At 34.7% G+C, this 1,153,433-nt stretch overlaps 7 protein-coding genes and 1 pseudogene across 11 annotated transcripts; 5 read left to right on the top strand and 3 right to left on the bottom strand.

The window, feature by feature from the left end:
• Nucleotides 1–67,094: 67,094 nt before the first annotated feature.
• Nucleotides 67,095–67,660, bottom strand: LOC127561547 (40S ribosomal protein S10-like; annotated as a pseudogene).
• A 93,179-nt stretch (nt 67,661–160,839) lies between these two features.
• IFNGR1 (interferon gamma receptor 1) lies at nt 160,840–192,588 on the top strand. 2 transcript variants are annotated; one of them, XM_051997836.1, is made up of 7 exons: nt 160,840–161,041; nt 173,722–173,836; nt 174,566–174,732; nt 185,835–186,034; nt 188,900–189,086; nt 190,417–190,547; nt 191,535–192,588. In XM_051997836.1, the coding sequence occupies exons 1-7, from the start codon at nt 160,930–160,932 to the stop codon at nt 192,099–192,101; spliced, it is 1,479 nt and encodes a 492-aa protein (XP_051853796.1). In that variant the 5' UTR covers nt 160,840–160,929; the 3' UTR covers nt 192,102–192,588. The 2 variants fall into 2 exon arrangements, with proteins under 2 accessions (XP_051853796.1, XP_051853795.1); XM_051997835.1 differs by having other exon boundaries at nt 173,704–173,836.
• A 17,254-nt stretch (nt 192,589–209,842) lies between these two features.
• IL22RA2 (interleukin 22 receptor subunit alpha 2) lies at nt 209,843–224,772 on the top strand. Its single transcript, XM_051993535.1, has 6 exons — nt 209,843–209,946; nt 212,652–212,787; nt 218,816–218,994; nt 222,726–222,895; nt 223,523–223,673; nt 224,318–224,772. The coding sequence occupies exons 1-6, from the start codon at nt 209,844–209,846 to the stop codon at nt 224,356–224,358; spliced, it is 780 nt and encodes a 259-aa protein (XP_051849495.1). The 5' UTR covers nt 209,843; the 3' UTR covers nt 224,359–224,772.
• Nucleotides 224,773–341,456: 116,684 nt separating this feature from the next.
• On the top strand, nt 341,457–356,950 carry IL20RA (interleukin 20 receptor subunit alpha). The gene is made up of 6 exons (XM_051997834.1): nt 341,457–341,593; nt 346,706–346,884; nt 349,525–349,700; nt 350,555–350,699; nt 353,916–354,055; nt 354,860–356,950. Exons 1-6 carry the CDS (start codon nt 341,517–341,519, stop codon nt 355,646–355,648), a joined length of 1,506 nt encoding a protein of 501 aa, XP_051853794.1. The 5' UTR covers nt 341,457–341,516; the 3' UTR covers nt 355,649–356,950.
• A 94,931-nt stretch (nt 356,951–451,881) lies between these two features.
• Nucleotides 451,882–457,118, bottom strand: SLC35D3 (solute carrier family 35 member D3). Its single transcript, XM_051993528.1, has 2 exons — nt 455,856–457,118; nt 451,882–453,962 (listed from the first exon to the last, which is right to left on the bottom strand). The coding sequence occupies exons 1-2, from the start codon at nt 456,289–456,291 to the stop codon at nt 453,142–453,144; spliced, it is 1,257 nt and encodes a 418-aa protein (XP_051849488.1). The 5' UTR covers nt 456,292–457,118; the 3' UTR covers nt 451,882–453,141.
• An 11,011-nt stretch (nt 457,119–468,129) lies between these two features.
• On the bottom strand, nt 468,130–552,609 carry PEX7 (peroxisomal biogenesis factor 7). Its single transcript, XM_051997833.1, has 10 exons — nt 552,435–552,609; nt 548,946–549,003; nt 548,135–548,285; nt 540,683–540,760; nt 539,511–539,619; nt 505,916–506,022; nt 502,424–502,537; nt 500,155–500,210; nt 474,214–474,313; nt 468,130–468,498 (listed from the first exon to the last, which is right to left on the bottom strand). The coding sequence occupies exons 1-10, from the start codon at nt 552,562–552,564 to the stop codon at nt 468,430–468,432; spliced, it is 972 nt and encodes a 323-aa protein (XP_051853793.1). The 5' UTR covers nt 552,565–552,609; the 3' UTR covers nt 468,130–468,429.
• A 29,020-nt stretch (nt 552,610–581,629) lies between these two features.
• Nucleotides 581,630–846,527, top strand: MAP3K5 (mitogen-activated protein kinase kinase kinase 5). Its single transcript, XM_051997832.1, has 30 exons — nt 581,630–582,376; nt 662,547–662,686; nt 677,103–677,126; nt 700,905–701,098; nt 703,542–703,710; nt 705,518–705,624; nt 708,929–709,099; nt 734,730–734,842; nt 738,549–738,708; nt 741,115–741,268; nt 752,907–753,014; nt 763,204–763,253; nt 766,672–766,767; nt 770,106–770,187; nt 782,233–782,366; nt 788,900–789,027; nt 793,166–793,302; nt 794,700–794,805; nt 799,434–799,591; nt 803,075–803,252; nt 807,979–807,999; nt 809,398–809,575; nt 809,983–810,151; nt 815,297–815,482; nt 820,110–820,215; nt 837,947–838,190; nt 842,077–842,189; nt 842,661–842,773; nt 844,460–844,536; nt 845,766–846,527. The coding sequence occupies exons 1-30, from the start codon at nt 581,896–581,898 to the stop codon at nt 845,824–845,826; spliced, it is 4,158 nt and encodes a 1,385-aa protein (XP_051853792.1). The 5' UTR covers nt 581,630–581,895; the 3' UTR covers nt 845,827–846,527.
• Nucleotides 846,528–854,342: 7,815 nt separating this feature from the next.
• MAP7 (microtubule associated protein 7) lies at nt 854,343–1,084,143 on the top strand. Of its 4 annotated transcripts, none has more exons than XM_051997827.1 (18): nt 854,343–854,465; nt 1,003,947–1,004,048; nt 1,016,577–1,016,654; nt 1,024,784–1,024,947; nt 1,025,530–1,025,653; nt 1,030,265–1,030,375; nt 1,037,574–1,037,687; nt 1,042,819–1,042,970; nt 1,049,316–1,049,431; nt 1,050,323–1,050,606; nt 1,059,711–1,059,900; nt 1,063,378–1,063,561; nt 1,064,498–1,064,599; nt 1,065,247–1,065,297; nt 1,065,406–1,065,463; nt 1,069,422–1,069,509; nt 1,079,383–1,079,609; nt 1,083,335–1,084,143. In XM_051997827.1, the coding sequence occupies exons 1-18, from the start codon at nt 854,393–854,395 to the stop codon at nt 1,083,343–1,083,345; spliced, it is 2,229 nt and encodes a 742-aa protein (XP_051853787.1). In that variant the 5' UTR covers nt 854,343–854,392; the 3' UTR covers nt 1,083,346–1,084,143. The 4 variants fall into 4 exon arrangements, with proteins under 4 accessions (XP_051853787.1, XP_051853789.1, XP_051853788.1 ...); XM_051997829.1 differs by having other exon boundaries at nt 854,345–854,465; nt 1,042,843–1,042,970; XM_051997828.1 differs by lacking the exon at nt 854,343–854,465 and adding an exon at nt 854,718–854,800.
• The last annotated feature ends 69,290 nt before the right edge of the window (nt 1,084,144–1,153,433 follow it).

Here is a 1,153,433-nt window from a genome sequence, read left to right as displayed (position 1 = left end):
TTTTTTAAATCTGGAACCAAGAGTAAGTGATGCTCAAAACAAATAGTCTCCTGACTGAAATTTCTGGCCTCTCCCCATGCTTAAAATACTCTCTCTTCTTTACTTTCACAAGAAGTCTTTCCTGATCACCCTTAATGCTAATGCTTTCCTTCTATAGATCATTTCTAACTTATTCTGCATATTTTTTTGTTAGTACATCATTGTTTGCCTCCCCTAGTAGACTGTGAGTTTCTTAAGGGTAGATCCTGTCTTTGGCCTTTTAGTTATATCCCTAATGTGTAGCATAGAGTAAATGCTTAATAAATGTTTATTGATTGACCAAACCTACATTTATTAAACTTGCATGTAATGAATAATAAATATGATCAAAATATACTAATTGAGTAGGAGTTTTCATATTTAATTTCTGGGGACATTCTGGAAATTTGAACTCAAACATTGATACATCATTCATTCAGAGATAAGGATTAGTTAAAATCTACCAATCATAATCTGGAATCAACTAGAAGGAACACTCTGGAAGCCTATGGCAGTTTGCTTTATTAAGCCCTCTGTCCTTTGTGATAGATGCATAGGATTTCCTTACTCTTATTTTTTTCTTTTTTTTTTTAATAACTTTTTATTGATAGAACGCATACCAGGGTAATTTTTTACAGCATTATCCCTTGCATTCATTTCTGTTCCGATTTTTCCCCCTCCCTCCCTCCACCCCTTCCCCCAGATGGCAAGCAGTCCTTTACATGTTGAATGGGTTGCAGTATATCCTAGATACAATATATGTGTGCAGAACTGAACAGTTTTCTTGTTGCACAGGGAGAATTGAATTCAGAAGGTATAAATAACCCAGGAAGAAAAACAAAAATGCAAACAGTTTATATTCATTTCCCAGTGTTCTTTCTCTGGGTGTAGCTGCTTCTGTCCATCTTTGATCAATTAAGGCTCTCTTTATCAAAGAGGTCTATTTCCATCAGAATACATCCTCAAACAGTATCGTTGTTGAGGTATATAATGATCTCCTGGTTCTGCTCATTTCACTCAGCATCAGTTCATGTAAGTCTCGCCAGTCCTCTCTGTATTCATCCTGCTGGTCATTCCTTACAGAACTATAATATTCCATAACATTCATATACCACAATTTACTCAACCATTCTCCAATTGATGGACATCCTTTCATTTTCCAGCTTCTAGCCACTACAAACAGGGCTGCCACAAACATTTTGGCACATACAGGTCCCTTTCCTTTCTTTAGTATCTCTTTGGGGTATAAGCCCAGTAGAAACACTGCTGGATCAAAGGGTATGCACAGTTTGATAACTTTTTGAGCATAGTTCCAAATTGCTCTCCAGAATGGCTGGATGTGTTCACAATTCTACCAACAATGTATCAGTGTCCCTGTTTTCCCACATCCCCTCCAACATTCCCCTTTATCTTTCCCTGTCATTCTAGCCAATCTGACAGGTGTGTAGTGGTATCTCAGCTTACTCTTATTTTGAAATAAAATTGGGGTTATATGCTTTAAAGCGTCTTATGTCCCCTCTCTTGAATATTTTAGCTTTCTTATCTCCCCTGTGGTATGTTATTTCCCTCTTTCCTTGTCCTTTCATTTAATTTTAATTTCTACCAATCTACTTTCTTAAAGGTCTAAATTCAGAAGAGGTTCTGGGAGTTCATTAGCACTTGATTAGTAAATGTATACTTGGCTATAAATTAATATTTATGGGCAGCTAGGTGGTGCAGTGGATAAAGCACAAGCCTGAAGTCAGGAGCATCTGAGTTCAAATCTGGCCTCAGACACTTAATACTTCTTAGCTGGGTGACCCTGGGCAAGTCACTTAACTCCAATTGTCTAAGTAAAAAAAAAAATAATAATAATAATATTTGGAAATTGAAGCTTTACTACAGACATGTCTATTCATTTCATTTGAATTTAGAATTTCTTAGGGAAATAAAGACTTCAGATGATTCAATGGATAGTTTTAAATAAAGAAATCTTACATCTTGTACTTAGTTCTAGATTTTTTCTAAGAATGGAAATAACAGTTCAATTATTACTTACATTTCAGGGTTATTATAAGATATAGATGAGATAAAATGGATATGAGGTGGAGATCATTGTGGCAGTCAATCAATTACTCTACCCCCACTTAAAGTAAGTCATAAGAAGGTATGCTCTGATATCTTATTCAGATGGTCTCATTTAATCAAAACTTTTGACTAAGTACAAAAAGTCCTTGAAAGCCATTGGGTAAATTGGAATAAAGTTAACAGGAAGTTTGATCATATTAATCTAGGGGAGCTGTAAAACCAGAAACTAGTTCAGAACCAAGAGATTTGTGTCCAGAGGAGAGTATTTCAGTCAAATCCCTGAGAAGGAATCCCTTAGAGGGCAGCAGAAAAAATGACTTGGTTTTGGCCTATATTCCCCTTCATGAGCAGAAGATTTAGAATTTTTCATTGGTGCTTTATAGCAGCATCAGTGGAACAACATCATCTTACAGCGATGTCTACTTTGGGAGCCAAGAACAAACTGGATATAATAAGGAAAAGAATATTCAAAGCTCCAAAAGAAGACCCACAGAAAGACTCTACCATACTTAAAGAGAACATCTAGCAGAGTCTCACAAAAGGATTTCCAACAGCTTTGAGTTACCCTTTTGTTACATATACTCTTTAAACTTGACCCTACTTTCCCATGGACAGATTGTATCCTCAGTTTTCAGACATGTTTTGTGCCAACTGTTCTTACCATAATATCTCAGAGAATATTTTTCCCCCGAAAGCTAATTAATTCTAGCTAATTGGCATAAACTGACAATTCATGGGAAAAAAAAAAACGTGCTAGTGGGGGTTTGTAAGCTTAATCATACAAGAAAAACCTTCTAACCTCTCAGGCATCCTTTTAGAACTGAGTAACTTTCCTCTGGTGACTTGCCGTGAGAATGAAGAAATGAAGTTTAAATTGTTAAGTAAAGCACTGCACAAATACCATTTACTACAGTTGTTATCATATTGCTGCCCTTCCTGTTTAACTGCCTTTCAAAGAAAGGTATGTTTCACTAGGTTCCTTCATTTTAACCCTTATCAGGAATTATAAGAATGGTGGTTAGAGGAATGTTGCATTTCACTAATCTTGCATGTTATGTGTATATGTTCTCATAGAAGGGAGCCTAGCAAACTGCTAAAATGGAAGAAACCCCTAGGTCCAAAAAGGGGAACCTGGAAGGAGACAAAGTCTGATCACAGTTTACAAAGATTATAACAACATTTACTGTCTGTGAAGTTTGCAAACTGGAACAGAAAGACAAAGTTCTCAGCTGCTCAGAGAGAAGTGGGAAATGGGTGAAGTATCTATACATATTTGGGGTATTTATGACTATTTGAGGTATTCATGGCTAAGTGGAGGTTAAGAGAGAAACACAATAGATTGGGAAATTGGGAACTTGAGGTCTAGGGAGAAGATATCTGTAAATGCAATAAATCAGGAAGCAGGATATTTGCTGCTCTTCACATAAGCCAAAAACCAAAATAAATGTTGCTCTTTCTGAATGGGTCAAGATTGATTTTAGCAGTTGCAGGCATTTCCAAATTCAGCTAGAGTTTATTCACAACAGATGACTGATATGTCAGCCTGGGCATCAGGAGTCTACCTGATTGGCTAGTTTGGTGCTACAACCTAGGGTATGGGTTGCTTATTTAGTAATAAAAAAGACAGCCAAGTATTCACTAAACTATTTAGGTTTTATCCATTTCTGTTCACAAAATAAAAGGCATATTAGTGTTAGAAAGGGCTACTATGATACTCACAGTCAGTTAAAATGAAAATGCAATATATCTGAAACTTGAAAAAAAAAAGAATTTAAAGGTTATAAAGGATCTTATTCACAATAACTCATCAGTCAAATCCATTGTTACCAAATATTTCTGAAGAGTTTATTATGTGCCAGGTATTATGTTGGGGATACCAAAAAAAGTTTACATCTTAGTGTGAGACATGGCATATAAACAACTATTAGTATAAATACAATGGAAATGGCCTGCCTAAGGTCACATAAAAGGGGGGTGGGGAGAATGGAAAGAAAGGAATTAACATTTACTAAATATCTATTATGTGATAAACACTTTATGTAATATTTTATATGGTTCTCAGAATAATTCTATAAAAATGGCCTCCCCTGCCATTTTGGAGTTAAAGAAACTGAGGCAGACAGAGAATAAGTGACTTGGTCAGAGTCACAAATGTCTGAGGTCAGGTCTGAATTCTAATCTTCCTGACTCCAGGTCCATTGCTCTGTTAATTGTATCACCTGGTTGTCTCAGACATAGTACCCGATACAGTCAACATTGAAACCCAGGTTTCCTGACTCTAAAACCAGTACTTGTATTGCTTTCTCTCCTCAAACTTAGAATGACCAACTCCAAAAGAAATAAAAACTCATTGTGTAAAACTCCTTGTTGTATAGTCAAGAACATGAGCATTGGCCTCCAAACCTAAAAATATCTGCTTTTTATATCAATTTAATCAGATCAGTTTTGCTTTTTTACCCCAAAAGAAATGATCCATTCCCAAGTGACATCAAAAATCAAATTAGTATGAAAAAAAATCTGAGAAAATCAAAATACAGTTAATGTCCTCATCTTTTCTATTACTTTTTTGTTTAATTTCCAAAAGAATTTGTTGCTGAGGGAACTCTAAAGCTATTCAGCTATACGAATCATATAATTTCAACTTTTGAAAATATTTGAGGTCCCAATAGTTTATATGTAACATGAGGCTATTTGTATTGTATTGTATAGTTGTATTTGTAGTCTCTTAGAGGGATTGGAAGAATCTTTGAAGAACAGAACACTGAAGTTGGAAAATGTGTTTAGAATTAATAGAAATATTATAAAGTTGATATAATTGGAAGAGGCAAATGGTTCCATAAATTATTCACAGGGATAATTATGTTTGAGAGAAAGAAACAAGAATACAGAAATTGAAAAGTTTATGCTTTAAGTGGAATCTGATGTATCCCATACATCCCATACATATATGTTATACATACATTCATACATTAAACATAATTTGGCAAATGGCAAAATAAGTAAGTAATTATGTTTTCCTTTTTTAATACAGTTTATAAACCTTGAAACAGAACTTTGTGTATTGTTGTTGCTGTTTTTTTTTTCCCACATATTTCCTTCTTCAAAAAATCCTTAATTGTTCTTATTAATTATAGAGGGAAAAATTACAAATGATTTATCCTGATATTCAAAGTCTTTCATAACTTTTCTAAACCTATTTTCTCAGTCTTATTTCATAATACTCCCTATTGTACACTCTGTTTCAATCAAACAGGATAGTTAGGGATTCTGCAATGTTGATAGGCCATTTCTTATTTTGTCTATGATGGCTGCCAATCTCAAATGTCCTCCTTCCTCTTCTCCTCCTGTTATAATTCTTAACTTTCTTCAAGACTTTCCTTTAAGTTCTCTGTCCTTTATGAAGACTTCCTTGATCATGCCCCAGTGATAACACTTTCTCCCTCTTTAGATATTACTAGAACAATTTGTCTGATCTATTTTTTGCCCCTAGCATTCTTGCCTGGAGATAAAATGGTGGAGAGGATCAAGGATTCAAAATCAAGAAGATATGTGTTCAAATGTTGCTTCAAATACTTAACAGTTATGTCATCCATACAAATTATCTAACCTATTAAAATATTTTTAAATTTTACACTAGTAGAGGCAGCTAGATGGCGCAGGATAGAGCATCAGCCCTGAAGTCAGGAGGACCTGAGTTCAAATGTGATTTTAGACACTTAACACTTCCTAGCTATGTGACCCTGGGCAAGTCACTTAACCCCAATTGCCTCAGCAAAAAATAAAGTAAAATAAAATAAAAATTAAACTACTAGTTTTGTTGTTATGTTTCATTTTTATATTATAAACATTTATAGATTAGCTCCACTTTGTAGGAGGTCTCTTTTGACAAAATGAAACAGTTAAATAAAAGTAATAGTGATTTTTCTGAAAGTGCACACAACATTTCACAAATACTCTCCTTCCCACTTAGCTATTAAAAAAAATTAAAAGAAATTTATTTCTTCTCCCTTCCACTCCCAACCCCACTGGGTAAAAAAGGCAAAGAAAATAAAAGCAAAGTTTGGATAATGGTTATGCCTGTTTATAAAGTTTTACAAAGGTGAATGTCGAAAACTGTCTTTGCATGTGTTCGGAAAAATAAAATGCTATTATTATAAATAATGGGGGGGCAGAAGTAAGATGTCAGAGTAGAAGAACTCTCCTTTGAAGATTTATATTCTGTTTTGTTGGATAGATTATTCTTGGTTGTAATCCTAGTTCGTTTGCCTTCTGAAATATGACTACTAGGTCTATATCCTAAAGAGATCAAGAAAAAGAAAAAAGATCCTATTTATACAAATTAAAAAAAAAACAAGTATTCTTGTTAAAACAAAACAAATTTCCCTACTGGTTATGTACAAATACATAATACATGTATGTAGGTTATTAATATTAATAATTATATGTTATGTATATGAATTTCACACCTTCCTATAATGGATATCATGTTTCATTATTGATCCTCTGGAAACATGTAATCATTCTATCGACCTTGGTTCTTACAACTTTCAAACTTGTTTGATTTTGTGGTGTTATTGTCATGTAAATTGTTCTTTTGCTTTTGTACATTTCATTCTTCCTTAGTTTTTTTTGGATTTCTTTTGTGTGTATGTGAGGCAATTGGGGTTAAGTGACTTGCCCAGGGTCATACAGCTAGTCAGTGTTAAGTGCCCAAGGCCAAATTTAAACACAGGTATTCCTCACTATAGGGCTGGTGCTTTTTCATTAATATTTTTAAGTTTTTGAAATTGTTCATTTTTGTAATATTAATATTATAGTAGAAATTTTTCTAATACAGCTCATTTGATTTTGTATCATTCAATCTCCTTTCTATCAAATAAGAATTATAATAGCACTTAGTTCTTAGGTAATTGTGAAGATCAGATGAGATAATGTATACAAAGTGCTTTACAAACCTTAAATGTCAGATAATATCAGTGATTATTATTATTCCTTATATTATATATACTTTTATGTATATATGCATACTATAGCTCTCCTACCCTCAAGTAAACTACAACCTCTTTGAAGGCAGGAGTTACATCATGTATGTTTCCATTTCTATATTCCCAGATATTGTGTACCTAGCACAATGCTTTTTCCAGTAGCTGGAAACTGATATATGTTTGTTGGATAGCTTTGAATGATTCAGAATTGAGTTGAATTTGCTGTCATTATTGTGGAAAGCCAATTGGTTGGGGTGAGTTTTTTGTTATTGTTGTTTGGAGTTTGCTTGTTTTTATTTATTTTTTTTTCTTTTCTCTAAGTTGATTAAGTACAAATAAATTCATTCCTTAACTTCAATACTTGTACAATAATGGAGAATATTTCCATGGACTGTATTTGGACTTCTAATTCCATGTAACACTTGCTACATTGTTGGCAAAAATAAATATCATTGTTGTCATTAAAAATTACAACTATAATTGTATCCATGAGGAACTTTTAAACTGTTCTTCCTTTTTAAAAGGTTAATCAATGATCCTTTCAGTTAATGAAGGAATCCTGAAAAAAGTCATTTACCAAATCATAGCTTTATGGTTTGTCAGTTAATGTGGGATGAAAGAGCAAGTAGCTAGTAGTAATATGAGGCCTCTTTTATTTTTCCAGTTTGATTTTCAGCAAACTATACTTCACTAGATATTTTTTATTTATGATGGGAGATTGTCAACAAATTCCAAGATTTGGTATTTCATTTCCCTAAGAATAAAGGCATTCTGCTCTGATTTGAGTATCTAGTTGGATGAGTAAATATTCCTTTTGGACAGAAGAATCCAAGCACAATATTCCTGCTATCTCATTCACATTTTCCATCCGTGTTCTCTGGGCAAACCCAGTATCAGTCTGAATTGTAGCTATCAATTCTTTTGTTGGCCCCACCCATTCCACTAGCATTTCACACAACTTTTCATCAAAGTCACTTCAAAGACCCAAAACAGATTGATTCACATGTGAACACAACCCAAACTGCTTTCCAAAGGCAGGGAAGGGGCTCCCAGTCTTATGTTCCTTTGAACCCACTGTTGATCGTTTACCAGTATTTACTTTGCATGGCCTATGGCTGAACCATGGAAATTAGAAAACAAACTCCCATTCAGTGAAACATGTCAAAGGTGACTGCCATGCTAGAGAGTTGACTATGGGACCAACACTCCCCTTGGTCAGGAAGCTTCTTCTGCAGCACTGCTGTCTCCACAGTTACATACCTGTCTGCAGAAGCCTTCAGTTTATCTTGTCTATGTGGGAAGTCCAGGACCATGCCATCAATCTGATAGATGAGAGAGATGCTCCTTTGACACTTAGACAATGGTTGGGGTGCCGAAGAAAGAAAATTAACTGCACTACAAACAAAGTTCTTTTCAATGGCACTATATTCACAAAGAGCATCCGAACAGGCATCATGTTCAGAAACAGGCTTTGTCCCATGTTGACATGATGCTCAGCAAGCATCCCTCTTAGAGATATGGAGAGGGCACCCACCAGGGACATGGCAAAAGCAAGGAAGAAATCAAACCTTTGAGTCATCTTATTGGAGAACTCCAAACCTGCTTTGGTTGTAGCAATGCAAAGGGCCACACTGGCTGCACTCTTTGGGATTATGTTTGGTGTTCCTGGCTTTTACATATTTCCTGTTTATTTAATTTGTATTGTTTCTACAGCAGCAATGATGGGACAGAGATCAAAGTAGTTCTGTAATTAAGCAACTCTTTGGATTTGTACCTTCCAACATAAAGATGTTGGCTAGCATCAATAAGCAATCAACCAATAAATAGTTATTAAGTGTATCAGGCACTGTCCTAATCCCAGTAGACACAAAAACAACAGTTAAAAAAAGTCTGCCCTCAAGAAGCTTAGGTTCTCTCGGGGAAAACTATGTATGTAAAGGGGACTCCCAAAAGATATATACAAAGTCGATACAAAGTAATTTGGAGAAAAAGAGATATTAGGAAATGGAAGGAATCAGGAAAGGCCTTGTAGGAGGTACAGTTTGTTGAATTTTGAAGTGTCTTAATAATTTATACTTTTAAAAAGAGTTTTTGTTGTTGCTTGGTCACATCTGATTCTTTATGAGCCAATTTGGGATTTTCTTGTCAAAGATATTAGAATGCTTTACCATTTTCTTCTCCAATTCATTTTCTAGATGAGGAAACTTAGGCAGAGTCAAGTGCACAGGGTCACTAGTTAGTAGTTAGTATCTGAGATTAGATTTGAATTAGGGTCACATAGCTAGTAAGTGTCTGAGACCAGATTTGAACTCAGATCTTCCCAACTCCAAGCCCAGAGCTCTATCCATTGTGTCAGTGATGTATGTGTAATGAGAGGGAGCTGTAGTCTGATTCAAACCTGAGATTTCATCCAAGAAAGGGAATCTCAGTATAGAAATTCCTTTCACCAAAGCAAATAATCCTCTGTAGTTTATAGTCTTAAAAGCCTGCGTGAGATCTTCATAGCCTTAGTTATTTGCCTATATTCACAAAGACAAGACTCCTAATTCCAAGGCCAGCCTCTATCCAATATGTTGCAGTCTCTTAGTAAAGTAAAAAGCAAAAGTTTAAAAAGAAGCCACTTAAAACATTATGGAAAGTCTTTCTGGGAAAGGACTCTGCCTGGGTCAGGATGGGCTCCATTTAGTTATGCAAGATGCTTGTTTCTCTGCCTTTGTTAGACTGTGTTTTTGTGAAGACTAAATGATAGAACTTATGTGATGATGTTATGAAAAGTAAATGTATATTCATATTTCTATGACAAATGAAACCCTTAAAAATATAGACTAGTGAAATAATAGCTCTCACATGAGCTGTATTCTTCCCATGTCACTCCATCCAGAGCCTCTACAGAGGATGTTGTAATATTCTTCAGGGAGGGCTCTTGACTCTGGAGCTCTCTGTCAATCTGACAGAACTCAGGCCAGTTGACCTTTAGGGCAAGGTGCAAAGTCCATCTGTTTACACAGACTTCTGCTCCAGGGGGGTTAATTTGAGGAAGAATTTCTCAGGCATGTCATCGAGGAGATCTGCAAGTAAATACTTAGTTAATATTGAGTTTTCAGAGAACTTTTATAGTATTAATCTTTTCTAAAAATATTCCCTTATGTCTTAAAAAGAATAAATTACATTTGTATAACACTTTCAAATTTTGCAAAATTAATAATTTTCACAGAATCTCTCATTTGATCCTTACAGCAATCATTTAAACAGATATGACAGACACTATTGTGCCCATTTTATAAATGAATAAGTGAAGCCTTAGAGAGGATAAGGGACTCATGGTCATAGAAATAGAAAATGCCAGAAACATGATTTGAACTTAGGTTTTCCTGATTTCAAATCTAGCACATTTTCCTATATACTATGCCCTTTTAAAAATATACTAAAATTCACTCAAATTCTAGTACTAATAAAATGATTATTTAGTGATATGGGGGAGCTAGGTGGCAAGTATATAAGAACTGGGCCTGGAGCCAAGAAGAGCAAAGCCAAAAATTCAAATAAGTGTGATTCAGGGTGAGTCAATTAACTCTGTTTGCCTCAGTTTCCTCTTCTGTAAATTGAGCAGAAGGCAATGATAAATCACTCCCAGATCTTTGTCAAGAAAATGTTAAATAAGACCATGAAGAATCAGACAAAAACAAATGAAAATGAAGGAGGAACAGAGGAAGGAAGAGAGGGAGGCAGAAAAAAAGGAAGGGAAGGAGAAAAAGAAAGGAAAAATGCAGGAAAGAAAGAAAGAAACCCTAAATTCCTCATCCTCCCCCCTCATCACCACACACCACTAAGTGATAGAAACAGGCAAAGATAGTTGTTTCCCATTCCCTCAAAAGTAAAGCAAAATTACCCTTTACAGTAAGCATAGAACAAATGAGTAGTTCTTATCTAATCCTGGCTTTCTTTCCTCTTCCTCTTTTTCATTCAGCCAATCATGGAACCAACAATGATTGCTGAAATACCAGTAATATGGGGGGGGGGGGGGAAAGATAAGGGTTTAATGGATTGTGGAGCAATTGTATGTCAGGCTTCCTCAAGTCTCTGACATAGGTAGGGTCACCTCAATCAGACAAAATGTGGCATCCAATCTGAAATAGTGGAAAATATGAATTATAAAACATGGTTTGGGGAATGTAGCACTGAGTATATAGTAACAATATAACAACTTAAACTTGTATAGCATATTAAGATTTAAAAAGCACTTGCTTCACAACAGCTGTCTGAGATATGTGGCAGGAATATTATTATTCCTATTTTATAGGATTTTACTGGAAGGAAATATAATTCCATGAGCATAAAGAAGTCTCTCCCACATAACCACTTCCCCTATTACATTCTATGACTTGGGAAATAAATCATATTTCCCAAAATATGACACACAGCACACAGACAAATCTATGAAGCCCAGGATCCCACAGTTAGCAAGTGTCAGAGGAAAATTTTAACCCATTTCTTTCTGATTCTGATCCACAATTCCACTCATTACACTATGTTGCTCCTAAAAGTTCCATTTGACAGATGTAGAAAGCCAGGATGAGCAAAGATCAGTGCCTGGCCCAAGTTCACCAAGTCAGTAAGTGGTAGAGCCAAGAGCCAGCCACCCAAGTGCTTTAATTCCATAGTTTTTCTACCACATCATAGCTTCTGTGATATGATAAAATGAGAGAGAGAGATTTGGGCCTACTTTAACTTGCATTAACTGTTAGTATGAAAACAATAGTAATTAAATGTTGAAAATTGGCTTTCCAAAGCCACCTAAACATTTCCTCTGAAATTTAGTTTAGATTTCAAATTTATTAAAAACCCTTTGCAAATAGATAGAGAAGAGACAAACTTTTGTCCAACCTGAAAGCATCTAGGTGGTGCAGTGTATAGAGTGCCATGCTTGGAATCAGGAAGACTCCTCTGATTATTTTTCCTTTTGTTCCTTATATATTGCACTTGATAGGCAGTTGATAATTAAATATATTTTCAAGGCAGCCTACTATGGTAGAAAAAAATCCTGGATCGAGAATCAGAAAAGCTGGTCTTGAATCCTAGCCCTGCCTTTTATGAACTACATCATTCTGCATATCTTCAACCACAAAGTAAGGGAATTGGATCAATCTCAAAGGTCCTTCTCAGTTTGATTTAATTCTGCAAATATTTATAAAGTGTTTATTATGTTCAAGGCACTGAGGGATATAAAGGTGTGAGGATTCAAAGTCTCAACCTTCAAATGATTTAAAGATGTAATAGAAAAAAACAAGTGGTCTGAATAAATACGAAACAAGGTAGAAGATAATAGGGGGAAAGAAGAAATCCAGGTACACTTGGAACATTGAAGGAAAATTCTATGATCTATGCAAAGCACTATTACACAGACAGTAGGCATGATACATGTACTTAACACTTTCTGCAACTTTTTGTATCAGACCAGCTGAGTATATTTTTCACATTTTTATATCCTGCTTGTTTTCTTTAGAAGCCAGAGTATATTTGCCCTGTCCTCATTTTTCTCACAGCTCCACATATGCTTTTGTTTTCAGGATCTGGCTCTCTGCATCTCTGAGTGATGCTGAAAAGGGACATGTCAAAAAAAAAATGAAATGTGTAATTGTTATTCATGGATAAGTGTCCTTAATAGAGTATAGGTAAACAGTAACTATTTCTCACAGGGATCAGAATAACCATTCAAATTATGAATCAAATATGTGATGATTTCAGGCAGGCTATTATGGGGATGGAGAAGTTTTCTTTGGAAAGAATAGTGTTGTAGTTTTGAAGTAGTTTGGACTCAGGAGTATATTTACTTTTCCCGAAATGCATAATTTATTTCTAGAACATTTGTCGTTCAGTCATTTCAGTCATGTCCAACTCTTTGTGACCCTATTTGGAGTTTTCTTGGCAAAAATACTGGAATGATTTGCTATTTTTTTCACTAGCTTATTTTACAGATGAGGAACCCAGGGTCACACAGCTAGGAAGTATCTAAGGCCATATTTGAACTTCAATGACGATAAGCCCAGTACTTCATCCACTATACCTACCTCCTTGTTTTCCCTTTTTAAAAAGTAACACAGATTTATTTCCAAAAGTGGAGAGAAAGAGACAGCAGGAAAAACAGAAAAAGAAGAGACAAACAGAAACAGTGACAAAAAGACAGAAACAGGAACGAGAGAAAGAAACAGAGACAAAGAGGAGGTAGAATTGGAAAGAGAGATAGAGACAAAGAGAAAAAGAGACAGTGAGAAGTAGATAAGTGTGTAGTGGGTGAATAAGCAGACAGAGAGATAGACAGAAGCAGCATGACAGAGTAGATAGCATTATGGTACCTTAAAAAAAACCTCTAGGACTCAATTACTGTTCAACAGATTTTTTAAAAATTACATTTGAAGGGATATGAACAGAGAAAAATATCTAGATTTTTCCCATAATCTTTATCCAAAAAAAAAAAAATGAAAGAATATGGTCTATTCTGATTGGTTAGACTAAAAAAGTAGAGTAATAGATGAGAATAAAAACATTATCATCTTTAAGAAACTTCTACTGTAAAACCATGTGAGATATGATATAGGTGATTTATTGTATAGGCAATTAAATATGGTTAAGAGATATATTCAAACAGAATCTAAAGTATTACACACTTGTGTTTCCCCAAAATACTAAAACAGTCCTATGAATTCCTAAAACTAAGATGAAAGGAGGGAGACAGCATTTATTAAGCTTCTCTGGTACCTTAATAAGAATTTTACAATATTATTTCATTTAATACTCACAGAAACCTTATGACATAGGTGCTATTATTAACCCTATTTTACAAGTGAGGAAACAAGCCAGACAAAGGTTGACTTGCCCAGGGTCATACAATTAGGAAGTGTCTGAAACCAGTATTGAACTCAGATTTTCTTGCCTCTAAGCCCAGTACTAACTATTGGATGACCTAATAGCTTCTGATAGAGCTACCTAGATTTACATTTAAACTTCCATTTCAATAGAGAGCCTGTTTTAAAGGTGACAAGATCTGGGTTTCAGTTTTCCCTTTAACACATACAGCTGAGGGAACATCACTTAATTTTTTTTTTTTTTTTTTTTTTTTTTTGCTCTAGACAATTCTCTAAGATTAAAGATTCTAATATATGGTGGTACAGTTTTCTCAGATGTTCTCCATATAAATGAAATCAAAGATATAGAACATTCGGTCCATAGCTATCTATGCACGCTCTGTGAGAGGGGAGGGAAGAGTATTAGAGGGGTATAAGTGGCAGAGAGTGCAAGGCTGTATATGGACCTGTGATTTCTTTCCTTGAGAAAACTTACTTTACCCATGCAAATAAGAGACTGTTCTGCCTTGGAGCACTTAGAGGTGACTAGGCTAGAATCAGTTGGTCAGATACTCTTGAGAAATAAATTAGATATTTTAGCAGGAAAATGATATAGACTGAGCTACACACATGATCAAAAACATTTTTCAGTGGGTTTTTAAACAATCAAATAAGATTTATTCTGCATGTGAATTGTTGTAGAGTTACAGAATCTGGGCAAGATGGAAGGGCCACAAAGATTTTTAGGACCTGCTAACATCTGAATAAGAATCCCTTCTTCTTACTTACTTACTTACTTACTTACTTACTTACTTCTACTTAACAAATGATTATTTGAATAGCTTTGCTTGAAGATAGCTTGAAAGATCTTACAGGTCTTTTGAGAGGAAACTATTATGTAAGTATTTACACCTCAGAAATAGGTAAATGCAATAAATCAGGACTTGATTTATTACTTTGTAGGCTTAAAAAGTGACAGAGAAATTGATGATATTCATGCAGATTAAATTTCTAAATCCTGTCCCTTAGGAAGCCGGTTGTTAAATATTTACCAGCACACCAGTGTGAAAGAAAAGTTACTACTTCTTGAGAAAATTTTCACTTTTGGCCAGCTTTGATTCTTAGAAAGCTTTTTTTCTCTTTAACCAAGAGGAAATCTGTTTCTGTGAAACTCCCTTCACCACCACTACTATTGTTGCTAGTTTTGCCCTCTGGGGTCAAGCTGAACAAGCCTAATCCCTTTTCTACATGACAGCCTTTCAAATACTTGAAGACAGCTATCATGTCTTCTCTAAATCTTTTCTTCTCCAGGCTAAACATTCTCAGTTCCTTTAACAGATTCTCTTGTGGCAGAGTTCAATGCTACAAGGTCAAATAGCACATCAAATCTGATCCTTCAAGCAAAGGAAGAGATATTTGGCATAAGACATCCAACCAGGTAAGTGAAAAAAACTTTTAATTTCAATTATGCTTAAAATTATGATTTTTATTTAGTCATTTTTAATGGTATCTGATTCTTCCTGACTTGATCTGATTCTATATTTGCAAGCATGAGGTTTTCCTGGTGGAGATACTAGAGTGGTTTGCCATTTCCTTCTCCAGATTATTTGACAGATGAGGAAACTGAGGCAAACAGGGTTAAGTGACTTATCCAGGGTCATACAGCTCATAAGCATCTAAGGTAAGATTTAAATTCAGGTCTTCCTGACTCCAGGATCAGTGTTCTAACTAGGCTAGATAAATATTAAAAAAAAAAAAAAAAACAACTAGAGAGTACAAAAATGAAGATAAAGTGTAATCCATTACCTTCTTTCTCTATCATTTTGATCAAGGTTTCCTAAACATTTTCCATTCACAACCTGTTTTCACCCAAGATATTTTAATATGACCTCAGGAGTATAGGTATATAAAGTATACAAATCAAACATTTACTGATAATAAATCATAATTTTGTGATTATATGTTGTGATTATTATGTAACATTCAGTTACAAGATCCCACACAGGGTCAAGGACAAAAGTTTAACAAGTTGGGACATTAGATGAGTCATTTGGACTCTGGACTTCAGTTATCTCATCTGTAAAGTGCAAATGAGAATGCCTCACCTGTCTGAAGGCAAGGGACTAGATCATATAATGTCTGGAAGTTCCTTCCAATTTTGAGATCTGGAATTCCATGATTGAAGAATCCTTTTGATACATGATGCAGGGATAAATTATTTTAAAGTCTTTGTGGATAAAATGGATAATTTTCATTATTTTAAATTAAAATTTTCTTGTATAAATAAAACTTTTGCAACCAAGAATAGAAGGAATGAAAAAAAATGTGGGGGGGAACCTTTCATGACAATCTCTCAGGCCGTATGTGATTGGATTAGAATGTTGATGTGATGTAGAAAATGATTAGTTGATTGATTTAGAAAAATATGAAAGATCTTGGGTTAATGAAAGAAGAGGCTATCCACCTTCAGAGAAATAGATGACAATAGAAGACAAGTAGAAATAAGCACGTCTTACATATGTGTGTATGAATATGTTTATATATATAGTATATATGAACAAAAGTATATAGATATCTATATAAATTTATATAAGTATGTGTGTATATACATATATGTGTATGCTTTTGTAGCCTTTGGTGAGGGAGGGAACAGGAAAAAATAAAGCAAAAAGTGTACAGCAGAAAAAAAAAAACAAAAACAAAAAGGAAGCAAAGAATAGCTGAACAGTTTTGAAAAATAATGTATTGTAATTATTATATAGATTTTCTTGAAATGAAAATTTATTTCTTCATATTGCATTCTACTATGTACATGGCAATACTTTTTCTTAAAACTTAAAAAATAAAAGTTTTTGAGGAAAAATTATATTAACAAGGTGTCAATTTAGAACCTCCTGGACATGGAGAAGAATGTCTGATTACCAATACTATGCAGATTCTTTGAGAAAAATGTAAATGCATTTTCTTTGACCAATAGATATGCTGGAAGGACTTTAATGAAAGACAAAACCAATTCAGTGTTACATGAAATTGAGAGAGAACATATGGGAGCAATAAAAATAATTTAATTGCTAAATGAAACTATCATATAGAAACATATATATTATAGTTATTTCATGCATGGCTTTTGTCTGGTCATTCAGATGGTAACATGCTAATATCTCCATTGCAAGAATTTCCAGCAAGACATTGTTTTCTATATTTGCAAGCATCAATATAGTTTTTGCTATCAGAAATGACAAATCTGTGATATCAGAGAGCCAAACACAAAATCAGTTCTCAAATATTCACATGTCAGAATACCAGCAAAGGAAGATCAAACATCTATGCCAACAGAGAAAAGGAGATATAATATTGCTTTAAGTATTATGTCATGCCTTGTGGTCATATAGAAAGAGCTATAAGACTTTGTTGATCAGGAATGGGGCCTGGACCTATGATTTTATTGGTATTGGGAACTCCCGATGAGGAAAACCCCTCTATTAATGCATAATCAGCACCCTTTCTGCAACCAAAAGTCTTTTTAAAAATTTTATTTCATTTTTAATTCATGGAATGGAACATAAATGCCTTACTTCTTTGTTGTATAATGTTTTTTATTGTTATTCAGTCATTTCAGTTGCATTTGACTCTTCATGATCCCATTTGGGGTTTTCTTGGCAAAGATGCCAGAATGATTTGCTACTTCCTTCTCCAACTCATTTTACAATGAGGAAACTAAGGCAAACAGGGTTAATTCACTTGCCAAGACTCACATAGGTATGAAGTATCTGAAGGCAGATTTGAACTCCAAGAGATAAGGCTTTTTGATTCCAGGCCCTGTACTCTATCCACTGTACCACCTAGCTACCCCATGTGTATAGTTTACCCTGAAATTTATTAAAAATCCAAACAGACTCAAAGAGAAGCAACATTTTAAATTACCATTTGTGTTGAACAGGACTGTCTACCATAAGTCCACTATGACTTGTGCTATGAAAAAAGCAACAGAGAGTTCTTCAGGTGTTGTTTCAAGCCCCAAAAGAATCAGATTAGGTAGAAATATCCATTCATATTCTTCTCTGACTACCATACATAGTATACAACCAGTTTCACTTTCCTCCTTGACACAGTGGGTATAGAGTCCAGGACCTGCAATCAGGAAGATCTGACTCAGACACTTACTAGCTATACGATCCTGAACAAGTCATTCAGCCTGAATTAGTTTTCTTAACTTTAAAATGGGTCAATTATAACACTGAACTCTTAGGGTTGTTACTAGAATCAAATAAAATAATATTTTCAAAGTATTTAAATTAGTTCCTGATCACAGTAGGTACTAATATTTCCCTTCATCTTCACATAAAATACTATTACTAAGAACAAGATAGGCTAATAGAGCCCATTTTATTTTAACATTGGATTTTAAAAATTAGTGCTCTCTATACAAACCACCTCAAGATCTAAGTATAATAAACTGAAATATTCTGCAACTTCTTCTGAAATTTTCTGTTGTCCCTTTGAACACCAAGCAGTCAACTGTTACTTATATTGCCATCATTGGTTGTTCTGCTGTTGTGATTGTGTGTATGACACTTAGCACAGTACTTGGCACTTAACTAAATGCCTAATAAATATTCCTTCCTTCCTTCCTTCCTTCCTTCCTTCCTTCCTTCCTTCCTTCCTTCCTTCCTTCCTTCCTTCCTTCCTTCCTTCCTTTCTTCTTTCATTTCAGGCTTCAAATGATCTCTCCACTTTTCTCATTGCTGATTTACTATTTCTCATTGGCTCTTATCTTCAACATCAGACAACTAAAGTTATTAAATTAATGTTATTTTTTTAAAATCATGAGTTAAATTAGGACCAATGAGGTTGTTATGAAGAATCTAAGAAATAAAGTGAGAAAAATCATGAACTTTCATAGCTTTCTGATAGCTATTTCAATAGGAGCTTAGATATTTTTTTCACTTCTAAATACAAAGATTTGCTCCAAAAGAATAAGGATGGACTTTGGACAAATGAAATGCTCTCTCAATGGAGTTTACTATCAAAACCAAAAGACCCTAAATAAGATATTTTGAAAAATAAAATCAGGTTATACATATTATTTTTCTCTATATGTGTGTCTGTGCATGTATATTTATGTGTGTGTGTATATATATATGTATGTGTGTATGTATGTAAATGTATACATATGCAGACACCATATACAGCACAAAAGACTGTTGAAACTATATTGAGGAGTGCCTTTACAGAAGACAACATGGTTTTACCTCTAATACCTCTACTATGATTTCATAATTCTCATTAAGGCCGTGCTGAAAGAAAGCAATGGACTCTTCAAATGATTTGACACTGCCTTTCCCCAAATCATTTTTTTCATGCTTCATAGTTTAGGCCCACAAAGCAAATTACAAAACAGGGCTGGGAACTCTTAGGACCGAATAATGCAACAGTGCTCTAGGATACACCAGAGGTATCCCAGAATAAGACTGCAGGCGTCCTAAGGATGTTGACCTGACCCTGGGAACTCTGGAGGTTGACATAGGGGTTGAGAATCTATGTCCCTAGGATGCCTGCAGTGCTGTTATGTGACCCTGTCCAACTGAGAAGCTGTCAACACCACAGTAGAGAAACATTTTGGCTAGAAACCTCCTCTCACTGTGATAGAATTCATTGGTTTGAATGAAACATTTTCATAAAAAGATTCATTGGCCTAGAGGTTGGGAAGATAGGGGGTGGGAATGGGAGTTGGAAGAGAATAGTAGTGTAAAAAGGGATTTTCTTTAAACATAACAATATTGTTGTCTGTACAGGCATATATACGCACCTGATTATTTCTTTCCCCCTCCTCCAAAATTTTTCTTACCATTTTTTTGTAGATATGGTTTCAATGACAATTTTTCCACCAAAAAAGGAACCCTGTAACAGGTGAGTTTCCAAATTCATCCACCATTCCACCATTAGCCATCAATCCCATCTCAAGTCTCCATATAGAAGCCACTTTCATCTTTATTATAAGATATTTACCATTCTTTTTCACTTCATAGAAAGAGAAAGAGGAAGGAAGGGAGGAAGGGAGGGGGAGAGATAGACAGACAGAGACAGAGAGGGAGGGAGACAGAGAGAGAAAGAGAGGGAAAGAGAGAGAGAAAAAGAGAGAAAGAGAAAGAGAGAAAGAGAGAGAGAGAGGAAAGAAGGAAGGAAGGAAAGAAAGAAGGAAGGTAGGAAGGAAGGAAGGAAGGAAGGAAGGAAGGAAGGAAGGAAGGAAGGAAGGAAGGAAGGAAGGAAGGAAGGAAAGAAAGAAAGAAAGAAAGAAAAAAGAAAGAAAGAAGAAAGAAAGAAAGAAGAAAGAAAGAAAGAAAGAAAGAAAGTAGGAAGGAAGGAAGAGAGAGAAAAAGAGTGAACAAGAGAGGAAAGAAGGAAGGAAAAGAAGAAAGAAAAAAGAAAAAGAAGAAACAGTGTTTTCTTGATTGCCTCATGGCAGGAATATCAAGCCCAGGATCTGTATACCTACACGGAATTCAAAGCTCAGGAAAAAGAAAGAAAATCTTTTGGCTTCTCAGATATCGCTAAAGAGAATGATGTCTTTTACTGGCTTTCTTCTTCATCCTTGCAATGCATTATTCTATTTTCCTTTTTATCTGAGCCAGAGTAAGGGTTGTAGAAAGGGGCCAACATTTCATAAATATGTATTAAATGTTTACTAAATAGAGGAATAAATTCTGGGAATAAAAATGATTAAGATACTATACTGTTCCTGCCTTCAGGAAACTTACCTACCAAGATCCTCCTCCCAGTAAGGCAGAAGATGAAGGTACATGTTCAATGAAGATATTATAACTGAGGATCATTCATAGGATTTAGAGGTGAAAGAAATTTCAGTAATCCTTTATCCCAGCCTCTTCAAAAAATAGTGGGGTCAGGTCTAGGTATGGAAGGGATAAGAAACCAACTCCTCCCCCCTTCAATTTAATTCAGTAAACATTGATTAAGTGCCTGCTGTATGTTGGACATTATGCTAAACTCTGGGAATGTTTAAAAAAAAAAGAGTCAAAAGATAATCATTTTGAAATACAATTCTGAGAACCAAGTGGATGAAATGACTTGTCAAAATTCACACAGGTTATTGTCAGAGCTGGGATTTGAATCCAAGTCTTCTGACTCCAAGTCCATTATCTTGGAACATTCAGGGAGATTTTTCTCACAAGCTAAAGACTAAACCTGCCAGAGCTCATTGTGAAAAGTGGGCTGCTGACTAGTAGCTCTGCTCCCTAATTCCTATAACCAAAACCTCTAACTTTAATCAATCAGTTTATTAAAAGTATTTATTAAGCACCTGTTTTGTGCCAGAATGTTGTGAATACAAATTGACTTTTCTATATCTTTTAGATTATTCTGTAATTTCTTTCCTCTTTGTTGCTCTCCTAGCTATTCAGTTTCCAAAGTCCCATCAGGTTCAGCTCCTCCAAATATTTCTAAAATTTATCTCTTTCTCTCTGCTCCCACTGCCAGCATTCTCTACTTGATCCAATCCACCTTTCACATAGCTTCTAATCTACATCTCTTTGCACACATCTGGTCTTATTCCTTTCCTGCTCAAAATTTTTAGCTTAACCTCTTCACTTCCTATATAATAAAGTTCAAATTTCTTAATGTTTAGCTCAAATGCCACCCTTTCCAAAGATACTTTCCCTGATGTCCCTAATCAATAACTTCTTCCCCCCAAGTCTTACACAATAGTTTATTTATACTTTTATTGCTTGTTGTTTATTTGTTTCAGTCATAACCAACCCTTCATAATCCCATTTGGGGTTTTCTTGGCAAAGATACAGGAATGGTTTGTCATTTTCTTCTCCAGCTCATTTTTTAATGAGGAAACTGAGGAAAACAGTTTGAGTAACTTGCCTGCACTCCCTATGTGCTCTTTTTGTTTAGACATGTCAGAACATTTAAATCTACCCCATGACTAAGCACATATAGTGAGAAATGATTAAGTGATGCAGAAGATAAAACTCTGGACTCAGAAACAAACAGATCTGAATTCAAATATGACCTTAGTCATTTCCCAGGTGTGTGACTCCAGAAAAGTCAGATAATTTCTGTCTCAGCTACCTTATCTTAAAATGGGGATAATTTTCGTCCTACTTCCCAAAGTAGTCATAAGAATAAAAAGAGATACAATTAGTAAAGTGCTTAGCAAACTTTGTTACTTTGTAAATGCTAGTTGTTGTTACTATTATTATTATTATTATTAAAGGAATCATCGTGGCTATGTTTGCTAATCAATGTACATCTTACTAAAGTGAACCTCTCAGCTAGTATGACTTGGTTTATTCAGGGAAATAAACTCAGATTTTTTAGGTCTTATTCTCTGCTTATGTATTATTTAGTGAAAATCTGGTTTCAATATTGACTCTTTGTTCTTGTACTTGTTACAGTTTTAAGCTCTTCCAACAAAGTCTTAACAATACATCTTGCAGAAAAAAAAAACAATAAGAATTTGGATTTTGTTTTCATATTAACTTAAGGTTAAATATCTTATTATTCAATTCAATAGGTAGCTACTATTGATAAAAAAATAATTGAGGGAAAGAGTATGAGACCAGATACACAATTTAATTCCCTCTATCAGCATAGATCAACACCTAGATAGTGCTAGGGGAGAAAGTGAGGCTGCTGATTTAGTATAGCCCATCCTCACTTAGATTTGCATGTCATAACATTAACTCCCTGATGTCTTAAAGAATAAAGGACAAACAACAAGAAGGAATTTATACTCTTAGAAAGTTACTTAGAGCACTAAAAAGCTAAGATACTTGTCCAGAGTCACATATCTGGTATTATTTGGAGGTTGAACTTGAACTAAGGTCCTACCAATTCTAAATTCAATTATTATTTCCTATGGCAACAAAGAGAGCTAAGGAAATTGTTCTAGGAATACTTGGGACCAACTCACTATTATCCCACACTGCCACTTTTAAATTTTTTTCTTCTTTTTTAGTAAAAATTTTAATACAAACACAAACAATTCCATATTGGAAATAGAACAAAATTATCTTGTATATGAAACTATAAGTCAATATTATAGTTTGTTTTAAAATATATAGTAAATTTAACAATAAATTTTACTAGTGACCTACTTACTTGTGCTCCTTTCTAAACTTCTGCTCTCTTCTATGTATTTTTTAATGTTACATTGATTTTTTTTTCTTTCCTTTATTTTCATCATTATCACTCTACCTGCCCTCACTGCTTCCTACAAATTCCTAAATCCTTCCTTCCCCACTTTATAGATAAAAAAGTATTTCTTTTTATAAAAAATAAATATAGCCAAGCAAAAGAGAGTCACAAATTGATCATGTCTGAAAATGTATTTCTCATTCTCCATACAGAGTTTTATCTCTCTGCCAAAAGGTGGAATGTATATTTCATCAACAAATTTCAAGAGTTATAATTGATCAATGAATCACTCAGACATCTAAAGTTTTTCAAAGTTGTTTTCCTTTACAATATTGTAATCATTGTGTGAATTATTCTTCTAGTTTGGCTCATTTCATTCTATGAGTTCAAATGAATCTTCCTAGATTGACTTGAACCTACCCTTTCATAATTTCTTATTTATAACATAATATAATAATAAAATCAAAGCTAGCAATAATAGATAGCATTTATATTTTGCTTTACAGCTTGCAACAACAACAAAAATTATTTATGTTAACTCATTTGATTTCTACAACAATGAAAATAGATGTTACTATAATCTCCATTTTATAAATGAGGAAACTGAGGCACAGAAGCGAAATGACTTACCTAGTAGTCACAAAGCAAGTAAGTACCTATTACATTCATATAATATAATCTGTGAACAATTCTCTGATTGATGAGAAGCTACTATTTTTTCTGTTCTGTGCTATGATAAAAAAAGTGATATGATAAAAAATCCATATGTACATATGAATTTATGAATGTGTAAGAATATACCCACACATTTGTACACACATATTTATACACACATATCCCCTAATATATAGATCCTTTCCTTCCATCTTTGATCTAAAAGTATTATTTTCGGGTCAAAGAATTTATATGTACATATATAAATATACATACACATGTATTCTACTTAAAAGACTTAAAAATGATACTCAAGATATTTTTTGCCTTAAATTTCCTTTTTATAGCAATAGATTCTCTGCTTAAATTATTTCTTTTTTACTCCAGCCCAAATACATGTTATTACCAGATCAAACAATATATGAAATTCTAAATCTTTTTTTAAAAATATTGCTTTGTGTCCAGTTAAACAATGATAGTTAAGTTCACATTAAGAAAATCTTTCTGAACAATTTAAATATCTAATGTATTCATTTAATATATATGCTTCTTAGCCAGGACTTCTACAATGGGAAAAGGTAAGAACAAATGTATTTTATATTTTGCAAAAATTAAATTTTGTAAAAAAAATTTGGGGCAAATATCTAGAAGTTTCAAAGGTTTATTAGATTGAACAAATTAAGACCAGGACCAAATATGTGATGAAAATCTCATACACTATTCATAATTCTGATATTAAAAATAACATCCAGATAATGTGAATAAAAGAAAATCCCTCATCCTAAATTCTTTCAATTGTTGCTTTAAATTCTCTTCATTTGCCTAATGAAGAACCGAATTGAAATCCAGAAGAGAAAAATTATCTTCCAGGATTAGGAGGAATACCGAAAATGTCGGTTTAAAGTAAGGAAATAAAAAGACTTCTCTAGCCAGTATGTGTTTATTTACCACTCCTCAGAGGTAAGCAGTTATAACCCTGAAACTAGAATAAATGATGATAATGATATTTTAACACGAAGCGCATTGCATTTATATTTAGAATGTTTACTGTCAGAATCTCAGGCATAATTCTTTGTAAAATAAATTGCATTTTAAAAATAGTTCCAAAGGCTGTTTGGTTGGTGCATGGAGCATCCTTCCCCCTACAGGTAAAATAATATGTGGCATAAATAGGTTTCTTAGCTTAAAACCTAGTACCACATTCTCCATCAAGTCTTTTGGCTTAAATGCTGTTGGGATATATAGACTATTGAAGGAGGTGACCCTGTAATCATGCCATTGTCTACATACCCTTCATGTTTATGGAGAAATGAAAACAAGGGTGGAGAGGAAGGAGTTAAATAAAATAGTAAAATATGAGGGGAGCTTTCAAAAATAGTAGATCTTTTTCATTCTCTTTCTTTTTCCCCCTCCTCTTGAATAGTTTCAAGTCACAATGACTCTGCAGGCTTCCTAAAGTAGAAGCACAGTTAGGAATCACCCCTGCTCTGGGGGCTTTTACGGCCGGGAGTGCTCCAACCTCCCTCCCTTCCCCCTTCCCTGCCTCCCTCCCTCAGGAGGCTCCATCCCCTAAGGCACTTTACTCTGAAGCCTGACCCCTTGTCCAGGTCCCCCTCTGCATGCTAGGCTACGAAAGCTATGGGGCCTTCATACACTGTCAAGCTTGTTAAGCTGTCTATGTTAGGGGGAAAGTCTGTAAATTCTCAGCCAGAAACAGGTTTTGGTCTGTTTTTTTTTTTTTTAATACATACACACAGATGAAGAGAGAAAAAATGATATAGATACATATGAAATATAGACATGCATGTAAATATATATACATCATAAAAAGAAGATATATTTTGCAACAACATGATATATATGATACATATTACATCCATGTATAGTTTAAAGTTATATACATATTCAAGATATCAAAACATAGTACTTAGAAATAAGCACTTTATATCTGTACACACATGCGCATAAGTATATATTGTATATATAAAGTATACCTATGTATACATACACATGCCTCTATGACTATGCATATATTTATATATTCAAATATCACATATTTATACATCATAATATATGATGTATAAATATCTATTTATATAAGACATCTAAATTTACATATTGTATCTGAGATACATCATATCACATGCATATATGGTCTATAAATTACAGGTTACATATAAACACATAAATAAAATAAATATATTTGTATATAAATATATCATTTTATATGACAACATATTTAAATGTATGTGTATTTGTGTATTCCTATGTGATGCAGAAAGTTTTACAATAGTTAAGGTGAAAGTTATTCTCTTCAATGGAAAGATAATTTAAAAAAAAAAAGAAATGTAAGAAATGTCTGGAATGATTATTATAATTGTTCTCTTTCTCACCTCATTTTCTCAAAATCAGTGCAAAAATGAAAAGGACTTCTTTGGACCCTGGTTGCCCCTGCATCACAAAATACAGAGGTAACCCTTTAGTCTATGAAGAACAGGAATTTTTTTTTTAATTAAAGTTCTAATTCCCAACTAGTAACCCAGAACTTTCAACTGTATGACACTCCAGGCTCTGAATGAAGGAAGCTTATCACAACGCTAGTCATTTAAAAAGCTCCCATTTTATAATAGCAATAATTTACAAGGCAGTAGGCTCCAGTGACAGTATTGTGCTCTATTATTAATTCATGGCCAGTTCTGTTGGAGGCACTTGGCCTCCGGCCTCTTGCTTGACAGCACAATAGACATGAGTTAATGCAACCCAATTCACCCCTTCTCATCTCTCATTGTTTATGAATCCTAAGGAAAACAACTTGATTGTGGCTCAGGAAGCAGGGATGTCTCCCCTTTTCCTCTTTTTCTGGTTAGTTGCCTTGATTGGTGTTCCAAGGTGGGACTGAGAGATTACCAGACTTTTTTCTAGGTTGGCGGCACCAATGATGCCATCTTGTGGGCACTGATCCCCTTCTGAAAATAATATTTCTTTTGTAACAAAAGTTCCACCTTCCACTCTCCTCAGTCTGATCCATGTGTTTTCCAGTGCATCGCAAGGGCCAGACATAATTTAGCTTCTTTACCTCTCTCTATCCCACAATTCTTTTTTTCCAGCTCCCAGCACCTCTGCACTCCTGATTCAGGATTTGGAGTTTAGCATTGTAGAGATGCATCCTTCTCTGCCTCTGCTTTTAGCATTAGGAGCTGCAAATAACTTCCAGGAGGCCTATCATATGGTTAACACGAGCCAATGAGAAGGCTTCACTAGGGCAGTGGTTGCCAAAAGAGCAGATGTGTCTGAAGTCTGCACCAGTTCATTTGGTGACCTCCTGAAATCTCTGAAAGATTTATACTGCTAATTATAGACCTTTATCCCCCCTGATTTTTACTATCCTTTTCTTTGCCTAAAAAAAACAAAAAACAAACTAGGAAACATTTCCATTTTTAAATCCTGTGTTATTTTACAAAGGACATAATTTTAGAATATTACACTGAAATACACTAGGGTGATAAATGTTTTCACAAGTCACAATATAGACTTTGTTTTTAGATTTTTTTAAGTTGACAAAATAAAAGGGGAGAGGGATGCCACAGCTATTTATACAGTTATCCTGAATTAAGAAAGCTCAAAGTAATTAAAAAATGACAACAACAACAAACGTGCTTCAGTTGGAATTTGATGTTCATTATGGATTAGAAGTTGTGAAAATAAACCAGACTTGACTGGAAATTTATGTGTTCATCAGATAATTACTGGTGAGAAGAGACTACAAGAAAAATTGGATGGCTTAGCAGGCCATACTGCAGTCGTTAATTGAGGAAATGAGCTGCATGTTATAGTCCAATTTTATTTTGACCATGGAGATTTTCTTCGTCAGCATTTAAAGCAAACAAACAAATAAGGAACTCTAGATGTATTACCCCCATTTAAATAGGATGTGAAAAGATAAAAAGAAAAAAACTGGCATCTTCCAAATAGGTGCCAATCCTACTAGGATCAAAGTTTTCAATTTTCTAATTTCTCTAGTAGCTATTCCTCTGCTAATTTTGCTTTAAAAATTAGCAACATGGGTTTTCAGACAATGAGTACCAAACCCACTGACAGCCAATGAAGAAGCTGTGGAACTAAGAAATATGAGACTAGACATTGAGCACATTCCTAACAAAAGTGTCAGGAGCACAAAATTCAGAAAGAAGAAAAAACCAAAAAAGAAAAATTAAAGACAGAGAACAATCCATATTTATGGATCAGGTCATTTTAAGCTATGCAGGCATAATAAATTCCTTAAAAAATCAAGCAATTGGTCTGTTATATGGATTATGAGTTGGCTTAGTGGACGAAGCACAGGTCAAGAAGCATGCACAGACCTCCTAACTGCCATTTAACAGCTGTATGATCATGATAAGTCATTTTTTTTGTATCTATGGACCTCAGCTCTCTCATTTGTAGAAAGGCCAGTACATATACCAAAGGTTGTATATAAATTTGGTCATTATTAGTAAAATGCGAATGGGTACTTGAGTGAATCTTATTTTGGACAAGCAAAAAGCAAATTGGTCACTTGTGATTCTGCGGTATGTAGTTATTATTGATGCCCACGTTAAATGCCAAAGTCCAAAAGGCAATGACCTGAAAAATGACATGAACCTGATTCTGTGATAGGGATTTAGACTACAACAGGTAAAAGAAGGAACAATCTCAAATAAATTTTACCCTTCATTGGAATCCTCCCATTAACAACCCTAGAGGAGGCAATATGTACCCAGAGTCCTCCACGCACACACAACCAGGACAAAAATGTCCACACCAAGACAATTCTAAACCCATTGTCACTTATCCAGGAAAATTTGTTGTCAGGGACTTGATTGTGTATGAAAGGAATGTTGTTTTGTTTCAGAACCAAAGATTTCCGACAAGATAGAGCATGAGCTTTCTGAAAGGGGAGAGCTTTTTGTTTTTTTCTCACAAACATGCTCAGACATAGCTTTCCTTTCAGCTAATTAAGCTGTTTTAAAGCAAACTGGTCAAACAGTGACATCTCAGTGGGGAACCTTGGAGTCAATTGCATGATATAGAAGGCAGGACACTTAAAGGGTGACTTCTACTATTGTTTCCCTGAGCTGAATATTTTCTCCTTGGTCAATGCTGCCAAAGTGACCCATACAATTGGGAGAATTCAAAGCCACTGACCTCAAGAGATGCCATTAAGAAGGCAACCACAGAATAAGATTTCATGGTCAGGAGCCAAACTTACTCTCTCCTACCAAGTCCTGATGCTTACAATATTTTATATGTATGTTTTCTTCCTGTCATTAGCATATGGTTAAAACAGCTAGCTAAAAAGAGAACACAGCCATCAGGAATTGCTATAAATAATTATGCCCGTGCGAATGTGAGAGTCACAAGCTTTTTAAATAAGCAATGTGATGAAGAAGAAAATAGTCTTGTGGAAATATGGTGGGTCCTTGAGTAGAAAGACAGTGAATAATTAGCAAGAATAAGTTTCACTTTGCTAAGTCACACACATGGTGTGGATGATGGACTCTCTTTCCTTGTCATATATTTTGTTGAACAGAGTATGACACCCATTGTCTTTCCAAGCTGTTGAACAGAAAGTTGGTCTTTCAACATCTGCCAAATGACCATCCACTTTCCCATATGGAGGTGGGGGATGGACATAAAATATTTTAAAGATTCCATTACATGTACTAAGTGTCAGGGAAATATTTGCACTTCCACATTTTATTTGCAAATCTCAATACACTATCACAGCTTTGATTTTTGAGCATGTGTGAAATAGATGCTTGTAATAGATATTAAAGAAAGTTAACTCTAATATATACACTCAGAGAAACATATATACTCACACATCCATTGGTGAAGAGTTTTGAGGGGGAAAATCGCTGAGCACAGACTTGCACCTAGTAGGCACTAAATAAACATTTATTGCTCTGTTTATTGATTTCACCAGTAAGGGGGACTTTCAGTGAGAAAATTCTCTTCATCAATGCAAATCAACATAGTCTAAAGTAAGTTGCCCATGGTCAGTCAATATCAGAGACAGAATTGAAACACAGGTCTTCCTGACTTAAAGATCCATTCTCTTACATTGTAGCCCTAAACAGCATAATTTTAAAAATGCCTGTGTGCTAGCAAAACCATTCCAAGGTTCATAAGACTATCAACCAAGTTATATGGCTTTGGGGAAACATACCATAATATTTTGGATAGTGAGTTAAAAGTCAAGAAGAACTTGGTTCAAAGCACATCTCTTGTATACACTAAGTCTGTGACTTTGGAGAAGTAGCCTAATCTCTCAGTTACTCAAGCTCAGTCACAAATAGTACTGAGCTACATTGATGGAAGGAAATTTCTTATTGATCACTGCCTTTATCAGTGAAATCAGTTCTAAGTTAAGGGGGGGAAAGGATTTAGAGACAACCACTCTTTGCTTGATATCAAGATTAATCTTACAGAGATTTTACAAAAGTACAAATGTAGTAGTCTTCACAATGTAGTAGAATGTTTCACTTAGCTTAGTCTGCAGGTTCACCACTAACCAGCTGGATCACACTGGGGTCATTTTTGGCTCTTGTAATCTATGATTCTATGAAAGGGAAAATAAAGAGAAACAAGACAGACAGACAGAAAGACAGAAACAGACACACACAGAGAGACAGAGAAGAGAGAAGAAAGGAGAGAAAAAAATTAGAGACATTCTGAGAGACAAGACAATGAGAAAGAGAAATACAAAGAGACAATGAGAGAGAAATAGAAACAGAGAGAGAGAGAGAGAAAGAGAGAGAGAGAGAGAGAGAGAGAGAGAGAGAGAGAGAGAGAAAGAAAGAGAGAGAGAAAGAGATAGTAGAATGATAGATTGTTTAGAACTTCTCCTTTCAACAACTTTGTTGTTTAGTTATTTTTCACTTATGTCTGATTACCTGTTTGGGGGATTTTCTTGGCAGAGATACTGGAGTGATTTGCCATTTCTTTCTCCAGTTCATTTGGTAAATGAGGAAACTGAGGCAAACAAGGTTAAGTAATTTGCCCAAAATTACACAATTTATAAGTATTTGGAGGTAAATTTGAACATAAGAAGATGAATCTTCCTGATTCTAGGCTTGGCATCCTGGGCACCACCTGGGTGCACTTATAGCATCTATACTTAAGTCTGTGTTTATTCATAGCAGGTACTGTATTTGTCTAAGATTCAGAGGTCCTCAAACTATGTCCCGTAGGCCAGATGCAGCAGCTGAGGACGTTTGTCCCCCTCATCCAGGGCTATGAAGTTTCTTTATGTAAAGGCCGACAAAACAAAGTTTTTGTTTTTACTATAGTCCGGCCCACCAACATTCTGAGGGACAGTGAACTGGCCCCCTATTTAAAAACTTTGAGGAAGTAATTCAATAACTCAATATACGAATGACACAGTTAATGACCCCCCCCCAAAAAAAAGCAAATCCATTTGCTAATAAGGAATCAACTTCAAAATGGAAATATTCTTAGTGTAAAATAATAGTCCTGCCCTATCTATGCAGCCAGAGTATGATGGGCATATCATGGTGTGGTTAATGAGATGCCATTCTCATATGGCACATTAGGGACAATGTGGTTTAGAAAACTAAAGGCTTCTCAGCCTGACTTAACTATTTCTATTCCCAGGGGTTTTCATTAAAGTGTTTGCTAATGGTTTAAGATCATTGAACTTTGAGTCAGAAGACTGCCATTTTCTAGTATGTGACATTGGGCAAATCTATTCTCTTTGTGTCTGTTTCCTTATCTATCAAAGGAAAAAGAAGTACTAGAAGATGTCTAGAGCCTCCTTTTGTTCTAATATCCTGTGATTTTGTAGGATGTACAAGCACTACAGCATTCTTCTCTCTTCCTCCCTCCCCTTCATCTACTGCAACTGACAATGCATGGTCCCCATGCTATCACTAGAGAATCAAAATGAGTGGAATTTGACAGTTGCTTTGCAATAGATAGGCTTGCTCAATCTACATTAACATGTTGTAGATCAATAATTGATGGATGATAACTAGGTAGTTCAATGGATAAAAAGTTGGATCTGGAGTCACAAAGAACAGTTCAAATGTAACCTCAGATATTTACTAATTGATCATTGCAGAAGGCATTTAACCTTGATTTGTCTCAGTTTCCTCATGTATAAAATAGGGATAATATAGTAGCACCTTCCTCCGGGGGTTGTTGTAAGGATCAAATGAGATAATATTTTTAAAGCTATTAGCACAGTGCCTGTTACATGATAGGTTCTATATAAGTGTTTATTATTATTATTATTATTATTATTATTATTATTATTATTCAGATCCATTGCTTAGAAGACCATCAGGAAGAAGACTGAGTGAAGTGTTTGGCCCCTAAGAATACAAAATTCCTATTGTAATATCTGCTACATGTACTGCCCAAACTGCTTAGAATGCTCCTGTACAATTATTCTCCTTAAGACAGAATAACAAAGGAATCATGAAACAAAATAAAAATATAAAATAAATGAAAATATAAACTAAAGCAAAATACAAAGCCTTAAATTAATGATGCATCAGAATTGTAATAATGGTTTTAGAAAATTAACTAAGGGTATAACAAAAACTTTGCAAATATTCCGTGGATTTTGACCACATTAAAATAGCATGTAAACATTATCATTTTTATTATTACTGTAATTATAATTTTCATATTAGTTCATCTTATTAACATAGGGAAATAAAGAGCAGATAAAGGCATTGGAAAGGACTGAAAGTTCATGATAAATTCTAACCCCAGGTCTGTCACTATTTCTGTGGCTCTAATTTCATCTCTTTTGGTCTCCTCTAAAGCTTAAACTAGTCCAGGAGATCTTAAGGTTGCTTGGTTGCTTGCTTGGTTTCTGTTATAAAGCTAGGTATCTGGTAAAACCCATAGAACTCTTCTCAGCACAATGTTCAAATTACATAAAATAAACAAGATGATGAGGAAAGCAATTGAATTTAAATATAGTTATGAAACTCATGTATTTTAAGACAGATTCGTGGGCTTTATATTTTTTATTAAAGCTTTTTATTCTTCAAAACATGCATGAACAATTCTTCAACATTAGCTCTTGCAAAACCTTGTATTCCAATTTCTCCATCCCTTTCCCCATGCCCTCTCCTAGATGGCAAATAGTTCAATATATGTTGAACATAGTAGAAATATATTTTAAATCCAATATATGCATACATATTTATATAATTATCATACAGCACAAGAAGAATCAAATCAAACCAGTAAAAAGGAGAAGCAAAATACAATGCAAGCAAATAACAACAAAAAGAGTGAAAATGCTATGTTGTGAACCACACTCAGTTCCTATAGTCCTCTCTCTGGGTATATATGGCTCTCTTCATCACAGAACAAGTGGAACTGGTTTCAATCATCTTTGATGAAGAGAGCCATGGCCATCAGAATTGATCAACATATAGTCTTGTTGTTGCCGTGTATAATGATCTCCTGGTTTTGCTCATTTCACTTAGCACCAGTTCATATAGATCTCTCCAGACCTCTCTGAAATCATCCTGCTGCTGGTTTCATACAGAACAATAATATCATGGACTTTATATTAAAAATCCCTCTTTCACCTCTAACATTCATTCTATTCTTCTTCTGTTAAATAATTTGATAGCACTGCTGTCAATCACAAATATAGTCATTGTACTCAGAATATACTTTGAAGTCTTCTCTTGGTTTAAAAAATGCTTATTGTGGGGAGGGAAGGTCGAAGGTCTTTATGAATGCTTATTTTCCTCATATATACAGTAAAATCTACAACTTTATACATGACATTTGCCATTTATCACGTTTCAAAGTGAAATGTAATTCTTCTTGGACTATGAGGGTCTAAAAGGTTGTAACATAGGATAATTAAATTTGAAATCAGGAACTGTTTCATTTTTGTCTTTGTACCTCCATTGGCTACCATAGTATCTGGAACATAGCAGGCTCTTGTTGATTGACTAAAAACATTATTCTACACACACACACACACACACACACACACACACACTCTTTCTCTTTCTCTCTCTCTCTCTCTCTCTCTCTCTCTCTCTCTCTCTCTCTCTCTCATATTACCTAGCCCCAATTTTGTCCCTAGTTTGGCATACATAATAACAATTTAATAGGACTGCAAGATTTGTAAAGTAGTTGGTTATCATTATTGTAGGGTGTCTTAGTAGATCTAAACCTTTAAGGACAATACATTTGTTTGCTAACTTTTTAGCTAAATTTAATTAGCTAAACTTTGCTAATACACTTACTGTATATATTTAGAGAAAAAACAAATAAAACTTAGTAACAGTTGAATATTTAAATAGTTGCGGGGTTTTGTTTTTTGTTTTTACATTTTAAGTTTGGTAAAAACTAATTCCTGAATTTTATTAATAATTTTTTGGGGGAGGTGATTTTTCGTGGTGTAGAAAACTCCCAGTAAGGAAACTCCCTCTACCAATGTAGAGTGAGTACATGTTCTGCAATTTAATCTTAGTGGGATGCCTGGAGAAATGAGAAGTAAAATGACATCCAAAATCATACAACAATATGTTTTAGTAGTGGGATTTGAATCCTAGTTTCCTGACTATGAGACCATCTTTTTAATCCAATTATATCAGGCTGCTCTTTTATCAGTAATATCTAGTTTAGTTTATATAATAACTAAATAATCTACCATAATGAATAATGTATAGCAATAACCCCCCAAAATTTAAAACTATGAGAAAGGTGACCTGGGTTTAAGTATGAACTTTGTGTGACTTAATAGGTGAGTGAAATCAGCAAAGTCAATTATTCTGTCTGGATCTCAGTTTCATCTGGAAAATAGGTATAAAATACCTGTCTTTTCAATCTCACAGGGTCATTATGACAATCACATATGATGATATCTAGGTAAAAATGTACTTTGTAAGTAGCAAAATGCTATCTAAGTGAAAGTTATTAGTAGAAGGAATGTTGTCCATATACAAATTTTTGTATCCTGATTACTACTATTTGGAGATTCAAGTATAAAATTTTCTATTTATTATTATTAAATTACTTCTCATTAAATTCAGTTCTAAGTTCTCAGCTTTTAAGATCTTTTTTTACCTTGATTCTATCATACAATATGCTATCCCTTCAAGTTTTGAACTTTCTGCATATTTGATGTGTATACCATCAATGCCTTTGTCTAAGTCAATGTTAAATAGTTCAGTGTCAAGTACAGATCCCTAAGCTGCTCTGCTGTAGACTTTCTTCCAGTTCAACAGCAAGGAATTGTTGACTACTTTGGGAGCTTGGTCATTTGAAAAACTGGATTGCAACTACTTGTGCTATCCTCCAGCTTCCATTTATCCATCTTTTCTACAGGAATAGTATGAACAGCTTTATCAAATGTTGTCATATTTCACTACTTTTCTCTTGCCACTTGTCCTTTTTTTTTGACCATCTCTTTTGCTGGCTCTTCATTCTTCTGTGTCTTAATTGTTGTAACTGTCCCTCAAGATTCTGTTCTTGATCCTCTTTGCCCAGCTAGATACAATTTTGTTTTGATGATTGTTTCCACCTCTGCTGCTTCACATTGATCACTTTTATGTAGATGGCTCCCAGATACATATATATATATATATATATATATATATATACACACATACACATATATATACACATACACATATATATGTATATATATATATGTGTGTGTATTTTTATATGTATATACATATTCACATACATATAAGTATCCTCATCCATATTTTTAATGTGCAACTCCAATTACATATTTTCTCTACTCAAAAACATACAATAATTTCATATTGCTGACCAACACTTTTGATTTTTACCTATAAGAATTTCTGACTCCAACATTACTTTATGTGAAGATGTAGTTTGCAGTAGAAAACTATAAATATCTATATCTCTGGCCTGTTAGTTTAGTGAGTGATTTTGTCTAAGTTCAGAGTACTTGATTAGCACAAAATAAGAAATGCATCAGTAAAAATAAAAGTATGACAAAAGAAAGGAAAGAAAGTAAATCCTTACAAAGGAAACCTCTCAGAAAACACACACACACACACACACACACACACACACACACACACACACAACATAAGAACTGAAAAATTTACTAAAAAGAAAGAGTTCCTGAAATACTTCTAAAAATCAGATCTATGATTACATTTGTGTGAGAAAATGTTGGTATGGAAACTCCTTTCACCAATGTAAATAATCAGCTCATTTGTAACTTGTATTTTTAGAGTTGCCAGAAGCTTCGATGGATAAATTCGATGGATTGCCCAGGATCATGCAGCTAGTATAACATGTTTCAAATGAAAGATTTGAATCTCTGGTTTTCCTGACTCCAAAACCAAACCTTGATTCACTCTCAATGAAGAAATACGATAGCATAAAAGAAAGCAAAGAGCTATTTCTAGAAAAGGGAGTAATGATGTTCTGAACAACAACTAAACTCCTGAAAACAAAAATGAAATAACTAGAAAAAACATATCATGAATGAGAAACTTAAAATAAAATTTTAAAATATGGAAAGATAATTACAGATCTTTATAAAGAATTCAAAAAAGATCATCAAAACCCTACAATGTACAATAAGAGAAAGAAAATCTTAATAAAGCAATAGATATACCAAAAAAAAAAGGCAAGAAACAAACTGTATAATAATTCAGGTATACACAAGAAATATTAGAACAAAGTCAAAAAATAGCAAAATTGAAAGAAAACCTATTGTCTCTACAAACTAAATCAGCCGATTATAAAGAAAAGAGTTTGGCAGATAATCTAACAGTGGTTGGACTTTTATAATAACAACAAAAAAGTGAATCAGAGAATCTAAATATCATATTTCATGAAATTACACAACAAAATTCTTCGAGTGTGTCAGAATTAGAGGAGTAAGGTGCAAACCCATAGAATCAAAGGCTATCATCAGAGAAAAATCTCAACTTTAACTCATTCAGGAATGCAGTCACTAAATTTTGATCCTAAACTTTTTAGGATCAAAAGGAAAGTATTCCACATTGCCAAGAGGAAGCACTTTGTATGTCAAGCAATCTCAGTTCAAACTGATCAGGATTAATCATCTAGGAAAATAAATTAAAGGAAAAAAATCTGGAATTTCATCTTCATCTTCTAGAAAGCAAAAGTAAAACAATTTAAAAACAAAAATAACATTTTACAAAGCTGGGAAAAGTAAAATTTTAAGTAAAAGTGATGTGGATTTAAACTTCAAATTTTTAAATTTAATTTTTTAAAAAATTAATTTTAAAAAATTAATATAAATTCTAAAAATTTAAATAGGTTGGAGATTTTAAGAAACTCTTTCTAGGAATAAAACTGAAGAACTATGTAGGGAGGTAACATGATATAAGCTAAACAGCTGTTAAAATTAAAATGGATAATTAAATCTAGTAGAGAAGGGATAAGACAGGTAAAGAGATAACAATAATACACAGTATAACATGGCAAGTGCCAACAGATTAGTATGAAAGATTGAAACAATGAAAGATCACATAGCTTACAAGTTTTATGGAAGTTGTATGTTAAGGACTATGCCTAAGTAAAGAGGCAGGTCAATTCTTTGAGAACTTCCACAGCTGTGGATCATAACATCTGAAAGAGTTACAAAGCAGTCTTTACTGACACGGATGTTGTTTGTGGACTGGGAATGAGATAAACTGGAGGCAGAGGGAAGAGGAGAGAGGTCAGACAATGTAATTGCCTCTCAGTGGAGAGGTCAGAGAACAGCAACAGCCTCTCAACCTCCTTGTATCATCATCTTCTCATATGAAGAGATCCATTCTACAGATCTGAGTTAGACCTCCAGCTGCCACTGGCAAGTGGCTCCCATATCACAAGAATTGTACACTTGAGCTCAGTCTTTAAGAAACAAAAGGTGTTCAACAGACATTCAAGCAATCAGTCAACAAACACTTATTAAATGCCTATGGACATTGCATTAAGCACATGAAGCATGACTACAAAAGTGAGTGTCTTTGCTTTAAAGGAGTTTATATTTACTTGAAGAATATATGTATATTAATCAAAATATAGATGTGTGTGTGTGAGAGAGAGACAGAGACAGAAAGAGAAGAGAAGGGAGGAAAGAGATAGAGAGATAGAGACCGACAGAGACAGACAGACACAAACACAGACACAGACACAGAAAGAGAAGAGAAGGAGGGGAGAGAGAGAGAGAGAGAGAGAGAGAGAGAGAGAGAGAGAAGAGAGAGAGAGAGAGAGAGAAGAGAGAGAGAGAGAGAGAGAGAGAGAGAGAAACAGAGAGACACAGACACAGAAAGAGAAGAGAAGGGAGGGATGAGAGAGAGAGAAAGAGCGAGACAGAGACAGAGACAGAGAGAGACAGAAAGAGAAACAGAGAGATTCAGAGACAGAGAGACACAGAAAGAGAAGAGAAGGGAGGGAGGAAAGAGAGAGAGAAAAGAGACAGACAGAGAGACAGACAGACAAACAGAGACACACAGAGAGAGAAACAGAGAAAGAGAGAGAGCGAGAGATAGAGACAGAGACAAAGAGACAGAGAGACAGAGACAGACAGAGACAGAGACAGAAAGAGAAGAGGAGAGAGAGAGACAAAGAGACAGAGACAGAGGATAAGGAAACATTTCATGTAGAAGATGGGTCTTTGTTTTTAATATATGTCTGAAATCATACATATATGATGGTATATTACAAACATAATTAATAGCATACCCAAAAGAGAAAAGGGGTGGAATATGTGAGAAATCTGGTGTTAATGGTACCTAGAGAAGGAAAGAGAGTAGTATGCCATGAAAGTAGAAATTACTTTGGAAAACAAATTGTAAAAGATCTGGAATATCAGAATTAAAAAAAAATCTGCATTTTATTTGATGATCAATGGCACAAATGTGGAATCAGGGGAAAAAAAGAATTCTTTCAGCATTATTTTGATTTAAATCTTTTCATCCATTCTATTCTTGGGGTCCTTCCATATAGGTTTATATCTCAAAAGGAAAATAAACCCAGAGTATAAGCAAGTGAGGAAAAAAAAATAGCTCTTTGAAGTCTATCTTGGGCCCCTTGGCTTGGGGGTTTTCAGAGATGTTCTCCTTAGAGTGTTACTGATGAGGTCTCAAGCACCAAGTCACCTCAGTATAATTCCCATTCCTGCTGGCAACTTCCCTGCTGAAGTCCTCTCCACTCCATGTTGGAGACTGAGTGTAATGAGTAGGTTTAGGGAGAAGTGGTACTCTTTGGATACAGTCTTGTCAACTCTGGCTCATCTCAAATTGCAGTTGTCTGAGTCTTTCCTCATTCGCCATGAGAAGACCTTCCTACTGCCATTCCCTGGTCCTCTTTCCTGGCCCCTTGCTCTTTTTCCTGTGTAGTTGCATGTTAAACATGATGACTGGCTCTATAGAAGCCATGTGTTGTCATAATGTAACATCATTAAACAAAGTGTTTAGAGCAGTTTTTGCAGGGCCAGAACATGATCAACAAAGCCTGCCAATTACAGTGTCATTTTGGGTAGTTGTTAAGGTTTCAAATGTCTCCAACTTTCTCTGGTAGGCCATATTGAGCATGTCACAGTGAACATCTGAGATAACGATTTGCTCGGCAATGTGCAATTCTCGCTCTTTTTTTTTTTTTTTTTTAAATATCAGAGAAGAAAGAGTTCTTTATCCTAATTTGGCTCCAATGTCCACACACATTGCTCCAGCGTCTGTAGCAGCATGTGTTTCTAGGATTGTTCTGGAAGCGAAAATGCAGAAACAGCAGGGAGCAGAAGATAAACAGGCAATCCGTGACTCATTAAAACAAGCATTGGTAGCCAACATTGTGGAGTGTGTGAAGACCCCAGATCCAACTCGCCTATAAACTTTTTTTACCAGCTGGACTTAGCATCTGTCAGAGTTTGGAAAGAGAGATAATCTGGTACAAATGATTTCAGTGTGTCGCATTTATTAACCTGCCACCTTACATAACACTGCTGATTGGGAACTCGGGGAACCGTTTGTGCAACGACCCAGCCGATTGTTGGAATGTTACAGCTTCACTAATAAAGATGTGGGTGATTTTGTAAAAAAAAGAAAAAAATAAGCAACAAACAAAGACCACAGAACAACTGGAAAATGATAATGAAACAAAGGGTGGGGGAGTGAGGGGAGAAGCATCATAGTCTTGAGAAATGTACGTGCCCAAAGAATCATTTAAGCTCATTTCCGATTTTGGTCATTTCCACTTCTTCACATCAATTAAGCAAACTTTTATTTTAAATAGTTGTCACATTTGCTTTTGCTAGCAGCCCTCCACAAATGCCATATGGGGAGCACTATCAACTCATTCCCCAGGCTTCTGTATGAAGCAAGGGAAATGCTTCCGTAGATGAATTTTTGACAAATTTCAGGAAGGCATTGTCCCTCTTTCTGTGGAGTTTTCACAGAAGTAAAGAAGAAACTGTCACAATAAAAGTAATGTCCTTTTAGGTCTTAGACTATTTTTGAACTATATCCTGGTTAGGAGATATAAATTCATGTTCATTACAAAAAATACTATCCTCCAGAAAATAATAATAATAATAATCTACTTCTCAATTATGCAACAACAATAATAGTAATAGATATTATTTATGTAATGTTTTGTGGTTTGTAAAACACTTTACATATATTATCATATTTGATCAAGTACAGGAACATAGATCTATTTCCAGGGCCTTGATTTCCTTTCTTTTGCCTTCAAAATTTGCTTGGGTTATTCAATAAAGCAAGAGGAGAGAAAACCACAAAGCAGGGTTTTGTTCCTTATCCAACTAGCATACTAGTAATTTCAAATTAATGGGGATGTTTACTTTCTGGTACAAAATTTGCACATATTAGCTTATAAAATATGGATAAGCTGGTTTCCTATAGCAAAATAAAGTGTTGCCATTTCAAAAATAAAAATTGGAGAGACTTGGGGGGGAAAACTCAGCCTTAGGAATTGTGTCACATTTTTGCAATGGTTAGCCTATTATTTGTAGTTTTGAAACTTTATTGGTCCCCAATCTAATCTTTTCTGAGTATAAAAACATTAACATATGGTTTAACACAGCACAGGGCTGGAAAGTCCATATCCCAAATGCGCATTGTATGCAGGGTGACATTCACACTAAATATCATCCCACAGGGTCTGTACTCCATTTTACCTGGGATTGGAGAGCCATGAAATCTCTGGAAAAGTTGTTCATGAGTCTGAACCAAATGGTGCACAGTGTACTGAGATACTAACAGTGTCTGCTTCTGCCAAAGGTTGTGGCTCAAATGTCTCTCTAAGTAACATTAAAAATCTGCTGCTTCATGCCTATGAATTTCAATATTTATAGTGTTCAATAAAATGGTCCACTGTCAGAGGGAGATGTGCCACTGTGCACTCTCTGAGCAGATGGGCCACAATATGGCACATTTACATGGACCAGCTGTGGAGAGCAGAAATGAATGCTGGTCATAGGCAGGATACAGGCGCCACATCTGGAATTTGAACAGACTGGCCTCTGTACCCATTGTCAACTTTCCTAGAGCAGGATGAGCTCTGATTTAAAGCTGCTCACCAGTGTACCTTAAACTGTATCAAGAGTGCTCATTAACACAAGAGACTATAGTGAGGTTTAGGGCCTGGAACTTCTCTGTTGGGCAGCTGTTAGAATCTGTGGGTGATGCTGTGGAGTCTATCATAGAAACACCCAGGGGAGAGATTCACTCTTGCATGTTTCAGTGTTCTATATTTAACATTAAAAAAATTCCCATGTACCGTGCTACTTTTTATGCTGAATTTTTTTTTTGATCAGAAAAGAAAATATATTCAGGAAAATGGACCATCCTTGGGATTTTATTTTAATGATTTAGTAAAGACGTTCATTTTTTTCAGATTCTCAAAAGATAGTGCTCAAGTGATCTTCAGAACTTTGCATAAGTTCTTAAAGTACACAATTAAAAGTTTAAAAAATTGAGAAATATCTAAATCTATATGCTTATTTTATAATATTGGTATTTGGGTCAGCTAATCTAATCTATAATTCTTTCAAAGAACATTGTCATTAAATAATTCTGCTGACTCAATCATGAATTCCAAAGCTCCTTTTCCAAAAGATATAACAATTACATAAAATGTGGGTAAAAAATTCATTTCTCAAGCAATTATCTTTTTTTAAATCTACTTTAGTCTTTTATCAACAAAATGTTTACCAGGCATTAGCTTGAAAAATAAATGCATGTGGTCTTTAATCTATTTTTCTTTGATTTAAAAAAAAAACTTACTCCTTTCCTTATACTTATTCAGAGTTTATTTGTAATTATCATTAAGTCTTTTCAGTTTCATCCAACTGGAATTTTTCTTGACAAAGATACTGGGGTGGTTTGCCACTTCCTTCTCCAACTCATTCTTACAGATGAGGAAATTGAGGCAATCAGGGTTAAGTACATAATTCACAGCTGTTGACTGACTACATATTTGAACTCAGGAAAATGAGTCTTGCTGATTCCAAGCTCAGTGCTTTACCACATTGCCCCTCAGCTGCCCCATTGTTTCTAGTATCATATTCCAATATCGAATTAAACTCCCTTACCTTCTATATACATTATACTGAATGAACATATATTTACATATATATACATATATAAGGATACATACATATGTACAGACATAATATGTAAAAATATTCAGTGAAACAACTCATAATAATAGTTAGCATCTAGTGCTTTACAATTTTCTCATTTTTATTCTCACAACCCTGGGAAGCAAGTGCTATTATTGTTCCCATTTTACCAATAAGGAAACTAAGGCAAACAGAAGTTAAATGATTTGCCTGGGGTCACAGAGGCAAGATTTTCACTCAAGTCTTCCCAATTTCACATATAGCATTTTATTCATTGTGCTATAAACAAATAAACTTTTAATTTTTAAAATTTCTGTATTAATTAGGGTTGTGTATTTTAAAATCAATGTCTCTTTTTTTCTCATCTCAACCAAAGAGTTTATAGATGTAGTGAATTCCCTTTGTGAAAAGCCCTTTTACAAATGCAGCCATGCAATTTCTCTGTAATTTATCTTCATTTCTTCCACCAAGAAATCAAGTAACTTCCACTAAGCTAGTATATGTCACAGACAAATCTTTAATCAATGTCTTTTCGACTAAAAAGTTGGCTCTCTATTTAACTTATTTAAAAAATAAATCAGGCCCAAATGTACTACTCACTGATTAAGTGAGAGAGGGAGTGATGGTATACTATGATACTAATTAACACACAACTGAATACCAAATAACTGGGACATGGTGGTCTAAGGAGAGCAATGATTCTTTACAGTCCCGGCAGCAACTCTTTTCCATGAGGTGTGTTTTCTTTCTTTCTACACATTCAGTATTACGAAGACATAATATTAATGGCAACCCCCATGAGCACACCTTAGTGACACACACCATAAGGACCCCATCAATGCACACAGTGAGGGAGGAGGTGCTGTGCTAACTGTGTTTGAATCATAGGTTTTTACAGTGAATGATATAAAGTGTGAACCGCAGGCTGGGATGACAGATCAACTGAACAAAATGCATCAAAACTGGTGATGACATAAAAGATTTGTTATTATAATTCATCCTACATAATGTCTGAATCATAGCATATGCATAACTCCTGCCCCACCTGGCAACAATTAAATTGTTCATCAAGCAATTCAATAATTTTGTTTTTACTGAGATCACTTTATTTTTTTCTTTTAAAAAAGTGTTGTTCTGTATTTCACCAACATCGGACATGAACTTTCCATGTTGATGCATTGAAGAACAAAATAAAATTATCCATGAAATCACAACTCTATTGTATTAATTTATACTTTTAAAGAACATAATAAATTCAATGAGTTATTTTCAAAACTATCTTGTTTATCTGTGTCTCCTTCTGAAGTCACTTCTGTTTCCTTCTTTGCTTTTAAAAATACTTCAACGACTATTCTTTATTTTCTTATTTGGGGAATGTTTATTGCTAATCCCCTCTTCCAAATGCATCCCTAAATTAAAATAATGCACTTCACAATAAATAAGCATAGCCAAACAAAACAAATCCACACATTGGCCACATCTGAAAATGTATATTTCAATCTGCCTCAAAAATACCCCATTACTTTTGGAATCCCTTGCCCCCTTATCTTATTACCACTCTTGTCCTGCCAAGTGTCAACCTTTGATTACTCCCACCATCTGCTGCCTTCACTTCTATTCATGTGCCACTGACTGTCAGCATGCTTTATTACCAGTCCTCTGATGCAGAGATTGGATATTATATTGATCAGAGTTTTTGAGTATTACAAAGTTATTTTTCTTTATGATCTTATAGTTATTATCTATATTATTCTCCTGGTTTTGCTCATTTCACTCTGCATCCATTCAAATGTCTTCCCAAGTTTCTCTGAAACCATTCCTTTTCATCTTTTCATAAAGCACAATTGTATTCCATCATATTTATATACCATAATTTGCTCAGCTATTCATCAATTAATGGGAATTGCTTTAGTTTCTAATTCTTTGCTTAAAAAAATTAGCTAGTACTTATGGAGTTTTTATACCTTTTGTAAAGGGTATAACATTATTTTATATATTGCTTTTATAAAACATGTTATAGATATAATTTAGCCTTGCAACAACTCCATGAGGCAGGGAAAGCCTGTGCTTTTATCTCTATTTTATAGATGAGGAAACTGAGTTAAATGACTTATAAATCATACAAATAATTAGACATCTGAGATAAACAATAAAATCAGGATCTCAGTACTCTATCCACTATGTCTTTCCCTGTTTCTTTGCTTTTTTTATGATGTATGCCTACTGGTAGTATCAATGGGTTTTCAAAGTACACACAGCTTTGCAACTTTGGGAGTTCACTTCCAAATTATTTTCTAAAACAGCTGTGTCAATTCATAGTTTCATTAGTTATAGCATAGGGCTTGACTTCCCATGGACCCTAAACAACTGACATTTTTCTTTTTTGTCATCTTTGTGAATCTAATGAGTGGGAATTCTTTTAGATTTCATTTTTTCTTATTGAATGATTTAGAGCACCTTTTTCATATGGTTATTAACAGCTTGGCTTTCTTCCTTTGAGAATTAGCTATTCATATCCTTTGGCCATTTATCTATTGGAGAATGAGTCTTGTTCTTATGTATTTGAATCAAATGCTTATTTATCTTGGATATCAGATATTCATCAGAGAAACATTATTTTTTCCCCAAATTCACTGCTTCCCCTCTGATTTTAATTGCATTGATTTTTATTTGTACTAAACCTTTCCAATTTTAAATAATCCAACTTGTCCATTTATCTATTAGATTCCTCTCTATCTCTTCTTTACTGATGAATTCTTCTTTTCTTTGCTCCTCTGATTTATTTTTGTTTTTTCGAGGTTGTGTCTCCCTAGTTTTCTAGTTCTCCACAATGGTAGTGCAGTGATCACTCATACCATTTCTAATTAATACAGAAGTTTGATTTTTTTTATGGCTACCTTCTTAGTTTCTTTCTTTTTTAATAATATTTTATTTCCTAGTTACATGTAAAATACTTTTTTACATTTGCTTTTCAAAACTTTTAAGTTTCAGGTTCTCTCCCTTCTTCTCTCCCCTGCATTAAAAAAGTACATGTAAAATTCTGTAAAACATTTCTATAAAAGTCACGTTGTGAAAGAAAACATAGATCCCCCCAAAATACTCAAGAAAAATAAAATTTTAAAAAGTATGCTTCTATAAATTCTTTCTCTGGATATACATGGCATTTTCCCTCATAATACTTTCAGATCTTGGATTTGAAGTCTCAGATCACTGTATTGCTGAGAATAGGAAATATTCACAACTGATCATCCCACAACATTGCTATTACTTTGTACAGAGTACATACCACTTTGCATGAACTCCTGGAGGACTTTCTAGGTTTTCTTAAGAACATCCTGTTCATCATTTCTTATAGAACAATAATATCTCATCATAACTATATAGCCTAATTTATTCAGCCTTTCCCCAATTGTTGGGCTTTTCCTCAATTTCCAATTCTTTGTCCTGAGAAAAGAGTTACTATAAATATTTTCGTACATACAGGTCCTTTTCCTTTTTAAAATATTTCTTTTAAAATACATGCTTAGGAGTAGTATTGTTAGGTCATAGAGTATGCATCATTTTACAGCCTTTGGGGCAAAAAATCATATCTTGTTATCATTTATCAATTGAGGAATGGCTCTTAACTGTTTTTTATAAACTTGACTTAGTTCTCTATACATTTGAGAAATGAGGCCTTCAACAGAGAAACTTGTTTTCCTTCTAACCATGCCCTCCCTAATATGCCCTCTCTTCTTTTATCCTTCCCCCATTCTTATATGCCCTTTCCTTGATACTTTTCCTGCAGGATAAGATAGATTTTTTTTATACCCATATTAAGTATGTATGTTATTTCCTCTTTGAGAAAATTCTGATGAGAGTAAGGTTCATTCCCTCTCTCTCATCTCCCTTCCCTCTTTGCCCTTCATTGTAAAAACTTTTTCTTGACTCTTTTATGAAAGATGATTTATATCATTCCATTTTTCCCTCTCCCATTCTCCCAGCTCATTCCTCTCACTCCTGAATTTTATTCTTAAATATTATCTCTTTATATTTCACCCACAACTGTGTCCTCCATCAAAAATATTCCTTCTAACTGCCCTAATAATAAGTTCTTAGAAGTTACAAGTACATTCCTCCAAAGTAGTAATATAAACAGATTAATCTATACTAAGTCTCTTATGATTTCCCTTTCCTGATGGCCCTTTTCACTCTCCTGAGTCATGTATTTTAAAGTCATATTTTCTATGCAGCTTTGGTCTTCTCATCAAGAATGTTTGAAAGTCCTTCACTTCATTGGGCCACTATTTAAAGTTATTTGGAGGGGTTTGAGACTTTATATTTTACTGAAGGGGAAAAACACGTCTAAATTATAAAAAGCATAAATAAAATGATTCAGAATGATCTCAAGATGAACAAAAAGCAAATAACTAAAATGAAAGAATAGAGGAGAAAGTCAGGGAATGTTTTGTCCAGGAGAATAACATCAAAACTACATTTCTAAGGAAGCAAAGGATTCTATAAGTTAGAGGTAAAGAGGGAGTGCATTCCAGACATGGGAAACCATATGCAATACATGGAAATGAGAGAAAGAAAGAATTATGTGATGGAGACAAAGCTGAAATGAAACATTTTTAATGTGCTTGTTTATCATTCTGGACTGAGAAAAGTTATATTTTAATTCAATGAAAGTCTTCTTATCCCATTATGAATCCAAAATCCACTTTGAATAAAAGGATAAGATTTCTCTGAGTGTAAAAAGCAGTCTTCTGATCAGAGAATATGGTAAATAGAGTTCATGTCAAGTCACTTGTGCTAATATGGAATAAATATTTCCCAATGGACTCCCAGATCCATTCTAGTTACCTCCTATCAAGTGTGACAGATGCAGGCATCACCATCACAAATAGTTCCATCTCTGAGTGTCCATCAGGCAAGCAGTGTTCCAGGGCAGAGTTGTTTGGCTCAACATGTGCTGGTCATGGACTGATGAACGCACAAGTTTTCCCATCTTGTGGGGGGTATACTGACAAGGAACAAATCTATTTATTCTTTTTTTTCCCAATTTTTGAACGTTCAGAAAAACTATCTTTCTTCTCAAATTAAAGATAGTTTTTTTTAATTTATTCTTATATGTCTAAAGTATGCGTGCTTTCTGTTTTTACTTTCCATTTCTTTCATGATAAAGGTTTTGTCATTGTGTAACTGGCATTTGGAGAGAAAGGGAGTTAAGCTTTCAGATTAAACCTTTTCAGGTTTAGAGCACTCATTCCCTGTTAAGGGTTAATGATGAGAACCTAAAAATTATTTTCCCTTGACCAGGGATAGACAAACTATTGCATTTAGGCCAAATCCAACCCATAACTTATTTTTGTGGAGCTCATTGTACCAGGAATGCTCTTTTACATTTTTCAATGAAGTTTTAATGTATTTAAAAATATTTCTAAAATCTATACAAAATGTGTAACTGTCCAATTTGGTCCTTAAGCTGATCCCTGCCCGAGACAGACATATTTAATGAGGCAGCTAGATAAATTTCTAGCCTGGTAATCCCTCTCTGAGGAGAGCAGAGTGACCAGCTTTATGAACCCAGTATACTGTTCTCTTCCTGGCTGTTGGAAAGAGGGAGAGAAAGAGAGACTTCAGAGATAATATTCATCCCTCACTGTGAGCCAATTTAGACAGATTTTTGTGGACATACTATAACCTACATGAACTTGCAGGACAACGACCACCAGATCAGCTTCTTCTCTGTAGTTTAAAGTATTAGAAAGTGATATGGGACTTTAAGAGGTTAACTTGCCCAGAATTAGGCATCCAGTTATATATTTCAGAAATGTGTCTTGAACCCAAGATTTCCTGACTTTGAGGCCATGATGCTCTGATGCTTCTCATGTTTTTCAAAATCCTAGTTATGTTTTTCTGATTACATTTAGGCAGTTGGGTGGCTCAGTAAATAGAGTTCTGGACTTGTGTCAGTGAGACTTAAGTTAGAATCCTATCTTGGGCTCTTGACTTGCTTGTGATGGTTGTAAGAATCAAATGGGATAATACCAGGAAAGCACTTATCACAGCACCTAGCACTTAATAAGTGCTATATAAATGTTAGTTATTATTTTTGTATGACCATTCAGGGCAAAGTCACTTAACCTTGCTCACCTTCAGCTTTTACATCTAAAAATAAATTATAATACTGAACTCACAGGATTGTTGTGAGAATCAAATGACATAACACATATAAAGTGCTTTGAAAACCATAAATCAGTATGCAAATGCTACCTATTGCTTTTATTATTATTATACTTCTGCGGTTGAGGAATTTTTAAAAAATTTTAAAAATACAAATGTAAGATGTTAAACTTCAACTTCTTTTTATATCCTGCAACTTTCCTAAAGTTGTTAATTGTTTCTAGTAGTTCTAGTAGTTAAGTATAGTGTCATATCATCTGCAAAGAATGATAATTTTGTTTTCTCTTTACCTACTCTAATTTCTTCAATTTCTTTTAAGCTAACTTTCCTAGTACAATATTGAATAGTATTGGTGATAATGAACAATCTTGTTTCACCAGTAAACTTCAACTTCATAGATTTAGTCTATGATTCTAGCTTGATAAGATTTTTTTGAATCCTCATTTGATCACCTATGATGACCACATATTTAAAATCAGCCGGAGTCAGGAATTCAGTTAGGGGAAAATCATCGATCTTTATTCTTTTTAAGGTAAAGGGGGATTGCGATAGCAATATGGACAGCTGTGTCAAGAAGCCAGCCAACAGTGTCTCTTTCCCCTTCCTTTTCCACTCCCTTGCCTCCACACACCAAAACCGTCATTTCCTATACAACACATCAGGACTTGCACAAAGAGTGGGCGGGGCCATTCTTTCTCCAAGCATATATATTAATAGAGTATGGTCCAATTACTATTTAGCCTCACGTGCTTGGGACCTCAGTGCATCAACTCGAGCCTCAGCCCATTACAATCACCCACAATGTTAATTGTACTCCCCCATTCCATTCCATCCAGACATTTGACAAGTGTGTCATCTATACTTTAATTCAAATCATTCATCATTAATAAATATGTCAAAAGTAACAAAACCAAATAGATCAATTGGGAATTTCCATTTAAATTTACACAAATCCATTATAATTCTTTTAGTTCCATCCCTCAACCAGTTTCTAAGTCATTGCCTATATCCTTCCCCATCATCCATAAAGAAATTGTGATTGATTTTGTCAAATGGCTGGGTAAAATTTAGAAATCCAAGCACTCAAATGATCTACCAGTAATGTTTTCCAATATGTCTCTGAACAACTAGAGTGCTACACAGAGGCAGAAAGAGCCTCCCCCAAAAAAAACCACACCTCAGAATATTTTTCAATTATTTGTGAATCCTGAAGTTTGATATTGAATTGTCCATAGCATTAATCTGTCTAAATAAAAAAGAAAAAAAAAGACAAGAGATATCACATTCAGAGACCATATTAACTCCTAGTACCAAAATTCCAAGAATTTTGGATTTTGTACTATCCCTGAAAGGAAGAAAAAAAAAACAATATTCCTAGAAAGAGAAAATGAATGAAGAGAAATGGAAACAGATTGCAAACCTGATATAAAAGCATACAGTTTTTTTACTTTTGCTTGTTAGCAGGAATAGTTGTGATAGAAATAGTAGCTCTTTTACACTGGCCCACCCCAATCAAATCCCAGAAATGGCCAGCCCAGCCCCCATAAAATAGATAGATACCTGCCACTAATACTTGCTGAAGTCACCAAGTAAAAATGCACTAAGTCACTTCATTAGTCTGGATCTCAGTTTCTTCATTTGTAAAACAGGGGTAAAAGTACCTAGAAAACCTCAAGATTTAATAAATTAAAATTTACTTACATAAATGGTAACCTTAAAGACTTGTATTATTAGCTTGAATCCAGAGAGTCTATTTCCTTTCATTCTTTTGAGATTTTCAAGTTATCAAATTTCAAAAATTTTTATGATTTATGTTTTTTAGGCTTATTGCCTTGCGAGATTTCTGATTTTTCATTCATGATTGTGTCTACTACATAGGCCAGAAAATAGAAGCTCCTTGGTATGAATAGGGGAGAGGGAAGGAATACCTTGGTAAGATTTTCAAAAGACAGAAAAAAAAAATATGTACTAGTGTTTGTCTTCACCAATTACATTTAAATATTTATTTTGTTACTATGTACATATTTAATTTATTGAGTTGTAATGAAGGGGATGGTATACTGAATTGGATTAAAATAATATTACAATTTTAATATTTTTCTATACATTCTAGCTTGACTTTACACTGGTATTGGTTGCTTTTGTCATTTTTAGTGACTTGATAGAAACAAAATTTTTGTAGTCAAGTCAACAAATTCAAAATATATAAATAGGACAGAGAAGAAGGTCCAGGACAAAAGTCTTGGAATACACCTTTCCTTGTGAAGTAGGAGATAGATTATGGTCTAGTAAATGAGTTTGAGGAAAAAGTCAAATAGAGAAGAGAGTAGTATTGGGTAGGTCAAAAAGAACTGAGAAAAAGCTATTAGCCCTAGTAGTCAAGAGATATTTGAGACCCACTGAAAGAGCAGTTTCAGTAGAAAGGTAGCATTAGAAGCAGTTTTATAAAAGATTGAGAAGTAAATGAAAGTGAAGGAATATAGGCGCAGGATTTTGACAATAAAAGACAGGCTAAATATAGCTAATAGCTTTAGGGATTTGCACAATTACCTAAAGGTTTCTGTAAAGATAGGCAAGACCTGAGTATATTTGCATGCAGGAGGAAAGGAGACAGTAAGTAGAAAAAAGCTGTATATGAAGAGAGACAGAAACAGAGAGTGAGAGTGAGGCAAAGGGTAACCATGATAATGGTTAAGTAAAGCTCCATTGAGACAGAAAGGGAGGAGATCAAGGTTACAAGCTGAATTCTCAGCCTTGGCAAGGAGAAGAGCCACTTTTTCCTTAACAACTGATACAACAGAAGAGAGGACTAGTGAAAAGGAATAGGAATTATGCAGTACAATGAAGGAGAATGAGGGAGTTTGTAAGTAGTAACCTTTATTTTCTCAAGAAAGTAGATGAGTGCACTTGCTATCAGAGAAAGAGTTAAGGATGGTATAACAGATTGTGGAGAAAGGACAATTGGAACAGCTGATTTTGATAACATGAAAAATAAAAGGATTTTTTGTAGCAATAAGGATTGTTAGTTGACATTTATTTGTTGTAGATTCTACCTCCAGATCCCCAATTGGGAAAGTCCCAGGCATTGTATCCATTCCTCCGATAGGACTCCAACAAGTAAAGGGGAAGACCTTGCTTTTTATGCAGTTCTATTTTTACTCAAATAAAGTGTGTGATCACCTGACAAATATATCCTGCTTATTCAGAGTGTTTTGTTCACTGGAAATGAGCCAGATCTTCAGAGACATCTACCAGGGTCATGTTGCCCAACTATGGATTCACAGATATTATTTTTTCATAACAAGGGGGTTAGGCATTGGGTATATTCCCACAATATTGAGCCTATAATGAGATCTATTACAGATTGAGATGAAAGAGATTTTTGTTGAGTTTTCCTTTCAACAATATAGCCTCCTATCTTTCCCATTTCCTTCTTTAAAACCACCAAAACATGAACAAAACTACTCTTAAACCTTCTGTCTTAACTTTCTCTATGAAAGACTAGAAAACTTTGGGACTTGGAGGGGACACTTGTTTTTTATCCCCTCCCCCATCAGCAAATAAATAATTTATCTTCTCAAATTCTCTTCTAATTGATTAAATGGGAATAGCCTTTTATGTTTCTTTTTTCTCCTGTGTTTCCATTTCAGAGTGTTTCCTTGTTTTGACCTTGTCATCAATTGTATTTACAAACCATCTATTTCAGGGACTGTCTATTTAACTATTTATTTAAAGGGAAAAATTCCCCTATAGTTTTTTAATAATAGTTTTTTTTATTTTCAAAATATATGCAAAGATGGTTTTCAACATTCACTCTTGCAAAATCTCGTGTTCCAAATTTATCTTCCTCTGTAGTTTTGCTGGACATCTAGATTCTTGATTGTAAGCTTTTATTTTCTTCTTTTTTTTAAATTTTCTCCAGATTTTGACTCCAACATTCCTGGGAGTTTTCATCTGAGATATCTTATGGGAAGTTACTAGTGTATTCTATTTTTACTTTGCCTGATGGTCCTAAGAAATCTTGACAGTTTTCTTTTAGAATTCTTGAAATGTAGCATCCAAGTTTTTTTGTGGTTATTGTTTTTAGGTAATCTGTTAATTCTTAAATTATTTTGCTTTGCCATGTTTTCCAGTTCAGATGTTTTTTCATGTCTTACATTACCTTCTATTTTTTATTCTTATGATTTTATTTTCAAGCTTCTTGTTGTCTTATGAATTTGTGTTTGGACTCATTCTAATTTTCAAGGAGTTCAATACTTGAGTAAAGCTTGTCACCATCTCTTCTAGTGTATCAATTCTCTTTGCCATTCCATTTTGTATCTCTTTTCATTTTTTTTCAGGTATTCTTATTGTTCTCAAGACTGATTTCTCTGAGGTTCTACTTAAATATGTTGTAGAATTATTCTCTTTTCTGATTTATTCCTTAGTTTTCTTTCTCATTTTACTTGACATTTTCTTCTGTTTGCCTATATTTGCAGGCTCAATTTCCGAGTGGTGGCTTACACTTAAATCAAATTCTCCTTTCATATTCTTGGATGGTATGAATAAACCCTTGATCCTGAATTCAGTGATTAATAATAGGTTTATAATAAGGCCAATCTTCTGTAAGAATTATCTGTTCTTATGACTTTGGGCAAGTTAGTTAACCTGTTTTCCCATAATTTCCTCATCTATAAAATGAAGATAATAACAACATCTTCCTCACAGGATTGTTGTGAAGAACAAATGGAATAATGCTTGTAAAGTGCTTAGCACAGTGTCTGACATATAGAAGTTGCTTGATAAAATTTATCTAATCATCATCATCATCTCTTGCTGTGGTCTAGGACCAGGTTGTCTGGATATTGGCTTGGTCCTCTCCTTTGCTTTAGATGCAGTGCTATAATTACTTTACATGAAATTTTACCCTGTCCCTGTTATCCTACTTCTACTATAGATGAGGACCCAGGCTCTCCCTGCTCTGGTTAAAGGTACTATTGCAGCTATATCTCCCAATTCAGCCTTGATGGGCATGGAGCTAGTCTCATTCAATCTTGTGCCATTGTCTAAGGTGAAATGCAAAGCCAGGCATTCCTGAGTCCAAATTCAGGGCTTTGTCCACTCTTCATAGCTTCATTATAGTAAGAAACTGTGTCAAATGCCTTAACAATCAGCATACCAAGCATGGAGGGGGAAGAAAGATATTCCTGAAAAAATGAGAAATATGACCAAAATCATAGAGGAGGAAGATATCATGATCATATTTGTGAGATGTATGATCATAGGTCATAGGGATTTCCGGGAGCAGCTACTCATAACTCTCATTTTATAAATGAAGAAACTGAGACACTAAATATAGCCCACTTTAGCTGAAGCACAAATTATATGGAGGGGAGTAAAATGAGATATTAGGAATTCTGTGTTAGTGTAATTAATCTTGAAATGGTGTTTAAGATTAATTAGATAAAGGACATACCAGAGGGAAGAAGGCTGGTAGTTAAGGGTGTTACCAATAGACCAAATGGACAAGCAATAAGAATGAGCAGAAAGAGACAACAGGAAATAAATGCAAGTAATACTGGACATCATTATGTGAAACCTTCCCAAACCTTTCACTAGTTTTGATTTCAAAATAGCAATCTCTATATCATCATGTAGCAAAGATTTAGAGTTGGAAAGAATTTTAAAGAAATCTATTCCAGCTCCCTAATTATACATGAAGAAGATGATTTTAAGGGAGTGATTTGTTCAAAGATCCACAAATAAAACTGAAGAGATCTAAATCAGATTTAAACCAGAGTCTCTGAAATCTTGTCCCAAGCCTGACTAAAAGACTGCTCTGGTGATTCTTTTAAAGAAAAAGCGCAATCAAACTTTTCTTCCATACCTCGAATGATTTAATACAATAACTATTGATATCTTGTGAGTTAGATGTACCAATTAGAATATGGAAGGATAATGAATTATGGGTAAAAGAATAGTGGGTTACAAGCGTTATCTGTGCAAAGCATTTTACAAATATTATCTCATTTGATGCAAGCTAGTAGTGTCAGCCTTTTTAATATGTAAATTATTCCTATTACCCAAGCAGAAGTTGTAACCTTTTGGGAACTGTAGGTACCTGATTTAGGAGAAGAGATTCTGTAATTCTTTATACAAAGCACTCATTCCTATAATAAATAATTTCTTCTATTTGCTTTTCTTTTAAAAGCCACTGTCTGATTTCACATAAATAATATCCATCGCATGTAAATCTGTGACTAACTGGCTCCTCTGTAGCTCACAGGATTATAGATTTAGAGCTGGAAGAGAAATTAGAGGTCATCAAATCAAACTACTTTATTTTACAGATGAGAAAATTGAGGCCTGAGAGGTTAAGTGACTTGCCCAGATGGAAATTCAGAATTCATGCAATCTGATCTACATTACCCAAAAATTACTTTTGAAGAGGAGGTGAAATAGTAAATGCTTAGTAATGAGATTGAATGAAATCCAAAACATAGAGGAAAAGACAATAGTTCTCTTCCACCCAATCCCTAAACTGTTCAAGTGGCATCAGACTATGGTTTTTGTGTTTATTCACCAGTTTTTTTTCAAACTGTAAGCTCTCATAGCCTAAAAAAAGACCTTCAGGGAAACAATACCCAATTGCATATTTTCTACTATAACAGCAAAACAGAACAAAACATTAAACCTCATCATTTAAAAATGGCACTACTTTTGATACAGTGTGGGGTGTGTTGGTAAATGTTTAACAATCAGGTCTCTCAGAAAAAAAAATTAGCAACACTTTTAAGTTTAATTAGCATTAACATTTTTCTATCACTTTAGTAAGTCTAGACAATCAACAAAACAATAAAAAAACTGATTTGTATAGACTCTTTCAGTCTCATTTCTATTAAATGTCCATGCTGAAAATTTAACTATCAATTCTCATTCAGTGTGACTGAGTGGTGCTCTGAAGCCAACATGACACTGAATGATATTCCTGAGTAAATTATATCAGAAACAAATAAGTAGATAATGTTGCACAGACTCTGAAAATCACTCTTATATAAGTAAATATGTGCATTAGCAGGATAAAAAGAGATCCCTCTTTCAGTGGATTCTCCCTCTATCTTTCCTGAATGATTTCAGCAAACACTCAAATTATCTTTGATGACAGAAGGAAACAATGAACCAGTTAATACAAAAATATATTCATATTATATTTTGTAATTTTATATTGACATATGAATGTTTTTGATGCCATAGGAACTCACAATATAATATTTTAAATGCAATAATGATGTTACACTGGAAAAATCCAGTTGAGAGATGTCAGAAATTTGTCCAGCTTCCCATTTCATCTTTCTTCTCTATCTCTGATTGAGCACTAATAGATAGATAGCACTAACTAAACTGACTTTTTGTTGATTCTTTGCACCCCTTCCTTCCTTAATACCTTACAATTAGATCTTTATTCCCACCACTCTGTTGAAATACCTCTTAAGTATTAGTTAGAAATGACTCCTTATAGCCAAAGAAAAAGATCTTTTTTTCGTTTGTTTGTTTTCATGCTCCTTGAACTTCATATAGCATCCCAAAACTGTTAACTAGTCTCCTTCTTGATACCCTTTCCTCTCAGATCACTATTTGGTGTCCTTTGCTAACTCCTCAGACTCCTCATATCCTTAAATAAATATTCTATATTTGGACATTTTCACTCTCTACACTCTCCCACTTGATAATATTATCTACTCTCATAATTATATCTCTGCAGATGATTCCCAAGTCTTTATTTCTACTCCCAAGGACTCCTTGCCATTTAAAAATAGTGCTGTTTCTGATAGGGTTGCAACAGAAGTTGGTGCTAAAGAACTGATGGCCACTTCTGACAACGATGTTGAAGTACCAAAAAAAAAAAAATCCTAAAGTATGAAGCAATCATAATGGGCCTTCTCTTGCCTAAAATAGAACATGGACTTTTCTACTTTCCATGCCCATCATCCTCATGTCATTATCCCCAAGCAGAGTTTCAAGACCCTCAATCACTGCATCCACTCCCTCAAACAATCTTTCTGTTCTCTCCTTTCTCTTGTCCCTCCTGCTCCCTTTCCAAAGGAAAATAACTTCCACTGGAAGCTTCAAGGCAATTGGAGAAGTGAAGAGAGACAGATTTGGGAAAAGAAAACTCAAATCTAGGCTCTACTCTATTCCCTTTGGTGAGTCATTTCTCCTTTATGTTTAAGGTTCTACACCTGTAAAATGAAAGGTGTGGGCTGGATAGCCACTGAGATTCCTTCAAACTCCTCATCTATGATCCTATCATACTGCTATTTTCCCTCAATCTAACAAATTTTTGATAATGTTTCATGCACAACTTCTTGAACATGAGACACTGTTATTGATTTCCAAATGCCACATATTGCCCTTTAGGAAATCTATTATTCTGATTTATCTGAATTATGGTTCTAAACAATCTTCCATTATTTTGATCCATAGAACATTGCTAAGAGAATATGAATGCTAAAAATCTGCTCATTGAGTTAATCCATTCATAGATATGTCTTAAATATTGCAATGTGATAAGGTAAATCCAAAATTCTCAAAGAATGGACTAACATTAATACAATATTCATGAAGATATGACATGGGCCAGCCATTTTTAAATTAATTTGGAACTACTTGAATTATTTTTGTCCCTTGATCCAGTGGTCTGAATAATGAGTGCATTCCCCAAGGAGATTCTAAGACTCTGCAGATAATTCAGTATCATTTGAACCAACCTTTAGCTGTATAAGAGCCTCCTCCACAACACAAGTGACATTTGTTATCTAGATTTTGCTTGAAGACCATCAGAAATGGAGAAGCCACCATCTCTGAAGGCAGCACATTCACTTATGTATATTTCTAACTTTTACGAAGTTTTTGTCTTTTGAGGCATTTTAGATTGGACAATGAGGTCCTATAGGGTTCTGAGGTTGAATTCAATCAGTATTAACAATCAGAAGTATTTAGAGAATTTCTCCAACTATAGTAAATGCCTCTTTCATTTAGACTTTACATATGTCACATAGATTGACAGAGGAAAATACATTGGGTGACTCTCTCTGCTTCAAGTCTTGTCTGAAAAAGAGGGTTATTGAGCAAAGTAACATTTCTAATTGTATCTTCCAAGGAATTCTATATTATATTATGGAAAGTGGAAAATACATTGTGGAATGAAAGCTTTTAAACTTGAGTTTTTCTGTATCAAGACAAAAGTATTTGTTTGGAGATAATTGACAAATAATAAAAATAAGATTGTCTATTCTCTAGATCAATAGCTCTCAAACCTTCTGGTCTCATCACTCCTTTACACTCTTAAAAATTATGTAAAGACTCTCCCATTGAGCTTCTTTTTTAAAAATATAGGTTATTTCTATTGATTACTGGTCTAGAAATTAAAATATCTTAGTATTATTATGAAAATATACTTTACTTCAGAGATCCCCTAAAAGGATCTTGACTAATCCCAAGGTTTCCAGGATCACCCTTTGAAAATCATTACTATAGACCTTTCTGTTAGTTCATAAGATCCTGGATTTAGATTTTTAATATGGATGTCAGAGGCCCTCTATTTCAACCCTCTCAGTTTACAGATGAGCAAATTTCCAGGTATATTATTTCCCCCATTAGAATGTGAATTCTTAAGAAAAGGGATTGTCTTACTTTTATGTTTTGAGCCCCAGGATTCAACAATTTGCATATAGTATATGCTTAATAAATGCTCTACTCATTCATTCAGTTAATTAATCAGTCAAACCAAGACTCACGGAGATTGTGTGATTTACCCAGGATCATAGAGGTAATGTCAGATCCTGGATATGAACTCTAGAGACAAAGCTTTTTTTCCCCCACTGTTGTCTATAGTTGAATGAATATAGTCTGCTGTAGAAAATCATCTACAAAAATTTGACAGCTCCTTTTTCATGTTTTTTTTCCCAGGATATTCTTGATATGTTCATTAATGATGAAGTATAATTGAAAATACTGGATTTGGAGGCAAGAGACTGAAGTTTGAATACAAGCTCGTTTATCTACTGTCATTGTAACTTTGGCAGGTCATTTGATTTCTCTATGATAGTGTTGGACTAAATAAACTTTTAAGTTCTCTCTTCATTGTGAAATCTATGATGTAGACAATTCTCAATGAGATACTGTAGAGATAAAAAGGTAAGCATGTCTATCAGTAATACCTGAAAAGTATTAAGTGGAAAAGGCACTAAGAAACTTGGGGAGAGTCCTTCATTCTGACACAAAGAATTTAAAATAAATAATATGAATTATAGCTGTTATTTACTGAACACATAAACTTTTGTAAAATGCATTGCTTTATTTTATTCGATTTTCCCAATAGCTTTATGAGATAGGTTGCTGTTATTATCTTCATTATTTCCATTATTATTCCCACGAATTTTGAATCCAGTAGAACATTTTACCCATGATAGTATGCAATTTTTCAAAAGAAAGCTGTGCTGAAGGCAACAAAGCTTTAAAGGCACTGAGTGGTTGATTTTCTTTAAACTTCAAAAAAAATTCTAAAAAGGAAAATGTTACCAGTTTTTTTTTTTTTTAAGGAATTTCACTTGTATTTAATTGATCACAAAGATTTGGAAAGGAAAAGGAAATTTCTTTCCTGTGATTTCACAGGTGTAGAGATTCCCTCATGAAAAATTTCCTCTACCATATCAGCAACTGATCAGTTTATATCCAATCTCAGAAAATAATAGGAAGCCACAAGAATTTAAATGATTCACTCAGGATCATGCAACCAGTGTCAAAAGTGAGACCTGAACCCAGATCTTCCTGACATCATAGCCAGTTCTCTGTCTACCAGCTCAACTGTTTTTCTATGCTAATGATGATTTCTTTTCAATAAGAGAATAGGTATTCTAATTTCATAAGCATGTGTACTTTCTATTAGAAGCAACCCTTCTTTAATTAGTAACACTCCTCTTTCACGATAAAACTACACAACCCAGTTAACTGTAACAGAGAATAAACTGAGAGAAAAAGCCTGAAAACTCAGTCATGTTGAAGGATCATAAGTGATAGGACCAGTTAAAGTAATGGTTCATTAAGGTCTGTTGGTGGAAATAAATAACATATGCATAAATATAGCACACAATGTATATTTGATGAATTGAAACCACAAGCAGGATTTTAAGCAGGATTCAAATAGTGATTTTGTCTAACTTTGAAGGCACCAATTAAAATCCAAAAAAAAAATTCAGCAAATATAAATTTTTACTTCATAAATTCAATTAGTATTACAAATGTAAGGAGGATGTCAGTAGCACAGATGAATTTTCAAAAAAAAATAAGAAAGTGAATGCCCAGAAATTCACAAAAGGGAGAGATTGGAGACTCTATATTCTAGGAAATTTCAAGAAAGTGGGAGGAAAACAAGGAGACAAATGAAAAGATTAATGAGTGAAAATTAGTCTAAAGCAGATTTTAAATAGAAAATCTACCAATCAATGAAATAAGTAAAAGAGAAATTAATTCATAGGTAAACAGTCAAAAAAATTCCCATTTTTAAAAAAATGACATTTGTTTGCATCACTTAATTTTCCTTTAGAAGCCTTCATTGGTATTGCTCCAGTCTAAACAATTGCCTTACAATTAAGAAGGAATTCAAGTAAAGCCCTCTGAATAATTACCACACCCATTATATTCTTCCCTGCAGATCAAATTATATTTGTGGGATAGGAAAGTAATAGAAGACAGTTCATCAATTTTAGGTTTTCCCTAGTTAACTGGAACTGATCCTTGGCACTTATAAATCTGTATCTGTGTCTGGTTTTATCTGAGAGAGAGAAATAAATAATATGCACAAAACACACACTAGGGAAAACCCAAGAATGCTGCCATTAATGTGATAACTTATTTCTAATATCTATGACCTTCCTACTCAGAGACTGGCAGTGGTTCACAAAGCAGTAAAGCTGTCTCCAATCCCTGAAATGAGGCAGAAGGAGGAACATTTGCATTTAACTTCAGCCCACGAAAAACGAAACATGAATATGCTATCTGGCAACCAAGTCAAACCCCAAACAGTAAAGCTTTATTCTTTTTTTTAGAGGTAGCTCTTTTAAGAGACTCCTTAAGAGCTCTCAGTAGGGTGTGTCAATATTGCTCCCCATGGTAATCATATGGTTTGCCTACGCAGACGCTGGATTGTTTTGTGGATGTGAAATATTGTATGTTACCCCTGAGCAGTGGAGCCAGAGAATCCAAGAGCGGTTGTTGAGACTGACAGTTACATTGTGCTTCTGAATAGTGAAACGGCAGAATCAAAAACGCAAGTGGACCCAGACAGAATGTCCTGACCTTTAAGAAAAAGGCTGATTGGATATGGTATAGACATCCCTTCATCTTCCACCATAATCCATTACACCTTTCTAAAACAACTTTCTCATAACTTATGTAGGCACAGAGATTCCCTTAGATTCATTATGTGAAGTTTTATTTATGGGGGAAAAAATAAGGGCATGATAGTAATTAACACCAATGTTATTATTTATTTTTAGTTCTTAGTTCTGAGTTCATCTCAACTAACTTGAAAGGCCATAGTAGTATCAAATAATATCATTTGAATGAATCTAAGCAAAATAAAATAAGCACACACGTTTGTGAATATCTGCAAATGAGTAGATATGAGATTTATATATGCATGTGTGCAATTATGAAAACAAACACGAAACTCAATTTATATTGATATTCAATTGACAATAATCTAATGAATTTCTGATGTGAATATTGGCCACTTTTCCAATTTGCCAATTCCTTAAATAGAAAATGAGCAAAAGGGAAGAAATTTTGTTTGATTGTTTTTTAGTTTTCTGTTAATGATTTATTTTCTTTTATTGATGAGATTCTTGAAAGTATTACTTTCTATACACTAGAATTCTAGATAAATTCTATTGATCACAGAACAATAAGATAAATGTCTTTCATTTTAATATAGTATGTAACTTTTAGAAATTAGAATGTGTTTTGAGAACTTATATGCCATAGAAAGAAAATATTATTAATGGCTGAATTTCAAGAAGAAAAGCTACAATGTATTTGAAAATATATACATTTAATTCATTCTACTCCATTCTCAGTCATTAACACTTTCTTTTTATGGTGTAAAAGGACTATTGAAAAAGTAAATATGAACTTTTAGATCACATAAAATTATATGAGGAATCATATATTTGCTACCATATAATCACAGACATGTAATATTAGCCAATTTTTTTTAATCTTCAGGAGAAGTTTTAATGCTTTGCTCTAAATGTGTAATTGAAGAACAAATCTATGGTCAATTGTCAGACTTACTTGTTACTAAGACATGAGTTTGTTTTCTTGTTTTGATTTTCAAATGAGTTGTTTTCTTCCTAAGGAAGACTTTTGATTTGTGGCCAGAACGTATTTTTCAGTATTTTTCAGTATTCTCTCTCTTTTTTCTTTCCCTCTTCCTCTCTCTCTACCTACCTACCTCCTCCTTTTCTTTCTTTCTTTCTTCTGTTCGTCCTTCCTTCCTTCCTTCCTTCCTTCCTTCCTTTCTTTCTTATTTCTTTTTCCTTTCTTTTCTTTATTTCCTTATTATTTTTCTTTTTCTTTTTTCTTTCATTTCTTTCTTCTTCCTTCTTTCCTTCCTTTTCTTTTTTCTTCCTTTTCTTCTTTTTTCTTTCTTCCTTTCTTCTTTCTTTTTCTTTTCTTTTTTCTTTCTTCTCTTTCTTCCTTTCTTTCATCTGAGCTGCCCTTCTGTCCAACAAAATCCTTCGCATAAGTTAATGACCTTGATCTTTATGGTTTCTGATCATAAAAGCTTTCACATTCACCATCTGGTGGGCTTGTTGTACAGTATTTTTTTGTAATATTTATACTAGTGATTTTCTATTCATTAATCCGTTGGATTTTCATGCCAGATGCATGAATTTACCTAGTTTTCTACCCTCTAAACCTGAATCTCTGTTTCTTATGTCTGATTATGGTACTGGTACTTTTTGCATCTCTCTTCTGCTCAAGGAAACAATCTTCTAACTCAATTAGCATTCTAAAGAATGAATTCAGTTTTGTGCTCCATTAAAGTCAGCTAAATTGATGCACTGCATGTCTTTATTTAAAAAATAAAGCTGAACAATTAAAGCCCATGTCTCTTTGCTCAGCTTTTGATTCCACACAAAGCTTTCCCACTTGCTTCCTTTGGATGTAATGTTAACAAAGTCAGTTAACATCAAGAGCTCCAGTAACAGGCATGGCAGAATTCCTTGTTTTTGCTCAATCAGTCTGTGTTCAAACTATCAGTTTGATTTATTTGTCCACATTGACCCTTATTCACCACTTAATTATCCTCGTATAATGTTTCAAGAGCCTCCTGACACAAGGAGAAAGACAATTGCCGATGTTCTGTGAAACAACTGTTGACCTGATGGGCCAAAATTAAGACTGTGGGTCGAAGGTTGTTTGCTTTGGAAGAACCCACTCACCAGTGCTGAAAGCCAGGGCTTTAGCCACTCACTCTAGGCGCTGTTTCCTGGCCAAGCTGGAAGTCTGGCTCCTGGTCATCCTAAAAGGCTTTTAAGGCATATAAATTTATTCCTACTTTATATAATGAGAGAGAGGGGTAGGAGGGAGGATATTAAAATATGATAATCCTGAAAACAAAAAAGAAAGGTAATGACCTCTGGTTCTTGCAATTTGGCTATTACTATGCTTTTTCTATTTTTAATTGTGCAAAAGATTTCCCCATTTTGAAAAGCATAACAGAGAGGGATTTCCACACGCAGAATCTACATACAATATGACATAGTAATAACTAAACTCTATTTTTTTCACTTAAGACCACTGAGCTTCAACTTTGTAAATGTACCAAAAAAAAAAAAAAGCACACACATGCAATAGCACATTATCCACTTTGGAAAGAAGTTATTTCAGGACAACTGAATTCAGGACAACTCTTCATTCCTAGTCATTAAAATACAAAAGTAAATAAATAATAATTCCAAACACTGACAGTGAATGTCAATAGTGACAGAAAAAAAAAACTACTTATAGATATTGTGGCACAAGTTGATATTTATAAAGTGCTGGTTTTCTGTAAATTTTTGAAATTCTTTCATCTATATTTCATTTGGCTATCTCACAGCATACATAAACTATCACAACCAGACATTGTCAATTCTAGCTTCTCATTTTAATTTTTCACATATTTCCTTCCTTGTATTTGATATGTATTCTCCATCTCAGAAAATTCTGGTCTTCCCAGACATTCATGGGGTTTTGGGATTAGGTCCTATATATGGAAAATGCTGAGAATGAATATAATCAGAATCTACTACAGAAAAGGAAGTTTGATATAATGAAAAAAGCATTTAATCTTGCTACCTAATACAAATTAAGTTCAAATCTTGGCTCTGACACTTACTGTCTATGTTTGATCTTTGACTAATCACTTGATGTGTTTGTGCCTTCATTTCCTTATCCACAAAATAAATGGGTTGGACTAGATGGCTCCTAAGTTCCTTCTAGTTTCAGAACTCTTATCCTGTGTCTCCCATCAAAAACATTCATTGGAGAGAGTTATATTTTCTTACCTTAATTTCTTAAACTGTGAAATGAATATATTTTCTGACTTTATTCCAATATGCATTAGGTATAGGCTAGATTTCAGGTAATTTGTTAGAATATTTGTGAGATGAAGACTGACCTATACTTCTAGAAATAATTCTATATAAACAGAGTTCTTACTCTCTAATTCATCTATATTATTTAATTAATTCAATTCAATAAATATTTATTAAATACCTATATATACCAGATACTGTGCTAAGTACTGGGGATACTGTCTTTTGCCTCTTTTTGTCCATGTCTTCTATTTTTCTAGTACAATGCTTCTTCCTCAAAGTCTAGAACCTATAGGAATGAATAAAAATTCAACCTTGTCAATATTCAACTACTCAATGGGTCTGTTCTTTCTTTCAGATGACTGTTACTTCCGACAATGCAAAGTGTAACTCCTCTAATCCAAGAATTTACACTAGTAGCTGAGAGAGCAGACAGGTGTACAGTAGATAGCTAAGTCTAAAGTCAGGAAGACTCATTTTTCTGTGTTCAAATCTGGCCTCAGACTCTACCTGTATGAACCTGAGCAAATCACTTGAGCATTTTTGCTTCAGTTTCCTCATCTTTTAAGTGAGCTGGAGAAGGAAATGACACACCACTTTAGTATTTTTGTCAAGAAAATCCCAAATGTGGTCACAAAGAGTTGGACACAACTGAAACAACTAAACAATAAAAAAGTTTCTGTGACCTAAAATTGTTTTATCTTACACCTACATATATATATGTGTGTGGTGTGTGTGTGTGTGTATTAATGCACACTTGAATGTATATATTCACATATATCAGCTAGCATTTATATAGTGTTTTAAGGTATTCTAAGCCATATGTGTGTATGTGTCTGTGTCTATCCATGTCTAAGCCTTTTGCAGATATTTTAATTCATCCATTTCATCAAGCATTCCCACTATTATAAGTACAAGCAGAACTTCAAATGGAAAATCTACCTCTGTCTTGCCCTTTCTGTTTCTGTAGTCAGTTTTTACATTTGTTGTTGGAAAAATGAACCAATTGTTTTGATGGAGATTCCTCTGACACATAGTATAGTAGGCATTTAATAAATGTTGACTGACTGGTTGGCAGTAAATACCTAGAGAGAAAGTCTTTAAAATTTCCTATACAATAGCAATACAGTTCAGAAATGTGGTCAAATAGTTCATTCCATCAGGTTAGCATGTTGAAAGGAGTTTACAAGTCCCCAAAGCATGCTTGCTCAGTTCTGCTAATAAAGAAATTAGCCAAAATGAATTTAATTCCTCAAAAGAACATGGCACCCATCCTAGGAGTGAGTTTCCAGATCACCCTTGTCCTGACAAACTTTACTTTCCTTCAACAACATCAATCTGAACTGGAAGGGAATATTTTGCCTTCAATTTTTTCTTTTCTTATTGATTTTTATAATTATTTCCAAGAGTGTTCTGTTCATCAACAAATTATAAAACATAATTCAGAGTGGGAAAATGGGAAGTTTCTAACAACCTGAAAAATCTAGCATTACTTTCATAATCCCAGAAAATCAGAGTTGAAAAGAATCTTAGAGACCCTCTCATTTTAAGAGAATTTGAGTAGAAATTCTTTCTACAATACTCTTAACCAGTGAACATCCAGCTTTGACATAAGACCACAGCAACACTTTTTCCTCTCATTCACACATAGCATCTGGGGCTGACAAATAAAAATCAGCACAGAAAGCATAAAGTTTAGAAAGAAGTTGTAGGACCCATAGGACTCAGCATTTGTTTCAACAAATCCATTTATCTCATTCTTTTCCATCTAAATTCTCTTATTTACAGACCACAAGCCTGGGGGATTGAGAGTTGAAAGGGCTTAAAGAGTCATTTCCTTTCTTCTCCTTATTTTATAGATTAAGAAACTAAAATGAAGTGACTTGCAGAGGGTCTCTAGGTAAGTAAGCAGAGGATTCTGAATTTGAACCAAGGTTAATCGAATTCTAATCCTGAGTGCCTTTCTCTGTACAATGAGCTTCAAAAGTTCTCCAGCCTTTTTTGGCACATCACATTTTGGAGCACCAAAATAATTCTGATACAATTCATTAAACAGTGATGTTGTTTGATAAATCCTTACCTCATCCTACTATATTCTATTTCCATGTTTGATAAGACCATTTCCTCATCCTACCATTCTATTCTATTTCCTTTATTGAAACGATAGCCCAGCTAAGTTTAGATAGACTTATCAGAAGGTTGGTCACCATGGGATAGATATTTTTGGCCTTGGTAACTCGTGTAGATTGTAAAGTGTGCAGGGATGCTTTAATGGAGAGAATTTTTATTGTGTTCAACTCTTTGTGATTTCATTTTGGGGTTTTCTTGGTAAAGATAATGGAGAAGTTTTCTAGTTCTTTCTCTTATTCATTTGACAGATGAAGAAATTGACATGAACAGGATCACACAGCTAATAAGGATCTTAGGCCAAATTTGAACTGATGAAGATGATTTCTGTTGAGTTTTGTTTCAGCACTCTATCTACTGATTTAATAAAGAAAATGTTGTACAAAATTAAGTCTTCTCTGATACACACACACACACACACACACATATGTAAAAGTGACTGGAAATGAAAGAGGGCAATATGCAAAAAAAATCAGAAAGAGAATCGGGAATATATATATACACACATACAGAAAGAGAGAGAGAGAGAGAGAGAGAGAGAGAGAGAGAGAGAGAGAGAGAGAACAGGCTCATAGAGTTGGACCTGCAAAAGTTCCCAGAGGCCATCTAGTTTCCCACCTCTGTTTTAGAAATGAGAAAATTTTAATGTAACCATCATCTCCTAAGTGCATCAGAGGTACAATATGAGCCAGGTCTTCTGAGTCAATACTTTTCCCACTATATCATAAATATAACTGGAATATTATATTCATTGAGTGATACTATAGGGTAATTTTTCCCCAAATTTTATTCAATATGAAACATATCTTTACAATTTTTATTGAAGCTGATCATATCCACCACCAAATCCAGATCTACATTAGAATTCTGTTGCTAACCAGCTCCAGGCTTGGCCTTCTCATCAGCACTAGGGGGAGCAGAACCTCATCTTTTTGTGTCTCCCTCAGCTTTACTCCAAGTAAGGGAGTAAATGGACAAGTCGCTCAGCCCGTAGGCCTTTAGGCTTTGGTCTTCCTATCTCAGGACAACTCCTATGGAAAGTGGCAGGCACAATCTCAGGGGACAGGTGAAGATGATCCCAGAGATACTGAATACCCTCATTGGTGAGGTACCACTAGAAATGCTTCAGTGCACCCAGCTTGGCTTTCATGGCAGAGAGACTGGGCACATTCCCTTCTGCCAGCTCAGGGTGCTTTAGCATATGGACATCTTTTTTGACTATCATAAAAGCCTTAAAAAAAAGAGTTCATAGAAAAATTGGTTCTTTTTGAATATCCATTTCTATGGCAGTGACAGAAGCTGCTCCAGACAGAGCCTGGGATAGAAAGCCAGGATAATTTCAGACATCGTATAAATTGTTACATTTTTTTTTCCCACTAACATCCTCATTGTAGAGAAGGGCCTTGAATTCTCAAGACAATTCTACATTTGGCAAAGTTCCTATACACAAGCATGCTTACCCTAAATAACTCTTCTTTGTATCAGAGTGAAAACAGTTAACCAAGCATTGATTTCCTCATCCCCAGGAAATAACATTGGTCCTTCTTCCCTAAAAAACAAGAAAAAAATTTTTCATTATGAGGCATTGGCAAGTCTTGATTGGGAATGTATGAAGAGATATGACAGTCAACAGAAAAGAATAAAAAAATAGAGATTACACCCAAACACTTGAAACTAATCCTGGAGAGTTTATAATCAGAGAACTGAATGGTAAAAGAAAAAGAGAGAAAAGGAAGGAAAGAGGAGAAAACAACAATGTTTAGACTTTTTCATTTACTAGTTCTGCTGCTGCAACTCCAAGAAATATTCCTCACATAAATGATGCTTAACTTAAATGACTGAGTAGATAGTGATGCAATAGATCAGTGGTTCTCAAACTTTTGTTCTCAGTATCTTCATCTTGTTAAAAAACTATTGAGGATCTGTTCAAAGAGTTTTTGTTCACATGGGTTATATTTATAGTTATTTACTATATTAGAAAAAAAAATAATTTTGAATTTGTAGACCCTCTGAAAAGGTTTCAGAGACCCCAACAATTCTTTGGATTACACTTTGAGGACCACTGCATAGATAGATCATTGGGCCTAAAGTTATGAAGAATTGAGTTGACAAACTTAAACATTCACCAGCTATGTGACTCTAAGCAAGTTATTTAACTTCTGTCTGCCTCAGTATTTGTAGAACACTTAGCACAGTGCTTGGCCAACAGTGGGAACTGAATAAATGTAAATTATCATTACTAACATGAAAGATACATTGGCCTTAGGAAAAGGAAGGACTTCTTAAGCCAGATTGATTAATCGATCGATAGCATGGTAGAATAGTTGACATGAACAGGTTAAGTGACTTGCCCAGGTAATAAGACTCTGTGGTCAGATTTGAACTGACAAACTTGAGGCTTCTTGACTTCAGGCCTAGTGCTCTATTTATTGCTGTTATCTAGTCCCCAATAAAGAGAATATGTTGTAACAAAATTAAATCTTCTTTGACATATCTAAATATAAAAAGTGACTAGAAATGAAGAAGGGCAACAAGTTGGGAAAAAAATCAGGAAGAACCAGACATATATATAAAGAGAGAGAAAAACAGGCTCATAGAGATGGACCTGAAATCACTAACTCTGGAATCAGAGGAGCTCAGTTCAAATCTGATGTTTATTACCTGTGTGACATCAGGCAAATCAATTTCTCTTCTTGGGCCTCAGTTTTTCATCTATAAAATGTGGAGATTGGATTAGATAGCCTCTAAGATCTTTTGAAGCTCTAAAACAGATTAATGCTTATTTTTGTTTCTTCTTCCTCTGAAAGTTATATGAATTACTGCAATAGTCCTGAATTGTGGGAGCATAAGATTGTATTCAACAACAGAGACTATCACATTGGAGAAATGAATTCAAGTTCCAACTTAGACACAAATTTGTGATTCTGGGCAGGCTACTTAGTCTTTCTGTAATCCCATGGCAGCAACTCACTAAAACTATTTAATACAGCTCAAATGCCATTCTGTATTACTGGAATGAGTTTCCCTTTTTAGAAAGTTCCTATGCCAATTAAATCATAGACAGGTGCAATCACCAATAGCAGAAATAAGAGAGCCTCACAGTGACCTGAATTCAAGATTCTTTTTCAGTTTGGGGTCTCAGTCCTCCTAACTGCAGGAATTTTAGGATAGCAGCAATAAATTTACTAATGTTTTCTGAGTTTCAATTTCTGTCCCAGAAGTTAGATAGGACTTCTTTCAATATTTGGATCCAAAAGATTTGGGACATACTGAGAAATCAAAAATAGACAAGCCATCCCAAAAGTAATTCTAAGAAATATTTTTAAAGGGGGTAGGAAGAAGTTCAGTTTCAATTTGGTTTTAAAACAGTGGATACTTCTTTGATATAAGCTATTCCCTTCTCCCCCCTTGAAAAACAATAGGGACTAGACAAAGCAAATAAAGAGAAATTTATGAAAATCAAAAGTAGACTTGATTTACCAATTAATCCATGGTCAAATGTCAAAAAAAATTAAGTTGTTTTTTTAATGCCTTCTTAATTGCTATAATGGATTGCTCAACTAAAGAAATCTTGATTTGAGGAAGGAAGTAAGGGACTTTATTTTCTTATCATGAGGAACCTTCCTGAAGTAAAAAAACATTGAAAATGTGAGTAATCAGATCTATTATGTTGGTCTGAAAGTTAAGAATTGGACTTTGTTGTATGGTAACAGACTGTTAATAAAAGTAATGCTGTGTCCTAGAACCTGAGAAGAAAGGAGACATTTTTCTCGCATGCAAAATATTTTAAATAAATTTCTATTTTTTTTAAAAAATGAGCATCTAATCCTTTATGGTTCAAATGGCTAGATGCAGAAGGTTTAAATCTTGTTTGAAATATGGAAAATTTATGCCAGCAAATGTAGCATATATCAAAGAGTTTGGCTGAGAAACACCAATAAAGCAATTCACCTACTGGGGAATGTTAGGACAGAGCAAGATGAAAGTAGTTAGATCATTTCTTCCCATCACAACAAAAAGACTGATAAAGAATATACTTGATATCAAACAGAGCTTCCTGCTGGCTCGAGTTACCTGGGAGTTTCAGGCCTGCAGTTTGAATAATGTTTCCCGTACAATAGAGATGACAGCAGAAGTGTGGAGAGACTGATGGGGCTTCCTGCAGACTCAGCTTTTCGAATCTGAACTCATTCTTTATTCTTCAAGCAGAGGCAATAACAAATGTGTAAATAAATAGTTACCTATCTTCTGATGTTAGAAATAACAAGTTGCTTTTCGGGTGCTGTGAATTCCTTCATGGAATCTAAGAAGGAAAGACAGGCTGACTGCAGTCAAGCTGAATTTGGCAATTTTAATGAGTTTGAGTAAACATCCACAAAGATTGTTTGTCATCTTGGAACATATAAAATGAATGACTTCACATGTGGTAGCAGAAGAAATTGGATCTAGGCAGCTGATATGCTTTAGAGAAGGTAAAACTCAAGACTCCTGATATAATTTTGTCTAACATAAGATTTAATTTACATGATCAGATCTTTTATATGATTTATAATGCTTATCAGAAAAGTCATCAGATAAAAATCGGATTGAATTTTTCTTTTTAATAATGAGTATTCTTATTTTCTTAATGATTTGTGGTAATATTGATTTTTAAAAACAAAAAGAAAGTGAACCAAGGTAAAAGACAATCATACTTAGGTTTCTCCAGTGATCTAGATTAACAATGTGATCAACTCTTTTTTCATTCACATCAATTAATAAACAAAAAAACACTCAAACAATGGTTTCTGAATCAAGGATCCTGTTAATATTGTTCTAACAGTTTCAAGTGTTCCACGGCTGGTTTATCCTATTTTGTCATCTGCATTATAAAAATAATTTCCTATATGAATTTCTGAGAGTCAAGGGCTATGCATAAAGTGCAAAAGTATATTGGGGAGGGAACCAAAACACAAAACAACTATTTAGTTGTTCTTAAAAGTTAACTTGATGTGTTCTTCAAGGAGACAAAGAGAAATGTGGCAAGAGGCAAAAAAAAATTCTTCCCAGGTCCCCCACGTCCCTTCACCTTCCACATCGACCATGAAGGACTAACCAGATTGCACATGTCCAAGTGGACACAAGAGGGCAGCAGATTCTTCAGTGCTGGTCCTGTGGAGGCGTCAGTGAGTGGGGAAGAGACCAAGGACCACAGCAAGAGGATTTTGGAAGTTAGTCTTGGGAGAATGGTTTTGGACATGATGTGTGTGGAGGTCAGGGGGTCTCATGGGAGGTTGTGGTTAACTACATCCTCAAATTTTCTTCTGTTATCATACTGATCTAAACTAAACACAGAACTGAGAATAGTGAAGAACCAGAAGTTTAGGCAAATTAAATACCTAAAGTGGAAGTGATGGCCAAGTAGGGAGGAGGCATAATTGAGAGCTTACTTAGCTTTGTTGTTTTTCCTTTTTAAAGAGACTAAAACTCATCTACTCCAAAAAACTTCTTCTAATTGACCAGAAATAAAGCAGTCATTATCGTCTCCCAAGGCCAGAATTTCTGAACATGCAGCTCAAGGATTTCCCTCTCCATTCTCCACAACTAAAATAGTATCTTTGTACTACACACATTTTGATTTGTCGAAAACATGCACACATACATGCATGTGTGATTCTGTTGTGGTTTTTCAATCCATAATATTAATATTAAATGATAGTTTTTTTAGAAGTCAAAAAACAAGTTCTTACTACTCCAAAAAAGAAAGGAAATACCATTGCCCTCTGGGAGCTGATCATTCAGTTCACACAACAATATACAAGGGCTAAGAATAAACACAAGGTAAGATATCAAAAAATGCAAATCAACGTGATATTAGAAAAGATGACAGCAGATACGGAGGGATAATCCTAAGCTAAGGTGTGAAAAAAGTCAGGAGTGGCTAATCAGGAATGTCTAACCAACCTAATATCTGCTTATAATAGAGAGTGGCAGGCTTTAGTGAAGATAGAAGTGGTAAATGGATTAAATGCTAAATCCGGCTTTTGAGATTTTAAAAAATAGATTAAAAGCTAAATCTAACTTAGGATTCCCTGCCTAGAAGGCTCAGGGAACCCTAAATTAAGTAAAGAAAATGACTCAAATCATTAATGATAAGTTAAACTTCATCTATGGTCATACTGAAAGTTAATTTGCAGGTGATCAGTCTTGGATCTGTTATTATCTTTTAATCACTGATAAAAGCTCAGAGGTAGTCTCTTACAGTGGGTAGATTGCTGGAATAGCAATCAAGATCAATTGGTTCCATGTAATTTCTGATATTTTTGAACTGTATTATTCTAGACCAGGCACTTAACTTCTAGGTTCCTCATGTAACTCCCTGAGATTTACTTATTGAGTCATAAACCATGTTCCTAGATCAGAGTTGCTCATGCTGCTGAAATCACAGATCCTTTAATATGTTCAAATAATAATAACCCTCACATATATATTAATTACTTGTATTGCACGATAGCAAAAACATCAATAGCTCATGTGATTTGTAATTGATCTTACTCAGTAAAAACTTTTGCAGTTAAATGTATAACATAGCTATCTCCATTTTAAAGATAACAGTTTAAGTGATATGTACCCACACACAAGGTGATTGCCAGAGCTAGGACTTAAATCCAGATGTCTCAATGCCAAGCCCAATATCCTTTCCATTCTCATGATCTCTCTCCATTAAATAAATATCATGAAATAGTTTTTTAACCAATTTGGGTAGTAAATTAAATAATGTCTTTATTTAATAATAGTTCAATGAATCTGTGGTCTCATTTATGTGGAAACTCCTTTCAGTTATAGAGATTGCAACTACCTAAGCAGCTCTTCTTAACCTTTTCTGAGTTGTTATTATGCTTCCATAAATCCTTCACACAGGCATCATTCAATACCAATATCCATCTCTATAGTAAATGATTGATTTTAGTCTTGCAGGAGGCCACCTTATTATTTCTCTGTATTATTTCTTAGCCTATTGTCATAGGCTAAGAAACCATCATGATTCTGTAGAATCTCTTTAACAGTATAAGCTATTGAGGAGGGAAAAGGCAAAGGAGAAATAAAAAGAGGAAAAAGAGGAGAGGGAAGAGGAGGAGAAGAAGAAGAAGAGAAAGAAGAAGAAGAAAAAGAAAGAAAGAAAGAAAAAAGGAAAGAAAGAAGAGAAGAAGAAAGAAGTGGTATAATAGTGTGTTTATATTTTTTTAAATACTTCAACTTCTCCAAAAGTTTCTTGAGAGATGATTGACTATGCAAGTCATAAAAAATAATTGTCAGGGTAGCATTCTGGTATTATGGAAAGAATCAGTGAGCTGAGAATGATTATGAGACCTGAGTTCTATTCTCATCGGTATGAATAATTAATTTACTATATGACCTAAATTAATAACTTTCAACTCAATTTCCTCTTTTCTAATAAGAGAATGACTGGACCTCCCATTTTCATGCTTTAAGGTTTGCAAATCATCTTCTTTTAAATGGTTTTGTGATAGAGGTAATATTTGCATTTTATGGATGGGAAACATAGGCCTGAAAGTAAGAAGAAAAACACCAAGTGCAGAATCACACAGATAGTTATTGCCAAAGCTAGGTTTTGTATTCCCAGAACTTGTGCTTTGTCCACTCTAGAATGTTGTGTTAACAATGCTTTACATACCTCATAGATTTGTTATAAAGATGAAATGAGAAAACATAAACAAAATACTTCCACATTTACAGTATGGGGATGGAGGGGGCAAACAGGGAAACATCAGAAAGTTATACTAATAGACACAGTGGAGCATCACTGAACGTAAGTTTGCTATGAGGATATTTGGCTTATTAATAACAATACAAAGTTCAGTAACTTAATGTCATATCTCTCACCATTTGAAAGTCTCACTATAAAGCATTATAGTCAGAGTTGGATTGTAGATGCTTAAAGGATGTGGAGACACTAAAGAGAATCCAAAGGAAGGCAGACATTATTAAACTAGAAAATGAGGACTTATATAAAATTTAAATTGGTTGATAAAAAAAGCAAGAAGGACAAAGCAAGTCTGAATTTTGAGAACTACCCTAAATATAAGTCCTCCGCTTTCTGATTGTTTTCAAGACATAGAAAAACATTTGCTTGAAGAGAGATTTAGTTTGTCATTAAAAGCCAACCTTTGCCTGAAAAGACTGATAACTATTTATCAAACAGGTGGAGAAATCTCTTTTGACAAGTTTCTAGTGTTAATATTTCTTTTTAAATTCACTGTGGAACAAAATATTTCAATATGAAAAAATAGTAAGAGAATTAAATTTTCTATGACTTGTTTTTTCTTTTTTTCCTAAATAAAAATAAAATTACAAATTATGCATCTCTACCTGCACTTTGGAAAGAACAATAACTTAAAAGATAGAGGACCTAGTTTCAAATACCAGCTCATCTGCTTCCTGCTTATGTCATTTTTTAGGAATTCACTTAACCATTTTGGGCCTGAGTGTCTCCATCTACAAACTGAGAGGGTTGGAACAGATATTCTCTAAGACACAACTTCCAGATTGAAGGAAGAGGGATGGAAAGGAGGTATGGAGAAAGAAGAATGTTCATTTTAACAGCTAACTCCATGACAAATAAAAAGAATGAGCACTTTTTTCACTTAGATTTTGGATACTCACTACTTCTGTATCTTTGGTTAGTTCCTGGATGAAAAAGGATGTTGAATATATAAGTGAAAATGTCAGCATTCTAATGAAATGATAGTTGGAGTATCTCCATGGAGATAAGTAAAATGATTACAGAAAAATAGAAATTATAATTATGAATTAACAGTTATTGAGTTCCTACATTTATATGCATAAATGTTAGCTATAATCACTACATATTATTTGCAGTTTTAAATGTCCAAAGACCTTATAAAGCAGAAGTATGACAAAGTTTTAAAAAAAAATAGCTACTATAAGGAAGCTAGGGTTACACAATATGAAGAGAAAGGAGGCCTCTAGGTGCTGGGTTCCTTAAATGCCCAAAATAAATAAGAATTTGCTGACTACATCCTCCAAATAAAGAACTTCATGAAAACTGGCCAAAGTTCAGCAAAAAATGACTTGCTTCCATAAAACAACACTAAATTTATCAAAAACCCAAAGGCATTCAAGTCCCTATGGCTACCAAGCTAAAGAATTCTATACAAATGGAATTTCTCATGGAGACAGAGACCAGAAGATGGCAGATTTGAGGATGATAGAAAGTGATTCCCAAGATCCTATAATAGTGACTTGCACATACTGTTGTCTTCAATAAATAAATGTCTATTTGATTAATTAATAGGTACTGGAGAAGGACTAGAAGAGTATATTTACTTGGTCTAGTATATCACATACTAGGTAGTTAGTTTGCTTCAAACCTACAAATTCATAGCAGACAAATAAAAGTATGAATCACAGGGGAGTAGAGTATACACCTTTTATACTAATGCACAAATTAATGTATGCTGTGAAATCATCCCAGAGTGGCAAATTTTATTGGCCACTGTTCCAAATCTTACACATGGGTCTCCATTAAAGATAACCAGACTATTGCATAATTGGTGATGGATTCTTGAAGAAAAGGTTTCTAAAGTTCCTCTTAAAGGACCAACAGATACATCCAAACATAATATTTGTGCTGTATATACTCCTGTCTTAGCTATAAAAAGAGTAGTCAGAACTCCTTTTCAGTCTACTCAGCAGAATGAATTGTATGCAATCATTCTAGCTCTTGCTAACTATCCAGGAGAAGGAAGGAAGGAAAGAAGAAAGGAAGGAAGGAAGGAAGGAAGGAAGGAAGGAAGGAAGAAAGGAAGGAAGGAAGGAAGGAAGGAAGGAAGGAAGGAAGAAGGAAGGAAGGAAGGAAGAAAGGAAGGAAGGAAGGAAGGAAGGAAGGAAGATATAAATATATATCTGATTCAGCCTATTCAGTAGGTGTGGTATAAAGAAGTGCCGCAGCCTAAATAAAATTTGTAGCTTCATATCAGCTCTTTAAGGAACTTCAAGAGCAAGTGAGAAAGCATCCAGGTATGATTTATATCTTGCATGTTCACTCTCATAGTGGACTTCCAGGTCCTAACTCTGATGGTAATTCAAAGGCAGATAGCCTTCTAACTATGTTATTTTTTATCTTTTATTTCAGGAAGCCCAAGAATCTCATTCTAAATATCATCAGGTTGCTCGAGCTTTATGTTTACAATTTGGAATAACAAGAGAAAAAGCTAGGAGCAGAGTAAAAGCCTGTACAGCTTGCCTTCCTTTCCACATTCCTACACTGCCTCCAGGGAAGAACCCTCGTGGTTTGAGAGCCAATCAAATGAGCAAAACCAGGAGATCATTATACACAGCAACAAGAAGACTATAAGACAATCGATTCTAATGGACACCGCTCTCTTCAACAATGATATGATTCAAATCAGTTCCACTTGTTCAGTAATAAAGAGACCCATCTATACCCAGAGAGAGAACTGTGGGAACAGAATGTGGAACACAACATAGTATCCTCACTCTCTCTGTTGTTATTTGCTTGCATTTTGCTTTCTTTCTCAGTTTTCCTTTTTCTTCCTTCTTGATCTGATTTTTCTTGTGCAGCAAGATAACTGTATACATATGTATACATTATTGCATTTAATGTGTATTTCAACATATTTAACATGTAATGGACTACCTACCATCTAGAGGAGGGAGTTGGGAGAAAGAGGGGAAAATTTGGAACAAAAGGTTTTGCTAGGGTCAATGTTGGAAAAATTACCCATGCATATGCTTTGTAAATAAAAAAGCTTTAATTTAAAAAAAAAATTGTGCTATATGTACTTTTATATCTTTTTGGAGAGCCAGTTATTAAACATTTACTAATATGCTACTGGATATATACATATATATATATTATCTTTCTACATATATGCATATATGACCTATTTATATAAACAGGTCATATATACATATATATAGATAGATAACATAAATATCACATATAGATAAATCATATATACATTTATATATATGTGTGTGTCTATGTGTGTATATCATCAATAATCCTCTCATTTTATTGGTTTAAAAAAAAAATGAGACCTAAAGAAATTAAATGTCTCACAAGTAGAGAATGTCAAGGTTTCTGTGTCTTTATCAGTAAAATGAAAGGTTTGAACTAAGTGAACTTTAAGGTTCCTTCAACCTTTAAATCCATGATTCAGAACAGAACTTATATAATTTAATTTGCTCATTTTCTTCTCCAAAGGATAAAGCAGGGATTCTTCATAATCCAGATAGTATGCCTGGTACTTCCCCAAAAGCTGACTCTAATGCCTCTTTGTGGTGCGGAAGTGACCCCAGACTACACAACTCTGGTTATAAACACAACGACTCTAGAAAACAGCTGGGAATAAGCTGGTGTTATACTGTTACGTCTATTTTGCAAGGACCAGCCTAACTATGTGCAAAAGCCAGAAAGCTGGCTTTTGGGTAGCAATTTTTTTTTTTTATTCAGCATAATCCATAAAGAATATTTACTAAATTATGGAGGAATTGTTGTTGAAATCTATGGAAGGAATAATGAAATCACAAATGCTGGAAATATTGACGTATAAGCATTATTAAAATTTGTTAGGGTTTTTCTGAATTTCTGTTTATATAAAGTGCTCTACTTGAAATCAGTGGGGCAGGACTTTAGTTCCCCTGTAGAATTTGTTTGCCAGATGAATATGGGTAAATGACTTAATTTTTCTGAATGTCTACTTCCTCATCTGTGAAAGAAGAATCAGTGATGTCCTACTGAACTCACAGGGATATTGTAAGGAATCAGTCAATAATTATTGAGCCTTGTGCCAAATACTGTATTAGGTGCTAAGGATACAAAAAAGAGGTGCAAGACAGTCCCTGTTGTAAGGAGCTTACAACAAACAAACACGTGTACAAAGAAACTGTCTACAAGATAAAAAAGGACATTCTTAAGAAAGGGAAGATGTTATAATTAAGAAAAATTAGGAAAGACTTCTTTTAGAAGATGGGATTTTAGCTGGGACTTGAAGGAAGTCAAGGCAGTCAGTAGACAGGTATGAGGACAGAAAGTATTGGCAGTGTGGTAAACAGCCAGAGAAAATACTCAGAATCAGAGATGGAATATCTTGCTTGTATGTCATTGTCACTGGATCCAAGAGTATATGTCAAGAACTAAGGTTTAAGAAGACTGGAAAGGTAGGAGGGGGCTACATTAGAAGGTATTTGAAGGTCAAATAAAGGATTTTATATGACTCTGGAGATAATAGGAAACATCTGGAATTTATTGAATATACAGAAGAGGTGTGAGATGATCAGACTTTCACTTTAGAAAATCACTTTAGAAGTTGGACAGAGATGTTGTGGAGTGAGGAAAACAAACAGTAAACCTCAAAACTTTATGATATAAATATGAGATATCATTGTTGTCCCTTTTGTCATAATCAGATGGTTTAAAAAAAAAAACTTTGTGCCATTAAATTTTCTTTCAGGTTACAAATTTACTTAATAGCATGCCAATGAAACAACCACAAAAAAGTTAAGTAATCAGGCAGTTTCATGATATCATAAAAGTACTAAATTTAAACCTCTAGATTCAAAACCTAGATCTGATAATCAGTAATCATGTGATAATGGACATAATAACCTCATCTGTAAAATGGTTATGTTTGTATTTACCTCAGAGAATTTGGGGGCAGCATGATAAAAAGAACACCGAAGATAGAGCCACTAGTCCTTTGTTTCACTCCCAGCTTTGCCACTTAATACCTATTTGACCTTGGACTAATTTTTTAATCTCTCTAGGTCTCATTTTCTTCATCTGCATAATAAAAAATGTGAAATATACAATCTTTGAGTTCTCTTCTAGCTCTATCCTTAAACTATTCTTACAGTATCTTTTTATTTTTTAAATGAAATACAAATTACAAAGCATTATAAAAATGTGAGCAATGAGGGTGATGGGAACAGAAAATGAAATTTCTTTGTTTAGCTTCTCCCTCCACATCTCCAAGAAAATCCCCTGTATTTATTCATGTAAAACATCTAATAAAAAATATTTCAAATTGTATATATTATGTATAAAGTATTTCAAATTATATATGTATATGTTCATGTATCTGTGAACATATATAAATATATATGTAATCACGGTTAACATATATATCAGATAACAAGATTATGTGTGTGTGTGCATAAACACAAACATAAAATATGTAATCTTGTTATCTAGTAACCCAAATTCTCAGTGGAGGTTTTTTTTTAATATGTGTAGTGAAAGAGGAATTGCAAAAAGACATATAAAAATTAAATGTTCACAAAAAATTTTTTTTTTTTTTTAGTTCAAAACAGTACTAACAAAGTTTCAATTCCCTTGTGAAAGTTTTTCTGCTGAGGTTGGATTTCTAATAGAGAGGAATGAGAAAAATCTGTCGGAGGAAGCCTGCTTTTTCCAAAACTGGTTTATTGTCAACACATGTCAGTGTATTTCCACTCACTGGGGCCAATGTTGACGGCATTCCACTGGGCTCATGCCTACACACCAGATTTGCAGATCAGATGATGCTACAATTGAAAGACTGGCGCAGGCCAGGAGAACTACCCTGGTCCCACTGCAGAATGTGTATCTTTCAAAGCTGTCTTATTGACTTTACAGCTACAGACATGTGATTGCAACTGTTTTTCATGAAGTGATGTTGAAATGTTGTAAACAATCTGATTCTTCAAGTCACTTTTCAGAGACTCTAAAACTATCCATCTATTGTGTAACAACCAAACTTCCCAAACTTCCAAAGCTACAAAAGGTTGCAGATGCTGGCTCAATACTAAGCATGATTAACCTATCAGAAACATTAAACAAAATAACATTGTGATGGCCACTTGTGCGGGTTATCTAAGGAAGGAATAGGGGTAATCTTAATCTTAATCTTAACTATAAATAAAACAGGAAAACAAAAGAGGCAGAACCTTAAAGAAATTGCTAAAGTGAATTTTGCCTTGGACTCCTTTTCATAAGCCTACTCATCACCTCCTTTCCTTTGTCCTTGTCCAAATCACCCACTTCTACTTCTCCTTGCCTCCATTTCCAAAGGGGCAGGGCCTTTTCAGTCAACTACTCAAGTACTCTTCACTTTTACAGACTCCAGAAAGCAAAGGAGTACATTATTAATGGTGACACTGTTTGGGATCTTGGGAAGTAAAGATATACCCAATAGAAAGCAAAAACCATTACCTGAATATTAAGGAAAAAGAAAATCTAGTAGTGGTACATGACAAGATTACATCATCATATTTTCCTGTATCATCTTTAAAAATAAAGCAAATTTTTGGCAATGCAAATGCATATAAGTGAACATAATGATTGAAGAAAAATTGGCTCCTGTTAAGTGCTAACCATATTTATTCATCCAATATAGCATATTTTAACCCAAGAAATATTTAATCAATAAGCACATTGCAAAATAATCATCTGAAATGGTTTTTTTGCCACAACAAGCAGTCAGAAAAAAATTATTTTCAAACTGTAGAATTTTAGAATGAACACTCTATTAACAAAAATTATGAGGGAAGAGGCTTTCTTTGTAGCCATTGACTTAGTAAACACACCAGAAAAAGGAAGAATACAAAAGAATACTCTTTTGGTAAATAGGCATGAATGCTAAGCCAGAATAACTGTATCATGCCAAGGGAATTTATTAATTCATTTTTCCATCTACCTACCTACTTAGCTATCCATTCATCCGCCCATCCATCCATCCATCTATCTATCTACCTATCTATCTATCTATCTATCTTTCTGTCTGTGTAAATGTCTACCTATTTATCTTTCTGTCTGACTGATCTTAGCTTTTTTGTTTTTTCTGTCAGGTTTATCTCTTGCCTGTCTGTTTATCTGTCCATCTATTCTGTCTATCCATTCCTATTTGTTCTATCACTTTGCCTGTTTGTCTTTCTAACTATCTTGTCTATCTGTCCATACTATCTATTTTTGTCTCTATTTGTTCATCTGCCCATATTTCCTATCTGTCTGTCTAGTCTGCCTATCCTATCTATCCTATTCTCTCCATCTGCTTAATTATCCACCTTGTCTGTCTTTCCTATCTATATCTATCTTGTCTTTATATTCTCTCTCCCCCTCTCTTCTTACCTCTCTCTCTCTCTCTCTCTCTCTCTCTCTCTCTCTCTCTCTCTCTCTCTCTCTCTCTCTTTCTCTCTCTTTCTCCCCTCCCTTCTCTTTCCTCCTCCCCTTTCTACCTGTCTCTTCCTCTCTCTTCTTTTCTCTCTTCCTCTCTCTGTCTCTGTCTCTGTGTGTGTTTCTCTGTCTCTGTCTCTCTCTGTGTTTCTCTATATCTCTGTCTGTCCATCTCTCTTTTTCCCTCATCTATGAATCTATAAGTTCTCTATCCATGCTTTTTTTTTAAATCTATAAAATGCATTCAAAAAGTGGTAAATAAATAAATAAGATGAACAATTTGACAGGTTCTCTAGCAGAAAAAAAAAGAAAAAATATTGTTTCTCCATGAAAATGTAGAGAGTTGGAAATATTGCTCATGTTTTCCTACAAAACCAGAGCTTCTGAAGCCAGTGTTCAGCACTCTCTCTTGCCTGGCCAGTAGGTTTGGAAAGGAACATGTGGAATCAGTCAGCATTGGTGTCTAACAGAAGAATAGGTGAAGTCTTGAATGTTCATGTTGGATATTGTCTGAAAAGTTGCCCATCATGTTCCTGCTTGGAAGCTCTGGCAGTCAGGGATGACACGCTCCGGCTTCACTATTAGGCCTCCTATGGACTGAGGACAAAGGGCACTGCAGGCTGTGGGCCAAGCACATACATTTGCAAACGGCCGTCAGTCAGTTCCCAAGGCCAGAGGCTGGATGCCATTGACAAAGGAGATGTGAACTGTGGGCTTAGCCCATTTTGGTGTTCCTGCAGAGAAAGTAGTGCTTCTCATGGAGCTCTCTGGGGCCCCCACCCTCCTGCTCACCATCAGGAAGGGCTGACAGGGTTCTGCTTCATATTTCAATAAGTAATATTTTAATCTAAAGCTGTCACCTGTGTTCTCTGGAACAACAGCTGCTGGAGCATACATGACATATGCTCCCTTCTACTTCTAGGGGTCTGTAATACTTTGGTTTTCATAAACTTCCCCCAGGAACCAGATTTTTACATTTTCTGTTTCTCAGACACTGGGAGAAAGGGAGGACAATCAGGGAAGCCTGGGGAAGGAAACAGGGAATAGATCTTTGAAAATAAATGTGTTTATTCCTTTGGCCTGTTCAGGAAAAATACTTCTACAAGTGATGACAAGTGAAATACTTTCTCAGTGAGAAATGTCTCCATTACATTCAGGGTTTGGAAGCAATGGGAAAGAGAAGGAAAGGAAATAAACATTTAGAAAGTGCCTAGAATAGGAGAAGGGTTACTATGCTGTGGCCACTCTCTAATAGATGTGCTAGGCACTGTGCTAAGTGCTTTACAAATATTCTCTTGCCAAGCCTGACAGGGACAAATATCATCCTCCTTTTTCAAACTGAGGCAAAGTGATTTGTCATGGAGCTAGTGAGTGTCTGTGGTCAGATTTGAATTCTGGTTTTCTTCTCTCCAGACCTAGTGCCCTATCTACCACACTACATAGCTGCTCTTATGGACATAAGACATGAAGTCCCACCACAATAAAAGACTTTTACCCTGATTTGAGATGATTTTATAAAATGTATGCCTGGGATACACTATCAAAACAAAAGTTCTATGCATCTTTGTCCTTAGGCACAGGTTTGTCTTTTTTCTATATTTATTTATTTAAAATTTAAATACAAAATGGTAGTGGGGGGAGACAGAAACAAAAACAAACAAAAAAATTGTAGGGGAAGATTCAAAATATGTAACAATAAATTTCCACTTCAAGAAAGCATATATAATAGAAGACATTGTATTCATAACTTCATATTTTCTTTGCTTCCTTATAGATTTTTTTTTGTTCTCTGCTTTTGTTTTATTCTTTTTTCCCCTTTCCTATCTCACTCCACTATCCCCAAACAGGCTGAAGGTAAGCATGGATACATTTATGCATATACACATACACACATACATATGCCTACCTACATACAAACACATATATGTAGATTCATGTATATATAATACACATATACACCTATATCTAAAACAATATAACTATGGCTGACAAATAGATATTTCTCTTGACTGAATCTTTTTAAAATTTGACCTTGTCTGAGATTAATAATCACTACCCCAATTTTTTCTAATAAATTCTATTCCTGATCATTGTTATTATGTTTGTGTATATCTCTTATTTCCTATCCCTGCTAACTCTTCTACTTTACTTATACCTATTAACTTGTCTTGCTATTATTTACCTTATGCACAGATTTTTCAATTGCCATCCATAGTTAATGACAAAAATTGAATGCTCATTTTCTTTTCTTTTTGAGTCTGATTGCCCTCTTCTACTTCTCAGTCTCACCCAGAATCGATTTAAAGCTCTCATTCTAAGGTTCTAGGATGTGATGGAATCATCATTTCCCTGAAGCAGTCTTTCTCCTAGCTGAGCTCACCTTCTATTTCATCTACTATTTCTTCTCTAAATAGACGTCAATGCATGATCTCAGAGAAACTAGCTTATGGATGATACTATTTTGTCTTCATCATTATTTTCAGATGAATTCAAATCCGAATATTAATCAATTAATTTAACCAACATTGGATAAATGTTTATGATGTGCCAGGGATTGCACCAAGTGTTGGGGAAACAGAGAAAATAGTCATGAGAAGATTCCTCTATATAGATAGATAGTAAATTTTAGAGAATTATCTGAAGATATAAGAAGTTAAGTGATTTGCTAAGGGTCAAAGAGTCTCATAGAAATGAGTCTTGAACCTAAGGTATCCCTATCTCTAAGCTAGCTCTCTATTTACTGCACCAAAGATGTCAAACATGTGGCTGACAACAATCCTAAGGAAGCCAAACCAACCAAATAATCACTCAATAAACATTTTATCAACTTATTACATGCTATGCACTGTGCAGAACCAGACTAAATTACAAGGAAGAAATGTGTAATAAGTTAAATAAAATATATAATAGAACACAGGGGCAGTAAGGTGATACAAGACGCTAGAGCTGGAGTGGAGAGGACCTGCATTCAAATTCTTACCATGTGATCCTGAACAGATTACTAAACCCTGGTTACCTTAGTTTCCTCATCTATAAAACAAAATGGAAAGGTAAATGGTGAATCATTCTAGTATCTTTGCCAAGAAAACCATAAATGGGGTCACAAAAAGTTGGATATGACTGAAGAATATAATAAAATATAGAATATGTTAAAATGTAGGTTTTAAGTCAATGTGCAATCCACAGGGTTTCTTATACATAGTTTAGTGGTTTCCATTTTTATCTAAGTTTGATACCACTGTTGTATACCATGCTACCTCTTAGTATAATCCTGATAAATTAGGAAGGTGTCATAATGTGAACACAGTGTATTTAGATTTCAGCCAAGCCTCTTACTACATCTTTGTGGACAAATAAAGCAATGTATAGTTAGGTGGAACCATAACTGGTTGAAGAACAATACTGAAAGAGTATTGATTGGCATGTTCCATTCAATGTTTTTATCAGTAAGTTGGATGAAGACATAGCTGACATAATCATCAAATCAGTGATTGAAATAAATCTGGATGATATAATCAATTTATGTGCTGACAGAATCAGGATACAAAAATCATCTCTACAAACTGGAAAGAAGAAATAGACATAATAATAGATATAGTTAGTTGACTAAGATTAACTATAAAGTCCTATAATTATACTTTAAAAAACCAACTGCACAAGACACATGGCTAAATTGCTGTGTAAATAAAAAAGGATTAGGAGTTGACTATAAGCTCATGGGTCAACACTGTAATGTTGTTGGAAAAAAAACTAAATCAAGATTAGTTGCATTGATGAAAACATAGTATCCAGATTAAATGAGGCAATAGAACACTAAATCTGTACTGGTCAAATCAAACATATCGTTGTGTTTTTTAATTAAATTAAATGTATTTAATTGTTACATTTCAAATTCTACATTGTCATTATATTTTAAGTCCCAAACTGTCTCTCTCTTACCCTCCCCATTCTCTTTCTCATTCTCTCTTTGTGTATATATATATATATATATATATATATATATATACACACACACACACATACACACGTATATGCATGTATGCATATATATGCATATACATGTGTGTATATGTGTGTGCAAATTTGTGTATATATGTAAAACCATACTATGCATATTTCTATTTATCTATTAGTTCTTTTTCTGGAAGTGGATAGCATCTTCCTTCATAGATCTATTATAGTTGATTTGAGTATTTATAATACTAAAAATTGCTGTTACTGTATCAAATGTTCTCTCATTTCAATCTTCATTATTTCCATGTAAATATTTCCATGTTTTTCTAAAAGTAACCTGCTCATCATTTCTTACAACACCATATTATTCCATCAAAATCATATACCACAATTTATTTAGCTATTTCCCAATTGGTGGGTATTCCTTCAATTTCCAGTTCTTTGCCCCTTCAAAGAGAGCTGTTATTAATATTTTGGAACACATAGGTCATTTTCCTTTTCCCCTAATCCTTGAAACAGATGTAATGGTGATATTTCTATGTCAAAGGGTAGAGCTGGCTTTATAATACTTTAGATAAAATTCCAGATTGTTCTCCAAAATGACTGAATTAGTTCACAGTCCCAACAGGGTATTAGTGTCCCAATTTTTATATATCTCCTTCAACATTTATCATTTTCCCCTCCTACCTTTTTAGTAAATCTGATAGATGTTAGATGATATCTTAAAGTTGTTGTAACTTATATTTCTTAAATAAATACTAATTTAGAGCATTTTTTTTCATTTTTTCAACCAAAAACTTCCTGTTTTACATCCTTTGAGCATTTATTAAGTGGGGAATGACTTATCTTCTTATAAATTGGACAAAGTTGTCTTTGTATTTGAGATATAAGGACTTTTTCTGAGAAACTATAAAATTCTTTCCTCAATTTTCTGCTTTCCTTCTAATGTTGGTTATATTAATTTTATTTGCACAAAAATTTTAAATTAGATGTAATGTCTTTGCATTGTATGGGGGAACTTGAATATAATCAGGATGATGAGGGCATTTGAAACCATATTTTAGGAGTAGCAATTAAAAACATTAGGTCTTTACTATGAAGAAAACAGTGCAGATATGATCACTGGAAGAGAGGCAGAATTTATTTGTAGGTTTAAGAACAAGGAATGCTATTTATTCTCAACATAATGAAGAACTTTCTAGAAGTTAGAACTGTACAAAAATGAAAGATTTTTCCATTACTTGAGGATATCAAACAGAGACTAGCTGACTGTCTCCCAGAAGTGTTGTATAAGAGATTCAGTCATTATGTATGCGGATTGGATTAGATGACCTCTGATGTCCCTTATTTCATGATTCTATTACTCTCTATACCAGCTTCCATCCTTTGCTGGGTCATGAGTAGGTGGATACATGGTTGGCTAGGCAGCTAAATTTCCACTGTTTATTTACCAGGCAAGATTAATCTATTTTACCATATTTTTATGTTATTTGGTATTTTGCCAATGTCAATTCCATCTGCAATATCTCTTTCCCATGGAACAGACAATCTGTGGGTTTTATCCCTTCCTATTCTCAGCAGACATTCTATGGCTTTTAATAAAGCAACATATGGGTAGGATTTGGAGTACCAATTCTCATTCATATTAGTTTATATTTTGAGAGTTGAAGAATTATACAACTATAATTAGGGGTGGCATGAAAGGTTGGAAGGTAAATGAAAATATAGGAATAAGCATTTGAAATAAAAGAAAATTTGATTCTACAATTGTCACCAAATTTTCAATATTAACAAGAAGATATTCAGGACGCATTTATTAACCACTAACTAGCTGCCACTCACCATGATAAACTCTGGAGAAACAAAGAAAAGCAGAAAAAAAAGAGTATGGCTACTGTTCTCAAGAAGTTCCTATTCTAATATGGAAGATATGAAACTTTTGTTGTTATTTTTCATTTAGGTCTGCCTCTTTGCAAATCCATTTGGAGTTTTCTTTGCAAAGATACTGAAGAGGTTCGCAATTTCTTATTTAGTCTCATTTGACAGATAAAGAACTGGAAGCAAACAAGGTGAAGTGAATTGCATAGTGTCATAAGCTATTAAGTGCCAAAGGCTAGTCTCAGGGAGAAATATTACTGACTCCAGGCTCAAGAACTCTTATCAAGTGCACCACCTAGCTGCTTACATACAAGGTAAATTGAAGACTATCCAGAGGAAACACACTGCAAGAGTCCAGATAATTAGGCTTCTATTACTTTTGAAGCATTCTTTCAATAAGTTGTCTCTGTTTAATGACTTAGCATATCCCAACATATTAACATTTGCCAGAAGCAACATGGTCCTGTGGAAAGAGTGAGCTAAATCTGGAGTCAGAGCCTAATTTTTGCTTTACTGCTTTCCAGTTTTCTCAGCAATTTTTTATCAAATGTTGAATTCTTACATGAAAGTCTTGGATCTTTGAATTTATCAAACCCTAGATTACTATGGCCATTGATCTACCACTCTATTTCTTAGCCAGAATCAGATTGTTTTCATGATTGCCACTTTGTAACAGAATTTGAAATCTGGAACTGAAAGGTTACCTTCCTTAACATTGGCTCCTTTGGTCTTTTGTTCTTCCAAACGGATTTTGTTACTATATTTTCTAGCTCTACAAAATAATTGTTTGATTGTTTGATTGGTATGACAATGAATAAGCAAATTAACTTAGGTAGAATTATAATTTTTATCATATTGGCTCAGCTGATCCTTGAGCAATTAATATTTTTCTAATTGTTTAGCTCTGACTATATTTATAGGAAAAGTATTTTGTAATTGTGTTCAAAGAATCCCTGGGTTTGCTTTTTGACAGATGGAGAAACAAGTATTTTATTATTTTCTACAGATATCTTAAATGGAATTTCTCTTTCTATCTCTTGCTATTGAGTTTTGTTGGTAGTACAGGAAACGTTGGAGAGAATAATTTAGCTCACTGATTAGGCCAGAAGGCAAACTGTAGAGTTAAGAAGACAATGGGAGGAGAGTAAGTAGGGGCATCTATTGTAAACCATCTTTTTGAGGAATTTAACCACAAAAAAGATATGTGGAATGACAGCTTCTGGGGATAGATGAAAAAGACACTGGCATATTTGTATGCAATAAGGAAGCAGACAATAATTAGGAAGAGATTGGAGATAAAGGAGAGGCAGAATAATATGGGGAGCAATTTGTTAGGGGGAATAGGATGGAATAGAATAACCTGTGCAGGCCTTGGCAAAAAAGATACCCCCTTTGAGTGAAATAAGCGTGAAGGAAAAGATGATTGTAGAAGGCATCTGACTGATGTGAGATAAAGAGGAAGGAAGAAAAGCTCTTTTTCAGAAAAATATGAGGAAAAGTTCTTAGTTGAAAAACTAAGGGTTTTTAGTTGGGGGTTGGAGTGGGGGGAAACGGCATAGAAAATTTGAGAAGGGATGAAAAAGTTTAAAAGAGCTGCTGTGATGAATGGGATACTGAATTAATTAGGGAGGTATGGAAAGTTTGCCTAGCAGCAGTAAAGGTTTTTAAGAATCTCTTTTTTTGGTCCAAACTAATGATTTCATCAGTTTTGGGAATTCTCAGGATAAAAGTTCCTTCTACTACAGACTTAAGAGTTTCCTTGGGCAACTGAGGTCAAATGATTTTCCCAAGCTTATACTCATATATGTTAAAAAGTCATATTTGAAATAAGGTGTTCTGTTTCCCAAGGACTTCTATTCATTACCTCAAGCTGCCTCTCCTTATGAATAACAATAGATCACTGATTAGTCTGAAAACTAGTATCATAATCATAATCATAATCTAATACATGTTCTACTTGTACAACATATTCTTTAGGAAGATTTCTTCCTTGGTAATGGTTTTCCCCTTTTACTTTTCACAATGCTGTAGGAATAGTTTTACTTGAAAACAGAGTTGCTTTTAGATTTTGTATTCTTATGATTAGTCACACAAAACTTGCCCTTATTCTCTCAGTGCAACAGAACTATATTTTTATTTTCTGATTGGTTAAAATTTCTGTGCAAGATAGACAGAAAAACAGAAGTTTCACAAAGATGGATTCAAGCTTGACCTAGGTTTCTAATCTTTAAAAAGTCCATCTATGAGATTCATGATGTCTATGTTTATTAAATCTGAAGACAATAGATTGGGTGGAGTCCTTCAAATTGATTACCATTTTGAAGAAAGGTGGAAATTGCTTCAGGTTGGACATGAGGATAGATCTCAATAGAATAAAGGAAGATATTTAGAGTGCTCTCACCTAATGCATTCATCTAATGTACTTAAAGAAGACTAACATAAAAAAGAGCAAGGATGGCTTTATTTAAGTATGTCACAGTCTTCCAAATGATCTTCAATCAATGAACACAACTTTACAAAACAAGTATTTTAGGATCATAGTATTTAAGTCTAAAACTAGAGATCTTCTAGTTGCTAAATTTTTCGTGATATGGAAGGGGGAACTAAGGACTAGAGACTAGCTGGCATGCCTAAAACAAGTTACAAGATGCTGATGTAGGATTCAAATTCAGATCCTCTCATTCCCAATCCATCACAAAAGTGCATAAATAGGAGCATAGCAGAAATGAAATTATCTGCCAATTTGGTCATCTTTCTTTTCATCAAACTTTGCATTCTATCATGATGCCTTAACATAAGAGTGCTCCCTAAGCTGGCAATGGACTCTGTCTTTACCTTTATCTCTCAAAATCCCCAGTTTACTTTAAGGCTTACTTAGCTCTCTTCTAAATTCCTTAGTCATTAGTGTTCTCACCCTTCTTCAAATTGCATTTACTCAGATTCTTTTACCTTTTAGAATGTAAACTCTGGAAGCAGGAAATGTTTTTTCTACTTCTTCCTAACTATATCACCTGGTACAGTGCCTGGTATTTTGGGGGAAGGGAATAGCGATCAGACCTATCATTTAATAAGTGCATGGAACTTCAAGAAAAGAACTCTATCAATGTAAATAAATACTTTATACAATGTATAGTCTTAGAGATTTCTTAGGACAATGAAAGGTTAAATGACTTGTCCCAGGAGCACAAGTTTAGCCTGTTAGAAGCCAGACTTGAACCTAGGTCTTCCAAATTCCAAGAACTGCTATGATTATCATAACAGTTTTTCATTCAACATATGTGTGTGTTGAATCAGTGCTTGTAGGATTGGGCTTATTTGAATTGATATAATTCTTCCATTAGTTGCATTCCTACCTGAAGAATCTAGAGAAGTGCAGAAGTAGACAACCAAATGCTGAGAAATTTGTGAAACTATCCCAATGAATAAATACAGTAGAGTATAAACTATAAAGCTTTAAAAAATCAGATAATTACAGATTGTTGTAATTAGAAGAAGCCTCAGAAATCACCTAGTGTAACCTTCTAATTTTACAAAGAATGAAAAGGACGTGAAAGCCTCTAGTGACTTGAACAAAGTTATACAGTTTATTATGGGCCAAAATTGGGCAAGAACCATTGCAGTCTAATGTGCTTTGCACTATGCTTGTTGTTAATTGTTCATTTGTTATCAATTATGTCTCACTCTTCCTGACCACTTTTTGAGATTTTCTTGGCAAAGATACTTGAGTGTTTTGCCATTTCTTTCTCCAGTTTACTTGATAGATGAGAGGCAAACAGGGTTAAATGACTTGCCTAAAGGCACACTAGTGATTGTCAAAGACTAGATTTAAACTCAGGTTATGACTCCAAGCCCTCTATCCACTGTAATACCCAGCTGCCCTTTTACTACAATATTGCCTTCTTAAATTTTCTTAAGGTCATTGAGGAATAATCAAGAAAGGTTGTGAATTCTTTGTTGCATATTTAAAGAAAAGAGTTGATCTGTTATCTTTTTGTGGTTTTAACTTATTTGGATGTGGTACTGTAGGATAACAGGAAGTGTTGGACTTGAAATCAAAAAGATGGAATCCCACCTTTGATACTTAGTTGCCAGTCATTTACCCTCTTTGAGTCTCAGTATCCTCTCTATAAAATAAAAATAAGGATATATTTAGTACTTAATTCTGTCACATTAAAAAGAGGAAAAAGTTGTATAAATAATGGCATCAAAAATATATAATTAAAAAATAATGTTTTGGATATGTGGCAAGAGTGAAGAAAAATAAATGGACAGTCTTTGCCCAACTAATGTCTTTTCAACATCAAGAGAATTCAAAAAAGATCTTTCTTATTCAACTCCATCATGATAGGTAGTCCTCTATGATGAGTTTATGGGAATACATAGTCAAGAGTTGTACAGGTAGAGTGGGCACAATAGTAATGTGATCTGATTCACTGCAGAGAGCACCCATATCAGGGAGACCACACATCAGTTGAAGGTAAGAGTTGGAGCTAGAACATTTTTCTCCCAAAGTTGGTGCAAGAGTCAGATGAGATAATGTATGTAAAGTACAGTGCACACTTTAAAGCACTCTATAAATCTCAGCTGTTATGATAGAAGGTGATTTGAAAAGAAAAATAGACAAGCAGATAATAAGATAATTAGCTTCCACTTACATAGAACATTTCATTTGTATAGTACTTTACCTACATTATTTCATTTCACCTTCAAACAACCCTATGAGGAAAGTAGTATAAATAGTATTGTCCCTTTTTTAGATATGAGGAAACAAAGTCAAAGGGGTTAAATGACTTCTCTAAAGTAACATAGCTAGTCAAATATGAGAGCCAAAATTCACACTGAGGTCCTACAGGTCTCCAAGTTCAGCTGTGTACTAAGTTATGCTGCCTTTCTTTAAAGATAAAATTAAATCATAGTTATCATTATTGCTGGGAGTATCTGTTGATTTTTCACACCTCCATTTCCTAAAATTTCTTTCTTTCCTCTCACCAAGAAAGCAATTCCTTTTTAACAAAGAAAAAAAAAAAAAAGAAAGGGGAAAAAAGCAAAACCAGTAACACTAATCAAGAGGTGGAGCCAAAATGGCAGAGATGACATACGTTTCTCTCTGACCTTCTCTGCAACCCTCACACTAATTAAGAAATCCAGCCTCTGAATTAATTCTGGACTGGAAGAACCCACAAATATTGGGAGTACAACAAATTATCAGCAGAAGATAATTTCAAATATTGCCAGAAAAGATTTGTATCAATTGGAAATGGGGGGAAGACAGCCAACGTAAGCAGCTGAGTACAAACACCAGCACAGACAGCACAGAGTCCCGGAGCAGTGCAGACTCTGCTGGATGGGGCAGACATGGCCTGATAGAGAATATACAGGGAGGAATCTATAGGAATCTACAGCCATGTTGGCCACTCTACTGTGGTTGCAAGCCAGTAGATCAGCAGAGAAGTTATAAAACATCCAACACAAACAAAAAAGATCAATAGGGAATCCTAAAATGCCAATAGGAAAATCCTGAAATCTCACAGGACCTAGCCATCTCCACCCAGCACTGGCAGTGAATTAGCACTGACCCAGCGCAGCTCTTGTTGCTTGGAAGACTTCCCCCACCCTAAAGACAGACCTTAACTTTTTTTTTTTTTAATGAGTAAAAAAGTAAAGAGGATTCTGATGATAGACAGCTTTTGTGGTGAAAGAGAACAGATTTCAAACCCTGAGAAGACTAAAGACAGATTGTCTCCAGATAAATACCTAAAAGGTAATATTACCTGATCTCCATCACACAAGGCTCTGTTAAAAGAAATTTAAAAGGCTCTTAAAAGAGAATTAGAAGAAAAATGGGGAAAGGAATTGAAATAATTGCAAAAGGGTTTGGAAAAAGCAACAGAAACTATCTGGAGAAAATTCACTACAAAATTGCCTTAGTGAAATGGAAAAAGCATATAACTCATTAAAAGATAGATTTGATAAAATGAAAAAAGAAAGCAACTCCCAGAAAAAGAGAATTTGTGAAACAGAAAATAACTCCTTAAAAAACAGAATTTATGAAATGGAAAAAATTCCATAGAACAAAACAACTCATTTAAAAATTCACTCGGACAAATACAACCTGGAAAATAGATCTAGGAGAAACAATCTAAGGATTATTGGAACCCCTGAAATACATGATTAAAAAAGAGGCTAGAAACTATCGTTCAGGAAATCATCAAAGAGAACTGCCCGGATGTCATAGAATCAGAAAGTAAAATGACCATTGAAAGAATTTACCAAATGCTCCTGAAAGAGACCCCAAAATTAAAACCCCAAGGAATATTGTGGCTAAATTTGAGAAGTATTGGACCATGGGAAAAAATATTACAAGCAGTCAGAAAGAAAAAATTCAAATACCAGGGAGCCAAAATAAGGATTACTCAGGACTTAGCAGCTTCCACTTTAAAGGATCAAAGGGCCTGGAATCTGATATTCTAAAAGGGAAGGATCTTAGAGTGTGAGCCAAGAATAAATTACCCTACTAAACTGAATATTTTCTTTCAGGGAAGAAGGTGGAGATTCAATGAAACTGGCGAATTCCATTTATTTTTGATGAAAAGAGCAGAGCTAAACAAAAAAATTTGACCTCCAAATATAGAACTCAAGAGAAGCATAAAAAGGTAAAGAGAAAAAAAAAAACCTCTTGAGAACTGTATTTCTGTTATGGGTATACATTGAGAGTACATGTTGTATAATCTGATTTTACTCTTATAATATAAAAAAGAAACTAGAGATGAAAAGAAGATTATAACAGAAAAAAAGGTGAAAGTAGAGGTAAAATGAGAAAAATTACATCTCAGGAAGAGGCAAAGAAAACATATTATAATTGAGAGAAAGAAGAGAGGGTGAAGAATATTGTGTGACTCTTACTCTCATCAGATTTAGCCCAAAGAAAGAATAGTAGATATATTTGGTTTTACCAAGAAACATCTGTCATCTTATAGAGAAGTGTGAGGGGAAAGGGGAAAAGAGAAAGGGTAGGCTAAAAAGAAGGGAAAAGAGAAATTGTATGGGGAAAGGTATAAGAGAGGGGAAAGATCTCTAAAGGGGGAAGACTGCTTGAGGCAAGGAGTGCTTATAAGTAAAATACTGGGGAGGAGGGAAAGGGGAAAAGGAAAGAGAAAAGTATAATTTGGGGTTAGTAAAATAGAAATAAATATAGTTAATAAATAATAAATATAGTTAATAAAATAGAAATAAAATAGAAAATAAAGAATTAGTAGTTTTAACTGTAAATATGAATGGGGTAAACTCTCCCATAAAACATAAGCAGTGAGCAGACTGGATTAAAAGCCAGAATCCTATAATATGTTGAATTAGGAAGGAAACTATATTTTGCTAAAGGGTGCCATAGAATGACAATGAAGCAATATCAATATTAAACATATATGCACCAAGTAGTGTAGCATCTAAATTCCTAAAGGAGAAGTTAAGAGAGTTGCAAGAAGAAATAGATAGCAAAACTATAATACTGGGAGATCTCAACCTTGTTCTCTCAAAACTAGATAAATCAAACCACAAAATAAATAAGAAAAAAGTGGATATGTTAGATCTTTGAAGAAAATTGAATGGAGACAGAAAAGAGTACACTGTCTTCTCAGCAGTTCATGGAGCCTATTACAAAAATTGACTATATATTAGGACATAAAGACCTCAAAATCAAATGCAGAAAGGCAGAAATAGTAAATACATTTTTTCCAGATCATGATGCAATAAAAATTACATTCAATAAAGGGCCAGGGGAAAATAGATCAAAAAGAAATTGGAAACTAAATAATCTCATCCTTAAGAATGAATGGGTGAAACAGCAAATCATAGGCATAATCAATAATTTCATCCAAGAGAATGACTAATGAGACAGCATACCAAAATTTATGGGATACAGCTAAAGAGGTAATAAGGGGAATTTTTATATCTCTAGATGCTTACCTGCATATAATAGAGAAAGAGAAGATCAGTAAACTGGGCTTGCAGCTTAAAAAGCTAGGGAAAAAAAAAACAAATTAAAAACCTCCAATCAAATGCCAAACTTGAAATTCTATAATTTTGAGAAATCAATAAAATTGAAACTACAAAAATTATTGAATTAATAAATAAAACTAAGAGTTGGTTTTGTGAAAAAACCAACAAAATAGATAAACTTTTAGTTACAAAAAGGAAAGAGGAAAATCAAATTGTTAGTCTCAAAAATGAAAAGAGAAAACTATCCATGAATGAAGAGGAAACTAGAGCAATGTTATCAGGAGTTACTTTGCCCAACTTTATGCCAATAGATTTGATAACCTAAGTGAAATGGAGGAATACCTACAAGAATATAGATTGCCCAGATTAACAGAAGAGAAAATAAATGACTTAAATAGTCCTATTTTAGAAAAAGAAATAGAACAAGCTACTAATCAGCGCCTTTAATAAAAATCCCCAGGACCAGCATGTGAATTCTACCAAACATTTAAAGAAAAATGAACTCCAACACTGTATAAACTATTTGAAAAAATAGGGAACAAAGGACTCCTACCAAATTTCTTTTATGACACAGACATGGTACTGATACCTAAACCAGGTAGGATGAAACAGAGAAAGAAAATTATAGACCAATATCCCTAATAAATATTGATGCAAAAATCTTAAATAAAATGTTAGCAAAGAGATTACAGAAAATCATCCCCAGGATAATATACCACGACCAAGTAGGATTTATATCAGGAATGCAGGACTGGTTCAATATTAGGAAAATTATTAACATAATTGAGTATATCAATAACCATATTAACAAAAAACATATGGTTATCTCAATAAATGCAGAAAAAGCATTTGATAAAATCCTACACTCATTCCTAATAAAAACAGTAGATATTATAGGAATAAATGGACTTTTCGTTAAAATAGTCAGTAGCATCTATTTAAAATCATCAGTAAACATTATATGTAATGGTGATTAAACTGGAACCATTTCCAATAAGGTCAGGGATGAAACAAGGTTGCCTACTATCACCATTGCTATTCAATATTGAATAATAAATGCTAGCCTTGGCAATAAGAGAAGAAAAAGAGATTAAAGGAATTAGAGTAGTTAATGAGGAAATCAAATTATTACTCTTTGCATATGATATGATGATATACTTAGATTACCCCAGTTCTCTATTAGAACTATTTCTAAGAATAGTTCTATTTTTTTTTATTAAAGCTTTTAGAAATACTCTAGGAAATTTGCAGGATACAAAATAAACACATAAATCATCAGCATTCATATACATCACTAACAAATCCTATAGCAAGAGATACAAAGAGAAATTCCTTTAAATTAACTGTTAATAATATTTATCTGCCAAGGGAAAGTCAGGAACTATATAAGCAAAACTACAAAACACTTTCCACACAAATAAAGTCAGATTTAAGCATCTGTAAAAATATCAAGTGCTCATGTATAGGTTGAGGGAATATAATAAAGATGACAATATTCCCTAAACTAATCTATTTATTTAGTGCTATACCAATCAAACTTCTAAAAAACTATTTTACTGAACTAGAAAAAACAACAAAATTCATCTGGAAGAACAAAAGGTCAAGAATTTCAAAGGAATTAATGAAGAGAAAAGCAAATGAAGGTGGCCCAGCTGTACTGCATCTAAAACTATATTATAAAGCAGCAATTATCAAAACCATTTGGTACTGGCTAAGAAATAGAGAAGTTGATCAGTGGAATTGGTTAGATTCACAGACCAAAATAGCCAATAACTGTAACAGTATAGTATTTGACAAACCCAAAGACCCCACCTTTTGGTATAAGAATTCATTATTTGACAAAAACTGTTGGGAAAATTAGAAACTAATATGGCAGAAAGTAGGCATAGACTCACATCTAACAGCATATACCAAGGTAAGGTCGAAATGGGTTCATGATCTAGACATAAAGAATGATACTTAAACAAATTAGAAGAACAGGATAGTTTACCTCTCAGATTTGTGGAGAAGGAAGGAATTTGTGACCAAAGAAGAACTAGAGATCATTATTGATCATAAAATAGATAATTTTGATTATATTAAGTTAAAAAGATGCAGAGAAGATTAGAAGGGAAGCAATAAACTGGGAAAACATTTTTTTTACATCCCAAAGGATCTGGTAAAGGCCTCATTTCTAAAATATATAGGGAATTGACTCAAATTTATAATAGTTCAAGCCATTCTCCAATTGACAAATGGTCAAAGGATATGAACAGACAATTTTCAAATGAAGAAATTGAAACTATTTGTAGCCACATGAAACGGTGCTTCAAATCACTATTGATCAGAGAATGCAAACTAAGACAACCCTGAGATACCACTACATACCTGTCAGATTTGTTAAGATGACAGGAAAAGATAATGGCAAATGTTGAAGGAGATATGGGAAAACTGGGACACTGATCCATTGTTGGTGTAACTGTGAATGGATCCAACCATTCTGGAGAGCAGATTGGAACTGTGCTCAAAAAGTTATCAAATTGTGCATGGCCTTTGATCCAGCAGTGTTTCTACTGGGATTATATCTCAAAGAGATCTTAAAGAAGAGAAAGGGACTTGTATGTGCAAGAATGTTTGTGGCAGGTCTCTTTGTTGTGGCAAGAAACTGGAAACTGAGTGGATGCCCATTAATTGGAGAATGGCTGAATAAATTGTGGTATATGAATGTTATGGAATATTATTGTTCCATAAGAAATGACCAGCAGGATGATTTAAGAGAGGTTTGGAGAGACCTACATGAACTGATGCTAAGTGAAATGAGCAGAATCAAGAGATCATTATACACATGGCAACAATAAGACTATACAACGATAAATTCTGATGGACGTGACTCTCTTCAACATTGAGATGGTTCAAACCAATTCCACTTGTGCAGTGATGAAGAGAGCCATCTACACCCAGAGAGAGAACTGTGGAACAGAATGTGAAACACAACATAGCATTCTCACTCTGCTATTTTGCTTGCATTTTGTTTTCTTTCTCGCTTTTTTCTTTTTCTTCCTTCTTGATCTGATTTTTCTTGTGCAGCAAGATAACTGTATAAATATGTATACATATATTGGATTTAACATGTATTTTTAACATTTGACATGTATTGGACTATCTGCCATCTAGGGGAAGGGGAAAAGGAAGGAGGGAAAATTTGGACAAAAGATTATGCAAGGGTCAATGTTGGAAAAATTACCCATGCATATGCTTTGTAAATAAAAAGCTTTAATAAAAAAAAAAAAAACCCAACCAATTGAATCTGAAAGTTCATGTAGTACTTCTATGTCCCATCTCTGCAAAGAAAGGAAAATAGTATATTTTTTCATCTCTTCGCCAAGGTCAAACTTAGTTACTATAATTTCATAGACCACGCTCCTTTTCAAGAAGAACTTATAATAAAAAATATGAAATACATCTTGGCAATGGAGTTATAGAATTTAGAACTACATAATGATTTATATACCATTATTGCTATTTTAAAAATAAAAACCTGTAGTCAGACTGAAAAATCATAATACGGACCATATTGAATCATCATTGCTTCTCAATCTGAACAATATATAAATAATAATAATCTTTTAAATGGTGCACTAAGGGTCCTGTCCCCTGGGGATATGTAAGTATCTAACAAATATCCTCCAGAATCAAGTCAACCAAGATTACTTGCAATTCAGTTGCCTATCTCCTTTTTAGATGGCATAATATAAAGTGTAACTTAATCATTCATCTTCCACTTCTCTTTATAAATCCTTATGCATGCACATTACCCAGCCACCCCTACTATTACAAAGCCATCAGGTTTTAGTTTTAGTCACCATTCTTACATGTTCTATACCCTTTCTTTGGCCTCCTAGTTTGTCGTAAAAAATTCAAATTAGTCTCTCCCAATTTATAGTAGTGACAGCCTATCAAAACTTTCACTGCCTAGAGTTTTGCGCATTTCAGAATCCTAAAGATTTAATACACTTCTAGTGAGTCTAGTGAGTAGAGAAAAATCCAAACGACAAATGTATGTATGTGTGTGCAGAAGCACACACACATACACACACACACACAGATTTTATGAGCAGAAGCATTCAGCAAGGAAAATATTTATGGTTCTAGGTAATTTATAGCTTTTAAATGTAATGTTATAATGCAGACAACTTTTTTTTTTTTTTTTTTTTGCTTCTTCTCTCAGTGATGGGCTCATGAATAAACCTGAAAAGGATACGAGGCTGGAGACAGAGATTGGAAGGAAGGGGAGACAGAGAATGAATCAGTGTGCCCCTGCTTTCTCGTAGCCCCTTGTTTTCCCCAGAAAATGTCACTGGCTGACCATGGGATCAGTTCACAGCTCAGCATGAGGACTCAGTGCACAGCTATGTGGGACATGGCAGGGAACAATTCCCATCCGAGGCAACAAGACAGGAACGCTGCTCAGCCTACCGTGCAACAAAAATGTATGAAATCGCATTAGTGGAAAAACAAGATTTCTGGGTCTTATTACAGAAAGGCTTTTTTCCCCTCCTAGATGAATGTTCACCTCTAATTGAACAACTGCTACCCTCTTTATTTCTACCTGAAAGTGGCTTTTACAATTCATAATTAAGTGCGAGATCTTTATAAACTCATCATGAAGGAACCTCTTTTCAGTCTCTGAATACAGTTCATTAACAAGATATTTAGGGCTGTTTATTCAGGGCTTAATTGGACTACAATTCATTTGCATGACCTAAACATGCATCTTAAGTTTGTACCAGAAAAGCCCCACATAGTAGGCCCCTTGAACATGCTCCCTGGTTCAGAGACCACTACTCATACAAACTACTGCTTTATTCTATTTATTAAAGGTATAAAATGATTTAAAATAGCACGTAAAAGAATGACCTAGCTAAACCCCAGTCAGAAACAAATTCCTTTCCTCACATCAAATGACTCTAATATGTTCACAGATACCATAAAACTATAAATAGGAATAAGAAGAATTTTATGTTTTTAAAAAGCCATTGTCCAATATGAATAAAAAAGAATTAGATGACTATTAAACTTTAGAAAGATTACTGAATATAAAGTTCCCTATGAGGTTGTTGTGGGGAAAGAATTTTTAGAAACCATATACTATATAAAAATGTGAGATTATTATTATAATTACTAATATTATCAGAAGAGGGTCAAATGTATAATTTCCTCTGAATTCTTCATTTCATAGAACCAAAATGAAACATGTATCATTTATGTATTTGGTAGCAGTAAGTTTACAGTGTTAATTTCTTTAATGCGTCCTCTGAATGTGCATGCAAAGTAGGTAAATTCTATCACTAAGACTGTTAAATAATTTTTGAAGTATGAGGAAGAGAGTGTAATGGAGAGTCTTAGATGGGAAAATTAAATATTTGAATATAAATTCTAAATCTTACATGTATTAAAAAACATATCTACTGAAAGAGGCCTTCTTAAGAGATGTGCAATTATGATACAAAGATATTCCAAATGTCTTAGTGCAGTTTTAAATTTTAAATTTAAATTAATTTATGTGATATAGTGGATAGAGCACTGAACTTGGAATCAGAAAGGACGTCATCTTCATGAGTTCAAATCTGACCTCAGATGCTTACAAGCTGTGTGACCCTGGACAGATCTGGTTAACCATGGTTGCCTCAGTTCCTTATCTATAGAATGAGTTGGAGAAGGAAATGGCAAATCACTCCAGTATCTATGTCAAGAAAATCTCAAATGGGGTCAGAAAGAATCAGACACAATTTAATAAAATATCCTTTTAATCAGACCTTCAAAATATTATTGAGACTATTGGTTCATTGGTCCCTTATTAAGTATTTTATTCAATGAAAAGAATAATTAATAAAAATGAGAATGGATATAGCCTATAAAATGTGATTGGGCAATTGGGTAGATGTTCTAAAATATTTAAAACTGCACTGTTGTTTGGGACACCCTTATATGAAGCACTGTAAATTAAATGGAAAGTCAAACATCTAGGAGATTTTGGTTTTGGGATCAGTTACTATCTTGTCTCCCTCTCTTTCCATACCAAGTAGTCATCCATGGATTAGTGTTGCAGATTAGACTAAATGTTATTATTCCACAGTGATATTTACAGATTTACAGTGGTCTTGAGTCTAAGAATTAAACTCCAAAGGACTAAAAAAAAAAAAAAAACTATGGAAATATCATTTCTCCCATATAAATTCCTGACCCCAAATTCCTATACCAACTTAAAGTATCTAACCAATTTTAGTGTTCCTAGCATCCTTCAAAATGCATGGTCTGGGTTTGGGTTAATCTACTGCTTCAGCACCTTGGAATGAATCTGAAGTCTCAGAGCTCATGTCACAAATTTTACTGGGAAGACTTTCATAACTGTATTCAATGTTACACAATGGAATTTTTGCTTTCTATTTATCACTTTGATCTGTTGTCATAATCTTATTTTCAATTGTAAAAAGAAAAGCATGCACTAAAAATTAAAATTCTCAAATTGATGCTCCAATAAAAATGCTACCTGAGATAGCTTTTTAAAAAATTATTTACTGTTTCATCAATGGTAAACATAAATACTTCCAAAACATGTTAAATGTGATTTAGATGCAGGTACTCATCATTCCATATTGGAGTACAAAGCAAACAATAAATGATTATAACAAGAAATGTGCATCTCTCCATTCTAAAACTCCTACAAAGGAAGATAAAGTAACATAGTAATTTGACAGTACACTTCTTCATGGAACAAAAGGCAATATTTTTTTTAAATTTATAGATACAATAGAGGTTAGAGTCTAACTGGTTCTTAAATAAACTAATCCAGTCCTTTAATTTTATAGACCAATTTAAGCATAATGTATTTAAATTGATTTGCCTAAGTGTCTATAACTGACTAATGGTAGAGTCAACAACTGAAGCATGCCTTTTGATATCTAGTTCAACAGTCTTTTCTTTAAAAATAAAGCTTGCTATAAACAATTATATCAGATTTGCTGAAAGAGACAAACTTTTCAACAATTCCTTAGCTACTACAACCACTCAAAAAAAAGAGAGATTGGTATTAATTCAATGGAAAATTAGATAATGAAGATTATTTATAATAAAATTGCTCTCTTTGTGGAATAGGAAATTTTAAATGAGCACAGACCCTATCAAATTTATAACATTTCAAGTACACAATGTGACACCTTCCTTCGAACTTTAAAAATACATGAAATTTCTGATTTTTTCCCCTTCATTGTTCACCCTTTTCAATATAAATAGCTACTCAAGCATTATAGCTAACTTATGAATCTCAAAAATGAGAACTCTCTTGTAGTGGCATGAATTTGCACTTTAAGGATCATTGATAGTTCCTGTATGTTTCAATGAAAAGACGAATTAATAAAGAATAAGAGTGAGCTTAGCTTATAAAATATAATTGGCCAAATTAACAAATGTTTAAATATTCAAAAGGTATCTAATCTAATAAAAATGGGTCTCATACATCTATATACCTCTAACATAGCTATTATCCAAAATGAAAATAATCTTAAATTAATACCTACTAAAAAGCTTCATTTTAATTGTGCATCTAATTTACTATTAGAACCGATCAACTAAAAATGTATTCCCAATCTTCCTCTTCTGTATTCTCAGTACAGACATGTGTGCCTGTGAATTATCAGTTTAACCCTCCAACTTGAATTCAAATAGTGGGTTAGGTATATTAGAAGCCAAATTGTGACTTTTTATTCAAGTAAACGCACGAATGGCCCAGGTTTGTCTACAGACAGCAAAAATCAAAGCTGTTATCTGGATCCTGCTAGGCCAGCAATTATATACTAAAATATCAATCTGAATAATATATAATGATCTAAAAGGCAAAAAATTCCTACATATACTTTATTGGAAAAGTAGAAACGTATTCTCTGTGTATCACATACAAGTACAGAAATTTTTCCATTTACCACAGTAATTGTAAATTGAGTGAAAAACCTTTATGGAGATTAGCATCCAAATTAGCTTATCTAAAAAGTTTAAAAGTTGGAAAAACACTACCATCTCCAAAAACTATAAAAGAATTAGCTATTTGTATTTTAAATGGTGCAGGGACCCTTAATTCTTGAACAGTGTCACATATTAGCTTATAATTTATGAGAATAGGAATCTAAAATATTTAAATCTTGTTATTTTATTAGTTAATTATGTATCATGCAATATTCCTTACAAAGTTATAAACACATATTACAAACATATGCAATGTTCTATAGGGCTTTAGGAAAAAATATCAATAAGTATATTGGAGAAGGTCATTAGTAAGCAATAATCTTTAACTATCTGAGGAATTACTAGAAAATAAGCATCAGTATCCAGTATTCAAGATATTATAGCACTCAGTACTGTACCATTTTTTGTAAAGAAAATTGTTCTTTGCACAATAACACAAATTTCATCCACTCTAGAAATATGCTCTTAAAGAAAAAGCAAATAGACCTTGGGAATGGATTATATACATGCCATTATGTTAAAATTTTTAAATCTTAATTTATGATAGTAATTTACCATATTATATAATGATTTTAACCTCAAATTTATCAGCAAGAATTTTTTTTACTACATACTACTAACATCTATTTCACTGATTAGTTATATTAAACTATTTTTATTAAAATACTTATAGCTCACAGTGCATTAATAATGACTACCCTGCAAGCAAACTCAAATTTATTTCCATACTATTCATAGCCCTAGCATACTTAGACAATTTATGGATACTCTGCAAGGGTTTATTTTTTAAAATGATTCAAGAAAGATATTCTAAGGCTTTGCCAATATAAGACTGAGCCAATGAGGAAAAGCAACAGTATGGTTTGCAATTTGTCATTTTAGTGGCATTCTGTCAGAAACTGCTCATGCCTAATTTCCAGTGTTTTTGATGCAATAATATTAGGAAACTTGATTTTCTGCTTCCAGAATTCCAGGTTTCTTATATTATAAACTCTAGTAAAATGGTGTTGGTGGAAAAGAAGAAGACTAGAAAAGGAATATATACATACTTTAATGGCTCTTGAATATAAATTTATATCTGTTGATGAAAACAAGTAAAATTGTATCTCAAAATATACATACTAATGTGTCATCAAACCCATCCTAACAAGCAGTTCATGATCATTTTTATTATCAGAGAGTCAAATATGCATCAACATTCTTCAACAAAAAGTATGATCTAAGAAAGTATTCTCTTTTTCAAAAAATGTGGTAAACCATGACATTCAAATGCATTCAAAAAGCAATCACTGAGCTGAACTTACAATAATGTTTTGTTAACAATTTGGCAACTGTCAAATGAATGGTCATTGTTTTTTCACTCGCATTAAATGAATTTTCATAAAACCTAACACTGATGTAATGTTACATTCTCTATGGACTAACTCCTCTGTTCACATTACTGTCAATTTTACATAGAATTTGTTCCTTTCCTTCTACCTACCCACAACCATCACCTCCCCCCCTTAAAAAAAGTGGCTAATCCTATTTCTGGACTTAGTTGTGATTTGAATTTTAAAAGAATATGAGGATAATTCATCAACATGAGTATATGTGTGGACTAAGCTGTCGATCGACAGTTTTCATAGATGGCTCTTTCAATAAGAGAACAATTCACTCCTTGAGTTCACTACTACCACCCTTCAATTCAATCATTGGCCCAGGATCTGTTTTATATTGTTTCTTCTTACTACACTCTCTAACCATATTAGTAAATACAAGTATTCAAGAGGATTTAAAGCTGTTTCTAAGTTATTCCCAAGACAAGAAATATTTTGTAGAAATCACTCGAACATGGAGACTCCTCCATTTTCCTAATTGAAAACAGTTATCTATAGACTAACTGAAGGGCTCATAGAAAAGTGCCTTTGAACTAAAAAATAAATGATGCAAAGAAAATATATTAGAGAATACATACTTACAACAAAACATAGACTGCAAAAAAAAAAAGCCTATGCATTCACAAAAATTATGGGAAACTCCCGGGAGAGGAGTATCATGTACACACTAAATATAGCATGTGTGCCACAGCATTTTCTGATCATATAGTCATTTTTAGATAGCTGTTTTTTTGAAAGTTGACATTTAAACAGCATACAAAATTCTTCTACAGAATAATTCTATGCTCTACATTTCTTCTCATGATTTCTTGGCAAACTGGTTTCCTAAGGATCAATTTAGGTCACAATTTTTAAAAGAATTTTTCAAATATTCATTTTGGAGGAAGGAAATTACTTTTCTGAGAATGAATTAGTATTATTATGCCTGCTTTTGCTGCCTGAAAAAAATAGATTGGCCACAAGACCCAGCTTGCAATGAACAGTCTTACTAGGAATATCACTATTAAACTATTAAGTTCCTCCCAACCTATATAGCTCCACTCATAAATGGAAGTCAGCTGAATTAAGACTTTTAACTATAAGATTCAAGGTAGAATGAAAAAAACCACTGAAGTAATTAGCTGGATAATTTAAGCCTCTAAACACATTAGTATTAAGACATCAGATAATTAAGGCAATGTGAATCTTTTGATTGAAAGAGCTATGATAACCAGAATTCTGCGTTTCACCCAGGAACTGTAGACCTTGCCTATTAGCAATGTAATTTCAAGTCAATTCTTAAATTCCCTGGCTGGGGTGGGGGGAAGGGAAGAGTGTGTGTTGGGAGGGGGACTTGTTTAACTTTTTTTTTCATTTTGTATCACCTAGTACCTATCTTAATTAATCTAACTGTATTAGAAAAAAAAAGTCACCGACTAAAGAATGTGCATGTTTGCAACCCAAATTCATTTTGAACACATTATTGATAAAGGAAAAGTTTCCTGAATTTGTGAAAAATAAAATAGATTTTTAACTCCATCTCTTCATACTGGAAATCTAAATGTTAAAATAAGCTATTCATTTCTTCATCACACCATTACTATATGTATGTGTCCAAAGTTTTCTAAGTTATGAAATTTAATTATTTTGTTACTTTCAGGATATAAGTTATAAGAACATGGTCATTTTTATCTAATAACTCATTACTTCTATCCCATGTTAAATGTTTATTGGCTTTCTGCTGAAATTACCAAAAACATTAGAATTTCACATCTAAAGTATAATCTAACTCTCAAACTCAATGTCTGTGTTTTAAAAACAAAGAAAGAAACTGCCCTAGCCCTCAATTATTTAGTGACTTTGGTGGCTACAAAACATTTTCTCTAGTTGTACAAAATATATTTCATGTATACCTCTTGAATTTCTGGAAAGTCAAAATATCAAATGGGAAAGGAGAAAACAACCATTTTAGATATTTATGGTTTGTTCCATTTAGCATCAAATATGAAACAATTGGATGATTGCAAATGTCAATTTTATAAGATAACTAAAAATGTAAAGAATGAATATCTCTTTATCTCTATTTCTGTCTTTCATCATACTTATTCTTTGAACCTTAACAGAAGTTTATTTCTGAAAATATTTATTTCTAATGAATTAATGAATTTAACCAAACTAGAGGGGAAATAACCAAATTAACAGCATACTTTTAAAGAATGATCACAGAATTTTGTAAGTACAAGAGTCCAGCGTAAAAGGGGGTTGCTATGTTGCACTGACACCTAGTGTATCAAAGTAGTTAATACAAGGGGTGTTTCTTAAAAGAAATGGTCAGAAATTATGGACCAAAAAACATGTGTCTCTTATGAAACATTAACAGATAATTACCCAATACAATATAATAAAAATATTGAAATTAATTGTTGTTGTCATTGTAAAGAGTAGCACTAAGAAGCTTATCTAAAAACGGAAGAGAAGACAGAAAACCAGTATCCTTTCTCCAAGATCAGTATCAATTTTTATTGCCAGAAAGTAGTGCACATTGTAATGGGAATACAAACATGTGTCTTATGATGTTGTTGTTTTTTTAAGCAACTTCATGAGAGTTTACATGTGAGGAAATTGCCTTGAACTAAAGGGATGATTTTAGCCCACCATTTGCTTTGTCAAAATAGAGTTAAAGAAAATATTGGGCTCATGAGTTAGCCCAATCCATGCATTGAATTGAATTCCAAATCCCAAAGTGCTGCCTTCTGCTGATCTGATTTCCTGGAAAACCCACTTGTGGATGAGCTGTAACATCTAGCCTGAATTCCTAGAATCCCTGAATTCCTATCTGACTACATTTACTAATTGTTGGTCGTAAGCAAGTCACTTAATCTCAATCTGCCTCAGTAGCCTTCAGTATAATATGGAGATAATATTAGAATTCACCTCCTAGAGTTGCTGTAAGAATTAGTACCGTGCCTGGCACATAGTAGGTGCTTAAAAATATTTCCATCCTTTTGACTGTCTCTGCCTCTCTCTGTGTTCTATTCTTCTCTCTGTGCATCTCTCAATTTAACTGACTACACAATTACTGATATTTTTTTTAAGATTTTTCCTTTTGTTTTTCATTTCCACTATATAAAAATGTTACCTTTTTGTGTCATTTTAAAGTTTCTTACTTTTAACTATATTTATCTTTTGAATTTCCTAACTCTAAGATTTTTTTTAATTGCTTACTGAGTTCATTAATTCTTTCTTTTTCATTTTTTTTAAATGTAAGTTTTTAAAGATATATTTTTTTTCTCCAAGGAAGCATTTTATAGATCCCCCAAATATTGCTATATCATCAGTCTGTAAATAAACTTTTATTAAGCCTGAAATAAGTGCCAGTGATATAAAGAAAAGCCAAGACACTTCCAGATCTTAGGGAGCTCATAATTTAAATTGGGGGAATGGAAGGGGATAACATGCAAAAAAAGTGTACAAAAAAAGGCAATACATAAGATAAATTTGAAATACTCCACAGAGGGAAGACTTTAGAATTAAAGAAGATAGGGAAAGACTTCCTGAAGAAAAGAATATTCAAGTTGACCATTGAAGTAAGCCAGAAAGTGAAGATAAGAACATTCCAGACATAGGATGCAACCAAGGAAAATATGTTAAGCATAATGATAAGAAACAATCCAAGCCTCAGATGGTCCTTATTTGGATTTTGTAGTCTCAGAAAGAACTGTTTCTGTTCTGGCCAGAAACCTTGAGCGTTTTCCCCTCCCAGTTAGACTGGAGAAGGAATTGTGAGAGGGGGAGTAGGTTAAAAGAGTCCATTTTTTTGCCTCATTTCTTACCTAACTTTAATCACTGGATGAGTGTTACCTTAGATTAAAGTGAGACCAGAGAAAGACATTACCTTAAAAAACTCAAGCTCTCCCACTGCACTGGAAGCCACCTTCTTTTACATTGATCTAAATCTTGCCACTGGACTTAGATGACTCTGGAGAAGAGTGTGGGGCTAATGACTTTGCCTTGCTCTGCCTCAATTAAATCCACTTCACTTGCAAATCAAGATATCACCTTCCTGATATCACTGGTTCTCTTTGAGAATGAAGGATAAGATATTATTTAGATAAGAATATTTATTTCAAGAAACAGTATTTCAGTGGATCATGGAATACATCGTGGAATGGGAGCTGCAGATTACTAAAGGCTTTGAATGCCAAACAGAATTTGAGATTGTTTAAAAAACAAAAACAAAAACAAAAAAAAAACACTAGTTTACTGAGGGGGAAAGCAATAGGGGCAGAAGTGCACTTTGGAAAAATAACTTTGAAAGTTAATTAGGAGATGGACTGGAATGGGGAAATATGTGGCAAGAGACCATGATAAAATAGGCTGTTGATATAGTCCAGATGTGAGGGATAAGAGCCAGCAACAGGAGGATGGCAATATCAGGGGACAGAAAGGGAAGGATACTGGACTGGAGGTCAGAAGAGAAATTAGGGCTAGATAAGAAGATTTGAGAATCATAACTACAGAGATGATTATTAAAGCCAGGGGAAAAAAGGGGAAGGAGCAAAGAGGACTCAGAACAAAAGAACATCCATAGTTCAAAGTTATAATCTGGGTGAAATTGCAACAAAAAAGACTATAGAGTGATTAAGTGGATGGAGAGGAGAGAATAATGTCATGAAAACTCAGAGAGAAAAAAGTATCAAAGAGAAGAGGGTGGTTGTCAGTGTTAAAGATTACAGAAATGTTTTTAAGAAAAGGTCATTAGTTTGGGCAATTAAAAGAGTAATTTTGGAGAGAACAGTTCTGGTTCAATGATGATATCAGAAATTAAATTGTAAAACATTAGGAAGAGAGGGAGAGGAAAGGAATTTGAAGAACCAATTATAAATAACCTAAGCCATAAAAGGGAAGAAAGATAGGGGAAGCAAAGGAATGTTTATAGGCAATAGAGAAGCAACCAAAATGTAAAAAAAAAAAAAAAAAAAAAAAAATTGTGGGTCAATGAGGGAGTAGGGATGATAAGTCAATCCCCTGGAAAAGACAGAATATAAGGGAATTACTTGTACATGTTTGCCTTAGCAAGCGGGCTACCTTGTGAAACAAGAGATAAGGAGAAGCTTGTGGTAGAAGGAATCTGAGTGATGAGGGCAGAAAAAATACTGTCAGGTATGTACTAAAAGTGCAGGAGAAAGGAATAATGTCCCAAAGATCAGTAAACAAAAGCTGCCAGGAATTTGATTTGTGGGTAAATATGAATTCAGTGAACATCAAAGGAGGAGAAGTTACTAAGTAATGGTGGTAGAGAGAGAACCTGGACATGGCAATAGAGAGGCAAGGAGCATTCCAATTCTCTGATCTCAACTGGTTAGTGAATTAGGGGAAATGAGAGAAAGTTTCTTCCCAGCAGTTGGTGCAAGAAAGAAAGATCAGAGAAACTGTGAGGAAGGACAGAGCCAGGTCTTGATGAAAGCCAAAAATGGAAAGAGTGAAAAAGGAAAAGATTTAAAATGAATGGAGGTAGCATTTTAAAAAGCATAGTGGAAGGAATGGCCTTTCTCTTCTCCCTGGAAGGGAGTTGTCTGGCAACCAATGAAATACTATTTTTCCTCTTTTCAATGGAAACAAGAGACCAGAGAGAAGACTTGGATTGATGGAATCTTCCTTCACCTCAAAGATAGGAGAAGTATATAATGAAATGGCATTTTTCCTTCTCTTTAGAAAGATTGGAAACCAGGCAGGAGACATGGAGCTATAAAATGAGATTTCTCATCTTAATTATTCTTTCCTTTCACACAATTTCCATAATTGGTTCTTTGACTAACTCATTATTCTAAAGATATTTAGTCCCCTTTGAACTCTATTTTTTCCATTTTTCCTGAATTAAATGCAAATTAACATTAAATGTTAAATAAAAATGAGTTTGATTTGCATCAGTTATAGAGTTGACACCATCTCACTAAACCTCCTCTCCTCTCTGATTGAATGATTAAAATGTGAAGTATCAAGTCCCTTCCAATGTCTTTACAGAAGGAATAAATTGGACTCTCAGTTCATTCCACTTTGCATCTCATGCCCACTTTTAACTCCACAGAACAAGATGCCCATATGTTGAGTGTTCTCTGGTGTTTCCCTCAACTCCATTCCACTTTCCTCTTTTTTGTGTGTTTTATCTCCCTCTATTAAATTGCAAGCTCCTTAAAGGCAAGAAAGTCATCTTTTATTAATTATATCTCTTATATCCACAGAGTCTGGCACATAATAGGTACTCAATAAATGTTTATTGGACATTATGTTTGCATTGCATTAATTTGTTAAGTATGTGTTTTCTATTACTGACTTTTCTACACTTACGTAAGCAAACATGTGTGTGTGTGTGTGTGTGTGTGTGTGTGTGTGTTCCTCATTGCTTCCATTCAGAAGATTGCATAAGATTTTAAGATCTATTTTTTTCAAAATGTTTTTTCAATTCTCCATTTTTGTTTCTGTTTCATTTATCCAGTTCTGAGAGAGAAACGTTGAAGTTCCTATAATTTCACATTACTATATTTTTTCATGATTTTTATCTTGTTTCCATTATGAATTTCCATGTTTTGTATTGGAATTGTTTTATTGTTGATGGCACCTTTAAGCACAATGAAATTTCCCTCTTTATCTCCTTTTTAATCTCTTTTGAATCTTTCTTTTTATGTTTTACTTATCTGATACCATGATTGAAACTGCTTTTTAACATTCACTTCATGCACATTAAATTTTGTTTATCTCTCATTTCATGTTGTACATGCCTTTATTTCTGAAATATATTTCTTATATGTAATAATTTGTTGGGCTTTATTTTTCTTATCAAATCTGTCATTTTCTTCATTTTATTGGGTTGGGTTTTTTCAATTCAATTTAAAGATTTGATTTCATTTATTTCTTTTTTATTGACTTTTTAATGTAACTTTTATTTTACTTATATTTTACTTTTTATATTAACCAGAACTTGTGGGGCAGCTGGGTGTAGTACTGTGGAATAGAGCACTGGGTTTAAAACCAGGAAGACTCAGGTTTATGAATTCAAATCCATCTTTGACAATTACTAGCTATGTGACCCTGGGTAAGTCACTTAATCTTGATTATCTCAGTTTTCCATTTATAAAAAAAAAAAAAGCTAGAAAAAAAAGGCAAACCATACAAGTATCTTTGCCAAGAAAACCTCAAATTGGATCACCAAGAGTCAAAAATTACCCCAACAACAAAAAACATTTCTCCCTCCCACATACCTTCAAATGATAAAAAAAAGAAAGAAAAACAAACCCCCATAATCAATATGGATAAATAAGTAAGACCAATTCTTATATGTATGAACATTTATATCTTATGATTATGCCTTTTTCCTGGCTATTTGCAAAATTCACTGTTTGGTATTGAAATTGTGATTCATACCTTAGAGTTTCAAGCAACTGGGTCTTTCTTTGTTAACAATCTATGTATTCCAACAAAATAACTGTTTGGACATGTATACTTATTTTGTATTTAATTTATACTTTAACATATTTAACGTGTATTGGTCAATCTGCCATTTGGGGGAGGGAATGGGGAAAGAAGGGAAAAAATTGGAACAAAAGGTTTGGCAACTGTCAATGCAGTAAAATTACCCATGCACATAACTTGTAAATAAAAAGCTATAATAATTTTAAAAAGAATAAATGATTTTTTCCTTAAAAAAAAATCTATGTATTTGATCAATCAATACCTTGTCCACAGTCAAAAGTTCTCTGTAATTTCTTGCATTATTTCTTGCATCATAGTAGTTGGGATTTTAAAATATATATATATATATTGTGTTTCTGGGTAGGGAGCTATGATTTTTAAATTAAATCTATTTATCTTTTCTTAAATAGCAATTACATTGGTTTGTATGTTAGTCATGTATTCTTTTAATGTTGTTTCTTGCTCTTCTGTTAAAAATTCTTCTATTTTAATTTTTCTGAATTCCAAAGTTGTCTCTTTCATAATCTCTACCTATTTGAGGAGATTTATTATTGTTTCAAATTTTTTAGATATTTATTTTTACTTCCGTTTTTACAAGTATCACTATTGAACTGTTTGGGAATTAGGTGATAGCCAGCTCTTCTCCCGTGAACTTTTTTCTTTCGATTTTATTTTTCTGTTTCCAGTAGTATATACATGAGTTCCCTCAACACATCTTGGCCCTTCAACTTCCCTTTGTTATTATATATTTGTTATATATATTCCCAAGGCTGGGCATCTTCATCCTCCTTGAGTTAGGGGATATGGATGTACAGCTTATCCAGAGTAAATTGAATGTGGACAGGATTGACCTGAGCCAAGATTCTAGCCCACTTTCACTTGGGCACAAAAGTCTTTTCTCTAAAAATAAATAAAAAAGAGAGAGAAAGGCAGAAGAGGAAGGGCAAAGGAAGTCCCATAACTGGGTTTTGGAAACACAAGTATTATAAGATTTAATCTGATGGTCTTTGGACACCATGATAGTTTTCATTAAGAGAGGCTATAGTTTATGGAATCTTTGCAAGGAAACCATTGTTGTAAGATTAGGCCTGATGGTTTTGAGGTCATTATGACTGTTTCCCCTTAAGGGAGACCATAAGCTTATAGAATATACTTATGGGAAGAAACTGATAATAACATTTTTCAAAAATTGGTACAGTTAGTTGTGTCTTCCAAATAATATTTTGTCTACCACCAGTTTGGTTTTTCTTCCTGAGAACAAACTCTCCACAATAATATTTTGCCCTGACCCCAGATGTGCAATTGAGCCAGCTCCAGGGAGGTTTATCCAAAATCAAAGAATAAGATCTCCAATTTCAGAAGAGTATTCTGGAGCACATCTTCCTCCCCAGAATGAGTACCCTTTCCTTCTGGAACATACAGCATGAGCATCCCTGCTCACTGAAACACCCACTTTATGCTAAAGAAACCTCTACTTCTTTGCTCCTCATTGCTTTTGCATGAGATTTACTCTGTATTAGTGTGTTTATCTGACTTATGTGCTGGGACTCCTTTTTATCTCTCCTCTTCCTCCTCTTCTCCATTGCTTGTAATTAAGCTTTGTATGGAACTGATTTCCATTGTTTTATATGAGGTGATTTTCTCCAATCATCTCTGGATGTGCCACAAGTCTTTACTTGCAGGGGGTCCAGCCTCTGCAGGGGATCCAGGGAGCTGAGCAGGAGGAATAGGGTCTGTGTCAAAGGAAGACAGGAGTAGTGGGGCAGTTTGAGTGAGAAACTGATGGAAGTGATGCTCCCACTTCTCTCACGCTCCTTCAGGCTTTATTTTTATACTATATCATGATCATATACATTTTTTAGGTCAACATAGTCCTCTGATATGTGTCTGACTTATTGAGCTTTATATGTTACTATATTTGACATTTAGTATTTGAGTAACTTTTTTATGATAAAATGTTAATTATTGATTACATTACATGAAGCTAATAATGAAAGGTAAATATACAAGGTTAAATGTCAGTGAATTTTGTTAGTTTACTTATGTCTTCTTTGTCGATCCTATGAATTGTTTGATTCCTCTATTTCCCTGACTTGGAACCGTGTACATAGGCATTTAGGGCAATTTCAGCTATGTTTTAACCATCTACTGACTCCTAGGCAAACTGATCTTTTCTGAGCCCAAGTTGATAAACATCACTGTGGCTTAGACCCTTGGATTCTCTCCTATAGAGAAAATGGTATTCAATAAATTCTTGTATATGGTAGTGGAGCCCTTGTTGTACTTTAACTAGGTAATCCTCTACCAAGATTTGGAACACTTCATGCTTTTGGAATGCATTCATCATTTGTCTCAGTGAGAGATTAGTTTGATCAGGACAGAATATGCATGTGGAATCATTTCTAGTTAACAAATTCCCCTTGTTACCAGATTTTTTTAAGATAATGTTTAGTAGTGTTAATCAAGCCAATTATAAATAATATAGGAAATAGTAGTCACTAATGAGAATCATAGAAGGAAATGTTGTTCCTGCATGAGTGCTGTGCACATTTTATCTCAGTGCTGTGGCTTTGCCAATTAGCTTAGAGATTGTGGCTCCCAACATTTACTGACACACTGTGTATCCAGACAAGGATTTAAGCTGACAGTTGCACTTCTACTTGAAAATTAGGGCACTATGAAGCCATTTCTAGAAGGCAAGGATCAATAAGGCAAACTTATATCATCCCAGAAGCTTTATGCCTTATGCCAGAGAGCTATTTCAAAACAACTGGGGCAGCAACTAGCAGGGTCTCATAACAACAACCTTATAAGGTTTCTAGTTCTTGGCTGAAATCTATATCATATACTAGGGGAGGTGGGGAATGAGAAGAAAATTTAAATATTTTAGTTTTCTGGTACTACTTTGGAACATTTTTACCTTCCATGTATCCTTTTATAGTTCAGTCAATCAATAAACATTTATGAAATGCTTACTATGTGCTAAATGCTGTGCTAAATACTAGAGATAGAAAGGCAGAAACAGTCTCTACCGTCAGGAAACTTGTATTCTAAGGGGGGATGAGGGGTTAAAGAAAAGAACCATCTGTGAACATTTATGCATATATGAACATACAAGGTAAATACAAGATAAATTTGAATTAACCTTAAGGAAGTTAGTAGGGACAGGATGCAGAATTAATCTAGGTTCAGAATTCACATTTCAATAAACATAGTCTTAAAGAGGAAGGGTACAAGTTTATTACTGCTGTAATTATTAATTACTGAATTAAATAAGCCATAAGGGAAGAGGAAAATCATAGCACACAAGTAATACACAGTGGCTATTATAACAAACAAACAAACAACATACAACATACATCATCACCACTCCAAGGAAGCACCATATCTGAATTCCTTAGCTATGAATTTAAGATTCATGGTCACAGCTATTCAGAGTGGGTCATTACTACGCAAGTTTTGTATAAGATGTCTTAGCTCAAATCCTCAAAGTTCCTTTCCACAAAGGGGTTTTTATAGGCTGAGAAAAAAGAAGGCACTATGCAAGGTATTCTAATTTAATATATGACTCTTGAAACATAGCATCCTCCCAGGTACAGGATGCTCCATCATAAGAGGCCCACCAAGGAGAATATTTGTTCATTCATTTAAGAGAACTGTGTTTACTTAAGAAACTGTCCAGGTTTCCAGAGTATACACAGTCCTGCAATAAAGAATACTCATTAATGAATTAATGTACCAGAAGAGTGCCTTTTAAACTTCTTTATGCTTTCCTGGAATTCTAGCAGAGAGCTGGAAGTATGTTCTCATGTTTGTTCACATGTTCTTAGCAAAAAGGTACACAAAAGACTTACTTAAGTCTGAGACTTACTTAAGATTTCTTATTCACTAGGATTCCTTACACAGGGAAAGGATTCTTGAATAAGGTGGGATTTTAACTAGATTTGTAGGAAGCCAGGAGATAAAGTGGGAAAGATTCTAGGCATGGGTCACAATCAGACAAAATGTATGGAGAAGGGAGATGTAGTGTCTCGTTTAAAGAAGAGCACTAAGGCCAAAGTCCCTGGAATAAAAAAGGAGGGCTATTAAGTAAAATATGACTAGAAAGAGAAGAAAGGGCAAGTTTGTGATGGGCTTTAAAAGACAAACAAAAGGTTTTGTATTTGATCCTAGAGATAATAGTGACTTACTGCAGTATATTGAGTAAAAGAGGTAATATACTCAGACCTGGACTTTAGGAAAATTACTTTAGGTAATATTAAATCAATTTGGGCCAGTTTACAAAGGACATGTGCTGTTGTTCTTTGTTCTCAATGAAGACCAATGACAACTGGTACAATTTACTTTTTTGTCCTTGAAGGTGCTGTATTTTCTCCTAGAAGCAGTAGGAAGCCACTTAATTAACCAAACAAGGGACCAGAAACAGGTAGAGGATCGTTGGAGTCACATCCCACCAAACCAAGATCAGAAAGGCTTGCTTTCAGTAGCTGATGAAGTATATTTGTACTGGGGCTGTAAAGTTACCTCTTCATTTTATTTCCTTTTTTAATGTGTGTTTTAGCTATATCCCAAATTTATCAGTAATTAACAAAAAAAATAGGGGATACATAAACTTTAAAGTTTGCTTAGTGCCCCAGAAAGGCCTCCACCCAGAAAAGGCCCTGACTCTTTGTGCTTTAGCAGATCTGAATTCAGTTCTGGGGAAGCCTGATCTCCCACTTGACAATATTAAACCAAATAAAATATATTAAACATCTAGTAGTACTTAATATAATACACTCAACTGTATACTTTTATCCCTCCACTGTAAAAAAAATAAAATCATGCTTTGATTAGGTATAGAATGAGACTAGAGAAAGTTATTTGAAGAAGCTAACTTTTTACAAATGATGTGTCTAATTCTTAAAACTTTCCAGAAGACAGTTTGCCATATAATATTTTTGAAGCAAAAAGTAATTTTCCACCTTCTTTATTTAGAACTTGAAGAAGTCACATTAGGGTACAATAGCAACTGCAAAATACAAAGAGTAATGAAATCATGGTTCAACTCTTACCCAAGAAGATTTTTACATCACTATCCACTTTGGCTGATCCTAGACCATATAGGGCCAGTTTAAAATACAAAGACATTTCATTCCTCCCAACACAGGACAAATCTACTCCAGGGCAGGATTGAGGATTGTAGTTGACCCTTAGAACCATCCTTAAAAGTATAAAAATCAAAGGGAAACTGACTCAGTATAGAAAAGCTATATAGGGATTTATTTTATTTTATTTTTGGTTACCATATAGTCTTTCTAGTAAGGCAATATGGTTTGGGAGACAGAATGCTGATATGTACATCAAAAAGACCTGGACTTCTGTCCTGCCATTCATATATACTGATATTGGACAAGACATTTAACCATTTGGAGCCCCTCAAAACTCTCTGAGATTGAACACTGAAGTTCAGGATCTGTGTAAATACAAGGAGTTCTCTCATTAGCCATTTGTACCAGGAAATCTTTTGTACAATTCAAAACAACAGCAACAACTTCTGGTATTCCTAAGTTCCACATTCTATTATCTGGTACAACATAAAGACACAATTAAATATTCCAGGATAAAATATGAAATTTTCTAATTGTCATTCAAAGCCCTTTATAACCGGATCCTTTTCTACCTTTCCAGTCTTCTTACACCTTGTTCTTTATGCTCCAGTGAAATTGGCTTCCTTCCTATTCCATAGACAAGATTCACTATTTCCCAAATTTACATATTTTCACTGACTGTCCCAAATCTAGAATTCTCTCCTTCGTCTTTACCTGCCAGCTTCTCTCCAGTCCCAACTAAAATATCATTTTTAAACAAATATTTAAATTAGTTTTTATTGATATGTTCTGTTTCTTACATTACCATTGTATCCCATGTAAATCTCTACTCACTCTACTCCCTAAGAACCATACCATATGACAGATAATCTTTTTTTTAGAGAGGGGGAAAATAAGTCAGCACCACTGATCAATAAATTGAAAAATTCTGATTACACGTGCAATCTGTAACACCTACAGATGTCCCTCTTCCAGAAAAGAGTAAGTAAAAGTCATATCTTTTCATCCCATTCCATTTGACCTTTATAATATTTTTATATTTGCTTTTGATTTTTTTTGGCTTGTCATTAAATCTCATCTTGTAAAAGAAGGATTTTTTTGATTCCCCTTAATTCTAGGGTCTTCCCTCTTTTCATTATCTCCAATGTATCCTGTATATAGCTTGCATGTACATAATTATTTGTATGTTATATGCTTCACTAGACTAGTCTTGAAATCAGGCTTTTATTTTTGCATCCTCAGTCCTAAAGGCACAGTGTCTGGAACATAAGTATTTGGTAAATATTTTGATAAATGCTTGTTGACATTGACTTAAACAGGCAGAAAAAGAGAGATTTCATACTATCCATATCCAGAGAAAGAACTGATGATCTCTGAATGGAACTAGAAGAATACCTTTTTTTTACTTTATTTTTCTGTTTTTTTGGGGGGAGGAAGATTGTCTTCTTTTACAACATGACTAATATGGAAATGTGTTTTGCATAACTGCAAATGAACAATCTACATCAAATTGCTTACCAGCTAACAGAAAAAGGAGAAAGAGGGGGAAGAAGAGAATTTGGAACTCATTTTTAAAAAATATTAAATATTGCTAAATACTAATATTAATTGTTAAATATTTTTAAAATTAGGTATAATTGTGAAAAGTAATATAAGGGAGATTTCATTCATTCTTAATTTGGGTGACTAGGCTTTATAGAACTTCTTAGTATAGGTACACTCTAGGGAGAAAATGTGAGAATGAGAAATATTTTGCACTCTACTGCAAGTCTGATTTATTATATTTTAACTCAGGGGCAAACATAAAATCTTAGGAGAAATGGAACCTTCAGGCTTATTTAGCCCATTTCTCTATTTTTTTAAAATTGAGATGATGACACTGAGATCAAGAAAAGGAGAAGTGACTTTTAGAAGATCTCATGCAACAAATACTTTGTGGCAATCAATTCTGGGCAATGGCCCAGTCTCCTGACTCCTGCCCAGTCTCTTTCTACTGAGCCGTGTTTCCTACATCAGGTCAAAGACTGAGAAATAGCTTACCTTCAACTAGAATCAATCCATAGACTGTGCTCCTCTCACTAGCCACCAGGAACCACAGCTTTCTGCCAAGCCCAAAGTTTACCTTTTTGTCTTAATATTTTACACTCAGATAGAAAAAAAAAGTGTTGCTAAACAAATCAGAAATAGCTTGATTATAGAATTCCCTAACAAGAAAATTATTTTTAATTGATTAAAGACCTTAGTTGTGATCAAATGCCAGTGATTTCCAGTCCCACCTTAACACCTAGGATATATGTCTCAAATTATCTCAATTATTATAAATTAAACTCTCAAACCAACCTGGACTTGGTTAATATAAAAAAACTTTCTGTCATGCTTTGTATAGGACTCAAGGGAGAGAACTGAAAAATAAGTAATGTAAATTGCTCCCTAACGTTAGGAAATTACTACCATGAATCCTGTTCTATAGAATATCTTTTACACAAGGAAAGAAATGTTACTCAGTAATAATGAATGAAGGTTTGTGTATTTTTCTCCTATACTTCCTTTTTTAAAAAAATTATTAATTTTTAATATTTTTAATATGAGTTCTGTTCTTCCTTCCTGCTCCTCCCTCATACAATGAGAAAACAAGCAATGTGATATCAATTTCTTAGCATATAAAAATAACTTTTTTCTTCTAATACTACTTTGTAAAGTAGGTCAAAATCTGTTTTGGTGTGGGAGAAATCATCATATATTGGAAATATAAAAATGTCTTAATATGTAAAGAGTTTTGATTAGAGTAAAACTCTGCTTGATATGAGACAGCCCTGTAAAGTTATATAAAATCACCAACAAAATGTATATATACAAACCCAAATGGTTTTGCATCCTCTGCAGACATGTGAAATCATACAAAATATATTTTCATATTAGTCATGTTACCAAAAAGAAAAAAGAAAAATATATTTCTTCTATTTCCCAATAGAGCAATAATCAGTACATCATAACAGAACATTTGGGGAATTTTTAACTGCAAAAATGCTCACATTAATCCTTCATTTCTGGACTTTTGTTTGTTTTGTTTCCAAAAGTGAAGAAGAAGAAACTCCCTCTACTAATGTAGACTTCTATCTGCTCTGCAACTTAACATTTTGAGAGAATTTTCTGGTGATAGAGTTGAAGTAATTTGAAACCACTGGTGTGAAAGGCCTGACAATTCAAACTCCTAAATCACCTCTCTTCATATTATGGTAATCTGAAAAAATAATTTAATAACTAACTCATTTTTAATGAATTTAATAATTTAATTCATCTATTTATTCATCAATTTAATAATTAATTCATCTAAACAATAAAAATCATAAGGCTTTTTTTTTTTAAGAATATGCTCTTTTGTTTGGACTTCCTTTTTTTTTTTTTAAAGAAAAAAAATTTTTTTGGCAAAGTACAAGCAGTTCATTCAAAACCACAGTTTGTTTAGTCATTTCTTCTGCTTTAGTTTATCCCTAGAGAAATCATCTCAAAAAATTTTGAGGAAGTGATAATGACTTTACATATTTCTTAGCATATAAAAATAACTTTTTTCTTCTAATACTACTTTGTAAAGTAGGTCAAACTCTGTTTTGGTGTGGGAGAAATCATCATATATTGGAAATATAAAAGTGTCTTAATATGTAAAGAGTTTTGATGAGAATAAAACTCTGCTTGATATGAGACAGCCCTGTAAAGTTATGTAAAATCACCAACAAAATGTATATACAAACCCAAATGGTCTTGCATCCTCTGCAGACAGGATTCTCTTAGACTCATGCATAAAATTGATCTTCAGAAAATGTCTCCTTTGATATACAAATCCAAATGGTCTTGCATAAACTTGGAGGAAGTTTGACAAGATGTCAATTCTTGGACCCATGCATAAAATGGGTCTTCAGAAAATGTCTCTTTGCAGATCACTTCTCTCTTGAGAATGACATGCCCGCCAAAAAAAGTCTCTCTTGGTGTTTCTTTAACAATAAAAGCTTTTTACCATAGCCTTTGAGTTTAGTAAAATTCCTTCACTGTGAACCTGTGCCTTGGAGAACACAGAACCTCACCCATTTCTGCCTAACTTCTTCTTTTATATTTATTTATATAATTTATAATAATTTATAAGTTTTTTTTTTAAACCACTAACTCTCCCCTAGCCCTTGCCCTCATCATTTGGTGGCCCTTCCACAAGGCTTTCATCTGCGAGGATTTTTCCGACTGAGTTAAGTCCACCACACCATCCTCCTATAGTCAAAGTGGGACGGGGTGGGGACAGCTTGATTTCCCCGGGGCACACACATGGAACTGTCCGGAGCCTTGCACTAGTGTAGATTTGTCTCTTGGAGGACGTTTGGACAGACAAACTTCTGCGGGGTGACAAATAGCCCTCTTACTGAGGAGAGCTTTTGTCACATCTTTCTGTCTCTTTGGGGATGCCTAGAGTAGACAAGAGCTATAGAATTGGGAAAGCCTGGGGCTTGTGGCAGGATGGGTCAGCTTCCTTCCTCCATTCTTAGAGATTCTCCCTTAAGCTCTCTCTTAAAAAATAGGGACAAATTCGGCTTGAGAGATTTAAAATTGAAAAAGCTCATCTATTTTTGCAATACTGTCTAGCCACAATATAAGTTAGATAACCGGGAGACATAGCCAAGTAATGGCTCAATCAATTTCACTACTATTAGAGAATTGGACTTATTTTGCAGGAGACAGGGTAGATGCACCGAGCTTCCCTATGTTCAAGCCTTCATGAGTCTGTCTCAGGATCCTAAATTAAGGTTAAATTACAGAATGTTGCTAATTATGTTTACTGCCGGGGAACTAGAGATAGACACTGATTCCCTGAATGACCCCCTCTTTTCCACTCCTTTGGGGATGCAAGGAGCATCTGCCCCCCTGCAGCCCTCAGCAGGATGCTCCCAAATTGCCTCCAGAGCCACCCCCTTATCAGAAAGGGGACCTTGGATCCCACGCTATCCAACTCTCCTCTCCCCCAGAGCCAGACTCTGGGACTACCCACTGCGTAGTCCTTCTAGGATGAGAAGTGGCACTTCTGTCTCCTCATCCTGCTCCCTCCTGCCTCCTTCTGAGACCGCTTGCGCCCACGCCTCTATCCTTCTCTTACTCCTCCCCCACAAGCTTGATTCCACCACAGCTGCTACTCAGGACCTTGATTTGGCTACCTCCTCTAAACTCTGTCCCTTGAGGGAAGTGGCTGACCCTGGGGACTGGGGCAGGGGTGGGGGGAGTGGGGAGGTAGGGGTGAAGGTCTCTTAGAGTGTAGATGCTCTTCTCCATGTTGCATCTTTCCCAAATTAAGGAGAAACTGGGCAGATACTCTGAGAACCCACCAAGTATATTGAGGGGTTTAAAGCCATTACCTTCCAGTACTATCTGTCCTGGGGAAATAGTAATAGCATTATCTCCTCTTGTTGGATAGAGGAGAAAAGGAGGATCTGGGATCTGCCTCAGAAGATTGGAGATGACATGGCTGCTTCTTCCCCTGGTAGATATCAAAGCAGGGGCCATAGCGGTGCCTGTCTCAGACCGTAGGTGGAACTATCAGGATGAGAGTGGGGATAGAGAGAAGAGGGATCATCTCCTAACCTGCCTCATTGAGGGCATTAAAAAGGGGATTAAAAAGCAGGTAAATTATGATAAGCTTAGAGAGCTCACCCAAGCAGCTAAGGAAAACCCTGCTCTCTTCCAGAGTCGCCTCGTAGAAGCTATTAGGAAAAACACTAATCTGGAACCCACTTCTCCAGAGAGGACCACTGTCCTTGGCATGCATTTTATCAATCAATCTTCCTCAGATATAAGATGGAAGCTACAGAAATTGGCTCTAGGGCCTCAGACTCCCATGACTCAGTTATTGGAAGTCACCTTTGGGTTATTTCCAAACCTTTTTATGATTCTATTCAAGGTCCCAATAACCTTCCTCTTGAATGGGGACCTGATCAGGTTAAGGCTTTTAAGACCCTGAAAGCCAAACTGACCTCTGGCCCCATCCTTGCCCTCCTTGATTTACAGAAACCTTTCACCCTGTATGTGGATGAGGGGCTGAGGCCGGCCTTGAGAGTCCTCACTCAGCCTCTAGGACCTGATCCCAGGCCTGAGGCTTATTTCTCAAAGAAGTTGGACTCGGTTTCCCTAGGATGGCCTTCCTGTATCAAAGCAATGGCTGCCCCAGCCCTGTTAATTGAGGAAACCTCCAAACTGACTCTGGGTCAGCCATTAGCAGGGGTCCTCAAACTTTTTAAATAGGGGGCCAATTCACTGTCCCTCAGACTGTTGGAGGGCAGACTATAGTAAAAACAACAACTTTGTTTTGTGGACCTTTAAATAAAACAACTTCATAGCCCTGGGTGAGGGGGATAATTGTCCTCAGCTGCCGCATCTGGCCCTCGGGCCCTAGTTTGAGGACCCCTGCTTAGAGGTTCTTAACCCCCCTCCCCAACAGAGTCAAGCATTCTAGAAGCAAAAGAGCATCAGTGGCTCTCGAGTGGGAAGGTTCACTAGGTACCTAGCGCCCCGGCTAGATACCCCTGACTTATCTCTCCAAGTCTGTCACACTTTAAATCCTGCCACTCTTCTCCCTGACATCTCTCAACCAGGAGAGATTGTCCATAATTGTGAGGAAGTAATAGATTCTGTCTCCTCCAGCAGATCTGACTTAAGGGAAATCCCCCTAGAGAACCCAGATGGGGAGTGATTCTAGTTTTCTTGAGAATGGGGAAAGAAAAGCAATCTATTCAGTGGTGTCTCTTCATAGTACTCTGGAGGCTAAGCCATTACTTCCTGGGGATTTCTGCTCAGAAGGCTGAGCTCATAGCCCTAACCAGGGCTTTAGAATTGGGGAAGGGGATGAGAGTCAACATCTACACCGACTCCGAATATGCTTTCCATATTTTACATGCTCATGGAGCTATTTGAAAAGAAAGAGGCTTGTTGACAGCAAAGAACTCTCCCACTAAACATGCAGGAGAAATTCTGCATCTATTGCAAGCTGCCCATGAACTCAGAGAGGTCTCGGTCATGTTCTGTAAAGGTTACCAGAAGGGAGATTTGTTTCAGGCTAAGGGAAACAGGCTGGCAGATTCAGCTGCTAAAGCTGGGGCCCTTTCACCACTGATGGCATCTTTAATTCCCCAGCTGCCTGAGTCTTTTGTTCCTTCCTATAGTTTGCAGGAAAATGCTCTTGCAGAGGAATGGGGGTACAGCTTTTCTCCCTCTGGTTGGTTTCAAAAGCCCTCAGACTACCTCTTAGTCCTGAGGTAAGTCAGTGCAAACTGATTTCTGGTCTGCACCAGGCCACATCCCTGGGGAGAAATGCTCTCGATTCCCTGGTGACACCTGTTTTCACTGGCCCAAGCTAGGAGAAATGATCAGGCAGGTCGGTCAGGCTTGCCAGTCTGTGCCCAGGGGAATCCTGAGGGAGCCGGTAACCCCCTCCCCTCCTGAAGCCAGTCCAGAGGAGAGACCTGTACCCTGTTGAGGATTGGCAACTAGACTTCAGGCATATGCCCCCTTGTAGAGGTTTTAAGCCGCTTCTGGTGTTTATTGACACATTCACTAACTGGGTAGAAGCCTTTCCTTCCAGGACTGAGACGGCTCAGGAAGTGACCAAGGGCCTGCTGAAAGAGATCATACAGCATTTTGGTTTGCCTAGCTCTTTACAGAGTCATTTCTCAGGTAGCCCTAGGGGTAGCCAAGGCACTTAACATTCCAATCTGTAGACTACCTTGAGACTATACTAATGCATAGGGCTGAGCAACCAGGATCCTGCCTCAGAACCTGACCTCAGGTACTATCTGTGCACTGAAGGGATATGCTTTCCTTTGCAAAGTAAGTTCCCCATCCCCCTCCAGTACCTCTTGGGGCTTACTAAGAGGAATGCCTCTGAGTGGGACCCTCTCCCAGTGTGATTCTCTCCACCTGGTGCCTGACTCCTTTCAAACACTAAGGGCCTTGCACCCTAGGCTACTTGATTACCCCTTTCAGGATACACAATGTCAGTGCCCCAGACAGAGCCCCCCTCTCTCCCACCCTCTCTGAGGAGACAAAGGCAGGGATTTGGGGGAAATGTTCTGTGGTACGTGAAGAAAGGAGCTGGGAATGGCATAGCCTTAGATTATCTCTTTGCCTCTAGTGGAGACCTGCTCTCTGGTCAACACCCCTTGTACATTAACAACTCCAGGAAAGTTGAGCTGCGCACTGAGAGAATCTTACAAAAAGCTGCCTGGATGCAAGACATCTATGAGCAGTTTCTCCCCAGTCCTCTTCTGGGTGGAATTCCTGGATCTGGTCCCTACTGACCCCCATACTAACTCCTCTTCCGATTATTATCCTTTTGCTCATATTTGGCCCCTATATTTTCAGATTGCTTGTGAGATGTGTTTCCTCTAGGCTTCGAGCTGCAAACTTCCAACTTCTCCTGTGACTTGGGGATCATGAGACAACTGATGGGCAAACTCCACATCCACTGGATGCTGCAGCTGCTGTTTTCAGATCTCATTTCTCTCCTCCAAGTACAACCCCCGATTGGGGTCAGCTCTATGGCCTTTTTCAGCAGGAAGTAGTTACAGAAGACCTGAGACCTTTGACCCTTTCCTAAAAGAATTTGTGCTTATTGCTTCAAGGGGAAGATTATGAGAGTAAAACTCTGCTTGACCTAAGACAGCCTTGTAAAGTTATGTAAAATCACCAACAAAAAGTTATGCAAACCCAAATGGTCTTGCATCCTCTGCAGACAGGATTCTCTTAAGACTCATGCATAAAACTCTGAGATATCACTACACACCTGTCAGATTGGCTAAGATGACAGGAAAAAATAATGATGAATGTTGGAGGGGATGTGGGAAAACGGGGACACTGATGCATTGTTGGTGGAGTTGTGAACGAATCCAACCATTCTGGAGAGCAATCTGGAATTATGCCCAAAAAGTTATCAAACTGTGCATACCCTTTGATCCAGCAGTGTTTCTATTGGGCTTATACCCCAAAGAGATACTAAAAAAGGGAAAAGGACCTGTATGTGCCAAAATGTTTGTAGCAGCCCTGTTTGTAGTGGCTAGAAACTAGAAAATGAATGGATGCCCATCAATTGGAGAATGGCTGGGTAAATTGTGGTATATGAATGTTATGGAATATTATTGCTCTGTAAGGAATGACCAGCAGGATGAATACAGAGAGGCTTGGAGAGACCTACATGGACTGATGTTAAGTGAGATGAGCAGAACCAGGAGATCATTATACACTTCGACAACGATATTGTATGAGGATGTATTCTGATGGAAGTGGATTTCTATGACAAAGAGACCTAACTGAGTTTCAATGGATAAATGATGGACAGAAACAGCTACACCCAAAGAAGGAACACTGGGAAACGAATGTGAACTATTTGCATTTTTGATTTTCTTCCCGAGTTATTTTTTACCTTCTGAATCCAATTCTCCCTGTGCAACAGGAGAACTGTTCGGTTCTGCAAATATATATTATATCTAGGATATACTGCAACATATTTAACATATATAGCACTGCTTGCCATCTTGGGGGGGGTGGAGGGAGGGAGGGGAAAAAACGAAACATAAGCGAGTGCAAGGGATAATGTTGTAAAAAATTACCCTGGCATGGATTCTGTCAATACAAAGTTATTATTAAATAAAATAAAATAAAAAAAAAAGACTCATACATAAAATGGGTCTTCAGAAAATGTCTCATTTGATATACAAACCCAAGTGGTCCTGCATAAGTGCTTGGAGGATGTCAATTCTTGGACTCATGCAAAAAATGGGTCTTCAGGAAATGTCTTTTTGCAAATCACTTCTCTCTTGAGAATAATATGCCCGCCAAGAAAGTCTCTCTTGGTGTTTCTTTAACATTAAAAGCTTTTCAATCTGGAATTATGCCCAAAAAGTTATCAAACTGTTCATATCCTTTGATCCAGCAGTGTTACTTTTGGGCTTATATCCCAAAGAAATATTAAAGAAGGGAAAGGGACCTATATGTGCCAAAATATTTGTGGCAGCCCCGTTTGTAGTGGCTAGAAACTGGAAATTGAATGGATGCCCATCAACTGGAGAATGGTTGCGTAAATTGTGGTATATGAATGTTATGGAATATTATTGTTCTGTAAAAAATGACCAGCAAGATGAATACAGAGAGGCTTGGAGAGACTTAGATGAACTGATGCTAAGTGTAATGAGCAGAATCAGGAGATCATTATATACTTCAACAACGATACTGTATGAAGATGTATTCTGATGGAAGTGGATTTCTTTGACAAAGAGACCTAACTCAGTTTCAATTGATCAATGATGGACAGAAGCAGCTACACCCAAAGAAAGAACACTGGGAAATGAATGTAAACTGCTTGCATTTTCGTTTTTCTTCCCGGGTTATTTTTACCTTCTGAATCTGATTCTCCCTGTGCAACAAGAGAACTGTTCGGTTCTGCACACATATATTGTATCTAGGATATACTGCAACATATTTAACATGTAAAGGACTGCTTGCCATCTAGGGGAGGAGGTGGAGGGAGAGAGGGGAAAAATTGGAACAGAAGTGAGCGCAAGAGATAATGTTGTAAAAAATTACCCCGGCATGGGTTCTGACGATAAAAAAAAAGTTATTATAAAAAACAAACTAACAAAAAAACATGAAAAGCTTTTTACCATAGCCTTTGGGTTTAGCGTAATTGCTTTGCTGCAAATCCCGCACCTTGGAGAACACAGAACCTCACCCATTCCTGCCTAACCTCTTCTTCAGTACTCTTGCCCTCATCAGTTTCACTTGCTGGAATAATGTTTGAAAGAATATTTGAATACTTACTCTCAACATTGTTCCAATTTTACTGTTTTTTTTTTTTTTTTACTAAAATTTAGGAGTTTTCTTATCCTTAATCCTTTCAACTTCTTGGAGCAGAACATTAGTTGAGTTAGAATGTTATGAGAAAAAAAATAATAAGAAGTGATTTCTGATGAAGTTTGTAAACAAATACACACCCCCTCTCCCAAAATGATATAAATGACAAAACTCTGGGTCTCTGTCTACAGGGGCAAGAAAAAGAACAAAGCCTTGAATTAGAGATTTCTTCTTCTCAATGATTTTCTGAACAACTTATATCAGCTAAAGTATATGATATATTTTATATTAATAATACTTTGTAAGTCAGAAGTATTATTGTTTGTATTTAAAATTCTAACTATATATGTGTATCATTTCCTAGTTTCTGTTGATTTAATTTCAGACATGTTTCAATGATTGAAAAAAATCTGCCCTAACCCATAATAAAAATCAAATTATAAAATCATAACATCTACATAAATTTTGCACTGTCCTTACAAGGAGTTAAACCTATAGAAAATTAATTTATAAAGACAGCTACATAATTACTAAAATATATGCCACAAATATTTTCTTTTCAGATTATCTTTCTTTTCTTTTTTTTCCCAGACTTTTTCAAAGTAGATTTAAATCTTTTCTTCAGTTAGCTTCAGAGAATTTATATGATCTGGGAAATTTAAAAGGTGTGTTTGTATTCAGTCTCTCTCATCTGCTCTTTGGGACTTTGATGTTTAAGTCATTCCAATGAAAATGTCAATAATTCAAGTATAGGGATCTTTGACTTCAGATATGTAATTTTGACTCCCATTGATGGAGAACAGAAAAACCTCCTTGCCTTAGCAGAGCTTGTGACTATTGTGACTAGATATATAGGTAGATATATACATTTCTGGATGTTTGTATATGTATGTATAAAAATCCTTCTGTGGACAATTTTCCAGTGATAATGATGAAGGATGAGGGTATGGATGAAGAGGTTAGGCAGGAATGGATGGGGTTCCTTCTCTCCAAAGCTCAAGTTCTGAGCGAAGGAAAGAATTGCCTTTAAACCCAGAGGCTATAGTAAAAAAGCTTTATTGTTAAAAGAAATACCAAGAAGGATTCTCTTGGTGGATATATCATTCTTAAGGGAGAAGTGATCTGCAAAAAGTCATTTTTTGAAGACCCATTTTATGTTTGAATCTAAAGGAAATCTCAGGTAAATGTGAAATCTTGCCTGGGGTTGACTTCCCCCAAGAAAGCTTATCTTGCTCTGAGAGGATGCGAGACTATTTGGGTTTGCAAATCAAAGGAGACATGGGTTTTTGTGATTTTACAGGGCTCACTCAGGTCATACAGTGTTCACTCTGGTCAATAACCCCCTTAAGGTTTAGCTAGACTGGCCTCAGGAATTACTAATCTATAAATGAGTCCATTGTTTAATTCATAAATTAAGACTTCCCCCTTTGACAGAAATTATCAGATTTTTCTTTTTGCTCTAGCAATCTAAACTTTGGTCACTTCTATGCCTTGCTGAATATTAGAATAAGTGGAAAGATAATGATTCCATATTACGAATTTACTGGACTCCCTTGCATATTTTTTAAAATAGTTCAAACTTAAGATTTTCCTGATTTATATTCTTTTTTTAATTTAATAATAACTTTATATTGACAGAATCCATGCCAGGGTAGTTTTTTTTTTTTTACAACATTATCCCTTGCACTCATTTCTGTTCCGATTTTTCCCCTCCCTCCCTCCACCCCCTCCCCTAGATGGCAAGCAGTCCTATATATGTTAGATATGTTACAGTATATCCTAGATACAATATATGTTTGCAGAACTGAACAGTATATTCTTTTTTAAAAAATCAATTTTTAATTCAAATTTTAAATTAGGGCAGCTAGGTGGCAAAGTGAATAAAGTGCTAGAGAAACATTTAAATTCAACTTTAGGCACTCCCTAGCTAGTTGATCCTAACCATTTGCCTCAATTGCTACCTAGTCTTAATCATTGAATGGGTTCAGCTTCAGTCAAACTGAGATCTGTTGAAGTCCTTAGCTTTAAAAGGTCAAGGTCTCCTACTGCATCCAGGGCCATCTCCAGTAGCCCTGAGCTATATCTGACCACTGAACCCAGATAGCTCTGGGAGGAAAATGAGGGAGGTGACCTGCTCAGCGTCTCTCACTTAAATCCAATTCACTTGCATGTCAGGGCATCATCTGCCTGATGTCATGGTCCTCTTTGAGAACGAAGGACACTAAACAAGTCACTTTCTAGGCAAGTCACTTAATCTCTATTTGCCACAGGCACATTTAAGTGTTACAAAGGGTCTAATTACTCTACACTAGACTCTAGCTTCTTAAACTGTGCCTCCCAACTTAAACTTGTATCTCCCAACTCCATATATTTATGTAACTGAATGTGGGCATCATGAAATTATGATTTGGTATCAGTAAATGTTTGATTTGTAGTCCTATTTTATATACCTCCATACTTGGAGTCAAGTAAGAATTTCTTGGACAAAAATCGGTTGCAAGTGGAAAAAGAATAAGGAGGAATAAGTGGAAAATGAATAAGAAGCCCTACTCTAGAAATTGTGAGAGAATTCTTTTGACTGAGAAAAATGGAATCCTTGGGAGAGAAGCATACCCATGAATAGGGGTCTGGTGACTACTAGTTAAAAATAATAAACCAAATTGAAAGCAAAGAAATATATTTGTGAGCTAAGAGATTGTCCACTGATAGTGACTGAAGCTCCCTAGGATATAGATTTGGTTTTTATAAAGTTTCAGACCTGACTTGATAATACAGCAGTATTCTGTGGCAAATTAGGATTGAAAAGTAAGGCATTTCACAGAAGAGGGAGGAGAAGAGAAAGGGGAAATCATTCAACAGAGATAAAGAGAGTTTTGGGAACATAACTGGAAGGATTTATTACTGGAATAAGAAAATATTCCCCTCTCAAGAACACAATGGGAGGTCACCAAATATTTTACAATTATTAAAGAAGTTCATTTAGAAAAAAATATAGGTGTCTCTTATTCAATAACAAATAGCTGTTGTAACAGTCAATGAGACCATCTGTTTCGCTGTGTTTTTACAACTTGCTATATATTACTTCTCCTTCAACATTAATAATAATAATAGCTGGCATTTATTAAATATATACCATGTGCCAACCTCTGTTTCAAGTGCTTTACAAATATTAACTACATTTCATAATAACCTTGTGAGATAGATACTATTATTATTCCTCCTTTATAGTTGCAGAATCAAAGATAGATTGAGGTTATGTGCCTTGCCTAGAGTCACACAGATAGTTAAGTATCTAAAGCCATATTTGAACTCAAGTTTTCATCACCCTAGCATTCTACACACTACATTACCTAGTTACAGGATAGAGCAGTTGAAGAGTTTCCATTATTAGACCACCAAGTGGTTGGGGGATCTCCTTATCATTAACCTATCAATATGTTATGAAATTATTGTGATTCTTCTATTCCCCCCCACCAAAAAAAAAATCAAGTGATCAAAATCAAACACAAGGGGAATAGCATGTAAAGTATACAACTAACAAATGGAGCAGGACAAAGAACTACAATAAAAGCTACAACTCCCATAAGTCTGAATAGCTATGACATAACCAGATCAACTAGTCACAAGATCACAGTGGAGCCAATCAAAGATGGTCTAAAGAGAAAAGCAAGTAGGAAAAGAAAGCTGGCCACAAGAGCCAGAAAGCCTTGAAGGATTTCTCATCTCTAAAATACTTGCAATATCCTTCTAATCAATACCTTGCTTAAATAACCAGATTCACAACTCCTATTCTACTAGGTGGTGTGATGTGATGGAAAAATGGCCTGGACTCAGCAAGACCTAAATTCAAATCCAGCCTCAGACACAGGTATGTGATCCTGAACAAGTCAAATAACTTCAGTCTGCCTCAGCTCCCTTATCTATAAAGTGAGGAAAATAGCACCTATCTCTCAAGATTGATGTGAGGATAAAATGAGAATATTTATAAGGTACCAAGGAAACATTCAAGCAAGTTATAAATACCAGCTTTAAACAAGACCTCCTAATTCACTGCAAAACACCTTGCAACAGAGTCTTCAGATAATTGCCCCAATTTATGGAATTCAGCTTCAGGAAGCAAACCAGTATTTATCTCCCTTGCTAAAAATGAACTAACCAAGCTTCTAAAGCCTTTCCCCCACCATCTTCTGGAAATGTTTAGCCTATGAGCAGTTTATTTCTTTCCAGAATATCCCTTAAATTCCCACACTTCACCATACCCTATCAGAACAGATCTTGAAAGTAATTCTTGTTATATTATCTCATTTCTACTCTGGAATGGGCTAAGGCTAGGACCAATATAAATGAAAGAACCAGCAAAGGAGGAGTCTTGATTATTTCAATCTCCATCCTTTTCCTAAATTTCATCTCTAACAGCTTTAAATTCCTGGAACAACAAAGTTAAACTAGATTCTATTTCTTCCCACCAGTATCTGATGCTCATCAGCAATCTGATGCATCTTGGGGGAATGGAGTCCCTTCCACTTTCAATTTGCCATGATATGGTTCATCAACTAGTTCTCTGCTTTATGTGTAAGGCATCTAACATGACTTCATTTAGTTTCACTTCTGTTAATTTTTTTAGCTAGCTTTTCAACAGCAATTAGCAATAGATCATATTTCTATCCCCTCATTTCTTCTTGTCCAGGACCCAGTTAGTCAACCCCTCTAGATCTATGGGAGTTCTCAACCTATCCCATCTACTGAATTGATCCTACACAACCCATAATTCCTGTGCAACCCCTACAATAGTGTAACACTTTCTTTGGATTACTTCCCAACTTGCATTTACATTGTAATAATGAGTACACTGGGGTAATTATTACTATCAGTATCCTAAGAATGTTGTGCCACAGTTCCCTTTTATTGTCCTGCCTCAGTTTCCCTGAATTGTTCTGTCTCAGTTTCTCTGAATTGTTCTGCCTCAGTTTCCATGGTTGCAATCTCCCTTTTCTGCTCATTAGAATTGAGATAATTAAGGCTGTTAGAGATATGGCATTCCAAAAGATAAAGCTTCAGATGTCCTATCTCAGATACCTAATTGGTAGCCTCTAACTCCAGACTTTCTGGCTCTAGTTGGACACCTCCTTAACTCCAAGTTTGTAAGAATTTGTAGTCCTACCCCACAATCTGTCAGAACCAGATTGATGGTCCCTGCCTGGAGATTCCCTCTCACCAGAGTTTGGACTTTTCTCCCTCTCTCCTCCCCCCCACCTTTGTTTAGCTACCTGAGTATATGTATATATATATATATATATATATATATATATATATATATATATATATATATATATGTCACTGAAAACTCACATTTGCTGCTGGATGCTTTGGACATCAGCCCTGGGGGCAATATTCCCCCAGCACAATCTCTCCCTCTCAGAAATCCAAATAAAATGTTAAAACTCTCTAATCTCTATCTTGCCTCAGTTTTTCTGGCATTACAAGAGTAACCAAAAGGAACTATATTTCTAATATTTTAGCTTATGATTCCCAAACAATGTGCTTCCCAATAATCAGTCAGGAAATCATTTATCTTTTAGGAAAGGCATTTTCTCAGTTGGCACAAAAAGAACTAAAATTGAAAATATTTCTCCCAAAAACCTGAGAAGCACTCTTCAAAAACAGTATGTAGAGCTTAAAAGGGAGTAGATAGTGAACACAAATTTAAGGTACAATGGTAATGACGACTCCATGCTCTTTCTCTGTAAAGTACCCACTAAGTTCAATTTGAGGCATAATTGCCAGAGATGGATGTCTATCCAGTGCTAGGCTGGGATCCTTCCTCAGAGAGATAGGACTTAGAATCTCTTGTTGAATAAATCAATCCCCTGATTCCCTAAGCTTATTCTTCAATAAGTCACTGCCATTTCCATTATCTCCAAGTTCAGGGTCAGTTCAGTAATGTTTTTATGCTCTTCCAATTGGGATTTTAATTGGAGTTTACCGTGATTTTTTTTTTTTTTTTTTAATGGCACAGACTCTGGAGGATTAGTAGAATCCTCTCCAGTTTTCTTCTGAGGACTGTCACCTCCCAGGCAGGATGAGGGAGAAATATATCCTCCCATGTTCATGTTCATCAAGTGTTCCTGATTCAAGGTTCAATTCACTTACTGAAGGACCTCACATTAATTTATGATGACTACCCTATAACATTCTCCAGATTTCTATTAGATTTTATGCAAATAAATGACTGAGAAAAGGGAATTGTCAGCTTAGCTTTTTCCCATTAAAAAACAAGGACTAGGAAGATTTGGGGAAGATGGAGTAGGTTGGTAAATTTCAAACTCTTCCAATTTTCCTCACAAATAGCATAAATTTGCCCCTCGGGGTGAACTTAGACTGGTGAAAAATCAAGAAAACTTGGGGCAGAACAGGGGTCCTTCTAATACAACCCTAGAAAATCTGAATTAACCTCTCTAAAGTGCAAACACTTCCAGGCTAGCTCCTAAACATCAAGTAGGGACCCATCGGGCTAGTTAGGCTGGGTATAGAGCTTCAGTAGGAGCCCCAGAGACTTTCACTTTCCAGACTATTTGATAAGTAGGGTCTGAATGTGGGAGGACTGAGTGAACCTTGGTTGATTGGGAAGTGCAGGCCCAGCTGTGCTGCAGAGCCATAGCCCTGGGTGAAAAGGAACTATCATTGTATGAATACAGAAGCAGTGGAGCAGGCACATTGCTGGCTGTGGGCATTTACAGGAGAGTGGAGCTCTTAGTTTGAGGTTTATGGTCAGAGGGGAGACATAAAAGAAACTCGAGGCATCATCCCCCCCATCCCACGATTAGAGATGCTTACATTAATCTTATTAAAAAAAGGAAAATGAACCGGCACAGAAGAAAGAACCCCACCTTTGAAACATATTATGGGAACAGGGAAGACTAGGGTTCATCTCCAGAGGAAGGAACTTTAATAAAAATTTTTAAAAAGCTCCTATCCCAAAGAGTAATGTGAAATGGCTCCCTCAGAATCACTTCATGTAAATCTTTTGAAGCCTTTCTATAATCAGCTTGTTCATCATTTTTAAAGAACAATAATATTCCATTACCTTCATATATGAACAGCTTATTCAGCCATTTCCCAATTGATGGCATCTACTCCTTTTCCAATTTTTTTTTTTCCTACCACAAAAAGAGCTGCTACAAACATTTTTTGCACATGTGGGTCCTTTTCCTTTTTTCATGATTTTCTTGGGATATAGACCCAGTATTGGCACTATACCCTTTGGGTATAGTTCCAGTTTGCTCTCCAGAATGGTTGGATCATTTTACAACTCCACCAATAATGCACCAGTGTACCAGTTTTCCCACATCCCCTCCAACATTTATCATTATTTTGTCCTGTCATTTTAGCCAATCTGAAAAGTGTGAGATGGTACTTCAGAGCTGTTTTAATTTACATTTCTCTAATCAATAGTGATTTAGAGCATTTTTTCATATAATTATAAATGGCTTTAATTTCATCATCTGAAAATTGTCTGTTCATATCTTTTGACTATCAATTGGGGAATAATTTGTATTCTTATAAATTTGACATGGTTCTTTATATATTTTAGAAATGAGACCTTTTTCAGAAATACTGGCTGTAAAACTTTTCCCCATCTTTGTTCTTCCCTTTTAATCTTGTTTCTATTGATTTTGTTTGTGCAAAATCTTTTAAAATTAATATAAAGTTGTCCATTTTGCCTTTCATAATGTTCTCTAGCTCTTCTTTAGTCATAAATTCCTCCCTTCTCCAAAGATCTGATAGGTAAATTATCCATTGTTATCCTAATTTGTTTATAGTTTCATCCTTTATGCCCAAATCATGTATCCATTTTGACCTTGTTTTGCTATGGAGTGTGAAATGTAGGTTTTTGCCAATTTTCTCTCCCATTATTTTCCAGTTTTCCCAGCATTTTTGTCAAATAGTGAGTTCTTATTCCAGAAGCTGGAGTTTGGGAATTTATCAAATACAAAATTACTATAAGCCTTGATTACTGTGTCATGTGTATCTAATCTATTCCACTGATCCACCATTTTATTTCTTAGCCAATACCATAGCCAAATAAGATTACTACTGTTTTATAATATAGTCTTAGGGTTATTGCTAAGCCGCTATCATTTGTATTTTTTTTATTAATTCCCTTGATTTTCTTGACCTTTTGTTCTTTCAAATTAATTTTGTTATTTTTTCTAGTTCTATAAAAGAATGTTTTGGCAGGTTGATTGGCATGGCACTGAGCAAGTAGACTAATTTAGGCAGAATTTTCATTTTTATTATATTAGTTTGGTCTAGTCATGAACGATTGATATTTTTCTAATTGTTTAAATCTGATTTTATTTGTGTGAGAAGTGTTTTGAAATTGCCTTCATATAGTTCTTGGATATGTCTTGGCAAACCCCTAACTATTTTATTTTGTCTACAGTAATTTTAAATGGAATTTCTCTTTCTATATCTTGCTGATGGGCTTTGTCAGTATTATAAAGAACTGCTGATTATTTGTATGGGTTTATTTTATATCTTGCAACTTTGCTAAAGCTGGGGATTGTTTCAAGTAGCTTTTTGGATGATTTTCTAAAATTTTTAAAGTATATTATCATATTTGCAAAAATGATAGTTTTATTTTGTCATTGCCTATTCTAATTCTTTTAATTTATTTTTCTTTTCTTATTATTAAAGCCAACATTTCTAGTACAATGCTGAATAATAGTGGTGATAAGAGAGAATTTATAGAAGAACTCAAAAAAAGAATTTAAAAATTAAATGGGAGATATTAAGGAAAAACTAAAAAAAAAAAAAGAAGAAGAAGAAGAAAAACCATCCAAGGAAAACAAGATTATGGGAGGTGCGGGGAAGCTAGCCAACTAGAAATGGAGATACAGAGTGAAATGAAAATAACTCTTTGAAAATTAGATTTGGACAAAGGGAAGCCAGTGAAGTTATGAGAGATCAAAAAATAACAGATTATAAAGAATGAGAAAATAGAACAGAATATGAAATATCATATAAGAAAAACAACAGATCTGAAGAACAGATCAAGAGGAGAAAACATAAGAATAGTTGAATTGGAAGAAAGTTGTGACCAAAAAGAGAATCTTGACACAATAATACAGGAAATAATGCAAGAAAATTGTTCTGGAATGATAGAACATGAGGGGAACGTAGAAATAGAAAAATCAGCCAATCACCACTTCAGAGAGAGCCTTTGTGGAAAACACACAGGAATATTATTGCCAAATTTTGAAAACCCCAGATCAAAGAAAAAGTTTTGCAAGAAAGAAGAAAAAATAATTTAAATACACTGGAGTTATAATTAGAATTGTACAAGACTTAGCCTCAGCTACAATAAAAGACCCCAGGTCTTGGAATCATATCTACTGATAATCAAAAGAACTAGGCTTGAGGCCAAAAATCTCATATCCAGCAAAATGGAATGGGTTCAATAGGCAACACTATATATATATATATATCATGAAGGGTGGAGTACCCTCCAAAATTTATAAAGAAAAAAAGGGAGGAAGGATGGGTAGATGGGGAAGCAAAAGGTGAGAGATTCTTGAGTCAGGAGAGGTTAAGTAATTGCAAGGCAAGTTATGGAGCAAAATTTAATTAAAGAGTCAGCAGGAAGAGCAAATTATTAATGGGATATGTATGTGTGTGTGTGTGTGTGTGTGTGTATCTACATATGTATAATTAAATGATATTTTTCTTAACTGTAGCTTTGCTTGGAGGTGGGGAGAATAAAAAAGGGCAGGGGGGAAGAAAAAGTAAATAAGATATGCAGTGGAGAACCAAAGAACAATAACAAGGAAGTAAAGAAAAAGGGACATTAATGAATATAATTTCTTCCACTAATACATACATACATATATATACGTACTTTCTTGATCTGGTAATTTGTTGTTATACATTTTGAATCCTCTCTAATGTTCTGCTAGGCACATGACAAAAAATTGTTTTGCTTTATTTTGTTTCCAATTCTTTTTCTAATCTAAACAAGGCACACTATTATAACAGGGACTAATGTCAGGTCATCCTTCAAAGTGGACTTAGTCCTGTTCTACATCTCCATAACTAAAGTTTATGTATTTTCCTTGAATCATTAATGCCATGAAATCTAACCAGCCACTTAGGTCCAAAGTCCATAGAAAATAAACAAATTATAAAAAGTAGCAATCAGATATATCTGTGAACCCTTCTCTCTAGCAACTTAGAGCAAGAAATAGGAAACAAAAAGTGAATTGCTGTCTATGAAAGACAAAATGGGATACTTAATTAATAATCTTTTCTTATCCCATTATTTTAAAAAATTGATTACTCCCTGGATTCTTATTTTACTGCATTGCACTTCCTACATTTTTTTTTTTTAAGAGAAAGCTTTAAGAAGGAAGACAGGTACTTTCTGGTTAAAAACATTTTTAAAGTCACATCACATTGTTTGCCTTCTCAATGGATGGGAGGGTAACAGAAGGGAGAGATTTGGAATAACATTTTTAAAAAGATAAATGTTTTAAAGTATTACATGTAATTGGAAAATATTTAATGAAATAAAATATATTTAAAATAAAAATTATAAATTATAAACAAACAGAAGAAATCAGAAAATTAAGAATTGGCATAAGTAAGCATATTTTCATGAAATCATAGATCACAGATTCTGATCTGAAAAAAGATCTTGAAGACCATCTAGTCCAACCTCTCATTAGACAGATAATGAAACTGTCATACAGTTAGTAAGCATCAGAGGCAAGTTTCTACTAGATCCCTCCCTCTCTTGAACTTTCTTTGAGCACACTCCCAGCTAGATATCATAGTGGCCAGAATACTGAGCCTGAAGTCAATAAAACTTAGTTCGGATTTACTAACAAGCTATCTAACCTCTTGTAATGTCTGTTCCCTCATCTGTAGAATGGACATAATAACCATACCTACCTCATATGATTTCAAGAATCAAATATGATGATATATCAGTGCATTACAACCCTAAAGTGCTAAGGAAATGTTAGTTTTCTTTTTTTTTTCTTTTTTCTTTTTTTATAACTTTTTATTGATAGAACTCATGCCATGGTAATTTTTTACAGCATTATCCCTTGCATTCACTTCTGTTTTGATTTTTCCCCTCCCTCCCTCCACCCCCTTCCCCAGATGGCAAGCAATCCTTTACATGTTGAATAGGTTACATACAGTATATCCTGGATACAATATATGTGTGCAGAACCGAACAGTTTTCTTGTTACACAGGGAGAATTGAATTCAGAAGGTATAAATAATCCGGGAGGAAAAACAAAAATGCAAGCAGTTTATATTCATCTCCCAGTGTTCTTTCTTTGGGTATAGCTGCTTCTGCCCATCTTTGATCAACTGAAACTGAATTAACTCTCTTTATCGAAGAGATCCACTTCCATCAGAATAAATCCTCAAACAGTATCATTGTTGAGGTATATAATGATCTCCTGGTTCTGCTCATTTCACTTAGCATCAGTTCATGTAAGTCTCACCAGTCCTCTCTGTATTCATCCTGCTGGTCATTCCTTACAGAACAATAATAATCCATAACGTTCATATACCACAATTTACTCAAGCCATTCTCCAATTGATGGGCATCCATTCATTTTCCAGTTTCTAGCTACTACAAACAGGGCTGCCACAAACATTTTGGCACATACAGGTCCCTTTCCCTTCTTTAGTATCTCTTTGGGGCATAAGCCCAGTAGAAATACTGCTGGATCAAAGGGTATGCACAGTTTGATAACTTTTTGAGCATAATTCCAGATTGCTCTCCAGAATGGCTGGGTGTGTTCACAATTCCACCAACAATGTATCAGTGTCCCTGTTTTCCCACATCCCCTTCAACATTTCACATTATCTTTCCCTGTCACTCTAGCCAATCTGACAGTTGTATAGTGATATCTCAGAGTTGTCTTAATTTGCAGGAAATGTTAGTTTTCATAATCATCATCATCATTATCATTATATATTTTTTTATTATTACCTTCCCTCATTTCTTTTCCATAGGAGGGCAGTGAGTTCTACAAAATTGGTATAGCATTATTTAGGAAGTAACTTGACAAATAATTTATGTAAAGAACTAAAAACCAATTTGCAAAATCTTCCCTAAAACAAGCAAATCCTGAATACTTGTTGAGTCCTAGAAAAAATACCCTAGAATAAATTGCTCCTCCACAGCCCTGCCCCAGAAAAGATGACTTTTATTCTTGCTTCTTAAAAACCAGACAAGAAAGCGCTAGGAAAGTTTTCATTTTTTCTTTTAATGAGGCAAGGAACTACCTCCTATAAAATCTCTAGAACTTCCTTTTGCATTGTGCTAAACCTAGAGTTAAAAAAAAAAAAAAAGTCCCATAGTACTTTAAACCAAATAGAGAAGTAAGTGATTTTGAAACATTGAAACAAGGACCAAAACAGATACATTGCAGCAATGGTTTGTATGAATTTGTTTCTAAAATAGATGAAATTTAGTGAAGTATTGTAGAGTAGGGCAGTAATGTCAACCTCAAATAGAAATTAATCCCTGCAGCTTGCATTGATTTAGGAAGCTACAAATTAACATCTATGTTGAATTATATTTTTATTTATTTTGTTAAACATTTCTCAGCGACATTCTTACCTGATCGAGAACTCAGGAGTTTTGCCAGCTGCTTGGACCCATTGATGTTAGAGATAGAATCAGCCTCAATACCAGGGGAAAAAATGGGTTCAAATCCTGAAATGGTACATGGGACAAGTCATTTATCATTCTTGTACTTTAGACAGTTCTTGGGACAATAAATTGCAGAAATGATGCCAATGTGAATGGTATAAAGAATTTCTTTACCAGAGAATTGCCTGTCTTGATAAAATAACAAGTCCAGTCCCTATCTCTGTGAAGTTTCATGATTTCAGATCCTTTTCCTTTCCTAAAATCACAGCTAAAATTTCTAGGGCATGCAAGGACCATGAGTAGTACTCCATTTTACAGAAAACAAAGCTGAGGCATTACAGGTGATGTGACCTACATTTAAAACCAAATCTTCCTTGATCTAGGTCTAACACTTTAATCTGTGATTCTGCAATGGCCCTTTGAGAACCTCCAAATCTCTTTACTGAATTTCTCCTTTGCTTCTGTCTTAGAATAGTTAACTTTCCTTTTCAAAACTAAGCACTTGCTACCCTGATATATTACCTCCCATCACAAATTATCTCCTCTCTTATAATCTTAAAACTCTCTCTCTTTTTATTTCTCTTTCTTTTTATCAATGTCCACCCTGAGATATAATGGAATTTTTGTGTGAAAGAATATGAACATTTTAGTCACTTTATTTGCATAATTCCAAATTGCTGCCAAAATTGCTTATTTATTAACATCTCTACCAACAATATACTAGTATCCCTATCTTCCCAGGACTCCTCCAATATCAATTATTCCAGTCTTTCAGCATTTACTCATTGTGAGGAAAGACTTCAGGATTGCTTTAATTAACATTTCTTTTATAAGTGATTCTGAGCATACTTTCATATGACTGTAAATAATTTGAAATTATTCTTTTAAGAAGTTATTCATATCCTTCAACAGCTTATGTATGGCAATGACTTTTGGTTATATATTTCTGTTACTGGTCTATATATCTTAGATATTAGACCTTTATCTAAGAAGTCTGATTCAAAGATTTTTCTCCCTTTCAACAACTTTACTTCTTATCCTAGATGCATTAATTTTGTTTGTTCAGAAGATATTCAAATTCATGTAATCAAAATTATTTTACACTGAGTAATATTCTAGAAGTATCTTGTTAACCCCTTTTTAGAGAGATCTTAGGCATAAGACAGATATAATTCTGTTGTAAGATATTTTAACTAGAGCTCTGCTCTGGAATGGAGGGATAATGGACAAGGTAAGTAGAAGAAAAACCTGTATATAAATTTTTGGGTTTTTTATAATATTTTATAAAGAAAGTATAGCATATAAAGATAAATTATTTACTCACTGACGGTCTAAGAAGGCAACAAATGATGCATATGGGCTCATACTCTAAATCCAGTGCTTGTTTCTTTATATTCATGCTGCCTTTAATAAAACATGATACACTGATATTAAGAGAAGAGTTTGGCTCACTTCTGGTTGAAGCTAGTTGAGTTCTTCAAGACCTTACCAAAGGGTGTAAAATTTCCCTCCCAGTTTATTGCTTCCTTTCTAATCTTGTCTGTATTGGTTTTGTTTGTACAAAAATTATTAACTTAATATAATCAAAATTATCCATTTTGCATTCCATAATGTACTCTAGTTTTATTTTGGCCACAAATTCCTTCCTTCTCCACATGTCTGAGAGGTAGACTATTTTTTGTTCTTCCAATTTGCTTATAGTATCATTCTTTATGTCTAAATCATGAACCCATTTCCGTCCTATCTTGGCATAGGGTGTTAGGTATAGGTCAATGCCTAATTTCTAGGCATACTAATCCAATTATCCCAGCAATTTTGTTGAATAGTGAATTCTTATCCCAGAAGCTGGGGGTCTTTGGGTTTATCAAACACTAGATTACTATAGTCATTGACTATTGTGTCTTGTCAACCTAACCTATTCCACTGATCTACCACTCTTTTTCATAGGTAATACCAAATGGTTTTGACCACTTGCTTTATAATATAGTTTTAGGTCTGATACAGCTAGATTACCTTTATTTGCATTTTTTCCTTCAAGTTCTTGACTTTTTGGTCTTCCAGATGAACTTTGTTATTATTTTTTCTAGCTCTGTAAAATAATATCTTTTCCAATTGATTAGATCTTCCTTTATTTGTTTGGAAAGAGTTTTATAATTGTGTTAATGACTTTAGGTAATTATTTCTTAAATAATGATATATTCACATAATTTTGGTATTGAAAAGGAGTTCAGAGGTGATAGTTGTTGCTATAACCCCCACCTCCCCTAAGTGATTAAAATATCATTTGTAGTTTGTCAAAGAAAAAGAAAACAAGAATGTGGCCTTTCATCAAATTCTCTTAATGAAAGCACAGAGAAGGAAATGATCGTATTGTGCAAGGGGCATTAAGAACACCAGCCAAATGAAGATGGACATTTGGGTTGGGTAGCAAAGGTAGGGAAAGTAGAAGAAAGAAGGATGGGAAGCCTTGAATGATAAAATAAGCAGTTTGTATTGTATAAGGCATTAATGACTGTAGATGTTAAAACAAGAGAATGACAAAATCACTGAATTTTAGAGGTAGGCATGAAGTTGAACTTGCCAGTCAGACTTAATTAGAATTAGAGAAAGCTATTTCATGTAGTAGTAATGTTAATATAATATAACACATTACTCTGAAATATCTAAGACACACTCTCCTACAGTCCATTTTCAAAGGAAAATGGACTCAAACTTAGAGGGACAAATCACAACTCTTGAAGTCCTTGTGCTGGAGTGGCTTTCCTGAGAGACTCAGAAATGTAATGTAAAATACTGAATAAGTCTATCATCCAACTCCTGATGGAGTCACTATCTTTAGTTATTATCTTCATGATACAGCTGGGTAATGATGAAAAAGTCTAAATCCTCCCAAATTCATGAGGTCCTCCTTTAGTTTCAATGATCTTCTAGTAAAAGCTTCCATGAAAAAGAATATCTGAATGAAACAAAATATTACTGCACTGAAAGAAATTATGCATCAACCAACTGATAAGTGTTTGTCAGCTTGGTAATGTGCCAAACACTGTGATGAAGATAGAAAAACAACAAATAAAAAAAGCCACATTTTCTTAGAGTTCACATACCATTGTAGGATACATATATACACAATTTAAATATATATTTTAAAAAACATGGAAGACATGGGAATGAAAAGGCATTTAGGCATTTATTATATTGCAAGCATTATACTATGTGCTAGGTATACAAATACAAAAATAAGACAGTCTCTATCTTCAAAGAGTTTACTGGATAGAAAATATATTGGGGGTGGGGGAAAGAGGAGAATGTAGCCAGAAAAAAAAAAAAAAGTATTATTCAAGGAAGTCACAGGGATGGTAAATTGAGTAACTTAAATGACAATTGAGTGACATGATTTTTACAAAGGCAATGATAGTGTTGATTGGATTATAGTTGTAAAATTAAGAAGTGGATTGCTGTAGAGTGAAAATGAAAGTGGTTGGGGGGGGAGGGGGGGAGGTGAGGGAGGAATACATACACCTAGTCATAGAGCAGAAAATGCCTGAGATCAATCAGCTTGGTCCCTCAGAATTTGGAGCTTAGAAGATAAGTTCCTCTCAGATATAGTCCCTAAAAAAACCAGATTGAAGGATGGCACAATAATAGTTCCTTCTGCTAGAAGATTTCATAGATCTTAATTTTATTTCTATATCTCATGTATAGAGGGGGTTCTTTAGATTATCTATAGATTTAAATACAAGTCATTTCTATTTCCTGTAATTTATAAAATCCTGTGAATACCAAATACTGGTGTTCCCAGATGTCAACTGGATGGAAGCAATAACCTAGAACCATAAGAAATTAATGAAATCTACCTAGGTTCTGAAACAATATTATACTCCCCTTTCCCCTTCAACCTCTTCCATTATATAATGTCAATGTAATTTAGTCCTACTCCTCCTCCTCAGTCTCTTCCTCTTTCTTTCACTGTGTTCTCAGGACCTTCTCTTCTACAAAATCTCCTTTGTCCTAATGTTTTTTCATCTCACACTCATTTTCTGATGTTCACAGAAACACTTTCCCCCTCCCCCTAAATAATACTTCATTATTGGTTACTATATTCATTGTGTTTTAGTTTCATGCTCCCCATCTAATCAGCAAGCCAAAACAGAAATCAACACATTCCTTTCTTTCTTCTTATTCCCCTTCCAAATCCCCCTCTCCACCTCTTGCTCTATAGTCCCACCTCTTTTGAGGTTTATTCTTCTCCTCTGTCCAGATCCTAATCTATTTATATTAACTACTGATGCCAAAATAAGAAATAGATAAAGGAAAGGATATAGATATAGACTACTGCTATTTTTTTTTTACAAATGTTTAGCTAATTTAAAGAGGAATTCCTTATAATTAACGAGCCTCTTCACATGATCAATTTGCAGATGATACTGTGTTGATTAGCACAAACAAATGGAGGACCTACTCAAGGAAATGCAAGAATACTCAAAAGAGATAGACCTAATAATCAACAGAAGAGAAAAATGGATAAAGAATATCCATTGTACAAGTGACAATTAAATTAGCAGTGCATGGAGTTAATCAATCTGTGTATATATCTTGGATGATAAATATACAAATATACAAAGAACTGGGCCTAGAATTGAAAGAGAGGAAGGGAATAAAATTAAATGCATTTGGAAAATTATACAGCATGTCTAACAAATCTTTAGCTGTTCCAAAATCAAATATATATATATATATATAATGTGTATATACATATATATGTATATTCTAAAACACCAGTATTCTCCCTTTAATATTTTATGGTTATGAATCAAAGAATACTATAATCTCTGAAGCACCAAAACTGATGATATGCCAAAGGATAATAAAGAGATGTATAGTAGCCCAAATTATTATTTCCATTATTATAATGGAAATTATTCCCATTTCATATTATTTCTATTAATAACTGAAGAACAAGAAATGGCATAAAAATAATATCCAGAAAATTCATGATTAGAAAATATATCCAAATAATGGGATAACAAAAAGCAATATGGCACAGTAATAATAACAACAATAATAAAGATGGAATTTGAAACTCCTTTGAGCTAATGTGTCATTTTAAATAGTATAAATGACCAAGTTAACTACAAAGGTTATATGAAGGAAGACACTCTGTATCTGGAGAAAAAGCTAATAAGTTAAAGTATATATAGCATATATCCATACATAGACATAAACATATATATACTTATGCATATACACATATACATACACACATAGACATACATAGAGATAAGGACAGAGATGGAGATAGAGATAGAGAGAGAAAGATGTATCTAAGGTAGCCATCTCTAGGGCAGGGGTAGGGAAAAGGAAGAAAAAAATTCACATGATAATTCTCTTATACAATTAAAAGGAATAGGAAATTGTATATAATTTGCACTTTCGTGTGCAATAATCTTTTTATTATACTATATTGTGGAAATGCTTGTTTTATTTCATAAATTAAAAAATCTAATAATGGAAAATTTTTAAAAGAAAAAAGAAATTGGGGGGGAGAATGGGTTCAAATTCTAGCTGTCACTCTTAACTGAGATCTGGGCAAATCATTTAATTTTCCTTATCCTAGTTTCCTCATCTGGGACAAAATAGGGATAATCCTTGTACTATCTATCTCACTGAGGTGCGATGATAAAAACTCCTTAAGAAACCTGAAAGTATGGTACACATATGAGATAAGATTCCAATTCCTCCAGATGCTTATTCTTTCTCTTTTCTAACATTTCTTTGTATTTACTTATTTATGCATATGTTGCATATTCCCATTAGAATATAAGTTCTTTGGGGCATGGACTTGTATTTGTATATGCATTCAAAATATATTGCCTTGAACATACTTCTTACTTAATATGTTTGCTAAATTGAATTGAAACAAATAGCCTGAGTATTACAATAGTTTTCTTGACATGTTAATAATCCTAGAAAATAAACTCCTTTTATGAGGATTTATCAAAAGACAAATGTGTGTATTGGTCTTCTATTTCGTTGTTCTTCAGTCATCCAAGGATGTCTGATTTTTATGTGACTCAATATACAATAACACACCAAGCCTTTCTTCCTTCACTGTCTCTCAAAGTCCATCCAAGTCCATGTTTCCAAGATACTAACTACCCATCTCATTCTGATGTTTCTTTTTCTTTTGTCTTCAATCTTTCCTAACACCAGGATCTTTTCCAAGAAGTCCCCTCTTCTCACAATGTAACCAAAGTATTTAAGCTTTAGTTTCAATATTTGACCTTCTAGTGAATAATCTGAATTAATTTCTTTTAAATACTGACTGGTTTGATATCTTTCTGTCCAAGGAATTCTCAAAAGTATTTTTCAGCACCATAATTTCAAAGTAGATTCTATAGCACTTGGTTTTCCTTATAGTCCAATTCTCACAGCCATACAATGTTACTAGAAAATCTTTGTTAGCAGTCTCTGGTTTTTAATATGATGTCCAGATTTGTCATGGCTTTCCTTCCAAGGAGCAAGAATCTTTTAATTTCATGGCTACAGTAGTCATCTGCAGTGATCTTTGAGTCTAAGAATATAAAAGCTAATACTGCTTTTATTTCTTCCTCCCTATATTTGCCAGGAATATAGTGTATAGTCTAATATATTGTATGTATATATGTATATACATATACACATATATACAGACAGTAAATATCTATGCACATATATATGTGGGTGTGTATATGGTATATGTCTATATGTATATGTGTATGGACATATAATATATATATGTATACATATATATGATATGTGAATATATGTATATACCGACATCATTATGTCAGGGTCAAGATATATTGGGTTCAATTATGGCTGATCAAATCAATATGCATATTTGGATGTCTCTAAATCTATGCATCTCACATTTCTTTTGAGATTATATATGTATGCATATATACACATATATTCATAAATATATTTATACAAAGTGAGACGGTATAGAAAGATTGTTATTTGTAATTCTACAGGGAATAACCACATTGATGACAATACACTGATGATTAAGTGCAAAGTTCTACACTTGGATTTTTAAAAATCAGTTTTATAAGTACAAGATAGGAAAATATGAAGAGAAATTTTTTTTCTGAAAAAACATCTATGTGTTTTGTTGGATTTATGTAAATTCAATTCAAGTAAATGGTGCACAAATTTTTAAAAGAGGCAAATGCAATCTTAAATTGCATTGAATACTATTGTGTTTACATGGGGAGGTTCTACTTTGACCTAATCAGATCACACCTAAAATGCTATGTTCAATTATGGATGACACATTTTAAGGAAGGATGCTACCAAGATGAGGAATAGCCAGAGGAAGAAGATCAGAATGGTGAAGTCTTTGAACAATGATATACAATAACAGCTAATATGGCATTTTTATCTTTACAAAGCATTTTATCTCATTCAGTCCTCAATAAATATCAATGAGGGATAAGTAACTTATGACTTTTTCTCTCAATTTTAGAAAAATTATAAATAAGGATTAGAGAAATATAAGTAACTTTTCCAGGGTCACACAATTAGTAAGATTCAAATATACATCTCTCCTGATTCTAAATCTAGTACTCTATTGTCATCCATAAAAAAGTTGATTAAAGGAACTGAGGTTATTTAGCATGGGGGTGGGCAGGAAAATTATTAAGATAAAATAGCTTATAGTTAATCAGCCACTTTTTAAGACTAAGATATAGAGAATGTGTTCACCTGCATTTAGGGAGTTTCCTTCTAAGGGAGGGCCCTAAAACAATGAGTCACAAGTATAATTATATGGAAACTATAGGAAAATCAAATGTAAGATGTTTCCTAATAACCATAGCTGTCCTGGAGTGGAATGAAGTGCTGAAAATGCTACTTTAAGAGGTAGCAGATCCCAATACCTGCAATTCTTCACGCAAAGGCTGGATAAATACTTGCAATAGATGTGATAATGAAGATTACTAAACCAGTACAAGTTTGCTTAGAGGATCTTCATGGTCTCCTCCAATTATAAGATATTTTAATTTGTGATGGGAATTCTTTGGTTACAGTTTGGCCATAATATGTGAAAAGAAATGGGGGTTTAGGGTGAAAAAAGAAACCTATTAAGGGAAAATAGCTATTAGATTTTTTAAAATAGAAAATCAAGTGATATGTGCCGGTAATAAGCTGGTGGTAATGAAAATGGAGGGGAAGGAGCCCAAAAATATTTTGAGGGAAGATTTGGACAGAGATTATTTATAGAGAATACCAAAGGAAACATCATCTTTGACCTTGAAATTTCTAGCTTGATAGGCTAGAAAATTTCTGAAAAGAAATGAGAAAACTGGTCAGCAGAGCCAGTATATTGCATCTTTTAAATGCCAAGTACAACTTTTTAAAAAGTCAAAAATTCATATTCATATTATTCATATTTTCATTACATATTATTTTATATTCATTAATATATTTAATTTACATTAATTAATATTTTATTATTTCATATTATTTATTTAGGGATTTATATTACCATACCATGATTTATGGTATTACCTTTCTGTTGTTGCTATTGTTTAATCATTCAGTTGTGTATGACTTTTCATGATCCCATGTATAGTATAGCAGTATTATTGTCCATGGAATTTTCTTGGCAAAGATACTGAAGTGGTTTGTTATTTTCTTTCCCTATAGATTAAGGCAAACGGAGATCATGTGACTTTCCCAGAGTCTTCCCACAGCTAGTGAGTGTCTGAGTTTAGATTTAAACTCAGGTCTTCCTGATTCCAGGACAAGCTCTCTCTATCCATTGAGTACTCAGCTGCCACCTAACTTGGAATTACCAGTCTTACATATCTTTATTTACCTTTCCCCAAGTCTACAAATAAGAAGTGGTCTATTGGTGATTAACTCTGAACTACACCCTTTTATAAAAGTTGTTTGGTTATCCTTTCCTTGTTGAAACATTCTCATGCTTTAAAACATTTAGTTACATAGAGAATTTTGCAGCTAAACCACTATCCCCATAAATTCAGAGCTCACCACACTTATCTTCCTCTCCACTGCTGATACAGTCACACATATAAGTCTCAAACCACATAAGTTGAAAACAAGCTTTAGAAGTGATAATTAAGCATTGAAGTGAACTTAACACTTTCTAAAAAGGAAATTCATCACTACTGGGTTTTGGTTTTTTGTTTTGTTTTGTTTTTTTTCAGACTCGAGATTCTGACCTAATTTACCCTTTCTAATTCCACTTTGTTAAAATGGCAATTCTTTCTACTCTTTATCATTCCTAAAATCTCTTTTCCTTTTCTTAGAAAGAATAAGAATATAAGCTAATTCATGAAATTAAACATTATGAAACCATTAAATAGCTGACATTATAATGTGCTAAGAGATAACAAGTAGCTTACGTTTCAAATGGAGGTTCAATTTTCAGCAAAACAGGCTCAAGTTTGTGATGAACATGGAAAGGAACACTTTATTAGCTATGTAAGATCACTTTTTGTTTTCTCATCTCTAAAATGGAAATTACATTTTTCTGCTTATCACCACAGAGTTTATATGAAGATATTTTGCAAACCTTAAGGCATATATAAGTGAATTATTATACTCTAGATCAGCTGGAGTATATCATCAGTATAGATGATTATAGATAAAATAAACATATTAACAGGACATAATTGAAATGGGGTATTCAAATATGTGGCTAGCTAAAAGCAGGGAGATTGTTATCTTTTACCTTTCTAAAGATTTCAGTTATAAAAAGTGAAGGAAATTGTAAAAGAAAATGGCTTATATCTGATTTATAGAAATAAGGAACTCAAAGTGAAAAAAAATTACCTAGGATAAAACTACTGTTTTATCATTTTATGATATAGAAGAGAAGTGATATTATAAAACAGACTTTAAAATTTCAGTAAGAGGAAAGGTAGGACCTCTTAGTCTAAGATTCTAAAAACAAAAATTGATTGGGGCAGGGGGAAGACAGGAGAAAAGAATTAAAATTTTTATAAGAATTAAATTCATTTGATAAAGTCAAAATTTATTCCAGTGAGGAAAAAAAAGAACTGTCCAAAATAACAACAAAATTAGATTTTAAAGGACATATACATGAGATGGAATAAAGGATAATTGAATATAACTTACATTTTTTAATTTTTTAAAGTTTAAAAAGTGCTTTTTTCACAACTGTGAGATAGAACATATATTATTTTATTTTCCCATTTTACAAATGAGGAAATATGTTCAGAGAAATTCTCCAGGTTCAAATAAAAAATCCTTAAAGTACAGTGATCTTTCAGTGACATCATGCTTCTTCTACTACTTCATTTTAAAAGAATAAGTACAAGAAGATTAATATCCCTTAAAAGCTGGAAATTTTAATAATGAAAAACATAAATAAAGCTAACAAGATGAAATTTAGTAGAGATAAATATAAAATCCTATAATTATAATTTAAAAATAAAATACTTATCTCTGATTGCTCATCTGGGACAGAGAGGAAGAGGACAGCTTTATTTAAAACTATAGAGACCCAGACATGAGGATTACATTCTGTGATCGTCACAAGAAATTCCAAGTAGAAATAAAATAAGCCAAAAAGTTGCACTGAGAGGCAGTTGCCTAAAACTTGGCCTCTTTCATGTAATCCCAGAGTGTAAGAATCTAGACCATAGGTTGTTTTTGAAAGCTAGTCATGAAAAATCAGATTAGATTTGTTTTGAATAATTCTATAGAGCAGAATCGGGAGCAATCAGCAGATGTGACAAGACAGTTAGTAAATTTCAGCTCAATATAAGAATATATTTCCTAACAAATATATTTTTAATCCAAAATGGAATGAATTGTCTCATAAAGCATGCATTCCATTGTTGTTCTGTAAGAAATGATCAGCAGGATGAATACAAGTCTCTCCAGGCTTGGAGAGACTTACATGAACTGATGCTAAGTGAAATGAGCAGAACCAGGAGATCATTATATACTTCAGTAACGATAGTGTATGAGGATGTATTCTGATGGAAGTTGATTTCTTTGACAAAGAGATCTAATTCAGTTTCAATCGATCAATGATGGGCAGAAGCAGCTACACCCAAAGAAGGAACACTGGGAAATAAATGTAAACTGTTTGCATTTTTGTTTTTCTTTCCGGGTTATTTCTACCTTCTGAATCCAATTCTCCTTGTTCAACAAAAGAACTGTCCAGTTCTGCACATATATATTGTATCTAGGATATGCTGTGACCTTTAACATGTATAGGACTGCTTGCCATTTGGGGGAGGGGGTGGGGTGGGGGAGGAGGTGGAAGGAGGGAGGGGAAAAATCGGAACAGAAATGAGTGTAAGGGATGATGTTGTAAAAAATTACCCTGGCATGGGTTCTGTCAATAAAAAGTTATTTAAAAAAAAAAAAAAAAAGCATCGATTCCTGCATCATTGGAGGTATTTTAAGCAAGGAATGGATGAGTACTTCTCAGGATATTAATGATAAGAATCATAATTTAAGACTTATAACTTGGATCTCCTTACTATATTAAGATTTTATGATTCTGTTCAAAAGGAACAAGATACAGCAATATAATGATACAAGACAATTTTGAAGAACTTACTATGAAAAATGATATTTTCCTTCAGAGAAAAAACTTTTAAAAAAAACTTTACTTTTTTTTGTTATTTTGTTTTGTATTTTTTTATTTTGTTTTCTTTTCTGACATGTCTAATATCTAAATATGTTTTGTTTATACCTGTGTATACATGTATAACCTATAGTAAATTGCTTGTCTTCTCAATGAGGGGGCATAAAGATGAGGAGGAAAATAATTTGAAATTCAAAATTTTAAAAAATGAATGTTAAAAGTTGTTTTTACATGTAATTGGAAAAATATATCAAAAGGGAGCTCATTATTTTTTTATAGCACAATAGTGTTTCATAGAAATCATACACCACAAATTTATAATCATTTCCCATTGATCAATGTTGTACTTAGAAATCAGAAAAGGCTTGGGTCAAAGTTCACCTCTAACACTATGGGGTAATTCATTCCACCTCAGTTTCCTTATCCATCAAATAAGAGCACTGAATTAAATTGCCTCTAAATCCATTGAAAGAGGCAGCTAAGTAATTCAGTGCATTAGAGAATACTTGAGTTCAAAACTGATCTCAGATATTTACTAGCTATATGACCTGAGCAAGTCATTTAATCGTTGTTAGCCTTAATCTACTGGAAATGGAAAGGACACACCACTAAAGTATTTTTGACAAGAAAACTCTAAGCACAGAATTGGAATGCTATGGTCCATGGGGTCTCAAAGAGTCAGACACTACAGAAGGATGGAACAACAAGGTACTTTCTTTTTTTTTTTTTAATTAATTTATTTTTTAATAACTTTTTATTGACAGTACATATGCAAGGGTAAGTTTTTACAGCATTATCCCTTGTACTCACTTCTGTTCCAACTTTTCCCCTCCCTTCCTCCACCCCCTCCCCCAGATGGCAAGCAGTCTGAGACATGTTAAATATGCCTAGATACAATATATGTGTGCAGAACCTAAGAATTTTCTTGTTGCAGAGGGAAAATTGGATTCAGAAGGTAAAAACAACCTGGGAAGAAAAACAAAAATGCAAACATTTTACATTCATTTCCCAGTGTACCTTCTCTGGGTGTAGCTGATTCTGTCCATCATTGATTAATTGGAACTGAGTTAGATCTTCTCTTTGTCGAAGATATCCATTTCCATCAGAATACATCCTCATACAGTATAGTTGTTGAAGTGTATAATGATCTCCTGGTTCTGCTCATTTCACTCAGCATCAGTTCATGTAAGTCTTTCCAAGTCTCGCTGTATTCATCCTGCTGGTCATTTCTTACATAACAATAATATTCCATAACATTTATATACTACAATTTACCCAACCATTCTCCAATTGATGGGCATCCATTCATTTTCCAGTTTCTAGGCACCACAAAAAGAGCTGCCACAAACATTTTGGCACATACAGGTCCCTTTCCCTTCTTTAGTATCTCTTTGGGATATAAGCCCAGTAGTAACACTGCTGGATCAAAGGGTATGCACAGTTTGATAATTTTTGGGGCATAATTCCAGATTGCTCTCCAGAATGGTTGGATTCATTCACAACTCCACCAACAATGCATCAGTGTCCCAGTTTTCCCCGCATCTCCTCCAACATTCATCATTATTTTTTCCTGTCAATTTAGCCAATCTGACAAGTGTGTACTGGTATCTCAGAGTTGTCTTAATTTGCATTTCTCTGATCAATAGTGATTTGGAACACTCTCATATGAGTGAAATAGTTTCAATTTCATCATCTGAAAATTGTCTGTTCATATCCTTTGATCATTTATCAATTGGACAATGGCTTGATTTTTTATAAATTAAAGTCAATTCTCTATATATTTTGGAAATGAGGCCTTCATCAGAACCTTTAACTGTAAAAAATGTTTTCCCAGTTTGTTGCTTCCCTTCTAATCGTGTTTGCATTAGTTTCAACAAGGTACTTTCAAGCTCCAAATACAGGGTTTTAAAAATTATTTTTATTTATTTTATTAAATATTTCCCAATTACATGTAAAAATATTTTTAACAGTCATTTTTCAAAATTTTGAGTTCCAATTTCTCTGCCTCCCTCCTGATTTTTCCTTCTCTCCGGAAAAGCAAGCAATTTGATTTTGATTATATATGTTAGCAGATCAGGTGAAACATATTACCATGTTAACCAAGCTTCTAAAGAAAATGCAAAGTAAAATAAAAATGAAGTAACAAGAAGTATACTTTATCTGCATATAGAGTTCATCAATTCTCTCTCAGAAGGTGGAGAGCATTTTTTCATCATGGATCCTTTGGGAATGTCGTAGATCATTGTCCTGATCAGAGTGGCTAAGTCTTTCACAGTTGATCATTCTTACAATATTATTATTACTGTATATGATGTTCTCCTATTTCCATTTAATTTACTTTGTATAAGTTCATATAAACCTTCCCATATTTTTGTGAAACCATCCCTGGTCATTATTTCTTATAGCACAATAGTGTTTCATAGAAATCATACACCACAAATTTATAGTCATACCCATTGATGATCCTCCCTTAGATTTGTAATTTTTTGCCATTGCAAAGAGAGTTGCTAAAATATTATTGTACAAATAGGTTTTTTCCCTTTTCTTTGACCTCTTTTGAGATACAGACCTAGTAGTGCATTACTGGGTCAAAGAGTATGTGCAGTTTTGCAGCCTTCTTGATGTAGTTCCAGATTGTTTTCCAGAATGATTGGACTAGTTCATATCTCCACCAACAGTGTATTAGTGTGCCAATTTTTTCACATTAACTCCAGTATTTGACATTTCGTGTAATATTTACTGTATAATGGACTGAGAAAAGTGCATTTAATGTTTCTTTTCTTTCTTTTTTATATTTGATTATGAGGTTTTTTTTTGCCCTATTACATGGTCAATTTTTATGAAGGTATCATATATAGCTGAGGAAAAAAAAGATTATCTTCCTTTCTATTCCCATCCAGTTTTCTCCAGAAGTATATCTCATATCTAATTGTTCTAAGAATCTATTCATCTCCTTGACTTCTTTCTTATTTGTTCTATGATTAGCTTTATCTAATATGGATAGGAGAAAGTTGAAATCTACCACTAATAGTTTTTCTAATTACTTCATTTAACTATTTGATGCATATTATGTTTAACTTTGAAATGTAGTTCTTTTTAGCAAAATAAAATTTCTTTGCTTATCTCTTTTAATTTGGCCTATTTGGGGTGTTGCTTTATCTGAGATCATGATTGCTATCCCTGCCTTTTTTACTTCCCCTGAAGCATAATAGATTTCCTTAAGCTCATATTTTAACCCTGTAGTGTCTCTCTGTTTCAATTCATATTGTTGGATTCTGGTTTGTAACTCATTCTGCATTTTATGTGAGTTCATCCCATTCACATTCATAGTTATGATTATTCATTGTACATTTTCTTCCATCCTATTTTCTTCTTTTTTATTCTTCCTTTTCTTTTTTTCTCCTGTCCATCCTCTAAATTCTATTTTACTTCTGACTTTTTATTTGTCCTCTCTTTTATTACTCCCAGGTCTTTCTCTTATCTCCTTCCCTTCTTTCTTGTCAGGTAAGATGGATTTCTAATATTAATTGAGATAATGTATGTGTGTGTTTCCTTTTTGAATCAATTTATATGTGAGATTCAGTCATTCCCTCCCTACTCACCATTTTCCCCTCCACTGTAAAAGCTCTTTTTTTTGTGCTTCTTTTATATAAAGGTAATTTCTCCCTTTTTTTTCTCTTCCTTCCCCTTTTCCCCAGATCTTCCCTCTTTCTTATATATCCATTTTTTAATGATCTCAACATAATTGACTCATCCCCCATATCTTTTCAATGTACAATTCTTCTAACTACCCTAACAATAATAAAATTCTTAGAAGATACATGTATCATCTTCCCATATAGATATACATTTGACCTTATGCTTTCTCTTTCCTACTTATCTTTTTATGCTTTTCTTGAGTCTTGTATTTGAAAATCAGGTTTTCTACTCAGCTTTGGCCTTTAAATCAGGAATCCTTGAAAATCCTTTATTTCATTAATTATTCATCCCTTGAAAGCTTATACTTACTTTAACTGGGAAGATTATTCTTGGTTGTAACCCCAGCTCATATTCCAAAGCCAACTTTTTTATTGTAGTAACTATTAAATTTTGTGGCTCCATGGTATTTAGATCGTTTCTTTCTGGCTGCTTGGTTTTTTTTTTTTTTTCCTTTTTTTCTTCAGAGTTTTGGAATTTAGCTATAATATTCTTGAGAGTTCTTATTTTGGGATCTCTTTCAGAAGGTGATCAGTGCATTCATTTACTTTCTATTTTACCCCCTGGTTCTAAGATATGGAGGCAGTTTTACTTTATAATTTTTTGAAATATGATGTCTAGTGTTTAACATATATTGGATTGCTTGCTTTCTAGGGGAGCGAGTGAGGGGGAAGGAGGGAGAAAAATTGGAACATAAGGTTTTGCAAGGGTGAATGCTGAAAATTAGCTTTGCATATATTTTGATAATAAAAAACTATTATTTAAAACAAAAGAAATATGATGTCCAGGATCTTTATTTTTTTAAGTAATCCAATAATTCTTTAATTATACCTCATTAATTTATTTTCCAGGACAATTCTTTTTTCTAATTCAATATTTCATATCTTCTATTTTTCTCATTCTTTGGATTTTGATTATTTCTAGATGTCTCACAGACTTAATAATTTTCACTCATCCAACTCTGATTTTTGAGTAAAGTGAGCTTTCATACTTATTTTTAAGGAAAACAGTAGTGAACTTTTGTATGTCTTTTTCCATTTAGCCAACTCTGTTTTTTAAGGTGTTACTTTCTTCAGTATTTCTTTGCCTCTTTTACCAAGCTGTTAATTGCCTTTTCATAATTTTCATCTTTTGCTTTACCAAGTCTTTCTTTTATCATTCTTATTTGATTTAGAAAAAAAATTAGCTCTTCCAGGAATTTTTGTTGGGCTTATATTTGATTCACATTTTTCTTTGAGGATTTGATTATAATTACATTGACTTCTTTGTCTTCTAAGTTTGTGTCTTGAACTTTCCTGTAACCATAGTAATTTTTTATGGTGAAGTTCTTTTTCTGTTGTTTACTCATTTTCCCACCCTATTTCTTGATTTGGAATTTTATGTTAATGTTATGCTTTGTTCCCTCCACTGGGGTTTGGGAAGGGGCTCTAAATCAAACTTCAAGTTCTTTCATGCTATTGTTTTCAGAGATAATTCTGGGGGTTTGGAACTTGTGGTGCTTCTAAGATGGTGTGACATGAGGAAAAATTTGGTTACTACTCAATCTACATTCTAGTTCTCACTCAAGAATGGCACTAATCCCTTCAGATTGCAACTAGTACCATTCCTCAAGGACGTTCCTCCCTTGAATTTCTTGGACTCTCCAGAAATGATGCTGCTCTTCAGGGCTTCCACTCTCTCTTGAATGAAAGTGTTTCCCTCTATCTTTGAACTGTGACCCAGAATTGAATATAAGCAATGGAGTTGTCAAATAGCATTTGGTTCTATGTTCGGTGCTAATATAGAGGAACTCTGACTAGTTTCAGATTTTCTTACCATATCTAGCTGCTGCTGCTTTGATCACTACCATTTTTTGTCCCACCACTGGTGTTTTATCTATGGAGGCTCCAGGCCAAGCTTCTTCTCTATGTCATAGATTTCTCCTTCTGACCTCTTGTGTTGTCTTGGGCTAGAAGAATGCCTCAGTTTGACAGTTTGTTGATTCTGTCATTTCAGAATTCTATTTGAGATATTATTTTAAAATAGAGGCAAGAGACCAGAAGAGTGAAGTGTACCCAGTCCCTTCATGTTTCATGTTTCTTTACTAAAATATCTTCCAGTTTCTAGCTAGTAGTAGTCCTGAGAGTTGCTTAACATTTCTGCAATTTCCATTACAATCTGACCAGTACAGGCTTCCTTTTTCACTGCTGCTCCAGGCTACCCTTAGCTTACTAGAGTCAAGAGTTAAAATCTTCCCTTCTATGATTACTAGCTGTGTGATCCTGGACAAGTCACTTAACATCTTTGAATTTCAGTTTCCTCAATTATCAAATGCGGATAATCACAGCATCTACTTCAGACATCTGTTTCGAAGATCAAGTAAGATAATGTGTAGAGTGTTCTGCAAAGTTTGAAACAATACTATTTATAAATACTAACTGGTTTATTATTTATTTATCTTTACATAGTCTGCTTTTAATATATTTGTTAAATATGTTGATTCCTCTATTAGAATATAAGGTCTTTCAAGATGGGAATTGTCTTTTGCCTCTTTTTGTATCTCCAGAGCTTAGCACTAGGCCTGATACATAGGCGGCATATAATTTGTGATGACTATTACTCTATTATAAATGCTTTTCAACCTTTAATATGCTATATAAAAATGCTAGCTATTATTATTAATCTGTGTAGATTGCTTTGTAAGCCTTAAATCCTATAGAAGTGCTATTAATTTTATCATATGTAAATTGCTTTTCAAACTTTTTAAGACTATATAAATGCCAGCCTATTAGTGTTCTATATAAATACTAGCTAATACTGTTTATAACAGCATGTGCAACAGGGCAGGCTTTAATAGAGGTTTACCAATTATCATATATATCAATCACTTTGCAAACTTTAACACATATGAATGCTATTATGTAAATCACTTTGCAAACCTTATAGAACCAGCTAGATATTATTATCCTACCTAGATCACTTGGTAAACCTTAAAGCTTAAATGCTAGTATTATTATTCTATGCAGATAGTTTTATAAAGCTTAAAACCTATTTAAATACTATTATCATATGTTATTTCTTTTCAAAGAGGATCAACTACTTCTGGAGGGTAAGGTTTTAACTTGTTACCTAGGTTTTGAGGCCTGTGGGTTAGTTTCAACCTAGTTTAGCTTATCTGCAGAGATGGTTTTACCTTGATGTGGCCAGGGTGCTATTCCTAAAAGAATACCCCATACAACCCTATGCAATAAGAATAGCTAGGATTTATATAATACTTGAAAGTTTGTATGGCTCCAAGAAACTATTGAACATGGTTTTCAGGACAGGCCACAAATCACACAATGAATTAGGTGAATGACTACTCTAAGCCTATGAAGACTTTTCTTGCTGGAATGGGCAGATGAGAATAATTTGTTCCGAAGCCCTTACAGCTGAGGCAAGTGCTGCAGAGCACTTAAAGCTTGGTCAGAGATTGGAGATATCAAGGTCATCCACTTCAACCACAGCCATGAACTCCACCTAAATCCTTGCCTTGCCACTGAATTTTAGTGACCAAGAAGAGAGAGTTGGGTTGATGACTCTGTGAAACTCTGCCTCCCTTAAATCCTATTCATGAGCAAGTCACCCTTCATCATACACTGGTCCTCTTGAAAAACAAAGGAGTAACAATTATTCTTATCCTTTGTAGATCACTTTGCAAATCTTCATGGGGTACGCGTATGTATGTATGTATATGCCCATGTGTATCTGTGTATATATTATTCTTATGTCAATCACTGCAAACCTTAGAGGAGTTTGTATGTGTATATATGCATATAAATATAAATAGATAGGTATATCTTTGTGTGTCTATATATACAATATGGCTCTGCATTGTGTCAATCACTGCAAACCTTAAAGGGATAAATGGATATATCTTTGTGTGTAGATTGACACACATGTGTATGTATATATTATGTAGATTACCCCAAACCTTAATGTATGGAGATGTGCATGTGTTTACATATACATGTAGCTAAATTTGTATGTGTATTATACATGTATACATATATATGTGTGTTATTCTTTTATCGATTATTTTGCAAACCTTATAAAGCCTGCAGACACAGCCCGGCAAACCTTCCAAGTATACGTGCACACCAGCTCCGATTGTTCTCCATTTTCCGCCTGCCGTCTCACACATTCGGCTTGCGGTTAATCACGCACTGTAGGAGACGGAGGCTGAGACGACGATACTAGTCCTCAAGAGCAAGGTAGTTCCGGAACAAGCGGTCGTGCCTGGGGAGTCTGTCCAGGAATCGGCTGATTCCGGATGGCAGAAAATCCAGAAACACGCCTTCAGAGCCAGTGGTTTGGGTGTGATCGGACCTTCTCACCAGAAATCTGGGGCAAGGCGAGAAGTGAGGGAGAAGACGGAAGGGGGTGGAGCCAAGCAAAGACCAAGGTCTTTCTCACGTGGTTAACCGCTAAAGGCGGAGGACCAAGTTCGGAGGCAGAGCGACGCGGTCACAATCATAGTCGCGCCAGCGGCTGCCTCGCCCTCTGGAGAAAGAAATCCAACAGACCTTTCACCCGTCTCCTAGATCGTACCGAGGCTAGCGAAGATTTAGGATTTGATCGCTCGCTGTGTATTTCGCCCACCCCCGCCTCCTCAAGAACGCCAATCCGCGAGCGACAGGAAGTGACGCATGCGAAGCTCCGCGGGCTGGGGTTGGTGGTTTGGGCTGTAGGCTTCTGTCGGGGAAACCCATTCTTGCAGCTACCGCGGTTAGCGCCCCTGGCTGATGTCCTGTAGGAGACTGGAGCACTCACCACCTGAGATTACGGCTGGGCTCCGCAGGGAGGCAGAAAAGGAATGAGGCCCGGGCTCTCCCGGGCCTCGGGGGTGGACCCCAGCCTCCTCCTCTTTGTCTTTCTGTGCGGGAGCTGCGCTGAGACCCTAACCCGGGATTCCGCAGCGTCTTTAGGTAGGGGTCCTAAACGTGGCCGTTGGGTGTGGTCCCGAGGGGAGGGATGATGTCCGGCTGATTGCTAGGGAAAGCGGGGGCCCGGGGACCTCCTCTTGTCCAGTCCCCACTTACCGTTGGCTTTTAGATATCCTTTTTCGGAGGCTGGAATTTTCTAGCCCTTTGGCCTCGAGTCATTTCCTCTATCTTTGTAGCTTTTGTTTCCCTGTAGGAAAAAAAATTAGAGGCGGAACAGGAGGGGGGAAGGGCAAAAAAGGAGGGTGGTCCTAGAGTGCACCCTTTCTGATGGAGCGAAAATGGAGCTCCCGTCTCCTTGGAGGAAGTCATTTTTCTCCCAGAATTAGGGGTTCCCCCATTTTTGTTTGTGTGCCACCCTATCCCCTGCCCCCCGAAAATAAAAAATTAAAAAAAAGAGATTTGTCCGGTATCTTTGTGGAGCGATATGAAAGTTGTCCTCCGTTATTTTCTTGGGAATGAAGGTGCTCTGTACAAGCTGCACTATTACTTTTAAAGTGGAAGAAGTTTCTTTGGTTTGCCCAGAAATGGACAAGAGGAAGTTACGACTGTTTTTGCTTGTCAGCAAGTAGTTACACTTAATTATGATGGACTGACGGTGTGGAGGGATAGGAGACTATTACTTATGGAAGTTATCGGTGCACTTGACCTTTCTTAGAAACAAGTGTTGTATGTATGTGTATGTGTGCAGTAGAATCTTTGGAATCATTTTTTTTTTTTTAAATTTTTCGATGGTTTGCAATAAACTGGAAGATTTGAGAACTGGCAGGAAAAAAAAAAAAGATTTTTTTCTTAATTTTCCGAAGTATACGTTTATAGTTTTCCAAAGTCATGGATCCTGACTTGTTTTTTAATTGCAGCATTTTTAAAGCTTACTGGTATTTTCTAGGAGAGGAGATGTCTTTGATACACTTTTCTCCCCCAGCCAATTGAGGTTAAATGACGTGCTGAGAGTCACACAATTAGTGAGTATTAAATGTCTGAGGCTGGATTTGAATTCAGGTCCTCCTAAGTTTAGGGCCGGTACTCTATCCACTCTGCCACATAAAAGCCATCTCAGATGGACTTCTTAATAAATTCTCTACAGTGTTGATTATAAGAAGTTAGGAAGGGGGACTGACTCCTTAAAACATCTTCCTCCTTTGACAGGTCAGAAGTTTTTCTCTTGTCTTTCCCTTTTCTTTTCTTTTCAGTTCTGTGATTTCCATCATCAGATTTGGGTTTCCCAAATGTGAGATATAGGTATTATAAATTAAGTTGGTATAATAATTTTTAAAAATGATTAGCTTACCATTAAAGTTTAACGTCTTCAAATGGAGGAGGAATAGGAAATACTGGAGTTTTAAGTAAAAAGTGTTGAGCCAAGAATTTTTGTGATTCTTCTTGATGGGTTTGTGGATGCTTGTAGATGGACTTTTATTGATTTGTTCTCTCATTCTAACAAGGAGTAGGAAAATGGAAAAAGCTTTGAGGAATATCTAACTAGTAGGTAACTTTATAATCCTATGTGTGAAGAGGGGGGAATGTGTGGCAAGTACAAAGAGTACTGAACTTGAACTCAGAGCATTCAAGTACAAATTCTGCTCCTGTCAATTACTACATGTGAAACTTTAAGCCATTTATTTACTTTATCTGGCCTCCTGTTTTGATCGGTAAAATAAGGGGACTGAATTAGATCATGGAAGTGATCTAATATCATTTCCAGCTGGAAATCTGTGACCTTGGGCAGTTTTGAGAGGAAGGAAACTTCCAGGTTGAAAACTTGTTGAACTGTTGGTAGAGATGAACTATTGGATTAGCTTAGTGGAAAGAATTGATTTTATATTTGGTTAAGGGGACAGCACATTCCTGTAAAATTAGTTATTTAATGTTTATTGGATAATCAAATAAGAAAAATCTTTTATATGTTATTTGATGTGCAAAACTAAGACACCAATTTAGAGGAATTAGTAATAAGGGGGCTACTTAGTATGCACTTAATCAGAGTGCTAGGGATGGAAAAAAATCTTTTTTTTTTAAATTCCAACAGTACCTGAACTCAAGAAGTTTGCAATCTAATAGGGAAGACAAGCAATGCATATATTTTATGTATTTATATAAAATATATCTTTTGGTGATAAGAAAAACAATAAATATCTATATATATACATACATACATACACATATCTTTGCCAAGGGATCACAGTGTTGAATAGGACATTAACAATTAAACAACAAGATATAGAGATAAGACTCAAATTAGGGTAGAGGATGTGAGTGGATTGGAGGAGGACGTATGCAAAATACTGTAGAGTTAGAAAATGCAATCAAGTATTCATTAAGCTCCTTCTAGGTATTTATCACTGAAATGAGCACTTTTCATTTTTAAATGGAATAGTCTGCTCTAAAGGAATTTGCAGTCTAATGGAAAGAGATAACAAGACTTTGAGTAAAAGGTGGACCTAGCGATGGTTTGGATGAAAAGGGGAGCAGCATATAGCCTGTCCTTAGAACATTACACTCAAAAGTACTCAGAAGGTAGTGGAAGGGAATGCTAGAAAAGACGAAAAGAAAATGATTTGGAAGAGCAGGTGGGTGAGAGATAGCAAATCAAAGAGGAATAGGATTGCTTTGATATATTGAGAGCCCCTTTGAAATTAGAAAAACAAATTTATAGTGGAACAATCAACACAGTTTCTTTGCAAAAGTTAGCACAACCACTTTTGTGGAACATATCACATAACATCAGATCTTTTAGACATATTAACATGTTGATTTTTTTTAAAAATCTCTAATTTTTTTCAATGCTTTCTCTTAGGGAAGAGTAAAGATATAGGGGAAAAATCTAGATAATATAAAAACTAAAGATCAGTAAAAATCTATTTTTTGAAAAGAATTTGAGTTTTTAATAAGGAAGTGGCATTTTTATGAAACATGACTAGATCAAGATTATGAACATTCCTATCTGTGGCTGATATGAAGTAGAGATGGGGTTGTGTCTTGTGTACTAGTGGCACCTAGTGGTTATATTCCAAGTTTATAACTTTATTGTAAGTTTCCAAAGAATCTATAACTCATTTATTATATTAGTCTTATCCTCCCTTCCTCTTTCTTCCTCAGCTCTGTCACCTTATCCCCTTTTGTCTACAGCACATTCTTATGCCCTGGAAGATATCTTAAATTTACTTTCAAAAATTTTTCCTTAATTTTTATTTTTGTTCATATTACTACTCAATTTTAACCCAGTTATTTGACAGTGTGTTTTGCTGGATTTTGTTTTGATTTCACTTTTTTCATGCAAAGATCTTTTGTATTAACTTGCGACGTCATATATTCCTTACCCTCTTTTTTTTTTTTTTTTTTTTTGGAAGTAAAACAGGTATAGAAGATTAGGCATGAAACCAGTGACATCTTAGAATAATGCAGTTGTTAAATAATAAAAAACATTGCTTGGTATATACTCTTTCTACCTTAGAGACAAAGGTTTCTGTCACATTTTGCATTTTTAATAATTTTTTTCATATAATTTCAGGTTAATTTTTTTAACAATAGCAGAAAATGGAATGAATTTATTAACTTAAAAGCTCTTTGAACCCCATCATGAAGAAACTGAAGAATGAACCAGCTCAAATGCAAAAAGTAGCTATTGGAATGACTTTTGCTACATTATATTAAAATAATAACCATCCCCTTCAAAAAACCCCAAATAAACCAACCACCTTATATATTTAATTATTTTTCAACTACCAAGGTGAGGTCAGATATTGTTAGACCTCCTTCCTTTCTTTTAGTTTGGTTGATCAATGGTTAAAGCACTAGGTCTAGAGTCAGAAAAACTGAAATTCAAACATGATCTTACTGATCTTACAGCTGAATGACTCTGGGCAATTTACTAAAATCTTGTTTGCCTCAGTTTCCTCATCTGTAGATGGAAATAAAAATAGCACCTACCTCCCAAGGTTTTGATAAGGACTAAATGAGGTATTTGTAAACCACTTAACACTGTGCCTGGTACATAGCAGACAATATATAAATGTTAACTATTATTATTTTTTCATTAATTCCCTTGATAGTCTCTTTGATAACAAAATTCTAATTCTGTAGAGTAACATTTTAGACCTTTGACATGACACTACATCTGCAAACTAATTATATGTTGATTATAATTTTACCTTATTGTTGTAACTGGACTAACTTTTCCTTTAAGTATTTAAATGAAATGGCAAGCATGCGAACAAAGAATTGATATTTCATTATGTCTTTATGCATAATGTAGTTTTCATGTGTATCACTGTTTAACTACTTTGACAATGATTACTACTCATCTAATTTTTTGGATTCACTTAAAGTATAATTAATTCTACTTACTATAGCCACTTATTTTAACCCTCTGTGATTGTTTGAAGTATATTTCTGATAAACAATCAATCTATTATTGGAATTCTGCTTTCTAATACATTCTGCTAAACTCCTCCATTTTATGGTTGTTAGTTGATTTATTCATATTCATTGTTATAATTGTTAATTATTTTTTCTTCCATCATAAATTTATATCTTTTCCATCCTCCTCTCTTCTTCAAAGAAAGGAATAGGAAAAGAAGGTATCATCAAAAGTTCTGTAATCAAAGTGGTTTGTCCCTACTCTTCTCCTATACCTTTTTGCATCAAGCTCAGACCACAATCTATTTTAAACTTTTTTCTTTTAATCACATCTGAAAAAAACTTTCAAAATTGAAGTTTGTTTTGCTTGTTTTTTCCCTGCTTTTCTCTTTCCTGAGAAATAGTCTTGTTCAGTTTGATATATTTTTGCAACAAATTGTATTTTTGTTCACATTCCTTTTTTAAACTTTTAGTTTTATTGATAGTTTTTGTTACATACATTTTACAGATTACCCCCATTTCACAAAATATATCCCTTGTAACAAAGTTAAATATTTGAGTAAAGCTAAACAATACAATGACCTCAACTGAAAATTCATGCAACATTACACATGTAGAACTCTTTTTTAAGAAATGAACAGAAATCTATTTTGTATACATTCCAAACCCTATTTATTTAAAAAAAAAAAAAAAAAAAACATTTGTTACAAACACGCATATTCAAGCAAAACAGAGTTCTTTAATGGCTATACCCCAAAACAGATTTTTCATCTCACCCTAAAATCTTATCTTTCTGTAATGAAAGAATATTTATTTCATCATCAGTTTCTAGAATCATGAATGGACACTGTATTGGTCATAATTCTGAAAGATTTCAAAATTGTTTTTTTTTTTTATTTTGTGATTGTATAAATTATTCTCCTGCTTTTGCTTATTTTTTTCTTCATTAATTTGTAAAATCATCTAGTTCCTAATTTCTTACAGTAAAGTACTACTACATATTCATGTCCCACAATATTTTTAACCATTCTTCAGTTGTTGAACATCCCTCTTTTTTTTTGCCACCACAAAAACTAATTAAAAATATTTTTGTACACAGAGGTTCTTTTCTTCTTTTTGATATTTTTAGATATAGCCTCAGCATTGATATAACTGGCTCAAAGGTTATAGTTTAGTAATTTTTTTGTGTATAATACCAAAATGCTTTTCAGAATGGTTGTATCCATTCACAAGTCTACCAACAATCCACCAGTGTGTCTTTTTTCCTCTAGTCCTTCCAGCAGTTATGCCATCCAGTCTGAGGAGAGTGAGATAAATCAGAATTGCTTTAATTTAGATTTTTCTAATTAGTAGTGCTTTGGAACATTTTATTCATAAAATCTCTAGATAGCCAGAGGATATTCTCTTAGGAAGTACCTGCTCACATTCTTGGTTGTGGTTCAACTTTTCATGATTGGGTAAACTACAGCAGGTCAGTGTTGTCCACCAGATTTTCCTGGCAAAAATATTGGAGGAGTTTGTTACTTCCTTCTCTTGTGGATTAAGGCGTATCAGTTGAGGGTCACATTGCTAGTAAGTGTCTGTTTATCTGCCCTGATCTTAGACCATATATCAATTTGAGAATGACTTTTTATTATGTAAATTTGAATCAATTCCTTATCTTTGAATTGATATCATCATCAGAGAAAATTAAATGTCAAAGATTTTTTCTCCCAGTTAATATTAATTATCCTTAGTTTAGTTTAAATAAGATTAAGGTCTGAGAGATATCTGCTTGTTTACTCTCACTATTCCATCCATGTTTAGATAATTGTCTTCCATATCTCATTAAAGTATAGGTACTTAATTATTATTTAGCCCTTTGTATTTGTTCACGTGCATTTGTGCACTTTTCTGGGTTTTTCTTTCCTCTTTGCATTTCAGAATTTTTCTTACCTTTGGTCTTTTGTCTTGGAATCCTTGAAGTTTATTTTTTTTCTTCTGTAGCATTAATACTCAGTTTTGCAGAGCAAGTTATTTGAAGTTATAAGCCTTTTCATTTTACTCTTTGGGAGATTATACCCAAGATCTCTCATTTGAAAACTGATCCTAAGTTTTATATGAACTTGAGTGTGGTTCTTTGGTACTTGGACTCTCCTTTCCCCTAACCCCCATTGTTTGCAGTATTATTTATTTACTTATTATATATTTTTTACTTATTATTTATTGCAATATTATTATTTACTTACTCTGGATTTGGGTTGTGACATTCCTGGTCATTAACTGAATGAAAACCAAATGCTTTTGTTGTAGTCAACAAGCAAGTATAGTGAAATATCATTTCTTTACAGTTATAAATACAGATTATAAATATGTCATCTATGGAAAGTAATTTTTAAATCCTGCCTATTTGCTATCTTTATTGAAAGATGCCTTCAACATGACTTGATTATTCTCAGATTCTTTTGGAAATGGAAAAGTAGGAATTTGGTTTGATAGCTGATCTTTTCTCAGTTGCCTTATTTGTAATATAGTGGTAAGTGAATTTTTTCCTCAAGCCTTTCTTATTCTTTTATCTTTTTTTTTTAATTTTTTAAATTTTTATTTAATAATTACTTTATATTGACAGAATCCATGCCAGGGTAATTTTTTTTACAACATTGTCCCTTGCACTCATTTCTGTTCCAATTTTTCTCCTCCCCTAGATGGCAAGCAGTTTTATATATGTTAGATGTGTTGCAGTATATCCTAGATACAATATATGTTTGCAGAACCGAACAGTTCTCTTGTTGCACAGGGAGAATTGGATTCAGAAGGTAAAAATAACCCGGGAAGAAAAACAAAAATGCAGATAGTTCACATTCATTTCCCAGTGTTCTTTCTTTGGGTGTAGCTGCTTCTGTCCGTCATTTATCAATTGAAACTCAGTTAGGTCTCTTTGTCAAAGAAATCCACTTCCATCAAAATATGTCCTCATACAATATCGTTGTCGAAGTGTATAATGATCTCCTGGTTCTGCTCATTTCACTTAGCATCAGTTCATGTAAGTCTCGCCAGTCCTCTCTGTAGTCATCCTGCTGGTCATTTCTTACAGAACAATAATATTCTATAACATTCATATACCACAATTTACCCAGCCATTCTCCAATTGATGGGCATCCATTCATTTTCCAGTTTCTAGCCACTACAAACAGGGCTGCTACAAACATTTTGGCACATACAGGTCCCTTTCCCTTCTTTAGTATTTCTTTGGGATATAAGCCCAATAGAAACACTGCTGGATCAAAGGGTATGCACAATTTGATAACTTTTTGGGCATAATTCCAGATTGCTCTCCAGAATGGTTGGATTCGTTCACAACTCCACCAACAATGCATCAGTGTCCCAGTTTTCCCGCATCCCCTCCAACATTCATCATTATTTTTTCCTGTCATCTTAGCCAATCTGACAGGTGTGTAGTGGTATCTCAGAGTTGTCTTAATTTGCATTTCTCTGATCAATAATGATTTGGAACACTCTTTCATATGAGTGGTAATAGTTTCAATTTCATCCTCTGAAAATTGTCTGTTCATATCCTTTGACCATTTATCAATTGGAGAATGGCTTGATTTCTTATAAATTTGAGTCAGTTCTCTATATATTTTGGAAATAAGGCCTTTATCAGAACCTTTAACTGTGAAGCTGTTTTCCCAGTTTGTTGCTTCCCTTCTAATCTTGTTTGCAATTAGTTTTATTTGTACAAAGGCTTTTTAATTTGATGTAATCAAAATTTTCTATTTTGTGATCAGTAATGGTCTCTAGTTCATCTTTGGTCACAAATTTCCTTCTCCTCCACAAGTCTGAGAGATAAACTATTCTATGTTCCTCTAATTTATTTATAATCTCGTTCTTTATGCCTAGGTCATGGACCCATTTTGATCTTATCTTGGTATATGGTAAGTGTGGGTCCATGCCTAATTTCTGCCATACTAATTTCCAATTATCCCAGCAGTTTTTATCAAATAATGAATTCTTATCCCAGAAGTTAGGATCTTTGGGTTTGTCAAACACTAGAATGCTATAGTTGACTATTCTGTCTTGTGAACCTAACCTTTTCCACTGATCCACTAATCTATTTCTTAGCCAATGCCAAATGGTTTTGGTGACTGCTGCTTTATAATATAATTTTAGATCAGGTACAGCTAGGCCACCTTCATTTGATTTTTTTTTCATTAATTCCCTTGAGATTCTCAACTTTTTATTGTTCCATATGAATTTTGTTGTTATTTTTTCTAGATCATTAAAATATTTTCTTGGAAGTCTGATTGCTATAGCACTAAATAGATTAGTTTAGGGAGTATTGTCATCTTTATTATGTTCACTCGGCCGATCCAAGAGCACTTAATATTTTTCCAATTATTTAAGTCTGACTTTATTTGTGTGGAGACTTTTTTTATAATTTTGCTCATATAATTCCTGACTTTCCTTTGGTAGATAGATTCCCAAATGCTTTTATCTTTTTAAATATCTTTAGAATTGATCCCTTAATGTCCTCATAGTTGCCTTGGCCAGTAAAGATAGCTAGATATTTGTGATTACTTCAGCTACTTTTCCAACTTTTTTGGGGGTAGGAGGAACATCTTATTGTAATAAAATATAATATATCAGATTCTCAATAGAATCTGGAAGTTTGTGACTAAGCTAGGATAGGAATGTTAGAGTGTTACAAGGGTTGGAAGAAGTCCCAGTGGCCAAGTGCTTCTTCCTTTCTGGAAGAAGTGCAAAGTACAGCATTTAAATACAGAATGATATAATTTAGGGTTGGAAAAAACACTTATGTATTTTCACCTTTTTCATTGTTGTTTACTTGGTTTTTTGTGTAGGTTTTTTTTTCCCCTTTTGACCTGATTTTTCTTGTGCAACATGACAAATGTGGAAATATATTTAGAAGAATTGCACATATTTAACCTAGATTGGATTACAGATTCTCTAGGAGAGGAGAGGAAGGAGGGAGAAAAATTTTGAACACAAACTTCTATAAGGGTGAATGTTGAAAACTATATTTGCATATATTTTGAAAAATTAAAAGCTTTTTATTAAAAAAAAATAAATTGTGGAATCAGAAAAGCTTACCTGTAATTATAGTTATGATAATTGCCCACCTTTATATGCCCTTTTCATAGAAATCTGTGATTGATATTCTCATATCTTTTAGAGAAGTTCTATTAGTCCTACTTCATAGAGAAAAGAACTATCAGAGAGATTAAGTGACTTGCCTATGGTTACACAGCTAGTGAGTGTCAGAGGTTGGATTAGTCCATCTTGAGTCCAAGTCCAATGTTTTATTCATTCTGTCAACAAGAGAGAGAACCTTATTTGAGATGTGAAGGAAGTTAAGGTTTCTAAGAAACTGCTGTGCTTTAAAAGCAAAAAAAAAAAAAAAAAAAAAATTAAAGAAGGATACACATTTCAATGTTCAAAAAAATAAATTATAGGTAGTAACAATTCTGATTCAAGTCAGTCATAACTTAATATACATTTTCTGACATATTTTCTCTTCACACTTTATGATCTGGTTAAAATGATATGCCTATTCCCTGAAATCAGCATTGCATTTCCATTTTCATAATTTTAAACAGTCTGTCTCATTTACTTACAGTACCCTCCCTTGTTAATTTTTTTAAAACTCTCATTTAATTTCTGTCTTGTATTTAGCATTTATGTACTTATATTCACTGACTTAAAATGCACTTTTGAATGAGGTTTACATCAGGCCAGCGCTAGCACTTTCCTCCTTATTCAGTTTCCCAGGCTTCAGTGCCATTTTCATGCCATGCTGAACTAAATGATTACAGCTGCAGCCTCCCATATATTGTCTTAGAGCAGGGGTCCTCAAACTTTTTAAATAAGGGGCCAGTTCATTGTCCCTCAGACTGTTGGAAGGCCAGACTATAGTAAAAACAAAAACTTTGTTTTGTGGGCCTTTAAATTAAACTTCATAGCCCTGGGTGAGGGGGGATAAACGTCCTCAGCTGCTGCATCTGGCCCGCGGGCCAGAGTTTTGAGGACCCCTGCCTTAGAGTACTGCACATTGGTCAGAGTTCTTACTATTGCTTTTGGAAAAAAACATGTCAATCAGTTACCTTTTTTACTCAATTTACCATCCTACCTGGCCATAGTTCCCCCATATATGTTGTTTTTCTCTTATTTGAATTAGGTTTGTGGAGATTGAGATAGTCTAAGCAGTGTACCTGCCACATAGTAAACATTTCATGTATTAATTCATTAAGCTTCTTTCACTAATCCAAAAACCCACATAAATATAAATTAATCTCAGAAAAAGAAATGATTCATATCTCTGCCTCATTCAGTAAAAACACAGATCATGAACAAAATTATAAAAATCTGAGTAACAAAGGTCATATTAGAAAGAATAACAGGGCCAAAAGACCTGGATGGGCCAGAACTAAAACTAGTGATATTATTTACTTTCTAATTTGTCTGTAAGGAGTCTTCTTTAAGAACCAAACATCATTAATATCATAGTAAGTGACTTATGTAAGGTCACAATTATTAGGTTACATACTAGTGTGATTAGAACTAGAAGTCAAGACTCAGAATTCCCAGTTTATTTTTTCCTCATCCCTAGATGGAAGGCACCAATAATTAATAAAGGATGTAATAAAATTTAGGTGATAGAAAGACTTACCATGAATTGATGCTGTGCAGAGAGAGAAGAACCAAGGTAACATGGTATGTACATAGCAACAATAACACTATGATGATCAAGTATGACTTAGGTCTTCTCAGCAAATAAAATGAACCAAGACAATTCCAAAAGATTCATAATGGAAAATCTGTGGCTAGTGAGAAAACTACAGTGTCTGCATGCATATTGAGGCAGTTTTTTTTTGGTGGAATTTCCTTTTTCTGTTTTTTCTTTAACAACCTAATTATGGAAATAGGTTTCCACGTTGTATAACATTGTATAGCATGGTGTGAAATTTATATCAGGTGTATAATCAGATGGCAGATTACTTGCCATCTTGGGGAAGAGGGAGGAAATAAGGGAGGGAGAAAAATTTGGAACTCAGAATCTCATAAAATTGAATGTTGAAAACTACCTTTATATGTAGTTGGAAAAAATAAAATGTAATTTATACACACACACACACACACACACACACACACACACGTTTAGGTAGAAGGTATAGACTTACAGATAGAAATATGCAGAAAATATTTAGACCTTATCCATCTTCAGATCATGCAGATTTTGTTGGTTAACTCAAGTAGAAAATCAGGGGACTTAAGAAAATTTACTTGAAATAAATGAGATTTCATCCTTCCATACAAACTAATATGTATGACAAAATTAAAACACAAAATAGAATCTTAAAGTGTAAAAAGCAGAAAGAACCTTAGAAATTATTTAGAATCCCATAATTTTACAAATGAAAAATAAAAATGCCAATCCTCCTGAATAATAATCCTTCAAATATTTGAAGCAAAAAACTATATTCTGCTTAAATCTTCTAGAGATGTTTACTCTGGAATTTCTAGAATCAGTTTTCCTGTGAAGCATCTTGAGTTCTCTCATCATCCCAGTTAATCTTAATAGAACATCCTAGTCCTTTTTATGTAGATGGACAAATTCCATTTTATCACTGTCCCTTATAAAATGGAGAGTCCTAGACCAATTTGCCTCAGTATAGATGTGATCTGTCTAGCCAGGGCAGGTAAAGTGGCCTCAGTATAGATGTGATCTGTCTAGCCAGGGCAGGTAAAGTGGTACCATCAGCCTTCTCATTCTTAGTCTCTCTATTACTATTAATTATTTTGACTTATGGCTACTATGAAACAATGTTGACCCCTTTTGGAGCTTTAGTCCTAGTCATTTTCATATGAACTACTCTCTACCCACATACTAAAGATTGTAAATATTCAGGAACAGAATGATTTAGAAATAGAATTTGGTGAATTCTTAGTGTCTTTGTTTCCTCTTCTGTAGAAGGAGTGTTACATGATCTTTAAAATTCCTTCCAGCTCTAAATATATGATCTCATGATTCTTTTGGGACTTCATATGCTAAAATTATCTTATTGATGTATGACTGCTAAATTTTATTAGTTCACATTGACACCAGACTAATAATTATAAATCATCATATGGAATTGAGTTATAATTCCATGATGACCTGAGGTTTAAGATAAATGGGAATTATTTTATACAGATTATTTAAGTAAAAATATAAATTTTTAAAATATTACAATCTGTTATGTTTATTTTGCTAAATTGTTAGCATTAATTTCTTAATTTTTCAGTTAAAGTATCTGAATCTCTTACAGTGTCTCCACCAACTAATGTTGAAATAAAATCTTATAATCTGAATCCTGAAGTGTTTTGGGATTACCAGATAACATCTCCAACTCCTACTTTCACAGTGCAGTTGAGAAAGTATCCGTAAGTATCATTGTTTTAACCAGTTTGTTTGTTTTTTTAATTCTTTGATCTCAAAAGAATCTCTGATTGGCCTCATAGTGACATAGAAAATTACAAATTAACATTATCTCTGTTGTGTTTTTTTATTTATTTTGTTTAAAAATTTCCCAATTATATTTGAATCTGGCTCTTTGCCTGGACCAAGAATTTGATACTTTTGTTCTCAGCTCTTAAATTGTAAAGCAGATGCCAGTATGTATTAATAGTGGTAGTTCCTTAGCAGAAGTGCCTCTACCATTCCATTCCCTCGGTTCGTCTCAGTTTTATGTAGATCTCCAGACTCTCCTCTTAATATAGCCCCCCTAAAATTTGCGGCCCCTCAATCAGTATATAGTCCCATGCTCTTTTCTGACTCTTTGCTTTCTTTCTTCACTCCTCAGAAACCCTCCTCAGGAGCATGTTCACTATAACATTGTTCCTATGGTTCTCATTGTCTCCCACTAGTCTTGTTTCATCTAAAGGTTTTTTCATGGAACCAATTAATGATCTTGGAGAACATATTCCTGTACTCTATGTGGATATTAGAAACACTTATAATTATGTCTTTAGTTAGATTCTATCTTAAAACTTTCATTAGTTTAATGAAATAAAATTTTTGAAGTTTTTTTTCTTTTTGAAGAGCTCCTTTCTTTTTGAGGTTGAATCTTTTAATATGCTGAGTGTAACATGTTTTTTTCTTTTCCTTTCCAGAAATGAAGTGTGGAATGAAGTCTGCACCAATATTTCTCATAAGATTTGTAACATATTTGACCATGTCAAAAACTCACAAGTTGCTTACTGGGCCAGAGTTAAAGCTATTGTTGGACAAAATGAATCTTCCTTTGTAGAATCTGAAGCATTTCATATGTATGAAAAAGGTGAGAAATATGTGTAAACACAAGTTTTTGACATTCAAGATTATGTAAGATTAATCTAGGTTCAGAATTCACATTTTAGCAGGCATAGTCTTAAAGAGGATGGGTACCGTCTATTACTGCTGAGAACTTTGATTTAATAAGACATAAGGGAAGAGGAAACTCAAAGCATAAAAATAATACATAATTAACAAACACAGTGATTGCCATAACAATAACAAACAAACAGCATACAATATATATCATCAGTATTTCAAGGAAGCACTGACATCTGAATTCCTTGGCTGGGAGGACTCATGGTCACAGCTATTCAGAGGCTAGAGTGGGAGCCAACTGCTAGGTAAGCTGTACAATTCTTCTTAGGCCAAATCCTCAAAATCTCTTTCTACTAAGGGGACTTTATAGGCTGAAAACAAAGAAGGTATCATGCTCAGTTTTCTCATTTGATACATGACTCTTGAGGTGTAGCAGTCTCCCAGGTACAGGACACTCCATCACAAGAGGCCCACCAAGGAGAATATCTGTTCATTCCTTTAAGAGGACTGTGTTTACTCAAGGAACTGGCCGGGTTTCCGGGATAAACACGAGCCTGCAATAAAGGATGCTTGTAGGACTCCAACTCCAATGACTAGGATGAATGTGGACATAAAGCGCAAGAACCAGGAAGGATTTTGTCGAGCAATCTGTTTATTGATATCAAAGGCAGAGTTTATATACTTTTATATACTCTTTAAACTAGTGTTATATTAATACCAGAATTAAGCTAGTGTTGCATTAATACCAGAATTAAGCTAGTGTTGCATTAATACCAGAATTAAGCTAGTGTTGCATTAATACCAGATGTCTCCAGGTGGCACTATGTACATTCAAGGGTTAATGTATATACCATACTTCAACATTTGTTTGACATTAATTTTTAACAGTAACTAGCTGTAACAAGGTACTTATCGTAACAAAGTTATAAATTGTATAGTTTGTGATGCCTTGTTCCTATTACATTCATTCTTCACCAAGATTATCCTAAATTTATCTTCAGAATGTCTTTCATTCATTGTTAAGGGAGATGATGAGCCAATGTTTTGAACTGTGTGCCCATACAGAGAGCAGGTCTCAAGTAATACCTGGACCAGAATCTTCCTGTATATGGACTTATTCAATACTGGCCCTGTACAGATGCTCATTAATTAATTAATGCACCTGAAGAGTGGCCTTTAAATTCTTTGTGCTTTTCTGGAATTCTTTCAGATAACTGCAAGAACATTCCCATGTTCTCAGTAAAAAGTTATCCAAAAGACATGGCCGAGACTCACTTAAGATTCCTTACTCAGGGACTTCAGGGGCGGAGCCAAGATGACAGAGACAACTCACATTTCTCTCTGACCTTCTCTACAACCTTCACAGTAATTACAAAATCCAGCCTCTGAATTAGCTCTGGATCAGCAGAACCCACAAATATTGGGAGTGCAACAAATTATCAGCAGAAGATAATTTCAAAGAGCTCCAGAAAAGGTCTGTTTCAATTGGAAACGGGAGGGAGGCAGCCAGCGTAAACGTGTGCAGACAGTGCAGAGTGAGACTGTCTGCATGGGGCCGCGTAGTCTCTGTGTGGCAGAGAATTTATAGGAGGAAATACACCAGAAAAAGTCTGTTTCATTCTGAAACAGGAGGGAGGCAGCAAAGCACAAACTGCTGAGTACAAAACACAAGTGCAGACAGCACAAAGCCCCAGGGCATTGCAGACTCCACATGGCAGAGAATCTCCACGGGGAGGAATCCATAGGAATCTACAGCAGTGTTGGCCACTCTGCCCTGGTTGCAAGCCAGTAGATCAGCAGAGAAGTTATAAAACATTCAACATAAACACAAAAGATCAGTAGTGAACCCCAAAATGCCAGAATTTCAGGGGACCTGGCCCCACCCATCCAATACCGGAAGTGAATCAGCACTGACCCAGTGCAACTGCAGCTGTTTGGAAAACCTCCCCTACTTTAAAGGCAGATCTGAATTTAAAATATATATATAGTAAAAAAAGTAAAAAGGACTCTAACAATTGACAGCTTTTATGGTGAAAGAGAAGAACAGATTTCAAAGCCTGAGGACGTCTAAAGGCAGATTGTCTCCAGATGAAGCCCCAAAAGGTGATGTAATCTGGTCCTCATCACACAAGGCTCTCCTAAAAGAAATTAAAAAGGATCTTAAAAGAGAGCTAGTGAAAAATGGGGAAAGGAAATGAAAGCTCTGCAAGAGAGTTTGGAAAAGGCAACACATAATAGACTTAATGAAATGGAAAAAGCATGTAACTCATTAAAAGACAGATTTGATAAAATGGAAAAAGAAAACAACTCCCAGAAAAACAGAATTTGTGAAATATAAAAAGAAAATTGTCTCCTTAAAAAACAGAATTTGTGAAATAGAAAAAAGAAAATAACATCTTAAAAAACAAAATTTGTGAAATGGAAAAAGAAAATAACTCCTTAAAAAACAGAATTTGTGAAATGGAAAAAAATTCCATAGAACAAGACAACTCATTTAAAAATTCAATTGGACAAATAGAAAAAGAAGTAAAAAAAGTAAATGAAGAAAATAACACACTAAAATTCATAATTGGACAAATGAATGACTTAGTAAGACAACAAGAATCAGTTAAGCAAAATAAAAAAAAAAAAATGAAAAAGTTGAAAAAAAAAATGTAAAAAACCTAATTGGGAAAGCAACCAACCTAGAAACTAGATCTCAGAGAGAAACTCTAAGGATTATTGGACTCCCTGAAATACATGATGAAAAAAGAGTCTAGACACTATCTTTCAGGAAATCATCAAAGAGTACTGCCTGGATACCATAAAAACAGAAGGTAAAATGACCATTGAAAGAATTCACCAAACGCCTCCTGAAAAAGGAAATGAAAACCCCAAGGAATATTGTGGCTAATTTGAGAACTATCAGACCAAGGAAAAAATATTACAAGCAGCCAAAAAGAAATGATTCAAATACTGAAGAGCTACAATATGGATTACTCAGGACCTAGCAGCTTCCACTTTAAAGGATCAAAGGGCCTGGAATCTGATATGCTGAAAGGTGAAGGATGTTGGAATGCAGCCAAGAATAAATTAACTGCTAAACTGAGCATTTTCTTTCAGGGAGGAAGATGGACATTCAATGAAACTAGTAAATTCCATGCATTTTTGATGAAAAGGACAGAGTTAAACAAAAAAAAAAAAAATGACCGCCAAATATAGAACTCATGAGAAGCATAAAAAGGTAAAAAAATAGAAAAAAGAAAAAAAAACTCTTGAGAACTGTATTTCTGTTATGAGTATACATAGAGAATACATGTATAATCTGATTTTACTGTTATAAAAAAGAAATGAGATGGAAAGGGGATTGTAACAGAAAAAAAGGGGGGGAGGGGACGTAAAATGAGGAAAATTACATGTCAGGAAGAGGCAAAGAAAGCATTATAATTGAGGGGGAAAAGGGAGGGTGATGAATATTGTGTGACTCTTACTCTCATCAGATTTGGCCCAAAGAAAGAATATCAGATATATTTGGTTTCACCAAGAAACAACTCTCATCTTAACAACAAGTTGGAAGTTGGGGGGAAAGGGGAAAAGAGAAGAGGAGGCTAAATAGAAAGAAAAAGAGAAATAGTAGGGGAAAGGTATAAAATAGCGGGAGGGTCTCTAAAGGGGAAGACTGTTTGAGGCAAGTAGTGCTCATAAGTAAAATACTAGGGAGGAGAGAAAGGAGAAAAGGAAAAAAAAAAGTATAATTTGGAATTAATAAGATGGCAGGAAATACAAAATTAGTATCTTTAATTGTAAATGTGAATGGGTTGAACTCTCCCATAAAACATAAGTTGATAGCAGGCTGAATTAAAAGCCAGAATCCTACAATGTGTTGTTTACAAGAAATGCATTTAAAGCAGGGTGATACAGAGTAAAAGTAAAAGACTGGAGTAGAATCTATTATGCTTCAAGTGAAGTAAAAAAAGCAGGGGTAGCCATATTCATCTCAGATCAAGCAAAAGCAAAAATTGATTTGATTAAAAGAGATAATGAAGGAAACTATATCTTGCTAAAGGGTACCATAGATATTGAAGCAGTATCAGTATTAAACATATATGCACCAAGTGGTGTAGCATCTAAATTCCTAAAGGAGAAGTTAAAAGAGTTGCAAAAAGAAATAGACAGTAAAACTATAATAGTGGAAGAGCTCTACCTTGCTCTCTCAGAACTAAATAAATCAAATCACAAATAAATAAGAAAGAAGTTAAAGAGATAAAGAGAATACTAGAAAAACTAGATATGATAGATCTTTGGAGAAAACTGAATGGAGACAGAAAGGAGTACACTTTCTTCTTAGCAGTTCATGGAACCTATACAAAAATTAAGCATATATCAGGACATAAAGACCTCAAAATCAAATGCAGAAAGGCAGAAGTAGTAATGCATTTTTTTCAGATCGTGATGCAGTAAAAATTAAATTCAATAAAAGGCCAGGGAAAAATAGATCAAAAAGAAATTGGAAACTAAATAATCTCATCTTAAAGAATGAATGGGTGAAACAGCAAATCATAGACACAATATTTCATCCAAGAGAATGAAATAATGAGACAACGTACTAAAATTTGTGGGATGCAGCCAAAGAGGTAATAAGGGGAAATTTTATGTCCCTAGAGGCTTACTTGCACAAAATAAGAGAGAAAAAAAAAATCAATTTTTTAAATTGGGCTTGCAACTAGAAAAGCTAGAAAAAGAACAAAACCCCCAATCAAATACCAAACTTGAAATTCTAAAAATTTGAGAGATCAATTAAAATTGAAACTACAAAAACTATTGAATTAATAAATGAAACCAAGAGTTGGTTTTATGAAAAAAACAAAATGGATAAGCCTTTCTTTAATTTGATTAGAAAAAGGAAAGAGGAAAATCAAATTGTTAGTCTCAAAAATGAAAAGGGAGAAGTATCCACCAATGAAGAGAAAACTAGAGCAATTATCAGAAGTTACTTTGCCCAGCTTTATGCCAATAAATTTGACAACCTAAGTGAAATAGAGGAATACCTACAAAAATATAAATTGCCCAGATTAACAGAAAAGGAAGTAAATTACTTAAATAGTCCTATTTTAGAAAAATAAATAGAACAAGCTATTAATCAACTCCCTAAGAAATCCCCAAGACTGGATGGATTTACATGTGAATTCTACCAAACATTTAAAGAAAAATTAACTCCAATACTATATAAACTATTTGAAAAAATAGGGAACAAAGGACTCCTACCAAATTCTTTTTATGACACAGATATGGTACTGATACCTAAACCAGGTAGGATGAAAACAGAGAAAGAAAATTATAGATCAATCTCCCTAACCAATATTGATGCAAAAATCTTAAACAAAATATTAGCAAAGAGTTTACAGATAATCATCCCCAGGATAACATACCACGACCAAATAGGATTTATACCAAGAATGCAGGGCTGATTCAATATGAGGAAAACTATTAGTATAATTAACTGTATCAATAACCAAATTAACAAAAACCATATGATCATCTCAATATATGCAGAAAAAGCATTTGATAAAATCCAATACCCATTCCTATTAAAAACACTTGAGAGTATAGGAATAAATGGACTTTTCCTTAAAATAATTAGCAGCATCTATTTAAAATCATCAGTAAACATCATATGTAATGGGGATAAACTGGAACCATTCCCAATAAGATCAGGAGTGAAACAAGGTTGCCCACTATCAGTTGCTATTCAGTGTTGTATTAGAAATGCTAGCTTTGGCAATAAGAAAAGAAAAAGAGATTAAAGGAATTAGAGTAGGTAATGAGGAAACCAAATTATCACTCTTTGCAGATTCTTAGAGAATCCCAGAGAATCAACTAAAAAGCTATTGGAAATAATCCACAACTTTAGCAAAGTTGCAGGATACAAAATAAATCCACATAAATCATCAGCCTTATTATACATCACTAACAAAATTCTACAGGAAGAGATACAAGAAATTCCATTTCAAGTGACTGTTGATAATAATATAAAATATTTGGGAATGTATATGCCAAGGGAAAGTCAAGAACTATATAAGCAAAACTACAAAACACTTTCCACACAACTAAAGTCCGATCTAAGCAATTGGAAAAATATCAAGTGCTTGTGGATAGGTCGAGCAAATATAATAAAAATGACAATACTCCCTAAACTAATCTATTTAGTACTATATCAGTTAAACTCCCAAGAAACCATTTTACTGAACTAGAAAAAATAACACAAAATTCATCTGGAAGAACAAAAGGTCAGGAATTTCAAATAAATTAATGAAGAGAAAAGCAAATGAAGGTGTTTTACCTGTACTAAAATTCTATTATAAAGTAGCGATCATCAGAACCATTTGGTACTGGCTAAGAAACAGCATAGTTGCTCAGTGGAATAGGTTAGACTCACATAATAAAATAGCCAATGTCTATAACAATCTAATATTAGACAAACACAAAGGCCCCATCTTTTGAAATAAAAATTCATTATTTGACAAAAACTGCTGGGAAAATTGGAAACTAGTATGGCAGAAAGTAGGCATAGACCCATACCTAACACTGTATACCAAGATAAGGTTGAAATGGGTTCATGATCTAGACATAAAGAATAATACTATAAACAAATTAGAAAAACATAGGGTAGTTTACCTCTCAGATTTGTGGAGGAGGAAAGAAGAACTAGAGATTATTATTGATCATAAAATAGATAATTTTTATTAAGTTTAAGTTTTGTACAAACAAAACTATTGCAGAAAAGATTAGAAGGGAATTAATGAACTGGGAAAACATTTTTACATCCAAAGAATCTGATAAAGGCCTCATTTCTAAACTATATAGAGAATTGACTCAAATTTCTAATAGTTCAAGCCATTCACCAATTGATAAATGGTCAAAGGATATAAACAGACAATTTTCAGTTGAAGAAATTAAAACTGTTTGTAGCCACATCAAATTGCTCCAAATCACTATTGATAAGAAAAATGCAAATTAAGACAACTCTGAGATATCACTACACACCTGTAGGATTGGCTAAGATGATAGGAAAAACTAATGACAGATGTTGGAGAGGATGTGGGAAAACTGGGACACTGATCCATTGTTGGTGTAACTGTGAATGGATCCAACCATTCTAGAGAGCAGTTTGGAACTATGCTCAAAAAGTTAACAAACTATGCATACCCTTTGATCCAGCAGTGTTTCTACTGGGATTATATCCCAAAGAGATCTTAAAAGAGAGAAGGGACCCACATGTGCAAAAATATTTGTGGCAGCCCTCTTTGTAGTGGTAAGAAACTGGAAACTGAGTGGATGCTCATCAGTTAGAGAATGACTGAATAAATTGTGGTATATGAGTGCTATGGAAAACTATTGTTCTGTAAGAAACAACCAGCAGGATGATTTCAGAGAGGCTAAGAGAGACCTATATGAATGTTTGCAAAATGAAATGAGCAGAAACAGGAGATCATTATACAAGGCAACAATAAGTCTATAAGAGGATCAGTTCTGATAGACATGGGTCTCTTCAACAATGAGATGATTCAAACTAGTTCCAATTGTGCAGTTATGAAGAAAACCATCCAAGCCCAGAGAGAGAATCATGGGAACAGAGGGTCCAACAGAACATAGTATTCTCATTCTCTCTCTCTCTCTTTGTTATTTACTTGCATTTTAGGTTTTTTTCCTCAGTTTTTCTTATTTTTCTTGTGCAACTAGATAATGGTATACTATGTATACACATATTGGATCTAACATGTGTTTCAACATATTTAATATGTATTGGACTACCTGCCAGATAGAGGAGGGGATGAAGGGAAGAAGGGGAAATTTTGCAACAAAAGGTTATGCAAGGGTCAATGTTGGAAAAATTATCCATGCATATGCTTTGTAAATAAAAAGCTCTTATTTAAAAAAAAAAAAATGATTCTTTATTCACTAGCATTCCTCACAGATTCTTAAATGTCTTTATGTTTGTTTATGAATGAATAAAAAAATTTATTAAGCTTTTACCATGTGTCAATGATGAAAAAATAAATACTCTCTTCTTCACTCTAAAAGAACTTTCATCATAGTAAGAGATGTCAACATAATGACAACTAACGGTCAAGGAGGGCATTTTGAACAAGGATAATGAGTAGAGCTATAGGACGTCTGATAGACATGTCTTTTCAAGAAAAGATAAGGTACATTTTTTGATTGCTATTCAGAATGGCATTTGGAAAGCAGTAATGAGAAGGTACATACAAGATGGAATAGAATATCAGTGACAGGAAAATATCAGTCAGGAGTATGGATCCCCATGGTGGAGGCTAAAGACTGGATCACAAGTGTGGAAGCATGGCATAAAGATTGCTAGAGAGAAGTGTTCACAGATAGTGCTTCTCTTATTACCAGCAAGTTTAAAAACATTTCAAAGAATGCTTAAATATTTAAAATATGCAACTTTAGGTTTATCCATTTATGGTTTCTAATTTCTTACACTCATTATAACCATATGTATATGTATGTAATAGAAAGAAACCTTGGTTAAGTCTATTCATCAGGAAGTGTCACATTTGTTTTCCTTCTTGCCCAGGACAGCTGTATCAGCAGCACAGCTAGGATCTGGCATTCCTTATCATCAGAGCTTCCTTCCCTCTTCCCCAATTTAGATCCCATTCTCCATGCTGCCTAGGAGATGAAAATTTGGTCATTGGGGCTGAAGCTTCCTTCCTCTGACCCCAATTAACCTTTAGCACTGTTACCCCAGAGTTAGTTTAGTACTATTTATATTTAACTCAGATTAAACCTCAGTCCTGGGGTTGTATCTGGAGGATCATTTTTCTGCCCCAAGTCTTTATTTGTTTTCCACAGATCTCTATTTGACCTGAGGCACAATTTTGTTTTGTTTGTGGGGAAAATCTGGAACTTGAATCTTCTACTACCTTCCCACAATCCTCCTACTCCTTCAGTGAGTAAATGTAAGTCAGATTTGAGGCAAAGAATGGCCTTTTACCTACTCAAAAAAATTTTTGTCTAGAAAGGGAAGACCCTCAGGGATTTTGGCCAAAATAGAAAACAATTACTATTTACATTCACTCTTGAATCCATCATCCTACTGTGATCCATTAGGGCTTGGCCTCGGGATCTGTGAGAGCTAGAATGATTTGGATTAGGACTATGTCTTAGATATATGTAGCATGCAAAGCCCAAGACATTTTAGGAGATTTCAGCCATAACAAAAAATTATATTCCTTTGGGTAGAGTACCTAGGTAAGGATATGATACTCTAGATTGACAGAAGTAAGGGAAAAGAAGGAAGAAAGGAAAAGAAAAGAGCAAGTGTGCTGTTTTGTCGAACTGACCAGTTCCAGTTGCACTCCGAGTGGGGTAGCTCTGTTCATAGTCTGATGTTTGTCCTTTATTTTTGAAGAATACATCACGGAGGTGATGCCATGACATTCAAGTGAATTGTTTTTTTAACAAGTCTGGGGAAACAAAGTTACTGATAGGTCAAACAACCTTTTGCAAAAATAAAAAATGGGATCATGAATCAATCCTGTAAATTACACTGGTAAATTCTATATTAGAAGGCATCTAGTTGAAATATTTGAGTTAATTAAGTGTTAGGCCTCGAATCAAGAAAACCTAAGTTTAGATACAGCCCCAGACATTTACTGGCTTGATCATAAGGCAAGATTTTGCCCTTAATCTCTATTTGCTTCAGTTTCTTCAGCTTAAATGAAAATAATAACAATATTTATCTCCTAGAATTGTTGTGAGAATTAAATGGTATACTTTTGATAAAGCACATAGCTCAGTGCCTAGTACATAGCATTCTGTAAATGCTATTTATTGTTGCTGGTAAAGTGCTTAGCCCAGTGCCTAGTATATCATAGGTTATAGGTAAATGTTTGTTGTTGTGCTATTAAATATATAAGTATTATAGTAATAATGTTAATTGTTTTAAACATGACTATTATAATAGCTGGTGTTTGCATAACACCTACTGTGTGTCAAGCACTGAGCTATGAGCTTAACAAATATTATCTGGTTATTTTTGTTTTTAAATTAACATAGCTCTAAAATTAAAATGGTTTGTAAAGATTTGGAGTGTTCCCGTGAGGATCAGTAAGCATTTATTATATGCTAGGCACTGGGCTAAGTGATGGCAATATAAAGAAAGGCAAAACATTTCTAATCTGGAAAAGAAGTTATTCTTTCTCTGGCTTCAGAGAATAGACAAAGGAGCAAAAGACAGAATTTGTAGACAAGTATAAACACAGCTCACTATGATGAAAAACAATTAGAATTATCCAATATGGGATGAACTGTTTTGGATAGTTCTGGAGGCTTACTTATCTTTCCTTGGAGATCATCAAGCCAAGATTATGTAACTACTAATTTTCAGGGGTATTTCAGAGGGAATTTTTGCACAGCTGTCAGTTGTGGATGACTTCTAAGTTTTTTTTAATGTTAGGATTATGTTTTTGGAAGAAGTCCAGAAATAACTAGTGTGATAACCTCAAAAGACTAGATTTGTATGAATTTACATGGAAACTGAAGATCAATTTACTAACTAATAATTTTAGTGATATAAAGGGTCATGATCAACTTTCCTATACTGAGGATAAAAAGGAATTAAATTAAATTTAAAAAATTGAATTTTGTTAAATGTTTGATTACAAAAAAAATTATAAAGTCTTTTGAATATCTAATAGTATGACTTTAAAATCTTTCCAATATTATCTAATTATTGGCCTACCTAGATAAGGGATAGATTCTATCCCTTCCAAAACTTTCCTTTGTAGTGGACTGAGGATTGGACTTTGTAGGTAACTTTCCACTTTCCTAGATCTGTTTGATCTCAAGTCCAAGAAATGTGATTCTCCCTCCCCATCCCCATTGAGACCCCTTCCTTCCTGCTTTCTTTAACATATTGTCTTATTCTATTAAATTGTAAGGTCAGGAAGTTTTTCTTATTTGTATCCCCAGTATTTAGCACAGCATCTGATATATATTATGAGCTTAATAAATGTTTATTGTATTAAGCTTATATGCATAAAATAATATTGCTGCTTATTTCAGGAAAAATAGGACCACCTACACTGAAGATTCAAGAGAAAAATGACAAACTTATTATTGATATTGACCATCCTCTAATAATTGTTGAAGGAGAAAAGAAAGGAACTGTGTGTGATTATTATTATGAAGAAGATGATGATGATGATGATGATTATTGTAGCACATTAACATATAAGGTGTATTTGAAGATAGATGGAAAGAAGGTATGTTCTGCCTTTTTCAAGTTATGTTCTGAATATAGTATACAGTAGTTATTGGTAAAATATTCTGCATATCTTCACATAAAGGCAGGGAAAGGTAAAAACAGTATGAATTTTGAGGAGGGGAAATTATATTTGAATTAATCAACATCTTAAACTGTGGAAGTTCAGTGAAATATTTCCCATTAGCTACATATTATCCACAAATAATATTTTGACTTTGATTGTTACCATTTCTTTTTTTTTTTTTTTCTTTTTGCTGAGGCAGTTGGGGTTAAGTGACTTTCCCAAGATCACACAGCTAAAACGTATTAAGTGTCTGAGACCAGATTTGAACTCAGGTCCTCCTGACTTCAAGGCTGGGGCTCTAGCCACTGTCCCACCTAGCTGCCTCGATTGTTACCATTGCTTAATAAAAATTTAACTGACAGGATAAATTCTCACAAGGAGAAAAATCAAAAAGGCCTAGAAACTGTTTTAGTCAACAAGCATTTGAGCACTTTGCCAAACAGAAAGAAGTGGCAGCACAAGATGATACTACCTTAAAAACATAAAATCATCTTTCTGAGTTTTCTTTTCCTTTTTCATAAAAATGAAAGAGTTAACCCAGATAACTCTAAAATCACTTCCAGCTTTTAAAACTGTGATCCTATCACCCTGTAATAGTAAAAGATTTACTACTACTTCTTTAGAAAACAGTGGAAAACATTAGAGGTGAAAGAAAGTTGTAAAGTTTAGCATAAAACCCACATCACAGAATTTGAGAACTAGAAGATCTCAGGATAGCTAATGTTACCCATACCTCAAAAGAATCCCAATATTCATAGAGGTGCTTGGAAGGAGAATAGTAGGTACATACAAAGAACAAACTTGTTAAAATAGAACAAAATTCCCAAAATTTTTCATTTATTTTCATCATTACTGACAAAAGAATCATTATATTTGAGGTACATGAGATGATAACTGACCATAAAGAGAAGGCAGAAATGCTTAATTCTATTTCACTGCCAAATACAATGACCTTTGCATTCAAAATAACTGAAAATAATGGCTACAGAATTGCTGTCCAGCTCCCATTTTCTTCATCTCAAAAATCACATGATAAATCTCTGGGAAAGTGGTAGTCTTTTTTTCTTGCTAAGATTCACACTGTACAGAATGACTAAAATAATAAGAGAGTGCATTGTTGCCCTTGATAAATTTAAGAAATTTGGTTCAGTTAGATTACATCTTCCAGTACTAAAGAATTGACAGATGAGATAGTTGGCACTGTTGGTAATAACTGAAAGATCATGAAAATATTCCAGCACTAAAATAAATAAATATCTCCCCTCCCTTTTTTAAAGGAAGCATCTTTAGATTATGTACAGACCAATAAATTTGAATTTAATTCCTAGGAAAATTATAAAATTGATTGTTAAATAAATGGTTATCCCAAAAAGGAAGTGTTGAATACAAAGAACCAAGGCAAGATTGTCTTTTTTATTATTCTCAACCTTCTCATGCTTTCCCTATGTCCCCTTTCTCAGCTAAAGACTTTGCTCTTCATTGAGCAATTTAAATTATTAGTATTGGCTCCTCCCATTTTCTTCATCTCAAAAATCACATGATTTTCCTCAAATCTCTGGGAAAGTGGTAGTCTTTTTTTCTTGCTAAGATTCACCACTGTACATGTACACACAATTCCAAAAAGAAAAACCACTTTACTTTAAGTTTACTGTTAACTTTATACTCTCCTCTCTTACACCTGTGTGGCCTCCTATCCTCTAACCCCCAACTTCCTACCTTTCCCCCCAAAAAAATTAATCTCCAAGTGAAAGCAGAACAGACTCACAGGCTGCCACCTCTGCCAGATTGGGCGCTTGAGTTGAGACCTCTGGCACAAAGAGAGTAGAACTTTGCCCATCTCCATTCAGCCACCCTTCTGTCTGGTTTCTGCATTTTGGTCTTTGGTTTGTCTGTATTTGGGTACTGCCTGTCTGGCTCTGATCCCCACATGTCACTTGTCCTCTCCTGTCCATATCTGCTATTCTTCCTCTTGGTTCTAGCAAGCCCCCCCCCCCCATGTGGCTGGCCCCAGTCCCTGCATGGTCCTCCTCCCTTTTTCACTTCTCTGTCCTATGTCCTTGAACTATGTATTGGCTCTCCAAAGACATGAGATCCCATCTCTGTTTCTCTCTCCCTTTCCCACCTTGGTAAGCAAACTTACACCATATAGAAATTGCTTTACATTGAGGTGTTTGGAACTGTCTTCAAGTAAATTGAGAACCGTCTGTATTTATAGTCTGTCCCATTAAATCATTCTTTGAACTTGTATCCCATTACCTGGCACATATTGATTGATGGCTAGTGCCATCGTTTCTTTTTTGAGGTAATCAGACTGGGAATTCTGTAGATAGAGTGTACAAAGATTTTAATTAAACATTTCAAAATATGATTTATACTGAACATATCAATATGCTCACTAAGTGATAAAACAGTTAGATGGATTTAGGGCTGATTGAATAACTAGATTCATAATAGATATTAATGGTTCCGTGTCATCTTCACTGGATGTTTCCAAGGATTCTAAAGTTTTGTTGTATTGGAAAATATAAAAGCTATTCTTAGCCTAAGGGGTTGTACAAAACAATCTTTCTCTTTACTGAACATTCAGTTAATAGCACAGCATTCCTACTTTTCTACATTAAATCATATTATACACTTAGTTGTCACTCCTCTCCTATTTTGTCATCTACAGTCTTAATTATTAAATTATTCAGATTTAGTAAATATTATACATATGTTCTTTATGGAGTGTTTCTAGATTGAAATAATGACTGTTTAAAATGCTTAATGTTTTATTCATTTTTAATAACTTTTATGCAGATCACTGAGAAAGAAACCAATCCTCAATCTTGCAATGGCACGCAATGCCAATTAATTGAACGAGCAACTTCATTTAATTCTGAGTACTGTGTTTCTGCCAAAGGATTTTCTCAGAAAACTTCTTTCACAATTAAATCTGAGGAAGCAGAAGAACAGTGTATTACAGTTTCACCTAATACAAAAGAAGGTAATGTTTTGTTGTTCTTTGTTAATGTTACTAGTAATCCTAAGTGTTAAAACTAACAATTATAGAAGAGTTTTAAACATGTGATCTAATTTAGGTAAACTGTATTTTGAGAGGTTTAACTATTGAATAATTTTATCTCATGGAAAAATTCAGAAAAAAAATTCAGAAAATGTCCCTCAAACCATAAAAAATAGTAAAACAAAGTTTCACTGGAATACTTAAGAAAAAAGTACTGTTTTAGGGAATTTATTCAGACCAAAGGGCCAAAATGAAAAGTTAAATTTCTCTACTGATAACACTTTTTTTCTTCTTCCTGAAAGTTTCATAAAGTATCTTTTCAGATTACTTAGACTTTATATATCAGACAAGTATATCAGAAATTTATCCCTTTAATTGGTAACAGGATATATCTAAACTCCCTGTGAAACATAGAACTTTTAATTTCATTTAAACACAGACACACATATACATACACAGTGATTAAATAAAAATGAAAAAATTTTATGAATAACCTCTGAAGTTTATTCTAATTTTTTTTTAATGGAAAAATATAAATACTGCCAGAACTTTACATACTGTACCTGATAAAAATTCACTGAATGCCTTCATATGAATCTTTAATTTTGTTGGAATGGATACTTCTTCACTAATTCAGATTACAATCCTTCTACCTTCTTATACTGTGTCATTCTTCTCTATTTTCTTACTTAAATTCACCATGTAGAATAAAATTCTGTCTTAGAATTATAACTTCAGGCATTTAAAATCCTCTTTTTTACAGATGTCAGGAATTAAATATAGACCAACAAATATATATATATATATATATATATATAAAAGATTAAAATGATCACATGGTTTAAGTATAAAAGGTGATACCATAAGTAGATTTAGAGATCAAGAAGTAATACCTGTCACATATATGGAAAAAGAAGAATTTATGACCATATAAGAGATAGAGAGCATTACTGGATATAAAATGTATAATTTTTTATTACATTTTATTAAAAAGGGGTTGCAAAACAAAAATCAATACAACCACGATTTTAAGAAGATCAAGAGTAGGGAACTAAGTTGCCCAAGAGCACAGGGTTCATGACAAGAACTAGAACCCAGGAATCTAAATTCCCAGTTCTGGGTTTTTCTTCACCATTCCAAAGAATTTTCACTTACCTGCTCCCACCATGTTCTGAATGTTATTGTAATTACTGAAATTTTACTATATTAAGAAATAATCTTAAATAATTCTTATAAATTACTTAAATAAAATAGGTATAAGTAACTATGTACTATCTTCATATTAATGTTGCTTCTTTTCTCTTTTTTTTAGATTCTTCTCTGCCCATCCTAATTACTGTTGTATGCTTCGCCCTTGTTATATTTGTATTACTCATTATAAGTTACTGGGTTTGCAAGACAAAGGTGTTTCAGAAAAGCAATCTCATTTTGCCCAAGTCATTGGTAACTCATTTAGATTTAAATATTTTTCCATTAACTTTAATTATGTTAAGCTTGAAGTTTATAATAATTTTATTCATTACTTTTCCTCATGTGTTTGATTGGAAGAGATGGAGTCATTTTGTTAGACACAGAGTTTATGACTAGGTGTGTCATCCATCATATGGCTAAAGAGCCCAATTAATAATGAAGCTGCATAAGACCACCTTAAGAATATGTAATTTATAAAGCAAGGACTGAGCCAGGCCTGTCATACTAAGGCCTGATAACAGCACATCTAGATCTTAAGGTTCCCTTCCATGTCTGCTCTGTGAGTAGCATAAGTAAGCATATGGCTAGATTATAGGAATAATATAATTCCTGGATGGAATTTCTAAGTGGCTTGTATAATGGTTTGAGTAGTCAGTGGTAGTGAGTATGATTCTGAATAACAAAATTAAACTGTTTACCTTTATTCCACTCTGTAATGGGCTGAGGCTTGAGTTGATGCACTGAGATCCCAAGCACATGAAGCTAAATAGTAATTGGACCATACTCTATTAATATATAAGCTTGGAGAAAGAATGGCCCCTGCCCACTCTTTGTGCAAGTCCTGATGTGTTGTATAGGAAATGACGATTTTGGTGGGTGGAGGCAGGGAAGTGGAAAAGGAAGAGAAAGGAGAGACTTTTTGCATTGCCATTGCGACGGTTTGCTCAGCTCAGATTTCTCTCTGTTAGCTGGCTTCCTGTCGCAGCTGCCCATATTGCTATTGCAATCCTTATTCATCTCTTCACTTCAATAAAGATTGAAGATTTTTCCCTTAACCTGAATTCCTGACTCTGGCTGATTTTAAATACGTGGTCATTCCACCACTTATAGTTCATCTTAAAGTAACAAATTGGCTAGGATTTGAGTTGATCTTATTTCATTAGCCTTAAATTGCTCTGAATTGTGAATAGAAGGCTTGAATTTGTTTTTATCTAACAAACTTATTTTTTCCTCCTTTAGGTCTCTGTAATAAGAAATTTTCCACACAACATTTTAGAGGTGAATTCGGAATCAAGATATATTTCTGTTCTTGAAACATCGCATTTACCAGTTACAGAAAATGAGGAAAATACTATTAATCATTTGACTCCAAGTAATATTAATTCTGAAGACAATAGAGAAAAATCAGAACACTTCCAAGAAATATCAAGCATTACAGAAGAAATGACTGTTGAAGAAAATATTACTGAAAAGACTTCTGATAGAAATCAGAGTCCAACAGTGAAGAATTATTTTCATTCCAACAGTAACCAAGTTGAATCTGGCAGTCTCATTTCAAACTTTTGCCTTCCCACAGATGATTCTGAGAATAGGCATGTAGAATCATGCAACTTCAAATCTGATCCAGAACTTCCACAAAGTGACCCTGAAATAAAAGCTGACATTCAAGACAGCATCATTCTAAAGGTTAACACATCTTTTGGCTATGATAAACCTCATGTTTTAGTAGATATGCTTACAGATTCCAATGATAAAGAATCTTTGATTGGCTATCGACCCTCAGAACCATTCATGGAAATTTCATAGCATTGAGCTAAAACAAACTAAAAAAAGTTGACTTTTCAGATTTTGCTGAGAAGATAGCCTATTCAACATGAGTGATACTGTGTCTGGATTTTGAATCAGAATTCCTGATTTCAGATCCTTGCTCTGTGTGATATTGCGCAAATTACTTCATGTCTCTGGACTAATATTTCCTCCTGTGTAGAATAGATTTGGGCTTGATTTCTCAGGCCCCTTTGTACAATAGTTTAAATCTGTATCATGTTGAAGATATGGAAGTGAGAACTAAAATTCATACAGCTTATGTGAATTTAACTATTTGGCATCTTAAATGTGAACTCAGTTCATGGATGAATATGTATCTCTGCTTGTATATAGTTAACTACTGTTGGAACACAAAGATGTGGCTTTGAGTATTGGGTACTTATTATGGGTAATCATTAAAGCTAATAAGCCAAGTTTTTTTGTTTGTTTTTTTTTTTTAACTGAATAAAATAATTCATTTAACTAACTTGGATCTTTTACCTTTTTCTTTACCATATACTCCTCAAAAAAAAAAAAAAAAAAAAAGGATGTAGGTCCATTATGAGTGCTATGTGAGAGTAAGGACAATCAAAAGTAACCAAGATGGCAGAAGTCAACTCAGGGGATTTTGAATGATTTAAAAAAAAAAAAAACAAGTGGTGTGTAAAATTATGTGGGTAATCAATTGTAGCTTATTAACAAGAATGTTGTTTATCATTTTAAGATTTGTAAATCATAGTATGTGCTTGGAAACCAAAATTTTAATTACAATTTTAGAGATTTGAGAAGGATTCAATCTTCCCATCTCACTTATGCTAGAAGTGGAATACCAGCTTAGATCTGATCCCATTGCTAATGAGCACAGAAACTTTTTTTTTTTTCTGACTTAGATCAGTTAGTTGGCCCTTCTTTCAGCCTGGTGGCCCACAATCTCAGAGATTTACTACATTAGTGTGAACAGTCAACTGGATTCTGCCTCCCTGCAGTTTAGAACTCATGAACTTAGGTGATCAATTAGCAATAGCGAGAATTAGAAGCTCTCTACCACAGCTTATAAGACATCACTTTTGGCCTTGAAAACTAGAGAACTTTTGTTCTCTTAAACTACCCTATAGTTTTTTTTTTTTTTACTGATTACTTTTTCTTAAAAGTAGAAACAGATATAAGAAGTTTAGTTTAAACTGTATTGATTTATTTTCAGTGTTCATTCAACTAAATTATGCACCTGGGAGATTAATGACAAAACTCAGTCATGTGAGCTGTTGTAACAGGATTGTCTAGTTCACACAGCCATCATTTCTCTACCCTCTACCCTCACTGACCTTTTATCAAGTGACTTCTGACTCTCCCAAGATTGTGTGAATTCAGCTCTTCCAGGACTAACACAGTTCACGCAGTCATCCATATCAGTGCACTTGTGTGATTTTGTCATATAACTATATATTTCATTCACCAATTATGTCATTTAATTTATTTTTCCTCTTTTATTTATTTCATCTATTGTGTCAGGATTCTGTTATATAAAGTAAATAAAAAGTGAGAAGTTCTTAGGTCTCCTGATGCTTGGTGCTAAGATAGGACGACTTTGGATTTCAGAAGTAAAAAGAGACCAAAGAAGTATTAAGTCCAAGCATTTGATTTTATGGATGAAAAAAATTGAGGGTTCAGGTAAATCAATTGACTTGTTTGAACAGTTTGTGATAGAGCCAGAACCAATATCTCAGGCTTCTGCTCTTTTTGCTTTACTTCAAGTACTATTGAATTTACTTTTGTAAGATTTTGATTTCTATTTTTTTCTCCCTCTTTCTCTCCCTCTTTTCCCCTCTTCCCAAGACAGCAAGCAATTGAATAAAAATTATACCTCTGCAATCATATTAGACATATTTCCATATTTCTTATGAAATAAGAATCAGAAAAAGTGACTAGCCACAAGAAAGCAAAAACAAAAAAAAGTGAAAATAGGTTGCTTTGGTCTGCATTCAAACTCCATAGTTTTTTTCTCTTGGATGTGGATAGCATAAAATCCCATCTTTTTTCAGGAAACCTTTCCCAACTACTATTAATTCTAGAGCTTTCCCTATTATTTACTGTTTATCATATATGTACCTTGCTGTGTATATATTTGTCATCTCCCCTTTTACATTATGAGCTTCTCTTTGTGTCCCCCACACTTAACCACAGGGCCTGGAACATAGTAAGGGCTTATTAAGTGTTTTATTGATTGATTTATTATTCCCCTCTGAAAGGCAAAGCCATGAACTTTAAAAATCTTCTATTTATCAAGGGAACTCAGTTTACACATTTCTTATCTGCACTTCTCTGGGACTTCACTTTCTTTTTCACCATGCTTCTTCCCCTTTTAAATTATAAGATTATTCTATGTTGTTATTTAAGATTTCATTGTTTAGTTTGCACTTGGGAGCATAGCTGTTATTTGTGGTCCCTGAACCTATTACTATTTTATTGCATTTTAAAACTTTTTTTATTGTCTATAAAGAATGTATTAACTATTTGTGCTTTTTTATTAGTTTGCAATATCTCTGCTATAATGTACAGTTTTGTATGACCAAATGGGATTTATACCAGGAATGCAGGACTGGTTCAGTATAAAGAAAACTATTGACACAATTGGCCATATCAATAACAAAACTAACTAAAACCATATGATAATCTCAAAAGATGCAGAGAAAGCTTTTGACAAAATATAGCACCCATTTCTATTAAAAACATTAAAGAACATAGAAATAAATGGAGTTTTCCTTAAAGTGATAAGTAGCGTGCTCAAAGGGCGTGTGTGTACCCTTTGATCAGAAGTGTGTCTACTGAGTCTGTGTCCCAAAGAAATCATAAACAAGGGAAAAGGACCTGCATATGAAAAAATGTTTGTAGCAGCCCTTTTTGTAATGACAAGGAATTGGAAATTGTGTGGATGCCCATCAATTGGGGAAACTATAAGTTATAGTATATGAATGTGATGGATGTAAAAAATGATCAGTAGGATGATTTCAGAAAGGCCTGGAGAGACTTACATGAACTGATGCTAAGTGAAGTGAGTAGAACCAAGAGAACATTGTACACAGCAGCAGCAAGATTTTGTGATGATCAATTATGATGGACTTGAATTTTTTAAATAATGAGGTGATTCAGATCATTTCCAATAGACTTGGAGTTATGGTAGCCTTTCAGAATCAGTATTCAGTCGCCTATGCTTAATTCCATAATATATGCCTGTATACCTCTATATTTTACATAAAATATGTGTCCCTGTGATATATGAATCTATATTGTATATATCTGTATATGTGTGTATATTTTTAAAATCGTAGTTGATTGATGAATTTCCTGCCTAACCACAAAGTTCTCTTTAACAATATCCCTTTTCTTTATCAGAATCCTGAAATGTTCTCTCTCCTCACTTACAAACCCAGGTTCCCTTTAAAACTCATCCTCTGGTACTTCCTTCAAAAATTCTTTTCCTGATCTCCCACTGTTAAGTGCCTTACCCTCTAAGGCTACTTTAATAATCAACTTTTTTTTTTTTTGTTTGGCACATACCTGTGAATGGAAACATTGTCTTCCCCTGTTAGTCCTTGAGGATAGGAACAGTTTTGCTTTTGTATACACAAAATATGCAGTTATCCCTAGTGTCTTGTATAATGTCTAGAAAATGATAGGCACTTGCTAAATAACATGACTGAAATATCCATTCTCTCTGACCCAGAGATTTTATAAGACTTATATATCCCAAGGTGGTAATCGATTAAAAGCAAGTCCCTATGATTCATATCAAAATATTTCTAGCAGCACTTTTTGTGATGGCAAAGATTTGGGAACAAAGTAAATGATCACTGAGGAAAGATTAAACAAATTGTGATACAAGACTCTGATGGAATATTACTTTGTTGTAAGAAATTACAAATATATAAAATACAGACAAACATGGAAAGACTTAAATGAACAGATGACATTCTGAAGCAGAGGGAACAAAACAACATTCACAATGATTACAACAATGAAAATGGAAAGAACAACAAAAGAATCAAAAGTAGATGTTGCAAAAATAACAATGAGTAAGTATGGTCTCAAAGAAGAGATATGAGAAGACAACTCTTCCCTCCATCTTTTGCAATGAGTGAAAGGGTTAGATCCTGCTGATTGTTTTTTCTTCCTCTTTAAAAATATTCTTTATTATATGAAGTAGTTCATTGAGAAGAGTTGGGGGAAGAATACAGGGAGAAATTTCAGTGATTTAAAAGATCAGTAAGATTAATTTAAATATAAATGTTTAATTGATTGGAACATTTTTGTTTGTCTTCAGAATTGTATTTTTAATATTCCTATCCTTTTGGGTTGACTTCCTTTGCAGTATTTTAGAGCATTGGATCTTATCTATCCTTACTTTAAGCTCTTTGATATCCATTCTTCCCAAATCTAAAGCATACCCAGCAGACTCTGTCCAGGTTTTTCTCTACTTCTCTATTATGAATTCTAAGATGAAATGATTACTTCTTGAGGATTCCATTCCCCATGTCTCTTTCTCTAGCTTTTTAAGGATAAAATTAGCATTAAGGGACATCAAGGATTTGTCGACTATCTTTTGACAAAGGGAGAGTTCTAGCAGATGTCTAGAAAACCAGAGTCCCCTTACACTTCTATAGCATATAACTGTCTGCCAGATTTATGATCTCATTCTTGCAATCTTCATCAATTTCCTAATAATGTACATGTGGTTCATGACTTCCATCATTATGGAGAATTCCCTAGTATTAAAGCTCCATTTATCAATACAAATTAGCAACTGTAGTTTATAGTCTTTAAAGTGTTGCTTAGTCCATTGAGAAGCTGAGTGGTTCACCCATGATCACACAACAAACACAAAGAAAAGATTTGATGAACTCAGCACTTCTTGGCTTCAAATCTAGGAAGAAAACTCCTAAGCCAAATTTGAGGCTAATATCACTTTTGTTTCTCTCTCTATTGATTCTCATCTAAAAACTCTCTTCTATGCTTCCCCATTTGAGATCCTATATTGCCTCACAATATCCTCTTAATATCAATGCTCTTTTACTACTCTTCATACTTGTTCAATAATGACAGCATTTATGTAGTGCTTTAAGGTTTGCAAATTACTTTGAATATTAATTCATCTAATCGTCACAACAATAATAATGCTATTAACTACATTATACATACGAGACTTCTATCTACCATGTCACTTAGTTGCCTCTGTTCTGTCCTTCTGAATAAAGTTTACTTTTTTTGAGACATGTCCCAGTCTGAGCCCATTCTCACTAAGTTTCAATGATGGCTCTGATGTGAATTTTACCTCTGTTTGGCAGAATTTATCATCCTTATTGCTTATTGCCTATAATTTTTATATTTAAAAATAGGTATCTGATATTTAAAAATAGGTATGGCGACCTCTGGAAAGTAAACAGGAAAATTGACTAGACAGATGGATCGTTTATTATATTACTTTTTCTAAGATCCATCTTGGAAACAAGATTAAAAAAAACTTTTATTAAACCTCTACCTCCAGTCTCACTATTCCAATTTTGTCACTGCTACTGTGTCACTTTAGTCATGTCCAACTCTTTGTAACTCCATTTCTTAACAAAGATACTAGAATGGTTTGTTATTTTCTTTTTTCCAGCTCATTTTACCAATAAAGAAAATGAGGTAAATAGGCTTAAGTAACTTGACTGGGGTCACACCTAGTAGATATCTGAGACTAAATTTGATTGCAAGTCATCCTGAGTCCAAACCCAAAACTCTTTCCATTGTGCCATCTAGCTGCCCTAATATTTTTACCTCCTTCTTATTTTAACTAGATATGAAAAATATAAAAGTCTACTATTTTAGTATTGTGATATTTCAAGGCTCATCACCATTGGTTCATCAGATTCAAGACTGGAAGAGATCTAATGCTCATCTGGTTTAACTCTTTAAAGAAGCAGAGAGGCTTGCCCAAAATTACATGGGGCCTAAATAGCAAAGTTATTAGGGATTCAAGTATTATCTTTTGATGCTATAGCCAACACTGGTCTTCACTACACAAGAAGATTGTCCATAAGATGATAAGTTTGGGGTCCATAGCAATTTAGGAAAATAATCTGCTAAGCCAGAGATAGATTGTGATGTGGATTGTAAGAAGGAATGCTCACACTAGAGGAATCCTAGATCATTCTAGCATTGTAATAAATCATTATGAATATCTCATGTCCCTTCTCTTTAATACTTATTGGTGACAAAAATATATCAATTTTTCTTGAATGTTGATATATGCATATATGTATATGTGTGTATACATGTGTGTGTACATGTGTGTATGTATGTATTGAATTTGATATTGGTAGAGATCTCCCCATATCTATATCTTAGACTGTCCAGCTTTTCTCTCCTCTAACATGAATTCTAAGATGAAGTAGTCCTCTGCCTCTAAAGTTCCACTTCTGCAACCAATATCATAATCTTCTTTGCACATAGTAACAAACAGTGTGGTAAAGAGAAAGTCTGGAGATAAAGGTTAAATCCTACTTCCCTGTAATATATAATAACTATATCACATAATTATCTTGGATGCTTGGCAGATCTCTTTGCAAAACAATTGTGGATCTATATTGGTAGAAAGAGGAAGGCTCTTTTTTCTGAGGAAGGCTCCCAACATAATTGAAATCACAGGTCTGACTCAAATTATACATATATAAGTAAGAATTTATTCAAGATTTGATTTTTTTTTTCAATTAAGGTTCCTCGATGGTTTGAGAACCTTTAGGTTAATTCATTCATTTAGAAAGCATTTATTAAGTGCTTGCTATGTGTGAGATAGTTGTAACTGGACAGAGGGAGTACAAAAACAAAGGTCATCAAGCTAGATCCATGAGCTAGTTAATAAGCATTGATAATTATTTCTTCAAAGGACTTACCATGTCATTCTAATTTAATGCTTTGCTCCATTAGGCCTTTTTGGATCTAGGAAATTATCTAAATTCCTTAAACTATATCTCTCTCTAGTTTTTAACAAATATTATGTAAGATAGGGCTAGTGATCTGCTCCAGAGAAAATAAAACTCTTATTTCTGTCATCTGACCTCATTTGTAATCCTTTTATCAAATTCTCTCTTAACTATAAAATGTTTTAAACTGATGATTATCTACTTTTTTAAAAGAAAAAAACAAAATCCTTGTAACAAATATATTTAAGCAAATTTGATTAATTTCCTCAAGCAAAATGAATTCCCTCATTGACTATTTCTAAAAAATATGTAACTCAAGCTGTACTCTGAGTCCATCAACTTTCTAATAGGACAGAAAGACTGTTGGGAAGAATCAAAACATGCAAGGAGCTTAGCATATACATGACTTTCTAAGGAGAAAAAAGCACCATTATCATCTGGGAAAACCCATTTAGGAAGAACCATAAATACTATAATAAGTTTCCCACATGTGAGAGATGAGAGATGGACAAATTCCTTCAATGGATTCAAAGGAAGATAGTGCAGTAATAATAAAGATAATATCTGACCCTTCTATTAAAGAACTGGACTAACTCATCGACTTGTCCGGGTTTTATTGCCAATTACCCTTGAATGTATATGATCCTATTAAATACTGAATATTTACAGTGAAACCTGCACTACCAATATCCAGTAGTGGCATTGAGCAAAACTGGAAAATACCTTTATATATATAAAATGAGGAAATTGTGGCAGACTTCTCATAAAGTTATAAAATAGTTCAGGAAAGACTTGAATAGTCCATAGAAGGCCAAAAAAGGTGCTTTCCTTACCTCAAAATTATTTATTTTCCTGAGGATCCCAGTATATTTTTTATAAGTGTTACAACAGACATTTAACAATATTTTTACATTTAAAAAATAAGTTAAATGTGCCATATGATAGTAACACTCCTCGTCAACAGAAATTATTTAACTCTTCTTTGAAAGTTAAAAGAAGCTGAACAAGTATGGAAAATGAGTCTCAGACCTTCCAATTTAATTAAGTTTTGTTCTGTTTTATAAACTAAGCTTGTATAAGAAGAATTCTTAAGAAAACAAGATTTCCCATCCATTCAATAGAGCTATTGATTGTGAACTCTGAAACCAAATTCAATTTCTGAAACAAGTTTCCAACAATTTATTTCCTCCCATAATTTCTATGATTTACAGAGGAAATTCCAATGGGAAAGAAGATTTAAATCTATATAAATAATTGTGCCTTAAATGATAGGTTTGATGCCCATTTCTCAATCTTCATCTTTCTTGAACTCCCTGCAATATTTTCTACTGTTGACTACCATACCCTGTCTTATTGGATAGTCCTTTCTCTCAGGGTTTTTATATTATTCTCTTGGTTCTCTTACCCTATGTAACTGCTTTTCTTCAGTCTTCTTTGCTAATTCCTCACCCATGTTGCATTAACTGACTGTTCTGGGTCTTCTTTTTTTCTCCCTCTACATTCTCATTTGATAATTTCATTAGATCCTCTCTGCCAATGCATTGCTATGAGCCAGCATAGCTTCTATGAAGCTCCAGACCCACATCACAAACTGAAAATGAGATATTTAAAACTGGATGTCTCCCATAGGCATTACAAACTCAACATCCCCCAAACAGAACTACTCTCCCTCTTTCCCCAATCCTCTTCCAAATACCTCAACTACTATGAAGAATCCCTCTGTCTTTCTAGACACTCAGATTTGCAACCTCACTCTCATTCAGTCCAAATATTGAATCAGTTACTAAATTTTACATTTCTATCTCCAAAGCATCTCAATATTTTCTCTCTTCACCATTCATATATTAATGATTTTATTTCAGAAGCTCTTGCCTGAACTATCATAATAGTTTATTTTATCTCCCTACACTAAATCTTTCCCCATTTCAATCCATCTTTCACATAGCCACCAAAGTGATTTTTCTAAAGCATAAACTATCATCATCACCCTCTTCCCTCCCCAGCCCCCCAGTAAGATCCAGTAGCTCTTCAATAACTCCAGTATCAAAGCATTTATATCTCTTCACAGACTGGAAACTGCCTGACTGTTTTTTTTTTTTTTTTTTTACTGTCCTCCATACATGGAATATACTCATTACTTACCTCCAATTTTTAGAATTTCTAATTTCTTCAAAACTCAAATCAGTATCACTATTTCTCTATGTGTAGGTCCTGGATTCCCTCAGCATCTAGTGCCTTAACTTCCAAAATAGTTAGCATTTAGTTCTTTTATCTATTCAATTTACAAAATAAATTCATTTTCATTTGCACGTATTATGCATATAATTATATGTATTGGCTCCTCTATTAGTATGTAAACTTCTAGAGACTTCAACTGGTTTTATGTCTCTCTTCTGTCCCCAGTGCCTACTCCAGGGTCTGATAATGTAAGCAGACTTTTTAATAAATACTTATTGCTCAGTTGGGTGACTGATTCCTCATACACACGTCTAATTTTGTCTTTCCTTTCCTCAGAATATTTCCTTGGTTCTCTGTTGTCTTCAGACTGTTTTCTTCACTCTGTTTATTTTCACTCTGCATCAGTTCATGTAAATTTTTCCATGATTCTCTGTATTTGTCAAATACATAAAATTCCTACAGCACAGTTATATTCCTTTATGTTCCTGTACCACAATTCATTTAGCCAACTCATAGTCATTTAGTTTGTTTTTCAATTCTTAACTATTACCCAAAAAGTTATTGCCATAAATATTTTGTACATGAGGATTTTCTTTTCTTCTTATCAATGGTTTCCTTTGAGAATAATGATATGTTTCTTTATATGCTGAAAAAGGCTAATTTAAATGGAAGCATTTAATAAGCAAATATGGTTATTGGGATTGATGTCTAATGTCATTTCTAATAAAACATTCAGCTAAAAATTATTGGTGAAGAAATGCTAATAGTGATCTGAATGGGTATATCTGCCACATAAAAGAATTATCTTAGTTTTTGATGAAAGCTGTAAATAATAGGCTGCTTTGCATGCAGTACGTAAAAACTTGTGGTGAGACTAATGATTAAAATAATTATTTGTGAATAATTCTAAAGAAGTTCCTCTTTCCCAACTTAGTCCCATAAACTCTTTTGAAATTGTTGCCAATTATTTCCAGGAAGAGGAACTGCTTAAAGGTCATCATTCTATAGCAGATTTGCCCAAAGTCAAGGGAAAAAAGGCACCTCAATAATGGATTTTGTGGATTTATTCTTTGTGATCTTACAAACACCAAAATTCCAACTATTGCATGTAAAAAAATTGGGAAAAATGATTATATTGGTGAATTATGCAGATATTTTGAAAAGAAGTTAACCAATTGTTCTACTTTCTTAAGATAGGATAATATCCAGTCAACTTCATATATTTAAACATTTAAACTTCATTTTTAAAATGTACATTATTTTAACTTTTTAATACAATTCTAATATAACCTTCCTTTGTAACAAGCAAAATGAACAAACATGATCATGTCTAACAATATATAATCCTATTTCATATCCATAGTTCATTACCTTTCTTCCAAGAGGAAGAAGATATGTTTTGTCATCAGTCATCCATAACCAAGATTAACAAGACTTTAAATTTTTTGTCTTATTTTTATTGATGTATTTTCTTTTTACATTAAATTCATTTAAAATATATCTTCTCCTCACATCCCCCTCATCCAGTGAGTCATCTCTTGTAACAAAGATTAAAAAAAGAAAGAAGGAAAAAAAGTATTTCACCAAAACTAACCATCTCAAAAATATCACCAATATATGCAATATTCTCCACCAGAGTCACTCACTTCCTAACAGAGGTGGAGGAGGTATATTTTCTTATCACTTCTTCAATGGCCTGCCCTTTTGTGAAAGGATAGAAGTTCAAATATTAATCCTCTGCTTTCTAGCTGAGAAACTCTAAATAAGTCCATCTCTAAGAACTTTGGTTATTCCATCTATAAAAATAGGAAAACAGAGATAATAATATTTGTGTTACTTTATAGAGTTGTTGTAAAGATTAAAAGAGATAATGTCTGTGAAATGCTTTTCCACTAAAAACTTCTATATAATCATCATTATCACCCCCAGTGAAATAGGATTTTCATCAAGCATTTACTCACTTATAGTACTAGGCACTGGCCCTACCTGTGAAGGAGTATACAATCCACTTGGGAAAGAAACATATGAAAGGAAGATAAAAAATAAGAGTGGTACAGCAATGTGTGAAGACCTGTGGGAGGTGGTCTCGAGACTTTGGTCCAGGCCCACCAATTAAGGCAAAAACTCACCTATCAGAGCCAAAGAGACTCAGGTATCTGAGTCATAAGTTATAATAGAGGGAAGGTAGGAATGATATTTCCAGTAGAGAAAGACTGAAATAAAGGTGGACAGGAAGAACAATGGAAGCCTTGGCCCTAACAACAAAATCCCGAAAAGATTAATAAATTTATGGTCACACAATCTGTAAAAACCAGAGTAAAAAACCCACTAACTTCAGCTCGTGTCTAATACACTCACATCCACTAAGTCTGAGTCATTGCAAGACTCTATTTGATTTAAACCATGGTTTCAACCTTATTTTTAAAACCACAGCATTCATTATGATTTGTAGTCAATTAGGTCTCTGTCTCTGAGTTGAAGAATGTAATTAACAGTTAAAAACCGTGGTAAAGTGCAATCAAATTTATTGTAAAATACAAACTTTTCACTTTAGTGATAGGAAAACTGAAGTTCAGAAAACTTAAGAAATCTGATTTGTTCAGGGTTAGCAGCTAGAAGGTGGACAATTGGGATTAGAACTAACTTTGTAAAATTTGTAAAGTTCCAAGCCACTGGAGAAAATTTGAGGAACTATAGTTAGTACCTATACCTTCTTCCTTTCTTGGAAGGACTATGGATGTATAATATTACATCTATTATCAGGCATAGTCGGTATGTAGGTTCTTTCATCAAAATCTGGAGAGTAACTAAAGAGGAGGTAAAGGGCTAGGTGCTGACAAGAAACTTCTAAAACAAAGCAGGGGGACTGAGGAAGAAGGAAATGAAAGAGAAGACATTTGCATGTTGCTTCCTGAAATTGTGAGAGACTGTGGATTGTAAAACCCCCTGAGAAACAGGAAGAAAGGTAAATGCTAGAATTGGACTGGTGGAATCTCTAAAGATTGACAGTAGCATGAATTAGTCCCAGGTGGAATTTAGATTTATTCACTTAAATTGTTTTAAATAATAAATATTGCTGAGTACCTCCTTTGTAATTATCAAGTCAACAAATATTTATCAAGAACTATTAAGGGCAAGGCACTTAGAAATGACTTTATTAAAAAATATTAATAAAACACCTCCCAGCTCTCAATTAGTTTACAATGAAAGAATTCTATCAAGGAACTGTGGAGGACATAAAAAAAAAAATAACCAACACAGGGTTTAAAGTTATTATATACATTATTCTCACAAATAAAATGAAGAACAACACCATTATATTAAGTGATACAGAATGTAAATTTCTTTACAAACCTTTAAGCATCATAGAAATGTAAACTATTTCACATATAATAACAAATATAATAATAATAATAAAAGTGTTTAAAACAAAAATCCCTACCATAGATCCATACACTTGAACTTTAAAACTTTAGAATTGAAAGGGAATTTAGTTTGTAATACTAGAGAAACTGAGACAAGTCAAGGTTGGTTTTTAATCTTTAAAGTGGAGAATTTAAGCTAGCTGACCTCATGGGACTTTTGTCCAAAACATTGAGTGCAGATAAACCAAGGCAGAGAACTTATATAGGTTTTAGTTAATTAAGGTTTGCAAACAGAATAATAACCTGAGTATACAATCTTATAAGGGAAACAAAAGCAGAAAAGGGGGATGAGTACACTGAGAGAACAGACAAGCCTTAATTCCAGGAAAGGATCATAACTTAATCCTAACAGCATAGGTAGGGGTCAGGATAAGAAGGTTGAGGACAGGAGACAGCAAGGCGTGGGGCAATACTCAAAAGGAGGGGGAATTGTCCTAGCAAGGATGAAGATAATGCATCTGGAGTTTGTGACACAATGGTGTGTAAAAGTGGTGGGAGCGTCAAAGTTTTTCCTGGGCTTTAAAAAAAAAAAAACTCCATTCTCCCAGTCCTAATGGCAAGGAAGGGGATAGAGGGGGCTATGGTTTATTATACGAGACTCAATAAGTTCAGCCTCTTTTATCTTTCTGGCGATTTCTGGTATCCTCAAGGAGATGAACCAGATGAAGAGTTCATTGAGGAAGCAAAGCATCCCAGGCTCAGGAAAACATGAATGGGAAGAATACAAAGTGATCTTTGCAACCTCTGGCTTTAGAACCTCTATCTTCAAGACTCAGATAAAATGTCACCTTTGTCGAAGGGTGTTTCCTGTTTTTTTTTTCCCAGTTGCTAAAACCAGCCCCAAACATTATGTATGTGTATATGTATGTTGTATGTATATTTGTATGCATGTATGGATATAATTATACACATATGTACATGCATATAAGTATGTACTTGTATATGCATGTGTATGCATGTATTTATATGAATATGTTTGTGCTTTTGCTTATATGTATATGTATGTGTTTATATGAAAGTATAAAAGCAATTTTTTTGCTATATGTGTATGTTAATATATAAGTATCTATCAATGTTTGCATTTAATTTTTGCATATTTGCTACATTCATTTATTTATGAACATATAAGTTCTTTGAGGACCTGTACTGCTTCACTTTTGAATATGTTTTCCCAAGAAGAATTAGGAATGGAGTTTTTGCAGAACTGGTTTAACTTCTTCAATAACAGTTCCATCTTCACCAAAAAGCATTCCCTTTTCCATATTATTCCCCTACAGCCAAGGTGGGGGGGGGGGGGGAGAGGGAGTGGTTAGAGAGGAGAGTTGGGATAGAGAGGGAAAGAGAGGAAAGTTGGGATGGAGAGAGACAGAAACAGAGAGATAGAGATAGAGCCAGAGAGATGAATATACAACGTCCTGTAGTCACCATGCTTTATAGCTTAATTTTTCTTCAAAAATTATTTTCAAATTACTTTGGAATCCTGAAAGTAAGATTTCGCTGAAGTTGAAAGAGAGGAGAACATCCAGTAGTACGGGTAGTTGAATGTATATGAACCAGTAAAGAAATCAAGAAAAATCAGGATTGAAACAAAGCCATTAATTATAGTGACTAGGAGGTCTCTGGTGACTGTACAGAACACAGTTATAACAGAGTGATAGGGTTTAATATGTTGCCTTTGCCAATGACTGTTTTTAAGATATAAAGAGAAGCAAAACCTCAATTCAAAGAAATGAATCTCTAATGGCAAAATTTCATGTGTAAATGGCAGGACACCTGCTATGTTACTTTTAAGGCCAGCCCAGACATGGAGTTCAAGTTAGCCTGTTAAGGTTTAAAAAGAGTTTTCCCAAACTGCACCAATTTAATTTATCAAATATACTAATAGCTTTAAGTGATGATACTCACTACCCCATGATGTTTAATTAGGAACAGGTGATAAAGATAAGCTCAATTTTTGAGAGAAAGGATGGTTTATTACAAAGAGCAATGGAGTTAGAATCAGATCTTGTTTCTATGTTGTCTTTGTTATTCTCTACCTATCCAGGTCTGAGTCTCTGTTTGCTCATCTATAAAATAAAGGAGTGGGACTAGAAGACATATTCTGTCATTCTGTGATTTCTCCCCACTGTTGCTTTGAAGCTACTATTGGGCTATTAGGAACCAAACTGATTTCTACCTTTTGTAATAGGAAATTTGGAAAATGAGAAGAATTGATCAATGGATGAGAATATGAGGAAGGAAATCTACAAATAAGAATATGTATCAGTCGGATTCAACTGGAAGACATCTTATACCTTATTCTAAAGGATACACAGTAAAATCCTGAAGTCCCATTAGACAGTGTTTAAACAACACCTATATGTCTGTGATGGTCAGCTAATTATTTTTATTAGCAAGCTGTGTTTTTTCAATCCAATTTTATAACACCCCAATGTAATTTTTTTTTCCTTCCCTACTCAATAAATTCCAATGTCCCCACTTTACATTCCTTAAAAATCCAACTTTGTAATCTTGTTTAGCATTCCTAAAGTCTAACTTTTCTTCTAACCACATTGCTTTCTTACTGTTTCTAAACTACATCCCTCCATTTCCCTTGTATGTCTTTGCATTGCCTCATCCCCATGCTTCCCTCTTTAACCTCCACCTCTTAGGATCTTTTGTTTCATTCAAAATTCAGCTCAAGTGCCACCTTCTACTTGAAACCTTCCTATTTCTCTCAGTTGCTAATATTTTCGCTCTCCAGATTACTTTCACAAATGTATGTTCTATATGTTGATCATTCAAGATATTTATGTCTATATGGATCAATTAAATCTATCTTTTGATTTTGATAGTGATATGATTTGAACTATAGACTACCCCTGAAGAGAGAAGCTAGCACAATAACTGGGAGGAAAGGGAACAAAAGCTGGTAAGCCCTTGAGTGCTACCAGGCTAGATGCTGTTTACTCCATTTTCCAAGTGAGTACTATCTATATTATATTATATCTATCTGTCCTCCAACCTCCCAGTAAAGATGATCTTGGTGTGGATAGATTCAGAACAAAACCAAACTCTGCAAATTATTCTTTATAGAGGAGAAGATTATCCCAAGCCTATACTCACTGACTTGGCTCTTTCCCACCAAAAGATCTTTCCAAATAACAAATCATAAATAAATACATTTATCCTAGTATATAGCAAATAGAAATCAGATTAAAAATATATCAGAAAATATATAGAGAGAAGGCCTCATTTTATCCAATGAGAAATTCCTTAACATCTCTAGAGAGATAAATTGAAAATCAAAGACCTGTTGAGGATCCGGCTTCCATTACAAAACTACAGATTCCAAAGTCTGTCTCTGTTTCCACCTGTCAATAGTTGGGTTCTAAAAAATAGTTTGACATAGCGTGTGTCTTCTCACAAAGAAGGAATATCTTTCTTCTTCAAAGCTCTTACATCAATTCTACTCCTCATGTAGACATAAGACATTCAAAATTTTCTCCACCGTTTAGAAGTTCCCTTTTGCCTACACCATGCCATAAAAATTTCCCACTATTAGCTAGAACCCTAAATTATGTAGATATTTTTATATACTTATAGACATAAAGTAGACTACTCCAAATAAAATAAGTTTCTTAAAGTCAAGCACTTTCATTTTTGTCTATATACCTCCACTTATTGATTGATTAATTCTATTTGATTCCAAATTCACTGTTGACAAATAAAGAATAAAAGGGCAGGTTTTTAAATTTCTTATTATTCTCAAATCTGAGACAGTTCAATAAAAAAGTGATATGCTTATAACTTCAGTTCTTACCATTATTCCCTTTTTGTTCTGCAAACACTAAGACTGATAAAAGTTTATGAACTCTCAGATTAACCATATGTAATTTTTGAAAAAAATTTAACTATTTTTTGTTGCAATTTTTCTCAATGGTGATATTCTTTTGTGTGTTATCTACTCACTGGCTTGGTCCTTTGTATGACTTATGAAAGGAAACTTTCTACCATTGAAACAAGGATTTTCCTGTGTTTGTCAATTATTCTTCCAGGCACTCAATTATTTTTTGTTTTCATTATCTTTAACTTGAAAAGGAACATGGAATAGTGGTTAGAGAACACTCCTTGCTTACTTTCAAGTTCTGTATCTGACACATGTTACTGAGCAAATAACTTTTTTTTTTTTGAGTCTCAGACAACTCTCTAAGACTACAAATCATAGATGCAGATCTTCATTGGTAGAGGAAATTTCCTCGCCAGAAGTTCCTTTCACCAATGAAATCACAATTCTAAATACACAGCCCCATAGTTCTTCCTTTATAATATTTTATATATTTAGCTAACTAGAGTTTTATTTATCCTCCACGTTATAACTAAATTTACTGTCCTGAAACATCCCCCTACTGGGAAACTGTCCTTTTCTATATATATTTGCTTTAGGAGACAAATGGGTAGGCCTTTGAGACTAAACTCTGACTGATCTTTGCGGCAGTGGCAGGACTGGAGTGATCTACATAGATGGGTGGGACAGCTAAGTATCTTCCTGAATCCAAATCTGACCTCAAAAACTTACTAATTGTGTGAGTCTGGGCAAGTCACTTCATCCACTTTGCCTCAATTCCTCATCAGTAAAAATGAGCTGGAAAAGGAAATGTCAAACAACTCCAGTATCTTTGCCAAGAATATTACAAATGGGGTCCAGAGGAGTCAGACACGACTAAACACATATACAAACATATATATTGCTATGGTGAAGATGATGAATGAGAGTTTGTTTATAACGTGGGTAGGGTGAAGATATAAGATTAATAGATATAGAGCCACCAGAGAGCAATAAATGAACAAAAGAATCAGTTATTTGATTGAAGCGGAATAGTAAAATAGCAGCTATTTTCTAGAAAAGTTTAGACTAATTCAGGTGTGCACCCCAGGTGGGTTTTTTTCAGATCAACAAAAAGATGATATTTCCAGCATAGATCACGAGATTTCAAGCTAGAAAGAATTCAATGACAGTTCCTCTGCCTCCACCTTTCCAATTCTCCCTTTTCATTTTAAAGACCAGGAAAATGAAGCTTTAAAGGGGCAGAACTTACAGAAGGAAGAGTCTAAAACAAAATTCCTTTTAGTATCACTTCCTTTTTTAACCTATTTAGATACAAGGAACTGGAATTGGAGTGAGTGGGTTGGAGGTGATTTTTATGGAAGGGACTATTTGTTTCTCTTATAGTCATAGTCTGACCATGATGATTAAACATTGCTTTCTAAGCTTCCTTATCAAATTCCTTTGGATTTATGGAGGAGGTAAGTGTTCTAACTTTTTAAAAAATTATTATAAGTAATCGTTTTTTTCTCTTCATAAACTGAGCATTAAAGATATTCTGGAAACAGTACAAGCTCTTTTCTTTGTGCCTCTATATGGTCTATTCCTAATCTTAATCCTATCTTAATCAAGATATTCAGCAAATTAAGATGAATCAAAATAGGAAGTTACATCTAAATGTCTATTTAATAAATTAACTAGCAAATTATATCTAGATATCTTGTAATTTTGTATTTTAAAATGAACTTTACTTCTCTCAAAGCATTTTCACTTAACTAATTTCATAAGTGTTTCTGTAAGTATAGTGTAGAACTATAATGTTAGTAACTTATAGGGAAGCTTTAAGTTATGTCTTTTTGCTGGAATTGTAGAACTGTCTATAGAGTGTCTTATTTGTATGTGCTAGCGTGTAGTGAGGAGAGGGTCAAGTTGTGAGAGAGAAATAAATTATTTAGATTATGTTAAAAGACCAAGGCACCTTTTGCCTCTAGGTAACCCAGTTCTTCAAGGTTCCAAATTTGGCTTATTAATTGTTATAAATAGTTCTCATCCTTTGATGAACCAAGGGGAGAAAATAATCTTTGTTTTGGTCACAGATTCTTTCCCAAGAGCTATGTTACCTTTTAATATGAAGGAAGAAGCAATAAAAAACAAAAAGGATCATTTTTATCAAACACCACAGGCAAAAAGAGTAAGACATGACTGAAATAACTAAACAACAACAGTAACAACAACATCTTAGGCATTGTAGAAAAAAATGAAGGCCAAAGAATAATGTAGCCTAAAAATTTGTAATTCTCAAAGGGTTTATATATAAGAGGATTTGCCTTCAACATTTCTTCTGTCTCCTCACCAAAGAGTTGAAATCATAGAGACATATTTTATTGACAGATGTCAGGATTTAATTAATTTGTTTTTAAAAAAACACACATTTATTAAGCACCTATTGTGTGCCAGGAACTATGTTAAACAGTAGATATGCAAAGTAAATCATGACAGAGTCCATTCTTCAAGAAGTTTGCATCCTAATGGGAGGAGTAAGGTGAATAGGAGGAGAGTGGGACACTAAGTATTCTTTTTCCAGATGGGAATATCATCAGCTCAAAGGTCCATCATGAAAGATCTGCTTTGAGCAGTTTTGGTGGAAAAACCAAAGACAATGAGCAAGTATAAGATTACTTTCAACTTCTTACCAATTATATTCATTCACCATTTAGAAACAGCTCATTATGTTTCCCCACCCTCCAAACCTCCCTTCTTAATTCTCCTATATTCTGTCTAGGTCACCATAACTATAATACCAATCACTCTAGGTCACCATAACTATGCTACCAGTCACTCAGGTTCATAACCTAAGCATCACCCTGGATTTCTTATTCTCCATTTTGCTGGGAATAGAAAAACAAACTGGGCTTAGAATAATAAATGATTTGCCAAAACTAGGAAGGATTTGAAGTAACATTTGAACCTAGTTTTTTTTTTTTTTTTTTTTCCCAGTGCTACATATAATACCCTATCCATTGTGCCTTCAAGCCAGATACAATGTCTGATGTTTATATTGTAGCTTTTCATTTGCCAGAGCTAAGTTTTAAGTAGTCACATTGATGCTGGGCAAAACGATGGTGCTAGCATTTATATACATCCTTAAATTTTGCAAAATACTTTACATATTATAACTCATTTGAGCACCCCAAGAGGTAGGTGCTATTATTATTCCTGAATTATGGATGAGGAAACTGAGGCACAGAAAAGTTAAATGACTTGCCAAGGTCACATAGTTACACAGTGTCTGCTAATAGAACCAAGACAATATTGTATATGGCAAAGACAAGATTATGTGATAATCAACTCTGAACAACTTGGCTCTTTTTAACAATGAGGTGATTCAGGCCAAATCCAATAGATTTGTTGTGATGGCTAGCATTATCTGCATCCAGAAAGAAGACTGTTGAGACTGAATGTGGATCACAACATAATTTTTTGCACCTTTTTTGTTGTTATTTGCTTGCTTTTTGATTTTTTCTCATTTTTCCCCTTCTTGATCTGATTTTTCTTGTGCAACAGGTGGAAGTATTTACAGAAGAATTGTACATGTTCAACAAATATTGGATTACTTGCTGAATAGGAGAAGGGGTGGGAGGAGAGAGAGGAAAAAAATATGAAACACAAGATTTTGCAAGGATGAATGTTGAAAACTATCTTTGCATGCATTTTATAAATAATAATAGTATACATTATGTTACCTGGAAAGGGACTGAAAACAAAGTTCTTTGAGAAGGGCAATTTGTCTTGGATCATATGTAGAGAACAGATACTCAGCTCTGGTCCTTAAGAAAATACTGATAAAAATATAAGCTAAATATAATATGATGTAACATATATATGCATATGTATATAAGCATTAACCTACTACTTACTGCTAGTGACTTCCCTATGCTTATTATCTCATGTATAAAATGGCACAAAAATGAGTGCTGCATCTAGAGTCAGCTAGAGTTCAAACATGATCTCAGATACTTACTAGTTGTGTGACACTGGGCAAATTACTTAACTCCATTTGCCTCCGTTTATATATATAATATATAAACAAATATGAAAATATAAAATAAAAAATATACTGAAAAAAAGATAAGCCATTTCTGGCTTACCTCTTATTGCTGCTTTTTCCCTTTCCTTCTTGTTCCAGGAAGCCGTCCAGTACAGGAATCTCTGAGGCCCTTGAGGGTTGAGTTTCAGTCATTTAATCTCCAGAATATTTTACAATGGCATCCTGGAAGCGCTTTCACCCCCAATAACACAGTCTATTTCGTGCAGTATAAAATGTAAGTACTCTAACTTTTGCCTGGCTAAGAAAATCCTTTTCTATAGTGCCAAGGAATTAATGATAGGTATGGAGTGAGAGAGTGTGGATATAAATCTCAGCTTTATCATTTATTACCTGTATGACTGTAGGCAAAATCTTTAATATCTCGGGGTCCTGGTTTTCTTATCTGCAAAAAAAGGAGGCCAGACTTGATGAATTCTGGACTCTTTCCAGCTCTGAATCCATGATTCAAAGGTCCTGAAGACAATTCTTCCTCAGTCTAAGTAAAATGAAACTGAAGTCAGAAAAAGTTAGCGGCTATAGTCTTAACCATAAGTCAGTTAGCAAACTCTATGAGTCACAATTGAAGACCATTGAACATAGAAGACTAGAGTTCAAATTTCAACTTTTCATTTCCTAGTCATGTGACCTTGGATAAAATACTCTAAGAGCCTTACTTTTCCCCTCTGTAAAACAGAAGTAATAATATTCACACTACCTGTTTCACAGAATTATTGTGAGGACCAAATAAGGAAGAGAAGAAAAACACTTCATAAAACCCCAAAGCCCTAAACAAATGTCAGCGTTTATTGCTATTATTTCCTGACATCACAGGATTGTTGTCAAGGAGATCAAACTTTGTGAACGTCACAGTCACTGGAAATCTCACACAAATACACGTAGTTATTGATACCTCACAGGATAATGGACTTGGCTTAATTACCTGTACCAGAAATGCATGAGAACTTCAAACTGATGCACAAGATCTGATTGTTAAATTTTCATTGTGAGCACTTATAACTTAGAAATCAGCAAATATTACAAATCAAGGCTTGGTTGAGTGTCTCATTGATTTCTAGATGTAAGGAAGTGATTGAAGGAAAATGATAAGGACACAGGCTAAACTTAAAAGGTATGTCCAGTGTGCTTTTCTTTTTCTGAGATCCTGTTGTTAAACATTTACTAGAATAACCCCTAGTAAACTTTCACCTTTTTCACTGGCAGTAAAGGAATTAAACAGCAGGAGTAGCAGTGACTTGGAAATTCCCTTAGGGATTAGGAAGTAATGGACATCTTCCAGGCTGCCTTGTAGAGGTGATTCAAATTTAGAAACTCCTTTAACCCTATCTCTCACCCTCAGACCCATAAATGCAAAACAATCTGGTTTCAGAGAAAACAAAAATCTATTTTAAAAAAACTTCATTGTTTATCATCATTTCCTGTAACTTAGGAAATCAAAAACTTTTCTGTGTGCCATAAATATTTTTGGCTGTTTAGTAAAGCCTATGGATCCTTACTCAGAATAATGCTTTTAAATGTTTAAAATAAAATACATAGGATCATTAAAATATGTTGAAATATGGTTATCAAAATGTTAATAAAACAATGTCATAAATCCCAGGTTAAGAACTGTTGAATAGCCCAGTAAGACTTTGCATTCAACTATATTCAAATTTCATTTGTTGGGATACAAAAGCCTTTTATAGTTTCCCAGATTCAGTTTTCTAAATACACTGTTAGTGCTTTGGGGTCCTTGCTAAAGAAGTTCAATCCAACCTGGGGGCAATAGTTTAAGATGGCTGTTTTTTATTCACTGGAGAAGGAGGTCATTAAGGTTAAAGGAGTCTACAGGTGACTGTACAAACTGGTTCACGGTGTGTGGGACAGATACAAGACCCGCTTTTCCAAATTTACTAATCAGAGACATCTTCAGGTAAAAAGAGAAAGCTTTTAATTAGTCCCTGCAGGGAGAGGCCCAAACACACACCTGTGTGTTGTCGTCCCAACTCCTGCCATGTGCTTATGGAACCTGATCAGTTTCTGGCTTGTCCGGGCTTAAATAGCAAATTTATGTTTATCTGCTGTGTTAAATAAAAATTTATCAACTAAAAAAGTCTGTAAAGAATAAAAATCGAGTCACAGAGAGGACAGACAAAGGAACATGCAGTGGGGGTGAGAACGCTAACATGTTAAATGAAAATTTGCACAGAAAGCAGTCAGATATATAAGCAGGAAAGAAAAAAGACACGAAACAGTTACATGATGAGAAAGAGAAAACTGGTAGACAGTTCATATAATTCATTCATATCCATGTGATTTCAAGTTCATAGAGGAAGGTTCTAACCTTTATTGGGTGGATCCCATGTGGAGAATCCATGAGAGGGCATGGCCAATGGAGGCAGAGTATGAATAGATATGATAGGTTTACCATCTGTCTCATTGTATGGAGTAAACACATCAGTGAAACCCCTTGAAGGATCAAAATACTTTGCAATCACATATGTCCATGTTTATTTCTTGGGATATCTTACTCATACCATTCCCACTGTGTTCATACTTTCTCACTACTTCACTCATGAGCTATTTATTGCAACTGTCTTAGAACTGGCTTCCCCACCTAGAATTTCTCCTTCCAATTCATCTTACTACCATTATCAGAGATAGCTCTTCCTTAATAGCAGTTAACACATATTAAAAAAGATTTCAGCATCTCCTTACTGTTCACTGAATAAAAATCACTCTGTTATCTGGTTTCTCCCATACACACTCCCTGCCCCTAAGCAATCTGATTATTTGCCATATTCTATGCCAGTATTTCCCAAAATTTTTCATCTCAAGACTTGTTTGTATTCTTTACAAATAAATCACTGAAGTCGTCTTCCCACTAAAGAGCTTTTGTTTATGTGGGCTATATCTATTGATATTTACCATATTAGAAATTAAGATATCTTAGCATTATTATGAAATTGCTGTTAAGGCTTCGTTTTCTAAAACAATCATTGATATCACAAAGTGGGTATAAATAGCAGGTAATGGGTATGCCTTGATTTGTTGGTGAGTTGAATTTAAATAAGGGGCTGTTGTAATTTTGACCTCATGGACTAACTAAAAGAGTATCAGGATCCCTCATTTTGAGAAACTTGTTACCTTTTTCTCTGTGCTCTTACCACAGTTAAATTTTGATAGCTAATAGTAATGTTAAGATGAGACTGGGTTTTGCACCAGCAAAAAAAAAAAAAAAAAGCTCTTTGAGATAGTTATTGTTACTGAGCTGTTTGAGTTGTGTCCAACTCTTTATGAGAACATTTGGAGTTTTCTTGGCAAAGATCCTGGAGTGGTTTTGCCATTTCCTTCTCCAGCTCATTTTACTGATGAGCAAACTGAAGCAAGCAAGATTAAGTGACTTGCTCAGGGTACACATGTAAGTGTATATGGACCCTAAAATTAATTTTAATATTGTTAATATCAAATGTAATAATATTCTCATCACTGTGAAAAGGTCATAGTTTATGAGTAGCCTCTCCTTCAAAAGAATCCTAGGAATGTCATTCCACTCCTGCTTTTAAGTCATTTAAGGTGCATTTAAGTTTGGAGTGAGCTCCACCCGTTAGTTATGACCAGAAATAACTTATGCTAGCCACAGTTACTTGAAGGTGACTCCAAGTATCCTTGTCCCCTCATTAAGATTTGGGGCAAATTGGATTGTCCTGGGTAAAGACCATCAAAATGAAGTAGGTTTTCTTGCTCAGATTGCCAAAGGTGGTTAGAAGCTCCTGATCAGTCTTTCCTCCTCACATGATCCATTCCTTTCCTCCCTTCTCCCCCAGAAAGTATAAAACATTTTCTTGGTGAATATTCATATACTCAGATGCATAGCAGTGTCCCAGTCTGGAGATCCTCTTTATCTTATTTAAAGAAGCCTTTTCCTCCAATTATAAGATTGATTTATTTTAGTACTCAACATTTATGATGACAGAAATATTCATTTTTTTCATCAGCCTTCGAAGAGAGTCTATTTGCTATCCAAGGACCAATCTAGATAACTTTGGAGAAAAGGATAATTTCTAAGCTAGCTAAAAAGACAATATTTGATTATAGCTGTCAAAAAGACTGGAACATGCCTCTAATTCTAATGGAATCCAAGCAGTGCAAAGTAGTGACAGAAAAGTCAGGGATTAAGCAAAAGTTTATTTAATTAATTTCAGAGAGGAAAATGCTTACAGATGGAAGCCTTAGTCTCTTGAGAAGAAAGGCTTTGCATGGTGGGGGAAAAGCAGGGTTTATATATCTTAAAAAAAAATCACAAGTGGGCTGGACCATGACACAATCATGCTTAGGTCTTGAGTACCACCCACACAGATTTGTGCATGGACAATGCAAGTGTTACTGGGTCCTGTGGGAACAGAACAATCTCCAAGAGTTAGCATGCTGGGAATAGGTGTGCAGTATGGTCCATGTGGCAGTTACAGTAAAGAGATTGTGATTGTGTCATAATACCTCAGGAAACACATGGTTGCTGATCAAAGCAATACACTCTGCCAAAGGTGAGATAGTCCAGAATCCAAATTTCTGTTGATATGCCAATCTCAGGACACAGCTTGCTTGCAGGGACTTAGCTCTGGAAAACAAGGGATCTCCTAATATCTTGACACAGCTTTTCTTGAAGCCCAACTAATAAGAGATCCAGAGGGATTATTATCTACATCAAAAGACAGGTTGTGAATAGAAACAAAACAGTGTGTCTCTGAAGTATTCGTGAATTGGAAAAAAGTCATTTACTCTTTTCATTCTCTCCACCTGTTATTTTCATAGCTGAATAAGGCAGCTAAATGGCACAGGGAGTCATATAGTGTAGCGTACTGGGCTTGAAGTCAGAAAGTGTCATCTTTCTCAGTTCAAATCTGACCTCAGACACTGGCTGTGCAATTCTGGGAAAGTCACTTAATCCTGTTTGCCTCTGTTTCCTCTTCTGTAAAATGAATTGGAGAAGAAAATGGCAAATCAGCCCACTATCTTTGCCATGGAAACCACTGAACAAAAATAAAAGGTGACACAGTGGATAGAAAATTGGGACTGGCATCTGGAAGATCTGAGTTTAAATTGTTCTCAGATATGTGACCCTCAGTATATAACTTAACTTCACCTATAAAATGGGGATAACTGTGCTTACCTCCCAGGATTGTTGTGAGGATTCAATAATATAATATTTGTAAGATATTTAGCACAGCGCTTGGCACATAATAGGCAATATAAATGTTCATTCTTGTTCCTTCCTTTCCCTTCCCTTCTCCTTGCCCTAGACAAAGAGCTGGTAAATTATTTCTCATAGTTTAGGAAAGAAAACAATATTGTACATTTTTGAACTAGCAGGGAACTCAAAGTTTATTCGTTTAAGACACTCATTTTATAGAAGAGAAAACAAGGCTGAGAAAGATTAAAGAGCTTGCTGAAGATCCAAAATCATAAATAACAGTGCCAAACTTTTGAATCCAGATCCAATCACTCCTATAGAGGGCTGAAACTCTTGAGTGGTTGCATTGAGGTCAGTTCAAGCACTTAGGGCTAATTACCGATTTGAAATACTCTATGAGCATGTGCTTGGGGAATAGCCCTTCCCACTATCCTGTACTGGCTCAATGATTGGTGTATACAGGGGATTGTAGGAGGGACTAGAAGGTGGAGTAAGACTAGCCAGGGTCACTTTGGCGGTAGAAGAGGAAGAAGGAGGTTGCGGAGATTCTGCTTCCATCCTGTTCACTTCTATCCCTAAAGACCAAGAATAAAGACTAAGGACTTTTGCTTATCCTGACTCTGGCTGATTCTAAGGTATCCTGGGTGCTAATGCCGTCATCCCACACTCCAAATCCAGAATATATTCTATTGTATCTCAAGAGCCGAAACCTTTAAAACACAGAAGTCCAAGTAACCTTTTAGTGGGCCTGAGTCAATTCAGCATACCAACAAGACTGAATATTAGGAGGAATCCTTTAAGAATCATCTCAGGAGGACATGAGTTCAAGTCAGATCTCAGACACTTAACATTTCCCAGCTGTGTGACTCTGGGCAAGTCACTTAACCCTAATTACCTCAGCAAAAAAAAAAAAAAAAATCATCTCAGGCTGTTGCTACAGAGGTGATATTTGCAAAATGGCTTCAATTAGCCTTGGAAAAACAACAATCATCTAGGAAAAAAAACAAGCATAAAAACAAAACAATCCAGGTCTTTGCAATGGTAGTTGTTGTTGTTTTCCCTTTTTCTTCTATAGATATGGAGAGAAACAGTGGAATATCAAAGAAGAATGCTGGGGCATTCATGAACTCTTTTGTGACCTGACAAATGAAATGTCAGATGTACAAGAACCTTATTATGGAAGAGTGAAAGCGGTCTCTGCTGGCATCCATACAAATTGGAGCAAGACAGAGAGATTTAACCCATGGTGGGAAAGTAAGTATGTTCTTGTTGCTATTCCTGCAGAATGCTGACAGTGGGAACACGGGACTAACAATCTGGTTTTGACAGGGTGAGGGGGGTCATGAGGGATATCTGATAATTGGGATTACAGAATGGGGAGAGGCACCCAATATTCTGATGATGTCTAAGATAAAAGATCTTTCTCCTTATCTGGGTCATCATGATCAGGAGGGAGGGGTAATGTTACAGGATTGACCAGAACAATTAGGAACTGAGGCAGAACAATTCAGGGAAACCAAGGTAGGACAATTTAGAGAAACTGAGTCAGGATAATTAAGGAAACTGAGTCAGGACAATTAGGGAAACTGAGTCAAGACAATTAGGGAAACTGAGTCAGGACAATAAAAGAGAACTGTGGCACAACATTAATATCTCCATTTTACAAGTGAGGAAACTGGAGAAGACAGAGGTTAAAACATGCAGGCTCAGGATCACATAGATAATAAGTGTCTGAGGCTGAATTTGAACTTAGGTTTTTTTGATTCTAAGCCCTATCCATTGTGCCACCTAGCCACAAAAGCACTAAAAGAAAAATGGGCTCAAAAAATAAAAGCAGAAGCACCTAAAAACAAACCCAACAAACCAACACTAGAATCTTTAAAACACTAAACATGGATAATAAATCCACTAAACTGGATAAAATCCTCTAAAATGAATAATCAACATATTGAAAGAATTAAAGAAATAAAATTTGCAAAATTATCAACATATGAAATAAAAAGAATCTAAATGTGGCTAAAACATTTTAGAATAAAATGATGAAACTCAACAGTTTGTAAAGATGAGAAGAAATATAACCAAAATTATAGTCACTAGAAAAAGAATAATTTCTTTGGAGGGTATAAATAAAATAGAGTTCCTAATCTGGGGTATATGTTTCTTTTTGAGGTAGAAGAAGCCTGTCAATGTGAATAGGGAATATTATGTTTTACTGGAAGCATATAGCATGAATATTGATAAGTGTTTGTTAAGAATTTTCTATATTTTCAAGAATTTGGGCTCAGAATCAGGAAGACTCATCTTCATGAGCTCAAATGTGTCTTCAAATACTTTTTAGCTGCATGACTCTGATTGTAGTTTTCACGTTGTAAAAATGAGCAAGAGAAGGAAATGGCAAAACCATTCCAAAATCTTTGCCAAGAAAACTTCAAATAGGGTCATGAAAAGTTGGACTCAACTGAAAAATGATTGAATAAAAATGACAACAAAATGAGAAGATTGAGCTAAATAGCTTCTCTGGTCCCTTTTAGCTCTAAATTTATAATCCCATGCTTGCATCTTCGCTCTGGAACACAGGGTGTCTGCTAATAACTTGACACAGCTTTTCTTGAAGCCCAACTGATAGATCTGGAGGGATTATTATCTACATCAAAAGACACATTATGGATAGCAACAAAACAGTGTATTCTTGAAGAATTAATGAATATCAAGAAAAGCTATTTACCCTTCTCTCAAGATCAATTTGCTGGGATCAAGAACTCAGTCTTTTGGATGGCTGAAATATCAACCATACAGAATCCCTTTTAATTTTATGATTATTATGTACTTTAACATTGTAATGACTTGAGTAGATAAGTCAGGTATGAAACCAAAAACTCATCACCAACTCCCTCACTTTCTCTCAGCTCATATATATCACCTGTTACCAAGTCTTATCAATTCCCCCCACACACACACACCCCTAGCTCTGGAATATATCTCTTATCTCACTGGTCACCAATCTAGTTAGGTTCTGACCTTACCTCTCATTCAGAGTTTTTCAATAACCTCCAAATCAGTTTCCCTCTTTCAAGTCTCTCCAATTCATCCTCCATAGAGTAATTGTTTTTGATTGATTGCTGTCCATTCTCAAAGTGGAACAAAATGACATTGCTATGTCAGAGTCAAGTTACTGTGTGTCCCATTGTGGCTGATCAGAACAATGTGATCTCAGAATGCTCTATCACAAGTCAGGTACAAATAGCCCATGTGATTCTTTAAATCTGTGCTTTCTTTTGAGCTACTTTAATTTTGCTTTGCTCATAGAGTACAACACCTTGGGGAGCATTCCATGCTGGACAGTCCTGTGCCAGTATCTCCTATGTCACACAATCATTTCCAGAGCTCATAAGGAAGACTTTGAGAGTATCCGAGTATCCTTGTATCATGTTTTCTAACCTCCATGGGAGTACACGCCTTGTGTGAACTCTCCACAAAATAGTATTTTGGCAAGCATACATTTGACAGTCTAACAATATGGCCAGCCCATCAGAGTTGTGCTCTCTGAAGTGTGAAACTGTTTGGCAGTTTAGATCAAGAAAGGACCTCAGCATCTGGCATCTTATCCTGCCAGGTGATTTTCAGAATCTTCATAAGACAATTCAAATGGAAGCAATTCAGTTTCTGGGAATGGAACTGGCATACTGTCCAGGTTTCAGAGGCATATAACAATGACAGCTATTAAAGTAATATTTCCAAACACAGTTCTGACCAAATCACATTGGAACTTAGCAAACTCCAAAACTATTATTTCTGGGATAAAATATAAACTATATTGTCTGGTATTTAAAGCCTTTCAAAATCTAGATCTGATCATCCTTTTCAGGCTAATATGATACATTACTTCTTTCCATGAACTTTATTCTTGTTTTGTTCTTGTTCAGCCATTTCAGTCATGTTTGACTCTCCATGACTCTATTTGAGATTTTTGTAGCAAAGATACTAAAATGGTTTGCCATTCCTTCTTCAGCTCCTTTTACAGATAAGGAAACTGAGGCAAACAAAGTCACACAGGTAACAAATGTCTGAGACAAGATCTGAACTGAGGTCTTCCTAATTTCAAGTCCATCACGCTTTCGATTACTCCATCCAGCTACTCATGAACTTTATAATACAGCCTAACTATCCCTTTTTTATTTCCTGATACATAATACTTCATCTTTCATTTATAGTCTTTTGCACAGTAAGTTATCCCATGCCAAAAGTACACTTCTGACTCTTGACTTCCACACCTTGGAGTCAAAGTTCAACTCATATATGCATACATATATGCATATACATTTTTTTTCTTTGCAGACTATAACCTCCTTGAGAGCAGGGCATTTTTCATCACTGCCTTTATTTACTAGTGTATAAAATAGTGCCTGGCATATAGTAACCAGCCCTCCCTTAATTGTAAAACATTTTAAATGCTAAAGCTAAAGATCTTTAACTTTCGCTTTCTTTCCATAGTCTTGTGAAAAAACACAGAATTGTACCTTTGAAAGACAATTTAAAAAGTACTCTGGAGCCTTTAGGCTTCTCCCTTTAGGGGAGAAGAAGGAGAATAGAGGAATTGGCTTTGCAATTTTGGAATTTTAAGACCCCATCCAGATTTCTCTTGACTTTTAAAAAATTGTTTACACTGAAATTTTATTAATTTTGTTTTGTTTTGAACTTCGCATTTCCAAACAAAACAAAACAAAACAAAACAAAACAAGTCTCTGATCAGCTGAAAATCCTTCTGGAGTAATTTTGAAATGAGAACTATCAGAACCTTCTTCCCAGCAAGACCATTAGGCATCCCTATTACTGTTAAAGTGATACCAATAATTGCTACCTGTGAATTCCTTTCTCAAGAATTTTATAATAATTGGCCATTGCTTTTAATTTGACCAAGTGAAGTAATTAGGTACAGTGAAAACATTGTTTTCCCTAATATCCTAATTTTCCTTTTCTTTCTTCAGCAAAAATAGGACCTCCATCTATCAATGTGATACAAAGCAATAAATCAATGCAGTTGACACTCTATGCTCCAAGTTCACCATATAAAAGTAAAAAAGGAAGAAACATATCAATACAAAATTATTATGAGCTGGTATACCGAGTGTTTGTAGCTAATAATTCCCAAGACAAGGTAAGTTGAATGTATGTGTAAGCTTTGATCTTTCTCCTCAGGTAAAGAAACATAAAGCATTCAAATGGCTTCCTTCTTTTTTCCCAATTTAACATTATCAAGATTACCAAGAAAAAGGTCTAATCTAGTACATAACACAGCAACAAATATTTCTTTGTGAATTTCTTCATTTTTTTCATATATATATATATATATATGATTTGGGGAAGGGAGTAGATTTTGATTTGAATTAATTTCTAAATTCCTCTTAGCTCTAAATCTTATCATCCTAAATTAACCAAATTCCAAAGACTGATAAATTTCAGAGTAAATTTCCTAGATATTTTCTCTGAGCTTGATAGAGATATAATTGTATTTACTTTTGTAATAATTTCCCCTCCCCAGGCCATTTATACATAAAATCCAAAGATAATTTCCTCATCTTAACATTGAGAGTTTGGCAGGGAAAGACATTTTGCCTAGGATTTTTCCATGACTTTATCTAATTATTTCCTTTTTTTCCTGTGTTTTTTAAAAATTCTTATATGATTGTGAATTTCATGTGTCTGTTCTGTTTGTTAGAATCATAGTAAAAACATGTCTTTATGAAATCCATTTTACTGTCTACTTTATCATTCTTGCATGAAGAAGCAAAAAGTTTATGAAGGCACCAATCACAAAGTTGAAATGGATATGATATCTGGTTCCAACAACTGTTTAGTTGCAGAAATATATTTGCCTGAACTAGACCGAAGCAGTGAGAGCACTGAAATCTGTATCTTCATGACTCAGAGAAATGGTATGCACATTTGAGACGATTGTGAGGATTTGGGTTCTAAGTACAAGGTTTCATATTTCTTGAAAATTAAATATTTAAGTTTTTAAAAAATTTTACATATTGTTCATGAGCAAAGCTTTATTTGGGGTACTAATACCAGGGGGAAAGTTTTGGAATTGAAAAGGGAGATGAAAAACAAGTACTCTTGTGAACCATTCTTAATAACTTAAATCTTGTATCTAAAATTATATATATAATTGTAGATTTTGTTACTGCTAAGAAGAACCTTTCAGGAAGTTAAAATTAGTGTTAAAGACCAAAAAATAATAGGAATTTAATAAATAATGAGTAAATTATGAGTAATTATGATTAGTGGATGGAAGAATGAATAAACAAAACACTGGAGATTACTCTGAGGCCATCCACTTAGAATTTTTATTATTGGAAAAGAAAGATATGGTAATAGAGTTACTTATATACTAGGGACTATACTTGAAAATACTCTCTTCCTATTACATGATGTTTCTTTTAAATAATAGAAATTTGGCCTCTGAACTAGCATCTCAAAGAGCAAAAAATAGGAACAATTTTCTTGAATCTTCTGTGTAAGGCACCAAAAATATGGATTTAGAGAACTAATAAATATTTCCTTTCTTTTTTCAAAGATACAGAAGATGGTCCTCTCAGAAAGGCCAACAGCACATAAATTGATGGAATGTGGTATTCCTAAAAATTGTTCAGATTTAAAGATGGTGGTTACAAAAGCCTGGAAGAAATAATCAAGCAAAATGCAAAAATATAACTTGTCTGTCCTTATAAATGTTTCTCTTAATTGCTAAAAAATATAGGAATGAAAATATGAAAGAAACAGTTGTTTGTCATTATCCTGAAAAATCTTTTTAATAGCTCTTGTCTTCAAAATGTTGTCATGTTTTCAAAAAAAAGGGGTGAAAGGAGCTCTTTGTGCAAAAAATTATAGCAGTCTTTTTGTGGTAGTTAAGAACTGGAACTGAAACTATAATATATAATTGATGGGATATTATTGTGTTATAAGAAATGACAAGCAGACTTCAGAAAAACCTGGAAAGAATTACATGAATTGATGCAAAATGAACTTTGCATAACTAGCACTATGTTGGTGATGATAATATGACAATGATGATGATGATGATGATGATGTCCTAGTATATATAACTGAAATGCTTTGAGGAATATATAACTGAAATGCTTTGAGGAACATCAGTCCTATTACCAGTTCTAGATACCTTCCTGATGATTTAGGATTACTCTGGAAGTTGTCCTTTAGTCACAGTTCTTAATGGTTTTTCCCAGTTACATGCACTGAATTTCAATAATGTCCTTGGAACTCTTGTATACTTCCCAAGTTACAGCCTTTCTAATGCTTGTACTCACATCCAAATACATAATAATACAGACTTAACATACAAACAAAATATTGCAAAGTTCCTATAAATTCTACCAGCTTTTGTGCTTATTAAGGTCTACCTAAATTCAAAGAAAATTTATAAAGACATAAAAAATAAAGTAATAAAATAATAATTAAAAATAAACTGGAACCAAAAGATTTTTCTGATGAGTATATAAGACCATCCAACTGTAAGTCTGGACTCATTCTATATGCTTCTGCTTGTTGCTTTGCTGCTGTTTTGTCCTTTGTTCTCAAAGAGGACCATGACATCAGGGAGGTGATGCCCCATGACGTGCAAGTGAACTGGATTTAAGTGAGGGAGGGCTGTGCAAGGTCATCTCCCTCATTTTCTCCTCCAGAGACAGACAGAGGGAGACACACACAGAGAGAGACAGAGACAGAGATAGAGAGTGAGAGAGACAGACACAGAGAGACAGACAGACAGAGAGACAGAGAAAGAGATCAGGATGATTGGAGATGGCCTTGGAGGCAGTGGAAGACTGTGGCATTCTAAGCTAAGGTCTTCAATGGCTTTTAGTTTGACTGAGGTTGCAACCATTCAGTGATTGAATTGCAATTGAGGCAAAGAATCACCTCTTTCATATAGTCAAAAAATATGCTTAAAAAATCAAAGAAGCTTAAATGATCCCCCAAAATGCGAGATTCCTAAAAGAGAATAAGCATAGGAGTTTGATTTTAAAAATCAACTCCTGACACTTTCATCAGTTGTTGCCTTTACTCAGAAAGAGCAGAGTTAAAATTATATAAAGCAAAACTGGGTTGGAGCCAAATGAATTTACTTATGATTCAATAAAATGCTTCCCAACAATTTTGGAAGAATATTACAAGTTGGTGACTGTGTACAGAGTGAGGAAATCTGTTCCTATAATGTCTGCTGCATTAGTCATGCGATTATGATTTAGAGTGTGAAGAAACCTGAGACACTTAACCCTTCCCATCTATTTTGCAGAAATTGAAAGATTAAGAGGTTTGTCCAAGCTGATACAAATAAAAACAGGATTTGACCACAAAACAGTTTTAAAATACAGTTCCTTGTCCACTGTTTTACATGGTCTCATTTACTCAAGAAGGTTTTAAAAGTATTGTGCACAGTGGATAAAACAATGGCCTAAAGTCAGGACCTGAGTCCAAATCCAGCCTCAGACACTTAATACTTCCTAGCTGTATTGCCCAGGGTCATTTAATCCCAATTGCCTCAGGGAAAAAAAAAAAAAGTATCCACTATATGCCATGACTTGTATTAATGTGGAGTGCCATGAGGGATCTTACATTCTATAGAAGGGAAAGAACATGTAAACAGATAAGGAAATATAAAATCTATATGAAGTGAATACAAAGTCATTTCTGGAGGCAGAAGAGAGGTGTAAGGGGATAGCAGAATGGCACTTGCATGGAAAATGTCATTGAAGCTGACCCTGTAGGGGAATTAAGCAGAGGTAAGGAGTACATAGTAGTCACAGGAAACAATTTATGCAAATAAATGGAAATGTGAGAGATAGAATGTAGTATACAGGGAAAAACAATTTGGAAAGTTTGACTGAAATCTAGAGAGGTAGGGAGGCTAAAACAAGATTATAAAAGGCTCTATATACCTAAAGAATATCAATCCAGGAGAAAATACAGTCATAAAGCCTTTAGGCGTAAGGAAGTGACATGATCAGATATGTACTTTAGGAATATCTATTCAGATGAACAGATTGGAAAGAGGTAGATGCAAGATGATCAAATAGGAGGGTATTTTATTAGACTAGTGATGAAGGCTTGAATTAGAGTGGGTAGCTGGGTGCAAGGAAAAGGGTCCTGATGCCAAAAATGAGGTGGAGATAGAATCAATAAGACATATTGACTAATGAAGCCTTTTTTAGAATCCTAGTTTCCCCAGGAGTATACTCAGGTTGCATTACATTTGCACCATTAAAATGTCATTGATTCATTGGGAAGATTAAAATACTCGTCATCATCATCATGATTCAATAAACAACTAGGAAGACATTTCTTTCCCTGCTGTGTATTTCACAGAAACTTCATACTTACACACATTTTACACAGTTTATAATTTTAAAATTTTTATAATTATAATATTCTAAAATTATATTTTCTTTGAAAAAATGGAAAAGATCTACAATTTTTAAACAAACATCTATCTTGACTTCTAGATTTAATGCAATCATCAATTCTAATATCACAGTTCATATGTGCTTATAAAGAACATAGAAATGGTGCCAAAGAGAACAAAAAACAAGGAAGAAAAAAGGATTATACCAGATAATCCAGTGTAAATAAAAGAGAGTCATGATAGAAATGACAAAATTTGGATGGCTTGAAGAATTGATGTATAAGTTATCAGAAAGAAGGTAAGATATAAAAAGGCTGAAAAAAAATCTCTTCTCTATTGCTAAATCAGGAACAGTAAAGTGTGATTCTATGTTCTTACATTCCACGGGATCCTTTCACTCATAAGGCTGGATTATTTTTCATTATTTTACAGTAATTATTTATAAATCCCTAAATTTATTTGCTAAATCTAAAAGTCACTTTTTCCCCTGTAAATGTTTTTCCTATTGATTTATCTGCTTACATTTAAGGTTTTTGAGTTTTCCTCTTCCTGAAATCTTTGGTAATTTCAGTCCTTTCTTCCCTGATTTTCCTCTTATTCCCTTTCTGACTTTGTCCCCTATAATTTTCTTCTTGGAGGCTGGATCTCAAAGCATTTGAGTCTCCTCCCATGTTGGGCAATTCATGATTCACCACCATGTCTTTGTTCCAAGTGATTTTGGAGTAGTTAGAATTGGCTCCAGCTGGATGTGTGCTCATTTTTCACACACACACACACAGTGTCCTGATCTTGCTATCCTGTCCTGCTCCCTCTGAGTTCAGGTCATAAAGTAATAGGCTCCCAAACCTGAAGTTTATAGCTTTGCAACACTGGTGCTATGGAATTGTCTGTTCCAGCATGCAGCAACAGAACTGCTTCCTCAGTACTGTGGAGTTGTGACTCTCAGCACATTTTTATTGCTAAAGGGCTGCTGCCTCTTATATTGACTGTCTATCATTGCCTATGCAAGCTAATCTGGAATTGTGCAATCTGTGGTACTGGAAAGAGATATGGGATACCAAATTGTGAGATTAGATTTTGTTGCAAATCCCAACTTGTATGTGTCTGTTTGGTTCTGCTAGTACAGCTGCACTGTTTGTAGCATGTGAAAATAAAGGGTTTTGAGCAAGCTTAATATCAATGAGAGTCAGTTCATGAATGTTTGGTTTTTTTAACTGTATCTTGGATTCTAAGTGTTCTAGCCTACAAAGACAATTCACAATCTTTGGTACATAATTTCTGTTTTGGAGAGGTTCAAGAGACCATGGGCATAATTGAATACATGTAATTCTTCATTTTGTTGTTCATGTTGTGCCTCAGTTTTTCTAATTGGTCCTGCCTCAGTTTCCTTAATTGTTCTCCCTCAATCCCCTTAGTTGCAACCCCCCCCCCCATTCTGGTTTATTAAGACTGATATAACTCAGAGGTTATAAATTGTCATTGTGTAAACTCAAGATAAGGGGGATTCCAGACTTCCTGGCTCTAAAATGGATACATCCTTAATTCCCAGTTTGTTAGACTTTATGGTCTTAACCCCCAATCTGTCAGAACCAGATTGATGGTTCTTGCCTGGAGATTCCTGCTCACCATAGTTTGGACTCCAAACCCCTGCCTTTGTTTAGCTACTGTGTATACTGTGTATAAATATGTCATTGAGAACTCACATTCTCTGATGGCTCTTTGGGCATCAGCCCTGGGGACAATATGCCCCCGGCACAATCTCTCTCTCTCAGAAATCCAAATAAAATATTACATACTCTCTAATCTCTATCTTGCCTCAGTTTCTCCGGCATTACAATGTGACCCAAAATTCAGCTAACAATGTATTGTTTTGGTCTCAAAAAAGAGGGGCAGCTAGTTGGATACAGAAACAGCCCTCAAGTCAGGACGACCTGAGTTCAAATTTGACCTCAGACACTTAACACTTCCTGAATGTGTGACCCTGGGCAAGTCACTTAACCCCAATTGCCTCAGCAAAAAAACAAACAAACAAAAAAACCTCTCTCTTGAGAATTTGATTTTTTTTTTGTACATACCAGGTTTTGTTTATTTGTGTATGTATATATCTGTTACAACTTGTGATTAGGCAGCTAAAAGTCCTTCTGCTTCAGAATCTCCTCCTATATCTGATAAAGGATGTGATTGCCTCTTATAATTTCTAGTGACTCCAAAAGAACTATCCACCAAGAATCAGACCACTTTTGTTAATTTTAGAATAAAGTTTAGAATAAAATAAACATCTGTGTGTTTGTATATGGAATCGTGACATCATATATAAAATAAGTTCTGAATTTCTGAATTAATGAATTGCATCTGTGGGATACATCTTAGTCATTTCCTCAAAATATTTTATGTGGCATAATACTTCCTTTGCACCTGCAAAGAAACCACAAAGTACAGCATCTTTTTGCAGTTTACTTTCTCTGAAATAAAGCCACTGACATTACCACTACCCGGGGAGACACACACACACACACACACACACACACACACACACAGTCTTGATAGAACCAACTTCATTTTTGGAGTTAGTAATATTTTAAGAATACTTATAACTATCAAGAGTAATGAGAACAATTTGTATTGCTAATTAAAGTGCAATCAGGTAATGTGTATGTCTTTAATTAAAAAAAAAAGATGAAGAAAACAACAATTTGGGGCTTCCCAGGACTTATGTACTTGACAAAAACAAAAGAATGAAAATAAAATCCAGGGCAATTCCAGTGTTCAAAAGCACTTTTCAAACTTTTAAAGGTACATACCATAACATCCTTCAAAGATAAGAAGCTGGTTTTTACTTCATCATAACAGGAAGTCAGAGTTTATTGAGGGAAACAGTATGTTCTTGCTAACATTTCTCAGCCAGTTAACTATGAAATACTAGTGTGTACAACATAAGAAATAAGAGTTGTGAATGCAAATAATAATATCGAACATAGGTTATGAGGTAGCATGAGGGAGGGAGGGAAAGGAAGAAATTCTAAATCTTCAATTTCCTTACAGGAAGATGCCAGGGGCTTGGACAAGGTATTGCAACTAGGGTTAGCACTGGAAGTGGGCTGGGAGTGCTGAGTGAGCAAAAGGTCAATGAGAGTCATTCATGGATCTGTTTGGGTTGTTGTTGTTTTTTTTTTTTTTCACTTTCCTTTGGATTCTGGATATACTAGACTATTGTAATACTGGAGAAACTGAGGCAAGATAGCAATTAAAGAGTATTTAATAATTTATTAAATGGAAGAGATTTACTGGGAGCAAATGGATCCATGTTTGTTTCCAGGGCTGAATGAGACTGTAATCTCCAACAAGCCAACAAACAATGAGAGTTCTCAATGACCTATATACTCAGATGCAAGGGGTAGCCTGAGGCAGGGGCAGAGTCCAGGTGCTGAGATCGGAAACGGGACTCTGACAGGGTGGGGTGAGCCACCGGAGATGGGGGGTGGAACCCCGGAGATGGGAAGAGTCATCTTGATAAGACGGTATCTGACATTCCGGTAGCTTGGGATGGGGAGAGGCATTCTGATATTCTAAAACATAAGATCTTTTATCATTATCAAATATTCTGACAAAGAGGGAGGAGAAGCTTTGCAGAACTGAGAAGCAGAGAAATTGAGTCAGGTCAGGATAATTAGAGAAACTTGAGAACTGTGTCATAGCACTATGGAGACAGACTATATTGGAGAAAAACTAATGTTCTAATGCTTTTTCCTATGATTGGTGCTGAAACCCAATATGATTAATTAACAATTATTATTTAATTGTTCTTGCAAATCATGAGAGTCAGTATTTCAAAGAAATAGAAGAAATTAAGAAATTAAATTTTTATTGCCTTACTAATGTCAAAGACAAAAAGAGTCTATACTATATATCTATTATACATTGCTGATGTCAGACCACATCCAAAATACTGCATTGAAGTCCAGATGCCATATTTTAGAAAAGACATTGATTAAAAAAAAAAAAAAAAAAAAGCATATCAAAGAGGCTGGTGAGAAAATCAAAGAGAAATAGAAAATATGCTAGAAGAAGGAATGTTTGACTTGAAGAAGAGGACAAAATTGTTATTAAGGCTGCCTGGAAAATTTTCCTGAGCTGAAAGGGTACATCCGAGAACAATGTATGGAAGTTTCCAAAAGTCAGATTTTGGATTAATACAAGGAAGAGTTTCCTAACAGGAGCCCTGCCTCCTACGCCCTTCCCACCTCCCCCTATCTTTCTATTGTTTTGCTCCCTTGGGATGAAAATTCCTGTTGGTAGGGATTGTCTTTTTTTTTTTTTACTTTGTATTCCCAGTATTTAGCACAATGCCTAGTTAGCCAGCAAGCTAGCATTATGTAGCACTTTCAAATGATAATTAATTTGATCCTCACAACAATCCTAGGAAGTAAGTACTATTATTTTCCACATTTTCCACTTGAGGAAACTGAGGCAAATAGAGTTTGTTATTTCCAGGATCACATAGCTGCTAACTGTCAGAGGCTGGATTTGAACTCAGATCTTCCTCACTCCAAATCCAATACTCTCACTTCTGTGTCACCTAGGTGGCTTCTAAATTCACAAACCCAAAGAGTTTTAAATAGCAAAAATGAAAGTTTATTGTTGGATGAGAAGTCAGATTTGCTAGAAAAACTGACTTCTTCAGTGGCAAAGTCCTATTAGGAAAATTAAAAAAAAAAAAAAAAAAAAAGGTTTTTCACTGAGAAGAGAATGTCTTCACAGCAGGCAGGGTCCTGGCAGCAATTATTCCAAAGAGAAAAAGCATGCTACTTTAGACATTCTGCAAAGAAGTGAGTTTAGAAATATCCTTTATAGAAAATCTGAGGCTCAGATTTCAGGTTGAAAAGAAAGCCCAAAGTCCCTAGGCCTAGATCTCCAATTGAATGGAAATCACTTTTTGAAGGCTTCTAGAATTTGGAATTTCCTGAAAAGGGTCTGCATCAATGGGGTGATTTGCCTTACAAAAAGCCAAGTCATAATGCCACTTAACTTGTCTGGGGAGATATGCTTCCCAGGAGAGCCTGAGACTGGAATCTCCCTTCTTTATAGATCAAAGGGTACACAATTTTAGAATGTTAATTTTACAGATCAAAAAGGAACACAGTTTCACACATCCACCAAGTTCATATAAGTCTTTCCAGGCTTTTCTGAAATTAGCCTGCTCATCATTTCTTATAGAACAATACTATCCCATTACATTCCTATACCACAACTTATTCAGCCATTTCCCAATTGATGGGCATCCACTAAATTTCCAATTCCTTACCACCACACACACACACACACAAAAAAAAAACCTGAATCATTTTTTAAAATTATCATTTATTTTAACATTAATATTTAAAATGTTTTGAGTTCCAAATTCTACCCCTTCCTTCCACTCCTCAAAAGGCAAGAAATGTGATATCAATTATGCATGGGAAATAATATAAAACATATTTCCATAGTAATCATGTCACAAAAAAAGACAAAGTTTAAAAAAATGCTTCAATCTGTATTCAGATTACATCAGTTATTTCTTTGGAAATGAAGAACATTTTTTCATCCCAAGTTCTTTGGAATTGTCTTGAATCATTGTATTGATCAGAATAGCTAAGTCATTCACAGATGATCATCACATGATATTGTTGTTACTATATATAATGTTCTCCTGATTCTCTTCATTTCATTTTGCATCTGTTCATATAAGTCTTCCTAGGTTTTTCTAAAACTATCTTGCTCATCATTTCTCATAGTACAACAATATTCCATCATTATTATATAGTACAATTTCTTCAGTCAATTCTCAAAAGATGGGCATTCTTTAGATTTCAAATTTTTTGTCATCATAAAAAGAGCTGGGATAAATATTTTTGTATATATTGGTCCTTTTCCTTTTCCTTTGATTGATCTGAGATACAGACATATAATAATAGTAATCCTTGGTCAAAGAGTACTCTTATTTATCCCTTTGGATAAATTGCTCTCTGGAATGGTTGTATTAGTTCACAACTTCACCAATATTGCATTAATGTACCTTTTTTCTATATCCCCTTTGATTCTATATTCCCTATATGCCACTTATTATTTTCCATTTCTGTCATATTAGCCAATCTGATAGGTGTAAGATAATAGCTCAGAATTGTTTTAATTTGCATTTTGCTGATCAATAATGACAGAGAATTTTTTCATGTGATAATACATAATTTTGATTTCTTTTTCTGAAAACTGTCTATTTATATCTTTTAATCCTTTATCAGTTGAGGAATGACTCATGTTCTTTTAAATTTGATTCAGTTCTCTACACATTTGAGAAATGAAGCCTTTAGGAGAAACTTGCCATCAAATTTTTTCCCAATTTTTTGTTTTACTTTTAAGCTTGGCTCCATTAGTTTTGTTTGTGCAAAATCTTTTTAATTTAATGTACACACTTTATGTCTAAGTCAGGTTATTTTGGTCAATATGAGGTATATGAGATGTTGACCTACACCTAGTTTCTGCCAAATTGCTTTCCAGTTTTCTCAGCAATTTTTGTCAAATAAAGAGTTCTTACCTGCAAAGCTTGCATGTTTGTGTTTATCAAATACTAGATTATTATGGTCATTTACTAATGTGTATTATTTAATGAGCACACTGATCCACCACTCTGTTTCTTAGTCAATGCCAGATTGTTTTCATGATTACCACTTAGTAATACAGTTTGAGATCTAGTACTGCTAGGCCACTTTCCTTTACATTTTTTTTTCAACTATTCCCTTGATATTCTTGATCTTATATTTCTTCTTTTAGACATTGGTATGGCACTGAATAAGTAAATTAATTTGTTGAAATTGTCATTTTAATCATATTACCTCACCCTATCTATGAACAATTAATATTTATCCAATTGTTTAGATCTGACTTTATTCATGTGAAAAGTGTTTTGTAATTATGCTTATATAGTTCTTGAGTTTGCCTTGGCAGGTAGACTTCCTTTTTCTGCAGGTTTTTTTTTTTTTTTTGCAGTTATTTGAAATACAATTCTCTTTCTGTCTCTTCCTATTGGACTTTGTTGGTAATATGTAAAAATGCAGATACTTTTTGTGTGTCTTTTTTTAATACTCTGTATATTTGCTAAAGTTGTTCATTGTTTCAACTAATTTTTAGTTAATTCTCTAGGATTCTTTAAATATACCATCATATTATCTGCAAAAGTGATAGTTTTGTTTCCTTGCTATCTATTCTAATTCTTTCAATTTCTTTTTCTTCTCTTATTATAAGAGAATATATATATTCTATATATATTGTAGAATTATACTATTCTATAATTAGCATTTCTAGACAACATTAAGTAATAGTGGTGATAATGAACAACCTTGCTTCACCCCTGATATTACTGTCTCCTTGCTGACATTTTATTTAAATACTTTGCATCAATATTCATTAGTGAAATCAATCTATAGTTTTCTTAATCTATTTTGACTTTTTTGTAATTTAGAAATCAGCATCATATTTGTGTCATAAAAGGAATTTGGTAGAACACCTGCTTTGTCTATTTTTCCAAATAGTTTACATAAAATTGTAATTAATTATTCTTTAAACATTTGGTAGAATTCATTTGTGAGTCCATGTGGCTGTGGGGATTTTTTTCTTAGGGAGTTCATTTATGGCTTGTTGAATTTCTTTTTCTAATAAAAGATGATTTACAGATTCTTAGTCAATGGTTTGTCTAATTTTTTAATGATTTTTTTTCATAAAACCACATTCTAGTTTTATTTATTAAGTCTTTTTTTGTTGTTTATTTGTTTGTTTTGATGGTGGATTTATAAAAAAGCAGCAACAACCTAGTTTTACATTGTTTAGTCCTGTCCAAGTCCGAGTTTGCTAATTCCTTCTTCAGAACATTTAACAGATGAGGAAATTGAGGAAAACAAGGTTAAACAACTTGCCATCACACAGATTGTGTCTGAGGCTGGATTTGAACTCAGTGAAGTGTATCTTCCTGATTCCAATTACACTACTTACCCTACATGAACTCAAAGAGGAGATATTTTTCTCACAAGATTTTTGTTTATTTGGTTGGTTAGTTTTTTGTTTGGGGTTTTTTGGTTTTTTTTTTTTTTAATCCCAGTGCCTAGTTCAGTGCCAGATATGTAGTATGCTTATAAATTACTTGTCTAGCAGAATTGAATTGAGTACTCACAAGTCCTGCAGTGTATGAAATACAGCTGTTACTCTTAATTTTATAAATGACAAAATTGAATCCCAGAGAAGTTAAGGAAATTGCCAAGGATCTCACAGAAGGTTAACATCAGAACTAAGAACACAAGCTCCCTGACTCATAGTCTAATGTTCTTTCCTCTTTATCATTCCCAGAAGGAAGTATTGGCAGTCTTGACAAAAATATTTTTCTTGTCTCTTCCGGATCATTAAAAAAAAAAAAAAAAAAAGCTATCTATCCATCTGGATCTTGAATCCATAAATCTGTGTTTGAATATAGATTTCAATTTTTACTTGCTTTGTAATTCTAGTCAAATCACTAATAGTATTTGAGTTACCCACTTCATAAGGATACTGGAAAGAAATATCTTTGTAGACCTTAAAACATCATCTAAAAGGAAACAATAAAGGGAAAGAAGATAGAATCTGTTCTCACAATGCATCTAGTTAGTAAGATAAAATCATAATACAAAATAAGAAAAAAAGGCAAAAAGATTCAGAGGACCTGGATTCAAATGAGCTCTGTGACCTTGGGTTTGTCACTTAAACAACTTCCTGGGAATCCTTAAATTGAAAGATTGGACTAGATAGCCTCTAACGTCCCTTCCAGGATAATGGTCTAATGATCCAAAATGCCATGAGAAAGTCTCATACTACATGCCACAGGGAGATTTATTCATGCCATCTTTTGAATCCATAATTCATTAGTTATAGACTAAAATAATGTCTTGGGTCATCAGTATGCATGTAATGATTTTATTTCCTAACTAAGGGGAATGAAACTGTTTTTAACTTGAAGAGAAAATTTTTATTTCCATGAGTACTTTTTTTTCAATTAGAGGGCACAATGAGATGGATTTTCAGAAACAAATAAAAATGAGCAACTCAGGAAGTCATTAGTGTTTAGAATACTTTATCCAGCTGCATTGGCCTTCTTTCAATACACAGCCAGCAGTAACAGAAGTATCACACAGCACTTTAATTCTAAGAATGTACATCAGTATTCAGAACTGTATCGGAGAGTATATTACCAATGGACTAAAGGAAACATCATCTCCATAAGGGGAATTCTATTAATTAATCTATTAGCTCTCTCTGTGGGCTGTGGATGATAAAGAACCAGTGCCTATGTTTGATCCACACTTTCAGATCGTTTCAGATATGGATCCCAAGCAGGATGGGTGGTTCTATTTCCTTGTGAACAGGAACCTGGCTTAGCTAGAAGGAACAAAAAAACCAAGCTACACAAACACTCTCCCCAGAAAGATGGGAGAGAGTGAAATTTTCTTAGAATTTATGTGAAATGAGCTTTATTTAAAATCTTTATGAATAATAACAGAGAAACTATTTGAAAAAAAAAAACTATTTTTACCTCAGGTAAAAACTCAGTTTTTCTTTCCCTGCTCTGGATGGGATAATACAGTGGGATGAAAAGGGGACTGGATCTGGAGTCTAGGTGTTAACAGTTAAATTAAGATAAACTGAGAGAAAAAGTTTCTAGGATGTTAATTTCTTTTTTTTATTATAGCTTTTAATTTACAAGATATATGCATAGGTAATTTTTCAGCATTGACTCTTGCAAAATCTTCTCTTCCAACTTTTCCCCTCCTTCTCCCCACCCCCTCCCTTAGATGGCAGGTAGACCAATACATGTTAAATATGTTAAAGTATATGTTAAATATAATATATGTATACATGTAGGATGTTAATTTCTTAATAAAGTGAGAATTTACCAACAAACAGGACCTTGGCTTCCTTAGCAAATCAAAGACCCTGAATGAAGGAGACAGTCCTTTTGGGGAATTACACACAGACCAAAGAATGAGATTTCATAGACTTGGTTACAAGAGCTCAATATCATGAGTGGCAAACAATATGATTGGTTACAAAGCTGAGACATAGGTAACAATATGATTGGTTAGAAATTGGGAAATTGGAAATAGCAACAATTACCTCCTTTCCTCCTGTGACTAAGAAATAGTCATTATTTGAGTTTGCCTGCAATGTCAGAAATAGTGGCTCAAACATCCTTAATATCCACCTGTATCCATTAAAGATAGTTGATATCCTTGAGGCAAGAATGGAATGGCGATTAGCAAGAGAATTGGATTTCTAAATTTGCAGTTCTACTGATTTTTTTTTTACTAAATTCAAAGACAAAGAACCATGACTTAAGCAGTAATAGAAAAAAATCAATTATACATAGGATGAATTAAATGATACAGAATCAATCTTGATTTCATAGATACCTGTTTTCAAATTCCAAGCTGTGTGATCTTGGACAATTCAAATTAAACATTTGGATGCTCAGTTTATTAATCAGTGAAATGGAGTTAATCAGTTAGCAAATGAGCATTTATCAAGCATTTACTTCTTATAGATACATGTGCTATATTATGCATTGGCGATACAAAGACAAAAACTTGAAATAATTTCTGCTTTCAAGGAATTTGCATTCTATTGGGTAAAACAAGTTCACTTGTATTCTTGCCACTTCCATTTTACCTGTTAGCTCTAAGATATCAGGGAAGTTTTCCTCTGCCTAGATACTTTATTTGATCATGGCTTTCAAGTAGTCAAATAGTTCTTAAATTATCTCACCTTAATCTGTTTTCCAGGTAAGCTTTTTTTTTTTTTTTCTGATGAGATATTTCAATTTTCTTCCTTTTTTTTCATTTTTGATTTTTTTTTTAGTTTCTTGATATCTCATGGAGTCATTAGATTGCACTTGCCCAATTCTAAATTTAATTTTTTTTCCTGAACTAAATATAAAATGAGACAGAACAGAATTTTTAAAAAGAAAAAAAGGTAAATAAAAAAATATATTGACATGTACCCAGAAGAATATCATGGAGGATTAAAATATATAACAATAAATTTCCATTTCAAGAAAGCATATATAATACTAGAAGACATTATATTTATGATCCAATTCTAAATTTTAAGGAATAATTTTCTTTGGTCACATTAGTACCTCTTTTTTTCCATTTAGCTCATTCTGCTTTTTAAGGTTTTCTTTTCAGTGCATTTTTGTGCCTCTTTTACTATTTGACCAATTCTGTTTTTAAGGTGTTATTTTCTTCAGTATTTTAAAAGTCTCTTTTTACCAAGCTTTTTATCTTTTTTTCATAATTTTCTTACATCATTGTCATTTTTTCCCATACTTTTCTTCTTATCATTCATCACTTTCTTTAACTCTCCCAAGAATTCTTTTTGAGTTTAGGTCCAGTTGGCATTTTTCTTTGACACTTTTATGTTGCAGTTGTCACAGTTTTGTCATCTTCTGAGTTTATATCTTGGTTTTTGCTGCTGCTAATTTTTTTGTGATTAAATTCTTTTATTGTTGTTTGCTCATTTTTGTAGCTTATTTCTTGACTGAGTTTTGTGTTAAAATTGGGCTCCTAAGTTGGGTTTTTCATTCTGTTTTCAGAGACAGTCCTGAGAATCTGCAAGTTTTTTGTGCTTTGGTATAAATCCGGGAGACATGTGATTTCTCTGGTCTCTGTTCTAATATTTACTCAAGAAGGGTCCTTGGTCACTTGCAGCCATAAATTCTCCTCTTTACTTTGAAACTGTGATCAGGTTTCCTCTTCCTTTGTGATGGGTCTCCAGTGCTTCACGCCATCCTGGAAGCAACCAACGATGATTACAAAAAAGGATGGATGATAAAAAAAAAAAAAAATGCTACCCAGTGCCTAACAGAGAGATATCAGACTCAATATACAAAAAGAGATATTCATTTTGAACATGGTCAATTTGGAAATTTGTTTTGCTTGACTATGCATATTTGCTACGAAGATTATATATATATATATATATATATATATATATATATATATATTCCTTTTACAATGAATAGTGAAAGAAAAAATAAATGCTTGTTAATTAAAAGAAGAAAAAATGTAATAAGTGTTCATTAACAAAAATTTATCTTTCTGGCTATCTTTTTTCCTTCTGTCTGTTTCTGTCTCTCTATTTCTGTCTCTGTCTGGGATTCTGCCATTCCATAAGCTCATCCACAACACTTAGCATAGTATCCCATATATAATAAGTAATTTTAAAATGTTGTTAAACTGAACTGAAAATCTTTTTCCTCGTAGAGGAAGAAGGCAGTGAGAACAAGGGGTGGGGAAGGGAATTATAGTAACAGATGGAAATGGTGAATAGACTCTATGAAAGTATAAGCTATGGTTCTGTCAACAATAACAAATTATGTTTTGAAGACCAAATTCTATTTTACTCTAGTCCATATGTTACTTGTAAATGCTCTTATTTCATGTTGGCTTATTTAGGTTTTTCAAATAGACTTAAATTGCTCAGGGACAGGGCCTTTTATTTCTTTGGTGTATTGTCTAGTAACAGTGCTATCTAGGCAAGACCAAGCTGTACCAATCAGTAGATTAGACATTAGAAAACAAAGTAGGGTTGATCTTGGAATTCCCACTCTGTTCCCTTCTCACCCTGCCTCTCTACCTGTTGAAATTCTACTCATTCATTAGGATCCAAATCAAGTGTAATTTTCATCATGAAGCTGTCTTGATTCTTTCCCACCTCTATATCCTCTGTCAAAAGTAATCATTCCCTTCTATAAAGGAAGAAAGGAAGGAAATGGGCATTTTATTAGTGCCAAGCACTATGCTAAACATTACAAATATAAGCAACAATGTAAGCAAAAAGATAATCCTGACCCTCAAGGAACTACAAAAGGGGAAAGAGGAGGAGGATGATACCCAATATAGGGACATGGTTTTAAAATCCAGAAAGTCAGGAAATAGGACAGGGAAAAGAATAAAGGCAAGCCACTTGAGCCTTTCCACAAAATGGAGATTCAAGGGAACTCACCGATGAGAAAAGGGGAAGGAGGGACAGGTATTGAAGAGGTATACTTGAAATGAGCAAGTCATAAAAATATGATATTCTGGGGAAAAAAGGAGACCTCAGATACTGAGGGAAGTGCAAGATGAGTCAGGTGTAGAAAAGGCATAGTTTTAAAGCATAGAAAAACAGAGGAGAAAGGAGGTAGGTTGACCACATCCCTTCCATAAAATGAATTCCTAGTTCTTCTCCTATACACCTTTCTTATGTACTATCATATTCTGCTTTGGATAGTTGAATAAGCCTTTGAATGGGGTGAATATAAAAATGTGCAGGGATTTGTTGATAACTACTCTACCAATCATATTTATTAATACACAGAGATAATTTAATGAATGTTTATTATATACTCTAAGCACAGTCCCCATTACACACAAAAATCAATGGGCCTCAAGTAGCATTTCACAAAATCTTATCTTCAGTTACATTAGCAAAGGGGATATTTACATCTCACAGAAATAAAAAGCAGAAAGGGAAGATCTATATCAAGTAAAAAATTACTTTGATCAGCAAATACAAGGAGATTTTAACTAGAATTTGCAAACAGACAGAGCAGGAACTAACCAAAGAGCTTCAGTCCTAAATTGAATAGGGAGTAATAAAGCAGAGCTAAAATTTTTTCTATCATTAATCAAAGCTAAACTTTTGAGTCTCAGCTAAATTCAAAAGGCTTGAGCTAATTAAATGATGACATTGAAGCCAATACAGAAAAATTAAAAATTCTTTTATGATATTGCATAACAGGGCCTGGCCAATGAGAGCTCCATCTGGTCTGCTCACCACGTGGTAAAGAGACATAACCAGTTATGGAATGTCTTCATACGCTCCAAATAGGGAGTCCTGTTAAAATAATACATTTGATTTCGTGACCAAATTTCAACTTGTTAATCTGATAGCAAAATATACAGGAAGGGGCTCCAAGGATTGGGACATGATGGAGATTTAATAAGAATAAAAGAAAAAGATCTTTGTAAAGTTAAAAGCCCTTATAAAGTAGATGTTTCAATGTATATATTTACATGTACATATGTAAACATATATATGCATACATATATGTGTATGTATATTTTAAAGCATATATTTGACAACCAATCCTTCAGTGAACAACCCTCTGGTGAAATGGAAATGGAACCAAAGCTGGAGAAAACATTTTGCTTTTCTCATGTTCTTTTAGCCACTGTCTATCGCACCAGTAGTGACCCTCCCTTGTCTCCTTGGCACAGTGGGGCTGCATAATTAAGCAGGAGATTCAAGGATGAGGCTGTTGGAAAATTGGAAAGAATGACAACAGCAGACCAGATGCTTCAGCCTTATAAATTAGGAGAAGATTATGCATAGCCAGCTGTACCATATAAATGCCCAGTTTTTATACCATACCATGATCCTCTGTGTTCATCATATGGTCCAGCATCTGGTCTGGTCCTGTCCCCAACTCCCACATATATATTTTAATCAAACATAGACTGGGGGCTATTTATGTGGGTGTGCTTCAGTCTCAAGCAGAAATTCCTCCTGCGGTCTTATCTTACCATTGGCAGGGAATAGCTAAAAGAGCCCTTTATATCATTGCTATCCGTTTTTGACTAGTCAAGAGATTATTGAGTTTAAATAAAGATTGGGTGAGAGTAAGTGGTAATCAGGGTGGGGGGGGGGGAATCTTGTCATTGTTATGACTCTTTCGTTGGGTTATAGTTGGATGGCAATGTCAATAGAACTGGTATTATTAGAATGATGAAGAACTGTAAGTTAGGAGGAGGGAGGGAGGAAACTTGCATTTTTTTATAAGGCTCATTATATGCCAAGCACTGTGATAAGTGCTTTAAAAATATATATTATTTCATTTCATTCTCACAACAACCTGAGGGTAGGTGCTATAATTTCCCCCATTTTAACAGTTCAGGAAACTGAGGCAAGTAGGAATGAAGTGAATTGCTTGGGATCATGCAACCAGTAAATGACTGAAGCTGAATTTAAAGTCAGCTCTTCCTGACTCCAGACCTACTGTTCTATCCACTGCACTACCATCTGTATCTATTTTCTATGCTTAAGACACAAATAAAAAGAAAAATATTCAAGATTTTTTCCAAAGTGTATACCAACTCTGGACATCATCTGAAGCATTTTTCATTTCCATTTCTTTGTTGCAAAATAACAATAATTTCCTATTAGGGAAATCATATTAGGACTTAGTAGTTATGGTAGAATAATAGAGATGTCTTTGCAATGGAATATAGAGACCGGCTACTTTCCAGGGCTATTTTTGATACTTCAGAAGATCTATAATGTTATTATTATGGATATTGCCATCACAACCAAAGCAGATTGAAATTAGAGTAGAAAAGGACCTTAAAAATCATCTGCTCTGATTAATTCACTTTACATATAGCAGCTGGGAACCTCCTCACACATGACACTCCCTGAAAACTACCAAAGACTACAAATACTTTGTAGGTCCATGTTTGTTTAAACTCACAATTATTGAGATCCCACTCAATATCTGTAATATCTATTTTGACAAATTAGCCATAGAACACAGTTAGTACAAAGTAAGAGCACTTAATGAAACACTATATTTACTATATTGAATATTCACTATAATGAAAGAGTAAGCTTGTGAAAAGATCAAAATGTCAAAAAGAGTTTGTATTTTATATTAAAAGCAATTGGGAATCATAAGTTTTTGAAAAAGGAAGTAGTACAATCAGACCTGAGCATTAGGAATATCATTTTAATAGCTGGGTGTAGAATGGATTAGAAGGGGAGAGGCATTTTGAATTTACAAAAAATAGCCATTATAGAAAACACTTGTAGACTAGATCCAAAAAGGGTTCCTTTTAGATCTCCAGATTTTGAGATTGAATTTTATGTCATGCCTAGTACTGTGTCCAAGTGACAAAGTAAAATTACCCCTGATTTTCTATTTTCATCATCATTTAAACTTTCTGATTTGTCTGTTCCTGATATGATTAATGCTCTATGGCTCTGTTCGAATACTGTTTAGGATATAATTTATGTATGGTGTTCAAATATGTGTTCTGTTAATCAGTTTGAGATAATTTTAACGAAAAAATGATTTAGATTGTCAGGTTTTTCCCATTTAAAATATAGGATTTCATCAATATAAGGAAGTGCTATCTTCAATTTATAATCTTATGGAGTTCCCTTAGTAAGTGATAGATTAAGTGAGTTACCAAGGTCACAAAGTCAGACATGACCGAAAAACAGCTGAACAAAAAAATTGATTGTATTCATTTCTTCAAGATCTGGGATAAGTTATAAAAAAATATGAGTTCATTCTCCATGTCTTTCCAGTAACAGTCACTAAAATATACTCTGCTAATTTCTTTTACCAATATGTTTCCTGGATGCTGATTTTTAACTCAGCAAAAAAGATATCATGGGTTAACCAATGATACATCAGACTTTTAAAAAATAAATTTTAATTAGTGTCTTTTTTTACATTATCAAACTTCTTCAGAGTATCCTTTTCCCCCTTCCAGAGAGCCACTCTATATAATAAATAATTATTTTTTAAAACAAGAAAAAAAGAAAAAGAAGAAAAATCATCAAAACTGATCAATAGATCACAACATTTTCTGTTATTTCTATAACATATATAATATATGTGCATATTATATATATATGCAATATTGTACCACACTATCCATAGAGCTCAAACCTCTGCAAAGGCGAATGTCTTCTCAATTTCTTCTTTGGACATGCTCCATTTCTGTAATTTTATAACATTATTTTTTATGTGATTGTTCTTTCTCTTATGTTGTTGGAGTCATTGTATATATTGTATTCTCTGCTCTTTACTTCATATACCTTCCGCCAAGCATCTTTGTTCTTATCACAATCACCATTTCTTACAGCACAGTAATATTCTATTATATTTACATATCTCCATTTGTTCAGTAATTCTCCAAATGACTGATATTCCTTTGTTTTCATGACATCATTATCACAAAAAGGTACTGTTATAAATATTGAGGAATGCACAAAACTTTTCATTAGGACAGGCAGCCAAACCGGTCTGAATTTTCCTTGTTGATGGCTCTGAGAAATCGCAATCATACTTATTTATATGTATGCAAACTCCATAAAATAGCAGGAAAAGAGGCCACAAGGTCCCCAGAGCCATTAAATTATAAAAGTGAGCTGGATGCTATTAACAATGTGTGGCTAATGATATTTGCAGGCTTCGGATGTGAGGAAGAAAAGGGGAGGGGGAGATGGTGGAAACAGGTGAGGTCCAGATTACATTCAATTCCAGATCCTCCAGAAGGGAGGAGGGAGTGGAAAAGATTGATTACCTTCAGCAGTCAACCCTTTTCCTCCCTTAGGAGTTATACTTATTCACGTACACATCCATGGAATGTCTGATTCTGTTTTTGTTCTTGTATCACCAACGCATAGTATGTACTTTTGGCACATAGTAGTTACTTTAAAAAATATCTGCAAAAATCATTTAATTAGTATAGTAAAACAGGATTTAGAACTTTAGTGAATAATAAAAAACAAAGGAAAAAAGCCAACCCAGAGATGGCACACAAATATTGGTAGAGCATTGTTCTAATAGCAGAGAATATTTTTAAAAAACCCATAGGAGTGAAATGGAGTAAGACTCCTTTTTTTTTTTTTTTTTAAATTTTGTGCACCATTTCAATCCATCTTGATTTTTTTCCCCAGGTACTTTGGGACTGAACCTGCCTATAAAAGTTAAAAATTTGAAACATCATGAAATGAATCTGAAGCATGTCCTTCTATAAATGTGGCCACAGGATTTTATAAATGTGACCACAGCTGTTTACTTTGTGTGATAGACAATATAAAAATCCCAAGCTGCCTTACCAAGAGACTTTTAAATATCAGTGGTGCAAGAAAAATTAACTTCTTTTCCCCTGCATGCTATTTAAACAGACTGTAAATGGATACTATTGAGATGTGCAGGGTTTCCAATTTTACCTGCACTGAAATTCATGGATCTTGTTTAACTATCAGAATCTTCATCACTCATCCAGGAAAAACTGCTTAGTCCATATAACAAGCAATTGAACTCTAGCATAGATGGACAGTTTTATAAGGTTTTTCCATCACCAAACTGAGGCCCCAAATCTCTTAAATCACAAAATGTCTAATTCAAGTTCACTAAGAAATCAAAAAGATCCAACTCTCAGCATCCAGTCACCTGAGGACTACAGAGAAAATGAGAGATAGAAATAAATGTCTTTAAATTCAAGCAATTGGCAAAGAAATTTTCTGAAATTATCCTATAACAGGAGCCCAGGAACCTAACTGAAAGAAGTCTAGAGAACCTTAAGCTAACCAAAACATGGCTTGTCATGCTTATATCAAGTCAACAGTGCCAGCTTCTACAGCTATCATAGATAGCAGGTCCAATCAAACATTGTCATTCTCCCAGTGAGGAAATGCCCAGATATATTATATCCCACAGAATAGCCCACAGAGACAGCAACTGTCATAGGTCGGAATTTGAATCCAGAATTTGCTAATTGCAGAATCCATTCTATTGTTCCATAATGACTTCTCTAAAGGCTAAAACAAAGAAATGTCAATCTTTTCCCTAAGAAAAGTTTTCCCTAAACTAAATTATAATACCTGTGAATGTGACATCAGGTATCATTAAGCTTGTTTCTGATAAACTGATGAAACTCTTTTTTTAAGGCAATAGACATTTTGCAAAACTTTTTGTGTTCTAAATTTTTCTCCCTTCCTCTCTCATCTCCCTTCTCCCCAAGACAGCAAACAATATGATCTAGGTTAAATATGTACAATCCTTTTAAACCTAATTTCCATATTTATCATGTTGTGCAAGAAAAATCAGACCGAAAGGGGGAAAAAAAACAAGAAAGAAAAAACAAACAAACAAACAAAATACTATGTTTCAATTCACAATCAGTCTCACACCTTTCTGGATGTGATTAGTATTTTTCCATTCCCAAGGAATTTCCATTCCAATAATTCTATTGGAATTATAAGGCAATAAACTTTAAAGCTCCAAAAAGCCTTTCATTAAAAGATGATTTTTGCCTTTATAAATGGAATTGTCAAAGATCTCAGGCATCATTTGCAAAGTCATTATTTTCTGCTGACACTTGAAAGTTGCTAACTGAGTTATGAAATAATGAAATGGGGCAGGTATGCCCCCATCTTTGGGTACTCACTGAAAGACCATTTTGGCAACAGGAAGTGAGGTTAAACTCATACTTTAATAAGGTATAAAAAGCATGGGGCAAACAGCACAGAAAGTACAGACACAATTGGAGAAAACCACAGGAGAGCAGGAAGCTTTTGGGAAGATGGTGTAATAGGTCAATAAAGTTCAAGCTCTCCAGATTTCCCAAAAAACAAGAAAAAAAATTGTTCCTCGGGGGAACATAATGAAAGATTAAAAAGACTTGGGACAGAACATGGATCCTCCTGGAATACCATGAGAAGACCTGAAGAAAGATATCAGGTGGGGGATTAACCCTTGGGAATTACAAACACCTTCTCACTAGCTCCTTAAAAACACCAAGTGAGGACCCAGCAAGTGGCAAGCTGGGTTTGGCTGAAACCTCAGCAGCAGCCTTAGAAACTTTCACCTCCCAGGCAGTGTAGGGATTTAGGGGCTTGAGTTCGGGAAGTCTAAAGGAACCTTGGTTGATTAGGAATACCAGGTCCAGCTGTGCTACAGACTCACGGTCTTGGGTGAGAAAGAACCAGCATACCTATGAGTGCAGAGACAACAGGGCAGGGATGCTGCTAGCTTTGGATACTTGCAGGAGCCTAGAAATTTAGGGTTTCAGGTCAAAGGAGACAGCTAAAATGAAGCTTAGAAGCACCATCCCCTGACCCTATAATTCTTCCCATTGGGAAAAAAAAATGAACTAGCAAAAAAGAATGAACTACAAACATAGAAACTTACTATGGGAACAGGGAAGACCAGAGTTCATCTTCAGAGGAGGCACAAGTAAAAATTAGAGCTTCTTCCACCCCAAAGAGTAATGTTAAATGGCTCCCTGCCCAGAGAGAATTTAAAAATCAAATGAGACACCATGAGGAGAAGATAAAAATAAAAAATATAAAAAAGATTATGAAAAAAGTTATCCAACGAGAAAAGGAGATATAGTATCTTAAAGACAAAACTTTTTGGAAATTTAGAATTGGGCAAGAAATGATAAGAAACAGCAAAACAGACTATAAAGAATGAAAAAATAGAACAGAATGTGAAATATTTTCTAAGAAAAACAACAGACCTGGAAAACATATCAAGAAGAAAAAATATAAGAATAATTGGACTACCTAAAAGCTGTGACCAAAAAAAGAACCTTGACACAATAATACAAGAAGTAATCCAAGAAAATCGTTGTTGGTAATAGAACATGAGGGGAAATTAGAAATAGAAAAAAAAAATTCACTAATCCTCACCTCAAAGAGATTCTTTGTAGAAAAAACATGGGAATGATATTGTCAAATTTCAAAACCCCCAGATCAAAAAGGAAATTCTGCAAGAAACAAGAAAAAACAATTCAAATATACTGGAGCTACAATTAGAATTGCACCAGACTTACCAGCAGCCATAATAAAAGGCCACAGATCTTGGAATCATGTATACCAGCAATCAAAAGAACTAGGCGTGCAGCCAAAAATATATCCAGCAAAATTATCCCTAATATTGAATGAAAAAAAGAAGAACATTCAACAAACTTGCATATTTTCAGGACTTTCTTTCAATCAAACCTGAACTCAATAAAAAAGTTAACATATAAGAGCCAATATCAAAGATAAGTTTCAAGGAATTTAATATGGAGAAATTTGTTTATGTTTTTAACATGGAAATGCATGCTATATGTTTAAGACTGACACTAACAATTGGGTAGCTCAAAAGAAAGATTGGGGCAGAGTTGAGTATGATCTAACTCTGAAAACCAAAACTACCTACAAAAAGGTAAAATATATATATATATAATTTATGTTATACAAATAAGGTATAGAGGAAGAATAGACACAGAAAGATTAGATTGGGGAGGATGGCTTGTAGTTCTGAAAACCTTTTCACATTAAGAATGGATTAAATGAGCAAAACTACATACATACCTCCAAAATCTATAAAGAAACAGAGAATGGGATGGGTGGAGAGGGAAGCAAAGCATGTGGGGAGATTAGTTTATTAATATATCCTCATCATATTAATAGGGCAGCTAGTTAGGGAGATCTGAATTCAAATCTCACCTCAGATACTTCCTAACTGTCTGACCCTGGGATAGTCACTTAATCCTGTTTGCCTCAGTTTTCTCATCTGGAGCTGGAGCTGGAAGCTGGAGAAGGAAATGGCAAAACCACTCCAGTATTTTTGCCAAGAAAACTCCAAATGAGGGTCACAATGATACTGAAACCACTAAACAACAATAACAACAGCTCAAAGTCATCGATAACATTTGATATTCAACAGCTGGTCTTACTGCAGTTATCTAGATATCATCTGAGATTTTCCTATTATGACCCTGACAGCAAATCTTAGATGATTTCCCCTGTTTTAGCACATTACCAAGATGTGATTTTTGGTTAATATTTGATAAAACTTGTGAATTATCCTCCTTTGATCTTTGAGATAGTCAATTTGACACTTCTAGGTTCTCCTTTGCAATCTTACTTCCTGTTTTTGCCACTTTAGATTAAGTAGTTATGAACTTACTCATTATACTGACTAGAGAGGAAGTGGTCAGGACAACCAGAACAAGATACAATTTTAGCACAATTTGCTAATAGTTATATCCTATAGTGACTATTACCTCTATGATCAAAAAATAAACTCTTCTCTTTGGCCTTTAAAACTTTTTTATAATTTGATCCCAACCTACCTTTCCAGCTTTATTATATATATGTTATTTATGAACTTTGATTTATGCAAATAATAATAACTAGCATATATATAGTAGTATTTTAAAGTTCAAAAAGTTCTTTACAAATATTATCTCATTCCTCACAATCATTTTAGGAAGTAGGTATTATTATTTTACAGATGAGGAAACTGAGTCAGATAATTGTCTGAGACAAGGACAAGCCCAGGGTCACACAATTAATAAATGGTTGATACTGGATTTGAATTTGTCTTCCTGACTCCAACCTTCTATCCACTCCTTAAACTGGACAATTTCTTCTTCCTTGTAAATGGCAGTCTCTTCCTTATCTTTATGTCTTTGCACCTGAAATACACTCCCCCCTTATTTTCACTTCTTGGAAATCCTAGTTTTTCTGCAAGATTCAGCTTAAGCTTCACATTCTACATGCATCCTTTTCTAATCTCCTCCCCCAAATCCCCTGCTATTACATATAAATGTAGATATGTTTACATAGAGAAATGTGTTATATAGATATGTTACACACACACACACACACACACACACACACACACACACACACATATATATATATATATATATATATATATATATATATATACACACATATGTCTGTATATCTATCTTTCTACTCTCCTTTCCATCCCTCATAGACTGTAAGCTCCTTGAGGGCCGGGATGATCTAATAATACTTGAAATATAGTAAGTATATATTAATATTTGGAGATTGAGTGATGGCTATTAAGTAAAAATATTAAGATCACAAATTACACTTTACTCCTTTCCTGCTTCTTCTGAAAATAACAATGTCTCTTCTAGAAACAGGCATATCTGAGAGCTGTTAAAAGCACAGCCTTCGCTTTTGGAAGGCTTAGTTACCCATCAACTAAAACCTCAGTTTTATGTTCAAAGCTTTGCAAATCTGAATTTCCTCCTCCTTTTCCATCTTTCTACAATGTACTTGCTATTACATATTCTTCCAACCAGTGACATTGGCCTCCTGGCTAATCCATGAATTAGACACCCTGTCTCTTGACTCTGGGCATTTTCTCTTCTTCTACACCCAGAATACTCTCCCTCCTTTCTCAGTCTATTGGCTTCCTTTAAATACCAACTAAAATCCCATCTACTAGAAGCCTTTCCCAAACTCCTCTTAATTCTAGTGCCTTCCATCTCTAAATTCTTTCTTAGCCATAGGTTATTTGTCAATATTTATCTAATTGTTGACTCCCGCATTAGATTGTTTCTCTGGGACAAGGGTTATCTTTTTTTTTTCTTCTTTTTGTATCCCCAGTGCTTAACACAGGACCTGGCACATAGCAGGCATTTAATAAATTCATATTGACTGATTATTTATTGAAGGTTTTTTTTTTTTTTTTTACAGATTTGGATACTTTAAATAATTCTATGTTTAAGAGGATTAATTAGGGAGCAATTGAGGGTGATTTGTCAACATCTGAACAAATAGAGAGTATCCCCTTGGATGAAAGACAGACAATTGGGGAATCAAGAGGTAAAAGGGCACCAAGGTTTGTGGACTCATAGAATTGTATTTTATTATCCTTTTGTCTGTTATGGGGTTTTCTTAAAGCTGAGTAACACTGGTAGACACATCCTGCTAGGTATTTAGAGTTTGAGAACCAAACTAAAGGGAACAATCTTAGACAAAGAAAGTCTCTGGGCAAATATAACAGTCCAGTATCTGGAGTATCCAAAGGCAGGAGAACTGTTTCTTTTACCAAACAAACAAAACAATTGATTGTAAACCCTTTGGTAGTGAAGTCTTCACCTCTGACTATATATATATATATATATATATATATATTGTTTATATTCAGATCTTGAAAATTTCCCATTGGGAGCCACTGGGACTAGAGGAACTAGGACTTTTTGCTTTGAAAAACTGCTTTGAAGTTTTCGCATGCTAGGTCCCTAAAGCATAGGGTACAATGTAGCATTGGGCAGGAATCTGTAAGATACTATTGACACCTTGTGGCCAAATTAGGCAAATGCAGCCTCAGAATAGACTAGCTCAGGTAAGACTAGAGCAGAGAGTTTAAAGCTGCAAATGACCTTGGAGATTATAGATTTTAAAAATAAAAAGGACATGGGGAGTCATTTCGTTGAATATGCACCCCTCGTTTTACAGATGAGCACACCAAGGAATAAAATTAGAGGTATAATTGTCTTTCTTTGTATCCTTACACAGTAAGAATTTAATAAATGTTTGTTGACAGGTGAGACCTGTTAGAGATAATGTGATCAAGGTTGCATAGAAAAAATATATGGACATTTAAACTTAATTTCTGCAATTCTGAATTCAGTACTTTCTCCCTTGGTTTATGCTGTTGTCTTACTTCAAGGGATTATAGTATATTCATTTCTACTTATATTTAGTTCCATTCCCATTAGGGATTCTTAATGGGCCTTAGTGTCATTTTGGATGTAAATTGTCATTGGTTTTTCTTTTGCCTTTACTTCCTATTTCCCCCATTAAGTCAATCACCATATCCAATGAATTCTCCTTCTGAAAAGTTTCTTGCATCTGTTCTTTCATACCCATTCTCATCATCAGTACTTAGACAAATGCAATAGTTTCCATAGATGGTGTTCCTACCTCCCTCTCCTCTGTTTATCTTTGATTTATCTTTGAGTACTCTAATGCTAGTTCCAGGACAACCAGACTCTTCACCCCAGAAAAGTTTCCCAAACTGAGCCAAGGGAAGGCTTAATTCCACGAATTTGTTAACCACAAATTTGTCCAGAGGTTGATGTACTTGTAGTAACTCTGCTAGAGAAAGGTCTTCCCAAAGTTTTGTCATTGAGTAGCAAGACTAGGAGTAAGGGACCATCTGAGGCTATTTAAGATCATGCAGGCTCTACCTCAAGGAATGATCTATCTATCTTCTAGTGAGTAAGTAATTCTGAGGCTAGATGCCATGACTGATGGAGATGCGGAAGAGGAGAGAAAAATCTCCTCTTTCTCCCTAGGTGACCTCTACTATCAGTTCAGGAGTACATTTCATAAAGCTGCTCCTGGCTTGAATTTATGAACGCTATCTCACTCTTGTAACTACTTATTAGACTACATGGTTGAAGAGCCACTTTAGGACCCTTTAGGAAGGAATGTCATGTATGCAGAGCAATAAGGAGAGTTTGACCTTATGAATACTATACCTTGAAATCACAAATTCTAAAATATCAATATTGCCATGTGAAAATGCACCATGACCTCTCCCAAATAACCTTATCAGCCAGATATCCATGTTAGCTAATATTTATATGGTACTTGGTTCTATGCTAAATGCTTTACAAATAATATCTTATTTTGCCTTTATAACAACACTGAGAATAGATGCTATTATTATCCCCATTTTACAGAAGAGGAAACTGAGGCAAACAGATTAAGTGACTTGCTTGTAAGAGTCTAAGACTAGATTTGAACTTGGCTTTCTGACTCTAGGATTAGCATTCTAGCCACTGTGCAAAAGGGATAGTTGCTTCAAGTTTGCCTTAGCAGTCTATTCCTTCTCTCTGGCTAAAGGATTCTTCCTTCACATTCACTTATACTGCCATCAGGAACTTAATAACAACTCTCTTCCCTATCTTCTTTCTCACACATATTCCCATCTTTTTTAAAATTTCTCATTCAATTATCACTCTACACTCTCCTTCACAAACTTCTAGGATCTAGTATCTTATAAATTGTCAGGGAGAGGTCATGATATGTTTTTCAATAATCTGAAAGTAATTAGTGATTTTAGACAGCTGTGGGAAATATTGTATTTCCCCCAAAAGTAATCTGCCTTTCCCTGTGGTTCTTGTCTAACATTCTGTCAGCTTATCCATGGCACTAACCTCTGATGAAAGCTTTCTAACTGTCTTATTAGTAAAAATCTTTACTTTTCCCATTTCCCAGTAAAAACCTCTGTCCTGCCTTCTGGACCAATAGCATGTCAAAGGCATGTCTGATAATGACTGTCTCTATTATTTGACCTCTATTAATAATCATGAACAGACCAGCCCTCACCTGATAATACCATTACCTACACCCTTCAAGCTCCCTTTACTACCTCACTGCTTCATGACAAGCATTACTACTCTAATGGCAGATATAGCATACTTATTCTTCTACCTGATATATCCTAAACAGACTGAGCCACTTAATTCAAAGTGCTGATAATAACATAAATTGACTAGCTAGATAACCTTGAATGTTTTGTTGTTTTTCTCTCTTCCCAGGCCTCAGTTTTATGCCTGTACAATCAAAGTTAACCTTTATATAGTGTCATATATATATATTGCCATGTTCCTTCCCAAAGTCAGGCTGACATGTGCTAGTAATTAGGCACAATGTTTGGTCTGGGAAATGGTAACCTCCATATGGGACCAAGAAAGCAGGATCTTTATTGAAAGTAGAACAAGCTTAAACTTCAGGAAAAAGAGCAGGTTTGTACAAGGGTGTGGCTGAATAGCAGAATCCAAGGAGTAAGATGAGTGAGAAGATTGGTTGCCAGACAGGTTCAGAGTGGGGATTCTATTCAAGATTAGGAAGCCAAAAATGCAGGGAGTGACAGGAGATTGATGATTTTTCTGACTCAACCTAATTGGCCAAAACACGTGTTATAATTTCAGTTGCTTGAGTTCCTGGAACCTTTGTGGGAAATCGAGAGCAGTGTCCCCAAAAAGATCTTTTAAATTATTTTTAAAAGAATGAAGGCTCAACAATATAAGAATCTGTTTATGCTAACATATGATATATTAGGAATACGTACTGCCTTTAGGTAAAATGTACATAATAGAGAAGTAAAAAGTTGGGCAAACACTACTAAATATTAACTGAAAAATTTAGCTTACTTATTTTTTTGATATAGCAAAATGTAAAAAAAGTTTTAAAAAAAGTCTGAATTTGGTTTTTAATAATTAGTTTAGTCCCCTATATAATAAGATTTGTCTAACGTAACCTTTTTCTGTGAAACTCTATGACAGACTCATTTAAAGTTTGGGAACCAGTGATTCACCCCATTTTGACAGCTAAGCATGAGAGGGAGGGGGCGTACCTCTTATTTTTTTTCTCTTTTCATCAGAAAGTCAAGTTCCAGTCTGTCTCATGAATTTCAAAACAGCATTGCTAGGAGATGACTTATAAAAACAATGGTATGTCTGAACCAGTTCACATTCATCATGGTACAGTAAAAACCACATTAAATAAGATGCCCATTCTATTTTGATTCTGCTACTCTCTTTGTGTGGTTGAACACTTTCCTGGGCTTCAGTTTCTTCAGCTATAAAGTGAAAGGGTTGTATTAAACAATCTCTAAAGTTCCTTCCAGCTATAAGATTCTCTGAATTCTACAACTCTCCAATTTAGTCAGGAAGGCAATATTTACTATGGTACAGAAAAGTAATTGCTGTGAGTTTTTAACCACAAAAGATCATCTTTTTTTTCTAGCTATTGATCATATTGATCATCGAATGATCAACAAACTATTTGGAGACATCTGAAGTCAAGATCTGAATTCAAATTCAATGGTTGTCAATTCTTTTCTTTTGGTATTGATTTTGTCAACTATAAAATGGGGAGCGGGTTGGACTAGGTGATCTTGAAGGTCTATTCCATCTCTAAGTCTATGATTTCATGCTTTGGATTTACTGTATAACTGGAAAAGGAGATAGAATCTATGAAGTGAGAGCCAGGAATAATAGATATATTGCTCAAGCATTATTTTGGGACCCATGAACTATTACTATAACAGAGCAAGAGGAAGGGCTTTGTTCAACAAGTATTTTTATAATCACTACTATTTGTCAGGTTTTTATATGGAGCAAAAAAAGGTCAAAACACAGTCCTTACCTTCAAATTTTCTAATCAAAGAAAAATTATGCAAATAAGTATGTATGTATATATATACATATATGTCTGTGTATATATATAGCTCTGAGCTTCACTTCTTTTCATTTCCCAATGTATTTTTACCAGTACTGGCTGCTAGAGTGAGATGACTAAAAATGTCCAAATAATCTAAAATACATAATATTATTAGTGTTGTTATTCTCTTTTGTTGTTTTCATTGAATCATTTTAGCCATGTCTGACACTACAAAACTCCATTCAATGTTTTTTTGGCAAAGATACTGGAACCATTTTCCATTTCTAGTTCATTTTATCAATGAGAAAACTAATGGGCATGTTATTATTTTACCATCATTATCATTATAAATAGAACTGTATTATTATTTTACTTGCAAAAAATAGATTTAATATAGTTAATAATGCTGGCTTAAAAATTTTCCTTGAGAAAGAGATCAAAATGCTATTGACTGAAGTGGATCACTTGTACATGGTACTTAGGTTAACACTTATTTCTTACCTGAAAAACCTGAGGACTAGTTTATATTTTGAAGTTTTTTTCTGCATGTATAATTTTCCAATTTGAAAAAAGTAAGGAATTGAATTCTGAGTTTCCAGACCAAGGCTCATCAAAATTTAGGATTACAGGATCAAAGAGACCACTTAATCCAAACTCTCCACAAAGAGCCAAACTGAAACTAGGCATATTAAACAATTTGCCAAAAGTCATTAAATAACCTAGGTCTTCTTCCTCTAAATCTAGGGTTTTTCTATTGTGTCATGTTATTAAAAAGTTATTGTACATTTACCATGGGTGACAAGTATTATTGGAAGGACATATTTTTATGTTACATTGAATGATGTATTACTTCATAATTTCTCTATTATTACACATTAAAAGTCAATGAATTTTTTTCTGTATTGATGCATGGCCCCTCTGCTTATACACTCCTCAATACAAACTGGTCTAAGCAATATCCAGTTTTCCTCTGTGTTTTCCCATAAATCTTCCAGAGGCATTCTACTTAATAGGATACAGTTCTTCCTATTCTTTAGGTATCTTAGGAATACCATTTTACTTGGTTCTTAGTACCATTATACCAAACTGTCCATCTTTTGTCTGTGCTACTTCTTGCTTATGCTATTAAGGTCCTTGTTTATGTTATTAATTTATTATTACATATCGAAAATCAATAAAGATATTTTCTTCATTGGTGCATGGGATCTAGGATTATACTGTCATTGCTTTCTTTGTGAGACTGAACCTGTGACTTTATTGGTCTATGGAGTTCCAAAGAAGGATCTTCTTCTCTTGATGCAAAATCAGCATCATCTGTGCAAACTCTAGTGTTAGAAAGTTGCCTGAGTTACTGAGGGTTCCAGTGACTTGCCCAGGATCAAATACTCAATATGTATCAGAGCTAGGATTTGAATTCACTTCTTCCAGAATTCTAGAGTGGCATTCTCTGCATAATAACTATATTGCCTTCTCCATGGCACCCTTACCTTGTGTTATACTTAGCCTCCCCATTCAGTTGAAAATGTAAAAATAGTTTAATAAGCAAGTATAGGCCCAATCTTGCAGTCTTTACCTATAACTAACCACTTTCACTTTTGTGTGTTGAATTATGCAGCTAGTAGCTAATAATGAATCAGAATTAATCTGAAAAGAGAATGGGTCTTTCTTGAAAGAGCTTTGCTTTACTTGCTATCATACCAGTGGAACAGGTAACTAAGGTTCATGAACTTTCAACTTTAATTGTTAAAATTTAAAAGGACTTTCCAGGCAAAGGAATTAAAAGTGTCTTCAAAAAATCTATCTATCTACCCATATATCTATATTATATCTCTACATATAATTATAGTATGTATAATAATATATATTATTCAATACTTTAATATTATCTATAAAAGTTAATTAAATAACTATTTGTATAGCATATGGAAATGGGATTTGTACTGACTGAATTACAAAGATGCTGCATGTGATCCACCCATTAATATGGATGAACATGTGGAAGATAAACAGATAACTGGAAATCAATCTATGACTATTATACAACTTAAAAAAGAAGTGAGTAAGCCTAACAATACACACAGGAAAAATCCAACAGACAAACATCTATTATTCAGTTGATTGTATAAGTAGATGGACAGGCCAATGAGCAAGTCCATCTGTACATTTATCTTAGACAAACATTTCAGCTACATAATAAATTATTTAGAATTGAATGGGAAGAGAAAACAGGGCTGGAATATATTGAAAATAAAACTAGTAATACTCATCAACTAACATTTACATAGTATTTACTATGTGCCAAGAACTGTACTTACTATTTTTATAATTATCATCTCATTTGATCCTCACAGCAATGCTGGTAGGTTAATGTTATTATTATTCTCATTTTCCATAAGAAAACTGAGGCAAGCAACAGTTAAATGACTTGCCTGGGGTCACACAGCTAATAAATGTTTGAGGCCAAATATGAACTTAAGTCTTCCTGAATTGATATCTAATACTCTATGCACTATGATACCACTTAGCTGGTTCTCTTTTTAAAAAAATTTAGATTTTTTTTGGCTATATATATATATTACATTCATTTTTTAAATATTTCCATATGAATCCTGTTGGGAGAGAAAAATCACAATAAAAGAAAAAAAATTGAAGAAAAAAAGGGTGAAAATAGTAGATTTCAGTCTGTATTCCATCTCCATAGTTCTCTCTCTAGATGCAGATGGCAATTTCCACCCCAAGTTTAATAGAATTGCCTTGGATCGCTGCATTGCTGAGAAGAGCCAAGTCTATCATAGATGATCATCAGACAATCTTTGCAGTGGCTATGTACAATGTTTTCTTAGATCTGCTTACTTCACTTAGCATCAGTTCATGTAAATCTTTTCAGAATTTTCTAAAATTAGCCTGTTTATCATTTCTTATAGAGCATTAATATTCCATTGCTTTCATATTCCATAACTTATTCAGCCATTCCCCAATTTGTAGATACTCACTCCTTTTCCAATTCTTTGCCACCACAAAAATAACTGCTACAAATATTTTTGCACATGTGGATACTTTTCTTTTATTATGATCTCTTTGGGAGACAAACCCAGCAGTGACACTGCTGGATCAAAGGGTATGCACAGTTTAATTGTCCTTTGAGCATAGTTCCAAACTGTTTCCAGAATTACTAAATCAGTTCACAACTCCACCAACAATGCATTAGTGTCCCAGTTTTCCCACATCCTTTCCAACATTTATTATTATTTTTACCTGACATCTTATGCAATCTGATAGAGATGAGATGGCACTTCAGAGTTAGGAACCCATCTTTTTAACTTCAAAATTCTTCCTAGGATGACTAGAAATCATGGCACACTACAGTATCCAAGGAATCAAAATTTGAGGTTTCCTAAAGGATATGTATTACCAGCACAGGTAATACCATGTACAAATATCACTTTCATTTCTTATAACCTTTACCTCCCTTCAAGGCTCTGCTCAAGTATTATGTCCTACAAGAGGATTTTCCCAATTTTCTCCACTCTCAACTTCCCCAATTACTTTATGTTTTGTACAATTTTATCTATACTCATCCATGTACATGTTGCTTCTGATTCTTGAAGGACAGAAATTGATATCCTTAGTGCTTACAACTGTGCCTAGCATACAGTAGGAATTTAATTAATACTTATTAAACTGAATTTAGTAAAACCTATCATAAAAGAACTATGTGACTGGAAAAGAAAGGAGTTTGGTCAGGTAGTGAGAGAGAAGAATGTTAGATAGATAAATCAGGTGCTTTCTTGGGTCTCACATAATGTTAAAGGAGCTAGAGAAATGTCCCCAGCACATTGGGTAAATTCTGTCTGGATAATGTGAAGGATAAACAAGAATAAATGTTGCACAGGATGAGAAGGTATATGTAGGTACAGTAAATAGAATGCCAGGCAGGCCTAGAGTCAGAAAGACATGTTTTAACTTGTGACTTGCTAGATGATTTTGGACAAATCATTTAAATCTGTTTGCTTTAGTTTTCTCAACTGTAAAATGGGGATAATAATAACATCTACTTCTCGGGATTGTTGTTAATGTTAAAATGTGATAATATTTGAAATAGATTTTGTTAACCTTAAAACACTAATATATAAATGTTACTTACTGTAGGGAGTACTCTCATTGAAGAATTCACAGATCCTTTGAAATTTTGAAAATAAAAAAATGATAATTTCATTAGGGAAGAAAAAATAAGTAAATTCTTTAATAAGCTCCTGCTTATATTTATACTAAAAACTACATATTTGATAATCATTCAAAAATGTATTAGATACAGTATCTTCTTTTTCTGATTTGTAAAATGAATAAATAAAATCCAATAACATCTGCAATCTGAAAAGATTGCTTTGAGGGTTAAATATTTATTTATATTTACTTATTCATGTATATAAACTTATATATCTATTTATAAATAAAACCAGTATATCAGAAATACTTTGTAAATCTTATGCTATTATATATATGTCCACAATCATTATAAGAGTGTTCTACCTTGGACCCACACTCTATTTTGAATCCTGGATTTGAAGTTGGTTCACCTTGAATCCTTCCTCAGAAACTCACTATGTGCTACATATATGCTATTTAATCTCTGAGTCTCATTTCCTCACTTGATAAAACCAACATAGACATAGTACCTATTTCACATAGTTATGAAGTTTGAATTTGATAATCAATAAAAAACAATTTGTAAACCATAATTATTAGATGAAAAATCTCTGACATGAATTTAAATTCTGAATTCTAAACATAATTTTGAAAAAAGAAACAAATTACCTCCCCATGTTCTTAGATAATACCTTAATCTTTTGTCCTAGGAGATGCTTCATTTTGTGGGCTTTGAACTCAAAATTTTCTGTGCTATATTTTTCTGTAATAAGACATTGCCCTGTATTAAAGTTATTTTTAAAAATCAAATTAAGCAAAATCAGGTAAAATTGTCTATGAATTATTAAAGATTTTTGCAGTTTTATTTATGATGGAAGATAACTTGAGGAGACTAGCAGCAAAAGAAAGATACTCATGATGTATTTTTAAAAGTGTGGATGGGAAAGATGATGGGAATCAAATGGAACAAGACCAAAAATGTACTTGACATTAAAGTCATATTTACTCTTTAAAAAAAAAAAAAAAAAAAGGAAAATCAAGATGACACTGGCCACTCCAAGTGAAAAAAAATTGCAGATAAAATGTTAGGATAAGCATGTTAACATTTATTATTCAAAGAGCACAATATAATACTTCTTTTCTAATTGCCATTATCTATAGGTGTGAACATAATAAAAGCTACAGCCAATTACAAAGATTCTATTCCTGTTGGTACCTGTTTGTATTCATAGATTTTTTTTTGGAGCAAGTCTACCATGCCAGGAAGTCAATGGCTTTGCTCTTCCCTCCTTCTCATTTGAAAATTTTAATGAAGCAACCCTAGAGTAATTTAAATAGTATGATCCACCTGCTGCAGAAGGAACTGAGAAAAGAGAAAGGTAGGGTTTCTTTCAAAACATAAGATTAAATCAGAGGAGTTGATTTTGGCAGAAAACGCTGCCCCCCAAAATGGGAGATAGATGTAGGAAAAAGAACTGACTCCCTCTCACTAGACAGGAGTAAAAAAGACAATAATTCAGGGGAGGCAGGGGACATTTCCTTAGCATCCTGAGAGACTTCTGGAACTGCAAGGTAGGATTTGTTAGATCCTGGCATATAAACAGAAGGCTTCAAAAGAATAAAAAACTCAAATTCAAGGATGTGCTTTTGAACCATAACACATTTAAGTACAACATCAGAACAGTCCACACCAAGCTAATTCCTTACTGAAGGAACTAAACATTTTAAGTTCTACATAGCACCAACCTACCTTTCCAGTTTCATTGGACATTACTTCCCCTCTAGAATCCTATAAATCCAGCCAGGCAGTCCTCTCTGTTCTTCATACATGACACACCATTTCTTCATGTCTTTTGCCCTGACTGCTCTCATGCCTAAAATATACCTTCCATACCTCCACTTCATGGAGTTCTCATCTTTAAGTAGCAGCTCAGGCACTATCTTCTTCACGAAGCTTTCCTTGATCTCCTATTCCAATTACCCTGTATTTCCCTACTCTGTATATATGTTTATATTTCTTAACTTTTATATTTATGGTATATATAGCTTTATAGATATTTTCTATCTCCTCTATTAAAATATAAGTTCTTTGTGACTCGGGATCATTACTTATTTTGTGCTTGTATGCCCAGTGCCTAGCATATTGGTTGATTTATTACTGCATGCTACAGTATGTATAATTAGAATTCAATTTCCTTTCAAGTAGATATTTTATCATTCACAGTATTTTTATATCCAAAACCTAGCATACTACCTGGCACATAGTGAGCACCTAATAAATAATTATTGGTTGGAAACTGAGTCAGTAGGTGGGAGACAGCAATTTTAATACCTGTGCTAAAAAAGAAAAAAAATTAAAATAGATAAGGATATATATTTCACAACTATTTATAGAGATAGAATTTTTAACTAAACAGGGAAAGAGCTATTTCTTTTTTTTAAAATTTTTATTTAATAATTACTTTATATTGACATTCGTTTCTGTTCCGATTTTTTTTCCCTCCCTCCCTCCACCCCCTCCCCTAGATGGCAAGCAGTCTTTTATATGTTGGATATGTTGCAATATATCCTAGATACAATATATGTTTGCAGAACCGAACAGTTCTCTTGTTGCATAGGGAGAATTGGATTCAGAAGGTATAAATAACCCGGGAAGAAAAACAAAAATGCAGATAGTTCACATTCATTTCCCAGTGTTCTTTCTTTGGGTGTAGCTGCTTTTGTCTGTCATTTATCAATTGAAACTCAGGTCTCTTTGTCAAAGAAATCCACTTCCATCAAAATATGTCCTCATACAATATCGTTGTCGAAGTGTATAATGATCTCCTGGTTCTGCTCATTTCACTCAGCATCAGTTCATGTAAGTCTCGCCAGTCCTCTCTGTATTCATCCTGCTGGTCATTTCTTACAGAACAATAATATTCCATAACATTCATATACCACAATTTACCCAGCCATTCTCCAATTGATGGGCATCCATTCATTTTTCAGTTTCTAGCCACTACAAACAGGGCTGCTACAAACATTTTGGCACATACAGGTCCCTTTCCCTTCTTTAGTATTTCTTTGGGATATAAGCCCAATAGAAACACTGCTGGATCAAAGGGTATGCACAATTTGATAATTTTTTGGGCATAATTCCAGATTGCTCTCCAGAATGGTTGGATTCATTCACAACTCCACCAACAATGCATTAGTGTCCCAGTTTTCCCGCATCCCCTCCAACATTCATCATTATTTTTTCCTGTCATCTTAGCCAATCTGACAGGTGTGTAGTGGTATCTCAGAGTTGTCTTAATTTGCATTTCTCTTATCAATAATGATTTGGAACACTCTTTCATATGGGTGGTAATAAGGAAAGAGATATTTCTAAAAGATGAAGTAGACAATCTGATGAAAAACTTCTGCACAGACAAAATTAAAATTAAATTAGAAGAAAAACAGTTAATTGAGGAAATATCTTCATGGCAAATTTCCCTGTTAAAGCAGGCAACCCTGGATAGAAGCAACACAATATGGTAGAAATTTCCCTCTATTTTAAAATTGTGCAGTCCAATGGTACTCTTGATCCTTATCTTAATTGTTTGCTTCTTAAAACTGTGTCTTTAGTCTCTGTTGCTGTCTCCTGATTCACAAACATCATTCTGGATGCCAGATACTCCTAGGAACTCACATCTTCTTTCTCCAGGACTAGGATGTCATCCTTAAAGATATAATATTCTCAGAAATGGTAACTTTTCAAAGCATACCTTCTCTATTAGTTCATATATTTGGTAAGAGTGAGATATTTACCCATTTTCTTCTATGCCCTACCTCTCATCTCTAATTTGTGTAAATTTCCTTAAAATACATTTTATTTCAGCTATAGGAAGTCAGGAGGCTTTAAAGTTCTTTATTTAACATTTGAATTTTTCTACTTTCACTTCTCAGTATTCATGAAGTTCCACTTAAATCTTTTTCCTTTTCTATTCTTTGTGATCCCTTGATGCTTCACCTTCCTTTTTTTGGTTACTTTTGCCACAAAGGCTTTTTTTTAAAGCTTGTTATTTTCAAAACATATACAGAGGTAATTTTCAACATTTACTTTTGCAAAACTTTGTGTTCCAAAGTTTTTTTTCCCCTCTCTTTCCCCCACCCCTTCCCTAGATGGCAAGTAATCCAATATATGTCAAATATGTGCAATTCTTCTATACATAGTTCCACAATTATTATGCTGCACAAGAAAAATCAGATCAAAAAGGGGGAAAATGAGGAAGACAAAATACAAAGAAACAATAACAAAAAAAGTGAAAATGCTGTGTTGTGATCTATACTTAATCCCCACAGTCCTCTCTCTGGGTACTCTCTTCATCACAAGACCATTGGAACTGGACTGATCACCTCCCTCTTGAAAAGAGCCACGTCTATCAGAGTTGATCATTGTATAATCTTGTTGCTGTATACAGTGTTCTCCTAGTTCTACTCACTTCACTTAGCATCAGTTCATATAAATTTCTTCAGCCTTTCTGAAATCATCCTACTGATTGTTTCTTATAGAACAATAATATTCCCTAACATTCATATATTAAGCCACTCTCCAATTGATGGGCATCCACTCAGTTTCCAGTTCCTTGTCACCACAAAAAGGGCTGCTACAAACATTTTTGCATATGTGGGTCCTTTTTCTTTTTATGATCTCTTTGGGAAATAGATCCAGTAGAGAAACTGCTAGATCAAAGGATACGCACAGTTTGATAGCCCTTTGGGCATAGTTGCAAATTATTCTCCAGAATGGTTGAATCAGTTCACAACTCTACCAATAATGTATTAGTGTCCCAGTTTTCCTACATCCCCTCCAACATTCATCATTATCTTTTTCTGTCATTTTAGCTAATCTAAGAGGTGTGTGATAGTACCTTAGAGTTGTCTTAATTTTGTTTCTTTGATTAATAGTGATTTGCAACATTTTTTTATATGACTAGAAATGGTTTTAATTTCTTCATTTGAAAACTGTCTATTCATAACATTTGGGCATTTATCAACTGGAAAATGGCTTGAATTCTCATAAATTTGAGTCAATTCTTTATATGTTTTGAATTAGTCTTTTATCAGAACCTTTGAATGTAAATTTTTTCCAAGTTTATTGCTTCCCTTCTAATTTTGTCTGCATTGGTTTTGTTTGTACAAAAACTTTTTAACTTAATATAATCAAAATTAACCCATTTGCATTCCATAATATATTCTCATTCTTCTTTGGCCACAAATTCCTTTCTTCTCCACATATCTGGGAGGTAAACTATCCTTTGTTCTTCTAATTTGCTTCTAGTCTTACTTTTTATGTCTAAATCATGAACCCATTTTGACCTTAACTCAGTATAGTGTTGGGTGTGAGTCAATACTTCGTTTCTAACTAGGTATAACCTAATTTCCAAATTTCCCAGTAATTTTTGTCAGATAGTGAGTTCTCATCCCAGAAGCTGGGGGCTTTGGGTTTATCAAACACTAGATTACTATAGTCATTGACTACTATGTCTTGTGAACCTAATCTATTCCACTGAGCAGCTACTCTATTTCTTAATCAGCACCATTGCTTTATAATATAGTTTTAGGTCTGATATAGCGAGGCCACCTTCATTTGCATTTTTATTAATTTCTTTGAAATTCATGATCTTTTGTTTTTTCAGATGAACTTTATTATTTTTTTTTCTAGCTCTGTAAAATAATTTCTTGGGAGTTTGATTGATATGGCACTGAATGGATTGATTAATTTAGGTATTATTGTCATTTTATTATTTTAGCTCAACCTACCCATGAGCACTTGATATTTTTCCAATTGATTAGATCTGACTTTATTTGTGTGGAAATTATTTTATAATTGTGTTCATATAGTTCCTGACTTTGTCTTGGCAGTTAGACTCCCAAATATTTTATATTATCTACAATTATTTTATATGAATTTTCTCTTTATATCTCTTGCTGCTGGACTTAGATGATAACAGAGAAATGCTGATGATTTAATTGGATTTACTTTTGTGTCCTGCAACTTTGCTAAAGTTATGAATTGTTTCTAGGAGTTTTTTAGTTGATTCTCTAAGTTTTCTAACATTTTCAGAGAATGATAATTTGATTTCCTCATTACCTATTCTAATTCTTTTAATTTATTTTTCTTCTCTATTACTAAAATTAACATTTCTAATACAAAATTGAATAGTGATTGTGGGCAATCATCCCTGATCTCATTGGGAATGCTTCTAGTTTATCCCCATTATATATGATGCTTGCTGATGGTTTTAAATAGATGCTATTGATCATTTTAAGAAAAACTATTTATTCCTATACTCTCTAGTATTTTTAATCAGAATGGGTTTAATCAGAATGTGTCAAATGCTTTTTCTGAATCTATTGAGATAATCATATGATTTGTATTAGTTTGATTACTGATATACTCAATTATGCTAATAATTTTCCTAATATTGAACAAGCCTTGCATTTCTGGTATAAATCCTATTTGGCCATAGTATATTATCCTGGGAATAATTTGCTGCAATCTCTTTGCTAATTTTTATTTAATATTTTTGTATAAATATTCATTAGGGTAATTGTTCTATAATTTTCTTTCTCTGTTTTGACCCTATTTGGTTTGGGTATCAGCAACACATTTGTGTCATAAAAGGAATTTGGTAGGACTCCTTCTTTCCCTATTTTTCCAGATATTTTGTATGGTATTGGAATTAATTGTTCTTTAAATGTTTGGTAGAACTCACATGTAAATTTATCTGACCCTGGAGATTGTTTTCTTAGGGAGTTGATTAATAGCTTGTTCAATTTCTTTTTCTAAAATGGGACTATTTAAGTAATTCATTTCTTCCTCTGTTAATCTGGACAATCTATATTTTTGTAAATATTCATCCATTTTACTTAGAGTATCTGATTTATTGGCTTATAGTTCTTTATTGTTGCTCTGATTTCCTCTTTATTGGTGGAAAGTTCCCCCTTTTCATGTTTGATACTAACAACTTGATTTTCTTCTTTCTTTTTTCTAATCAAATTAACTAAAGGTTTATCTATTTTGTTTTTTTCATAAAACCAATTCTTAGTTTTATGAAGGTTTGTTTTTAAGTTCAATATTTTTCTTACTTTCAATTTTATTTTTTCCTTTTATTTTCAGAATTTTAAATTTGGTATTTAATTGAGGGTTTTTAATTTGTTCTTTTTTTAGCTTTTTTAGTTACATGCCCAATTCATTGATCTCCTCTTTCTCTATTTTATGCAAGTAAGCATCTAGTGATATAAAACTTCCCCTAGGAACTGCTTTAACTGCATTCCATAAATTTTTAGTATATTGTCTCATTTTTGTCATTATCCTGAATGAAATTATCGATGTGTCTATGATTTGTTGTTTCACCTACTTATTCTTTAAGATTAGATTGTTTAGTTTCCAATTAATTTTTAGTCTATTTTCCCCTGGCTTTTATTACATGTAATTTGTATTGTATCATGGTCTGAAAAAAAGATATATTTTATATTTATGCCTTTCTGCATTTGATTTTGAGAATTTTATGCCTTAATACATGGTCAATTTTTCTCTAGATTCCGTGAACTGCCAAGAAAAAAGTATATTGATGTAATGGGCTGAGGCTTGAGTTGATGCACTGAGGTCCCAAGCATATGAGGCTAAATAGTAATTGGACCATACTCTATTAATATACAAGCTTGGAGAAAGACTGGCCCTCATAATAAGACCCTTCAGCCCAGAAACCCGCTAGCAACCCCCACTTCCCTTTGGTGCTTTTCATCTCCCTTCCTGAGATGTCAGGGAGGGCGTGATTATCTCCTTTTTAGTGCTTTCACCTCCTTTCCTGAGAAGTCAGGGAGGGTGTGATCACCTCCCATTGGGGGCTCTGACCTCCCCAAGGAGTCAGGTATGGCATGACCACCTGTGTTCTAAAACAAAAGAAAGTGGGAGATGTAATGGGCTGAGGCTTGAGTTGATGCACTGAGGTCCCAGGCACATGAGGCTAAATAGTAATTGGACCATACTCTATTAATATACAAGCTTGGAGAAAGAATGGCCCCTGCCCACTCTTTGTGCAAGTCCTGATGTGTTGTATAGGAAATGACGATTTTGGGGGGTGGAGGCAGGGGAGTGGAAAAGGAAGAGGAAGGAGAGAATGCTCGCATTGTCATTGCGATGGCTCTTCAGCTCAGGTCTCTCTCTGTTAGCTGGCTTCCTGTCGCAGCTTCCCATATTGCTATCGCAATCTTTCTTGCCCATATTGCTATCGCAATCCTTATTCACCTCTTCACTTCAATAAAGATTGAAGATTTTTCCCTTAACTTGAATTCCTGACTCCAGCTGATTTTAACTACGCGGTCATTACATATTCCTTTCTGACTACTACCTCCTTAAAACAGTCCTCCCTTTTTACAGCCTTTCCCCCTTTCTTATCCCTTTCCCCTTCTACTTCTGTTCTCCCTTCTGTTAGCCTCCTTCTTTCCTTTCTCCTTTCCTCTCCCACCTCCCTATAGGGTGAGACAAATTTCTCTGTGAAGCTAAATGTCTGATATTCTCTCCTTGAGCCAACTCCAGTAAGAGTAAGCATTCTTACTTACTCTTACTTATTTATACAATGCTCATCCCCCTTTCTTCTTTCCCTCAATTGTAATAGGTCTTTTTTAACCTCTTCATGAGATGTAATTTACCTCATTTTATCTCCATTTTCCTCTTCTTCCAGTGCAATTACCTTTCCACCTCTAGTTTCTTTTTTATATTATCACAATAAAATTAATTTATACCTGCACCCTCTAAGTACACCCAAAACAGAGATACAGCTCTCAAGATTTAAACATATCTTCCCATATAGAGATGTAAATTTTTAACTGTTGAAAGAAAATTATTCTTTTCTTTCCTTTTTATCATTTTTTACTTCTCTTGAGTTTTGTATTTGAAGTTCTGTTCAGCTCTGGTCTTTTCATCAGAAATAAAAGAAATTCATCTGTTTCATTGAATATCCATCTTTTCCCCTGAAAGACAATACTTAATTTTGCTGCATACTTGACTCTTGCCTGCAATCCATGTCCCTTTCCTCTTTTGAATAGCATATCCCAGGTTCTTCAATCCTTTAAAGTAGAAGGTGCTAGTTTCTGGGTAATCCTGATTGTGGCTCCTTGATATTTGAATTGTTTCTTTCTGGCTGCTTACAATATTTTCTCCTTGATCTGATAATTCTGAAATTTAGCTATGATATTTCTTGGAGTTTTCATTTTAGGGTCTCTTTCAGAAGATGGCTGGTGAATTCTTTCAATGGCTATTTTACCCTGTGGTTCCAGGACATCAAGGCAATTTTCCTTCATGATTTCCTGATGTCTAGGCTCTTTTTTTTTTTCATCTTGATTTTTAGGTAGTCCAGTAAATTTTAGATTATTTCTCCTGCATCTATTTTCCAGGTCAATTGTTTTTCCAATTAGGTATTTCACATTTTCTTCTTTTTTTCATTTTTTGGGGATTTTGTTTGACTGGTTCTTGATGTCTCATTGAGTCATTCAATTTAATTTGTTCAATTCTAATTTTTAGTTAATTATTTTCTTCAGTTAGCTTTTTTAATCTCTTTCTGCATTTGACCAATTGAACTTTTAAATGAGCTGTTTTGTTCATTGGATGTTTTTTCCATTATACAAATTCTGTTTTTCATTGAGTTGGTTTCTTTTTCCATTGTGAAATCTATTTTGTAAGGAGTTACATGCCTTTTCCATTTAATCAAATCAATTTTGCAAGGAGTTAAATACTTTTTCAATTTCACTAAATCTATTTTTAAAGAGTTTTCTTCAGATAATTTCTGTTTCCTTTTCCAAACTCTCTGCAAGTTCTCATTCCTTTCCCCATTTTTCATCTAACTCCTTTTTTTAGCATTCTTTTGGAATTCTTCCAACAGAGTCTTGTGACATAGGGACCAACTCATGTCACCATTTGGGGGTTCATCTGGAGATGTTTTGCCTTTAGTGTCCTTGGATCTGAGGTCTGATCATCTCTGTCTCACAAAAACTATCTATGATCAAAAAAAAAAAAAAACAAAAAAAAACCATGATCAGAGTTATTTTTGCTTTTTTGCTCATTTTTAAAGCATGAGATCAGCTCTTAGGGAAAAGGGGAGATTATCCCAAGCTTCCTCTACATCCATGGATGTCATACTACCCTGGGTTCCTGCAATGCACCTCTGCATACCCCCCACCCCCACCCCACCAAGTGCCTGATTGAAACAGATATTTTCTGAAGTTCTTCCAAGATATCTGCTGCTGGAAATTTGTTACACTCCAAATATTTGTGTGTTCTGTCACTCTAAAATATATTCAGAGATTTGATATGGTATTGATCTGAGGGAAGCCAGGAAGAACTCAAACAAAGACCTGTCTACTCTACACCATCTTGGCTCTGCTTGTTCCCTTCTCCCACCCAGTGTTTATCTTTTAAAAAAAAAATAGCCTTCAGGGATAAAATTTTATTTTTTTGATAGTTTATCTTTTATGTATTTCTATTGTTTAAGGTATTTGTAATTTGAAAATTTTGTTCAAATCTGAGTTGTTTGTTGTTTCAGTAATATCATAATTTTATTATACATTTTTTTATGATCATTGTTGATTAGGCTTAGGTTTGCAAGATATGGTATTTTAGCTTGCAGTTTTTTGATATATATTATTCTATCCCTTTCTGAGATTTCTTGTGACTATTGAATAATTTTGGGTTGTTTATATTTTCTCTCTTGAATTTCTAAAGATATTCCTCCTGGATATTTGAAATTTTTAGTGTTTGTCACTGAAATTTTTAAATTTAACCACTTTTGGATTTGAGGTGTGAAGCATCACCTTCTTTCCCTGCCCACAACTCTTAGTATACATCTGTGGATTTTTTTTTACTAACAATTTGTTTTTTATATTCAGACATACAGACTATTTTTAAAAAATATTTCTTACATGACAATATTGAAAGCATTATGTTTACCATATTTTTTCTGAGAAATCTCTGTCCTTTAAGTTATGTTGCCAAATTCTGTTTTTTAAGGTTAGTCACTTTGATCTGAATAATATTCATTTATTCTTTTAATATGGTTGCCTTCTGCTACTCTTCTGTCAAATTTCCTTCATTTCAGTGTTTTTATGTTCCAATTATGTTAATGTCTCATTTTCTTAAAGACATTCTCAATTGTAGATTCATTTTTTCCTAATCAGCTAATTGCTTTAAATATCTTTGTATGTATGTGTATCTGTGTGAATGTGTGTATATATACACATATAAGTCAGAAAGGAGAGTTTTCAATGAAAAATTATGTGTATATGTGACACACATGTGTATATTCAGTCTTAATTTCTTCTTTTATGGCTTTTTAAAAATTCTTTTGAAACATTTTGGAGTTTCTTGTTACTATTTCATGATGCTTTGAGGATCCACAGGATTATGTCTTCTATCTGGATAATTAATTCACTTTTCTTCAGAATATAATATCTGTTAAGAAAGATTTGTGTCTTCCTTAATGTTTTTCTTACTCCTCTTTCTGTTTTAGGATACTCTATTTTGTTTTATCCAGCAATATGCTGGACTTTGTCACTGTCTTTCTGGTCCCTTCCCTTTACAGATAGGTAAACCCCTAAGCCTGGACTACAAGCTAGCCTCAGACTCCAGTTACCATGACATATGGATTTAATTGGTTTAAGTCTCTGTCCTGAGTACCCTCTGGTTAGCGTAAGACTTCCTCAGGGTAAACTTCAGTCCCCTTTCTTTCTGATCTGATTTAGACACACACACACATATATCTTTTCTCATTCCTCTCATTGTTCTCCTTGTTTTTTCATGTCTGGGCAAAATCATCACTTGATTCTTTTTATTGAGTAGAAGGATTGAGGACTGGTATATCAAAAGTCATTAAAGCAACAAGGGATCCCCACCTCTAGGCTGTCTACACATAAGTTTGTAAATTTGCTTGTGCTCCTATCCTAAACTCATGGAATCTGATAGGGAAGGAGTATTAATCTGTAACATATTTGTTTCTAGTCAAAGATTTTGCCTTCTTCTGTGTATATTATGTAATTACTTTATATCTGGCACACAATTCATTTTAGGAGAATGAGGAGAGAGAATTGAAGAAATATGGAGAAAATGACTAATCTACCATTTTCTTGGTCACATCAAACCTGAAGAGCCTTTTAATTAAATCTGTAATAATTCAAAAGAGTTCAGTTAAATATGAATAGAAGAAAAATAAACAAAGAATATCTATTGTCCAAAGTATGAGGAAAACTGCTAGGAGTGGTTTTCCTATGGAAAATTTATAGAGGGACATCAACAAGAGTTTCAATGCATAAAAAGGTATGGATTAAAATCTGTATTATTCAAGGATATACTAATTTCACAAATTAGTCATAACTTTTAAGTATTAAGGCCATGGGACTGAAATACACTGGAGTAGATATCAAGAAATGAGGGTTCTGACCCTGGCTCACCTGTTAACTAGTTGAATGGTCTTTACTTATATGGAGTGGAAATTTATAAAATGAGGCTTTTGATTAAGATGGGCTCTACAATTTCTCTCTTCAAGCTCCAATATTCCATCAGATTTTCAATTGTACAGGTTGCAAAAGAGTTGATAAAGAATATAGGTAACAATCTAAAAATAGAATAGGCCACTTCAGGAGGTTTGCCTTACTAGAAGGCTTCAGGAAAAGGTTAAAAGATCACTTCTCAAATATGTCATACAGAAAGTTTATATTCAGGTTGGGCTAAAATCCATGAGTTTCCTTCAAACACTGAGATTCTATCATTTTATTCTATCTCTCTCCTTCCTCCTGACCTTTTGTTCCTAGCTAATAAGACAAAGAAGCTACATAGGGCAAATCTAATTTATTCTAATTTCTCTTAATTCAGCTAAACCTGCATCCCTGAATTGAGTTGAAATCATTAAAGAATATAAAAAGGGAGAGTGAGAAAAACACAAATTTTTCTTAATAAATATACTTTGAAGAAAAGTGAATTAATTATGCTGATGGAAGACATAATTCTGTGGCTCCCCCAGGCATAATGAAACAAAAAGAAGAAACTCCAAGATGGTTCAAAGGAGAAATAAAATCCATACAAAAGGAAATTAGAAATGAATATATTTATGTATGTAAATATAAATATATAAACACGTGTGTGTGTGTGTGTGTGTGTGTGTGTGTGTGCAGAGAGAGAGAAAAAGAGAGGAAGATGAGATGTGACTATAAGAAATTAATTATTGTGCCTATGGCAGGGAAGTATTTAAAATATGGCATCAAGAAAGAAGGAAAGAACTGAAGAATTCTCATATTTCTTTATCTAACTCTAGATTTTAGCTCTATCATTCAATAGGACTATATATTGTGCAGGTAGGCAGATGGTAAGGCAGCACACCAAGAATCCTAATAATCAGGGTGGAATGTTACTAAGACATGAGTTAATGCTTTTGAACTCATAAAATCTAGGATTTTATGGAGATGAACCACATTATGGATCTCTGCTGCAAGCATGTGCTCATCAAAATTACCATAGCTCAGTTAAGCACTCTACCAGTTTACAACTCCTGGCCTTCTGGAATTGACCATATACATCTACCTACCCACTGAAAATGGGTATCTACTGACCATTCATTAGATGTAATAAAAAAAAAAAAACCCTTTTCTTCAGAAGCAATAGTGATGTTTAATTACTATTTATAAATCCTACACACACACACACACACACACACACACACACATACAGAAAGAGAGAGACAGAGACAGAAAGAGAGAGAGAGTGTAATGTAAAGATCTCTAGAAGGAAGCCAAATGTTGAATTGAGAAAAAAAGTATCATCGGATTTTGAAAATTGGAAAGAAATTAAGTGATCATCTAGTCCAACTCATAGACAAAAAGACTCCCCACCATAACATGTTCCCAAGTGGTTGGTTAATCTTTTACCTCATCACCATTACCTCCTCACACATCTCATTCCACTATTGGACAGTTCTAATTGTTACAGTTTGTTTTTTTCCCCTGACAACTTAAATTTTCCTCTTTGCACTTTCACCCACTTCTGCTGATCTTGTCTTCTTTAATCAAAACAAATAAGTCTTATATCTCCTCTATATGATAGCCTTTCAAATACATGAGTATTGGCCCAATCATGTCACTCTCCTATTAAATAAAACTGAGTGATTCTCTATTTCCTCCAGAATAAAATGTAAACTCCTATGCTTGACATTCAAAGATCTTACCTACATTTCTAGTCTTCTCATATTTGGTTCTCCTCCTTGCAGTCAGTAGAAGTTCTTATAATCCTTATCTACTTGAAGTTATTTGAACATATCATTCCATTTCCCATCTCTATGCCTGGATTTGCATTGCCTGGATGTTCACTATACTTGGATTGTTCTATTCTTTGACCTCTTGGTTTCCCTAACTTCCTTTAAAAACTCAAATAAAATCTCACCTAATCCAAGAGACTTTTCCCAGCCCACGTAGTTATTAATGCTTTCTCTTCTCAGATTGCCTTCCTTAAGCCTTATTTATATCTTGTATGTACCTAGTTATCAATATGTCTCCTCCTTTAGAAGGCAAGGCAACTAGGTGGTACAGTGCATAGAGCACTGGACTTAGAATCTGGAATCCAAACTCAGAAATTTACTAGTTTTGTGATCCTAGATAAGATACTGTTGGGTCCTGAATAGCAGGCCATACCACATTTCCTATATTGAGCTCTGGATACCCAGCCATACCCCTCCTTCCCTTTTTCATTTGTCTAATTAGACTTGGAAAATTGAGTTTAAAAAGAAATCTTAAAACCTTGAGGCTCCAACTCCCCTTCACATGCCATTGTGACACAGTGAAGGATAGAAAAGAAAAACAATATCCAGGTACTTGCCTCTCTGGTTTCATTCCTGTCCAAAAGCTACCCTGAGAATAAAATTATTGTCAAAGACAATCTCGTATCCTGCAGTTATGCCCTCATCATAACCCCTATCTATCCAAGAATAGTCTTACATTTTGTCTGATAGGGCCTGAGCCATAATCTCCAAGCTGTAAATACCATGTTAACTCTTCTCTCCCTGCCCTCTTTTTGAAATAAAGATAACAATAGCTGCAGGACTAATTGCATTCTCGCTTCTGTATTTTACTTGCTAAAAAACCTTATATAAATGATATTGCTTCAGTTACTCTGAACTAAATGCTTTGAAAGTATATTTCCTTTCTGTCAGGTAGCTTAAACTCATCACATTAAAGATTTTAAAAAAAATTCTCTTTTTGCCTCAGTTGCTCTGGTATTACAATACTTTAACCCTGTTTATCTCAGTTCTTCATCTATAAGATGAACTGAAGAAGCTGAAAAAACTAACTAGAAAGGACATAGGAAGGAAGAAAGAACTGATAAATAGAAGTATCTATAGAATAATTTAACATACACACACGTTTCTGTTGATGGTAGTAATCTCTAGGGTGGAAGAAGAGAAGAAAAAAGGTGGCAAGGAAAAATTGTACATAACTTTTAAAAGAATAGCAAGTTGTACACAAATGATGTGCTGTTTCATGTCCAATAATTTTTATTATATGTTATAAAAATTCTTGTTTTATTCAACAGAGTAAAACTAAAATAAAATTTTTTAAAAAGGAAATAGCAAACTATTCCAATATCTTTACCAAAAAAGTCCCCAAATGGAGTCACAAAGTCAGGCTCAACTGGAGTTCTCAACAGGAAAAACTCAACAACAAAAATTGAAGGTTAAATTCTGTGAGGAAAGAAAATATGTTAAGGTATTTTTGCTTTTTTTTTTTTCTTTTCTTCCCCCAGAGCATATCTCAATGCTTATTACACAGAAAATGCTTCACAAATACTTAGATGATTGCCATACAATATAAACTCAGAGTTTCTTTCTTCTGGATACTCAGTGTTTTAAGCTTGACCATATTTTAAAACTTAAAATATTCTTAAACCATGACTCTTTAAAACTGTACACGATGTTCTAGATGAGGTCAGAAGAGGGCAGAACACATTAGGACTCTCACATCCCTATTCTTGGAAAATAATTATGCAGTCCATGATTGCATTATGTTTTTTGGCTATTACGCCATACTGTGGAATCATTTCTATTAAGCTAAAAATCCCAAGATTCTTTTCAGAACAACAGCTCTATGTCTATAATCCCACTCCCATCTTGTATTTGTGAGGTTAATGTTTGTATCTAAGGATATGACTTTATATTTTTCTCTATTAGCTTTCATTTTAGTAGATTCAACTAATGCTTTAGCCTCTTAAGATACTTTTGTATCCTTACTCTGGCATACAGTGTATCAGTTCTCCCTTCCATCTTTTATGTTATCTACAGAGCATAATTGTTGAGCATAATTGCAATGTCTTCATCCAATATTTGAGGAGAAGTCAATCAAATTACTGTCACCACCTCCAAATCACAAACCATCCTGCATGGACCATGGAGGAATTGGCTCAGAATTCAGAACACAAGAACCCTGAGAATTACAGTTTTTCCAGATTAACCCTTTTAGCCGTTATCAAATGAAAGAACCTTGTAGGAAAAGGATTTATTATTTCATTCATCACTAATATCAATCAATCAGTTAACCTGTTCTACTGACAGGCAGGTAAGGTCAAGAGCTTCAGGAATAGCGATGTAACCCAGATCACCGACTTTTCTGCTACAAATCTGAGTCAGTCAGCTAATGAGAAACAACCCTTGTGGAAATGTAATGTTGGCTACTTCTGCAAAGATACAGCTACTGTGTCCTCAGCAGGCCATAGCTACTAAAAATCTGGAAAAGCAATTCTTGACACCAGTCATTGGCCCTGTCAAATGAATCTGCAGCAGAAATAATGTATTTTTATCATTGAAAATATTTTAAAGAGTGTATTATCATTGACTTTACCCTGGCTCACTGGAGGAGCGCTAAGCTTTTCTGTCTGACTTATGGCTAAAACTTTTTATAGGTGTTGTCTTTCCTGTTAGAATATGAGTTCCTTGAGAGTAGGAATTCTATTGCTTTTCTGTTTTTATCTCTAGCACATAACACAATCTTCTGCAAATTATAATGGCTTAATAAATGCTTTTTCATTGATTAATTCATTGACAAACATGTTAAACAGCTTATGGTCAAGCATGGAGACCTCTTATTATCTTGCCTTGGATACTTTAAGAAGATGACTCTTTGAATCCAGCCATATAACCAGTTCTACATTCCTTTAATGTGAATTTAATTCAATCTGAATTCCTTTATCATTTAATCCAGAGCTTCTTAAACTTTGTCCAGTCATGCACTCTTTTCACCTGGGAAATATGGGAATATGATATAAAAGAGATATATCCATTACATGTTTATTGATAATAATTCATAAAGAAATTTATTTTAAAACAATTCTTTGGTATACATATAATTTTACCATTTATTAAAGAAAAAAGCAAATTTGCATACTAATGAGATGGATGTACTTGTTTATATTTATAGAGAGGATTAAGTCTTGGCAGAGTATTTGATACTGCAAGATGTACAATATTCACAAACCTTTTGCTCTTTTTTAAAATAGCTTTTCATTGACAAAACATATGCATGAGCAATTTTTCAACATTGACCCTTGCAAAAACTTCTGTTCCAACTTTTCTCTTCCTTTCCACCACCCCCTCCCCTAGGTGGCAGACAGTCCCATACATGTTAAACATGTTAAAGTATATATTAAATACAATATGTGTGTGTGTGTATATATATATATGTATATACGTATATATATATATATATATATATACATACATATACACAGTTGTCTTGTTGCATAAGAAAAATCAGATTTAGAAAGAAGGTTAAAAATAACCTGGAAAGAAAAACAAAAATGCAAGCAAACAATAACAGAAAGAATACAAATTCTATGTTGTGATCCACACTCATTTCCCAGTGTTCTTTCACTAGGTGTAGCTAGTTCTATTCATCACTGATCAATTGGAACTAATTTGGATCCGAAGAAAGCCACTTCTATCAGAATTGATCCTCATATAGTATCGTTGTTGAAGTGTATAATGATCTCTTGGTTCTGCTCATTTCACTTAGAATCAGTTCATGTAAGTCTCTCCAAGCTTCTCTGTATTCATCCTGCTGGTCATTTCTTACAGAACAATACAGAACAATAATATTCCATAACATTCACAATTTACTCAGCCATTCTCCAATTAATGGGCATCCATTCAATTTCCACTTTCTAGCTACTACTAAAAGGGCTGCTACAAACATTCGTGCATGAACAGGTCCTTTTCCCTTCTTTAAAATCTCTTTGGGATATAAGCTAGTAGTAACACTGCTGGATCAAAGGGTATGCACATTTTGATAGCTTTTTGAGTATAGTTCCAAATTGCTCTCCAGAATGGTTGGATCCATTCACAACTCTAGCAACAATGCATCAGTGTCCCAGACAAACCTTTTACTTTTGTCAAATTTTTTGTAACCCTTATATTCAATTACATGACCCAAAAGGTCATGTGACCCACTATTTAAAAAGCTTTGATTTGAGTTATATCTCTATGTCTTCCCCTCTAAAACAGTATAAGATACTTTGTCAAAAGTTTTGCCAAAAATATTGGTAAACTGCTATGTCTATACACAAAAAAAAGATAAAAAAAAAGTGGGTTTGAGTAAGGTGGGAAAAAGGACCCTATTAGTATAAAAATATTTATAGCATCTCTTTTTATTGTAGTTAAAAATTAGAAATTAGAAATTAGAAGTACATCAACTAGAAAATAGATGAACAAATTGTGATTATGGAATATCATTGTGCTATGAGATATGACAAGCAGGATAATTTAGAAAAACCTGGAAAGATATGCATGAAAAATATGCAAAGTAAAGTGAGCAGAACCAGGAGAACATTGTACATAAAAATTGCAATATTATTTGAGGAAGAACTGTGAGTGCCTTGCTATTTTCAGCAGTACAGCAATCCAGGACAATGCTAAAGATCTCATGATGAAAAATGCCATACACTTTCATAGAACTGATGTTGTTTGAATACAGACTGAAGAATAATACTTTTTCTTTCTTCCTTTCTTCTTTCCTTCCCTCCTTCCCTCCTTCCCTTCTTTCTTTCTTTCATCCTTTCTCTCTCTCTCTCTCTCTCTCTCTCTCTTCTCTCTCTCTCTCTCTCTCTCTCTCTTTCTTTCTTCCTGCCTTCCTTCCTTCCTTCCTTCCTTTTTTTTCTGGGTCTTGTTCAAAAAATGACTAATACAGAAAAGTTTTACATGACTTTACATGTATGATATATATTAGATTGTTTACTATCTTGGTGGGAGAAGAGGGAAAAGAGGAAAGAGGGATGGAATTTGGAAATCAAAACTTTTAAAATTGAATATTAAAATTTGTTTTTACATGTAACTAGGGGATAAAATATTATTTTTTAAAATATGAGTAAATTATCTCCATAGCATTTCTCTCATCATTTCTGAGCCTTTATCATGCCCCATGGGGAGGTGGTGACTTAGACACTGGCAGATTTCCATCAAACACAATTTAGTAATCCTTTCAAAAAAAAGGAAATGAAGTTAGTCTGGTTCTGATCTATTCTTGTTCCTATGCTAGCTCTTTGCAATTACCACTTCTCTTTCTAGATTTTACCAACTACCTATTTAATGATCCAGTCTAGCTATTTCCCTAAAAGTAAAGACAAACTCACTATCCCATAGTTTATGGACTCTTGTAATTATTCTATTTTCTTTTTGTTTTAAATCAGGACATTTAATATTCTCCAGTTATCTCTCTCATTTTCCATTGTCTTTCAAATATCAATGGCATTGTCTCATCAATCACATTGCCCTTTCTTTTAGTTCATCTAAGATAATAGTTCATCTAAATCAGTTGACTTGAATTTTTTGAGGGCAGACAGACACTCTCTTACTATAGCCTCTTACATAGACAATCCCTATTAGGTTTTTTGTTTGTTTGTTCTGTCATTTCTAGTGCAAAGGTCATTTATCTATGATAAAAAAAAAATCCAAATTACAATTGAGCAACTCGTTCTCATTCTTGTCTATCTTGTCATCATTGTCGCCTCAATCTAAGCAATCATCCTATGCTTTCTTTGCTTCTCCTTTTTTCTCAAAATATTTTCAAACAACTAAAATATAGCTCTTTGTTATCCTTAATTTCTCTTTGACTATAGGCAAGTTAGTTAGTCTCTCTCAGCTTCAATTTTCACTGTGATGCAGTAGATAGTATATTTGACTTGCTGTCAAGAAGACCTGAGTTAAAATCAAGTTTAAACACAGTAGATGTATGACTCTGGGCAAGTCACTTAATTCTGTTTGCTTCGAATTTCTTTTTTCGGTAAAATGAACTCGAGAAGGAAATGGAAAGCTACTTGAGTACCCTTGCCAAGAAAGCCCTAAATGGGATCATGAAGAGTCAGACATGATTGAAAAAGTACTAGAGAAAAATGAGGATAACATTTGCACATATCTCACAGGATGGTTGTGAAAATTAAATTAACCATAAAATCAAATTAATTGGGCTTGTCTGGACATATCAGGTTCTTTGCATGGAGGCACCCTTAAGGGCATTTGGAGCATGTCCAGATTGCCTAACATGGAGATGTCTGTATCCCCTACACATAGTTGGGTGTGGCTTTCCTTTATTAACTGTTGGTAGTTTGTCCCATTAAGTTCACTTATAAATGTGACATTGATGATTCATGAGTCCCTTCCTCTTATAGGATTTAGCATCTTGGCTACAAGATCAATCCAGGTCACTTTTCAAGACTGTGTTGGTGGACTACAAACTTTGGCCATTGAATTCTCATAGATCACAGAGTTATAGTCTAGCGAAATATTCCTGCACCTAAAATTAGGAAAGAATAGACATAAGATGAGGAGGAGGAATGACAGAGCCATGTTCTTACAGAACACGTGGTGATGACTCAGAGGGAGAAATAAAGGCCCAACACTTCTTATTCCAACAAGCTTACAGTATACTTGTTTTTTCACTCATACCTAGTCAAGTAGGAAAAAGAGAATGAATTGGCCAATTAGTGTCTTTTGGATGCATTTTCATTTCTGAAATATCAGCCAACCGAAAGCTTATCTCCTTTATATAGTAGACAAATAAATAATATCTGTGTGCTCTCTGAAGTTTACATGGGGATTGCATCAGCAGAACACACAGTATTTGTATGTAAGGACTGATATCATTGATCAATACTCCTCTTACATGAAAAATGAAGTTGGCCTAGAAGATTTCTAGTCACTTCTACCACTATTATCTAAAAGATAGTCACATTTAGCTATCTTTAAAGGCTAGTTCTAATATAACTAGTAAAAAATAAAAATAAAAATTGTCAAACAACTAATAAGTAGAAAGGCTGTCAAGACAGGGTAGGGTTGAGGTGTTCATCATTGATCAGTGGCTAAATGGTGAATACTTTAAGAATAAAAAGGATTGTCCTAAAAATTCAGTTGTGTGTTTCTCTAACTTTTTTTCATGAAGTTCCTTTGGAAGGATTTAGAAAAACTCAACCTTCTTTCTGAGTAAATGAAAAAAGGAATTTATCCATACTTAGGGCTAAAAAAGTAAAAGCATTCCCTGAAGACTGTGAATAGTGGTGACTGTGCCTATGTTACCACAGATCCAGACTAGATATGAGGTTTTAAGGCTATTCAATAAGGAAAAACAAAACAAAATAACCAGAGATAAGTCATGGAGCTGTTGAGATTGCTCCTCTCTTCTTGCCTGGGACATTTCTTTATACTCCTTTAAGTATGACATTGTAAATACATACATTGCAACTTCATGAGTAAGTCACAGAAGACCACTTCATCATGGCAGTAAAACAAACATAGTAGGAGATCATGGGGTTACACTGACATCCAGTGGATAGCTGGATATGTACACAGAAATACTGGAAGACAACATTTAATTATTTTCTCCATGTACTGACTTCTGCTTATGTCCTACCTACCCATGGATGGATGAACCAATAGGAATAGCAAGCATTTGCTCAATATGTAGGGGACACCAACCAAGTAGCAATAATCTATCATGATACCTAAACCTGCTACCACTTTGTCAGTCAATGAAATATTGGTTTCAATTCCTTTTCCATCTTCTTCTGACAGAAACCCTTTCCTCTTTTTATAAGTTTTTATTAAATAGAGCTTCAAATGTTTTTGTTATAACTTTTCTTGCAATGCTTTAAATTTTCATTATAGAAATTATAAATGACATTTTTAGATTTCTAAAAACACCCTTTAAAATGTTTTATGTTATTCAATTCAATTGGATTAAAAAGCATTTATTAAGAATATGTAAACCATTATGCCAGTCATCCTAAATCAAATTAGCCTTTTCATCTTCATGGTCTGACATCAACAAATCCACCTGGAAAGCCATTGTAATTCTAATTTTAGTCATATTAGCAGGAAAAGCAGCATGTATGTAAACTCATCTTTATTATTATCAAATAAGACAATAGTACAAATTTGACATTTGTAAGTGCCTTTGATATTCTCTAATAATAAAAGGGAGTAGAAAAATAATTATAACCATTCTTTGTATTTTGAAGTCAGTATACAGAAAAATGAACATTACAAAACCAAAAAGGATTAGTGATTATAAATATCCAGTAATTAAATGAGAAGGAAAAGAAATTAATTTAGCGATAGGTTATCAAAATATTGTCAATACATGACAATACTGATAAATGCAGGTTTAACTTAGCCCTCTGCTACCATAGCACCAAAATGAAAGAGGATGGCATCCCTGCAGCTGTGAAAAAAGAATAGGAAATACTTATGTTCAATATATTATCTGGGCATAGTTGTGGTTAGAAAATAGAGGGAGGAAACCAATTCAGAATAAAAAAAAGATTTTTTTTTCATTTCTTGTTTTAATAATGAAGTTTAAATATAGGAGATTGTCTCGAGAGGGGATTATTTTGCCTTTTTTTTTTTTGGCATAGTTACACTTAGTACTTTAGTAGGAGCTTAATAAACACCAGCTGAATGAAAGACATTGTCCAAGGGTCAAAATAAAGCAGACTTTAAGTTAGCCAGCAGAGGGAACTATAGTTTATCAAAAGTGAAGCCAGACTCCCTGTGGATTAAGGCAAAATCCATTATTATTGCTTTTGTTTTTCCACAGCAGAAAGAAATGAGTAGTTTCTTTTCACAGGCTTCTGCTAATCACCATATCTGACTAGCTACTTATTTCAGACCTCACTGAAGCTATGAGTTGAATTGTTATCCCCTCAATTGTTCTAGTAACAAGTTCTTGGATGGTCTTGAAAGCCAAGATCATTAAATATTTACCAGGCTCTGTTTTTAAAGTTACAACTAAATTGAAAAAAGTAAATAAATACCTTGGGATTGTATAAAACTTTTACTGACCTTTTTGGTTGCTGTTTTTATTACTGCTACTAGATTCATTTTCCATAGTACTTTTCTACTCCAAAATAGAGATAATTAAATATTGAAAACTCCCCCCCAACACATACATATATTCATACCCCAAATGAGAACCAAAAACAAAACTCTTTCTATATGAGTGTTAATGGAAATGAAAAAGGATTTTTAAAAAATTAGAACATATCTGCGATTTAATCTGTATTTGGTACTCCCCATGAGGAAACCTGGTATCAATTTAGAAAATCTATTTTACATATAGAAGTCAAGTATTTTTAGAGGTATTTAAGGGGTTAAGTATTTGACTGGGCAGCTAAGATGAACAGTGTTTGATACCAAGTCTTCTGTCCCTAACCTGTGCTCCATCCATTATGCAAAGGCTCCCTCTGAGTAAAATTCACGAAGGGAAATTCTCCATATCTTCTTTGACTCTTCCTCCCCACAAAAGATCCCAAGTATCTAAAGTAGACTATCACATCACTAGCCTGCATTTTATCTTCCGCATATGAAATGTAAATTTGCAATGCATTTGAAGAAAAATATATCAAAGCATTTTCAAATGTCATGGTAACTTTTATGGTTTAAAATAAATTCTTGTTAATTACTCATTTCTCTAACTTCAAAACTTAGTTTTGATTTTTTTTTATCACTATGTAGATTTTGGTGGATGAAGGAGAAGAGAAAAAGAACCTAGGGTTGCAGGAAAGTTAAGATTCTCCAAAATGTTCATCACCTTAAGTGTATTTGGTAATTCCATCTCCTTTTTATTGTATTCACTTTGCTTTGCTAAGCAATCTGAACCTAAATCTATTATTTTCACTTACTAATATAAGTAAAGAGATAGCAACAGCCTCCAAATTTGTTTTAAAAGAATGCCTTTGAACCAAAATTAAACAAGCAAATATTTATTAAGCACCTATTATGTTTGAGAAGCTGTGCTAAGTTTAGGGGATAGGAAGTCTAAAGTGAAACACAGCCCCAGCCCTGAAGAATCTTACATTTTATCAAGGGAAATAACAGCTACATATGTAAGCTTAAGAGAGCCTAAAAGTTATGGGTGTTTGGTTAAAAAGGAGAACTAGCTACTTCCTCTACTTAGTCCCCACAACTACTCTTTCCCAAGCTCTTCCTTCAGGTATGACTTTTCCTTTAGTCATCTCCCTCAGAAGTGTGGGTGGTGGGGAAGCCCAGACAAGGTTTTCCTAGAACAAGCCTGGAAAATAGTTACTTCAGGCCACTGTCTCACGGGAGAGAGTGCTTTGGGAGAAAGCTTCTCCTTACCAAACTTCCTTTCTTTCTCAGTTACAAGAAATTTGACATATATTTTATTAGAGTTAAACAAAGATCAAAGCGACTTTAAGGTGTATGTGTAGTTTCAGAAATGCTGCAGTTAATTCCTGAGTCTCCTGGGGTCCATGGCCTACAGCTTGAGAACTTGTATTTTTTATTTTAGTCAACTATGGTGTAAAGAAAAAAGGAATGAATCTGGACTCACAAAACCTGGCTTCAAACTCCAGCTCTATTACTTACTACTCTGAGCAAATCACAATCATTCTCAGCTTTGGTTTCCTTCATTGTAAAATAAGGTGATTGGATCAGATGGCCTCTAAAATCTTTTCTAACTCCAGTTTATGATACTAAGTGGTCCATCCAAGGTCAAATAGGAAACAAAACAAATGTCTATCTTCTTTCTTCATAAATAAATCCTTCCTTTGCTCATTGTGCGTCAGCTGGAAGGAAGGAAGAGGGAGGGCTGAAAATATTGTGGATATTTGAGCTAGAGGTATTCTATGGTGGCAGCAAAGACAAAGGAGTGCAAAAGGCATGAGAGAGTGCAAGATAAACCAGGAGAGGAGAATTATCAGTGGGGCAGGACCCTAGGTACAAAAAATCCTGTCATCTATTGGTCTCTAGATTACCATGGAAAAAAGAAGTGGGAAGGACATTACATGAAAAGATTTACTGCCATAGTATCTTATTTTATTGTTGCTTATATATGTAAATATATGATATAGACAATAAAATAAATGCAGTTAAAAATAATATAACATACATAATGTGCATAGAATATGTTTGTAGATTATATATATAGTTATGAGTGTATATACACATAAACACACATATATGTATATGTATATATTACTGTCACTTCCCAATAACTCCTCTTACTCCTAATAAAGCATTAACTTATCAGGAAAAATAGATTAATATATTAGCCTTCTTTGAAATTGTATGCCTTATTCCTTACCTATAATATACTATTTCTCTACCAAGATAAGGGAGACAGGCTTCACCATCAGTTCCCTGGATTGAGCAAAATTCTACAGTTCTGTCTAAGGATGCCATGGAAAGAATATTAATTTTTTAAATAACTTTTTATTGATAGAACCCATGCCAGGGTGATTTTGTAGAGCATTATCCCTTGCATTCACTTCTGTTCCGATTTTTCCCCTCCTTCCCTCCACCCCCTCCCCCAGATGGCAAGCAGTCCTTTACATGTTGAATAGGTTACAGTATATCCTAGATACAATATATGTGTGCAGAACCAAACAGTTTTCTTGTTGCACAGGGAGAATTGAATTCAGAAGGTATAAATAACCCAGGAAGAAAAACAAAAATGCAAGCAGTTTATAGTCATTTCCCAGTGTTCTTTCTTTGGGTGTAGCTGCTTCTGTCCATCTTTGATCAATTGGAACTGAATTAGCTCTCTTTATCGAAGAGATCCACAAGAATATTAATTTTAAATCCTGGCTCTAGAATGTGCAACTTTAGGCAACGTCCTTAATTTCTCTGGGACTCAGTTTCCTTAGGAAAGGAAGGAGGGGCTCAGGCTAGATAACCTTTAAGACATTAAATAAAGAATTTTACAAATCTTAAAGTGTTATATAAATACTAATTGTGATTACTATTATGTTCCAAAGTCTTTTGGAGTAGTTTTCCGTGAACAATTAATAATGTCTTTCATAATGTCCTACATGCCAATGTTTGGCAGGAATGACTACATTCCCAGCTTATAAAACCAACTATTCCAGAACAGTCTACAATAATTCTAATATTGATATACCTAAGTTGTTATGAAAAACAGAATCTGTTACGTGATCTCAGTGCCACGGGACAAAAGCCAATGAGGAAGCAAAAAAGGCCTTTTGAGGCTTAATGGTCACAGAAACTCTAAACTTTCTGAGATTTCCAATATATTTGCCATATGTGAACGTAACTCCATTCTAATTCCCTTCCTTCTCCCTTCAGAAATGATGCCAGGTCTTTTGTTTACACCAAAAAAGCTACAGTAAAGAAAAAATGTCCATTCCTATGTGAAAGAAATGGGGACAAAAAGTCCTAAATCCAGTTTTTTTTTTTTTTTAACAACAAACTGTAAGGATAAGGAAAATAAGGAGTATTTACAGGAAAGAAAAAGTAAAAAGTGAAGGAGAAGAAGAGGAAGAGAAAAAAAGGCAGGATGTTTTTCAGAACAGACATGTTTCCCTGATTCTTAATCTTAGCTAGGCTTACTTCATAGAATCTTAAGAACCTGAGTGATGCTGTGAAACAAGGATCCCTCTGAGCTTCATGGTAAATGTATATTTTCTTTCTAAAATCAGTCCAAATAGGGCTTTCTTCTCTTACAAAACTGAGAATTCTTTTGGAGGTCACCAAATGGAAAAGTAAAATAAATGTGTATAAATGGACATAGTATGGTGGAGTGTAGAGAGTGCCAGCGAACCAAGAAGAGCTGGATTCAAATTCTGTATTCAAATATATGTCATGACAAAGGAAATTCATTTAATTTTTCAATGCTCTGGGAAATTCTTTGGAGACCATAAGTAGTAGAGAAGGTGCCAATTTACATTGGTAAAGGGAAATTTTCTCACCAAGGGAATTCCTTATACCAATAAAATCACAGGTTCTGTTCTGATCTGTGGTAGGGACTTTTGCATGAGATAACTTAATTTTATTCTGAATTTAAGAAATACAACAAGCATTTCTATAAAAGTAGAATAGGAAAAAATGAATATGAAACTATAAATCTATTTTGAATAATTTGCTATTCTTCTTAAATATATATTAAAATTAGCTTGTGACTTTTTCCCCCCTTTGTCCTTATCCCTTATCCTAGAAATGATTGCCATTAGACACAAACATGTATACACACATATAAATAATGTGTGTATGTCTATAAATACTTCTATTTATCAGTTCTTTTTCTGGATGCAGGTAGTGTCTTCCTTCACATATCTTTTGTAATTAATTTGGATAAAATTCTTCCGTTAGTTTAAATGTATTTTAAAATCTTTGTTATATTTGAGTTCCAAGCTGTTTGCATCTTTTAAAAAATATCAACAGGAAAAAAGAACCAGTACCTTTTTAAAAATTAAAAGAAGTTTCAGGCCTAAACTAAATTATAAACAAAGAGAAATTTCATGGCTTAATGAGATAAAGTGGAGGGGAGATAGAATTCGATGTAACGTACTGGGGAGGAAATTTAAGGACTAAGTGACAGAGTTGACAAAAGTAATTCTTTTCTGAATTCCTAGCTGCAGGTAAGGTATAACTACTGCATGAATTTGGATATTTGCTAGTGCTTTGGTCATGAGAGGAGAGAGCAGGGTGAGGATTTTGAGCTTTAATCAAGAAAGGAAGCAAACAGAACTTCTGTTGTGCCCTAGAGCTAATTAGCAGAGCCAAGAAGGCAGAATGATGCCATCCTTCTGATAAAAGGAAAGAGACAGTTCAAAACTCCCTAGCTGGGGGCTTTTTAATACAGCCTTCTGGCTCCAAAATTTCTACCAAAATAAGTAAGGTCTGGAAGGCTTCATACTAAGCAAATATACAGGGTGAATTTGAAAATCAGGCTTGGATTATTGTCTAGGATTTTTGCCAAGAAAACTCCATATGGGACTATGAAGAGTTGGATACAACTGAAAAAGTTCTTAGATGAATTGGAGTGACATTGACAGAAAGATTGTTCATAATGGTCATGGTGTAGTTATGGATTGTGGGTCATCTGTAATATAGAAGACTATTTCCAATTCATAATCCTAGTTCTTTGAGCATTGGACAGAGATTCATATCCTAGAAAGTGGCCAATGAGAAGAAAGAATTTCTTGTAAAACCTCTGAGAAAAAGGCACTTGTCAGAGAGGAGAATACTTTGGTTTCATCTTGCTCTCCTCTCCACATCCTCACACCCCCCAACACTAACCCAACAATTGGAGAAAGACCTTTCTAATTTCTATGAGTTCAGAGGATTTGAAACTTCCCAAATTTCCATCAGCATCTTAATATCATCTTTGGAGACATTAGTGGCTGATGGAAATGAGGGAAACTTCTTGAGTAGTCTCAAAAGGAGTGAAAAGGACATTCAAGAGCTCTCACCTCTTTGTCATTATTTTCTTTCACAGCTTAAGAGGGAATGCTGAAAACAACTTTTCTTACTGTACCACCTTAATAAATAGACATTTCTAAAACATAATTGAGACTGGATAATTACATTATTCTCATTCCATAATTATAATTGTCAGGAAGAACATTGCTAAGACTTTATGAACTACAGCAATAGAAAGACAATACATCATGGAGAACTATAATTCTGAGAAGACATAAATAGTTGAAATTTGGGGAATTGCAAGTAAGGGTTATGGTTAAGTGTCTCAAAGATTGTATTGTCACAAACAAAATGCAACATTGCCTACCGTCAAGAATCTTACATTCTATAGGAACATAAGACAAATATATACAAAGTAATTTCAAGAAGGAACAAATACTAATAAGTGATCAGGAGACCTTTTTAGGAGGTCTCATATGAAACAAAAGCTGATTTGAAGGAAGTCAAAGAGTCTGTGAGGCGTGTGGAGCATGCCTTCTGAATCTGGAGGCAAACTTGTACAAAGGAGCAGACTGTTTTGATTAGAATGGAGAATGCATGAAGGAGATTAACCAAAAAGACTAGAAAGGTAGGTGGGAATCAGGCTGTAGACAGGGCTTTAAATACCAGGCTATGAATTTTGTATTTTATCCTAGAGTCAAAAGAGATCATTAGAGATTTTGAGGTGAAGTTGCTATGATCAGACCTCTGCTTTGAAAATATGTCAGTTCTTGAGCATGCTGATTTGGAGAGGAGAGGCATTAAAGGCAAGAGACCAAATAAACAGTTTTTCAATGGTCTAGGTCAGTGATCTTCAAACTTTTTTGGTGATATATCTGTATCTATAAAAAAAAAAGTTTCAAGCATTGCTACCCTCTAATAATATGTATACTTATTTACAAATTATATACATATGCCATTGAATCAACATACTATATACATTATAAACATACATAGGTAGAAATTAAAAAGATGAAATCAAGATAAAATAATTTAAATCAATTTTATTTGATTTATTAATCTACAAATGCCTTTTTTCCTCTTACTAAAATATTTAATAATAATGTGGTTGAATACACTTTATTATTCTTTAAAATCTTGGTTTAGTGAGGCTGCCACAGCCTTGTTGGATTTCCAATGTTAGCAAAACTTAATTTCTTTCTAATTTTTAAATTGCCATTTGTAATTTATTTTCCCCAAATGGATACAGGTCTCAATCATATCTTTATCTTGTCATATCCTGTTAAATCAGAAGCACTTGATTTGTTGTAAACAAACTTCAGGGACTGGGTGGAACCTGGATTTTATTATTGGCAAGTGGGGAACATAGGGTGTGGGAGATATCATTCTACTTGCTTAGAATTCTAGGCCAAAAAGAATGATTGATTAGTATGAGCCTCTTTAATTTATCATGTCAACTATTTTCTGAAACACACAGGTGGACACATCATAGTAACCATGCCAGATCAACTGATTCAGTTGTTTGGGATATACGTTTAACTTTTCCTGAAATTTTGTCTTGTTCTGCATCTCTCCTTTTACCCTCATCATTAGCAATAAAATAACTCATAATTCTTCAGTATTTTTCCATTTAGGAATTACACTGTTCATTCTTCAAGTTTTTCTGAAACATTTTAAAATGTATTTAGTGGTTGCTCAGACCACACCAAGTTTTTCAGGAATATTTTTCTCTCAGGCTGCCTCTCTGTCTTTCTTAGTTTTAGGGGTTTGAGATGTCTGAGAGACTAGAATGGTGTTTTCTTCTTATTTTAGAATTGGGTGCTCTCCAGTAGATCCAGATTTTCTGAGAAATCTCCAAAGAATGTCACCTGCATCTATATTTATCTTTGGAAACTAGACTGCTGGAAGGATCAGAAATCACACCAGAGACTGGCCCAAGAGTAATCTCATCTATACACCCAGTTCCCTGCCATTTTGCTACATATAGTTCCTCACTCCACATACATAAATATAGAAAGAATAAATACAAAATAAATTCAAGGTAGTCAGGAAGAGACTAGATTAGAAGAAAGGGTGTTAGTCATTAGTTTTTCTATAAAGAAGATAGTTTTTAAGCTTAATCTTAGAGTAAGTGTAGATTCTAGGCTATGAAGGTAAGGAGATAGTACATTCAGCAAGCAAAGAAAGGGAGAAAAATATTCCAGGCACCAGGAACACTCTAACTAAAGGCACAGAGTCAGAAAAGACCTGGTCAAGTTGAGAACACCCCCCCCAAAAAAAAAAAGTGGTCTCACCCTAATTTGAATTCTTTATACAAGGACAATTCAATTTACAGAATTACAAATCATCAAGATACTTCAGCCATTTAGTTTACTAGGGATAGCAAAAAAATAAAATAAAATAAGAGGAAAAATGCTTACATGATCTCCATCTGAAGCTTTCTATAAAAATTTTAGCCTTAGCTCACCTCTCAACTACCTTCCTCATTCTTTGAAGTACTTGTGGAAAGGTTCTGAAACGCTGTTTTAAGAAATGATGAAGGAATGATCAAGAGGAATGTGTGTGTGTGTGTGTGTGTGTGTGTGTGTGTGTGTGTGTGTGTATCTGTGTCTCTAACCCTGAACTGAGAATTTAAACCAGGAAATCAAGAACTATTTCTCCCACTTTAGGTCACCATTCCATCAGGCTTCACAATCCCTGATAGTCTCCTGTGCTCAAGGGATTATTTTTATGTCAGTTTTGATTTCTATTCCATTTTTTCACAAGAACCAATTGCAATGATTGACCCAAATGCTATGTGTTGAGTCGATGTTCTCCTCTATCAGCCCAACAACAGTCTGGCTTCAGTTCTCCCATGTTTCTCAGTGAGCAAAGATAGAGACATGGATTGCAACAACTGGCAACTCAGGAAATTTGATTCCTGTGGTCTACCACTGACTGCTTATTGGCAGGGCAGACAGCGAGTTTCTATCTAATTGCACCAGTTTTCTCTCCTCCTTGTGTCCTAAATGGGTTAGAAGCAGTCTTCCTTATTTTTTAATAGCTTTTTATTTACAAGTTATATGCATGGGTAATTTTACAGCATTGACAATTATCAAACCTTTTGTTCCAATTTTCCCCCTCCTTCCCCCCACCCCCTCCCCTAGATGGCAGGATGAGCAGTAGATGTCAAATATATTAAAGTATAAATTAGATACACAATAAGTATACATGACCAAACAGTTATTTTGCTGTACAAAAAGAATTGGACTCTGAAATATTGTACAAATTAGCCTGTGAAGGAAATCCAAAATGTAGGCAGGCAAAAATATAGGGATTGGGAATTCAGTGTAATGGTTCTTAGTCATCTCCCAGAGTTCTTTTGCTGGGCGTAGCTGGTTCAGTTCATTACTGCTCCATTGGAACTGATTTGGTTCATCTCATTGCTGAGGATGGCCAGATCCATCAGAATTGGTCATCATATAGTATTGTTGTTGAAGTATATAGTGATCTCCTGGCTCTGAAGCAGTCTCTCTTAAAGTCAAATGAAGAGAAAATAGGGAATTTCATTAGCAAATCTCTCCATTTCCCTTGTTTCACAATATGCTTTTTCACCCTTCATAAATTTCACGGTTGGAATTTCTAAGGTCCCCTCAGATGCTGAGATGAAACAGTGCAGCAGGCACTGGCTACACCAATCATGGTGATTTTGCTTCATCTATTTAAATCTGTCTGACAGCAGCCTCAGGGTGAATTGAAATTCCAGGTCATTTTCCCATTGTAAATTCATACCTGCTCTTTTCCTACCTTCATAGTTTTACTATCTTGTTGTGTTTTTTCCCCCTAAGGATCTTTCCCTTTTTAATTTCCTGTTCCTCAAGGATGAAGTTTGCTATATTTTCTACTGATGCCTTTGGCAAGTTCAGTACAACAAAACATAGATAGAGCTGTGTATCTTCTGTTTCCACGAGCACTGGAAGGATTGTTTTGACTGATTTGTAAATAATTGCTCCCAATGGTCAAGATAGACAAGTGTAAGAAGGCAAAACTAATCCTTGCAATTCATGGTTTCAATTACAATCGCCCATCTAGGACTATCTCCCCCCACACACACCCCATATATGTCTGTTGCTTGGACTAAATAATTTCTAAGGTCTCTTCCAACTCTAATATTTTATGACAAATCAGTTTGATTCAGTATTGTTTCTTCTACCTCTACCCCCAACATTGAATCTTTCCTCTGCTCTTTATCCAAGTCCATGGTAAAGCCAAAGTTCACCTAGGAGCTGTATCAACCTCCTGTCATAAATAGGGGACTAATTTTGATAGTTTGTTGATTTTAATATCAAGTAAGGATATAGATTATAGAAAAGGCAGGTCTCATGTGATAGTGAAGGATAGATTCTTTAAGATCCTAAAATTTTCCTCTTGTTAGGGGAAGGAGGGACTACCTTAGGGTAGTCCTTAGATGACTAGATGTCCCCTTGTGAGGTAAGCAGAGTTGTTTTCACAATTTATAAATGAATAAAAATCATTTGTGTTTTTCATTTTCTGTCTGATTTTAAAATCCTGTCATATATGATATATTAGTAGACTGAGTACTTACTTGATAACTGAGGGTTGTTTAACTTCTCTGTACACACTGAGAAACCAACTAAATTCTGATGTTCCCAGGGAAACAGAATGAGTAATTTTTCAGCATTGACAACTGCAAGACCTTCTGTTCCAATTTTTCCCCTCCTTCCCCCTCTTCCCTCCCCCAGATGGCAGGTAGACCAATACATGTTAAATATGTTAAAGTATATGTATACAATATATGTATACATATCCATACAGTTATTTTGCTGCACAAGAAGAATCGGACTTTGAAATAATATATAACTTTGAAATAATATAAAATAATAGAACAGTGAATTACTTAGAGAGGTATGAAAATTCCTTGCCACAAAGAAAATAACTATGTAACAAATACTTGCAGTGGACCCCATCATCCTAGTGATTTTCTCCATTTTCATTAGCACAGAAGGAAGTGGACAGCAGAAAAAAAATACAAACTGAAAATTGACCTATTTGTTACAAGGGGCTTGCTTTTTTTCCTTCTTTTCTTTCTCCAGTGGGTCAGGGAGATGGAAGAGATGAGAGGGGAAAAGAGATTTTCAATTAAAAAAATAAAATTTAATATCACTTTAATTTCTAAATATATTTCTTCTTCATCCTCTATCCAAAGAGTTATCCTTTGTACAAAGAAAATAAAAGGAAAAGGGAGGGAAAGCTATTTAACAAAACCAATATAACTGATGTAGTAGAATTAGTATGTATTAATATTAGAGACCTAATACTCTTCAAGAAACCTCAGACCTTGGGAAGGGACTATCTCACTTTAGGAATGTGGTTACTGAGGGAGACATGGCTCAACCTTGGAGAATATGTGTAAAGAAAGGGAGTTAATATCTTTATTCCACTAAGTTATTCTTCAAGGATATCTGGTTTGTCATCCAAAAGTCTATGCTGCTATTTCACACTTGGACTCAGACAATGAGCAGTTCTTAGTTTCATGAAAAAAATTAGCCTCCAATAATAAAACCCATCAATTGACCCTAATCTCATGATTTTATCCTGTTCTGTTCTTTTTTCTATTCTTCCCAAATCCTATGAATCTACTTGTTGGCTCTTTGCTATCTTCCTTTCTTGGAATTTAGTTTATTTTAATTAGCATTAGTATTATAATAAAACTTTGCTTCTAGAGTTAAAAATTATGTAAGCTTTCAAATTCTTTTGGAATACCTGCAATACCAGTCCAGAACCCCAATATATTTTGGAGATTCATCTGCATCCCTGAATCCCAACATATCAACTGAATATAGTATTGTGATGACCGCGTTTAGCACCCAGAGTATATTAAAATCAGCTGGAGTCAGAATAAGGGAAACTCCTTTATCTTTATTCTTTGCGGAGGTGAAGGGGAATAGCCATTCGAAGTGAGAGCAACCACGCCATGAATCCCGCCAGCAGTGCCTCTGGCTCTCACACTCCACCCACCAAATCCTCTATGCAATCTCCTATACAACACATCAAACTTGCACAGAGAGTGGGCAGGGCCATTCTTTCTCCAAGCATATATTACTACTAATATATGTAGAGTATTGTCCAATTGCTAATTAGCCTCAAGTGCTTGGGACCTCAGTACAACGAGACCTTCAAGAGCTTCAACTATTACATAGTATAGTATATGTAACATTCTATCCCAATAACTGCACCTTGCCCCATGTCTGCAAATAAGAGTTTCATTTTCTCAACTCTTCTTCAGAGACTGGGCTTGGTTATGATAGCCTTCTATCTCTCTAACAGCTCTCTGCTCTTTTTTCTCTAATCCATCCTCAAGAGATGATAAAATAGCTCCCTTATGGTACAAGTCCAACCATGCTATCTGATCCTACTCAAAAAAACTTCACTGACTTCCCACTGCCCTTATAATAAAATTCAGAATTAGATTACTTTTCCTGGGCCTAACTGGGCCTACCTTGACACAAAGCCACTCAGACTTCCCAAATTTTAGATTGAAAAAGAAAGAGAGATGATAAACACTGTTGCTCATTCATCTTTCTGCTTGGAAAGGTCCAAAAGGAAAATGAAGAGAATCCCTGGGAGAACCATATCAAAAAGCAGAGCTTAGAAGACTATATTTAAGCTCTTGTGTAAATCACATTAGCCTAAAGAAGACAAGATTTAGATAAATTATTAGTAAATGCTTCACAAATCTTAAAACATCATAGAAAGGTTACCTATTATTTTGGTTATTTCAGATTCAATGTATTTTATGTAGCTCTAGTGGCCAGATGAAATTGATGAATACAGGATGGAATATTTTAGCTCAATATAAGAAACATTTTCCTAAAAATTAGACCTATTATGACTAATATGGAAATATGTTTAACACGATTGTACATGTATAGCCTATATTAGATTGCTTGCTGTCTTGGAGAGGGGGGTAAGGAAGGAAGGGAGAGAGAAAAATGTGGAACTCAAATTCTTACAAAAATGAATGTTAAATATTTAATATGTATTGGACTACCTGCCATCTAGAGGAGGGGGTGCAGGGGAAGGAAGGGAAAAGTGAGAACAGAAGGTTTTGCAAGGGCCAATGTTGAAAAATTACCCATGCATATGTTTTGTAAATAAAAAGCTATAATTTTTTTTAAAAAGTAAAAAATAATGAATGTTTAAAAAAAAAACCTATCTTTACACGTAATTGAAAAAAAATAGTATTAAGCACTTTAATTTTTTTTTAAACTAGAACTATTAAAAATGGAAAGGATTGTTTTGTGAGGCAGAAAATTTCCCATGTGTGGGACTAGATGAAAAGGTATAAATTGATTACAATCTATACTTCCATCTGTGATCACAGATCCGTCAAAGTATTCGATTTGGAGAGGGGTGAGTCATTTTTGAAAAATCTCTTTAAGGAAGAGAATCTAAGGATTAATTTACTTGGGGAGGATTAGAACTGGGGAGGGAAATTAAGGGAGTGTCCTTTACCTAAAAGGGGTGGGGAACATACTGGAGTAGAAATACAATCAAGGAGACTCTTTTACACAGGTATGGGTCATTGCTTAAAAAACAAAGAAAACTTTTCAGGAAGTTCTTTATGGTAATTGAACATGTGTTAGGCATAAATCATATGCCAGAATTAGTTCACAGAAAACATTTATTCCATACAAAGTAATAATCCTGCTTACATAAATCATGATGGTGCTATCTCCCCAAACTTTGTCTTGTATTTTTCAAGTTAAAAGAGGAAGCCAAGAAACAAAAAGAAGTAAAAGAGAAATATATGTCAGACTGAAAAATGATACTGTGCTTGACTGCCCCATGCAAGGCTTTCAAAACTCCATCTGTCATGGGGAAAGGCATTATGGAATGTAGCTGCATAGTAGGATTTTAGCCCAGAAAGGAGCAAACAGAAAATGCCTTAGCTGTAGGTATTTTAATTAGAAAATACTGCTAATATCTGAGAGGAATATATATGATGATTATGTCCTCTCTTCCCTGGGTGTGTGTGAATTAAATACTGAAAATGCAGATTTATGGTCAGTCTTGTGATCCCTAAGATTAGAGATGGTGCAACAATCTGCTTTGTGCATTTAACCTGGCCAAGTATATAACCCTGGGCAAGTGCCTTGATCTCTCTGAGCCTCAGTTTCTTCACCTGTAAAATATGAAATGTGGATGTGATGATTTCTAAAGTCTCAGTTTTAAATCTATGAGCCTATGATTCATAAGGCTTCTAGGGAGGCAGCAAGGTGGCTCAGGAGTTAGTGAGCTGGCCTGAAGTCAGGAAGACCTGAATTCGAACTTGACCTCAAATACTCTCTATCCATGTGACCCTGAGCAAGTCATCTAATCTCGTTTTGCCTTATTCCAGTGGAGAAGAAAAATCCTGTATCTTTGCCAAGAAAAACTCTATGAACAGTATTGGAGTGTGACCCACAGGGTCACAAGCAATTGGACACAGCTGAAAAATAACGTGATCTATCATCTATTCTCCATAACTACCAATAGGATTTAAATAAAAGAAGCAGGTTATCAGATGTGAACTGCTTAGTAATGAAAAGGGGAAAAAATCTATGAAACTTATCTAAGACTTTACTTTTTCAGGTCAATTTTGAGGAAACTTTTTGATGACCTACTTTGTGTAGGGAACTGTGATTGGCTAAGGCAATTTAAAGACCCCAAAACAATCACCAAAAATAAACAAACAAACAAATAAATCAGTCCTGACTCTCAAAGAGTTTATACCAGAAAGGTGTTTGATGGACGGGTGATGCTAAATTGTTGTCCCAGGAACATCCAAGATTAACAGCCATAATGCTGGCTATAGGGGCTTCTGTCTTCCTCCCCAGACGCTCTGTCCTGCTCGTGTCCGTCCTGGGCTCCTGGGAGTTTAAATTACTTCTTTCCTCCCCCAGAGTGCTGGGCCTGGGCGCTAGGAATGGGTGGGGCTAGCAAACACCTCCTCCTCTCCGGACCTCGTCTTACTACCTAGGCTTAGTTAGCCCCTTTGCTCTTGCAAATTGAACGACCTAAGCGAGTCTGGCGGAGTGAGGAAAAGGTCCTCTTCCCCGCACCTGCCCAAGCCCGGTGGGGCCAGGTGGTAGTGCTGAAGCGGGAGGGGGACGAGCCGCGCCTACCAGAGCAGAGCCAAACACAGCAGAGCGGAGCTGAGCAGAGCTCCCCAGGACCGTGGCGTGGCGACCGCCTAAAGAACTGTGACCTAGCTTGTCTGCGAAGTAACCTGGTCATTCTGACATGTGACCTTGAGCTCCTGCCCAATGCGGACCCTTCGGCCCCGCAGGAGGACAGCAGCTAAAGGGCTCTGGATACCCTGGTACCTGTCCCTAGTGGTACTGCTCCTGCTTTACATTCTGCAGCTGGTGTTGTCAGGTAAATAGGAGGGTGTGTGTACCTTGGCTCGCGCCCCCTCCTCAGTCCCCTTGTCCTTTTCCTCTATTCCCGGGGGGGTTGTATCTGGCTTTCCGTCCCTGGACTGCAAAAAGGGCATTCCAGTTGTTCTGGGTTCGAAGTTTTATGTGCCCGATTCACCTCCTCTTCTTTCTTCCTCTTCTTCCCGTGTTTCGCTTTCACTATGGGACACTGGCTCTTCCCCAGAAACGGATAAGCCGGGGTTGCGGAGCGCCCACTTCAGAGTTCTACGTGGATGCTACCCGGTTCCTCCCTTCTTACCTTACTGCAGATTGGGGCCAGAGCTGGAGGTAGCCCAGCACTTAGGAGGTAGGCAGCGAAACTCCTTGGTCGGAAAGGCAGCATAGCTAACTTTGTTGGTATTCCATTTTTCTTTCACCCCAGGAATCGGATAATCTGGTTGTAGGAAGAGAGGATATAGGGCTAGAAAAAGGGTTTCAGGGTGAAGTTATCTAGCTAGTTCTCACTCAGTTTACTGACGTGAGGAGGAAAATCACTTTCGTAATTTTTGTCACACATTATGGCACAGCCAGAATTTCAATGATAGGTTCCTGTAAGAAAAGCTGATTTTTTTTTTTTTAAATAACGTTGGAAACTTTTTTTAAACAGACTTTATCCTAATTTGTTCAGTCCTCACAAGGATTATCATCACCCCCATTTAAAAGATTAGAAAAATGAAACTTGAAATGTTGATGGATTTGCTCTGCTAGATGAGGCAGGCAGGTTTCCAACCCAGTTGATCCTGGATTCAGGTCCAGAGAGCTTAATCCATTGTAGGTGGCCTCTAATGTTCTTTCCACTCCAGTTTCTTGAAATCATAATATCGATCTTGACCTTTTTTGAAGTTCTGCCAACTAGTTGAAACGTTTATATTACAAATAGAATAATTAATGTCCCTGTTAAATATCGATATATTGACTGTCTCTAATTTTTTTTATTAGTAAAGGCATCTGCAAAGAAGAAAGCTAAGAAATACCTAAAATAAGACTGTCCTTTCATTGATGCATCATTTTTTCCTTTGTAGTTACTTTCAAGATTATTTTCAGATGGGTTTGAGAAGTAAAGCAACTTTCAAATTATTCTAAGCATTAGTTAAATGACGGTAAATTATGACTCAATCAAAAACATTAATTTCCACGCAGAGCAAATACACAAGGTATAATTTTTTTTAAGTTATTGTAATAACAAGTAAATCTAAAAATTCCATTAACTGGAATCAAATTAAGCAATGTTTTAAAAAAAATCTTTTTTTTTTGTACTTCAGTTTTAGGAGAGACAAAACAAATAGATATAATCTTATTACATTTGTATTATACCTCAATTTTTTAAAAAATCCTCTTTTTTTTGCACTCCAGTTTTAGGAGAGACAAATGGTAAGAAAACAAATTGATATAATGTTTCACATTTGTATTATACTTCATGGTTTCCAAAGAATACACATTAAATTATATCCAGAATAATCTTAAGAAGTAAGCAGTGAAGGTATTATTTCCTTTTTTGCAAATAATTAACTGGAATTCAGGCAAGACTGCCAGCTGGTGGAAGAGGTATTAAAACCCACATTGCTTGATTCAGTTAGACATTTATTGTGTCTACAGTATGCTAAATACTGAGTACAGGAAGGCAAAAGTGAAGTGCTTGCTACAGAAAGGAAAAACAAGGGATAAAGACTGAGAAACATCCATTTATTGGCTTCTCTCCTTCTGTCTCCAACTAGTGCCTTCTCTCTGAGATACCTTCCACCTGATTTTACATGTGGAGAGTTATTTGCATGTTGAATTCCCCATTAGATTGTAGATATTGGAGACAGGGACAATTTTTGCTTCTCTTTGTATCCTTAGCAATTAACAGAGTGCCTGGCACGTAGAAAGCACTTAAGAATGTTTATTGATTAATTGACAAAATCAAGAGATTTTTGGTAACTTTGGAGGAAGCTATTTCACTGGAATAGTGTGATGGAAAATCAGAATGCAAAGTGTTAAGTTATTACAATGTGAAGAAATGAAGGCAACAAGCATTAACAGCTTTTTCTAGAAGTTTGGTTGTGAAATGAAGGAGATAGAAAAGGCTATAACTTCAGAGGACCACAGAGTCAAGGGAAGGTGCCTTAAGATTGGAGATGTGATAAATTAAGATATTTTATGGAACACAAGAAAGAAGACGGAGGCAGGGAGAAATTGAAAATTAGAGAAAGGATGCTGTGGATTTCTGAATGTTGTGTTAATCTAAGATCTCAGAGACTTCAGTTGGATGCCAGCAAGCTTTTCATATTCTCAAAGAAGTTGGATCTGAACTAGGCCAAAGTCCAATTGCTGCCTTAGTGTGAGTTCTGCAAGTTCCTGACTTACTTTTGAATTTGGGTAATGCATAGATGGGAGTTGGAATTACATTAAATTGCTGCAGGACCCAGTCACCATCAGTCAGCTGAAAAGCTCTGCTGGTTCAGAGCACCAGAACTGTATGTAGGTTTGCTTTTAATGTGGGATGGCTTCTCTGGTTATTTCCCTGAAGACTTTAGAATAGACTGAAACTGAGATATTGCTCCACTTCTAAGGTCAAGGCCATGTAGCTGTTTCTTCTTTTTGAACTTACTCTTTTCTAAGTACACTATCCTGAACTATTGTCCATCCTCACCCTGGACTAACACCCTTCTATCAAATTCCCTTCTATAGATAGCCCTGGATCCAAGACCCAGTAGTGAATAGTGAGCAACAGTTGATAATTGGCATTTATTCCAGTAACCAGCTCAGGATCGGAACCCTTTTTGCTGGATCTGAAAAGTTTTCTTGCTCTGGTATGGAGCTGCTTCTAGGGATAGAATGCTACATGGGACCATTTCTCTATGTGCACAAACTTTGCTTTCTGTCTCATTTTGCTGACCAATATGGGAAAAATGGCTCAGGGTTTTGGGGGTATTCCCCCTTGGATTTCCCAGGTCAGAACTCAGTCTTGTACCTTTTTTAAAATTTTTGTGGAGGGATTGTGGAGCTGAGTCAGCATTTTCTCCCTGCTTCTCTAGTATCTTAGCTTCTCCATCAGCAACCCCCTGCTCTTCCTCCCCCACATCTGACTTATTTGATTTATTTTGGTTAAGTCTCCATCTCTGTTACAAAAGAGTGGGTAGTAAGTGAGTAGTGATAAATATGCCTCCAAAAAAACATAAATACAAGTATCTCTTTCATGCACAGAAGAAAACATTTTAAAGGATGGAGTGATACAAATAAAGCAGCTTTGTTACTATCTTTTAAAACTATATGTGTGTGTGTGTATGTATGTGTGTGTGTATATATATATATATATATATATATATATATATATATATATATATATATATATATATATGTATACAGCATGTCCCCCACAAATATGTACACATATATGCATATATGTGTATATATACTATGGCTCATCTAGGTTCATATAGTTCATATAGTTTCTATTATATTCTGTGCATTATACTGTTTCACAAATATTAATTCATCTGATCCTCACAATCATGAGATGCTACTATTGTATCAATTTTATACATGAGAAAACTGAGACAAACACAGGTTTAAATGATTTATGCAGTCACAAAGCTAGTATTTAAGACATATACACATATGTGTATATGTATATATGAGTATGTGTGTGTCTATATATAATATATATAATCTTAAAAAACAGACTATACAAATTCAATTTCTTATACAATTCCTTTTGCTTATTCTTGGAATAGAGAAATGTTCATGTTAATTGATGAAATTAAGTTCATGATGAAAAAATAATAATTTAAAATAGGTTTAGGAGGAGAAAACCAGAGGAAGAAATGGCTAGGTATGATATTAAAATTTCAGAATTCTAGAAGACAAAAGTCAAGCTTTTCTGCGTGATGTTTAAATAAAAGGTGTGACTCCCTGTCTGGGGCTAAAGTGAAGTAAAGATATGTACATGGAAGTTGAGGAAATTGATGAATTAGAATCCTCCACTGTTTAAGGGAGCATCAGAGCCAAAAATTGACATCTCCAAGGATGAGGGCAGTTCAGAGTGGAACAGAAAGCTGTGAACCAGGTATGGTATTTGACAAAGGAGAGAGAATAACCTGATGTTTGAAAGCAATCAGAATCCAAATGAAGAGAAATCAAACAAAGTTGACCAAGGTCAGGTTTGGAAGTGACAGTGAGAGACAAGGAGTGTGCCCACCTTTCTTCCTCCTAGTTGGAAAAATGAAAGAAGACTACATCCAATATTGTTCAGGGATGCATTGTCTTCCTTATATAATGGCAGAGAATCACATGTTGCATATTTGAGTCTATATGGTTCTGTACTTATGAATACAAAACTATTTTTTCATCTGAAATATTTTATTAAAAAACCAACCCCACTGATCCAAGTGACCCAGTGATCCATGTGATCCAGTTCACAAACCATTTAAAGATATGCACCTATCTTTTCTATTTTTAAAGAACTCCATAAATATATTAATACTCTCCTGTCACCTTAGCAACCTGTTTTAAGGTTTAATGCCTGAAAAAGACAAAGTGCTTACCTTTAAGACTAGTATAGCTCTTCCTTTGTTATGAGTTCAAATGTTGGAGTTCCTGTTCTTCTCAAGGCAAAGCCGGTTTAGAGGCTTGGAGCCCTTCGGATGTCTCCAAATCCAAAGGTTCTGTCCTTCAGCCTCTGCCTCTGCTTTCTTCTGCCTCCAACCAAGACAAAGATGGAAGGTCTCGCTTATCTCCTTCTGGGGAGCCCAGCCACCAACTTGCCGCAGAGAGAGGGCTTCTGGCATAGCTCCACTGAAATCCGTCAAAGTGTTATCTGCACCAGAGTCGTTCCTCTCGAGTCCAGCGCGATCATCCAGCCAAGAGGAAAAAATATATTCTGCCATAGATCCCTCATCCCTGGCCTTTTATCTGCCTCTTCTGAGAGAATGGGATTATGGGTTTTCTCCCATAGTGCTCTCTGGCCCAATGAGCTTTAAGGGAGGTGTGAACTCCCTGAAAGTAGAAAGTCTACTTTGTGAAGCTGGCATACTTGTGAACTCCAATGAGTAAAGGTGTAAACACAAGCCTTGTATTAATTAGTCCTACTTAGTACCTTGTTTCAGGTTCTGCCCAAAACATCTTCTTGTAAGATTAGATCAACTCTAATTAGTTAGCAGTTTGTAAGGATTCCAACATCCCCCCCTTTCTTTTGTTTTAGAACATAGGGTAGTCATGACCTCCCTGATTTCTCAAGGAGGTGAGAACCCCCCCTAAAAGGTGATCACACCTTCCCTGACATCTCAGGAAGGGAGATGAAAACACCAAAGGAAATAGGAAATCAAATCAGATTAGTGAGTTTCTGAAGGGGTACACATAAATCCATCCACATGGAATTCTCTCACTCTGTCTTCTCACTTTATCTCCATTTCTACAATGAGCTCTCAAATGTCCAACTTTTCTGCACTGAAAACATCGACGAGTTTCTCTAGAATTCCTCTGCCAAGAAGGACCCTGTCTTCCTATATTCATCATAGTTTGAGTATAATAAGCATTTGTGCCCACTGTGGCACAGCATCTTATGATCTCCTCCAAAGGAGCATCTTTGTCTAGCCCCCACATAATTCTTTTGCAAACCTCATTGGCATTTTCCTTAGCCAAATGTCTAGTCATTATTTCTGTGGCAGCATTATCTCCAATGGTTCTTATTACAGTTGTTTGCAAACGTCCCACAAAATCTGCAAAAGGTTCATTGGGACCTTGTTCTATTTTTGTGAAAGAATTATTTCCATCTTTCTGTCCAGGGAGAGAATCCCAAGCTTTTATTGCAGCCTTAGAAATTTGCTCATACACTGTTATGGGATAATAAATCTGTTCTGAACTCTCTGCATACTGACCTTGACCAGCTAGTTGGTCAAAAGCAACTTGTACAATAGCTCCTGTTTGTCTATTGCATTGGGCTTGAATCCTACATAATTCATGAAACTCCGAAAGCCACAATAAATTTTGTCCAGGTTCTAGACATGTTCTGGCTATGGATTTCCAGTCATTCGGGGTTAAGATTTCATAAGACAAATTATCCAGTAACATCTTCACATAAGATGATGTAGCCCCATAAAGAGTGCAACCCTTTTTCAAATCTTTAATTTTTTCCAAATTAAAAGGAGTGTATTTTCTCTCTTTTTGACCTGAGGAGTTGAGCTCTTCAATCACAGGATATGCGTTTATAAAATCAGATATATCTTCTCCTTCATTTTTTGCTTTAATTAATGCTTTTTCTAATCTTGTTAAATTCTGCTTTACAGGAGAAGTTGATTGTGTTTCTGTCTCTCTCCCTCCCCCTTGTTCCACCCATGAAGGGTTACTTGAGGGGGGGAGGGTCATGAGATGTGGAATCACCTAATTCCTCCTGCTGTGAAGTATCACATTCAGAATTGTAATTAACTCCATTCTCATCTGATTCATCCTCCTTTTCACCTAGTAAAGTTGGTACTTCTTCCTCCTGTACTTTCCTTTTCATCATTCTATCACTTAAATAACTTCTTATAGCCAATTGTATTACATTATATGTATTAATTATTGAGTTAGGCCCATTTTTATTATATAATTGACAAAGATCCTCTCCAACCAATTTCCATTCATTTAGATCTAATTCCTTTTCAAGAGAGAAACAAGGACATATGTCCTTTACAGTTTGTAAAAATTCAGCGATTTGCTGTAAACTTATAATTAAACCTTGGCTTTCCATAACTTTGACAATGCTCTCTAAACATTTTCCTTGAACAGAAACAGGCTGTTTTCTAAATATCTGTCCCATCTTAGATGAAATTCTACTTTAACTCTTCTAACAAAATTTCTTTGTTGCACTCACCCTAATTTCTGGGTTGAAGAGTCTTTTCCACTGGATCAGGATCAGAGCTTTTCCACTGAAATCCACTGAGGGGTCTGTTAGCCCCACATTGGGAGCCAAAATGTTGTGAGTTCAAATGTTGGGGTTCTTGTTCTTCTTTAAAATATTATAAAAGTTCTCTCTGGGTGCCTTCCCTGGAATCGGGATTTTGTCGGTCCCTGTTCAGGCGATCTTCTTCCTAAATGCAGCCAGGTGATAAAAGTTCAGATCTTTTATTATCTCCAATATAGCCCAATTAGCTTAGAGATCTATCTCTCTGCTTGGTTCCAAGAGCTCCCTCCGAATGTTGCCAAATCCAAAGGTCTGGTCCTTCAGCCTCTGCCTCTGCTTTCTTCTGCCTCCAACCAGCACAGAGATGGAATGAATCTCTTGTTTCCTTCACTTGGGGCTCGGCTAGCTTTCTGGTGAGTCTTTCAGACCAGCTTGGTCTCAGTGGGGGGCGTGCAGGAGCCCAGCCACCTACCACAGTGGTGTGAGATGAAGATGATTCTGGTTGTCCACTGAACTCTCCACTCGTAGCTTTATCCTCTGAAACCTCTTCTTCTGCTACCAAATGGAAAATATTCTGGAATAGATCTCTCTTGCCTCGGAGAGAGGGCTTCTGGCATTCCTTGAATACATTTTTATCTCATTTCTTCTTGGTTGATTCTCACATAATAATAACACTAACATAAAATTTTTGAAGTGTTTTCTTTCCAACTACTCTCTAAGGCAGACAGAGAATGATAGTGTGAGAGTTTAAAGTGATTTACCCATAGTCACAGAGACAGCTAAAAAAGAAGGTATAGAGAACCAAGCTGGAAATTAGTAAGAAATAGTTAACATAATCTTTTCTTTTTGTATATTTATCTTGTTGGTAATGAGGAATTAATGGACTTGCCCAGAGTCACACAACCAGGCTGTGGTCACATTTGAACTCAGGTTCTCCTGACTCCAGGACCAGTGCTCTATCCACTGTGCCTCCTAATTATCCCCTTGCATATTCTTTTCAAGATCCACTTCTGACCAACACACTGGCTGACTCTGGACAAAGCTACTTCATCATCCAATGCCTCTAGGTAACTCTCCAAGATTTTAAGTTTAGGGAGTTTTCTTAGTGAGAATTCTCTACAATGATGAAATCATCATTTATAACCAAATAGTTGGTAAATGTCAGAGGCAAGATTTGAACTTCCTTACTTAAGAAGCTTCCTTCCTTACTTCAGGCCCACTATTTGTTCACTATACCAAACAGCTTTGGGGAAAGTTAAAAAAAAAAACACCAAATTTTCTTCATTACTCTTCTCATAATAATTCTACATATTTGGGATGAACCAAAAGGATCCAAGTAGTTATGGTGAAGATGTCTTAGAGATCTTTGGCTCACCCTACATAGATACATTTCCATTCCTATGATTCTCTTTCAGTAGGACAATAGGAGCTATTCTCATAATTAATGTTTTCCAAATAATCTAAACTTAAGACACATTTTCATCTTCTTAACATATTTCATAACTTTCTGAACCCTTTCCAAGTCTCCACATCTTTTTGGCTAGCAGAGTCTGAAATTTGATCTCTTGATTACTACTGAGTGATTTATTGCTGGGTTGTTATTGACTCCGTTGAGACTCCTATTGCCTTTCCCTTTGGCTAAAGTTAGCTGAAGAGTCGTTTGAAATTTTTTGTCTTGAGCTTCCATGAGATAAACTTATCACTTAATAGTGTCTATTTGACAACTTTATGTTGGGGTTACAGTATAAAAGTCAATCTAAAAATGTAATGCCAATTAAGAGCTTAAAACAAACATACACCCACATTTAGAGAAAAGTAAATATAAAAAGACAGGTGTTTTCTTCCAGGTTTAGGAGGAAAAAAAAAAACACAGGGTTAATGCCCACGAAGTAGGCCCTCTAAAATTCTCCAGATCTGTATTCCAATTCTATCTCTGACACTTTCCATCTATAGGACCTTGGGCAAATGACCTAACCTACTAGTTTCTTTAATTATAAAATAAGAGTTTTGGACTAGGTGAATTCTGACATCCCTTTTATGATTCAGCGATCCTATAATCCATAAAACTAAGTTTAAAAAAATCTGGATTTTGCAATAACAAAGCTATGTCTTTGAGGTTTTTGGAGTTTACATGAACATAGAGTCCTTTACTGGGTTCTGAGGAATTGACCCAACAGAATCTCACCCAAGAAATGGCAAAAACTGATAGATGTGATTGTTGAGCTACTCTCATAATCTAGGAAAGATATTGAAGAATGGAAAAGGTACCATAGAATTAGAGAAGAACAACTCTTTTGATGAAAGAAAGGAAGAAAGGAAGAAAGGAAGAAAAGAAGAAAAGAAGAAAGAAAGAAAGAAAGAAAGAAAGAAAGAAAGAAAGAAAGAAAGAAAGAAAGAAGAAAGAAAGAAAGAAAGAAAGAAAGAAAGAAAGAGAGAAGGAGGAAGGAGGGAGGAAGGAAGGAAGGAAGGAAGGAAGGAAGGAAGGAAGGAAGGAAGGAAGGAAGGAAAGAAGGAAGGAAGGAAGTAAGAAGGGAGGAAGGGGAAAGAGAGAGAGAGAAAGAGAAAGTTGGTCTAGAAACCATATTTTGATTATAATTCCTGACAGACTACCAAAACGTACTTATTAAACGTACTTATTATTACAGGGATAAATAATGACTGTCCAGAGAAGAAAGCAGTGGCTTCTTCAAAAATAAATCATGCCAGGCTGAACTATGAACTAATTTCCTTTTTTTTTTTTTTTTTTTTTTTTTTTTGGTCATGGTCACTAAACGGAGCGATCTGGAGAATGCTATGGATATAGTATATCAACTGTTTCCTAAAATCTAGGTTATGTCTCCTATCATTTTGAGAATCATGGTGACATAGGGGCTAGTACTCAGAATGGATTGGACTCACTGAATATCCAGACTTGACTATTGGTCAATAATTCATTCTTAGGTTAGAAAGAGATGTCTAGAGTTCCAGGATTCTTTAGTTGGTATTGTGCTACTTTGGTAAAGGCACAGAGGACCTACTTATCAAATTTACAGATCGCACAAAGTTGGAAGGGATAGTTTAACATATTGAATGACAGGATTCCAAAAGATTCTTGACAAATTAGAACACTGGGTTAAACTAGTTAAAGAAATTTAATAACAATAAATGTAAAATATTACATTGGGTTAAAAAAAATTCTCAAGTAAAAGGATTGAGAAAGGATGGCTAAGACTTCAGGGAGCCTGAAAAAATCCAAGGCTCTTGTTGTAGTGCAAGAGCAATATGCATAAATAAGATGGCACAACAACCAAAAAACTGTTGTGATTGAAGATCTCATTAAGATGACTTCCAAGAATATTGTGCTGAGTGCCACATAGTGCTAGGTGTCATATTTTAATAAGCTGAACAGCATCCAGTAAAAGGCATTCAAAATCAAGAATTCTTAAACTGGGCTATGTGAAATTGTGTGTGTGTGTGTGTGTATGTGTGTGTGTGTGTGTGTGTGTGTTTCAATAAACTTGGTTTGTTATATAACTCTCTACATTTTATTTTATGCATTTAGAAACATTATTTTAAGAAGTTCATAGGCTTAACCAGACAATTAAAGGGATCCATGACACAAAACACGATTAAGAACTCTGGCTTAAGGGAACAGGGGATAGTCAGCCTGGGGGAAGGAAATCTTAATGAGCCTATAATGACTGCCTTCATATATCTGGGGAGGCAAGTCATACATACTCTGTCTGATCACAGAGTTCAGAATTAAGAGCAATGGGTAGAACTTGCAATGAAACAAATTAAGGCTTAATATAAATATTTTAAAAAGGTCCTAAATAATGAGAGCAATCCAATATGAAATGGATTCTCTAAATTGGAGGTCTTCAAGCAAGAATGGATGACCACTTATGAAGCATATTACAGAGATTCAGTATGGGCTGAATTAGTTTCTCACTAACAACTCTTTCAATTCTGAAATTCTATAAAATTGTTACTATGAAAGTCTATAAAACCAAAGTTTTAAAAATGTGATTCACTAGTAAATACTATTTAATGAGAATATTATTGGAGTGCGGTATTGGTTTTAGAGTCTAATTCTGACACAATTAGAGTGCTTTTGTGGTACTTTAATGAAATTTTTGCCAGATGAATGTATTTTAAAATGTGTCAGATATTATTATAGAGCGTCACAAGATGTTATTCCTCTCCACAAAGAAATGTCCTTATTCTAGATTCCCTTAGTTGTAAAGTGAGAAGGTTGGACTAGATGACAGTTAATGTCTCTTCTAACTTAAATCTATGACTGAATGAGAAACCTCACTTTCTTTATATATTCTATTCAATAAATAATAGTAACTAAAAGTTATCTAGTGATTAAATAAACTTTCTGATTTGTTCCTCATAACATCCTTATAAGGTAGAAGGAAAGTTTTTTTATTCCCATTTTGTAGATGAAGAAACTGAGCAGAAATTTTTTAAATAAAATTACATATTAAATGACCAATTCAAATCCATTGCTATTTCCATTGTACAATACTATTTTTACATATCTGGGTTAGACATATCTATTTTTTTTTTGGTTTCTCAATAGATAAGACACAAGTATGCTGGGTAAAGAAGCTCAAAATAGAAATAATGGATAGAATGCCATATTCCACGCACTCTCCATCTTTTCTCATGGCTCTTTTGATAAATTAAGAAAGCCTTCCTAGAAAAAAGTATTCAGACAGAATTTTCAAGAGATAAAAAGAAGATAGGTTTAAGACTGCTTATTCTGATAATGTTTCTTTTTGGCTGCTTATAGTATTTCTCCTTGACCTAATAATCTAAAATTTAACTATAATATTCTTTGGAGTTTTCATTTTGGGATCTCTTTCAGGAGATGGACTAGTGGATATTTTTTGATGACAGTTTTGCCCTCTGGTTCTAGAATATAAGGGCAGTTTTCCTTGATTATTTTTTACAAGGGGTAGCTAGATGGTGCAGTAGATAGAGCACCAACCCTAAATTTAGAAGGACCTGAGTTCAAAGCTGACCTCAGACACTTAATACTTCTAGCTGTATGACCCAGGGAAAGTCACTTAACCCTCAATTGTTTCAAAAGAAAAAAGATTATTTCTTGAAAGATGTTGTTCAGGCTTTTTCTTTTTTTTTTTCTTTCTTTCCTTTTTTGATCATGGCTTTTCATTTCAATAATTCTTAAATTATCTCTCCTGGATCTATTTTCCAGGTCAACTGTTTTTCCAATGAGGTATTTTACAATTTCTTCTATTTTTTTTATCATTTATTTGACTGATTATTGATGTCTCATTGAGTCATTCATTTCCATTTGTCCAATTCTAATTTTTAATGAGTTGTGTTCTTTAGTTACCTTTTTTACAACCTTTTTCATTTGGCCAATTATATTTTTAAAGGAGTTGTTTTGTTCAGTGGATTTTTTTTCATTTCACCAATTCTATTTTCTAAGTTGTTTTCTTCAGTAAATATATTTTTCCATTTTACCAAATATATATTTAAGGAGTTGTTTTCTTCAGTCAATTTCTGTGTTTCCTTTTCCAAGCTATTGGCTTTCCCCCCCAAGCTGATGAATTTTGTTTTCATAATTTCTTATACATCTCTCATTTTTCCCCCAATTTTTCTTCTATTTTTTCTTATTTAATTTTTAGGATTTTCTTTGAGTCTTTCAAGAAAATCTTTTGAGCCTTGAAAACAGTTTACTTCCCGCTTTGAGGCATCGCATATAGATATTTTGCTGTTGCTGTCCTCTTCTGATTTCGTATTCTGATCTTCCCAGTCACCATAGTAGCTTTCTGTGATCAGGGCTCTTTTTGCTTTTTTTTTTTTTTTTTTTTTTTTGGCTCATATATAAAAGTTGAACTTTGCTCCTAGAGCACAAGGGATATTACTTCAAGCTTCTTTTTGTAAGGTGTCAGGGACCTCTCTCTGACTTTTCTCACTGGGGCTAGTGATGCTCCCACCAGGTTTCTCACTGACCTGGGTCCCACCTGTTTTGCCAGGGTTTGGGAGCTCATAATTTGTTTTCTGTGCTCAAATTGAAGGTCTCACCGCTGGTCTGCTGAGACACTGGCCTTCTGAGCCAGGATAGAGGGGCAAACTGAGCCTGTGCTGCAATGCATTCCCCCGCTGCCCAAGTGAGACAGTCCTAAAGTCCTCCCAAGATATATTAAACTGGAAAATCATTTTACTCCATATGTTTATGGTATCTATCACTCCAAAATCCATTCTGAGGCTTGATTTAGCACTGATTTTGAGGGAAACTGGGGAGAGTTGAGGCAATGTCTTGGCTTCTCTCTGCCATTTTGACATTTAAAATATATACATATTTTAAATATATACATTTAATTTAAAATATATACATATATATGTGGGAGAAAGAAGAATTATAGAAGAATAAAAGATGTATGTGTCTTCATCGAATGGAGAAAAGTGTATAGAAAGAAATATCAGACAACTAATGTAAGAATAGTGTGGAAATATTGTAATGTACATATCAAAAAATATTAGATAATGGACATTATTGTGAACTATTAAAAATGAAGCTTTGAGAATTTATTAATTTAGAAAGGCATTTAAACATAATAGAAAGTCAAAAGAAAAAAAACAAATTTAGGAAGGAGGCAATGGCATATATTGGAAATTAATTTGGACCAGAATTGGAGGCATGAGTTTTTCTATTAGCTCTCTCAAGAACTCAGTATGTATTTTAGGGTTTTAAGACATGAAAAATGCTTTATAAATTTATTCATTTTATCATCATACCAACTTTGAGGAGTAGGCACCATTATCATCTTCATTTTACATTTGAGGAAACTGAAGCAGACAGTAGTTAAGTGATTTATCCAGAATCATATGACTAGTTAAGTGTCTAAGGCAGGATCTGAATTAAGGTTTTCCTGATTCCAGGTCCAGCACACTACTGCCCCCCTAGCTGATCTGTCATTTTGTCTCTCTGAGCTTCAGTTTTCTATTGTATAAAATTAGGATATTGATGAATCTCAAAATTCTTGCCAGTTCTATTTCTTGTTAAAATTGAAGAATGTTGGTCTAATATATGTTGAAGACAAATTAAGGAATTGTTAGCTATTAACATTTCAAATAAACTATTAAATATATGCAGATAGGTTATGCTTTGATAGTGGGACATTACTAATAATTTATTGACAAAATTGTACTTGCATTTCAAAAGTGTAATGTATATTCTATAAGTCTTTCACTTTCGGGAAATGAAATGCAACTACTGCTTTTCTTAGTGAACCATAAAACTATCTAAATTAACATTTTGTCTTTTTTATTCAAGTGTAATATGAAAATATTTCTGTAATTGACCTGAAGTAGATGCAAAAAGGATGATGTCACAGATACAGAAATAGCAAGAAAATATTTGGTTGTGCCTTTTAATATGGAGGGTGATCACAAAGATTGACATATGTGAGATAAGAGAGAGAGGTAGAAATATCAAAATTGGGCCTTTAAACTTTTTAAAAACTAGCTTGTTATTTTTATTCATAAATGAAATATATTTGTTTTCATGTTAGTTTTGAAGCCACATCAATACATTTAGTTAATTAAATACATTTAATAAAATACACTCACTTAGTGTGAGTTGTATTCATATTTCAGTGGGAAGTTATGTCATTGTTTACTTGCTCCTTTGTCAACAAAATGCTATAGTGGAAAGAGGAGTATAGGGTCTAGATATAAGTTTAGGACTGCCAGTAACTCAGTGTGGATCCTTATACTTCCCCTATCTTGCCTTTGGTTTCCTCATTTGCAAAATAAGAAAAGCTAGATTAATTGAGTTCCAAAGTCCCTTCTAAATACTAAAGTCTAAAATTCTAAGCTTTTCTAACATGCTACATTAACCTATTTAGAATTTATCCATTTAATAAATTCTCTTTAGTGCCAAAAAGCAGTATTCCTTTAATGAGAGAAAACATATATGCCCAGTTAGTAGCTTAAGAACAAAGTTATTAAACAAAATAGCATAAAAAAGCACTTGGTTCTAATTTTTTCCAGACATAATAGATAGAAAAGAGTCTAAATCTTTGTCCTATAAATACACTTAATACTAATGGATTATTTTCATTTAGGAAGTCTTCGCTCTCCCTTTCCCCCTCCTCCCTTCTTCCCCCTCTCCCTTCCCCTCCCCTTCCTCCCTCTCTCCTCTCCCCCCTCCTCTCCCCCCTCCCCCTCCTTCTCTCCCTCCCCCTCCTTCTCCCTTTCCCCCTCCTCTCCCTCTTCTCCCCCTCCCCCTCCTCTCCTTCCCCCTCCTTCTCCCTTTCCCCCTCCTCTCCCTCTCCTCCCCTTCTCCCTCCCCTCTCCTCCTCCCCCTCCTCCCTCCTCTTCTCCCCCTCCCCCCTCTCCTCCCCCTCCCCCCTCTCCTCCCTTCCCCTCCCCTTCTTTCCTCTTTCCTCCTCCCCCTCTCCCCTCCCTCTCCCTCTCCCTCTCCTGCCCTCTCTTTCCCCTTCCTCCTCCCCTTCCCCTCCCTCTTCCCCCTCCTCTCCCTTTCCCTCTCCCTCTCCCTCTCCCTCTCTCTTTCTCTTTCTTTCTCTCTCTTTTTTTCTCTCTTTCTTCCCCTTCCTTTATCCCTTCCTCCCTCTCCCACATACACTTTCCACCTCTGTGTGTGTTTCTCCCCCTCCCAACCTTCCCCATCAGAAATAAATTTATGAATATGTATACTTGTATAATTAGCTTAAGTGTTTAAATATTAGAGAAGAAAAATAGCAGCAATCCTTTGCTGAGTAGCTTTTATTCTTACCCCAAAACGGAAATAAGGGAATTAAGAGACATCAGAGACATACCATTTCCCAGAGTGCATCTCCTGTTGCCAGTGCCTGTTTGTTGAGTTACCCAAGCACCCGAAGGGGAAAATCCTTTGTCTAGAGTGTGGTTTTGAGGTGGTAAGCCAATTCTTCCCTTTAGATATAAACCTTGGGCAAAAAGGGAAAAAATGTTTTGTTTATCTATTGAATTGGTGTCTATGAGTAAACAGAGATATCCTTGAAATCAGAAGACTTGGGTTCAAGTTCTGAAACTCAGACATACTAACTATGTGACCCTGGACAATCACTAACTCACAGTTCTCTAAGCCAATGGTATCAAACTCAAATAGAAATGGAGGTCACCAGTCTGTACATAAAGATTTCTGCCTATTGTTATTGTTTAGTCAATTAGTTGCATCCAATTCTTTGTGACCCCATTTGGGGTTTTCTTGGGAAAAATACTAGAGTTGTTTGCCATTTCCTTCTCTAGCTCATTTTAAAGATGAGGAAACTGAGGCAAACAGAGTTAAGTGACTTGCTCAGGATCACATAGCTAGAGTCTGGCATAATGTTATCTACGTATTATTGTATTTTTATTCATTTTGTTAAATATTTCCAAATTATATTTTAACCTGATTTGGTCTGCAGGAGGAGTATCTTGCATTCCTAGGGCTACTTATTTGACACCTCTGTTCTACTCAGCTCACAAGTATAAGTGGCAATCTACATTTCTAATAGAAAGTTTACTTACTAATAACTAAATTTCAGGTCTAAATTCTATGTCAATTAGATAATTAAATAAAAACAACAAAGAAAAGAAATCAAATTCCACATTCCTGTTTTTCTTAAAAACAGTAATATTCCCACATATTCCTAAAAAGATTATTTTTGATACAATGGTAAGCCTAAATATTACTATTTAGCCTATAGATTACTTTAAATTGTATTTAGGTATATAGACCTCCTGATGTGAAATAGCTTGAGCAATTAATTTAGTGTTATGCATATACAACTAGCCTAACTGTATTTTTCAAGTTTGATTACTTTTGGGAGGTTCAAACATCCAGATTTTAGCATTAAACTAATGCAAAAAAAAAAAAAGAATTAAATGGAAAAGTCAGTGCTAAAGCATGTTGATTCTGTCTAGGCAGAGTATCAAATTGTTAAAAAAAAAAAAAAAAGACCAATGGATTACTTGAAAAGTGAAATTAAAAATTTCCTTTATATTTTCCATCAGGACCATTTCTTTGTGGCCCATTGATTACCTTTAACCATTGTGTATTTTATTCTGTTACACATTTACTCTGTAGTCTTAAGAATAAATATGTGAATGATTATCATTTTTCCAAAATTTACTTTTTTTGGTGTGTGTGTGTGTGTGTGTGTGTGTGTGTGTGTGTGTGTGTATGTGTGTGTGTGTATGAGAGAGAGAGAGAGAGAGAGAGAGAGAGAGAGAGAGAGAGAGGTGTCTTTATGCAAAGAACTACAATTTCCTGTAGTTCTGGTTTTTAGGAGTTGTCCACATATGTCACCCATGAATTCTAAATCTTTTGTTTGTGGAGAAATGTTGTGACTTCACAATTCTGTGGGCCACAAAATCAAACAGTAGCACAAACAGTCCAATCATTTCAGTCATGTTCTATGTTCTCTCAAACTGACATTTTTGATCAAACCAATTATTGTTTTAAACTACTGGAAGAGAATCATGGCATGGATAATACCAGCCACCATGAAATGCAACTACATTTGTGTTTGGTTTGGTAATGCATCCATTATAAGACATTTTGGCAAAATTATCTTCCTTGTTATTGTTTTGACACTTCATTTTCTGCCTGTGCACTTTTCTTCTTCTCTCTACATAATATTTCCATATTCAATATGAATGAGACTTTTCTGGAGCAGGAGAGTTTCACATTTTTAGTAGCTCTCATTTCCCTTACTCTTAACATTATCCTCTTCCTAAGCTTTCTTCTTAAAAATGCTAAGTAGTTTCATGTGTTATTAGAGAGTTGTAGAATCAGAGAGATAAACATATGTGGAGATGATAGATTTAGTGTTAGCCTTCCATTCTTTTTTAACGAAGTCAACAAGAAAATTAAATTCTGGCTTTCTTCTATTGAGTTATTATCTTGGGTGAAATTTTGCCACTTTTTGAAGTTTTCAGAATTTTTAAAATTTTCTTATACTTAACAAGATACTTAAACCAAATCTATTTTATCTATAACATTAGAAAAGGTAATGGCTTTTTTCCCCTAAAGATATTTTTACAGTAACCTTCTAAGGTTTACTTTTATTTGAGATCTTGATATTGTCAAGGCTAGATTTTTCTAATTTTATCATTTGAAAAGTAATTTTTTAAAACTTGTGTGTTATAATTATGTTTTACTTGGAAAGGCATCAAAGCAAAGTGGACAGATGCCAGATTGGGAATAAGGAGAACTGGATGGACTCTAGTCTCAGCTCTGCCAGCTGTATAATATTAAATAGATTATTTAATCTCAGTTTTCCAACCTTTAAAACAAATAACTAAATGATCGCTAGTGTTCCTTCCAGTTAAGGTCTCATGAATATAATTCATTATTCTGTATTGATTTACAGGGACATAGTGACTTTTTTTCTTAGTGGAAACAAAGTAATGATTAATAACAATAGCTAACATTTATATAGAGCTATGTGCCAAGCACTCTGCTAAGCACTTTAAAGTTATTATTTCATTTGAGTTTCACAACAACCTTGGGAGATAGGTGTTACTATTATCCCCATCCATTTTACAGATGAAAGAGAAGGTTAAGTGATGGAAAGTCATGAGCCACATAGCTAGTTAAGTATCTGAGGCCCAATTTGAACTCAAATTTTCCTGATTCCATGCCCAATGTCCTATCCATTGTACCACTCAGTACTTTACCCTTTTCTACAATATTGCCTGCATCGTTTTGAGAAGATCCTTTATCTCTGATTTTCTTTTTCCGACACCTTATATTCCTAAAAGAGAGATCACTAGAAGAATTCTCCAAGATTTGTATAGCTCACATAGTCTCTGTTAATTTGATTGCATTTTAGATGTGCCTCTAAATCAAAAGGAATCCAGCCCTGCATAGATATGATTCTAGAACCATGTTGCTTCCAACTTTCAAAGTCTCAAAAAGATTCCATGATCAAATGTATCAAATATAATGAATATGTTGGGACTTCACTCTCCCAGACTAAAGATTGATACATTTTTCCTTCCCAACCTGGAGAATTTGAGGTTACTCTAAGACATTACATGGATTTCTTCTTAAATGCCATCAGGTAAAGCCCCCTTCAGGGGTGTTCTTTTTACTAATAGGTAACAATGATGGACTAACTCCCTGGTTCTATTTTACCATTTAATATCAATTAGCTTATAAAAGAGATATTTATTTTGAAGATGTAGCAATAAAGAAAATTCAGACACTTCTCCAATACTGAAGGTACAGTCTCTCCTGTCCTACTTTGGTCTTGAGGAGAATGGGCTTACTCAACACTGTTTTTACTTAACATTAATTTAGACACGTTCATATGCAAATACATCACTGATGGCAGAGTAATGCTCTCTGGTCCTATAGGGCTGGATCTCAAAAGACATTCATTATTTCTTAGGGCATAAATATGAGATTGGACAACTAGATGGCATAACAAATAGAATGCCAGGCCTGGAGTCAGGAAAACCCATCTTCATGAGTTCAAATCTGGCCTCAGACACTTACTAGCTACATGACCCTGGTTCTTCACCTGTAAAGTGAGCTGGAGAATGATATGGAAAAACCAGTCCATTATTTCTGCCAAGAAAACCCCAAATGGGATCACAAAGAGTTCATCATGACCCGAACAACAATAATAACAACAAATACTAAACTGGTTGCAAAATCAGACTCTGAAAAGCCAAGATACTCAAATCTCAAGTGCATACTGTAGATAATTAAGTTTGGGCAATGCTACTTATATTTTGGGGGGCTTTTCTTTGTTTTAAGCAGAGTCTTTAAAGGAATGAAACTGATTTAGAAAAGCAGCATAGAACTAGACTTGGAGTCTCAGGACTTAGGTTAGAATTTCAGCTCTGTCATTATTTGTGTAGGTCCCAGTTCTTTCATCTGTAAAACTGTAAAGGAGTTAACACAATTCCTGGCACGTAGTAAATGCTATGTCAAATGTTAGTGGTGATGATCATGAGCATGATAAAAACACTGGATCAAATGATCATTAAGGTCCCTTGCAGCTCTAGATCTATGATTCTTGTGGATGTCATAAATTGATCTTGTAAATCATTCAAAAAAAGGAAATCCAAAAATATTTAGAGTAATAGCAACTTTCTTGGAATTAGTTTATCATTTCCCAGTTCAATTTGGAAAAAAAAAATAAGTCATTCTGCTTTGATATGAGGACATGACAAGAAAGAATCCATCTAAAACTGTTTTTTTTTCCCTTCCTCTGATCTCATAAGTTTTTGATCAGCTCGTATACTATTGTATTCTAATTTGTACTATATTTCTCTATGTACATCTTGTTTCTCTTAATAGATTAAAATTTTCTTGAGGAAAGGCATTTTCAGGTCAATTTTCATATCCCTCTCAGAATATAGCAAGCATGTCATATGTAGTAGATGCTTAATGTGATATCATCTCATTTTACTCAAGTTACTAATATTAGCAGTTTGTGGTCTCTTGAGGGTGGCTACTTCTTTCTAGTTCTAAGTGTGATCTTGTGTACTACTGCTATTACAGTCATTCATCAAAATACTTCCTATTAACAAATAGCCTGTACAGTCAAATAGTTCTTATCAAAGACATATATTAAAATGTCACAGCAAGAAGTGTGTATAAAATATTCTTCAAAAAAGGATTTGGATTACACCCTTCACAAATACAAAGTTGGTGAGGGTAGGAGAAATTTGGCACAAACATAAAGTACTATGACAGGACCAAATGTGGGGGCATGATGTTTCATGGAGTTAAAACCAAATGGGGCTGTGGAGGGATATTAGAGAATTATATTATGATATTATGTACAAATGATTAGCAGAATCAAGGATAAAAATAACAAAAAAGGGATTTTTTTCACGAATAATCAATAATGCAAACTAGTTAATAATCTTATTTTCATTTTCATGAGAAAAAATTCCAGACCATGTTTTCATAATTTAATTTATTTGTAACTAAAAAGAACAGAATTTCAAAGATCAAAGACACCTATCAACTAATTAAAGGATTGAAGTTTTTCAATATAAAATTAGAAGTCTTCAGAGATAGATAGCTAGTTGGAGGAAAGTTATAGAAAGTACTGTATCAGTTTGGACCAGCTAGCCTCTGAGCACTTTTCAGATTCAGATTCTATGAGATATGCATATTATGTTCTTAGTAGGAAGAAGTTTTACAACATTTTAAAAATAACACCTATTAAATTAACCATCTTCTTTAACTTTTCTTTTTCCAAATTATTTCCTATGTTAGTTTTTAAGATGAAGGTTTGTGATTGTTTGCAGAGATTGCTTTATCACCTATAAGTACTTATATTTCAAATCATGTTAACCTCATTCACCACAATAGAACCCATACTGGGGGAATGGAAAATTGTATTTTTTTTAAGACACTCTAAGGTACTTTCCTCTGTCAAAATACATAGGTTACATACAGTACATGTTTATTGCCTGTTACTTTACCTATTTCCAATCATTCTGTGATATATGAAAGGTTTGAGGACATAATTTTTAGGGAATTAATAATTTTATTAATCACAGCTAGCAAATGATTAATAAAATGGTCATTGGCTTTCTCTCAAAAATCTTGGAGAATAATGAATGTTTAAAAAGTCTTTTTAAAAGGGCATGTCCCAGTGGTTGGAAATCAATTCTGATAACAATCAGTGAGAAAGTGGACATAATGAGGAAGTGAGCAAAAAGTCTCAACTCCTACAAAAAGTATGACCTAATCATGAGATTTAGGAGCCTACAACAATCTGGGCAAAAGAATCTATCTCTACCCAGCCCTCACAGAATGGTTTTCACCTTCCAAAGTTAGATCAACCTAAATGCTTTTTTCTTCAAACTCTAAATTCTAATGGAAGGTCCCAAGCATAGACAGGGCCTTATTTTCTTAAGGGCTGTTCTCCTAATTGGGTGGAGTCCCATCCAAGATCTAAAAGTGTATACCACTTTAATATATTTAACATGTATTGGTCATCCTGCCATCTAGGGGAGGGGGTGGCGAGAAGGAGGGGGAAAATTGGAACAAAAGGTTTGGCAATTGTCAATGCTGTAAAATTACCCATGCATATAACTCGTAAATAAAAAGCTATTAAAAAAAAAAGTGTATACCCCAGGATTTGGGTAATCTCATCTATCAGCAATGTCTTTCAGACACTGGCTGGCTAATCTACAGGAGTTTATTTCTGAATGATGAAATAGAAAGGAAAAACCCCAATGATTAGTTATTAATATTATAATAATTTCTCTCAATTCTTTCACCCAATAAACATTTATAAATCAACCACTGTGTGCAAAATATATTAAAGATTATTAAATGTATTAACAGGTAAATATAATAAGAATTAGGATATTATAAATACATAGAAAGAGTATTGACATGCTAAAAACATATATATGTGTATATGTGTGTATCTATACATTTATATATGTGTGTTTATTTGTATATGCATATATATATATATATATATATATATATGTATACACACACACACACACACAAGATATTTTAATTAAGCTGCCTGATGACAGAAACTATTTTTTTTTTTGGTCACATGTAACATAGGCATAGGGAATACCTGCTTGGCATGGAGATATTCCAAAAATGTTTGTTAATTGACAGATTTACCTCAGAGGATTTGAAAATTCACATGATCCCATCAAAATTCAAATGATAAAATCCCCTATAGATAGGCTCTGCTGCCTGCCCCTGAGCCTTGTTTGATGTGGGTTATTCACATGATTCTACATGCAGGTCCAACTTTAGAAAACCAAAAGTAGACCTTTGAAAGTCTGGTGATAGTCTCTGATTAGCTTTCCCATGACTTCCCTAGCTAATCAAAACCATGAGAACTTCATTGCCCCTAAGGGGGAAATCCCCAGAAGAGGCAACTTTTGACTGTTAGATCTTGTGCAGCCAGGTTCTTTCCCTTGTTTATGATGACATTGACATTAACAATGTGAATTGGAAAGTCTGAATTCAGTGGTCAAAGGGAAGATTTGGGAGAAATCATAGTCTGAAGTTCTGGATTAACTTTCTTATAAGCAATTCACCCCTCTTTACTGATAATAAAGTACTAATTTATATTTAGGATAGTCTTTCCATTTTACAAGTTAAAGTATTATTTTTCTTCTACATGAATAGATAAAAGTGGGAGTTTGAAGAGTGATATCCCATATGAGCTATGAAACAATCATTCCTTAATATAGCCAATGCATTATGACAGTTAGAAAGTATAACTGTATTTTATGTAATTCAGATATAAAAGTATAATTATGAAATTCTCATAGGTTTTCTTAGTTAATAATATCTTGCATTTGTATATTATAATAATAATAGCTTATGCTACATAGTTAATAGCTTATAATATTTAAAACTTCACACTTTCCAATTTACGAAGTATTTTCTTCCCAATAGGTAGGTTATGCCATTATAATGATTTTGCTGGTTAACAGAATAACTTATTTGCTTCTTATGCATGCTGTGATTAAAAATGGGGAAAAGCCATTTCTTTCTTTAATTGACATTTTGCTCCTATTAATTTCAAAACTTCCCCTTTCCTGCTTAAGCAATGTTCTTCTCCTGATCTCTCTTGCCATGGTGAAAGCAAGATTATTTCATGTTGGCTGTGTCTCAGATCCCTCCTTGGATGATTGTAACTGATCTCTTCCCAAACATGGTATTGAAGTAAAAACTTTACAAAGCAGTTTCTCAGTTCAAGGATATTGATAAGCTCAGCCTCTATAGAAAGTAAGATCCTTATTGGTTAAGATGACAGAAAAAGATAATGACGAATGTTGGAGGGTGTAGTGTTCTCCGTAAAATGTAATGTTCTCTGTTGAGGTTTTCTTGAGGTCTCTGGAGGCAGCTTTCCTTTCAGTTCAGTAATCATCACAAGTACAGCCAGGTGTTAAAGTCCAAATTCTTTATTATCTCTTTCAAAGTCTTGTCTCCTTTCTTGGGGCCTGGTTAGCTTTCTTATAATCCAGATCTAGGAGTCCAGGCCAGCCACCAGAAGATCAAAGATCGAATTGAATTTCTCCCCTTGGTTCTGATTGCTTAAGTTCCTGCCACCAGTCCTTTGCCTTTTTTCCTAATGGTCTCTGAATCTCCCTGGCCGAGGCTTCTAGCTTATATGCTCCACATTGAATACAAACCAATCATTACATCACCAGGAAACCATTATTTGTTGTAGGATTAAATCAGTGCTAAACTAGATTTAACCATTGTTTCAATTCCACTTAGTACCTTGTTTCAAGTTCTGGTCCATAACATCTCCTTGTAGGATTAAATCAATTATATTAAACCATGCTAAATGAGATAACTATTGTCTCTATCAATTCCATTGACTTAGTACCTTGTAAGAATCCTTTGTTTCAAGTTCAGAGTTCTGGCCCATAACAGGAAGGGGATTGGGAAAACTGGGACACTGATACATTGTTGGTGGGACTGTGAACGCATCTAACCATTCTAGAGAGCAATATGGAACTGTACTCAAAGTTATCAAACTGTGCATACCCTTTGACCTAGCAGTGTTTCTACTCGGGTTATATCTCAAAGAAATCTTAAAGTAAGGAAAGGGACCCACATGTGCAAAAATGTTTGTGGCAACCCTCTTTGTAGTGGCAAGAAACTGGAAACTGAATGGATGCCCATTAATTGAAGAATGGCTGAATAAATTATGATTTAGGAATGTTATGGAATATTATTGTTCTGTAAGAAATGATCAGCAGGATGATTTCAGAGAGTCCTGGAGAGACTTGCATGAAATGATGCTAAATGAAATGAGCAGAACCAGGAGTTCATTACACGCAGTAACAACAAGATTATATGATAACCAATTCTGATGGATGGCCATAGCTTTCTTCAACAATGAAATGATTCAAATCAGTTCCATGTGTTCAGTGATAAAGAGAGCCATCTACATCTAGAGAGAGAACTGTGGGAACAGAGTGTGGAATTCAACATAGCATTTTCACTCTTTCTATTGATGTTTGGTTGCATTTGTTTTCTTTCTCAGGTTTTTTTTCCTTCTTGATCCATTTGTGTGTGTGTGTGTGTGTGTGTGTGTGTGTTGTGTGTGTGTGTAGCAAGATTACTGTATAAATATTTATACATATGTTGGATTTAACAAATATTTTAACATATTTAACATTTATTGGACTACCTGCCATCTAAGGTAGGGAGTGAGGGGAAGGAGAGAAAAATTTGGAACAGAAAGTTTTGCAAGGGTAAATGTTGAAAAATTTCCCATGCATATGTTTTGTAAATAAAAAGCTTTAATAAAAAAATTTAAACTGAAAAAAAAGTAAGATCCTTGAGCAGGGTCTGTTTTCTTTTCTTTTCTCTCTTCTTTTTTCTTTTTTTTTCTTTAACTTTGTATCTCAAGGACTAGCAGATTTAGGCACATAGTAGGCACTTAAATATTATTGAATTGAATTTCAAAGAGCATTCAAAAAAGAATGAATAGGATAGAAAAGGTTCTCAAGCTTATGTCAAATGAAAATATAATTGGAAGAACTGAAGATGTTTAATCAGGAGAAGATTTAAAGGGAATATTATAGCTACCACTAAATATTTGAAAGATTGTTATTAGGGAAACAGATTAAATTTTACCTGTTTAGTCCTGAAGACAAAAATTAGAACAATAAGTAGAAGTTGTTTAAAAAAAAAAAAAAAGGAAATTTCAAAGAGAAAAATATTTTTTAAAAGCTCTCTGCTCTTCCCAGATCCTCTCAGATAACATGTTTCTGAAATGTCTCTGATCACACTGGGAAGCGGCTTAATTATTTGCCTAAGCAAATACCTTCTTTGATAGACCCCTTGCTCATTTCCAGAAGGTTTCCACTTGAATTTTTGTACTTTTGGGGATGGAAGAAATTACTTACTATAGTTTCTCATTAATTTTTTTGATCAGATGATAGATACATAAGCAAATTAGGGAAGTATGGAATCATTTAGCTGACAGATCTATGGATAAGGGAAAATTTTGTGACCAAGCAAGGTAGATGTCATTGTAGGATATAAAATGAATCATGGTGATTGCTTTAAATTAAACATTAAATTAAAAAGGTGTTGCACAAACAAAACCAATGCAGCCAAGATTAAAAGGAAAGCAGAAAAGTGTGGGGGGGGAGGGGAATTTTTACAGCAAATTTCCCTGATAAAGTCCTCATTTCTCAAATATAGAGAAATGAATCAAATTTATAAGAAAACAATTGATCCCCCAAATGATAAATGGTCAAAGAATATGAACAGGAATTTTTCAGACAAAGAAATAAAAGATATTTGTAGTTATATGCAAAAATGCTTTAAATCTCTATTGATTAAACAAATGCAAATTTAAAAATCTTGAGTTACCACCTCACACCTATCATATTAGCTAATATGACAGAAAAAGAAAATAACAAATCTTGGAGGGATTGTGAGAAAACTGGGACACCAGTGCACTGTTGGTAGAGTTGTGAAGTCAATCATTCTGGAAATTAATTTAAAATTATGCCCCAAAGGGGTAACCAAACTGTGCATAGTCTTCCATGGAACAATATCACTACTAGGTCTGTATTACAAAGAGATTTTTTTTTAATGGAAAGGACCTATATGGTCAGAAATATTTATAGCAGCTCTTTTTTGCAATATCAAATATTTGGAAATTGAGGAAAAGCCCATCAACTGGGGAATGACTGAAGTTGTGTATAATTGTAGTGGAACAGTTTTGCGCTATAAGAAATGACTAGGAAGATAATTTTAAAAAACTGAAACAACTTACATGAACTGATGCAAAATGAAGTGAACAAAACTATCATTCACATCAATATCAATATTGTATGATGATCAGCTGTAAATGATTTAGCATGCAACTGTTCTAAGCAATACAGTGATCTAAGACAATTCCAAAGGACTATGATGAAATATGATAAATACCTCCAGAAAAAGAGATAATGGAGTCTGAATACAGATTGGGAGTGTAATCTATTTTCTTTCACAACATTTCTGATTTGGAAATGTGTTTTTCAAGACTGCACATGTATAATCTTTATTAAATTGCTTGCCTTCTTGATGGGGGAGATAGAGGAAGGGAAGGAATTTGGAACTCAAATAAAAAAAAAAAACTTAAAGATTGGGGGCAGCTAGGTGGCACAGGTTTGCCTCAACAAAAACAAAAACAAAAACATAAAAGATTTTATATGTAATTGGAAAAATATTAAATTAATAAAAATAATAAAATAAAAATAATTTTTAAGCATTGCTAGCTTGATGACATTTTTAGTTTTTTGCTGGAAAAGATTTAGGAGCTTATCTGCCTGTTTCCATTCAGGTAGCTATGTTAACCAAAATCTTTCATGTTATTAATTGTTATTTTCCTTTTTTCCTTTATGTTGCCATAGTCATGTAAATACTTCATTTACTTCTGCTTACTTTGTTCTGTATTAGTTCATACAAGTCTTCCCAATTTTCTTTGAATGCATATATGTGTATATATATATATCCTTAAGGCATAATAATATTTTATCACATTTAGGCATTTTAATTTATTTAGTCTTTCTCCTGTTGGTGAATGTTTACTTTGTCTCCAATTCTTGTACTACTAAAAATGCTACTGTATATACTTTGGAGCTATGGGTGAAATAATCATAAAAATTAGATCAGAGTATATGTACAGTAGCACCATCTTCAAGTGAAAGTTATAGGTATAGTGTATCTTGGATATTAGCCAGATATTTGAAAGTTCTTGTGTTTTTTCTAAGTGAAAATTCAAAAAATGTGAACTAAATTGAAAGTAGATTTGAAAAACCAAAGAATTTTCTTAACAAATCATTGAAAACTGTTTCTAATTTTTCTTTAGGTGTTTTATAGAAATTTGTTGTAAAATTAATGATGTCATCCTGAAGGCAGTTCCCTAATGGCACATACCCTAGTGTCCTTTGTTCAGTTCCATTCAACAGATTATTTTGTTTAGATGAATACACAGATGACATGTTGTCACACTTGAAGATCATATTAATTTGGGTAAGTGAACAAATTCACAATGGACATTCATCAATCAAAAGATCTAGGCAGAGTGAAGTGAGATAAATGGAAAATTCTGTACTTAGATTCAGAGATTTAGCCACTTAGGTACAAATTAACGGAGACCTGGTTTAAAAATATTTCATGTGAAAAAGATTTCAACATTTTAATTGAATGTTAGCTCAGTAGAAATCAACAGTATGATGTGGTTGACTAAAAAGATCATGTGGTTTTAGACTACATTTGTAGAAATAGAATGTTCTTAATAAGGGAGGTGGTAATTTTAGTATACTTAGATCATACCTAAAGTAATATGTTTGGTTAGGATCCACATTGGGGGTCATCTTCAGCACATTATAGTACCTTCAGAAGAGGGTGATCAAGCTGGTGAAGGGACTTGAAATCATGCTAGATGAAAAATGGATAAACTGAATAGGGATTGTTTATATGGTGATCAGATCATATAAAGGATTTGAAAACTTATTTCAGCTATTTGAAGGATTATCGTCTGAAAGTGAGATTAAATTATTTTCCTATCCAAATTCAAAGAATAAAACTGCATAAAACTTTTTTGGCTTGATATAAAAAGTTCTCAACCATTAGAACCATTCAAAAATTGAGTGAGATGATATTAAGATAGTGATTTTTCCATCAGAGAAAATATTTAAATAGAGGTAAAATCTCATAGAGAAAGAGTGTTTGCAAAGTACTTTACAAATATTATCTCACTTTCACAACAATCCTGGGCGATAGAAGCTATATTATTTCCATTTTGCAAGTGAGGAAAGTGAAACAAATAGTGGTTAGGTGACTTGTCCAGGCTCACACAACTACTAGTAAACATCTAATGCTAGATTTAAATTCAGGTCTTCCCTTTTCCAGGTTCAGTATGCTATTTGAAGAAAAGGAAACAATTATATTGAAATAAACACATAAGTTTTTCCTCCTCTGAAGTCACTTTTTTTTTCATAGACCAGTTGGAGTTCTGTGGTGGGAGTGTATGGGATGTAGAAGACCCTTAACCAAAATGACTACTCAGAGATCACTGAAAGTAGAAAGCAGAAAGGTTGTTTATTAAACCTCCGAAGGATGAGCCATCCCACCACAAAATAAGGGAAAGAAAAAGCTCATGGTAGGAGGGCTAAAGAAGTAGTAAAGATACACAGCTTTTATACAAGAGATTACATCACAAGTAAGAGAGCATTGAGAAAGGGGAGGGGGAGGCATCTAATTGGTTGTTGCTAACCGAGGAGATTGGAATGGAAGGTTTCTGTTTCTCTGAAATTACCTGATTTCTAGGAAACAGAAAATCAGGCCTTCAGACTTCAGATAGTTGGCTAAGGCTTAAGTAAATATAGGCCTGCATATATTATATAGGTCCTAGGGAAAACACAAAAATAATGAAAATAAAATACAGAAAAAGAATCCACATATCCCTGTAAATTCTTCACCTTATCTCTCTATTCCACACAGAAGGAGAGCTTGCTAATAGGTTAAGATCTTCTGGATTAGAACTTTAAGATTTTATCTTAAAATTAAATGTAAAAATTTCATCACAAAATCAGTTTTATTCTGAAGGAAAAAATACATCAAGTTAGTGAATTCTTCCTTGAAATATCTTTTCCTGAAAGAACAGAAATTACCTTAAATCAAACCCAAATGATTCCTTGTAAATCACAGACATGCCATTAAGATCTGGCCCCAACTCTTTTCACCCCTCTAGTCTTTCATTTCTCATATATAAAATGAAGAAGTTGAACCAAATGGTTTCTAAGCTCTCATCTAGTTCTACCTGTAAACCCTACAAACCATGGGAATGAGGATGATATAGATTTCAATGAATCAGGAATTTGTCCATTGAAATAAACAAAGTTTTTATTCATGAAGTTTTCATTCTCAGAAATAAGTCAGTAATAACAAATTTATTAAATGCTTACTTACTATGTACTAGATAATGTGGTGTTAGGAATATAAATAAAAGTTAAAAATACACTCAGGGCTCGTATTCTAACAGGGAGAAAAGATGAAAACAACTAGGTAATACAAGAAATAACATTATTATAATAACATGAAGCTATTGCATTGCATACTTTCCAAGATACCAATGGTATAAACTTAAAACTGCACAAAGATTTTTGTTAACAGAAGACATTCCTCAAAGGGATACATTCACAATAGGATGGGGGTAGAGTGACTGCAAAATGTCTCCTTTAGAAAGTAGAATTTGAGCTGAGACTTGAAGGGAGCCAGGAGATAGAGGTGAGAAAAGAGAGCATTCCAGGTAAAGGAGACAGTCACTGAAAAGCAATAATTAGGACATGGAGTGATGTATGTGAAGAATAACAAAAAAAGCCAGTGCCTCTGAATTGTAGAATATGTGGAAGGAAGTAAAGTGTAAGAAAATGGAAAAGTAGGAAAAGATTGGATTATAAGGGCTTTGAAGAGGTTTTAGAGAATCATTGGAGTTTGTTAAATTAGAAGGAATGAGGGGGTGACATGGTCAGATCTGTATTTTAGGAAAATCACTTTAGCTTAGAGGAAGATAGATTGAAGAAGGGAGAGAAGCAAGGCAGAGAAATTGACCAGAAGGCAATTGCAATTATATGGGCAGGAAGGGAGGGAGGCTTACATTAGTGGTGGCCATATGAGAGAAGACAAGGAGACATGTACTAAAAATGTTGTAAAGGTAGAAAAGACAAGACCTGACAATAGATTGGATATGTGGCACGAATGGGAGTGAGAGGTCGAGAATGATAAATGGAGAGCCTGGTTAACTAGGAGGATCATGGTGCCTTAGATATTAACAGGGAAATTGTGGAGAAAGAAGGGTTTGAGGGAAAAGATGGGTTCTGTTTTGAACATATTAATATGAGATGCTTATATGCTGAGAACAACGAAAGCCCAATATCTGATGGTTCAATTTCCTCCCATCAAAGGTAAGTAAAAAATTAGCAGATTCTATCATAAAATTCATTCTGGGTAATTTCCTTACTGTTGGCTGAAGAAGTAAGATATCTGGGTCTAATCTGTGACCTACTTTCAGCTTTAGAAGGCTTTCCCCAAGTTTGCAGTTCAATTAATTGGTGAGATGAGGTTCCAACACAGTTAAAACTACTGTTTACCACAAGATCATATAAATGTGTGTTTCATTTCAGAATGTGAAAATGGGAAAATTAAATCAAATTTTAAGAAGCTGTGTTTTTTTAAAACTGTAGTCAAATTGCCTTATCTTCTCTTTTCCTACCACAACTTCCCCACCCCTGAAAAAATACAGTATTATTGAAATTTTTTAAAGTACTTTTTCTACTGATTGTCTTTTCACTTTCTGAAACCAAGACGATATATTTGAAAACTTAGCTTTTAAAATCTCTTCCTCACCTCCCTCCCCCCAACAAAAGCTTCTAACATCTTAATACTGTATTTAAGTGATTATTCCATTTTAAATGTTTCTCTTTAAGTTTTTAGTTTTCAGGGTAACTAGATAGCACAGTGGATAGAGCACCGGCCCGGAAATCAGGAGGACCTGAATTCAAATACAGCTTCAGACATTAATACTTACTAGCTGTGTGACCCTGGGCAAGTCACTTAACCCCAATTACCTCAGCAAAAAAAAAAAAAAGTTTTCAATTTAACATAAAATAAAAACATTACAAATATAGTTTCCCCCCTTTTGAATTAAAGCTTTTTATTTATAAAACATATCCATGAGTAATTTTTCAACATTGACTCTTGCAAAAACCTTCTGTTCCAAATTTTCTCCTCCTTCCCCCCACCCCATCTTCTAGATGGCAGGTAGTCCAATACATGTTAAATGTTAAAATATATGTTAAATCCAATATATGTATACATATTTATACAGTTATCTTGCTGCACAAGAAAAATTGGATCAAGAAGATTAAAAAAAAGCCTGAGAAAGAAAACAAAATACAAGCAAATAACCACAGAGTGAAGATGCTATGTTGTGGTCCACACTCAGTTCCCACAGTATTCTCCCTTGGTGTAGATGATTCTCTTCATCACTGAACAATTGGAACTGGTTAAAATTATATCATTGTTAAAGAGAGACACATCTATCAGAATTGATCATTGTATAGTCTTGTTGCCATGTGTAATGATCTCCTGGTTCTGCTCATTTCACTTAGCATCAGTTCATGTAAGTCTCTCCAGGCCTCTCTGAAATCATCCTGCTGGTCATTTCTTACAGAACAATAACATTCCATAACATTCATATACCATAATTTATTCATCCATTCTCCAATTGATAGGCATCCATTCATTTCACAAAAAGGGCTGCCACAAACATTTTTGAACAAGTGGGTTCCTTTCCCTCCTTTAAGATCTCTTTGGGATATAAGCCCAGTAGAAACACTGTTGGGTTAGAGGTAAAAGATAGTTATTTGTTAATTTATTTTTCACTTCTCTCTGACTCTCAGTAACCCCATTTATGATTTTCTTGGCAGAGATACTGAAGTCATTTGCCATTTCCTTCTCCAGCTCATTTTACAGTTGAGGAAAATGAGGCAAACAGGATTAAGTGATTGGCCCAGGATCACATACCTAATAAGTGTGTGAGGCCAGATTTAAATTCAAGAAGATGAGTTTTCCTGACTCCAGGCCCAGCACTCTATCCTCTGAGCCACCTAACTACCTAAAAAGATGATGATTTAGAGTAAATATTTTATAAGCAAGAACTAAATTTTTTTTAGGTAACAACTGAGAAGAATAGATAATTTTTTTCTTCTTTAATTTTTGGGGAGAAGAGGTTATGAGGGGCAGGAATAGTATTATGTTTCTCTTATTTCAGATTTTCTAACTGACAGAGTATGTGATTTTTAATCTTGAGGATTGTGATATATGTTAAGATTCTATTTATAATAGAAGGTATCCCAAATTTAAAATTACAGTTTTACCTTTTCTAGTTGTTAATAAATATTTTTCGTTGATCAAGAAGATCTAAAGCGTTGTAGAAATCAGCTGTTATACATTGGGTTTCCTTTGCTGGAAAGTCTTTAAGGAAATACAAAGAAAATTCCAAAAAAACCATAGACGTTGGTGCTTCAGGATAATGTGAACTAGTTTTGTTTCCTCATCATCCCATGGCTTTTGACAGCAGAGAATGCTACGCTGCCATGTCTCTTCTGCTGGAAAAGTAATAGTTTTCTTTAAGAGTTCAGAAACACAAGTTTTATTACTTCTAAGTATTTCACATTCAAAAAATACAACCCTTCTTAAGCAAAGCATTTCAATTTCTGCCTTTAAATATCTTTTTTCTCCCTTTTTAAAAAAAGCTATCCAAATTCAATGTAACAAACTTTGGGGTTAAAAAGGTAAAAATTCAGCATTTAGCCAGATCAGAAATACATTTCACATTATGTATATAGAAATGTGAATAAATTAAATAATTGCAAAATCATGTTTAGAATGAATGCATTTATTTAATTTTCATATTTTTTGTTGCTATTAAGCTGTTTCATTTGTTTTTTTTTAATTTTTATTTAATAATTACTTTATATTGACAGAATCCATGCCAGGATAATTTTTTTTTACAACATTATCCCTTGCACTCGTTTCTGTTCTGATTTTTTTTCCCCTCCCTCCCTCCACCCCCTCCCCTAGATGGCAAGCAGTCCTTTATATGTTGGATATGTTGCAGTATATCCTAGATACAATATATGTTTGCAGAACCGAACAGTTCTCTTGTTGCATAGGGAGAATTGGAGTCAGAAGGTATAAATAACCCGGGAAGAAAAACAAAAATGCAGATAGTTCGCATTCGTTTCCTAGTGTTCTTTCTTTGGGTGTAGCTGCTTTTGTCCGTCATTTATCAATTGAAACTCAGTTAGGTCTCTTTGTCAAAGAAATCCACTTCCATCAAAATATGTCCTCATACAATATCGTTGTCGAAGTGTATAATGATCTCCTGGTTCTGCTCATTTCACTTAGCATCAGTTCATGTAAGTCTCGCCAGTCCTCTCTGTATTCATCCTGCTGGTCATTTCTTACAGAACAATAATATTCCATAACATTCATATACCACAATTTACCCAGCCATTCTCCAATTGATGGCCATCCATTCATTTTCCAGTTTCTAGCCACTACAAATAGGGCTGCTACAAACATTTTGGGGGTCCCTTTCCCTTCTTTAGTATTTCTTTGGGATATAAGCCCAATAGAAACACTGCTGGATCAAAGGGTATGCACAGTTTGATAATTTTTTGGGCATAATTCCAGATTGCTCTCCAGAATGGTTGGATTTGTTCACAACTCCACCAACAATGCATTAGTGTCCCAGTTTTCCCGCATCCCCTCCAACATTCATCATTATTTTTTCCTGTCATCTTAGCCAATCTGACAGGTGTGTAGTGGTATCTCAGAGTTGTCTTAATTTACATTTCTCTGATCAATAATGATTTGGAACACTCTTTCATATGAGTGGTAATAATTTCAATTTCATCCTCTGAAAATTGTCTGTTCATATCCTTTGACCATTTATCAATTGGAGAATGGCTTGATTTCTTATAAATTTGAGTCAGTTCTCTATATATTTTGGAAATGAGACCTTTATCAGAACCTTTAACTGTGAAGATGTTTTCCCAGTTTGTGGCTTCCCTTCTAATCTTGTTTGCATTAGTTTTCTTTGTACAAAGGCTTTTTAATTTGATGTAATCAAAATTTTCTATTTTGTGATCAGTAATGGTCTCTAGTTCATCTTTGGTCACAAATTTCTTTCTCCTCCACAAGTCTGAGAGATAAACTATTCTATGTTCCTCTAATTTATTTATAATCTCGTTCTTTATGCCTAGGTCATGGACCCATTTTGATCTTATCTTGGTATATGGTGTTAAGTGTGGGTCCATGCCTAATTTCTGCCATACTAATTTCCAATTATCCCAGCAGTTTTTATCAAATAATGAATTCTTTTCCCAGAAAATAGGGGCTTTGGGTTTGTCAAACACTAGATTGCTATAGTTGACTATTCTGTCTTGTGAACCTAACCTTTTCCACTGATCCACTAATCTATTTCTTAGCCAATACCAAATAGTTTTGGTGACTGCTGCTTTATAATATAATTTTAGATCAGGTACAGCTAGGCCACCTTCATTTGATTTTTTTTTTCATTAATTCCCTTGATATTCTCAACTTTTTATTGTTCCATATGAATTTTGTTGTTATTTTTTCTAGATCATTAAAATATTTTCTTGGATGTCTGATTAAATAGATTGGTTTAGGGAGTATTGTCATCTTTATTATGTTCGCTCGGCCGATCCAAGAGCACTTAATATTTTTCCAATTATTTAAGTCTGACTTTATTTGTGTGGAGACTTTTTTATAATTTTGCTCATATAATTCCTGACTTTCCTTTGGTAGATATATTCCCAAATATTTTATGGTATCAACAGTTATTCTGAATGGAATTTCTCTTTGTATCTCATGCTGTTGGGTTTTGTTGGTGATGTATAAAAATGCTGAGGATTTATGGGGATTTATTTTGTAGCCAGCTACTTTGCTAAAATTATGAATCATTTCTAATAGCTTTTTAGTAGAATCTCTGGGGTTCTCTAGGTATACCATCATATCATCTGCAAAGAGTGATAGTTTGGTTTCTTCATTGCCTACTCTAATTCCTGTAATATCTTTCTCGACTCTTATTGCCGAGGCTAGTGTTTCTAATACGATATTAAATAATAATGGAGATAGAGGGCAACCTTGCTTCACTCCAGATCTTACTGGTAAAGGTTCCAGTTTTTCCCCATTGCATATGATGCTTACTGATGGTTTTAAATATATGCTCCTGACTATTTTAAGGAAAAGTCCATTTATTCCTATGCTCTCAAGTGTTTTTATTAGGAATGGATGTTGGATTTTATCAAATGCTTTTTCTGCATCTATTGAGATGATCATATGGTTTTTGTTTGTTTGATTATTGATATAGTCAATTATGCTAATAGTTTTCCTAATATTGAACCAGCCCTGCATTCCTGGTATAAATCCTACTTGGTCATAGTGTATTATCCTGGGGATGATTTTCTGTAATCTTTTTGCTAATATTTTATTTAAGATTTTAGCATCAATATTCATTAGGGAGATTGGTCTATAATTTTCTTTCTCTGTTTTCAGCCTACCTGGTTTAGGTATCAGTACCAAGCTGTTTCATTTGTGATGATCAACTCTCTTCATGACCCCATTTGGAATATTCTTGGCAAAGTTAATAGAATGCCATCTCCTTCTGTAGTTCATTTTATAGAACTGAGGTAAACGGGGTTAAGTGACTTGCTTAAGGTTATATAGCTAAAAAACCATCTGGTATTGGCTAAGAAATAGACTAATTGATCAATGGAATAGGTTAGGTTCAAAGGACAAAACAGCCAATAACTTTAATAATCTAGTGTTTGACAAACCCAAAGACCCCAGTTTTTGAGATAAGGATGCATTATTTGACAAAAATTCTGGGAAAATTGGAAATTAGTATGGCAGAAACTAGGCATTGACCCACACTTAACACCATACACCAAGATAAAGTCAAAATGGGTTCATGACCTAGGCATAAAGAATGAAATTATAAATAAATTGGAAGAGCATAGGATAGTTTACCTCTCGAATCTGTGGAAGAGGAAGGAATTTGTGAACAAAGAAGAACTAGAGATCACTATTGACTACAAAATAAAAAATTTTGATTATATCAAATTAAAAAGTTTTTGTACAAACAAAACTAATGCAGACAAGATTAGAAGGGAAACAATAAATTGGGAAAATATTTTTACAGTCAAAGGTTCTGATAAAGGCCTCATTTCCAAAATATATAGAGAATTGACTCTAATTTATAAGAAATCAAGCCATTCTCCAATTGACAAATGGTCAAAGGATATGAACAGACATTTCTCAGATGAAGAAATTAAAACTATTTCTAGCCATATGAAAATATGCTCCAAATCATTATTAACCAGAGAAATGCAAATTAAGACAACTCTGAGATACCACTACACACCTGTCAGATTGGCTAGTGTGACAGGGAGAGATAATGCAGAATGTTGGAGGGGATGTGGGAAAACAGGGACACTGATACATTGTTGGTGGAATGTGAATATATCCAGCCATTCTGGAGAGCAATTTGGAACTATGCTCAAAAAGTTATCAAACTGTGCATACCCTTTGATCCAGCAGTGTTTCTACTGGGCTTATACCCCAAAGAGATACTAAAGAAGGGAAAGGGACCTGTATGTGCCAAAATGTTTGTGGCAGCCCTGTTTGTAGTGGCTAGAAGCTGGAAAATGAATGGTGCCCATCAATTGGAGAATAAATTGTGATATATAAATGTTATGGAATATTATTGTTCTGTAAGAAATGATCAGCAGGATGAATACAGAGGATTGGAGAGACATACATAAACTGATGCTAAGTGAAATGAGCAGAACCAGGAGATCATTATATAACTCAACAATGATACTGTATGAGGATGGATTCTGATGGAAGTGGATTTCTTTGACAAAGAGATCTAACTCAGTTTCAATTGATCAAGGATGGACAGAAACAGCTACACCCAAAGAAAGAACACTGAGAAATGAATGTAAACTGCTTGCATTTTTGTTTTTCTTCTAGGGTTATTTATACCTTCTGAATCCAATTCTCCGTGTGCAACAAGAGAACTGTTCGGTTCTGCACACATATATTGTACCTAGGATATACTGTAACCTATTTAACATGTAAAGGACTGCTTGCCATCTGGAGGAGGGGGTGGAGGGAGGGAGGGGAAAAATCAGAACAGAAGTGAGTGCCAGGGATAATGTTGTAAAAAATTACCCTGGCATGGGTTCTGTCAATAAAAAGTTATTTAAAAAAAGTTACATAGCTAATCTAAGCTAATCTCAGGTCTTTCTGACCTAGGCCCAGTATTCTGTCCAGTATTCTAGGACCTAGATGCTTAATAATAAGGTATTAATAGGGAACAAGCAGGTTTTTTTTTTGTTTTTTTTTTTTTGTTTTGTTTTGTTTTTACAAATGATGTTCAACAATGGAATCTGTAATCCTAAACAGTAGATGAGACATGGGGGGAGGGAGGGATTTTCAAAGTGATTTTGCCATCATGTTGAAAGAAATTCATATAAAAATCCAAGTTGAAGAGGAATTCCCTATAGATAATGAGATCCTCCAGCAGTTTTTATTTGCAGATAGTATCCCCCTGGTGGCATTGAGTCCCCAAATATTGCAGAGCCTCCTAAAAGTAATTTATAACCACACAATTAAGTTTAATCTGCTCTACACAGGAAAGACCAAGTGGATGAAGAATGTCTTTTTCCCAGATTGTGATATATATTTGAATAGATGAACTCTGGAACAGCAGGATGGTATAGTAGAGTACCAGGCCTAGAGCCAGGAACACTCATTCTTGTAAAGTCAAATCTGGCCTCAGACACTTACTAGCTGTGTAAGTCACTTAACCCTGTTTGCCTCAGTTCCTCATCTATAAAATGAATTGGAGAGGGAAATGACAAACCACTCTAGTATCTTTGCTGGAAAATCCCAAATGGGGTCACCTCCCAAAAAAATTGAAGTAATTGAACAACAATAGCAATAGATAAGCTCTTCTGGAACATATAATGCAAATGAACAGGTTGGGTCCATAGTTGAGCAAGAGGAAGATGGCTAGAGTGTCTTTGGGAAATTTAAAAGCATCTTTTTGAAAAAATAAAAATAATTTTTAAAAGCATCTTTGTGCTTTTTGTGGAAACAAATTTTTATCTTCTTTATATTAACATTTTGTTAGTAATGCTATGTAGCAGTAATACTTCTTAAAAGAACTGAAAATAAATATCGCAAAGAGGGAAATTCAGAGGCACATAGAGAGTGTAAATAGGCTGAAATATACAATGAATGGAGAACTTTAAAGAATATTTCATAAAAAATATATGAAAGGAAGAGGAGATAAGTTGATTATGTGGTGGAAATAAGTGATGACACTGGAACAGTAACATGTTCCACTCATTTTCTCTTGATATCAGAGGAAAATAAGAAAAGCCCCCATTACAGCACTTTGGGTAAAATCTTTCTAGTGAATTTAAAGAAAGACATGAATGAAAATTAAATGGGACAAACAAGCATGCATAGATTATGATTTACATCTTTGGAGAGAATAGCCAAATCAAGCTCTTAGACCCAGTTGAAGATCTGAGTATTGCATTCATGGTAAAGTGCAAAAATTAGGATGCAAATTGAATTCTTCCTTCTAGTGAGCCCAGCACCCCATCCAGTTTGCTTGGCAATTATATATATTATATAGGAGTGGGAAGAGAAGGAAATGGCAAGCCACTCTAGTATTTTTGCCAAGAAAATGCCAGAGAGTCATGAAGAATCTGGCATGACTGAAAAAAAAAAAAAAAGATTGAACAACAACAAAAGAAGTAGGAATTGATCTCAGTCCTAAAGATCTAACCTGGTTACAGAGTATTTCTATTCCCAATTTCAGGAATCCTCTTGGAACAGTTATGCTGAGAGGATTAGGACAATAAGTAGTTAATTGTGGGAATTAGGTGAACCACACTCCATCTTGGGACTCGGTTCTACACTTGTCTCAGTTTTCTTTCCATTCAGTTATGGGCCTAGTCCAATTTCTGTCTTGTTAGGAAACTTTATTCAATTGTGGGAATTATGAGAGGACTTTGTTGCATTGTTGAATGACTGGAAGCTAGATCAGCTTTACCTGCTGCTTAGAGATCCTTAACAGTACATAGATTATGCTGACCAGAAACTCAGTCAGTTCCTAAGATTAATGCTAGGAGTTTTCTCACAATTATATATCTCAAGCAAACCATATATCTTATCTGAAAGCTTCATACTGATCGATCAGTTATTGTTTCTGTGTTCCTTGTTTTTCTTGATAGAACAATTCTTCAAACAATTTCTCTACCTCTTCAAACATATTGATACATAAGTTACAATTACTCTCATGTAGTTGTTTTTACAAAAGCTTATCATGAAGAGTTTATGACATCATTTCTTATTGACAATAGGCATGCAAAAACAGCTTAACTAATTTCTTATTTGTCTCCCCAATATGTGAAGCATCCTTCTATTTAGCTGCAATTTTCTTTCTTCTTTGCTTTTGTTTGTAGTGATAATGTCGAGATTGACATTATCTCCTCCAGCACCTCCAGTTTTAAATCTACTAATTGATTATTGATTAATTCTTGATTATTGGCCAAGATTTTTATGTTTATAAGACCAACAACCAATATAAACATTATGATTCTTAGTATTATTTGCCACCTTTTCTGCCACTCTCCCATCATCACTAGAATTGGAAAAAGGTTCCACAGTTATGGGGGCCATTTTGTATTTTTGTTTGTTCAGTAGATTGCAATGGCCAAAGAAATAATCAAGTGGCCAGCCTACTTAGTACTTAGATGTGATGAGGTTCTCTGTTCTCATCTAGAATTAAATAAGAAAAACATTCTCATTCTGTAGCTGGAGGCCCTGCTAGAGATTTTTCTAGCATGCCAGAACCTGTCAGGGCTTACTAACTAGTTATAAAGTTGTTGTAAGGATCAAATGAGAAAATATATGTAAAGTGCTTTCCAAATCTTAAAGCACTACATAAATGTTAGTTGTTATTGCTATTTTGTTGATTTTTCTGAGCCCCAGTTTTTTCATCTGTAAAATGAGGGATTTAGACTAGATGACCTTTAAGTTCCCTTCTAATTCTATGATCCTTATCATCCTCTGATATCATCTTCAAGAACCCAGAGTACTTCCATACCAGATGATATATGAAAGTCAAATCCTAAAGAGATTGATTATGGAGAGGTCACAAAAATCCTCTGCTCTTCAGTTTCTTCATCCACAAAAATGAGAATGAAAAAACAAAAATTGTACCTCAGGGCCAAAGAAGAATGATTTAAAAACAAATAAGAATTGGGGCATAACAGTGGTCATCCTGGGACAATTGTAGAAGATCCAAAGAAAGATAATAGGCAGAGGTTTAGCCTTGTGAAGTGTAAACACCTTCAGGTTAGTTCCACCAGACCAGCAAGTAATGAGCCCTGGGGTTAACTGGGTTGAGGTAACCTCAACCTCAGACATAGGAATTTTCAGCTCCCAGACAGTGTGGGGAGTTGGATGTCTGAGTTAAGGAAGACTGAGGGAACCTCTGCTGATAAGGAATGCCAGACTTATATGTGCTGCCAAGATACAACCTTGGGCAAGAAGAAACCAGGACACACCCATGAGTGCAGAAGCAGGGGACAGGGACACTGCTGGCTGTGGATACTTAAAGGAGGGTGGAGTTCTTAGTTTGGGGTTCCAGAGGAGAAACTAAAGGAGGACCCAAGACAAGAGGTGCCATCCCTGACCCTCCAGGACTAAAGGTGATTACACCATAATCTGCTATAAAATGAGCAGGTCAAGGAGAAAAAACCCAAATATAGAAAGTTATCATAGCAATAAGGAAGATTGGACTTCATCTTCAGAGGAGCACACAAATAAAAAAGCCTCTCTATCCCAAAGAGTAATTCCAAATGATTACCTGTCCCAAAAGAATACATAAGACTTTAAAAATCAAATGAGAGAGATTGAGGAAAAACTTAAAAAAAAAAAAAGAATAATCCCAGAAGGTTGTGAAAAGAAAGTTAACCAATTAGAAAAGGATATCCAGAATCTTAAGGAAGAAAAGGACTCCTTAAAAACCAGAAATGGGGAAGGGTGAGTCAGCAAAGTTTTGAGACTAAGAGATAATAAAACAAAATATAAAGAAAGAAAAAATAGAAAAGAATGTGAGCTTTCATAAAAAAAAATAACAGATCTGGAGAACAGATCAAGAAAAGAAAACATAAGAATAATTGGACTACTTGAAAGCTATGACCAAAAATTCAGCATAATCATCAATGGAAATAAAAGAATATTCAATGAATTGTTAGACTTTCAGGATTTTGTTGCAAAAATATCTGAACTTAAAAGACAACTTGACATAAAGATCTAAGAGAAATCCTAAACATCAAAGAAAAATTTCAATGGATTCAATGAGGATAAACTTTTTATACTTTATACATAGCAATATAAACCATACATTTAAGATAGTTGTTAGTACGTAGGTTATTTAAAAGAAAGATTGTAAGAAAAGGTTTTTTAAAAAGTAATTATTTTATACAAATGAGATACAAGAGCAAGAATTTACACAGGAATTAGATGGGGGAAGAGGGCTGGTAGTTCTGGAATCCTACTGACAATGGGAGTGAGTTAAAAAGGGAACATTACAAATAAACACACATACAAACAGAACAAACAAGCAAAATATAACCTTATGTGTATATATGTATATCTGAGTATGATTATAGATATTCATATGTGTGTATGTGTTTATGCATATATATGTATGTGTATTTATATATGTATCATTCGCTCTTTAACCTTTTTAAACATCTGTGTGTGTATGTATAAAATTCTTTTAAATTCATTAAGAACTAAAAGGAAGAGGAAGTAGGATAAGATGGGGTATAGGAGGGTATGTAGATTAATGGGAATGGAATGGAGAGGTGAAAAGAAAAGGGTAATGTAAGAGGATAAGGGAGAGTTCTATGAAGGGGGATTGGTTAAGGAATAATAAGGTAAGATAGCAGGTAGAAATGAAATAGATGAGTTAGCAGGGACAGGAAACAAGAACTACATACAAACAATAATAATGATCAGGAATAAAATTTATTAGAAAAAAAAGCAGGGGTAGTAATCATTGATCTCAAAGTTAAAGCTAAAATATATTTATTTAATCAAAAAAGAAGAAGAGGGAAGCTACATTGTAAGTCAGCCATGTTAATCAATATTGTTTTACTCTATTTAATAAAACTAGATAGTACAAGGTTGGAATATTGCTGTGGTGTAGGAAATAAGTTGGTGGATTTAGAAAAATATGGACAATACTTGAACTTAAGAAGGCTGATGTTATCTACTTCCAGAGAAACAAGACAGACAAGCAGAATGCAACCTTACATTTATGTGTGTGTGTGTGTTGTGTATCTGGGTATGATTATAGATATCCATTTATATGTATATGTATGTATACATGCATATGTATGTGTATTTATATAAGTATATAAATATAATGTGTTTAACTGTAGACTGCTTGAGGGAAGTAAAGAAGAGAAAGAGAAAAAAAAATAAAGTGAAAAATGCATGTGCATGACAGAGAACAAAAGAAAACCTATAAGGAAACAAAGAAAAGATGGACAGTTTTGAATACAACCATAGTTATTTGTTATAAATTCTATCTTAAAATAAGAATGTATTGTTTCATATTTTGAATTTTATGTTCACTTGTGCACATGATAATTTTTTCTTTTTGTTTTTTCTTTTTTCTATTTTGTATTTAAGTTTTAAATAAATAAATATATTAAAAATGAGAGTGATAATACCTGTCTATAATGCCTAAATCATAGGGCTATAATGAGGCTATAATTAAATAATGTATATAAAGGATTTTCCCAACTTAAAAGTAATATATGAATTTCAGTTACTATTATTCCTATCATCAGCATATATGAACCCATTCTTTTTTTTTTTTTTTTTTTTGCTGAGACAATTGGGGTTAAGTGGCTCATCCTGAGTCATACAGCTAGGAAGTATTAAGTGTCTGAGGCCATTCTGGAATTCAGGTTCTCCTGACTTCAGAGCTGGCGCTCTATCCACTGTGGCACCTAGCTGTCTCTTGAACTTATCCTTAATGGCTGCATTGAAAGACTTTTTGACTCCCTGCATTGTAGTTGCTGTGATATTTCTTAGGCTCTTATCAAGAATATGTGGGCAGACTTGACAGGGTGTGTTCCTCCCTCAGTAATGCTATTACTCAGTCCCTTGAGCATAAATGAAATTTAAATTCTTCCTCTCATTCAATATCATTCTTGACATTGAAATTAAAACTTGTGTTTTTCATTCCAAGATGGTCTACCTTCCTCTTTTAAAATCTAGGTATGTAGTATTTAGACGCTTTATACACAATCCACATTATACTAAAATAGTGACTAATTGCTTGGCAATATATTCCATTGATTCATTAAATCTTCATTAAATGCCATGAATTTGACATGACCAAACTAGTTAAACAAATCAGCTTTTTTCTCACTAATTGTGCATTGTAATATACTTTGTATATTGTAATATCCATCATCATATGCTTTTGGTAAAAGCAAGATTTTAAAAGTTGTTATAGAACTTTGTTGTTTTGATTTTAAGTACTCACCCTCTAATCCAATAAGGGACGAATGTTTTTCTTTCTCTGTATGAATGCTTCTTTTTTATTACTTTTTCAGCACCTTGTATCAGTAATGGTTTACCTAAACCAACCAATGTCACTTTCTCATCTGTAAACATGAAGAATGTTCTACAGTGGAATTCACCAGAGAGTCTAAGAGGAGCTGAAGTTGTTTACACTGTGCAGTATCTAATGTAAGTTTTCTATTTGTTTGATTTTTCCTTTTTGCCATCCTTGACTAAGGATTCTTGTGATATGTATGAAGAGAAACCTCTCATAGTATTAAATGATAATTCTTAAGCCAAGTAAAGTTAAATTGCTTGTTAAATTCTGATTTTTTTTTTTTTATGATAGAGAAGCTAGGTGGTAAAGTGGATAAAAAGCAGAAGCTGGACTCAGGAAGACTCATCTTCCTGACTTCAAATCCAGTCTCGACACTTATTAGTTATCTCACTCTGGGCAAGTAACTTAATTGTTTACTTCAGTTCCTCATCTGTAAAATGAGCTAGAAAAGAAAATGGCAAAGCAATCCAGTTTCTTTGCCAAGAAAACTCTAAATGGGATCACAAAGAGTCAGAAATGACTAAACAACAACAAAATATTTTTAAGTAAAAGTAACAAAATGCTTTGTTTTCATTAAAAAAGCAGCATTGGTCCTGATCAAGGAACAAATAAATAAAGTGGTAAAGGATAGATATGATTTCTATTCTTCACAAATGAATGGGACAATCCACACATCATAAAACTTATTGATGGACAGGAATACCTTAATATAATTCCAAATGTTCTTATGAAAATAATAATTTGATGCAAATACATTTTGTGCAAAATCTTGAGCAGCAATATCAGCTCTTTGTCATTTGCTGAATAATGCTATTAATCAACCTTGGTTCCAATGAAGTGATGAAGAAATTCCCTTTATCCTTTACGTAGTAGAGGTAAGAAAATACAGGTACAATATCTTATACATAATGTCAGACAGTCACTGGTTGGTACTTTTATTTAATGCTTTTTAATTCCCAAATCAGGGAAGGATTTGGAAGTGGGAGGATATCCAAAATTGATGGTACTTTATAAACAAAAACATCATTTTTAAAAGAGCACATTAAAGAGAAATACAAGCTTACAGTATTGCTATCATTAAAATGGGACCTCTACCTAGTTGAATTTTTCTCATTAATTTAGGAACTTCTTAACTGATAAATTTAAAATGAGATCTTGGATTTACATTTGAATTTATTCCTAAGTATTTGTTCTCTTCAAAATTCTCCTTTAGATGGAGATATAGGGTTTATTCTGATCCTTATCTGTTAATGTGATTGTGGGGATTGGAAATGGAGAGAAGATTAACCATTCATGATGTATGCTAGCAATACAGTTTTGATTGCACAATTTAAGAAAAAATAGCAACCTTAAAGATTTATCTGCCTTAAAGGAGTTTTTATGTGCCTGTGCATGTTTCAAGTCCATGTGAAAACAAGCAAGAGTTTGGCAAAAAGGCATTCCAAAGTCGCCAGACTCCTGTAAGCAGTGAGGCTATACGTTTTAACTAAGATAAGACTCCTATCATGATGGACCTGACAGCCTAATGGAGGACACAACACATAATTGATGAGGTATAATACAAAGGCATAGCTTATAAGTGCTTATGATGGGCATAAATCTGAATATATAACTATCTTGAGTAGGTCAAGTAGGTTTTTACGGCATTGTGGAATTGTGGAATTATGGAATTATGGCATAGAAACATAAAACCAGTTCCATAATAATGAAAAAAATCACTACATTATTTGAACTATGAGAATTTCTGTTTTTCATTCTGTTTGCTAAATTGCTAGTTGGCTAGTTACATTTAAAGTTAATTGGTCCTAATGCAATGATTAGAAATGAGATTGCATTTAATTTGTTACCTATAGGTACCTTCAGAAGATTACATAAACAGAGATGAAATTAAATTGAGTTAGAATGTAATTATCTATTTATTATTTAAGAGGTATCCTTCCCAATAATGCAGTTGGAATAGCTTGTCATTATATACTCTACTATGTAGTATTTGCAGTCATAGTGTGAAATGTCTTCTTTGATCAGCTATTAGCTCTACTTTGAGAGCACATAACACAGGTTCTGGAGCTGGAAGGTCTTTCTAACCTATTTAGTCCAGGACATCTTACTCTTCTATATGGCATGAATACATTGACAGTTTGGAGAAACTTACGGACTCCTCAGAAGAATGTTTTTAAATGCATAAAATAAAATAAATTAAATTAAAAAGTAAATCAATTTTATTGGAAAAGTTATCACAATTTTTAAAGTTTCAGATTTATAGATGTCCTGAAATCTATCTATAGATCCAAAATAAGGACTCTTGATCTAGTCCAAGGTCCTCATTTTGTAAATGAAGACATCGAGGCTCCAAGAAATGAAGCTATTTGCTAATGGTTATTCAGGTAGTATTTAGCAGAGTTATCTACTCTGACCCCAAAGACATTGCTCTTCCCATTCCCATCAGAATCTACTTCCTTCTCCTCATTCTACTCCTACCCCAGGCTCAGATAAAGTCTAATAGTTTTTCTTCGTGTTGAGTATTACTACTGACATGTTAGCTGAACTGCTATATAACTATCACCTTGTCAGATATTGTGGCTATCCTGATTCCTGTAGAAACATTTTCTTAATGTTGATAGTTGACAGATTAGGATTCATGCAGTGATAATAGATATATGTCATTTTGGTTAGAGCAGAAGTTACTTATTTGGGATTTATTAACTTTTAAAAATATTTTGATAATTGTATTTCAATATAATTGGTTTCCTTGGTAATCCTATGTATTTTATTTTATGCATTTAAAAGCATTATTTTGATAAGGGTTTCATTGGCTTTATTAGCCTGCCAAAAAAGATTAAGAAGTCTTTTGGTCAATAGGATCGAACTTTCACTGTTATGTCTTGGCTGGCTTTAACACAGGTGACTGTATATTCACAAAATCCATATTTGAAATATATTACTACCAAAAATATAAATATCTCTTTTAAAGAGGATAGATCTATTTGCCAAAAATCCTAGTTTCACTCAACAATAGTGCCAACTCTATCATCAAATCTTAAGCTCATGTTTTTGGAATAATTGTTCTTGTGTTGCAGTGTTTGGGGGTAATTAATATTTCCTTCACTTTTTTTGGTTCTATCATTTTTAAAAATCACATCCAGTGCTTCTTGACCCCATTTGGAGTTTTCTTGACAGATGTTAGAGTGGTTTGCTATTTCCTCCTCTAGTTTATTTTACAGAGAAGGAATCTAAGGCAAACAGGGTTAAATGACTTGCCCAGGTCAGGCAGCTAGTAAGTATCTGAGACAAGATTTAAACTCAGAAAGATAATTCTTCCTCATTCTAGGCCTGATGCTTTTATCCATTGTGCCACCAATCTGCCCTTTATAATTTAATAGCATATTATAAAAGCCATACCTCAATTGCATAAATCCAATTACCTATTCTTTCAGATTGGATAACATGATAAAATTAGATCCTCCTCCTGTATAGTGTGAGGTATTTGACAGAAGGGATTTGTTTGTCTAGCTTTAATATAGTTAGGAGATATACATTATACCAAGTTTCTATATAGAAAGATTTCTTCTCTCTATCATAGGGTGGTTAATCGAATTTCATAGGACTTTAGAGCAAGAAGAGAAGAGAATTCAGAAATTATCTAGTCTAATCCCTATTTTATATTTGGAGAAACTGATGCCCAAGGCACCAAAGTGTCAAATGACAAAAGCAGGATTTGAATGCAAGTCTCCTGACTCCAGAGCTAGGGCTCTTTCCACTTTACCATAATTTCCTATGCATTTGGGCTAATTTGTGGGTTGCCAGCTATCAGTGCATATTTGACCTGAGCCTTGAAGGGAATAGGGATTCTTAGAACAGAGATGAAGAAAGAGTACAGTTTCTGCATGGGAAATAGCTCTTGAAAAGGTCTTGTTCCTTCAGCACAGAAACTATTATCTGGCTTCATTTTTCTATCACTAGCACCTAGCATTGAGCCTTAGGCAAAATAGGTATTTCTAGGCATTGTGGCACATATCTATAATGTCAGCTACCAAGATGGCTGAAGCTCATAGATTTTGAGCTTGGGAGTTCTGTGCTGCACTGACTCTGCAGTTCAGATCCAGCATCAATATGACAAGCCCTTAGGAGCAGGGGTCCACCAGCTTATTTAAGGGTTAAAAAAACAAGCCCATTTTAGAAACAGCCAATCAAAGATCTTCTGTTAATCAAAATGAAAACAGACTTATGAGTTGCACCTGTACTTTCAACCTGGGTGAAATAAGAACCAGTCTTAAAAATAATCAATCAATGAACCAATCAATAAATATTTATTCAGGCACTGTGCTAAAAACTGGGGATACAAAAAAAACAATCTCTACCCTTAAGGAGCTTTTAATTTGAAAAACATACCATCTGTTTTAAGAACACTAATTGAGTTTAATTGAATTGCCCAATACATTAAGTGGACAAAAATAGCATCCAATTATTAAACAAAATTTCTATCATATATATCTAAATGAAAATTCTAATATCAAAATTCATACACTTTCATTAATGGTTTGATTTAGTAGGGAGGACACTATTCCAGGTGTGAAGAACCCTCAGAGTTAGTCCCATTTCTACCTCTGCCTCTCCTTAAATTGCCTTTGGTTTCTCAGCCTATTAAATGGAAATAATAGTCCCTATTCATCCTATCTCACATAGCATAATTAGAATGATAATAGCTGTGAAAGCTTTATCATTATTAGTTTTAAACTAATTTTAGTGGACTCTAACAGCGAATTTCTATTGGATTTTTTTGATGTCAAGCAGACTTAAAAATTATACAAAATGTTCAAGGTGTAGAATCATTAAACTAGCAATAGTAACTGTTCAGGAGTGGAATGAGACTATCTTTCCTTATACCATCCCAGTGACTGCAGTATACATGATGACTAAAAACTTGAATATGTCATTATCCCCTAATTAGATCATACAATACATAAGACTCATTCTGTAGTCCAAGAACATTAAGAAATTTTTGCCATCCAAATGAAAATTCCCAGAAAAGAAAGGGAAGGACAAAAACATTGACTCATTGACTCACCTGATGGAAAATGAAGAAAACGCCAGCAGCAAAAGTACGTTCTTCTTTGTCTTCCTGACAGACACTCTTGCTTTTTATTGGAGAGAATGTCCTAACTACATCTTAAGTTACCACTGTTTTGATTGGAATAAACAGTGGGTATTCAGGGCTCATCATATACTGTTTTCTCCTTATGCAGATATGGCCAAAAGAGATGGCTGAATAAATCAGAATGCAGAAACATAAACAGGACCTCTTGTGACCTCTCCCATGAGACTTATGACCATGAAGAACAATACTATGGGAGAGTTAAGGCCATCTGGGGAAAACATTGTTCCAAATGGGCAGAGACAGAACGATTTAATCCTTGGTTAGAAAGTAAGTATCATAGTTAAATAATCAGAGGTTATAAACAGAACAGAGAGGCAGTTATTCTCAGGGAAGCCTCTTTTCATTTCTCTGTTTTGATCTATTAATGCCTTAAAAAACATTCAGTCTAATAAAGAAAATAAGGTTATTGATTGCTAGATGTTAGGAGTTCTAATTCTGCCCCTCCCACAAACTTGCTATATGACTTTTAACAAATCACTTTTTAATTTTTTTAGGCTTCAGATTTTCATTGTAAGATGAAGAGGTTTTAAGCCCCTGCTATTCCTAAAATTCTCATCTTTGATACTTTAATGAATCTGTGGTATTATCAGTATGGGTAATTCCTTCAGCAATGGAGATCACAACTTATTTAAATTTTCTCATTCTTTATGACTTTAGGCCTTATCCTCATAAATTTTCTACAGAGAGGATGGCCCAATACCATATGATCATATCCTAGTATGAGTGCTAAAGAGGATCTTCAACAACCCTTGTTCAATAATTTTCTGACTCTTCATGACCCTGTTTTTGGGTCCTCTTGGCCAAGACAATGGAATGGTTTGCCATTTCCTTTTCCAGCTCATTTTACAGGTGAGGAAACTGAGGCAAACACAGTTAAGTGACTTATTCACAGTCATATACCTAGTAAGTGTCTGAGGCAAGATTTGAATTTATGAAGATGAATCTCCCTGATTCCAAGCCCAGTACTCCATCTACTGCACCATCAAACTGGCCTGGAAGAGACATTAAAGTCCATTAAATCCAATCACTTCATTTTACCAGTAAGGAAATCATTAAGGACTAGAGAATTTAAATAATCTGTCTGAGATCACATAGGCAGTAACAGATTTTGGGCCAAGGTCCTCCAACTCTAAATTTCTCACTGCATCACACTTACCCCTTCCTTAAATCTGACATTGCCTAAATTCTAGTAGAGCATGGAAACATTAATTACTTATCTCACACACATATATGACTAGCCCACTTTTTTTTCAAGTCAAGCATATGTTTTTCTGATAAGATCCTTTATTACAGAAATTTCAAATTCTCCCCTTGATAGGCTACTATATTCTGACTGAGACCCAAATCACTCTGAAATGTAATTGAGAAATACTTAACAAAATAAATAAAAATGTAATACAACATAGATAATGTTATTTTGTGGTTTTCTAAATCAATATACAACCTGCAGGGATCCAGTTTCTATTTGAGTTTAAAAACCATGTTTTTTTTGCCACTTTTAAAATTTTATTCCTTATTAGTCCCATGTTACAGACCCTTCGTGCCCATCACATGTCTCGCCATATCTGTTTCGGTGATCCTTAACAGTTTCTAAATTGAAGAAGGAGTCACAATAAAAATGGTGCTTACTGATATACTTTTTTTTGTTTTGAAATAACATTGTGCTGAAACATTGCAAAACCTCTTAAATGAAATTTAGAATCACCCTCCCAAATGTTAGTCTAGCTAGTAACTTAGAAAAAGCCAAGTGGATAAAGAATGCTTTTTGTCCAGACTTTGGTATACATATAAAAAATTCATGAAGCTGGTCCTCCAATGCTTACATCTTGAATAAACACTAAAGATAGACAAGGAGAGGGCCCTAGAGTTAAACTGGAGAGAAAGACATGCTAAATTGCCCTTGGGAAATTACACAGAGCTTTTAGTGATTCAGGGCTTCTCTTTGAAACAAAGAACTGTCTTTTTAATATCAATATTCTTCCAGTGATGCTGTTTGGCTTTGTCATGGAAAACTAGTCTCCATAGAATTAACATTTAAAATACCTTATGAATCAATTTAAAAGAATGCTGATTTTGCTTTCATTTCCCTTTTCTATTTGGCACAGACTTTTGACTTGAAGGCAAAAAAGTTAAAATAAAAGGTTTATTAAAATCTCCATGTTTATTTTCAAGTCTAGACCAAAGTTTCACAGTCACCAAACTTGTTGATCTTCCCATAAACAATATAGATATCAGCCTATCTCCCAATGGTCCATCTTTACTAACCAGTAAAAATTATTTCTTTCCAGGTCAAATTCAAAATCTAAAGCAGATTCTGCTTTTAAAAAATAATGGCTAACAATTATATGGCACTTAGTATGTGCCAGGCACTATATTAAGAGCTTTACAATTATTATTTCATTTGATCTTCATAATCCTGGAAGGCAGGTGCTTAGTATTTGGTATGTAGATTCGTCTCTTCCCTAAACTTTCTATCTCTTACTTCTAGAGATAGAGGATTCTTCCACCCCTTTGGCCATGAGAATATTGCCAAATTTAAGACTCTAGTTTTACATAAAGAGTTATGAGGATTTTTCATGTATCTTGAATGATCATCAACTTAATGTTTACCAAGGTTTCTGAAGTCATTTTAGAAAAGTATTATCTACATACAAGACACGCAGAATTATTCTATTAACAATCTGAAGTTCAAGGTTTATGAAGTAATGATTTTTCCTTTTTAATGTTTTGTGATAAGCACAGAATGTGAAATAATGTGGGTTTGCTTTATATCCTGTACAGCATATAGCCAAATTTAATTTAACCAAAATGGCAGAAAGGATCTCATGATTGCCATGTCATTTTGTCATGCTTTTAGTGTGGCATTACCTTAAGTAATTAGATAAACATATTTTTCTGCCCATTTAGCACAAATTGGCCCCCCGGAGGTTGCTTTGACTCCTGGTGAGAAATCAATTTCAGTTGTTCTGACAGCCCCTCAGAAGTGGAAGAGGAATGCAGAAGATACTTCTATATCCATGCACCAAATCTACCCCAATTTGAAATATAATGTATCAATCTACAATACCAAAACAAGCAAAAAGGTAAATTCAGAGTGGGGATGAAGCAATGTGTAGTTGTCTGCACTGCAAGCAATTCAGTTTATTTATACTCCATTACTCAATAACACATTGCTGTGTGTGTGTGTGTGTGTGTGTGTGTGTGTGTGTGTGTGTGAAGGCACTTTGCATTTCTTAATATAATTTTTAAATTTTATGTATTGTTTCTTTTTTAAAAAATGTTATTCAAAAGTATGCCATATTTATTTAAAAAAAAAAAGGATGGGTGAAAGTGATTCCAGATTTGTCTTGCAAGATAATTTCTGATTTTCTTCTCTATATAGAGACTTCTTATTGGCACAGTAAGACCTTGTTAATGGAGTCATATGTAGCAATCATAGTTATGAAGTATATGATCTATCTTCTTTTTGTATGCTCATTAGTTCATCACACTAAAGGCTATAAAATGCTGGCAAGAACCAAGAAGGGAGATTTTGATAAGAATTATACAATACATTATTATTTGCAGCTTCTACCCAGTTCCTGAAGAACAACTGAACAAATGTTCCTGACATTGTATTAAGTATTTTACAATTATTATCTCATGACAACTCAATAAGGTTATTATGACAGAATGTATTTCCATTTTATGAATGACAAAATTGAGACTTGTCCATGATCACAAAACTAGTAAGCATCTCTCATCTCTTTATTGATCAGGAAAATTGAGATTCAGAGAAATTATGTGACTTGCCTGTGATCACAGAGTAGTAAATAAATATCTGAAGAGTGATTTGAACCCAGGTTTTCCTAAATCCAACTCCAGCTTTCTAGCTAGGATAGCATGTTCTCTTTGAATTTGGCTCTAAAAATTACATTCTTGCAATTTCCTCCTCTAGTGGTACAAATTTGTAATAAATTACACCTTGGAGCTTTCCCTGTTGGAGTCGGAGACACTCTATTGTATCAGTGTGCAAGTCTATGTCCCAGGACCACTTCGAAAGACTAAGCCTTCAGAAAAGCAATGCATCACTACCTTAAAAGGTATGTAAAAGAAAGAAATCTCAGTAGGTGAAGAAGGGAATCTGACAAAAAAAGTTGAATTATGTGGACTGCCTTATCTAAACAAAAGCAAGGGGCAGGATGTTATAGGAGAAAGAACAGACTTTGGAGCAGGGATACCTAACCTCTGATACTGAGTACATGTCTTTCATCTTTCACATATTGTCTGAGGAACCTTGGGCAAATCATTCCATCTACCTGTGTCTCAGTTTGCTTATCTGTAAAATGTAGAGATTGGACTACATAGCTCCTAGAATACCTTCCATTTCTGTATATAGGATCCTATGATCCTCTGAGAGACAAAAATGATAATTATCTGGAACATAACAACCATTATTCTTTGCTTTAGTTACTATCTAATCTAAAAGGGTGTTTTCAAGTAGAAAACAGATAGTGATAGGAAATGAAACTCTGATTTTATGGGTATAGGGAACTCCCTGGTGAAGAAACTCCTGCCACCAGTTCAGAGCATCAGCATCTTTTCTACAATTTAAGAGTCTTAGCAAATTGAGTAGAGCAATCACAAAATGATGTGATCCATTTCCCACATTACCCAAGACTCTTTGCACTTATTCCCTGAATCTCTCACTGACAGACGACTGTCCTGACCTGTTCCTCTAAGCCAAAGGAAGAGTCATGATGCCTTTTATCTGGGCTTCTTTCCAAATGACCCTCTAGGCAACATCTCTGTCTGGCAGTATAATATTCCCCTGGCATCTCAGAACTTTATGGATTTGTCTGAATCTGTTTCTTTCACTAAAGCTTCTTACTCTTGATCACATTTTCAGGTAGTTTTAAAATGTTTGGTAACTTCTCTGTTGCTTGACCTCCCCCATTTTTCTTCCTCCAGCCTCCTAGTTCCATTGGTTTTTCTAGATATTTAGTTCACAGTCTTAGGAACAAGAGCTGAATCAATCCTTGGAGATCAGGTAGTCCAATGCCTTCATTTTTTAAATGAGGAAACTGAGGCAAAAAGCAATTAAGTGATTTGTTCAAAGACACCACAGAAGCCAGGTGTCCATCCTCTTCATTTTACAGACGAGGATACTGGGATACTGAGAGATTCAATAACTTGTCCAGAGTCACAGAGGTAAAGCAGGAGAGTCAAGATTTGGACTTACGCTCTCTGGTTCTAAATCCAACACTATATCACATTATCTTCCTTTGGATTGAGGCAAATGTTTTAAAAAATATATCCACTATAGTTCCTTAACTATCCCTCCCCTCATATATTCTACATTACCTGCTATTTTATAAAAATAAATAAATAATAGCATTCTCTATACATAAGTTCTTTCCCTGTCCCCTACTTTTCAGCTACATATAATACTGTCATAGGTGATTCCTTGAGATTTAACAATGGAGATGATACTATGGAAAACATATAAAGTATTTATTATGTGCAGAACCCTACAAATAATTAAGAGGCATAGGATACTTAGATCTGACTTGGTTCCTGTCCTCAAGGAGCTTATTACTACATTTGGGGATAGACAATAATACCAATTACTTAGTATTCAACATAATATGATCATTGAATTAAGAACTACAAACCAAAGGGATCAGAAAGTGCTTTCTGTATGAAGCGGCATTGGATGTCATTCAGTATCAAAATAGTTGGTAGAATAAGTGCTAAGAAACACTTTTCATATAAAACAAAATGTTCAGGGAAAATAAAAGGTTAAATTAAAAGCACAGCAAAGAATGTTTAGTATCTGGCCACTGGAAATTGTGGGGGCAGGAAGAAGCAACTCATTAATCACTTCTTAATTACCTTCTTTTCTTCTTTCTTTCTTGCCTCTCCCTGGGAACAGTTGACTAAGTTATGATTACCAGGTTGTATGAAACTTTAAATTTATCTATGAGAGATACTAGAACAATAGATGTTATAAGTGCTGCAGCATATGCCTGGTCCTTCTTCCTTAATCTGAGGGTTATTAAGCCCCCAAATGGAAACCTGAAAGGAAAGAAAAAACTGCTTTGATCACATTAAAATTCATTCCACCATCTCTCTAATCTCTCAAATTCACTGATTTAAGGAAGTGCTTAAATCCTTTTTTGCTATATTCCCAGAGTCATAGGACCTATAGGTGAAGACAATTCCCCATCCCATCTAAATTTCAAAGTAAAATATACTATGAAACTTCATGGCATCTTTCTGAAAAGTTAAGGATGCTATACCATCTGTCAGATTGTTGTTATTGTGTTCAATTATTTCAATCATGTTCAATTCTTCATGACCTCATTTAGAATTTTCTTGAGAGTGATTTGCCATTTCCTTCTTCAGTTCATTTGACAGATGAGGAAACTGAGGCAAACAGTTTAAGTGACCTGCCCAGAGTCACACAGCTAATACGTGTCTGAGACCAGATTTAAACTGACTTCAGGCCTGCCATTCTATCTGGGTCTGGCTCTCTGACCACTGGACCAACATGCCCAGTTCCTTAATCAATTTTCAAATGACATCAATTCAAGACAAACTTATAGATTCCAGACTAGTATAGGAAGAGTAATTATGTAACTTCAGGTATTATTTATAGCTTAGCCCTTTGTCCATTATATTAGAGATGGTAAGCTATTTATTATGTCTTTCAGAAGTTTTTGAGAGCTAGAATATTTATAATCCTCTCCTGTGTTACTTTTTAAAATATAGTAATAACCTTCCTGGGTCTTGAATCCTTCATAATTAAGTGTGATTGGATTAGATATCTTCTACCTGTTTAACTCTAAAATTAACAGATAAATTAATAAATAGGCAGATAAGTAGAGCAAAAATTTATTAAGTGCTTTCTTTATTCCAGATTTTCTACTGGATGGCCAGGATATAAAAATAAACCAGCAAGGCAGCTCTGCTCTCAAAAAGCTTATAGTCTAATTGGAAAAACAAGACATAAAAGGAACCCAGACAGAGTGGGAACAGATGTACACATGAGTTGGCATAGCATGAACAGGCCAAGAAATGGCATAGAGTTGCACCACAATAGTTTATTACAGTTTTAAAATACTTTTATATACATTTTGTCATTTAAGTCTCACAAAGTGAAGAAACTGAGGCTCAAATCCATCGGTTCCTCCAGTTCCAAATCCAGTGCTTTCTCCTTCATATCAGAGCTAAAACTCAAGAATCCAGATTCCCAATTCACTTTTCTTTCTACTCTTCCTCCACTCTTAACTTTTTTTTTCCTTTTTTCTTGACAGATAAAACTTCAGAGTTGAAAGTAAGAATCATCCTTTTTTATGTTTTGCCCATTTTTGTTACAGCCTTTATTTTTTCAGTAATAGGCTACTCCACATACAGATATGTACATATTGGCAAGGAAAAACAACCAACCAATTTGGTAAGTTCCTAATCCAACAGCACCAAATATAATGGCAATCTCTTTGTCAAGAGCTAGTCTCATCCCTGACACCAGGATAACAACAATTATAGATTGGCCCATAATTTATAGATTTTCTTTATAAGTAACTCACAGGGGCATTGACATGGATAATTGAAGGTTAACTAAAATTCATAATTTTTTTTGTAATTTTCATTGTCATTATAAGCCAAGGAAGGAATGTATAATTATTTAGTTTAAAATGGGGACAATTGGCTAAGTGATGAATGAGCACCCTTCTTTTGTCTGTCCAATTTCTCCTCTTTAAAAATCTGCTTCCTTCCTCAAGATTTTGAGGAAGAATAATGGGTTAATATTAGTAAAAAGTTCTGGGGTCCTCTGATCATAGTTTTGAATAAATAGAAAGCAATGCTCTTCTTCCTTTGCTAAATATTGTTTGTATATTCATTGGTCCACATAAACAAGTCATGCTAATTGTTGTTCAGAGATAAGATTGTGGTTCTAGATGCATTGAATCAGCTGAAGTAAACTCTTTAGTTGATGAGATTTCCCCCTGGTTTTGTCACATTATGTGACACTTCAAATAGGCTATTTCTAAGAAAACCTGGAACTTTTGATCTGAATGACAGTATTTTGAGGTATCTTTTGTTCAGATCATGATTGCATCTGCCAAAGCTGAAAAACAGTTGATCTTTAAAAAAAGAGAATTTAATGAAACCAAGGTTTCTTTTAAATAAAGGTCTATTTAAAACTTTTTAAAGGTGGTGGTAGTTGTTTTTCTAATTTCTGTTCCTCTTTTTCCAGGTATTGATTTATGGAACTGGATTTGACCAAAGACTTTTTGCACCTGCTGAAAAAATAGTAGTTAACTTTATTACCCTCAGTATTGTAGAAGATTCTAAAACTTCCTCAAAGGATCTGAGTTTAATGGAAAAAGTCAGTGACATTTCTGACTTGAGCATTGCAGAGAATATGGAGGATAAGAGCCATCAAGAGGAACTAGAAGTGAAGCACTTGGGTTATGCTTCAAAGGCAATGGGCATTTTTTGTGACAATAATGAAACTTTACACTGCCTTTCTCCAGTTCAACACAGATTACTTTGTACTGCAAGAACAAAGAATGAACCAATCATAGAATATGAATTTGATGTGAGACCTAGTGACATTGGTACAGAATATCAGGATCAGGAGATTAATTTACAAGAAGGAATAGCCTTTCAGGGCAAATTAATGCTTGAATCAAAGACTATGTTAGCAAATTTTGACCAGGAGGCATACAATCCACAGCAAAGAAATCTTCAACAGGAAACGCAGGAAGACACAGAGACAAAGAAGAAACAAGAGGAAGAAGAATCAAGGACATTAGTAGACTGGGATCCCAAAACAGGGAGACTACATATACCATCTCTATCTGATTGTGAACATATGGTAGATGAGAAAGGAGGACATTCTGAATGTGATGAGTATCTGGATGAGGGGCTTTTGTCAAAACTTTATGATACAGAAGTGCCCAACAAATCCCCTCCAAGAAATGAAACCTATCTTGTGCAATTCATGGAGGAATGGGGACTACACATACAAATGGAAGATTAGCTTTAGAAACTTAGTTTATTTGTTTTGTTGACATTTTTTCAAGGTATATACCTACAAACAGATGAATTCAACTACACTAAAATCACTTGAAAAAAGATGAGTTTTTATAAACAGATTTAAAAATTTTAATATTTTCTTTCCCCGATTATATATAAAAACAATTTTAACCTTTTTTTCTTTTTCTTTCTTTTTTTTCTATTTTTTACAATTTTGAATTCCAATTTTTCTCCCATCCTACCTCACTGATAAGGCAAGCAATTTGTTAAAGGTTATGTATATGTAGTCTTGCAAATATATTTTATTCATTTGGTATTAATGTTTGCTAAAATGCCCAATTCATGGAGGCACCAATTCTTTGAGTACCTATCTGATGCATGGGTCATAAGGATCATCCTAAAGTTCTTTGTATCATTAATGAAGTTATTTAATAACAATATCAATAATAATCCATGTCTCCATCTCATTGAAAGGGCTCCTTTTGTTACAGGAGCCTTTGCTCTGAGGTAGATTTTGTTGTAGAAGTATTACTGTCCTCAATTTCAAATTGAATTTAGAGAATGGATTCTAGGAGAGATTTCTAAACTATATCCACCAATCAGTGACAGATGAATTGTAGGAAACATTCTCATCTCACTGTCTCAATGTTCTATCATGAACAGCTCAAATTTTCCTTCTGGCTGTGTAAACAGGTCACCTCCATTCAACATTTGTAATTAGGACCATAAAATTTTCATTAACAGTCTAACACTGACTTTTGAATCTTTCAGACATCACATTGAATTGGACATTTAGTTATAAGAATAATACCTTCTACTTGGATAGCCCCTCACAATTTGTAAAAATATTTTATATGCCTTTATCTCAATTCATTCCTGGAATATAAAGAAGTTCATGAAATTCTATTATTCTTTCCAAGTCAGAATATTTTAGATAGTTAATAAATACTATACTTTTGTTGCAATTCATCAACTCCAGTGTGCAAAATAAGATCAAATCCTGTGCTAAATATTATCATATTTATTTCTGAAGTTGTGTTTGGGAAAACCATTTGCTGCTAAACTGCTCTGGGAGTTGAGCTGTAATGTTACAGTTGTGATATTAAGTGCTTGAGTTATACTGTGATCACTCCAGAAAACATCAACTCTTTGAGGGAGGAAGAGAAAATCTGTCTTGGTTTTTATTTTGGTATCCTCAGCATCTACCCAATGACTTGCACATAGTAAATGTTTAATACATGCTTGCTGAAATGAAGTATACATTACTTTTTGCAAATAAATCACATATTGAGCAAAATTAACATAATAGTGATGATTTTCTACTTTATAACTGAATCCTTTATGACATAAAACAATAACTTTCAGATATATCAGAGACTTCCAACGAATGACAAATTATATCTCTAGAAAATAGAGAGGCTGAAGGAAATACATTGGCAGGTGAGTGTAGAGGGTTCAAATTTAACTTCAAATGACATGTTGAGATTGATCAAGCCTTTTTCATGAAGCTAGGGCCATTGCCACAATAGGAGAAACTCTACACACTCTATTGGCCCCTCACTACTTAGTTATTATCTACTTGCCGGGTGATGAGGAAGACTACACAGCAATTTGAAGGTTCTGCAGTATTACTCTATCATTTCTGGAATGGCAGCATCTACTTTGTTTCCTCAGATTGCTGCCTCAGAATTCTTGTGCTGGATCAATGGAGGGAAAATGGATATCTAGTGCCCTCCAGCTGGCATAAAATAATTTGGAACCATTTGCTGTTTAACTGATGGCTCAGACAGACAGTGATATTAGTTGAGAAAGGGAAACAGAAAAATCTACTTTCCTCATTCCCAGAGTGTGGTGAAAACACCAAAGGAAATAGGAAGTCAAATCAGATTAGCAGGTTTCTGAAGGGGCTCACTTGAAACAGGTACACATAAATCCATCAATATGGGTCAGAACTTTGAAACAGATATATGCCCCATGTTGGATGCCAAAATGTGATGTTCTTGTTCTTCTTTAAAATAATATAAAGGTTCTCTCTGGGAGAAAGTGCAGGTTTCTGGGGGGAGGTTTTCTGGAGGCGATCTTAGTTGCAGTTGAAAGTAATAATCACCCAAAAGCAGCCAGCTGGTAAAAATACAAATGTTTATTTCTTCTTCCAAGTCTTGTCTCTTTCCTTGGGTCAGGATAGCTAGATTCTTAGAGGCCTATCTCTCTGCTTGGTTCCAAGAACTCCCTCCGAATGTCTCTAAATCCAAAGGTTTTGTCCTTCAGCCTCTGCCTCTGCTTTCTTCAGCCTCCAGACAGCACAAAGATGGAATGAATCTCTTGTCTCCTTCACTTGGGGCTCGGCTAGCTTTCTGGCGAGTCTTTCAGACCAGCTTGGTCTCAGTGGGGGAAGTGCAGGAGCCCAGCCACCACAGTGGTGTGAGATGAATCTGGTTGTGTCTCTGAGAGAGCCTTCTCAATCTTCCACTGAACTCTCGACTTGTAGCTTCTTCCTCTGAAAACTCTTCTCTCCATGTAATTTGGCTGAATTCTGTCTGAGAGCCTCTGTCGGTATCTTATATATGAGAGAGAGGAATTGTGGGATATGAGAGAGAGGGATTATAGATTTTCTCCCATAGTGCTCTCTGGCCCTAAGAGCTTCAAGAGAGGTGTGAATTCATAAAGTTACAAAGTTTACTTTGTGAATCTCCCATACTTGTGAACTCCAATGAATAAAGGTGTAAATACAAGCATTGTGTTAATTAGTTCTACTTAGTACCTTGTTTCAGGTTCTGGCCCAAAACATCTTCTTGTAAGATCAGCTCAATAATCTATCAACTCTAATGAGTTAGCAGTTTGTAAAGATTCCAACACCAGAGCCCCATTACATACATACATAGCTTACAAACATACAAAGATCTCTATACAGCTCTCCACTGAATTATTTAGGATGTCCCACCACTTCATTCGGTCTAATCATAACAAAGAAGCAGGAAAAAAATTGCTATCAACTTCTTTTCTCTGTGACAAAAGTTTCCTCTTCAGATCTTTGTATGAGAAAGAAGGACTTTAAAAAAAAATATGGGATTAGAATGATATATGAAGTATGGTGCCCTGAGGAAGGAATAAAAGACAAAAGATCTTCAGAGTTCTGTCCTGCCCAGTTTAGTGCTACCGAGTACATAGTGTTTGCATTGGGGCCCAGCCCTTAGCACAGGGTAAAAATAGTAGACCCTTAATAAATGCTGGATATCTAAATGCCTCCTTGAGGATTATAAGATGTTTTGCATGGCTGTCACTAGTTGCTAGGGACATCATGGGAGCTGAAGAGAACTTAGCCCAACCTAAACATCAGGGAACTTGATAGAATTGTTGACCTTCTTTGCCTTGCATTCTTACTGTTTTAACAAAAGTTCCCATTACCCTTTAAAAGTTGTAGACTTTGCCCTTAATTCCTTCCATTATAGCAAATATACCCCCATCTTTTAGATTATCTTGACTTCATTTTGTTCCACATCTATGAATGTTCACAACCACACATTTCAAGTCACTAGTTATTCAGCAAAGTATAATCTAGGATACACTGATGATCCCCAATGAGTTCCCAATGTCTCATGAACTTGTCCTTCATGGTATTAAGTTTAAAATATTATGCACACCACATATTGGTTTCTAAAATTTATTTTTGTTCAATCATTTCAGTCATATCTGACTCTTGTGACACCATTTGGGGATTTTATTGGGAAAGATATTAAAGTAGTTTGCCATTTCCGTCCTTCACTTGACAGATGAGGAAATTGAGCCAAACAGGGTTAAGTGACTTCTCCAGGATCACACAGCTAGAAAGTGTCTGAGGCCAGATTTGAATTCAGGAAGATGAGTCTTCCTGACTCTAGGCCTGGCACTTTATCAACTGTGCCATCTAGTTGCCTGTGGCATTTATTTACAATTTTTAAATATCTACTATTTAATTTGATTTTCATCTTAACTAGTCTTGCATGCCTATAAGCATTCATAATGGTAGTAATGGTAATTGCTAACTAAAGTATCAAAACCTGATCTATAGACTCCTATGATCTTTGAATATGGCCCACAGACCAAAATAGTTTCAAGACATATCGCTTTAGATAATTGCATCAAGCAGTAAACACACTCTCTTCCTTTAAAACATTTTTATTTGAGATATATTGAGAACTCAAGATATTCTAAGAATAGAATGTTGAGCAGCCAAAAGTCAACAAAAAGACATGGGGATGGGGAAAAAATTGTACTATTTACTGAAGGAAAAGACATGTAGACCAATGTAGTTGGATTGGAAAACAGAAATGTGTTAAGGGTGTCCCCCAAAAAACTATAATAAAATTTAGGGTGTTTTCCCAAAAAAAAAAAACTAATAAAATGTTTCTGTGATTTTTTTTTCCATACCAGTTCTATGAGTAGGTAACAAAATATTATTATCCCCATTTTTATAAATGAGGAAGTCAAGGTTTAGAGAGTTTAATTGGCTTGCCCAGGTTGACAAGTAGAGGAAGCCAGAATTCACACCCCAAGTCCCCTATTTCCAAATGCAGTACATTTTCCACTCACTAACTTCCCTTCTATCTGTACTTTAGAGTCCCAGATCAATAGCATTCAGTAGTATGGTAGATTTAGTAACTTTTTAATATTAGTGAAACAACATTTCAATTGTATCCCTTTCTTGACATTCTGAACATATTACTGTAATAAAAATAAGAATATACCATGGACACAAATTTTCAAGTAATTCTCATAAAAGATATATGTACCATTCATTAGTGAGTACTCAAGTATCAATATAGCACAGGGGAGGTCACCTATAATTTATATACTATATTACTCTTTCTGCTATAACCTATCCCAGAAACTCCATCCACTCTGTTCTCACAATATAGGGATTCAAGGAATGTTTTTTAGGCTTTGGTTCAAATGGAAATTGAAATAGTAAAAATAAAGAAAAAAAAAAGAAAGAAAGAAAAAGAAATAGTATCCACTAACTGGCCTACAATGATAGTTTTTTTCTAAATCTATTTTCATGTTAGATTTTTTTTTCTCTTTCAAAATCTCTAAATAACCATAAATAAGTTTAACAGTTGGAGGATAGAGGAACAAACTATGATATTTTAATGTGGTTTTCTTAGTGTAGGGAATTCCCACTGTGAAATTTTCTTTCATCAGTACAATAAGAGATTTACTTGAAATACTAATAGGTTAAGTGGTTTATCCAGAGTAAGAGCCATTATATATCAGAAGCAGGTCCTTGAATTCAGGTCTTTTTGACTTAATGGATGGAACTCTAGTTACTATGACAAACTGCCTTTCAATGAAACATTATGATGCTATATAATAATATTAAATGTGAAGTTGTCAAGGAAATATTTATATTCCTGCATGAGCTGATGCAAAGGGAAATCAGCAAAACCAGAACTAAATACACATTTACATGTGTGTGAATGAATTGGATTGTCTCTATGTGTGTATGTGTTATTGGAGGACGTATGTAAATGGAAAGAAAGGGAAAACATAGCCAAAGATGGCAGAATTTCAGGCAGATTTGAAAGAAGACATAGCATAACATTTTAATTTCCTATGTGTGTTTTGCTAATTCATTGTTTCTAGTCTCTTAATCAAGAATTTTGTATGTTTGAACCCTGTTTTATAAGTATATTTGTTTGCTACTGTTGACAGTGACAAAATTTGTAATTTAAAAAAAAAGTAAATCTCTTAATGACTTCCATATCTCATAAGTTCCACAGAGGTAAACTATCATACTGCTCTACTGGCAATTGTTTGAGTGATATGGCCTTTTTAATTAATGCTTTTGAGACTGAAAATGACCATCAAACTCATAATTGATTTTTTTAAGTGACAACAAAAGAAAAAATTAGAAAGCAATAATACAGGCAAAAAAAGGTTATTGTCAACAGCCTAGGGTCACAAGTAAAATAAATGTCTGACTATTTAAAGAGAGGACATTTGTAGCTGCAGCCTGGTACAGTGAACAGGATGTAGGGACCTGCACAATCATATGGGATGAAAATAAATGCAGAAAGAAAATGTATTTGCACAGCCCCCAGTCAGTGGCAACCAGGCCCACATGTTTAACTCTGATGAGAGCATTAAATGGAATACTTGATTGCTATGATTGGACACACCTGTGTCATAAATCAAACTTAACCTTCCACCCACAATATCATTTGAGATGCAGATACTTTTTGCACAATGCTTTTGGAAGAGCTTGGTTTCATCATTTCATTGGGAGTTTCTGTCTCCAATCTTATATCTCCAGTAGCTTCTCAAAGACCATTGGTAGTGAAAAGCTTTTGCCTAAAGGCATAATAAATCTTCCTGTGCTAGTTGGTCTCACTCAATATAGATCAATTTGAAGATGCAGGATTTCAGATCCAGATTGAATGAAAGGGACAATTATTACATGAAGAATTTTTCCATATATTTTTTTCCAGTTACAAAGTGAACCTGTAACATATTAAAAGTGATACTTTGTTGCTGCATAAAGGCCTTTCGGAAAGCTACCTTTATGCATTTATGAAACTGTCTCAAATCTCAAAGTTGGTATTGGAGGGCAGTTTTTCTAAAAAATATGTAAGATTCTTTTTTGCCTTTCCATATAGGACCATGACATTTCTCTTACTGCTACTGAAATAACTCCAATCTAATATTCTATAGTGGTTCCACAAAAATGGGATGTTTTAAAAAAAAAGAGTATCTTATTGGAGGCAGTTAATTCCATAAAAGAAATAAGTATACTGAAGATAATAACCAGACACACTTAGAGAATCAACTCGATTAGGCATCTCTATAGTGCCAGCTTGGATCAGAAGTTGTCGATTTGATTTGCGTCAGTAGAATTTTGTGATATTGAGTGCTTCAATCACAAAATCATACAGGGTATGACTGTATTTTATTTTAAGCTTTCAGAATTATCCTCCAAAAGACCCGTTTTCTATCTCACTGAAGGCTGACAATGTTTTCATTCTCTTTTAATGATTTTATTTACTGATTATTCTGGCAGTTGAATTTCATTCATGGCATTCCATTGAAATTGGCTGAGGTTTAATGGCATAAACTTTCCACCAAGCCACTATCTTTCTACTGTGCTCAAGTCTCTCTTTAGAAAGACTTTTTTGTTCTCTTCTTTCCACAGATCATGCAGTCAGCTGGTGTGTTGTCCCAGAAGCTGGATCCCTCTCTATTGTTGACCAGCCTAGCTTGCTTATCCCACCCTTGCAGATTTATTTTTATTTCTCAATCTGTCATTTTCTGGAATAGAAACTACTTGGAGTCCATCCTCGGGCCCAGAAGATGGGCATATGGTCCATGGTTTTTGTTGTTGTTTTTATTACATGTGCTGCTTAAGAGGATGGCTGAACATTGGTTGAGATAAATACAATCTAGTTCTCTGCCCATCCCTGGAACCAAGCCGATTTGGAAGAAATGAGTAGGTTATAATTCTTTTTTTTTTTTTAGTTATAATTCTCAATGAAGGTTTGAAATATGCAAGTATCTGACACGTATCTTTCTTTCATCTCCTATACATCTTCCCTACATGAGTCTCTCCTAGAGCCTAGAAATGAGCCTAGGTTATTTTTAGATGAACCAGCAAGAGCTTAGTGAGTAGTTCTCAGAATTACTATACTTCTGTTTTTAGTAAGAATTTGGCACTATTTGTTACAGAAAATGTACTTAACCTGGCAATAACTTCAAACAGATCTCAGAAGTGACATCTAATTTAATATTTATAAAATAAGGATATTTGTCTATTAAAATTGAATTAGAATAATTTCTACTAATTTCAAATCATCGATAAATAATCTTGTTACCCAAAAGACAAATTTATCTCAAACTGAAGTGGTTCTTTAGTATTTTCTCCTTGGTTACTTTTGGCTAATTTACACTTCAATTCCACGTTTATTTTCTACTACATGCCAGACAGTATCATGAATCCTAGAGATTTTTTTTAAAGTATATAAGCAAAAAGAAAATAGTTTCTGCTCCTTAAAGAGCTTACTTGAGTACATTCAAAGTGATTTCAAGGATGGAGTAATACTAATAACTGGAGAAATCAGGAAGGGCCTCTTATAAAAGGAAGCCAAGATTCCCCTAAGCTAGATCTTTGTGTATCTGAGTTAAGATAGAAATGTTTGAGTTGTCTGTAAACAGGAAATAGCTATTAGTACATTATTCAATAAAAGCAAGTAACTTGTTAGGGACTTAGTCCCTGCTTTATTGAGAGATTTATAAATAGATCTCTCTTGTGTTACAATCTACTTGTGCTAAAATACTGAAAGTCTGAGGTCTTTCTAAGATATGAGAGGTTGCCTTGTAATTATGAAAGTTAAGCACCTTATTTTTTTATGTCTGAAAATGTATGCTTCATTTTGATTTTTGACACTTCTCTGTTAAAAGGTAGGATGTGAATGTCATCATCAGTCTTCTGGAATCATAATTGCACATTGCAATGACTACAATTCTCAAGTCTTCACAGATATTTTCCATAATTGTTCTGAATCTATTCAGGCACAGTTAGTTTAGGGGATAGAACAGTGGACTTAAAATCAAGAAGATTTATTTTTCCCAGTTCAAATCTGGCTCTGAGGTAAATCATTAACTCTCTGTGTTTGAGTTTCCTTACCTGGAAAAGAAAGTAGCAAAACATTCCAGTATTTTTGCCAAGAAAACCCCAGTGGACATGACTGAATAACAACAAAGTTCTCTTTATTTCACTCTGCATCCATTCACACAAGTTTTTCCAGGCTTCTCTGAATCATTTCCTTTTATTATTCCTTACAGTGTAATAATATCTCTTTATATTCACAATAATAACATATTCAACCATTCCCCAGTTGCTAGATATCCAACTTTGTCAGGAAGCCTTGTGATCAAATTTACCCAGGAATTAGCGATTTCCATTTTAAAGGATTATAGGGTCTAGGAGCTTGGATTGCAGCCAAGAGTCAACTATCTAGCAATATTAAGCATTGCCTTTTAGGGAGAAAGATGAATATTCAATGATACAGGTGAATTTCATTTATTTATTATGAAAAGTCCAGAGCTGAACACAAAAGCTAATCTTCAAATACAGAACTCAAGAGAAGCATAAAAAAGTAAAAAAGGAAAGAAAAAATAACTGTTTGGTTTAAAAATGAAAAAGCTTATATTCCTATATTCCTATGGGGAAGAAGATATGTTTGATTTTTGAGAACTGTGTCTCTTCTATGGGTATACTTAGAGGGGGCAGATATAATTTAATTTTATTGTGATAATGTAAAAAAGAAACTAGAGAAACCAGTACAATCCCCTGGAAAAAAAAAAAGGAAAATGGAGGCAAAATGGGGTAAAATGCATCTCAAAAAGAGGCAAAAAAGACCTATTACAATTGAAGGGGAAAAGGAGGGGGATGAACAATTTGTGAATCTTACTTTCATCAGATTTGGATCAAAAAGAAACTATCAAACATATTTAGCTTCACTCAGAAACTTGTCTCGCCCTATAGGGAAATTGGAGGGGAAAGGAGAAAGAAAGGGAGAGGCTAACAGAAGGGAGAACAGAAGTAGTAGGGGAAAGAGAAGAAGGAGCTGTAAAAGGGGAGGACTGTTTGAAGGAGGAAGTCATCCAAAGCAAAATATTGGGAGGAGGGAAAACAGGAAAGGGAAAAAAAAAAAGTAAAACATGGGGAAAATAAGATAGTGGGAAATACATAATTAGTAATTTTAACTATAAATGTGAATGGGATGAACTTTCCCATAAAACAGAAGCAGATAGGAGACTGGATTAAAAGCCAGAATCCTACAATATGTTGTTTACAAGAAATACATTTATAGTAGAGTGATGCATAAAGAGTAAAGGCAAAAGGCTAGAGCAGAATCTATTATGCAAAAATTGATCTAATTAAAAGAGATAAAGAAGAAAGCCATAGCTTGCTAAAGAATACCATAGATAATGAAGTAATATCAATACTAAACATATGTGCACCAAATTGCAAAACTATACTAGTGAGGGATCTCAATCTTGCTCTCTCAGAACTAGATAAATTGAACCACAAAATAAATAAAAAAGAAGTTAAGGTGGTAAATAGAATTTTAGAAAAGTTTAGAAAAGTGTAATAGATCTTGGAGTAAATTGAAGCGAGACCAGAAAGAAGTTTACTTTTTTTTTTTTGGTGGTTTATGGAATCTGCACAAAAATTGATCATATATTAGGGCATTAAAAACCTCAAAATCAAAGGCAGAAATAATAAATGCATCTTTTCCAAATTATGACTCAATAAAAATTACATGTAATAAAGGACCAGTGAAAATAGATCCAAAATTAATTGGAAACTAAATAATCTGATCCTAATGAATGAATGAATGGGTGAAACAAATCATAGATTCAATTGATAATTTCATCTGAGAGAATAACAATTATGAAACAAAATATCAAAATTTATGGAATGAGCCAAAGCAGTTCTTAGGTGAAGTTTTACATTTCTACATGCTTACTTGTATAAAATAGAGAAAGAGCATGTAACTAAAAGAGCTAGAAAAAGAATAAATTAAAAACCCTCAATTAAATACCAAATTTGAAATTCTGAAAATAAAAGGGCAGATGAATAAAACTGAAAGTAAGAAAACTATTAAATAAACAAATCTTCATAAAACTTTTCATTGTTATGAAAAAAAACTTAATAGATAAACCTTTTAATTTAATTAGAAAAACGGAAGAAAATCAAATTGTTAACATCAAAAATGAAAAGAGAGAACTTTCCACCAATAAACAGGAAATCAGAACAATAATAAGGAACTATTTTTACCAACTATAGGTCAATAAATCAGATAATCTAAGTAAAATGGATGAATATTTACAAAAATATAGATTGCCCAGATTAACAAAGGAGGAAATAAATTACTTAAATGTCCCATTTTAGAAAAAAGAAATTGAGCAAGCTATATTAATCAACTCCCTAAGAAAAAAATCTCCAAGGTCAGATGAATTTACATGTAAGTTCTACTAAACATTTAAAAAACAATTAATTCCAATGCTATACAAACTATTTGGAAAAATAGGGAAAGAAGGAGTCCTACCAAATTCCTTTTGTGATATGTTGCTGATAATTAAACAAGATAACATCAAAACAGAGAAAGAAATTTATAGACTAATTATTGACTATTGATAGAAAAATCTTAAGTAAAATATTAGCGAAGAGATCACAGCAAGTTATACCCAGAATAATATACCATGACCAAGTAGGATTTATACCAGGAATGCAAGGCTGGTTCAAAACTATTAGCATAATTGACTATATCAGTAACCAAACTTACAAAAATCATATGATTATCTCAATAGATGCAGAAAAAGCATTTGACAAAATCCAGCATCCACTCCAACTAAAACACTTGGGAATATAGGAATAAATGAAATTTCGTTTAAAATGATCAGTATATAGTGTCCTCGTTGGGGCCAAAATATAATGTTCTTGTTTGGGTTTTTGGAGGTCTTGGAGCAGCCTTCCTTTCAGTAGAGTAATCACCACAAGAATAGCCACAAGAATATTGTCTGCTTTGCCTGGTGCTTAGCTAGCTTTTTCATGGCCTTCAAAGGGAACTTGGTTTCAATGGAGAAAATGCAGGAAGGTATGCCAGCCTGGTAGTGTGAGATGAAGTGAGTCTGAGTCCAAGGATTTGCGTTTTAGCCTTCAGCCACCATAAAAGTGGACAATGAAATGAATCTGTCTCTGCCTTCTTTGGCGAGGTTTGTCTCAGGTTATATGCTGTACACTGAGAATAAACCAATCATTATATCACTAGGAAACCATTATTTGTTGTAAGATTAAATCAATCATATTGAACTTAGAGAAGTATTAAGCACTATGCTGAACTAGATAACCATTGTCTCATCAATTCCATTGACAACATCTAGAAAGAATCCTTGTTTCAGAGTTCTGGCCCATAACACAATAGCATCTATTTAAAGTCATCAGAAAGCATCATATATATAATAGGGATGAATTAGAATCATTCCCATAAGATCAGGGGTGAAATAAGCTTGCCCATTATCACCATTACTATTCAATATTGTATTAGAAGTGTTCATTTTGGCAATAAGAGAAGAAAAAGGGATTAAAAGAATCAGAGTAGGCAAGGAGAAAACCAAATTATCACGCTTTGCAGATGACATAATGATATACTTAAAGAATTCTAGAGAATTAACTAAAAACTATTAGAAACAATTTACAACTTTAGCAGTGGCAGAATACAGAATAAATCCACATGAATCATCAGCATTTTTTATATATTATCAATAAAGTCCAGCAGCAAGAGATACAAAGAAAAATTCCATTTAAAATAATTGTAAATAAGATAAAATATCTGGGAGTCGACCTGCCAAGACAAAGTAAGGAATTATTTGAATACAATTACAAAACACTTTCCACACAAATAAAGTCAGATCTAATCAAATGGGAAAATATCAAGTGCACATGGGTAGGCCAAGCTAATATAATAAAAATGACAATACTATCTACTTATTCAATGCCATAACAATCAAATTTTCAAGAAGTTATTTTACAGAGCTAGAAAAAAATAATAGCAAAGTTCATTTGGAAGAACAAAAGGTCAAGAATTTCAAGAAAATTAATGAAAAAATGCAAATGAGTGTGGCTTACCTGTACCAGACCTAAAACTATATTACAAAGCAGTGATCATCAAAACTGTTTGGTTCTGGATAAGAAATAGAATAGCTAATTAGTAGAATAGATTAAGTTCACAAGACACAAGAGTCAATGGCTATAGTAATCTAGTGTTTGACAAACCCAAAGATCCCAGCTTTGGGGATAAAAACTCACTATTTGACAAAAACTGCTGTGATAATTGGAAATTAGTATGGCAGAAACTAGGCATTGACTTACACCTAACACCATATACCAAGATAAGGTCGAAATGGGTTCATGATTTAGACATAAAGAATGATATGAAAGCAAATTAGAAGAACAAAGGATAGTTTACTTCTCAGATCTGTGGAGAAGGAAGGAATTTATGGCCAAAGAAGAACTAAAGTACATTATGAAATGCAAAATGAATAATTTTGATTATATTAATTTTTTAAAAATTGTACCAAAAAAAATGCGGACAAGATTAGAAGGGAAGCAATAAACTGGGAAAAGATTTATATCCAAGAGTTCTGATAAAGGCTTAATTTCTAAAATATATAAAGAATTGACTCAAATTTATAAGAATTGAAGCCATTCCCCAATTGAAAAATGGTCAAAGGATATGAACAGACAATTTTCAGATGATGAAATTGAAACTATTTCCACTCATATGAAAGAGTGTTCCAAATCACTACTGATCAGAGAAATTCAAATTAAGACAACTATGAGATACCACTATATACCTCTCAGATTGGCTAAAATGACAGAAAGATAATGAGGAATGTTGGAAAAGATGTGGGAAAACTGGGATAATAATACTTTGTTGGTGGAGCAGTGAACTGATTCAACCGTTCTGAAGAGTAATTTGGAACTATGCCCAAAAAGTTTATTTTTTTAAACTCTGCATACCCTTTGATCCAGCAGTGTTTCTTCTGGGTTTGTATCCAGAGAGATCATAAAGGGAAAGGGACCCACGTGTGCAAAAATGTTTGTGGCAGCTCTTTTTGGAGTAGCAAGAAACTGGAAATTGAGTGGATGCCCATCAGATGGAGAATAGCTGAATAAGTTATGGTATATGAATGTTATGGAATATTATTTTGTATAAGAAATGATCAGTTGGACAATTCTCAGATGAAGAAATTGAAACTATTTCTAGCCATATGAAAAGATGCTCCAAGTCATTATTAATCAGAGAAATGCAAATTAAGACAACTCTGAGATACCACTACATACCTGTCAGATTGGCTAGAATGACAGGGAAAGATAATGTGGAATGTTGGAGGGGATGTGGGAAAACTGGGACACTGATACATTGTTGGTGGAATTGTGAATACATCCAGCCATTCTGGAGTGCGATTTGGAACTATGCTCAAAAAGTTATCAAACTGTGTATACCCTTTGATCCAGCAATGTTACTACTGGGCTTATATCCCAAAGAGGTCTTAACAAAGGGAAAGGGACTTGTATGTGCAAGAATGCTTGCAGCAGCCCTCTCTGTAGTGCCCAGAAACTGGAAACTAAGTGGATGACTATCAATTGGAGAATGGGCTGAATAAATTGGGATATATGAATATTATGGAATATTATTGTTCTATAAGGAATGACTAGCAGGATGATTTCAGAAAGACCTGGAGAGACTTACATGAATTGATGCTGGGTGACATGAGCAGGACCAGGAGATCATTATATATTTCAACAACAATACTATATGATGATCAATTCTGATAGATGTGGCTTTCAACAATGAGATGAACCAAATCAGCTTCATTTGTTCAATAATGAATAGAACCAGCTACATCCAGCGAAAGAACTCTGGTAAATGAGTATGAACCCATTCCCTCTATTTTTGCCTGCCTGCATTTTTTATTTCCTTCACAGGCTAATTGTACACTATTTCAAAATCTGATTCTTTTTGACCAGCAAAATAACTGTATAGACATGTATACATATATTATATTTAACTTATACTTTAACATATTTAACATGTATTGGTCAACCTGCCATCTGGGGGAAGGAGTGAGAGGAAGGAGGGGGAAAATTGGAACAAAAGATTTTGCAATTGTCAATGCTGAAAAATTACCCATGCATATATCTTGTAAATAAAAATCTATAATAAAAAATATATATATACAAAAAAAATGATCAGTTGAATGATTTCTGAGAGGCCTGGAGAAACTTACATGAACTAATGCTAAGTGAAGTGAGCAGAAACAGGAAATCATTGTACATGGCAACAACAAGATTACATGATGATTAATTTTGATGGATATAGCTCTTTCCAACAATAAGAGGATTCCGGTCAATTCCACTAATCTTAGATGAAGAGAGCCATCTACACCCAGAGAGAGGATTGTGGGAACTGAGTGAGATCACAAAATAGTATTTTCACTCTTTTTGTTGTTATTTGCTCGCATTTTGTTTTCTTTCTCATTTTTTTCCTTTTTTGATCTAATTTTTCTTGTGTAGCATGATAACTGTAGAAGTATGCGTAAAAGAATTGCAATATTTAACATATATTGGATACCTTGCCATCTATGATGGGATAGGGATGAGATAGGGGAAAGGAGGGGGAAAATTTGGAACACAAGGTTTTGCGTGGGTCAGTGTTGAAAATCACCCATGCACATGATTGAAAATAAAGGCTTTAGTTTAAAAGAAAAACAGTTTTTAAAAATGCACAGCAGAGAACAAAAGGAAACCTACAAGGAAGCAAAGACAAAATGAACAGCTCTGAACACAATGTGTAGTATTTATTATATAGATATCTTTGAAATGGAATTTTATTGTCTTATATTTTGAATCCTCTCATGTTCTGCTGTGCACATGGTAATATTTTTTCTATTATTTTCCTATTTTGTATTTAAGTTTTGAATAATTTTTAAAGAAATAAATAAATAAATTTATACTTTAAAAGGTAAGTGAGAATTACACACTCAGTATATGTCAGAGGTAAGACATGAATCCAGGAATCCAGGACTTCATCCAAGAGCTAGCTCTTTAACCCTTGTTTCATGTTATATTTTAAGTAAGGTAAAAAGGAAAAAGATTGGAGTGTGGTGATGAAGAGCTTTTAATGCTAAGCTAAGAAGCTGGGACTTATTTCATAGGGAATGGAGAGTCAGGAAGGATTTTAAGCCCTGGAAGATGAATCTGGAAGTGATATAAGAGATGGAGGAAGGATATACTAAAGGCAAGAAAACCAGTTTTCAGTCTATTGCAGTTGTCTAGGGGAGAAGTAATAAAAATCTGAACTAGAGTCATAATTGTGGAAATGATAAGGAGGAAAGGATCCAGGAAAATTTAAGGAAATATTATCACTCCACAGTATTTAGTCTGGAATGGAGAAAGAGATCAATAGATCTAAGATTTTAAGCCTCGATGACTGGAAGGGTGGTAATGCCCTTGACAGGATTACAGGATAAGCTTAATTTTTAGTCATATTGTTCTGGAATGCTAGTGGAGCAACCAGATATAGATATGTAGTAGGAATTTAAAAGGATAATCCAGAGCTCCAAAGAGAAGCTAAGGTTGGTATATAATTTGTCATAATTCCTTTTTATTTAAATACATATAGATCCTCAATCCAAGATAAGATTATTAATAAGTGAAAAAAGGAATTGCTACAACAACATATCAAAAATATATAATATTCTGGAAGACTTGCTTATTTCATCCTTAAACCTATTGATTACCCATAATTCTCAACAAAATGATCCAAGCAACCCCAGCATCAGTTAAATTAGATTGGATATTTCTTTATCTTTAAGTATTTCATTAAACACAGTTGAGTCAACATCTAATGATTCATCTGACTTCAAGAACATGCTGGCTTGAATCTGAAAATCCCATTTTAGTGTTTTCATTGCATAATTATCACTTAGGTATTGACTGCCATTCATAATAGTCTTTTGTTGTGTGTTCTAAGGCAGGGGGCTTCATTAGGATGAATGAATTTGCATGTGTTTGCATATGATTCCCATACTCTTTGTATAGTCTTTTTTCAGAGAAATTTCAAGTGAAAAATATATTACTGTTACTCTCAAAGTTGTTGTCTTGATTGTTTATCATCTTTCTTCTTTCTCTCCCAGATTCCAGATGTTGAGAGCGAAGGGAAGAGTAAGAAGGAAATAGAAGGATCCCTAGAAACCCTGACTAGGTTCTAAAAAGCCTTTGGAGGAAGGGCTAAGATAAATGAGTGAAAAAATCAGAAACAACTATAATCATAACTATTCTAGAGTATGTGGGAACATTGCATGGACCCCAGCAAAGTCCTCCCAATTGTCAGTTAGGTAATAATTCCTTATTAAGCACTTACTGTATACCAAACACTGTGCTAAGCACTAGGGATTTAAGAAAGGCAAAAACACTGTCTCTCTCTTTAAGGAACTACATTTTGGTGAGGAAGAAAGCACGTAAATAACTTGGTATATTCAAGATAGATACAGAGTAGATGTAAGGTAATTTTAGAAAGCAATTAGCTATTATTATAAAATAGATACATGTGTTTACACATAGAACAGCTAAATAGTGGATAGAATGTTATCCCTGGGGTCTGGAGGACCTGAATTCAAATCCAGCTTTAGACTTACTAGCTTGTGTGATCTAAGCAAATCACTTAAACCTGTGTACCTCCATTTTCTTATTTGTCAAATGAACTGGAAAAGGAAGTAACAAAAACATTCCAGTATCTTTGCCAAGTAAGCCCCAAATGGAGTAAAAAATAATAAGAAACAACTAAACAACAATAAGACAAATTATACTACCCATCTCCTGACACAGGTGACAGACTAAAAATGCAGAATGAGACATGTTGTTAGATAAAGGCAATGAGAGAATTTGCCTCATTTAAGTATACATATTTGTTACATAAGTTTTCTCTATTTTTTTCTTTCCTTTTTTCTTGTTCTGTTCAGGGGTGGTGGAGGATAGAGGAAATGTGTATTTTAATTGAAATAAAATAACAAAATTAAATTTCAAATAAAAATTGATGGCACTTTGAATTTGAAAACAAGTACATGAGGTAAAAACAGCAACTGTATACTATTTCTCAATTCTGATTATTGAAAATAGGTTTAATGTAAGAAAATAGAAAGGTATTAGTTTTAACTACATGTTATGCTAACTGTTCCAGGCATGTGATTTAGCGATGTGGTGCTAATCTATTTGAAATTAGATAGTGAGTTTGTTAGAGAAATAGCATCTCTGCTTCTGGTCTGCTGGAAGAAATTATTAGTAAAGAATATTCATAGAGTCCTTGTAAAGTTTCTGACAAAATTTTTCAGCAACTTAAACTGAAGCAATAAAAACCAGCTACATGCTCCTACTAATGAATAGCAAATTATTTTATAATTATTGATACTCTTTCTAAAACTATGCTGTATCAATATTTGTATTATTTAAATACCATTTTAATTATCCAGAGACCAGTAATAGCAATATCTTGCATAGAATTATTATTTTGAATACTAATATATTTGATTATATTTTATTTTTTTCAAGCAGCAAAAATTTACCTCTTGAAGTTGTAACCCCTCCCTCTACCACATGAGAACTAAAGAAAAATAATACCAGTTACAAACATATATAGTCTCCCCCCTTTTAAAAAATCCACATTGGTTTATGTCCAAAACATTTTTGTCTCATTTTACACTCTGAGTCCTTCACGTTTCTATCAAGTGGCAGGTAGCATGTTTTATTATTAGTTCTCTGGAATCATGGTTGATCATGATGCTAATCAGGGTTCCTAATTCTTTTGAAGTTGTTTGTCTTTGCTCTATTGCAATAATTTATTAGTTGTTCTAGTTCTATTCATTTTAGGGGCAATGAAGTGGCAAAGTAGATAGAACATTGAATTTGGAGTCAAGAAGATTCATCTTTCTGAGTTCAAATCCAGCCTCAAACGCTTTTTACCTATATGACCTTGATCAAGTCACTTAACCCTATTTGCCTTCATCTGTCAAATGAACTGGAAAAGGAAATGGTAAATCACTTCAATTTCTTTGCCAAGAAAATCCCAGATGAGGCTATAAAAAGTTGGACAAAACTGAAAAATGATTGAAGAACAAGAAAATCTGTTCACTTAACTCAACATCAGTGCATATAAGTCTTCCAACTTATCTTTGAAATCATCTCTTTCACCATTATGGTACAGTAGTATCTATCACATTTATAAGCTGTACTTTGTTTTCATTTCCCAATTCATAGGGGTATTTCAGGCTCTCTTCTAAGATTCCTATTCTTTGGGAATAATAAATAAGATTTTGGGTGCTCTGTACACAGCATGCTCCTAAATCAACTCTGTGCCCAGCTCCTGCAGACATCTCTGGTTATCTCCCTATGGTGATCTGGGCTAGATAAATGACTCGCTATGACTTTTATGGATTTATACATCAGGCCTTAGTCTGGTACACGTTCTAGGTCTATTTAAAGGAATTTTGTGGAGAGAAGCTTGGGTATACTGCCTCCTCCTACTCCAGCATCTTGGCTCTGTCCATATTTAATTTTAAGTACTATTTATATCAGGGGTAGAGATAGGTATTTTTATACTTATAACTACAAATAAAGTTTAAAAGACACCCTATCATTGAAATTTTAAATCTTATTCCAGTGTCTCTTTCATAGGGCACCGCTGGATTACAAATTTTAGCAAATACAACTGAGCTGGAAAATCTTCAAGTGTAGAGCAAGGATAGATTGAATTAGTTGTCTTTATATCAGCCTAACAACATGTGAAGAAGCTCATTATAACCCGACTATAACTGATCAAAAGCAATAATGTATTTTGGTTGCCCCTGCAATTTTCAAAAGCCACTTATTAAGAAGGTAAAGAGGGAAGTAAAAGAGGTGGCTACTCAATTTATAGTAAGACTTTGGTTTGAATTCTAGGTCTTCTTTTTACTCCCTGTATGGATCTTGGTTTGATGTTTTACAGATGGACTAGAACTCTGGTGTGAGAGCTTGCCAAGTCTTTTTCAGGGCAGCTCATCCACCTTTGGTGTACACTTACCACTGTACTCTCCTCTAGTGGCTCCAAGAAGCTGGAGCGTACGTAGGCAATGGTTGCACCCCAGTAAAACAGTTCTGGCAGACGGGCTAAAGCAGGTTAAATATAATTGACATACCTCAAAGCTGTTGGTTTGCCAGGGGTAGTGATGTCTACCCTAACCATGTGACGATTTCCCCTAGTGGAATGGGAAGATGAGAACAGTTTGTTCCAACAGCTATGAAGACAGAGTGCTGAAAACTTGATTAGACACCAAAGACATCGAGATCATCCAATGCATGAGAGTGAGCTTGATGACTTTGTGAAAGTCAACTTAACAGAAATCTAATTCATTCTCTAGTCGGGACTTTACCCTGTAATGTCATTGGTCCTCTTCAAAAACAATAAATGAGCAACAATGACTTTGGGTGGTAGAAGTATTAGTATATTAGTAGAAGCAATATTAGTACTAATACTAGTGATGATGCTTGAGATGAGGATGATGATATTTAAGATTTGCAAAATACTTTATATATAATATATATACATATATATAATTTTATCCTCATAACTCTGAAAGATGCTATTATTATCTCCATTTTACAGATGAGGAAACTGAAGCAGAGAAAGGTTTTTTTGGTTTTTTTTTTTTTTTTGGTAACTCACTTTAGATCATACAGCTACAGAGTATCTGAAGAAGATTCTTATTTCAAACCTTTCTTGACTTGGATTTCAGTGCCCTATCCACTATGTACAAAATCAATTCACTTCTCCACAGGTCGATTGTCTCATCTATTAAATGAGGGCACTGAGTTAGGTCTTTCTAACATCTCCTTCACTTCTTAAGTCTGTGGTCCTATCACTTTATAAGGACCCTCTGATGCCTATATGCCTGAGGGCAGTCAAATAAATGCAGGTCTTTGTATGTTGTGTCATCCTGATATAGTGCCATGTTAATCTCTGTGTCCTTCCAGGTTGAGTGCATGTGTTGTCAAAGCAAACACTGGCTTCCATTTCCTATGGAAGTGTAGATGACTGTGTTTGAAAACATTCTGTTTTCCATATATACATATACATATACATATATATATATATATAATTTGTTTAAATGTATAAACTGAAACTTTGTACAAGCAAGATAACATTCTGTTTACGTATATACATATATGTGCATGTATATTTTAAATGTACAAATTGAAACTCTGTACCAAGCAAACCTATCCTTTGTCCTGTCCTGTTTTTTTAATGCTTTCTACCTCAGCTAACCTCTTCCTTATCAGGGGCCTCATCCCTATCCTGGGACTATGTAGGGTCTAGAGCAGATGAAGTATTTATACATGTATATATGTAATATAGGAGTAGCTAGATGATGCAGTGGGAAAACTACCATGTCTGGAGTCAAGGAGATTCATCTTCCTGAGTTCAAATATGATTCTTACTATCTGTGTGACCCAAGGGAAATCACTCATTTCTGTTTACCTCAATTCCTCATCTGTAAAATGAGCTGGAGAAAGAAGCAGTAAACTATTCCCATATCTTTACCAAGAAAACCCCAAAATAGGGTCATGAAAAGCCAGACATGACTGAGAGTGACTAAACAATAACAGATATGACACAGAATGCTTGCCCTATGTCTGGGTATTCTATTCTAACAAAGAGCATTTTTTTTTAGTTCCCACCTCGTCTAAGGTTGCACTAGATTTCAGTGGATTTGAAAAGTTAGAGAAATCTTCTAGAAGAATAGAAAAGAAAACTTTTGTGTTTTGTGAAGTCTTTCATCTTTTTGATGTGTATAGATCTGTATCAAAGGAAGTGGGTGGTTAAGTACTGAGGAAAGGAATGGAGGCAGCAGACAGCAATTAATTCTTACCTTGAACTGTGGCACTAAAAGCCAAAAACATTTATTCCCCAAAATTATTCTTTCTAACCTATAACCTTCCTATAGTTAGAGAAAAGGATCTACTGTCATTTCTGTATCATTTTTTTCCAGAGAGCCACCATCAATTGTTTTCTTTTAAAAGAAGCCTCACATCAGTGGCAGCCCCTAAGCTCAGAAATAGAATCAGCCTCTTCATTCATCCTTGATGCCAGCTTCATCTCTATATGCCCTGCCCATGACTGCAAAATGAAATAAAATAAGAGAGATAATGACTAGGTTGACTCATAAGTACCATCATATTTGCTAAGACTTGGTTTAAACCTTATCCAAATTTGGGGGAGCTCGATCAAACAGGACATAGAGCCCCAGTCCTGGAATCAGGAGAACCCAAGTTCAAATCCAACCTGACACTTACTAGCTATGTGACCCTGACCAATTCACCTTATCCCAACTGTCTTCCTCCAACCAAAAAAAAAAAAACCAACACAAAAAATCCTTACCCAAATTAGTTTGAGGACTGAATGTGATAGCTCTTTAATCTAGAAATGGAACCTCACAGTCCATATTGTTGTCAACTGAGGCCCCGAAAGAGATTTTATATTTCAGAAGTATGATTTGAACCCAGATCCTCTGAAGGTGATATTTCGAACATGGGAGATTATGATTCTGCTCTCCTGTATCATGATCAGCTCATATGTAGGATATTGTGTTCAGCTCCTAGTGCTCTAGCAAAGAATTTAAAACTGCAATTGCTGTACTCAATCTAACCCAGTTAGATTCTAAGTGAAAAACCCCAATTTTGGAAGCTTCAGGTTTACCTTAGAAAGGAAATGCTACCCAAACACAAGGATATACTGGAGTCAGCTCTAAACAGCTTATGAGAGCCAATTGATAAAATTTTGTCATGAGTATTTACATTTCAAAAACAAACAGTCATTACAAATCAAGGTTTCATTTGTTATTCTGTTGAATGCCTAGATTTAAGAAAATGTTAATAATGCATATTAGGCTTAAAAGTGTGTGTGTATATACATTTTGAGTAGAGAAGAGTCTAATAGTTAAATATTTAACAACAAGCCCCTGCATTGCTCTATAAATAGTACTTGAACTCAGAAGGAGTGTGCAGTAGAAAGTTGAGGAAATGATCACCAAACTGAAGGTCTAGTGACTGTAAGATGCTGATGCTGATGCTGATGATAATGATAATGATGATGATAGACACTCTAAGATTTGCAAAGTGTTTTATGTTCATTATCTCATTTGAGTTCCACACTCAAACTCTAAATAGTTTTGATGCTAAAACATAAAGCATACTTGTCAATTAAATCTATTTAATATCTTTTTAAAATATTTAAGAATAAACATTTATGGGGACATGGCAGTAGTTCAGGTCCTTTGGAGAGGTAGAGCAAGTAGGGCAATCAACCCAGATCCCTTGTTCATTGTAGCCTGGGGCTTTGCATTTCAGGTTTTGCAGAGAGCAACTATTAACTTCTATCTTTTTCATAATAGATCAAATGCTCTGTTTTTGAGTCTTCCTTTTTAAAAAATTAAACAGTCAGATAAAAAGCTCACAGGAGTCAAGTAACTGTCAGAGAGTGCCAGGTGGAGATAATTAGCAAGTGATTGAAAGTAATTCAGGGCTCCGTTTCCAGTGTGGTTTGACAATGTGAAAAGATCATTACTCCCTTCCTTGATTTCTGACAGAGAGGCTGAGCTCCTTTCTTTAGCATATTCTTTATTGTCTTTTATTTAGATATCAGCTTATATATGAAGCCTAATCACTAGGAGAAAATGAGCTTTGGTTCCCAAAGGTTGTCTGGCTAGCAGAGTCAGACTATGGCAGATTGTATTAAAATAGAAAGATTTTGAGGAAAGTCTAGTTGAAAGTCCACTTCCTCTGAGAAGCCTGCCAATATCCACACAAATGATCATTATTATTTTTTAATTGTATTTTATTTTCCCCCAATTACATGAAAAATAATTTTTAACATTTGGGGTGGGTTTTTTTTTAAGTTTTGAGTCCCAATTTCTATCTTTCTTTCCCTGCCCTTTCTCCTCCCTGAGGTAATCTAATCCAAGTAATTAGTAATTAATCCAACCAATAAGTAATCTAACCAATCATAACTCTTAAATCAACAAGTATAGACCCCCTCACAGATACTTTTATGGAAAACACATTGTAAATTTTATAATAAAGTAATGAGTTTGTTGCTTCCCTTTCAAAAGTACTTACTATATTATAGCCACATTAAATGCCTTGTTTCTGCAGATAGGCACACATTCATAAAGAATAGAGAATGTAAATTGTTTCCTCTTTCCACTGTCCCTGAGCTTTTGTACCAGATGGTCCCCCATCCCTGGAATTTTCTGTATTACATCTGTGTTCTGGTTTTTCTGACATTTTCAAGACTCAGCTCAAGTCTTATCTTCTGCTGGAAGCCTTTTCTGATGCTCTCAACTGCTAGTTCCTTTCCCTTTCCTTCCTTCTACTATGTGTATATCTAATAGATGCCTAGTACTTATATAATTTCTCTCCCGTTACAATGGATACCCCTTGAGGTCTGTTTTTGTCTTTCTTTGAATCTATAGCTTTAGCACAATGTCTGGTGCAAAGTAAGTGCTCATTGATTGACTGACTTTGTATGCAGCAGATGCTTAATAAAGGTTTGTTACAGTGACCATGAGAGTAAAACAGTGCTATGGATAAGTTGGAATGGTTCTGTCTTTGGCAAATGGAGTGAGAAATATCAAGGCCTCAAAATTAATGTAGAAGGAATTGGGTGGAAGATGGGGGCAGAAGAGAGGAATAGTGTGATGGAAAGTAAGGATTAGTGAGTCATTTTTCAGTTTCAAGTTGTTTGAATGTAGCAGTTATAGAAAGTATCATCTTTCCCTTTTAAATATTAATAACGAATAAATAACATTTGGTCTTAACCGCCAATGTTTGCTCTCAAGCTTATATGTCCAAGTGGAATTGTGTACATAAGAACATAGCATTCTAAACCTAAACTCTAAACCTTGAGATTTTCATAAAATGCACAAAAATTTCTATGTGGAAAGGACCACAGAAACAAAGAATATCAGATTTAAAAGGGATCTTAGAACACAGGCTTTTAGGTCTAGTACAGACACAGAACATGGATTATTAAAGCAGCATGCTATAATGGAAAGAATATTAGATTCTGAGTCAGAGACCTGCATTCAAATATCACTGCTATTGCCTGTGGACTTTCTGACAAATCACTTAACCGCTACTCACCTAAGTTTCCTTATCTGCAAAGTGAAAGAGTTGAAATAGATGAGATTTGTTTATTTGTTGTTTGGTCTTTTTTTGAGTCCTGACTCTTCACAACACCTTGGAGTCTTCTTGGCAAAGATACTAGAGTAATTTGCCATTTCCTCCTCCAAGAAGGGATCTAAGGTCTCTTCTAATTCTAACTCCATGACCCTACAGGCTTGGAGAGAGAATATGTATTTATTTGTAGTCTGAGAATCTGAAGTAGTCAAGTGTGGACATCCCTTAGAAGTTAGCCAGCTGGTGATGGAGGTTCAAGGAGTCCCAGCAACTCTGAAGACCAATTATTGAGATGTGGAGAGGTTGTGTTTGAAGGTAGAAACAATGTCCATACAAGCAAAATTGGAGCTTTCAAATCTTTTTGGTATATTTGTGAGATTTCTATTGCTTTCACTGAGACATTATTTTAGGGAGATTTACATATGACATTTTGTTTTCTTGGGCACCAGGTTCCCTGAGGGCAGTTTTGGAAATGAGAGCCAAAAAGGCAGAGGACAGAGAAAGCTGTAGGCCAAATAAAGGGCTATTTCATCCTCTGGGATAATCAAGCTCTGCCTTTCTCTTATCTTCTATTCCCAGGGAAGCTGATTTGTATCATCTAATGACAACAAAAACAGCTAGCAATCTTGTGCTGGAGTTCTAGTCTGAGATGCCTGCCAGAGACACAACACAGCAAGAACATATTTCTACCAGTTCCTATAAAAGTCGATGCCTACATAAACAAAGATCTTAAGATATAGAATGTGTGTGAATTCCCTAAATCCTACATGTGATGACCAAATTAAAAAGACTAAGATAGTCTCTATAAAAGATCTTAAGATATAGGATGTATTATATTTTTGCCATGTTTAACATATATTTGATTACTAGCTATCTCAGGGAAGAGGTGAAGAGAAGGGGGAGAAATTGGAACACCAGGTTTTGCAAGGGTTAATGTTGAAAAATTATCCATGTCTGTCTTTTAAAAATTAAAAAGCTTTACTAAAATATACTAGAGCTAAATATATATATGTGTGTGTGTACATATATATATATATATATATATATATATATATATATATGATGTATGTGAATTCCCTAGATCCTACATGTGATGACTAAATTAAGAAGACTAAGATGGTTTCTATAAAAGATCTTAAGAGATAGGATGTATGTGAATTCCCTAGATCCTACATGTGATGACTAAATTAAGAAGACTAAAATGGTTTCTATAAAAGATCTTAAGAGATAGGATGTATGTGAATTCCCTAGATCCTACAAGTGATAACCAAATTAAGAAAACTAAGTTTCTATAAACCAAAGTAGAAACTATTCTCTATGAGGCAACAGGGATACAAGAGATTTGGACACCTTTCCTATCGTCCCTACCAGAGAAGTAGATATCTTGCCAAAATTTACATTAAGTTAGTACCAAAGCTGAACTAGAACATAGTTCTCATGAATCCAGAATTATGTTCTTATAAATACAATTTCCATTATGAAAAAAAGTTAATGTGGTGACACATTACTTGTCCAGAAATCAGATTTCTATTAATTTCATCCATCTAGAACAAAGCTTCTTAAATTGTGGTTCATGACTCCTTATGAAGTCATGTAACCGAACAAGGAGCTTATAAAATTATGACTTATTATTGGTAAATGTTTGATTTGTACACCTATTTTATATATTTATAAACCCAGGGTCACATAAAATTTCTCTGGTGAAAAGGGGTCATGAATGGGAAAAGTTTAAGAGGTTTTGAACCACAGATCTAGAAAGAACCTCTCCAGTTCAACATCTTTACTTTACTGATGAAGAAACCAGTGCCACGAGAGATTAATAGTATTAGCCAGGGTCACATAGGAGGTGTCTTTCTACTATACCACATATTGACTTCTTTAGCTGACATTTTTATGAAATCTACCTATATGAACTTCCCAGATAGTTATAGCTTTCTTTAAAAAAAAAAACACATTAGGATATCTAGGATAGCTAGATAGCACAGTAGACTGAGTGCCAGCATTGGAGCCGGGTCTCAGATATTTACTAAAGTATGATCGTGGGCAAGTCACTTAACCTTTTTTGCCTCATTTTCCTCCTCTGTAAAATGAGATGAAAAGGCAAATGGCAAATCACTTTAGAGTTTTTGCCAAGAAAATCCCAAAAGGGCACATGGAGAATCAGTCATGACTGAAATACTCAGCAATAATTATACATTTGTTTTGTTGTTTAAGTTATTGTTTGTGTTACTCTTTCTAAAATGCATTTAAAAAAAACCTTTTCCTAAAGGATTCAGAGTTATTATTATGAATAGTTTCTGAACAGTGATACCATCAGAGATTTAATAATCTTATTTTGTGGATATTTTCCTTTGACCCTTAGTCCATTGTCAGTTGTGACTTCTTCCTGCTCTGGTTGAACACCCCTCTCTTATACAATTTGTTACTTCTAATCTGCTGTAGCCTGGAAAAACAGATACCCATGCCTGTTTGAGCTGCATATGAAATAAAAGCACTAAATTAATGAAATTAATGCCTTAAGAGATTGAGAGTTGTTCTAGATCAACTGTCAGACAGTTTCAAGCTCTCCATCAGACAGTTTCAAGCTCTCCATCTATTATTTCTGTGATTTAATGAGGAGTAAAAGTAGCCTTTTTCAGAGATTACTACTTCAAAAGTTCAAAGATTTTTCCTCCTAATTACTTTCCCATTTAACCTTGTATTCTAGAGATCAAGGACTTCTTAAACTTTTCCCACTCATGACCCCTTTGAGCAGAGAAATTTTTATCTGGTATATAGATATATAAAATAAATATACAAATCAAACATTTACTGATAGTAAATTATAATTTTGCAACATCCATATTCAGTTACATGATCCCATAACAGATCATGAACTACAGTTTAAGAAGCTTTGTTCTAGATGCATGAAATCAAAAATCTTATCTCTAGACAAATGTCATCACACTAATTTTTCTTCATAATGGAAATTGTATTCATATAAGAACATGATTCTAAATTAATGAGAGCTCAGTTTTTGTTCAGCTTCGGCACTAGCTTGTATAAACTTGAGCAAGACACTCACTTCTCTGGGATTCAGTTTTCTTATCTGTAAAAAATGAAAAGATGATCATCCAGATTCAATAGATTGTGTTTTGACCACCAGTGATTTTAAAACATACCATTGCATCAGGAAGATTCTCTACTTTAAAATTTCTTAAGACCGTGTCTTAGTGGTCATAAATTGACAATCTGTTACCATGATAAACTTGAATGTTTATCAAAAATATATGTTCAAATTCAATAACATTGTAAATATATAAATGAATTTTTGTTTATATTTTCTATTTTATTATATAATAATTATATAATATTATGTTTTGTAAACTGCTAAGAAAGGAAAAATGTCATGAAAACATGTTTCACAGCCAATAACTTTAACAATATAGTGTTTGACAAACCCAAAGACACCAGTTTTTGGGATAAGAATGCATTATTTGACAAAAATTGCTGGGAAAATTGGAAATCAGTATGGCAGAAACTAGGCATTGACCCACACTTAACACCGTACACCAAGATAAGGTCAAAATGGGTTCATGATCTAGGCATAAAGAATGAGATGATAAATAAATTGGAAGAGCATAGGATAGTTTACCTCACAGACCTGTGGAAGAGGGAGGAATTTATGACCAAAGAAGAACTAGAGATCACTATTAACCACAACATAGAAAATTTTGATTATATCAAACTGAAAAGTTTTTGTACAAACAAAACAAATGCAAACAAGATTAGAAGGGAAACAATAAACTGGGAAAACATTTTTACAATCAAAGGTTCTGATAAAGGCCTCATTTCTAAAATATATAGAGAATTGACTCTAATCTATAAGAAATCAAACCATTCTCCAATTGATAAATGGTCAAAGGATATGAACAGACAATTCTCAGACGAAGAAATTGAAACTATTTATAGACATATGAAAATATGCTCCAAATCATTATTAATCAGAGAAATGCAAATTAAGACAACTCTGAGATACCACTACACACCTGTCAGATTGGCTAGAATGACAGAGAAAAATAATGGGGAATGTTGGAGGGGATGTGGGAAAACAGGGACACTGATACATTGTTGGTGGAATTGTGAACACATCCAGCCATTCTGGAGAGCAATTTGGAACTATGCTCAAAAAGTTATCAAACTGTGCATACCTTTTGATCCAGCAGTGTTTCTACTGGCTTATACCCCAAAGAGATACTAAAGAAAGGAAAGGGACCTGTATGTGCCAAAATGTTTGTGGCAGCCCTGTTTGTAGTGGCTAGAAGCTGGAAAATGAAAGGATGTCCATCAATTGGAGAATGGTTGAGTAAATTGTGGTATATGAACGTTATGGAATATTATTGTTCTGTAAGGAACGAGCAGCAAGATGAATACAGAGAGGACTGGCGAGACTTACATGAACTGATGCTGAGTGAAATGAGCAGAACCAGGAGATCATTATATACCTCAACAACGATACTATATGAGGATGTATTCTGATGGAAGTGGATCTCTTCGATAAAGAGAGCCTTAATTGATCAAAGATGGACAGAAGCAGCTACACCCAGAGAAAGAATACTGGAAAATGAATATAAACTGCTTGCATTTTTGTTTTTCTTCCCGGGTTATTTATACTTTCTGAATTCAATTCTCCCTGTGCAACAAGAGAATTGTTCGGTTCTGCACACATATATTGTATCTAGGATACACTGCAACCCATCCAACATGTAAAGGACTGCTTGCCATCTGGGGGAAGGGGTGGAGGGAGGGAGGGGAAAAATCGGAACAGAAGTGAATGCAAGGGATAATGCTGTAAAAAATTACCCTGGCATGTGTTCTATCAATAAAAAGTTATTAATATAAAAAAAAAAGAAAACATGTTTCAATAGATTTGGGGTAACCTCAGCCAAATCTTTTATATCATTCTATTGATTGATATTTCTCCTTAGCTTTCTCCCTGTCCTACCTCCTGCTGATCCTAAAGTACTGAGATTCTAGGTGAAAAAGCCATGAACTGATAAATTCAAAATAATTGTACAAACTAAAATCAATGTTTGAACTTTAACCTTTTAATGGAGACTTAAATATTAACAGTGGATATGTTCATTCCTTGTTTGAATGAAGCCCATGGTCAAAAGAGGCTAGACTGGAAACTGCAAACTATTTCAGGTTTCAAGTTTTCCTAGTAAGAAGTAATGTAACTAAATGACTAATAAGATTTTTTTTTAATCCTTTGCTGTGTATTCAATTTATGGAAAACATGGAAGTTTTCCTCCCTTTTAGTCACTTTGATGACAATAATGATGAGGGTGATAGCAAACATTTCATACACTATTCTGAGATTTATGAAATACTTTATATTTATAGCTCATATGATCTCAACAATACTGTGAAATTAATACTTCTTCAGCTGAAGAAACTGAGGCTCAGAAAAATGAAGTTATTTGTCCCATTTTCATGCAGGGAAGAGAATCAAAACCAAATCTCTCCTTAGTAAAACCCTGTGCTCTTTCCTCTGTACTATTATTCAAGCCCCTCAGAGACATAGAGGACTGGGGAGATCCTCTCTGATATAAACACTAAGTAGTTTAATTCTGGGGCAGCTAATGGATAGAGCATTGGACTTGAAATCAGGAAGACTCACTCTTATGAGTTCATATCTAGTCTCAAACTCTTACTAGCTGTGTGACCTACCCTGGGCAAATCATTTAATCCTGTTTGCCCCCGTTTCCTCATCCATCAAATGAATTGGAGAAGGAAATAGCAAACCACTTCAGTATCTCTGCCAAGAAAATTCCAAAATGGGATTACAAAAAATCTGAAATGATTGACCAACAATAACAATACCCTTCTACTCAAACAGAAAAAGAATAGTTTACAGTCACCATCTTAGAAAAGTAACCAGTCAGAAAGGTTGGTTGGTTTGCTTTATCTGGTTTCCTTTGTTATGACAAACAAAAAGAAGGAAAATGGAAAAAGAGGAGCTAAGTATATCCTCAAATGGCTCATATGAAAACTTCTTTCAGGTTCTATTATCACTAAGTCATGGTGTGGTCCCAAAGGATCTCATGCAAATCAAATGCTCAAGTTGAATAAAGCAATCCAAAAGGTCCCTTCAAGTTTAAAATTCCTACAATCCTAATGTTATACTTAAGTTCTGTGTGCGATTGTGGGACCTTCTTTAGAAGCACTTTTTAATTAGTTCTCTCTTCCTGTCTCTTCCATCCTGTCTTTTCAGGGATACTTTATAGGCTCTCAAGAAATTCCTACTAACCAACAAGCATGAGTTACACACTGACTATGTGCCAAACTGTGTAAAGGTGGCCAAGGTAATTGCCATGCTCATATCTTTTCTTTATTAAAAATAAAAATTTGCATATCAGGGCTATGCATAGACCTGTTTTTTTCATGATGTGCTTATCCTCAATCTTGAAACTGTCACTTTGGTAACAGTGTTTCTGGCTGTCTTTTCCAAAGAATCAAGTAAACAATCTCATTGACACCAAATTTGACAAGGATGACTTGTTAGCTAAACATAAGAAGCCAGAGCCATCTCCCAGTACCTGACTTCTGATAAATCAGATAAGCAAGAGGCACATGGCTCAAGTCTATTAGCCGTGATTTGATTATTTGTCATTTTAGGATGCCCTGCTTTGGTGTACGTGAGGAACTGTGTAGGTATACAGAAGAGAAAGCTAAGTCTAGTCAACAGAAGCACTTCTTAGGATCATAGGCTTAAATTGGAAGGAATCATAAAGGTCATCCAACTCTTCCCCCTCCCCAAACTCACTTTACCAGTGAGGAGGCTAAGACCCAGATAAGCTAAGTGACTAGTCCAAAATCATACCATGAGTGTCAGGACTCACACTAAAGACCTCTGACTCCCAATCCAGTGTTTGTCTCACCAGCTCTCTTCAGGACAGTCTCTCAATTCAAGGACCATTAAGATAAAATCTTCCTAAGTGTCTTAAAAAATCCATTTTTTTCTCCAGGAATATTTCTTACTGTCCATAGTTATATTTCTGGGGACTTGGTTAAGAAACAGCTTCTTCTTATGATTATTGCCTCTCATAGGAGCCTCCAATAATTCTGGATTCTGACAAGCTGGTGGCTAACTTTGAGTCTCTGAGATGACCCTAAAAGAGCTCCGTTAATTGAGCAGAACCATAGAATTTGAGAATCTGAAATGACCTTATACAAAAGGAGAATAACAATTGAGGATATTTCTGGAGCACTTCAAATTTTATAAAGTACTTTCCACATATTATCTTATGTGACTCAGTGAGATTAAAGCCTCAGAGAAGTTAAATGACTTGTTAATTTTCTTTTTTACAACACATTACCCAGGAAAAATTGTCATATACAATATACAAAAGCAGGACAATGTAGTAGAAAGATAAATGGACTGAAAGTCAAAACCTTATGAATCAAGGATATACACAGAGTGTCATAGATTTAGGCTGGAAAGGACCTTAGAAACCATCTCCAACTCTCTCATTTTGCAGATGGGGAATAATTTTTTTTCCTGAACTACCAGAAGAAGCATGCATGCCATCCACCACACTTTCTTTAAAGTAGGACTAAGTAATGATATCTAAGACTACTTCCCCACCTTGCCACAGTCTGTAAGTTTACTCAGAATTCTCCCACTTTTCTGCTCCCTTTAAAAAAATTTTATTCCTCTGCTAAAATGGAAATCCTTTGAGGGATAGAGGCTGTCTTTCTTTTTGCTTATATTTGTATTTCCGGAATTTAACATGGTGCCTGGCATGCAGTAAACATTTATTAAATGCAAATTTTATATATCATCTAATTTGGCTAAAGTGAATCCCAGGATGTGGCTCTCTTTCTCTTAGAAAGTTTTAAAAAATTATCAATATAATAATAATAGCTAACACTTATATAATACTTTAAATATATTTCAGTTGATCCTCACAATAATCCTGCGAGATATTATTATCTCTATTTTATAGATGAGATATATTTATGGATGACAGAGTTTAAGTGATTTGCCTTGGTTCACATAGCATACAAGTCTCCTATGCAAAATTGTAACTCAACTCTTCCTAATTCCAAGTCCAGCACTATTAAAGAAGCCTCCAGCTGTGTGTCCTAGTACCTGAGCTACAGAGTTGCCAAGGGGAAAAAAGTGAATCATCTGACTTTCCCACAGAGAACAGTTTCCCCTTTAACTTGTGGCATATGTGCAAATCAAATTCCCCATGAGGGAATTTGCCTTGATGAACCTTAAGGGCCTGCCGCTAGCTGGCTCATGACTATGTAGGGGGTCTCTCAGTCAAGCCTAAGAAATACATATCAGGAACTTTGAAATGTAACCTATTTTCTCCAAATATTTATGTGTCACATCCAGGAAATTCCCCCAAGTGTGAGCCCGGCCAGGCTAATAATCCTCATCCACAATAAGCATTAATTTTATTTATTTATTTATTTTTAGCAAACACATGTATCTAAATCAAGGACAAAAAAATGAGAGAAAACATACAAATGAAAATTATGTCAGGTAATATAAGTTGAAGGTGCTCTTTCATTGGGAATGAGATAACTTAGCTCAATCAAAAGAGAGTCCCAGATCTCTACCAGGAGAAATTTTGTGATGTCTCGGATGTACCAAGCTATGTTTTGAGTCATGATAGAGACTTCTAGCTCTTTTCTTATTAGTTTCTTCCCAGATCTTTCTCTCCCTTCAGAGACAAAGAAGAGAGGTTGATATCAAGTACTTTCTCCCTTGAAGTTGGAAGCTAGAAGCACCCTAGACCTCTCCTCTCTTACTCTCACCAATTCCATCTTGCCCTTTACTCAGGCAACAGATATTGATCTTCACCAAATATTTCTATCCTGAGCTAGATTGCTCAGTGGATAGAATGCTGGAGCTGGAGTCGGGAAGACGAGAATTCAAATCCAGCCTCTGACACTCATTAGCTTTGTGATCACTTCACCTCTGTTACCTCAGTTTGCCTTAATCCACTGGAAAAGAAAATAGCAAATTAATCTAGTATCTTTGCCAAGAAAACCCTTTTTTGGGGGTCACAAAGAGTCAGACATGACTATCTAACTGAACAATAACACTCAACAGCAATTAGTATCCTGGTGTTGTGGATAGAGAACTAACTTCAGTCAAGAAGACATGGGTTCAAATTCTGCCTCATCCTCCCTACCATCCCACCCCCTACTGACTGCATGATGCTAAGGAAGTTACTCAGCTTCTCTGTGTCCCAGACAGCTTCCTAAATGTATAAGTTGGGGAGCAAATACTGGTGTGCCTTAGAGAAGGGCATTCCCTCATGGAAAACTCCTTATACCTATGACATTACAGGTCTTGATCAAATACTGACCAGGCATTAAGAAGTGATTTTTTGCACTCTAGCCCTGCTAGAATTTCCTAAACTTTTCTGAAAACTTACTTATCTTTGTTGAAACTGTCAGTATTTATTCACACAATGGAGTCAGAAGCTACTATATGAGTTATTAGCTCTTTTGCACTTAGCTATAGCTGAAAAAAGAATCAGCAATTTGCCCACAAGCAATTAACCTCTCACACTCCTACTCTTTAAATGTGTGTGCTTTTGGGTAAAATACGTTGTCTTTCTCCAACACTTGCTTAGTAAAAAGGGGAAAAGAAGAAAAGAAAAGAATTTTTTAAAAAAGGAAATAAAAATAGAAAAAAAAACATTAAAAAGACCTGAGAACACAGATATGTGTGAGATAGAGAGGGATAGATACGGAGACATTCAGAGAGACAATAAGACAAGGACAGAGAAAGAGAGAAAAAAAGAGGAAGAAGGAGGATGAAAAAGACAGAAAGATCTTCTATAGTCCTCACTTCATACAATACACAGATTTCCCACTGAACACTAAAAGCTTTTCAATCTGATGAGCAAATATAAAGCACAAGCCCATTTTTCTGAATTTATGCCAATATACCTGAGTCTGCAAAATAGAACTAATATGATTCAGAAAGACCCCATCCTTTTCACAGATATGTGAGAATCACTCAAAACTATAATTTACGATTATTTTTTCCCTTCATTCAAAGTAGGATTCTAGTTATGTTTGCAGCTTAAGTACAAATACCAAGTTTTCAAACATCACCCTCTTTCCCCTCCTGCCCTCACTTAGGATTTGTAGAATTCTTTTCATATTTTGAAAGGGAAAATTTTTACTGAGAATCACAAATATCTTCTGTCCTTATACAAGATCTACAGCAAGCCCCTTCACTAGAATCTACAAGAAGGTTCCTTTCAGGTGCCTTTGGAATTCCTTCACTGGAATGGAAACAATCAATTCCTTATTTTTCTAGGGAAAAATACACTCCCCACCTGGCATTTGAAGGCCATCATAATTTGGCTACAATTTGTTTCTCCAGACTGATCTCTCCTTAATTCTCTTATGTACTCTGTATTTTAGCCAAATTGACTCCCTTTCTATTCCTGTATTTGTATTTTAAAATTTCCCACAATACCTGGAATGCTCTATCACCTCATATCTACCCAACAGAATCCCAACTTTTCTTCAAATGATGGTTCAAATCTTACTTTCAGGAGTCCTTCTCTAATTTCTCAGTTATAAGTATTCTACTCCCTGACCTTCACCAACCCTTAAAATTATTTTGTATTCATTCTCTGTTGTTGTTTGGTCTTTATTTCAAAGAGGACCAATGATATCAGGGGGTGATAGTTTGATTTGTGCATGAGTTGGATTTAAGTGAGACAAGGTTGCACAAAGTCATCAGATTCTGTCTTCCTGAGTTATCAAAACTGGCAGAAAAAAAGTCAATAAGACTGGCTATGTGTGTCCTAGGATGCAGTAGATGATCTTGGCATCTTAGATGTCTGATTAAGCTGTAAATGATCAGCTACCTTCATGGTCACTAGAACAGATTCTTCTCATCTACCCATTCTGCCAGAGAAGTCTTCACTTGCTAGAGTAGATATCCCCCTAACTCTCTGATGGGTCTAAATCCTATTGGTGACCTTCAACTTGGTTTAGCCCCCTTGTTGAGGTGATTTTACCCAACTACTACACATTCTACAGCTTCTTGGAGCCACAGGTAAAAGCTGGATGCAAATGAATATCAAAGGTAGATTAGTAACCCTGAAAAGGATACAGCAAGCCCTCACACCAATGGTGAATATCTCTATCTCATATATTCCATTCATTCTATATATCATTCATGAAAGGCATGGTAACTCACTATATAAAGAACAAAGAAAGCCTAAGTTCAAATTTCCCTTTGAATACTCATTAACGGAGTGACTCTGGGCAAGTTACTGAGAGAAATTACTATTTACCTCTTATTTTTTAATAACTAATTATTGAAATCAAGACCAAGGTTTTTCCCCTTTTCTACTTCCTTATCCAAAAATCAACTAGTGTGGGAAATATCAGGTAAAAACTTATCCCAACCAGACAGAGAATTGGTGAATTCCCATTTATTGTATTCAGTCAGACAGGGATAGAAGTGAATTCTCTCTTTTTTTTTAATAACTTTTTATTGACAGAACCCATGCCAGGGTAATTTTTTACAGCATTATCCCTTGCATTCACTTCTGTTCCGATTTTTCTCCTCCCTCCCTCTACCCCCTCCCCTAGATGGCAAGCAGTCCTTTACATGTTGAATAGGTTACAGTATATCCTAGATACAATATATGTGTGCAGAACTGAATTTCTTGTTGCACAGAGAGAATTGAGTTCAGAAGGTATAAATAACCCGGAAGAAAAACAAAAATGCAAGCAGTTTATATTCATTTCCCAGTGTTCTTTCTTTGGGTGTAGCTGCTTCTGTCCATCTTTGATCAATTAAAGCTCTCTTTATTGAAGAGATCCATAGAAGTGAATTCTCTCTCTCTTTTTCTCGCTTTCTCTCTCTCTCTCTCTCTCTCTCTCTCTCTCTCTCTCTCTCTCTCTCTCTCTCTGCATATGTATGTATGTATATATATATATGTGTGTATATATATACATGTACCCTCATTAGGATGAGCCAACATCTACTTATAATATTAATTCTCTTATTAGGTTAACCAATCAGAATTATTTTGACCCTCAGGAACACCAGCTCTTTCAAGAACATATTAACTATAAGTTCACCATCATGGGCATTCAAGAGGATCACTGACCTATTTTATTAATAATATGCTAGCCTTATTAATAAGATGATTAAATTACCCAGAAATTGCCTCTCAAACTTTTTAAACATCCCATCACTTAACTTCTCAATACTCTAAGACTGTAAGTTGTAAAGAAAGTACCAATCTACCTTAGTAGAGGGAGCTTCCTCATACCAACAGATTCAGAGATCCAGTCTCTACTCACTACATTTTGCATATACTTATCTTCGTACATGTTGCTTTTTCCCAGTAAAATATAAACTACTGACAAACAGTGATTTGTCTTTGTGTTCCTAGCTCACAGTGTCTGACATTTAATAGGTACTCAATAAATGCTTTATGAACTGAACTGAATTTAAAATAATCATTTTTTCCAAGAAGAAGCATAGATAATTTGGCAGCAACAAGTATTTGATTCATGGGTTTCATTCAAAGAGTAATCAGGTCATTTCCTAGAAGCTATGGCCTTGCTAAGTGTTGGTGAGGAATCTTTCCAATTGCACTGTGATGTTACTCCCAGACACTCCTTTGCATTGCAGCAGGTGGGGTGGTTGAGTAATGTCAGAGACTATCTGGGATCTCAACTAAATAAAGATCAAGCCAACACAACTTGGTGTAGGGTATAGACTTGGTATGCATGCATGATCCAATTAGAGGAGACCTTAGTGTGAGCTAATTATACTCATTACATCCAGTCCCTTTTCTCTGGAGTTTCATTTCTTCCTGTCCCTCAAATGGCTTATTATCCTTTTCATATATAGGTGCTTGTGTGCATAATTGGGAAACACTCTCAGGGCTAAATGAGTCTTCCAACCATCTGACTCCTTGACATTCTTTCATTATCATTTTATGAAATGTTCCTCAAGATATAGTCTATTTATTAAACCCTTCCAGCATTGTCTGAAGAATTTTCTTCTCAACTGACATTTCATTATTAGATTGTAAGCTCTTTGAAAGTTAGTTCAGTGTCTTATCTGCGCATGGTGTGTTATTCTTAGAGATAAAGACTGGACCTATAATTCATTGATATAAGGTACTTCTATATGATAAAATTCCCTTCATTGATGAAAGTTGGCATATTCTTCACTACTTATAATCCTAGAGGGTAGCACTGAAAGGTTGAGGGACTTCCTCAGGTTCACACATCTAGCAGGTATGAGAGATAGGATTTCCTGGTTTCAGAAGATGTTCTTTATCTTTAATAAATGTTTATTGAATGAATAGAAGAATGGATAGATGATTTTCTTCAAAATATAGATCAAAATTCATTTCTTATGTTTTTTGGAATGTATGCATAATGATTTTTTTCAATCTAATAATAAACAATTTAATCTATCATTTGCTACTTGTGTGAATTATATTATTGAGTCTTATTCTAATTAGGCCTTTGTACTAGGTGTTGGGAATATAGACCGATAAGAAATTACCTCTATCCTCAAGAAATTCACAATACATTTGAACAGGAAAGAGCTACAAGTAGAAAAAGAAATAACAAACAATGCAAGATAAGATAAACTATAAAACAGATGGTTGATTCAGACACTGGGTGTTGTGGCAGTAGAAAAAAGAAGTAATCACAGAAGGCAAAACCAGTCAGGGAAGGTTCCATGAAAGAGGAACAATCAGACCAGTCCTTGAAAGGACAGGAGGACTTGGAAAAATGACGAGGAGGGTGGAGGGCGTTTTAGTCAAGGTGAACAGTTTCAGCAGTGAGATATAGAGGCAGATATGCATAGACAAGGTCTTTTAAACATAGATAAATTTGACTGCAGGAGAGGGTTCAGATAAGGGAAAAATAGAAAACAAATTTGAAGATATGGGTAAGAACCAGAGTGCAAATGTGACTATAAATATAGCATCTTCTTTGGTTGAATATTCTTAAAATGTCTAACCCAACTGATCTACCCTTTTTCCCCATTTTTGGACAAGCTAGAATCATAATATGAATCAAATAAAACTATGTTTATTTAATAAGGACCAATGTAAAGTTCTAAAATTTTATTTTAAAAAATTTTTTTAAATGTAAAATGAGGGAGACCTGACTGGAAAACAATTCTTGTGAAAAAGTTAGGAAGATTTTAATGAACTACAACGTCAATATAAGGAAATAATAATTGCAAAAAAAATCTAATACTAACTAAGCAGGTTGAAGAAACATGGTGTCTACAATGAGAAAGTTAAAAGTTTTGCTGTTATCTAGCCTCATTTGGACTACTGTGTTCCAGTCTTAGCACTATGTTTTAGGAAAGACATAACCAAGATAGTTAAAAGCTTCTAGATGGTGATACCTGAAAATTTGTTAAACAGACTAAAGATAGCTAATCTAGGGAAGATAAGACTTAAGGAGAACATGATGGTAGCTTATTTCCAAATATCCAAATACAGTCATGTAAAAGAGAAACTGATCTGGTTCTACCTGGCCCCAGAAGGCATATTTAGGAATAATTGATCAAAGATGTAGATAAGCAGAGTTTGGTTTGATAGGAAAATAGAACAAATTTCTGAAAACATAATATGATGGAAAGAACACTGATTTTAGAATCAAAAGACTTTGGTTTGATATACCTTCTCTGGTGCTTATTATCTGCATAGTAGCAAAACCCTGAGCAAGTGACTTAAATAAAACCTTACTATCACGACCTTGAGCCTCCATTTCCTTATATGTAAAATGAGATTGGACTTGAGAGTGCCACAGGTGCTTTTCAGCCCTAGACCTCTAAGTCTATGTGGAACATGCTGAAAGAGCAAAACTGGTATTGCAGGGTTGAGGATTGGAGGTGGAGAGAACCAAAGTTTAGTCTAACAGAGTTACTTAAAAGGCGAGTTATAGATTCATCCATCAGCTCTAAATTACTGTATGATTTACATTGTTGAGCTATGGTTTTCCCATCTATAAAAAATATGACTCAATTATTTTAAGGCCCAGCTCTAAGTTCCATGTTTCTATGATGCTGTATCCATTCTTCCTTTATACCACGAAAATAGCTTGAATAGAATCTGTACCACAGGATCAAGGGTAGAAGTGTCCTTGGAAATCAGCTATTCTAACCCCATTTTGTAGATGAGGAAACAACTATTTAGCATTAATTAGCATAGATATAATCTATGGCTAAATTTATTTCACCATATCAGTGTTTGAAATATGAAACTAATTAAATGAAATCTCAAGTAGGACTCCTTCCATGTGAAATTAAAGGCTATTCTAGCTCATTTATTTCAGATCAGATACTAGAAATTAAAAAAAATAAAGCCAAGAATATGGTGTTTTTTGCATATATATAAGCTGTATCAGAATGGGCAGTGGGAACATTGCCTACACCATCACCACATTACAGAACACTATATATATATTGGTTTCCTCTTAATGGAGTCTACAAGCCCTTCCTTATTTCACTGAAATATAAATGGTAAGAGTCTAAGGCATCACATAGAGGAATTACACGATTAATAAACAAACAAACAAAAAAAGAGGGTTGTTAGAGACAGTAAATCAGGCCTCAACTGTGGGAAAGGTGGCAATTATTAAGTTTCATACGAAATTCTGTAAATAACAATGGTAGATCTTGATGTTTTTCCAATTCTCAAGGCAGAAAAATACTAGATAGTAGTTTTACCAAGACAAAAAAATAAGATTCTATATAGATTTTACTAACACAGGGCAAGAAGACTTAACCCCTCTATGAGTATAATTCAATAAGAAACTATGATCTCCATCTGGATATATTAAAACTCATTGAAACTCATCCTTGGCCTCTCATGCCATGTAATTCTTGCACATATTTTTCCAAAGGAAGAACTAGATGGAAAAAGAGAAAAGGAAGAGGAAGAAGAGAATTCTCTACATTTTATCAAAGTGACTGTTACTTCACAGGTTAATTTTATGAATTTTCCTCATATAAATATCTTTTTTCTTCACTTTTTAGCAACCAAAATAGTCACAAACAAAAGGAAATATATTACATCATGAAGAGATAACATACCCCAATATTTGGGATACAGGTGAAACAGTCCACAGGGGGAAAAAATTGTCTCTGAGAACATGTTAACAAAATAGAAAAGAAAAAGCTTAATGAACTGGACGTGCATTTTTCAATTAGAAAAAAAGCATTTCACACATGAATGCCCTTGGAATACTATAGTTCATTTGGGTTTCATGACAAGTTTTCTGTGCTTTTGTTTTCTATTTTCACTACTTTTTACTGTTTTAAAAGACAACACTGCTCATAATCTTCCACTGTCTTCTTCTGTAACCGTTTAACAAATAAATTTGTAATCCTAATTGGTTATTCTCTTGGTTACTATATATCTCTCTACTCAGGAAGGAAGTCAAGTGTTTTTTGACTATGGCAATTTTAAGGCTCTTTTAATCTCCTCATTATGGAGAATGATTTAAATTGGTTTTTCTTTTGTAGGAAATGCTGCTAATCACAGCCACATTATTTTCATTTTTTCTTCTTTTCTGTGTTTTGGCATTGGCTTATTTGGGAAAAGTGAGATGAAAACTTGTAATTATTTGGATTTTTTTCATCGTTGGCTGCTCCTAATCTGATGTTTATTTTGACTCTATCTTTAATTAGTCCATGATCTGACTATATACCTACAGGGACAGATGTTTCAATATATGATTCTCACATCACTAAGCTATTATTTCCTCCCTGTTAAAATGTGCTTCCCTTCTAATATGATTCCCAAATAATCCTGTACATATCTTGAATGTCATTTGCAAGTTGTTTCCTCCATAAGAATATAAGTTTCTTGAGGACAGGAGCTGTTTTTTGCCTTTTTTTTTTTTTTGTACTGCCAGAGCTTAGCATCATCTGACACATAGTAAATGCTTAATATGAGCAACTCCTTGAATTTTTGTTGATTTAAAAGATATGGTACATGACAATCAAAATTGTGTAATAATATTCTTAATTAGAAAAAGAAATGAAAACTTTATATGAAGCCTAATCAATTGCATGATGGGAATTACTTAAGTTCATTGTGATTTGGGATTTAAATTATTAGATGGGTTTTAAAAATTAATTTATTATAAACAAATGTATTCCCCTCACTCCTTAAAGCTAATTCATTATAAAGTTTAGTTTTTACCCCCAAAATAAAATGGGGAGATATATTTTCACAGGTTTGACTTATAAAAACATGACTTATGTTCAGTTGTTTTGTAGAATGAGGTGAATATACTTGAAAATCTTTTATAGGTCTTTGGGGATAATCAGAAATCTCCATACTGCCTAGAATGAATGTAAATATTGAATCTTGTTTTAATTACTGTTCAGTTTCATTCATTTCTGACTCTTCATGACCCCATTTGTAGTTTTCTTGGCAAAAATACAGGAATGGTTTTGTCATTTCCTTCTCCAACTCATTTAACAGATGAGGAAACCTAGTTTAAACAAAGTTTAGTAACTTGTTGAGGTTCATATAGTAAGTATCTGAGGCTGGATTTGAACTCATGAAGATGAAGCTTCATGATTTCAAGCCCAAGCATTCAGTCCATTGTAGCACATAGCTGTCCCCTATTATTAATCAGAATATCAACATTTCCCTCCCCCCCAAAAAATCAACTCTATCAAATCAAATAGAATACTGATAAATAAACCTTAAGTTAGCATCCTTGGCTATTTAGGTTTGTCAATTGTCTCATACATTAAACATCCAACATTCTATATCCCAAGATCACTTATATCACACTAATTCCAGATAGGAATCTTTAACTTTAGCCAAATAAATCTATTCAGTCTACTCAAATATTCATAGTGCTTTCCCACTTTTGCTCATTTTGCCTTTTCTCCCTTCTTTCCTCTATCCATATGCAACTCATCCTTCAACGATGTCCCATTTCTTCCAATCAATTAAATTCAGAAAAATATATTAAGGGGAAATTAGGTGGTACAGTGAATAGGACACTGACTCTGGAGTCAGGACAACCTAAATTAAAATCTGGCCTCAGACACTTAATAACTGTATGACTTTGGACAAGTCACTTAACCCCAATTGCCTCCCCCCAAAAATATATATATATGTGTGTGTGTGTGTGTGTGTGTGTGTGTGTGTGTGTTTATTAAGCCACTGTATTAATTATCATAGCATTTATACAGGATTTGCCAAGCACTTTATAAATACTATCTTCATTTGTTCTATCATCACCTAGCTGTTCTGCTGTTAGAACTTCCACTAACATTCTGCACTGATGCTGCTTTGGTGGTAAACCTCAATTCTCCATATATATTTGGAATGTAAACAATAGCAACTCCAACCAAGCTGCAAAACTTTCAAGTATGGGCCTACCTTAATATTTTATTTTCACCATTGTTGGCCAGCATAACTAAGCTCATTGAGGCTCATTTATAGACGGTTAGCCACAACAATATTTTTTTTTTATTCACAGCAACTCCAAGCAAACAAATCCCACCTACTAAACTGTAAAGTTATGACATTCTATAGAGAAATTATGCCCTCCAACAAATAACAGATCCTGGCATCTTGAAGAAAATACAGAACATTGTGCCTTCTGAACTTCCCTCACACTGTCATGCAGTGGCTATATCACCCATTCCATATATATATATGTTCCATATATAAGCATTCTATATAGACGTATATAGACAAATAACCATAATTGTCTAGTTATCCATAGGCATATGAGCTCCTTGAGAGCAGAGGCTGTGTTTTTCCTTTATTTGAACTTCCAGTACTTAGGATAGTGCCTAGCATGCAAAAGCTACTTAACAAATTGTTGACTATACTGAAACAGGTTCTAAGCTTTTCCTTCCAGGTATCTCCTCTATCAAAAAATGTAGCTGACAACAGGTATTCAACAAGTGTTATGGATGAATCTATGTTATGTAAACTCCTGGAGAGAAAAAAAGGATTAGTCTTTGCTTTAGTTTTATATCTACAGAGCCTATCACAATTAAGTACCTATTAGGTGCTTGTAAATAGAGAATGAAGAGAAAGAATATTTCAGAGGCAGTTTCAACCAAGCACTTCCCAAGTAGGACTCACAAAATTAATTTCTCTTCTGTGAATTTGAGCCTTACTCTGAGGCAAATCTATTATCGGACTGTGTGGGAAAAGGTGAAGAACTTACACCACATATTGATCAGAGAGTGTTAGCTAAAGTAGATCAAATAGGCCTCAGTTTTGGCTTCTCCAGAGTCACGTGATTCTAGATAAGCCCTAGACTACATTCCATTGTCCAAGATGGATGAAGAAGCTGTATATCATCTTGTCTACTATATTCCACTGACCAACTAGGGGAACAGTAGACTTATGTGACCAATCACAACATATAGAGGGTGGGATTTGGGGGGTTCTTTGTCTGAAATGTAAAAGCTGTAAGTATTTTCAAGGCTCTGCTGTAAAATTCGGCTCTCAGACCAGGATGGGATCCGCTTCTCAAGATTCTAATAAATAATTCTGCTTTCTATGAGTGATCTCTATAATAGTCAAATTGGGTAGGTACCTATTTTCAAGGTCCTTGGAAAGGCCCGATAGTTTTGTATTTTCTATCAGTGCCACATCATAACCTATTTTATGTCCTTCAAGAACTAGAACCTTCAATATTCTAATGTTATCTCTATGCCAACAGAGTAGAGCCATGGAAAAGCTTTTTGAATGAATTTGCAAAAGTAAATAAAATATCCATCCATCCATTCATTAAGATAGTAGTAATTAAACACTATCTTAAAATTTGATCTTTACAGATTAGGTATGTGAGAAATACTGAAAAGTTGGGTTTCTACAGTGTTGTAAGCTTTGAGGATAGTGGGTACCACTGATCAAGAGGTTTTCAGAATATGAGAGGTTAAGGACTGTTGAGATTCTACAGAACAATTAAGTGATCAATAGAAGCCTTCAGCAAACAAGGAATTAGGAGCTAGGAAGGCACAGGTGGATTTAGCCAATCAGAAAGTCTTGTGGTTTTGAAAAAAAAAAACACAAACTTAAGACAATAGCCAGCCAGTCCAAATTAGTTGGGATCAATGACCTGATTTAACCAAATCATTGTCGTACCTGCTTAATAGACTAATTGAATATTAAATAACACACCTTGTGGGGGGAGTGTTCTGCCATTTTTGAACATAGGATGTATCACAGAAGGAAACATGTTTATACATATTTAGAAATGATGGGCATATCAGAAAGATTGTAACCTGGAAGGGAATGGACCAATCTGTTCTCTGAAGGGAGGGGCTGCCCCAAACTAACAAATATAAAGCTTCTCCCACTTCTGTGTCCAGCACTCCCTCTTCCGGAAGAGGAGTGGACCGTGCTTCCTGCTAAAAATGTAAAGATGATTCCTTAAGACTCTTCTTTAATAAATTTTCCTCAATATCTGATTTTCAGTGTCAACATTGTATTTCTAAAAAGTGTTACAAGTATTGGATGCAGCTCTGAAAATTACCCCTAAAGGAAAAATAATTCTTGAAATAAAAACTGTGTGTGTCAAAATAAAATTCTTAGGCAAATTGTAAATTATCCTAAATCATCTTTAAGAGACATACCTACCTTGTCACCCAAACAGTTTTAAGTTAGGATTTATGAACATCCATGCATTAATTTTGGCAGTATATAGGGTTATACTGTGTTCTAAGATTTGAAAGGGGCAAAAATCAGATTGGTTGAATTTCATCTACTTCTAAATCTGTTATTCCAACAGATAGTAATAAAATTTATGCCTTTACATAGTTGGCGGGGGAAGGGTGGAGTAATGACCTCACCCAGACCATTTTTATTTATATTTATTTATTGCTGGGGCAATTGGGATTAAGTAATTTACCCAGGGTCACATAGCTAGGAGGTATTAAGTGTCTGAGGCCACATTTGAACTTAGTTCTTCCTGACTTCAGTCAATGCTCTATCCACTGTGTCATCTAGCTGTCCCCAGATCATTTTTATAAAGGGAAAACCCACACTGTTATGCCACAGTTCTCTTTAACTGTCCTGACTCAGTTTCCTTGCACAAGTTTCCCTTGTCCCAGTCTCCCTAATTACTCCCCTAAGCTGTAAATCTCCCTCTGGTCCATGAAGGCTGAGGACCAATTAGTCTAGGTTATAAATTGTTAGCCCAAGCAAGATAAACAAGAGAGTAGACCTCCTGATTATCTTCTGTCCTTGAGAACATCCCTCTAAAATATTCCAAGATATTTCACTGACATCTTTATCTCTGGGTATTCAGACATCCTGTCTCTGGGTTCCTTTTTGATTCACAGCTTTTTCCAGCTGGGCTTTCCCACTCTTTTCCTCTTCTTTGTCTCCAAAAGGTATATAAAGGTTAAAGATTCTCCATTCATTGCTGGAGAATGGTGGCTGGCGGGTGGATGCTGGACGCTGTATTCTTTGAGATGATAGTCTCCTCCAGACCTGGGACCAACATGAATTCCTTGGTCCCAGTATATCTTTATCTCTGTCTGACTGGATAATTTGAGACGAGAGTCCTGTCCAGTCAATCTTACTCTCCCATTAATAAAATATTAAAAACTCTCTAATCTCTCTCCTGCCTCAGTTTCTCTGGCATTACAACACTTTGTAATGGAAATGTTAGGTAGGGCTTAGGTTGCCTTTACAATCTATTTTGGTGGTTTTAGGAATGTGACTCTGTTCAACTCTTGCCTCTTTTACTCATTAACTGTGTAATCTTAGTCAAGTCACAATCTCTCATCTTCAGTTTCCTCATCTGTAAAATGAGAGAGTTAAACTGCTTGACCTTAATGGTTTCTTCCATCCCTAAATTTGTGATTCTATGAAGTTCTCTGTTACAGAGTCCTCACCTATGAAACAGGTACCTAACTTATAGGATTGCTGTGAGGAACAAACAGATAGGGCATATAAAGTCTCCTAAAGGGATCTCAAAGATCATTAGTCCAATAATCTCATTTTAAAAATAAAGAATTTGAGGCTCAGAGAGGTGAAACTATTTGCAGAAAATCATAGAGGTAGCAAGTAGAAGAGTTAATTAAGTCTAAAACCTCTTTAATATTATCCACTGCCCTTGATCTGCTTATTTCTGGAAATGTTACCAATGAATCATGAAGTAACTGTAGTCTCTCAGAAAAAAAGAGCAATTATGAGAAAATGGTGAGGGAGAAAAGAGAGACTTTGAAATAGAGGAAAGGAAAAAGGAAAATCTTGATTCAATGGAGAGGAACTCCAGGAAATAACAATTTCATGGGGGAGAGATATATATTTTAGTAAGAGAGACCTTATTAGTGGGTAAAATATGAAGGAATTTGGTGCTTAGAGAAACAACTAAATCTAAGGTTTGTGTCTCCTGCTTCATTAGATGGGGATTAGACCTTCTTACGAAAATTTGCATACAAAAGGGAACAGAGGGTATGTTCCCAGAAAGACCATTTCTTGACAACTGGAAAAGAAAATGATTATGAGGAGGGCAAGGGGTAAAAATGGATCACACAATCAGAGACACAGAAATTTATATCATGGTGCAATATTTCTATTTTCTCTATTTCCTGCAAGAATCAATACTTGTATAAGTGAGGTACAACAGAAAAAAAGGCAGTAAGTGAAGGGATGGAGGTGACAATTGCTACAAGACAATAACAGGAATTGTTTAAAAATGGAAACTAAAAATAGATCCTTAGAAATTTTAATTCCACAAAAAACAGAGACCAAAAAAGGAATGAATAAAAATAAGGATCATGAATCAAATAACAAAAGTTTAGAACAGACAGAAAATAAAGAGAATTGATGAAAAATATAAGATAAAGAAATATTTTTGGAGGAAAAAGTACAGAAATGAAGAAAAACTAACAAGTAAAAGAAAGGATTTTAATTAGCTGGGGGAGTAGGAAAGAATTAGATAATGGGAAGAAAGAAAGATGAATTGATAAATTAAGCAAAACTTTTTAAAAATAGGACATGGTTTAGGGTATATGAAAGAGAGTGGTAGAAATAAAGTTGTCATAAAGTAGATTAAGCAAAAATAATTGAAAAGACAATGTTGCCTTTAAATAAAAAGAGGAACAAAAAATGAAGCATGAATACAAAAACATGACACACATAATAATACTATCAACAGCTCAAAAGCAAAGAGTGCATCAAACTTGTTGAAGAAAGCTAATGATAATAATCAGTTCTTGCTACATTAGGGGAAAGCCAACGATTAAAAAAAAAGATAGGGTTATTGTTTTTAAGCAAATGGTATATTGATAAAAGATGATGGTGAGAAAGAACTAGATGATTTATTTTCTCATTTTTTTGTTTTTCTGCCAAAGAAAATGGACTTTGAACAGGAAAGGACAAAGTGAAGTTGGCAAATAGGCAAATCAAATCCAAGACAATTAAAGAAAGGAGCAAATATGTAGTTGCCCTTAGTAAGCTCAAGCCACCTGGCTCAGGAAAGCTACATACAATGCTACTGGAACAACTGTAGTTAAACCATTGAGTGATCTATGATAGAGCTTGAAGAATGGTAAATGAAGAAAGGTCACATGTTCTGATTTTCAAATAAGGAAAAGAAAATTCAGTCTATCAACTAAAAGTCACTGGATTTAATTTGAATTCCTGGCAAAATTCTAGAATGTTTTATTTAAAGGATCATGGAGAGACATCTAGTAATGGAAGGCAGCATAGCTTCACTAAGAATTGATCATACCAGATTAACTTCATTTCCTTTTTTGATAGGATGAGTAGACTGGTAAATAGGGAAGTGCTAAAGGGAAAATTTATCCAAATTTCAGCAAAGTTTTTGTCAAAGTTGTCTCATGTTCTGCTTGTGAGTTAGATGGAATTATATATTAACTATTGATAGAACTGGGTACATTCAGAGATCATAGCAAGACAAGATTCAAAGAGATGTGATTGATAGAGCAATGATAATGTGTGGTTAAGTCTCTACAAGAGGCCACGGGTTCTTGGCTCTCTATTGTTCAACAGAGATGTATAGATTTCAAGTGCAACACCCCTCATTTTAGAGAAGGGAAACTGAGGCAGACAGTTGTTAAGTGACTTGTTTAAGGACTCCTACAGAGGAATTCCAGTAAGTCTCAGGCATTTTTTGGGGTGAATTTGTCTGCTAAGAATTTTGGAGTGTGCTCCCAGTTATCTGATGGAAGCATTAGAAGGGTCAACTGCCCTTCTGGTAACTTAATTAATGAGTATCCTTTATGGCAGGCCTGTGTTTACCCCAGAAACTTGGTCATTTCCTGAATTAAACATAACCCTCTTAAAAGAATGAACAAATATTCTCCTTGGTAGGTTTCTCATGTTGCAGTGTCCTGTACCTGGAAAGTTGCTATGTCTGAAGAGTCATATATCAAATGAGAATACTAAATGTGGTACCCTTTTTCTTCTCAGCCTATGAAAAGCTCTTAGTAAAGAACTTTGAGGATTTGGGCTAGGAACTTTGATACAAACTTACCTGACAAGCAATGGCTCCCTCGAAACTCTGAATAGCTGTGACCTTCCTCCTAGATAAGGAATCTAGAGGTTGGTGCTTCCTCGGAATGGTGATGATGTATGTGGCATGTTGTTTATTTGTTATAGCAGCCACTGTGTTTTTTAATTAAGTGTTTCTTTTGTGCTATGAGTTTCCTCTTCTCTTATGTCTTATTTAAATAAAAGTTCTGAGCAGTAATAAACTTGTACCCATCCTCTTTAAGACTATACCTGTTGGATGCAAATGCCAAACCTAGATTAATCCTACAGTTATACAGCTAGTAAATATTTGAGACAGGAGTGAAATTCAGGGCTTCCTGAATCCCAGCTCAGTACTTAAAATACCATACTTATCTAGTTACTTATTTGTAAAGTGCTTTGTAAATTTTAAAGCACTATGTAAAGCCTAGTTATTATCAATGATTCGGATAGCACAGATGGTATATGTAGCAGCAGTTAGGTGGCACAGTAAATAAAGATGGCACATCTATAGATAGGTGTGGAGTCAGGAAGATTTCTTTAGTTGAAATCTGATTTCAAACATTTACTAGCTGTCACTTACCTTGTTTGCTTCAGTTTCCTCATCTAGCAAATGAACTAGAGAATGAAATGGCAGACCATTCTAGTATCTTTGCCAAGAAAACCCCAAATGGGATACCAAAGCCAAATAAGACTGAGAAGAAAGAATCATCCATTCAATAAATATTTTTAAATACTTATCATATATAAGTCCTTGGAGAAAATTTCAAATGTGATATTTCCATTCAAAATTTTAAGTGTGATATTTTTACCTCTTGCAGGCAATATAAAGCTGGAAGGGATGGCTAGCATACTAGATGTCTGGTTTCAAAAAGATCTTGACAAGCTAGCCCATGGGCAAAATTAAATAAAATGAAACTTAATGAGGATAAATGTCTTATATTGGTTTCAAAAACTCAACTTCATAAAGACAAGAAGCAAAATGCCACCAAATGGCAAGGAGTTCAAATTTTAAAAATGATGTAGAGATTTTAGTGGATTATAAACCTAATAAATATAATATGACAGACAAAAATTAATTTGATCTTAGGCTTCTTTGATAAAATCACAGCTTCTTGGAGGAGTAAAGTCATAAGCTTATATTTATCTGGCAACTGGAAGGGACCTCTTAGACCATATCATCCAACTCTTGCATTTACAGATAAAGAAACTGAAGCCCAGGGAGGCTAAGTGATCATTTCCTAGATAGTAAGTCTCAAAAGTCTCCACAGCCAATGCTCATTCGACTGTATCATGTGGAACATCACATATGGAACAACCCCAACTCCAAATATCATGTTCAATTCTGGATGACTCGTTTTATAAAGGGTTTTGAAAAGAACCAGAGTATCAATATGTGGATGACCAGGATTGGCAGGGGCCCTGACATCATGCTATCTAAGGCTTGATTAAAGGAATGAGGGGAGAAATGAAATTTTAGGGGAGAGACATGATATCTATCTTCAAGTATTTGAAGGACTATCTTTGGAAGAGCTTTAAGTACTTGAAGTTGACTTCAGAGAGCTAATCTAAAGGCAACAAGAGGGACTTATAAAGAAATAAATTTAGACTTAGCATCAAAAAAATTTCCTAATAACTAAAAGCAGGTGTGTGCTGAAGCCAGATCTAAAACTGATTGTTAAATTTTTATTGCAAGCATTTATATCTTGGAAATCAGCAAATGCTACGAAGAAGGGTTTCATTTCTTATTTCCTTAATTATCTAGATTTAAGAAAATGATGAAGAAAATGTGAATAATTAAGATGAAACATAAAAGTGTGCTATGTCTTTTTTTTTTAATGGGAGAGAGAATGGGGGAGAGAGATGGCTATTAAACATTTATCAGTACCCTACTGCTAGGGCTACCCAAAAGTGAAATAGGCTGCATTGGTAGAGAGTAAATTCCCTTATAGGAAATTTTCAAGAAAATGATGGGTGGTCACTTTAAGAGCATATATGATTTCTGCTCAGGTAGAGGTTGCTCTCACTGGCCTCTGAGCTTCTATTCACCTCTCAGATTCTTTGATTATATTTTATTTTTTATCTCACCTGAACCTAACACATACCTTGGCATGGATTTGCCACAGTGAATACTTAACAAATGTTTATTAAATTGACTTGAATTTTAACACAACAACAAGACTCCCACTTTTCAAAAATTCATCACCAGGAAAAAATTTTTCTTTATGAAGTTATGGGAAAGTTACATGAAAGTCAGGAGTAAACTGTTGACTAAGTAAATAAGTCCAAGAGGTCCACAACCAAGAAGGCATTGCTGCCATCTTGTGGCCCTCATTAATATGTCAGAACAAAAATATAGCCTCAGGGTTGAAGCTCCTCAGGGTTGAAAGCTGGAGCTAAAAGGAACTTTAGAGGCCACCTGGTCCAAATCTTACCTGCAAAGCTGAGGAAACTGATCCTCGCCCAACATCACAGAGAGAGACCAACCATCAGAGGTGGAATTTAATCCCATGTTCTCTGATTCCAAAGCCAATGAGTCATTCTTTCAATTCTATCTCTCCAAGATTTTGGATGTAGGACTTATTGATTCCACTTTCAGGGTTCTGTTCACTAAGCTACTCCAGTCTATTGAACATCTGGTTCTTGAAGAGTCTTGAGACAGAAATTTTGAATAGAAATATCACACTTAAAAATTTGAATAAAAATATTACACTTGAAATTTTCTCCAAGGACCTTGTCTATGGTAATCATTCAATAAATAATTTTTGAATAAATGGTTCTTTCTTTTGATCATCTTTCTAAAATTCTGTATATTGATTTATCAGATGTGTAAGGTCCTCAAATCTTAATTTCTTAATAACTTCTATTTCTTTGTCAATGGCAGCAGCTGCACCATGTCTTTCCTCTTCATATCATTTTCTTATCTACCCTCCCACTTCAGCAGACCACAAGTCTCTTCTTTATTCCCCATTTGGACTCATAATGGCCCGTGAATTCTACCCAATTTCTATACCATCCCCCAATTACTTGAGAGTATTAGAGAGATCCAGAAGATTCCTTTTTATGAGCCTTTTTTAATCTGTTCTTCCAGAAAGGGGTGGGAGCAAGAGCAGTTCTCTCCTGATCTTGCCTTTACTACCATCCTGAGAGAAATGGTGATTACTCAGGCTTTTCAAATTGTTCTTGTGCAATTTCCCATTCTATTAGATTGGTTATCATTATTGTAATAATAAAAATAGTATTTTTGTTATAAGAATAATCATAATAGTTGGCATTTATATACTATGGTACTGTGAGGTTTGCAAAGCACTTTATACATATCATCTTATTTAAGCCTCACAACATCCCCTGGAGGTAAGTAATGTGAATATTTCAGTATTTTTATCCTCATTGCACCAGTAGGGAAAAAGTGTTGCTGTTGTTATAGTATCCCACTTTTTGTCACCCATTTTGGGGTTTTCTTGGCAAAGATTCTGGAGTGGTTAGTCATTTCCTTCTCCAGCTTGTTTTATATTTGAGGAAACTGAGGCAACAGGGATAAGTGACTTGCTCAAGGTCTCACAATTAGTAAGTAGGCTGGATAGAAACACAATTCTCTCTGACTTTAACCCTGGCACTCTATCTGCTGCACCACCTAGCAAGCCTAAAAACAATAAAATTCCTCATCAAAGGAATGAGGATAAAAATGCTGAAATACTCACAGTACTTACCTCCAGGCAATACTGTGAGGCTCGAAGGAGAAAATATATGTCAAATGCTTTGCAAACCTAGAGTTTTAGTATTTTTATGATCATTCCAGTCAAGGATATCAGGTTTGAAATCTCTGCTTCTTACTACCTATGTAAACCCTACTCTGGCAACCGGCATCCAGAAGCTACCCAGCCCAGGGTAGCAGCAATGGACCTTGATGAAGAATCAGCAGAACCACTGAATGACCTGCTTAGACTATTACACTGAATGACCTACCATCTACCTAGTAATAGATTGGTTTTTCCAGTGTGACTGTATCCCAGCCAGAACAGCTACACTGACCTACTGGTCCAGTGGAAACTATGCCCTACAAAGAGTCAGTCCAGCTGACCGATAGAGTCACTCAGCCAACTTTGTGGAGATCCACTGGAAAGAGAAAAGGATATAAAGACCTGCAGCTTCCAAAATGGGGCATGTTTTGGTCAAGTGCCCAACAATCTTCTCATGCTCATTCTTCTCCTCTTCTGGACTCTAGGTTGATTAGTAAGAAAATGTAATCTTGGGATTGAGGGAAATTGTTTATAGCTATTGTCCTTGCTATGTAGTTTGAGTAAATGCCTTTATTAAAGAACTAAACAGAGCTAATAGTGATAGGTATGGCTATATGTCTCTGCTGTATGGGAGGCTAAGGCTAATAATCACCTGAGTTCGGAAGTTGTGAGTTGTAGTAGGGCTAAAATCAATTAGGTATCAATACCAAGTCTTGCATCAGAATGGTAAGCCCTTGGGAGTGTAGGACCAACAGGCTACCTACTAATAGGAATCTACTAGCTCAGTTCAGAAAAATGAAGGATATACCAATGAAGAGTGGAATCAGGTTCATGAGTTACCATTATACTTTCAATCCCAGTAAATTAGGGGAGACTGTCTCATTTATTAAAATAATTAAGTTAATGTTCTCATTAAAGGGAAGTACACTTATAGGGAATGAATTCATAAAGCTTAAAAGGAGAGCTACCCATGAGGTTATCCTTAGAGCCCTTGAGGTAGCAACAATCACATCCCTAGTGGCATGAACTGGGCTAGTCCTAACAGAGTTGGGGTTTTAGCTTAAGAGAAAGTGGTACTCACTCTTTTTTCAGTGTACATATTCCACCAAATGATAATGATTCCAAACAAAACTAAACAATATTCAAATTTCTTTGAGTTCCCAACATATACTTTGGCAGGAATATTAAGGGAATCAGTGAGCTGTGCCTTTTTTTTTTTTCTTCACTGAAAGGAAGTCATCATCACTCTTCATCAGTGTCCTAGGAAGACTTTTTATGCAGGATTTTTTAGAAGCCATAAAATTGTGTGGTAACCTAGCTACATAGGGCCATTTTTCAATGCTGAGTATACACATGCTTCTTAACTAAATTTGTATGTTTCAGCTTATTTCTCTATTTCTTTGGTAAGGAATTATGAAGTTGGAGGTATCAGTAATGCATTTTGTGGCACATAGCTCTTTGATTTCAAAATTGTTCCTATCCATGAAACTAAGAAATCAGTCTGACCATAAAGCACTTACTATTTAAAGAGTATTATACTCAGTGCCATATACCCTAGGAGGTAGCAGCCTGTCAGAACCCATGACTCCTTGCTAGCCCCTGAAAGCATTCCTCCATTGGCTGTGAATATCAGAGATTATCCACCTAAGAGAAATCCATTATGATACCATGACTCAGGCACTCCTAGAACATTTTCATTTTCTGACATTCAGTATGAATCACATCTAGATGACTTGCCCTTTGATAATTCATTAGTTATATTAATTAGTGTGAATTTTTTTTAATTTTTATTTAATAATTACTTTATATTGACACTCGTTTCTGTTCCAATTTTTTTTCCCTCCCTCCCTCCACCCCCTCCCCTAGATGGCAAGCAGTCCTTTATATGTTGGATATGTTGCAGTATATCCTAGATACAATATATGTTTGCAGAACCGAACAGTTCTCTTGTTGCATAGGGAGAATTGGATTCAGAAGGTATAAATAACCCGGGAAGAAAAACAAAAATGCAGATAGTTCACATTCGTTTCCCAGTGTTCTTTCTTTGGGTGTAGCGGCTTTTGTCCGTCATTTATCAATTGAAACTCAGATCTCTTTGTCAAAGAAATCCCCTTCCATCAAAATATGTCCTCATACAATATCGTTGTCGAAGTGTATAATGATCTCCTGGTTCTGTTCATTTCACTTAGCATCAGTTCATGTAAGTCTCACCAGTCCTCTCTGTATTCATCCTGCTGGTCATTTCTTACAGAACAATAATATTCCATAACATTCATATACCATAATTTACCCAGCCATTCTCCAATTGATGGGCATCCATTCATTTTCCAGTTTCTAGCCACTACAAACAGGGCTGCTACAAACATTTTGGCACATACAGGTCCCTTTCCCTTCTTTAGTATTTCTTTGGGGATATAAACCCAATAGAAACACTGCTGGATCAAAGGGTATGCACAATTTGATAATTTTTTGGGCATAATTCCAGATTGTTCTCCAGAATGGTTGGATTCGTTCACAACTCCACCAACAATGCAATAGTGTCCCAGTTTTCCCGCATCCCCTCCAACATTCATCATTATTTTTTCCTGTCATCTTAGCCAATCTGACAGGTGTGTAGTGGTATCTCAGAGTTGTCTTAATTTGCATTTCTCTGATCAATAATGATTTGGAACACTCTTTCATATGAGTGGTAATAGTTTCAATTTCATCCTCTGAAAATTGTCTGTTCATATCCTTTGACCATTTATCAATTGGAGAATGGCTTGATTTCTTATAAATTTGAGTCAGTTCTCTATATATTTTGGAAATGAGGCCTTTATCAGAACTTTTAACTGTGAAAATGTTTTCCCAGTTTGTTGCTTCCCTTCTAATCTTGTTTGCATTAGTTTTATTTGTACAAAGGCTTTTTAATTTGATGTAATCGAAATTTTCTATTTTGTGATCAGTAATGGTCTCTAGTTCATCTTTGGTCACAAATTTCTTTCTCCTCCACAAGTCTGAGAGATAAACTATTCTATGTTCCTCTAATTTATTTATAATCTCGTTCTTTAATTAGTGTGAATTTGAAATGGGTCTGGTCATGTTCAGTCCAGAATGCATAGTAACCTATTGCCTTTCATATTCTAGTGAAGAATTAAGGGGCTTAACTCCTGCTTAGCTCTGAGGTACATCCCTAATGTTTTCCCTTCTTATTCATTAGACATTAATAATCATGATTTACATTGTTAAAAAGAGCATAAATTCATGGGATTTGAAATTGTAGCTTTAAAGATCACCTAATTCAACTTCATTTTATTTTTGTTACAATTTTGACACCTTTTGTTTTTAATATCACATTCATTTCTGGACATATCCCTCTAGACCATCCATAAGTCCTCCCTAAGTCATAAAGGGAGGCAACAAGATATAAAAGAAAGAATTCTTGACTTAGAGTTCAAAGATTCACATTTGCTCCATTTACAAGATAACATGTTCTGTTGGTCCACATTATTTAATCTCTCTAAAGTTCAGTTTTCAAATCTGCAAAACTGAACTAATACTTGTTCTATTCAATGTCATAGGTTCAAATGACTTACATTTATAAGGTACTTTGACTTTTGTCTTCTCACTGCACTATAATAACTAGAAAAGAGATTAAGCCTGATGACCCTGCCTCACTTATATTCAATTCTTCATGCCCATTCCTTCTTATAATGCAATAATATTCCATTATCATAGGGTCATTGATTTAATGCTTTCATTTTACAACTTAGCTCCAGAAGAGATGTCATTTGCCCAAAATCACATGAGTAGTAATGGAAAAATGGAGATTTGAATCCAATTCCTTTGACTCCAAATACAGGAATCTTTCCATTGTATCATTGTGACTCCTAATAGTAATGTAACAATTTATTCATCCATCCTTCAAATGAAAGGTGCCTTTGTTTATTTTTTTTATTACTCCAAAAAGTGTTTCTAAGAATATTGGACATATATATACATATGTGTGTGCATATGTTTATACATATGCATGTATCCCTACATATTTATGTATGTGTGAAATCTTTCATTCTGGCATCAATCTCCTTGGGGACTATGCCCAATGGTAGCATCAAAGTATATGAAGTTTAGTGACTTTTTTACATAATTCCAAATTTATTTCCAGAATGATTGGACCATTTCATAGTCACCAATTTGTTATTAGTGCATCTATCTTACTACAGATATTTCAACCTTAACTATTTCCAACTTTTGTCATCTTTGTCAATTTTCTGGCTATAAGGTGAAACAGTTAATTTAATCCCCATTTATATTATCATGAGTGATTTGGATCACTCTTTGATGTGGCTGTCTATTTTTTATTTTTGATAAGTATTCACATTCTTTAGTCACTTATCTATTGAGAAAATGGCTTTTGATCTTATATATTTTAGTTAATTTTCTATATAACATGGGTCTCAGAATCTCTTCTAAGATAATTTATGTGATGTTTTTTCTAACTGATATTTAAGGAAACTACTTGAATTGATTTTATTTTGCAAAAGCTTTTTAATTTTATGCCATCAAAAGTGTCTATTTTCTCTTTTATAGATGCTTTGATTAATAATTCTTCCCCAAGCCATAATTATAATAGATGCCTACTCCCATCTCATATTTTTTAGTGGTGTGATCTTTTACATGTAGGTTATGTATTGATTTGTGATATATGGTATAAGACTCTAGAAATATTTTCTGCTGAACTATTTTCTAATTTTCCTATCTATTCTTTCTGGAAGGGGACAATTTTCCCCTAGTAATATATTTTCTTGGGTTATTGAACTCTGGGCTACTATATTTAGTTGCTTTAGATTTCTACTCATCCAATCTATTCCACTGGCTTATCTAACTAGAAAAAGGGTTGTTGTTTTTTTTCATCAGTACCAAGTAGTTTCAATTATTAGTGCTCCATAATATAGTTTGAAGTCTGGAAGAACTATGCCTCCTTCATTTCTAGTGTTTTTCATAATTTCCCTTGAGATTCTTGACCTTTTGTTCTTCAAATGAATTTCAGCCCCCTCATTTTATAGTTAATGAAACTGAAGCCCAGAGAAAAGGGATTTAAGAATCATCTTCTCCAGCCATCTCATTTTACAGATGAGGAAAACAGACCCAGATAAATTAAGAGACTTGTCCAAAATCACAGTGAGTAGTAGAAACAGGACCATATGTCAGATCCTTTGACTTAGAATTGTAAGGAGCAAAGGGTTGCCTGAGCTCTCCTGCAGATGTCACCATCTTGGGGTGGGAGTCAACAAGTTGGGGGAAAGATACTTCCTCCAGAGCAAGTGTGCCAGAGCTACATGACCCTTGCACCTTTCAATTGCCTAACCACTGAGATTAGGCAGAATGCCCCAACACTTTAGACTCATAGCCTGACCTGTACACCATGCAGAATATCTAGTAGGGATATTACAAGTAGGGATGGTAGGTGCTTGTTAGTGGGATTGGCAGCCACTTTCCTTTCCTTCTTAGTTCCCTAGCCCTCCACAATTCCTATTCTCAAGTGGAAATCAAGACCTTAAGATCAAACAAGAAGAAATAATAAAGAAAATTGCAGTAAAGTCTTAACGTAGCCTTCAAAAATTCATTATAGAAACCAACAACAAACTTACTAAGCAAAATTAAATTGTATATAACGCAGAATAGCTAAAATAAAGCAATCCTTTTACAAATGATGAGATCATGATTTTTCTTGTGCAACAAGAGAATTGTATAAATATGTTTACACATATTGGATTTAACATATTTTAACATGGATAACATATATTGGATTGCTTGCCATCTAGGGGAGAGGGTAGGGAGGAGAAGATCTGAAATACAAGGTTTTGCAAAGGTCAATGCTGAAAAATTATCCATGCATATGTTTTGAAAATAAAAAGCTTAAAAAAAAAAAGACAAATGATGAGATCCCTTGAACTTCTAAACTTATTATCCTCTCCCCTTTTGTAATGGATTGAAGCTTGAGTTGATGCACTGAGGTCCCAAGCACGTGAGGCTAAATAGTAATTGGACCATACTCTATTAATATATATGCTTGGAGAAAGACAAGGTCACAGGTAACCCTAGAGAACTTCTAAATCTAATCCTTTATACTATTAACTTCTTGATTTTTGACAAAAATGCACTGGCTCCAGCAGACAGGTTTTATAACCCACCGGAAGGGCAGTGTCCAGTGTGAGCAGCTCCACTATCTTTAGATAATCGCCAGATGATGTGGAAAGACCCAGAAAGTGATGAATGGAAGGGACCAGATAGGCTAACTGCTTGGGGGAGAGGGTTTACTTGTATCTCTACAGATGGAGAAGGAATCAGATGAGTGCCAACGAGCTGTATTCGCCTTGTCCATCGCAGAGAGACAGAGCAGATCCTTGAAATGAAGGAGAAGACCCAAGAAACATCGAGTGGTTCTGTTGCTGACTGTGCTCACCATTGAAAGAGCGTGGCAGTTATGGCGTTTGACTCATGGACATAGAAAATTGTTGGACTTCAAAACCCTCAGGAATCATTGGATTCTCTGAGACATTAGATTGTTGTAGGACTTTAAATTCCTCAGGAATCATTGGATTCTTTGAGACATAAGACTTGAAAGCCCTCAGGAATCATTGGATTTTCTGAGAAATGATAAGACTGTTACAGGACTTCAAAATCTGCTGGAATCATTGGATTCCCTAAGACAAAAAGACTTTTGCAGGACTTCAAAAACTTGGGAGGATGATTGGATTCCCTGATATGTGGAGCAATGGACAATAGATTGGTTTTGGACTATCTCTTGGCTGCTGAAGAGGTGTATGTGTGACTGCTGTTTACATACTTTCCTTCTAGGACTTCTGGCAATCTTTTACAACACCATGTTGATTTATATTGTTAGTTATACCTTTACTTGTGTGTACAGTTCATGTTTGTTACACCACATCAAGCCTGCGCTGACTGTGGGGAGAGTCATCACTAATAGCCTCTGCATTATTGCTATGTGCTTGTGTAATACCTCCCATGGTGATGGGTTTGTGCCTAATAACACCCTTCAGCCCAGAAACCTGCTAGCAACCTCCACTTCCCTTTGGTGCTTTTAATCTCCCTTCCTGAGATGTCAGGGAGGGCGTGATCATCTCCTTTTAGGTACTTTCACCTCCTTTTCTGAGAAGTCAGGGGTGGGGTGTGATCACCTCCCCTTGGGGGCTCTGACCTCCCTGAGGAGTCAGGGATGGCATGATCACCTGTGTTCTAAAACAAAAGAAAGCAGGAGATGTAATGGGCTGAAGCTCGAATTGATGCACTGAGGTCCCAAGCACATGAGGCTAAATAGTAATTGGACCATACGCTATTAATATATATGCTCAGAGAAAGAATGGCCCCTGCCCACTCTTTGTGCAAGTTCTGATGTGTTGTATAGGAAATGACGTTTTTGGTGGGTGGAGGCAGAGGAGAGAAAGAGAGGAAGGGAGAGACTGCTGGTTGGCTTCTTGTTGCAGCTGCACACATTGCTATCGTGATCCCCCTTCACCTCCGATCCCTCTTCACCTCCGACCCTTCTTCACCTCCACAAAGAATAAAGATTGAAGATTTTCCCCTAACCTGAATTCCTGACTGTTTTTTCAGTGAAGTGGAAGAGCTGTTGAACTTACCAAAAAACCAGAGTAACTGAATTCCAAATAAGATGCTGCCATTTAATAACTGTGTGGTCTTAATTAAGTCCCTTTACTTCCCTGGGTCTCAGTTTTCTCATCTATAAAACAAAAGTGATAAATCAGTTGACTCTGAATATCTCTTACAGCTATAAATATCTTAACACTACTTTATTTTTCATCTAGTCCAAATTAATTTTACAGTTTAGGAAACTGAGGCCCAACAAGATTAAGCAACTTTGCCTAACATCATGTGGCTAGTAAATAGTAGGACTAGAACTAGAATGCAGTTTCTTTGACTCCAAATTCATAACTTTACCAAGGTCCTTATTTTTTAATTTTTCTTAAAATATAATATTTGTTTTTTTCCTATATTTTCTAGGATTGCATTATTTATTAATTTTAGAAAGGCTATTTGGGTTAAGTAATTTGCCCAGGATAACACAGCTAGAAAGCACTTTGAGAAAGTATTTCCTTTTGCCACCAGTACTCAGCAACCAACTTCTCCTTCATAATTCATTACATGTTGTCCATATTCTTGCTACTTCCATCCTATACCATACTATCCCTCAACTAGGGCAGTTGGATGGCCCAGTAAGTAGACTTCCATGTCTAGAGTGGGAAAGATTCAATTTCCTGAGTTCATATCTGACCTCAGATATTTACTACCTGTGTGACCCTGGGAAAGTCACTTAACCCTGTCTGCCTCAGTTTCCTCATTTGTAAAATGAGCTAGAAAAAGAAATGGCAAATCATTCCAGTACTTTTACCAAGAAAACCATAGATGGGTCACAAAGAGTAAAACACAACTGAAAATAGACTAGATTACAACATTCTAACAAGTTCAGTATCTGACCCAAAGTCCCCTTCTCTAGCCTTCAACCCATTCCCCCTTCTATTCTTGAATGCTCTCCAACTTTCATGGCTTCTTTCTCTAATCTACTTCCATCATCACATAGTGGAATAATCATCACTTAGTCCCCTTCACTTCCCTATTCTCTGGAATTCTGCATTATGCTTCCATCCATCCTGCCTACCCAGTTTAGGGCTTTTTGTTCTGGATCTTTAAGCTTTCCTTGATGTTTGAAGCTGCTTCTCTATTTTTTCCACAACATTTCTGATCTTTCTAAGATCCCACTTTGCCAAATATAGTAACCACTTTGGTGAGTCAGTTCAGGTGTGTGTGGATTAAGTGCTTGTTAACTGTTACTGTAGAGCTTTTCTCATAGAATCATAGTTTTACATATAAAAGAGACCTCAGAGGCCATTGAGTTAAATCCTTAAAAGTCATTGAATCTAAATTTCTCTTTTTACAGCTGAAGACACTAAGATAGGTGATTTACCCAATTACTGCCAATTAATTGGCAAAGCCAGAATTTGAACCCAAATCATCTAATCTCAAATGGAATGCTCTTTCCACTTCACAAAGAAGATAAGTATATGGGCTAATGGCATTAATCAATGATTAAAAGAGGAAAATGGAGGAAGGTGGAATGACTTTAAGTCATTCTAAAATGACGTGGGATGGCATCCTACTTCATCATGGGCTGAAACATAAAGCTTCTGTTCTAGAAATGATCAAAAAATCACTGACTTAAGAGATAGTCTGGAAACTCTGAGACATGTGACTAATTGGAAATGCAATACTTGATGACCGCCAGAAGGAAAATCTGCCAGGACAATCCCTGGTTGGAAAGCTGCCTGAAAGCTATGTGTCCTTCTTCAAGCAGTCTGGTTTTGTTTTGTGTGACGATGTCAATTCTACAGCTCTGCAGAAGAAAATGGGCTTAGTCTCAATTTTCATCTCAGCAATGTCAGTTTCTATACTCATAGATGTGCCCTCTTTACCCTGGGGTACTTAGTTTGAAGTCCTGAGGGAGGAGCTATGAGAACTGACTTTGCATTAGCAATAATGACTGTGTATACTGGATCTATTTAAAATATCCCTGGATGTATTTCAAGATCATTCAGCCTTGAAAGGTCTCATTTTCCCCATCACTAGATTTACAGGCACTACCAACCAGAGAAGGGGAAAAAAATTAATAATAAAAAAGGACAGCAACTGAACAGAGACAGCAGAAAGATATTATAGGATTATCTTATACCAAGGACAATGGGTGTCCATGACAGTTATCTTATGTCAAGACTTTCCTTCACTGCTATGAAAGTTTATTTCCACCTTGATTGGAAGGAATAGACATTCCAAAATCCACTCAGAATTATCTCCTTACAGAAAAAAAAAAAACAATATTGTCTTGTTCCTTGTAGACAAATGTCTGTTAAAAGGACTATATGAAAGAATTCCACCCAAAATGGAAGCTAAAACAAAATGAAAACACCAAATGCTTGTGGGTTAGCCATAAAAGAGAGAGTTTGGCAGCTGATAACTATATACCTGAATAATGAGAAGAGCATCTTGGATAAAGCTACTGACATAGGGAAGCTTATCCACAGTCCCACTGGGAGCCATCCCTGTGGGTGTAAATCATCTGACACAGAAATGTTGCTTGGACCTCAACCTTTGTCATGTTGGCAATGAAGGCACAATCTCTGTGAATGCCATCATACTATATGAATCCCTTGAAAGCCTACTGCCAAATGAATGACTTTGGCCTATTGTCCTATGTAAAGTCTACTGTCAAGTTGAATGGTAAGCAAGCCCAAGGAGTCTAACCTTGGTATCATCGTACTTCTCCCTATCATTTTATCTTTGACCTCCCTCTCCAAGAATCCCTGTTTCCCCAGGCCCTTACTCCCAAATAGCAATCATAGTCATAAAAATCATAGGACTTTAAAGCTAGAAGAAATTGCAGAGATCCTCTATTCATAATAGCTATGAATTTAAATAAATAGAAATAGAAAAAGATATATGGATACACACATACATATATATGTAACTATTGCAATATAATCCTATTTTTTTATTTTTTGCATTTTAAAACATTCTAAGGAGTCTATAGGCTTCAGTATACTATCAAAGGGATCCATGATACAAGAAAGGTTGGGTCTAATATTGCCAGTTTCAGAGGAAGAAACCAAAGCCCAGAGATTTAAGTGATTCGTCCATGTCTACATAGATAATAAGTAGCCATCAGAATTTGGATTTCTGTTTTCAACTACCATACTCTTTCTATGATAGACAGCATTTTTTTATATACAGCTTTTATAAGTGACCTGAACCATCCTAATCATCCCCCAAGCTTTCCTAAATTTTAAGAAGACAATAATAATTGCTGGTAATGAAATGCTAAATTAAAATTGCAGCTTACATTACTACTTTTAAATCAATATGGTTTTTGACAATTTAGAATTTTCACTTTTCTGTGCTTTGGTAGTTCATTGGAGACTTTCATTTAATTAATGTGTACAGAACATTTTTTTTCTATCCATTTTATTGAAATTTTTGCAAGTGAAGGCAGAGTGATGAAGTACTAAATTAGAAATTTAAAAAATAAACTTTAATGCTGGGCCCAGCCATTAGATAGCAATGTGACATTGAGTTATTCATTTAACCTCTCAGTTTGCTAATCTCCAAAATGAGAAGGTTAGACAAAAGGGTCTGAGGTCCCTTCCAGTTTCAAAATTCTGTGCCTTAAAAAGCTCTAAAATAATTTGAAATTGTCTTACAATTTCAAATTATTTTAGAGGCTTTTTATCTTTACTTTTTAAATATCATTTGGGTCAAATATATTTCTTTGGTATCAAGTCACAGAATCATAGGAATTATTCTGTAAAATCATATAATTCAATGCTTTTGTTTTACAGAGAAGGAGATCGAGGTCCAAGGAGTAGTGTCTTGTCCATGCTCAAAGAGATAGCCAGCAGCAGGATCAAGATATTAACCAAAATATTCTAACTTCAAATGGGATTATGCTCTTTCCACTGTAGCTCAGAATCAGAGTATCACAAACCCTAGAACTGAAAGAGAAAACTGACACCATATTTACTGTTCAATCTGATTATTTCTGTATCAATCAGTTATTTTAAAAAAAAATATTCCTTATAACACACTAGGCAAGTCTCTGTTGAAGACTTTAAGCATGAAGGAGACTTCTCCTTTCCTGAAGTATTCCATTGCACTTTGGGATATCTTCATTTGGAAGATTTTTCTTATATGGGATTAAATTTCCTTTTTTGCTCCTTCCATCCATCGTTCATGATTCTATTCTTTAGACAGATTGAATCTACCTTTTTTTCCATATGACAGCCTTTCAAATACTTGAAGAAGGCTCCCACTAAATCTTCTTTTCTCCAAATCTAACATCTCTAGTGCTTACAACTAATTCTCATATGACCTCAAAGTCTTCCACCATTTTTTTGCCTTCCTCTGGATATTCTCCAGCTCATCACCATGCTGATTGCCTCTCCACATTATAATGATTCTTCTTTACAGGATATATAATTTTTCTTTTGACTATCTGATTTAGACCAGGATTTCTAGGAACATATTAGAGAGCAACAAGAGGATAACCATCTGTATTTTTTTTCTTTTTAAGCCCTACTTCCCCTTTATTTATTGAATGAATTGATGAATAAACGAGTTACATTCTAAGATCTTATTGTTAGTGATCCTCTCTTGTTATTGGTGTTAGGTATGACTCACTATTGACATGGAAGAAACAGAGAAGGCAGGTGTACATCTTTCTCCAGTGCTTCATAATAAACCTTTAGTTTAATATGGAACTCAATGACCCATTAGTGCCACAATCTATCTGCCAGTTCCCTAAATGGCCTGCTGACATTTAAAATTTGAGTTCCTTCTGCTTTTTCTTTCAGTCCATCACTGGGCCATATGTGGCCTTGAAGATAGTTCAATGGCAGGTTTTAAATCCATATTGACAATGAAAACTTCTGTCTATGTTCCTGGGATTTTCATCAGTCAATTAACAAGCATCCATTATTTACCTTCTATGTATCAGTTCCTGGGGATACAAAGACACAAATGGGGTGATCACTGTCCTCAAGGAGTTTAAATTGTTTTAAATTGTACATGTATCCATTTATGAAAGCACATATAAATTAATTGGGAGAGAGAAAGAGAGACTAATAGTTAGAAAGGCTCATGGAAATAGAAGCATTTAAACTTTGATTGAATCTGAGAACTCTGAGACACAGAGGTGACGAAGGAATTTATTCAAGGCATTGGGGACAACCTGTGCAAAGGAATGATAGAAAAGAAAAGAGATGAAATGACCTTCTCAAAAACCACTAACTGCAGCTTTCTAAAGAAGAAGCCATTTTTCAGATCATCTATTTCTTTTGTCCATTCAATAAATAAAATAATCCAAAAAATATTTACTCCATAGCACTGTCAGCGAAATGTTTCGGTTATTAAGACCAGAAGCTGTTCTGAGACAAGGGAGTTCTGAAAGAATTAGTGAACTGGCGCAAAAGCATTAGAGAAAGCATTATTTTCTAATTTTTCCTCATGATGAATTAACATTATATAAGCATATTTTTTTTCATTTTTTTCATTCTTTCATCCTTCAGCTAACACAGATCCACTTAACAATGGAATCAATTGTCTTTTTCTTTCCATTCCTATCTATATCCAAAAAACTGGACCAAGGTTTACATTCCTGAATTTTTAGTTTTCTAACTACTCATAATCCCATAGGATCCAGTCTGCAAGTTATACAATTTCTATGTTGTCTTTCATGACCCAATCAAAAATTCTTCCTACAGTTCATTGCTTCCAATATATCTCCTTTCTTCCTCTCCTTCATCAGTTTGTTAATTAGTCCTGGTTCAGCATCCACAAAACACATAATTGAAATAGGTCCCTATATGTGAAAGTGGGCAAGAAGAGTAGTGACAATGTTCCACTTATCAAGTAGCAAGAATGATTAGGTACCTTCCATAGGAAGTCAACACTGAAGCTACAACTATCTTAGGAAGTTACCCTTTCTCTAGCAAGTAATTATTCTCCTTCTCTTAGACCAGGCTCTTCTAGACTGAACCTGAAATTTTGAAATATTAAAGATTCATTCCCATATAATATTTTGTAAGCCAATCATAAAGTTAGTTCATTATTTTACCACCCTCACCTCAACTTGAAGAGTACTCTAACAAAATCTCCAATACATATTTGATACAGCTCACATTTCATTTCCCACCATTTCTTTTCTTCATTTTATATATTTATTTAAAACTTAAGTAGAAAATAAGAAAAAAATAGAAAAAAAAGACAGAAAAAAAATTGCAGGTGCCCAGCAAATCAATGGGGAGGATTCAAAATCTGTAACAATAAATTTCCATTTCAAGAAAGCATATATATTAATAGGAGATGTATTCAGAACTGTCCATCTCTTTGCTTCTTTGCCTGCTTCTGAACTCCTGGGGTGAGAGAGAAATGGTCTCTCTAGCTTCAGGTCTTCCTTCAGTTCTGCTCTCTGATTTGGAACGCCAAATCAAACACTTTACCTTCTTGCAAGTACCCACAGTCAGCAGCATCTCTGCGCCATTGCCTCTGTACTTACCAGGTGTGCTGGTTCCTTCTCATTCAAGGGAGCCTCTCAGCAGCACAGCTCAGCATTCCTAATCAACAGAGATTCCTTCAGTCTTCCTGGACTCAGGCTCCCTTCACTATCCCAGAGATGAAAGTTTTGGTGGCTGGGGCTAAACCTACCTCTGAATTGGGCTAGTCCCAGAACACCTTGCTCACTGTTTCAGTAAAACTATCTAGAGGTATTTACATTTCAAACTCATTAAACCTTGGTCCTGGGATCTTTCTTCAAAACCTCCCTTATTGTCCTAGGAGGACCCCTGTTCTGCCCCAAATTTTATTTGTTGGGGTTAAGAACACTTTGTTCTTTCTTTCCAGAATCTCCTCTCAACAATCAGTCCAGAAGTCTGCTCTTCCCAAGTGGAGATCCAGTGGGTTTGTCTTGTTTCTCTGAGTGACCTGAGCAGACCAGTTCCTAAGAAAATGAGAAAATGGAGATTTAAGAGAAGGCTACTAAGTGGTGCTATTGGTAAAGTACGTGGTGTGGAGTCAGAAAGACTCATCTTCCCATGTTCAAATCTGTCCTCAGCCACTTATTAGCAGTGTGAATTTGGGCAAGTCATTTTGTCAGATGAGCTGGAAAAGGAAATGTCAAACCACTCCAATATCTTTGCCAAAAAAAATACCAGATGGGGTCAGACAAAACTAAACAGCAACCAAAAGCCTTCATAAGATTATGGTGACTATCCAATGAGATAATGTATAAGTACTTTGCTAAACCTTAGAATGCTATACAAATGTTACTTATTATTCTTTTTACTTTGCTATAGACTATTCAAGTCCAAGCCACAAAAAGAGAAATGAAAGTTAAATGATTATTATCTAGCTAAGTAAACCCTGAAGCCATGTGCTAAAAAATTCTTCTGACCTTCCAAACCTGGAGCAACTTCCCACAGGTAAATCCCCTCATTTGGAAAGTGATTCCATTCCAAATTCTGCATTGTCAAAATCACTGGACCAGCTAATTTATTCTGCCACAGCCTGCAAATGCTATCATAATGATGAGGAAGAGAATCCTCCAACACAATACTCCAGTTTTTAAGAGACAGCAAACATATTTGTATGGAGAGTGACAGAGTAGATAGAATATTAGGTCTAAAGTCAAGAAGGCTCATCTTTATGAGTTCAAATCTATTTTCTGACACTAGCTGTGTGAGTATGGGCAAGTCATTTAACTTTGTTTGCCTCAGTTTCCTCATCTGTCAAATAACTTGGAGAAAGAAATGACAAACCACTTCAGTATTTTTACAAAGAAAATCCCAAATGGGGTCATGGAGAATTAGACATAACTGAAAAATGCTGAAACATTTATATTTAGATAGCACTATATGCCAGTTACTGGACTAAGCACTTTACAATTATGATTTCATTTAATCCTCAAATAACCTTGGAAGAGAAGTGCTATTATTATCTCTATTTTACAGTTGAAAAAATTGAGGCAGATAGAAATTAAGTGACTTGCCTGAGGTTATAAATCTAGTAGGTGTTTGAGATCATAATTGAACTCAGATCTTACTGGCTTTAAGCCCAGCCTTCTATCCACTGAATCAGTACTCATTTAGCAACCAGCAGAGAAGACTTTAAAGAGGTTCTAAATCCAAGATCCCCAGAAGCTGACTGCATTTATAGATTTCGGGGAATCTATGAACTTGGATAAGAAAAAATTTTTTCATCTTTATGTTCGTTCACTAACATCCAACTGAACATTAGTTTTTCCTTCAATTATTATTTTAAAAAAAACTTTTCTGAGAAAGGATCTTTGGATTGCCAAATTGATCCATGGATCAAAAATGGTTTAGAATCATTGCTTTAAATGAGGAAAATTTCTAACCTGAGAAGTCCTGAATTAGGTCCTGTAAGCCAGAGATATACTACCATTTAAACAAGGACACTATTTCCCTTTAAGGAGATAACTCTGTACTTAATACATGGCCCTGCATAGTCCTTTCCCACTTGACTCAGTCAAAATTGCCACCTCTGAATTCTTCCTCTAACCTTGGTACTCAAGCTTATTTTAGATAATGAATAGTGATTATCCTTAAAAGCAGACTCAAAAGAATAAGAACGTATGTTCAAACATTCTAGTTTTCATCTTTTTTAAATGATTCCAATTTGATATTTGAGGAACTATCTTATCATAGATAAAGAGCTAACACTGGATAAGAGAGAAAGGATGGAGTAGAATTTTCCCAATTCTCCATGTACCTCTGCCTGCCTTTAAGAGAAATTGGATATTACCTTCAGTATCTCTTAAGGAAATTCATTAAGCCACTGGCATAAGTAAATTGAAATAGAAGAAAAGCTTTGTTCTTTTGTAAGTACAAAATCTCCTAGAATACAGTATGAGTAAAATTAGCTCTTTTAAATAGGATTTGGAGCCAGAAAAACTTGGTTCTAATACCAGCTCTGTCACTTATTACCTATGAATGTAAACAAATCATTTAACCCATCAAGAATACTCAAATGGCCTCAGTTTCCTCTTCTGAATAGTGAAGGTGGTGGACCAGCTAGCTTCTAAGGTTCCTTTCAATTCTAAATCTAAAATCCTATGTTTGGTCTTTTCCATTTAAAAAAATTCAGTCTCAATCACAAAAAAGGCTTAGCACAAAAGGTAATATCTCAAGAAAAATCTTGAAATGGATCCCTGGAAATGGTTTCTGTAAATAATAGAAAGCTATTATGGAACCTCTCAGTCAGAGTGATTCTCATAGTCAGAGAATATCCCCACAACTTTTTTTTGAGGCAGTTGGGGTTAAGTGAATTGTTTAGGGTCACACAGCTAGTAAATATCTAAGGCTAGATCTGAACTCAGTTCTTCCAGGGCCAGTGTTCTATCCACTAACCACCTAGCTGCCCCCTCAATAACTTTTAAAATGAAGAATTTCATTGCAGGGATGAATAGAGATAGAACAGCTGATAAAAAAAATCATAGAGACTAGAAATATAAAGAATGACATAAAGCTGAGAACAATAGATAAATTTTGTGATTCTCTTTTACAGAAAAAAAATCTATAAACAATTAAGAATGTTAGTGATGTAAATGATCTAAGAACTCACTTAGCCCAACACCCTCAATCCATAAAATTAAGGAACAGAAAGACTGATGAATTTATTTATTCAACAGACAGAGGGTATTTACCATGCTTTTGGCAGTAAATAAGTCAATTACCTTGCCTAATGTCTTGGGCTTTTCCCAAAAGAGGAATAGATACATAGTGTACAGCATGAGTAAGTCAGGTTGTCAGATATAGGTCAGGGAGTTTCCTCATCTGAGAGTTCTCTATATCAATGAAATAATTGGTCTCATCTCCATCCAATTTCCGAATGAAATGAAACAAAATGAATTTGTCTTTTCTTGGGGCTGGCTATCTTAACCAGTTTAGTGGTAATAGGGGAGGGGAAACAATTAGACAAGAGGAGAGAGGAAGAGGAAAGAGGCTAAATATGGAGGAATGAAGACCAGAGCACCAGAAAAGGGGACAGATAAACTTTCTCTACTGTTCCATTAGAGGAAAAGGAACCCCTACCATTTGTTTATCAGTGATGCCTTAAATAGCTACTTTCTCTTAAAGACCAGGATAGCTTTCAACATTAAAGATATTAAGAAAATTATTCATGTTGTTAAGCAAATAGCAAAAACACAATTTTAGTTATGATGGGGGTGTGAAATTGTGTTCCCTTTAATCTGTAAAATTAACATTCTAAAATTGTGTACCCTTTGATATGTAAAGAAGGGAGATTTGAGTCTCAGACCCTCTTGGGAAGCATCTCTCCCCAGACAAGTTAAATGGCGTCATCCGACTGGGCCATTTCTAAGGCAAGCCAGATATTTATTCAAATTCAGGCTGAAAAAGCCTTCATAGCAATTTCATTTGGGAGATCCTAGTCTGATCAGCTCAAACTGCCCCAGCCCCCCACCAAGATCTGCTCATATAATAGGTTTCTTATTACTCATTTCTTTGCAGAATGTTCAAAGCAGTAGCTGCCAGGACCCTACCTGCTGAGAAGACATTCTCTTCTCAATGCCAGCCTCCATTTCCCTAATAGAACTTTGCCACTATGAAGTCAGTCTCTTAGCAAAGCTAACTTCTCATCCAACAATAAGCTTCCATTTTTGCCACCTAAAATTCTTCAGGTTCATGAATTCTTTCACGAAGAACCTGTGCCTCCAACCAAAAGGGTATTTCCACACTACTAGAACCCCATGAGGAAGGGCAAATTCTACCCTTTGGGGAACCACTGATGTGTCTATTGTATCTGCCTAGAAGAATGTAAGCTCCCTGAGAGCAAAAACTACTTTCATTTTTCCATAATTAATATCTTGTCTGTGGACCTTTTATTAACTTTAAAACCAAAAACTAAATAATTAAGTTATCTTTGAAACTAATTATAAAATTTGAAAATAAAGTATATTAGAACAACAAAACATGTTTTTTCTTTTGACATCTCTTAATTTAATAACTTTTCTTTTCCTCCCAAAACATAATCCATTTTCAAATTTCATTTAGATTATGCTTCCTTTGTGACTTTGCAGCTCCCACTGTTACCCATTTGTTAAAGAATGACAAGTACTCTTCTGGGTATTTGTGGAAAGCAAATCATCTGTTTAATGATACAAATGGAGCAGGTTAAACTTTTAAAATTCAGGATTTGGTTTTGATTTTGAAATTGCTCTAAATTGAAAGCTTTTGGTCAATTAATTCTAAGAATGTTTTCTAGCATGGGGTATTGCAGTAATTATCCCTTTGATAATAGAATGAATAAAGAGAATAAAGACAAATAAAGACAAAGGAAATTAAAATAAAGAGTGGTTTGAGAGGGAAGAAATCAACTATTTAGGGGATCAGAGAAAGCTTCATGTAGAAAGTGTTGCTTAAGCTGCATTAAAGCTTAAGGGAGGGTATTCTGGAAGACAGAAGTGAAGAGGAAGTGCATTCTGGGAATGGGGAACAACTAGTGCAAAGAACTGAGACTAAGCTTATAGATGGAATGTCTACATGGAGCACACCTTCATCAAAAAACATACATGACTTGGGTGGTCATGTAGTGACAGCAAGAGATAACAGATGGACAGCCTAGAATTTGCACCTATAAAATAGTGAAAGAATCAGAAAGAATCTTCCAAAATATAAGATAAATAATTTATGCAGAATTTAGAGAAAGATAAGGAATGGGATGAGAAGGCATAGATGAAGTATGTTTTGTATTGGTGAAGATAACACCCACTCCAATAAGATTACATAATCCACAAAAGTAGATAGTAATTACTTCTAAGACCTATGGAAAACATTCAGTTCTGTCAATATAAAGTAATTATTAAATAAAAATTAAAAAAAAGAAAACATTCAGTTCAATTCAACATATATTTACTGTGTCTACTGTATGCAGAGTGTATGTGAGGTCATGAATGAAATGTAAAGTCCCTCTCCACCTAAAGGTAAGAAGCTATGGGGGATTGTGACACAATAGCAAATATGAGCAGCTTTTTATACTATATAGTGCAGTAGATAGATTTGTTGAACTGGAGTCAGGAAAACCTGAATTCAAATTTGAGACACTTATTAGCTGTACACATCATTCAACCTTTCTGTTTTCTTAACTATAAAATAGTGCTAGCTGCATCCAAAGAAAGAACTGGTGAATAGAAATGTGTAAAGATACCAAGTTGTACATAAAAGATTTGCAACTTCATATACATTCATCTTTTCTTTTATTATACTATATTATGGAAATTCTTGTTTTATTCCTTAAATTCAGAATAATTTTTTTCAAAGAAAGAAAAGCTAACTATTGGATCTCTGAGATAAAAGATGGCTACAGAATATCTCTTTTTTTTTTTTCCTAATTCCTTCATTGGCTCTACTATGGAAGACTACTGAGCTTCTAGATGTCAACTCCATCTTGGTAAGCTATTTAACTCTACTCAAAAATTTTGGGGCTTTGATCTTCAGAATGCTCCTTCTTGCTTATCCTAGAACCATCCTTTCCATATTAATTGATTCCAAAATATTACTCGGTTTGCTCATATGACTGGCTGGTGTTGATCTGTTGTGTGAATGTAGTTTCTCTACCCTTTGTCCTTAAGCTATTGTTTTTTCTCCTCTGAATTCCACCCATTGAACACATAGAGGTGGAGGGTGGGGTAAAGAATGAAGGAGTTAGATCCTAAAATGACTTATATGAAAACATTCTGCATTAATGAAATAATTTTTAAAACCAGGTTATCATATGCTAAGGTCCCCAATACCAGTATCTCCAAAGATTTTGAAACTTTTCTGGGCTATGTTATTTTACTTCCTTTCCTTCTTTTCCTTTCTAACACCCCATTCTCATCCAAAAATCCTAGAGTCTTTGATGTAAATAAATAACCAGGTGGTTTCCAGATGAGCAGATCAAATTCAATCATTTGTACTAATCATGCAGTCTACTGTTTTTATCTTCCACGTTATATTAGCCAGTATTTCTAAGGGAAAGGAACAGAAATCAAAGGCACTTTGTAGCTAGCTTATACCTTGCTTCAAAAGAAAAGGAAAGAATCGTTGCTCAGGAAATATAATAGGGCTGTTCAATGTCATTCTCATTCAATTGGGCATTGTCCTGTCTGGTTTATAATTTACATTTGTGCTCCAAATACACCACTTTGGTTCTTGTCCAAAGTGAGTATGTCCTCAGACAAATTGTCTCTTTTTGCTTTTAAGTGTAGTATTAAAAATGTAATCTCTCTGTCACTCATTTATGTCCTTCTTTTAAAAAATGATTGAACTTTGTTTTTTGTCCTCTGGTTCATGTTTTGTGAAATTGTTTCCTCCAAAATTACTGGAAAAGAAAAAAAAGTTTGCGGGAATAGATAATACATTTCAAAGGAATCAAAGTGGAAAAAGCAGAGGTTGGGAGAAAAATATTCCTGGGAATGAGTAGCTTATGGAATAAAGTATCTATGCATGTCATATTTCAGATCATTTAACACAGTTATAAAGACAGTACAAAAGTTATATCCTTTTCAATCTACTAACCAACAGAGAAATCCAATTTTTACTGTCTCTCTCTATGTCTCTATCTCTGTTTTTCTCTCTCTATCTCTCTGGGTCTTTGTGTGTGTCTTTCTCTATCTCTTTGTGTCTCTGTCCCTCCTTCTTTCCCTTCCTCCTCTCTCTCTCTCTCTCTCTCTCTCTCTCTCTCTCTCTCTCTCTCTCTCTCTCTCTCTCTTTCTCTCCCCCTTCTCTCTCCTCTTCTCTTTCTTTTTCCCCTTCTCTCTCTTCTCCTCCTTTTCCTCGTCATCCTCCTTCCCCTCCTCTCTCTCATCTCCTAAACAATTTTGGAAAATAGAAGAGTTCATACCAGAGAGTAGAGGATTTTTATCTACTACCCTCTGCCCTGGGGACTCTGACTCCCAGGCTGATAATTGAAATTTCAGTATGAACAAATACTTGTACTTTAGAAATAAGGAAATGATCCAAATCAAGACTTCCTTTATTGTTTTGTTGATAATCTAGGCTTCAAAAAGTAATAAGAAACATGTTAATGATGCAGATTAAAAGTGTGTCCTGTGTATACTTTTCCCCTCAGAGAGTAAGTTGCTAGATATTTACCAGCATAATCCTGGCCCCCTTTGTTCTGTGATACCAGAGGAAGCAGGGAGAAAAGAACATTTAGTCTTTCTTGGTCATGCTTTTCTACTCTTCTCCTCTGCCTAGAGGAAGTAGTAACTTAAATCTAAATGTCCCAGACCAAAATCTTCAAAAGAACCCCTTACTGACAAGTCTTTATATTGCTATAACTGTAGAGTGTTTTACAAATCATTGGTACATTATCATCTCATCTGATTCTCAAAGTAGTCATGTTTTAAGAGTAAAAGCAGGTATCCATACCCATTTGATAGATTAAAATTCAGACAGTTGGAAATCACAGCTATCAAGCCTCACTCACTTGATGCTATTAATTCAATAAGAAATAATTAGTATTTTCAGAAATTTTCAGACTCAACAATGTTAAATTTATGAATATCTCACATCAACTAAACTCTCTAAAATCATGAACTATCTACAAAGATCATCAATTATTTATTGGATGTAAATCAACCAGTAAGCATTGACTAGCTTTATAACCACAGGAGTATAATTCTTGTAACTAGGAGATAGCTGGATTGTTCAGTAGATAGAGCATTGGGTCTAGAATCAGGAAAGCTGAGAAAATCCAGTCTCAGTTGCTTCCAAGCTGTGTGATCCTGAGCGAGTCATTTAATCTCTTTTTGCCTTAATCCACTGGAGAAGGAAAAGATAAATCACTGCAATATCTTTGTCAAGAAAACACCATGGACAATATCATCCACTGGGTCACAAAAAGTCAAAACTCAACAACAAGAAGATAACCTTGAGCAAACCACGTAGTCTCAGAACTTTAGCTTCCTCATCTGTCAAACTGATGGGGGAAGGTAGGATTAGATGGCCTCTAAGATCTCTGTCATCTTTAAATATATGATCTAATGATGCTATTATTCTCATAGTTGTCTTTGATTTGCAAAGGGGAAGTAAAAAAGTAATGGAAAACATGCAGGAAAAAGAAGATTTTTGAAGCTTTTGAAAACTATCTCTTCCCTTAACTCCTTTTGCCTTTAGTAGACAGCTCCAGAAGTTATCCCTATAATTGAGTGGTATTTAAGAAACAGCCCTCCTCATGGAGATAGTCATTTTATCATTTACAAAAGAGGGATGGGCAATGTAATATGGTGGAATGACTGCTGGATCTGTGACTAGGAAATCTAAATTCTCTCTAGCTCTACTGTTATCTATTCCCCCATGCAAAAACTTAAAATCTGCATCCCTTGTTTTTTCTCATATGAAAGATGAAGGTTCAATTGAAATAGCTAACCAGCTAACGTTGCTTTTAGCTGAAAGATTCTCATTCAAAGAGGCATTTACTTATCCTAGCTCATCATGAAATCAGGATCAATGTCCCAGCGAGATTGTTAGAGTTGAAGATGCTTTAGAGATCATCTAATCTAAGGAGACATATACTGGAATCATTTCTTTGAGTTTTGGGAAGCCAGTTGTTAAATATTCAGTGTGAACACTTACATCTCAGAAATTGGCAAACTAAAAATCAGGATTTGACTTACATTTGCATTTGCAAATCTTTCTTGATTTTGTTTTGTGGATTGACTAGGCTTTAAAAAGTAATGCAGAAAATGTTAACAGTGCAGATTAAATGTTAAAGTGTGGGATTACACATTTGATTTTCTTTGTTTGCTTTTCATTTTTCCAGAAAACTAGATACTAAAAACATTTACCAACACATTCCTGAATGCAATCTTCTCATTTTACAATCAAGGAAACTGAGATCCACAGAAAGACAGAAAACATTTATTAACTAGCTAATTGTATAACTAATTAGTGACAGGTTTAGAAATTGAATGCAGATCTCCTGACTCCTATGTTAGACTTCCTACTATGCAACACTGATTGTTAAAGAAACAATCTTTCCAAAAACCTATTTATTTACCACCTTTATGAATTCATTATCACTTTCAAGTTCTCCTTTAGGGATAAGAAGAATCAAGTTCATCAGGATTCATTCACCCAAAACAACTTCCCAGCATGCACAGGATTAATTAGAGAACACAATTGTTTTAAGTAAGTGGTTCAGAATAAGTTAATTTACAGAACATTTCATTCAGTTATGGTGAGGAAGCTGTGTTGTAGAAGAAATATCAGGAAAGAATTAGGTTCAGGTGCTGACTCTACCACTGGATATGTAATCTTGGGAAAGTTAGTTAAGTTAAAATTTAGCAAACCTTCATTAAGTGCCTAAGTGCCATGTATTTGCACAAAGGAAGCTTTACAATTACAAAGAAAAAATCTCTGTCACTACCTTCAAGGAGATTACAGTCTACTCTGTTCTCTGTTTCATTGCCTATAAAATGTAATAGGTAGTAATAGAGTGCTGTTGTCAGGAAGACCTGAATTCAAATATGACCTCAGGTATTAGGAGTCAACTCATTTAATTGTTTGCCTCAGTTTTCTCATTTGTAAAATGAATTAGAGGAGGAAATGGCAAATTACTCCAGTATCCTTCCAAGAAAATCCCAAATGTTGTCACAGAATCAAACACAATTGAAAAACTACTAAATAACAATAATACCTGAAAAGCCTACCTCTGATGCTTAAGAAGATTAAATGAAATAAGATATATGTCATAATAATACTATATAATTTTTTAAAACTTTCTGTTTTCAAGTTACTTTGGGATCTGGTAGTTAATATCTTTCATTTTTTCCTTTTTTTAACTCTTTTGCTTCTTTAGCTACAAACCATAATTGATCATGCAAATTCCCACCTCTTGGTGATGCTAGGAGAGCTAGCTAATTATAGCTTTACCTGTAAAACACTACCACAAACTTAAAGTAGGTAGAGAACAGCTTAAAAGGAATTTAATGGCACATGGTTTCTAATTAAATTATTTCACCTGGGAGAATGTCAAACCAACCTCATTATAAGATCACATACGAAATCTGTTTGAAAGTCAGTTTCATGAAGGCTGCTGAATTCATTTCAACTATCAGGTCCCCATTACCAGTCATATTTATAGCTAGAATATTCCTTCTTAAGCTTTCTGAGTCAGTGCCTCCATTTCACTGTTAACTACCTTCAATTCTTTTTTTTTTTTTTTCGGATAGCAATGGAAATACTTTGAAGATTTCAGAAGTCCCTGAAATAGTTCCCCAACAAAAGGTCAGTTCAAAAGAGCTTTAACCCCATATGGACCTACTAATCCTGAGTGGTTCCAAGGACCCCTTAGGGAAAGTCTAGGCTAGAGAAAATAGAGTCTCAATAATAGCTGGCTCAACATGCCTGGCTATTCATTCACTAGTTTCAGTAGAAAAACAGTACTGCCTGGATATTATTAGCCCATAATCTACATGCTACCAGTCTTAAGAAATGTTTTCCCCCTACACTCCAATTTGTACTGAATACAGATGAGAAAGTATCTAGCTTTTAAAAATTGTTTCTAATTATTTATTCTTAGATATTTAGGAAGAAATGCATTTAGTCCTCAGTAGATCAGATCCAGCTCTAGATACCCCTCTCCCTTCCCCCTCCTCCTACAAACCAACCCTATACATAGTACAATCCATAAAATTTTGTATGGAAAATGCTTCAAATAATTAATTGATGAAAAATAAATTTATGAATATGTGATCATTAATTTCCATCTCTAGTCTCTAATTTTTAAAAGTGATTTGTGAATATTTTGTCTGATAAATTCAGATACTTTTCCAAATTCAAATCTAAAGTTCCTTTTATCAAATACAAATAAATCAGTCATTAATTTCCATTAGGAAGAACAATTTCTCAGAGTTGAATATTATTTTGCCCACACCTCCAATAATAAGCTCTTAACCACACCTACTGAAACTTGGACCAAAGACCAATTTTTTTCTCAAACATAAAGCAAATTTGGCAAAAATGATGAAATGGAAATATCAATATTAGAAGGATTGTGGGGAGTCAGACACATTAATATTCTTGGCAGAGCTATTAATTGATCTAATCATGGTGGAAAATAATTTGAATAAGTTACTAAGCTATTCATAATGATCCCACAAATAGACCTATAACCAAAACCAAGATTCTATATATATCAAAATGTTTATAGAAATATTTTTGTAGTACAATAAAACTGAAAATAATAAAGTAGGGATCCTTCATTGAGTAAAATTTGAATAAACTGTGATGTATGGATATATTAGAATGCTATTGAGTTATAAGAAATTGCAAATATGAGGAATTTATCAATACAAGAGAACATTAACATGAAGTAGAAGAACAGTACAGATGTTCTATTATGACATAACAGTAAGGGTTAGGTCTTTGGGGGTGGGAAGGAAAGGGGGACAAATTTCCTTTGTCATCCCTTCTTTTCTCCCAGTGAGTTCATAGTGTCTTGCTTGCCTACTGCAGAGTGCTTCTACAAACAAATTAAATTTCAGGCCAGGTGCCCCCATTTATGCACAAGGAAAGGAATCAGAAAGGGGTCCCCAGTTGTGTCAGGGCAAACAAACCGGATTCTTTGTATATTCATTGAAAAAGATCATGCTGGCAGCAAAAAGGGAGCATTGCATTAATCAAATCAATCACACAAAGAATGGGGTAGGAAAGGGAAGCAGATGGCATGGGAAGAGTCAGAGGAGGGAAAGAGCAGAGTCATTTACAAAACTGCAGATCAGTTTTGAGAGCATTTGAACAGCATGCACCAGTGGCAGGCAGCAGAGTGCTCAAGGTTTGGGGGACCTATTTTGGGGAAAAGCCTAATTTTTATCTGGACCCCTTTAGACTCAGTCATTAATATATCAATATCATTTGAAAGTTATTAGCACCTCAGGGTTTCTTGATTAGTCTAACCTTTCTCTGCTTTAACTATACATGTGTGGAGTTAATTATGTGCAGTTAACAGACTAAGGGTCAATTATTGGAGCCTAGCTGGTTTCTCCTAATTTAGTACACATGCTTTAGATGTGGCCTTAATTTATTAAGGAATTAGTTTGGAGCATGTGACTGCTACGTTCCTCTTATACTCTTAGTTTCTATTTATTGTTACTTCATACTATCCTAACGGGGGGGGGGGGGGGAGAAGTAACACAAAACAACACAGCATAACATAACATAACAAGACACAATTTCAATGCAATTGATAATAGCTTCAATAACATAGATCAAAAATAATAAGATATCAGAAATCAGATTCAAAGCAAGGATAATCTTCTTTTCAAAGGACTTCTAATGAAATGCTTCTCTTGTTTCAGAGATGATGTACTATATGAATAATCCTTATCAGATTGCTTACTGTTTGGGGAAAAGGAGAGATAAGGGAAGGAGGGAGAAAAAATTGGAATTCCAAATCTTATAAAAATGAAGGTTAAAAACTATCTTTACATGTAATTGGAGAAATAAAATACTATTGAGAGAAGAAAAATTTTTTAAAGAGATGATGTACTACCCATGCAGAATGTTATAATTTTAGTTATAGGTCCTGGGTTGGCTGGTTTTGTTCAATAATTCTTTGTAGTAAAGGAAGGTTGTATAAAGGAAGAGGGTAAGTGATTATTGAGAAGTGACTGGTTTTAAAATCCAAAAAACATCAATAAATCACTTTAAAAGGAAAAATTAAAATTAAAAAAAGAAACAAAGGAAAAATGTTTTCAACAGAAATCAACTTAGTGAGCCATCACACCCAAAGCTCCAAGGAAATGCTACTTTTCAGCAGAACATTTTGAAATGTAATATATTTCTTTTCTTAGTTCTGCCACTGTTAATACTGTCTCAAGAAAAGATGTTTTACATATTTGACAATTGAAAATTATTCTCAGCAGAATGCAAAGCCCCACTTAGATAAATAGAAGAAAAATGGGAGTAATGAGTATCTGAAGATGGGTTTTTGAGAAGATAAGGGGACCACTTTGACCTTTTCAGATGCAGGTTGCTTGATGTGTTTTGAATAGTAGTAACATTAATATTTAAAATGCAAAATATGATTAGGCATATTTGTTCATTAGATTTCTATTCAACATAATATTGAACTACAGAAGTTTAAATTAGAATCCTAAGTGGCATGTTAGCTGTATCTCTTTTGTTGTCATTTTACAAGATAGGTTCTATGGCTTAAATCTAATGCTTGAAAAAGCATGGATATGGAATCAGAAAGATCTGAATTCAAATCCTATGTCAGCCATTTATAACCTATGTAAGGCAGCTCCCTTAACTGTTACCATCCTTTTCTCCTTAGTAAGATTAGAATAATTTGTTGCTTAGTCATTTTTCAGTTGTGTACAACTCTTCATGAGAAAGATGCTAAAGTGATTTGCCATTTCCTTCTCCAGCTCATTTTACAGGTGAGAAAACTGAGGCAAATAGGGTTAAGTGACTTGCCCAAGGTCACACAGCTAGTAAATATGACTTAAATTCAGAAAGATGAGTCTTCTTGGAGCTCTATCTACTGCACTACCTAGCTTATTAGCTATTATTATCCAAGTATTGCATTCATTCATGATATAAATGTTGATAAATTTACCTGATAAATGACCAGATCATTTGTATATCATAGAATCTTTCAATGTTTTTCATTCATTTTATTTTCCCACTGTGCTTTCTGTGGAAAGGTTTTGCAGTGTCTGAGAATCAATAAAATTAATACAATATTATCTATGAATAGGCATATTTGAGAAACCTTACTATCAACAAAATAGCTATTTTTTATTTGTACTTCAAGCAGGACATGGGATTCTAGGATTTGAGAACATCTGGTCCAACTTCCTCCCTATGACAACAGGAAAACATCTTTCCATTTAAATCCTCATGTGGTATAGTTCATTGTACAATTGAATCTTCTTTGATTTTGATGTATGAAAAACACTTTTCCTGAGAATAATTTTCAATGCTGCATTTTTGCCTGACTTAAATAAAACAATAACTCCAGCGGAATCTTATCTTCACAGGAGATATAGCAATAGATAAGAGTTCTGGATCTTCAGGTCCATGTTAGATATATCTGTTTTACTGTCGTCTGATACTTGTGATTCTGAACAAATCACTCTGTCTCATTTTGTAACATGAGGAAAGTAGTATCAACAACCTGTCAGACTGTTGTGAGATTCAAATGAGATAAAGATTATAAAGTGCTTAGCATGATACCTGGCACAAAATAGGCACTTAATAAATGCTTGTTTCCTTTCTTTTCCATACTTCTTAGTAAGTTGTGTGGTAGTTTATAGATTATAGAAAATCACCTATGTAATCATATCTAGTCTATTTTTATTCATTGAAGAATCACAGACTACTTTCATAGAAATTTTATTTATAAGAAAATATCTGTTGGGATCAGTCATACCTGATATTTTCTTGATTGCCTATTTTTTACGAAAGTGCCATCCACCATCTTTTTCATCCTTTTGCCATCATACCCTTTTGGGACTATCTTGAGAATAAGTCCCTTAGTGGTTTTAAAATTGTACTGTCTTTAGGGCTGACTTGTGAGTTAATCTTTAATTTTCTTTTAGCTAGAGGCTGGTATTGTGTCTTCTAAAGCAGATTCCTCAAACTCATATAGAAAAAGAAGCTACTAAGCCATACCTAAGAATCCCTGCAGACATATTAACATATAAATGTTTTATTTTATTTTTATTTATTTTGCTAAATGTTTCCCAATTATAATACTATGTCACTTCTTTTTTCTGTTTTTTTTATCTCCTATGGTTTTTCCCTTTTATTCTGATTTTTCTCTCCCATGATTCATAAAGAAATGTGTTTTAAAAGTTAATATACATATATAATTAGAAAAAATAAAACTTAACAAAGATAAATAAATGTTTCCCAATTATATTTTAATCTAGTTTGGGCAATCAAATCCAGGTTGTTGGTGATATATTTGACATTTCTATCCTAGAGAACTCTCCACTATGGAATCCTCTGATGGGCTCACATTGACATTGATTACTTTTTTTTTTCCTTGAGATGACTTTTCAGTTCTGTCATTTTTCAAACATGTCCAACTCTTTGTGACCCCATTTGGGATTTTCTTGGAATAGATGCTGAAGTGGTTTGCCATGTCCTTCTCCATCTCATCTGACAGTTGAGGAGACTGAGGCAAATGGGGATTAAGTGTCTTATCCAGGATCCTACAGCTACTAAGTGTCTGGTGCTATATTTGAACTCAGGAAGGTCCAGCACTCTATCCACCATGTAGCTGCCCCTAAAATGGCTTGCTCTGTATCAAATCTCCTTTAGTCTAGAAATAGTTATGCTCAGGTATTGAATCTGTGATAATAGTAGCAAAGTACTAATTAATCACTCGTTCTGCACTTTTCAAAGTAAAATCAAGGCTTATCAGGTATGGTGCACTGATTTTAGGCAGTAACCTTTTTGTACTTTTCCTTCTTAAATTGTTAATAATCTACTTTATTTCCTGAAATTAGCATTAGGGCCAATATAACACTTGCTTCCATATGAACATTTCCACTAAATTAATGAAATGCAATCCTCTAGGAAGTGGACCATGGAGATTCTGGATGCACTTACTCAAATGAGCTGGGTCTCTCTGCAGACTGCACCAAGGCAGTCTGTTTAACAGGTCTTTTGTGTGCTACATTGAGCTAGTTACTCTTTATCAAGGCAACTCAATTTGTTACCTTTTATTTTCCAAGAATACTATAGTTTAAAAAAAAAGAGAAAAAGTCAAATTTATCTGTCAAGTCAACATAGCAAGAATTTTTTAAACACGGTGGTTTCAAGCTGAATGTGAAAGATAATCCTACAGCATCATTTCCATTACTTCTCAACAATCACCTCTCCAGCCTCCAATACAGTTATGGAAGTAAAGGGTAACATCTACTTCCATGGTAATTCTCCTGCCTTGTGAAAGAGTGTAATCTTTTTGCTACAGACTCGTTCTGCAACAGACTTAGTTAAGCAATATTGAACAGGTCACATTGTTTTCATTGTCATTTTCCCCCTTCCTGACTTATACTGTAGGAATGGTGATATCTGCCAACAGAAAGAATTGTTTTACAAAGCTGGAGATAACGCTGGAAAAATACACTTCAGGCCCTAGAAAATGGCACTTAAAAAAATAAAAAAAAAAATACAAACTTCTCCAAATTTATGCAGCTGGCTCCTGATTTTACATCTGAGGATTTAATATTGTTCCTTAAAGGGAAAGCATAATGGATTGCTTGAATGTAGATGGGCACATATTATTAATGAGATTAAGTGATAGCTCCTTAGAGAGTTCATCAATTGGGATAAAAGCTTTCCACATGCATATGTGCCCCCTAGGAACTTCAGTCATGACCTGTGTTAACCCCCACAAATCCAGGCCTTGCTATTTGACTCATCGAGATTTATAACCTGTCTTTTTTTATATTAAATCACACAATAGATTGGCGTCCCAGACAAAGCATAATTATATGTATAGACAGACCCCACAGCCATTGGTCACACATGGTGGTATAGCATCTTCATCAGCTCTTTGGCTACATACTTATGCACACACACACACACACACACACACACACACACACATTATGTTTGTGATAGGAAACTATCAAAAAAAGAAAAAAGATTAATTTTCTGGTATAAAAAAATAATTCAAGGCACTTGGATGACTGGATTTTTCACTCTTTATTCAAATATTTTGGCATCTTATAGAAATTAATATTATCTCTTTCCTCCTCCTATCCAAAGGTGAAGGTTGAGACAATGGAAAGCGAGTGAATATAAGTGGCTCATCCATCTAAAGGATACCTGAGACCATTTAGTCATAGGATCGAGACAGAATAGAAAGAGATCTCAGAGGCAATCTAACTTCCCTTCACTTGACAGATCAGGAAACCAAGATGCAGGGTATTTCAATGACTTGCCCTTACTCATCCAGGTGAGGAACAAGAGAGCTGGCATTAAAACTCAGGTTCTATATTTAAATGAAGCAACCATCTTATTGTTGAGGAAACTGAGGCAGATAGAGGTTAAGTGGTTTGCCCATGATCATACTACATTTGAGGTCCAATTTGAATTCAGATCTTTTTGTCTAGGACATGGAGATTGGAGTGGAGCTATCCATTGTGCTATCCATTGTGTTACCTAGCTGCCTCTATTACCTTTATCATCTAACTTAGCTGGTGCTTTCCTCTGATGCTTATCATTACAATATTCTCCTTTAAACCTCTCAGGTTACCAGAATTAATTTAATATGAAGGAAGAATATTATTTTGGCCCCATGTCTTATATTCTCTTTAAACAAAGGAAACGAATGGTAAATACAACCAATTCAAAATGCTTAGAAGAAAAGATTTAATTTCCCATGGTTTTGAATGTCATCTGAGATTTTTATAGATTATAAAACTAAACCTGTCACTATTCTTTGTGAATTTAAACTGCATTTTTAAACCCTAAAAGCCTGAAAGTTTCCTTTCAGCCTTTAGCAGACTTCTATAACAATCAGAGTTAAACAAGTCATAGAATGTAGAAAGCTGGTAGGGACCTGGAGATCATCTAATACAACTCTCATTTTACAGGTGAAAAAATTAAAACTCAGAGTATGAAACTGGCTTAGAGTCATAGAGATATAAAGAACAGAGACTTATTTCCTTTAGATGCAAATCTAACCCTCTTTTTATTCTATGGTGCTGCTTTATTTTCAAGAAATCACAGAAAAGGGCAGCTAGGTGGCTCAGTGGATAGAGTACTGGGGTCTAGAGTCAGGAAGACCAGAGTTCAAACCCAGCCTCACATACTTACTAGCTATGTGACCCTAAGCAAGACACTTAACCCTTTTTGTTTCAATTTCCTCATCTGTAAAATGAGCTGGAGAAGGAAATAGAAAACAATTTCAACATCTTTGCTAAGAAAACTCCAAATGAGATCAAGAAGAACCAGATACGACTAAAAAAACAACCAAACTACAAGAGAAAAGAGAAATTTGAAAGAGATAAATATATCCCTTAATAGTGACAAGGTTACACAAATAAGAGGCAGTGCTGTATGATAGATAGAGAGGTTAGACAGTAGAGGCAGAAGCTGTAAAAATACCTAAGTCTTTTTCATTAATGAGATCTTTTTCTGTTTTTTTTTTTTTCTGAAATGGTTTCTAATTTAGCAGCCTGTAAATCTCCTGTGTATAACTTAATACTATGTTACCTATCTGCATAGTGGTGCATGTATGTAACAGGTGAAAAATGAAATGACTGAGAAAACAAAGATTCAATCTTCTTAATATGTTGTGTGTATATTCATATAAAAAAAATCTACACATGCATGTAAAACATATGTGTATCATATATAACACATGTATGATATATATGTGTGCACATAGAGTATGTTTGCACTCATATGTGTGTGTGTTGTATATTTGTGTATACATGTATATACCTCAACACTTTGTTTAAAACATTGGGTTCAAAGAAGATTTAAGATAATTAATAGAAGTGTTTTACTTGTTAAAGATTAAAAAGCTGATTTTTTAAAAAAGAGCAAAACCCCTAATTCAAAGGAAACAGACATCTATCTAAATTAGGTACACTTGGGTTTAATCAGTTTAGTATATGAAGAACCAGAAGTACACAAAAATATAATAAAAGGATTGGTTTTTCCCTTTACATAAAGACTGACAATCTTTTAAAATAATGTTTGCCTAGTGTTTGAAATATCAACTTCCCCAACTTGATTTGTGCATTCTTAAAGATGTATCTATTGTATGAAATAAAATGCTCCTTTTAATACGAATTTAGTAGATAGACATTTTTTGTTATAATTAAAGGTTTCATTGGAATGTTAGAAAATTATGTTAAGAAAAAACAACAAATTTTGCTGAGTGAGAAAGGAGGAAAATGAATCTGCAAATTGCCAGAATTGCCATCTGTTCTAGTCTTGGCTAGTCCCTTTTGGTAATCTGGGTTTGATATTGGAACAAAGTGAAGCACTCATTCGTCATTCAACAGTTAACAAAAGGAGATTTGCTTAGTCATAACAGGAGAATGATATTTAACAAGGATAGGTATTGAGAACACCGCCAGTTGATTCAGCTGAGCAAAGTTCCCTTTCCTGAGTTGCTCGTTGTGGTCTATCAGTCAAGCATCAGAGTGGGTCTGGAGCTACTCATGGCTATTTTGTAATGTCAACAGTCTGAGCCTTTAGCCTCCTTAGCTAACCAAGTGTCAAGAATGGCTCCAATACTTTTTAAGAAAAAAAAAACTTGGCTGATTTTTTATAAGAGGAGGAGCTAGAATATTGCTAAGCACACCATCACTTTGAAAGCACAAGAAAATGAAGTAGGTAGGTGAGCCAGCTCAGTAGTTTATTGGCCAAGAAAGTCTCTTCCAACCTTTAAATTCAGGATTTTCTATCAAGTGCTGTAATTTTTAACTCTGGAGGAGGCTGGAGATTGATAGGGAATGTAAGTGGGAAGAGGATGGGAACCATGACCAAAGACTTATAAGTGGTTCAGTCATAAAGGTTGAACCTAGGAGATTCAAAACAGAGGTGATAGAGTTGAGTTTCTACTACAAAAAAAAGTCAGATTTAGCTACATCTTCTCAACATACTAGGTTAGTGAAACAAATCTAGAAATAGGTAAAGAACATGAATAGAGATGTCAGATAATATAAAAATAATGTTTTTATTATTATTTTTAATCCTGAATACTTCCATCAATCAATGAAAATTTAATAAGTACCTTTTAGATGCCAGGAAATATGTGAAGTATATTATATACAAAAACAACAGATAGAGAAGCCTATGCCCTCAAAGAGATTGCATTTCTTTTGAATTTGTTTTATACTTTTGTTACCCAGCAGCAAATAAGATCATAGCATTAGGAGCTAGCAGCCCTCAGGTTCATATTCCTCAGCTTATAGTTTATGAAATGAGGTTTAATAAGGTTAAATGTTATGTCCATGGTCATACAATAAGAGTCAGAGGAGAAATTTGAACCTAGGGTCAACCTGACACCAAATCTAGCATTCTATTCACCACACCACATTATTGTGTTTCTGTACATTATTTCACCTCAATTTGTTTTTTAATTAATTTCTTGACAAAACTTTTTACCCTTATATTCTAACAGAGAGTTTGCTGGCATACAGCCCAGAAAGAGGATGAATATTCAGGTTTCATTAAGAGTCAGAATTAGAAAGTATTAGATTTGTACATGTGCATGTGTATCTGTATGTGTTTGTGTGTGATGTGTGCATGTGAGTGAAAGAGTTTAGTGGCAGAGATAACAATGAAGACAGATAGAGATAAAAAGACAGAGAAAGAGAAAAAAAAGAATGAGAAATAAACCACAGGAAGAGAGTAAAGGCCAGAGAAAGTATTTTGAAAAGGTCCTTGGGAGTTAAGTTCAGGAAGGTGTTCCTAGTCTATCAGAGATATTTCTTTGAAAACACTCAGAATGAAGAATTTGAATTATAAAAAATAATAGAAATGAAATTTTATTGACTTCATTTAGAAATATAAGCTAACTAGTCAAGTGGTCAAGTATTCATTTAAATTCTTATAGAAAAATTATTTCTATAATTCTTCATAAAATTTCCCCCTGAGATTGCTTGCTATCTTCAAGAGGGGAAATGGAAAAGGAGGGAGGAGAGGAAGGAAAAATTTGGAACATAAGATTGTGCAAATGTGAATGTTGAAAACTATCTTTGCCTGTATTTGGAAAAAAAAATACTATTTAAAAAATTTCCTCCTAAGCATAATTATATTGAAAACATATCATATATACACAGAAGACATAGGAATACTAGTCCAGTGGGAGACAAGACCTTTATCTTAGAGCATAGCAACATAACAAGGACAAATGTATATGAAAAGATAGTCACCTAAAAAGGGAAGCAGCTTCAAAGGTATATAGTCCCTTTTGCCAGAGAAGAATGTGAGACAGGACTCTAAAAAGGGCTTCTAAATCACAAAGTACAAGTAGTTAGTTATATTTTTGCCACATGTGTGTGTCCTGTGCAAGTCTTATTACCATTATACCCTTATTTTGATGCCATTTTCCCCATGAATCTATGTTTTGGAACATAAAACTTGTGCCAATTTTATTAGATTTTTTTTTGCTAAAAGCTAATTAAATTTCATTTCAACTTAATGGGAAAAACACTGGTGAGGGCTCATAAGCCTCAGTCCTAACAATCTAACCCTTAATGCCCTGAGGAGTATTTGATCATTCACTGAAGCCCCCAAACTTTGAGTGGGTGAAAATTGTAGAGTGACCTAGAAAGGGTACTATGCTATATGCTTTCTATATTCCAGGCATTGTGCTAAGAGCTAGGGATGGGAAAAAAGGAGGGGAAAAGGGACAAAAACACTGGCCCTGCACTAATGGATTTGATATTCTGAAGAGGGAAGACAACCTGTAAACAATTAGGTATGCACAAAATATATACAGAGTAGATGGAAGGCAATCTGAGTGGAGAAGATATAAGTAGTTAAAGGAAGTCCAGAAAAGGCTTCCTACAGTACCTGGGATCTGAGCTGAATTTTGAAGTAAATCAGGGAAACTAAGATATAACAGGGAACATAAGAGGCATTGAACATACTAAGCAGGAATGACAGCCAGTGCATGAAGGAGAATTAATTCTAAGACTGGAAATTTGGGAAGGAATTAGTTTATGAAAAGCTTTAATAAAGGAGTTTATACTCCATTCTAGAGTTACTAAGGAGCTTGCTGGCAGGTCAAGGGCATGGTCAATTCCATGCTTTACAGAAATTATGTTGGCTGATGAGTAGAAGATATATTTGAGTGAAGGAAGATTGGGGTAGAAAGAAACAAAGTGAGTGCAAAATAAATACAAGATTTTATAGCGCAGTGGAGTAAGTAGGTGATACAATAGATAGAGGAAGGCTCATCTTCCTGAATTCAAATCTGATCTCAGGCACTTACTAGCTGTGTGACCCTGGGCAAGTCATAACAGCCTGTGTGCCTTCATTTCCTCTTCTGTAAAATGAGCTGGAGAAGGAAATGGCAAATCACTTCAGTATCTTTGTCAAGAAAACCCCAAATAGGGTCAGAAAGAGTCACACATGACTAAATAATAACATTTGACTAGATCTTAGAGCTTAGATTCATATGAGTCTTGGGCAACAGCATTCCTGATCCACCTGCCCTTTCTCCCAGGCATTGATCTGTTTCCTGCTCTGCTTTCAGACATGTCCCTGTGTGTCCATCTCTAGAATAATGATGCTTGATCTTTTGACCCTAAGAACCATCTGTACTAAGTACCTGTCTTCTTGGTTTTAAATAAATATATTACAAAGGTAGAAGCAGCAGGACTTGGCCATTGTTTGGATGTGAGGGGGTGAGAAAGAGTGAGGAGCTGAAGATAACATCTAAGCTGTGAATCTAGGGTGAGTGGGAGGATGGTGGTAACCTTGACAGTAATAAGGAAATCAAAAGAAGAGAGGGTTTAGTAGCAAAAATAATAATAATAATGAGTGCAAAATGAATCCTCTGCCAGAGATGTAAAAAACTACATGGTATAATGCACTAATTCATCTTCCTTCTAATCTATCTGATGTTGTGCTTCATTTTTCACAATATTTAGGGAACTGCCTTGTACACCAGTTCACCAACATCTGGAAATTATTGTTATTATTTAATTCAACTGAATTCAGATAGAAATGGACCCAGGACACATCACTCTCAACAATTATTCTTTCACATTTAATGTTTGACAGACTATTACCTAAATGGATAAAATAATTATTTTTTGTAATTGAATGAAAGTGTTGAGATGCATGCTCATTTTCTGCCCATTCATCGAACCATCTTCAGGATGCTTTCCAGGAACAGACAGGACGTGAAAAGGGAAGTAATATTTAAGGAGACCATAAAGATAGGTTGACCCAGACTGTGAAGAGTTTTAAAGGACAGAAGAACTCATGTAATGTAAGCTTTTTTTCCCCCTGATCTCACATGGTTTTAATTTCTTCCACCAGACCTCCATTTTCTAAGATTTTTTCTTTCCTGTGTTTATAGGTTACTAGTATTCAATAGGCTAAACTTAATGAAAGTGTTCTTAAATTTTTGCAGCCCTGTGTTATCTCCAGGTAATAGTAACAGTTTTCTCTATAATAATAATTCATATACATATTCTAATAATACATATGTTCCACATGTATAATACATAATATATTGTATATTCTATATTCCATATAAAATATATTCTAATAATATATATTGTATAATGTAATATATAACATATAATTAATATAAATCATGATGATAATAGTTCATAAATCCACATTATCATTACAAAAAGTTTTACATACAATATCTAATTTAATTACCACGAGAGCCTAGTGAGACAAATAGTATAAATATTGCTATCATCCTTTTACAACTTAAAAAAGTGACCCCTAATTCAATATAATTCAATAAACATTTATTAAGCACTTACTATGTGTCCAGTACTATGCTAAATGCTGGAGATACAAATAAGAAAAAGAAAGATAGTTCCTGCTTTCAAAAGCTTACAATCTAAAAGGGAGGACACAATAGTGAGTGGGTTGTCACCAAGGGGAACCCAAGGCACATATAATGTTGCAAAGAACTAAAGCCAAACAGAGATAATTGTGAAGAATCAAAAGTTACCTAGAAAGTCTAAATCTCAGCTATATATATATATATATATATATATATATATATATATATATATATATATATATATATATATAGTGACAGGGTATAATTTGAGCTCAATCATCCTAAAGATTAAGAGTCTCTAGTGTTTGAATTCTCAATCTCAATCACCAGGACTTGATATCTGATATCAGACCTCTCTACCACCTGACACTCGCTACCTACCTGGACCTCCTCTCATTTTCTGTAATTGGGATCTCTATCAGATCAAATGAAGCAACTTGGTGCTGCAGGGGCTAGAATACCAGATATGAAGCTAAAAAGATAGATTCCAGCCTCCAGACATTTACTAGCTGTGTGTTAAGTGGACAAGTCACTTAACCCTATTTGGCTCAATTTCCTCAATTGATGGTGATGGAGCTGTGAACTGATCCAACTGTTCTGGATAACAATTTGAGATTACATAAGAAAAGTCACTAAACTGTTCATATCCTTCCTTTGATCTAGCAATTCCACACCTGGCACATGCCCCAAGGAGATCAAGAACAAAGGCTCTATATGTGACAAAATATTCGTCATGATACTGCTGGGGATAGAAAATAACTAAATCATATAAGTCCCTACTGATAGGGAAAGCTGAACAAATTAAAGTACAATAATGATAGCTGGTTGTCTATTGTTGACTATTGTTTCATCATGCAAAAAAAATTGTTGAAGAACTCAAAGCAATTCCAAAAGTAATTAAGTGCTGCCTTGGGTATAGCACCAGATTTGGAGTTAGAAAGACTTCATCCTGAGTTCAAATCTGACTTCAGACAGATTTGTCTCTAGAATAATGATGCTTGATCTTTTGACCCTGAGGACCATCTGTACTAAGTATCTGTCTTCCTGGTTTTAAATAAAGATATTACACAGGTAGAAGCAGCAGGACTTGGCCATTGTTTGGAAATGAGGCAAGCCACTTCTCCCTGGGTGCCTCAGTTTTCTCAGCTGTAAAATGATCTGGAGAAGGAAATGGAAAATCACTTCAATATTTTTGTCAAAAAAAATATATTCCAAATAGGGTCATGACTGAACAATAACATTTGACTAAATAATGTGACTCTTAGATTCATTATGGCTCTTCAGCAATAGCACTCCTAATTCACCTGTCCTTTCTCTCATGGATTGATCTGTTTCCTAACCTGCTTTCATACATGTCCCTGTGTGTCCATCCCTAGAATAATGATGTCTGACCTTCTGAACCTGAGGGCCATCTGTACTAAGTATCTGTCTTCTTCCTTTTCTTCTATTCCTTTAGCACCCAACCCTTAGTTATTATGACTCCATTTCCAAATTAATTTCTTACTGAAATGTAAAAATCATCCAATTCTAATCCAGAAAATTTAAAGTTTTCCATTTTTAAAAGAAGATTATCACTGTCATTTTGGCACAGTTTTTATATGACTGCCAATAGAATTAGACAACTGTTTCAATCTGATTAAACTTTTCCTTTTTTCTATTCTTTCTCTGCTTCATAGATATAGAGCAGGTGTTGCCTCACGGCATGTTAGCATTAAAATTAATGTTTGCATTATAGGCTATAGTTTCCATAAGTGCTAGTTCCTAATTATATACTTAGAAAAAAGAAAAAAACACCTGAAACTTGAGAAGACTGGAGCTTAAGTTCTGATCTACCAATTAGTTGTTTAGCTTGGGCAAATCATTTTGTCTCTCCTGGCCTTAGTTTCCCTTTCAGTAAATGAGGGAGCAGGATTAGATAATCCCTAAAAATTCCCTCTGGCTTTAATATTCTATTCTGACTTCAGCACACACACACACACACACACACACACACACACACATATATTTTGGAAGACTCTTCTAAAAAATAGAAAGGCAGTTCCATTATAAATAGCCAGAATGAGAATTTCTCATCATCTTAGACTAAAATTACAAAGCTGAAATATAAAATAATCTCTGTTATATTTGCTTTTTAAAAATAAATTTTAATTATTTGTTTTTGCAAAAAAATTTTTGCAAGTTTTTGCAAGTTTTATTTGTTTTTGCAAGTTAATTGGGTTTGAATGACTAGCTCAGGGTTACATAGGTAGTAATTGTTAAGTAGCTGAAACCATATTTGAACTCAGATCCTCCTGAATCTAGAATTGGTACTCCATCCATTGTGCCATCTAGCTGCCCCTTTGTATGGTTTTAAGATTTCCATAATATGTTAACATCTGCAATAAATCATATTAGTAAACTTATAATCAACATTATTTTCCAGTAGAACAAATAACAATTTTAAGAGCTCTATACCAAATTCCTTGAAAATGCTTTCCCTTGTATTATCAATTGTTGATTGTTAGACTGATTATGATGCAGATCAGAACCAAGGCCAGCAGCAATGAAGGCCAAAAAAAAATTCATATGGTGTAAGAAAGTATACAAGAAATCAGGTGACGCACCAAACTTTGTTCCTAAAATAGCAGTGTGAGCTAGAACGAGTCACACAGTCTCTATGTGCCCCAAATTATCTCATCTATGAAATAAAAGAATTGCATTGGATTGACAAAGCTGATAGAAAGTAATCTCTTCTTCTGGCTTCTTTGGCTTCTGTCAAGATCCAACTAAAATCCTACTTTCTCCAGGAAGCCTTTCCCAATCCTTCTTAATTCTAGTGTCTTTTTTATCCTGTACATAGTTTGTACATAGCTATTTGCATATTGTTTCTCTCACTGTATTGTGAGCTCCTTGAAGGTAAAGACTATCCACATTTTCTTTGTATCCCCAGCTTAGCACAGAGCCTGGCAAACAGTAGACATTAAATAAATGATTACTGACAGACTGAAAAGATGGAACTGTGGGACAACAGGCACATTCATAAAATGGAGGTGGAGAGGTGAATTGATTCAGATGATCTAGAAATCAAGTTGGAATCATATAAATCACTAAACTGTCCTTACCCTTCCTGTAATCCAACAATTCCAATACCTGGCATTTGCCTCAAGGAAGTTAAAGCAAAAAGGACCTATATATGACAAAATATTCATTGTAATATTTCTGGGTATAATCGTAAAATGAATAAATCATGAGTCCCTATTGATAGGGGTGGCTGAACAAATTATGATGACTCTAATGGACTATTGTTGCATCAAAAAAAAAAAAAAAAGAATTAAAATCCGAAAAACTCAAAGAAAAAGGAGAATACCTGAATGAATTGAAACAGAGTCACAACTAAGAAGAATCAGGAAAACAAATTTCTATTGTGATACTCAATAATTATGTGACACTGAGCAAGTTAGTAAACATCTTCTAGCCTTGGTATTTTTTATCTGTAAATTAAGTTTACCAATAGCATGTACTTAACAGAATACTTTTGAGAATCAAACTACATAATGTATAGAATACTTTGAGAGTTTTAAATTGCTATTTATATGTTTACTATTATTTTTATAATCATCACTACCGTTGCATTTAATAATAAAAATACCAGTAATTAGAATAACTAACATGTGTATAGCACTTAAAAGTGAAAACACTTTATATATTTTATGTTATTTGACATGATAATCCTATCAGCCAAGTGCTATTATTACTCCCATTTTATAGATAAGAAAACTGAGACTAAGAGAAGTTAAATGACTTGACTAGGGACATATAGTTAGTAATTATCTGAGGTAAGATTTAAACTCAGGTCTTCTCAACTCCAAATCTGTTTCTCTATCTACTATATTACCACCACCAAGATAATATATAGTGCTAAATAAAAACCGGCTATTAAGTAGAAAACATTCAATTGATTCCCCTTTAACTCCATTCACCATTCCTATAATTTTCCAAACCATTTTTTGGGGTTTTCTGTCTTCACCTATTAAAGGAAAACGCCTTGAGGCCAGGAATTGTCTCATTTCATCCATAAATACTTAATAGATACTTTGCATGCATTTATTAATTTATTGGTTTTGCTAAACTGTTTTTCTTTATTCTGTGGGAAAGTTCAGTGAGCATTGTAGTATATCCAGGAATAACTATGATGTCAAAAGATATCAATAAAATTTATTAAAATAAAGAATTTTAATTGGATGACCTCTCACATTTCATAATTCTATAATTCGGTGAATAACATGGAAGAAGTTATAGCATAAATGGTAATCTAGCACCTGTTCTGTGATCATTTTTTTCAGGAAAGACAGACACCCACTCAAATATTCCATGTCCCTTTGTTAGCAGAGATATCATGTTTTGTGTTTTAGATACCGGTGTGTATATTATAGCTACCTGTTCTACTTTAAGCTCCATTAGGATTGGAACTCTGTCTCATTCAAACTCCCTTCCCTCCAATTCAACCTCACCACAGTTGCCATATTAATATTCCCTAATAATACCACTCCACTGATCCAAAAGCTTTATTCACCCTGTTTCCTCTAGAATAAAATTTTAAAAATCTTTTACAATATGGTTCCATTCTAGCTTTCCAGACTGATTACACATACCAAGCAAATTAGACTTCTTGCTGTCTCCCAGTCATAGCAATTCAGTTGTATTTTTGCATGAAATATAGATGCTTATGATGTTCTCCCTCTTTTCTTACACTTTCCAAAATTCCCACATCAGCTTTATCATCTCTTTACTCACAAGGTCTTTTCTGAGCTCCCTATTGCTGTCTGTACCCCCCAAAATTACTTTGTGTCTATTTTGTATTCATTTATCTAAGTAAACACTCTTTCTCTAAGTGGAATATAAGTTCCTTGAGAGCAAAATTTGTTTTCCTTTTTTGTCTTTTTATTTCTAGAACAATGTCTGGTACATAGTAGGCACTTAATAAATGCTTGAATTGAATTGAATTAATAAAGGATTAATAAAATGTCTTTTTGACTGATTGAAATGATGCACAACACCATTAAAAAACAGATTTCTGCAAAGCATGACACAGTTTATTATCCCATTTCCATGTTCACTGAATTCTATTAACAATATGATATGCCTCAAGAGGAGGCACAGTTTCATGTTAGTTTACATCATTCTCCTTCAGTGGAAAATCGGGCTGCTTTGACCAAATTCCCATTTTCCTTTTGGGAATTATGAAACATCACTCCTATATAATAGACAGTCCATACACATATATTAAAGGCAAAAAATACAAAATGATTATAGCAGCACTGAACAGCAAACACTGAAAATATGAGTTTCTAATAATGTAACAGTTAAAGCAACAAACCAGTATTTGTGTTTTCAATTTGATATTAGAAAAACATCATTCTAACATAAACACAGCTGAAGATGCCACAAAATTGGTTTTAAATGAGTAAAAGGACTATATTCCAAGATTTCTTTTATCCTGCCTGTCTGAGATTCAGTCACTGTTGAATTGTGGTCCAGCCCGTGTGTTCACTCTACAGAATATCAAACACAGTGAAAACAATATAAAATGGATTTGGTGTTTAGTGGTTCAGCATTACAAGGTAAAGGTCATAAATAGTTTTCTGTTAATAAAAATAACTTTGTATTTACTAACCATGAATTGTAAATACCTCATTTTAAAATCTGGGACCAGTATTTTCAAAAAAGCTCTTACTTCCTCTACAAAAATTCAATATGATCATTTATTTTAAAATGACTGAAGAAAAATTCGGCCAAAAAGTAAACACAAGATTTTAAAATATCTATAAATAGAGTCTATCAAATCACTGCCTTCATAGAGCAAGTGCCATTTTTATTTTATTTTTCCCCATTTCTGACAGGTTAGCAAAATTATAGTCCCCACTTTAACAGAACTGTTGGTCCTGACTCTCCTATGAAGGCCTATAAAGTATATCGTTTCTAGATTCCGTTTATAGATACCTGGGGGAGGAGGGGAGCAGAGAATAAAAAATATTAATAGTCAAGAACATAAAACCAATGCAACTTATCTTATTTTGTTAATCAGTTTCATACCCTTTAATCTCAGTGAAAATAATATAGATAGGAGTTAGTTTTCTCATATTGTATTTGATACAATCATATTGTATTGCCCTTGCAATCTCTTCTGAGTGCTCCCTACCTGAATAGGAATAAAATATATGATCTTCCTTATTAAAACATATACATATATATAAAATGTTTGTATGTATGTATATATGTACATTTTATACATATATAATAATTATTATTATAATATACATACATTTCCCTTTCAGGGGCTGGAGAGTTCCTCATTTTCTAGCAAATAATCTCTCTTCATATATTTAGTCCCCCTAACCAATCTCCACACTCCGAGGTAAGCATCCTTTAATGAGTTCTTAGTAACTCCTTCTCTCTCCTGGCTGTTGCTGGAGACCAGTGCTGTTTCCCCAGCACCATGTTTAGGCTTTTCTATACAGGGCTGACTGATCCCACTGGCTGTCTCCTCTCCTTCCATGTCACCATTTCCTTTCTCCAAAGGCAGGGGCTCCATAACAAATGGTGGTTGAGCTCCATTTGTCTCCTGCAAGACTTCCCTATGGTCTTTCTCCAGGTCCTCATAACTGCTTTGCTTTCTGGTCTCGATGAATTTGGCCACACAATAAATTAGGGAGCCAAAGGTGTTCACCACCACACCTGCTATGAACAGAGAAGTGGGCTCCACGTCATTGAAGGCCACCATACCCACTGTGATGGTGGCTATGCTTTTCACCACTCCAACAAAACTAGTGGTCACAGCAGAGTTAATGTAGGTACAGTGGAGGGTAGTAAAGTTCATGGCACAGCCGATCAAAATGCAAGCCACAAAGATGCAGACCATGGTTGGATCTTTCCATCCTGGAAAGGCCCAAGCATTGATAGAATCCATGCTGGCAAAGGAGCAAATGATAAGTAGAGGGGTGGCAGAGATGGCAATAGCATATTGGGCTGTGAGGGCTCCATGTTCGGAGTCTGCGCTGGTCTTCTGAATGAGCACAAGATAAGCAGCATGAACTAATACTGCCAGGACACCTGTTACATACCCAATGGGGTCCCCAGTTAGATCACCAGCTCCTGGAAGAGGAAAAAAAAAAGATTATTTTTGCAGAAGTTTTACATGTATTTATAATGAAGATGGGATCAGAAGTAGAGAAACCAAACTCCCTGACTTTGTCAAGTGAATTGTTATCTCATGCTAAGCTTTGTTGTGATAAAATTTCTATCATTAATTAAAGGAAAACTCAGGATAGGTCTTCATCCTCTCTTTAGTGAGGATTAAAGTAAAGTGCTTTGAGCTCCTAGGGAAAATGGAGTACTATACACAAGACTATTGATATTTAAATCCTCAAATAATCTAAGAGGCTATTTAACCAATTGTTCAGCACCCTCCTTTTACAGGTAAGGAAAGTGAAATCCAAAAAGGGAAGGGCCTTTTTCATGGTTTTATAAATGAGGACACAGGTAGAATCCAACTCATGCCTTCCAACTGGAAAGCCAGTGAGCTTATTACAACATCAAGCTGTCTCTTAGATGCATATAGGGGAGCAGAGAATTTCTTTCTTATCTCCTTATTTTAAACTGAAACTGGGTTCTCCTTTCCCTTCATCTTACTTCATAGACAGCTTGAAAGGGCTGTGTCTGGAGAACTTGAATGGACATTGAGCTCTCCTAATGCCCCCAAATTGCCATTGTACCTAGGAACGCGATTGTTTCTCTGCAGTGTGGAAAGAACCCTTGACTGTGGTTAGCCCGGGAAGGCACAGACCTGCTGCCAAGTTTCCACTGCATATTTAGGATAGCCAGGAAGAGTACTCATTGGGAAACTGAATTCAAGAGAGTGAGGGGTATTTTTGCTTGTGGAAACTATCCCACCTCCCTCCTTTCCTCAATGAGTCCATAGTTGCTTAAAGTGAGTGCTATTTTCCTATCAAGTGACTCTCCTTCTTTCGATTTCCTTCATGCTGGATCCCATTAGCCAACATATATTAATATATAATCTGGTCATGGAATCTGGCAAAGAAGGACTATTTTCCATCCTTTGTCCCTCTGCTCCACTCCTTCCCCCTCTCCAAAATGCAGCCTTAGGTGACCTCCTATCCCAACATGACCCTGATCTGGCCTCTACCATCTTCTCTTCCCCTATACTACCTCCCTCCCCTACTCCAATCCTACTCCCAGTTCTAGTCGTAGAGTCATGTCTAAGAGTTCAGAGGTTTAAAGCAAGTCCCCAGCCCCATCTTCTCAGAGGCTGTCAGCACAACCAAGATCCTGGGTTTCTGTATCACAGAACAACCCTCTTTGACATTGTAGTGAAATCTCTTCTCAGAATAATGTTTCTAAATACATAAAACAAAATATATAGGATTACAAAGGGAAGCAATCCTGCTGAAATAATTAATAATTTTTTTAAAAATTCACAATCTGCAGGTTAAGAACTCATAATCTAGTTCAACTCTTTTATTTTAGGATAAGGAAACCAAGAAAGAAATGACTTTTTTAAGTTTACACGGACAGTAAAGTAGCAGAGCTGAATTTGAACCCCGGAATTCCTAAGCCTGTTATCTCCCTTACTCTATAGATATATTTTTATAAATGAGGAAACTGGCTTTCAAAGAAGGAAAGTTACTTGTCCGAGATGCACAGCATATAATGGACAAAGCTGGGACTTGAACCCAGGCTTTAATCAAATCTAGGACTCTTACCATGACACCCCCTTGTCTTGATCTATTGTTAACAAAGGCTCCAAGCCCTCTGGGTCTGGCACTGATGAAGGGAGGCATGATGGAGACTGTTTGAAAGACTAAGGCAGCACCAAAAAGGGGAACCAATGGAGAAGGCGGAAACGGGATAAAGCAGCGAGGAAAGGACTGGGAGGGAGCGGGGCTTTAGGGTCGGGCAGTGTGTAAACTGGAGAAGGGAAAACCAGGAGAATACAGTGGGGGAGGAAGGAAGCTTTTAGCTGCTCACCTGCTAGGGCTGCCCCGCAGGTGGTGATGAGTACGGCCACTAGGACCCCAGCGGAGGGAGCCCCGTTCTTAAGCACCAGTACGCCGATGAGCATAGTGACCAGGGGCAGGCAACGCTTGAAGACCACATACATGGGCAGACTCAGACCCCGTAGGGACCAAAGGGTGAGGCTGGACTGCAGCGTGGAAAGCACTGTGACCCCGGCGAAGGGGCGCGCCAGGCTCAGGCTGAAAGGGGGCACAGAGACAAGTCCCAGGCGCCGCAGCAGCTCCAAGCTGAGGGCAGCAGTGGAACTGGTCAGGCACTGCACCAGAGTCAGGAAGGCGAACTGATAGCGGCTAATCAGGAACTTGAGCAGGATGTTGAGGGAGCCCGAAAAGACCCCATGGGCGATGGCCACTGAGATGCCCAGCATTCGGCCTTTACACAGCTGCATCCTGGTGCGTGGTCACTTCTCAAATGCTGGGGAACAGAGACCTGTGAGGAATAAGGAAAGAGGAGAAGAGGGGAGAGAAGAAGGGGAAGAAGAGAGACAGAGAGAGAGAAAGAGAGAGACAGAGACAGAGACAGAGACAGAGACAGAGAGAGATGTCCCCCTCACCTGCCCCCAGGCTGTCTGTGGAGAACAGCGGAGGATTCCCAAGAGGGCAGTCCTCTCAGTTCCGCGGGTCCAGGTTACAGTGCTGGACAGCTACGATCCGGCGTCACCAAGGAATCGCAGAAGTATAGAGGCAAGAGGGGTGGGAAGGGGACACTGAAAAGTAGTAAAGAAAAAGGAGAGGGAGAGAGAGAGGCTGATTTGTGGTTAGTGGCGGGAATCCTTTAATCAATTTGTGCCTCCAGGTTTCTGGTAGAGAGATGCGGCTGTATCTGTTCCAGAGGTAGTCAGGGTTAACGCCTTTGCAGTGCTTGGAAACCCCTAGGAGAAACAGTCCCCTGGCGCAGCATGGGAACGGATTCAACTCTCTTCATTTACTTAATGACAAAGAGCCGGAGTCCCTGGACTCAGCCTTCGTTTTCGTTCTTTTCTCTGGACCTCTCCTTGGCCGCTTCGACCTGTCTAGTCTTTTTCCTGGATCAGTGAATTGGCTTTGAAGGGCTACAATCTCCTACGAATTAAAAAAAGCCAACAAGATGTCCATGCTCCTCACCAAGTATTGGCCGCAACAAGTGCTTGGGCGTCCAGAGTCCTTCCAACAACAGCAAATGCGTGGAGCTCCGACTCCATCACTCACCCCCACCCAACGCTGCGTGAAAACTTTCTCCCAGCTCTGTCCCTCCATCCGGAAAGTAGAAGGAAGGATCCAGCCAAAGCTGAACGTTTAAAGGGGCGGCTCCTAACTTGGTGCTTCCTGACTCGCCACTCCCACCGGAGAAATAATAGGGCTCTTATTCCCCCTCCCTTTTGATCTCCCCCCACCCTTTTCCGAGGCGTGAAAGGAACACGTGCGGCTGGAGGCTTGAAACCATAGAAGGCGTTTGGAGAGAAGTCAGTGGGTGGGTGGGTGGGTTGGTAGGCGAGGAGGGTGGGAGGCCAGCAGGAAGCACTGCTCCTTTTTCCTTTGAGGTCCTGGTGAAAGGTTCTCAGCCCCAGAGGACTACCAACCCCACGGAGAATGGGTTTCAAATGAGAACAATTATAATAATAACGACCAATCCTGCAAATATAATATGATGGTAAAAAGAGTAGTTCTTGGAGGCAGAAGATAGGAACATGGGGGGCAGGAAGGACTCGAATTCGGATTTCGCCTGTGGGAAATTGTATGACTCTTAACTAACCTACGTGAGCGTAAGTTTCCTCAGTTATAAAATGGAATATTTGCGCTCTCTATCTAATTACAGCTTGTATTAAGCGACTGTTAAGTACCAGGCTCTACACTAAATGATACAAAGAAAACCAAAAAGCCATCTCTGTCTTCCAAGAGTTTAAACTCTACTAAAAGAAAGACTTCAGAGTTATGAATGAAGTGCCTAGTAAACTGTCAAGCGCAGTAAGATTATGGTCTTATCATTATTAAAGTGAAATCATTATTATTAATAATGAATAATCGGAAGCATGTATGGGCAGTTCAGCTTGCAAAAGGAGACTAAAATAAGAATGATGTTTTGATTCCAGTCTCATTCAAAGTAGAGGGTCAGCTTTAAATATTTCTGGGAGAGAGTTAGAAAAGCTGGGTGATAATGGGTGACAATGGATTGAAGACTCATAAAAAGAGAAAGGTCCATGTGGTCCTCCTGACAAAGATCAAAATAACCTGGAGAGAGTGAGGAATACACAGAGATAACCTTCAGGATTCCCACGCTAGGGAACTGGCAGGGGCAAGGATAAGAGCTTCAAGGAGTAAGAGGGCTTCTGGGCTTCCTCCTCCAGGTTTCCTCTCCATGCAAAAACTGGGAAGATGCATCCCTGGGACTCTTCCTTATGGTCAATATTGTGTTCTCTGATCACCCAATACTGTCTAAGAAAATAGTGTCACTTCTTTTTATTAGCCGGTGAAATTGTCTTACCTCTTTCTGACTCTCAGACAAGAAATTTCCCTCTTCTATATTCCTGGCTCTATTTTCAGGAAGAAAATGAAAAGAGAGAAGTCTGTTGCAGGAGATGCAGTATTATTAAAGTTGTTCTCATTTTAAACCTGCTTTCTTTCCTGGGGTTGGTGGTCCTCTGGAGCTGAGGACCTTTTACTAGGACCTCAAAGGAACTTCCTTGAAGTCAGGGTTGTACTGCCTCTGACTGGCCATGTGATCTTATACAAGTCACTTAGTCTTTCTAGGAGATGATGATATCCCCATCCAGGCAAATCTATAAATTACAAACTAATTACCAACCTGCATTAATGAAGGTTTCTATAACAGGGTTTCCAATGAAATCACATGTTGAAAAAAAAATCCCAAGAACCATTTCTAGGGGAAAATAGCCCTAGACATAATTACACTGAAAGAGAAATACATTGTGTTTTCACTCTTTGCCTCCCACTTTGTGGCGGGCTTCTGTTTAGCTGCCAATAGTGATGGTTCTAAACTTGTTGGCCATTTTTTCTAGGCCTCTTGTCAAGTGTTGCTGGGTGTTTCTGGTTTTGGAGGGTAATGAGGCATGGAATTGTCTTTTCAATTAATGTAGGATCTACAAGATTTATTTTCAGCAACAGATAACTTGTTCTATTCCAAATCCCTCTCTGTCAAGTCTGGTAAAAATAAATATATATAAATAGTTGTATTTTCTAGGACCTTCAATTAAGGGACAGCATCTATAAGTAATTGTAGATTACTTTATTGGGGTTCATTATAGAAAATACTATAGAAAATTTTAGAAAATACTAATTCCAGAGCATGGATTCTGACAATCTTTGAAACTCATGAGCTAATGAGGATCATATTGCACCATTATAGTCTTCTCTTTTGAAATTTCAATCCCTCCCTCATTATCAACATCTTTCTGCTTATAAATATCAGGTCTTCATTATCCTGTTCCTTCACCCAAACACACACACACACACACACACACACACACACACACTCTTTCCTCTATCCTAATATCCCTTCAAGTTAGTTCTTAATCCTGTCTTATTCCTTAACTTTCTGTCATCTGGCTTCCAACCCCAGTAATCTAAAGACAATTGTCTCTAATGACCATTTAGACATATACAGTGCTTGGGCCGGTCATCTTATCCAACCTGTATAACTTCCTGAAAGCAAAATCATAATTATCATGATCATATTTCAGTCACCAGGGTCCAAAATTTTGGATTTATCCTCTGTCTTCCTCACCTCCTTTCTCATCTATTTCCATAGACTGTATTCTGCAGTCTCTCACATAATTAAATCCAAATTCCTTAGGCCGTTATTGTCTGAAATATTATCCAAATTTATCTTTACAATATTATCTCCAAGTGAACTTTCTTTTTGTTATTGTTTCATTAATAAAATGTATTGGTCTAAGTATAATCTGTGCTTTGCCTTCTCATAAGAATTATAAGTGTTTGGGGAGAAAAAAAATTTGGAGGGGAGGATAAAATGGAGAGAGAATAGAATAAAGATTTCTAACTCTCCAAATTACTACACGCTTCTACCATTGTTTGGAATGGAAACATTGCACAATTTTTCATCTAGAGTGGATAAGGTTATACTTGGTTTGCTATAGTGAGAACTCCCAGCATTCTGCTAAAATCTGTGCCAGCCATGACAGTGAAGTGAGCTACCCATCCTCCGCAACAGAGCTATTAGTATATTTAATGAAGCAGGAAGAATAAAATCAAGTCTCTGCCTAGAGCAACTCCAAGTTGTGTATGCTAGGATCCCATCACAGGTGTACGATGGAGAGTTTCAAGAGTTCTTATTAACTTTGAGTATGGTCTTTTGAAGTGAGGCAGCTCATACAGTGAGCTTTTCCAGATAACAGCAGCTAAGCAGCACAATGGATAGAGCTCTGGGGATAGTTAAGAAGACCTGAGTTCAAATCCTACCTTAGATACTTCCTAGTTATGTAACTTTGGGCAAATCATTTAACCTCTCTCTACCTCATTTTCCCGAACTGTAAAATGGAGATAATAGCATCCATCTTCCAGGGTTATCCCCAGTTCATAATTTATAACCATATTATTTACCATAATTGGTAAAGAAATTCTCAAATTCATAGATCACTGTTACAACTAAGATCAAGCTCTGTAGTACTATGATCTTCACTCTATATATATCCTTCATATTACTCAAACTGTGTTTGTCATTTCTCACATGCACCTTGTACTTTTTGGATTTGTGTATCAGAAAGTCCTCCTACCAAAATGTTTCTCAGGCTTCAAACCCTGTCTCAGACACCACTTCCTCAATAAGTTTTTCAACATCCCCCATCTGAAGGTTCTCTTCTTCCTCTCAATCTTTTGTATCTCTTAGGAGACTGTACAATCATTCACTACTTGTCTCAGTCTTACTACTAGATTATAATCTCCTTGAGGGCAGGAGTTGTATTTTACTTAGCTTTTATTTATAATTTCCATAGTGCTTAGCACAGTTCCTTGACGATAGTGGAAACTCAATTATCATTTGTTATATAAGGTAAATCGTAGTAGGAAGGAAAGTGAGTGGGCTTGATAATAATAAAGAAAATTGTACATATTAGCCAATATAGAATTCAAACTAAGATTGTTTTGAAATATCCGATGATCTTACTTGTCACAATTCAATAAATAAACATAATTAAAATCTATTAGGATAGAACACCTAATGTCAAAAAATAAAATTTTTTGAAATCTCCTTTTAACAGTTATTGCTGTTCCCACCCTCACCTCAACATCTATTAACAACATATTTAACATATATAGGACTGCTTGCCATCTTGGGGGGGGGGGTGGAGGGAGGGAGGGGAAAAAACGAAACATAAGCGATTGCAAGGGATAATGTTGTATAAAAATTATCCTGGCATGGATTCTGTCAATACAAAGTTATTATTAAATAAAATAAAATATAAAAAAAAAAATGAAGAGCTATCACATAGAAAAAAAAATATCTATTAACAAAGATTCCCACATGACTTTTGAAAATCTTACAATGACTATTTCTTGATATGATTTAAATGATTATTATAGTTTTTTTTAGCTCTATCTTTAATTATGACTATACAGTATTGCTCTGAGAAGGGACTGCTTTCTTTAGTTAGCAAGATCAAACAGAATAGTTATTAATTAGAGCATATTTGATTACAGTTTCATCCTCATACTTTATGGTATGTGTTAATTTTACTGACAGCAGGTGAGAAGAAAATGCATTTTGAAAAGATGAGGATTTTACAATCATAAACCATAGAATCCAGAACTGCAGGGTAACTTCAGTTTTATCTAGAACCCTCATTATATTTACAAATGACTAAACCAAGCACCAGAAAGATTTATTTGCTCACACAGATAGAAAACACAGAGATCGAATTCAAATCCAGGGTCTCTGTTGCTATACCTGGTGTCAGCACATTAGCTCACTTTGGGGGGAAAAAACAAAAATGGATAAGATGTTACTGAGAAGAGAGCTAACATGACCACATCAAAAATAGATCAAAGTCTCTTGAGTCCTTGGATAATAGAAAGAACATTGTGAATAAAGCCATAAGAACTAAGGCTGATTTTGCCATTATTTTTTCTAACTCTATAAGATAATTTTTTGGCATTTGATTAGTATGGCACTGAACAAGTAAACTAATTTAGGTAGAATTGACATTTTTTATTATATTAGCTCAGCCTATCCATTGCAATCAAAAACAAATCATAGGATTATAGACTTAAGATCTAGCTCTTGGTGATCTAGCACCAAGTCCAGTTCACTCATTTTACAAATGAAGAAATTGGTTCTTTTAGGAGGGCAAAGTGGATCACTCGCATGTTGTAAACAGTAATTATGGCAATTAGGGTTTATAAATAGGGCTCAGGTGTTTACGTGTGATGTATTTATGGCTTCAATGATTGAATCTTTTGAGTAGAATCCAGTTAGGAAAGGTGTACAGATAAATTTCTCAGTGTTACATAACTAGTATCTAAGATAGGATATGATCTCAAGCTTCCTCCTTCCAGTTACACCTATATGCACTATACTACATTGCCTCATTGCCTTTTCTGAACCTGTTTCCTCATTCCCAAAATGTAATGACTGCGTGTTTAAAACCAACAGGAGTCAGGAATTCAGGTTAAGGGAAAAATCTTCAATCTTTATTGAAGTGAAGAAATGAATAAGGATTGTGATAGCAATATGGGCAAGAAAGATTGTGATAGCAATATGGGCAGCTGCGACAGGAAGCCAGCTAACAGAGGGGGATCTGAGCTGAAAAGCTGTCGCAATGGCAATGCAAGCAGTCTCTCCTTCCCTTTCTTTTCCACTCCCCTGCCTCCACCCACCAAAATCATCGTTTCCTATACAACACATCAGGACTTGCACAAAGAGTGGGTGGGGGCCATTCTCCAAGCATATATATTAATATAGTATGGTCCAATTACTATTTAGCCTCATGTGCTTGGGACCTCAGTGCATCAACTCAAGCTTCAGCGCATTACACTAAAATGTGAATTATAGCACCCACCTCATAGTGGGTATGAGATGACATATATAAAATGTTTTGTGAACCTTAAAGCACTATGTAACTATTAGCTATTAAACTAAAATGTTTAATATACGAGATGTTGCTGTAACATGTTCAATATTCCCTGAGCAAAACAATCTTTTCTTGTAGGTTCACTGGAAAACAATTTATCATGATTTAGCTTCTCCAAATTATTTAGATCAAGATTACAATTTTAATTTCTAATATGATTTTGATATTCCCAGAACAACTCTCTATCCCATTAGAGATGGACTGATCTTGTATCTAGTCATGTCTGACTCTTCTTTGTGACCCTGTTTAGGATTTCCTTGGCAATGATATTGGAGTGGTTTGCCATTTCCTTCTCCAGCTGTAAGGCAAACAAGATTAAATGGTTTGCCCAGGATCACACAATTGGTGTCTAAGGCTAGATTTGAACTCACAAAGATGAGTTTTCCTGACTTTAAGCCCAGCACTCCACCTACTGTGTCACCTAACTGCCCCTCATCAGAAGTGATCTTGAATTAATTATAATTATAGCATTTGAAGCAAAAAAATAATAACCAGTAAGCAGTTCTGTGCTACTTTGTATTGTAGTGAATATGATAAAAACACTTCATAGTACAGGTAAGAACTTCACATTCTGGCAGCAATATCACATTTTTAAGCTTTCTTCTGAATATACAACTTTGTCTTCTCTACCTTTTTTTTTTTTCCTAGTCAGCACTTTCTCAAACCCTGTGATTCTCAGGTGGGCACATTGGCATTATTCCTTAATTACAGGCTACTTAGCAACACACGAACTCCAAATGGTTTGACCATGCTGGAAAGCCAGTATGGTCCTGGCAGCAGACTATGTGTCTGCTTTCCAAGGACCAGGCTAATTAAGTAAGGCCAGTAAGCTGGTCATTTGGTGATGAATTCTTTGGCTATGGCAACCTATAAAGTAAAAGGGAAAAACAAAGTAAAAAGAGTTTGCAAGGTTAATACAAATTAAATCCTCAGTTAGACTAGGAATATTGATCTAACTTTTTCTTGGATACTGAGGTCTATATTGCTGCTCTTTGTAGTTATTCTAGCAAACAATCAGGATGCCCATGGATTTTTCCCTGGAAGAGATCTTAATTCCTTTTCTTCCAGAATTCTACTTCTGATCTTTATAGGCTTATAGGAAGCTCACACACTAGTGCATGTGCATGTATATGTGTATGCATGTATGTATTTATCACTCATGTGAAGATAAATATTAAGAAATACTTTAAAAGCTTAAAATGTCCATGGGTACCACCACGACCCCAATACCACTAACAAATCTAGAGAAAAAAACTTGAGATGCATATACAACTAAAGGATATTAGCTTCATCAGCAATGTAAAAGATCATTTAATAGACATAGCTTGATGAAGGTAAAATATCAAAATAATTTCAATTAACTAGGATTGGGCAACATATCATAGATACCAACCTCAAAATGAAGAATACTGTGTTTCAAATGTCACATGTGATGCATGCTGGCTATGTGACCCCAGGCAAATAATCTTTCAAAGCCACAGGCAATAATCTAAAATCATTTATAGAATAAGTGCCCATCTGTTTCAAAAGAAGGCATTTACTCACTAGGAGGTTCCCATACTGATGAACCTTGGGCCAGTTGTAAATATGGCCTGGTCTTAATGTAATTAGAGCAGTATTCTGATTAATAAAAGTAATTTATACTTGTAAAAAATGCACATAATATGCTTCATGTTTTTTATGATTAGGGGTAATCTGTATAATAGAAGGAAAATTATTTTATATAATTTTAAAAATAAAAGTTAACATTATACTTAATTACTGATCATACTAAATTTTTTTTTCAGCTCTAGAGTACTTACTGAATCATTTCCCTTTCTGGCCATCAATACCTAAAGTTCCCTTCCTGAGTATAAACCACTGAGGGGAACTGGTGAAGTAGAAGTTTATGAGCATTGCTTGGATGCCCACCATTTAAAACAACAAGAATACAAGCAGTAAAAAAAATTCAATATGGAAAAATAATTAGGAAGGAGGAAAGGAAAGATCAAAGGAAGAAATTCTATTAAAAAATCAAAAAAGAACCCCAGTGCCACAGAATTTTAAGATGTTTTTTAATCAGGGAAACCCAAGTTCTTAGATAAAACGCCATTATCAATGTAACTTTCCTAATGTTAACAGCTTCTTTCTGCTAACCAATTTCCAGTGATTTCCCTTTGCCTACAAAATACAATTTAAACATTTAATTTTCAATATTTGAAACACTCCATGTTTTGTTTTCTACTCCATATATTGTTTTCTCTTCAGACTGTTTTCTACTTGTTTCTACAATTTTTTGTTTTCTACTTTTCATGCCTCATTTCTCACTATTTCACTTCGCATGTTCTGTATTGCGACCAAACTAGAATATCTGCTACTCTCCAGTCTTGCCTGGCTTTCTTTTATCTCCATGCATTTGTGCAAACAAGATCCCCATCTCTGCAACGGATATACTCCACATCTATGTCTACTGAAGCATTTTACTTCCTTTAGGTATTAGCTCAAGAGCTCCTTCTTTCAGGAAAATGTCCACTATAGTAAAAAAAAACAAAAACAAAAACAAAACCTTTATATTATCCCAAGTCTCCCATACTTCTCTGCTATATTATTTTCCCTTTCTGTTTGTTTTATTCCATCATTTAACATTGTGATTACTGTGTTCATTGTGCTAGGCACTGAGAGAATATGTAAAGTTTTACAATTCATGTGTTCCGTTTTAAAAATTTATCTATAGATATTCTCCCAGTAGATAGTAAGCTTTTTGAGAACTGAGACAAGTATATGGTGGGTTTTTCTTTTTCTTGACTTTGCATCCCTACTTAAGAAGTACAGTGCCTTACACATTTTGTGGAACTGACAAGCATGAAGGGATAAATCACATCCACTAAGCACATGAGAAAAACTGCAAAATAAAAACTGAGATAAACAGCATTAAGAGATCTGTCCAGGGTCACCCAGCTAGTAAGTGTCTAAGGCCACATTTGAACTCAGGTTTTCCTGACTTCAGGCCCATACTCTATCTACTGTGCCATCCTGCTAGATGATGTTGTCGAGTTAAAATTGTCAAGACTTGGTAACTGATGGTTTATAAAAGGTGAAAAGAGAGGGAAGAGAAAAAAAAACCAAGATTTTGAAAATATGTTACATGGAGAGTGGTGAACACTCTCAAACACGGTCAAAAAAAAGTCCATGCTTTTGGACATGTTAAATTTGAAAATGTAATTTTATGTTTGGATGATTCTTTTTTATAGATAGCTAGAGATTCTGGTCTTAAACTAAACAGAAGGATACAAAAGATAAAGATTTGGAAGCCACTTTGGGAATAAAGCAACTTTATCATGGGAGAAAGTATGTGTAATGGGAGAGGAGGGAAAAAGACAGAGAGGATGAAAGGAAAAAAAGAGGGAGAGGAGAGAACTGAGAGAAGAAACTGAAGATTACAACAAGTAAGAGATTGGGGGTCACATAGCTAGTGAATAGGACAGAATTCTAAGTTAGAGTTTAGCAAGAACAAGTCTAGCAAAACTGTCTACTATGTGACCTCCAAAGGTAGAGAAAAGGATAAACAGTTTTAAAGTTAATTAGACAGTATGGTATCTCTGAAGCCTCAAGAAGGAAAGACAATTCAGTGCAAGGTAGAAGCCAACTACCAAGAGTTGGTAACCTAAGGAAAAAATTTCAAAAGAAGAAATGAGATCAAAGTTAGAATGTAAGGAATTGAGATAGAACAGATATCTGTAAGAAATGACCAACAGGATGATTTCAGAAAGGCCTGAGAGACTTACATGAACTGATGCTGAGTGAAACGAGCAGGGCCAGGAGATCATTATATACTTCAACAACAATACTATATGATGATCAATTCTGATGGACGTGGCCCTCTTCAACAATGAGATGAACCAAATCAGTTCCAATGGAGCAGTAATGAACTGAACCAGCTACGCCCAGCGAAAGAACTCTGGGAGATGATTAAGAACCATTACATTGAATTCTCAATCCCTACATTTTTGCCTACCTGCATTTTGGATTTCCTTCACAGGCTAATTGTACAATATTTCAGAGTCCGAATCTTTTTTTGTACAGCAAAATAACAGTTTGGTCATGTATACTTATTGTGTATCTAATTTATACTTTAATATATTTAATATCTACTGGTCATCCTGCCATCTAGGGAAGGGGGTGGGGGAAGGAGGAGAAAAATTGGAACAAAAGGTTTGGCAATTGTCAATGCTGTAAAATTACTCATGCATACAACTTGTAAATAAAAAGCTATTAAGAGAAAGAGAGAAAGAAAGAAAGAAAGAGAGAGAATGAACAGATAGTGAGACAGTCATCTACTTTCAATATCATTATTTTTTGAGAAATTTGTCAGTGAAAGAGAGGAGATATACAATAAAATGGCCAAAGGAAAACTTTTTTAGACTTAGAAAAACATGGGGCTGTTTTAAATCAGATAAGAGACCAATGGAAAGGAAAAAATTGAAGATGCTAAGTTGGAATGGTTGGTGAAGACAAAAAACAGAATAGGTTCAAGCGAGGAGAGGAACTAGCCTTAGTGAAGAAGGATATCTTTTGGTTTGTGGCCAAAGAGATAGAATAGTTACATCATTCAATCTGAGGAATGGAGAACTGATTGAGGGAGCTCCTATCCAGTGACTGAAATCTTTTCACTAAAAAAGAGGGCTGGATTATTTGCAGCAAGTTTAAGTGTAGGGCCATTGTTTGGGAAGAGTGGAAAAAGAAGGGAGTTCTAGAATAGTTATTGTGGAGATAAAGTCTCATGTTAACTTGTATTGTGTTGTATATGTCTCTCACTGAAATGCAAACTTCTTGAAAACAAGAACCTTTCCTTTTCTCATATTTGTCTCTCTAGAGCTTTACCGTGATAGGAGTATAATGAAAATGTGTTGAATTGTATAGGTAAGGATTTCTTGATTTTCACATTTTCAGAGTATTTCACCATTCTTTGAAGTTTAACTTACAGTGAACTTTCCTGTTACTATAAATATATGGATATGGATACATACACATACATTTAATATATATAAGAAAAATAATCCTTTCTCTGTATTTATAGTAATAGTTTAGAGAAGCAATTTATTAAAATATTATCAAGAGCATTAGTCATGTTATATGAGAAATGTGACACAAAAATAAAATATATCATTTTCAATTCAACCAAATGATTCTTTTTATTTATGTATTTTACAATACAGAGATTATATCTTAGCATATATTGTAAGAAACACCATAATTCATGTAGGAATTACACCAAATTCACAAATGTAGGAAATTTAATATGCACAATAGATTCAAATAACTAACTAAAGTTTCTATTTGCTATACTCATTTAATAACTAATCACTTATAAAGTTGAAAATCCTAACAATATAAAGAATGCTAAAATGTTATCAATAGTTAATTTATTAGTTCTTGGTGTCCTGCCTTTCAGCAGGAGAGTTCTTCCTAAGGTGGGATCATAAGACAGGTTGGGTTATAGATCTTCACAGTTTCATCCCAAGCACAGTCAGCTACCTAGAAGACACAAAAATTTAAGTTAGCAGAAATATTTATGTAATAAATTTATTTAGATATTTTTGAAATGGCAGCAAAGCAGAAACTATTTCTGGCACCTATTTTGTCAATAGCATTATCTTTTAATATAAAGAAAAAAGATATTTTTAATAAAAAAAAAGTTTTACCCTCCCCACATAGATTTCAGATACACAAAATTCGGCTGACTACACAGATAACTGGTCTGATCTATTAAGAGTTTAAACAAATGATTAATAAAGCAGCATTTCTAAAGTGCTTCCCCTGTGCCAGGTAGACATAAGGTACAAGAAAATCAAAAATAAAAAATATGAGCCCCAATAAAGAAATGACCCATGGCCAAGTGTTTTCCCAAACTGCCAAGAAAGTGTCATTCAGTGGCTAAATTAATGATTTAACTTTATCTCAATTATGGCAAAACCTAGTTTTTCTTTTTCTATGTGTCCAATCTAAGACAGATGACATATAAAGGAACAAAACATGCCTTGTTTCCTATACAGTCTATTGGACAAAAAGAGTAGGAAAGCCAGATGGCTCTCATTGTTCACCTTTCTGTTGTCTATTCACAAAAACAAATAAATACCTTTAGAACTTGATTCTGCATTTTTGGTCTTATGGCTTTGGTGGAGAATATATATTCCATATGGTAGTTAGTATCACCTTTATTTTACTAACATCCTACTTGAACCAGTGCATCTTTTTCTATTGCTTCATATTAAATGCCCATTTTTTTCTTTAGTACTTGGAACTGTGGCCATCTGTGCTTTACATTTACTCCACAAAATAAATGCTTTTATCTCCCCTCTCTTCTAATCTATCTCTTTGCATTTGCAATACAAAACTTATGATATTTAACATTGTGATGATGCTTAATGTGTTACATAAAATATATATTACTTGTATATTATATAAAATGTTATATAATATGTTACTATTTGCATAATATGTTCATTGTTCCCTGTCTCTGAAGTATTTTATCTGTGACAACTAGTATCATAAAAGCTGAAAGTTACATGGGAGATCTCCCAGCTGTGACAAATCTTATTATTTCCCTGTTAAAACTTCAGAAATAAGGAACCCATTTAATTTAATCAAAATATATTCTGTTGGGAGGAATATGATATTAAACCAGTAGCTTCCACTGATTACAGCCTCTAGATCTCTGATATCATCCATAGCAACAGTCTCATTTTATAAAGGAAATTAAGGCACAGATGAGTTAAACTGTCAATAATACATAAAACAGACTGAGAGGCAAGACTAGATCTCAGGTCTCTTGAATCCCATACTAATAAAGGCAATTAGTATGGGATTTATGAGACCTGAGATCTAGTTGCCTTTATTCTTAAAAAGGAGGGAGAATAGTTTTTTTGAAAAAGATAAATTGACACTTGCCATTTAGAGAACTTAACAATCTATTTTCCTTGACACAAGCCACAGAAATCACAGCTACTTACTTTTGCTTTATGTACATTTTTCTTGTCCTTTCCCTATATGTGTTAAATTATTCATCTAATGTAAAATATCCATCAGAAATTCAAGTCTTTGATTCCTGTTTCACTGCCCTGCACAATGTAACTATCTGGTTGCTAAATGAATTCAATAGTCTATCTTATAACTTCTTATATGCCAAAAAAAAAAAAAAAAAACCCAATAATTTGAGAAGCTTGTTAACATCCATAAATAAAGCTCTTACTATGAATATTACTATGAATATAACATTCAAAACAAATGCAAATAACCCACAAAATTTAGCAGGATTTCACTACAGTTCTTCTAATGGTGCTACAACTTTCTCATGAGAAAAAAAAAAAAAAAACTACTTGTAAATCACTGAACTGAAAATATCTTAATTTGGTCACAACTAGCTCTGGCTTCAGAAAGTAGGAGGGAAGAAAGGAGCTAAATGACTTAAATGAAGAAGTGAAAAAAGAAAGAACTTTCTCCAATTAAATCAAATTTTCCTATATAAAGAAAGCACTGTTCATCCCAAATCTGAGAGAAAGCCTTATGTCAGTACCTGGTCTGAACAGATTATAGCAGCTGAAGAGTAAATATTATTCTAAGGTAAAAAGGGAAAAAAACTGAGTTATAAAGTTGTTGTTTTTTGATGCAAGAAAGTACAAAAAACTATTTGCAATGACCATATTTTTCCTACAAGTGAGTATAAGCAGTAATTTATTATATGGATCTCCTTAAGGGCTCTGAATGACTTCAATAAACAATATCACAAGACCTATTTTTAAAAAAGAAAAATTTATTTTAAAGAGGGGGAAAAAGCAGTTGAAAAACTAACCACATAACTGAGACTGATAGTATATATAATAATCTTTATAGTTCCTGATCTCTATAATGGGAGGGCACTGGTCAAGTTATATTTTTAAAGATACAGAAACACCATTTAACTAAATGGTTTTCAAATTCACTAGAATTTGAATTCACTAGTTTGTTCTTCCTTCTTGAAGAGGACCATGACATCAGGGAGGTCATGATGCCATGACATGTCAGGGAATTGGATTTAAGTGAGAAAGGGCTGTGCAAGGTCATCTGCCTCACTTTTCCCTCTAGAGCTATAGCAAATACAGATCAGGTCCAATAGCAAAATACAGATCAGGACAACTGGAGATGGTCCTGAGAAGCAACTAAATGGCTTAGTAGATACAACACTCATCCTGGAATCAGAAACAACTTGGTTCAAATCTACCTCAGACATATTAGTTCTGTGCCCTCGGGCAAATTACCTTTCTCTGCCTCAATTTTCTCAATTGTAAAGTGAGGGTCATGGCAGTATGTATGCCACAGGTTTGTTGTGAAGATCAAATGAGATATCTGCAAAGCACTTAGCAAAGTACTTAGCACCTATCAGGCACTTAATAAGTGTTCCCTTCACTTTTATTGGAAAGTTCTTTAGTTCATTTATTTATTTATTTTTATAGATGATGCATGCTCTTGATTTTAGATATCTCTTACCATATTAAGGAAAAATTCATGTATTTAGGATAAAAAGAAGTGATTGTTTAGAAAAAAATCTTTTCATCAGATTTTTAATCTACTTTTTTTAATATAAAGATGTCTATGTAAACTTTTACAAATACCTTCCTTCTTTTTGTGAATATAACAAATCATTAATTCATTAATATCAAATTCATGGCTGACAGTGGCTGCAGACATTCCAGCAGAAGTTTAACATATTATATTCTCACTGAGCATTATGACTTTACACACTTGGGCTTAGAGCCTAAAAGACTTGCAGTATACTTTGAGGGCATAATTGGAGGTGTATATTTAGGGACAATATAAAACTTGAATTTTATAGCTTTATAGACAAACAATGAAAATATACAATGCATAGACAGGGAGCTCTTTATAACAGTCAAGTAAATAAGACCGGTGATATACCTAGAAGGATACCAGCCATTTCACAAATCTGAATGCATTTTATCTCTCCTTTTTTTTTTTTCTATTGAGTATGACTAGGAATGTGTATAGTTGCCAATGCAAAATTAAAAATAAGATTACTAATAAAATCTCATGAATGCTTGAAGTTAGGAAGTTAAATGCAGGAATGTTGAAAAATGTATATCCATATCTATATACACACATATACATACACATGCCCGCACATAAATATTCATACACAAAAATTATTTAGATATCTTGGACAAATCAGAAAAATCTGATGTAAAATATTTATTTCCCCTTATCAACCACTTCTTTTCTTATCCTAGGTGCATTAATTTGCCTGAACTGAAGTTTTCAGATTTCAATAAATAAAGTTATTATATCTTTTGTAATTTCCTCTAACTCTTGTTTGCTTAAAGATGTAGTTCACTTCTAATTTTTATAGTATCATTATTTCTTTAGCAGCTCCTTATTGTATATATAGTGGCCTCTAAAAGATGATTTTAACATTTCTGTTTTCTACATGTTTGGGAAGCTTTGTGCATTGATACATGGGTCAACTTTTATAAAGATGCCATAAAGAGCTGAGAAATATAGATATACTCTTTCCTAATCTCATTCAGTTATCGTTTATGATCTATCATATCTAATTTTCTAATATTTTATTTAAGTATTTTTTATTTATATTTTTATCTAGTTTTTATTTAGCACTTAGAAGGAGTAAATTTGGAGCTTTTATTATTATAGTTTTACTATCTATTTCTTCCTGTAACTTTCTTAACTTTTCCTTTAAGTATTTAGATGGTCTGCCTAATATTAAGGGCATATATGTTTAATAGTGATATTTATTAAATATCTGTGGGTACCTTTTAGCAAAATGTAGTTTCCCTATTTATCCTTTTATTAAGTTTATTCTTGCTATTCCTTTGTCTAAAATCATTATTGATATACCTTTTTTTAAAATTTCAATTACAGCATCAGAGATTTTGCTTTAGGCTCTTATTTTAATTCTGTGCCTCTTTCTGTTTCAAGTGCATACCTTGTAATCCATTCTGCTATCCTTTTCTATTTTATAAGTGAATTCACAAATAATTATTAGTTGTTCACTTCCATATATCCTATTTTCTTAGATTTCTTTCTCTTTTTTTTCCCTGTCTCTTCCCCATAGCTTGGGGAGAGAGAAGTGAGGTGAGCACCAAAGCTCTAGGTTTGATATAATCTTCTGCTTTGTTGCCTCTCTTCTCTTTCATTTCGAAGAGTCCAATAATTAATTCATATTCTAATTTTTCTTTTCTTTAAGACCCTCTTTGAAATTCACCCTCCTGAGTAAGTTTGTTCTGTTTAAGACTTGTCACTTCCAGGGCAGCTAGATGGCACAGTAGATAGAGTAGATAGAGATTCCAGCACTGGAATCAGGAGGACCTCAATTCAAATCCAGACACTTAACACTTCCTAGATGGGTAACCCAGAGCAAGTCACTTATTGCTTTAATTTGTCACTCTCCTAATCTAAGCTCTTTCTCTTTTCCCTTTTATTTCCCTGTCAAGTAAACATGTATTTCTATATCCAGCTTAAGAATTGCTCACATCCCCATTTCTTCCTCCACATTTGTATAGATTTCTATTTGCATATTCAAATCATTATGTAATAATTTCCCCCCAACTTTCCTTTCCTCTCCTTCCCTCCTCCCTTCAGTGTATTCCTTTTATCTTCCTTTCCATTTTTCTTTTAAAATAATAAAAACATTATAGAACTATTTCTAGTCTTTGCTCTAATTGGACTTCTTTTATGATCTTAGATAATGAAAGAAATGTAAAGGAAAATGCATCTCTTCACAGTAGAATGTACATAGGTTATCCTTATTTAGTCCTTTATGATTGCTCCCTCATGTTTACATTTTATGTTTTTCTCTATTAATGTTTTGGGGCTTCAAAGTTTTTATGCAGGTTTGGTCTTTTTTAACTGTAAAAACTCATGAGATTACCTACTTATGGAGAGATTATGACTTATAATAGTTGATTGGGTAATCCAACTGACAAAACCATAAATTCCTTATGTTACTGATGATAAATTTCATTTTCTTTTTGCTAATTCAAACTTTCTTCCAGATGATGAATAAAATATCCATTTTTAAATTCATGGATAGAGCAAATTGTTTACTGTTTTGCTAGAATCTTCCTGAAGGCATGGCAACTACTTAATAATTGTCAATAATGGTAGCTATCACAATCTGTACCTTGTTAAGATCATTTATTATCATAGGGGAAAAAAAGGAAAATATATCACATCCATTACCTGAGTAGGGCTATGCAGACTTAGATCTAGGCCACATGTAAATTCTGTATGATGCTCCACTGTTTCTAGAAGAGGATCAGGCTTTGAAAAGTTCCAGAATCTGTTGACATAAACAAAAAATGATTCCAGCAACTAAATTCATTTTTAAGATAATTAAATTAAGACAATTATGGGTTATACCTATTAAACTGCCAAAGATGAAATGTGGAAGAAAAAAAAAGCCAAAGCTAGCTTGATTGTGAAAACACTATTGGTATGGCTATGGATAGTTTCAAAAAATCTGTATCAACTTGAGGTTTCATAAGTATCCAGACTGGTTGTACTGAAACAGTCCTATAATTCCTATTACCAAAAAGGCTGAATCTCATAGATCTCTTGAGCTATAACAGACTAAGTAAGTGAGTGTTCACATTAAGTCTAGCATTAATAAGAGCCGGAGGGCAACCAGATTAAGGAGGGGCAAAGTAGCCTAGGTGATAAAAGGGGTCATTTGAAGCTGATAGGGTATAGCTTTTAGGGGAAATAGCAGGAAGAAGGTCCCCACTATTCCCAACCTTAGAATACTTCTGTTCTAACACCATCAATGATTCTAAAGTCTTCTGGCTTTAGAATCAGTGATTCCAAGGTCTCCCCTACTTTAAAGTTCTACTGTTCTAACAATCTATCCAGCAATGATTATAAAAGTCTTCTAGCCTAGGAATAGAATATTTCTTCCCTTAGATTTTAGGGAAGATATATTAGTGATCCTGACTTTAGAGTGCTATTATTCTGATAATCTGTCAATGATTCTAAAATCTTCTGGCCTTAGAATAGTTCTACAAACATTACTAACTGACAGACAGATAATCTGTTGGTCAATGATAACCAAGTTTCTGAGATAATAGTGAATAGACCATCCCTCAAACCTTTCTGAAAGCCATAAAATTAAACAATAATTTTATAAGTAACATGAAACTCTGGTCTAACTGTTCTATAAATCTACCTTCTTGCTCTTGGTTTTTTGCTAAATTCTTTTGGAGCTTAGCCCGCTTCTATTAGTATTACAATTACAATAAACTTTGCCCCTTGACTTGGAGATGGGTTCAAGACTGCAAGTTCTTTTGAGACACCTCGTGACACTGGCCTGCAATCCCATCCTTTTGGGATTCTTTCTGAACCTCAACAAAGCTGCCATACTAACTAGAGTGGGGCAAACATATGAGTTTTCAGGCTACACTTCCACCTTGAGCAAGAGAAGAACACTACTCTCAAAAACAAAACAAAACAAAACAAAAAAAGTAAACATTCATACTCACATAGTAAGCACTTAATACTTTATTTACAAAAGAAGACTTGGGAATAAGGCAGACAGGAAGGGATTATTAGAAAGGAACAATGATAGTAAACACAAAAATTATTAAGAAAACATTTTTTAAAAGAATAGAGTATGAGACTTGCAGTAAGGACAACTAGAATTTAAATCCTGCCTCAGGTACTTAAGTGAGGAATGGATGGGGATTTAGTTTCCACAGAATTATAAAAATAAAAATAAAATTTAAATTAGAAAATTAAAACCACAAGGGCATCAAAGAATAATTGGGTAGAGATTTTAGATTTGAACAGGAGTCCTCTGTACTTTGCCTCCTCAGGTTATCTTCCCCCAATAAGAATAACAGCTCCTTGAGGACAGGAACTGGCTTTTGTAATCAGGGGTGGTGGTCTTAGATGTGAAAAAAGAAATCTTTGAACTTTGTCCCCTTACTCTTCTCAGATTATTTTTCACCATAAGAATGTAAGCTCCTTGGGGGGAAAAGACTGGCTCTGTGATGAGGAATAGATTCACATTCTGTAATTTCTATAATACCCAATTAATGGAGAATCTAGGGAAGGTCTTGAGTTTCAGGGTAGGAAATAAAACAATATCTTTGTTGTTTCAAAAGTAACCTAGGCATCCACTCTTGCAAGGATGTAAAATAAATTTTTCCTGTATGCATCAGTGAATCAGTAGAGTTCTTGGTAAGATATTTTGTTTCTTACATTCATTAACAAGTTACTTAATCTTTCTGTCTCAAAATTTCTCCATCTTTAAAAATAGGGATAATATCAGTACTTCATAAGATTATTGTAAGTATCAACTGAGGTAATGAGTTAAAAAGAAAAAGAAAATGTCTATTTCAGCTTATTAATAAGACAAGCTTAATAACTTTGAAATAGATAAATCTGGTTTGATCTACAGAAAACTAAGAAAAACAGACTATATTCTGTTATGTTAATTGAGATAAAATTATAAAACTGCCTTTCTACATTTTTAGAGATCATCTAGTCAGTCAACAAGCATTTACTAAGTACCTACTGTGAGCTAAATACAATACATATGAAAAAAAGGGAGAGGGAAAAGGGGAGAGGAAATCAGTCATTGCCCTTAAAGATCTCACATTCCAACTGGGAAGACACCAATAAATCTTCATTGTTAACATTTCCACATAATTTTCTCAAGTTTTGGTAATTAACAAAACAATAAATCATAATCTGATTTATAGTGTTTACTAATTTCCAAGGTGTAAATGGTCACCCTGAAAATTTAAAACCGGTGAAAGCTGGCTTCACCATATCCCTGAGCATCACTCATGGACAGTCTACATTCCACACAGGTAGCCACAAGAAAAGAGAACTAAAGAAAAGTTAGTATCTAGAACTTTGAGTACATCCCCTGTAACAGATTTATAAGAATACAAGAGGAGCAGGCATGGATAAATTATAATCTGCACTTAAAAAATACAAACATAGATACAATCACAAATCCATCTAAATTTTAAAGAAACCCTTCACACTATGGCTTACTATACAACTGTCGAGCTAAAGTTTAAATGAGTTTTATTATTTATCATTTGAAGTTTAAAATATAATTTTTGCTAAAATTTTAAAATTTAATGCTGTCAGCACAGAACTCTCATTTTACAAATTAGGAAGCACAGGCAGAAAGGTTAAGTGACTAGTTTAAGATAACAGTTTGTGGAAGAGTTAAGAGAAGACTAAAAGTCTACAATTCTCTCAATTATAGACTAATGCCTACCCAAAGTATGAGTCTGTAAGAAACGGCGTTCTCTTTCACCTTTATAAATATCTCAGAATATACTAAGGTTGTAGTTTCATTTTTTAGTTCTTTAGAAGTTGGGGTGGGATATAAATGCACAAGAATATATCTGTGAGATGAGAATGGTTGTTACTTTTACATTTTGGTAAATAAAAATAGAAGTTTTCACAACCCAGAAATGAGTTATACTACAAAAATTTCAAAGGCCCTTTTGTACCCTTTCCAGTTCAAAATTTTATGATTCTAAATCAAACATTCAAAGAGAAAATATTAGATATATTTGATTTACAGAGAAACTTCTCCCACCTCATTGAAAAGTGGGAGGGGAAAAGCAAAAAGGGAAGAGGTAGGAAAAATAGAAGGGAATACAGAAATAGTAGGGGAAAGGTTTAAGAAAGGGGGAGAGACTCTAAGGGGGAGGAAAGGATTCTAAAGAGGGAGGGAGAGCTGCATGAGGCAAGTGGTGCCCAAAAGATTCTAAATCACACATTAATGCATTTTTATTAGACTGAAAGCTCCTTGGGGATAAGGGCCATGCCCTACTCATTTACTCTGTAAAACCTATTAACACTGAGCACATAGTTAACATGTATATTTAAAATATAGTACAAATGAATTTCTTAAATATTGGCATAAAAACTCTCATTTAATTTTTATTTTATCAGAAGTGAAAATTTTTAAATAGTTTTTTTCTGTGAATGTTTGTATAACTATGAAATTATCTTTTCAATGTAAAAGACCAGATAAGAACATTTATTTAAAAAATCATATCTGTTATTTGAAGCCTGAGAATCATATCATGTTCCACTTCTATTTTATACAGAAAAATAAACTGTTTACCATGGACAAAATGATAGTTTATTTTAAAATGATAAGTTTTACTTAGAATTTTTTAAAGACCTGACTCTAAATGACCATAAAAATGCCAATTTAGGGAGACATGCTCTATCAAAAAAAAAAAAAAAAAAAAAAGCTAAAGCTATTCTAATACTTGTAACATGAAAAACACTGAAAATTTAACCAATTGGAAATAGAGTAAAGACACAAAAGCAAAAGCCTAAATTTATTTAACTTGTTGGTATTTTTTCCCCTCAGTAAATGCATAGATTATTCCTATTAAGCTGTAAAAGGATTGTCGCTATAGATTACTTATTGCTGTTGGTACCAAAAAGGCAATTACTATGTAGGTCATTTACCAGATCACTAAGATTTACAGAACATTTAGAAAGAGTAATTTCACACTTGGAAACCTTCCTGTTCAAACAAATAAAAGAACAAGCTGCAGTCTTCCTCAGAAATCATAAAAGTGATCTCCTTTGTTTTTTGTTGGGGTTTTTTTTATACACACACACACACACACACACACACACACACACACACACGTATATTCTTCTCTTCCCTATGAAAGGTCCAATTAAAATAAAAATTTAATCTCCCAGACACTATTACAAATTTTATAGGCAAAAGTAATTATGCACATCCTATTTAATTTCTAAAGTCAAAGTTATTCCTACACAAAAGTATCAATTTTTTGAATAGAAGAATTTTTGCAAATAGTTCTTCTACCAGGTTTTTGTTGATAGCTAAGGATTTTGAAGGTTTTTATAAATAAAAATAATATGAAGAAATAGGAAAGCAATATAGTGATTAAAATGAAGGAGAATAGTAGCAAAAAAATTCAATATTTTGCATACAGATAAAGAATAATTAAAATTAATATATGTTCTTTAAAAATGCTCCAGAGTTTATGGCTTAAAATATTTTTATTTGAGTTTTTGGTACTAAATTTATAAGACATTTTAAAAAGAACTTTATGTCTCACATAATTTCTGTCCCTCATATTGTTAAATGAAATCTGTAAGAACTTAAAGAATTGTGAAACTGGATTATTAGCTTATTACATTGTACTTTAGTTTTCTTCAATAAAAAGGAATATTATTACTTATTTTGAGGTTAGTTTCCTTAGTGTTGGTTTGTCTTAATGAAATATTGACTAATAAGTTATTGCTGGTCATAAGCAAAGTAAAACATTTTTGCTGAAAATGTCATCATTCATAGCTATTCTGAACCTTGACTCATATCTCACCAAACATTTGAGGCTATTCATTATGACCTTCCTCTCCTCCTCTTCTTTTCTCTAATTCCCCTGATAGCATTATCCAAAATCTCCCTCACTCTAATCTTTGATGAAGAAGTCATCCTTCTAGTCAAAATCAATCTCAGCAGATAATACCTTTTATTTTATTCCTTTCTGAATTCACCAACAGATTATCCCATCACTTCCCCTGTATCTCACTAATCTTCAATCTCTCCTTATCTATTCATTCCTTCCCAATACCTACACACATCTCTGGGTCTTCCAGTCTTTAAAAACCAAACAAAAATCTTCACTAAATCCTACTATCTGCACTGTCATCCTTAATCTCTGTTCCCATTTTCAGCTAAACTCTGAAAGAGCTACTGCAAAAACAAAACAAAACAAAAAAATCCATTTGTCCAAAATTATTTACATATTATTTATAGAAGCTTTTTTTATGGTAGCTAAAGAAAAACTTTGTCCATACTAACACTGTTTTACTGATATGGGTACTGTAATAACTCACTTATTTGAAAGCTGCCTATGCAGCAACCTTCAAAAGACCAGCGAGCTGACAAAATAGATGTCAAAAGATTCATAAGGTTCATATATTTTACTCACTGGAAATCTCCTTATAGTTTCATTCAAAACCTATTTACTTATTTGGGACCCATTTTTAATTACCCTGGTTATAAAAGGGGTTCCTTTTGGTAGAAACATCGATAACAGCAAGAAATTATAACAGCATATAACATAGATAATATAAAAGTATACAAAACTGGAAAAAATTACCTTTAAAGATAAATAATCCTGCAAACCTCAGTAATTTTGCTGATATTCTTCCTTAGTCTCAATTATTGTAATAATTCATGTGCATCATTATGATCCTAAGTCAATAAAAGGGTTAAATATACTCTGTTTAAAAGATTGGGGAAATATATGATATAGTTTTAGAAATGTGCTACCGAAAGTGGTTAAATTTTTTAAATTGATACTTTACAGGGTGAACTTAGATTATCCAGAAAATTAACTTATGTGAAACACTTCATTTTTCTGAAACTGAACAAATGAAATACATAGCCTAATTAAAACAAATTGAAGTCCAATTTGTTTATTTAACAAGCATAGCTCTTTTGATAAGGTATTTCAGCATTTGTATTTGAATTGCTGTTAAAATGAATATCAATAAAATATATTTCTTTCAAAAAAAGCTTCCAGAATTTTGCAAAGATTAAAAGTTAAGCTCCTTTTCCTATTGTTTGTAGAATCCATTCTCTTCTTTTTTTTTTTCCTTCAAAATTGATACATTTACTTATTTTGTCCTAAAACACCACTCATGTACTCCACAGTCTTTCAAAGACTGATAATATTTCAGCAATTATGTATCTTTTAAATCTTTTGGAACTCACTAATGTGGGAATAAACTAGTTAGTTGTTCCTTAATTTTCCTAGAAGTATATGTATCCTTAAAAGGATTCTTATAAATATACTCCGAGTTAGTCATTCACAAAATTTTAAATAACCTAACAAAATGAAATAGAAAGAACTCAGGCAAAAACCTCTTAAGATATTTTTGGGCAAGGGCTTCAGCACAAGCAAACAACATACAGTATAGCTCTCTTTTTTTTTTTTTTATCTTCCTTTTCAGTATATATATATATATATATATTTTTTTTTTTTTTTGCTGAGGCAATTGGGGTTAAGTGACTTGCCCAGGGTCACACAGCCAGGAACTGTCAAGTGTCTGAGGCAGAATTTGAACTCAGGGCTGGTTCTCTATCCATTGTGCCACCTAGCTGCCCCCTTTTCACAACTTCTAAACCTTCCATTTTCTAAAAACTCCAAATTTTATTTTTGGTTTTCCACAATAGCTTTCCTAAAACTAGAGACAAAACATTGATCATATTTCTGATCACTGCACTCACCATTGGGTTTTGAGAGGAAGTTCATTAAGCTTTTTGGTTTGTTTAATAATATAAATTATTGTTGTCTTTTAAAAATAAATAAATAAATAAGTTTCAGAGCATCTGCCAAAAAAGAAAAAGAAAAGAAAAGAAGAAGAGAGGAGAGGGGAGGAGAGGGGAGGAGACTCATTTGGGTGGAGCATTAATAGAGGAAGGGAAGGAAGAAGCTGAAGCATGGCAGGTCAGACTGTGTATGAATATTGCGTAAATATTTATAGGTCAAGAATTGCCTGCACTTGAGAAATAATAATGCCGAAATTTTTTTAGGAAACATTTTAAATTACCCTTTTGATTTATTAAAGAAAAAATGGTCCTTTAAGATTCTACAACAGAGAGAAGTTCTACATATTCAAGGTTAACAACTGACCATAAGTATTGATACCATCAAATTACCAGAATCATAACATTACCTATCTTTAATGGTAATTTAAAGTCTATAACATTTAAAATTTTGACTAAATAATTACCAAAATTTTCAAGTTACATGCAACTTAAATAACTGAACCAAGAGCTAAATATTATAGGTATATGCTTTTAAGATAGTCACTTCTTCCTGGCTTCACCCTTAGTGACCCAAGAATTACTTCAATACTGTTCACACAAGAGTCCTCAAAGTACTCATGAACACAAGTTTTGCACTTAATTTCTTTTTTACAGGAAGGAATTAGACTAATTCTGTAATTGAGGAATCAAATAAATACATCATTTCTAAATAGAATGATGTTTGGTTGTTGAATTTTTTTTTTTTTACCATTAAGTATATAAATATGGTGCCTTTTTGTCTCTTTACTGATCAACATTTAAGATCTGTTATTGCAAATGAATGTACTGAACAGAGACCTCTGTCTACTTAAAAACATTACAGAACTCTAAGGCAATATATTTCATTCAAGTAGCAATTGTAGAGAGACAATGTAATCAGAAGAAGATATCTTGATTGCATTGCTTTTTGCATTGTCTCTATGCCTTGCAATTTACTAAGTGAATAACCAACCATTCTAACTATAAAAATAAAAATGCTATTTCAGAAGTCATACTAAAATTATTTTTGTACGTCACTGCAATTGAACAATAGTGAGCTAAATTACTACTTTTAAGACTATATCGATACATGAGTCTACTTAATACTTTGAAAATTATCATTTATTTGAAAACATATCTCTCTTCAACCATATCTTTCCCCATTTTTAGTTCTTTTTAAAGGCTATATACCTGCTGCTTCTTGGATCTTACCTAATGCTGGCAAGAATTAAATGGCATGATAAAATTTTTTGATTCATTATTTCATTCATATTCTAATAATATGAAGCACAGGGGGAAGCTATATGGCACAGTAGATAAGCACCAGTCCTAGAGTCAGGAGGACCTGAATTCAAATTTAGTCTCCAACACTTAATATCAGTGGGTCTCTAGCAAGTCATTTAATTTCAACTGCCTCCAAAAATAAAACAAACATAATATGAAGCATATTATTATTATATTTATCAGAATTTGCTTGAATCTCATGGTTTATATAGATGAATGGCAAAGTTTTCATGACAGTATTCTCTTCTTTCAAGATGAAAAGTGACTGGACCAACTACTTGCCAACTCACTAGAAAGGTGAGTGGTGCAATTGAAAAACACTGTATTTGAAATCAGAGGACCTGAATTTTAATTCCAGTCCTGGCACTTGTTATTTTTGTGGAGTTGGACAAGTCAATTAATCATATGGGCCTCAGTTTCCTCATCTGAAAAAAACTGCATTTATTGATTTCTAAGGTTCCTAGTCAGGCTATTAAATTAGAGAAAGAATAAATATTAACATAGATTGAAGTCATTCTAATTAAATATCTTAATTATGTTTAAATTCAAAACATATTAATTTGTCAAAATTTTTAAAAAGATCTACTGTAAAAAGGTATTTGAAATGATTTGGTAAGAACATGGTCTTATAGTAGAGACAATATGCAAATATTATGTGCAAACAAGTAAAGATTTATAAAAGACACATATTAACAGAGAAAATTATGGGAGATGAGGAAAGTTTTCCTGTAGAAGATATAATTTTAACTGGGATTTGAAGAAGAAAAGAAGGCAGAGATGAATAGACAGAGCATGAATCAGGAGATTAACTATCTTGTTTTCCTAAGAAAACCAGTGCAGAAAATTTAGGAGTTGAGGACAAGAGGTAGAGTTTGTAAAATATAAAATTTGAAAGATAGGAGAGCAATAAGTCATGAGGGTTTTCAATATTGAACAGAAGATTTTATATTTGATCCTGGAATTGTTTAGGAGTCACTGAAGTTTACTGAATAAGTAGAGTGATAAGGACAGATTTATACTGGCAAGAAAGGTAGAGAGAGACATCTTTTCTAACTTAGTTCCTGTTGGACTTATTGGAGATTGGGGCTTCATGGTGGGTTGGATGGGGTGGGTAAGAACAGCTCAGGGTTCTAGATGCATGGAGATTCATACTTGACCAAGTCTGGGACAGAAAACCGACAGCTTATAGACGTTCACTGCGGACAGGGCTGGAATAAAAGGTATAGAGAGGGGAAAAGAAAAGAGTATTCTGGAAAGAGCTTTGGGAAAAACCTCCGTTGAGAGTGCAATATGAAAGATGATATAGTAAAGGAGACTAAGAAAGGTTTGTGTCAGACAAGAAAAGAACCAAGAGAAGGAAGTTTCATGAAAACCCTCTAAAGCAAAAGTAATTAGGAAGAAAATATAGACAAAGGTATCAAATCCCACAAAGAAGTCAACATGGATGGGAACTAAGAAAAGGCAAACAGATTTGTCAATTAAGGAATCCATGATACCTTTGTAAAGCAGAATATTAGCAGAGTAAGATGATCAGAAACCAGACTTCAAGGAGCTGACCAGTCAGTGAGAGAGAGAAAAAACGTACAGGTAACAATTGTAAACAGCTTATTCTAGAGGTTTGTTTGTTAGGAAAAAAGAGAGATATAAGTTGTTAGCTTGTGAGAATAGTAAAGTCAAGTAAAATATTTTTTTAATTTATTATTTTAAAATTCTGAACTTAATAAGCTAAATAAAATAAGGAAATACACACTGGCCAGTATCATTATTATGCTTTTAAGTTATATAATAAATTTGATACGTAACTCTCAAAGATGTCTTGATTACCTGTGATTCCCCCTGGCCTTCCTTTGATCTCACTTAGGGAGCTGGCAGAACACATTATTTCTCTTCTACCTCTCTACCATTCCCTCCAGTAAATAAAAACAATAATAAAACCTCTATAATAAATATTCACAGTCAAGCAAAATAAATTTCTGTACTAGCCAAATCTAAAAATGTTTTTCATCCTCCTGAATCATGAGTGTCTACATTCTCTGTATCAAAAGGTGGCAGTGCATTTCACTGTTATTATTCTGGAACTGTTGATAATTATTACTGTTGGAATCCTTACAAACTGCTAACTAATTAGAGTTGATCTAATCTTACAAAAAGATGTTTTGGGCAGAACCTGAAACAAGGTACTAAGTAGAACTAATTAGTACAATGCTTGTGTCTGCACCTTTACTCATTGGAGTTCACAAGTATGCCAGCTTCACAAAGTAAACTTTGTAACTTAGTGAGTTCACACCTCCCTTGAAGCAATTTGGGCCAGAGAGCACTATGGGAGAAAACCCATAATCCCTCTTCTCGTATCCCACTCTTTTAATTTTTTCAAAGTTCTTTTTCTTTACATTGTTGTTACTATGTAAATTGTTCTTTGGGTTTGCTCACTTCACTGAGTACCAATCCATACAACTATTTCTGTGCCTCCTTGAAATTGCCTTTTTTCTTCATTTCTTATAGCACAATAGCATTCCAAAGTCTTCCCATTACATCTGGGACATCTCCAATAGTCCCAATCTATGTCTTGCCATGGGACCCAGATGACTCTGAAGAAAAAAGTAAGATTGGTCATTTTATACAGCTTATCTTTACTTAAATCCAACTCACTTGCATGTAATGGCAACACCTCCCTGATGTCATGGTCCTCCATGAGAGGAAAAGACAAACAACAACCAATGTGAGTAGAGCTGCCCCATTGGGGACCCAAAAGAACCAGTCAGTTGGGCAACAATCTTACTTTCTTTTACTGTTTTTTTTTTTTTTTGACTTGGTAAAAGGGCATATTCTTTGCCTTAGTTTTTACCTAGTCTTCATCACTGAATGGGCAATGCTTCAATCAAATTGAGACCTGTTAAAGATCTTAATTTTAAAAAGCCAAAGTCTCCCACTGAATCTAGGGCCATCTCCAACCATCTTGATCTATATTTTGCCACTAGATGCAGAAAACTGTAGAGGAGAAAGTGAAGTTGAGACTTTGCACAGCCCACACTCATTTAAATCCAACTCACTTATATGTCATGGCATCATCTCGCTCTGATTTTGAAAACAAAGGACAAATAACAATTCTATTGCATCATAAGAAAGTCAAAGGATCATGAAAAAAAAAATTACCTGTGATATCTATGAATAGGGCAAGAATTCGTGACCAAAAAACAGATACACAGTCAAAGGAGGTAAAATAGAAATTTTTGTTTATGTAAAAAAGTTTTACATAAAACCAATATAGGTAAATTAAAAAAGAAACAGGAAATTGTGAGAAGAAAAAACTTTACAACAAATTTCTTTGGAAAAAAGATCTTAATTCTAAAATATACAGAGCTCTGAATCAAATTTATAAAAATTAAAGCCATTCTCCAATTTATAAGTCGTCAAAAGATATGAATGGACAATTTTCAGAAGAAATTCAAGCTATCAATATCACATTTAAAAAATGCTTTCAACTACCAATAATTGGAGAAATGAACATTCAAAGAACTCTGAAATATCACCTCACACTCATCAAACTGGCTAAGTTGACAAAAATGTAAAATGACAAATGCTAGTGGGGCTGTAGGAAAATGGATTCTTTAATGCATTAGTGGTAGAGCAGTAAACTGGTTCAATGATTCTAGAAAGCAATTTGGAATGATGCCCAAAAAGTCATTAAACTGTGTGTACCCTTGACCCTGCAATATTGATACTAAGTCTATACCTCAAAGAGATCAAAGGAAGAAAAAAGACACACATGTACAAAAATATTTATAGCAGTTCCTTTGTGATAATAAAGAATTAAAAATTGAGGGAATGCCCATCAACTAAAAAATGGTTCAAGAAGTTATGACATAGGAATGTGATGGAATATTAGTAAGAAATAATGAAGGGGATGGCTTCAGGAAAAACCTGGCAAGTATTAGAGAACTGATGCAAAGTAAAATAAACAGAATCAGATTAATTTATACAATTACTGTAACGTTATAAAGGTAATCAACTTTGAAAAACTTAGGAACTAACAATTTCAAAAGATTCATAATGAAATGAAACTATTTCTATCTTCAGATAAAGAGTTGACAGATTGAAACAAACTTTTTTTTCTTCTTTTTGGACAAAACTAATGTTTGAATTTATTTTGTATGAGTATACATATTTATAATAGGCCTTTTTTTCTTGTCATCTCAATGTGTGAGGAAAAAGAAAGGGAGAGATGATTTAGAATTCAAAATTAAATCTGTTTTTGTTTTTGTTTTGTTTTAATTAAAGCTTTTATTTTTCAAAACATGCATGGATGATTCTTTGACATTAATCCTTGCAAAACCTTGTGTTCCAATTTTTCCACCATTCCCCCCACCCCTCCCCTAGATGGCAAGTAGTTCAATATTTGTTAAACATGGTAGAAGTATATATTCAATCCAATATGTGCATATATATTTATATAATTATCTTGCTGCACAAGAAAATCAAATCAAACCAGAAAAAAAAAAATGAGAAAGAAAATAAGATGCAACCAAACAACAAAAAGAGTGAAAATGTTATGTTGTAAACCATACTCAGTGTGCACAGTCCTCTCTCTGGGTGTAGGTGGCTCTCTTCATTACAGGACCATAGAAATTGGTCTGAATCATATAAGTCTCTCCAGGCTTCTCTGAAATCATCTTGCTTATTGTTTCTTACATAATAATATTCCATAACATTCATATACCATAATTTATTCATTCATTCTCTAATTGATAGACCTCCACTGAGTTTCCAGTTTCTTGCCACTACAAAGGCTGCCACAAACATTTTTGCACATGTGGGTCCCTTTCCTTCCTTTAAGATCTCTTTGGGATATAAGCCCAGTAGAAACATGGCTGGGTCAAAGGATATGCACAGTTTGATAATTTTTTGAGCATAGTTCCAAATTGCTCTCCAAAATGGTTGGATCCATTCACAATTCAAGTGATAGATTTAAAGGGTAGGTTGAAGCATATTAATATTTTTATTAAGATAATATTAAAAACATGTCACAGCTCCACATTATTTCTTTAAACATATAAATACCATGAATAGTTAAGTGAAGAAAAGCAAAATGAAAGTAGAACATAAAAGGAATATTACTATTTGTTTGCCGATTTTTGACAAATGCTAGAAATGCATATTAATTACATTGGGAGGGAAAAAGAAATGGAGAAGTGGAGGAGAAAAGGGGAGTGGGAGGGAAACATACACACTCAGAGGTATATGCACACACACATACACACACACACACACACACATATACACACACAATTTTACTCATATTTGGTATGTGACAAGTACTTCCAAGATCTGAACTTTGGTGATTCAGTCTTAAAGCACCTCCCATACCATGATGAGCCATGAGAAAAAAATACCAAAGAACAAAGTTCACCATCTAGCCAATACTGATTTGCATAGGCTTACCAAGTTCATTTCCACTAAAGAAAATGTACCAGATATTATAATTTCTTACATACCCCTATATTTCCACCTAAAAATCTATTACTTTTATGTGATTATTAATGTCTCTGCCTCAGGGAAACTTAAACACACACATTTAAAATGGAACTATTTGCAGACTAGACTTTACCATCAGAGTGAAGGATATCACAACAAAACTTAATTAAGAACTATGAAACCAAGAAATTAGGTTCATTTGTAAAATGTGTATAGTACAACAAAATCCTTACAAAAGCTTAGGGAAAGTAGATAAATGTTAAGCAATTTTATTTTTCAGTTTTGTCACAAATGCCTTTATTTCCACCAATTTTTTATACTCTACATATCATCCCTATTCCTGAAAGTGACCACTTCTGACAAGTCACCACAATATCAGATCCTTAAGTATCAAAATTTCTCTTATTTTTGATTCTCTAAAGGTCTAGCATAATCTTGCACAATGAATGGATACTGAATAAATGTTCTATTTATAAACAAATGTGAATTAGGAGGTTTTTCTAATATCAGGAGTTAGAAGCCAATTCTGTATTTGTCTTAAAGCAAATACTTTGACACTGAAATTTGTACTGAAGCTAATGTAGAAGGATAAAATTTTAAACTTATATAAATAGATAAAGATATAGATCTTTTGTGATTTTGCAAATCCAAAACAACTTCTGAAAATGTTATTAGTACCATTTCACAAGTCATAGAAAGATTTTTTTAAGGTTAAATTTTTTAAAATATAGTACAGATGAATTTTAAAATATTAACTTAAAAGATTAAGTAAAGTCATAATTACAAAATGGATGAGAGTATAAATTCACCTGGTGTTTGTTATGTTTACTTTGGTTGACCTTTTTGTGGTGAAGGGAGGGTTGGTAAAGTTGAAATATAAGGTTTGTGAGACAAGAGTACATATTCACCTATACTTTCTGCCTGTTTACTCTGACTGACCTTTTTTTATAGGTAAGGGGAGAAAAGAGAAATATCTGCACATGAAAATCTCTGTGCCAATAAAAAGAAGCTCATCGACCATTTAAGAGTTAAGACACTTACTCTGCAAAGGCAAATCTCATAACAGTAAATGTGACAAAGATAAAGGTATTTCTCTGGTTGGCATATTGATTTAAAGTTTCCAAGAAATCTTTAAGATAATTTTTTTTCCTATTTATATGGCATAAACCATATTAAAACTACACATGTTATTTCCTAATTAAAAAGATACCATTAAACATGTGATTTATTTTAAATAAGTGATTTTGTGTGTGTGTATGTGTGAGAGCATTATCTGACTCAGTTTGATCAAGGAAACATGAAACTACAATATGGAAAGATAACACTAAAAGAAAGCTTAAGAAATATATGAGAATATAATATAAGTCAAATCACCAAGCATTTTTAAATATCAATATTATTTTATATATTATTCCAGGGTATAAAGTACTGAAGATATTTTTAAAAAATAAAAGGCAGATAGTAAAATATTAAATAGAATTAATAAAATTTGAGAAAAATAGAAAAAAAAACATTTAACATCAGGGTTATGCCAGTGATGCTAAACAGCTTTAAATTCACAGAACACAAAAATGCCAGAAAGATGAAAAGTAGAAGTGCGCTAATAGAATATGATGCATATAAGGTATTATATATTTCAATAATGAGAGTAGTATCACAAAAGATATTAAGAAGTTGAATGTGCCATGTATCAAGATTGAGGTATAAGAGACAAACTACCTGAGTGTTGCATTAGTCTTCACAAAATAATTTTTAAATTGAGAAGACGGGTCTTCTGATGGGGATTTATAGAAGATACAATCACACAGAATTAAAAGGCCATTGAAGTACTAACAGAACATCTCTAAAGACAACTATGGAAATTGAATGTGGATCAAAACATAGTATTTTCACTTTTTGTTATTGTTTGCTTTTTTTTCTCATTTTTTTCCTCTTTTGATATGATTTTTCTAGCACAGCATGACAAATCTGGAAATATGGTTAGAAGAATTGTACATGTTTAACCTATATTGGATTGCTTGCAGTCTTGGGGAAGAGGAAAAAAAGAGAGAGGGAGAAAAATTCAGAAAACAAAGTTTTGCAAAGATGAATATATGAAATTATCCTTGCCTGTATATGGAAAAATACAATACTTTAAAAAATCATTTTTAAAAAATTAAATTAAATTTTAAAATGCCACATCTCACAGAACACCAAAACAAAACAACAAAAACGAATATTTTTAGAAAATAAATTAGTAAAAAAGGTTTTTGTTTTTGTTTTTGTTTTTTAGCATTTGAAGTAAAATTTACCCCATCTTCTAGGTCAATTAACTAAGGAATTAATCAACATTTGTGCTTTATCATGGCACATTAAGTACAATAGAAATGGTACTAGAGTTGGAGTCAAAAGAAATAGATTTCAATTCTGACTTTGCATCTTATTACCTAGATGATATTGGGCAAGTCACTTAAATCTCTGTAACTCAGCTTCTTCATCTATTGAAAAAAAAAAAAAAAAAAGAGGTCAAACTAGATTACCTCAAAGTCCCTACCAACACTAAATCTCTGTAAAATCCTATTAATTACTAGCTTAAATTGTTAAATAATCTAATGTTAAAATCACATCTTTTAAATATTTGGCAAGAAAATAAATAGATTTAAAACAATGTGGAAAAGGTACAATGTTGTTATTCAATGTTTTTAATAAAGTTTAATTCTTTATGACTCCATTTAGGGTTTTTAGGTATGGTTTGTCATTTTCTTCCCCAGCATATTTTACAGATGAAGAAATTAAAGCAAACAGGATTAAGTGATTTGCCCAGAATCACACAGATTTTAATAAGACCAGATTTTAACTTGGGTTTCCCTGACTCCAGGGCTGGTCCTTTATTTATTGTGACATCTTGACTTACAATTTAATTTTATTGTAATAATTGGCTTCTTTATTTCTTTGCTTTTTTTTGCATTTTCAATTCATTTTTTAAATTTTATTATTATTTTAATAGCATTTTATTTTCCCTTCAGTTATATGTCAAGAAAATTTTTAGTATTCATTTTTACAAGATTTTGAATTCCAAATTATTTTTCCTCCTAAGCCTCCTTTCTTCGGAAGATAGGCAATTTGATATAGTTTACAGACATGCTATCATGTAAAATATATTTCCACATTAGTCACATTGTGAAAGATGAAACAAACCAAAAGGAACAAAAAGTAAATAAAAATATATACTTTGCTCTGCACTCAGAATCCATCAGTTCTTTATTTGGATAAGGATAGCATTTTCCTTTATTGATCCTTTGTAATTGTCTTTGATCATTATGTTGATGAGAAGAGCTAAGTCGTTCATAATTAATCATCACACAGTAGTTCTGCTCATTTCATTTTGTATTAGTTTGTACAAGTCCAGGTTTTTCTAAAATCTGCCTGTTCAGCATTTCATATTGTATACTAGCATCTATTATATTCATTTGCCACAGCTTTTTCAGCCATTCTTCAATGGCTGAGTGCCCCTTCAATTTCTAATATTTTGTTGACATTAAAATAGCTGCTATAATTTTTTTTTGCACATGTAGGTCTTTTTTTTTTTTTAAATATAATAGACCTAGTAGTAGTATTGCTAGATCAAAGGGTCTGCACAGTTTTTCTGCCTTTTTGGCATAGTTTTAAATTGCTTTCTAGAATAGTTGGATCAATTCATAATTCTACCAATGGAGCATTAGTGTACCAATTTTCACATATCCTCTCCAACATATCAGTTTCCTTTTCTGTCAGGTAAGTCAATTTGACAGGTGTGAGGTGGTGTCTCAGAATTGTTTCAATTTGCATTTCAATAATAAAAAGAGATTTTATGGCATATGCATATAGATAATTTTGATTTCTTCATCTGAAAACTGCCTGTTCATATTCTTTAACCATTTATCATTTGGATAATGGCTTGTATTCTTTGAGTCAGTTCTCTATGTATGTGAGGAATGATAATTCTTATCAGAGAACTTTGCTATAAAGATTGTTTCACAGATTTCTGCTTTACTGCTAATCTTGGTTGCATTGGTTTTGGTTGTAAAAAGGTCCTTAAATTTAATATAATAAAAAATGATCCAATTTGTATTTTGTAATGTTATCTCTTTTTTGGTCACGAATTTTTCCCCTACCCTTAGATCTGACAGACTATTCCTTGCTCTTCTAATTTGTACATTCACAGTTATGATTGTTACTTGCGCATTTCCCTTCATCTTATTCTTCCTTGCGTTTGTCTTCTTTTACTGTGTTCTTTCTTGCCACTAGTGTTTTGTTTCTATCTACTGCCTCCTCTGATCTGCTCTTTCTTTTGTCTTCATCTCCTTTACTTAATCTCTTCCCCTTATTCTTCAAGTAAGATCGACCTCTATGTTCAACTGATTATATACATTATTTCCTCTTTGAGCTAACACTCTTTAGAGTAGGTTCAAGTGATGCTCATCATCCACCCTCCCATCTTCCCCTCCACTGTAATAGGTCTTTCACTTTACCCCAATCCACCTCTCTTTTCCTTTTGCAGCCAGTGTACTCCTCTTTTTCATCCCTTAATTTTTTGTCATTCCCTCAAATTCATCTTACAAACCATACTCTGTTTATGTATAGTTCTGTTAGCTGTACTATTAGCAATACAATTTTTAAGAATGACAAGCATCATCTTCTGGTAGGGATATAAAAGTGAGCTCTATTGAATCCCTGTCTTTTTTCCTTTTTACCTATGTATGCTTCTCTTAGGTTTTGATGTCGGAAGCCAAATTTTTGGCTTAGTTCTGGTCTTCTCCTTATGAAAGTTTGAAATATTTGTATTTTCATTGAATGACCATTTTTTCTCTTGATTCTTAATTTTGTAAGGTAAGTGATTCTTCATTATAGTACTAGTTCCTTTGCCTCCCAAAATAGCATGACTTCTAGACCTTTAATGTTGCAATTGCCAAGTTCTGTGTAATCCTGATATTATTATTGACTACTGAATATTGATATTGATTATGACTCCCTGATATTTGCTCTATTTCTTTCTGAGCACCTGCAGTATTTTTTTTGAACTGATAATTCTGAAATTTGACTACAATATTCTTTTAGAGTTTTTATTTTGGAATTTCTTTCATGAGGAAATTCTTTCAATGCCTATTTTGCCCTCTCGTTACAGGACATCAGGAGAATTTTTCTTGAAAATTTTTTGAAAGATACTTCCAAATACTCCTTTTGATTATGATTTTCAGGTAGTACAATAATTCTGATACTATCTCTCCTGGATCTATTTTCGAAGTCAATTGTTTTTTTCATGAGGTATTTTACATTTCCTTCCATTTTTTCATTCTTTTGAATTTATTTGATTGATTCTTGATGTCTTAGAGTGTTAGGAGCTTCCACCTGCCCAATTCCAATTTTTTAAGGTGGTGTTTTCAATTAGCTTTTGTACTTTATTTTCCATTTGGCTAATTGTATTCTTTAAGGAAGTATTTTCTTCAGTGGATTTTTGTTATGTCTTGTTCCATTTGATCAATTCTACTACTTAAAACAGTTTTCCAAGCTATTGGGTTTTTTTCATGATTCTCTTGCATCACTCAAATTTCTTTTCTCAATTTTTCTTTTATCTCTCTCATATGATTTTAAAGCTCCTTTTTGGCTCTTCCACATGAGTTCTTTTGGGGCTTGAGATCACGTTCCATTTTTCTTTGGGTTTTTTTCCCATAAGTGTTGTGATATTATTATCCTCTTCTGAATTTCTTGTGATGTTTCTTGTCACCGTAATAACTTTCTATGGTTAAATTCTTTTTTGTTGTTTTATATTCTTCCTTTTTTTTTTTGGCCTTTCTTTCCTTTTATATTCAAGTTCTGCTCCCAAGGTGGGAGGAATACTGTCCCAGGCTTCTTATGAAAGTGGCTACAGGCCCTGGCTACTTACCTGGTGTTGTACTGATGTTACCCTGCGGCCAACCCTCATGTCTAGTGCTGAATTGAGGGGCTGGTGCTGTTGGAGGCAGTTTACCTGATGCTGAATTGAGGTATATGGAGTGTGCTGAAGTTGAGCAGGGCCTGTCTGTTTGCTTGAAGTTATGCTGAAGCACGACCACTAGTGGTCTGGCCACTGGAAGATGCATGGTTGCCTGGGGCTACACTGAAGTACATGGTAGTTTGTTGGCTCCCCTGTGATATACTATGACACTTGGGGAGGTCCTGGCATTGGCATTCACCTGCTTCTCCACATTAGGATTCAGGATCTCCTGCAGGTTTGTTGAGGTGGAGCTTTGTTGCCAGCCTACTGGGAAATTTCCTCTCCTAAAATGTTTTTACCTAAGAAGAACCCTTCCATCCAATCTTCAAAGTTTCCTGGGCTAAAAATTGGTTAAGTCTGTTTCCTTGCTGGTTCTGTTGCTCCAAGACCTGTTTTTGGGTACTATTTTATGATTGTCTGGAAATGAATATAGGAAAGTTACAACCATTTACTGATTATTCCACTATTTTTGCTCCCAGAAGTTCAATCTACTTCTTTGCTTCTGAAGTAATTTGGAAATATGTTCAATAAAAGAAGACTTTTCAAAATCCAAATAATGTATTTATGGTCTCTCTCACCATTCACTAAATATGATTTGCATAGTAAATCTGGCAGTACATACAAGGGACAAAGGGAGAAAATGACAAAGCAACAACAGAAATAATGCATGTTTTTATACAGCAATATAAAGTGTGATATCTTCATTGAATAAACTTAAGAATGAATGAATTCATATAGCAAAAGAGCAATAAAATTTCATTCTTATTTGCATCTAACACACTCAATAATTAAAACTTCATCTGATAGTAATAAGGAAATTCTTGATATCTTTTGAAAAAGAAATCAGTTCTTTTTGATTACTTGGATTTAGTTTTAGTTCCATTGTAGGACTAGGCTCCCTTCTTTGGGAAAAGCTAGACTTAAGCTAAGCTAGGCTAAACATAGATAGCATCTTATGTGTGGGTTACCTAAAGATTTAGTGAATAAACATAGTGAGAAGACTTTATTATTTAGGAGCAGATAATTTAGAAGAATAAAATAATCACATGATTATAAGGTTTTTCAAAAGGCTAAATTTACCTTTCTGATAGAAAGGGAGTTTGACCAGAAGCCAAGTTTACCATTCTGGAAGCTGGAGAAAAGTTAGCCAGAAATTAAATCCCCTTTTCTTTTTCTTTAGCTAGAATGCAAGTTGAATCATGGACCTTGTTAAGGGAGATAAGGCATAATTGCTAATCACTGACCACAAGTTCCTCTTTCCTAATATTCTTTTTGATTACAAGAGATACTACCTAAAGGAAAGGATGTCTGGCATTGGATTTAAAAAATCCGGGAGAAGCTAAGTAGTCAGATCATTTGTTTTATCTAATTTAATTATGTTCAAAACAAGTTTCTATAATTTTTTTCAATTCTTTTTTATTATATAAAAATCATCTCTGTAAATTACTCTTTGTCTCTGTCCTCTGAGGTGTCAGGTCACTTGATTTAATATGCAAATTATATCTTTTCAAATTAAATCACAGATGGCTTAGTAATTTGGTTTTCAATTTCCTTTTTATTTCAGATAATCAATTTTAACACTTTCATTTTAATGTTAAAGCATTTAACTATAACATTCTGAAAATAAGTTTAACATATCCAGTAAAATAGGCTAAAGAATGCTCTTATTTAAAAGTAATATATTATGGAGGATTTAACAGGAGCTAGAATCTGGCACTGAGATCTGCATTATCTTTAGTGTTAAAAACATAAACAACCATTTGAGGTTTTTGACCTTAGACATTTTCCCTGCTTTTCTCTTTTATGGTATTAATGAACATTAATCATGCAATTCATTCTTCAGAGATTAAATTCAACTAAATTCACATCACACTGCTTTAAAATCTAATAAGAGGTCATCTTCTTTGACCTTTCCTTTCAATAATTACCACATAGAACCATATCACTGAGTTCGTGAACTTTAAATACTACTAAAATCATATTCCATCGAAAGTCTAAGGAATGGCTAGAAACCCAAGGGAAAACTTAAATGACTTTTCTTTTAATTATTTTGAAAAACGAAAATTCACCTGTCAAACTTGTATTTATTTTCCATTCATTTCCCTTTATAAAGGATTCAGATTTTCTATTGTCACACACATTTCTACTGACCTCAATTTATATTTAGTTTCTGAGAACAAACTAAAGCTTAGTAGTTACCACATAAGTCAATATGAAAAGCTTTGCTTCTAAAGAAAAAGACAGCTTTATCTGTATGTTCTGCTATTATTTAATGAAAACAAATTTTCTTTTCACATTTCAATTCAAATAAAATATTCATCTATTTTGCAAAGGCAAATTAGTAGTGGTAAAATTCTCTGTAAATCTGGTATAAAAATGCTACCAAAATGAGAGCCATCATTTGCAAACCAGTATAAAATTCACAGTTTCCCAAATCATCCCATCAAAATACTACTCATTACTAGAATGTCCATATCAGATAAAATGAAAATGTAAATGCCACAAAGTTTAATTCTGACAAAAAATTTGGATGTACACAGTACTTAAAACTTCCCAAAGCACTTTCTTCACCACCCTATAAATAGAGAGCACAAACAGTTTTTGGAGGACACTAAGGCTTTGAGAAAAAGTGATTTGCTCAAAATCACACAGCAAGGTATCTTAGAGGTAGAATTTAAACTCATATTGACTAACTACAAATACAGTTACCTATGCATTCTGCCCTTGTGTTTTTGAAATATGCCCAGATTCTTTATACATAATTCCTCGAAATATATAGTTACTGGAATTTAATATCTTTCACAATTCATTCATATAATTTAACACATCAAATATTTATTTTGTGTTCTGCTAGGAGTTCTGGGTTCTGCCATCTGCAAAGTTACTTTGTTTTGTCAGATGCTGCTATTCAGTAATCACTATTTAAAATAATCATGAAGAAACAAACACCATGAAGACCACTTTCCAGTTTCAAAACCAGCTCAAACATAACAGGAAGCCTAATGTATGATAGTCTAATGATAGCAGATATTACAGCAGGTATTAATTTGGTCACAAAGCAATGTATTTCCTTTGAAAAATGAACTGGAAATCTGAAAAGGCAGTAAAATGAACTCTTGAACAATTGGATGTGAACACCAGATAAAGTTAATAACAGTCAAAAGTTTGGAAGAACTCACCAGCACAACAACTAGATAGATAGGTAGACAAATAGATGTACAGATAAATAATATAGACACAGTCATATAAGTTTATAGTTTTCACTTCACTTAAGTCTTTTTTGGTAGCCACTTTGTCTGACCCTAGAAGGATCTGTGATATCTGGAGAGGCCATTCTTCAAGTAAAACATTTGCAAGCTCAAAAGATGGGTTGTAAAAGAAAGGATTTTAAGGAAAGAGGGGAAGAGAATAATGATTTATTACATGCCTATTATGTGCTAGGTACTGTGCTAAGAATTTCATAAATATTATCTCAATTATCTTCATAATCCTGCAAATAGGTGCTATTAAGCTCCCCAATTCATAGGTTAAGTAGCATATCTAGGGTCACATGGTTAGTAAGCATCTGAGGCTATATTTAAACTCTTCTTGATTCGAAGCCCAGCTCTCTTTACCACTATGGCACCAGTTGCCTAAGACAAAAGTAAATGCACAAATCTTGGTTAAAAAAGTGAAGGAAGAGTCCAAGATGAAAGGGAACCATGTAGCTAACTGTAAGATTATGTGAAAGCATTTCTGTTTAGCTAGAAGAAGAAGAAGAAGAAGAAGAAGAAGAAGAAGAAGAAGAAGAAGAAGAAGAGGAAGAGGAAGAGGAAGAGGAAGGAGGAGGAGGAGGAGGAGGAGGAGGAGGAGGAGGAGGAGGAGGAGGAGAAGAAACAATTATTTTCTTTTGTGTTCCTACTAAGATATCATGTACTAAGCCCCAAAGTAACACCTATTAAAACTGACATATGATACAAGAACCAATGGGAAAAAAAGATAGGGTTTTCATATTCTCTTTTGTTTTGTTTTTCCCTTAAAAGCTTTTTCTGAAATAATAAAAACTGTTAGAGGGAATGTGGGAAAACTGGAACACTAATCCAAAGTTGCTAAATTTGTGAAGTGATCCAACTATTCTGGAGAACAATTTGGAACTACACCCAAAGGGCTACAAATCTGTGCATATCCTTTGCTCCAGCAGTGTCTCTACTAGGCCTGTATCCCAAAGAGATCATTAAAAAGGGAAAAGGACCCAAATATGCAAAAATGTTTGTAGCAGCCCTCTTTGTAGTGTCAGGAAACTGGAAACTGAGTGAATACCCATCAGTTGGAGAATGGCTGAATAAGTTATGGTATATGAATATTATGGAATATTATTGTTCTATAAGAAATGATTCAGCAGGATAATTTCAAAAAGACTGGAAAGACTTACATGAACTGATGCTAAGTGAGGTGATTAGAATCAAGAAAAAGTAGCAATAAGATGATCATCAACTGTGATGCTTTTTTCAATAATGAGGTGATTCAAGGCAATTTCAATAACTTGTGATGGAAAGAGCCATCCACCTACTGAGAGAAGACTATGAAGATTGAAAGTGGATCACAGCACTGTATTTTCACATTTTTTTTTGACATTTGTTTGCTTGTTGTTTTTTTCCATTCACATTTTCCCCCCTTTAGATCTGATTTATTTTGCACAACATGATAAATGTGGAAATATGTTCAGAACAATTGCACATGTTTAACCAATAATGGGTTACTTGCTGTCTAGGGAAGGGAGAAATAGAGGAGAGAGGAAGAAGAATTTGGAACACATGGTTTTGCAAGGGTGAATGCAAGATTTTACATGTATTTTGAAAAGTAAAAAGATATTGTTTAAAAGAGCTTTTTTTGGAACTGTTTATCTGCCAAAATGAAAAAAAAGTTAAAATTATGGAACATGGATTTTTGCTTTAGAAAGATGAAAGTTTTAAAGACAAGGTATCAGATTATAATTGCTTTTATAATCTCTAGGATCAGAGATAATATATTAGAAAATAAGTAGAACTGGGAAACATAGCCAATAACTACAACAATGTAAGAGAAAGAACAGTAACAACAATAAAAAATAAATGAAATCTGAATGTTGACATTAATGTCAATAATGACTAATCTTAATCTTAGAAAAGAGATAGGAAAATGCACCTCATTTTCTTTAGTACAGAAGTGAATAAATATCTTATTAGATTTGTTTGATGTATCAATTAGCTTTAGTGGATTGTTTCCCCTCCCCTTCTTTTAAAAAAAATTCTTTGTGATAAAGAAATGACAGAGGATGAAAGGCAGTAACACATTTGAAAATAAAGGTCATTTACAAAGAAAAGATTTTTTTTCTATTTTTTTCAAAAAAATTTTTTTCAAAAGAAAATGAGTATTTTCTGGATATCCTTGGTATCACAGAAAGTGCAATTTTAAAAAATAACAATTTTCTTAGTTTTCATTCAAAAATAAATCCAATGGGTAAATCTGCAACTATGTTTATACTATATAGTTTTAAGTCTAGAATATCTAAAATAATTCTATCAGAAAAATTTTATATAATATACTTTTATAAACCTAAAAAAATACAACTATTACATCTTTTAAAATGAGTTAAAATAAGATAAATTTCTATTCCCTGTCCCCCAAATTCAGATTTTTTTCTTTAAGCAAAATGGTTACCACTTAAGGATTTCAAGAAAATCTGTCTCTCTAATGGGCTGTACATTGGTATATTAAAGAAATGTCAAAAAGATAACTTGACTAATGTTTAGGATCTTTGATTACAGAGGGAAAGTCTTTATTTCTCCTAAGTTTCAGATCATCCCAATATATTCTCTTATTGGACAGTACCCTTTGGGTCTTTTAGACATCTATATTCTTACTTATGGCTAAACTATGAAAATAATTTTTAAAAAGAGTAAATACTAAATATATGTAAGTTAAATTATTTTCTTTTTAGGAATACAAACATTTTTTCACAAAAAAAAATGTCCCTACCACTTAAAAACAGAGCTACTATATGATTTTTAATATTATAATATAATAAAAGCAACTATACCTCACTGTAAAATCATAGGAGCAAGAGGCCAACAAAGAAGCATGAAATGGTGAAAACTGCAAGAGATAAAAAGAAAATTTTTCTGACAATAAAACTTTAAATAAACATTTACAAAATATATAGAAATAACAGCAACTTAACAATTAAGAGTTTCATAAAACACTTTTCTTTCCTGTAAGAAAAAAAAATCCTTACTGAAACAACTGTCTGAATCTGCGATTAACTGCATGACAGTATTTCATTTTTAGTAATGTCCATAGGCATTATTGCAAACTAGAAGTTTTTCAGCTTTACTAATTCAAATTCTACTTTCTTTAATCTTTAATTTAATCCATAAACTTTACTTTGAAATAAAGAACAATGCTAGTTTATAAATTCTCTACCTAAGTCAAATTTTTTCTTGAATAAAGTTCTTATTTAAAAGAAAAAAGCCACTTGGTCTGCTATTTAAGTACTTTGCTAGAGAAAGATAATCCTAAATGTCTGTTGTTTTAAAACCAAAAATTACAATTTGCAAAAATTCAATCTAATCTCTAATTGAATATCACCTGAAAAAGTCCACTTAGAGCCATAAATGACTTTGAAATCCTATGTAAGTTTTCACAACCATAACACATTTTAAATATATTATAGCCACAAGTATCACAACAAATAATCAAGATTAAACATTTCAGTAATTTCTTAATTCTTGCATTTTAGATAATGAAAAATCATTAATTTTATTTCAAAAGTGAAAGATGCAAAGTCAAAAGCAATTACTGATTCAAAAAAAGTTTAAGGAAAAGATTTATAATCTCACTGGTCCAGGAATCTCTTAGGTGAGATAACTCCCTCTATTAATGCAAGTTGGCACTTAGTATTTTGACAACTTATAGTTTTAGAGAGTGCCCACAGTACTGAGTGATTCGGTGACTTGCCCAGAGTTACACAGCCACTGTGTCAAACAAAATCCGAATTCTTTCTTGCTTCAAGATACACTTTCTCCACAATATCTATTGTCTCCAAATAACACTTTTAAAATATAACTAAAATAACTTAATAAATCAATTGTATGCTCTGAAAAGGCTAATTATTGGTATACCTCTTCATATAATACAACATTTCTAACCAGAACTTTAAATAATTCTACATGAGATTTCTCTCAAATAGAAGTGGTATGCATAGGAAAAATCAGATTTTTAAAACATTATAACTGGAGGCAGCTTGGTAATACAGTGAATAAAGCACCAGCCCTAAAGTCAGGAGAATCTGAGTTAAAATCTGGCCTCAGACACTTAACACTTCCTAGCTATATGACCCTGGCTGGGCAAGTCATTAAACCCCAAATGCCTCAACAACAAACAAACAAAAAAATTTATAACTGAAAGAAAAAAAAAAAAATCAGGTGCCATTCCATATGTAGATTTGAAATTATGTCAGGGTTTTCAAGTATGTACAGTATAATCATCTAACTGGAAATATGACCAGGACACTATTACCCTTGTTATCAAATAGATCAAAGTATAGAAATTGAATATAATTCATACAATTATATGATAGGTTTGTTCCAAAGTGCTACAAAAGCAAAAAAGACCAATCCAAAAGCACAATTTCTTACGGGCACTGAAAAACCTTCCCATAAAATTCAGTATACCATCTGTATGCAGTGTATATTACTTTATACAGTAGCTCAGCATTTTGTAAAAAATAACATGCAGTAATAGTATTAAAATCCAGACTACCTGGAGCCTTAGGGAATAAGCCAATTTTGTACAAAGTTTACTCTTTTAAGTATCAGAATTTTTTAAAGTGTTTCATTGCTTTGCCTACCTTGTATCATACATATCATACATTTATCTGCCTTCTTAAGAGTACTCTGGGGGCAACTAGGGGGCGCAGTGGATAGAATACTAGCCCTGAAGTCAGGAAGATCTGAATTCAAATTTGACCTCAGACACTTAACATTTCCTAGCTGTGTGACCCTGGGCAAGTCACTTAACCTCAATTGCCTCAGCCAAAAAAAAAAAAAAAAAAAAAAAAAAAGAGTATTCTGAACATATTTTAACCTCTCTTTAATGAGACAACTGTAAATAGCTTTTCCAACTAACTATATAGTCTTCAAGAACAATAATATAATTTTTAAATATTAAGGAGAATTAAAAGCAGCCAAAACTTGAATTCAAATATGTAGTCAGGCATTTACAAAGTATTTTAATTTTAAAATATAGCTAGATAGATAGTCTATCTACAAATATATATATGAAAGAAATGTAAAAGTCACATGACTTACTTTCACTCTTCTAATAGCATAGGCATGACCAAGAAGTTCAAATATTGGTTGACGTATGTTTCTTAAGTCCCAGCCTCTTAAGCTACAGTCAACTGCACCTGTTACCAGCAAATTCTAAAAATAATTAGGGAGGGAAAACACAATTAAAATTAATTTAACTTTAACATGAAAAATAAAAAAGTCTCTTCTTATTGCTGACAAAAAAAAAAAACATGTAATAAATTTGAGAATTTTGGCATAAGAAATGGAAACATAAGACTCATCCACTTAGTTTATCGCAGTCTAATACCAGCATCTATCTACTACAGAATTCAGAAGAGCAACAATCCTTTCCCAATTTGATTTTGGTATTATAGAAATTCATTTATAGTGACAGATGTTTTCATTGTAGTCTGCAAAGTAAACATCTTTATTCAGATAAAGTTTTGCTATCAAACAAAAACTTCATTTTTTATCCACTTTTCCTCATTCATTTACAAAATTATGATAAACAATGTTTTTATTCCTTTAATGAACAATAATGAATCTAAAAGTGAATGGGAAAAAATATTATTTGCATATTTAGCAAAGTTCAATAGGCAAACTGTGTAAATACACACACACCTAATCACAAATCCACATATATTTGGAATTGAGCATCCTCAGATTTGATTCATAAAATTGCCTGAAGTTTTTCATGAATCACAAGTGTGAGTGTTTATATATGTGACTTTGTGTATATATACATGTGTACAATACTATCTTAAAAAAGAATTTTTAATTTATAGACTAAAATAAGCATTTCCATAATACAGTATAAGATTGCACATGAAATTGCACATAATAATTATATTATTCCTTTTAACTTGCTGTTCCTTTTAAATACATAATACAATTATTGTGTAAATTTTTTCTCCTTTTTTACTTCCTTCTCATTCCTACTCTAGAGATATAGATGCAAATAAGAGTCTTCATTTATTCTCTATCACAAAACAAGATTGCTGTTACCATATACAACATTCTCTTGGTTCTACACATTTCACTCTTCATTATTTCATGAAAGCCTATCCATGTTTTTCTAAGATTATCAAGCTCATTATTTTTTACAGCACAGTAATATTCCATTACACTACAACTTATTCAGTCATTTTCCAATTGATGTGCATCCCCTCAATATTCAGTTCTTTGCCACTACAAAGAAAGCTGCTACAAATTTTTATAACATATAGGTTCTTTCCCCTAATCATCTATGGAAACAGAACTAGTAGTAGTATTGCTTGGGATAATTCCAGCTTGCTCTTCAAAATGGTTGGATCAGTTTACAATTCTATCAACAATAAGTGTGTCCCAATTTTTTCCACATGTCCTCCAACATCTGTCACTTTCCCATCAATCATTTTAGTCAATCAGATAGATGTAAAATGATACCTCAAGGTTGTTTTAATTTGCATTTGATTAACATGATTTAGAGAATTTTTTCATATGACTAGAAATTTTTTTGATTTCTTTTAAAAGTATGGAACTTTGTTGAAATAATAAAACATGACAACGAGAATTTTTTAATGGGTTATAAAATGAAAAATAAGCACCTAAAAAACAAATTACAAATGAAACAGTCTGAATGGCAAAGTAGAAAAGATTCAAAGTAGTAAATAATATAAATTTGGAAGCCCAGAAGGAAGAAAATGCAATAAATTTAATTAAATTAAACAGACATTTATTAAATACCTACTTTGTACAAAACACCAAACTAGGCAAAAGCAGAATAGGGGAGAAAACAATTACAAGATCTAGATCCTAATAGGGGTTAGAATCTAATATGAAGTCATAACAGTTTCACAAATAATTATAGAACAAACACAATGCTATTAATTTCATAATAGGATGCAAAGTACTAATCAAAGTCCAGCAGGAGAAATGTTATTTGCAGACTGGAGAGGGAAAGGATGCCACTGAAATTATAAAGTCATTCAACCAAAATAATTCTATACAGTTAAACTTTTAAACATTTATCTGTTTTTCATTCTATATGTTGCTCTGTGCTCTTAAATTCTATTAATGCTAATTCAGGTCACACATGAGTATCAATTGGAAACCAGAAGGATTAAATTTAACCTTAATGTCCATGGATCTCCATACCAAAGATGAAATAAAATTGACCTGAAAGGCAAATAACTTATTTAGTGATGAGATCCTGGTTAGTTAGGTTTGGAGCAGAGAAAGACTGAAGTACTGATAAGATTATAGTTCTTTCTAAGGCAAGCAGGGAAGGGTACCAATGGGATCAGCTCAGTCGTAAGTAAGCCTTTTGTTCAAGTGAAGGTCTTTAAAAATCCTTCCTTACTGTATCCAATAACACAACAACAAATTATGATTTCAAATCCCCAAGTTAAATTTCTCCTATAAATCTGTTCTACTTCTTTTATCTCATGGTACCCTTTGTCCTAGTTATAGCTCACCTTTAGAATGAAAAAATCTTTTTTAGAGTTAGCCCACCAGCAATGGGGTATATAATTCCCTTCCCTTGATTCCCTTTAGGGTTAGTCTACTAAACTTTACTAGGATTTTAGCCCGCCAGTCAATGACATTATTTTTACTTCATGGTATAGTCCTTTACTCCTGGTTAATTGTGAGTTCCAAGGAACTTGTCTTTTCAACTATTAATTGACAAAACCCCTTTTCTTGCTAATTATAATATTCTTTCTACTGTTCTCCCGAATCTATTTCATCTTTACCACTCCTGATGTCTATTTTACCTCTTCATTTTGTCGTAACCTCTTCTCATAAATAAAGGTACCTTTTGGCTAAGAGATCACCACTGTGAATTCTTCACATGTGCTCTATACTTTGCACCTCATATTTCAAACTAGGAATTGCTACTCAATCTCATTTGTGGGCTGTGGAAAGTCAGACACAAAAATACTATTAGAAAAGCTATGAATTAATTGGTCCAAAAAATTCTGCAAAGAAATTTGTAATTACACTAAGAAAGTAGCTAAAATTCCACATTCTTTGACCTGAGATTCCAGTTAGACATAGATCACAAGGTTAAAAATTCAAACAAAATTCTCATGCCTCCCAAATATTTATATTAGTATTTTTACAGTAGCAAAGAACTCAACATACAAAAAATATACAATAATGTAAATGAAATTGACATCTATACCACCACCACCAAAACCTAGAATGTTGTATTATTAATGCAACCAAATTTGGCCTCAGATAATAAAATATATTTTCCTCTTTTTACAGAGGTGGGAAGACTGTGGGTTCAGAATGTTGCATATACTGTCAGATGCAGTTGATGTGTTAATTTTGTTGAGCTGCCTTTTTCAATATTCACTCTCTTTTTCATTTTTTTAAAAAAGGAATAGCATTTTTAGATAGGTGAGGGGGAAGTATAGATTCATATATGAAGGCAGCAAAAATACAAAAAACATTGATAAATATTATTTTTTAAAAATAAAGGCTGATCTACTAGGAAAAGATCACACCGTGTAGTATATTATATACCTCATTATATTTGCACCAATCACAGCTCAAAATTTCTGCTTGATGAGCTGGAATCACAATTTTGACTCCTGATGTCTTCACATCCCAAACTCTTAAAGTCTGATCCCCTGGGAAAAAGAAAAATAATTAATTACTTTTCATTACAATAAAGGCTCAGCACTCAGTTAAGTATCAAGGACTCAAATGGATACTCATCAACATTTGTCAATGATGATCATTTCAAACCTAAACATCTTGATTTACCCTTATTGTTTTTTTTTTTTTCTCTTCACTGAATTATCTCCTTAATACATAAAAATAAATGAACCTAAATGGTTTTAGATCTATTAAGGGCAAGAAAATCAAATCAGAATTAAGTCAAACAGAATAATGATTGAATCTATAAAGAGAAGTTTTTCCCCCGGGGAAATACAAAAGGCATTGAGAATCTCCATATTTCATCCCCAAGTCTGGACTGTGCAAATCTTTGAACAACAAAAGGATGCCATTTTTCTGAGAAATAAAAGCTTCTAGATGATCTTCCTCATCAGGACAGATAAAAGCTGTCCATCTAAAACAGGAATAATCTCTTAGGTATTCTAAACATCTTTTTAAGTGCCAGCAAAAGCAAATTTCCTTTGGCGATGCACCTTTTTTTTTTCCTTAGAAAAAGTGAAGTTACAAAATTTTAACGCCAATGATTCAACGTATCTACAAAGATTTTTTAAGGTTAATTTGGCTCACCTGTAGGAAGATAGTTTGCTAACTGTCATCAGGACAGAAAGAAGGAATCTGGCTTTTAACATAAGCTTACAGTTCTATAGTGCTTCATTTCAAAACATCAAATCCATTATCTCCCTTGATTCTCACAATAATTCTTTAAGGTAAGTAGTATATAAATGTTCTTTGATTTACAGAAGAGGAAACTAAAGCTCAGAGAAGTTACAAGTTACACAGTTAGGAAGCAGTATAGTCTAAACAGGATCTTTTACCACAGTGTTTCGAAAGTTTTTAATAAATATTTCATTCATTCATTCACAACAAATCCAATGCTTTTCCCACAATGACCACTCACATAAGTATTCGTATTCCTTAGGTCCCCAATATTAATATATTTAACATTTAATAGGAACATAATTAAGCAATGTATTCTTGCTGATTCCTGAGCTAATTACACAAGAAAAACTTGTTACTTTTGATTCAAATTTTGATGAAAACATCAAAGGATATGATAATACACACACACACACACACACACACACACATGTGTGTGTGTGTGTGTGTGTGTGTATTTCTACTACAAGCCTAAATACCAGGCAATACACACAAAATTATTAAAAGTTATTCTCATCCTCATAAGTAATATAAGAACCACACAATCAATGCTAGGCAAAGCTATCAGGAGCAACATTTATAATGTGAAGGATTAATCATTTGAAAAGATAAATGAGAACGACATTGCTAAGGACAGAATGCTTAGAACATGGTATAGTTTTAAATTAAGTTTAGCTAATTGTGTGGTTTAAACAGTTCAAAAGTTGCAACCACAAAACTATATGTCTGGAGCTAAATGAAGGCACAATCTCAATGCTGTCATTATATACATTAAAAGAAAAAGTTGGCATAAGTAGACTTTTAAAATGCAGTTGTTTCAGCAACTTGAAAATTTTTCCATCTATATTTTTGATCATATGCTTTTAAACAGGAGGGCAGCAAAACAGTATAAAGGTCATGCAATAAGTATATCACAAGAAGGAATTTAGCTGAAAAGCACTCAAAAACCAAATCTCAATAAAACATATACTACATAGAATAAGGATTTTTTTTCTTCTTACTATAGATGTTAAAGTAATGAAATCTAAATAATTAGTCAAAGCAATAAAGTCTCTAATTTGGATTGCTTTTTTTTTTAAGACTCATTTTAAAAATCAGTGTAGCATTATTTCAAAAGAAAACAGTATTTGTAGTCCAGCCAACAAAACTTTAACCTATTCAATACTTTTCTTAATACTTGGTCTCTATAATTCTGTCCCCCTTTCTTATTATGTGTATAAGGATATGATTTTGATTCTTAGCATTTTGTAATTGCAAATGCTACTCTTTTTCACAAGTTGTGCAAATTAAGTAAAAGTACTTGGTATAGAATATACACATGCATATACATTCTTTATACCTATCTACATTAATAAGTAAGGTCTTCTCTTTTGTTGGCATTTCTGTATCCTGGAGATTTATTTCTCATCTCCAGAAAGAATCTGAGTTAGCATTTAATAAAGAAGAATTCTGAAAGGAAAAAATTATAAGCATCTCTATATATTTTTTGATTTTTCACTTGTTAATTTTCCCTGAATTTTTTTTTTTCACTTTTGAAATCAGGAAAAAAGGAGGGGGTGGGGAAAAGTCTATTCTTTGTATATTTAATTTTGCAGAGAAATGTCCATCTGGGCAAAAAGCCCCATAGTAGTTGATATCAGGTTCTTATTCTATGCTCCCTCTGTTTGCTAGTCTATGGTAAATCAGACAACATCTAGTTACCCATTCTCATTCCTCATTCTCAAACAATTACTAAACTCAAAGATGGTACAGCATATATCTGGAATCAGAGGTAGCAGATAACACCTTGTTAACTTACCAATCACCATTCTGGAACTTTTAAAGTTCTCTTAACATATGCCAAAAATAGGACTTTTCCTAAACAAAAAAAAATACATCCCATCCAATGGGAGGCTTCATTTGGTTGTACAAAATATCCTTTAATTAATCCATCCAGACAAACAAATCTTGTATATTAGTTTACTTAAACCCCCTCTACTGTAGATACTATTAGTGCATAATTATTACTCATTTGGAGCGTCTTTTACAGCCACATGAAGCGATTGAAATAGGTAAGAGAAACTGATCAAGTCTCCCTATTTTTAAATTCTTCAAACTCAAGAAGCCATTAATCCAATTACTACTGTAAGAAACTTTAATATTGTAATGATCTGTTATATCAACATATAATTATTAAATAAACTAACATTTAAAATAGCAAGCCATAACATGTACATATAAGCATACATTTTTAGAAACAGATTTGCTCAAAAGTGGAAAATTTTTTTTATCTTGAAACTAATAGGATCAGAGATTTACAGCTGGAAGGCAATTTTTGTATCAGAGAGTCCAATCGTTCTTTTCTATAAACAAAAAAACACTGAAGCACATGCGTTTTCTCTCACTATCCATTCCATTACAAGCCTCTGAATTAATGCTTGACTGAAAAAAACCCACAAATAGTTACCAAGAGAAGACATCCTTGAGATTCGCAGGAAAGATCTGTTTTTGCTCGAGGGCGGGGACGGTTTTAGATCAGGCGCAGGCTGAGGGCAGCGGCAGTGAGAGCACGGGAGCAGACCGGAGAGGGGGTGGGGTGTGATCGCAGCCGTATCTGCGGGGAGAGCTTTGCTACAGGATTGGATATTTTGCCCTGGCAGCAAGTCAGCAGCCCAGCAGAGAAGCTAAAAACACGGGGTCGGAGAGGACGGGGGGGGGGGGGAGGAAGGGGAAGGAGGGGGGTGGTGGTGAAATAAACAACCCAGAACAGCTGGAGTCTCTCGGGACCTGGCCACCCCTCACCCCCGCCCCCCCCCCCCCCCCCACAGTGTCTCAGCACCCTCTCAGAGTTTCAAAGCGCAGGTGTAGCACAGTCCTGCTAGTGCCTTGCTGCTGCCCCCGCAGTCTGTAGAGGAAGCTCGGTAACACCACCCAGCCCCTCCCCCAAAAAAGCAGTCTCCATTTAGGGTTTTTTTCATTTTTTTCTTTGCTAGTTTGTCTTTCATTCTTCTCTGACAAAATGAGCAAAAAATTGAAAAGGACCTTAATCCTTGACAGCTTCTGTATGGATAGAGAGCAGACTCTAAACCCTGAGGAGACTAAAAACAGACAGTCCCCAGGTGAATCCCCAAAGAAGGAGATCATCTGTTCCTCAGCACAGATGAACCTCATAGAAGTAATTAAAAAGGCTCTCACAAGGGAGCTAGAAGAAAAATGGGAAAAGGAGAGGGAGGCTTGGCAAGAGAGTCTGGAGAAGTCATCCCACTCATTTAAAGAAAGAGTGGATAAAGAAATCAAATCCTTGAAAAATAGGATTAGTGAACAGGAAACAGAAAACAGCTCTCTAAAAAACAAAATTGGCAAAATGGAAAAAAATTCCATAGAACAAAAGAACTCAATGGGACAATTAGAAAAAGATATTAAAAAAGTGAGTGAAGAAAATACTTCATTGAAAATCAGAATTGAACAAATGGAATTGAATGACTCGAGGAGACAAGAAGAATCAGTCAAGCAAATCCAAAAAAATCAAACAATAGAAAAGAATGTGAAATACCTTCTTGGGAAAACAACAGACCAGGAAAACAGATCCAGGAGAGACAATCTGAGAATCATTGGACTCCCAGAAAAGTATGATGAAAAAAAGAGCCTGGACACTATTTTCCAGGAAATTATCAAAGAGAACTGCCCAGAAGTCATAGAAATAGAGGGTAAAATAGACACTGAAAGAATTCATCGATCACCTACTGAAAGGGATCCTAAAATCAAAACACCAAGAAATATAGTGGCCAAATGCCAGAACCCTCAGACGAAGGAAAAAATACTGCAAGCGGCTAGAAAAACCCACTTCAAGTATCGAGGAGCCACAATAAGGATCACCCAGGATCTAGCAGCATCCACATTAAAGGATCGAAGGGCCTGGAATATGATATTCCGAAAGGCTAAGGAACTTGGTATGCAACCAAAAATAACTTACCCAGCCAGAATGAGCATCTTTTTCCAGGGAAGAAGATGGACATTCAACGAAGTAAGCGAATTTCACTTATTTTTGATGAAAAAGCCAGAACTTAACAAAAAGTTTGATCTATAAATATAGAACTCAAGAGAAATCTAAAAAGGTAAAAAAAAATCTTGGGGACTATATTTCTGCTATAAAGATGTATAAAGAATACATGTATACCTTGTTCTAGAAACTAGATGTGGAAAGGACATTGTACCAGAAAAAGGGTAAAGTGGGGGTACTACATCTCACGAAGAGGCAAAGGAAACCTATTATATCTGAGAGAAAGAATGGAGGGGGATGAATATAGTGGGTATCTTACTGCCTTCAGAATTGGCTTTAAGAGAAAAATTTTAGACATATTCAATTTATGGTGAAATTTCTCCCATCTCATTGAAAAGTGAGAAGGGAAAAGTGAAAAGGGAAGGAATAAGGTAAGCAGAAGGGAATATGGAAACTGGGAGGGAAAGGGGTAAGATAGGGGGAGCAACTCTAAGGCGGGGGGAGAGATACTAAAAAGGGAGGGCTGTGAGAAGCAAGTGTTGCTCACAAGTTTAATACTGGGAAGGGGGGGAGGGGGAAAGAAGGGAGAAAAGCATAAACAGGAGTTAACAAGATGGCAAGTAATACAGAATTGGTAATTTTAACCATAAATGTGAATGGGGTAAACTCCCCCATAAAGAGGAAGCGGTTAGCAGAATGGATTAAAAGCCAGAATCCTACAATATGTTGTTTACAGGAAACACACCTGAAGTGGGGAGATACATGCAGGATAAAGGTAAAAGGTTGGAGCAAAATCTATTATGCTTCAGGTGAAGTCAAAAAAGCAGGGGTAGCCATCCTGATCTCAGATGAAGCTAAAGCAAAAATTGATGTAATTAAAAGAGATAAGGAAGGGCACTATATCTTGATAAAGAGTAGCATAGATAATAAAGCAATATCAATATTAAGCATATATGCACCAAGTGGTGTACCATCTAAATTCTTAAAAGATTAATTAAGAGAGCTGCAAGAAGAAATAGACAGAAAAACTATAATAGTGGGAGACCTCAACCTTGTACTCTCAGAATTAGATAAATCAAACCACAAAATAAATAAGAAAGAAGTCAAAGAGGTAAATAGAATACTAGAAAAATTAGATATGATAGATCTCTGGAGAAAATGAAATGGAGACAGAAAGGAATACACTTTCTTTTCAGCAGTTCATGGAACCTATACAAAAACTGACTATATATTACGACATAAAAACCTCAAATGCAGTAAGGCAGAAATGAGTAAATGCATCTTTTTCAGACCATGAGTCAATGAAAATTACATTCAACAAAAAGCCAGGGAAAAATAGACCAAAAAATAATTGGAAACTAAATAACCTCATACTAAAGAATGATTGGGTGAAACAGCAAATCATAGACATAATTAATAACTTCACCCAAGAAAACGACAATAATGAGACATCATACCAAAATGTATGGGATTCAGCCAAAGCGGTAATAAGGGAAAATTTCATATCTCTAGAGGCCTATTTGTATAAAATAGAGAAAGAGAAGGTCAATGAATTGGGCTTGCAACTAAAAATGCTAGAAAAGGAACAAATTAAAAACCCCCAGTCAAACACTAAACTTGAAATTCTAAAAATAAAAGGAGAGATCAATAAAATTAAAAGTAAAAAAACTATTGAATTAATTAATAAAACTAAGAGTTGGTTCTATAAAAAAACCAACTAAATAGACAAACCCTTAGTAAATCTGATTAAAAAAAGGAAAGAGGAAAATCAAATTGTTAGTCTTAAAAAGGAAAAGGGAGAACTTGTCACTAATGAAGAGGAAATTAGAGCAATAATTAGGAGTTACTTTGCCCAACTTTATGCCAATAAATTTGACAACTTAAATGAAATGGAAGAATACCTTCAAAAATATAGCTTGCCCAAACTAACAGAGGAAGAAGTAAAAATCCTAAACAGTCCCATCTCAGAAAAAGAAATAGAACAAGCTATTAATCAACTCCCTAAAAAAAAAAATTCCCAGGACCAGATGGATTTACATGTGAATTCTACCAAACATTTAAAGAACAATTAACTTCAATGCTATATAAACTATTTGAAAAAATAGGGATTGAAGGAATCCTACCAAACTCCTTTTACAACACAGACATGGTACTGATACCTAAACCAGGTAGGCTGAAAACAGAGAAAGAAAATTATAGACCAATCTCCCTAATGAATATTGATGATAAAATCTTAAATAAATATTAGCAAAAAAGATTACAGAAAATCATCCCCTGGACAATACACTATGACCAAGTAGGATTTATACCAGGAATGCAGGGCTGGTTCAATATTAGGAAAACTATTAGCATAATCGACTATATCAATTACCAAACAAACAAAAAACATATGATCATCTCAATAGATGCAGAAAAAGCATTTGATAAAATCCAGCATCCATTCCTAATAAAAACACTCGAGAGTATAGGAATAAATGGACTTTTCCTTAAAAAAAAGTCAGAAACATATATTTAAAACCGTCAGTAAGTCTCATATGCAATGGGAAAAAACTGGAACCTTTCCCAGTAAGATCTGAAGTGAAGCAAGGTTGCTCACTATCATCATTATTATTCAATATTGTATTAGAAACACTAGCCTCTGCAATAAGAGTCGAGAAAGAGATTAAAGGAATTAGAGTAGGCAACGAGGAAACCAAACTATTACTCTTTGCAGATGACATGATGGTATACCTAGAGAACCCCAGAGATTCTACTAAAAAGCTATTAGAAATAATTCATAATTTTAGCAAAGTAGCAGGATATAAAATAAATCCCCATAAATCCTCAGCATTTTTATACATCACCAACAAAATCCAACAGCAAGAGATATAAAGAGAAATTCCATTCAAAATAACTGTTGACAGCATAAAATATTTGGGAATCTATCTACTAAAGGAAAGTCAGGAATTATATGAGCAAAATTACATAAAACTTTCCACACAAATAAAGTCAGACTTAAATAATTGGAAAAATATTAAGTGCTCTTGGATAGGCCGAACGAATATGATAAAGATGACAATACTCCCTAAACTAATCTATTTATTTAGTGCTATACCAATCAGACTTCCAAGAAAATATTTTAATGATCTAGAAAAAATTCATATGGAACAATAAAAGGTCAAGAATCTCAAGGGAATTAATGAAAAAAAAATCAAATGAAGGTGGCCTAGCTGTACCTGATCTAAAACTATATTATAAAGCAGCAGTCACCAAAACCATTTGGTATTGGCTAAGAAATAGATTAGTTAATCAGTGGAATAGGTTAGGTTCACAAAACAGAATAGTCAACTATAGCAATCTAGTGTTTGACAAACCCAAAGATCCTAACTTTTGGGATAAGATTTCATTATTTGACATAAACTGCTGGAATAACTAGAAATTAATATGCCAGAAATTAGGCATGGACCCACACTTAACACCGTATACCAAGATAAGATCAAAATGGGTCCATGATTTAGGCATAAAGAATGAAATTATAAATAAACTAGAGGAACATAGGATAGTTTATCTCTCAGACTTGTGGAGAAAGAAGAAATTTGTGACCAAAGATGAACTAGAGACCATTATTGAGCACAAAATAGAAAGTTTAAAATTAAATCAACCTTTGTACAAACAAAACTAATGCAAACAAGATTAGAAGGCAAGCAATAAACTGGGAAAACATCTTCACAGTTAAAGGTTCTGATAAAGGCCTCATTTCCAAAATATATAGAGAATTGACTCTAATTTATAAGAAATCAAGCCATTCTCCAATTAATAAATGGTCAAAGGATATGAACAGACAATTTTCAGATGATGAAATTGAAACTATTACCACTCATTTGAAAGAATGTTCCAAATCACTATTGATCAGAGAAATGCAAATTAAGACAACTCTGAGATACCTCTATACACCTGTCAGATTGGCTAAGATGACAGGAAAAAATAATGATGAATGTTGGAGGGGATGCAGGAAAACTGGGACATTGATGCATTGTTGGTGGAGTTGTGAACGAATTCAACCATTCTGGAGAGCAATCTGGAATTATCTCCAAAAGTTATCAAACTATGCATACCCTTTGATCCAGCAGTGTTACTTCTGGCTTATATCCCAAAGAAATACTAAAGAAGGGAAAGGGACCTGTATGTGCCAAAATGTTTGTGGCAGCCCTTTTTGTGGTGGCTAGAAATTGGAAAATGAATGGATGCCCATCAATTGGAGAATGGATGGGTAAATTGTGGTATATGAATGTTATGAAATATTATTGTTCTGTAAGAAATGACCAGCAGGATGAATACAGAAAGGTTTGGAGAGACTTACATGAACTGATCTAAGTGAAATGAGCAGAACCAGGAGATCATTATATACTTCAACAATGATATTGTATGAAGATGTATTCTGATGGAAGTGGATTTCTTTGACAAAGAGACCTAACTCAGTTTCAATGATGGACACAAGCAGCTACACCCAAAGAAAGAACACTGGGAAATGAATGTAAACTGTTTGCATTTTTGTTTTTCTTCCCAGGTAATTTTTACCTTCTGAATCCAATTCTCCCTGTGCAACAAGAAAACTATTCATTCTGCAGTCATATATTGTATCCAGGATATACTGCAACATATTTAACATATATAGGACTGCTTGCCATCTAGGGGAGGGGGTGGAGGTAGGGAGGGGAAAAATCAGAACAGAAGTGAGTGCAAGGGATAATGTAAAAAATTACCCTGGCATGGGTTCTGTCAATAAAAAGTTATTATGAAATCAATCAATCAACTAGTTAATTAAAAAAAACAGTGCTGTACTCCAAATTTTACTAAAATAACTATTCTACTACTTACTTTTTCCCATTGAGATTTCTCAATAAGGAAAAGACAAAATCCAAACACTGAAACATTCAATTTTTACAAAATATTGGAGCTCTTTCAAAGCTCACATAAAGTAAGCAAATAATATTTTCTCTTCAAAGCACTTAAATGAAGATAAAGGAAGTAGCTCACATTTAGGCAGATGCCTCCTGTCCAATTGCAAACATTTACAGCTTTTCATATCTGTATCATGTCATATACATTAAGTGAATGCATAATTAAATATCATGGAGAGTAGATTGGATTGTATTTGAAAAACTGCACTGTTTTTAATAATACCTAGTTGTTCCTCAACATAAAAACTCATTTTTAACATATATTTTCTTGTGGTAATGGTGTATTTATAAATCTTGAGACACCACAAACTTCAAAGAATTAAATTTGTGTAAATAACACAAAGAACAGAGAGAACTATAGTGGGTGCAAATCAGTGGCAGCATATTTCAAATACAAATAAGAAATTGCAGAAGAAATCATAAAGGAAACATGATTAGAAATCATGTATCAAGAGCAATGGACAGATAGCTCAAGTAATGCACCAGCAGTCACAAAATGTAAAAAGACAAAGAAGGCCTCAAAAACAGTTGGTGGAAATTCTAAAGAAGATCTGTGAATGAATTAATAATCACATAAGATGAGGCTTTGAAAAACCACAACCTAAAATGATAAAAGATATTTAAAAATCCCATATCCAATGAAGCTTTGAAATAAAATTTTACAAGGGAAAACGTCAAATTATATAAATTAGCATGATGCATTTTACATTTCTCTAGTAAAAAAAAACACCAAAAGAATTCTAGAAAATAGAGCAATTTATATCAAGATCAATTCATCAAGTATTTTTGAGTAGCAGTATATCTAGTTTATAATTCAGAATCAACTGAACAAACATTTCCTGTGTTGCCTTTATCTTTAAGGCATTTATACTCTATTGGGGAGAATACATGGGAAAAATGAAGTATGTATATAGAGAATTATACAAACAACACATGCAATCTAATTTCTTAAAGTAACTAAGTAAATGAATATAAAGTACAAATTATGGCATAGTAGGCGCTCTATAATAAGAGTGCATTTATATGTTATGTACAAATTTCATAAATATTTAATGTGTTACTGATAATTATAATAATAACATTAATAATAATAAATGACATTCATATCATGCTTAAGGTCATTAAGGTTGTTGTCAAAGCACTTTAGAACTGGAAAGGACATTAGCTTGAATTCCCTCATTATACATTATCTAAGTTTGTCTTAATAGAGGTAAGTAGGAATCCATATGTGTCTTGGTTTATTGGCAGTTTTGACAGTTCTCATTGACAAAAGCAGTAATAATACTGGCACAATTTTCTAAAGCACTGGGCATGATGCAGCTCTGCAAATACTAGAACACATATAGTTAGCTACTTGGCATTCCTTTTAATGAAATATGAAATGTGGAAACAATTCTGCTTCTCATGTTTAGTAAAATATTCAATTTAAATTTTATTTTCAGTATTAAGTTCAGATTTGTAACATCCATAAATTAGCTTTTTAGTATATAATTATACTGTTACACTTGAAAAAATAAATTATCAATGTTTTGCAGCTAAAAAAAATCATCTTTCATGTGAAGTCTTACTTTATATTTTTAGTATTCAGTAAATTAATATTTTAAACTATTTTTACTAGAGATGACAATCTAGTATATATGCCATAAAATGAGATGGACTCAGGAAGTACTTTACAAAATCATCTACGGATTTGGCAAGCATACATAGAAATTAAAAGCTCTTTTCATTTTCCATGTAATCTGACAGCTTGTAAAATTAGACATCCATTTCAGGGGTTCCCTACATTAGTTGCGCTGGGATAAAACTACAAAAATGTTCTGGCAGTTACAGTACAGACATTCAAGGCTGAAAGCATGTTCACTGGGAATAAAGCAATTGGAAGCACATTCAAAATATGGTATCTTTATTATTACTGTATCCACTCCTTAGCTGCATGTAGAGAGTCCCTTCATATGTCTTCCTAGTGTCAACATTCAAAAAAATGAAATAAACTAGACATAGTACTATTATGTTAAGTCAAAGATGCTCAGTGCATTTCAAAAACATTGGAAATAGATTTTTATAATAACAAGATATGACATTTATATAGATTCCTTAAACTATGGAAAGCACGTTACTTACATTATGTACTTGCATTACATTACTTGATCCTCACAATACTATTCCTAAGTGTAATTTTAGGCCTGGAGAGACTTACATGAACTGATGCTAAGTGAAATGAGAAGAACCCGGAGATCATTATACAAGGCAACAACAAGATTAAATTATCATCAATTCTGATGGGCGTGGCTGTCTTCAATAATAAGATGATTCAAACCAGTTCCAATTGTTCAGTGATGAAGAGAACCATCTACACCCAAAGAGAGGGTTGTAGGAATTGAGTGTGGTTCACAACATAGCATTTTCACTTTTTTTTTGTTGTTGTTTCCTTGCATTTTATTTTGCTTCACTTTTTCTCTTGTATGGCACAATTGTACAAATATGTATGTATATATTGGATTTAACATATTTCTATCATGTTTAACATATATTGGACAACTTGCCATCTAGGAGAGAGGATGAGGGAAAGAGGGGAAAATTGTTACACAGTCTTTTGCAAGGGTTAATGTTGAAGAATTGGCCACATATATGTTTTGAAAAATAAAAAACTTTAATTAAAAAAAAAAAGATAACTCTACTCTGTAAGAGGTTAATGGTCACTGGGATGAAAAGATTCAATTTTATTTATAGTAGATTCTAGTCAATATATTTGGCACCTTATTGTCATCACTGTTGTCCATGTAGAAAAGAGACCTTCTGGCCAAATGGTACAAGGGTTCACTAGACCCTTTTAGTGAACAGAATATTTTCATTTAGGTCATTTCTTTAATCACATTTTCTAGATAGATATCTGGACTTTCATTGTCAGCCAGACATTTATCAAATTTCTATGATAATATAGTGCTCACCCAAATTCTTATCTTATCTTATCAATACTATAGCCTCCCTTGACATCAAAATCAAATGTATTTAAATATATAGTACACTATTTAAAAGGAAGGCTGCTAAAAACAATAATGATTTTTATCAATAGGTAAGAAATGGATAAAAGAAAGTTGAGAACAATTTAGGTACCATTATAGTGGTATTGTGAAATGATCTAAGAAGACTCAATTGGGCCCAAAAAAGTTAATTTAATTGAAATGCCAGATGTTTAAGACATATACTCTCATCTTTTTTCTGAAAAAGAATAAGTTTTAAGTACTAGAATCTGAAATTGTAGGCACATTCATGATATATGAAATTATTTGGAGTCTTCAGTAGCAATAATTGTTTCATGACTCAAAAGATAGTTTTTACTATCATTTCTATATAATTTCAAAGAGATTTCCTTTCTCAATTTTTTTTTAAAACATGAATTCTCTCAGATCTAGAGCTAAGTAATATTTAAGCTCTACTTTACAATATAAAATCCCAAAGGCCTTCTCAAGAACCATATAATTTTGCAGTTCTTTGGTCTTAGATTTTACTTAGCCAATAACTGATCACCAGAAATTTGAATGCAGGCAGTTTTTCTCATCGCTCTACTTTTCCTGACTTTAGTAGTAACAACTTTCCTTTGTTGCTAACTTTCTAGGTCTAACAGGCATGTGCTTTCTTTGGTTTATTTTTTTCACTGCACAGCTGACTTCTTCCCTTTGAATGTTTCATAGGAACATTTAAGTTCAGATTTGGAAAAGACCTCAATAATCATCTGGTTCAATCATACCTAAAAATAATTCCCCTCTACAATATACCTGACAAGCATTTCCAACCTTTACCTGAAGTCCTCAAATGAAAGGAACACATTAGTACCCCAAGGCATCCATTTCTTTTTTTGCAGAGTTGTGATGGTTAGAAAATTTTTTCCCAATCTCAAGCCTAAATTTGCTTTTTTGAAATTTCTAATCATTTCTCCTAGTTCTGGCCTCTTGAACTAAGTAGATCAATATCTACAAGGAAAGAAAAAAGAAAAAAATTATCCTTTCTATATGCAGATCTTCAAAGTGACAAGAAAATCTCTGACTTTGTCTTTAAATTGTTTATTTCCAAACATTGTTTTTTACTATACAATTTACTGGCTATGACTTTCCAAATTACAAAAATCAAGAATGGATCACTTGAATAAAAATACAGGACTCTTTTCTTTGGGTCAGATCTAAATTAGGTTACCAATATTGACCAAGGAATGGATGTTTCACTACTAGGGTTGCTATTCTTCCCCATAAATGAATTCATGAAAATACATTTTTTCTAGTTTCTATAATGGTAAGATATCTATAGCACTATGTTCCATTTTTATATGATGATTTATATCAATTTGAAATATTAACAATGACATATCTGAGATATTCACAATCTGAACAATAATGTCCAAAGGAATAGGATCAAATTAAAAAACAAAAGATATCTGAAAACAGTATATATAAGGAAGAGTTGAAAGAACCAGGGGTATATAATCAGAAGAAAAAATTTAGTGAGGATATGGTAGGATTTTTTTTAACATTTGTATTTAAAGTTGCAATTTGGTTTTCTTTCTTTTTTTTTAAATCAAATTAATCAATGGTTTGTCTATTTTATTGATTTCCCCTCCCCATAAAACCAACTTCTAATTGTATTAGTTCAATGATTTTCTTATGTTCAATGTTATTAATCTCTCCTTTGATTTTTCAGGATTCCCAATTTGATGTTTAATTAAGAATTTATAATTTGTTCTCTTCTGAGTTTTTTTATTTGAATTCCCATTGCTTTTTCTTCATTTTATGGATGTAAGGAATTAGAGATATAAATTTTCCTGTAAATATTCTTTGGCTCTATCCCATAAACTTTGGCATGTTGTTTCAATATCATTTTCTCTAATGAAATTATCAATTATTTCTATGATTTGTTCATTCATACACTTATTTTTTTCTAGGATTAGATTTCAATTCATTTTAAATCTCTCTTTTAATTGCACATTATTGAATATAAATTTTATTACAAAATGACCTGAAAAGTATGCTCTAACAAGGTTTTTACGACATAATATATGGTCAATTTTTGTGTAGATATCATGTCCTGCTGAGATAAAGATATATTTCTTTCTATTCCCATTCAATTTTCTTCAGAGAGCTATCATATCTAATTTTCAATTCACTTCTTTCACTTTCTTCTTCTTTATTTTTTGGTTAGATGTATCTAGTTCTGAGGGGGGGAAATCAAGGTCCTCCATTAATATAGTTTTATTGTCTATTTCCTCTTAAAACACATTCAACTTCTTCAAAAATTTAGATGCTATATCATTTGGTGCATATATGTTTAGTACTGATATAACTTTTGTCTAGGGTACCTTTCAACAAAATATAGTTTCCTTCCTTATCTATTTTAATTAGATCTATTTTTCCTTTTCTTTTGTCTGAAATCATGATTGCTGCCTCTGCTACCTTTGTTTCAGCTGAACCATAATAAACTGCTTCAACTCCTTTCTTTTATCTATCTATCTATATCTATATCTTTGTTTCAAATATGTTTTTGTAAACAACATATTATAGGTTTCTGTTTTTTTAATCCATTCTGCTATCTGCTTCCATTTTATGGATGAGTCTATCCCATTCACATTTATGGTTATATGTTAACTGTCTATTTTCCTCCATGTCATTTCTCCTTTCTTTATCCCCACTCACTATCTTACCCACCAGTTTTTTCCTTCTCACAAGTGTTTTACTTCATATCACTACCTTCCCCACCTCTCTTTTGTCAGTTACTCTCTAACCCTTCTATTACATCCCTTTTTACTTCTTTACAGGGTAAAATAGGTTTCTATATCCAACCAAGTGTGTAAGTTGAACAATTGAACCAATTTTGGTGAAAGGTTTAAGCTTTGCCTGCTACCTTTCCTCTCATCATGCTCTACATTATGATTTTTTTTTTTGTGGGACAGTTTAATCCCACTCAATCTTTCCCCCTCTTCCTTTTTTCCTTCTCACTCTGATAGGGTTTTTAAATAGCTGAAGTTCTATTATATAGAAGAATAATTATATTTTATAGAGCTTTAGAGGGATAATTAAGACCAACAGGTAAAATTTAGATGGAAGATATTTCAGATAGATTCATCAGTGTAAATTGTGTTGTGTCAGAGTTGCCTCAAAAGCATAACAGTAGCATAACTATAAGTCACAGTGACTCTGTGTGGCCTCGGGGCAAACAAGCACCAATAGTTGTGAGCTATGGTTTCATAAATGAAAACTACCCTCATATGTTAAAACAAGATGATAAAATAAAAATAGAAAGAAACCACCAATTAGCTCTTGAAAGAAAACCTAAAACCAAAATTCCCAGAAATATCATAACCAAGATTCAGAATTTCCAGGTCAAGGAAAAAAAAAAAAAAAAGCAGTGCAACAAAAGAATTCAGAAAGAAAGTGTTTTATGTATCAAGGAACCAGTCAAAACTACACACACACACACACACACACAATCAGTAAAGAAGGGAAGATTTTGAAATACAATATTCCAATGGCAAAAGATACAACCAGAATAACCTGAAAAACTGAATATAATCCTCATAGGGGAAAATGGAACTTTAAAAGAGGACTTTAAAACATTGCTGAAAGGATAGTTAAAAATGTAAAATAAATATATTTGAGCTAATTGAAAGGGTTATGCTGTGATTAAGTTTGTATTCTAATATGTGTCTTTTAAGAGCCTTCCTTGGTTTATTAAAAAACCTAAAAAAAATTTAGCAGAGAACTGGTGGCAGATCTTTTCTATATTGAGGGTTTGAAAGAAAAAGAAAGAGAGAGGGAAAGAAACACACTAGGGAAAAAAAGAAGAAGGTAACGGAATTTATTATTTTTTATAAATGCATGGGAAGAAAAGTATATAAACATGGAGAAAGGAATGAGTACAGAAATTACTACATGAAACTCATAGTTTCCATACATTAAGACTTCCACATATCAAGAACAGAAATACATTAAATGCAAGGAAACGGGGAAAAGATGAAGGTTTTAAGGGAAAAAATTGTACTAGGGAAAGATTACTCACAAGAAAAACTAATTTCAACTTTCAATAGAATAAAAACCAATGATCAAGCAAAAAGCAAAATAAGACGACTCAGAAGAAGAATTGATAGGATAACAATATTGCCAAAAAAAAAAAAATAACTTTGAAAAACTCAGGCATTCTCATCAAAGCAATAACTATGTCTCCACATAACTTATGATGAAGAATATTACAAACCTCTTAATGGAGAAATAGGTGATAGGTAAAAGATGAAAAGACAGAACATTTCTGAACATGGTTATTAGGCTATTGATTTTGTTTGTTTATTATAATTTTTTTCCTTCTTTTTCTCTCTCAATTTCTAAAAATAGGAAAGGGAGAGGGAAGAATCATTTCATCAGGGGAACCAATTTCATTAAAGAAAATTACAACAAAGAAACAATATACTGAAATTTTGGGGATACAAAGTAGACCATAGAGGAAAATTTATATCTCTATGATGATTTTCATCAGCAAGAGATATAATAGATCAATAGCTTAGACATACACCTATTTTTAAAAATGAAAAAAGTAACAAATAAAAGTTTAAACTAAAATTTGAAAATCAGAGAAGATTTTTTTAAATTAAAAGTAAAAAATACTTCTGAACTATTAAAACTAGAAATTGCTTTTGGAGGAGTAAATTAGTAAAACAGATAAACTAACCAATGGTTAGTCTAACTAAAAAAAAGAAGAAAACTAAATTACTGGTATTTGTTTTAAGAAAAGAGCAACAAATAAAGGAAATCATGTACAAAATATTCTGCTTAATTTTACAGCAACAAAATCTAAAAACACATGTAAAAAAGATAAATATTTATAAAAATATTTTTAAAAATCTGCTCCAGGGCAGCTAATTAGTATAGTGGATAGAGTAGCAGCTCTGAATTCAGGAAGAATTAAGTTCAAATCTGGCCTCAGACACTTAACACTTCCTGGCTGTATGATCCTGGGCAAGTCACTTAACCCCAACTGCCTCAGGGGAAAAACATCTACTTCAATAGAATAGAGAATTTAAATAATCTAGTCTCAGAAAAAGAAACTGATCAAGTCATAAATAAACTTCCAAACTGGGAAGAAAAAAACAAGCATAATAAATTCTAATAATACATAACCTGTGCCACAAATAGGAAAACAAGAAATCTTATAAAAATCATCTTACAAAACAAATAAATATGGTTTAGATACTTAAACTAAGGATAGAAAAAGCTGAAAAAGAAAGTTATTACCCAATATCCCAAATAAGTTTCAAAGCAAGAAGTTCTAGCAACATATTAAAAAGATACAAAATTATCAGATTAGACTTCTATCAGAAATATAGATTTGGTTCAATATTATATGAAAATATTATAACATTATATTAATAACAAAAACAATCAAAATTATATAATAGCAGCAGATACGCAAAATGATTTTTGTGAAAGACGGAAAACTCATTTCTATTAAAAACACTAAAAAATTTGGAGCAAATAATGTTTCCTTAATCTAAAATCAAAGCCCACATTATTTTTAGCAGAAAACTGCCAGAGGATTTACTACTGATGTAATAAAACAAGGATGTCCCATAAGCAATAAAACAGGGGAAAACATGAGGAAATAAGTATATTTTTTAAAAGAAACATAATTAACATTTTTTGGTAAATGATATTATGTTCTACCCAGAAGATCCCAGAGATTCAATTATGAATAAAACAATAATTTTAGCAATGTAGCAGGATGTAAAATAAAACACATATTAACAATATACAGCAATAAAAAATCAAAAGGGAAAAATAATTATTGAATGTATATTTAATGAGTCTATATACCAACACACACAAAGGAACAATATGAAAAAAAAACTATAAAATGGATAAAGAAATAAAGATTGAGCTAAAAACTGGACAGAGATTAAATGTACAGTTATGTTGGAAACAAAATTCTGAACTCTAAATAATGGCGCAGTAAATGAACAAACTTGGGATGAAAAATTGGAACAAAAGATTTTGTAGCCAGCTACACCCAGTGAAAGAACTCTGGGAGATGACAATGAACCATTACATAGAATTCCCAATCTCTATTTTTGTGCGCTTCCATTTTTTATTTCCTTCACAGGCTAATTGTACACTATTTCAATAAAGTCCGATTCTTTTTGTACAGCAAAATAACTGTTTTGACATGTATACATATATTGTATTTAACTTATACTTTAACATATTTAACACGTATTAGTCAACCTGCCATCTAGGGGAGAGGGTGGGGGAAGAAGGGGAAAAATTGGAACAAAAGGTTTTGCAATTGTCAATGCTGAAAAATTACCCATGCATATATCTTGTAAATAAAAAGCTATAATAAAAAAATAAATAAAAAAGAAAATAATCTTTGCGTGTATTTTGAAAAGTAAAAAGCTATTATTATTATTTAAAATAAAATAAAATAAAATGAGCCTTAGCTCCTTCTATGGAAAAGTTAATATTTATGAAGTAATTAGCCATGCATACTCTAAACTAAGCTATATAACTTTTGTTCTACTTTCAGCATTTTTTATTACCCTAGTTCTGTCCAGTTTTACCTAGTTTTCAACTGGTTTCAGGAGTTCCCCTCTCCTGTTCCAAATTTCTTGTTTTCTACTATAATTGTTTATTGTTTCTCACAGTTATGACATGAGAACATAATAAAAATCAATTTACCTATTCAGTGTCATACCAAGCAAATTACCAAAAGTTAATTTATAGTGCTAAAAAAAAGATTAACAAAATCAAACTGTAAGAATAAAAGATCAAGAATCTCATGAGAAATAAAAATAATTAGAAGGAGGGGGGTTTCAGATCTCAAAATATATTAAAAAGCAGAAAGGAATGAGTAGCATAATATTCTATCAACCCTATAAACACAAAAACTGCTCAGAAAATTGAAAACAATCTGACAGGAAAGTTTTAAACCAAAATCTTATACAACATATCAAACCATTCCAAATGGATAAGACTTACATAAAAAAGGTCACTTCATAAATTGGAGAAGCAAAATACCTTTCACAATGATGGTGTGGACAAGATTTCAAGATCAAATAAAGAATAAGGAGGATCATAGAAAACAAAATGGGCAATTTTATTACAATAAATTCTAAAGGTTTTCTACAAATAAAAGTAATTAAGTTAAAGTAAAAAGTGAAAGATAACTGGGAAAAAATCTTGAAGCAAGTTTCTTTAATAACATCTGATAGTCAATACATTTAAGAAAGTATTATAATTTTTATATAACATTGCCCAATGAAGAAATAATCAAAAGATATGAGAAAGAAGTTCTTAAAGAAATTCAAGCTATCAAGAGCCATAATATAAAAAACTGTCCCAAATAACTAAAAATGAACATTTACCAAAACTACTCTGAGGTATCATTTCATAGGTATCAAACTGATGAAGATGAAAAAAAAAAAGTGACAACTATTACGGGATATAAGAGAAGACAAACATACTAATGCATTGTTCATGGAACTATATACTGGTCCAGCTATTATGGAAAGCAATTTGGAATTATGCTTGCAAAGTTACTAAGCTCTAGATACCCTTTGATCTAAAAATATCTGTACTAGGCTTATAACCAAAAGAAATCAATGAAAAAGTAAAAAGATCTATATGTAAAAAATATTTACAATGTTGTCATATTGGTTTGCATGCCCAAATTTGTCTGTTTACTAAGTTTGAGAACAAAAAAAATTCTTTTAAAAAAGAATTTTGCAACAAAATCTGTTTTAAAATGGAATCTATGTTTTTAGAAATAGTGGATTCCAATAGAAAATTCTGGGAAGATGGTGGAATAAGTCAGAAAATTTTCAGTTCTATAAATTTTCTAAACCAAAGAAACAAACAAACAAAAAAATGAGGATGTAGAAAAGCAAAAATAAATAAAAGTTAGAGTTAAGCAATTGTCCTAAGCCCCAGGAAAGACTCAACCTCCAAGGGGCTGAGGCTAAGCCTGAATGAAATGCAAAACCTTCAGGCTGACGCTGAAGAATCAACAATAAGCTCTCGAGTAACTGGGTTGGGAGGTAGCCTCAGCTTTAGACATTGTCCTTTCACAAACAGTGGGATTCTGATGGCTGAGTAGAAGAAAATTAAAGGACCTTCCACTGGCTAGAAACACTAATACACCTGTGTTGACCAGATCCACTGCAGGCTGTGACTGCAGGCGAAGAGCTACTTACATACCCCTGGTGAGTTGGAGCAGCAGTAGTTCCCCGCTGTGGGTACTTGCAGAAGAGCAGTTCTTGGTTTCATTTCAGTTCTAGGACACAGAGAATAGCTATAGTTTGCAGCTAGCTGAGGCACTACAGGGAGCTAGATTATTTCAGGGACAATATGGCTAGGGATGATAGTCATGTCTTAGGAGTAGAGCTAATAAAACAGCTACTAAAAACAAAATAAAACATAAATAAATAAATTAATTAAAGTGAATAGGCAAAGGAGAAAAAAACCCAATCATAGATAGTTATTATGGTGATGAGATGATCTGGGTTCATATTCAGAGGAAGATAATGGGAGAGGGGAGGAGCTACTCCTTCAATGAGAAAGGAGAAATGGAGATGGAGAAATTTTAAAAGGAATTTAAAAATCAAGAAAGAGAGATTGAGGAAAAATTAAAAGACAAAAAATAACAATCCAAAGGAATTATAAAAAGAAAATAAACCAATTTGAAATAGAAAATCAAAGACTTAAGAAAGAAAATCATTCCTCGAAAATTAGAACTAGACAAAAGGAAATTAATAACATTCTAAGACAACAAAAAAATAATAAAACAAAATCAAAAGAATGAAAAAATAGAAGACAATGTGAACCACTTCATCATAACAACAAATGATTTGAAGAAGAGATTGGTGGGAAATAGTACAAGGGAAATTATGATTTAAAAAACAATCTTGATACAATATTAAAAGAAATCATCAATAAAAATTGCCCTGAAGTTCTAGAAAAACATTTCATTGTTGCAAAAATAAGAAGAAAAAAAAAAAAAAAAAAAACACCAACCACCACCTGAAAGAGAGCTCAGGAGGAAAACTTACAGAAATATTATAGCCAAATTTCAAAGCTCTCAGGTTAAGGAGAAAATAATGAAAACAATAGAAAAAAATTAATATCATGGTACTACCATAAGGATTACAAAAGATCTATGTTGAAGGACCATAGGTTTTACAATATTATATTTCATGGAGCAAAAGAACTGGAGTTACAACGTACCCAGGTAACTTAGGTAACTTATCCAGCAAAGTCAACTATAATACTGAATGAAAAAAAAAAAAAAAACAAAACAAGAAGAACATTTAATGAACTTAAATGTTTTCATGTATTTGTGACAAAAACAGCAGAACTTAAGAGAATATTTGGCATATAACATTCAGAAGAAATATATGGGACATTTTAAAAACCTATTATAAAGGTCAAATTGTTTACTTTTTATATGTGAAAATATTATTAGTACTTATGTCAACATTATTTTGGTAGTTTGAAAAAAAAAAAAACAAAGGTTTGGGCCAAGCAGTGTATGATATAGATTCTTTCAAATACAACTGTGTAGGAAGAGATAAAAATGAGGCATAAAAGGAAAAAATTGATATAGAAGACTGTAAAGGGCAGGAACTTTGGAGAAATATATTTAAGGCTCAGTATGATTGATTTAGTCCTACAACAAGATGTTAACTCAGTGAAATTGATAAGACAATAGTTATCTAGTTTTACATGTATTTAGTACTTAATATAGTTCTACAAGATTGACACCTATTCTACAACATTGACACCTACAATGATGTACTTATAATAGAATACATAAGAGCCAACAAGGACTGGCTGAGAGACATTCCATCTCCCACCATCGTGGTGGCTTGCCTGTCGTCCTTCATTTCTCCACTGAGACCAAGTCTTATCTGAAGACTGTGAAGGAGACAAGACTGTGAAAGAGACAATAAAGACTTTACCTCTGACTATTCTCCTGGTGATTACTCTGCTGAAACGAAGGCTGGTCCCAAGATCTCCAGAAAGCTAACCAGAACATTAGAGAAGATGCTAATAAGAGGGAGGGCAGATAGTGCCAGAACTTTACTCTCCTTTGGAATGAGTTAAAGAGGAAAACTACATATAAATCTAAAAAGGCATAAAAGTCTTCTAAATTAAAAAAGAAATAAAAGGGCAAGAGGATAGAGAAGGAAGGGGTAGATTAAGGAATAGGAAGACAAGATAGCAGGTAGATGTAAAGCAGAGGAGTGAGGAAGGATAGTGAGGAAAAATAGAAAGGAGAAAAAACACAAGTACTTATGGCTTAGAATATGAATAGGATGAATTTACCCATAAAATGGAAACTGATAGCATATTCAAAATTTCAGTTCAGCAGTATGTCGCTTTCAAGAAATGCTATAAAAATTATCAAAACACACAAAGATAAAATAAAAATCAGGAGTACAACTTATTATATAAAAAAGCAATGATAGTGATAATATCGGGTAACAATAAAGCTAAAATAGATTTAATCAAAAAAGAAAAATGGGAAACTATATTATGTACTAGCAATATTATTTTAAGCCATTTAAAATAACTAGACAGTAGAAAATACCTGAGAGATTACCTAGCAAAACAGAGAAACTCTGTGAATATAAACATAAAATATTTTTTTATAAAAATAAAATCAAAAATTTGGAACAGAAACGAGTGTCAATATAAAGTAATTATTAAATAAAAATTAAAAAAAAAATAAAATAAAATCATATCTAAATAATTGAAGTAATATTTATCATTCATAGGTAGGTAAAGTCAATGTAATAAAAAATGACAATTTTACCAATTTATTTAATATCATCCCAATTCAATTACTATAAAGTTATCTTACTGAAGTAGGAAAAAAAATAACAACAAAGTTCATATGGAAGAACAAAAGGTCAGAGACTTCAAAGAAACCAGGAGGAAAAGACATAAAGGAAACAAATTCAGTTGCATCAGACCTTAAACCATATTATAAGGTGAAAGCAATGTTGAAGTATAAAATGGATAATTTTATCCATACTTATTTTAAATTGAAATTTTCTTGTATAAATAAAATCTATGCAGCCAAGAATAAAAGGAACACAGAAAACTGGAGAAAAATTTTCATTGGTAGGAAGTGATTAGGTTGGAATACTGCTGTAGTGTAGGAAATGATGAGCTGGTTGATTTAGAAAAACATTTAGACTTACGAAGGAAGGCCCACCTTCAGAAAAATTGTTGACAGGTAGATGTAAGCACAGTATGGTCTTACATATATGTAAATTTATGTGTATACATACATAAATGTATAAATGTTTATAGATGTCTGTCTATATATGTATATCTATATATATAAAAATATCCATGCTTAATTGTAGTCTTCTTTAGGATAGAGATGGAGAAAGCTGAGGAAGGGGTAGGGCCAAGAGGGGGGGAAAAAACAAAGTAAAAAGTATACAATAGAGAACAAAAGAAAACCTACAAGGAGGCAAAGAAAAGCTGGGAAACTGTGAAAACAATGTATAGTATTTATTAATATAGGTTTTCTTGAAATTAGATTGTTTCATATTGAATCCTCTCACGTTCTGCTTTGTACCAGGTGATTTTTTTCTCATTTTGTATTTAAGATAAATAATAGGGGCAGCTAGGTGGTGCAGTGGATAGAGCACCAGCCCTGAAGTCAGAAGGACCTGAGTTCAAATCTGACCTCACACACTTAACACTTCCTGGCTGTGTGACCCTGGACAAGTCCCTTAACCCCAACTGGTTCAACAATAAGTAAATGAATGAATGAATGAATGAACAAATGAATAAACAAATAAATAGATGAATGAATGGATGAAATAATAAAGTTTACCCAAAAAAACGAAAAAGTAATGACTTATATCACTGGAAGTAGTTAAGCATAATCTAGATAACCACTTGGGTATAAAAGTATAATTGGGGACTAGGACAAAGAACTTGTAATTACTTAAGTCTATAGAGTAAGTTTATAACTGGAGGTAGTTTTAAAAAAAAAAAAAAAAAAAAAGCATGACAAGTAGGCAGTATAGCCCAGCAGTTTGCCAAGAGCACTGGACACAAGAATGAGAATTCATTCTGGGACCCATAGGAAGCAAAGAAATTTTGCAGTAATCTGCATAGAGTACAAAATGTTTATCTTTTTGCTGCTAGAAGTGCTACATATATAAACAGGCAAAGAAATGTGAAAGGGTTAGATCACCTTAATAATTTTCTGCTCATCAGAGTAAAGGAAATGTTCCTTGAAAGAACAGGAACAGCTTTAAGACAAATGAAAGGAAGAACAATCTTCATAGGCAAAAGGGAATTCTGGCCAATTCAAAAGTTTAAATCGTAGAAGAATGTAACAGTGAGTCACTGAACACTTAGAGTTTAATAATGAGTATAAAGCTTTTCCAGTAGTTGAGGAAGGTAGAAATTCCAAGAGGAAATTTTTTTTGCAGGACAAAGAATGATAAGGTGTCACAGCTGGCACCAGAAATGATGTAATTACATCAAAGGAAACAGAGATAATTGCTTCCTGGGGGGTAAAGAAGCAACAATTTATCAAATTGAAATTAACAATAGAAGGATAAGCTATCTTGATAAGTTACTCCTCCAGGCTGGGTTAGAGAAAGCTAGACTTCAGAGTAAGGCCTCCAGAAATTATTTCTCAGGTCCCTTGAATAATTCAGACACTCAGTTTTAGAACTCAAGCTCTTTGGGCTGAGCTGTCCTGATTAGTGAAGCAAACTCATCTAAGCAACTCCAGCTAGCCAGCCCCAGAGCAGAGCATATTTTCAATTCCATATCTTCCAATTATCCACTCAAATCATTTTGCCATCTCCCCTGCCATTATATGTTTAAGCAAAAATTGTTAAAATCGAGTAAATAATGGATAACAAGTGAAGCAGAGTTTTTATCATCACTACCAAATGAATAAAGAAGCTTCAAAAGGTAGATGAAGAATTTAAAAAAAGTCAACACCCACTCAAAGGAGGAATCTGAGAAAGGATATAGATTTCTGGACCACACCTTAAATCAGAATGGATGGGCTCCTAATGCTACAGTGTAAATGGTAGGAACTAGTTAAAAAAAAAAAAAAAAAAAAAAAACCCTTACCCAAAAATTGTAAGAAAAATTCTAGCTAGAGGAATAATGGCTAAGGAGGGATATTTTGGTTGGAGAAGTTAAATAGGGATGGTAATCAATGAAACCATGATTTGATTATACCAAAAATGGGAAGGAGAGGGAAATAATGTACACATAATAGCAGGGAGGCTGGTCAGAAGATGTCAGAGGAATAAAGTCAAGCATGGCTAGAGCATCTGGTCTATTGAAATGGGTCAAATATAAGGACTCCAGGGAACAAGGGAAGTCTTTTGAATTTGAAAGGGTTAAGTTTGCCAGGGCCTAGTCTTATACTGGAAGCAACGCAACTGTTAAAAAGATGACAGTAGATAAAGTATAACTGAATCAACCAGCCTGATATGGTAGGCTACTAATATGGCGCTCACTAATCAGGATTTCTGGAGTCCCAGGGCAGAAAGATCCGAATTCAAATGTTACTTAGTAGTTGTATGGTCATAGGCAGGTTGCATTCAAGTTGCTGATCAGAATGAACAGAGACTATTTCTGTTGGAGACTAGCTCCAGTGAAATACTGAGAGCTGAATGAATATCCGAGGCCAGAAGGAAGACATGCTTTGCAATCTCCATTTATTAATCTGAGTGTCAGCGTTTATGTATCTTTTAGATTAGTGTTACAAAATTACTAGCTACCTTCATCACATTCCTTCCGGAGTCTTTCTGTATCCCCCTTAACTATCAATACCAAGAAGCTTATCAACACAGAACTGTAAGTAGCATAATTGTGATGCTCATCAAATCAACAGAATTGTAAATAGTTATGATATTTATCAATACAGAGCAGAAATTATCATACTAATGTATTTATTTCAAATATGTCTGATTCATTGTTTAGTTAAAATGCCTTGCTCCTGTGGCATGCATTTTCCATCAAGATTATCTTGAATTTACCAAGTATGTTTTTACAATCGTTAGAGAGATGGTGATATAGTTTGAATAATTCGTTCTAACAGAGAATAGATCTTAAGTAATAGTTGGACTGGACTCTTGCTTTTTATGGACTTATTCAATAATTCACAACTATGATTTCCCTGAGTGGAAATACATAGAAGGCCTCCAAAATACTGTTCCTCCAAGGAGATTTTTTAAAAGTCACAGACAAAAATTTTGTTGAATTAAGTGTTCTGGTATTGTACTACTGGAGGAAGTACCATAAAGTGTACTTAAAGTACTATAAAAGTCATTATAAATGTTAGGTTGTACATTACTTTGGGCTACAAAATATAGAAAATAATATACAAATCCAAGCCTTGCTCCCTCAGAGCCTGCAAACAAAACAGATCAGTAAAACTCAAATCAAGCAAAAATTCAGTTGAGCAGTTTTTAATTTTCCCACTATGTATTACAGGAAAATAGCCCTAAGTCTCACTGATCTGCAATAGGACTTCTTCGCCATACCCTATTCCCCAACCCCTGACCTGGAAATATGAGTGACTTGTCTAGGGTCACACAGCTAGTTAAGTGTCTCAGGCTAATCTGAACTCACCTTCTCCTGACACCATGGCCTGCCAGTACTATCTAACTTACCTTGTGTAACTGGAAGTCACATACTTCAAAGAAAGCAATACCAAATTATCTAAAATTTGGCAATTTGGTTTTATCAAATTACCACATGTGTTCCGTTTTCTTAACTAGTCAAATAGTGGAATTCTATCCACTATCCACTATTTAGTGGATAGAATTCCACTCTTTAATCCCATCTTCATCCCAAATTAGCAAATCAGACTATTCCTCTTCTTTCTTCATCTTCAAATCTTTAAAAGGATAATATATACATATTTAAAAAGATGGTTTTTCACATCTCTTTTAACTTTTACTTCAATCAAAACTTCTCTGTCACTGGTTTTGGTGAAAGAATTGCAAAAAGAAGGAACAGAAAAAGACAGTGGCTAAGGGAGAGAAACTTTCAAGAAAAAAAGTTTTAGATTCTACTAAATAATATACTATTTGGTAACCACCATGAAAAATGTCATTACTTCAAGGTAATAATTACATAAATAAAATGCCTAATAAGTTTTTAAATAACATATGGCCAGTGATGTGATTTTTGTGACACTCCAAATCAGTTTCAAATGAAAATAAAAAGAAAAAAGACCAGAATCAATTAGTTATAAGACCAATTTTTGATTGTCATCAAACAACCTGTTTTTTCTTTAATTTTAGAGCATTAAAGTCAGTGTTTTCATAACAAGTCCCATCAGAGTAATGTCATGAAGGGTCTTTTCTATTATTACTAAACAACAAAGAATACTGTTCATTAAAAGAATAATTTTCTTAAGTAGAATTTATTTATAATATACAGGTGATCTAAAAAGCCATTTTTCTGACATCATATTGGAAACTTCCAACATGCAAGTCATTAAATTCTGTTGAGATTCTGTTCTTCAATCACAGCCACATGTTTTATTTTCTAAATCCAATGTCAACATTACATATACCATACTATACAAAAGATACATGAGAATAGACAAGATGCATAAGAATCAACTCAAATCAAAGCTTTCAATACACATGATTCTGAGCTGACACTTAAATAGCCATTGAGAAAATTACAATTTTCTGTCAAGTTATTTAAAACTCAATCACTACGAGAATAGGAATCTGAACCTATGACAAATGAAGAAATCACTATTTTCATTTATAAAACAAAACTGTAATCTAAGAATACCATCACATAGCTAAGACAAACTATATTTATTTCTCAATAATGCCTATAGTAGACCATCCTATAGTAGATGTAAAACTAGTAAGGACCTTGGATTTCGTATAAACCAGATCCTTAATTTTACAGATAAGGAAACCAAAAAAGAGAGTTGTATTATTAAACCTAAAAATAAGCCCTTAAGTCTATTTAGTTATGAAAATTGCCATGATTAATTCCTGTTTTACTCTTAATTGAAAGATATTTAAGATAATCTTTATGATGGGTTTACGGAAAGATAAAAATCCATTGTAGCTCCTCAAATCATTCCTTTGATTTAGTGGCTTTAGAACTAATGGCCAGTTGCTTATTAATAAGATCATTAAGAACTATTAATACCTCCTGTTGGTATTACTGGGACATTTCGCTGGACACTGAAGATAACTATGCCTCTGTGGAAAACAGGACTGATAAAGTAATGTTTAGAGATAGAATTAAATTGTGTAATTCCCAGAAACATTTATCAATAAATATATGTAAGAACTGCCCAAGAATAACACCAAAATTGATTTGTTCATTGACATTTAATATTGGAGAAGATTCAGGGAAGCTAGTGGAATTGGTCAGAAAATTACAAGCTCTCCACATTTTCCAGGCAAACAAGACAAATTAGCACCTCTGGATGAACACAGAGTAGGGCAGAACAATGATCTTCCTGGAACAATAGGAAAAGATACAAAGAAAAAATACCAGGATAGAGTATTAAATACCTCCAGGCTAGTCCTACTGAAAAAGCACAAGGAAAAACATAGTGGGGTTAACTGGATTGGGAAGTAGCCACATGAATTTTCACCTCTCAGTCAGGCATCTAAATTAGAGAAGATTGAGGGAACCTCTGCTGTTAAGAGACCCCAGGGCCAGATGTGTTGCTGAGAAGTCTGGGTGGGAAGGAACCAGCACACACCTGGTTAGTGAAGAAGAAGTGGTCTGAAAATGCTATTGGTTATGAGCACTTACAGGAGAGCAGAGTTCTTGGTTTTGGTTCCCAAAGGGGAAACTGAAGAAAGACCTGAGACCAGAGGTGCACACGCGCTCACATGCTTACATGCGCATGTGTGCACACACACACACCAGGATTAGAAGTCATTACACCAACATACTATGGGAATAAAGAAGACTGGGGTTCATCTTCAGAGGAGGATACTGAAGCAAAAAAGCCTCTCTTACCCAAAAAAGTAAGTTCAAATTGTCACCTGTCCAAAAAGAATTCACAGAACAACTAAAAAAAAAAAAAAAAAAAAAACCTCTTTAAAAATCAAATTAGAGCCCCAGCTCTGAAGTCAGGAGGACCTATGTTCAAATCTGACCTCGGACACTTAACACTTCCTAACTGTGTGACCCTGGGCAAGTCACTTAACTCCAATCACCTCACACCCCCCCCCCCAAAAAAAATCAAATTAGAGAGATTGAAGGGAGAAAAAGGAAGGGAAGAACAATTCAAGAAAAACAAGATAATGAAAAGAAAGTCAACCAAATTGAAGAGGAGATCCAGAATCTTAAGAAAGAAAATGACTTCTTGAAAACTAGAACTGGGCAAGGGGAAGTTAACAAAATTACAAGAAATCAAGAAATAATAAATATATATATATGTAAATACACACACACACACACACACACACACACACATAAATAGGAGAGAATGTGAAACATCTCATTAAAAAAAACAACTGATCTGGAGAACAGATAAAGACAAAGCATAATAATTGGACTCCCTGAAAGCTACAATAAAAAAGGAATCTTGATACAATAATACAAGAAATAATCAAAGAAAACTGTACTGAAGTGTTAGAACAAGAGAGGAATATAGAAATAGGAAAACATCCAACAAGCACTATCTGTAAGAGATCCTACTAGGAAAACCTACAGGAACATCATAGCCAAATTTCAAATAACCTAGGTCAAGGAGAAAATGTTATGAGTAATGGAAAAAAAAAAAAAAACATTTCAAATACAGCAGAACCACAATTAGAATCACACAAGACCTAACAATAGCTACATTAAAAGACTACAGATCTTGTAATTTATATATATATATATATAAGAGAAAAAGCATTGAGGTTGAGGCTGAAAATATTCCCAGCAAAGTATAATCCTGAATTTTAAAAAAATTATTAAATAAATTGCCAGTCTTTCAGAACTTTTTTCCATTGACTTTTACGATCTTTCACAATCTGGCCTCACATTACTATTCTTCTTCATGCACTCTATGGCCTAGCCACACACACACACACACACACACACACACACTGGCCTTGCTATGCCTCACAAATGATATTCCATCTCCCATATTTATGTTATTCCATAGTTGCCTTTCATTCTTAGAATGTACCACCTCCTCATCTCTGCCTTTTACAATCCCTAGTTTCCTTCAGAATTCATGTTAAACATGTTTCTATAAAAGACCCTTTCTTAATCCCTCTAGCTGTGAGTATCTCTCCCCAATAAAATTTCACTAAACTTAGTTATTTTTTATATGCTTAAATGCTTACACATTGAATACCCTAACAGAACAAAAGTTATTGACGGCAAGGATTATTTCACTATTTTTTTGTCTGTATAATGTTTGACAATTAATTGATGGTCCTAAAAGCAATGAAACAAAGTGACACAGTATAAGCAACTTATCTTTTTAAAAAAATAAATTTCCATTTCCATGATGCGAAGACATTTCTTAAAGTGTTTCCCTATAATAGTTAAAACCTAAAAAAAAAAAATCACTCATTAATGATACTGGATTTTAAAAAGCAGAATTAGTTAAACTTCAATATTTGTCTGTCTATATTTCACCTGTAATTCTCCATGTCTGAATGTCTCCTATATGCATCTAGAAACCATTTATTACTTTTGTCACTGATGAAGAAAAAGAAATCCAATAATGAAACAGAACAGATTTTGTGCAAAAATAAAAGTAAAAGCAATCAAAACTGTCAAGCCAAAGTTATCCAGCAACCAAGAGCACTGAGATTCTCACTATCCTAATTAAATAGTGATTTAATAATATGATAGCTCTTATTTTATCTACAGCTCAAGTACAGATGCTGGCATTAGATAAAAGGAAGGGGCAGTATTAATCAGCCACTAATTGGATAAGAAAATCTTAAATAATACTTGATACCCACAGTAAGAATGATAGATATAAAAAGATTACCCTGAAGTAATTGTTACTTGAAAATATTTCATATTCACAAACAAGGCTCAGTTGAAATAGCTTGAAGTTAATAAAAGTTCTACAAGAATCTTATGAGCTTAGCTATTCTGATTGTATGTGACCACTTAAAATGTTTTAAATCAAAAGCTTCCAAAATGGAATGTAATAGCATTGTTGCCCTGAAATCAATAAAAATGAAAATTACAGTAGAAACTATTATTTTTACCAAAACAAAATAAGCAAATCTGAACTTTTTATTTGTAACACTGTATAAATACTAATTTTACCTTCACTTATCTAAAGAATAATATAATCTGATGGACAGAGCTGAAGAGACCTGAGTTTTAGGGTAACTCCACCTCTAGCTATATGACTAAGTCATTCATTCTTTATTTCAACATTCAATTAAAACAGAAATAACCAATAATAGTCAATCTATTTAACATATTTCAAAGAAAAACTAGATAATATGCAAAAGTGCTTACTTTTTAGAAGAAGGGTTTTATTATCTGGAGAAATATATTCCTAAATGTAACATCTGCAAAATAAGGACTCTTGAATTGAACAATAGCACTCTAATACTTAGCATCATTATCCCAAGATGCCTTTTAGTCCTAAATCCTGCAATTCAACAATTATTTAGGCCAGCATTTCTCAATCTAAAACATATAGAGTAAAATATCTAAAACCTCAGCACAGCAACTGGACTTTGAACTGAGATGGAAAAGTAGTAAGACAGGGAGAAGGGAGAGTCAAAGTTTTAAGTCAAATATATTTACATATGTGTATCAAATATATATAAAATATAAAGTTTTAAGAGAGTGTTCAAAGTTTTAAGAAGTAAAAGTTTGGGGCATCAGTAAAAAATTGTCATTTACCTGACAAATAATTGGTATTTGTTTAATCTCATATCCTAGAAGAAAGAAAGTTGGACTTGGAATCCTGAAGGCTGAATTTTGGGTTACTCTCTGCCACCTGGAAATTGTCTGACATTGGGCAAGATGCTTAACTTTCCCAAAACTCAGTATCTTTTTTTTTTTTAATGAAATAGAGATTATGGCATTATTTATAATGCCAATTTCACAGGACTACTGTCAGAAAAATGCTTTCTAAATGTTAAAGTGTAATGGTAGCTATTTTTATAAATCAATGATATATCCCCCCCAAAAAAAGTTGAATCTTTCTTTAAAATTTTTGTATGTATATACTATATACATATGTATATTATATATATAATATTAGGTATTTAGAATATCTTTACTAATTAGCAGTGGAAAGTGAAATATCCTTACCTCAATTGGTTTTTAACCAATTTTAACCAAACACTGCTTTCAAGTCCAATTATAATTTCTTCTTGAAATAATACACAATTTAGGCATATATATATATAAACAGAAAATTTTTTTCTTCAGCTAAAGGTCTTGCCCAAATCCATTTAAATAGTTGTTTTACACTAATTATTTAAGTGATACCATAATCACAAACAAGAACAAAAGAAACAAGGTAAAAGAACAGTCATTAAGTCTGTAGTAACCAAAAGAATAAAGAAAATAGTAACAGAAGCAGGGATGAGGTCTGACAACCAAGTTGACTAAAATCAATAATTGAGCAAGATTGTCAAAAAAAAAAAAAAAAAAAAGCCTCAGGGAACAGTAACTACTGGCAATGTACTAGAACAGAATCAACAATATAAAGATCCCAACAGAAGCTCCCAATGATGACACACCTTTATAAATTTGTTTTCTTCCTGATGTCAAGATACAGAATGCCATCTACTGGAGAAAAGAAGACAAGCCATTCGCCACAATGATGACTTTTGAACAAGTATCAATATATTTACCTGAAGTTGATGCAAAACAACCAGGGATGTGGGGTGACCAGATTGTGCTGTAAATGACACCTTCATGACCTTTAAAAGTACATAGTGACTTTCCAACTGCTGGATCCCACTAAAAATAAATAAATTAGTATCTGAATGATACACACATAGAAAATTCAAAATCTTTTAAATCTTAATATAAAGCTAGTTATTTGACCCCCTTCCCACAGCATTTATACAGCACTTTAAAATTTGCAAAGAACTTAAATATTACCTCACTGAAACTTTATGACAATCATAGGAGGTATTAAATTATACTGATTTTAGATAAGAAAACTGAGACAGATAGTAGTTAAGTGACTTGCCCAGTTATAAAGAACTCAAAAAGCAATATTTAGTAATGGAATATTAAGGGATGAGGCAGTTAGGTAGTACAGTGATAGAGCACTAGGCTTGAATTCAAATTTGACTTCAGCAATTTATTAGCTGTGTGATCCTGGACAAATAAGTCACTTAATTTCTACCTGTCTCAGTTTCCTCTGGTATAAAATTAGAATAAAAATAGTACCTATTTTTCAAGATTGTTGCAATAATCAAGTGATAATACCTGCAAAAAATGTTGTAAACTTTAAAGTTTATAAAAATTTATAAGTAAATAAATACTAGTACTAGTATGAAGAACAAATCTGGGCAGAATGGGGGGAGGGCAAAATACACTTTCATCCTTCACTTGCAGACCTAGGAGATTATGGGTATAGAATTCCACATGTTCTGTCACATTTGGCTGATGTAGCTAGTTTTGCTGATCTGGTTTTTCTTTTCTTTTCTCTTTTTTTTTTTATTCTTTGTTACAAATGATGAGTTTTGGGGGGAAAAATAGAAAGAGATACATCTAGAAATGAAGGTGATATAAAAACAAAAGCTATCAATGAATTTTTTAAAAATACTCTACTTTAAAAGAAATTATATAGTATAAGCAAAACAAACAAACCCAGAGAAACACATTTGGGAAAAAAGAAAAGAAATTGGGTGATAAGACTTGTGAAATCCATGCAGATGGAGACTATGTCTTATTTAAAAAGTGTATTCTCTATGCCCCTGGATCAGAGCTTTGTACACAACAGATATACAATAAATGTATGTTTAATACATTGAATGAAAATAACCTATTTGTTCTGTATGTTTTAACTTACCAGTTTGGCTGTTTGATCCCATGAGCCAGACACTACAAGCTGCTCACCTCTGGTTTGGCTCCAGTCAACACTATACACCTAAAAATATTTTTAAAGTTTCAATATATTATCACAATATTTTAATGGCATTAAATTACAAGAAACATCTTTTTTAGGATAGAAATAAGGATATCTTAGAAATTGCATATTAAAATCTAAAGAACAGAAAGTCATATGATCATTTAGTTTATTGTATCTAAACCATCATGGAAAATGAGAATCTACTCTACTTCAAAATATTTCTACAATATATTCTAAAATCTCCTTCATTACAAAATTACACTTTTTTTAAACCTACCAATATATCACTGTTTGCAGCACCCCAAAGAAATGTCAAGGCAGATTAGAAAGTTAGTCATTTCAAAAAGCATGCTTAGTCAATGTTTATCAGATGGTATTAAAATTAAATTAATATCCATATCTGGCCTTTCTTAGAGGATACTTATAGGAATGGTTATGAGCTTTCCAATCTCATGGTAAACAGCTTAGTTATCCTGCACTGTTTTTCTCATCTATTTCTTACTGCTTTTAGTTCCCTGGTCAGTTAACATGAAAAAAATCACTAGAAATCTCATTTTTTTACTACTGATTTTATAGATCAATTCTATATGCTGAATCTGAAAAAACGTTTAAGTATCTATAAACATATGTAAATATCACCTAGGCATACTTAATTAATTTAATAAAGATACAAGTAAATATAATTAGTCAATAGGTCATTTTTGGCTTTCATATGCTAGTATGATTTGTTATGATTTATATTACTAAAGTCTGGTTATAATAAATGTAAATACTACATCCTGTCCCCAATACATCTATGTCTAAGATACTTAAAGACTTAACACAACTCTCCTTCATACACTTCAAGGTAGAGAAAACTACACTGTTGCAGCTTTCTTTTTAAACCCTGATAAAATTAGTATGTATTATAATTTTTTAAATAGTTTTGTTCTTTCAAGGAAAAAAAAAAAGAGCACAGTAAACATAGACCAGAACTAACTACAAGACAGATATGCTGGTGAGATGAAAGACTATTTCTTGAAAAACAAGGAAACAAATGACTGTCAAATCAATCACTACTTGAGTGCCTAATATTTACAAGGTGTAGGCTCACTGATACAGACTACTGAACCAGAAGAGATGTCCTCCTAAGCTTCCTAATCTGGCAAAACCTTCTGGTGATGAGTTTGCAAAAAGAAAAAGAAAATACTACTGTTAGTATTGTTAATGTTTAGTGTCAATAAAAGTAGCTATGGGAACTATAAGTATTATATTGATTATCTCAAATATAAACCAAATAAAATAGTGACTTAAAATGAAAAACAAATAAAAAGGAAGAAGCGTGTACATTGGAAAAAAAAAAAAATAGAACTATGGAGGCAGAAAACCTGACTTCAAATCCTCGCCTTTTTACATGTATGACCTTGGGAAAGTTACTTTAATCTCTCTGGGTCAAAGTTCCTCACCTATAGAATAAAGGGATTAGACTAGATGATTTCTATGAAGTACCTTCCCACTCTAGATCTAAAATCCCATGCCTTGGTTAGGTGCTATGAAAGATGAAAAAAGTATAGGGCAATTCCTGTGTTTAAAAAGCTCAGATTCTATTCAGGAAGACATAAATGTGAAAAGAAAATTAACAACAAAAGGCAATACACATTAAATGCTAACTGAATAATACAAACAAGAAGTGCTACAGAGGTACAGTACTACAGTAAAAAGAAAGAATACCTTACTTTGGACTAGAGTGCATCTGCATGGTAAATGTGAGATATGTATGACCTTGATCTTAAAAGAAAAGGATTCAATAAACAGAGGACCACAGACTTAAAGCATGAAGAGACTTTAGAAGCCATCAAGTTTTTCCTCATTTTACAGATAGGAAAAGGGAATTCGTAAAGGATCCATATCTTGTCTAAGAGCACACAGCTAATTAGTGTCTGATGTGGCATCTCCATTGGTGAAAGAACTTTCCTTATTGGAAATTTCCTATACCAATGATATAATACAGACAAAAAAAAAAAATATATATATATATATATATATATATATATATATGTATGTGTGTGTGTGTGTATGTTTGTGTGTGTGTGTATTATATTCCTATACATGAATACATATACTATAAAAAGAAAATAAAAGAAGTAACTTCACATATGGCCCTCATATTTCAATTTTTTTTCTCAAATGCTTTAGTTATTAACTACTGCACCAATCTCAAATATAATTCAGTGAATTCGAAGATTTAAAATGAGAATTACTAGTCTATTAATGGTTTATCGGAAAAGTCTTCAGGTGAATGAGTTACTTCATAATTTAATGTCTTATGGAACTAAAGATGGTTTTCACATTTTCAGTGTCATCTAGTATTTTATGAAGTAAAATAATTGAAAAAAGATCATAAAACATTTAGGATTTATTTTCAAAATCCTTTCAAAGAATAAATAAATCAGTGGTTTGTATCTCTTACTATTGTGTTTGGCATATGGAATTAGAAAACCTCTGAATGAAAAGTGTTTTAATTTAGTGTATCTTAATTGAAATTGGCAAACCTTAAAAAGATTCAAAATGAACTCTGGTAATTAGCTGTAATAATAAAATTTGTGCTTACAAGCTATACTTCTGAAAAAGCTCTCTCATAAAACAACATCAATTATTAAATTAAATTCAATGATTTAGTTTTGCATATAAATCAATACATCTCTTTTTTCATTACTTAAAACCATTTTTGAAGATGTGAATTCATTGGAAAATGATGAACATTTTTTCTATCTCACCATCTCTATGTACCTTCATCTGGGGACTTCCTATCAGAGAACTGCAGCTACTACTACTACCAAATTACTACTTCTTGAAGAAAAAACTTACTGATGTCTATTTTCTTTGAGACCTTATTCTCAAAAAACAGTAGAAATTCCCCTAGCATGTCATGAGGCAACTGGTAGTATGGTAGCCACAGCACCAGGCCTGGAGTCAGAAAAAACTGAAGTCAGAATTTACCCTTAGACATTCTCTTGAGTTACTCTGGACAAGTCACTTAACCCTTGTTTATCTATTCCCTCATCTATAAAATGGGAATAAAAATAGCATCTGTCTCGTAGGATTATTGTTGAGGAACAAATTAGATACTATTTGTAAAAGTATAAGTGCACAGTGCCTGGCACATTGTAGCTACTATATAAATGCTTCTTCCTTTCCTTCCCCTTTCAAATCATGAGATTTGAAATCAAAATCTTAACATCTAATTTTATATCAAATAAGATTTTTTAAAAAAAGAAAATCTACAAACCACAAAATAGTATGAATGTCTATTCATATGCAAATAAGCTAGAAAACTAGGTATGGTACCACATTCTTTAAGGATTTGGGGATCTAAGTTTTGTATCACTAAATTAGATTTTCTTTTTACATTTCTTATGAAAATATAAATAAGCAATAACTACATGAAAGAAATTGACTCATATTTTTGTATAAAGATTTTGTACAAAGAGCAAAGAATTCAAACTCTTTAATAAGAAATTACCTTAAATATCATCTTCATGATGAAATTTAAAACTGGTTAACCATATTCATTTCTTAACTAGTATCTTGCTTTGGATGGTAAAGGATAATCAAAAACTAAATGTAAATCCTCTAACTAGAGTTTAACTTAAGTCAGCTACAAACAGATTTCTCAATTTTCTAGGGAAAAAGGCAAGCTCTTAAAAACAACCTAAACATATATACACAATTTAACAAGGAAAGGTGTTCAGAGTCTTTTTTATTGTCCTAAAACTTTCAGGACTATCTCAACTTCAGTCTGTGAATTTCATATAAAATTCAGCAAGATGAAGACAAACAATGAGTTGTCATCTTTTCACAGGGCCAAAAGTCTAGCACAATGTAAAGGCTGTCTATTCTCTCTGTCTGGAACAAGTGTTCTTCTTTTAATAATCCTATAAGGTAGATACTATAATTATATTAGCAGGATTAGCTGAATAGCAGCATGAAAAATAGGTTGGGAAGACCAGAGGCAAGAAAGACAAAATAGGCTATTAATTACCACTATTTATCCCTCATGCCTAGGGCTCTCTTACTTGTCTTAGCTTCTCTCAGATTTCAGCTAAAGCCTTTCCCAGATATCTTTATCTTTAATAGTACCTTTTCCTCTGAAACTCTCCCCAAGACTAGTCCCCAAGCTAAGGCAGGAAATACAAATTCCAAAGCATTCATCTGGCTAACACATTTAAGTATTTACTACCTGCCTGATATTGTGCTAAATAAGAAGTAGAGAAGGACAAAAAGGCAAAAATAGTCTCTACATTCCAATATAGTAGACAACATGTAAATAGCTTGTATTTTACAGAGTAATCTGAAGAAAAGGAAGTTTCTAGGAGCTGGGACAAGAAGGGAGGCCAAGAGAGACTTCTTACCAAAAAATGTATCTAAACTTTGTGCTGAAGGATGACGGGAATTATAAAAGACAAAGGTGAAAAAGGAGTACATTCTAGACATGAGGGAGTACAAAAGCATTACAACAGGAGATAAGCAAGAAACAGCAAGAAATCCAGTTGGCACTAGACAAATCTAGGGTAATATAACAAGATTCTAAGAATATGGTCAGTTCACCTCTAAATCCAAGTCATACTTTGTGAAAAAGCATCCTGAGTTAATTCAAATGAAAAGAATTTTATACTTTTTTTCTATCTTTCCTCCCCAAACATTCAACTACTAAAGTCTAATAGTGTGTAAATCGAGAAAATTCTCTCTAATGCCTTGCTCTGTTTTGTCAAGTTTAATTAAACAAGAAACTAGAAATTAAATAAATTCTGATAACTAATGAAATTGAGCATAAATAAATCCTAAGTAAAATTTATGTCATTAAAAATTGTACAAGTTTAAAAAACAAGAACTCTAAAAGAGATGGGCTTTGTATAAAAAGAAACAGAATTTTCGTATAAGAAAATACATAGTTGTTCCAAATGATAACAGATGTTTTAATTTTGTTGTTTTTAAGATTAGGTCTCCCTCACTAGCCCAGGTTAGAAGTGTAAACTGACTACTTTTGGAAGTGATCCCACTGTGATCTTCATGGAAATAATCCAATCCATTTCCAACATGGGCCAGTTTGACCTTCTGGATGCCACCTGCCAAAGTCCAATCCGAGGAGCTCACCATATTAATGCTGATCTGAACAGCTTAGTTCACTGTAGCTAAAAAAATCTATTAGGTCTAAGAGTTCAAATCACACAATTCTACAAATTACAGCATGTTACACAAAGTCACAGAAAGGGTACTTATCTAAACTATGACTAAATAACAAATATTTAAGAAATATGTGAATATTAAAACATTTCTTGAAATTAGCAAAATATATTGGAAAAGACAACTGATACTTATTTCATTCTTCTTAGATATTCCTTCAATTGGACTAATTCTACTTTACTTTTGAGTATCACACATGTTTTTTGTCTTGAAGCAATCAACTGAAGAATCACTTACAAGCATATATTACAGTGTTTGGTATAGTGCTAGGTACAAAATAATTTTGGTAAAATACATGAAGTTCATCAAAGAAAGAACATTATAATACAGATAAATTTGTGTCTTTTTAACAATCTGAGTCTATAATTTCATCTATGATAGAAATCGCCCATGAGGAAACTCTTTCCATTGATGCATATGATAATAATATGAAATATAAAAGCAATTTGCATAAATTTGCCTAGAGGACTAAGTGATTTGCTGACAGTTATAAGGACAGTATGGATTTTGGTTTTGAATACATGTCTTTCTCTCTTTGACCTCACTAAATTCACTTTATTTAATTAAGTTATATGTAAAATAAACATATAAAAGTCCTTAAAAACATAATGTTTAACAAAAAAAAAAAAAAATGAAGTTTGCCTACCAATTTTTACATCAAATATTTGAATTTCTACATATAAGCTTTAGTCCTACCCAAACAAACAATGCATTAACGCTCAGATTAAAAACAAATAGGAAACATTATATATTTTTACATTCTATTGTTTCTGTTTTCTTTCTACTTAGCTGGACACAAATGCGAAAAAATAGAAAAAACAATGGACATATGCATCACAAAAGAAGCTATCAGATCCTATGGCTATTTTGGTTGGTTTTGTTGAACTACTTGGGTTCCCTATTACTTTTCTCATTCATTGTTACTCAGTATGGTTCTCTGGGGAGAGGGAAAAAATATATTTGGACATGAATATGATAGCACAGTACCTGGCAAAAAGGAGGCACTTAATAAATATTTACTCTGGTACATATAAAAGCAAAAGATATCAATAAAATGCTTTTAAAAGGGTTTCAGAATGACATTTTTAAAAATTCAATATTTTGAGAGATATTTTATGAGTTGATGAGGCTCAGCATTTATGACAATAAGGAATTTTTTTAAGTTCTATTTTTAAACTGTACCATATAAAAGAGAAATTTAGAAATGAAAATTGCTACACAGCTCGGTTTTATCTAATGGTCTTAAGACGGACAACTAATTTTCAAAATACTCAAGTTAAGTCAGTAAGAGCAAAGAAAAAGAAAAATTTTAGAAACAGGATGAAGAAGCCCATAGATCTTAACTTATTAAAATCCCCATATATCACTACATAGCTGTAGATCTATCATTACATGATGCTCAAAAACCAATATGGTCCATGAAGATAATAGGAAAAAAAATGTAACAGGCCAATTTGTGCTTTTCATTGGGATGTTCAAACTATGCAAAATGAGCATATGTACATAGTAGCAATATCCTTCTTTTGAATTTCTGTATCTCACCTATCTATTCATCTTCTTACTTTTTCAAAATAGTAAGCAGTTCATTTATCAGTCTCTGAATTACAAAGACTGGAAATCCTGCCTTAGAAACACAAGAATGCCTTCTAAAGATGACAGGGAGTATCCACAGGTTACTATTTGCCTTTCAATGCCTTTTTCAGAAATTATTCTGACAAACTGAAAATTAAAACAAGTCAGAAGTACCATTTCACTCCTATTAGATTGGCTAATGTGACAGGAAAAGAAAATGATAAATCTTGGAGAGGATATAGAAAAACTGGGACATGAACTATTGGTAAATTTGTAAACTGATCCTTTCTGGAAAGTAATTTGAAACTATGCCTAAAAAAGCAATAAATTATGTATACCTTTTGATCCAGAAAAGTATTAGATCCTATATCTCAAAGAAACTTTTTTAAAGGGTGAAAGGATCTATTTTTACAAAAATATTTATAACAGCTCTCTTTGTGGAAGCAAGAATTATAAAGTGAAGAAATAATACTGCCCTTTGAGAATATTTTCCATATTCAAAGATCTCATACAGGGACAAATGCCTTAACTGAAAAGTATCTTGTCCAAAATCTAAACCACAAAAACAAGATGAGCCCAGGCAAAGGTCCTTCTTACCTCCTGTGTGTGTTCTTTAAACACCTGCAAAGGGCCTCTAGTTTCAGCAGTATCCCACAGTTGCAAAGACCCATCTCCACTGCAGGTGATTAGTACATGTTCATTGTTCTCACTCCATGTCACATCAAACAGGCCATCATTCCAGTCAAAACTACAACAAGGTAACCAAGACAATCATTTTTTAGTAACAAAAAAAGGTACTGAAGTATTATCTTCAGAATTCTACAAAGAATTCTTTCTGGGACACAGGAGTAGCAAATAATTAATAATATTCACTTAGCTTTTTAATCATTTTAATTTCCCCACCAAATTTATTTTTAAAAGTGGCAAGTATTTATTAGTTGATTCAGTGTTTTTCTCTTCTCTATCCTTGCCTTTCCTGATTGAAGTATTTTTTTGTTAATGAAAAAGTCTCTAAAGAAAAAGAAGTAAAAATATCTAAAACAACTTACAAACTAGATAACTGATTCCCAAATAATCAAGAGTTCATAATACTGAAAACAATAGAGAAGGATTATTGCATATTCTATTTAAAATTTCTTATATTTGATTTTTAAAAATTATAAATAAATGATGCTAAGACTATTTATAAAAGAAGCATGGCATATCAAAATTCAAAAGCAAAAACAAGTTATACATCATGCAACTTTGTGAAATATCTTCTGAATATTGCCAAATAAAAAAACTATTTTATTAAACATATACATTCAAAATAAATCTAATTTTGACTATGGGAAAGCACTCAAACTGTGTTCAATTGGCAGTGATAAGAAAATTAAATTTATTAATTTAATACCTATATCATTGTTACCTTTTAAAGTGTCTGATCCCGGCTTCATTTTGTTCTAGTACAATGAGTGTTCCACAGCCTAAAAAGGTAGAAAAGAGAAAGAAGATAATTAAAGTTATATTTACTATTAACATTACAGCCAGCCTACTTTAGTTATACTATGAAACTACCAAGTTTAACAAAGTTGCATGTACTGAAGTACAATTCTTTTTTTTTTTTTTTTTTTTGTCCCTACTACTACTTATTTGGAATCATTATTCAATCAGAATCTGCCTTTTAAAAGATATTCCAGCTAGGGAAAGTTTTTATACTTTTTCATGTAGCTACTGGTACAGTATGTAATAAGCACATAAAAGCTTCATATGACTTTAGTTTTCTTTAAAATATGAGAGGGTTTTCTATGTGTTTAATTGTAAAGGGCTGAAACTCTGAATAGGTGCACTGGAATCAGACAACTGAGCACTTAAGGCTAATTACCTATTGGACAATAACTCTATTAGCATATGAAAAAATAGCCCTTCTCACTATTCTGTGCTGGCTCAATGTTTTGATGTATACAGATAATCGTAGGAGAAATTAGAGAGTGGAGTGAGATAAGCCAGATTCACTTTGGAGGATGAGGAGAAGGGAAGTTGGTGGAGAGCTTGTAGCAGTTTTGTCCATCCCCTTCACTTCTCCCCTTAAAGACCAAGGACTTTAACTTATTCTGACTCCAGCTGTTCTTGAGGCCTCTAGGGAGCTAGTCCGGACTTTACATTTAATAGTGCTCTCAATTAACCAAAAAAAATTTTCTTCTGTTCCCCCAAATAATATTATAGCTATGATAGCTAAGCAAAACAAAGTCCTAAGTTGGTCAAGTCCAAAAATATATCTCAGTCTGAATCTATTACTTTTCTGTAAAATGTAAGGTTTTCAAAATAAATTTCAGCCTATTAAATGGCTGGTGAGCTTCTTAAGGACAGGGGCTATCTTTTGCATCTTTTTGTATCTCCAGGATTTAGCAGAGTGTCTAATAGTGAGTACATAATAAATGTTTGACTGATATTATAAAGTGAATATAACAGTGATTCTATGACAGACCAAATTAGTTATATGTTTGCTAATAGTAATTATTATAATTTTTAAAATAATAAATCAATAATTAATAAAAGAAAAAAAAATAAAGAAAATAACAAAGTAAAAAAAATTAGTTGCCTCTCAATTTCAAAATGTACAACATTCTTTTTCATAGAACTTCTGTTGAAGGAAAAAAACATTCTACAATACCAGAATGGTATACTGGCTTGTTTCGTAGTTCTGATCTAAGCCAGCTAGTTCACTGTGTTAAAACATGTTGAAGTCAGAAACAAACTTCTTGAAGGCAAGGATGGTTTCAATTTTGTCTTCATATCCCTAGAGTCTCAATTGAGCATTTTGCACAAAGTGAGCTCTTGGTGCTCAGGAGAATGATTATTTGTTCTCCTATGGCCACAAAATAGAATTCCCAAACAACCAACCTACAAATCTGTGAAGCTGTTCCCAAGTAGAGCAAAAGCAAAAGAACAGAAAAACTTTTGCAAACCCATCACCACTTCTGATAAAACACAGACATACACCAGTTTTTGGTGGGTCAGTACAATCATATCTATGCAAAAGAAATAGCATTTCATTCTAAATAATTTCTAGAAAACAAATTTGATCACTAGGAAAGATCAGTTTTCTTGGTTCAACCTCTTTTTCTAGAGGATAAGGATAAGGCCTAAATAGCAGTAGGCAAATGATTACTGAATGGTTGTTTTTTTCTCATCATAAGAAATTTTGCTTCTGCCACCATCAAGTATATTAGGGAACAGGGGAGAAGAGTTTTCTGAAAAGTTTAAGAAAAGATAAAATAATTGCCCCCAAGCTCGTAAGTACTCAGGGAGGATAGAAGAAAGGAAAAAAAAAATGTTTTATTTGTGTGGAAGCTAGGTGCAAAATCTGAGTTAAAATTAACCTCAGACACATTAACTGTATGATCCTGGGCAAGTCACTTAATCTGTCTTCCTCAGTCTCCTCTTCAATAGAGCTATAGAGCAGGAATAATAATAACACCCATCTACCAGGATTTTTTTTCAGGACTAAATAAGATAATAATTTAAAAATTAAGGAATGTCCAACCCCAGCTTGACACACAGGGCTATATAAAGTGAGCTATTATTATGACTTACATACATTTTTATATACATTATTTAAACTTGAAGCTTTGTAAGCTTTGTCTGAAGCTGACATAACAGACTATATGCCCCTTTTATCCAGAGGGATGAAGGTGGCTTGCCCAAATATTCAACTTAGGCAGAGAAACAAGATGAAAATCAGTACTTGAATTCAACAATTAAGTATCTACCATATCTAAGGCATGGTTCCAAGTGCCAAGAGAAATACAAACATGATTTAAGTAGTTAAATTCTAATGGGGGAGAGGGAATGGGGATCTAATAGGGGTTTCACACAAGTAACTATAATTCAAAATAAAATACTAGCATATTAAAAACACACACAAAGCACTTTGAGAATTCAAAGAGGTAAAAACACTCCAGATTGGAGTAAAGAACATGCACAGAAAGCTCAGGGCCAGAAAATCTAGGCTCAAGAGTACAGTCAAGTGTGAAACTTCGGGAAGGCTGAGGTTGCTAGAGGGATGGGAAATAAGGAAGAGATTCTAAAAAAGAGGCTAAATTTATTGCAAAATGGATTGCATTTTGTTCACTTAGAAGCAGCTGCATTTTTTAATTAAAACTGGATCAGAGTGGATTACATTAGAAATAGATTAGAGGGGGCAGCTAGGGGGCGCAGTGGATAGAGCACCAGCCCTGAAGTTCAAATGTGACCTCAAATATTTACCATTTCCTAACTGTGTGAAAGAAAGAGAAAAGAAAAGAAAGAGACTAGAGGCAGATATGGTAGATAAAATACTGCAGTGTTCTTCAGATTGAGAGAGAAAAGAGGTAAGCTAGGATAGTGACAGTAGGAAAGAAAATAATGAATGAATGGGAAATTATTCTAGAATGAGAATTTAAGGAAATGGTGATTAATGGGAGAGAGGAAATGAGGGAAGGGATCAGATAAAATCCCAAAAGTTAAGGCCTTTAAGATCACAGTGCAATTAACTTTAAATTGACAAGTCAGATCCAGGGATGGGTAGATTGGGGAGTGGGGAGGGAGAAAAAGGGAGAGAATGAACTTCCTTTTTTTCCTTTTTGTCACGATAATACTAATTATTCATGTTTAAAGAGGCAAGTTTGAGGTACTGTCTTCATAACAATTAGTATAGGCAGTACAGGAATTATCCTCATTTTGCAGGTGAAGATACTGAAGTTCCAAAAGATCAAGTCACCAGGGTCATACAGCTAGGTTTAGGAACAGAAAACGCCCTCCGACTCCAGCCCCGAGAGGTGCACGCAGAGGGATCCCCAAGCGAGCCACCCAAACCCCGCCGCCATCGGTCCCTCGAGCGCCCCTCAGCGGACAACGAGGAAGGGCGGGGCCTCACCCGCAATCCCGTAGTACTGGGAGGCGGCGCATGCCAGGCGCCCCGGAAGGTAGGGGGAGAACTCCACGGCGTAACCATGGCGACCCGGGGTCCGCAGCGTCTGCGCGCCCCTGCCGTGCGCTGCGCTCATCCCCTACCCAGCCACCCTCCCGCACCCCGCCCCCTTGCCTCCCTCCCCCTTTCCCGAGGCAGCCTCGGGGCGCCGGCTCCAGTTCCGGGAGAGAGGCGGAAACGGTCCCGGTTGACAGGACCTTGTGGGAGAGATTCTGGAAGTGAGAGAGCGGAAATGAGTGTGTTTCGGGACTTGAAATCTAGATTCGGATTGGTCCGGAGAGAACAGAGTACGGAAGCCTCTGGTGACCATGTTAGCCGAAGGCAGCGAACTCCGCACTTCAGTCTCCAAGTTGTCCTTAAAGGAGCCGTGTGTTTGTGAGAGTAGTTCGGGATTCTTGTAATTACTGCCTTTTGATTGCATTATATATACGTATATTCAGTCAGTAAACATTTAATAAGCACGTGCCATGGACTAGTCACATAGTACACATTATTGTACAGATTATATTATCTATGAGAGATAAATGTGTACACACACACACACACATTGGAGAGACAAAACTTTTAGAGCTGGAATAGTTTCCTCTTTCCCATTTTACAAATGAAGGCTAAAGTGATTTCTCAAAGGACAAGCAAAAATTTATGGTAGTTTCAGAATTCAGATCTAACCACCCTCCCACTAATTATAGTGCTGTCCTCTTTCTGCATCAATTTCATTCGATAAACATTTATTAAATGCTTGTGTCCGGCGCTATGTTTATACGAAACAACAGACAGCCTTTGCCATCTTATAGAGGCCATGGCATGCAAACAAATATATAAAAAACAAATTGTCACGGGAATAAATAGGAAATAATTAACTGGAAGAGGCATTGGAATTAAAAGGGGGTTAAGAAAGACTTCCTGTAGAATCTAGAATTTTAATTGGATTTGAAGCCAGAAAAGCCAGTAGTCGAATCAGAGGCGGAACAGCCAGAGAGAATGCCAGTGCTTTTATTATTTTAACCTTTGCTCCTCAGAATCTGTGGCAGGAATGTCACCTGATAAATTAATTCGACTTATTTGCACAGATTGTTTGAAGTTTTGTGGATTTTTCCATTACGACGAAGCTAAAGCAAAATCTCAAGCTGAGCCACATGAAATTCTGTACCCAGGAAGTTTATAATAAATCTCTACCGACCACCATTTCTTTCGCTTCCTCCCATCAAAAAAATTACCCCCCATACTCCTCTATTAAAAAATAATTTCCAACGAAGTTTGCTTTTAATTTGAAAGTGTAGGACTGTCACCCCATTCTCTTCCCTCCTCTCCACCTTACTCTATAGTCTCTCCTCCTGGATACAATGTATCATTGTCCAGCGTCACAAGTTATTGCTACTTTCGCACAGCTAAATCTCCTTTTGCCATATGGCTAGATTCAGTTATCGTTGTTGTTTGTCCCTCTTTCTTGGAGGATCATGACATCAGGAAGGTGATGCCATGACATGCAAGTGACCTGGATTTGAGTGAAGGAGAGCTCTACAAAATCACCTGCTTCACTTTCTCCTCTGGAGCCATCTGGGTCAGAGGAGTTAAGATAAGGAAGGATGCTATTAGAGAATCTGTAACTATTTACATCTATTAGATTATTTAACAGATTAACATAATGTTACTTAATAGATATTACGATATGTATTACTACTCTTACTTATTATTTTAAGATCTTGAAATACAAAAATCGGGGCAAAGAAAAAAAAAAAAAAAACACTTCTTCACTTTCTCAGAACCCCTCAGTTCAAAAGCCATTTCCTTCAAAAGACCTTTCCTAGTTCCCTCAATTGTTTATTGTGTTTCACACATTCAAATAGAGAGCAATTGGTAGCCTCTGGGTGATTATGTTGTTATGAGAGAAATATCTCCTCTATCATATTCAAGCATAGGTTCAAGCCTCAAAGTAAACTTGAACAGTCATGAGAATTCTAACAAGGCTTCTTATTATAAAAACAAAAATTTGAGTGACAAAAAATTTTTCTACATATCATAATCTTGTAAATTCCTCTTAGGCCATAAAAATTAAAGAAAATATAGATCCATAATCCCATTTCAAAGCCAAAAAAATAGAGCAAACGTAAGCAGTCATAATTTCATATATTTTCTAAGGAAACAAACTTCATTAAAAAAACACTATAGGCTAAATTACAGATCACAAATTTAAAAACATGTAGAGGATTCACAAATAGACTGAGAAGAAAAATCTGTATAAGGAATCAGGGACATTGAGAATCTTCTTAAGCTTCTTAACTAAGGAATGTTTGAAGTTCTTAAGTAGATTTTCATATCCTATGGAATAGATTGTAGTCAAGTGAAGTTAATATTAACAAAAAGATGCAGAGGGAATAAAAGGAAACAAATTTCTGTAATTATATATATATATAATATGTAGTTTTTATATGTATAGACATAAGACATATGTATATATATATATTGTTCAATCATTTTCAGTCATGCCTGACTCTTTGTGACCCCTTCTAGAGTAAACTGAGGCAAGTGATTTGCCCAACTGGTGAGTATCTAAGATCACATTTGAATACAAGACTTCCAAACTCTAGGTCCAAAAACCCTATACACTGGAGGTTTGGAGAATCTAAAATACAGCCACATTAAAATGGAAAGGAGATCTTAACTTATAAATATTCCCCATCTAAGAAACCCCATTTGAGTATGAAGCCATGTGAACCTGGGTGAGTCAGGTTTGCTCAATTCTAAACCATCTGAAACTGAATAACTCAATTGCAAATGAAAAGACAAACGAGGAAGAACTTGCCCCAAAGGCAGACTATATTTATATCTTTGTCCCTAATTACTGATCTTTATAAAATCTAAAAAGTTGTAACTGAGTGTAACAGAAAGTATAATAGTAAATAAGGGTTGTATATCACAAGGCTAATGAGAATTTTTGTTGTTGAATCTTCATTCTTAAAGAAGATCTTGACTTGCAAGAGAATTGGATTTAAGTAGGATAGAGCTACAGAGACTCATTTTCTTCCTCTAGAATCATTCAAGTTCAGTTCCAGACAAAGGTCAAGATGACTGGTGATGGTCCAGGATACAGTGGGTGACCTTGCCCTTTCTAAATTAAGGTCTTTTCCAGGTTTGGGTTTGTTAAAAGCTATGGTTATTCAAAGGCTAAGGACTAAGTCAGAACTGAAACAAAAGATGGTTCAATTTACCATCTGAAAGATGTAAATCTAGTAGAGGAGGACCTTTAGAGTTTCTGTCTTGTTTATGCTACATCTAAAATCATCAAAAAAAGTCACAGACTCTTGGATTGGGACTATTGTTGGGCGTTCAATTAAAGCCAGAGTGATCTGGGCTTAAAGTCATAATCAACCATTTAAAACACAATGGACTTTTTAAAAACATTTTTTCAAAGATATATTTCAAGAAATTAAAATAAAAACTATAATGAAAGTATAATTGATACTGGGTGGGAAAAGGTGAAGAATTTACAGATTAAGCACATATGGATCAGAGATTGTTAGCTAAAGTAGATCAAGCCTGCTCCAAGTCATTATTAATCAGAGAAATGCAAATTAAGACAACTCTGATTTACCACTACACACCTGTCAGACTGGCTAGAATGACAGGGAAAGAATGCAGAATGCTGGAGAGGATGTGGGAAAACTGGGACACTGATATATTGTTGTTGGAATTGTGAATACATCCAGCCATTCTGGAGAGCAATTTAGAACTAAGCTCAAAAAGTTATCAAACTGTGCATACCCTTTGATCCAGCAGTGTTTCTACTGGGCTTATATCCCAAAGAGATAGTAAAGAAGGGAAAGGGACTTGTATGTGCCAAAATGTTTGTGACAGCTCTCTTTGTATTGGCCAAAAACTGGAAACTGAGTAGATGCCCATCAGTTGGAGAATGGCTGAATAAATTGTGATTTATGAATATTATGGAATATTATTGTTCTGTAAGAAATGACTTCATGATTTCAACATGATTTCAGAGAAGCCTGGAGACACTTACATGAACTGATGCTGAGTGAAATGAACAGGACCAGAAGATCATTATATACTTCAACAACAATACTATATGATGATCAATTCTGATGGATGTGGACTTCTTCAACAATGAAGAGGAACTAAATCAGTTACAATAGGGCAGTAATGAACTGAACCAGCTACACCCAGGGAAAGAACTCTGGGAGATGACTATGAACCACTATATAGAATTCCCAAGCCCTCTATTTTTGTCCGCCTGCATTTTTGATTTCCTTCACAGGTTAATTGTACACTATTTCAAAGTCTGACTCTTTTTATACAGCAAATTATACATATATTGTATTTAACTTATACTTTAACATATTTAACATGTATTGGTCATTCTGTCATATGGGGGAAGTGGTAGGGGGAAGGAGGAAAAAAGTTGGAACAAAAGGATTTGCAATTGTCAATGCTGAAAAATTACCTATGCATTTATCTTGTAAATAAAAAGCTATAATAAAAATAAATAAATAAATAAAGTAGATCAAGTCTATAGGCCTCAATTTCAGCTTCTCCGGAGTCATGTGATTTTAGATAAGGCCTGGACTATGTGGCTAAAGAAGCTGTACATCACCTTGTCTACTACATTCCACTGACAAAACAGGGGAATACAGATTTATGTGACCAATCACAACATATAGAGGGCGGGATTTGGGGGGTTCTTTGTCTGAAATGTGTAAAAGCTATAAGTATTTTCAAGGCTCTGGCCCTATCCTGCTGTGAACTTGGCTCACAGACCAGGATGGGGTCCGCTTCTCAAGATTCTTAATAAATAATTCTGTTTTCTATGAGTGATTTCTGTAGTAGTCAATTTGGGTAGGTCTTTTTGTCCCAAACAATAAAATTCTAGCAAGAACTAACATGGTTAAAAAAAACTTACTATTTTCTAAACTTTTTTCTTGCTAAAATACTGAAGCTCTACATAAAATGCCTTACTAGAAGAAGATGCTTTTGAACCTGAAAGGATTATAAAAAGTCTAAACCTCTCTGACTTCCTGCACAGAAAAGATAAGTCTCTTAGAGCTGTTGCTCATTTGTTGTTCAGTTGTTTTCAGTTGTGACTGACTCTTTGTGACCTTTTTTGGGTTTTAATCCTAGGCTGTGCCCTTCTTAGCAGGGAGAGGATCCTTAGCCAGCTGAATAGAGGTACACCATCACACACAGTAGAGCCAATAGCTGAAGGTAGAATAATCTTGCAGCTTCTACTAGAAGAGCAAGCCAAGGGTGTTCATTGACCCTCCACTACTGTATCCTAGGGAAAGCCAATTCAGCAGCAGAATGACTTGTCTGATCCAGTCTTATATTCACATTCAACCCCTGACTAGCCCAACCCAGAAGCAGCCAAGATCAGCATCTGAGAAATCGTCCTATCCAGCTCAGCAGCTGGATAATTTATACAACTGGGAAGTTGAACTCTTGAAAGTATGAGAACAGAATAAACAGATTTCACAAATACCATTCTTCAGCAAACCACATATTTATAGTTGCACAGTTGACTAGAAGATGCAGAGAATAAAGGATTCCATTATTTACTCTTTCTTTGACTATTTAAAAAAGGAATAAGGCAAAGAAGTAGTTTTCTTGTGACCTTTTGAATCCAAATGAGCAGTAGGTAGACATATGTCCCTGGGACACCATGCCCTACAAAATATAAGGCCAGCTGAAATGTCTGTTCAGTAGAAATACTGTGCCCTATGAGGAGTTGGTCAAACTGAGCAGCATGTTATGTGAATTGAATAAATGTACTTGCCCCTAAACTAATTTTGTTCCCTGACTATATCAAAAAATTTTTGCATGAAGATCTGCCTTCTTGTGCTCATATACACCTCATTGCATAAGAGAAAAAAAATGTACATTTTAAATATGTACAATCATGCAAAACAAAATTCTTAGTTAGCCATGTCCAAAAAGAAACAAGATAAAAATATGCTTCAACCTACCCTTTAAATCTATCACTTGAATTGTGAATGGATCCAACTATTTTGGAGAGCAATTTGGAACTATGCTTAAAAAAAATTATCAAACTGTGCATATCCTTTGACCCAGCCATGTTTCTACTGGGCTTATATCCCAAAGAGATCTTAAAGGAGGGAAAGGAACCTACATAAGCAAAAATGTTTGTGGCAGCCTTTTTGTCGTGACAAAAAACTGGAAACTGAATGGATGCCCATCAATTGGAGAATGGCTGAATAAATTATGGTATATGGATATCATGGAATATTATTGTTCTGTAAGAAACAATCAACAGGATGATTTAAGAGAGGTCTGGAGAGACTTACATGATCTGATGCTGAGTGAAATGAGCAGAACCATGAGATATTATAATGGCAACAACAATATGATCAATTCTGATGGACAAAGGCTCTCTTCAACAATGAGATGATTCAAATTAATTTCAATTGTTCAGTGAAGAAGAGAGCTATCTACACCCAGAAAGAGGACTGTGGGGACTGAGTATAGAACATAACATAGCATTTTCATTCTTTCTGTTGTTTGCTTGCATTTTGTTTTCTTTCTGTTTTTTTTTTTCCCTTATTGATCTGATTTTTCTTGTGCAGCAAGATAACTGTGTAACTATGAATACATATATTGGAGTTAACATATATTTTAACATATTTAACATATATTGGTCAACCTGCCATGTTGGGGAGGGGGTGGAGGGAAGGAGGGGAAAAGTTGGAACCGAAGGTTTTGCAAGGGTCAATGTTGAAAAATCACCCATGCATATGTTTTATAAATAAAAAGCTTTAATTTTTAAAAAATCTATCATTTTATCAGGAGATAAGTGACATATTTCATCATGAGTCCCCTGGAATTTTGGTTAGTCATTGTGTTGATCAGATTTCTTAATTTTTCAAAGTTTTGTTTACTATATTATTATTAGTGTATAAATTGTTCTCTTAGTTCTACTCACTCCTCCTCATTCCTCCTTCTCCTCCTTCTTCATCTTCTTCTTTTGATATCTTTGAAGTATATACTCTTGTAGCTGATTGCTAAAGGAAAAAACACTAGTGGGAGTTAGAGTTAGGAAAATAGCCATTGATAAAGTTACTCCTAAATCCTTAAAGCCTTAGTAGTCCCTCTGGGGATCTAATCTGCCTTGCCACTGAAAATTGGGGAGTGAGCATGGAGAAGGGTGTTATAGAAGCATGGTGGGTGTAACTAGGCTATAATATCAAGCACAATGCCTGACTCACAATAGGGGCTTAAAATATTGCTTATTAACAGATTGTAGCATACTATCCAAAATGATTGCTATTGTTGTCATTTTTGTTGGTGGTCCTTCTTTCTTTCTTTTTTTTAAATTATAGCTTTTATTGACAAAACATATGCATGAGTAATTTTTCAACATTGACCCTTGCAAAAATTTCTGTTCCAACTTTTCCTCTTCTTCCCTCCACCCTCTCTCCTAGATGGCAGGTAGTTCCATACATGTTAAATATGTTAAAGTATATGTTAAATACAATATATGTATACATATTTATACAGTTGTCTTGCTATATAAGAAAAATCATATTTAGAAAGAAGGTAAAAATAACCTGGGAAGAAAAACAAAAATGCAAGCACACAATAACAAAAAGAGTGAAAATGTTATGTTGTAAGATGTTATGTATGTTATACGTGTTATATATGTTATGTATGCACATTCATTTCCCAGTATTCTTTCACTGGGTATAGCTGGTTCTATTCATTATTGATCAACTGGAACTGATTTGGATTCTCATTGTTGAAGATAGCCACTTCCATCAGAATTGATCCTCATACAGTATTGTTGTTGAAGTGTATAATGATCTCCTGCTTCTGTTCATTTCACTTTGTATCAATTCATGTAAGTCTCTCCAAGCCTCTCTGCATTCATCCCTGCTGGTCATTTCTTACAGAACAATAATATTCCATAACATTAATATACCACAATTTATTCAGCCATTCTCCAATAGATGGGCATCCATTCAATTTCTAGTTTCTAGCCACTACAAACGGGGCTGCCACAAACATTTTGGCACATACAGGTCCCTTTCCCTTCTTTAATATCTCTTTGGGGTATAAGCCCAGTAGAAACACTGCTGGATCAAAGGGTATGCACAGTTTGACAACTTTTTGAACATAGTTCCAAATCACTCTCCAGAATGGTTGGATCCATTCACAGTTCCACCAACAATGCACCAGTGTCCTAGTTTCCCCCACATCCCCTCCATCATTCGTCATTATCTTTTCCTGTCATCTTAGCCAATCTGACAGGTATGTAGTGGTATCTCAGAGTTGTCTTAATTTGCATTTCTCTGATCAATAATGATTTGAAACACTTTTTAATATGGATAGAAATAATTTCAGTTTCATCATCTGAAAATTTTGTCTGTTTATATCCTTTTGGTTCTTCTTTCTTGAAGAAAGCTAATTACATAAGGAAGATGATGTGTTGACTTGCAAGTGAATTGAATTTAAGTAAAGCAGGGTTGTACAAAGTCACTAGCCCTACTCTTTCCTCTGGTGTCAGCTACACTTTATATATCTATACAAAAAAATAAAATAAAATGTGTAGCTAGTCAGGTGATATAACTGATAGAGTTCTAGATCTGGAGTCAGGAAGAACTAATTTTAAAGCCCACCTCTGTCACTAACCATCTGTGTGTCCCTGAGCAAGCCACTTAACTTCTCTGTGTCTCAGTTTCCTCATCTTTTAAGTGAGGATAATGATATCCACCTCCCAGGGTTGTCCTGAAGATGAAATGAAATAATATTTTTAAAATGCTTTGTAAATCTTAAAACTCTATACAAATTCTAGTTGTCATTATTATCATTAAATAATCAAGGACATTGTTCTGTCCTTCCTTCCTGAGCCATGGCTATTAATGGTGCATTTCTCACACTTGTATGATAGTAGAAACAATGCTACATTTGTATCATTCTAGTTTCCTTCACAGTACTGTAAGTAATGGATTGTATGAATTTGAAATTTCCAAAAGTTTTCACTCTTTTCATATTTATTTTACTCACTGTATTTTCAGAGATTAATGTCTTATAGGCACATGGACCAAAGTCATTGTGAGGGTTATAGTTTTGGCAGATATGGGAAGGTTGAACTTTACCAACTATATTATTATCCATAATTAAAAGCAATGAACAAAATTTCTGGAACTCATTATAACAAATAGAAGACAGAAATCAACAGAGCCATACCTGTTTGTACTTGCAAAAGAAAAGAAGCTGGTAAAACTGATCTCAGAACTTTCACTGTTGGCAGTAATCATTAGCTATAAAATGCCTTGGAATAGGGGGATGGGAATAGGTGCCATGTATGACTTACTTGTTTGGTGTTAAATTTTCCTCGATGATTAATATATTCATGATAAGCCTAGATATGAATTTGATTAACAGTAATTTGGGTACATTTAATTTTTTAATGTTAAAACAATGACAGTTGATGTTCTTAAGTAAATTGAAAAGTTTTAGAATGACAAAAGTTTTAGAACAATGTGTATTGTTGATTGATTTTATTATGTCAAATTTCTCTATTGTTTGCTACATCCTTTCTGAGCAAAATCTTTTAAAAAGCTGAAAATACATTAGATTTCCTCCTACTCCCCACCTCATCACTAAGCATTTGCCTCAAGTTTCTTCTGACTGATCCTTTTGTTTCCTTCTCCCACTAACATTTCTGTTCTTTAATGATGTTTCCCTATGCAGAAGAAAATCTCCACTTTATCATTCTTCCTGAAGACACCTTTTATTCTTCCTCAAAGTTTAATTCTTCCCTGAAATTTAGAATTGCTTTCTAATCATCAATCTTTCCTTAAAAAAATGTGATGTCAAAAATAGACATATACATATAACAGTTACATGAAATAAATGTCTTTCCCGTGGTTTTTCCTATTTACTTGTATTGGTCCAGATTTTATTTTTTGCTGAAGTAAATATGATCTTCTAATTTGAAGCAAATTTGTTATAGCTGAAAATTATTCCACTTGAAAATATGTTCAAATTAAAACCACCAGGTGGTAGCCAAGTACCTCTCCAAAACTGAAATTTTGCTTTTTAAGGATAACAGAAGTTTATTTCTTTCTAGTCATGAGTTGAATTTAGGAAACTTGCTTTATAAAGAAGAATGTTTTTCTTTGGCATTGTTTCCCTTGGAAAGACAAAGATGGCAGGGGGGAGAGAGAGAGAGAGAGAGAGAGAGAGAGAGAGAGAGAGAGAGAGAGAGAGAGAGAGAGAGAGAGAGAGAGAATTCATATCCTATTTAGTAGTTGTGTCATCTTGGGCAAATCACTCAACCTTTCTCAGTCTGTTTCCTCAGCTCTAAAAACAGGATTTGCCTCAAAGCATTGTGAGAATCAAGTGAGATATTTATAGAGTACTTTGCATATCTTAACACACTATATAAAAGTGAGCTCTTAGTATTATTATCCCATTGAATTGATTAGATACTGTATAATTTCAGACTCTTTTTTCAGAGTTCCTTTCCTTTAAGCTGAAATTTCTACTCTAAAAAATAATTGCAACACCAACAATTTACTTTCTCTCTATATTCTTTCAATTGTTATAATCTGATTAGATATAAACACTAAACCAAAGATTTACTTTGAGGCAAAGATAAACTTATTTCATCACAAACTCAATTTCTACTCATTCTTTTTACTTTTCTTCATATTCTTTGTATTTAATGGCCTCTTTGCCATTCCAAGAACAAGAAATATCTCTGCTGCCAACATTTTCTTTGCCTGCCACTCATGCCTGAAATGCTCTCCCTCCTCCACTCTGCCTACTGACCTCCTTAGTTTCCTTTAGTCCTAACTAAATACTTTCTTTTACAAAGAAGCCTTCTCCAATCCCTCTTAATTCTCAGGCCTTTCCTCTGTTAATTACTTCTTACTTTATATTTATATCTATCTATCTATCTGTCTATCTATCTATATAATATATTTTTGTTTGGATGTTGTCTTCTCCAATTAGACTGTAAGGTCCTTGAGATCAGAAACTGTATTTTGCCTCTTTTTGTATCCTCAACATTTAATACAGTGTCAGACACAAATAAGATACTTAATAAAAGTGTGTTGATTGATTGGTTGAAAGGAGGAACTCGCCTAATTTTTAAGAAAAATTCAGAGTTGAAACAACCAGAGCTTGATATCATTGATGTAGAAAATACCCAATAAGGAAATTCCTTGCAGGTTAGCAGCTACTTTGCAAATAGTCTTAGGGAAGTATTTGCAGCAAGCACTTAGAGGTTAGTGATTTATCCAAGATCATATAGTCATATGTGTCAGGGGTAAAACTTTGGAAAAGTGGAAATTCTATACAGCTCACCTTATGTGACCATAAAAATCCCAGAGGCCTCAACTAAATCATTCCATCAATCAACAGTGCAAACTAGAGTTAAGGAATTTTCCTATAATCTTACTAAAATGTATAAGTTATAGATCAATTTGAGAAGTTGTAGGTTTCTGTCGACTGGATGAAGGCAAATGATGCCACATGGGAAATATCTTTTGATACACTAAAAGAATGAGATCTATGTATAAAAATAGGGACCACGTATTTTTTTTAAAAAGGCAGCCATTTCAGCAATCCAGCAATAGATCAGTCTAATATAATAATAGAAGAATCCCAATTCTTAAGAGGTAATCACTTTTGAGGAGAGAAGAAAGTTTCTCTCTTTTGCTCTCACCCTGCCCCATCAATCAGTCGGTCTAGGTTTTTGTTTGTTTGTTTAATTTTTTGTTATGGTGTTCAGAAAGTACAGTGACCCTTTAAATTTCTTCTCTTCCATGTATTTTGTAGATTGTTTTCCTATTAAATGCCTTACATTTTTTTTTGTTTCTTGAAACTTTTGGCTTTGTTTTAGTATTTCTTGTTGCCTTATGGAATCATTGGTTTCTATTTCTTTTAGTATTTCTTGTTGCCTTATGGAATCATTGGTTTCTATTCTGTCCATTATTTGGACCATTTGGTCTCTGGAAAAGGAAACTTGGGATTCTAAGAGATAGTGTGGAAGATGGAGAACATTCTAATTATGAGGAAGCATATGCATATGAGAAATTGTAAGAAGGTCAATTTGGCAAGACTATAGAGTTGTAAGGTTGAGTAATGTTTAACAAGCTTCAGAAAACGTGTTGAAATTAGTTGGAAGGGGGCAGCTAGGTAGCACAGTGGATAGAGCACCAGCCCTGAAGTCAGGGAGACCTGAGTTCAAATTTGACCTCAGACACTTAACATTTCTTAGCTGGGCAAGTCACTTAACCCCAATTGCCTCAACAACAAAAAAAAAAAATTAAGTTGCAAAGTAAGGGGCTGACTTTTGAGCCTAGAGTTGATATAAAGCCACTAGAGTTCACTGAACAGGTGAGTACATATATATACAGCGAGAGAGAGAGAGAGAGAGAGAGAGTCAGACCTATACTTCAGGAATGTCACTCTGGCAGCTGATAATATAGGGTTGGATACATAGCTGACATAAATTTAGTGTTTATGCAAAGCAAATATCATTTTGGTTGGATGATTACATAGTGTTCCCTCTAGGCCATCTTCCTAACTTGCACTAACATGTTGGATCCCCCAAAGAATGCCTGTCCTAAGTGCAAGGTACTTTGTTGTTCTATGCTAATAAAACTTTAATTCATGAGTCCCAAATAATGTGTTTTACTTTTAATAGTTAGCCAGCTCCCACTGTCACCAATATTATTTAATATTATATTGGAAATCCTAGCAGTAGCAATAAGAGAAGCAAAATAAATGGAATCAGAATAAAGGATGAGAAATAAAATGTTCTCTTTTTGCAGATGATATGAGATATGCTTGAAAAACTCTAAAGACCCAACTAAAAAGTTAATTGAAATAATTAATAATTTTAGCAAAGAGAAGGTTATAAAATAGACCCACATAAATCATCAGCATTCCTATATATTACTAACATTATTCTACAGGAAGAGATAGCTAGAAACATACTATTTAAAATAATTCTAGATAGTATAAAGTACCTAGGAATAGAGGAAAACAAATTCAGGATCTATATTAATAATTCTATTAAAAAAAAACTTTGTACACAACTAAAATCAAATTTAAATAAATGGAGAAATAATAATTCTTTATGGTTAGGCAGGACTAATAGAACAACAATAACAATTTTATCAAAATTAATCTATTTAATTTTTACAATCTATTGCCAATTAAATTACCAAAAATATTTTGTGAAACTAGAAAAAAATAACAGCAAAATTAATTTGGAAGAACAAAAGGTCAAGATTATTAAAGGAACGAATAATAAAAATGTAAAGGAAGTTAAGTTTAGCAGTAGCCAATATTAAACTATATTATAAGTCATTAATTATCAAAACCATCTAGTACTGACTGAGAAATAGAAAATCAGTGGAACAGAGTAAACACACAATTTACAGCAGTGGTTCTCAAAGTATGATCTAGAGAATCCTGGGGATCTCTGAAACCCTTTTAAAGCCAGGGCTGGCTACAAATTCAAAAACAGTTTTTATTTCCAATATGGTAAATGTCTATAAATATAATCCAGATACACAAAAATGCTTTGGAGAGATCCTCAATAATTTTTAACAGGATAAAGATACTGAAAACAAAAGTTTGAGAACCACTGATCTATAGCATCAAATATGTAGTTACCCAGTGTTTTATAAGTACAAAGGCTTAAGTTTTGGGGATAAGAATTCATTATTCGGTGAAAAAAAAAAAAGTGAGAAAACTGGAAAGCAGCCTTACAGAAATTAGATATAGACTCATATCTTATATCTTTTGCCAAGATAAGATCAAAACAGATACATGAACTAGATATAAAGGGAGCTTTTACAAAAAAATTTAAGAATGTGGAACATATTACCTATCAGACTTATAGATTGGTGATGAACAAACAAGTGATAGTATTATGAGATGTAAAATGGATGATTTTGATTATGTTAAACTAAAAAGGTTTTGTACAAATAAAACAAATATAGTCAAGATCAAAAGGAAAGCATAAAACCTGGGGGGAAACACTTTATAGATAGTTCCTCAGATCTCAAATAAATAATATATAAAGAACTGTCAAATCTATAAGAATGTGAGTCATTCCCCAGCAGATAAATAGTCAAAGGATATGGATAAGCAATTTTCCAATGAAGAAATCAAAATTATTTATATTATGAAAAGATACTCCATATCATTATTGATTAGAGAAATGCAAATTAAAACAACTCTGAGATATCATTGTACCCTATCAGACTGGCTAAAATGATAGAAGGGGAAAGTAATAAATGTTGGAGGGGATGTGGAAAAATTGGAACCTTAATTTGTAGTTGGTGGATTTTTGAGCTAATCTAACCATTTTGGAAAGAGATTTGGAATTATGCCCAGAAAGTTATTAAACAGTTTATAACTTTTAACCCAGAAATAGCACTATTAGGTCTTTTCCCAAAAATAATAAGGGAAAACAGAAAAGACTATACATGTTCTAGAATATCTATAGCAGCTCTCTCTTTGTGGTAACAAAGAAAAGAAAATTACATAAATGTCCATCATTTGGGGAAATTATGGAATATGTCCATGATGCAATATTACTCTTGTAATAATAATATTATTACAGAAATAATAATAAGAAATAATAAGCTCACTGATTTTAGAAAAGCATTAAGTAATGAAATAATGAAGAGCAAATTGAGTAGAACCAAGAGAGCATTGTATATTGCAATAGCAGTATTGTTTTAAGAATAACTTTAAGTAACCAAGTAATTATACTCAAATTAACCTCAAAGATCCTATGGAGAAAAAAATGCAATTTCTATACAGAAGATCCTATGAAGAAAAATGCTATTTCAATCCATAAAGCAATATTGCTGTTTAGAAAAGCATGGAAGACTTGGACTTATGAAGGAAGATGTTATTCTTCAGAAAAACAGATGACAAGTGAAAATAAACACTTATTTGTGTCTTACATATATATGTATGAAAAAAAGAAAACCAACAAGGAAGCAAAGAAAATCTTTCTGAACACAGTGGGTAGTATTTATTATATAGGTTTTCTTGGAATGGAAATTTATTGTTTTATGTTGAATGTATAGTGTGCTTTTTAGAGCCCCTAAATTGGATTGTCAAAAAGTACTATGCTTTCTAGAGCCCTCAAGCTGGGGTTTCAAAATATACTGTCCAGACAAGCTCTCTGGAGGATATCAGGACCAACTAGAGTCTTGGTCTTAGTGGAGAAGTGAAGAAGGCAGGAGACCCACGAGGATGGTCACAGATGGATTCCCCCTATTTCAAGTCCTCTCAGCCATTAAATACCTTAGTATGATCACATCACCACAGCACACTGCTCAAGTATTAACTATAAACACCCTGCTATTGGTATGCACTCTAAGTATCCCTTGCTTCAAGTAGAACACAAGTGGTCACACCCTTCTTGACTTCTCAGGAAGGATGAGAGACACCAAGGGGAGATGAGAGCCAAACCAGACATTGTCAGCAGGTTCCCTCTGGGCTGAAGAGTCTTATACCTTACCCAGAGTTCCCCCACTATCTGCAGCACTCTACACTTGTGTATAAGGCAATTTTTTTTCCTTTTTGCATTTTGTATTTAGGTATAAAAGAAAAAATTTTACCAAAAAACCCAGCTGTTACAATTAGCTCAAAGCAAAGGCATTTACTGAAATGGCATAGTTTAAACAAGTAACAAAACACTCTCCCCATAAATCTGGGGTAAAATCTTTCTAAGTTCAGGTAGCATCAATAGGATAAGTGAATACACAAAAAAAATATTCTGGTAGATAGGCTTACATACTGAGAATATGTGTATCTAAATCAACTCACGCTTCTATCACTGCAGGACTCCACTGAATTTTTTTTCTTAAGCCACTCCATTGGGCTTGGTCATTTTTGTAGTTCATATTGATTCCTTAGCAGTCCTCTCTGGGCTGCTCTACTGGTCACAGTATTTTCTACTGGTTGGGTTGCTATGCTACAAGATGTCATCGCCTGGGTTGGATGAAAAATAACTATATCCCTTCCCCCTCACCGTGATCTACTGTTCTCTTGAAGAGGCCCAATGGAAAAAGCAATAATTTTTTTTCCCAAGAAGCAAAGCCTTTGATTTCACTTCCCGTTCTTAGACATCATTGATACAACCAAAGTAAAGTGAAATGGTGGATTAAATTATTAATTTAATTGTAATAATCATACATGTAATCAGTAGCAAGATAAGCTATATAGATCAAAGTCTCTTCTCTCTTCAAAGTCCTAGGTGATTATTTTCTTTTAGTGGAAACCTCTACCTCATTTCTCACCAAAAAATAGACCCTCTGAAAAGAAAGGAATGAGGAAGAAGAAAAAGAAACTAAACAGCTACTTATCTTGGAAAAACCATATAGCTACTAATGTCTAAGTCTGTTTATTTACAACTCAACAGCATAGAATGAAGGTTTTCAGATGTTTTGTTTTAGGATTATTTTCCAACCTTAAAAATAATTGAGAACACCAAACAGCTTCTATTTATGTGGGTTTTATACGTAGATTGATATTTATCATAATAGAAGTAAAAACATAAAATTTCAAAGTATTTTTATTCATATTAAAGTAATAATAAACTTCACATGGGATACAATACATTAAAAGCAACTAGGTAATATATATAGTGAATAGAGTACTGGCTCAAGACTCATCTTCCTAAGCTAAAATCTGACCTCAGACATTTTCTAGCTGTATAACTCTAGGCAAGTCACTTTTTTGCCTTAGTTCCTCATCTGTCAAATAGCTGGAGAAGGAAAGGCAAACCAGTATCTTTGCCAAGAAAATCCCAAACGGGATCATAAAGAGTTAGACATGACTAAATAATAATGGAATGACAACAATAATAAACCCATTAAATGTTAACATGAGTAACATTTTAATGAAAAAATAACTACATTTTCCAAAACAAAAAAAATATTAAGAAAAGTGAGATTGCTTTACATATTTTTGCAAATCTCTTTAATGATTCACTTAATAAAAACAGTTGAGTTGCCATATCTGATTCTGCATCCAATCTGCTGTGAATATTGATTTACTTGAAGTGTATGAAGAAAATTTAGCTTCACATATACATGGAGTTAAAAAGGGGAGGACTATTTTAGTAGTCAAATATCAGTAATATTATGAAAAAAAAAGTTTTTACCTTGATCCTTAAAAGTTCCTAGGGTCTCTCAGGTGTCCAAAGGCCAACTTTGAGAACCACTAGCCTTGCAGAATAATCTTGCATTATGTGATTAATTTCCTGTGCTATTGAGGAATTTATAGAAGTTATTTTTAAAAAATCAAAACCCACCAAGAGTTTTTCATATAAATCAAATCCCCTTCTTGTATGAAAGAAGAAACTTTTTATTACTATCCCAATATAGGCATCATGTTCCTTTCCCTCCTTTAAGATCTCTTTGGGATATAAACCCAGTAGAAACACTGCTGGGTCAAATAGCCTCTGAAAGCTTCCTTATTATCTGAATGAACTCAGTTTCTCCCAAATCTGATTATATTAGGGTAATTTAAACCAAAAAGTAGTGGTAGGTATTTCAGAAACTAAACAGGTTTATGGTTTGAATATAATATGCTTCCATGAGCAGGCTGATCAGATAATTTATTATGTCAGTTTGATCTCATTGCTACTATGTGGGAGGATGACCCTCAACAGGCCAAGCAACCAGCAAATGTGATAGTTTCTTTGTTTGTGACACAAAAGCTCTGCCTTGAATCAGACTTGTTGCCAAGGCAAAATCAGACATAGTCACTAAATGATAAGTATGAGAGCTTTTCAGAAAGTAAGAATGTACTGTATCTAGCAGTGTGTTAATTATTATGACAAAAAAATTCAAAGTTCTAGATTTTTAAATGTATAGAGACTTAGATATATTTATCTCCTAATTTTAGAGAGGAAGAAATTGAAGCCTGGAGTTTTTATGTGACTCACCCAAGGTTATTTATCATGTGACTTTCAAAATCAAGGCTAGAACCCAAGTTTCTTTAAATTTATACCAAAACGTGTCAAGCTTCTCCCTTCTGAGTTCTAGGCCTGCATTACTAGTTGTCCATTGAATATTTCAAACTGGGTTTTCATGGAGATCTCATATTCAAAATGTCTGAATTTTTTTCCCCAAAAACTTATCCCTACTTTGATCTTTCTTACTTCTGTCCCCTAGATTTCTAGTCTCCTAGATTCATAACCTCAGCATTATCCTCTGTTCCTCTCTCTTCTTGACCCCAAATATCCAATTAGTTGTCAAATCATTTCATTTCTACCTCTCTGCTACTTTTCTACTCACATATCTACTACCTTAGTTCAGATATTTGCCACTTTTTACCTGATATAATTAAGTACTAATCAGTCTGTCTGCCTCAAGTTTCTCTCCATTCCATTCTATTCTCCACATGTATATTTCCTATTTGGTCCCAAAATATTTTTCTAACTTCACTTCTACAATCAAGGTAAACTGAGCTCTTTCTTCATGCAAACATTCCATATCCTGTCACCAGGACTTTATTTACTCTGGCCATCATTCCTCTTGCCTGGAATGCACTTTGTTTCTCCACACCTTTGCCTCATATAATCTCTCAATTAATTTCAAGATGCAGTTTAATTACTACTTTTCTACATGAAGTCTTTCCTGATATTCCCAACTGCTAATGTTTCTCTACTTTGCATTTAACTTCTTTATATTTATTTAATGTGTATTCTGTACATACTCATCAATGTGCTTAGTATCTTCTTTTATAGAACATAAATTCCCTGGGAGCAGGGACTATTTAATTTTTTTTTTACTTTCTGTCTCTAGCCCCTAAAGAATGTTTGCACTTAATTCTCCAATTGATAAATGGTCAAACCGATATGAACAGTTTTCAGATGAAGAAGTTAAAACCATTTATAGTCATGTGAAAAGGTGCTCTAACTAATTATTAATCCGAGAAACACAAAGACAAGTCTGAGATACTACTACATACCTCTCAGATTGGCTAAGATGACAGGAAAAGATGTGAAGTGATCCAACCATTCTGGAGAGCAATTTGGAACTATGCCCAAAGGACTATCAAACTGCGTATACCCTCTGATCCAGCAATGTTTCTACTGGGTTTATATCCCAAAGAGATCTTAAAGGAGGGAAAAAGACCCACTTGTGCAAAAATGTTTGTGGCAGCCCTTTTTGTAGTGATAAGAAACTGGAAAGTGAGTGGATACCCATCAGTTGGAGAATGGCTTAATAAGTTATGGTATATAAATGTTATGGAATATTATTGTTCTATAAGAAATGATCCACAGAATGATTTCTGTGAGGCCTGGAGAGACTTACATGAACTAATGCTAAATGAAATGAGCAAAATCAGGAGATCGTTGTACATGGAAACAACAGAGTTGCACTATGATCAATTCTGATGAATGTGGCTCTTTTCAACAATAAGATGATTCAGGCCAGTTCCAATGATCTTGTGATGAAGAGAGACTTCTACATCCAGAGACAGGACTGTGGGAACTGAGTGTGGATCACAGCATAGCATTTTCACTCTTTTTGTTGCTTACTTGCACTTTATTATCTTTTCACTTTTTCCTTTTTGATTTGACTTTTCTTGTGCAGCAAGATAATTGTATAAATATGCATGCAAATACTGGATTTAACATATATTTTACCATGTTTAACATATATTGGATTTTTTGCCATCTAGGGAAAGAGATGGGAGGAATGGGGGAGGGGAGGATTGGAACATAAGGTTTTACAAGAATTAATGTTGAAAAATGATCCATGAATATATTTTGAAAATTAAAAAGCTTTAATTTTAAAAAAAAGAATGTCTGGCACTTAGCAGATACTTTTAAAATGCTGGTTGATTTGTTAATTGTTATCTCACACAGACTTGGATCTTTGATTTTTCTCTATTTTAAGACACCATGAATGGGAATGTATGAGCAAAGGCATATTACACTATACATAAGTGTAGCCTGAGAAATCTAGTTAATCTTTTTTTTTTCTCTTTGAAGATGCCTTGAGTTTAGGGAAAAGAAACTGGTGGATTAAATTCTGAAAGGAAAAAAGATCTATCCCACCCTTCTTCAGAATCAAAACTATGTTTTGAGATAGAAATCACACAAGTGACCTGTGAATGAGAAAGCCTATCTAATGGCAAGCTTATATTCATGATGTATTTATTTCACATAATTAAAAGCATGTGATCATACAGTAAAATACTAAATCTTCTATTAAAAAAGGAAAGTAGCCTAAGAGAATCTTTCTCCAATGATCACTGTGGGGATTCTTATCCTAGAATAACTATGGAAGTCTTTAAAAAAAAATAGATTCTAAGTTATTGAGCTAAAGATTATCTCCTTTTTGGTAGTGGTGGGTTTTTTTTTCCTCATTTTCCAAAAAAAATTTTTTTTTTCTTCTCCCTATTCCCATTTTCCTTGCTTTAAAACTAGATCTTCCTATCTCTTCCAGACTGTAAGTGTATCAGTGACTCATGTTCAATCAAAATATTGAAGCACTGAAGCTTTAATCTGCTCCATTTTTCTGATATGAGCCAGGTCACTTCCCTCTTAGGCAGCCTGGTAGTTATCCATTTCCATGGACTCATCATATTGGTTCAATCAGCTTTAGCTGTACTATATCTCAGAAGTCAAGAATTACCAGCTTTAGCTTTCACGAACCAGGGACTATAGGCATCCACCATATTCAATTCCCTGCTTCCATTTTGAAATGTTTTCCTCTTCTTTGGTGGATTATCTCTGTCTCTTTTTCTATAAATATATACATATTCATGTGTGTATGTACATATAAAAATCATGAGGATATGTACACATATGTGTGTTGTGTATATATGAGTATTTTTGTGTGTGAATTACTAATTAATTTATGAAATTAAGCAGGCACGTCCTGTTTTTTAGTATTCCTCAGAAAGAACATAATGGCACCATAAATTAAGGTTGTAATTACATTTTAATAAGGTACAGAAAGTTTAAGGACAAACAGTAGAGAAAGTATGGAGATATACAGTAAAAGGGATTCAGAAGCAGAAGGTGTCAGGCTGGGGATAGGGTGTGAAGGAAGACAGACAGTGTTAGGAAAAAGGATAGAAAGAGAGAGGTAAAGAGAATAACTAATGTAATCATGGACTAGGGTAGCCAATGGTCAAAGAGTTTGGTCTGGAGTAAGGAAAACTTTTAACCTTCAGCATGGACTGAGATGGGCATCGAAAAAGGCTAAGGGTCAGGTTTTTGGAGTCTTATTTTTATAGGATTTGGGTGAGAAACAGACTAATTTATCTATAACTCTTGGGATTAGTTCATTAACATATCATCTCAAAGTTGTCAATAAAACTTTAGAACATATGTGTATGTGTGTGTATTGTGTAGATATATAGTCATCTCAAAGTTATCATTAATATTTGGTGTTCTGCTGATCTTACTGTGAATTGTGAATGTCTAGAACTTAATTGAGAGTCACATATCATAAGACCAAAAAGCCTTGACAGCAAAGTCTAGATGCTTTCCCTGATTTAGCACATATTATCAGGATGTGATTTTTGGTTATCATATGATATAGTTTGCAAGCCAAGTTCTTCTTATCTTTAGGATTGTCTACATGTGACTTCTAGGTTCCCTTTTACAATATATAAAATTACTTACTACACTGACTAAACAGGGTCTTAGTGGGCAAGAGGACCAGAACAAGATACAATTTTAACATAGTATATGTTACATATATACATATATATGTATGTGTGTGTATTTTCCCCTCTTGGGATTTTCCTGGCTTCAGATTGACCTAGTGATCAGTGATCTCATTGATTTTTCAACACTTTGGGAGTCTGAATGCCACTGAATACTAATATATTTTGCCTGTTGCCTATAGTTGTAATGTACTCCTATTAATCACGTCTGCTTGAAGTTAATAGTAATACCATGTTATTGATTATACTGTTGCTTAATTTCATGTAGCTTCTGCTCCTGTCCCCAAAAGGATTATCCAGATCTAGAAGAGAGGAAATGAGCAAAACATTTGTCCTCCAACCCTCCCAAAGTCCCAGAAATAGCCATACCAGCCTTTCTCAATGAATCATTGCCTTGAGCTTAGATCTCCAGACACAATAGGATGAAATAACAAAAACAACATCAATAAAAAAAAATTTATAAAGCATTTTTTTCCCTAAGCCATTAGCTAAGGGCTCAGGATACAAATAAAGGCAAAAATTCTTATTGTCCTCAAAGAATTAACATATTAATGAGGGAAAACAATATGTACATAAATTGATATGAACAAGATACCTACAGATTATATACAAAATAATCTTAGAAAGAAAGGCTCTAGTAGCTAAGGGGATAGAAGAAGGAGCCATAAGAGCAGTCTTGGACTATATAGTTACACCTTTCTTTCCAGTTGCAGTCACCAAGAAGAGGTGAATACTACATAGACACTGTCTTGTTTGAGCCTAAGAGAACTGGTTAGTTATGCTAGGTATTCCTCCTTTATCTATATTTTGATTTCTCCTCTCACTCAATTAATTGAGACTGTATGCTCTCTAGACAGTTTGCAGACTATCTTGGGAACCAAGAATAATGGGTTCCACTTAAAACCCCCACAGATCACCCACACTCCTTAAGCAATAAGTACCTAGATAATGTGGTAATAGGTCCTATAAAGCACACAAAGTAGATCTATAGTGCTTCTAGTCAAGTTTTTAATGATTAAGCATTGCCCTGCTACTAAATATTTTCCTGACTTTTCTCTTTCTGTCCATTAAAATTATACCAGATGGATATCATGAAACTTATATCAATGTGTTCAGCTTTATGGTTATTACAGTATTTGTTGAGTTTAAGAAAATGCTTTGGAAAGTTCAAGTTGCTTAAAATATAAAAATGAGATTAATAACTTGCTGAGGTTAACAACCATGAAATAGTTAGGGGCCTGGCAAGGAGTGTTTATTGTAGGCTAATTCAGTCTAAGCTAAAAATAATGTTCTCTATCTGTAAAAGACAAGAGACTGAGCTACAGTAAGCCTCTTACAAGAAATCAGTTCACAACAGAAATTCTTAGGGACAGGGGTTTAGTTAGTTTTCAGATAGCTAGCATAAATATTCAGTAAAGCATTAAAAACCTCCCAAAGCATTATTTGATGTTGTTGATATTATATTCTATTGAATGCAATAATGTTTCACTGCAGGTGAAGCCTTCTTCTTATCTCCTTGGATATCCCTTTACCTCTGACAGAGAATAGCTAGTCAACCTTTAAAAGAGATTAAGCAATTTCTTTATTATTCAATTTGCCCTCATATTCTTTTCCCCATAATTTGTTTCAAGTCTATGAAATGTAGTTCTCCAGTTTTATGAAAGGAAAATTTAACTTGAGATTTTTGATCCAGACCTATGGGTTCATTTGAGTTGGAAACTCAAATTGAAATTCCTTTCATTAATGAAGGTTAACAACTCATCTAGGTTGGATAGTCTTAAAGAATTGTTTGGAACACTGAGAGGTTTAAATGATTTGTCCAGAGTCACAGAGCCATTATGTGTCAGAGGCAGAATATGAACTCAGTATTGCTGACTTTAAAAGCAATGTGTAATGATAAAGTATTGCTGCTGTGTGGAAAAGGTCTATTTAAATATGCAAATGAAAATGTCGACTAATGGAAGCAAAAGTACTGGACTGGGAATTTAAAGAACTAGGCTTTTAGTCTCAGTTCTACTATATCAAGTTATTTAGTCTATGTGAGCATTCATTTCCTCATCTCTAAAATGAAGTTAGAATAGATGCTCTTTAAAATCATTTTTGGTCTAATATTCTAAGTTTCTATACTCTATCTTGAGTATATCTGGACACATGAAGCTATTTGAAGTCATTAATTCCATCCTTACTGTGAACTGTATGAGTTAGCTTAATTTTTGATGAGTAATGAAACAAAATAGGGTTGGAACAAATGGCAGCATCCTTGACAACCATTATACATAGGACAATGTAGTGAGGGCTCTGGGAAGCCAACAAGCAGAACAAATATACTGAATACCCCAGTGGAAATGAAGAAAAAGGAAGGAAAGTACAAGAAAAATATAAGCAGAAGGATAGAGAAAGGGGAAGTGAGAAGTTTCAGAGAATACTTTTTGCCCACTTCATAATTTTGATTTGGTCTGACTATTGGAATAACTGCTGGGAGCCAAAGATTTGAGAGAATGCAGTACAATAGAAATCTTCAAGTCACAGCCAGAGGCTGGCAGATCTCTAAAGACATTCTGATGGCTGGCTCCCTATGACACTCATGCCAAAGGCTAACAAAATCTCTTTTACAATTGTTACATATTAACTTCACATAGTATGAATTTCTAGTCAAACTAGTCTACTTCCCTTTATATATTTTAAGTTCTACCATGTCTCTAAACTTATTGTGAGATTCTACTCTAAATCTTACGAAACAATAAATGTACTCTCCCGGTTTCTCTTTATCTTTTCTGCCTCTTGAAATTCCATCCATCCATGTTCTGCAATGAGACTTAATCCAAGAACATTTTCTCTATACTGCAAGCCAGAAGTACTTGCTAAATTACTTTAGCATAATAATTGTATCTTTGAATCCCAACAGCTTTGCAGGACTTGCCTTGCTCTTCTTCTGGAAATCTTCCATTCTTTAAGATTACACTGATCTCTTCAAAAATAAGCACACTAGGCTCATAGAGGGTCAAGAAGAGAGAGACACAGAGAGGAGTTATTTGCGAAGCAGTGCATTTGGATTTTGTTTTTCTGTGTGGTTTTCCTTGTGTTTATCTGTATTTGGTAATGTATCTGTAAGGATGTGGGGTGGTAGTGGTTGTGGTGAATGAAGCAATTGATTAAATCACCCTACCCCACTTAAAGTAACATGATGCTAAACCACTTTAATACCTTTGCCATATGTGAATACATATCTTGAAGTACTCAATTAGAGTGTGATATATGTGGGAGTAAATTGCAGATCTTTGGGGGGAATTCTTTATTTCAACAATTATTATACTACCTTAGTAAAATACTCCTTTTTAAAATCTAAGTCTGGCTAACTGATATCAATTGATAATCTTGAGCAGGGGTAGCATTTGATGGGAGTTCACAATTAAACCCCATCCCCAAGCCCTCAGGACTATCTTTAGATCCCCAAGGGGAAGCATAGGAGTAGAACTCTGGCAACCTGACTTGTTAGTGCTAATAATTGCGATATTTGTCCCACAATCTGTGATATATGTGGGGTCTCACCTAGGATAAAATTTGCACCTTTTCATATATGCTAAAATGAAACAGAAAGATTCTACATCAAGGGCTTCTTCTATTGGATACTCTAGCTTTCAGGATTTTTTTTTTCTCTTCTGTTTTAAACTGTAGGTATACTTTAGTCAGCCAGTTTTTAAGAAATAACTTTTGCTTGTTTGAATGTTTACTCACCAATATTTGTTATAATATTATATCCATTATATGTAGTGAGCCTTGGAGTTATATAGACTTTTACATTTCTCAAATATTGTTGACTAGTAGTTTGGCCAGAGTGTACTATACAAGCTCATAATTGTTCATAATTTTGTCATTTTACCTTTAAGAATGCTTAGAATGTTTGCTTTTTGTGGCAGGAGGCTATCAGAATTTATGAATTTCAGATTGAAGGTTCATAGAGTTCTTAGCTCTTTAGTAGGAAAGGGGTCTAGTACCCTCTCCCATTCAGTGTCAGTACATTTGGAATCCAGCTGAACACAGAGTTGAGGGACCTCAGGCCCTACCTGGAGCTGAACTGTCAAGCCTTAAATCAGATAAGCTATTCCATCCCACTTTAAGTTACAAGCTGCTATCCTTGTCTGTCATATGATATAACTGTCTTTGAACCACTGAATGAGATGTTTAAACTAGGGGTGGAGAAGAAAGGCCTTATCAATTCTTTAATGACTCCAACAATCAAAGGCTTTACACTAGATATGAAAAGTCCTTAATCAGTTTAGAAGTCCTAGAAATTCAAGGTATGAAATGGAATGGCTAAATTCAACCAGTTTAGATTGGTTGAAGAGATTTATTTATGCCCTGTGGGTTTTGTATACAATAAACCAGATTTGGAACTCAGGTGCTGAAGCATCTAGAAGCTTAATTGTTACTCTTCTAGCCATATCCATGAGAAGAACTTTAGGTTCAAATCTCAGACTCCTCCTTTCCACCCCTTCTGGCTGAAGAAAGATCTTGAGAACTAAGAAGGATCCAGAGGACTTAGAACTTCCCATGAACATCCTAGCAGGCTTCTTGCTATAGCTGGCTGCAATCTGCATCAGGACCTACAGACATACTAGCCATAAACTACAAGGAATCCAGGAGAAAACTATTATTACTCCATGTCTAATGGGATAGAAACCTCATAAACATTCCCACAAAGGGGACAAGAGACAAAGACGTTCCATAACCAGAAGCTTTGATTTGCTTTAAAAGTTTTCTCTCCCAAACTGGCAGAAGAGTTTATCCCAGATCTTTCAACAGAATACATATATGCATATGTGTCTACATGCACACACATATGTATACATATATATTTACCAACTGTTCTTTCGGCTTTCGTAAATTGTTGTTGTTGAGCTCTTTCAATCGTCTCCAACACTTTGTGACTCCATTTGAGCTTTTCCACTGGAATGGTTTGTCATTTTCTTAAACAGGTTTAAGGGACTTGGCTAAGGTCACAGAACTAGTAAATGTCTGAAGCAGAATTTGAACCTAGGTCTTTTTGATTCTAGGCTTGCACACTAAAACACTTAGTTACCCAATACTCATTTGTAAAGATTTGGTTAATTTATTTATGTTCATTGGTGGCTCAGTGGATAGGTGCTAGTTCCAGAGTCTTCTGACCTCATATACTTACTAGGTCTGTGACCTGGGGAAAGTTACTTTTGTGTGCCTCAGTTTACTCATCTATCAAATGAGCTAGAGAAGGAAAATGGTAAACAGTCCAGTATCCTTGTCAAGAAAATTCCAAAGGGAATCACTGAAGAATAGATGCAACTGAAAAATAACTGAACAAACTGATAGTTCTGGGGAAAATAGCAATGGTGGGGGCTTGTGAGTTATTGCTTTAGAAAGACATACGGTACTCCTCAGGACCTAAATGTAGCAAAGGAATTTATTAGTTAATTAGTATAATCCCCCTCCAATTTTACTAATGAGGTACTTAATCCTACTTAATCTAAATCAGAAAGATAGTAGTAATAAGTAGCAGAGATGTTATTTGAACCCAGAACCTCTGATTTTAGGTTCTGTGATAAACTGAATCACAGGTGGGGACTAGGTAAGTGAACCTCCAATGCTTGTCTCAGAGTCAGTAGATGCATTATAAATGTTCTAAGAGGGGATTAGCTATGTTTTCTTTTCTCTATCAGAGTTAACTCCTCAACAGGAGTCTTAGCTTGAGGGCTGATTATTCCATCTCTTAGGGATTCCTTGAGGAACTGAAGATCTTCAGACTAAAGGGTACCTGGCCTTTATGTAAAAATCACAGTTTTTAATTGAAAATAGAACAGAGACAGTGCAACAATTGAATGTAAAAACTGAAAAGGACTGTAAAATTAATCTAATCCAGTTTTTAACCTGGAGCCTGTAAATTCAACACAGGCATATGTGTATGCATTAATAAGTTTAATACAAATGATTTCCTTGTATGCTTTTTATTTATCCAAAAACATTTTGAAAAGGGAAAGGGGTCTGCCTAGAGGCAGCTAGAGCTCTGGGCCTGAAGTCAGGAAGAACAGAATTCAAATTCAGATTTAACCATTTACTAGTTGTTCAATTCCGGCCAAGTCACTTACCGCTCTCTGCCTCAGTTTCCTCAATTGTAAAATGGAGGAAATAATAGCATTTATTTTGCAGGGGCTGTTGTAAGGATCATTTGTAAAGCACTTGGCACAATGTCTGATGCATAATAGGCTCTTAATAAAAGTTTATTCCCTTCTTCCTCACTCTCCCATTGGCATTTCAAAAATGAGTAGGAAAGGGACAGCTAGGTGGCGCAGTGGATAGAGCACCAGCCCTCAAGGCAGGAGGACCTGAGTTCAAATTTGATCTCAGACACCTAACACTTCCTAGCTGTGTGATCCTGGGCAAATCACTTAACCCCAATTGCCTCAGAAAAAAAAAAAAAAAAGAGTAGAAAAGATCCCCAGGTCGATTTCTTTCAGACGCTACAAACCTCGGAGCCAGCCAAGGCCCTCTGCCGCCTGGTAGCTTAGCTCCCTTTGAAATCAGGGTCCATGCTTGCGCAACCTACTTGTTCTCAGGCCAGGCAGTCACAACTTAAACCATTGAGCACAGCTAAACAGGAGCCAGACGAGGGCGCCACGGCCGCGGAGACCGTCTCAAACTTACAGCAACCGTAGCGAAAAACGACTTTCGTAATGGCAAAAGAGACTTTGTACAAGCCCCCAGCTTTCTGAAGTAAGTGAGGGCTTGCATATTAAGCCTATTTCGAGATAGGTAGCTAGCTGTATGGTGAAAACCGAGGGAACATACAATCTTTTGCTGAGCACCAGTCCTGCAGAAGGACCTGGGGAGCTACTGAGGACCGGTAGCAAGTGAGATAGCACGGTCGCTTTCACCTCGCTGGAGGGCTTCCCAGCAGTGCCCGCCCCCGGGGGCTGGCCCCAGACTCTCCCAGCTCCAGCAAAGGGGCGGGAAGAAGGCAGTTAGCTGAGTGGACTTGCGGCTGGATGAAATCGCTAGCCTCCAGCCCTGTGGGTCGACGCTTAGACTAGGCGACCGCAGCGATCGGAAGAGAAAAGAGGGAAGGGGAGGAGGAGGAAGCTGCAGTTGACTAGGGAGGCGTATCCTGTTGGCTTCTGGTGTGCGTGTACAACACTCTGCGATCCCCCACCGGTAAGGTATCGGCCAGGTGGCTCTCCCTGAGACTGAGGAAACCCCCGCGGTCCCCAGAGAGCGCGCCGCGGAGAGGAGAGCGCACGCCACGAGAGCAGCTGGCGTTGCGTTATGCTGTCAGTGGCGCACGGAGTCTCCGGAGCTTAGCGCCGCTTGGCAGTCTGGCGGCACAGGTTTTATTAAGAGCCCAGCCAGCCCTAGACAAGGAGGAAGCGCTTTCCCCCCAGCCGCCTAACAGCTTGTTCCTACACCGCTTCTACACCGAGCCTTGCAGCGAGCGAGAAACACGACCACGGAGGCGCCCAGGAGGGGAGACGCGCCGCCGGCTAGCGGCGTCCCTCCGGGAGAAAGAGCTCCGGAGAAGAGGCGGCGCCGCGGTGGAGGTGGCGGCGCTGAGGGTGCTGCGCGAGATGGCAGCTGCCTAGCCCGGCGGGCGCGGAGCAGCCCCGAGCTGTGGCTGGCGAGACGGGGCGGCTGGGCGGTGGACCCCACCGCGACCGCCGCAGAGCCCCTGGAAGAGATGAGCGCAGAAGATAGCGAGGGCATCACTTTCCCCGTTCCCCCGTTTAGCCCCCCGGGTTTTTGCACCTTCCCGGAGGGCGGCTGCAGCCGAAGGGGCGGAGCGGCTGCAGCAGCTGCTCCAGGCGAGGGGAGTCAGTTCCCACCACCGCCTCCACCCGCCGGTAGCTTCTGGAATGTAGAAGGCAGTGGCGCCTCTGTCACCTGCACTGGGGGCATCTCGGCCGCTACTGTTGCGAGCGGGGCTCCGAGCGCCCCCCGAAGTCGGGGCAACTCGACTGGCGCTGGCGGTGACAGTCGGAGAACCACGGTGGCATACGTGATTAACGAAGCCAGCCAGGGGCAGCTGGTGGTAGCTGAGAGCGAGGCCCTGCAGTGCCTGCGGGAGGCTTGCGAGACGGTGGGCGCTGCGCTGGAGACCCTACATTTTGGCAAACTGGACTTCGGGGAAACCGCGGTTTTGGATCGTTTCTACAATGCAGGTAGGCGAGATGAGTGCACTTCCTGAAGCTCTTCTACCTTCTTGTATGCGTGTTCTGCCCTCCCCTCCCCTCCCCCACTTTTTTTCTTGACTTGAGCGCTCCCCTCTTGTCGCTATCGCTGTACTGAGAGAGTGCCCAGTAGGGTGTTAACATACTGAATGTGGCTTCGCTGCGAATGTGTGTGAGAGAGCCTCCTTTTCCTCTCTTCCCGGACCACTCTAGGGTCCTGAAGTTGAGAGGAGCTTTTGCCCTACACCAACCTTTCTTCGCCCTGGGATTCGTATTTAGTCTTTTCCACTCACCTCTGCCCCGATCTTATGAGCTGAGCTCACTATTTCTAAGAATACCTGCTTGTACTTTCAGACGACAGTCCTTCCCCTCGCCACCCTTTTTCCTCACTAGATGTTTGGGGATCTCCTTTAGGTTCTCATTTCGAGAGAGAATAGCTTTCACAGATCTCCAACCAGGGTACATGCATTTGTACCTAAAGATTGAATTTTCTACCCAGTCTCATTTTACCTCAAGTTTTGATGACTGCATTTCAACCACCCCACTTATTTGCATTTTCCAAGTTTGTTCTCTAGGACAGTAATGATATTGTAACAAACACTAAAGTTCTCTATTGTCCTTGTAACATTGTTGGAGAGAAAGAACCCGGTGTTTAGCCAAACGGTGTGTGCTGTATTCTGGAACATTTGTCAATATACACGTTGTTTAAAACGTTAATGACTGTCTAGAGAGCTCAGAGGAATTGAGCCATAGGTAATTAAAGCAGTTGCTAGCATAATCCCTTCCAAAAATAATTTTATTGTACTGTTCTAACACCTGCTACAGTAGTTTGAGAGTTGGGGAATTTGTTTAGTGACTGAAGCAATTTGCCATCTCTTGACAAATAAACTGAAATAGTCACACTATTTTCAAAAATGTGTATATGAAATTAACCTCCTGTGGCCTTTTGAACATAATTACACTGACAAGCATGTAAAGCCATACGTTTGCATTAATATAACTATGGGTTAAAATCTGATTAAAACAATTTCAGTGCAGTAAGCATCTAGAAGATGTGCTTATATAAAAGGCTTTCGATTCTTGTCTTGTTTTTAGGCCTGTGTTTCCATTCAGCCTCTTCAAAACACCTGAAGGTTGCTTATGTCAGTGTTGGAATTCAGCCATGGCTGATGTCTCAATAGTTCAAAAATAAGGAAAAGAGCTTCATGTTTGGAAAGACAAGCTAAATAAAACTAAGTCTTTCTGGTTCTGGTATTTATTAAAAGTACCGGCCTGTATAGCTGAACATACATTATTGCTAGTTATCTAAGTTACATAAACCTTGAAAAAAACATCTAATTTATTTGGAATACACAATGTGGGAAATAGTAAAGAAGTAACTAAAATACTGCAAATCAGAGAAAGATTTTCTTTGCTATATTTATCTTTATTGCATTATTAGATGATTAACAAAAAAGTTCCTGCTCTATACTCTCTGGTAGCATAACTCTTAAACTACTTAGAAACATGATTTTAATAAGATTATTTTTTCTACTTATATTTTAACCACATTCTGATTGATGATTATTATTGCTAAATACAACAACAACAAAAAAAACCTGTATCCATTGGCATCATAGATCCGTTTTTTTTTTCCAAAACAAAATGTATTTGAAGTAAAATCTAATAGTATTTCAATGAGAAATTGTTCTCATAGTTACAACTGGGGATTCTAGGAATGTATTATAAATACTTAGATTATATCTTTATCTAATTATAGATTATACCATTACCTAATAGATCTCATTTGACAGTGTGGAAGTAGGCTCAGAGAAAGTAAAAGGATGTACCCAAGATGGCACAGGTAGTAAATGGCAGAATTGAGTAAATGATAGGTCCATTCTAGTATTTGAAAATACCAGCTTTCTTTAACTTGAAAGTTGAATTTGTAGCTCTAAACAAGTGCAGAAAAGACGATGTGATGGCAGTGATTTAAACTTCAGTCATTATTAATATAGTGTAATTATAACTTTGAAATATTTTTATGAAAGTGCTAGCATATATTATCTTAGAGGAACAGTGACTATGTTTTTAGGAAATACATTGGGAGCTTCATGTTTTGAAAAATGGGGAGAAACTTAATGGATTTCCTTTTTGCTTCTACTAGTACATTTTGTAAATTTAGAGACATTTAAAAAAGACTTGCTTTTTCTCTATGTGAATATTATTTAACTATTCTAATTTTTTTTGGTCATTTTAGGTCAGTTTGTGTAAGGGTTTTTTTTTTGTTTGTCTTTTAGTTATTAAACTTGTGTTATAATTCTTAGAGGTATAACTCACTTTTTTTGGAACAAGTATCACTTTACAGGGTTGTACTCTTTCCCAATATCTTCCTTGCTAGCACTTAAAGTTCTTTCATCATTATTTCCTTTCTTAGCTTTTATGTTGAAATTCCTGCTATATTATTAGTTTCATGGAAATTCTCCATATTTACATATTTAAGAAAACATTATTAAAGGGACAAGAAATGCCATGGTAACAAACATTTTATTCAGTAGAATTCAGTGAATAGTAAGTAATAGTTTGTCCTTATATATGATGTAATTTACAAATGGGTTGGATCCTAAATTATTCAAAGAGATTTAGCTTGTGGCTAACTTGCTACGTGCAGAGTACTGTGCTATGCCCTAAGAAAATAAAATATTTAAAAGTAACCACCTTGTCCTCTTGTGCCTTATAAGTGTTTATAATTGGTTTCTAGAATTTTTTTCAAATTTTGAATTCATTTGCCAATTGAAAGAATGTTATAAATGGTAAACTCATTTCTAAGGAAGACTATTTAACCAATAATAACCAATAATAGTTTAACCAATATTCAAAGTATAAAATTTAATAGTATTTCTATGAAAAATTGTTCTAACTTGGCAAGCTAGGAACATATTATCCCTCGTCCCACCTCCATCCTACTTTAATCCTAAGCAGGATTTCCCTGGCTCTATGCTACAGGTCATGGCTTCCTTTGACTAGGCTGAGGATCCTAGTAGTGATGGTTGGGATGTGGAAGGTATGGGAGCTAAGATAGAAAGAGAATTATGGTAGGAAGGTTGGAATAATAGCCACAAACTGACAGATGCATCATTTCCCCCCCTTACTGCTTCCTCCTGTAATTCAAAGAACCATCCAAAATACATTTATTGGTATATTTTCTATTCTACACTGGCGCTCTTTCCATTCTTCTCTGTAGTGAGTTTCAAGAATTCAATCACTAGCTTTCATTTATGTTGTTGCTGCAGTTCAGTCATGTCCTACTTTTTGTGGTCCCATTTGGGGTTTTCTTGCCAAAGATATTGGAATGCTTTGCCATTTCCTTCTCCAGCTTATTTGACAGGGGAGGAAACTGAGGCAAACAGGACTAAGTGATTTGCCCAGGGTCCCACAGCTAGTGAGTATATGAGCCCAGATTTGAACACAAGAAGGTGAGTCTTCTTGACTCTAAGCCCAGCATTCTATCCACCATGCCAACTACTTGTCCTCATTTATTATTAATGCTAGCTAATTGCTTCTAGCCATAGCCTTACTCCTCCCCGGCCTTCAGCAGAATATGAATTCTTTATCTTCTCTTCTCTTCCCTGAAGCAAGCATATGGCCCTTTTGTCTTTGGGTTTTTTGTTTGTTTGTTTGTTTTTGTTGTTTGTTTTTTCTGACCAGCACTTTTTGACTTCAATGTCATCCATTTGTATGTTCCTTCTGACAATCAGGTTACAAGCCATCCCTCCCTCCCACTTCAACAGAGTTTGTATTTTAATATAATCCTCCTGATAAAAATCATCCCTTATGTGGAATATCAATGGAGTCGTTAGCCCTTGATTTTCTAGAATATTTCTAACATTTCTGTAGAAGGAACTTTTATATTCAGACTATTTTAGAATTCTTTGTATTTGAATCCCTTGCCATTTCTACCTTTTAAAAAAATCTTCTGTTGTTACTTTAATAGAAGGAAAAACCCAGAATAGTAGCCAGATTATCAAAGTAGACCAGAAGTCCATTTGTCAGAGTTCAAGGAAACATTGTTGGCATTGTACAGGCCAGGCTTTCCTTATTGGTCTGGGTTCCCTTCTTTACACACAAGAAATTAGCTGAATAGTATTTAGTGAATTTATGAACGTATGAGATTTTGAGTTTTATGAATTTATGAAATTTGTGAATTTCATCTTGAAAAGGAGCTTAAAGATATCATTTATTTTATATATGAGAAAACTGGGGCCCAGAGAGCCTAAGTGACAGAGATAACATTTGAACCTAGACCGTTGTACTCCAAATGCAGCGCTTTCTCCTTTTCTTCTGTTTCTCCCACTATCTAGATATCATGTACTTGTCCATTTAACCTGATGCCACAGATAGGAAATAGAGGGACAAGGACCATGGCTGGGGAGGTGGCATGAAATGTAGAAGACTTAGGTTGCAATGTAAGTTCTGTTGGTTTGAAGAGAAAGGGAAGAATGATTCCCAGAAAATTTAGGGATATAAAGAAACAAATTTTATTTGGGTATTTTAAAGTATATTTGGTTTTGTTTGGTCATATCTGACACTTTGAGGCCCCATTTATAATTTTCTTGGCAAAGATACTGAAATGGTTTACTATTTCCTTCTCTAATTCATTTGACAGATGAGGAAATTGAGGCAAACAGGGTGAAGTGATTTGTCCAAAGTCGCACACCTAGTAAGGTGTCTGAAGCAAAATTTGAACTTAGGAAAATGAATCTGTTTGACTCCAGGCCCAGCACCCTATCCACTGTGCTACCTAGCTGCTCTGGTATATAGTTATATCTATTTAAAGTATATGGTTATATATGAATTATTCCAATAGCTAAAATGGTCTCCTAATCTTCAATGATGTTGTTGGGGATGGAGAGGAGGATGGCTGAATTTGGAACCAGACAATTGAGTTTCAATTCCAGATTTTGCTACTTCAATTCCAGATTTTGCTACTTCAATTCCAGGTTGTGCAAGTCACATATCTATTCTCAGTCTCATTTTCCTTTTCTGTAAAACACTAAAAGACTAAATAGCCTTTCCTCATTTCCAAAATATATAGAGAATTGACTCTAATTTGTAAGAAATCAAGCCATTCTCCAACTGATAAATGGTCAAAGGATATGAACAGACAATTCTCAAAGAAATTGAAACTATTTCTAGCCATATGAAAAGATGCTCCAAGTCATTATTAATCAGAGAAATGCAAATTAAGACAACTCTGAGATGCCACTATACACCTCTCAAATTGGTTAGAATGACAGGGAAAGATAATGTGGAATGTTGGAAGGGATGTGGGAAAACAGGGATACTGATACATTGTTGGTGGAATTGTGAATACATCCAGACATTCTGGAGAACAATTTGGAACTACGCTCAAAAAGCTATCAAACTGTGTATACCCTTTGATCCAGCAGTGTTACTACTGGGCTTATATTAACCCCAAGAGATTTTAAAGAAGGGAAAGGGACTTGTATGTGCAAGAATGTTTGTGGCAGCCCTCTTTGTAGTGGCCAGAAACTGGAAACTGAGTGGATGCCCATTAATTGGAGAATGGCTGAATAAATTGTGGTTTGTGAATATTATGGAATATTATTGTTTGGTAAGAAATGACCAGCAGGATGATTTCAGAAAGGCCTGAAGAGACATACATGAACTGATGCTGAGTGAAATGAGCAGAACCAGGAGATCATTATATACTTCAACAACAATACTATATGATGATCGATTCTGATGGACGTGGCTCTCTTCAACAGTGAGATGAACCAAATCAGTTCCTATAGAGCAGTAATGAACTGAACTAGCTACACCCAGAGAAAGTACTCTGGGAAATGACCATGAACCATTACATAGGATTCCCAATCCCTCTATTTTTGTCCACCTGCATTTTTGATTTCCTTCACAGGCTAATTGTACATTATTTCAAAGTCCGATTCTTTATGTACAGTAAAATAACTGTTAGGACATGTATACATATATTGTATTTAATTTATACTTTAACATATTTAACATGTATTGGTCAACATGCCATTGGGGGGAGGGGATGAGGGAAAGGAGGGGAAAAATTGGAACAAAAGGTTTGGCAATTGTCAATGCTGTAAAATTACCCATGCGTATAACTTGTAAATAAAAAGCTATAATAATAATAAAAAAGACTAAATAGCTTTTAATTGTCCTCCTATTCCTAAATCTAGGATCCTTTGATACTTTAGTAACTACCTGTTCATATATAGGGTGTGCACTACCTATATTTGAGAAAGATTTATTCATCTTGAAGGAACAAAGAAGATTTTAACCTGGGGAAGAGGAAATTTGAGGCCTGTCTTCAAGTATCTGAATGACTTTCTTGTGAATTAAATTTGTTCAGCATCATTTAGAACAGTGGCAATTGGGCATTTGTAACTAGATGAGAGAAAAACCTTCATTTGTTATAACTGTGTTATATATGTGTATGTGTGTGTGTATGTACATATATATGTATATGTAAGTGTACACATTTTTCTGCTGTGAGAAACGTTTTTTGGTAATTACTGGCCATTTAAAGTTCTTTAATATTGTCAATAGTGTTTTGGAGGGCGCCCTGAGGATTAGGTCCAGAGCTGTCTTGAGAGGTAGTAAGTTTCCCATTGCTCAAGGTCTCCTAACAGAAGCTGTGTGATCATTTTTGAAAGCTAAGTGAGAGTTTCTTTTCAGATATATGTTAGACTAGATGATAAACACAAGAGCCTTTCTAAATTGGAGTTGCTGTGCTCTGAAAATATAAGTGAATTTTTAGCTTCTATCAAAGTTAAATTAGGAAAAAACCATGAAACATAACTATGTAAGGTGAACCTCCAGTTGTGATACTGACATTAGTCTTTCTCCTTAATTGTTAAGACTTACTACTTTCTTCCCCTTTGCTGGAGATATTGAGTTGTCATTTATCATGTTTACAGAGTCTTATAGAAGGAGAAGAACAGAAAGTGGTTTATAGGATCATGTTTATTCTAGAACCCTTTTTGATGGGAGAAGGTGAACATTTAAATCTGTTAAACTTTGTTCTTAATTAGCAACAACTTTGTGAACAACAACAACCCAAGATCCATCCAAGTCAGTGTGTAGCCATTTCCTTGGAGGACAAGGGGAAGAATGAGAGAGCATAAGTGTCAAAAGAATATTTAATATATTAAAGTTATAATATGGCTGAATTACATACTATTTAATAGATAGAGCATGCTATAAACATTGCACAAAATAGCAAACATTTATGTTAAAAACTAGATTTTTTGTCCTGCCATGGTAATTAATCATTTTATTGTAAAAACATCACCACTGTGATTCATGCAGGAAGGAAATTATTTTCCTTACTACAAGCGTTTATAAAAAGATCTGTGGTCATTTAGTTTGGTGTTTCCCGACCTTTCTCAGTCTGTGACACACTTACGACCTCTTTAGAACTCAGAAGGGGGTAAGAGTGGTTAAAGGATATCAGGATGCCTGTAAATTCCTATCTCTAACTGCATTATTCCTGTGTCTGCATACCTGTTCTGAATTTTCTCTCTACCTTGATCCACTCCTCTATACAGGGCCCTACTCAAGTAGAAGACATATTCTTCTGTGTTACTGGGTACATTTAAAGTATTGGAATATATATAATATTCCAATAAGACCAACTAGGTCTTTGGACAATCACTGCTGAGGGAGATCATGTCCCAAAGGCCAAGTGACTAACTCATCAACTTGTGAACACTGGGAAATGAGTAATTGGCAGCTGGGTCAGTAGCAGGTATGAGATGTTAATTAGGCACATGCAGTGTTAGTCTTTCTAACTCTTCCAATGGGGATAGCAAAAGTCTGCCAGGAACTGGAACTTGATAAGAAGTGAGAGCTCTGAAACTAGAAAAGGCAGTCCGTTCTGAGCAATGGGGGAAAAATTCCTAATGATAGGCTGGCTCCAGGATGTAAAATGTGCAGTCATTTAGAACTAAGGACCAGGTCTAATTAGTGGTAAAAGAACTGAGCTTTACTCAAAGCCGGGATCTCCAGATCTTTTAGTGATCTGTGGACAGTTGTCAGTGCTCTTTCTACTTGGATGGGAGGAAGGGAGAGGAGAATGACTATATTTGCCTTAATCATTAGCATTTCCTTCACTTTAATTTTTTAAAAAACCTCACCATTATTCAAAGAAAGGCCATAAAAGAATGTCAGCTGAGTCCATGACATACACAAATTTAAGAACTCGATCTAAAAGAAGAACCAGTTTTATCTGTAACTAAGCTTTTGGCCTAAACTGGAGATTCATGTAGTGGCAAGAATTGTTTTTGTTGTTCAGTCTTGTCCAGTTGGATAAGACTCCATGGACAAAGTCCCTGGGGTTTTCTTGGCAAAGATACTGGAGTAGTTAGCTATTTCCTTCTCCAAGGGGCAAGAATAGAATTTACTATTTCCCTTCCTATATTCAAAGCCAAATCGGCCTACTTTCTATTCTGTGGACTCATCATTCTATTTCCCATCTCTGTGTATCTTCATAGGCTATTGTCCAGGTTTGAAATGTATTCTTTCAATCAGTCAATAAACATTAAGCACTTACTAGATACCAGGAATGTTCTCTCCCCTTTATCCCTTAGAAACCATAGTTTGCTTCAAGGCTCAACTTGGATACTATCCCTTAGTTAGGTTTCCCTACTTTTTGTCTTACTTCTTTATGTTATCTCCCTCCTAAAATTATCCTGTACATCTTTTGAAAGCTGCAGAGAACAACAGAGAGAAGTGCTAGATTTGTAGTCAGTGGATCTTGTAAAATCCCACTTCTGCCATTAGAAGTATCTGGGTAAATCACTGGACCTCAAGTCAGGAAGAATTTTGCCTCATATATTTCCCATCTGTATGACCTTGGGCAAGTCTGCCTCAGTTTTCTTGACTGTAAAATGGAAATAAAAATAGCATCTCAGTCCCAGAGTCTTTATGCTGATCAAATGTGACAATATTCTCAAAATATTAGCATTATGTTGGCCCATAGTAAGGTGTTTAATAAATGCTTGTTTTCTCCCTTGTCTGCCCTGCCTTTCATTTCCTTGTCCTGCCCTTCCCCCCTTTTCCTTTCTCCTTCTTTTCCTCCCTTCTTTCTTTTCTTCTTTCCATTATCTGTATGGCTTTTGGAAAAATGTCCCAGTTTCCACCATTTCTATAAAATGGGGATAATAATAACATGTGTTGAGGTTGAGGTTGAGAATCAAATGAAATAAAATTTAAAGCACTTCACAAATAGTAGAGTGCTGCAAATACTAATTATTTTTAACTTATTGTATTATTTATAGTATTTTTTGTCATTTATAGTATCCTTGGGCTTCAGTTTCCTTACCTCTGAAATTAGGGGGCTGAACTGGGAGACCTAAGAGATGGTTTCCAGCTTTCTAAATAGTTTAATATAGTCTAAATAATCTTTCTACCTCGTCTCTTCCCCATTCCAATCCACCTTTCACTTAAAGGCCTCACTAATTTTTCTAAAGAGCAGGTTTGACACTGTCACTCCTGTGCAGGGTGAGCTCCAGTGGCTTCCTGTTCTCTCCAGTTTAAAGATAAAATGAAAGTTCTTTATAACCTGGCCCCTTCCGACTTTCCAATCTTCCTGTACTCTATACCCCTCCGTGCACTCTCCTTCAGTTATTTGCTTGTAATTCCTGGACCACCAAAAACTCCATTTCCTCTTGCCATATCTTTGTACTGATTGTTCACATTCCTGAAAAGCTCTCCCCTTTGAAATTACATCTTGTCTACTCCATAAATCTTCTACAAAGTTAGTTATTGACTATATGTGTGTATTTATTTATATATACATAATACATATCTGTACAACACTCAACATATATAAGAGCTCCTTGAGAGCGTAGACTGTTTTTACCTTTGTTCCTATTCCTATAACTTAACACAGAGCATGGCATCTAACAAACACTTAATAAATGCTTGCTGACTGATTGATTTCCACAATTACTCCCTGCCCCAATGTGGCCCCTTTGGAATTGAACCTGTTCTCCATAATGACAACTGCAACCACCACAGCAGTTAAGAATTGTGTCTGACAGTGAATGCATCATTCAGTTTCCTCCATCAACCTTTCTTTTCCCCTTTTTCCTTTCTTACCTCTGCAGAGAAGCGAGGTATCCCATAATTCTTTGGTATAGATTTTTAACTTTAGCTGTTTTTCTATTGAATTAAAGGGAGACAGGTATGAATAGAAGAAAAAGAGGGGAAAAAAACCCTTTTTGGGGAAAAGGTTTTAGGGCTCAGCTATGAAAATGGTCCTTGGTTTTTAAAAGGTATTTCTGAATAATCACCACCTTCATTCTTCACCTTCTTTTAGTTTAAAAAAAATAGCAAAAGACAGGAAATCCAAAATGTTGTGACATACCAAGATATAAATAAATTGTCAGAATGTGCTGGTTGAGAAACATTCTTGAAGAGGATCATGACATTAGGGAAGTGATGCTATGACATACAACTGAATTGGATTTAAGTGAGGGAGGGCAAGATCATCTGCCTTACTTTTTCTTCCAGAGCCATCTGGATCCAGTGGCAAAATACGGATCAAGACTACTGAATGTAAGGGCTAATGAGATGAGGATCAGGATTTTGATTTCCTATTACCCTCTTAGCAAATCTTTGCTGTAGTAGCCCAGAATGTATATAGCCCTAGTCAGCTGGTTTCCAGATTTACAACTTTGTTAATTAATCAAGGGGATGAAATGAGAGTCGATGGGTCAACACACCATCTTCAAGCATTGTCCTGCCAAAGCTGAGAACAAGAGTAGGCAAGATAGGAAGCTGATTAGATAAAAATGTATAGTGGAAAGGAAGAAACATTTTTCTTCTCTTTTAAGGCATTGATGCGAAGTTGTTTTTATATTTGCAGGACTATATTTCTTTGCTCACTTTTATTTGCTTCTTCCTCATCCTGTTACTGATTCATTTCTCAGTTGGGTCTCTCTCATGGTCTCAATAGATTTCTCTGCTCTGTAAAATAGTAGCAAAGAATCTGTAATTTTCTCTCTATTTTCTAGTCCTAACCCCCAAACTAGAGATAGCACTCTGGCAAACAACTTACTGTTAGAGCTGTATGACCTTAGAGAAATTGCTTAAACTCTCTGTCCCTTAATTTCTTCTGTGAAATGAAAGGAATAGACTATCTCTTTTTCTTCTCTGGAGATATGCCCTCTTCATTCAATTATTATGTTACAGATGTTTTTAATAAATAGACAAACTTGCAAAGGTTAAGTATATATTAGTATGCATGTATATATATGTATATAAGTATAACACATATATTAGTATATCTGTATGTGTATATATATACTTAGTCTTTATATACATATATTCAGAGAGAGACAAAGTATATACATATTATATATATATATATGGAGAGAGACAGAGAGAGACAGAGAGAGAGAGGGAGAGAGGGAGAGGGGGAGGGAGAGAGGAAGAGAGGAAGAAAGGGAGAGAGGAAGAGAAGAGGGAGGGAGGGAGACAACATTAAAAAAAAGGAAAATGAAATGATGTAGGAGGGTACTCAGGGAAGGAAAATTGTCTCCATGTTAGGTAATCTAGGCATGTACAGGACAAGCTCCCTCACAAGGAAAAGTTTCAGACTTTTAGGGTAGCCCAAGGGGAAAAGGGAGTTATAAGGTTACTACCTTGGCATATGTAGTTCAAAGTTTCATTCATTCAGCTTCTTTATCCATGTCCTCATTATTAATGTGCCCTTGTTGTTCATTCATTTCAGTTGTGTCTGACTGTGATATGGTTTGGGTTTTTCCTGGCAAAGATACTGGAGTGGTTTACCATTTCCTTCTTCAACTCATTTTACAGATGAGGAAACTGAGGTAAACAGGATTAAGTGATTTGTCCAGAGTCACACAGCTAATAAGTGTCTAAGGCCAGATTTGAAGTCAGAAAGATAATTCTTCCTGACTCTAAACCTGGCATTCTAGCCACTGTGCCACCTAGCTGCAACTTGATGTGCCCAAGCAGCCTCAATCCTGGTATGTTAGCTCATTCCTTGGTGAAGGCTGCCTCTCCTGAATTTTATTATCCCAGCTCCATGTGGCTTTCAGCTCTTGTGAGTCTTACCAGGAATAATTCCTTTTTTGAGTCTTTCTCTTAAAAACACTTACCTAATTTTTATAGATCAACTGGAAATGTGGAGTGTTGTTCCTAATCCTATGGTGTTGCTTCCTTTCTGCCCTCATGGGACCTCATAAAGGGATCTTGTGGCAATGAGCTATTTTTAGTTAATTTGATATCTCACCATCTGACCCCCTTTTCCATGGTTAGGATTGTGAAAGACATTTTTCTTTCTTTCTTTTTTTCTTTCCCTTTTTTTAGTCAAGATCTCTGATTTCATTCATAGCAAGGAAATCTTTTCTATCACTACTGACTGGGGACTTCTCTGCAGCTTATAGTTTTAGAGCGGCACTTGGGGTACCAAGAGGTTATGTGACTTGCTTAGGTTCACACAATCAGTATGTGATGGATCCCAAGTCTTCCCAACTACAAGATATGTTAGACTCTCCATCCAATATGCCATGCTGTCCCTCTTTTTATTTATTCTTTAAGACCCTCCACATTTTTAATGGCAGAAAATTTTGATCTCTTTGGATTACAAGTATTTTGTGACACATCAGGAGAGGTTACATTTTAGAGCCAAGACTCACTCTCAAGTGGACAGTGACATTCAAGTGATGCAATTTTTAAATCTTGCCTTTGGCAACACAAATGCTTTGTCTTGGCTCAAAAGTATTCTGTTTCTGGAAGCTTGATAAAACTCTCTCTCTCTCTCTCTCTCTCTCTCTCTCTCTCTCTCTCTCTCTCTCTCTGTGTGTGTGTGTCTGTGTCTGTGTGTGTTTGTGTGTGTGTCTATCTGTCTCTGTCTTTCTTTCTTTATATGGAGAGTAACAAGAAGAACATTTTCTTTGAGAAATTTACAATCTAGTTGTGAAGAAGGAAAAAAAAAAGCAAAACTTTTAAAGAGAAATCTGGATTTGCAATTAGAATAGTGTAGAAGTCCCCAGTATGAAAACCGTTTTTACTGATGAAGACTAGCAACCACCCTGTAATATGATCCTTTTTTGTTTGTTTTTGGTTTTTTGTTTTGTTTTGGAGGATTTTTTTTTTTTTTTTTTTTTGGTATTAACATTTCTGTTCTGTGTTTTCCTCATTTGTAAAGTGAAGGGTTTGGAGTAGACGATCTCTAAATGAGCTCTGAAGTGAGCTCTGAAATCTCATGAATCTAGACTTTCCTTTTTTCCTTCCTGATCCAAATCCCAATGGTAGAAGTGGTTGCCTTCAATTTCTTCATGATTTGCAGAGCGTGTTATTATTTTTCTGATTTCTTAGTACTCTTCAAATTGTACATTTGAGCATAAAACTCCATTGCTTCTTGTGTTGTGATATCTGGAAACTGTGGGAAAATTAGACAATCAAAACTTGAATCATCTACTAGTTCCTTAATGGAGCAAGTCATTGCAGAAATTATTTGACCTAAAAATGATTTTAAAAAAAGAACCTAAAGCTACAATTTAATAAAAATTTGTAACATAATTAAAAGTTTTGGAGCCTACATAAATAGATTGCATATCTATGTAAATGATGATTTTTTCTTCAATAATCTAGATTTCCTAAAACTGGCATTTGATCTTCCAAGATTGTCTAAGAGTATTTGCATAAAGAAATAGCATGAGATAGTGGGAAAATATTACTGGACTTGTGCCAGGAAGACCTGGGTTCTAATGCTGCCTTTGATATTTATAGTGTAACCTTAGGCAAGTCATTTCTCTGAGTCAGTTTCCTCAACTTTAAAATGCTTATGACACTTATATTAGTTACTGCATAAAGTTGTTTTGATGAGTGTAAACTATTTTGCAAACTTTAGAGTGCCCTGTTAGTATGAATTTTTAATATTGTTGCATGAACTTATTTCAAGAAAAGTAAGAATGTCATTGACTTGGTAATAATTTAATCTTAAGAAAATTGAATTTTATGATTGCAATCTTGTTTCCTAGGATGTTTTTGACTATGAAAATTTGGGAAAGGTAGGAGTTTGGTCATAGTGAAAGTTGATTTTAAACTATGGCTTTTTTGGGGGGGAGGAAATTTGGTTTTTAAATCGCTCACACTTATCTTTTTAGCTGTGAAATAAAATGCATTTTTTTCAGTTATTATAATAGCATTTGCATCTGCAATGAAATGTGTTTTTTCCACCAGTGCACCCAGTAAATATTTGTTAGGGAGGCTTAGGGTCCAGTTTCCTTGTCAAGACCCTATAGAAGTTGGAGAACAGTGTTTTAACTTGCGTGAGTTAGGACATGAACTTGAATTTCTTGCCAAGCAACTCAGCATTGCCAGTGTCTTGTTCACCTAAATTGCATTTGATCACTGGAAAACCCAAAACAGAAATAGACAGGAAATGCTTGCTTACAATCTTGTCTTGTCCCAGAAGCTTTTGTTTTCAGAAGCTTCTGTGTAGAAAAAAGTGTAAAAAATTTGTTGTCATCAAATAAAAACTGTTCAGTGGTTGAATCTACTGGATATTAGGGGATCAACTCATAAAACTCTTGCTTATTTACATTGTTTCTAAGATCTGAAAATTAAGATCGTTTGGCATTATGAGCTCTTTGCACAGTCCAGATTAGTTATTCCGTATAATTAACACTCAATATGTGAAGAACATTTACTCTGGGAAAGTTAGTAGGTAAGAATTATAGTCTGCCCAGTATTTTCCAAATTGTGATGCTTATCAAGTATAAATGTTTATTTTGGTTATTTGATTTCATTGTGGGTGAGGAGTGGACCCAAAAGATAATAGTAAATGTATTTTTTCAAAAGTTCTAAAGAGTTTAGATGTAAAGTTGGAAGAGTTATTATAATTAGGTATACTTAATGCATTGTGAAAAATCTGAACTTTAATTAACATTTTAAAATATTTTTAATGAAAATAATTGTTAATCAGTGACAAAATCAGAGCTAATGAAAAGATGAAATTTATATTTCTTTGCTTTATAATCCTTTTACATAATGTCCTTTACTATGGCAAAAATATATCATTTTGTGCTGGAGAATTTGTACATCCCTGAGTGTAAGTTACCACACTTATAGACAATCTAGCTTCACAGATATCTGTGTTCCCTTAGGGTCTTTTAGTAGTTTGGTTATGAAATAACTACCCACCTTGATCAGATATTCTGTGCATGACATTTTGAAATGGAAATTAATAGTATAGAGATATTGCTATTTTCCTCCCCCCTAATTAATTGAATATATTTTGTAGAACACTACAGATTGTCATCTAATTTTGAGACTTTCAATTCATACCTTACAATACCTGAGTCATGGGGTTCTAAGAATCTCTCTTCCTTTATTCCTGCTGCCTTGATCTGTTCTTGAATATTAGAGTTCTTTTGAGCTTCTTGAAGAGGTAGTAGCAGAGAAAAGACTATCAGTTGCTGAACAAGGAAGTTCCCCATAAAGTGTTCAAGCACGCTGACCAATTTGATCTGACAAAGTTACCAGTCTCATGTCAGTTATTAAGACCATCATTATCATGGAAAAAAATGAGTATTGAATACTTACTAATGCAAGTAACACAGTTATTCAACTATGGACACATGGTCTTTGTTAATGATTACATTATATATTAACATGAGTAGTTCGGCTATGTAACTATGGAGACATGGTTGTATCAGTGATTAATGAATGGGAAAAAAAAATGTTTCATATCCCAACAATTACATTCAGTTTTGATATTCTCCAATAGAAGAGAGATGATGAACCAGGATCATTGTTCCCTGTTGGTATTTTTCCTTCTTTCCCTTTCTCTCTCTCTCTTCCCATTTCTTCCCCTTCTTTCTCTCCCCTTCCCCCTCTCCTTCCCTTCTTTCCCTTTTCCTTCCCTTTCCTTTCCTTATTTCCCTTTTCCTATCCTTTCTTTCCCTTCCTTTCCCCTTCCACCCTCTCATTTCCTTGGCTCTCTTACTGCTCATCCCAACTTTTCATTTTTAATGTTTCTCAGGAGACTTTATCCAACTAGAATCTATGCCTTCTGGTTGGTGTAGTGTCCAAATACCAGGGACTTGTGGACAACTTGAATCTGTTCTGAAAGTGTATATTACTGGTCTGGAAAAGCTTTGCTACCTCCCAGTTAAATGTATGTAACCTAAAACAATCACCCAAAGACTTACATTTTGTTTTGTAATATATTATTAGATTCTTACCCAGTAGGTTTTTTTCATAATAATCTTTTCTTGTTACAATATTAAAATTAATGGATTGTTCCTAAGTGAATACCGATAATAAAAACTCTCATCTATAGTACTTCAATCCTTACAAACTGCTTTTCTCACAATAGCCCTTTAAAATAGATAGTAGGAATATTTCTACATCTTTTTGCAGGAGAAGATGCCTTAGAGATGGAAAGTACTTTATCTATAGACACACAGAAAATACATATTGGAGCTGAGATTGAAACTCAGTTTTCTGGCTTATGATATTCTTTTTGCTGAACTACATTGTTTCATTAAAGGGGAAGCACATTGGAATATGGGGCATAGTAAATGGGGAACAGCCAGTTTATGGAGTAAACCTTTGGCCTTGGATAATGTGCAAAGTAGATGAAAAGTATCTGAGAATTGACTATATTTTATTTGGAAGCTCTAGTACCTTCTGTAGAGTTGTTTTTCTTTGATTTATATTCTTTGGTGACTTTTTCTCATATCTTATTATCTCTAATTTTATTTAATCTAGTTTTTAGTACCTTAGCAGTCATAAAGGAACTAACTACTGGTCTTCATCTTTTGTTCCATAAAGACTTTATCTTTTTGGATTGGTTTGATGTGGTGGCTCTGTTCAATGATTAAATCCATTTGTTCTGACAAGACTTTATACAGAAATTTTATGATCTGATTTTCTTTTCTTATTGGTACCTGAACTTGAGTTGACCTCAGGACACCTGAAGGTTTCTATTCCAGGTCCCACTCTCCCACTCACATTTCTGATCTGGAATGGCCAGAGGCATGGCAATCCCTGAAACAAATCAGTTGTGTTCACCCAGATGATATTATCAGGTTGTATAGAGGCAGATCTGTTTAGTGAAAAGAGCTTAGGTCTGGGATGCAGAAGATATGGATTTTAGTCTTAAACTCTTGTCTTAGTTGGGCAGCTAGGTAGTGTAGTGGATTGGGTACCAGATGGGAAGTTAGGAAAACCTGAGTTAAAAGTTAGCTGCAGACTCTTACTAGTTGTGTTATCCTAAGCAAGTCATTTACTAATCCATCTGCCTCAGTTTCTGTTAAATAGAGATAACATTAGCATCAGCTTCCCAGAGTTGTTGTGAGAATAAAATAAGAATATCCATAAAGCACTTTATAAATCTTAATGCACTATATAAATGCTAATTTTTAACATTTGCAAATGATATAAAGTAATATCATTATTATTATTATTTGTGTTTGTTGTCTGTTCTCTGAAGTTAGACAATTTATAAAGAGTAGAGTGACCTTAAAGACTTTGCAAATTTCAAAATACAATACAAATACTAGATATTACTAATATCATTTATTGTTATCCATTTTTTGAAGTTAGATATAAAGAGTAATTACTTTGTGGAGATAAATTTATTTAGGAAGCAATATTTCCTGTTACCTCTTAAAGTCCCTTTATTTGGAGATATGGGGGAAAAGTTTAGAACTGAGAGGTGTTACCAAGAGTTCAGTTCAGGATCAATGTGTAAAGTGTTGGAATCTTGTCATCATGTTTCAGCTTAGAGAATGATCAGACAAGGAAAGATAGTCATGTGGTCTTTCATAAAGTCTCTAGGTGCTAGTCTCTGATTTGGTCTCCTGCTGGTCTAAAAGATAAAAAGTCCAATTTTCTACTTGTGTTAGGTGCCAAACTTCTATTGACCACATAGCAAGTCTTTGATAATTTCCTTTGCAAGGCAGATAAGTTTCCCATTAACCTCAGAGAAAGCTATAAGCAGTTCTTGAGCCATATGTTGTACCTAATATGTTGTCATCATGGAAATTCCTTCCTGACTCCAGCAGATTGCACACTTAGAATGCAAACATGAGATTAATGTGCTTTATCATTGGATCCAAGTTATGATAAAAATGTTTCTTTTCTCCCATTCAACAAACAATGACTAAGCAACTCTCCTGTGTTACAGAGCATAACTAGCATTCTGTGGATTGGGATTGGGGTGGGAGTGATTCAAAACTTTGATAAGATTCCTCACTTTCCATCATGGAACTTCTGGCCCACTTTTGCTTCTTTGAAGATTTGAAGTTCCACTTTAAAATGTCATGTTGCAGGTCACTTCCTATAAGTGATGTATGAGCATTAAGTTTCCAGTGTAGTAAACCAGGGATCTGTGCTTGGTCTTGTGATATTTAATCTCTTTATCAGTGAGTTGGACACAGACATAGATAGCATGCTGATCAAATTTTCAGATGGCACAGAGCTGGAAAGAGTAACTGACAAGATCCAAAAGGACCTTGATGGGCTAGATCATTGGGCTGAACACTAAAGAAGATGAAATTCAATAAGGATTAAAGTAAAGTCCTATACTTGAGTACAAAAAGCTTCACAAATATAAGATGAGAATCATAGAGAGAGAGAAGGTCTTCTGCAAGAGGTCTAGGAATTTTAGGGAAATGAAAGTTCAATATGAATAAGTGATGAACAGGATGCAGCAGCTAAAAAAAAATTGCTAATGTGGTTTTGGGAAGGAAATTACTTTCTGCATTAGGAGGGAAATAACTTCAAGGAATAGGGAAATGGTAGTCTCATACTCTGCCCTCTTCAGATATGATCTGGAATATGGCTTTCAGTTGAGTGCCATGGTTCTGGAATGACATTAATGAGTTAGATAATCTCCAGAGGGCAACCAACCAATAAGGTGAAGGGCCTTATCGTGGGGACTGATTGAAGGAACTGAAGTGTTTAGCCTGGAGAAGGGAAGAACTTAATAATAGCTGTCTAGAATCTGAAGGTGTGTCTAGTGGAAGAGGAATTATACTTGGTCTGTTTGATTCCAGAGGGCAGAACCTGGAGCAGTCTGTTAGTGAGCAAGACTCACTGTGGATCAGGCACTGTGTTAAATGTCAGGGTTACAAAGAAAGGCAAAAGACAATGCCTGCCTTGGAGGACTTTATAATCTGAAGGACCAAAGCCAGGACATTTTTCAGAGGCCATTTTAAGCTTCATATCAGGAAAGATTTCCTAATAGCTAACCTAAAGTGGAATGAATGAAATGGCTAACTAGAAGGTGGGTCCTCCCTCTTTAGAGGTCTTTAAGCAGAAACTGAATGAACTCCAGTTAGTAGTTATGTAGGAATTTCTTTTGTATGTAGGTAGAACTGGTTGGTTGATAGAAGTCTTTTTCTAAGCCCTCAAATACTTACGATTCTGTTTTTTTTTTTTTTTAAGTCAATTTCAAATCTTTTATCACGCTAAAGTCGTATAATAATTCAAATCCATAAAGATGACTCTGAGGCACTGTGAGATCTTGGCCTTCAAAGGATTTAGTCTCATCTGGAAATTTTTTCCTGTAAAAAGTGCAGGATAAAGAGAATTTAAGTATGGCCTTTCTTGAAATGGTGCTTGGGGGTAAAGGGAAAGGTGGATCAGCTAGATTTTTTTTGGCCAACCAGATACTTATGTTTTAAGTATTTATTAAATCTTCTAATGATCTTAGAAACCAAATAGTGGAATTGTCATTATTTTTTTCCTCTGATAACATTTTCACATTTACTATGAAAATGCTGTAGATTTGGTCCTGATAAATATAACATCCCTCTGAATATTTAAAAAATTTAAAATAGAAAGTTGCAGGTAATTGAATACAGATATTTTCCAGGTCATTCTCTATTCTTTCTCAATACTATATTACTAATATGACTATGATTATTTAGCATTTAATTACTTATGACTATTTAGCAATTTAAAGATTGCAAAGAATTTTAAGCACAATATCTCTTTTTATCTTCATGGTAACTTGGTGAGGAAGGTGTTATTATTTTCTCCATTTTACAGAGCAGAAAACTGAACAGCCTTCTTCAGCCTCATTGTGACCAACAAACCCTCTATCTCTTTGTGAGATCATTCCATGGCTTACCTCTACTCTGTATACTTAACTAGTTCAACTATGTGCATTGTCTCCTTGTCCTATTATGACAAGATAATACAAAACCTAAACTCTGGGTTACTTCAATCCAAAGTGCCTCCTTTCTGATGGCCACTTATATATATATATATAGATAGATAGATAGATAGATAGATAGATAACTGATAATGTTTTTCCCTTTATATTTGAGTTTTATCACAATACTTGGTACATAGGGTTTAATAAATGGTTTTTTCATTCATTCATTCTACTGGATTTTCACTGCAGCAAGGCAGTCCTTTAATTCTTCGATGATTGAATATGCATCTCACTGCCCAGAGTTGCTGCCCCAATCATTTTCTTCTTGTCTCAACTTTCCTTGCACACTTATCCTCAACCTTCCCAGAAGCAAGCTTCCCTACATTCTTTACTGAGCTCTTTGCCATGAGTTCCTTATTCTCCCTTATTCTCTACCTTGATGCCACTTGGGATCTTCTATCCTTTTTTCCTTTTCTCCTTTCTCTAATGAACAAGTAGCCCTTTCCTTCAACAAGTCCTATCCCTTTACCTGTGCCCTTTATCCCTTCCACTCCCATCTTTTTTTGACAGCTTCTCTCACAACCATTTTTTTTCTTTCTAAGTTTCTTTCCTCATCTACTGGTACCTTAACCTGTCCTTAAACAGCCTCATCCATAAATTCCTCTCACTTTATCATCCAATATAATATTTCGTATGCCAAGTCAACAAGCATTTATTAAGTTTAGCAAACGACAGTCCAAACTCCTAGAAAAAGCTCTCTACTCTTGCTTTCACTTCTCCTCTCATTTCTCAGCTTCTTGAAATCTGGTTTCTGACCTCATCTCTAGAAAGAAACTTCTTTTTCTAAAGTTACCAGTGATATTTTGAATCTCAAGTCTAGTGACCACTTCTCATTTCTCATCCTTCTTGACTTTTCTGCTGATCATCTACTTCTCTTGGATTTTCTTGGACATTTATGATGTTATTCTTTCTTGGTTTTCCTCTCACCTCTTCAGCCACACTTCTGTTACCATTGCTGGATTAATTATGTTCTCTCTTCATTTTTCTTTCTTGAGTTCTCTTCTCTTTGTTATTATTCACTCATTCTTTTTGGGGGGTTTCTGGATAAGGATACTGGAGTGGTTTGCTATTTTCTTGTCTAGCTCATTTTACAGATGAGGAAACTGGGGCAAATAAGGTTACTCTACTTAACCTTGCCCAAAGTCACACAGCTAGCAAGTGTTTGAAACTGGATTTGAACTTGGTAAGATGAGTCTTTCTAACTCTAAGCCACGGACCTAATATGCTGTACCACCTGACTGTTCTCTTAAAATTTCACTTTCTCAGTTTCTTAGAATCTCTTTTTTCCTTTATAGGCACGTGTTAAGTAATACCTTCTACATGAAACATTTTCTGATATTCTCTAATGAGTACTATTCTCCCTCACAAACAGTATTTTATTTATTTTGTGTTTAATTACTTTCAATTAGCATTTATTATCTTCATAGCTATTTTGTATGTGTTCATACATGTATTTGTTGTTCTTTCTTCAATTAGAATATAATCCTTTTATAAATAGAGATTATTTTATTTCCTGCATTTGCATTTCACCACCTAGAGTAAGTATTGAAGAAATGCTCAATAATTGATCAACTTTCATAGTCTCAACTGCATTCTTTTATGTAGATAACTCTTAGAGCCCTAGTCTTTCTCCTGAGCTCCAGTTACCAAGTTCTTTTGGATATTTCTGTATCAATACCTGATGGGCATCTTAATCTTAACATGGCTTGGAGTCAAGAGGACTCATCTTCCTGGGTTCAAATTCAACTTCAAACCAAATCTGGGCAAGTCACTTAGCTTTGTTTGTCTCAGTTTCATCATCTGTCAAATGAGCTAGAGAAGGAAATGGCAAACCATTTCAGTATCTTTGCCAAGAAAACCTCAAGGGAAGTCTCAAAGAGTTGGACATGATTAGAAAATGACTGAACAACAACATAATAGAAACTTTTTAACTTTTCATTTAAAGTCCACAATGAGGTGTCATCACCAAGCTTTTTGAACATTGCTTTTCTTCATGCACTCTGTAGTCAAGCAAAATTTGCTTTTTTTTCCTGTCCTTCAACCATGTTGCTCCAATACCAGTAGCTTAAAATGTTCTCTCTCTTCCTTCCCACTTCTTAGAATCTCTTATCTTCTTTAAAAATTCAATTCAGTGTGAACTATTTGCATTTTTGATTTTCTTCCCGAGTTATTTTTACCTTCTGAATCCAATTCTCCCTGTGCAGCGGGAGAACTGTTCGGTTCTGCAAATATGTATTGTATCTAGGATATACTGCAACATATTTAACATATATAGGACTGCTTGCCATCTTGGGGGGGGGTGGAGGGAAGGAGGGGAAAAAACAAAACATCAGCGAGTGCAAGGGATAATGTTGTAAAAAAATTATCCTGGCATGGATTCTGTCAATACAAAGTTATTATTAAATAAAATAAAATTTAAAATTAAAAAAAAATTCAACTCAGGCCACCCGCATCCAGAGAGAGAGAGCTTTGGATACTGAATGTTTGTTTGCTTGCTTTTTCTTCCTTGTGTTTTTTTCCCTTTTGGTTTTGTTTTTCTTGCACAACATGACAATTGTGGAAATATGTTTAAAAGTATTGTACTTGTATAACATATTGGATTGCTTGCAGTCTTGGAGAGAGGGAAATAGGGGGAATAGAAAGAGAGGGAAGAAGAAAATATTTGGGACACAAAATCTTATAAAAATAAATGTTGAAAACTGGCTTCACATGTATTTGAAAAAATACAATAGTGTTGAGAAAAATAATTCAGTCCAAGTGTCATCTTGTAGTAGTAAGTACTTTTTACTTTGGAAATTATGGTTGTTTTACAAATTACAAATTACATTATATCTTTTCTTATCTTTGCTCATGTTGTTCCCCTTCACTGTCGAATATAAGTTCCTTGAGGATAGAAATTTTAATATTTTTCTTTGTATCCTTAGTATCTAACATTAATGTCTGGCACATAGTTTGGAACTCAGTAAAAAATTTTTTATCCAGCGAGAAAAAATTACATCTTTATTTTCATTTATTTCTAATTGATATGTAGCATGTACTTCAATTATGAATCAAAAAATAAGCCATTATTTTGAAAAGGTTTCACTAGATGGCCAGAAAGGTTCATGGCACACTAAAAAAGTAGTCATTCCTGCTCTGGCTTTTTAGCTGTGTTATATAGTAATAGTGAATGCCTATTTTGACTGGTTAAGGTGACAGACTCTTAGAAAAAATTGTGTGTGTGTGTGGCTATTTTGTTTGAATCTTAAAAGCAAGTTTCACTATCATAGCAACTACAGTAGGTCTGTGATCCTCCATGTAGGCATGCCTGCCACTGTATGACCTGTGGTCTTATTACATCTTCTCCTTCCATGGGTATCTTGTCCTTGGACATTCTGGCAATCTCTTAGAGATGAAGGCACCATCTATTTTCCCTTATTCTCATTTCTATCTACTATCTTCTTTTTTTGTTGCACTTGTCCTTGGGGATACCTTTGTTAATTCACTTTTTGTTCATAAATAATTATTAACAATATGCTGGAGCCTATAGACACACACACACACACACATATACACAAACACACATACCCCAAGTATCTTTTATCTCTTAGGTCACCTATAGTTGCCAGACTTTTGAGATCATGATGTTCCATGATTCACAAATATTATATATGTGTATGTGTATATATATATACTATTGCCAGGAAAGTGAAGAAATCATAAAAAAGGAATATATGAAATCACCATCAAAGATCCTTTTAAGTGGAGAGATTTTGTTTTATCCTCTATGAAATTATGAGGGTTGCTTTCCAGAATGTTTATCATAGTTTTATCCATTCTTATTTTTCAACTGGTACAGCTTTTGTCACATAGAGAACACAGTTATTTACTTGATTTCCCATTAGAGAATCTTTTTGGCATTCAGACTGGATTTTTCTTTTCTTATTTATATTATTACTCTTAATAACTCTTCACATGTTTACCTAAATTTCTCACTTTCATTCCAGTTGTTATTGTTAGTGAACCTATATCCAGCTAATCTCTTTAAGGTGTTACCCTTTATATGCTTGGGTATGATGTCTATACATGGAGGTATTCAGATAATGAATGAAAATCACTTTGTGAACCTTAAAACATTGTATAAAGTCATTTGTTGTCATTTTGTGGTTGTTATTACTATCACTATTATTAGCCTCCAGTTACCAGGCCTCCAGTCTGATGATTACTTCATTCCCTGAGCGTTCTTTGTACTCCTGCTGAACTCAAGCAGTGTTTATGGAGCAATACAGTCATGAGCTGGTAAATGCTTAACATCTAGTTCTTCAGAAAGAAAAAAAAAATGATTGCAGACACACTCAATTTTAATCTGTATCATTAATGTTTCCTTAAGTTTAAAAATCAACAAAGCAATAAGCCAGGCCCTTATTGATATCTAGTGCCTATTTCTGAGGCATAAATGCTCAAACTGAAAATTTAACAGTTGACATTTTGCTTATAGCTGATTACAGCACAGCCTGTTTGTTACCAATGTACAATGATTTATTGTAAAAATGGCCTCTGTATCAATCACATGTGCATTTGTGTACATGTATTAAACAGATAAAGAAATTAATCATAAATTTGGTCAGAAGTACTGAATTACTGGTAACTTGGATAGAAGACTGACCTTGTAATCATGAAATTCAAATACCTGGATTCAGTTCCTTCTGGCACATACTAGCTGCATGACCATGGAAAAATTACTTACCCTCTCAGTACTCCAGGCAACTCTCCAAGACTCTTTAAGTTAGAGATGAGTTGTGTTACTAGAGAGAGTCTCCAAACCAGAAATTCCCCACACAGATGAAATCATAAGTCCAACCCAAAAACTCAAATTGAACTTTCTTTTCATAGAACCTGAGAACTACATTCTCAGACGTTTGGTACAGTTATCTCTAAAGATATACATAGTGAGAAATCATTACATTAAGGGGAAATTGTAAATTAAATGTTCTGTTTTCTTGCTATGAAATATAAGTAATCTTAGTAGACTGATTATTTCTGGAAGTTAAACAAATTAGATGGAAGCTGAAATGCAGCCATTAATTCTGGAAACCAAAAAAGTTACCATGAGATCTTATTATGATATAAGGATGAACTTAGGTACTCTGAGATTATACTAGTAGGCTTGTGCTTTACCAAAGAAAGCTTTAGTAAGTTTTGAAGGCTTCCAGAACAGTCTCAGTGTCAGAGGGACTCTTAAGTCTGAGGACAGAACAGTTAAAAAGAGATTAGCTTTACACCAATATGTTGTCCACTGTTGGTCAATCCTTTAATCATGGCAAACTATAAGTAAAAAAGAAAAAAATGGCTTATAGTTCACTTCAGCTTCCCTAATGATGGTGGTAGGAGTTGCAGAGAAGAGTTTTAAGAGTCCCTGTTCCCTAAGAAGAATCCTTATTCCCATAGTGGTTGGTATTATAAATATTAAATCTCTGCCAAAAAATTGAAACATCAGTAACAACAGTTTTCATGATTAAAAAAAAAAAAAAAAAAAGCAGCAATGGTGTGGTGACTCCCAGATTTTCCTTGGATAGAAAGAGGAAGTAGTTGGTGGCCAAAGAAAACAAGAATCATAATTGCATAGGTCATTTGGTCATTTCAGCTTGTAATGTTCATGATGAATGTAGCAAAAAGAATATAATGAATATGACAAAATGAAATCAATGGTATTTAACAGTTATGTAACGAAATAACATTACTGATCTAGGAATCTGGTAAGAATCAATTGTCTATGAAGTACAACTACTAGGTTGACTAGATATAACAGAGGTCAAAATTGGCATGAAATTAGAAGAAAAATTAAATATAACAAGATGATACTGAGTAGCATTGCAATAGCTTCAATCCAAATTGTTTAAACAAAAACGAGCCATCAGTATTGAAACATGAGAGATAGAAATAAGCAAAGTTATTGATCTTGATTATTACCATCTCTTATGGAATTTTAACTAATTTAAAGCAACTATTACAATGAGTAATCTTGTCAAGAATCAGCCTTACCCAACAAGCATTTGATATTTTTGCCAAGCAGAGAAATATGACACCCCAGAGTAACACCAGTTTAGAACAAAAAGTTATTTATGAAATAAGACAACATGGAGAATAGTAGAAAAATTATATCAATATTACATCATAAAACAGAAAAAAGCAGTGGAATTGAGAACTAGTCTATGAAATAGTTGGAACAAGATGCAGCTAAGCCATGTCATTCATTGAGTTAGCCTTGAAGTGTATATATATATATATATGTATATATATATATATATATATACATATATATATATATATACACACACACATATATACATACATATACATATCTGGGAAAGATATTAGAGATTAAGGCTAGAATTGAACAGAGAAAAGGAAATGGACATTTTAAAATTGAAGGTAAAATTGTAAGTGAAAATGAGTACTAGTTCTAGTGTTAGAGGATTTAGGTTAAAATCCTGTCATCTGTGTGACTTTGGGCAAGTTACTAACTGGGCTTTAGTTTCCTAATTTGTAAAATGAGGAGGTTGGACTAGATGGCTTCTGAGATCCTGTTAGCTCTAGTTCTATACTTCTCTGAAATATTTAACTCAAATCTACTCCTTGGAACAACAAATCCATCTTTGTAATCTAAATATTACTTTAGTAATAGTTGCAGATTTTGGAATATTACAATCTTCAAAAACTCAAAGTTGCAAAGTAAGCCAAAATGTAAGCATATAACATAGTTTCATTGATAGCCTATGCCAAAGGTATCCATGAAATTCATTATCAGAAAAGAGAGAAGTTGGTAATATATTGAAAGGAAGGACTAACAGATGGACAGCTTGAGTGTTGTACTTAAATTAAAAAGCCAAGAACTGGATTTTTTTAACCTATTGGGTAGATCCTCTGCAGAAGATCTATATAGAAGTGATTTATAAGAGAACATGGTAAAGAATTGCTCAAGATGAGAACAGAATGGATGGATTTTGCTCTTCAGTGACTGAGGAAGTACCCATCCCAATGAGATCACGGATTCATTGAGACATTGTGGTCAACGAGCCTCTTCCTAATCTTTTTAGGAAGAGTAACTGTTCTTTATATCCCTGAAGCCTTGGAATAAGTCATTCATGGAGACAGTTGCAGGGATAATGTTGTATTTGTATTGCATTGTATTGTATTGACCGTAGGCAGAGTGAAGAAGGCAGGCAGTGCCCATGTGAGTTCAATCCATCCTTCCTTTCTTTACTCTCCCTTACTCTACCCTCAAATTTCTTTCCCTTGGAAATATTGTATCAATGCAGAGAAGAGGAAGATACTGTATGGTGTGTGTATGGGTTGGGGGGGAAGGAGGCAGTGCAGGGTGACTAACAGAAGAGTCATATTAGGAAAAGTATCGGGTTTCACCTATAGAAATTACTCTGTTGCCCGAGGACTACTAACCTAGGCTTTCCATCAAACATGAATTTAAATGGGAGGCATACATAACTTGGGCATTACTTGTTGAAATTCGGTATTTCATACTTCCTTCCTGACATGCTTAGCTTTTAATCCTGTTTATGTTTAATGAAGGGAAACAAACAAAATCATCTGATGCAGAATGTGTCTTCCAAAATATTCTACATTTTGCATGCATAATCCCTTACATTTTATAAGATTTAGGGGTAGAAAGGACCTTAGAATTCCAGTCCCCTCATCTTACAAATGAAGAACCTGAAGGCCAAAGAGTTTAAGTAACAGCCAGGATCACACAGGTATTCAAGTTTTGAACTCAGGTCTTCCAACGTCCAGCTATCCCTTGAGCCATGTACTATCTCTCTAAGGAGATACATATCCTTACCTTTTCTGTGAGACCAAGATTGATCATTAAAGTTATACTTTGGTTGGTTTTAAAAGAACATTCTTTTTTTAAAAATTTACATTACTGTAGATAACATTTATATTTTATTTTATATTAACATAATCATTTTACATGTTGTTTTTCTAGTTCTGTTTATTTTATTCTTTATCAATTCATGGGGGCAGTTAGGTAAGCACAGTAGATGGAGTACCGGTCCTGGAGTCAAGTAAATTCTTCCTGAGTTCAAATCTGGTCTCAGATACTTTTTTGTGTGACTCTGGGTAAAGTTAAGTGTCCTTATTTGCCTCAGTTTCCTCATCTGTAAAATGAGCTAGAGAAGGGAATGGCAAATCATTCTAGTATCTTTGCCAAGAAGAAGCCAAATGAGGCATGAAGAGTTAGATGCAACTGAAAAATGACATAACAACAAAAAGGATGCTGAGAGATTAAGTTACTTGTCCATGCTTACACAGTCTGTTTCAGAGGGAGGACACATATCCAGATGTTCTCTCAATATATTGTACTGTGCTGCCTTTCTACATTATTAGACCACATTTTCCATTATTAGACCATTTCTAACTGATGGACACCCACTTTTCCAGTTTTCTGCTACCATTAAACAAATACCACCATACATATTGGTTGATGGAAGGCAGGGCTAGGTCCTTAGGGTCTCTGGAATCTTAGACCCCTGACCTATTTATCAAAGATCTATACTGTCTTCAAATGTGATTTTCATGTTCTGCATGATCATGGGGGGCTATATGGAAAGATAACTTTTGACAACCCAAACAATTCCCCATTAAATATGCAGAGAAAATGAAATGAAAGGGAATTCACTCCAGGTGAAGGGAAGCAGGCTTATAGATCAGCTGCTCATGTTGCTGATCGTTTGCCCCTGACCATGGTAACTTAATTCCCTGACTCCTACCTTCCTTTATATAGCTCCCAGGCAAGTAAATTCTGAAAAGGGCCTGCACATGTGCCCCTTGCAGGGACTTCAAACTGCTTTGTTTTGTTAACACCTGTAAAAAACTTGGGTAAAAACCTTCCCATGTAAGGCTCTAGCGTTTTTGTGGGAGAGATCATACTCACTGAAGGGCACATGTTCTATCTATTGCACCTACTCCTTTGAGGAAACAAAAGCAAGAATTTGGGAAAAACTTTGCTTGGTATCTATCCTAGGAAAGCTGTTTGGATGAGAGGCATTTTTGATAGCTTCGTTCTCCCCCAACCTTCTTCTGGGTGGGGTTTCTGGTTACTGTCCTTAGTAACCTCTTTATTAACTACTATGCTATCTCTACTATCTATTAGTCTATAAACTCTGTTTATTCTTTCTCTTTTACTCATATTTAATCCTTGCATTTTAATATACTTGTGAGAGTTGCTTCTTCTAGACTCTGAGCCATGAAATTCCAACTCCTTGGACTTGCTGCTGCTGCTGCTCCTGCAAGCGCCCCAGCCAACAACTTACTCCTCTCCCTTTTCAGTCTGTGCCCCACTGGGTAGTCAGCTCTATGCCCGTGGTCAGGCTGAAACAGCTTTTTGGTTTGGTCTTATAGCTATTAGTAGTGTTATATTACTCCCTACCTGCATACCTTGTTTGACCCAGTTGATAACTAGAATAATCCAAAACTCATTATCCAGAATGATTAGGCTGGAAGAGAAAGCTAAAGGGTTTGTTAGACAAGGATGGGAGCCAGTGGCCCAAGAAGACCAATAGGAGCCAGAAGGGGATGAGGAATTCCATAGGGAATGTGAAGTTATGTTACAAGAATTTGAAGAGATCTCAATGTACAAATAAGAGTGGGAGACTGAACGAGATGAGGTGAAATCTTTCAAGACAGTTGTGAGAGTCAAGTAAGGCTTCATCTATTTTAGAGTTAGAGTAGGCCTGAAGGACTTTGAAGATTGAGTCAAGGGCATACTTAAGTCCCCTTCCTGCTATCCTCCCATGACATCATTTTCTCCCCATTTCAGTCAAATATGGGCAATTATGTACTTCTTGGTAAAGTTAAATTTCTTGGGTAGTTCCTGCATTTAGAATGTAAGATCCTCAGCCAGTGAGGATGAGGATCAGTGGTGGGAGGGGGTATTTACATTAGGGATTAAAAGTGTTAACCCTGCCCCAGAAGGTGCTTCCTCCCTTGGATCACCTGCTCTAAGGGTGGGATGCCCTTTTTGCGAGAATATATAATAAACTGTGCTTAAAAATAAGAACAGTTTGGTAACTTTTCTCCCATATTTTCAAATTATTTTCTAGAATGGATAACCAATTTATAGCTCTAGCAGAAGTGAATTTGTATATGTTTCTTCTCATATCTCTTCCAACATTAATTTTTTATTCTGGAGTTGTCTTAATTTTCAGTTCTCTTATTAATAATTTGGAGAAATCTTTCACAATGCCCAACACATAGTAAACACTATATAAACGTTAGCTATTGTTATGATTGTTAATAATTTACACTTCTTTTGAAACTCTTAATTTCAGTCCTTTGACTATTGGAAATAATCTTATGTTTATAGAATAGCCTTACCTTTTACAACTCCACAAACTCAGTATGGGTGATATGTTTGGTATTGTAACGGGAGATAATTTATTTAGTGCTGGTTGGACAATTGATAATCATTTCACTAATAATGATAAGATATTTACATAGTAATCTGAGTAATTTGCAAAGTACTATATGTGAAGCTCATAATAATCCTTTCAGGTAAGTACTACAGGTACTATAGATTCTTATTTTATGTATGAGAAAACTGAAGTTCAGAAAAGTTAGATAATTTCCCTATGGTCCTATAGCTGGTAAGTGTCTACAGATTAATAGAATTCCAGGTATCCCATCTCAGTGTTCATTACCTATACCCTACTTTGTTCTGCCTTTTCATTAATTCAAAAAATTCTTTGTCAGGTATTGAGTTTGAAATTTTTGGAAAAATAACTCTTGAGTGAATGACTTAACTATTCTCAGCAATACAATGATCCAAGATAGTTCTGAAGAACTTAAGATAAAAAATGCTATCCAGCTCTAGAAAAAGAATTGATGGAGTCTGAATGCAGATTGAAACATACTTCATTTTTTACTTTCTTAATTATTGATGGGTTTTTTTGGGGGGAGGGTTTGAATTTTATTTTACAACATAGCTGATCTTGAATATGTTTTGTATGGTTGCATATATGTAATCTATATCAAATTGCTTGTCTTTTCAAGGAGAAAGGAGAGAAATGAGAGAAAGAGAAAATACAGAACTCAAAATTTTTAAAAAAACAAATGTTAAAAAAATCTGTTTTCATTTAAAAGAAAAATGTTAATGACCAAAAATAACTCTTGAATCTGTCTTTTCTATCTGCTTGCTTCTAATATTACATGTTCTGTGCCAGCCACATTTGCCAGAAGTAAACATTTTGTGGGAAAAGTGGGAAAAATAGGTAAATATCAACTTTCCTAAAATAGTACTTGCTGTTAGATGATGAGATGGCCTCTTTACTATTCAATATATTTATAAATTGGTTCTCTTGGATTTCAAAAAAAAATTATACTGAACACAATTTTTCTTTTACTTCATGACTTACACTTAAAGATGAATATAAGTTATTGTGTGGATTTATGCAAGTACATAGGACTCAGATTGTTTTCATTCAGTCAGGCAATAAATATTTATTAAGCACTTACTAAAGACCCTAGGTATTGTGCTAGTGATGTATCTGAACACAGATCTTCCAATAAACATTCATTAAATGCTTACTAAATATTAGGTACTGTGCTAGGTTCTGGATCTGAATACAGAGACCATAGTATATTATATTGTGCTGCCTCTCTACATTATTAGACCACATTTTCCATTATTAGACCATTTCCAACTGATGGACACCCACTTTGTTTCTAGTTTTCTGCTACCATAAAAAAAATATCACCATACATATTTCGGTACATTTGGGATTTATTTGTAGATTTTTAAAAAGTAGGAACAGTATACATAGATTCTATATTCCTAGATTCCCTATAGTTGGGAATTTTTTGTGTGTATGTGTAGAGCAGTTGCTGAGGCAGTTAGGTACAGCAGGGTTGTTCTAAATATCTTCTCTCTTCTGACTATCTAGCTTCTTTACTGTCAATTTGCACTAAAATCTATATATATCTTCTTCTTGTACAGGTCCAACTTCTAGTTGATTCTGCTTTTGTTAGTAAAAACCCCTCATATACACATGAGTATTTTTTTTTTTAATGATTTGCAAAGTGCTTTTCCTTACAGCAACCCTGTGAATTCTGCATTAAGGATCACCATCTCTACTTGCACTCTGCACTTTAGCACAGGCTAATGGTTTGCCCAGGATTATACAATTAGGAATCAGACCTTTCTCATGCAGGATTGAATCTCCTCCCTCCCTCCCCCATTTCTTTATTTTTAATTTATGGAATAAAATAAGCATTTCCATAACACAGTATAATAAAAAAGATGATTACATGTGAAACTGCAAATCTATTATGAATGACTTATGATTCCTTTAAAATATATAATAAAGTTCTCATGTAAATTTCACTTTCCCCTCCCCTTCCCTTCATATATATGTATTTGTGTCTAATGGTAGCCATCTCTAAGGTTTACTTTTCTTATCACTGCACCACCGTGCCTCTCTTTTCTAATGCTATGCTATTTGCCCATCTCTTCCTGCCACTTCCTTCTCATTTTCTCCTTTCCTTTCTCTTTCACCTTTGCCTGTACTCTATCTCCATTTTCCCATATACTTCTAAATCTATGTCCTGGCAGGACTTAGCATTTTTATAGCAATTACCCCAGTGTCTTTCCTTTTTGTAAACAAAATCAACCAAGTTATATCAGATCATGTGTGACTTTCAGCTCTTCCATTATTTTGATCATTGCTTACTTGTTTAGGACCTTGCTCTTTCCTCTCCTCATTTTAACCTCCTTTTGAATTTATCACTGTGTGAATGAAGTGATGCTATATATTCACAATCACTTTTGTGTTATCTGAAGCTTGATTGTTGAAATGTTGTAGAGGGCCGGAACTCTGGAGAAGTATACTTGAAGCAAGAATACTTATAGCAGGGCGTTAACGCAGTATGATTAATGAGATGATGGTTTTCTAGTTTACATATATTTAATACTTAGTATGGTGATGTAATGGTTCTACAGTTGACACATGCTCAATGTGCTGTAGTAACGTAATTGTACTAAGGTATAGATGGACTGAGAGGACTGGAAATGAGACATTCCATCTTTGACCAGGTTCTTCATCTTTGACCAGGTTCTCCAGAGAGCTAGTCCAGACATTACAAAATGTGATCAGTTCAAATGCAGGAAGAGAACTCTCTGTATTTTTTGACCATACTCTATTTAAAATGTAATCTCCCCATCTTCTAGTTTCATAGTAATTCTTTGCTTTATATGTTGAAAATGCTATCCAAAGAACTTTTTGAATGAGTTACTTGGGTTTTGTTCTTATCTTGTTTACCTAAATAGTATTCATGTCTCTGTTCATTCACTGATCTACTTTTGAACCTCCCATTGGACCCTGAGCTCTATAATACCTTCCCTCAGCTTATCAGTGACTCTGGCAGCTTCCAGTACCATTTTTCCCCAAGGTTGTCCCATTCTGCTACTGCCAGAATGTCAGTTCTGGATGGAATAAGTTTGCAATTACAATCTTTGTTCCTATTATCACAAATTTTTGTGTGTGGTTCCTCAGGTTCCTCCTCTTGTATATACTCATCAAACAAGACATTAAAAAAGGCACTGTATATTCTGATCAAAGATCAAGAGTGCTTTTAAGAGTTATAGAGCTGGAAGGAAGCTTGGAGATCATGTAGCCTAATCCCTTAATTATGCAGATGAAGAAACTAAGGCCCACAGAGATAGTTTTCTCCAAATCACAAAATTAAATCACAGCAGGACTGTTAAGTTTTTATCATGCCATTACCAATGAACAGAGCTCCTTGATTTAGTAAACAAAAGAACTTAATATTGTCTAATGTCTTAATAATAGAAAGTAGTAGATAGATAGTTAAGCACTATTTTTCACAAGCTAGATTGTAGTAAACTTTTTTTAGGGGGAAGAGTTGCAAGGTTTGTCAAGGGTCCAGCATTAGAATCAATGCTCTCATTTTATTTTAGTCAAAAATGAAGAGGAAAATAGCACAGTCTATGGTCACTGGCACCCCTGACAGTAAAGAAGTCTAAGTTCCAAAAAAGACAGGATAATTAATACAGGGGTTCAAAGACAGGTTAAACAAGACTGGACTATTCAGTTCAGTTTTTAAAATTTCGTGTGCTGTAATAATTTGGGTGTTTTCTTATAGATGCTAATTAGCCAACTCTAATTTCACCCTGAACACTCCAGCACAAACTGTGGAAAACTGATTCCCAAAGGTGGATAGGTAGTTCCATATTATTATCAAGACCCAAAGTTTCAGAATTTTAAATGCAGATTCTTTTATATATTAATTGCCTATATGTCATAGAATAAAATGGGCTAGATAAATTGGCAAGGGGACATTTTCAGGATTTGGATATTAATCTCCAGATAAATTTCCGTTAAAAAATTAATTTCTTGACCAGTTTTTGTCTTTACCAACTTTGGAGAGATAAACTGAAAAATAGCCTTGAACAACTGACTTTTTGGAATCAGGTTTATTATAAAATATAGTCTATTCAAATTTTTTTCAAGAAGAGTCATCACCACAAAATTTGTTTTCCCATTGTTTAAGATAATAGCAAAACAAATTGTATCTCTCAGTTCAGATTCATAAACTTCTCCAAATCTCCATCTGGGTTTTTAAATATGTCAAGTAGAAGATGATAAGTGCTGAATGGTATTTGAGATGCTACTTATAGACACTGTCACAGTTCCTAAAAGATTTTCAGATAGCATCTGAAATATCCCTTTTGAGATAGAGACTTGTTTTATAGTTTCTTGTAATTAGTTTCCCTGTAGGAATGTTTGCAGTATCTTCCCACAGTAATGGTTTTACTAGTCTGTTTCTGCAGTAGAAGTCATTATCAGATCAGCCAGAGAGCTCGGAGTTGTTTTAGAAGCTTTCTGGGTAACAACAATAATAGCTTTAAAGTTGTCAGTGTGTATTAATATTGAGCTGATGTCTTCATATTGTGGAGCTACCCCCATGATTTTACATATTTTCATGGTCAAAAACTCATGCTAATTGTAACTATACTTAGAATCACATTGTGTTTGATTTTTCCCCTTTACAATAAACTTTGTAGTGGCCTTTGACCATAATGAAAAAAAAGACATTCCTTGATCCATTGAGCTAAATTTTCCACGTGCCCAAATTTTTCTGTTATGTTTGTTATTCAAAGGGAAGAAGTAAAACTTCAGTCTACTACTGGGGCCACAATGTCATGGGTTAATTGAGGGAAGGCAGGTGTGGGAAAAAGTGGAATGCGGAGAGGCTATGTCCCTGACCTACTTGGCTAAGAGGGTATCAAGCAGCTGTTTTTCCTTTTTTAAATTCAAAAGTAATCCAAGGGTTTGATCATGTGATTCATTCCATTGCTAGGTTTCTTCATGGCCTTTTTTTTGAAAAGAAGAACTCAAGCTTGAACTCAGCAAGTAGTGCACCCAACAGAAGATTTTGTATAAATCTCCAGTGTTACTATTCCCCTGGAGCAAAGGTATCATAAGCCAGAGCTTCTGACATTCTTCTCCACCAGAAGTGGACTCTGACATCCAGGAATCTTTTGATCCAACCCTTTAGCAGACAACATCCAGAATCTCAGTCACCAAATTTGCTGATAGTGAGCTCTCAGGAGTAGAAATAAAACAAGATTCCTTCCCTTCCACAGCTAGATATGGGAAGAGAGATAGAGTAGCTTTATTTCTTGCATGATGAAAGAAAATTGACTGTATAGTACAGCTATCCTTATGTCTTGTCAAATAAGTTCAAGCATTTGATTTTACCTGGATATCAATATATGACAGACTGTACATGAATGTACCCTGGAGCTGTCCAGTTGCTATGTGGTCCATATCTTTCCCCTCTGGCATCTATAGAAATGCAGATCTGAAAATGGCTGAATAGATTCAGCAAATCAAAATTTTAAAACCAGGATGTAATTACCTCTAGTTTTAGTTTCTACAGGCAGATAAAGAAAGAAATGTATTGTTATAGGGCTGAATTTAGACAGTCTGGGAACAGGATTTAGAACTTGTTTGAGTTCCAGTTACAGGACTTCAGCCAAACAAGATCTAGTCTGTCGGAATCTACGATTATTTTTCCTCTTCAGTGAGAGTAGTCAAGCAAGTTGTAAATAGGGAGCCAGATCTACTCTGGGCAAAAAGCCAAATTTTGGTTAAAATTAAGGGATAGAAGAATGAACAACTCTGGCAAATACCTTCATTAGGTTCCAAAGATTTTTATGTTTCCTCATCACTTTAGGTAACTAGTTAAGCAAAAAGTGGAAAAGCAAGAAGAAGGAATCCAGGGCATACCTTTCTTGTGTTTTGTGAGTTTAGCCAAAAGATTAAAAACATCAAAATATAGCACAGAAGTAGCCATCTTGATTATTTATTCGGGGGCTTCCAAGGTGGGGTTGGCAACTATAGGATAAATGCAAAAAGCATTGGGGACAAATAGGTAAAAGGAAGAAAGCTTTGCCCATCTGTAGAGATGGTTCTTGGGTCATTCTTAATTTCAAGGTTCCTAGCTAGCATAGGAGAAAAGAAGAGTTTATGGATTTAAAGCTAGACTACATCTAATCCTACCTATTGATGAGTAAATTGAAGCCCTTTACAATTTAAGTGACTTACCCTGTGTCATGTAGGTAAATTAGCAAAACTAATTTTGGAACCCAGATTCTCCAGTTCCAAATCTAAACTCTGTTGAACCACATTGATTTGACTCTGTCTGATTCTCCTTACATTCTCTTTTGTAATACTTTTTCCATGCTGTAGGATCTCACTTTCATATTTCTACTTATAATCCTATTTATAGACAAATACTTTTAATTCTATTTACAGACAACTTTAAAAAAAGATAAAATAAATGGGACAAAATTTAACCTCATTCTTTACCAACAGAATGCCTGAAAATCATGTAGATTTCTGAGGTTGAATATATATATACTATCAAATGTACTATTTATATTACAGAGAGAGGTAGCAGAATAGCATAGTTTTTATAAAAGCTTGAATCTGGCCTCAGATTCAAGATGACAGGTTTAAATACTGCCTTTGATTAACAGCAATTGAGTGGCCCTGATAAAGTTGCTTTAACCCTCAGTATTCCCAGGCATGTACCTTTGCAGTGGTAGAGTGGTATTCTCTACTGGGAAGTCTTTATGCCTATGAAATTATAGCTCTGGTGCCTATCGTAGTTTATTCTTCAGTGATCTGAACAATGTCTCCAAGTTTCAGTATTTTAGAAGCTTAGTTTTCCTATTTTTGTCTCCTCAATGCTCTTCCTTTTGTAATGATAGAATTTAATTTTAGCTTTCATACTTTAACTAGGTAACTAAAACATCTTTTGATCTATCAGTAACTCATAGGTCTTGCACTAAGGCAAAGAAATCTTTGCAAGTCTTTCATCACTTTGATGAAGTGAAATGACCTCAGAGAAAAAAAATCTGCCCCAGTTGACAGTGGGAGTTCATCTTTCTAGCTTTGTATTAGCTTGAATGGGAGAAATGCCAGAAATTGGAATCAGTATGGAATTACAGCTGAATCTTTTGAGAAGAAACCATCTGGAAAGAGGGATAAAAAGAGGTTACTACTATGTCTTCTTTCTTTACCTTTACCGTTTGACTGGAGGAGGACCATCCAGATTTGAGAGATTTGGAGGATGTTTCCATATTTCCACTGGGATCCTAAGGATGTCACTGAGTCAGCTGGTGGCAATGTCTGCATTTGAAGCCAGTGATAGATGGACACTTTCACCATGTTTAAGGAGATCATATTAAGCACCCCAAAATGGGAGTAACAAGGAGCTGAGTTAACTCCTTTGTCCAAAAATGTGCTTTCTGAGATTGAACCCACTTTCATCTAGATTCTGTATCTACTTGTGAGAGAGTTTGTCATAGACTTTTAGGGAGATATTTTATATACCAACTTATTATTACTTTACCACCTTTGGAAATATTTCTTTCTAAAAGCTGCTTAATGAAGACTGACTAAATGAGTTTTACCTGATAATCTTAGATGGGAAGCATACCATTGGGGATTCAATCAAATGATATATGAATCACTCCTTTCCCTGAGGGGAACATGTAGCCAGTCTAGCTCTAGAAAACCAACTTATCTGTGAAAGTGACAGTTGGCTTAAGGATCCCCAGGTCTTACCTGGGCTTACACTCTTTCCACCTTCCCTCTTTTCCTCATTCCTTTCTTCCCTCCCTCCTTTCCATCCTTCCTTCCATCCTCTGTCTTTTCCTCCCTCCCTTCCTTCCCTTTTTTTATTATTGAATTCCCATTGAATGATCAGAGATACATTCTTCCTTTCCCATTTTAACCAACTGCACCAAAATGAAAATGTCTTGTTCTGCTCAAATTAGAAAGAAAAATCACTTGTATAAATAAACTTATATAAGGTCATTGTTGTTTTTAAATAGGCTAGGCAGTATGATTTATGTGTTCTTTTATAAGTTTGTAAATGTGAAACAACATTATAACATTCTTTAGTTTTCAAGAGAAAAGTTATAGTTTTGTTTATAGTTTTTATTGATGCTTTTTGTTTTGACATCACAGTAATTTCTGGAAACACTCTCCTTTTCTTCCACTTCCTCCCTCCCCTTAGAATTGAACCTTTTCTTAAATTAAAGAAAACTAGTTAAGCAAAAACGCAAGATTCGATGCCTGTTGTTTAATATGTGTGTGTATGTGTGTGTATATCATTTTGTTGCAGTAGTTCTCTGCCTCTCTTCTGTAAGAAGTTATTTTTTTTCTTTTTCTAGGGCCATATTGTTTGAAAAGAGCCCTGATTAAGAAATAAGAAATTAATCATATGCCTTCTAAAGATTTGATCATCTCCATAAGAGCTAAATTTGCCCATTAACTGGGGAATGGTCGGACAAAGTATGGTATATGATTGCAGTGGACTGCTGCTGTGTGGTAAGACATGAAAAAAGAGGTAGTTTCAGAGAGACCTAGGAAGACTTATATGAATTGATGCAAATAAAGTGAGCAGAACCAAGATAGCAACTGATACAATAAAGCAAATACTGTAAAAACAAGCAATTCTGAAAGACTCCTGAAGCCTAATCAACCATAGTTCCAGAGGACTGATGTGGAATACTGTCCACCTAATGACAAAGAGATGATAGACTAACAAGACAGAACATGAAACATATTTTAGATATGTTCAATGCGGACATTTGTTTTCATATATTATGCTTATAGGATGCAAGAACTGTGCATTTCTTTCTTGTTTGCTTGCTTCCTTCCTTTTGTTTTTCCAGTGAGTGAGGGGAGATAGGAGGGACAGATTGAAAAATTAATTGAATTGATAATTGAAAAAAATAAAAATTTATTTAAGAATACTAGAATTAAGTAAGCTGCATCTATTTTTAAAAATTGTTTTTAAAGAACTAAGCTAAGATCCTTTTTCATTGTTTGTCCCTGGACAATCATGGATCTAAATCTAACATCTAGTTAGATGGGAAAACTATTTAATGGTCTAGGTTTAGCATAGTAAAAATACTTTTAAATTTTGTGTGAGATTTTCTTTGTTGTGCCTCTCCATTTCATTCTCCCAAATTTAGGAGGAAACTCCTTCATTGATGACTGTTGACATTATGCAGTTTGTTTATTGTTGTGCAGGCATAGATTACATAGCCATTGCTTATGTCATGTTATTGCCATGGGCAAAACCTTGTTAGTGTTAAATTAAAACTAATGTTTTATCCTTCCATGAGATGGTATAGTAGTAATTGAACAGTCTGTTATGTTTTCCATCTGTTGCCTCTGGTTTCCATAGGAGCAGCAGGATTATAGAAGCTACATGTTGATTTTTCCTTCCTTTCCCCACCCACTGTATTTAAGAGAAAAAAAAAAAGTGATTCTCCAAAATTAAATTAAATAAAGACTCATGTCAACTGTTTTCATCCCTAGAGCTAAACTTTGAATAGTACTTATATGAAAACATTTTTTAAGTTTTCTTTTAATTTTTTCTCCCAGATTTTATACCTTAGAGAAAAGATGGGAAGAATTCTTTGGAAAATAGCACTAATTGTTGTATTGAAGTTGTATTGAAGAAAAATTGACCTTTGCTTTCTATCCAGCAAGAAGGTTGTTTTAAGAGATTTTCTTCCTTCAAAACTTTGTTCCCTGTGACCATGTTGTTCATGATGCAAGAATGGTGTGCATTTGTTATGACAGCCAAATGTCTTCAATAGAACAGATTAATGAAGAAAATTCATGAATAAGGGAGTTTGAATACTTTTGTTTTTATTCTGTCTTCTACAGCATTCTCTAAGGAAAAAAAACTATCATATCTATCAATAATTTTGAAAAAATCAGCTGGACCAATATTCTGTTGTAAAATGAATGTGTGTCTTACTTTGCTCAATGACCAACAACTTTAAGGGTAGAGCATATGTAAAACAAGTGGATAAATGAGTATTAGCCTTAATCTTTAGAATTACTCATTGTTTTGCCCTTTTATTTCAAATTTGTTTTGTACATTCTTTGTTAGTTTAGCAACAATTTTGTATTAAAATAAAAAATTTGGATTAATTGTGGTTGACCTATGAAGCAAAATACAAAACCTGACTACTATCAACTTGGTATGTAATCATGGACCTCAGTTTCCTGTTTTCCTCACAAGTAAATGAGGACAGTATTAGTCAATTTATAATATCATCATGACTAGGCAATAAATTAATCAAAACTTTGAAAAGTATCAAGAGTTTTTCTGTGTGTATGTAGTGCTTTGGAATATCATGGAAAGAACCTTTATTTGGGGAAAGATGCTTATTAAAAATACTTAGAAATTTCTCAATATTTATGAAATTTTGAAATGTATACTGATTTTAATTTGTAAGCTTTTATGTGATGAAATAGAAAGAGTAATATATTATTTGTTCTTCATTTGCTAAAGTATCCTGTGAATGAAAGTTATTATGTTTTTAAACTCTTCCATTATTTAAGAGTATTAAAATAGTCATAAATAGAACATAGAAATCTAGTGTGTTAGGAGCTGGAAAGGGTTTTAGAGCTCTCGTCCAAACCTCCTCATTTTACAGCTGTGCTACTTATCTAAGTCTAAGAAGCTTACATAATATTAGGAATGCTTCTTTTATTTCTGTATTATACTTTTTAAAGCTAAAATAAATTTATTAAGATCAGTATCTGAAAATTTCTAAGACTGATTTTTTTCACCATTGATACTAGTATTAAACTTAGTTTTAGAATTATTTGACAGTAGCAAAAGTGAGTTTTGTTATTTTTCTTAAAAGAACATAACTTAAAAATATTTTTGGTTTATCATTTACCTACTGGTACATGCTGAATAACTTAACTGGTAATGTTGGATAGCAATTAATAATTGCTTTATTATATCACCCAACAGTGGACAATTCTTGATATATTACTATGTGTCACTATGGCAGCCAAGTGGCATACTTGTCCCAGTTGTAGTTCATGTCTTGCCAAACTTGTTGTTATTACACTCACCATCTGCTGCCTTCATTCCTATTCACGTGCCCCTAAACAGAGCTGGAGAAAGTCAAGGAACCATGCTAATCAGTTCCACTAAAAATTTATGTTAATCTTACCTGGGCTCTCACTGCAGCAAGGCAACCCTTTAACACTTCTGTGATTGATTTATTATCCTACTTGCTGCAGCTGCTCTCTTAGACCTTTTCATCTCTCCCCAAATCTCCTAGGGCACTAATTCCTGTCACTCTTTCAGCTGAGGATCTGGCTTCATACTTCATGGAAAAGTTGAGACCATTCACCTAAAACTCTTTTTTTCTTCCCTCCTCCTGAGTTCACATAACTCTTTCTCCATTTCTCCTCCTTCATCCATCTTTTCTCTTTTCCACATGTATCTTTGATCTCATTTCCTCTTGTGTTCTCCATCAGATTTCCTCCTCTATCATTCCCCTCATTCTCTCTAATTTTCAGTCTCTTCCTATCTAGTTGTACCCCTGTTCTTACAAGTATCTCCACATTTTTTCTATCTTTAAAAAAATCCTTACTTGATCCTATCAGGCCTAATAACTTTTGTCCCATTTCTCTCCTATTCTTGGCTAAACTTCTTGGATAGTTTTGATGCCTTCACTTCTCTCACTTGAATTTAAATCTTCTGCTTTATGATTTCCAGCCTTATTCAACTGAAATTACTTTCTCTGAAGTCACCTATGATTTCTTAATTATCAAATCCAATGCTTTTTAGACCATCATTCTTGAATTCTTTGTAGTCCTTGATATTTTTGATCACTCTCTTCTTCTGATCTTTCCCTTTTATCCAGACTCCTGTGATACTAATCCTTGTTCTTCTTCTGTTTATGGGACTACATCATTTCAGCATATTCTACTGGTTCTTCATGCCTACTAATTATGTCTAGATCTTCCAAGACTTTCCCACCTTCTCAATCTATACTATTTTACTTGTTGATTGCATCAGCACCATTAATTCATTTACCAACTCTATGCACTTAAACAAGTTTGAATGATGTATGATACATAATTGTTTGTACGTAGTCTCTCGGTTTTAAACAGGGAAGTCCTTGGTAGCAAGAACTGCTCATTACCTGGTATATAGTAGATGGTTATCGATTATATACTTCAACAACAATGCCATTTGATGATCAATTCTGATGGACATGGCTCTCTTCAACAATGAGATGAACCAAATCAGTTCCATTTATTCAATAATGAAGAGAATCAGCTACACCCAGTGAAAGAACTATGGGAAATGAGTATGAACCATTACATAGCATTTCCACTCCCTCTGTTTTTGTCCGCTTGCATTTTTTATTTCTTTCTCAGGTTATTTTTACCTTATTTCTAAGTCTGATTTATCTTGTGCAGCAAAATAACTATATGGATATGTATACATACATTGGATTTAACATATTTAACATGTATTGGTCTACCTGCCATCTAGGGGAGAGAGTGGGGGAAAGGAGGGGAAAAGTTGGAACAGAAGGTTTCGCAAGGGTCGATACTGAAAAAATTATCCATGCATATATCTTGTAATAAAATAAAAAGCTAATAAAAAATACAATAAATGCTTATTGACTTGACTGGGTGACCCACATTTCTGCCATACACTATACTGTGTAAGATAGAAGCATTGTTATTTTCCTCCAATGTGCTAGTGCAGGCGAATGCCCAGTTTTGCGATGATCTAAAAAGTGAGGAACATTTACTTTTAACAGGGAAATGTACAGAAAAATTCAAATTATAATTGTAATTTTGGACTTCTTAAATCTGTTTAAATTCTTCTATCACCAAATAATATATTTCTTTCTAATATCCGAAATGTCCAGTTAACACTTTATATAAACTTTTTTTGGGTAGAGAAGGTAGACTAGTTCATTTCAGGATGATATTCTTCAGAATGTTGTCTTTAAATAAGTAAGAATTCTTGCAGCACCACATTCCTGTGGGAAGTTGAGTAAAGGCTTGTTTTTTGTCCTTTTTTAGAAGGTTTGATGCTTCTCTCATCATTTGTTATAGAAGATTTGTGAAGTGTATGAAACTATAAAAACAAAATTGCCATAATTCTACATGCTGTATTTTATGGCTATTACAAGAGATTGTATTTTTCTCTTGACATAGTTAGATTTTTAAAAATTATATATTTTCTTTAGTAGTCAGAGGACAGGTGGATATTAATAAAAATATATATACTTCTATTAACTAATTAAGTAACTTGTCCCAAAGCAGTGACTACAACTTAGATTTTTGTCATTCTGCCCTGGCACTCTTGTTAGGTGACATTGTACTCTTGTTAGGTGACATTGTCTTCCTTAAAGAGATCCAAGCCCTAATGTACAATTTACTGGTAAGATAACACTTTTAAGAATTTTGTTGTATACAAAATCCTTAAATTTAAAAGCTCTTTCTGTTCTTTCCCTTAGAAAGCCATTATACTAGCTAGAATTTATAAAGCACTTGCAAAGCACTTTTACATATGTCACCTCATTTTTAACCAAATACCAAACTTGGGAATGAGTGCTATCGTTATGCTCATTTTATAGAAACTGAGTTAAACAAATTAAGTGACTTGCTCCGAGTTTAAATTTGAACTCAGAACTTACAGATTCTAAATCTAATATTCTACCTATTATACCTCCTTCTTTTATTTTCTCAGCTAGGTTCTGACCTCACTCTACTTCATTACTATTTTTTACTCCATGGTCAATCATTTGAATAATGGTATTCCCTTTTCCATCTTTTTTCTTGTGTTGTGAAATTGGGTAACTCTTACCATTGCTACTCCAATGTTGCCCAGCATTGCATGAAATGACAGCATGGGCTACCACAAATTCAAGCTGACTGAATTCAGTATGGTCCTTACTGTTGCATAACAGTTCATTTATTGATTTCACATTCACTTTCTTTCCTGTAGAGAGTTCTACAGTGGTTGCTCCAGACTTCTTTTTCTTGATCCCAAATCCAAATTTCTTCTTTTACTTTCAGCATCTGACCTTGAGCCTCCTGCATTCCTTAGCCCATTTAGGCTAGCCAAGGTGACCTCCCTCAGCCTTATTTCACATGGCTTCTCTTCATGTGCTACATTCCAGGCACACCAGACTGCTGGCTGTCCCCAAAATTCAACATTCCATCTCCTGTTTCTGTGTTCATGCCAGTTCTTCCCTTACCTGAAGTATATTCTTGCTTTGCCTCTGCATTTATCAGTCCTTATCTTCAAGTTTCATTGAGGGAGAAACCTTCTCCACAAAACTGTCTTCTTCTCTCTCTTATTTCAAGGTGCTAGAAGCCTCTTCCTTATCATATTATCTTATATTTATTTATATGTGTACTATTTATATCTTTCCTACTCCCTAGTAGGATGTAAGCTCCTTAAGGGCTAGTCTATTTTTTTTTTTTTTTGGTCTTTATTTCTCTGAAATCTAGTATAGTGATTGTATATATCAAGAATTTAATAAATGTTGATGTATTGCAAGAGATGTAATGTCTTCCTATTCTCTCCTCTTTTCCTCTGCTCTCAGTTCTTCTCTAATAATGCTTATTTTTTTCTCTCCTTCCATCCCATTTTCAATGTAAAAAAAAAAAACAACAGAACTAAATATTTCTATAACACATAATCACTTTCTGACTTTCTACTAATTCCTTCCTTCAACCAACATACAAAACAATGTCTACTCTATCTCCCAGCTTCTTAAATTGTGGTTCATGACCCCATATGGAGTCTCAGAATTGAATGTGGAGGTTGTGAAATTATGATTTATTATTAGTCAATGTTTGATTTGCATACTTATTTTATATTCCTGTATACTTGAGGTCATGTAAAAGTTTCTTGGATAAAAAGACATTGTGAGTGGAAAAAATTTAGGAAGCCCTACTCTGTCTTATAGGGAAAACAAAACATAAAACAAAATCTTTTCCCTTTATCCTGTCTTCTCATCTATTGTCCTAGCTCTCTTCCCCTTCACTGATAGACTTCTTGACATCTTCCTTGTCCCCATTTCTTCAATCTTTTCCTATGTTCTTGCAGACTAAATCTAATCAATCATCTTTTTTTTTGACTGCCATATGGCATTCGCAACTGAGAATCACAGCACAGCTAGGTGGCACATTGGATAGAGTATTAACCCTGGAATCAAGAGAATCTGAGTTCACATTCAGCCTCAGACACTTACTAGTTGTGTGACTCTAGTTAAGTCACTTAACCTAATTGCTTCCCCAAAAAAGAAACTGAAAATCATCTCCTTTATAATATCCTCTCACTTAAACTTTGTAGATACTGATATCTCATGGTTATGTAAGACATTTAATCTCACAAGGATTCAGGGTTTTTTTTTGCTTCTAATAACTCATTTATGTAGTATTCGGGGTTTTTCAAAATACTTTACTTATAACAAGCCTATGAAATAAATAGTGCAAGTATTCCCCAAATTGTTGATTTTTGGTCATGTCTGACCTATGTGACCCCATGTACTTTTCCATGGTGTTTTCTTGGCAAAAATACTGAAGTGGTTTGCTATTTCCTTCTCTATTGTGGTCCCATTTTACAGTTGAGAAAGTAAGGCAACTTAAGTTAAATTTATCATTTACTTATTGGTACATGCTGAAGTTAAGTGATTTGTCCAGCTAGGAATTGTCTGATACTAGATTTGAACTCAGATCTTCTTGACTCCAAGCCCAGTTCTCTATACACTGTACCATTTAGCTCCCCATTCCCCTAAGAGATTGCATTTTTTACTCATGTAGTTTCTTAAAGGTTAATTATTTGCTTGTGGTTATACAGCTAGTGAGTATTTGAACATAGTTCTCCTGAATCTAGTTCAGTACTAGACATGGGACTGGAAAATAGGAGAAGATATTGAAATGTTTTTGCCTTTCTTTATAATTTTACTGCCTGGCAAATGGTAAACATTTATTAAATCTTCGATGACTGAGTGAGATGATCTTCAGGGTTCCTTCCTGAATTAAGTCTTATGATTCTATAATCTCAAATCTTCTTACTTTCACTTCCTCAGCCTGTAAATTTTCCCAAAGAGCACTAGTTTCATATTTCTGCTTTCTACAAGTTACTGTAGTGGGCAGGTGTGAAGTTGGATATTTTTTTTCATCAGTTGGAATTCATACATCATTGAGAGAGGAAAGTTTATGATCTTCCTGATTTATGTAAGTTGGACATGATGGCTCTTGATGCTCCAGAATGATCCATTTTTATAATAGAGCCTTGGGTATTAATACTTGTTAAGTATTCATTATCATAATAAAGCTACAGAAACCAGTTGATATTTATGAATAGCCTTGTGGCCAGAAGTGATGATGCAAGGGATAACTCTGCTGCTAGGAAAGATAAAGTGATGGGTTTCCATTTTTGAGTTTTAGTCTGTTCAGCTGATCAAGCAATTGCATTAGGATACAGCATAAATGTAAATATGATGGTGTGAATTGGGTCATGTCAGAGAGAGAAAGCAGTTCCTTCTGTAGTACTTTCAGCCTTGGAAAGATAGAGAGATACAGTTTTTAAAAAATCCTTATCTCAGATTTACTCCTAAATTTGAGTGTTTTAAAAGTAAATTCTAGCTTTCTTCCCTTTTTGGGCACAGTGGATAGAGTACCTGGGCTGGGATCAGGAAGACTTGAATTCCAGCCTTAAACCCTTAGTATCTGTATTAACCTGGGTAAGTCACTTAATCCAATTTGCCTCAGTTTCCTTATGTGGAAAAAAATGAGCTGGAGAAAGAACTGGCAAATCACTTAAGTATCTTTGCCAAGAAAACCTCAGATGAGGACATGACTGAAGCAAGTGAACAACAACAATTCTTTCTTTTTAATAGACATGTAACGAAATAGTATGGCCATTAAGGGAATTGGATGTCATATTGTGGCCAGCATGAATTCAAACACTGTTTATACTGAAAATATAATTTTATTCTCCCTGACTGGATGCAGCTTTAAGAAGCAGCTGTGACTATTAGTGAGTCAGTGTAAAAAGGAGCATCGGTTATATCAAAACTAAAATTGTTGTACTTGGTAGAAAATCATCAGCATTTTAAAGAATAGTCATGACCAATCTGATTTATCTAATCAATTTACTCAGCTGTTTGGAAGTACATTTTACAGGTAATATCCTGGTGGGCTGTGGAAACATCTTACTCAGAAGTTGACTTTTAGTGGCTTATGATCCAGAGTTCTGAGTTTTTCCCAAATGTTCTTTTCAAAACTTGAGAGAATTTAAATTGATTTTCTAAGAAAAATGTTTTGATGCCTGCAGGCAGAATCTCCTTGGTTTATGTCCTTCATGAAGGGAATTGGCCTTCTATTTGGCTGGGTGGGGAATAAGAGTGTGATTTGTCAGCTTTCCTAATAGAATAAATGCCTCCAAAATGATACAGCCTAATGCAGTAGGGAGACACTGGATGTAAAGGCAGAATACCTAGTCTTCACTATCTGTTGATGGTTATTGTTTACTCTTGGGCAAATCCCTTAATTTTTCTAGCCTGTGGATTCCTCATTTGCTTAGTGAGGAGATAGAAGTCCCTTCTACTTACAAATTCTATGGTGTATCTCTGGTACCCAAAGAATTTAATTCTTTTAAAACAAATAACACATCATATCTACTCTTCAGGCATATAGAGAATACAAGAAGAACAAATTTCACAAACATTAATTAAGTTCCTACTGTGTACAGAACACTCTGCTGATCTCTAGGGTACTTAGAAGTAGTTTGAATGGTTTAGATTAACAAGGGCCATATTCTACCACCAGCCCACACTTTTCTTATGGGAATGCTCCTCAATGAAACTCTTTTCAACTCTTGGCTACTATCTTGTTTTCAGTCATTTTCTCTCCTTCCTCTTTGTTCTCTGTTCACTGTCCTGTCATTTATTTAGTCTCCAACTTTGCAACCATTTCCTACAAAAGACATTGATTCGCTTACAGAGGAGTCATGGAATTTAATCCAGTATGCTTCCTCTTAGCTCAGTGCCTTGGGTCTCCCGAGCCTTTAAATCCCACTTAAGTCATGTTATGTCTCTTTAAAAAATAGTTCTTCTTTTTTCTTTCTTTGCTCCACAAGTCAATAATTATCTCTCTAATTTTTTAATGTAAGCTATTATATACACATATATTTATTTATGAATTTATAATATAAATTTAAGTTAAAAAATAAATTAGACAATTTGTTACTTACTCTTTTCTTGTTGTATATTTATTTATTTTATCCTTCTGTAAGGGGTAGTTAAAAGTTTGACTGGTATTCTGTACCCCTATCCCCCCCCCAAAAAAAGTATTAAATAACTCTTTTGTTAAATGTTTATCTTTATATTAGTGATAATTAAATTTATATTTCTAGAGTATTTAATTTTTTATTGTAGCTTGAGCTCTTTTCTTTTTCTTTTTTCCATTTTCTATTTGATTGCCTCTTATGATTGATTTATATTTATATTTATATTTTATTATTTATATCATGGAAATACAAAACATACACAATATTGGATGGATATTACAGATAAAAAGATCTATAAGAGAATAAGCTCAATTGGGTTGCAGAAGTTGGGTAGTACTTTCAATGACCCCAATCTTCTCCCTGAAGTAGAAATATTAGTATTGAAATATTTGTATTCTTTTGGTGATGGCTACAAATTTTAGCATATCATATAGTCTCTGAAGATTCAAAAGTGTGGGTTATCCAAAGGGCACTGGAGAGGCACATGGTACCAATGGTGGACATATGTAGGTTGCATCTTATTACTAGTAATGCAATGAGCATAAAGAGTGGAGTAAGAAGTATTATCTAAGAGAGATGAATGATTGGAAGAGGAGGTGACCAAACACTGTAGTGTCAGTGAGAAATAATAGCTTACATTGATTCCCACATAGTACTAAGAATCTTATAGGATCATCCCCCATACATTGACTAAATACCACCCCCAAAAAAATTTTCAGGGGAACCTGGGCATAAATTATTGCATTACATGAAAAGATGAAAGCATTGAGCAGGGATCTCCCATCTGGTTGCTGATGGAAACTTCATCCAACTAATGTATATTTGCAACTCATCCATAGCATATCAAGTTCAAGAGTTGACTCAGGTGTAAAATGTTAAGTATTTATCTCCGACCTGATAGATAGTATATGCCAGGGTTTCTCTCCTCATACAATATACCATACTGCCATTATTAAGATAAATTGAGAATTCTAGACTCGGACGCTGCCAATGCCACATTAGGGCATTCCTAAGGACTTGAAGGATCAAAGGTGACAATAGTGAGGGAGAAGGGAGTCACAAAGTTCTCCAGAAAAAGCAAGCTTCCTTATTTGTAATATCCAGCCATCTCTGATCTCTGAAGTCTCTGAAGATGGCACAGTTTCTTAGTTGAAATTGAGCTACTGATTATCTACAGTGCTTATTATAAGGTCTTTACAAGAAAATAAAATTTAAAACTAGAAGGGACTTTTGTGGCATTCTAGTCCAACCTCTTAATTTTGTAGTTGAGAAGTCAGGAGATATGCAAAGTTTTATGCAAAGATTCAAAAATTAAATAGTCAAATCATGGCCTTATCCAAATCTTCCCATTCCCTGTATCATGATACTTCACTCTAGGATTTCTTACCATTTTAGTCCTTTTATTGGAAAAGTTTTAAGTTTTGGTCTGGAGGAGGCATCTTCCCATAGAAGTACATTTCCATTGTATATACTGTATAGTGAAGTTTTTTGGGTAGAACTTTTTTCTTAATTAACCTATTGATTTAGCTAGATTTATTTGTTGCTTAATATATCTACTGTGTGACGGTATTAGAATGCTAATTCCATTCATATTATTAATATGCATATTATTAAACCCCTTCTGCATGCAGACAAGGGGTACTGTGATATAGTGGATAGAGAGTAGAGTTAGGAACATACAGAGAGGGAGCAGGAGAGTCGAGATAATGGAGAGGAGATAGGTCTTTATCTGAGTTCTTCCTGGCTTCTCTCAGAATCAACACCAGATCAAGCCTCTGAATGGGTTTTGGAGTGACAGAATGCACAAATATTTGGAGTGTAATAAATTTCTAGCAGAAAATATTTTGGAAGAACTTCAGGAAAAGTCTGTCTCAATCAAGTGGGGAAGGGAGGTGGCTCAGCACAGACATAATGAGGGGAAGCTCAAGGGAGAAAGAGCGCTATTGGGAAGCTCTTAGCCAAAGTACAGCAGCCTTGACTACTCAATCCTAGTTCAAAAGTTAGTGTATCAGCAGACTAGCTGTGAGACCTTCAACACAACCACAGAAGGCAAATAATGAGCCCCTGTACCTCAGCATAACAAGTGGGACTTAGCCATCCTCATCTGCTGACAGCACCGCCCCAAGGAAATATGAAGCTGCTGTTACCTATAGAGGAAGCTTGGGACAGTCTTCCCTTTGCCCTAAGAGCAGATCTCAACCTTTAAAAATAAGCAAAAAAAGCTTTGAAATAGAGTCAGGAAAGAACAGACCTTCAACCCTAAAGGCAGTAGAGGCAAATGTCTCCAAAGGAAGCCTCAAAGGGTGAAATGAATTGGTCTCCAACTCAAAAGGCTCTCTTGGAAGAATTCAAAAAGGATCTTAAAAGAGAATTAGAAGAAAAATGGGGAAAGGAAATTGGAAAAGGAAACACAGAAATTATCTGAAGAAAATCACTCCTTAAAAAATAGACTTGACAAAATGGAAAAAGAAAATAACTCCTTAAAAATGAATTTGGCAAAATGGAAAAAGAAAACAACTCCTTGAAAAACAGAATTGTTAAAATGGAAACAGAGAACAACTCTCTAAAAATAGAATTGTTGAAATGGGGGGAAAATCTAATGAACAAAACAATTCATTTAAAAGTTCAATTGGCCAAATGCAAAAGGAGGTAAAAAATCTAACTGAAGAAAATAATTCCCTGAAAATTAGAATTAAACAAATAAAAGTGAATGACTCAATGAGACATCAAGAAACAGTCAAACAAAACCAAAAAATGAAGAAAATAAAATAGAAGAAAATGTGAATTATCCCATTGGAAAAACAAGTTACCTGGAGTGTAGATCCAGGAGACACAATTTAAGAATTATTGGACTTCCTAAAAACCATGATAAAAAAAAAAAGCCTCAAGATGTCATCAAGGAAAACTGCTCTGATGTCCTAGAATCAGGGGGTAAAATAGCCATTGAAAGACTCCATTGATCATCTCCCAAAAGAGGACCCTAAAATCAAAACTCCAAAGAATATTGTAGCTAAATTTCAGAATTATCATATCAAAGAGAAAATACTGCAAGCAGCCAGACAGAATATATAAGGTTAAGACCAAACTTTGCCATGTTGCCAACATGGTGATTTAGCAAATCACCTTAATCTTTCTGGGACACAGATAACTCTCCAAGACTACAAAAATTTCAGATCTTTGTTAGTAGAAAAAGATTCCTCATTGGGGAGTTCTTAACACCCATAAAAGCATAGTATAGATGCTGTTCTACTTCTACCCCAAACCCCAAAGTGAAGCATTATTCTAGGTATAGAAAACTGTTTTTATCACTTTACAGATAAGGAAACTGAGTTCTAGGGGTAAAGGAATTTCTGATGCTTGCCAAATGTGTAAAAGTTAGAAAATCTTTCACAATGAGGCAAACTTAGCTTGAAGTTTGAAGAAGGATGTTTTCTGATAGAGACAATAGCAAATGACTCTGAGGATCAAGCAATTTACTAATTATTACAAAGAAGTAGGACTACTTAACTGAGCTTCCTGTGCCACTGCTAATTATATACTTTATAAAATTCTGTCAAAAACATCCTATAACATTGACCTAGATTGCAAGAGGTCCTTTCCAGATAAAAATCTACATCATTATTAATGAGGCTCTTCCTGAGAAGTTATATTACCCATAGTACCTCATCACTGTACCATTCAGACACAACATGGAGTATAAATGTACAGAATGGATTATTCATTCTGGATGTTTTAAAATAGTGGACTTTTTCTCCTTTTTTGGAGGAAAAAGGAAAGATTTACTTAACTATTAGGAGGAGTAAATGAGCCTCCATTTCCTTTATTTGTGTAATGATGTAGAATAGATGAATCCTAAAGGACTTTCTAACTCTGACATTCTCTGAGAATCTACTTATTGCACTGGCAGGAGCTGGTCAAGCTAATTTACATAATTCCACCATTGCCTGCCTATTGCTAATCTATAGCAGTGTAAATTTAGCTCATTTCCAAACAGAGATTAGAAAGTCATCATCTTATAACATAGGCATTTATGTTGATTATCTTCACATGCCTTCTTGAGATTTGTGCAATAAACAAACAAACAAAAATTCTTTATTAATGTGACATATTGGAAACTTGGATACATATATATATATGTATATATGTGTGTGTATATATATATATGTGTGTGTGTGTATATATATATATATATATATATATATATATATATATACTTCAAACATACACTAGATATGTTCAGCTGATATGATAATATGTAATAGTCCTGTACACTTAACACTAAACAGTGACTGTTTTTGTTTTGGAATTTAATTATAATGTCTTCTATTTGCTTTGCTAATATAATAATAATCACAATAATGCCATTTATATTGTGCCTTAGGGTTTATGATTTCATTGATATAGAGATCCCCACAAGAAATTCCCTCTATCCATACAAATTTGTGCCTTGACTGAAACTTACAGATTTGCCAAAATCACACAACCTTTGTAATTAAAAGGTGAGACTAAAATCCAGGTCTTCTGTCTCCTAGACCAGCTTTCTATACACTGTTCCTTGCAGAATCCAGTAGTAAATCCTGCCTGAACCTGGTTTTCTTTCATAATTCTTTTTCAGAAAAACACTTATGGAGGAGTCACTTTTAATTAATAAATGCATCATTATGTATCAGGCTCTTAGAAAATTACTTTGCTAATGAATACTATTTTATTATTATCATGATGAAACAGAGCATGTAATGTAAACACATTCACAAGTTACTGGAAAGAGTCCTAGACTCATAGTTAGAAGTTTGAGTGTGAGGTCCAGCTATGGGCAAATCACTTAATCCAGTTCTTCCTGGCTCTGGATAAATCAGTTAATCTCACTAAGTATGTTTTCTTATTTGATTTTTTAAAAAAAGGATAATAATAACTAATACAGTCTACCAATATTGTTGTAAGCTATTTTCAGTTCTAAACTGTTATAGCTGACAGAATACATTCAGAGAAGAGGAATTTAATCCTATTTTATATTGGTTTGGCTTTTGTACCCATTGACCTTTTATCATTAGTACTAAAGGCAGTAGAGACAATAATACCTATAGTTGTTTCAAAAGTGATTCCTTATAAGCCATTTTAGTTTTACAATAATAATATGTCTCTGCAGTGTTAAGCTGCACATGGTACAATTGTTACTTTCATTTTACAGAAGAGGAAGCTGGTCAGGTGAGAGGATTTGATTAGAATCAGATCAGATAATAAATAGTATTTGTTAATACCTCTTATGTGCTGGGTGTTTGGAGGGATTCAAAAACAAAAATGAAATTGCTCTTGCCCTCCATAAGCTTAATTTATGTAGGTAGAAACAACTGTAGGTAGAAAATACATTGGAGTCTTAAATGTAGGTAGATCTTTGTTCTGAAACTGTTCCTTTTCTAATATACTCTTTGAAGTAATAGGAAAAACAATTGAGTGAGACTCAGAGAAATTAAATTATTTCCCCTAAATCACATAGTAACTAAGTGGTTAAGAGCTCTTTTTTTTCCTGTTTCTTAGTCCACTGTGTTCTGTTTACTATGACAAACTAATTCTTTTGAGGGAGTTTAAAATTTTTTTATCAATATATTTTCATATCATCTTTGTTTTTCTCTCTGTCTTTCTCTGAGTATGTGGGTGTATATATATGTACACATCTATGTATACATGTATACATACACAATACACACGCACACATATATATGTACACATGTATGTATATATAAATACCCTTTCCCTCTCCCCAAACCAGAGAACCATCCTCTGTAACAGAGAATAAAAAGAGAAAAACAAGTGTTTCAGCAGAGGTAGCCAACACATCAACTAAGTCTGTTATTACATGCAGTATTCCACACTTGTAGTCTCCCAAATCCCACTTTCTGCAAAGAAAGAAGGGAAATGCCTGATGTCTTATCCAAGCAGTTAAATTACAGAATTTAAGAACTGAAAATGCTGGGTGGTATGTCAGTACAGTACTTAATCATATCAATCAGTGTTGTATTGTGATTTTTTTTTTTTATACTTCTTTTATCACCTTCTGCCACTGAGCTGAAGGTCTTAAGTAAGAACATGAATAATTTTTCTATGGAGAGAATGGAAGAAGCAGCACTGATGAACAGCTTGCATTCCCACTGACTTTTCCCTTGATGCCTCAGTGTGGTCTTCCCCTGATGCTCCACAGCTGATCCTGGCTTCCTGAAGTTTGCTAAAACCCAAACAGGTTCTGCCACGATAGAAGGGCTTTGAGGAAAAACCTACAGCTTCTTTGTATATTGTGCAAGGAGACAGACCTAGTAAATTTGGAGAAGTTTCATCTTCAGGTTGGCTGCAGAGAGATTAAAAATGATTGGTCATAGTGATTCTCACAGAAGGGTTTTAATTTGCTTTGGTAGAGAATCCCGACACAGTGGATTCATGAACTATATACAAGGACTCAGTGAAGCGTGGAAATGATTTAGTATACAGTCTAATTATTTGGCAGGTCATTTCCAGAGAACAGAAGTAAATCACTTATTGTCATTTAGCAAGACAGAAGGAGGGAATGATTATAGTGAGAGAGTTTCCTTAGGAATTAGGCCTATATCCAGGGTCATACAACATTTTAATTAATGATTTATATGGAAGGGAGAAAATTCATTAACTTAAATAAATTTCAAAATGACCCTCAGTAAGTTGGAGCAGGGGAGTGTGATAGAAGCAAAATGAAACCCACTTAGAGAAGAAAAGTCAATTAAAAGTATAATATAGGATGAATTCATAATTGTGGGTACAAATCTGTATAGCTCAATGTCAGCATCAAATTAATAAAGTATTGCTATTTTTGTTAAACATAGTTTTTCAGTATTAATATAGTGGAAAGAGCAATGGGATTTGGTGTTATGAGCCAGAACTTGAAACAAGGTGATAAGTCAATGGAATTGATGGAAGCAATGCTTGTGTGCTTGGGTTTGCACCTTTAAGAGTTTACACATTAGAGCTCACACCTTTAAAAAAGTTTACACATTAGAGCTCATACATTGGAGTTCATAAGTATGGGAGATACACAAAGTTAACTTTGTAACTTTGTGAATTCACGCCTCCCATAATCCCACTCTCGGAGGAGGAGTCAACCTTTGAGTTTACACCTCTAAAAGAGCATAAAAAGAGCTTCAGTCAGTCAGTCAGTCAGTTCGGAAGATTGCTAGGAGTCAGAGTAGAGCTAGAGGCAGAAGCTGGCAGAGGCAAAAGACAAGCTGCAAGAGCTCTTGAAATCAAGGAGTGAGAGAGGCCTCTAAGAAAGCTAACTGGGCCCAAGGAAAGTTAAAAACTTGGAAGGGGAAAATAAACGTTTGGATTTTATCAGCTGGCTGCATTTGAAGTGACTATTACTTGGAACGGAAACTAAGGCTGCCTCCAGAAAACTCCCCAAGAAACCTGCCCCCAGAGAGAACCATCATATATTATACAAAAAAAAAGGAACACCATAATTTGGAATCAGAGAATCCCAGCCCTGATACCTGATAGGGAAGTTAGAGCTTCTCTGAACTTTATTTTACCTTTAAAATTGAGGGGCAGGTCTAGATAATCCTAAACTATTCATAAATATAATGAAATATTGTCATAAGAAATGCTGAATATGAAGAACTCCGAAACTTGGAATGGCTTAGAACTAATGCAGATTGGAGTAAGCAAAATCTAAAGAACAATTTATATGCTGACTACATAAATGCAAAGGAAGCTTGCAGTGGAATCCCTAAACTGTAGATTAATTCTAATGCTAGTTCCTTCCCTCGTAGATTATCTGCATTATTCCCTGCATGTATGTACATATACTTGTACATCTATCTTATTTGTGTATTGTTTACCCCAGTCTCAATTAGAAAGTGAATTCTCTGAGGGAAGGAACTGTTTTTGCTTGTTTTCTTTGTATTCCCAGCACTTAGCAGAATGTTGTTATTATTGAATTATTTGTCATGTGCAACTCTTCATGATTCTATTTGGTGTTTTGGCAAAGAGACTAAAGTAGTTTGCCATTTCCTTCTCCAACTTATTTTACAGATAAGGAAACTGAGGCAGAATCTGAGGGTAAAATTGCTTGCTCAGGATTACACAGCTAGTATATGAGGCTAGATTGAAATTCATGAAGATGGATCTTCCTTATCCCAGGCCAGGTGTTCTAACCACTATACCATTTAACTGTTCCTTATTGTCCTATGTGTCTCTCTGTCTCTTTCTTTCCCCCCTCTCAAATTCTTTTCTAGGACTCCTCAGTCATACAAATAATTAAACTAGTTTAGTTAGTCTTCCTCTGAACAACCCCCTAAAGGAAAGATGGGAAGCAGAATATGCTAAGCAAGTCAAACCACCAACTTCCATCACTTCAACCACCACCAATAGGGATTCCATTGGGGATAGCTCAAGATGTTGAATCCAAGAGCTGCTCCCCCCCAGACTCCTTTCCACTAATGATCCTGCTTCCAACCTTCTCCTGCAGCCATCATTGAGGGGAGCAATTACTGTAAAGAACTGTCCTACTTTACTTGCTAATAACACTGATTTTCACTGGCTTGGCATATAAATCCAAGATCCCTGGGAATGTCAGTGTTCTGTCTCCTAACCCTCAAACCACTGGTTTGATGGTGTACCCAGAAAAGGATGCTCCCACCAGCACCACCATAGTAAATAATTTAGCATTAGAAAAAAAATATGCTTTTTTCATTAGAAATTAAAGAAGACACATGACAACCTGCTTTGCTCCTGCAATCTAAACATCTGACTTACAGCTGAAACTTGTTGTTGTTCATTCATGTTCTATTGTGACTCCAGGATCAATACTGTCCAGGTAGCTTTCTTAGGAAAGATACTGGAATGATTTGCTAGTTCCATCTCTAGTGGATTAAGGCAAACAGGGTTAAGTGACTTGTCTAGGATTACAAAATTAGTACATGTCTGCAGCTGGTTTTGAACTCAGATCTTATAGATTCCAGGTTTGGTGCTCTATCCATGGACCTATTTTATATCATGGCCCATGAATTATTTTTTCCATTAGAATGTGAACTCCTTGAGAGCAGGGACTATCTGTTTTTCTGTGGATACTCCCAGTGCTTACTAAATGTAGTCATTCATGCATTCAACCAGCTGAAGTAGTTATACCTAGTGAAGGAGAAAGTTAAGTATAGAGAAGGAAAGTAAGTACTTTTAAAACATGTAAACTTCGTGGGGAGGGATGGTAAGGCAGTCCTATATAAAGTACTGTTGTTACAATGAAGGGCTTCAGGCAGTAGAACTTTAAGACATGGTTTACTTGTAAGACTAGGTGTATGCACTGGCAAGCAGAAAATACAACTCATTTTTCTTTGGTTAGACTGTGTCTTAATTTCTGGAACAGTACATACCCTTTGACTCAGCAATAGACTGAAGCATATAACCTAAGAAGGTCAAAGACAGAGAGAAAGCCTGCATATACAAAAATATTTATAGCATCATTTTGAAGAGTAGAAACAAAGAATTGGAAAGAAACTGGATGTCTAGTGATTAGGGAATAATTGAACAAATGGCAATAAATATAATGAAATGTTGTCATAAGAAATGCTGAATATGAAGAATTCCGAAACTTGGAATGGCTTAGAACTAATGCAGATTGGAGTAAGCAAAATCTAGAGAACAATTTATATGCTGACTACATAAATGCAAAGGAAGCTTGCAATGGAAGACTTAAGATCATCAATGCATTATCCAATTACAACTTCAGAGGGCTGATCATGACACATACTTCTCATTTCCCTCAATGATACCAACATCCATCCTAGTCTTATGTGTAAGGACTCTTTTTCTTCCTCCTTCCCTCCTTTTCTTCCTCTCTAATCTCTCTAGCATCTATTTACTCCTCTCTGTTATTCCCATAGACCCTACGCAAGTGCAGATTATTTTTCTTTAGGCTTGGATCTAGTCATGTCACTCTTGCACAAAACCCATTAGGGGCTTCCTACGGAGACTGAGTAACTTTCAAACTTCTCAACCTGATGTTCATGATCTTCATTTGAATTTCCATACTTTAAAGGATAAAATTAAAATTCTGTATCCTAGCATTCAAGGAGCATTACAGTCTGGCACAAGACAGTCCCATTTCATACTTCATAGATATTTTATTGCAGCTAGGTAACCCAGTGGAAAGAGTACCAGGTTTGGAGTCAAAAACATTCTTCTTCCTGAATTCAAATCTGGACTTAAACACTTAACAGCTGTGTGATCTTGGGCAGGTCCCTTAACTCTTTTTTACCTCAGTTTTCTTACTTGTGAAATGAGCTAGAGAAGGAAATAGCAAACCACTCTAGTACCTTTGCCAAGAAGACCCAAAATGAGGTCATAAAGAGTTGTACATGACTGAAAAAAAATATGCCTTCCAGGACTTGACTCCTGACCTAGGTGAATTTGGAGATTTTATCCCTGTGGGAACTTAACTAGCTCAGAAAGGTAATATTTGTGTGGAAAGATGTTAAGCAAATAAGATAAAGGTAACTAGGTAAACATTTAATCATCAATGTTAAAAAGCTTAAATAACATGTACACAAGGTACATACTTGCAGATTGAGAAACATGAGGTGATCACAGAAGCATCACAAGATCCCGGAGTTGGAAGGGACCCAAAAGCCAACTGCTTCCACATGTATCATTCCTGAAAAGTGATTAATACAGCCTTTGCTTAAAGAATTCCATTCATGGAGAGATCCTACTGTATCTTAATACAGTTTATTACATTTTTCCACAGAGCTAGGGACTTTTCCTTATCAAGCTTAAATATACTTCTTTGCAACTTACATGCATTAGCCCTAATTATGCCCTCTAAACTAGGCAGAATTATTTTTTATCTCTCTTTCTTTAAAAAAAATCATATTTTTATTTATTTTGTTAAATATTTCCAAACTACATTTTAAACATACATTTAAAATTTTTTGAGTTCTAAATTCCTTCCCTCCTAACTCCTTGAAAAGATGAGCAATTTGGTACTGATTTTATATGTGAAGTCCTGCAAAATATATTTCCATTTTAACCATGTAACAAAAGAATGCACCCAAGAAATTCCCTTACCCACCACTATCTTCTATGCATATACCATATATCTGTCTTCAAAAAAAAAAAAAGAAAGAAAAAGGTGTGAACACCTTGAGAGCAAGGATCATACTATCTTTTTTTATTTTAATAATTGGGTGGTGCAATGAATATAATCCTGCATCTGGAATCAGGAAAGATTCATTTTTATGAGTTCAAATCTGTCCTCAGACAGCTACTAGCTATATGATTCTGGGAAAGCTATTTAATCCTGTCCGCTTCAGGTTCCTCATTTGCAAAATGAGTTGGAGAAGGAAATGGCAAACCATTCCAATATCTTTCCCAAGAAAACTTAAAATAGGGTTACAGAGATAGACACAATTGAAACTACTGAACAGCAAATTACTGATGCCTAGTATGATACCTTACATATTAGTAGATCTTGATAGGTCTTTATTTTAATTAAATCATTCATAACTGTCACTTTCTAAGTCTAAACAGGACAAGCCAAGGTCCTATTTTATATACTAGCTCTTGAAATATTTGAAAATAGTGATCATAGCATGCTCTAGTATGTAGTTTCTTCAGTTGATCTCAATATGGCATGTCCTTCTGGAGTTCCTTCTCATCCTGAAAACCCTTTTCTAAATAACACTTTTAAGTGTACCTAGTATTCTATACTGTATTGAACAACAACAAAAAAAGCAGATATGCAAAAGTCTTAACAAAAAAATGGAAAAGGAAAGACAATATCCAAACTCATGACTCTATCAATGAAAATTTAAAAATATATGCCTTATTCAGTATAATTCAGAATCCTTAAACCCAAGAATGTGGGTAGAAAATTAATATTTTGATGAATTTGTGTTCTCATTGCTATGGGTATTTTTTCCAACAACATAGACAGCAATCCATCAATGCCTGTCATCTTAAAACTGTAAAAGAGTCTACCTAATGTATTGGAAACCTTATTCCAGGATATTTGGTGGATACTAGCAGAATGCACAACCTCCCTATTCATTACCCTCCTTGTTGCAGTTAGCCTAGATATCTTTCTTTCTTTTCTTTTCTTTTTTTTTTTTCCCAGTTATACATTTGTCTGGTGGCTTCCTTTATATTCCTGCTTCTGCTTAGGAATTGCTTCGGAGAAGCATACATTATAAGGAGAAAATCATGACCCTTTATCATTCATAATTTCATTCTTGTATTATTTTTTAGCAAGTATGTACCTCCATAATCTTTTGAACAGTTCTCAGCCACTCATATTTATATGATCATATGCTGTATATTAGAACATTTATGCTTTTAAAAAAGAAGAGGATTTTTTTTTGTTTTTTTTTTGTGAAGATGTTGGAATAGAAAACACAGTTTTACTAAATCCCACAAGACTGAAACTTTGCCAATGGAGCTTAATGTGAGGTGATTATTTAAAAATGCATTTCCCCATGGTAATGAGTGCAAAGAAACAATCCACATAATGTGAAAGCTGGTGTGGAATTGTCCATGAAGATGGGATTTGCCCTTTGTGAAGACACAAAATCAATAAAAGAAATTTACTACATTTACTAGCATGAACTCGTCTCTGTTCCTCTTTTTTTTCTTCTTTTCCTTTCTTTCTTTTTCTTTTTTTTTTTTCTTTTTTTTTGGGGGGGGGGGGTTTGTTGCTAAACAGGATGTTAGCTTGGGGGTGGAGTGTGAAGGATATTGTGTGAGCCTCACTTTCTCAGTCCTTTGGTACCTGGGGCAGCTTTTTCATTTATTTTTGAAATTCTCCCCCCACTTACTAAACACTGTGATTCATCCTGGGTTTACACAGCAATCAGCTGTCACTATTAGTGAAAGCTGCTGAGAAGTAATTAGATCCTCAAACTCTTACCGGCTCTCCCTTTAGCAACCCTTGGCTGCTTAGCATGAAAGGCCACTTTTTAAGCAAAGCTCTATTTCTGTTTTTGTGATAGAGGGAGGGAGAAAAAAGGTGAAAACATTGTCAGTGTGCCTGTGAGATGTTATTTACATTTAGGATTTTCTTTCCTTTTAGATTCAGAATTTGGAACTTAAATCTTCAATCCAGGCAGGTGTTTGCCAAAGGCCAAATTCCCTGATCCTTCTCCTCGCAGGTTAGGGGATATATAATGCTGGGGAAGGTCACGGCAATCTTGTTCTCTTGTGGACAGAATACCCATAAGAAAAAAACAAAAATCCAAGTAAGAGGAAAAAGAAACTAACAGACAGCAGATGATCTAACCCCTCCCCCTCATTCCCAGGATGTAGGTAAAAAAGTGGGAGGAGATGGGAATAGATGTAATCTTGATATAACAAAGACTTCATGACAATTGCAGCTATCCAGAAATGGAATGGATTGCCTTAGGAGGGAGTGGGTTCCCCTCTTATACCTGGAGGTCTTCAGGCAAAGGCTGGATAATTGATCACTTTTTAGGTATGTTGTAGAAGTCTGTGATTTTTCAAAGATTTGAAGACCAGTCTTGGTTAATCCCACTAGAGCTAGTAGCCAGAGCTCTTTTACAAAGAATAAAACAAAACAAAAAAACCAAACCCTTTTGTTTGACCTGGCACATCAACACAATTTCATGATTTTCCTCCAGATTCAATCAGTAACACACCAGTAGGAGTGAAGGCAATGGATGGTGGGAATTAAATCAGGGAGAAACTTTGTAGGGTAAGATTGGTGATGTGCATAGGGGGCAAGGAATTCAAGAAAAGATAAAGTAGAGCTCTTTTATTGAGGGTTCAACTTGGAGAAGGAAGGAAGGAGAGTGTGTAGTTAATGCAGGAGTGCTGGCCTGGGAGAGAACTGAGGGGTCAAAGTATTCAAAGATATAGTGAGGATACAGAAAATGGATCAGGCTAGCAAGACTGAAATAGAGATTAAATAACTACAGATTGTGATCAAAAAAGGGAATTTCATGGAAGTGGTGCAGTTGAGAGTAATGGCAAGAACAAGACTATGACTTCTGTGTAGAACTGAAGTGGAATGGAAATAGGTCATGGGAAATGAGGAAATTGAAAAAGTGGGAGGTTAGATTATTTGAAAGAGTATCAATGTGTTTATTGATGTCCTTTAGTATAAGGAAAGGAGTTGGGCAGGAGAGAAAGACTTTGACCTAGGCATTAAACTCATTAAGGAAGAGGCAAAGGATCTTGCAGGACAATAGGTAATAGCTACTTGAATTTTGATTGGGAGGAAGATATTGAACAAACCTCAAATAAGGAGAGATTACTGAATGTTGGATGTAGAGAAAGAGCTTGGACGTGGCAATGGGGAGTTATTGTTGAAGAAGGTGGTCAGAGAGAGACTGCATCTAGGGAGGATGGATGGGTGAGATGGGATTGTGGGAAAGGGAGGAAGGGAACATTAGATGAAAGGAACAGGAAAAAAATTTAAGATAATTACTTTTTCTAAAATGAAATCAATATTAGAAATTATTCAGAACTCAGTATAATGAATAACTTGGAGATATTTTAGAGGCCTGAATTAAGCCTGTAGAATTCCTAAGTGACATCATTTGGGAACTTTTTGCTCTAGTACCCAGGGAATATTTACTCATGATTATAACACTAGTACAGACTTGTTGAAGTTTAAAAGAAATGTGACCCTTGCTATGATTATTTTCGGAAAGAAATGATAAGTAAACAACAGAAACTTGATTGGACAGGGATCATCCCTTTTGGACAAAGATAGAATTTGTGGGAAAAGGGAAATAATATTCCAGGGAGAGACAGAAGAAAAAAAGAGAAGAAAGCAAGCAAATAGAAAAAAAAAGGAAACCAGAAAGAGAGAGGAAGAAATCATTGATTTGTTTTAGACATGATAGGAAAACTATACCTAGTATGTTACTATCCACTAAAGACATGCCTATGGAACATGGGTCTTTTTTAGAAAGTAAATACTACCCCCATGTCATGGAGAATATGGTTTTCTGGCATTAAAAATATGTGCATTTATTTTAAAGAGTGGCATAAGTGCCCTCCTTTCTACCCTATACTCCCTCTCTACTCACCCACACCCTCATTTATTTTCTTCTCAGTGGAATGCACTTTATTAGAAATTTTATTTGAATTTTAAGCCCTTGACTTACTTGAACTTAAACATTGAGAAAGTTACTAAAACTATCCTCCTCTTCATTTCATTTCTAAATTAATCGCCCAAGTCTTGTTTCTTCTACTGCAACAACTTTTGCAAATATCCCTCTCTATTCACACAGCCCTCACCTGAGTTAAAGCTATCTTCCCTTCTCCTCTGGCTTGTTTCAATAGCTTCCAAATAATTTTTCTCTCTTCAAGTTTATGGCCACCTCAATCTATCACCTCCATAATTTCCAAAATGATTTTTTCCAAAAATGAAAGTCTGGTTGTCATTCCCTTATTTACTAAATATAAGTGGCTTCCTATTACCTCTAGAATCAAATATAAATTCCTCTGTTTGATATTTAAAACTCATCACAATCTGACCCCAGTCTACCTTTCTAGTCTTATTTATATATCATTTCTCTTCACTCACTCTACCATCTGGTCAAACCAGCTTTCAATCTGGCCATTTTACTATTCCTCCTATATAGCATTTGACTCCTTCCCCCTCCCATGTCTTGAATTCACACTGTTTTCACTTCTGTCTTTTGTAATCTCACTTTCTACATGAGCTAATTAAGAATAGCTAACACTTACATAGTACCTACTGTGTGCCAAGCAGTGTGCTAAATGCTTTATAATTCTTATCTCATTTGATCCTCACAGCAATCCTGAGAGTTGGGGGTGCTATCATTTTCGCTTTTTTTTTGTTGTTGTTGTTTTTTTTAAAATAACTTTTTATTGATAGAACCCATGCCGGGGTAATTTTTTACAGCATTATCCCTTGCACTCACTTCTGTTCCGATTTTTCCCCTCCCTCCCTCCACCCCCTCCCCTGCATGGCAAGCAATCCTTTACATGTTGAATAGGTTACAGTATATCCTAGATACAATATATGTGTGCGGAACTGAACAGTTCTCTTGTTGCACAGGGAGAATTGAATTCAGAAGGTATAACTAACCTGGGAAGAAAAACAAAAATGCAAGCAGTTTATATTCATTTCCCAGTGTTCTTTCTTTGGGTGTAGCTGCTTCTGTCCATTCTTGATCAATTGAAACTGAATTAGCTCTCTTTATCGAAGAGATCCACTTCCATCAGAATACATCCTCAAACAGTATCGTTGTTGAGGTATATAATGATCTCATGGTTCTGCTCATTTCACTCAGCATCAGTTCATGTAAGTCTCGCCAAGCCTCTCTGTATTCATCCTGCTGGTCATTTCTTATAGAACAATAATATTCCATAACATTCATATACCACAATTTACTCAACCATTCTCCAATTGATGGGCATCCATTTAGTTTCTAGTTTCTTATCAATACAAAGAGGGCTGCCACAAACATTTTTTGCACATGTGGGTCCCTTTCCCTCTTTTAAAATCTCTTTAGGATATAAGCCCAGTAGAAACACTGCTGGGTCAAAGTTTGATAACTTTTTGAGCATAGTTCCAAATTGCTCTCCAGAATGGTTGGACCTTTTTACAGTTCCACCAACGATGTATCAGTGTCCCAGTTTTCTCACATCCCCTCCAACATTCATCATTATCTTTTCCTGTCATCTTAGTCAATATAAGAGGTGTGTGATAGTGTCTCAGAGTTGTCTTAATTTGCATTTCTCTGATCAATTGTGATTTGGAGCACCTTTTCATGTGACTACAAATAGTTTCAATTTCTTCCTGATGTAGATTTCTTGAATCAATCAACATTTATTAAGCACATGCCATATGTGAAACACTATGCTAAGTGCTGAGGATAAAACTGTTGCCATCATTTTAGCCTATGAAAAATTTAAAGAAGTAATTCATAATTTTAAAATCAGTTAGAAACCACAGCTTCCATTCCATGCTATTACAGTCAGTCAGAAGCATTTATTAAACACTTAGTGGGTGCTAAACTCTCCACTAAACATGGAATACAAAAGAAAGGCAAACATAGTCTCTGTCCTCAAGAAATTCACATTATAATAGAGGAGATTACATGCCAGTAAGCTAGGTATATACAAAAAGTATACAGAATAATTGGAGCTCACTAAGTGGTGAATTGGGTAGAATAGCAGGCCTGAAGTCAGGAAGATTATTCATCTTCCTGAGTTCAAATCTGACTTCAGATACTTACTAGCTGTTCTAGTCTGGGCTAAACACTTAACCCGGTTTGCCTCAGTTTCCTCATCAATAAAAAGAACTAGAGAAGGAAATGACAAACTACTTCAGCATCTCTTTCAAGAAAACACCAACCAGGGGTCACAAAGACTGAAACACAACTGAACAACGATAGCAGTCTGGACCAGAGAAGGAATTAACTGCTTGGGGTAGGGGTAGGGAATTAGGGTAGAAAGACCTTTTAAGGGAGGTAGGAAGGTAAAAAGCAGAGGTGAGGTGTCAAACTTGCTTTCTGAATTAATAATCCAGAAAGGTTTCATAAAAGAGCTGTCAGAGTGATATGGTAGAAAGAGACTCAGATTCTGAGGTAATAAATATTGAGTCATTTAATCTCACTAAGATTCCATTTCCCCATCCTTAAACTTATGTTGAGTATATTTGTAGTACCAATCTCAAGGGCCATGAGAATCAAATAAGGTAATGTATATCAAGTGTTTTGCAGATCTCAAATCATCCTGTAATTATAACTGTCTATTACTGTTAATTGGGGGTGGGGGTAGGAAGTCATTTCACTTATCAACCCTCTTTTGTCCCTTGTTTATGCCAACTGTAATAAATTTAGCACTTTGGCTTCTATTGGTGAGGGAAAAAAGCCCAAACCTGAAAAATGTTTTAGAAAAAAAGTTTGTTAAAGAGGGGAGAGTTGGGGAAAGTGTGATTCACTCTTCTTTTTTTTTTTTTTTTTTTTGATTTTTTCTTGACCAGCATTTCTGGAAGGAAAAGAAAGAGAATGAGACTTCCATTGGTTTTAAGAAGTGGAAGAGATTTTTTTTTTTTTAAAGAAAATCCTCTCTTATTTACAGAAGTCATGCCAACTAATCAATACCTTTTTATTGAACACCTGCTGTTTGCCTCACACTGTAGACATACTGTGAGAGATTCAAAAGTATTTATTTAAAGCATAGTCGGTGAGGTAACCTTAGGACTCCACAGTATTTCTCCTGTGGAGGGTTTTAAAGCTCTTTGGTATAAATGAACCATCTAGCTTGGTACTATGGTAGGAGAGATGGGAGAGGAGAATAAGGAGCAAAGGCATCTCTTAGACATTGAAAATCTTCCTTGCCAAACACATTTTTCCTCTTCAGAGAAGAGTAGTCCCAGGATTAACTTAATTTTGGGGTATGCATCTCATGAGAGAAACAAGAAAAAGCAGGGAGCTATTTCATGGGACTGTGAAGAAGGTATTTGAAGCAGGCCTTAAGAATTCTTCTCAGAAGGTGATAAAAAACATTAGAGAGTTCCAAGAAGAAATAGTTCCTGGTTATGGTAAGGACAAAGTCACTTTGGTTGATGGCAGAAAGAAATGATTAGAGAATGAGTCTTAGAAATGAGCAAGCACAATTGCAGGCTAGATGAGAGATAATTGCAATTTAAGCTAGCAGATTTGGAAGGGGAGGGTAGATTTTGTACCTACTATAGTAGTGAAAAAACTCTGGGGGTAAAGGGAAGAGATATTGTGGTAGCCAGCTGATATCCTTGCCCATAAAAAAATGAAGTATGAGGAGTTAAGAGTACATATTTTTCCCCTCCCCTAGTTCAGTCTGCCCCTCCCCTCATGCAAAATATGGACAGCTGTAAAAAAGTTATTCTAAGTGTGACAGCTATTCTCAGCAATACAATGATCCAAAACAATCTCAAAGGACTAATGAAGAAACATATTATCCACTTTCAGAGAAAGAACTGATACTTTTTGAATGTGACTGAAATATTCTATTTTTCATTTTCTTTCTTTCATTCTTTTTTTCTTATTTGAATTTTCTTTTACAGAATGATTAAGATGGAGATATTTTACATGACTGCACTTGTATAATCCATATCTGATTGCTTATTCTCTGAAGGAAGGATGGAGGAATAAAATTTGAAATTCAAAACTTTTCTTAAATGTTTAAAAATTGTTTCCACATGTAATGTACACATGTGTGTACATTTATGTATAGATAGATATAAAGATATTCAAAATAGGGGCTTGTTGAAGGGCCAATCAAAATATATACAATTGTAGAGATAGTCCAGAGCTGACTATGTAAAGGAAAATTTAGAGGGGAAGGAATAATATCAAGCAAGCAATCATTTCAAAACAGTTGTTATTAGAATACAATTTAGATACGCACTTATGCACATGTATCATTCTCCATGTGAATCTTTGGCCTTGTTCTCAGCATAGTTCTTCCTTTCCAGAAGCCGTACTAGATGTTGAAGATGGTTTAGGGTAATCTGCTTGAAGATAATTTAATGGTAATTTTACATAAGTATTAGTCTTCAAACCAAAAAGCTTATTTAATACTGGGCAGAATAAAGCCCAGCTGGCAGTTAGTGGATTGGCTCAGAAAGCTCATTTTGAAGGGCAGAGAAGTTAGAAGGAAATGTGTATTTATAATGTTCCAGGACTTTACTATAGCATCATTTGGGTCTTGAAATTAGAATAAAATTACCCATTCAAATCACCCCAGTATACAGATGATAGCACCTGAATCAAATATGAATAAGGATGATACCACTTTAGTACTCTTGTCTGCAGCAGGAGGGCAATCTTTGAGCCCAAAATTAGCCAAACCTGCCTTGAAATGTTAATATCAGTAACTAGCATTTGCTTTAATAAGTATTCTTGTTTTATGGATGTTGACATTTTTCTCTAGTCTTTTTGGTTCCATCTATGCTGCTCAAAGTTACAATCAATTTCTGGCATTTTTCTGCGATGCTATCTATCCAAAAGACACAAAAATTGCAATATACTATTATGCTGAAGGATTTAAAAATAATAATAGCAAAAGAGCCTTCCTAGAAAACCAGTGGGAGACTTCAAAACTGACAGATTTGATGGCAGTTTGAAGAATGGGAAAAAAAAAAGCAGTATATTATTTCATTACACTGCTAGGTAAGGTCAGGAACTAGGTCTGCCTGTCATCTGGCAGTCAAAATGTTTATTCAGAGAACAGCTCCAAACTCACCTATTTTCTCCAGTGTAATCTGTCCTCAGAAGCAAAAACCAGAACGTGATCTGGAGACAATAGAACAATGAATTTTTGAACTCAAAGAGAATGCTAAAATGCAAATTAATGAAACAAGATAATTACTAGTAGGATCATCTTCACATTTGTCAAATCCACAGAATACTGATAGCTTTATTGAGAAGTACATGGCATTTTAAAGGCACTCTATTGCATTAGGTGGCCCTCTCATTATTCACCCCTATTGACAGTGAAAAGAGTTGCAGGGCACAGTGCTGTAGGAGTGGTTTAATATTGACTATAATAAAAGGTTTCTACTTGCTAAATCAGAAAGGTGTCAAAACACTCAGTCCTCAATACTGCCAAGTTCCAAGTCTAAATTAAATGAAATTTGGAAATTTTTAACAAAATAAATAAAAATACAATGAAATATAATGTTGATGTCAACATTTCTAAGTCAAAATGTAGGCTCACAGGGAATCCTTATATAAGGTTAGTGGTCTTAAATTCTCTCTGCAGTGGATAGAGTGGTAGGTCTGAAATGAGGAAGTCTCAACTTCATATAAGTTCAGGTCTGACCTCAGACACGTAATAGCTGTGTGATCCTGGGCAAGTCACTTAATCCTATTTGCCTTTATTTCCTCATCTGTTAAATGAGCTGAAGAAGGAAATGACAAACCACTCCAGTATCTTTGCCAAGAAAACCCCAAATAAAGTCAAGAAGAATCAAACATGACTGAAATATGACTGAACAACTGAACCGTGATGCTAAGTCACAAACAAATCTTTTCAGACACTTTGGGTTGATGCAAAGTGCATCCCTGCTCACTAGATCTATTTGGTTTAAAGTTTGCATTACCTGGCGATCACCCAAAATACAAGAGTTAAAAAACAACAACAACAACAAAAAAAAACTAGTCCATGTTCCAAACTGTTCTCACTTAGAGCAAGAAATGATCTGTACCAGAAAAATATTAAACCCTGATCTCATTTGTTAGCTGTGTTCTTCAGAACTCTGGTATTCCACGAGTGAGGAACAGTGATTCCTTGAGAAAACTTGGATACTACTAAACCATCTGAAAAGACTTACTTCTTTCCAATTCATAAGAAGTGTCCTTTTATCTGAGGAGGTGTTTACCTAAGCCAGGTATGCTTAAGTCAGGGCCATGAGGGTAGGGTATCTGATAAAGGAAGGTACAACTTGGAATGAGACAAGACCCACTTTCTGGGTCTTGTAGCACTTATTACAAGGGCCTTGGCAACCTCCTTCTATCCTTCTTACATACATGATTCTATTGTCTGCTTCCCTCAAATTATTAAAAAAAAAATCAGGACATGGCCCCTAACCCTTTGGGATTTTGCTTTCACAAAAATCCATCTCTTTTTCATTGGATAACTGATCTAAACTAAAGCATCTCTTTCTTCTGAGTTGCCAGTGACCTTGATTACAGTTCTTTCTTCCTAGCAGAATGTTGGCTCCTTGTATGCAGGGATGTTTGATTTTTTTAATCTATGTATCTGCACTGCCTAGTACAGTGCCCATCATATGGTAAGTTCTTAATTCATGTTGAATTGAATTGCATAGAGCTCTCTATATATATGGGGTTTATCCATGTATTTGAGAACAGGAGTTTTGGTGACCAAATTAGTTTGGTAATAAGTAAGATGACATGATAATACAGAATCATTATAGGCTGATGCATTTGTTACTTGTATTTGTAGCATTTGCTTCATTTTGTTGTCATGTATTCATTTCTTTGGGGTCTGACTTTTTATGACCTCATTTGGGGTTTTCTTGACAAAGATAATGAGCTATTGCTATTTCCATCTCCAGCTCATTTGACAGAAGAGGAAACTGAAGTAAATGGGGTTAAGTGACTTGCTCAAGTTCACAACATTAGTGTTTGTAGTCATATTTGAACTCAGATCTATTCTACTGTACCACCTAGCTGCCCCATAGATTCATATTCATATAGGATCCTGAATTCAGATCTAGAAAGGATCTTAGGACTTATCTAGTCCAACACCTCTATCTCCTCACCCCATTTTGTAGATGAAAAAAAAAAAAACTGAGCCTCAGAGAACATTACTTTGTTCAAGATTACACAAATGGAATTTGAATACAGGTCCTTCTCCTCCAGAGTCAACATTCTTTTTATTGTACCAAGCTATCAATAATTTTTCATGTTAACTTTCTATGATGTGCCAACATCATTTATTTCAAAATAAGGATTGGGCTGAAATGATTCTTTAAAATAATTACTAGAGTCCTTTGCTTCTTCTGAAGGTAGAAATGGAGATATTTTTATCTACTGAAGAAACAACAGTGTTGTCCAATGACCACGCCCCAGAAGAGAGAGATAGCAATCTTGACAGGATAATGTATAAAAACTGCACAGCCATATCTGAAATTAAACTCTGTAAAATAATGTTGTACTATATGTCAGGCACTTGCTGATTGTACCTATGTGAAATCAGGTGTGAAAATTCAATGACAGTTAACAAACACTTTTCCTTGCCCATCCAGAGCTGTGAGAAACTATCAGAGCCTTTTTTTTTCTTTAAAAAAGCTGCCACAAATCAATTTTTGGCACTCCTTCCAATTATATAAGTGCTAGTTGAAGGAGGCAGACCATGGAGTCTTAGGAAGAGAAATATGTAAAACCACTGTGGTTACAAAGAACTCTTCTGTCTGTTATGCAGACTCTATTGAAACCTTAATGAAGGCAAACACATGGGCAGTTTAATTAAATGTGAAATTGTGGAAGACATAAAGTAGATTTTGTTTTTGCTTTTAACATGTGCCTCAAACACAATGAAAACAGTAAACGTTGGAAAAAGCAGCCAGAGCCAAGCTTTTATGAATAGATCTTTTGGTCCTTTTTTCTAAATGGAAATAAACTTAGAAATAGGATTGAGAGCACTCACTTAAAATAAATTTACAAATGGATCAGATATTATAATGTTTTAAATCTGTCAACTATTAACAAAAATTTTATTTTCATCCATAGTGTGATAAAGAAACTCCTTTTACTAATGTAGATGGACAACCTTATAATCTTAGAGAATTGTCTGGGTTATGGAGACAATGTCATGTTGAGGCTTATGCTTCCAGTGTCTTGTCATAGGCAAAATTGAAATCCAAGTCTCTGACTCAGAGGCCACCTCTTGATATACAGATTTCATTCTGCCTTTCAAGTTTAAAATAATAGTAACAGTAATTTTGACTTAAGATAATGTTTTGTTTTGTTTTTAATTTCAAAAAGTGCATTTTATTTCATCTCAACAAAACAGACAAACATTTATTACATACTAATAGCATCAGATTCTGGATTTGCAAAGACAGAAACATTGTCTTCATTGAAGGCTCCTTTTATCTTTTTTAGTATTTGTAGTAGATAGTTCATTGTATTGCACATAGTAGACATTAACCAGTGTTCACTGAGTGTATGAATTCCAGTACATTATCAAACTATTAAACTGAAAAACTGAGAGCAAAGAGAATGTTTTTTCTTTTTTTTTTCTTTTTTTTAAAGTCCCTGTATACTTGGTCTCAGGAATTTATTAGCTATGTGGCTCATATCACATCACATAACCTCTGCCTCAGTTTCCTTATCTCTAAAATGAGTTGGAGAAGGAAATGACAATAAGTTCTAGTATCTCTGCCAAGATCATCCCAAATGCAGTCACAGAGAGTCAGGGATAGTTAAAAAATAACTTAACAGCAACGAGAAAACACCTAGTGTTAGGAACAACTGGACAACTGAGTGGATATAGTGCTATAGTGCCTGCCAAATATTATGTATTCAAAAGATGTTTGTTGAATAAATGAATGAATGAAATGATGGGTCATTTTGTTTTCATTTTGTTACTCTTTAATTCATCTACACTACTATTGATACCTACTGATTTTACCTATACATTTAAAAATAAATTCTTAAACCAAGCTCCCTTTGTTAAAATGGTAATTCTTTTTGGGAAAAAAAATTTTAATTGACTTTTTTGCCATGATAATTTATGGCCTTTTCCATTTCTGAATATTTTCAGGACCTCAAATATCTTTCTAAAAATCTCTCAGCTAAATATTCAGTAGGTATATAATTTGTAGAACACATTTTTTGAACCGAAACTCTGAAATATGAAAATGAAATGAATATGAGACTTTTCTAATTTTTTCCAATCTATTTCTTATTTTGAAGTTTTTCTTACATTTCAATTTCAGTGCTAAATGCAGTGAAAACCATAATTTGACAAAAGAAGTAAGACAATCTTTAAAGCTATTATGAGAATATGCATTAGGAAGAATTTATAATGTTTCCCTCTCCTTCTCCCTTTCCCTCTCCCTCTCTCTTTCATTCCTTTTCCCTCTCCATCTCCCTTTTCCTTTCCTTTTCCCTCTCATTTTAATATCATCTCCCACCTTCTACCCTAACTTTTCAGAACAAGCACAGTTCTAGGGCTATTCAACAGAGATGGGGGAGCCTTATGTCTCAAAAAAGAAAAAATTGAAGGCAGCATTTCAGTATAATGCAACTTCATGGGTTTATTTTTTAAATCGACAGAATAGAAAAATATTCAGAGCACATTTAACAGTCCAGTTGCATTAGAAAGAGGACTAGGTTTGGAGTGAAAAGACCTGGGTTCAAATTTTACCTCTGCCACTTAATAATTTTGTGGCCTTAGAGAAGTCACTATTTCCTTTTGCCCTCAATTTCCTAAACTATAAAATGTGGGTCCAGGTTTAGGTAACTTTTGTGACCTATTTTATGATCCTGTGACAAATGGTGAATACACCACATACACACAGATACATACCCTGCTTCATTTTCATAAGCACATCTTTGTAGTGGAGGAACAATAGTATGAGTCATTTTATGTATAAGAAGAAAAAAGTAGAATGTCTCCCTTTTAGCTAGACAATGGAATACATAAAGAGAAGTGTATGAGAAGCGAGGGCAGGGACTTTCATTTTTTGTCTCTATGTTTTTAGTGCTTGAGACAGTGCTTGCCACATAGTAGGTACATAATAAAAGCTTACTGGTTAATTGGAAAAAACAATCCCAGGAATTTAGTTAATAGGCTAAAGTTTTAAATTTAATTTATTTGATTTTTGAACAGTGGAGTGACATAATTGCTTAATATATAAGACCTTTGATTTCACTAATGTGGATATCCCCTGCTCTGTTCAGATCACAAACTACCCATTACTTTCTTATTCTGTGCAAGTTTATCTGTTTGTTGTTCAATCCCTTCAAGCTTTTCTGACTGTTCATGATCCCATTTGGTAATTTCTTGGCAAAGATACTGGAATGCCATTTCCTTCTCGGATCACTTGACAGATGCAGAAAGTGAGGCCAAAGGGATAAGTGATTTGTCCAGGGCACACAGCTTGGTAAGTCTGAAGCCCAAGCTGAATGCAGATCCTCCTGATTCCAGGGCTGGAACTCTATCTACTGCTCCACCTAGCTTCCCTTTATCTGTGATTTCCCATAAATACTCTGGAGGATCTAGTTCTTCATGTGCTAGATAGCCCAAGAAAATTAACGTGGTAGCTGATAAAAGAAGTAATCCGTGTCAGAGGGGCCATAGGTAGATTGCCATGCTCCTACATAGTCTGAACTGTTATTGGGTGGTAAAGGTACGGTTGTGGTGAACAACTTGAAATTATTCAAGAAAAGTGACTAAAATATTCCTATCTTTTGACTCATCTTTACTGCTATTTAGCATTGACCACACGGAGATCAAACACAGGAAGAGTTCCCAAATGTACGATAATATTCATAGCAACACTTTCTGTATATTAAAAAAAAAACCCAACTAAATGGGTACTCATTAATTGGGGAATAGCTGAACAGGTTGTAATTTTGTAATAGAATATCATTGCCCCAGAAAAAATTGTGATTATAAGTAATTTAGATAAACTTGTTAAGACATGTATGAACTGATCCAGGAAAAAGAAAGTTTTAATTCCAGAGAATTGATGATGAAATCTTACTAGAGGGATAGACCTCAGAGATGGATTCAGAATGTTGCACACACTGACAGATATGATTAATACGTTGACTTGTTCTGTCTTTTTTTTTTTCTTTTTTTTTTGGCAGAAGGGACAGTTGTCTTGGGGAGAAAGTTATTGTATATATATGTATACATACACACACGTATATGTAAAATAACAAAAGGATTGGAGTGGGTGATTTCTAACATACTCTGATTTTGAGAGATAATTAGGCCATACAGATGGAGACAGTTGTAAAAGGCACTTGGGAATGGGAAAAATCAGGGCAGAGATTGGAGTTGATAGTAAAGGTTTTTAGAGTCTTGTAGAGAAGATAGTTGGAATTCTGAGATTAGATAAGATGTAAGGATGGAGAGAGAACAAAAGAGATATAAGACTCTTTAGTTAACTTGACTTTAATAAGCTTTAGTGAACCCTTTAATTTAGGAGATGAGAGGAAGAAAAGGACTTCAAAGAAATTCTGATGTTTTACCTCATACTTAACAGATCGGCAAAGATAACATAACAGGAAATTGATAACATTGGAGGGTCGGTAAGAAAATAAGCACATTGATGCATTCTTGGTGGGGTCTCTGAACCCACACATTCTAGAAAGCAATTTAGAATTATTCATAAAAAATTACTAAACACTACATGTCCTTTGAACCAGCTTCCCCCACTATGATCTAGCCTATATTTCCAAAAGGTTAAAGAAATAGGAAAAAATCCCATAGTGCAAATATATTTTTAGTAGCTTATTTTATGGGGGCAAAAAAACCCAACTGGAAACCAAAGGATGCTTGTTAATTGAGGAATGGATGAATAAATTGCATATATGATTGTGATGAAGCACTCCTGTAGTATAAGAAATAAAGAGATAAATCATTTCAAATAGATATGGAATGATTTCAATGAACTCATACAGGGTTGAGTAAGCAGTATCATTAGCATAGTTTAAGTTGTAATATTACAATTGTTAGTATTATAAATCAATATTATAAAAATGAACATTTCTAAAGACTTTTGTAAGCCTTTTATTATCTGGTAAAGAATGAAATAAGAAGAATTCAGGAAAACAATGTATTCAATAACAACACTGCAAAGACAAAATAGCTTTGAGACTGTAAGATCTACTCTCAATTCATTGAACATTTATACTTCCAGAGGATTGATAATGGAACATATTATCCAATTCCCAAGAGAGAGGTGATAAATTTGCATATAAAATGAGACATATGCATAAACTTTTTATGGTTCACTCCTGTCCACCTCTTCATGATCCCATTTGGGGATTTCTTGGCAAAGATACTACAATAGTTTGCCACCTCTTTTTCCAGGTAATTTTATAGAGGAGAAAACAGAGGTAAACATGGTTAAGTGACTTGCCTAGGGTCTAGCCCGAGGCTGGATTAACTCAGAAGATGTTTTCTTGACTCCAAGCCTAGCACTCAGTCCCCTGTGCTATTTATCTGCCTTACTCATGCTTATATGTGAACCTGAATGTTTATATGCATGTCTGTGCATACCTTTGTATTCATATACATGTGTGTCAGGCATAACTGAAATGGTTAACAAAAATGTATGTGTACGTGTGTGTGTATATATATATATACACATATATATTTACTCATAGCTATTGATGGAATGCATTTTGTTTGACTGCATATTTGCTATAAGGAATTCATTTTTTCCCTCTTTCTTAATGGAGTACAAAACAGGAAGGAAAAAATAGATTTCTGTTAATTAAAAAATAGTTAAAATCAGAAAGGTGGAGTTTATGTGCTATGTATGTGGAGTGTTGCACATGTTTCTAGATGAAGTCATTATATTTAGTTTTACTTTGTCACATAAAGTAGAGGGTGGGTAATCTATAAATGTTTATAAGTATAAAACACCCTAGTAAACTTTTTAAAAAATACTAAAGAGAATTCAGAAAAATTTACATGGAGAATGCATTGACATAGAAGTCAAGGAAAGAGGAAAAAAAGTTGAAGTGATTTTGGAGATGTCTTCTGTAGGATTACAGCTGATAGAACTGGAATTCAAATACAGGTCTGCTGACATTAGATTTAGCAATCCATTTTATCATATTATGAGAAATTTTTCTGAGTCATACTAATTGTAAGCCTTGATCCAGATGTTTTCCCTCTTGAAATTATAACTGAGTGTTTATAATCCTGGAGAAATGGTTCTGTTGTTGAAACGGGCTGGAAGTCAGCTGTAGCTGGTTAGAAATATTTACCTGCTAGCAGATGTGTACTATGAAGTAGGAAAAAATTGAAGCAGAAGTGTAAGTCAAGGGTCACTATAGCTGACATTTTATGACTGATTGCAATTAATCATAATAGTTTTCCATTATTAGCTTTTAAGGGTTTAGTATGCCTTAATTGCTTATCTAGAGAGCCTAATTTTATGCTTCATTGATCATATACTAAATCTGGGACAAGGGAAATAGTAGCATTGCCCAAGGTGAAAGTCAAAGACAGATGTACAAATGGAAGGCAGCATCATATGGGGGATAGATTAAAGTTTTAGAATCAGGAAGACCTATATTCAAATGTTGACTCTTATGGTCTGTGTCATCTTGGATAAGTCATTTAACCTCTCCCTGCCCTAGCAAGTTCTCTAAGATAGTAGTGTCAAACTCAAATAGAAACAGAGATCAATAATTTGTATTGATAACCCTTGCCAATGGCAGGATTAGCTGCCAATTCCCTATAAAAGGAAGGCAGTAATGTTAGAAAATTGTTGTTATTTGTCCTTTGTTCTCCAAGAAGACCATGACATCAGAGAGGTGGGAGGGCTGTGCTAGGTCACACAAAGAATGGTCTCTTTTACCTAGTCAAAAAAAAGGAATCAGGCCGGGGAAGATACAGAATATATAGCCAGTAAAGCCCAAAATATTTTGAAAGATTTCAGTGATTTCCCCTCCCCCTCCCCCCAAAATTTTTCATTCCTTCAGGTACAATACTCCCAGGTAAGAAGATGATACCCTATGGAGTAGGGAGAATGAAGATGAGAGAGAGAGGAGGGGGAGAGGAGAAGGGAGAGGGGAGAGGGAGAGGAAAAGAAGGAGGGGGAGAGAGAGAGGGAGGGAGGGACTCAGTTGGGTTCCCAATGGGGCAGCTCTATTCAAAAATGGAAGGTCTTTTCCTCCTAGATGTTTTTTGTTTGCCTCAGTTCTTACCCAGCCTTAATAACTTAATGGCCATTGCCTCAATCAAACTGAGATCTGTTAAAAACCTTGTTAAAAGGCCAAGCTCTCCACTCCATCCAAGGCCATCTCCAGTAGCCCTGATCTATATCTGGCCACTGGACCAAGACAGCTCTGGAGGAGAAAGTGAGGCAAGTGACTGCACAGCCCATCCTTACTTGAATCCAATTCACTTGAATGTTACAGCATCACTTCGTTGATATCATGGTCTTTTTCAATAACAAAGGACAAACAATAATAATATTAGAAAATAGGGAATTTGAGGATTAATGTCCTGTTTGGATTTTTTCTTTTAAGCTGATATCAGTCAACTTTATTTGCCAGAACCTGTGAACATACAATTTTGTACACTGTGCAATTCTATTTAGAGTGGTGAAAAGATATTTTGATAAATGCAGAGCTTCATTCTAGTTTTAGAAAGACTTGTGTTACATGCAGCAATTTATTTAATTCTACGACTTCTTAAAATATATCTGAAAAGGTAACAGTACCAACCATATGTCTGATGTCATGACATTCCTTTAAGAAAAGCAGTAAAATACCTCATTTTCAAAAGAATTAATCAGAATTAACATCTTCTCTAAACTGGTAACTGAGATAGAATCAGTTCTTGAGTTACTGTATATCTTTGGATTTTTTTTTTTTTTCCCATTATAAAGATAAGGAGTTGAGTTTCATTGGCATTCTAGATGCTATAGCATTTAGAAAAAGTATATTTCTACTTTATGCTTTTGAAGTCCCAAACTAATATCATTTTTTCTGTTACATTGACTTCAGAAAAACCAAGCTAATATATCTTTCTGTAATTTTTTTTGGCAGATTGTTTTAGGGGTCCAGTCATTCTGATTAATCAGGAAACTCTTCCATTCTCCCCCTTTCAGTTTAAATCTTAAGTTTTATATAAATTCTAAGTATTACATTTTAGGAAATAACTCTTTTTCATTTAAAAATATTTTTGCTTTTATTTTTTGCATTTTCTTTATATTTGTCACTTATTTTTCACTGGTTAGTGTTTTACTAGGTTTTTTTAAGCCACTGTTGTGTATTGTCTCTTACTTTTGAATGTTATGATGGAGTCTGAGGGGTTGATGTCAGTGCAAAGAAGAAATAAAGTGGGTGCAAGAAACAGATGGTGAGTGAGGTTAAAACTAAAATGAGATTTCTCTAGTGTTAGTTTTTAATATAGGAATGTGGCAGACCCCAAAAGAAAACTATATATCTGCCTTTTAAAAAGAAGCCCCCCAAAATTCCAAATGGGGAAAAATGTAATTAACTATTTTAATCATTTTTTTGGTAAATTTGCCATCCTTCTTGCCTGATGTTTGCATGAAAACTTTTAACCACTATTTTACACATTTGTTTCTCAATCATTGGACCTAGTTTCAACCTCATTATTGCATCCATAAAATGGCTTCCAAAATCAGCCATCTTCTACTGTGCCATAATTTCTCTGTGCAATGTTTTGGCTTTGCCTTTCATCACATACCATTTGATTGCGTTTCAGTGTGTTTTCAAAGATGACTGATACCCACTTTCTACCATTATTTTGTTCTTTGTTTTTCTGTGATATGTAACCATTTTCTTGTTTAAGAACTGTAGGCATGTTTAAGAAATGGGTAACCACTTCCTGATAGAATTTTGCATTCAAAATTCAAAGATAAAGGAAAGGGGGAAATCCCTATCATTTCTTCATTTCCTCTTTGAAATACTGAGTTGTTGAAACTGCCAGTGAGGCATGATTTAATGCCACCTCTTGTCAAGACTGTGTGGCTCATCTGTTTTCTTTTTTCAGATATTGCTGTGGTGGAGATGAGTGATGCTTTCCGTCAGCCTTCCTTGTTTTATCATCTTGGGGTGAGGGAGAGCTTCAGCATGGCCAACAATATCATCCTCTACTGTGATACCAATTCAGATTCTCTTCAGTCATTGAAGGTACATCTCTGTTTCAGTGTGTCTATACCTTACATTTCACAAGTACCAGTCTTTCTCACCAAATCTGAGCAATTTTGATGTATGTGAAAATCACTCTTGTTAATGTGACTTTAATGCAAACATCATTAGTTGTTTTTATGAGTTTCATATGGATAGCCAGTAGAAAAATCTGATGGCTAAAAGAACAAAAATCTAGAATAGAGTCCTCAAGACCAATTAGTGATGTGACTTAAAAAAAAAGATATTGCTCAAAGGAATTCATTAAGACTCTTAAAGAAAAAGAAAAGCTAGTTGGATAAAGAAAATTTCAGTCCAAATATGAGGTCACTAAAGAGGCCTTCATTTGGTATATCTGACACTAGATAATAATACTTTCCACTGAAAGACTTATTTTCTTTTGGGTGAAAATTGTTATCAACAATTGGATATCATGTGAAACATGATGAATTTAACATCGCTGCTTACAAATCCACGTCATGTACCTTAGACTTTTATAGACACTGAATTAACAACTGCCTTGTATTGATCTACCAGGGGTCCTCAGACTTTTAAAATAGGGGACCAGTTCACTATCCCTCAGACTGTTGGAGGGCCAGACTGTAGTAAAAACAAAAACTTTATTTTGTGGGCCTTTAAATAAAGAAACTTCATAGCCCTAGGTGAGGGGGATAAATGTCCTCAGCTGCCGCATTTGGCCCGCAGGCTGTAGTTTAAGGACCCCTGATCTCTAGACACTGCCCCACTCATATTATGTTTCAGCAACCCAATAAAGGAAGATGATCTATAGAAAGCTAATCCTTTTCTCCCAGTACATCCTCCTATGCTTTCCCTAAGATTCATCGAATATTTAATCTATTGTTAATTCTTGTTGTTTTCATCTTCACATGTTTCATATGTTCTCTTATATCTACTCATACAGCCATCACCCCATCACTTTGGGCCTGGAGTATGGCAATAAATAACCTTCTAATTGGTATCCCAGACCCAAATCTCTCCTCCCTCCAGGCCTTAATTTAGCTACCAAAGTGATTTTCCCAAAGCAAAGCTCTTCTCCTTCCTACCCTTTCTACAATAAACTCCAGTGTCTTCTTATTACTTCCAGAATCAAATGTAAAATCTTCTGTTTGGCACTTAAACCTCTTGCAGTACTTTACTCCTCTCCATATATTCTACAATCTGGTTACACTGACTTCCTTGCTGTTCTCATACCCCTTAGTTCATCTTTTATCTGGATTTCTAAAAGGTTCTCCTTCCCACATTCCCCCTCTTGTTTTTGGAAATTCCATCTTCTTCAAGAGATCCTTCTGAGTTCTTCAGTTGCTGGTCCCATTCCTTCTGCACCTTTCCTCTCCTCTGTATAACCTGGATATAGTTAATTATTATTATTATTTTTAATATTTTATTTTATTTTATTTAATAATAACTTTATATTGACAGAATCCATGCCAGGGTAATTTTTTACAACATTATCCCTTGCACTTGCTTCTGTTCCGATTTTTCCCCTCCCTCCCTCCACCCCCTCCCCTAGATGGCAAGCAGTCCTATATATGTTAGATATGTTGCAGTATATCCTAGATACAATATATGTTTGCAGAACTGAACAGTTCTCTTGTTGCACAGGGAGAATTGGATTCAGAAGGTAAAAATAACCCGGGAAGAAAAACAAAAATGCAGATAGTTCACATTCGTTTCCCAGTGTTCTTTCTTTGGGTGTAGCTGCTTCTGTCCATCATTTGTCAATTGAAACTGAGTTAGGTCTCTTTGTCAAAGAAATCCACTTCCATCAGAATACATCCTCATACAATATCATTGTTGAAGTATATAATGATCTCCTGGTTCTGCTCATTTCACTTAGCATCAGTTCATGTAAGTCTCTCCAAGCATCTCTGTATTCATCCTGCTGGTCATTTCTTACAGAACAATAATATTCCATAACATTCATAGACCACAATTTACCCAGCCATTCTCCAATTGATGGGCATCCATTCATTTTCCAGTTTCTAGCCACTACAAACAGGGCTGCCACAAACATTTTGGCACATACAGGTACCTTTCTTTTCTTTAGTATTTCTTTGGGATATAAGCCCAGAAGTAACACTGCTGGATCAAAGGGTATGCACAATTTGATAACTTTTTGGGCATAATTCCATATTGCTCTCCAGAATGGTTGGATTCGTTCACAGCTCCACCAACAATGCATTAGTGTCCCAGTTTTCCCACATCCCCTCCAACATTCATCATTATTTTTTCCTGTCATCTTAGCCAATCTGACAGGTGTGTAGTGGTATCTCAGAGTTGTCTTAATTTGCATTTCTCTGATCAATAATGATTTGGAACACTCTTTCATATGAGTGGTAATAGTTTCAATTTCATCCTCTGAAAATTGTCTGTTCATATCCTTTGACCATTTATCAATTGGAGAATGGCTTGATTTCTTATAAATTTGAGTCAGTTCTCTATATATTTTGGAAATGAGGCCTTTATCAGAACCTTTAACTGTGAAGATGTTTTCCCAGTTTATTGCTTCCCTTCTAATCTTGTTTGCATTCGTTCTGTTTGTACAAAGGCTTTTTAATTTGATGTAATCAAAATTTTCTATTTTGTGATCAGTAATGGTCTCTAGTTCATCTTTGGTCACAAATTTCTTTCTCCTCCACAAGTCTGAGAGATAAACTATCCTGTGTTCCTCTAATTTATTTATAATCTCGTTCTTTATGCCTAGGTCATGGACCCATTTTGATCTTATCTTGGTATATGGTGTTAAGTGTGGGTCCATGCCTAGTTTCTGCCATACTAATTTCCAGTTATCCCAGCAGTTTTTATCAAATAATGAATTCTTATCCCAAAAGTTAGGATCTTTGGGTTTGTCAAACACTAGATTGCTATAGTGGACTATTCTGTCTTGTGAACCTAACCTTTTCCACTGATCAGCTCATCTATTTCTTAGCCAATACCAAATGGTTTTGGTGACCGCTGCTTTATAATATAATTTTAGATCAGGTACAGCTAGGCCACCTTCATTTGATTTTTTTTTTCATTAATTCCCTTGAGATTCTCGACTTTTTATTGTTCCATATGAATTTTATTGTTACTTTATAGTTAATTATTTATACATTGCATCTCCCATTAAGTGATGAATACTTGAGAGAAGGGCAGGGATTATTTTTGCCTTTCTTTGTATCCTTACTCCTTAGTACAATGCCGGTACATAGTAAATGCTTCATAAATGCTTATTGATTAATAATAATCATTTTGTTGTTATTAAGTCATTTTGCAGCCATGTCCAACTCTTTGAGAGTTACATCCTATATGTGTGTGTGTATATATATTTAGTTTGTGTATTGTTTACTGTAATCTCCATTAAAAGTGAATTCTATGAGGGAAGGGATTGTTTTTGCTTGCTTTCTTTATATTCCCAGCACTTAGTACAACATTGTTGTTGTTCATTTGAGTCATGTCCAATTTTTTATGACCCCATTTGAGGTTTTCTTGGCAAAGGGACTAGAGTGGTTTGCCATTTCCTTCTCCAGCTCATCTGAAAGGAAGGAAACTGAGGCAAACATATTGAAGTAATTTGCCCAGAGTCACATAGCTTAGTAAATGTTTGAGGTCAAATTTGAAGTCAGAAAGATGAGTCTTCCTGGCTCCATGCCTGGTGCTCTATCCACTGCGCCATTTAATTGCTATTAATAATGATGATGATGAAGAAGATATATATATTGCCATTGGACTTTGACTCTGGATGAGAGTGTAAGGCTGATGACTTTGCTCAATTCTGCTTCGCTTAAATCTTGACAGAAGTCAAGACATATCCCACTGTGATGTCATTGATCCTCTCTGAAAATGAAGGATAAACAAATAGCACTTAAAAGTTTGTCTGAAAAATGCTTCCCAAACATTATCTCATTTTAAGTTCATAACAATTCTGAGAGGTAGGTGCTGTTTGTATTCCTAATGACAGATGATATGGCAGATTATAAAGGTGAAGCACGCAGAGATTGAATGACCTGTCCAGGATCTCACAGGTAGTAAGTGCCTGAGGTTGGATTTAAATTTAAGTTTTCCTGGCTCCAGGTCCAGCCACTTTCTACTCCCTGTGCTACTTAATTGCCTTAGCTATTCCTCAAAATTTAGCCATTATAAGATCTCAAGTTTGGCACGATCATTACATTTCCTCTGAGCAAATTTGAACTGATCCTCGCAGAACTATTTAATGTTTCAATAAAGACTGCTATTATCTTCAGTCCCTCCAAAAACTCTAAGTTATTAGAGCCTTATAACCTCGTCCCTACTAATAAATGTCTCTCCAAAGTCTAAATCTATTTAGAACTTTTAAGTCAATCAACCTTTATTAAGTGCTTGCTATATGCCAGGCACTCTGCCAAGCACTGGGGATACAAAAAAGTAAAAAATAGTCTTTGCCCTCAAGAATCTCACAATATAATGGGAAGACAACACAGATAAAATAGATATATAGATATAGGATAAATAGGAAATAATTAACGTGGGGAAAGCACTCACATTAAGAGGGATTAGGAAAACCTTAGTGTCATTTTTGTTTTGTAACTTGACCAATGCTTAGCTCTTCACCCCTGGAATCAGGAGGACCTACGTTCATATATGGCCTCAAGACATTTAATAGCTAATTCTAGGTATCCTTGCATTCCCTTTTCTGCTATTTCCTGTCACTTCTTCTCTCGCCCCTTATTTTTTTCTTCCCACTCATATATTTACTTTCTCATCAGTTGAATTTCTCAGTGATTCAGTTCAATATTGATTAGATGTGATGAATCATTGAAAAGGGTGTCACTCTAACCTGTTAAAGTTCCTGATTGAAGAGAGTTATAGTGACATGCTGATATTTATAAGTCTCTCCCCCTCACCACTACACATACCCTATCCCAATCTCCCAACCCCTAGGATGTTCACCCTCTGAGAAGAAGACTTTTTATTTTTACCATATTTTGGTATAGACTGGCTTTTTTGTTTTCTTTCCACTAGAAAGTGGTAGGTTAGAGGTCTCCGGGCAGATCTGAAAAGAGTTCTAGCTTTTTGTTGACAGGATATGGTTAAACTAAAAATATGAAAAAGACCAAAACATTAACTATCTTTCTCTTCTCACGAGGGCAAGGACATAATTAGAACCACAGTCTCCAAAGTTACTGTATTATATATCTTCTGCTTACTTAGGATGATTACTGAAAAGCCTGGAATGTATGCAGTGAGACCAGGCTGTTTTCATTTTGACCTATTGGTTGGTATTGAAGAAGAAAGGATTCTCACTGTCAGCAAAATCCCCCAGGGAATGCACAGAAGAGTTGGCATTTTTTAAAAAAGGAAAACGTTTGCAAGTTTTTGAGGAACAACTGACAGGACCACAATGAGATGTAGATGGGTGTGAATAAAATCCACATCTGAAATAGGTTTAAAATTTGGTTGCTAAGTAATAATTGGATTACATCAGTATCGAATTAGGGATGTGCTGCCTTTAACAGATAATTCACACTCATCTTTCAAAGCCATAAATGCTACTTTATATCCTATGGATTGGGGGAAGAGTTAGTTTTTGTCAGCACAGTATCCGGCATATAGTAGGTGCTTAATAAATGCTTATTGAATTGAGTCATTTTATGTTATTTTTTTAATTCTAAGAACAGATTGTTAAGCACTGGGAAGACAGTCGATGTTATGGGAGAATCATTTTCATATCATACTGTTGTTATAGCTTATTAGATTTTTTATTGTACAAACCTCCAGAGTACTCTCTTACATTATTTGCCTTATACCAAAAGAATTGGAGGAACCATTGTGGGGTGGTAATAAGGAGGTAGAAAAGTAAAAGGAAAGAAGGTGAGAGGGAAAGAGGAGGAAAGGACAGATTAGTTTGAAGAGCAGGATTTACATTCTGTTGAGAAGGGAAAAGTGGTAGAATTTTTTCCCTTTGTTTTCTCCAATATGTAAATTAGGTCAAAATTTGGAGAGAAAGGTTAGAAATGCAAAAAGAGCATTTGATAATAAGACATAGTGGGTGTAGACAAATTATGAGAGAGATTGTAATCTAAGTGGCTTCTACAGGATTGAGATAATTATGCTGATACGTCTTTTTTTTTTTTTTTTTTTTTTTTTCCTACACAGAACAATTTAAACTTAAACTCTAACCCCTTTTGATTCCATTTGACTTTCTTTGGGTTTTAAGAGGGAAAAGGAATTGCTGTCTCTCTTATTTTCTCTCTTCCTATTATCAGACAACCATAAACTTTGGTAAATACTTCTTTATCTCTTCTGTCAACAAGGATGATATGTATAACATTATTAGCTAATGAACCTCAATATGTTTTTAGTCTCTTTTTCTTAATTGGCTATAGTAGTGGTTAGAGAGAGTAGTATTTTACTTCATTACTTTCTCTTGCAACATTTAAATAGATTCCATGTTCATTTTATCCATTACAGTGGTAAATGTAACGACTCTACCTGGGGATCAATGTTGTGTGGTGGTTTGTGGTAACTAAATCAGAGCTGAAATATAATAATTATATTAGATTATTCTTCATTCAAGAAATCAAACATTTTTTCTTTTAAGCACTGCATGAAAAGTCACTTCATTAAAACAAACAGAAAAGATTTCATGGAGTTTTTCTGTAGTTATTTATAGTGATACTTGCTCCTTGACTAATCAGTTGAATTGTATAAACTATGACTAACGTCCTTACACTAGCTGACTGCCTAATCATTATCCAGAGAGGTCTGGCTTGTGTTAAGAAATGGAAGAACAAACCTAAATGTGCAGAATTTTCTGAAATATTCTTAAAAACTAGCAGCTCTTAGCAATTTTGGTGCTTCTCCTAGCCTAGTTAATGAATAGAACTTCTGTAAAATTTAACCTTCCTTGTCTAGCTACTTATATTTTATAACTTTTTTTTCAATTAAACATCAATATTTTCAATTAAATTATCATTACCTATATTTTGTAAATTTTAAAAAATTAAACAAAATATATTGAAAATTTAAGTCGTGTCCTGTAACTGGAGATTAGTGGAAGACCCTCATATTCTTACTGGGCTCAATTCAAAATGGCAAATAATATCAATTTATAATACTGAGTTGTATTATATATATAGAGATTGTTGAACTTTTAGTTCAACTAGTTCTTAGAGATTAGTTCTTAACTCTATGTGTATAATACAATCTGATTACAACCATGAACCCTTTCTCAGAATAAGATTTTTAAATGAATCAATTAAAATGTATGGGATTACAAAATAATCCAATTATTTTAAAATAGTAATCAAATGATTGAAAAAAATCAAATTCATAGTAACTCAGGTTGAGAAAGTCTGATATTAAGGCAGTGTAATTAATGGATAAGATGCTGAGGTTGTAGTCCAGGACAGAGTGTGACCCAAATCATATTAATATGTAATTGGGAAATATTTAATAAAATAAATAAAAATAAAGTAATACATAGATAATATTACATTTTAAAATGAAGCCAGTATGGCCACAAGAATCCTTATGTGCAGATGAGTGACCCAGTTTCTATTTGAATTTGACACCACTGGTTGAGAATTTGTTGTTATCATTGCTCAACCATTTCAGTTTTCTTACTGTTTGTGACCCCATTTGGGGTTTTATAAAAGATAGTGGAGTAGTTTGCAGTTCCTTCTCCTGTATGTTTCCATTTTATATAGATGAGGAACTAAGGCAAAAAAGGATTAAGTGACTTCCCTAAGTTCATATAGTAAGTGTCTGAGGGAAGATTTGAACTCATGGCTTCCTGAATGCAGGCCTGGTAATCTATCCACTGCACCACTTAACTACCCCAAAGTAGTCTATTATTGTGGTTTTCAAATTTTTGTCCTCAGTATTTTTATACTATTAAAAATTACTAAAAAAATAAAAAAATAATTACTGAGGATATGTCTAAAAGATTTTTGTTTCTATGGATTATATTTATGAATACTTACCATATTAGAAATAAAAACTAATTTTGAATTTGTAAACCTTCTGAAAGGGTTTCAGAGATCTCAGGATTCTCTGGACCACATTTTGAGAACTACTGGTCTGGAATAAATGGGCTCAGTTCCAGCTAATGACATTTATATTATCATAGGTTTAGAGCTAGAAGTGATGTTAGAAAACCTTTGATTCAATAGTCCTTCATTTTACAAATGAGGAAATTGTGTGAAAAGATCATATCCTTTATTAGAAGATTAGTGGTCTAATAAGAGCAATTTTATTATCAACTTCATTCTTCAATTGAATTTTCAGCCTGTTCTTTGGTGAAAGAAATTAGCTTCTAGAGAGCTCTTATACGTGGAAATGCTGTCTAACTTTTCTTAATCTTTGAACTTCCACTTCCTTTCCTCATATTTTACTTTCTTTATACCTAGCCTAGATTAAATCAACTAGGACAAGATTGGAATTTAACAAGTTCTTTTTTTAAAATAAAATTCTTATTTGTCTAGAGGTATAAAATTTTAGCTTAATAATGACAGTTTCACTAAATTCTTATCAGTGCTTTATAAATGGCATCCCAGAATCGTTTAATCCTTTCCATAATCACCAGGGCCACACCTTCCACATATTTCATTGTACTCCCCAAGCTTCCCAGGCTTTTTATCTTTCTTTCTCAATATCTCTCCTGTGCCAATTTACTTGATTATAGTAATATTAATAATTGTTATTATAATACAGCACTTGACAAGTTGTTATAGTCTTTCTTTTATTTTAGAAGTGATCAGAATTTATTTACTTGTAGAAAATAGATAAATACAAGGAAGAGGAGGTAAAGAACACCTTGGACACAAAGACTGCAGATAAGAACTTACATATTTGGCCTGTTGTCCATTTGGCATTGGTAGATTCTCCAGTTTATAGAAGCAGAAGGAAGACTTTGGAATTGGGCAGTATGTATACATTTACAGAGTGGTATTTCCTAATTCAGATCTATCCATATCTCTTCACCTCTTCAATAAATTCCAGTGGCTCGCTATTATTACCTCTAGAATCAAAGATAAAACCTCTGTTTGGTATTCAAAGCCCTTCATAACCTCTCCCCTTCACTTTTCCAGTACTCTTATGCTTTATTGCATAAAGCAGGAACACTGGCCTCCCTGCTGATTCTCAAACAAGATATCCTTTCTTCTGACTCTGGATATTTTCATTGGGCAACCCTCACATCTGAAATGTCCCCTAGCCTGTGGAATAGTAGGTAATGATAATGTGGAGAATATGCTTTTTTATGAGAAAGAGGTGAATACTGATGACGTTGACTTAAGTCACTTATATTGTTCCAGTAATAAGTCTGTTAATTCCCAGTGGTGTCCCTCCCCTCCCCTAAAGTAGTAGGATAATTACTTTAGCCTTTTGTCCTAGCTTCAGTTTGAAAAGTGCCATATGACATATAGGTAAAGATACAATTATACCATGAAATCTAAATAAAAGGGATTAGCAATGAGATGCACTGTGTGTTCAATTGCTTTGAAAGTTAATTTCTTGACTTTGGTTCTCATTTGCTTTGACATTAATGAGCAATTAATGACATAATTGCTTATTTTTCTGGATCAGTTAATATATGTATATATATGTGTGTATAAAATATGTATATACATATATGTATATATATAATATACATTACATATACATAAAATATATACACATACACACACACATACATACACACACACACACACACACACACACACACACACACACACACAGGATGGAGGGAACTAGCTGGCTTAGTGGTAAAGTGTTGGTCCTGGAGTCAGGAAAGTCTGCCTTGGACATGTATTATCTGTGTGATCCCAGCCAAGTCATTTACCTTTAATCTTCTGAAGAACAAAATGGCATACCTCTCCAGTACTTTTGCCAAGAAACCTCCCTGCAAGATCCCCATGAAGTCACACAGAGGTTGACACAATTAAACAACTGAACAACAGCAGCAACAAACAGTAAATAGAAGGAAAGCTCTACATAGGGACTGGGAAAAGATTTTGTTCCTTGTTTTCTCAGTGCTTAATATAATGCCTATCCCATAGTAGTTGCTTGATAAATAAATGCCTGTCCTTGACTTAATGCTGAATATAATTTCTCACTCCCCAAAAAGGAAGGTCTTGGAAGAATGCTTTGAGAATGAATCGGATTTTATGGCAAGCCCATGAATTTTCATTCACTACCACTCAAATATTATTTGTGGAAGAGGCCTTTATGTGCTGTTTTTAATCTTTTCACTTATAGACTTGTTAGATAACAAGTTTTCTGAGATTTTTTATTTAGCTCTAGGTTATTTATACACTTCAGTGTTGGAAAGCCTAGCGTTTATGCTTCTAATTTCTTCCTCCTTCTTTTCTTTCAGGCTAATTAGCACAAATTAACTTCTCCTTGTATTCCTACCTGGACAGTTTGTACATTTTCTTTCTAAGATCTTTGTGACATGCTCTGTAGCACACACTACATTTTTCGTGCTAAGTTAAGATGCCCAGAATGTTATCTGTTTTTAATTATGTCACAGTAAGTAGGAGAGCTGCTGAATATCCACGTTTTTAGGTACTATCACAAGCTCCTGATAACTATTTGTACCTCAAGGAGAACAATTTGTTTCTCTTTGATAGTTTGATTTTGATGTGGTAGATTATTATAGAAAGTTTCTAAATTTATTTTTTTTTCATTCTATAATACATTAAATGGCAGGAAGAAGACAAATGAGAGATTTGGGAGATTTTCTCAACCTTGTCATTCTTCAGGAAAATGTTAAATTTTAACCAACTACAGCAGGAATTGCTTTTTCTGCCAGGGTGTATCAGTAATTTGAGCTCATGTGTAGGTTAGAGGTCACATTTACCTGTTTATCACCAAAGCTATTGTTCCCCACTTTCATTGCTGTACCTCCCTCAGCAGGAGGGCATGCTAGGAAAGTTTGGGAACCTCTTGCCTTCCAATAAAAAAGCCCGTCTTAGTGATGGCTGTAGGGGATCTCCTGTTCTGTGCATTATAGTTAAGTCATAATAGAACGTTCAGTAACATGAGGAGGAGAAGAAAAGCAGTAATATTATATGAGTGCACACATGTGTAGGATTGATATACACACATCTATAACCAAGTCAAGTCAACAGGCATTTATAAATATGCTAGGAACTGCACCAAACACTAGAGATACCAAAAAACAAACAAAAAACAGAAAAAAAGAAAAAAATCCCTTTTCTCATGGAGTTTAGGATTTAATAGAAGTAAACAATTATGCACAAACAAAAGAAGAGGAAGTATGAAGATTGGAAAAGGCTATTTGCAAACAATGGGATTTTAGCTGAAGTAAGCCAAAGTAGGATGCCAGGTGAGGAAGATGGGGGATCAGAGACAGCTAATACAAATGCATAGAGTAGAGAATGTGGCTTGTGCAAGGAATAACCAATATTAGATTTCAGAGTACAAGTTGGATAGGAAGGGGTAGGAAAACTCAGAGAGGTAGGAATGGTAATGAAAGGCTTTAAAAGCCAGAAGATTTATGTTTTTTCCTAGTGCCATATACTAAGCCCTTGCTCTGCTGCTTCCTTGTGGTCTAGAGGTAATTGTGGGTTTTCAGTGTTTGTGCCACCCAACATAGAACTGCCAACTTGAAGAATTTCAAGTGTGGGCTCTGTGATATGGATCATTTGAGAGCCAGCCTACCTAAATTCGTCAAGACTTATCAACAGATCTCAATAACTAGGTCCATACAAGATCCATTCTCTCTGAAGAGCTTTGGAATCCATTGTGAGACATGGGAGACACTGTCACAGGATTGTCCATCATGGTGAGCCCACTATGCACTGTGCATGAGTAAAACAGAATTATAGTAGTTCAAAAGAAACATGAGAAGTGCAAATTTAGAGCCATTTCTATTCCAAATCTTCATATGGAGTACTTAAATTTAACTTAAAGTAGAGCCTTCCAAGGCTATTGATCTGATTAACCACAGTGTAGGATACATTCTACCTTGACTCCAATGCAGTAATGTCATTTTAATTACTGCATGCATATTTCCCCATAATTTTAGATTGTGCTCATAGAATGACAGGAATTTAATGGCTAGGGTGACAGCAATTGAATAAAAAAAGTCTGCTAACACTTATGATATATATATGTGTGTGTGTGTAATATGATATTTTTAAAAGAAAGCTGTAACAGTATACTGCTGAGGTCTAGATTTGGGATAACTAAATGAAATTAGGGTTTAGTTGAGGTCTAGTGGCAGGTTTGGGGTACAGGGAGTCAAACAGAGCTCCCCTGCAACCCATTGTATTCGGCACAAGGATACGGTGGTAAATGAAGTCTAGTAGGGCGCAGGTCCCCAATAAAAGCATTTATTGGCTGGAAAAGCTAGATTGATAAAAGAAGTTTATTATGGGGTTTGGAAGCAAGGTTAAAGTATAGGCAAAGGTAGAGAAAAGGAGGGCACCGGACAGAGGGTCCAGTGGACAGAGGGTCCTGACATGGCTAGCATATTTGGGCCCTCTGCAAAGAGAGGGTCCCAGCGTGTCCCTTTTATAATGGGAGATTTAGCTAGAGGGGCCCTGTGGGTGTAGCCCCAAAGTTGGCTCAGATCCGATGGGGGCTGGGACAGGTGCTGATCTTCTATTGGAATTCAAAGGGACCAGAATTTGTGAATCAAAAGGTAATTATATTAACTGGGGGGGGGGTGGGGGGGGAGGGGGGAATCAGAAAGATAGGAATCTTAAAGGGATCACATCCACATCAGTACTTCAGGGGTTTGGAGAAGAGAGTAAGAATATTAAAAATGGGAGGGAATCAGAGAAGGCTTGAGTAAGGAAGTTCTATTGAAAGTTGGGCCTTAGAGCAGAAGTAGTAGGATTTCAACTAGAGCTGAAGTAGGGATGGAGACTTGCTTTATCCTTATCTTAAGAAAGCATTTATTAAATACCTACTATGTATCACATGTTTTCAGGCGTTGGGTTCTTGGAGAGCTGGCAGGACACTAAGAGGCTGGATGTGTTACACAGGCTCACACAGCCAATATTTGTCAAAGGAGGGATTTGAACCTTTCTATTATTGATTCTCAGGCTGGCTCTCTAATCGACTCCACAGAGTCTCTAGATATGAGGTAATTACCAAGTAATTTCTGGGTGGGGACAACAGGGTTAGGCTAATAGCAACTGTGGAGATTAGAATAGACTTTGTATTTGGAAGCTATTCAAATTATTGAATAAATAATAAATATATTTAAAGTGATATAAACATTTTAAAATTGGAATGCTTAAATAAGCCTATTCCCTGAAACGAAGCCTTGAAGCAAGCCAGGGATGCTGAGTAGCAGGAATAAGGAAGTGGTGGTTATCTTCTACACATAACAGCAAAAAAGATAATTGTAGTTGAAAAGTAGAATTAAGGAAAAGGAGCAATATGCAGAAATTCTAGAAAAATATCAATTTGTAAAAGACTTTAAATGACAAAGAAGAATTTGCATTTTATTATGGAGGGAATTGGGACCCATTGGATCTTCTTGAACAAGGGAGGGACATTATTAGGATTCTCAGTTCAACAAGTATGTGGAGGAAGAATTCAAGAAAGCAGATGTGGGAAGATCAACTAGGAAGTTATTGCACGTATCCAGGTGAGAGATGACAAAAGCTGATAAAGAAGGATAACATCGTAAAGTATGTCACTGAGGTGCAATTGTTGATGGTTGTCAGCTGTTTGGGTATGGGAGTGAGGGATATAGGAGAATTCATTGAAGATGATTGAGATTGTGAATGTCATCCACTGGATGGATGGTGGATGGTCAACCAAACAGGAGAGTTAGGAAAGGGAAAGTTTGGAGGAGGGAATGGGGAAGGATAATTAATTTTTTGGTGAACGTGTTGAGTTTAACATACCTGCAGGACAATCAGTTGGAAACATGGAGTAGGAAATTAGTGATGCAGGACAGAAACTCAGGAGAGCATTATTCTTGCAACATTAATCATATAGATCATTCCTAATCCACAGAAAAAAAAGAGAGAGACGGAGAGTGTGTGTTTGTTTTAAATTATATTCTCTTGGAACTGTTCGGTTCTGCAAACATATACTGTATCTAGGATATACTGCAACACATCTAACATATATAGGACTGCTTGCCATCTAGGGGAGGGGGTGGAGGGAGGGAGTGGAAAAATCGGAACAGAAACGAGTGCAAGGGATAATGTTGTAAAAAAATTACCCTGGCATGGATTCTGTCAGTATAAAGTTATTATTAAATAAAATAAAATATTTTTTTAAAAATTTATGTTCTCTTAAATATCTTGAATATTAATAGAACCTTTGATTGTATTTAAATGTTTTAATACTTTCGTTCCTTTGACATTTCAACTTAGTATAACATTCTCTTTACAAAGTGTTTGACTTTATTTTATGTTTAATGCATATCATTTTTATTTTGCAGGAAATCATTTGTCAAAAGAATACCGTGAGTATTTTATTTTTATGGTATATATGCAAATTTGCAATTCCTTTTATTGATTCTTTGGAGCAAATGAACTTTTCTTCTTTCATAAACATCTAATTAAAAATAAAATAAACATTTAATTACTATTTTTATTCTATGCTTTATTCTCCTTTAAAATAATAGTTTTAAAATAGTTTTCCAGTATCTCTGGGGCAGTAGAAAAATTGTCATTTTATTTTATTTTTTTTAAAAAATCAACCCAATAAAGTGAAACATTATCTTACTCTATGTATTTAGGAGGTAGTGCTAATGTCTGCCTCAGTGAATTGGGTTACAACAAGCTTTTTCTGTGTTTCAGAAGCTCTACTTTGATAATGAATTTATGTGACTATGAGCAGCAATATAATATTTTTTATTGCATTGCCTAGTTATTTATTACCTGGGTTTCTCAGATAACATAAGTAGTCAGAGACTTATTAATGCAGTGCTTTCTAAATTGGCATCTGTGGAACACATTCCCTACCATGTGAATTAGGGTGCTGTGGGAAGATTTTGATGATAGCAATATTACTTTCATCAAACTATTAATATCAAATTATATAGTTATAAAATACAATGTTATATATAACATTTTTCATAAAATATGCTTCATTTTCTTGTTCTCCTTTTTTGTGAAAATATATATTTTCCCATCCCTCCCTTCCTTCTTCCTATAATATTACCTTTCTTTAAATTCTCTTGGGTAAATATTTATGGTTTCAATCAATGTATTTTAAGTGTAAAAATAATATATAGTACTAATTCATTTAGAAGGTGCTGGTTTTTCTTTTGCACTGATTCATAGATGAGCATGTTGATATGATATAGTGTCCTTAGTGATTCAGAAACTTAAAAAAATTTTAATAGTATTTTATTTTTCCAAATACATGCAAAGATAGTTTTCAGCATTTACCTTTACAAAGCCTTGTGTTCTAAATTTTTCTCCCTCTCCCCCAACAAAACAGCAAGTAATCCGATATAGGTTAAAAATGTAGAATTCTTCTAAACATATTTTCATATTCATTTTTCTCCTTAAAGAAAAATCATATCAAAAGGAGGAAAAAAACAACAAACAACAAAAGTGAAAATACTATGCTTTGATCCACATTCAGTTTCTATAGTTATCTCTCTGAATATAAATGGCACTTTCTATCACAATTGGAATTGCCTTGAATCACCTCATTGTAAAAAAGAAGGAAGTCCCTCACAGATGATCATCATATAATCTTGTTGTTATTGTGTACAGCGTTCTCTTAGTTCTGTTCACTTCACTTAGCATCAGGTTTTTCTGAAATCAGCCTGCTCAACATTTCTTATAGAACAATAATATTCAATTACATTTCTATACCATAATTTATTCAGCTATTCACCAATTTCTAGTTCTTTGACATTACAAAAAGGGCTGTCACAAACATTTTTGATGCAGAATTTTTAATGTTACCAAACAGAAGAAGACTTGTGGGGAAATAGTGAAATAAGAAGTAATAAAGATTCTGTGAATGGAAAGGAATAAGTTGTCAGATATGTCACCAAATGAAAGAACTATCAGTAATCAGTACTGTTTGGCCATGTTAGAGAATTAATTCTGACCCTGTCTGAAATGATTGTCTAGAAGGGGAAGGAAAAGCAAATATATAAGAAAGACGCTTTAGATAGGTATTTCAGTGTTAAGACCCGTTTCCTTTGATTTAGAGCTAGAAAAGACTTTAGGGGTCATCTCATTCAATCCCATTATTATAAATGTGGAAACCCCAGCCCAGTGAAAATGCTGTGAAAGATGGAAAGATGAAGACAATCCAGTCATTTTCCCTAAGCAATTTGTAGCTTAGTAGGGAAAGACAAGACAAAAGTATACACATAATTATAATACAAGACAGAATTTGTTAGAGCAGCCAAAAAAGTTAATTGATCTAGGATAGTATTTTAAAAGACATAGCTTTCAGGATTAGGAAGTGTTGTCTTTTTGTTCTCCACCCAGGACCACACAGAGGGAAGAGCACAATTTAAGGATATTGAGCAACTGAAGTGTCAAAGTGGGCTCTGGTCCTGAAGTCAGGAAGCCTCATTTCCTGAGTTCAAATCTGGCCTCAGACACTTATTAGCTGTTTGACTCTAGGCAAGTGACTTAATCCTGTTTGCTTTATTTTCCTCATCAATAAAATGAACTAGACAAGGAAATCATTTCAGTAGACGACTCCAGAATCTTTGCCAAGAAAATCCCAAATAGAGTCACAAAGAGTTGGACATTACTGAAATGACTGAAAAACAACAAAGGATGTCCAAAGGAGGAGAGAGCCAAATTGTGTAAAAGACCTTGAGTTTCCCCAAGTTATATAGGGATAGGTCAAGGTATTGAGGATACTTGGTGAGGGAAACTGTGATAAATGTACTCAAGAATTTAAAAGGCTATCTGTCCAGGAGAAGTAATTAGACTTGCTCTGCTTGGCCTGAGGCAACCTGAAACAATAAATGGGAGTTTTAAGGGCTAATATAGGTTTGATGCTGTAACAGAGTTTAATGGGCTAACTTGGGTGCTAAGACATGCTCCTTGTAGAAGAAGTGGCACTTAGACTACAACTTGTTTTTTTTTTTTTTAATTTGTAAATCTTTTTTTTTATTTTGAAAAAAAATATCTTTACAACATTATCCCTTACACTCACTTCTGTTCCGACTTTTTCCCTCCCTCCTTCCACCCCTCTCCTAGATAGCAAGCAGTCCTTTACATGTTAAATAGGTTACAGTATATCCTAGATTCAATATATGTGTGCAGAACCGAACAGTTCTCTTGTTGCACAGGAAGAATTGGATTCAGAAGGTTAAAAATAACCTGGGAAGAAAAACAAAAATGCAAACAGTTTACATTCATTTCCCAGTGTTCTTTCTTTGGGTGTAGCTGCTTCTGTCCATCATTGATCAATTGAAACTGAATTAGATCTTTTTGTCAAAGAAATCCACGTCCATCAGAATACATCTTCATACAGTATCGTTGTTGAGGTATATAATGATCTCCTGGTTCTGCTCATTTCACTTAGCATTAGTGTAGATGATATAATGGATAAAATTCCCAGCCAGAAACCATAAAGGCCAGAATTTAAATGTGACTTGAGACACCAGCTTTGTGATTCTGTACAAGTCCTTTCTATTTGTCTCTTCCTCAGCTCTAAATTAAAGACCTCCCAAGAATAGTTGAGAGCATAAAATCAGATGATATTTGTTAAGCACTTAACGTAGTGCCTAGCACATAGAAGACACTGTGTTTATTATTTATTATTTCTTCCTCTCCCTTCTCTTTCCATATAGTAAGTTATTACTTTTTGGCTATGAGTTAACTTCTGAGGTTCCTTTCCAACTTTTAAAATTCAGTGAGTCTCTAAAAAGTCACACGAGGAGAGGGGTAATATGGTGTTAAAGATTCACAAAAATGAGAGGTCACATCCATTAAGAAGGAAGGAATTAATAATTGAGTAGGACTGAGGTAGACAATGAGTTCATTCAGGAAAAGAAAATTATATGATCCAGGAAATACAAGTGTAGGACACATTTGATGAAACACAAATTGGATTACTTTATAGGATGTGTATGAGGGAGTGATGGGAACTTAATTTAAAAAGGTTAAGAACAGGACATAAACAACAGATTAAGGAATGTAGACTTAATTCTATTGATGGGAGTCATTAAAAGATTTTTGAGTAGGGATGTGTTGGATTTGTGCTACAAGAAAGCAGTGTGTCAAAGTAAAAAGAGTATGAGAGTAGCAGTAGATAGGTGATGCAGTGGGTAGGATCCTGGATCTGGAATCACCAAATCTGGAGTTCAAATCAGGCCTCAGATTTTTAGTAGCTGTGTGACCCTGGGCAAATTCTTTGAATACTTCAGGTTCCTCGGCTGTAAAATTGGGTATAATAATGGCACCTTCCTCCCAGTGCTGATGTGAGGATTAAATAAGAGACTATATATGAAGCACTTAGCACAGTGCCTGGCACATAGTAGGTGCTTGATAAATGCTTCCTAAAACAAAGCAGATAGTCTGCTTTTTCTTTCCAAAGTTTAAATATATTTTTATTTATTTTTCGTTTAGGAAAAATGCCTGCTTTTTATATTCAAAGTTTAAATATGTTTTTATTTATTTTCATTTAGAAATAATGAGACAGATAATAATTTTTATACATTTTATAGAAAGGTTAATTTTTTAAGTTGACTAAAATTATTTTACTCTCAATAACCAAGCATTTAAAACCTAGCATTATATCTGACATACATGAGGCACTCATGTCACAGTAGAGTAAATATTTATTAGCTGCCTACTATGTGCCAGACACTTAATAAATGTTGACTTAACTGCACTGGCAAAAACAAAAACTTCCCCACTCAGGGATGTGAGAATTTTTATTAAAGAGGTTCATAGTGTTTTATAGAGATTAGTATAGCATGGATTTAGAAGGGTCCATCCCTTTCATCTTATAGATAAGGAAACCAAAACTCATCACACAGCTAATTACTTACAGTCAGGATTCTGACTGCCAAGCTATCACCAAAGTTAAATAACTAATAACTAGTATTTATATAATACTTTAAGAATTTCAAAGTGCTTTACCTCATTTAAATACCTCATTTAAAAACTTTGAAGTCTCATCACTTAAATTATATCTCCATGATCAGAGTATTTCTAATATGGAACCTTGGACATTTGTAAATTATAATTCTTCTCCTTTCTCCTTTGGACACAAAAAGAAAAGAAACAATTATTATGTTTTCTCATGCAGTGTTTTTGCTTTTGTATAGCATTATGTAGAACTTTTCAAAAATGTGCATTTGCCTAAAATATTCTGAGAAAAAATTAAATTTTCACAATGTCCTATCACTTAGATCTCCTTGGAACATAGCGTCTTTTATAAATTGACCTGGGGACCAAGGGATTTGAGGGGGAGTTCTAACCTTCACAATGCTGAGTGACAATGGTGGGTAGAAGAAGAGGAGGTATTTGGTATTCATTAATGTTGAGGCTCCTATTCTGGGATCAGGGCAATTCCATGAACAGCATGCCTGGATTTCAGCAGAGCAATTACTGGGGAATGCCACCTTAGCTTTGTGAGCATGATGGAGATAGATGGAGTGGATATTTCCCTTAGGAGGATTTGGAACTGTTTGAAGGATCTGATGCAAGGAGTGGTAATCGATATATTGATTATGCCAAGGGAGGAGCACGCGGATGAAATGTCAGTAGGATCTAGCCATTTGAATATTTTTATCAGTGATGTGGTTGAAAGCACAAATACCCTGCTTATTAAATTTGCTGATGACATGAAACTGGGGAAGCCTAGCTATCATACTGAATGGCATAATTATGATTACCCCAAAATTAACTAAATAACTACATGTAGGAAACAGCATGGCTGGATAACAGTTCATTTGAAAAAATGTGTTTTTTAAATGAACTAGAAGAAATTAATTAAGTAGTCAACATGCTTTATTAAATACTTATTATGTTCCAGGCATGGGACAATCGATTTAAAGGGTCACTGTGACATGGTACTCCAAAAGCTAATGCATTATTAAATTGCATTAGAAAAAATATAATGCCTTGATTAGGAGAAATGGTTGTCTCTCTTTATTTTGACCAGGACACACCACACCTAGAATATTGTATTAAGTTCTGGTTGTTACATTTTAGGAAAGAGATGGGCAAACTGACTCAGGTACAAAAGAGAATGACCAAGTTGGTAAAAATATTTAAAACCATGCCTTGCAACAATCTGTTGAAGAAACAAAGTATATTTAGTGGGCAGGAGAAGATTTCAAGATTGATATTTTTCTTCTAGAATTCATAGGGCAGTCACGTGGAAGAGGAACCCAGTGTCTTCTTGGCCCCTTAAGGTAGAGCCAGTAGTAATAGAAATTTCTAGAATGCAAATCTCTCAGCTCAGTGGAAGGGGAAACTTCCCAATAATTTGAACTGTCCAAATAAAATGCCTTGAGATGGTAGAAAATTTTCACTCACTCAAGGTCATCAAATGGAGTCTGGATGGCCATTTATCAGGAATATTATGAAAGAGATAAATTCTATAGTATGAATTAGATTAGGTGATTTCTGAAATCTTGATCACCTTTGAAAGTGTGTGTTCCACTTTCTCCATTTAGAGATGTTTATTTAAGTTTGAAAAATATTACTTTCAATAAGGGTTTATCTATTAGTTATGAAGTCTTTTCTTTTGGTAAGTATTTTTTTGGGGGTAATTTAAATCACAATTTTGCTTTATTGATTTTTGCTTTAATTTTTGCATGAATTTTTCCCCCCTGAGGCAATTGGGGTTAAGTGACTTGCCTAGGATCACACAGCTAGAAAGGTGTTAAGTGTCTGAGATCAGATTTGAACTCAGGTCCTCCTGACTTCAGGGCTAGTGCTCTATCCACTGCATCACCTAGCTGCCCTGAATTATTCTTTAAAATGGATTCATGGCAGTCAGTATCAATTTAGTTCAACAAGTTTCAGCTTCATATTCATTCTAGTCATTCCTCTTGACCATAATAGTAACAATAACGTGATGATAGCTAGAATTTGTAGTAATAAGGAAACTATTATGCCTCTAAATCCTTCCATTTTCTTGCCCAGCACACTCAGCCACAGGGTAGTGATTCTTAAGTAGAAATCCATGAATGTATTTTTTAAAATTATATTTTGATAGCTTCATAAAAAATCATTTATACTGAAATTATTTAAAAACACTATTCTAAAGAGTCCTTAGACTATACCAGACTACCAAAGATCTCCATGATGCCAAAAGATTAAGAATCCCTGCTATCAAGGTGTCTGTGGGCACTTAATTCTTCTAGGGGTCTGGTATGCTATGGCCCATTGGGTCACAAAATAGTCAGACATGCCTAAATTATTGAACAACAATATGATCAGCTGTAGCTGCTAGGTAGTGCAATGGATAGTCTTTTTTTTTTAATTTAAAAAATAAAAAATTGAAAAGATGCCTATCAGTTGGGAAATGGCTAAACAAGTTATGGTATATCGTTGTGATAGAATACTATTGTATAATAAGAAATAATAAGCAGGATGCTTTCAGAAAAATTTGGGAAGATTTACATGAACTGATGTGAGCTCTACACATTCTACACACTATATACTATAATAGCAATCCTCTAAAAAACTTAAGTTGCTCTGTTCAACACAATGGCTTAAAAATGGCTTAACACCTTAAAGTATTAAAAGTTTTTTAACTAAGAATATTATTGACAGATGTTAATAGCATTTTATATATCAACATATATTTAGCTTCATAGATTTTTCTTAATTGGAAAAGAAAAGATTGGAATTAAAGAAAACAATTTTGTTCTGCCCCACAAATGCATTTTTGTTTTGTTTTTAAAATATTTTAATAAATAGTTATATCAGTACAACTAAACTTATTTTGCAATAATTTACATTTCTGTGAACAAATTTAGCATGTAAATCTCTTATCACTTATTGCCTCTAAGTCTTCATCAGGTTCCTTATTTCTTCTCACCTAAAAAAAAAGTTTTATTAATGTTTTAGTTCTTCATTATAAATATTTACAGATTACTTCCATTCCACAAGAGATCATTTATAACAAAATAAAACATTAAGCAATGCAATTAAAAACACTATGATCTTATCTGAATGGAAACATTCTACGTATATTGCAACTTTCTCACCTTCCTTTTTTTATTAATAGAAATCTTATTTTCTTTCTCTTCCACCCTTATCCTATTAAAAAAGAAAAAGCACTAATTTCTTAGAAGAAATTTGCATAATCAAGCAAAGTAAATTTCCTTATTGATTGTAACAAATATATACATAATATGTGTGCATCATTTTTGAATCATAAATTTACCACCTCCCCTTAGAGGAGAGCATATATTTTGTCATTGATGTCCTGGAATCAAAAACAGTTATCAATCAATAGACATTTATTAATGGCAATATGCCTTGCTAAGCACAGAAGTAAGCACTGGGAATACAAAGAAGAAACAAACTGTCTCTGTCCACAAGGAACTTAGAGATAATTGTTGTTCAGTCATTTCAATCTTATCTGACTCTGTGACCTCATTTGGGTTTTTCTTGGCAGATATACTGGAGTAATTTATCATTTCCTTCTCCAGATTTTTGACAGTTAAGGAAATTAAGGCAATTAGGATTGTGATTTGCCTAGAGTCACACAATCTGTGTCTGAGGCCAGATTTGAATTCAGGAAGGGGAGTCTTTTTGACTCCAGGTTTGACACTATGCACTGTGACACGATTGCCTATTAAAAGCAACTAGAGAAAGACAGTACACAAAAATTATCTCAGGTATGTGGGATTCACATGTTAATTTAATTTAATTTTTTTGTGTGTGTGAGACAGGATTAAGTGACTTGTCCAAGATCATATAGCTCAGTGTTGGAGACTGGATTTGAATTCAGATCCTCTTGGCTCCAGAGCTAGTGCTGTGTCTACTGTATTACCTAGCTTCTCCTAGATATTAATTTTACAAATAAGGAAAAAGGAGTTGAGGGAGCGGGTGACATTTGAACATTTTTATCTGAATTCATCTTCTTAAGTTTTTTCATCAGCATCTCTACAAAATTTTTATATGGTACATTGAATTAATTATGGTAATTTCAGTGAAAATTCTAGCAAATCTGCTTCATTTTACATCTATTTGTCATCCCTTTACTCATGGGATCATGCCTGATTAAACTTGATCTCATACCGGAATCTTTCCTGACCCCTTCCTTAATTGCTTTTCCCTGTAGTATGAAGCAATACTATGCATGATCTTTGGCCATTCTTCTCCAAGGATTTGCAAATTGATATTATTTCTACTGCTGTGTCTTTCTGCTTGGCAAGGAATTTTTGCTATCTTCAGGCAGTTTCTGTGCTTTTTTGGTCTCTTTTTTATGGTTTCTATTTTCAATTACTTAAAAAATGCCTGTAGTAGCAATTTGGAACTGCAGCAAAAAAAAAAACTATTAAAATGTTCATACTCTTTGAGCTAGCAATAGCACTAGTGGTCTGTGCCCAAAAGAGATCAAAGAAAAAAGAAAAGAACCCATATGGATAAAAATATGTATAGCATCTCTTTTTTGTGGCGGAAAGAATTAAAAACTGAGGAAGTATCCATTAATTGGGGGTTGTATGAGCAAATTATGGTATTTGAATGTAATAGAATTGTAAGGTAAAAGGTAAATTGTAAGAAGTGATGAAGATGATGGTTTCAGAGAAATCTGGAAAGGCTTGTATGAACTAATGTGAATCAAGTGAAGTAAACTGAAGCAGGAGAAAAATTTATACAGTCACAACAGTATCATGGAGATAATAACTTTGACAGACATATGAACTCAGATCAACATAATGACTAGCCACAATTCCAAAGGACTTATAATGAAACATGCTATCCACCCTAAATAGAAATCTGATGAACTCAAAAGCACAGACTGAACCTTCCTCTTTTCCTCCCTCCTCTTCATCTTTTATTTTCTCATTCCTTCCTTTTTTCATTCTTTCTATTTTCTTGACATAGCTAATACAGGACTTTTTCTTGCTTGACTATACAAATTTATGATAAGTTTTGGTTTTCTCCTGTTTTCAATGGGTGGAAGAGAGAGAATTTAGAACTAAAATTAAAATTTAATTTTAAAAATGACTTTAGTGTATTTATCTTTTTTTTTTTTTTTTGGTATTGACAGCTTGTTTAAACAGGTAAGTAGGTGGAAGCTTCTGTAATCCTCTCAGTTTTATCTTTGGTATTTATTTTTACCTTTTTTCCTACTAGCTAATGATTTAACTGTAAATAGACAGCTGTTTCTACAGTGACTCCCACACTGATGACCAATCTTTATCTATTAAGTTATTTTTTAAATGAAATTGATTCTGTTGAGCACATTTAAATCTTTTTACTGCCCTTTAGGAAAGTATTTATGTAAAACTCATGACTGATCATAGGATCATAGACAGAGTTAGGAAGGACTTCATCTAATCTAATCCTGCCATATTTTAAATTGAAGAAACTGAGGTTCATGGATATTAAATAACCTGCTCAGAGTCTTTCTTTGATGACATCTCTAAGTTCCAAATCATGTTTTTTTTTTTAATATTATGACTATATCATATTTTTCCATCTGGTTTTTGGCATCTTGTTCTGCCCTGCCCTCCTTCACACTGAAGACAATGAATATCAAGTTACATGTTGACTTAATTTATGAAGCTTTGATACATTCTTCATTGAATGTCTTTCTTTATTCTTGCTGTGGATGCTACTGCAAATCTAGGATGATGTGTTTCCTTTTGTTCATTAAGAAACTGTGGGAGCAAGTTGAGCAAAATGGTGCTCAGGAGATGAAACTTCTTATAGCCTTTGAAAATAGTGAATCAATTATGTAGCTTCATTAATTGAATCTATGTCTGTAAATTTATGAGCTGTACTTTCAGATTAGATAAAGATAAGATTAATATTTTATTAAGCATTTACTATATACCAGGTACTATGTTAAGTGTTGGTTTATCACAAATACGATAAAGACTGCCTCTGCCCTCAAGGACTTTACATTTTAGGGGACAGCCGAATCCATAAAGAGAACTAGAAAGGGGTTATTTATTTTGGGAAATGTGCTTGATTAGAAGTGAGCATAAATGAATGGATATTTCCTTAAATAAAGATTCTGGGGAGCAACTTCATCAGATGAAAGAGGACATTGAGAAAACTTCTATAAGTGTAAGTAGAAATATGTGGTTTCATTCATTTGGAAGAGGTGGAGGTTGATAATATTGGAGTTGTTTTGCAGTATATTAGTTAACTCATTGGTCACGACTAAGACTTCTTCATAAAGAATATGAAAAAGAAAATTAAAATTTATAGATGGACAGAAAGCTATGGGATTCTTAAGACTATATCCCTCACTTTCTTCTATCATTACACTGCAGAGATGAAAATAGGCCCCACCAGACAAAAGGCTGTTTTGCATTTTTTTTTTATTTTCAAGGGTCAAAAGAAATCAAAGAAAGAGAAAAGGACCAATATGTATGAAACTATTTATAGCAATTATTTTTATGGTGGCAAAGAATTGGAAACTGAGGGGATGCTATTCAATTGCAGAATGACTGGATAAATTATGGTATATGGATTTGATAGAATACTATTTATCATATATATCATACATATTTATCATTAGAAATAAAGAACAGAATGGTTTCAGAGAAATCCAGGAAGATTTGTATGAACTGATAAAGATTGAAGGGAGAAGAACCAGGAAACTGATTTTGTATAATAAAAATAATATTGTAAAGATAAATAATAACTTTAAAAATTGTAGGAACTCTAAGCAACATTCTGACCAATGAGAATTGCAGAGGACTCATGATGTAACAGGTCACCCACCTACAGACAGGAAGGTGATGAACCTATCAGAATGCAGATTGAAAGTTATGGATAATTTTTGTTCATTTTTTGGAAGAGAGGATAGCCTTTACTGGAATTTGCTTTTCTTAAAATGTTTTATTTCTCTTGTTTTCTCAATGGGGGAGAGTAGAGAAAGAAGAGAATTTATAACTGAAAGTAAAACAGAATTTGAAAAGTAAAATAGAATAAACTATTATTAGCTTCGGGGGAAAAATTAAATGTGATACATATTTTTAAATTAAAGAAACATGGTATAATATTTCAGAATAGCTTTTTATTAAAAGTGGATATTGATGCCAAAATTTGCATATCAGTAATTGAAGTTATATGTTATTATTTATTTTTCCTGAATTATTTTTAATTGTGGATTGTACATAGCAAACTGGAAATAGTAGAAAGTACCAAACTAATAGAAGCCAGGTCTCTAGACAATATAGAAATGAATGTAGGAAACTAATCTTTCTGTTCTATGCTCCTCATTTTAGAAATTTAAAAGGCTTTGGTTAGAATTTAAAGAAACCTTTGAGTTCTCATTTAGTTTTATTTTACTTTATATAATTGCTACAAGAATTTCTTGAGTGATTCATTGATTGTTTAGGCTAAGCCTCTGTATATCATAGATCTCTTAAAGCTGATTGCCCCTCCTATTTGTCCCCACACTTCAAACCTTATCCAAGTTCTTAATTCCTGGTTAAGAGTCAATGAATGTTATAGAATAATGGAAAGTTTAAAAAATATGGGTTCACAGAAAGGACTGGAGAGACTTACATGAACTGATGCTGAATGAAATGAACAGGACCAAGAGATCATTACATACTTCAGCAACAGTACTATATGATGATCAATTCTGATGGACCTGGCCATCTTCAGCAATGAGATGAACCAAATCAGTTCCAATATAGAGCAGTAATGAATTGAACCAGTTACACTCAGCGAAAGAACTCTGGGAGATGACTAAGAACCATTACATTGAATTCCCAATCCCTCTATTTTTGCCTGCCTGCATTTTTGATTTTCTTCACAGGCTAACTGTACAATATTTCAGAGTCCGATTCTTTTTGTACAGCAAAATAATGGTTTGGACATGTACACTTATTTTGTATTTAATTTATCCTCTAATATATTTAACATGTATTGGTCATCCTGCCATCTAGGGGAGGGAGTGGGGGGAAGGAGGGGAAAAATTGGAACAGAAGGTTTGGCAATTGTCAATGCTGTAAAATTACCCATGCATATAACTTGTAAATAAAAAGCTATTAAAATTTTTTTAAAATGGATTCAGTGATTTCCACAGGTCATTATCTGAGTAGAGGCTCTAGAATGCCATACTGAGCTGTGTTATCATTTGGACCCAAGGAAAAAGGAGCCTTAGAATGAATATGTAAAGGATAATGAAAACATTCCATTTTAAGGGCCTGTGCTATTTTATCTTCACCTCTTACTCTACTCTTGAAATTCCCCTCTATAGTAGGAAAATTCAAAGAATATATTCTGATATCTTCGCTGTTTCCAGTCTTGTCTTCTCATTCTTTCCTTGCTCTTTATAGCCCTTAAACTTCATCTCATTCCAAGAAAAATGCTTCGTAGTATGGCTTTAATTCCCACAAATACTCATTCCTTTGATGGAAATTCAGGTAAACTATAATTGTCCCAAATAGAGCATACATGTACATTGTTGTATTCAGAGTTGGTTTTGTAGAAATGTGTACATGATCTTTTACATATGTATATGTATAAGAATGATTCTTTTCTTGTCTATGTAGTTTGGTTTTGCCTTTCATCTACTTATTCTGTGTGATTATTCATTTGTACCATGTTATAATAAAGATTTTTTATTTTGTTGATTATACCTCTTGGGGAAAAGGCAAGCTAGTAAGTTTTTTGTTCACTGCCAAATTAGTGTTTACTTGAAAGAATGACAGTAGCTTAATGAAACTCTATATTTGAGACAATTTAGATTTTTTTTACCCCCCCCCCCCAATTTTTCCACATCCCTTCTATTTGGAGATTGTTGAAGAGAGAATGGTATGAGCTCAAAAGAAAGATTAACATATTTAGACTTTTAAGTAAAAGTTCAAAGTACAGTGCCCTCTCAGTTTCTAATTTCTCCCTGAATCCTGGTCAAGGAATGGAGTCATATCTGGGGCAAGGGAATTATGAATTGCACTCTTAAAAACAAATTTAAAAAGGAGGACAATTTCTTGTTATATATGTCATTATTAAAAGTGATAAAAATCTTGCCCTTATGTTGCTGAATCTTCTTTCTGAGACTCAAATCCTTATTCCTTAAGAAAATATGTAGCCCAATATATTTTACTCCATCCTAAGGAAATGTGGCCTGGTTTCTTTTTTTTCTTTAAAAGCTTTCTGCAGCATAGTTCTTTAAACTCTACATAGATATTTAATAATTACTAAGTGAATAAACATGGAATTAATTGAACATGGAAGCACAGATTTAGAGCTATAAGATGTCTAAGAGACCATATACTATAGACATTCTACTGGGAGAGAAACTGATGCCCACAAGTATTAAGAGATTTACATAATGTCCCTCTGGTACCAAATGCAAAGTTCTTTCCTAATGTACTTTCTTGCCCCTGGCCAGGGTTCTTAAGCCAACTCAAGGAGTTTGAACTTTTTGTGCAATAGGCAAAGGGGAGTCGTTAAAGACTTTTGACCATTCCTTTGTAGAGCGCAAGGAAGATGAATTTGGACATACTGTGAAAGTTAAATGGGAAAGAAGAGAGTATGAAATAGTAAGGCCTTTTAGAAGGCTATTGTAATACTCCAGATGAGTGGAGGTTAGAATATAGAGGATAGATGATAAAAGTCATTAGGACCTAATAGTTAATTGGATATGAAAAATAAGAGAGAAGGAAGAATAAAAGATAATACCAAGATTTTGAACATGGAACATGGAATACTGAGAGATTAATGCTATCACTAATAGGAAGAAAAAAAAAAACTGGATCCAGAGAGAGATTTGGTTAGAAAGAGTAGTTCAATTTTGAATAAATTGAGTTTGAGGTGCTAATAGGATATCTAGATGACATTTTTTGGTTAGTAGTTACAATAATAGTTCTAGAGCTCAGAAGGTATGTTGATACAAAAGATAGTGATTTTGAAATCATGTCCTTGGATTTAATATTTGGATCTATGTGTGAATGTTTGTCAAGGAAGATGGTATAGAGAAGGAACACAAGGGCATAGAAAATAAGATCTTTGAAGCTGGAATAACAAAATAATAATAGGAATAATTAAAGAGATAGGAAAAGAATAGTGTAGTATTTTGAAAAATGAAGAGCGGTGAATTGATAGGAGGATTAGATGGTAAATAATGGTGAATACTATAGAGAGTTCAAGAACAGTGGAGATTGAAAGAAGGTCTCATAAAGTTTGGATGGGCCAGTGGTTTTTTTATAATAGTTATTTTTTATTTTTGTTTGAATTATTGTGACATTTTATTTGTGCCTTTCTAATGTATTTTCACATTATTCTTGGTAATACATGTAATTTTTATTCCAGTCTTCTTAATATCATTGATGACATTTGAGATCAGTATTTGTAGAGCAATGAAAAAAGTGAATTGTAAAGGCTTGAGTACATAGAATACACAGTAAAGAAGAAGAAGCATGAAGTGCTTTTTGTCAGGAAGTTTGACCCATGAGAGGAAGAAAAATAATAGAACACCAACAAGATGAATAGAAGAGTTGAGAGAAAGCTCTTTTTAGAATCTGGAAGACCTGAGCATGTTTTTAGGTAGATGTCAAGGACCCTTTGTAGAGAAAGAGATTGAAGATGAATATGAAAGAGGGTATGACTAATAGAACAGTGTCCTGAAAGGAAGGTAGGAGGAGGTGTGATCTAGGACATAGGGAAGAAAGGATGGCTTTTGATAAATATATCTCTTTCTCTGAGAAAGAAGTCAGAGAGGGTAATAGATCATACTGAGATATTTTGAGAGATGAAGAAGGTTAGGAGAGGGAACTCCTGTCAGATAAACTTTCTTCTTAATGAAAGAAGTAGGAGGCTAGGTCATCTGTTAGTGTGGAGGTTGGTAAATGAAAGACAAAGAAAAAGTGTGGAAGATATAGGAAGTCCATGTAAGTGGAATAGTTTATTCTAACTTCTCACTTTTTGACCTTGGAAACTCTTTTTTTTTTTTTTTTCTTGGCAACTTTCTAAGACTATAAGTAGTGGAACAGTTTTTGATCTGCATTATAAAAAAGGTGTTACCCCATAGGAACTTAATTACCCTGATAAAATCATAAGTCCTAAACAAAAAAGATGGGGGGGGGGGGAGAGAAGACACACATAAACAAACTTAATAAATCTATCATACTATTATAGAATATTGTAGAATAGGATAGAATTATCTCTCTCTCCAACAAGTGGTTATAGAACTTCTGCATAAAGACTTTCATTAAGGAGGAACTCACTTTTTTATGACCACCTTCCACTTTCATTTCTGCTTAACTCTGTGGTCAGGAAATCTTTCCATATGTGGAGCCAAAAACTTAACTCTTTGTAAATCTTTGCCACTTGCCCTAGTTCTTTATTCTATGAGACCAAGGAGAAAAAGTCTACATGAATTCCACAAGTTTACAAATCCCTTAAGGAGAGTAACATTTTCTTATTCATCTTTTATATTTTATTTAGTATCTTGCTTAATGCTTTGAACATCAGTGGTATGCAGCAGTATTAGTTCACTTAAATTAATTTTTCTTCTTATTTTTTTGGAACTGAATCAGTTATATTCAAAATGCAAGCTTTCATGTTAGTCCAAATAATTAGTAATGTATTACTCTTAATTACTCTACATTTGTAGAGTTTAAATACTTATAGTTGGTAGCTTCTAATTTTAATGTATAGTACTATATTATATAAGATATGCATATATATTACAGAGTATATATGTACCTGTGTCTATCCAGCAGAGAGGTAACATTGTAAAACCATCCTTATGATCTCCTGTTATATAGAATTCACATTCATATGTCTTTGTATGAATTATTAAATAAAATAGATGTTAATCTGTGATTTATAGTTTTGCATAATACTGTATATTGAACTCAAAAGCACTAGAGTCCTCTTTTTCTTTTGTAGTTCAGCTATAGAAAACCCCTAATTGAGGAAAGCAAACTATTTAATGCACTTGCTTTTTCTTCATTCTAGCAAATGCTTTGGGGATCAAGATGAGGAGAAAGTCACATGGAATAAGATTTGAAATGCCTAATTTAAATCAGAACCTGTTTCTTTTCCCTCTTCTAGGTTAGTGTCTGATCCCTATTCCAGAAGGGAGGAATAAATCATAGAAAAAGAACAGGTTTATTGAAGCAATTTGCCAATTGAATATCACCATCCTGAGGGATTTCTAACACTTTTCATTGGAATTCAGTTTGCATGCTTCTTGTTCTGACTTTTGAAACATGCCTCAAAATATCTAAGATCAAAGTCATTTAAACCTATCTGTCTAACCAAAGCAGTCTGGTACTTCTCCTTTCCTTGGCAGTTCAGTACATCTGGCTTGCATAAGGATTCTATCATTCTAAAGTCATTTTCTGGCAGGGTCTCAGAAAAGATAATTTCCTACATGAAATGTGACTGTTGTGATGACCTCATATGGAAGGACTGGTTTAGAGAACAAGTGCGCTAACATGAGAAGGAAAAGGGAAAGAAAGACTAAGTCATTGTCTTCCTTTAGACCTAATAGATTTCTTGAAGAACTATTGCTGAAGCTGTGATTTAGAAAGTGATCTATACCAATGATTTGTCATAGTTTGCAGTATAAACAGGAGTATTGAAGAAAAACTGAAAATTGAATACCAGGAATTTGCTGAACATAGCTAAGTCAACATGAAAACACATGTGCTCCTCTCTGTTGAATATATGTACGTTTCTATTGTGCATATAGCACTGAATATGTGTTGTGATATGTGTCTGATCTCTCTCCTCCTCCCACTTGCCTCCAATTTATTTCATTCTCAATCCACAAGGAATATTTGCAAAGGCTGCTTTGCAACTCCTTCAAGTGTTATGATCCACAGCTGAGGAGGCTCTCGGAGAATTGACCTGCCCCTTCACTTAGGTAGAGAAATTATTCCACATACTTTTAGATAAACTTTGTGGGTTGATTTTGCTTAATTTTTTCTCTGCTAAAAATTTATAAACATTATAAATGCTTTTTTATTCTGTCTTTTAAAATCTTTGTTATAATATGCATTTTAAAATCTCAGTCACTGCATAGGAGATAGAGAGGCATATATTTAGAAATGAAGGTGATGTAAACAAAAAAAGCATCAGCTTTTTTAGAAACCTAAAAAAGATTTTAAGAATCCCAAATGCCAATATTAAAAGTATTTTTATAATGTTATAATGGGGCTCTTATTATATACTTTTATCTCACTTATTGCCATATTTAAAACTTGTTTAGGAAGAAATCTCAAAAGCTGCATCTCTAACTCAAAACTCCTTGCATTCCCTATCTTTAAGAGTTTCCTGAATATTTCTCAGCTGCTAGAAATGGTTTGATCTTGACTCTGTCAGCAATAAGGAACTATTGATGATTTTTTTTTGTCTCATCTCACCTCAGATTTAATATGTCTTGCTCTGCATCATCTCTACTTTTTAACTGGTCAGGTAACTTCTAGTTTTTCCCTATTATAATCCATCTTGCACACCATTGTCAGTGCTGCTTTTGGAAAGAATCATAGTGAAAATGTTTTCTCACTCAGAAACTTTCAATAGTTCCTAATTGCCTACCAAGTAAAATTCAAGATTTGCCCCATTCTGTGGAAGCTTTTCATAATATTTCATCCCGCAATGAACTTACTCCTCGGATTTAAAATTCATTTATTGTTTATGCCAATAATTTGACAATCATGTTTTGTCTTTTAGAAGCTATTGTTATAGTTTTATTCTTACTTAACTCTTGTATTACTGTTTAACTGTTCACATGTTTAATTTCTTTTTCTACACTTTAATTCACTTAAGGGCAGGGACCACATCTTATTATATTAATTTTTAGTTTCTACCTTACCTAGGACAGTGCTTTGCTGCACACAATAAATACTCAGTGATTATCCAGTTGCTAACATTTGTTCCATACTCTTATATAAGTTTTGATGCTTTTTAATTCTTAATTAAACAAAGTAAATTAAATAGAATTTTGTTTTTAAAAGAAACTAAGGTTTATATTGACTTATTGATTAAAAAAAATTTATTAAGTATCTGCTATGTTGGAAGGCATTATGCCAGTTGCTAGGAAATATAAAGAAATTTACATTTTACAAGATGAGGTGGTGGAAAGGAGAGGATATAACACATATACAGATAAGTAGCAAATGATAGGAAAAAGGAGATATCTAGATTAAGTACTCTAGGAAAATTTGAGAAAGAAGAGCTCTCTTTTATCTGGGAGGATTAGGGGAAGCTACATGTTGTAGGTTGAATTTCGACTTTGAAAGAAAAGGATTCTGAAATGTAGAAATGAAGAGAAAGTATATTCTATGGAAGGTGATCATTTTAGCCGAATATACAGAAATAGGTTGTAACATTATTAAATTGTTATAATTTATCAAAAAAGCAAGTTGCAGTCATACTGTGGAGGACTTTACTTTCTGGCTAAGAAATGTGTATTTTGTTGTAAAGGCAGTAAGGAGCAAGTTAAAGTTTTGCTCAGGGGTGTGACATCGTATGTCAAACTTGTGCCTTAGAAATATGCCCTTTTATGGGTAGAAGATGGATTGTGGAGAAGAGAGTTTAGAAGCAGAAAGACTTATTTGCTGGTTATTGAAATAATGCATAATGGATCTGATGAGGGCTTAAGCAAGGGTGTAACTATGTCATTAGACATAAGGGAACATGCGTGAAAGATGTTGTAGAAATCTAATTAATAGAACATAGCGGCTCAGTGGATGTGGAAGATGGGAGAGTCAAGAATGACTCCAAAATTTCAAACATAGGGGACCATACAGATGGTATTGCCATCAACAAAATAGGGAAGAAAATTAAAGGAGAAATTTGTTGGAAGCAAAAAAATTAGCAAGCAAAGAATTAGCCATTTATTGTCTCCAGTGTACCAAATATTGTGCTAAGAGCTTTATAAATATTATCTTATTTAGTCTTCAGAACAGTTCTGAAAAATAGATGCCACTATTTTCCTCATTTTACAAGTTGAGGAAACTAAGACAAACAGAGAGAATAAATGACTTTTCCAAGGTCACTCAACTCATAAGAGTCTAAAGTTGTATTTGAACTCAAGGCTTCCTACTCTGGCCCTCACTTTATCCACTGAGTTTTGGACACATTGATTTTCAAGTGCAATTAGTAATCCAATTAGAAATAAACATCTGGTGACAAAAATTCAAGAGACTAGAGTTGTATACAAATATTTGTGAATTATTTACAGAAGTGGTCATTAAAGCAATGAGAGCAGATGAAAACATAAAAGAAGACATGTAGAGAGAGAAAAGAATAGGATCTTGGAAAGAAGCACAGAATTTTAGAATTTGAAGGCACTTCAACAGAGTACAATTTATAGCTTAAAAAAAATCCCTATTAAAGTCATCTGATAAGTAGCCATACAGCTTATGTTTGAAGACCTCCAGGAAAGGGGAACCATGAGCTCCCTAGCCACCACATTCCAGTTTTCATTTGCTTTGTTAAGGTTTTTTCCTCATATGAAGTTTAAATTTGCTCTTTATAACTTTGATAACTATTGATTTTTCCCTTTGGGGCCAAACAATAAAGTTTAATCCCTATTATACATGATAGCCTATCAAACTTCAGTCTGGAATAAGTGTTTGACAATGAACCAACAAAGAAGTAAACAGACAGAAGAATCAGAAGGGCCCCAATGTCTTGGAGACCAAGAGAAACAATGATGTAAAATGTAGAAGAGTCAAAAAGAATGTTGCCTCAATTGGCCCAAAGTTAAACAAATTGTAGTACATGCATGTGAGGGAATTCTACTATGCTATAAGAAATGATATGTGTGATAAATACAGAGAAGCTTGGAAAGATCGATATGGACCAATGCAGAATGAAGTAAGCTAAGTCAAGAACACAACACACCAAAATGTCAAAATGTAACAAAATTGTTAAGGTTAAGTGAAACTCAAATTAAGAGATATGAGAAGACACTCTCAACCTAACCCTTTATGGAAGGGGGGGATCCATAAGTGTTCTACATGCTTTTATTTTTTTCAATGTCTTGATCAATTATGCTTCCTCCGTCCTTTAAAAAAATTGTCTGCCATTTGGCGTGATTCTCATGCAGGAAAAGGAGAGAGAGAAAAAGGGATACTGTGGTGATATAGGAAACAGAAAGAAATTTAGAAATATGTTGCCCAGATAATATTCAGTTTTGCGCTTAAGATGCTATTGTCGACCCTTAAGATATTTCTGTTATAGTACTTTGTTTTATGCAAAGCATTTTATGTACATATAATCACAGCTAATCTACAGTTGGTCCTATGAGAGAAGTGCTATTATTAATAACTCCATTTTATGGATAAGAAAATTGAAGCCAAGTGATTGACTTGCTCAGAGCCACACAAAGTTGAGTGTCTGAGGCCAAATTTGAATTTAAACTCTTCCTTATTCCATTTCTAATAAGAATTCTATCCTCTTAATCACCTGGTTGCCTTAAGAAATACATTTCATGTAAATTAAGACAACTCTGAGATACCACTACATTTGACTAGAATGACAGGGAAAGATAATGCGGAATGTTGGAGGGGATGTGGGAAAACTGGGACACTGATACATTGTTGGTGGAATTGTGAACACATCCAGCCATTCTGCAGAGCAATTTGGAACTATGCTCAAAAAGTTATCAAACTGTGCATACCCTTTGATCCATCAGTGTTTCTACTGGGCTTATACCCCAAAGAGATACTAAAGAAGGGAAAGGGACCTGTATGTGCCAAAATGTTTGTGGCAGCCCTGTTTGTAGTGACTAGAAACTGGAAACTGAGTGGATGCCCATCAATTGGAGAATGGCGGAATAAATTGTGATATATGAATGTTATGAATATTACTGTTCTGTAAGGAATGACCAGCAGGATGAATACAGAAAGGCTTGGAGAGACTTACATGAACTGATCTGAGTGAAATGAGCAGGACCAGGAGATCATTATATACCTCAACAATGATACTGTGTGAGGATGTATTATGATGGACGTGGCCATCTTTAGCAATGAGATGAACCAAATCAGTCCCAATAGAGCAGTAATGAACTGAACCAGCTACATCCAGTGAAAGAACTCTGGGAGATAACTGAACCATTACATAGAATTCCCAATCCCTCTATTTTTGTCCGCCTGCATTTTTGATTTCCTTCACAGGCTAATTGTACACTATTTCAAAGTCCGATTCTTTTTGTACAGGAAAATGACTGTATGGACATGTATACATATATTATACTTCAACATATTTAACATGTATTGGTCAACCTGCCATCTGGGGGAAGGGGTGGGGATAAGGAAGGGAAAAGCTGGAACAAAAGGTTTTGCAATTGTCAATGCTGAAAAAATACTCATGCATATATCTTGTAAATAAAAAGCTATAATATAATAAAAAGGAAATACATTTCATCACAAAATGGATAATTTTCATTATATTAAATGGAAAAGTTTTTGTACAAACAAAACAAGATTACAAGAGAAGTAGAAAGCTGGAAAAAAATTTTTTTTACATCCAATGTTTCTGAATAAGGCTTCATTTCTAAAATATATAAAGAATTGATTCAAATTTATAACAATACAAGCCATTCTCCAATTGCTAATTGCTCAAAAGATATAAAGAGACAATTTTCAGACAAAGAAATTAAAATCATTTCTATGGTTTTGTCATATGAAAAAATGTTCTAAGCTACTGTTGATTAGAGAAAAGCAAATTAAAACAACTCTGAGATACCACTTCATACCTCTCAGATTGGCTAAAATGACAGGAAAAGGAAATGATAAATATTGGAGGGGATGTGGGAAAACTGGAATACATACATTGTTGGTGGAGTTGTGAACTGATCTAACCCTTTTGGAGAGCAATTTAGAACTACACCCAAAGGATTATAAAACTGTACGTACCCTTTGATCCAGCAGTGTTTCTATGGGTCTGTATCTAGATGTTAGGAAAAAAGGGGAAGGACTCACATGTGCAAAATTGTTTGTAGAAGCTTTTTTTGTAGTGGCAAGGAACTAGAAATTGAGTGAATGTCCATCAGTTGGGAATGGCTAAATAAGTTATGATATATGAATGTAATAGAATATTATTATTCTATAAGAAAATCCTGGAAAGACTTATATGAACTGATGTTAAGTGAAGTGAGTAGAATCAAAAGAACATTGTACACTAACGATAAGATCATGTCATGATCAACTGTGACAGACGTGGTGCTTTTTGACAATGAGTTAATTCAAGGAAATTTCAACATATTTGTGATAAATAGTTCCATCCACATCCAGAGAAAAAACTATGGAGAATCAATGTGGATCAAAGCATAGTATTTTCACCTTTTGTTGTTGTTGTTGCTTCTTTGCTTTTTTTTTCCTTTCTGGTAGTTTTTTCTCCCTTTTGATCTGATTTTTTATGCAGTACAATGAATAGGGAAATATGTTTAGAAGAATTACACATATTCAACAAAAATTGAATTGCTTGCTGTCTAGGGGGAAGGGAAAAAATGGAACATAAGGTTTTATAAAAATGAATATTGAAAACTCTCTTTGCATGTATTTGGGAAAATATAAAGCTATTATTTTTTTTAAAAATCCATTTCATTATAGTGGCATGTTTGAAACTTAGATTTCAAGGAGATAAGGCAGTAAAAAAAAAAGTGAGAATAGAGTGTGAAGGAAGAAGAGATTTAGGATAACTTAAAGAAAGGCATAATCAAATGGAAGAGACCTCAACAGTTTCTGTCTCTAAATAGACCCTCTTTAGATTATAGTTTAAAGGAGATAAGATGTCTGGTAGCCAGAATGCTCTTTAGATAAAGGAGGCTCTATTTAAATTGAGTCTCCTCAGTTAAGATGAATTGGGGGGGGAGGGCGGGGAGAGAAGAGTTCCTCTCTTTTGATCTTCCTCTCTGTAGGTAATGGCAGCCTGGAAAGTTTTGAATTGAAGGCAGTCTTAGAAGTTTCTACTTAGCAATTTTCCATCTTTGAACAGAGCTGTTTTGACTGATAAAACACCAGTGATAATGTAAATCAGAAAGATCTGGAGATGGAAGAGATCTCAACAATTTTTATTTTTACTCTTTTATTACCAAACAGAAAGTTTTAAAAAGCTGAAATGCAACCGTTGTTGAGCCTGTATGTCTGTTAACCCCATGCTGATGCTTTATATATCTACAGATGTGCACTGGGAATTACACGTTTGTTCCATACATGATAACCCCCCATAACAAGGTCTACTGCTGCGATAGTAGCTTTATGAAGGGGTTGACAGAGCTAATGCAGCCTAATTTTGAACTACTTCTTGGACCCATCTGCTTACCTTTAGTGGATCGTTTTATTCAACTTTTGAAGGTGGCACAAGCTAATTCAAGGTAAAATTTCTGAAGACATATCCAACAATCAACTTTCTCCAGAGTCTTGCGATGCAAATAAAGCAAGCTCACACTCCATTGATTTGACTATAGAGTTTGATGATAGTGTAGTGGAAACCAATCTGATAGACAAAAGATTATGAGACTCCACAACTCCTACTACCTTAATGTTACTCTCTGGGATGATGTTTGAGCTCATTTCCAGAGATGATGTTGTACACTTGATATTCCCAGATAGTTAACCTTATGAGTTGATTGTATCTCAGTGGTCTGGAGCAATTAGGAGTACAATTTTACTTAGCAGAACCAAGGAAACTGAAGCACCTTAAAAAACACACTAAAATAAATAATTATTATAATTCTAATCATTCAAACTACCTTTGAATAATTAAAATAGAGATAAGAAAAGGATTTAGTAAAATTCTCTTTAGATCATTACTACACTTAGAGATTTATTATTCATTCAAATGAACAATTCTGTTCAGATGCTTCTTTTCCTTCTTTCTTCCCCTCCCCCTTTCAAATTCTTCCCTAATTAGACTATATCACCATGAAATAAAATTAGTGAAAATATGTATGTGTAATAACTTTAATTATATGTAGATCATTTATCTGACCTCAGTCATCTATAACATAATAAAAACAAGAAAGTAAATGAAAATGACCTCTCAGCAAAAATGGATATCAGAAAGTCCATAAGCTAAATATTCTGCATTTTAGTTATAAGAAATCTGCCTCTCCCAGGAGATCATTATAGACTTCAACCACAATACTGTATGATCAATTCTGATGGACCTGGCTCTCTTCAGCAATGAGATGAACCAAATCAGTTCCAATGGAGCAGTAATGAACTGAACCAGCTATACCCAGCAAAAGAACTCTGGGAGATGACTAAGAACCATTACATTGAATTCCCAATCCCTATATTTTTGCCTGCCGGCATTTTGGATTTCCAACCCAGACTAATTGTACAATATTTCAGAGTCTGATTCTTTTTGAACAGCAAAATAACGGTTTGGTCATGTATACTTATTTTGTATTTAATTTATACTTTAATATATTTAACATCTACTGGTTATCCTGCCATCTAGGGGAGGGAGTGGGGAGGAGGGAAAAAATTGGAACAAAAGGTTTGGCAATTGTCAATGCTGTAAAATTACCCATGCATATAACTTGTAAATAAAAAGCTATAAAAAAAATGAGATATAAAAATGAAAAAAAAAAAAAGAAATCTGCCTCTCAGACCCTTGATCAGAATCTGTTTATTTAGGTATAATTCTAGTAAGAGTGATAAAAAGGAAGCTGTAATTGATTATAAGAAAACTGTAATCTATTATTAATTTGCCATTATAGAAAGAATTCTGGAATTCTAATAATAGCTAACAACTAAATAGTCTTTCAGGTATATGAAATGCTTTGTAAATACTATCTAATTTTTTTCTCATAACTGTTGTAGTAGTGGTGGTCCCATTATTGTCCCCATTTTTACAGATGAGGAAATTGAGGCAGACGAAAGTCAACTAACTTTTCTGAGATTACACAACTAGTAGTATCAAAGATCAGATTTATATTCTAAATTTGGTTCTCCATCCACTCCTGGTTCCACCACAAGGACTTAGTCTTTAATCAAGCCATGGAATTTCTCTTAAGTCAAAGTTTCTTCCTTAGATAAAATTGTTGACCATGCCTATCCTTTCTACTTTTAAGGTTTTTCATGGGTATCAAATGAAATAATATATTTTTGATGTGCTTGATAAACTGTGTTGTGGTATGATTTATCAATTATCACAGTTGAAGCTGTCACCATCACCCAGTTAGATGAGCCAAAGGGGGCTTAGATTTAGTTTCTCTGGCCTTGTTACTCACTATCCCAATGACTTTGGACAGGTAATTTCAAGGCCCAAAGTTTTCAACTATAAAGTTATAGGTTGGAGTGATTAATCTCTAAATTCTCTTTTGACTCTTAAATACTATGATCTTAAAAGATCACAAACAAATGAAATGATAAGAAGAGGCAAGAACTTTAAAAGCACATTATCAAAAAAAAAAGTTTTTAAAAAAAGCACATTATCACTTCAGTGATCTGAATATATTACTCCTCCATTGTATAGTACTCTTTCTTCCTAATTTTGAACCAAAATCGTCAAAGTTAAACTTTGTTCTGCAAGCTCTGTTTAAGAAGGCAGAGAGGTTAATAATCTGTTTTATAAACACATTTATCCTGACTGGTTAAGGTTAAAAGTTTTGACAGTTATCTAAAAAAATTGACGTATGCAGACAGAATATCTCATTTTCCAGGACTAAAATGAGGTGTTCATTTATATTTCTTAATAATTTGAAAGTCCTAATTTTTGAAAATTTTGTTTCCTCTCCTTAGCACATTCTGTAAATATTCCTGAAGAAGTAAAAGTGATAACTTGTTGGAATTTATGCTTCCTTTTAGCCAGTATTTCCGAGAATCCATACTCAGTGATATCAGGAAAGCCCGTAACCTCTACACGGGTAAAGAATTGGCAGCTGAGCTGGAAAGAATCCGACAGCGAGTAGATAATATTGAAGTCTTGTCAGCAGATATTGTCATAAATCTACTCCTCTCCTACAGAGATATTCAGGTAAGAATTACACCAAAGTGAAATATGTTGGTTAGTCAGAAATTCTAGGGATAACTTTACTTCATATTACCTGTCTTCAATTTTAAAAATTAGCTTCTCTGTTTTCTCTCCTAATAGTTTTCTCTCTTTTCATATGAAAAACATTGCTGATTATGAAGTCCCTGCATTACAAGGGTTTTACTTTTTATGAAAAAGTAAAAATAGCAATAACAACAACAACAACAACAAAAAAGGGAATATGTTAGCATAGCTAACAATACTGCTATTCCCATTCTCTGGACACACATCTGTTACTTGCTAAATTGAAGATTTGTACTAATGGCTATATATAGAAAGTTGTGATTTTTAGAATTATTTAAGTTATCTCATAGCCGGTTAATCTACATAGCAAATAATTGCCTTTTAAACTGACTATATTTGAAACTGGTATTTATGCAGTAAATCCAACTAGCAACAAGCCAAGAGAAACTATTGGTTAGTTGTCCAAATAGTTTTTTAAACAATACACACATAAAAATACACAAATATTAATAGTATTAAAATATAGTAATTCATTTTTTGTTAACATTTATTAATTTAGTATGGGCAGTTGTATGGCACAGTAGATAGAAGGGCAGCCCTGGAGTCAGGAAATCAGGAAGACTCCTCTTCTTGAGTTCAAATCTGGCCTGAGACACTTACTAGCTGTGTAACCCTGGCCAAGTCACTTAAATATTTTTGCCTCAGTTTCCTCATCAATCAAATGATCCGAAGAAGGAAATGTTAAACCACTCTATTATCTTTGCCAAGAAAACCCCAAATGAGGTCACAACGAGTTGGATACAACTGAATAATGACAAATTAAAAATTAGGAAATGTAACAGAAAATGCAGCATGGAATGAAAATGGGCTCTGGAGTCAAAGAACCTTAGTTCAAAGACCCATCTTTTTGACTAACTATTTGTGTAAGCATAGGCTTTCTATGGCTCTGGACTTAAGAAACCTAAAATGAGAGGGTGAGACGAAATGCTCTTTCAGGTCACTTCTAGTTCTTAAGGGATGATTCCTCTGAAAAACAGTTTAAGACTTAGGCATTTATTTCCATGTTGTGAGTCTTTAGATCCTAAAAGTCAATGATTTGGTAAAGTCTTCCTTCACTGGCTTCTTGACTCCTGTTCCTAGCCCAACCTCTCAAATGAGTGCCCAGTTTTGAGGTTTTTTTGGGGGGAGGAGGAGGAGGAAGAAGAAGATAGATACAGAGGAGGGGGAGGGGATGAGTGACAGGGAAAGAGAGGAAGATAAGAAGAGAGAAAGAGATGGAAACCTATGTAGCTTCTACATATATAAATATCCCAGAGCCTTAAGAAAGAACATTGTACCTCAGACAACTCAGTCCTCATGTCATGAAGCAATGTCATTACACAAGAAACCTATTATCGATCCTGAATACTTAAAAGTCCTCAGACCATGGGACAAAAGATATTTACCAGTCTGCAGATAGTTGATATGAGAAAGATTTCATTGAATACAGGTTCATGAAAAGAAATAATTAATTATCTATGCTCTTTATTAATTCAAGAACTGTAATTTTTTAGATGCTTCTTATTCTTTCCTACACAACAGGGTTTCTTTATAAAGAAACTAATTTCCTTAGCAGGTAACTTCTCTCTAGATTTCAGTTTCTTTATAAGTTTACCAATTAGTCAATACTTTCCTTGACAATACCATTCTCAGAATTAGCTATCAGTTTCCTGTCTGCCAATAACTTTTCATAGATGGATTGTACTACTTTAATAATTTACTTCTATATCATTTTCTTGCTTAAAAGGACTATGATTCTATTGTGAAGCTTGTAGAAACTTTAGAAAAGCTGCCAACCTTTGATTTGGCCTCCCATCATCATGTGAAGTTCCATTATGCGTTTGCACTGAACAGGTAAGAAGAATATTTTTTTCTCCTATGACTCAGAAGTTCATTATCGTTTAACTCACAGACTGTTCATGGAGTATGTTTATTGCAGCAGAGAAACTATTCCTTAGTAGAATTTAAAACTGTTATCAGTGAACAAATTATTAAACTACCCAGAAGTGCAGTGGGGAGTCCTTATCTTTTCTGGATAATTCTATAATTCTGGTTAATAATTGTTCTTGTACTTTTGCTTCCTTTATTTCATATGAGCTGATATTTTAAAATTATGTAATTACAAAAGCAACTTTAACAAATAAAAAACCAGCTACCCACAGCTATTCCCAGAATTGCTTTCTGAAACTGAGTAGGAATAGTGATGACTGATGGTTGCCCACTCTTGGGTCTTGATAATATTGGTAATATTCATACAAGTATTGCTCTGAGCACTCTTGATTAAACTCAAATCTTCATTATTCACATTTTGGATTAGTTTCAGATATTCTAACTGGCACCAGTATTACCTACTGTTCCTTCTCTCCTTCTGTTTATTATAAGCCCAGAAACCTTCTCTCTGCTCTGCTACATTTGCTAATGCCACTTTCCATTTTGTCTCCGAAATAGTCTGAGAGATGAATTTCCCTGTTCTTCTGAATACCACACCCCTAACACCGTCCCTAGCTCTGCCTCACTTTGATGAAGAGGAATGGTGAATGGGAGAATTGGCTGAATCACTTCCATTACAGGAAAGAAGATAATGATAAAATGAAAGAAAGAGATCCTAAAAAGATAGCACCCCCAAATCTCTACGTCTTTATCATTCACCAACCATATAACTTCCTAATCTTACCAGTAAAATCAATCCCTGTACTGTTGGTTCTTCCATTTGATGTTACCTTATTTAGAAGCTTCAGACTTAAAGGAATTTCAAAGAAGGTTGATTATTTATTGCTACTTCCAGAAACATTATCTAAATCATTGCAGGAAAATAGAATATATTGTATTATTTTAATTTTTCCAGAGAGGAAGCCAAAGTCGATTAAAGCCTAATCTGCAATATCTTTTGTCCCTCATCAACATTTTAAAGTTTTTGAAGAAAAGGTAAATGTAATTGTTACTTAAAGTAGGATTCTGAATTCTTGCTGTTCAAAGCAGTGGCTAGTAGCCTATTATTAGGACCTAAAATTCTACTGAAGAATGGAAATCATATATCTTTATTACCTTGTCAGCCATTTGGTCCAACAATTTCCTATGTACAATCTAATCAAGCCATATAAAATTATGTAATTGCGTAATTTTGTAGACAACATTGCATAACAATTGTTTGGTAAGAGATTGCTTGGGGCAATAAAATGATTCAGTCAATAGAATACCAGGGTTGGAGTCAGAATACCTCATTCAAACCTGGCCTTAGACACTTATTTAGCTGCATGACTTTGAGGCAACCATTTAACTCTATTTGCCTCAGTTTCCTCATTTGTCATCTGCTGGAGAAAGAAATGATAAATTACCCAGTGTCTTTGCCAAGAACTCTAAATGGTGTCAAAGAATCAGATGACTTAAAAAAAAAAAAATCAAACAAATTATTTATGACTCAGAGATTGAAAGAACTTTCAATACATTGATTAATTTACTTAAGGAAGACTGTATTTAAATAGGAGGAAAAAGGACTCATTGAACTGAGAATAAGATATGTAACTACTACTACTTTGGTTTACTAGATATACAACTGACTTGTATAGTTTACAAAGCACTTTGTATGCATTATCTAATTTAAATCTCCCAAGAACCAAAATTTGTGGTTTTAAATGTTAAAGACATCAATATCCTCACTTCTCACTTAGGGAAACTAAAGGTAGGAGAGGATAGAAGATTTGCTAAGGAATTGGAGATTATGTCCAAGGCAATATTTGAACACAAGGCCATTGTGATTTCAAGCCTCTTATGCTATTCACCTGAGGTGTAAAGCCTCTTTTTCCTCTCCATTCAATCCATACTAATTAATTAAGTGCTGGCTTTGTGTTTTTTCCTGTTCTTCATGCTGAAGAAGACAGAAAAATGAATATTCTGTCCTCAAAAAGGCTTATGTTATATTAGAGTAGATAACATGGATATATATTAGTCAATGAGCAGTCAGTAACATGAAGTTAAATTAAATGGCCTATTTTGTGCTAAGGACTATGCTGGAAAAAATAGGTATGTATATATAGACACACACATATATATAGAGAGAGAGATATACATACACAGCGAGGCACATATTCATATAAATATAAATTATCTTTTATTGTTGTTTAGTCTATTTTTCAGTGGTGACCACCTCTTTATAACCCCTTTTGGAGTTTTCTTGGCAAAAATACTAGAATGGTTTGCCATTTCCTTTTCTAGTGAGAAAACTGAGGCAAATAATATACATATGAATATAAAATATATGTATTGAATATATACATGTGTATATTATATGTAAATATATATATGTGGTTATTTGCACACGTGTATTAAATGTAGGATATTGTTTGTTATATAACACATGCTGTTTATATATTCAATTCTATGTACATAGAATATGTGTGTTAAATATGTACATACATATTTATGTGTAGATGAATATATAATATATAGTATGTGAGCACACAATATATGTATATCTTACAAGACATATAAAGCAGACATGAGGTAACCTTTGAAGAGGACAAGGCAACTAATGCAGATGGTGGCATTTAAGCTGAATTTTTAAGGAAACCAAAGAATCCAAGAGGCCAGAATAAAGAAAGAGCACAGAGAAAAAAGGATCATAGCCACTGCAGAGGAATAGAAATGAGAATATGAGGCAATTGTTCCAGGGAACCTCACAAATTCTTCCTAACTATAACATTTTGTGCCTATGATTTTAAATGTTCTACTAGAATTGTCTGCTATTTATTAGCTCACTTGGTAAGAGGGAGTGAGTGAGGTCCAGAAAACTTTGTTCTGTTTCAAGGCCACAAATTGCACACCTAATCTCAACTAGCTATCTTACAAAAGCATGCTGTTGCTCTCAAAGGACACTGAGCAAGAATGTGGACAGATTGGTTCCAATTCATCAGCACTAAGAGAAAAGGAATGGTCAGTGTCTACTCTGTAATTTAGCAAAGGATCAGTAGTGATTCCTTTTCACAAATAAAGATTGTGTTGGAATGAAAAAGATGGAAAATAGAACTAGAATAAAGAATAAAAAAAAACCAAACTAAATAGGGTTGAAGTGGCTGGACAACTCAAATCTTATCAAAATGTACCTTACGCCTATTACTATTGTGATTTATGTCAAAATAACATTTTTTTTTTAAACCACCAGGCGAAATCTCCTTGGAGATAGAGAAAAAGCTCTTAGTATTATGATTCCTCTGGTGCAATGTGAAGGCCAGGTTGCTTCTGATATGTATTGTCTTGTGGGTCGAATCTACAAAGATATGTTTTTGGACTCCAATTTTACAGACACAGAAAGCAGAGATCATGGAGCTTCCTGGTAAGTGTCCATAATTCAATAGTTTTTCTACAGTATAGATATGATTAGAAAACTAGCCCTGTGAACTTTTAAACAAATAATTTCCTGTAAAATACATATGGAGGGCTAGTCTTTAAGAAGACCTGTGTTCAAGTTAACTCCTTTGATACATATATTTGGTAATCATAACCAAGTTTTTTAACCATTTAGTGTCCTAGATAGCTAACAAAAGTTATGGGCTTTATGCAAGAATTGACAAACTGCATCCACAGAGAGATTTTTCACACTGACAATTTCTCTATAGGTGAAATAACCATCAAACAAACCACCAAGTCAGAATTTTTTACTTAATAGTTGAGCCAACTTTATTTTAAAATTAGGTTAAACTCAATTAGAGGTCATAATGTTTTACTTTTTTATTACAATACTTTGTTGTTGTTTAGTCATTTTTCAGTCATTTCCAACTCCTTCTAATACTTTTTTGGGTTTTCTTGGCAAAGATTCTGGAGTGATTTGCCATTTCCCTCCTTGGATAATTTTTACAAATGGGGAAACTGAAGGCTAACTGATTTAACTGGGGTTAAGTGGTTTACTCAGGATCATACAGCTTGAGACTAGATTTGAACTCAGAAAAACGAGCCTTCCTGACTCCAGATCCAGCATTAATCCACTGCCCCTAACTATAGTAAAAGTCTCCTCACTTCAAAATAATCCCCTATCAGATATAACTAAAAAGGAAGAACTACCAAGTGTTGAAGCTTACATTTGGGATGACACTGGCTTTCTCTTTGACATAGCCAAGTTTTACAACTTCATTGAGCCATGTGTCTTAAAGAGAAAAGATTGTAAAACTTCCTGTTCTTTCTAAGGTTTATCAATTGAATCTCCTATAGTTCTCTATCATGTACTATCATCGACAGACTATGGAGTGAAAGGGGGCTCATCGGGCTCTTTATGTGAGTTTTTAAATATAAACATTAAATTAAAAGGTAGAGAAAAAGATCTTAAATGCATCAGAGCTTTTAAAAAGGAACTTTTTTATGGAACAACAGATAGAACAGATTTTTAGAGTCAACTTGATATTTTTGGTGGAGAGAATAAAGGCTGAATTTAAATCTAAAACACTGATATATTACAGCATATTATGTCATATATGTACATGTAGAGAATTAAAGAGAGAAAAAGACAAAGAAAAAATATTACTGGATTTTTGAAGGATTTAAAGTAAATTAGAACCATAAACTTTGGTTATGCCAATAACGATAACATATCAATGGAACAGATTCATGGGCATTACTAGCTTGAGTAAATAGTATAGTAGTAGAAGTAGAAGTTGGATTTGGGATAAGAAAACCTTATGTTCTTTATTAGCAGGGTGACTTTCACTTCTCTGAGACTCTGCTCATCTGTAAACCTGGGGGTAGGCTAGATGAGACTAGATTTGGATTCCTCCTAGATCTAAATGTGTGAACTCCTGTAATGCCTTAGGGGAAAGCAAGGAGAAGTAACTTGGTGGCAGTTTGTTTTATGACCCATTAAAAATCAACTTGTCTTTGGTTTTGCCATTGTCAGTTCCTCTTTGTTTACTCAGGCTTCTGATTCAGGCAAAGGTATTTTTGGCTTAAGTAATAATTTCAGTTTTTATAATTAAATTTAAGGAGTAAAATAATTTCCCATAAGCCTTCATTTTCAAGGCTTCCTTTGGAAGAGACAAAGTTTAATTGGATTGTTAGGTTTTTTAAATCTGCTTAGAATTTTTAGCCTAACATATTTGGTTTGGTTTTATGAGCTTTATGTAATTTAACAACTTAGCTTTCCTTTATGTTCCTGATATTGAAGGGCATTTTAACTTCTAGCAGGGAAGAGAGCTTGGGTAGCAAAAAAGGAGCAAGTCTAGCTTTCAAAAGAATTTTTGGCTTCCATTTAAAATCTGAGATTCTCTAACTGAAGAACCTTAGCTGCCAATCCAACAGACGGTAGAGGTTTTTGAATTGAATCACTGAAAAAATGGGAAATTATCTGAGGAAATATTTATTTATATTACAACTAGTTGGGAAGGGACCTTGGTGAATTTAAATTTACAAAGATTTTTTTCCATATTTTTTCATTCCTAGTCTTAAAAGCAAAATCAAGAATAGTTAAGTCCATGCTTAGAAAGACCTGTTTTTAGAGCATTTAGTTATGTATTCTATTTATATATGTAGAACTAGAGGCTGACTTTATTTTGGGAAATAAATTATTTGGTGTTACATTAAACTGAAATATTTATGATACATAGATACATTCTTTGCTTAGAGAGGAACATTTTATTATTTTTAGAAATTTAGAAATATCATCAAGTTACTATGTGTAAGACATTGTGGTAAATGTGGAAATACAAAGAAGGGCCAAAAAAGTTCTTGCTCTCAAGTAGTTCACTATCCAGCAGGAAAACAATACATAAACAACTATGTTCAAACAAGTTATATATAAGATAAATTGGAGATACTCAACTGAGGGAAGTCATAGTCATTAAAGGAGTTCAGGAAAGGCATTCCATGTAGGTTGGGTTTTAGCTAGGATTGAAGAGAATTCTAGATATGGATGGAGCCATAGAAAGTCAGTAAATGGAATGACACATATAAGGAATTACAAGAAGGCTAATTTCCCACAACCTCATAGTATATTCAAGGGGAGTAATACCTATAAAAAAGGTAGGAGGGGACCAGGTTATGAATAGCTTTAAAAACCAAATTGAGGATTGCATGTAATCATGGAAGTAATAAAGAGTCACTATAGTTTATTGCAGGGCCAATTGGGATGTGGAAATGGACAGTGTAAACTATTTTTCAAGAATATAGTTTGACAGCTGAGTGAAGGATAGACTAGAATGGAAAAGATTTGAATCAGGAGCCTATTATATTAGTCCATTTTTCAAAGTTCAAACATAGTTTATATTTCTTGAGCTTTTGCCTAAATCTAATAAGAAGAAATTCAGGCATAAATATAAATTCATATATACTGGTCAAAAAATCAATTCCATAAGTACAGCAACGCTTTGGAAGAAAGCCTTTTAGAGCTTTAGGAGACAATAAATTCAGTATGATTCAACAGTGTGATGTGGATTCCAAGAAAGCTAAGGTAATCTTAGGCTGCATTAAGAAAAGAGTTTTATCTAGATCTAGGGAAGTGATCGTTCCACTCTGCACTGTTCAGATCACATCTGGAATATTGTATTCTTTTCTAGGCATCACATTTTAGGAGTGGTATTGATCAGCTTTAGGACATCCAGAGAAGAGAATAGATAATTATGGAAGATCTTGAGTTTATTCCATAGAAGTATTGGTTGAATGAATTGCTGTGAATGGTAGTGATAGTAGTAGTGGTGATGGTTAGGAAGAATATTTGGTCTACAGAAGTGAAGATTTAGAGAGCACCCAGATCTGTAATTAAGTATTTGAAAGGTTATCATGTAAAAGAGGGATTAAAGTTTTCTTTTTGGTAGAAGAAGGCAGAAATAAGAGCTATGATTAGAAGTTGCAATGAAATTTTTAGTGTGAGCACTGACATTTTGAAAATCATCAAATGCTACAAATCAAGAATGGATTTGTTGTTTTATTGCTTGTTTTGACTTAAGAAAATGATAGAGGAAATGTTAATAACATAGGTTAAACTTGTGTGCCTTGGGTTTTTGGAGAGTTCGTTGCTAAAATATTTATTAGACTATGACTGGTTCTGTCTCATGATCTTCAGGTAAAGGCAAAATTACTACTTTTCTCATGTTTTGTAGACATAGTTCTTGGTAAGTATGAATTCAGTTTAGATGACCCATGAATTATCTACTAGCACTGACATTCTGATTCCATATGTATTTGTTCCATTTATGCATGTTAAAACTGAACCCCATCTTCCTAACTTTTCCTAAAGCATTTCTAGATGTTGTTCACTCTCTTTTTCCCTATCTCACTAGCTATCTAACCTTCTGATGAAAGAAATGTGCCCAAATGCTTAGCAACCAAACATATGTTGACCTTTTTGTTCCAATAAATATAGTTGTACCCTTTTATACTGATGAATTATCATTGATGAAAAGATATTACTTTAGATGATATTCTTTCTTTAAAAAAAAAGTCAGTAGTATTTTATTTTTCCAATTACATGTAAAGATCGTTTTTGTAACATTCATTTTTGTAAGATTTTAAATTCTGAATTCTTTTCTCCCTTCCTCCCTTACTCTCCTCCCTCCCCAAAACAGCAAGCAATTATACATGTATAATCATTTTAAAACATATTTTCATATTGGTCATGTGATCACATCTGTTTTTGAAAAAATGGTTCCCTCATTTTAAAGGGAAAGAATGAAGTCATATTATAAATGGACAAATTGGGGTCCTCTCTGATGTTAACATAATCATAGCTCTCTTGTTGTAATGTCAAAAAGGCCCATGGCCAGGAAACTGAAAAAACAAAGTTTGTTTTTAGCACATTAATGTGTTCATTTTTTCCATAGTAACTTGGGTAAAGAACAGAGAGTCTTGCCTTATCAATTAATTTTCTTTTACGTCAATGGCAATGTTATTCAAACAGTTTTGTGTGCCTAATTATAAAAATTTAGTTTTCATATTATTAACTGACCTTGACTTTACCTTGAGACAATTATATAACAGACCAATAATTAAACAGAAGTAAAAGCTAGTTTCTTCTTTTCTGTTACCTGACATTAATTTTTTTCATTAAAATAAAGCTGTTGAAAAAAAAGTAATAAAGCTGCTAGGTCTAAAAATCCCCTCTATTTCCAGAATGAAATGCATTATTGATACATTATCACTGAAAACCATAGATGATCAAAGATCATATTTATTTTTGGAAAATATTTTCAAGTTTTTAAGAGATATATTTTTAAAGATTTCAGTGAGAAATTAGGGGAGTTTTATATTAACAGACTTACTGGTTTTATATTCTTGTTCTTAAAAAGACCCTCACTAACTCCTTTCCATTGACCTAATTTTTGACAATTTGTTACCTTAGCAACTTGAATTAGAAAAGACTATGTATGTCTTTATATTCTTATGATTCTTCTAGGTTACTTTTATGTCTAAGCTGAATTATTTTAGGATTCAAATTCTTGAACAACCTTGCATAACTGTGTGGAACATCTAGCTCACAGCCACCTGGGTACTTAATGGCTAATAAAAGGAGAAAGTGATATTTGTATGACTCTAGGTATACAGATATAGCAGAGAGTATACCTAGAGTCATACAAGTATCACTTTCTTCTTTTATTAACCATTAAGCACCTAGACATAGCAGAGGGTATACATAGAATCCTTTTGCATAATGATCTACAGTACATTATGTTCCTGAGAGTTTTTTAATATCTTAAGCACACATTGAATGGATGATAGAGTGAATGAAGGACTGATATGGCATGACAAGTTTGATGTCCAACTTAAAAATATTCAAATTTTCACTTCATATCATTGTGGAAATCTCCTAATTGGCTAACAAATACCAGATCCCTCCCACTAGCTATTAGGGATACTTTTCAAAGTTCAAAACATTGAATTAAAGCACATACATGTGTAGCAGAAACATTGTTGAGAGAATTAAGTTTGACTTCTGATTAATATGGTGGCACAGAAAGTCCAAAAGAAGCACATCTCTCCCAACTATACTTTAGCAATAATCTCAGAAGGGTACCAGATTGAATATTGATCAAGAAATCTAAAGAGAAATATGAATGAAGCCCTTCTTCATCGAGCCCAGAACTACATAAAAATATAGCTAGAAGCCTTAGGCACTGGAAGGAGCCAGGAAGCCCTCAAAGGAAGGTGATACCAGTTCAGCTGAACCATCCAGGAGCTTGAAGCAGTGACCAGCTGAGGTGAGTCCTAGGATGGAAGATTATGGCAGAACTGTGACTGAAGATGCCCCAGAAAGACCAGAAAAAATAAGGATACTTAAGACTCCTAGATTCTAAACACAGGTCCATATATCAAGAGAGATGGAAGTTAGTGTCAAAACCCTAGAAGAGTGAATTTGGGCCTTTGTAGGATCAAGAATGTGAAAAGGGACAAAAACCTAACACTGTTCTCATCTTAAATCAGAAACAGAAGCTGGAGATATGAGTAAATAAAAGATGAACAATGGAAATGTGAGTAAAAATGAAGTGATAATGTAAAATAGAAATATGAAATAGATTTGGAAGAACATAAGTGCTTAGAAACATGGAATAACCATGACAGATATCCATCACAGCTTACAAAATTTGCCATTTAGTATATAAAATAGCTCACAGACCTAATCAGCCACGACTAAGCAAGGCAGAGTCAGGTGATGAAGCAATTTGCTTTTTATGAATTTCTATAGTTCAGAAGGAGGGAGAAATAAAGGCACAATCTAGTGTATATAACTGGTCTTAAAAATACTAATAAGACAGTCTGGGAAAACTGAACTCCTTTTATATGTGTTTATGATGGATAGAGTTCACATTATTATTGCCTTACCTATGATAATAAGACAGTTTGGGAAAACTGACCCTTTTGTGTATCAAGTAAGATTGATAATAGGAACAGAATTGGCTCATTTTAGCAGTTTCTGAGAATAAGCTGGTGTAAAGTTCACATCATTTATAAGAGATTTACAGGAAAGAATTAAAGAGTTAAGTAGCTTAGAATGGAAAGCAGGAAATCCTTGTCAAAGTAACAGACTCTCTAAATACATGAATGGTCTAAACAATACAATGACTCGATGAGATAATAAGGCATATTAGAATAAAATTAAAATGGTATAAAAATAGAAGAAAACATATAATATCCAATAATAAAAATAAATAACTGAGATAAATTAAATATATTTTTTCTGAAAATACAATGAAACACAAAAATATGAATATTATAAGTTAAGAGCTAGGAAAGGAATAAATTTTGTGCTTTCTATTTATCAGGTATTATTTCTAACCCCTTTTTACAAATTTTATTTTGTTTAACACTCACAACAAACTTCAAGGTAATTTATTATTATCCCCATTTTAAAGTTGATGCTACACAGGCAAGCATAGTTAAGTGACTTGCCTAGAATAATACAGCTAATAAGTGTCCAAGGCTGGGATTGATTGATTTTTAGGACTTTTGACTCCAGAGGTAGTGTTCTTTCCACTGCACCACCAGCTGCCGTTAGCTGAAATAAAAAACTTCCCTGATATATTATATTTTTTTAAATTTTATTTTATTTAATAATAACTTTGTATTGACAGAATCAATGCCAGGATAATTTTTATACAACATTATCCCTTGCAATCGCTTATGTTTCGTTTTTTCCCCTCCCTCCCTCCACCCCCCCCCCCCAAGATGGCAAGCAGTCCTATATATGTTAAATATGTTCCTGATATATTATAAAGGACAAAGTAAAAGCAGCAGGAATCCACTAGTTACTTCCTGAAAGAAAGCCCAAAATGAAATCTCTGGCATGTCTTAGTCTAAATTCAGAGCTTTCAGACCAAAGAAAAAAAAATATGAAGAACGAAAGAATTAACAGTTAGAATCACACAAGACCTCAATAGCAACAACTTTAGAGAAAAGAAAATCTTGGAATGTAATATTCCAAAGTGAACAAGGTAAAGATTTACAATCATGAATTATTTGCTCTCCAAGTCTTGAATTTAATTTTAAAGAGGAAGTGGTGAAAAGATCTTTAATGCAATAGAGGACATTGAAACTAGACTTTATTAGGAGCTTTGAAATACAAATACAGGGGTCAAGAGAAAACTAGAAAAGTTTATATATATATATATATATATATATATATGTATATATATATATACACACATATATATATCTATAGATATATATATACATAAAATTACTAGAAAGGTCTGAACAATTATGAAATGTTTAGATTCTCAGAGATAGAAAAGAGATAGTCCCATCAGAATTATAATGCCCTCAAGGTACATAGATTGCATTAGATGAGATAAATGAAGAAGAAAGCAGAGCATTACTATGTCTTTGAGTTAAGTGCAAAAGAAAAAATATACAAACAGTGGAGGTCAGTAAGAAGGCATCACAGGAACCCCACTCTGAATTGAACAAAGAAGGGTTGAATATGCACAGAACGTTTTTTAGTGTAGTAATTCATTAAGTTCGAGAGAATAATTTTGGGTCAGGAAAAGGAAAGAGATGGTTCTATGAGAGAACAAACTTCAGCTTCAGAGAATAGATTGTTAAGGTATATTAAGAGGAATGAAGGTTAAAAAAAATAAGTAATACAGGTGAGAGTGAAAGAAGAGTGTAGAGAGCCAGAACTCTGAAGAAGTATACTTGAAACAAGGTGTGAACTCAGTGGAATTGATAAGAATGGTTATCTAGTTTAGTTTACTATGTGAGTTCTCTAGTTCAGTATGATTGATTTAATCCTAAAACAAGGTGTTAACTCAGTGGAATTAAGATAATTATTCTCTAGTTTACATATACTTAGTACTTAGTATAGTTCTACAAGTTGACACCTATTCTACAAGATTGACTTCTATGATGACATACTTATAATAGAGTATATAAGAGCTAAGAGATCTGGGAGGAAGACAGACTCAAAGATAAAGACTTATAGTGGCTCTCCTGTCTCCTTCATTTCTCCACTGAGACAAGAGAGATTCCATCTTTGATCAGTCTCCTGGTGGCTCTGCTGCCTCCAGCACTTTGAGTGAGAAGACTAGACCTCTGGAGACCTTCCTAAATGGGTCTTGGTTTCAGTGGAGAAGTGAAGGAGACAGGAGAGCCACAACAAGGCTGGTCAAGTCTTCTCTGTCTCTGACTAAGTTTGTCCCTAGTTTATATACTCTGTTACAATTACATCATTACAGCACACTGAGTATAAACCAATCATTATATCACTAGGGGAGCATTATTTGTTGTAAGATTAAATCAATCTTACTGAATTAGAGAACTCACATGCTAAACTAGACAACCATTGTCTTATCAATTTCCCTGAATTAATACCTTGTTTCAAGTATACTTCTTCAGAGTTCTGGCTCTTTACAGAAGAGGAAAAGAAGATAATAGATTAGAAGCAATCTTTTCATTTACTGTGCACTAGAATATTACCTACCTTCTCCTTTACATTCTCTTCTTTTTTCTTTCTTTCTTTCTTTTTTTTTTGCCAAAGGAAACTGATAAAAGACAAGAAAAAATATTAGATGATATGATGAAGATAAATTTTAATTTGGATTCATAACTAATGAATGTGAATGAAATGAATTTGCTCACAAAACAGGAGAAAATTACAAAGCAGAATATGTTTAGAAGAAAGATACTTGAAACATAAATAATCACACATAATTAAAATAAGGGACTAAAATCAAAATGCCTTAGATGAATTTCAAAAAGTGAAGATAGTAATTTTGATTTTATTAGGTAAATTAAATCCCATTTGATTATAAGCTTCTTGAGTTCCAAGAACCATCTTTTGTCTGTTTTGTGTCTCTAGTGCCTAGCATAGACACTATATATCAGGTACTATTTCTAAGTATCTTTTCCAAATATTATTAATAAAATGTTTACTCTTCATAATAAATGTTCACTGAATTGATATTAGACATGACAATAGTAAATAAATGTTGTTGAAAGAGATAAACAGAGAAAATAAAATACATTATGTTTAAAACCATAAATGAAAATTAAATATTATCAATACTAAGTATGTGTGTGTATGTGTGTATAAAGTGATAGCATGAATCCAACCATTCTGGAGAGCAATCTGGAATTATGCCCAAAAAGTTATCAAACTGTGCATACCCTTTGACCAGCAGTGTTTCTATTGGGCTTATATCCCAAAGAAATACTAAAGAAGGGAAAGGGACCTGTATGTGCCAAAATGTTTGTAGCAGCCCTATTTGTAGTGGCTAGAAACTGGAAAATGAATGGATGCCCATCAATTGGAGAATGGCTGGGTAAATTGTGGTATATGAATGTTATGGAATATTATTGTTCTGTAAGAAATGACCAGCAGGATGAATACAGAGAGGACTGGCGAGACTTACATGAACTGATGCTAAGTGAAATGAGCAGAACTAGGAGATCATTATACACTTCAACAACGATATTGTATGAGGACATATTTTGATGGAAGTGGATTTCTTTGACAAAGAGACCTGAGTTTCAATTGATAAATGACAGACAGAAGCAGCTACACCCAAAGAAAGAACACTGGGAAACGAATGTGAACTATCTGCATTTTTGTTTTTCTTCCCGGGTTATTTATACCTTCTGAATTCAATTCTCCCTGTGCAACAAGAGAACTGTTCGGTTCTGCAAACATATATTGTATCTAGGATATACTGCAACATATCCAACATATATAGGACTGCTTGCCATCTAGGGGAGGGGGCGGAGGGAGGTAGGGGAAAAATCGGAACAGAAATGAGTGCAAGGGATAATGTTGTAAAAAAAATTACCCTGGCATGGATTCTGTCAATATAAAGTAATTATTAAATAAAAATTTAAAAAAAATAAAGTGATAGCATAGCATCTAAATATTTAGAGTACATATTATTGTTCTATAAAAAATGACGAGCAGGCTAATTTTAGAAAGGTTTGGAAAGACTTATATGAACTGATGCTGAGGGAAGTGAGCAGAACCAAGAGAACATGTATACAGTAACAACAAAATTATGCAGTATCTCTGATAGACTTCGCTCTTTTCAACAATGAGATGATTCAAGGCAATTCCAATAGATTTGTGATAGAAAGAGCCATTCACATCCAGAGAGAAAACTCTGGAGACTGAATGTAGATCAAAACATAGTATTTTCATCTTTTTTGTTATTGTTGGTTTGCCTTTGTTTTTCCCCCTTTAGATCTGATTTTTTTTTGCACAGCATTATGAATATGGAAATATGTTTAGAAACATTGTACATATTTAACCTACATCAGATTTCTTGCTGTCTTGAGAAGAGAGGGAGAAAAATTTGGAACACAATATTTTGCAAAGATGAATGTTGAGAGCTATCTTTGCATATATTTGGAAAAATAAAATACTTAAAAAGAGATAGAGAGTGAGAGACCTTGAGATTGTCTTTGTATCGCTTTTTCTAACCACCTTGTGAGTGCTTGCTCTGTGTGAGTTCTCTATAAAGTAGTCTTTTTGGCAAACATACATTTGGCATTTCAATAATGTTGAACTTCCCAACAGAGTTGTTGTGCTCTTTGCAATAGAGTTTGAATGCTTGGCAGTTTAGTTCGAGAAAGAATCTCATTATCTGGTATCTTATCCTGCCAGGTAATCTTCAGAATCTTTCTAATACAATTTAAATAGAATAAAAATAAAATTCAGTTCCCTGGCGTGGCTTTGGTATACCCTCCAGGTTTTACAGTCATACAGCAGTGAGGTCAGCAAAGTGTCTCTATAGAACTTCAGTTTGGTAATCAATCTAATAGCTCTATCCTGCCACACTTTCCTTCGGAGCCTCCCAAACACTGAGCTAGCTCTGGCAGTGTGTGTGTTAACGTCATTATCAATGTGCACATCATTGGAAAGTATATTGCCAAGCTAAGTGAGCTTGTCCACAGCAGTCGGAGCTTCTTCATGTGCTGTAACTGATGATGGTTCCATATATGGATCCACATATGGATGGTGTGGTACTGGCTGAAAGAGGAACTGTGTTTTCTTGATGTTAATTGTTAAGCCAAAATTAGCATAAGCAGAGAATTGACCCATATTTTGTTACATCTCAGCTTCAGAGACTGCATTGAGTCCACACTCATCTGGAAACAAAAATTCTCACATTAATACTCTCCACTTTAGTTTTGGCTTGTAGCCTTTTCAAGTTGAAGAATTTATCATCAGTGCAGTAACTGACTTTGGTGCCATGTTTGTCCTTATTGAAAGGATTTGACAACATACCTAAGACCATTATGCTAAGCATAGAAGCCAAGCACACAGCCTTGTTTCACTGTGTTGGTGACTGGTAGAAATTCTAGAGCAGAACAAAAGTCTGTATGCAATATTTGAAAATCTGATCAAGGCTTTTGATACTGTTAATCATGAAGGATTATGGAAAATTATATCAAAATTTGGTTGCCCAGAGTTCATCAGTATAGTACTTCAATTTCATGATGGCATGCTTGCCTGAGTATTGGAAAAAATATATACAAAATAATTCTTGGGGGCAAATTTGTATCTCTAGATACTTTGATCAACAAAAAGAAATGAGATCAGTGAATTAATAATGCAACATTTAAAAAATTGAAAAGGTATCAAATCAAAAAAATTCCAATTAAATAATAAAAAGAGAAACTGAAAATCAAAGATAAGATTAATAAAATTAAAAGCAAAAAGAGAATATACTGCATATTTAAGGTTTTTTAATGTAAAATAGTTTTCAAGTTTATTGCAGCAAATTTAATTATTTTGCTTTGTCTCAGTTAATTTGTATACTACTACATCTCTGACTTCCTTAATGAGCCTTTTGTCTAACATAAAACACATTACTCATTGTTCTTCAAATATAACAATGTGCTTTCTTTCCTATGTGAATTTTCTGACGCTTGTACCTGCTCCCTGACACCTCTTTTATGTTCTAATATATTACTCTTTTATCTCTTTCTGTACAACTGTGCACAATTTAAAAGATAAATTCAGATTTACCTTCTTCATAAACCCTTTCCATTGCAACCCAAGAACAAAATGAAAGTTCTTCCTCAGAAATTCTATTTGAGTTTGTTGCCATTTTTATTCATTTGTTGATTAGTCAAATTAACTGATTTCCTTTTGACTTTTATTGTTTATTTGAGGTATTCTTTATGTCTCATACTTATTCAACTATTTACCTATCTAATCTCTCCAATAGATTATTGCTTCTGGAAGATGGGGACTGCTTCGCTTAAAAAAAAATTATTCAGTTTTATTTTAGATCCACATTCTCTCCCTCCTACTTCCCTACACCCTAAAAAAAGCCCTCAAGCAAAAGAAAAAAAAATTGGTTATGTATAGAAAGGAAAAGAAAAAAAATACACACACACACACATATATATATATATCTCAATCTGTACTTTGAGTATATTATTATTGTAAAGTGTGGTAGCATGTTTCATCATGGACTCTCTAGAACTATAATTGGTCAGGGTTCTTAAATATTTCTGAGTTGTTTATAGTAATCCTGTTGTTTTAAAATTGCTTTCCTACTTCTCTTGACTTCACTGTGTCAGGTCATACAAGTTTTTATAGAATTCTTTCAAACTATCTTCTTTGATAATTTCTTAAGACAATAATATTTTATGACATTCACACACACAATTTAATAATTCCTGGGACATAATTACAAACTGCTTTCAATGTGCCTATTTTCATCACACTCTACATGTCAACTTTACTGATCTGATAGATGGGAAATGGTACCTTTAATTGTGACTTAGGGAATTGTTTTCATGTAGTTATTGATGCTTTGATTTTATGCCTCTGAAAACTGCTGACTCGCCTTTTTACCTCTCATTTAGACAACTGCTCTTACAAATTTGAATCAGTTCCTTATCTTTCACAATGACTACATTTTTGGAAGCTCGTAACTGAACTACTTTCTATTCAACTACTTTGTATATGTGTAGTTTTTCCTTTTATATTTGTGATATGTGTATTTTTATTATATATGTATTTTTTGTCTCCTCCATTAGAACATAAGTTATTTATAAACATGGACTGTTTCATTCTTTGTACTTGTATTTCAAGCACAATGCCTGGCACATTTTACATGCCTAATAAATGATTTTTTATTATATTGGTTTTGATTCATTTTATCCAATTTCTTATAGCTGCAGTGAGTTAGCTATCTGACATGTTTTGTGATACCAGCTCTAAAATTTGTTCATTTAAATAAACACGCTTAATAATATTTTGTGCCATAGTTGTTGAACTGAATAATTGGGTTTAGGTTCTTACTCAGAACATCCCTTTTTACCTTTTATTTTAATAATAGCATAGTTAGATCTTAATGATAAATGTTATTCTATATTTGTAACATATATCTGGAAATATAGTAGCTCATTAGCCTATCATCTATTATGTTTGCAGAGTGTTCTTGAAATTGACAGGATTTTAGAAGAAATAATTTTATAAGTACCATTTTGTGATTATTAGCACATTTGGTAAAACTGAAAGGAAAATTGAAAGCTTTTTCATTGTCAGAAATTTATAGCTAGAAAAATTTCTTAAATTTTTTCCCCTTAATTAAGGATATAGATTTATTTTATTAATATGCCTATTAAATTTATAGCTAGAAAAATTTCTTAAATTTTTCCCCTTAATTAAGGACATAGATTTGTTTTATTAATGTGCCTATTAACTATAATTATGCATTTTTTCTGATTTGAAAAAGAAAATTCTTAATAGTTTAGTGATAACTTTTTGTGGGGAAGGGCCAAATTATCTTTTTATATATACTTAAATACATGTATCTTTTATAAATGAGGAGTCTTAGTAAAGGAAAGCCCTAGGAGCTAATTCTGTCATCTTTTTAGATATATCAAGAAAATGATCTGTAGTTGAGATTAATAAGAATAATTCTTATTGAATTTTTATGTATTTTAATCCATTTTATCTATGTGTCTGAATGTTTGAATATTTTCGTAAGTACTCTAATCAAGTATTCATCTTTTGGGAGAACTGTGGTCTCCAGATTGAATTTGTTAGGATGAGAGCAAATTAAATATATTTCAAGAGTGCAGAATAAAGTTATTAGCCCAGAATTTAAGGTTGTGACAAGATTATTAATTTTTTTAATAGAAAATGAAAGCTAACCCAAATTAAGAATTCCTGCTATGTATTTTATTGTGAATATCTTTTTTCTTCCTTCTAGATCTGTCAATAATTTGAATTTCATGTTCTTTTCATAACTTTGGATTATTTTATGAATGATGATTTAAAAAATATTCCTAAAGATAAGAAGTTCCATGAAGGTCTAACTAATATCATTTATATGTACAATTTTCACAACTGGTTTAACAGAGACATGGAAGATATCTAGCTCATTAGAATGTACTTTGCTCAAGTCCTACTATTACTTTTGATGGGTTCTGGGTTGTATTTTACTAGAAACAATCATTTCAAGTAATGTGCCTTCCTGGCTCAGTTTCATTTCTAAATACCATAACAATGACAGCTTGTCAAAGTGTAGACTATTAAGATTTCTTCATTTACTTGCAATTAAGGATTCATTTATTGATCTTCCAGCCAATTTCACTGGGGATATCAAGTGACAAGTGCTTGGAAGCAAATACTGAGATTTAAAAGCCTGTGCTTTGAAATACTAATAGTAAACACTTACAAAAGAAAAGAAAAAAGTACATGAAAGAATTAATAATCTAACCTTAATACCAAACAGTGGAAATGAACTTTACACATTGCTTTGATTTTTGAAAGACCATTCTCTTTTTCATATTCTTAATTGATTCTTTTAAATGTGGATAGTCAAAACTTAATGTTCATGAACTCTTTAATTTCATCTTTTTTCATACATTATTCTGCTTGGATATGCGGTTTGTACCATATTTAACTGTTCATTTCTATTTATTCTTATCTTTTATGTCTTTTTGATTTCTCTATAATTAAATTATAAAATATCTAAATATGGGTTTTATGTACAAAGCACCATACAGGTAATTAGTAAACATGCTGAATGGTCCTCGAAAGACCTACTGTGATGTCTCATAATTGTATGGAAAGAACTAGCCCCAGAGTTCTCAAAGGCTATGGCATTATAATACAAGCTATGAGAGATTCTATCTTGCTGAATGGTTTTAAGTATAGTCTTGACAATCATGTTCAAGTATGCATAGACGACAATCATGTTCAAGTATGCATAGACACCCCACATGGTGAATGGTCATGGTATTATTTAATTATGGTAAAAATGTTCCCTCTGGGGGCTCGATATTGGAGATGGGCACATGCTGACTATGCTCATTCCCTTCCTTACTATACATCTGACTTTGTCCAGAGTTGTCCACCATGACTAAACTGACTTCTTATTCTAGAGCTTTCAGGAGTCTTCTCGCCTTGGAATATTCCTCTGCCATGCCTTCCTTTTCTTCCATTGGTAAATTTCTTCCAACTTGAGGATGGGTCTGTAACAACCATTCTTTATCCCTCTTTCAGTTGTGCCTCTGTCTCTAGACTTTACCACCATGTCCCTAACCAGGTATCCTCACCACTCTTTGTCACCATACTTTTTTTTTAGCTCCCTCTAAGGTATTGCCCATTAGAATGTAAGCTCTTTGAGGGCTGGGGCTATCTTTCCTTTTGCTTGTATTTATTTATATCCCCAGTGCTTCTTATTTGCCTGCTGTGCATTTGTCACAAACCACAAAACAAAGCAAAATACAAACTGGTATTCAGGCTTTGGTGGCCTTCTTCTGTGTCGGCATTGATAATTGTATCTTCCTATATAGGTAACTAACTTATAGGCATCAAATTGCATAACAGAGGGGAATATCTAATGGTTTTTCTAAAACACTATTGTGTTTTTAAATTAAGTGGATTATAAGTTCTAAAGTAGTATAGAGTTTATTACAAAGCATACGCAACAAGAAAACTATAAAAATCTTAATGAAAAGAAGCAAATTGGATGTCATAGGATTCACTTAGATTTGATGAGCTGAATCCCATGGCTGTGCTATGTCTATGAAAGATATACTTTATTCAGAAGGAACCAAATAGGAAAAAAAAGGTGGGATAAGATTATTTTTGTAAAAATATATATTCATGTGCAAATCAAAATGTACTTTCTTTTTCTTTTCTTTTTTTCTTTGGTCTGTGTTTTCTTTTGCTATATAGATAATATGGAAATATGTTTTGCATTGCTGCACATGTAAAATCTTTATCAAATTGCTTGCTTTGTCAAGAAAGGGGGAAGAAAAGAAGGGATGAAATTTAGAAATCAAAATTTTTAAAAACAAATGTTAAAAATAATTTTTACTTGTAATTATGGAATATATATATATATTCATAGAAAGAAATCCAGAAAACAGTGGGAGGAGATATGGATGAAGATCAATAGAGGCAGAATCAGAAATAATAGTTAATAATTTATTAAGACCAAATAGTTATAAAATCATGAAACAGCTAGAATGAAAGTATGTTATTGTATTCATGGATATCTATTGATCTCTATGCTAAAAACTAATAATGTATTAATTTGTTACAATGTTAATTTTGTCTTTCAAAAGGAAGAACAAGAAAAAAAAAAAGGTGAACTTCTATTCTCAAACTGCTTTTCACCAAGGAGGAACTGGTGTATGAAGTTTTAAGTGGTGAAAAATAGGAGAGAAAGTAAATATTTCATTTTAGAATTTATGCTAGGAAAGAAGAAAATAGTTTGAAATATACCTAGAATTAGGTAAGAGGGTTTCCAAAGTTCAAGAAAAGAAAAGAGTGAGATTCTCTCAACTAAAGTTCTTCAAGAGAAATTCTTATCTATTCTGGCTAGGGCCTCTGCTACTCTGGTTATCTTCCTCTACACCAGAACTCTGTGTTTGGGGCCCTGTTAGGTCCATCACCCTAATAGGTGAACTTTTTCTTGTTTGCTATTTTAAAAATTAAGAGATAAAGGAAGAACTAGCTGATTTAAATTCCTCTGAAACCTTATGTGAATCAACATCTTTTCTGGTAGGGGATCACTTATCTTCCCTCAAACATCCATTTCTTAATATCTGGCTGAGGTTTTTATTTTTATATTTTCATTTTTCCCTAGTTAGATTTAAAACAATTTTTCACATTGGTTTTTAAAACTTTTGAGTTCTAGATTCTCTCCCTTATTCCCACCTCTAGTCCCTATTAGGAAAGCATATGTGAAGTTATGCAAAACATTTCCTTAAAAGTAATGTTGTTCAGTACTATATGATGATCAATTCTGATGGACCTGGCCATCTCCAGCAATGAGATGAACCAAATCAGTTCCAATAGAGCAGTAATGAACTGAACCAGCTACACCCAGCGAAAGAACTCTGGGAGATGACTATGAACCATTACATAGCATTCCCAATCCCTCTATTTTTGTCCACCTGCATTTTTCATTTCCTTCACAGGCTAATAGTACACTATTTCAAAGTCTGATTCTCTTTGTACAGCAAAATAACTGTTTAGGCATGTATACTTATATTGTATTTAATTTATACTTTAACATATTTAACATGTATTGGTCAACCTGCCATCTGGGGGAAGGGATAGGAGGAAGAAGGGGAAAAATTGGAACAAAAGGTTTAGCAATTGTCAATGCTGTAAAATTACCCATGCATATAACTTGTAAATAAAAAGCTATAATAATAATAATAAAAAGAGATTACACCACAAGTTAGAAAGCAAAAAAAAAAAAAAAGTAATGTTATTAAAGAAAACATAGGTCTCTACCCCTCCCCCCAAAAAAAACCTCAAGACAAGTAAAGTTAAAAAAAGAGAGAGAAGGAGAGAGAAAGACAGACCGACAGAGAATGTATATGCTTTAATCTGTATTGAGAAACAACCAATTTTTTCTCTGATTATGAATAGGATTTTTCATCATAAGTCCTTCAGAGTAGTTGTGGATCATTGTATTGGGAAGAACAACAGTCATTCACAGCTGGTCATCCCAGAATATTGCTATTACTTTATACCCTATACTGTGTTTCAGTTTATGGACAGCTTTCCAGGTTTTTCTGAGAGCATGCTGCTCATTCCCCATAGAACTTTAGTATTCCTTCATAATCACATACCACAATTTATTCAGCTATTCCCCAATTGATGGGCATCTAATCAGTTTCCAATTTTTTTGCCTTGGAAAAGAACAGTTATAAATATTTTTTATGTGGGTTCTTTTCCTATTTTTTAAAAAGTTCTCTTGGGATTCATGGCTAGTAGTGATATTGTTGGGCCAAAGAATATGCATGAATTTATAGCTCTTTGGGTTTACTTCATATCTTTTGATCATTTATCAGTTGGAGTATGGCTTTTTTTTTTGAAAATGAATTTGATTGAGTTCATTTTTGAGAAAAGAGGTTTCATCAGAGAAACGTGCTTCAAAATTCTTTTTACAATTACTATTGCAGTTTCCACCCCATTTATTCTATTTTCTCTCTCCTTTCATTCTGTTCCTCCTCAAAAGTGTTTTGCTTCAGACCACTTTCCCCCTGCCCCAATATCATCCCCCTCTCTTCCCATATCTTTTTCCCCTCAAACTTTCCTGCAGGATCAGTAGATCTCTATAGCCATACTGAGTGTGTATGTTAATTCCTCTTTGCTGCCAGGCCACCATGTCATTTCCTAACCAGCCCCAAACTGTGACTTTCCAAACTGCTTCCAGTATAGGTAATGTCTTTTTGTAAATGAAAGGGCATAAATGAAGGTACTGACCTTCTTAGCATTCTTATTCCTACTGCTCAACACAGTAATAAGCACTTACAAATCTTCTTCTTTCTTCCTTCCCTCCCTCTCTCCTTCCCTCCCTCCCTCCTTCTTTCCTTCTTCCTTTTCTTTCCTTCCTTCCTTCCTTCCTTCCTTCCTTCCTTCCCTCCTTCCCTCCCTCCCTCCCTCCCTCCTTCCTTCCTTCCTTCCTTCCTTCCTTCCTTCCTTCCTTCCTTCCTTCCTTCCTTCCTTCCTTCCTTCCTTCCTTCCTTCCTTCCTTCCTTCCTTTCTTCTTTCCTTTCTCCCTCCTCCCTCCCTCCTTCCCTCCCTCTCTCCCTCCTAACTTTTTTTCCTTCCTTTCTCTCTCTCTCTTTCTTTCTTTCATGTTAGCGTAGTAGAAGTGGGATGGGAATTTATCAAAAATGACATTTTGAAAGCATAAAGAAAAATAGTTCTAAACAGAATAAGTCAAGGGGTATGTAGAGATTCTCTAAAGCAGAGGCATTTAAACATAAGATTTGTGAACTTAAAAAATTTTTGTAATCATGTCAATATAATTGACTTCATAATCCTATGTATTTTATCTCATACATCTAAAATATTTATCCCTGAGAAAAGGTCCATTGCTTTCACCACACAAACAGAGGGATCAAAACTCAAAGACATCCATGACCCAAAAATATTATCTTTGGTCTAAAGAGATATCTATATATGTATATAAGGGACTCACTGACAAGAATATGGTTGTATTAAACTGACCGAATTTTTTTTTCTTGATAGGGTTGCTGGATTGGTACTTAGGTGGAATGCTATAGATATGATTTACTTTTATCATAGCAAAACAATTCATACTATTCTTTTAAACAGAATGGAGAGATGTGGTCTAGAAAACAGTGGAACCTAAACTGATTGAATGACTACCCAAAGAGTATCTGTTGATAGTATAATATCAGTTTGAAAGGAAATCTTCAATGAAGTCTCATAGGAATCTGAGGTTAATCAAAGGAATTTGGGGAAAGGTTTAGAAAGCTTCATCATATTTTTTGGATAGTTAACATATTGGATAACAGAGTTAAGTTCCTAAAAGATTCAGTATCCTGGAACATTGGGCAAAATTGAATAAGATTAAATTTAGAAGCATTAAGGTGAATTTTTATGCACTATTATGCACTTTCAATAATGAGATGTTCAAAAAATCAAGTTCACATAGGGTGAAGGTTTGGGGAATCTATCTGCCAAGGGAAAATCAGGAATCATATGAGCAAAACTACAAAACACTTTCCACACAATAAAGTCAGATCTAACCAATTAGAAAAATATTAAGTGCTCTTGGATAGATCGAGCAACTGTAATAAAGATAGCAATACTACTAATCTGTTTATTTAGTGCTATATCAGTCAGACTCCCAAAAACCTATTTTAATGACCTAGAAAAAATAACAACAAAATTCATCTAGAAGAACAAAAAATCAAGACTTTCAAGGGGACCAATGAAAAAAAAGTCAAATGAAGGTGGCCTATCTGTACCAGATCTAAAATTATATTACAAAGCAGCAGTCATTAAAACCATTTGGTATTAGCTAAGAAATAGACTAGTTGATCAGTGGAATAGGTTTAGGTTCAAAGGACAAAATAGTCAATGACTTTAGTAATCAAGTGTTTGACAAACCCAAAGACGCTTTTGGGATAAGAATTCACTGTTTGACAAAAACTATTGGGAAAATTGGAAATTAGTATGGTAGAAACTTAGGCATTGACCCACACTTAACACCGTATACCAAGATCAGGTCAAAATGGATTCATGATCTAGGCATAAAGAATGAGATTATAAATAAATTAGAAGAACATAAAATAGTTTACCTCTCAGACTTATGGAGGAATTTGTAACCAGAGAAGAACTAGAGATCATTATTGATCACCAAATAGAAAATTTTGATTATATCAAATTGAAAAGTTTTTGTACAAACAAAACTAATGCAGACAAGATTAGAAGAGAAGCAATAAACTAGGAAAACATTTTTACAGTTAAAGGTTCTGATAAAGGCCTCATTTCCAAAATATATAGAGAATTGACTCTAATTTATAAGAAATCAAGCCATTCTCCACTTGATAAATGGTCAAAGGATATGAACAGACAATTCTCAAAGAAATTGAAACTATTTCTAGCCACATGAAAAGATGCTCCAAGTCATTATTAATCAGAGAAATACAAATTAAGACAACTCTGAGATACCACCATACACCTGTCAAATTGCCTAAGATGACAGGAAAAGATAATGACAAATGTTGGAGGGGATGTGGGAAAACTGGGACACTGATACATTGTTGGTGGAATTGTGAATACATACAACCATTCTGAAGAGCGATTTGGAACTATGCTGAAAGTTATCCAACTGTGCATACCCTTTGATCCAGCAGTGTTACAGATCTTAAAGAAGGGAAAGGGATCTGTATGTGCAAGAATGTTTGTAGCAGCCCTCTTTGTAGTGGCCAGAAACTGGAAATGAGTGGATGCCCATCATTTGGAGAATGGCTGAATAAGTTGTGGTATATGAATGTTATGGAATATTATTATTCTGTAAGAAATGACCAACAGGGTGATTTCAGAAAGACCTGGAGAGACTTACTTGAACTGATGCTGAGTCCAATTCTTCTTGTGCAGAAAAATAACTATATGGATATGTATACATATATTGTATTTAACATATTCTTCAACGTATTTAACATGTATTGGTCTACCTGCCATCTGGGGGAGGGGAAAAATTGGAACAAAAGGTTTTGCATTTGTCAATGCTGAAAAATTACTCATCCATATATCTTGTAAATAAAAAGCTATAATAAAAAAAAGGGGGGGTGAGGTTTGGTGAGACAGAAGTTCCTCTGGAAAAAAAATTAAGAGTTAAGCACAAAATGATTCTACAATGTGATGTGACAGTCAAAAAAACCCTAATGCTTTCTTAGGATGCTTTGAGAGAAGAATGGTACCTAGATATGGCAAGTAATAATCTTTCTTTATTCTAATTTGGTCAGATCACACTTTAATATTTGTGCCACAATTTAATAAATTCAGCCATTAATTTGATAACATACAGAGATGGATTTTCAGGCTAGTGAAGATCCTGGGAACTATGTTATATTAGGATCTGTTGGAGGAACCAGCAATTTTTAACCTAAAGAAGAAATGACTTGAAGAAAATGTAGGGGTGGCAGCTGTTTTGAAGTACATTTTCTACATGCAAGACTATAATTCCAAGTAAAATTTAGAAATGCAGGAAAAGATTGCTAGAGCAATTCAGAGGATAGAAAGATTACTTCTAGATGGTAGAGGGAGGAAAGGGCAGTAAACAAGGCTTTTCATTCAGGAGGTAATATGTGAACTGGCATTATTGAAAAATGTGTACAAGTTTATTGGGAGTCATAATTTAGATTATGAGAAATAGGGTAAACACATGGAAATGTGAAAGTACAAAGTATGTTATGGGAATGACAAATATGTATATGGTAACCTACAGTAGGGAAGGACTAACAGAAGGAAGATTATTACAGAAGTCCAAGAAAGAAGCAGTGAAACTTGGGCTGGGCTAGCAGTGGTGGTATAAGTGAAAGCTTCATAAACTGTGCATCACGAGTCTACATGGGATCATATAACTGAATGTGAGGCTTGCTAAATATTGGGCAGGAGTAAATGAATCTGATTCACCAGGATTTTAAAATCTGGATCAGATTGGGGGAGGTGATAAAATCAAACTAAAGAATTAATTTGAAAAGTCAACAAACTTTACATGTCTACTTTGTGCCGGGAGCTTTGTCCCTAGGAATAAGGGATATAGATAAAAATGATTTTGTTTCTGCTCTCAAAGAGGTTTTGTTTTATGGGATGAAACTGAGATTTCAAGTTTGAGTTACAAAGGATGCCAGTCACATTCAGAGAAGTGGGAGGGGAATGGGTTTTGAGGGGAGAATGATGAATGTAATTTTAGAAACGTGGAGTACACGGTAGTTGATAGACATCTGAGTGAAGACACCTAGCCACAACTGGAAAATGTGTCTTGAGAATGAGGTCAAATTAGAGTGAGATTTGGGAAATCATGTTCAAAGAAGTGATAGTTGAAACCATAAGAAAAAAGCAAGATGACCAAAGGCGAGTATAGATAATGAGAAGGACTCAAAACAGAATGTTGAGAAATGCCAACATTTAGGGGAGAGGAAGAGGAAAAAGAACAATTGAAAAGATATAAAAAAGGAGCTAGTAAGAAAATTTGACATTTAAAGTTCGAAAGAAATAGAAAGGAAGAAGGTGATTAAATCATCAATCAATAAACATTTACCAAGTGCTTATTGCAATTTATGCCAAGTTCAATTCAGATCCTCCATCTTTTTCGAGCTACCTGGATGATCTCTGAGATGTCAATAATCTTCTCTGGGTCTTAATTTCCTCTTTTGTAAAACAAGAAAGTTGATTAGGTTATCTCTAGCATCCCTTGCAACTAATTCCAAGTGCTATGAATGATATGCAAATATTGTCCAGTTCCTCCATCAACTTTAGATCTAAATGATAAGCCTCTTTTTGGCCTGGATCAACACTGTGTCTGACTGATTGTCTAGTGTATTCCCGTGAGTCTATGAAAGATTTGCAAATTACATTTTCCCTGGTAGGTGTGTCTTATGATTACCTGCTGCCAGTGTACTTAGGTTCTTTTTTTTTTTTTTTTTTTTTATGTAAAAGACCTGCACTTTTTAGAGAGAGAAAAAAAATGTGTTTAATGGCTTTAATAAAGGAACAGCTAAATGTCATAAATTATTTTCCCAATTCAAAGGTACATAATTACAGGAGCCAGATAGTTTGTTTGGTTTTTGGTTTCATTCAGAGATCTTTTCTGGTTTTCAAAATACTGTCTTTAAAAAGAAAATGATTTTTTGGCACTCATTAGTGAATAATGATAGCTCACAATTATATGGTTTCATATGGTCACAAAACTTTGATCTTTGGACTAGTTCTATGAGGTAGGCACTGCAACTATAATTCCCATTTTGCAGATATGAAAACAGGCCTTCAGAGTTTAAATGTTTTACAGAGTTGGAATTTTGAAGAGTCTACTTATTTTACTTCTAGGGCCATTTCCACAGTACTGCCTCAGGTCATATTTCATCATTTCTACTTTGATTGTTTCCCATTTAAGTTCTGAAATTTTGATATCTTTCAGTAAAGTCATTTTCCTCACCTTTAAAGTGTCTTAGAATCCTTAAAAAAGCAAGTTAATTTGTATTTAGTCACCTTTTTTCATTTTTAAGGTGTTGTTCAGTCATTCAGTCATCTACTTTTGATCCCATGGACTTTATTCTTCAAGGCAAAGATAATGATTTGCCATTTCCTTTTAAATGACTTGCCCAGGTTCATACAGCTAGGAGGTATCTACGGCTGGATTTGAACTCAGGTTTTCCTGACTGCAAGTCCAATACTCTATCCAGTGATTCATCCAGCTGCCCTTCTGTTTTTAAAAGAAAAAAAAATACAACAACAACAAATTTTTTGTGCTTCTCCATTTGAGTGCCTGAAAGGCAGTCCTATGTTCACATTAATTTTCTTTTTCCCAGAACCCCTCAATGAAATGTGATTAAATGATGACACTTTTACCTAAATAATGATGTAGTTTATGAAGAAACTGCCTAAAAACTGACACTGAAAAGCGTCATCAGGAAAATACAGCAGATGTGCTGTTCTCATCCTGGGACTTGTGCATAATTCTCAACCTTTGCCAGAATGGCATATGATGTGGGACTGCTATTTCCTTTCCATGAATATTCACAGAAAGGGTTCATTTCAGGCTGATTGTCTTTGAATCCAAATTACTATGCACAGCCACAATCCCTCTTTCTTAATTTCCATCGTTTGTGGATTGCATATTCTCATTTTTCATTTTTTTGCACAACAGCTACCAAACTGAGTGTCAAATCCAAGGAAATGAGGTTTTTCTTTTAGATTCTCCCTCTCCCCAACAATTTGTATCAGTGGAGGCTGGGCTTTTTTTTTCTTTCTTTCTTTCTTTTTTTTTTTTTAAAATGCTCACATCTTTGATATTTTACAAGATCCTTTTTTAGGACCTCATCATAAAATTCAAAAAGTGATATGTTGTAGTTGACAGAAAACTGAAGGGGTTATTTAAACCATTGATTACTTAACTGTGACTGAGACTCTGGGGTGAAACACAGTGGAATCTTTTTACTTGCCTGAGCATTGTAGTAATGCAAACAGAAGCTAAGCACACCCCGGATTTCATGATTTAGAAAGTAAACTTATGTCTTTGTTTTCATAGGTTCAAAAAGGCATTTGAATCTGAGCCAACACTACAGTCAGGAATTAATTATGCAGTCCTCCTTCTGGCAGCTGGACACCAGTTCGAATCTTCCTTTGAGCTACGGAAAGTTGGTAATTTTACCCTTGTTCTTACATGGAAATCAAGATAGAGAAGCCTCACCTATCTAGCATTTATGCTCCATTACTCTTTGTTGATCCAAGTAAATTGAGAAAGGGAAGCCTCTTCTAGCCAGCATTTACATAATGCTTTAAGGTTTGCAAAAAGCTGTATGTTTTATCTCATTTGATCCAGTTGGGATAAGTGCTATTGTTATAATACCCATTTTACAGAGGAGTGTATAATGCTGAAACTGAGAAGTTAAGTGATTTGCCTCGAGTCCCACAGTTAAGAAAATCTCTAAGGAACTCAGAACTTTTTTTGATATTGGAAGCAGCTAGGTAGCTAAGTGGATAATGGAACACTTAACCCTTTTTGCCTTAATCCACTGGAGAAGAAAGGGGCAAACATTAGTTTGCCAACCCTCTTCCTTACCTCCAAATCTCCCCCCAACCAAAAACAGAAATCATGTCTAGTATTTGGATGCTATGGTCCACAGGGTCATGCAGTATCCACCATGATTGAGCAATAATCTTTTGATATCAAGTCCAGCCTTCTACTATATACTACAACACCTAGTTGCCTCATATCACTGAGATATAATGGAGGAAAATTATGGAAAGATGGATCTTATTCCCTTTGGGTAGTGATTCATTCTGTTATATTAGGGACCCATATTTGCACAATTCTGAAGTATTTTCTATTATAAAGGTTAAATTGTCTAGCTATACTGAGATCACTGTTTATCCATTTTTGCCTTCTTAAGTTAGAAACATTACTTTTCTGGTGGGTGTTGCAGTTTCTAGAGGAGGAAGAGGGAATAACCTGCCTACAGGCCCTCTAAGACCTGTGAAATCATTTGTTAAGGTAACCACAGGCAATTATGAACTGAAAACTAGATACAAAAATCTCCCACTGTTTGAGTTCTATAAGTTGATAATTTTGTATGGCCTGTGAATTATGTTATAAATATTCAAATGGTCCTTGGCAGAAAAAAGGTTCCCCACCCTTGTCTCCAGGAACTATTATTATGGAAGTATAAACATTATGAGCTGTTTTTTTCTGAAAAGTAAATCCCCTGATTCTTGATAAAATGCTAAATTATGTAATTGATTTCTGCTTTGGTATTTGAACTAGAGAATACATTTTTTAACCTCTTTTCCATCCAAAGAAAAATGTATGGTTAGCTTTAGATAACTGCTATGTGAGTGACAAATTGCTAATATGCAAAGCATTAAAATTTCAGAGAAAATCTTTGAAGGTAAAATGGGCTTGGTAAATAGTAAGATACTTTAAAGAAATTGTCCAATCTGGGAGAAAAAAAAATGTGATGAAACACTTGTCAGGGAAAGATTGCAAGGATTTCCCATTCTATAGGACATGAGTTTCAGTTTTATTAATGAACTTATTAATTAGCAAAGGAAACACAGAACTGCAAAAACAAAAACACTCCCCCAAAAAAAAAAAAACAAAAAAAAAACTTCTTGCACTTTTAAGAAGCCTAAAAACTTGGCAACTAGAGTGTAGGGGAATGAAAATTAGAGTAGATGGAAATCAGACTCTGAATGCTCTTTTTTTGTCGTACATTCTTTGATATGTCAGTTTATTTAAAAGGGTCACAAACACTCAAACCCTTCACAGACAGATTATTACTTTCAGTTACAGAAAAAGACAGCTGAATTTCTGCTTGCATGTTTAGTAATAACTGATAATGATTGAATGTTTGAAAGTAGAGTTACTGCAAAGGTGTCATTTTCCTACTGATTATGGATTATGACAAGCTTGAAAAAGCCAATCACCATTATGAAGTTGGAGGCAAATGTGTTTCATATATCTTTCTAAAGTAAAAAAGATATTTTTTGTTTTATTTTCTAAGAACTGTAGTAATTATGCCTAAAGAAAATGTTTTTTTTAAGTTTGATTTAAAATCTCTGCCTTTAAATGTAAATACACTGCATTAAAATATAACTAGAACAAGACTATTAATCTCAATAAAATTTCATTAATTTGTCATCTATTCTTTCAGATATGTTTTCTTCTTGCTGGGCTGAGTTAAATTTTATGTTTGCTAGGATTATCATTCAGGGAAAAATAGGATGTCGGTTAATCCATTCAATAAGTGCCCACTATGTGCCAGGCACTGGAGACATCAGACACACAAAAAAAGGCCCTCCCCCAAAAAAGATATTTATAGATTAGTGGAAGACTATGTACAAACAAGGAATATATAGGATAAAATTTGAGATAATTAAGACAGGAAAGCTACAACAAAAAGAAAAAATTAGGAATGGCTTCTTGTGGAAGGTGAGTCATTTGCAACAAGCAAGAAGATAGAGATAAGGAAAGAGAAATCAATGAAAATACCTGGAACAGAGAAAATGGAGTTTCAAGGAAACCAAGTCTCATTAAATCACAACATATGTTTTAAGATAAAGGAATAAGAAGAGTGGAATGAAAAGGGGATGGGGGAAGTTATGAAAGAAGTCATGAAGTTTGAATACCAAACAAAAGTGTCATCCTATTTGATCTTGAAGGTCAAATGTATAGATAGCTTTAGGTAACTGCTAGTGTGAATGAGGGATTGCTAATACACAAAGCATTCAAATTTCAGAGAGAATCCTTGAAGGTAAAATAGGTTTGGTAAATAGTAAGATGCTTTTAAGAAATTGTCCAGTCAATCTGAAAAGATGGTGATAAATAACTCACTTTGATATCTGAGTGCAAGAGGGATTGGAACAGGGAAGGACCTGAGGCAGAGAGACCAAGCAATAAAATATTACAATACTCCAAGTGTAAGATCACGAGGTCTTGCACTGTGATGGTAGCCACATTAGAAGAGAGAAGGGAGCCATATATGAAAGCCTAGAGTCAAAATCTGTCTTAAAATATGTCTTTGGACACATCCTATCTCTGTATTTCTGGGCAAGTCATTTATTCTTCATTTTCCTCAGTTTCCTTATATGTAAAATGAAGATGACATTAAGAACCAAACTCTCAGGGATATTATGAGGATCAAATGAGATAATATTTGTAAAGCACTTAGCACAGTACCTGACATATAGTAGTATAAATGCTGGCTATTATAATTATGTCCAAATTGACAGGACTAGGCAAGAGACTTCATCTGAAAGAAGAGAAAAGACTAAGCACACAAATAGTAAACGCTTATGTGTGTGTGTGTATGTGTGTATGTATGTGTGTGTATATATGTATATGTATGTATGTGTGTATACACACATATACATGTACCTGGCACATAGTAAGTGCTTAATAAATATTACATAATGACATGTATACATATATATATCCCAAGAATATGCTTTTTGAGGATTTTACTGTATTGAGGGCTTATTATATGATGTGACTGTGTTTGTTGTATATTATACTTTGGCATGCTTGGCTAGTCCTCTTTTGTGCACCTAAAATTTTCTGAGGGCCTCTTTCTTCATCCAGATGAAAGATTTATGTAACTGTATTTGCTGAAATTGTTCAGGAGTTGAATAACCCTGGTTTTCAAGAATATACAGAATTCAGTTTATTGTCACAAAATTAGAAGTCTGTCAGTAATTGAAGAATTATCAGATGTTTGCATAAATGAAGACAAAACTTTGACATTTTTTGTTTCTGTTAGGATCAAGAGCTAAATTATACTTTAACAAATTCTTATTTTGTGCATCAGGTATACATTTGTTAAAATCTGCATTCTTTTTATTTTCTTAGGAGTGAAACTAAGTAGTCTGCTTGGAAAAAAGGGAAACCTGGAAAAACTCCAGAGCTACTGGGAAGTTGGATTTTTCCTTGGTGCCAGCGTACTTGCTAATGATCACTTGAGAGTGATACAAGCTTCTGAAAAGCTTTTTAAACTGAAGACACCTGCATGGTAATCTTTACTAAGTTAATGTTCTTATATGCAACTATTTTCTTCTACACAAACCATTCTAGACCATGTGCTGCTGTATCATGTTTATTCATAGGGCTGATTTGTAATTGGAGAATGTGTGTGTGTGTGTGTGTGTGTGTGTGTGTGTGTGTGTGTGTGTGTTTAATGGAATAAATGGTGACTAGAGAGAAGTTATGATGATTATAAGAAAAATAAATATTGAGCAATACAGTTTAGGTCTTCTTCAGACCCAAGTGAATTAGGCATTTATGTCACATTTTTAAAACCACTAACAGCAAGTCTGTTAGTCCTAAGCACATGAATGATTATAGAGCTCTTCCAATTGCCAATTTAATGAAATAAACACAAAGATGGAGAAAACTACAGTTTGCTTATAAGCTTTCCAACTCAGTCTCCATGGCTTTTTTTTTTCAATATATTCCTTTATTTTTCTAGAGAATTTACTCTCAGTTATGAAATTTTCATTGCTTATTTTTGGTTAGCCTCCATTATATTTTGAGTGACATATTTTTATATTATGTTTATATTATCTTCCCTGCCTTACTAAAGAAGTGTTCAAATCCCACTTTCTACTCAAGGTCTTACCTATCTTTCCCAAACCCACTCTGCCACCTTCCAGCTTCTAAAGCTTTCCCTTCCCAGATTACATTTTTCTACGCTCTATCTATTGAATTGTAAGCTTCTTGAGTACAAGGATTGCTTTAGCCTTTTTTGTTTCCCCTGTACTTATCACAGTACTTGGCACATAGTAAGTGCTTAATAAATTGGTTGATTATAGTTCATTCATGTATTTGTGTGTGTGTGTGTGTGTATTTATGTTTATTCATAGGACTGACTTGTAGTTTGTGAGTGTGTATGTGTGTTTAATGGAATAAATGGAAACTCTAAAAAAAAAGCTATGATGGCTATAAAAAAAATTAATAAATAAATATATTTATAAATACAAATATATATATGAGCTATAATCAATCAATTTAATTTATCAATTAAATTATGCTTTGGACTGATTTTATTTGTATAATATATATATATATCTCCTGTGTAGATGAGAAATATAACCATCCATTTGTTGTTGTTTTTTTTAAACGAAATTAGGTTTCATTATTCATGTTGTAATTTTTTTAAAAATTATTAGGACATAGTGGGACTATAGGTAGGGAAGATTACTATCCTCACCTCCCATCCCAACTTCCCCAATCCATATTTAAATTCTCATTTCCAAAACCCTACTCATTTCAGCCATTTCTGGCAGGTAATTGCCACTCAGATCATTTGAATTAAAGATTTCATCTCAAAGAGAGAAAACAGCAAGATGGAAAAAAAAAATCCACATATATTCCAACACAGATGTTGCTGCCTCAAGGCTACCTACAGGGCTCCTGGCAGGCAGAACATTTTTTGACAGTAATGTTTTGGGGCCTCAGGTTCCAGGATCTCCTATGTTAGATTTATAAGAATATCCACGTTTTGCAGATATCACTCTGCAGCCTGGAATTCTATTTATCTGAAGTGAATCGAATTTCAGAACAGTTTAGGATAGTTTGGGACAGTTTTTTCTTGTGATAATAGCTCACACGTCGGTAGCATTTTTTCAGTTTTATAAAGTATTTGGGTTTTTCTTATGAGGTATAAATGAAAAAAAAGCTGGAGTTCACTGAAGCCAGGTGGCTGCCTAGTAACAGACAGGCACTATCAGAGCCAGATTTCAGTCTTTAAGCTCACCCTTGTTTTCCTTACACCAACCTGCACCACACATGCTACTTTATAGTATGTGTTGATTAGTAATAATATGAGATAGTATAGAAACTTCCCTCACCAGTGAATAGACACTGACCCTGGATTCTGGAGGATCTGAGCTCAAACAGTGTTACCCTGGGCATATCACTTAACTTGTGTTTGCCCCAATTTCTTCAAGTGAATAATGATAGCACCTACTTCCTAGGGTTGTTGTGAATGAGAGGAGGTAATATTTGTTTAATTAAAAAAAAAACAGCACAGTGCCTGGAACATAGTAGGTACAATGTAAATACTTAATCTCTTCCTTTATAGTCAGTCTTTAATAATTTCTGAATTAATTTTCCCATCTAGCCACTTGGGTCTCTTGCCACCTCCCTTTTCTTCCCCTATATGTATGGTTGGATAATTCACTACTATTGGAAAAGACTGGTATCACTGAATTTATGAAAAACTAGGATTATAGATAGTCATAAATTAATTTATTTAGTATTTAATTCTGTGTACATATCTCATTTTTCCCCAGTAGGCCTTAAGGACAAGGACTGTTTAATTTTTGTTTTTGTGTCCCAAGCATCTAGTAGAGCTTCTGGAACATAGTAGGTTTTTGATAATTGCTGATTGAATCGATTTGAATTTTCTGACTTGTAGGTACCTCAAATCTATTGTAGAAACCATTTTGATATATAAGCATTTTATGAAACTGACTACAGAACCACATGGAGCCAAGCAAGAGCTTGTGGATTTCTGGATGGATTTCCTGGTTGAAGCCACAAAGACAGATGTGACTGTAGTTAGGTTTCCGGTAAGTATGCTTCATGCAACTTGATTCATTGCTTCTGGTTGATTTCCTTTAAAAAAAAATAAAAACTAAAAGAACTCATTTGGTGTAGCTGAATTACTACTGATTTTCTGATTTTTGTATCTTGTAACATTTATATATTTGTATTAACTGATAAACTTTTGCTTCTGTTTCTTGAAATTAAGATTTGGTGAATAGAAAGAATCAAATGAAAACGCAGTTTAAAATTTTTCTTTTGTGTGGCTTCTTCTGGTAGTGAGGGGAAGAGAAAGAAATTTGAGTGAGCGACCAACAATGGGAGTTTATAATTTACTATAAGCTATAATGCCAGCCAATACAAATATTAATTCTTGCCTTATCCCAGTTTGTACATGCCTGGATTTTAAAAGAAACCATATAGGGGAAGTGGATGGGGCACCAAGTTAAGAGGAATGAAAAATTCAAATCTTGCCTTGGGCACTTGATCGTATCTTTGTTATCCTGGGCAAGTCACTTAACCCAAATTGCCTCACAAATAAATAAATAAAGCTAATTTCTCCTAGGCTCTTAGTTGTTTTTATAAAATGTTCTAAGAATTCAACACTGCATGTTGATGAGAGTTCCATGAAGTTAGGAATGATAACAATGTGACCTTTCTCCCCATTTCAGTGAGAGAGAGCTGACATTCTCCCTAACCCCAGTCTGAAGAGTATATGATGAGCTCACTTAGCTAGCTTGGGCTCCTAGCCTGACAACAGTTCTGGGAATCCTTTAGAAAGCCATCTATCGTTGCCATTGCAAAATAATTCAAATCTGATTGCTGGCTGTTTAGGATATGGACTAGTTCTGATGACCACATCTCTGAAATAGTTCCTTAAAATATGTATGACTTTCAAAAGAACCAATCTTTTTACATTCTATAGAGAGCCATGGTAAATTATCAGTGAGTTCCTCACGGCAAATAGTGGCTTGCAAATTTCTATTAGCCTTGCTAGAATAAATTAATTATTGACATTAGCCTCTCTGTTTATTGTTATCTCCAGATTCAGCCTTTAACTCAACAGACTCTTGAAGGAAAAAACATACAAGCTAAAAAAGAAATTTAATTGCCTCTCTTACCCTAGAGAAGATGCAAACTAGGAAAAGTCCCAGCTTCCAGATTGAGAAAAGCTTGCATTAGGCTGGGGCTGAATATTAGTCTGAGAGGCAGCATGCTAGGTGCAAGTGGGAATGGGTAAGGACATGGATTAAGCCTCAGGCAGAGCTCCAAGTAGTTGATATGTTGAATTGACTGCAAAGATGGATTTCTCAGAAATTGTTACACATGTCAGTAAAATGTTATCAATTCTGTTTAGTTGTGAAGCAGGTCAGTAAGAATTCTTCTGAATTTTAGAGTATCTCAAAAAAAAGTAAATGCAATTTGAGATCTTTCTGGTAAAGTACCTATTATAAAACATACTTATGAAGAAAGGGAAAGAAAAGATAAGAGTCCTCAGCACAATATAGCTATAGTCGGAATTAGAAAGGTAGAGAGTAAGTTGTCTCTCTAGAGAGAATACAGTACAGTGAAACTGTCAATGAAGAAGAAAATACTATTGTCAAAGTACTCGGAAACTTTTTGACCAAACTAATGCTCTCATATTGAGAAAGGAAGAGCAATGCAAATAGGGAAGATAAGAAAAATAATTGACATCAATAGAGTACTTTATGATTGACAGAGAGGGCAGGGGGAGCATTAATCAAGCTCTTACTATTTCCTGGGCATCATACTAAAAATGCAATTACATTAAAAGAGCAAACTAGACATTTTCTGCCCAGGAAGGGCTTTATAGTCTAATTAAGAGGGAAAGATAATACATAAATGGGAATGCTGGGAAGGAGGTTGGAATGAAGAGGGGAGGGACAGAAGTGCATGAACGGGAAAGAGAGCCAACAGTGGAATCCTTGTTTTTAGTTGGGATAGAGATGGTCAGAGAATGGAGCCATATTAAGGAGAATACAATAAGTGGTCTGGTGGCTGTTTCCAGCAAGATGAGGCAAAAAACTCACCTTTCAGAGTCAGGAGGAGCTAAGAAGGATGGGATAGTGAGAAAGCAGATTTGTAAAACTCTGAAATTGTGAAGAAAGCCAGAGACTGAAATTTAGGGAGGGAAAATTTGAAAGGAATCAAAGTGAAAAAAGGTCTGGGGAGAAAGAAAGCAAAGGACAGGAAGGAAATTGGAAGGTGGGTGTAAGAACTGTTGGGAGTGGCCATACAAGGGCCAAAGAGATGAGAGTTACAATTATGAGTTCTGCAGGGGAGCTGGGAACAGTCACTGCTATCAAAAATGATAAATAGATTTTACTTCCAAAAAGTAAGGAGAAGAGGGAAAATTTATAATATAGCTCAATTATCTTTCTGCCATGGCCAACTTCTCAGGCAAACCTCTCTCCTATAAAAGAAGGTAAAGGGAGGCAAAGAATGTCTCTCTTTGGTATAGATCATAAGAGAGACTGAATTGTTTCTTTTAAAATGGGAGGAAAGGTTTTAATTGCATAAACTAGGGAGAAGAAGCATCTGGAGGCAAATTATCATCATTCCTTCTGATTAAAAGCAATTTTGAAATGTGAATATTAAGATAATAAGATGGTATCTGACAGCAGGATTTTTATATTTGAACTCTTGCTTACAATATAGGAATGACAGGCTCCTTTTGAAAGATGGAGTGTACCTAACAAAATCTAGTAAAACTATACTTACCTTGAGTCTTTCAAGTCTCATCAAAAGGGCATTAAATTGAACAGGATGTGAGAAAAAGAAAATCCACTTTTCTATATTGAGGGTAAGAGAAAGCTCAGTGAAGGGATGGTATGGCTACTTGTGACAGAGAAAGCAGAGCTGGTCAATTCTTGTTCTGATTTGATTTGAAAAAGAAAAATAATCTTTGGATTTAGAGAGGGAAGAAGCAGAAGGGAACTTCTGAACAAGATAAGTAGGAAGATACTGGAAGACTACTAGGTTTTCCCATAATGATTTTTTTTTAATTATATCTTTTTATTTACAAAACATATGCATGGGTAATTTTTTCAACATTGATCCTTATGAAAACTTCCTCTAAATTTTCCCCTCCTTCCCCCACCCTCTCCCCTAGATGGCAGGTAGTCCAATACAAGTTAAATACGTTAAATTATATGTTAAATAAAACATATGTATACATATTTATACATTTATCTTGCTGCACAAGAAAAATTGGATCTAGAAAGAAAACTGAGAAGGAAAACAAAAATGTAAGCAAACAATAATAAAAAGAGTGAAAATGCTATCCCATAATGAGTTTAAAAAATAAATAAAGAACAAAACAAAACTAGTAGATACTATTACTTAACTGTTATCTTTGATCTTTGAAAGATCAAAGACAATAGGACAAGATCCCAGGACTAGAAAAGATTAAAAAAAAAAACCTTAATTTTTCAAAAAAGGGAAGAGAAAAGACTCAATTAACTCCAGGCCAACATTCTTGGCATTGCTTATTGGGGAAATCATAGGGCAGATTCTTGAAGGGATTCACAGTAAACATCTCAAGAAAGGTAATACGTAGCTGTTATTTATCAGGAACAGGTCATGTCAGCTTAATCTTATTTTTCTCTTATGATACTGTTTTGACAAAATTTTTCATGTTATGTTTTATTCCCCATTAAACTGGGAACAGAGACTGTTTTTTTGTTTTTGTTTTTGTTTTTGCCTTTGTATTCCTAGACATTCCTTAGCACATAATAGTTTTTTAATAAATAAATAGTTTACTAATGGAAAAAAATTTTCATGTTATTTTTATGTAGAACATGGAAAGATGTATGTTTGAAGGAAATCTTATTAGGGAATCAGAATGGCTTGGGCAAGAACCAAAGAGTAATGGTCTGATGCCATCTTGAGAAGAAGGCTCCAGTGGAGTATGCTGCTGATCTGTGCTTGGCTCTGTGCCACTTAGCATTTTTATTTTATTTTTATTCTGAACTTAACAAATATCAAAAAAATTAGTATATTCATATTTCATAGAATAAGAACGAGATTATACATGAAATTGCAAGTCTCCATTATATAAAGCTTGGTTTTCTTTTTTGAGTATTTAAAGAATTCAATATGTAACCTTAAAAGCATCTGGTTTATCATTATTTTTTTTTTGCCAATTTTCCTGTTTTTTTTTCCTCCCTAGGGGTAAGAAGGAAATTATCCCCAGATTTTCCTTAGTTACAGATCTGGCAATGTTACTCCTTGCTCAGTAAAATCCAGTAGTTTCCTCACCTCTAAGATAATACATAAAACACTTTATTTAGCTTTTAAAATACTTTTACAACCTGGGTTCAATCCATCTTTCCAGTTTTAGTATATATTACTTTCTGCACCCTGCACTCCATAACTTAGACAAATTGGCCATTTTCTATTCTTCACACAGGGTACTCCATCTCCTCTATGTCTTTCCACTAACTATCTCTGTATTGGTATGAACTTCTTCATCTCCATCTCACCTCTTCCTTCAAAATACAGTTCACCATGTATGAGAATCCTTTTCTGATTCCCCCAGCTGTTAGTTCACTCCTTTTTGAACTACTTTGTATTTATTTATACTTATTCTTTATTAATTTTTTTGTATTTATATATGTACTTATATATCCTCATTAGAACATAAACTCCTTATATGCTCAAGAAATTGTTTCATTATTTGAACCCCCCAGAACTTAGTTTAAGTTAAGTATGTATACACACACACATACACACACACACACACACACACACACACACACACACACACACATATATAGGTACTTATATACATATAGGTACATATATATATATATATATATATATATATATAATGCATGCTTATCAATTAAGTTATTTCATTGAACTGGGAGGTTTTCAGGTAAGCTCCCTCCATCCAATCTATGGAAGAATCAGCTGAGACATGGGATGGAGCCCTCTTCAGAAAAAGAGCTCAGAAAAACTTGAATGCATTCTACATATTCCTGTCTAAATATCTGAAAATTGAACTATCCTTTATCCTTATTTCTTCAGTTAAAGTAATCATCATCCCACTTAGTCTTTTTCTTCCCCCCTGCTGAAGCACTATATTGATGTGGTTCAAATTACTTGTTGTTTTTTTTTTTTAAACTTTTGAGCAAAGAGATAACTAAGATGTCAAGAATCAGCTGTATTCCATGACCTGATTTTTTTCCTTAGGACTTAATTCAGTGGCTCCTTGTTCTATATCTTCCCACATTACCAACTTGTGGGGAAATTAGTTGCACTAAGCTTATATAGTATCATAGTGACCATGAAGTGACTGAGTTGCACTACATATGACAGCTCCTATTTCTGGTGAGGAGAAAGAACAAGTGTTTATCACAAGACTTTTTGACTTGTGAAGACATGACTCCAAAGATTTTTGGATGTGTGTTAACTACTCTAAGGCCAACCTCTCCTGTGGTTAGTATAGGAGCACTGCCTGGCCAACATTTTTGAGGACTACAGATAGGAGAAAAGTAGTGATGATTGAATTGTCTTCAGAATAAAGCAGACTAATGACTAATGTTGAAAAGCACTAAACACTTTGATTTCCAATCATCTCGCTGCCATATTCTCAGTCATTCTGCTGAAAATGAGGTGCACAAGGCAAAACTGCTCTTAGTAATAAGTGTAATTAGGATGGATTCCTGATAAGTTCAGGTTTTATGTTTTTACTTTCTCAGTTCTCAATTCTCTTTTTCTTTCCTCCTTCAAAAAGTAGTATCTTGGGCTAATTTAGTGATGTTACCTTTGCTAAAGAAAATCTGTTTACTCTAAAAAACAATTCTTTTATGTATGTTTTCCCCAGTGTGCCTTTGCTCCACTGAAAATCAACTTTTACCTTTTCCTTCCCCTATTTCAGGAATATCAAATTAGTGGTAAACTTAGATTGACCCATAATCTAAAATCAGAAATCAGTTAACAAGCAAAATCTGTATAATGTACTCAAGATGGTTCTGCTTGGTTTTGCAGGTATATACATGTCCTCCTTTATTTTGTTTTTTTTTTTTCTCTCTCAACTGTTGGGTGGCTTATATAATATACTTCTTGTCATTTCAAATATTGTACAAAGGGGAAAAGCATTAGATAGTAATAGTTTGGTCAGGTAGGCATTAAATACTTATTAAGTACCTATTATGTGCCAGACACTGTGCTAAGTTCTGAAGATACAAAAAAAAAAAAATGCAAAAGATAGTTCTTGCTCTTAAGGTTCTCACATTCCAATGGGAGAAACAACAAGTAAACAAAATGTGCAGACAAGCCATTTACAGGATAAATAGGGGGAAATTATTTATTTATTTATTTTGGGCAGTTGTGATTTTTTTTTATTTTATTTTTTAACTTTATTTTCACTTTTCTTAAAAATTAAAGCTTTTTAATTTTCAAAACATATGTATGGATGATTTTTCAACATTAACTCATGAAAAACCTTGTGTTCTAATTTTTCTCTGCCTTCCCCCCACCCCCTTTTTTATATGGGAAGTAATCCAATTTTATGTTAAATATGGTAAAAATATATATTAAAATCAATATATGCATATGTATTTATACAATTAAATTGCTGCACAAGAAAAATCAAATCCAAAAGTAAAAATGAGAAAGAAAATAAAATGCAAGCAAACGCCAATAGAAAGTGTAAAAATGCTATGCTGTGATCACTTTTCTCTATACAAGTGATCCCATTCCATCTAGACTATCCCTCCCATCACTTAGACAAAGATGGTAGGAGAAAGGGATATCCTGAAAACTTGAGGAGAAGAGAGTATTAAGGTCACCCTCTAGGAGAAGAGAGTGATCAGCAGTGTCAGAGGCATCAGAGAGTTCAGGTAGAATGAGTTTTGAGTAAAGACCATTGCATTTGACAATTAATGATAACTTTGGAGAGAGCAGTTGCAGTGCAGTGATGAAGTTGGATAATAAGTGATTAAGAAGAGAATGGGACACCCATTTTAGACAGCCTTTTCTCAAGCAATTTAGCCACAAAAGGCAGAAGAAATATAGGACAGTAGTTAATGGGGAGGAAATAATTAAGTGATGGCTTTTTTTAAGGATGGGAAAGATATGGGTATGTCTCCAGTAAAGAAACAGAGGGCAGTAAAGAAAGAGATAGTAGGTAAGGAAAGACTAAGGCTAAGCATTAGAATAGGGATGATGGAAGGGATAGTCTGGATGAAATGGGATCACTTGTACAGATAAGAGTAAGCCTTGCTTAACAATAAAGCCACCTCACCATGTGAGATAGGGATGAAAGAGATAGAGGCAGAAGGCATCTGAGTGATAAAAGATGAGAAAGAGTGAAGAAGAGGGAATTCACAGTGAATGACATTAGCTTTTTCCATAAAACATGAGATAGGGTTAATCAGCTTGGTGGGAAGAGGGGGAGCCATGAGAATCTTGAGAAAAGATAAAAAAAAAGTTTACCAGAGCTACTGTGGAGAGTGAGAAGTGAGTTGTTAAGAAAGGTATTACAAGGATTGCCCAGAACCATCAAGAGCCTAGTTGAAGTTGTATAACATAAATTTGCAATGGACCCAATCAAAATGATTATTTGATTTTTCTCCACCATTGTTCAGCAACACATATGGTAGTGGGAATCATCCAAAGTAGAACCTTATTAGGGCACAATTGGGAATATAATAACTGCAATCTTACTATTTCAATCCAAAAACAAACAAGCAAGTAAATAAATGGCAGGAAAATATCTAACTTGGGCTTTACCTACTAGCAATATTTGAATTATTAATGATAGTAGCATTTGTGTTGAGAAAATCTCTATGGCACTGAGAAGAGTTGTTTAAATCATCTATCGTGTAAATTACAAGAATATGTTGTTTAGTCAGAGAAGTTTTTGTTATTTGAGAGGAATCAATATTCTATTCTTTGTTGTTAATTTTTCAATTCCAATTTAATTTCTTTTTTTAAATTTTAATTGCTTTTTATTTTATTTTTAATTTTTTGAATAAAACAAGCATTTCCATCACATAGAATAATAAAAAAATGAATACACATGAAACTGCAAATCTTTTATGTACAATTTGCCATTCCTTTTAAATATATAATAAATTTATCAATTTAATTTCATATGTACTATCAATTCCTTCTACCTTTTGTCCGCTGTGTGTAATTTCTGGTGGGAATTTGTACAGGAAAACTCATCCAGGAAACTTTCTCCATTGATTTAGACCAGTACCTTTTCCATTATTTAGCATTACTTGAGACACCGAAAGACCAAATGACTTAATTTGTTTATGATCCCACAGTAACATGCATCAAAGGCATTATGTGACTCTAAATTGACTTGGGCTCCAAACATGGCTTTTTATTAATTATATCAGAACACATTCCTTTTCAATGCCATATATTACTGAATACTTCTAATATTATATCACTTTAGAGTAATGAGTATTTTTAGTTATGAATAAATGCCATGCAACATTTCTGTTTGAGGAAATGACATTTGGATAGTATATGCATTTTACCTGAGTTTCATTCCCAGGAAGTGGGAAAGAAATAATAGATCTTTGAATTCCAAAACTTTGTTAGAGAAATATCAATTTGCTTCTAGCATCTCATTGTTCATCTATCCATTTTAACTGTTTTATTAATAAATCTTATTGGTAGGGTATTAATACAAGTTCTTAGGTGGCACAGTAGACTATTGGGCAGGGAGATAGGAAGACCTTTCAAATCTAACTTTAGATACTTAACTCTATGACCTTGGGTAAGCCATATAATATCAATCTGCCTCAGTTTCCTCAACTGTAAAATAGCACCTTTCTCATTAGATTGTAAGGATCAAATGAGATAATGTCTGTACTGGAAATAGTAGATGCTTAATAAATGCTTGTTACTTTCCCTTGTACTGTAGTAATCCTTAAAATAAACAATATCCTGTGTTTGTGGTTTATGGTTAGGAATAGTTTTTATAGACCATATCTTTGTATATTCAGGCTTTTTTCTCTTATTCTGTACTCTTAGACCACAATGACTCATAAATTTGGATCCCCTTGTTGCCATGTCCCAAAGCCATGTGAAGGTTCTTTCCCTCCCACTTTTTATTTAAAAGAATCCTTTAGATACACTATCAATTCTAAGAAATAATGTGTTCAAAGTACTTCTTTGAATTTGAACAGAAAAGTGGGAAATAACTATTCCAATTTCCCCTGTGCCTTATGTAGACCCATCTTTTTTTTTTTTTTTTAAACTGTCAGTCGTGATCACTAGGTCTTTGCATGAAAGCTAGATCTTATCAACTCTATGAATCATATGGACACGTAGATGGTGTTTTGAAATAAGATCTGTGTCGCAGACAGTGTCTCAAATACCTTCAAAGTGTGAGGTACCAGCCAGAAGGAAACAGACCATCTAAACTCCCATTCAGAATCCAAAATAAAATATGTCATAGCCATCCTCCTGAATAGACTAAATATATCATCTCTGAAGATGCCAGTTTGCTCCTAAAGACAGAAGTCTCTGGAAAGTAAATGTGGTTTTTCATGTCACCATAGCTAAATATATATGTATAAAATATATATATATATGTATGTATATATATATAAACTCCCACTAATAATAACAAATTGTTTTTGTTTCTAATACCATTTAGATTTAGCAAAACCACATATCTACATTTGTATGGTAAGGTTCATGAGATCAGGAACTCCTAAAATAAATGACTAATTTTTTACAGAGTATTTTTTTTGTGAGGTATAGATAATTTCTCATTTTGTCTGTTTTCTATCATTTCTACCTTTTTCTTTTTCTTTTTTTGCCACTAACCCTAAATTCGCCACATTTCACAGCACTTCTAAATATTGTTGATCCTTTACATTTTAAAAATTTGTCCCATGTTTTTATAAAAATGTCATTAAAATATTTGGCTTCTGGGTATGGCTAGAAAAAACATGCAAATGGTAGTGTTTTTTTTTTTCCCAAATCTTACTTTAATGAAAATTTATTATCAAATAGACAATAAGCATTTTATTAAGTACTTACTATGTGCCAGGAACTATGCTAAACATTGGGAATGCAAATAAAACAAAAAAGAAGTCCCTTTCCTTAAGGAGCTTAAAGGGAAGATGGGGACAAAGTTCCCATTCAGGGAAATGGTGGTAAAGTCAAGAGAGTAAAAAGTACAGCTAGGTGGGAAATGTTACATGGCTGTCCTGGTGCTGTTTTCCTAATAGAGGCACTTTTAGAAACTTCACCCATGGGAAAAGGGGGCCAGCATGACAGAAGGAAGTTTCAAGGTGAGAGGTGAGGTGAGTCCTGGTAGTCAAATACAGATTGAGTTATCACTGAGATTTATAATAGTTGTGTAGTTCTATAATGATAAATGATACTGGCAAAAAAGCAAACCATTATTTACATGACACTTTAAAATTTATCAAATACTTCATATATATTAATTCATTTGATAAAATATAAAATGGAGGGTTTTTTAGGTTGCAGTAATCAAGTTTTTAAAATGATTTGTACTGAAACAGTGAGTCCCTGAAATATCATTGAATTTTAGCCTCCTCGATCATTATACACTTCGACAACGATATTGTATGAGGATGTATTCTGATGGAAGTGGATTTCTATGACACAGAGACCTAACTGAGTTCCAATGGATAAATGTTGGACAGAAACAGCTACACCCAAAGAAGGAACACTGGGAAACGAATGTGAACTATTTGCATTTTTGATTTTCTTCCCGAGTTATTTTTACCTTCTGAATCCAATTCTCCCTGTGCAACAGGAGAACTGTTTGGTTCTGCAAATATGTATTATATCTAGGATATACTGCAACATATTTAACATATGTTGCCATCTTGGGGGGGGTGGAGGGAGGAAGGGGAAAAAACGAAACATAAGCGAGTGCAAGGGATAATGTTGTAAAAAAATTACCCTGGCATGGATTCTGTCAATACAAAGTTATTATTAAATAAAATAAAATTAAAAAAATTTTTTTAGCCTCCTCAATATTTTATATAGAAAGAGATGATATGGAAAAATCAATAGAAAATGGCCTTAGAATCAGAAAAATTTACAATTTTGTCTCTTTTGTATCATGTGGGTTCATTTCTTGCCTCTGATACTTATATACTATATGTGTGATTGACAAATCACTTAAGCCCTCAGTTCTCTAGGAAATTATCTAAGATTGTAAATTACAAAGGGAATTTTTGTAATAAGAATTGCATTGATGAAATCTCAGGTCCAGGGCAAATTGATACATTTAGACATATATGTATAAGTGTGTATTCATATACATGTAAGTAACAATAATAATAGCTGTTAACATTTATACGTTGCTTATGATGTGCTAGGCAATGTGTGTTAAATGCTTTACAATTATTACAGTTATTACCTTCAACAAATCCATTGATATAGAGTCTATTCATATGTGTAGCATACATATTTTGGTGTCTTATAATGGTCTTCTTGCCCATTTCTAGTTTTGTTTTTATTTCCCAAATTTAAAATAAAATAATTTTGTAAAAAAAAAAAAAAAACAACAACTAATGTATATATATTTTGATGTACTTATATTTTTGTCATTATATATAACTTTCATCTGGCATGATTCTCAATAAGCCACTAAAAGTATTAATTTCTTTGTCTTATGTTTACAAGGTTTTAATATTAGAACCAACAAAAATCTACCAACCTTCCTATTTGTCTATCAACAATGAAGCTGATGAAAAAACGATATCTATCTGGCATGTGCTTCCTGATGACAAGGTAAATGACTCCATTTAATAGAATTGGACTATTAGTTGTGAAGTTTGTTTTATGGAACAATTGAGTTCCTATAACATTTAAGTATAACCAAAAGAAAATCCTGTTCATAGCTGATAAAAATGTGCTTGAGGCTCAGTTTATTTTGGCATAATCAACTAGGGTACAACCAACATTCAGTATTTTGGGATTTTGATTTGCATTTATCAAACTATAGACAAAATGTATTTGTTTTGGGTTTTTTTTTAAAGTAGAATTGTACAAAATGGTCATATAATTGTAACATTTTCCTTTACTCCTTCTGTGATGCTATGTGAACTCATGTCTTAGATTTAAAGTGTTTCCAAAGAGGCCTTTTCTAAAGTACTTTTGTCTTACCTTAGGGAATATTATTCTGCATAAAGCCAACTTAAGTCTATCCTTTGGGGTCTTGCAGCCCTTTTTTTCAATATACTCAGTAGAACAGAGACCTCAGAACACTATAGAGATAGTTAATACATTGTGACCATTGGCCCATATAGATACTAAAAACAACCATATTATAGCTTCCTATTTAGTTCAGGGAAAATTCTAAATTCATAGAATTAGGGCTCACCTGAGAGGTGATATTGTCCAATATCCAAATTGTCAATTTAATGTTGAATAAGGAGACTGAGATTTAGAGATACTTGCCCAATGTGACCCAGGTAGTAAGTATCCAATCTTGAATCTAATTCCTTCATTTCACAGATAAAAACATTTAGGCCCAAGGGACTGAAACATTACTCAGTCAAGTAATTGTTGTGGTTGTTCAATCACTTCACTAGGATTCAACTCTTAAGGAAACCTCATTGGGTTTTTTTTTTTTGGCAAAAATCCTAGAGATGTTTGCCATTCCTTCTGCAGTTCATTTGACAGATGGGGAAACAGCTAATTAACGTTTCAGGCCATATTTGAACCCAAGAAGATGTGTCATTCTGACTCCAGGTTTGGTACTCTATCTAGTGTGTCACCCACTAGCTGCCAGAGCTAGAACTAGCATTAAAGAGTCCCACTGTTCTTTTCATTTTTCTGGGCTTGCTTGCTTTTATTGAGTGAGTATTTTCTATACATAAGGCACTATGGTAGGTCTTTCATAACTATTGAGATGATTAAAAAACAGTTCCCTTGCCTGCCCGCAGAGAGCTTTAGATGCTTATTTTATTTTATTTTCCAGTTTTCTCAGTAATTTCTTTTTTAAAAAATAGCTTTTTATTTTCAAAATATATGCATGTTTTTCAACATTTACCCTTGAAAAACCTTGTGTTGTAAATTTTTCTCCCTCCCTTTCCCCCCACCTCCTCCACCAGACAGCAAGGAATCCAATATATGTTAAACATGTGTAATTCTTCTATACATATTTCCACATTTATCATGCTGCACATGAAATATAAGATCATAAAGGGGGAAAAATGAGAAAGAAAAAAATGGCTACTTATTTTAAAGAGAGTATCAAATCAACAGACTGATTTCAGAAAAGCCACAGAGAGATTTACATGAACTGAGCTAAGTGAAGCAAGTAGAACCAAGAGAACATTGTACACAGAAACAAGGTTATGTAATGATCAACTGTGGTGGACTTGGCTCTTTTCGGCAGTGAGGTGATTCAGGCCAATTCCAATAGACTGATGATGGAGAGATCCATCCACATCCAGAGAGAAGACTATGGGGACTGAATGTGGATCGAAGTATAGTATTTTTCTTTTTTTTTTTCTTTCTCATTTTTTCCCAACACTTTTTGATCTGATTTTTCTTGTGCAGCATGATAAATATGGAAATATGTTTAGAAGAATTGCATATGTTTAACCTACTTTGGATTACTTGCTGTCTAGGGGAGGGAAGTGGGGAGAGGGAGAAAAATTTGGAACACAAGATTTTGTAAGAGTGAATGTTGAAAATTATCTTTGCATGTATTTTGAAAAATAGAAAGCTATTTAAAAAATAAAGACAGTATCAAAGATGATCTAAGAGGAGTAGCTAGATGGCACAGTGGATAGAGCACCTGCTCTGAAATCAGGAGGACCCAAATTCAAATCTGTCTCAGACACTTAATACTTCCCTAGCTATGTGACTTGGGCAAGTCACTCAACTCCACTTGTCTTGCTCTCCCTACCTCCCAAAAGATGAGGTGGAAGATTTGAAAGCATTGTGTTTTTATTTTTTCTTATCACATTAATTTTTGGAGTAAGTCATTAATCTTCATCATTATTAATTTTTGGTGGAAATCATGAGATGCCATCCAAGCCATTTCTTTGAGAAATAAAAATTAAATGCTGCACTGGAATACTCAATACCAACCAAAGATTTTTAGGTATCACCTCAGGATTCACTGATACCTAATTGTCAGATATTATAATGCTGCTGACAGTTCTTCTTACTGTCACAAATTCATTCCCTGTCCCCTTTTGCAACAAGTTATCTCAATCTTGCTAATACTGGGGAAAGAATCTTAATCCATATCCTTAAAAGATCTCCTAAATGTTTTTCTATGAGGGATGTTGGTGATAGCAAAGCAGTTTCATTCAGGGCATGTAACAGTGGTAACCACCCAAGGCTCAAGGGAGTGTCCATTGCATTTTCATCATTTTTGACTGATATATGGGGAAAAAAAAACTAGAAGAAAATATTCTTTGCACTAAATTTAAATTATTGAGAATAGATCTTTAGGATCTAGAAAGCTTAATTTCCAAGGGCTTTTGAAGGGAGGCAAAGGGTAAGTTTAGGTATTGTTTATGTATGTACATATTTACTTCTATGCTCCCTTCTCATTTTTACCTAATCAAATATTTCTCATAAATTAAAATTTAATCACCGTTCTCCTCGCTAATCTAATCTTTACTGATTTCTCTTTTCTCATGTCTCCTAGAGCACTTAGAAGCTCTGCCCCACAATTTAGAATGAAAATTTTCCTGAATTTATGGTTTGTTATCACTTTGTTGTGTTTGTGTTTTATGTGATTTCATAATAGGTTCCTTGAAAACAGGAGTCATATCTATACCTTCCTTTAATAATAAGTAAGGTCACTTCCAGCTCTAAATCTATGCTATTAGAAGCCTGCAGGTATTTGTTGTATATAGAAATATGCTAGACTCTGTGAGGGTTACAAAGGAGAGAGAAGACATGGCCCCTGATTTCACAAAATTTATTCTCCATGTGTAGAGAAAAGGTGTAATACATATCAAATCACAATAAGCAGTAAAATGCAATATGTGATTAAATGCTAAATTGTGCAGTAGAGGTTCCAAGTGCTCAAAAATGTTTGAAAAAAAAAAGGAAAATTTTAAGGATTGAATGAGTCAACAAAAGCATCCAAGGGCTGATGGGACATGAGCTGAGCTTTAACTGAGAGGAAATATTAATTAGGCTGTCAGGAGAAGAGAATATAAACGACTCAGCTAATGGAAGGTGTGCAAAAGCACAGAAACAGGAATGAAGTCCATGCTATAATAAGGATATTAGCCTCATGGGAGATACATAGGCAGACCTAAAATCAAGAACATCCAGTTCAAATCTAGTCTCAGACACTTGCTAGTTGTGTGTCCCTGGGTCACTCACTTAAATCTGTTTGCCTCAATTTTTTCATCTGTAAAAATGAATTGGAGAAGGAAATGGCAAAACCAAGAAAATCCTAAATAGGGTCAATGAAGAATTGGACAAGATTGTACAAAAATCTTAACAATAACAAAAGTCTGGAAGAAAGTTACATGATGAACTAGATTCTGGAATCAAGAATTCTAACCAGGAGCTTCCTGTAGTAATTCCTACTTGAGGAATATAAAAGCTTAGATTAGGATGGGGCCAATAGGAAAGGGGAAAAGAATAAATGTATTTTGAAGAAAAATTGAGCAGTCCTTGGAGACTAACTGAATTTGTGACATGGACAGAATTGTCAAAGATTTACTCCAAAGTTTTGCATTTGCATGTCTGGGAAAATCATGGTGCTATGACAGAATTCAAGAGTTTTGGAGGTTATATCATTTGGAGAAAAGACAAATTTTATTTGTGACAAGTTAGTTTTGGATTGACTAAAAGACATACACTTGGAAGTTACAAAAATCCCATCATTAGACTAAAGTAATGTATGTATATGAATGAAATAGTTATAATTTTATTTTTTAAATATTATATTACATATGTACAAGGATAGAATGTGGTATGCTATTTATAATGCACATAACTTTTTTGACTTAAAAAGACACAGTTCATCTAAGCTGTAAACAGAAAAATAGAAATGATAGACAGAAAATTGTAAGCTAAGGAGAAGAGATTTTGAGAAACTTGCATGGAAAGAGAAAAGTTATTCAAGGACACTTGGAAGCAGAAAATGGGGTGAGAGAATTTAGAGTTGAAGCAAAGCCAGGAGAATGAGAGTAGCCAGGGATAATTGGAAGGAAGTAAAGGAAAAGAAAGTAAGCCAGAGTTATTTGGAAAACGAGTATCATTTCCAGCTACTTGTGAGCATTTTTTTCATCTCTCTTGGTTGGAGATACTTTGGATTAGAATCACAACTTTTAAAATTTGGTTCTTTTATAACTAAAGAGTGTTTATGTACATATTGATTTATATATATTATGATACTCTTAAATTGTTATAATTCAGAGATATAAATAGATCTATCTTTCTATCATATATAGAAAGCTTGCCTGGGAGCTAGGAAAGCCTAGGTCCCAGTCCTGACTCTTAAAAATACTATGTAGCCCTTAACAAGTCTATTAACCGCTCATTGGTCTAGGTAAGTTTTCTAAGATTAAATTACCGTTAAATCGCTCACTTGCATCAATAGAGGAAATCTCGTTATCTCAGAGTTCCCAAATTAAGGAACTCCTAACTCCAGTCCCATTCTCTGAGACAGGCTTAGGAATTTAATCTGAATCTTATGTTTTCACCATTCTTCTTTTGTAAGGGAACTGCAAGTGCAAGTCTATAGCTGTTTCTTTCTATGCTAACCACTCTATTTGTTTCAGATGTTAAAAAATATACTTCTTGTGAATATATCTACCCTATTTCTGTCCCTTTCTTATAGTGTAAAGGCAGGAGGCCTCAACTGGCAGTCAGAAGGCCTTAGACAAGTGCTTGTCATTTAATTTGCTTTGTGACTTTAGGCAAGTTGTCTCTACCTCTTAAACCTCAGTTTCCTTATTTATAAACTAGCAAAATAATATTTGTGCTATTAATACCAACCATTAAGATGTGTGTAGAAACAGTTCTTTGGAATAGAGTGGAAAGAGCATTGAATTTTTTTCCTTAATAGTGTTTTGTTTTTCCAAATACATGTAAAAATAGTTTTCAATATTCATTTTTTAAGATTTTGTGTTCCAAATGTTTTCTCACTCCCCCCTTTCTTCCTCCTCCCTAAGACAGCAAACAATTTTATATAAGGTATATTTTAAACATTTCATTTTATAGTCATTTAAACATATTTCCTTATTTATCGTGATGTGCAAAAAAAAAACCAGACCAAAAGGGGGAAAAAAAGCATAAGAAAGAAAATGCAAAAAACCCAACAACAGACAAACAAACAATACTATGCTTTGATCCGTATTTGGTCTCCATAATTCTCTCTCTGAATATAGATGGCATTTTCTATATCAAGTTTATTAGAATTGTCTTGGATCACTATATTGCTGAGAAGTGCTAAGTCTCATATCTGATCATTACACAATCTTGCTGTTATTGGGTACAATGTTCTCCTGGTTCTGCTCAGTTCACTCAGCATCAATTCATATGTCTTTCCAGGCTTTTTTGAAATCAGTCTGCTCATCCTTTCTTATAGAACAATAGTATTCTGTTACATGTATATACCATAACTTATTCAGACATTCCCCAAGTGATGGGCATCCATTAAATTTCCACTTCCTTGCTATCACAAAAAGCTACTACAAACATTTTTTTTGCACATGTGAGTCCTTTTCCCTATTTTATGGATTCTTTGAGATGCACTGTGAAAGCTTCATAAGAACTCTCTCTCCTTGAAGGACTTTTTGGGGGCCTTTTTACTTTGGTTCCTCAAAAAACACTAAGTATAGGAGCATGCGATGGCATAGTAGATCGAATACCAGCCCTGGGTCAGGAAGACCTGATTTCAAGTCCAGCCTCAGACACTTAACGCTTATTAGCTGGGACAAGTCAACCCCAATTGCCTCTCAAATAAAAACTCTAAAACAAACAAACAAACACTAAGTAATGTGGATGGTCATTTAATTTAGAGTCAGGAGATGGGCTTGAATGTCAGTTTTGCTAGCTACTACCTTTGTGTCTGGGAGCAAATCATTTAATTCCTCTGGGCTTGTTTCCCAATTTAAAAAATGATGGGGTTGGACAGTTGAACTTTTATTGCAAAAATACCTTCTAGTTCTAAATCCTATGGACGTGTGAAAAGTATATTGTAAATCAAAGCAGAACATTCCTTTTTGAAATTTATCTGAAAATTAATTAAACCCTGAAAACTACAACTTTGATAGATTATATTAACTCATACATTAAAATCATTTCCCATTTTTTTTCTTTTTAAAGCAAAGAATTAAAAATTATCTGAGCCTTTCATACTACTTTTCTCAGAAATTTCAGTCTTTGAGATTCTCATTTGTATTTACAAAATGATTGACTCATCCATCCAGAGTTACACATAGAGTGGTCAGTGGCAAAGTCAATGGAAACCCAGATCTCCAAACATTTCTTCCTTCAGTATTTCCTTGCTGCTTATAATGAATAACTCTTTTAAATGAAATTGTGTGTCTGTCTGTGAACAAGAAACACCTTATGTCACTGTGTCACTGGGTATGTTATCTTGGTTCTGTTTATTTTGCTCTTTATTTATGAAACATCTTTCTGTGTTTCTCAGAATTCCTCTTACTTAAAATTTCTTACTGCACAATCAGATTTCATTATATACATGTCATATTTTATTTTCCCTAGCCATTTCCTAACTTATGAGCACCTACCTTATTTTTTTTTGGCTATAATATCTTTATTGCTACCTATATGCTGCTATGAATGCACTTGCATTCTTTCTCATTTGCTTGAAGATATATGAGTAAAATAGTCTCTTCACTACACACCTTTACTCAGTTCCTTTTTATGATTCTCTGGAGAAGCAGAGTAGGGGTTGGGGTGGTACAGAGAGCCCTGCACTAAGAATCCAAGATGCCCAGGTCCTAATCTCAGATTCATACTTTATGTGTTCATGGATAAAATCTAATCATCCTTCATTTTCTCTTGAAAATATGCTTAATCCTTTTAAAAAGGAAGTTGCAAATTTTCTCAAAAATGAGTGCTTGGCTGTTTTGATTTTGTAACAAGATGCATACATACATACATAAATGCATGCATATGCATATACTAGATATATACACACTCATACACATATATATGCATTGTACTTTTGCATGTGTTGTATAAATCATATTAAAATCATATATTGCAATTTGAAAGGCAGTATATATATGATAGATGGGGAGCCAGTACCAGAGCCAATAAAAACTGGGTTCAACTCTCATTTCTGACATATAACATTCCAGGTGACCTGGGGAAATCACTTAATACCTCAGTGCTGTGAGTGACTTTCCAACACTATAAATTGAAGATAATGTTCTAACTTTAATTGGGAGAATCTCAAAACTAATTCCCTTTATCACTGAAATCAGAGGAACAGCTTCTATCATTATTACAAGTTGCTATTTATGACATGATGTTATATAGCCAAGATTCTGATCATATTTATCAACTTTTACATAATGGTTGAAAAAGGGTGACAGAACACTTAATTCAGTTACCTAACCATTTATTATTGAGCACCTAGTCTTACTTTACAAAGTACTGCTGTTAAATATAAAGGCAAACCTGAATGGGAAAGTCATAAACCTCAGAATTGGAGAAAATTATTCAGTCATTTCTTTTTAAAAGTGCAATAGATATTGTGTTGCTATGGAGCAACCGTAAAACTAAATGTTGCTTTGCTTCTCCCTGAAATCCTGTGGTCAGGAATTGCAAGGATATATTTCTATTTTCAATAATATGATAATATAAAAAAAATTAAAGAACTTTAATTACAACACCAAAGAAATAGCAAAAATCACTGGAAAATATTACCACATTTTAGAATTTGCCACATGGACAAATGGAAAGAGCTTTGACTTAGGTCAGGGGTCTTGTCCCATTGCTGTTTACTGACGTTGGGGCCCTTAACCCCTTTCTGCATCAGTTTTCTCATTAGAAAAATTAGTGGGTTGAACTAGCTGATTTTATGTGTGTACACAGTATACATGTATATATAGGGTGTATGTGGAAAAAGAGAGTGACAGAGAGTCCCTTTTATGTCTGTGACTTTTATGATTCTGTGGCTTTTGAATCTCTCATGACTTATCCATCTTAGGGATGAATAAGTACTCTGCACCTATTGAGAGATTAATAAATAGCTGTAAAATTGAACTGAATGAAATGAAATTTGATTGTTTGATAGTTGAGTAAAGAAAATAGTTCTGAACCAGTGTAGACCCTCCAGGTCTTCCCTATCCATTACTTGGTCAGGAAAGCGGTCATCTGCGGCTCTGAATTTTGTTATCTAGGATAAGCTTATCTCCCTGTTTATTTTAAAATTCCTGAGTCAGGGTTATATTAGGAGTGAATTTGCTGTCACATTGTCTTTGCTACCCAGAGCATAAGCACCAACCATTTCATGGATGTGAGAATAGATTAAAAACACCAATTTACATAAATAACACTTAAAACTCTGTACATTGATTTCCCGTGACAATTCTGTGAGCAAGGCAAGTATTTTTAGCCCTATTTTACAGATCACGAACAAAGCATATATTATTATCCCCATTTTACAGATGAGGTGACTGAAGCTCAGAAAAAATTAGGTGACTTACTCTTACACTCACCCTAAGCTGAGCTTAGAATGCTGAGTTCTTGAATTCAATTTTGAACCCTCTTTCTATAGCAGTCCTACTTTCAGTGCTGTTGTCACTGTAGCTATATTTTATTATACCATATGGGAACAGTATATTTCACTGAAATGTGTGTGTGTGTGTGTGTGTGTGTGTGTTTTGTATCTCAAAAAATAATGTAAAAGCTATTTATAACAAGGAGACAATCTTGTAAATTTCACTGAGATATGTATGGATTTTGTATCTTTTAAAAAGAAATAATGTAAAGGTTTTATATTATAACAAATGTGAGCAAATATAGTAAATTTCTTTGAGGCATGAATCGATTTTGTATCCTTTTTTAAAAATTGCATATTTAGAGAGAGATCTATTTATATACCTATATAAATATATATATATTTAATATATACATGTAATCCACAAGTCTATTTTGCTTGTCTTTAAAATATAAAGTGCACACATTGATTACATTTATTTCCTAAGATTAAAACTGCATTAGAAAATTTAATTTTATATTCTTTTAATCTTTTGATATTGATTTAATTAGAGCAATGGTTGTACTCTTCTGGTTTTCACTTTGCTTTTTTGTTTTTATTTTTAAGAGATTCTATTTTAAAGGATTAAAAATGTCATTTTTGTGGACCCTGAGAAAGTACATCCTCAAAGGATGATGACTCAGTACTTCAAAACTCATTAAAGACCACATTCAAATGAGAGCTATGATTCTCAAAAGGAAAATGTCCATGCCTTTAATGTTTGGATTTCTTGTAATTTTCTAGAATAGTAGATGATTTTTTTTCCCTTCAAAAATTTTTTCCAAAAAAGTTTTATGTTACATTTTGAAAATTGAGAGTTAGAATTTTATATAGTACCTTGTCCTGGACACTTTTGAAAACTGCTCTAGTTCTTAGGCCACCAAGTAATTGTTTAGCATAACAACTAACCCCAGTGACCTGAGAGAGTCCATTCAGAATCCATCCAGAGGCACTAAATTTATTCCTGGAGAATTATTTGTGCACATGAGGACCCCAAATAGTACTGGCAGTAGCAACTTGCTTGGTACTCTATAGCATTTGGTTAGAAATAGGGCATGGTCCCACTTAGCCCTGTCATCACTTCTCTTCCACTTTGTCCCAGTCTCAAAAGATTTTACTTTATTTAGCATAACTGTATATCCTACAAAAGATAACAAGCATATTTTGTTTCAGAATATCTTTATGTTTTAGATTAGTTTTCCTCTTTTTTTTAACTTTTTTTTTCTCTTTTGATCCTTCTGTGTATTTTAGAAAGGTATTCACGAGTGGAATTTTAGTGCAACTTCCGTCAGGGGAGTAAGGTAAGTTTTGTTCAATATGTTTTGTTAAGAGATGTATTTCTGGCATGTCTTTTTGGAGATCAATCATGACAATGAATGCAAAGAACTTCACTCAATTTTCTGGTGATGGAAGCTGACCAATCCTGTTCAATCTTTTTATCTTATTTTTGAAGATAATTGAGGTGGCTAATGGAGAAAGTTGAGTATTTCTAGCTATGTAACTCTGGGTAACTTTCAATCTCTGTTTGCCTCAGTTGCTTCATCTGTAAAATGGGAATAATAATAACACTGTCCTTCCAGAGTTTTTGTGATGATCAAATGAGATAATACTTGCAAAGCACAATACAAATCCTGTCACATAACAAGTATAAATCTTAATAAGCAGTATATATAAGTAGACATAAATGTTAGTAATTACAATTATTTATTTAAAGGATATGTTTGCAATAATAATTTTACTCTTAAGTAGATGTAAAATCAGTCACTATCAAAAATAAGGCAATGGGGAATGGAGGTGAAAACTTGGTATAGAAAACAAAAATGTTAAAGAATGAACTAATTTTAATCAATCAACCAATATTTAATATCTCAAGACATAAATGTAGTGGGACAGAGAGTCAGCCTTAAAGCCAGGAAGACCTGAATTCAAGTTCTATTTCTAACACATATTAGCTCTGTGACTTTACACCAATCATATAACCTCTCATTTCCCTAGGCACATCTTTAAGACTTTACAAGGCAGCTAAATGGCACAGGGGATAGAATATTGGACATCTATCTGAGTCAGTAAGACCTGCCTCAGATACTGAGTATGTGACACTAAGCAAGACTTTGACTTGACTCAGTTTACTTATCTATAAAATAGATATAACAAGAGCACCTACTTCTCAGCATTATTTTGAGACTCAAATGTGACAATATTTGTAAATCCCCTCGCAAAACTTAAAGGATTATCTCAAATATAGGAAACCTTTTTTTTTTTCCTGCCAGGAATCATTTGGATATTTATAACATCATTCATAGGCCATAAAAAATGATCAACTTATAGAATTCAAGCAATTAGATAACAAGCAGTGGGAGGTGGTATCTAGCTTTTAGCTCGTCATTCCCTGTGATTGCCTTAGTAAATGATTTCACAGACCTTAGAAGGCCCACAAACTAGGACATTTCCTATCCTGGGTTATGTAAGTGTTATGTATTATTAATATTAAGACTACCCTTTGGATCTATGCCATGAGACAGGCTTGTAGATAAAGCCACCTTGTATTTAGAGGGAGGCGAGGTGGTTTAGCAGAATGACAACTAAGTTTGTCAAGGCAAATCTTGAAAAAGATTCAAATCTTGCTTTGTTATTATTTCTTTGATCTCAAGCAGATGACAATCTCTCTGGAATTTGGTTTGATCATCTGTGAAATATAGGTCATAGACTTAATTGTACTTTTATATCTCTTCCTGTTCTAATTTTATGAATGAAGTTTTTTAGTACTCTCATACTTAAATATTTATCTCTCCTCTACCCCACCACTCAAGAGGATTTAGGTCCAAGGTACATCTGTCCTTTAGCCAATAACAAATCTTGTCAGAATAAAGGCACAATCTATTTAACATTGAGTAATTTTTACTAGTTAACCTCTAAGTGAAGGTAGAATCCTATGGATAGAAAGCCTGACGTTAGAGTCCAAAAGACCTGGCATAAAGCCTTACCTTTGATACTTTGAGCTTTGTGACCATAAGTCAGTCATTCATCTTCTCTGCATCCTAGTCAGCTGTTAACTATGTATATGTTGCTGGTAAATATTGATGGAGCAAGTTTCCATGTAGAGTGTCCCATAGCAATGATCAGAGAGCCAGGCCTTAGCAATCTTCTTCAACTATTGGGTCATTAATGGTTAATTATTATTGTTCAGTGATTTCAGTCACGTATGACACTTCAGAACCTCATTTGGGGTTTTCTTGGCAAAGGAACTGAGTTCCGCCATCTCCTTTCCCAGCTAATTTTACAAATGAGGAGACCGAAACAAACAGGGTTAAGTGACATACCCAGAGTCACACTGCTAGTAAGTGTCCGAGGCTGGCTCTGAACTCAGGGAAGATGAGGCTTTTTTGATCTTCCCAGGAAAAAAAGGCTCTCCCTCCTCATTTGCCTGGAACCTTTTGTCTTGATTTCTCCTTTGCCAGCTTATGATACCTGTCTTATGTTACTCTGGTTTAGATATGGGTTGTATGTTTTTTCCCTCCAATAAGTTTCCTCCTGTAATATACCAAGCTAAAGACCTGTGTAATTTGTAAATGTCTTAAAATATTTTTAAAGTGACTTGTGCATATTAGGCATTTAATAACTATAGCTGAAAATATAGTTATTGCATTGGGATACTAGAAGAGTTTGTCAATCAACATTAACTTAGATTTAGTTTTTCAGTCTTCAGATTTAGTCCTAGGATTATGGTAGGTATGGAAGGAACCTTAGAGGCCTATAAGTACAAAACTTTAATTTTATAATTGAAGAAAATGAGTTACAGGCAGGCTAAAGAACTAGCCCCCAGATCATACAACTACTATATGGCTCAGATGAGATTTGAACATGTATTCTTCAGATTTAAAGTCCATTATTCTCTCCATTATGACATGTTGCTTCTCAGTCTGTAAATGTTGTACTCCTAATTCAATTTAAGGCACATATCTTAGGCAATAAATGCTGTGAAGGATATTAAAGAATCCAATCCTCCTTCATTGTACTTATTTTCTGTGGAATCTATTTCCAAGTTTATTTTGTTATTATTTGGTCATTTCAGTCATGTCTAGCTTTTCATGACCCATTTGTGGTTTTCTTGGCAAAGATAATGGAATAGTTTGTCATTTCCTTCTCCACCTCATTTGACAGATGAGAAAACTGAGGTAAACCAGGTTAAGTGACTTGCCCAGGGTGACACAGCTAGTAAGATCTGAACTCCTATAGGAGAGTTCAGCCTGATCAGCTTTGCTTCCCCTATCGTCTATAGCTCATCTTATTTATTTCACTTGTGTATTCTAAACCATGTCCTAGTAGACTTTGTATCTTTTAAATCATTTTACCATCTGCCAAAAACCACTTGACCACTTCCTTCTATCAACAATCCCTCAGGGACAGCATCACCAGTCACCAAATATTAGCTACATACTATTGAACAATACTTCTCTCCTTCTGCCAAAGTGTGAGAATGCAAGTCTGTAGTAATTCACTGCCCAAACATGAGAGGATAGGATAGGATTCAGTGTGTTGAATACTTTTATTATTGCTACACAGGAAATGTCTTTTTAAAAAACATCCACAGTATTTGTGAGTTTTGCTCTTTATTGAAACTATACTGGGCTTTAGTGTAAATTGTGTCTATCTCTATCTGAGTCCCTAAATATCTGCTAGGTGGTATTTCCTTAACTAACAACTCTTGTATTGTTTCAGTATTTCAAAGTTTGAGGAACGATGCTGCTTTTTATACGTGCTTCACAACTCGGATGATTTTCAAATCTATTTCTGTACAGAACTTCATTGCAAAAAGTACGTACTAGTCATCATCTTGAAGAGGAATAAAATGAAATTATTACCTGATCATTATTTTCTTTTAATGAATTAACTGCAGTCTCCATTGAAAGTTTACAGTTGTGCAATTTGTTTGTATAAATTAATATTATTTAATTATGTTCTTTTTTTCCTCAGTCATTTAATTTTTGCATTCTTTAATACATCACAAATTATGTGTAAGCATAATTCTTCCCACAAAGATAATATTAATTTGAGCTTCATTGGTTATTTTATAGGATTTATCTCATTTTAAATGTAATCACTGTAATTTTTTATTATCAAAGTTGTCTTTCCTAAATTCCTTTTTAAATATCAACACTCATATTCTCTCATTAATAAGACAGAGCACTGATGCAGATAATTTTTTAAAAATCATTTCTTTTTAATTAGTCAAAAATCAGTACATGATTTTTCCCAGATGATTTACCCTTCTAAAATTTGTTTTACTTAGATAGATAATTAAAATAGTATCTATTCCCTGACATATAGAGACTGAGCATATGTTAGGAATAGAAGCTGGATAGTAGAGGCCAGCTGATTTAAAAATTTGGGATAAATAACTCACATGTAGGTTATCAAGATCTGACTGCACAGTGTATAGTTGTAATTATATTTGTACATATATACTTATATATTTTAAAGATATAATTTTAAGTGTAGCATTATCTTTAATCTTGTGCAATGTATAGCTACAAATTTATAAGAAATTTAGTAAATTTATTTGTTTTTAATTTTTAGAAAATTTTATTTATTGGAAATTCATGTATTTCCTACTTTGTATTTAATAAATATAAAAAGCTATTTGTAGGGAATTAGCAAAGTTGTATATTTATATTTCTGTTTACATTTCAATTCTAAAGGCTCATTGTTTAAGATATAAGAAGGGAAATGTAAAGAAACTTGTTAATTTTAGACATTTTCATTTGCTAATATCTTTATTAAGGCAGAGACCCTTTGATTGGACAGAACAATTTTAAAATAGAGGTATGGCCAGTAAAAAAAAATCCATGTATTAATTGCTCATAACTCCTGTGGAAATTATTTGCTTTGATTGACATATTCATGAACACATAAAATTTTACATGAGATAATCAGTCATTTTGTAATTAATTTTAAAGCCACCCTCAGTGAAACTTTAGTACTTTTATGCTATTCTTACTCTTTATTAAGTGCAATTTCTTTTGCATTTTTCTCTTGCATGACATACAACTACTACCAACTCTTTGCTGACATCAAAAAATGCTCTAATAGGGGCAGTAGATTGCTCAGTGGTTAGAGCCACCAGCCCTGAAGTCAGGATGACCTGAGCTCAAATCTGGTCTCTGACACTTTACACTTCCTAGCTGTGGGACCCTGAAGCAAGATGCTTAACTCCAATTGCCTCAAGGGAAAAAAAAAAAAGAATGCTTTGATAGAGACTAGATTGCAGACCTTTATTCCTAGCAGATATAGAGGGGAGGAAAAATCCATCTTAAGATACCTTTAAGTAAAAGCCAAGTTGATTCATTTGTTGGGAAATTGATCGTCTTGATTTTGTTATTGTTTTTCATAGAATAGATTAAGGATATATACAGAAAACTTTCTCTGCTCCCTTCCTCCCTATCTGACATATTCAGATATCGTTCCTCCCTATTTTCTACTTCACTACAGTCTGAGAGAAGGGTAGGTAGGTGTCATAGTGGATAGAGTAGCAGTCCTGAAGTCAGGAAGACTCATCTTCCTAACTCATTTTCTCCTCTGGGGCCATTTGGGTCCAGTGACAAGATATAGATCAGAGTGACTATAGGTGGCCCTGTATCCATACAAGATTTTTTTTTGATACAAGATATTTTTAGTTTCTTTGGCTTCCTTCAAGATATATCTTGAATGCCATCTTTGGAAGTCTTTCATCTTCCTCTCTTCGTGCTAGTACCTTCCACTCTGAGACTACTTTACCTCTATCCTATGTGCATCTTGTACCTTCTTCTTTATTTATTTCTTGTCTCTGCTATTATAATGTTATTTTTTTTGGAGAGGGTCCCTATTTTTGGCTTTTTTTGTATAGGTACTTAGTACAGTGCCTATTATATACTTAAGTCTTTTGACTAACTACATTGTCTATTGATGTTCTTTTTCTGCTTTTCTGACTTTGTACCAGGATAGGGAAGTCTTCCTGCACTTCTTTATTCTTCTTTTTTAATCAATGGACTTCTGATTCCAATTCCTTGCTAATAAAAAAAGCACTGCTATAAATCATTTAGCAAAAATGCGGCCTCTTTTTCTTTGACGTCTTTGATTTCCCTTGAGGTTTTGACCAACTGTACATTCAGGTTCCAAAGAGATTGATAATTTAGTCATTTTATTAGAATAAATCCAAATAGCTTTCCATAATGGACAACTCCACAGACCAGCAGTGTATCATTATGCCTCTTTCTACAAGCCCTCTAATACAGAGCCTGCCCGTCTGTTGTCATCTTTAGCAATTTGCTGAGAATGAAGTAAAACCTCTGAGTTTGTTCACAGCTTTTCAACTGATCTTGGATCTTTATCCCTTTGTAACTTCCTTCTTAATAAGAAAATTTCAACAGTCTATAAAGAAATGCTCCAGACTGTGTAAAACATGGATGATTGTATGAAAACAAGTCAAGTGCTAGATGTTTTAGTCCAATGTGTTCCCACTCCACCCTGAATTAGATGACCCTTTAAGAATGATCATCATCTTTCTCTCTTTTTAATACTCACATGATTCAATAATTCTTGCTAATTACAAAAACCTTCTACTACTCAATCAAAGCAGATTACTAATTTTATTTTAATGAGTCATCATTTTTCTGAATTGTATTTCTTCCAATGTGAGGGACCATGCTATCCTCAATAGTCTTTGCCCGAGAAATCGCTAAAGCAAAGCATGCTTGTCTTAGAATGAGAAGTGACTTTTTTCATTTAAACCTACTTACATGCCAATTTTCCTGTATTCATTTTCACATTTCTCAGTATATGCCTTTTCTGAAATGTGAAGAAATGGCAGCACAGATCATCTATCCCAGAAGATAATTATATGCATTATATCCTATTTTTTTATGTACTTTAAAATTCTTTGGAATAAGTCTGTGTGTCGCACTTTTGTGTACTACAAAGTACTTTGGAATAAGGTGATGTGAAAAATTTCAGAAAAAAATGCTACAACACAGAAGAAACTGTTAACTTTTTGAAAATCACATCTTGCTTCTGTTAGACACAATATTAGCTATTTATCATGTACTGGTGTCATATTGAACTTTATTGCTTTCTAGTTTGATTTCCTTTTTTTGTCTATACTCCCATTTTCATTTCAGGTTTTTTGAAATGGTGAATACTATTACTGAAGAAAAAGGAAAAAGTACAGAAGAAGGGGAATGTGATAGTGATTCTTTGGAGGTAATGTTTACATTGTTTTAATTTCTCAAAAATTGATGTTTGTAAAGTTGGTCATTTAAATTTCAATTAAACTGTTTAGAGGAGAATAAAAACAAATCTTTCAAAAAAAATCTGGAACACCTAGGTGGCATAGTGGATAAGACCTTGGAGTCAGGAGGATCTGAGTTCAAATTTGGCCTTTGACATTTAATGGCTGTGTGACCCTGGGTAAGTCACTTAATCCTGATTGCCTCAAAAAAAAAATCTGAAAGATTCTGGCAAATTTATCTCCCTTGCAAGTTTAAATTTTTTTTTTCTTCTTCTTCTGAAAATTCAAAAGACAGGACAAACATGGTGGCCAACTAGATGAATCTTTTGCAAATTAAAATTAATTAGTGTATTATTATTAGTTTAATTTTCCATTGGATTCCTGAACTATAGTTGAATGTAAGCTTCTTGCAAATAATAATTTTTTTCATTGATTATGTTTATGCCCTCAGAGCCTAACAAAGCAGTTAGCACATAGTAGAGGGTTACTGAATAACTGTTGTTGATTCTCATCTGATATGAAAATGGAGGATGGTTCACTGAAGAATACTTATTACCCACATCTTTTCAGCAGCAGTAGCAGCAACATCAATTGTCAGTGACACGTATGTGCAGATGCACATGCACACACACACATACACACACAGGGAGAAAGTGAGAGACAGAGAGAGGGAAAGACAGACAGAAAGAGAGAGAGAAAAAATGTTTCATTCTTATAAGCTTTATCTCAATTTATATGCCACAATGATGGAATTAAAAATGATATAAAGAGATATGTGACTGGACATTAAGTAGAAACATATACTACTAATTAATACTATTGATTAATCTTCAGAAGTCCCCTATGTTTCTGACATTTGGAGCTATGACCCATTGTGAGTTCATCTCTTTTGAAAAGTCTAATGTGAGGAATTGTACAAAGTGTGGCATAGTAACAGCTCAGTAATTTGACATTTTGTAGAGAGCTTAAAATATTTTGAAATGAGCAGACTTTTCAGATAACTGAAGTTTAAGTCCTGAATGCAAAACTTCCAAATTTTCAGCAATTATAGTTCCTAGACTTTCTGAAAATATAGATTTTTAAGAGGCAGCACATTGGGAGAGTAGAAAGTGACCTAAGCTTATCATTATAATTACAATTACCATAAAAGATTGTGTGGTTTAGTGGAAATTTTATATATCCCTCCCACCATTGTACTGGAAGTCATCACCTATATTTCATTCCCAGAGTTGCCACTGGCCAGTTCTGTGTCTTTAAGTAAGTCCTTGAATTATTTTAGTTGCCTCTTTTATTAAATGAGAGGACTTGATTATGCAATAAAAATCCCTTCCATCATTGAAACTATGTATTTTTTTTCTGAGCTGTTGATACAGAAGTAACATTGGGGAAAATGGTCATTGGTCCTAGGATGGATCTTAGAATTTGCATCTTTGGAGAAGTGGGCTACAACATAATATGTGTAGTGGAGGTCAGATTTGGGGGAGAGGGTTGGGGGAGGAAGGTGAAGAAGGAATAGAAAAGTTATAGGAGTTGAGCCTTTTAGCTTTGGAAAGAGCTTCTGAAACAAAGTCCTTTCTAGATAAAGAATGGTCTGCTCTACAGCATAGCTAATACAGAGTTACAGATGACAGTCATTTACTTCTTGCTCACAAAGATGGAATGAAGGGCATGCAGTAGTGTGATCTCCTAGGTAAAGTAATTAGGTTTCTTTCCTACACAATTAATTATTGACTCAGAGGCCGAGCAGCCTTTTTTCATTTGATTCTCTTGTCCTCCATGAAAAAAAAAAAAAATAGCTCTTTCACTGTTATCATGGCCTTAGCTGCCCAGTGGCATTATTTTTCTTCCATAATGAGTACAGTGGACCTAAGGCACTGCACCCTCTTGTTAACTTATAAGATCTCTTCTGTCTTTGTTTTACTGGTTATTGATAATATGGAAGAAGACTATACCCAGAGGGATAACGGGAGCCATCCCTTGCTCACCGTGGCCAAATTGTTTCATTTTTCATCGTGACCATTTATACCCCAGAGATCTTGACTACACATCAGGCTTTGATTTATTGCTTTGTTGATTGTCTAGACTTAAGAAAGTGGACTTAAAAAGTAAACTTAAAAGTTTAAAGTAAACTTAAAAGATGTGTACTTTTTGTTTTCTGAAGAACCTGGTTGTTAAACATTTACCACCACATCCCTGAATTGTTCTGTAAATATTGTTTGAACTCAGCCAGAAAGCTCAAGGAATGATGTCATCAACAGTTTGTAGGCCTGGTAACTGGAGATTAATAATAAAAATAGAAGACATTTATATAATTCTTTAAGGTTTACAGACTGCTTTATTTTAGTTAATCATTTGAGCTTCTCACCCCTCACCATTTCAATAATATGTGATAGAGTATTTTAGAGAAGTTATACTGCAAAGGAGAAACCTGTGACCCAAAGGATTTATAGAAACCTGCTTCACCATCAAGAAAAAGATAGCATTTCTAGTTTCAGGATATCAGACCAGAATATTAATGTTTGACTTTGAACAGAATTCTAGGTACTGGCAATATTGATACAATGCATCTTTTGTGAGACGAGTTGAAATTCCTATATAGTGCCATCATGATAAATCAACTCTTATGAAATTTCTTTCAATGGTAACATTTCTTATTATGAATATTATCTAGCTAAAAAGATTAATTCTGTAAACATTGGCAAGTAAGACTATAATGATATTTATTAATGCTTTAAGGTCAACAAAGTATTTTCTACAATAGTACAAGCATCATCTCCATTTTACAGAGGAATAAAGTGAGACCAAAATCTTTTACCTGGGTTCAAGAAGTAGTAATAGAGCCAGGATTTGAATCCAGATGTTCCAGCTTTAAGCCCTAGTACTCTTTCCATTACAGAATTCTGTTTTCCAAATAGTATAATAATATCCATCACCAGACTTTGTTTCCTCTAGTGAATTTTATTTGGTATCTAACAATGGAATAGCTTTACTTTTCTCAAGTAATCCTGGATTTTTCAAATGTCCTTTCCCTGAAACTACAGAAAGATGATGAGATAATGCAAAAAAACAAACAAACAAAACCCAACAACAATAGCAAAAACCCCACAACCCTCTTCGAACCATCTGTGTATTAATTTGTGGCCTGTAAGCAGTACATATATGTCCTGAGAGCCTGCAGTATTTATACATGACATGAACTGTTGGATCTTTTTTTTTTTTTTTCTTAAGCTGATTCTCCCCCAATTCCCAAAGGTATTTGATTCCTTGAAGCCTGAGAGGATAAAAGATGGAAGCATTATCCCAATAGATAATCAATTTTTAATCAGCATAGTCAGAATCATTTCTGTAATAGTGGCAGAGAGGTGGTGTTACTGCCTGGGGAAAAACTCATTTCTTAAAGTGCTTGGTGATTTCAAAAGCAAAATCCCAGATTTGGGAGAGAGCTAGAAGGGGAGGATGGCCAGGGTGTAGACACCAACGATTGGAAATGATGGTCAGGGGGTATAGATTTAGAATTGAAAGAGACTTTTGAGGTGCCCTTTAAAGCAAAAGAATTGTAGGATCCAAAAGACTAAATATGTTGACCCAACATTTTGGTTCACAGAAGGAACTAAAATATATCCATATGGTCAGTGTTGCTATAAATAAAACCAGAAGACATAAAGGACTTACAAGCAAGTGGAAGGCTTGCTCCCAGGTTTTTCTCAGCGGGATGATGAAGGGACTTGATAGAGATGGTTTTATTGTATGCCTCAAGATATTAAGAAATATCATTTCATGGGACACTTGCCTTGTCATGCTCATGAAGCAGTGCAAGCATGTACAATCCTGAGAAGATCATTACAATGCAATCAAAAATTTGATGTATAATATACACAAGAAACTGTTAAAAATTTATGAAGTTAACATTCAGTCCCAATGGATAAATGAATCTGTCAGATGAAGAAATCGTTTTTAAAGGAAAAAACAAACATTGTTAATAACTTTTGAAAAATGCTCAATTTAGATGACTTATACCACCTCACTCCTTATTAAATTATCAAAAATATTTAAATGCCATTTAGGCAATGTTAGAAGTTATGGAGAAGAAAATACACATTCTTTGTTGGTAGAATTATAAACTAATGGAATATTTTTTTAAAAAAATTCAATTGAACATTCATTAAAAACTATATATAAGCATTGTGCTAGGCATAGGGGATAGACAACAAAAGCCTGTTCCTGTCTCCTTAAGAGCTTAAATTCTATCTGGAAGTATCTAGCAGTATGTAGTAAAAGTTACAAGTACCCTTTGACCCAGGAATTGAGGAATACATCCACATACACACACACATATATATGCATATATATATATATATATATGTATATATCTTGAGAAGATCATAAAAAAGAAAAAAAGATTTTTTTCAGAACTTTTTATAAACAGCATTAATGATAAAAAAAAAAAAATTCTTTTAGCATCCAAAGTATTTCAGCAATAGGGGAGTACCTAAACAAATTATATTATGTTAGGATGTGAAGTACTAATTAAGATAGACAAATATGAGAAATTGTAGGAGGCGTAAGGATTTTCATAAAATAATGCAAATTGCAAAAAGCATAACTAGATTAGAGAAAATACTAATTGTAGACATAATATGAAAAGTAAATGAGAATGAAGAAATCTTATACATACTTAAAGGAAATATGACAAGTTCTTCTAACATTTGATGTATTGAAATTCATTTGAATGTAAGCAGTTTGAAAGAAAATTTAATAGAGTATATTGATATTGAATATTAGGGCTTATTGTAGTGATCTTATTGGCTATGACAGCAGAACACTCATGTTTAGCGTCTACTATCTTAGCACCTAGAGAAGTGTCAGCACCTTTAGAAGATAGGAATGTTGGAGATGGTATATGTTTTTTGCATTGATGATAGCTGCCTTTTTAGGTGCCTTGACAAAAAAATAAGTAAAAGTATAGAACAGGTCAGTTGATTGGGAAGTATGTCTTTGGTTTCCATTTGAATCATCTAGAATATGGTCAACAGTGAGTAAAGATTAACTAATGTAGTTCTATAAAACATACATTTTGAAACATCTCTCTAGTCTTTGCAGCTTGTAAAATTTATGCTGGAAATAACAGATTAAAGTTTATATTTCTTCTTGCTTTTAATATTTAGGTTTCTTTTAAGCAGTAAAATAGTTTTATACGTAAGAAATGGTACAAAGTGTTACCAGAATACTTCTAATATACCTCAATGTTCTCTTATCTAAGAGAATTGTTCCCGTTTATCTAGCATTTATATGTCACTTTAAGGATGGCAAAGCACTAAAAAGGTCAGTTGACTCATCCAGGGTCACACAGTATCTAAGATGAACTTGAACTAAGGTCTTTATTACTCCAGTTAAGCAGGTTTTTTTTCTTATTAAAAAAATCCATATTATCAATGTTGCATAAGAAAACACAGATCCTCTTCCCCCTTCCTCCCCCAAAAAACAAAGATGATAAAGAAAATATGTTTAATTTGCATTCAGAATCCATTGGTTTTCTCTATCTAGAGGTGTATGAATTTTTCATCATGGATTTGGAATACTCTTGAACAAAGTAGTTAATTCTTTCACAGTTGATCATCCTTACATTGTTGCTTTTCTGGTTTTATTCATTTTACTTTGCATCAGTTTGTGTTAGTCTTCTGGGTTTTTCTGAGAACATTCTGTTCATTATTTTCTATAGTACAATAGTATTCCATTGCAATCATATATCAAAAATTGTCTGGCCATTACCCAATTAATAGTCATTGCCTCAACATCTGATTCTTTTCCACCACAAAAAGATCTGTTCTGAGTATTTTTGTACAGATAGATTCTTTTCTTTTTTCTCTGATCTCTTTGGGATATAGTGGTATTTCTGGGTCAATGAGTATGTGCAGTTTTATATCCCTTTAAGCATAGTTTCAAATGGTTTTCCAGAATGATTGGATATTTTTTAACTTCATTTCTATTTTTAAAAAATTATCAATTGTCTATTATATGTAAAACCCCATGCTAGGATACAATACAACCCCTGTCCTCCCCCCTAAAAAAAGATCCTCTGCTTTCAAAAAGATTTCTTACATTCTACTTCTTGTTAATCAGAATCAGGAATTTAACATTTAACAAGTTTGAGCATGACCCTAGAAAGTCTGTATATGAATATGAGTATATTAACTTCATTAAACCCCTGATAAAACAAGGTGATATTTTGCTTTTATAAAATTTGGCTTTATCAGTATGGTTTCAGTATTTCAAATGATGTGGATCTTAGCATGATTATCAGTAGAAACTTCTGTTTTCTATTAATTTTAATTTTTGTTAATTTGTGTGTCATTGATTTTCTCCTTGTGGATGAAATGAAAATGGCAAATATGGAAAACAATTTAAAACCTAAGAGACTAGTACTCTATATATACACATGTCCTAAAAAATAAAAAGCAAAAACTAAACTACCCACAAATGTGTTGTTCTTTAGAGCAGGTAATTTCACTATAATTTATTTTTCACAAACACCCTTTTCGCCTAGCAACAACAAGCTTCCCTAGTGTCCCATTTCTCTAAATGCCCTTTAAAACATCTGTTTAATATCTAAAGCTGAAAATTGCATCTGAGCTTTGTAAACACTTTGCGCATCATTTGGTCCTACTACTGCACAACAGATTAATCAAAACTTTCTGAAACATTTTCTTCAGAGAGGACCCAGTTTTTTCTACCTCTGCATTGAGGAATATTGTGAGGGAGTTTTTTTTTTTAATTTTCCTACTCACTGGGAAATAAAAGATAATTGAACTTTGAAACTGCATAAATGAATGAATAAATAGTTGAAAAAGCATATATTAAGCCCTTGCTATGTGTCTAGTCACATTGGAATTGTGATTTATCTAATCTTCTTTTAAGGAGTGCCGTCATCAGAGACTCTTCACAGGTTTATCATGGTCTTCTCCAGTTGATATCCTTTTGATTTCTATCACCATCCTTCCCTTATCTCCTTTCTCTCAGTTATCCCACTCTTTCTTCTTCCAGAATTCTTAATGTCTCCTCTGTGAAAAATTTGAGAATACATTCAAGCCACAATGTAAATTTCCTACTGCCGCTCAAACCTGAAACCAATATTTGTGTTTGATTGATATGGAGCATTTGCTAAGCATAGCAGTGTCGCAAATGCTGTTAATTAAATAGGATCAGGATGGGCTCCTCATCAGCTCTGTGATTACTGGTGATCATTTTCAATGTTCTCTGTGAAGTAGATAGATGGTCTTCTCTCTCCTTCTCCACACTTGCCAGGCAGAAGTTTTGTCTTAATGATTTTTGCTCCTTATGGGCACAAAGAGTTGGTAATTTTTCTCAGTTCCTTTATTTCTGTTCATGAAACAATTCCTCCTCCCCCATGTCTGTGTGTCTCTGTCTCTCTTTGTCTCTGTCTCTCTGCCTGTCTGTCTCCCTCTCCCCCCTCCTCTCTCTTCTCTCTCTTTCTTTCTCTCTCCTCTTTTTTTCTTTTTCCATGGAAAGAAAAAAGTTTCTTCCTGTCTTCCCAATGTATCTTGAAGAAAAACAGCCACTCATGATCTAAGTCTCTCCCCTGAATATGATCAATAAGAGAGATTGTTATTTCTCTTTACTATGTTGAAAGGAGATCATATCTTTTCCTTTTTATACATCACTTCTCCTCCCACTGGGCATACATTTGGTTGGAAGCCAGCTAGAGAAGCTGACAGAAGGTCTGTTGGGCAGGTTTGTGCACAGCCTTCTGCCAACCTGCATGTTTCTTAGCAGAATTTGCTGCATAGGGTGAGGGACAAAAAGGAAGGTGTTTTTCACATTTGTCTCGAACATTTGCAAGTTTTATTTCTTTTCTAGTAATTTGTATTAATGGCTAAAGACCTGGGTTCAAGCTTTTAAGGCTGCTGGTTGCTGCAATGGAAACAGTACTAGGCCTGTAGTCACAAAGACCTGAGTTCAAATCCAGCCCCTAAAACTTGCCAGCTTTGTGACACTGGGCAAGTCATTTAACTTCTGATGGCCTCAGTTTCTTCATCTGTAAAATGAAGATAATAAAGCACTTATTTCCCTACTTGTTGTGAGGGTCAAATGAGATTAATAATTGTAAAGTACACCTAGCACAGTAAGGGCTATTATTTGTAAAACACTTTGCCAACCTTAAAAGTTTTTTTATGAATTGTAGTTACTTTATTGTTCTACCTGTGATCACATACTAGGTGTCTGACCACTAGCACATTGCCAGACTTCTCTGTTCATCTGTTATTCTTTGAGTGGCTCATGCCTGTCAGGCTGTTTGTTATTCATACCAAAAGTTTCCTTACTCCAATGAAATCCTAGGCCAAAACAAAGGTATAGCAACGTATTTCAAAAATATTATCCATTTGGTTGTTTTGACTTATGTCTTTATCAACTTGGAATAAACTAGGAACATACACTACTTCTGACTCCCAAATACAATGGAAGGAATATTAACTCCCAAGGAACAAGATCCAAATCCTGCCTCTGACCCTTTCCTGGTTTCATATAGCTTCAGACAAGTCCTCCAACCTTCTTGGACTTCTGGATCTTCAATTGTAAAATGAAAAATTTGGATTAGATCTGTACTCCCAATTTTGTTTGGTTTGATTTTCCCCAACATCATAGCCAATGATCATCAGAAGCAGTATTCAAAGCCAGGTACTATGATTGTAATTCCAAAAGATTGTCTACTACACTTGCCTCTCTTCATATGGTCTATTTGTGTCCAACCTGTGGTAAAACATTCCAAACTTGTGTTGATCTGATCAGCCACGTTGGGATGCACTGTAATAGAGTAATTTTTTAACTTTAATGTAGTAAAGTCAAGGACAGCAACCAGCTAGCTTGCATCTTGCTTTCACTGTGGGCATCTTAGCAAAGCTTCATTAACACTGTGCTTTTATTTTTAGGAAATCACTGCCCCTTTCTTGTGCTGATCTTCTTTCCAGCAATACTACTATTACTGCCACCACTATCACTATCAGCACCAATAACAACAATTGCTGTTACTTCCAACAATTGCTCCTATTAATAATAACAATAACACCACACTATTACTACCACTACTGCCACCATCACCACTAATAGTAATAAAAAATAATAATAGCTAGCATTTATATAATGCCTACCATGGTCCTGATACTGTCCTGTAGGGGCTTTAGCCCCTCTTTCTAACCTAATGGAATACATGTTAAGAAAGCACATAAACAAATGGATTCATTTCCCTCTTTCTAGATTTAGTTGCATAATGTAATGACAGACAGACTTGGTACCACATTATTTGCTAACTGATGACTATCCAAATAAAATTTGTTGCATGGTCTGTCTTTATTCCTTCTTTCATTGTCTGCTTTTTTACCCTCACTTATCATTTTCTGTTTGTTCACTTCTATGCCTATTGTCTGTTTTTGTTGTTATTCTCCAGTTTTCCTCTACCCTTTTTAGTAACACTTTTTTATTCTCTTTTTATCTATTTTATGATAAAAATTGTGGGGAATAATTTACAAAGATAGAAGCAAACAGATACAGAAAAATCACTTACCTATGGTGATTGGGCTATTTATCTCTAGCCTATCTTACTAAGTCTATAATTAATGAATTTTATCTCATGTTCAGGTTGTATAGGTTTCTGTACCTAATCGAAATATGCTTTTGTTATTTTTGGTTCTTGAGGAAAATTAAATTGCATTCCCTTGTCCAGAGCTTATATATTCTTCAGTCACTCACTAGCCACTTTTATGTGGTAGGATAGGGATGAGGAAGAGGGCATACTCTTAACTACAGTGGTCAACTGAAGTGCCCCCCCCCTTTTTGATATCTTTTTCTTCTTGGTATAACACTCATTTCTAAACATAGCTACCACCTTTCCTACTCCATCTAGTGAACTTTTCCACGTTCACACACATACATATGTATAATGTGTGTGTGTGTGTGTGTGTGTGTGTGTGTGTGTGTACACATATAAGAATGTTTACTTGTTGGGGTTAGAAGAACAATCATATTTGGAAATGAATGTCAAGAAAAAGGGGCTACATGTGTATATATGTACATTTAAAAGTATATAAGTTATTTAACACATATTGGTCATCCTGCCATCTAGGGGAGGGAATGGGGGGAAAGAGGGAAAAAATTGGAACAAAAGGTTTGGCGATTGTCAATGCTGTAAAATTACCCATGCATATATCTTATAAATAAAAAGCTATGAAAAAAATAAAAATATATAAGTACATTTAAAAGTATATATGTACTTTTAAGGGGACCCGGTTGTCAAAGAAAGAACATGTGTGTGTGTGTGTGTGTGTGTGTATTCATCATGTACTTCCAGAAAGAAGCTCACAAATTATCCAAGTAGGCTGATGGAGCCCTCATATTTACTTCCAAGCATAGGGCAGGACCCTCTCTTCTGCTTTCTCAGAAGCAGCCTCTTCCCACACCCCATATGATGGTCAAAGCATACTTCACATAATGATAATAGGATTAGTTTGCTAGAGAAGATGTGAGGAGTTTAGAAAACATTGCTAAATGTTATGAAGTTATGGGGTAATAAAACTGACCGTTTTAGGATCCCAGGTAGAAATAGTCAATCAACATTCAAGCACTGATTATGCATCAAGCTCTGTGTTCGGCATCCAGTGATATGAAAAGAGACTAAGGACAGTCCTTCTTACAATCTAATAACTCGTATGTATGTGTGCATGTATTCACATTGATAAAATATGTTTATATTTTGGTTGGTTGCTTGGTCTGAGGAAATACTATGGCTCTCTTCTAACATCTCCAACGATATCACAGTCAGTTTGATATTTACAGGAAGGCTTGTAATTTCTTGGGATAGGAAGTTATATCTCTCTCTGAAGATTCCATGCTCTTGATTTAAGTTGCCAAAAGAGAAGGCCCCTCTTAAGAGTATTGTCCTCTTGGTGTCAGCTCATTTATTCTTCCCTAAATCTCCCTTGAAGAAAAGTATACTTATTTCCTTTTCATTTTGCTACTTTCCTGAACCAGAGAGAGGATCACGTTTTTCAGTTCTGTTCAAGATGTGTTTTCTAATACTAATATGCCAGAGGTAGGCATGCATTTGCTCAAAAAACTACATCTTAATTTTTAGACAATGCAAATTGTTTCCAGGTAATTCTTTTAAATACTGGAATCCAGGGGCAAATAATATAGAATCTCAAATTGCCATACTTAGAGGAGCAAGAATTATCACATTTTATCCTAAGATTAGCTAACTTCTTAAAACAGTCCTAGAAATACACATTCTGAATATGGTGCTCCCAATTGCTGTGCTCACTGGGTAGAATTATGCATATGTCCAGGTAAGTAGAATGCCAAATATGTTTTGATTTTCTTTGTTAAAAAGTTTCCATTTGAGGATATTTTCTGATCTCTTCTTTTTTCCAAATCTACTCTTCAAAATTCTCTATTCATGCAAAACCTTTCTGTGGAAGTTTTTAAGTACATATTTTCCGGACAGAGTATCAGTTACTTTGAGAGTCCCTAAAGATCTTATAAAGGAAGAGGATTTATAATAACAGAGTTTGTTAAATGAAAGTCAAAGTGGGCCTTTGGGGTAGAAATCAATTACATAGACTTTTAGATGGATTGAATTTTTTTGTCAAGAAGCACAATGTAATTCTCTAGTTCCCACTTTTCTATTAAAATATAACTGTTCTTTGGGAGTATAAATATCAATGGGCATAAGTTGCTGTGACAATCTCAAAAATATGTATAGATATATACATGTGCATATGTGTGTGTATGTATATGGGGGGAGGTATATATTGGCATACTAGTCACTATTTGATTACTAGATTCTATAGATCTTATATTGAAAGTGCCTTTATGATATTTTCTCTTTGACTTTCATTTTCTCTTGTTAATGCTATTTTGCAATGTAAGTTTTAAATGAAAGCTTTTATAAATGTAATGTTAAAATATTTAATGATACCTACATTGAACATTTTCTTTTTTCTTTTTAGTATGACTATGAATATGATGAAAATGGTGACAGAGTCATTTTAGGGAAGGGCACTTATGGTATAGTTTATGCTGGACGTGACCTGAGCAATCAAGTCAGAATTGCTATTAAAGAAATCCCTGAGCGAGATAGCAGGTACAGTAATTGTGATTAATCAATTCTCTTTTCTAAAGAATCTGAGACTTTTGACCAAAAAGCAAAAACAAAACAAAACAAAACAAATATTGGGCAATCTGATTAACCTTTGTTAATTGATTAACCTTTGTCTTTCTGAAAAGTCTGCTGTTTGTTAGCTGCTTCAGATGTATATAATACGTCAAATATAATCCACTATTTTTAACCTCTCCCTTAAACTGTCTTACATACTCTATGTGAGTTAGTGAATATGTATATGTGTGTGTGCATGTGTGAATCTGTATGTATAATACAAGTATGCATCTTATGGAGAACTTAAGAAAAAATTATGAAAGTAACAAACAACAAAAATCAATAGAAGTTCATTATTTGAGTTGAAAGAAATATAAAACTTTTTCACACTAAATATATATTTTATGTTAATTTTATAAAATTATTTTTCATTATGTATATATGGCTTTCTTCCTCTATGTTTATGGAGCAGTTAGGTGTCACAGTAGATAGAATGTTGGGCCTGGAGTCAAGACTCATCTTTATGAGTTCAGATCTGGCTTCAAACATGTACTTGCTATGTGACCCCGGGCAACTTACTTAATCCTGTTTGCCTCAGTTTCCCCATCTGTCAAATAAACTAGAGAAAGAAGTGGCAAACCACTCCAGTAGCTTTGCCAAGAAAATTCTAAATGGGATCATGAAGGCCCAGTCACTACTGAAATGATTGAAAACAACAAAATACACATTTATAGTTTTCTTTGAAAATAAATCTCATTTTAGAAGAATGGCCTCTGTTTGAGTCAGTACGGTATAGTTGCCCTATTGTGATTATTTATACTATTTTTGTTCTTTATGGTATTTATTTTATATTTTTATACATTTAAATATGAAATAATGTGTTTATTCTTGGTAAAGTGAAAAAAAATTATTAGTATGTATGAGTGATATAATTCTCAATGGTAAGAAGTGATTTTATAAAGATAATATACTTGAGTATATAGAAAACTGGCCTCACTCTCTTCAACAGTGAGATGATTCAAACCAATTCCAATTGCTCAGTGATAAAGAGCATCATCTACACCCAGAGAGAGAACTATGGGAACTGAATGTGAACCACAACATAACATTTTCACTCTTTCTGTTGTTATTTGCTTGAATTTTGTTTTCTTCTCAGTTTTTTTTTCCTTCTTGATCTGATTTTTCTTGTGCAAAAAGATAACTGTATAACTGTGTATACATATATTAGATTTAACCTATATTTTAATATATTTAACATGTATTGAACTACCTGCCATCTAGGGGAGGGGGTGGGGGAGAAGGAGGAGATAATTTGGAACAGAAGGCTTTGCAAGGGTCAGTGTTGAAAAATTACCCATGCATATGTTTTGTAAATAAAAAAACTTTAATAAAATAAAAGAAAAAGAAAAGAAAATTGGCCTCAAATTCAGGAAAACCAAGGGTCAAGTAGCACTTCTGATACATAATTGGCTGGGTGGATAAAGCACAGTACCCCAGGCAACTTTCTCTGGCTATAATTTGTAGAACAGTCACTGTTCTACATTGGGAGTTTCTTCATTCAAAGTTCCTCATATCATAAAAATCACAAGTCTAGACCAAAAATGTATGTAAGGTTGTCACATTTGTTAAGTGTTCTCTTAGGCTTAGCAGATAAAATATGTTTGGGGGAGAGAAAGGACAGATTTGCACAAAACTCTTGAAACATATTATTACTCTATTTTCACTGACAGTGGCTAATAATTAGAAGATAACACTTAAAGCAATCATTGTTACCCAAACTGGCAATAACCTGGAAATATTTTTTAAACCACCACTGCTATCCAAGAATCTGCTACTGCCTGATTATATGTGTATATACACACATTTGCCCAAAGGATCTTGACACAATAATAGTTTATTCCATTAATATTTTAAATAAATAAATTAAATATTTTAAATATTTACAATTCCTAGTAGAACATGCTGGGAATTGTATGTAATTCTTCACTATTAAAACTAAGTGCCTGAAGGGTTCTCAAAGGAAATTTCTTATATTTTACTGTTTTTTGGTACTATACTATATATACTTTCATATGTAGGAGATTATAGAGAAACTTGTTGTAGTGTTAGTAAGCTATTCCACACAAAAATATATTTGTGTGCTTTAAAGAGGTTTGGTTTGCCATTTGTAAGAGTTATAATTGCTAAGAACTATAATGCTTTGGCTATGAATAATGCAACAATTAAACAATCACTGGATAGTTGGGTAGCATTATCTACCCTGAAAGAAATTGTCTTTGCAAAAATAACTGAGGAAAATAGTTTCCATATGAGCTCTCTTTATAGGCTTTTGAGAACTTTTGAGTCTGATCTCCATTGTAAACACAGATTAGCTACACTGCTTGAGCACACATCATTGGGACACGTGCCTAGATCAGGCTATTTTGAGTATTATCTTCAATAACAACTAAAAAAGTGGATTTATTACCAAATGTCGATTTAGTTAGCTTCTAGCACAGTGCATGCTTGACATTTAATAAGTTCTCAACAATCATCATCATCATCATCATGTATAATAATTATACAACAAATAATTATATATTATTAATGATCAACTGAATTCCAAAACCAAATAGATATTACGATTCTGGATTACATGAAGTTTTGTTTTATCTGTAGTACTGCTTTCCTCAGCTAATTGAGAGTTGATTATAGTGAAATTACATTCAGTTTTCTCGTATCTCTGGACAGAGATAGTTCCTGATTTTGTCTTTTAAACAAAAGACATAGTGGTAGTACATTTCAGACTCATAGAATGTTCAAACTGAAATAAAATTTGGAAATCCAGTCTAAACCTGTAATTTTCAGGTGGAAAATAAGATAATAAAAGATGAAACAATTTAACTAATGTCACACAGAGTTGCAGGAATGGGATATTACTAAGCCAGATTCCTTCATTCATAATCTATAATTCTTTTTTCTATGCCATATTGCCTTTTTTAGGAACAGAGGAAACATTTAATAAAATATAAGATCATTTTTTCTCAATCTTTTTTATATTTATAATGATCCAGTTTCTTTGCCTTGAATGACTGGAAAAAAAATCTGCAATCCCAAGACCATAAAATTAAATATATATCACTTGATGTTCTCCATCTGGTCAGGTAACATGAAATGACTGTCTATTGGTTCTTATAAATACAAAGTGATTAAAAGAGGATTCTTGGTTTGCATAAGGTTTTGAGTATTTTTTAGTAATTTCTGTCAGAAGAGAGATATCACTCTCTTCTGGCTTTAAGGGATGTTCTAATGTAGTAAAGAGGAGCTCTGTTTATTTTTTTTTTATCATTTAGCAAACTTGGGATTTAATTAATGCTACATTAAATTAAATTAAATTAAGGGCCTGTGTTCAAATTCATCCTCAGAGATTTGCTAGCTGTGTGACCTCAGCCAAGTCACTTAGCCCTGTTTTGCCTAAAAAAAAAAAAAAAAAAAAAAAAAAGCTAGAAAGCAAGAAAAGAATTAATATATTGGAAGTGTTCTGTGTACTTGCTCCATCCATGCATTTGTTCCATCTCCTACTCATTCTCTTTGTAGAATAGACGTTTTTGTCACTGAACTATCTCAGAGGGATCTTAGGAATGTCAGTGAAATAGCCACAATTGTCTCCATGGAGATAAGCGCAATATAAATATAAAATAGCATTCTTGTGCAACATTAGTAGCATTTGGTCTTAAATGTAGCATGATAACTGAGGGTCATTACTTCAGATATTAATGATTCATCCTGTTCTTACCCTCTTCCGTCCTTGTTGTAGGGAGAATTATATTAGGATTCAATATTTCCAGCTGCATAACACTGACTTAAAGGATAATTATAGAGAAATGTAAAAAAAATTATGTTTAGATATAGCCAGAAGAAGTGGATGGGGTTTACAGTGGATAAAGCTCTACATCTGGATTCAAATAGACTCAGTTCAAATTGATCCTCAGATGCTTATTAACTATATGAACTTCAGCAAGTCACTTAACCTCTGCCCCAGGTTTGTTGTCTGTAAAATGGGAATAACAATAACACCTACTTCTTTAATTGTTGTAATAATAAAATGACGATAACATTTAAGTATTTTACAAACCTTAAAGTGCTAAATAAATGCTAGTTATTATAATTATTAATTATTACTACAAAATAGCTGATGAGTTGAAGTTTCAAAGTGAAGTAAATAGTTGCTTTCAGGCCAGCACTATTAAGATTTCCAAAAAATGTTATTTTAATTAAGTATGTATTTGGGTTATAATAGTCAATTAGCAGCTCTGGTTTTATAGCCAAACCAGAAAATCAAGAACAAAACTCAGGAGGACATGTGACTGGACAGTGAAAACAATATTATTCCCTGACTGATTACTGGATGTTTTTTGCTTTTAGAGAAACTTATTGTTTATGATTTCTGTCACTCAATAATCCCACAGAAATGAAATGCATTAATAGATGCATTTTCTATACATTGGCCTACCAAACAATTGTGAAGTCTTAATAGTGAATTCCAAAGATGATTAGGATGAATGGAAGAGCCTATATGTTTATAGCATCTCTCTTTGTAATTAGTAGCAAAGAACCAGAAATTGCAGGGATGCCCAGCAATTGGATAAAAACTGAACAAGTTGCGGTATATAATTGTGATACTGTGCAATTAGAAATGATGAGCTCAGTGATCTTAGAAAAACATGGAAAAAACTTGCACAAAATAATGAAGAGCAAAATAAGTAGAACCAAGAGAACATTGCATATAGTGACAGCAATCTTATTTTAAGAACAACTTTGAGTGAGTAAGTCATTTTGACCATTATAACTACAAAGGATCTATGAAGGAAGATGCTATTTGCATCCAGAGAAAGAACTAATAAATAGAAATATTTATAGAATGATTTTACATATATATACATATATAGATAACTATGTGTTTTGTTTTGTGTCTAATGGTAGGCATCTCGGGGGAAGGGAAGAAAAAGAAAATAAGAAATTTACATGATTTTATCATATATCTGAAAGAAATAGTAAGTTGTTCATGGTAGTTTCACGTGCAGTCATCTTTTTATTGTATTATGTTAAGAAATATTTGTTTTATTCCATAAATTTAAAACAAAATAATTTTTTGAAAAAATAAATGAATTCCTGATACAATGTTGGTGGAATTGTGAACGGATCCAACTATTTTGGTGAGCAATTTGGAATTATGTTCAAAGATTTATCAAACTGTGCATACCCTTTGACCCAATAGTGTTTCTACTGGGCTTATATCCCAAAGAGATATTAAAGGAGGGAAAGGGACCCACGTGTGCAAAAATATTTATGGCAGCCCTTTTGTAGTGGCTATAAACTGGAAACTGAGTGGATGCTCCTCAATTGGAGAATGGCTGAATAAATTATGGTATATGAATGTTGTGGAATATTATTGTTCTATAAGAAACGATAAGCAGGATGATTTCAGAGAGGCCTGGAGAGAGTTATATGAACATTATAATACTAAGTGAAATGAGCAGAACTAGGAGATCATTGTACATGGCAATAACAATATTATACAATGATCAATTTTGATGAACGTGGCTCTCTTCAACAATGAGATGATTCAGACCAGTTCCAGTGGTCTTGTGATAAAAAGAGCCATTTATACCCAGAGAGAGGACTGTGGGAACTGAGTGTGGTTCACAACATAGCATTCTCACTGTTTTTTGCTGTTGCTGTTTGCTTGCATTTTATTTTCTTCATCATTTTTTTTGTTTTGATTTGATTTTTCTTGTACAGCAAGATAATTGTATAAATATGTATGCATATATTGGATTTAACATATATTTCTACCATGTTTAACATATATTGGACTACTTGTCATCTAGAGGAGGGGGTGAAAGAAGGGGAGGGAAAACTGGAACACAAGGTTTTGTAAATGCTAATGTTGTAGAATTATCCATGCATATGTTTGGAAAAAATAAAAAGCTTTAATAAAAAAAGAAAAATTAAGTAAATTCTCATTTAATACATTTTACACCTTTAAATAGCCTCAGTACAAGGGAAAAAATGATTTCTCGGACTCTTCCTGGATGTCTGAGAGACTTCTACCTTTATCCCTCTCTTAAGTAGAGAAATATACTAATTATATAGCATGTGCTCTCAAATATGTCATACATTTGTATACATATATATTTATTACTTTGTGATTTATATGTGAACATTATTACCAATTTCTTAAAGAAATCTAAAGATCTTTTTCATTGTTTTGGGACTAAATAAATTTTTATTAAAGACATTGGCATAAATAAAAACTTCCTTCCAACAGTCTCCTGGAACTTTTAATGTCAACACCAACATAACTGCTTTAGTTTTCCTCCTAAATATACATAAAAGGGATGTAATGACCTCATTTGAGTATATTGGGATTTAGTTCTTAGTTTACAGTTTTAATTAGCATTCAAAATCCATAGACTATTAAGTCTATTAAAGATGTTCTCTCTCATTGTTGAGTTTATCTGTATTTTGATTACTTCCAGATATTCCCAGCCTTTACATGAGGAAATAGCATTACATAAGCATCTGAAACACAAAAATATTGTCCAGTATCTGGGTTCATTCAGTGAGAATGGCTTCATTAAAATTTTCATGGAACAGGTTCCAGGAGGTAAGAACTTCTCTTCCCCCATTATTATTTTTTTTTAATTTTGAAGAATAGTAATAAAAAGTTTCTAGAAACATGTGATCATTTCAGAAAAATTATGGTCTGATTTTAGAGTTAGATAAAAGGCTTAAAAGGAAAAATGAGCAATTAAATTGATTGGCAGCAAATAAGTTTGAACTTTTTTATTGTAAATCATTTAAAATATGGTTGATATCACAAATTAAGGAGGTTTTTTAAAACTCCTACAAGAAAAAAAGACTACTTTTCTTCTCTGCTCTTCCTTTTCTCTGTATTGTCCTAAATTCTGTTTTTAATTTTTTAAAAAAACTTATTAATAAGTGTCATCAGAGATACTTTCATCCCAAATTATTATTTATCTTCTGATGTTCACTCATCTCTGTTGTTATCCTTGATTTTAGAAACAAGTGGGTCTTCTTTAATTAGAAGGGAATTCAGACAAAAAGATTTTGATTTTGAAAAATGCACAATGAACAAGGGTACCAACAAATATGAAGAATCACCAGAACTAGTAGTAATAAAGGGATACATTTCCCCTGCCCTTCCACTCCCTACCCTTACTCCTCATCCAGAGGCAAGCTTAACTGAAGATTTTTATCTTGAATAGATAAAATAATTCCTGACTGCCTTCTGTAGACTGTCTCCCATGCCTCCTTGAAGTTCTGGTTCAGAAGGAGTCAGCAAATACCTTGTACCCTAGACTTTTCCTCAACCCCTATGACTCAGAAACCTCTCTCCTGAAATATTCTGCATTCATCAATATTATTTAATACTTATCTTTATTCCTATAATCTATAGGCTTTAAGTAAGTCTCTCTTTTCTGAAGAAACTAGATACTCCTCTCCAGCCCTATTTCTGCTCCCTCGTTTGCAGTCTTCTATATACATTTTGATGTCTCCTTAAACATCCTTGTTTCCCAGGTAAATCAGCTTCCTTAACTCCCAAGCTCTTCATCTTCATCCCATTTAATTTACCAACAAGAATACAGAAGAAATAGTAGGAGGAAGTGTTGAGAGAGAGAGAAAAAAAAAAGACCCAGAATAGTCTTGGAGGACACACATATGTATGAAAGATAGGTAGATGATGATCAAGTAAAGGAATAGAAAAAGGTAGGAAAAGAACCAGGAGAAAGGCATTAGGGAAACCAAGAAAAAAGAACATTCAGATAGAGGAAATGGTTACTTAGATACCCATTGGTATCTCAAAAATATAACTTACTATCTTTTCCTCTAAACTCTTCCTTCTTCTCTATATCTATATTTTTATTGGAGGTATCTTTATTTACCGAGGTAACTTGGGTCATAAATATTACTCCCATCACTCCTGTATATCTTTTATTATTGTTATTGTTGTTTACTCAATTCAGTCATGCCCTGCTCTTTGTGATCCCATTTGGGGATAAAGATACTAGAATGATTTGCCATTTTCTTCTTCACTGTGTGCTCATTTTTTAGATGAAGAAACAAGACAAATAGGGATTAATTGATTTGCTCAGTCAGATTTGAATTCAGGAAGATGGATCTTTCTGACTCCTTCCTATTCTGTCTTGTTCCTACTTCTTAGCTGTTAAACATAGAAGTCCCTCCACCACCTTGATTGTGTTCACTACCACCTAAAATATCCCACATCAGCTGGGTTCTTACTCTTGCACTACATCTTTATATTTCTTCTACTGTTGACTATTCCACTCCTACTATGGTTCTAAATTCTCTGAAGTCCCATATGCTTCTTTCTTCAAGAGCTGCCCCTGATTCCTGTTTCACTAAGAGGATCAGATCCATCTTTCTTGAATGCCTGCATCTCCACACCCTCTTATCCTAAAATTACAGCTCAGTCAAAAAGATATTGGGTTTAAAGTCAGAGAAATTGGATTCATATTCTAGCTCAGATACTACCCATAGACCCTAGTCATATAACAATCTCATCCTCTGTTCCCCCAAGCATTTCATTTTCCTCATCCATAAATTGAAGGAGTTGGATTAAATGGACCTCTATATTTTCTATACCTCTCCTCTACTTCTTTGCTTCAATCTCTAAAGAAGAGGTAGTCCTTCTTGCCAAGGCCAAACTCTATGTATGCACTTGATCCCATTATTCCTTGTATCCTCTGAGGGTTTGACTTCCTTTCAGAATAATTTCTTTCATCGTTTTTATCTATAATTTTTCAATACTTAGTAGCTACATTCCCACTGCCTACAAGCATATCTAGATCTTCCCTAACATACCTTTGTTCCTTCTGCTCCCTACCAAGCTCCTGGAAAAATTGGCCTGCCATTGCTTCTTTCATTTCCACTCCCCTCAACCATCACCATCACAGACTCCCTACTTATACTCCTAACCACTACAACTACACCTAGATACACATACACACACACACACACACACACACACACACACACACACACACACACACACACTTGTTTATCAGCACATTACAGTCTGTCTTCTGCCTTCAGCACCCAATAAAATGGTTCTCTGAAAAATTACCAGCAATGATAAGTCCCGTGGTCTTTCCTCAGTTTTCATCTTCATTAGCCCTACAGTTTTTGCCATCATTGACCATCTCTTTTTCTTGTATACTTTCCTCTCTTGGTTTCCTTTATATCTTTCTTCTGATTCTGCTGCTCTCTTTGATGATTCCTTCATTTGATCATTATTCATCAATTTTTCATGTGTCCTCCAAGACTATCCTGGACCGTCTTGTCTTCTTTCTCTGTGTCCTCTCCTTTACTGCTTTCTTATCTGGATTCATTTAACCTCTCTTTGCATATATATATGTTATCCTACTATATATGGTATCTCCTCTAATTAGAATATTAGTTTCATGAGAGAAGATACCATCTCAGTTTACTATATGTATCCCCCAGTGCTTGGTACATAGTGTTTATTAAATATGCTTTCATTTACTAATTCACTTATTCTCCAAATAACTCAGAAATCTTTCTAGCTAACAAAATCCATCCATGTTTCACCCAAAACCCTTTCCTCCTCTAAATATCTTTCTTTCTATTGAGGATACTGCCTTTCACCCAAGCAACTTATCTCATATCCACTATTCCCATCTGTCCACCAAGGCTTTGTCCTTTGTGCTCCTCTCTTCACTCTTACATATATATCTGTTAGTGAAATTCATGAGTTGCTTTAGATGTAATGATTACTCCCAGAAATGATTACTCCCAGATCTATGTATTTAATGATTATTTTGTTATTTAATGATCACTTTATGATTACTTTCTGATCTATCTATTTAACTCTATGTAGCCTTTCTTTTGAATTTCAATCCAACATCACCAATGGCCTATTGGACATTTTGAACTGGGTATACCTATAGAGACCTCAAACTTATTGAATCTAAAACAACTCATTATCTCTTTCCACCAAATCAAAAAATTCATCTTTCTCACACCAACAGTGTAAAAGCACCAGCATTTTTCTAGATTACCAGATTTATAATCTTAGAGCCATATTGGACTACTGACTTTCTCTTGCTTCCCATATCCAACTCATGGCCAAATCCTACCAATTTTCTTTCTAGAACATCTCTCACATACATCGCTTTATCTTCATTCTCATTTTACAATCATCCTAATCCAAGCTCTCATCATATATTTTCTTTACTATTGTATTTACTTCTTTATTATTCTCTCTGCCTCCAGTTTATCCCAGCTCCAATTTGTCCTATACATAGCTGTGAAATTCCTAAAGATCTAAAAATATCACAATCCTTCTTATCACTCACTATCTCCCACTTTTCCTCTATTCCCAATCAAGACACAGATAACAATAACAGTGCTATGTAAGATTTAATGACAGTGGAATCACATAAACCTAGATTAAAATCCCACCTTTTGTAATTACTACCTGTGTAATAAATACCCTCAAGGTTCAGTTTTTTCATCTTTAAAATGAGGAAGTTGGATTGGTTGTCCTCTGAACTTTAGAACTATAGTCCTAGTAGAATATGAGTTCCAGGAGAGTAAAGACCATCTTACTTTTTATTTATAGAATATAAGTATAATGATACATTCATAGCATACATCAGTTGAACTGATATGTTTATTGAGTTTTGAAAGTAACCTATTAAAATATTTTTTATGAACTTTTCCCCCCATTCACATTCTAGGAAGCCTATCTGCTCTTCTTCGATCAAAATGGGGTCCCTTAAAAGATAATGAGCAAACTATTGGCTTTTATACAAAGCAAATTCTTGAAGGATTAAAATATCTCCATGACAATCAGATTGTACATCGGGATATAAAGGTAAGATTCTGCTGTTTTTATTTTCCACATGCTATTTGGATAATTTTTTATAGTTAAAAAGAGACTTTGTAATTCCTAATTTCTTAAATTATAAAACTGAATAAGTAAAACTTATAATTTATATTTATATTATATAATTTATATTTATTCTATGAATCATCATATAGCATCAGTATCAGTAATTTCAAGAATGCTTCCCCATAATAATTGGAGTATATAATCTTTGTAAGTTTCTAGGTCCAAACATTTTGTCATCATATAGCCAACCTGGACATATCTCCCTGCAGTTCACTGGACTAGTCCTTGGATTACCCAAATACAGTTTTATTACCAGGGTTGAAAGTGCTGCAGGCTTTGTTTCAGTGGCATAGACACTGAGAAATCAGAGCCATTTCTACACTCCAAGAAGACATTAGAAGAGAATGAAAGAATGTCTTTTTTCTAATCTAACCATGCATTTTGGGAGAACACTTATCTCTCCTCACCACATCCTCTAATGAACAGTTTTAAAAATCCTTATAATAAATACACACACACACACACACACACACACACACACACACACACATACACATACACAGTAGGAAGACAAATTCCTATATTGCCCACATCTAAAAATGTCTGACTCATTTTGCATTTTAAGTCCATAACTTCTCTAGCAGAAAATAGATAGCAGTCTATTTCGTCTTCAGCCCTCTGGATTGATGATTTATTATCACATTGTTCAGATTGCATTGATCAGAGGTCTTAAAAGTATGAAGAATTGTCCTAGACATGACATTAAATTCAAAATAACAGAAGATAAAATTATTTTCTCTCTCAGATTGTAGCCAGAGATAGAAAAGAAATTCAGAAATATAAAAAAATAGCAGAAATAATCATGCCATTACGTGTGGGAGCACATATATGTGTGTTTATACATATATACATGCATACACACATGTATGTATATATATAAAATCAAATTGATTAACTATCAAACCTAATATTTGGCAACAATAAATAACATTTTTATATCCCTTTAAGAGTTATATAGCCCTTTATATACTCTATGCTATTTAGTTTTTATCATAATCTTATGAAATAGGTATTATAAATATTCTTATCTGTATTTCACAGGGGAAAAACTTAAGTGTGGAGAGGTTGTCATTTGTCCATAATCAATCAGCTAATATGTGTTGGAGGCAAGATTTTGTCCTATATCTTCCTAACTATAAATCTAGTAAACCTACACATTACTCTATTACCTCTAAACTTTTTTTAAAAGTGCAAGTATTTGACTGCTGCTGTATTGTCAACCTAAGCTCCTCTCTCCCTTTTTAAAGCACTTATTATGGTATTATATGGGAATCTTTTGTTTATAACCTAATGTTGAATTAAAATCTTTTGTTCTGTAGGGTGACAATGTGTTGATCAACACATATAGTGGTGTTCTAAAGATCTCTGATTTTGGCACATCAAAGAGGCTTGCTGGCATCAATCCATGTACTGAAACTTTCACTGGTATGTTGTACCTGGTTTTTTTATTATTATTATTTTAGGGTGTAACTATTTGTAATAAAAAATTGACAATAAGCATAATACAATTTTCATAGATTGTATCCATGAATCCATATATGTTTTGCAGTTGGCAACTTCTGAAATGGATTTTTTAAATGTTCATTTAAAAAGCTGCTTTAATGGAAAGAAGTCCTCCCATTAAATAAAACTAGGACCTGGTATTATGAGAAGTTCAATAAAATAGCTAAACCATTGGTGATTTTGATTTGAAAAAAAAAAAAAGAAGAAGAAAACCAAAGTGCCAATAACAAAAATTGAAAAGATGGATGCCCCACCAAGGAAGATGAAACTAAAGCAATTATTAGGAGCTCTTTTACCCAACTGATCATCTAAGTGAAATGACTAAATATTTACAAAAACATCAATTGCCTATATTAATAGATCTTGGAAAAAGAAACTGAACAAATCATCAATGAGCTCCCTAAGAAAAAAAAGAAACTTTCCTCATTCTCTGTAACAATGACTTAGTCTTCTCCTCCTGAGGTCAAACCAGTAGTCATCTTTGCCACTTTCATTTCTTTTCTGGAAATCTTTTGATCTCTTCGTCCACCTATAACCACTTTTACAGCTACCAAAGGTTCCTTTCCTTAGCCCTGCCCCTCTGCTAAGCTTCTTACTCATGCATTAATCACTTCCCATTTTTATTATTACAGTTGCCTTTTTCATAGTTTTGTTTACTCCCTGTGGCTTTCATTCTTTATCCCACCACACAAATAACTCTGTCTGCCTTTAATTCAAAAAGAGGAAATGACTCACAAATTCAAAAAAAGATAGGGGAGGAGGGTATTGGGCTGGATACAGAAGGATAGCTTCCTGAGATGAGGCAATGCAGGGAAAGTAGCCATTTGTAACTTAGTCATAGAAGGCAAGAGGGAAGACAAAGTCTTCAGAAACAAAATGAACAGGTGAGAAATTAAAAAAAAAAAAAAAAAACTAGGAGAATTTGTGGTCTGTAATCAATTATGAATGCAATTTAGAAATAGAAAAAGACCTACGGAGTAGTAGATTGTCTTTCATGTTAAAAGTCAACTGAGCTAACATATGGTAATTTGTACTTACATGCAAAAACATTTATTAAGAGCTAACCATATAGCAGACACAATACTAGATACTAAGAGTATTAAGAACAAATCTGCCCTCAAGAAACTTGTAGTCTACGTAAAGTACAATGGGCAAGTGATGGTTTTTTTTTAATGCACAAGCACATTTAAAATAGTTTAATTTTTATATACCACAAAAGAAAAATATTTCATTTTTCAGATCATAGATGTTAATCTTAACTAAATACTTCAGAAATAAATTAATTCATTGATACCCCTCTTTGCTAAAGTAGGGTTCCTATGAGGTTCCTCTGACCCAAAAAAAAGAAAAAAAAATTGTCATTTGCATAATTTTGTTAAGTTGGCCCTTAGATAACAAATAAGCAATTAATTACTCACAAGAAGTGCATTCAAGTACAACTGGTTGGACCAATGAGAGCTTGTACTCTTGTGTTGGAATTTTTGAGGCTCCTTGGACTACCATGCTACCTTGAAGTGTTAGAACTTCAATGACATGTACAGCAATAGAACTTTCATGATATAAATTTAGATGAATTAATAAAAAAATCCATATCTTTCCTTATGGTTAGTTAAATGATTGATCTTTCCTTCTAGCTTTATAATTTTTATATTTACATTGCAGTTTTTTAAAAATGACCTTCACTGGATAGACAAAACAAAAATCCATTTATATAATATAAACAAAATAGTTGGGTTTTTTTTATGAAGCAAAAGAGTAGCCTGAAAAATCTAGGGGAAAAAAAGGAGCAGAATTTTTAAAAAGCTAGATTTATATAGTGTTAGCAAAGTTAGAAAGACACTCACAGTGCCAAGCTAACAGTAACTTTCTGAATCCTAGAAAAGAATACAATGGTGCAATCATAAACTTTAGGACTCTATTATAAAGTCTAAATGAAATATCTGATAGCATTATCCAACTCTCTTTTTTTCATTTTTTTCATGTTCTCCAAGAAAATCCCTAATAACTAATTCTATTCCCCAAGTATTTTGATATGGGAGAAGAGGTGTCTTAAATTGTGAACACAAGCATTCTACTTAGTGAAATGGCTTTTTGCATCTGGTTTCTAAATTGGTCTTCTGTGGGTCCAGTTGACATGAATCTTGTTTCCTAGAGTCTACTCAATCACTTTTCAGTAAACATGTGAATTTTTGAAAATGGAAAGATGAAGTCCAGAGCCCAGGACGCTGTTAAAGACACAAAGGCCCAACATGTCATCAGACAACTGGCCTTTCTTTCTCTTTCTCTTAAATTCAACAGAGAATGGCAGGTTGTTTTAGTTATCATAAGATGACTAACAGAGGAGGAGGATGGAATATCATGAACAAGAATCATGTCACAAGAGAGCAAGAAGGCATAGAAAAAACAAGTTGCATGAGGGACTTGGTTAAATCAGCTTATTCTGAGTGCTTTGCATATATTTATTTGCATGATGTAGGTCATGGATATCTTAAACTCAACATGTCCAAAACTGAATTCCCCCCAAAATTCATCTTTTTTAACTTCCTGTTGCTGTCCAGGGTACCGCTATCCTTCCAGTCACTCAAGCTTGAAACCTATGGATTATCCTTGACTTTTCTCTCTTTCTCACCTCCCACCCCCATATCTAATCTGTTGCCAAATCTCATCAACTTTCTTCATATTTTATCTTTTATACTCTTCCTTCCTTTCCTTGAATTGTCACCATCCTGGTTCAGCTGATTTCTTAATCCTTGGAGTATTGCTTGTTGGTCTTAGATTTTCAAAGAAGACTAAAATGACATCACTCTATTGGTGTCTCGCTGTGGCTGATCAGATTGATACAAGTTCAAAAGGTTCTACTACAGGTTGGGTACAAAGGGTCCTCATGAACATTTGGAGTGCAGATGGGTAAATTTGTATATCTCCCATTTCTTTTTATTTACTGCAATTCTCTTTTGCTTATAGAGCGCAGTGACTTCTTTGACGTGGGAATGCCATGCTGGGCAAGCCTATCACTTCCAGAATCAAAAATAAAATCTTGTAGTTGATGTTCAAAACTCTTCATGGCTTACTCCCCATGCCCCATATTTCTGTATTTCTTATACTTAATTTCTACTTCCATCCTCATGTATTATACAATCTAATGACACTGTCTTCTTAACTGTTTCTCAAACAAGAGATTCCATCTTTTGCTTGGCATTTTCATTGGCTGTCTCCTAGGACTAAAGTGCAGATCCTCCTTATCTTTTCCATCTGACTTTGCTAACTTCTTTCAAGTCTCAGATAAAATCTAAACTTCTACCATAAGCCTTTCCCATTTCCTCTTAATTCCAGCATTCTCTTTTTTGATTATCTCCAATTCATGCTGTCTTTATCTTATTTATGCATTTTTACATATTGCTTCCCCCATTGAACTATACCCTCCTTGAAATGAAAAACTGTTTTTACCTTTTATTATATATCCCTAGTGCTTAGCAGTGCCTGTCACCTAATAAGCATTTAATAAATGTTTACTGACTAACAAATTCAATAATTGCTCAAATAGTTTAAAACCAGCTCATTCATTCTGTCTTGGGTCCATAAAAAATGAAAGGGAGAGTGCAAGCATCAACCACTGTTCCTCTGCAGCACCCCGTCTGGTTGAATATAGAGACCTAGATAATTCATAAGGGCTGTCAAGTTGGGTTCCTTTCTTTAGTTAGAAATTAAGGAAAAGACTAATTTTTACCTGTCTTCTATTAAATTTATGTGATTCCTTTGGGGAAAGTCAAGACCCTAATTTTGGGTCAAAGATCATATAAATTCTTTTCTTACTTTTTTGCTAATTTACATTGAGTAATTTAAGTTTAATGCTTAAATATTGATTAAGTAATAGTCCCCTGAAAATAGGTTTTGGAGGGTAAGATTGCTAATTGACATTTGTTGTAGTAATTGAGCTTTGATTTTCTATGAAGCTATTAGCTTTATTAGTAGTTTATTCATAGGTCTTAAAAGTATAAACTTAAAGAAATTCTTTTAATTCAGAAGTTGTTTTATTTTGGCTTTTTACATTAATGGGTAATGATGCAATGTGATTCATAAAAGATATTGTGAAAAGCTTTTCACTTTGGTCAAGAAATAAAAAGTGTTACAAAAGCTTGAGGTTGGCATCTTAGAAGTTTTTTTCATCATGAATAGACCTTTATAGAACAATGACACTTGGAAAAAGAGGAAAGAAATAATAAAATCTATTCTTTGTTGTGCTTCTGACAAATCACTGGAATTTAGGGAAAATCACTTAACATGTTGATGACCCACTTGGCATTGTCTGGGAGATGAGAGAACATGTCATTTTTGCCAAATAATGTTGATCATCCTTTTCTGTTAAATAATAATAATATATAAATAGCTTTTTAAAAAGAGTAGTACTGTGAAGCCATTTTTCTTCCCTGTAGAAGGTGGAGATCAGAAAAGATGAAAACTAAAAACTCAAAGCACATTTACAAATTTTTTTATCACTTTTGAAATAAACTCATTAGAAATGGATAAAAATATATTTGAACTATTTCTAGGTACTCTTCAATATATGGCACCAGAAATAATAGATAAAGGACCAAGAGGATATGGAAAAGCAGCAGACATATGGTCTTTGGGCTGTACAATCATTGAAATGGCTACAGGAAAACCACCATTTTATGAATTGGGAGAACCTCAAGCAGCTATGTTCAAGGTTGGATTTTTCTTTGAAGCCAAATTTTATGTAATGTTCTATTTAAACCGTAATATGCATCAGAATTAATGGTTAGATATATTATGTGTATATGTATATGCATTATATAGACCTATCTTAGAAATATTTAAAGTTTCATTTCAAGATCTCATTGGATGAGGTAAAATTGGATTAAAATAATGCAGCTTAGTATGACAACAAATTAATATATATTTGAGAAAGGATATTGCTAATGTGTGTGAGATGAGAGCTAGTATTAGTATGAATGTCAGATCTACAAAAAAAAAAAAAAAAAAGAATTCATTTAAATGATGATTTCATTTGCCAAACTTTACCAGAACTGTTACCCTGGTTGCTGCCAAGAAATTAAGTAGCATCATTTAGATATCTTCTGCTCCCTTTACTATTCTTTTTCATTTCTGTTGGAGGCCCTAATGACCATTGCAGTCAATAATCATAAGATCTTTAGAAATTATTGTGCCAAGGGAGGAGCTCTTCCTGTGTTTTTCAGCCTGCCAAATAAAATAAATGGGGGGAAAATTCCATAGTTCTTCCTTGTCTTCTGTGCTCATCTTCTACAAAGGTATATTTGGTCAGGGAGGATAGTGCAAGGAGACAGGTGCTCACAGTTGTGATTTCATTAGTACCGAAGAACTCTCAGGGTGGAAACATTCTTCACTCTTAGAGATCTACAAATCTTTAGTCTTAAGAGCACTATCAGGGCACTTGGCTATTAAATGACTTATTCATAATCTGATATAGCTTATATGAGTCAGAAATAATACATGAAGCTAGGGTTTTTTGTTTCCATGGCTAACAATTGATCCACCATGTCGGTAATTCTTATTAACCTGTTGTGTGTGTGTGTGTGTGTGTGTGTATGCATGTGGCGCTGTGGTAATAGTTTGATGATGTCTATAAGACCTCCCTTCAGAATAATGTTTTTAAATGTAGGAATTACAAAAGTTAAGTGATTGTATTTAAATAAATATGTAAATTTTTTCTCATCCTAGTACTTGGATCTCAGGTTAAAAACAAAACAAAACAAAACAAAAATCCCTGGTTGTTATTCAGTCTCAAAGAAAGAGGGGTTTTGATAGTTGTTATGCTATTGTTTTCCACTGGGAAATTTATCCCATTTGGGAAAATTTTCACATGTATTTTTCCACATGTCATATGACTTCTTCCTCTGGTTTGTAATTAATGGGGCATAATCTGATCCAATGATGACTTTTAGTAATTTTTGAATTTTTCCAACCACAAAGGGAGTATCTTACTGAAATGTATATTTGTATTCATAGACAGTGGAGGCTAGAAAAGCTCTTAAGGATATTTTAGTAAAAGACTTCCATTCCCCTCCTCCCTTTAACTTTTATTTATTCCTTCCAGTTATTTTCCAGTATACACCAATCTTCCCTACTTGCGTTTGAATACCCCACTCTAAACAGGAAAAAAAAAAAACCAACAAGCAAAACCAATCAACAAATCCTCCTTGTCTAACAACATATGTATCATTTCCCACCCATAGCCTACCATTTGTCATCCCAGAGGATTTAAATGTTTTCTCCTCTTTTCTCTGGGAACATAATTAGTAATTTCAACTCATCTGAATTTATCAGCATTTCAGTGGGGATTTTTAAGTTCCTATTGTCCCAATAACCAAATTTTGTAAATGAAAAACCTGAGGCTCAGAAAGGAATAGTGCAAAGCAAGTTAATTAATAGTAAAACTGATATAAACTGAGATCTTTTGGGGGGGAAAATGATGTAACCTTTGGGGGGGTGCATGAAAACTATGTCCCCTTTGGGGAGACTCTCAAATCCTGGAGAAGCATACCTTTCCCAGACAAGCCCTTCCCAAGTTAAGTGGTTTCATGCAGTCAGAGATCTTGCTCAATCACCCTCCATCTCCACTGAGATCTTTTTGGGGTGGCCCTGATCCCCTTCAGGGAGTTCCCAGACCCTGGGAAAAAACCTTCAAACTCCCAGTTAAATAATTTTATTCAATTGGAGATCTCTGTATGATGGTCAGTTATTGATTAGCTCAGATTGCTCCCAGCCCCAGGCCAACATTTATCCATATAACCAAGGGCCTCTTAACCCACCTTTGCCAAATTCCTCATGAGGAGTTTTTGCCTGCTAAGAAAGCTTCCTTCTTAGTGAACAATATAATTCCTCTTTTGCCACACAGATTTCGGGTTTGCAAATTCTTTGGTGTTGGACCTGCACTGACCAGAGGGGATTCCCAACCCCAACTCTCGCACCTCTTCACTACCACTAACCACTAACCTAGAACTAAGACTAGAATCAAATTTTTCAGTCTATTACATCAACATTTGTCCACATAACACCATCCTGATTCCTTGTGACAGCCAAGATATATGTGTGTGTGTGTGTATTTATATATATAAATACATACATAATTTAATATATATTATTATTACATATTATTATGTAAGATATGTTTAATGTATATAAATTTGAATGTATTTATATATTCAATATCAATCTGTATAAAATATGATATATATGGAAGCTTTGTTGTGGTCACTCTTTATACACATATACATCTACACACACACACACACACACACACACACACACACATATATGTATATACATACACACACATATCTTTGTTGCAATCCCTCTACTTTGGGAAGATTAGGAAGCCTTCCTATCTCTTCATAAATTTCTTGCTCTTTATATGATATGCCATTAACTAATTATAATGATAGTTAATAAAAGAGCTAGCCAATATTTCATTTTAATGTGTCCTGCTTCCAACAGCAAAATTTATTGACAAACAATTTTTAGTACGTTATCTGCTTTACAAATTCAAAATCCATGCTCTATTCAGTTCTAATTTTGGCATCCAATTTGTCTTTATATATATATATCACTGAAAGGAGAACATGTAATTCATTTGTTTTTTTTTTTTTGACTTAATTTACTTTATTTATTTTTTTTTATTTAATAATAACTTTGTATTGACAGAATCCATGCCAGGAATGTAATTCATTTGTAATTCAAACAGGATTACTTGAAATAAATAGTACATCCTAACTCAAAAGTGTGAAAATATCAATAAATAAAAAAGAATAAAACTTATAATAGAAGTAATATGAAAATTTCAAATTAAAATAAAGCATATTTCTCTTTTAAAATATATATGATATTTATCAATTCTTAATTAATATTAACAAACACTTCTATCTATTGTAACTGTTTCATGTGTGAGAGTCTTTCTGAAGTCTAGGAATGTTCATAATAAATTCTGATGAACAGAACACTGACTTATGAGTAAAATGTTTGCATCTGTTAGCAGTTTCACTAATTGTTCTGTGAATCTTTGATCAAATAAAAGTAGGATTTTCTTTACTTGGGGGATTTAATGAATAAGATATTTGAATTTTCAGAAGGTAAGAAAATGTCAATCCACTTAACAGGTAAAGCTTATTATTTTATTTTCTATTTCTTTTAGGTGGGAATGTTCAAGATACACCCAGAGATCCCTGAGTCTATGTCCGCAGAGGCCAAGGCTTTCATATTGCACTGTTTTGAACCAGATCCTGACAAGAGGGCCTGTGCCAATGATTTGCTTGTTGATGAATTCTTAAAAGTTTCCAGCAAAAAGAAGAAGACACAGCCTAAACTTTCAGGTATGTACCTGCATTGAAATTATAGTGAGGGGGCAGCTAGGGGATGCAATGAATAGAGCACCAGCCCTGAAGTCAGGAGGACCTGAGTTCAAATCTAATCTCAGACACTTAACACATCCTGACTGTGTGAGCCTGGGCAAGTCACTTAACCCCAATTGCCTCAGCAAAAAAAAAAAGAAAGAAATAGTAGTGAGTTAGCAGGCATGGGGGTCCATACCTATAAGACCATAACTGATGGCTCACTTGAAATGGGGAGTGCTGAGGTACAGTGGGAAAAACTAATTAGGGAGCTGCACTGTTTGACATAAATATAGTGGGATTTTCTAAGGAGGGATGAACAGGGCCAAAGTGTTTCAGAATGAAACAAGTCAGAGTTCCTGTTCTGATTAGAATAGGACTAAGACTGTGACTTTTTGGGGAAAAAAAAGGAGATGCAGATAACATTAAGTCACTGAGTCCAAGCTAAATAAAGTGTCAGGTACATTATAGTTTTAGGTGGCACATGGATAGAATGCTGGGCCTGGAGTCCAACAAAGTCATCTTCCTCAGTTCAAATCTGGCCTCAGATTCTAACTAGTTGTGTGAGCCTGAATAATCCACTTAATGCTTCTTGCCTTTCCTCATCTGTCAAAGGAGCAGGAGAGGGAAATGGCAAACTGATATTTTTGCCAAGTAAACTTCAAATGGAGTTTGTGAGTAAAATAATTGAACAAAAAGAAATTATAACTGAATAATTTTCACCTGTCCCTAGCTGTCACTGGAAATTATGGATGATAATTATGTAAGAAGAAAGATAATTTGTCCCTTAACATTAAAATCTTGGTTGAATACCATAAATGACATGTCTCTTTAAGCTTCAGGTATAAGAAAATACCTGCTTATACCTTCAAGAACATCTGATGCTTGAAAAAAATAGATGAAAAATAGACTTAGAATTATACAATTTGAAAAAAAAACATTACAGTGAGAGTCAGAAGAGACTTTAGGTAGACAGATCAAAATGGATGCTACTGCAGTAATCTGCATTAACACATGTAACTATATCAGTTTACTTGCTGTCTTGGAGAAGGGAGAGGTAGAAAAATTTGGAACATAAAGTTTTGCAAGGTAAACATTGAAAATTTCTTTACATGTTATTTGGAAAAACTAAAATACAATTAAAAAAGAAAAAATAATCTGGGTTAAGAAGTGATTAATGTAAAACTAAGAAGATGACTCATAAGTAAAAAGAAGTAGGAGATGTTATGGAAGTAAAAGGACAAGATGCAACTGATAGGATACATGGAGTAAGCAAAAAGTAAGGAGATGAAGATATCATCAGGATCACAAACCTGAAAGATTGGAAGAATTGTGGTACCTGAATATAGAGATCTGAAAGTCATCTTCAGAGAAATGATAAAGGTAATGGAAGTGGAGAAAATTCCTGAGAGTATGTAAGGTGTGTTCTATACAGAAGTATGAGGAATCCTCAGCGTTAGAATCCTCATATGGATGAAGAGACTGAAAAGAAATCAGAAATGTAGGAAAACTGGAAAAGAGTAATACCATGAAAACCAAGAGAGGAAAGAGTATCCAAAAAGAAAGTATGCTCATCAGTATCATATGTAGCATATGGACTGAAAAGGACGAGGATCAAGAAAAAAAATTCAGATTTGGCAATTGTTCTTAATTTTGGAGAGAATATTTTCAGTTGAGTGAAGAGGTCCCAAAGTCAGATTACAAGTTTGAGTGAGTGAGAATAGAATGAAGGTAAAGAATGTTTTGCTTTTTGTTTGTTTGTTTCTTTGTTTGTTTTTGTTTTATAGGAATTTGACTAAAAAAAGGAAGAGAAAGATAGAGGACAATAATTTGATGGGATGATAGGGTCTAGTAGGAGGGTTTTTTGTTTGTTTGTTTTTGTTTTTTTTAAGAATGGGGGAAACTTGGGCATGTTTAAAGTGGTTGGGGGAATTTTACCAGTAGAGAATTTGCCAGCTAATTAGAATAGGTTGACAATTAAGGAGACAAAAATTGATTGAAATTGAAAACTACTGGAGAAGATGAAGGGTTGGGATTAAGAGCATATTAGAGGGATTTACCTTGGCAAAAAGAAGAGTCACCTCCTCACTGTCTAAGATTAGAAAAAGGGAGGAGAGAGTGGAAATTAGTTCTAGAAGTTTGAAAAGAGGAAGCTTGGGTGAAATGGCTCTATTTTCTTGCAAACTAAGATAAAGTCTTTAGCTGTGGGGAGGGAGGGAAAGGCAAGTGGTAAGAGCTTTCAGAAGAGAAGAGATTTGGAAGAGTTTCTATAAGGAGGGAGGTATGTAATAGAATTACTACATTAGTAGTAGAAATTAGTAGAAATTATTAGAATTATTAGAAATTAGTAGTAGAATTAATAGAAAAGGAATAAAAGGATTGCCTTGTTGCAATGAGTTAAGTTGGTTGAGTGAATTGGTGAGTGTCCACTTGAGGTTTGATGACAAATTTCTAGAGTACCCCAGTCACCATGATTCTAAGATTTCTTCTAGCTTGTTTAGGAGTATGTGAATAGAAATTAAAAATGAAGATGGCAGAAGTGAAGTTTGCAAGAGATGAGTAGTGCTAATGAAGAAGGGACCCCGAAACCGAGAAAATCTCCTTCAACTCTGCCTCAGTGAGGGACCCCGCCCAAGGGACAAACAGTTCTATTCTGTTATCTAAGTGGGGTCAGTTCAGTCTTGAAATTCATTGAATTCTATTCAAATTCCAGCCCAAGCTGAAACCCAGCTTGTAGAACTCCACCCACGAGCCCCCTTTAGCTGGTAGCCAAAGCTCCTATTATAAAAGAACCAATCTAAAACCCTCTCTTTGCAGAAGTTCCAAAAATGTCAGCTATGCCACGCTTGCTATGCCAAGGAGCCTTTGCCCACTGGATAATATTCTTTTCCAGCACCACCCTCTCTTTATCCTCACCTATTTCCCTAACCAAATCTTATGCCTCTCTGTCAGGATCTCTAACCTTACTTCCACTGTCCATAATAAACCTCTTTTATCAATCTAGGTTTTCAGGTTTATAAATTCCTTTACAAAGAATCTCTGCATCACCAGAAGGGGGCTCCCCAAAACTTCCTACCCTAGTGCCAAACTCCAAGGAGTTGCAGGGAAGCCAACCTCTCCATTTGTTTCCCTGAACCCCAAACTTGCCACTAGACCTTATCATTTAACTCCCTGACCACCAGAAACCCTAATCTCATCTTGATTCCCTACTAAAGGGAACCCCAAAACCTAAACCTCATCAGTAGGACAAATGGGGTAGGGATTTGCAAGTAGAAAATAGTGTGTAGTTGAATTGGCTAACTGTAGGTTCCAAGTTGGGAAAAAAAAGGCAAGAGCAAGGATAATGGCCAGAAAAAAAGACTGAAAAATAAAGGTATGGGTTTTGGAGGGATGAGACAAAGGAGGTTGTTTTCAGACAGAGAAATGTCAGTTCAAGCAAATAGAACACTTGTGGGTCACGGTGAGATCCAAGGCATAATTATACCTGTGCATGGCTAAGGTGAAGTGAAAAAGTAAGTCTTGGTATTTAAGACTGAGGAATTAGGAAGTTAGGGAGTTTATAGAAGCATCAATATCAGTGTTGTTCATTAGAACAAAGGCAGAAGGTGGGAAGGAGAGGAAAGTTGTAAGATAGGGGCATTCCTCCTCTTAATGACAATGTGGGACCTAGATTGGGTCAAGATTTTTAATAGAGGGAACTTCAGAAGAGCAAATATTCCCAAGTATTAATTGGTAGTTAAGGGAGAATACAAAAGAACCATGAGAATCAAGGAATAATCTTTGGGACCAGTTGGTTGGGGAGAGAAGTGAAAAGCCAGTGTTTGAGACAATGGTTGGGGCTACAGGGAGGGCAGAGGGGTGGGGGGAAACCAAGTCTTCCATAGGAATGCTACCAAGTTTCACCTTCCTCATAAATAAAATGATTAGATTGGACTTGATGGCCACAGAGATCCCTTGAAGTTATAAATCTATGATCCTATGATGAATGAATAAATTAAGAAGCAGTTATTAAGTATTATGTTTCAAGCACTGAGCCACTTAATAGGGATGCACATACAAATAAAAACCTGCCCTTAGGTAGCTTATGTTTTTATGGTGGAAGATAACACATAGGGGAGGAGTGGCTTTGGAGGGATATTTGTTTTGGAAAAGTATAAAGAGAATTAAAAGAGCCAAAGTAATTGATATATCTTTTCAGTGGTAATGGTAATTGATTTAATTATGTTTCCAGAACTGGAAATTGTTATTGGAACTGGGATTGGTATGAACATTAATCTTTTCTCCAATAATCATAAGGGTCTTTAGGGCAGTACACAAAAATCTGGTTCATTCTCCTTCATTTTTTTTTTTTCCTAAGAAGAGGTTTGTTGTTTTTTTTAATTGCTAACAATAATATTAAAAACTCATTTGAGGAAAGATAATCTATATCTGTATGTATGTATATACAAATGTATATATTTATAGTTTTTTGAAAATGAATTAAGATACATTATACATATATTAAAATATGTACACTATACTATACTATATGTAATCTATTATCTGAAAATATAAACATTTTCATACACATATCCATATGCTGTTATTTCTTATCCATATATTAAAAAGCTATCTTTAGAGAGAAATCTATTCTTTGCCCTCTGCTTTGATTTTTGGTTAATTCCTAAGAATGAGAACATACTAATTCTTCTTACATTTCCTTCCACAGCTCTTTCAGCTGGATCAAATGGTGAGTCCAATTTTTTTTTTAACTTTACCTATCTATGAAGCTATTTTTTAAAAATATTCATCCCTTGGGGACACAAAGCCTGGTGTGTTGTGTGCTGAGCTCTAGCTTCCTTCCATCAGTTAACTTAAATAATTTTATTCTGTGTTATATGCAAGTGCTAGCCAAAACAGCAGCAAACCAGATTAGGTACTCTGTTTCATTTTTCTGCTTAAGTAGACCATTGCCGTTTCCTGGTGGTGAGCTGGTGACTATATTCTTTGAAATTTTGTTTTTGAATACAGTCAGCTATATCAATAGACTGTATGTATACTGATATTCAGTGTATATATATATATATATATATATATATATATATATATATATATATATTTGTATGTATACATATACATATAAACATATGTATATATACTAACTAACCACTTTGTAGATTTTCTGAGGCAAATTTTCAACCTAAAAATTTTATACTGTCATCCTAAATTGTAAACTTCAAGTGCTAGTTGGTAGGAGCTTAGTACAAATAAATTTTCAACATTAATCTAAGGAAATCATCATATTAAGACAAATATATGCTCCAAAGTGATAGGACAAAGCCAAATGAGAACAATTTTAAAATTATCCATGCCCTGGATTACCCCATGTTTACTTCTGTCCAGTGGATTATTATATTACTATGTGAGTAAAGAAGTGAAACTAACTTTATGAAGCCTAATCAAATATTCTTCCACTTATTTGTTGAGAGTATTATTACTGAAGGTTGAAATGAGAATCAGAAATCTTATGTTTTTGTATTCATCACTGGGAATACAAAAAGAGGCAAAATAGTCCCTGCCTTTGAGGAGCTCACAGTTGTATACCATATATATAGTTGTGTCCATTGTTTACAATACTGTATAATTAGGAACTGTTTTCTTTTGCCATGGACTTGGACTTTTGTCTGTGCATTAACTAAGTTGTAGAGTGGGTAGAGGACAGGCCTGGAGTCATGTAGACCCATCTGACCTTTGTGACCCTGGGCAAATCACTTAACCCTATTTGCCTCAGTTTCCTCATCTGTCAGATGAAATAACCAACTATTCTAGAATCTTTTCCAAGAAAACACCAAATGAAGTCACAAAGAGTTGAAAACAACTGAAAAATTGATTGAACAAATAAAAGTCAATAAATTGATTAAACAAGTAGGTGACAGTTAGACTAGAGACTTTCAAACTTACTGAAAACCATTATTTATAGTTAAAGTGTAAATTTTAATTGCTAGTGAGTGTAACAGGATCAGAAGTTAAGACTCTTCATCTTAAAAAGAACTTTCCTATTGTCAGCATTTTATAGATTTGTGGCCTTCTGTAAGTGATAATTTTTTTTAATCTATCATGTTTTTTTCCCCTCTTACTTAATGATCAGAATATCTTAGGAGCATATCTTTGCCAGTCCCTGTACTAGTAGAAGACACAAGCAGCAGTAGTGAATATGGATCCGTTTCACCTGACACCGATTTAAAAGTGGATCCCTTCTCTTTCAAAACAAGAGCCAAATCCTGTGGAGAAAAAGATGGGAAAGGAATCCGGACCCTCTTTCTGGGGTAAAGACCTGGCTTATTTTGAGTAGATATTGGGGAGGGGGGGAGACAAGATAGATAGAGAGAGAGAGAGAGAGAGAGAGAGAGAGAGAGAGAGAGAGAGAGAGAGAGAGAGAGAGAGAGAGAGAGAGAGAGAGAGAAGCAGAGGGGAGGGAAGATAAGCAAAGATGGTGAAGGGGGAAAGAAAGAAGGAGAGAGAGATAGAGAAAGAAGAAGAGAAAGAGAAGACAGATAGACAGACATAAGAGAGAGAGAGAGAACAAAGAAGGAGGAAAGAGAGAGAGAAATGGGAGAGAAGAAGGGAGAGAGAGGAGGAGGAGGAAAGGAGGAAGAAGAGAGAGATGGAGAGAGGATAAATCTGTGCCTGTTTCATAAATGAAATGATGATTTTAGTGCACATATTTCTTTAGTATTCCAGATGAGAATTTTGAAGACCACAGTGCTCCCCCTTCTCCTGAAGAAAAAGATTCTGGATTCTTTATGCTGAGAAAAGACAGTGAGCGAAGAGCTACTCTGCATAGGATATTAACAGAAGACCAGGATGAAGTTGCGAGAAACTTAATGGAATCATTGGCTCAGGTAAAAATTTCTTCTAAACACCATTTTGAAATGTTAGATAGCAGATTCAGATAGCTGAGCAAGTTATTTCTACTGATAATAAACAAAAATGGGATTACAAGATCATTCATTTGGAATTAAAAAAAAAAAACCCAAATCTTAGAGACCACTGAATCCATCCCCTCATTTTTCTAATGAGAAAGACATAGCAGTAAGATGACACAGCTTGAAAGTACCTGAGGCAGGATTTGAACCAAATGAAAAGGCTGCTATGAGTGGTCAGAGCTTGGGAAACCAAGGAAGACAGGGCAGAATTAGGGAGATGGAAGACTATGTTTCCTCCTCTGTAAAATGGGGATCATAATAATAAGTAACATAATAGTAACTACTTCACAGGGTTATTTTTGAGAAACAAATGAGATAAAATGTGTAAAGGGCTTTGCTAAAATTTTGGTAAAACATTTCGGGGCAGTAGATGGCACAGGAGATAGAGCACTGGCCCTGGAGTAGAAGAAACTGAGTTCAAATCCAACCTCAAATGCTCATTAGCTTTTTGACTCCAGGCAAGTCACATAACCCCGATTGCCTCAAAAATAAACAAACAAATAAATATTTTAGAATCACAGATTTAGAATTAGGGAACATTAGAGGCCATCTATCTAGTCCTTCTTTTGGAAAGAAGGAAGGCCATCTTATATACATCACCAGGGGAACTGAGGAAGAAGCTCTAGACTGAGAACAGAATAGAATTGCTGGTAGATTGGAAAGATGGAACCCAAGTTGGGAAATCTATTTTTTGGGGAGAGAGGAGCCACAGTAGATATTCATTTCCCCCCACTTTTCTTCTCAATTGTGATTTGATTTGGGGGTTGAGAGTGGTCATTTCTTTACTTCCCTCCACCAACCCTGCCCTGTACTGGGTCTGAAGTCAGATAAGCTGTGAAGGCCAAGTTTGTGTGGGGAGTCTAGAAAGGAAGCAGTTTTATGTTTGTCCTTTGTTCTCCAAGAGGACCATGACATCAGGGAGGTGATGCCATTACATGCAAATCAACTGGATTTAGTGAGGGAGGCTGGGCAAAGTCACCAGACTCACTTTCCCCTCCAGAGCCAGCTGGGTCCAGTGGCCAGATGTAGGTCAGGAAAGCTGGAGTTGCCTATGGATGAAATTGGAGACCTTGGCCTTTTTAAGCTAAGGTCTTCAACAGGTTTCAGTTTGACTGAGGCTGCACCCATTCAGTGATTAAGGATAGGTAGCAACTGAGGCAAAAAAATGGCCTTTCTCACCTAGTCCAAAGAAATCTAAATAAATAGATGAATGAATGAATGAATCTGGGAGGGGAAGACCCTCAGGATTTCTTGCTAAAGCAGAAATGACTGCTATTTACATTCAATCTGGACAAATGATAGATTTATGGCAGCAAGAGGAAAGATGAAAGAAAAAGGCAGAAAAGGTAGGGCAGTTCCTCTATTTCACTTGTCTAAGGTCTGTGGCAGCTCTTTCTATGCAAGAGCTTTGTACAATGAATTAGATGCTTTCTGTATATTAGATAACCTGGAGGTTTAAGTATAGTTTTAAACTTTGATAGTTTAAACTCTATAGTTTGGGGGACACTGAAATTTTAAGCTATCAAAGCATAAAACTTTACCAATCCTATGCTAATAATCACGATGCATTTTTCTAATTCACAAGGTCTATTTACTTACCAAATTTTCTTCAAATTTTGAATACCGAATTTGATATGAGAGACATAAGAGAGAAAATGCCAGCCATGGAATCAGGAAGACCTACTAGGTTTAAATTCTACCTCAGCCCCCACCAGTTATGTGACTAAGCAAGTCATGCAAAGTCTCTGAACTTCACTTTGCTCATCTGTAAAATGAAAGATAGGCTTCAGTTCTTTTCAGATTTCCTCCTAGCTCGAAATCTGTGATCTTACAAATCAAGTGTTGTTATGATTCCACTTGTAGGAATAGAATTGAATCATGTGACTACTACACAGTGGATTAGTAACTATATTCAATTATTCAGTTGTGTCCAACTCTATGTCATGGGACAAAGTCCATGGGTTTTCTGGGCAAGAACACAAGAGTAGTTTGCTATTTCCTTCTCCAGTGTGTTCCCATTTTACAGATGAGAATCTGAGGCAAATCGTGAATTACATGATATGCCTAGAGTCACACATTTACTAAGTGTCTGAGACTAGATATAATTCAGAGCTTCCTGATTTCCAGGCCCAGTGATTTATTCACTGTACCACCCATCTAACCCTTATAGATACCTAGGAATATTCTAATGATAATCTCTCATATCTTTTCTTTTCCAATAAAGGCCATTTATTTTTCGATAGAAACCAACTTGTCATTTTCACACAATATAGACACCTATGCTCTGAAAATTTTAATATCATTTCAAAGAAGCACTATAAAAAGATTATATTCATTTGGTTTTTTTCAAATAATAGCTTTTAATTTTCAAAATATATGCATATAGTTTTCAACATTCACCCTTGTAAAACCTTGTGTTCCAAATTTTTCTCCTTTCTTTCCTCCACCCCATAGTCAGCAAGGAATCCAATATATGTTAAATATGTATAACTCTTCTGTGCATATTTCCATATTTATCATGCTGCATAAGAAAAATCAAATAAAAAAGAAAAATGAGAAAGAAAACAAAAAGTAAGCAAATAACAACAAAAAAGGTGAAAATACTATATTGTGGATCACAACTGTGGGGATTGTCCCCACAGTCCTCTCTCTCTGGGTACAGAGGGCTCTCTCCATCACAAGTCTATTAGAATTGCCCAGAATCACCTCATTGTTGAAAAGAATCATGTCCATCAGAATTGATCATCACATAATCTTGTTGCTGTGTACAATGTTCTCTTGGTTCTACTCACTTCACTTATAGTTTTTTTTAAACAATTACAATATAACCAGCTTTTCTTTGAATTCAGCTGATGTTTCTCTTCCTCTCCTTTCCATCCTCCCACCCCACAGTGTGTGGCACATGGTAGGTTCTTAATCAGTTCTCTATGGAAGGATATGTTTTTCTGTCTCTTCTTTAGCGAATAGTGTGTTTTCTAGTTCTAAAATGCCACTGATATGGAAAAGTCTTATACTGGAACATTGCATTTGCTTCTTAAATACCAACTCTTGATGATTGTGTGAAATATCATTGACATTGAATCAGTGCTCCCCTTAATAAAGCTATTCTCTGATGTGTCAGGCCCCTCTTCAAGGGCATTTTAAGGAATATTCAGGGAGATACATGTAGTGGGCCAATATTATATAAGCCAGATAAATGGGAGCTAAAACTCCCATATAGAGAAAAACTAAAGCACTAAATGTTCCTTCTTAGGACATTGGTACAGGGACAAGAAGCAACGTGTTTTTCTATTATAAAAATAGAGCTAATGCCAAAAAAGTTTGCTATCTAAACTTTTTTCACAAATAGGCAGATTTTTTAGGCAGATAAAGTGTCTGAATAGCTAACATGTTTTCTCCTTGACTACATTTTTTGCATATTGTGATTTTGTTATTTTTCTACCCCAATTGCAGTTTAGTTTCAATTCAGAAAAAATAAGTTTTATACCTTTTGTGGTCTATAAATTGGGCAAAAGAAGGGAAAAGAGAATAAGTGTTTTAATGATGAATACAATTACTCTTATTGGTTATAAGATTCCTTGTTCTAGTGGCACAGAGAATAGAGCACTAGACCTAAAACTAGGAGGATTCATCTTTCTGAGTTCAAATCCTGCCTCTTACACTTATGCCTGTGGGATCCTGGGCAAGTCACTTAATCCTGTTTGCCTCAGTTTTTTCATCTGTAAAATGAGTTGGAGAAGAAAATGGCAAACCATTTCAGTGTCTTTTATCAAGAAAACTACAACTGGACATGACTGAAATGACTGAACAACAAGTGTTCTTTGAGAAATGCTTGGCATGTAAAGTGTAAACATTCAATGCAAGTACCCTAGATACTTTATAGGAAAAAAAAAAAAAGGATAGTCCCAAATACATTTCTATAGTCCCTCAATGGGCACAACTCTAGAATCTAGTTTGGGAATAAGGTCAATGAATTGCAGATTTATTATAATGAATTTGCACCTTTGTTATAATCTCTGATTCCTATAAATCAAAGTATTTTATTTCTCCTTGGTTATTCCCAGATCATTCTGTTTAGCTTTTGTCCTTTGCCTTTCTCATTCTCTGCCTTTATAATATTTATCTGGGCACATCAAATTGGCTAAGTAACTCAGTAAATAGAGCTCTAGATCTTGGCCTGGAATCAGAAGGATCTGAATTCAAATCCCACCTCAAAACAACAGCTGGGTGATCTGGGTGAAGGCATTTAACCTCTGTTGGCCTCGATTTCCTCAGCTGTAAAATAGGAGTAATAGCATCTGCCTCACCGGGTTGTTTTAAAGATAAAATGAAGTAATACTTGCAAAGGACTTTACAAAGTGCCCCACACATACTAAGTGCTTAATAAATGCTGTAAGGTCACCGGCCTCACTTTCCCCTCCAGAGTCAGTTGGGTGCAGTGGCAATAAATTGCAGACAGTTAAGGAAGCACAGTAGATTTGAGTATCAACCCTGAAGTCCAAAGTACATGAGTTCAAATTCAGCCTCAGACACTTACTAGCAGTCTGACCGTGGGCAATTACCTCCAAAACATAAATACTTCTTCCCTCCCTAAATAAACACTTAGAAGGGGGGCAGCAAACTGTTTTTCATCTTTGTATCTCAGGAACCTAGCACAGTGTTTTGGACAGCTTAGGCATTTAATTAAAAATAATAATAATAATTTCCTTTTCAGTGTGAATTCTACCACACTCAGTTGGAGTCCCTTCCAACCCTCAAATTCTATGAATTAAGTGGAAGATGTGGCTCATTTTTTAATGTTCATGACAGTTTCTTTCCTATTGTCTTTATGTGTCCCATATATAAAAGATTAAGAAGAAGGAATGTATTTCATTGAAATAACACTTCTTATTCAGAGTAAAGGAAACAAAATTGACAGATAATTTGTCAGAAGCCTTACATTATTATTTATAAATATCTTTATCTTTTACTTCTATCACTGATTAAAATCTGTGTGGGGGTAGGGATGAAGAAGTTGCAGCAATGTACTGTTTTTACCTGACAAACTGATTTCTTCTCCAGGGACCTGAGGCACCTAAACTTAGATGGGAGCACATCACAACTTTAGTCTCAAGCCTCAGAGAGTTTGTGAGGTCAACAGATCGAAAAATCATAGCCACCACACTGTCAAAACTGAAACTGGAGCTGGATTTTGATAGCCATGGAATCAGTCAAGTCCAAGTGGTTCTGTTTGGTTTCCAAGATGCCGTAAGTATAGTCCCCCTCATCCTAACCTCAACAGCCAAGCTAAAGTTCATAGATAAAACCAAAATTGTCTTATTTGAATTTTTCTTTTATTAAAAAAATGGATTTTTATGATGAAGCACCTGCCATCTTACAATCATATTTCTAAAAAACAAGAGAGAATATTTTCAATTTTTTTTTTTAAAGCAGGAGGGAATTGCAGAACCACCACTGTTGACAAATATTATACCATATATGAATGTGTGTGTTCTTTGATATATATGTGTGATTTAATATATATAAATCATTTTGCAAACTTTAAAATACTTCTGTTATATAAGCTAGTAAAGAAAGAAAAACTAGATTTTTTTAGTTTTAAAAATACTACTCATGTATTATGTATTTTTGCTCCCTTGCATCAAACCTAATCACCATGGAAAATAGCTAAATTGATAAATATTTCCTGGAACTGAACTTTGTGCTTATGAAATCATGCAATAGTGTCATCATATTTATTTTGATGACTTTAGCAGCCACACAGCTTTTTTCTGCCCAACACTTTCTTTGCGTGATAGTGCGACATCTGGTGGTCACTGAGAATGGGAAATAGAACAAATGGCCAAAATCTGGTCCCTGTTCCATAAAGCCAGTATTTTCTTTCCCCTCCCCTAAGTCTTTCCATTTTAGAAATGTTTGCTATTTCTTAACTCATATTGTATTCTAGATTTCTGTCCTTCACTGAGTCAACAAAAATCCCATGTGCCCCAGTAAGAGTTTGTTGTTTTTCTTTCTAAAAGTATATTCTTCCTTTTGATTTAATAGCCCTGTTATATATAACTTAGTATAAACATTATCCAAAAATAAGATGGATGATGATGTCTGTCTTAACTGCTGACTACGTACCCTGTACCTTGCTTACATGAGTTCAGCTTCAGGAAGTCTTTACAGTGCCCAGGAGAAGAGGGAGCTTTGGGTACACAGTAATAAGTGGTTTGTAGACCACGTAACACCTCTTTACAGAATTTTGCTAGAGGACCAAAGATTTAAACTCATCATCACTGCTTCCCACTATATTTAATTTCTTATCTCCGCAGCCTGATTTATACTATGGTCACTCGCTTAAGAAGGAAAAAGGAAAAGGCATTTATTAAGAGCCTGCTATGTGTTAGGCACTTTGGTCAGCTTTATAAATACTGTCATTTAATCCTCGCAGCCATCCTGAAGGTAGATGCTAAATGATCCCCATTTTATACTTAAGAAACTGAGGCAAAAAAATATCATACTACTACAATTATAGCAGGCATTGGTGGGTCTGCCTGCCTCAAGTCTCTTCCCATTGCAATCCATTTTCCATTTATCCACTAAATGATTTTCCTAAAACACAGATCTGATCCTGTCACACATACTCCCTGTTCAATAAACTCCAGTGGCTTTTTATTATTTTCAGGATCAAATACAAAACATTCTGTTTGGCACTGAAAGCCTTTTCTAATCTAGTGATTTTCTATTTTTCCAATCTTACTCCCTGATACTTATTCTTCAACCTAATGATATTGGCCTTCTGCCTATTCAATAAACAAGACACTCCATCAAGTCATTTTCTGTGACTGTACTTTTCTCCTCTGTGCAAACTAGTTACCTCCTTGGATTTTTTTAAATTTTCAACTAAAATCCCACCTTTTACAGGAAACCTTCCCCAACTCCTCTCAATTCTATTTATCCTATATGTAGTTTGCTTTCTATGTATTTGTTTCTATGCTCTCTTTCCCATTAGATTGTAAACTCCTCGAGGACAGCAACAGTCTTTTGCCTATTATCCTTAGCATTATGTGCCTGGCACATAGTGGGTGCTTAATAAATGTTTATTGAATTAAATTGAATTGAAACAGCTAATTGACTTTCCTAGGGACATGTAACTAGTAGATCTCTGAGACTAAATTTGAATTCAGATCTTCCTGACTATCCACTTTGTCACAAAAGATGCCTTTAAGGTAGAATTCTAACATTTGGTCTTCCTGTAGTGTTTTCTGGGGCCTTGTAGCAAGTCACTAGATCTCTAAAAATAGAGGGAAAAAAGCCTCCTACTTTCTTTAAATACAGTAAATTTCTAAAATTATAATAATGTATTAACAGTAAAATGTTTCATAAATGCTAAAGGTGAATGAAAACCAGGCCTGGGGGAACTTGACACTTCATTTTGTTCTAGAAGTAGAATGAAATAGTCTGGTTAATTTGCAGTTGCCCACACTTCTGGCTTCCAGCCTGGAAGTTAGAAAGCAAATTAGCCAGTTACATTCAAATTCATTGCTGTTGACTCTCAAGCCTGGGCTACGGGCCCATTTCACCAGGACGTATATACAAAATATTGTCTCTCTCCTGCTTTTTTCCCTTCAAGTGGACCCAAAGAAGAGCTTATGTTTCCTTGTTGCTTTTAATTATGTGTGTGTGTGTGTGTGTGTATCAGGAGTATAAGAACAAAATTTTACAAAAGTCTTCCTCATTTCAGCCCTGCAACCTCAGAAGTTATTTGACCTGATGAGAGTGTAAGGGAATGGGGTAGAGGGTGAACAAAAGGGTAATCATTCTACTTCATTGAATAGAGACATCCCATGACTATCAACAGTGATGTCATTTCTCCACTTGAATGATTTGGCAGGAACAAGCTTTAGCCACCACGTGTTCTTGGAAATAGAAGAGGTCCAGAAATGAACTAGCTCTTCCTGGGAGTAGGCCCTTGGAACCCAGGTAGACTCGGTATCAGATTAAGGGATTTAGGTAAAAATAGACCAGTTAGAGAATTTTTACCACCTAGATACCAGCTGAATTATCAGCTGTGGGGAAGGCTACTTGTATTTATGTGGACCTAGTTGTCTCATTGTAAAGGTCGGCTTCCTCAAAGTTGGCCTTTCAGAGTAGAACCCAGAGTACTGGGCAGATTGCCTCTTTCCTCAAGGCCTCACTGGAAGCTCCTACCAACAATTAGTGGGCCTATTCCAGAATAAATAAATGAGTTGAAGTTAGCTTTATTATGTAATGCTTTATGTCAAAATGATAAGCACATTTTAAAATATTTTAAAATATCACTTAATATCTCAATTATAACAGTGCTTTTGTTTCTACATAAAAGTTTTCAGAACTCACTTAGCATTTAATTTTGGCACCAGAAGATTTTTAAAAGAGCAAATTTAATAGCAGCTTTACAGATACTAGATATTTACCTTCCTTATAGCAATTTTAGAGCTGATTAAGAGAAATCCCAGGCATGCTTGAGGCCCACCCAGTAGATATAATACATAAGAACTCCTTTTCTTTCCTCTCAGACCACTAGGCTGTGCTGGAGGACTTTATTTGAATCAAGGATTGGTATAACATCCCTGCTAACACAGCATTTATTTTTTAAATACCTCAAAATCATTCTTTCCTGATATGGCAGCCCATATTATTATAAAAGCATTTGTATAATTCCTGTTACATGCCAGACATGTGCTAATCACTGTACAATTGTTATCTCATTTGATTTGAGCCTCACAACAACCTGGGGAAGTAGGTGCTGTTATTAGCCTTGTTGTACAGAGGAGAAAGTTGAAACTAAGAGAGGGCAAGTAAGTTGGCCAGAATCACACAGCTACAAGAAGGATCTGAACCAAGATTTGAAATTCAGATCTTCCTCATTCTAAGACCAGTGCTCTAGCCACTGAGCCTCCCAGCTGCCTCTGTTGTGGAATGGTGTCAAAACTCAGAAAGAAACGGGAGCCAGTGTACATAAGGATCCCTATGGGAAGGACTTAGTTTTAAAATATAATGTTGTTATTCAGCCTTTTCAGTAATTTCCAATCCTTCATGATCCCATTGTGGTTTTCTGGCAAAGATATGGAAGTAGTCAGCCATTTCCTTCTCTAATTCATTTTACAGATGAGGAAATTAAGGTAAACAGGGTCACAAAGCTAGTAAATATTTGAAACTATACTTGAAATTAAATCTCCTTAACTCCAGCCATGTAGGTGGCTAAATATAATATTATCTTTGTTGCATTTTATTTTTATTTTATTTAAATATTTTGTCAGATATTTCCCAATTACATTGTAATGTGATTCAGGCCATACTCAGGAATGTTATGGGCCACTTATGAACAGGCTTTTTATTTGACACTTCTGGTTTAGTGGAAAGAGCTGGTCGGTTCAAGTTCCTAGCTTTGTCACCTAATTTTATGACTGGAAAGTCACTTAAACTCTCTGTGCCATAGCTTTTTTATCTGCAAAAAAGGAACAGTAATATTTTTATTCCCTTTTTCACCGGGTTGTTATGAGGAAAGGTTATATAAACTGTAAAGTACCAAGTAAGCTGTTATTACAGGCAGAACTTCATTCAAAGAGACCAACTAGGATGTTGACTTTTTCTTTCTTCTAAAACTCTGATTTCATGAGTGGAGCAAACTGTTCAGTGAAGAAAGCCCCATTCCCAGTGCAAATTGGCAACTCTTTAGCAACTTAAAGTCCTAGAAAGTCACTGGTATGTTTTTAAGAGACCAGCCTTGACTCAGGTTCTTTAAGGTCTTTAAGACTGCCAGTCTGTCCTCAGCACCATACTGCCTTTTAGCATATTGAGCATGAAATAACAGTTTTTCTTCATGTCTTTTTTTTTTTTTCTCCAGGTCAATAAAGTCCTTCGGAATCACAACATCAAGCCTCACTGGATGTTTGCCTTAGACAGCATCATTCGAAAAGCGGTCCAGACAGCCATTACCATTCTAGTTCCAGGTTAGACACATTTTATTATTCTGATAATATTATGTTTTTGAGCAGCATCTATCGCTGTAGATCCTTTGTTCCTAACAGTCTGTTGGTACACTGAAGAATATGTTCTGAGCACTTTATACACGTTATTTCATTTGATCTTCTGCAAGGGATGTCTCATCAGTATCCCCATTTACAGTTAAGGAAACTGTGGCAAACAACAGTTCACTGATTTGCTCAGGATTATACAGCTAGTAAGTGTGAGGAGAGATTTGAACTCTGGTCTTCTTCATTCCAGGTCCAGCACTCTACCCACTGTGCCATCTATCTAATTGCCTCAATATTTATTAGTAATAGATTGGAAATCATGGCTATTTATAGAATTTAAATAAGACATGGTCCCTAACCTTCAATGAGCTTTTATAATACAATTAAGATAGAGCATATATAATGCTGATCAAAATTAGTATGTATTTAAAACCCAGCTACTTACACATACAAACAAATGAATATATACATCTATATCTCAGAGGCAGATGGAAGGTTTTGTTGGAAGTACAAGGAGATCTAAAGATTTCAGTCAAGAAGATTTCTTATGATGTATGATGAAGATCAGTCTATAGAACAACCAAAAAGCAATTAAAATCAGAGCTTAAGGAAGAATATTAGAATTGCATCTACAGATATGGGAGTCATTTGAATAAGATAATAATGGAACTCATTGAAATCAGTGAGGTGTTCATCAGAAAAGATGTAAATAAAGAAGAGGACATGGACAGGACCTTCTACGTCATATAACTATCTTCCATACTTAAGAGGGCAAATGGATTTATGTCATAAGAAATCTCTTTGACTAAAATCTCTAGATTTCTTTCATACTCTCAACAAAACACTTCAAGCTCATTAAATCATAAGCAGAACTCATTGTCTTCTTCCTTACTTCCCTGATTGTTTCAATGGTACCACCATCCTCCTGTGCACCCAATTCACATATGCAGAGCCACCTTAGACTTTTCACTCTGCTTACTTCCCATCTCCAGTCTTTTTCCAAGTCTTGTCATATCTCTATAATTGCTCTTGCAACCATCCCCTTCTCTTTAGTCATATAACCAAACACCCTAATCTAGGACTTTATTGTCTCTTTCCTAGACTATTTTCTTTTAATTGGTTTCCCTGCCTCAAATCTCTCCCCTCTCCAATTCAACTTCCATAAAACTGCAAAAATGATATTCCTAAAATAGCTCTGACTCCAGCTTTCCTGCTTAAAAAGTTCTAGTAGTTTCCTCCTTTCCCTTTTAAAAAAATTATCTTTCTTTTTATATTATCTCGATTTCCAAATATATAACTCTACCCCAACACACACACACACACACACACACACACACACACACACACACACACAGCCATCCTCTCAATTGGAGAATGAAAAGGGGGAAGGAGGAAGCACATTAGCAAAACTATCAAAGATATCAACTGAATTTGTGAAAATACATTGTGTTCCATACTCCTAATCTCTTACAAAGAAGGGAGGGAAGCACATCTTCTCAACTTTTCTTCAGGGCCAAATGTTATCATTTTGTTTATCTAGTAGCTTTCTATTACCTCTAGTACAAAATGCTAGCTCTTCTGTTTAGCATTTAAAATTCTTAATAAAGCTCTTGCCCACCTTTCTAGGCCGACATATACTTTGGTCTAACCAAATTGTTCTATTTGCTGTTTTTCATGTACAACATTGCATTTTCCATCTCTATGTCTATATGTAAGCTTTTCCGCATTTGTAACAGATTTTGTGTCTTCTGTCTAAGGATAAGATTAGCAAAATTTGAAGTCACTAAAATTGATGTCAACAAAGGTTGACCACAAAGGGGGAATGACTTTTTTCAGCCATCACATCTCAAAAATGCCACCTAGTAAGGTATGGAGACATTAGCACTCCCTCAGTTATGAGTATCCACATGAATGAAAATACAGATCCTTGATATACTGAAACCTAACTTTATATAGAAACAGAACAATCAGACCACATCACCAAAAATTGAATGTTTTTAAGCTGTTTTACAGCTTCTGTTAGTCACTGTGTGCTTAATACAAATGTGATGATTGTTTTTGGCAGGCCATAAGGCTAAAATTACAGAAGCAGTGAAAAGTAACTCTGTTTTTTCCTCTGGGGTCAAGATTATTGGCGTAAAGGGAGAAGGGGGAGATTGGAGCAAGTTTCACTTGTCACTTGTTCCTGAAGGTAATAGTGGTACATTGGGATGGTCAGACAGTATCTTATACCTTCTTTGTATCCCACTCTAATCAGGTCATTGACAATTGCCAAACCTTTTGTTCCAATTTTTCCCCTCCTTCCCCCCATCCCCTCCTCCCGATGGCAGGTTGACCAATACATGTTAAATATATTAAAGTATAAATTAAATACAATATAAGTATACATATCCTAACAGTTATTTTGCTGTACAAAAAGAATCAGACTTTGAAATAGTGTACAATTAGCCTGTGAAGGAAATCAAAAATGCAGGCAGACAAAAATATAGGGATTGGGAATTCTACGTAGTGGTTCATAGGCATCTCCCAGAGTTCTTTTGCTGGGTGTAGCTGGTTCAGTTCATTACTGCTCTATTGGAACTGATTTGGTTCATCTCATTGCTGAAGATGGCCATGAGCATTAGAATTGATCATCATATAGTATTGTTGTTGAAGTATATAATGATCTCCTAGTTCTGCTCATTTCACTCAGCATCAGTTCATATAAGTCTCTCCCGGCCTTTCTGAAATCATCCTGCTGGTCATTTCTTACTGAACAATAATATTCCATAATATTCATATAATGGGTGGGATTTTTAAATGTCTGAGATACTTGAATTAGCAATTCTTTAAGAGTACTGGATTTTCAAGTTGTCTAGTTTGACAGCTAGTAACAGCTTTGTCTCTACCCTCACAGTCTCCTCCCGCCTCAGCATTGCCTTAAACTATGGAGAGAGAAACTTCCCAGTTAAGCCAATACTTGCATTTCCAGAGTACTGCCTCCATATCTTCCATTGTTCAAATCCAGAAACATTTGGGGACAAAAGGTATAATAACCAGCAATTCCAGTCCAACCAACAAGGCCAACAGCACTCATTTCCTCATCCATATGCTCACTTTTGTTAAAGATAAAATTATCCCTGCTTTATGTCTCACAACTTTCAAACTGAGAAAAATGAGCACGAAATATATCTCTGCAAATTATTAAAGGATTCATAGACTTCCCCTGTTTACAGCCTCTATTCTGAAGCCACTAAAGCTGGTACTTTTTACTACTGTAAAATGGATTAAAAATAATGGATTTACCAGATAAAGAGGCAGCATTCATATAATTCAAAAGATATATTTATAACTGGCAGAAAGGATAACAGTGTGATATTGTTTTTGTAAAGTAACCTCTTTAAATGTTTTTGTTATATCCAGAAAGTACACATGACAGAGAAAAGGCCATGCTTAATAAAAAGGCACATTATAGAGTTAATGCTAATGCTATCTAACATTAATATAATGCTTTAAGATTCACAAAGTGCTTTCCATCTGTTACCTGATTAGATTCTCACACAAGCCTGTGAAGGAGGTATTATTATTATTATTATTATTTATTGCTTTATTGTTATTATTATTGTTTATTATTATTATTATTTTATTAATTGCTGAGGCAATTGGGGTTAAGTGACTTGCCCAGGGTCACACAGTAAGGAAGTATTAAGTGTCTGAGGCCACATTTGAATTCAGGGCTGGTACTTTATACACTGTGCCATCTAGCTACCCCAAAAGGAGATATTATTATTATTGTCTCCATTTTAACACAAGGAAACTGAAGTTGAAAAATTAAATGATCTGTCCAGGGTCACACAGCTACTAAATGTTTGAGGTGGAATTTCAATTCAGGCCTTCTTAACTCTACGTCTATCATTCTATAGCTTAACCTAAGCTGTCTCATTTGAATTTAAATAAAAATATTGAAATATATATACACATATGTGTGTTGTGTATGTATAAATGTGTGTATATATATATATAAATTTGTATATATACGTACACATATATGTGTGTGTATGTGCATATAAATATATGTGTATTTAACTTCACATTGCTTTGCTAATTCATGTCCTTTAGAAAGGACACAAAGTATTTTTCAGGCAACAGTTTGTGTCTGCTTGCTAAGGACATACAGGGAGCATCATTAGTGGGATGACTGTGGCTTGTGAGTTTTTTTGATGGAAGTAACCAATGAAACAGTGTAAGATGATTCTGAGTCCTGTGTAGCCTCCTTGCTCTCTCTGAGGGAGAGTGACAGGAAGGGAGGCAGAGAAGGCTGAAGTTTGTACCAGATACTGTTTTTCTTGGCCTTTGCCACTCTATTCGGGAGATCCTTATTTACTTTCAGAGCAAACACAGAACAAACTGAATTCCATTGATCTTGACATTCTCCTTTGAAATGAAATCAGGGAGATGAAAAGGAAAGAGGGTTGCAGCCTCGTGGAACATTGGCTCACAGGTTCTCCTTTTGTACAAGCACAAAATGAAATGTCTGAGTTCATCTTAGCTTGCCCCCGATGACAAGAAACACCGTTTCATTGACCATTTTGTCATCTTGTATTGAACGGCTCATCACACTCTCATACCCAGTGGCTCATCATCTCCCATGGGTTTAATTATTGTCTCCATACAGATGACTTCCAAATCTATGTATCTAGCCCTGGTCTTATTTCTGAACCCAAATCATGCATTTCCTGCTGCCTATTGCATATTTCAAACTAACTGCCCCAAGGCATTTCAGATTCAAACTTGAATTCATTATATTTCCCCCCAAATCCACTCCTTTTCCCAACTTTCTTATTTCTATTAAGGGCTCTCCCCATCCTTGTAATAATTTGGGTTTGCAACTTTGATGTTACCCTTGGTTTCCTCACTCTCCTTCAATCCCACACATCTACAGAATTTCTAAACATTTTTCCTTCTGTGTATATGATGTCTCTGTCCTCCACATATAGCTACCACTCTGGTTCACTATCACCTTGACCAATGACCTTCCTAATTGGTCTTTATGCTCAAGTCTCTCCCTTGTCCAGTCTATCCTATCCTTAGCATCCAAAGTGATTCCTCTTAAATTGAAGTCTAACCTCATCACTTCCCTACTCAGTAAATTCCAGTGTCTCTCAATTGTCTCTAGGATTTCCCGTTTTGCTTGTTAGTCTACCAGCTGCTCTTCATGCTTTCAAACCACTAGACTCAAATAAAAGAACCAGTAGATGTTCTTGCCAGTGATTTTTGCCTGTGGAGAATAAGAAAGATACCCTAGGATAGGAGAAGAGGAAATGCCCCAATTTTCCAGAAAGAGAATAGAATCTGAAAACTAGTGGTCAATAGCCTTGCCTTTGACTCCTGGCAGAATTCTAGGTTAAAAGGATATTTAGTGGACATCTAGAAAACAAAGCAGAGAAAGAGAAAGAGCATTTAGATTGCCTGCCTTTCTCTCCTTGCCACCCCTCTACTCCAGATTTTAGAGGGGGACATGGATAAGAGACCTCAGAAGGATTTGCCCTTTGTAAAAAATACATAGGATTAAAAAGGAAGCCAGTTATTTTGAAATAAAGTCACGAATGCTTTCCCATCTACCTTCAATTCCCTCAGAAATATATCCATAAACCAGTAGGGGACCTGTGGACACCCTCCCCCAAAATGTGTAACTCATCCTATACAATTCAAGATTCCTCAGTGGAAAGAGCACTGGCTTTATTTTTTTTTAATTTTTTAAAATAACTTTTTATTGATAGAACTCATGCCGGGGTAATTTTTTACAGCATTATCCCTTGCATTCACTTCTGTTCCAATTTTTACACTCCCTCCCTCCACCCCCTCCCCGAGATGGCAAGCAGTCCTTTACATGTTGAATAGGTTACAGTATATCCTGGATACAATATACGTGTGCAGAACCGAACAGTTTTCTTGTTGCACAAGGAGAATTGAAGGTATAAATAATCCGGGAAGAAAAATAAAAATGCAAGCAGTTTATATTCATCTCCCAGTGTTCTTTCTTTGGGTGTAGCTGCTTCTGCCCATCTTTGATCAATTGAAACTGAATTAGCTCTCTTTATCGAAGAGATCCACTTCCATCAGAATACATCCTCAAACAGTATCATTGTTGAGGTATATAATGATCTCCTGGTTCTGCTCATTTCACTTAGCATCAGTTCATGTAAGTCTCGCCAGTCCTCTCTGTATTCATCCTGCTGGTCATTCCTTACAGAACAATAATATTCCACAATGTTCATATATCACAATTTACTCAACCATTCTCCAATTGATGAGCATCCATTCATTTCCCAGCTTGTAGCCACTACAAACAGGGCTGCCACAAACATTTTGGCACATACAGGTCCCTTTCCCTTCTTTAGTATCTCTTTGGGATATAAGCCCAATAATAAAACTGCTGGATCAAAGGGTATGCACAGTTTGATAACTTTTTGAGCATAGTTCCAAATTGAAGAGTACTGGCTTTAGCTGGAATTCATGGCTTCAAAATCTGTCTCTGTTATTTATTACTAGTGTGATTTAACCTCCCTCATCTATAAAATGAGACAGTTAAACTAGATGATATTCTCTATATAAAATACTAAACTTGACACATCCCCCCAATGGATGTGGATGAGAAAGAGATAAACAGAGAAAGAGTCCTCTGCACTGTACTAAGTCACTGCACCCAATTACTTACAGATGGTAAATAGAAAGGCAAGTTTTTACTGCACTCATAGAAATAAAGTACATGGGGCTGACAAATGTGGTTTAAGATCCCCAGGCAGACTCTGCTGACTGTTGTGACCACTGTTTCAAAACAGGAAGGGCATATGGGAGTGGGGGCAATGCCTCTGAGAGGAAGAAGGAGAAGAATTATACTAGAAAAAATATTTTTCTTGACTTTTTAGTATAGGAGAAGTTATAACTAATTTGGAAGTAATAACATGTGAAACACATAAACCTAGAAAGTTTGAGTCTGCATTGTCCAATAAAATAAGCTCTGTAAGACATAGATTTCAGTAAATAATAATAGAAAGAATGTCATTTGAGTCTTGCAATAGCCTTGTGAGGTAGGCAGTATAGTTATTGTTATCATCCCATTTTCACAGATGAGGCAACTGAGGCACAGAGAGGCTGCAACTTGCCTGAGCTCATCTAGGTAATAAATATGGAAGTCAAAATTGGAATCCATTTCTTTTTGATTCCAAGTCCAACACTCTAGTCAGTATTTCACAATATCCCCTACTAAATGATACAAACATCCTTAAGAGTTTGTTATAAAGGGAATAAGATATTATGAATACATATACAAATTTAAAGTTGATGGAGAAAACAACAAAATAAACAATTTAATGCTTTGGTCCTTGTGGAGAAAGCACCAATTCAACTAGGAAGCAAAATTAAAGTATTTTGGAAGCAATTTAGTGTTACAATTTCAGTTTTCAAGCTATTTTGTTATCTAACAGAAGGCAACCAACATTTAGGATATAGTGAAATAAGAAGAGTATCTTTTGTTTTGTTGTTCATTTGGTTCAGTCATGTCCAACTCTTTATAACCCCATTTGGGGTTTTCTCAGTAACAATGTTGGAACGGTTTATCATTTCCTTCTCCAGCTCATTTGACAAAAACCTGTCAAATAGGAACCTGAGGCAAATAGGGTCAAGTGCCTTGCCCAGGGGCACACAACTAATAAGTGTCTGAGGACAGATTTGTACTTCCATATGGGTCAACTATAAGTGGCCCAACATAGAAAAAGATGCTATAGAATGAAGTTTGTAAAATTATGACTCAAATAAAAAGAGGGGGAAAATAGGATACTTTTTGCTATAAATAGTAGAACTAGAAAGACTGGAATTTAAGAATTATACAAAGGATGAAACTGCAAAAATTGACACTGTATTTTTTAAAACCATAAAACAAACAAAACAGATAGAGGATAAAAATTTTTGTTTCAAAGTAAAGTAATAAGAAAAATTTTGTGTTGATGCTTTTTGTCTTTGACACTTAATCATCGCACTAATTATTAAAATCTAAATCAAATTATGCATTGTCCCTCTGAACATAGTACAACATGAAAAGTGGTTGTCTCTTTCACTGAATTGCTAAAGTTCATAGTGTATTATTAGCCTCTTCCTCCAAACAGTATTAGATAGCTAGGTTGCATAGTGGTTAGGGCACCAGCTCTGAAGTCAGTTCAGAACTTGCCTCAGACACTTACTAGCTATATGACCGTGGGCAAGTCCTTTAACCCTGTTTGCTTCAGTTTCCTCATCTGTAAAATGAGCTGGAGAAGGAAATGGCAAATCACCCACATAACTTTGGCCAAGAAAACACCAAATGGGGCCACAAAGAGTTAGACAAAAATGAAATGAACAACAATAAATTCAATATTATCAGAACTTAAGTATTTTGCAACTATAATTTTACATTATAAGCATAATGTGTATAGGGAAAATTACTATGGTTCTAGTTATCTGAGGGGAGACACTACTTCTGGGGAGATCATGTCATTTTGATTATGTTTTCCTGTCCACAGACATACTGTGGCTCCCATGACCCTTCAATATTTGTTTTGAAGCAACATTGGCTTCCTAGCCCCAGTATACAACTCTGAATTTTCATGATATTTTCCTACTTATAATGTACTTTCTGCTTTTCTCTACTAAACCAAACTTTTCTCTTGATTAACGCTATTCAAAAGCCACTCCTGTAAGATTCTATCATGTTAACTCTTACTTGACTCCAACATTACTAATTTACTCTACTTAACCTTTAGCACACCACTCTTATGTAATTCTGTAGTCATTTTTTTCCTGTGGTTCCATATTACTACTAAGCAAAATTGATTTTTCCTTATTTATATGATTCTATTTGAATCCCTTTCTGTCCTTTTCATTTGTTCTTATATCTTTTAACATGTAATCATCTTTCATTAGATTGTCATCTACTGATGACAAGGACCATACTTCTTATTTTTTGGTATATTTGATGTCTAATAAAATGCTAAATATCCAGTAAATTGGAGACTGATTGAAATAACAGTCCTCCCCTTCCTTGGTAGAGTATGATAGTTCAGGCAAAAGTTATTTCCTTCCAATTCTATTCATTTTACATCAGTTTATTGAAGCTTTCCCAGTTTCCTTTGGAACTCTCTATTTTTATTAAATTATATTTGTTATTGTTGGACAGCTAGGTAGCACAGTAGATAGAGTGCCAGACCTAGAGTCAGGAAGTCTCATCTTTCTGAGTTCAAATCTGGCCTCAGACACTTACTAGCTGTGTGACCCTGGGCAAATTACTTAGTCTCTATTTGTTTGTAAGATAAGTTAGGGAAGAAAAATGGCAAACCATTTCAATATCTTTACCAAGAAAACCCAAAATGAGATCACAAAGAGTTGGACATGACTGAAACAACTGAACAACAACAAACAAAAAATGGAACAAAAATATTCTATAATGCATAGTTTATAGTTTGGGTATTCTGTGGGAAAAAAAACTACTAGTAATCCTTTTAAATGTATGGGTCCTTTTCTTCGTTCTTCTATTTGTAATATAAGCCCAGAAATGTAAGAAGTTGATCAAAGATTTTGCATAGCTTAGTAAATTTTTGGATATGATGCCAAATTACTCTCTGGAATGTCTGGGCCAATTCATAGCTCCTCCAAGAGTGAAAAAATGTGCCTCCTTTCCTATCTCCCCCCAGTATTTGTAACGTTCCTCTTTTTTTTCCATTGTTGTCATCTGATAATGTGAAGTAGAACTTGAGGGTTATTTTAAGTTGTATTCTTTAATTATTGGTGATTTAGAGCAATTTTTCATAAAGCTATTGAAAGTTTAGATTTCTTCCTTTTAAAATTGCCTATTCAAGCCCTTTGATCATATTGATGACTTTTGGGGAAATGGCTCTTTATTTCGTAAATTCTAATTATTTCTATATGTATTTTGGAAATGGGAACTTTATTATATAAGTTTAATGTAGAATTATACATTTTATCTTTTGTGATTCTCTCTTTCACTTGTTTGGTCATGAACTTTTCCCCTATCCATAGATCTGAAAGGTAATTTCTACCTTGTTCTTTTAACTTGCTTAGTATGTTTTATTTTATTTTTTTCTATTGATAGTGTTTTATTTTTTTCCAATTATATGTAAAGAGTATTCAACTTTATTTTTTTTTATTTTGAATTCCAAATTTTTCTCCCTTTCTCCCACCTTCTACAAGACAACAGACAATCTGATATGGGTTACACATTGCAGTCATGTTAAACATATTTCTATATTAGTCATGTTGTGAAAAAAAATTAGAATAAAAGGGGAAAAGTATAAAAAAGAAAAATGTGAAAATAGTATGCTTTGATCTACCTTCATTCTTCATGGGTATTTTCTCTGGATGTGGATGGTATTTTTTTCACAAGTCTATTGGAATTGTTTTAGATCATAATATTGATCATAGCTGATCATCATATAATGTTGCTGTTACTGTGTACAATGTTCTTCTATCTGCTCAATTTGCTTAGGCACACAGTGAATCCTTCAGTAAATGTAGTCTTTGGATCTATTAAACATTTATTCTAGTGTGTCTTTATGTGTGTTGCATACTTAATCTTTTCCACTGATCAAATTTTCTATTTTTCAACCAGTACCAACTTATTTTAATAATTATTACTTTATAATAGAGTGTGAGATTTAGTACTGATAGGATTCCTTCCTTCCTACTTTTTTTTTTATTACCTTGAGAGTCTTGATCTTTATTTCTCCCATATGAATTTCATTATTATTTTGTCTGGCTCTATAAAATAATACTTTAGTAATTTGATTATATGGCATTGAATAAATAATTTTGGCCCTAGTGTTAATTTTATTATATTGGCTTGACCTACTGATAAGTAAATATCATTTCTCCAATTATTTATGTCCGTGTAAAGAATGTTTTATAATTGGACTCTATAGTTCCTAGGTAGACTCCCAAATATTTAATATCTTCTTTAGCCTATTTTGAATGTAATTTTTCTTTCCAGCTATTTCTGTTGGGTTTTATTATAAATTTATTTTACATCCTGCAGTTTTGCTAAATTTATTATTTAATATTGACTCTTAAAGGTTTTCTAAATAAATTGCCATATCATTTGCAGAAGAGATCATTTTGATTTCCATTTGCTTGAGTTATTTCCTCAGTTTCTCATTTTTCTTTTATTGCTATAAGTAGCATTTCAAGATTTTGTTAAAAGTGGTGGTGATAATGAGCACCTTACTTCACCTTGATCTTTTTGGAGAAGCCTCTAACTTTTTTTTCACTACATATGACATTTGTTCTTGATTTTATATAGATATTATCTGCTAGGTTAAAAAAATTCATTCATTCTTAAACTTTTTAGTATTTTCACCAAATTTGCATTGGACTTTTTGGCATGATCTCTTGGCATGATCATTTATATTATTAACATGATTTGGTATGTTTATAGTTTTTCTAATGTTGAATAAATCCTTCATTCTTGCTTTAAATCCAACATGGTAATAATATATAATTTTAGTATGTCATTGAAGTCTATTTTTTTCAAAATTTCATTTTAAAATTTTGCATTAATATTCATTAGGGGTGTTATAGCAATCAGTTTTTTCCCTACTTATTCTCTTTCTGATCTAGGTATCAGGACCATATTTGTGTCATAAAAAAAAAAAATTTAAAGTTCCCTTCTTTTCCTGTTATTGCAAACAGTTGATGTAATGTCAGAATTCACTGTTCTTTGAATGTTGATAACATTCACTGGCAAATCCATCTGACTGGTTCTGGAGTTTTTGTTTGTTTATTTTGGATTCAATAAGGGATTGTTCAGTTTTTTTAGACTGAGTAATTAAATAGTACATTATTTATTTTGTTCATCTGAGTATTTTATATTTTTTCCACAGTGAATTTCTAAAATTGGTGATCTTCCTCTTCACTCCCAACGGTGTACCAATTTCTGAATGTCTCCTTCCTCTATGTAGTAGCTTAAGAACAAAATATCCCAAATATGAGTTCAAGACCAACAATGTTTTCAACTTCGAGCTTTCTACTTCCTTTAGCCTCTCAACCATACCAGCTTTTTACCTTCATCTAGTCTTTTTATTCCCTCCAGATTCATCTGGTTTATCCACCCTTTCCTGGCTACTCTTGTTTTCCTACCCAGCCTGGACTCCTTAGTAAGCCATTCTAAGGATTCTCTAAGCCCATGTTGATCTTTTATCCACTTTAGCATTAAACCACACTTCTCTGTTCTACGTTAGGAAATGCTTAGAAAATTGCTCTGAATGCTCTGAAAAGTTCAGAATAATTTTTATTTGAATTATAACTATTTTCAAGCTAACAAATAACACCAACTACATTTTTTCATGCCAATTTATGGGGCTATTGAGTATGAGTAGAGAAAGTTACAAAAGTGTGACAACTGATTTCACAAAAAATGAATGCTCACCTCAACTTCACTGATGCTCAGAAATCTTTTTATTTATCTTGAATGACTCCTTGATTGACCCCGCAAAGCAATTGCTGCAAACTTGTAATATTTTTCTTAAGATCCCAATACTATCCCCATTTCCCTCATTTTAGGCTGGCAATGTTGCTTTGGACTTTATTGAGGCCTTTCAGCCATGGTTTTCTCAATTTCTCTCTTCTCAGCCTCAGAATTTCTCGATATTTTCAATTTTCTCTCTTCATTCCTGTTTAATCTATGTTGAGGGAGAAATGTTGTTTTTCCTTTTCAAAATTAAATGCTCTACCTTCCCTGCTTTGCTTTATCATTGATATATTCTCTGTCTCAATGTCTCTGTGTGTCTGTCTGTCTGTCTCTGTCTCTCTGTGTCTGTCTGTCTCTCTGTCTCTTTGTGTCTCTGTCTCTCTGTGTGCGCACTCTCTCTTGCTCTTTACTTTCTGTCCTAAATGAAAAGATATTTTCTAAAACCCTCCTAAATCTCTTTTTCTTTTCACCACTAAACTTTTCAAAAACAGCAAATACTTATTACTGCTACTCCCTTGCTATTTACCTTCTTTCTCAGCCTCATGAACTCAGGCTTCCACACACACACACACACACCACACACACACACACACACACACACACACACACACCCTTTCTGTCTCTCTGACTCTTGCTGTATCTCAACTGATTTCCCCCTTGTTAAAATGTTTTGCTAATACAATTCTAATTTTCCATTACTGGTATTTCCTAATGAATACATCTTCTCTCCTCCACCTTTAGAACTCTTTCTTGTAACAAATAACAGCAAAATAAAATAGAGTGACACACTGACCATATGTAAGTCTCATTACTCAATCTATTATAAAACATATACAAAAATGGGAATTATTTTTAAAATGAGATAACGAACAAATATTTCTGTAGCATAATCATATATAAAATCTTTTTTGCTTTCACAAAAGTGAAAGAAATGTGATTGAACATACATCATTATTTTTTAAAATCTTGGCTTAATATTGTGCAATATAGAGGGTCAAAGATCAGGTTTTAGTTTAGTTTATTTCAACACATGGTTTTATTGAATGTAATAAATGGTAAAGGTATGTTTCAAGGATGGTTAGTTCGAAATGAATGAAGCTTATTGAGGGCAGTGTTTTCTTAGTCATAATACTTACTCCATGCTATCCTATGAAAAATTTTTTGAAACTCGGCTAGTAAATTTTCATCTTTTGTGAGATCAATGAGTTCTTTGCAAACTAATCAAAAAATGTATATATTTAACAAATTGTTCAAAATCTATGGATATTCTTTGGAAGAATTTTTAAATAGAAAATGGGGTAAGGTGTTAAGTATATAATTATAAGAATTTTGTAGGTGTCATATTTTCATCATATTTTGCAACAAAATCACAACAATGGAAACATTTCTAAACCCTCATGTCCAAGATGTTCTCTCCACAGCATGAGTATTTTCTTCTGAAAAGCAGTTACTTTCTCACTCATTGTTAGAAAGTTATCCTTTACTTTGAAGGGACAGACTGTGTGTTTTTTTTTTAAATATCTTCTAAGTCCCAGCTTCTTAAATTGTAGTTTACAACCCTATATGGGGTCTTGTAACTGGCTATGGGAATCATAAAGTTATGATTTATTATCAGATTTGGTTTCTATGCTTATTTCATATACCTGGAGTGACATCATAATTTCTTGAGCAAAAAGTGGTTGCAACTAGAAAAAGTTTAAGAATCTCTGATATAGGTATAACATGGCTGACAGTGTTTGTTACCATGGAAAAAAGTGAACAGACTTGGAATACTCCTTTTTGTTTTTCTTGAAGTCCAACTGTTCTTTTCGGCAGTAGCACAAGATAATTAGGGAAGGCTACCCAAGCTCTGAATAGTCCAAGAGATTTTTATCATCACTATCCATCGATGTCCTGTCAGATTTGATATTATCATATGGCTAATGAAGAGCCAGTTGTAGAGCAGGAAGTGTCAGCTCTGCCTTATTCCTGTTGTTCACTTATGGTTGCGTGGTTAATATTATATTTAATCTGTTCCTTTTTCTTTTTATTTTTTCTAAGTCACTTGCCCATTCTTTGAGGTTTAGTTTAATTACAATCAAATAATTTCCACAACTCTTATTTAACAGGACACAGGTAAGTGACAATTGCATTGTGCTCAAAGCTCCTTCAAACTAGAACTCTCATTTTAGAATATTTCACATGTTATATATAACATGTAACTCTGACATACAGATGATATGAAAGTGTTATCTTCCATATGTTAAGTATTAGTAAATCATTATACCTTTCTATTTTTAGACCAAAAAAAAAAAAAAAAGGCAGTATGACAGTGGATATGAAAATGCCTTGGGTTCAAATTCTTCAGACTCATATAGTTCAGTGATATTAGACAAATCATTTCACTTATGTTTGTCTTAATATCATCATCTGCAAAATAAGAAATTAGATTCAATGGCCCCTATGGCCTCTTCTAGTTCTAGGTGGCACAGTGGGATCAGGAAGATTCATCTTTCCGAGTGCAAATCCAGCCTTAGACATTTACTGTGTGGTAAGTGACTAAACAAGTCACTGAACTCTGTTTGCCTCTGTTTCCCCATCTGTAAAATTAGATGGAAGAGGAATTGACAAACTGGTATCCTTGCCAACAAAACCCCTAATGGGACCATGAAGACTCAGATTCGATGGAAACAACAATGTTTCTAGCATTTTCTCCCTGTACCTCAAGGTACCATCTAACCCACCAACCCCTAGAGAGGCATTCCTCACTTTGGAGATCTCTAGCCTAATCTACTTTAATAACCTCCTAACTGATCAGCCAATTTCCAGATTCTTCTCTATTTTATTCTATTCATCACTACATTGCCATGTTATTCTTCCTAAAGACTGGACCTTCTTGGGGTCCTCTTAGGACATCCTCCATTTGTTTCCCTTTGTTGTTTGTCATTGTTTATAGGATAGAGCACAAACTTCTTAGCAAGGCATCTAAATACTTAATAATTGTACCCCAAGCTATCTTCCAATGTTACCTATCCACTGGTACTTTCTGCCCCGTACTTTACTCCAGTCCCATTGGACTATTCACCATTTCCTTGTGTGTTCTGCCCTTTGTTCACAGCATTCATTACCTCTTTTGGAATGTCTTCTCATCCACAAACCTTTCAAAATCCTAGCCATTCTTTAAGGAAGGATCCACTCCAGTTGCTGCTACCCCTTTTACAAAGAGTTCCCTGCTCCCAAACCTGGAACTTCTCCTCTCCATACTTCCTTAGCATTTTCTCTGATCTCTTTAAGCACTAAAACCTATATATTTTGGATTGGGGTTGTTTGTAGTTTTTACCTTATCTGTACCAGGTCTTCATCTACACACTTCTCAGAAATGTCTAGTATAGTACTTTGCTTGTAGAGGCTATTCATATCTTTGCTGAATGAAAGATTCTCCATGAAATAACAATTAGCCACATTTGCTGTTCTGGGTATAATTTCAGAGGTTAGTTTAGTTACCATTGGAAGTTATTTTAGTTACAACCTCGTGATTTACATGAATCTATGTTACTGGGCCCCGATAAGATGCAATACATTCAAATTCATCTCCAAAGTCAAGAAGACAAAAATCCATCTTACAGATGTCAAACTTACAAGTGGAAGCTGATGTTCTGCTTTCTCCCTTTTCTTATCTCCTCTTTGCCCCATCCCACTACCATTGGAATGAGAATGCCTACCTCTAAATTATTTCAAACATCACAGCTTGATATCATAGAGTCCCTACCTTTATCACTTCCTCCACTGGATCCTCCCACCCCCAACCAGCCAATACTGCTATATTCTGTCTCCTGCTACAACTTCTAGATTGCACTTCCATATCCTGCCTCACTTCCCATCGTATCTAGAAGTTTAAGTATTCTTTCCTGTTGTTGAGGGGGTCAAAGTGTAGACTGAGTGGGAGGGTGGTATGGACAAGATTATGTTTCCACTTATATGGTGGGAAAGAAGATATGTTCCTGGACCTCCCTAGACTTTAGATTGTACTTTCCCCAAAGAGAAGAGTATTAACATGATTAAACTTTCTAGTACTGTTATTATTAATTATATTAATCTTCCTTCTTCCAGTCTTCCCTCTAATCCATTTTCCATACACTAACAGGTTCATGTTTCTGAAAACCTTATCTGACTCTCCACTGCACAAAAATCCTTTAGTAGCCTTCTTTTCACAGCAAACACAAATATCTCAGGTTGGCATTTAAAGCCTTCCATAATTTAAAGCTTTCAAATCTTTTTTCATATTTCTTCTCTTCACACATTCAGCATTACAGCCAAACTAAGCTGTTCACTGAAGTCCTACCAAGAATGCCTTGCTCTTCTTAGGGCCACCTCTTCTCAAGAATCCTTGCTTTCCTTCAGTATCAGGTAGTTCTTCCTATAGAATGACTTTCCCAGTTATCTCAGTTAAATCAGAAACTGCCTTATTTTTGACTTGGTATTCCCAATGCCTAATGTGACCCCTTATACAGCAAACTTAAATATTTGTTCAATTGAATTATTTATATCATGCATGTATTAACTGGAGCCTCAAAAAACCCTGTGAGATAGAGCAGATATAGTTCCATTTTTTCGATGAGGAAACTGAGTTACTTTGAAGTCATTTTTATTTACCACATAATTAGTAAGTGGTAGAGCAGGATATAGAACCCAGGCTCCTAGTTAATTGCTTTTGTGAATACATCATGTTTGCTATTAAGTGGACTTTTGTGGGGCTAACTTGGAAACCTAAAGGGTATTAATAACGTTTTGATTTTTTTCCTTACGGGTTTATGAGTTCCAAATTCTGCTGTTCACTAACTGTGTAATACTAGGCAGTTTATTCACCTTTTGGGGGCCTCTTTTTCTTATCTATAAAATGACCAAGCAATTCTTTTTTTTTAATAATAGTTTTTTCACCAATTACATTTAAAAACAATTTTTTTTTTATTTTGAGTTCCAGATTCTAAGTCTCTGTCCCTCCTCCCTTCTTGAAATGATAAAGCAATCTGATACAAGTTATATATGTACTGTATATATGTACAGTATATATGTAAATCATTTCCATATTAGGACTATGTAATTCTTAATGTCTCCTCCACTTCTGAAATTCTTTGTCTCTGTGATTTTGTATTATAAGAACAAAGTGAATGCCTGTTATATTATATCAGAATGTGACTTAGTTAATGCAATTGTTAATGCTGTTGTCCTTCCTAGAACTGAGGCCACACTTTAGTCTCGCATCTGAAAGTGATACAGCTGATCAGGACGACTTGGATGTCGAAGATGACCGTGATGAACAGCCTCCCACTCAAACTAATCGAAGACCTCAGGCAGTCATTGAAGATGCTGTGGCCACCTCTGGGGTGAGCACACTCAGTTCCACAGTATCTCATGATTCCCAGGGTGCTCACAGGTCTCTGAATGTCCAGCTTGGGAGAATGAAAATAGAAACAAATAGGTAAGTGTTCATTTTGTGAATCCTTTTTTTTTTTTTTTAAGTTAGTTTTATTGACTCTATTTAAAAAAAAAAATTCTATATCTCTCTCTTCCTCCTACAATTCAAGGAATTTAACTCTGCTATTTGGGGGAAAAAACAGTTAAAAACAATTGTACTTGATAGCATATGCAACATTTTATCCTAATAAATAGTCCCTTGCTTCTTTGCTGAGAGGAGGCAGGTATGTTTCATTATCTGTTTTCTGGGACTGTTACTAGTTTTTCACTTACCAATTTCACTTCCTTTTAGCGACATTTTCATTTACATTGTTGCAGTAATTGTGAATATCATTTTTTTGGGTTCCATTTATTTCACTGTGCATCAATTCATATACATTTTTCCATGTTTCTCAGAATTCCTTGTGTTTGTAATTTCTTGCTGAACAATAGTAGTCTACAATATTCATATTCCACAATTTTCAACCATTCCCCAATCTATGAGAACCTCCTTTGTTTCAAGTTTTTACCATCACAAAAAGGTTCCACTATGAATACTAGGATATACATCAGAATTTTCTTTGTTTTGACCACCTTATGACATAGGCCCAATAGTGAGATCACTAGATCAAAAGGTATTAATTATTTAGTCATTTTTCTTGAATGATTCCAAATTGTTTTCTAGAATGGATATGATCAGTTCACAGGAATACTTAATCGATATTAGTGTGTCTATTTTCCCACAATCTCCAAGTATTAATTTTTCATCTTTGCTTGGATGTTTTTTTTTTTTATTTTATAAAATCGACTCTCTTTTTCTATCTACTTTGATAGACAATGAAAATTCAAATAAATTCAGTACTTTTTTTTTTATTTTAACATGATTTCTAGCCTGTTCTTTACAAAATAACATTAATGAATTCATGATTTCATCAACTTAGGTCTCCTTCCCCTTCACAGAAATTACAAATTCTCTGTGTCTTTTTGCCCTATGTAATTTTTGTTCATGTTTCCCCACAGATCCTTTATAGCAGATCAGTACAGTGGCAGAAGAAACTCTCATTTGTACTTTTGCTATTATTGGCACACTTCTATACCAAACAGAATGTTTTAATTTAGCTAGTTTGGTTAAAAACCACTTTTTCCCCCAATAACATAGATATCAATTCATCCTTTGGAGCTTTATCCTTTAGGATCTCTAGAGCAACTTCATATATAACATCTCATAGACTGCCTAGGAAATAGATTCCAAAGCAAGATACTCCCTCTGACACATAGTTAAAAAACAGAAAGTATACATTCTTGAAAATCCATGGATTTTCCATAGCTCTTTCCAGAAAAAAAGGGGCAGGGCAAAAGTTAATGCTTCTAAGTGGTTTGCTTTTGTCTAACAAAGGATAAATATTAGCAAATAGTTACTGTCAGGTTCATTTGACCAAAAATAGCAAATGAATTAAATTTAATTTGTCTTCATGAGATCTTGGTAGCTTAGATTCAGCATAATATGTGTAACTTAAACTGACTGTTAGAATTTCCTCTTTCCCCCCTTCTTTTGGTATAACGTAAAGCTTAAATCTTTATGATTTATAGCTTCCTTTAATAACAGAGAATCAGCTTGTTAACAGTTCATTTTTTAACTCTGGTTATGCAATGAGATGGGGTTTCTTTTCTTTTTAGACAAGCAGAAAAATAATTCAAAGCCTAAGTAAGGGATTCTTATTATAAAGGCTCAAATTTCATGACTAGGTTTTTTATTGTTATTATTAAAGAGAAAAGACCTATATTATCTTATTGTCACTTAGGAAAAATGTTCCGTTTTTCTCTGGATAGTTCAGTAAAATTACTTTTCATTGATTCATTTAGATTTTAAAAGTCTGAAAAATATGAAACACATTCCATATCTAACAATATAGATTGTTTTTTCAAGGCTGAAAAAATAAAATCTCAAATTTCTTTGGTTTGATTTCTCTTAGATAGTCTTGTTATAAAATGGAGGAAGGGAGGATAGAAGTCATGGCTTTCCATGATCTCATATCATACCATAATACTTGAGTTCTTTATGTGCCAACGCCCAGTTCTCAGAGTAAGAGAACTTTCTTATTTTTGAAGTCACCTTTTGAGCCCAGCTTCATCCACCTCCTCATATCTGATCATATTTTCAATTCTTCACTCATTTGTAGAAATCCAGCACACACATAGACAAGTTTGGTATGGGACATTTACTAGAAGTAATAATATAACCTTTGCTTGAAGAGCTATGCATACAAGGAATATATCACTTTTTGAGGCAGGCAGCCCATTCCATCAAAGAATAGCTATAATTAGTAGTTTGCCTTCCTGGAACTTCCACTCATTAATCTTTCCACCTTACTCATCCCACTCTCTTAGTTAGTCCTCTCCCAATACTCCTATTCCTTGGTCTTGAAAGATTACATAAATAATAATTTTTTAGATATTGCCATTAATTCAAAAGTTAATTTTAGTTTCACAGTACTCACTAGTTAGTGTCACTGACTCATCAACAGACTATATTCCGAAAGTGCGTTTGTTTATAGTTTAGAACAAATGGTGATCAGGGTTCCAGCTTGCCCATAGATTCATAATGTTCACATGAAATTCTTTGAAGTTCTGTCAATTCCAGCTCACCCATATATCTACTCATCCTGTGCAGTGCACTGACTACATAGTCAGTAGAGTTTGCTTTAAATGCTACCTCCAGGGATTACTATGTGTTCTAGTCTCCTCATTTGTAAAAAGAAGATGTTGGACCAAAATCTCCTCCAGTTCTATAAGTTCCTCTAGATTCTTTGTATTGTTTGGATAGCTCTGAGCACATGGAGTGTCCAATTATTTTTCCCGCAAGCCACATAACCAACCCACCTCCATTTCTAGGATGGTGATTCTATTCTCTGATGATTCCCTTACTGCTGCATCATCTACCTAATTCATTCTCCATAATATGTTTTATCCTATTTACACCTGCTTTGCACCTCATAGACCTTTTTGATGTCCAAATGGTCCTGAGTTTTTGTGGGCTAGTGAAGCACAAATTTTAGCATGTTCTGCCATTCTGGAAAGGCTTTGAATACCAACAATTTTTTTTTTATTTCAAGTATTATGATATTTCCCCAGCTTTCCAGGGAAAAGTGTATCCCAGGAAAGGATCATATATGAGCATAGATTTAAAACTTCATGAAATCTTGCCAAACATTTACAAATGAGGTTTTTGGTAATTTAAATCAAGTCAAGTGGTGAAACCAGTATTGAACCCCAGTCTTCAAATACAGTATTCTCCTCTAGAGGAGACAATAATGTTACCTTTCCAAAGGATTCTCCCCTTGTCATGGAAAAGAAAGCTTTTGCTCACATCCCAAAAGTTACTCTAAGTCTATATTCCTCTTCTCTCTCATATGTACCCTCATTACTTAAGGAATATGCCATTTTTTTCTCTCTCTCCTTAATTGTAATAGAAAGAGAGAATCCCCTTATGACCATAACAGTAACAGTTCACTTCTAAGGGATATTTATAAGTTATTTGTATTTTAAAGGTTGATTTTTCTTTTCTTGCCATAATCAAAGGCAACAGTATTTCTCAACTATTATTAGTTTGAAAGGAAAAAAGGAAATGTTTTTTCTTCATTGCATACATATTTCTCTGGGTTTTTTGATAATGGATTAGACTTTGAATGATGTTTGTTAAAACTCCAAGATTTAATTTGCTATTTTGTATTTACCAAAGAAAATAAGATAATGTGTATATTCAAATGATTTTATTTGGAAATTACATTTCTAGGATAAGTCATGTCAAATCCTTTCAATTGACAGAGCTTAGACTAGAAGATTTATTAATGATATTTTAAAATCTAACAACATTTAGTCAAATTGTTCAATATGAATTTTTCTCTTTATAGATTGCTAGAGGAATTAGTTCGAAAAGAGAGAGAATTCCAAGCACTCCTTCATCAAGCAATTGAAGAAAAAGATCAAGAAATTAAACATCTGAAGCTTAAGTCACAACCAATAGGTAATGATAGAGAATCTTAAACACTTTTCAAAGGGGCTGTAGTAACCAAAAAAAATTAGGGCAAAAACATAACTTTTGTTTCCTGTCATTCTATCATTTCCAACAATCAGTTACAATATTGTGATCTATTTTTATATGTATAATATGTACCAAAATATTCATAAGTATATATGTATACACATAAACATATACATATAAACACACTGTATATTTACATGAATCTATACACATATATCCATACACATATGTTTGTATACATGTTATAGTGAGCAAATATATTTACATGTGTGTATACACACACACACATACAACTAGATTTTGTTTCTACTAGTTATGTTTTTCAATGACAGAGTGAAAATCTATGAAAATGTTCAGATTCTTATAACTAGAAAGTCAGAGTTCTCAGATATCCAAGGACATGAAATATACGTGGTGTAGAAACTAAACATTTACAAACCACATCTTCTCTAGATATTCCTGGACTGTATGTTTGTCACCTAAATTCTCCTGGCATAGGAGCTGAAGACTCTGAACTTATCGACTGGCTGAGAGAGAATGGAGCTGATGAGGACACTATAAGCAGGGTAAAGAAAAATGTTAAGAATCTGTGAGATAACTTTTAATCTTTTGGGGGAGAAAATTTTCAAGCATGTTTCTAATATGAGAGTAGCAAAAGGTTGAAAAATCAGAATGGATAAATAGAGCCAAGAAGAACAAGAAGTATTCCATATTTATATCTAATTTATTCCCACAGTTTAAGAAATATTTTGATAGACACTATTCATTTTAGGGTTATTGTGGCATTTTTTTGTAATTGTAGACTTATTTGAACAATGAATACTTATTACTATTTAATGTACCAATGGGATTGGTAACCTTAATACAGGCATAAGCAATTTCTTCTGGTCAAATAAGATAATATATCGAATTGTAGGATTCTCATTGTATATTTTTCCTGAGTTAGAAATAACCAAGATAAATGATAATGGTTAAATACTTATATATATGCTGGTTATAGGATGCATGAGTTATATTACTTCTTTCATGCTAGTTTGACATTCTTATAAAAATGATATTGTCAAAATCCCAGGTTTTTGTTTAAAATAAAATTATCAGAGATCACTTGTTCCACCTTCTTCACCACACCCTCCAAGTGAAAACTATTGAGTGACCATATAAAACTTAGATCAGCTCTAGAAAATTGCAATCTCTCAAGTTATTGATAAATTATTGGAAAAAGTTACATCCCACCTATAAGATATATAGCACTTCATTCAATGATGTAAAAAGAAGAAAAAATTTTTTTCATGTCCCTGATCAAGATGCAGATTGACATTGCTCTTCACAATGAAGTACTAGTGATATCTGACCACCTGCAACAGGCTCATGTTAATCAGAAACTATATTGGAAATTAAATACTACACTAATTCAAACTTTATTTCTGTGAGATCTTTAATCATTTGGATATGAGCAAAGCTGAAATATTTTTTGATGTGTGTAGTGGACTGAAACTCTGACTCAGACAAGAGAACACTTAAGGCTACCTATTAGATGTGAGACAATGGCTCTATTAGCATATATTTGGATGATGACTCTTCTCACCATTAGTGCTTGCTGAATGTTTGGTAGTAAAATAATCGTAGGCAAGGATTGGAGGGCAGAGGGAGAGAAGTGAGAGGCAGTTAGTTGGTGGCAGGACGAGGAGGAGAGAGGCTGGAGACTTCCAGACTCCAGAATCCAGGATACATCTTTGGCAAGCCGCATGGCAGCTTGCCTGCCTCCTTCACTTCTTTCCCTAAAGACGAAGGGCTTTGATTTATCCTGACTCTGGCTGATACCGAGGCCCTCCAGGGAGCTAGCCCATACTTTACAGATGTAAAAAATATCTGTTAATCAATGTTGATTGAAGTGATGATAATGTTTAGTCCATTTGGCAAAGGGGACACAGTAAACATTTTAAAATCACTTGTAGAGCACATATTTACATGCTGACAATTCCCCTGGGATTCCTAGATGGCCACACCTTGTTTGCCTTTACTTTCCATTATTGAATATGCTTAAAAGTAATTGATGACTGCATGGTTTATTAAAGATATTTTCCATTACAGCCTTTTAATAAATGAAAAACAGATTCTCCCTCAATTCCACAGTAATGAGGAGTTATATTAAATTTTCTTTGATTTTTTTTTAAAATTATTACCCTAATCTGAAATTAAAATCTAGTTACAAGGACAAAGTTCTTATTTTTTTGTCTCTTTTTTTCCCTTAGTTTTTGGCTGAAGATTATACTCTAGTTGATGTTCTCTACTGTGTTACTCGTGATGATCTGAAATGCCTACGACTAAGGTAATATGATGTTTTTTATTATTCTCTAAGGCATATAATTGGGGCAAGCTAAGTGATGCAGTGGTTACAATGCCAATTCTGGAGTCTGGAACAGTCTCATCTTCTTGAGTTCAAATCTGACCTAGACACTTAATTGCTGTGTGACCCTAAGCAAGTTGCTTAATTCTATTTGCCTCAATTTCCTTATCTGTCAAATGAGATAGAAAAGGAAATGACAACCACTGCATTGTCTTTGCCAAGAAAATCACAAATGGGTTTGTAAAGAGCCAGAAATGACTGAAAGATGACTGTACAATAAGGCATATGGTGTAGTGGAAAGAACAATATGGTAGGAATCACAAAGACCAAGTATTAGTGTACTACTAGAAAAGCCTTGTAAACATGAGATCAGTTTTTTCATCTGTACAAGAACAGGGTTGAACTTTATAATGTTCCATACTAACTAAAATTCTAAACTTTTTTTTACAAAGACATATAGTTTAACTGATAGAATTTTTTGAAATACATTAGACAAATAGTTTTAGACTTTTTGCTATATATTTCACAATATAAAAATTCTAAGACTTATTCCACTCCTATATTTTACAATAATAGGGGTCCTCTGTAAAGGATTTTATTATTGTTCAGTCATTTCAGTCAGATCTGACTCTTCATGACCCCATTTGAGGTTTCCTTGACAGAGACAATGGAGTGTTTTGCCATTTCCTTTTCCAGCTCATTTGCCAAATGAGGAAATTGAGGCAAACATTTAAGTGACTTGTCCAGGGTCACATAACTAATAAGTGTTTGAGGCCAGATTTGAACTCAGGAAAATTCAACTTTCTGATTCCAAGACCTGGTTCTCCATCCACTGTGCTACCTAGTTGTCTATATGGAGAGGATGCGCCTTAATAATTTTTTAAGTTATATCTGATTTAATTACAGATAAATAGTTCTTTATATTAGTTTGAGCATGTAAAAAGCCATGTTCAAGAATAGCTCATTTGAAAGATGTCATATTTCAAATTTTCAGTTTTGTTTCTTAGAGTGAAAAAGTATGTCAGGAGTGGGGTTAGAATAGATTTGGGGGTTAGAAGGGACTACAAAAAAGATACACAATATCATATTAGGAAGTTAAATTCAGGCCTTTTCTGGTCATAATAACTCATTGTTAAGAAACCATATTATATAGATGATTGAGGGCATTGTGGAAATGAAATATTATTCATGTTTCTTGTGTTTTTACCCAGGGGAGGGATGCTGTGTACACTGTGGAAAGCTATCAGTGACTTTCGAGAAAAAAAACCTTGACTGTATGTGGCTCAACATTACTCTGCTCTTCAGTGGATATTCTGAAAATTCACCCAGCACAGGACTGATGTTTTGGGGAAGGGTGGGTGCCAGATGGAGGGGTGAAGTGAGGTGAAGAGGGAGAATTGGAAGAGGTGAAGGAAAAGAAAGACCCTGCACTTTAATACAGTATTTGTTTACCAATGCTAAAAACAACACTGCAGCTTCCTAACTGCTTAAATTTCTACAATTCATATGGACTCTATTTAAAGAATGTTTAGTCTAAACATTTTTTACACAGGGATGTATTTTTATCCTAGGAGCTATGATCCTTTAAAGAAGCAAATGTTAATTTCACACAAAAGAGATGTAACATTTCATATAATTGTGCATCACTGGAACAAAAGCAAAATGTGACCATAACTTTTTTGGGGTTTATGTTTGTCAATAACCTATAATAGTAATTCATTGTGTAAAACTTATTTTTAAGTGTGCAGAATCTGTGAGCAGTTGTTTTTACTTACTAGTTAATTATAATATTGTATAGTTTTTGTAACTTAAGTTTCTGGTCTATGGTACATTTGTTTTAGAGTTGTTTATGTACTACTGAACTGTACCAGTTGTATATGCCTGAATCATAGTAATGTTAGCTTGTTCTAAAGCTATCTATTGTGACACACATTCTTAAAAGTAAAAAGAATCTAAACATAGTTTTTGATAAATTCTGACTAGAGTTTTTATTTCATTTTGTGAAATCAGCTTAACTATTGGGTAAAATTCTTCGCCATTATGCTTGCCTAAAACATTTAATGGAATTTAGGTTTTGTGCAAAAGATCACAGATGATTGACCATCCAGCATCCTTCAGAATCAGAAGCCAAAAGCAATAATGGCTAACATTTATATTCAAGTCAATAAACATTTATCAAGCTAGACTTTGTGCTTGGCACTGGGGGTACAAATTAAAAAAAAAAAAAAGAAAGAAAGTAGTCCTTAGCCTCAGAAAGCTTACAAACTATTGGGGAGGACAACATATATAAAGGGAAACTGAGAGGTGGAGTGGGGGAAGGGGTTAGGAGGGTAAAGAAGCTAAGCTGCATATGGGGAGTGGAATGAGCTGGATGTTCCATAACTACCTCTATATAGGAAAGCTTTGGCAGGAACTTAGTATTTCAGCTTTCCAATCAGAAAGAAGTGGGAAGGAGATGAATAATAAAGGCTGAATTAGAAGTGCAAGAATGAGGTATGTTGTTTTTTGTTGTTCAGTCATGACCCCATTTGGAGTTTTCTTGGCAAAGATATTGGAGTGATTTGCTTTTTTCTTCTCCAGCTCATTTGACAGACAAGGAACCTGAGGCAGAATTAAGTAACTTGTCCAGGCTCACACAAATCGTATCTAAGGCCAGATTGGAACCCAGGAAGAGGAGCCTTTCTGATTCCCTGTCTCTAGCTATGGTGCCACTTATACAGAATATTCTGCATCTATATGCCAGATGCAGTATGTACTGTAGCTATTGTACAGTCATACACTAACTGCCCCCACTTATCCTGGAAGGAGCATCTTACCCCTTGGAACCAAAAAGAACAGCAGACGAAGAACAGAATGACTTAGATGATGCTAAGCACTGAGCACATAAAGACAAAACTAGAAGTATTAAATATTGAGGAACTCAAAGTCTAGACTTCTTGGGCAAAGTCACAGAGGCAGGAGAAGGAATGAAATACTCAAGGATGATCTAATAAGTCAGACAAAGTCTAAAAACATCAACAGCCAATGTGTAACCAATTAGTCCCACAGAAGATGCCATGAGGGAGATAGGAGAAAGCAGAGTACCCATACTGTATCAGGTGCTATGCCAAATATTTTGTTATATCATTCGATCTTCACAACTCTGCAAGGGAAGAGCCCTTCTTATCCCTGGGAAAACTGAGACAAACAGGATAAGTGACTTGCCTAGTCACACAATTAGTGTCTCAGGCTGGATTTGAACTCAGGTCTTCTTAATTCCAGGCCAGCGCTCTGTTCATTGTACTCTGACATGGTTTCTACTCTTGGAAAATTTTGTCTTGGAAACATTAAGTCTAATATGAAATAATCAGTTAGTGGTATAATCTCATATGTATTATATGTAACATATTTAAATCATTCTACTATATTGGCATATGTGCATATTCCATGTAATAGGTGAGTATGTATATTCTAAAGGGCCCTTTAGAAAGGTAATGTCTATGTTAGATACATGTGTAGAATGTATTATGTGTAGTATATATTATACCATGTTTAGCATATATGCAGTAAATGCTTCCTATAGCATATTCTGCACATAATAGTATAAAGATAATCTTTAATAAATTTGAATGTGTAAGATATTAATGTTTTTAAAATATTTTACATGCATATATCCTATAAGTAGCATTTATACTATGTTACACATGTATGTAACATATAAATATATGAACTTTTAGAAACATAAATTATGAGTGTATGTTAATCACATAAAAATTATGTGAGTGGCAAATATTATATGTAGCATATATACACATGTGGACTATATGTCTAATATGGATGTATGTGTAAAATCTTTTGTTCCAATTTTTCCCTTCCTTCCCCCTCCCTCCTCCCCAGATGGCAGGTGGACCAATACATGTAAAATATGTTAAAGTATAAGTTAAATACATTATATGTATACATGTCCATACAGTTATTTTCCTGTACAAAAAGAATCGGACTTTGAAATAGTGTACAATTAGCCTGTGAAGGAAATCAAAAATGTAGGTGGACAAAAATAGAGGGATTGGGAATTCTATGTAATGGTTCATAGTCATCTCCCAGAATTCTTTCCCTGGGCGTAGCTGGTTCAGTTCATTACTGCTCTATTGGAACTGATTTGGTTCATCTCATTGCTGAAGATGGCCACGTCCATCAGAATACATCCTCATATAGTATCGTTGTTGAAGTATATAATGATCTCCTGGTCCTGCTCATTTCACTCAGCATCAGTTCATGTAAATCTCTCCAGGCCTTTCTGAAATCATCCTGCTGGTCATTCTTTACAAAACAGCAATATTCCATAACGTTCATATACCACAATTTACCCAACCATTCTCCAATTGATGGACATCCTTTCATTTTCCAGCTTCTAGCCACTACAAACAGGGCTGCCACAAACATTCTTGCACATACAGGTCCCTTTCCCTTCTTTAGTATCTCTTTGGGGTATAAGTCCAGTAGAAACACTGCTGGATCAAAGGGTATGCACAGTTTGATAACTTTTTGAGCATAGTTCCAAATTGCTCTCCAGAATGGCTGGATGTGTTCACAATTTCACCAACAATGTATCAGGGTCCCTGTTTTCCCACATCCCCTCCAACATTCCGCATTATCTTTCCCTGTCATTCTAGCCAATCTGACAGGTGTGTAGTGGTATCTTAGAGTTGTCTTAATTTGCATTTCTCTGATTAATAATAACTTGGAGCATCTTTTCATATGGCTAGAAATAGTTTTAATTTCTTCATCTGAGAATTGTCTGTTCATATCCTTTGACCACAAAATGGCATCATTCTGACATCAAATGATATTGAAATGGCTATCTATACTACTGTGCTATAGGATATATGGTAACCTTATATATAATCCATAGCACTTGTATTCTAAATTTTATAATATGTATCCCTATATCTTTATATATTCAAACTGTTCAATGGACATATACTATTATATTTAGTATCTCTGTATTTGCTGTATGTAGTTTATATATAGGATATTCTGTGTCTAGTACTATACATACTGGTTTGATTTGTTCTCAAGAAGAATCAAAATGATATTTTTATATCGAATGACATCAAAATAACTATATATACTATTGTGCTATGAGATGTATACTAATTTAATATATATGTATATATACATATATGCATATATATGTATATATGCTTTATGAGTATGTACCATGCAAATATCTAGTATATGATGTTTAGAATGTTTTATATGATATCTGTAGTACCCAGTGTGTAGAATGATATATATCTGTCTTACACTTAGTCTGTGTGTGAAATATATACTAAGGCAGCTAGGTGGTGCTGTGGATAGAGAGCTTCAGATAGAGTATGGAAGATTAATCTTTTGAGTTCAAATCCAGCCTCAGACACTTATTAGCTGTGTGATCCTGGGCAAGTCACTTAATCCTGTTTGTCTCTGCTAATCTGTCAAATGAGCTGGAAAAGGAAAAAGCAAACCATTCCTAGTATCTGCCAAGAAAATCTCAAATAAATCAGTGGAGTTTCAGACAGGACTGAACAACAACAATAAATACTATATATTTTACTACCTCAAAAATATCTGATATAATTAATTTCTTTTTTTAATAGTAATAACTAGCATTTATAAAGCACTTAATTTTCTTCTATAGAAATATTATGTCATTTTATCTTCACAAAAACTCTAGAAGGTGGGTGTTCTTTCCCTTTTATTGCTAATGAGGAAGCTGAAGGTGACTGAGGTTAAGTTATTTTGGGTCACAGAACTAATAAATGTATATGGTCAAATTGGAACTCCGGTCTTTGTAACCCAATGTCTATTACAATTCCTAATTCTAGCCAGTGTAATATGTAGCTGCTTTGAATGATAATAATAATAACTAACATTTACATAGTGTTTATTATGTGCCAGACATTGCACTAAGCACTTTACAATTATAATTTCATCTGATCCTTACAACACCCCTGTAAGGCAAGTGCTATAATTATCATTATGGTACAGGATGGAAACATACACTTCATTGCAAAACATCATAATAGCCACAAGACAATAATAGCCAAATAATAGCCAAAAGAATCTTTAAAGTGTTGTGGTAATACTAAATTCTCAGCATACCAAGCATTAAAGACAAAAATTCCTACTAAAAGTAGCAGAGGTAATTTGGTCACATCATGGGTTTGGTTATGTCTCTTGCAAACAAGGAGGGAACTCTAGCAGATTGGAACGTAAAGGAGGAGCTGGGGACATGAGCTAAGGCTGAGTGGAAGGCAGGACTTGGCAAATGAAGAGGTGGAATACATGACTGCATAACATACAGGAAACAAGGATTAGACTGGTCTGGCTGGAATAGTGGAGATAAAATTGGAGTGGGAGGTAGATACTTGCTAGATTAAAAAGAGCTTTGAATATCAGACTAAGGAATCTGAACTCTACAATGCTACTCTCATTACCTAGGATGATCTAGCAGTTGCATTATAAATGCAGAATAGGGAAAACATCCACATCCACTAAAGAAAAATAGCAGGTAAAAATATTTCAGTAAGAAGACTAGATTTCTTATAAAAAGTAAGCTTTTTAGGAAATTATATAATACAATATGCCAGAAGTAGTCTTTTAAAGGGTTCTAATAAAAATATTTTAAATTTCAGATGATACAATATTTTTTGAATGTCCATAGAGGATGGTATTTAATTATATTCAAATCAGTTGAAAAATACAGCTTTTTAGGTCTTACCTCACATCCAAATGATTTTTTATTAGTAGAAAATGTGGTTTAAAAAAAAAAGGATCACTTAGATTTTGGAAGCCCATTAAGAGACATCAATTTGCCTGTAAAACTGTTCTAGAAATATATAAAACTTACTGAGAAAAAACCATGACGGAAATTTTTTTTTGACAGTACTTTGAAATTATTTATCAGATGTGTATAACAAAACCTCCTGTCTCTCCAATTATTAAAAAAAAAAAGTCCCCAATTTCTTTTATGAAATAGCTTCAGATGCATGACAATTGTAAAAAAAAAAAAAAATTGTACCTGCTACACAATATATATGTGTGCATATACCTGTATTACATACAAAAGTTTTAAGGTTTCTCCACAACAGCCCTATCATAAAAATAGCATTATCCCTAATTTATAGATGAGAAAACTGAGCCTTATGGTAAGTAAGTAATTTGCCTATGGTCACAGCTTTATAGGAACCAGAAACGATCTCTTCTCACTCCCAAGTCCACCTAGACTATGCCCACTTTTGTATAAAAAGCAAATAATAGCTTTACATTTTATAAAGGGGTGTGTGTGTGTGTGTGTGTGTGTTTACAAAGCACTTCACATTCATTGTCTTTCAACCTTGTGAAAGTGATACAAATACCTTATCACCTGGGGAAACTGAGGCCAAGTGACCAAGATCATAGAAAATGGCAGGACTATAATTCAAATCCAGATATGATTCCAAGGTCATTTCACTATGTGCCAGGCACTGTACTAAGTGCTAGATATTCACCATTATCCACTGTATATTGAGTCATCACCAATATTGACCTTTGAGTTGCCACTGAATATTATTGATTCTAAAAGAGAAAATATGGTTGATGACTTTGCAACTTTTATGAAGAACAACCACCACCACAAAAAAGCTTAAAGAAGAGAAGATTGTTGGGAGTTTGGAGGAGATTGTCAGGTATAGGTTGGACTCAATAGTTTTTTGGGGTTTTTTTTTGCTTTTCAGTTTTTAATGAACCATTATATTAGATGAGTTTAAACTTTTCTGCTTAGATTCATAAGACTGAATTAGAAACAATGGAAATTTAAAGAAAGCAAATTTAGGCTTGATTCAAGGAAAAAATTCCTTACAATTTGCACTATTCAAAAATATGAGTTTCCTTTGGAAGAGAGAGTTTCCCTCTAACTGGAGGTCTTTCAAAAATTCAATATGTCTCCTTGGAAGCTGTAAAAGTTTGACTAGAAGTTTTCAAGCAAAAGGAGTGCTATAAAGGAAAGTAAGAGTTGGGTGACCTCCATAATCTTTTATACCTCCAACAAGAATAGGAATTGGAATTGTGAATTCATTAGCTTAGGAACCAAGTCAATTTCTTCTACTAATGTCAGGTTGGCGTCTTCTCAATCATAGTTACTGACAGCACAGAAAGGACAAGCAGTTTGTCCAAGATCACATATCCAAGAGAATCAGGAACTGAAACCATATCTTTCTGGTTCATAGACTGGCTATATTCGCCACATCAGACTGCCAACTCAGAGATTCAGTTCAGTCTTATCCTATATTCTTTGTGATCCCATTCATGGTTTTCTTGGCAATGATACTAGAGTGATTTGCCATTTTCTTACTAGCTCACTCGACAGACGAGGAAACTGAGGCAAGCATGGTTAAGTGATTTGCCCAGTCACACAAATCTGGCCTTTTTTTGAGGTCAGATTTGAGCTCATAAATATGAGTTTTCCTGACTCCAGGTTTAGCACTCTCTCCACTGCGCCCCCTAGCCATCCCAACTCAGTGATAGCAGATAAAAAGATGAGTCATTCTAGGAGTTCTAAAAGATGCTAGAAAAGGTGTTCTTAACTTTAACATTAAGCATAAATAAATAAAATGAGGTTTGGGAATTATACAGCAAATGTATTTTTTTAATTTGGAAAACTTTCCATGTAAATGTGTTTTTTTGTAATCCTATACATTGCATTTTAGTCATTTAAAAACATTATTCAGGCAAGAGGTATATAACCTTCACCAAATAAAGACTCCTGACCAAAAAGAGGTTAAGAACTTAATCTAAAGGCTCCAGGTGTTGCAATAAACATGAGAACTTTCCTCCCTAGAAATAAATTCAACACTGTTCTCGGTCAGACCAAGACTATAATGGACTGTCAGTTGTCTTTCTGCTTTTCTGGATTATGTTCAACCAACCTTGAAGGTGTGGGTGTGTATTTCTGTGTAACTAAGCAGAAATGAATCACTCCCCCTTTTGTTTCTCTGTGTTGTTTCCATTTTTTAAATGTAAGCTACATCATGGGATTTCAACATTTTGTTGTGGGCTGTTTGCATGCTAACGCACAAATTGGTTTTCAGCTTTCTTTTCAGCCAGAAGTCTGGGTATTGCTTTTCATCCTGATTTTTATTGGACAAAGCCGGAGGCACAAGACGGTTTAAGATAAAAATATCTGGAGCAGACAAGATGGGGGGCAGAGGGAAATATCAATGTCATTAATCTAGTCACAACAAATAATAGTGCCGTGCTTAATCAGCTAACAATGGGGATTATTAAGTCCCAAGATCCAGAGCGGAGTCTTCTGAAGTAGCCCAGGAGAAGGCAGAGAGATCACAGGGTAGCGTGGCAGTTCGCCAAGGCTCTCTCCACGTAGGAACTGGTCCGGTGAACTCCAGCTTCTGCGGAGCCGGGGCAACATTGATACTACTTTCTCGGACTACCCGGTAGTAGGGTAGATAGAATCGAGGCCGACCGCTGACGACTCCTAACCTTTACTGGACTGTCCTTGGCCCAGGGACGTAACGCAGTCAACTGCACCGCTTGCTTCCTGACGCGGAAAACTGGGGAGCCAGATCCAAGCCCTTTGGGTCTAAAAGTCCCGGATTCCAGTCGACCTTGCCAGCTCTGAGCGCCTGAAATCCCTCACCTGCCCACGAGGGGGAGGCAACGCCGCGCCCCTCGCGCTGGGCCGCTGGGCTCTAGCTACGTTTCCCCATACTCCTCCCTTTCTAGGCGCTCACCTGTCTGAGCCCTGGAGGCGGGGGACTGGTTAGAGGGAAACAGGGGAAGAGGGCGGAGCGGCTCTCCCTAGACGCGTCACGGGAGCACCATGGCGGAGCTGGGAGCTGGCGGAGGGAATAACATCCGCGGGGGGAGCGACGGCGCTTCCTGGAGCGAAACAGGTGAGAAAGGTGACGGTGCAGGAGCGCCCCCAAGCCTTACTGAAGAGCGGGGGTCAAGGTCGGAGCGGGGAGGGGGGGGCGGGTGACCAATACGGAGAGTTCTATTTAGTATGTTCTAAGTACCAACGTTCTTCCCCTCCCCCTTCTTCGGAATGTTCCCGGGAATGGGCATCGGGCCGCGGGGAGCTCGCCTTAACTCCCTTCTCCCCTTAGTTAGGGAGAGGGGGAGACTACCAGGGAGGTGAGGATGGTCGCCGCCACTGACTCTTAGATGCCGGGGTCCTGCCTTGCCTACGTTGAGGTCATCCCTTCCGGCGCCAATCGATCCTTGCCTTGTAAGCCTTCTCTTTTCCTGCTAACAGGTGGAAGCCACTGAGAGCGAGAGAAGGAAATGGAGAAGGGGTGAATGCTCTCCTCCCACCTCAGGGTGTTGAGTTTAATTCAATTAAAGCAGGAAACTGTATCCCTAAAAGAACCTCGTACAGGTGTGAATAGGAATCTCTTGAATTGAAGGATTAAACTGTTTCTGGGACTGCGCTGCGTCCCCAGGAGCAGGTTAAGGTACAGTCGAGTTTTGTTTCTTGGGTATTTTTTTTACCCAGAAACCTTCTGGATCGCAGTATCTCTATGCTATGTTGTCCACGGAGACGGCTTAGGCTCAGACTTTCTCTTTTTCATTCGAGGTTACAATAGGACACTTCCTGGCTTCTGAATTTGAGAGGGAAAGAGAGTAGGGACTAATAGAATAATCATTCTACGGTTACAGTTGATCTTCGGTTTAAGTGAAACCACTAGTTTCCAAACGTGTGTACAGAAATTTGGGAATTGGTTGTCCTGCGTAGTATAATGTTCCCAGCATGGAAAGTCATATTTATTGTTTATTGATCCACTTTGGATTGTACCACAGGGATCGACTTCCAAATCAGCCAAAAATCATTAAGGTTGAAACTTACTTGCTACCTTGGGTGAAATGGAGTTTGGCTTGTCTTTAATGTGTAAACCCAGATAGTAAATAATTATTTTATTCTGGGGCGGGGAAAGAGATGCTAATATTGCTGTAGGTATCCAGATAAGCTGGATGCAGCACCTGAGTTCCCACCCTGAGGGCAGGCTAGAAATATCAACTTACTTATTTAAGGTAAATAAAGTATTTCTACCCTTGAGAACATAATTTTTCAAGGGAGGAAGGGAATCCTGTTTCATTAGACTTGTACATATTTATTTATGGCATAAAAGTGTTGAGCGCTTTTTACCATCTCCATGAGAACATTTTGTTCAGAAATATATTCAGAAGAATATACCGTGGCAGCTATTTCAGTGACAGATACTTTAAGATAATTGGTGATCTAATGATGACTAATGACTATTTGGACCAACCCAGAGGAATGCCAATGAAATATTTTGCTTTATAAAGGCTGAAATGCTATTGTTTTCAATCTCCTTCAATCTCTTCTCTAAAAAATAGTAACCTATTTCCGTCTTAAAAGATCATATCATATGTGTTTATGCATATATGTCTTCCCAGTGTACTTTATTTTCTAAAGTTAATTTAAAACATTAAAATGTTTCCTAAGTCTTTAGTACTGTATTTATTTTTTTTAAGTGAGTTGTCTATAATATAAAAATCAGTATGTCTTAGATAAGATTTAAATCATAATCAGATTCCAGGGATAATAACATTATCTACTATGTCAATCTGTATCTCTAGGTAGAATTATTAGCAATACAAATATCTATAAGGACTAGTATTTTGAAAGAGAGCAGGTATTTTTTTTTTTACCTGACAATGCTGTCTTAATGCACATAAAAAGTCACTGAATTTATAATAGCTCAAAGAGTTTGATCTTTTAACTTAAGTTTAGGAGGTACAGAAGCATTGCTTTGAGTCATGTGACAGACATGTGAGCTCAATTTTAGCGATTAATCATGCTGGATATAACTTATGTTTTACACGCCCAGCAGCTGCAAGTCTTCTTCTTTTAAAGGCACTGCCTCTTTGTACCATTTCTTTTTGTTTGCTGCTATTTTGTTGCTATTGAAAGGTTCCAGTTGCAACCCTAATAGTAAGATCTGGTTGAAAGATACATTTAATTGCTTTTTTAGTTATGCTTATTGAGAGAATATCCTGTCCTTAAATTTCTCTGTATATCATTATAAGGATCTTAGTCTAATTTTAAAGCAATTTATTAGATTGGGTTGAATTATTGCTTTGAAAATGAACCCAATATATTGACTATACAACGAAAAAATATACAGTCATAAATTATACTGGTTTTGAATCAATCAGTGGAAGAAACTGCATGATGCATGATATAATAATGGAAAGATAAGGAATATAATATCTGTACATAATTATATTATCTATCTCTACCTACTTATCTCACAAGTCAACAGTGTGAGAAGGGATACAAAATTTTTGGTAAAAGGCACTTTGTAAAACCTATGGCTATAAAAATTGAAGTGATATTTCCTTTGTTATTGGGCGTTCTTTTCCCCTCTGTTAATCTCAGTGATAACAGCAAAGACAGCATGGTGCAATCAGAGTAATACCATTCTTGTTTTCAGAAAACCTGGGTACTCTTCTCAGTTCTTTTACTTAGCATTATAAGCACTTAATTGGCTTCTCAATATCTTCAAATAAGGTTAGTAATACTTGGAGTACTTAACCACAAAATTGTAAAGACAAAAGGAAACTTTTGTAAATAAAGCACTAAGATGAATAATTTTTTTACAAGGTATCCAAAGGACAAGGAAATCTATTAGAATAATAACAACAGCAGCAATAATAACAATTATTAAAGTGGAATTGAGTACTAATTTTAGTTATTAGAATTATTTGCAATGGGGCAGAGACTAGCCCATCTGTCATCCAGATGTCTTGATAGATTAAAATACTTAAGAATTCAGAAAACATACCAGAATTGACTAGTGACTGAAAATGCCATCTAGATTTCACCACTAGAGGATCTCATGTACTTTTCCTGTATCTTGTCTCTGGTACTGAGTATCTACAGATTATTTACAGAAATGACTCAGCTGAAGCTGTATGTGCCAAATGCACTGATTCAATAGAAAGAGACAATATTAAAGATAATTTGACGATCTAATTACCCTGTAAAGAAACCTCATGGTTTAAATTTTTTTATTGATACATTTTTATAGCCATATTTTGTTACATGAAAAAATAATAAATCAATTTTATCTATAAATATAGCTAATATTCTTTTGAAAATATTTTATTGGGGCAGCTAGATGGTACAGGGAATAGAGCACCAGCCCTGAAGTCAGGAGGACCTGAGTTCAAATGCCATCCCAGTTACTTAACACTTACTACCTATGTGATCCTGGGCAAGTCACTTATACCTAAATGTCTTGCCAAAAAAAGGAAAAAGGAAAAAGAAAATATTTTATCTTGAGAGTTTTGAATTGGATTTTTGAATTTTGGAAAGACTTTCATTCAAGAGATGGCATTCAAACTATTCCCCATATTTTATTGCCTATTTGTCAGCAGCCTTGTTGGAGTACCCTTTTCTTTTCACCACCCTTCTAATTCCATTGTAAAATAAACTCCTTGAGGATAAAATATCTTGTTTGGGTGTTTTTGTATTCCGGGCATCCCATTTAACACTGTGCCTGGCACATAGTAATTGCTTAATAAATGTCTATTTATGTATATAAGCAGCATCAAGGCGGTGCAGTGGATAGAACACCAGGCCAGGAGTTTAAAAAGCTTCTATTTTTAAGTTCAAATCTGATCTCAGACACTTAATAGTTGTGTGACTCTGGGCAAATCCCTTAATCCTGTTTTCCTCAGTTTCCTCATCTGTCAAATGAAGTAGAAAAGGAAATGGCAAACCTCTCTAGTATCTTTGTCCAAGAAAACCCCAAATGGGTCATGAAGAGTTGGACATGATTGAAAATGACTGAAGACTCATATTCATAACATATATGTCATTGAATAAGGGTTTATTCGTAATACAAGAATCATGTGTGTTTCCTTCTATCTTTAGGGTAAAACCTTAATTATATGAAAATTGATCCTAAATTAGTTTCCTTTTTGTTAAAAAAGAGAATGATTTTTTAGTAGTTGGTAGTTTGCTAGCTGTAGAGCTGGGAGGAACCTCAGAAGCTATCTAGTCAGAGGATCAAAGTTATTCATTTATTTTTTAGACAGATAAGTGAATTGAAATCCAGATGTGCCCAGATCACGGATGCAGTAAATGTTAGAGGTGGGCTTTGAGTTCAGGTTCTATGTCAGGGAGAGTTGCTTCATCTTTTGGACCATGTTGCCTTCCTAATCATAGATGATTTTGTTTTTATGTAAATATATTGTATTCTGCATATAATGTATGTGTGTGTGTTGTGCATATATATATGTATATGTGTATACATATATATATATTTCATTTAATCACCCTTTGTTATGTATCTATGTATGTAATGTTCTATCCTAGGTACTGGGGTATACAAAAAATGAAACTTCCTGTCATTAAGTGCAAGACACAACATAGATGTAAAAAAATACAAAATGTATATATGAAATAAATAAAAATTAATTTATAATTTGGCAGAGGTAATACCTAAGCTGGGCCTTGAAAAAAGTCAAGGTTTCCAAGAAGTGGAAGTATGAAGGGAGAGCATTATATAAGTGAATCTTTTCATAAAACAACAAAGAGTTGGGTGGTTGCTAAACACACAGTGTATAATGAGTGTCTGCTAGCCTCTGTATGCCATGAGGAATGAAAGATTATAAAAGAAACAAGATATGACATGAGGTGAGTTGTTCTATTCCTTTCAAACAAAATCATTTATTAAATTTAATATCATCACTTGTGATCTCAGTAATGAAAGTGCACATCAACATGCACTAAGTAATCTTCAAACAAAAATTCCATCTCACTTGAAAAACATGAAGCAGGCAAACAGGTAGTTATATTTCTCATGCTGTGACATGCTCTGTGCAATCAAGGTGTGGAGATTTTCTCACTGTTAGAACCCAGGAGAGCAAAACCTGCAGAATGAATGATGGACAACTTCAAGTGAATTATTAACCAAAAGGAATTTGATTTGACTATTATGTTTCTTCCAAATTAAAAAGATAATTGAAAAAAAAATTAAAAGTTCAGAGTCCAGATTGCCATTTTGGCTTCCCTGGGCAAAGGATGTTGTCATTAAGTTGTCTGGATAGCTCTTGTCCCCTCTGGTGGTTGATTGGCTGTCATGGCAACTGGGAAGATATGTCATTAGAAGAATGCCTAAGAGCTTGCATTCATGTTCATGTGTGAACCACCAAATATAATGGATTTCTGACTGTATATTTCCTAATCCTCCTTCCTACTTGCAGAGAACAGTAGCTGGACTTGTGATTTCATTGGTATAAGGCACTCCCAGATGAGGTAACTTCCTTTACCAATACAGGTTGGCCCATTTCTGCAACTTAAGTTGCACTGGGACACTGAGAAATTAAATGACTTTCCAAGAGTCACACAGCTGGTCTGCATCAAAAATGGCATAATTCTTTGGAAATGAATCTAATAGCATTTGTAATTAAAGAATAAGTAATAACTTACATAAAGATAATCTGAATTCAGAAAATATTGTTTACACTTGTGCTCTTTTATTCTAATTTGTATTAGATTTTCATAGCCATATTTTCTCACCCAAACTTGTAAAAGTCATTGTGTTGTAGTGTATAGAAAGAGCCAGCCTTGGAGGCAAGAAGACTGGTTTCATGTACTGCCTTTGACATATACTTGACCTGAGAAGTTATTAAATCTGTCTGTGCCCCCACAATGCTGGAAGACTATAAATTGATGAACAGTTGCTGTTTTGTGTTTGTCAAAGGAATTTCCTCTTGAGTGGTAAAGCAGAGCGGGGCAGGGTGGTAAAAGGCAGAGTTCCCTACATCAATAAAATCATAGGTCCAAACAAATATATATATATATATATATAAAAGCTTCCTGAGGATGACTGTCTTATCTTTATCATCCCTACAGTTCCTGGACATAGGAAGTACTTGATGAATACTTTTTGAATGAATGTTGTTGAAAGATTATAATTAAGAATTTTACTTAATATTTCATCAGATTATTACCATTTATGTGCAGGGCATCATGAGAAATACAAAAGTGAGCAAGATGAGTCCCTGCCTTGAAAAAATTTTCACTGTAGTAGAGAATTTTAAATCTACACAAAAAGAACAGGTAGTTATAATTTTATGATAAGTGCCACACAATAGATATAAATTGCAATAGAAATATAAAAGGAAAGGGAGAGATCCCTTCTGAATGAGATGATCATTGAAGTCATCACAAATGACAGTAATATTAACTAATGAAAAGGATTTCCATTTTCTGGATAGTGGAAACATCAGGAAGAAGGGCTCAGGAAATGTCTGGATTATGAAGAGTGTTCCCAATAGGATGGTCATTAATATATCTTTGGGAAGCATTAGAAATAGTAGAATGGGAATGTTACTTTTCAGTCATGTCCAAATCTTCATGATCCTGTGCACCAATACTATAGGGCTTTCTTAGCAAAGATATTAGAGTGATTTTCCATTTTTTTCTTCATTGAATTGAGGCAAACAGGGTTATACAGCTACCTGTGTGAGGCAAGATTTGAACTTGAGTCCTACTGACTCTAGTTTGAGCAACCCAGCTCCTTGGAAATGGCAAGTTTCAACCCACTTGTAAAAGACCTTTTAGACCCCCATTTATTGAACTACAAGATCTCCCTTATATCTCTAATCTTAAATATAAATTTCCTCTGATATTTAAAGCCTTCACAAGATGACTCAAGCCTTATTCTATTTTACTCCTTTATTTGCCTCAGTGTTTTCACTGTAAAATAGGATAATAATAGCACCCACGTCTCAGGTGTGTTGAGGAATCAAGTAAGATAACATTTGCAAAAATACTTAGCACAGTACCTAGTACAATTTTTTTGTCATTTTTATTGAGTCGATTCAGTGACGTCTTATTCTTTGTGACTCCCATTTGGGTTTTCTTTGCAAAGATATTAGATTGTTTTACCATTTCTTTCTCAAGCCTGTTTTCCAGATGAGGAAACAGAGGGAAACAGGGTTAAGTGATGTGCCCAAGGTTACACAGCCAGGAAGTGTCCAAGGCTGGAAGATGAGTCTTCCTGACTCCAAGCCTAGAACTCTATTCATTCTATCCACTGCATCACCTACCTGCCTCCAGCACAGAGGAAGCCTTATATTAATACTTTGCCTCTCCTTCCCCACTCACCCTCCCATCGTCTACATTAAGTCCAGAAAAACCATTCTTGTTGCTCTTCCTCACACATGGAATTCTACCTCCTTTTTCTGCCTGTGCAAGGCTGGACCCAATGTCCAGAATGCCCTCTTTCCATCCCTCCTCATCCTGCCTCTTAGAAGGGCCAGTTTCAAGGGCACTTTCCAAAGGCCTTTTCTGATTACTCCCCAAATTATCTTTAATTTATTCCATATGTGCTTATGTGTATACAACCCATCTCCCCTAATAGAATGTAGGCTCCTTGAGGGCAAAGATAATTTTATATCCTCAGTGACCGACACATAGGAGATTCATAATAAATGAATCTTTGTTGGTTGATTGAAAGGAGGCAAAAAGCTTTTTGAAAGATTGCTACTTAACATGGAGATTTTAAAGCCCCAGAATTTCTGAGTTTAAGCATTCTTCTGAACCAGGCAGCCCCTGCAGGTCAGTGCAATCTCATTGACCTATTTTTATTCTTCCCTGGCTGTTCACTGTGCTATCCCATGCTATAACCTTGGGAAACAAGACACAGTAGATCTCTGCCTGCCAGTGGTGTTTTTATATTTGCATAATTAGAGCTCATTGCTCAATACAAGTCTGGTAGAGAATATAGATAGTATACTACCAAACACAATTAATATAGACCTTATGGTACTTTTAAGTGCTAGAGTTGGGTTTTGTAGGCAACTGCTTTTTCTAAGGCATTCTAAGGATTGAAATATACAAATAGGAATTAGGATCTGATTTCCTAGATAAGAAAAGGGTTAAAGGTACTGGATGCACCTTTGGCCTTCCAAGATTTAATGACAGTGGTTCCTTCCCTTTTACCGTCATTATCCCCATTTTATTCCGTATTGTAATCACAAACATTTTGCCCCCATATCTAATATTCCCATATTTTGAATACCTAAAAGTCTAGGCAATCTTCTCTGTATTCATGACAATCCAGAAAGCTGCATCAGCACAAGAGCTCTGTCAGTGCAATTTATGTAAGTATTTACTTGTAAAATTTTTATGCTCTGAGATCTTTGTTTTTTCTCCAAAAAACAGAGCCTACCATAATAAATGATAATGGATCCTACCATAATAAATGATAATGGATTTGCCTTTTGTGTTTTTAACTGCATTTCATGCCCATTGAAAAACCATGGATGATTTCAGAAAAGTTCATTATGTGAAAGCATTATATAATTCTTATCTGTCTCAGTTTTCTGATTTTGGAACATTATTTCCATTATAGGACATAGAACACATGATTAAAGATGGCAATACTTGATCATGTGACTTGTTTTGTTTTAGGGCCCAGAATTTTAAGTCCTTGCTTATAGCACTTAAAAGTGTAAGTACTTAATATGATTTCAATATTTACATGGATGACTTACTTTATGGAATTCCTCCACCAATGCAAATTGAAATCCCTTAAGGCTTAATGAGTATTTGTGGCAAAAAATGAAAAAAAAAAAAAAAACCCAAGACTAACATGGTAATGTGCCTCTCTGAATTTAAGTAAACTCAAATGATCGAACTAAAGCCTGTAACCATATTCATCCTTGAAGTCTTTGAATTTTGATAGAAGACCAACCAGAGCTTGAACTTCATTTGACAAAGCTTCCAAAAACTTTGCTTACAAAATAAACAAAAATACAGTGCAACATAGATAATATTAATTTGTGCTTTTCTAAGTCAATATGTACTCTAAGGAATATATTTCCATTTGAGTTTGATATCACTGATTTAAACAGTTCTCAAACATTGTGGTCTCTAGTTTCCTTACCATCTTAGTAATCCTCCTCTGGAAACTCTCTACTGTATCGATTTTTCTTAAAATATGGCTCCCATTACTATGATGGATGTTTAAAAACAAAACCGTAATTCAGTATCATAAGCATCGTGTGAAGGAAGCTAGTTGTATTGATGTAAATTTAAATTTGGAATTCTCAAATAAAAATTTTCACATGGACTCCCCTCATTTTGTAAGATTACCCCCCAGTGCAGTATGTTCAGGTGGTATTTGTCCGCATAACTGATGTTATTGATGAAATTTATTCCTATAGCCCCGAATTTGGCTTTTTTTTTTTTTTTTTGGTAATTAATAGTATTTTTTCCAATTACATGGAAAGGTAATTTTCAGCATTCCCTTCTCTCCCCATCTCCAAGACAGCAAGCAATCTGATATAGGCTATACACGTATAGTTGTATTAAACATATTTCTATATTAGTCATGTTGTGAAAGAAGAATCAGAACAAAAAAGAAAAATTGCAAGAAAGAACAAAACAAATTTTTAAAAAGTAAAAATAGTGTGCTTCAGTCTGCATTCAGACTCAATTCTTTCAATGGCTGTAGTGGCAATTTTCATTACAAGGCTTTTGGAATTATCTTGGACCCACTGCATTGCTGAGAACTTTGCCTATCACTTCATCATTGTACAATGTTGCTATTACTGTGTACAATATTCTGATTCTGCTCACTTCACTCAGCATCAGTTCATGTAAATCTTTTCAGACTTTGAAATCTCATACACAGTAATATTCCATTTAGAATTTTGCTTTTTCTTAGGAATCCAACCCATCCTACAGATTCTTGGAAGCTCCTAACCTCATTATTTGGTATGCTAGACTGACTCTGATCTTGTTGTTGCATTCCTAGGTACTAGGTGTTTGTTACCATCCAATGGGGCTACCTCTTAATTAGCTAGGTAACACCCTTGCCTGGCTCTTCTAGATTCATCTCAGTCTAAGTCATCCCCCTGGCATCAGGTTGTTACTGGGTTACAATAACTACACAAAATCAAACATAAAATTAGGCATATCCCATATTTAGTGGCTTTTCAATGAAGATGTCCATTTGGGCTGAACTCACTGCATTTTTTTATGAGATGCTTTAAATTATTCCATCTACTTTATATGCTCATTGAGATCCATTTCATTCCTAGTTTTCTTCACTATATTCTTGTTCCAAGTGGAGTGTAATCTTGATATAGCTTCTATTTGCCTTAGTTTCCTCATCTGCAAAAAATGGGGTCAATAATAGCACATAACTCTCAGGATTTTTGTGGTGATCAAATGAGATAATATTTGTAAAAGTGCCTGGTACTTACTAGGTCTGTACAATTGCTGGCTATTATCATTATTATTATTGAAAAATCTTACCCAACCTAATCACCTTTGGGAGAGAGAGTTTTTTTGTTTTTTTTCAAAATTGTGATAAGTTTACTCAAATCATTCCTTATTTTCACATAAGAATATTTTAGGGAAGATTACTCATGGAGATTCTTGCTTCTGATGCTCCATGGACCCTGTCTCAGATTAAATAGAAGTTTCTTCATCTGAAAATTGGTGATGACAACATTTGTACATCCTATTTCACAGAATTATCACAATAATCAAATGAGATAATGTATTTAAAGTTATTTATAAGCCATCAATTGCTATATGTTAGCTGTGTTCCATTCTTATCTCATTCTCTTTTTCAATGGATTTACATAGAAACTGTCCTAGGACAAATTGTTATCCTTTTATTTTGTATTTGATGTTTATTGGACTATTACACTGTTTGCTAAAATTATTATTAATATTTTCAACCAGGCAATGCTTGTAATAGATTAAAGTCTAAAAATAATTAGCTTCAAACTTTTTGCTCAGATCCCTACAGCTTACCTTCAAGTTAGAATTAATAAAAGTGGGACTAGGAAGACCACACACACACACACACCACACATGTTTCCAAAGACACTCTTCAAAATGTCATGATTAGTATATGCAAAGGGACCACCATATCATTTATAGCTTTTGATGTAAATACCTACTATAAACCTTGGATTAGGGAATGGCTAAATCAATTGTGGTACATGAATGTAATGGACTGTCATTGCAGCATTAGAAATGAGAAATTTGAAGAATCTACAGAACTGTATAAAGATTTATATTAACAGATGTGGAATGAAGCTAATTCAGGAAAACAGTAAACTACAACAGTATAAATGGAAAGAACAGAAAGATTAAATTGAACATTATAATTATAATGACTGAGCTTGGTCCTATAAAAGAAATGAGAAAATGCTCCTCCCTCTTTTCTTCAAAGAGGTCAGAGACAGTGGGTATGGAACATTACAATACCTTTAGCCTTAATTGATATGTTGGTTTTTTTTTTCCTTTTTTGATGAATTTCCTTTTTTAATTTTTTTAATTATTTGTTATGTTCCACTTGTGCTGTGATGAAGAGAGTCATCTACACCCAGAGAGAGAACCGTGGGAACAAGAGTGTGGAACACAACATAGCATTCTCACTCTCTGTTGTTATTTGCTTGCATTTTGTTTTCTTTTCTTAGTTTTTCTTTTTCATCCTTCTTGATCTGATTTTTCTTGTGCAACAAGATAACTGTGTAAATATGTAGACATATTGAATCTAATATGTATTTCAACATATTTAACATGCATTGGACTACCTGCCAACTAGGGGAAGGGATGGGGGAAAGGAGGGAAAAATTTGCAATAAAAGGTTATGCAAGGGTCAATGTTGGGAAAATTATCCATGCATATGCTTTGTAAATAAAAAACTTTAATAAAATTTTTTTTAAAGTTAGCCAAAAAAAAAAATTCTTTGTTACAAAGCCTTTGTATATTCATCTTATGCACTAGGTAGGGCATTGGAAAACATATAACTAAAAGTGATAAAAAAGCACATCAGGTTTTTTTAAAAATCTATTATAGATGAGAATATGAGGAATTCTACGAAAAACTCAAATTCTTTAACTTAAATCAAAATATACTTTAATGTTTAAAGACTTCAGAGGCTATAGGGGTAAATAGAAGAAGAGAATGAAAGATGTTGGAAAATGTGGTTCAAAAGCAGTCAAAGGCTTGTAGCTTAGCTAGAAGACTCATACCTATGAATCTGATATCATAAACATAAATTTTCTTCAAAAGAGCTGAGCAGTGCTGGACATGACCAACATCAAGTAACATCACACAAAAAAAGTGAAAGTATCATAACAGACAAGAAGTGACTAGTTGCTGATACCCTGGTGACTTCTGAATCAGCCTTTTTTTTTGTCAGGCCATCAACTTGTTAGAGCAAAGATCAGAATCAACACAAAATGAGAGGAAAGGATAAAGATGAAAAGAGGATTTGGCATACAAAAGAAGAACCCTACCCTGACCTTGTCAAGCTGCTTATGCTGAAAAATAAAAAAATTGAAGGCCAGTGATGCAATGAGTGGGAGGGATGATAGACAACCAGCCTGTGTTTTGTACTTTGCAACCTGGTGTAGAGGGAAAAGGAAAGGATTTGGATTTCAGATTAAATCCCAGCGTTATTATATTCAGCTTCTCATTCTGACTCATCCCACATATCTGGTCAATCAATTGCCAAATGTTGTGGTTTCTGCCTCTACAACAACATTATCTTCATTAGATTCACACAACCATAGTTCAAGCTCTCAATCCTTGTACTCTAAACTATTATAATAACCTAATTAGTTTCCCAGCCTTAAGTCTTTTCTCCCTCTATCCAGTTCTACACATAGGTGTTAAAGTGATTTTCCTAATATACAGTGTCAGGTTAGTACTCATTAACGTGTCCTTATTACCTCAAGGGATAAATAAAAATGCTCCTTCTTAGAACTTAAAGGTTTTCACACCCTAGTTCTGTATTACCTAGACTAAGCCAAACTAGCTTCTTCTGCTTCAGTGCTTTTGCATTGGATTTGCCACATGCCCGGAATATACCTCTGACTCTTTCCCTTTGGACTTTCCTTCAAGACTCAGTTAAGGTGATAGATACCTACATAAGGTCTTTCTTGTCCTACCCCATTCTTCAGCTTACTAGTACTTTCCTTCAAAAGTTATCTCCTATTTGTCTTATATGTGTTTCATATATGTTTGTATCGGTATAAACAATTTCCCACATTAGAATGTAAACTACTTGAGGGCAGAAATTACTTTTTTTTGTTTTTTATCTTTGTAGTCCCTAGCACAGTCTCTGTTACACAGATGCTTAATGTTTATCGATTAATTTATTATTTATATGCCTTTGAGGAAGTAATTGAGTTTGCTGAATTTCAGTTTTCTGATTTGCAAAATGAAGTATCTGGATTCTCTGAGATCCCTTCCAGCTCCAAAACTATGGTACATATACATCTTCTATATATGCATATGTATGTAATGCTATATAGTGTTTTTTAAATGTTAATTTGGCAAGTCTTTATGTGTTTACCTTACCTAAGATAAGATACTTAACTAGAAACATCCCAAGGTAAGAATGCAGGAGAGGAAGGGAAGGTGGAACAAAAAATGTATTTAGTATCATAGTCACTGAGAATGGATAGGTTACAACTAGATTTCCAAATAGAGGAGGATAGATGGGGTCCCAGGCTTAAGCAGTCCTAGCAGGAGGACCCAAGTAAAACCCAAGTACCATGATCCAAGTAAGAATTTTCCTTCTGTCCTGGGACCCAGATTATGGTAGACTTACATTCACTACTCTGATTCCTAAGAGCTGCCCCACAGTAGGATGTCCATACATGTGATATTAAGCGACCTAAAGATGATGATCATCACCAGTCCACCATTTCTCGCTTTCCCTTAGCCCATTGGGTGAATCTCTTTTAAACCTCTATCAGAGGAGACAGACAAGAGTAGCCTAGGAGAATAAATCTTGGGTGAATTGAAATCCACATAGTTGAAGTACCCATCTTGGTAAGAATCCTAATACATTCAAGTAGGACTTATTAATCTATGGATCCATAAACTTATGGATAGATGGGTAGGTAGATAGGTAGGTAAATAGATAACTGTATTTCAATGTAATTGATTTCCTTATAATCCTGTGTACTATTTTATGGATTTAAAAACATTTAGAGAAGAGGGTCATCGATTTCATCATATTGGACAGCTAGGTGGCACAGTGGATAGAGCACCAGCCCTGAAGTCAGGAAGACCTTAGGTCAAATCTGGCCTCTGAACAAGTCACTTAAACCCAATTGCTTCAGAAAAAAAAAATTATCATACTGCCACAGAATTCCAAGACACACATGCACGCACACAGAGAATAATTTTTTTTTATTTTTCTTTTAAAAAATTAAAACATTTTTATTTTCACTTTAAAAATTCTGTCTCCCATTCCTACCTTCCCCACCCATTGAGAAGGCAAGATACCCATCAAACATTTTACAAAAAATGTAAAATATATTTCTACATCAGCCATACAGAGTGAAAAAAAAAATTACTTAAGTTTGCATTTAGAGTTCATCAGTTCTATAGGTGTAAAACATTTTTAATCTTTAAAGTGGTTGTGGTGGTGGATCATATTGAGCATTTTTAAACTCTTTCACAGTTAATTATTGTTAAAATATTGTCATTACTAAATAGTGTTCTCCCAGTTCTGCTTACTTCACTTTGCATCAGTTCATATAAGTCATCCCAAATTTTTCTGAAATCATTCCTCTCATCTTTTCTTATAAAATAGTATTCTATTATAATCACATACCACAGTTTGTTCAGCCATTCCTCTCAATTTCTAATTTTTTGCTAATATAAAAAGAGCTACTATAAATATTTTTGTACATATGGGTCCTTTTCCATTTTCTTTAAACACTTTAAATACCTAGTAGGGCTATTACTGGATCAAAGGGTATATTTCTTTACATGCTATTTCAGTTGATCAATCTGTTTTAATCTGAAACCCCATGAGGATGGGATAATTGTTGTACTTTAAAACAACCAAAGCTAACTAAGAATATCTGCAACTGTCTGACACAAGAACATTGCTGAGTAGAGAAGGGGTAAGAGTGAGCTAAGATGGAATAAAAAACAGCTCATGCAGTCATGCAGTCTAAATTTCTCCCTCACTGCCTTCTCATGTGGAATATGGGGTAGGCAGACCCCAACAGAGGGGCAGTACTGTGGTTAAAACCTTGGGAAGTAGCCAGTAAAAGACAATGAGGTGATGTGTGGGTGCTGTGGTAGCCATGGGGAGGAAATTCAGACCCCACACTCCCTGAGTCAAAACCCCTGAGGTTGTAGTGGGTCTGAGAAATTCTGTATTTCTCTTTCCCCACCCACTTAACTCCTAAACTTTAGAAACATCACCTTTGTTTTTCATCTCTAGAGAAATCTAGATTTCATGCAAGTCTGTTGCAACACTTGGTAGGAATGGTAAATGGGGTTTACTAATGGGATCAAATTCTGGAGAAGAAAATATTCTCCTTTGCTTTTTTTTAAACCTTCTCTGGAACTAAACATATGGGAATCTGCTTTTTTCTCAGAATTAAAAGAAATGAGATTACACTATTATTCATCCTAAATCCTAGGCTATTTTTACACATTCCAGACATGTTTACAGCTACACCATTGTGAAATAGAAACACATTCTTGGGCTCTGAGACCTGACATGTCAAATTTCTCCTTTAAGCAAAGATTTATTTTTTAACCATAAACACCCAATAAGAAAAGAATCAAAAGATTGATTCAGGCTTAATTCTTGCTGCTTATTGTTACCATCAGATGAACCAAGGTACTTGGCTTCATATAAATACTTCAGAAACATTTCTTCAAATACTTACTAAAATGCTGGTCACATTTGATGGGACGTCAGGAAAACAAATTGAGTGTTTGATTTTCATTTATCTCTGTAAAAATTCATTTGTGCTTTTAGAAATTTGCTACCCTGCTTGTCTAAGCTTAAATTGTAAATTAATTACTTGTCTAAGAACCCCAGATTGCTTACTTAAAATTTTTAAGGCACTTAAAAAATTGTATGTTGCCACAACAGTGTCACTAATTCATTCTGTAACTTTAGCAAAAATACTTTTGAGCTTCTTTTTTTTTTTAATCTGGAAAGTGGGCAAGTTGTAAGTAAGAATTCCTTAGAAATGTAACTAGAGGAAAATGTAAACTATTTTTAATTTGTTGGATAAAGAGATACAGAAATATCAATTACAAGCAATTTTCTCTTTTAAGAATTTAATTTTTTAAAATATTTTATTGTAGCTTTATTTATTTATTTTAATTTTGTTTGTTTGAACATTTAAAAAGTCGAAATACTTTTTAAAGCTTTTTATTTTCAAAATATATACATAGATAATTTTCAACATTTACTCTTGCAAAACTTTTGTTTAATTTTTTTTCCTCCTTTCCTCTACTCCTTCCCTTAGATAGCAAGTAATCCAACATATGTTAAACATGTGCAATTCTTCTACACATATTCTCATTGAAAAAATGAGAAAGAAAACAAAAAGCAAGTGAATAACAAAAAAAAGTGAAAATACTATGTTATGATCTACACTCAGTCCCCATCTCTAGGTGCAAATGGCTCTCTTCTCCATCACAGAAACTGACCTAAATCATCTCACTGTTGAAAAGAGCTATGTCCATCAGAATTGATCAAATGATACCATCTTAATAATCCTTACTTTATGTTTTAAAAAGAGATATAGAATAACATAAAGAATAGAGAGCCAGCCACTGAGACAGGAAGACCTGGTTTCAAGTCATAACTCTCATATAAATTCTAGGGTCCTGAACTATTAAGTTAGTTTTTCAGTGCCTCCAGACAATTCTGTAAGACTATAAATTGCACAAAAGTATTAATGAGAGTTTCTTCACCAGGAGTTTCATAGAACAACATATCTGGACCACCCTCATACTCACCACTACCTCATTTAAAAAAATAGTAATTTATGAAATTATGATAGAAAAAATTAGCTATTCATTACTTTTTGGGGAGAAGGTAGTCTTAGACTCTAGTGAAACAATAACTTCAAGTCAATACAAGTAATTCGTTTTTTCAGTGCTTTCAGTCATGTTTGACTCATGACCCCATTTGGAGTTTTCTTGGCAAATGTACTGGAGTGGTTTGCCCCAAAACAAGTAATATCTTGGAGTAATGTATTATGTCATGAAACTTTTGAAGTAGAGACACAATATCTGATATCAAACAAAAAGAAACCTGAGAGGTAAATTATTCCAAGATACCTTCCTATATTGGAACGTAACCCATCTATCTCTTAATATTTCTTTACAGATATTAGGTAAAGTTAGGGAGAAGTGGAAAGGAAATGAAGGAGTTAAGTAGATATTGGGCCAATTGTTAGAGAGGTGATGTAAGATTAGTAGTATGGAGTAGGTGTATAGTTAGTATCATCCTGAGAACAAACCAAGTAGGAATTTTTCTCCCACAATAAAAATGGGGCATAAAGTATTGGCTGGGAAGAGCCTTTATAGAACCATCTCATGTGATTATTGAAACGTCACTCTAATAGGCCGTTTTTACAAGTCTCCCTTACATTCCTTGGTCTGACTGATTCTGGATCTGCCCATTCCAAGGATGTAGTGCAAGGGCTAAGTTGTTTTCCTTAAGCTTCTTTTGTGTCAGTCAACACTAATATTTATTGGATTGTCACTATCAGCTGAGCTATAAGAAGTTAAAGACAAGTGAGGAAAAATGCTCCCTATTCTCAGGGAATTTATTCTCCAATGGGAACAATAAATAAAATAAAGATGTAAGAAAATACAATAAATTTAAAACACAATTATAGCTAAGGGGTTATTAAAATAGTTTTATTAACTATAGCTAGGACCAGGGAAAATGTCATGAAGGACAGGAGTTTTAAACAGTAATTTTAAAACAAATATATACTTTTGTGTGTGTATATATAATGAGCTGGAAGAGACAAGGACTTTAGAGATTAAGAATATATGAAAGAAGAGGCTATCTATATCCAGAGAAAGAACTGATAAATCTTTACATTTATACATATTTGTACCTAGTGGTAATCACCTTTAGTGTGTGGGGACAGGTGGGGAGGAAAGAAAAAAAGGAGGAAAAAATTAAATGTATATTATAACTTTATTATATATTTTAAATGGATTAACAAATAGTAGCTAATAAATTTGAAGTCCATATGTGGCAATTTGTTATTATTGTTATGAAATTGATTGTTTTATTCCATTAATTAAAAATAAAATAATTTTTAAAATTGTTTTAAATCATTAGTTTAAAAAATTTATTTTCCTTATAGAGGAATTTCATAGACTGCTTATATAGTATGCCAGTTATTTGTATTATTTACAAAACTTTCTGCCATTTATAAATAAATGAAGATTAATCAAGAGTTTCCTCTGAAAACTTTGGGGGGGAGGGAGAAGAAATGATAGAATTCAGAATGGAGGAAAGAATCTATTCCTCTTAAGCTCGTTGATATCCCAGTTTTTATTTTATAAAATAGAAATAACCTAGATTCAAATTCCTAGCTCTCTACTTTTTGAGTTGTGGGAAGTAGATGCCATTCAGAGGTATAAGTAGGGCAAGAAGATAACATTGAGAAATTTAAATAGCATCAACAACACTTCCACTGAGGGGCAATTTTTTCCCTTGTTTATCCTGTCCTGTGATAATAACAATGACCTCTTCCTCAGTATCATAGAAATCTCATGATATCCAACGGCATTTCTGTGTTGGACACACCTCAGATGAGCCAACTACTCTTCCTGTGTTCCCTTTAACTGCTAGCCTCAGGTAGAGAAACTACTAGTTATAGCTCTGGTGCTATAGAAACATCACTATATTCTTTTATTATGGTTTTTCTTGAAGCATTTCAAGGGTTACAAATTTGTATGTGACCTATCTCATATTGTATATGGTACTTTTTTGTTTATAACTAATACACATCATAAAATATTGTATATTCTAGATAGCTACATTTGTTTCATCTCTCTATTTGACTATAAGCATCTTGATTCCCATATCTAAACTTTGTATCTCCTCCAGGGCCTAGCATAATATATGTATACTGTCTATTGGTTGATTTAATTAATATAATTTTATTTTTTAGTCAAATTTGGGACCAGTTTACTGCTTAAATTTGGTTAATCTGAGGAGCCTCAGCCCACATTCTTATTTCCCAATTTTCTTTTACCGATCTGCCTAAGATTCCTACCACTAGAGAGTTATTTCATTAATTAAAGTAGACATGAAAAGGGATAACATCAAACTATTAACATGAATTATTTCCATGAATTATTTCATCAAGTCTTAGTAAGTGAATTAATTGGAAGGCTCTTATATGATTAAACAAGAAACATATGTGCTTTAAGTGACAGAGCAGAGCAAAGAAGGAATAGATGCAAACTTGTTTGTTCTGCCTACTGCCTGAGGAAGGCACTGCCCCAGGTACCAAATACGTAGAATTAGTGGAAAAGGTGGCACAGAGAAGAAAGGTAGGTCATTGAATACAATAAACAGACTTTGTTTGCTTTTGGTTTTTTTAAGGATTAATACTGGCAAATTTCTCCATTATTGATTTTTTTAAACATATTTTAAAATTTATGTATTTTACAACTTTACACTGAGATATTTTCTGATGGAGGGGTACAAGAGGGGAATGTTTCTATATTTAATAATGAAGCATGAGAATTTCAGAGTTGGAAGGAACCACAGAGTCCATTCAGGCAAACCTATACTTGAACAAGAATACTCCTTATTGTAACTAACATATATACCCATGAGACACATTAATGCCTCATTTGTGATTCTTAGGGCACTATACTATAAGAAGATAGAAGAGTCCTATGGGCTTTCTTCCTTGAACCAACCCAATAATAATATATTATTGAATTGATTTTTAGGGAGGGATGTAATACTTGTGATGCCTTTTGTTGGCACTCTTCTTGAGCCACTAGCTCAATAACCACCAGAGTTCTCCTTTGGAACATGCCTTGTACAGCTTCCCAAATGGCTCCAGCATTCTTTTTTGGCCATCAGGAAGTATTTATCTGACAAAGATGTAGACTGGTTCTTCACTCAGTGCAGTAGGGTTAGTTCTTAGCAGTTTAACTCCAAACTAACTTTAGATAGAAATTGCTATGGAATATTACTTAACATTTTATAAATGATAGTTTTATATCTATAAGTGTGTTTTATACAACATACCTATAGATATAAAACTATCATTTGAACTCTTCTCCATGATCACAGTGGTCTCCATTACTTAAAGATTTCCAATGAGGGGGAAATCTCCCAAAGGGAGTTCACCCTAATTTGGGAAAGCTCTCATTATTGATGTTTTTGTTTATATCAGTTTAAATCACTTGTACTTGTGGCCTCTGGGGTTAAACTGAGCAGTCTCAATCCTTCTATATTACTGTCCTTCAAATATTAATTCAAGATAGTCATCATATTCTCCCTAAGCTTTTTCTTCACCAGATGATTCTATAGTGAATTGGAGAGCTACTATGAAATAAATATTAAGAACATGGACCATGGAATCAGAAGACCTTAGGGTGAATTCCAGTTCTGCCACTTAATGACTATAACTAACCTTGAGCTTCCTGGGATACTGAATCACGACTGAATTCAAATTCTGCCTATTACATATATTAGCTATGGAATCCTGAAAAAGTCAACTAATCTCTCAAGGCCAACAAAGCAATTCTATAAATAATAGAAGAGCTACTCATCTGCATTGATAGAGTGGGTTTCCTCATTTGGAACTCCCTATACCAAAAAAATCATGTCTAGACCAAATAAATAAATAAATGTTTAAAAAAAAAAAATCTCTCACAAAGTTGTAAACCTTAAAGTGCTGTGTAAGTGAGTTGGTCTGGGTTTTATTGCATGCATCAAACAGAATCACTTTTTCCATTTGGTTATGATTGAAGCTTTCTCATATATGGAAATTAAATAGCTCTCTAGTTGGAAGAGAGCACCTAGGTGGTATAGTGCATTAAACACCAGCCCTGGAGTTAGAAGGTCCCAAGTTCAGTTTCAGCCTCAGACACTAACTAGCTTGTGACTCTTAGAAAATTCCTTAACCCTCATTTCCTTATCTGTAAAATGACTTGAAGGAAATGGCAAATCACTCAAGTATCTTTGCCCAAAAAAATCCCAAATGGCACTGGATCAGAACAACAACTCAAAATAATTGGAAGGTCTCTCTGTACTGGGTGAATAGCTTCTTCAAATATCTATCAAATGTATGTCTAGAGAAGTTTTTCTATTTATATTTTCCTAACTTTCATTACAGATCACTACCATAGTTCAATAGACAAAAATGACCTCTTTTAGTTAGGTTCCAAAATCACAGTGAATCTATTTTTATCAAGCTTTGTACTAACAAAAATAAATTGCCATTTAGATGTGAGCAGTTGCAGGATGTAATTCCTTAGTAGAACTTCAGAAATTAAATCCTGCAATTGAATTAAATAAATGTGAACATCTTCATCTATGGACATTGGACAGATCTTGTCTTTTCTAATAGAACCCTTAAAAATAATGTTGCTCTATTGTATGCCTCATAATATTTACTTAAAGCAATTAAAAGTATCCTAAGTTCTTTTTCTGTTTAAAAAAAAAAGTCTCAATTTGTTGTCAAAAAGGTATTTCCATCATCTTTTTTTATTTTCTGTATAATTTCAGGGATTATCACTATCACTATATTGGGTAATCTTCAGTGATTTCCCATTACCTACAGAATAAAGTTTAAATTTCTTATCCTAGCATTCAAAGCTCACTATTTTAGGATGACTATTTTATAACATATCTTTACTTTGTAAGTTTTTCCAGATATTAAATGTAGCATCAGAATTTATATTTGTTTTCCTTTCTAAATCCCATGTTCAGTCTTAGAACAGAAATACCCAAGTGCTCTATCACTTAATTTTAGTGGTCAGTATTGGGGCACAAGCAATTTAAAAAAGGTTGTTTTTAGTGGTCTAGATCTGCAAATGGCATTTTTATTTCCTTTCAGATACTCTTCTTTTATTTACCATCCAATGTAATTTAGCCATTCCCTTTCCCTCACATACATCCCAATGGTATACAATGGTAGACCATAATATATGCTTTAGTTACCTTTCCAATTTTCTTGTTGACCTTATCATTTTCTAGCAGGGGGGGTTGTGCTGTCTGCTACAAAGCATCCTTGTGTTTGGAATTTGTGTGTTTTTACAGCAAGAATTGGGTATCTGAATCTGCCTAACCCCTTCTTTTAAAGAGAGTATTTCTTTCATTATGAAGACTTACTCTCATGACATTTCAGTGCTTCTAGGTTAGACAAGCCTGAGATAATGGATTTACTGAAAAAATTCAGTCAATTGCTAGGAATACTACTGAATTATTAAGAATTAATATTTCATTCCTGTCCTGCATATCCCAAAGGCAACTTAGCAATTATTATTGCATTTGTATTTTTTAATCTTGCAAATAGGATTTAAACAAAATTTGTAGGCTGACTCACAGAGTGGTGGGTGATGTGATCCATATGGACTATCACATATGTGGAACTGGCCTCTGACTTAGAATCTCATAATATTCTTTACTTTACCATGAAGGCAATGAATCCAGAACATGTTGAAAGCAATATATAACTATTTTTCTACTGGCAACTTAAAAATATTCATTTTAGTATACATAAGCAAGTATTTCTTCTAACTTGAGAAAATAAAGTTTGGTTTAGATTGTATCTTCCTATTCAACAACTATGTATATACAGTGTCCTTCTTTCAGCTCAGCCTGTCCAATCATCATCCAGGGTTACAGTTCTTGTAGATAAGGAGCCAGTCATCACTATCAATTGCCAACCAACTGTTATTCCCAGAGCAGGTAGACCAGCCTGGCTAAAGCAGAACACCTTTAAGGGAGACAGGAGTAGCATGTGCCAGGAAAGCAAACAACTACTATTGGCATCTTGATGTCCATCACCTCTAGGACCCTGATGGAGATAGTTCAGGTCTCCAAATCCAAGAGCCTTGGGAATAGCAATTATACCTTCCCTTCAAATCACCAGCTATGATTTCAACCCAGTTTTAGAACCATCATTCAAGAGGGGAAACTGTGGAAGAGGAAGAACTCACCTTCTTCATCACCACTGACAATTACTGTCCTTAGACAGATGAGCGCAGGAGCCTGCAATTGGCTGCACCTCCCTCTTACTCAGACCTCTGGTCCTTCCAGCCTAACCTTCACAACCATCCTCTGTGGAAGTAGCTCCTAAGGGCTAGCCACCCCTAACAGCTATCAATCATTTGTCACTCAGGGGACAGACAGCTAGGCATCTTTGCATGCATAAGACAGGTCAGAAAATTATCACAAACTTGGCAATCATTTCCCCTCAGACTCCAATGAAGTTCTTGAATCCAGAATCCTTTAAAACAGCAGTGCTTCCAGCCCAGTGTCTACAACCATCATTTCTGTGATGTGGGAAGCAATTCCTACATAGATACAACATGGCAAGTCCTCCTGGAGGTACTAAAGTCACAGCTGTTGAAGATCCAGAAAAGAAATTCTTGTCACCAAAGTCGTTGGCACTGTCAAATTAATCACTGCCAGAAGTTGATATGATTTTTATCAATGGGAATGATAAAAGATGTTTCATCATCTGTTGATGTTGTAACCCATGCACAGACCATTGCCATCAGACCAGTAGCTGAAATCTATGTGTTTCTTCTCTCCATTAGAATGCAAGCTCCCTGAGACCAGGCACTGTATTTTCTATTTGTATTCCAAATGTCTGGCACATAGTTAAGTGCTTTTTCAAAAAGCCTTATTATTCATTCCTGTTTTCATATTCATCCATTTGAAGAACATCTAATTAGCACCTAATATGTGCCAGACATTGGGAAAATCTCTGATATATAAATAACAATGAATAAATATGAAATATGTAGTAAATACAAAGTAAATAATTAACTAAGTTAATACAAGATAATTGGGAGGAGACATTAGTACTTGGGAGGGTCATGAAAGACTTCAAGTGGGAGGTAATACTAGAGCTGAACTGTGATAGAAGTTAGGATATCTAAGAAATGATGTAAGGAGCAGCTAGTTGGCATAGTGAATAGAGCACCAGTCCTGACGTCAGGAGGACTTGAGTTCAAATCTGGCCTCACACACTTAACATTTCCTAGCTGTGTGACCCTGGGCAAGTTACTTAACCCCAATTGCCTCAGCAAAAACCAAACTGAAACAAACAAACAAAACAGTGATGTGAGTGGGGAGTGTAGATCAATAGACAATCTATACAAAGGAATGGAGGAGAGAGATGGATGTCTATGCGCAGAAAATGATAAGTAGGCCAGTTTGACTGGAACACAAAGTTTTGGAAAGGTGGTCTGATGTCAGATCTGAAGAGCTTTAAATGTTAAATAAACAAGGGAGTTTGTATTGACTCCTAGAGGCAATGAGGAATAATGGATTTTTTGGATAGGAGAGTGGCAGGTCTATATGTACTTCAGAGTTATTAACTTGGAAGTTGTAGGGGGATGGATTGAAAAAAGGAAAGACTGAGCGGGCCACTGGGAGCTCAGAAGTCTTAGAGTTAGGAGAATTAGGAAGGGAAAGAGAGAGCGAGAGCAAGAGAGAGAAAGAAAAGGGGAGAGGAGAGAAAGCGGGAGGAAAGAAAGAAAGGAAGAAAAATAAAGAAGGAAGCTCCATATTCCTGTACTCTCTAGTATTTTTAACAGGAAGGAGTGTAGGATTTTGTCAAATGCTTTTTCACCATCTATTGATATAATCATATATTTTTTGTTAGTTTGATTATTGATATAGTCAATTATGCTAATAGTTTTGAACTACCCCTGCATTCTTGGTGTAAATCCTACTTAATCATGATGTGTTATCTTAGAGAAAACTTGCTGTAATCTCTTTGCTAATATTTTATTTAAGATTTTTGCATCAGTATTCATTAGGGAAATTGATCTATAATTTTCTTTCTCTGTTTTGACCCTACCTGGTTTGGGTATCAGCACTATACCTGTTGTCATAAAAGGAATTTGGTAAGATTCCTTTCCCTATTTTTCCAAATAGTTTGCATAGTACTGGAATTAATTGTTCTTTAAATGTTTGGTAGAATTCACTTGTCAATCTATCTGATCCTGAAGATTTTTTTCTTAGGCAGTTGATTGATAATTTGTTCAATTTCTTTTTCTAAAATGAGACTATTTAAGTGATTTGTTTCCTTTCTTAATCTGGGCAATTTACATTTTTGTAGGTATTCATCCATTTCACTTAGATTATCAGATTTATTGGCATACAGGCAAAATAGCTCCTAATTATTGTTCTAATTTCCTCTTCATTGATGCAAAGTTCACCCTTTTTACTTTTGATACTAATAAGTTGATTTTCTTCTTTCCTTTTTCTAATCAAATTAACTAATGATTTATCGATTTTGTTGGTTTTTTTGTAGCAGCAACTCAATAATTTTCTTAATTTCAGTTTTATTAATCTGCCCTTTTATTTTTAAATTTTCAACTTTGGTATTTAATTGGAAGGGGTTAATTTGTCCTTTTTCTAGCTTTTATAGTTGCATGTACTTTATGTATTTTGTGCAAGTAAGAATCTAGAGATATAAGCTTACCCTAAGAACTGCTTTGGCTGCGTCTCATAAATCTTGGTATGTTGTCTCATTATTGTTACTCTCTTGCATGAAATTATCAGTTGTGTCTATTTATTTCTCATCATAATATCTCTTTTAAAAAAAATAATCAAAATTAAATGCCTGTTTTCTCATAGTGTTCAAGTGTCACAAATCATGGACACTGTGACATTAATTCTCATTTTGTTTCTTCAAAAAATGTTAATCTTCTTATTCAACCTCTACCCACTTCTACTGCCATCATGGTGAATAGTCAGTTGCCCAGATTTTCTTCCCTCCTAAAGGCATGTTGAAGACATTGAGAGTTTCTGTGGAAGGGGTTATTGGAACTGATGGTGTATATTAATTAGATGAATTTTGTTGTTCAGTTATATTAGTTATGTCTTATTCTTAGTTAACACCATTTGGCGTGTTCTTGGCAGAGATGTAGGAGAGGTTTTCCATTTCCTTCTCCAGCTCATTTGACATATGAGGAAATTGAGGCAAACAGGATGAATTGACCCTGGGTAACATTCCTTCTTGCATGGAGATGTCATTTTTTAATGTGCTTTAGTATGCTGGTGTCCTTGGGATATGTCATTCCTATCTCCTCTCCTCCTTTCTCCACTCTCCCTCTCCCTCCTCCCCTTCTTCTCTTTCTTTCTCTGTCTTCCTCTCTCTCTTCTTTCCCCTTCCTCTTCTTCCCCTCCTTTCCCCTCCCCTCCATTGTTTGCTATCTTGGAGTTTTCTAAAATATTTGTATTCCATTATTCTCGGCTATCATAAATATTACTAATAAGGTGGGGGCTTTTATAGTAACAGGCAACTGTATGTAAAATCAATTTTTAGTCTGCATTTGAATCTCTTCTTGCTGTTTAATTGTTGTGGTTCAATAGTTTCAGTGTTGTTTATTTGTGATTCCATTTAGGGTTTTCTTGGCAGAGGTAGTTTGCCTCTTCTTTCTTCAACTCATTAGATAGAAATGGCTAAACAAAGTGACTTGTCCAGATCCACACAGCTAGTAAGTGCCTGAGGTTAGATTTGAACTCAAAAAGATGAGTCCTCTTGATTTCAGACCCAGAAGTCTAACCAGGCCATACCTGGGCAGCAAAATTTTTTTTAACCAAAAAAGAACTAGAGATCATTATTGATCACAAAATAGAAAATTTTGATTATATTAAATTTAAAAGGTTTTGTACAGACAAAACTAATGCAGACAAGATTAAAAGGGAAGCAATAAACTGGAAAAACATTTTTATATTCAAAGGTTCTGATAAAGGCCTCAAAGACTCAAATTTATAAAAAATCAAGCCATTCTCCAATTGATAAATGCTCAAAGGATATGAACAGACAATTTTCAGATGAAGAAATTGAAACTATTTTTAGTCATATGAAAAGCTGATCCAAATCATTATTGATCAGAGAAATGCAAATTAAGACAATTCTGAGATACTACTACATACCTCTCAGATTGGCTAAGATGACGGAAAAGATAATAACGAAAGTTGGAGGGGATGTGGGAAAACTGGGACATTGATATATTGTTGGTAGAATTGTGAATGAATACAACCATTCTGGAGAGCAATTTGGAACTGTGCTCAAAAAGTTATCAAACTGTACATACCCTTTGATCCAGCAGTGTTACTACTAGGCTTATATCCCAAAGAGATCTTAAAAAAGGGAAAGGGACCCACATGTGCAAAAATCTTTGTGGTAGCCCTTTTTGTAGTGGCTAGAAACTGGAAATTGAATGGATGCCCATCAATTGGAGAATGGCTGAATAATTTGTAGTATATGAATGCTATGGAATATTATTGTTTTGTAAGAAATGACTGGCAGCATTATACAAAGCAATAAGAAGATTATAAGATGATCACCTCTGATGGATGTGGCTCTCTTCAACAATGAGATGATTCAAACCAGTTCCAGTTGTTCAGTAATGAAGAAAATCAGCTACACCCAGAGAGAGAACTATGGGACCTGAGTGTGGACCACAATATAGCATTTCCACTCTTTCTATTGTTTGCTTGCATTTTTGTTTTCCTTTCAGGTTTTTTTCTTTCTTTCTAGATCCAATTTTTCTCATACATCAAGATAACTGTATAAATATGTGTACATATATTGGATTAAAAATATACTTTAATATATTTAACATGTATTGGACTACCTATCATCTAGGGGAGGAGGTGGGGTGAAGGGGGGAGGGGGGAAGTTGGAACAGAAAGTTTGGCCAAGGGTCAATGTTGAAAAATTACCCATGCATATGTTTTGTAAATAAAAAGCTATAATAATATAAAATTAAATTTAAAAAGGAAGATGCATTGCATCTGTTTGCCATGACCTCCTTAAGACTATGGGGATTCTCCATTGGAATTGAATTGAAAACTGTAGTCTTGTCTCCCCCATTAGAGTGCAAATTCTTTGAGAGCGGGTACCATATCTTGCTTTTCTAGTTTTATCTTCAGTTCTTAGCTCAGGATTTTGCACATAACTAGTGTTTTGTTTTTTAATCCCTCCATCTATCTTCAGTGTTGTAATTCTGGCTATGCTGTGGTCCTGTGGATGTCAGTATGATAACTTTAGTTATCATAGGGTCAATATAATGATGTTGATTTATTTAATAATTTTGCTAGCTGGAGGGCACAGGAAGTAATAAAGAGATAGAAATTTTTATCAGCTCCAAGATTCTAATTGAAATGACTTTATAGAGTCTTCTCTGCCTCTTTCTCAGGGTAAGATATTACCAATACTATCCTCATTGCTGTCATTTACTAAATCTTCAGAACATTCTTTCATGTTTGAAAGTGATTATAGTAGAGTTGTTAGTGGCTAGTATAAAGATTGTCTAGATTTAGCTTCTGTCATCATTTTTTTATTACTTCAGTATCCATGATGATGATGATCCATCTAATATTTGGGCTTCTCATTTTGTTTCCTTACATTCCCTGTTCTAGCCATGTATAGGGATGACATTAGAATTTAGAAGTCATATGGAGAAGTAGTCCAACCCCCTCAATTTATAAATGAAGAAACTGAGAACTAAAGATGATGTGACTTTCCCCAAGTTCTCAGTAAGTGGCAACAGTAGGATTCAAGCCTAGGTATTCTTATTCCAAGTTAAATGGAAGAAATAAACAAAAAGGATGTAAGTGATTTGCCCAATGTCACAGACCTACTAAGTAGCAAAGCCCAGAATCCAATCCAGGTTTTCTAAATCTGAAACCAGTACTTTCTCCATGATAACATGAATGTACTACTATCATGATAAGTCAGGCTATCCTAAACTGGTGAAATAAACACCCACTTAATTTCCTTGGCTCTAGTCTTTCTCCTCTTCAGTACATCCTTGACTTAATTGATAATATTAATCTTCCAACTACTTATCTAACTCATTCCTCTGGTCAGAAAAAACCTTCAGTGAATCCACATTTGATTATAAAATAAAATACAGACTTCTTAACCTGGCACTTAACTTTAAATAACTAGGCTCTAACCCACTTTCCAGTCTTATTTCATTCTATTTCTTTTTATACATACTTTTCCTTCCCAGAGAGCAGGGCAAGAGAACAAACTGTTCAGTGATCTCATCCTGCTCCTTTCATGTCTGTGTATTTGCATAGGCCACTCCCCTGGAATGGCCTCCATATACATCTCTGCCCATTCTCAAGTTCTTCCTCTACCACTTATCATTGATACCTCCAAGTGAAAATCCTCTTTCTCTTATCAAATTCTCTTCATGTATTTTGTGTGGGTCTTATGTATGCCCTTATATTCTATCTTGTAACATTTATTGCATAAATGTTTATTCTCCATACAGTAAACTCCACAAGGATTACTTGTGCTTATTTTCATTGCTGCTGTTTTTAAAATTGTTATCTTTAACATCTTAGAATACAGAGCTTTTTATATGTAGCCACTTTAATAAATCTTGAGAATTTCATTCAATCTAGCAAACTAATGGTAAGGAGATATTTTGGGGGTCAAGTGGACCTTTAATCATCAATCAAATCATACCCCAGAGGCAGTTTACTACAATGCTGCTCTTGGTATTGTTTGCTTGGCAATTCAATTTTTTTTCCTACTTATTCACTAGACTCCTTTTATTGTTTCTTGCATTTTTGTCTGAACGCTGATATAGGTATGGTTAGTAAAATGGTAAACATAATGGGGCATTCTAATAATTGAGCATCAGTGTCTAGTTAAAAGTCTTGCAATAATTTCCAAGGAGTCCATTTATTTCTTTAGAATCTTCCATAGAAACATTTATTTTTAACTGGTTTCATTCAACACAGTTCAAATAAAGAATATTTATTATTTATGTAATTTCAAGACATTGACTATACAAAGATAAAAAAAATAACACAAGGCACTTGAAGAAGTAGCTGGGTGATTCTGAGCAAATCACATGTAACAAACAGTAACCCTATTTGCCTTAGTTACCTCATCTGTAAAATAAACTAGAGAATGAAATGGCAAACCACTATCTTTGCTAAGAAAACCCCAAGTGGGATTGTGAAGATTCATACACAACTGAGATGATTGAATAACAATAACAACAAACCTGAAGAACTGTCTATAAAAACCAATGGCAATTTTGCCTATGTATGACTATGAATGTAGCCTCCTGATCTTGTGATCAAGAAAGTTAAAGCATATGGAGTGTCCCTTTCTTTAAATATCTTGACAACATTCTTCTTTAGGTTATATAGATATATGTCTCTGGGTCAGGAAAAAAGATTTATGAGGTATCAGGGATACAAAGAAAAAGTTGAGACACTTCCTGCCCTTAGAATTTGGAGACAATACATAGAAAAAGTTCAACTTCAAGACAGATAGAAGGGGCTTCAAATCCTAAAGATATAATGGCAGATATGGTGCCCAGGTCCAGAGATCCTTAGGGGAAAAAACAAAAAAGCATATTTATAGCAAAGGCACCATAGAAAAATCAGCAGTGATTGATAAAACAGGAAGAAGCCAAGAGGAGAAATAAATATCAAGGAAAAGTCCCATCTAAGTGGACAAGGACTTCCCAACAAAGGCTATTTCCCCTGGGAAATATTATGGAAAAGCTAATTCCTAGAACCAATCTAAATCTTAATTTGCGAAATTCTGTTTTTAAGTTCCGTCATGTGGCTTCAGCCAAGCTTGATGGTATCCGTTACCTCCGTTTTTTTTTTTTTTTTTTGTTTGTTTTTTTTCATTTTTGCAGCGTTGTGGCTTAAATACTGTTTGACTCTTTAATAGATTAAAAAAAAAAAGACTCGTATGAATTAAGTATCATAAGATATGGTGATTAATTCACTCATCTAAGTCTCTGTGTATGAGAGGTTTTTGTTTATATTCCCAGTGATAGTCATAGGATCATAAATTGGGACCTGGAAGGGACCCTGAAAGTCATTAAGTACCAATCCCCTCATTTTACACATAAGGAAACTGAGACTGAAGTCGTGTCTTGCCACTGGTTACAAAATTTGTTAATGTCTGAGGCATGATTTCAGCTAAGTGCTTGTCTCTAAACACACCATTTTCAGCTTTAAGTTTTAAAAAGAAAAACTGAATACCTTGAATTATTGACATGATGAGTAAAGCAGATCTATAGAAGACCAATTTTTTTTATAAAGTAGCTTTTTCTAACACATTTGAAAGTCTGTATCATCTACTATGAATAAAATGTAACCACTAGTTAGAATTCAAGGACAAGCAAGCCCAAGGGAATTTTTGCTTTTGCTTTGTGATTTGCCAGAATTTATGTCAACATATTTAATCTGATATTATACCACATTTGTAACTTGACTTTGTGATACCAATGCTTAGACACTCTGAATGGTTAAGGACTCAGTTCACATTCAAATAAATTTATAGGGTATAGCTGATCCTTTGGAGAAATAACATGCTTTACATGTGAGTTGAAGACAGAAATGTTAGAAAAGGCCCCCCAGGAACCTGAAACTAGTGGAATGATGACCCTATTATTGCTGAAATAGTGTTCACTATTTGCTGGACACTCTTGATACAAAAGACATTTAAATGAACATCAAAGTACGCTGCCCTTTTTTGTTTGTTTTTTTTTTTTTTGTTTTGTTTTTTTTCATTTTTGCAGCGTTGTGGCTTAAATACTGTTTGACTCTTTAATAGATTAAAAAAAAAAAGACTCATATGAATTAAGTATCATAAGATATGGTGATTAATTCACTCATCTAAGTCTCTGTGTATGAGAGGTTTTTGTTTATATTCCCAGTGATAGTCATAGGATCATAAATTGGGACCTGGAAGGGACCCTGAAAGTCATTAAGTACCAATCCCCTCATTTTACACATAAGGAAACTGAGACTGAAGTCATGTCTTGCCACTGGTTACAAAATTTGTTAATGTCTGAGGCATGATTTCAGCTAAGTGCTTGTCTCTAAACACACCATTTTCAGCTTTAAGTTTTAAAAAGAAAAACTGAATACCTTGAATTATTGACATGATGAGTAAAGCAGATCTATAGAAGACCAATTTTTTTTATAAAGTAGCTTTTTCTAACACATTTGAAAGTCTGTATCATCTACTATGAATAAAATGTAACCACTAGTTAGAATTCAAGGACAAGCAAGCCCAAGGGAATTTTTGCTTTTGCTTTGTGATTTGCCAGAATTTATGTCAACATATTTAATCTGATATTATACCACATTTGTAACTTGACTTTGTGATACCAATGCTTAGACACTCTGAATGGTTAAGGACTCAGTTCACATTCAAATAAATTTATAGGGTATAGCTGATCCTTTGGAGAAATAACATGCTTTACATGTGAGTTGAAGACAGAAATGTTAGAAAAGGCCCCCCAGGAACCTGAAACTAGTGGAATGATGACCCTATTATTGCTGAAATAGTGTTCACTATTTGCTGGACACTCTTGATACAAAAGACATTTAAATGAACATCAAAGTACGCTGCCCTTTTTTGTTTTGTTTTTTTACTTAGAAGGTCAAGATTTTTTTTTAGATCTATTGTTGGCAGCCATGAATAATGCTTCAGAAATAGGAGGTGTGCTGCAATCAGAGCAAAATATATCAGCAAATGGAAGGATCCTGTTTGATAGTGGAGTATCTCTAAGAGAACCTGAACATATTACAGAAACAGCCAGTAATCTCTCTGAAGTCTTCAATAACTATGAGTTCACATAATAATACCAATTCAATTACCATTTCCTTCTTCATTGTGTTCCCATTTTGTAGATGAGGAACTGAGGCAAATAGGGGTTAAGTGACTTCTCCAAGGTCACATCGCTCATAAGTATCTGAGGCCAAATTTGAACTCAGCTACTCCTGCCTCCAAGACCAGTACCCTGTCCACATCAGGCAAATTTTATAATCCACTATTTTTTGTGTCCAATTTTGTGGCAAGATAATCCCTATGAACATTTTGAGTGGACTTTCTAACTTTGTCTGTCTTGATTTTCTTCTGAGCTAATTTAGTTCTGTTGTGCTCATAAAAGATAGTACCTTTCCTGATGAGGGCACACCATGCTGGATGTTCCTGTACTAGTGTTTCTCATGTTATACAATCAATACTAAAGATCTTAAGAAAGACCTTGAAAGTATCCTTTTATTGCTTTTTCTGATGATCTTGTGAACACTTACCCTGTGTGAGTTCTCCACACAGAAGTCTATTTGGCAAGTGTACATTTGTCATTTGAGACCAGCCCAATGTAAATGTATTCTCTGTAGTAGAGTTTGAATGCTTGGGAGTTTAGTTTGAGAAAGGACATGTGTCTGGTATCTTTTCCTGCAAGATGGTCTTCTGAATCTTTGTAATATTATTCAAATGGAAGTGATTTCAATTAATAACAATTAACAATTAACTAGGTTACATAAAAAGAGAAACATACCTCTGTATATTCATTTTATTAATTTTTTATAAAATTAAAAGAATGCTTCATAGGTGCTCTAAAAATAAGTATTCATGATTATATTCATATTTACATTTGTTTAGATTTATTTTGATTGAAAAGGAAGGTTTATAGATGTTTCCCATTCTTACTCCAAGGACACAATATAATTGGATTAATATTAAAATGAAAAATAAAAAAGGGAACTGATTCTACACCCAATATGGTTACCAGTAAACAAGCCACAGCAACTGTTGAGAATCAACAGTATATTTGGCACTGCATGAGACACTTGAGAAGAAACAGTCATTTGGATTACCAGACTTATCAAATATTGATTCTATGTGTTTATGAAACTGGGCACAAAATTACATAATGTCAGGTAAGGTGGAATGATGATAATGCTTTATGGTTTTGTGAAAAATTATAGTTTACAAAGGACTTTCACAAATACTTCATTTGATAATTTTCATTGGACACAAAGGAATGGACACAAAGGAATGAACTCTATTGCTGCAAAAAGTTTTTTGTTTTGTTTTGTTTTTTTAATAGGTACCCTGAATTCCTCAGTGATAATCAAAGGAAAACTCGCACATATAACATATAACACAGTATTTGGGAAAATAACACAGTAAAAATAAAAGCTATTTTAATAATAATAATTTGGTTTTCCTTATTTAGTGACAAAAAAAATCTTTTCTATCACTCAAGCAGTATTTGTTATTAAAGAAAAGTACAAGTAAATTTTGCAGCATGAAGGTGCCGCTTAGGAGTGAAAGAATCATCAAATGTTCGATTTTGGAGTATGTTTAAGCCTTTCTACTTTTTATGCTTTGATGACTCTTTTGATTTTGTCCCTGGAATATCACCTCCGTTAATATAAGTCTCATCCCATGTATATTTTTGCCATGTTCTCCCATAGAGCCTTTTACTTAGCATATATCCAGTATTTTAAGTCTGTTTTTCAATTTGGGGAATCAGTGAAGCATTAAGGTTATCCATCTGTTGTTCTCGATCAGTATGTTTTGAGTATTGCTTTGATGATATTCCTTATGCCAATTCTTCAGCAATAGGTTATTATTAGCAATAGGTTAGCTTACTAGTGCCCATTGTGCATTTGTTTGGCCATTATTTTTTGACTATATATAATCGTGCTGCCTTGTTGCCATGCTATTCCAAAATTCATAGTCATATAGCATTACCGGGAGAGTCTTTGTATTAAAAAGATGAGTTGCACATAGTAATTAATAAAAACAAGATTCAGTTTCCCAAATGGAATCTGCCTTTCTTTCTTCCTCCTAGTCATTTCTGTACCCAGCTCATTTTCCCTTGTCAGTGACTATTCCATATATACACAATGTTGTATTAACTCTAGCTACCCAACTTCATGTTCTGAATGACAGGTATTTTGCATCCATTCAGTTTTTTATGGATGAGTTATCAGAAAAACCTCCTTGGAATATTTGTGGATGTCATCAAAATAAATCTTCAGAATTTGGAAATACAATCTCTTTGTATTTATAAAATTCTACAGAATAAGAATCCAGAGTACATTATAGGGAATGTTATTTGTTTATTTACATTCTACATTGGTTTTCACTGACTGCAAAGCACTATTTTGTGAGAGATAGCCAAGAACAGTGCTGAGTTTCAGCCTTTGAATTAGAAAGGTAAGAGACCAAGTCCTACTTTTGACACATACCAAGTCATAGCGTGATGTCTGGAATATAGCAGGTGCCTATTAAAAGCAAGTTGATTGGTTGATTGATTGATACTATCTCTATGATGACAAATTAAGTCACTTAATCTCTCAGTGTTACAGGCAACTCTCTAAAATTACAAATGAAAACCTAATCTGTATAGGTGGAAGGAGTGTCTACACACTGATAAAATCATGGGTCTGAGCCAAAAAGAAGACTATTTTAATTGTAAATATTGTTATGGAATTGCAGTGTCAGCTACTAATAAAGAATATATGAAAGCTTTTACAGATTAACTTTCCTGAATAGGAGGTTCATTCTACACATATCAGAATTGAGGCTTTTTTCCCCCAATTTATTTTTAAAGGGAAAAGGTGGGGAGGACTGAGAAGAAAGCAAAGGCAGCTCTATATATGTTGACAAATAAAGATCAAGACAGTTGTATTTGCTGTCTCAATTAGTTAAATAGCATTTTTTATTTACTGTGTGCTAGGCACTATGATAAGTGCTGGTGATACAAAGGCAAAAAAAAATAAATTCCTAGTTTCAAAGAATTCACACTCTAATAGGAGAGACAATATGTAAACGATGGCACACAAACAAAATATTTTAACTGGGGAATGATTTCAGAGGGACGGTACTGAGATTAAAGGCAACTGGGAAAGGCTTCTTGCAGAAGGTAGGACTTTAGGAAGCCAGAGAAGCTAGACTTAAGAGAAAAAGGGAGAGCCTCTCCCTACACGGGAATAGTCAATGAAAATACTCAGTGAAGAGGTAGAATGTTCAATGGAAAGAGCAATAAGGAGGCTAGTGACAATGAATCACAGAATACATGAAAGGTGGGCATAAGGAGTAAGAAGACAGGAAAGGTAAGAAGATCAAGTTATAAAGGACTTTAAATGCCTAATGGGATTTGCTACATTTGATCCTGTTGATAATAAGAAGTCACTAGAGTTGATTATGTCAGGGAAGGAGAATGACATAATCAAACTTGTGCTGTAGGAAGATCAGTTTGAAAGCTGAATGGAGTCTTTAGGCAGGGAATGCAACAGAAAGACTATTGCAATAGTCTAGACAGGAGATGATGAGAATCTGGACCAGAAAGGTAGCAGTTTCACTAGAGGGAAGGGAATGTATATAAGAGATGTTATGAAGGTAGGAATGACAAGATGTGGCAACTTTATGGATATGGGGAATGAGAGAGAGTGAGGAGCTATCACTCCAAGGCGGTAAATCTTAGTAATTAAGAGAATGATGGAATAATTATAAGAGAATAAGTTAAGAGAGAATAGTCATAACTCATATTTCTGTGGCACTTTCAATTTTCCATTAGAATATAAGTTCCTTGAGATTATTGTCTTTGATTTGTATTCCTTGTATTTCACGTAGTGCTTTGCACATAGTGAATACTTAATAAATACTTGCTAACTTGATTTAACCTGAAGAAGAGGGAAGGATTTGGAGGGGAAAGGTAAGTCAGCTTTAGACATGCTGATTTGAGATGTCTACAGGATATCTAATTTGAGCTGTCTAATAGGAAGCAGAAGATGTGACAATGGAGATAAATTGAGGCTGGACTAGTAAATCTGAGTCATCTGCTTAGAGATGATCATTTAAGAGGATCTATGATAGAGCCTTGGGGGACCTCTGGGATTATCAGGCATGTAGTGGATCCTGCAGAAAATAAACCAGAGGAAGAGAGATCAGACAGATGGTAGGAAAACAAGGATAGAGCAGTATCACGACAACCTAAAGAGGAGAGAGTATTAGGAGAGGGTGAAGGATAGTATGAGAAGCTACAGAGAGGTCAAGAACACTCCCTCATATAGCTCATTTAGAAGCTTGTGTGTTCCTACTGAATTCCCTCTGGTCAGATTTCATTTACCCCAAGGTACCCTGGTTGTGAGTGAATACTGTTAAGGACTGTGCTGCTGCCAGTTCTTATACTTTATAATTAAAACAAAACCAGAATTCACTACCAGAACCCAGTGTTGGCATTAAAATGGCAAAGAATCATCTCTCTATCACCTGGCACATTGTACTGAAGCCTTCTTTGTGAAAGCTTGGAAATTAGCATCACTTTCCTGCAAATGGCAAGGTAAAGTATAAACCATGAGCAGACTGGGTGTGGTATTTAAGACCCAATTCTGAGCCACTTGGGTAAAAGCTGATAAACTTGATTTCTCAGAGGGAGTTTCATAAGAAAGAGACTGTATCTTCTTCCACAATAAATGGAGAGAGGGAAAGAGAAATGGAGAGGGGGGGAGGGAGAGAGGAAAGGGAAGGGGAGCAGGGGCGGATGTGTATTGCTTGGAAGGTAGAGCATGAATAAATCACAGTTTCTCCTTCATGAGACTAATCTTTAGGCAAGTTAAATTATCAAATAGCTTCTCAGTCTGATTCTGTGCTCCCCTCATAAAATGGTTTTAAAACCATTTAAGCCACATCCTTGAGAGTAAGATGGAAAATAAATATTAAGTAGTAGCCAAGTCATATGGATTCCTGTCAGCACTTAGCCTTTCAAAATGCCTGCTTGTCAATTTGAGAAAGTTTTCTCTCACTTTCCCACTAGTAATAGGTTGCCAATTTCCTTTTTATATCTAAAGTGGAAGGAGATCTTTTTAACCTTACTGCTTCTAAAAATGAAAGTGATTTTAGATCTATAAAGAAATTAACCATTTCCTTGAAGCCAGTTCATTTCTAAGTATAATCTGTCATTTGACTTGAGACTGATGGAAGTTCTTGTACTTTCTTTACCCAGTAAGCAGAGGGGATATTTTTAAACATACTTATTTTGTGTATGATTCTGTTGTTGTCAGTACTAGTCAGATTGACCCAGTGGAAGAAGTGAGTAAAAAAGGGGGTAGAGGGAGGAGGGGAAGATTATGAAAAAGCATTCATTTAGTGTGGATGTGCTGGCAAAAGAAAAACAGATTTAAAAAACAACAACAATTGCTTGTGTCAGCTTCAGAAAAGAAAAGCTTCTGAGATAGAAGCATAAGAAAGAAAAGGAAATTTCTGAAAGTAACTGATATTTTAACTTTTAAAAAAATGCCTCTCCCTGAGTCTTTAGCTGATTACTCACTGCCTCAGGGAGGGGGGAGTTAAGGGAGAGAGAGGAAAAAATAGAAGTTGGAATTCAAAACTTTTTTAATGTTGAAAAATTGTTTTAACATATAATTGGGGGAAAATAAAATATGTTACATTTTTTAAAATGAAAAAAAATAAAAAGGAAAAGAGAAAAACAAAAAACAAAAAAATGTCCCTCCCAAAGAAACATGTTACAAAAGACTTGGCCAGAAACTCAAAGTTGAACTTACATCTGTTTCCTTGACTCCAGGTTTAGTGGGCATTAATTTAATCTGTAAGCCACCCAAAGTAGACTTTTGGAATCGTGAGCATCCAATCATTTACTCTGGCCTACTATTGCATGAGGCATTATGGGAGGTTACAAACAGAGAGGTCTCAAGGCTTCCCTAGAGGAAAATTTCAGTCTGTGGAGACAGAGAAAACATGCTCATAGTGGAACTAGGAAACGGTTATAAAGCAGTGAATAAACTAGTACAGAGTACATATAATAAAACACCCCCTGATGAGAATGGGAGTTTTACTATCTTTGAATGTATTTTGAAAATAAAAAGCTATTCTTAAAAAAATAAGTAAATAAAAATAAATTTTTTAAAGAGAATGGGAGTTTTACTAGTGTAGAAAAGCTTATAAAACAGATCTCATACTGGCCTTGGAATACATTGTAGTTCCTACTATTGTAGGAATATAAATATAAATATATTTATATAAATAATACAAACAATATATATATATATATTATATATATATATAATATGAATATAAATGCTGAAGACACTCAACAGAATATAGTCATGGTTGGTTTTATTGTTGTTTTATAAAAAGCAGTGAGTAAAGCAAGGATTCTCTCAACTTAAGAGATGTTGTAAAGTTACATGATTTTCTCCTTTGTCTGAAAACTTTGCAAAGCACAAATTTTCAATTGTTGGATGCTTTAGGGAAGGGGGCATAACTAGGGAAACCTAAATGGAAGAGGCTTATTTTTCACAAAAAACTCCAGAATGGTCCTAGGATTGTATGCTTTAGAGATAAGAGCCCAAGGAGGGGAAATGAAATTTGGGTCAAGGACCATGAATTGCCAGGAACACCCAGAATTGCCAATGGCAACTTGGCTTATACAGTAATGGGAAAAGTTTTCTGGATGAGCCTTCATTGTGTCAGGAAATTTTCTTTTCTGCAGAACTAATTTATTCAATTCTCTTCTGTCAACTTGACATTGAAGTGCTCCATAAACATTCCAAGTTATGATCTATGAGGATATCAAGCAGAACCCAGGTTCTGTTTGCCTTCTTTGGAGACCACTTTTAGTGGGTCTACAACATGAGGGTGCCGTCTGACAGCTACTGGCAAACTTAAGTTCTGGGTAGGTTTGCCTGTGTTTACATATAGGAATTCCGGGAAGTCTGAGAGAGAAGAGATTGGACTTGAGATGATCCCAGCCATGGTTTTGATTCAGCCAGGGATTTAGAATGTAATAATTTAGTACCTGGCCAAAAAAATTCAGGCTCCCTGCCTGGAACCCTTTCTCTTGACTGAATCCTCCTCTGCTTGTGCAAGCAAAACTCCATCCCTCCTCCCCTGCTGCTGCTGCTGCCTCTGCCGGCTGCCACCAGTGCCACTGCCACTGCTGCTCTGGGAAGGAAAGGAGCTGCCCAGGTTCACGCTGCTTTTGAGTTCCCAGGACCTGGCATTCCGGCAAGCTGCTGCTTTGCTGCTGGGGGAGACGGAGACGCTCCCATCCCTCCTTTGATTAGGATATGTCAGGGTTGTCAGGGCAACTGTTAACGGTGGCGTATCATATTTTCCTCTCTTGTGTTGCGTGCTGAATATTTTAGTGTGCTGTAGCTGGAAGAAGATTGGAAAAGGGTGCCGCAGCAGGAAGGAGGATCTGATTGAACAGGTTAGGCAGTAGAGAGAGGCATCGGACCGATGCGCTGTGCCTTTAATCAGGGTTTGCCTTGAGAGTGCGGGGATGGGTGAATGCGGAGAGTGAGTGGGAGTGGGAAGGGGCTTGTGAGGGAGGTGAGGGGGGGAGAGAAGTGAGGGGGACCGCAGGCCCTCCTCTGCCTAGCGGATGGTAGTATTTGTCAGCTGTTTGCACACTGTTTACCCGTAGGAGATCTATTACAAGTGCTCAAATGATCCGGCCGCTTAGGAGCTAGCAGCTTCACCCAGGCTGCAATTACATAAACATATATTTTTAATAACAAACAAACAAACAAAACCCCCAAGTGGCAGCGACATGCCTGGATCAGCTACTGCTATCCGACAAGAAAGGTTGAAGAAGACCAGTTCAAGGCCAACCCCCCTGGTTTATTCACCATTAATGAGGAAGAGGAACAGCAAAAGAATGGAAATCCCAGAAGACTGAAAGGTATGCATTAGCTCTCTCGACAGTTGGGTCAGGTTGTGTACAGTACATCCCTGCTACGCTGGCCACTGTACTTACATTGCATGCTGCACTGTGTAGCGTTTATGACCTAGCAGGATAGTTTGGTAGCGGACATTTCCTCACTATGTATGGCTTTTTTTTTTTTTTTTAAATTTAGAGAGTATTTCTTACCTCTTCTCCTCCTCCTCTCACTCCTTGATTTGGTAGGTTTCCGAGGAGCCACTTTGTTGAACAAAGCCATCTTCTTTCCTCTGTTTTGAGATCCTAATTTTCCACATGGGTCTCAACTGATGGTTAATAATTGTACCATCAGTGTCAGGAGTAGGTAATTTAAGTTGTCAAGGTTTTAAATAAGCAGGTCCTCACTTTCTTTAGAGCATCAGCTGACTACTATCTGTTTTAAGGAGGGGAGTTTTAGGTAGAAGAAGGGAGATTTGGAGTTTGTGACATAATGAAATTCAACCTTACCTGGGCCAAGGATAGTATGCTATGTTTCTATGCTGAAGTGTATATTAAGAGTGAGAAAAAAAAAAATGGCACGGGGCTGGGGAGGAACTAAGGGCTATTAGAAGAGCATGGGGGGAGGTGGTAATAGCAAGAACATTTAACTTTTTTAATAGTATGCTTTTATTTTTTCTCAGTTCCATGTAAAATTGATAGTCATTTAAAGTAATTTTTTAGTTTCAAATTTCCTCCTTTTTCTCCTATTTTGATATAGATTATACATGTACAGTCAAAGTATTTAACTTTTGAGGATAATCTTGTTTCTGAAGATAAAATATGCTGAGTGTGTATATGCATATAGATATATAGATATGTATGTATATTTGGGTTGAGGAGGAGGGTTTGCTGCTCTTTACATAATGATGGAATATAACAGAAGCTTACCCAGCCAGTTGAGTCACTGTGTACTGCATCATGTACAGCCGTGTCTTATGGCCAGGACTCCTAGAGTTTTAATTACCACATAGAGAAAGCAGCATTTCAGAATTGTGACTTCAGTTTTAAGTTTTTAGCATGTTAGCTCTCTGCTTGGCTTCCTAAGTAATTTGTAAGTGCTTCTTTCTCTGACTACATAAAGGATTGTCTTTTGGGATTCTTCCCTCCAGCATTAACCCGCAAGCCCCCAGATCTTTGTAGCAATTAGTGTACTATATATATTCCAGTTGTTCCCTGAGTTATCACATTTTCCTCTTATACTTAATAGGGATGAAACCTGGAGTTCTGTGGGAAAATAGTTAAGCTATAGTAGACTAAAAGCTTAATCAGGACCCCATATCTGAGAGCTAGTGATTTTTCTGGTGCTTGAATGAATTGTAATCTAGTTTACATTAAGACTGCTTTTTGCATTAGCGCTAATGATTTTTAGTCCTTCATTTTAATCTTATTCAATGTGCTCCTGTGATATATAATTTTAATAGGCATTCTTATTTAATATCTGGCATGGTTTTATCTGGGGACTTACTCTTATCTCCCTGCAGAATGACCTTGGTGATTTAACACTACTGTGAACAGAAGTTTGTTTATTTTCAGTCCTCTTGTTTCCCCCAGAGTTAGCAACATATTCTAGTTCAAATGGCTGTTGACAATGAACTAAGCCCTTTAAACTTGTATTAGCAAATTATCTGGTCACCTAGGAACTGGTGACTTTCAAAATTAATGTTCATGTGGATTTTATGGGATTGTTCCCATGGGGAGCTTTTTAAGAGTCATTCTTCTGATTTGTAGAGATTTTCCTTTGTGTGCCCTTGGGGCAGTGGTTCATGAGAATGGCACTTTTTATTCTTATTGCAGTATGATCCTTTTCTGTAGATTTTTCTCTCCTTGATACCAATCCTCATTACTCTTATGTTTATGTCTGTTTTGAAGAGGAAAGAACAAGAATGTTTAAAAAAGAAAGAAAAGTATTCTCTACAAATATATTCTCTTTGCATTGATTTATTATAGTGGCTTAGGGAAATGAGACTTTAATCATGGGCTAGGGTGGGGTGGGGGGTGTATGAGACAGTTCTCCAATCTGCCACTTCTTCCTCTTCTCCCTTTCCCCCCAAAAGATGGAAAGTCACTCTGTCAAAGGATCTCATACCTTTCCTTGCTCATTAAAAGCTGGATCTCTTCTGACGTGATCTCTAAATGTCTTACAATAACTTATGCCAGCAGATCTTTGCGTGAGAATAGAAAGAAAAGATCTTTAGTATCTTATCTAATTAAAGATGGGTGTTCTCTGAATTCTTAAGAGAAACAATTGATTAGTCTAAGGTCATAGTTTCTGATCATACCTATATGAAATAAAATGTTAGTCCATGAAGAAGTGATTTTATGAACTTTGGCATATTCACTAAAAATATTCCTGTCTTCACTGGCACTAATTAAGGCTACACCCCTAGATAATTGATATGGGATCATAGGATTAAAAATCTAGAGCTGGGAGGAATTTCTGGGGTCATCTAGTTCAACTCTCATTTTACAGTTAAAGAAACTGAGGATCAGAGACGTGAAGTGACTTGTTACTTTGCAGAAGGGAAACTCTAGATCAGTGAGTTACCCCACAACAGCAGGTGGAAAATTTAAAATATTTCCTTCTCCAGTTTGTAGCTTTTTCTATCAAGTGATAGAAAAGTGTTATTTTGTTTTGTTTTTTAATTCCCTGCTAGCTTTCTTTTACCTGTAGCTTTTCTCTGTACCTCTTATAGGCTGTTTGAGTTCTCAACTATAATTCTCAAAACAGACCCAGATAACCTAAGGGATTTTTTTTTAAGATTAGTGATCAAAAACTTGTTTTCTTTTCTACCAGTTTCCCAGCCTAATCAGACAAGCTTGTCTAAACCTAGTTTCCATGACTGATATCTCTTTCCATTATCAGTCCTGGAAATAAAAGAAGCATGATAACTAAATTGAAAATACTAAAGGGCTTCTATCCAGGGATGCATTGTGTGTCTGTTTTAAGGATGAATTGTAGCTTTCCCAGGTAGCCTAAATGAAAGGTGACTGCTTAGAATAAAATTTTAAAAGTACTGATTCTAGTAGCTTTGGAGGGCGCCCCCCCCTCCAATTGACTGCTTTTAATGGTACCTATCTGCACTTCAGGATTGGAATTGGATCTTTGATTTCATTGGCCTAAGGGACTTTCTTAACTCCTCTTGTAGAGCAAGCTCCTTGTATCAACACAAGTGGCCACCTTCTTTGTATCTTATGGTCTTAAGAGTCTTACTCAGTGGGTATCGTTAAGTGATTTGCTCAGGGTTTTGCTAATATAAGTCAGAGGCAGCCATTCTTTCTGTATTTAATGCTGACTTGAAATTACTATACTATAGTGCTTTTCATTTGTAATTCATTGTGTCTTTTAGAGTGAGTTGATATAATTTAATAAATATTTTTGTAAAGGCTACCTATAGCCATTTAAGCTATAAATAAATTCCCTGTCTTTGTTTTTTAAAAGAATCCCTTCTCAGAGATTCGTGATTTCATCACTGTGGATATATCCACCACCAACGTAGATTACATCCTTTTTTCCCCCTCAATCTGCAGTTTCATGAATTGCCCTGGCCCCAAAAATTCATTATCTTATGGCCAATCTTATCAGGATAAGTCACTTTGAACTTAACTGGGTTACAACACCTACTATAGACTACAACACCCACAATCCATCCCTGTACTTGTATGCTATTTGGTTTAGGACCTATGATTCTGCAGCTGTAACCTTGGTGAACTCAGTCACCTTGAGATATAATGAAGAGTCAAAAAGGCTTTTGCATATATTGTCTTAATCATATGGCATATAAAATAGTAATAGTTTGGGTTAATATGTTAGAATCTCTCTGCTGTGCTTGTGCGGGTGGGGGAAGTACTTGATATGGCCAATTTTGGGACTGACAGCCCTATGGACATTTCTTTGGTACTTCAGTAATTTTGAATTAATTGCTGATTGATTATGAAGTCTATGGTAGGAGATGTGGCTCATAAATAGACTTCTGAGTGCTTGTAAACTAGATTATAAGACTTTAGAGGGTAGGGACTTGAGGGTTTTCTTGTTCTTTATAATCTTTATATATCACATAGTACCCTACTTATTTATTGAATCAAAGAAGCAAATTGACTAAATTGACATGCCTCCATGTAAATGTTGCCTTTCAGATAATCAGTCTAGTCATGCTGCCATTGCTCAAAATATTTCTTTGTAGCTTGTTTTGAATTGGTTCATCGAGTGAGCTGCACAAGAGATTCATTTAATTCAACATTTATATTGTGTCTATTGTGTGCCAGGGTCTGAGTCACGGTAGTCAAAACTTGAGGTTTCAAATATTCAATACCTTTTACAAAACATTAAAATACCCTCCAGATGAAAGTCTTCCTCAAGGTGATAAAAAGCATATGAAGATAAAGTCCAGTAAAAGTCACTCTTAGAGAAGTTAAAAGCAAAGAACAATTAGGTTCCCTGGGAGTCTTTGGAGCTTCCTCCAGAGTCTTAGAACTCACTTTTTTAAGCCAAGAGTCTATAGTCACTGCCATCAAACAGCTTACATTTTACTGTTTTTGATTGATTGATTGATTGATTGATTGATTTGGGGGGGAGGGAAGGACCTGGATATGTGATTCTAATGGCATATTCCCTAATCTGTGAATTCCCTCCTTAGCTACATATCACAATCTTTCTATAACAGAGTTATTCAGTGTTTAGAGTACCAACAGGTTGCAATTTACCCCTAATCATACAGGCAATATGTGTCAGAGGCAGACCTTGAATCCTGATTTTCTTGTCTCTAGGATTGTACTTGTATCTTCTCATCTAATAATAATAACTAATATTTGTATAGCACTTACTGTGTGCCAAGCACTATGCTAAATGCTTTAAAATTATTATCTTATTTGGTACTCACAATAATCAGTAGCCCCATTTTAAAGATGAGGCACTGAGGGAAACAGAAGCAAGTGACTGGACTAAAGTCATACAGTTAGTAAGTATAGGAGGCCAAATTTGAATGCTGGTCTACCTGACTTCAGGCCCAGAACTCTATCCACTGACACCATCTAGATGCCCCTAATCTATTTCGTCCCTCATAATAACAGTGCCCAAACTGATTCCCTATCACATGTGCCAAAATTGTCTTTGAGAGGCTTTTGGCTGTTTCTTTCAAGGGATAAAGATTGAGTTATTTAAGTGATATACTATAGATTGTGAAGACAATTCCTAAGAAGTTCTGGAAAAGTTAAGAAGAATGGGCAGCATTGGGACCTTTTGTCCCTTTTCTAGTATAATGACTTTCAGTCAACTTTGGCAAGCTAAGGTGAGTATCACTATTTGAGAGGCTGTAGTAGTTGACTACTGTGTTACTATGAATGCTAATCCCTCTGCCTTTCCACCCCACCTTTTTGCTGCCTATCAATTAACTGCCAGTTAGTTTGGGAAGAGAAGTAGAAACTGCCTCAGGATTGTGGTAGAACACTTCCTGTGAAACTGTAGGCATTCTTTTCCATGTTGTTAAAGTGTTGTATATTTCTGGAACCTGCAGTGACTTTTTTTGGCTCACTTGCTGGAAAGGTAGAGTTTCTTGCCTGTTAAAGCTTCCAAATGAAATGTTAGCTGCCATTTACCATTTATATTCCCATTGGACAGGTGATGATCCAGCAACTGTAATGCCCTCTTTGTAAGTCATGGGTCTTTTTTTGTTTGCAGAGAGGAGTCTTATGTCAAGAAGTGTGAATACCACTCTAGATTCATTCACACACAACATTTCCTTGTTTCTTTTCCTCTTTTGTCCTATTGGTCTCAGACTATTGTCTGTTTCCAGTGTCCTTATTTGTGCTATTTCAGGAACTAGGTAAAGCTTTTTAGCAGGAAAATTTAACAGCTGATAGACTAAAATTATTATTTTTAAAAGAACAAGAAATTCAACCAGTCCTTTCCAGGTAAAGAAAACATTGAATCCAAAGTCAGCTAGATAACTTACCTTTTGAAAAATGACCCAAATATAAACTTAAAAAATAGAATTTACAAGTAGATGTTTGTTTTTTAAAAAAAGAAAAAGACATACTATAGAGTGTATCAAAGAGTGACATAGTGATATGTACTAAGAGATGGAGGGGCCATAGAAACCCCCTAGAACAACCTATACTTCTCTATAACATACATGTTTAATAGTCACCCACCCTTTGCTAGTAGATCTCAAGTAAGGAAGAACTTGCTCCCTCTTTAAGACAGTCCCTTCTATTTTTGGACAGATTGGAGTACTAGGAAGTTTTTTTTTCCCCTTATATTAAGGCCGAATATACTTCTTTGCAACTTCTAGCCAACATGGGCTAGCTTTGCCCTCTGGAGCCAAATAGAAAAAACTTATTCCCATATCCACATCTCAGTCTTTCAGACATTTGAAGATACCTATCATTGTCTCTGCTAAGTCCTTCCCTTTTACCCACTAAAAGCAACTTCAATTCCTTCAACAGATCCTATATGATATGATCATCAAGCCTTTTGTTGTCCTGGTTGTTTTTCTCTGGATACTTTCCAACTTATCAACATCCTTCCTGAAATTTGGTACCCAGAACTGAATGCAATATTTCAAATGTGACCTTAACAGGACAGAATACAGTGGAACTGTCCCATCCCCCCCTCCAACACTTCACCCCAACCTCAGTCTCTAAACAATATTCCTCTCTGTTGTAGCTGAAAATTGCTGATACAGTATTTTATTGGTGGTTCTACATAGTACTTTTGACTTATATTGAGCTTGCAGCCCCCTAAAATACTTAAACTTTTGTCAGTTAAACTATTATCTAATTACATTAACTTATTGTATAACACTTTAAAAGTTGATTTTTGAAATTGAATGAAGTTTTACATTTATTCCTGTTATATTTCTTATCATATAAGCTCTGAACAAATATTTGGTGATTAGATTAGTGCAGTACTTGTCAAACTTTTGTTCTCAGTATCCCTTTTAAAAATTGACATTCTGTCCAAAGAGTTTTTGTTTATGTGGTTTATATTCACAGATATTTACCATATTAGAAGTAAAAACCAGTTTTAAATTTGTAGATCCTCTGAAAGTTTTCAGAGATGCCCAAGATTCTTGTAGACCAAATTTTGAGAACCACTGGATTAGTGAATAACATCCATGTTGCTGCCTTTCTTTGTTCTGGTAAAGAAAATGCTTAATGAGTGCAAGTGAAAGAAGAGAAGAATGGAACAGCTGGGCAGCACAGTAGAGAGAGAGCTGGGCTGAGAGTCAGGAAGACCTTACTAGCTGTGTGAACCCAGGCAAGGTATTTAACCCACTTTGCCTCAGTTTCTTCCACTGTAAAATGAGCTGGAGAAGGGAATGGCAAACTACTTCAGTGTCTTTGCCAAGAAAATCTCAAATGGGGTCATGGAGAATCAGACATGACTGAAATGGTTAGCAAAGACAGCAATGATGTACTTTACTTTGCTTTATTTGTATTTCAGTTGTTTCTTGCAATAATTCTATAAGGCAGATGCTATTATTATCCTCCCTTTACAGCATCCAAAGGCAGAGGCAGAGATCCTTTAAAGTGACTTGCCCAATCTACATCTAGACTTATATCTTGTAAGTTTTTGAAGCTGTATTTGAACTCAGATCTTCCTGACTTCAAATCCAAAACTATTCCCTGTGCCATCATAAGGCAAAGTAGGATTTAACCGATAGCATAACCAATTTTTTTTGGTCTTTATGAATTTTACTGTGCTATAATTGAAGTGAACAACTTTCTTTAGACCTGTGTTGACCTGTTTCATTAGTTATATATATCGGAATAGTTATGTATACCTCAACACCAGAAACAAATAAGATAATAATGGTTTCCCAAATGATGACTTGTGTGTCCTGTTTACTGGAAGGTTATGGTCTATGCTTGAATATCCATTTGCACTAAGATCAGCATATCTCTAAAAAGCAAACAAATTAGATCCTCTGTTGCCTCTTTTGGTGTGGAAGTGAAGGGTAAAATCTTGCTGATGTTCTTTTTTCATGTCTTACATTTAGTAGAAAATGATATCACATATAAAAAGTGATTTTCTTAATACAATCTGAATTTCTTCAAATAATATTGAATTTAACCTCGGTTTTCCCCAAGAAACTGTCTAGATCCTGGGACCATTAGCTTCGAGGCTCTAATTAGATTGACAACTTTCAAGTGTTTCAGACTAAAAGATAGGAAGACTCCTCACATGATCCAAGACCAAAGTCCATTGGTCCAAAGCATGACAAGACTAGAAGTCAGGAAGTAAGACTAGACTCTTCAATTCTATTCAACAGTTATTTTTAAAGCATCTTCTTTGAGCAAGGTAAGCCTTGTGCTATGTGCTAGAGGTACAAAGAGAAAAAGAAAACAATCCCTAATTTCAAGCAAATTATTTTCTTTAGGTAGAAAGTGGGATGGGCCAGAGATATATCCACAAGTTACTGAATACAAAGTATGTGTAAATTAACTCAAAATAGTTTTAAGAATAAATTAGTAACTGGGGGCGATCACGAAAGATTTTTTTGGAGGCAATGATAAGTTGTCCTGTGAAAAAGGCGGGGATTCTAGGAAGTGGAGGAGAAAAAGAAGTGATACCTGACTAGATTGCTCATATGATTGAGAGCTAGATGTGGAATCAGGCAATCTGAATTCAAATACAGATGCAAACATGTGTGATCCTGGGCAAGTCACATAAATCCTGTTTGCCTCAGTTGTAAAATGGGTTTGACAATAGTACTTTCCTCCTAAGATCGTTTTGAGGAACAAATGGGATAATAATTGTAAAGCGCATAGCATACTGCCTAGCACATAGTGAGCTCTATAAATATTAACTATTGCTGTTATTGTTGTTGATAAACATTGCAGAAACTCTGAAGTTTAAGGTACCGTGGCTTAATCTGCATGTTCCACTAGCTGCCCTGACTGAATTATAGCATGTAGGGCTGAAAAAAGATTTACAATCTAGTCCAGAGGTTCCTAATCATTGTATCCTGTTAAGGACCCCTTGATGGTTTGGTGAAATTCATGGTCCTCTTCTCATTATAGTGTTTTTAAAGCAGAGTTTAAAATGAATAGGATTGAAAAGGAAACCAAATAAATTGAAATGTAGTCATCAAAATTGTAAAAAAAAATTTTTTTGGATATAGTAATACATGTGCTTCTTTATTAATGCATTAAAATACCATTTTAAAATACAGGGTGTCCCAAAAGCTCTACTGCATTCTTAAGTTTTTAGTAGCTTAAGATTCTATCAGGAGTGGGGAACCTTTTTTCTGCCAAGGACCACTTGAATATTTATAACATCATTCAAGAGCCACAGAAAATTATCAACTTATAAAACTCAAATAGTGGGAGGTTGTTGTCTTTACCTTTCAGCTGATCATTGCCTGTGGTTGCCTTAATGAATGGTTTCACAGGCCTAATATGGCCCATGGGCTGGATGTTCTCTACCCCTGTCTTATATAGTCAATTTAAAATCAAATTTTATTTTTAAATATCACCATGGAGGCTGTTGTTGCTTAAATTATTATCTAAAATTTAATTAGTAAATAGTAAAATATTGAATTAATGTTAAAATATTAATTAAAATGTTAAAACTGTAAAATGGTATTTGGCAAGACAATGCATGCATTATATTGGAGAATATTACATATAAAAGGAAGCTAGAAAGGTATATTTGCCTCCTTGTATGGTTGAAGGTAGCTTGAGACCTGAAGCTGAATAATATACCCAAAATTGGCCTATTAAAGCCATTCATTGTGGTAGAGCCCATTTTCAGGTATAAAGAAGAAAGGGAGGGGACAGCTCCTGGAGAGTGCAAATGGCATGGCTGGTGATATCCGGAATTGATAATGCTCTTTATGTTAACTCAGTTTCTTATTAATGAAACATCTAGGTATATAGTATTTAATAAGAAGAAAACAATATTTAAAGAATAAAAACAGTAACAAAGAAAACTAGGGCAAAGTTGTAGTGTCTGTAAATTTCCAGGATGTTATTATTCCTCCCCCAGAATGCTTTCAATCACACTCACACAGTTGAGATAAATTACCTCCCAAAACACACACACACTCACACACACACACACACACACACACACTTTCTCCCCCCTCTCTTTATTTCGCTCTTTCTCTCCTTCCCTCTCTCTTTCCCTCCTTTCCTCTCTCTGTCTCTCTCTGCCTTTGTCTCTTTCTCTGTTTCTGCCTCTTTGTCTCTCTGTCTCTGTTCTGTCTCTGTTTCTCTGTCTCTCTGTCTATCTCTGTCCTGTCTCTCCCTCTCTCTGTCTCTCTTTGTGTTTCTCTGTCTTTGTCTCTCTCTGTATCTCTGTGTCTATGTCTCTCTCTCTCTTTGTCTCTCTGTCTGTCTCTGTCCTGTCTCTATCTGTCTCTGTCTCTCTGTCTCTGTCTTTCTTTGTCTTTCTGTCTCTGTCCTGTCTCTAACTCTGTCTCTGTGTCTCTCTATATGTCTGTGTCTTTGTCTCTTTCTCTGTCTCTCTCTTTCCCTCTCCCTCTCTCCACCCCTCTCCCCCTTTGGACAAATGCCATTTTCTACCTCTTGTTCACCCTCAATAGAAGGAGAATTTGGGAGCGCAGGGACTATTTTTCATTTTGTCTTTCTGTTTTCACTGTCTCGCATAATGCCGTGCATATCACGGATGCTTAGAAATGATTGTTGCCCTGGCTTGGATTTTCAGGCCAGTGTTATTAGGTATAGACCAGAAGTGCTCCGTGGCATGTAGGTTAGTCACCTAACACCCTATAATTTTGTGATGGTAAATGAAGGGAAAGACATGGCCATTATGTCAGCGTCCAATTGTGTCTCTCCTGCTTGTTGTGTTAGAGGAGCTTATGGGAGGAACCTTTTAAGCCATGGGATTTGTGGAGCTAGTGAAACCTTGCTGGGTCTGCTGAGTCTCAGAATGCCTGCAGCCCACCAGCTGTGATTCTTGGCGATGTTGGAAATCAAGCCACAAAGAATGGTTTTCACCCTCTCCCGGGTCAGGCAACTTTTTGCCTTTGCTAATTTTCTTCTCATCTTTGAATCATATCAGAATTAGAAGGTTGGGATTTCAGTCTGTGAAATGAGAGAATCACAGCCTTAGGTCAGTAGTTCTCAAACTTTTGTTCTCATAATCTTTATGCTATTAAAAATTATTGAGGATCTGTTCAGAGAGTTTTTTTTTTCAATGTGGGTAATATTTATAGATATTTACCATGTTAGAAATAAAAACTAACTCTAAATTTGAAGACTTTCTGAAAGAGTTTCAGAGATCTCCAGGAATCTCTAGATCACACTTTGAGAACCACTGCCTTAGGTCATACTCATGTTTTTTTTTTACTTTAATTGAATCTCATCCATTCACAATAACTGCAGTGATTTTTTTTTCTCTTTCTAACATCAACAAACCTTGCTGTAAGGGAAATCATTATCACTTTACTATGATAGCAATTGTAGATAGACTATTTCTCTCCTTAACTTCACTAACTTTTACTTTGATGGTATTTTCTATTTTTCTGTTGAACAAACAGGAGGTTCAGAGAAACCTACTTTGAAAAACGTATAAGCATATGCTGTGCTCTGGTGTATCATTGTTAGGTAAAGGATAAATGTGATAGCTGAGAATTACTAATACACTGGGGGAGATAGCAAAAACGGCTATGAAAAGTACTCGGGAAGAATTCCTATATTTTTCAAAGGCTTAAAGCTGACGATCCTAGAAGCTTTAGTTGTGCTCTGGGTGTGTTTGTGTTTGTGTATGTATGTGTATGTAACAAACACACATGTATATATTTATGTACATATATAAATACAAATATATATTGAACTTAAGTACCACATAAAATTGACATTTTCTCATACATAACAGAACAGAAAGAGGCTTCTATACAAAATTACAAATCTTTTATTTGTGGCTACCTTTTCTTTTAAATGTATAATAAATTCAACATATAAATTTCAAAGCTGCCCTGTTTTCTGTCCCTTCCCTTCCTTTTCTCTTTTCCTTCCCTTCTTCCCTCTTCCTCCCCCTTCCCTTCCTTTCATTTTCCCTTGTCCTTCCCTCTTGCCCCATTTTCCTTTACCTTTACTTTTCCTTCTCCTTCTTCCATTTCCCTCAATCTCTCTTCCTCCCATCTGGTACCAATTTAAAACAAAACAAAATCCTTGTAGAAAATAGTCAAGCAAAACAAAATTGCATGTTGACCATGTCCACAATATTTTGACTAATTCAGTATCATACTTCCATCACTTCTCTATCAGGAGGTGGGTAGTATGTTCCCTCACATCTCTGAAGTCATAATTTGTCATAAGAATTTTCAAGCCTTTCAAAATTGTTATTTTTTACATTCTTGTGATTGGATAACTTTTTCTCTTGGTTCTTTCCATTTCAATCTCATCAATTCATGCAAGCCTTTTCATGCTTTTTTACAGTAGTCTTTCTGTTATATTAGAATATGTTAATTCTGTTATATACATATGCTATATGTATAGATTCTGTAACATACATACATTATAATTTTTTGAGTAATTCCCCAATTGTTGGGTACTCTCTTAGATTCCAATTCTTTTCTGTAACAAAAAGAGCAGTTATTCTGTTTTTAGAAAGAATTGTTGATTTGCTTTTCTAGTGGGTTCTTATTGAACCCAGAGGGATTTACTGGATACCTGAAAGACCATGGTATCTAAGTTGGATTCAGGTACTTGAAAGATAGAAATAAAGTTTGGAGGTATAGTTGGGAAGACTATTATAATACATTCCAGGAACCAGGACTGTTCCCTGAGCTCAGGGCAGGTCCAGAGAAATAGTTGCCCTTGCATGACAGTGTGACAGGGGCTTTTGTAATGAAGATTTTTATTCACTAGGTGCTGCGCTGAGATTACCTGTTCGTGTCACATAAGGGCATTTCAGTCTTCAGATTCTGGTCATTCTGTAATGACCTGATTGACTCAAATTCCAGCATAAGAGGCAAAAGCTTCCATTTCCCATAAGTTCTCTGAGCTGCCTTATCTCCCTGTGGGAGATGCCCCACTCTATCCCCCCATCTCTCACTCCTCTGCCCTATGTCACTACAAAAACATGTGTGTTGTTCAGAGAGTTATGCAAGTATGCCCTGCATTCTGAGACCAGTCCTTTACTAATTTATTACTATTATAAACCATTGAGTTGTGAATTGGGGCAAAAACTGTGTTAAAGAAATATCCTCTTTGCTCTTCAACTTATTCAGAACTATTTTTGTTTTTAGTGTTACCAGTCTTAAGTGTATTTCTCTTTGCATTGGGAAGTACTCTATAGCAAGAGATGACACTGGTTTAGCAAAATCTAGTATATAATCTCTTGGGTACCCCACCCATTCCTGGGCACGTCACCTAACCACCTTTGGAAATTTCCTTTTATACATCTCTTTTATAATGCTGCCTTTGCTTCAACCTAGACGCTTTGTTTACAGATGGCAGAAAAACTGGTTTCTTTGAGCAGGCAGATCCTTTCTGTCAGATGTGTGAAATGTACGCAATGAGCCTTTATGATTATAAGATCATAGGTCTAAGCTAGAATGGCTCTCAGATTCAAAATTCAAATTTTCAATATATTATATAAATATTAGCACTTAGAACAGTATCTGTCACATAGTGGGCCCTTAATACATGTTTATTGACTATTATTGATTGATAATGAAGTTTGTACTTTGAGGGTTCACAGTAGACAAATGTGGACCTCTTTTTTTAGTTATAAGATTGTATCAACTTCTGATTTACTGAATTAAAGAGCCTTAGATATCACTACTACATTGATCTTTCTTTCCCCTATCCCTCCCAAGTTCTTCTTCTAAATTTCTTTCCAAAGTAGCCATTTGGCCATTTAAGTCCAGTCTTTCCTATTCCTTGATCATACCCAGTGGTATGTTCTAATATGATTTAATTTAGCACCCTAGACCATATTAGCATTACTTAGGTTTAAGTCCCCAGAGAGTAGTATATTAGACAAAATAGTTGTAAAGTCAATAATATGACTAGAACTTCTCTGATATCATGAGATCCTAGTTTTGGAACTGGGCGAGACTTTGGAGGCCATGAGGAAACTGAGACTTAGAGAAATTAAATAAGTTGCCCAAAGTCTTAAGCCTCAGAGGCAGAATTTGAACTCATTTTCTTTGAACCCAGAATGAATAATCTTTAGAAAGTACCACATTGCTTCAGAACTTCATTATCAGAAGAGCAAGTTTCTTTCCAATGAAAGAAGCTATGTTTTGTAGGGAGAAAGTGAAAAAATGCTATTATAAGGACCTGTAGTAATTGCTTTTTCTAATTAAGCTTTACAAGTCAGAATTAAAGGAAAGAAACAAAGGAAGGAAGATTTGAATTTTTTTTTCCGCTTTTGATGTTAATTTGGGAAAAGGAAGAACACCAAGAATTGAGTTTGATGGACTGCTTAGAGAGAGATGTCTGAATAGGAACCATAACAGTTTATCCATGTTCACTGATTTCCTGACATTAGTATAATTGTCTTTTACATAAGAGGAATTCATCAGGACTTAAACTGTCTGTGTGCCTACCTCCTATCCTGCTTTCTTTATTGTCATCATCTCTTAGACCATCACTGATGAGATTCTGGATAATTACGTTTGTTTTGCTTTATTTAGGTTGTTTTCCTACTCTCAAAGGATTTTTTTTAAATGCAAATACTTTTTTCATCACTATCTTACCCCAAATAGAACCCTTTGTTGTAACAAAACGAATATAGTCAAACAAAATAAATAAACACATTGTGAGCCAAGTTTTCTCATCTGGAAAATGAAAGGGATTGAACTAGAAAATCTCTCATCTTCCTTGACCGGAATTCCATGACTCTGTGAACTTTAGAACTAAGACATGTGCCAAATAACTTATTTTATTGCATAATAAGATGTGAGCAGTGGAGCCATTTACAATAGATATGAATGCTTTTTCTCTCTGTAGTTGTGGGAAATTAGTGTTTCTGGCAAACATTTTTTTTTATTTTCGCAAATTTGCTTTGGTCTCAAAAACCGAGTAGAGAGATCATATTTCTCTAATGCTCCTCATCATCCATTACCTGGAATTTCGTTCCCACAGCTTATGAGCCCCAAGTCTCCATCTACTACCCTTTACTCTCTTTTACTCACCCCCATATCTGATCAGTTGGCAAGACCTATCAGTTTTACCTTTGTTGCATCTTTTGAATAAGCCCTCTTCTGCCCTCACCTCATACACGGACTATTGAAATAGTCTGCCACAAAGGTAGCTCTGCTACAAGTTTCTCCCCCACAACATTCCTTCTTCACTTAGTTGTCAAAGTGATCTTCTTAAAGTGTAGTTCTGACCATGGTACCCTTGTCCCTTCTCAGTAACTTTCAGTAGCTCTATATTACTTCAAGTATCAAATATAAAATCTCCTGGTGTTCATAACCTGCTCCCCACCAACTTTTCAGTCTTCTTACACCTTCCCTGCTCTTCTATACATTCTTTGATTTAGTGATACTGGTTCATTTGCTGTTCTTTGAACAAGATGCTCCTCTCAACTCCAGACAATTTCAGTGACAGTTCCCTATGTTTTGAAATGCTCTCTCCCTTTTCTTCTTTATCTCCTACCTTCCCTGACTTCCTTTTATTTCCAGTTAAAATCCTACCTTCTACAGGAAGTCTTTCCCAATTCTTCTTAATTTTATTGACTTTCTTCTGTTGATTCTTTCCATTTCCATTTTATGTAGCTTGTTTTTACATAAGTATTTGTTGCCTTCCTCAATACATCATGAGCTCTTTAAGAGTAGGGACTGTCTTTAATTTTTCTTTGCATTCTCAGCACTTAGCACAGTGCCTGGTACATTATGTAATTGTTGTTCAGTTGCATCCAATTCCTGATGATCTCATTTGGGGTTTTCTTGGCAAAGATACTGGAGTGGTTTGCCATTTTCTTCTCCAGAGCATTTTACCAATGAGGAACTGAAGCAAACAGGATTGAGTGACTTGCCCAGGATCACACAGCTAATAAGTATCTGAGGCCACATTTGAACTCAGAAAGAATCTATTAGACAGACAACATTAGTCCAGACAACATTGTACCCATTCTACTTGTCTTGTGATTGACTCAATAATTATTTATTGATTAACTGTTCCAATCATACTAAGTCCTGTTGCCAAGGGTTCCATGTTCTAAATCATCCCTCTTCTTTCCCTAGGCAAGTCAGAACTGTTCTTGCTTCACACAAACCTCAGAACCACCCCTTTTAATGGAAAGCATTAAGAACTTTGATTTTTCTATTTCAGGAAGTTTACTTATAAAGTACCCCAAGATGCAAGCTGCCCTCTTCTTATCTTTTTTGGCTGTCAATGAAAGGCTAAGCAAAGGGGAGAGTGACAGCCCAGTTGCTACCTCATATCTATTCTGCTCCCAAACCTGAGGAGCAGCATGTCTTTGGATCGTACATAGAATTAAGAAGTGACCTTAGAGACCATTGGGGTCAGTGTTCTCACTTTACAAATGAGGAAATTGAGGCAAAGATGTTAAATGATCCATTCAGAGTCATATATCCAGTATGAATCTCAGGCAGGATTTCAATTCAAGTCTTTCTGAAATAAGCCTAATGTCCAATCTCTTACTGATTCTACAACATGAAAAAGTGAATCTTCTGCTGGAAATTGAGGCCAGGAATTTTCAAAAACATTCTATCTGATTCTGTTACCACCCCCATTTAACCCTAGAAATACATGATTTAGCTGTATAAAAGAAATAGTCATTGTTACAATTTAAAGAATTACTTGCTCTCTGTGACTAATCATGCATAATATGTCATGAAACTTATGTTATAAATTTAACCTGATTATAAAAGTAAAGTTATTATTAATTTGTTCCCAAACTTCTTAATGTTAATTATGTAGTGTGATGGCCCATTTACAATTTAAAAAGAACTGGAACTGTGGTGAGTTTTTAACAATATCTTCTTTGGAAAAACAGAACTTTGTAGTTTACTCTAAAAATGCCATGGGGAAAAATAGACCTTTTTCTCCCTTTTAGTGAACTGGGATACATAAATTCCATTTAAAATACTTTGAAAGGCTCATAAGTACCTATTAGATGTAATTTACCAGTCATTGCATTTTGCAGTTTCACAAAAAGGGACTTTTATAAAAATATAATTGCACTATACTTTCAGTGCTTGAATAACATTACTTGTTTAATCTCAGGTGATTTATTTAGGCTCTCTGAGCCTTTTTTCACGTATAAAGAAAAGAAGAGTTGTACTAGATGATCTCTCAAGTCTCTTTTAGCTCTAAAAGTCCTATAAACCAGAGCCACTTTTAAGACCGTAATAACAAATGCCCAAATAGGGCTAGTGGCTCTCTTTTCCGTAGGACATAGTATTCTAACTTTCTATATGGCCTTAAAGGGCAGAAAAGCCTCCAACAAAGGTTGACTTGGCTGGGGTCACACAGCTGGTAAAGCATTTGAATTTAGGATTCATACTATCATGCCGACAAGACCTCTTGCCTTCCTATGGGTGCTCTCTACTTTGGGGATTTGGGGTCGGGGGGTCAAGGAGCTGCCATATTACACAGTTCCTACATTATTCTCCCTGATTTTTTTTTTCCTCCAGAGGAAATGCTATCTAAACCAAGCACCCCTCTCTTTCCCATTCTGTACTTGTGAAAATGATTCTGCCATTAGAATTTCAGTGGTGAACTGGAATAAGTGATCATTAGTTTTTGCTTAAAGACCTGGTCCAGTAAGAGGGAAGCTTCTACTTTGGAGTACTGCTAATTATTAGGAAATTTTTCTATGTCAAGTTATGTTTTGGGCTTGAAACATCCAACCATTGATCCTAATACTACTTTCTGGACCCAATCAGAATAAGACTAATCCTTCTTTCATATGACAGCTTTTCAAATACTTGAAGACTTGCTATGCCCCTGAACCTTTTCTCCAGACTAAGCTTCCAGGGAATTCTCATACGGCATGCCCTTGAGGTTTTTCATCATCATGGTTGCCTTTCTTTGGATACTCTCCAGCTTATTAATGTCCTTTCTAATATATGGTACCCAGGAGTAAATTCAGATGGGCTATAACTGTGGTAGAATATCACGGGCCTTTCCCAGACTGATTCCTGAAATCTGTGTCCCTCTTAATGGAGTTCAAGTTTACATTAATTTTCTTGAATATCATACCTCATTGTTGACCTGTATTGAGCTTGAAATCCATTAAGATCCCCAGAATTTTTTTTCAGATGAACTGCTTTATAATGATATCTTTTCTATCTTATACTTATGAAATAGACTTCTTGCACCCAAATGTTAGCTTTTATGTGTATTCTTATTAAATTTCATCTTATTCAGTTTGATCTTTTTTAGAGTCTGCCTGCCATCCATTGTGTTATCCTTCCAAATTTTATATCCTGAAATTTGATGAGTATGTTGAATATGCTTTCATCATAGGCATATGTCTTTCTTATCAACTTATTGATTAAAATGTTAAATATCATATAGCCAAGTACAGATCCCTAGAAAATTTCTTCCAACTTAACAGTGAACTACTAATAATTATTTGAGTCCAGTCATTCAACCATTTATAAGTCTATCTAATGATATTATTAAAATCATTATCTTTATTATCACCATCATTATTATAGCTAGTATTTACATAGCATTGGAAGATTTAAGAGTGTTACAAATATTAACTCATTTGATCCTCACAACAACCTTGGGAGCTGGATGCTATATTATTTTTACTATTTTAGAGAGAAAGAAACTGAAGAAGAAAGAAATCAAATGACTTGTCCTCCAAGTCACACAGCAAGTATGTTTCGGAGGTCAGACTTGAATTTGAGTCTTCCTGACTTTAGGTTCTCTGCTCTGTCCACTGTGCACTGTCACCTAGATGCCCATATCCTCTCTCCCTCCATCCTTCTCTCCTTCCTTCCCTCTTTTCTCTCCTTCCTCCCTCCCCCCTCCTTTTCCTCCTCCCTTCCTTCTTTCCTTCCTTCCTTCTTTTCTTTTCTTTTGAGAGAATGCTTCAGACACAATCAGTTCCTTCTCTTAGAAGGAGAAAAAGAAATTATCTTAGAATTTTTCATTCTAAGTCCTTCAGTGTAGTCATGGATTATTGCTAAAAATAGCAGTTATTTACAGATGATCATTAAAGAACATTGCTATTACTTTGTATACAGTATATTCCACTGTGCTTTAATTCATGGAAGACTTTCCAGGTTTTTTTTTTTTTTTTCCTAAGAGCATCCTGCTTATCATTTCCCATAGAATAATAATATTAAATCACAATCACCTACCACACTTTATCGAGCCATTCTCCAATTGATGGGCATCCCCTCAATTTCCAGTTTTTTTACCCTGAGAAGAGAACTCCAATGAATATTTTTGTACATATAGGTAATTTTCTTTTTTTTCCCCCTGTATCTCTTTTTGGTATTCGTGCCTAATAGTGGTGTTGTTGGGTCAAAGGATATACATGAATTTATAGCCTTTATATCTTTTGATCATTTATCAGTTGAGGCATGGCTTGTATTTTTTTTTTTTATAAATGTGACTCAATTCTGTTTTTGAGAAATGAGGCTTTATCAGAGAAATCTCCCTCCTTTTCTTAAAGAAAATGGTCTTTCTAAAATTTATTACATAGAATTGAATACTGTACTTTTGATATTATTTGACCAGTCACATAAAGCAGAACTATTATTTCTCTAGTTCTGAAAATAATGCCTTTCTCAATGCAGAATGAAATTTCTTTAACTGTTATTTGGATGAAATATCAAATTGTTGGGTCATTAAGCCTGAAGTCCATGAGAATTTCTAGAATAAGACATATTCATATAAATTAGAATGTTGCAAAGTCATGTCATTTCTACCTCAGTATGTCTTCTTAAGTGTCATTTAATGCATCTGCCACAGGTGTAACCCTGGTTCACCTTATCACCTCACATCTAGACTATTGCAATAGCTGCCTCATTGGTCTTCCTACCTCAAGCATCTTCTCACTTCAGCCCATCCTCCACTCAGCTGCCAGTGATCTTCCTAGAGCAAGACCATGTGACCCCAGTACTCAGTAAATTCCCTTGACTCCCTATACCTCCTAGGTGATATAAATGTAACATTCTCCACTTGACTTTTAATGCCTTTTTTTTCTTTGAGAAGAAGAGAAATTAGGGATGCCTCCTACAGGAAAGGGAAATGGAGATGGACCTTAAAGGATTGTAAAGTTTTAACAAAAGGAGATTGATTGGTAGGGAGGGAGGAAACATGTTTTATATTTAAGTTACAATTTGAATAAAAGCACAAAGTTAAAAAAAAAAAAGTGCAAGATAAGTTTAGGGAATGGTGAATAGTTTGGGACTGGAAAGTAGAATAGCACAAGATAAAGCTGAAAAGATTAGTTCTGGAGCTTTTCAAGTACTGTTCTGAGGAAAATGGACCTTATAACAAGCAATAGGCATAGAAGGATTTTGAATAGAGGGGTGACATACAGGCTAAATATTGGGTTATTCTGGCAAGTAATGTTTTGGATAAATTGGAGGGCAGAGAAACTGAAGGTGGGAAGTCTATCAAGCAGTTATTTCCATAGCCCCAGTCTGAGTTATTCCATATTGGAAGGAATGCCCAAGGTCACTTGCCTAGCCACTTGCTGGAGGAATGGAAAGGAGAATGGAAAAGAAAAGGCAAATATTTCAGAAATAGAGATAAGACAGTAGATAAAAGAGAAGGTAAAGGGTGGAGCAGCCTGCTGACTGGGGAGAATTGGGAGCTTCATCTGTTTTTCAAATTTAATTTGGGCTGGACCTAATTTCCATAATCACATTTCAGCTATTAAGATTTTATGAATACTGCACAAGTTAAGCAGATGTTATCCCTATTCTCAAGATGATTTCCAAAATTTTTGAGTTGGCATCCCTTACTACTGTTTGATTTCACATATATAATTTCTTCTTAATTAAAAAAAATTAAAATAAAAGAATATCATAGCATTCCTTAATACAATTGGAGAGACTCCATAATGTAAAATCAGAGTTAGCAATAGCATCTGTAACAGTTACACTACAAACCATCCAATCTGGAGAGCAGTGTTTTTTTGGAGGAGGATGAGAAACTAAGGGAGTTTTTCTGGCAATACTTTGAGTAGAGTAACTAGTACACTGTGGCTATGCTCACTCTGTGGTCAAACAGTTTCTTTGCTAATCACAAGGATGTTTTAGGATATGCTCTCCCCACTCCTCCAGAAGAAAGGTATGTTTGAAAAGCAAGAAATGTGCAAGTCCTTAGCCATGTGCTTTAACTTGGAAGCTTGCTTATCAAAGTACATGACTCATTCAGCAATCCTGCCTCCTCCCAATCAAAGGTTTACCCTCCAAATCTTTCTGTCACAGAAGTGAAACTAAGTTCAAGGAAGGTCCTAAAATTACAAAGGATAAGAAATTATGCGCTTGCCATCTGGGGGAAGGGGTGGAGGGAGGGAGGGGGAAAATCGGAACAGAAGTGAGTGCAAGGGATAATGTTGTAAAAAATTACCTTGGCATGTTGTAAAAAATTATCTGTCAATAAAAAGTTATTTAAAAAAAAAAAAAGAAAATACACACACACAAAAAAAGAAATTATGGCATCAGTTTCAGATTTATTGTTCTATTCCTGTGGACAAATATATCTTTGAAGGGAGAAAGGAAGAGGAATCCCTATAAGGGACAAAATTAGTCAAAAGATGTTGAAAGGACATTTGTCACAGAAATTTTCTCAATGACTATTTTCTGATGAAAAATTGGGGGAAAAAAACTAACTGCAGAGATATGTAATATTCTTAAGTCTTCTTTCTCACTAATTATGAATCACATGTCTGAATTGTTAGATCTATTTAATGAAAGCTTAATTAAGGATTACTTTCCCACTAACCTAGGGCTTTTTAAAAACTTGAAAACAGTTTCGAATACATACTGTTAAAGACATTTGAGGATGACGGCAAATGTGTCAACTTTTATTTAGTCAGTGGCAAATAATTTTTAGTTCAACTATTAGAAACAAGTTTTATAATGAAAATGCCCTCTTAGTAATGTTTTCATTCAAGCCATATAATAAAGATGAGTTTGTCACTATTCCTTGTGGATTTAGAATCAAGAGATTTGTTGTTGTTGTTGTTGTTAAGTCATATATGACTCTTTTTAACATCGTGGACCATAGCATGCCAGTACTGGCCCCAGGGTTTTGTTGGCAAAGATACTGCAGTGCTAGTTTACCATTTCCTTCTCTGGTGGATTAAGGCAAACTCGTGGTTAAGTAACATGCTCAGGCTCACAGAACTAATAAACTGAGGTCAAATTTGAATACAGGCCTTCCTGACTCCATCAATGCTCCATCCACTGAGCTACAGAGATAGCTGGTATCAAAAACTCTGAAACTTGCAGTGTGACTCTGGGCAAGACCTCTAAAACGTCAGCCTTCTCTTCTCTAAAACGGTGACAATACCTGTTGTAACTATCTTCACTAGTCTGTTGTAGAGATTAAATGAGATAATGTTCATAGTTCCTAGATTGCTCATTCTCTATTCATTTAGAAAAATCTACAAATCTGCTTTTGAAAATACTGAACATTTATATAGTCATTTCTTTTCTTAGAGACTATTCTTCAAAAATATCTTTTGGGAAAAGAAAACATGACAAACATATCTTAAAAGGTATTTAACTGGTTATTGATAAACATCAATTTAGACAATACCTTTTCGAAGTACAAGGGAGATAGATCGTTCTTTCATTGTGGGATCTTAGTATGTAGCCTATTTTTGCCTAAAAAGCGTCTACTTTTTGGAAAACATTTAGGTATAGGAAAATCTCATTATTTCAAGAATTTCCCAAAATTAAACTAATTTCTTGAAGTACTGTGTGATACCCTTATTTTAGATTTTATTCATGTTTTTCAAGTGATACTAAAGTTATAGTTGACCAAGCCTTTGATCTAGACTTGGGGGTGGGGTGGAGGGAAGGAGAGTGGGGAATGTTTTTTCATTCTTGTGATTTGAAGATGACTATATCCTTTCAAAAAGGAGGGAAAAACTATGTGTGTCTAAGGGGAAAACAGTAATCATCTTCACAGACTTGTTGTGTTGTCTGGAGAGCCATGCTTTAGATTTCCTTTTTCAAACCAGTGAATCAAATGCTTAACTATTTGGGGCTGATATTCCATCATTAGATTACATCCCAGTTTCTAGCGTTTCTTCTGCTCTCTTATCTAGTTGTTTTGGAATTTTTTCAAGTATAAATATTCCCTGCTAGCTGGTCTTCAGAAAAACAAAAGGAGGTGAAAGTTAAATCACTCAACTTTACCATTGTTCTTTTAAAAATAAAAATAAAAAATGTTTATTACAGGAAAAAAAAAAATGTGCTCGTGCTCTGGGGAGGACAGGGAAAGGGGAGGGAAAGTCCTAGGGTGGGCAGGTGTTGAAAACCTTGGTAAAATTAGATTTGGGAATTATCTGTGGATTTCCATTATTCATGTGATTTCAATTCCTGATTAACATTTGTAAAGTATAAGCTAACAAATGTTAGGCATTAGCATGGATAATCTCCAAGTAGCTGGTTGTGACTGTGAGTTATCTTAGGTTGGGGGGCTGGGGGAGAAAGGAAGGATGATTTGAATAATAAAAGACAAACCAGTGTGATGTATAGAGCTGGTCTGAGCTTCTGAAGAGATGGCAAAACCTCTATTCTCCCACTTGTAGGGAAAGACCAGTCTCCTTATTTTCAAGGGAGAAAGTAATATTTTTTTCCCAGAGTGAGAACCTAAATTGACATCTGTAGTATAGAGATGAAGATTAATAGAGGCTGTACAATTATTAGCTTTGAATGACAAGAAAACAAACCCTGGGAATTACAGGCCTACACAATTATTTGCTAAGGAGAGAGATGACAATAGAGCACCTGAATGTTACCAAAAAATCCTTGGTGCTGTAAAGGACAAATAATTAGTAAAGAAAGGAAAGTTGGGCAAAAGGCAATTTCTATTATAATAATGACAATAGTTTGACAGGTAGGCTAGGCTGGGTATTATAAAACTCATTTTAGGTAAGAAATAATAATAATGAGACAAGTTGGTGGTACAGTAGATAGAGCACCAGTCCTGAAGTCAGGAGGTCCGGAGTCCAAACCTGGTCTCAGACACTTAACACTTCCTACCTGTGTGACCACTTATCCCAATTGCCTCCGCAAAAAAAAAAAAGAAAAGAAAAGAAAGAAAGAATAATAATAGCTTTTAGATCGTGCTTTATGTTCTGCAAAGTATTTACCTGTGGTCTTCACAACCATCCTATGAGATAAATGTTATTACAGAGGATGAATCTATGGGTTAGAGCAGTTAAGTAACTTGTCTACAGTCTCCCAGGCAGCAAATATTTGTAGCAGAATTCAAACTCAAATCTTCCTAACTCCAAATATAGCACATTAATAGGTTCATCATGCCCTATGATAAAACAGTTATTAAATGGTAGAGCCAAGATTTAAATCCAGGTTTTTCTACCTTCAAGCTTCATACTTTCCCCATCATCTGTTGTTATAGCTTAGATAAAAAGGTAATTGATGTAAGATCAATAGAATTTCAAGGAAACTAGAGTGATTTTGCTTAATTCAACAAATTTACTTACTATGTAGTCAAGATATAATGAAAGAATGTTCTGTGATATTAATGGCTGGTCACCATGTTGAAAATACAAGTATACATTTTGACTTAAAAGTCAGTGCATTGGGAAATTTTCAGGATATTTTGATCAATTGAGTCCTCCATCCCAAATTCTCTTGATGGAATTACTTACAGGAATTGTAATTACAGGGTAGTTTAACAGAGAGTGTATGTAAGCACATGACTCCTAGACTTTGAGTGATCCATTGGCACCTAGGAAAGAGCACTAGATCTTTAGTGGTCCATTTGAATATAAATACATCAGATAATGGTTAAAAATTGGCAAAAACTAGGAGCCTGCTCTATAGACACCCTTTACACTGCCCATTTGTTGACCTGGGCAAATAGGAAGAAAGAAGAATATAAAAAGAGCAATTAGTAATTGAGTTGCAGAAAGAGTTAAGGTGGCCAGCTCTTAAGAGCACTTCATTTAGGGTGCAGCAAGGAGGGGAACAGAGAGTTCTTTTCTTCCTTTCACCCTTCACTGGCAGTGGTATCTTAGAGTACAAGCGTATGAGAGGGAGTTCCTTTAATGCTAGTGCCGTCTGTCTGTGATTATCTCTAATTTGTTCTACATGTATTTTGTTTGTACTTAGTTGTGTGCAGGTTATCTCTTTCATTAGCCTTGAGAGCTCCCTGAGAACGCAGACTGATTATTTGCCCTTTTTTTTTGTATCCCCAGTATTTATTAAGTAACAATACAGTAGACCAGGATTTTTACAAAACCAGAAACTAGAGTTGGTGGTGACTGCAGCTTTCAGATTATGAAACTAGAGTAAATGGAAACAGTCCACAGATATCAGTGCCTCTGCAGCATCAGAGCCTGGGATTGCCCCTCTTCACAAATGCGTTGGCCATGGGTTCAGTTCACATGAATCTCTTCGTGACTTCTATCTGTGTCCATTCTCCTTGCTAATGCTGGTTGTATTTGTGGGAGAGTGTATCCCAGGTTAATGGAGGAAATACTTTGTTGATATTCTTACTATGTTATTTTAGGTTATTTGGGTTTACTGTCATTCAGTTGATTAAGAGACAAAGTAATCACAGGCACCACAGTGAGGTGATTAATTAGGGAGTAGCAGGCCTGGAGTCAGGAAAGCTCATTTTCCTAAGTTCAGATTTGGTCTCTGACACTCTGTGACCCCTGACAAGTCACTTAACCCTATTTGCCTCAGTTTCCTCATCTGTCAGATGAGATAGAGAAGAAAATGGCAAACCACTCCTCTCTCTTTGCTAAGAAAACCTCATATGGGGTCATGAAGAGTGTTGTTCACAACTGAAAAAATACTGAACCCCAAAAACACATTGGTAGGATCTCATAAGATATATAGTTTTAGAAGTTTGGTCTTCAGCACTGTCCCTTTGAGAATTAGTGGGGGTAGGCTAATTATGTAGTTAATTATAATTTTTTAAAATCTAAGTTTAATAGGTTTGAAGTACACTCAGAAAAACACCAACACCATTCTGTATTTGATCATAGAGTTAGAAGGGGTAAAATTACATTCACATTATCAGACTTTGATCCAGGGAGCCATGATATTTTGTGGGGTGGGGAACATCGGACTGCAGGCCTATAAGAAATCATTTACATAATCAACTGCAAGCCATGATGAACTGAAAGCTAGGTTTAACAACCTCCTGCTTGAGTTCTATAAGTTGATATTGATGTTATAAATATCCAAATATCCCTTGGCAGGAAAAAAAGGTTCCCTACCCCTGCTCTAAAAGGTATCTTAAACAAAACCCATGGGCAAGTTCTTGCTCATGACTTTCATTCCCATTCCTCTATTGAGAAAAATGAGAGATTAGTGTACAAGTTATTATTCATACCTGAGGCAATGCATCGCCTCATTATTTGACTACTGAAAGTAACCAGCAAGTCTGACTGGAGCATTTTTTACCATCTTAGCAATTTACAAAAACTATAATTTAATGAAATTCTAAATAAACTGTATCATAGTTTAGTTATTCTCTTGTTTTATTGTTCTATTGTTCCAAGGTAAAAATCCAGATCCCATTCCTAATAATTGTTTGAGTACTGATTGTTTGTACATTAAAATTTGTTGTATGGACTTTCAAGCCGAGTCTCTGACTCAGGAAGGAAGCCAACCTTCAAGGCCACTGGAATGAAGAGAGGCTGTAGGGGAGGAGGGGCAGTATTTTCATCAATGGCTTCCATTTCCCAGTTTCCCAATATTGAGTTTCATGTCAGTTAAGTTTTGATTCTCATCTCAGATAAATTTTGAGTCATATGAGTCCTCTAAAGAAGCTGCTTGTTCTGCTGTCTTTCTGAAAGTCATTTATTAAACATGAACCTTTGAATACTGCTCTGTCTTCAGATACCCAGCATAGCCTATGGGGAGATGGAAACTAGGAGAGAAAGTGAGTGAGCAAGCCTTGGAAATGTAGTAAACTATCTCAATGTATAAAGATGCTAAAGCAGTTATTTAATGTAATCATTGCATACTTCATCAGAAATGATATTCCCTTCTTTTCTAAAAGAAAACCTGAGTAAATGTTTTTAACACATGCAAGTCACTACTGGAAATATTCCTTATCAAAAATCATTTAATCGTGTTGAAATGAGTTCCCTCTTCTGTCAAATCCCTGATGTATACTACCAGCTTAAAGCAATTAGTAGTAGCATCAGTAATACTACAAGACTTGTTTTTAAAGGATATTTTTAGCCCTGGAAATGAGAGAGGGAATCTTTTATTTGGTGGAACCTTTATGAAATGTTTCTTTAAAGATAGTGGTAGTTTAAAAGAATAATCTTGAGGAGTTTTTGGTCTATGATTAGAGGAATTATTATTATCATGATTATTATTTTAAGACTCTTAATCTCTTCCTATCTTGATCAGGGTAGAAGTGCAGGGACTAGTCTAGGGCCTATTCCCACTACTGAGTGGCTCAGGTATTTTACCTTGTCCTGTTTTTGGACCTGGGCCATTTCACCTTTTCTTAGGTGATCTGATGATTCTCCATTCTCATTCAGTCAAAAGTGCCCACTATGTGCCAGTCAATGTAATAAGAACTGGGGGGTACAAAAACAGCCCTTGCTCTCAAAGGCCTCACAGGCTTTTGGTATTACAACATGTAAACAGCTATGTAAAAATAAAATACATATAGGAAAATGGAAGATAATCAACAGAAGGAATTTGCTATCATTAAGGGGATCAAGAAAGGCTTTTTGTAGAAGGTGCGATTCTAACTGGGACCTGAAGAAAGCTGGTGCCATATTAATCCTAACCTGAGTGTGAAGGCTTCAAGCACTGCAGCTCAGATTCTCAACAGTTCAATAATCGGTCTCTCAGTCTTCCCCAGGAACAAAATGCTACCACATATGTGGTACCTAGATAATTTCTTGATTACACAAATGTTAGAGGCTAGTTTGGAGGTACAAGATTAAAAGCTCCCTTGAAAGAGGATCTGAGGATAAAACTACCCTGAAAAGAAACTTCTTGAAAAGTGCAGCTACAGTCATGAGTGGAAAGAGCCATAATATGATGATTCTATATTAACATCTTTTGGAATAAGATAAAAGATTTGAGTTAGAAAAGGCTTTCAGGATTTAGCCTGAATTTTCCATTTCACAGATGAGAAACTATAACTCAGAAAAGTTGAAATGGAAAACATTTGCTAGTTATATATTTAGTCATTTTTCCCCTTTGGATGAGATTGGTAAGTTTTGAACTGGGAAGAGATAGAAATCATATAGCACAAAGGGTTAACAGCAAAGTTGAAATATAGACATAATTGTTCTGAAAGAAATGACCAGCAGGAGGATTTCAGAAAGGTTAGGGAGACTTGCATGAACTGATGCTGAGTGAAATGAGCAGGATCAGGAGATCATTATATACTTCAACAACAATACTGGATGATGATCAGTTCTGATGGACATGGCTCTCTTCAACAATGAGATAAACCAAATCAGTTCCATTTGCTCAATAATGAATAGAATCAGCTACAACTAGTGAAAGAACTCTGGGAAATGAGTGTGAACCACTACATAGCATTTCTAATCCCTCTGTTTTTGTCTGCTTGCATTTTTGATTTCCTTCACAGGCTAATTGTACACTATTTCAAAGTCCGATTCTTCTTGTGCAGCAAAATAACTGTATGGATATGAGTACATATATTGTATTTAACATATACTTTAACATATTTAACATGTATTGGTCTACCTGCCATCTGGGGGAGGAGGTAGGAGGAAGGAGGGGAAAAATTGGAACAAAAGGTTTTACAAAGGTCAATGCTGAAAAATTACCCATACATACATTTTGTAAATGAAAAGCTATAATAAAAAAAAAAGTTAGAGAAGAGGAAAAATAAAAGCTAGAAATAATGTACTTAACCTCAACTGACGATCTTTAATCTGAATTGTTCAAGGTAATATCAACAATATTGAAATTGATCTGACCTTCCTTATCCACATATCATGTTTCCTTTGCTTTCCCCCAATCTGGCATCAAAATTTTTCCATTCTTCTAACACTCACCTCTGTGTTTCTTCTGCTAATATGATCTCCTTTCTCCTTTGCTTACAAATCCTTCCCAGGTTTCTTGAGTTATTTAATCAGTCAGGTGCCTGCGGAATTGGAGTGTGGCTCTCAGCCAAACTAAAGTCATCACAGAAGCAGCAGGGTCCAGTTAAGAGTTCCACAGATTTGGAATTAGAGTTCTCCAATTCAAATCCCCTGTCTCTTCCCTATGATCCATGTGACTCTGATCTATTCATTCCTCTTCTAAGTTTACTCAGTGATACAGTAGGATAGTACAGGGCATAAAGTCCTGAACCTGGCGTCAGGAATTCTAATCTTCCTGAGCTAAAATCTAGCCTGAGACACTTACTAGCTATGTGACCCTGGGAAAACCCCTTAACTCTGTTTGCCTCAGTTTTCTTCTGTCAAATGAGCCGGAGAAAAAGAGAATGGCAAACTACTACAGTATCTTTGCCAAGAAAACCCCAAATAGGGTGAAAAAGAGTCAGATATGACTGAAATGAGTGAACAAAAAAATGGGAATAATCATCTACACAATTTTCTGCATAAGGTTGGTGAGGGGTTCATTAGATAGTGTACATGAAGATCTTTCTAAAGTTCTATGTCATTGTAAACTTTTTTCCCCCTAATTTCTGATGTGGCACTTTAAAAGAAAAACTGGAATACACTTCAAGAACTAATCTGGTCTATCTACTTTTCTTTAAAAGGTTCAGGATCCATGCTAAGTGCCAATTCTGAAGGTATCAAGGATCCTTGATAGTTTCTTTTGGTATTCAGTGGTCTACATAATCGAGTATCCTTTTTTTGTCTAACTAAAGAGGATTCTATGATTCCCACATGCCTGATAAAAGTCAAACCAAAAGACTTTGAATTTTTTCTTCAATAATATTGAAATTGATTCAGTACTGGTGATTTGTGGTTCAGTTGTTTTCATTCCTGTCAAACTCTTCATGACCTCATTTGGGGTTTTCTTGGCAAAGAGTGATTTGCCATTTTCTTCTCCTATTCCATTTAACTGATGAGGAAATTGAGGTAAACAAGGTTGTATCTTCCTGACTCCAGATGTGGCACTTTATCCACTCTGCTACCTTGCTGGCTCCCTGCATACACAATAAAGTCTTCATGTGTATATGTTCTGCAGTAATATTAAGAAATATCCTTGGGCATACAAAGCATTTTACCCCCTTCCCAATGATTTTTGAGTTGTTAAATCCATGGAATCATTCTAGAAAATGTCCTATTCCTTTATTGTTCTAGTGACTCATGGGGGATCAGGGTTGGCTGACTTTTTCTGTGTGAGCACTCAGCTTTTTACTAACTTTCTAGCCACATGAGGAATTAAATACCATTGACATGAGTAAGACAATCCAGTGTTCCACCCAAGCAAATTTCAGAGCTGTCCTGCTAGGGCATGAGTCATATACCACCTCAATGAAAAGGCTCAAACAAATAAGACCATTTTTCAGGACATTTTTTCAAGAGTCATTAATTTATTGAGAATGGAATATGAGTCCAATTGATTCATGTGAGGAAGACTCTGAGTCAGTAATTCATATTGATCTAATCACAAAATATGTTATAATTTGGAAATGTGGAGATTAGGAGTCTAAGATTACAAGGTCTGATATTGCAATCAGCATTTTGATTTTTTTTTCATTCTCAATTACAGTTCTTTAAAACGGAAGTCCTCCAATGATTCAAGAGTTTCCAAAAAGCTTTTACTTAGTGGACTCAGGTGTGTTTTATTAACATGTCTTATAATCCACACCTTCCTCCTACTTTAGTGCCTTCTTAATGTATATGAGAAATTTGTCAATAGGTGAGATTGACTCATAGAAAAAAGAATCAAGATCATCTTTAAGGATAGGAAAATTGTAAACCTTGAATATATATCTTGTATCCAGACTTTTGGTCTTTTAGATGAATTTTTATAAGCTGTACTTAGATATAAATATTCAAATAGACCTCTTTTATATAATTGATATGTAGTCCTGGAGAAAGTGAAGTGCTTAACTTTAATTTCTAGGGCAGAGAATTTGTGCCTATCTGCTAAATATTTACAAATATGGATATATACTTTTTTTTTTTTATTAGTCATTATTATAAGCATGTGTACTTATGTTCAGGGTTTAGAGAAAGTCAAAAATGGTACTGATTAACTTTCTTAACTGCTTCTCTTTTCTTTCTTCCTTTTCTTTTTTCTTTTCTTTTTCTTCCTTCTTTTATTTTTATTTTGGTGTGGAATCGAGGTAAGAAAGATAAAGAAAGAGGAAGTTTCTGAGGCTGATGCTTTTATTTTCTTAGCCTACAAATTTATTGAGCAATAACAGGAAGTAGGTATAGCTAGGAAAAATGTGGAATGATATTGATAAATGTAGACAGGTCAGTGCATATTTGAAGGTTGAATCAAATGATTACAGATTTTTAATTAGACTTTCAATTCTGAAACAGCCTATGGGGCTGGATGTAAATAGTGTCAAGGACTCTGACTTAGCCATATAGAAGATAGGACACAATGATTTTCCCCCTCCCTTCTTTTCTCCATCCAAGGGGTCTGTGGCTCCAGGGCCAAATCTGATATGCTTGCCTACTTTTCTACAGCCCAGGAGCTAAGAATGGTTTTTATATTTAAAAATATAATAAAAACTTTATTTTTAAAAATGTAAAAAAAAAAATCCAAAACATCTTTTGCTCACAGGCTTGTACAAAAATAGGTATAGGGCAGTGTCTGATCTACCGATACTTTATCCCATTATAAATTCAAAAGGACAAAAACATATATGGTGTTTTTATGTCTTAAACTCAAAGAAGTGGGAAACTGTCAGCTAAGGCTTTCTTGTTAACTTATGCTCTCCAGAATATAAACATCTCTCTCTCTCTCTCTCTCTCTTTAACCATAACTCATTTTCCATCTTGTTTCCTATCTCTGTGATGATGCTTTCTATAAACATCACTAAATTGTAAGGGAATGTATGGCATAGGCATCATTTTAGCTTTCCCAAAAGCTTTTGGATTAGTAGTAATGATTAGGCTGTGTTAATGATGGATCTCCCTGCACCAGCCTTAAACAAATTTTCCTCAGAAAACCATATCCTTATCCCCATGGGACAAAACAACTAAAGGCTTTATGTTAAAATAACCCATAATTGAATATAAGCATTTCAGAAGATGTTTATGGTGAAAAAAAAATCAGTTGTTAATTTTTGCAAATACATTGTGAAGTCAATCCAAAACTCCAGCTCAGGTATATCAATTGTCTCAAATACCCTATATTAATTGATTTTTAAATTATGTGTTATGGTTTGTAAAGTACTTTACATGATTTCTTACTTGATTCCCACAACAACCTGGTGAGGTGGGTGATATTATTATCCCCTTTCTGAAGATGAGGAAAGTGGGGCTGAAAAGAGAATTAAGTGACTTGCTCAGTATTACTCAGTCAGAAGTAGTCTGGAATAGTATTTTGAATTCACATCTTCCTGAGTCTATTTTGATCACTATTCACCCCAATATTTAGCTTCCAAGTCTATCAAATGAGATTGTACATAAAACTCTCTGCAAATTTTAATGCACCAAAGAAATATCATTATTTTGACATACCACATAATTCAACCATTGTTATGGCAATCTTTATATGACACTATGTAGGGGAAACTTGCTTCCATGTGATAAAATCTTCAGCCATGTTTTGGCGATTCCTGGTATTGAATCTGTCAGGACAGCTAAATGACATAGTGGATAGTGTACTGGTCTTATGGCCTTAGTCAGGAAGTCCTGAATTCAAAATCAGTCTCAGATACTTCTTAGCTGGTGATCCTGGGAAAGCCTTTTAACTCTTTTTTTCCCTTAATTTCCTCATCTGTAAAAAGATTTGGAGAATGATATGACAATGCATTCTAGTATCTCTGGCACGAAAAATCCAAATGGTTTGATGAAGAGTTGGACACAACTCAGTAACAACAACAGGATTGATTCCTGTGACTTGAAGGGATGTTCTTATACTTTTCCTCTTCCAAAGACTTTAAATCAAAATTTATTTGCTTTTTAAATACTTAAAAAACAACAACAACAACAAGCATATGCCCTGCCATTTAGGAAGTGATAGTTTGTTGCCATTCCAAAAGGTTGTCAATCAAGCCTTTAGAATATCAATGAAATTAAATGTCATCTTAAACATGTGGGCAGAATAAGAATTTTGAGCTAGAAACTCAAAAGGCCTAGTTAGACTCCTGTATCAAGTCTGTTTTGCAGAAGTAATCTATAGCCTAGGTAGCAGGGAATGACATTATTACTGAGGCTTTTGTAGGTAGCATGGATTACATCTGAGGTGTTGCACAAGCATCATTTTGCTAAAGAACTTTTCTTGAAATCAGGTATAGAATTCTCATGAGGGAAAAAAAAGGAAAGAACAACAACAAAGCTCTAGCTTTACTGACAAAGGTTCCTTCCATCTTTCTTTTCCAAATAAACTAATTTAAAAATTATTTTGAACATAGTGAAAAGAGAATTTGATTTGGAGTCACGACCTCCTGTTTCTCTTTGGGAAAATTATTTTTTGGCTTTATTCATCTCACATATAAAATAGTCAAGTTTATACTAATCCTCTGACTACAGGGACTTCAATGGGCATACCGAAGTATAATAATATTAGCAATCCCATGTAAAGTCATTCAAGTCAGATTGCTTTGCTTATTTTCAGCTTTTCAGTAGAGAAAAAATTGAGATCAATGACATATATAAAAAACTCAGAATATTTCCTCGGAAGCAGACCTCAACTAGTGATTTATTTGACAGTGCTCTGAGCAGCTATTATACATGTGCCACTATTTGCGTTCGACCTACAAGAACAGATTGCACAAAGGTATCATTTACTCCAGTTGTCAGGGTAATTTCTTAGGTGCCTCTAGCAAGATTAAGATGCATGATTGTTTTTTCCCTTATTTTCCTTCATATTATGCCCTTCATAATTCCTACACTTCCTTTGAACACTTTATACAGTGATTCTAGATTGTGTTACAACACATTATTAGTCTTGTGGTTCCTACCCACCCTACTCACAGACATACCCACACATCCTTTGCCAATGTCAATGAATTATGAGAATGATTTCACTTTTCTTCAAATGAACAAACTTAGTTAAATTTCTCTATGCCTGACTTTCCCCAAGGTCACATGGAAGTTTAGTGGAACTCAGATCAGAATTGAGCTCTCCAATATCCTGTCTAGTACTCTGTTAAGTAGGTCACCAGTGATGCTTTTTTTTTTTTTTAAGGGCACAGATTTTCCTAATTTCTTAAACTGTCTCTTCCATTGGCAGAGAAGTTTAAAGCGGCAGTAGGATACTAGCATTTTACAATGGGATGTTACTGTGTAGATGCTTTAGTCCAGTAGTGTCGAACTCAAAAATAAATGAGGGTCACTAAACCATACATAAGAAGGCTTATTGCCTTAGAAAACCACAGATTAAAATTATCTATCTTCTATTTTATTTATTTTTTAAAGTATTTCTAAATTACATTTTAATTTAGTTCAGTTGTACTCAGTGTTATGGTGTCTGCTTTCAGCCATAGTTTGGACATATTATCATCTGGTAGCTTCTTGGTCTTTTTAAAAGACCCTCATAATTCTTACTTATAAACAGTGATGAGTAACATTACTGGACACAATAATATAAAGAATCAAATGCCAATATTAACAATGATGCTTTATCTTCTTTTCTAATTTGTAAGCTTCCAGGCCTCAGGGACCTTGTTTAATGTGTTCTGTGTGTCTCTTTAGCACCTTACTCAGACTTGTTTATTGGGTGTCTGCTAAGTTTTTGAACAGTTGAATTAATCAATATTTGCCAATAACTCCTCACTTTTTATCCAGGTCAGGATGTGAAAGGCCTGGGAAAAGTTAATGTGGGGGAAATTACAGTGACCCTTTTACTATATTTGTTTTGTGGACAATTTAAAAACTTACCTCTAGGTTTTTCAATATAAATCTTCCTTAAATTGTTAAATTCACTTAATAAATGAAGAATAGTTCTGGGAAAAGAAAATGGAAAAATGTTGCTGTTCTTATTTGATGAGGCTTCATGGTTTGTTTGTTTTTTTCCTCTGGGGGGAGGGATGGTTGTTTTTTCTTTCTTTTTTTTTTTTCTTACTGATTAAATGCTATTCTTATGTAAGTCTAACAATCTGACTTCTTGTCTAAATAGAAACATGATCTCACTGTTTTTTTTGTCTCTGCTGTTGGATGAGCCATAATTGTCCCTGTCTTGTAGCAATAGTTATGATGAAGCTGTCTACGGCTGTCATTTTAATAGACTTGGTCCAGATTTCTCAAGGTGTGGAATGTAGGTCACCAGTCATGAACAACATTGGCAAAGGAACAAACTGCTTGTTGACTGCCTTGTTTCTTTGTGTACGAGGGATGTCTGGGCATTTGAAATCACTGGTTTGTTAGATTAAGATATGAAGTACAAGAATGATGTATGAATGAACTAACTCCATAGATAGACTTTCGTGAAATACTGTTTGATAGAGAATAGCTGAATAAGTTGTAGTATATGAATGTTGTGGAATATTCTTGTTCTATAAGAAATGATCAGTAGGATGACTTTAGAGAGACCTGGAGACACTTACATGAACTGATGCTAAGTGAAGTTAGTAGAACCAGGAGAACATTGTACACAGCAACAGCAAGATTATTCCATGATCAATTCTGATGGATGTAGCTCTTTTCAAAGTGAGGTGATTCAGGCCAGTTCCAATGGTCTTGTGATAAAGAGAGCCCATCTGCCCTCAGAGAGAGGACTGTGGGGACTGAGTTTGGGTTACAACATAGCATTTGCACTTTTTTTTTTTTGGTTTGTTTGAATTTTGTTTTCTTTCTCATTTTTTTTCCTTTTATTTCTGATTTTTCTTGTGCAGAATGACAAGTTTAGCATAAATTGGTTAACTTGCCATCTACAAGAAAGGGGGTGAGAGGAAGGGAGAGAGAAAAAAATTGGGACCCAAGATTTTGCAAGGGTGATTGTTGAAAATTATCTACACATATATTTTGAAAATAAAAAGCTTTTAAAAATGTAAAAAAAAAATAGAAATACTGTTGTTGTAAAAAAAAATTATACTAGTGTCTTGGTTAATAGAGTATGTATTTCAAACAATACATTTGAGAGATTTTATGAATAGAAATAGAAGGTGACATAGTTATGTTCCTAAATATCAGACCATTAAGGGGTTAAATTGAATGGCTTTTAAGATGCCTTCCAACTCAAGATCTATGGCTTTATTCCTAGTCAATCAATAAAGAATCTGATCTCAGATCTGATCTCAGATATTATCCTTTTTTAGTGAGGGGAGCAGTTTACCAAGAAAGAAAGCACAACTCTGGATGCAGAGGGAAAAGGCCAGAATGGGAATCCAGAAAAGTTTTGCTCTCTCCTCCATTTTGTCCAGTATAACTACCCTTAAGCCTGACACAGACAGAAGTTAGATGCATAGCTATTTTTATTATAAGAAATTAAGGCCACACCTAATTTAGCAAGAACTTTGCCATCTGAGCAGGTGGTGTAGGTCAATAGTGCTTTGCATGATTGTTGGAGATCTTTTATTGTTTTTGTTTGTTTTATTGGCCGGCTTCCTTGTAAAGGTATATAATTCCTTAGAGATTCACAAGATATTAATCATTTATCTTACTATACTTACTGTATCAATCTTTTACTATAACTATTGAATATTCCTTTATCATAGAAAATTTGTGGACCTTTTAACATTGTTTCCTTGGATACTTTGGTTTAGTTATCTGAATAATCATTAGCTTTTCTCTTAGCTACTTAAGAAAAGCTCTTTGGGCTTTAAGTGGGTGTCCTTTAATCTTCAAAGTGCTTTTCTATTCTTAGCACTTTAGGTTGCTTACTCTGTTACTGTTTTTAAATTAGAGCTTAATAACAATTATTGAACTAGCAATTACACTTGTGATTTTGAAGCTTTAATGGTTGGAGTACTGAGTTTTTGTGTATGACTTATCTTTAGAACTAGAGAAAAAATGCTACCATTTATTGGATTCCAAAGCCAGTGTTTTGTTTAAAAAAAAAAAAAAAAGAGCCCATAAAAAAATGCAAGTGTGTCCAAACAGCTTCACTGTTATCTGTTCAGAAATGTAATAAAACTAAAGGATTAAACTAAATAAATAAAGATATCATAATAAAAAAATGTTAAAGCTAAAGGCAGCCTCTCTAGTTCAGACCATAATCATTTATCTTATTTCCTGTTAACAACCTATTTGGTCTCTTGTCTTTTCCCTTTCTAATCCTTTTTTCTACACCTGCTGTCAACATTATTCCTAAGCTTTACCATGTCTTTCCTCTCCTCAAGAAGTCCTTATGGCTCCCATTTGCCCCAAGAGAAAAATATAAGCTTCTCTAATGTGTAAAGTCCTTCAAAATTTAACTCTAGACTGTGTTTTTTTTCCCTAGATTTGGTACACACTACTCTCCTTCACACACTGTAGCTTTCTTGATATTCCTTACATATTACATTCCAGTAGGCATTTCTTCCTCACCGCTTTGATTTAGAACCCCTACCTTTCTTCAGGAACCATTTCTCCATGAGATTTTTCCTAATCTTTCATTTTATTAAACCCTTTCCCAATACTATGGGCTTATTTTGTATGTTGAGGCTGCTAGGTGATGACAGATTGATCACTCTGCGTGGAATCAGGAAGATCTGAGTTCAAATCCATCCTCAGTCCCTTCTTAGCTATGTCATGAAGATCCTTTAACCTCTGTCTACCTCAACTACCTCAACTGTAAAATGGAAATAATAGCACTAGGTTTTTTGAGCCTTATTGTGAGGCTCAAAAAAGATAATAATTGTAAAGTGCCTATCTAGTATCTGGCACATAGTATGTACTTAATAAATGCTTGTTGATTGATTAAAGTTAGGCAGTTCAGGAAACAGATCTATATTATCAAGTGTCATTTGTCCATTAGGCACTCAATAAAATAGATGGAAGGAAAAACTATGGTTTTATATTTTAAAAAAGAAAAAATATATGATTTCTTGTCATTGAGAACCATTTTTCTTGGTGCTTAATCTGTTTTAGAAAAGACCTTTTGTGTGTATGTGCCTGTCTTGCTTCTGCCACGTTTGTCAATACCCAAAGAGGAGGGAGGAGTGTTTTCAAAAGACTGCCAAATCAGTGTCGCCACTCTTTCTGAAATAAGGAGGTTGGATTGAAATATAAATGAAATGTCACACCTAGCATATGGACATTCCTAAACTGAAGGACTTGTGGATGAACATTTTTCTGGAAGCTGCTTAATATTTTTGAAGTGATTTAGAAAATAAAATTGTACTTACAGTTCTTGGCTCCATGTTATGATTTTAAAATGTAAGAAAGCATTGGAATAAAATGCAGGCTTGTCTTCTGCCACTGAACTGTTTTTTGTTAAGAGAATTTGAGTTCCTTTGATCACAACAAACATGCCCTTAAGAGAACACTGTATGTAGCCCAAACAAGCATAGTCATCCCCCCCCCCCATTAGTCCAATATCTAGCCCTTTTAATTTTTTTTTTTTATTTCTAACATTTTTATTTAAAGTTTTGAGTTCTAAATTCTATCATTTGTACATAGGATTTTAATTCATCCCACTCAGCATCTTCTCTGTTATTGTTAATGCCTTAGATGGGTGTAGGACAGAGAAGTACTCTCTACCCAAACTCCAGTCTCTGGACTTGGTGATGGCCATAAATGAGACACTCAAATTTGACAATCTCAGTAGCTTCAATACTAAATGTCTACCTCATTTTGAAAAGAGTTTTGGAACTTGAACTGAAGGAAAAAATGGGTTGCAAATCCCTTCTCTGATGGTGGCTGTGTGAATCTCACTTAACCTTAAAACACCATAAAAATGTGAGCTTTTAGTATTGAGGAGGCTGTGTGAAAGGAGCAGTGGGTTTGGAATACTACGTTCAGCTTCTCTCCCCTCCCCCAACTTTCCCTGCTATTCTTAGTCTCTGTGGGAAACTAGACAGTCGCTTCTTTTCTTTAGGCCTCAGTGTCCTTATCTGTGAAAGGGAGAGATTAGACCTCTAAACTCCCATCCATCTTCCATCTCTAAATCTGTGATCCTCTTATTATCTTCGGAGTTCAAATATGCAATATACTGTCTGTTTTTATGTTATTGCCTTTGTTTCTAACACTGCAAACTCTATCTCTGTGGGATTAAATTATTTATTATAGTATTCTCAACACAGTTTATGCTTTGAAATGTCTATCAAATGGCATGGAATTACCGTCTTCTTTGACTCATCCATTCCTATCTCCAGACCCTGGAGTGATCCTGTTCCACATGGACTCCTACCTCAGTAAAAAATATAGAATAATTCCTTCCTAAAATTGGAGCTATCTCAGTTTGAAGGTTTCCTGGACAACAATACCTCTTGATTGATTCCTAATACCAAGTATTGTCTGATTCTTGATAGTGGTTTACCTTATTACCCTAGTTTGCTTTGATTTCTCACACCCATCTGGTTCCTGAGTGTTGCCTGGTATCTTTGTTTCTCACCTCTGTGGTTTACTGTACCTTTCCTGACCCTAGTTTATTCCTGTGCCTTCTGATACCTCTTGATTGATTCCTAATACCAAGTATTGTCTGATTCTTGATAGTGGTTTACCTTATTACCCTAGTTTGCTTTGATTTCTCACACCCATCTGGTTCCTGAGTGTTGCCTGGTATCTTTGTTTCTCACCTCTGTGGTTTACTGTACCTTTCCTGACCCTAGTTTATTCCTGTGCCTTCTCTGCATCTTTCTTGTTTTTTTTTCCCCTACTTGTCCTCCTCCTCCTCCTTTCCAACACTTTTAAAGTGTTGAAACTGCCTACCTTCTCACCTTGTTTACTCCTTAATCTTTATTATAACTTGTTAAGCATTTTCCTATGGGATCTATGGCAGATGTTAGACTGAAGTTTCTTACTTTGTCATCATGAGACATTCATAGCACATACTTTAAAAACCACAATAGTCTTTTTGGGGGGAAAGGTGAAATTTGAAATTTTTAATGAAGCATGTATTTCCAAGCATGAAAAGTATACTACAGATTTATAGGCTACATCACCTATTAGGAACAGGTTTGACTATAGTTGGAGGGAAGGTATAGTATATTGGATAGTGTATTGAATTTAAAGCTATAAGACTTGGATTTTAGTGCTGTCTTTTATTTACTAGGTGTGAAATTTTGGTCAAGTCTTACTTAAGTATTTAAATACTTACCTTTACCTGTAAAATGAGAGTGTAGGGATAGATGAATTCTAAAAACCTCTTATTAAAAAAAATGCCATAACCAATCTTCCCATCTAAACTATGCTTCCCCTTTACTCATCACTCAGTAGATCAACAGAGGGCACTTGCTAGTCGTCACAGCACTTTCGTTTTGAAACTTTCACCAACTCTGTACTTTTCCTCATCCTAGCCTTCCAGGTGTTTCTCTTCCTTTAACAAAACAATCCTTGAAATTTTATCTTCTCCATGAAGTTTGCCTGGTTTAAGGTAAAAATAAACTTAGTTCTTATGTAATTCCTTGACTACTTATAATATGCCTCAAATTTCCCTCTCATATATTATATACTTTATACTTGCCTCCTAAACCTAAAATGAAGTTGGCCTTGATAGAAATTAACTATTTTTGCTTTCTCTTCCTTTCTGTCTCCTTGCATATGCATATTCTATTCCTATTTTAAATATAAGGAAACTGAGGCACAAAGAAATTATATGACTTGCTTAAGATCATACAGATATTAGGTAGCAAAACCAAGATTTCGGCCTAGGCTTTTTTTAAAAAGCCTTTTCTTTTCAAAATATATATAATGATAGTTTTGCACTTTCACCTTTGCAAAACCTTGTATTTCAAATTTTTCTCCCTCCCTTCCCCCCTCCTGTAGACAGACAGCAAGTTAATATATGCAATTCTTCTAAACATTTCCACCTATATCATGCTGCACAAGAAAGAAAAATCATATCAAAAAAGAAAAAAAAAGGAGAAAGAAAATAAAAGCAAGCAAACAACAACCAAAAAAAGGTGAAAATACTATGTTTGACCCACATTCAGTCCCCATAATCCTCTTTCTGGATACAGATGACTCTCTCCATCACAAGTCTATTAAACCTCCAGGAGCTACTGGTGGCTCCCATATCACAACATCTTTTATTATTATTTTTTTTTTTTAAAGAAGCAGGGTTAAGTGACTTCAGGATCACACAGGTAATAAATGCCTGAGGTTGGATTTGAACTCAAGTCCTCCTGATTCTAGGCCAGTGCACTATCCATTGCACCACTTGGCTAACCCTACCTGCTGTCATGGGGTGGAGCTCAAGGGACAGGTTTTATTGGACTATATCCTGAAATGGTGCGGAAAACCTAGAATTGCGCTAACCATCTTGTGACCCTTAAGACTGGTAAATATTTATCAATAGGCTGGATTTCCTGTACTCTCAACAAAGGCAGGGCCCAAATAGAACAAGCTTCAGTGCCATTTTGTCTGCTATTTCTCATGCTTCTAACTAGGGCAGTCAGCAGCATACATTGCTATTTTTGTCAGTGTTCCTTCTGTTTATAAGACTTAAAACTGAGGAAAGCTGCAGATGCTTACCATATGGTTGCTATGAATGAATTTGATGTACAGATGATTTAAGTACTTTTAGTTTGGGTTGGAGAAGGAAGGTATATATTAATAATAATTTATAGACGTAAAAGGCTAGATAGAAGAAAACTCTTAGATATCAGCAACTCTTCTGTCATCTCCTAATCCCATAAGTTTCACCATAATCCCATTTCAGATACAGTTGTCTGCTCAGATTCCCAATTTTATATATGATCTCATTTGATTTCCCCCACAAATTTGTGATTTCCCTGTGGTCTCCTTGTTTACTTATTTTCGGTCATGTCCAATTCTTCATGCCCCCGTTGGGGTTTTCTTGGCCTATTTATTTATTTAACAGATGAGGAAACTGAGGTAAACAGGGTTAAGTGACTTGCCCACAATCATACAGCTAGTAAACAAAAGTCTGATGTCAGATTTGAATAACACTTAACTGTGTTGGGTTTCATGTAGCAGTCTTTCCGTTATGATAGGTTGGTAGATTTTTTCTCTTAGGTGGCTCTCAGTGCTAATAATTCTACTTAAGATGCAACAGTAATAACTTTTTTTGTAGATCTATATATTTCTCCCTTCCTCCTCCCCCACCCCACTTTTTACAAGTAGAACACCCAGAATAGTAGTTTCCTCATCTATAAAATGAAGAGAGATGTGAGAGGAAACTAGATAAATCCTTCTAGTTCTTTATCCTGTCATCTGCTTCACTAGGTTTTTTTTTTTTTTTTTTTTTTTTTAAGGTTAGTGTTTATTAGACTCATGGAACCCACTAATGGAATTTTATATCTATTTTTGACATCTGTGAAAAGTATTATGGATTTAGATTTAAAAGCATTTTTAAAAACTACAGTAGAATCGATTGCTATCTGATTTGATTACCTTCTACTAAGATAGTCTAGTTTCAACTCTAAATCTCATTTCCAACAAAGTGCTCATCTAATATATCTGACCAGATTGAGAGAGAATTTACTGGTAATGTGGGTTCACTTTGTGGAAAAGACTGTCTTCGTGAAGTATTCTGGTGGGAGAATATTTATCCCTTTCTTAATATCTTAGACTACCCTTTTAAAAAAAATAATAGCTTTTTATTTACAAGATATATGCATGGATAATTTTTCAGCATTTGACAATTGCAAAATCTTTTGTTCCAATTTTTCCTCTCCTTCCCTCCACCTTCTCCCCCAGATGGCAGGTTGACCAATACATGTTAAATATGTTAAAGTATATCTTAAATACAATATGTGTATATATCTCCATACAGTTATTTTGATGCACAAGAAGAATCGGACTTTGAAATAGTGCACAATTAACCTGTGAAGGAAGTAAAAAATAAAGGGATTGGGAATTCTATATAGTGATTCACACTCATTTCCCAGAGTTCTTTAGCTGGATGTAGCTGGTTCAATTCATTACTGCTCTATTGGAACTGATTTGGTTCATCTCATTATTGAAGATGGCCACGTCCATCAGAATTGATCATCATATAGTATTGTTGTTGAACTATATAATGATCTCCTGGTCCTGCTCATTTCACTCAGCCACATGTAATAGATTACCCTTTATTGAGAAAAAAATGCCTAACTGCATTGGCAAAACTTATTTCCTTGAAATCACAGATCTGGTTCCCTGCAACTAAGTAGCTCAGTAGCTAAAGTGTTGAATCTGGAGTCAAGAAGACCTAAACTCAAAAAAAGACTCAAATATTTACTAACTGTATGACCCTAAGTCACTTAATCTTTGTCTGCTTTCTCAGTAAAATGAGGATAATAATATCATCTACCTCCTAAGGTTGTTGTGAAGATCAAGTAAGATATTTTTAAAGCACTTGGCATATAGTGAATATCTAATAAATGCTTTTTCTCCCCCACCTCCAAATAAAAACCCAAGCATGTGTATGCATGTGTGCAGGGATACACACACACACACACACACACACACACACACACACACACCTAGACAACCTCATGAAATAAGAAAATTTCTCTGAACATAAAGAAAGGATTATGATACTGGTGTTATGGGTCTTGTAGAAGAAGGCCTATTGATAATAGCTTATTATCTGAGAACCATATGACTGTCAGAGACTGGAACATTTCAAAGTGTGAATAATCTTTTGGTCATATCCAAGGCCCAGTTGTATTCCTTCTTTCTTCCCATACTGCCAAGATCTATAGTTTCTTAGATTTTTATGTGTCACATAGATGTGTATACCTCCCTTTTTTTTTTACCCCCACTTGGAATAAAAGAAAATTAACTTTTATTTTGCCTTTCAAAGCAGGTCTTTACATTTTAAATCCACTTTTTTTGTTCACTATTTTCATTTTGCTTGGGAAGCAAGGGTGTGAAATTATTGCTTTAAGTCAGTAACAATACTTCTATACTGAAGGTTTTTTTAGATTTTTGGTCCCTTTTCTCCTACATTTGCAGTCAAGTGATTTTCACAATCTCGATTGTAATCCTGGGATCCTGAACATTGAATGTATGGGCTGAGTCTGGATTGGGAAATGGAAGGCACAATGTGGTAAACAGCTGCTAGCACTAGGAACCAGTTGCTTTGAGCTCAACTTCAGTTAAGAAGCTCAAATTGATTGACACGGTGTTTCGAGAAAGCTCTCGGTGAAGTTCTCCCCACTAATCTCCTGCTGCTGTAGATGTGACAAACTCCATTTCACTCAGACACTGGGCCAGAAATTGAAGGGAGCTGTTAGTTTGCTCTCAAGATATGATCACAGATGAATTTTAAATTTATTTCTTCCTAGTTTGAGGTCATCCAGCAGAGAGCTTCCTTGTTTCTTTTTCCCCCACTATCCAAATCAAATTGATTTTTTCCTATCATCTGTGAAAAAAAGAACAGAACTCTATAGGGGGTCCACGATGTAAGGAGATGGATTCTCTCAGTCCCCCTGCAGTTTCTAAGAGTGCACTTGCAAAAGTGATGAAGAAGGAAATAGGTAAGGAGCGTTTTTTATTGCTATTGGAAGAATTCTAACAACTGTCTTAATATATAATTTGGAAAATAAATAATCTGCTATTTTTAGTGGTTTCATTTTATTTTTTTCTTATGGCTCTGGTCCATGGCATATCTTGTTTTTTGTTTGCCACTCAGAGAACAATCTGTATTTCTATTGATCCTTTTTTTTAATATATATATAAAGGAAAGAAAAGAGGATATCAAGGCATGTGAAAATCATTTGAGGTTATTTTTCTATATCAGTGAAGTTAGTTGTTTCATCTTCAGTGAGTAATGTTAAAACCTTTTAAATGAAACAGTTGATAGAAATGGTTTTTTTCTAAATCTGAGTGTACTGAAGATTTCTGTTGAATATTTGATATACATGTTTCTCTCCTTCTACATGATAGAGATTTAGGAAGGGTTTTGCTTACACTAGTCCTGGGAGACAGGTAAGGCAAGCATTATACTTTCCTTTTATGGGTGAGGAATCTGGAGCTTAGTTTTGATTTGGCCACAGTTTCATAGCTAATAAGGGGCAAAGCTAGGTCTTCTCTTTTACTCTACATTAAGCCCAATGGTCTTTCTAATAATAAGAATAACAATCACAATATTAACAATAGCCACAATTTGTATGACACTTTAAAATTTTGACACTTTATTTGACTCTCACAATAACCATATAAGGGTAGGTACTATTATAATCCCTATCTTATACATAAGAAAACTGAGACTGAGAGAACGTAAGTGACTTATTCAGGGTCATGTAGCCAGTAAGTGTGTTAGGCAGGATCTCAATTCAGATCTTTCTGACTCCAAATACAATAACCACTGTACCATCAAGCTGCCAGTAGACATCAGTATAATACCAAACTATTACACTATCCATAGTGTTATTATAAAATGAGAATTGGAAGCACATTTTAATGGAAGGAGGACTGAATTGTTTTAAAATTTAGAATTGGATAGGCTCCTGGAGATTGCTTACTCAAAGTCTCTCCTTTATTAGAAGAGGAAAATAAGTCTCAGGTTAAATGACTTTGCCCAAGAGAACATAAGTAGTAAGTAACAGGGCATTAGAATATGGACTCCTTGAGAGCAGGGGAAATTTCATAGGTATTTGCAATATCCCGTGTCTGGCATATTGCCTGGCACATAGCAAATGGCTTAAGAAATATTTATTGATATTGATTGTGGTGATAAGAAACACATTAATTTGAACAAAATTTCTAGTATACTATACTACCTTTGTAACCTAATCTTGCTGGGTTTTAGTTTTGTCAAATAAGAAAAATAAGGGAATTGGACAAGATGGTCTTTCAAATTACTACCTACATTAATAAGGATGCTGGTGAGCCTTCTCAATCTGATTTACCCTTTAGATTTGTCTCACTTCCCATATACATACTTTTTTCTCCTTTTAAACAATGGAGATAATACATAATTACAGTTGCCATTTATCTGATGTTTTTAAATTCTTTTATAAGAATAGCCACTATAATCCTTTCAGAACATCAGAAAATTGATGGGGAAGAAACTTTCACGACCATTAGAGTTGTAAAAGACCTTAGCAATCATCTAATCCAATTCACTTTTTAATTAACAAAAGAATACTGTGTTGTATGGAGTTTTTAAAATTAAAAAAAAATTAATGTGAATTGAAAATACATTAATCAAAATGAATATTTCAACATACAGAGAGGATTGTCTTTAAAACTGAACTTTGTTACATGTAGCATGTTTTTAACATGCAAATTAAATTTATGTGTATATTTACCATGGTAGTGACAAAACTTCCCTGCTTGTTTTTCAAATCATTTCTCACAGTAAGCATTTGCTAAAAGATTATCCTATGCTATTACTGTTCTGACTCCCAATTTTTAAAATTTATTACATTCGCAAAAAAGATTATAAACTGTAGTAAGTTTATAGAGTATTATTATAGGATCACAAATTTTTTCAAGCTGAAAAGGGTCTTAGATATCACTTTATATAATCCCCTTGTTTTATGGAAAAGAAAGTTGGATCTCAGAATGGTGACACTGTAATGCCAGAATTTGAGCCCTGAATATTACTAATAGGAAACAGCTATAGGCTTAGCCTTCTCCAGTTTAAAAAAAAAAAATAGCATACCTGAGAGTATTTGTATTTAAGGTAGTCCCTGAAAAAGGTGTAATGTCTTAGTATTTGGGGGAAGAGGAGAGAGGTTAGGGAAGGAACAAGGAGATGCACCAGTCTGTTTGTTGGAAGTTAGACATTGATGGTATTTGGTTGATGGCTTCATCTGTGCCAGTAATCAGCTGGCTTTTATTTCTCACACAGGTGGGCATTATGTTTTTTGCTCCCTGTAACAATTCTTGGCATTTTGGTCCCAAACACTGTAGGCAAATCCCAATCAGGCTGCACTGTGGTTTTGTGAAATGAACAAACATCCTTTTTGAAACTAGGCCAAGACCTCATTTTAATTTCTGACCCAGCCCAGGTCTCCAGCTGTCAAGAGCTCTTGCATTAATCCTCTGCCAGTGAAAAACCCTTCTGGCATACATTACTATTAACTCCTTGGCACTGATCACAGAAGAAAGTTATAGTCATATCTGGCTGTAAGATTCCCAAGTGAAAAGGGGCATTACAACTTGGGGTGAGGGTTGGGGATTGTGAAGGGGAAAATGTCAAGTCAGTATCATGGTAGGAAAAGTGCTGTCTTTATATTACATGAAGAATTGGAACTGGCTGATGCCTTATACCAGTGGCATTGCCAAGAAGCCAGATTGAGAGATTTATATCTTGCAGAAAGGCTTCATAAAAGCTTTTATTTGAACAGTGCAACATTTTAATATCTGCCCTAAAATTATCCCCAAACCAGTGAGATTTGGCAAGCCTGGCAGAAAATGGAGTTCCATTTAGGCATGTGGCTATGAACCAGAGGGTAGACATAAACATGAATGAAATTCAGGAATGAGTGATTTGTTTATGTTCCTAACAAAAGGAATTGGTGCACAAAAGTTTTAAAATGTAGCAAAAATCTGTTAAGTACCTATTGTATCCCTTATGCTGAGAATACAAATATTAAAAAACAAAAAACACAATTTAATCCCTGCTATCAAGGAGTTTACAATGTAAGGAAGACTCTGGCATGTACACAAATAAATGTGATACAAAGTAATTCACCATAAGAATAAAAAGAAGCCCAAGAAGCCTAAGAAAATTTGAGGAGGTACCAATAATTATGAACGAAGATACTCTGGGAGGGATTCATAGAGAAAGAAACTGGTGTATTAGTTCTTTCTGGAGGTTTCAGTTCATGAAAATAAGAAGAGAGTGCATTCTAGCTACATGTAATGAGTTAGGAAAACACGGAAAAAATCGGAGAGTGACTGATAATCCCGTTTTACTGGAATATAAAATGCCAAAAGGGGAGTGGTGTGAAATGAACAGAAAAAGAAGTTTGTATTTTACCCAATGGGCAATTGGAGCTACTAATAGTATATGTGAGCCTACTAGGAAGCATATTCAGGCCTGTTTTTCAGAAAGAGTACATTACCAAGAAAAGTGAAAAGTGAATTGGGTAGATGACAGACCAGAGCCTGATAGACCAGTCAAGAAGTACTTATAGGCGAAAGATAATAAGGATCTGAACTAGGTCATGACATTTCCTCTTGATGATCTTATACAGCATTTAAAAATATATTTCATTTTTTTCAGTCAGCATAAATCCTCCTTCCCAAATGCCAATCTGAGAATGCCCTAAGAATGAAAGAAAAACAAAACCTGTTGCAAACATGTGTCTTCTATGTTCTTCCTACAAAATAAACCATGTCCAAAAATATGTTCTTATTTTGCACTCAGTTTCTCATCTGTCTATTAAGAGGCAGATAGTGTGTTTCATCATTAGCTTTGTGGAGTTGCAGTCCATCATTATAAGGAGAATCTCTAAATTTTTCAAAGTTGTTTGTCTTTACCATATTTTTATTATTATGTAAGTTGTTCTGATTCTTTTCATTCTGTATCAGTTTAAATAATTTCATGTTTTCCAGAAACTGCCCACTTCGTCTTTTCTTACAACACAATAGTATTATATATATATCTATATCCTATAATGTGCAAGTTATGTATAACTTGTGTGTGTGTGTGTGTGTATCTAAAAACATGGGGAACTACAGGAGATCACAGAATGGCTGGTAGTCCAGTTTTATTGGACTTTTATTTAGTCAATTCAGCTATTTGTGTACTCTATCAGATTTTCATTTTTGCCACCTCAGAAAGAATTATAAATGTTTTTGTGCTCCATTTTACTTGAGGATTAATTCCTACCTTAATCTACCTTTCTTCTAATTCCCAATTCTCCTCTTTCCCTCTTGAGTGAAATGTATTTCTGTACCAAACTCTGTGTATGATTACACATTTTATTTGCACCTATCTCTTATGCACTTATGTTTTATACTATAGTATTAAAAGTGACAGTAGAATAAAATATATTCGAAAAGCAGTGGGCTCAGTTTTCTCCACACCCTAAAATATGAGGAAAATCTTTTTCTAGGTCCAGTTGCCTAAAATTTGGAGATTTCAATGTAAATGGAGTGATAGATGAGTAATCATAATTTCTGGGAAATTGGAGGATAGGTCATTCTTATTCCTACCATGAGCATTTCAAAGGAAAAATCCATCAATAAAAAGTATATAATTTCAACTGCTTTGAGTTTTTACATAGCACTATAAGATTATATGTCACTGTCCATGGTGTCTCTGGAAAGGTCATGAAAGAATCTGTTTCCTCCTGGTCCTGTATTTCTCACAAATTGATTAAGGGGAAGTTTCTGAGGATATATTAAGCAAGGGGAAATTGTAAATGAGGAGACAGGACAGAGAACTAGAGATATCATAGAGGTTGGGAAAAAGATATCATTGACTGTTGAACTTGAAAAGAGGTCAAAATTTAAGCATTACAGGATATAGGGGGATGAGAATAAAGATTTTTCTTTTTGTGGCTTGTTTTAGTATATAAGAATTAGGCCTAATATGAGTTTTTAAAAAATGAGAAGTGGATATTAAACTGAAGCAACTGTCTATTTTAATGAAAAGTTTGTATACTACCTAACTCTTATTCATGCAAACCATTCCAGATTTTAACAGTAGAAACAAACTTCTGAAACAAGTGAAATCCCTGCTTCTCCTTTTCCATAAAAGCAAAGAAATAGAATGCTGAAAGAGATGACATAGTATAGTAGAGTTTAGTACTTGGAATCTTTAAACCAAAAATAAATTTTAAAAATTTAAATTAACAATTTTTTAAATTAAAAATTTCAAAAATAGGTTATTTAGTTCAACTTCTTCATTTTACAGATTAGAAAATTATATTCCAGAGGGATTAATTGGCTTGCCTAGGGTCATGCAGGAACTAAATAGCAGAGCTGGGATAATTACCAGACTACCAATTGAGTCTTTCTTGAGTCTCACAGTGTGCTTGGTCTACCTGTTTCTATTTTTCTTTCTGATGATAGCCTTTTTACTGGCTCTTTACCAGCACAGTTCTTCCTTGCTGAAGAGCCTCCACATGCTCACCATATACCTCTCCACTACCCACTATGTGATCCAGATCTTTATTTGTTCAGAAACAATGACCAATTTTTATATCTTTATATCATCGAGAGAATATTGGTGTAAAAAAAGATGGGCCTACATTTCAAGGAGAAGTTTGGGGTCATTGAAAGCTCTGTTGTATGTTCTAAAAGGAATCCAGCTAGATCAGCAAGTCATATTCCATTCTTGGCGCAACTCAGCATCCATCCACAATATATGTCTAAGACATATGTGCTGAGAGATCAATTCTATGGCTTGTCCATCTAAATGTAGATCAGAATTTGGGTAATAGACTTTTTTTTATTTATTAGCTAAAATGCTTTGATTGATTTTATATATTATTATGGACACGTGGATAGACGAGAAGAAGCAAGTATTTATTAAACACCTGCTTTATGCCAGATTCTATGCTAAGTGTTTTATAACTATCATCTTATCTGAACCTCACAATAACCTTGAGAGATAGGTGGTATTATTATTATTATCCCCTTTTTACAGTTAAAAGAACCTGAGGCATACAGTTTAAGTAATTTAACCACAGTCACAAAGCTAATAAGTATCTGGGGCCAAATCTGAATTCTGCTCTTCTCAACCTCAGATCCAGCACTCTACCCATTGTGCCACTGATCTGACTAGGTTCCACAAAGACCTGAGTTGGAGTCTCACTTCTGTCACTGTGTAATACTAGTCAAGTCACTGAAGGTTTTAGTGCTCTGATCAATTCTCTAACACTTGATAGAGGGGATTTCTTTAAAAATTTCCTATATCCATGAAATCCTAGACGCGATCTCTTTTCCAGTGTATCTGCATTATTCTGAAGTTTGATGTTGTCATTACATTGCTTTCCTTACCAGCACTTAGGCTAGTGCCTGGCTAAGAATAGGTATTTAATGATTATATATTGACTAACTGGCTGACAGTGTTATCTGTAAACTGGAGGAGAACTTCCTTATATACACGATATTTCTTTTACAGGAATATCATTTATTTAGTGTCTATCTAGATCAAACTGTGCTAAGTCCTAGTAATGTAAATATAAAAAAGGAAGACAATTTGTCTTCAAGGAGACAAATTATCATAGAAGATGGCAACTTATTTAGGGGAGCAGTATGTAGTAAAAAAAAAAAATTTCCTGAATAACAGGGATGTAGAATAGAACCACAGGTAAAATAGCAGATATATTCTTTCTAGAAAACAAGTGCAAAAAGGTAAATGATGGAGATAGGAAAGAGAGAGGCATCCAGCAGTGTGGTCAGAATATGACCAGAATGCTTTACAGTGAGTCTAAGTGATCTATTTAGACTATACATAGGATCTCCACCATGTTGGTAGGAAACACCTTTGGTCATGGATACATTGCCCTGTTTTTTGCCTCATTTGATATTAACAAAGGTTGTTAAAAAAAAAAAAGTTATCTCTGGGTTTGTGTTTTTTAAGAAATCATATATGATTTTAATATATGTTTGGGTAGATAAATATGAAGTGACCTTGAAAATGAATGGATAGAGCCACTTGTTGGGGAGAAATCTTCTATCAAAAAATTTCAGTACCGGGTTATCAAGTGACAATAATGTTTTAATGTGTTATCTACTGTTCCAGTCACTTTGATGAAAGAAATAATTTCTTAAGTCATTTGTCAATCTTAAAATTCTTTCTTCTGAGCCTATTCTTCTTGTAGTCAGCTGTGTTTGGAAATGAATGTGTTTCCAGTTAGCATTTTTCACTGGTGTTCTTGAGAGAAGACTAGAAACACTGTCATCTTTTGTCCCTTCGTGCCTTTCATCTCTCATTGTGGTACCAGTTATTTCCTGTCATCAACTGGTACTGGCTTGAAGCTACCTAGGTACTAAGAAATAAATATTCTTGTTCTTGAATAATGAGCTTTGTGAGTTGAGTATTTATGATCCTTTTAGACATTGATTATAGTTCTTTGAGTGACCTATGAAATAGGGATATTGAGTTCTAATGTGTAGTCTTTTTCTGTTTAAGGTAGACATAGTAATAATAAAGCACACCCCAGTAGAGGATACTTAAATTTGCTATATGTTATAAAGAAGAAACACTTTTTGCACTGGAGATAACTTATTTGGAAGTAAAGAAGAGACAGAAATACTCTTTCAGAAAGATTTGATTATAGGCTCAGAAAGCTAATTTCTGCCACTAATACCAGATTGCTTATTGATAGTAGTTAAAGGAATATATTATTATATCATTCATTTGTCATTACTGAAGAATGAAATATTCCATGTAAATGAATAATCTAGATAATATAAGCTTTCCATTTTAAGAGCCAAAACACTTTCTTAATTTTTTTTTTAAACTGGCATGGAATTTTCTCAAATGCATTACACTTTTCCTCACACGTTAATTGAAGAAATCATTTTTTAAAAATGTAAAGCCAGTTCACTGAGCCAGGGGAGACTAATGGAGCTCCAACAGAAGTGGAATAGAGTTGGAGGAAAGGAAGTTGCAAGAGATGATGTGGAATTATGAGAGTACAAGTACAGGTAAAGTGTGTTGTTGTTTAGTCATTTCAGTCATGTCCAAGTCTTTGTGGCCCCATTTGGGATTTTCTTGGCAAAAATACTGGAGTATTATGCTATTTCCTTCTCTAGTTCACTTGACAAATGAAGAAATTGAGGCAAACAGCATTAAATGATTTGCCCCGTAATCCAGATTTGAACTCAAGATGAGCTTTCCTGATTCTAGGCCAAGCACTCTGTAGACTGTACCACCGTGCCCATTAGGCAGAGTTAGCTACCACAAAGAAAGGGTTCAGGATTCTTGGAGAGAGAGGAAGGCTATTTGAGAAACTGCTGTATGACTTCCTCCCCATTATGTAATAGATAATAAGAAGTTAAAAATTTTTTTTCTGTTTTTTGGCTTTTCCCTTTGGACATGGGGCGAATTTCTACCTCATTCACTTTATCTTTATAAACAGAATAAATCACAAGCCTTTGCTAGTAGGGGTATATATATATGTGTGTGTGTGTGTGTGTGTGTGTGTGTGTGTGTATGTATGTATGTATTGGAAAACATGTGGAAGTGGTATGTAAGGGGAAAATATTCCCAAGGAAAAAAAAGTAGAAGTGTTTTGCCAGAAGCATTGGCTCTTGTTAGGAGCTCAGAACTACTAGAAGGATAAAGAGAATGATAGAAACTTTGACGTTATTACCCAGAGTGGGAAACAGTTTATATAGGGAAATCCATTTGGGTAATAAGTCAATATCAGGATGAAAAACAAATAAGAATTATTGAACAACCCTGACCATTACCCTCACCCTACCACTGTTATAAATGCAATAGTGAATAAGTTAGAAATACTTGATGTCTGACTTTGGATTGTTAAGTTTTGTTTTTATTTTACTGAAGGAAGGATTCTTTCCTATCTGGTCTGAGATTCTCCTATCAATATCAATTAAGCAGTATCCAAGTAATGAGTTCTGGTGTGTTGAGCTCCATATGGTTATAACTCTGGCATGCTGCTCAGAGGGGAGAAGGAAGGTCAGTTATTTAGAATATGAAAATTTGTTTTTATCCAGACACTTTTGCTATTTCTGTTGCTGATCATCTCTTAGAATGAACTTTTAGGTTATCAGCCCAATTGATGAAATAGTATTTCTAAAAAAAAAAAAAATCCAAGTTATCTTCATTTACTCTCTTAAGTTAATTGATGCAAATTAAGAAACAGGATAGTAGAAAGAACATTGCACTAGAAATCAGAAAAGAAAGCTGATTTTGATTCTCCTCTTCAGGATTTACTGTGTGTTCTCAAAAAAAGCCTCAAGTTCTCTGAATCTCTGTTTTTCATCTATAAAATGGGAGTGATGATGCTGCCTACTTTTTGTAAATCTTCAAATGTTCTACCTGTGAGCTATTAATTGTTCATATTTTTGATTCCTTAAAGCACATAGCACATAGAATGTCGCATTCAGTATTAAAAAAAAAACCATAGTTTTTTTTGTTTTGTTTTTAGAATCCGAAATTTGAACTGGATTGTTGCTAAAATTATCTCTTGGTGTGAAAGATAAAAAGAATGCCACCAGTACAGTTTAATAATAGGACATATTTCATAGCTCTTTATACTTATAAATTGCTTTTGGGTACTTTGTTTCATTGGATCCTTATAGTAATTCTGAGAGGTTCATAATGCAGACAATATTAGCTGTACTTTGCAAATGATGCAGTTGAAAACCTGAAGCTCAGAGACATTAATTGTCTAACCCAAAGTCATAAGACTAGCAAGTTGCAAAACTTGTTCTAGAATCCAAATCTTCAGATTTGGTGCAATACTACTCCTGCCTAGAAACAAATCTAGGTACAACCAGCATGTATTGCCCATTCCTGGTCTGTGCAAAAAGTTGTAAAAATGAAATTAATTAATAAGCTATTTGACTTGATTTTTTTTCGTAAGTCAAGAGTTTGTTATGCCATTTATAATGGCTGTGTTTAAGGTTAGGTAATTGGAAGTATTACCTAGTTCAATATAACCTGGTTTTGAAAAAGTCTTTAAATCAATTATATTGATTTATGCCTAAAACTGGTGGCTACTGGTATCTCAGCAAGAGGAAATGCTGGGTCTTGAGAAATTATGGCTAAGCAAAACTGGAACCATTTTTCTGGCATTTGGAAAATGAACACTAGACCTAAGGTCAACAAAAATATGGCTATCAATCATTATAAGATGATGCTCTGACAAAACTTGTATATGTAACTGATTTGTTGTGTTGGATAAGACTATTTGCTAAAAACCAATCCTTATATCCCAGAAATAATTAATGTGCTTCCCCCACTCCATAGCTATGAATATCCTTTTCCTAATATGGCTAATCATTGACCAGAAATTACTGAATAACCCTAAGGATGCTGTTGATATTAATGACAATTGCTCATTATCATTTAAAGCTGATATTTACACAACCCTCTAATATTTGCAAAGTATTATACATGTATTTGATCCTCAAAACTATGCTGTGCAGTAAGTTTTATTATCTTCTCTTATTTTACAGATTAGGAAACTGGGGCTGAAAAAAGTTAAGTAACTCATTCAGTCATATGTAGTCAATGTCTGAAATAGGATTTAACCCCAACTCTAAAACCAACATTTTATCTGATATGTCCCACTGCTTCTATTTGTGTTTTCATCACTATAGGGAGCTCCTGGTGTGTGTGTATATGTGTGTGTGTATTTGAAACCTCACAGTGATTCTTGATTCTTCACTTTTTCCCACCTCATGTTCCAATCAGTTACTGCCAAGTCTTATTTTTCTTCCCTATATCTCTCCTCTTTCCAATTTCTATATACTCACATAATTGGCACTCCACTTCAGATCTTCATCCCCACTTATCTGGATCATTGTCAGTTCATTCCTATTTTATTTCTTTGCCAGAGTTTTCCCCTTCTATCCTTCCTATTCTACCATCATTTTCACCCATGATATGTCTTTTATTTTTTCCCTTTTATTTATGTATCTATCTTTTTGAAAAACTAAGTTGGATATTGTCTGAATACAGGTGTCTTTTTTTTTCTTTTTCCTTCCTTCTTTCTCTCTTTCCCTTTCTTCCTCCCTTTTCATCTTTCCTTCTTCCTTCCTTTCCAAGTCTTTTTGCCCAAAATGATTGATATGAAAATTTTTACATGACTGCACACATATAATTTAGATTGCTTACTATCTCAAGTCTGGGGGGAGGGATAAAAATTGGAACTCAAAACTTTAAAAAAAAAAGAACTCCAGATGTTAAATTTTGTTTTTCTATGTAAATTAGGGAAAATATTATTTTAAAACAATAACAACAACAAAAATGAAATTGATGGGGTTCCCATCAATATCCACTTTGTGTTTCTCTTGATGGTTTCCCCCTTTATAAAATGATAATATAGCATATGCAAACTTTAAAGTATAAAATCAATATTAGCTATTTCTTTCTCATCAGAATTTTGTTTATGTGATCAGAATTTCTTTCTTCAGAGTCTTTATTCTTTTTTGAATAGACTTCAATGTACAATTTTAGGCCATAGTTAGTCAGCTAGCATTTATTAAGCACCTAATATGAGCTAGGTACTCTGCTAAGCACCGAGCAGACAAATAAGGCTCTTTTGGAGCTCACAGTCTAATTCCATAAGACCCTACCTGCCCTTTCTTTGAGTTCTTAGTAAATTTCCTCTCCTCAAAATCACGTGGGTATATAAAGTGCTGGACCAGAATTCATACCTTGACCATGTCACTTAAATTAAGGCAAGTCATTTAACCTCTCTGAGCCTCAGTTTGCTCATCTGTTTAAAAAAAAAAAAAAAAAAAGAGTTAGAGTCCATGACCTCTCTCTAAAGTTTTGTCCAGTTCAGTTTTAGGAACCTATGTCTACCTTTCCTATTCTCTCCACCTGCCTATTCTCATTAGTATTGAGCTATATACATAGCTAAGTAATCCTTTACTTCCTTTTTTGTTTTTTTCCCCTTTTTATACTATCACATTCTACCGAACACCTAACCCACATGCCTTTTTAAAAGACAGGCTTTATATCAAACTGAAAGAAACGTATATTCCACAGCTTATGTTACAGTTATTTCTGGTTAGTGGAAACAAACTGAAATCCCTTTTAAGGGATTTTCACACAAATTAATGAGTCGAGTTTTCTGGCAGTGTTTCTCAATTTTAAGAATTTTTTCTTTACCTTTACATTTTTCCCATCCTCCTCAAATGACCCTTAAAAATTCCCAAGTGACCTCCTCTCAAAAAGTAGCTTTGTGAACCTTCTGAAAGGGTTCACTAAATTTCATTTTATCAAATTTCTCAGTGTTCTGTGACAATTTCCAACAATAATGGAGGAAGGGGACTGGTATAATCTCCAAATGGCTGATTTTAAATTACTAACTTGTTTAGACATTTTTAACATGAAAGCATCATTACCCACAGCAGTTAGTATCTCAAATTTAACAGTTAATGCCTTAAGGAAGATACCCAGTAGAGGAATGTAAAAAACTGCTCATAGCACTTAGAAAATTTGTGTACCCTGTCAAGCTTTATATTTGTGTATTAGACACACACACACACAAGCATACACACACACACACACACACACACACACACACACACACATTAGACATACACATATAAACAATCCTTTTTAGATGTCCCAGGACTCTGAAAGAGGTCCTTGAGACTGGGATTAGGTTTAGCAATCAACCATTTCTTAACCAGGAATGTATTGGGGATGGAGGGAGTTACCCATTTGTGCCTGACTGACCATTTTGAAAAGAATCTTCTCTTGGTTTATATTTCATTCAGTGAGCAGGATTGCTGTTTGAAAACAATGGGAGTATAGAGTTGTATGTCTTATCCCTCTTCCGCTTTTACCCAGAGTGATCCCCAAGTTGTATAGACACAGTGCCCATTGGTGATTCATTAGTCTTACATTTATTACTATAGATCATTTGCCTGAATGAGAGACTTAGCACAAGAAGAAGGAAAACTTATTTGACTGTCACAACTACCCTGGGAGGAAGTTGTTACTATTATTCCCATTTTACAGATGAGGAAGCTAAGCTTGTGCTGAATCATATGTTTCTTTAAAATTTCTTCTCGCAGGACATTTAGAACATATGTATAGAGTGATCAACCTAAAAAAGACTCACACAAATACATAAATCATATTTCAGGGGAGAGTTCAAATTTCTTTTGAAATATGCAATGTAACTTTTTTGTCTTTTTTTTTTTGTTACATATAATGCTGCACTTAAAATCTTTGAAAAGAAAAGTCCTTTAAATAGCATTCCATATATTTAACATGATTGTACATGTATAACTTATGTCAGATTGCTTGCTGCTTGGGGATGGGGGAGAGAAGGGAAGGAGGGAGAAAAATTTGGAATTCAAAATCTTATAAAAATGAATGTTGAACTCTGAGGTATAACAGGTGAGTGATAACTTCACACTTCTCAGATTGGCTAAGATAATGATAAGTATTGGAGAGGATATGGGAAAACTGTGACACTAATACCTTATTGGTAGTGTTGTGAATTGATCTAACCATTCTGGAGAGCAATTTGGAACTATGCCCAGAGGGCTATAAAATTGTGTATACCCTTGATCCAGCAGTGTCTCTACTGGGTCTGTATCCCAGAGATCATAAAAAAGGGAAAAGGATCCACATGTGCAAAAATGTTTGTAGCAGTCCTTTTTGTATTATCAAGGAACTGGAAAGTGAGTGAATATCCATCAGTTGGGGAATAGCTGAATAAGTTATGGTATATAAATATAACGGAATATTTTTGTTCTCTAAGAAACAATCAGCTTGCTGATTTCAGAAAGGCCTGGAGAAACTTCCATGAACTGATGCTAAGTGAAGTGAGTAGAACCAAGAGAACATTGTATACAGCAACAATAAGATTATATGATGATCAACTGTGATGGATTTGAGTCTTTTCAACAGTGAGGTGATTCAGGCCAATTCCAATAGACTTATGATAGATAGAGCCATCCACATCCAGAGCACTATAAGGACTGAATGTAGATCACAATATAGTACTTTCATCTTTGTTGTTGTTTGTTTTCTTGTTTTTTTTCTCTCATTTTTTTTCCTTTGATCTGATTTTTCTTGTGCAGCAAGGCAAATGTGGAAATATGTTTAGAATAATTGCACATATTTAAACTATATTGGATTATTTGCTGACGAGAGGAGAGGGGAAAGAGGGAAGGAGAAAAAATTTGGAACACAAAGTTTAGCAAAGGTTAATGTTGAAAAATATCTTTGCATCTATTTGGAAAAATAAAAAGCTATTGAAAAAAAGAAAATAAACTATAATAGTAAAAAATGAATGTTGAAAACTATTTTTACATATAATTGGAAAAAAATACAATTAAGTGCAAAAACATGTTTTAAATAAAATTACATTTCGTCTTTAATACAGCATTTTGAAAGTAGATATTATGGAAAAGCATGTTGTCTTTGCATTATTGATATTAGATTTGAAAAATACAAAAAACTTCACAAATATTAACTTTGGGCTTTCTAATAATTGGGCCCTTCAGCTCTCATTGTTTGTTCTTCAGGTAACATTCCTTTATTCTAAGCAGTATGAGATGTTTTTCACATTTACTTAACCTTGGAGGTTATGCTATAATCATAGATCAGTTTATTGTCTTTTCAAATAAAGTAAAAGAGGAAAAATAGATCTTTTTCTGTGAGGTAATCATTGCCTTTCAAAGCTATTCTAGTTGAGTTGTAAGAATATGTTTTGAGGCAGCATTTTGATAGAGACCATGCTACCTGTGACATTTATTGCCTTTATAACCCTAGGCAACTTACTCAACCTTCTAGGTTCACAGTTTCCTCACCAATAAAATGAGGTTTTTGGACTACATGGCCTCTAAAGTCCCTTCCAGCTTAATATCTAGTTTTAAGACCTCATGAACCTATAATTAATCATCCTATTATTTAAGTTATCCTTCATAACTTATTATTTCCCCTCATACACTCAATGTTTCCTCCAAGTTTACCTATTTGATGCTCCTATACATTCCATCTCATACTCCTGTACCTTTTACTAGGCTGTTTTCCATATGTAGAATTTGCTGAAATGGATAAAAAGTAGTTTTTACTTTTCCATATCATTTTTATTTATTGTGTATACATTCTGTGTTTACATTCTTGTGAACATGTCATATCATCCATAAATGGTAAGCTGCTTGAGAGCAGGAACGTGTCCTTCTTCTATCATTGAATCTCTAATGTCCAGCATATAGTAGACATGGTGGTGGTGATGGTGATTGTTCTTTGTTGTAACAAATGTTTGCTGATTAATTGATTGTTTTAGGTTTAAGATAATAATGTGTTTGAGTTGGGGGAAGGAGAAAAGGACTCTGCCATTCTGCTTAGATGTTTGTGCTAGGATTATCTTAATGAAAGTTCTCTTGCCCAAAATTTTGATAATTTGCTCAGGTCTTGAGACTATTCCTGTGTTTGGCTTATACAGTTTATTTTAAGTTCTACTTTCAGTCAGCCAGTAAAACTCTGGAGATACAAAATGAGGCAAAAACACCATCCCTTCTTGATCTTTGGGGATTGTACTCTAATATGAAAGATAACATGCAAATAGCTATATATATACAAGATACAAGCAGGGTAAAAGGGAATTAATCTCTGAGGGAGGACTAGAGAGAGGAAATAACTAGAAGAACCCTCTTGCAGATGATAGGATTTGAACTGAGTCTTAAAAGACACCAGGAAGCCTAGAAAAGGAGGAAAATTATTCCAGGAATGTATTGACACCTGGTGAAAAGGCATAATCCGGTTGATAAGAATGTTTTGTGAGGAGCATAAAGAAGGCAGGTTTTGCTGGATGATAAAGTGAGTCTGGGGAGAATCAGGATGAAGCTTTGGAGGAACATTCCAGGAGAAAGCAGCAATGTCCCCAAAACCAAAAGAACATGTGAACAGCCATAGTTTGGAACCCATATAACAAAGCTTGCTTCCATTTTTATATCAATGGCGTGTTTGTTCCACATTGCTATGATATGTGCAAAATACTTTGCAAACCTTAAAAGTGAATTTTAAATGTCAGCAATTATTATTATTATTAATGGATCTTATAATCAAAAGTAGGGTTGGATATGTTTGTTCTGCTACCTTTCTCTAGTTTACTTAATTTCCATAACAGGGTCTGAATGATTTCTATCTTGCCAAACAGAGCATGTTTCAGGACTGAACTGGAATTCAATTGTCAATTTTTTTTTCCTTTTCTTTTCTTCCCTCTCTTGATCACATTGGTAAAGGAAGATCCTAGTGAGGAAATTCCCTTTTCCAATTCAGGATCTGCTCTATAACTTATAGCTTTAGTTTTCAGAATTTTTTTTAAAATTCCATTTATTAAATTACTTTTGTACATGTCGCTGTCACTATGATATAATGACATAGCCATTTTGGTGTGTTTCAGATCCTAATAAACCTAATGGTTAGAGTGCTGGAAAAAAAGGAAGAAACATGTATTAAGTACCTACTATGTGCCAGGCCCTATGGCAAATACTTTACAAATATTATTTCATGTGATTTTCACAACAACCTTGGGAGGTAGGTGCTATCATTACCTCCATTTTACATTTTAAATTGAGATAAATAGAAGTTAAATGCTTTGCCTCAGGGTCACACATCTGGAAAATGTCTGCAGCTGGATTTAAACTCAGGCCTTCCTTTCTCCTGGCTCTGTACTCATTCTATTGCACCACATAACTTCCAGTGGGATAGGCTCACCTGTCTAGGACTTAGAGAACTTTTGAATATTGCTTCTGGGTTTCAAAAATTCACTGATCCTGAATCTGCCCCTTTTTATTGGACTCAGGAGTTCATAGGTGATTGAAAATCAGGGAGTATGTTTTTGACATAAAACTAATATGAGCTTAAATATATGGAACATTTTATACACATATTAACTGATTGTCACAAACTGAGAAACAATACTATAGCTGTTATTATTCTTTTTTGATAGATGAAGAAACTGAGGTTTGGAGAAGTCATCAATTATCAGTGGTTTCAAAGCTAGTAATTGTCAGAGGCTGGATTTCAGCCCACATTTCTGCACTATACAATCCCTTTTCTTTGAAACATTTTCTTATAGTAATTCAAATAAAGCAAACTCTTTTCAATAATTTAAAGCATGTTTAAGTCCTGTAAAAATTTTAAGCTAAAACTAATTATTCCCCCTTTACCTCTCTCCCCTTTGAAGCAGGGAAAAGTCCCACAGTGTTTTTGTTTATATTTTTAAAAACTATTTCTCTTTTCCAGAACCTATGATTTGTCTTTTTTCTGTTTGGCTTAAGTGCATTTTCTCCATTATACATTGCTTTCTTATGTTTCCCTAAACATCATATATTCATCTAAATCAAATATATTGGGCTAGATGTACTTAATATTAAAAAATATTGGAATTCAACTTCATAATTTCCAACATTTTGTAATAGTCTCTTTCTCAATGGTGGAGTTTTTAGTTCTCAACAAATATAACTAGCTATTCCACCTACCACCCTAGCCAAATTTTTTTTTAATACAATTTGCCAGTTGAAAGAACTGTTCTATTCTGTTAATTTTGGTGAAGCTGATTAAATTGATGACTGAAGAGAGAAAACTGATATTTTGCTGCCTTAAACATATAAATTTTCTCACTTTCCATTTTATCATAAAGTTAAACTATGAGGCCACTAAATTGAACCTATTAACAGGAGAAAGAAGAACTCTTTAATTCACTGTTCTGTCTGGAAAGCCATAACCATCCATCATCCCTAGAGAAACATTATTAATCATTTACACAGATTGTAGATGGTAGCATTTCTCTTTAACTTGGTCCTTATAAATTTTATAACTTATAACTTGGTTCCTTACTAAAGAAGGATAAAATTCTTGGTGTTGGTTTATCATCACAGAAAGTTTTTGTGGGGCACTGTTGTTCTTATGAATAACAGGAAATAGAACTCCAATCATTTATTAGCATATATATACTCTTATCATATTAGGGTGAGGTTGCTTGAAATTATGCTTATCCCAGTCAAAATCAAAGACATAGAAAGCTAAGAAGCTGCGATCTTTTCTGAACCTGGTGGCCATCAGCGATTCATAAGGCTCTTACCAACAATTGGTTCTTCAGATGCTACTACTTAGTCTACTAGAACAGCCAAAGATTTTACACCTATAGCAATGTTGAATATAGGTACTGCCACCTATTATCACATGAGATAATATTTTTTAAATGCTTAGTACAGTCTCTGGCACAAAGTAGATGTTTAATAAATGCTTCTTCCTTTGCTTCCTTTCCCTTTGTACCATATTGTCACACATAGTGCATATATTAGGGAACATTTCTCCCACCAATACATTAACCAATTATACAGTTTTTACCTTTGGAATTAAATTTTATTTACAAAAATTCTACCCTCATTAAAGTGTTGTTCAGTTATTTTCAATTGTGCTTGACTCTTTGCGACAACACTTGAGGTTTTCTTGGCAGAGGACACTGGAATGTTTGCCCTTTTCTTCTCTACCTCATATGACATATAAGGAAACTGAGGCAAACAGGGTCATGAAGACTTACCCAAGCTCACACAGTGTCTGAGGCCAGATTTCAACTCAGAAAGATGAATCTTCCTGGATCTAGGTATGGCACTCTTTTCAATGTATCTATCTGTATGACATTCATATCAAAACTGTAACAGTGCAGTACAAATACAAATATCCTTCAAATGCAAATATCCAAGTGGGTCTGGGATCTCGATGATATGAATGCTCTCCCACATATTCACATTAATAACCTATCTAAGCTTGTTTGTCTTGTGCCATTTTTTTGTCAATGTTGTTCCACAGGAGACTTGTGAGAACTGCCTTTCCTTTCTTCTAATTTTGGAAATATCTGTGAAATACACGTGCTATCTATTGGCTATCCCTTTGTTCTCACCATGTGACTAGCCTTTCTTCTTTAATCATATATTTTAAATGAGATCCCATACTGACTTTTCCTAGTTCTTTTTTTTTTTTTTTTTTGCTGTCTTGCAGTCTGCTCACACCTACCATGTATCTTTCCATTACTCTCTAAATGATATTATTTTTAATTCTTCATAGACTAGAAGGTTCAGTGACTCAACTACAGTGGCAGAATAATGGACTTGTATTTCTGAAGGGGGGTTAAGGTCATTCAAGGACTGATTTTCTGAAGACATTCTAGCCCTCTTTCTTCCCTTTACTTAATTATAAGCCAAGCTAGTTGTCCATTTGCAGTATTTTTTCTGGACATATGTCGTGATGGGCATGCTCTATTGCCTGTCCATTTAATTACATTTCATTGAATAGACATTCTTTCATCCCACATGTTTTCCCCTCCTGTCTTTTAAGCCTTGTGAGTAGTTATAGATAACATCCCCTGTAAACTTGAATACAGTAGACTTATTAAGTGCCTATTGTGAGCAAAGCACTCTGTTAGATGATGGAGGGGATAACAAGAAACCAGAATTAGGTATCTAGATGTATGGAAACTATCCTATGTAAGCTGATTGATTTAGAGGTGAGGAGAAAGAGACCTTAGAATATCATCTATTTGAATCTCTACATTTCACTGATAAAGAAACTGACTTGCCCAAGATCCCCATGGTTATTAATACATAGTAGGCACTTAATATTTAACGGTTGGATAATTAAATGGGAGAACTGGGATTTGAACTCAAGTCTTCTGGTTTTAAATTTGTAGTTTTTTTTTTTTTAATAAGGTTAAATACCCAACTATTTTATTATTTTTCTGATTTTCTAATGTTCATTCAAGTATATGTAGAAACATACTTAGAATATATAGAATGTCAAACAAAGCTGAGTTTGAATCCCTCCTCAGACACTTAGTAGATGTTTGATTCTGCACAAAACACTTAAGCTCTTTCAACTCTAATTTCCTCATCTGTAAAAATGGGGATAATATCATCTCCTATTTCCTCCTAGGGTTGTTGTGAGGACTAGATGTGTCAATATATGTAAAATGCTTTGCAAAAATAATCTATAAATGCTAGCTATTATTATCAGATACAGCTAAAGTATAAAGGCCTTCAAAAAATAGTTTAATAATACCTCACATTTGGAATTGATTGCACTTGACACTTATCAAGTAAATTATGTCAAATGTGACTTGCAAAGGCTAGACTCTAAATCAAGGTGCTGTGAGATAGTGACAAAGAATTTTAAATTAGAACAAAAAATCCTCCCTTCATTTGTTTTTGTTGTAGAAAGAAGAAGGGCCATAGCCCTGGGTTGTTAGGTTGACAGAATAGGTGACATTGATTGATGGAAATTAGGGATCATAAAAGGCAGGAAGCTAAGGAGGGAGTGTATTGCAGACCTGGAAATATTCGAGGGAAAATGGAGTGGCATATATGAGAAACAGCAAAAAGACCAATTTGAATGGATGGTAATGTTTAGTAAGGTTGGAAAGGCAGGTTAGAGCCACATTGTACAGGGCTTTAAATGTTAAACATAGACCTGTTTATTTGATCCTGGAGGTAATAAGGATTCACTGGAATTTGGGAGGTATGGAATTGACACAATTAGACCTCTGTTTTAAGAAATTACTTTGTCAACTCTGTGGAGGCTACATTGGAGAAGGTGAGTAACTTGAAATAGGAAGATCAATTAGGAGATTGTAATATTACATAAGTGTGAAAAAAGTAGATTGAAGACAGATTGTGGTGGGTTTTAAAAGCCAAGCAGAGATGTTTGTAGTTCATTCTTGTGGGGAGAGGGGGGGACCTCTGCCTACATTGCAGTCTTTCTTAGGAAAGAGCATTGTAAACCCTGATGGGTTATATAAATATAAGTAAAAATTGTTGTTGATTAATTTTAGTTGGATCCAATTCTTTGTGACCTTATTTGTTTATTTGTTTTTTCAAGATACTGGAGTGGGTTGCCATTTTCTTCTCCAACTCTTTTGATGGACGAGGAAACTTAAGGCACAGTTAATTGACTTTCCCAGGGTCACACAGCTAAAAAGGATCTGAGGGAAGATTTGAACTCAGAAGAAAGAATCTTTCTCAATGAAGGTCCAGTACTCTATGTACTCTCAGACTGTGGTGAAGGCAGCATTAGCATTGACTGAACAAGGTGACTGGTTTAATCCAAATGGTTGATCTAATCAATCCCAACTTGAAAACCCACAAATCTAAGAATAAAACTGCCTTCGAGAAAGAAACAGAAGATATCACATTGCTCACTAATGTTGAGGATTTTCTTGGATCTAAGAGAAGAAAAAAAGAAAGGTCTAGAAGGCATCTTACTCCAGTTATTCTAATGTTAATGCTGATACTAAGCAACAGAAACAAACACAAAGTTCTCTACCAATTACAGAAAGCAATTAGGCATTTCCACTGCTTCTAGAATCTATAAGCTCATTAGGCATTGGCTTAGTTTCTCTGAAAGCGTATTATGACTAATTCAAATCAAGGCAGATGAGGGCTGCCTCAACACACCTGATTTGCATTTGGTTGGAAGGCTAAGCAATGCATCTCCTGTTTTTAAAATTCAGTCAGGATCTGAGTAGATTTATTATCAATTAATAGCAGAGGATGTTCATTAATTATTAAGCTTTGTTTAAATGTACTGAATGTTTTACATAAGTTTATAGCCAATATAATATCATTAGAAGGTTCTGAAATTACACCCATGAGAAAAAGAAAGTGATTTTTTCCCTACCCTTCTGTAGTTGCCTGTCAGCTTTTGTTATAATCTAAGAGAAATATGACATTGATTTAGCATATTTGGCACTTACCTCTTCTGCAAAACTTAGCCACCATGAAAATAAGTCGCCTATAGAAAAGAACAGAAAGAAAACCAGAAAGAAGCACAGAGGAGCAGAGAATCATGGAAAGCTACAGGTTGAATTTACCATAAATTGTGAAGAAGAGAACAATGCATGCATAATGGAGATTCACAATTTTATGTACAGTGTTTTTTTTTTGTTTTTTTTTTTTTTTTGCTCTAGGAAAAATATGAAAATGGTCCTTTTCTTCAGTTTAAGTTCAGAATAAAAATCCTATTGCAACAAATGTCATTAGAATAAAATCTGATTTTCAGAAAGATTTTTTTATTAATTAAAAAGGAATCGACTAATCAGAAAAAACATCAAAGTGTACCACTCAATAATTTTATTCTGAATTGACTTTGTAAATGTAAATAGTAGTGCTACTTTAATAGAGAAAATAAACATTTCATGATAGGAATAAGATTCTGCTGTTCTATTTTTTAATGAGGTTTAAAAAAAAACCCTTTAGGAATATTGGCATCAGGCACCTTAAATGTCACCTTGTGTACTTATACCCTCCTTTCCATTTTTTTAAATGACAAAACGGGATTCAAGATCATACATGTAGAAAGTACACAGAGTCAGGTACCCTGATTTCAAATCAAATGAAATACTATGACACTGAATGAAATAGTTGTGAATGGCTTCTTCTTGCTTATGCAACTAGTTGGTGTAGTCAGTAAAGTGAGGGGATTGGAATCAGGAAGACCTGAGTTCAAGTATTATTTCAAATAGCTATTTCGGTAATTCTGGGCAACTTATTTAAGTTGTTTGCCCTTCCTTCCTTAACTGTAAAGTGGGAATGAGAGCAGAGTTTACCACCCAGGATTTTTGTGAATATCAAAGGAAATGATATTTGCAAAATGTTTTGCATAGTGCCTGGTACATAATAGGTGCTTAGTATATTTTGTTTTCTTGTTTGCTTTCCTTCCAGAGGAGTCTAAAAAGTGAATGTTGATTGCTATGTCTTGTTTAGACTTGTGAGTTTGAATTACTGAGATAATCAATGTGTCTAGTAGATTCAAGAGATAAACAGATTGGCTGACTCAGAATTCTAGAAGTTAAAACTTGAAAGTGACTTAACACTTGAACATAAATTTAGGAACATCTAGTCCAAGATCAACCCGTATCTCACTGAAATCTTTTTTTATGTGATTCCAGAGAAAATGTCATCCAGCTTTTGCTTGAAGACCACTAGTCATAAAAATGAGTAATTAAAACCAAAATATGTGAAGTAGTTATACAAAGTTACCCACAAAGTAATCATCATTATCAGAGGTTGAACTCAGATCCTTTGACTCCAGAATCATTATTTCCACCATCCCATATTGCTTCAATACTTGAATTACAGAATGTGTATCACATACATTCTGAATGATCCTTTGCATTTAATAATGGAGTTATAGGCATTTCCATTATCTAGACTTGAATTAATATTTTGATATTTGAGTTTTTAAATTTTACCTTAAAATAATCACTATTTAATGTTTGTTGCCACTGTCATATTTCTTATATCAGCCATTTCTGGATATTTTGTTACCTTATGACCACAAAATAAGGAGAATCAATAATGAAACAAGAATAAAGTATTACAAATAGACAGTCCAAGTCCTAATATTCATGGAATATAAAAGTGGCAGATGAAGGCTTCTTTCTCATTGAATAGATAATAATAGATATAGTAGATAACTAGGTAATAGACAAAAAAAATAAAGGAGGGAGACAGACTAATTGAATTGTATTATCTTCATAACCACCACCATTAATAATAATAATAATAATAATAATAACAGACATGTACATGTTGTTTATAGCTTAAAATGCACTTAACATATTCTTTAATTTGATCCTTATAATAATTTTGTAAAGTAGAAATTACAGGTATTACCTTTATTTCACTAATGAAAACAAGGCTGAAAGTTTTGTTGAATGTTTGACACATTCAAAGCCTCAATTTCCTTATCTGTCAAATGAAGTGGAGAAGCAAATGGCAACTCCAGTATCTTTGCCAAGTAAACCCCAAATAGAATCACAAAGATCAACACAATTGAAATTACTGGACAACAGCAAAAATATTTTATGCCTTTAAAAATATTATTCTATATCATTGTTCTATAAGAAATGATCAGAAGGATGATTTTAGAGAGCCCTGGAGAGACTTGTATGAACTGATGCTAAGTGAAATAAGCAGAAGCAAAAGATCATTGTACCCAGCAACATCAATATTATAGGATGATCAGTTCTGATCAATGTGACTCTTTCCAACAAGGAGATGATTGATGCCAGTTCCAATGATCTTGTGATGAAAAGAGCTATCTACACTGAAAGAGAACTGTGAGAACTAAATATATATATCACAACATAACATTCTCACTGTTTTTGTTGTTGTTCACTTGCATTTTGTTTTCTTACTCATTTACTTTCCTTTTTGATTTGATTTTTCTTGTGCAACAAGAGAATTGTATAAATGTTTACACATATTGGATTTAACATATTTTAACATGTATAACATATATTGAATTGCTTGCCATCTAGGAGAGGGAGTGGGAGGAGAGGAAAATCTGAAACACAAGACTATGCAAGGGTCAATGTTGAAAAATTATCTGTGCATATGTTTTGAAAATAAAAAGCTTTAAAAATGAAAAAAAAAAAATTCTAAAAAGTGATCCATAGATTTCATCTAGCTGCCAGTGGGATCCATGACACAAAAAAGTTAACCTTAATGTAGAAAGAGTTTTCTCATCAAGATATTTTTCTTGTAAAACTATAGACAGATTAAATTTGAGTTGGTAATAATTAGGAAATAAATATCATGTGTGTGTATTAGATTGCTTTAAAAAAAATTTTTTTCCCTAAGAATGTTCACTTTTTTGAAAGAAAACTCTGTTAGTGTTTGTATTTTTGTGAAATGTTAACAGTTCATGATAGTCCATAAGAAATATAAACACAAAAACTCATTTGAAGTCTCCATCAAAGTTAGGACCATATAAAAAAAGTAAATATGTGGCCTGGTTCTGGTGTATTTTTACTGCTGCAGGAAGAAAGAGACAGAGATGGAGCCCCACAAAGGATAAATACTCTAGTTGAAAGTGAGGAAGTAATAATAAACTCTGTTTTTACACATGTAAAAAGGGAAAAGTAGGAAAAAAACTAATAATTTTCATGGGAATAAATAATTAAACTATTTAATTATATCTCCCCTATGCATTGGGCTACCTGAGTGCCCTGTATGTGCTTGGTGAAGGTTTGCTTAATTAAATTGTATCTCAAGTTATTACTTTGCATCAGTGTTAGCATTTTCAGATTGTAAATGCCTAGGATCCAGGCATTCATTTTTGGCCTTTGAAGCTGCCATATAAAAGATAGACATAGAAAAAATTGCAATGGATATTTTTTATCCAAAGCATATGTGTTTAATATGCCTTTAAAAATATAATATGCTTATTTTTCTTCAAATCTAAAAATATTTAGATAGTTCAAATATAAGGAATAGATTAAAATTTTGAATTTTTATAGCAAAATTTTCAAAACAAAAGTTGGCTTAGAAATCATGCATAAAAAATACATGTTGTTTACTATGGAAACTTGATTGAAATTTTCATTTGGTAATTTGTTGCATTCTTTAAAAGCTTTATTGATGCCTTTTGGTTTCTTACATCAGTTATTTCTGGATATTCTCCCTAAGTTCTCTCCTTAATCCTGGATTTGAAGATGCTTTTATTTAAACCAGAGGTTCTCAAAGTATAGTCTAGAAAATCCTGGGGAATCTCAAACCCTTTTAGAGGGTCTACAAATTCAAAAATAGATTTTATTTCCAATATGGTAAATGTCTATAATAATCCAGATAAACAAAAACTCTTTGGAGTTTTAATAAAAAACTCAATAATTTTTAATAGGATAAAGATACTGAAAACAAAAGTTTGAGAACCAGTGATTTAAATAAACAAACAAAAAAAAGCAATTAAGCAAAAAAAAAAAAAAAAAAACAGATAAAATAATCACGCCCCACTATGTGTATAATATTCTGCCCTCCTAGTCTCTACTTCCTGCGAAGAGAAGGAAGCTACGTTTCATTGTTGTTTTCTTGGACCCTATTAACTTTTCCATTTATTCAGAATTCAGCTTAATTTTCATTTAATAATTTAGAAAATAACTTTTTAAATATTAAAGCTTCATGACAGATGTCATTTCTAATGCAGTTTTAAACTGACTGTATCCTATACTGATAAGAATCTGTAGGAAAAGAGAATGACAAAAATTTTATTCAGTGTCAAAGAATAAAAAGGAATATTTCTCAAGAAAACTGTCAGTTCTGTCTTGTAACCGCTTTGTTTACTCAACTTAGTACTGCTGTGCCTTTTATATTGTCATATAAAAGATGAGTGTTGGATAAAACTTGATGGATTCGTCTAATGTGTATCTTTTCTTTTTAGATATCATTATGGTTAAACCCTGTTTATTTTCTGTCTCCAATTACAGTGAACAGACAGGCCTTTGTTGAACTTTACTTTTACAATGATGTAATATTTGAGCACTGAAAGATAACTTCCCCTAACAAGCACATGGGTTTCCTTCATTTTTAAAAATCCTTTCAAGCTCCTAGTTACCACATGCATTGCTCCCACTAAAATATGTTTAAGTATCCTTGAGGATTTTTAGTCTGCTGTATCCACAAAGCTAATTTTAGAGTCTGAGAACATAGGAAAGTGCTGATTCTTAGAGGAAGGCAAGAGGTTACCTTGGAGCTAGAAAGAAACAACACTGAAATTGATGCTTTCTGAGACCTAGTGCTACAAATTATGCAGCCAGACAGCTTAATTACAAAGGTAGCTCACCAGAAACTATAGAAAAATCCATATATATCTGTGCACAAAAAAAAAAAAAAACCTGAAATGAATTATACTCAAGTTTATAAGGTTGAAATTCCATTCTTAGAACTCCCAGGATTCTGCAGCTTCTGGGAGATATTTATGCTGTAAATGTATTTCAGTTAAGTTCAAAATCACAGTAGAAATTTACATAATATGGGGAATTCTAGGGAAGAGCAATTTGTAGGATTTTTTTTTCCCCTTTTAGAAAAGCTCCATCCTTCTTTGACATAAAAAAATTAGGACTTCACTATATTTGTTTCTTAATAAATGAGAGAGCTTCCCCTGACAGCCATCTATTTCCCATACTCTTGTCCTTCCATTAACCATTTTGATTAACTACTAGATCTGAGTTCCATAAGCCCCCCAGTATTTCTTGTGAGTCTCAGAAAGAAGAACCATATTGTTCTGGAACATGCTAGACAGAGTAGTTCCTAACATGGAGCCCATGGATTTGTTTTTCTCCTCTGTATGTATGTATGTGTGTGTGTGTGTGTACACATATGTATATGTGTATATATATGTATATATACATAGATATCTTTTAAAATATTAGTTTCCTTTGTATACTGATATATATATATATTTACTTTTAAACATTTTATCCTGAGGAGTCCTTGATTTTATCAGACTGCCTTAAGGGGTCCATAATAATAATTGTTGTTATTGTTGTTCAGTCACTTAGAGTCCTGTCTGATCCCATTTGGGATTTTCTTGGCAAAGATACTGGAATGGTTTACCATTTCCCTCTCAAGCTCTTTTTTTCAGATGAAAAAGTGAGGCAAACAGAGTGAAGTGACTTGCTCCTGTCATTCTTGTATAGAAGTTAAGGAACTAAAAACTTCCATCTCTACACATTTTTCCAAGTGCCATGCTGGGTGCTGTTTCCTGGTCCCCTTCCAACTAACAGCACATATTTGTGATTGGCTGCTGGGACTTACTTGGGCAATCTCTGAACATCAAGTACAGGGGATTTCTCTGTATAAAATGAATCAAACTATATGAAGATCAAGGCTGCTACCTGAATTTGCTCAGCAAATGAATGAGTCTGCCTGGATCATTACACTAAAGGGAGGGTCCAAACATAATCTCATAAACATTGTATTTTAGGAAAACCATTTGACCCCAAGAAAAAGCAGAGGTAGAAATGAAGCCACCTTCCTTCTGGCTGTGCTGTTGTTCTGTCTACAGGGCCTTTCACAGATGAGCCACTTCCAATACTTTCTGCTTTATTGGCTGAGGTTTTTATGTCACCAAATCTTTTGACACTTAATAGCTCAGTAGTTGGGTTAAATTGATGGTTAAACTTGAGACATAGCAGGATCTGGCTAATGCCAGGTCCATCTTGAACTCCCCAAATATCAAGATATCAATGCATTTAAGCCAACATGAAGAAGACAGAAGGTTTTGCTACTTTTTTAAAGTCTTTTAAAAAATAAAAAAATTCACCATCAACCTTTGCTATTAAAGAAACTGTAGAGTTTACATGCTCAGATAGTTATTAAGCCAGTTTGCCCTGATTATCAAAGATAAAATCGAATATAAAATTGACATATCTTACTTTGATGAAAGACAAATTAGTAGGATTCAGAGATGAGCTACATAATGATTCTGTTTTTTAACAGATGTGCTAAATAAATTTTCGTGTTGGCCAAAAGAAAGGATCACAATCTGTGTTATTCAACAACATCAGAGGTTTATTGAATGAGATTATTTGACCTAGAATTTATTGTTCCCTGTTCAACTTGATATATTTTAACCCATCAATTGGTTAAACTGGAGGGAAATGGAGAAGAGAAATTGTATTTTCTGTATTGAGTTAGATTTTCTCTAATCCAGTTAAATTCCTTGCTCCTGCTTTTGTTGTCTTGGAGACCCTAATATAATCCTTTTTCAGGCTGGGACTTTCCAGCATGCATTTCTTCTCTGTTGTGTAGATGTGGTCTTTTTGTATATATACACAGTAACCTGAGTTCATGGGGAATGACTAAACCACAAGAATACAGATTAGACATGTATATGAATAGTACAATGCAAAATAAAATATATTAAGTGCAAAGGAAAGGTCCTAGATGCTTTTAAATAGTATTATTGTTGTCTGTGTTTAGATTTAATATTGAATTAAAGATGGTTTTTGTACTTTTTAGAGATGCCATACTGGTACTGAGTCATTTACATATATTCAGCAAATAAAAATTACCCCAAAACCCTGAAATTTCTAGATTCCTTAACTGCTGTTTTGTTCTTAAGAAAGTTTTAGCGTCAACTTTCTCTTAAAATCAAGCTTTATTCAAACTTGAAATGAGCTAGTTTCCCTTAATTAATTACTAATAGAATGGTATTTTCCACATCTAACTCAAATTTTAAAATAATTCTCAGATGAGTAAAAACTGAAATGTACTGCTTTCTGATGTGTCTTTTGGAGGCCCTATGAAATTAGTTTTCAGTCTCTACTCACATCATTAAATCCTGATGAAACTGGCATTCCTGTGATGCAATCTCAGCAGAATGTTCCAAGACTGAATAAAATCTAATCAATATTTGTATTTTCATAATCCCAGTGCACAGAAAACTAGCGTTGATTCAATAAAGCAATGACTTTCAGAAGCATCCAGTAGAGCTCTTTCTATATGGAGAGCAATTCTGACTTTACTAGAAGGAAGGAGATATGCACATATTCTCAGGAAGATCTCAAGAGCAAAACTCCTTTCTACAAAGTCTTCTGGGAATGTGTGGAGGAGGAAGAAAAGGCTGGAATTACTTCCAGTCTTTTCATCCTCAGTACTTTACACTTTGTTTTTAATAAATGCTTGTTGAGTTGAAAGAAGGGGCTGACCAGCTGAAGTATGATGATAATGGATATGCATTTTTAAAAGTACCCCTATGCTTCCAAATTTTCACCTCTGTTTTCAACCCTTCTGACAGACATCCTGTTGATACACATCTTTATTTGTTAGTGAAAGTATTTTTTCTGCCTGGATATACAAAAGTAAAATTTCAGGTATCCATATTGATATTTCAGTAGCTAGGTGGCACAGTGAATAGAGCCTTGGATTTGGAATCAGGAAGACTCATTTTTCTGAGTTAAATCTGACCTCACACCCTTACTACCTGTGTGACCCTAAGCAAATCACTTAAATCTTGTATACCTTAGTTTCCCCATCTGTCAAATGATATGGAGAAGGAAATGGAAGTCTCTTTGCCAAGAAAACCTCAAATAGGTTTTCAAAGAGTTGGGACACAATTGAAAAGTGACAGAAAAACAACAACAAAAGGCCATTGGTTCATCCCACTAAGTTTTGGGCTTCTTGTCAATTATTATGAGATCCAGTATTTTGTGATCATTGGATTAAGATCTGGAAAGCCCCTTAGAGATCATCTTGCCAAATGGCCTTGCTGTCTCCATAGCAGTGGTGTTAAACAGAGCCCCCTACACCATACATGTGAGCTGCATATTGGCTTGGAAAAGCACATGTTAATATTATCTATATTCTCTTGTGTTTTTAATTTGTTTTGTTAAATATTTCCTAATTATACTTTAATCTGACTGTTCTGCATTCAGGAATTACACTTATGCTTATGATTGAATCACCTAGAATCTTTTTGCAATTTAGACTTCCCCCGCAATTACTGCCTCACCCTCTCTTTCCCTCACCCTAAACCACCTATGGAGTTTCTCCTGTGTTGTCCAGTTTCTTATAATCTATCATTTGAATGGATAGAGTGATTTGTCTATCATTCTTTCCATTGGCTGCTGAGTAAAGCATCTGTTTTTGTCATCATGTCATAGACTAGCATTCTAATGAGTAGATCAACCTTGGACCAGAGTTATTAATAAGGGTTCTGTGAATATACTGACACATCCCTATGATTGTCATTTTGATCTTTCTTTAGTTCCAACAAAACACAAAACCATGACGCCATATAATAAATAAGCAAAGTATAAAGTAAGCAGAACTAGGAGAACATTGTATATAGTAACATCAAGATTATGTGATGATCAACTATGAGAAATTTAGCTCTTCTCAGCAATACAATGATCCAAGACAATGCCCAAGACAATCCAATGGGGTGGAAAATATCATCCATATACCGAAAAAGAATCATGGAGACTGAGTATAGATCAGAGTGTACAATTTTCACTTTTTTTTTCTTTCTGGTTTTTCCCTTTTGTTCTAATTTGTCTTTCACAACAAAAGTAATATGGAAATATGTTTGAAGTGATTATACATGTCTGACCTATGTTGGGTTGTTTATTGTCTTGGATAGGGAAGGATAGGAGGAAGAAAAAAATTGGAACTCAATCTTACAAAAATAAACGTTACAACTATCTTTTCATCAGCTAAGGTGGTTCAGTGGATAGAGAGCTTGGCCTATAGCTGGGAAGACCTGAGTTCAAATCTATCCTCAGACACTTACTAGTTGTGTGATTCTGGGCAAGTCACTTAACCTTTTTGGCATTGGTTTCTTCATCTGTCAAATGAGCTGGAGAAGGAAATGGCAAATCGGTGTGAGATTTGCCAAGAAAACTCCAAATGGCATCACAGGCCATTGTTAGATATGACAGAACAATTCAATATCAAATAGTTGTTACTTAGCAATGAAACACAAATTGTTGTCATATGCTTTAGTCTCAAGAATAATAGAGTAACTGCCGTTTTGTGAAAGGGATTTTTATCTTTGAAAAGATTGTGCACCTCTGGTCTAAGTCATCATGGTCAACTCTTGTGTAGTTATAATGTCTCCTCCTTAGGTACCTTTTTTTTGTGACTCAAATGCCTCAATTTTTTTTCCCATGTGTAATTGTTTTATTGATTGAAATCCTTTAGAGTTGAGGTGATCATCTATAGATCAGGAAATGCATGTTTCTTCTTCCTAATTTGTAGTGACATGAAATTTGGCAAGAAGAATACCTTTAATGAGTGTTCCTCCCAGAGTCTTTGCCCTTAGTCACATGAAAGTCTATCAGATGATTAAAGGCATCTTTTACCAAAAAAAAAAAAAAAAAAAAAAAGACAAATGGAATTCCATGCCAGGTAAAAGTGGTTACCACGTCCTTGCTTCCAGAACATTTGTTACAAAGCTGAGTGCAGCCTGACGGAAAATCTTTCCTGAGGAAAATTCTGTGGCTGTTCTTGAGCTAATTAGCAGGAGAGTATATGAATAACTATGTCTAAGATGTGATCTTTTAGGAAAGTAAATGATTACTTGTACTGAATCATTATAAAATAAACTATCTTCTTAACTAATTTGTAATAGGAATGAGGGTGCCAGCCTAATCCTTCTCTTTTGTATACATTTGTTTGCCTAAGACCTCTATTGTAGTGTTTAAAATGAATAGCAATCATATTAAGGCCATCCATGGTACACAAACCTCGCTTACCCTATACTGATTTTTTTCCTCCAAATGGAAAAAACTTCATCATTCTGTGTATCTTACATGAACCACGGTGATTTTATATATTATTAGAAGTCTCCTTACCTCACCCCATTTTCGCACACATACACATTTGAGGAATATTATCTGATTTAATTAAAGTGAAGTGAGTAGTCTCATTGATTTGGTATTTTTTAAATTTTGGTCAATTGTTAGACAATATTTGGAGCTATTGTGAATTATGGAGAAATTTTTTAAAGCAAATTAGTAGAGTGCTTTCTTAACTGGCTTGCCCCCTTAATGGTTACTAACCTTAATTTGATTTCTTGTTCCATATGTGTTTCCTTTCTAGAAAAGATTGTTTTTATTTATTTTCAAGATGATCAAGTCTTGAAAAAGATCATATAACTAATAATTGTCAAATGCCTCAGACTGGATTTGAACTCAGGTCCTGCTGACTCCAGAGCTGGCACTATATCCACTGTGCCATCTAGCAAACCCTAGAAAACCTTTTTGCAACTATAAATATTCTGAAGGGTCCATAATATGAAAAAGGTTAAGAACCCCTGATCTGAAACAAAATGTTTCTTGTCATTGCTTTAAATTCCTGGCTTTAGGGTCAGTGCTCTAACCACTGTACCACCTTGCTGCCTCAGGATCTTCTTTTCCAGTATACCTGCTCTGAAATTCACAACTCACCTTAAAAAATTACCCAAGAATTGGAATCATTTAATCACAGGACCAAATCTTCTTGATTTTGAGGTCAGCTCACTATCCACTAAGCAAATTTCCTTTTTGCAAATCTTATTTAATCCTTACTTGAGGTACGTGCACTTGAGGTACATCATCCAAAGCTATATGAATAACCTTAATTTGTATAAGGATACACAATGATAATCAACTTCAAAGCATCTCATTTGCACATTGGAAAGGTGTGTGCTTGCATTCAGCCCTTGAAAGTGATTTTTTTTAAATGTCCCTGATCGAAAGAAGTCATTTTGGAGGAGAATGGACAGAGTAATTAACCTGTGGTGGTAGTAGTATAATAAGCATAGAAGCATGAGTTGAGAAGACCCTATATAGACAGAATTGATGTGTCCAAGAGAGGAAAACGTGTCTCATCAAAGAACCTTGAAGGATGAGATAAGTTCCTAAATTTATTTCCTCAGTTTGGATCTGTCTCAAATTTACTGCTGTAGTTTCCTTGATTTCACAGTAACTGTGAAAAGGTTTGAAGGGAAGCTGTGCATTATAATTGGAAATTGTAATGAAAACAGAGGCAGCCTGCTCTAGTAATGGCACCCAAACCTCAAGTCAAGAGGATGTGAGTTCAAATCCATTTGCAGACATTTACTAATTTTGTGACCCAGGGAAAATTTACCTAACCTCTCTATGTCTCATTTTTCTCATCCACAAAATGATCTAGTTAGATTTATTGGCTTTCAAGGTCCCTTCCAGATTCTAATTTATTTCTGTGTTTTTTTAGATTGGACAAAACATGCTTTTGATTATTTGCTTAGAAAATCTTTTATTAGAAAAAAGTTCACATCTACAATAACTTGATAATCATTAGGGATCATTTATGTGAACTCACTGTACCGTCAGAGGTGCCTTCTCATCTGGCCCTTACCCTGTTTGCCAGGTTTGTGATGCCTGCGACACAGTACCCTTTGTCCTTCCTTGATAGTTGGCACAACCCAGTAAAAACTGTTCTACTTGTCTCAGCTGTTTTTCATTCAGAGCTCCTCTCCAATGTTTTGTCTAGTCTTGGTTTGCTCTCTGTAGTCAGGTCTTTGAAAGGTTCCACCGTTGAGATTTTTTTATCCTGAGCATTGACATAGCCAAGGAAAAGGGCAGCTCCTTTCAAAGTCAAGGCTGTATAAAAAGGTCAGACAACCTCCAGAAGAAAGCACCTGAAATCTGTTTTTATTTTTTCCTTTAGCACACAAGAGAAATTCCAAGTGATCCAAGCCCCTTCCCTTCCCCTCAGCCTGCTATTGGGTTCTTTGTCAGTGCTGTGAACCTACCTGGTTGACTTGTTCTTAACTAAGGCATTTATTTTGACAGAAAAAATACATTAGAATCTGATAGACTGAGAGCCATTATAGCAGAGATTCTAATTTGTTGATGCTTGTACAATGCAAAAAAGCTCTGATGTAATCATGGGGCCTGGGTACCCATCCTGGCACTCCCAGTTTCTATTTATGTGACTGTAGGAAAGTTGGTTAATCTTTCTAGGATTTAGTTTCATCATTTGTAAAATATAGGGTTTGGATTAGATGGTCTCTTAGGTTCCTGCCAGCTCTACATCCATGAGACTATTTTCTGTACATAAAGAATGAATCATAATTGCCCTTCTCTTGAGCATCAAAGGGCCTAGGTCCAAAGCCTACCCCTGACGGTGACTAGTTCTGTGACCTTGACCAGAGCCTTGCTTTCCTAGTCTCTGAAATGAGAGGGTTACATTAGATGGCCTCTGAGGTCCCAGCCAACTCTAGACTTATGATTCTGAGTCATCTGACTAAAAAGGTAGTAATTGATGCCTTGGAAGTTAATGAGCTCATTATGTAGGTAGATAGAGGAGAGTGCCAAGCCTACAGCTACATGTAAGGACTGACCAGAAAATTATAGACAGACAGACTAGGATGGGTCAAAGAGATAGGATGAGAACCACTAGAGTTAAGTTTTTGAAAGGTCATTAGAATTAATAAGTTCATTAGTAGTCTTTCATTAGTAGCCTATTTCATATGGTTTTAAATCAATTATGTTAATAGTTTACCTTCTTATGCCAAAAGTGATATAAATCCCACTTGGTCATAATGTATAATCTTTGTAATATATTGCTATAATCTTTTAGTTAGTATTGTATTTGGTATTTTTGCATCTGTATTCATTAATGAAATTGATTTATAGTTTTCTTTCTCTATTTTTACTCTTCCTGGTTTGAGTATCAATATCATCTTTGTTTCATAAAAAGATGCATTTGATATGTGGTATTCATCTTTAGGGAAAGGAAATAAAAGAAATTTACACAATTATTGTATATTTAAAGCAAGTTGTATACAATAAATATGCAGTTTGTACACAATCTTTTTTATTATACAATATTTTGTTATGTGCAAATGCTTGTCTTATTGAAATTGAAAATAAAATAAACTTAAAAAAAAAAGAGCTGTTTTTGTAGTAGTGTAAACACTGCATTGTAGGTGACTGAAAAAACGGATGGTGAGATGGTTAAGACAGTGAAGGCAGACTGCTCTTTCTAGGAGTGAGGGAAAGACAGGAGAGAAAAAGGATGATAAGCTGAATAAGTTGCAATGTCAAGAGAAGTTTGTCTCTTATCTTTTTAAGTTTGGTGTTTTGTTTTGTTTTTTTGCCATTAAGTTTGTTTTTATTTGTGGAGGAGAAAATGCAGCAGATAGAATTACAGATAATTTTTTTTCTTATCTTTACACTTTCAGTATCTAACTATAATCCTAAGGGTAACTGAAGCTGCCTAAATTTTAACAGATCCACATTAAATCTGAGAAGGTGTAGTTCTTTCTGGTGGCTACTGCATTTTAGACTTCGCTTACTTTTCCTTTTCTGATTTAGTGGAGAGAAAAACTATCTTACTCATAGCCTCCCTGCTTTTAGCTATATGGTTTTTCAATACAGCCCTGTGAACCAATTGTAGAACAGAGAAAAAGGCCATGACAGTAGAGCACCGGAGAAGATAGCAGCAGACCCAGCACATCCAGACTGATTTCTGTTCTTTACTTTTTTTCAAGACAATCAGAATTAAGTGACTTGTCCAGGATCACCCAGTTAGTAACTGTCAGTGTTTGAGGTCAAATTTGAACTCTGGTCCTCTGACTCCAGAGTTGGTGTGCTGTACCACCTAATTGCCTTGATTTCTGTCTCTTTAAACTAAGTCTAGAACCTAATTTTATGCTAAGTTTATGGACTCTTTAAAGAGGGAAATACAGAAATTTCATAAAAGACAGTTAGTGATTGAAGAAATAAAATCACATAGAAGTCTAGAGAACAGAAAATATACTCATACTCTCTCCTGGATTGTCCTTTTAAGTTCCCTTACTTCTGTCAAGGCTCAGCTCATAGGTTAATCATAAAGACATCACTGGTACCCTTCAAAAGCAAAAGACAAACAATAACAGTTATTGTTATCCTCTTCATGAAACTTTTTTTTTCTTCTGTCCTCTTTCTAGCTTCTAATATCTCCCTTTTCCCACATACACAATTATTTTGTATTTAGTGTATATAGATTTAAATTCCTGAGAGTCTGTAAGGATAAGGATTGTTTCACTTTTGCCTCTATATCTCCAGGTCCTACTAGAGTGATTGACACATAAAGGATAGACATTATTAGGCTTTAGTATATTCATGGGGCATTGACTTGAGGAAGGAATAGAGTTGTCTCTTCTTCTGAGACTAAATGGAAGGATAGTGGGATATTTAAATAAGGAAGCTTGATTTGGGTGGCCTCGTGTCTTAATAAATTAAAAGGCAAGAGCATATTATAAAGAGTGAGAGTGTTGGAATTGAATTTAGAGGTCATGGGAAACAATTTAAAATCATAGTTGTAAGGAATTTGGTATAAAGACAATAGAAAATGAACACATTTATGCGTATTAAAAAATGGTGTCTGAAAGTGGCCCAACTGAGATTAGATAGCATGAATTTATATATGTCTAGTGGGTTCAAACCATGACTCATAATGTTTACTGGGGCAACTAGGTAGTGCACTAGGTCTGGAGATAGGAAAACCTGAATTCAAATTTAGAATCAGACACATGACCTGGGGCAAATCCATGTAATCTCCATTTACCTCAGTTTCCTCATCTGTAAAATGGGTATTATAATAATTGTACCTAGTTCCCAGGGGATGATGTGAGAATCAACTAAGGTAAAAGACTTAGCACGGTATTTGGCACATAGTAACTGGTAAAAATGGCAATCATTATTATTATTGTTGTTATTGTTGCTACTTCCTGTATTATTCTGGGAAGCAGGTAATCTTTTTGGTCCTCAGTTTTCTTATATGTAAAATGACTCTGGACTAAATAACCTATCAGACCCCTTCAAACTCCAAATCTATTCCCTCGGGAATAAAGAATTAAGGTAGAGCCAGAGAGCAGGGAAGTCTATCTATATTTACTGCTCATTCTCCCTCTTCTCTGGGTTATTTCTATTTCCTCTGCTGAGAAGAATTCAGTTCCCATCCAACCTATGATGCTTCTCTATCAGAGCTGGAAGAAACAACAATTTGGAACTGATACAGATTTGCCTGTAAAGACTGAGGGGATGGAAGAAATGAATTCATCAGTATGAAACATAACTGCTTTTTAAGTTCCTCATTCCATCCCAATAGGGCAGATTCATGTAGATAATCATCCTAGCCTTTCTTTGTTTATTATTATACTATATTCCAGAGGATTAGTATCTACTTAGTGTTCCTTTGGTGGCCTTCTTTCCTTGAAAATGAGAGAGTCTATTTCATGTTAGGTTAGAGTAGCAAAAGCTTAGGCTTGGGAGCATAAGATCATCCTCAGGAGATGAAGTAGGATCATAGTGGAGATAGAAAGGTAGCCCTTTACATTGTGACTATAACTTCATACTCTTGTAGTTATTTAAAGGAAATATACACTGTGCTCTGTGCCTAGAAGGCTTTAATTTTGCTCCTTCTTCTATCTCTTAGCATTTCAGGTTTCCTTCAAAATTTGGGTCATGAGCTGCTTTCTACAGGAAACTTTTCTTGCTACCCTAGTTGTTAATGATCTCACCTTCCTTGAATTATTTTATGATCATAGACTTGGAAATGATAGAGTACTGGACCTGGAGTCCAACTCCCCTCATTATATAAGAAGACTGAAACTAGGAGAATTTAAATGTCTTGCTCAGGGACACAGTGTAAATGGCATGCAGAGTCAGAATTTGAATTCAGGTCCAACATTGTTCATTGAACCATCCTGTCTGTATATCACAAATTATTTTGCTTCTGTAATGAATCATAATACTTATAGCATTGTGACATCTGACTCATTATTGGAGGTGCCATATTAGGAAAAGGATATTCATGATTTCAGTGTGATTCTCCCAGCTAGTTAGTACAGTTCCCTTCCCCTCTCCCCAAATTACCTTGTATTTACTTTGTATATATATTTTTAAATTTCCTTGTAAATATACATATTATAGTTCCAGGTAGAATGTTAAGTCCTTGGATACAGGATCTATTTCTTTTTTTTATGTTTCATCAGAATTAGCTGAGCACCTGGTATGGAGTGGGAGCTTAATAAATAAATGCTTGTTTATTGATTATCAGTACCTCCTTTCAAAATATCTTCTGTCTTCAGTTTTTTAAAAAAATCATCTCATTTTACACCATAGGGGTAATATTGAACTATGATTTCATGATGTAAACAAGTCTTGGATGAGGAAATTTCCCTCAGCCAAAGCTGGTCCGTACCTCTCCAGCTCATTGCCCCCAACCAAAGCAGGTCCATACTTCTGCAGCTTGGGTCTTAGAGTTGCCTACATTATTAAGAGGTGATGTGATTAAGTTACATAACCAGGATGTATCAGAGTAGAGATTCAAACTCAGACCAGCTTTCAATCTACAAATTCTTCTAAATTACCAAATTTAATTTATTATTTTGGTTGTTTTCCTTCATTTTTGCCTCTGTAACTTTCTTCCCATGCCCATCCTCACTCTCGTGGTCTCACTCCTCATCTCTTTTAACCTAACAGTGGTCCATCCCTCAAGAAATACTTCTTTGCAGACTTTCCTTAGCTTTTCCAACCCCTGAAGATCTCCATATGGAGTAGAAAAGTCATTTTGAGGAGCAATAAGAAAGGTGACTTTACCCTGGGGGAGGATAAGAATTCACTTTGGTTTTCCTTCCAATACTAGAGTGGTGTTATGAGAAAAAAAAAAGTTCAAGGACATTGAATCCAGTGGCAGTTTAAAAGATGGTGGGAATAAGGAGAGGATCAGGGACATTAGTTAGGAAGCTATTTGTACATGGGTTGTTGAGACTCAGCAATATAATATGTTTCAGGATGATGGTAATGGTAATGGAAAGGAAAGGACAAGTATGAGATAAATGAGAAAGGAAGACTCCATAGCTGTTGGGGAGGGAAAGAGATGGGTGACTCAGTAATTATGCCTAAAATTCAAGCTTGGATAACTGGAAGAATGATGGTATCACTTGTAGAAATAAGGAAATCAAGAGGTTAGATCCCCAGATTTAATCTTTGCCTTATCTTGCCAGGACACAGGCTATTATGCTACTTACTAACTATCAAATCCCTGTCTCCTCCTCCTTTTCCAGCACACCTTTAGATGTTGTATTCCCCAACCCAACCATTATGCTATAGTACAATTTATAGATGTATGTGTTCCCAAATAGCATGGCACTATGCATAATCAGGCAATAATAACCAGAATGGTTATGGGGGAATATAGTTAATGGTACAACATGCAAAAACTTCATCAAAGAAATCTTTAAAAGAATAGGGACTTTTTAAGAGGTAGAATAGGTTTATATATATTAAATGGTTCAGAAATTCATAATTACTACAATGAATAGTGACCTTGGATTCCTTCACCCAGAAAGTTGGACAGGTTGAAAGTCTGGGCCTGGAGTGCAGGGAAATTGCTTTGACCAGTCCTTGTCCGTCCACAACTTCTCTTGCACCAAAAGTTCTACAATAAACATGGCACTTTACCTTCATAAAAATCCTCAAGTTTGCTTGTGAAAGGGAGCATTGGAAAGGTTGCAACTTCTGAATTATTATGAAATTGGGACAGTTTTCTGCGTTTTCTCCCTGTTTCCCTCTGAAGAAATTGCAGAAGCAAACTGGAAATTCACATTATGTTCAAAATATTCCCTAATTGATGCATTGTGCTGGACCAAATTTGCATTTTCAAAACATGAATTATAGCAGAACTGCCCTTATAATGTAAATTCCCTGAAGGTAGGGATTAACTTGTTTGTATTTCTATCTTGTATTCCTCATGCTTAACACAGTGCCTGGTACACAGCAAGAATTTAATACATACTCAGTCTGTTTGTCTTATCAATATGACTTGCAAATGCTCTTTCTAAAACAAGAAAAAAACACCAGTCATCAGTGAACTGGCTTAGAATTGATGGTTCTAACAAATAAATTTTAAAGAGTTTTTGGTTATGGAAATAAATGCCCAGGATGTGATTTAATATCATTTTAGTCCAATTCTTAATGTAATGGAGAAAGGTAACATTGCATAGTGAAAAGATAACTAAACTTGGACTGGCAATACTCAAGTTTGAATTCTGACACCAACATTGCATGTGTGACCGTGGGCCAATCAACAGTAAAGTGAGGAGGAATCAGATAAACTCTAAGGAGTTATCAATTCATTCTAGTTTTATGATCCTATATTCTGGCTATTTATACTTCATCATTCCTTCTACTGCCATCAGAACATTCATGGCTACCTACCTACATATCCATGAATGTTTACCCTGAATTATAGATCATTAGAGGAAATGCCATCTCACATGTGCTACATGGCATAGTGGATAGAGCTCTTGGCCTGAAGTCAGGAAGACTCATTTTCATAAGTTCAAATCTGGCCAAAGACTTTAAATAGTCGTGTCATCCTGAGCAAGTCACTTAATCCTATTTTCCTCAGTTTCCTCATTTGAAGAGTGAGCTGGAAATAGTTTACTTCAATATCTTTACCTAGAAAACCCCAAATGGGGCCACAATGAGTCAGACATGACTGAAAATGACTGAACAACAATAACAATGGAAATAAAAATGCCTTTGTTAACCTTTCTGATAGTTTAATCAATTAATACAATCTGTACTCATTTTCTCTGGCTCCTGTTTTTATTGATCACTTATCTCCTCTGCCCCACCCAGTAGAGAGAGGAAAGGAAAGAGATGCTGGGTATCACTGAAAGTATCATACCTTGCTACATTATGAGCAAAGCATAAAACATTGTTTTAACATTGTCTGGTCCAAGGCTTAGATGATACAAAGTGGTACTAAATTCTGGCCTCATTAAGGAAATTTTTCCAGCCTTAGCCTGTCTGCTTAGCATTTGTGCTTTGACATCATTCCTATGAAACTAGTAGCTCTTGCTAGTGGTGTTCCTTTTCATCTATTTTCAAGGAACCTGTTAGGGAAAGCATCCCCTATTAGTTTGCCAGTAATTGATATAATGAAAGTGTTAATGTGAGTCATTATGAAGACAGCAGACATTCTGGGACTGGAGCTAAAATCCCAGACAATGATGAAGCTCATAGCATCATAGATTTAGAGCTTGAAAGGATTCCAGGAGTTATCAAAGCTAACCCCCTCATTTTACAGATAAGGGAATTGAGACTCAGGATCGTAAATGGCTTGTAGAAGAGATTGTAGTGCAAGCCCTGGATTCCCATTCATCATTCATTAAGTATTTAGTGGGTTCCTATTATTCTTTAGCATGGTGCTATTCCTGTCTTCTTTAAGACAAACATAACACATAGTCTTTGCTTTTAAGGAGCTTGTTGTGTGGATTTGTGAATATGAAGAGCTGAAGAAGCCATAGAAGGCACTATTTTATCAAACGTTGAATAGAATGTTACAGATTCTAAAGGCAATAGGAATGGAAAAGGGATCAGTGAGGACTGGAGTAATTGGGAATATTTTTATGAAGTATCTGTTTAATAAATGCTTATCAACTTGGAGGAATCATTGAATTAGAAATTGATCTTGAAGGATGCTGGATTTGGATGAGCAGAGAAAATAATGAGTATGTGGTATGGAAGAAAATGCTGGTCTTGGACCCAAGAAGACCTGAATTAACATCCTGTCCCTGACATTTATTACTTAACCTTTCTGTAACTCAGTTTTCTCACCTCTAAAATGGGGATAATAAAAGCACATATCCCATAAAATTTTTATGAGGGTAAATGTAACGCAAATGTAAAAATGTAATATATTTTGCAGACTTTAAAGCACTATATAAATGTAATTGTGACGGTGATGATTGTTTTGAGGAGGTATAATCTGATAGAATCACAGCTTGTACAAAGAGGTCTGGGGATAGAAATAATTATGCCATATACAAGGAACAGTGAACAAGATCACAGGATCATATATGTAAAGACAATAAAAATGAAAGGGCACAGGTAACTCCCATCATTTCATAGTACCTACAAGTAAAAAAGCTGAGAACAAATGTCTTTACAATATAAAGTCTGTCTTTCTGACTTGGCATAGATCATATTTGACCACCACCTATTCCCATTGGGTTTTACAGGTTTTGCATATGTGCATTTAAAGATTGAACATTTAACAAGGTAGATTTTTTTCCCCCTTCAAAAAAAGGCATGACTTTGCATACAGATTTTCAGTCAATATTTCATAAACATTTAGGATTGTCTTATTCTGTAGATTAAATAAGTGAATTGCCTATTTCTAGTAAGATTAAATTACCTTTCAATTAATTCTCTTTCCCTAGGAGATATTTTAATTTGAATCTACTTGGGCTTATTTTCTAAGACTGTGCATTTTCCCTCCTGGATCATTGTATTTTTCATTCATTTTATTTTGAAGTGCTTCTCATATTTAAAGTACCAATAATCTTTCCCTTCAAAAAATTCTGGCAATTGTTTTTGCCTATTGATGGGAAGGGTCTGATTCCTTTGTTAATGGTATTAAAAGTAACAACCAAACTCTTTGTAGTTGATGCATGTAAATTAATTGTACCAAGTGCCTTATAAAATTAAGCATAAATTCGAGTGCCATCATTTAAATTGTCTTTTGAATATGTTCAATGAGTTGCCTTTTATTTAACAAATGCTGTCGAACCAGCTGCTGAAGTTTAATGAGTTAACTATCAACTCTATAATGTTTCCCTCCTCCACAGTTTCTGGAAAACATTAACATGCTTAAATACACTTTGAAAAAAAATATTATCTAGTACTTTGTCCTGTACTTTGCTGAGTTGGAGACATTCAAATAGTGTGTCTGAGGGCAAGAATAACAGTGCAGAGTATAACCTTGTGATTGTTGCTAAGTTCCCAAGAATGTAAGTTTACCATGACTTATACTGAGAAATGTAGTTTGAGTGGAAAGGTCTTTCCTTTTAATCTGGTTTAAATCTGTGCATGTGGAAAAGCAGAATTTTCTATCCTATTTATAGCTCTGCCATCTGGCTAGTGGATGTTTGGGTTTTACCTAGAAAAGCTCCCCCACACACACTCCTTTTTTTTTTTTTAGTATTAAGTTAAAAGTAATTGATGCTTACACCTAGCTGTTTGAGTATCAGGAGGAATTTGTAACTTGGAATCCAGGCTCCTTATGGGGTTGGGGGGGAAAATAGCTGAAAGAATCCAGTAGTAGTTGCAGAAATGCTGACACCTTAGTAGAATGAGACCTTCTGTTTTACCTAAGATAATTTTTTATTTTCCAGAAGTTTTCCAGAACAGAGTAGATATGATTGTAGGAAGGCAAGGACATTTATATGGTATTTTTAAATCTTATAGACTTACTGAGCTAGAATGCAAAGGGATGGTCTCAGAGATAATTAGTTCAATCCCTGATTTTGTGGGCAAGGGGCCCCAGAAATAAAGGAACTTGCCCTAGTTCACATAGGTAATAAGCATTAGAGGAGAGTTGTTTGGTTTTGTTTTGGTGAGACAGTCAGGGTTAAATGACTTGTCCAGGATTATACAGTAAGTGCCAAGTGTCTGAAGCCCTGTCACTCAAAGTCCTCCTGACTCCTGGGCTGGTGCTTTATCTACTGCTTCACATAGCTGCCCCTAGAGGAGAGTTTTGAACCCACAGAAAAAAATACTCTTTCCACTTGATATCTAGCTTTATCAGTCAGGGGAAGTCAATTAATTTCTTCAGTATTCTGAGCAACTCTCAGACTCTTAAGTTACATTGCAGATGATGATCCACAATAGCAAAAGAGGTTTCTTCATAAAAATTTCCCAAAACCAGTGAAATTACTGGTCCAGTACTTGTCCCTATAGAGGAATTAGGACATAAAACAACCCAAGAAAGGGACATATTATTGTGATGTCACCCATCCCCTAACCATAACTCTACCACAAGAAACTTCTTTGACACCTTTTCTTTGATGTTTGAGGAGTTTTCTCTGCCTGCATACATTTCCTCAACTTTTATGGATTCTTATCATATTTATTTAGTGGCTTGCTAAATCTAAGGTTCAGAGGGAGGAAATGGTCTAGCAAGTGCCCTGTGTTGCTGCTACAAAGATTTTAAATTCTGCTGGATGTGATTTTTTTTTAAGCATTCCCAAAGCAGCATAAAATATTATCTTCATTTTCTGCTCTACTCAAGATTAACATTGACTAGTCTTTTGGGAAGGGACATCAGGATGCCTCCTTCTTTGGATGAATGTGGAAAAGTATGGCCAGTTCAGTGTATACAGGAATTAGGAGGCCAATTTTAGCAGCTGTGGAAAAAATAAGAGCATTTTCTTGTTTTAAATCTTACTGTTTATGGAGTATTCTGCCTTTATACTTTCTTGCTTCTGTCATCTCACTACATTTTGCCAGCAGGGAAGCAAACTTTAACAAGTAAAGTCATTATAGGTATTTTACAGCAGTTAGAATCAGTTCAACAAACATTTCCTAATGCACCTGCTATGTGACGAGCACTATCATGCTGTGGTAGATGTTAGGGTTACAAAGACAAAAATGAAATAGCCTTGACCTTGCCTTCTGCTGGGGAGAAATACACACACAGTATATATATATATATATACTGTGTGTGTATTTATATATATTTATATATATATATATTATACTCTGTGTGTGTGTGTGTGTGTGTGTGTGTGTGTGTGTGTGTATATGGTTGTGTGTGTATATACGTATACAATCAGTTCTGTTATAACTCAAGTTTTAAAATATTAATTTGTCCCAATATGATTGATACATTAGGGAATTTTGAGCAGAACTCAAATTTTGAACTTGCTTCTGCTCAATTTCTTCAGAGAGAAACAGGAAGAGAACTCAGAAAACAGCATCACTTCACAATAACCCACAAGCGACAACCTTCCCTATGCCCCTTTCCACCAGTATACTCCAGGTCTTTGATAAGGCAAAGTAGCATGTTTATTGTATATCTTTTGATGCAGAAGTATATTGTATTTTGTATTAGTGTGTTGTGTATAGTATTGTATTATGTGCTTTTTGATGCTGCAGGTAGAGGAAAGCCACTCTAAACTATCACTACGATCAACACCATCACACCTTCTCCTACAGCATCTGGAGTTTTGAGCCTGCCCAACTTATGAGAGACCTTACCCAGACTATGGAAACTGGGGCAAGGGCTGAGCAGCAGCCATCATTCATTGTAATATGTATTTCTTAACCATTTAACATCTACAAAATGTTGCTACCATTTTTATTAGATTCCTATGTCTGTGTGTGACAGATAAAGAAATAGGTGATTTGTATTTGTGATTTTGCATAGCACAATGCTTTTTGGGAATGTATATATTGATCACAGTAGAAATGACTGAATATGCAGATAACTATTCTTATATATAGGTGGCTCAGTAAATAGAATGCCAGGCTTGCCATGAATTCAAATCTGGTCTCAAACACTTACTAGCTGTGTGATCCTGGGCATCTATGTTGTCTCCTTTTGTGTTTGCCTCAGTTCCTCATCAGTAATATGAGCCAGAGAGGGAAATGGCAAACCACTTTACCAAGAGAACCCCAAATGAGACCATGAAAAGCCGGACACAATTGAAAAACAACTGAATGACCACACAAATGTATTTATGAAAAAGTTGCAAAGTAGTTTAGGGGAGAGTTCTAGCACATTGGAGGAGGTAATTAGGAAAGGTTTCATGTGGTTCTAAAGGAAACCAGAGACTAAATTAGAGATTAGGAGGCAGTGGAACAGGAGGGATAGCCTATGCAAATTTCATAAGTGAAAGATATATTACATCACTCCAACTTGACTTCCATTTCTAGTATCTTATTTCTGACACTGTTGGATTAGATTATCTGTTCCTTTTTTTTAAATTTTTAAAATTTTTACTTTTTGTAAGCAATTGGGGTTAAGTGACTTGCCCAGCTAAAAAGTATCTGGAGCTGGATTTAACTGAGGCCTTCTTGACTCCAGAGCTGGTGCTCTTTCCACTGTACCACCCTATTGCTCTTGTTCCTTTATTTGTGAAAAGTTTTTGAGGGTGTTTGTTGAACTGAAGAAATATATAAATATTTCTAACTTTATTGTTTTAAAAGATCATCCCCATGATATTCAAACATTTAAATGAAGAAATACAGCATTTATTGAACACTTACTATGTATAAAAAACAGTCTGCTAAAAATAAAAAAAATAAGCCAATCTGTTTTCATGAAGCTCATTCTAATAAGGAGACAACAGAAAATTTTAGCTACAAGTCAGATAAAAAGGTGACATGGTTTTTCAAATGTAGTGGCAACAGGATAGCAATACCCCTTTATTAACATTTCTGCTGATAATATCTTTTCAGTTTCTGATTTTAAACTACTGGACAATGTGGTGTCAAAAACCTTATTTTCTATGTTTCCAATTATAGGAGCGGGTGCCTGGCTGACTCTCTATAGGGACTGCTTCCCAGAGCGTTAACTGAGAGTAACACGCCAGGGGTCAGCAATTCCTGGGTTCAAATTCCACCTCAGACACTTATTTTCTGTGTGATGTTGGGCAAATCACTTAATTGATACCTACCTCAGGTTCCTCATTGCTTTGGGAGTATTTCCAGGTTCAAGGACCTGGGCTGTCTCCATCGAGGTCTGATAAAAGATGGTCATGAAGATGCTGGTGTATGACACATGTTGATTTGCATTTCTCCCCCAGAATGTCTTGTTGTTTCAGTTGGGCTGGCTCACTGTGTGTGTGTGTAGGCATGTAGACATGCACACATGTGTGATAGTTTTCAGTTGGCCGAGATGCTTGGCCCCTTCTCTCTGGTCCCTGGATGATGATTATGAGGGCTGGTCTAAAAGCAAAACCAGTGGTCAGGGTGCAGGGAGGGAGTGAGCAGATGCTGCCATTTTTAGGTTTCTGGTCTGTCTGCTCGTTAGTGACAGTTGCTGCTGAGAAAGAGGAAAAAAGTCTTTTCCACAAGGATTCCTCTCTACAATATGAAGGGTCGTGGGGACTGGTCTAGGAACAGGGCTGGGAATTTGGGGCACACTGCTTTTCCCAAGGCTCTTAGACTCAGGCTCCTGGGCTATCTCTGTTGGGATCTGAGAGGAGATAGTAGTTAGTGTAGTAGCGTTGATTTCCTTTGCCTGGTCCATGCTGCCTCCTGCTTGTCTCTCTGGGTGCTTTGCTACTTCACTAAAGCTGCCTTGTGTAGGTAACCATAAATCCTCTTAATCAAGTATGAAAGAATGGGAACAGATCTGGTCATGACTTCTTTGGGAAAAGTTGCATATCCATTAAATATTCATTTGGCCAAATTTTAAATACACATAGCCTAAATTATGTATGTATAAAACTTTTAAAAAGAATTTTTCTCAATAACCTAAAAAAAGTGCCTCCAAATAACCATGTACAGGAATGCTAATGCCATAAGTCTAGTATAACTTACAGTGGACTTTTTCGTCGTGCTTGATGAACAGAAGAGATTCAATTCAGTACATCAAACTAAACAAATTAAGCTATTTCTGTTCAAAGTCTTTTATTGTGTCTTGGTTCCTAGCTGTTTAAAACCACCTTCCTTCTAGATGAGGAGAAAGAATTTTTTTCTCCTTCTACCTTCTAAGTATCAGTTAGCTTGAGTTCTAGATTAGCAGGATGAAGTAGAAGGCATTTAAAGCCTATAATCAGGGGCCCTAGAATCCTAAGATCAGAGATCTAGATATGAAAGCAACTTTAGCTTTAACCACCAGCCCTCATATTACTATAATAAAACTATTACAGATGAGGAAAACTAAAGCACTTGAAGATTAAATAAGTTGCCTTAGGAAAGAGAGCAAATAAGAGACAAAATTTGAACAGAGATCCCAACACCTCAAAGCTGAGGCTCTTTCTATTTTTACCAAATTACCTCTCTCAGAATCGAAATGCTGGTTCTGAAACTTCCTAACTGTGAAACCTTCAACTAGTCATGTCATCTGTTTTTTATGCATAAAATGGAGATTAAAAACTATGAGAAAAGTGTCTTCTTAACCTTAAAACACGACATTAATATGAGCAATTTTGTTTAGATCAGTCTAGCCTCTCTTTAAATCAATAGCAAAAAAAAAAAAAAAATCTGAAAAAGTTATGATTGGATCAGTTTTTTGCTGCCTCATGTCTAGACCCACTCAACAGCAAAACACTGCTTAGTTTTTCATGTCCTAGTGAATCCTGGAGATGGAAGTGGTGTCTGTGACAGAATCTGGCTCCAGATTGACTTGACTACAAATTACTTCGTCTTATTTTAAAAATCAATGTGTTGGTGCCATGTTGGCATTCTTTTCCCAGTGAACTCATTTCTGTATCTCTTGGCTGAACATTCTTCTCCTTTAAAGGGTTATAAATTCTTTATTTCTGAATCATGATGAGATAGAGAAATTAGAACATACACTCTAAATGAAACTGTGGAGGGTAAGGAAGTGGAGTATGCATTAGACAATGCCTTGAGAAAATCTTGTTTAAAATGTCAGTATGTTCCTTCTAGCTTCTAGGTTTCTCTGTTACAATCACCAAATAATAGATTTCTGCTGCTCACTTAAGCAAGCACCCACAAATACATGGCCAGAGTAGATCTGTATTGAATTGTTTCAATCAGCAGGCTGAGGAAAAAGCTATGAGTGCCTTCATCCCATGGTATTGAGTTCTGTTTTCTCACTAAGTAATCATGGGTAATGAGGTGTTAAATGAAGAACAGCTTGTTGCTATGAATGAGAACTCAACTAGAACTTCTACCATTCCTGAATGGAAGGGAATTTGGGCTGGTGGTACAAGGGCAAATGTAATGCCTGAGATTATACCTGTTTTTTTAGATCTTTCATGGACTCATGTGGCCCTTCACATTTATTTCACATGACTCGGGTTCTGGATTTGTGCTACAAGCTGGAAAAATGGTTTTGCAGCTTTTCTGGGGTGCTCTAAATCCAGTTCAGCTAGACAAGACAGAGTTGGATGGCAAAGTGACCACCAAAATATTGGCATATTTGAGCCTTTCTTTCTGTATTCTTTTTCTTCTACTTCTCTTTTCATTCATCCAATTCCTTTTTCTCTCTTTTTAGATTCATTGAGCTTGAACCACCAAATTTGGAACAGATTAAGTTCTTAATTCCATCTTCCCTTTGGATCCACCACCATACTGGGGCAGGATGTCCTTGAGTCCCCACCCAAACTATGGCAATAGCTTTCTGGTTTCCCTACCTCATGGTTCATCCTATTCCAAGCTACCCTCCACTCAATTGCCAAAGTGATTTCCATAAAGTCTACAACCTCCCTGTTTGAAGCCCTTCACAGTCTTTCCCTTTCCTATCTTTCCACTCTTCTTAGATTTTATTTGTCTCCCCAAATTTTAGGATCCAGCAAGACTTACCTTCCCCTCACATTCTCCAATGGCCACTCCAATATCTGACATTCTCTTTCTGCTTCCTGGCTACCTTTAAGATTTCAGCTCCTGTATGAATCAAATCTTGTTCCTTCCTTCTACTCTACATATCTTGTATGTATATAATTCTTTGTAGATTGTCTTCTTTATTAGAAATGAATTTTGGAGAGTAGGGTCCATGTTTTTTGCCTTTCCTAATGTCTCCAGTGTTTAGCACAATGTCTGGCACATAGTAAATAATTAATGAATATTTACTGACAGACTGATTGAATCTGTTCAGGGGATTGTTCTCTACCCCCAGCTCTACTTTTTGGACAATCTCATATACTCTTCTTTTCCCTTACTCTTTCATCTCTTACTCTGGTCAAATTAAAGTTCATAGAATCATAACATCATAGAATCAGAGCTAGAAGGAGGCCAATTAGTCTTTCCTACTCATTTTATATATATAGAATGAGGCCCAAGGACACAATTTTAATTTTATTGGATTTCTCCTATACTTGGTTTCTGAAACCTGTTTATATTTGTATATCAAGATTCTATGATTTCCTCATCTTTAACTTGATAGACAACTCTTAAGTAGTCATTTGAAGCCTGAAGAGTTAAGTGAGTTGTCTATGATTATACAGCTAGGAAATCTCTGAATAGGAACCAGAATCTAAGTTTTCTTGACTTAAAAGTCTAAGTACTCGGTGTATTACTTCACATTGTTTCTCATTTTAATAGACATTTAGTAGTTTTCTAAATGGTTTAAAATAGATAGCAAAAAAAAAAAAAAAGAATTGGTGTTATCAGAGAAAAAATGATTGGCTTTTTTAAATCATTTCTTTTTGTATTCAATTTTCTTTCCTTTTTTCATTTTTAAAAGAAATATTCCTTTCATGTTTACAATTCGCAATCTGTGTATGTATATATGTATATAGCTGTTCAGTCATTTTCAGTCATGCCCAACTTATGACCCCATTTGGGGTTTTCTTGGCAAAGATACTGGAGTAGTTTGCCATTTCCTTCTCTAGCTCCTTTTACAGATGAGGAAACTGATTCAGATGGGATTGAGGGGCTTGCACAAAGCCACACAGCTAGTAAATGTCTAAAGCCACATTTGAACTCAGGAAAATGAGTCTTCCTGATTCCAGGACTGGCACTCTATCCACTGTGCCACGTAGATGATATATGTGTGTTTATGTCTATATATCTATGAAATTATGAGAAATTATGTTGGAATAGTGGAAAGAACAGCATTTTAAACCATATGAGAGAGATTGGGTCTATCACTGCTGGGGGAATTGCAGTGTAAAAGAGATCACGATGGGATAAGAGTAGTCCAGAAGATTTCTTAAAGGAAAGAGGTGCTTGGCCTAGACCTTGAAAGAAGCTCAGGATCTTTGATAGATGAAGAGAATAGTAAAGAGAAATTGCTAAATTCCAGAGATACTTTGAATTCAGTGTTGGTAGGATTTGATGACTTATGGGATATAGTAGGAAAAGAAGGTCATAATAAAGAGTTTTTGAGATGAGGGGACTTGGGGGATAAGGAAGCAAGGATCAGCTATCAGTTTGGTGAGGAAACTTGGGCTTACTTCTTACTGATTAATGTTTCAAGTAATAAAAATAATAGCTGGAATTGATATATCACTTTAATGTTTATAGAGAATTTTTACATACATTATGTCTTTTGATCCTTATAACAATCCTATGGGGTTGGTACTATACATATACATACATACACACATGCATATATATGTCTCCATATAATTATTCTATTTTACAGATGTTGAAATTCAGAGAAAGGAACTGATTTGGCCAGGGTCATATAACTAGTAAGTATTGGGAACAGGATTAGAATCCAAGTCTCCTTCTAAATCCGTAATTCTCTATTCTCTCTTGCAACACCAAATACAGATACAGATATTCTGAAGGTAAACAGAGTCTGGGAGAAGTTTAGAATTGCAGGTACCAATTTGGAAGTCACTATTTAAAAAAGGAATTTTTAAAGCTGAAAGAGAAAATAAGTTCTCTGAAGGTAAAAGGAAGAAGATAAAAGAATAAGACAAATGGATCAAATGATGAGAACTTTGGGAAAACTTGAAGTTTTAGTGGAAAGGAAAAAGAAAAGATAACAGGAAAGTTAAAAAAGAATTATAAATTAAAACAAGGGTTCTTAACTTCCAATACTATTTCAATATGATTAATTTCATTTGTAATCCTCTATGCATATATATCTAAAAGAGCAGTTAATGGGGCAGCTAAGTGGCACAGTGGATAGACCAGCCCTGGAATCAGGAGAACCTGCGTTCAAATCTAGTCTCAGACACTTGACATTTAACTAGCTGTGTGACCGTAGGTAAGTCAGTTAACTCCACTGCCTCGCAACACAACAACAACAATAAATAGATAAAAGAGTAATTAGAGAATAGGAGAAGTCTCCAGTAACATAAAGGCGGAGGAAGAAGGAATGATAAACATGTAAAATTCAACAAAGATTGAAAAAGGAGCTGGGGAGAGGAAATTTTCATTGAGAGAGAGGATTTCAATTAACTTTCTAGGGTTAAAGCTTTTTGAAGCCAATTTAGAAAATGAGAGACATAGGAAGATTCAGTTAATATGAGGTAGATACTTATAATCCCTGTCTATCCTACGAAAAGTAGAAGTGGTATGACCATATGCAGAACTGCTTTGTTCTATCTCTATGCCTTTTCCCAGTCGAACCCCTTCCACCACAATATAAATCCATAAAGCCTTGTGGGTTGTAATAGTTGGGCTCATCCAGAAGATGGAAAAATTAGGTAAATTTTTCCCGTTTCATTTTTGTCTTTGTACCTATAGTGCTTAACACATTTCTTGACACACAGAAAGTGCTTAATGCTTGTTGATTGATTACTACCTTCATTGCACCTAACATATATCAAGCATTACCCTATATTATTTTATTGTTCCTGTTCCCAAGCATTATCCTACATTATTTTATTTTTCTAAGTTGTTTCTCATAGAGGGATTATTCCACCCATTAATATATACTTCATGTGTTTTCATTCCTAGACTTATTAGCATCACTTTGAAATTGATTTCTTGAAGATATTTTTGTCCTTTTCAAAACTCTCCCTCCCCAAAGATAAAGTATTTTTTTATTTAAAAACAAACAAACAACTTTTCATTGCAAAATGTTATAAAAAGCAACTGTCTGATTCTTCTGGGACTCCAGAAAGCCGGGCACTTTACCCTTTGCCAGTGGATAAATTGGAGCAGAGAGTGATTTTTCACTTAGCAACAGAGGATTAGACCTGAGGCTCCTGGGTTTCTAGTGTGCTCCTCCTGATGGTTACAGAGATTAACTAGTGAAATGTACAGGGAATCACTGCCCAAAGCAGGGAACAGACCATATGAGTTCACTATACGGTATCTTCCACTGAGGAGAGTTCTCTGTAAAGTCTCCTTTCTGTCTCCTTCTTGATGAATAAATAATGCAGGAATCTATGAAAAAAATTTTCACTCTTGTAGATTATAAGATTGTGTTCCAAGAAAAATAATGTGTTTACTTGAAAAAAAAAATTCATGGCAGCTTGACTGTGTGGTTGTCTTCACATAAAATGTGCAAGCTACCATATTATTATTAAACTGTCCTTCTGTTCTGCCCTATTTTCAAAGTTTCATTGGAATAAATGAGGCAGAAATTTCATTCATTGCAGAGCTGATTTTCAATGATGAAATTGTCAACACTACTTTCGTGTCCCTGTTGCATTTGTGGGATGTTGTGTGCTGGCCATTTGAACAAATCCTGCCTGCCTACTTTGTAACCTCATTTGGAGTTTTCTTGGCAAAGATACTGGAGTGCCTTGGCATTTCTTTCTTGGCTCTTTTGACAGATAACAAAACTGAGGTAAATGCAATTAAGTGATTGCCCAGCATCATCACACAGCTAGTAAATGTCTGAGATCAGATTTGAACTTGGGAAAATGAATCTTCCTGACTCCAGGCCTGATACTCTATCTATTGTCCCACTGAACTGCCCTTAAATAGGTCAGAATATGTATGCAAATAGCTAGAATATAAACCAGAATATATGCTAACAGGTACTAAAAATGTGTTGGGGGACTTTATGAGGACAAACATTCCATATGATTGGGAAAAAGAGAGAACCTTTCCTTATGGAGGGGGTTTAAGGGAAGGCTTTGAAACTGATGGGAAAAGATGACCTTAACAACCTATGGAAATAGTAAGTTGTAGACAGTAAATTTTCATGGGCAATTATCTTTTTTTAAAATTATTCTGTGTTATGGAAATGCTTGTTTTATTCCATAAATTAAAAAACAATACATTAAAAAAAAAAAAACCCTATGAGATAGCATAAGGGAAGAAGAATCAGGGAAATCTAGAGCCACACTGAAGAAGCAGCAAGAAACTTAATTGACTGGAACATAGTACATTTAGGGGAATAGGAGGGGACAACTCTAGAAAGTTGACTTGGATCTCAATCATGTAGGGTCTGCGATACCAAATGAAGATGTTTGAACTTTATTGGTATAATGAAAAAAAAAAAAAATCACTGGGTCTAAGTGTGTAGTGGACTGATATAGACTGAAAGCAGTTCTGGTTCTCTTGGTTAAATAACTTATTTGTAATATGAAGGTAGTCCTACAACATACTCCTAAAGAGGAAAAGAAAGTTCAAAAATGTGCTCTTGCCACTGCCCCAGTATATGATCCTGGCCTGTTTTTACATAGGATCCCATTGTAACCATTATCAAGGTAGCAAATCAGAACACTGGCCCATCTGATTTAAACCCTCCAAGACCTAAGATTGTTCTTCCACAGAGCTACTGGAGCAACTGTTTTGATAGAATTGATAATTCCTTTATTTGAATCAGCTGATTGTTTTGATTGTGTGCAGAGGCAGGATTTCACAGCTGATGGAAATACAGTCTTCATAGCCAGGGATGGAAGGAAAGATGGTGAATCTTATTAGAAAAACTATGACAAAGACAAATTTTCAATAAGTTATAGTAACTTCAATAAGTTAGACAACTAAGCAATCTTAATTATAGAGGCACATTCATTCCCAAGCATCTGGGTATTTGTAACAGCAGTTTTTATATTTAAATAAGAGTTCCCAACATTATTTTCTTCAAGTGTGTAAGCAAGAGTTAGAGAAAAAGAGGGAGAAAAAGAAAATGGGAGAAATGCACACATAGAGAATGGGAGAGACAGACAGACAGACTAAACATACACCATAGACTGACAGAATCAGAAAAATTTGAGGCACATGAAGAATGAAGAGACATAGAAACAGTAGAGTGAAAGAAAGAGGAGAGAGATGAGAGACCAAGAAGATGGAAACTACAAAGTTGCTTATTTGCGTGTATCTTTTCTTCAACCCTTTAATCTCAGATAGAACAATGATGGAATAAAGTATTCAGCTAGCCAGGAAGTAACTGAAGATTTCATGTACTCAGGAAGTTGCATTGAGAATCATGGGGATATATAATATGGACTTAGCCTTTTTGTTTCCTCTAGAAGAGATGTTGGACAATGTTCATAGAAATAATATTAGAAAATTCCTTGAAGGAGTTTAAAGGTTAAAAAGGATGTTTCCATTTCTAGGCATAATAGTCTAGAGTTTAGAAGCTTTGTAGAATTTATTCTACAAACTACAAAGTAAATTATAGTTTATTTGTTGTCATTTGGCTCTCAAACAATGAGATAATCTGAACTCTCCCCAAAATAACAAATTATTATTTCTAATAAAATTATGTCAGCATAATGTAATAATTCCAGTTTTGTTCAGGCTTCCTAAGATGGGACCTTAAATAATTTTAAAAGCTTTGACAAAATGATGTCAAACTAATAATTCATTGTATGATCTTCAAAACATGGCGACCCAAAATGTCATTAAAAATCTAACTCTATGTGCAAGTTGAATAGTCAGCTACCTTTTCCCTTTCTATCCGACACAGTGATTGATAGTCTTATCTTGTAAGTTATTCCTTGTGATTACAGTATTGTCTCAAGAAGGCCCTTTTAAAAATGTAAATAACAATATAACATATTTTCCATTATTTTATTAATATAGACTCAATTTTCAGTTAAAAAGAGAGAAACCAGTCCCAACAGTGAAGGTATCAGATTCATAAACAGATTTATAGAGTATCATGTTAAATCCAATAACTGCATGAATGAATGGATGAAATGCCTCAGCAAACAGGAGGAAGAGCAGGAAGTAAGCTTAGGTGGGGCACTGCAGAGGGGACCCTAAGTAGATCCAGAACCTGATTCTACTGCTTGTTAAAGTTTGAAAATTGAACATCCCCTTCAGAGCCACTGATAAAAATACTTGGAAACTGAATTCTGTCTAGTTTTTTAGATTCTTCACTGTAACCCACATGAATTGACTCATTTCTTTCCACCACCACCATCGCAAAAGAAAAAATACACAGAGAGAGCAAAATTTTCTGGCATTAATACAAGTGCATTTATAAAAAGTAACAACAGCATTTGTCCCTCATTTCACCTTATGCATGTTGTGACCTAAGAAGTTATCGGGCATCATAAGAATGTCCTATGGAAGAAATACCTTAGTGTAAATAAAAGAACACACAAATGCATCTTTTTCTGCTTTGCAGTTTTGGTGGGGCTAACCATCCCTGCATACAGAACATAGGGAGGGCAAAAGAGAAGAAAGCAGTGGTCTGAAGCTAAAAATTTATTAGTAGATATCCACTTCTTCTGTGGTATTACCGAGTATCCAATCAGGGACAAGAAATTGTAAGAATTAAATAAACATAAGTTCTGGAGGCTGATTGCACAATCTGGTGATATAAAAAAAATTGAAAATGATCCTATAAAATTTAGTCCTTGGAAAAGAAAGCCTGTGAGCCACTGATAGAAAATTAAACTTGGGCTACAGAAGCATGCCAATGATCTTTCTGCTTTTATTTTTATTTTATTTGAATGACTCAAAATATCTATGGTACAAGATCATAGAAACATTTAAAGATAGTTTGGACTTTTAAAAAAAGTTTTCTTGTTATGAACATCTATCAGTGAGTATTCTGACCTAGAAAAGCATTCTGGTAAGTCCAAAAAACATTTCTCCTAACCTACATGATTTATAGGACACAACTGAGATGAGCATAGTGATCTGGCCAAATGAATCCAATTACAGTAAAATTCCAGTAGGCCAGAATCCAACTAACTAGAATACTCAATTAATTGAATTCCCCCATTTCTGCACTTGCTTTGTGAGTGAGAGAAATAAATGGCCCAAACTAAGTCAATAGTGGGGCTTTATTTAAACAAAAACACTTTGTATTTGATAAAGAGACTGGGATAGTAAGTAGAATGATGTAGTGAGGGAAATACTGAATTTGATGTCACAGGACTTGTGTTTGAATCCTGACAATGCTATTTTACTACCTGTGTAATTGTGGCAAAGAATTTTTTCTACTCTTTTGTTATCAGCAAAAATGGGAAATAAGGGAGGAGAAAATTGGAAATGCTTTCAATCCTATAATCCTTTAACTTTCTGTCTTCCCCTATGTCTTCTATAGTTATAGTATTAAATAGCAATCATTCTGATTTGTGGCACTGAGGCATTTATGGATCCTACTCTTTAGATAAAGATTAAATATTTTGTCCTAATATGACAAGTGTGTTTAAAAGTACACTTGATGAGGAGGATGTCAAAGCTATACTTATTTTTATCTCATTCTTTCCTCTCTTTTCTGAAACCAATAGAGAAACAGGCTGTCATTTAACCAGCTAGGAATTATAATCTATGTTTTGGCTACCAGCCAATGGTGGCCAGGCTACCAGCTGGCTGGAGAAGGCATTTTGTTTTTATATAAAAGCTTTCCCAATAGAAGCATTATATACCACTGCTTCCAAAGGATACTTAGGCTATCCCATTCTCCCACTGCACTGAGCTCTTTCAGGGTGGGAGATGCTGGCCCTGGGCTCTTAAATAAATCTAGAACTATGACCTATAATATGTTTTTTTTTAATTAATAAAATGGAAATACTACCCTTTTCTTTTTTGAGTTATCCCTGTGCCTCTCTGTCTTTGGGAAGATCACACCCTGCCTCTTGACCTCTTGGGTAGTAGCCTTATGTTCAGTCTTGATCTCAAACCTCAAGAGGAAGAGTTATAAACCTATCTACAAATTTACTTTACTTTTTATCCAAGGCAAGGGATGAAATTAATGTATTTCATAAAGATCTTTTGGAAAGGGATTTCTAATTAGAATACAAACATCATAATGCAGTGGAAAGAGTGCTAGGATCTAGCTTTGAGTCCCTGATCTACCTCCTCCTTCCTTTGTGATTTTGGACAAGAAGCTTTATCTTTGAAGGACTTTGTTTCTTACCTGTAAAAGGGAGGATTAAATGACTAAGTCCCCTTCAAATTTTATGACTATGATCCCCAACCTACCTAGGCTTCTACCCCCCACCAAAAGATCCAGAATGTCACACTCTGTAATTATTCTGTAAAGTAAAAGTTTTATTGTACATTTTTCAGGCAGTGGCTACTTATAGAACTTGAAATGTTTGTAATTGAAGTTCTCTACATTTTTGTGTATTGTCTGAATTTTATTGTCCTCTGTTTACTTTTTAAATTTGAATTTTTATTTAGTAATAATCTTTATTTTCAAAATTTTTATTTTATTTATTTTATTTGTAATTTGTGGAATAAAATAAGCATTTTCATAACATAGAATAAAGAAAAAAGGATTGCTCATGAATTTTAAAATCTATTATAATGTATAAGATCTATATATATATATACACACACACATATATATTTATATATGTTTTTGTTTAATGAAGTCTTTTTATAAGGTTAATCAGGAAAATAAGGGGAAAGGTGTTTTTTTTTTTTTAGCCTCAAAATAGAAATAGTACTTCCAAATACAGTAAACTCACAATTTTATTAGGGATTGTTACTACCTGGTGAGCTCCATGAGTCAAGGACAATTTCTTATCACAAACTGACTTTTCCCTCTGCAGCTATCACAGAACTCTGTACACAATTACTGTTTAAATAATTGGATTATTGAATTTGTTGACTTTATAGTTGGAGGGTTATCTAGGCCAGAATTGTTGGTTAGGGAGCTCCAGAGTTGACAGCTAACAACACTGTTCAAATAAATTTTGATATTGTCTACACTTTTTAGCTTTCCTTCTAATGCAGTGGCATACATAAATGGAAGTTTCCTAATTTTATTAGCATCATTCTTAACTCTTTCTTGCCTTCCTAAATATGTGCAGGATGATCTTTGTTGTTTTTGTTCAGTCTGTAATTACATCAGTAATGTCTGATTTTTTTTGTAACCGCATATGGGGTTTTCTTCACAAAGACAAGATGAGGAAACTGAGACAAATAGGGTTATGTGACTTGCCCAGAGTTACACATCTAGTAAGTGTGTAAGACTGGATTTAAACTCACAAAGAGGAATTTTCTTGACTCCAGGCTCAGAGCTCTATTCACCTAGCTCAGAGTGACCTTTAGCCTTTGGTCAGCTGCTTAAGTGTTAATTTTCATCTGCTTAAGTCAATCAGTTTGAGAACTTATTAGCAGTTGGGGCAAACTATTAGCAAATATATGATGTTAAGGTAAATGTTTGAAGACAGTATTATACTTAGATTTTATGATCTATGCTGACCTTATTCCACATTACAATTTTTAGGCAATTCACAATTTAGATTGTATGCCAGTCTGAATTCTATCTGAAAGGGCAAGAATCATAGTACCATATATGTGGCACAGAAAGGGATCTTTGAAGGGATTGAGTCCACCCATTGTCATTTGGTGGATGAGGAAATTGAAATTAAGTGACTTGCCCAGGATTCCATGATTAATAAGAATCTAAGGCAGAATTTAAACTTAGTTATTTCTGATTCTAAGCCTGGCACTCTATCCCTTTTGCCATCTAGAAGATTGGAGTCCTATATAGTCTATAAATTTAATAACTTAGAGAAATTATGTTAAAGATAAGGATTTAATTTAAAAAATTAAGAAGTTAGGCTTTGATCTGTGGAACAAAAGAGGGATTTGAGACCAGATGGTAACAATCAAGATCAGTTAATCAATAAATATTTCTTAGCTGAACATTACCTGTTGCTGTCCTAGGTGCTGGAGAAAATATGAAAAAAAAAATTGGTAATAGTCTGCTTTAAAGGAACTTGCAATAAATCATAGGGAAACAACATGGTATATATAAAATGAATATAGGTTAATTGAGTACATTAGCAGGTGGGATTAGGGAAGGCATTATGTAGAAATAATGCTTGAGCTGATTCTTGAAATAAGGGATTCTTCAAGATGGAGGTGACAAGGGAGTGCATTCTAGGCATAAGCATTGGCTAGGATAAAGATACAGAAATGGGAAGTGAATGTGTGAGGAATGAAAAGGTTAGTTTGTCTGAATCATAAAGGGGAGTGTTGTATAATGAGGCTAAAAATTAGGTCAGGATCAGGTGGTGAAAAGGCCCTTAAGAGTCAAATAGAATTTATCTTTTATGTCAGTCAGTGAGCACTTATTAAGCACACTATTAAGTGTGTTGTATTAGAGGCAAAAGGGAGTCTTTGGAATTTATTGACTAGGAAACTGACATAGTTCTGTGAGTAAGGAAAATCACTTTTGCAGTTATATCAAAGATGAATTAGAGTTGGGGAGAGACCTTAGGCAAGAAGGACTAATCGGTAGGCTATTGCAGTAGGTGATGAGGTTGTAAACACTATGGTTGTGAATTTATGAGACTAGAAGAATGGGTGATGCCTCTATAGAGGCATTTTGGCAGAGGAATGGGTTTAAGAATTATAATATAGACATACTGAGTTTGAAATGTCCACATGACATGCTTTTTTTTTTCTGGCAAAAAGTTAGATCCTTTTAATGTCTCCTAAGACAGTCAGCTAAAGCAGAAACCATGAGAAAACATCTAACATTTTTCTTTACAGCAAAAAAAAAAAAAAAAAAGGAGGGGTGTATAAAAATGAAACAAAAAAATCACTGTAGATATTTGTAGGGAGAAATGGTTTTATACATGGGATATAATGTTATAAACACAAGATAAATCATGAATAAAAAGGTAAATGCCTAAATCTCTCACTTGTTTTTACAAAGCATTTACATGGAACATCCATCCAGTCAAAACCAACATGCTTTCTCTTTTGAAATGTCATCCTAATTTGTTCAAGAAGACCTGGCCAATTTGTCCTGGGATGTTCTTAGAAGTTTCTGTCAATGATCAGCTGACAGGAGAACCCCCCCAGACTATGTTCAAACAGCAGGGGAAAAGAGAATGTTTTCCTTCTTTATGGTGTGTTGTTTCCTCCTCTATCTAAGCAGAAACTACTTTGACCTTCAAAGTTTCTGCAGCCTCTGTTGCTGCAGCCCCCTGGCTTCCTCTACTGCTTCTTTTTTTTTTGTTTGTTTAATAGCTTTTTATTTACAAATTATATGTATGGGTAATTTTACAGCATTGACAATTGCCAAACCTTTTGTTCCAATTTTTCCCCTCCTTCCCCCCACTCCCTCCCCTAGATGGCAGGATGACCAGTAGATGTTAAATATATTAAAATATAAATTAGATATACAATAAGTATACATGACCAAGCCGTTATTTTGCTGTAAAAAAAGAATCGGACTCTGAAATATTGTACAATTAGCCTGTGAAGGAAATCCAAAATGCAGGCAGGCAAAAATAGAGGGATTGGGAATTCAATGTAGTGGTTCATAGTCATCTCCCAGAATTCTTCCGCTGAGTGTAGCTGGTTCAGTTCATTACTGCTCTATTGGAACTGATTTGGTTCATCTCATTGCTGAAGATGGCCAGGTCTATCAAAATTGATCATCATATAGTATTGTTGTTGTAGTATATAATGATCTCCTAGCCCTGCTCGTTTCACTCAGCATCAGTTCATGTAAGTCTCTCCTTTGGTCATTTCTTACCAAACAATAATATTCCATAATATTCATATACCACAATTTTTTCAGCCATTCTCCAGTTGTTGGGCATCTAATCAGTTTCCAATTTCTGGCCACTACAAACAGGGCTGCCACAAACATTCATGCACATACAGATCCCTTTCCCTTCTTTATGATCTCTTTGGAATATAAGCCCATCTACTGCTTCTTTAGCCACTGAAGTCACCATGGCTGCCATTGGGTTTGGCTCAGTCCAGAGTTTTGTTTCCATCAGTCTCCCCATCTTCCAAAGTCCCTTTTCATAGTTTTAGCATATTCTTATGAATTGAAGTCCGCAAAACCAAACTCTAGATAACCTTGCCTCCTGGCACCAAAAGGGCTATAAAATTAATCTTTCAGTGTTTTTCCTGTGGTGTCTTTTACTAACAAAGTTTTGTAGAACTGGCTTCTTGGTGCTGCATTAGTTCTCTTTAGGCTCTTTTCCAGCCTGATTGCTCTGCCTTCAATTTCTATCTTGATACAAGAATTTCAGCTTCCTTTGAGTGCCTTTGACAAAGGCCAGTTCAGTGAATGTACCCTCCTTTACTTTAGCCATGGTTGTTCCAGAACAAGCTGATTGGCATCTCCTTCTCAAACACCTTTTGTAGATTTTCTTCAGCGGTGCTGCAGTTATTCAGCACCAGAATCTTTGAGTTTGCTGAGTTGCTGTTACTTCCTACTTCAGAAATTATTCTTCCCACCTCTCAGATTCACTTGTCTTTGAATTTTTTCCATCATGTAGTTCAGAATGAGTGCCTAACTATCAATCTCAGTACCTAGTTTCTCTTCCATGGCCTTGTCCACATACGCTTTTGTCTTAAATTCAATGTAGGTGATTCCTTGGCAAACCATCACATCTATATACATTTCCTTCTGACTTATTTTATAAGGCAGATTCTTGACAAACATTCTTGCCTCTCATTTGTTTTCTTTTCCACTTTCATAACCAAGGACTTTGGAGCCATTTCCACATATTCAGCTGGTTCAAATTCTGTTGGCCAAAAGTACCAATTTAGATGTCCACAATTCTCTATTTTTTAGGAAGGTAGGCAAAGAAGTCCATTGTGCCAGTTTTCTGCAGTGGCTTTGTTGAAGTTCAGATTATCGATGAAAAGGGTGATATTGTAGATACTTCAGCTTCCAGTTTCTGTTTCTTGGCTTTGAGAGCTTTCTGTTTGCGCATTTCCTTTTCTCTAGTGTATCTCTGATGGGCACTTTCTCATCTTCCTACTTATCTTCTGTCATCATCTTCCTTCTCTGATTTCTGGACTTTCCCAGATTTCACAAAAGTAACCTTTTTTTCAGGAAAGTATGGTATCTGTAGCTTCTTCTTTATATTTATCCTCATCTTCATTGTCATCACTGTCATCTTCACTTCATTTTTTTCTTCCTCAACCTCAGAGTCTTGTTTGACTGGAGCTGCTGACATTTTTGTGGCTTTGTATGGTTCAAATTCTTCATCTTCATCTTCACTGTCATCTTATTTAATTCATTGCCCTCTTTCTTGGCATTCTTCCCATTTTTAATCAAGGTGGCTGCTGCTTTAGATGGAATGGCTTCCTTCCTGCCTGGAATAATGGCAGCTTTGGCTGGGATCACCACTTTCTTGGAAGGTGTGATGGCAATATGGCTCTTTTGTCTAGTGACACCTATCTACAAATGTGGTGAAAATGGAGGAGAAATATAGGATTATAATTGAGGGAATGATGGTCTCAGGAAGATTTTTGTAAAGATGGAAGAAATATAAGTTTGTCTGTATTCGGTCAGAAAGGAAACATTATTTTGATAAAAGAGAGAATATGATTAAAGGATAATGTACTGGAAAAGAAAGGAAGGGATGGGATCAAGAACCCAGGTAAAAGGGTTGGCCTTAGCCAAGAGAAAGTCATTTAGTTATTGGTCAATAAGCCTTTTTAAAAATATTTTTAATGTGCCAGCCATCATATAAATACTGGAGATACAAAAAGAGACAAAAGATAGTCCCTGCCCTCAAAGAGCTTACAATCTAATAGGAGAATTCAAGAAGCAAATATTTACAAACTATATACTGACCACATACAAACTATATAGACTTTTGGAAGGTTTGAAGAGAGAAGGTGTATAATGGTTTCTGTGGGCAGTGGAATGGTAAATCAGTTAGAAAGAAATTAGAATCTTCCTAGAGTGAGGGCCCAATTAGAGTAAGGTAACAATAATGTCACATGGTTGCCAAGTGAAACAGAGGGAAAGCATGTGTTTTCCTGAAGAAAAGTAAAATAAAACAAAACCCTCACTTTCCTTTCTGAAGATACATTGCATCTACAGAGTCATTGTGTAATTATTTGAGATAGCAGGGTATTAATTTGAACAAAACTCTCAAATAATAATGTTTTTATAGTAAGGGATTAAACCTGTCTCCTTTTTGTCTTTTTATCTTTGTAGCATCTGAAAACTCCCAAGTGCAAGATAAGAAGTCTCCTGCACCTGGCCGCCCCACCTCTGCTGCTCTAGGACAAAATCGTAATGTACCAGGAAACAAACCAGGTAAGTCAATCCAGAGATTGATGCCAAAATTCCATTGAATAGTCCACAACACTAGGGACTAGACAGGGAGATATCGTCTGAACTGGGGGCGATGGGTCTGTGAAAATAAATTTTCACAGGGGTAAAGGGTTAAAGAAAAATCAACTTCCCAAAGACAAGATGGGAAGTATATTATAGCTAGACCACCATTCACAAGGGAAAAAAAGATCCACAGATCAGCAGTCCACAAACTTCATTTGAATAAATAGTATGAAATAGCAGTCAAAAAAGCAATGCTAATTTTGGCTGCAATGGGAAGCAGTTCCAAAATAGAGAAGATGAAGGCCCCATTTTAATCTGCTCTTTCCAGTTCTGAACACCACATTTTATGAAAGATATTTATAACTTTGAGGGTGCCTGTTGGCAGTTAGGATTATGAGACCATGGCACCATCTATATGAAGATCACAAGACATTTAGCATAAAGAAGAGATAATTTGGGGGGGAATTTGATAACATAACCTAGTAATTAGAAGACTGTCATGGAAGAAGGTTTAGATTTGTTCTGCTTATCATTTGGAAGTGGAACTATGACTAATGGGTTGGGATTGCTAAGAGGCAGATCTTGGTTCAATATAAGGAAAATCTTTCTAAAAATTGCATCTATCAAAAATGGAATTGCTGCTTTGTGGGGAGTGGGTTCCCCTCATTAGAGATTATCAGTGGTAGACTGATTAGCTATGTGTATTTGTTGTTCAATTGTATCCAACTCTTTGTGACCCCGTTTGAGGTTTTCTTAGAGATACTGGAGTGGTTTGCCATTTCTTTCTCTAGCTTATTTGACAGGTAAGAAACTGAGGCAAATAGCAAAATGACTTGCCTAGGGTCACCCAGCTAGAAAGTGTGTGAGGTTTGATTTGAACTCACAAAGATCCATCTTCCTGACTTCAGGCTTAGTACTATATCTACTGGGTCATAAGTACAAGTGGAAAAAAGTGCATAATTGCTGCACTTACTAAATGATGATCGTTGTTTTTGATTCCATCTACTAATTATGCAAAGATTTTTATTGAAATTAATTGGTACATTTCATTCTTCTCTGATGTCAATTAGATGTTCTTGCAAACTATTCACAGGTTTCTGTATCATATTTTAAACAAATAGACCAAATAAGATAGCATATGTAGAGAGCAGCTAGGTGGCACAGTGGATAGAACACCAATGCTGAAGTCAAGAGGACCTGAGTCCAAATCTGGCCTTAGACACTTAATACTTCCTAGCTAAGTCACTTAACTCCAATTGCCTCAGCAAAAAAAAAAAAAAAAAAAATAGTATATGTAAAGCATTTCACAAACCTTAAAATGCCATGTAAATGTTGTCATTGCTAAAAATTACAATAATAAATAGGTTCAAAATCTATTTTCATTTGGAAGCTTTTAAAGCAAGTTAAAAGATTCTGTTTGTAAGATTTCTTTTTAAGGACACATATAAAAATTTTTATAGTTGACGTAGTTATATCATTTTTAGCAATCCCAAAAGAAGAGAATAAATTTCTAAGAGGAGAGGACAGTATCATTTGCTGCAGAGCAGCAAAGAAAAATGAAGATTGATAACATATCTGATGAAACAACAACTCATAATGTGGAAAAGAATAGTTTTAGCCAAGTGCAGAATCAAAGATAGCAAATAGAGCAAACACATAGAAGACTAGAAAGCTGTGGTGCCCTTCATGGTGTCCTAGGAAAAAGTCTGAAGAGGCTCATTAAAACTAGGGTTTGGAGAGGGGGAAAATAATACAAATGAGATCTGCAGCGCAGATCACAATTCATCCATGTCTGCTCATCCTGTGTGGTATATTTTGTCTCACCAAAACTGAAAAGAGAAGAGAGACAAGCTCTTACTCATCAACCATTGCCCCAGAGTTCAGAACATCGCTTTCCAGTGAAGTAATGTGGGGTGCAAAGTATGATTCCTCTGTAGCAGGGAGAGAGAATTTTCCTTTGAGGGTCCAGAGATTATGGTTTAGTTTATAATCATTTTAAGGAGCTCAATTCCAATATCAAAAGGGAGCAGTTCAGAGTTTGTATGTCCACAACCAGCTGTGGGATAGGGCATGGGTAGGAGAATGTTGTTTAGTAATGCACAAATAGAGAGAACAGAGTTCTGTTGATGACAAATAAATAAAAAGTGGCCACTCTTTCTTTTTTCTGGTTGGTTAATCCTTGAACTCATATCCCAATTGGGGGTCATTCATATTGGAGTTTGTCAGGTTCCTACTTTGGATATCATACTCCAAAACCAATACAACTATTTCTCTCTCCTACTCAATTGAATTTTTCTTAATTAGTCCTTGTCTTATTTTCACATCATGAATTACAAATCAAATTTGAGAATGAATTTCATGCTTCTTGACCTGCTTAGTAGTATTTATCTTGAACAGTGGTTGCACTTAAGGCCAAATTGCTAGTAATGGCTCTGCCTCCACCCTAATATTCAGTTAAAAGCAACATAATATAGATTTAGATATAGCTGATAAATGGATATAATGCTTAAAATTTGATATGGATATAACTCATTTTTATTTACATTACTTTGCTCAATATTTCATTAATGCCCATCTCTTTTATGATCTTTTCTGAAATCATTTTAAAGCATTTTTACATTTAGTAAATTGCAAGGGAGATTATGCGCTTCTCCACCCTTGCTGAATAATGATTGCATAATTTCACTAAGATTCATTTGTATACAGTACTTGAATTGTTAGGTGTGTGTCTTGCTGGGGTACAAAACAAGCAAGCAGATATACACAGTACAAACATAAATCTCAGCTCATGTGCTCACAAATTGTTCTTTGGCTGAGAGAGAGCATACAGCATAATACAATGATAAAATAATGATTAAAAACCCACTGGGAAAAGCATAATGATAGCCTGGATATAAAGAAAGATGCAGCTTATGTTCTCTGAAATATTTCTTCTTTCTGTGAACTAGATGGAAGTCTGTTCACTGATCAACAGTGAATTGATAAGACTTGAGTGGAAAAAGGCAGCTGCAGAACCATAGAGAACAGGTCCTCTTGTCCTAAGCTTTCACATTGTATTATTGGAAAGACAGTCAGATAGATAGATAGATAGATAGATAGATAGATAGATAGATAGATAGATAGATAAGAAGGAAAGAAAGAAGGACTGAATTTCAGTATAATTAAGAAAGAGTAATAAAAGCTGTTGGAAGACAACTAGGTAGACATGGAAGGAAGAATCAACAACAAAAACAACTTGAATAAGTTTTCCAGCTCTTCTATTGACTGATCCCAACTCCCCAATGAATGGCAGTCATTTGAGGCGGGGAAGTGGGGGAGCCTTACTGGGGGACAGGCAGCTGTTGAGATGAACTTCTTACCCCTCTACTTAGAGCTTATACTCCTAAAACATTTCTTTATTATCATCTGTGCTAGAAAGGAAAGTTTATTTGGGAATCTTGTCTGACCCAACTGGAAGAGCAAATAGCAAAATGGAAAGAAGTTCTACTTGGAAGTTAGAATACCCGTCTGAAGTCATAATACCCAACTAGCTTTGTTTTTGTTTTTGTTTTTTTTCCTTATTGCTGAGGCAATTGGGATTAAGTGACTTGCCCAGGGTCACACAGCCAGGACATATTAAGTGTTTGAGACCAGATTTGAACTCAGGTCCTCCTGACTTCAGGGCTGATGCTCTATCCCCTGCGTCACCTAGCTGCCCCCCTCCACCCCACCTCACCCCCAACTAGGTTTGTTTTAAACCGTCCTGGATCTCGCTTTCTTTATTTGTAAAGTAAAAGAACCATTCGTGGGGAATAGCAATCAAACTGGAAGTTAGCTGGAAAATAAAGTGTGTAAAGTATGAAAATAGAGTGTATAATACACAAGAAACCTGGGAAGATCTAGCATCCCACTGTCAAGAATCCTGAATTCCAGAGAAGTGCCTATTTTATCTGAGGAACAATGGAGAGTTCTTGGAGCTTCTTCAGAAGTGACATGATTAAATCTGTGCTCGTGAATGATCAATTTGTGTACAGGATAGATTGGAGAGGGGAGAGACTGGGTACAAGAAGACAAAGGTAGGAGCTATTGAGATAGTGTGTGTGAGAAGTGTTGAGGCCCCAGATTTGGGTGGATATGAGAGAACTGACATCAACAGCACCTCCATGGATGAGAGGAGGGCGGCTAGAGTGAATGATTGAAGAGTCAAGAATGATTCTCAGATTTCAAAAAGGGGTAACTAGAAGAATGGTGTTACCCATGGCAGAAATGGAGAAGTCTTTAATGGGTTCCCTTTTGGACATATTGTGCTTGAAATGCTGATTGGACATTCATATGTAAATGCCACGCAGCTATAATCTACATATCCATCCCTCATCTACATGCTGATTTTAGAGTTTTCTACCTAAAGATGATCCCTAAATCCACTAAAATTGTTGAGGGGTATGCACAGAGAGAGGGAGAGTAGAGGGCCCATGACAACTATGGCACATACACATAGTAAGTTGGGACACGTATGATGATCAGGTAAATTAAGAGGGATACCAATTAAGGAGCCATTGCAATAAGCTAGTCATAAGATGATGAGGTCATCAACTAAGGTGATGGCCACATGAATAAAAGAGTTAAATGCAAGAGATGTATATGATGTAGAAAGGGCAAGATTTACCAACTGATTGGATATGTGGGATAGAAGAAAGTAAGAAATCAGGAATAACACTGACTTTGCAAATGCAGGGAAGATTGTGGTGGTTGTTCAGTCATCTCTGACTCTTCATGAACCTATGTGAAGTTTTCTTGGCAAATTTTGTCATTTCCTCGTCTGGCTCATTTTACAGATGAGAAAACTGAGGCAAACAAGGTGAAATAACTTTCCTTGAGTCACACAGCTAGTAAATGTGTGAGATCAGACTTGAATTCAGGTTTGCCTGCACTTTATCCATTGAGCCATCTATCTGCCCCAGAAAATTGTGATACCCAGGACAGATATATGGAAGTTTAGAAGAAGAGTTGGTTGGAGGGAAAACATAATGAGTTCTATTTTGGACATTTTGAATGTGAGATATTTCATACTTCTAGTTTAAAATGTACAATTGGATGACTCATATAGAAATATGTTTTGCTTGATTGTACATGCATTACATATATCAAATAGCTTACTATTTCATGGAGGATAAGGAGTGAGGAAAAGAATTTGAAACTCAAAATTTTTTTAAATGAATGTTAAAAAATTGTTTTTAATGTGTAATTGGAATAAATACAATATTATTTAAAAGTAAAGTAAAAATAAAATATACAATAGATAATTGTTGATAGGGAATTGAAGCCTAGTACAGAACCTGGAGCTGGATATATAGATCTCTGAGTCCTCTGCATAAAAAGGACAATTAAACCTATGGGAACTGATAAGATCATCAAGAGCGAGAATTTAGAAAGAAGGAAAAAAAGAGAGCTCAAGACAATCAAGAAAAGTCACTTTGTCACAGACTAGAGAAAAGGAGGAGAGGAGAGGAGATGGTATCAAAAAGTTGTGAAATGAAAGAGAAGGATTTTGTGTTGAATAGCCTCATTGAAGCAAGGTCCTCAAATGAGAGCAGGTGAGACAGAGGAATTGTTGGAACTTTGAGAAGAAAAGAGAAGTTTCTTTGAAGAAGTTTAAGATAGAGGATAAGGGTACGGGGTAAGAAGAGGGTAAACTAGAGAATCAATTAGAGATAAGTAAAAAGATTGCCAATGATGCGAAGCCCCATTTGAAGTTGGATGGTGTGAATTTATAATATAACTTAGGGCTCAAGAGAGAGAATTTAGAAAGAAAAAAGAGAGCTCAAGAACTTTAAGGAAATCCAATGTTAGATGTATAAAATGGATGGGGAACTAATAAAGAAGACTGGAAAGAAACCAGCAATGAAGAACTAAGAGAAAACAGTGTTTGAAAACTTCAGTATAAGAGAATGCATTCAGAGAGTATAGGTGGTGATGTTAAGTTGCACATGTCAAGGAAGAATGAAAACTGAGATGAAAGCATTAGATCTGACACTTAAGACATTGGTGATAACTTTATCTAGAGAAGTTTCAGTTGAGAGATAAGATCAGAATGAATTCCTACTGGAAAGAGGTGAGTAGTGAGTAAAAGGAAACAAAATAGAGTGAGTGAATATAGAAAGGCATTTATAGAGCTTTGGGCTTGGTTTTTCCCACTAAGAGAGAAAAAGTGTAGATGATAGCTTAAGAAAGAAATTTAGCAAAGCTTATTTAAATGTGGAAGAGATTTGGTGGTGTTTGAATGTAGAAGAGAAGGAACCAGCAGATGAAAAAAGATTAAAGATTAGGGGAAGAGATGATTGAGGTTACTATTTGCTGGAGATCTTGGAAGATGGGCTCATTAAAAAGGGTCATCTCGAATGTTGGAGGGGATGCGGGAAAACTGGGACATGATGCATTGTTGGTGGAGTTGTGAACGAATCCAACCATTCTGGAAAGCAATCTGGAACTATGCCCAAAAAGTTATCAAACTGTGCATACCCTTTGATCCAGCAGTGCTACTACTGGGCTTATAACCCAAAGAGATACTAAAGAAGGGAAAGGGACCTGTATGTGCCAAAATGTTTGTGGCAGCCCTGTTTGTAGTGGCTAGAAACTGGAAATTGAATGGATGCCCATCAATTGGAGAATGGCTGGGTAAATTGTGGTATATGAATGTTATGGAATATTGTTGTTCTGTAAGAAATGACCAGCGGGATGAATACAGAGAGGACTGGCGAGACTTACATGAACTGATGCTGAGTGAAATGAGCAGAACCAGGAGATCATTATACACTTCAACAACGATATTATACGAGGATGTGTTCTGATGAAAGTGGATTTCTTTGACAAAGAGACCTAACTGAATTTCAATTGATAAATGATGGACAGAAGCAGCTACACCCAAAGAAAAAACATTGGGAAACAAATGTGAACTATTTGCATTTTTGTTGTTCTTCCCGGGTTATTTTTACCTTCTGAGTCCAATTCTCCCTGTGCAACAAGAGAACTGTTCGGTTCTGCAAACATATATTGTATCTAGGATATACTGCGACATATCTAACATATATAGGACTGCTTGCCATCTAGGGGAGGGGGTGGAGGGAGGGAGGGGAAAAATCGGAACAGAAGCGAGTGCAAGGGATAATGTTGTAAAAAAAAAAAAAATTACCCTGGCATGGGTTCTGTCAATATAAAGTTATTATTAAATAAAATAAAATAGAAAAAAAAACTTTTTAAAAAAAATTTACAAGACATTCTGATGAGAATGAGAAGACTAGCAATAAAGGGGATAATGACACATGTCAAAAAAAAAAAAAGAAGGGTCATCTCATTGTCAGAGAGTAGAGGAAAGAAGGAGAGTGGGAGATGGTGTCAAAAATATGTGAGATGAATTCATTGTTGGTGGAATTGTGCACTGATCCAACCATTCTGGAGAACAATTTGAAACTATGCCCAAAGTGGTATAAAAGGAATAAAATCCTTTGATCCAACTATCTATAACCCAAAGAGATCATAAAAGAGAGGAAAAAATCCACATATGCCAAAATGTAACAACTCTTTCTATAATGGCTAGGGATTGGAAATTAAGTGCGTAGAGGACCGGAATTCTGGAGAAGTATACTTGAAACAAGGATACTTACAACAAGGTGTTAACTCAGTGGAATTGAGGAGATGATGGTTCTTTAGTTCTGAAATCTGAGCCCTAAGGGAGCAAAACGAATTCCTTTTTTCTTACAGTGCTTTCAGGTATTTAAAGACTGCTATCATATCCTCCCATAAAAATTCCTTTCCCTAGACTAAACATTCCAAACACTTTAAACTGATCTTTTTTTCCATGTACATGAAGACCCTTGCTATACTTTTTGCCTACTTCTAGGTCAGAGGTTCTTCACCTTTCTGTACTTAGTACTTAGTATGGTGAACTAGAGAATCACCATCTCATCAATTCCACTGAGTTAACACCTTGTTGTAAGTATCCTTGTTTCAAGTATACTTCTCCAGAGTTACAGGCCCTCTACATAAGTGGATATACCTCAATTGGGGAATAGCTGAATAAGTTATGGTATATGAATGTAATGGAATATTATTGTTCTCTAAGAAATCAGTAGTCTTATTTCAGAAAGACCTAGAAAGACTTAAATGAACTGATGCTGAGGTGAAGTGAGCAGAATCAGGAGAACATTGTACACAGTGACAGTAAGATTATGTGATGATCAATTATAATAGATTTAGGTTGTCTCAGCAATACAGTTATATAAGACAAATCTAATAGACTTGGGATGGAAAATGCCATCTCTAGAGAGAGAACTATAGAGACTGAATAAGGATCAAAGCATACTATTTTCACATCTTCTTTTGTTTGCTTTTTCTTTCTTGTGGTTTTCTCCTTTTGTCCTCATTTGTCTTTCATAAAATGACTAATATGGAAATATGTTTTAAAATGATGATATCTGTATAACATATCATATTGCTTATTATTTTGGGGGGAGAGGGAAAAAATTTGGAACTCAAAATTTTACAAAAATGAATGTTGAAAACTATATATGTAATTGGAAAATTAAAATACTATTGAGGTAAAAAAAAGGTTGTGAGAGGAAGTGAAAGGAAGAAGGAGTTTGTTGAATGGCTTTATTGAGAGGTAGCCCTCAACTGAGAACAAGTTAAAAGGAGGAATTGTGGGATTCTTAAGAGAAGAGAAAGTATTAGAATAATTTCTCTGGAAGGCAAGATAGAGAATCAATTAGAGATGAATAAAAGAATTGCCAAATGATGTGAGGGCACATTTGAAATTGGATAATATGAATTTTTAATATAACTTAGTCAGCGGAGGTGTATCACTTCCTCCATTTTCATTCAGTTGAATGATGCCTGAGAAAAGGCCATTGGATTTGGCAATTAAGATATTGGGAAGCAGAGCTAGAATATAAAAGTGGTAGCAAGAACTACTATCCCCATCCCTAAGCAGTTCTAGAAAACATAACCAGACTAAAGCCCAGTTAGAAAAATTAGGAAATCAAAGGGGGGAAGGGGGGAAATCTCAATTAATTCTTATTCTGGCCTATGTTGGCATAGGGAAAGAGAGGTCATTGGACTCTGGAGCCAGGAACACATCACATATGTGTAACTTAAAGTCTAGTGGGAAGATAAGATACTAATACAGATATTATGTAATATTCTGTATTATGGTTAAGTATATTACATTAGAAAAGTATTAAACAAAGTATTATGTGTGGTCCAAGTGAAGCAAGGAAAGAAAGATAGAAGGAAGGAGGGAGGGAAAAAAGAAGGGAAGGAGCAACTCCTCCACCCTACCTCAGCCACACATAAAGATAGCATATTCTCGACCTTGGTATCACCCAAATTGTACTGCCTCCACATTCAAGAATGCTGAAATCCTCTTTTCTAACCATGATCAATTGTCAATCCCCTCCCCCCATACACACACACATACTTCCTTTTTACAACTCTTTATCAGCGCTGTGACCTCCAGTCCCTTAACCCCTCAATTTTCTCTCAGGCCATCTCTTTATTTATTTACTACTTTCTCCTCTTTTCCCCTTCTTGGTTCCTTGGTGAACCAATTCCACTTTACACTGTCCTGCTTTCTTTAATCTATAATTTCCTTATCAAATGGCTGATTATGCCCAACCAAACTTTAGTTTTGGCTCATTTCCTCTATTCCTTGCTTTTCACTCCTACACATGTGCCAGTCTTATTGGATCCACTACAAATTTATGTTGAATAACTGGGTCCTCATTGCTGCTAGGCAATCCTACTCAGTCTCTTATCAACTCATTCTCCCACTCAAGACAGCAGCTATTCCAAATCTTTTCATCCCTTCTCAGACCTCCTGTGCCTCCTACTCTCTCAGCTGAGAATCTTGCCTTGTAGTGTACACATCAGAATGACTCCTGTCATCCCCACTGTTTCACTTATTTTTAATCTTTCCCTTTCTTACAGACTCATGTATTGCCTACAAACATCGCCCATGGCTCCCATATCCTGAAAAAATCCTCACCTGATCCTTCCATTCCTGCAAGTTGTTATCCTATATCTCTTTTGCTCTTCGTAGCTAAACTCCTTTTTTTAGGTACCCCTACTTTTTCTCCTCATTCTCAAAGCCTTTCACTGGAATTGCTTTCTCTAGAATTACTAATGGTCTCTTAGCTGACCAATTCAATTATTGAATTCTTATTTTCTCAGTCTTATTTATCTTATATGTAGCTTACTTTGTATATATTTGTATACTTGTCCATCTTCCTCATTAAATTGTAAACACTTTTGCCTCTTTTTGTATCCCCAACACTTGCCACAGTGCCTGGTATAGAGTAGGTGCTAAATAAATGTTTATTGAAATGAAAGAATTATTACACTCACAGTCCTGATCGTTGCAATGATGGATTGCAGAAAGGCAAGGTTGACCTCTAAGGTTAAGGAACAAAATTTCCCCTCAACCCCTACATATCTATAGTTTCCTTTAATAACTTTAGTTGTTCCTTTGTTTTTAGTCATACCACACTCTTCATGACTTCGCAAATCCTGGAGCGATTTGTCATTTTATTCTCCAGCTCATTTTACAGATAAGAAAATTGAGGTAAACAGGGTTAACTGATTTGTGTCTGAGGCTAGATTAGAATTCATGAAGATGGGTCTTGACTTCAGGTTCGATACCCTATTTATCCTGTGCCACTTAGTTGTTCCTCCCTTCATAATTCAGGTTTCCAATTTGCCTTCAGAAATTCTGTCACTTCCTATTTGCAGGACCTTAGACAAGTCTTTGAAACCTTGTTTTGAAAATCAAATGAGATAATATATCCAAAATTGATGTGTAGTTCTAAAATACCACATAAATATGTTGTCATAGTGAATATAAAGATAGTCTTGGTCTTTGAGGAATAACGCAATTCTCTGCCCAAGCTTTTGTATAGCCTCCCACAAGATACTCACTGTCCCTTGCCATTATACCATGCATTCATTAAATGTTTCATGAAAATAACATGCCAGATAGAGTGTAGAGTAACTAAAAATGGGATCATAGAAAACCATGGCATATGAGAGCTCAGATCATCTTTGTCAATCCCTTTTTTTGATGGAGCAGGAAATGAAGGTTCCAGGGGAAAGATTTAACCAAAGTCATTGAGGTAATGATCTGTGACAGTCAAGCCAAAAGCATAGGACAAGAAGTGTAGTGCAATGAAAAGAGCACTTGCTCTAGAGTCAAAAGATCCAGGGCCTCAATTTTCAATCTATAAAATGGTTGGATTTGGTGACTTTTGAGATCCCTTCCTGCCCCAGAGAGCTGAATCTGTCATTTCTAGGCTTTTTTTCTGTTACAGAACAGACAACCCTGCTTGTTCTCTCTAAGTTTTCATCACCTAAACTGGAGGAAAAAAATGAGTCAGTCATGCTCGGATCTTTAGAATGAAAAGAGCAATGGGCATAGAGTCTGAAAATTATATTCAAATGGTAGGCCCATTTGACCTCATAGAGGCCCCAGTTTCTCACCTGAAAAGTAGTTATATTCAACTCCCTCCAAGATCTCTTCTAGCTTTAACAGTGTACAGTTTAGTAGCTTCAAGAAAAAGTTAAAGATATATTCATAACTGATAGATCCATAATAAATTAATAATATTCTGCCTTGGTTCTGCCCAGTTTGTACTTAGATTTATCTCCCTTTTGAAGAAAGATAAAAATCTACCTTTCTCTTTTTTCTGCCTCCTTAGATAATATAAATGATATAAATTGCTTCAATGATTCACCTCAATCTTTTAAGATTGAATTTCACTGTATTTTGTTAGGGCAACTACGTGGCACAGTAGATAAGAGTATTGGAGTCAGGAAGACCTAAGTTCAATGTGGCTTCAGGCATACACTAGCTGTTTGATCCTGGGCAAATTACTTAAGTTATGTGTACCTCAGTTTCCTCAGCTGTAAAATAGGAATAATAATAGGTACCTACCTTCCAGGATTGTTGTGAGGCTCAAATGAGGTAATTGCAAAGGGCTTAGTACAATGCCTGGCACATAGAGGAATGTTAACTATTATTATTAGTTTCCTGCTGTTAACCAAGGCATCTAGGTGACACAGTGGATAGAACTCCAGGGCTGGAAACAAGAAGATCTGAGTTCAAATGCAGCCTCAGATACTTACTCAGACCTGGGAAAGTCACTTATCTGTTTGCCTCAGTTTCCGCATCTGTCAAATGAGCTGGAAAAGGAAATGATAAACCACTCTAGTATCTTTGCCAAGAAAACCCTGAACAGGGTTGCAAAGACTTGGACAGAACTTAAATGGCTGAACAACGACACTGTTAACCTGTTTTAAAAAATGCTTTACAATTTGTAAAAAAAAAAAAAAAAAAAAAAAAAAAAAGTGTTAGTTGTGTCCAAAGTACACTAATACTGGAATTTACTGTGATAGTGATAATGTTTTAAAAACAACTAAATTATATCTACTAAAATCATTGTCTCCCACCTTAATTTTATTTTTATTGATCCTATTTTTCAGACCCTCCACCTGTACTTAGAGTTGATGACCGACAACGGCTGGCACGAGAACGGAGAGAGGAACGGGAAAAGCAGCTAGGTACCGCAGAATCAATATTTGGTCACTAAATTTGGACTGTTTTATGATTATGGGCAAGTCACTTAACCCCTTGCAGCCTGAATTTTCTCATCTGAAAAAGGGGTGTGCCAGTGGCATCTAACTTTCAACATTGTGTGAGGATCACATGAGAGAATGTTTGTCAAAGTATGTTGTAAATCTTGAAGTGCTATATAGATATTGGCTTATATTATTAATAACAATATCAAAGTGGGTTATACTTTATCCTTTAGGAAGAGGAGAATTCAGCTTGTGAGACAAGTTTATATCATTTAACAAAAACTGGCCTATCAAGGAAGTGGATCTTGAGAAAGTATATTTCATCAAATTTACCGTGACTCTGAATGCCTCTATGACTGCGAACATGATTTTGTAGTCAATATCATGAGAAAGATCATGGATCTATGTAATGTTTGGGCTAGCTTTCTGGAGAACCTTGGGACCAGCCGTGATCTTAGTGCAGGAGGCAGGAGAACCACCAGGAGGATGGTCAAAGATAGAATGTCTATCTTCCAGTCCTTCTTATGTACCTTATTGTAATTACATCATTACAGCATACTGATTATGTGTGAACTTAGAGAACCATTACATCACCATACTAAGTATACATGTGAACTAGAGAACCATTATCTCATCAATTCCACTGAGTTAACACCTTGTTTCAAGTACACTTCTCCTGAGTTCCAGCCCTCTACAGATATAATACTCAAATGATGAACTAATAAAATGCTGAATGTAAAGTAGTGATTTAGATCATATCATAGAAATATACTATTTTTCTTTTTACGGTGTCTATCAAAGCTATGTGTGACTCTGAAGTGCAAGATACATACATAATTTTGTATTTGTATATATGTGTGTGTGTGTGTGTGTGTGTGTTTATATAATATACATGCACATAGGTAAACATTTATATCTCTGTATATAATATATATACATACACACACACATATATATAAATATATTTTATATATAAATAATTTCTATTATTAACCAGCAATATATGGAAATAATTTTCAAGTTTGCAAAATGGTCCTTTTTTCTTTAATGTGCACAAAGTAATGGGGCTGCACATAGTTATTACTTTGCATAATTAACCCTAACACTTCTCCCCTCAGAGACAATCTCAATGCAGCACATTATGTTGAACTTACACGACAAACATCTATATTTAAAGATACATTGGCTCTGTACCAGTAGGATTTCAGGGGAAAATCATGCTTTATTTTGTTGTTGTTCCATATTGTTATTCAAGGTTAACATCACACCTTAAAAAAATGCTAGAAGGAACATTATCTTTACCCCATTGCCAAAAGATTTGGACCGTGGAATGGACTCCCCAGGAGGGCTTTGCCCTCTGACCATGTGCGTGAGAGCTTGCAACACACTCATCATTTGCCAGCTTGAGCCAGTGAATAACACAGCTGGGCAGAAAGATCTCACTTTGCATTGGACACTTTTTCTACAAAAAGTAAATGAAAGACTTTTGCTTTCTTTTCTCTTATTCTTTTGTCTTCCAGAAAATGTGATTAAGGATCCTATGCCAGCTCCTCATTAAAGTGCCTTACCTTAATGTTCATTTATGCAAGGTTTCCAACACAAGATACTCTATCTACCTTGGGAAGATAAAAGGGCTGATCAGCATGACTAAGTGGTTCCAGGATGTCTAGGTGCCTTATAAACTGAGGCTTACCTTAGGTCACTAAAATCTTTCCAGAAGATGACCTATAACATTGCCTGAAACCACTGTATTGTGTCTTAATTCTCGTTAATGTTTTAATCTGGGAGCATGGCACCTATAGCCTCAAACCTCAGAAGGCAGTATTTCCACGAAAGCCTCCATTTCCAAAACCGAGTGTTATGGAGCACCAGGCCAGTTATCAAATGTCCAAAACACCGTCACATTTTGTTTTGTGTCATCAAGGAGCATACAATCTAAGCTCCAAAACCATTCCTTTTGTGATCTCAACTGGACATTTCTCTTACCCCTGAGAGTTTTGTAAGTGCAGAACTCAGTGAACTGTTGAAAGTGAAGAAACAATAAGTTCTTGATTGTGTGCGAGTTTCCTGTACTGTTATTAACCTGTGTGTATCTGAGAACTATTTTCCCCTAGCTTCTTGTGAGAGAGGTTTAATCTGCCTATTTGGGATTCAAACTTTATTTTCTATTTTCTTCTATATTTCTTCAGATCTTTCAACAATTTAAAACACTCCCCACGTTATAATATTATGCCATGAGAAGCAAGGTTAGTCTTTGTAATGAACTAGTGTGTCATATATATTTTCTTTATAATTGGATATACTTTTTTTGTTTTTAAAACCAAATGAGCTATTGAATTATTGAGGTTAGTCATTTTATTCTAATGAGCTATAATTTGATTTTTAAAAATTTCATAATAATGAATGCATATGCTGTATGCATTGTGTTGATAGTTTTTAAAAACAGATTTTCTGTTTTCCATGTATTTCAAGGTGAAATTCAATTGTCTGGATTGCATAGATTAACTATTACAAAAGAAGTTGACTTGAATAAAGGTCAGCTAATCAGTTTGATTAGCAGTATATGTTAAGAAAGTAAGTTAAACACTTTTGAACAACAGAATTGTTCCAAAGAATTTATGTTATTTGGTTTCTCTATGGTCAAGGAAGAATTTGATTTAAAAAAAAAAAAAAGTTCATCGCTTCCTTCTCTCATCTTCATTCTAATTACAGTAATATACTATGACCTTTATCCTCCATTTTACTCCTTCATCCCTTTTAGTGGGAATTCTTACTTTTTTTCCATGTGTCATGGATTCAATTAAGCAGTCTGGTGAAACCTGTGAACCCTGTCTGAGAATAATATTTTTAAAGACATAAAAATACATAGGATTGCACAGGAAACCAATCATATAGTGAAATGAAGATGTAATGTTTCCCCTCATTTAAGTTCATCCCCCCGTCCCCTTTCCCCTGTTCCTATAATCTAAGCCCTAGGTTAAAAACAATATCCTTAACTATTTTTTAAAGAGCAGCATATCTGAAATCATGTGAAATTCCTTTCTGATTCAAGCTGAGGCCACTAAAGGTGACCTTCAATGAATTTGACAAGAAAAAACATCAGAAGATTCATAAATTGTTTTCTTGGTAGTCACTGAGACCAGTAGAACCAGACAAGGAAGGATTGCCACTTAGTGTGACCATATTGGGCTGGAATCAGTTCAGTAACCATAAATCACTGGGCATACTAACCATTGTTGGAGTTTTTTAATGTTCATTTAGAGCACAGTAAGATATTTATGGAACCCCAGGAAAGCAATATGAGATAAATTTTTATTCTCAGTGAAGCTGATGATCAGAGTGTTTATTTGCTAGAGATTTTTGATTAGCAATATTAGAAGGAAGCACAGATAGAACAAAAGTCTAATTGTTTTGCTTTCAGTAGTCTGGTATGTTTGTACTTTGAAAACAGAAAGATCCTATTAATAACCTTTCCTGAGCTCAGCCATGAGGTATGTCTTAATGCATTTACTTTAAATCTATCTCATATAACCTGTTCTTTTTATCTTATACTTCAATTTGTTGTTCAAAACCAGTCCTACTATCCTTAATGAAAAAGATGGCTTTTTTTGGTTTATGTCTAATTTCAACATAGTCTCCAAGATTAAACCTCAAACAGTGCTATATAGGATAGAACCTCCTCAATTGTCTTACTATATTTTTATAATATTTATATGTATACATAGATATTATTGTTATAATTTAAGATATTAAAATTTCTCTTCCACTGGTAATTGGGAATATCATTTCCTTGCTTCTTCTTCCCCTTCAGCACATACCCCTTCACTATCTCTTTCATTGATACCTTTTCCTATTCCCTTTCTTAACTCTTAGGCTGAGCCTCTGCCAATTCATGCCCCTATTTCCTACTTCTCATCTCTCACACAATTACCACTTGAAAGTTGATCTACATATTAAATCATCATTTGAATATTATTATTATCTATTCAGTATCACTATTTGGACACACAACTGTCAACTTCAGTTCAGTTCAGTGAGAATTTAGGAAGCACTAGCTCTGGGTACCTACTTGCAGTGGGTATTACCCACTGGTAATGAGTAGTATACCCATTTGGCCTATATTTTCTTACACCTTTATATTGTTTTTCCATAACTCTTCAAAATGAACACTGCCCCAAAGGACGTCTACTCAAGGATCCCACAGTCCTTTATGCTGTCATTTATATGGTTCCTTACCTGAAAGGCATTGAAAATTGGGAAATCAGATCCAAATTTTATACTCGTAATAAAGCCAACTTCAAGCATCAATTCGAAATCTTCCCAAATTTCCATATCCCACAGTGAAATTCCTTATTTGAATTCCTACAGTCAATACCATATAATCTATTATTTTAACATGTACTGGCACTGTCCTGTTCTTTGTTATTACAGTGCTCATTGACTTAACTTTCACATGTAATTTTGAGGTTCCCCCTCCCAATTAAATATGGAGTATCTGCCTTTTGTGCTTTAAATCATAAATGAGCCGCATATGATATTACAGATTTTTTATACAAAGAGAGAGCAATGCTTGAATGGTAGAAATGTCATTGGATTGAATGAAATGAAGAGAAAGGAATGAAAAATCATTTAATGTTACTTTAAAACCTAAACACTTTCTTACTCAAAATTTTGTGTTAGTAGAGTCATAATTGAAATGGAGCGTATGGCTTAAATTTGCAGCTAAAACAATTTTTAAAACCTTTAGGTTTAATCTCTTTTTTAGAAAATATATCTTACCTTCATCTACCTAAATGAGATGAATAAACAGAGATCATTTAATCATTAGGATTTAACAGATATTTGTTAAATGCTTGCTACGTCTGAACAGTGCCAAAGGGAAGGGCTTTCAAAAATGAATAAGTGTTACACTTCTCCAGCTCTCAAGGATCTTACCATATATATAGTAAGAGGGTAATATAAGACAAGTATATAAATAAGTAATGTATAGATGGCACAGTGGATAGAATGCCAGCTTTGGAATCAAAGGACCTGATTTCAAATATGGCCTCAGACATATGTTAGCTATGTGACCTTGAGCAAGTAACTTATCCCTGTTTGTCTCAGTTTCCTAATCTGAAAATGAGATAGAGAAGGAAAGAGCAAACTTATCTAAAATCTTTGCCAAGAAAACTCCAAATGGGGTCATGAAGAGTTGGGCACAACTGAACAACAGTAAAAATGCTATATTCTCGCCATCCCCATCCCACCATCTCCAGTAAAATATGAGCTCCTTTTGGGCAAAGACTGGTTCACTTTGCTTCCCTGCTTTAGAGCAGGAAGAGATTTTAGAAACCACTGAGTCCAACTCCTTCATTATATAGATGAGAAAACAGATGCTCAAAGAAGTGTAGAGACTTGCCTGGAATCTCATAATTGAGAAATATCTAAGATAAGATTTGAATCATACGACACTGCTCAATAAATGCTTATTGAGTTTTATCTTCAAGATAAAATATGTTCCTTCAACAAATCCTCTTATAGTTATATATTTTAGTCCCCTCAGCATCCTAATCACCATATACCCTAGTTTCTCAATGCCTTTTGTAAAATTCAACACTAGAAACTTAATATGATATTCCAGATATGGTCTAAGCAGAACAGATTACAGTAGGACTATTATCTCCCTCGTTCTGAACACTCTTCCTTTTTAAATGCAGCCAAGGATCACCTTTGTTGTTTTGGCTGCCATACATAGTATGCAACTGACTCAGACTGAACTTGCCACCCACTAAAACTTCCATGAGGTCTTTTCACATGAACTGCTGTCAAACTAGGCTTCCATCACCTGGTGCTTGTCCAGTTAGTTATGTGGGTGATGACTTATGGTACTTATCTGATTTTCCATAGCTAAGAAGTAGCAGAGTGCAGACTAGAACCCAGTTTTCCCAGTATTGGGCACATTTCACTACACTGGAATAATATCTGAATGCCTAGGCTGGTCTTTAATATGACCTTGTTGCCTTTCTAATGGAGAGAAGTCAATTCATATATTTTTCAGTAGAATAAATTTTCTCCCTCAAACTCAATGACCAAAACCATATTTAGTAACTGGGAATGTTAAGTATCTTTCATGTTAAGCATTTTGAAAAGGGGGCTGTAACTCTGGCTTAAGAAATGATATTTTATTTAACATCTACTGGTCATCCTGCCATTTAGAGGAGGGGGTAGGGGAGAAGGAGGGGAAAAAATTGGAACAAAAGGTTTGGCAATTGTCAATGCTGTAAAATTACCCATGCATATAACTTGTAAATAAAAAGCTATTAAAAATAAAACAAAAGAAGTGATATTTGAATTTAATATGAAAAGAGGCAATATTAGAATTTAGTATGAAATATTCTTAGTATTTTTCAAAGAAGTTTCTGTTGTTAGCCAATGTGAACAGTTCATCTCATTGATAAATATCGTGTGTGTATGTGTGTGTGTGTGTGTGTGTTTGCTAAAAGAGGCCTCAGATTCAAATAAAAAGCTCCAGACTTTTTTCCCTCAAAGATAAGGCAAAAGAAATACAAAAACTTAAATTACCCATAAACTGGAATATTCATTTATTCCTTGAACAGTTTTGATTTTCGGTCATTTTTCAGTTGTCTCTTACTCTTTGTGACTCCATTTGAGGTTTTCTTGGCAGAAATACCAGAGTGGCTTGCCATTTCCTTCACTAGATCATTTGACAGATGAGGAACTGAGACAGACAGGATTAAGTGACTTGCCCAGGGTCTTACAGCTGTTAAGTGTCTAAGGCCAGATTTGAACTCGGGAAGATGAATCTTCCTGATTCCAAGCCTGGTGCTCTATGTATCGTGCCAACTAGTTGTCTCTTCAATGAGCAATATTTCATTGAAATTATTTTATCATTCATCATATTGATATTTAGCTTTTTATGTTTTGTCTTCCTAACTTGATTATATATTTTTTCCTAAGTAATTTATAAGTTTCCTTCAAATCCTTTTAACTACTCAGATATGTTAAGTGTTTTTTTCCCAAAGAATACAAAGAGGCAGATATAACTTATCATCTGGGAGATATAACATTTTAAAAACTCAAGATAGGTTTTTTAAAATGGATATAAACACCAAAAGCATTTTTGTGGGTATAATAAAGAGATATGAGAATTGATACCAGGGGATGCATACAATTTCATTATAAAACAACCATGTATCCATTTATAGACCTTTAGGCAGTTCTAGGATAGCAGAAATCCATGGTGTGTATTACTAGTATTAATAACATTAGCTGACATTTATGAAGTGCTTGTTGTGTGCGGTGTAGTGTGCTAAGCATTTATAGTTATCTTATTTGATCTTCAAAACAAACATAGGAAGTAAATCCAATTATCTCCATTTTACAGATGAGGAAACTAAGGCAAATAGAGATTAAGTGACTTGTACAGGATCACATAGCTCTTGGTCTGTGCATGGAGGCTGGTATGAGAATGAACTTAGGTTTATTGTTAGTTCTTACCATTACCCTTTGTAGTTCATGATATTATTAAGTTAAAAGGAGTAATAAAAACATTAGACCGTGTGCATATGATTATTATTTTATTACGGGAAGACATGGTAGAAAGAGACACACACAAGATGGTAGGGTGGGCTGTGATCTCTGGTACTACTACACTGATGAGATTTCAAGTTACACTAACGCATTTGAGTATTATTATTTTTAATATAATAATATATAATGTTATATCATATTATATATTAATATATAATAATATATTGAATATATTAATTAATGCATAATAATATATTAAATATTTAATTAACACATAATATATTAAACATATTAATTAATATATAATATCATATTGGATGTATTAATTAATATATGATATAATTTAATATAATAAAATAACAACTATATAGCAGTGTAAGTGGTAAAAGCTGATTGTGGGTGAGGTGAAAGGCACAACCAGTAGCTTGGGGCAGTCATGATACTCTGTGCTAGAGAGAAGGTTTCATGGTTGTGAAATTTGCACCCCTAAAGACAAAGTAGCCCTCATGGTTCTCAATTCTGGACCTCTCCAGTTGTCCTCCATCTGATCCTCCCCTCCCCTCTCTCTTTTCCTGAAGCTGCAAGAGAAACCGTATGGTTAGAAAGAGAAGAGAGAGCTCGGCAACATTATGAAAAGCACTTAGAAGAGCGCAAGAAGAAATTAGAAGAACAGAGGTTAAAAGAGGAGCGGCGACGAGCTGCTGTAGAAGAGAAGCGAAGACAAAGACTAGAAGAGGATAAGGTGAGAAGCTCTGACCAGTGTCTACCACATCTTTTGGTCTCAGATGCAACAAAATTATAATGTATGCATTTTCAGGAAAATATCGCTATGCAAAGCGAAATTGTTTCCACAGTGATGATCTGTTTTGCATATGGCAGATTTGATTTGAGAGAATGAGATGTTTGCTTTGTGAAGGAAATTTCTTCATGTAGCCTAATTTTCTAAGAAATTAAATTTGCAATCCAGAGTTATTTGTGCTGATGTACTGAGGAGTTCCTAAGGAGGCAGGGTGAATCCATCCCTCTAAATCAATTATTCTTAACATCTTTTGTGTCACTGATTTCTCTGTCACTCAACCCTACAGATCCCTTCTCAAAATAATGTTTTAGAAGACTTCAAATAAAATGCATAGGTTTATCAAGGAAATCACTTATGTTAAAATACAGTATTTTAAAAATAAACACAATTTATGGCCCCTCAAGTTAAGAATCCTGAGCTAAAATGTTTTTAGTTGGGGTCTGTTGACTGTGAGTCAATGTACCTATTATTGCATCTGAGTTGGTCTTAGTCAAACTAACCATCGAATCCTCTTTCACATTTAAGGAACGTCATGAGGCTGTTGTCCGGCGCACAATTGAGAGGAGCCAGAAGCCAAAACAGAAACCGAATAGGTGGTCCTGGGGGGGATCCCTCCATGGCAGTACTAGCACCAGCATTCACAATACAGGTAAGAAGGGTAGAGAAGAGCTCCTAAATCATTTCCTTTTCTTCCAAAAACTAAGGATGCTCCTTGGAGCTCATCAGATAGGAAGCAATGCCAAGAGGGAAATGTTTCTTTTTTTCCCCCTCTTTTTGAATCTATACCTCAATTTTTGCAAAGGGAGCTAAGTTCCCCCGAGTAAGGAGAAACATAGAGGAATAAGACACTCAAGAAAAATTGAATCCCCTCACCCTATTATTGAATTGGATGTTTTGTTTTGTTTTTTTCCTATGTTTAAAGGGGATATGGAATGAATGTAGAAGGCCAGAATAGGGTTTAGTCTTTCAGGTGTCAGTCAAACTGTTGATCTCAAGGATTCAAAAAGTTTTTAGCAGCAGTGCACCATTCACAGTTTATAAAATAAGGTATGGATCTGAACTTAGTAACACTTTAAGCAAATAAATTACCATATGTGATTCAGTGATAGTAGATGGATTAAATTTGTATTTTTTTGGTAAAGACACAAAACATAATTTTTTTTTTCCCTTTTCTCACCAAAATTACTTTATTTGTGCCTTGAGTCTTTGTGTGCTGGCTGAACAATATATGCACTAATAGTGTAGCACTAATGATGAGGCCAGGAAATAAAATTATTTCTAAAATTAGAAATAAAGCACAGTAAATAATGTAGGATCTTCCCTCTTGATTTTTTAACACAATTCTCATTATGTGTGGAAATTAGTCTCAGGGATCAAAAAAGAAATAATGAGCATTTTAGTGAATCTTTACTATCATTGTACTGTAAATTGAACATACCTTTATTTCACATGGTGTGTTAATACTTTTTTTTTTCCCTTTTTTTTCCATTTGTGTGACACAAATGATCTTGTTTTTGGTTTTTTGTTGTTGTTTTTGTTTTTGTTTTTTATTTTATCTTGAAACATCATTGTTTTACATTCTGTCCGTAGGTGGTTTTGTTGAGACACCATTCACCTTTCTCGATTTAGCAGGCCTGGACCACCACTTCACATCTTTGGGTGGTACTAGAAAATCTGGTACAGCCATCATCATATCTCTTGACTCCCTGACCTGTAGCTAGTGCCACAGATCTAAGACCAGTTCATCCCTAGCTGAGCCATCATCACTTAGACCTAATGCATGCTTAAAATCCTACTGCTTAGCTCTAGATCTGACTGATAGCACAGTTCTTCTCAAGTGTGATAATTATTGCTTGGGGACTTAAAGAGTTTAAGATAATCCAGCTCTCCATCTATGTTTCTGTAATATTAGAATTATGGACAGAAGTTTCCTCCTGTTTTCTAGGAGAGCTAGCTTATGTCTCTGGAATTACACATTCCTTCAGGACATATTCCACACATGGTGTAAAGCACTTGATTTGGAGTCAGATGACATGAATTAAAATTCTGGCATAACTCCTTGTTCTCAACATAGTTCTGGGCCAATCAGCCTCCATTTTCTCAATGGTAAAATCAACATTCTGGGCTAGATGACCTCCAAGGTTCTTTCCAGTTATAAACTGATGGTCTTTTGATCCCTTGGAATAACTGCATTTCCTGCATTTGATTCTTTTTTATGTAAATCATTAAAAATGTTTATTAACTAAGTGATTCAAAGATTCAAAGCATCCCATTTATTTTAAATCTTCTTGATTATGATCACTTTTGCCATTTTTCTTACTTGAATAAATGCAATAAATTTACTTGTTTTTAAAGTTTTGTAGCCCAGCGGCTTGTGTATAGGTGACCCTGAACAACCACTTGATGAATTATTAAAAGAATATGAAAAACATGTAGCCATAAGTTCAATTTACAAAGTTGTTAATCATAACACAAAAGCTTTTTTTTTTTTGGGGGGGGGGGGAGGAGAAGGGGAGGGAAAAGGGAACTTCTCCATGACCCCATCACAATACCTGCCCACTAAGTCATATTAATATAAATAATGAATTATTTTCTCAGGGTTATAATTTCTTTTTCAGAATAATCAGAAATAGTTTTCCATGATATATAGGAAAATCAACATATTGTTGATTTTCTTGTTCTTGTAGATATTCTTTCATCTGGATCTTTTTTCCTGTACTTTACAAATATAGTATTATAGATTTCCAGAGATAAAAGGAGAAAAACTAACTAAACTCAATTTCTTCTTCTACATTCATAGTATTAATAAAACCATTGCTGCCATTGAAAGTAAAACATCTATTAGCAGTCTTTCCTTAGACTGCTGGAAAAAATCTACTTTTTTTTTTTTTCCAGTATAGTGAATTGGGGGAATTGATCTATAGGCTTTGAGAACAGAGACAGTAGACCTACTGTTTTTTAAAAAAATATATGAAAAAAATTGGAGTTTAATTAGATTTTCAAGTCATAAAATCCCCAAGACGACTCCAATAAAAAAAATCTTGATTTAAGCGAGGCCTATTTTCTATAATTTTCAAAAGGCATTTATTTAGTGTCTTAACATGGTAATGATATGCAAGAAGGCTGTATGTTGAGAGCTACATGGGTGAAAGTTCCTGGCCAGGATATGCTTTAAAATATTTCTCTCCTAGAGAAAGAAATTGCCTAATGCACTTCTAAAATCTCCTTGAGATAAAAGAAGAGAGAGAGAGAAAGAAGAGAAAGATTCTCTAATCCTTATGTTCCATTATCTCACCATTCATGACCAAGATGTTTTGATTTATTTTTATTCTGATTCTTTCTTTCTGGTTGCAAATTCTTTTGTCTTTGAGAGTAACTTGGAAAGCCATCAGATTCGATCAAAGTCAGTTGGGTAGAGATAGATTCTCAAAGATTATTTCAAAAACATTTCATCAATATAAAAGTATCCAAATGAAGCGCCCCTTTTGAGAGTTAAAGTGGTTTTCCTAAGAGAATCTAAACTAGAAGCTTTTAGCTCTACTAAAATAACTATCAGAAGATATAATACATGTCTTATGTTTATACAAAGAATATTTATTTCATAAAGCCTGTTGAAAATAGAGATGAGAATACAAATGAACTTGTGATTTCATTGTATAGGGAATTTCTAGTGAGCAAATTTTCATTTGATCAACAAACTATAAATTATAATATTAGAGAGTTTTCTAGAGCAGTGAGAGAATAAGTGATTTTCTCAGGGTCACATTGCCAATATCTATTAGAAGGGAGATCTTAACCCAGGCTTTCCTGGATAACTTGCTATCTGTTACACCAAACTATTTCAAACCTTGGAAATAATGGTCCAGAACAGTTCATTTGTTCAAGCAAAAATGGCCCTGTAATAAGATATCTAGACAAGTAGAAAGTAACCAATATGTTAAAGGTGTTCTCTTGAAAAATTAATAAATCCCATGGGATTTTTCAAATTATTTTAATCATGTAATTTAATTATAATAAATTGGTAATACAATGTAATATAGTATTTTATATATTTATATTTTAATGTAATATTTTTCAAATTACTTGTGAAAATAAAACTCAGCAAAAAAAAAAAAGTTAGGTATTTTTTAATCTACTGAAAATTTTTTTTAAGAATAATATGGAGCCCTTGCAATTGGCAGTATTGAGGAAGAGAACTGACACTTGTCTGAGAGGCAATACTTAACTTTCTATGATTTATTATTATGTTATTAAGTGGATGTGTTCTTCAGTATAATAGAACCCATGTAACAATGAGCATGAGTGGATTCTTTTCTACTCCTAGCATGCTAGATTCAATTTTGCCATTTCTGTCAGTATTATCCCCTTTTGACTGTGCATGTTATACATGATAGTAATTTGGCAACAAACCACAAGTTATGAGAATCAAAACAATATGATCTCATTTCACTTAATTTAACTGTTTCTCTCTCTTGGAAGGCGTATTTGGAGGAGGGCAGATAGTTCATCTGTGCTGTGTAAGACCGCTCCCAACAGTATGTGATGGTGACAAGTGATGGTCCTTAGTAGTCTTATTTCAAAAACTGGATGCTGTTGGCAGAAAGCTTCCACACCTTGAAAGAGTTTCTTCTTTTGGACACTCAAAAGTACTGTTGTTAGCTTGCTTTGATGTCCTGGGGAAATTACATATCTAGTTGCTAGAAGTTACTTTCCACATACACACCCCAACTTTTGTGCAATATGTTATTCTGCTTTCCCTAAGAGAGTAATACCCACTTGTTTTTGGTTCAGGGAGGTTGGGGTTGGGGGGGGGGAGAGGGGAGAGATGTCATAATATAGTGGTCACCTTTCTGATTTCCAGTGATGCTATTCTAAATTCAGCAGAGGCTTATGCCTTTCATCCTCCTGGAGGGGAGATTTTCCTCCATCCTAACTCTCTTTCCAGAAAGAGTGCAAGAAGCGCATTGTATTATCCCTATGCGCTATGGCCCCTTTAGTTTAATCTACTATATCCCAGTTGGTTTCGCTGACACAGAAACTGGTGCCCCCAAAACTGGCTTTGTTTGTCCTACCAAAGAAAGAATTTCCTGCCCAGCCTTTAAGTTACCCATCAAACATCCACTGAGAAAACTGTGCTATTTTAAGTGATCTAGCAATAGAGCTGAATCCATCCAGACCTAGCTTTCCCTTTCATCTACGAGCTAGAAAGCTTCGGTCTTGCATGTGGGCTGTCAATTAGCATTATCTCCATTTGTTTTAGATCCAGACAGGCGGTCAGTTTCAACAATGAATCTTTCGAAACATGTTGATCCAGTCATTAGCAAGCGGCTCTCCTCTTCATCTGCAACATTACTAAATTCTCCAGATAGAGGTACAGTCAAAAGGAAAATTTTAAAGTGTTCTGTCTTATTACCTAATGGCTCTTTTGCATATTTACAGCTACACTAAGCATCTGAAGTTGTTTTCCTTCCCTACATTTCTTAAATAGGAAGAAAAAACTCCAAACTAAAAAAAGCATTAAGCGCCGAACAACGTTTTCCTTGCCGAGAAGACCATTTTTCATTTTAGAACTTGGCTGAATGATTGCATTTAGTACACGGTGAAAATGGTGCTTCCTGTCAAGTTTTAGTAAAAGAGTTTACACCGCCAGAAACTACCCACTTTATCCACAAAAAATGCACGTGGCCTTTTCTGAGAACATTTATTGGGGGCTCTAACCACGTGGTCATTTGGCTGTTTTTTCGGTACTGTGGGAATGCCTGGTTTTGAATTTCCAAGCCTCACTTCAAGTGGTTCCTGTTGGTAAACTTCATTGTTTTAATTTATTTCTCATTGAACCAGATATTTTTTATTGCATTTCATGTGTCTATGTTCTTGCTTTTTCATGTCAATTCATTTAGCCTTGAGATTTGCCTTAATTTCCAGAATGTCTTCACAAATTAACCAGTCACAGCCTTCCAATTAGAAACATTTCATTCAGATTTTGAGTTGCTTTCATTGCAAGGATTTACAGTACATGAGATGCTAGCAGTTAAAGTTTTGTGTATACATATACCATAGAAGGAAAAAAAACCCTGCTTCTTTTAAAGGTATATATTATATACTTTTCACAAGCTAAGTTATAAGAAATATCAAGATTTTAAAGCTGACTTACTGTGCAATATGAAAAAATTCTTTTAAAATAAACATCACAAGCTGATTACTTTGAAAATTTCATTATGAAACTGATTGGAAAATTTCAGTGTTTATTGTCATCATGTATATATGTATAAAATGTATGTGTGTTCTATACTTGTGTGTATGTATATTTCTATACTTTTCATATTGTATATTCTCATATCATGTATGTAAAATGTTAGAATGTTATAAAAAAATGTTGAAAGTTACTGTTAACATATTATTTTTAAATATTTGAACCTAGGGACAAAAAAAAAAAAGGAAGGGGGAGCTCCTTCTCTTAACACAAACCTTATTTATTTCTGTTTCTAAGCTATTTGAATTTACAGTCAAAGATTATCTTTGACATACAATCTAGACAATACGGTTAAATGATAGTGATTTCACATACAATTATCCCTTCAATAACAGAGATTAGGGTAAAGATGTCCCTACTAACTGGAAAATCCACTTAAATTTTTTTTGACCCTCCCCTTATCCCAGAGAAGTATGAATTGTTATAGTATTAAAAGATAAAATATATCTCTAATTATGTAATATTATACATATATTTTAAGCATTTCTGAGTTTCTAAACTTCTTCTGTATCATCTGCTAGCCTTCACAGTTTATTTGTGGCTTCTGCAAAACTTTCCCCAAAACTTCATTTAATTTCTCTCATGGTGACTTGCGATACACTGAAAACATGTTGGGAAAAGTCAAAAGGTGGAAGAGGTAATTGTATTTGCAGGAAGAACCATGTGTTCAAAGTCCTTTTTTCCAAATAATATTTATAGTTATATATACAGGCCTCTAAGCCCAACAAAAGCAACTTAGGAAAGCTGTCTTTTTAACTATTTGCCTTTACTTTCTATGGACTTGATCTGTTCAGCATGTCAGCATATCTGACCAGCGTTCCCTGGTGCCATGGCTGGTATTGATAGGAGAACAAGAGGCTGTTTAACTTTTCCCCTAGGAATGTTAGTGACAAGTGCTAACCTGCCCATTTCAGTAAGTCAGGTCATGGATAGAGAGAGTCCTATGGATGGGCACCAAGCAATTAGAATGTGCAAGACAGAACCTAATAGATTGACTTTAGAGTCATAGAATCTGATAGCTAGAATGGGCCTAAGAAATCATTTACTATAATCTCTTTCTCCCTCCCTCTCTCCCCATGACTCTACTTGCTTTATAAACAAGGGAACTGAGGTGGAAGAAAAGTTAAACAATTTATTAAGGTCAAACAGGCTACTGTTGAGCAGAGACTAAAAGTCACTTATTTCTGTTCTTATTGTATTGTAAATAGCTAAAATATTTCATGGGGATCCATTCATGGAGGACTTTTCCCTAAATGCAATCATTTCTTTTTGATGAAGAATTATGGAGAAAGCTTTGGGTTTCAGAGACAGATGAAGACCACTAGTAGATTGCAGTAAGGATCAGAACACAGCAAATTTAAGATTAACCCTGTTTGAATAAGAAAAGCAGAATTACGAGACTGACTACTAGGCATAGTTCTAGGAAACAGAACTAGACAGAAATAAGGCACCATTTAGTAGATCCTTCTTTTCTGTCTTTTTATCAAGAAAGCATTGATCTCACTGAGGCTTCTGGGCGAGATCAAATAGTAAGGTCAGATTCAGGTTCACCAGGACTCCCCAAACAAAGCTTCAGGTGATAAGAGTAAGCACCAATATCAGGAAGACAAACAATTCCCTTACAGTGTATCTGAGGAAGTCAAGGATTTGGGGGTTGTTTCATTGTTTTATTTTTGTCAACAGATATACCTTTAAAATAATACCAATTCGTGGAAGTATTCTGAATTTGTATTTCATTCCTAAAATGGCAAGATTTGAGATAGGGAGGAATTTTTCTTTTCTATTAACTGTGAAGAGGAATTGTTGGCATATTACTTAAAATCATTTTTATCTATTCATTGAAATGAAATTAGGCAATCCAACTCAAAGAGACTCATTGTTAAGTCATTTTATCTATCACTGATCTAGTGGTATAGAGAAACTTTATTGCTTACTCATGTCTTAACTTCTACATCCATACTAAATTTCACATATCCTAGATCTTCTTTGCTTATTCATGTACGATTAACTTTGTATCCACTGATTCCCACACACTGCTGTGTCTTCTTTGGTTTTTTAATATTCTTCTCACCTTAATGAAGTCATAACCCAACTAGCTACGTAGTTATAAGAGAATGTTCCATATAGTCTAGCTTAGTCAAGTAAAGATATCTATGAAATTAGTATTTCTTTTGAATTTTGAACCTTTAAGAGAGTATTATGATAAAACTTCATTGTAATAGGAAATGAATTAAGAAATACTCTTTTTTAAAGAGGGATTGTGATTTGCTAAGGTTTTTTTTTGGGGGGGGGGGAGGGGAGTCATTGTAGCCACAAAATAGTTTTAGTCACTGGAAATTGTTAGGTTAAGAGCTTTTAATTAATTTCTCATCCTCTTTGATCTTTCTTGCTTAACAAGTTTTTCAGAGGTGAGACATATTGAAGCATAATAATGATAATATTAGCAGGTATGTAGATAGTTTTAAGATTTTTTTCCAAGTATCTTATCTTATTTGATCTTCACAACTCTAAGTGTTTCTATTATCCCATTTTACAGATGAGGAAACTGAGACTAAAAGAGATTGTAACTTACTTAGGGTCACACATCTAATCAATGTGTGAGGCAGGACTTGAGCTCATCTCTTCTTGTTCCAAGTCCAGGGCTCTAAGGAAAGCACTCTTTTCTTTTTTTTTTTTTTTAATTAAAATCAAAGACATTTTTACTTGTATGAACTTCAAATTAGCAATATGTCCTTTGTGAGTATATAGTGCTTTTACTTTTAATACTTTTTCCACACAATTATTCAAAGATCTGCTCCTGAACCTTCTGAAGGAAATTTATGCCTTTTTAAGAAGCTTTAGAAGAATTTCTTACCATCTCTTAATCATAAGGAAAATTACAATAAATTTTTAATTTTCTTCTTTTTAGGTAAAGGAAAAAAAGAGAAGTGTGTATAATACTTCATCTTCTTAATTCTTAAACTCAAAATAAACCTCTACAGGTTATTTTAAGAGGAGGAAAGAGGCACAGTATACTCTCTGACCCAGCAGTCTCTCACACCAGCATTATCACATATTATTAAATGATGTCTTGGAGTTTTACATAGTGTCTTTTTGAAGCAGTATTACAGGGAGGGACAAAGGAATCTGTATGGATCCCCATGAACTCCTTAGAGACATATATACTTATTGTAAAGGAGCTATTTCATTAAAAGAATAATTCCTATCATAAATGACACTTGAAAAATAGTTTTGCATAGAAAAGAACACAGATTGGGGACTAGAAAGTAATGCTGAAATCCTAGATTCTGTATGTGGATTTTATCACTATGTAATTTGTGGCAAAATATCTAATTTTCTGTGCCTTGATTTTTCCATCTACAATTTGGGTTTATATATATTATCAATGTCAAATTTACTTCAGTATTTGTCACAGAGTAAGAAAAAAAAAGTGGTATGCTAAGTAAAATAGTGCTCTCAATAGCTATGACCTCCTAATTAGCTACTACCAGCAAAATTAGCACCAGCACATAATAATTGGTACTTTAAGGAAAAGCCCAATAGAAATGCATATTCTTAGACTCTAAAATGCAGCTCTGTAGTTTTTTTTTGAGGGGGGTGGATTTCATGGCTCACATTTTAATTCTGTTCATTCAATTATTTTATAGTAATACCAAGGTTCTAATTGCAAAACTTTACAAATTAAATAATGATTCAGATAAAATAATAAATTCATGATGCTATATCACATTTTAACATTATTTATTTTGATGGGTACAATTTAGTTTTCATTCTGCAATAATAAATGAGTGACATGTAAAGAAAAAATAATCCTTATATAGAAGCAAAGTCTTAGATTGGCATGTGCTATAGTGCTTAGCCATTCAGTCTTGAATGGGAGAAATGAGAAATAGGAAAGAGAATTTCTGAAAGGAAACAATTTGAATCTTTGAGTTACAACTAAGAAAAGTTGAGCTTCATCCCTCAGAGGCTAGAAAGCAAAAGTGGAAAGAAAATTGTCAACCTCTCTTATATCCTTCTCATTTTTTTTTCTGCTTCAGCTCCTTGCCACTCCCCACACGCATTCAAAATGTGATTATGTGGTGAAAACCTTCAGTTAATGTAGTTCACCTTTTTCCCATTAATTTTTTTTCTTACTCTAACATAATGTATTCTAATTTTAGGCTATAGTAGTTTCCATAGAGATTAGATACAGAGTTACACTGTCATTAAAGTCTAAGCTATTGTCACATTCATTCACTGGGATTCACACAGATTTATAGATGTTACAATTGTATTCTTTTATTAATGTTTTATGGCATTTTATATAGTAATTACTCTGACAATTATGACAGTTTAATTATTGGGATTCAGTCCAGAAAGCCCAAATCTAACAGTGTTTCTCATTTATCCCTAGAGTGAACAAGGATTAAAAAAAAAAAAAAAAAGGATTGAATTCTTTAAGTATATGCTCACATTATGCTTTAGAAAACTGTGAATTCCTTCCTGTTGTTGATGTTATAATCATCATGACTTTCCTCATAGTTTTGCCCCACATAATTTCCTAATGGAAGTCAAGTGCCCTTCCTTTGAGAATCTGACCTTAAAACATTAGCCTAAGAAAACTGACTGGAAGAAACGATGATGCTACAACCTAGAACTTTTGATGCTGAGTAGGTGTCATCTTCAGTTAATTAGCATGAGTTTATTAAACACCTACTAGGTGCTAATCACCATTCTAGGTACTGAAGACACAAAGCCAAAACAAAATAGTCCACAAGAAGCATTCAGCCTATTGTACTTTTTAAAGTACATTTTTCAAGACCTTTTCTAGGGGACTATATTCCCAAAATATAAATAGGGAATCTGTGTTCCATTGGATCTTCACAGAATTTGCTCATTTCTCTTAAGATATTTTAAGGAAATCGTTTTTATAACGTCTCTAAATGATAGTCATCTGAACTTATTTAGGTAATAGAGATTTAAGAATTGAGTGATTTTTATGAAGGATCAATATATGTTTCTTGATATTGACTGTAAAGGCTTGATTGTTACTTTATCCTATCTCCTTTTGTATAATTTTCACTTGAGTATTCAGGATTGATATTGGCCATCTGGAGATTTTTTTTTCCTTCAAATTGGCTTATGGCTCGTGTGTTTAATTTTATCTTATTCCAACAGTAAACCTTATCTTCCATCATAAATTTGAATGTGGCTTGAAAGTCAGGGACCTGGAGAGCCCTATTTATAACTTTAAAACCATTCCCATGACTGTGCTGAATAGAAATATAGGAATAGAAGCACCATAAAATGCTTGCCAAGCAGTCTGTCATTTTTAAATTATGTTAAGTTGTTTTTCTTATTGTTTAGTTAAAAATTGAGGAGTATATGTCTTGTCATATACCTATATGTGAATGTTTTCTCCATTAGAATGTAAGCTCCTAGAGGGCAGGGATTGTTTTAGAGCTTTGTCTTTGTATCCCTGGCACCGAGCACAATGACTGGCATGTAATTGTTTAATAAGTGCTGGTTGATTGACTGAAAATGGAAACTGGGTTCTGGTCCCAGTTTCCTACTTCTTAGCTGTGCAGCCATGAGCAAAGCCAGTGCCCTCTGAGTCTCTGTTCTTCATTTGCTCCTACCTCACAGGGTTGTTGTGAGGATCTGTTCAAATAATATATTTGTAAGGTGTTTTACAGAACACAAAGTGCTAATAGAAACAGAAGTTATGATTATCTAGTGATCTTCAATGGGAATCCTTTTGTTTTTTTTTGTTAAGTCAGATGAAAAGTCTCCTAATATTCTGGCAAAACCTTTGTTGTGGCTAATTCTGCAATAGTAGATTCAATCTACTAATCTTCTTGGGTAGGTTAATACAAATACCCCCATCTGATGCCCGGATATCTTACAGATAACCACCTGCCTAGGGAAGAGAAGGCATATGCTAAGACTTCAATCAAAATGTTTGTTTCGTTTGTTGAGCAGAGTTGGGGGTAATCAGGAACAAAATAGGAATTAGCAAGGTTTGGATTAGCTATCATGGTTTAGTGGCAGCTAGGAACAGTACCTGTAAGGTAGGTGATGAAATGGGCTGTTTTAGTTCAACCATGGTTGATTAGAGCCCCTTTTACATGGGATGCACAGTATTAGGGATACAGAGTAGATAATTTGATCCTCTCAAGAACTCCTAATGGTGATGTTCAGCAGACTTCACTTTTCCAGAAACCCCAGTGTCATTTCAAGACGTAAAGTATGGAGACAGTAGCAATAATGTGCTGAGTCCCCTCATCTATGGAAAGAATGCTCTCTAACATCTTGCTTATGTGGTGACATTTAGCTCGCCGCCTGCAGCTCAGCCCCTGGGAGAGCAGCATTGTAAACAGACTCCTGACGCCCACACATTCGTTCCTGGCCAGAAGTAAAAGCACCGCTGCCTTGTCTGGAGATGCAGGTAAAACTTTACAAAGTGGAGCCTTCTGGGGAGAGCTGAGCATCCTTTCAAAGCATTCTAAACAACCATTTGGTCTAATCAAATTTCAGCTTTCTCCGAAGTGCACCTCGCCAGGTGAAATGGCTTTGGAAATTTATCTATTTGGTGTTGGTTTCATGCTATCTGTATTGTTTTCTTGTCAAAGTCTTAGCATCTTTATCTGGACACCAGATGCCCATAGAGACAGAAGGGAGCCTCCTGCTATTTATCAGATGTTTCTAGATACCCTCTTTCTGTTCGTGGCAGATATATAGCTGAAAAATTTCCCCTTTTTTCATTCCTGTGCCTTTATTTGAGTGGAAAAATAGAAATGAGTAGCAGTTATTTTGGCATTAATCCTTATAAAGAATCTAGATCTAAAATCTAGAAGAATAAAATCAAAGGATAAGTCTTTTAGGTATAACAGAATATGGTTTCCTTCATGTGGTCTCAGGCAACAAAAATTCCTCATGTCTATCATCCATGGGTAATTTAAAGAATTCATCATCAGCCTCAGAGAGGTGTTGTGAACTGAAATGCACAACATTTCAGGTTTGTAACAGTTTTTTGGGGAAAAAAGTTTAAAAATTTCCAGTGTGGATTATTTTAAACTGTTATTTAAGAATCTCAAATCACAACATAGAAACAGGTCAATTAATTTAACTGTGAATTAATGTAAAGCTATTATTTGTTAGAAAAGTGTGCTTTAATTTCTCCAAGACATCTTTAACCTTGAATTGATTCACATATTCCCAAATGCCTTTGAATATAGGGGGATTAAGTGACCAAACCATTTGCTTTTGCCTTCTCCAATTAGAAAACTGCAGATAATTTACATAAATTCTTCCTAAAGATGCTTTGATTCTGCAAGCTCCTGTCCTTTTCGCCTGCATAAATAATATTACTTTATACTTTTATAGTTATCTTTCATCTAAGGCACTTAAAGGACTTTACTAGGCTCTAACCCCATAATTCTCACAACACCCCTATGAGGCACATAAGGTACATGGTATGAGTATTCCCATAGCAGAAATGAGGTACCTAGGAAGACTAAAGGATTTATTCCAGGATGATTCTATACAGAGAAAGAAGTGAAATCTACATCTGCAAAATTTCAGATCTCATTATCTCTCTCTGGTCCCTGGGACAGCCATCTGTGCATAATGGGTGTTCAGTTAAAGAGCTAGACCATATTGCTTCTCATCATTTGAAACTCATTACTAGCTTCTAGAAGTGCCGAATTCTGATTTTAAAAGCCATAGTTTTGGTGGTTGTGCCTATTGATTTCATCCTTTCATAGTCATCAAACAAAATTATCTAATTATCTTCATTTACACCTAAATGAAGAACACCACAATGATTGTATGGCTTCGTGATTTATTATGTCTACATTATATGTTGTTTGATCTCCAATCATTTTTGCAGTTTGGGAATTACTTATTTCCCTACATATACCATTAACATTCATTAGAGCCCTTACTTCTTACTTCATTCTTTTCCTTTCCCAAGTGATCCTCATTTTCTTACCTCCTTTCATCCTTGCACCTGGTCAGAGTAATTCTCATCAAGTATTCTAACAACTTATCTGTTTAGCAATTCCTTTCACCTGCTTTCCTTTTTCCAAATGGATTTACTCACATAATTTTCTCTGCAGCATGAACCATGTAGTTCCTTTTATGTTAATTACTCGATGTACTAAGATAACCCTTATATTGCATTGTTACTCATCGTTGCTTAACTGTATTCTAATGTTGTCTGTCCATTTCTTATACCAACAAAATTTTTGAGATTCTCTAATTTCCATTGGAGCTTATGTATGAAAAAATCTTTCAATTAACTTTAATGTCAATATCTTAATTTTTTTACTTCTCCTTTGTTTTCTTTTTAGTCTTCCATTCCTTAGGATTATTCCTTTGCTACACCTCTTTTTCCTAATTACTGCAGGAATGAAGAAAACTAGGCATAAAAGTAGGGTATTTTGAAAACTACAACATTTTTCCATGTAATTTTCCATGTCACTTATATAAAGTAAGATGTTAGCTGCTTTCACATTTCAGAAGTAAAAGGGATACCTTACCTCTTATTGCCATGGGCAATGTACCAGTTATAGAATGAAGAAAGTCTTTCATGGCACCTGCTTTATTTGCCTTTACCTTCAATTGACTTTTCTATAATCATTCAACCCAAACACTTGAAACATGAGTGATCATTTATTTTAAGACACTGAAGCCTGTTTAGGCAGACACAGTATTTCAGAATTCAGGAAATTCAAATGTCTTGAGAGGATTAGGGAAAATTGCCAGGCATGTTTTAAATATGGTGTTTACAGTGAAATAGTAGTTGGAAATTAAGTTACTTCCCATAAGGAAGCAATATCATCTATTGAAAAAGGTTATTTCATTTTTTATGTGTTGCATCCCTGATCACTTGAACTAAACTAGTAGGTTGTTCTACTGTTTCTCCTTGAGTTAACTTGAGACATGAGGGTGAAAAAAAAAATAATAATACCATGGGAGGATTTTTCAAAGACATTTTCACTTTTTAAAAATCTCTATTATTTAAGAATATTATGATAAAGGAGTTTGGGCAGGGAATGAGCACAAGTTAGTGTAATATTCTTTCTTCAGAAGATTGAAATTACAAAATGAGTCATTTAAAGAGATCTACCTATTAGAGGAAACACTTAACAGACTTCAGAAACTCACTGCATCCCTAAGAGGAATTTAAAACTGTCCACCTTATCTGAAAGATGATACCTTAAACAATTAAGATTTGGGATTTTGCAAATGCTACACTGGGAAAGATTTAAATATATTCTCATGTTCTCATTTAATATTATCTCCTGCTACATGATAAACTGTAAACCAGTGGGAATGATGAGACTGGCATAGATCCAAGATATTCTCAGAAAATATTCTTCAGAGACCTGCTGAAATTGCATTGCATTTTATAGGAGAAGGGAAAAGGTATATCTGGATGCTTCATTCCACTTTGAAGGTGAAACTTATGGCCTTGGAGCCAGTATGTGTCTGTTTTTATTTTTTTCCTCCTCAGGGGATTAATGACCAGGAGGAAGCATACATAGCCCTAGGCAGAGCCAGGAGCCATTAGCCTCAATTGATCAATAATCCTGAGGGGGAAAAAAATAAAAACAGACACATGCTGGCTCCAAGGTCATAGGTTTCACCTTCAAAATGGAGGTTAATGGCCCCTGGCTCTGCCTAAGGCTATGTATGCCTCCTCCTGGTCATTAATCCCCTAGAAAGGTTTGGTTTGTGCGAATGACCATATTGAGTGGCAATGTTCATAAGCTTAAGAAGCTGTGGAACCTAGATGTTAGGATTTTCCCCTCAGGAAATTAAACTTACTTTTTAAGTGATTGAAAAACAAATAATTACTTCTGTTGAGGCTCTTACAGAATCTGCCATTAACTGAAAGAAAATCTGATGCCATATCCCATAATTTAACTAGGGAAAACATACAATTATGGACTAATTTCCTTTTGTATATCAAACCTACATGCCACTAGATGAGAGAGTATGCTGTTTGAAAATTCAAAAATCTCTGTGATTGCAAATATCTCTGTTCATAATGTCCCTATTACAAACCTCTAAGTTTAAGTATAATCTCTTGAACAATCCCCCAAATTATAGAAATTTATATTTGGTCACATTATGAATAGATCAAGAGATAGTATTTATTTAAATAGTAAAAATGGAAAACTTAAGCCTGAAAACTAAGACTAGCCTTGCCAGCTGAGAAAATTGAAAATACATTTGATCATCTACATGCATTATTACATAATGATACTTGTGTAGTACATTATTTTAGCATCCTTAAGACTATAAAAACATATACTTCATGGTAATGCTTTATGGTGGACAGAAAGTGATAAATGACTGTGCTTTTTAAAAGGTAGCTCAAAAACATTTTATTTTTTATTAGAAATGAGTGCGCTTTTAGAAAAGCTAAAATAAATATATGTAAGAGTGATTAAAGATTTTAAATATGCTCACATGTTTAAGATTATCTTTGATTTTTTTTGGCAGTGATGATTATAGATCCACAATTAGAACACTGCATCAGCCATCAGGAAGCCCTAAGTTCAAATCCAGCCTGAGAGGCTTACTAGCTCTTTGAGGCTGGGAAAGTCTCTTAATCACTGTCTGCTCCAGTTTCCTCATCTGCAAAATGGGGATAATAATAGCACCTACCTACCTCTCAGGAGTCCTTGTGAGGATCAAATGAGATAATTGTAAATAAAGCATTTAGCACAGTGTCTAGCATATTGTAAGGTCTGTGCAAGTGTTTATTATTACTCCCAAAATGTGTGCTTATATACACATTGATGTCTATTTTAAACACACACAAAAAAAGCATCACTCATGTAATTTGTGGGTTTATAGCTAAAACCTTTATCTTCTTAAAAAATGTAAATGATAATCTATCCTTAACTCCTCTAATAGAAAGAAATGTAATTATTCTTACTCCTTAGACTGCTGAACTTTCCTCCTGGCATAATTGTGCTGTGGCTTGCTGGCTGGCTTGCTAACTCTGTGCGTGTGTGTGTGTGTGTGTGTGTGTGTACGTGTGCGTCTGTGTGTGTCTCTGTGCCTATCTCCGTTTATCTGTGTCTATTTCTGTGTGTTTCTCTCTGTCTTTTTTTCCCATTATAATGCTTGTTACAAGAAATCTGACTTCTGTCCACATAACCTTTAAGCCATCCTTAAATCCTATGTTTGTCTGAAACAAACCACTTTTGTGTCCTCGAAGGTAGATTTTAACCAGAACCATCATTTATTAGATAAGACCATTGCCTGCTGCCTTTCATTATTGGCTACATTTGGATTTTTGATCTGTTGTCTAAATATGGCTGAATCACTCACAACATATCCATCCATTTCATTTGAATGCCCATTCATTTCTTTTGAAGGCATCATGAGTTCATGGGGCCATGGGAAGAATTGAATGATGGTTCTGGGTAACCTAGAGATAATAATATCTTCTCCTTCCTTTTCTTCTTTCGGCTTTGCTCCTTTTCCTGCACCTCGTTTCTGGCTTTCCTTCTTCAACTCTGACACTACCCTGTATAAAACAATCAACTGCATCCTAGTTATCCCCATTTGTCCTCGTTCAGCATCTTGCAGCCCCATCAACATTATGTCCTACAAAGCTGCACATTGTAGAAATCCAGCTGACCGGCCCAAACTCTTTGTAACACCACCCGAAGGTACTGGGCGAAGAAGAACTCTGCACAACACAATGGTGAGTAATCATTGGGAATGGGTTAATAAGGGTGCAGCCCCAACAGATTATTAGAACTACAGAGAGATCCAAATAACCTTTGGGGGAGAGAGCAGCTGTACCCTGGCCCCAGTGCCTGGAATATGTGCTCTCCTCATGCCCAACTTTTAGAATCCCCAGCTCAAAAATCAAAATATAGCTAAAATTTGAGCCTCTACATGAAGCTCTTCCTGCAATCCCTACCTACAACACATATACTGTACTGTTGATTGCTTAGTAAGGAAATCTCAGTAAAGAATATCCTCTCTGATTGCAAAGTGGGATCATCTTTGGCAAGTGGGGGAGGTACATGTACATGCTAGGAAATTAGTTTGGGTGCATTGAGATTACCCAAAGTTCTCTTACCTGGACTACTCCATATACAATCCAGTAGACAGATGGCTGCTGACTGACTGAGAATCCATCAATTAATAAGTATTTGTTATTTACCTAGTATGTGCCAGGAACTATACAAAATATTGGGGGTACAAACAAAACAACTTTTGATTAAAAGAATCTTACATTCTTTTAAGGGAAAAATCACATGTACACATAGAAATAAATATAAATACAACTAACACATAATTCCATGTGTGTATACACAGTGTGTTTGTATACATATGTGTGTATATAATTTACCTCTTTTTTTTTTTTTTTTTTTTTTTTTTGGCTGAGGTAATTGGGGTTAAGTGACTTGCTCGGGGTCACACAGCTAGGAAGTGTTAAGGGTCTGAGGCCAGATTAGAACTCAGGTCCTCCTGACTTCAGGGCTGGTGCTTTATCCACTTAGCCACCCAGATGCCCCATTTACCTCACTTTTTAAGGGAAATCACATGTACACATTGAAGCAAATGCAAATAAACATACTTGCATGTGTATTTATACACATACACACACACTACATATATATGTAGGTACATGTGTAAGGATAATTTTATTTGATTTGTGTTTTTGAGGAGTATCACATGTACACATAGAAGTGAATACATACATCACATACTTGTATGTGCGTGTATATACATATGTGCATATGTGTGTTTACGTGTATGGTTTGTTCATTTCCCTGCTTGCTTCAGGTTCCTCATCTGTAAAAATGAGTTGGAGAAGAAAATGGCAAACCCCTCCAGTATCTTTGCCATGAAAGTTCCAAGTGAGGTCACAAAGAGTAGGACACAACTGAAAAACAACTAAACAATAAATAATTGATGGGAGCTGGGGAAATCTGAAGAGGTGGGGGACAGAAGGGAGTCTAATATAGGCACTGGAGTCAACCCATTTCTGCTAAGGCACAGAAAGAAACGTGGCATCTTATGTGCCAATAATGCAAATAGGACAATGTGGGTGGACTATAGAGCATGTGAAGGGGAGTGATGAGTAATAAATCTGGAAAGGTAGGCTGGAGTTAGATTATGAAGAACTTGAAATACCAGAGAGAAATTTGTATTTTATCCTAGATTGGGAGTCGCTGGAACTTCTTAAGCAAGGAAATGAGAATCATTAGACATTGTTGCTGTGTGATAGTCTATAGCACATTTGTGGGGTCATCTGTAAAGCCCACAATGTCATATGGACTTGAGCTGGTATTGTTGTGTCAAACACTAGGGTGACAGTGTTTTGCCTGCCTGTGGTAATGGACAACATCTCCAAAGAGAAACATAAAGAATTTCCCATCTTGGCTCTATCTCATCAGTAAAATCTGGATGGCTGATTTTGAATGCATTTACAAAACTAGTACTCTCTTGGTGTTTTTAAGATGCATTTAGTTGAAAGTTAATTTATTGTGGAATCCCCCGTGATTAAGACACTTGGTTCATTTCCCACCTCAGATATTTTTGTATGAGCTTGGACAAATCACATTAGTTTTCTGGACAGCATTTGTTTGCCTATCTGTGAAATGAGGGGGTTGAACCAGATGGCCTCCAAGGACCTTCCAGATCTAATCTTTGGCCATTAGTCTCTTAAACTTTAATTTTTATATGTCTATTATATGATTTGATCATTAAGGAAAACAACATGTCCATTCTTAATGGAGATGATGCCACAGTCTTGTTCTTTTTCATTACATATCTTGATATAATAAGATAGTTTAGAGATTAGGTTGTGTTTCCTTTATTTTGAAATGCATGAGTATTTTACATGTACTAGAAGAAATGGCCATTTTTTTTTCTGTTTTCCCTCTGGCTTTAACTGATTCATCATCCAACTGAAAGACTCCACTAATTATCCAGCCATGATCATAGCATGGCCTGTTTAATGAAAGCCTAGAACACATTATTTTAAAATTTTAACTCTATAGAATGACTCAGATTTAAGATGAAAGGCTCTTTAAAGGATTTTTCATAGCCCTTTGAGGATAACACGTGTGTAATTGGGCAAACCCGATGTTGGTGCTAAAAGATACAGTATCTCTCAAGCCAATTGTTCTAGAATCTGTCTTTAATTCTTGAGACACTTGCCAAAGGTGAAGAAATTTTTTGATGTGAGAATTTCATATAATTGACTGAACAATTGGGAGAGTTTAGCTTTGGACTTAGAGCCATAGATCTTAGCTAAAAGATTCATCTTCCACACCTTGAATGAATGCAACTAGGGCAAATTTTTTTTGGGGGGGAACCAGACAAACATTTGGGAGTCTTGTGAAATCTATGGACTCCTTTTTAGAATAATGTTCCTTGAATAAAACAAGTACATAGGATTGATGAGGTTTAGATATGGGGAACCCAAATGAAATTAGGGTTTCTGGTAGTCAGGGAGTTAAATGAGGTCTAGTGGCAGGTCCAGGGAATCAAATGGAGGGGTTTGTCTCCCCTGCAACCCCTTGGGATTCAGCGCAAGCATAGGTTCTCTGTAAAAGAATTTATAGACCCAAAAACCTAGATTGATAAAAGAGGTTTATTATGGGTATTGGAAGTAAAGTTAAAGTCTGGTTAAGGAAATAGGTGAGGGTAAAGAGAAGATGGCACTGGAAAAGAGTATTTCAGTGGGCAGAGACTCCTTGGGGTGCCAAGCCTAGCATAGCGCGGCATGTTTGGAACCTCTACAAAGAGAGGGTTTTGGTTTGGCTCTTTTTATAATGAGAGATTTAGCTAAAGGGGGCCCAAGTTGGCTCCTTGCTGGATTTCAGCTAGGGCTAGAATTTGAATTTAATTCAATGAGTTTCAGAACTGAGCCGACCCCACTCAGATAACAAAGATGAAATTGTCCTTGGGGTGGGGTCCCTCACTGAGGCAGAGTTGAAGGAGATTTTCTCCTTTAAGGATTTTCAGAGTTTCAGGGTCTCCTCTTCCTTCCCCCCCAAGCAGTCGAAACTTAAATTCATTTAAGGGAAAAAGGACTTGGGGAAGGGTCCCCTATTGAGGAAGAGTTGAAGGAGATTTTCTCTTTCAAGGATTTTCAGAGTTCCGGGGTCCCCTCTTCAGGATTACTGACAAAACTAATTAGGATACTTAAAGAAACAAGTTTATGGGTACCGTGTTAAGAACCCTATCCTTAAGTATTCCAGATTTAAAAAAAAAATACTTAAATCTTTTTTTTTAAAAGACATTTTTAAAAGACATTAAAGGGAGCAGCTAGATGGCACAGTTGATAGAGTGTCAGCCCTGAAGTTAGGAAGACCTGAGTTCAAATCCAGCCTTAGACACTTAATATTTCCTAGCTGTGAGACCCTAGGCAAGTCACTCAGCCAAAAAAAAAAAAAAAAAAAAAAAAATTGCCTCAGCCCAAAAAAAAAAAAAAAATTAAAAAAACACATTTACCTTAAAATAAAATTTTTTAAAAAAGGAAAATGAAAGAGAAGAAAAAAAAATTATTTCTGCTATAGATACATGGAAGATCTAGGTTAATGAGGTCACAAATCAATTTTTACTATTAGACAAAATAACATTTAAAGGAGATTATACTGGGAATGGCCCTGAGCAAAACTGAAATGACTTTTTTTGTTGTTGACCTTTTTGTCTCTCAACACTAAAAAAACATGGTTCAATTGGCAGCTCTCTCTCTCTTTTTCCTAGTAGAACCTACTTTCAGGAAAGGCTTTGATGAGCTATTTTCACCTTACAATGAATTCTCAACTACTGACCCCATCCATACTCTCCTTTTCCAATCAGTTGCCAAGGCTTTCTGATTCTCCTTCCATACCATCTCTGGCAGTGGTCTTCTCCTTTCTACTCACACAGAAATGTTATTATTATGATCATGCTCTTGTCACTTCTCACCTAGATTATTGTGGTAACCTCCCAATTGGTCTCTCTGCTTCCAGTCTCTTCCCTCTTTCACTTAGTCCTCTGCATAGCTGCCAAAGTGAGATTAGTAAAGCACATGTTTGGCCCTGACTCAGTAAATTCCAATGACTTCCTATCCTCTCCTTCAACCTAAAAAGAAACAAAATAGAAAATGAATAATAGATTCCTTCTGCCACACCTTATTAAAATCCAGAATGTGTGAGTGTTGAAACTTGCTTTTCCCCTTCCCATTCAGATATCTTTCAGACTCAGAGAATTAGGGAAGAAGCGGACTTTTGAGGTTATTTAGTCTCTCTTAGACAGGAGAATTGATTTGCCCAAAGTCACACAGGCTGTGATTAAAAGATCCATGATTTGAACCAAAATCTTTTGACTCCAAATCCAATGCTCTTTCTATTGAACTTCCTTACTACCTTACCCTCTCCACCTTGAAAACTTTTCCTCTTCATATTTCTTTTAATCTGATCTTATCTATGTAAAAATGGTATGCAGGACTGGGAGAGAGATCTTTGCTGTTTGCACACCAATCTGATTTGTTTTAGGATCAGCTCTCCCAGAGATAGCTCTGATCACAGGTGTAACGAAAGGGTTAAAAAAATGGTGTGCTTAAGAGGCTTCAGAGGGAAGGTTAGGAAGGAGACCTTGAAACAGTGATTCCTTAGAACCATGAGAGAACTATGATAGTATATAATACAATATATGTTTTTTATACATATATAATAACCAGTAGAGAACTAGAAGTAAATAATTCCTTATGTTTACCATATTGGAAAATCTCCTTTTTTAATTTTATCTAAGAAGAAACTTAACATTATTGGTTAATTGGGCCTTCATCTCTTGTTAATGACTATTTCTTTAGATTACTAGAAAAAGTGCCAGGTGATAAGGGATTGAGGAGACAATGGAGGAATCAGGTGGATCACTCAGATTTCAAGCATAGGATAAGTTAGTTCAGCTATTAGGATAGTTATCCTTAGAATACTTGTATTATTGTCTTTGCTCTAGCCCAGATGTTAAAGGGCCAGATTTTCATTAGAAGTATTTTGAATATGGGGTGACTTTATTTTAATTCCAGTGGCCTAGCATCATTCCTGCATATCACAGTATTCCTCTGAATTTTGTCTCTGCCCAATTCAACATGGATTCTCTGAAAGGGAAAAAAAAAAATAATAACCTTCTGACCACTTGGTTCAAAACTACAAAAATGCTAGTGTTGAAAACCTTTCTCAGATTTCAGACTTTATATCTGGTAAAGATTTAAATAACTTAAATTCATGACTTAGTAACTGAACTTCCACTGAGGATTAGAAAAACACCACGATTTACAGGGTCCAATTTCTTTCTTTTTTTTTTTTTCTGAGACAATTGGGATTAAGTGATTTGCCCAGGGTCACACAGCTAAAAAGTGTTAGTATCTGAGATTTTCAGGTCCTCCTGACTTCAGGGCTGGTGCTCTGTCCATTGTACCACCTAGCAGCCCCTCAGGGTACAATTTCTTTCATGAAGAAATGCCTTCTGACGATATCAGTATTTTAAAAAAACAAAAGGTATTTCTTTGGGTGCACGAGAGTAAGTCTTTCTTTGTATTTGTTGACAGCAATGGGAGCACAGATTAATGCCTCTTTTGACATATGAGAAGACCAAAAGCTAGATCTGAGAAACCACCTTGGTAGGTTTTAGGGGAACAAAAGATGATGAAACTGAGTTTTGAATTAAAAAAAAAGTTAAACATTTCTAAAGTGTATGGAGCATCCGGGTAATTAAGTTATACTCTTAAGACTTTTCCTAGATCTGAAGCACAAACTTTTTTTTTTTTTTTAAGGGGCAAACTATGAACCATGGAGTCAGCATAATCTTTATTAGTCCCTCATCTTGCTTGATTAAGGTCAAATCCCTGTTTCCAAGCCAGCAGGACTTTGGGAGGCCCTTTTGTTTGGCTTAAATTGTGACACCTGTGATAGCCTGCCCAAAACATTAAAATAAGCATTATTTGATCCTATGACAACAACCACCACCAAATGCTGACTGGGTAAATTCGTTGTCTCTGCTTGTAGAGGATCTAATTCTTGTTTTTTTTTCAACTTAGGGTCATAAAAGAGAAAAGGAGAGAGAAAACATGCCCTTCCATCTCATGTCTGGTATCCGAAGAACCCTGTCTCCATCAAACCCCAAAACTAGATCACCAGCTCCCTCCACAGTTTGGTAAGTGAAGTGCCAGAGGCTAACTTTACCTGAGAATCGTCTCAGGTATGGGAAACTGCCCAAGTTCCTCAACTAAGCTCCTCTCCAGAGACTTTGTTGTTCTCATTTTTTTCATCGAAAGAAACTAGGTCCAGTGGTCTTGTGAAGAGAGCCATCTGTTCTCAGAAAGAAGATTGTGGAGATTGAGTGTGGATTACAACATTGTATTTTTCTTTTTTTGTTATAGTTTGCTTGTATTTTTTTTTCTCATTTTTTTCCTTCTTTAATCTGATTTTTTTTTTGTGCAGCATGATTAATTGTGGAAATGTATATAGAAGAATTGCACATGTTTAACATATATTGGATTACTTGCTATCTAAAGAAGGGGATAGGGAGGAAGAGAAAAAAAATTGTAACAAAGTTTTGCAAGGGTGAATTTTGAAAATTACCTATGCATATATTTTGAAAATTAAAAAAAAAAACTTTTATAAAAAAACAAAACTAGGGATGGTGATGGGAAATCACCCATTTTTAAAGATAAACAAATTTCCTTTTTCAGCCACTTAGCAGACATAATTAAATAAATAATTGAATATTCTTAACTCTTTCTTGGGGAATCCATTAGGAAATACTTATTTGCCTGTCACTGTATTAAGCAATAGAGAGATAGGCAAAAATAACTGCCTCTTACCTCAAGGAGTCCATTCTGTTAGGGGAAAGAATATATACACATATAGTTAGGTTTAAGAAATATTTAAAATAAATGTAACATAAATTGAGGGAAATCAGCATATTAAGATTGCTTCAAGATAGCAGCACTTTTTTTTTGGAAAGAGGAAAATCGAGTTGCTGGTACAAAAAGTAATTCTGACATGTCTTCTTTTATGCCACATTTCCTTATTTATTTTCCAGGCACCCATCCAAGTCCTTGTCTCATTTGCCTGGCACACCCAGACCAACATCCTCCTTGTCACTTGGCCCATCCAAAGCTACTGCTGCTCAGGCACGGCCCCCATCCCCTGGCAACATCCGGCCTATCAAGAAAGAAGTCAGACTTGAGTTGGAGAAAAAAGACTCTGAGAAAGAACCTGAGAAAGTAGTTGAAGCATCATCACTAGAAGGCCAAATTCCTTCAGTGAATGCTGAAGAACCTACAAATGAGGAAGGTTCACCTGTCAAGCCAGAGGCTGCTCCAGGTAAGTCTTAACTCTCCCAGGAACCCAACACAGTGTTTTATGTATAATAGACATTTAGCAAATGTTCATTGTTTTGTTCTTAGACCTGGTGCTTTGAGGGACACCATTTTCCAACCTAACCTGCAATCCTTACCCATACTTCTTGGATTTCTTTTTCAAATGGGGATCTTACAAGAAATGGCTTGTTTTATTTCCCTTTTGGGGTCTCTGATTTGTGCCTATTTGGGTATTTCTTTTCACCCACACACATTGACATCTTCTCTGTAACTTAATTTTAGAGAGTTTCCTTGCTCACTGACAAGTCACTTAATGACTTGTCCAGCATCACACAACCAGTATGTCAGAGAGGAATAAAAAGACTACTATGCAATTGTGAAAACTTAAAAAGGTCGACTGCAATTTAACATCTTTAGTGATATTAGGATAGGAGCAGAGAAAAGGGTTGGCTCAATGATCGATGTTTGGGGATTAGCAGGGCAGAATCAGCAAAGTGGACAAGAGAATTGGAAGATCGTAGAACATGAAAAGTGAATGGGCAACCTGGTCCAACTCTTGTGTAAAACAATTCTGGTATATCCATGAGCCATCATTCAGCTTCTCCTTTGGATCCCATTTACAATGCTTTGAATAAGGATTGTCCACTTCTATCTCCAAGGAGGATGAAGGGAACTCTTTACCTGCAGAAATAGCTCATTCTGCTTCTGAAAACTCTACTTACTAGGATGTTCCCTTCCCCCCCATATCAAGCTTAAATTGTTTTCTTTGAAGTTTCTAGCCATTGTTCCTGGTTCCACCCCGTGGGATTAAACAGAATAAATCTAATCTCTTCATAAGCTAGCCCTACAAAATACATATCTGTATTGATTCCTTTGAGTCTTCTTTTTTCCAGGTTAGACACACCTAGTTCTTTCTGCTGTCCTCATATGACATGGGTTCAAAGCCCATTACGATCATGCTGCTGTTTCCTTCTGGTCACTCTGTAGCTTGTCACTGTTCTTCTTAAACCATGGGAGAACAAAACAGAATATTGCAGATGAAGCATAACAGAGGCAGAGTACAGAAGGACCATCACTACTATATTCCTGGAAGTTGTCCTTAATACAACACAATTGCCCTGGCTACATCACCCTGATGCTAAAAAAAAAAAAAAACTCCTTAGCTTTTTTTCAAAGCAACTTTCTGATTCAAAGGTGGACTGACTTTCTCAAGATCATGATTGTAAAGCAAAGACTGAAGATCATGATGGAGTCAGAAAAAAAAGAGTTGGGCGACATGGGCGGGGTAAGATATTGTGATCAGAGAAGCGGATTCTAGATTCAGCATATTGGAGGGACAACAGTTTCCAATGAAGATGTGGTTTAAGTCATAATCATTGGATTTGATGTTAAAGTGAAGTTGGAACCCCTGCTCTCTCATATACACTTGTAAGTGAGTTTAGGAAAATCATTTATCTTTTAATATTTGTAGCAATGACAGTAAATATAATAATAATGCTTGAGGCACTCTCAACTCAATCCTACTTTTAGTGACTAAGTAATGTAAGATGAAGTGGTAGACAAACTTAAGTGCCTCATTGGCCATATATATATATATAATGCTGTCTTGATTCAATATGGAACTTGCCTCTAGTCCTTGCTTCAAACTGTGCTTTAGAAATTGTTATAGACATTTATTCATAGACTTAATGGGATGAGACTTCTCATCTAGTGTGTACAAAAATTATCAAAGTTATTTTTATTTGAGTCTATAAACTCTTTCTATTCTGATTCCCTATTATATTTCTAAAAGTGGATGTTCCATACCTTCTCTTCCTTCACTTACATACATGATTTTAAAAGGAAGTGAGTTATTTATCAGAAATTAAGAATGGCCAGTCTAGGTATTGCACAGGGATCTCAGAGATATTAAGGAGAATGTTCACAAATAAGAAGTCCAGGCCATGATAAAAAGCCTAGATACAATGAGGAACTATGAATTTTTAGCCTGGAGAAGAGATTTAATGGGGGGAAGAAATATATACTTGTTATCAAATATTTGAATGGCATTTATGTAGAAGAGGGATTCAGATTGCTATGTATGTGATTTCCTTGAAGCCAAGAGGGCAAAACTAGAAGAAATGGACAAAAATCACCAAAGAAGTGATTATAGCCCATCTAAGGAAAATTTTCCAAACAGCTGTCCAAAAGAGGAATGGAATTGACAGCTTCAGAAGCTGGCAGTAGGGTTTCCCATTACTAAAGGATATCAAGCAAATACTAGATAATTGGATGGGAATGTTGTAAAGGCAATTTTTGGAATAGATGATCTTCCCTCTAACACTGAATTCTCTAATGCTACTTTAGGCACAGATATGCTAAGAAGATATCAGTACATGTATTTTTCTCAAAAAATTATAAACTAGAAGGAGTAAGGAAAAGGAATAACTATTTATATAGCACTTACTATGTGACAATCACTGTGCTAAGAGTTTTACAAATATTCTCTTTTTTGATGTTCATAATAGCCCTACAAGGTAGCTACTTTTATTATTGTCATTTTAACTCAGGCTAGGTTGATTTGCCCAGGATCATACAAGATAATAAATATCCAAGTTTCTGAAAGAATACTGAATGAGGTTTTAATCAATTAGCAAATATGTATTATAGATTTACTATATGCCCGGCATTCTACTCAATGTCAATCACACCCAGGCAAAATAAAATAGTTTCTGCCCTCAAGGAGTTTACATTCCAATAACAAAGGCAATATACACATATTTAGACTTATACAAAGCAGATACAAGATAGCCTGAGTGGAGGGAGGAGAGATAAGGATATCAGCCACTAAGGGGACTTGAAAAGTCTTATGCTTAGCTCATTCTTGAAGGAATCCAGGAATTTCAAGTATAGGGTGACTGAAAGACAGCTCTATTAAGGTGAGAGATGGAGTGGTTCTATGTAAGGAAGAGCAAAAAGGCAAGTCTGTCTTGAACCATACATAAAGTGCTTAGAGGGGACTAGCGAGGTAGGCTGGGGCCCAATTCTGCTATTAACTAGGTATGTGGCCTTAGGTGAATTATTTAACCTCTCCACACCCAGTCTTATCTATGAAATAGGAATGATAGATTCATATCTCTGTAAGAGAGTTCAAAGGGGATCCTATATCTTTTCTGTCAACCTCTGAAGATTACTGTGAGAATCATGAGATAAGACAGTGCTTTGAAAATTGTAAAGTTCTATGTGACATTGTTATTGATGTTTATTTGTTTGGATCTTTAAATCTGTCTTTGCCCATATTGACAGCATGCCAGAGCTATCAGTATAAGAGATTTTGAATTATCTACTATTTTGTGTTTATTATCCTTTATTAGCACAACAAATCAATTACATTTATGAAGGTTTTGGAATTCAGTTTCATCTAGTGGAATGTATTTATAGATTCAAAATTAAAGTCTAATTTGTGTTTACTTCTGGTAACTAGGATTTAGATTATATGTTTTTCAAAAAATAAATTTTTAATATTCAAAAAAGAACTTTTCATATGACATTTAAATTTTTATATTTCAAAATAAGGCCAATTTAAAATCCTCATGTCCTATTACGTCTTTTTGAAGTAGAAAGCAAAAAGTAATGAGAGCAATCACCTGAGTAGCTGTTTTGTTAAGAGTTTTCCTATTGTCAATTAAATATATAGTAATATAGGGAAAAAATAGAAGGGGTATATTAGATTTCATAAACTTGAATGCAGCATTTATTAAGTATGAAATGCAAAATATTTTATTAAGCACTGGAGATATAAATAAAAGGCATAAGGACCTCTTAGTCCATTGGTCCTTCCCACTGGGGAAGACAACACATATGAAAAGCTTCATTTGTAAGTTAAATAGAAAAGTCCCATGGTCCTTAGGGTACAGTGACAATAGGGTAATGTCTCTTTTAAAGTTACTTTCATGTCCCTGATTAAATCACATCAGTTTCTGATGTTGGGCCATTTGACAGTGCCAAAGATTTTGGTATTAAGAACTTTCTTCTTTGGGTCTTCAATAGAAATGTCAATTTGGGCACCTGCAGGAGCAGTTACCAGATGTCATTCCAAAGGCTCTTAGATTCAGGATCCTGAGCTATCTCCATTTTGGGCAGAGGGGAAGTGTGATCAAAGTGGTTTTGATAAACTGACCTGCCCAGCACATACTTCTTCTTGTCTCCCTCTCTCGGGGTGCTTTGCTACATCAGGTAGGCTGGCTTGCCTGCTCATGAGTGGCAGTTGGTTGGCAATTGTTGGGGAAGGCTGGGCCCTTCTCCACAGCACATAATGGCTGTGAAGGCTAGACCTGGAAGCAGGACCAATAGTCTGGTGGGGGAGGGTGCTGCTCTTCCTAAGGCTTCTGTGCTTATCTGCCTGTTGGTGACAGTTGGTCAGCAGTTGCTGGTGGTAATAAGGGAGGTAGGTTCCCCTCTCCACAATGTTTTCTCCCCTTCTTTGTTGCTGTGGGAGCTGGGCTAGAAGCAGGTCTGGGGCTTGGGGGGGACACTGCTATTCCCAAGGCTTTTAGGCTTGGAGTTCTGGACTGTTTCTATCAGTGTCCATGGAAAGATGGTGGTGATTCTACTTGCGCCACACAAGAAGCTACCTGCTATTTCTCTCTCAGGGCCTTTTGTTTAGCAGTTGGCAGGGGATAGGTGAACCCTTCTCCACCATTACTGAGCCAATAGCAGGACCAGTGGTACTGTGAGTCTGACTACTCATAGTAAAGAATATGCATAAGGTTAAAAAGCCTGTAAAAATGGCAACTACAAACAAAAAAAAAAATTTTTTTACACAGATGGAGATTCTGGGGGGCTGATGCTTGTTTGTGTCAGAAATAGAAATAGAACCCTTGACTCTCCGATTCAATCTCCTAGTCCATTTATAGCTTTAAAATTATTTTGACAAGATAGCTACTATGTGACATGAGAGTAAGGAAACTCCCTCTACCAATACTGCCTAGAGCACTGAGAAGTTATTAACTTTCTTGAGGGGTTCAGATTATCTTTATTTACATATACATTTATTCACTAAAACATTTAGAAGCAATTTGAGTTGCTTGTGGTAAATTAGAGTGAGGAAGATAGTTTGAAATCTAAAAAGGCAAATTGTTTACCCTTTCTCAGCCTCAGTTTGCAAATGGGGATCTCAAAGAATTGCTGTTAGGACAGAATGGAAGCATACATGAAGCTCTTTGCAAACCTTTAACTTGCTATGAAACTGTTAGCTATTACAAAGTATCAAGTACTGGATATGTGCAATACACAAGACAATGGAAAAGTTTATAATTGAGCAAAAAACAGTTAGATGAATATAGGACAGATGGATCCTCTATGCCAGCTACTGAGCTAAGCACTGGATAAGATTGGGGAAATATTGAATAAATAATAATAAAACTGTGATGGATACAGAATAGCATTGTAAAGTGTTAGACGCTCTATGGACCCAGGACAAATAGGTAATGAGGCAGAATGCTGGCCCTGGAGAGGAAAGACTCCTCTTTGTGGCTTCAAGTCTGGCCTCAGATACTTATTCTGGCTAAGTGACTTAATCTTATTTGCCTTAGTTTCTCATCTGTCAAATAAATATGAAGAAGGAAAATGGCAAATCACTCCAGTATCTTTGCCAAAACCAAACCAAAACAAAACAAAACAAAAAAACCTTAAATGGGATCATGAAGAGTCATTCAAGACTGAAAAAAACCAACTGAACAACAACATCCAGTCCTCTTCTAGATTGTAATGCATCCATAAATTACTGAATATTTGACAATGAGATATATTTCTCAAACCAGTACTCTTTGATGGTATGTATATATACACTGTGCACGTGGATTTATTCTGCTCAAATCCTTTCTTTGCTTAGTGCTTCCATTGCCCAAAAACCACATTAAAAATAAAAAATTCTGATCTGGACACTAATTGGGCTTTTTCTGCTTAAATTCGAGAAATCCATAACATATACTTTAACATATTTAACATATATTGGTCTACCTGCCATCTGGAGGAGAGGGTGGGAGGAAGGAGGGGAAAAATTGGAACAAAAAGGTTTTGCAATTGTCAATGCTGAAAAATTACCCATGCATATATCTTGTAAATAAAAAGCTATAATGAAAAAAGAAATCATTTTCTAAAATATCCAGAATTTTATCCAGAATTTACAGCTTTTATATTTTTAAAACTGATTGTGCTTCCCTTTATCACCTTGTTTGAAAGTATGCATTAATTAACTCATACTCGAATTTGCTTCAAACCATGACAACATACGCCAAAATAGAATCAGAGCATAATTTATTTAAAACCCCATGTTAATAAAAATTAGTGTTGCAATAGAAACTTTGCTATCTTTGGGCTGAAATAATACAACTAAAAGTTGAGATCATCAATGGGATGCAATTGAGGAGTTTTTAGGAAAAAAGAGAATAGGAGTCCTTGCTTGAAGGGTTTTAAGATGTCTTTTACTTCTGTTGCCTAATTTCAAATCTGAGTCTAATGATGATGGACAAAGGAGGAAAATTTAAAATGAACACCAGGATTCCTGAGATACTTCTTGGCCATTCTCTCTATGCCCTTTAGTAAATTCACTCAGCTTCTATGCATGTGATATATCTTTACCTATAAGTTAATGCAATACTTTAGGTATAAGTGATTTAATAATCAGCCTGGGTCCTCTTTCCATTGAGACAGATTGCAACCCCTCTGTGACCACATGTACAGTATTTGCAAATTGCCAAGCTGAGGCACATGTTCATGTATAGTCACGGGCAACTAGTGAGGAATCTCTCTAAACTTACTTAGAAAAATTTTGAGTGTTATCTCTTATCAGTTAGCAAATAAACATTTTTGAAGTGCCTACTACATGCCAGGCCCAAACTTCTGTTTTTCCAGGATAGATTAGGACACAGGTTCATCAATACCCCATGATGAAGCATTAGAGTGGAACTTTGGAAGAAAAAACTGCAAAATTTTATATAGATAGGTAGATATATATGTATGTGTGTACACACACACACACACACACACACACACACTAAAAAAAAAAGTCAACATCATTGATGAGAGGTGGGAATTTGCCTTTTTAAATTACATTGAAATTCATGGAGAAAATTGAAGCTATAATCTATCCTGGAGCACAAAGAAAGCTGGGGTAAATAGTGGTCAGTAGGAAAATGTCTTATGTACATTGTTTCAGGGCAATCCTTGACTTAGTGTTCAGAGTTTGCTTGCCCAAGGGTGGGCATAGTCATGTAAAAGTAAATATGCAAAATGTCATGGTGTTCTAAGAGAGAGTTGGGAAAGGACCAAAGAAAACCTCAGAGCCAAGATTGTCTGCCTATGTTTTGTTTCCACTTAGGGTACTCTCCTGTTAGGCCTGGAAAGCCCAATGAAGGCATTAATATTCACAATATTTATAACTCAGGATCAGAAGATGCTAGAAAGTGATTAAAGCATGAAGGAAATGTGACAGAAAGAAAGTAGATAAATAACATGAAAGGAAGTGTTGCCAGAGGAGAGGAAAAGAATAATGAGAGATTTTAAAAGCCCAAAGAAGATAATGTGTATATTCATTTGTTCAATAAACATTTATTCATTGCTCAGCCTGAAAGCAAGTGTGTTTGCTGGGGTGCTTGTTTTTACCAAGGTATAAGACAGGATAATACGGTATAAAGCAGGATAATCCCTGCTTTCAAGAATACGGAATACAGTCAGCAGAAAAGCTTATTTATATTAGAGTGAAGTTAAATGACCAATAATCTTAGATGTAGGGAAAAGACAGACATAATACAACTAACATTTCTTTAGTGTTTTATAGTTTAGAAAGCACTTTACATATTTAATTTGAGCATCACAACCACCACACAAAGTAGGTGCTATTATCTCCATTTTGTGGATGAACAAACTGAGGCTAAGAAAGGATAGGTGGCTTGCCCAGAGTTGCAAAGCTGCTGGGTGTTTGAACAAATTCTCCCCTGAAATTCAGTCTCCCTGAAGATATTTCCAATATTCTGTCCACTGTAATGCCAGCAACCACATTAAAATTGACAGCTACCAGAGATGATATGATGCCAGGATCTCACTGTAATATGTGGTTGATCCTAGATGGCACAGGGCAGTGGTATCAAACTGATAAAGAAACAGACATCACCAGGTCCATTAAACTGAATAATAAGGATCCTTGCGGGTTACATATTTACTAAGAAACCATGCAGTAATATATGTTTTGGTGGATTTTTTTTTAATGTTTCCCAATTATATTTTAATCTGGTCAGGGCCTCATTTCATTGAGTTGCCAGCAGCCCGGGATTTAACACTTCTGTTGTGTAGACAGTACAAGTGCATACTGACATCCCAATTTTCTTTTTCATCTTATATTGGAGCATGACCTCCGGACTTTTGGATAGGAGCTAGGAGGGTATAATGAATGGCGAGGAATTTCTTTTTATATCTTTTATGACTCCAGTGAAAAAACCTTGAAATTTGAGTTGTTGGTTGTTGCTTCTTCATCTCTCAGTCAAACAGATTGAGATGAAGGTATGGGATACACAAACATAGACAGACATTGTATGTTCTTTGGCCATAGCCTACTCCTTCCTGATAACAGTGTGAGAGGTAAGAAAAGTATAGCCTCAGTGCATCTCATTCCTGGCTCATGATGGCATGATTTCAGCTGTAATATCTCCATGGTAAAAATGCTGAGGATTGGATTACACGATAGTTAAAACTGTATAGACTATAATAGCAATACTATTAGTAATTATTGGCTATCAGATTAAAAGCAGAGAAGAAATGAGACAAATGGAAAATTTTATCTTCCACTTTGTATATTTCCATACTCACAGTGGGTACTGATTGATTTGTATGTAAATAAGGCCTTGTGTGAGAAGAATTAATGTCTACTTTGCTGTGTATGTTTAAGTAAAACTTTTTTGTCATTTATTGCCTAAATACAGGAATAAAATTTTGCAGCAGGTTCTTGAAGCCTCAGAATTTTTTCTTGCTGTTTTTTGGACCCTGAATTATAAACTGAGAGTCTCTGGACCATTTTGTCTGTTCTTTTCATGGGATTTGTTTCCATTGAATTTTATTTCTCCTATTGAACAGCTGCTCCAGCCGCTCCAGCATCAGTGCCATCCCTGCCAGCCACTGCACCTTCATCTGGTTTGGGTAAGACCTCTGCAGGAACCACTGACCCAGAAGAAGCCACAAGACTGTTGGCTGAGAAGAGGAGGCTAGCTCGGGAACAGAGAGAGAAGGAAGAACGGGAGAAGAAGGAACAGGAAGAGCTTGAGAGGTAAAAGAGCAGAGTTGCTTTTTTGAGTAAGGGTCTGCCAGAAAAATCATATCTGAATGATAAATGGATCAATCCTTAAAATAATATTGATACAAACTAAGTTTTTAAAAATGCAGATAGCAGGCATTTACATAGTAACATACATTTGACATATAGTGGGGCTGTTTTTCATTCCCTGTGGCAAAACTGTCCATTCATATCTTTTATAAGGCTCAACTAAATTAACACTGGGCACTGAAAAGGCAAATCTTTTCATATCCTCCTTATCTAGAGGAATAGAATAGAAACAATCCTTGATGTCTATAATCCAAAGAGGCCATTCTCTAGGCAACTGAGTAGGAAATGGAAGTCCAGGCTGAAGAGTTCCCATAGTTTCCATCTGTTCATTTACCTTTCTTAAATCACTTAACATCCTCCATTTTCCAGATTTCTTTTTTGTAATAAATACTGGAGAATTCCAAGGACTTAAAGAAGGTTAGATAATACTTTCCATATTTTATCTAATCCTCACAAAAACTTTGGAAGGGAGGTTCCATTATTACCCCATTTTATAATTAGGAAAGCAAAGGCTGAGATAGTTTAAGGGTCACACAACTAGTGTCTGAAGCGGGATTTGAACTCCACTCCTTCTGACTTCAAGTCCAAGTAAGCTATTTCAGAAGCCTTATTAAGTAGTATTCATCTACCCATTTGGTTTTTTTTTAAATAATAATTGTCTGCTTATGAAGAAACTTAATAATTTAAATGAAACACAAATGCTTTATTCCTGTGGTATTTTGCTCAGATGTTATCCCAAGATGTTAGACAGTAAAGTCAACAAATTTACTCCCCACATAAGCCAGTTAGTCTTTCCCTATGGGATAGGGTCAAACTATCTTTTAACTCTGGCCAGTAAATTTGCAAGTGCTTGACCTTGGACACCAACATGGAGTAGTGTAATAAGTGCTGGTTCTGGGTCAGCAGGCTTGCTTTCTTTTTCTTTCTTTTTTTTTTTTTTAATATTTTATAATTATTTTTAAAAGTCACCCTTTACCCCCTTTTTATTTAATATTTTATTTCCCCTCAGGTACATGAAAAACAATTTTTAACATTTATTTTTAAAACTTGGAGTTCTATATTCTCTTTCTCCCCCCAACCCATATCAAGAAGGCACATGTGAAGTTATGTAAAACATTTCCATAAAAGTCAATACATAGACCTTCCCCTCCAAAAAAATAAATAAGATAAACTGAAAAAAAAAGTGTTTTTTTAAAAAGTATATTTCAATCTTTTTCAGACAGTCAGTTATTTTTTGTGGGAATGGATAATTATTCTTTGTCATAAGTCCTTCAGAGTAGTCTTGGATCATGTACTACTGAGAATAGCCAAGTCATTCACAGTTGATCATTCCACAATTTTGCTAGACAATCCAATTCACTTTTTCATGAGATCTTAAAAATCTTCTGAGAGCATCCTACTCATCATTTCTTATAATATTCCATCATAATCACATGCCGCAGTTTATTCAGCCATACCCCAAATTGATAGGCATCCCCTCAATTTTCAGGGGTTTTTTTGCCTTGAGAAAAGAGCTGCTATAAATATTTTTGTGCATTTAAGTTCTTTAACTTTTTTTAAAATCTCTTTTGGGATAAATGGGTATTTTTAGATCAAGGAATATGTATGATTTTTATTGCCTTTTGAGCATAATTCCAAACTGTTCTATAGAATGGTTAAATTATTTCACAATTCCACCAACAATGCATTAAGATCTCATTTTCCTCACATTCCCTCCAACTATTATCCTTTTCCTTTTGTGGCCCATTAGTCAATCTAATAGGTATGAAATAATACTTTATAACTATTTTAATTTGTATTTCTCCAATCAATATTGAATTAGAGTATTTTTGTATGACTATAAATTGCTTGATTACTTCATCTGCAAATCATATCTTGATCATTTATCAATTGGAAAATGATTTTTTTTATCTTTGACTGAATTCCCTATACATTTGAGAAATGAGGCCTTCAGAGAAACTTGCTTCAAAATTCTTTTCACAATTATTATTGCTAACTTTATTCCCCCTTCCATTTATTCTATTCTCTCTCTCCTTTCACCCTGCCCCTCCTCAAAAATATTTTGCCTTCTGACCACATCCTCCCCCAATATGCCATCCCTTATATCACCCTCTTTCCTTCCTCTCCTACTTTCCTGAAGAGTAAGATAGATTTCCATACTCATATTGAATATTTATATTATTTCCTTTTTGAGCCAATTCTGATAAGAGTAAAGTTCACTCACTTTTCTTCCCTTCCCTTGTTCCCTTTTACTGTAAAAGCTTTTTCTTGCCTCTTTTACGGCAAATTATTTGCCAGGTCTTAATTTCAAAACCTAGTTTTGCCACTTACTATATGTGTGATCTATTAGGTAAATCACTTAACCTTTCTGGGCCTCAGTTTACTTATTTATAAAACAAATATTTTATATTTATATTTATTTATTTATAAAATTTATAAAATGAAGGGAATGACCTCAATGATCTGAGGTACCTTCGTGATCCATCATGTAATAATGGGATTAGGATTCTTCCTTTATTAGGCAGAATGATCCAGAGAGCAGCTGGATGGCACAATGAACAGAGTGCCGGGCTTGGAGTTGGAAAATTGTTTCAGTCATTTCCAGCTCTTTGTGACCCCATTTAGGATTTTCTTAACAAAGAAACTGGAGTGATTTGTCATTTCCTCTGCAGATCATTTGACAGATGAAAAACTGAGGCAAACAGAGTTAAGAGAGGGTGACACAGCTAAGTCTTTCTGACCCCATGAGCAGCTGGGAGAGAATGTAGGACTTAGAATCAGCTAGGTGGCACAGTGGATAGAGCACCAGCTCTGAAGTCAGGAGGACCCGAGTTCAAATCCAACCTCAGACACTTACTAGCTGTGTCACCCTAGGCAAGTCACTTGACCCTATCTACCTCAGTTTCCTCTTCTATGAGCTGAAAAAGGAAATGGTAAACTCCTCTAGTATCTTTTATCAAGAAAACCTCAAGTGGGATCATGAAGAATTGGACATGAAAATGACTAAATAACAATAAATGACCCATTAGAAATAGGTCGATGCAATTCCATCTCAATTACTGGCAAATAACTTAAGGTTCATACTCATGGTCAGAGAATAGTAAACAGACCCTTTATACATGGACTGGTTTTTCTGAATTTCTTTGAAATGAAAAGTTTCCATTTAGTCACTGAAGCAGCATAGTATTAGATAAATCTCAACTTTGGAGGACAGTTAAATCTCTGAAGGTGTGAACCTCCTATAAGATATATAAGGTAACTTATTCTCTTTGGACTTCTTGAAATATTCACATTTTATCCTTTATCGCTATTCAAAGTTCTCAGTGGAGATTTTCTGCCAGTCATATCAGCCAATAATCTCTGTAATAACCCACAACTCAGAACTCCTTCAGGCAACTCTTTGTCCTGCTCCCTTCCCAGGAGGAAGAAGGAGGAATTAGCTCAGAGAGTAGCTGAAGAAAGAGCTCGTCGAGAGGAGGAGGCCCGAAGGCTCGAGGCCGAGAGGGAGCAGGAACAGGCCCGGGAGAGGGTAGAACAGTTGCGGCGGCAAGAAGAAGAACGAGAGAGACGCGAAAGAGAAGAAATGGAGCGGGTCCAGAAACAGGTGCGTGGATGCCTGGAAGGGGGGAGCATGTTCTCAAAGGCTTAGGAGCCCCTGTGATCACTCCCTTTCTGTCTCCAGTTTAGTAAAAAAAGTGTTCTTGCTGCTGTTTATAAAAGACATTAAGGTAGAGACTTTGGACTCAGATCAGCATGCAAACCTTCTGTCTCTTATTTCTTGTATGATCTTGGGCAAGTCATTTAACTTATTTCCTCAGCACTTAAAAAGTAGTAGTTGTTGGACTAGATTGCCTCTCAGGTCCTTTGTAGCTCAAAATCTAGGATCCTGTGTCAAATTTCAAATCTCAAAAGGAAATTGTATTTTTCATTGTTATTAATTTGTGGTGTTTAATCATTTTTCAGTCGTGTTCAAAACTTCACTACCCTATTTGGGGTTTGAATGGTTTGCCATTTCCTTCTTCAGTTCATTTGGCTTATCAGGAAACTGAGGCAAACAAGTTTAAGTGATTTGCCCAGAGTTACAGTCTCTAGTAAATGTCTTGAGGCCAGATTTGAATTAAAGCAGATGACTCTTTCCAACTTTTCTCCTCTTTTACTCTCACTATATTTCTGTAAGATCAGTGGAATTAAAAGTAACCATGGCAAAAATGCTAAGGATTGCATTATTCTTAGACTACAGTAAGTTAGTAATTAATAAACATTTATTATTAATATTTATACATAAATAAATAAAAATAAAATGCATTATAATAAATCAAATTGAAGATCAAAGAAGAAATGAGACAAATGGAAAAATGTATCTTCTGCTTTGCACATTTTTGTACCTACACTGGGTACTGGTTGTGATGTGTATGCAACTAAGGCCTTGTATAAGAAAATTTAATGTCTATCTTATTTTGTATGTCCAAGTACACTTTTTTGTCATTTATTGTCTAAGTACTCATTCGATGGTAAAACAAAGGACCTCTATTTTCTTCAGAGAGAAGAAGAAGCCCGCTTACGAGAGGAAGCCGAGAGGGTTCGACAAGAACGAGAAAAGCATTTCCAAAGAGAAGAGCAGGCGCGCTTGGAAAGGAAGAAGGTAACTTGACACGCTGCTTACAGCAATTGTGCACACAGTTTTCTGGTCATTTATGCTATCTGGAGGGTGTTTAGAAGAAACTGCTTCTCCATCCCCAGCTCCTAAACAATAAAACTGTTCAATGGTCCCAGGAAAATAAGATCCTTTTCTCTTTCCATTAAATAATCCATTCTGATACTCAGCAACCATTACTGTAAGGACATTATTTCCTATGTCTAACAACACCATACTGCAACTCCTAAGTGAGAAACTCTCTCTTTTGTTCAGTACCTTGTCCCTTCTTGGCAGAGATGGGGGACTATATTTAGGGAGTATTGTATATGATGCTAGAGGTGACTGGTGTATTTGTTGATTTTGCTGAATTGCTTTTCCCCTTCCCCTTTTTCTTTGTTATAATAATTGTTTCATTGGTTAGGGGAAGAGAGAGGGACCTTTTTGGAAATGAAAGTGATGTAAAAACAAAAAGGTATTGATAACATTTTTTTAAATATGTGAGCACAATTCTGACATATTTCAGACACAGTGATTATTTCCTCCAAAATTAGCACAAAGGTCTGAAAACATCGCTTATTTGCTTCATTTGTAAAATGTGCTGGGCTCACTCTATTTCTAGATCTAATTCTGGCTTGCTATTTCTTTCTTGGTAGCGACTTGAAGAAATTATGAAAAGAACCAGAAAAACAGAAGCTACAGATAAGGTAATGACATTCTTTCTTCCTTACTGGCTTAGAATAGGATTGGTTTTTTTTCTTCATCTATTTTCCATTACTACTCTTATTTATAAAATAATGTATTTTCTTTTGTAGAAAGCAAATGACCAGAGAAATGGAGACATAGCCAAGGGAGATACTACAGTTGGAACAGGTACTTGCTTCACTGTACTCTCAGAGACACCCAGAAATATGAGATCACATGTTTAGAACGGAGGAGACCCCAAAAGCTATGTAAACCAACGTTCTATTTTATAAAGAATTTGAGGGTCCCAGGAATCTGATTTGTCTAGGATCACATAGATAGTAAATGACAGCCAAGATCTAAATCCAAGTTTCCCAAGTTCAACTCTTTTTTTTCCACTGCACCATAAGCAGATGAATTTAGAAAGTGTGTGTTCATTCAGTCTTCAAGAAGTTTGTTGTTTTTTAAAAAATGAAATTATGTAATTTCTCAATTGTAAGTGTTCCAAGAAGTCATCTAGGTCATATTCATGGTAGAATTCTGACCATTCAGAAATTCTAGGGAAAGACAAATCATTGCCTTTATTTCCTTTTTTTTTTTTTTTTTTTTTTGGCTGAGGCAATTGGGGTTTAAGTGACTTTCCCAGGGTCACACAGCCAGGAAGTATTAAGTGTCTGAGCCAGATTTGAACTTTAGTCCTCCTGACTTCAGGGCTGAGCTCTATCCACTGCGCCACCTAGCTGCCCCATTTTTATTTCTTTTAAATGAATTAAACGTAAGATAATAATGAGTCTGTTTTATGTTATTTAACTGAAATTTCATTTACTACTTACCATGTAATAGATCAAAATGTATGCTTTCTCTCCAAAAACTTTTAACTTATTTAGGCGTTTTATGCTTGCAGCTGATGTCTAAAAAAAGCCTTTCTAGTTTGCAGAACTATCCTAACAGTTTAATAATTAAGAATTTGTTGAAGTTCTTAGTAGAAGTTCTGTTTTTTAATAGCTTAGTCATGCAAATACAGTCAGTCCTTAACCTATAAATAGGTTTAATTCTGAAGAAACAAAACTTCTATAAAGGGACTTTTAGGGTACATCTTCCTATCCAAATAGTGCTATAATTGATTACTTGGTTCCCAGGTCAGCCTGCAAAAACTTATTTGATCCATAATGTACTTTTTATATTGATAGGAATATTTTTATATTAAAAAGAACTTTTTTTAAAAGTAGCAACCAGAGCACTGGCCCTGCAGTCAAGAAGACTTGAATTGAAATTTTGCCTCAGATGCTTGACACTTTGTAGCTACATGACCATACGCAAGTTACTTAACCCCAATTGCCTTAAAATAAAAATTAAAAAAAAAAAAAGCTTCTGTGAGAAAAGGCATTACCCATACCCTTCCACTATATAATTAATTTGTCTCTTCCCCCATCCTACTTCATATAGTCTTTTTCTTCCTGACACTTATATCTATTGCACTAGAATTGGGGGCTTCTTATTTCCTACCTTCTGGCCAATAGAAGAGGGATTATCCCCTTGTTCTGAAATACTGGGCTATATATTCCAAAGGGACATGTATCCTCTCCAAAGATTGTGTCTCACCCAGTGCTTAGCTTTGTATATAAATGGCAGATGGTTAATGTTTGTTGAGTCTAAACATGGGTACTCATGGCTGGGGCAGAGGTTCCAGCAGAACATATACCTAGTATTTGGAAATATTAGAGGATAGATACCACTTGTAATTCCCAGAAAAAGTTATTCATATGTTATGCTCTTTTTCTGGGCAACATAGAGATTGCCACCTCTTGTTGAATCTGAAGTTTCTCTTTGTCCCCCCTACTATACTAAAAAGATGAAGCTTATAGGTAGATAGCTGTTCACAGATGTATGTATACCTGCGAAGTTTGTATGTATAAAAGTATGTATACATTCATGTACATACACGTATGTGTATATACTCATAAGTGTATATGGGTAAGTACAAGTGTTAAAAAAACCTTCGACAAAAATGAATCTTATAAGTTATCTCTAGGGTCATTTATCTGAATCTGTCCTTATCCTCTAGAATCCAATTGTTTCATTTGATGCTCGAAAAGTCAATGGATTCCACCAAGATCTGTTTGGAGTCTTCTGGTACTCTGGGTGTTTTCTGCCTGTGAATTTTAGTAGCTTTGGTTTCCCCATCTTTAATACCAGCTGCTTCCTGCCTTCAGTTCCCAGGGTCTTTACAGCTCCTACAGCTTTGCTTTAAACCTGACATTTAAGTTTGTGCCAGATTGCAAAATGAACTCCCTGAAATTGCTGTGTTGTTCTCTCATTATAGCTCTTAACCAAAAACGGCTACAGATTTACTTGAAACCTTGCTCCCTGGTTGGCACAGCCAGAGTAAACAGCTGCAGGCCTTTGAATCTTACCTTAAATTCTGGGATCGGATTTCTAAGTGGCTGATATCACTCTATCTAAAATAAGCATGAGTAGTGCTTAACCTTAAGGTGGCACACTTGGAAATAGAAAATTCCTATGTTATGAGATCTTGAGAATTCAAAGCAAATGTACTTTGTACATTTTCTTTCTTTCTTTCTTTCTTTTTTGCTGAGGCAATTGGGGTTAAGTGACTTGCCCAGAGTCACACAGCTAGGAAGGGTTACGTGACTGAGACCAGATTTGAACTTAAGTCCTCCTGACTTCAGGTCTGGTGATCTATCCACTGTGCCATCTAGCTGCCCCCTTTGTACATTTTCAAGACAAATATATTTCAAGATTTTTTAAAATTTCTTTTTTGGTGACTTGCAACTAAAATGTGAAGATAGCTCTAGAACAAGCCTGAGGGCTACATTACTTCCATATTTATGACATGGTCTTAAGCAAAGATCACACAATTGGTATTCTGATGGAAGTGGATCTCTTCGATAAAGAGAGCTAATTCAGTTTCAATTGATCAAAGATGAATAGAAACAGCTACACCCAAAGAAAGAACACTGGGAGATGAATATAAACTGCTTGCATTTTTGTTTTTCTTCCCGAGTTATTTATACCTTCTGAATCCAATTCTCCCTGTGCAACAAGAAAACTGTTCGGTTCTGCACACATATATTGTATCTAGGATATACTGTAACCTATTCAATATGTAAAGGACTGCTTGCCATCTGGGGGAGGGAGTGGAGGGAGGGAGGGGAAAAATCGGAACAGAAGTGAATGCAAGGGATAGTGCTGTAAAAAATTACCCTGGCATGGGTTCTGTCAATAAAAAGTTATTTAAAAAAAAAAAAAAAAGGAAAAGGATCAATGTATACAAAAAGTATAACAGTTCTTTTAGTGATGGCAAAGAATTGGTAATTGAGAGTATGTTCATCAATTAGTAAATAAGCAAATAAGTTGTTATTATGATTGTGATGGAATAACCTGGTGTTTTAAGAAATGGTGAGCATGATACTCAGAACAAAACCTGGAAAGACTTACATGAACCAAAGCAAATTAAAATGATTGGAATCATGAGAACACTGTTCACAGTAAATAATATTGTACAAAGATCTACTAGCTATTCTCAGCAATGCAATGAATCAAGACAGTTCTGTAGGACTTATGACAAAAAGTGCTCTTCATCTTCAGAGAAAGAACTGGTGTAGTCTGAATGAAGAGCAAAGATACTTTTTCTTTACTTTTGTTTTTTCCAGGTTTTTTTTTTTTTTTTTTTTTTTACTGTTTTTACTTACAAAATGACTTACATTAAAATATGCTTTACATGAATACACTTGTATAACTTATATCAAATTACTTGCCTTCTCAATGTAGGAGGAGGTGGGAGGGAGAGAATTTGGAACTCAATTTTTTTTTTATGTTAAAAATAAATTTTACATGTAATTGGGAAAAAATAAAATATTTAATAAGAAAAAAGGTTAAGGGGAAAAAAAGATCACACAATTGCTTCTGTTTTAGCATTATATATATATTTTATATACTTTTTTGCTATACTATATATATATATTTGGTAACTGTAATTGACATTTAGATAGTACAGTACATTACTTCATATGACTCCATTAAGTGAATATACGTGTGTGTGTGTGTGTGTGTGTGTGTGTGTGTGTGTGTGTTAACCAGAGGCTTAAATTTTTTTTTAATGTCTTATCTCTATGGAAATATCCAGAGATATCACCACTTCCATGCGTGACAGACTCTTCAAGGAATGGAGAACCAGTGACTGACCCTCATCAGCCAATAGTGACTATAGACAGGTGAGTCAAGCAAGCAATGGAGGCTTTGGGGGTCCTTGAAAGATTATTTTTGGCCCCAAAAGACCTTTTTTTTTTTTTTAAACAACTATCCATTCCTTAAATATTTTTCAAAAAGAATCTGGTCTTGTATTTTATGTCATCTTTTTGTTTTTGCTTTAATGAGTGTATTATAAGAAAAGTTTTGGTTTCCCTAATAACAAAAAAAAAAATAAAAGCTAGAATCTATGTAGTGCCTTAAGATTTACAAAGTTTACATATTCATTTCATCCTTATAACAGCCCTGTGAGATGGGTACTATTTGTGAAATTTATTTTTTTTAACTAAATAAATGCTTTTGCACGGGCTATTCCATGCCTAGAATAAAAGCAACAAGAACTACATTTTTTTTATTACAGCTTTTTATTGTCAGAACATATGCCTGGGTAATTTTTCAACCTTGACCCTTGCAAACACTTCTGTTCCAACTTTTCCCTTCCTCCCCTAGATGACAGGCATTCTCATACAGTTTCTGGCTACTACAAAGAGGGCTGCCACAAACATTTTTGCACATATGTGTCCCTTTCCCTTCTTAAATATCTCTTTGGGATATAAGCCCAGTAGTAATAACTACATTAATTAAAATTTATATGTACTTTCATATATATTATCTCATCTTCACTTTCTGCCGCCCCCCCCCCCCAGTTCTCTTCAAGACTCAATTCAAGTACAGCCTTATTTCCCTAATTGTTAGTCCTCTCCCTCCCCTGTGTTATCACCATGCATTTAGTTGTTATTTATCCTTATTGATGCATGCACTGTCTACACCTTTAGTAGACAAAAAGCTTCTTGACAGCAGGGACTGTTTCACTTTTGTCTTTGGATTCTCAGTGTCTAGCACTGGGCCTGGCACAAGGTAAGCATTGAATAAATGCTTATTGATTTCTTTGAAAACGCCAGATCAACATGTCATCTTGACCCAAAAATTTTCTCCTTTTTTAATAATAGCTATCATCATCAACAACATCATTATTATTATTATACTGTAAGCTCTTTGAGGACAAAGACTTATCTTTTGGCTTTTTTTGTAGCCCCAAAACATAGTGGTCACTTATAAGTATTTATTAATTAATAATGAGAATACTTATAACAATAGCTAGAATTTATATAGTACTTGAAAGTATGCAAAGTGGGGCAGCTAGATGGTACAATGGATAAAGCACCAGCTCTGCAGTCTGGGAGACCTGAGTTCAAATCTGCTTCAGTTATGGAGTACTTCCTAGCTGTGTGACCCTGGGCAAGTCACTTAATCCTAATTGATTTTCCTCCCTTCCCCCCCAAAAAAGTACAAAGTGTTTTCCAAATAGCATCTGATTTGTAGCTCACAATGATGCTGGGAAGGAGGTATTATCATTATTTTCATAGTAAACTTGCATCCAGTTAAATCCTTGGATCTCTTTCAAAGAAAATGTTGCAGAGCCATGCTCCTTTTAACATACATTTCTTAAGTTTAAGGAGTCTAATGTGTAAGTAAATGTGCTACTTTTTTGAGACTGATATCCTCATTTCTCATTATACAGATTAGAAAACAGAGGCGGACAAATTACATGACTTGCCTTATACAGCTAGTGTCCGTGGTATGATTTGAACTTGGGTCTTCCTGACTCCAGTCAAGTGGTTTTTTCCACTGCACTTCCTCTCTGCTTTGAGCCTTGTCTATTGGACACTTGACAATGAACATTTCTTGAAATTTTAGTTTGGGGTTCATTAATTTTCAAAAGAAAATGAGCTAATATTCCTGGGGGGGGGAAATATTTATTATTTGTATATTTAAATATATTATCTTGAAACTAGAATGTCAAAGAGAACTACAAAAGATGACTTGATTAGTTTTTTTCATTTCACCAGGGCATATTCATTCTCTTCAGTGATCAGCCTTGAGTGATGGCAGATGACAGTAGAGTGATTCATAAATTTGTACAATTATGAGTAATTTAAGAAACCCATATTTATATGGCGTATTGATGACAGTGCCTCTTAACTAAGACACTGCAAGGAATAGCAATTAACTGCCAACAGTAGACGTGATCTAGGAAATACTCCAGGTCACATGAAGTTCATGTCCTTTTCACCTCCTGTGCATGGATATCAATATTATTTGCGGCCACATTTTCAGATAGAAAATGGTAGCAGCATATTTTGTGATTGTGTGTGAAACGACAGAAAATTTATAGAAATATTTAATAATGCTATCGAAAATATTGACAACCCTTTGAACTGTGGCTAAGCAAAAACTAGTAATTAACAAAGTTTTTATCTAGCATTTTTTACTTTCTAGAATTTATTTTTGAAACATCTAAAAAAATCTAAAATAAGAGTTTTCATTTTCTTTAGCCAGGGCTAAAACTAGTAGATGCTGAAACCTGAAGGGCTTCAAATTATTTTATAACATTTGGGCTTTTTTCTGCTGTCAAATGTAGTTTTCCATAACCCTCTAATGAACACTTCCCTCAACTGATACTCTGTAGTGTGATAAGCACCACTTGGGAGACAGCATCTCCCTGTTGGCATCTCTTTTTGTCTGTGGAATTTTGCGGCTCCTTGAAAAACTGGCGAGATTATCTCTGCTGAGAGCAAGTTATTAACAATGATTATTTGGCTGCACTGAATAAATGATGCAAAGCCAGTTCATAATTGTCTTTGACATGTAATGGGCACTAGCTTTTTCTCAGTCCGAAGCACACCTTAATTTCTATAATATGATGATATACTCTCCTTTCAATGATTGTCACATACTAATTTACTCATGACATCCTTAATGTTTTTTATAGAAAAATAAAAGCAACGATTCAAAAGTGTTGAAAGAACTCCATACTTAATGGAGAAAGAGAGACAGAACACAGTGATAGTTCTAGTAGTTGGCTAATAAGTGAACTAAATTATGTCAGCTGAATTCTTTTACTCCATTAGTATGGTTTTGTCCTTACATCAAAGAGCTTGCCACATGATTCTTTATGGCTAAAGCAGACCTAAGGCTTAGTTATGTAATAGTGGGATAATTATCAGATTAATAATCCTGAGCCTTTTCTTGAAGCCAGAAACTACTTTGGGAGGGTCATTTAAAAAAAAAAAAAAAAAAAAAAAGACACTATATGCTTTTTTCTATACCTGACAGATTATGTTTCTCTTCATGCTCAAGGGGAACAAGTATTTTGCAGGCTATTACTGTATTTTGAAGGCATTAATTCCATCCTTGGCAAAATTTTGCAATAGATAATCAAGTAGTCTGACTCAGGGAGTAGTCACAATTTAATTACAAAGAATCAACACAGGTCTGTGCACATAACTCACTGCAAATTCACCTCTTAAAATTAAGATTATGAAACTAAAAGACTAGGCATAGTATTTTTGGATGAAATGCAGAGATTGTTGTAACAAGGCCTTTAGGCATAATGAGAAAATGTTAGTTGGATATGTAACTGGTTTAATTACTTTTAAAAAAGTGTTAAATCAGTGGACCAGTGTCTAATATTTCCATTTTGCAGTTGGGGAACTGGAGCAGATGGAACCTGGATAACTTGCCCAGGGTCATAAAGTATCTGAGGCAAGATTTGGAATCAAGTGTTTTTGACTTCTAAACACAGTGATTCTAATTATTGCACAATTTGGCTATTTATACCATTGTACTTTAATGTGTCTTTTTTAAAATTATGATAAGAATATTCTGGGTATCTTCCCCTTCTTTGCAGAAGTAAAAGATCCACAAGTAGTTTATGTTGTACATATTTCCAGAAACTCTTGGAGAGGGATATAGGGAAAATTTTAAAAGGTGTTTATGTGTATTTCAATACATTTATTTAAAGAAGAAAAAAAAAAATCAATGGACCCATATCAACCTAACAGGTAGCTGTAGCCTCTACTGTACAGTTCCATTCTCAGCTCTGGAATGGAGCTCTTTTTTTCCAGTATTTTTATCAGTGATTTACTTGAAAATCTAGATGAGATAGCATGCTTTTCAGCTTTGTGAATGACAAATCTAAGAGAAATAGATAATGCACTAGTTAAATTCAGAATACAAAAAAAAAAAAAAAACACACACAAAACCCTTTAACTGGAAAGATAGGCCAATTCTAATGAAAATAAAATGTAGCTGGAGATATGTAAAATCCTACCTTCAGGCTCCAAAAAGCAGCTACTCAATGGTGGGATAACAGAGATATGGCTAGAGAGCAGGTTACATTGAGAAATTAAAGATTTATAGTTGATCATATATTCAAGATGAACCAACATAATAGCATGACAACCAAAAATAACTACTATAACCTTCAGCTGCACTGATAAGTGTATATAAGGATGTGCAGAACAAGAGTCTGGTATTCCCCCATATTCCAAATTTATTAAACCACATGGAATTTTCAGCTCTCATTTCATCCACCTTAAGTCTCCAATATAGCTTTGGCTGGGGGGAAGGGGAGTTTTTTTGTTGTTCTTTGATGTTATAATTTGATCCCATAGATTCAAATATCTTTTGTGTATATTATTCCAATATTCACCTATGCAGCCAAAGCTGCTCTCCCACAAATGGCCAAAGCATGATATTCGGAAATAGATACCCTATTGACACCTCAAATTCCTTGTCAAAAACAGAGTGGCAGCCCTGGAGTCAGGAAGACCTGAATTCATATCCAGCCACAGAGACCGTGTGATCCTGGGCAAGTCACTTCACCCTTTTTGCCTCAGTTCTTCAAATAAACTCAAAATAAACTGGAAAAGGAAATGACAAACACTTCATTGCCAAGAAAACTCTTAATTAAGTTCTTCTTAAGAAGAACTGGACGGGACTAAAATGGCCAAACACACAAGAAACTCACCCTTCTTCAAACTTCCCTATTGTTAAAAGCACCTTCAGCTTCTCACTCATCCCCTCCCCGGTTTAAACAACTACCAGGTCTTGTCAGTTTTATCTCTACAACACCTTGAACACTCAACTCTGTCCAGCCTCTTAGTTCAGACCCATATCACCTCTTACCTGCCCTATTGCAATAGTCTTATCTCATCTGCCTCCCTGTAGTCTCTCCCCACTCCCTACAATTGCCAGAATGTCACAGTCATGCTAGTTTCTGTGCCATCCTGCCTCTCTCACTCACTGCAATGACTTCCTGTTATCTATGATCAAATATCAATCTCTGACATTTAAAGCTCTTCACAACCAGGCCCTAGGCTAGTTTTGAAAACTTCTTTCTCATGATTTCTCTCCCCCTTTAAGGCTGTCCAGCCAGACTGTTTTGTGTTGTGTTCTTGGATGTGAATTCTCATCTCCCACCTCCACACTTTTGCCCTTGCTCTCCCTGATTAAAATCCCCATGCCTTCCTCCCTTTTTCTTAGAATCTCTTTTGTTCCAAACTCCGCTCAAGTGCCATTTTCTAACACGTGAAGATTTCCAACTCCTCAAGCTGCTACTACTCTTCCAAAGTTTATCTTGTATTTATTTTGCATCTGTTCTTTTAAGATCAAGTTCTGGTCCTGGAAGGCAGGGGTTGCTTTCCCAAGCTGCTTGTGCTGCTCCGAGCACAGGGACCCCTAGTGCTTGGTGTCTCAAGTCTATAGTAGAGAGTAGAGAGTAGGTAGAGAGAAGGGAAGGAGAAATGAGATATTTCCCACAATTCCAATGCAACTGATTTCCTTTAAAACAGCTTTTGGTGTGGAACTTTGTTAAAGGCCTTGTTCATATGCTTATTTATTCCTCCAAGGACATTCAACAGATAAGTACAATTTCCTTTGCAGAAGGAAATCGTTTCCTTAGCATTTCCTTATTCTTAGAGGCTCAGTGCTTATCTTTATTAATTGGTTAAAAAAATCCAAATATTTATATGGGCATGTACACCCCAGGACTTGAAGATTCTATTAGTTTGTTTAGTAGGAAAGTGAGACTACCTAGTTCCCAGGGTCCCCTCTTTAGATCTGGGGGATAGGAGAGAAGGATAAAGGGAAAGAACTAGTTGCCTTGGTAATACAGTTTAAGATATGCAGTGATCAGTAGAACACAGCAGAATTTGTTCTCATTTGGAAACCAGTCAGGAATGAACACCCTTTTGTTCAGATTGGAGAAGGCCCACTTTTTCTCTGGGAAGGATAAAGGGAGGAACTGGAGCTAGGCCAGGTTAAAGGCAAAGACACAAAGGAGAAGAGAGGGGCCAAGGAAAATGGGTATCAAGACCCGAGAGACTTTGGGGAATAAGGAAAAGTGATTAGAAATCCCACTGTCTTATATTTTGAGACGAGCTAGAACTAAAAATAGGCAAGGGACAAGGTATGAAGCTCATGGAAGGATGCAGCAAGGACACTTTTTAATATTACATTTTTATATGCACATTTTTTAACATCAGAAAATTCTATTTCCCATGGCACATTGGTATGTGCCTTGTGTTGTCAAGTTACCATAAAGGTTGTTTTTGGTGGACAGTAATTCATAGGAGACCCAATTTTCAATCCTTGCCTAGGGCACATAAAAATCCAGATTCTATTCCCAATGGATAGATATAAATGGGGGAGGGCTTGGAGCAGGAGGATCAAACTACCTGTCATGAAAGTCCTATTTTCAGGGAAGTTCTATTATTTTCTTTTTTAGAGAGGGAATTGGCATTGGGTTATATTCTGAGATGACTGACTTGTCCCTAGTCCAGAAGTTTACCAGTGGGAATTGAGAATATGAGAAACAGAAATAATAGAGAGAAAATTGGTTAAAATTTAGTGACCACTTAAATTTGGTTATAAAAAAGGCTTAAATATAACTGAGAACAAATACCGAGAGAGTGTTCTCTATAGAGTATTTTGGAAGAAAGATGGTAAAGAGGTTTTAAAAGGAGAGGAGGGATTTCAAATAAAGTTGAAGAAACAACCATGTAATACCAAGCATCCATGTTGAAATAGGAGTTCGATCAATCAAGAGCAGGGGTCCTCAAACTTTATAAATAGGAGGCCAATTCACTGTCCCTCAGACTGTTGAAGGGTCGGACTATAGTAAAAGCAAAAACTTTGTTTTGTGGGCCTTTAAATAAAGAAACTTCATAGCCCTGGGTGAGGGGGATAAACGTCCTCAGCTGCCGCATCTGGCCCGCGGGTAGTTTGAGGACCTCTGATCAAGAGTAACAGCAAGTGGACAATGTGTAGTGCTATGAAAACAGCACATGGACATAAAAGTCAAATGATCATGTACTTGACTTTCTGGGTTAGGTCTTCAGAACCAAAAAATTTGACATCCCGAGTCCAACTCCCTAATATTATTTCTTCATCTATAAGATGTAATCAATAATATTTGTATTTATTTTATAGGAAATGCTTTGAAAACCATGGCATGCTTTTAAAATACAAAACTGTGTTCAAATTTTAATTACTGTGGTCATTAGTTTGATCAGATTCCTTAGCATGTTGAAAATCCCCATTCAAGCATAGGCCTAAAAGAAAGGCAACCATAGGACTGTAGTCAGAGCATTGGGTTTGAATTGTGGATCCAGTACTTAATCACAACTATGGCACAGAAAATCATCCAAAAATTTCCTAGAAATAATTCACAATAATTCACTTTAGCAAAGTTAGCAAAGCAAGATATAAAATAAACCACACAAATCAGCACATATTATTGACAACCCAGACAAAATGAAATACTTAGGAGTCTACTTGCCAAGACAAACCCAAAAACTATATGAATACAATGACAAAACACTTTTTATACAAATAAAATCAGATCTAAACAATTGGAAAAATATCAATTGTTCGTGGCTGGGTCAAGCTAATATAATAAAAATAACAATTCTAGCTATACTGGTCTACTTATTCAGTGCCATACCAATCAAACTGACAAAACATTTTATAGAACTAGAAAAAGTAATAACAAAATTCATCTGATAGAACAAAAAGTCAAGAATATCAAGGGAGGGGCATCTAGGTATCATAATGGATAGCGCACCAGTCCTGAAGTCAAGAAGACCTGAGTTCAAATCTGGTCTCAGATACTTTTAACACTTCCCAGCTGTATGACCCTGGGTAAGTCACTTAACCCAATAGTCTCATCAAAAGAAAAAAGAAAAAAGAATATCAAGGGAATTAATGAAAAAAAATAAATAAAGGATGATTGCTTAGCAGTACCAAACCTAAAACTATTATAAAGCAGCAGTAATCAAAACCATTTGGTACTGGCTAAGAAATCAGGATAGTGGATCAGTGGAACAGATTAGGTACACACAACATAATAAAGCCTACAGCAATGTAGTATTTGATAAATCCCCCAAATTCCAGCTTCTAGAATAAGAAATCATTATTTGACAAAAATTGCTGGAAAAACTGGAAAATAATATGTCAGAAATTCAACATAGATCTACATCTCACACTCCATACCAAAATAAGGTCAAAATGGATACATGATTTGGGCATAAAGGATGATACCATAAACAAATTAGGAGTAAAAGAGATAATTTACCTATCAGATCTTTGGAGAGGGGAAGAATTTGTGACCAAAGAAGAACTAGAGAACATTATGAAGTGCCAAATGGACAACTTTGATTACATTAAATTAAAAAAGGTTTTGCCCCCCCCCCCCCCAAAAAAAAAAAAAAAAAACCAACTCTCAACAGAAACAAGATTTATAGCTAGTATTTCTGATAAAGGCCTCATTTCTAAAATATATAAGAAACTGTGTCAAGTTTATCATTCCCCAATTGATAAATGGTCAAAGGATATGAACAGACATTCAGAATTTTCAGATGACAAAATTAAAGCCATTTATAGTTACATGGGAAAATGCTATTAGTCACTATTGATTTGAGAAATGCAAATTAAAACAACTCTGAGGTACCACCTTACACCTCTTAGATTGGCTAAGATTACAGAAAAAGATGATGATAAATGTTGGAGGGGACGTGGGAAAACAGAATTAATGCTGGAGTTGTGAATGATCTAATCGTTCTGGAGAGCAATTTGAAACTATGCCCAAAGGGCTATAAAACTATACATATCCTTTCAACCAGTGCCATTACTGGGTCTGTATCCCAAGGAAATCATAGTAGGAAAGGCATCCACATGTACAAAAATGTTTGTAGCAATTCTTTTTGAGGTAACAAAGAATTGGAAAAACAGTCCATGCCTATCAGTTGGGGGATGGCTGAACAAGTTGTAATATACGAAGATAATGGAATATTATTATTCTATAAAAAATGATGAACAAATTGATTATAGAAAGACCCAGGAAGATTTACATGAACTGATGCTGAGCAAAACAAGAAGAACCAGGAATACATTGTACACAATAATGGCAAGAATGTGAGATGATCAATTATGAAAGGCTTGGTTCTTCCAGTAGTTTAGTGAACCCAATATACTTTGGACAGAAAATTCCATCTGCATCCAGAAAAAGAACTAAGGAGAATGAATATAAATTAACACATGCTATGTTCACTTCTTATTTCTGGGTTTTTTTTTTTCTTTCCCATGGTTTTTCCCTTTTGTTCTGATTTTTCTCTCCCAACATGATTCATAAAGCAATGTGTATTAAAAAAAAATAAACTTGTTACAATAAAAAACAAAATAAAAAAATCTTTACGACACAAAATGACCTGGATCTCAGTTTCTACATCTGGAAAACGAGAGAATCAGACTCACTTCTAAGGTCTTTTCCAGCTCCAAATCTATGTTCTTATGTCTTTGTCAAAAAGACAAATTGTCACTGACTAAAAAATAAAAACCTGGCTGATATTGCCATTTATGTAGCTAATAAAGTAATGAATAATGTTACAAGAGACCTTTTTATGATGTAATGGTTGACTGCCTGAAAAGAGAAATGCCCATTTTTATTTTGACATTAAGTCTTATTCTTTAATTATATTCTTTTAAATGTTTTCTAGTACTCTCAACACTGAAAATCAACCAAATGAAAATGGAGTGTCTCTTCAGAATGACACCTTTGAAGAAATTATAAACTTACCCATCGGATCTAAACCATCCAGATTGGACATCACAGACAGTGATGGAAGCCCAGAAATTCCTTTGAATCCTATTTTAGCCTTTGATGATAAGGAGACTCTTGGGCCATTGCCTCAGGTAGATAGTGTTCAAACACAGCAAACAGCAGGTAAGTTTGCCTAGGACTAGTTGTTGTAATTGTCAGAAAACTTCTGAAAAATCAATTGGCTTGTACCTTATGAAAGGTATGGAGACTATATAAGCTTTGCTCCTGGGTGTCACCTGAAAGGCCTTGTACATTGGAATTCAAAGCTTTATACTCTGTAGAAAAAACAGCCACTAGGTATACTCTGCTGAAAATTGCTGTAAGGATAACATCCAGTAGGATGAATGAATGACCTCTAAGGTCTCCACTAACCAACTGCTCAAAGCAGGTATCCCTACTCTCTGCCTTCCTGTATTTGCACAAGCTTTTTGCTTCAAGCCTAAAAATCATTTCTTCTTCATCTTTCTCTCTTCCTTTAAATTTTAGCTCAATTAGCTTTAGCTTTAGATTTTACCTATTCTATGAAGCTGTCTTGGATTCATCTTAGTTGTTAGCATTCCCTTCTCCTCTAATTCTCAAATCACTTTGCTTAATTTCTCCCTTGCTCCTTTTACTCCTTACCTTGTTTTAGACCAAATTATTGTGCACTTCCCAAGAGAATGGGAGCTTCTTCAAGGAAAAGATTTTATTTTTTTTGTCTTGGTATCTCTAATATCTGGCACATAGAGAGCTTAGTCCTGGAGAATAGAAAACTCAGGGGGATATAACTGGCCTCAGGAATTTGAAGACCTGTCCTGGAGAGAAGGATTAGGTTAATTCTATGAACATTGACTGGAAATTTCATTAGGGCAAAAATTTAGGTTTTATGGTAAAACAAAAAAACTGCCCAACAATTAAGGCATCTGGAAGTAGAACACACTGCCTTAAGAAGTGGTACGCTCTCTCTTCTTGGAAGGATGAAAGTAGAGGCTAGACAACCACTGATCAACTATGTTTAAGTGGACATTTCCTTTCATGGATGGGATGTCTAGATGGCTAATGAGATCTAACTCTCAATTTTTGTTTCTAGTATAATCCTCCAGAGACACAGCGGGCATTCATTCCCTCTTAGACATAGCAGCTGTTCAGAGACTTAGGCATAGTGATCATGGACCACCTAAGTCTTTCCTCTTACTCAAGTATCCCCTATAGATTTTTCCTTTTATTTTCAAAGATCACCAAAAAATGCATATCTTATTAATCTATTTGATGTGGTCTATGAAATGATGCATTATTACAAGTTAAATGAAGCAAAGACCACATAACTTGTCTTCATGATTGTTGGAACAGATCATTTGAATTTAAGAATCTGTGATTTTAACTTGTTTGAACAGGCCTTTTTTTTGGTAGATGTAGCTAACTTGCCACAGTAAACAACTGAAATTTGTCCTTTGATTAGGGATCATTGCTGCTATTGAAAGTATCTGCCTGCCTTGTTGGAGCCACAGTCTCTAATGGTCATGGATATCAAGAAGCTTTTGCTCAAAAAGAACGGCAATTAGAGGAGCCAGTGTTAGGTCATTTAGAGCATCATGTGTCTTGGTCCAGATCCCAGTGGTTACTGTCAGCACCAAGTATTGCCAATGGCAGTCCATTGTATTACTGTGTGATGGAGTCATATAATCAGTCCCATCACTGTGGCCTTAAGAGTAAGTGGACTACAGGGGCAGCATGCATAGTGGGTAGAGAGCTAGCATCAGTCAGGAAGACTTGGGTTCAAGCATTTTTTCTGATAGATACTGACTGTATCTTTAGACAACTTAAAGTCTAAATTTCAGGCCAATGATAGTTTGGATTAGTTGGGAAAATTTTCCTCAATGGGAGTTCCCTAAGGATATCACAGATTTGGTTCAAAAAAGGAAAAAAGAAAAGAAACAAATGGACTAATTGCTATGTTCCTTTTCCTTCACACTTTCTTTGGTTTCTATTTAGCTTTCTGCCAAGGCAGGTTGCTTTGTACTGTCTCACATGTGAATCTTAACCCATTGTGAAGAAAGCTGATATAATAAGGGATGTTTAATCTGCTGAAATAAATACTAGTAGACCTGGCGTTTTAGGTTCTAGTAGGACTTAACACCGAGGTTTTTCAAAAACAAATTACACAAAACACTTCCACAAACATGTATTATCCTGAATAGAGCCCTGGAGGCATTCCCAGGTTCATGTAATTCTCTCCCCTTGGAACTTATACTGTCACATGAAGTGACACAAATTTGGAATACAAATTGCTGTAAAACCAAATGATACATAAATAAGAAATGCCCAACAAAATTACATGAAGAAAAGGGAAAATGGATTAGTCAGGCCAGGAAAGATTTCATGGATAGGAATTTGTGTGTGTGTGTGTGTGTGTGTGTGTGTGCGTGCACGTACGTATGCATGCAAGCAAGCTGAGAGGATGGGAGACAATGATCAAAGCCAATAGAGACACATAAGTACCATAAATGAGATATGGGATATAACCAAGTTTGGCTGGAAAATAGAATATATAAAGTGGAATAGACTTGAAACAAACCTAGAAAAATATAGTGAAATCAGATTGTAGAGAGCTTTGAATGCCAGACTAAAAAAATTGACCTTTACTTTAGTAGACAGATCTTTGAGACAAAGAACATAACCAGATCTATACATGAGTAATAACTGGTCTGTGAGCTGTAGATGAAAAATGAATGATTAAATAAAAATGGATTAAGAAAATGTTGTAGCTCTTTAGGCACGTAGTAATGAGAACCTAAATATCAAGATGCTGAAAATGGAAAGAGAAGACATGGACAGAAATGAGAGATATGGATCGATGGGAATTAATGAATAATTGGATATGGAAGGAGAAAGATGGAAATATTCAAAATAAAAATAAAAAAAAAAAAGCCTACTCTTTCTTCTAAGATAAGTACAGCTCTGGACATAGAGAATTTGAAGTGTCCTAAAAAAAAAAAAAAATCTAAGTAGATACAAATGTCCTAAAGGCAATTGTAGATGGCAGGGTTGTGAGAGATCAGGACAAATTACAGATTTGGAAGTAAACTGCACAGAGATGAGACCTACAGCCGAGAGACTGAATTTAACAAAATAGAATAGAGAGAAAAATGGTCCAAAGACAAGGGCTTTGGAGTCAAAATAGAGAGAAAAGGGACGATTAGGCAGGCAAGACAAAATGAGTAAATGGTGTTTTGAAACAAAATAGATTGTCTAGTAAATGGGGATGGTGGACAGTGTCAAATAATACCAAGTGGTCAAAAGAGAATGAAAACTGAAAGAAGGCCATCGAATGTGGCAGGTAGGATACTGGTCAACAAATAAACTTCCTCCTTCTACTTAATTGGCTATTAAACCGTTGAGAGCAACATTATTTCTCCTTATGTGATAGGAAACATCCTTATACAATTTAATTTCTTCTTGCCCAGAATCAAAGAGAATGAAGGAATTCCAGTTCTCCATTTCTCTGAATTTAGGCAACATTGTTCCAGGCATGTCTCAAGACTTATGGCTCCTTTCCTTTGGGTGTTTTCTGGGCACCTAATGCCTATCTCTTGTTAGCACCTCATCCCCTTTGTGGCACTTTCTATTTCTGCTGCAAGTATCTTTTTAAAATATTATATATATATATATATATATATATATATATTAATTATACACACACACAATAAAATATCATATTAACAAATTAAAGATCCCTTGTCTTCCTAGTGGTAGTTGCAGGTTTTTTGAATTTAAGAATGTATAAACCTGACTGATAAATTTTACATTCTTTGAAAAGGTTTTTCATGTGATTGTCATAACATATTTCTTTTTTCTGTCTCCTAATATAGAAGTTATATGACCATTTCTTCTGAAGAACCAAAGGTGAAGTTTAATAAGCATTTCTACAGTTAATGGAATTCCTTCCATGCTATGAAGGAGTGTTTTTTTTTCCTTCCTCTCTCCAGTTTTCTAAAGATTTCTTGGATATCTTTTTGAGAGACTTTATCAAAACCAGCTAAAGAAACCTTGGGGAAAATAGACTGGATCGCCTTTCTAATAGTTTTTGCCAATAGAAAAAAAAAAGTCATGCTTCCTATACTCGGCACTTTTAAATGGCTTTTTTCCAAACGTGCTCCTTCTTAGCAAATCAATATGTTCTGTGTTCTTTGAAAGACCAAATGCACTGGGATTTGAAAGGGATGGGCTAACTGGGATGATAGACATGATTTTTCAGGTGGATGTCTTTGTTTTAAATGCTGTAATGTAAAATTGGCAACAAAAAATTTATAAATCTAATACTTGAAAAAATAAATACCTCCTTCTCCAAGTAGAGCTAATGGGGGGAGGGGTGTTTAAATTAAGCCTGTTTGTTTAAATATTTTCACTGAGCTCTATTTGTAGGGGCAAATGATAGGCTTCTGTATCAGGTTCTTGTAAATGCAACTCCTACATGGACATTCTGTAAATTCAGCTATCATTACTTATTTCTTGAATCTTCTTTTGAGAAAACAAACAAAAACATTTTAAAATGTGAAAAAATGGAAAGCATTATTTTTTCATGAATGAGAAATAATCTGCTGTACTCTTAAATAATGTATTTATGAAGTTTGTCCAGTTTCAAAAAATTCAAATAAATTAGAAAAAATGTGGCAAATGACCTTTGTAAACTTTTTTTAAGCTACATTCATTCTTCAAGTACCATAACAGAATGGGTCCCAATGATGTAGGCTAATGTAAAATCTGAGGTCTCCCCTGATGAAAAGAGCCATAAACAATGAAGTCATATCAACATTAAACATAACATGCACCAAATATTATAGCATCTAAATTTTTGAAAAAGCTGAGTTAAGGAGGAAATAGACAATAAAACTGTTAGTAGGTGACCTCAATTATATTCAATAATGGCAAATGGAAAGACAGATTCAAATTAATTGGAAACTAAAATGGGTCAAAGAACAAATCATATGGAAGTGGATCTCTTCGATAAAGAGAGTTAATTCAGATCAAAGATGGACAGAAGCAGCTACACCCAAAGAAAGAACACTGGGAAATGAATATAAATTGCTTGCATTTTTGTTTTTCTTCCCGGGTTATTTCTACCTTCTGAATTCAGTTCTCCCTGTGCAACAAGAAAACTGTTCAGTTCTGCACACATATATTGTATCTAGAATATACTGTAATCTATTCAACATGTAAAGGACTGCTTGCCATCTAAGGGAGGAGGTGGAGGGAGAGGGGAAAAATCGGAACAGAAGTGAATGCAAGGGATAATGCTGTAAAAAAAAATTACCCTGACATGGGTTCTATCAATAAAAAGTTATTTAAAAAAAAAAAAAGAACAAATCATAGAAACAATTAGTGATTAATGAAAATTACAATTAGACAACATACCAAAAATAATGCAGTATTTAAAAGAAATTTTTCTATAAATGCTTATATCAACAAAATAAAGAGCAAATCAGTGAATTGGGCATACAATTTTAAAAAACTAGAAAAACAAATTAGAAATCCTCAAATACCAAATTGGAAATCCTGAAAAATCAAAAGAGAAATCAATAAAACTGAAGGTCAGAAAGTCATTGATCTAATAAAACTAGAAACTGATTTTATGGAACAAGATAAACAACCTATTAATTTGATTAAGAAAGGAAGAAAATCATATTACCAGTATCAAAAATGAAAGGGATAAATTCACCAATGAAGAGGAAATTAAAAGTTGTTAGGAACTATTTTGCCCTAATTATAATCAATACATTTGGCAACCTAAATGGAATAAATATCTATAAAAATAAAATCCAGGTTAATAGAAGAAATAGAATACTTAACTTAATTTTAGAAAAAGTGAACAATCAATCAGTGAACTTTCAAGGAAAAAATTCCCAGGGTTCAATATATTTAAAAGCAAATTCTACCAAACATTTGAAGAACAAACCTAATACCATATACACTATTTGGGGGAAAAAGACAAGGAATCCTACTGAATTCCTTTTATAACATAAATATGGTGTCAAAATAGCCAAACAGAGAAAGAAAAATGGTGAACAAATTAACCTAATGAATATCAATGTAAAAATTATAAATAAAATACAAGCAAAAAAGATTACAGCAATATATCAGAAGGATCATGCATTATGATCAGGTGAGCTTTATATAAAAAATGAAGGATTGTTTCAAAATTAGAAAAATTGTTAATGTAATTGTTTCAATAACAAAACCAACAGAAAATCATATGAATACAAAAATCAACCCACATAGATTATCAACATTTCTATTGTTAAAAATAAATAAATAAATAAAAATAAAACCAACTGGAAGAGATTGAGAAATTACAATTTTAAAAATTGTAGATATAAAATATTTGGAAGTCTACTCACTCAAGACAAACTGTGGAACTACATGAACATAATTACAAGATACTTTTCACACAAACTAAGTCAAATCTGAACAGAAAGGGGTGGTTAGATGGTATAGTAGCTCTGAAGTCAAGAGGACCCAACTCCAAATCTGATCTCAGACTTTTAATATTTTCTAGACAAGAAACTTGAACCCAATTGCCTCCAGAAAAAAAATGTAAATAAACAATTGGAAAAACAATTGCTCATGGATAAACCAAGTGAATATAACAAAAATGACAATTCTACCAAAATTAATGACAAACTACCAAAGAATTGTTTTATAGAGCTAGGAAAAAAACAATTCATCTGGAAGAATAAAAGGTAAAGAATATCAAGGGAATCAATGAAAAAAATATAAAAGAAGATGGCCAGGCATACCAAATTCCCAACTGTATTATAAAGCAGTAAGTATCAAAACAATCAGGAACTGGCTAAGAAATAGAGTGGTTGATCAATGGTATAGATTAAGTATACATAGTAAATGGCAGCAGCTAGATGGTGCTTTAAATAGAGCATGGCCCTGGAGTAAGGAAGACCCGAGTTCTAAACCAGCTTCAGACATTTAACACTTAACATTTTCTAGTTGTATGAGCCCGGGCAAGTTGCTCAACAACAAACATTATAGTAACTGACGAGAATAATCTAATATGTGGTAAACCTAAAGACTCGAGCTTTTGGAACAGAAGCTCATTATTTGAGAAAAACTGGAAAAACTGAAAGACCGTGTGATACAAAATAAGGTCAGAATAGATATATGATTTACACAAAGGGTGATATAATCAAATTAAGAGAGCATGGGATAGTTTATTTGTCAGAGATAATGGAGAGCGAAGAATTTAGGACAAAAGAAAATATATAGCATTACAAAATACAAAACAGATCATTTTGATTATATTTAAAAGATTTTGCACAAAATCAATGCAAGGAAAGGAAAGTAGAAAATGGGATGGGGGAGATTTTGCAACAAGTATCTCTGATAAAGGCTTCACTCCTCAAATATATACAGAACTAAGTCAAATTTATAAGAAAACAAATCATTCCCCAATTGATAAATGATCCAAGGATGTGCCCAGGCAGTTTTCAGACAAAAATCAAAGCTATGGTAAGATGGGAAAATGCTCCAAATCATTGTTGATTAGGAAAATGCAAATTAAGACAACTGAGCTACTATCTCACATCTATCAGATTGGTAATATGACAACAAAAAAAATGATAATTGTTGGAGGGGTTTTGGGAAAACTGGGACATTAATGCACTGTTGGTGGAATAGTGAAGTGATCCAAACATTCTGGAGAATAATTTGGACTTATACACAAAGGAAATCAAATTCTGCATTCCCTTTGATACAGCGATACCACTGCTTGGTCTAAATAGCAAAGATATCAAAAAGGGGGAAATTTGGTGGTGGCTAAGAATTGGAAATTGAGAGGATACTCATCAATTGGAGAAATGGCTAAATATGATTATGATGGAATTTTATTTTGTGCTATAAGAAATGACAAGCAGGATAAGTTCAGAAAAATCTGGAAAGACTTGCATGAACTGATGAAAAGTGAAGTGAACAGGATCAGAACATTGTACACAGTAACAGCTATCTTGTATGATGATCAACTGTGAATGACTTAGCTATTCTCTGCAATACAATGATTCAGGACAATCCCAAAGGATTCATGTCTCCAGAGAAAGAACTGTGATACTTTCGGAATACAGAGTAAAAAGCATGCTATTTTTACACTTTCATTCTTTTTTTAATTCAAGTCTTCTTGAAAAAAAGACTGAAATGGAAATGTTTTACATGATTAACACAGATATAAACTGTATCAGATTGCTTACCATCTCAGGGAGGGGAAAAGATGGGAGTTAGGGATAGAATTTAGAACTCAAAACTTTGCAATGTTTAAAAGGTTGATTTAATATGTCATTGGAGAAAAATAAAATATCTTCAAAAAATAATCTGTTAACATGTATACAAGATAATTTTAGTTCAGACTGCATATTAAATCTGTTCATTCTTTCTGACCACCACTGTCCTGAAACCCTCTTAACACAGTCTCCAAACTTTTCATTTTATATACTTTGCTTTCACTCCTGAGTTTGAGTAAAAATTTTATATTTTTTTCTTGTTTCTATAGCTTGATGATTGATACATTATGAAGAAACATCAATATGGAAAATAATTTCCAAAAATTTATTTTTAATAGAAGTTTCTGAAGTGGAATTTATTTTTTCCCTAATCATTTGGTGACTACCAACCATTGGATGTGGATTTTATTATAAAAGGATTAATTATTGAAATCAAATGGGAAATATATTGTCTATTGGCATGTAAGAAAAATAATTCCTATGCTATGTGCATAATTTGGATATTAAATAACTCATTTACATTTTTTCCTGTTTTTGTTTTTGTTTTTTTTAATATATTACTCCAAAACAAATTCACATGGTTTTCCTATTCCAGGCACTCCATTGAAAGCATGAGTTTCTAGATAAAAACAAATTTCATCTAGATTTCCAGTGAGTCACCTTTAGCAAAGTTGCAGGATACAAAATAAACCCACATAAGTCATCAGCATTCTTATATATCACTCACAAAATCCAACAGTTAGCGTTACAAGAGAAATTCCATTTAAAGTAACTACTGATAGTATAAAATACTTAGGAGTTTGTCTGCCAAGGGAAAATCAGAAACTTTATGAGCAAAACTACAAAACACTTTCCACACAAATTAAGTCTGATCTAACCAATTGGAAAAATATTAAATGCTCTTGGATAGGGCAAGCAAATTTAATAAAGATGACAATACTAAACTAATCTGTTTAGGACTATACCAATCAGACTCTCAAAAAACTATTTTAATGACCTAGAAAAAATAGCAACAGAGTTCATATGAAAAAACAAAAGGTCAAGAATTTCAAGGGAATTAATGAAAAAAAAAAATGAAAGTGGCCTAGCTGTACCAGATCTAAAATTATATTATAAAGCAGTGGTTACCAAAACTATTTGGTATTGGCTAAGAAATAGACTAGTTGATCAGTGGAATAGGTTAGGTTCAAAGGACAAAATAGTCAGTAATTTTAATATTCTAGTGTTTAACAAACCCAAAAACCTCAGCTTTTGGGATAAGAACTCACTGTCGACAAAAATTGCTGGGAAAATTGGAAACTAGTATGGCAGAAACTAGGCATTGACCCATACTTAACACCGTACACCAAGATAAGGTCAAAATGGGTTCATGACCTAGGCATAAAGAATGAGACTATAAATAAATTAGAGGAACACAGGATAGTTTATCTCTCAGACCTGTGGAAGAGGAAGGAATTTATTACTGATCACACAATAGAAAATTTTGATCAAATTGAAAAGTTTTTGTACAAACAAGACTAATGCAGACAAGATTAGAAGGGAAGCAATAAACTGGGAAAACATTTTTACAATCAAAGGTTCTGATAAAGGTCTCATTTCCAAAATATATAAAGAATTGACTCTAATTTGTAAGAAATCAAGCCATTCTCCAATTGATAAATGGTCAAAGGATATGAACAGACAATTCTCAAATGAAGAAATTGAAACAATTTCTAGCCATATGAAAATATGTTCCAAATCATTATTAATCAGAGAAATAGATACGACTACACACCTGTCAGATTGGCTAGAATGACAGGGAAAGAAAATGTGGAATATTGGAGGGGATGTAGGAAAACAGGGACACTAATACATTGGTGGTGGAATTGTGAATACATCCAACCATTCTGGAGAGCAATTTGGAACTGTGCTCAAAAAGTTATTAAATTGTGCATACCCTTTGATCCAGCAATGTTCTAATGGGCTTATATCCCAAAGAGATACTAAAGAAGAGAAAGGGACCTGTATGTGCCAAAATGTTTGTGGCAGCCCTTTTTGTAGTGGCCAGAAACTGGAAACTGAGTGGATGCCCATCAATTGGGGAATGGCTGAATAAATTGTGGTATATGAATATTGTGGAATATTATTGTTCAGTAAGAAATGACCAGCAGGAAGATTTCAGAAAGACCTAGAGAGACTTACATGAACTGATGCTGAGTGAAACGAGCAGGGCCAGGAGATCATTTTATACTTTAACAACAAAACTATATGATGATCGATTCTGATGGATGTGGCCATCTTCAGCAATGAGATGAACCAAATCAGTTCCAATAGAGCAGTAATGAATTGAACCAGCTACACCCAGTGAAAGAACTCTGGGAGATGACTAAGAACCACTACATAGAATTCCCAATCCCTCTATTTTTGTCTGCCAGCATTTTTGATCTCCTTCACAGGCTAATTGTACAATATTTCAGAGTCCGATTCTTTTTATACAGCAAAATAATTGTTTGGACATGTATACATATATTGTGTTTAATTTATACTTTAACATATTTAACATGTATTGGTCATCCTGCCATCTAGGGGAGGGAGTGGAAGGGAGGATGGAAAAATTGGAACAAAAGGTTTGGCAGTTGTCATTGCTGTAAAATTACCCATGTATATAACTTGTAAATAAAAAGCTATAAAAAAAAAAAGACTCAAAAAAGAACAAAAAAAAAATAGATTTCCAGTGAGTGATGTGATGAAGTATATTACACAAGAGTGATGCCAGTGAATGTAAATAGTGAAAATGACATTTTTTGGTTCTTGATATGTACTATAATATGTATGAATATGGATAAATACATACATAAATACATGTATATGATTTCCTGTTGTAATCTGGGAAAAAATATATATTATCTTTTTTATACAAAAAAAGCAAATGTCATTTGGGAGTACATTTTTACAAATTAGTAACAAAATTAATAAAAAGGTTTGGGGAATAATATTTAGTAATTAACAAAAAAATGAAAATCTATTTAGTTTGGATTATGAGGCATGTATGCATAAAGTTAAGTCAATCTTATTTCTTCATTAATCAATCCATAAGTATTTATTAAAGTTCCTGTTGACAGGGATTATATAAGAAATGATTCAAGTAGGACTATCTTAAAATATGTAAAGAAATTTTTTAAAAAGTTAAAGCTATTATATTAAAGATTTGAGAAGAATAAAATTGTAGTAAATATGTTTTAAATATATTCTCATTCTTAAATCTTGCAGTTTTGTCTGAGGGAAATGGCCATTTGAGTTTCATTTGGATGACTTAAAACTTAATTCACATATTCCTCAGAGAAAAAGATGGTCTAATCAACATCAGTGTGCAAGACTAAAAGTGTTTCATGACAAGCAGTGTATTAAAACAACAAAAAGGCATGAAATCCTGCCCTGTAAGAATTATCATTTCAGTTCAACATTCTGATGTCAATATATTACTTAAAATGCCTGTCATGGAAAAATTCTTTAATTTTCTTTTAACATTTTGCTATTTTTTCCTTAAGAACACTCACCAATTACGCCCTCTATCTTAGGACACTTCCAAACCACAAAAGAAAAGCAATTACACTCAATAATAAACATTAATCACTTATTATGGGCCAGATACTGTGCAAGCTCTGGCATTACAGATATTAAATAAGACAATCCCTGCCCTCAAGTTGCCAGTAGTCTAATAGGGGAAGACAAAACTATAAGACATAGGGAGTCAGCAAAGAAATTCAAAAGACTCCCTTCTTAATGATGGAAAGCAATTATGTAAAACCAAACACTGAGGTAATTGTATGAGAACCTATGATAAGACATTCTGTACCCATAGCCATTACCTCTATGCTAAAAAGAGGGAAATTTGTTTCATCATTCTCAGACCAAGAATAGGATTTAATGTGAATCACAAAAATAATTTAAAATGAAAAATATGCTTCTATCAACCTCATTTTTACTCTCCACTTTGCATTTCTCTGGAACACAGTCATTATTTAATCCCGTTGAACTGAAATGAATTTCCACTCCACTGCTATTCTGTCATGGAGTCAAAAATTATGCAGCGAGCAAAGAAATTGGAGAGAGGACATGTGGTTCTGAACCCTATGCCACTGTGTGATGATGGCCAGGCTGGCTTATCCACATGAACCTCACTTTATTCCTCTGTAAAATGGGTAGAGGGAAGAAGGGAATAAGCTTTTATATAGAGCACCTGCTATTTGTCAGGGGAAGTGCTAAGATCTTTACAAACATGTCGCTCAATCCTCACAATCACCCTGCAGGGTAGATGCTGCTATATCCTCAGAAAAATGAGGCAGACATGTTTGTTCACTTAAGTTCTTTTCCCTCTTTTATGGTCTCTCTGGGATATAGGAAAACCACTGCTGAATCAAAAGATATGCAGAGTTTGATAGCCCTATGGACATAGTTCCAAATTGCTTTCCAGAATAGTTGGATCGGTTCACAACTTAACCAACAATGTATTAGTGTTCCAGTTTTCCCACATCCCCTTCAACATTTATCGTTATCTTTTTCTGTCATCTTAGCCAATGTGAGAGGTGTGTAGCAGAATTTCATATTCTTAGAATTAGAAGGAATCTCAGAAGTCATCCCTCCAGTCCACTGGAGACATTTAGTGACATGAATTCTACTCCCAGTGCAGACAATTTCCATTTTGTGCAGCTCTAATCATTAGTTTTTCCTATGTTATATGTGCTTGCAATATGCAGCCATTGGTTCTAGTTCAAACAAAATAAATCTAATCCCAATTCTAAAACTCAGTCCTTTAAAACACCTATTTTTCCCCCTTTCTCTTTCTCTTCAGGCAACACAACCCAAAGTTCTTTCAACTAACCCTTATGTCTCAGTCTCCTTCACATTTTGATTCTCTTCCCCTGCATGATCTCCAGGGCATCAATGTCCCTTCTAAAATATAATGCCCAGAACAGAATACAGCGGCCTAAAAGAGTTCCATCTCCTATACAGGGGAATATTATTTTCCTCATTCTGGACACTATCATTAGTAATGTGCTTAATATTATATTAGAATTTTATTTCCCCAATAAATTATAAGCTCCTCGAGAAGAGAGACATCATTTTCCCCCTTTATCTGCCAAGGACCTAGCACAAGACCTGGCACTTTATTTTTTTTTTCCTTTATTCACAAAAACATCTACATATGCATGTGAGAAAATACAACAAATAAATGTGTCAAGCATTCATTCACTTCAGAAACATTTTGATTACTTTTTAATACTGCTTTGCTGCATTGGGAGAGTTAATTAAAGATAGAAATGATAGCATCTGATGTCTACAAAAACTGGTGGACTCTTTACAATATTTCCTGCCTCATTTCCTTCCTAGTTCAATGCTCTTCAGTCTTCTGACTGGGAACCACTTACCTAGTAAATAAAATTCACATTCCTTAGCATAGTATGCAATAGATTCCATAATTTGTCCCCTGGTCACTCTTCCAGCCTAACCCTACACTATTCCCCTACCAGAAGCACTGAGCCTTTCAATTGCAAAAGGAATTTTCCTCCACATTCAAAAAAAAAAAAAAAAAAAAAAAAAAAAAAAAAAAAAAAAGCTAAATTAAAAGAATTAATTGTATTGTTAATGCAGAATATTTAGAATACAATGAGTCTAGTCCTCAAAAATGATTCCATAAGAAGTTGATTATGTGTAAGGAATAGTTTTTTTCTCGTTTATATTGGTTGATATTATCAGATTGTTTTTACACCATAAGGAATATTATACATCTAGATAGTTTTTTTCCAAATGAAAATACAAACACACTCTAAAACAGAGTTTCACACAGCAAGTTTTTCCTCTTGTTTATGCCTAAGTTCCAGAGTGAATCCATGATCACCTTACTTCCTCTTCTAAAGATCTCACCCCATCTAAACTTTCTCACCCAATCATTTACCCAATACACTGGAGATCTACATCTAGGGCAGGGATTAACTTTTTTTTTTTAATCCAATGACTTCCTTCCCAGTCTAAAGATCTTTTTCCTAGTTCCTGCTCCTTTGCTATATTTCACACGATTCATTACTCCCTCCTTCCAAGTCTCTCCTCCTTGACTTTAAATCACTAGATTTTTTTCCCACTCTCTAACTAAAACAAATTTTCTTAACTTTTAACTTAACTAAGCCATGGACTACAATTAATTATAATGAAAAACAGTTGTCAAGATATTTGCAGTAACACTCACAAACTCCTGTTCTAGGGTTTCTATGATTTCCTGAATACCAGTTCATCATTCAGAATGTATCTGTTACCCACCTCTATTCCTTTGCTGTGAGTCCAATATGCAGTTTGGGTTCTCTAAAGACTACAGTATTCAGTAGGTCAAGGAGAGAGAGAGAGAGAGAGAGAGAGAAGAGAGAAGAGAGAAGAGAGAAGAGAGAAGAGAGAAGAGAGAAGAGAGAAGAGAGAAGAGAGAAGAGAGAAGAGAGAAGAGAGAGAAGGCAGCTTTGTATAATGATTAGAATTCTAGATTTGAATCAAAAAGATCTGAGTTCAAATCTTGCTTCAGAAATTTACAAACTGCATAATCAGAGGCAAATCATTTTACTTTATTCATCCTCATTTCCTCATTTATAAAATGGGGCTAATAATATTAGCTATCTAATAGTATTGATGTGGAGCTCAAATGAAGCTTTATATATATTTTTTTCCTAATGCAATAGCTTTTTATTTGGATCATCCCAAGTATTTTCCCACTCCAATCCATCTTCCAAGCAATTGCCAAAATGATTTTCCTAACACATAGTCTGTTTTTTTTTTCCTGGAAATGTAGCCTTTATTATATATATATATATATATATATTATAATAACTTTATATTGACAGAATCCATGCCAGGGTAATTTTTTTACACCATTATCCCTTGCACTCGAAGCTTTATATATATGTAAAGCATTCTGGAAACCTAAAATATCACGTATTAGTGATGATAAAGCATCATTGTGTCAGTATTTTTGTACAACACTGTCTTCTATCTCCATTCCTGTTACAGTGAGTGACCAATGGCTGGACAATACTCCTTCCTCTCCTTATTATACTTCGACTTCCTTCAAAACTCAGCTGAAGTTCCATATTCCAAATGAGCCCAGAGGAAAGTAGACATGACCTTACCATATCTGTGGCAAAAAGGGTAACACATCACTCCTGGAAGTCCTTCTGCTGAAATCCTTCAACTTCATGCCTTAGGTCTGGTGTAATTTTTCTTCTGGGTATTTACTTTGTAAAGCTTTGAATCTACCTTTTCTCATCAAGTTCAGTATATCTTTACTTTCTGATACAGACATTACCATCAGCTGTTCCAGGATTATTGTTAGGACTTGGGGTGGGACAAGTATAAATCCTCTAGCCTTCTTAAATTCTCAAGGTCCTCATCCCAAAGGTTGGATGGGTGTGGGATGATGGAGAGGGAGACTGAAATCAAGCCTAGACTTATAGAGTTCTATAAGCTCTCTTTCTCCTCCTAACTGACTCCTCTTGAGGGCTTTGGCCAGAATTCTCTCTCCTAGCTACCACTCTTTTGAATCCTTAATTCCATCCTAAGCTTATTGGTTTTATAACAACTTCATAAGACATGAGCAAAACTGACATCATCACACCTGGTTTATATCTCAAACTAATTCAATCAAGGTTTATTCTCACCTGATAAAGATGTTAGGTGATTGGTTGACAGACTCAATGAAGTCTCATGCTCACACTTATTTAAAATAAAAAAAGTGGGGAGGGGGGACTAAGTAAGACAGTGGATAGAGCACCAGCCCTGAAGTCAGGAGGACCTGAGTTCAAATGTGGCCTCAGACAATTAAAACTTCCTAGCTGTACGGCTCTGGATAAGTCACTTAAGCCCAACTGCCTCAGAGTGGGTGGAAAAAAAAAGATTGTTAAGGTTGGGGATGAGAAGGGAAGGATACCAGATCTGCAAAACCAATAAAAATTTTAATTAATATTATAGTATATAAAACATTTCATGCCCACATAACCTCCTCCCAAACTGCAAAGAAAAGAGACATGCATCTTATCTTCAGAGCCAAACTTGTTTATGCACACAGTTTAAACAAATTGAGTATTTATTTATTCACTATTGCCATAACTAAAGTGCATTAAAAAAATAAAAGGAGGGACTTTTTTCAGAATTTTTTTTTTTTACTAGCAATCACAATAGCTTTCCACATACTAAGTGTGACACATCTATATGATATTAATAACAACTGATAATGATCTATATTAAAATAAATATTTTTAGACTTTCCCAAGTCTCTATAAAAGAGACTTGTTCCTCTAGCTCTTTTCTGCCACTTTTATGTGAAACTTTGATTTCCCCCTCCCCCTTTGCCTTTTTCCTATGCTTACTTTTTTATTTTCAACTCTTCCCTCCTAACAAAAACCCTGGCCACAGCTGTATGTATTTTCCCCAAGCAAGTTTTATTTGCAGGTTTAGTACTTAACCTGAAATCTGTTGCCTAGCCCATTATTTCTAAAAGAGTGAGTTTTCCCTGTCATGCATGCAGACTATGTGTGGCGTTGTGGGTACATTGTGGAATCTAGAAACCCAATGTTTGCTTAGTGGCTCACTGATGAAATCCTATTCAAGTATTTCACATTTGGCATTTCACTCAGACAAATGTAAATAGACACATGATCTTTGAAGGAAAAAAACATCAGAAATATGTTTACCATGAAGAGCACAGCCCTTAGATCACCAAAGCAGACTGAAATGAGGCTACTTTGGTCTTTGCCAGTATCACCAAACGTCTGAGTTGAATCATCCTTTCTACTCAGCACATAAGGAACAGAAAAATCTCTGGGGAAAAGCAGGAAAGTGTAAAGTGAAAGCAGTGGCTACCTTTCTGTTACAAAAGTAAACAAAATCACCATAAAAGTGAATGATTATATACTAGTTGGTAGCTAGGAGATGGCTCACAAATTTACAAAATAATTTAAGGTTCTTCCTGGTTTAAGGTCCTTCCTCTAATTGTATAGAGTCAGTATAGACCAGAGTAAAGATTCTTAACAGGAGTTCATGAGATGGACAGATAGATGATAGACAGATAGACAGATAGATAGATAGATAGATGATATAGAGATAGACAGAGATCTGTTTTTACATAGATATATTTCAATTCTGTTGGCTTCCTTTTTAATTTTAGGCATTGCATTTTATACATTTAGAATATTATTCTAAGAAGGGATCTGTAGATTTCATCATATTGTCAAAAGAATCCATGACAACAACAAAATTAAAAACCCTGGATAAAGAGTTGGGATGAGCAGTTAGGCTCTCTTACACATGCTGACTTAGTTGGGCAAATCATTTGATATCTCAATCTCCCCAAGGCAACTAAGACTTTAAGTTGCAGAGTAGTTGGTGACCTCTAATGCTTGGGAAGGAACATTTATTAAGTGTTTCCTATGTTTCAGGAGCTATGCTAAGCACCTTAAAATTTCATTTAACTCCATTAGTAGAAAAGATAATGTCACTTGTCCTCTCTGAAAATTAAGGACAAACCAGAACAACAAATTACAGATCTGATTCAAAAACTTAAACCAAAACCACAATATACATGGAGCAAAACCAAAATAACCTCCACTTATGACCACTACTGGTAATCTTTACTGTATCTAGTTTATTGACTTTTTTTTTTAATTTCTCGATCTTTTTAACCTTCATTTATCACTAGCCAATTGGGCTTAAATATATAAACTGTCATGTTCAACTACTATGGCAGTTGATATTTATACAGCATTTTAAAGTATGCAAACCACTTTTTAGAGATCATTTCATTTGTGGTAGGTGCCAAGAACATCTCATTTAACAGACTGTGCCACATCCGTAATAGAGGGGATCATATAAAGAAGTGTTACTTTTGTACTTCAGTGTAAAGGGGAACTTGAGGAATCCATTCACCCACTAATTCCATAAATACTTATGTAAAATGGGAAAGAAGTTTGATTACATAGCAGACTATTCTTTGTTCTTCTAATTTGCTTTATGTCTAAATCATGAACCCATTTTGACCTTATCTTGGCATAAGGTGTTAGGTGTTGGTCAATGCCTTCTTTCTGCCATACAGTTTTCCCAATTTTCCCAGTGTGCTATATAATTACCTGAATAAGATTACATGATTTGTTGAGGCCCTGAAGTGCATCACCCCAGAGATAATTACTATCATGACCTTGCTGAGGAACTCCTAATGATTAAATGACAGACTTTGGTAGTGGAATGGTTGTTGTTTGTCAGAGGAATCACCCCTCCTATGAACTATTGTTGTTGTTCTTTGGTTATTTCATGATCCCATTTGGAGTTTTCTTGGCAGAGATACTGGAGTGGTTGCCCTTTTCTTTTCCAGCTCATTTTACAGATAAAGAAATTGAGACAAACAGAGTTATGTAATTTGATACACAGCTGGTAAGTGAGACTGAATTCAAACTTACATTTTCCTTATTCCAAATTTAGTGGTTTAGCCATTGGGTCACCTAGTGAACAAAAAGAAATACTAACCTGAATGACTTTCTCTCTCTCTCTCTTTCTACTATCCCACTTTCCCTATATTAGAAAGTATAAGAAGCTCTCTAATCTAGTATATTCCTTGGTCTCCAGAAGATACATATTAAGATGCAAGAATCACGAGGTTGAGTCTTTATCCTCAAGAGCAATTTTATTCATTAAAAAATCTGTGTTATTTCTGGTACTGGAACACTCAAGTGGGAGGCATAGAAAATAATTCCTTTATTTAAGTAGATTTCAAGCAGAAGAGTTATTCTTTAAAAAAAAAATACAATCCTTTTAAACATATTTCCATATTTGTCATGTTATACAAGAAAAATCAGACCAAAAGAGAAAAAAACAAAAACAAAAGAAAGAAAAAGCACAGAAACAATCAAAAAGGTGAAAATATTGTGCTTTGATCCACATCCAGTCTCCATTAGAATAGTTATTCTATTGAAGATAAAGCAGGAGTTTCTGAAATCCCAATTCCAACCACAAGGCCCATTTTGAACAGAAAACAAAGAGAAATCTGAACTCTAAGTAGTGATCTCATGGGTCCTGACATTTTCAAACAGGTGACAAGGGTGTATAGGGATGGAATCTTTATGAATGATGAATAATTTACAAAGTACATTTAAATCTTTTTTTGCTCTGGCTCCAAACTCCAATAATACCATGTATTATGTAAATATTGTGATAACATTGAACTGTCACAGTACCAAAGGGATGAATAATGGAAGAGAAGGCCTGGGTTAGATTTCTGGTGGGTAACATAATCATGAGAAGCTAGACTAAATGATGTTACTAACAAATGCAAATTCAATTGAGTCAGTTCCAAATATTTCCATCCTAATCCCAAAGCTCATTTTCAAAACCCATATAACCACCTATTTCAGAGCTAGCATAATATGACATGTAGGAGATATGAAATAGAAGCAATCAGGGATGAAAAATTATTTTCATTTTTACATAGCCATGAACCTGCAAGGTTCAAGGTTCATTTCTTAAAGTAGGGGAGCAAGGAAGCTGGCTTTTTGTGGGAGTAGAGCCCACTTACATTATTTACAAATTCATTGTGGCAAAAGAACAACATAGTCAGACCTATGCTTTGGTCTATAATTTTGTTCTCCTTAGTTATTTTTCTCTTAAGTTTTTGATTTCCTCAAAAGCCTACTCCTTGCACCAAGAATTCTCATTCTTTAGCCTCAAGTTTGACAAACCAAAATATGTGCATTAATTTCATTAATCTTTTTTTAATAAAACAATATTGCTTCAGCAGGTTTGGTAGACCTGCTATGAGTATTTCCTTTATGTAGCATACCACTATCCATTCTCTAACCTCTTTTTCCTTAATTAATGTTCATGCCTTTCCATGAATATTCAATATAGGAAATACATAGTTTATTAGAAGTCTTTATCTGCCCTTTTTTAATAAATGTTTTCCATGGCTTAAGAATTCTGGGCTTCAGTTTTTGGGATAAGAACTCATTATTTGGCAAAAATTTCTGGGAAAATTGGGAAAACTGTATGGCAGAAAGATCAACACCTAATACCCTACGCCAAGATAAGGTCAAAATGGGTTCATGATTTAGACATAAAGCAAATTAGAAGAACAAAGAATAGTCTGTCTCTCAGATCTGGGGAGAAGACAAGAAGTTATGGCTAAAGAAAATCTAGAGTACATTATAAAATATAAAATGGATAATTTTGACTATATTAAGTTAAAAAAATTTTGTACAAACAAAACCAATGCAGACAAAATTAGAAGGGAAGCAGAAAACAGGGGGAAATTTTTACATCCAAGGGTTCTGATAAAGACCTTACTTCTAAAATATAAAGAGAGAAATGATTCAAATTTATGAGTATAAGTCATTCTCCAATTGACAAATAGTCAAAGGATATGAACAATTTTCAGATGAAGAAATTTAAACCATTTCTAGTCAAAAAAATTCTCTAAAGTACTATTAATCAGAGAAATGCAAATTAAGGCATCACCACATACCTGTCAGATTGGCTAAGATGGCAAGAAAAGATAATGATAAATATTGGAGAATATGTGAGAAAACTGGGACACTAATATATTGTCAGTGGAGTTGTGAACTGATCCAAACACTCTGGGGAGCAATTTGTAACTTTGCCCAAAGGGCTATCAAACTGGGCATACCCTTTGATCCAGCAGTGTCTCTCCTTGGCCTGTATCCCAAAAAGATCATAAAGGAGGGAAAGGGACTTACATGTACTTATAGCAATCTTTTTTGTAGTGGCAAGAAACTGGCAACTGAGTGGATTCCTGTCAGTTGGGTATTGGCTGAATAAGTTATGGTGTATGAATGTTATGGAATGTTATTATTCTATAAGAAATGATCAGCATAACGATTTCAGAAAGGCCTGGAGAGACTTACATGAATTGATGCTGAGTGAAGACTCTGATGGATTTGGCTCTTTTCAACAATGGGGTGATTCTGGCCAATTCCAATAGACTTATGAAAAGGGTCAGCTGCATCCAGAAGAAAGACTATGGGAACTGAATGTGGATTACAATGTAATATTTTCACCTTTTGTTGTTTGCTTGCTTTTTGTTTTCTTTCTCATTTTTTTTTCTTTTTGATCTGATTTTTCTTGGGCAGCATGATAAATGTGGCAATATGTATAGAACAATTGCACATGTTTAATATATGTAGGATTATTGTCAATGAGAAGGTGGGGGGGAAGGGAAGGAGAAAAATTTTGGAACACAAGATTTTGCAAGGGTGAATGTTGAAAACTATCTTTGCATATAGTTTTTTTTTAATATTTTTTAAAAGAACTCTGGGCTTACATAGACTATATTTGGTCCTAGGAAACTGAGCTCATGATCAAGTGGCAAAGGAAGGAGATCACTTTCTTTAGCTTTTACCCTATCTTGGAGCAAAACTCTGGGGAAATCTGAATAAAGCTTAATTATAGCTTATATCTAAGTTTCTCCAAATGTGTGACAGGATCTTCAATCACTTCTTCCTTCAAATTGTCTCCCATACACTCTATATAACTTGTTTATACCTAGCTATTTACTTATTTTGTCTTTCTTATTAAAATTTTGTTTCCTTGAGGAAAAATAAAATACTATTTTCAAAAAAAGAGAGAATTAAAGAACAATAGCAACTAAAATCCCAGCTTCTGCAAGAAGCCTTTCTCAACTCCTCTTAATTGTAGTGTCTTCTCTTTATTCAATATTTCCTATTTATCTCCTGTTATAGTTTGCTTTTATTTACCTTTCTTTAGGTTCCCAGCATTTGACATGGTACCTGGCACATGGTGAGCACTTAATAAATGATTGTAGACTGACTGAATCCACTGAACACATCCCTGGAGTTAGTTCAATCCACTTTGTTGATGAGTAACAAGCAAAAAGAGAAAATATATCACTTGACCTGTGTAAAACTACCAAATTATGGCCTGAGTTAAGAGAAAGATTTCCAGTGTTTATCACTATCATACTACCTGTCAGTTCATTATGAAGTCACCACTGCAAAGTTATCAAAATAACTAACATGGCCACTCTTTCTTTCTTAAATCTCATAGAAAGCCGGAGTCCCAGAATAATTGAACGAATTTAGCCTTTTATTGATTCCATGAGGCTTTGGCAAATAGCCACATGGGATTATCCCACAACACTAGTGTGGTTTAATCCCAATACATTGTCAGGATGCAAGGCCAGAGTGCGTTAAGTGACTAATGTAAAGACATATAGATATTTAAGTAACAGCAGTAAGATTTGAATGTAAATTGTCTGAACATCAATTCATCTCCCTATCATTATTACCCATGGTCTAACCTGTCAAAAGACAAATACATTCTGGGAGAAAAAAAAAGTTACTTCATCTTTGAACATTGAAACAGTAGCAGATATAATGTTACTACTGAGAGAGATCTTGTCATAAAAAGGTTCCAGCCAAGTATGGAAAAAGAAGCATCCCCTCACTAAACTGAGATGGAATACAAACCATAATAATGGGTGAGCAAACACGAGATGAAATGACGATTTTTATAGAATCATTACAGTTTGGTCAATGTTTTACTATGTGCATATGGATCATGTGCCCTGAAAAATTTAAATCCCCAGCTAGCCAGCATCCTTCTGCCGCCCAGAATGACTGTAGCCTATCAGTGTGTACTCTGCAAATGCAAACTCATTTCTATATTAGCTTAAGCCAAAATCATTAGAAAGTTTAATCTACCAGAAGGAAAAAACCCTAATGCATTTTAAAGCTCAAATATAAGTGACAGATAATCAAATGTTGACTTCACAAAATACATGTGTATTTAATGCCTCAGACAAGACTAATCTGTTTGAATTGATTGATGGAATCCTAATCAAGTATTTATTCCTAAAACACATAGAGGTCACCAATGTGTCTCTTTAATTGAGGATGGCAGTGCTGCAGGGTCTCAAGCTTTGAGTGATGAATTCTTAAAGGCTCATGCACATTTGTGAAAGCAAATATAGAGTGGGAATTGTAAAGACCCAAGTTCAAATCCTGTTTCAGAAACTTACTGTGACCTTGGGCAAGTTACTTAATCTGTCAGGCCTCAGTTTGTTCATCTAGAAAATAGTGATAACTCTTATGGAATTGTACGAAGATCATGAGGTCACATGTGCAAATGCACTTTACAGACCTTAAAGTGCTAAATAAATGTGATAAAATATGATTGTGAAGGTATCAGAAAATGGGGCTGTTACAATATAACATTTTTCCTCTTTCTACCTTTGTACTCATTGATTATCAGGCAAAATAGCAAAATTTGTTCTGTGCCTCGATAAGAGAAGGTTCAGGGAGGAACAGTGGGGTAGGTCAGTGTAGAGGGTGGGGTGTTGACTTATGGTTTCTAGAAGTATATGGAACTCGATGCAGAAACTCTTTCATCTGATGCAGTAACTCCATCCTCTGATGCAGAGCAGAAACTTGTCTGTAATCTAACAATCTTAGAGCTGCCTGGGTCACTAAGAGGGTAAGGGATCTGTCCATGGTCACTATGGTACAATGGTCTTTCTAATGCCAGGGCCAGCTCATAGTTTACCATACATGCACCTCTCTGAAGGAGTCATTTGTTGGAGAAAAAATAGAGTAACTTCTTATCTCCCCTTCCCCCTGCCAAAAGGAAATAAAAAAGCATACTATTTTGTGATGTTGGCTAAATCTGAGCCTGAGATTCCTCCTGTGCAAAATAAGGCAATGAATGATTGGAACACAGTCTTTAAATTTTACCATTTTGTAATAATTTTGTAATTATTATTCAATAATTATAAATAATAATAACTCACATTTCTTAAGTACTTTAAAGCTTACAAAGTACTTTCCCACAATATCACTGAGGCAGATAATGCAAGAAGTATAATTCACATTATACAGGTAAGAAGACTGAGGTTAGGAAAGATAACAGACTTACCCAGAGCCACTGACCTGAAAAGTGTCAGAAAGAGAATTGGATCTCAGGTCTCCCCAGTAAATCAAATACAAAATGATCTGTTTGGCATTCAAAGTTCTATATGACTCCCCACAATTTCCCAATGTCCCACATTTTACTTTTTTTCATACCTTTCTCCCTGCCATTGACTCTTCATTCCAGTGACACTGGCTTCCTTGTTAGACCATAGACAAACCATCTCTTGGCTCCCAGAATTTTCTCTGACTGTCCCCCATGCCTAGAATGATCTCCCCCCTCATCTCCATCTATTGACTTCCCACAAGTCCTAGTTAAAATCATACTGCATCTTGGACCACTTCTAGTGGTCAACTTTTATCTTGCCACTGGACTCCAATGACTCTGGAGGAAAAATGGAGACGGCTGACTTTGCAGAGCATTGCTTTACTCAAATCCAATTCATAGGCAAGTCAAGATATCACCCTCATGATGCCCTGGTCCTATTTGAGAATTAAGGATAAATGATTTAGACAAAAAGGCTAATACTATAAACAAATTAGAAGAATAAGGGATAGTCTACCTCCTAGATCTGTGGAGAATGGAGGAATTTGATGGCCAAAGAAAAACTAGAAAATATTATGAAATGCAAAAGTAATTTTGATTACATTAATTATTTTTATAATTTAATAAAATATAATAAATAAATTAAAAATTAAATGAATAATCAATTACCTTAAATTAAAGTTTTTACACAAAATCAGTACTGCCAAAATTAGAAGGGAAGCAAAAAGCTGGGAAAAAAATTTTATAGCCAATGTTTCCAATAAACAGCCTCATTGCTAAAATATATAGGGAACTGACTCAAATTTGTAAGAATACAAGCCATTCCCCAATGAATAAATGCCAAAGATATGAACAATTTTCAGATGAAGAAATTAAAGCCATCTATAGTTATATGAAAAAAATGCCCTAAATCACTATTGATTAGAGAAATACAAATTGAGACAACTCTGAGGTTAACATTTCATACCTCTCAGATTGGTTAAGATGATAGGAAAAGATAATGATGAATGTTGGAGGGGATGTGGGAAAAAAATGGGACCCTGATGCATTGTTGATAGAGTTGTAAAATGATCCAACAATTCTGGAGAGCAATTTGGATCAATGTCCAAAGGACTATCAACTTGTTTGCACTGTCTCTACTAAGTCTGTAACCCAAAAACATCATAAAAGAGGGAAAAGACCCACATGTGCAAAAATATTTGTAGCAGCCCTTTTTATAGGAGCAAGGAACCAGAAACTGAGTGGATACTCATCAGTTGGGGAATGGCTGAATAAGTTATAATATATGAATGTTATGGGATATTATTGTTCTGTACAAAATGATCAGCAGGATGATTTGAGAAAATCTTGGAAAAATTTATGTGAAGTGAGCAGAACCAAGAGAACATTGTAGACAATAACAAAAATATTATGTGATGATCAACTTTCATGGACGTGGCTCTTTTCAACAATGAGGTGATTCAAGCCAATTCCAATTAACATAAGCATCCAGAGAGAGAACTATGGATACTAAATGTGGATCAAAGCAAAATATTTTCTTCTTTGTTGTTTGTTTGCTTGCTTGCTTCCTTGTTTTTCTTTCTAGTGTTTTTTTATCTGATTTTTTTTTTTTTGGTGCAACATGGCAAAAATGAAAATATGTTTAGAAGAATTGCATATGTCTAATCTATATCAGATTGTTTGTTGTCTTGGGGAAAGGAAAAGGGAGGAAAGAGGGAGAAAAATTGGAACACAAGGTTTTGCAAAGATGAATGTTGAAAACTATCTTTGCATGTATTTGGAAAAATAAAAAACTATTTTCAAAAAAAGAATTAATGATGAACAACAACAGCTAAAATCCCACCTTCTGCAAGAAGCCTTTCTCAACTCCTCTTGATTGTAGTGTCTTCTTTCTATTCATTTATCCCCTTTTATAGCTTATTTATAGATATGTCTTTGCTTTTATCTCCTCCATTAGATTGTGAGGGCAGGGTCTGTCTTTTTGTGTCTCTACAGTACAGTGCCTGGTGCCTAATAGGTGCTTAATAAATGCTAACTGACTTTTTTGCTACCAAGTCCAAGGCTCTTCCTAATCTAAATACTTTTCAGATGACAAGTGCCTTTTTCTGCCCATCCAGAAGACTGAATAAATTACATTCTTCTGTCTATCCAGAAGAACATTTCTAAACAGCCAGTGGTGATTAAAATAACTATCTCTTTTGGATCTTAGGCACACAGCCAGTACCTCTTTTTTCATTTTGTGAATGTCCTATATTCAGATGACTATTTAAATTTCAAAATCAAAATCATCATGGATATCATGTCAGATTGTCACTGGGTGGACCAAGTACATTATGCTAAGGAGTTCTACAATAATAGCTTGATAATTTGAGTCTGGAATGTAAATGTCAGGAGTAAGGCTGCCATCTCCTGAGTTGTCAGGCTGTTCCCTTGTCTTCCAGTGATAATGACATCATCACTCACCCGCCAGATGGAGGTGACAGGGCTTACCAAGATAAAACAAATGAGTGCTTTTTGTAAAGACCAGTTGGCATAAATGTGCATTTTGGGGTGTTGGTGGGTAGGGAGTGTCTCCTTAGCCTCTGGCTTCCATGTCTGTTAAAACCTTCCTGTTTGAGCACAGTAATTCTATAAACTGGAAAATTAAGTATCATCCCCCTACCCAAAAAAATGTTTTTTAACCAATAATATTATTTAGGCAATTAATTTATTATATAAACTTCTTAATTAATTTTATAGACTATATAGTTAATTATATAGTCTTCTTAATTAATGAAATTAATAATTCTATAATTTATTATATAGACTTCTTGAATCTGAAGATAGGAATCCTCATTCTAATTTGCAAAGTAAATTAAATTTATAAAAAAAAATTAAGTATCCAAAAAATGCAATTTCCATATTGAAAGCATATTGGAATGAAAGCTTTTTAATGCAACCTTGAAAATGTTCTATATGTTATAATAAGAAAGAGCCAGAAGTGAGTAGTCATTATTCTTTTCCTCTTGTTCCTTCTATATTTTAATATGTTATTAAACTCATTTGTGACCATAAACAATTGCTCCAGCAGGAGAGTAATAAGGGAAGCAATTCAATGTCATTTATTTAGTTTTGAAATAGCATTTTCTGATAGAGGGGAAAGTCTGGAAATATATTTTGTTTTTTTTCCTTTGGTCATTTCAGTAGTGTTGAACTCTTCATGACCAAATTTTGAAGCTTTTTTTGGAAAAGATACTGGAGTAGTTTGCAAGTTCTTTCTCCAAGTCATTTTAGAGATGAAGAAACTGAAGCAGAATTAAGTGACTTGCCCAGAGTTACATAGCTAGTAAGTGTCTGAGGTCAGGTTTGAATTCAGGAAGGACTCCAGGCTGAGTCACCCACCAGTCCCAAAAAAGAGTCATTCCTTTTTCTTTTTTTTTTTTTTTTTGGTCCCTTGAATTCTTCCTGCTCTGTAACTGATGAGTTTAGGTTTTGTGGTTCCTTTTTATCAGGGAACCAAAAGATCTAGATTTAGGGAACCAAAATGAGATTAGAGTTCCTGGTGGTCAGGGAGTTAAATGATGAGGTTTAGCAGCAGGTTCGGGGTTCAGGGAACCAAAGGAGAGATTTGGCTCCCCTACACCCCTTGGGATTCGGCACAAGGGTAGGGATTTTGGGGGACTTCTTCTGACGATGCAGAGATTCTCTGTAAAGGAATTTACAAACCTGAAAACCTAGATTGATAAAAGAGTTTTATTATTGGCATTGGGAAGTCAGCCTAAGTAAAGTTTCTAGTAGAAAAATCCTGACAGAGAGGCATAAAGTCTCATTAGGGAAATCAGTGAGGATAAAGAGAGGATAGCCCTGGAAGACAGTATCATCCCAGCAGGCAGAGGCATCCTTGGCATAGCATGGCATAGCATGGCCTGGCATGTCAGGTCCTCTGCAAAGAAATGAGTTTTTAATTGCCATTTTTATAAGCCTTGGCTACAAGCTGGGGGTTGCTCTTGATGGGGCTAGTAGATGGAGTTCCAAGTTGGCTCTTTTCAGCTTGAGTTAGCTGCCCTCACTTGGAATTGAATAGAAAATCTTCAAATGAATAAGGTTGGAATTCTTTAGCTCAGGACTAAACCAACCCCACTTAGATAACAGAATGAAGCTGTTTATCTTGTTTCCCTCGGGCTGAGTCCCATAGAGGCAGGGTCCAAGGAGAACCTCTCCTTCAAGGAGTTTTCAAGAATTTCGGGGTCCCTTCTTCATAACCATCACAAAACACATGCCTTCAGAGCAGAGTCACTCTGCTACATCAGAAATTTGGATTTTAAGTAGATTTATTGGCAGCCATATCACACCAATGATTTGTAATCATTTTAAAAGCCAATCTTAAACCCAAATTGCTGTGATTCTCATTAATAGTCCAAGAATAGGTGCCATTATTTGGGTCCTTATTGGTCAGAGTGAATGTTTTATCCAGAAATCCTGAGAGTGTAATGCCGAAGAAACTGAGGAAGACAGAGGTTAGAGACCAATTCAATAATTTATTAAATGGAGAAAGATACTGGGACCAAATGGATGTTGGTCCCAGGACTGGACAAGACTATCATCTCAAAGAGTCCAGCCCCAAGTATTGGGACAGCAAGCTTTTTTATAGGATAACAAGATGACACAATGGAGGGAGGTTACTGATATTCTAATGACATCTAAAATGGATAAATCTTTATCCTGTCAAACATTAAGAAGGAATGTTTATAATCTAAAGATATAAAACCTTTATCTCATCAACCATTTAAGAGGGAATGATTATAGCCTGGGGTTTGAGGGCAGAGCAACTGAGGTAGACCTTTATCTCAACAAACATTAAGAGGGAAAGGTTATAACCTGAGGCAGAATAACTAAATAGGACAATTGGAGAAACTGGGTCACAACATTAAAAGGGAACTTTGGCACAACATGCCTCACTCTTTCTCCTGTAACTATTCAGATCTTTGAATTACCTTCCTCTAGAAGGTCTTAGCACCATAATTTTGAACAATTCTATGTGAAATAAATAGACCAAATATAAATCAAAATAAAGCTAGAACAATGCAAGCACTTATGGCAAGATCAAGTCTCTCTCTGATAATCCCAGAATTAATCAGCAATACACAAAGTTCCTTATTTCAATTATTCCTGACAATCAATTGGCAGATCCTCTGCAGTTGGGGAGCATATGGACAGTTGTGGTCATTTGTGCATGACTCAGCCTCTACTTACAGAGCAGCAGGGCTCAAGACAGTTGTGCTGCCCATTCAGAGGGACAACCTGCTCTAGGGGAGAAAGGTGAGGCTAGAAGTAGTTCCACCTGTCCCTGCCCAGAGGAACAAATAGGGCTGCAGAAAGGATCAGATTTCTGAGCAGATTATGCACAGTTAGACCAAGGCAGGCAAACCCCAAACTTTTAGAGGCCTGATATCAATTACAAGGTCCTTTTAAGTATGCTGAAATGCTAATTAAGGACCTGAAATACTAATTAAGGACTTGCCCAGGATCACACATTCAACAAGTGGGATTCAAACCCAATGTAATATAGTATCTACTAATCAATTCAATTCAATAAACTTTTATTAAGTACCTACTAAATGCTGTGGACAAAGAATCCCTCTCTCAATTACAGTCAATTAGAGATGATTGCCTCAGTTTCTCTAGCATTACAATTTGAGTGGGGAGATCACCAAGACAGTGATTTTGAACTTAGCATTTTTCCACCATCCCCAATTCTCTTAACTTTTTTTCAAAAGTAACTAGGTAAACAATTAATTTTAGGCCTCTTTTTGTTATTAAAGCTGATAAGGTTTCAGACTTTATAGTTACTATAATGTTTAGATAAAGTGCTAAACATCTCCCCATGAAAAGAATGTGATAAGACATTCCATTTCCATCTCCAGGTCTTTGCACATTATTGTCTCCCATTGCTCTTTTCTATTCTCTGCTGCTTAGAATTCTTCATTACCCTGGACTGCCACAGTAGGTGCCACTTTCTACTTGAGATTCTAATTAATCCTTTCAACCGCCAATACCCTACCCCCAATTTACTTTGTATTTACTTTGCATGGATTTTCTATGCATGTGTGTACTCTTTGTTTCCAACAAGGAATTTAATTTCCTTGAGGACAGAGATTGTTGCTTTTTAAAAAAAAAAAATCTTTGTAGCCCCAAAGACCAACATTATGCACATATATTTGAAGGACTGTCTTATTAAGGAAAATTAGGCTTGTTTTGCTGAACTTTAGATAGTAGCAATGGGGAGCAGTTATTAAGTGGAAATTGTTGGCAAGAACTTCCTAATAAATTTTGGCAACAACTTCCAAACAAAAGCAGAATGAACTGACATGGTAGGTTACATTTTTCTCCCCCATTAGGGGCTCATCTAGTTTAAAAAATAAAAATAAAAATAAAAAAAGCATGATGTCTTCAGGTTATATATATATACCTCCAGCACACCTTCTGATCCCTTTCTCCCAGCTAGTTTCATCTTCCCAAACACCTGTTGCTTAAGACTTCCTACAGCTTCTTTACCTTACCAGGCTCATCTGGCTTCCTGGACTTCTTCTGTAGTCTGACTCTTGAACTGCTAACTGACTTTTGAAGATCCCTGAATTACAGTGGTTTATCATAGCCTAGATCTATCATTAGTCACCAAGCATTTACTAGGACCCTACAATGGGTGAGAGCAGCCACATGGCACAGTGAATAGAGTACCAGACCTGGAACCAGGAAGCCTCATCTTCCCTGTGTTCAAATTCAACTACAGACACTTACTCAGCTATGTGACCCTGGGCAAGTCACTTAACTCTGTTTGTTTGCCTTGGTTTACTCATCTGACAAAAGAGCTGGAGAAAGAAATGGCAAATCACTACAGTTTCTTTGCCAAGGAAATTCCAAATGGGGTCACAAAAAAATTGGACATGACTAAATAATCATACTATGGTGTTTTATATATATGTATATATACTTAACATAAAGGTGTTATGTTAAATACTTTATAAATAGTATTTAATTTGATCCTCACAACAGCTTTGGAAGATAGGTGTTATTATTATTATTACCATTTTACAGATAAGGAAACTGAGGTTAAGGGACATGCTCAGGCTTACACAGATAGTAAGTATTTAAAGTGGGATTTAAACTCAGACCTTTCTGACTCCAAGTTTAGAAGTCTAGTTGTCTTATTGGTCCTAAGGCAGCTTTACCCTTCTTGGTTCAATCAAATAACTAATACTACCGAATAAAGTGATCACATGATGGGCTGAGTTTTATAGTCAGACATCTAACTTTTTTTTTATTGTGATTGATCAGTGGAAGACACCTGACTTATAGGTGTAAAGATCTCCTTTGAAATGAGCTCTGCTTTGTGTGTATGTGGATAGACAAGGAGTGAATAGGCAAGGAATGGTAATGATATGTATCTCTTATAAATCTTGATTTTGATCACTGGGAATTTATATCCCACCCTAATACCAAAAAATTCTAAGGATTATAATTGCAATCCAAAAAGATCAATAATAAGGAAGAGGAAGAGGATAGAGTAAAACAAAACTTGTCAACTTTCTTTCTTCCTTCCTTCTTTCCTTCCTTTTTTTTTTTTTTTTTTAATTTTTGACCTTCAGTCTATTTGCTTAGCAATGAATGGTTACTGGAGAAGCAATATTATATTCTATTAATCACATTTCAATTGATTTGAAGAATTTCTTTCTAACATGGTCTTAAAGAACCAAACGTGTCTCATCTCGATCCCCTTCCCAAGGATACAAATACAAGAAAACAAACAGAAAATAAAAGTGATAATTCTCTCTGTTTTCTAAAATGTCAGGTTGTGTTGATGGGACAATAATGAAGAAATTATGAAAGGGAAAATAAAGGCATAATCCATGTCAGGACTCAAAGCAGCCTTGCTGATGCAGTATAGCTCCTTGGAATATAGTAGTAACCCCAGGCTATCTGGCCTTGGGAATGATGTAGAAACCCCAATAGTAGTAGAGACCCCAATCCTTTTCAACAAATGCCGAAGCTACTCAGTCTTGGGAATGATGCAGTCCCCTTAGAAATGAAGCTATTGGGAATGATGTGACCCAATCTTGGAGAATATGTATGAAAGAGGGAAATGGGCCTAATAAACTATCCTTTAAGGATGTCTGGTTTGTCATTCAAAAGTCTGGGCTGCTAGCTTGTATCTGTGTAATGCTGGAGAAACTGAGGCAAAACAATTCAGGGAAACTGAGGCAGGATGACAATTTAGGGAAACCGAGTCAGGACAATTAGGGAAACTGGATCACAGCGCCACAGTTCCCTTTTAGTGTCCTGACTCAGTTTCCCTAAGTTGTCCTGCCTCGGTTTTCTTGAATTGTTCTGCCTCAGTTCTTAATTGTTCTGCTCAATCCTGCAACACTACCCCTCCTTCCTAATAATCATGATCCAGATAAGGAAAAAGACCTTCTATCTTAAGACATTATGACCCCAGACCTTCCCTACTTATCAGAATGTCCAGTGCCGCCCTCCCCATTCTGTCATTGTTCTTCTTGATCCCAACTTATCAGAATGTAGGTGCCTCCCCCCACCCTGTCACAACCAGATTGATGGTCGTTCTGCTCTCAATGCTCTTACTCCGCCCCTGCCTCTGTCTACCCCCTGGTAGCTTGGAGTCACATGCATATATATGTCATGGAGAACTCACATTGGCTGCTGGATTCTTGGAGATGATAGTCTCAATCAGCCTAGGACCAAACCATGAATCCATTTGGTCCCAGTAAATCTTTCCCTTTCAAATAAAATATTAAAAACTCTCTAATCTCTACTTTCCCTCAGTTTCTCCAGCATTTGGAGATTGTGCCATAGTTCCCTTTTATTGTCCTGACTCAGTTTCCCTAATTGTCCTGATTAAATTTCCCTAAATTGTCCTGATTCAGTTTCCCTAAATTGTTCTGCCTCAGTTTCTCTGGCATTACGTCTGGACTAAAACAACGAGTACTTCTTAGTTGTATGAGAGAAGAACGGGGGTTGTTGTTAGCCCCCATTACCAAACTTCCCCCTAATCATGTGAGCCTCAATCCCATAATGTCATTTACCTTTGTTCTTTTTTCTATACTTGCCAAATTCCTATTAAAATACCTGTTTGCTCTTTGCTCTTTCCTATCTTCCACTTATGCAACTGAGCCTACTTTAACTGGCAATTCAATTGCAATAAAACTTTGCCTCTTGACTTAGATATTGTCTAAGCTTTCAGATTCTTTTGGGACACCTATAGCACCTGTTCAGAACCACACCCCAACCTTTTGGTGGCCTGTATGGGGAGAATAGCTTCATATACTCCTTATCAAAGTAAGCAAGCCCCCTCACCTCTACATCAGGAATACCCCAAGCAAGCAATGCTTAGTGGGCCATCAGTGACTCTATGCTCAGCATATTCTCACAAACTAGGGATATCTGCCTATGAAAACACTTGGAGTTTAGTATACTTCCCTTGACTAGGGACATTTGGTCTTGGAAACTTGCAGTTTCTTCTTCATAGATTGCTGAAGGCTTGTAGCAGAAATGAGACAGTCCATTTCCATTCCTAAAGACTCTCCCACTCTGCCTCCTAAATAACAGGGGTAAATTTGGCCTAAGAGATTTTAATAAGAAAAGACTCATTTTCTTTTGTAATATCATCTGGCTTTGGTATACTTTGGAAGGTCAGGGAAAATGGCTTGTCAATGGGTCTCTCAATTAAGCATTTTAACTGCTTTGTTTATATTTGTCTTGTCATTTTGTCAGTGTTTATGTCTGTTTTTGTAGAATGTTCTGTTATGAGCTATATTCTGTTATCTTGACAGATTTAAAATGCAACCAGCAAGAAAAACTTCTAAGATAGAACACTGGAAAAGATTTATTAGCATTCCTAACCCCACCTTAGATTTTTTTTTTCTGTGACTTGGGACTAAAGAAATAGAATTAGATAATTAAAGTTGTAGAACCACTAAAAAAAAAGTCTTAACAGATTGTGAAGCTTTTGAGATTAATCATTAAGAAGTTTAGCAATTAATCACTTTAAGATTGCAGGAAAGAACTAACTTTGTGGAAATTCCAAGAATTTGCCCCCTTCTGAAATATCTTAGTAAATTTTTGAAGTACCACACTGTAGAATTTACTTTAAGGAAAAATAAGGGTTAAATCTCCTAAAAAGTTTTAAAAGCAATTGAACAATGAAGGAAAGAGAGGGTCTTTCTTTTTCTCACTACAGCAGGGATGGGTGAGCAGGAAAGAGAAAGAAAATATGCTCAGAGCAGTAAAGATTATTTGAGATATGATAGTAAAAGCAAATAGAAGATAGGAAAAGTGTAAGATCAAAATAAAAAAGAAACAAGACGTGTAGTTTAAAGGGCCTTTAATTAAAGTCCACTAAAAAGATGTATATAGAAAGGAAAGTGAGAAAGTTTAAGCATATAGGAATAAAAGGAGCAAGGGTAGAAAGAAATTTGAGAGTTTGAAAACTTTGGGAAAACAGAAAAGAATTTTGCTGTCTCTTAAACTAGTGCTTAGCCCTTTCCTAGTTCACAGAGAAATGGTTTATGTGAATTGGGAAACAACCAAAAAGGCAATTGAGTTTGGAACATCCAGTTAGAATTTAGGGATTTTCTAAAGTTAAGTAATATTCATTTTAATGTGACTTTTAAATCTCTCTCTCTCTCTCTCTCTCTCTCTCTCTCTCTCTCTCTCTCTCTCTCTCTCTCTCTCTGTGTGTGTGTGTGTGTGTCTTTCTCTCTCTGAAAACTGGAAAGTGGATTGTAAAACATATGAGACTCTTAGCCATTTTGATATAGATTATGTTCTATCTGAATTTTAAAGAATTATCTTGTTTCTCTCTAAAACAAAGGAGAAACTTATTTAAGGGAACAGGATTAGGGAAAAACCAAAGCCTTTCTAAAAACTCCCAGAGTTACAATAATTTGGGGTAAAAAATTTCTACAAGTTGGGTCCATTACTGTGTGATAAATACTAATTGATAAGTAATGAGTTATTTTTTTTCCCCTGAGATTGCAGAATCTAGATTTGACTTGTCATCCAATAACCTAAATGTTATTAGAGTATGAATTGAACAATGAACAGAAGGTGGAAATTTTGTTTTAAACCAGTCGTATTATTTTAACAGTCTTTTTTTTTAATTTTTTAAAATTTATTTTATTTTATTTTATAATAACTTTTTATTGATAGAATCCATGCCAGGGTAATTTTTTTTTTACAACATTATCCCTTGCACTCACTTCTGTTCCGATTTTTCCCCTTCTTCCCTCCACCCCCTCCCCTAGATGGCAAGCAGTCCTATATATGTCAGATATGTTGCAGTATATCCCAGATACAATATATGTTTGCAGAACCGAACAGTTCTCTTGTTGCACAGGGAGAATTGGATTTAGAAGGTAAAAATAAGCTGGGAAGAAAAACAAAAATGCAAATAGTTCACATTTATTTCCCAGTGTTCTTTCTTTGGGTGTAGCTGCTTCTGTCCATCATTTATCAATTGAAACTCAGGTCTCTTTGTCAAAGAAATCCACTTCCATCAAAATATGTCCTCATACAATATCGTTGTCAAAGTGTGTAATGGGCTGAGGCTTGAGTTGATGCACTGAGGTCCCAAGCACATGAGGCTAAATAGTAATTGGACCATACTCTATTAATATATAAGCTTGGAGAAAGAATGGCCCGCACCCACTCTTTGTGCAAGTCCTGATGTGTTGTATAGTGTATAATGATCTCCTGATTCTGCTCATTTCACTTAGCATCAGTTCATGTAAGTCTCTCCAACCCTCTCTGTATTCATCCTGCTGGTCATTTTTTACAGAACAATAATATTCCATAACTTTCATATACCACAATTTACCCAACCATTCTCCAATTGATGGGCATCCATTCAATTTCCAGTTTTTAGCCACTACAAACAGGGCTGCTACAAACATTTTGGCACATACACGTCACTTTCCCTTCTTTAGTATTTCTTTGGGATAGAAGCCCAGAAGTAATACTGCTGGATCAAAGGGTATGCACAGTTTGATAACTTTTTGGGCATAATTCCAGATTGCTCTCCAGAATGGTTGGATTCGTTCACAACTCCACCAACAGTTTTCCCGCATCCCCTCCAACATTCATCATTATTCTTTCCTGTCATCTTAGCCAATCTGACAGGTGTGTAGTGGTATCTCAGAGTTGTCTCAATTTGCATTTCTCTGATCAATAGTGATTTGGAACACTCTTTCATATGAGTGGAAATATTTTAACAATCTTGCTAACCTTGTTTTATAATGTTTTGTAAATGCAATTTAGAAAATTGGCTATTTTCACTTTTCCTCCTAAGTTAAGAGGAAATTACAGTTAAGACAATATGACTATCACTTAGGAAAACTGTAAAATTCTTAACCAAGTTATTTGGAATTATTATCATTATGTAAAAATCTGAAACTGGTAATTACTATGTGTGGAAAGGAGGTGATAAGGTGAAAGAGGTGATAAGGTGAAAGTTTTACTGGATTGGTTCTAGAATATGAAGGTATGTAGCAGCTTTCCTCCTTCATAGAGTGGAGAGAGATTAGAGAGCTCAGCCACAGAAGCCCTAGGGATTGATGGGTTGAGCAGGCAGGAACAGCAGGTTTAGCTCCTTCTCTGAGGTTCCTGATCAATTCACTGTACTTGCCAGATTTCTTGAAACCATCGGAGTAGGCAGTATCATCAGCGCTGAGAAAAGAGATTGTTAGGATTACTTAGTTCCAAACAAGGAATGGGTTTACTGAGAATCAACTATGTTTCTATATTAGATAGAAATGATTTCTAATGATCAGTCTTTACACCAGGATGAGTTTAAACTTGAAAAGAAGCAATGAAAAATATGTGAAAGATGTTAAGTGAAATCCCTTATGTGTGTGAGTACTAGTAAACTTTTATTGCTTATTGCAATTTCATGAGAGTAAAAATAATTTTATCTAGTCTTAACTTGCTATTTGAGATGAAATCTCTTGGAATTGTAACTGATATTGTTTTGAATTTTGAATTCAGGTTTGATTGTCTGATGGATCATTAAGTCACTACTCACTATTCATGAGAAATGCCATGAATTACTCAGATGGATGCCATCCTGAACTGTTACAGGTGGACGTCTATATTTGGACAAGAGCTGAGAGGATAACCTTGGCCTCCACTTAAAGTCAGATCCTTCTGACTCAGTTTTTCAGTTGTGTTTCTTTGAATAGGAATCTCTAAATCACTATTGGCCAGAGAAATACAAATTAAAACAATTTTTTTATCTAGGCTTCCAAATTCATTTGAGATATCCATGACAACAGTCTGGAATCTCAATATATTTGGGGGATTCCCTATACCCAAGATCCCCAACACTGTACTATCTAAAAAGTAGAAACCCTTTTGACCTAAAATGTCTTCCAACAAATGTGTTTCTCCACTTATTACAAATTGATAAAGAAAGGAGGAGATAGAAGAGAAAGGAGGGAGGGAGGATTCAATGGTAGAAAAAAATCTACTTTATTTTTAAGTATAATACTGTTATAATAATTTGCTCTGTGTTCCTCTAAAGCCTAGGGGTAATCAATGTCCCCCCCAGAACCATGTAATTCTTCCTTCTGTTTTAGGGAGTTCATTTTAGATGAAAAATTAGGAATTAATGAATAGAAAACACTTATTAAGATCCTAGTCTGAAAGAAAGACTGATGCTCTTGGGACCCTGCTCTTTTCAAGATTCTTGAGTTCCTAGTCCTGGACTATTTCCATCATGGTCAGAGGGGTAGCAATGATTCAGTTTCCTATCTCTCTTTGAAGTGGCATTACTTCTCCAGCTAGGCAGGTTTGTCTGCCCTATAGATAGGAGTTTTTTTTTTGTTTGTTTGTTTTTTTTTGGCGGGGGGGAGGGGGCAGTAAGAGAGAGAGAGAGAAGAGAGAGAGAGAGAGATAAGAGAGGGGGAGAAGAGAAGGGGAGAGGGAGAGAGAGAAAGAGAGAGAAAATGAAAGCAAGAAAGAAAGAAAAGAAGGAAGGAAGGAGGGAAGGAGGTAAGAAGGGAAGGAAGGCAGGCAGGAAAGAAGGCAGGAAGGAAGAAAGGAAGGATGGGAGGCAGGAAGGAAGGAAGGAAGGAAGAAGAAGGAAGGAAGGAAGGAAGGAAGGAAGGAAGGAAGGAAGGAAGGAAGGAAAAAGGAAGGAAGGAAGGAAGAAGGAGGGAGAGAAGGCAGGAAGGAAGGAAGGAAGGAGAGAAGGCAGGAAGGAAGAAAGGAAGGAGAGAAGGCAGGAAGGAAGAAAGGAAGGAAGGAAAAGGAAGGAAGGAAGGAAGGAAGGAAGAAGGAAGGAAGGAAGGAAGAAGGAAGGAAGGAAGGAAGGAAGGAAGGAAGGAAGGAAGGAAGGAAGGAAGGAAGGAAGGAAGGAAGGAAGGAAGGAAGGAAGGAAACTAACTATGTTGTCTGGTTCTCAGTTTGATTGAGGCAGCTGCCTATTCAGTTAGAGCTAGGGCTATGTAAGAAAAACTGCCCAGTTGACAATTGGCTAGCAGTTGGTGGGAATGACTGGTTTCATCATTACCTAAGTACAATTCCAATCATTCTAAACCTTGTGTTAGGAAAATTATTAACATTTTGGCACACATTTCACTCTACCTTAATTTACATTTCTAACTGGTTTTAATTAATTTGACTTCTTTATCATTGAGGAAAACTAGAAGCATTTGGGTAAAGAAACAACAAATTATATTACAATGTCTGCCAATAATAGACAAGAAGTAGGAGAGAAAGTCGGGGAAAGTTAGACCTTTTATTCGAACTCCCCTAACTCTTAAGTAGATGGGTTTAAGGGGTGATCTCAGCCTGACATTCTGCTCCAAGACTTTAAGGCTGATATGACTCCTTATTTCATTTCTCTGTTGCTGCTTAATCATATCTTTTCTCTCTCCCTTTTCTTGTGGCTGCTAGACTGAACTTTTCCTTCTGGTTTAACTCTTTTCTCTCCTCTCTCTCTGTTTTTGTCTTTCTGTTTCTGTCTCTCTCACCCCTCTGTCTCTCTGTTTTTGTCTTTCTGTTTCTGTCTCTCTCACCCCTCTGTCTCTTTGTTTTTGTCTTTCTGTTTCTGTCTCTCTCACCCCTCTGTCTCTCTGTTTTTCTGTATCTCCCTTTCTATCTGTTTCTGCCTTTCTGTCCTGGTCTCTATTTCTTTAAATGTATGCTTCTCTTCTCTCCCCTTTTCTCTGCCTTTATTCCTCTTTGTCTCTCCCTATAGTTATCTCTCTTTTTGTCTCTCCTCCTCTCTCCTTCATTCTCTGTTCCTATTCTTCTTAGTTTCTGTCTCTCTGTTTTTCTTTCTCACTTTCCTCTTTCCCTCCTTCATTATGTAGGGGAAATGTCAGGGATAATGTTTAATTCTAATATCTATAATATTAACTTATTAAAACTTAAATTTCATTGCTGGGTTGAAAATTCTTCTCCAAAGGGAATCATAAACACATGCAAGTTTGTCTTAAGAGAAACAACCCCCAAAGGACCAGTTCCCAGGCTAAGATTATAACTGAATGCTTTTCTAATAAACAAGAGAACAATAGAGAAGTAAAGGAAAGGGAGATGTTTATTTGAGAGGTAGGATCACATGTTCAGAACTAGAAAGAATCTTATAGATCATGTAATTTAACTCCCTCAACCGAAATTGTAAAAAAAAAAAAAAAAATGTAAATATAATTAAGAATGAAAACCCTGGGGACCAGAGTATCCTTAGAAACTATATATTTCTATGGAAGCTTTCTCTCACTGGGAAAGTGATATCCCTAGCATTTAACACAGTCTGGCAAGGAGTAGGTACTTAATAAATGTTTATTGATTGAAAGTTTTGGAACTCCTTTCAGCCTCAGTTTCCTCATCTGTAAAATGGAGATAATAATAGTAACTACTTCCCAGAGTTGTTATGAAAATAAAATAATATTTGTAAATCATTGCAAATCACAAATCTTTTAAATCTATCTGGCCCTGGAGATTTTTTTTTAGGGAACTGATTAATAGCTTGTTCAATTTCTTTTTCTAAAATGGGACTACTTATTAAATAATTTATTTCCTCCTCTGTTAATCTGGGCAATCTATATTTTTGTAAGTATTCATCCATTTTTGCTTAGATGTGCAGGATTTTTTATTACCTCCTTCCCTCATACTAGCCACAATCCCTGACATACTTGGAATATACTTTGAGTCATTTGTCCCAGACTTAGTTTATGATATTTGTACAAAAAATTTATAATGATAGCTTTGTTTTGTGTGAGTTATTATATCTTTAAACATTCCCAAAACACCAATATTGTAAATGAGGACAGACTACAGAATTGGGAAAATCTTAGTGTGATAAATTTCAAAGAACAGCAACAGTAATATCTTGGGATCACTTCTACTAACCATCTTAAATATTGGAGGCAATGGGGTTAAGTGACTTGCCCAGGATCAGACAGCTAGTAAAGGTCTGAGACCAAATTTGAACTAAGGTCCTACTGATTCTAGGTCTGATGTTCTATCCACTGTACCACCATGCTGCCTTTTAACTTTATAGTTTCTTAGGGTGGTGTGCTGTTCTCTTCTTTTCTCAAATATAACGGTTCTCTGGGAGCAGGTTTCTTGGGGAGGTTTTCTGGAGGCAGCCTTAGTTTTGGTTCAGAGTAATAATCACCTCAAATGCAGCCAGCTGTTAAAATCCAGTCCTTTATTGTCCCTTTCAAAATAGCCCAGTTAGCTTTCCTCGGTTCTGAGAGCTCTCCTTGCTAATTTTTTGTCTCTGCAAGCCTCTCATCTTCCGAATCCCCAGTTCTGCCTGACTGCAGTCTCTAGCTTCTCAATCTCTTCAAGTCTCTTGACTGAAGCTCTAAGAGATTCTAATATATGATCTCTTAAAGGTGGGAACCCAAAGGTTGACTCCTCCTCTGAGAGAGTGGGATTGTGGGAGGTGTAAACTTGTGAATCTCATGCTGAATCCTGAAATCTCCCAAACGTGTGAACTAATGTGTGAACTAATGTGTGAGCTAATGTGTGAACTCTCAAAGGTGTAAACATAAGCATTGTTTCTATCAATTCCATTGAGTTAACACCTTGTTTCAAGTTCTGGCCCATAACAGGGTGGGACTTTGTTCCTTTCTCTTCTTCTCACTCCTTAATCCAATGACCATATTGCCATTAAAAGTATCTCTTCCAATTGCATATGTTTAACCTATATCAAATTGCTTGCTATCTTGGGGAAAGGGGAGGGAGGAGGAGAGGGAGAAAAAAAATTTGAGAACAAGGTTTTGCAAAGATGAATGTTGAAATTATCTTTGCATTTATTTGGAAAAATAAAATACCATTAAAAAGAAAAAAAAAATTCATTCCTTCTTAAGGTACTTGTCCCTGGTGACAGCTACTTGTGGTTCAGATTTCAAGATTGGGGAGATGAGTTGCAAAGGAAAACATCAGTCCCAAGTATAACTGAGCTCTGGTGCATGTGTAAACCCCATTAGCTTGTTGGGTTGATGTGATTTCCCCATGCTGAGAAGACTATTTCTAGGAGTCTCATGATTGGGTGTAAGACAGGTGCTTTGGAAAGAATGGAGAAAATATAAGCATTCTATCTACCTAAAAGTTTCAAGTCAACTAAGATGGTAAATAGAGGCTCTTTAATTTACTGTCAAAAAAAGACCTATCCACCTTGGCCTAGGACTTTTAGGGCAGGACATTACTTTAGAGACACTGTGGTAATGTGACCCCTTAGTTCACAGCTTCTGGGGAGGGACAAAATGTAGAAATAGGAAAGGTATGGGAGCCTTTTTTTCTCTTGAAGCCATACAACCCTAAGAAGTTGGTCTCCGCATTTATTTTTTATTTCTTTGTTTTGTTTTTGTTTCAGATGAAAAGAGTAAAGACTCCAACCTTGGGAAAATCCTTCAGCACCCCAACCCTACAATGTTCCAGGAGCTGTAATGTCATGAAGCAAACATCTAGATTTACTTTCTAGACCTAAACCAGGAGAAACAGAGCCAAGAACTTACCTAGTAGTCATTCTATGTCTGAATATAGCCATATGTCTATGCTGTCTAGAAATTGTTAGAATCTGGGAGGCTACCCCATCTGCCCTCTCAGAGACTGAGGCTATTAGGGAAAATGTTTGTACATTTGTTCTTGTCCTATATTTGTAGTGAACATCCCTCTGTAAAAGCTAATGAAGTTAAGTGGTAAGATTGAACTAGGACACTAGTAACTGGCCTTTAAGAGTAGAGGAACAAAGTCAATGAGGAAACAAGCTGATGGATAGAGAGACACTCCAAAAATCCCTCTAGGTGCCCCAGAACCCTGCAGGGGCAGACAGAGCAGCCCAGATAGGGAGGGAGGTTGTCCACTCTCCTTTTCTGCTGCTGAATATCAAAATCAAGTTGTAAAGATTCTCAGTCTGCAACTACCTTGAACCTTGAAAGCTTCAAGTTCCTAAGGGATTGGATATTTAAATTCTCTGATCTAAGATGTTAGCTCTTTTTTGTTATCCCCTTATGACTCAATCAGAGGGGTGTTAATGCATCATAAAGAGATCAGGCTAGAAATACATCTTTACAATTAAATACTTCATTAACACCTTGTCTTTTCACTCTGAGCCTCTGTGACTACCAGGATGATGAAGAAAATGTTTACTGCCTTTTAAAATTCCTTTAAACCATGAAATCCTGCCCAAAGGGCTATCAAACTGTGAGTATGCACTTTGATCCAGCAGTGTCTCTACTGGGCCTGTATTCCAAAGAGATCATAAAGGAGAGAAAGGGACCACATGTGTAAAAATGTTTATGGCAGCCCTCTTTGTAATGGCTAGAAACTGGAAACCAAGGGGATGCCCATCAGTGGGAGAATGGCTGAATAAGTTATAGCATATGAATGTTATAGAATATTATTCTCTAAGAAACGATCAGGAGGATGATTTTAGAGAGGCTTGGAGAGACTTACATGAATTGATGCTGAGTAAAGTGAGTAGAACCAGGAGAACATTGTACACAGCAACAAGATATTGTAATGATCAATTCTGATGGACGTGGTTCTTTTCCACAGATTCAACAGATTCAGGCCAGTTCCAATGGTCTTGCTATGGAGAGAGCCATCTGTACCCAGAGAGAGGACTGGGGGACTTAGTATGGAACACAAGATAATATTTTCATCTTTTGTTATTGTCTGCTTGCTTGTTTTTTTTTCTTTCTCATTTCTTGATTTGTTTTTTTTTTTGTTTTGTGCAACATGATAAATGTGGAAATATGTCTAGAAGAATTGCACATGTTTAACCTATAATGGATTAATTGTTGTCTTAAGGGAGGGGATAGAGGGAAGGGAGGAAGAAAAAAATTAGAACACAAGGTTTTGCAAGCGTGAATGTTGAAAACTATATATTCATATGCTTTGATGGGGAAAAGCTATTATTAAAAAAAAAAAAAAGAAAGAAAGAAAAAAGAAAAGAAAATCCTGTACATCAATACAAAACCACTTCTGGGAAGGCCATCAAACTAAACTAAACAAACAAAAAAGCCATGAAATCATTCCTTTGTTCTTTTTTCTTTCCTTCTTTATTTCATTCCCTCCCCCCTTCTCTTCTTTCTTTTGTTTATCCCAGCTTTATTTGTATATCAGATTCTCCCCATTGGAACGGATCTCAGCGGTTTCCACTTGTCTCTTAAAGCCTTCCCTGAAAAAGGAAAAGATTCTAATAACTTCTCCTCCAGCCTAGTTTCTCTCCCTTCATAGGCTTGTGATGAGCTCTAGTTTATTTTTTAAAAAAATGGAAAAACAACTTGTACCAACAGTTTTTTGGAGGAGAGGTCACAACTTAACTGAACCTTGAGGTTATTCTTTAAATAGCCAGAAGGTGGAGGCAGAGGATCACTACTGACACTAGATAGGTCTTGGTTTGTCCAGCCTTCCAAAATCAAAGGGAACATTGGCCATAAAACACAGAGAATCTTCAGTCATTTCCCTGTGGCTAATATGTTAGCCACTTGGAGAAAACTTAAGAGAAACACATTTTCTATCCATATGTACTTTTAAAAGCTCTCAGTTGGAATTGGGATGCTTGGCTCCAGAGGGCAGAACTAGGAATAATGGATTTAAGTGCAGAAAAGCAAGTTTCAGCTTTATAACAAGCTGAAGAAAAAACCTTCCAAAACATAGCTCTCCAAAAAGGGCATAGGATTACTTCTAGAGATAGTGGGGTCTTCTTCCTTAGCAGTCTTCAAGTGAAAATCGAAAACTTTTTTTGTTTGTTTAGTTTAGTTTGATGGCCTTCCCAAGCTGCTCACTTCGGCAGCTAAGTGACATAAATGGATAGAATTTTAATCTTAGCATCAGAAAGATCTGAGTTCAAATTCTCCCTCAGATACTACTTCTCTGCCTTTGCAAAAGTTATTTCACCTTTTTTCAGACTCAATTTCCTTATCTGTAAATAGGGATTATACTAATAACTACCTCATAGAATTCTTGTGAGGAACAAGAGAAGTAATATTGGTAAAGTGCTCTGCAAACTTTAAAGCACTAACTCACCAATAGCTGCTAGTATTTTTTAGGGACATAGTAGAGGGAAATCTTATTTGGGCACAGATTGGAGCAGAAGGCATCTGAGGTCCTTTCTAACTTTGAGAAGCAGAGACTGTGAGTCTATCTTTGGCTTGTAAGAAACCAGAGCTATTTTGAGTATGGAAGTGAAGATGAGTAGAATTGAGTGTTCTCATTCCTAAGTGAATAGAAACAAAGACTAGCTATTGAAAGACCATATTACATTCAATATCCTATAAAAACAATGGAAGAATATACTTGTAATAATACAAAGTTGTTACTGTCCACAAAGGGACTTAGGCACTAAACTACCTTTTTTTGTTTTTTTGTTTTTTTTTTTTGGTTGTTGTTGTTGTTGTTGTTAAGGAGCTTCCTCGTGGACTTGATTTAGTCCTAAAGGGGCCTAGACTCTAAAGAGAGGATCAGGTCCTTTTTCTCAAAATTTCTGGTTCTTTACAACTCCTAGAGTTGTTAGGGGAACCTCCTAATGTTTAAATTTGGTTCATATATAGGATCTTCCTCAAAAGGGCGAGTACAAAGATATTCAATGTATTATGTAAACCAATTCTAGGATACTTATTTCCTCCACACAAAAGAAATGCTTAACATCCTCAGTCTCAGAAATGTACATGGACTCAAAACTTAAATAAGCAATTCCTCAAGAGAAAAGGAATCAAAGCAGAAGAGGCTGCTAGGTCTTAGAAATCCAGTCAAGATCGCATTTATGAATATATATCCTGACTACCATATGAAAGAAGTTACCAAATCTACTAGGATAGAATCATTCTTTTTCTTTTCGTTTTCTTTTTTTTTTCTTTTTCATTTTTTTTTTTTAGAATCACCCAAAAAAGGGTGATTCTCTATTGATTAGAGAAATGCAAATTAAAACAACACTGAAGTATATCTATACCTATAAGAATGAACTATACCTCTTAGATAGGCTAAAATGATAGGAAAAGATAATGGTAAATGTCAGAGGGGATATGGGAAAACTGGGAAAACTACTGCATTGTTTGTGGAGTTGTGAACTGATCCAACTATTCTGGAAAGCAGTTTGGAAATATGCCCCAAAACTAACAAACTGCGTATACCTTTTGATCTAGTGCTGTCTCTCCTGGGCTTGTATCCCAAAGAGATTATTAAAAAAAAAAGAAAAAAGAAAAGGACCCACATATGCAAAAATGTTTGTAGCAGCCCTTTTTGTGGTAGCAAGGAACTGGAAACTATGTGACTGCCCATCAGTAGGAGAATGGATGAATAAGTTATGGTGTATGAATGCTATAGAATATTATTGTTCTATAAGAAATGGTCAGCAGGATGATTTCGGAGAGGCCTGAAGAGAACTGATGCAAAGTGAACTGAGTAGAACCAAGAGAATACTGTACATAGCCACAATAAGATTATGTGATGATCACTTCTGATGGACTGGCTCTTTTCAACAGTGAGGTGATTCAGGCCAATTCCAATGGTCCTGTGATGAAAAGAGCCATCTGCAACCAGAAAAGGGAATGAATGTGGATCACAACATAGCATTTTCACTTTTTTGTTGTTGTTTGCTTGCATTTTGTATTCTCTCATTTTTTTGACCTGATTTTTTTTGTGCAGCAAGATAATTATGGAGATATGTTTAGAAGAATTGCACATGTTTAACATCTATTGGATTACTTGCTGTCTAAAAGAGTGGGTGAGAGGAATGAAGGGAGAAAAAAATTGGAACACAAGATTTTGCAAGGGTGAATGTTGAAAATTATGCATATGTTTTGAAAATAAAAAGCTTTAATAATAAAAAAATTCAGATAAAGTTATTAATTTTGCAATTTAATACAAAAAAGAAAATAAAAAGTTTTAATAATAAAAAGGGTGATTCAAAAAAAAGGAAAAAAGATTCTAGATACTAGAGTATTACTGATTTCTAGGCATATTGGAAAAGACAAAAATTATTCCATTTAACATTTACTGAGTGAGAAATTCTTTCCAACTCAATAGTCAATTCTCTCTGATACAGCTCTTCATTTATGAAATAATGGGGTGAGAGAGGACCAAGTGACTCTCTAGGTCTGCATTATTCAAAAAAAAAAAAAAAAGCTAATTTTTTCATTACTGAGCCAGTCCAGGCTAGCAGCTGTGATAAAGGATAAATGCATCACCAGAAGGAGCTCAGCTTTAGAGCTAATCAAAATATGTTTTCCTAGAAGGGTCTAACTTAGGCATGTTCCATGAGATAAAGTTTTTCACGCATCTTCATGACTTCATTTGAGGTTTTCTTGAGAAAGATACTGAAGCACTTTATCATTCCCTTCTCTAGCTCATTTGCAGATGAGGAAACTGTGCCCAGAATCACAGAACTAGTAAGCATCTGAGGCCAGTTTTGATTTTGAGAAGTGTCCTCCTGACTCCAACCATTGAGCTACCTAGATGCCATATATACCCTTAGATAGACACTTCCTTCTCTTTTAAGAGTGAAACTAAAGCTAACAGAGAAGGTCCCTCATCATTTTGAATTCTCTCAAATTGGAAATGATTCCTTGAACTCTGGTTGTTTTCTCAAAATATTGATTTAGAGTAATTTGTTGCACTCTGGTACTTTTGTAAAGGGCTGTCTCTTAACATGATAGAGAATTAGCATGAAAAAAGGTACCTCTTAACTAAAATGGTTTCTGAAACATGCACTGATACAATCTGATATTTTGCTATTCTAGAACCAACCATATTCATCAATGGTGTAACAAGCAAACGTAGTAGATGTTCAAAATACTCAGCGATCTTGGCAACTATTTTTGAAGACTGAGTTTTTTCTTTGTCCAAAATACAATCTTTAATTATCAGGCTTTGCTGCTGACTGATACTGCATAATAAATACAGAATTCAGACTAGACTGAGAACAAAGTCCTTCAATGCCTTTCCCTTTGTCTGACTCAAATTAATTTGCATGTTAAATCAAAGAGATCTTGTTAGCAGCTAAAACTAAATCTGGGAGAATTATCTGTATCAGAGATATTTGATTTTAGTGTACACAAGTCATCCAAAAGGAAATACTCAATTTTAGCCTTTGGATATTCCAGCTAACTTTTGCCAACTGGGTACAATCCCTAAAATAAAGGAGTTAGCAACCCACCATTAGAAGAAATGGCTAGAAGGCCATCATATCAAGGCAGGCTAAAGCTAAATTAGCTTGGGCAATCCTGAACAAATGTACACAAAAGATAGTAAGGGAAATAATGCCCAATAGAGGATACTAGATTAAGCTTTTAGCTGCACTTCAACTCCCAGATATGACAAAAAGCTTCCCTATTTGTTTGCATGGCAAGCATTCTGTTGCTTCAACAATTTTTGAAGATTCATGATCCTTGAAGTTACTCCAGGTTTTAACCTCTTTGAAGAAAAATATTTGCATCGAACTGAATAGCAACATGCTAAGTGTTCTATCCTGTAGCACTCCTCAAGGCTCCTCACTCTTGGATTTGCACACATAGCCTGGGTCCCCAGCAAGGTAGCCATGTGTCAGAGTTTTGACCTTTAAATTCTAGAACCAAGCTGACATCTTCTCCTCAGGTTTCTAGCAGGGATCCTCAAACTATAGCCCAAAGGCCAGATGTGGCAGCTGAGGACGATTATCCCCCTCACCCAGGGCCATCAAGTTTCTTTATTTAAAGGCCCACAAAACAAAGTTTTTGTTTTTACTATAGTCCGGCCCTCCAACAGTCTGAGGGACAGTGAACTGGCCCCCTATTTTAAGTTTGAGGACCCCTGTGAGCATCCACAAAGGCTGAGGGGTATCCTAAATGCTATGGGCTTGATCTTCTATTCCAGTATATTCACTTGAGGAAAATTAATTTGCTGTATCATTCGATAATTAACATTACTACGTACTCCATCCTTTCCCTCATTTTGTCAAAGCCCATTTCTTGATCTTACAAGGCATAGTGGAGTAATGTGATTATGCCTCTCCCCTGGAGCACTGGATAGCCAATCATATTATTTACCAATAAAACAAGAATTAGTGTGTTTTAAAAAAAAAAAAAATCCAGACCCAAAGATCTGAAATGACACAGTATCAGAGCTAGATGGAATTTTACCTGCTGCCCAGAATTAGCGGTGAGACCAAAGGGAGAGGTGGGGGGGAGGAGGAGACAGGAGAGAGGAGGACTCTCCTGAGGTTCTGATTTTCTGGTCAAGATTACTAGATGTTGTTAATAATTAGCATGCTTTAGCTGCCAGAGATGGGTGCAATCAGCCCCACCTAAAGACTAACCCACTTTGCCCAGAGGCAGGCCAGTCCCTTCACCAGATTATTTTTTTTCTCTTCCCCTCTCCCCCTTACCTCCTCTACCTAACTTAATAGTTTCTATCTAACATTTACTTCGGCAAACTCACTTTGAAAAACAGCACACCCTACAAAGGGATGAATCCCGATTTCTTCTGCTGCAAGTTACTGGCTTATTTTCCTTATTTATCTTTCAAAATTCACGTCATGGCTAATTATATTCACCGAAATGCAGAAAAGAATCGAAACAGAAGCTACAGCAGGAGCATGTACCCCGGCCTTCATATTGGCTCAGGGTGAGAAAAGGTCCAAGGTTTCCTCCCCACCCAAAGGCCCACAATCTTGTTATCTTCCAAAGCTAGCCAAGAAGGAAAGAGCCAGAGTCAAAAATTGGATCAAGCTGATTCCTGCCTTTTGAATACTCCTCCCCATGTCTGGCTCCACGACTAATCACAAAAACTCCTTTTCACCACATGGTTGGTGGATTGGAACCAGTTACTAATTGTCGGGGTATTCTCCAAAGCTTACCCAGCTGAATGCATCAAATAGAAATACTGTACTCGCTCACAAGAACTGGGCTCTAGGATAGCAGGGCAATTCTTGATGATTTCTTGAAAGACGCTATCCAGGCTCATTTTTGATCATGTCCAATAATTCTTAAATTTTCTTTCCTGGATCTATCTTCCAAGTCCTTTGTTTTCCATCGAGATATTTTACATTTTCTTTTGTTTTTTTCTTCTTTTGATTTTGTTTGATTCGATATCTGAGTCACTAGCTTCTACTTGTCCAATTCTAAATTTTAACGAATTATTTTCTTTACTTAGCTTTTTTTTCCCATTTGGTCAATTCTACTTTTACAGAAGTTGTTTTCTTCCAATTCTAATTTTTAAGGAGTTGTTTTTTTAGTCAGTCTCTGTGCTTCCTTTTCTAAGCTATTTATTCTTTTTTTGTAGTTCTGCATGCCCATTTCTTTTCCCAATTTTTCTTTTACCTCTTACTTGATTTTTAAAATCCCTTTTGAGTTCTTCCAAGAGAAACTTTTGAGCTTGAGAACCAATTCATATTTTTCTTTGCAGTTTCACATGTAAGCATTTTCCTATGGCTATCCGCTTCTGAATTTATGTTCTATTCTCCCTGTAGCCATAGTAGCTTTCTATGGTCAGGGATCTTTTTATTTATTTGTTATTTTTAAAAATTGAGCTCTGCTTTTAGGGCATAGGGGACAGACACTGAACTATAACCTCCCACTCCAAGGCTACTGATTGCCAGGGCCATACATAACCTGTCTTACCCAGATAGACATGGAGACTAGACCCATGATAAAGTGCCGAACAGCCTTTCTTTATTGGTAATCTCAGCAGGGATTAGCAGGAAGCAAGAGCAAGTGTATGTACATCTCTACTTCTCTCTCTGCATCCCTGTCTTTCGCTGCATCCCTGTCTTTCGCTGCATCCCCGAATCTCGCTGCCTCTCTCTACTTCTCTCCGAATCCTTCTCCCCCCTGATAGTGGAGCTGGCCATTTATATCAGCTCTCCTCTGGGAGTGCCCTGTGCCTCACTGTGTAGGTGGATCCTCGAAGGGAAATACCTGGAATTAGTGCTGTGTCCTCAGAAAAGATCTAACCCCTGTAAGACACAACCTCTTATTCCAGAGGCTAAGCCCCTTTTTACCTCCTGGATCCACCCTACCAGCTGACATGCCATACATGTAATTCTCAGAAGGATGCCAGATGCAGAGTCAGGTCTAAGGGGCCTCAGCTACTTCCCTGTGCTGTAGCCAAAAGTCTCCCTATTGATTCCTGGCATCATACTTGCACTGCCTCCCCCTCTCCCTCTTTACCCAAATAAGACAGACCTTTTCTGAATTCCTTCTAAATTATTCTAAGCTGGAAAATTGTTTCACTTCAATCTTCTTGTGGATTCTCTAACTCCAGATTCCATTTAGAAGTTTGATTTAATATTGTTTCCAAGGAAAACTGGGGAGAGCTCAGGCAACTTCCTGGCTTCTCTTCACTATCTTGGCTTGCTACCTTTAGGAGGAAGAAAAGTGGGAGGGAGAAAAAAATTGGAATTCAAAATCTTAACAAAATGAATGTTGAAAACTATCTTTACAAATTGTAAAAAAAAAAAATACTATTAAGTAGAAGGGCAAAAATGAAAAAATGAAAAAATGGGGCTCATTGGCTGTTGTTCTCTGTTCATCATCAAAATAGTAAGATTTATATAGTGCTTTAAAGTTTGTAAAGTGCTTTTCAAATATCCTCTCAACAACCCTGGGAGATTCTGGTGCTGTTTTTATTCCCTCTTTACAAGTGTTGAAACCTAAGCAGCAGTTAAGTAACTTGCCTTAGGTCATACAACTCAAGTTTCTGAGTATAGATTTGAACTCAATCTTTCCAGGTTTAGTATGCTATACAATGGACTTCCTACTGTCACATAAGCACATATGTACACATACAGATAGGTACATATATATGCACATGTAAATATATGCATTCATATGTCTATGAATATTCTATAATTTTTCCCCTAAACACAAATGATGACTTCAAACATAAACCTTAAGTTCAAAGTATGCCAGGATTTTAAATTGAAAGGGACCTTTGAGATAATCTACTCTACCCCCTCATTTGACAGATAAGGAAAAAAGGTCCTAAAAGGTAAATTCACCCAAGGTGACAGAAATAATAAATAGCAGAGCCAAGATTTGAATCTGGAGATCTTTTGCCTCCAATTCAGCACTTTTTCATTATGATACGTTGTTTATTTTATAACACTGTAATGGGAAAGTCTTTAAATTATCTTTCTAGAAAGAAAAACATAAAAATTGGGAAACTAAAGACTTTATTTTAATTTAATTGTACTTTTAAATATTCATTTCCTTATAGCTGCATCTGGATCTTCTCTCAAGTGGCTGGCCATAAAACTGGAAAATGAAATTAAAATGCAAACATTCCCAAAGACTAATTTCCTTTGTCATCAAAAGTAGTTTTATTTGATCTTAAAAATTTCTGATGAATCATTGTTTGCAATACTATAATCATTTAACATGTGAATAACTCATAATACTGTAATTTCTTTTTAAAAATATCTTTAGTACATATTTAAATTTTTTTCCAAGTTAATTATACAAGTAAGAAATTATAGGAATTATAGAAGTACTATAAAACTATTAAGCTTCACAAATGTAGGTTGATGGTTTGAAGCTATTAAATGTGTAATGTTAATAATATTTCTCAATCTGTCTAAAGATTTAATTCTAGGATTATCCTTTTTAAACAATGAATATCTCCCCCACTCAACATTTTCTCATTTCAGCTTTTAAAATTATATTCAAATTCAATAAGCTTTGATTAAAGTGGGAAAGATACAAAGTTTAGATAAAATATAGTTCCCACTCTTATGTATAAAACATTCCCAATATTTTCCCACCTTCTACCTAAGAGTACTCCATCACCTTTCCCACTCAAGGGCATCATAATCAAGATAACAAGGTTGAATTGGCCTGTGGGATGCAGGGGTCCTCAAACTACAGCCTGCGGGCTAGATGCAGCAGGTGAGGACGATTATTCCCCTCACCCAGGGCTATAAGGTTTCTTTATTTAAAGGCTCACAAAACAATTTTTTTTTTTTTTTACTAGAGTCCAGTCCTACAACAGTCTGAGGGACAGTGAACTGGCCCCCTATTTAAAAAGTTTGAGGACCCCTGAAACTTGCCATCTTTTGTTCCTGTTAAGCATATGGAAGATTTGAGGCCTGTTTCTGGCCATGTTCAATTTCAGAGTAAAAGAGCTTGGACTTTGAGATGAAATAATTCTTTATTGGCTACACAGCCAGATGAACACAGGAGAGATATAAAGGGATCCTTCATGCCCTCAGATTTTCTCTTCATTTCTGGCAGAGAATCATACATATCCATCCCCCTCACCAAAAGGATTTGAGGGAGTTTGTCCTAATCAATCATATGACTTTTAATGGTATTTTAAGGAGCTTTTGAGGAATATGAACTACATAAACAAGCTTGAATTTGGTTTTGGACTGCTTCTTTAGAGTTTGTTTTTTTCCTTATCTATTTTTTAGCCTAAAATGAATGAGAAAAGACATAGAGGCAACCTTGTGAGTTTAAGAGGCCTAAGGTTTGGGCCCCAGTGCTGGGGTATCAAATGCGAGGGTTTTGTGGGGTTCTTTTCTCTGAAATTCAAGCTCAGGCAGTCTCCAACCTAAGCAAGAGCATTTATTTGAGCCAGTAAAGCAACAGGGTGATGCACTCTAAGGATTCTCCTTAAGGGAAGGAGAAGCTCCTCAGCAGAATGTGGATAGGGTTTATATAGAGAAGGGAGAGAAAAAAAGAAAAAACCCCAAAGAATTGGATAAAGCAATGAAGATTTTTCATGTATTTTTGAGAATCTTCGGTAAGGTGGGGGATGGGGAAAATCCCTGTGATTGTATTTATTTCAGGTAAGGTATGCCTCATTTTAATATGATCCATCTGAAAGGGTGACCAGATTATTGGGGTTGGGGTAGCAGCTAAGATTCCATCATATTAGGTCTAAATTATAAATGGCAGCAAGAAAGGATACTCCAGTAACTACCCCCAGTGCTTTTATAGAAGATAATTCATTGCGAAGAAAATTGGCCCAAGTCTGGCTGTTTTACCAGCAAACGTGTACCAGATTGTTTGAACAGGACAGAACTGTAATAAAATGTTAAATGCCTAATTAGCAGTTCAGTACTAGCAGTTCTACTGAACAGCTTTCTGTTCTGATAAGGTATAAGCATCAGCTTCTAAGCAGATTATAGATAATATAAATTTTATGTAAATTAATTTATTGAATCCTTTTTAAAATTCTGTTAATTCATGCTTTGAGTCTATTATGTATTGCATTTTATGTGTAGAATAAGTTACTGGTTCCATGCTTAATGCATATTATACATTGAGTACCTTTTTACTCTCCTTTTTTTGAAGCCCTAGAAATGAACTGTAACTTAAGATACTTAGAATTGATTGTATAACATGGGAGACAGTGGCACAGGACTGCTCAACATGGTGTGTTCTCATCAGAGAAGGTGCTTTGCTCTATGAACAAAGTAGAATTGAATTAGCTCAGAAGAAACACTAGATGTGCAAGGTTAGAAAGTGCACATTAAATGTTCATAGGGATTATTTGTGTTTGACCTCTTGCAGAGCATTTTGACTATGTATTGGTCTTATCAGTCACAGTTGGACACACTGTAACTCAACTCTAACATAGTTGGGTGGGATTTAGAAGACCCTTACCCAAAATGACTACTCAGAGATCACTCAAAAGTAGAAAAGTACCCCAAAATACCACCAAAAGTAGAAAGTACCCAAAATGACTACTCAGAGATCACTCAAAAGTAGAAAAGTAGAAAGAAAAGTATTAAACCTCCGGAGGATGAATCGTTCTATCATGAGAAAGCTCAGGGTAAAAGGGCTAAAGAAGTAGTAAAGATACACAGCTTTTATACAAGAGATTACATCATAAGTAAGAGAGCATTGAGATGGGGGCGGGAAGCATCTAATTGGTTCTTGCTATCCGGAGAGATTGGAATGGAAGGTTTCTGTTTCCCCGAAATCACCTGATTTTTAGGAAACAGAAAATCAGGCCTTCAGGCTTCAGATAATTAAGCAGACAATGGTCAAGCTAATAGGCTAAATATTGATAAATGTCATCAGCTCAGCTTAAGTAAATATATTTATAGCTGGCCAAGGCTCAAGTAAATTTGGGCTTGCACATATTATACAGGTCATAGGGGAAATACAGAAATAATGAAAATAAAATACAGAAAAAGAATTCACATATTCCTGTAAGTTCTTCATCTTATCTCTCTATTTCTCACATAGTGATGTAATTTTGGTCCCTTTTGAGAATGAAAGATCCCAAGCAACTGACCAACCAACCAATGGGGTGATTAACTGAAGAGTTTGAGAACTGACAAGTTAGCTGTCCTTTCTCATTAATTGAACTTGATCTTGATAACAATGCCTAAATGCAGAACAGGGAATGATTGTGTATTCTAGTTCCTGTAAGTCCAAAAGAAATTCCCCAATCTTAGACAAGTCATTTGCAGAATTTAGAGACTATTTCCCAGTTCCCAAAGTCACTGTTTTTCTACTCACAGTTCTATTGCTGGCATTAAACTGTGTTCCTGTTTCCCAAGTGCTTCATCAGTGGGACTCCTGACAACTCATTCATCTTTAGCGGGGCCAATGTAGCTAACATTTATATGGTGTTTATTATCTCATGTGATCCTCACAAGAACCATGGGAAGTTGTTATTCCCATTTTACATATAAGGAAATGGAAACCAATAGAAATTTAAATGCTACACAGAGTCATACAGCTAGTGTCTGAGACTAGATTTTAACTTAGGTCTTCCTAACTCAATGAAAACCAATGAATAGTTGAGGATAAATTGGGCATAAAGGAAAAAAAATATATCATTCCTCCTTCTCAACGCCAGTATTCTTTAAATATAAATATAAAATAACAATAAAATCTGATATAACACATTTATTAAACATGGACTGTATACAGAACAGTATGATAGATATTACAGAGACAAAATGTTTAGTTAAGAAAGAATCCATTAGAAAATGATAAATATTGGAGGGCATGTGGAAAACTAAAATGCTAATGTGTGGTTGGTGGAATTGTGAACTGATCTAGCCATTCTGAAGAACAATTTGGAACTATGGCCAAAGGACATAATGTATGATATTAATATTAATATCACAGCTAAGATATATTTTTTTCACATTTATCTCATCTAATACAACTCTCTGAGATATTGGTGAAAGGTATACCCATTTTATAGATGAAGGCACAGGTCTGACCATGTTATTCTCCTCAAAACTGGCACCTGCTTTCTAGAATTAAAATTAACTTCCTTAGCTTAACATTTAAAAACTCTTGATAGTCTAGGACACATCCCATTTTCATGTCTTATTTCACATCTCATCCTTTTTGTTGTTGTTTGCTTGCATTTTATTTTCTTTCTCATTTTTTTCCTGTTTGGTTTGAGTTTTCTTGTGCAGCAAGATAATTATTTAAATATGTATGCATATATTGGATGTAACATATATTTCTACCATGTTTAACATATGTTGGATTACATGCCTTCTAGAGGAGGGGGTGGAGGAAGGTGGGGAAAATTGGAACACAAGGTTTTGCAAAATTTAATGTTGAAAAATTATCCATGCATATGTTTTGAAAATAAAAAACTTCAATTTAAAAAAAATTGCTAGGCAGCATGAGTAATAAATAAATAGATAGATAAATAAACAAACAAACGAATGAATGATTAAATAAATAAATGTATGAATAGATAGCTAAATAAATAAATAGTGATCCTACCTACTTACTTTTTGTACCTGCATTCTATGTTTTAATTGGGACTTGGCTCCTAAACACTATGGATTTGGGTATAATTTTGATAGTACTATTTCCTTCTCTGAAAAATAGGGATATTAATAGCACTTAATGTAATAAAGCTTGTGAAAACTCAGCAAGAGGCATCAGATACAGAGAGCTCTATGTTCAGAAAGATAGGCAAAGCCTTGACCAAACCTCTACTAAGTATAGTGACCAAAGGAAAAGAGAAACCAAAAGAAAGGAAGAATTAAAAAAAACTCTACAAGCCATAATTTTATATTCCCTTATATTATATCACTTATTATATATAATATGTATTCATTCACCATTGGAAATAAATTTATTCTCTGGGCATGCAAATGAGGATCTTTCATAATTTTCAAAGAAGATTCAGTATAATAGAAATATAATGGAGAAAAATAAGGACAGAAATGACAGAATAGGTGGGGAGAATCCGAAATATTATATCTTGAAAAAAATATATAATATAGATCCTATTTTGTCTTTATGTTCCTGTTATGTAGAGAAAATAAAAAAAAAATTTAGCAGATATTCTGCTTTCATTAAAATGTGGTGTTCTCTTCTTTAAAATATAATGGTTCTCTCTGGGAGCAGTTTCTTGGGGAGGTTTTCTGGAGGCAGCCTTAGTTTCAGTTAAAATTAATAATTACTCCAAATGCAGCCAGGGATTAAAGTACAGTCTTTTATTGTCTCTTCCAAAATCTTATCTCCTTCATTTGGGGCTCAGCTAGTTTTCTGGAGGCCTTTCTCTCCTTGGTTCCAAGAGCTCTTGCTGTTAATCCTTTGCCTCTGCTCCCTTCAGCCTCCAGCCAGCACAAAGGTGGAAGATGGAATGAATCTGCCTTGCCTCCGAGAGAGGGCTTCTGCTGAACTCACTTGACGCTCCCCTCTCAATCTTTTCAGCTGAACTAACTCTGACTGGCTCCCTGAAGCTCTATTTATGCTGGGTGTAAAGGTTGCCTCCTCCTCCAAGGAAGGGATTAAGGGAGGTGTGAATTTACAAAATTACAAAGTTATCTTTGTGAATCTTCCATACTTGTGAACTCCAATGAGTACTTCAATACATTAGTGAGCTAGAGAATTTGCTAAGTACCATGCTTAATTAGGCAACTGACTTATCACTTTGTAAGGGTTCCCTCTAAGATATGAACCAATAAGTATTGTGTCAATTCCATGAGTTAACACTAGGATTCTAACATCTCCCTTGAGTTATCACCTTGTTTCAAGTTGAGTTAACACTAGGATTCTAACAATAGACAACATATAAAAATAAATAGCTGTAATTAAGACAGCTTTGAGGTACCATTTCACATCTCTAAGATGACAGAAAAAGATAATGATAAATATTGGAGAGTGTGGTGATCTTCTTCTTTTAAAATAAGTAGAATAGTTCTCTCTGGGGGAGAGAGCAGGTTTCTAAGGGGAGGTTTTCTTGGAGGCAGCCTTAGTATCAGTTTGGATCAATAATTACCCCAAATGCAGCCAGCTGGTAAAAATACAAACATTTATTTTCTCCTTCCAAAGTAGCCTGGTTAGTTGAGGCCTCTCTCTCTGCTTGGTTCCAAGAGCTCCCTCCGAATGTCTCCAAATCCAAAGGTTTTGTCCTTCAGCCTCTGCCTCTGCTTTCTTCAGCCTCCAGAGCCAGCACCAAGTTGAATCTGTCTTGCCTCTGAGAGCCTTCTCAATCTTCACTGAACTCTCTACTCGTAGCTTCTTCCTCTGAAAACTCTCGTTCCGCCACCAGCCAGCCAACTGGAAAATATCCTGGAATGATTCTTCTGAGAGAATGGGATTATGGTTTTTCTCCCATAGTGCTCTCTGGTCCTAAGAGTTTCAAGGGAGGTGTGAATTCAGATATCTCATACTAAACCCTGAAATTTCCCAAACGTGTGAACTCCAACGAGTAAAGGTGCAAACACAAGCATTGTATCAATTAGTTCTACTTAGTACCTTGTTTCAGGTTTTGGCCCAAAACATCTTCTTGTAAGATCAAATCAATAATCTATCAACTCTAATGAATTAGCAGTTTGTAAAGATTCCAACAGGAGAGAATGTAGGAAAACGGAGGTACTAATGCATTTTTGGTGGAGTTGTGAAATGATCCAACCATTTTGGACAGCTATTTAGAACTATCCCAGAGGGCTATAAAAGATTATGTGATGATCAACTGTGATGGACTGGCTTTTTTCAATAATAAGGTGATTCAAGGTAATTTTAATAGAATTTTGCCATCCATATCCGAGACCACTGTGAAGACTGAATGTGGATTAAATCATATTTATTTTCTTTAATAATATTTTATTTTTCAAAATCCATGCAGAGATACAAGCCATGCAAGAAAAATCAGAACAAGGGGGGAAAAATAAGAAAGGGAAAAAAAAAACAAGTAAACAAACAACAGCAACAACAATAAAAAAGATGAAAATACTATGGTTTGATCCATATTCAGTCTTGATAGTTTTCTCTCTGCATGTGGATGTCATTTTCCATCACATCTATTAGAATTAAATAATAATATTTTAACCTTTTCTTTGTTGTTGTTGTTTTTTTCTTTCTTGTGTCTTATTCTCTTTTGATCTGATTTATCTTATGTAGCTTTGTAAATATGGAAATGTTTGGAAGAATTATACACTGTTAATCTATTGACTTCAGATTGCTTGTCTTGGGGAAGGTGAAGAGTGGAGAAAGGGAAGAAAATTTGGAATACAAGCTTTTGCAAATGGATTTGCAAATGGATGATGCAAGTGAATGATGAAAACTCTTTTTGCATGTATTTGGAAAAATAAAATATTAAAAATAGCCTTAGGGAAACTAATATTTAAAAAAAAGTGAAAACAATAAAAATAATTAAAATAACAGGTATGGTTAAAAAGCATAGAACTTATCACAAAATTCAAAATAAAATGCAGTAAAAATGTAACATAAGTAACAATTTGAAGAAATGGAATCCTTTGCCAAAAAAAATATTTTAATGCAAAAATGAGAGAATCATGTTTAATGATACCTTCAGGATATAGACTACTTAATAATATATTTATGTACAAACTTTAATTTTGTAGCCTTTGGTCAGAAAGTTTCTTTGGAAGTAATAAACTTAAATCTACTTATTTATTTTCTAAAGCATGTCTGACTAAATTATTTCCTTGCTTATTGAGCTCCAATAATTCCATATTACTTCCAGTTTCAAATTGAAGCTCCAAGTGTCATTTAAACTTTCTTACACTTAAGAACTCTGATTGGTGAAATGAATCAATCATGATTCCAGAGAACAAGTAATATAGAATACTGTCTACCTCCTAGCAGAGAAATAATGCACTAAAAATGAAAAATGAAACACATTTTTTTTGATATGTTCAGCATGGGAATTTGTTTTGTTTGACCATCTATATTTGTTACAAAAGGCTGGTTTTTTTTTTTCTTTTTTTCTAGGGTTGGAGAAAGAGATGGGAGGTAGAAAAAAAAAAACCAAAAAGACTTTAGAATTTAAAATAAAATAAAGCTACTCATTACCTAGTTCCTTTCTGCCTTCTGAGTCTTGTACTTCACTTCTCTTCATAGTCTAGGATTCAGTTACACTGGCCTACTTCTTGCATTTCACACATGACATTGCCTCTCATTTCTTGTCTTGCACAGATTGACCCTCTTTACCTGGATTGTTCTTCCTCCTCACTTCATCCTCCAGGTTTCTTTGAAGACTCAATTCAAGGCCCCCTTTCTGCTGGAGGCCTTTCCTAGTCCCTTCAGCTGGTGATATTTTCTCACTGAGATTTTACCATGAAGCAGGTGCTGTGGAGCATTTAGTGCTTGGTTAGACATTGAAGGTACTAAGGCCAAACCTGTATCATGGGCTATGACCAGTCACCTCATCTTTTTGCCTTGTCACTAGATTTTGATGACTCTGGAAGAGAGAGTAAGACAGGTAACTTTGTACTACTCTGCCTCCCCTCAATCCAATTCACATGCAAGTAACAGGTGATGTAATTGGTTCCTTTTGACAATGATGGACAAGTAACAGCAACAATAATCTTCCATATACTCTGTACCTATCTTATGTGAACCTGGTTATTTATATGTTGTCAACCCTTTTACAATGAAAGCTCCTCGAGAGAAGGGACTATGTTTATGCGTTTCTCAGTTAAGCAATATTCTCAGGATCACACCGCTTGTGTGATTGAGATAGGACTTGGTACTAGGTCTTTCCGACTCTGAAGACAGCTCTCGAGCCCCCCTACCATGGCACGTCTCTAATCAACATAATTACATAGATAATTTAAGCAAAAGAACTGTATCTGCCAGAACAGCACAGAAAGTTCATGTGTATAAATGTTAGTTACCAGTAATTACAGGAAGAAAGATAATTTAAATGTCATTTCTTCATGTTTCTTTTACTTCAGGAATTTCATAATTAGACAGATAGAGAGACAGATGAAGTTTTTCTTAAACATATACTATGTGTCAGGCATAGTGCTGGATGCTGGGAATGGAACAACAAGCAAAAATAATGAAAGTCCCCATCTTCAAGGAATTTCCAACTAAACAGGAGAGACAACCCATAAAAGAAGGTCCAAGGTGTCCAGAGGGTTAGGAGTGAGTCAAAAGAGGGGTAAACATGGCCAGCCTGGGAATTTCATCATCTGGAAGTTCTGAATAGGAACTCACCAATCAGAGGAGGAACCAGAGGGGTGAAAATATCTTTAGGTTGAGAAGGTACCTGATACAGTGGTGGAAAAGTCCTGAGTATCATATTTAAGTCAAGGAAAATGATAAGTATTTTTCTGAGCAATTATATGATCATTTAATATATTTATTCCTGTACTGGTTGCCAATCTTAAATTGCCAAAATTTTAATTTAAAATTTAAATTTTCAAAAATGAGATACTCTGTTTTTCCTCCTCCCACACCAATAGAGTACCAAACCCAACTGGATACAGAACTTAGGTTTCTTTGGAGCATCAATCTATGATGGCAAATCATTTATAAAAATGACGTCAAAGATCAGGTTCTCTTATTTTATAAAACACTATACTACTTAATAGTCAGCTTTATTGCAAGCTAAGAGGGAATTGTTTTTGTTCTTTGTTTTTGAAGAGAACCAAAATAACATTACTATGTTAGAATTGAGTTACAGTGTGTCTAATTATGGCTGATTAGATCAATACAAGTTTGGAACACTCTGCCACAGGTTGGACACAAATAGTCCAGATGAACATTGGGGTAGCTTCTCTAATTTTGTTTATTTTGCATTTCCTTTTGACTAATTCAATTCTGCTTTGCTCATAGAGCATGGCACTTTCTCCAGTGAGGGCACACCATACTGGGTAGTTTTGTCTCTCATGTCATACAATCAATTCTAAAATTCTTAAGAGAGACTTTAAGAATGTTCTTGTATCACTTTTTCTGACTACCTTGTGAGCATTTGTCCTTTGTGGATTCTCCATAAAATGATTTTTTTTGGCAAACATACATTTGGCATTCGAAAAATGTAGTCGGTCTACAGAGTTGTGCTCTTTGCAGTAGAGTTGGATTGCTGATCAGTTTAATTCAAGAAAGGACCTCAGTGTCTGATACCTTATCCTTCCAGGTGATCTTCAGAATCTTCCCAAAACAATTCAAATGGAAGCAATTCAGTTTCCTGGCCTGGCACTGGGGAAAGTATACTGCCAAAGTAAATGTACTTGTCCATGGCATTCAAAACTTCACCATTTCCTGAAATTAAGCCTGTATGTATGGATAGTGTGTTTCTGCTGATGGAAGATCTATGTAATAGGTGCTTCATGCATTACTTCCAGGGGTGGAGACTTTCTCTGCCAGAGGCTTCTTTTCTCTTATTTTCAGTAGTACTTCCTCATTTCTCCACCAGTCCTTACAGACCTTCTATTCATTGACCATGGAACCTGGCATAAGCATAGATTCTCTGTCTTCAGTTATAGTTGTCTGAGTAAGAATCTCTAAGCAGTCTGTACACTCCAATAGCTTTCCAGCTTAGTGGGCAGAAGTGCAAGTTCAGCTCAGCAATATTTTGGATGAGGTGATTGAACAAATCAGCCCTAGAAATTACAAAAAAATTTTTGTGTGTGTGCACCTTGGAGACTTCTTATTTTATCAGTTTCTCTATTCTTTCCAGGACAAAATAGTTATTAAATATTAAAACTCTGTGCATGTCTGCCTCTGTCTGTCTGTCTGTCTGTCTCTGTGTGTGTGCACTGAAGCAGCAGAATACTCTAAGAGGAAGGAAGCAGCACATGACAAGGTCAAGCCACCACCATGACATTGAGCTTCATGTCTCCTTAGATCCTGATGGAAGCTAAATCCAAGAGCCTTGAGAATAGTCATGGCTCCCAAACCACCAGACCTACTGCTAGCTCAGTTCCCACAACCATCACTGTGTAATAAGTAGGGTGAACCCTCCTTGCCATGGCCAACAACAACTAATAACTAACAGGCAAATAGGAACCAGCTCTTTAGGTATTGCAGTACTCCTCAGACCACCAGTCCTGCTTCTAGCTGGACCCTCTTAGCCATTATCTCCCATGGAGAAGGGCCTAGCCACCCCTACCAACTATCAACAAATTGCCATCCAGAGGGCAGGAGAACTAGCCTGGATGAAGCAGCTTTTATAATTACAAGAGATTATATCACAAGTAAGAGAGCCTTGGGGGATGAAGGGGGGGCATCTAATAGGTTGTTGCTAACCAGAGAGATTAGAATTTTAATACCATCCTCTGTATGCAGAGGACCATTGAACTATTCTGGTTACTAATGTAATTATACAGAGTAGACATAGTGGCAACAAGATAATACTACTAATTGCATTAAGTCCATACCATAAAAGTTGCTTCCACCAATTGTCTTGGAAACAGTTATCACAGAACAGATTGGCATTTGGCAAACATAAAAATACAAAGATAAATGAACAAAGATGACAATCTAGGGAAACTGAGGCACAACATTATATACTCTCCTTCAGAATATTTGAACTATTGAATTATCTCCCCCTAGATATCTGGGAAGTCTCAGCACCATAATTTTGACCAACCCAATGTGAAGCAAATAAATCAAAATAAAACTTTAAAAATGCAAGAACCTATGTCAAGGGCAAGTCTCTCCCTGACAACCCCAGAGTTATCAGTACTACAAAGGCCCTCATCTCAGCCAGAGAATCCAGTTTGAGATGGACAGTTCACTGTGTTAGGTGGTCTGCAGTCATTTTTGCATTTAATTCAGCTTCTGCTTAGAGAGGGAGTAGCAGTGCTCAAGACAGTCATGCTGCCCGTGCTAGGAAGGGCACCCCAAGTCTGTCAGGGACTCCAAAGGAGGGAAAAAGTGGGGCCTGGAGTAGTTCCACCTGTCCCCGTTCAGAAGAACAGGACTGCTACTAGGATCCAGAAAGGAACTTCAGAGGCATGATCTCCAAATTGCAAAGTCCTTTGAGAATGCTGAGATACTGTTTAAGAAACTGGGGTTACTGGGATGGAGACTGCCATCTATATCTTGGAGATTTCCTAAAAACAGGCAATCAGATAATAGTCTGCCAGAGCAATTCCAACAGAATAAGGGATTTCAAAGCTAAAGCATCAAGTAACCATCCCACAAATAAAGTTCCTATACATCCATAACAGCAATAGTTACACGATTTAACAATTTCCATCCCAAATCTTAAACACACAGTAATACAGTTATGATTTTAACAATAATTCATCAACCACTGTCCCATTCCCCCCATATCAGTCCAAATTACATCAGGAGCAGGGGCGATGGTCTCAATCTAAACTGCTTCAGGATGAGAATGGGCAGAGGCTCTCAGTCCATGCAGGAGGTGGGTGTGGCATGCTGACAACTACCTAAGTTTCAGATAAGCGATCCATGTCCCAGAAGAGGTTCAATAATCTGTAATTTACCAAAATCTAGAGCAACAAAAAACTAACAAATCTAACAAAGGTTAGAACAGTCTGAGATAGAAAGACTTGGTTCACAAGACTGCTGCAAAATATGAAGACCCAGCAGCTGAGTTTAATTCACAGGGCAGGCAAATGACTATTAGCTATAGAACCAAATAAATAGCAGTTAGGTCTCACTTTGCTAATTGTCCTCTCATTAATTGGAAACCTTTTGAAAAACACTTAAATATCATAAGCACAATATCCAGTAACAGATAGATCCTCAGACTAAATACTTATTTGCCCAAGTATTTAGGATACAATGATTACATATAACTAGGTTGGAAACAGCAAGGTATGACATAATTGAATTGCATTAAGAATTCTTATTGACTGTTGTTCTGATCATAGAAATCAGTCATGGGAGGAATAATAACTAACATAACATAAGCAATTAAAACAACGTTCAACAAAACAGAATAAAATCGTTTTAACTCAATTTTACTCCAGTTAATTGTCCCACTAACTATGAGAGGGTGGAGCTTTAAAACTCCCAAATAGTATTAACTATAAGCCCAAGAAAAGTTTATCTCCAATAACAAATCCCATTAACCAAAGTTTCAGATAAATCCCAGTTATTTACTCTGACCTTATATTAATAACAGTAAGAAATTTATCGCAGAAAGTTCATATAATTCTTACATACCTAAGTAGATAGTTTCATATGAATATTATACCAAACATTTTGCTTTTAAAATACCCAATTCACAGAAAAATTCCAAACTACAAAAACATTTTCAAAAGGACAGAGTCAAAAAACTATTATTCTTGGAGTCCCTTTAAATAATTGGTATCAATATAATTAATTAAAGCTTCCTATTTTCACATAAAAGAATCTGAAAAGTTCTTGAAAATATCAGTTAAACTTTTTGAAACCCTTTCAAACTATAGATCGCATTTGTGATCATATTCTTTAAACTAGGAAACCATTATGTATCTAAAGCAACAAATATTCAATCAATTAACATATTGTAAGGGCAGCCTGTCCCTTTAAAAAATTAGATTGCTTTCTTCAGCAGAACCAAGCAGCTACAGCATCTTTCCACTGCTGCCCTTCCTCCCACCTTACTTCCAAAGAAGCAGCCTCAGAGAATGAAGGGAAAGTCAGCTAAATCTTTACCCTTGAAGAAAGAAAAAATTCTTTTCCTAAGCAGGAATTCTTCTCAGAATTTAGTCAATCAGTTTATTTACTTTCTCCCAATATCAAGTTTCACCCCAAGTCCATCAGGCTTCCCAACTTTCTACTCAACTTCCTCTTTCCCTCTTGCTATATGCTTTTCCTTCTGTTTCTCTTACCAACATTATCTCCCCAGAAACACATCCCATCTCTGTCTCTCTGTGACTACCCTTTTCCCTGTCCTTTTGACATTCTCTTTTTTTTTTTATTTTCCAATTACTCCTCACATATACCTTTATTGTTTCTTTCAGTAATTCCCCAATTGACTTATTATTCCATCCTTCCAATTTCTGCAGTTTCTTATTTATGTTTGGTCATGAATTGGAGATGTCATTTATTTAATTTCTTAGACATGCTACCATTGTGTTAAGTTTCCAATTTTAACACACATACCAATTTAAAGTTATTTTAAAAATAACCAGTACTTTAGTTTGTGAAATTTCCTAAAATCTACCTAGATATTCCATTCAAACTTCTTTAGTAAGTCCGGAGATTTAAGTGCCATTTTTTTTTTTTTTTTTTTTTTTTTTTTTGCTTCCTGGCATGATTCTACAAACTCAAGTTCTGATAACAAAGTTATGGATTCCTTGCTTACAAGAGTTTTTAAAGTGATAGCACACTGTTCTTCCATTTTCTCAAAACTTTCCAAACTTTCAAATCCCCTTCAATCTATGTTTTTCTCATTCCTACATGCTTAAAATTTCTCATTCCACTATATTAGTTATATTTTCTCCCTAAAATTCCCCCTTTCCCGCAAAGCTGTTGCAGTCAGCTCCAGGCAAAGAGAGAAAAAGAGAAAAAGATTTTTTCTTCCACTATCCTAATCTTGAGAAGCCCAAAATTAGCCCCTAAATTACCTTACCATGATCAAAGACCCATACATCCTGAGCCACTCTGAAAGAATTACTACACTGAATGAATTCCAATTCCAACAATTCAGGCTGATATTTTTCTAAGCCTGCAACACAGAGGCTGAATTCTTATCTCTTACAAGTTTGCTAACTTTAATATAAAACACAAAATGCAAAGCAGACATATATACACAGACACACACAGAACTCTATTTTCATCTTTTACATATAGATTTAAGTCTGATATACTCAAATAGTCCTGGGAGCATCCTCCCTGGTTTCTTCCCTTTTATATATGGGAAGTTCATCCCAGTCTTTAAGTCGACTCCCAAGAGGACTGTCAACTGGTATTCCCTGGCTAGAATTCTGACACAAATTCTTGGACTGTTTCTGTCCCATTTTACAACCTGGTCCCATAAGGTGTTGGCAGGTGTCTCTCTCTCTCTCTCTCTTCCTCAGGAAAGTTTTTTATCACTGAGGTTAACAGCATTCCCCACAAAAACAATTAGGAGGGCTATTCCCTTGGGTCTCCCTTGATCCAACCAATAGACCCCCAGATTCCTGAGAGCTTTACATCAAGTTACACATGTAAATTCTTTCAGACTGCACTTCACTGGCCATCAGGACTCTATTTCCCTCAGTCTTCAATTTTGCTTTCCACTGAGTACCTCTGCCTCAGATCATTGTCTAAGAGGGGAGGAAGGCTGGACACTCAGAGCCAGAGACCACAGAAAGAGCTATTCCATGGGCACATTTGTCCCTCTTTGGGGTGCACAACTGTCTCCTCAAAGACCCCTGATCCCAGATGAGCTCCCAATTATGTGGGATATGAGCGATCCCTACACAAAATGATTACTCAGAGATCATTCAAAGTAGAAAGCAGAAAGTTGTTTATTATAGCTTCTCATGAGAGGCAGGCAGTCCTGCTATGAGAGATAAAGGGAAGTGAAAGTACTCATAGCAGGAGGGCTGAAGAATCAGTGAATATACACAGCTTTTATAGATTTTGTTACAAGAGATTATATCACAAGTAAGAGCGCATTGGGGGAGGGGAGCACCTAATTGGTTGTTGCTATTTGGAGAGATTGGAATAGAAGGTTTCCGGTTTAGGCCTTCAGGCTTTAGATAATTGAGGTGACAGTAGTCAAGCTAATAACTAAATATTGATAAATGTCAAACACTGATAAATGTCACCAACTTAGCTTAAGTAAATATGCCTGTAAATAAATAAGGTTTAAGTAAATATAGGCCTGCACATATTGTATTTATGCAGGTCATAGGGAAACACAGGAATAATGAAAATAAAGGAAAAAATCCACACAATACTGTAAGTTAAGGTCTTCATCTCTCCATTCCACACACTTCCAATCCATTTACTGCAACTATTATCATCCTGGGAAGCAACTCCCATGCAGTAACCTGGCAACTTCTGTAGGTGCTACAAACACATCAAATGAAGACCCAGAAAAAGTTTTTGTCACTAAATTTTTTGCCATGATTGGGTGGTTCAATATCAAAACATTCCACCAATATGATTTTATTGGTGGAAATAATTTTAAAATAATTTTGCTTCTGAGATACAACTACACACCTGTCAAATTGGCTAGAGTGACAGGGAAAGATAATGGGGAATGTTGGAGGGGATGTGGGAAAACAGGGACACTGATACATTGTTGGTAGAATTGTGAACACATCCAGCCATTCTGGAGAGCAATTTGGGACTGTGCTCAAAAAGTTATCAAACTGTGCATACTCTTTGATCCAGCAGTGTTTCTACTGGGCTTATACCCCAAAGAGATACTAAAGAAAGGAAAGGGACCTGTATGTGCAAAAAGGTTTGTGGCAGCCCTCTTTGTAGTGGCTAGAAACTGGAAAATGAATGGATGCCCATCAATTGGAGAATGGTTGAGTAAATTGTAATATATGAATGTTATGGAATGTTATTGTTCTTTAAGAAATGACCAGCAGGATGAATACAGAGAGGACTGGTGAGACTTACATGAACTGATATTAAGTGAAATGAGCAGAAGTAGGAGATCATTATATACCTCAACAACGATACCATATGAGGATATATTCTGATGGAAGTGGATTTCTTTGACAAAGAGAAGATCTAACTCAGTTTTGATTGATCAAGGATGAACAGAAGCAGCTACACCCAAAGAAAGAACACTGGGAAATGAATGTAAACTGTTTGCATTTTTGTTTTTCTTCCCAGATTATTTTTTACCTTCTGAATCCATTCTTCCTGTGCAACAAGAGAACTGTTTGGTTCTGCACACACATATATTGTATCTAGGATACACTGTGACATATTTAACTTGTATAGGACTGCTTGCCATTTGGGGGAGGGGGTGAAGGGAGGGAGGGGAAAAGTCGGAACAGAAGTGAGTGCAAGGGATAATGTTGTAAAAAAAATTAACCAGGTATGGGCTCTGTCAATAAAAAGTTATAATAATAAAAATAAAATAAAATAAAATAAAAGAATGTTGCTATTCTCTTTGCCTTTGAACCCTAAAAATCCTGGGATCTTTCCCATCTGACTTAGAGCTGAAACCTTCATGTGTTGTCTCTCACACAAGAATGAGAGCTCCTTGTGAGCAGAGATTGTTTTACTTTTTTATTTGTACCCAACACAATGAATATTTATTAAGTCATTTACATGGGGCAGCTAGGTGGTGCAGTGGATAGAGCACCAACCCTGAAGTCAGGAGGACCTGAATTCAATTCTGGCCTCAGACACTTAACACTTCCTGACTGTGTGATCCTGGGCAAGTTACTTAACCCCAATTGCCTCAGGAAAAAAAAAAAGTCTATTATATGCCAGGTACTGTGCTAAATGCTGGGGATTAAAAACAAAAACTCAACAATCCCTGCCCTCAAGGAGATTATAATCCAATGACAGCAGACAATATAACAAAGGGAAATTGAAAGGAAGTGAATGCCAGAAAGTATCTGTCAGGGAGAATATAATATAGATGTCAAGCAGGAAATAGGCAACAAGTAAGTACTCAGACAAGTAAATATAAATGTACAAGTTTTCTTTTGGAGTGCTTTTCTGTCATTCTTGAAACCTAGGGAACATCAATCCACTGGGAGAAATTTTTAGGATTCCAATTCCTGGGACTGCATACTTGGGTTTTAGCATCTGTATTTTAAGGTAAAGACTCTGATAGATGAGGAATCTGTTGAGGGATGGGAGAGTTAAAATAACTAGCTTGTGTGTGTGTGGGGGTGATTATCAGTGGTAAAGAAGCAAGCCACTAGTCAATGTTAGATTGATGAGGGGAGCCCCAAAACTCTTTCTCTTTTTTTCTCTCTGACCTGGGGGTGAGCCATGATGTAAAGCACTTTAAGAAGTTCCTTGAAGGAGAAATTCTCCTTGAACCCTGCCTCTGTGAAAGACACACCCCAGGGAATCAAGATCTAGGTGGGAAGGTTGAGTACCACTCTTACTTAGCCAGAGCTGGAGATTCCGACCCCATTGAGTTGGAGATTAGCCCAGAGACACTCATTCAATTCCAAGATTTTTTATTCTGATTGCAGCTCAAACTGTACCCAGCCCCAATCAAAAGCTGCACACAGCTTCTAGCCTAGGCTTGAATTATAAAAAGAGGCAACTTGAACCTCGGTCCTTGCAGAGGACCTAACATGCCATGCCATGCTATGCCAAGGAATCTCTCTCTCTCCCCTTGGCATAGCAGCAACCCTCTGCCCGCTGAAATGGGCGTTATCCCCTCTTTATCTCTTTCTCACCTGTTTCCCTAACAAGGGACTTTATATCTCTCTGTCAGGATTTCTCTGTTAGAAACTTTATATTTCTCTGTTGGGACCTTGCCACCAAGGAATTCAGTCTTTCTATTCATGCATAGCAAAGGCTGACTTCCCAATGCCAATCATAAACTTCTTTTGCCAATCTAGATTTTTGGGTTTGTAAATTCCTTTACAAAGGACCTCTGAATCCTTTGGGGAACATAACCCCAAATCTCTTCATTTGGTTCCCTGAACCCTGAACCTGCCACTAACCTCATCAAGATCATAAAAATGTAAAAGTAGGCTATGGAGTAGGGTTACCATAATGTCTCTAAATTTAGGAGTTCCATAAAGATCCTGAAATACAATCAAAAGAGTAGGCTGCTAATTAAATTACCATCTTCTAAGAACAGAGTTTTGCTGTGCATACCCTTTGATCCAACAGTGTTACTCCTGGGCTTATATCCCAAAGAGATTTTAAAGAAGGGAAAGGGATCTGTATGTGCAAGAATGTTTGTGGCAGCCCTCTTTATAGTGGCCAGAAACTGGAAATTGACTGGATGCCCATAAATTGGAGAACAAATTGTGGTATATGAATTTTATGGAATATTATTGTTACATAAGAAATGACCAGCAGGATGATTTCAGCAAGGCCTGGAGAGACTTACATGAACTGATACTTAGTGAAATGAGCAGGGCCAGGAGATCATTATATATTTCAACAACAATACTATATGATGATCAATTCTTTTTTTTTTTTTTTTCTGTAGGTTAACAATCTCTCTCTTTTTTTTAAAATTTCATTTTTTTTATTTTTAAATAACTTTTTATTGACAGAACCCATGCCAGGGTAATTTTTTACAATATTATCCCTTGCACTCACTTCTGTTCCAATTTTTCCCCTCACTCCCTCCACCCCCTCCCCCAGATGGCAAGCAGTCCTATACATGTTAAATAGGTTACAGTATATCCTAGATACGATATATGTGTGCAGAATCGAACAGTTCTCTTGTTGCACAGGGAGAATTGGATTCAGAAGGTAGAAATAACCCAGGAAGAAAAACAAAAATGCAAGCAGTTATATTCATTTCCCAGTGTTCTTTCTTTGGGTGTAGCTGCTTCTATTAGATCTCTTTATCGAAGAGATCCACTTCCTATGATGATCAATTCTAATGGACATGGCCCTTTTCAACAATGAGATGAATCAAATATGAATCAAATCAATTCCAATAGAGCAGTAATGTATTGAACCAGCTACACCTAGTGAAAGAACTCTGGGAGATGACTATGAACCACTACATAGAATTCCCAATCCCTCTATTTTTGTCCACCAGCATTTTTGATTTCCTTCACAGGCTAATTGTACACTATTTCAAAGTCTGATTCTTTTTGTGCAGCAAAATAACTGTTGGACATGTATACTTATTTTGTATTTAACTTATATTGTAACATATTTACCATGTATTGGTCAACCTGCCATCTGGGGAAGAGATGGGGGGAAGGAAAGGAAAAGTTGGAACAAAAGGTTTTGCAATTGTCAATGCTGAAAAATTACCCATGCATATATTTTGTAAATAAAAAGCTATACTATTTTTGTGTCAAACCAAATAAAATACAAAATGTTATCAATTAAAAAAAAAGAACAGAGTTTTGGCAAAGAGAAGGGCCACTTCAGAGTGGAAAGGATACATTGTTGAAGTGTAAAGTAGGGGAGAAAAGGAAGCTCATGATGAAAAGTATCAAAGTTTTCTCAATAAAGTAGGAGCTACCAATCCTCAGCTGAGATTGACTAGAAAGAGGGCTTCAGAAGAGAAAAGGTTAGGATTGCTTCTGTGGGAGTATAAATTTTAATCAATAAAGGAAGAAGAAAAGGCTTGATTGGCAATAAGAAAGCCCCAGCTAGGATTGGATAATCATCATCTTTAGTGATTCAAGATGATACAATTACCTTTCTTCAGCCACATTCATTCATATGGAAAGAGCATCAGAGAAGGTAGTTGATGGGGGTAAATATGTTCCCACATATTTAAAACTTGGGAGAGGTTTTAAAAGTTCATTCAATCCAAACACTACCATTTTATACACAAGGAAACCAAGATAAGTGACTTTCCCACAGGCATAGGTAGCAGAGCAGGAATGCAAATGGACTTTCCATTTTAAATCTAGTATACAGAGACCCAAGCAACTCTAAGACAAGAAAAGGGATTTTTGGCAGAGGGGAGGCCTTGGTGATGAACTATTGAACTCTAAGATCAAGATCTTGATTGGCAGAAAGCATTATCAAAGCAAAGGTGAACTAGGAAAACAGGGAGGATTAGAAGAACTAAGCATGAACAAAAGAAATCAAAGATTTCGTCAAGAAACTGTAATAGGAAGAGAAAATGTGCTGGCCATAAGATAAGAATCATGGATGATTGTCAAGTTTTCAGTGTGAATATTTACACTTGTGAAATCAACCAATGTTTCAATTCAAGCCCTGATTTATAGACTAAGAGTGAGGGAGAAAATACACAATGAATAAATGTGTATCATGAGTATTTTTTTTCCCTGAGAACTACCTGATATACTTTTGCCAGCATATCCACTAGAAGTGGGTCTGCTTGCTGAAATAGCCTAAGAAAGTACTTGGACAAAGTCAAACCCCAGCTCCAAGGCAATGGCATAATTTCTCAATCATGTGACAGATTGGATAAGATAAGAAAGTCTTCAGGGGCAGTGGATAGAGCACCAGCCCTTAAATAACAAGGATCTGAGTTTAAAAGTTTATTGTGATCTCAGACACTTAACACTTCTTAGCTGTATGACCCTGGGCAAGTCACTTAACCTCGAATGCCTCAGCAAAAAAAGACAAAAAGATAAGAAAATCATGAAGTCATATAATAAGAAGAAAGCTGTTTTGGGAGTTAGAGAATTTGGGTTCAAATTTTAGTTCTGTTATCCAAAGCCTTCTTGAGGTCATCTGTGTCAATCAATTAAACATTTACAAAATGTTGATAGACACTGTGCAAGGTACTGGGTATCTCTTCCCCCCCTTCTCCCCCAAAAAGACAAAAAAGATCCCTACCTTCAAGAAACTCACAATCTGTGTGATCTGAGCCAGTTATTCAATCTGCTAGCCTCATTTTTCTGTCTGTATCATGAGAGTTGACTTAGGTGATGCCTAAGATTCCTTCTGGCCATAAATATATTCCATTAATGATTCTGAACTTGCCCAACCTTATGGCATTTTTCCTCTTTTTAATCCCTAAGACTCCTTTTTGGTACAAAGCTGGGGGAAAAAGTCTTTACAACCAGTGTTTCTGATAAAGGTTTCATTTCTAAAATATATAAAGAACGGTGTCAAATTTATAAGACTTCGAAGTCATTCCCCAATTGATAAATGATCAAAGGCTATGAATAGACAATTTTCAGATGATAAAACTCAAGTCATCTATAGTCAAATGAAAAAATGCTCTAAATCACCATTGATTAGAGAAATGCAAATTAAAACAACTCTGAAGTGTGGTGAGCTTTTTCTTCTCAAAACACAGCCAGGTGATAAAAGTTCAGATCTTTTATTATCTCTAGTATAGCCCGGTTAGCTTAGAGGCCTATCTCTCTGCTTGGTTCCAAGAGCTCTCTCCAAATGTCTTTAAATCCAAAGGTCTGGTCCTTCAGCCTCTGCCTCTGCTTTCTTCAGCCTCCAGCCAGCTCCAGTCTTCATGTCATTCCAGTGAAATCTCGACTTGTAGCATCTTCCTCTGAAGAACT

Source organism: Antechinus flavipes, chromosome 4 (genome assembly GCF_016432865.1).
Source record: "Antechinus flavipes isolate AdamAnt ecotype Samford, QLD, Australia chromosome 4, AdamAnt_v2, whole genome shotgun sequence".
In the NCBI taxonomy this organism is placed as follows: Eukaryota; Metazoa; Chordata; class Mammalia; order Dasyuromorphia; family Dasyuridae; genus Antechinus; species Antechinus flavipes.
This window is presented reverse-complemented; position numbering and strand designations above follow the sequence as displayed.

Coding starts and splice junctions, on each gene's coding strand:
- IFNGR1 (XM_051997835.1), top strand. CDS start 160,930: ATGAGGCCCGGGCTCTCCCGGGCCTCGGGGGTGGACCCCAGCCTCCTC. Junction 173,837..174,565: donor GTGCAGTTGAGAAAGTATCC/GTAAGTATCATT, acceptor TTTCCTTTCCAG/AAATGAAGTGTGGAATGAAG. Junction 186,035..188,899: donor TGAAGATAGATGGAAAGAAG/GTATGTTCTGCC, acceptor ACTTTTATGCAG/ATCACTGAGAAAGAAACCAA.
- IL22RA2 (XM_051993535.1), top strand. CDS start 209,844: ATGGAAGGGACTATTTGTTTCTCTTATAGTCATAGTCTGACCATGATG. Junction 218,995..222,725: donor ATTTAACCCATGGTGGGAAA/GTAAGTATGTTC, acceptor TTCTTTCTTCAG/CAAAAATAGGACCTCCATCT. Junction 222,896..223,522: donor CTAATAATTCCCAAGACAAG/GTAAGTTGAATG, acceptor TCTTGCATGAAG/AAGCAAAAAGTTTATGAAGG.
- IL20RA (XM_051997834.1), top strand. CDS start 341,517: ATGAAGAATGTTCTACAGTGGAATTCACCAGAGAGTCTAAGAGGAGCT. Junction 350,700..353,915: donor ATGCATCACTACCTTAAAAG/GTATGTAAAAGA, acceptor TTTTCTTGACAG/ATAAAACTTCAGAGTTGAAA. Junction 354,056..354,859: donor AAAAACAACCAACCAATTTG/GTAAGTTCCTAA, acceptor CTCTTTTTCCAG/GTATTGATTTATGGAACTGG.
- SLC35D3 (XM_051993528.1), bottom strand. CDS start 456,291: ATGCAGCTGTGTAAAGGCCGAATGCTGGGCATCTCAGTGGCCATCGCC. Junction 453,963..455,855: donor CTGCGGGGCAGCCCTAGCAG/GTGAGCAGCTAA, acceptor TTCCTCTTCCAG/GAGCTGGTGATCTAACTGGG.
- PEX7 (XM_051997833.1), bottom strand. CDS start 552,564: ATGAGCGCAGCGCACGGCAGGGGCGCGCAGACGCTGCGGACCCCGGGT. Junction 549,004..552,434: donor CCAGTACTACGGGATTGCGG/GTGAGGCCCCGC, acceptor CTACCTTTTTAG/GCTGTGGAACACTCATTGTA. Junction 539,620..540,682: donor GGGATCAAACAGCCAAACTG/GTAAGTTAAAAC, acceptor ATTTATTTTTAG/TGGGATCCAGCAGTTGGAAA.
- MAP3K5 (XM_051997832.1), top strand. CDS start 581,896: ATGAGCGCAGAAGATAGCGAGGGCATCACTTTCCCCGTTCCCCCGTTT. Junction 793,303..794,699: donor TTGTACATCGGGATATAAAG/GTAAGATTCTGC, acceptor TTTGTTCTGTAG/GGTGACAATGTGTTGATCAA. Junction 820,216..837,946: donor CATTACCATTCTAGTTCCAG/GTTAGACACATT, acceptor TGTCCTTCCTAG/AACTGAGGCCACACTTTAGT.
- MAP7 (XM_051997827.1), top strand. CDS start 854,393: ATGGCGGAGCTGGGAGCTGGCGGAGGGAATAACATCCGCGGGGGGAGC. Junction 1,037,688..1,042,818: donor TGCCTTGTCTGGAGATGCAG/GTAAAACTTTAC, acceptor ACTGCATCCTAG/TTATCCCCATTTGTCCTCGT. Junction 1,049,432..1,050,322: donor CCAGCTCCCTCCACAGTTTG/GTAAGTGAAGTG, acceptor TTTATTTTCCAG/GCACCCATCCAAGTCCTTGT.